Source organism: Macaca thibetana, chromosome 9 (genome assembly GCF_024542745.1).
Source record: "Macaca thibetana thibetana isolate TM-01 chromosome 9, ASM2454274v1, whole genome shotgun sequence".
Taxonomy (NCBI): domain Eukaryota; kingdom Metazoa; phylum Chordata; class Mammalia; order Primates; family Cercopithecidae; genus Macaca; species Macaca thibetana.
The window spans coordinates 99,486,182-100,639,614 of NC_065586.1; the positions used below are offsets into that span (position 1 = coordinate 99,486,182).

General features: G+C 45.4%; 17 protein-coding genes, 1 long non-coding RNA gene, 1 other non-coding gene and 1 pseudogene across 36 annotated transcripts in view; 9 read left to right on the top strand and 11 right to left on the bottom strand.

Moving 5' to 3' along the window:
• Window positions 1-20,843: 20,843 nt before the first annotated feature.
• On the top strand, window positions 20,844-43,781 carry TAF5 (TATA-box binding protein associated factor 5). The gene is made up of 11 exons (XM_050804911.1): window positions 20,844-21,452; window positions 27,410-27,647; window positions 32,964-33,279; window positions 34,345-34,508; window positions 34,621-34,756; window positions 36,450-36,570; window positions 37,944-38,073; window positions 40,056-40,220; window positions 41,885-42,062; window positions 42,237-42,414; window positions 42,725-43,781. Exons 1-11 carry the CDS (start codon window positions 20,894-20,896, stop codon window positions 42,940-42,942), a joined length of 2,403 nt encoding a protein of 800 aa, XP_050660868.1. The 5' UTR covers window positions 20,844-20,893; the 3' UTR covers window positions 42,943-43,781.
• ATP5MK (ATP synthase membrane subunit k) lies at window positions 43,766-245,275 on the bottom strand. 2 transcript variants are annotated; one of them, XM_050804929.1, is made up of 5 exons: window positions 245,272-245,275; window positions 51,181-51,246; window positions 47,199-47,294; window positions 47,019-47,111; window positions 43,766-43,882 (listed from the first exon to the last, which is right to left on the bottom strand). In XM_050804929.1, exons 3-4 carry the CDS (start codon window positions 47,283-47,285, stop codon window positions 47,022-47,024), a joined length of 177 nt encoding a protein of 58 aa, XP_050660886.1. In that variant the 5' UTR covers window positions 47,286-47,294; window positions 51,181-51,246; window positions 245,272-245,275; the 3' UTR covers window positions 43,766-43,882; window positions 47,019-47,021. The 2 variants fall into 2 exon arrangements, with proteins under 2 accessions (XP_050660886.1, XP_050660887.1); XM_050804930.1 differs by lacking the exon at window positions 245,272-245,275 and having other exon boundaries at window positions 51,181-51,339.
• On the top strand, window positions 51,398-104,299 carry PDCD11 (programmed cell death 11). Of its 2 annotated transcripts, none has more exons than XM_050804891.1 (36): window positions 51,398-51,502; window positions 53,452-53,564; window positions 55,430-55,561; window positions 58,165-58,332; window positions 60,067-60,228; window positions 62,453-62,576; window positions 63,087-63,268; window positions 66,500-66,607; window positions 69,877-70,083; window positions 70,730-70,854; window positions 71,034-71,094; window positions 71,764-71,910; window positions 73,246-73,497; window positions 74,558-74,698; window positions 75,221-75,415; window positions 76,343-76,513; window positions 78,451-78,670; window positions 80,250-80,399; window positions 80,805-80,920; window positions 82,254-82,795; window positions 84,872-84,934; window positions 90,199-90,304; window positions 91,998-92,087; window positions 92,297-92,399; window positions 92,826-93,003; window positions 96,021-96,077; window positions 96,691-96,813; window positions 97,758-97,880; window positions 98,303-98,594; window positions 98,747-98,863; window positions 99,841-99,990; window positions 100,228-100,475; window positions 101,181-101,349; window positions 101,908-102,061; window positions 102,515-102,680; window positions 103,382-104,299. In XM_050804891.1, the coding sequence occupies exons 2-36, from the start codon at window positions 53,463-53,465 to the stop codon at window positions 103,551-103,553; spliced, it is 5,616 nt and encodes a 1,871-aa protein (XP_050660848.1). In that variant the 5' UTR covers window positions 51,398-51,502; window positions 53,452-53,462; the 3' UTR covers window positions 103,554-104,299. The 2 variants fall into 2 exon arrangements, with proteins under 2 accessions (XP_050660848.1, XP_050660847.1); XM_050804890.1 differs by having other exon boundaries at window positions 51,399-51,502; window positions 100,225-100,475.
• CALHM2 (calcium homeostasis modulator family member 2) lies at window positions 104,789-110,288 on the bottom strand. 3 transcript variants are annotated; one of them, XM_050804919.1, is made up of 4 exons: window positions 110,167-110,288; window positions 109,102-109,221; window positions 107,407-108,119; window positions 104,789-105,564 (listed from the first exon to the last, which is right to left on the bottom strand). In XM_050804919.1, the coding sequence occupies exons 3-4, from the start codon at window positions 107,959-107,961 to the stop codon at window positions 105,148-105,150; spliced, it is 972 nt and encodes a 323-aa protein (XP_050660876.1). In that variant the 5' UTR covers window positions 107,962-108,119; window positions 109,102-109,221; window positions 110,167-110,288; the 3' UTR covers window positions 104,789-105,147. The 3 variants fall into 3 exon arrangements, with proteins under 3 accessions (XP_050660876.1, XP_050660878.1, XP_050660875.1); XM_050804921.1 differs by having other exon boundaries at window positions 107,407-108,818; XM_050804918.1 differs by lacking the exon at window positions 109,102-109,221.
• CALHM1 (calcium homeostasis modulator 1) lies at window positions 111,901-117,392 on the bottom strand. The gene is made up of 2 exons (XM_050804917.1): window positions 116,701-117,392; window positions 111,901-114,253 (listed from the first exon to the last, which is right to left on the bottom strand). The coding sequence occupies exons 1-2, from the start codon at window positions 117,250-117,252 to the stop codon at window positions 113,768-113,770; spliced, it is 1,038 nt and encodes a 345-aa protein (XP_050660874.1). The 5' UTR covers window positions 117,253-117,392; the 3' UTR covers window positions 111,901-113,767.
• On the bottom strand, window positions 132,861-154,018 carry CALHM3 (calcium homeostasis modulator 3). The gene is made up of 5 exons (XM_050804931.1): window positions 153,262-154,018; window positions 152,223-152,716; window positions 139,375-140,626; window positions 135,841-136,096; window positions 132,861-133,352 (listed from the first exon to the last, which is right to left on the bottom strand). Exons 3-5 carry the CDS (start codon window positions 139,659-139,661, stop codon window positions 132,861-132,863), a joined length of 1,035 nt encoding a protein of 344 aa, XP_050660888.1. The 5' UTR covers window positions 139,662-140,626; window positions 152,223-152,716; window positions 153,262-154,018.
• Window positions 154,043-260,003, top strand: NEURL1 (neuralized E3 ubiquitin protein ligase 1). Its single transcript, XM_050804912.1, has 6 exons — window positions 154,043-154,811; window positions 231,533-231,774; window positions 232,147-232,468; window positions 245,472-246,161; window positions 250,485-250,631; window positions 251,099-260,003. Exons 1-6 carry the CDS (start codon window positions 154,727-154,729, stop codon window positions 251,335-251,337), a joined length of 1,725 nt encoding a protein of 574 aa, XP_050660869.1. The 5' UTR covers window positions 154,043-154,726; the 3' UTR covers window positions 251,338-260,003.
• A 1,204-nt stretch (window positions 260,004-261,207) lies between these two features.
• On the bottom strand, window positions 261,208-512,014 carry SH3PXD2A (SH3 and PX domains 2A). 6 transcript variants are annotated; one of them, XM_050804904.1, is made up of 15 exons: window positions 511,632-512,014; window positions 458,208-458,288; window positions 424,712-424,787; window positions 393,810-393,886; window positions 382,990-383,081; window positions 351,917-351,945; window positions 327,346-327,390; window positions 320,014-320,145; window positions 285,709-285,822; window positions 281,124-281,207; window positions 275,857-275,974; window positions 271,520-271,857; window positions 270,246-270,295; window positions 266,683-266,802; window positions 261,208-264,698 (listed from the first exon to the last, which is right to left on the bottom strand). In XM_050804904.1, the coding sequence occupies exons 1-15, from the start codon at window positions 511,701-511,703 to the stop codon at window positions 262,725-262,727; spliced, it is 3,402 nt and encodes a 1,133-aa protein (XP_050660861.1). In that variant the 5' UTR covers window positions 511,704-512,014; the 3' UTR covers window positions 261,208-262,724. The 6 variants fall into 6 exon arrangements, with proteins under 6 accessions (XP_050660861.1, XP_050660863.1, XP_050660862.1 ...); XM_050804906.1 differs by lacking the exon at window positions 281,124-281,207; XM_050804905.1 differs by lacking the exon at window positions 327,346-327,390 and having other exon boundaries at window positions 511,632-511,830.
• On the top strand, window positions 352,012-936,834 carry GSTO1 (glutathione S-transferase omega 1). 2 transcript variants are annotated; one of them, XM_050804925.1, is made up of 7 exons: window positions 352,012-352,015; window positions 924,272-924,333; window positions 924,533-924,641; window positions 928,991-929,213; window positions 932,360-932,458; window positions 935,453-935,559; window positions 936,631-936,834. In XM_050804925.1, the coding sequence occupies exons 2-7, from the start codon at window positions 924,300-924,302 to the stop codon at window positions 936,782-936,784; spliced, it is 726 nt and encodes a 241-aa protein (XP_050660882.1). In that variant the 5' UTR covers window positions 352,012-352,015; window positions 924,272-924,299; the 3' UTR covers window positions 936,785-936,834. The 2 variants fall into 2 exon arrangements, with proteins under 2 accessions (XP_050660882.1, XP_050660881.1); XM_050804924.1 differs by lacking the exon at window positions 352,012-352,015 and having other exon boundaries at window positions 923,997-924,333.
• SFR1 (SWI5 dependent homologous recombination repair protein 1) lies at window positions 494,417-791,061 on the top strand. 2 transcript variants are annotated; one of them, XM_050804923.1, is made up of 4 exons: window positions 494,417-494,445; window positions 786,840-786,865; window positions 787,614-787,735; window positions 788,345-790,165. In XM_050804923.1, the coding sequence occupies exons 1-4, from the start codon at window positions 494,438-494,440 to the stop codon at window positions 788,906-788,908; spliced, it is 720 nt and encodes a 239-aa protein (XP_050660880.1). In that variant the 5' UTR covers window positions 494,417-494,437; the 3' UTR covers window positions 788,909-790,165. The 2 variants fall into 2 exon arrangements, with proteins under 2 accessions (XP_050660880.1, XP_050660879.1); XM_050804922.1 differs by lacking the exon at window positions 494,417-494,445 and adding an exon at window positions 790,180-791,061 and having other exon boundaries at window positions 786,704-786,865; window positions 788,345-788,755.
• STN1 (STN1 subunit of CST complex) lies at window positions 545,536-581,758 on the bottom strand. Of its 2 annotated transcripts, none has more exons than XM_050804914.1 (10): window positions 581,571-581,758; window positions 580,931-581,125; window positions 573,991-574,086; window positions 568,691-568,756; window positions 563,669-563,830; window positions 562,482-562,605; window positions 561,150-561,321; window positions 555,444-555,566; window positions 552,396-552,468; window positions 545,536-545,835 (listed from the first exon to the last, which is right to left on the bottom strand). In XM_050804914.1, exons 2-10 carry the CDS (start codon window positions 581,061-581,063, stop codon window positions 545,678-545,680), a joined length of 1,107 nt encoding a protein of 368 aa, XP_050660871.1. In that variant the 5' UTR covers window positions 581,064-581,125; window positions 581,571-581,758; the 3' UTR covers window positions 545,536-545,677. The 2 variants fall into 2 exon arrangements, with proteins under 2 accessions (XP_050660871.1, XP_050660873.1); XM_050804916.1 differs by having other exon boundaries at window positions 581,553-581,669.
• On the top strand, window positions 629,314-688,856 carry SLK (STE20 like kinase). 2 transcript variants are annotated; one of them, XM_050804897.1, is made up of 19 exons: window positions 629,314-630,081; window positions 651,797-651,961; window positions 653,721-653,769; window positions 654,112-654,261; window positions 660,039-660,111; window positions 660,257-660,451; window positions 661,010-661,091; window positions 662,587-662,715; window positions 663,324-664,682; window positions 666,724-666,854; window positions 667,073-667,196; window positions 669,530-669,709; window positions 672,106-672,198; window positions 679,152-679,281; window positions 679,765-679,889; window positions 681,025-681,213; window positions 681,779-681,904; window positions 682,909-683,022; window positions 686,852-688,856. In XM_050804897.1, exons 1-19 carry the CDS (start codon window positions 629,932-629,934, stop codon window positions 686,996-686,998), a joined length of 3,711 nt encoding a protein of 1,236 aa, XP_050660854.1. In that variant the 5' UTR covers window positions 629,314-629,931; the 3' UTR covers window positions 686,999-688,856. The 2 variants fall into 2 exon arrangements, with proteins under 2 accessions (XP_050660854.1, XP_050660855.1); XM_050804898.1 differs by lacking the exon at window positions 672,106-672,198.
• On the bottom strand, window positions 692,553-748,912 carry COL17A1 (collagen type XVII alpha 1 chain). Its single transcript, XM_050804896.1, has 53 exons — window positions 748,631-748,912; window positions 743,348-743,407; window positions 741,252-741,296; window positions 740,156-740,260; window positions 739,030-739,158; window positions 736,918-736,965; window positions 735,944-735,979; window positions 734,764-734,811; window positions 733,207-733,350; window positions 727,231-727,389; window positions 726,544-726,615; window positions 725,066-725,137; window positions 724,206-724,274; window positions 722,928-723,089; window positions 722,446-722,526; window positions 720,346-720,390; window positions 719,178-719,375; window positions 717,971-718,189; window positions 717,586-717,615; window positions 717,153-717,179; window positions 716,263-716,289; window positions 716,091-716,153; window positions 715,217-715,321; window positions 713,356-713,418; window positions 712,686-712,721; window positions 712,053-712,106; window positions 711,827-711,862; window positions 711,305-711,340; window positions 710,624-710,686; window positions 709,322-709,357; window positions 708,993-709,064; window positions 707,994-708,020; window positions 706,693-706,728; window positions 704,799-704,834; window positions 704,480-704,560; window positions 703,399-703,434; window positions 701,920-701,979; window positions 701,543-701,569; window positions 701,194-701,226; window positions 701,031-701,105; window positions 700,657-700,707; window positions 699,998-700,123; window positions 699,241-699,378; window positions 698,648-698,716; window positions 698,095-698,235; window positions 696,726-696,815; window positions 696,515-696,625; window positions 695,873-696,019; window positions 695,197-695,583; window positions 694,491-694,628; window positions 694,159-694,221; window positions 693,935-694,015; window positions 692,553-693,551 (listed from the first exon to the last, which is right to left on the bottom strand). The coding sequence occupies exons 2-53, from the start codon at window positions 743,394-743,396 to the stop codon at window positions 693,496-693,498; spliced, it is 4,338 nt and encodes a 1,445-aa protein (XP_050660853.1). The 5' UTR covers window positions 743,397-743,407; window positions 748,631-748,912; the 3' UTR covers window positions 692,553-693,495.
• Window positions 794,592-902,510, bottom strand: CFAP43 (cilia and flagella associated protein 43). Of its 4 annotated transcripts, none has more exons than XM_050804892.1 (38): window positions 902,321-902,510; window positions 900,712-900,965; window positions 895,155-895,251; window positions 883,724-883,891; window positions 875,221-875,371; window positions 870,960-871,119; window positions 869,265-869,332; window positions 866,975-867,106; window positions 862,468-862,584; window positions 861,390-861,470; window positions 858,384-858,532; window positions 856,737-856,840; window positions 853,091-853,231; window positions 852,144-852,316; window positions 850,842-850,991; window positions 849,889-850,019; window positions 847,553-847,700; window positions 845,031-845,123; window positions 844,213-844,290; window positions 837,965-838,090; window positions 834,313-834,417; window positions 833,206-833,322; window positions 832,072-832,302; window positions 829,983-830,189; window positions 828,233-828,322; window positions 827,886-827,966; window positions 826,984-827,109; window positions 818,087-818,206; window positions 813,074-813,181; window positions 811,438-811,524; window positions 810,337-810,425; window positions 808,284-808,497; window positions 807,178-807,290; window positions 805,758-805,917; window positions 798,275-798,439; window positions 796,761-796,841; window positions 795,978-796,131; window positions 794,592-794,962 (listed from the first exon to the last, which is right to left on the bottom strand). In XM_050804892.1, exons 1-38 carry the CDS (start codon window positions 902,383-902,385, stop codon window positions 794,796-794,798), a joined length of 5,001 nt encoding a protein of 1,666 aa, XP_050660849.1. In that variant the 5' UTR covers window positions 902,386-902,510; the 3' UTR covers window positions 794,592-794,795. The 4 variants fall into 4 exon arrangements, with proteins under 4 accessions (XP_050660849.1, XP_050660851.1, XP_050660852.1 ...); XM_050804894.1 differs by having other exon boundaries at window positions 805,758-805,791; window positions 902,321-902,500; XM_050804895.1 differs by lacking the exon at window positions 847,553-847,700 and having other exon boundaries at window positions 849,873-850,019; window positions 902,321-902,500.
• A 1,729-nt stretch (window positions 936,835-938,563) lies between the features above and the next one.
• GSTO2 (glutathione S-transferase omega 2) lies at window positions 938,564-967,733 on the top strand. Its single transcript, XM_050804926.1, has 7 exons — window positions 938,564-938,652; window positions 943,724-943,987; window positions 944,265-944,373; window positions 947,261-947,483; window positions 948,787-948,888; window positions 965,882-965,988; window positions 967,443-967,733. Exons 2-7 carry the CDS (start codon window positions 943,954-943,956, stop codon window positions 967,597-967,599), a joined length of 732 nt encoding a protein of 243 aa, XP_050660883.1. The 5' UTR covers window positions 938,564-938,652; window positions 943,724-943,953; the 3' UTR covers window positions 967,600-967,733.
• Window positions 967,734-980,407: 12,674 nt separating this feature from the next.
• LOC126963048 (uncharacterized) lies at window positions 980,408-982,199 on the bottom strand (annotated as a pseudogene). The gene has a single exon (XR_007728903.1). The product of XR_007728903.1 is annotated as an uncharacterized LOC126963048 (transcript).
• A 121-nt stretch (window positions 982,200-982,320) lies between these two features.
• ITPRIP (inositol 1,4,5-trisphosphate receptor interacting protein) lies at window positions 982,321-1,005,726 on the bottom strand. Its single transcript, XM_050804913.1, is given in 3 exon segments — window positions 982,321-982,354; window positions 982,357-983,995; window positions 1,005,592-1,005,726. Coding segments are annotated over 2 exon segments (1,647 nt in total). The 5' UTR covers window positions 983,983-983,995; window positions 1,005,592-1,005,726; the 3' UTR covers window positions 982,321-982,333.
• Window positions 1,005,727-1,021,966: 16,240 nt separating this feature from the next.
• CFAP58 (cilia and flagella associated protein 58) lies at window positions 1,021,967-1,133,617 on the top strand. Its single transcript, XM_050804910.1, has 18 exons — window positions 1,021,967-1,022,120; window positions 1,028,045-1,028,326; window positions 1,031,760-1,031,908; window positions 1,034,800-1,034,956; window positions 1,035,889-1,036,083; window positions 1,038,500-1,038,637; window positions 1,041,403-1,041,562; window positions 1,047,061-1,047,143; window positions 1,050,304-1,050,495; window positions 1,062,488-1,062,649; window positions 1,063,587-1,063,733; window positions 1,076,246-1,076,386; window positions 1,077,582-1,077,805; window positions 1,080,653-1,080,764; window positions 1,083,320-1,083,424; window positions 1,123,131-1,123,250; window positions 1,125,502-1,125,635; window positions 1,132,931-1,133,617. The coding sequence occupies exons 1-18, from the start codon at window positions 1,022,112-1,022,114 to the stop codon at window positions 1,133,037-1,133,039; spliced, it is 2,619 nt and encodes an 872-aa protein (XP_050660867.1). The 5' UTR covers window positions 1,021,967-1,022,111; the 3' UTR covers window positions 1,133,040-1,133,617.
• On the top strand, window positions 1,076,697-1,076,795 carry LOC126963514 (small nucleolar RNA U13). Its single transcript, XR_007729140.1, has one exon. It is a non-coding gene; the product is annotated as a small nucleolar RNA U13 (small nucleolar RNA).
• Window positions 1,133,618-1,153,320: 19,703 nt separating the features above from the next.
• Window positions 1,153,321-1,153,433, bottom strand: part of LOC126963058 (uncharacterized) — a 5,265-nt gene continuing 5,152 nt past the window's right edge. The window contains exon 3 of the long non-coding RNA XR_007728909.1: window positions 1,153,321-1,153,433. This exon is cut by the window's right edge and continues 602 nt beyond it. This is a non-coding gene — a long non-coding RNA (uncharacterized LOC126963058).

The window sequence follows — 1,153,433 nt, forward strand, 5'->3', positions numbered from 1 at the left end:
GTCAAATGTTCCTAATCAAATAATGCCACATTTAAGAGCTGAATGTGACCAGGCGCAGTGGCTCCCACCTGTAATCCCAGCACTTTGGGAGGCCGAGGCAAGCGGATTACCTGAGGTCGGGAGTTAGAGACCAGCCTGACCAACATGGAGAAACCCCATCTGTACTAAAAATACAAAATTAATGGGGCATGGTGGCGCATGTCTGTAATCCCAGCTACTCGGGAGGCTGAGGCAGGAGAATCAGGAGGTGGAGGTTGCGGTGAGCCAAGATGGCACCACTGCACTCCAGCCTGGGCAACAAGAGCGAGACTCCATCTCAAAAAAAAATAATAAATTTTAAAAATATGGCCAGGCGCAATGGCTCATGCCTGTAACCCCAGTACTTCGGAAGGCTGAGTTGGGTGGATCACCAGATCAGGAGTTTGAGACCAGCCTGACCAACGTGGTGAAACTCCATCTCTACTAAAAATTCGAAAATTAGCCGGGCGTCGTGGTACACGCCTGTAATCCCTTCTACTCAGGAGGCTGAGGCAGAAGAACCACTTGAACCCGGGAGACAAAGGTTGCAGTGAGCGGAGATCACACCACTGCACTCCAGCCTGGGCGACAGAATGAGACTCTGTCTCAAAAAAATAAAAATAAAATAAAATAAAATAGCTGAATGTGTGCCGGGGTGGTGGTTCATTGAGGCTGAGGCAGGAGAATCTGTTGAGCCCGGGAGGCAGGGGTTGCAGTGAGCAAAGATGGCGCCACTGCTCTCCAGCCTGGGCGCCAGAACGAGACCCGGTCTCAAAAAAAAAAAAAAAAGGGAAAAGAAAATGCTGGCTGGGCGCAGTGGCTCACGCCTGTAATCCTAGCACTTTGGGAGGCTGAGGCAGGCGGATCACCTGAGGTCAGGAGCTCGAGACCAGCCTGACCAACACGGAGAAACTCCGCCTCTACTAAAAATACAAAATTAGCCGGGCATGGAGGTGCATGCCTGTAATCCCAGTTACTCGGGAGGCTGAGGCAGGAGAATCGCTTGAACCCGGGAGGCGGAGGTTGCAGTGAGCCGAGAGCACCCCATTGCACTCCAGCTTGGGGGACGAGAGGGAAAACTCCGTCTTAAAAAAAAAAAAAAAAAGACAATGCTGAATGTGTTGTTACTGAACAATAGTAATACTAATTTGGTTGGGAGCAGTGTAAGTACTTCCTAGGGAACTGATGAGGAAATCATGTCATGGTGTTTCCTTGGGGAACAGTGAACCAAGTTAAGCACTCCCATTGCTTCTGGACCAGACCCCGCCTCTCTTTCTCCAGTCCCAACGTCTGGTCAAGCTTGAGATACTGAAGTCTGGAAGATCCAAGAAGGAATGAAAGGAAGAAAATGTCTCCTAAAACATGGAGGAGGTGTAGACTCCAGAGGGTTGGAAATAAAAATGACTATAGTATTGAAAAAGAGTGCCTCAAGTGCATGTTTGCGGAGCTCTACAGCGATTCCATGTAGTCAGGAGTTCAAGACCAGCCTGGGAAACACAGTGACAGCTCATCTCAAAAACAAAAACAAAAACAAAACATGCAATCCAATTTCGAAATGGACAAATAATCTGAATAAACATTTTTCCAAAGAGAATATATCAATAAGCATATGAAAAGATGGTCAACATCATAAGTCTTCATGGAAATGCAAACCAAAATTACAATAATATGCTATTTCACCCTATTAGATTTTTTTTTTTTTTGAGACAGAGTCTCACTCTGTTGCCCAGGCTGGAGTGCAGTGGCATGATCTCGTCTCACTGCCACCTCTGCCTCCTGGCTGCAAGCAATTCTCATGCCTCGGCCTCTCAGTAGCTAGGACTACAGAAGTATGTCACCACACCCAGCTATTTTTTGTAGAGATATGGTTTTGCCATGTTGGTCAAGCTGGTCTCAAACTCCTGACCTCAAGTGATCCATCTGCCTCTACCTCCCAAAGTGCTGGGATTACAGGCGTGAGCCACTGTGCCCAGCCTACTTCACCCTATTAGGATGGCTATAATAATAAGCAAATAATAAAAAGTTTTGTGGAGGATGTAGAGAAATGGGAACCCTCACATGTAGTTGGTGAGAATGTCAAATGGTGCAGCAACTTTGAGAAACAGTCTGGCAGTTCTCAAAAGGTTGAACATAAAGTTACCATGTGAGCCAGCAATTCCACTCTTAGGTATATAAAGAAAAGTTAAAACATATGTTCCCACAAAAACTCTTACATGAATGCTCATACCGACATTATTCATAATAACAAATAATTAGAATGAACTCCAATATCCATCAACTGATAATGGATAAATAAAATGTCATTGATCCACTCAGTGGAATATTATTTAGCCACATTTTATTATTTCATAAAAAATGAAGCAATGGGCCAGGCGCAGGGGCTCAAGCCTGTAATCCCAGCACTTTGGGAGGCTGAGGTGGGCAGGCAGATCACTTGAGGGCAGGAATTCGAGACCAGCCTGGCCAATATGGTGAAACCCTGTCTCTACTAAAAATACAAAAATTAGCCGGGCATGGTGGCACATGCCTGTATGTATTCCCAACTACTCAGGAGGCTGAGACAGGAGAATCGCTCGAACCCGGGAGGCAGAGTTTGCAGTAAGCCATGGTCATGCCACTACCCTCCAGCCTAGGCGACAGAGCAAGGCTCTGTCTCAAAAAGAAAGAAAAAAAAAAACAGCAGCCTCAATGGCCAATCAGCATATGAAAAACTGCTAAATATCACTAATTAATCATTAAAGAAATGCAAATCAAAACCACAAGGAGGCTGCTCACATCTGTAATCCTAGTACTTTCGGAAGCAGAGGCGGGCAGATCACTTGACGTCAGGAGTTTGAGACCAGCCTGGCCAACATGGTGAAATCCTGTCTCTACCAAAAATATAAAAAAATAGGCCGGAGGAGATGGCTCATGCCTATAATCCCAGCACTTTGGGAGGCCAAGGCGGGCAGATCACCTGAGGTCAGGAGTTCAAGACCAGCCTGACCAATATGATGAAACCCTGTCTCTACTAAAAATACAAAATTAACCAAGCGTGGTGGTACATGCCTGTAATCCCAGCTACTTGCGAGGCTGAGATAGGAGAATCGCTTGAACCCGGCAGGAGGAGGTAGCGGTGAGCTGAGATCGCGCCATTGCACTCTAGCCTGGGCAACAAGAGTGAAACTCCATCTCAGAATAAAATAAAATAATTATATATACATATAAATTAGCCAAGCATGTTGGCATGAGCCTGTGATCCCAGCCATGATCACACTACTACACTTTAGCCTGGGCAACAGAGTGAGACTCTACCTCAAAACAAACAAACAAACAAACAAAAGACAAATACTATATAATTCCACTTATATGCAATACCTAGGGTGGTTAAGGTCATAGAGACAGAAAGTAAAATCCTCGTTACCAGGAACTGGGCAAAGGAGGAATGGAGAGTTTCTGTTTCATGGGTTCGGAGTTTCAGTTTGGGAAGATGAAAAGGATCTGGAGATGGAGGGTGGTGATGGGGCTGCACAACAATGTGACTGTATTTAATGACACTGAACTGTACATTAAATATGGTTAAAGTGGTAAATTCTAATGTTTTACATATATTGTACCATAATACAAAGTAATACATATGATAAAGAATTAGGCCGGGCGCGGTGGCTCAAGCCTGTAATTCCAGCACTTTGGGAGGCCGAGACGGGCGGATCACGAGGTCAGGAGATCGAGACCATCCTGGCTAACACGGTGAAACCCTGTCTCTACTAAAAAAAAAAAATACAAAAAGCTAGCCGGGCGATGTGGCGGGCGCCTGTAGTCCCAGCTACTCGGGAGGCTGAGGCAGGAGAATGGCGTGAACCCGGAAGGCGGAGCTTGCAGTGAGCTGAGATCCGGCCACTGCACTCTAGCCTGGGCCATAGAGCGAGGCTTCGTCTCAAAAATAAAAAAAAAAAGAATTAAGGCTGGGCGCAGTGGCTCATGCCTGTAATCCTAGCACTTTGGGAGGCTGAGGCGGGTGGCTCACCTTAGGTCAAGAGTTTGGGACCAGTCTGGCCGACATGGTGAAACCTTGTCTCTACTAAAAATACAAAAAATTGGCCAGGCGCGGTGGCTCACGCCTGTAATCCCAGCACTTTAGGAGGCTGAGGCGGGCGGATTACGAGGTCAGGAGATCAAGACCATCCTGGCTAACACAGTGAAACCCCGTCTCTACTAAAGAATACAAAAAATGGCCGGGCGCGGTGGCTCAAGCCTGTAATCCCAGCACTTTGGGAGGCCGAGACGGGCGGATCACGAGGTCAGGAGATCGAGATCATCCTGGCTAACACGGTGAAACCCCGTCTCTAAAAAATACAAAAAGCTAGCCGGGCGAGGTGGCGGGCGCCTGTAGTCCCAGCTACTCGGGAGGCTGAGGCAGGAGAATGGCGTAAACCCGGGAGGCGGAGCTTGTAGCGAGCTGAGATGCAGGCACTGCACTCCAGCCCGGGCGACAGAGAGAGACTCCGTCTCAAACAAACAAACAAACAAAAAAAAAATACAAAAAATTAGCCAGGCGTAGTGGTGACCACCTATAGTCCCAGCTACGTGGGAGGCTGAGGCAGGAGAATTGCATGAACCCAGGAGGCGGAGGTTGCAGTGAGCCGAGATTGTGCCACTGCACTCCAGCCTGGGCAACAGAGCAAGACTCAGTCTCAAAAAAAAAAAAAAAAAAAAAAAAAAAAAAAAAAAATTAGCCAGGCATGATGGCGCATGCCTGTAGTCCCAGTTACTCAGGAGGCTGAGGCACGGGAATCACTTGAACCTGGGAGGCAGAGGTTGCAGTGAGCTGAGATCACGCCATTGCATTCCAGCCTGGTCAATAAGAGAAACTCAGTCAGAACAACAACAAAAAAATTAAAACAACACAAGAAAGTATATAAAATAAAATATTGAAGTCCTTTCCCATAATCCCCCTGTTCATGGATTTTAACACACTTATGCTTTCTAAAATACCTGGTATCACACCATCATATTCTTCAGAGGACAACTCTGTGAAAGCCAGTGCATACCTGATAATTACTTCCATACTTCTAGCAGTGGAATTGGTGGGTCACAAGGTAGAAACATTTGTTATTTTGGCCACATGTTGAAATTGACAAGTTATTATTTTAGTGAAAATAGGCCTTTTTATTGCTGTTGACAGTGTAATCTGTACAACCTTAAAGAAAGCAATTAGACTGGTGTGTTGGTTCATGCCTGTAATCCCAGAACTTTGGAAGGCCAATGCAGGAGGATTGCTTGAGCCCAGGAGTTCCAGACCACCCAGGCAACATAGTGAGATCCTGTCTCCACAAAAATTAAAAAAAAATTTAAAATAGATTCAATGCCATCCCCATCAAGCTACCAATGAGTTTCTTCACAGAATTGGAAAAAACTGCTTTAAAATTCATATGGAACCAAAAAAGAGCCCGCATTTCCAAGACAATCCTAAGTCAAAAGAACAAAGCTGGAGGCATCACACTACCTGACTTCAAACTATACTACAAGGCTACAGTAACCAAAACAGCATGGTACTGGTACCAAAACAGAGATATAGACCAATGGAACAGAACAGAGTCCTCAGAAAGAATACCACACATCTACAGCCATCTGATCTTTGATAAACCCGAGAAAAACAAGAAATGGGGAAAGGATTCCCTATTTAATAAATGGTGCTGGGAAAATTGGCTAGCCATAAGTAGAAAGCTGAAACTGGATCCTTTCCTTACTCCTTATACGAAAATTAATTCAAGATGGATTAGAGACTTAAATGTTAAACCTAATACCATAAAAACCCTAGAAGAAAACCTAGGTAATACCATTCAGGACATAGGCATGGGCAAGGACTTCATGTCTAAAACACCGAAAGCAATGGCAACAAAAGCCAAAATTGACAAATGGGATCTAATTAAATTAAAGAGCTTCTGCACAGCAAAAGAAACTACCATCAGACTGAACAGGCAACCTACAGAATGGGAGAAAATTTCTGCAATCTACTCATCAGACAAAGGGCTAATATTCAGAACCTACAAAGAACGCAAACAAATTTACAAGAAAAAAACAAACAACCCCATCAAAAAGTGGGCAAAGGATATGAACAGACATTTCTCAAAAGAAGACATTCATACAGCCAACAGACACATGAAAAAATGCTCATCATCACTGGCCATCAGAGAAATGCAAATCAAAACCACAATGAGATACCATCTCACACCCGTTAGAATGGCAATCATTAAAAAGTCAGGAAACAACAGGTGCTGGAGAGGATGTGGAGAAATAGGAACACTTTTACACTGTTGGTGGGATTGTAAACTAGTTCAACCATTATGGAAAACAGTACGGCGATTCCTCAAGGATCTAGAACTAGAAGTACCATATGACCCAGCCATCCCATTACGGGGTATATACCCAAAGGATTATAAATCATGCTGCTATAAAGACACATGCACACGTATGTTTATTGCGGCACTATTCACAATAGCAAAGACTTGGAATCAACCCAAATGTCCATCAGTGACAGACTGGATTAAGAAAATGTGGCACATATACACCATGGAATACTATGCAGCCATAAAAAAGGATGAGTTTGTGTCCTTTGTAGGGACATGGATGCATCTGGAAACCATCATTCTCAGCAAACTATCGCAAGAACAGAAAACCAAACACCGCATGTTCTCACTCATAGGTGGGAACTGAACAATGAGATCACTTGGACTCGGGAAGGGGAACATCACACACCGGGGCCTATCACGGCGGGGGGGGGGGGGAAGGGATTGCATTGGGAGTTATACCTGATGTAAATGACGAGTTGATGGGTGCTGACGAGTTGATGGGTGCAGCACACCAACATGGCACAAGTATACATATGTAACAAACCTGCACGTTATGCACATGTACCCTAGAACTTAAAGCATAAAAAAAAAAAGAAAAAAAAAAAAACACCCACAGTAGTACTACACTGCACATGTAGTCCCAGCTACCTGGGAGGCTGAGGTGGGAGGATCACTGAGCCCAGGAAGTCAAGGCTGCAGTGAGCTGTGATCACACCGCCACACTCCGGCCTGGGCAACAGAATGAGATCCTGTCTCAAAAAAATTAAAAATAAAAATGAGGGCCGGGCGCGGTGGCTCACGCCTGTAATCCCAGCACTTTGGGAGGCCGAGACGGGCGGATCACAAGGTCAGGAGATCGAGACCATCCTGGCTAACACAGTGAAACCCCGTCTCTACTAAAAGTACAAAAAAACTAGCCGGGCGAGGTGGCGGGCGCCTGTAGTCCCAGCTACTCGGGAGGCTGAGGTTGGAGAATGGCGTAAACCCAGGAGGCGGAGCTTGCAGTGAGCCGAGTTCGCGCCACTGCACCCCAGCCTGGGTGACAGAGCAAAGGCTCCGTCTCAAAAAAAAAAAAAAAAAAAAAAAAAAAAATGAAAAGAGGCCGGGCGCGGTGGCTCAAGCCTGTAATCCCAGCACTTTGGGAGGCCGAGACAGGCGGATCACAAGGTCAGGAGTTCGAGACCATCCTGGCTAACACGGTGAAACCCCGTCTCTACTAAAAAAAATACAAAAAAAAAACTAGCCGGGCGAGGTGGTGGGCGCCTGTAGTCCCGGCTACTCGGGAGGCTGAGGCAGGAGAATGGCGTAAAAACCCGGGAGGCAGAGCTTGCAGTGAGCTGAGATCCGGCTACTGCACTCCAGCCTGGGCGACACAGCGAGACTCCGTCTCAAAAAAAAAAAAAAAAAAAAAAAAAAAAAAAAAAAAAGAAAAGAAAGAAATTAGTTAACATATAACAAGAAACTTAAAAATATGTACAACTTTTGACAGGCATGATGGCTCACACCTGTGATCCCAGTGACTCAAGAGGCTGAGGCAGTAGGACTGCTTAAGCCCAGGTGTTCCAGGCTGCAATGAGCTTTGACTGCATCACTGCACCTAGCACTCCAGCACTCCAGCCTGGGTGACAGAGAGAGACCATGATCACACACACGTTTAAAAATTGGAAAATAAATGAAAATTATTGGCCGGGCGCGGTGGCTCAAGCCTGTAATCCCAGCACTTTGGGAGGCCGAGACGGGCGGATCACGAGGTCAGGAGATGGAGACCATCCTGGCTGACACGGTGAAACCCCGTCTCTACTAAAAAATACAAAAAACTAGCCGGGCGAGGTGGCGGGCGCCTGTAGTCCCAGCTACTTGGGAGGCTGAGGCAGGAGAATGGCGTGAACCCGGGAGGCGGAGCTTGCAGTGAGCTGAGATCCGGCCACTGCACTCCAGCCTGGGTGGCAGAGCGAGACTCCGTCTCCAAAAAAAAAAAAAAAAGAAAAGAAAATTATCAAAAGAAAGCCAAATAGCTGGGTGTGGTGCTCATGCCTATAATCCTAGCACTTTGGGAGGCCAAGGTGGGCGGATTGCCTGAGCTCAGGAGTTCGAGACCAGCCTGGGCAATACGGTGAAACCCTGTCTCTACTAAAATACAAAAAATCAGCTGAGCACAGGGGCGTGTGCCTGTAGCCCCAGCTACTTGGGAGGCTGAGGCAGGAGAACTGATTGAACCCGGGAGGCGGAGGTTGCAGTGAGCCAAGATCATGCCACTGCACTCCAGCCTGGGCGACAGAGCGAGATTTCATCTCAAAAAAAAAAAAAAAAAGAAAAAGAAAGAAAAAATGCCAAATACAAGCTTTTTCATGGAAACAGACATGTTGATTTTAAACTTCAAAACATCTATGTTATGTGATAGAAAAAAAACATATGCAACAATAGCCAGGAAAACACTACAAAGACAAAGCCCCAGCTTGGGCAACATGGTAAATCCACATCTGTATAAAAAACACAAAAATTACCCAGGTGTGATGGCCTGCGCCTGTAGTCCCAGCTACTTGGGAGGCTGAGATGGGAGGATTGCTTGAGCCAGAGAGGTTGGGGCTGCAGTGAGCCAAGATCCTGCCACTGCACTCCAGACTGGGCAACAGAGTAAGAACCTGGCTCTAAAATAAATAAATAACTTTGTTAGGCTGAGGCGGGTGGATCATTTGGGCTCTAGAATTCAAGACCAAGCTGGTACTATGGCAAAACCCTGTTTCTAAAAAGAATACAAAAACTAAAAGATTAGCTGGGCGTGGTAGCACTTGCCGGTAGACTCAACTACTGGGGGATAATGGGAGGGTAGGCTGAGGTGGGAGGTTTGCTTAAGCCCACAAGGTAGAGTCTGCAGTGAGCCATAATTGTGCCATTGCACCCCAGACTAGCTGACAGAGCCAGACCCTGTCTCAAAAATAAAATAAAAATCTATAAGATGTGTTAAAACCCATAAAAGCACATCAAAAAAGTTCAATTTTATTACATGTAAATTAAATGACGATAATGACAATAACAATAAACCATACTGAGATACCATTTCTCACCTATCAGAATGGCAAAAATTTAGGAAGTAACAATTCACTCTGTTGATGAGGCTGTGAGGAAATAGTCACTCTCACACCTTGCTGACAGGATTGCAAATTGATACAAACTTTATGGAGGGGAATTCTGCAACACCTGGGAAAACAAAATGTCCACTTATCTTTTCACCTAGCAATCACTCTTCTGGGAATTTATTCTGAAGATACAATCCAACAATATAAAAATACATACACAAAAGGTTATGTAATGCAGCACTGTTGGTAATTACACAATACTAGAAACTAAGTGTCCATACATACGAGAGTAGTTGAACAATTGAACATCCACAAGATAGAGTACTGTGAAACGCTAAAAAAAAAAAAAAAAAAAAAAAAAAAAAAAAAAAAAAAAAAAGAGGACTTTCTCTAAAGACAGTTATGATTTCCAGGATACTTTTTTTTTTTTTTCTTTGAGACGGAGTTTTGCTCCTGTTGCCCAGTCTGGAGTGGAACGGCATAATCTCGGTTTACTGCAACCTCTGCTTCCCCGGGTTCAAGCAATTCTTCTGCTTCAGCCTCCCAAGTAGCTGGGATTATAGGCATGTGTCACCACACCCAGCTAGTTTTTTGTATTTAATAGACAGGGTTTCACCATGTTGGTCAGGCTGGTCTCAAACTCCTGACCTCAGGTGATACACCCACCTCGGCCTCCCAAAGTATTGGGATTACAGGCAGTGAGCCACCTCGCCTGGCCGATTTCCAGGATATGTTGCTAAGTGAAAAAGAGCAACTTAAAAAAGAGGATCTATAGTATGCTACCTTTTGTTTAAGAAAGAGAGGCCAGGCATGGTGGCTCATGCCTGTAATCCCAACACTTTGGGAGGCTGAGGCGGGTGGATCATTTGAGGTCAGGAATTTGAGACCAGCCTGGCCAACGTGGTGAAACCCTGTCTCTACTAAAAATGCAAAAATTAGCCAGGCGTGGTGGTGGGCGCCTGTAATCCCAGTTACTCAGGAGGCTGAGGCAGGACAATCGCATGAATCCAGGAGGCGGAGGTTGCAGTGAGCCAAGATAGTGCCATTGCACTCCAGCCTGGGTGGCAAAGTGAGACTCTGTCTCAAAAAAAAAAACAAGAAAGAAAGAGAAAGAAGAAAATATACTGTACCTTATCTGCACATTTGAAAAAGAAACAGAGGCCGGGCGCGGTGGCTCAAGCCTGTAATCCCAGCACTTTGGGAGGCCGAGACGGGCGGATCATGAGGTCAGGAGATCGAGACCATCCTGGCTAACACGGTGAAACCCCGTCTCTATTAAGAAATACAAAAAACTAGCCGGGCGAGGTGGCGGGCGCCTGTAGTCCCAGCTACTCGGGAGGCTGAGGCCGGAGAATGACGTAAACCCGGGAGGCGGAGCTTGCAGTGAGCTGAGATCCCGCCACTGCACTCCAGCCTGGGTGACAGAGCGAGACTCCGTCTCAAAAAAAAAAAAAAAAAAAAAAAGGAAAAGAAACAGAAAGGATAAATGGGTGTGGTCAGAATGGGGTGGAATAAAGGATAGAAGGAATGGATTTGACACTTTCCTGAATATACTTTTTTGCATAGTCCTGAATTTCACATTAAAAACAAAAAAGATGGGAAACCTTCTAAAATTGAATACAAAGAGAAATAAATTAATCAAACCGTGTTTCAAATGATTAAGATAACCACTGTGAAGGATGGGGTGGGGAAGAACTAACCCAAAATCCTTTTCAGCACAGGATTTGGACTATATATCCACAGGCTAAAGACAAAAAATACAGAAAGTTCTTGCTTTGTTCAGTTCCGACATGTATGAATTTCAATTACCACAGTTTAATTAAATAACATCAGTCCAACAATAACATGGTTCAAAGGTAGTTACCATAGTATATTAACTACAATTGCATAAAGTATAAACTTTGCTACTAGCTCTTCAGTCCACAAATCTCTAACAACAGAGACACCTGGTGATCGGTAACCATCATCTCATTTTTTTCTTTTCTTTCTTTTTTTTTTTTTTTTGAGACGGAGTCTTGCTCTGTCGCCCAGGCTGGGGTGCAGTGGCCGGATCTCAGCTCACTGCAAGCTCCGCCTTACGGGTTTACACCATTCTCCTGCCTCAGCCTCCCGAGTAGCTGGGACTACAGGCGCCCGCCACCTCGCCCGGCTAGCTTTTTGTATTTTTTAGTAGAGACAGGGTTTCACCGTGTTAGCCAGGATGGTCTCGATCTCCTGACCTCGTGATCCGCCTGTCTCGGCCTCCCAAAGTACTGGGATTACAGGCTTGAGCCACTGGAGCATGATCTCGGCTCACCATAACCTCCACCTCCCGGGTTCAAGTGATTCTCCTGCCTTAGCCTCCCGAGTAACTGGGATTACAGGCATGTGCCTCCACGCCCTGCTAATTTTGTATTTTTAGTAGAGACGGGGTTTCTCCATGTTGGTCAGGCTGGTCTCGAACTCCCGACCTCAGGTGATCCGCGCGCCTCAGCCTCCCAAAGTGCCGCGATTACAGACATGAGCCACTGCGCCGGGCATCTCACTTCTTTCAAAGTCAGCAGGTGATTGGTTATTGTACTTACCTTATTCAGTTGTAGTTGTCTTGTCTCCTTGTCTGCCAGTGACTCACCTGACATTTGATAAAAATGAATAATCAGGCTGGCACAATGGCTCATGCCTGTAATCCCAGCACTGTGGGAGGCTGAGGCAGGCGAGTGGATCATTTGAGCCCAGGAGTTTGAGACCAGCCTGAGCAACATGGTGAAACCCTGTCTCTATAAAAAATAAAAAAATTAGCCAGGCATGGTGGCTCAAGCCTGTAGTCCCAGCTACTAGGGAAGCTGAGGTAGGAGGATCCCTTGAGCCTAGGAGGTTGAGCCTATAGTGAGACACAATCCAACCATAGAACTCAAGCCCGGACAACAGAGTGAAACCCTGTCTCAAAACAAACAAATAATCAGAAGAAGAAATTAACAAACAAACATAAAAGTGTAGTAAAGAAAGGAAAAGTGACTGGGCGCCATGGCTCACGCCTGTAATGCCCACACTTTGGGAGGCCAAGGCAGGCGGATCACGAGGTCAGGAGATCAAGACCATCCTGGCTAACACGGTGAAACCCTGTCTCTACTAAAACTACAAAAAAAAATTAGCTGGGGGTGGTGGCACATACCTGTAGTCCCAGCTACTCGGGAGGCTGAGGCAGGAGAATGGCGTGAACCCGGGAGGTAGAGGTTGCAGTGAGCTGAGATCGCATCACTGCACCCCAGCCTGGGCGACAGAGCAAGACTCTGTCTCAAAAGAAAAAAAAAAAAAAAAAGGAAAAGTGTTGGAAGTTAAATTTTAATCACTCATAAATGGCAAATTTATCGACATAAATGATGAAGTTCGTTGTTATGAAAATGATGAAGATATCCCAGAGGAAGTGTTGCCAGCAAAAAAAAACCTTTGCATTAAATAGAAACTCTCAGAGACATTTCACAACATTGAAAGCACAAAAGAAAAAAACCGCAAACTTAAAAAGGAGTACGACAATTTGCTAAGGCATGAAAAACATGCTATCACTATACTGTAAATTATAAAAGAAGAAGGCAAGCACTATTCAAACTATTCGTAATGAGTTTTTTTTCCCAATAAGTCTTTGCACTCCTATTATTCTTGATGAGTTTTTAACAAAGAAATGAAGCACTTTAATCCTTAATGTTTCTAATGTTTTAAATTACAGTGTACCAAACAAATATCAGTTTTACTATGTTTTTCTTTTTTTTTTTTTTTTTTTTTTTGAGATGGAGTCTTGCCCTGTCATCAGACTGGAGTGCAGTGGTGCGATCTCGGCTCACTGCAACCTCCACCTCCCGGGTTCAAGTGATTCCCCTGCCTCAGCCCTGCAGTAGCTGGAACTACAGGTGCACGCCACCATGCTCAGCTAATTTTTTGTATTTTAGTAGAGAGGGGGTTTCACCTCGTTGGCCAGGATGGTCTTGATCTCCTGACCTCTGATCTGCCGAACTCTGCCTCCCAAAGTGTTGGGATTACAGGCGTAAGCCACCACACCTGGCTTACTTTTCATTTTTCTATACATTTATAACCAACAGTAAGAGACGGTTGAATATTTTCACATTTTTTGAAGGTCACAGAGCAACGTTAACATTAACATTGATTATTAGTATCACTTTGCATGGTTTCCACTTGCAAACTTTTTTTTTTTGAGATGGAGTCTCACCCTGTCACCCAGGCCGGAGTGCAGTGGAGCAATCTTGTCTCACTGCAGCCTCTGCCTCCCAGGTTCAAGTGCGTCTCCTGCCTCAGTTTCCCAAGTAGGTGGGATTACAGGTGCCCGCCACCATGCCTGGCTAATTTTTGTATTTTTAGTAGAGATGGTTTTCACCATGTTAGCCAGCTGGTCTTGAATTCCTGATCTCAGTTGATCCACCTGCCTCGGCTTCCCAAAGCGTTGGGATTACAGCTGTGAGCCACCGCACCCGGCCAGCACACTTATTTTTTATGGCCCCAGACTATTGTGCAAAGCTAGAACTGCCAGCATTCTAAAAATTAGTGAATCTAATTAGTACACTTCTTTTTTTTTTTTTTTTTGAGACGGAGTCTCACTGTGTCACCCAGGCTGGAGTGCAGTGGCACGATCTCGGCTCACTGCAAGCTCCGCCTCCCGGGTTTACGCCATTCTCCTGCCTCAGCCTCCGAGTAGCTGGGACTACAGGCGCCCGCCACCACGCCCGGCTAGTTTTTTGTATTTTTAGTAGAGACGGGGTTTCACCATGTTAGCCAGGATGGTCTCGATCTCCTGACTTCGTGATCCACCCGCCTCGGCCTCCCAAAGTACTGGGATTACAGGCTTGAGCCACCGCGCCCGGCCAGTACACTTCTTTTTTAAAGAGACATAGGGTAGCAATTCTGAAGCCACTTTCTGTACATCCTAGGATTGAGCAAGTAAGTAAATATGTTGTGAACAACCACAGAATTCTCACTATTGGAAAAGGGTGTTAAAAATACAGAAAAGGGAATGGATATAATAAATTCTGCTTTACTAGATTAGAATTGGAGACATTTAAGGTGAACTTCAGGATAAATGGATATAGATATGTGTACATGTAGATGTATATACAGTTCTCAGCACTATCTGTGAGAGGGCCTAGAAGCAATTACATACCTCACACTCTGGTCTTGGTTTCTAATACCAATAAAAGGAACTGGCCAGGCATGGTGGCTCATGCCTGTATTCCCAGCACTTTGGGAGGGTGAGGCAGGTGGATCACTTGAGCCCAGGAGTTCAAGACCAGCCTGGGCAACATGTCAAAACCCTGTCTCTACAAAAAACACAAAAATTAGCCAGGCATGGTAGCACATGCCTGTGGTCTCAGCTACTTGGGAGGCTGAGGTGGGAGGATCACCTTAGCCCAGGGAGGTCGAGGCTGCACTGAACCATGGACGTGCCACTGTACTCTAGCCTGGTACAATATAAAGGGAGTTTAGAATGTCTCGTGCTAGAAATTAAGAAGGAAGTGCTCAAACAATTATGTGGCCATATCAAATAAATACAGGAGCCAGTTTGAAGGAGATCCTAATGATCAAATTTGTGACAAATAATATCAAAATAAAAATGATGATAGTAACTGCGTGAATAAATAAATAGGGAGACAGATTTTTTTTTTTTTTTTTTTTTTTTTTTTTTTTTGAGGCAGAGTCTCCTCTGTCACCCAGGCTGGAGTGCAGTGACATGATCGCGGCTCACTGCAACCTCGCCTCTTGGGTCAAATGATTCTCCTCTCTCAGCCTCCCAAGCTGGGATTACTGGTGTGAGCCACCATGCCAGGTTCTTTTTTTTCTTTTTTTTTTTTTTTTTAGTAGAGACGGGGTTTCACCATGTTGGCCAGGCTGGTCTCAAACTCCTGACATCAAGTGACCCCCCAGCCCGGCCTCAGCCTCCCAAAGTGTGGGGATTACAGGTGTGAGCCACTGTGCCCGGCCAAGAGACAGAAAATTTCTTCCTTCCATTAGAAAGCCAACTACTGGCCGGGCGCGGTGGCTCAAGCCTGTAATCCCAGCACTTTGGGAGGCCGAGACGGGTGGATCACGAGGTCAGGAGATCGAGACCATCCTGGATAACACGGTGAAACCCCGTCTCTACTAAGAAATACAAAAAACTAGCCGGGCGAGGTGGCGGGCGCCTGTAGTCCCAGCTACTCGGGAGGCTGAGGCCGGAGAATGGCGTGAACCCGGGAGGCGGAGCTTGCAGTGAGCTGAGATCCGGCCACTGCACTCCAGCCCGGGTGACAGAGCGAGACTCCGTCTCCAAAAAAAAAAAAAAAAAAAAAAAAAAAAAGAATTATCTCTAGTCCGGTGCGGTGGCTCAAGCCTGTAATCCCAGCACTTTGGGAGGCCGAGGCGGGCGGATCACGAGGTCAGGAGATCGAGACCATCCTGGCTAACACGGTGAAACCCTGTCTCTACTAAAAAAAAAAAATACAAAAAGCTAGCCGGGCGATGTGGCGGGCGCCTGTAGTCCCAGCTACTCGGGAGGCTGAGGCAGGAGAATGGCGTGAACCCGGAAGGCGGAGCTTGCAGTGAGCTGAGATCCGGCCACTGCACTCTAGCCTGGGCCATAGAGCAAGGCTTCGTCTCAAAAATAAAAAAAAAAAGAATTAAGGCTGGGCGCAGTGGCTCATGCCTGTAATCCTAGCACTTTGGGAGGCTGAGGCGGGTGGCTCACCTTAGGTCAAGAGTTTGGGACCAGTCTGGCCGACATGGTGAAACCTTGTCTCTACTAAAAATACAAAAAATTGGCCAGGCGCGGTGGCTCACGCCTGTAATCCCAGCACTTTAGGAGGCTGAGGCGGGCGGATTACGAGGTCAGGAGATCAAGACCATCCTGGCTAACACAGTGAAACCCCGTCTCTACTAAAGAATACAAAAAATGGCCGGGCGCGGTGGCTCAAGCCTGTAATCCCAGCACTTTGGGAGGCCGAGACGGGCGGATCACGAGGTCAGGAGATCGAGATCATCCTGGCTAACACGGTGAAACCCCGTCTCTAAAAAATACAAAAAGCTAGCCGGGCGAGGTGGCGGGCGCCTGTAGTCCCAGCTACTCGGGAGGCTGAGGCAGGAGAATGGCGTAAACCCGGGAGGCGGAGCTTGCAGTGAGCTGAGATCCGGCCACTGCACTCCAGCCTGGGCTACAGAGCGAGACTCCGTCTCAAAAAAAAAAAAAAAAAAAAGAAAATCACCAATTGGTAACCATAGTATTAATAACTGATGCAGAAAAAAATCAGAAATGGATGCAAAAACTAGTATGTGATAGTGTGAGGGGTTATGCTGGGCACAGTGGCTCACGCCTGTAATCCCAGCACTTTGGGAGGCCGAGGCGGGTGGATCACGAGGTCAGGAGTTCGAGACCAGCCTGGCCAGCATAGTGAAATCCCATCTCTACTAAAAATAGAAAAATTAGCGAGTCATGGTGGTACAAGACTGTAGTCCCAGCTACTCGGGAAGCTGATGCATGAGAATTGCTTGAACCCGGGAGGTGGAGGTTGCAGTGAGCTGAGATTGTACCACCGCACTTCAGCCTGGGTGACAGAGCAAGACTCTGTCTCAAAACAAAAAAAAGAAAAAAAAAAAAAAGAAAGTGTGAGGGGTTATAGATTATAGATTACTATTATTATTTTTTAAACACAGGGTTGGCCAGGTACAGTGGCTCATTCCTGTAATCCCAGCAGTTTGGGAGGCTGAGACAGGAAAATGACTTGAGGTCAGGAGTTCGAGACCAGCCTCGCCAACATGGCAAAATCCCATCTCTACTAAAAATATAAAAATTAGTCGAGCATGGTAGTGCACACCTGTAATCCCAGCTACTCAGGAGGCTGAAGCACGAGAATCACTTGAACCCAGGAGGTGGAGTTTGCAGTGAGCCAAGATTGAAAAAAATTAATTCAATTAAGATCAATTTAATGGGTCACACTCAGTATTTTATTTTATTTTTATTTTTATTTTTTTGAGTTGGAGTCTCACTGTGTGGCCCAGGCTGGAGTGCAGTGGCACAATCTTGGCTCACTGCAACCTTCATCTCAGCTCCCAAAGTGCTGGGATTACAGGCATGAGTCACCACCTGTATCCCTAGAGTAGCTCTGTATTTCAGTCTTGAGATCACTTTTGAACATTATGCTTGCACTTTCTTTTTTTTTTTTTTTTTTTTTCTGAGACGGAGGCTCACTCTGTCGCCCAGGCTGGAGTACAGTGGCTGGATCTCAGCTCACTGCAAGCTCCGCCTCCCGGGTTTATGCCATTCTCCTGCCTCAGCCTCCCGAGTAGCTGGGACTACAGGCGCCCGCCACCTTGCCCGGCTAATTTTTTGTATTTTTTTAGTGGAGACGGGGTTTCACCGTGTTATCCAGGATGGTCTCGATCTCCTGACCTCGTGATCCGCCCGCCTCGGCCTCCCAAAGTGCAGGGATTACGGGCGTGAGCCACCGCGCCCGGCCACTTGCACTTTCTTAATCAAACATTTACAGAACACCTTTTATTTTATTTTATTTTATTTTATTTTTTGAGGCGTTGTCTTCACTCTGTCGCCCCGGCTGGAGTGCAGTGGTGCGATCTCGGCTCACTGCAAGCTCCGCCTCCCGGGTTCGCGCCATTCTCCTGCCTCAGCCTCCCGAGTAGCTGGGACTACAGGCGCCTGCCACCTCGCCCGGCTAATTTTTTGTATTTTTTTAGTGGAGACGGGGTTTCACTGTGTTAGCCAGGATGGTCTCGATCTCCTGACCTCGTGATCCGCCCGCCTCGGCCTCCCAAAGTGCAGGGATTACAGGCGTGAGCCACCGCGCCCAGCCAGAACACCTTTTAAAGTGAAGTAGAAATAACCAATGGCTACTTATTATGTACTAGCTATTGCATATGCATTATCTCATTTAATTCTCAAAACACTGTGATGTAAGTACTGTTAGTTTTTTGGTGAGAAATTGGGCAACTGGGGCCAGGTGTGATGGCCTGTAATCCCAGCACTTTGGGAGGCTGAGGCAGGCAGATCACCTGAAGTCGGGAGTTGGAGACCAGCTTGACCAACATGGAGAAACCCTGTCTCTACTAAAAATACAAAATTAGCTGGGCCTGATGTGGCACATGGGAGTAATCCCAGCTACTCGGGAGGCTGAGGCAGGATAATCGCTAGAATCTGGGAGGCGGAGTTTGCAGTGAGCCGAGATCACGCCATTGCACTCCAGCCTGGGCAACAAGAGTGAAACTCCGTTTCAAAAAATAAAAAATAAAAAAAAAAAACAGAAATTGGGCAACTGGGGCATAGTAAATTAAGCAACTTGCTCCAGGTTATTCAGCCAGTAAGCAAGGTCAAGCCAGGTGGTCTGTGCCTGTAGTCTCAGCTACTTGGGAGGCTGAGGTGGGAGACTGCTTGGGTCCAGGAGTTCAAGGCCAGCCTAGGCAATATAATAAGGCTCCAGATCTCTAATAAATAAAATACAGTATTTTTAAAAAGTAAGCAGGGTCAAAGGACACTGGTAAGACCTCAAAACCAATAACTTGAACGGCTGTGCTAGATTTTCCCAATGCCTCAGGCTCACTTTTCTCATCTGTACCTATTTCACAGAGTTACAAGGTTCCAATGAGATAAAATATGCAGGAGGGTTTTATAACCTATGAAGCACATTGCAAAATGGCATATATGATTTTGTTTTTTTATTCCTGAGATGGAGTTTTGTTCTTCTTGTCCAGGCTGAAGTGCAATGGTGCGATCTCGGCTCACTGCAACCTCCACCTCCTGGGTTCAGGTGATTCTTCTACTTCAGCCTCCCGAATAGCTGGGATTACATGCACGCGCCACCACACCTGGCTAAGTTTTTATATTTTTAGTAGAGACGGCGTTTCATCATGTTAGCTAGGCTGGTCTGGAACTCCTGACCTCGGGTGATCCACCCACCTCGGCCTCCCAAAGTGCTGGGACTACAGGTATGTGCCACTGCGTCCGGCCATGAGTTTTAAATATACAATTAAAATGGTTTATTTGTAATAACGGATAATAGCATGAATACATAACGTACATATTTCACAACCACAAAATTCTGTGATTTTTTTTTTTTTTTGAGATGGAGTCTCCTTCTGTCGCCCAGGCTGGAGCGCAGTGGCTAGATCTCGGCTCACTGCAACCTCCGTCTCCGGGGTTCAGGCGATTCTTCTGCCTCAGCCTCTGGAGTACCTGGGATTACAGGGGCGCACCACCACGCCCAGCTAATTTTTTGTATTTTTAGTAGAGGCGGGTTTCGCCATGTTGGTTGGTGAGGCTGGTCTCTAATTCTTGACCTCGTGATCCGCCCTCCTCGGCCTCCCAAAGTGCTGGGGTTACAGGTGGGAGCCACCGCGCCTGTAAAACTTTTTATTGCATTTAAAAACTTTTTATTGCAATGTAATGTGTATGGGCCAGGTGCAGTGGCTCACGCCTGTAATCCCAGCACTCTGGGACGCCGAGGGGCGGATCACCTGAGATCAGGAGTTTGAGACCAGCCTGGCCAACATGACGAAACCCCGTCTCTACTAAAAATACAACAATTAGCCGGGCGTGGTGGCACATGCTTGTAATCCCAGCTACTCGGGAGGCTCAGGTAGGAGAATCGCTTGAACCCGGGAGGCGGAGGTTGCAGCGAGCTGAGATCGGGCCACTGTACTCCAGCCTGGGCGACAGAGCGAGACTCCGTCTCAAAAAATAAATAAGTAAATAAAAAAATAAAATGTAATGTAATGTATATGGTTAAAAGTTCATAAAGCATGCACCTTGATTAACTTTTACAAAAGTAAAAATTGCAAAAAAAAAAAAAAAAAAAAAAAAAAAAAAAAGCACTATCCGGGTCAAAACGTAAAACATTACCAGTATCTTGGAAGCCTTCCTCTGGCAAATGGTATATACTTTTGAGTTAAATACGTGGATTCGAATGTTGACATTTGGACTTTCTTCTTGCGTGACTCTGGTAAGTTATTTAACCTTTCTTGGTTTCGGCAAAGCCATCTGTGGGGTGGGGATAATATTACCTCATAAGACTATTTAATTGTAGCCGGGCGTGGTGGCGCATGCCTGTAATCCTAGCTACTGGGGAGGCTGAGGCAGGAGAATCGCTTGAACAGCCTGGGCGACAAGAATGAAATTCCGTCTCAAAAAAAAAGAGAAAAAGATTATTGAATTGAAGGAGATCACATAATGTAAAACGTCTATCATAATGCCTAAATATAGCTGCTCTGCAATAAATGGCAATTATTATCAGAGAAATGTAATAGGTGTTCCCTATGCCCACTTCCTGCCTTTCTTTCGCCCGTTTTTGAAAGTTGCTCTCTTTCCTATTCCGTTTCTCCTTCCTTTTCGCCCCTCCTACTGCCGTAAATGGCCTCCTAGAGTTGTCGTGAAATGCTCCTCCCCGCCCTCCATGTGGCGAAAATGCAATCACGCTTGACGGCGCAAGGTGGCTCAGCCGCAAGATGGCGGCGCTGGCGGAGGAGCAGACGGAGGTGGCGGTCAAGCTAGAGCCTGAGGGACCGCCAACGCTGCTACCTCCGCAGGCGGGGGACGGCGCAGGCGAGGGTAGCGGCGGCACTACCAACAACGGCCCTAACGGCGGCAGCGGGAACGTTGCGGCATCGTCGTCCACTGGCGGGGATGGCGGGACCCCCAAGCTCACGGTGGCTGTCTCCACCGCTGCCCCGGCGGGGGCGGCCCCGGTGCCTGCGGCTGCTCCGGAGGCCGGCGCTCCGCACGACCGACAGACTCTACTGGCCGTGCTGCAGTTCCTACGGCAGAGCAACCTCCGCGAGGCCGAAGAGGCGCTGCGCCGTGAGGCCCGGCTGCTGGAGGAGGCAGTGGCGGGCTCCGGAGCCCCGGGAGAGGTGGACAGCGTCGGCGCTGAGGTGGCCAGCGCGCTTCTCAGCCGGGTGACCGCCTCGGCCCCTGGCCCTGCGGCCCCCGACCCTCCGGGCACTGGCGCTTCGGGGGTCACGGCCGTCTCAGGTTCAGCCTCAGGTCCTGCGGCTCCGGGTAAAGGTAAGCCGTGGGGTTCCGGGGAGGCACGGCCGCCGCGAAGGGGAGCAAGCCGGTAAGGCAGGGGCTGGCAGGCCTGCACCTCTGCGGGCTTGTTTTGAATTTCCTGGGCCCGCCTCTAGGGCCACATGCCCGCCCCTTTCTCTAGTGCGCCGGCTGCGCAGTCAAACCCCCTTCCGAGCTGTCAGTTTCAGCGAGAGGCTGAGGAGAGCTGTAGAGCAGAGGGATGTATGGGAAGGTGAGCGCGGAGAGGCGGGGACCTTCACGCTTTTGGTCCCTTTCCTCTCATTTGGGCTTTTGAGCCTTGGGCAGGTCCGCCTGAGACTAACAGTGTTTGTACAGTTTCGTACTAGCGTACTTTAAGTTTTATAAGTACTTTATTTTCTCTTTATTTCTTTACTTCCTTTTAAAAGATGTGTTAATAAATACTTTATGGACTTTTTTTTTTTTTTTTTTTTTGAGACGGAGCCTTGCTCTGTTGCCCAGGCTGGAGTGCAGTGGTGCGACCTCGGCTCACTGCAACCTCCGCCTCCTGGGTTCAGGCGATTCTCCTGCCTCAGCCTCGTAAGTAGCTGGGACTACAGGCTTCTACTACCACGGCCAGCTAATTTTTGTATTTTTAGTACAGCCAGGCTTTCACCATGTTGGTCTGGCTGGTCTCGAACTCCCGACCTCATATGATCCACCAGCCTCGGCCTCCCAAAGTGCTGGGATTACAGGCGTGAGCCACCGTGCCCAGCCACCATACAATATACCCTTGTAACAATCCTGCACGTCATGTACCCCCTGAATCTCAGCTAAAAGTTTTTTTTTTTCTTTTCTTTTTTTTTTTTTTTTCCTGTGACGGAGTCTTGCTCTGTCGCTCAGGCTGGACTACAGTGGTGTAATCTCGGCTCACTGCAACCTCTGCCTCCTGGATTTAAGCGATTCTCCTGCCTCAGCCTCGCGAGTAGCTGGGACTACTGGAGCACGACACCACGCCCCGCTTAATTTTTTAAAAAGTATTTTTTGTAGAGACGGGGTTTCGCCATATTGGTCCGACTGGTCTTGAATTTCTGATCTCATGATCCACCCGCCTCGGCCTCCCAAAGTGCTGGGATTACAGGCATGAGCCACCGCACCCGACTGAAATTTTAAAGATATATATGGGCTGAGTACCACCAGTGTTAAGTCTTTGGAGGATGCAGGTTCCTGGGCATCACTTCAGACTTAGTGAATCAGATCCTCTAGAGGTGGAATCTGGGAATCTTCACTTTTGAGTAAGAGCTTCTAAGGAGTGTTGACATAGGGCAGCTTGAGAACCATGTGTTTAGGCATGGGCATTGGACAGACCTTTTCGTCTTTGCTGCATTTACATGTGTGATGCTGATTGTCATTCTTTTTTTTTTTTTTTTTTTTTTTTTTTTTTTTTTTTTTGAGACAGGGTCTTGCTCTGTCACCCAGGCTGGAGTGCAGTGGCCGGATCTCAGCTCACTGCAAGCTCCGCCTCCCGGGTTCACGCCATTCTCCTGCCTCAGCCTCCCGAGTAGCTGGGACTACGGGCGCCCGCCACCTCGCCCGGCTAGTTTTTTGTATTTTTTTTAGTAGAGACGGGGTTTCACCGGGTTCGCCAGGATGGTCTCGATCTCCTGACCTTGTGATCCGCCCGTCTCGGCCTCCCAAAGTGCTGGGATTACAGGCTTGAGCCACCGCGCCCGGCCGCTGATTGTCATTCTTTTCTTACCTTTTAATTTTTTTTTACCTTCCTATTGGCCGGGCGTGGTGGCTCATGCCTGTAATCTCAGCACTTTGGGAGGATGAAGCGGGTGGATCACCTGAGGTCAGGAGTTTGAGACCAGCCTGGCCAACATGGTGAAACCCCCTTTCTACTAAAAATACAAAAATTAGCCAGATGTGATGGCGCATGCCTGTAATCCCAGCTACTTGGGAGGCTGAGGCAGGAGAATTGCTTGAACCCGGGAGGCCGAGGTTGCAGTGAGCCAAGATTGCGCCACTGCACTTCAGCCTGGGTGATAGAGCAAGACTCTGTCTTAAAAAAAAAAAGAAAATTTTTTTTTTACATTAATATTGTCAAGAGACAAGTCATTCTCATGTTGAATTTTCTCCCTTTATTACATGAGTGGTTATGAGGGTTTTTTTTTTTTTTTTTTTTTTTTTTTTTTGAGACGGAGTCTCGCTCTGTCGCCCAGGCTGGAGTGCAGTGGCCGGATCTCAGCTCACTGCAAGCTCCGCCTCCCGGGTCTACGCCATTCTCCTGCCACAGCCTCCCCAGTAGCTGGGACTACAGGCGCCCGCCACCTCGCCCGGCTAGTTTTTTCTATTTTTTAGTAGAGACAGGGTTTCACCGTGTTAGCCAGGATGATCTCGATCTCCTGACCTCGTGATCCGCCCGTCTCGGCCTCCCAAAGTGCTGGGATTACAGGCTTGAGCCACTGCGCCCGGCCGAGGGTTTTTTTTTTTTTAGACAGAGTCTCGCTCTGTCGGCCAGGCTGGAGTGCAGTGGCACAATCTTGGCTCACTGCAACCTCTGCCTCCCAGGTTCAAGCGATTCTCCTGCCTCAGCCTCCCAAGTAGCTGGGACCACAGGCGCATGTCACCACACCTGGCTAATTTTTTTTTGTCTTTTTGGTAGAGACGGGGTTTCACTATGTTAGCCTGGATGGTCTTGATCTCCTGACCTCGTGATCCACCTGCCTTGGCCTCCCAAAGTGTTGGGATTACAGGTGTGAGCCAGCGCGCCCGGCCACGTGAGGCACTTGTAATATGTATATGTAAAATGTTTGGTATGGATAAGTTTATGCCTCTGTATGTGTTCCTGACACCTGAGCCACTGCTTTCTCACAGCAACTGTTGCCACAAATCCATGCAGTAAAACTCATATACAATATAAGGTCTCAGAGGTGATCCTGAGCTGACAATAAATGTTTATTGAATTATCCAGTGCAGAGCTTTTAGCCAAATTAATCTGTATGAGGCCTAATCTTTGCAGCATTGCCAGAAATGAAGTATGAATACATAGCATTGTATTCATATCTCATTGTAATCTATAAATAGAAATGTGTGCAGATGTGGATTGAAGGCCGGGCGCGGTGGCTCACGCCTGTAGTCCCAGCACTTTGGGAGGCCAAGGCAGGTGGATCACTTGAGGTCAGGAGTTCAAGACCAGCCTGGCCAACATGGTGAAACCCCGTCTCTACTAAAAATACAAAAAAATTAGCTGGGCGTGGTGGCATGTGCCGTTGTCCCAGCTGCTCGGGAGGCTGAGGCAGGCGAACCACTTTAACCCAGGAGGCAGAAGTTGCAGTGAGCCAAGATAGCGCCGTTGCGCTCCAGCCTGGGCAACAGAGCAAAATTCCGTCTTTAAAAAAAAAAAAAAAAAAGTGTTTGAGAGGAATCTTTTTTTAATGTTGAATTTTGTGAATGAACTATAAGATGAATTATATTGTTGGTTATTTTGCTGTAATCTCCTATCTCTTCAGAAACTTGACCTAATTATAGATCATAACTGAGAAATCAGTAAGGAGGAAAAGAGGCCATCAGAGTAACCGAAGAAATTATCACATTTGTGCAGTAAAGAGCGAAGTGTACTATAATGGCAACTTAGAAATATTTCCAACAACCAAATTCTGATTTAATTGACAGATGTATTGTTAGGTGGTGCTGTGTTACAAATAAATAGTTATGTTTTCTGTTTTGAAATGCTGGTTATGGAAATTGTTTTAAGCATATAACTATCTTTTTTTTTTTTTTTTTTTTTTTTTTTTTTGAGACAGAGTCTCGCTCTGCCGCCCAGGCTGGAGTGCAGTGGCGTGATCTTGGCTCACTGCAAGCTCCGCCTCCCAGGTTCACGCCATTCTCCTGCCTCAGCCTCCCAAGTAGCTGGGACTACAGGCGCCCGCCACCTCGCCCGGCTAGTTTTTTTGTATTTTTTAGTAGAGACGGGGTTTCACTGTGTCAGCCAGGATGGTCTCGATCTCCTGACCTCGTGATCCGCCCGTCTCGGCCTCCCAAAGTGCTGGGATTACAGGCTTGAGCCACCGCGCCCGGCCGCATATAACTATCTTTTGAAGATATAAATAGGGCATGGTCCTTCCCACCCTTAAGTGGTTACATTTTATAAGGGGTAAGAGATGTATATAATGTGAAGGGAACACAGGATAGGATATGTTACAGGAATGTTACACAGTGCTTGGGTGGCTCAGAGAACTGGGAATGTTACTGCAGTGCATGGCTTGGTGGTAATGGGTGCCATTTGAACAGAGCGTTGAGAGAAAGTCAATGTAGTTGTTTGATTTGCACATACCATCTTTTATACAATTTGTCTTTAACATAAGGTAGTTCCAGGAGGAATATTGACTCTTCTTGTTATTGTTTTTTTTGTTTTTGAGACGGAGTCTTGCTCTGTCACCAGGCTGGAGTGCAGTGGCGCGATCTTGGCTCACTGCAACCTCTGCCTCCTGGGGTCAAGTGATTCTCGTGCCTTAGCCTCCCGAGTAGCTGGGATTACAGGCACGCGCCATCACACCCAGCTAATTTTTGTATTTTTAGTAGAGATAGGGTTTCACCATGTTGGCCAGGCTGGTCTTGAACTTCTGAGCTTGTGATTCGCCTGCCTCAGTCTCACAAAATGCTGGGCCACCGTGATGGCCTGTTATTGTTATCTTAAGATATGGATGTGCTGACAGGTTTCGGTTTAGGTGACTGAAACAAGTGAAAAAAATTCCATTAAAAGATTATGGCTGGGCGCGGTGGCTCATACTTGGTTTTTTTTTTTTTTGAGATGGAGTCTCGGAGTCTCGCTCTGTTGCCCAGGCTGGCGTGCAGTGGCGTGATCTTGGCTCACCGCAACCTCCGCCTCCCGGGTTCACGCCACTCGCCTGCCTCAGCCTCCCGAGTAGCTGGGACTACAGGCACCCACTACCATGCCCGGCTAATTTTTTGTATTTTTAGTAGAGATGGGGTTTCACTGTGTTAGCCGGGATGGCCTCGATCTCCTGACCTCGTGATCTGCCTGCCTTGGCCTCCCAAAATGCTGGGATTACAGGCATGAGCCACTGTGCCCGGCGGCTCATACTTGTAATCCCAGCACTTTGGGAGGCGAGTGGATCACCTCTGGTCAAGAGTTCAAGACCAGCCTGGCCAACATGGTGAAACCCCCCCTCTACTAAAAATACAAAAATTAGGGGGCATAGTGGTGCATGCCCGTAATCCCAGGCATGCACCACCATGCCCTGGGAATTAGTTAGGGACTGGAACAGTAGGCAGGTTCTATTGTTAAAGTGAAGGCATTGAAAAAAAAGAATAGGCTGGTTCTTGGGCCATGTTGAAGATCTTTGTTTACCCTGAGAGCAGTAGGGAGTTGTATTGGGTAGGATTACTCAGGAGGCTGAGGCAGGAGAATTGCTTGAACCCGAGATGCGGAGGTTGCAGTGAGCCAAGATCGTGCCATTGCATTACAGCCTGGACGACAAGAGTTGAAACTCCATCTCAAAAAGAAAGAAAAAAAAAAAGACTGTGTGGGCCAGGTGCGGTGCCTCATGCCTGTAATTCCAGCACTTTGGGAGGCCGAGGTGGGAGGATCACAAGGTCAAGAGATCGAGACCATCCTGGCAAACATGGTGAAACCCTGTCTCTACTAAAAATGCAAAAATTAGCTGGGCATGGCGCATGCCTGTAGTTCCAGCTACTTGGGAGGCTGAGGCAAGAGACTCACCTGCGAGGCGGAGGTTGCAGTGAGCTGAGATCTCCATACTGCACTCCATCCTGGTGACAGAGCGAGACTCCCTCTCAGAAAAAAAAAAAAAAAAAAAAGATTATGTGATTGTGTTGAGGAAGAGACGTTGGGAAGAAAGAGACAACAATCTGAGCAACAACTCACCTCTGGGCCTTAACAAAACAGCCATAGTCACATGGTCATAATAGGTCATTTTCTTAAAAGTTGTTTTTTGTTTTTTAAACAGTTGGAAGTGTTGCTGTGGAAGACCAGCCAGATGTCAGTGCTGTGTTGTCGGCCTACAGCCAACAAGGAGATCCCACAATGTATGAAGAATACTATAGTGGACTGAAACACTTCATTGAATGTTCCCTGGACTGCCATCGGGCAGAGTTATCCCAACTCTTTTATCCTCTGTTTGTGCACATGTACTTGGAGCTAGTCTACAATCAACATGAGAATGAAGCAAAGTCATTCTTTGAGAAGTATGTACATTTTTACATATATATATACACACATAGTGTGTGTGCGCGTGCATATATGTTCACATCTGTAACCACACAAATGTAAGACTGCAACTTAAAATGTACGTTGTGAAGGAGAGGTACCTAAGGCTATGAGAACTTAAAATGTGGGGTTTAATCTAGCTGGAGAAGTCAGAGAAGGCTTCCAGAGGAGATGATACTTGAGGTGAGATCTGATATCTGAAGATTAGGTAGGAGTTAGCCAGATGAAGAAAAGAGGGAAAAGTATGTATTAAAGCTCTCTGGTGGGAAGGATTCTGGTAGGTACAGAGGCTGAAAGATGGCCAGGGTAGCTGGAGCAGAGAATGGGATGGGGGTGTGGTATACCATGAAGCTGGGAATTAGGGACTGGAACAGTAGGCAGGTTCTATTGTTAAAGTGAAGGCATTGAAAAAAAAGAATAGGCTGGTTCTTGGGCCATATTGAAGATCTTTGTTTATCCTAAGAGCAGTAGGGAGTTGTATTGGGTAGGATTAGGTTTCATTGAGAGTCACTGAAAACTCATCAGCAATGGCATAAATAAAAGTTTATTTTTGCCTTTATCTTAAGAACACTAGGAAGCAGTGTTAGGATTAGATTAGAATAAGAGTAACTGAGAACCCAAACAACAGAGGTTTAAATACAATAAAAGTTTATTTATTTTTCTCATAAAGGTGGGACATTCGGGATTGGTGTGGTGGGTTCTTCATTACCAGGGCCCCAAGCTCCCTCAGTCTTGTTGCTCTCCCATGCTTTTCATGCATGTTCCACTTTGTGGCATAAGATGGTTTTCCTGCTCTAAGCAGTCACATCAGTGTGCCAGTCAGCAGTTAGGGCACACAGAAACTGCACACACTTCTTCCTTTTATATCTTAACAGTCAGTGGCCACACCTAGCTGCAGGGGAAATAAGAAATGTAGTCTTTACCTAAGTGTCTATGTGCCCAGCTGATATTCAGGTTTTCTTTTATGGAGGAAGACAGGAAAAATGGGTATTTGGGGAGAGTGAAGCCTTTTTGCTACAGAGTCATTTCTGCTACAGAGTCATTAAAGGACCATGTCATTATTATATACTTTGAAAGGACTTCTATGCAGTGGGGAAACACATGGGGGATAGAATGACTATAGGGACAAGTTTTGGAAGTTATTGCAGTGGTTCTCAACTGGGGGTGGAATTGCTCCTTCCACTAGACCATTTGAAAATGTGTAGAGGTAGCCCGGTGCAGCGGCTCACGCCTTTAATCCCAGCACTTTGGGAGGCTGAGGCGGGCGGATCACTTTGAGCTCAGGAGTTCTAGACCAGCCTGGTGAAACCCAGTCTCTACAAAAAAATGCAAAATTTGCCAGATGTGGTAGCTCACTCCTGTAATCCCAGCTATTTGGGAGACTGAGGCTGGAGAATCGCTTGAACCTGGGAGATGGAGGTTGCAGTGAGCTGAGATTGCGCCTCTGCACTCTAGCCTAGATGACAAGAGTGAGACCCTGTCTCAAAAAAAAAAAAGAAAGAAAATGTGTGGAGGCATTTTTGATTGTCATAATGACTGGGCAGAGGAGCAGGAATGCTAAATGTTCTAATATGTGCACCTAGGTAGTCCCACTTTACAAAGAATTATCCTGCCCAAAATGCTAGTAGCACCCTTGTTCGGAAACACTGGACTAGGTTGTGGTAGAGGTGAAGAGAAGTAGACAGAGTCATGAATGAGACACTTGATAGATTGGCTAGGGAGGTGAGGGAGATGGAGGTATCATTGAAATCTCCAGTTTTCTGGCCCCTCCAGCTGGATAGGGGAGCCAATTCCTGATACAGAAAACCCTAGAAGAGGACTTGATTTGTCAGACTGTGGAATAATTTTGAGTTCTGATTTGAATATGCCTTTGACTCATTTAAGAAATGTCAAGTTGATAGGTAGATGATATATGAGAGCTCAGAGGAGAGGTAGGGACTATAACTGTTAATCGGAGTTGTATGCATTATTGATCAATATGGATGAGGTTGACTAGGGGAGAGTATGAAATAAGCCAGTAAGTGGGCTAGGCCCAAGGAGCTCCAAATTTAATGGCCACATAGAGGAGATATACAGGAAGAAAACCAGGGGAGAGTTGAGTTATAGAAGCCAAGGGAAAGTAGTATTTAAGAAGGAGGCAGGCCGGGCGTGGTGGCTCACACCTGTAATCCCAGCACTTTGGAAGGCTGAGGTGGGCAGATCACCTGAGGTCAGGAGTTCGAGACCAGCCTGGCCAACATAACAAAACCCCATCTCTACTAAAAAATACAAAAATGAGCCGGGTGTGGTGGCAGACATCTGTAATCCCAGCTGCTTAGGAGGCTGAGGCAGGAGAATCACTTGAACCTGGGAGGCGGAGGTTGCAGTGAGCTGAGATTGCGCCACTGCACTCCAGCCTTGGCGACGAGCGAAAGTCCATCTCAAAAAAAAAAGGAGGCCTTGCTTAGCAGGGTGAATAAAATTTTTTTTTTTTTTTTTTTGAGACGGAGTTTCGCTCTTGTCGCCCAGGCTGGCATGCAGTGGCACCATCTCGGCTCACTGCAACCTCCGCCTCCCAGGTTCAAGCGATTCTCCTGCCTCAGCCTCCCAAGTAGCTGGGATTATAGGAATACATCACCATGCCTAGCTAATTTTGTATTTTTAGTAGAGACGGGGTTTCTTCATGTTGGTCAGACTGGTTTTGATCTCCCGACCTCAGGTGATCTGCCCACCTTGGCCTTCCAAAGTGCTGGGATTACAGGTGTGAGTCACCGGGCCCAGCCTGAATGAGAAATGTTTAATACAAGCAATAGAGCCTGAAGTCAAGATTTATCATTTAACACAGGGTAGTAGTAATAGAGGAACAGTAGAACTTGGAACCCCTGGCTTCTATGCCATTATAGTAATTCATTATACTAGGATGCCAATAGGAAGTATATAAAGCAAAACGTTCTGTAGCCAAGTGTTTTTGGAAAAAAAAAAAAAAAAAAAACTAAGAAAGGCTGACGACAGAACTCCTACTCTAGAAGCTAATTTCTCTTTAAAGTACTGTCATCGAAACACTCCATTCTTGGCAACATAGACACTGTCACTTAAAAAAACAAAAACAGGCCGGGTGCAGTGGCTCACACCTGTAATCCTAGCACTTTGAGAGGCTGAGGCGGGCGGATCACCTGAGGTCAGGAGTTCAAGATCAGCCTGGGCAATACGGTGAACCCTGTTTCTACTGAAAAGACAAAATTAGCCGGGCGTGGTGACACATGCCTGTAATCCCAGCTACTTGGGAGGCTGAGGCAGGAGAATCACTTGAACCCGGGAGGCGGAGGATGCAGTGAGCCAAGATTGCGCCATTGCACTCCAGCCTGGGCAACAAGAGTAAATCTCCGTCTCACCAAAAAAAAAAAAAAATTAAAAAATTAAAAAATATATATATATAGCCTGGGCAAAAGAGCGAGATCCTGCTTCTACAAAAAGTAAACAAAAATTGAGCCGGGTACGGTGGCTGATGCCTGTAATCCCTCACTTTGGGAAGCTGAGGTGGGCAGATTGCCTGAGCTCAGGAGTTCGAGACCATCCTGGCCAACATGGTGAAACCCCATCTCTACTAAAATACAAAAAATTAGCTGGCCATAGTGGCGCGTGCCTATAGTCCCAGCTGCTCAGGAGGCTGAAGCATGAGAATTACTTGAACCCCGGAGGCGGAGGTTGCAGTGAGCCAAGATCACGTAAACAAAAATTAGCCAAGTATGGTGGCACAGCAGTCCTAGCTACTGGGGAGACGGAGGCAGGGGGAATCCCTGAGCCCAGGAGTTTGAGGCTGCATTGAACCACTGCACTCCAGGTTGGGCTTCAGAGCAAGAACCTGTCTCTAAAAAAGAAGGAAAAACCTTTTTGCTCTTCCAGTCTCATGGTGTAGCTGTCTCCCCACATAGGAAGCTGGAATATCATAGGAGATTCTCTGTCTTTCCTTTATGGACAGTCTTATCCCTTGCCAGGACCCCCATCACCACAGGAGGATAATGGGCAGTTACTGATATAAGAGGCTGAGATTTCTAATTTTATTCAAATCTTCGATCATATATTGATGAGTTGTAGTGGGGTAACATACTTAACAGTTTAGAAATCTGTTGGCTATCTGTTTTTCAGAGCTGGAGCCCTAATATGTTTAGTTATTGTTTTTAAAATGTTTTTGCATTGGTTGCTGTTTTTAGTGAATGCCAAATATATTGTCTTTAATTTTACTTTCTTAGGAAAATTAAGAGTTGTAAAAACACAAGTACATTTAAATTTACTAGTTGTTATCAAGGCTAAAGGCTTTATTTTATTGTCTTTGGTAATAGTGAGTAAGTGGAAGTACTCACTGATTGGTATCAGCAGTGAGTACTTCCACTTAGTTTATTGTTTAGTGATCATATTAAAGTATTGATATTTTAAAAATATGTCTGGTATGTATTTCCAATGAATATAGGAAATCATTAAAAATGATGGGTTTTATGAGAATGTTATGTATTGATTATTGTTGAGAGGCTGAGTAATGTGTACACTGAGTTCATTATATTCTTTTCTATTGTATACCTTTGAAATTTTCTTTTTTTTTTTTTTTTTTTTTTTTTTTTGAGACGGAGTCTCGCTCTGTTGCCCAGGCTGGAGTGCAGTGGCCGAATATCAGCTCACTGCAAGCTCCACCTCCTGGGTTTACACCATTCTCCTGCCTCAGCCTCCCGAGTAGCTGGGACTATAGGCGCCTGCCACCTCGCCTGGCTATTTTTTTGTATTTTTTAGTAGAGACGGGGTTTCATCGTGTTAGCCAGGATGGTCTCGATCTCCTGACCTCGTGATCCTCCCGTCTCGGCCTCCCAAAGTGCTGGGATTACAGGCTTGAGCCACCGCGCCCGGCCGCTTTGAAATTTTCATAATAAAACTTTTAAAAGTGGGCTTTGAGAAACCATAACATTTAGTAAAGCAAGGGTTCTTATATTTTCAAATGTCTACCAGTTTCTTTTAAATGTCTCCATTCTAAAGAAACTGTCTACCAATGGTGGGTATATTTTTTTTCACTTAGGATATTTAAATTCTTTTCTTAAAATGTTTGTGATACATTTCATTAGAGATTTACATTTGTTCATTTTTAGAATAAATTCAGAAACTGAATTATAATCATTTTGAAATGAGTTACTTCTTATCCTACAGTTTAGTTCAGGATTTTTTAGACTACTACACTGAAAATATTCTGGGATGGTTTATAAGTATATGGGGGAGAGGCAGATCCCTTAATGATTACATTGAAAAATGACTTTTTAAAATCACTGAAACAGGTTCCATGGAGATCAGGAATGTTATTACCAGGATGACCTACGTGTATTATCTAGTCTTACCAAAAAGGAACACATGAAAGGGAATGAGACCATGTTGGATTTTCGAACAAGTAAATTTGTTCTGCGTATTTCCCGTGACTCGTACCAACTCTTGAAGAGGCATCTTCAGGAGAAACAGAACAATCAGATATGGAACATAGTTCAGGAGCACCTCTACATTGACATCTTTGATGGGATGCCGCGTAGTAAGCAACAGATAGATGCGATGGTGGGAAGTTTGGCAGGAGAGGCTAAACGAGAGGCAAACAAATCAAAGGTATGGGAATGAACCTAAGAACTCTATAATGCAGATTATGAAAAATTGTAGCATTTCCATCTACATAAGTTACACATTTTTCTTATAGTTAGCTTGGGAACGATGTTTTTTGTTTGTTTGTTTTTGTTTTTGTTTTGAGACAGTTTTGCTCTTGTCACCCAGGCTGGAGTGCAATGGCGTGATCTCAGCTCACTGCAACCTCCACCTCCCAGGTTCAAGTGATTCTCCTGCCTCAGCTTCCCGAGTAGCTGGGATTAGAGGCACACGCCACCACACCCGGCTAATTTTTGTATTTACTTTAGTAGAGAGGGTTTCACCATGTTGGCCAGGCTGGTCTCGAACTCCTGACCTCAGATGATCCACCCGCCTCCGCCTCCCAAAGTGCTGGGATAATAGGCGTGAGCTACTGTGCCTGGCCGCTTGGCAACAATTTTATACTGTATATAAAATTTTGTGTTCTAAGGGTGATGTTTATATGTGACAATTTGGGTATGGTTGCATTTTATAGAACCCTGAATGCAGTGGCTGAAACAAATAATTTTTCTCCCATAAAATGAATTTCAGAGGAAGGCCTTCCAGGGCTGGCATGAAGGCTCCACAGTGCCATAAAGGTCCCTGGCTCCTTCTAGTTTCTGGTCCACCATCTTTAGAATGTGGCTTTCTTCTTTGTGCTCACAAATGGTTATTGCAGTTTCAGCATTGCAGCTCCATTTCAAGAAGGAAGAAGGGGGAGGACAAAAGGCATATCTGTGCTGAAGCTTTCCCTTTTTAATCAGGAAAACAATTTTTTTTTATACAACCGTACCCAATATACTTATATGGACATTCCTAGCTGCAAGGGAGCCTGGAAACAGAAATGATTTAACTGAGCACATGGCTACTCCAATAAAATCAGGGTTCTGTTAGTAAGGAAAAAGGGGAGAATGGCTATTGGGTAGACAAGTACAGAACCCTGCTTCAGAGTGTAAATTACTATTTTGTAATTGTAATTTATCCTATCAAGATGTAAAATGGGTATATTAATGAACAAATAATTTAAAAAATGTTGACTCTTTTGACTTGTAGGTATTTTTTGGTTTATTAAAAGAACCAGAAATTGAGGTACCTTTGGATGATGAGGATGAAGAGGGAGAAAATGAAGAAGGAAAACCTAAAAAGAAGAAGCCTAAAAAAGATAGTATTGGATCCAAAAGCAAAAAACAAGATCCCAATGCTCCACCTCAGAACAGGTGAGGAAAAAGCTTCAGGAACTTGTGTGTGGAGGTATGAGACAATATGTTATAGAGAGTTCAAGTTTGTTAATAGTCAAAAGGTAATTTTGACTCTCTTTTTCTTTCACAGAATCCCTCTTCCTGAGTTGAAAGATTCAGATAAGTTGGATAAGATAATGAATATGAAAGAAACCACCAAACGAGTGCGCCTTGGGCCAGACTGCTTACCCTCCATTTGTTTCTATACATTTCTCAATGCTTACCAGGTTGGTAAACTAATTGGGTGGTTTCTGCCTGGAGAGTCATGTAGAATGATGATTTACCATTAAGAGAGAAACAAATGTGTTAGCTAAAATGGAGTTTTGTTATTTAAACTCTGTTTGTTTTTTTTTTTTTTTGAGATGGAGTCTCGCTCTGTCGCCCAGGCTGGAGTGCAGTGGCGCAATCTTGGCTCACTGCAAGTTCTGCCTCCTGGGTTCATGCTATTCTTCCGCCTCAACCTCCCCAGCAGCTGGGACTACAGGCACACGCCACTATACCCGGCTAATTTTTTGTATTTTTAGTAGAGACGGGGTTTCACTGTGTTAGCCAGGATGGTCTCGATCTCCTGACCTTGTGATCTGCCCTCCTCGGCCTCCCAAAGTGCTGGGATTACAGGCGTGAGCCACCATGCCCGGCCTTTAAACTCTTAATATAATTTAAAGACAGCAGTCAGGAAAAGAGAATTGGATACTGCACAGAATAGAAGGCAATGTTTAATGGCATTTGTTTCACTGATCAGAATTCTGCTAGCCTTTGAGGAGTAGCAAATTGTGGTTCATCTCTGTTGAACCTGGTTTAAGTACTTATGTAAACTTATTTATCAATTTTTTTTTTTTTTTTTTAAAGACAAGAGTCTTGTGCTGTCGCCCGGGTGGAGTGCAGAGGTGAGATCTCGGCTCACTGCATCCTCTGCCTCCCAGGTTCAAACAATTCTTGTGCCTTAGCTGCAGCCTCCTGAATAGCTGGGATTACAGGCACCTGCCACCATGCCCGGCTAATTTTTGTATTTTTAGTAGAGACAGGGTTTTGCCATGTTGCCCAGGCTGGTTTTGAACTCCTGACTTCAAGTGATCTGGCCGCGTCGGCCTCCCAAAGTGCTAGGATTACAGGTGTGAGCCACCGTGCCCAGTCATATAAACTTTATTTTATTATTTTAATTTAATTTTATCTTTTTGAAATAGAGTCTCGCTCTGACACCCAGGCTGGAGTGTGGTGGTGCGATCTCGGCTCACTGCAACCTCCGCCTCCCAGTTCAAGTGATTCTGCTGCCTCAGCCTTCCAAGTAGCTGGGATTATAGGCATGAGCCACCATGCCTGGCTAATTTTTGTATTTTCAGTAGAGACGGGGTTTCACCAGGTTGGCCAGGCTGGCCTCAAATTCCTGAGCTCAGGCGATCCACTCACATCAGCCTCTCAAAGTGCTGTGATTACAGGCATGAGCCACCATGCCTGGCCAAACTTAATATTTTATTTTATTTATTTATTTATTTTTTGAGACAGAAGCTGGAGTGCAATGGCACGATCTCGGCTCACTGCAACCTCTGCCTCCTGGGTTCAAGTGATTTTCTTGCATCAGCCTCATAAGTAGATGGAATTACAGGCGCCCACCATCCTGCCCAGCTAATTTTGGTATTTTTAGTAGAGATAGGGTTTCACCATGTTGGCCAGGCTGGTCTCGAACTCCCAATCTCAGCTGATCCACCTGCCTCGGCCTCCCAAATTGTTGGGATTACAGGTGTGAGTCACTGTGCTTGGCCAATATTTTAAATCAAGGATTTAAAAAGTCTTTATATATTCCTTAAAATAGGGTGTTGAGGATATATTTAGTATAGTGTGAAAATGATTAACATTTGCTTCCTGTTCTGTACTCTGAATACCCTAAAATAGTATTGTTTAGTCTAAACCTTTTATTGGCAGGGTCTCACTGCAGTGGATGTCACTGATGATTCTAGTCTGATTGCTGGAGGTTTTGCAGATTCAACTGTCAGAGTGTGGTCTGTAACACCCAAAAAGCTTCGTAGTGTCAAACAAGCATCAGGTAACTGAGATGACCTTTTGGAATGTGAACTTGCCATTAGTCTACACCAATCTTGATTCCATGAAAAACATACAGAAGATTGTGTTCTTTACAGAAATTCACTTGATTTTACTTTAACTCAAGATTCTAACATTCCCAACAGTGAAAAAAGCTTTGGAGTGACTGGGATGCTAGACTGGTTTAATTTCTTTAGGCCTCAGTTTTCTCATCTGTAGAATGAGTATTAGGCTAAAAAACTTAAAAATCTAACATTTTATGATTGCTTGTAAATCTTGAAAAATCTTTAAGGGATGGTACTTCCTGTTTTAGTCATAAAAATGGCTAATAAAGAACAAATAAGGTCAGGATTTTATTTGAAAGTTTTTTTGTTTTTGTTTTTTTGAGACAGAGTCTCGCCCTGTCACCCAGGCTAGAGTGCAGTGGTGCAGTCTCGGCTCACTACAGCCTCCACCTCCCAGTTTCAAGAGATTTTCCTGCCTTAGCCTCCCCAGCTCCCCACTAATTGGGATTACAGGTGCCCACCACCATGCCCAGGTAATTTTTGTATTTTTAGTAGAGATGGGGTTTCACCATGTTGGCCAGGCTGGTCTCGAACTCCTGACCTCAAGTGATCCGCCTGTGTGGCCTCCCAAAGTGCCAGAATTATACGTGGCTCACTGCAACCTCTGCCTCCCGGGTTCAAGCGATTTTCCTGCCTCCACACCTGGCCTGAGATAAAGTTTATTATTTAAATAAAACAATGTATTTTAAATTATTTTAATACGTCTATAGGTTATTTTTATTTTTATTTTTATTTTTTTTTTAGATGGGGTCTCACTCTGTTGCCCAGGCTAGAATGCAGTGGTGTGATCACGGCTCACTGCAGCCTCCAATCCCTGGGCTGAAGTGATCCTCCCACTTCAGCCTCCTGAGTAGCTGGGACTACAGGTGTGTGCAACCACACTGGCTAATTTTTTATTTTTTATAGAGACAGGGTTTCTCCATGTTGTCCAGGCTGGTCTTGAACTCCTGAGCTCAAGCAATCTGCCTACCTTAGCCTCCCAGAGTTCTGAGATTACAGGTGTGAGCCACCATGCCTGGCTCATAGTTTTCATTTTTGTGAAACACTGTGGCATAGTGAGCGAAACCGAGTTTCAGTCCTGGTTCCCACACTGAGTAGCTGTGTGCACTCTAGCAAATTATCTATTCTGAATGTCAATTTCTTCTTTTACACGCTGAGATGATACCACCTAATTTAGAGGGATTAGCACAGTGTGGTTGGTATATAGGAGGAAATTTTCAAATGTTAATTCCTCTCCTGAACTGTGGTATGATTACTTTAAAAGTTTTGATGAATGTACTTTTAAAACATCAATATTTCTGGACCATTTTAGATCTTAGTCTTATAGACAAAGAATCAGATGATGTCTTAGAAAGAATCATGGATGAGAAAACAGCAAGTGAGTTGAAGATTTTGTATGGTCACAGTGGGCCTGTCTATGGAGCCAGCTTCAGTCCGGATAGGTAAAATACAAACAATAAAAATTAAATACTGCTATGTTATATTGAAATTATATAAAAGTCAACTACTGGAAACATTATGCAAATACTGGGAAAATTCTGATAAAAATCTCATGGTTGTCATTCATTATCTTTTAGAATCTTGCCGTTTGCTAATTCATCTTTGAATCCTGATGTTTGTACACGGTAGCAATTTAATGTATACTCTTTTTTTTTTTTTTTTTTTTTTTTTTTAAGACGGAGTTTCACTCTTGTTGCCCAGGTTGGAGTGCAATGGAGTGATCTCGGCTCACCGCAACCTCTGCCTCCTGGGTTCAAGTGGTTCTCCTGGCTCAGCCTCCCAAGTAGCTGGGATTACAGACCTGCGCCACCACACCTGGCTAATTTTGTATTTTTAGTAGAGACGGGTTTTCTCCATGTTGGTCAGGCTGGTCTTGAACTCTCAACCTCAGGTGATCTGCCCACCTCGGCCTCCCAAAAGTGCTGGGACTACAGGCGTGAGCCACTGCGCCCGGCCTGTATACTCAAATTTATAGAATCAAAATGCACAGTTTCAGAGCTTACTGGTTTTAAAAATTAGCTTTAGTATTTTCTTCTTTTCTTTTTTTTTTTAAATTATTTTTATTTGTTACCCAATGGTAAATAACCAACCAAAGCTTTAGTTTTATAGAACTCCATTAGGGGTTGAAATGCTTCATTGGGTCCCTGCATTGTGTCTTCTGGCTGCTTCATCAAATTTAAGACAAATTCCTGACATTAATGGCATATTAGCTAGTAATTGAGGATTTATCTTTCTATAATCAAAAGTACTAAGAGTAAATGAAAAAGGAAATTCGAAATTGGTTTTGTTTCCCTTTAGGTGTATGATTACAATGTCATCCTATGTGTATAAGTATTTGCCTATTTTTCATGATCTCTAACACTGTAAAAATGGGGGGAGGGTGTTTTGTATTCATAATACCCTTAGTATATTACTTGGATAGATAAAAGCTTTCAGGCCAAGGACAGTGGCTCATGCCTGTAATCCCAGTACTTTGGGAGGCCAAGACTGGCGCATCACCTGAGATCAGGAGTTCGAGACCAGCCTGGCCAACGTGGGAAATCCCGTCTCCACTAAAAGTACAAAAATTAGCAGGGCATGATGGTGCCCGCCTGTAATCCTGGCTACTTGGGAGGCTGAGGCAGGAAAATCATTTGAACCTGGGAGGCGGAGGTTGCAATGAGCCGAAATCACACCACTGCACTCCAGCCTGGGCAAGAAGAGCTAAACTCCATCTCAAAAAAAGAAGAAAAAAAGATAATAGCCTTCCATTCATCAAGATTTCATCATTATGAAACTTTGAGAATTAGGTTTTTTGTTGTTTGATAAGGTTTTGCCAGATGATACATTTTTACTTGAGGAAACGTCTGATTTCAGTGAAAACTGTAATACCTTCTGACTACCAATCCGTTGTGTTTATCCTTGAAAAAGGTAGAGAATTATTAGCATGTCTATAGTGTTTTTTTTTTTTTCTTCAAAAGACATTTCCTTTTTAATTCTTAAATAGCATACACAGCATAGGAAAATAGCATCTTTATTTTAGGGTCAAAAATTGTTGAGTTTTAAGTGACATATCACATTTCCTAAACTTTCTCAATTGACCTTACTTGACTATACTTTGTTAATTACCCCGGTACTTTTTTCTTGTAAAGAACTGATTTTCCGTAAGTTTCTGTATCATCTTACCTCATTCAGTAGGTGCTCGGTATATGTAGAGTGTCAGAGCTAACATTAGTTTGGTTAGTTCTTTCAGTTGATACCTACTGTGAATTGCATGAATGAATTAAAAGTGAGATGTAGCATGTTAGCTATATTTAATATATTCAAATGTATGTAAAATATTCAAGTGTATATAAAATATTTAATGTATTCAAATGTATATAAAACTGGACAGGTGATCAAAGGTTACTCTGGGAGTCAAATATATTACCTTCTCTTCTCTCAGGAACTATCTGCTTTCCTCTTCAGAGGATGGAACTGTTAGATTGTGGAGCCTTCAAACATTTACTTGTTTGGTGGGATATAAAGGACACAACTATCCAGTATGGGACACACAATTTTCTCCATATGGATATTATTTCGTGTCAGGGGGCCATGACCGAGTAGCTCGGTAAGAACACTGTGATCTTATGACTGGGTGTATTCAATGAATAGAATGGTTTCTTGTTGGGAATTACAGCAGCCAGCCAAATTCATTTACACTTCCATTGTTGAGGATCAACTTTCTGAGAAGCTTTTGCATTTATAACTTATTTGAAATTGGGGCCGGGCGCAATGGCTCACGCCTGTAATCCCAGCACTTTGGGAGGCCGAGGTGGGCGGATCACCTGAGGTCAAGAGTTCAAGACCAGCCTGGTCAACGTGGTGAAACTGCTTCTCTACTAAAAATACAAAAATTAGCTGGGCGTGGTGGTAGTCGCCTGTAATCCCAGATATTCAGGAGGCTGAGACAGGAGAATTGTTTGAACCCAAGAGGCGGAGGTTGCAGTGAGCTGAGGTCGCACCATTACACTCTGGCCTGGGGGCAAGAGCGAGACTTCGTCTCAAAAAAAAAAAAAAAAAGAAATTGGGGCAGGAGTATTATTATATCTGCAATTACATCTATATGAATCCTGGTTTTTAAAAAATAGTTAATTAACAGTCCTCCCTTCCACCCCCATCAGATGCTTAACCTTGTCTTCCATACCACTGTGAGCACCTTTATGTTTCTCTGTCATCTTCTTAGAAGTTGAGGATAAGGTAGTTCAGGTTAGAAACTATTTGGCCAGGTGCAATGGCTCACGCCTGTAATCCCAGCACTTTGGGAGGCCAGGAGTTCCAGACCAGCCTGGCCAACATGACGAAACCCCGTCTCTACTGGAAAAAAAAAGAAAAAATACAAAAATTAGCCGGGTGTGGTGGCACATGTCTGTAGTCTCAGCTACTCAGGAGGCTGAGGCAGAATTGCTTGAACCCAGGAGGTGGAGGTTGCAGTGAGCCGAGATTGCACCACTGCATTCCAGCCTGGGTGACAGAGTGAGACCGTCTCAAAACAAAACAAAACAACTATTTGGTGGCCAGAACGAGGGGAAAATACTTTTCTGTGGTTTAGACTAGGAATAGGGGAGGAAGAATATACAGAGAATTGGAGTTCTAGAACTTAAGTTTTGGCTGGCTACAGTGGTACACGCCTGTAGTCCCAGCTACTGGGGAGGCTGAGGTGGGAGGATTGCTGGAACTCGGAGTTTGAATCCAGCTTGGGCAACAGAGCAAGACCTCAGAATTTTTTTTTTTGAGACGGAGTCTCGCTCTGTTGCCCAGGCTGGAGTGCAGTGTCGCCATCTCAGCTCATTGCAACCTCTACCTTCTGGGTTCAAGCAGTTCTCCTGCCTCAGCCTCCTGAGTAGCTGGGATTATAGGCGTGTGCCACCATTCCCAGCTAATTGTTTGTATTTTTAGTAAAGATGGGGTTTCACCATGTTGGTCAGGCTGGTCTCGAACTCCTGACCTCATGATCCACCTACCTCAGCCTCCCAAAGTGCTAGGATTACAAGCGTGAGCCACCGTGCCCGGACAAGACTTCAGCTTAAAAAAAAAAAAAAAAAAAAAATTGTACCAGATGAACTCTCAGGACTGAGAGTCTCATTCTTCTTCCCCTCAGTTAACTAGTAAGTGGGGGGCCCACTCAGAACTAACTTTTCATATGGATGTTTCTGTATTTATTTTGTATGGATTTTTGGCATTTCACAGCTATGTACTAATTGTCGTCTTTTGCTTTCAATAACTTTATAAAAGGCTCTGGGCTACAGACCACTATCAGCCTTTAAGAATATTTGCTGGCCATCTTGCTGATGTGAATTGTACCAGATTCCATCCAAATTCTAATTATGTTGCTACGGGCTCTGCAGACAGAACTGTGCGACTCTGGGACGTCCTAAATGGTAACTGTGTAAGGATCTTCACTGGACACAAGGTATTTTGCACTCTTATTATTCCAGCATCCAAGGTTGATTTCAAGATAAAAATATTTTTTAAACAAGTGACACATAAATTTTGCAGACACCATTCTTACTACAAAACTTTAAAATTTTGTCTTATTTTCCTAGACATACTTTACTCTGATCCTTTCTATGAACTTCTTTTGTAGGGACCAATTCATTCCTTGACATTTTCTCCCAATGGGAGATTCCTGGCTACAGGAGCAACAGATGGCAGAGTACTTCTTTGGGATATTGGACATGGTTTGATGGTTGGAGAATTAAAAGGCCACACTGATACAGTCTGTTCACTTAGGTTTAGTAGAGATGGTGAAATTTTGGCATCAGGTAAATGACTATTAATGGCTTTATGGTAAATGCTATGTTAAGAGGAAACAGTGTTGACGATTGCAAAACTAAGTCCTTGTGTTTTAGGTTTTGCTTCCCTTTAGCTATGATTCCAGAGTGTCACCCTATACATGAATTACTTCTCAGGTTAAAGTACCGCTTGAAATGCTCCTTAGGAAGGAATAGAGTTGTTGGTCAAGTTTAGATTTTTCACCCAAAATGTACAGTAGATACATAAAGTGTACTGGACAAAATGTCCAAATGTAAATATGATGGATGCAACTAATGGTTTCCTTTGACTTCCCCTTAGGTTCAATGGATAATACAGTTCGATTATGGGATGCTATCAAAGCCTTTGAGGATTTAGAGACCGATGACTTTACTACAGCCACTGGGCATATAAATTTACCTGAGAATTCACAGGAGTTGTTGTTGGGAACATATATGACCAAATCAACACCAGTTGTACACCTTCATTTTACTCGAAGAAACCTGGTTCTAGCTGCAGGAGCTTATAGTCCACAATAAACCGTCGGTATTAAAGACCTTTTGGAAGCTACTGTTTTTGAAAAGGGAGACTAAAAGCAAATACCTCAGTGATTAATATTTAAGCTACAAAGAATGTTTTTGTCTATATGGATCTGGAAGTATGCTGCTTGGAAAGTCTGAACGGGACAGTTCCACGTTTCTATAGCAACCACATTTGACTAATTTCCGTTAGTTGAATAAGAGGTATTATGATCACGGAGGGGACATTTATGGTGCTTTGGATTGTGTGGAAACTATGCATTTTCTGTTCAAATGCTATTTTAATTTATTACGTTTAGAAAAAAAGTTGATTTCAATAATTCATCCTGCTTCAAGATTCAAATTCAGAAATATACTATCATCTTGAATTTTAGCTGAAGAATCCTATGAGCATGTATGTTTCTGCTGTAAAAACGTAGTTACTGTATGGCACTCAAAAACTGTTAAATGATCCACTAACTTTTTTTTTCTCGGCCCATGATTAGTGGAATGTATGTAACTAGGTGGGGTTCCTTTGTTAGATCTAGATGAATTACAACCATCCACTGACATCTGAATTTATATACCTGTTGAGTTTTGAGTGCACCCAAACACTCGATAAACCAGGTGAAGAAATTTAGCTTCCATGTTCTACTTCAGCTAAAACAGCTACATACAACCTAGTACACTTGAAGTCAGACAGACATTTCAGTTGCTTACCTCCAGTACTGAGCCTTGCTTTGGGAAACTAAAAGATTTAGACCAAGTCACTGCCAGTTTTTGCCTTTGTTGCATTTTGTACAGTTTTTATATTTTTGATATCTTGTAAATAAAGACAACCAGCTTTTCCAGGTTCATAATTTATTGTACAAATTGAATTATCACATGATGAGTTGGGATTAGCTTCTCCAGGCATGGGAACTTAACAGATGAGGTTAAGAACTGTAGACAGTTTAAAATCCTATAAACAAAGCAAACAGTTTAGATACAAATGTGGTCAGCTTTACTTTGAAGACATTCAAGAATTACTAAGATAACATGAACCCATTGAAACTGAATGCAAATTTATTAGATTGTCAAAGATGTGACACCAAAAAAATTAAAGTCTATCTCAGATTAATACTTTTTTTTTTTTTTTTGAGACAGAGTTCGCTCTTGTTGCCCAGGCTGGAGTACAATGGCACGATCTTGGCTCACTGCAACCTCCGCCTCCTGGGTTCAAGTGATTCTCCTGCCTCAGCCTCCTAAGTAGCTGGGATTACAGGCATGTGCCACCATACCCGGCTAATTTTTTTTTTTTTTTTTTTTTTTTTTTTTTTTGTTGAGACGGAGTCTCACTTTGTCACCCAGGCTGGGGTGCAGTGGCCGGATCTCAGCTCACTGCAAGCTCCGCCTCCTGGGTTTACGCCATTCTCCTGCCTCAGCCTCCCGAGTAGCTGGGACTACAGGCGTCTGCCACCTCGCCCGGCTAGTTTTTTGTATTTTTTAGTAGAGACGGGGTTTCACCGTGTTAGCCAGGATGGTCTCGATCTCCTGACCTCGTGATCCGCCCGTCTCGGCCTCCCAAAGTGCTGGGATTACAGGCTTGAGCCACCGCGCCCGGCCTAATTTTTTTTTTTTTTTTTTTTGAGACAGAGTCTCGCTCTGTTGCCCAGGCTGGAGTGCAGTGGTACAGTCTCGGCTCACTACAAGCTCTGCCTCCTGGGTTCATGCCATTCTCCTGCCTCAGCCTCCCGTGTAGCTGGGACTATAGGCGCCCGCCACCGCACCCGGCTAATTTTTTGTATTTTTTTAGTAGAGACGGGGTTTCACCGTGTTAGCCAGGATGGTCTAGATCTCCTGACCTCGTGATCCGCCCGTCTCGGCCTCCCAAAGTGCTAGGATTACAGGCGTGAGCCACTGCGCCCGGCTTAATTTTGTATTTTTTAGTAGAGACAGGGTTTCACCATGTTAGTCAGGCTGGTCTCAAACTCCTGACCTCAAGTGATCCACCCGCCTCAGCCTCCCAAAGTGAGGGATTACAGGCGTGAGCCACTGTGCCCAGCCTCAGATTAATACATTTTAACCTAACATTCCACCTTTAACAAATAAGCTACCAACAATTTAGTAAGATCCTAAAGGCATACTATTAGAAAAGTCTAGCATATAAAGTAACATCTTTTTTTTTTTTGTTTGGAGACAGAGTCTCACTCTATCCCCCAGGATGGAGGGTAGCGGTGTAATCTCGGTACACTGCAACCTCTGCTTCCTGGGTTCAAGCGATTCTCATGCCTCAGCCTCTCGAGTAGCTGGGATTACAGGTGCCTGCCACCACACCCAGCTAATTTTTGTATTTTTAGTAGAGACTGGGTTTTGTCATGTTGGACAGGCTGGTCTCAAACTCCTCACCTCAGGTGATCCACCCACCTCACCTTCCCAAAGTGCTGGGATTACAGGCGTGAACCACCACGCCTGGCCTCTCCGTTTTTGTAATGGGGATACTACCACCCTCCTGAAGTTAGGAGGTAATTAATATAAAAAACTGGACAAAATACTACCTGTTTGTTAGGAATAAGCCAGTGATCACTGCGTTCTGGGATATGCAGTCCCTAAGGTCAACTGTTGAGATTGGAAAAGCTCTTAGGCATTGAAGAGGCCAGGCACAGTGGCTCATGCCGGTAATCCCAGCACTTTGGCAGGCTGAGGCAGGTGGATCATTTGAGCCCAGGAGTTCAATAGCAACCTGGGCAACATCACAAAACCCTGTCTACCAAAATACAAAAATTAGCTGGGCATGATGGCGTGCACCTGAAATCCCAGCTATTTAGGAGGCTGAGGTGGGAGGGTCACTTGAGCCCGGGAAGCAGAGGCTGCAGTGATCAGAGATCACACCACTTCACTCCAGCCTGGGCAACAGAGCTAGAGTCTCAAAAAGAAAAATATCTGGGCTGGGCACGGTGGCTCATGCCTGTAATCCCAACACTTTGGGAAGCCAAGGTGGGCACATCACCTGAGGTCAGGAGTTTGAGACCAGCCTGACCAACATGGTGAAACCCTGTCTCTATTAAAAATACAAAAAAATTAGCCATGAGTGGTGGTGTGCACCTGTAATCCCAGCTACTCAGGAGCCTGAGTCAGAAGAATCGTTTGAACTAGGAGGCAGAGGTTGCAGTGAGCCAAGATCATGCCATTGCACTCCAGCCTGGGCAACGAGTGAAACTCCATCTCAAAAAAAAAAAAAGATAAAAAAAAAAAGATAAAAATATCTGTGAAGGAGAGCTACAGCAGATGAGGATGTGGCATTTGGGCTTTCCACATATCATCTACTGCCAACACAACAGAGATTTACTCATTTAAAGGATCGGCAAATGGGGGTTGGAGGATTATAAGAATAAAATAAAACCTATGGGGATTTAAGGATAAGACAGAATTACATAAAAATTGGAAACAAACTAGAAAAAGAAATATTTGCAACTGATATAAAACGTTGGTTAACAATTACATAAAGAGCTTCCAAGTCTGCAACCTCTGCCTCTTGGGCTCAAGCTATTCTCCTGCCGCAGCCTCCCGAGTAGCTGGGATTACAGGCGCCTGCCACCACACCCGGCTGATTTTTGTATTTTTAGTAGAGATGGGGTTTCACCATGTTGGCCAGGCTGGTCTCAAACTCCTGACCTCAGGTGATCCGCCTGCCTCGGCCTCCCATTGTGCTGGGATTATAGGCACAAGCCACTGCCCCTAGCCTCTTTTTTTTTTTTGAGACAGGTCTTGCTCTTTTGCCCAAGCTGGAATGCAATGGCGTGTTCTCAGCTCACTGTAACCTTTGCCTCCTGGACTAAAGCAGTTCTCCCACCCTGGCTAATTTTTGTTTTGGTAGAGATGGGGTTTCATCATGTTGCCCAGGCTGGTCTTGAACTCCTGGGCTCAAGTCATCTGCCTGCCTTGACCTGCCAAAGTGCTGGGATTACAGGTATGAGCCACTATACTAGGCCTCTTTTTTTTCTTGTATGCTATAAATTTTGCAAAATGACAATGGTTTATTTTTATAGTAAATGTTGGGGAAAAATCCTAACATCAAAATGGCTTAAGTTATAAAGGTTTAAATGTCAACTTCTTACCATTTATGTTGCTTTCACAGCTGGAGTTTTTTTGGACCTTAACTTGAAATATAAGACAATCAAAGCAATGCTTCCATATGTGGCCAGTACACACTGAGAAAGAAAGAAAAAAGTAAACAAGACTTGTTGCATCTATATTATTTTAAAATATAACTGCTTAAAGTTATCATTAATACTTACATTCCTTCTACCTGTGAGAGTGTAAGAGTTGAAATATTTTTTAATACCAGTGAACTGGTATTGCGCATCATTTTCTGGACCTGCCATGATTTCAATCTTTTAAAAAAAGAAAGAAAGCAACAATAAATTGGTTTGGATGTAATTTAAAAGTAAATAAATTTTGTCTTGTTTTAGTCTAAAAACTCAAGGTCACTGCATATAAATACTGTAAATATTTATCTATATCTCACCCAACACAGCAGTAGCAAAGATGGTAGAAAAAGCCTTCCTGATAAAGCTTTTGGAAGTAGGATTTTACCTTGATTGCTATTTCATGAACACCTCAGAATACATAAAATCACTCAGCATAAGAGGAGAACACAATAGCCCCTGCTAAGTTCATTCTCTGACCCAATACAGCTTAATGTTTTCATTCCTGGCTCCATCACACCACAGTACGTTGAATTAATCCATTTTAAGGCTACTCGAAAATTGGAGCTGCTATTTTTCAAACGTTCTCAACAGGTGATCATCAACAGCTCAACTACAAACCTTACTTTTACAATTTTTCTTGTTATAAGTAATTTAGGACCTCCATGGGACAGGGGAGAAGGGATCATTTACTAAATGGAGTTAATAATAGCTACTGGTGGTAGTAAGGAAGCTGGAATCCTTGCACCACCACCAAAATAGATAAAAGATTTAAATGTAAATAGTGAAACCAGAAAGTCCTGGAAGAAAACATGGGGAAATATTTAAGTCATCTCAGGGAAGGGAAAATATTAAGAAAAAAATGCCAAAAACAAAAAGACAAAACATAAAAGGATAACCAACCTATTAGTCAAAGAAATGTCAAATGAGACCAATATTTAATCAAATGAGCAAAGATAAAATTATGGTAAGTAGTAGTATTAAGTACGTGAGAAAACAATAATTCTCTCTCTGTTGCTTGGAGTATAAACTGGTATAACTGGCCGGGCGCAGTTGCTCACGCCTGTAATCCCAGCACTTTGGGAGGCCGAGGCGGGCAGATCATGAGATCAGGAGATCGAGACCATCCTGGCTAACACGGTGTAACCCTGTCTCTACTAAAAATACAAAAAATTAACCGGGCGTGGTGGCAGGCACTGCTAGTCCCAGCTACTCAGGAGGCTGAGGCAGGAGAATGGTGTGAACCCGGGAGGCAAAGGTTGCAGTGAGCCGAGATCGCACCACTGCACTCCAGCCTGGGCGACAGAGCGAGACTCCGTCTCAAAAAAATAAACAAACAAAAAAATAAACTGGTACAACCTTCAGAAAGTCCAATTTGGCAGTATCTATCGAATTATAAAATGAGTGTACCCTTCCATCTAGCTGCTTTTTTTCTCCAGGAATTTCAATATTACCCTTATTGAAATATTACAAAGTGGAAACACATTGTGTGGTTCAAAGATGGTCAATGAAATATTGTTTATGAAAATCTTTGTCTATTTATAGAAGACTCATTAAAAAATGGTTTCCATTAAACGACACAAAATATGCACAGATCTTTGTGTACCGACATGGAAAGATGTCCCAAGTAACGTTAAATGTTGTAAGAAAAATCTTATTTCTGGATTTTATAAAGCACGTCAATGGTTCTCTGATTCTTGTCCCTAGACCAGCAGCATTAGCATCACTGGAAACTTGCTGGTGCACATTCTTAGGCCCTACCTATTGAATCAGAAACTCTGGGCCCAGGAATCTATTTTAATAAGGCTTCTAGATAATCCTGAAGCATGCTAAAGTTTGAAAAATACTGCAGTAAATGAAATAGAAAAACAAATAGTGTATTAAAAAAACTCTGGAAGAATATATAGCAAAGGCGGCTTAATCTATAGTACCTGTGTATTTTACAAAGGCATGAATTTCTTTTATAGACAAGATATATTCGAAAGGTCACCAGAACAAGAGCTGAAAATTCGTATGCATGACCGCCTATCTACCACGACCGACGCCACGCCGAGTCGATTGGCAACACAGACGAGCCGGTCGAGGTCCGGTCGAGATTGGTAGGCAGTGACAGTGACTCAGCTGGGTCTTGATGAAATGGAAGAGGGAGATATCTGTGAGGGAGTCATTGCTATGGAAACTGGAACTCCCCCATTCAAAGGCTTTCAGAGGCATTCTTGTGTAAAGAATTGGCAATGAAAATTTGAGAAAAATGACCTTAATTTTCAAGTTTCAAGAAGGTTCTTGGAGCAATGAAGGAAATCCAAACTTCCTTAGGCCTCTTCAGAGACCTTGTCCAGTCTAGCCCAAGTTAGGAAAATCTCCATTAAAAGTAACTTTATACACTTGATCTTAGCCAACAGAAGCGATAAAAGCAACTTTGTAATGTAGCTATCAACTGTTTCACTTTACTAAACTTACTAAAGACATACTCCCCCCCCCCACCATTCATTTCATGATACATTTTTGGATTCATTTCTTAGGGTGTGAAGTAGGTTTTTAGAAGAAACGCTACAGAAAACAAGGGCTTAACTTTGACCATTAACTGAAAACCTCCACTACATTACATCTAACGAAACTTTTTAGGAGAATATGCCTAGCAATACTAAGGTGCTTTAAATTTCCTTTACACATAATATGGGAGGAAGGCTGATGTTTTGTGATATCCCACAGAAGACTAATTCTGACTGCAGGGAAGTGCATGGTTCAAGAACTGAAATCAATCACTCAAGTTAGTCTGGGTCTTAAAGGAGGAGGATTCTTGAGAGGCTCAAATGGAGGGTGAAATGGGGAACGGGGTTGTTGCTGGTGAGAATGATGGAGTAAGGTCGAAAAATTTGGTTTTGCATTCTTCAGCATGCGGCAGGTTACTTTAGGGCAAACATAAAGGAACCCTTATGTTTACAGTGCCCTTTTTAAGACTCCTAGTTGTGATTTAATGTTGTTAAATGGTGGTCTGTTTTAATTAAGCTGCTAACAGCTCTTCTTGAGACAAGGTCTTGCTCTGTTGTCCAGGCTGGAGTGCAGTGGCATGATCTCGGCTCACTGCAATCTCCGCTTCCCGGAGTCAAGCGATTCTCCCGCCTCAGCCTCCCGAGTAGCTGGAACTACAGGCGTGCGCCACCACGCCCGGCTACTTTTTGTACTGTTGGTAGGGACGGGGTTTCACCATATTACTCAGGCTGGTCTCGAACTCTGGACCTCAGGTGATCTGCCCGCCTCGGCCTCCCAAAGTGCTGAGATTACAGGCGTGAGCCACCGCTAATCCTTCCGTGCCTCTCTCCATCTGTGAGATGGGCACTTTATTAAAGGTTCAAAGTGACCAGTAGCTTTCTCTATTTCTCTGTTACTTTCTCTATTCCTCGATATCACTATTTTCCTAACTTAACACCTACCTAGAATGGTGAGATCACGAGGTAAGGAAGGCAAAGATGAAGGACAACCACTCACGTAACAGAAGCAGTCTCTTGCACTCAAGGAGTTTACAGCTCTCCGTTCTGGCTACCTCTTAGGAAAGGCCTTCCTACTGATAGTCTACAGACTGAAATCTAACCTTTTTACAGCGGGCCTGGCGAACTGTAGGGGCCAGGCCACATTCACTCGCTTTGAAAAAGGCTGCAGTGTAGCTAAAGGAGGCCCGGCTGGCCAGCTTCCTAAGCACAGCTCGGTGGGAACAAACAGCTATGTGCATACAGAAGAAAAGAGGTTAATTCGGCCGGTGATGGGGGTCAGAAGCCCTAGTCCTCGTCCAATATTACGTCACTGGGTGACCTCGGGGGACGCTTCGCGGAGGGCCTCATTTTTCTCCACTGGCAAATGGAATTAAGGGTCTTCGGAAACTGTGGGAGCCCCTGGGCGCACCTATGCACCTCACCTCCAGGCTTCTCACCCGCTGGCCGCCCCCTTGCGCCCCTAGTTTTTTCTAGCTCCTTTCCCATTCCGCACTGTTTCTCTCCTCGAAAACTAAGACTTCGAGGTGTTCCTCGGCCAGAAACGGCGGGCGGTCCAAGCCCAGCCTCCCCTCTTCACCCACCTGCCAAAGCCAAAAATTCCGCAGCTGGTGTCCTTCAACAAAAGTAATCACCTCTCTCCCCGGCCGGAAGAAGCCGCCTCCCCCGCACGCGTTTAGCCGGCCACCGCGATTCGGCCTTCTGCGATGATTGGCTACGGCTCCAAGTCCCGCCCTTCCGATTCCTTTCTCTAGGTCACCTCCGCAACATGGCAACGGAAGTAGGGTGTTGAGCCCGCCCACACTTCCGGAAGAATTGCTCTGGAGCGTAGGTATCCTGGTCTCCACGTGTGTGAGTACCGCGGTTCGAGCTCAGTGCTAGCGGGGTGCTGACGCCGCGGGGCGGGTGAGTAAAGGGAGAGGCGAAAAAGGAGGAAACCTCATGGCTGTCAGGTCTCTCCCAGGCCTGGGTCCCTGCCAGGTACCCGCTAGATGAGTGTGGTTCGGCCACCTTAGCCCCGCTTCGAAGCCGGCTCTGTGCTAGCAGCCCCTGTAACTCCAGGCTTTGTGTTCCGAAAGTAGCCTAAATATCTTCGGTGCCCCTGGATCTCCTTACTTTTTGGAGCCTCAGTTTCCCTTTGTTTGAAAGGAAATTAAGGGTGAAATTCCCAGCAAACCAAAGCCCCTGAACTTTCCTGTTTCTTTGATACCCATCCCTGATTCCATATCCTTGGCCCCACCCGGTCATCACTTCTCTAGTCTTAAGCCCTTCTAGATTCTTATTGCCAAGTGTCTGTCAAAACTAACCTCTCCTGTCTTCTGTTTTCACACCCAGTTCTGGTTCTCCTGGTTTCTCTGCTGTCCTGCACTTGACTCCTTTCTTTTTCTTTCTTTTTTTTTAAATCACTGAGATAACAGGAAACAATGCATTTGAATCCTTCTACCGAATTTACTTGCCTTCAGTACTGTCCCTCTTCATGTCCAATCTATAGTCTGCAGTATATTTTTCTTGCTTATTGTTCTGTCGCTTTCCCTGCTTAAGTCTCTGACTTGCCAAAGTAAACTACCCATATCTAATTCAAGGTCTTCCACAAAAAAGCCCAACTTCTCCTTTAATGTTTTGAGACGGAGTCTTGCCTTGTCCCCCAGGTTGGAGTGCAGTGGCATGAGCTGAGCTCAATGCAATCTCCGCCTCCCAGCCTCAAGCAATTCTCCCGCTTCAGCCTCCCGAGTAGCTGGGCTAATTTTTGCATTTTTGGTAGAGATGGGGTTTCGCCGAGTTGACTATACTGGTCTCAAACTCCTGACATCAGATGATCTGCCCGCCTCAGGCTCCTGAAGTGCTGGCATTACAGGTGTGAGCCATGGTGCCCAGCCTCCTTTAAAATTTAACTTCAGTTTTTATGCTTTAATCTCCCAGTGGTCTAGCTGAATAATTCTTCAGAGACAACAGCAAGCCTTTGAGCAGTTGTTTGATAGGGAAATTGCTGGTGTTTATTGAAATAATAGGCTTTTCCCATCCATGTCTTTTCTCACATTCCCTTTCTACCTGTCAAGCTTCTGTTCATCTTTTACCCTTCAGCAAAAAGGATCTTCTTTTTTTTTTTTTTTTTTTTGAGATGGCATCTCGCTCTGTTGCCCAGGCTGGAGTGCAGTGGCCCGATCTTGGCTCACTGCAAGCTCCGCCTCCCGGGTTCACGCCATTCTCCTGCCTCAGCCTCCCGAGTAGCTGGGACTACAGGCGCCCGCCACCTCGCCCAGCTAGTTTTTTGTATGTTTTAGTAGAGACGGGGTTTCACCGTGTTAGCCAGGATGGTCTGGATCTCCTGACCTCGTGATCCGCCCGTCTCGGCCTCCCAAAGTGCTGGGATTACAGGCTTGAGCCACCGCACCGGCCTAGGATCTTCTTTATGAAGCTTGCCTCCTTTACTGAAGCCTTATCCCTTCCTACATCTTTGTGATCATTTATAATCCAATTTACATTTTAAGTTACTTACATAATTGTTTTATCTTCAAAAAGTGCTTGTTCTTTGAAGGCAGAGAATTATATATTCATCTATAGAGCTACAGTGTATCTCTGACTTAACTGTAGCTGCTTAGTGAGTATTTGCTACATTGAATCTATAACTTACTTTTCTGGAAGAAGGTGGGTGGACTTGTGGTTTTGAAGCAGAGACCTTTGGAAAGATGAAGTATGGATTATCCCGGGCCTGACATCTAAACCATCTGTATTGTAGTCCTGAATGTTGTCTAACATATTGCTGGAACAGTCTTGTCTCTTGCCTCGTTGATCACACCTTTCTGAAATCTGCTATGAAGACAACATGTCACCATTATCTTTTGCATTGTTTTTAGGAGACCCAAACATGGCAGCCCTGGAGGAAAGCTTCCCCCGAGGAGGTACAAGAAAGATCCACAAACCAGAGAAAGCTTTCCAGCAGTCAGTTGAACAAGACAACTTATTTGATGTAAGTAGTATGCTTGTTTGGTGACACTCACTGGAAACTTTTACTCTAGGGTCTTGTGAAAAATGAGCCTTATTTGAGAATGTGTTATTTTCCAGAATTTTTTTTTTGCGTTGAAGTCTGTGTCTATAAATTTAATTCGTTTAGAGAGGCCATACCACCACGATCCTGTATCTTTTGAAACTTGGCATTTAGTATTAGAGTTTAAAGTACAGTTGTTAGCTGGGTGTAGTGGCTCATGCCTGTAATCCCAGCAGTTTGGGAAGCCGAGGCAGGCGGATTACTTGAGGCTAGGAATTCAATACTAGCCTGGCCAACATGGTGTAACCCTGTCTATACTAATACCAAAACTTGCTGGGCATGGTGGTATACCTGTAGTCCTAGCTACTTGGGAGGCTGAGGCATGAGAATTGCTTGAAATGACAAGGCGGAGGTTGCAGTGACCCAATATTGTGCCACTGCTCTCCTGCCTGGGTGAGAGAGCGAGACTCTGTCTCAAAAAACACACAAACAAAATAAAGTGCTACAGTTTCTTGTTCTTAGGCTCTCTTTGCTATGTGCTATGTTGATGAAGGATGGAGAGGAAGCAGTTTTTTTTTTTTTGAGACGGAGTCTCACTCTGTTGCCCATGCTGAAGTACAGTGGCGTGAGCAGCTGGGATTACAGGTGCCTGCTACCATACCTGGCCAATTTTTGTATTTTTGTTAGAGACAGGGTTTCACAATGTTAGCCTGACTGGTCTGAAACTCCTGACCTCAGATGATCCGCCCACCTTGACCTCTCAAAGTGCTGGGATGACAGGTGTGAGCCGCTGCGCCCAGCCGATGTTTTTCTTGTTTTTGTTGTTGTTTAAAGAGATGGGGAGGGATAATGTTTCACTCTGTTACCCAGGCTGGACTTAAACTCCTGGGCTCAGTCGATCCTTCCTCCTTAGCCTCCTGAGTAGCTGGAACAGCAGGCATGTTCCACTGTGCCTGACTGATCATTGCATTTTTACATGGGTTCCACATGTAATGGTCAGAATTTACATTAGACTTCACAGTCTCACCTAGACTAGACTGTGCTTCAAATGCTTGGGGAAAGGGAACTAACATTTGAGTGTGTGGCTTTAGGTCTATATTATGTAACCTTTTCAACTGTGCTGTAAAGCAGCAATTGCAATTCCATGATGAGGAACAGTGTCTTGCTCTGTCGCCCAGGCTGGAGTGCAGTGTTGTGATCTCAGCTCACTGCAACCTCCGCTTCCTGGGTTCAAACGATTCTCCTGCATCAGCCTCCGGAGTACCTGGGACTATAGGTGTGTGCTGCCATGCCCGGCTAAATTTTTTTGTATTTTTAGTGTAAAAAAATACAGCCTGTTGGCCAGGCTGGTCTTTAACTCCTAGTCTCAAGTGATCAGCCCGCCTTGGCCTCCCAGAGTGCTGGGATTACAGTCAGGAGCCACTGTGCCTGGACTTTATATAATTTAGCTGAAACCACATAGCTTGTTATGGTTGAAAAGATGAGAGTTGAACTTGGGTCTGTGTAACTCCAGTGTCCATTTTCATGCACTCTTCTACATTGCTTCTCAAACTGAGGAACCCCAGTGTTCATCCCAGTCAAGAGAGGAAGAACAGAGAGGAAGAACACAAGAGAGAAGAGACTTTGGGAACATGAAGGAGGCTTCTCAGACCTTGGGCAGAGGGAGCATTGGCAGCTCTTTTTTTTTTTTTTAAAACAAGAATTAAAGGAACACTTGGGAGTGGGATGGAGTAGGGTGGAGTGAAGGAGTAACAAAGCAAGGTGAGTGATTACCTGAAATAGGAGGGAAAAGTCAGATTGCTTCTTACTCTTTTGGGTCTTTGTGGGTTCCCCCTATCCGCTTCTAGATTTCTACTGAAGAGGGATCCACCAAAAGAAAAAAGAGCCAGAAGGGGCCAGCAAAAACAAAAAAGTTGAAAATCGAAAAGAGAGAAAGCAGCAAGTCCGCAAGAGAGAAGTTTGAAATCCTTAGTGTTGAGGTTTGTTAAAGTTGGTTTTCATTTAAACAATTGACCTTGGTTGCTTAAGTTTGTGTATGTTCTTTCTCTCTTCTTCCCTTCTTTTTTCCCTTAATTCCATTTTCCCCTTAATATATTATACTTCGTGTGTGTGTGTAGAGATTCTTGCAATTTATGATAAGGACTGAGCATGATTTCATTCTGTTGCTAACCGATGCTAGGAATCTTTTTTTTTTTCCTTTGTATTTATTTATTATTTTCCAGAGACTGACTCTCTTTTCCAGCCTGACTCTCTTGCTCAGGCTGGAATGCAGTGGCATGATCATAGCTCACTTTAGCCTTGAACTCCTGGGCTCAAGCAATCTTCCTGCCTCAGCTTCACCTGAGCAATTGGGACTACTGCAGGTGTGTGTCACCTTGCCCAGCTAAGTTTTAAATTTTTTGTGGGGCTTGGATCTTGCTCTTTTGCCTAGGTTGGTCTTGAACTCCTGTGCTCAAGCAGTCCTCCTGCCTCAGCCTCCCAAAGTGTTGGGATTATAGACATGAGCTACCCACCATGCCTGCCCCCTTTTTTTCCTTTAGAACTGCTGTGGGCTTGTGTCCTCACAGGACTTGTGTTGTCATATATTCAGAGGTTAGAATGGACAGTAACTTTAGCAGTTATTCTAATCCTATCCATTCATTTCATATATGTTAATCCCATCTCCAAGAATTGAAGTGGTCTGACTGTGTTCCTTACATTTTTATTTTTTTATTTTTAAATTATTTTATTTAATTAATTAATTTATTTATTTTGAGACAGAGTCTCGCTCTGTTGCCCAGGCTGGAGAGCAGTGGTGTGATCTCGGCTCCCTGCAACCTCTGCCTACCAGGTTCAAGTGATTTTCCTGCCTCAGCCTCCTGAGTAGCTGGGATTACAGGTACACGCCACCACGCCTGGCTAATTTTTGTATTTTTAATAGAGACGGGGTTTCACCATGTTGGTCAGGCTGGTCTGGAACTCCTGACCTCGTGATCCACCCGCCTTGGCCTCCCAAAGTGCTGGAATTACAGGCGTGAGCCACTGCGCCCAGCCTTCTTACATTTTTAGATGATAACACCAATATATGTTAGCTGTAAAAAAAAAAAAAGAAGTTAAATAACTTTGAAGGGGAACATTCAGATTTGAAGGGGAACTTTGAAGTGGAACATTCAGATTCAGAGTCAGTATTTTGTCCTATATGATACTTTAAAAATAATTGTTAGACTTGGTGCCAACATTAGAAAACTAAAAATTTTTTTTATTTGAGATGGAGTCTCACACTGTCGCCCAGGCTGGAGTGCGGTGGCGCCTTCTCTGCTCTGCTCACTGCAAGCTCCGCTTCCCAGGTTCATGCCATTCTCCTGCCTCAGCCTCCCGAGTAGCTGGGACTACAGGCGCCCGCTACCACGCACGGCTAAGTTTTGTATTTTTGGTAGAGACAGGGCTTCACCACGTTAGCCAGGATGGTCTCAATCTCCTGACTTCGTGTTCTGCCTGCCTTGGCCTCCTAAAGTGCTGGGATTACAGGCGTGAACCACTGCACCTGGCTGAAAACTAAAATTTTTTTTACATGAAAAAATTTTTTCATGTAAGCACAAGGCCCGTATTCCCTCATGTTTGTAATGACAAGGAGCTAAGTAGTGGTTGTGCCCTTTAGACCTGGTATGGTCACTCCAGACTGCCACTGTCTCCACTAGCTAGCTGGCTTCCTTCATTGTGTTGTCTGCCAGGCATTTGAATTTGGGTTGCTCAGAATAAGGTAAAAGGCAAAGGTGTCCTCCAGTATCCCAGTGCTGTTAACACTGTTGTATAATCTAGACCTTTCACAGTGCTCGGTCAGATATTTGAGAAGTTCACTGATATGTCCACATGTGTATTTCTTTTCACTTATAAAATTCCTGTAGGTTTTTATTTATTTATTTATTGTTATTTTTTATTTTCGAGACAGAGTTTCACTCTTGTTGCCCAGGCTGGAGTGCAGTGGCCTGATCTCAGTTCATTGCAACCGCTGCCTCCCAGGTTCAACTGATTCTCTTGCCTCAGCCTCCCGAGTAGTTGGAATTACAGGCATCTGCCACCATGCCTGGCTAATTTTTGTATTTTTTAGTAGAGACGGGGTTTTGCCGTGTTGGCCAGGCTGCTCTCGAACTCCTGACCTCAGGTAATCCACCCGCCTCGGCCTCCCAAAGTTTCGGGATTACAGGCGTGAGCCACCATGCCCGGCCTATTTTTTGTCTTTTTTTTTTTTGAGATAGAGTGTCACTTTGTTGCCAAGGCTGGAGTACAGCGGTGTGATCACGGCTCACTGCAGATTCAACCTCCTGGCTCAAGCGATCTATTCACCTCAGAGTACCTGCGACTACAGGCGTGCACCACTATGCCTGGCTAATCTTTTTTTTTGTAGAAACTGTGTTGCCCAGGCTGGTCTCGAACTCCTGAGCTCAGGCAGTCCTGCCTTGGCCACTCAGAGTATTGGAATTATAGGCGTAAACCACTGTGCTCGGCCTCATAGCTTTTAAATTGAGACTAGAAGCCAGATCTTCCAATCTTTCCTGTTGTTGTTCCCGTCCTTATTGTACACATTTCACTTTTTCTCTTCTAGTCCCTGTGTGAGGGAATGCGGATTCTGGGTTGTGTAAAAGAGGTAAATGAACTGGAACTGGTGATTAGTCTCCCCAACGGCCTCCAGGGGTTTGTGCAAGTCACTGAAATCTGTGATGCCTACACCAAAAAGCTGAATGAGCAGGTGACACAAGAACAACCTCTGAAGGTAAAGGAAATCCGAATGAAGCCTGTTATTGAAAATAAGTGGAACACAAATAGATTTAAAATTACAACTTTGCCAGGTGCTAAGAAGGGAAGGTACAAGGTCCCATGAGAGTTTATTATAAAGGAATTTTTGACTAAGTTGTTGAGGAAGGGATGCTTAAGCTGAGATCTAAAGAATGAGGGTTCCCTAGATAAAGAAGGAATGGCGCTCAGGCAGAAGCAATGTGATATATAACAGAGAGAAGGCTAGTATGTCTAGGTAAGGAGAACAAGAGAGAGTGTGATGTGAGATGGGCAGGAGATCCTGAATGGGGGCCAGGGCATATGCAGCCTTGCAGACCATTTTAAGTATTGTTTTTAAATTCTAGAATCAATGGGAAGTCCTTGAAATGTTCTCACTGGGGTCGGTGAAATGTAGCATAGCGTGTAGATTGAAGAGGCATGAGAAGTTCCTTAGAGACAAGTTAGGAGGCTCTTGTAGTCGTTCACGTCCTGAGATTGATGGTGACCTGGGTTCAGGATTTCCTGAGGACTGAGGAGGCAAAGTCATTGCTTGGTGATAGATTCAGTATGGGTGGTGGGGCAGATAGAGGTGTCAGGATTGAGTTCTAGGTTTCTGTGGTGCATGAGTTGATACTTGGTCATGATATCCTGAGATAGGAAACCCTGAAGGGGACCTGGATTGGCAGAGATGATCTTGATTTTTCAGTTTTTGAGACAGAGTCTCACTCTGTTGCCCAGGCTGGAGTGCAGTGGTATGATCTCAGCTCACTGAAACTTCCGTCTCCTGGGTTCAAGCGATTCTCCTGCCTCAGCCTTCCCAGTAGCTGGGATTGCAGGTGCCTGCCACTGCACCCAGCTAATTTTTGTATTTCAGTAGAGACAGGGTTTCACCATGTTGGCCAGGCTGGTCTCGAACTCCTGACCTCAAATGATCCACCCGCCTCGGCCTCCTAGAGTGTTGGGATTATAGGTGTGAGCCACCATGCCTGACCTATAATTTTTTTTTTTTTTTTTTTTTTTTGAGATGGAGTTTCACTCTTTCGCCCAGGCTGGAGTGCAGTGGCATGATCTCAGCTCACTGCAGCCTCCAACTCCCAGGTTCAAGCAGTTCTCCTGCCTCAGCCTCCTGAGTAGCTGGGATTTCAGGCAAACATCACCACACCCAGCTAATTTTTGTATTTTTAGTAGAGATAGGGTTTCACCATGTTGGCCAGGCTGATCTCAAACTCCTGACCTCAGGTGATCTGCCCGCCTCGGCCTCCCAAAGTGCTGAGATTACAGGCGTGAGCCACTGCGCCCGACCCTCAAGTAAGTGCTTTTTAATGGTCATGTAAGAGATAGACTGCAAAACTGACCACTGAATTTAGCAATATGGAACTCATTGGTGGTTCTATGGGGAGATAAAGTGGTAGAGTGAGAGGGGTGGAAAGCAGATGGCAGTGAGCCAAAGAGTGAGTAAGAGATGAAGTAGAGGCAGAAAGGGTAGACAACTCTTTTGACATGTCATTTTACATGCCAGTTATGTAGAAATATTTGAAGGCCTTATGCTGAAATTCAAGACTGTGGCTAGGCCACAGACCCAACTTCCTTTGTGGATGCAGGGGTTATTCCTCACCTACCTTTTGGGTTCTTTGGCGTCTGAGGATGAGAAGTCACTGAGCCAAGGCTGGGTAATGGAGTTTTGGTTCAGGAGAAGGGTGTGTATCAGGTCTTTCTCATTTGTGTTATGCAGGACCTACTTCACTTGCCTGAACTTTTCTCACCTGGAATGCTGGTAAGATGTGTGGTGAGCAGTCTGGGCATCACAGACAGGGGTAAGAAGAGTGTCAAGCTGTCTCTGAACCCCAAAAATGTCAACAGAGTGCTGAGTGCTGAGGCCCTGAAGCCTGGCATGGTAGGTATCTAGGGTCAGGGAGGAGGAGTGGGCAGTGTGCCTTCTCCCTGCCTCCTAGGGAGCATGGTCTAGGCCACCTTTTACTCTCAGCTTAACTGTTACACATAGGAGTGGGTCTTTTTCTGGAAGGAAGGTCTCTTGGGTTCTTTGGATACGTAATGGACATTGAAGACTTGAACCTAATCATTACATTGGAGAAGAGAAAAGAGAAATCAAGTCCAAATTTCTTTTGTTTTGAGTCGGAGTTTCGCTGTTGTTGCCCAGGCTGGAGAGCAAGGGTGTGATCTTGGCTCACCACAACCTCCACCTCCCGGGTTCAAGCGATTCTCCTGCCTCAGCCTCCTGAGTAGCTGGGATTACAGGCACGCGTCACCACGCCCAGGTAATTTTATATTTTTAGTAGAGACTGAGTTTCTCCGTGTTGGTCAGGCTGATGTCGAACTCCCAACTTCGGTCTCCCAAAGTGCTGGAATTACAGGTGTGAGCCACCGTGCCTGGCTAAGCAAGTCCAAATTTCACTGGTGGCAAAGAAAAATGCCTCCTGGAAGCCTTAGCAGGGGACTTGGTGATGGTGAGGAGTTCCTCATAGTGCCTTACTTACTGAAACTTCCTTGCACATTCGGTCTTTTACAAAGGCTTCTGGCATTTGTACAGAATGCTTGAAAGCTGCTGTCTGAGAGCAGGTGACGGGGTAGTCAGCGAAGTTAGTCTATCAGCTGTATTAGTGGATATCTCACTACTTTGTGTTCAGTCCTGTGGAGACTCAGGAGATGTTAGTCCTGGCTCAGAGCCTTCAAGTCTAGTAGGTACAAAAGGGTAAACTTACACTCATATGGATAATGTAAGTACTCTTGTAATTAAGAGGACAGAGATCAATATGATCTTTGCAATGTTGGTTAGATGCAGTAGGTTTTAGGAAAGGCCTAGAAAGTTTGGTAGGATTTAGTTGGATAAAAAGGGAATAAAAGTAAGTTAAGTTGCAGGAAATTGACAAGTGTCAAGAGCCTACCATATGACAGGTGACGTTTTGGGCACTTTGATGAAATTCTCACAGCAACCCTGTGAGGCAGGTAGATACTATGCCTTATACATTTGGAAAAATGGACTCAGAAAGGTTTAAGTAACTTACCAAAGACCAAATAGCTAGTAAGTTTCAGAGCCACACTGCTTCCCTTGTAATATAAAGGAGATTGGCATTTTTTTTTTATTTTTTTGAGATGGAGTCTTGCTTTGTTGTCCAGGCTGGAGTGCAATGGTGTGATCCTGGCTCACTGCAACCTCCACCTCCTGGGTTCAAGCAGTTCTCCTGCCTCAGCCTCTCCAGTAGCTGGGATTACAGGCGCGTACCACCACACCCGACTAATTTTTTTTTATTTTTAGGAGAGACGGGGTTTCACCATGTTGTCCAGGTTGGTTTTGAACTCCTCACCTCAGGTGATCCACCCGCCTCGGCCTCCCAAAGTGCTGGGATTACTGGCATGAGCCACCACGCCCTGCCAGCAGTATTTTTTTTAATGTGTTGGAGGTGCTCAGAAGAGACATACTATGACAGTTAGAAGGGTAGTACTGGATTCTCTCTGTAGTCCTGGTTCTGGGAGCGCCCTTGCAGGGTCTAGCAGTTCATCTCTCTGCATAACGTAAAAGTGTGCTATCTTTTTTTATGAAGGACAATCTCACTCTGTTGCCCAGGCTGGAGTGCAGTGGCATGATCTCTTCTCACTGCAACCTCCGTCTCCTGGGTTTAAGCAATTCTTTTGCCTCAGCCTCCTGAGGCAGGGATTACAGGTGCCATGCCTGGCTAATGTTTGTATTTTTAATAGAGATGGGATTTCACCATGTTGGCCAGGCTGGTCTCAAACTCCTGACCTCAAGTGATCTGTCTGCCTCGGCCTTCCAAAATGCTGGGATTACAGGCGTGAGCCACCGTGCCTGGCCGAAAGTCTGCTATCTTTTGAAAGCACTCGAGGCAAGAGATTCTTCTATATTGTTCCATCATTCAGCTGTGTTAAACATTCCTCATTGCCTGGCAACCGTCAGATCCTTCAAGCCTGGGAGTATTGAATTTGATGTCTGCTGTCTAGTGGGATTGTGGCTTAAAGTTAAACGTGGGGGTGGGATAGTGGCGGAGTGGGAGCTTAGTGGCAGGAACATTCAAGTTTGAACGTTTGTTGTGTGTCCCATTACCTTTGAATTGGAACTTTGGGGACTACTTTCTCTTCCCCAGCTACTTACAGGTACTATATCCAGCCTGGAAGACCATGGCTACCTAGTGGACATTGGTGTTGATGGGACCAGAGCTTTCCTGCCACTGCTGAAAGCCCAGGAGTACATCAGACAGAAGAACAAAGGTGAGGGCAAGAAAAGGGGCCAGTACCTGGTGGTGAGGTGGTACATGTGGGGATTATATTTAAGTGCCATTTTGATGAGTAACGTGACAGAATGGTGACCCTGAAGGTGCTGTGGCTTTGGTTAAACCAGCACTTAATCCTAGTTAATAGGAAAGGAAAGATGTATGAAGGGCCAGCGAGTGGCAGGGTCTCACTAAGATCTGATGGAACAGTGTTAGTTTTTCTCACCTGGAAGATTCCACTGCAATTTGGGCCCCCATGGCTTCTGAACCAGCAATCTCCTGGCTTGTTGAGATGTTCATATTTTTGTATGGTAATTGAATTCCAGATCAATTAGGATAACTTCATTTCCTTCTTGTAGTTGGCGCCTTAGAGATTGGGAATGTGGGGAGTAATCGATGCTAATTGGGCAGGTAGGCCATGGGTCTCTTCAGGTATTACTTGGGCCCATGTTAAAAGTCCTTCTCATAGAGACATTTTTCCTTTTGGGGTCTGGATCTGGGCTTTCAGGTGCTAAACTAAAGGTGGGTCAGTACCTGAACTGCATCATTGAAAAGGTGAAAGGCAACGGAGGAGTTGTTAGTCTGTCTGTTGGTCACTCAGAGGTTTCTACTGCCATTGCTACTGAAGAGCAGAGCTGGACCCTTAATAACTTACTACCAGGACTGGTGGTCAAAGCTCAGGTGCAGAAGGTAAGCTGTTCATTGCTACTACTACTTTTTAAAACAAAAATAATTCTTTTTAAACTATTACATGCCTATGGTCTAAAACTACTGTCTGATAAGGGTAGTCACTAGTCACTTATGCCCATTGAGCAGTTCAGATGTGGCCAGTGCCACATGTTGAAATGATAATATGTTGGATATATTAGGTTAAAAAAACTATACTAAAATGTCTTTTGTTTCTTTGTAGTTTCTAAAAGGTGATTGCCAGAAAACTTAAAATTACATGTGTGGCTAGCATTGTATTTCTGTTGGATGGTGCTGATCTAAAGGGTCAAATGGAATTAAAAGGTTTATAATGAAGAACTTATCCATCATAACCCCCATCTTTAACTCTTTTAGCTTATGTTTTGAAATTTCTCTCCATATTTTAGAGTAATAAGCTTCTGCTGGTACCTCTTGATTTTTCAATCTTAGGCATTGAGTTTTAACTTTTTATCAAGCTAGAAAACATTTGGGTCTCTCTTTTTTTCATTAAAAAATATATATATTTTGTAGAGATGAAGTCTCACTATGTTGCCCAGGCTGGTGTTGAACTCCTGAGCTCAAGTGATCCTCCCATCCTGGCCTCCCAAAGTGCTGGGATTACAGGCGTGAGTGACCTCGCCCAGCATACTAGCATGACTTTCCTTTTTTTTTTTTTTTTTGAGACAGTCTCGCCCTGTTGCTCAGGCTGGCATGCACTGGCGCGATCTTAGGTCATTGCAGCCTCTGCCTCCCAGGTTCAAGCGATCCCCCTGCCTCAGCCTCCCGAGTAGCTGGGACTACAGGCATGCACTACCACACCTGGCTGATTTTTGTATTTTTAGTAGAGACAGGGTTTCACCATCTTGGCTAGGTTGGTGTCAAACTCCTGACCTCAAGTGATCCACCTGTCTGGGCCTCCCCAAATGCTGTGATTACAGGCGTGAGCCACCACACCTGGCCTACTATGACCTTCTTGAACAGCTTTTTTTCTCTTGGAGGTGGCAGTCAGCTTTGTTTTTGTCATTTGCGAAATTCTTTTCATATCAGTATTTTTTCCTATACCCTCAACTTATTTTCATCTCGCTACAATTCTGCATGCTTTCAAACCCTTTAAGTAAACTACTGGTTTCTTTTTCCTCCCACCTAGAACCCTTTTTGATGTCTTCCTGCTCTAGGATGGACTAGTTGCTCTGTAGGGCTCCTGCATAGCCAGTATCCTAGAACTTCCCTTCTGCTTTCTCCTCTATCTCTATTAGAGCCTTCTTTGGTCCCATGTGTTCTTCTTTTTCGGTTTACTTCCTCGTTTTAGTGTGGCACATTATCCAGAAGCATCCTGGGAGAGCCTCTCAACTTTAACTTCCAATTCTCTAGGAAGTTTTTGTTTAGATTGCTGTATTATGAGTGAGGTGCTAAAAAACTGAGCGAGTCGGCCGGGCGCGGTGGCTCAAGCCTGTAATCCCAGCACTTTGGGAGGCCGAGACGGGCGGATCACGAGGTCAGGAGATCAAGACCATCCAGGCTAACACGGTGAAACCCCGTCTCTACTAAAAAATACAAAAAACTAGCCGGGCGAGGTGGCGGGCGCCTATAGTCCCAGCTACACAGGAGGCTGAGGCAGGAGAATGGCGTAAACCCGGGAGGCGGAGCTTGCAGTGAGCTGAGATCCGGCCACTGCACTCCAGCCAGGGCGACAGAGCGAGACTCCGTCTCAAAAAAAAAAAAAAAAAAAAAAAAAAAAAAAAACAAAAACTGAGCAAGTCTGTGTGCCTGTGTGAGATTGTTGACTGTTTTTTAAATTTTTATAATTTTTATAATTATTATTTTTTTTGAGACAGAGTCTTGCTCTGTTACCCGGGCTGGAGTGCAGTGGCATGATCTCAGCTCATTGCAACCTCCACCATCCAGGTTCAAGTGATTCTCCTGCGTTAGCCTCCCGAGTAGCTGGGACTACAGGCATCCACCACCACGCCCAGCTAATTTTTGTATTTTTGTAGAGACAGGGTTTCACTGTGTTGGCCAGGCTGGTCTCAAACTCCTGAGCTCAGGTGATCCACCTGCCTCAGCCTCCCAGAGTGCTAGGATTATAGGCATGAGCCACCGCGCCCAGCTTCTTGGTGACGATTTAACTTTCCTGTCAGGAACAGGACTAGCAGATTTAATTTGGACAACCTCCTACTGTGATTGTTATAGGTCTTCTCTGGCATGTTAGATTTCTCTAGAAAGGATCTGACAATCTCCACCCAAGAGGGTCTAAGCCTGGCTGCCTGAGAATGAGTACGAGAAAGGGGCTGGATATTTACATGATATTTAGAATTTAATTGACATTTTCAGAATTTTTAATTGACATTTTCAGAATTTCCTGTTTTTTGATTCTGGTAACAGTTTTCCTAGAGAATAGGTTTCATATTTTGCGGGGAGGTAAGAGAGAGGACTTAGTTCTCTGATTTCATTCATCTCCCTCATGACTATCTTTTGAGGGGATTGTCACTTTTAGCGTTTTGTTGACTCTGTAGGGTGACTTGGCTTGCTTGTGGTCAGTATCTCCCCTTTGCAAGCCTTTGAGTTTTACCTTCCTATACTGGGCAAGTATGTAAGTAACAATCTATTCCAGTTGTCAGGCTGGCAGTTCCCCAAGGATACATGTACAAAGCTCCTTCCACTCCATGGAGGACTCCCAGAGAGTGGGAGGACTGATGTCCTCTCTTTTTTTTTTTTTTGGAGACGGAGTCTCGCTCTGTCGCCCAGGCTGGAGTGCAGTGGCCGGATCTCAGCTCACTGCAAGCTCCGCCTCCCGGGTCTACGCCATTCTCCTGCCTCAGCCTCCCGAGTAGCTGGGACTACAGGCGCCCGCCACCTCGCCTGGCTAGTTTTTTGTATTTTTTAGTAGAGACGGGGTTTCACTGTGTTAGCCAGGATGGTCTCGATCTCCTGACTTCGTGATCCGCCCGTCTCGGCCTCCCAAAGTGCTGGGATTACAGGCTTGAGCCACCGCGCCCGGCCCTGATGTCCTCTCTTAGCTGGAAGGGAGGTGAGCCTACTAAGAAGGAAACAGCCAGTGCAGGAATTGTTCTGCCGGTTAGTTTTATAGGAAGAAAAGATTGATAAGAGTTAGCTGGGGGAGGAGAGATACACAGTTAGGGATAATGTGGCATTGAGTGTTTACTGCGAGCAGTGTCTTACATTCGTGGTTCTTTCAAAGAAGTTTTTTTCATAACTTGTTCTGTTTATTTCTAGGTGACTCCATTTGGCCTTACACTAAACTTCCTCACATTCTTCACGGGCGTGGTTGATTTTATGCACCTGGATCCCAAGAAAGCTGGAACATATTTCTCAAATCAGGCAGTAAGAAATGTTGATCCTGTATTTTCTTGATTCCAACTGTGGTCCATTTGCTGTCCAGTATCACAGCTAGCTACAGGGAGGACCTAGGACTGCATGCATGCAGGTGTGCAGAAAGGAGACGAGAGGAATAATGAAAAGTGTTATGGAGGCCAGACGTGGTGGCTCATATGCTTGTAATCCCAACACTTTGGGAGGCGAGGTGGGCAGATCACTTAAGGTTAGGAGTTCAAGACCAGCCTGGCCAACATGGTGAAACCCCGTCTCTACTAAAAATACAAAAATTAGCCGGACGTGGTGGTGTATGCCTGTAGTTCCAGCTACTCAGGAACGTGAGGCAGGAGAATCGCTTGAACCCGGGAGGCCGAGGTTGCAGTGAGCTGAGATTGTGCCACTGTACTCCAGCCTAGGCAACAGAGCAAGACTCTGTTTCAAAAAAAAAAAATGTTATGGAAAGAAAGTAAGAAACTCCCAGGGGCCGAACTGAAATTAGAGAAGGAGCAGGTGGAAAAGAAGGCAACTTTTAGTTTTTACTTCATAGTCTTGCATGTAGTTTGGTTTTTTTTTCCTTTAGTATTACTAATTTTTTGTTTTTCTAATTTAAAGTTGTTTAGAAGAATATTTAACATAGGAGAATAAGATACGTTTAAACAGCAAAAGGTGATTTTGAAAGTTCTATGAGTAGTATAGATCCAATTTTGAAAAAATATTTTAAAAAGTACCTCTGGTTAAAATACTGGAAGATTATGCAATCAGGTGTTAATAGTGATGAACTCTGGGTGATTTTTCTGTTCTGTTCTTTTCTTTCTTTTCTTTTCTTTTTTTTTTAGACAGGGTCTCACTCTGTCACCCAGGCTGGAGTGCAGTAGGGCAAACATGGCTCACTGCAGCTTCAATGTCCTGGGCTCAATTGATCCTCCCATCTCAGTCCTCAGAGTAGTTGGGACCACAGATGCGTGCCACGATGCCTGGCTAATTAAAAAAAAATTCATAGGCCAGGCATGGTGGCTCATGCCTATAATCCCAGCACTTTGGTAGGCCGAGGCGGGACAATCACAAGGCCAGGAGTTCAAAACCAGCCTGGCCAGCATGGTGAAACTCTGTCTGTACTAAAAATAATAAAAAAAAAATTAGCCAGACCTGGTGGTGTGTACCTGTAGTCCCAGCTACTCAGGAGACTGAGGCAGGAGAATTGCTTGAACCCGGGAGGCAGAGGTTGCAGTGAGCCAAGATTGCGTCACTGCACTCCGGCCTGGGCAACAGAGCAAGACTCTGTCTCAAAAAAAAAAAAATTGTAGAGGCAAGGTCTCGCCATGTTGCCCAGGATGGTTTTGAACTCCTGGGCTCAAGGAGTCCCCCATCTTTGCCTCCCGAAGTGCTGGGATTACAGGTATGAGTCACAATACTTGGCTCCGCTTGTATTTAAATATTCAAGTTTTCTACAATGAACATGGATATTTAGGAAGAAAATCCTAATATATGTTATTCAGAATTTTTTAGAATTCTAAAATGATTTCTTTTTTAAAATAGTAATGTATGGTATAGAGAATTTATTTATTTATTTATTTTTCGAGACAAGGTCACACACTGTTGCCCAGAGTGTAGTACAATGGCACGATCACGGTTAATTGCAACCTCAACCTCCCGGGTTCTGGCAATCCTCCCACCTCAGCCTCCTGAGTAGCTGGGACTACAGATGCATGCCACCACGGCCAGCTAATTTTTTCTGTTTTTTGTAGAGATGGGGTCTCGCTGTGTTGCCCAGGCTGGTCTTAAACACCTGGGCTCAAATGATCCTCCTGCCTAGGCCTCCTACAGTGCTGGGATTATAGGCTTGAGCTACTGCAACTAGCTGAGAATTTTTTTTTTAAAGTGAAACTAGGGTTTTATACTACCTAGTGATAATACTGTTAATATTTTCCTAAACCTCTTTTTAGTAATTTTTTTCTCCCTATAATCATTCGTGTGTGGAATTGAGACATTTTACATGTTTTAATGTCATGAAGAGATCAGGCTTTTTCTGTTAGTTTCAGAGGAGCCTTGGATGTAGTGACACTAGTACATGGTTTCTGTTGTATTACAGATATATTAGCTCCTTGGTGTTGAGGGGACTTGAGTAAACTTTCCTGCTAATTTTTGTGTATTTATTTTATTATTATTTTTTGAGACAGGGTCTCACTCTGTCACCCAGGCTGGAGTGCAATGGCGTGATCATCAGTCACTGCAGCCTTGACCTCCTGGGCTCACTCAGGTGATTCTCCTGCTTCAGCCTCCCAAATGGTGCACGCCACCGTGCTTGACTAATTTTTTTTTTTTCTTTTCTTTTTGAGACTAAGTCTCACTTCGTCACCCAGGCTGGAGTGCAGTGGCACAGTCTTGGCTCACTGCAACGTCTGCCTCCCATTTCAAGTGATTCTTGTGCCTCAGCCTCCTGAGTAGCTGGAAGTACAAGTACGTGCCACCATGCCCGGCTATTTGTTTTTTTTTTTGGAGACAGTGTCTTGCTCTGTCGCCCAGGCTGGAGTGCAGTGGTGCTATCTCAGCTTACTGCAGCCTCTGCCTCCTGGGTTCAAGTGATTCTCCTGCTTCAGCCTTTTGAGTAGCTGGGATTACAGGCGCCTGCCACCACACCCAGCTCACTGCTGGGTTTTTTTTTGTATTTTTAGTAGAGATGGGGTTTCACTGTGTTAGCCAGGATGGCCTTGATCTCCTGACCTCGTGATCCGCCTGCGTCGGCCTCCCAAAGAGCTGGGATTACAGGCATGAGCCACCGCTTCCAGCCTAACTTTCTGTTTTTTAAATCTAGAGATGAGGTTTCGCCATGTTGGCTGGGCTATCTCAAACTCCTGATCTTAAGTGATCTGCCCACCTCAGACTCCCAAAATGCTGGGATTACAGGCATGAGCCATGATCCCCGGCCAAATTTTTGTATTTTTTGTTGAGATAGGGTTTCACTATGTGCGCAGGCTGGTCTCTGACTCCTGAGCTCAAGTGATCCACCTGCCTCGGTATCCCAAAGTGCTGGGATTATCAGTGTGAGCCACTATAACTGGCTTGAGTAAGTTTTGATTTAGTCAGACATGGTCCCTATGGGACATTTTGACTTTGTTGCATGCTGCTTGAGTATGGAAGCCAGTTTGAGTACTTACATACTAAGGATGTGAGTACTCACATACCTGGTTAGCATGTGGAGAGGCTTGATGCCTAGAAGGTCTGCTCTAGGGTGCTCCTGTGTGCCTCCTCCTGCTCACCCTGCCTTTCCTTTTGTCTAGGTGAGGGCTTGCATCCTCTGCGTCCATCCTCGAACCAGAGTTGTGCGCCTGAGTCTGCGCCCCATCTTCCTACAGCCTGGACGCCCACTCACCCGACTCTCTTGCCAGAACCTTGGAGCGGTGCTGGATGATGTTCCTGTCCAGGGCTTTTTCAAGAAGGCTGGGGCCACCTTCAGGCTGAAGGATGGGGTTCTGGCGTATGCCCGGGTAAGGAGGCCTCTTTGTTTGGTCAGGGATCTTTTCACTGGAAGGACTTTTGGAGCACAGGGGGCCATTTCTGCTTCTTTCATCCCTTGATGCTAGTTTAGAATTTCTGGATATTGCAGTTCTAATTCCTGTTCATAGTGATTAGAACAATGTCTGTTGGCTGTGTTAGGATGCCTTAGAACCAGCTTGCCATATCTGATACTTGGTTAATGGTTAAGTGTAAGGATGAGTTAGGATCCAGACCAGGGCCCAGCAGAGTTTTTCTTAAAGGGCTAGGTCATAAATACTTTAGGCTGTGAGCCCTGTGGTGGTCTCTGTCCTAATTGTTCAATGCTGTTGTTACGGCTTGAAAGCAGCCATAGACAGTACGTAAATGAACGGATGGCTGTATTCCAATACAACTTCTATTTACAAAAACAGGCACTAGGCACAGTTGACTGATCTATGTTCTGGACTTTCTCTGACCTTCCTGAAATTCTGTGATGATAAAGAGCAGTTTTTTAGTGTGAAGAATTACTTAACCAGGCAATCAAAGTACTGTTTTTATGGTACATGATCAGTGTTGTCTCCTCTCTATGGGCTGTAAGGTCTCATTGGCTCAGACCTATTGTCTCTGGCTTGTCCTCAATCACTTGGTACTTTGCAGCTCAGCCATCTCTCTGATTCTAAGAATGTCTTCAATCCTGAGGCCTTCAAGCCAGGGAACACTCACAAGTGTAGAATTATTGACTACAGCCAAATGGATGAACTGGCCTTGCTCTCTCTACGAACGTAAGTCTGTCATTAACAGGTAGGGGTGTAGAGATGTGCGCCTGTACATGTTCATATTCCGTTTCTCCTGGCTGTGCTTGGGGAGGGTTTTCTTTCTTGCCAGCGTGACTGTGGTAGCCCTGAATTTTAGGCAACCTCTGCCCCAGTTTATTTAATTTTGTGTTTTCTCTTTGTCCTAGATCTATTATTGAAGCTCAGTACCTTAGATATCATGACATCGAACCTGGGGCAGTGGTAAAGGTAAGACCAAGCATATAATTAGGTACTCCCTCAGTTTCAGGAGTTCCTTAGTTCACATACAGGTGACTGTCAGCTCATTAGTCCTCATGTTAACACATTGAATGTCATTTTCCTTACCTTTGCCTGCTGACTAGAATTTCTTTCTTTTTCTTTGGGTAACTCGTAATTAATTTCAAGGTAAGATCTTACTAGCACCACCCAGCTACACAATGGCAGTAGATCATAAATCCTGAGATTTGGGATTTGATGGTAGTTAGTAGACCAGATCAAAAGTTAGTCCTGTGATTATTGAGCTTCCTGGGATATTAGTGAGAAGCCAGTTCCAGATACCTGTCCTCTCCAACCATTTGGTTCTAATCGAGCAGCTCCCTTTATATGTAGAGTTTATTCCTTAGGACACCTTGACATAGTCCCTTTCTTTGGGGAATGTATTTTAAGGCACACAGAAAGCACATGCTCACACAGAAAGATGTGAAGGCTCCCACAAATAAAGCTGATGAAATAATCCAGCTCGGGGTGGGGTGTGTGCTCCACCTATATGCCATCTGGAATAACAGGCACAGTTAGCCCAGGAAGGTGGCTGTGAAGGGGAGGTGTGACATGCCTTGTAAGAGGTGGGGGAAAGGCCATTCTTGAGACATTGAGGCAGCTTATCTTTGGACTCTCTAGGGCATAGTGCTAACCATAAAGTCATATGGGATGCTGGTGAAGGTGGGCGAGCAGATGAGGGGCCTGGTACCTCCCATGCACCTGGCTGACATCCTGATGAAGAATCCAGAGAAGAAGTACCACATTGGGGATGAGGTCAAGTGCCGGGTGAGCCTCCTGAAGGGTCTCTTGGGATTTTGGCTAGATGGGAAGAGAGCAGTTCTCAACTGAAGTTTCTGCCTTTTTCCACAAAGTGAGTGTGTAATGTCTGTAGTGTGTCTAGTACTGTACCTGGCATTGGGAAGAGAAAAGTGAGTCCCTGTTTTGTGTAGTATAATTGGGAGTTAAAATATTCATACATGAAGAGAGAGCAAGCCAGCCTGTGATCTTTTGCCATGTGGCTTGGTGCAGGTGGTGTGCTGTGGTCACACCTGAGAAAGGGGAGGCGAGGGTGGGCTGGAGCAGCCAGAATTGTTGACGTTATCAATAGCGACTGCCACTAACAGGTATTCTGTGCCAGTTTCTATGCTAGGCATGTGACAGGCATTATTTCATTTAATCCTTGAAACGACCCTAACAATTAAGTACTATTATTTTCATTTTGCAGGTGGGAAAATTAAAGCTTAGGAAAGCCAACTGTCTTGCCCAGAGTCACACAGCTAATAAACGGCAGAACCAGTTTTTGAATGTCAGCTCTGTATGACAATAACGTTTTCTAGATTTCTGGCAGAGGTAGCACTCGAACTAGAAAGGATAGGTAGGATTTGGGAGATTGGGGAGAGCAAAGGGTGTGTTCCAGGCACAGAAATAGCCCTAGCAAAGCTGCGAAAACATGGGTGAGTTACGACAAAGGCTCGAATCCCACGGAAAGCCTCATAGAGTTGTGAAGCTCCAGTATGATGATGCACACGGAGTGCTCCATGAGCAGGCACTTAGCATGTCAGATTTTCCTGTATTCATTTTATTTCATCATTATTGACTCAGCGGAGGTAATGATTGCCCATTGGTGCAAAATTTTACAGTAGTGGGATCAAGAGTTAAACAGAGTTTTTCTGTCTTTAAGGAGATGACCTTCTGAGGGGTTGAAAGACAGTTGCATCTCCATCTTATTTGATAGCTAATAAACAGCAGTACTAAGGTGGTAAATTGGTTTATCATTGGTTCTGTTAGACTAGATGCAAAGCCCACTAGGAAGGAGCCAAGATGGTGTAGAAGTTAGTGTAACCAAGACTCCACAGAGGTGCCGGGAATGTTGCTTCATGGTCAGGAGAGGGTAGTGTGCAGCAATTTATGGGAGCAATTACATTTGAAATAGTGATTTGTATGCTGCAGATTGTCATACAGCAGGAAGCAAGAAGAATCTGCCACTGAGTTGATTATAGGAAAAGCTATAGCAGGTTCTTGGGGAATGGCCCCATGGCTTTTGGGTTTAAGAGGTTGCAGAGACCAGCTCAGTGGCTCTCATGGTAACAGATAACTTGACAGCCTATGTCCCTCCCCTAGGTTTTGCTTTGTGACCCTGAAGCCAAGAAGCTGATGATGACCCTGAAAAAAACCCTGGTTGAGTCCAAACTACCTGTCATTACCTGCTATGCCGATGCCAAGCCTGGTCTGCAGACACATGGCTTCATCATCAGGGTCAAGGACTATGGCTGCATTGTGAAGTTCTACAACAATGTGCAGGGACTGGTGCCCAAGCATGAGCTCAGTACCGAGTATATCCCTGACCCGGAGAGAGTTTTTTACACTGGCCAGGTAACCCTTCCCCTAGAAGTGGTGACCCCACAAACACAAATATGAAGGAGCAGTAAGTAGTAGGGCTGCCTTTAAGAGTAGTAGGGCTGCCTTTAAGAGGCTGAGGAAGAGAGCACATGGGGCAGTGGGCATGAGCTGGCTAAATGGAGGAGACAGGGAACAGAACAGGGAGAAAGCCTCGGCGGGTTCAGCAGAAGCTGACAAGCTGATGGGTCTCAGGCACGCATGGAAGAGGTCAGTCTTTACCTGTAATAAACCTGTGCCTCTGGTATCAGAAATTGTTGTGAGGTCACTGTCACCACATGGGGGCAGTGCTGTAAAACTAGTGAGTCTTGGTATCACTAGGAAAAACACTTTTTTATTCCTTTAAACGACTTTAAATGGATAGATAATAATTGTACATATTTATGGGGTACAATGTGATATTTCTTTTTTTTTCTTTTCTTTTTTATTTTTTTCAAGACAGAGTTTCCCTCTGTCACCCAGGCTGGAGTACAATGGCGTGATCTCAGCTCACTGCAACCTCCACCTTCCAGGCTCAAGTGATTCTCGAGCTTCAGCCTCCCAAGTAGCTGGGACTACAGGCATGTGCCGGCACACCCAGCTAATTTTTGTAGTTTTAGTAGAGATGGGATTTCGCCGTTTTGGCCAGGCTGGTCTCGAACTCCTGGCTTCAAGCAATCAGCCCACCTTGGCCTTTCAAAGTGCTGGAATTACAGGCCTGAGCCACTAAGCCTGGCCACCATGTGTTATTTCAATACATGCTTACAATATGTAATGATCAAACCAGGGTAATTATCATCTCCATCACCTCAGAGAGAAAAATAATTTTTAAGACTTGGATGGTACAAAAAAAGTTATTTATGTCTTCTGTTTATCCCAAAGCCTGCCCTGGGAGATTGTGTAGTTCTCAGTGCATTTCTTCTTTTCACCACCTTCTGATCTGATCCAAAGGCTTGGTAGATCTCTCAAGGCCTCTGCAGCACTAGTGGAGGGCATGCTGCAGGGCCTGCAAGGCCTGCTGGGAGGAGTTGGCCAAGCCTGTGTGGTTTCTTGCCAGGTGGTGAAGGTTGCCGTGTTGAACTGTGAGCCATCCAAAGAGAGGATGCTCTTATCCTTCAAGCTGTCAAGTGATCCAGAGCCAAAGAAAGAGCCTGCAGGACACAGTCAGAAGAAAGGAAAAGCCATTAACATTGGGCAGGTACCTGGACTTTTCTGGACAAGCTATTTTATGTTACAGTGGCAGAGAGCAGGGCACCACTAACACATGGTGTATTGGAACCCATGAAGCGGAAAGATAGAGGTAGCTCGATAAGATTTTGGGGCTAGAGGGGTTCTTGAGAGAGGACGTCATATGCATTCCTTCCTGTGTGTCAGAACAAATGGAAGCTGTCCACAGAAGTCCTGTTACAGTGAGGCTTTTCAGCAGTGGGCTGCTGACCTCTTTCCTCTTGGGTCCCTAGTGCCAACCTGCAGTTCTGGCTTTCCTGGGGCTCCGTGGAGGGACTTGAGAGAGGAGTGTGATGGGTCCACACATGAGTCCTCGTGCATGTGCACGTGCATGCATGCTGGGTAGTTGGGGTGGTGAGTGGTGTTTGGAAGAAAGCTGCTTCTTAGTGATCCTTGGTGCCGGAGTTTGATGCCTCCAAGCCCTGCCTGATCCAGACCAGGTTGTTCTCTGTTCATGACAAGTGCGATTTTTGTCTTTCTCTTCCCTGGGTAGTTGGTAGATGTGAAGGTTTTAGAGAAGACCAAAGATGGGCTGGAGGTGGCTGTCCTGCCGCACAACATCCGTGCTTTCCTCCCCACATCTCATCTGTCGGACCACGTTGCCAACGGCCCATTGTTACATCATTGGCTCCAGGCAGGTGACATCCTTCACCGAGTCCTGTGTCTGAGCCAGAGCGAGGGGCATATTGTATCCTTGACTGGTATCTGTGGAACAGAGGAAGGTGTGGGGCCATGGGCGCTTGGATGGGAAATTCTGGGGAAATTAGTTAGAAACCCCATGGGGAAAAGACAGCTATTTGACCTCAGAAATACCTCCACAAAACCAAACCAGTGACGAAGCCTGTGCTGTGGAAAGTAAGAGCAGGCCTGAGTAAGTGCTGCCAGCAGATGCTGTTGGTCAGGGTGGAGTAGCCTGAAAGTTCATAGAGAGGGGGACTCTAGGGGGCTGGAGAAGGAGGCCCAGTGGGCTGCTTGGGAGCACATCTAGCATTTTGGGGGCTTTCAGTGCTTGCCCCTTGGATTAGAACAATTAATACGGTGGCGTCTGTCCCCCTTTCCTCTTTTTTTTTCACTATGTGCCTTCTCCCCCCAGGGCTATAGGCTCAGGAATATTCCCTTTGGTCTTTGCATAGGTTCTTTGAAGGAGCTTCTGCTCACAGAATGTAAAGTTCATTCTCCTTGGAGTAAAAACAGGCAGAGGAGGGAAAATGAGTTCATCAGTGTGAAGAGGGAGTAGTAGAGGATTGTGTGATGGCTGATCCAGCTGTCAGACCAGGGGGATGAGCCATCCCTTTTTGGTCTCCTCTAGTAATCTGCAGATTAGTGAATCGGGAATGGAATAAAACCGTGATTCTCAGCTGTAGTGTGCAGTTGGGCCATGCAGATGGCTGAGTCACACCAAAGTTTCTAATTCAGTAGGTCTGGGTGGTGCTTGAGAACTTGCATTTCTCCCAGGTTTCAGGCAATGTTGATGCTGCTGGTCTGCACACTTAGAGAATTGCTGTAGGAGCAGAGGTCAGCCTGCAGTTCTGTCTTTCTCTGTGGAGAAAGGAGATGGGAGAGATGGACATTTCATCTGCCCTTTCTGGAACATTCCTTGATGAAGTACCACTAGCTTCTTTGCAGGAAGCCGGCCTTGGTCTCCACAGTAGAAGGTGGCCAGGATCCCAAGAACTTCTCAGAAATTCATCCCGGAATGCTGCTCATTGGTTTTGTGAAGAGCATCAAGGACTATGGCGTGTTCATCCAGTTCCCCTCAGGTCTTAGCGGACTGGCCCCAAAAGCTGTAAGTTCAACTCCATGTACAAGGGCTTTGAGGAGAAATACAAGGTCACAGAACCTGAGGGCGGGTGGGGAGGAATATTCTTTTTTTTATTTTTTGTATTTCATTCTTCTTCTTATTATTTATTTATTATTTTTTTGAGACAGTGTCGTTCTGTCTCCCAGGCTGGATTGCAGTGGTGTGATCTCTGCTCACTGTAACCTCCGCCTCCTGGGTTCAAGCGATTTTCCTGCTTCAGCCTTCCAAGTAGCTGGTATTACAGGCACCCACCAACATGCCCAGCTTTTTTTTTTGAATGGTAGAGACAGGGTTTTACCATGTTGGCCAGGCTGGTCTTGAACTCCTGACCTTAAGTGATCCACCCGCCTTGGCCTCCCAAACTGCTGTGATTACAGGTGTGAGCTACCGCACCCGGCCAAGGATACTTTACTCTTTTGAAAGATTTTCAGGGGCACCACTTAAGGTGTGTGTGACATAAAGGCACCTGGGAGGGGTGAGTGCAGCTGAGCTTTTGGCCCATGTTCCTCTTGCCCAGCTGTGTGACCATCTGGAGGAAGGGACTCCTTTCCCACTCCACACTACACATTGAAGGCCTTGGTCTCCAGTGTGAAGATGACTGCACTTGTTTTTATTCTCAGCACATTTAGACAGGGAAATTGATCATCCTGAGCTACTGAGTACAGGTTTTGCAGACTTCTGAGGTTTTTCAGGTGTTAAGGGACCAGAATGTCCTTGAAATTATTACCCGCCCCCCACCCCCAAGTTCCCATGCACTTTTCAGATGGGAACAATCCCAGCAGTCCCCTAGCGGAGCCTCCTAGTGTACCCGGCATGTCAGCTGAGGCCTGGGCGGGGATGGGACTCACCAAAGTCATGGAAGATAGTCGAGCAAATGGCGTGCAGCTGATTGCTGCCGCAGATCGTTCATCAGTATTTCTTCCCCTCTGTAGGCCTGTCTCCCTGGTGTTTTACCTGGGAAAATCTCATTTGCATCCCCTGCCAGAAACATTTTAAAAATGGTAGCAGAGGGGAGGGCCCCTGAAACAAGCCCAGTGAGGGGCAGAGGGTTCCCGTGGGTTGTTGGGGTGAGGACAGCCCTGGTGTCTGCCTGGCTTGCCGTGAATGTGCCTTCTTGCCCGAGTGCCCTCTCCTGGAGGCTCTGGTTTTTTTGTTTGTTTGTTTGTTTTTTTTGAGATGGAGTCTCACTCTGTCGCCCAGGCTGGAGTGCAGTGGTGCAATCTCCGCTCACTGCAACGTCCGCCTCCCAGATTCAAGTGATTCCCCTGCCCCAGCCTCCCAAGTAGCTGGGATTGCAGTTGCATGCCACCACTCCTGACTAATTTTTGTATTATTTTTTTCTTTTTGAGACGGAGTCTTGCTCTGTCGCCCAGGCTGGAGTGCAGTGGTGCAATCTCGGCTCACTGCAAGCTCCGCCTCCCAGGTTCACGCCATTCTCCTGCCTCAGCCTCCCGAGTAGCTGGGACTACAGGCGCCCGCCACTGCGCCCGGCTAATTTTTTCTATTTTTAGTAGAGACGGGGTTTCACCATGGTCTCGATCTCCTGACCTTGTGATCCGCCCGCCTCGGCCTCCCAAAGTGCTGGGATTACAGGCGTGAGCCACCACGCCTGGCCAATTTTTGTATTATTAATAGAGTCGGGGTTTCAGCATGTTGGTCAGGCTGGTCTGGAACTCCTGACCTCGTGATTCACTCGCCTCAGCCTCCCAGAGTGCTGGGATTACAGGCGTGAGCCACCGCTCCCAGCCAATCCGGAGGCTTTGTTTTTATGGAAGGGGAGTAGAGCTGTGTTCAGAGAGGGCTTGGGGGAGCTTCCTGGGCCCCATTTCCCCCCACTCATATCCCCCTTTCTGGGGACATCAAGTGGGTTGTCTTAATGAAGACCTTTCCTCTTCTCATCTCCTGCCTGTTCTTCTCTTCAGATCATGAGTGACAAATTTGTAACCTCCACAAGTGACCACTTTGTTGAGGGCCAGACAGTAGCAGCAAAGGTGACCAATGTGGATGAGGAGAAGCAGCGAATGCTGCTGTCACTGCGGCTGTCGGACTGTGCTCTGGGGGACTTGGCTACCACCAGCCTCCTCCTCCTGAGTCAGTGCCTGGAGGAGCTGCAGGGCGTGCGCAGCCTCATGAGCAACCGAGGTGGGGCACCTGTGGGGCAGGGGAGGCGGGCCAGGGGTGGGAGTATGCGTTGTAAATTACACCTGTTAGGTAAGTTGCTGGGCTTCCCAGAACATAAGAAAAAATTTTTTTGGTTAACTTTTTTTTTTTAATGGAAGTATGACCTGCATAAAGTACACATTATTATTATTATTATTATTATTATCGAGGCCAAGTCTCACTCTGTCACCTGGGCTGGGGTGCAGTAGCGTGATCTTGGCTCACTGCAACTTCCACCTCCCAGGTTCAAGCGATTTTCCTTCCTCAGCCTCTGGAGTAGCTGGGATTACAGGCACCCGCCACCATGCCTGGCTAATTTTTTTTTTTTTTTTGAGACGGAGTCTCGCTCTGTCACCCAGGCTGGAGTGCAGTGGCCGGATCTCAGCTCACTGCAAGCTCCGCTTCCCAGGTTTACGCCATTCTCCTGCCTCAGCCTCCCGAGTAGCTGGGACTGCAGGCGCCCGCCACCTCGCCCGGCTAGTTACGTGGCTAATTTTTGTATTTTTAGAGAAGACAGGGTTTCACCATGTTGGCCAGGCTGGTCTCAAAGTCCTGACCTCACGTGATCCACCCGCCCTGGCCTCCCAAAGTGCTGGGATTACAGGTGTGAGCCGCTGCGCCCGGCCATAGTGCATAGTTATTACGTGTGCAGCTTAATCAGTGTTTATATTACACCCCTTTAAGATAAAGGCCATTACGAGCATCCTAGATGTCCCCTTCTCCCCACTGCCAGTCCAGAGTCAAAGTTTCCCTTAGTTCTGTGGCTTTATATTTGCATTTGTTGTGAATTCACTCACCTTTTCACCTTTCATTCCTTTATTCAGCAGATGAAATGGAACTGGGACCTGCCAGGCTTTGTAAGGGGTTATTATTCTGACCCTCTTAGACTTTGAACCACTGTGTGGGATTGTTGTAACTTTTTTTTTTTTTTTTTTTTTTTTTTTTTTTTGAGACGGAGTCTCGCTCTGTCGCCCAGGCTGAAATGCAGTGGCCGGATCTCGGCTCACTGCAAGCTCCGCCTCCCGGGTCTACGCCATTCTCCTGCCTCAGCCTCCCGAGTAGCTGGGACTACAGGCGCCCGCCACCGCGCCCGGCTAGTTTTTTGTATTTTTTTTAGTAGAGACGGGGTTTCACCATGTTAGCCAGGATGGTCTCGATCTCCTGACCTCGTGATCCGCCCGTCTCGGCCTCCCAAAGTGCAGGGATTACAGGCGTGAGCCACCGTGCCCGGCCGGATTGTTGTAACTTTAATGGAATTTCATAGCAGGAGGCTTGAGAGGGGACAGTGAAAATTCAGAAACTGAAGGAAAGCCTGTCTTCCTGGTGTTTGTTGGCTACTCCCTTGAATTATGGTCAGGTAGGATTAGCAAGGGGCTTAGGTCTGTCTGCCTGTGACAAGAGTTTTCCTGGATACTGAACATTTTTGCAAAAAGTGATTTTACCTTGTCAGTGGTTCCAGTGCTCCACTGTCCTCCATGGTGACAGCACACTGCCAGAGGAAAAGAACAGTGGGAGTGTTGTTTCATGGTACTAATCCGTGTTTCCTTCGGGTCTCTGGCAGACTCTGTGTTGATCCAGACACTGGCTGAGATGACCCCAGGAATGTTCCTTGACCTAGTGGTGCAGGAGGTGTTGGAAGATGGCTCTGTGGTATTCAGTGGGGGTCCAGTGCCCGACCTGGTCCTGAGAGCCAGCAGATACCATCGCGCAGGTGAGTGCTTCTGTCTTACCCATTGTGGTTGGTGGGAGGACCCTTTGCCCATTGCTCCCTCTCCTGGATATAGAATTTCTAAATACTTAGGGTAGATGAGTTGATTCGGTAGAGATTTTTGGCATGCCTACCTTGAGTGAATGCAGAGGCTTAGGTACGAATCCTTTAATTGTTACAATAGGGTAAATCTAGATTTTTATATATTAGGTTACGTAAATTAAGGCCCACCTGAGCTTGAACTATGGGCGATAGACCCTTGGTTTCCCTAATTATGGCCCGCATGGACCCAGGACGTGTGTCCTCTCTGCTTTCTTGGATCTAAGGGGTAGCAACTACACGTGAGAGGTGCTGCTGTCCCTTCACCCTGTTCCAGAAGGATAATCACACTGTGGTTCTGCACTGCAGGGCAGGAGGTGGAATCTGGGCAGAAAAAAAAGGTTGTGATCTTAAATGTTGATCTTTTGAAGTTGGAAGTGCACGTTTCCCTTCACCGGGACTTGGTGAATAGAAAAGCTAAAAAGGTAAGCTTGCTTCTGACTTCCATTTTCGTGGTTTCACATGATGTACCCTTCAACCCCACACTTCCAGTTCAGGAATTCCAACTCAGATGCCTGTAGTGAGGGTAGCCCTATGTCTGGATGGATTCAGGACACCCCCGGTTTAGACCTCTCATCCTGGTGTGGTTCATAGTGCTGATTTCTATTCTGGTTCTGGTGATAAGTTACATGGGCATTCCATCTTTAGGGCCAAACAAATAAATAGTGCAGGAGTGGAGCTGGCTGTGTGGGTAGGGAGTGGCTGGCCTGGGACTCTGACAAGCTCGGGAGTGCATGCCCAGCCCGCATGGGGCTGAGACTGTTCAGTCCTGCCCAATTGTTGCCAGGTGGGAATATCTGGGGCTACTGCTGCTTGATTTTTAAGAGAAGGCAGAATTTGGATTTTTATTTGAAATAAAAGCTGAAAATGTTAGAAACTTATTTTTTTAAAATAAGTTTGGCATGAGCCGAACAGCATGTCTGTGGGCAGTTCAGATCTCCAGGCTGTGCGTCCACACCCTCATCTGCCTTGTCTTCTGGACACTTGTGTGTGACATAAGAATGGGTTTGAGGGAAATCTCAAAATTATTATTTTTCTCTGGGTGATGAATATATTTGATTATTGTCTAAAGCACTTATTAGGCACCTAGTTGCATAGAGTATGGTACAGTATAGATACAATCCTTAATTTCTAGTTGCTTACAGTATTAATAGTTTAGAACAGACAGAGAGAGAATGGAAAGCAATACTAACCTCTCATTCAGTTTTCTAGCAGGACCCTGTACCATTTTATCACCTGAGGGAAACGGGCATACAAGAGCATGAGCACAATTTGGATTCTGAGGAAAGAGAGGTTAGGTGCCTTGCACACGATAAGCTCTCAGTAGTGACTCTATTCATTGCTTGGGTGGAAGAGTGATTAAACTGGGGATGGGGAGCTGCAGGACAGAGTCAGGAACCACAATGTCTATAAGCTGAGAGAGCTGTTAGAGGTTGCAAGGCTGTGCATCAGAATTATCTCAATAACTTGTAAAATTCAGATTTAGTAGATCTAGGATAGGGTCTTGCAATTTAAGTTGAAAGCAAAACAAAACCAAGCCAAGGTAATTCAGAGGCAGCCCCATGAGTTTAGTGTACAGGAGAGAAAGCTAGGTCCAGGGAGTGAAGGCTAGTCTGTTCCAGCTCAGACCAGCCTTGGGTTCCCTAGCCTTGGGACCCCAGAGGGTTTCCTTAGCTATACCCTGCCCAGTGGGGCCATGAGTGAGTGACCATGCTGTGTAAACAGGAAAGTAGGGATAGTTGCTTTTCTCTCTTCTAGCTGAGGAAAGGCAGCGAACACCAGGCGATTGTGCAGCACTTGGAGAAGTCGTTTGCCATTGCCTCCTTGGTAGAGACTGGCCACCTGGCAGCTTTCTCCCTTACCTCTCACCTCAACGACACCTTCCGCTTTGACTCAGAGAAGTTGCAGGTGGGACAGGGTGTCTCCCTAACCCTCAAGACCACAGAACCAGGAGTGACTGGCCTTCTTTTGGCTGTGGAGGGGCCGGCTGCCAAGAGGACCATGAGGCCGACCCGGAAGGACTCTGAGACAGTTGATGAGGATGAAGAAGTGGATCCAGCTCTGACTGTAGGAACCGTAAAGAAGCACACCCTCTCCATCGGGGACATGGTGACAGGGACTGTCAAGTCCATTAAGCCCACCCATGTGGTTGTGACTCTGGAAGATGGCATCATTGGCTGTATCCATGCCTCCCACATTCTAGATGATGTTCCAGAGGGCATCTCTCCTACTACCAAACTGAAGGTTGGGAAGACGGTCACTGCCCGAGTGATTGGTGGGCGAGACATGAAGACATTCAAGTATGGAGGCTCACGGGGGTGGCCTGACTTCAAGGGGAGATTGTTGTTGAGGGAGGACTGGGAAAGTAGGCGGGCTCCAAAAAGTTGCATGTAAGTCACATTCTCTTTTAGTTAACAAAAGGCATTCACCAAAGCATTGTTTTGCATGATTCTTTTTTTTTTTTGGAGACGGAGTCTTGCTCTATTGCCCAGACTGGAGTGCAGTGGCGTGATCTTGGCTCACTGCAAGCTCCGCCTCCCGGGTTCACGCCATTCTCCTGTCTCAGCCTCCCAAGTAGCTGGGACTACAGGCACCTGCCACCATGTCCGGCTAACTTTTTGTGTTTTTAATAGAGATGGGGTTTCACCGTGTTAGCCAGGATGGTCTCCATCTCCTGACCTTGTGATCCGCCCACCTCTGCCTCCCAAAGTGCTGGGATTACAGTGCATGATTCTTCTTAAAAATGTGGAATATATGGTGTGGTTGTTAAGAACGGGTTCGGAGTCAAACCCGGGTTTGAATTCTAGATTAACTGTGACCATGTGGCAGTAGCTACTTGACTCCAAATTTTATTTTCTTAATTTTTTTTTTTTTTTTGAAACAGAGTCTCGCTGTCGCCCAGGCTGGAGTGCAGTGGCACGATCTTGGCTCACTGCAAACTCCATCTCCCAGGTTCATGCCATTCTCCTGCCTCAGCCTCCCGAGTAGCTGGGACTACAGGCGCCCATCACCATGCCCAACTAAATTTTTGTATTTTTAGTAGAGACGGGGTTTCACCGTGTTAGCCAGGATGGTCTCAATCTCCTGACATGATCCACCCACCTCGGCCGCCCAAAGTGCTGGGATTATAGGCGTGAGCCACCGCGCCCGGCCTATTTTCTTAATATGTAACATGAGAATCATGGTAGCGACTACCTTGTAGGGCCATGGTGAAGACTGAAAGAGAGAATGTGTAGTCTGTTCTTTGCCTAGTGAGTTGCCTGCCTCGGTTACTGTGCTGTATGCATCTGCCGTTGTCATAATCCATTCTCCACATCCCACCTTAATTATCCTCATTTGCTTTAAATCTTGTGCCACATGTTACTGTAGCAGAAATTACTGCTATAACAAGAACAGCAAAAAAAGAATTCAAAGTCTGGCCAATAATTTGCGTATTAATTTCAGTAGCCAACTGTGGGGTCTTCAGTAAGTCATTTATCCTCTAAATAAAGACCTCAGTTTCTTTATTTTTAGAACGAAAGAATTGGAGTGTATAGACTGTAAGGAAAATTGTTTTCAGGATCTGATATGACAGTCCTAAAAGATCAGGCCAGGCACAGTGGCTCACGCCTGTAATTCCAGCACTTTGTGAGGCTGGTGGATCACCTGAGGCCAGGAGTTCGAGACCAGCCTGGCCAATATGGTGAAACCCCTTCTACTGAAAAAACAAAAACTAGCCGGGCACAATGCCCGTAGTCCCAGCTACTCGGGAGGCCGAGGCAGGAGAATCATGAACCCGGGAGGCGGAGGTTGTAGTGAGCTGAGATCATGCCATTGCACTCCAGCCTGGGCAAGAGAGTGAGACTCTGTCTCAAAAAAAAAAAAAAAAAAAAAAAAAAATCGGATGAGGCTGGGTGTAGTGGCTGATCCCTGTAATCTCAGCACTTTGAGATGATGAGGGAGGTGGAAAACTTGAGCCCAGGAGTTCAAGACCTGCCTGGGCAACATGGTGAGACCCCATCTCTACAAAAAATAAAAATAAAAATTAGCCGGGCATGGTGGCATACACCTATAGTCCCAGCTACTTGGGAGGCTGAGCTGGGAGGATTGCTTGAGCCCAGGAGGTTGAGGCTATTCCAGCTTGGGTGACAGAGTGAGACCTTGTCCCAGAAGGAAAAAAAAAAAAAAAGGATCAGATGAACCTACTCCTTACTATTAACTGCAAAGGTTGGGGATGGAAACTTTCAGCCTGACACATCTCCCTTCAGTGGTGGTGTGACAGTGGAACAGGGTGCTTTTGTGAGCTTGGTTTGGTGGAGAGTAGAGAGAAATCCTGACCTACAGATTACTGTGTTACAGAGATGAAGAGAAATGATTCAGCTTATTTGTTTCTCCAGGTTTCTCCCAATAAGTCACCCCAGATTTGTTCGAACCATCCCGGAGCTGAGTGTTCGGCCAAGGTGAGAGGGACGTTAGCAGCACTGTCTCATGGGAGGAGCACTGGGCTTTGGAATTAGGAATCCTGAGTTAGAATCTTGATTTTACCAGTGTTAGGATTTATTTTTGCCTTTCTCTGTCCAAGTTTTCTTGTTTCTCCAGTGGGGGTATTTGGTTCTCTTAGGGCTAGAGGGATCATATGAAAATTAATGCAAAAGCTGTGTACAGGTTTTAATTACCAGTTTAAAGCCTGGTTTCAGTTCTGTTTGTCAGCATGTCACAAAAAGAAACATTTTTACTCTCAACCCAATTTTCTATAACCCAGTAATTCCCTAAATAAGCAAAATATATCCAAGAATATCTGTTATTTCAACCTGGACGACTGCTTGGTGGGCTGGAAGCTGAGCTAGAATTTCAGGTCATGCTGGGGTAGATTCTGTAGAGAAGAGTGTTCCGTAAGATACCATGTGGGGAGGAGAACGAGGAGTTCTCTAAAAGAATCCAGCCTCTCAGATTGATAGACCCTTAGTGAATAAAGCTAGATGCGTATGACCTTAATTAAGAAAGGCTCTGCGGCTCAGTCCTGAGATCCATCCAGGTTGTAAATCTTAGGCACCTAGAGATTTACAGAACAGCCTCCAGAGTAATTTCCAGGGCCAGACACTGGCTTACCTGTAATCCCAGCACTTTGGGAGGCTGAGGCAGGTAGATTACTTGAGGTCAGGAGTTCCAGACCAGCCTGACCAACATGGTGAAACCCCGTCTCTACTAGAAATACAAAATTAGCTGGGTGTGGTGGCGGGCGCCTGTAATCCCAGCTACTTGGGAGGCTGAGGCAGGAGAATCACTTGAATCTGGGAGACCGAGGTTGGAGTGAGCCGAAATCTTGCCGTTGTGCTTCAGCCTGGGCAACAAAAGCGAAACCCGTCTCAAAAGAAAAAAAAAAAAAAAAAGGAAATATTCCTGGCACATTGAGTTTCAGATGCTAATAACACTTTTGGGACTTCAAAGTAAGCCCTAAACTAAAGTTTCAGAATAATAAGATTTGGGGGATGAATTACATTCCTATTTGTTAACTCTGTGGTTTCCTTAGTTTTGTAGATTTTGATTGTGTTTACCCTCCAGTCTTTGTTGGAAAATGAAGAAACCTCTTCATATTAATGGTTTCAGCCTGCAGTATCTTCACCTCTGACATGTGATGTCTTGTTTTAATTAAACTCTTAATTAGGGTTGAGGTTAAGTAGTTTATTCAAACTAAGGATAGATATCTTAAATTAACAAATACACAGGGGATGAGTCAGTGGACTCTGTGGGAACACTGAGATCCTAAATGTTTTTTGATCCTAAGAGTACTGAGGGAACCCCTCATTAACACTGCTGGTGTTGGAAGACTATGGTATGAGCCAGAGTGGGGGTACTTGGCTGTAGCAGAGTGGGCCACGTCAGGAATTCAGTGGATTTGTTAAGGAGGTGGGAGATGTAGAGTTATAATAACAGATAGACAGATGGCCAGACACACTCCCAGACAGATGGCCAGACATCTTCCACTTCCTCCTTGGACCTTTGTTGTACTGTGACTTGTTTTAATCTTAAGGCTCTTGAGAAACATAGTGAATTTCTCATGCTTATGTTTTAAAATAAATATTTTGAAGTCGGGATGAAAAACATTTAACTGATGTTTTTGACTTAACGGAGGAATTGTAGCTGTATTTTTATTTCCCATTTTGTATGGGGATCTCGTGCAGAACTGGTGCAGAAAGAGAATGCTGTCTGTTCTAGAGCTGAGTTCAGAGGTGTTGGGGGCACTCAAGGTTAAGATTCATCTTACCTGGTTACTCCTCTGGAGGGCTGGGAGGAAAGAGGCAAGGCCATTCAGGAGTGTTAGAAGGTGTCTCTGGCACTCCTGTTAGCCAGTGAGTTTTCTCATCGGTCCCCATTTAGTACTGCCAAGCCTGGTTTTTTCAGGGGTTGCTCTTTTTGCAGAGGAAGTTTCAAATCACTTCAGGAAAAGAACAAAGGATAACACATACCTGTATATGTGGTGGGTTTGGTTTGGTTTGGTTTAAATAACAGAAATTTGTTTTCTCACAATTTTGGAGGCTAGAAGTCTGAGGTCAAGATGTTGACAGGTTTTGTTTCTTCTAAGGCCTCTCTCCCTGTCTTACAGATGGCCATCTTCTCCCCATGTCTTCACATGGTCTTCCTTTCATATGTCTCTGTGTCCTCATCTGTCATTTAAAAAAATTACAGTAACAACACATACATTTGCTCTCTTAACAGTTTTCAGATGTACATTACAATATTGTTAACTAAATGCATGTTGTACAGCAAATCTCTAGAAGCTTTTTGTTTTGCGTGACTGAAACTATACCTATTGAACAGCAACTCTGCTTCTCCCTCTCTTCCGCCCTTGGCAACCACCATTTCCCCTTCAATCCCGGTGAATGTGACTATTCTAGGTACCTCATATAAGTGGAACACATACAGTATGCATCCTTTTGTGACTGGCTTATTTCACTTAGTGTAACGTCTTCAAGGTTTATCCATTTTGCAGCATGTGTCAGAATGTCCTGTCTTGTCTTTTTTCTTTTTTTAGAGACAGGGTCTTGTTCTGTCACCCAGGCTGGAGTGCGGTGGCGTGAGCATGACTCACTACAGCCTTGACCTTCTGGGCCCAAGTGATCCCCCTGCCTCAGCCCCCCGAGTAGCTGGGACTATAGGCATGCACCAACATGCCTGGCTAATTTTTTTTTGTAAAGATTGAGTTTTGCCTTGTTGCCCAGGCTGGTCTCAAACTTCTGAGCTCAGGCAATCTGCCTGCCTCGGCCTCCCAAAGTGCTGGGATTACAGGCATGAGCCACTGTGTCTGGCATATCCAGTCTTTTCAAGGCTGAATAATATTCCGTTGTACATATATGCCACATTTTGTTTATCCACTCATTGGTCAATGGACATTTAGGTTGCTTGTGCCTTTTGGCTATTGTTTGAACATGAGTGTGCAAATATCTCTTTGTGATCCTGATTTCAGTTCTTTTGAGTATATTCCACCTATAAGTGGAATCGTTGGATTGTATGGTAATTCTGTTTTTCTGAGAAACTTCCATACTGTTCTCCATAATCGCTGCACCATTTTACATTCTCATCAACTGTGCACAAGGGTTTCTGTTTCTCTACATCCTTGCCAACACTTGTTATTTTCTTTCTTTTTTTTTTTTTAATAGTGGCCATCCTAATGGGTATAAGGTGATATCTCATTGTGCCTTTAATTTGCTTTTTGTGATAATTGGTGATGTTGAGCATCTTTTCATTTGCTTGTTGGCCGTTGGTATATCTTCTTTGGAGAAATGTCTATTCAAGTCCTTTCTCTCTTTTTGTTTTTAGACGGAGTTTTGCTCTTATTGCCCAGGCTAGAGTGCAATGGCACAACCTCAGCTCACTGCAGCCTCCACCTCCTAGGTTCAAGTGATTCTCCTGCTTCAGCCTCCTGAGTAGCTAGGATTATAGGCACCTATCACCACGCCCAGATAATTTTTTTTTTTTTTATTTGAGACGGAGTCTCACTCTGTCACCCAGGCTGGAGTGCAGTGGCGTAATCTCGGCTCACTGCAAGCTCCGCCTCCCGGGTTCACGCCATTCTCCTGCTTCAGCCTCCCGAGTAGCTGGGACTACAGCACCCGCCACCACGCCTGGCTAATTTTTTGTATTTTTAGTAGAGATGGGGTTTCACTGTGTTAGCCAGGATGGTCTTGATTTCCTGACCTTGTGATCCACCCGCCTCAGCCTCCCAAAGTGTTGGGATTACAGGCGTGAGCCACTGCGCCTGGCCAATTTTTTTTTTTCTGAGATGGAGTCTCGCACTGTCGCCCAGGCTGGAGTGCAGTGGTGCAGTCTTGGCTCACTGCAGGCTCTGCCTCCCGGGTTCATGCCATTCTCCTGCCTCAGCCTCCCGAGTAGCTGGACTACAGGCACCCGCCACCACGCCTGGCTAATTTTTGTATTTTTTAGTAAAGACGGGGTTTCATTATGTTGACCAGGCTGGTCTTGAACTCCTGACCTCGTGATCCACCCGCCTCGGCCTCCCAAAATGCTGGGATTACAGGCGTGAGCCACAGCACCCAGCCTCCAGCTAATTTTTTGTATTTTTAGTAGAGACAGGGTTTCATCATGTTGGCCATGCTGGTCTCAAACTCCTGACCTTAGGTGACGTGCCTGCAGTGACCTCCCAGAGTGCTGGGTCAATTCTTACTTTACTAGATAGGAAAGTTCCCATTTTCTACATTGGGGAGCACTTGCTACTGTATTTTACAGATTTACTAACATTACTTGTAGCATTTTATTGGTGAGTTTGGTTCATTTGGGCTTAGAAATTATTTGAATTGGTAAGTAGGGGTGGCAGTTCTGTGATTCCTTCGAAGTGATTGTGGACCGGTAACTTTCAGGCTACATCCCTTTGTGGCTTTTCTGAGACGAAAAAAGAAAAAGGCTGAGTGCCGTGGCTGACATCCATAATCCCAGCACTTTGGGAGGCCAAGGCCAGTAGATCACTTGAGGTCAGGAGTTCGAGACCAGCCTGGCCAACATGGTGGCTTTTTCTTTACTAAAAATACAAAGAAATTAGCCAGGTGTGGTGGCAGGTGCCTGTAATCCCAGTTACTTGGGAGGCTGAGACATGAGAATCACTTGAACCTGGGGGTGGAAGTTGCAGTGACCCGAGATTGTGCCACCACACTCCATCCTGGGTGACAAACCAAGACTCTGTCTCAAAAAAAAGAAAAAAAAATGAATGCTCCTTTTATTAAAAAAAAAAAAAGAAAATCAAGAAAATGCTAATGGAAGGGTAGCATAGGGCAGAGAGCCCTGGATTTTGAGTCAGAAGCCCTGACTTTAACTACTGGTTTAATAGCATAAAATGGGCCTAATATCTACCCTGCTGAACACACACAGTTGTCAAATTCAGTGAGAGAATTTTTGAATGCAGTTTTGCAAACTAAAGCAACAAAGTATTATGAAAGAAGTAAAACAATTTTGTTTCCTGAGTTTATAAAGGCTATTGTGGGCTACCTTCTTTAAAAGCAGCTTGTTCATAGGTAGGTGAATGAAATGGAAAAGATTAGCCTTGGGCCAGTATTGTGGACATTCCCCTTTGAGGAGTGAAACGGCCTTGGAGGGTGGGTGTGAGTAGGGGAGTCCTGTACAGTCAATCCATAGCCACTTGGGAGAGATGGTTTCAAACTCGAAGTCTTATCCAGTGCTGGGTTTACTCTTTACATTTCCTTTCTGCAAACAGTGAGCTGGAGGATGGCCACACTGCTCTTAACACTCACTCTGTTAGCCCTGTGGAGAAGATTAAACAGTACCAGGCCGGCCAGACTGTTACTTGCTTCTTAAAGAAGGTAAGAAGTTTTGCCACTCGGCAATGAGATGTCATTCTTCTTTCAGAAGAAACAATCGTGACATTGGAGAAAAAAGCCATTAGCAGAGAAACGCATTTGAGTCTGTGCTACCATGCTGGGTTTGTGGGAGACAGTACATGGCCTCTGCCACTAAAGAACTTCTGGTATAATTAGGGAGCTAAAATACGGCTTACACACGATTAGCAAGCAGCTCATAATTCAATATATTGGTAGATTAATTGTAGAAATGGAAAGCAAAATATAGGGCAAGATTTAGAATATAAATGTATATAATTTGGATTTTAGATTCATGTTTTTCATGAAGTTCAGGTGCACTGTAAAACAACATGAAATTGGGTGCCAGATTATGTGTTCCAACCCCAACTGGAACAGGAGTTCAAAAAGGAAAGAAAGCAACCTGTACTGGTTGAAACATAGGTGAGGCGGCTGGATTGGGTTTGATCTTGAAGAATAACACCTCTCCATTGTTGCCAGATTCCTCTTTGATGAGCATCTCTGAGCATGATCGTCACTGATGCTTGATCCCTTCAGTTACCTATTGTCTATAGACATTCATATGCCCCAGATGCCTTAGCGTAGCAGATAAGGCTCTTCTCCGTGCACCTTATGTGGCAGTTATTCTGAAAAGCTTCTCTGTCTTTTTCCCTTCCTGTCTTTATTTGTGCTGGTTTCTACATCTGGAGTACCTTCTATTCCGGTTGTCTACTGCCCTTCAAGCTTCAGCACAGATAACCTTCCCCCTTTACTAGTTACTGTAGCATGTTGTACTTCCTACATGTTGCTTGCTGTTGCAGTTATTTGCATACTGATTTGACTTACTGTTTGTAGGCTGTAATCTCCTTGAAGGCAGGTCCTGGCTTTTATTTATCACTATGATGCCATGTACACAGAAGCTGCTTGATAAATGATTTGTTAAATTGACTTGAAAATTTGAGTACGTATTTATGGCCGGGCGCGGTGGCTCACGCCTGTAATCCCAGCCCTTTGGGAGGCCGAGGTGGGCGGATCACTTCATGTCAGGAGTTCGAGACCAGCCTGGCCACCATGGTGAAACCCCGTCTCTACTAAAAATACAAAAAATTAGCTGTGCCTGGTGTATGTGCCTCTAATTCCAGCTACCCTGGAGGCTGAGGCAGAAGAATCACTGAAACCCAGGAGGTGGAGATTGCAGTGAGCCGAGATTGCCACCACTGCACTCCAGCCTAGGAGACAGAGCGAGACTCTGTCTCAAGAAAAAGAGAAAACTGGAGTGCGTATTTAGGGCAAGACACTGCATAAATAGTGAAGGATCCAAATTGGTTTAGAAATAAAAAATTGGCCCCTGGAGATGGTTAACAATCACTGGACACAGCTGAGCTTGGAGGAGGCTACAGAGGTCTGTGGGATTGGTTCTCCAGCTTGAGGTCATCTCTGGAGTCTCTTGCTTCCTGGTCAGCTGAGACCCTGGGAGAGATGCATATTCTGCTAGGCTGGCAAAGACTCTGAGCTGGAGTCTGAGGGAAGCTGGTGAGAAGTGGAGGTTGGGCAAGGGCAGTGGGATGGAAGGGTGGTTCCTGTTCCTTAGAAAAGTATTGTATTGGAGCCCTTTCCACCTTATAGTTTTAGGAAAGTTTCAATGACGGGAAACCTTGTATTTGTATTTGCCCTACTCTGGTTCCTTTTTTTCCCTCAGTACAATGTGGTGAAGAAATGGCTTGAGGTGGAGATTGCCCCAGACATCCGGGGGAGAATTCCCTTATTGCTCACTTCTCTGAGCTTCAAGGTCAGTGTGCTTGAGATCCCTGGAGAGGGGACCCAAGCCCCCTAAGCTTGGCTCAGTGTCTGGTGTATGGGTTCACAGTGGGTTTAAGGAACCTTGTTCTTATTTAAGGATTGGTTTGGGAGATACTTGCTATGGAGACTTAAATGCTATGGTTTTGGATAAATGACAGCCTTTCTTCAAGCTTCACAGGAGTTTTCTTATCCTTCCAGGTTCTGAAGCATCCAGATAAGAAGTTCCGGGTTGGCCAGGCCCTGAGGGCCACCGTGGTTGGCCCAGATTCCTCCAAGGCCTTCTTATGCCTGTCCCTCATAGGTGTGGGAATGAAACAGTGCCTGGTCGGGGAAAGGAAGTGGCGGGAAGGGGTGGGATGGGTTTTCAACTTTTGCTCAAGTTGGAGGACCCCTTCAGTATTGGAATCCTCAGAAAGCCTGGTGTGGGACCTTCTTGGAACAATTCTTCTCTTGGGCTTTGCTCTGGCCGTTACTTCGCTACTCTCTGAGTTACCTTTACCTACACAGGTGTTTTTCTCAAGTCTGTGGGAAAGAGTTGTCTACCACTTGGCCCTGGGGTTCTTGGCTGCATGACAGGGTGATCTCAGTCTAGATGGTTCTGGATCATTCAGCCCGGATACCCCAAGTCTGGGCAGCCTCCACCATCCCCAGCCTGTGTGTGGCCAGCATTCCTGCTCCTCCCTTAGCTCATTTCCTCTTCCCTGAATCAGGTTGGTTCTTCCACCAGGTCCTCACAAGCTTGAGGAAGGGGAAGTGGCCATGGGCCGAGTGGTGAAGGTGACTCCCAATGAGGGACTGACCGTCTCCTTCCCCTTTGGGAAGATAGGAACAGTCAGTATATTTCAAGTGAGTGACTCCTACTCCGAGACGCCCCTGGAAGACTTCGTCCCTCAAAAGGTTGTCAGGTGAGCCAGGTGTTCTTTCTCTTTTCACCTGTCTGTGGAATTGGTGTATTTTTTTTAAAATGTCGTTGTAATACATGACTTTTTATCAGAAAAAACAGGTTTATGAAATAGAAAATGAAAATTTCTGTCACCTGTTTCTCTACCACTTTTTGCCATTATGTACTTTGACTTCTATCTTTCTAGACTTTAATGCATATATATAGTTTTTCTTTATATAAATAATAGAATATCATTTTATATATTGTTTTTTTCTCATAGAAGTTTATCATGGATTTTTTTCCTTTTCCATGCTAATATATTAAAATCTGTTTTGTCCTTTTACCTTATTTTAAAACGTTTGTTTAGTATTCTGGGTTTTTTTTAATTGAAATTTATGTGACCAATTCTCTGTTGATAGACAATACTGTTTTTTGATAGACAATAATGTTGAAGGATCTTTGTACATATATTTGGTTTTTGTGTTTTTTTTTAAATTGAGACAGAGTCTGGCTAGAGTGCAGTGGCATAAGATAGAGTCTGGAGTGCAGTGGTGCGAGACACAGTCTTTTTTTTTTTTTTAACTGTGACAGATTGCAGTGCATAGGCTAGAGTGCAGTGGCGTGATCTCAGGTCACTGCAGTCTCCTTCTCCCAAGTTCAAGCAATTCTCATGCCTCAGCCTCCCAAATAGCTGGGATTACAGGCATGTGCCATGACGCCTGGCTAATTTTTGTACTTTTAATAGAGACTAGGTTTTGCTATGTCAGCCAGGTTGGTCTTGAACTCCTGACCTCAGGTGATCTGCCCACCCCGGCCTCCCAAAGTGGTGGGATTACAGGCGTGAGCCATGGTGCCTGGCTCTTTTGCATATATTTGGATACTAATACAGGTATGTTTGGTAAATAAATTCCTAGAAGTGAAATTGATGGGTTACATGCCCTCCAAAATGACTGTGCTAATTTATGTCCCCACTAACAGTAAATATGACTGTCCATTTCTCATACCACTGTTGGCACTGGATATTTTAAATTTGTATCTTAGCCATTGGTTCAGCAAAAATTGGTCTCTTGTTTTTTTCTTTTTCTTTTTTTTTTTTTTTTTGAGACAGAGTCTTGCTCTGTCCCCCAGGCTCGAGTGCAGTGGCGCAATCTCGGCTCACTGCAAACTCTACCACCTGGGTTCACGCCATTCTCCTGCCTCAGCCTCCTGTGTAGCTGGGACTATAGGCGCCCACCACCACGCCCGGCTAATTTTTTGTATTTTTAGTAGAGATGGGGTTTCACCGTGTTAGCCAGGATGGTCTCTATCTCCTGATCTCGTGATCCGCCCGTCTCAGCCTCCCGAAGTGCTGGGATTACAGGTGTGAGCCACCACGCCCGGCTTCTTTTTTTTTTTTTTTTTTGGACAGAGTCTCGCTGTGTTGCCTAGGCTGGAGTGCAATGTCACAATCTTAGCTCTGGGTTTTTTTTTTTTTTGAGACAGAGTCTTGCTCTGTCACCCAGGCTGGAGTGCAGTGGCACAATCTGGGCTCACTGCAACCTCTGCCTCTTGAGTTCAAGTGATTCTCAGCCACCCAAGTACCTGGGATTACAGGCGTTGCGCCACCACACCTGGCTTATTTTTCTGTTTTTAGTAGAGACAGGGTTTCACCATGTTGGCCAGGCTGGTCTCAAACTCCTGGGCTCAAGTGATCCACCTGCCTTGGTCTCTCAAAGTGCTAGGATTACAGACGTGAGCCACCGCACCCAGCCAATTCGAGTTTTAAAGACTGTTTTAATAGCCTGAATAAACTAAACTTGAGGAGACAGATTTCAGCTGGATCCAGTAGTCAACTGACAGTAGAGTAGATGCCCTTGGAGGCAGAGACTGGAAAATAACTGCCCTCTCCTGTCTCAGCTGTCCCAGCCACCAGCACCTACCTGCCTAAATTCTCAACCACTGACAACCACTGCACAGCACAGACATGCCCAGGGCCTGAGAGAAGACAAAGAATGAGTCCTAGAGTCTGGTTTCTCTTAAGGTTTAGATAATGAGGTTGTGGTTTTAAATGTGTTTTATTGTGGCCAAGCCTACGATAAATTCCTTGCCTAAAGGTAGACTGCCCCTTGAGGCCCTGTCCCGCTCTGACGGCTGTGATGCCAAGTTATCAAAGGCAGACATCTGTCGTGGGAAAATTTGGACTGGGGATTGTTGCTGAGATCCTTTCTACCTCTAAGATTCTGTATATTACGGTTTGGGACTACTAATTGCCATTTTAGATGAAATGTTTAGAGATGCAACCCTGCTGTCCCTCCTGGAAGCCTTGCTAACCCGCCTCCTCTGAACTGCTCTTGTGTGTCTGCGGTAGTACCTAGCTGATCCCTTGGGCATGTTCTCCTGGGGTTAGTGTGTCTCTCTGCTGAGATCAAACGTTCTCAGGATCTAACACAGAGCTTGTTCTTCTTTTAAGGACATACCGTATGCCTCTGTGAGACTTTCTTTTATTCCCTCCTTCCCACCCTCCTTCTCTTTCTTTCTTTCTCAGGGTCTTACTCAGTTGCCCAGGCTAGAGGGCAGTGGTGTGATCGTAGCTCACTGCAACCTCAAATTCTTGGGCTCAAACAATCCTCTGTCCTCAGCCTCCCAAGTAGCTGGGACTACAGGTGTGTGGCACCACACCTGGCTTTTTTAAAAAAATTTTTTGTAGAGACAGGGTCTCGCTCTGCTGCCCAGACTGGTCTTGAGCTCCTGGCTTCAAGCAGTCCTTCTCCCTTGGCCTCCCAAAGTGTTGAGATTACAGGTGTGAGCCACTACACCTGGCCCCAAGAAGAGTGGGTCGTGTTATTTCTATGTAATAGACTAGTAAACTGAAGCCCACAGAGGTGATGTGACTTGTCCAGAGTCCCTCAGCAGGTTTTCAACAGAATGAAAAAACATGACCAAAGTCTCCTGTCCCCTTACTTGTGCCTATTGGTCAGCCTGGAGGAGAGGAAGCTGAGGCCCTTTGCTGTTCACCGATGCTGAAAATTGAGTGTTTCCTTCTCTTTTGCCTTCATTCAGATGTTACATCCTGTCCACTGCAGACAGCGTATTGACTTTGTCACTGCGATCATCCAGGTGGGTTTCTGTGTTGTTGGAACAAGAAGGGAGGAAGACCCACTCAGGATCGAGGGGAGGCTACATGTATCTGACACGGAATTTTGGGCTTCCCACCTTGTCTGTTCATCACTTTTTATCCTGAACCTCTTTTACCCAGAAAAGCTGAGGCTGTTCAGATTGCCGTAAGAATCCTGTCTGCTCAGGCTCTTGTTTCCCAGGGAAAGGGTCAGATACCCAAATGTGGGTGTCCAAGGTTGCAGATGGTTGTCCTGGTGAGGGGGGATGCTTTAGCCTCCAGGGTTCCATTGTAGGGGTGAGTGTGCCATGTATGGAGTTGGCTTGAGGTCAGCTTGCTCTGTGGTTAGACATCGATGTTAATGAGGCCAAAGCTTTAGGTTTGACCTCTCTGGCTTGGTCTGCCTCTCCCCATTTCTATATAGCTGGCTCCCAGGTACCTGCCTCTGGCCTGGCAAGATGTTAGGAGACAGTAGAGTGGGGCTCTAAAGGTTATATCCTACTGATAGGTCCAGAGTCATATTCTTATTTACTAAGTATGATGGTTGCAGGTATATTGGGGTGGCATGGGACAGTGGGGGTTAAAGATGTGCATGTAAACCTTTTATTCCTTTAGAACAAACCCGGAGACGAAAAGCAAAGTAGAAGATCCAGAGATTAACTCCATCCAGGATATTAAGGAAGGGCAGCTTCTGAGGGGCTACGTGGGGTCCATCCAGCCACATGGTGTGTTCTTTCGGTGAGTGAGGTGGGGGTCTACACCCGGACCCAAGTGCCTTCCCTGAGCCTGTCTTGCTGTGGGGTCCATGTGTTCCTCAGTCAACTTCTTTGATGGGAATATAAAGGGAGGAGAGTTTATGAGTCCCCCCTAGTTTTTAAAATTCCAAGTTTTCTAATACTTTTAAAACAAGTGTTATTAGTTATTTGGTGTTTTGGACAAAGAATATGGCATTTCTAATTTCTGTTCTAAATAAATCTGGGGCCAGGCACAGTGGCTCACGCCTGTAATCCTAGCACTTTGAGAGGCCGAGATGAGAGAATTGCTTTGAAGGCCAGGAGTTCAAGACCAGCCTGGGCAACAAAGCAAGACCCCCATGTCTCACAAAAAAATTGAAAAATTAACCAGGTGTGGTAGCATGAGCCTGTAGTCCCAGCTCCTTGGAAGGCTGAGGCAGGAGGATTGCTGGAGCCCAGAAGTTCGAGGTTACAGTAAGCTATGATTGTGCCACTGCACTCCAGCCTAGAGGCAGTGATACCCTGTGTCTAAAAAAATTAAATTTAAATTTAAAAATAAATACATAAATGTGGACGTTCTGTTGTACTGTTTGATCATGATTTGTAAGTATTCATTCTGTGAAATCACCTCATGTTTACAAGCAGCGGATACTGCAGCCTTCCCTGCCATGCTGTTTCTGCACTTTCTCCTCTTCTCCTAGCAGTTTGTGATTTATATATTGTGATGCCATGATGTGGGGTAAAAAATGCCCTCAATCATATCTTCATTATGCCTGATGATTTTTTTCTAGTTTACAAAGCCCACTTTATCCTGCTGAATGCCAGCAACTTATGTCTGTCACAAATCCTTGTCACAACTTGAGTCCGTGTGAGAGTGAAGTCCCGAGGCCTGGTTGGAATTCTGTTGTTGCATTTATGACCACAGGACTCTTGCCTCTTGCCTTTTAGCCTTGGCCCCTCCGTTGTGGGTTTGGCTCGGTACTCACATGTCTCCCAGCACAGCCCGTCCAAGAAAGCGCTTTATAACAAACACCTCCCCGAAGGGAAGCTGCTCACAGCCAGGGTCTTACGGTAGGTGCCTTCCTGTTCTCGCTCTCTCTGTAATGGGAATCAAATCCCTTTCTCCAGGAGCCCTGGGAGGAGATTTCAGGGTGAACTGTAAACACAATGGCTTGCGTAGTGGTGTTCAGATGAGTAAAAGGCCTTTGTTTGGAGCCTTCTCCCCCAGTGCCTGTGAAAACAGGTGGTAACTCATCTCTGCATAGCCCCTGTTGTTGGGGATGGAGGAGGGGGCATCATATCTACCCCCTGTATTTTTCTACTAAGCATGAAAAATTGTGCAAATCATTCTTGAGGATATTGAATGAACTCCCAAGGCAGATGGGGCAGGGCCCGGAATCGTGGGCTGATCAGGAGGAAGAAGGCCTGGGCTGCCTGCTGTGCCCTCTGCTTTTTATGGTGTCTTCACCTCCCCCTGTCTCGCTCTGTCATAGCCTTAACCACCAGAAGAACCTGGTAGAGCTGTCTTTCCTCCCGGGAGACACTGGGAAGCCAGACTTGCTTTCTGCTTCCCTGGAAGGGCCACTTCCAAAGCAAGAGGAGAGGAAAACAGAGGCTGAGGAGAGAGACCAGAAAGGGGAAAAGAAAAATCAGAAAAGGAACAAGAAGAAGAACCAGAAGGGGCAGGAGGAGGTGGAGCTGCCCAGCAAGGAGAAGCAACAACCCCAGAAGCCACAGGCGCAGAAGCGGGGCGGGCAGGAGCACCGGGAGTCTGGGAGTGAGCAGGTGAGGTCCTGCGGAGGGCTGTGGCTGCCTGTCCTCCTCCTGGAGGGACAGCCGCGAGGGCATGGGGACGGGGCACCCGCTGGAGCAGAGGGAGGGTGTCGCCTGGGGCTGCAGGAGGATGCTCCCAGGCATTCTTCCACCTGGCCTCTCAGGAAAGAGTGAGCAAGAAGCCAAAGAAAGCCGGCCCGTCAGAGGAGGACGACAGCCTTATGGACGTGTACTATCGGGAGGGAAAAGAGGAGGCAGAAGAGACGAATGTGCTGCCCAAGGTGAGGGCAATGTCGCAGGGAGGGGAAAGGCTGTTCCAGGCAAGGGAAGAGCTGGGCTGTCCTCCGCCTCGTCCTCTTTTACTTCACTTCCTATAAAATATGAAAGTGGGGGCTGTCAGTTGCCTCCGTTGACCATCAGCAACTTGAGGACAAGGGACCCTTTTTACCCAGAGAAGGTTGCATAAAATAAATTCTAAGGAATGTTTATTAGGTGAAACTGAATTAAATTAGGAGGCTGGGCAGATAAAGAGGAGGCTGAGTTGTTCTGAGCCTGTATCCTCCAAAAGATGAGAATAGTAATACCTAGGCTGAGAGGACTGGGTATGGGATGGCTCATACCTGTTTGGGCAGGGCCTCCCTGCCACCCTCAGAATTCTTGTCATATCTCTGTCCCAGCTCTACTGTTATTTTTGTTTTTATTATTTTGAGACAGAGTCTCGCTCTGTCACCCAGGCTGGAGTGCAGTGGTGTGCACTCAGCTCACTGCAACCTCTGCCTCCTGGGTTCAAGTAATTCTCATGCCTCAGCCTCCCGAGTAGCTGAGACTGCAGGTATGCTCCACCATGCCTGGCTAATTTTTGTATTTTTAGTAGAGAGGGGATTTCGCCATGTTGGCCAGGCTGGTCTTGAACTCCTGACTTCAAATGATCAGCCACCTCAGCTTCTTAAAAGTGCTAGGGTTACAGGCATGAGCCACCACTCCTGGCTTCTATTGTTATTTTATATACAGGTATGCATATGCATGTGTGTGTGTGAAAATTTTGTTACCTAAACAAATGTATTTACTTAAACGTTTATGTCACTGCTATAACGTTGCCCCAGTGGGCTGGGGCCTGGCATGGCCTGGGAGGAGAGGAGAGGAGAGGAAGGGTCTCTGGGCTTGGTGAGGAGTCTGTGCTCCTCCAGGTGGGCTGGGGCGGGGAAACAGGGAGCAGCCTAAGCCAGGTGCTTTCCTCAGCACCTCTGTGTTCCTCCAGGAGAAGCAAACCAAGCCCGCAGAAGTGCCTCGGCTGCAGCTGTCCTCAGGCTTCGCTTGGAATGTGGGACTAGACTCTCTGACCCCGGCCTTGCCACCTCTAGCAGAGAGCTCAGACAGCGAGGAGGATGAGAAGCCACACCAAGCCATGGTGCTGTATTTTGCAGGGCATGTCCTTTTTGCAGGGACCCCTTGGTGTCAGTCTCTTGTGCTCTGTTCCTAGGCTGGGTGTCTTCCTGGGTGGGTAGGGGAGGGGGCAGCGGCCATTCCCAGGCCAGGGGGAGACTATAGAGCCCTGGGCTGCCCAGCCAGCTCGTGGCTTCCACCACAGCCCTCCCCTAGGCCTTGAGGAGCAGATGATTCACTGTGTTTCTGCCTTCCATAGCAGAAAAAGAAAAGCAAGAAAGAAAGGGAGTTGGAGAAGCAGAAGGCAGAGAAGGAGCTGTCCCGCATTGAGGAGGCGCTGATGGATCCTGGGCGGCAGCCAGAGTCTGCGGATGATTTTGACCGACTAGTGCTCAGCTCCCCCAACAGCTCCATTCTGTGGCTGCAGTACATGGCTTTCCACCTGCAGGCCACGGAGATCGAGAAGGCCCGTGCCGTGGCCGAGAGGGCCCTTAAGACCATCTCCTTCAGGTCTCATCTTTGCCCCAGGGAACACTGTGTCTCCGCACGTTCTGGGCTGGGCGGTGTCTCAGTCTGTGGGGTAGTTCCTCCTAGGCAGGCCAGCAGCGTTTTGGGTGGCTGCCACCAGGGGCCCATGGGTCCCCAGGCTTTCTGCCATAGGTGTGGCCATCTGTGAAACAGATCCACTCATTTATATTTTATAGTCCTCTTCTCTGAAACTGCTAAGGTTAACCTTCACAAGAGTCTGTACACTTATATGAGGGAACCAGTTTGAGCAGAAGCACAGTAAGAAGAGCTCACTACATACCTGGGGGAGATCCCTGTAGGTGGTTTTCCAAACAGAGAGGGAGTTTTTGAGGTCTGATGAAGAGGGAAGGCAGTCCTTTGCTTCATCCTCTTAGTTTGAAGAGAGAATCAGATCCAGGACACTGCGTCCAGCCCAAACCTCAGGCCTGTTTGGGATCTGGTGGGCATCCTTTCCAGGAATGGAGGCAGAATCCAGGAGAGCCTCAGACCCAGCCATTGGGGTGGGAGCAGGGGTTCCTAATACTGTGGGAGCTGTGGTGGGGACACAGCCTTTTAAGAGTCTGCATTTGGGGTGGGATCTGAGGACACAGAGCCTGGGAGGGGGAGATGGTTCCTGGGTCTCCCTGGATGGGGTGGGAGGCTCACTGGTCTTTTGTGGAGCTCATGTGCTGACTGCTCTCCCTCCAGAGAGGAGCAGGAGAAGCTGAACGTGTGGGTGGCTCTGCTGAACCTGGAGAACATGTATGGCTCTCAGGAGTCCCTGACCAAGGTCTTCGAGCGAGCCGTGCAGTACAATGAGCCTCTCAAAGTCTTTCTCCACCTGGCTGACATCTACGCCAAGTCAGAGAAATTCCAGGTAGGAGGCTGGGCCACACATGAACTCCTGGGAGTCCCAGGGGCCACAGTCTCAGGGAAGAGCCCCTGGGGTTCTGGGTCCAGTCCTGCTCTGGGCTTGCCACCGAACATCGGGGCCCCAATTTCCCCATCTTCCAAGTAAGAGAAGTCATTTCCCTCACCTCTTCTTCAGGCCTGCGGGGTCAAGGTGAGGGAGTGGCTTTGGAAGCGAAGGGGCAGTGGACCCCTGGTGTGTCTGCCTTGGGCTGCTGGCAGGGCACCACAGACAGAAGGGGACGTCCCGGCCCAGCATCCGCTCTGGCGTCTCTCCCTCCCGCTTGTCATTCTCATGTTCTCCTAGGCTAGGACCGCCCTCCTGTGGGTGTGGATCAGCAGGGACTCCCCTGTGCACTGTGCCCTTCTCTGAGCCTCCCTCCCGCTCCTCTCAGGTCTGTAGCATTAGGCCTTGAGTGTGTGTCTGGGAGCCCCAAGTCTAGCTTCTTGTGAGTGTTGCTGCTCGTCTGTCTTGTCCCCTCTGTAATATCACACTCTCCTTAGCATGCCTTGTCTTTTCCCACAGGAAGCTGGTGAACTCTACAACCGGATGCTGAAGCGTTTCCGGCAGGAGAAAGCTGTGTGGATCAAATACGGTGCCTTCCTTCTGCGGAGGAGCCAGGCTGGGGCCAGTCACCGCGTGCTGCAGCGAGCCCTGGAGTGCCTGCCCAGCAAGGAGCGTGAGTGCTCATTCCCAGCTCCTAAGCCCATGAGCACTCCAAGATCGGAGTAGGGATTGGCCCTGGCATTGCTTATTCTAAGTCAGGAGAGCCTTATGAGGGCTTTCTTCTTGCCTGTCGATTCTGTGCCCCTGAGCATAACAGTGCATGTTACATTTCAAATGCCAGGCTCCAAAAGATGGAGGAACAAAATGCAGTTAGCACTAGTTCTGTTGCCCTTGGGATCCCCCACCTCTTCTGTGCCCAGAGAGTGGTGTATCTGCAGTGCCCATCTGTGTATTTGGCCCCAAACCCACCCCACCTTCCTTTTGGGGCTTTGTCCCTCTTGTCACAGCCTGGGTCTTGGGACCCAAGAGCAGGGAGGCAGGCTCATGCTGACCCTGCGGAACACGGTGTTGTGGTGAGGCGGGCTGTCTGCTTTTGGGTCTCTGAGCCGTCATCCTCTCCCTGCAGATGTGGATGTCATTGCCAAGTTTGCCCAGCTTGAGTTTCAGCTGGGGGATGCAGAGCGAGCCAAAGCCATTTTTGAGAACATGCTGAGCACCTACCCAAAGCGCACAGATGTCTGGTCAGTCTACATTGACATGACCATCAAGCACGGCAGCCAGAAGGCCGTCCGGTGAGTGGGGCAGCCGGCCAAGGCCGAGTTCCTCAGGGGAGGGCGTGGTAGGCACTGGTCCCACAGCAGCTCTCAGCATCCCAGCCCTCTTACTTGATCTAGAAAACCAGCTTGACGTGATGCCTTAGGCCCAGTGACATTCACTTCTTCAACTTTTCTTTCTGCCTCAAAGGCCGGCATTGGTAGGAGGTAGCCTGGTCAAGAGACTCGAGTTTCTCTCATAATTAACTGTTCCTGGCTCTCATTGTAGACCACTTTCACAGTCATTCTCTTGCTTTTGACCCCAGCATCTCCACAAGACAGGGAGGGTTTAGAGATGAGTAGACTGAGGTCCAAAAAACAGGTGCCTCCCCCAAGCCCTTCAGTGAGCTGAGCTATTCTCCTAGAAAAGCTCATTATGTATGTGTCTCACTGTTGTGTCCCCCATCCCAGTAGCTTTGTCCTGATCACTGTGTGGCTTTAGGCAGGGAAGTCCCTTACTTCTGGGTGTCCGTCTGCTCATCTGGAAGATGAGGGTGATAGTACCTCTCCCTAGGGCATCATGGGAATTCATCATGGATTAATAAGGATAATGGTAGAAGTGGGAGTCTTGGATGGGAGAGGGTCCTGGTTCCAGGGCTGAGAGCAAGTGGGTGAGTGCTCGCCAGGAAGCATGTGGCCTGGTACTGAGAGGCAAATGCCGCTCTGCTTTTCCTCAACAGGGACATCTTTGAGCGGGTCATTCATCTGAGCTTGGCCCCCAAGAGAATGAAGTTCTTCTTCAAGCGCTACCTGGACTACGAGAAGCAGCATGGCACAGAGAAGGATGTGCAGGCAGTCAAGGCCAAGGCCCTGGAGTATGTGGAGGCCAAGAGCTCAGTGCTGGAGGACTAGTGGCAGGCCGGCTCCGCCGGACACTGTCAGCAGTGGGCCAGCCCGGCTCCATCTCGAGTGCCTGGGCACTTGGAAGACCGTTGCTTCAGGACGCTATTTAAATGCTGCTTTTTCTGCAGCACCCTTGGGGGAATCCTGTCAGGATGAAAAGGAATTTGAGATTGTTTTTAATTCCTCTTTGCTTGCTTTATTTTCAGTACCAACTTGTTATCTTTTTCCTTATCTGAGGCCGCTTGGGGATTGCAGGCAGCAGGCCCCTGGATTCCCAGAAAAGCTGAGGGTCCCTCTTCCAGGGGAGTCCTCTGGGGAGCAAGAGTGGAGGGGCTACTCCCGAGGGTCTTGTGGTCAGGATCCTGCTTTGTCCCTGGCAGGCTGTCAGTCCAGCCAGAGGGGGTCAGTAGGCTCCAGGGTGTGGCCCTCCCCTCCTATCTTGGAGTCTCTGGGTGTTCCTTCAGCCTCAGCCCCACTGGTACCTTCTGCCCTTTAGTGGAGGCTGTGAGTCTGGGACAGGAGGACATATTCAGAGCCCAGAGGAGAAAATGGAGAAACCTGGGCTGCTGAGGAAAGCCACGGGTGTTGGCGTGAACTGATGATATCTCATGCCACGCCCACCATGGCCACATTACCTAACCTCTCCATATCTGGGCTATTCAAGGTCTTGGAGGCCAGCACAGAACCAGCTAGTTGTTGAAGCCAGTTCTTTTTTGGCTTGGTCCTGAGGGAATTAAAAGTTTTCTCTGGCAGAGCTTTAAGTGTCTTGAGAGCTTTTCCGTGGGAAATGACTGAGTCATATGCCAGGAAGCCAGACAGGGCCAAGGGAGAGCATCCAAAGGTTTTAGAGGTGGTGGGGGTGGCGGGCAGGGATGGGAGGAAGGAGAAGCTGGGGCTGGCCTGCTTCTTGGGCATGAGCACTAGGTTACAAGAGCTAGTTCTGGTCCTGCCCACTGAGCACGGAATCTTCTGACTCGTGAAATTTCAGACTGTGTTTCCTTCTGAGATAGGCCAGGCTTCATCTGTTCCCCACACCAAATCAGATAATGGAACCCAACTGCAAAGAGATCATCAGCCCCAGGGCCTTCCCCTGTGTTGAACCCCTGGCACTCCCTGCACCGCTGCCACCCTGTGGGCCATTTTAGTCCTGCCCCCTTCCCTAACACGGCATAGGATTTGGGCCTGGCCCCATGACCACCAGCCTGCTGTGGCATGCCCATTCAATCACGCAGACACCAGACTACTCCTTTTAGTAAGAAAAGCTTTATCAAAAATTTAAATATATAAAATAAGGCCAGAGGCTGCACTGGAGGCCGCTTCCCAGTGGTGCACTGCTGCGTTAGGCACATCTTTGCAGCTAGACACGTTAACTGCGCAAAGTACCATAAAGGAGCCCACTGGTGAGCTTCACTGTCACCTGGCCCTGCTGGCTGGGGCTTCCATTGTCTACTGGGTCTCTCCACACCACAGATTGCCTTGTGGTCCTTTCCCCTGGCCAAAACGGTTTTTAAAAAATCCTCTTCTGATAACGGATGTGAGCAAGCAGTGGGGTTCAGTTTGGGACCAAGTAGTGCCATTTACAAAGAGCATGAGAAGCAGCTCCTTAGGAGGCGAGCAGGGCCATCTCCACGTTGTCAGGGGCCGCGCCGTTGCCTGCCAGACCCTGGGCCCACTTGTGCAGGCGGCTGTAGAGTGGGAGGCCCTGGTTCTCACGGTACAAGTAGACACCGGTGATGGCATTCCACTGTGGCCGCGGCTGCGTGCCTTCCACTGGGAAGTTGGCAACCAGCTCCTCATCATCCTTGTTGAGCGCCACGAAGCCAAAGAAGCGGCGCACATTGTTGGCAGCCAGCACCCGAGAGTGCACCTCGGCCGTGCGCTGGAACAGCTGGTCCTCATTGGCGCGGTACTGCGCCCAGTAGGCCTCCTGGCGGTAGCTGAGTGGTGAGCAGTAATGCTTGAGGCATTTGGTCAGGAACACCAGGATGGCCACCACGCCAATGAGCAACCACCCAAAGAGCTGGCCAGAGAATGGGCACAGTTCAGGAGGGGCAAGGAACTGCCTGAGCCCTACCCCCCAGAGCAAATGGAGAAGGAGCAAGTTCCGCTTGTATAAGGGAAGCAGGTCCTTGTGGCTGTGATTCCATCGCTTGCTTACCCCCTTTAATTCAAGCTGTAGTTGCTCTTAGACTTAGCCTGTTTTCTGCTGCCACCCCTGCTACCTTAAGAGCACCTCCTTCCCCTGCCATCATCTCATGCCATCAAAACCCAGCTCAACCTGCCAGGCTCAGCTCAGATGCCTCCTCTGGGAAGCCTTCAAAGGCCCCTCTGGGAGCACGTGTGCCTTCCCTGAATCCCCCATGGCCTGGTTCCTTTCATCACCATCTGCCTTGTTTGGAGGTCACACATGCTTGTCTGAAACACTTGGAGGGCAAGGACAGGCAAGGTCATCCTTATTTCACCATTTGTTCCTGTACAGAGACCTGGGGGCATTTGATCAGCATCAAATAAGTATCATTTCTTTGTCTACCATCTTCCAGCTCTGGTGCTGTCTCCAACCTTTTCTCTCTTTATGTTTCTTTTTCTTTTTTTTTTTTTTTTTTTTTGAGATGGAGTCTTGCTTTGTTGCCCAGGCTGCAGTACAGTGGCGTGATCTCGGCTCACTGCAGCCGCCACCTCCCAGGTTCGAGCAATTCTCCTGCCTCAGCCCCCCAAGTAACTGAGATTACAGGTGCCTGCCACCACGCCTGGCTAATTTTTCCATTTTTAGTAGAGACAGGGTTTTACCATATTGGTCAGGCTGGTCTCGAACTCCTGACCTCCAGTGGTTCACTCGCCTTGGCCTCCCAAAGTGCTGGGATTACAGGTGTGAGCCACTGTGCCTGGCCTCTGTTTATATCTTATTTACCCAGAGAAGAAACCTTTTAGAAAACCTGTGCTCCCTTGAGGTCAGGAGTTTGAGACCAGCCTGGCCAACATGGCTAAACCCCGTCTCTACTAAAAATACAAAAATTAGCCGGGCATGGTGGCTGCGTGCCTGTAATCCCAGCTACTCGGAAGGCTGAGGCAGAATTGCTTGAACCCGGAAGACGGAGGTTGTGGTGAGCTGAGATCGCACCACTGCTCTCTAGCCTGGCGACAACAATGAGACTCCATCTCAAAAAAAAAAAAAAAAAAAAAGAAAAGAAATCTGTTCTCCTTCCTATCTCTCCCTCACCCCCTGCTTCTCTAAGTTGACCCTTGCAGCTGAGATTTTCTGCTACTCCCCAGTTCTCTTCCCTTGCCTTCTGTCCCTTGACCAACCTCCTCTCCTTCAGAGCCCAGCTAAGGCTCAGGACAGCAACTGCATCTCCTGACTCAACACTCCATCCTGACCCAAGGGACTCCCCTTAAGTCAGCAACACTTGAGGCTGACTCAGTGCTTGGACTGGGCCCTTCCTGGGATAGGAATGTGTTCATCTCCAGAGCCAGCCACACTCCACTGTCAAGGGCCCATCACAGATGTTTCTGGGGTGGCTTGCGGGGGTCCACGCTCAATCTGGCTGGGGTAAGGGGCTTATCTGTGATTGGAATTAAGGCCCAGACTGAGCCAGAAGAATGTTCCTTTAATGTTTAAAACTAATTTGGTCATATACAAGTGAGATTTACAGTAAAAAAAAAAAAAAAAAATTGATTAAACTCTTATTTGTGTCTGGAAATAGCCCTTGCCCCACCACGCACCTGTTAACCAGCCCTGATACCTAGTGCTTTCCCACAGACCTCAGCCCCTGAGGACCAACTCCAGTTTCAGCACTAGGCCATCCCCGGACCTCCCACCAGCCACCATTAGGGAAGAGGACCTTCCCTTTGCACAGCTCCTTACCTGGGACTCATACCTGAGCCTGCGGCTGACCTCCTCCCGGAAGTCTGACAGGTTGTCAGGGTTCTCCTTGCAGGGGAACCTGGCCAGGATTTCGGTAGCGTGGGCTGATGGGAAGTGCTCTTCCCTGGCCGTGAGTGAGGAAGGGTCCACGAACTCGCTGAGAGCACAGACATAAGCCTCACCACGCAGCAGGGAGATGACAGACCAGGTGACAGGGGCCACAGCCGCACGGCCCAGGATGGAGCTTAGGAGGAGGAAGGTGGGGGCAGCAGAGCAGTTCTTGGTCCTCCGGTGCTGGCATTCGGCCACAAGGTTCCAGGTGTGGTTGTTGAGGATGACACCAATGATAAAGAGCACCAGGGCGGGCACGCCAATGGCCGCCAGCCCGTACAGGTAGTTCCGGGCCGGCGAGCAGGGGCAGTGGAAGGCCACCACAGAGAACAGCTCCTGGCTGCCCACCGTGCCCAGTGCCACTAGCCCGTTAAAAATCATCACATCCTTGCTCTTGAAGAAGAGTGACAGGAAGCGGAAGTTCTCTGCGATCAGGGCTGCCATGGTGACGGTCGTGGCGGGGTGGATTGCAGGAGAGGAGGCAGGAGGAGACGGGATTGACAGTTGCTGGTGGTACTAGGAAGGGGCGCAGGCTGGGAGACGCCGGACGGCAGGGTGTGGTTGTGCTATTTTATCCCCAACTGTGGTTGACCTGGTGTTTCCTGTGGAGCAGATGACTGATAAGTGTTTCCCTCTGAAAACCGGGAGTTGAAGAAGACGCTAGTGTGGCCAGGCTGGGGAGAAAGGAAGGAGTACAGGGCCCTGGGAAGTGACAGATGCCACTGTTCATTGAGTTTCTCCAGGGCACTTGGCACCCGTCATTTCCCATCCTCACAGTCCCACGTCGAGCTGTGTGCCCGCCGTGCCCTAAGAAAGTGAAGGCTTCCCGAGGACGAGTGACTCGCCAAGGTCACAGATGAGAGGCAGACTGAGATTCAAGCTTGGCTGACCTGCCTCAAATGCTTAGGTTCTTTCTGCCACCATGAGCTTCTCTTGGGGTAGGGCTTGGGGGTGGCCCATGGTGCTAGTGCATGTGTGGCACTGACTGGCTTTCCCTGTGGGAATCCAGGTGGCACACATTAGCGGAGGGGCCACGGACTCCTTGGATCCACGGCGTGTCCTCAGGGCCTCAGCCTTGAGGGTGTAAAAGCTAGAGTGAGTGTCCGGGTGGATAAGGGACTTGGACAGGATCCTGCCGTGTGGGCTGGGGTGGGCATGGCAAGACGCCAGAATCCCTGAAGTTCGCAAGGACCTTATCTTTTTGGAGACCTCAGGGTCTGATCACGCTTCATGACTTTTCTCTGGGCCTCAGTTTCCTCATCGGTGAAAAGAGAATAAATCGTCCTGACCCTTGCTCTTTCCTAGGGATGTTGGAGGGAAAGGAAAGAATAAAAGATGCCTGATTGTGCTCTGTGTGAAACTCTCCATCTCTCCCACCCTATCTTTTCTTTGGGGTGGGGGATGATTCTCCTGCCTGCAAAGCTCAGGGAACTGAGACCTGAAGAGGATAAAGTGCCTTGCTGAGGCCAAACAAATACAGAGGTGCCCCAGCAGGACCTCTAACCACAACCTAAGGAGACTTGGGAAGTGGACAAGGGTGATTCTGTGCTAAGTGAACCCTCTTTTTTTCTGTCTCCTACTGACCTTGCCGTGTCCATCCGCGAGTGTCCCGAAGAACCTCCTCTTCTGCAGCCGTGACCCCCTCTCCTATCCAGCAGCCTCCCAGCAGCCCTGCTCCACCCCGCCTGCCAGCAACAGGAAGCCCTGGTAAGAGCAAAGGCTCAGCGGTGCCACCAGCTCATCTGGAGATTATTCTGCCTTGGTCTGGGCTGCAGCGACGCTGGCAACCTGCCGGGAAGTGGCCATGGCCTCGGGCAACAGCGAAGTTTAGCCCAGCTCCCTTCCTAGCCTCCACCCACACAAGCCTGAGAGACAGGCCAGGGTGTGGCCCCATATCCTCCCCATCTGGAGGGTGAAAAACAAAACTCCCCAGGTCAGAGGAAGCCAGGGAGTAGAGGGATGGGGTGAACGGCAGACAGGCAGGGACCTGGCCCTGTTCCCTTCCATGCTTCATGGAGGGATCACCCCTTCTAGATCAGCCCTTCCGTCCCTGCCAAGGAAGGCTGCCAGATGGGATCAGGCAGAGCCATGTGGCCACGTGGGCTCCAAGAAAAGGAGAAGCTGGAGGAGGAGGACCAGGAGCAACAACAGGAGGAAGAGGAGGAGGAGGAGTCTGATTCTTCCCCCACTTCACAGCCTGGAGCTTCCAGTCTAACTTCCTGGGAAAGGCAGTTTGCATCACTGCTGGGGATGAATGGGTTAAAGTCAGTCCCCTCTGCCCCATCCTTTTCCCTTCTTGGCTTCTAGGCTTCTAATTAGCTCCCTGTGGAGGCTCTGGGTTCATAAACTGGCTCAAACTGGGGTACAAGATACCTGCACAGGGTGGGTGGTGAGCAGAGGATGAGTCAGGTCGTCCTGTGAGACCACTGCCCCCAGACCAAGGATGGGTCACATCCAGACCCCTAGTGGGACCTCCTCCAACATCAGTGACGACAGGAGACTGGCGGCTTGGGGAGGGGAGGACCGCTCCCTGTTCAACTGGGTGGAGGGAACCTCAGCTAGGGGCCTCTCTCCCTCTGGGCAGCGTGGGACCGGCTCCACCATGCTCCCCTGACAGCTGGCACACCCCAGGGAGGGCCTCTTCCTTACCTGGGGCCAGCTGTGGGCACTTGTGGCCATGGCCTAGGCGGGGCTGGACTCTCCAAGTGGCCTCCGGGAGGAAGGCGCAGGGCAGCGGCAGCCTCCGCCACTCCCTCCTGCTTTTCTTCTGCACGGGGGCCTGGGGCTGGTGGCGGCTTCAGACTAATCTAACTCCAGAAAAGAGAGAAGAAAACAGTGGGATGGAGTCTGCGCGCCAGTGAGTGGAAAAACAGCCTCCCGGCGCCACCAGGCAGAGGAGGGCGGGCCCCGAGGGCGGGCGGCGCGAGAGGAGAGGAGCCCAGAGGAAGTTGAGGTGCCTGTTCTGCAGCTGCAGCGCGTCCCAGCGACCCGCTGCTCGCGCTCCCTGGGCGGTGCTGGCTCTCCGCCCTCGGCCCAGACCCGGACCCGGCCGGGCTCCACACCAGTGGGACCAGTCGGGAGGGCCACGTGGGGGTGTGGAGGCACTGGGGAGATCTGACCTAGACCTCCCCCCATGACAGTTTCAAGAGCACCGCACGTACTTGACCTCCGCGGGGCAGAAGCTACCGAAGGAGACCCCGCAAGGGTCAAGGGAGGGTGCCGTCAGACCCGCGCTGAGCCCTGCAGGATGCTCAGGGCCAGGGCCCCACCCTCTTCTGGCCCTTCTCCCTCAGAGCGGTCGGATCATTGACTGGACAAACCATCCCCAGTGCTGGCTCTTTGACCCATAGTCAGCTAACTCCCCGGGACCTGCTTCGGATCCCTGGAGGGCTGAGGGTTGAATTCAGGAACCTAGAGATTCTCTGGGGCCTGCAGGCAGAGCTTCAACTGGTGGGTGGAAGTTACAAGGAGGCAGGTTTCTGAAGGAAGCCCTTGGTACTAATCGGAGCTGCCCAGCCTGTATCCAAAAGTGGTCAAGATGCGGGCTGAAGCGTCACGGGTCAGGAATGCTGCAGAGGAGAGTCTATGGACAAGCTAGATGACCCTTAGCATGGAGGGAGAGGACCCCCAACACCTGTCAGCTCTGCAGTGCACGTGGTTCCATCATGGTGGAGCTGCTGAGTGACCCACTGGCCTCCCTAAGCTGGGCTTAACCATATGTAGGAAGGAAAGAAAAGGTACTGGGGTTTGCTTGCTTGTTTATTTGCTTGTTTCAGATCCCAGCATGTGCTAAACACAGTCCCAGATCCTTCCCTAAAAGTTATCTTCCTTTATCCTCACCACAATCCTGAAAAGCAGGTCTTTAAAAAAAATTTTTTTTTTATTTTAAAAAAGGCCGGGCGCGGTGGCTCAAGCCTGTAATCCCAGCACTTTGGGAGGCCGAGACGGGCGGATCACGAGGTCAGGAGATCGAGACCATCCTGGCTAACACGGTGAAACCCCGTCTCTACTAAAAAATACAAAAAAACTAGCCGGACGAGGTGGCGGGCGCCTGTAGTCCCAGCTACTTGGGAGGCTGAGGCAGGAGAATGGCTTGAACCCGGGAGGCGGAGCTTGCAGTGAGCTGAGATCCGGCCACTGCATTCCAGCCTGGGCGACAGAGCGAGACTCCGTCTCAAAAAAAAAAAAAAAAAAGTTATAAATCTGACCTAGACCTTCCCCCCATGACAGTTTCAAGAGCACCCCACATACTTGACCCTTGCGGGGCAAAAGCTACAGAAGGAGACCCCGCAAGGGTCAGGGGAGGGTGCCATCAGACCTGCGCTGAGCCCGGGTCTGAAAAAGAAGACTTTTTCTTCTTCTTCTCCTTCTTCTTCTTCTTCTTCTTCTTCTTCTTCTTCTTCTTCTTCTTATTATTATTATTATTATTATTATTATTATATAGAGTCAGAGTCTTGCTATGTTGCCCAGGCTGGTCTCCAACTCCCAGTCTCAAGTGATCCTCCCTCCTTGGCCTCCCAAGTGCTGGGATTACAGGCATGACCCACCACGCCTGGCCAAGCAGGTCTTCTAATATCCATTTTATAGACAGACACACTGAGGCTTAGAGTGGCTGGGTGACTTGCCACAAGTCCTACAGTGCTGGTATTTGAACCCACGTGTGCCTGACCCAAAGCTTTGCTGTCCTTCACATTCGTACCTCCTGATACCTCCGGGCCTTCTCTTCACACTGGAAGCGCCCTCGTCCACCAAGATGCACCTTGTTTTTGCTCATCCTAATCCTCCCTGACTTTAGGGCCCAGACCAACTCCTACCTCCTGGAAGGGCCCTCCCAGCCCACCTTGGCCCATGAAGATCTGAGCAGCTCCTCCCAAAGAATTAAGAGGAGGGAAACTGGACCCCAGAAGTGGGAATAGAGGGAAGGATGGATAAAAAAGGATGGAATCATGCCAAGATCAAAATCAATTCTTAGATGCTTGGGACTTATGTCTCAGAGCTGAGGGCGGTGCTGAGAAACCTATCTGTACCTCTGTTTCTTCCTCCTCAACAAGATGGAAGCTTGAGTATTTGTGTTACTGTCTCTCATCCCTGCCCAGGGGAGGAGGACGGAAGTCCCTGGGTTCAGAAATCAACAAATACATTAGCCACCCTGTGCTGGGTGCCTACCATGTGCCATGTGCTTTTACACATAGCAACCCCATGATGGGGGCGGGTGGGGCTCATCCTCATTGTATAGATGAAGAAACTAAGGCACAGGCATTGATGCAGCTGGCCCAGGGACAGTGTTTGTGAGTGGTAGAGACAGCATTTGACCCAATTCTGTCTCAATCTGGAATCTGAGCTGCTTTCTGTTTAATGCTGCTGTCCTCCCCGCTCATCCCACCTGGGCTACAGCCTCGGAACTCCTCTTAGCCTCTTAGAACTTCATCCCCAAGAGGTGGGTCTTTAAGAAAAATGGAGAGACTTCTGTGTCTAACTTCTCAAGCCTTGGGGATGGTCTGATTTCCCCCTGAGACCTGGATGTGAGGGGGGTATTAGGGTGGTTTTCAAAGACCCCTCTACAGGAGGACTTTTGTGCTTGGTGCTGAATAAACACTCAGTCCACCGGGACAATTGTCACGTGACCCCCATGGTGACCACACACTCTGGCCTCTTCCATGTGAACCTAGCTTCTGACATCTTGTCTCATCGCCTGTCACCCCAGGTGTGTCACCCCAGGTGGGCTATGTGTCATGTCCTTATGGACCCACCCCGGCCCACACAGTCTCACCTAGGACATACTTGCCCAAATCAGAGGGCTCCCACTTCATGAGACGCTGGGATGATTCCCACTCCCCGAGCCCTGAGCGCAAAGGAAGAGAGGCCCTGAAAAGCCACAGAAGAGAATGAACCAGGGGCAGGGATGTCTGTCAAACCTGGGAGGAGACGGTGAACATCAGCCTGGGAAGGGATGGGCAGAGGGGAGCCATCGGTCCCTGTACCCGCCATGACAGTTCCGACCCCTTTAGACTAATACTGCTCATGGGCCCACTGCCCTAGGGCCATCCAGGGCAGTGTCACAGTTGAAGGTATCAAATCCTCTTGCAGTTCCAAATGTCCTGCCTCCGATGGGCAGGCGAGTGCTAGGGAGTGTGGATCTGCCTAGGGGACTACTGCCCAGTACTGAAACCCCTCATTTTTCCACCTGGTTTGGGGGTGGGAGGGGCTGTGGGCTCAGATCCCCATTCCTGCCTCTTCAGCAGACCACGCCTCATACTTTGCTAAAGTAGGTGGCCACCTCCTTGCGCGGAGGCCGGGGCCCGCCCCCAGCCCAGCCGTTGCCCATCAGCGGTGGCTCCTCCCTGCCCAGCTGCAGAGGTGGTTTGCATTTGTGCCAGCTTGTGAGTAGCCTGTTCATGGTGCCTTGATCCGTGATGCCACGCAGCTTCTCCCTTTCCTCCTCCGCACCATCGGGGGGTGTGGGGGCAGCTGCGGAAGCAGGGGCCGTGGCCAGTGTCCCGTGGGTGTGACCCAGCTCCAGGTCATGGTTCATGGCCTCGAAGAACTGCTGGATGCAGACCTTGGCGAAGGCCTTGGCGTGCTCCGTGCACGTCTCGTCGAAGAGCTTGCGCTCGATGTCGATATAGTGGGACCAGTACTTGCTCTTGAGGAAGGCGACCTGCGTGAAGCAGGGCCGCACAGAGCGCACCACGAATGCCAGCAGTGTGGTCAGCAGCACAAAAGACCAGCCCAGCGCCTGTGGGGAGACGAGAGAGAGTCACGGGGCACTGTCCTTGGGCCTCTGAGCCTGTTCAGACTCCCAAAGCACTCTCTATGCCAGCACTTCTAGCTCAAAGAGCACAAATTGGGCAAGTGAGCTTGCCTCTTGGCCTCCATTTCCTCATCTGTAAAACGGGCATAGAAATTGGAATAATGGAGATAGGTGCACCTCATGGAAAGAAGATCATGTGGGTAAAGCACCTGCCATGCTGGCGGGGCACCCACAGGGTCCAGGAGTTATGTGGGCAGACCCTGGAGTTAGGCTGCTTGGTTTGAATGTTGTCTCCACTACTTACTAGTTGACCAGGAGCAAAGCACTCAACTTCTCCGTGCCTCAGTTTCCACACCTATAAAATGCAGCTGGTGGTAGCACCTATCTCAGAGTGTTGTGAGGACTGAATGTGATAAGCTTAGCTCAGTGCCTGGTACCCAGTGCTCAGTGACTATTAACCATTACTGTTGTGCCAATAGGCCCTCACTTACTGTGCCTCTTCTTTCAGGAAGCCTTCCTTGATCTCACCAGGCCATAGTGGCCCATTTTCCTCTGAGTCCTGAACCTCTCCTTTGGCTCCTGGTATTGTCACCAAAGACAAGCGAGCACCTCCTCTGTGTCGGTTCCAAGCTGGGCCTTCAGGGGTCATGGAGGCAAATCAGGCAAGAACTCAAACTCTGCGCTGAAGAGCACCCTGCACTTGGTTCCACTCTGCTCTGTCAGCTCACTGCAGGGCACGGGGCAGGACGCTCCCCAGCCCACGCTTCAGGGTCAGGCCCCAGCCGCACAGAGAAGCATTTGGGCAGATCAGGACTGGGGCTGAGGGCAAGCCCAGATGCCTATCATGGGGCTGGGCAAGTCATGACAGAGCAGACAGGGTGGGGAGCCACTGAGCGTGTGTACAGGCTGGGGGCACCCCAGGCTGTTCCAGGAGTACATGCGGGCTGGATCTTCTGGATTTCCAACTTGAAAATCTGATTTTTATGTGAAAAATTCTGATTTTTATTTTAATTTTATATACTTTGTTGTTTTGTTTTGTTTTGTTTTGTTTTGAGACAGGTCTTGCTCTGTTACCCAGGCCAGAGTGCAGTGGCACAATTACAGTTCACTGCAGCCTTGACCTCCCAGGCTCAAGCAATCCTCCCACTTCAGCTTCCTGAGTAGCTGGGACTACAGGCATGTGCCACCAAGCCTGGCTAATGTTTTTCTTTTTTTTTGGAGACAGGATCTCACTATATTCCCCAGGCTGGTCTTGAACTCCTGGGCTCTAGCGATCTTCTTGCCTTGGCCTCCCAAAGTGCTGGGATTACAGACATGAGCCACATCGTACCTGGCCCATTCTGGTTTTCAGAACATGCCAACGAATTCTAAAGTTGGATCTAGAATTCAGTCTCTGAAGGCCAAATGAAACGTGTATAGGCCAGGCAGCCTGCACCCTCTGGGGCCCACTCAGCTTATGATGTGGTGGCTTAAAGGTCAGGTGGAGGGACAGCTGCCAAGGCCTTGAGGCTGGGGATGATGGGATGAGTGCCCACAGGAGAGGAGGCACAGGTTTGGGAGGAGAGGGAAGTAGAGTTCAGTCTGGATGCTCAGAGCGTGACATTCACCAGGGCCATCTGGGTGGTGATGGAGGCCTCCCAGGAGAGAGGCCCCTGCTACAGCGGGAAGCCAGGAGTGTCTGGACTTGCCAGGGTAGAGTGTGCACGTTTCTCCAGCCCTTGCAGGGCAGGCTGGTCCCAGCCCCTCGCCCTGACAGCACCTGGTCTGCCAGCTGTGGGGGTGGGCTGCCTGGGTGGTCCTCCCCACACAGCACTGACTGGGTTGGAGAAGGCCATAGAGGCTTGGATGGGTGAGCGTGGAGGGGCAGAGGATGTGGGAGCAGGGCTGGGGAGGACCCTCGCTCTGGTTGACCCGTCAATGGGCTCTCCAACCTGTCTTTCCGTCACATCCCAACAGGGCCTCTCTCTCATCCACGCACCCCCTTCCAGGACACCCTGGTCCTTAGCTCCCACTCCCCAGCAGGGACGCACCAGATGGGGGCATTTGCCAGGGAAATGTACCCAAATGGCTTAGCCACCCACTGGCCTCACCACTGCCGAGGCCCGGAAGAGGGAAAGGATGCAAATTCCTCCAGCTTCCAAGCTCAGAGATCAGGATGGGGATGCAGGTCCACTCTGGGGACCTCAGGACAGGGGTCAGGCCCACTCACCAGAAGCCTCTGGACAGAGAGAGCCAAAGCACGTTCTCCGGATGGCCCTGGGCTGAGGGCACACGCATGGCTGTGCCTTCAGCCTCAGTTGGGAAGATGCCCCCCACACCTCGGAGCTCCACCTGAGCAGAGGCCCCATTTTGAGAGGTAGGGGGATAGGGCCCTCCCAGAGGGACCTTGATCTGCCAGTGAGACCCAGCCTGAGGCCACGCGGCCCCCTCACCTGGGAGATGCAGCGGAGGTAGCGCACAGCCACCTCTCGGGCCAGCAGCCAGTCGCCATCGTAGATCTCAGGGCAGGGCACCCGGGCCAGCAGGCGGGCGAGCTCAGGGGCAGGTAGACCGGGTGCCAGGCTGCCATTGCCCAGTGCGGTCACTGGCACGGCAGTGCAGAAGGCACAGAGGAAGCATTTGCCGTCGAGCAGTGTGACGGCCACCCAGACGACGGGCGCGATGAGGGCGCGCTGGGCCATGGAGCAGAACATGTAGCGCAACACAGCGGGGTCCTTGGCCCGGCGGCCCGGCGGCCGCTTCCACTCTTCGGCCAGCATGGACACGTTGTTGTTCATGACCAGGCCAAGCAGGAAGAGCACCAGGGGTGGCGCCAGCAGGATGCCCGCGCTATAGGCCGCATTGTAGCCCGGCAGGCAGGGGCAGTTAAAGTCAAAGGCCGAGTACATCTGGGCACTGGCCAGGGCCATGATGCCGCAGATGCCGTTCATGAAGGACTCCTGGTTGGACTGCAGGAACTGGAAGATCATCCGGAACTTGTCCATCGTGCCCCCTGCGGGGCCTGGCCTCTTCTTCCCAACTCACCGCTGCCTCCGAGAGGGCCCCTGCTGCCCACCCTGCCCACTGGGTGCCCACCTCATGACTCAGGCGCTCCTGGCTGGGACCAGCAGAGCTCAGAGCAGAGGCTGAGGTCACTGTCGCTTTGAGGAATCTTTAGTCAGGTGCTGGCCGGGAGGGTGCAGATTGACCAATCCTGTGCGTTCAGCCAGGATTGTGCCCCTCCCTCCTGGGCTTCTCTCTCTCTGCAGCCGCCTCCACCTCCAGCACTAGCACCTGCTAGGGACCAGCTTTCTGTGGGTGTGGGAGGGAGGGAGGGAGAGGTGGGAGAGGGCAGGCTCAGACACAGGCTGGGAAGACACTGTCTCCAGCAGGGCTGCAGTTTGGAGAGTCCAGGGCTGCTGCAGGGGCCAGAGCTCCCGGACCTTGTCTTCTGAGCTCCTAGGAAGCTCATTGCCCTCCTTCTGCCCTTCCCACTGGGGGTCTCCTCCATGCTGTATCAGAATCCCAGAGGGCTCCTCTGTCAGTTCCCCGATGACAGTGTGGTGCTGTGGTGGCGGTGGCTGCAGTGAGGGTGCTGCTGGTGGTCATGGGGATATTGGTCACAGAGGGGATGGCAGTGGTGGTTGGGGGGATTGTGCTAATGTGGACATGGCGTAGAATGGAACGTCCTGGATTTGCTGGCAGAAGACTTGGATTTGACAGGTTGCCTGGGCAGGGGCTGTGGCCTGTGAATGTGTTGCAGGGGTCCTTATGTTGGCCTGCCTGTGTATCTGCGGGTGTGCCTGTGTGTTTGTGGGCTGTGGATGGCAAACCCTTTCCTGGCTCCACCTCTGACCTCTACTTCCCCAATCAAAAAATAAAGGGGTCTGCATGCTGACAGCAAGGGGGTGAAAAAATTAAATGGGTGGGGTGATGGGGTTTCATGCCTGGAGTTTGGGCCTCAAGAGTGCCTGCAGAAACCTGGCCAGCCCTCCTTCACAGACACATCAAAGAGGAGGAGCTGAGTGTGCTCGCTCTGATGCCCAGGGCTCTCCCTGACCTCCCAAGGGCAGGTCAGATCCAGCTCCAGCGGGATGTCTCCTGTCTGGGAAAAGGAGTGGGGTCTGGGGCTGAGACAGAGCCTGGCCAGGACATCTCCATGGGGCCCACAGATCTGTGCCTCCCCATGTGTATGCCCACGCGTGAGCTCACTGTGCCTTTGGGCCTCTGCATCTGTGTGCCAGTGTGTGTGTGTGTGTGTGATCACGTTAGTGGTCTTTGTGTCTGAGGGTCTCTGTATCACTGACCAGAACCAGCAGTGACCCAGGCTTGCCCTGGGTGGAGCCCTATGCCAGGCACTTACAAGCATTGCCTGTGTAACCTTCGTACAATCCCATGGGACAGGTACTACCATCCCCATTTTACAGAGGTGGGGACTGAGGCTTGGAGAGGTTAAGTTATCAGCTGAGAGTTACCCAGCTGGTAGGTGGAGGAGTGGGATTGGAACCCAGGCTAGCCCTCTCGTGGGAGTGGGAGTGGGGGGTGGAGGAGGGGTCAGGAAATGTTTTTTGGCCTTTCTCTTCTGGGCGAATCAGGTTCCTGTTCTGCTGGTCTGGGTGGAGATGCTGGATTGTCACCAATAGGATACAGTGGGGAAGGATGTTGCTCCCCTTGCTGTCAGGCTGGGCTTGGGGCAGTTGGAGCCCCCAGGCTGGGAGCCTCTGGAAGACCCTCGCAGAGGCTCCCCATGGAACACCATAGGTGGATGGCAGGATGAGGGAGGTCCAGTGATAGAGGTGACCTACCCTGCACATCTGCAGTGTTCGTATGCGTGTGAGCTGATGCCAGAGCTGGGGTGGGCTTGGGGTGGTCCAGGAAACCAGGAGGGGTGGTTTCAGGGGGCTACCTGGAATTCTGTCTTGTATATTGCACATAGCTCCCTGCTTGTAGATAACGTGCCTTTCTAGTAGCTCCCACACTGCCTGCTCTAACCACATATACACATTCTGCAAATTCTAAGTGCAGTGTTATTTTAAAATACTTGAGGCTGGGCACAGTGGCTCACACCTGTAATCCCATCACTTTTGGGAGGCCAAGGTGGGAGGATCACTTGAACCCAGGAGTTTGAGGCTGCAGTGAGCCATGATCACAACACTGCATTCCAGTCTGGATGACAGAGCAAGACCCGTCTCTAAATAATAATAACAATAATAAATACTCAATATAAGACAGTTTGATTAGATTATCAATCAATTGTTCTCATTATCATAAGAATTTTGGTTGCAGGGTGGGCACTGTGGCTCACAGCTGTAATCCCAACACTTTGGGAGGCCAACGAGGGAGGATTGCTTGAGCCCAGGAGTTTAAGACCAGCCTGGTGGCCGGGCGCGGTGGCTCAAGCCTGTAATCCCAGCACTTTGGGAGGCCGAGACGGGCGGATCACGAGGTCAGGAGATCGAGACCATCCTGGCTAACACAATGAAACCCCGTCTCTACTAACAAAATATAAAAAACTAGCCGGGCGAGGTGGCGGGCGCCTGTAGTCCCAGCTACTCGGGAGGCTGAGGCAGGAGAATGGCGGGAACCCGGGAGGCGGAGCTTGCAGTGAGCTGAGATCCAGCCACTGCACTCCAGACTGGGTGACAGAGCGAGACTCGGCCTCAAAAAAAAAAAAAAAAAAAAAAAAAAAAAGACCAGCCTGGGCAACATAGAGAGACCCAGTCTCTATGCCCGAAAAAAAAAAAATATTACAGTTGTCATTGAAAGTAGAGCGAGGGTTAGTTTTTTTTCTGAGACAGGGTCTCACTCTGTCTCCCAGCCTGCTGTGCAGTGGCATGATCTCAGCTCACTGCAACCTCTACACCTCTACCTCCCAGACTCGAGCCATCCTCCCACTTCAGGCTCCGAGCAGCTGGGACTATAGGTGTGCATCACCATGCCCGGCTGATTTTTATATTTTTTCCTTATCTCAAAAAAAAACAAAAAAAAAAGATCACCTACTTGGGCTAAGTTTTTTTGTGGGTGGTGTTTATCCAACATTTGAAGAAATCATCATTAAAGAGCCTTCATGAGGCCGGGCGTGGTGGCTCATACCCGTAATCCCAGCACTTTGGAAGGCCGAGGTAGGTGGAGCACAAAGTTAGGAGATCGAGACCATCCTGGCTAACACGGTGAAACCCCATCTCTACTAAAAATACAAAAACTTAGCCGGGCGTGATGGCGGGCGCCTGTAGTCCCAGCTACTCAGGAGTCTGAGGCAGAAGAATCACTTGAACCCAGGAGGCAGAGGTTGCAGTGAGCCGAGATCGCGCCATTGTACTCCAGCCTGGGTGACAGAGCGAGACTCCATCTCAAAAAAAAAAAAAAAAGGCCGGGCGCGGTGGCTCAAGCCTGTAATCCCAGCACTTTGGGAGGCCGAGGCGGGTGGATCACGAGGTCAGGAGATCGAGACTATCCTGGCTAACATGGTGAAACCCCGTCTCTACTAAAAATACAAAAAACTAGCCGGGTGTGTGGTGGCGGGCGCCTGTAGTCTCAGCTACTTGGGAGGCTGAGGCGGGAGAATGGCGTGAACCTGGGAGGCGGAGCTTGCAGTGAGCCGAGATCACGCCACTGCACTCCAGCCTGGGAGACACAGCTAGACTCCGTCTCAAAAACAAACAAACAAACAAACAAACAAACAAAAAAAGAGCCTTCATGAGCCGGGCATGGTGGCTTACGCCTAAAATCCTAGCACTTTGAGACACTGAGATGGGCGGATCACTTGAGATCAGGAGTTCCAGACCAGCCTGGCCAACATGGTGAAACCCCGTCTCTACTAAAAATACAAAAATGGCCGGGTGCGATGGCTCACACCTGTAATCCCAACACTTTGGGAGGCCGAGGCGGGTGTATCACCTGAGGTCAGAAGTTCGAGACCAGCCTGGCCAACATGGTGAAACCCCATCTCTACTAAAAATATAAAAATTAGCTGGGTGTGGTGGCGGGTACCTGTAATCCCAGCTACTTGGGAGACTGAGGCAGGAGAATCACTTGAACCTAGGAGACAGAGGTTGCAGTGAGCTGAGATCATGCCACTGCACCCCAGCCTGAGTGACAGCGCGAGACTCTGTCTCAAAAATATAAATAAATAAATAAAATAAAGAGCCTTGAATAGGAATTGCCTGCAGCATTTCATGCAAAAAAAACCCCTGATATTAAAAAGTGCTCACCAAAGCAAGCTCATTTCTCATTTTGAGAAGTTTAGGAGGTTTCATTTGGATGTTTTACACAAATCTTTCCTAATACTTTATATTTCATTTTTTTCCTATCATAATTATATAAGATAAAGAAACGTAATCTTTTTTTTTTTTCACCAGGTATCCTACGGACGTCTCCCAGTTCCCTCCCTGTGGCCCAGTGTTGTATATCAATGCCATCATGGATACACCTCCTTTGGGAGGTGATTAGGCCATGAGGGTGGAGCCCTGGTGAATGGGATTGGCGCCCTTATAGAAGGGACCCTGGACCCTGGACCTCTACCCTGCAAGGATACAGTGAGAAGGCAGAACCCAGCCTCCAGTACCCTCATCTCAGACTTCCAGCCTCCTGAACCATGAGAAATAAATGTTTGTTGTCTGTGGTATGTTTTGTTACTGTGGCCAAAGCTGTTGGACACAGGGACACCCCTGGGCTCCCGGGTACCACCCTTCCCTCACGCTGCTGCTCTCCTGGAACACGGTCGTGCCTCACTGCCCATCCAAAGCCACATCCAGGCCCCACCCACTCGCTCCTTGTTTCTTCCACTCGATGGTCAAGTTTTTCTCTTACCAAGAAGCCGGCCGGGTGTGGTGGCTCACTCTTGCAATCCCAGCACTTTGGGAGGCTGAAACGGGTGGATCATTTGAGGTCAGGAGCTTGAGACCAGCCTGACCAACACAGTGAAACTCCGTCTCTACTAAAAATACAAAAAATAAAAATAAAATTAGCAGGGTGTGGTGGTGTGTACCTGTAATCCCAGCTACTCAGGAGGCTGAGGCAGGAGAATCGCTTGGACCCAGGAGGCGGAAGTTGCAGTGAGCGGAGATCATACCACTGCACTCCAGCCTGGGTGACAGAGTGAGACTCCATCTCAAAAAACAACAAACAAACAAACAGAAGCCGTGTCACAGAGCTAAGAGCAACCCAACCAGTGACCTGGGTTCAAGTCTCAGCCCAGCCACACACTAGCCAGGGACCGTGGGCAAGTCATCTAACCTCTGGGCGCCGCAGCGTTCTCATCTGTGAAATGTGGAGGATGATAGCGCCTGCCTCCCGGGTGGTTGTGAGGATTCAATCAGCTGGGCAGGTCAAGAGTTTCGCAGTGCGCCAGGCACACAAGGAGTGGTCATGAACCATCCTTACAACACTGTAATAATAATAGTGATCATCTCCACACCTGAGCTTCAGTAGTGCATTTTCAAAATTTGTATTAGTATTCTATTACTGCTGTAACAAATGTCCACAAATACAGTGGCTTAAAACAACACGAATTTATTCTCTTGTAGTTCTGAGGTCAGGAGCCTATAATGGATCTTGGATGGCTAACATCAAGTGGCTGTCAGGCTGTGCCTTCTGGAAGCTCTAGAAGAGAATCCATTTCCTCGTATTCTCTACTGTGTAGAGGACACCCGCATTCCCTGGCTTGTGACATCACATTCCTCCAACCTCTGCTTCCCTCATCACAGCTCTTTCTCTGACTCTCACCCTCCTCCTATCTCTCTGTCTCTCTCTCTCTCTTTTTTTTTTTTTTTTGAGATGGAGTCACTCTGTCGCCCAGGCTGGAGTGCAGTGGTGCGATCTCAGCTTACTGCAACCTCCGACTCCTGGGTTCAAGCGATTCTCCTGTCTCATCCTCCAGAGTAGCTGGGACTACAGGCGTGCATCACCATGCCCGGCTAATTTTTGTATTTTTAGTAGAGACAGGGTTTCACCATGTTGGCCAGGCTGGTCTCGAACCCCTGACCTCAGGTGATCCTCCCCCCTCAGCCTCCCAAAGGGCTAGGATTATAGGCGTGAGGCACCATGCCGGGCCCTACCTCCCTCTTATAAGGGACCCACCTGGCTAATCCAGGATCATTTCCTCATCTCAGAATCCATAATTTAATCACATCTGCAAAGCCCCTTTTGCCATGGAAAGTAACATATTCACAGGTTCTGGACGTTAGGCGGTGGACTCTTGAGGGCTTATGGTTCTATTTAACTTCAGTAGGGGTCTTTGGTGGTGCACTTATCAGTGCTTAGTGTCTTCTCAATCTCTCCCCTATAACTCCCAGGTCACGACTAAATAAATAAAAAGCAGGATGTCACACACATTTTGGAGCATGGTGGCAAACTCAGCCATGGTCAACACTGGGATGTACACTCGCCTCCTGCTTCCTGGCCTTGGGGCTGTTGTCCAGGCACCCAGAGGGCACAGCTGGTGAGTGCCCTCTGGTTTGGAGGAGTTAGGGGTGTCATGAAAAGCAGCATGCAAAGGAGGCTCCTGGGGAGAGCGAGTGCCGTACTTTTAGGAAAATGCACAATTTGCGTAGGAGAGTGTGAGTGTGGGGTGCTCCAATGGGCGCTGCCCTCAACCAGAAGCTGTTGGAGCATCCAGAGATTGGGGCAGTGGAGGAGGCAGGAGCCAACAGCAAATGGGGCTGCCAAGGCATCTCAGGTGCTGGTAGGCTGGGTTATCAGAGGTATGAAGTCTCTGCCTAAGAAAGATAAAATGCTACATTCTCCACCAGCCAAACCCTATGGGGGTGTACGCTGTGGCAAAATGGTAGCACTCACCAAGTCATTCACGTGTTCCCTTATAATTCTCAGCCTCTGTGCCAGGGAGGCTTGGGCCTTGTGCCTGATTTCTGGTGCAGAATCTACCATCACCTCTTACCATCTTCCCACACTTCTCCGAGGGTGGCCCTGGATGTCAGGTGTAACAGACACCTCTGTGCCCCGCCCACTCCCCTCAGCCCTCACCACTATCTTCTTTTTTTTTTATTTTTTGATATGGAGTCTCGCTCTGTTGCCCAGGCTGGAGTGCAGTGTTGTGATCTCAGCTCACTGCATCCTCAGCTTCCTGGGTTCAAGCGATTCTCTTGTCTCAGCCTCTTGAGTATCTGGGACGACAGGTGCCCGCCACCACGCCCGGCTAATTTTTGTATTTTTAGTAGAGATGGGGTTTCACCATGTTGGCCAGGTTGGTCTCAAACTCTTTACCTCAAGGGATCTGCTCGCCTTGACCTCCCAAAGTGCTGGGATTACAGGCTTAAGCCATCACACCCGGCCTTTCACCACTATCTTCTTTTTTTTTTTTTTTTTGTTGAGACGGAGTCTCGCTCTGTCGCCCAGGCTGGAGTGCTGTGGCTGGATCTCAGCTCACTGCAAGCTCCGCCTTCCGGGTTTACGCCATTCTCCTGCCTCAGCCTCCCAAGCAGCTGGGACTACAGGCGCCCGCCACCTCGCCCGGCTAGTTTTTTTTGTATGTTTTTAGTAGAGACGGGGTTTCAATGTGTTTGCCAGGATGGTCTCGATCTCCTGACCTCGTGATCCGCCCATCTCGGCCTCCCAAAGTGCTGGGATTACAGGCTTGAGCCACCGCGCCTGGCCTCTAAAGGCTGCTCACTAAAAACAGCTCAGACTGTCTGCCTGAGGGCTTTTTTTTCTGGCACTGGGTTTACATTTAGCCCAAGGAAACCTGGAGGTGCCCAACTAGTGCCCCAGCCAGTGACAGCCAGAGATTGGTGGAGACATGCCACCTCCTCCTTCCTGGGGAACGGTTACTCGTGTTGTGCTCTCCCCGAGCTCCCCAGTGGGATCGGGCTCTGGTTGCCCACGGTGGTAACTGGCTGGTGGCTCTACCCTTGGCTGGCTTTCTTCCCTCTCCAGTATCACTTCTGTTCCTTGCAGGGTTCCCTGGAAGCAACTTCCTTAAAAGCTATGTGCACTCATTTCTTTTTCTCAGGACCTGCTTCTGGGAAATACTATGGGTCTTTTTTATTTTTGTTTGTTTATTTAGAGACAGGTTCTTGCTCTGTCTCCCAGACTGGAGTGCAGTGGCACAATCATAGCTCACTGTAACCTTGAACTCCTGGACTCAAAAGATCATTAAGTCTCAGCCTCCAAAGTAGCTAGGACTACAGATGTGCACCACCACCATGCCTAGCTAGGGTTTTTTTTTTTTTTTTTTTTTTTTGTAATTTTTGTAGATATAGGGTCTTGCTGTGTTGCCCAGGCTGGTCTCAACTCCTGGCCTCAATGGATCCTCCCTTGCCTCGGCCCCCCACAAAGTGCTGGGGTTATAGGCGTGAGCCACTATACCCAGTCATATCATGTGTCTTTATGGTGGCATCACAAGATGGCAGTGTCAGCTGGGTCCCCAAGTGACTGTGGGGGGCAGATCCCCCTTCTTCAACCTCCCTTCCCTGTTTAACTATATCAGGTTTTGCTTGAGTGAGAAATACATCTTTATTGTGTTAAGCAACTGACACTTTTGTTTTATTTTTACTGTATTTTATTTTATTATTTATTTATTTATTTTTGAGACAGAGTTTTGCTCTCTTGCCCAGGCTGGAGTGCACAGGCACGATCATGGCTCACTGCAACCTCCACCTCCCAGGTTCAAGTGATTCTCCATCCAGGTAGCTGGGACTATAGGCATGCACCACCACCCCCAGCTAATATTTGTATTTTTAGTAGAGACGGGGTTTCACCATGTTGCCCAGGCTGGTCTCAAACTCATGACCTCAGGCGACCCGCCTGCCGCGGCCTCCCAAAGTGCTGGGATTACAGGCTGAGCCACCATGCCCAGCCTACTGTATTTTATTTTACATTCCCAGCCTAGCCTAATATAATGTTTTTGTGTGAGATTTTAAGCAAGACACCCGGAGTCCATTCTAACTCTGAAATACCTCTAATCTATCGATTCTCTCCATTTCCACCCCAATCCAAGCCCCTTCAGTTCTTGCCTGCCTTCTGCAATTCTATCAAGACACTCCCAGGCTGTGGCCAGGGGGATCTTTTAAAAGTGAACATCTGACAAATTACTATTTAATTCCCTCCAATGTTTTAAGTCCAAAATCCTTAACAGGGCCTGTATGACCGTGCCTGTATGACTGTGTGACAGCTGGTGCCAGGGCCACTCTCCTCCCGATGCCTCCTCCCCAGCTGACCAGTTTGCTTTCAGTTTCTCAAACAGGACAAACCCCTTCCCATCTCAGGCCTTTGCACAGGTTCTGCACATTCCGGCAATACTTCTCCCCCTATTATCACCAGAGAATATTCCTGTGAATCCTTAAGGTCTCAGTGTAATGATTGTATTGGGGCTCAGATAAACAATACCCTGAAATGAAGGTCTCAGAAGCAAACGACTCTTTCTGACCTTCACCTGTGCCCCTGTCTCTGGCCCCTCATTCTCCTCCAAGGTTAGCCATAGAAACCAGACTCCCTCTTCCCCAGGGTGGGTCATAGAAACCAGAACCCCTTTCTCCCCGAAGCCAGCCATAAAACCATAAAACCTAAAAATATTACTCTAGACCCAGCGGGTGGTGGTTCACGCCTGTAATCCCAGCACTTTGGGAGGCCGAGGTGGGCGGATCACCTGAGGTCAGGAGCTCAAGACCAGCCTGGCCAACATGGCAAAACCCCGTCTCTACTAAAAAATACAAAAATTAGCCAGGTATGGTGAGAAGCGCCTGTAGTCCCAGCTACTCGAGAGGCTGAGGCAGGAGAATCGCTTGAACCCGGGAGGCGGAGGGTGCAGTGAGCTGAGATGGCGCCACTACACTCCAGCCTGAGTGACAGAGAGGCTCTGTCTCAAGAAAAAAAAAAAAACAAAACAAATTAATCCTCACCCCAACATTTCTGCGTGAAAACTCGTCATAAAGAAATGATTTGACCTGCCTTGTTAGATTGCAGGTCACAAGATCCCCTTCCCCCGTCCCATGGGAGAAAGAAGTGCTGCCCAGAGAGGCCCAGGAGAACCTAAACGGAAGCCTTGCTGGGCTCCCCCCCAAGTCTATAGCATCAGCTCAGATCTTTTTTTGTCCAACCGTATTTCTGCGTGGTTGTTTCCATACTCTGTTGAACCTAAGCATAAAAATGGACCATTTCCTCTGTGTCTTTGGGTCTTCATCCTGAAAACTCTGGCATCAAATTACTATGTATGCTTTTCTCCTGTTGATCTGCTTTTTGTCAGTGATTTTCAGCGAACTTTCATTGGGTGAAGGGGAAGTTTTCCCTCCCCTACAGTTCCTTCTTTAGAGAAGCCTTCCTGAACCTTCTGCTGAGACCAGTCCTGTGGACACAGGCTTTCAGAGCCCCTGGATGTACTTCCACTTCCAGCACTTAATACAATTGTAATTACTTTTTGAGGTGGGTGGGTTATTTAATATCTAGGGGCTCCCATTGTACCATAAAAGCTTAAAGTCCTCATCTGTTTTATTCACTACCATATGCCCAATGCTTAGCAAAGTGCGCCTAGTACATAAAGGATGCTCAGTAAGTATGAATGAAGGAATACACGAACAAGTGAATGAAGAAAAGAAGTGAACCTTGGACCAAGATAAATTTGTAGGGAGGCAAGAATTCAGACACAAAAGGGAGACAGCACGCACCTGCACAGCTCCGTGAGAAGAGAAAAGACGGTGCACTTCTGAGACGGTACAGCTCTGTGAGATGAGTGGGGGGCGAAATGCCTGTACAAAGCTCACTGCCATGGCAGCTGCCACCAGATCACCTCCTACTGGCCTCCTCTAGACCCTCAGGGACCTCTCCCCATCTCACATGCCTCAGCCTCCCCATCAGAGCCAGTCAGCACAGGCGGGGAGAAGTCATTTCATGTGACTCCAAAGGGCTGGGCAGAGCTGAGCCCCAAATAGAGAACTCCCTCATTTTCTTCTTCTTTTTTCTCTTTCTTTTTTTGAGACAAAGTTTTGCTTTTGTTGCCCAGGCTGGAGTGCAATGGTGCGATCTTGGCTCACTGCAAAATCTGCCTCCCGGGTTCAAGCGATTCTCCTGTCTCAGCCTCCCAAGTAGCTGGGATTACAGATGTGCACCACCATGCCTGGCTAATTTTGTATTTTTAGTAGAGACAGCGTTTTACTATATATTGGCCAGGCTGGTCCCAATCACCTGACCTCAGGTGATCCACCCACCTCGGCCTCCCAAAGTGCTGGGATTATAGGCATGAGCCACCGCACCCGGCCATCTTCTTTTTTTCTTAAGAGATGAGGTTTTGCCATCTTGCCCAGGTTGGTCTTGAACTCTGGGCTCCAGTGATACACCTGCCTCAGCCTCCCAACATGCTGGGATTACAGGCATGAGCCACCGTGCCTGGCTGGACTCCCTCATTTTCAATGAGAGCCTTGGAAGTGGGAGCATGTTAGTGTGGACATGATTTCTCTGCTCCCATCGTAGTCTTTGGGTCCCAGTGCCCTTCCCCATATGGGGATGCTGAAGGTCTCTCTTGTATCATCGTCACAAATTGGGGCAGGTGCCCAGGGATTTATATGAATCACATAGAAATCTACCCATCTGCTTGGCCAGGACTACCTCCCTGGGAGAGCAGTCCCCCCCCGGGAAGTTGGCAGTGACCGGTGACTTTCCCTCTGTCCTCCCCCGATCAGTTGCTCAGAAGCACCACTGGATTTGTTGGTCCTCCTTCCCCCATCTAGGAATTTTCTCCTCCCTGGCCTGCCTCTGGACTCTGCCTCTGTGATTAACCCTTTCTCTCCCTTGTGGTCTCCTCTTCCCACTCCAAAACTAAAAGTCTTAGTCCTTCCTCTTCTCACACAAGCCCCGCTTCTTGATGGCCCTATCCATTTCTGCAGCTGCACCATCCTATCCACATGGGTGAACCCCAAATATCATCACTCTTCCTGACCTTGCACCAAGCACTTGTCTCTCATCCCCAAATGCCAGCAAGATAAAGTCAAAGTCCTGAGCTAAATCCTGGAGTCTCCTGCCATCTTCCCCTTCTTTTGCAAACCTAGCTGAGATGGCGACTGCAACTGCCCAGGCTGCATGAGGGTGGGGACTGGAACAGCCAATGTCCATGCTTCCAGTACATTCCTGCCTTGTCTGGCTGGCCACTGTGTCTCCCGAAGAAGGTCCACATACAGGACACGGTCAGGGGTTTGAAACCACACTGGGGACAGAAGAGGATGAAAGATACATTTGAAGGCTGTCAAGGACAGAGGATCAAGAGAATGTATTCCCAGGTACCGAGCTCAGGGAACGTGGCTTGATGGGCCTCCTGGGCCCTCTGGCCAAGGTCTTTTACTTTTGCCAGGCTGGACTGCACGCCTCTCCACTTGGCTCTTTGTTCACTTGTTATATCTCTGTCTCCACTTCCAGACTCGAAGCCCCATTAAGACAGGACTATCTGTCTTGCTCTCTGGCCACTCTAGGCATTCAGTGAGCATCTGCTGAATAAATAAATAGAACATGTTCTGCCCCTTGCCCAACTTGATGTCTTTGTTCTTTTTTTTTTTTTTTAGACGGAGTCTCCCTCCGTCGCCAGGCTGGAGTGCAGTGGTATGATCTTGGCTCACTGCAACCTCCGCCTTCTGGGTTCAAGCAATTCTCCTGCCTCAGCCTTGCAAGTAGCTGGGACTGCAAGTGTGCTCCACCATACCCAGCTAATTTTTGTATTTTTAGTAGAGACGGGGTTTCACCATGTTGGCCAGGCTGGTCTCAATCTCTTGACCTCGTGATCTGCCCGCCTCAGCCTCCCAAAGTGCTGTGATTACAGGCGTGAGCAACTGCGCCCAGCCTATGCCTTTGTTCTTAATTCTTCCCTTGAGATGCTCTGCACCCTCCCTCCATCTTTCTTTCCACATGTCAAAATCCTTCCCATCCTTAAGACCCATTCAAATGGTACCTTCATTGTGAAGCTTTCCCTCAACCCCCACCGCTGAGAGCCTCCTTCTCCCTGCTAACTCCCCATGGTACCTGGTTTGCCTTTATTAGATCACTTACACCTTATGCTTTGGATTATCATAATTTCTGTACCCACCTCTGTCCCCCAGTAGAGCGCCAAGTATAGCCTTTGCTCTCCTCTAGGCCTCTGCCCCTCATTGATGACTCCCTCTCTCCCCAGTCCCTGCCCTGCAGACATCCTGCTATGGCCTCCATCAGCACAGATGTTGGCCCCAGACAGCTGACCCGGGTTCGCCCCATGCTTTTCTACTTCCTCAGCACAAGGAAGCACAGCTCCTTGAGGCAGGGGCAGGCCATTGGTGTATTCTCTTCCCTATTCCCTGGCACAGTGCTTTCTATGCAGTAGGTGCTCTGTAAGTGCTCAGTATAGGAAGGTAAGAGTATCGATTGCAGTCAGCGCCTTTTTACTCCAGATGCTGCTTCCTTGGAGCCCAAAGCACCCTCCCTGAGCCTCCTTTCCCCAGACTGGGAGCTCACTCATGCAGACCGGGCCACCTCCAAGGTTTCCCTCCTTCCTCCGCACCCTATCACTGCTACAGCTTTGCCTAAACCAGGTCCCAACCCAGCGCTATTTCAGACATTTGCATGGCCTGACCACAGCCTGTAGGTGGGGAGGAGGCTGAGCTGCAGGGATTTTCTGGTCTCACAAGGCCTCTTGTCAAGAGCCCAGGAGCACAAAAGTTGCCTGATGAAGGGGGCAGGGCTCCAGGGTGGGGGGCATCCAGGGGCCCCTGCACTTCCTGGGGTGCTGAGGAAGTAGAAAAGCATGGGGTGAACCCGGGTCTGCTTCCTGCGGCCACCATCTGTGCTGATGGAGGTGACCGCAGGGTGTCTGGGGGTGGGGGTAGGGAGCGGGGGCTGGATGAGTCATCAGGGAGGGGCAGAGGCCCAGAGGAGAGCAAAGGCTAAATCTTCCCCAAACCCTTCCTGTTTGGGCTGCCAGAGATGGAGTGGCAGTTTTGGTTTTTTTGGTTTTTGACACAGAGTTTTGCCCTTGTTGCTAGGCTGGAGTGCAGCGGTGTGACCTCTGCTCACTGCAACCTCTGCCTCCTGGGTTCAAACTATTCTCCTGCTTCAGCCTCCTGAGTAGCTGGGATTACACATGCCCACCACCACGCCCGGCTAATTTTTATATTTTTAGTAGAGTCAGGGTTTCACCATATTGGCCAGGCTGATCTCAAACTCCTGACCTCAGGTGATCTACCCGCCTCGGCTTCCCAAAGTGCAGGGATTACAGGCATGAGCCACTGAACCAGGCCTGGAATGGCAGTTTTTCCAGCAGAACTAACACCGGCATTTCAGGGGTTTTTGTCCCTGAGCTAGACCCCACACCCCTACTTTGCTCTGAGGAAATCCTCACCAGGGTGCCAACCTCTTGCTAAGGGCAGCAGTAGATACCCCTGGGAATTTCTAGGGGAGGGGGTCATCTTAGGAAGGAACCTTGCTGAGCCCAGGGCTCAGGCTAGCGGTGGGGCAAGGGTGCGTGGAAGGTGAAGGAGGAGTGCCTGCCCCCGCTGCAGGAGAGCAGAAGGCTGAGAGGAGCGGCATCTTGAAGGAGGAGGACCCAGGCAGGGCTGCTTGGCCTTGGTTGGCTAGAATTGGTGGGGCCTGGGAAGGCTGGAGCTGGGAGAGTCAGCCCCTTGACATTCAAACACAGAAAAATCCCCTCAACAGGAAAATATAAAAGTAGTCATCTGTAGTAGCCAGCAAGAGGCACTAACTAGTGGTTTCAAAAGGAACTCAACTAGCAGAGTTTGCTAGAACTCACTATGAGAACCTTGGTATAAGCTGCTAGAAACCCCAGAGAATTAAAGACAATTACACAGCCTGCACATGGTGGCTCACGCCTATATATCCCAGCACTTTGGGAGGCCGAGGTGGGCAGATCACCTGAGGTCAGGGGTTCGAGACCAGCCTGACCAACATGGTGAAACCCTGTCTCTACTAAAAATACAAAATTAACTGGGTGTGGTGGCGCATGCCTGTAGTCCCAGCTACTCGGGAGACTGAGGCAGGAGAATCTCTTGAACCCAGGAAGCAGAGGATGCAGTGACCCGAGATCGCACCATTGCACTCCAGCCTGGGCAACAGAGCAAAACTTCATCTCAAAAAAAAAAAAAAAAAAAAAAAAAAAAAAAAATTACACAAATGAAAGCAGGCAAGAGACTAAGGTAATTATTATTATTTAGAATTGACTTCTAGAACCCAGAACCCATGGCAGATCTATTTAGACTTTTGCTACTCAAAGTTTGGTCCACTGACCAAAAGTACATCAGTATTACCAGGGAGCTTGTTCCAAATGCACAATCTCAGACTTGGTCCTGGCTACGCCGAGTCTGCGCCTGTATTTAACAAGGCCCTCAGTGAACCGAGTCCACATTAAAGTTTGTGAAGCACACTGGAGGCCACACCCAGAAACTAGGCAGAGCGCGGGTGGGCAGAGATTGGGCTAGCACTTTGATCACAAAGGAAGAGAGTGGCTAACAAAAAATTAGGGTGCCTGCTGTAGTCCCAGCTACTCAGGGGTGAGGCCCCATGGCCTGGAAAGCCTCCAGCCTGGGAGCGTGAGACTCCGTTCAAAAAAAAAAAAAAAAAAAAAAAAAAAAAAGGAGCTAACAAGGCTTGGGGTCACCTTTGAGCAAACACTGCCGCTTCAAGCCTGGCCAGGACCCTACACGTCGGTGTGTTGGGACAGCCTCGTGCCCAGTGCGAAGGTAGGGGCGCGGTGGCTAAGGCCACCCCCACAGAGCCCGGGGGATGCAGCGAGGTCCAGCGGGGGCTTGCGGGAGTACCAGGTGCTCAGGAGGTGGTCCACCTGCTCCCGGCTGGAGATTGCGCGCAGGTGGGCCTTCCCGCTTCCACTGTCCAGGACTTCTGGGGGCTCAGGCACTGCGGGGGGCTCGGGGCTCCTGCATGCATTGTCCCGGTGCAGCCCCCGTGCCTGCAGCTCACTCTGCATGCTGGCGAAGAAGTGCAGCACGCAGCGGTGCGCGAAGTCCCGCGCATGCTCACAGCAGGTCTCGTCGAAGAGCTTCTGCTCCAGGTCCACGTAGTTGCTCCAGTATCTACGCTGCAGGAAGCCTGTCTGGTCGAAGCAGGGCCTCAGGCAGCGGGCCAGAAAGGCCGCGATGATCAGCAGCAGGGTGACACTCCAGCCGATGGCCTGCAAGGTAAGAAGGCCCGAGGTTAGGTGTGAGTGGGGCCTAATCCTATACATATGTATTTATGAATACGTATGTGAATGTTGCAAATTTAATTTGACCATGTATACATAATATTCTTCATTTTCCAATGGATTCAAATACTCCTTAGATAATTTAACTGCAGTATACCACTCCAAACATCATAGTTCATTAATCAGAGTATTGAATGAAATGGGAAATAAATTGAGAAGAACGAACACAAAGAAAACTGTGTGATCATCAGATTACATGTCCTCTTTTGTATCCCTGTGGCCTTGTAAAGTGAATTAACTCTTAGAGCATCTGCTACTTGAGGAATTGTCCTGTATAGTGTGGCAAAGGTATTCCAAAGTCCCTCCTTTTACATTTCCCATCCATCCTTCCTCCAATCTATGCACTTTCCTATTCAGTCATCCGTCCTGCCAACCATCCTTCATCCATGCATCTATTCTCCCTTCCATTCATTCTCTCATCCTTGTATCCATCCACCCATTCAACCATCTCTCCACCCATCCAATCATCCATCCTCTTGTCTTACTGTAAATCTGTCATCTTCCCATCCAGTCAAGCTCCTAACTATCCTTCCATCTGTCCATCATCCATCCATCTCTTTTCCCATTCATTCATGCTCCCATATGCTCCTCCTTTCTTCCCTTGATCTATCTACTCATCCACCCCCTATCCAACCATCCATCATCCGTCCTCTCATCTTTTTTAAAATTTATTTTTATTTTTTGAGATGGAGTCTCGCTCTGTTGCCCAGGCTGGAGTGCAATGGTGCGATTCAGCTCACTGGAAACTGCGCCTCCTGGGTTCAAGCCATTCTCCTGCCTCAGCCTCCCAAGTAGCTGGGATTACAGACGTGCACCACCACGCCCAACAAATTTTTGTATTTTTAGTAGAGACGAGGTTTCACCATGTTGACCAGGCTGGTCTCAAACTTCTGACCTCATGTGATCCACCCGCCTCGGCCTCCCAAAGTCTGGGATTACAGGTGTGAGCCACCACGCCCGGCCCCCCTCATCTTTTTATCCAGTCCTTTGTCATCCTTGTGTGTGCTTATCTGTCTGTCTTCCCATCTAGGCATCCACTGTGTTATACTTGGTGGGAGGCACTATGCTAGGAAGTGGGGGCTCAGTCATTGCTCTCACAGAGCTCTTACCTTAGTGGAGGAAATAGACGATTAAATAGGCGATGACTGGGTACGTGTCATAGAGAGGGAGTCCAGAGGAGGGACACCCAACCTGACCTGGAGGGCGGAGACTGAAGGCTGAATGACAGTGACACACAATAGGAACAGGGGACAGTGTTCCCAGCCAGGAGTGAGGACAAACTGAAGTAGTTCTCTAAAGCTGGAGCCCACACCTGGCAGGCTCCTCTCCCTCCTCTCTACCTTCCAAAGCCATAGTCTCTTTAAGGGCCAGCTTGAGACCTGGGGCAGTTGTGTGGACCTGGAGCAGGGAAGTCACATCTTTAAACCACAGGGACATATTTGAATCCTTATCATTTACAGAAGTGATTTCCACAATTTACAAAGCTCTCTCATTTGGCATTTCACTAGACTCCCCCCAACATCACTAGATTTAAGGTGAGTATTTTATACACGAGAGCAGAAAAGCAAACAACTTGATAAACTTTACATGACTGATAACTTACAGCTGAGTAAGGATTCAAACCCTGGTCTCACTGCAAATTCCATGCTCTTTCCACCGAACTAGGAAAAGCCTAGAGTGTTGAAGCCTGCAGGGACCATCAAGATGGAGGAGACCAAACTCCTCTGTATTTTGCATGAGAAACTGAGGTCCAGAGGGGTAGTCCCATGGCCAAGGTTACAGTCTGAGCCAGAATCAAGTGCATCCTGCACCCGGGTCCTCCCTCCATTGCACTGCTGGCCAGCCCATGAGCCTGTCAGCCTCCCCAAGGGGCAGGGGCTGTGTCTTTATTATCTATAGGTGGAATCTGGAGTCTAGGCTGGGGGCAGAGCTGGGGTTTGTCCCCCAAGATAATAGAGTTGGTGCCTTTTGGGAAGACCGGCATCTGGAGAGAGCCTACATTGTTGGAAGGTGATTAAGAGGAATGATGACACTCCTTCGGATCCCTGCTCTGCCTCTTATAAACTGTGTGACTTTGGCCTTACGAACTAAACTCTCAGAGCCTGCTTCCTCACCTGGAGAATGGGAGGATAATGGTTGTTCCACAAATGAAATGAAATAATACATATAAAATGCTCACTGCAGTGCCTGGCACATAAATGCCCAATAAGTGGAGATTAGTATTATTTCTCACGGGTGGGAAGAAGGTGTGCAGTGGGCGCAGGCAAGGCAGAGCAGTGGTCTCCAGTGCTTCCCTGCCTCCTGGGAATGGACTGAGCCCATCATCTGCTCCTCCTCACCACCCCCCACCCCACTCCAGAACCAATGCGGGGGATTGGTGAGGGTGCAAGAGCCAGGGGAGGATCACCCCAGTTACCTGTGACAGGCACCGCAGGTAGCGAGACACTGCCTTCCGAGCAGGGCTATTCCTGACCAGCTCATCCTCTTTGCAGGGAACCTTGGCCAGGAAGAACTGTACCTGGCTGGGGGTCATGTTGGCAAAGTCCAGAAACTTCTCAGGGTCCACAGAGTTGCTGAAGGCACACACGAAGCACTTCCCATCAAGGAGGGCCAGCAGGATCCAGACCAGGGGGGCGGCCAGCGCCCTCTGCAGCACAGAGGAGCACATGTACCTGGGAGCAGAGGAAGGAGGGGGGTCACAGGGAGCAGCTGGAAGTCAGCTGCAGCAGGGGAGATGCAAGGATGGACTGCTGGGAAGTCCCAGGCCGGGTTACATCAGACTGCAGCTCTCAGTGTAGAGGTCTCAGCGACAGACGCAGGGAAGAAGGAAGGCTGGGGCCCCTGGGATCCCCAGGACTGGAGCATTGAGGAGTTGGCATTCCTCCTGCTCTAGGTCTTGCAACAGACACTGCTGGTGCCCTGCCCATGCCAGAGGCATCTGTGGCTGCCGCGTCTGGTTCTATTCACAGGGAGGGCCCGAGGGCCTCCTACCTCGAGCACCTGCATTGTTCTGCCCCTGGGGCTTTGGAGGATTTTTTGCTCCAGAGAGGGGTAGGCTGGAAGCACTGAAAAGTTAACCCCCAAATCAACCTTCAACCCCAGAGGGCTGGGGCCTTGTGGATCAATATCCCAGCTTCTTAAATCCTCAGTGGGACAATTCTGAGATGTGTTCTATGTATGCCCTTAGGGGGTCCCCTGAAGGATTGAGCCCCAGTTGCCCACCCATTATCACATTCCTTCCAGAGCCTGCTTTTGGAGGAGAGCCTAAGCTAAGACAGCCCTGCCCAGTAACCCTCCAAAAGCAGCACCTCTAACACCCCCACCCACAAAGCATCCCAGGAGCCCACCCTCTGACCGGCCTCTGGCGCCTTTCCTGGTCAGCTCTGCCCCTGCCTGCGGTGACTTCGACTGAGTGTTGGCCACAGGACAGGAGTCCATTGGAGCTGTGCCCACTGGACCCCAGAGGAAAAGGCCAGGGACACACCCAGTGCCTGTGACCACCCTTGCACAGCTGAATTGCAGGCAGATGTGATCCCTGAGAACATGGAACAGAGGCTGCGCGCAGGTGCACTGGATGCAAATGTTGTTTCTGAATTGGATTGTACACAAAACATCCAATGGTGTATGCCAGGCATGTGCGTGTGTGACCTATCCAGTGTGAACTGTAAATATGTTCTAGGCAGTGGTAGCTTTAGCATTTTCTTTTCTTTTTTCTTTTTTGAGAGGGAGTCTTGCTCTGTCGCACAGGCTGGAGTGCAGTGGCACGATCTCGGCTCCCGGGTTCAAGCGATTCTCCTTCCTCATCCTCCTGAGTAGCTGGGACCACAGGTGCACACCACCACGCCCAGCTAATTTTTTGTAGTTTTTAGCAGAGACGGAATTTTGCCATGTTGGCCAGACTGGTCTCGAACTTCTGACCTCCGGTGATCCACTTGCCTTGACCTCCCAAAGTGCTGGGATTACAGGCGTGAGCCACCATGCCTGGCCTTGGCTTTAGCATTTTCTATGGAGGGCAATGTGGTCAGAAGATGCAACTGGGGACTCGTTATGAAGTTACATTAGATATGTTTGACAACACCTCTACCATCCATATCAGAGAATAGGGGAGAGGAGGAGATGGTGAGTGAGTGAAAGCCCACCTAGCCCCTTCCGTCACTGCCTGCACATCTAGAGCACTTAGAGATTTGTCCCAAAACAGGAAAGGCAGCTGTTCCAACTTGGCCTGTTCAGTCAACCTGGGTTTGAATCTGAGCAGTGCCACTTCCTGGCTGTGGGAGCTTGGTACAGTTACTTAACTTCTCTGTGCCTCAAGTTTCCATCCTTAAAAATGGGTCCAATAAAGGTGCAGCCTGAGAACTCAGGTAGAATTCAGAGAGGCCATGCACTCAAAGCACTTAGCACAGAGCTTGGCCCTGCATGGTATACAATGAATTACTCAACTCCAGCGGACTTTGCTACAGAGTGCCATGCATGTGCTGGGCTCTGAGGACACGGTGTGCAGTAGGTAGGGTCCTCACTCTAGGGAGCTTACAAGAGAGGGAACACAGCCTTTAAGCCAATCATTGCCTCTCACTACATGCAAAAAACTGCTATGCATGTCATGGGATGGCCCTTCAAGCATGTGGTGAATTATATTCCGTGGCCAGTGTGACAGATGTGGAGATGTGGTATTGGAGCTCAGAAAACGATACCCCAAAATGAAGACCTCAGAAGCAAAAGTTTTTTTAACCTTCTCCTGTCCCCTCACCTGCTCCCCTTCCCCTTCCCCCAACCCAATCTCTCTCTCTTTTTTTTTTTTTTTTTTTGAGAAGGAGTCTTGCACTGTCGCCCAGACTGGAGTGCAGTGGCGTGATTTCGGCTCACTGCAGCCTCCGCCTCCCGGGTTCAAATGATTCTCCTGCCTCAGCCTCCCGAGTAGCTGGGATTACAGGCGTGTGCCACCATGCCTGGCTAATTTTTGTATGTTTAGTAGAGACGAGGTTTCACCATGTTGGCCAGGCTAGTCCCGACTTCAGGTGATCCGCCGGCCTCAGCCTCCCAAAGTGCTGGGATTACAGGCGTGAGCCACCACGCCCATTCCCCCCACCCAATCTCTGGCTCCTTATTCTCCCCCAAGGCTAGCCATAGAAACTAGAATCCCTCTTCCCCAAGGTGGGTCATAGAAACCAGAACCCCTTTTCTCCAAAGCTGTCACCATAAAACCTAAAAATATGACTCTAACTTCCCCCGCCTTTCTGTCTAAAAACTGGCCGTAAAGAAACGATCTGACCTACCTAGTTTCACTGTAGGTCATAAGACTCCCTTCTAGAGGGGGTCCTGCCCGTGTCTGGGAGAAAGGAACGCTGTATAGAGAGGCCAGGAAGAACCTAGATGCCCTTGCTGAGTTTCCCCACTCCGTCTATAGCATTAGTTCATCCCTTTTTAAATCCAGTTCTATTTCTGCATGGCTATCCAGACCTTGTTGAACCTAAGCATACAAATGGACCATTTCCCCTGTATCTTTAGGTCTTTATTCTGAAGTCTTCTGTGGCACATAAAATGATAATCAAATAAATTTGTATGCCTTTTCTCTTATTAATCTGCCTTTTGCCAGTTGATTTTCAGCAGAACTTCAGAGGGCAAAGAGGAAGTTTTCCCGCAGCCCCTAGAGTGTCCTGGGTAATTGAGAATTCTGTGTCATTCCTATGTTTACAGCACTGGCCATGGAAAGGTGACAAATGATAGAAACAGAAACATGTTTCCAGAGTGGAAACTGGCAAGTGGGTCTCTGTGAGCCGATAATTCCTAGTTGGGGAAAGGAGAGGGTGCACCTGGCAGTACCTATAGGGTGGGTGGAGAATCCCCTGATAATGAGGATAGTTGGGGTTTGGGGGTGCACTTGGCAGTGCCTGTGGGTGGCTGGGGAGCCCCTGGTAAAGCCCATGGGTCACTGAGTGGTGTGGGACCGCACCTGATGATGCCTGGGTCCTTCCTCCGGTGCCCTGCGGGCCGGCGCCACTCCTCGACCATCACCACAGACTGCCGGTTGGCGAGGAGGCCGCAGAGAAACAGGGCGAGCGGGGGCGCGAGCAGCAGACCCAGGCCGTAGAGTGTATTGTAGCGCGCCAGGCAGGGACAGTTGAAGTCAAAGGAGGAGTACAGCTTGACGGTGACCACAGCCAGCAGCAGGCAGATGCCATTCATCACTGACTCTGAGCTTGACTGGAAGTGCTGGAAGAGCATGCGGAATTTATCCATGACTCCAGCCTGGGTGGGTGGGCAGCCGTCGGGTGGGCTCAGTGAGGCTCTGGCCACCTTCCTTGTGTCTGCTGCACTGGGGATGAGCCTGGGATCTGTAAGAGGGTCTCTCTCGGCTTCCAAGGGCCTGAGGGGTCAAGGAGGAAGCAGTGTCCAGGCCCCAGCCCAGACTCCCGGGGTCCAGCAGGCACTTAAGGCAGGGACAGGCTCTCTCCACAAAGGCTCCCCTCCCCAACCCAATGGTCCCCTGGTGCCACTCCCGTCCTCTCTGGGGGAATGAGTCACCCTCTGTGACCAGCCAGCCCAAAGCACCTCTAGGCAAATGGGCCCCGCCCTGTCACTCCATTCCACCCGGCCCATTTCTCTTTGCTTTAGGGTCTGGATGCTCAGGCTTAACAGCTGTCGGGGCTTCCTTTGGGGCACAGGCAAATTCTGGGTGTGGTGAGGCAAAGATGCCGATGGAGCCAAAGTATATTTTCTGGTCTTGATGAAAAGCATGACTTTGAACTTGTCTCAGAGACGAAGTAAAACAACAGCAACAACAACAACAAAATATGACGACTCAGCTCAGCCCAGAGAGATTTCATATTGGCTTTCAGGCTAGCAGGAGCCAGAAGGGGCACCTATTCTTGCCTGAAGGCTTCCTGGAAGAGGAGACCCTTGAGAGGAGTCTTCAACCATGTTCCAGCATTTGCCATGAAAGGGATAGCGGAAAGGGATGGCCTCCCTTGGAGACGTGCTAACCATGTGCATTAACCACTGGGTGCCCATGGGAGAGGCTGCTCAAGTGCCACGCCCACACCTGCATGGCTTTCCCCCCGCCCTTCTTCCGTGTGACGTGTGACGGACATGCATTTGAAATCACTGTTTCTCCTAACTCTCCGAGGTCACTGGGTCTCTCCTTGTGTCTCAGTTCCAGCCTCTCTGAAGGATGACAGCCCAGATGTTTGAGAGACTCCTGAAACCTGCAAAATGAATTTTGTAAAGGTTACTTAGCCCATATTTTAAGTCAGATCATCCCAAATAAGTCTTGCAAGTTTCATGACCATCTGTGTGGTCTGTACTTCTGATGAAGACAGCCAGAAACCTGGGTCTTACTTCTTCTTCTTATTTTTTTGAGACAGAGTGTTGTTCTGTCACCTAGGCTGGAGTGCAGTGGTAGGATCTTGGTTCACTGCAGCCTCTGCCTCCCAGGTTCAAGTGATTCTACTGCCTCAGCTTCCAAGTAGCTGGGATTACAGGCACCCACCACCACGCCCAGCCAATTTTTGTATCTTTAGTAGAGACGGGGGTTTCGCCATGTTGGTCAGGCTGGTCTTGAACTCCTGACCTCAGGTGATTCTCCCGCCTTGGCCTTCCAAAGTGTTGGGATTACAGGCATGAGTCACTGAGCCCAGCCACTTAGTTTTTTTATTTTCCATATTTGTATGTTACTCTGGGTCCTATGAGACAGATTTCCCTGTGTGAGGGAAACGAGGAGGCACTGGAGAAGATGGGGAGAGCCACCAGTGGTCGTGAGTCTGACTCTGAGTGAAGGAGAGGGCGGGGCAGGGGTGAGAAACCCTTCAAGCCAGGAGGACAATCACCACTACCTCTTCAGGTGGGTACAGCCCCAGAGGGGCTGTCGGAGCTCACATACCCTGGTGGGGACAGAGTCAGGGAGGAAGCTGGGATCCTCCGTCTGTGCTTTTCAGCCTTAGTCCCCACCGGGCTGCTGACCAGAAAAGTGGACTGTTCTGGCCCAAGGCCAGACTTCATGACCCTGAACCAGCAGGGCTGGTGCGGAGCAGACGGAGAGCGAACTGGGCTGCGAGGGTCATGAGCACCCCTCAATTCCATTCTAGTCTCAGGGAGGGATAGAGTGTCCTGAGGGTCCCCAGCCACTCTAACCTTGGGAGTCTCCAGAAAAGAATAGACAATGCTTCTGGAAGAACACTTTGAAGAAAACTGGGTCAAAGACTCCGGGCCAACCTTTTCACAGCTCCAGCCTTTGAGAGAGAATACAGAGCTACCAGGTCAACTTGGGTCCCTGGAGCCCTGCAGAGCAACAGGTGCTGAGTGACTGCAGTGGGGCTGGCCCTTGCCAGGTATTTACAGGAAATACTTCAGCAAAGAAACAGGCCAGAAAGAAGCCCACTACAAAAGGGATATTATCTGTCAAAGAGAGGGGATGGCTTAATTTTTTTTTTAATCTCCATTTTCTAAATTGTCTACTTTTATAATAGTAGACATAATAAATCATTATTATAATCATAATAATGATTTTTAACTATTTCTAGTAAAAATCATAAAATATTTTAATTGGAAAAACATAAAAAGATAAAAGGACAAGGCAAAAAGGAGAATCCCATTTTGTTGCCTGGAGCCTGGCCCTGCTGAACGAGTAGGGGGAGAAATAGAGGGAGCAATACATGGAGAAAGGCTTCTTTTACTCACACATAGGGAAAGATATTAAATTGCAGATCTGGCCTGGTGCGGTGACTCACGCCTGTAATCTCAGCACTTTGGGAGGCTGAGGCAGGCAGATTGCCTGAGCTCAGGAGTTTGAGACCAGCATGGCCAACATGGCAAAACCCCATCTCTACTAAAAATACAAAAAATTAGCTGGGGGTGGTGGTGCATGCCTGTAATCCCAGCTACTTGGAAGGCTGAGGCATGAGAATTGCCTCTCTTGAGACTGAGGCACGAGAATTGCTTGAACCCAGGAGGCGGAGGCTACAGTGAGCCCACCCAGATCATGCCACTGCTCTCCAGCCTGGGTGACAAAGAGAGACTAAAAAAAAAAATTACATTTTTTTTTTTTTTTTTTTTTTTTTTTTTTTTTTTTGAGACGGAGTCTCGCTCTGCCGCCCAGGCTGGAGTGCAGTGGCCGGATCTCAGCTCACTGCAAGCTCCGCCTCCCGGGTTCACGCCATTCTCCTGCCTCAGCCTCCCCAGTAGCTGGGACTACAGGCGCCCGCCACCTCGCCCGGCTAGTTTTTTGTATTTCTTAGTAGAGACGGGGTTTCACCGTGTCAGCCAGGATGATCTCGATCTCCTGACCTCGTGATCCGCCCGCCTCGGCCTCCCAAAGTGCTGGGATTACAGGCTTGAGCCACCGCGCCCGGCCACATTTTTCTTTTTAAATAATGATTTACATCTTAAAAAAAAACAGTTATAAATATGTGTTAATTTGCAATTGGAAGATATTTATAGAATAAATCTTTGGTTCTTTCTTCATGTTATTTTGTTTTATTTTCAAATTGGAGTCTTGCAGATGTATCCTTGGGGGTCCTCCAGATTTTCTTTGATCTTTGCAAAGTAGTCTGGATATTGTTTGAGAAACACTGGCTTCATCATTCTTGGAGTTCCTATTATTGACAGGGCTGTTTAGGACTGGATGCCCCCTATTGGAGAAACTCATTGTATGTGATGTGTGAGAGATGTGTCTATGTACTTGTGTATGCATGTGTGTACACATGTATGTGTATGTGTGTAGTGCATGTGTACATATTTGGTGTGTGTATGCATGTGTGTTTTTATAAATATGGGTGTGGCCATCTTCCTACTTTGTATATGGTGAGTATGCCCTCCCCTGACGGTTCTTTCCCTTCTTTTTCCTTCACAGGGAAGGCATTCAACATTGAATATCCTGACAAGTCCACTTCTCAGGACTGGGAGACTATTGTTTTGTGTGTCTAGCAGAGTGCGGTGCCTTTTCTGTCTCTCGGTGGCCCGATTCTCTGCTTCCCTGAGGACACAGGCCTTTGAGGGGTCCTGGCAGACCCGGGGAAAGCAACGTGGCACTTCTGTGGGTCCCACTCTGGGGACTCCACAGAGCCGTGTAGCCCTGAGGGTGGAGAGAGGCTGGAAATGAAATGGGGCCTTCTAACAGATGGCACTGGAACAACTGGCTAGCCATTCGGGAGCAATTTCTACTTCATGCTTCATACCAAAATAATTTTCACATGGTTCGAAGATTCAACATAAAAATTAAAATCATAAAAATTCTACAGGAAAATGTATGTGAATTTATTGATAATCAGAGGCTAAGGAAGGCCTTTGGGAACCGACCCCAGAATTTAGTAGCTGTAGAGGAGAAGATGGACAAAGTAAGAGCCATAAAAATTAGAAGCTTCTATGGGCAAACATACCAATAAACAAAATAAAAATAACAAACTGAAAGAAGGGTATTTGCCACACATAAGCCTCTTTTCCTTAATTTGTGGAAGGCTCATATAAATCAATACAAAAGATGAACAATCCTAAGAAAAATGGGTAAAGGATTTGAACAGGCTATTTGAAGAAAAAAAAAAAAAAAAAAGAGAGAGAGAGAAAAAAGTGACCAAACATTCTGGAAAAATTCTAATCCTCATTCATAATTCAATAAGAAACGAAACCACCAGGTGCCTTTAAAAATTTCCAAGTTGTTAGCAACTGAAAGATTGATCATTCCCAGTGTTGATGAGGCTTAAGGAAATAGCTACTTGCATACATGTATGGTTGGAGTACAAATTGGTAGGTTTTTTGTGGAGCAGTTTGGCAATACATTTAAAGCAAAAATTTAAATACACATGCCCTTTGACTTAGTAATTACAAAGTCTGAATTCATCCCGTGGGTAGCTTTGCAGAAGTAGCCACTATAAACAAACAAGAATGTTCATTATAGCTCTTTTAATGACAACCAAACTGGAAACAATCTAAATTTCATCAACAGGGGACTGTTTAAATAAAATATGACACAGTCATAAAATGGGATCCATGCAGCCATTAGAAGAATGAAGCAGGCCAGGTGTGGTGGCTTATACCTGTAATCCCAGTACTTTGGGAGGCCGAGGTGGATGGATTACCTGAGGTCAGGAGTTCGAGACCAGCCTAGCCAACATGGTGAAACCCTGTCTCTACTAAAAATACAAAAAAATTAGCTGGGCATGGTGGTGTGTGCCTGTAATCCCAGCTGCTCAGGAGGCTGAGACAAGAGAATCCCCTGAACCCGGCAGGCGGGGGTTGCAGTAAGCCGAGATCCAGCCACTGCACTCCAGCCTGGGTGCTACAGAGCGAGATTCCATCTCAAATAATAATAATAATAAAATATTATTATTGACGTAAAACAAAATAATCAGGTTTAAATCTTAACATTGTTTCTGACTGAGGAACAGAACATGGAACTGTTTTCCTGGTTGATAATACTTTTTTAATTTTTTCTTTTTGAGACAGGGTCTCACTCTGTTGCCCAGGTTGGATGCAGTGGCACGATCATGGCTCACTGTAGCCTCAGGCTCCTGGGTTCAAGTGATCCTCCCTCCTCGGCCTCCCAAAGTGTTGGGATTGCAGGCATGAGCCACGGTACCCGACTACAATACATTTTTTACTCCTGTTTCTCTAAGAAGCGACAAATAAGCCTGAATTTTAGAATGTTATTTTCTCTTCCCTCTCTTACATGACTAAGAAACTATAAAGGTAGATTTTCTGCCCAAACAGAAATGATGCTCCAAGACCATGAAGAGCGGGGCTGGTGCTCTGGCTAGGAGATCCTGCGACCATCGCATGTGACACTACATGTTGGGCCAAATGCAGAGACCTAGGGGCAAAGACAGGCAGGCTGCTTTGGGGGAAGAGGGCACCTGGATAGAGTTTCAGCTCTGAGGGTGATCGGGTACACAGAGGGCCAGGCTAGGAAGCACCTCTGTTGTTGACCACACACCCTCAAGCTCTGGCCATGTAGTGACAGATGTTCCCTAGACATCTGCAGAGTGCCAGGGGCTGGGCTCGTGCAGACGCCCGTACTGGGTAACTGGCCACAGTCAGAGGGGGCATCCTGGTGTGAGTAGGGGCGCTCTGGAGGACTGTGACTCAGCTGAAGTTTGGGGACCCTTGGCCTCAGTCCTGGGAGAGTCTCTGCAGGGAGCTTTGGCCTTCTGTCCTACGGTCACCATGACAGGGAGAGCTCCTCTGCTGCCAGAGACCCCATCTCAGGATGAAAGGTGAAAAGTGGCCTCAGTGAAGGGCACATACTCAGAGAGGAGCATCTCAGTGATTGAAGACGGGGCCAGTTTCCTCAATGATATATTTTCTTTACCATGAAGTAGCTGATGGAAACTATAAGGGTATATGTTTTCCCAGCAAAACTCTTTTCATTTTGAAAGAGGAAAAGAGCAATCCGTAAACATGTATTTATTTATTTTTGGTTTTGAGACAGGGTCTCACTCACCTAGGCTGGAGTGCAGTGGCGCGATCACTGCTGGTTGCTGTCTCAATCTCCCCAGGCTCAGGTGATCCTCCCACCTCAGCCTCCTGAGTAGCTGGGTCTACAGGTGCACACCACCATGCCTGGCTAATTTTTGTTTCTTTGGTAAAAATGAGTTCTCACTATGTTGCCCAGGCTGGACTTGAACTCCTGGGCTCAAGCAATCTGCCCACCTCAGCCTCCCAAAGTTCTGAGATTACAGGCATGAGCCACTGCATCTGGCCTCGTAAACTTTTTTTTTTTTTTGAGATGGAGTTTCGCTCTTGTTGCCCAGGTTGGAGTGCAATGGCACGATCTTGGCTCACTGCAACCTCCACCTCCTGGGTTCAAGCGATTCTCTTGCTTCAGCCTCACGAGTAGATGGGATGCACCACCCAGTTACTTGGTGGCATGCATGGCGGCATGTGCCACCACGCCCCACTAATTTTGTATTTTTAGTAGAGACGGGAGTTTCTCCATGTTGGTCAGGCTGGTCTCAAACTCCCAACCTCAGGTGATCCGCCCACCTCGGCCTCCCAGAGTGCTGGGATTACAGGTGTGAGCCACTGTGCCTGGCCCTGGTAAACATTTTTAAGGTGTTTTGAATGGCTTGAGGGCTCCCCAAAAACTTTTGTCAGAGACAAAGGGGATTCCAATGGAGTTCTAGTGTCACCTAGTGGTGGCTGGAGGGAGGAACTGGGGTGAGAGGAAGGGAGAGGCGGGACACACAGCAGGTCTGCTCTTTCCGCTGAGAGAAACCTTCCTGGGAAGAGAGCTGCCCTTGGGTGTGCCTGGGACTGCTCTGGGGAAGGGTGCGTGAAAGGGAGATGTCACACTGCCAGCAGCAAGTGGAGAAAAGTCTGCTCGCTGTCCTGGGTCTCACGCTAAAGGCATTTGGTGTGATTTAATGCTGCTGGCTTCTTGGAGAGATGCCTCCTGACTCCTATTTGTCTTTCAACTTTGGCCATGAAGGAGTGTTACATTTTTATGTGGTCATATTTATGATACTTTTCCTTTATGATTCTCTGGTCTTTGTAACATTCTTGGAAGAGTCTGCCTGCCAAGTAAAGGCCATTTAAAACATCTGTGGGAGAAAAGAGGATGCTGGGGGTACTGCAGCCATTTCGAGCATCTTTCTTTGATTTTGTTGTTTTTTTACTCTGTTTTGTGTTCATCAGTAGCTGTGTGCTCCCTGGCTAACTTCCAGAAAGCTGAGCTGAAGCCACCAGGCATCTTAGGTGTCCTCAAGCAGGAGGGGCTGGTTCAGGAGCTCAGTGAGGAGGCCTCCTCTGCCATAGGTGTCTCCCTCAGGCTGGGGACGTGAAGGAATTCCACCCTGGTGCATGCACAGTATCAAGGGAATCAGGACTCAGGCTGTCCTAGGCTGTGCCTCCATGCCTCCCCCATCAGCTCCTAGGCAAGTGACTTAACTTCCCCAAGCCTCGGGATTTTTATTTGTAAAATAGGAATAATAATAGTAATGATAACAAGAACAAAATTAGTACCTATCTCACAGGGTTGTTTCTGGAATTAAATGAACTAATGCATCTGAAGTGCTTAGACCAAGGCCTGGGACATATGAATAAGTGCTTCATAAATGTCACCTGTTACAATTATTTGAGCACGTGGCCCTGGGATAGATCAATTGATGCTGGACTTTGAAGTCAGTACACAAGTTTCTCAGATGGAGACACACTGTCCTCTTTACAACACTGGGCATTATTTTTTCCTTTTTTTTTTTTTTTTGAGATGGAGTCTTGCTGTGTTGCCCAGTCTGGTGTGCAGTGGTGCAATCTCAGCTCACTGCAACCTCCACCTCTGGGGTTCAAGTGATTCTCTTGCTTCAGCCTCCCAAGTAGCTGGGACTACAGGCATGAGCCACCACACCTGGCTAATTTTTCGTATTTTTAGTAGAGACAGGGTTTCACCATGTTGGCCAGGCTGGTCTCAAACTCCTGACCTCAGGTGACCCGCCCGCCTTGGTTTCCCAAAGTGCTGGAATTACAGGCGTGAGTCACTGTGCCCGGCCAACATTGGGCATTTTCCTTTCTGCTTCATGGAGGAACCTCCTTCCGTCCTTTCAGATACAATCTCGGGAGTGCTTGGCCTCAGGTCTGGATTTTTTCCATGGGTGCTATGGGTACTTAAGCCTATGAACTTTTAAAGCATCTGCTTGAGACCAGAAAAAAAAATTACTGTCCTCAAATTATGAAAGGAAAACTTCAAACCAAAATTAATAAATGTTCACTTAAATGCTTTTGTAAATGCTTTTGTTGTATCAATGTCATTAATTGCTAAATGTAGTACTCATAAACATTTCATTATATTTGAAGACAAACATAGTTTTTTTCTCAGTTGGCAAGACATCCAACACATGCATGATTGCTTAGAAATAAAACCAGTTGTAAATTCAGTGAGTCCCTTGTTGTCCGGTGATTCCAAAAGCCAAATTTGTAAGAATCATTTCAAAATGTTTACTGCAAGAAAATTATGTTTAATGTGGAATGTGGTATATTTTAGTACATTTGGCCTGACGGGGTTGGGCTCCAAAATAAGAGTTTGGGAGTCTATGAAGACCTCACAATTGATCCTGGATTCAGGGACCACCTCCCAGAGAGCAAGTCTGTCTGTGGAGCAGAGGAAGGGGCTGGGATTCATCCCTGCTACCTCCCTGCACAGTCACCTCTTCCAATAAGTTAGCCCTGCTTGGGTGGCAGCCAGCACTGGCCTGGTCCCCGTGGGGTGTCCAGCTTTCCCCAAGAAAGCCTGTAGGCCTTCTTCAAGCACCATCCTCACAACTAGAACATGTGACCATGTGGAGCGGTTTCCTAATGTGTAATCAATAAACGACCTGTATCAGACTCCACTCAATCTAAGTCTCTCAGGGTGAGGTCTGGGAGTCCGCATTTTAGTAACTTTCTCCCCCTCTCCCCAAGGCCTCATAGATGATTCTGATGCACGTTTAAGTTTGAGAATTATTAGTCTAGAGTGTGTGTGCGCCCCAAGAGGAGGGCAAGATGATCCATTTTACGATCTCGTTAGTCTATTTAGTCTATGTTTCATAATATAGACAATATGAATACAGTAGTGCATATATAGAAATTATAAATAAAGAAATATACATATATTGGTGTACACGCTTTAAAAATTTATTACTGCTAGGGGTGTATGATCAAAAAGGTTTGGCGCTCAGAGCGACCTGCCCAGTCCAGCTATGTGGTCAGACCTGCTGCATGTTCAGCTCTGAACCTGGGCCTGGGAGGTGGGGAACTGGGATTGGAGTGTACAAAAAGCAGAGGACAGGCTGCCCCACGGTGGTAGCAAGGAAGCTGCACCTCACTCAGCGCCAGGGATGCAGGTAGTGCTCAATAAATGGTCACTGGGCAATGAGTGAAGCTGAATCCCAAAAATACCTGGGAAGAAGATGGCACAGAGCCCATTCCATGCTAAAATGGGTAGCACAGGCTTCCATCCTTCAGAGGGAGGGCCCGACAGGTTAATCCATCCATTCCTTTATTCATTCATTTATTTAATAACTAATTATTGAGTATGCACTAAGTACCAGGCACAGGCACTCAGGGATCTACCCCTCCAACTTGTCCAGCCACCCCCTGAAGTTCAGGCAGGACACCACCCCCTCCCCCAACAGCTTTTCTGATAGCCTGATTAACCATGGGCTGGTGGCTGGGTGGACATGGTGGCACATGCCTATAATCCCTTTAGGAGGCCTAGTCGGGACCTGAAGCCAGGAGTTCAATACCAGCCTGAGCAACAAACTGAGATCTCATCTTTTAAAAAACATAAATAAATAAATAGACATGCATGGTGGTGCGTGCCTGTAGTCTCAGTTACTCAAGAGATTGAGGTGGGAGCATCGTTTGAGCCCAGGAGGTCGAGGTAGCAGTGAGCTATGATCACGCTACTGCATTCCAGCCTGGGTGACAGAGTGAGACCCTCAGCTCTAAACACCAAAACCAGGCGGAGCGTGGTGGCTCACGACTGTAATCCCAGCACTTTGGGAGGCCGAGGCGGGCAGATCTGTTGAGGTCAGGAGTTCAAGACCAGCCTGGCCAACATGGTAAAATCCTGTCTCTTCTAAAAATACAAAAAATTAGCTGGCTGTGCTGGCACACACCTGTAATCCCAGCTACTCAGGAGGCTGAGGCACGAGAACTGCTTGAACCCAGGAGGGGAGGTTGCAATAAGCTGAGCTCATGCCACTGCACTCCAGCCTGAGCGACAGAGTTAGACTCTGTCTCAAACAAACAAATAAACAAAACCCAAACCAACACAATGGGCTGGGACTTTGGGAATGGGAGGGTGCTACTTGTCATAGCCAGGGATAGTTGTGGCTGTTTCCCATTTTAAGGTTAGTTTCTCTGCATGGAGCGAGGTGTCATGCCATTGACGAGGGTGATCCCAATTCAGGGGAGTCCAGCTTGGCCTAGAGGCACCCCACTCTTGTCTGCCTGAGGAAGGGTCATCCCTCTGGCTGGTTCTGAACTCAGCATCCAGAGGCTCAGGGAAGGAAGTAAGACTCTCAGTCAAATACACTATTATTTTATCAACACGGTGACTCCAAGACTTGAACTGATCTGGAAGCTATGGAGAGAGAGAAAGAGGAAGATAGGTAGAGAGAGGTGAACCAGGCAGGAGCAGACAGCCAGGGTGGGAAGAGCAGAGACTGCAAGGAGAGAAAGTGACCAGGGTGGGAAAAAGCAGAGAAGGAAGGGCAGGGAGAAAGATGAGAAGGGGTGGGAAGTGGGTAGACAGTAAAAGAAACCAGCAAGGGCCAGGCGCAGTGGCTCACTACTGTAATCCCAGCACTTGGGGAGGCTGAGGCAGGTGGATCACTTGAGGTCAAGAGTTAGGGACCAGCCTGGCCAACACGGTGAAACCTTGTCTCAATTACAAATACAAAAATTAGCTGGACATGGTGGTGTGTGCCTGTAGTCCCAGCTACTTGGGAAGCTGAGGCTGGAGAACTGCTTGAACCCGGAAGGTGAAGGTTGCAAGACTGCAGTGAGCTGAGATCATGCCACTGCACTCCCACTGGGCAAGACTCTGTCTCAAAAGAAAGAAATCAGCAAGAAGAGAGCAACAGGGAAGGAAGGGAAGGTGGGGAAGGTGGGAGTGGAGCTGCTGTTGAAGGAAGCTTCCCCAGGTCCCTGCCCGCGGCCTCCCTCTCCTGCGTGCCTGTGTGTGCACTCAGAACACCGACGCATGCACATACAAGGACACAGGTTTTCGCGAAAGTGCACACGTATGCACTGACACCCACCCCCTCAGGCACTGCTCACAGAATCCGCACTGCTGGGTGTGTAGGTGTTGCCACTGTGACTGGTGCTGGAGCACCACCTTGTGGGTATTAATAGTTTCCCCTGAAGCCATCAAAACAGAGACTTCATCAGCCCCAGTCTCCTTGGCAGTTTCCTTCTTCCTCTTCCTTTCCAGGATGGGTCTGGGAAGGGTCCTCTGGATCGAGCTACCACCCAGCCACCCCAACTCCCACCCCCATGTTTCCCAGCAGCTGCCTTGGGGAAGGATGGCAGGAAGGCCTCCGGGTTCTGCCCCAGGTCTGGGAATAAGGAGACTGCTGGCCTTCTTCGACCCTCTGAGTTGGGTCTACCCTAAGTCCCTGCCAAGGAAAAGTTGCTGGGGCACAGGACTCTTCAGAAGGGCCGCGCTCAACTTCTCTGAATCCTATGCAGCCACACCAACCTCCTCTAGGTCCCTTCCTGGCCAGAGACCTAGTTGACACTAACAGTGGTGTCCCCTCTTCCAGTACAGAGCTCCCTGAAGGACTAGGGTGAGGGTAGAGAGGAGCCTAGTGCATGAAATGTAAGAGGCCCTCATTCCCAGGCTCGTGTAAGTGCAAGGTTGGTATCTGCATGACCTTGACAGTGGGTGCCTCCTTCAATTTTGCGCCAGGGATGCCTTGGCTACCTCATCCTATCCCAGCCCCATTGATACTCCCATCAGCTCCTCAACCCTTAGTTCCCTGCCTTTGTCCCTGATGCCTCTCACCTTCCTTTGGGACTCCCTGGGATCACGCTGCCCTGAGCTGCAGAACCTGGGCTGCCTCTGGACTCAGATGAGCACAAACCTCTGGCCCTCACTTCCCTCCTTCCCTTTGACCTTCCTCTCTCCCCTGCTTTGCCCATAGCCCCAGGTCTAGGCCATGTGGGGCCTGTGACATCCCCTTGTCAGGCGAGGTAGCTCATGCCTGTAATCCCAGTACTTTCGGAGTCTGAGGCGGGTGGATCACCTGAGGTCAGGAGTTCGAGACATCCCCGCTATGCTCTGCCTTTGGGGCCTCATCCCCTCCCCCATTCCCCTGCCCACACCGGACTTACCCGGAGCTACCATCTGTAAATCCTTGCAAGGCCCTTGTACTTCACACACACTCCAGCAGAATGAGTCTCAACTATGCAGAGTCCTCCTATTTGTTCTAATTTGTGAAAGGCCTGATCCTAGCTGCCACTCACAGTGACTTCATTCCAGCAGATTTCAGGGGAAATGTAAGTGTGTGTGCTTGTATAGGTGTGAGTGTGTGATAGTGTAGTGGTATGTGAGCGCATGTGTGAGTGTGTTGCCATTCAGAGCCTGTGGATTTCTGATGCATGAGTCATTAGCTGGGAGTGAGCCTTGGGAAGATACTGCCCATAAATAAGACAGCCATCTCTGACCTGCTGTGGCCATCTGCAGCTGCCTGCACACGTGATCCTGGGCATCTGGGAGGCTGGAGGCCGGGGTCGGAGCTGTCTTTCCCTCCAGATTCCAGACAGAGAGCGGCTGTCACAGATATTTCTAGCTTGCCTGGAGTCCCAGACATTTAAGGGTGTGATGCCTGGAATGGGGATGGGGCGAGGAGAGCAGGAGAGGAAAATAAAGGGTGGTTCAGGAGGCTCTGCTCCCAAGGATCTCGCAGTGGGAAGCATGCATTCCACAATTATTTTCTGAGAATCTGTCACGTGCCAGGCACTCCCCCAGGGGGTAAGGACACTCTGGTGAACATGACTGACCTGTGCTCTCCCCTCACAGAGCTTATGTTCTAGCGGGAGGCAGAAGATAAACGACGAAAGGCTACTCGTAAGCAAATTACATATAATAGCTACGAAGAAAATAAAATGGAATATCGTGGAAAGTGACTGAGAGTGGAGGGGTCCTTTAGTTGGGACAGTCAGGGAATGTCAGGACTCGAATTGTGCCTAGATAATGAGGAGCCGCCAAATGGAGACTTGCGGGAAGAACCTTCTATTATAGAAAAGGATACATGAGATGTCCCCCTGCCCACCCATGTCTTCACTGGACTCTGGATCAGAGTTGCTGAAGCCAGATCAGGGAGCTAGAGATGACTCAGAGGAGCAGGAAGGCTGATTCCCTGGGGGGAACCTTGGAACGTCTTCCATCCCTGATAGACCAGGAGAGATGCCCCAGGTCCAGGTAGGAGAAGAATGGCTTCCGTTTCGCTTCCTGCAGGCTTCTTGGTGCAGTGCTGATCTACAGGAAGGCAATAGCCACATGAGTAGGGCACTTGCTGAAACCCCCTTCCTCCAGGAAGCCTTCTTTGACTGCCATAGGTTGCATAGGCTCCTCTCTCCCACCTTGTTATAGCTAATAGAACCACTCAGTTCAGAGCTGGTGGTCTTCTGATGCTGTCCCGGAGATCTGTTCCCTCAGCTTGGCCAGAGCTCCAGGCTTGTGGGTCTGGTTCGTGGGCATTTAAAGGCCCTCAGTGGCACCTATGCATCAGTGAGACTGCTCGGGGTTCCGGCTCTGAACCCTTGCCTAGCGCCCCTACCCTGGCTGAGAACGGAGGGTCAAGTGCCAGGGTCCTAATCTCAATTACTTTATCCAAGCATCCGCTCGTCCATTTACATGTTTCCCTGGGCTCTCCACTCTGCGCCAGGCCTGGTACCTGGAGCTAGGGAAACCGAACATGAGCGCTGGCTCGCCCGCACCCGCATCCGGGGAGCTCGGCGTTCTCGCGGCCCTGCTCCCCTTGTTTTCAAGTGCAAGTTCCATGGTTCCGTGCTGGGAATAAGGCCAGCCCCGGAGGCCACCATCCTCGCCTGATGTCTTACCCGGACCCGCGCCGCCGAGAGCTTGCGGCTGCGGGAACGCGGCGCGCCCCGGGGTCACATCTGGCCTAGCGGGCGCGCGCGTGTCACTAAGACGCTCATTCACCGGCGCAGCTGTCACCATAACAACCGGAGCGAGGGAATCCTGGCGACTGCCGGGGCGGGGGGCGGGGGCGGCGGTCGCAGGAGGGACCCGGCGCGGGCGGGACCGCGGCGGTCGGGGGACACCAGCCTCGTCGGGAGCACCCAGCACGCCCCGCGCTCCGCCGAGCCCCGCTCCATGCAGACCCGCGGGCGGGAGGGAGCCAAGCACATCGCCACCGCGGCCGTCCCCGCGGGGCGGTGACCGAGCCTGCCTCGGAGCCGCCGAACGCCCACGCCGGGGGCCCTGACTCTATGGCCCGGGGGGAGCGCGCCGGAGCCGCCGCGCCGCCCACCCCCAGCCGGAACCCGAGCGTCCCGGGGAGCAAGCGGGGAACCCCGGGCGGCCCCAGCCCCGGCCCAGGGCCCTGCTTGTGGCCCCCGCTTCCGCCACGGGGCATGGGAGGCAGGTAGCCCCGCTCGCGCCAGGACACCCGCGGCGGGCGGGACCCGCCAAGGACCGCGAAGTCCCGAGAAAGGAAGCAGGGAAGAGGCCCGCCCGCCCCCGGCCGCAGCCCCAGCAGGGCCCTCCCCCGGCGGCGCGCACCCGCGCGCGCACACTCGCACACCGCACCTCCGCTCCTGCCCGGCCTCGCCCCCACCAGCGAGCGCCGAACCCCCTGGGGCCGGATGCCATGGGTAACAACTTCTCCAGTATCCCCTCGCTGCCCCGAGGAAACCCGAGCCGCGCGCCGCGGGGCCACCACCAGAACCTCAAAGGTAGGCTCCCCGGCCGGGCGCAGCTGAAGGACTGGGGCGCAGGTGGAGGGCCAGGGAGGCGTGGTTGGGGAGGACGGGCAGACGCCACCTGTTGTGCGGGTCTGGAGGCCGGAGATGCACCTCTGCCTGTGGAATGGGCTGGGGGTGGAGGGCAGCCGGTGATGATGGTGATGGAGGATGGCGTCCCGCGGGGTCTGCGCAGTTCTGTCTGCTGGCACTGGGAACGTCAGTGGAGTCCCCTTAGGCCATGGTGTTAGGCGAGCCTGAAGAAGTGGGAAAGGACGTTTGCCAGGTCGATAGCGGAGTGGGGAGTGAGGAGGGAAGCTTGGGTCGTCCGTCTTCAGGGAGGCACCTCGGTCGGTCTCCTTTTCATCGGCCCTAGGGCTGGAGAGACCAGGCTGGGAGCACTAGTTGCATTTCGAATGGGAGAGTTTTAAAAATTCAGGACAGGCTTACAGCAGACTGGAATAAAGGCTCAGAGCTGCTGGTTCCTGGGGTCTTTGTAGCCGTTGGCTTTTCGCATCCTTTGAATTAGTTTGATTTCTGGTTTTCCCAAAGACCAGATATCCAGTCAGAGCCCTAGAAAAGAGGGGCTGGCAGCCTTGAAACAGAGGGACATTTACCAGGAATGTCTTTGCTCTCCGTCGGCCCAGATCCACTCAGCACCCTCAGGGTGGCCCTAGGCCCAGTCTCCCCGTTCCGAGCCTGCCATTCCTGTCTTGGAGCTTCCAATGCTGTTTCTGACCTCTGGAAGACACTGCTGGGTCCTCCTGGGCCCTCAGACCTACTAAATTCCTTCAGGAAGGATAACAATAGTGCCCTTTAACACAAGGCATCGAACTTTCTCAAACACGTTTTCAGCGAGCGTGGACACTGCTTGGGGTAGTCAGCAGAGCAGACCTAATCACACTATACCCATTTTACAGATGAGGAGAACCAAGGCTGGCTTCAGGTTCCCAAAGCCAGTCAGACCTCGGCACTAGGTGCTAGGCTGTAGACCCGTACCTTTTGACTTGGAATCCTGTCCCTTCTTTTGCTGAACAGTTAACTTTTAAGACCAGGGAAGAGAAGGAGAGACGGGACCACTGTCCTGCATTCTAATACTCCAGCTCTTTCAAAACTTCAGCTCTCACTTGGCTCAGGAAAATCAATGGGTTTGTTGGGTCTTTCTGGAAATTAATATGGCAATGTATGTCAAGATGCTCTAAAAGTATCAATTTGTTGGCCAGGTGCGGTGGCTCACGCCTGTAATCCCAGCACTTTGGGAGGCCAAGGCAGGTGGATCACTTGAGGTGAGGAGTTCCAGACCAGCCTGGCCAATGCGGCAAAAACCCGTCTCTACTAAACGTACAAAAATTAGCCGGGCATGGTGGTACGTGTCTATGATCCCAGCTACTCGGGAGGCAGAGGCAGGAGAATCCCTTGAATCTGGGAGATGGAGGTTGCAGTGAGCTGAGATCATGCCACTGCACTCCAGCCTGGGCAACAGAGCGAGACTCTGTCTCGCAAAAAAAAAGAAAAAAAAATCAATTTGTTGACCTTGTAAGATGCAGGCATATATACTTATGGCACTAGGCTAGGATGTTCATGGCAGTGCTATTTATACTAGGTGGATAACCTAAATGCTCAGTAATCGTGGTATGTACTCTTGGTAGAGTACTATGCAGTCGTTAAAATTATATTTGTGAAGAATATTTGATGACTTTGGAAAATGCTCACAGTATGATGACAGAATACAAAGTTGCGAAGACTGTATGATCCCAATTTTGTTTCAAAAGTGATATGAATGCAAAAAATCCCAACAAAAACAAAACAAGCAAAAATGCTTGTAAAGTTTCCAAAAGGTTAACAGTGATTTCCTCTGGATATGCGATCGTATGGGATTTTTTTTTCTTTTTTATATTTTGCTTTTTTTCTAAAATTTCTATAATAAGCAATATTTATTTTTGTAATCAGAAAGAAGCTTTCAGTGTTAGCAAGTATGAAGACTGTTTCTGAGCATTGGAAACAGATTCCTAATGAACCTATGAATATCGTTCAGCTCAACCTTCTCTGCAAGTGAGAATAATGAGGCAAAAGAATAATTGCCCAAATTAAAGTGGGAAAACTGGGCCCTGTCCTTCAAGGGGCAGGGGTTAGCTGGGGGCCAGAGGGTTGACTTGGCCCTTAATAGTCACAGACTGTCTTCCTGAGAAGGACTTACTCCATCCTTGTCTCTATGGAAACCCAGAGAGCTCCCCACTAATTGCATCTTTTTAATCTAAAATTTGGAATTGTGGGGATCTGAGGTCTCTGTGGCTAGGGTCTTCGGCAGAAGGCAGGATTGGGGCCCCCATCCACACACCTACTCTAGGTGACCATGGGAATTTTGATCCCACTCCTACTAAGCCTGAAATGAAGGACAGAGTGTGCCCATGAAGGCCACCCGTTGTTGGCTCTGTCCTTCACCCAGGGTCCACTGATCCTCCTTCTCAGCTTGACTTCTAGGGACTGCTTCCCATCTTTCTACTCTAATAGAGCCATCACTTTTATTCTGTAATTGTTTAGTGTTTATTCCCAATTCCCTTCTAAACGTGTCAGCATTGACCTGCGAGTCTTCTCTGATGTATCAGTGGTCAGCCAAAAGTCCATTCTAATTGTGTTGGTGTTGACCTGATAGGCTGTGATGTTAACTGCCTACCCAGAGTTCTGCTGGGATGGTGTCTGTACTTAGCCAGAATTCATCTCTAATTCTTATCAGTGCTCATCCAGAAATTTGCTGGGAGTAGGGGTGGAGTGACTGTCTTGATTTTTTTTCTCTCCTTACATAATTGCAATCTCTTGATTCCTCACCATTTTAATTAAAACAACTGGAAGGGACCTGGTATAATAGGGATCCTGGGACTGATCAGAGATCTAAGATAGGTCTGGCTGTCAGACTGACATGACATGGGACCTCACCATCGCCTCTCGGGTGGTAGACTTTGGTCTTCTTCCTGGGAACACACTGACCCCACTGTGCTGCTGGTGGTTCCCACTGGGTTCTGAACAGCGTTGGTCTGGGAGTGTTCAGGGGAGAGGTCCACGGTGTAGCTCTGGGCTTAGCACCAACAGGCAGTGCCCGAGGAGCTCCTATGTGCCCAGCTCGGAGGTAAGACACCCCTGGCCTTTCCCAGGCTGGAGATCTACTTGAAAGGCATGAATGAGGGAGTGAATGGAATCAAGTGTTTGCTTGGTTGGACTGTCGAAACCCAGATGTGTGGGCAGAGGTCAGAGAAGGGGTATCGGGGAGGATCTGAGCTGGACATGGAGGGAACAGCAGGAACTGGATAGACAGCAAGGGATGCAGCAGAGTCCTAGGGTGTGGGAGAAGGAGGAAAGGCACAGACAGTAAAGGCTTGGAGGGGCTCGAGCGTATATGTATATATTACATGTAATAGAAATTATATGTATATGGAAGTTATGTATATATTTTCAGTGAGGGGCACAGAGTAACTGGGGTAGCGTGCACAGGAGGTTCATGCCTTGTGGAGAAAAATACAAAGAATAAAGATTTTCCTCCTTGCCCAGGTCTTTCTGAGTGCCTGCCTGCTGAGTGCTAAGTGGTGAGGGACAGGCATCCTAGGAAAGCCCATGGAGGGCTATTCAGCCCTAGTGGTTACCCATAGATGGAGACTGGATGGGCTACCTCCCATTTTTTTTATTGTAAAATTTACATAACCTGAAATTTGTCATTTTAAAATGTATAATTCAGTGGCATTTAGTACATTTACAATACTGTACAACCACCGCCTCTACCTAATTCCGGAATATTTTCATCATTTCAAAAGGAAACGCCATGCCCATTAAGCAGTCACTCCTGTTACCCTCTCGCCTGAATCCCTGGCAACCACGAATCTACTGTGTGTCTCTATGGACTTGCCTATTCCAGGCATTTCATATACATGGAAGGATACAATATTTGTCCTTTTGTGTCAAGCTTCGTTTACTTAGCATAATCTTTTCAACGTTCATCCATGTTGTAGCATGCACCTTTTTTCCTTTTGTGGTTGAATAATATTCTATTGTAAGAATATGCCACATTTCACTTATCCATTCATCAGTTGGAAGACTTTAGGTTGTTTCTACCTTTTGGTTTTCATGAATAATGCTGCTATGAACATCTGTGTCTAAGTCTTTGTTTGAACACCTGTTTTGGGTTCTTCTGGGTATACACCTAAACGTACACCTCCCATCTTTCAAAAGGTGGTGCTTCTTGAATTGGATACTTCACAAAGTCACTGGTTGTGACAGCTGTAGGAAGGCCGTCCCCCTCCATGTCTGGCTGGGTGTGACACCAGCGAGACACCTGTTGTTTTCACTCTCTTTTCTATGATGGCTGAGGCTCCTGGGGGGCTGAAGGAGGAGCTGTGAAGGTTGACTAAGGATCTTGATTCTTGTGGTGGGCCAGAGTGAGTCATGAGAACTTGTCTGTAGACCCTGAATTTCTTCACTACTCTTTGGGGATGAGAGCAGGGGTGGGGGAAGGCTTATCCGTGCACAAGGTCTTAGCTATTTTTCTTTTCCTCTCTCCCTCTCTCCCTCTCTCCCTCCCTCCCTCCCTCCCTCCCTCCCTTCCTTTCTTCCTTCATTCCCTTCTTCCCTCCCTCCCTTCTTCCTTCCTTCCTTCCTCCCTCCTTCCCTCCCTCCCTTCCTGCCTGCCTGCCTGCCTTCCCTCCCTTCCTCCTTCCCTTCCTTCTTTTCTTTTCTTTTGGCTGGAGTGCAGTGGTGTGATCTTGGCTCATTGAAGCCTCAACTTCCTGGGCTCAAGTGATCCTCCTGCCTCAGTCTCCCAAGTAGCTGGGACCGCAGGCACACACCACCAGTCCTGGCTTATTTTTGTAGGTTTTTTAAAACATCTTGCCATGTTGTCCAGGATGGTCTGGAACTCCTGGGCTCAAGCAGACCTCCTGCCTTGGCCTCCCAAAGTGCTGGGGCCACTGTGCTCAGCCCCTAGCCATTTTTCTGCACTCGCATTCTCGCAGCTACTTCCCTGATCTGGGTCCTCATCTCAGATATTGCCACAGCTGCCATCCTAATTGGCTTCTCTGCCTCTGGTCCCTCCTTTGATGCTGCCGGAGTGATTCTCCCAAAGTACTATCTTCATCATACCCTTCCCTGCTTCAATTACCATAATGGGATATTCAAGGTCTCCATTCTTTGGTCAACCCACAGATCTTCCCTCAGCTCTTGTCTGGGCTCCTTCCTTGGTTGTCATGACGCTTGCAGATTAGGTGAGCTCATCCAGCTCTCCGCCCCCGGGAATGCAGCAGATGGATCTGGGGGGTGCCTGGTGGCCTCCTCAGAGTGACTGGCTGCATCAGCCCCATGTTGAACCCAGAGCACCCATCCTGCATGCCCTGTTGGTTTTCAGTTCAGTTTTACCTTTGAACCTTGTTATGTTAATTATCATGATAATATTTACAATAGCTACCATGCACTGGGTGGTTACTATGTACCAAGTTCTTACATGTAGATTATTTCCATTAATACCCTCCCAACAACCTATGGAAGGAGGTAGCATTGTCACTGTTTTACCGATGGGGGAAAAGAGGCTCAGAGAGGTTAAGTAACTTATCCCAGTCCACACAGAAGCTGATGGGGCTGGGATTCAAAGCCAGGGCTCTCAGACTTGAGAGTTTATTACTGTGATTGCTGCATTATCCTGCCCCTGTAGCATTTAGTCTTGGGTGGGCTCTATCTTTCATTGTGGGAGAGAGATGGGGGAGTAATTTTTGAGTCTCTGGACAGAGCCCCAGGGCTGGGAAAGGGCACACCATGGGGTTCTTGATGCTTTCTCCCTTGGCTAACCAGAGGATCAGGAGGGCTGTGCTAGTCTGGAATTCCCAGCCTCCTCCCCTTACGCTTTCTTCAGGGTTTTAGACAGTAGATCCATCAGACATTTTGGAGGAAGCTTACAGTTCTTTGGGGCCAGTGTTTCTCAGAGTGAGGTTTTTCTACTGCCTGCATCAGCATTAGCTGGAAGCGTGTCTACCCTGCAGGTTCCCAGCCCCCAGCTCAGACCCGCTGACTCAGAATACACTGGGGATGGGGCCCTCAAACCTGCGCATTTAACAAGATCCTCAAGATCTGAGAACTGTTGTGACTCTGGGACCTCAGAACAGTCCTACTCTGGCAAGGTTGGAGGAGGTGGGACTAGGCTTCTCAGAGGAGGAGAGCCCAGAGTTGGATGGGGGAGATTTGGAGGGGAGCTAGAAGGGCTGTCAGCAAAGGCACAGAGGTAGAGAAACACAGGGTGTGTTCAGGGATGGTGAGCAGTCCTCTTGCTTGGATGTGGGGTCCCCAGTGGGGACGTTAACAGGTCAATCTTTGAAGGTAGGCTGGGGTCATATCTTGGAAGGCCTATGATATTAGGACGAGGAAGTTAGATTTTATCCTGTAGGCATTGAGAGCCATGGACGGCTTTTGAGCAAGATGCATGTAATGATTTTATTTCAACAACACCAACGGCGGTGGAAGGCAGGCTGGGGAGAGGAGGGGATGAGGCATCTGGAGCTGCTGAGAGGTTCACAGAGGCTGTCAGTCTTCTGTCCTAGGCCAAGCTGAAAGGGCTGGGCGTGACAGCCAAGCTGACCTGCTCATCTGGGGTTCCCATGGGCAAGTCTGGAAGCATTCCCAACCCACAGCTATGGGCAGTAGGACTGTTGCTCACAGGCAGAAAAAAGAAAAAACCAGCAATGAAAGGATTTCTAAGAAGCCCAAGTTCTGATGCTAGGAGTATTAATGTAAATAAATTCATTTAATCTCCCCAAAAGGAGAGGTAAGTATTATTCCCATTTTATTATTTATTATTATTATTATTTTGAGATGGAGTTTTGCTCTTGTCACCCAGGCTGGAGTGCAATGGCGCGATCTCGACTCACTGCAACCTCTGCCTCCCGGGTTCAAGTGATTCTCCTGCCCCAGCCTCCTGAGTAGCTGGAATTACAGGCACCGGCCACCAAAGTCCAGCTAATTTTTGTATTGTTAGTAGAGACAGGGTTTCACCATGTTGGCCAGGCTGGTCTCAAACTCCTGACCTCAGGAGATCCGCCCGTCTCGGCCTCCCAAAGTGCTGGGATTACAGGTATGAGCCACCACGCCTGGCCATTATTTATTTATTGTAGCGATAGAGTCTCTCTATGTTACCCAGGCTAGATTCGAACTCCTGGGCTCAAGCGATCCTTCTGATTCAGCCTCCTGGGACTGCAGGTGCACACCACTGTGCCAGGCTCTTATTGTTCCCATTTTATACATGAGAAAGCCGAGACTAAAGGATGTGAAGAGTGCTGCCCAGAAACACTGAGCTAGGAAAGAGCAGGGCTGGGATTTCTACTCAGGACACCGAAGGTGATCAGGGAGGAAACTGATCTTGGGGGAGAATTTCTCCACATTAGGACTCTTTTCCTGGGCCCTCTGGGATGGTGTCTTAGTCTGCTTGTTCTGCCATAACAAAATACTACAGACTGGATGGCTTAAGCAATGGAAATGCATTGTCTTAGAGTCCTGGAGGCTGGAAGTCTGAGATCGAGGTGCCAGCACGGTTAGGTTCCATTGAGGGCCCTCTTCCTGGCTTTCAGGTGGCTCCTTCTTGCTGTGACCTCACATGGCCTGTTCTTGGCGTGTGCGTATGGAACGAGAGTGATCTTTCTCTCTTCCTCTTATTATAAAGCCACTAATCCTATCAGATCAGGACCTCACCCCTCTGACCTTATTTAACCTTAATTACCTCCTAAAGGCCCTATCTCCAAATATAGTCATATTGCATATTAGGGTTTCAATATATGAATATTGAGGGGCGGGTAAAATTCAGTCCATAGCAGATGGCATGTGCTCGCTTCCAAGGTGTGCACAGGGAGGCACAGGCATTGGTTCTAAATCACAGAGCCCAAGATGGAGGCAGGATGAGCAAAAGCGGTAAGAGAAGGAAGAAGAGTGAGGGTAGGAAGGTGGGTGGGAGCTAGGCACTGCCCAGGGCATGCTAGGTCTGCCTGTTTCCTGTTAGTTTGTGCCTGTCTCGTTCCTGGACCTGCACACCCAGGGGCTAGAGCTGAGGGGCTGCTTCACGCTGAGCCGGTTGCTTTGGCAACCCTGGGCAGGATGCAAGTGGTCTCCTTGGTAACGCCTGGGAAACCTGCCTCAGGGATGGAGGGAAGTGAACTGGCCAGCATCAGGCTGGGTGGCACGGGCAGAACTGGCCCTGGCTGCTGAGACAAGCAGGCGGATAGGAAGGCCAGCTTCAGAAACAGCCTGGGCCGCCTTTTGGCCATTTCCAGCAAGCCTGAGTCCAAAGGCCCTGTGGAGCCTGTGGGTCCCACCTGGCCAGACCAGAGGCACTACTGGGCCAGCCCAGGAAGTGGGAGGTGGTAGGGGGGCTGGGGAGAGGGAGAATATAGCTTCTGGATGACAGATCCAGCTCCAGAGTTTATTAAAAGATGCTTATCAGGAGTCATTCCCCGGATGGCTTTGGGAAATGAGCAGGTGTTGACACTTGTAGGGGGTAAGAGGGCAGAGCTTAGAGAAAAAGAAGGGCTAAGAGAAAAGGAGGAGGGAATAAGCAGGAGTCACTGGGAGGCAGGTGGGAGGCCTTGGCTTTTTCTCTGCTCTAGTAACAGTTCCAAGGGGAGGCGGGGCTCCGGCACTGGGCTTGGGAACTGAAGTTCTCTGAGGATGAGAGTCGGGGTTTGTGGGATGCACTAATGGGGAGGGTAACAGGTGGGTGGGAGAGCTCATTTCATTGTTTAACAAGCTAAGCATCAGCTGACTGCCATCAGCCATGGGCCAGACACCCTCCTGGGCACGCGGATATGGTGAGAAATGCAATAGGTCAGTGCTCACCATTTCCAGCTTACCCTTTAGTGGGAAGGCAGATGGGAATAAAAATGACAAACGCATAAAAATGAATCTGGAGATGACAATTGCTAATATCTATGTGCTAGAGCTCATGCTGTGCTCCCCTCCCCGCCACCCCCCGCTTTTTTTTGAGACAGGGTCTTGTTCTGTTGCCCAGGTTGGAGTGCAGTGGCATGATCACAGCTCACCGCAGCCTCACCCCCGGGCTCAATGGATCCTCCCTCATCAGCCTCCTGAGTAGCTGAGACTACAGGTGTGCACTAGTATTTTATTTTTTATTTTTATTTTTACTTTTATTTTATTTATCTTGTTGGAGACAGAGTTTTACTCTGTTGCCCAGGCTGGAGTACAGTGGCACCATCTCAGCTCACTGCAATTTCTGCCTTCCAGGTTCAAGGGATTCTCCTGCCTCAGCCGCCTGAGTAGCTAGGATTACAGGCACACACCACCACGCCTGGCTAATTTTTGTATTTTTAGAGAGATGGGGTTTCACTATGTTGGTCAGGCTGGTCTCAAACTCCTGACCTTGTGATCTGCCCTCCTCGGTCTCCCAGAGTGCTGGGATTACAGGCGGGAGCCACTGCGCCTGGCCTTTTGTCATGTTTTCTTAGGCTCCTCTTGGTTGTGACAATTTCTCACACTTTCCTTACTTTTGATGACCTTGACAGTTTTGAGGATTACTGGTTACGTATTTGTAGACTGTCCCTCTTTTGGGATTTTTGTGGTGTTCTTCTCATGATTAGATTGCGGTTTTAGGTTTTGGAGCGAAAGACCGCAGAGGTAAAGTGCCATTTTCCATCATATCAACGGCACATGCTGTCAACATGACTCATTGCTGTTGATGTTGACCTTGAGCGCCTGGCTGAGGGAGTGCTTGTCAGGTCTCTCCATTGTGCAGTTAAAGTTACACTTTCCTCCCTTTCCATTGCATTCTTTGAAAGGAAGTCACTGTGTGCAGCCCACACTTAAGGGGTGGGGTTTACGCTCCACAAGGGGTGGGGTGTTACGTTCCACCTCCTGGAGGCCAGAGGCCCCGTCATCTTTAACTGTTCTGCTCCACTATATCTTTAATTTCTTACCCAAACAATTATCTCTGGGTAAAGGCTTTGAAGGAGAAACTAAGGAACTATAAGGGGGGAACTTGACTTGGTCTTGGGGTTCAGGGAAGGTTTCTCTAGGAAGTGACCTGAAAATGAGTAGGAGTTGGCCTCAGTTCCCAGATGGGAAGCTACTAGCATATTAGGCATGAACTGTTCATTTCTCATCCTTGGCCCCTGCCGATTAAATGCCACTGGCTGCTCCAAATGCCAATGTGCCATTAAAAATAATAGCTCTCCTGTATCTTTTTTTTTTTTTTTTTTTTAAAGAGACAGAGTCTTGCCTTGTTGCCGAGGCTCTAGAGTGCGGCGGACATGACCTTGGCTCGCTGCAGCCTCAACCTTCTGGGCTCAAGTGATCCTCCCACCTCAGCCTCCTGAGTAGCTGGGTCTACAGGCACACAACACCAAACCCAGCTATTTTTTTTTTTTTTTTTTGGTAGACGGAGTCTTGCTCTGCTGCCCAGGTTGGAGTGCACCGGTGTGATCTCAGCTCACTGCAACCTCCGTGTCTGGGTTCAAGCAATTCTCTCTGCCTCAGCCTCCCGAATAGCTGGGATTACAGGCACCCACTACCACACCTGGCTTATTTTTGTATTTTTTAGTAGAAACGAGGTTTTGCCATGTTGGCCAGGCTGGTCTTGAACTCCTGACCTCAGATGATCTGCCCACCTCGGCCTCTCAAAATGTTGAGATTACAAGTGTGATCCATTGCTCTCAGCCCCAGCTAATTTTTTAATTTTTGTAGAGACAGGATCTCACTGTATTGCCCAGGCTGGTCTCAAACTCCTGGCCTCAAGTGATCCTCCCACCTTAGCCTCCTAAGGTGTTGGGTTTGCAGGGGTGAGCCACTGTGTCCAGCCAGCTCTTCTGTATCTTAAAAAGCATCCTAGAGGGGGCAGTACTATCCTAGTTGAGCTGGGTATGGAGGCCACATGAAGGGTATTCTTAGGAGAAGGAGCTCAGGACTGGCTCAGAACTGCTGCCGGGTACAACGGGGCTGAGCCCTGGCCAGAGTCACCCCAGCCCTCCTAGCCAAGGAACTTTCAGCAGAAAATCATCAAGTAACTGCTTCCTTGCTTCTCAGAGGTGTCCCACTCCCTTCTCACTCATTCTGTCCATGTAAGTACATTGCTGGTCACAGACTGTCTGTGTGGGGACAGGGGAGGAGGAGGAGAGAGGACACTTCTTGGGATGGGGGGACAGAGGAGGGAAGTATGTCTGCTGGGTTACCTGGATGGCCGCCTTCTTCTTTTTTTTTTTTTTTTGAGACGGAGGGAGTCTTGCTTTGTTGCCCAGGCTGGAGTGCAATGGCTTGATCTTGGTTTACTGCAAGCTCCGCCTCTTGGGTTCACACCATTCTCCTGCCTCAGCTTCCCGAGTAGCTGGGACTACAGGCACCCGCCACCACGCCTGGCTAATTTTTTTTGTATTTTTTAGTAGAGATGGGGTTTCACCGTGTTAGCCAGGATGGTCTCGATCCCCTGACCTTGTGATCCGCCCGCCTCGGACTCCCAAAATGCTGGGATTACAGGCGTGAGCCACCGCGCCCAACCCCTGGATGGCCTTCTTTAGCCTTGTTGCCCTAGAATGCCATCCTGGCTGCTCCAGCGGTTGGGGTGAGGATGGAAAAGGGAGAATGTTGACAGGCGAGGTTGCTAGGATTAAGATGATGGCAGGTCCACATGCTCTTGGCTTTCACCTTCATCCTTCCCACTTGGCTTGCCCCAGCCCCTGCCTGGTGTCTGCTGAGAGGCTGATGTTCTCCGGGGCATGGGGCAGTCCAGAATATGTGTGTCCAAGTGTGGGTGTCCAAGTGCCCCTGAGAGGGAGGGGGGGAGGCACTCTGGCCCAATCAGGGTAGAATGAGGCTGTAAGGATATTCCAGCTGATTCATTTCATGTGTTGGTACCTGCTCTGAGCCAGGCATAGTGCTGGGTATGGAGAATTGAGAGGTGAGTACTGGGCATGGTCTCTTTCCTGACGTACTCACGGCCCTGCCTTGTCCAGTTCAATCGGTCCCTATTGGCATAAGGGTCCTCCCTTCCTCCTCCTCCTCCTCCATGTCTGCTGTCTGCTTTCTTTTTTTTTTCTTCTTTTTTTTTCAGACGGAGTCTCACTCCGTCGCCCAGGCGGGAATGTAGTGGTGCAGTCTTGGCTCACTGCAACATCCCCCTCCCAGGTTCAAGTGATTCTCATGCTTCAGCCTCCCAAGTAGCTGTGACTACAGGTGTGCACCACCACGCCCAGCTAATTTTTGTATTTTTAGTAGAGACAAAGTTTCACCATATTGGCCAGGCTGGTCTTGAACTCCTGACCTCAAGTGATCTGCCCACCTCGGCCTCCCAAAGTACTGGATTACAGGTGTGAGCCACTGTGCCCGGCCCACTTTTGCTTTCTTTTCGTTTTCTTGCCATGCTCTTTCCAGCTAATGTTCCTTTAAACACATTCTTTCCGAGGGGAGAAGGTGTGGCAGGTGGTCAGGCCTGTGCTTGGTGCCTGGTGGAAGGGCTGGTGGCCACTGATTCAAACATCAGAACCTAAATGTATCATGGAGATTGTTTTGCCCTACCTGCTTTCTCATCTCAGGTCCCCTTGGCCCCAGACCTGCCCAAGGTCATACAGCTGGATTGGACCAAGCAGTAACAAGATCCCGAGGCTCAGACCTTGCAGGGTGATGCTCTTAGGAGCTGCTGGAAGCTGACTCCAGAGGAACACCTGAGGGGGACAAGTGCTGGCCCCAAATGTGATACAAACACTCTGCTTGGAGTGTGACGCCTGAGGGGAACCATTGAAAAGCCTTAAACAGAAGAGTGACAAGATCACTGAGATGTGCTAGCAGGCTCTTGGGGCAAGAGATGGGGAGGGGTGGAGAGGGGCTAGGCAGGAGTCCACTGCAGTCCTGTATGCAAGGAGAGAGGTGTGGCTTCTGTCAGAGTTGGGCAGGCAAGCAGATTGACTTGGGAGATATTTTAGAAGGTCGACTTGAAGCTTTGGAGGTGGGTCCAGGAGAGGGAGCTGCTGGGGAGCTGCTTGTGCCATCTCTGAATGGCAGTGGTCAATGTGCACCTGGGGGCTCTGTGGAAGGTCAGTGTATGCACACTTGGGACTTGTGCTCCTGCCACGGGTGTGAGGTTTTAGAGCCAGGAAGAGAGACAGGTGACCAGGCTGGGCAGGCCCTGAGCTGTTGGTTCCATCCCTACCCCTTGGGATACCATCAATTATTAATATCCCCTCTGCCTATCACAGGTGGCTTCCAGGAGGGTAGAGGCAGCACCTGCGGTGTGATGTGCACCTGGCTTCTTCTCTGCCAGGGACCTGCAGCCCTGCCCTGGCCAGGCGTTCTCAGGTGGCTCCCCTCCCTGTGGGTGCCAGTTCCCAGCCACACACACACAAGCCCCTGAAAGGTGGCCATAAATCAGCCGGGACAGGCCAAGGTTGCTCTGGCTTTCCCAGAGTGGAGATCAAAGCCCCAGACCCCCACCCTGGGGCTCAGCACTTATTAAATTATAAAACTGTCAAGAGATGGACAAGCAAGAGCGACTGGATGGATGGCCCTGTAGTAAAACAGAATGCGGAAGAGTGGCTCAGAACCAGGCAATAGCTGGGAAAGTGGCGAGAGGAGGAAACGCCTGTTTGTCTCCGCCCCTGGGCTTGGGGACTTCTCACAGGGTCAGGTCCCTCGAATTTGAAAAGCACATAACCAACCCCCTCCTCTCCCGTGACAGGATTCACAGCACACTTCACAGAGGAGACACTGAGTCCGAATTTCCACAGGACTGTGAAAGTCCAATCTTCCAAATCTTGTTCAGATTCTTCCTGGGCCTCTTCCTGGGGCCTCTTTGAATCAGCATTAGGGTGACATCCATTCTCGAGTCTCATCCGCAGGATACAGCCAGGACCTCTTTCTGTCTCTGAGCACCCTGACTTCTCTTCCAGCCCCGAGGGACAAAGGCAGACCTTGGACTCAATGGAGTGCCAGCCCTGTCTGGGTGGACAGACTTCCTCACCCACACCTCCGCAAGTCCCATGCAGGAAACCCCCTCTTTGGAGGGTTGAGAGGGGCAGAAGGGGTTTTTCCTTTCTGAGGCTAGCGTTTGCAGATCTGTGGGACTGAGGAGACCAGCCAGACATGCAGACCCTGATGTGGGCCCAGGGGTTGGAGGAAGCGGTTGGGATAGGTCATGCGGGAGCAGAATGCCACTCACGTGAACGTTTCGGCCTCAGAGGGCAGCCCGCCGGGAAACTAGGGCTCTGCGTGCATGAGGGAGTCCTGCCTCCTTCACTGCAAAATGTAAAAGAAGCTGTTTTAGGGATCTTGGGTTTCCTCAACTGATCCCCCAAGTTGAGGTTGTGTTAAAGAAACCAAATACAGGGTTGGGCGCGGTGGCTCATGCCTGTAATCCCAGCACTTTGGGTGGCTTTGCCTTAGCTTCACCTCCTTAACACGAGGCTGAGGTGGGTGGATCACCTGAGGTCAGGAGTTTGAGACCAGCCCGGCCAACATGGCGAAATCCCATCTTTATTAAAAATACACACACACAAAAAAATTAGCTGGGTGTGGTGGCGCACACCTGTAGTCCCAGCTACTCAGGAGGCTGAGGCAGAAGAATCGTTTGAACCCAGGAAGCAGAGGCTGCAGTGAGCCAAGATTGCACCACTGCACTCCAGCAGCCTGGGTGACAGAGCAAGACTCTTGTCTCAAAAGAAAAAAAAAAAAGAAACCAAATATGGTTGTGTGTGGCTTAACAATGGGGACACATTCTGAGAATTGTGTTGTTAGGAGATTTCATCATAGGGGAACAGCACAAAGTGAACTTACATAAACCTAGATGGTGTAGCCTCCTGCACATCTAGGCTGTGTGATGTGGCCTATTGCTCCTTGGCTACAAACCTATTTAGCATTACTGTGCTGGATACCACAGGCAGTGGTAACACAAGGGTGAGTATTTATGCATCTAACCATAGAAAAGGTAACGTAATGCATTGCACGATGATGTTATCATGGCTACGACATCAGTGGGTGATGGGAATTTTTCAGCTTCATCATAATCTTATGGGATCATTGTCTTATATGTGATCTGTCATTGAACAAAATGTCATTGTGCGGCTCAGTATAAGAAGAGGCTGGATTGACTTTTGAAGAGGTAAATCCCTCGCCAAGATTCAGGACTTGTTCTGAAAGTGGAGGTTTTCTGTCTGGTGCTAAGGTTCTCAGTTCCTGAGGCATGAGGTGGTATTTTGGGGTAAAGGTGCTATTTCTGAAGGCAAGATTCTGGGCTGATCTTGAGGCTCCCGTTTGGGCGTGTGGGTTCCAGGTTGAGGTGAGGGTTCCATTCCTGGAGGGCAGGTTTCCATTTCAGGGTCCAGGATTTGTGATTGTGTTTGAGTCTTGTGGCCAAGAGTCCATTTTGGAGCCCAGTATTCTAGAATTGGGTTGAGGTTCCCTCCTTGGGTGGAGTTTGATGATCAGGGTGGAGGTCTTGTACCCTGGGAGGAAGGGAAGAGCTAGACCTCCTTCCTCTTTTAGAGAAGACTTCCTGGGGCCATCAGCAGATGAAGAGGCCAGTAGAGCAACCTCTGAGCTGACACTTGGGAGGCCCAGGCTCCAGCCCTGGCCTGGATGTAAGACTATTTGTGGATAAGTCACTTACAAGCTCTAGGTCTCTGGCTGCAAGCTTTGGCCAGACAGTGATGTTGACTCATAAAGCACCATCCATGTTCACTTGAGCTTCTCAAAATGACACTAATGGTGGGCTCCGTAGACACCCACAGCCATTGCTTGGTGAGTCAAATCCATGGTGACAGGACTCAGGCTGCCCTGGGCACTGCCAGCTTGGTCCAATTAGTGCCAATTGGATCTTAACGTGTGCTGAGCGGCCCCTGGGGAGAGTGAGCACACATCGAGTGGGACATGTTAAATCTGGGTCCCTGGGGGTTGGCGTGTGGCTCTGTGGGGTGGGAGATGGGCCAACAGCCCCGTTCCTTGTAGGCCAGCTCTTACCTAGGCCAGGCAGTGGGCAAAGACATGTGGCAAGCCAGGATCTGAAGCGGTGCGGCTGTCTCCCTTGTGCTGTGCTGAGGGGCTGGGACCCAGAGGGGCTGTCCTTCACCCCTGGCTGGGTTGACCTCTGCCTGAGAAACATCTGTGTCTATATAGGGCTGCCACCCACACCCCTCCTCTTTTTCTCTCTTGCTACCTCCAATGTGGATCCTTCTGTTGGAGAGCTAAAGTTGCTGGGAAGAAAAAATTCCATTCCATTTGTCCTGGGCTTTGAGCTCTGGGAAGCCCTCTTCCTTCCCGGGTGTTCCTCAAGACCCCCTAGAAGTTTCTGAGGCAGGTGGTCTTGGCCTTATTTCCTGGATGTTTCCAGGGCCTCCCCACCCCGCTGTTTCCCGTTCCCACTGCCCTGGTCACACCGTTGCCAGTGGGCCTTGAATGGGGGCGCTCCTGACTTGGCCTCTTAGCCCCCATCCACCCTGCTGCAGGTGGACTTCCCCGTCTCAGAGGTCCTCCTTTGTTTTACCAAAACAGGCGACAGGCAGGAGTGAGTGGCGGACATGCTTTACAGGTCTAGGGCAATCTCTTCTGTGTTCTGAAAGGACATCTTTGGGACAGAGTCCTTTCCCTGCAGCCCAGGAAACTCAGGTGCTTGAGAAGAGGGGGAGCTTTCTCCACCAGCCAGTCTGTCCCAGGGACACACGGGGAGCTCTGTCTGGGTCCACAGGGACCCCCAGGCCCCCTCTCTCGGCCTGGCTATGGAACCTGAGAGGCTGAGAGGCCTGGGGGTCCCACTGGGCTATGGAAACCCAACCCACATGCTGACGCTGGTACAGCCCAGCAGGCCTCTGGAATTCTCCAGCAGCATCTGGGGGGACCTGGAGTGCAAGGAGGGAAGAGGAAAGACAGGCAGGATAGAATGCACTGTAGCTGAGGCATAGACTCTGGAATTGGACTTTGTCTTGGCTCCCTGGGCCTCAAAGCTTAACTTCTCCATGTCCTAATTCCTTATTTGAGGTAATGCTTGAGTACTATGGTTGCCATCGTTGGGCTCATCCTTCAGGTCTTGGCTTAGCTTCGCCTATTCTAGAAAGCCTTCCCTGACCACCACGTGGGTTAGATGGCTTCTGCCGTCCCTCTCTGGCTGCCCTGGGCTTCACCATCCTCGCACGGATCACACTAGCTGCCAGGCCTGTTTGCTTGTCTGTATCTTTTACTGTCTCTCTTGCCTACTGCCGTATCACTGCCACTAGTGCCTGGCACACACAGTAGGCACTCAACTATGTTTTGAAATTAATGCAAGAATGGGCTGATTCTGGGGAATTCAAACTTTTCTTCTATGGGCTCTTCAGGACTGCCGCAGCCACATCCAATCAGTTCTCTATTGAAATGACATTTTCTGAATACCAGGCTCTGGGGCCCAGACAAGAGCAAGATGGAACCATTGCTTCATTCATTATTCATTGATGGCACAGATGTTCTTTGGGTGCTCTTTAGGTGTCAGGCCTGTGCCAGGCTCTGGAGACAGACATGGTTCTGCCCTCATAGAACTTGTGCTGCTGATCACTCGGGCGGAGGGAGGTCAGAGGTCAGAGGAGAGAGTGGTCAGTTAGGCTTAATGGAATCAGGGAGAACTTCCAGGAGAAGGGGTTTGTTTTGAAGAATGGTGGAGAAGTTTGGGTGGACAGAGAGGGGCTTTCTCTTGGGAGTGGGCAAGGAGCTGATGGAGGAGATGGAGCCACCCGTGTGTAGCCATGAGGCAAGGCTGACCAGTGACAGCGTGGCCTGAGGCTGTGGAGCCAACTCACAGGACTCAGAATCTGTGGGGACCACTGGTCCTGGCTCTGCCAGCCACAGATGGGTGACCTTGGGCAGGGCACTTCCCTGTCCCTCCAAGTGTTAGTTTAGTTGTTTCTAAGATGGGAACTATGGCTGGGTGAGGTGGCTCACGCCTGGAATCCCAGCACTTTGGGAGGCTGAAGTGGGTGGATTGCTTGAGCCCAGGAGTTCAAGACTAGCCTGGGTGACATGGAGGAAACCCCGTCTCTACCAAATAAACCTAAAAAGGATGGGAGCTGTGCTGCCTGGCAGTTCTCCCAGCGCCCGCAGGGTTGGGCTGGGCCCGAGGGCAGGTATGTGTGGAGGGAGGCTTGTGTGGGAAAGGGGACGGCAGTCTTGCTTCAGGTGTCTCTGTTTTGTAAATAATTAAATTCTTATCTCAAGCTAGTTGTGTCCACACTGAGGGAGGCCGGAGGGGGCCTGGGAACAAGGTGCTGTGTTGTCCAGGAAGTGACTGGGTCCCTTCTCTCCCCTCTTCCCTCCCTCCTGGCCTCCCAGTCAAGGCAGGTGGGCTTCTAGGGTCTTCTAGGGTCTGCGGCTGCCTCACTCCTTCCCTGCGTCTCTTTCTCTCTCCCTCTACCTTCTCGTTTCTGGTTCCCTGTCACATTCCCACCTCTACAACACAAAGAACCCCCTGCCCCTCTCCACTTACACCGCCCTAGACCACCGTGGCCACCATCACCATTGCCCACCCCGCTTTGCTGCCTGCTGAAGTCTTGCTCGCTTCCCAGCAGCCCTCCCTAGCAGCCCTCAGGTCTGCCGAGCCTCTCGGGAGGTCTCAGGGGAGCACCGGCCTCTCCCTTGCCCCAGTGCTCCGGAGACAAGCAGGCACGTTTTCATTTTTAGTGCTTACTACTGGGAATGTGAAGGTCTGTTTAGTCTTGTCCAGCTAACATAAACCAGCCGGAACTGGGCCGTGGCAGGGAACTTTGCTGTAGTTCCCTTATTTGGAATGAAATTCATTGTTTTTCACTGGGAGACACTGGGGGCTTTGGGGAGGCCCCACTGGGCCCTGCCCCAGGCTGTGGCCTGAGTGGCCTCTCCAAAGGTCACCAAGGTGCCTGTGCCACAGAGGCTAGCCCTGGGATACGTCGGCCCCCGCCAGGTTCACAGACTGCGACAGACGCGAGCCACGCCTAGTGCCTCAGGAATGGAGAATGTCTGGGGTCATGTCAAACTCTGTCAGTTCACAGAGGAGAAACTGAGGCTCAGAGAGGGGCAGGGACCTACCCAGACTCACAGGGCAAGTTGAAGCAGGTGGAGGTCTAGAACCCAGGGTCCCTGCTTCCTTGGTTCTCAGACCTCTATACTGTGGGGCCAGGGTACCTCTGGCCTAGGAGCTGGTGAAGGCCAGGGGTGGGAGGACAGGGGCGCTGATGAATCTGGTTGGAGTGGTCTGCAGCTTGGGAATTCCCCCAAGACCTCTGGGGCAGCCTAATGTGAGGCCTGGGGCAGTGAGGCCAGGGAAGGGCTGTGGGAGAGGAGGAAGGGGAGGTGAGAGGAGAGGGAGAGGTGTCCAAGAGGCTGGGAGAGCTGGGTCTGGCTGTGACCCCGCGGTTGTCAGTGTGGCTTTGGCCTTGGTTTCCCCCATCTGTCCCGGAGGCTCAGTCTTTTTTCATTTTCTTTTTGTTTTTGCACCTCTCCCAGGAGGTCTCCTGGATGAACTGAGTTGGGGAGTGTTTCTTTTTCTTTTTTTCTTTTTTTTTTTTTGAGACAGAGTCTTGCTCTGTCGCCAAGCTGGAGTGCAGTGCAACCTCTGCACTCACTGCAACCTCTGCCTCCTGGGGTTAAAGTGATTCTCCTACCTCAGCCTCCCAAGTAGCTGGGACTACAGGCATGTGCCACCACGCCCAGCTAATTTTTTTTGTATTTTTAGTAGAGATGGGGTTTCACCATGTTGGTCAGGATGGTCTCGATCTCTTGACCTCGTGATCTGCCCACCTCGGCCTCCCAAAGGGAGTGTTTCTTACCTGCTGTGGACTGCGTCCCTGGGCTAGTTTCTATCCCTCTCTGTGCCCAGGTTCCTCTTCCTTGTCAAGCAGGATGTGGACTCTCCTTGAGGCCTCTGCTCTCTGAGCCCTCCTGCCCCAGCCTGGGCCATCTGCCCCTGGGCTTCTCTTCACTCGAGACTCCTGATTCTGCAGAGTCTGGGCCCCTCAGACCCAAAAGTTTGGGGAAGTCCTCCTGCTCAGACCCCCAGCCCCGCGGAGAAGGGCAGGGCTGGTGGGGAGCAGAGGGAGTAGCCCCTGGCACTGTGGCAAAGGAGTGAGCTTGACAGGCAGATCTTGGGTTCAGACCTTGACTCTGACACTTATTAACTGGGCTATTAATTCGGGGCAGCTACTTCAAAACCCAGGGACCCTAAGGGCCCCATGCGTAGGGTAGGGAGTGGGGCAGGAAGCATGCATGCCCAGGGCCACCGACAGGGGTGTGCTAAACTCTAGGTGCCTCAGGCCAGCCCCTCTCTGGACAGCTTCCCCCTCCACCTCACCACCCTGTGGCCTTAGCTGTATCTCAGTCCCCTACTCAAGAAACATCAGGCTGGGCAGGTGGCTCATGGCTGTGATCCCAGTACTTTGGGAGGCTGAGGCCGGTGGATCACCTGAGGTCAGGAGTTTGAGACTGGCTTGGCCAACATGGTGAAACTCCGTCTCTACTAAAAATACAAAAATTAGCCGGGTGTGGTGGCGGGCGCCTGGAATCCCAGCTACTCGGGAGGCTGAGGCAGGAGAATCACTTGAACCTGGGAGGCGGAGGTTGCAGTGAGCCAAGATCGTGCCACTGCACTCCAGCCTGGTTGACAGAGCAAGACTCTGTCTCAAAAAAAAAAAAAAAAAAAAAAAAAAGAGAAACATCAAGTGTGTGTTTAGATACTCTTTCCAGAGGAAGTTCCCCACTTCATGTCCTTTAAAATAACTTCTCATTTACCCTCTTATTCTTTTCACAGGAAACACACAGCTGGGACGTAGGAAGCTGTAACTGACCAGTGTGGGCTGGAAAAGGAAAGAGATGTTAGAAAGTGTGGGCCTGGGGAATCCTGACTAGAAGGCCCCTGGTGCTGGGGAAATTAGGGCAGGAGATGCTGCATTGTTTACTATGAAAATTCCAGTCACTGCTCTTTTAGCAGTCGTGCTAGTACATTAGCCAAGCCTGTTTATACAGGTGTAGTAAACTTTCACTTCTGCAAGGTCAGTGAAACACCCATTTACAAAAGATCATCTTGTTGCCAAGAACAAACCACCACCTAGTGAAACATTTATCTCAGCCGTGAAAGTGAAAGTGGCTGACGAATGAACTAGTGTCCACACAGACCCTAGGTGTCTCTGGGGAGTGGGAGCTATTGAAAGTTTTAGATTTGCTTTTTGGAAAGATCACGCTGGCTACACGGTGGAGGATGGAGTTAAGAGGGACAAGTTGGGAGACAGGGACACCACTTATGAAGGAAGTGAAGTTGTCTAGGGGAGGGATGCTGAAGCCTGAACTACAGATGTGGTCCAAGAGAGGAAGGAACTCCTTTGAAACACATTTAAGAGGTGTGCTTGGGCCGGGTGCAGTGGCTCATGCCTGTAATCCCAGCACCTTGAGAGGCCAAGGCAGGTGGATCACTTGAGTCCAGGAGTTTGAGACCAGTCTGAGCAACATGGAAAAACACCATTTCTACAAAAATATAAAAAAATTAGCCAGATGTGGTGATGTGCGCCTGTAGTCCCAGCTACTTGGGAGGCTGAGGTGGGAAGATCGTTTGAGCCTGGGAGGCAAAGGTTGCAGTGAGCCAAGATTGTGCCGCTGCACTCCAGCCTGGGTGACAGAGTGAAACCCCACCTCAAAAGAAAAAAAAAAAAAAAAAGAGTTGTGTTTGACAGCACTGATAACTGAATGATGCAGGTGGTGAGGGTGAGGGAATAATCCAAGATTATTCCTGATGCCGGGTTTTCAGGTGACTGGGAGGATGGTGATCTCATCAGGACCCCAAGCAGAAGGGTAGGGCTGGAGGGAAAGATGATAGGTTGAGTTTTGGCTGGTGTGTGTCAGAAGAGCCCTGAGATATCCTGGGGGAGACGCTGAGTTGGCAACTCCATGTGTGAGCTTGAATCTCAGAAGAGAGATCAGGGCTGCAATGAGTTGTCAGCAGTGGGTGTCACTTAAACCATGAGAGTGCTTGAAATATCACAGGGTGGACTGAAGGAAACCATGAAGAAGGGTGTGGGAGTGGTACAAGGAGAATCAGGAAAGGTCAAAAGGCCAGAGAGGCCAAGGGAGCAGAGTTTAGAGGTGTGATATGGCACAGTGCAGTGGTTCTCTAAGGACCTACAAATTGCCTGGGGAGCTTGAAAAAATGTAGATTCCTCCTCAGGGACCCGGAATAACCAAAATTATTCTGGAAGAAAGAAAAACCTGGAGGACTTACACTTCCTGATTTATTTCCTTTCCTTTTCCTTCCTTCCTTCCTTCCTGCTGTCCTTCCTTCTGTCCTTCCTCCCTCCTTCCCTCCCTCCCTCCCTTTTCTTTTTTGAGACAGGGTCCTACTCTGTCACCCAGGCTGGAGTATAGGGGCATGATCTCTTCTCACTGCAACCTCCACCTCCTGGGCTTATGGGATCCTCCCACCTCAGCCTCCTGAGTAGCTGGGACTACCGGTATGCACCACAATGCTCGGTTACTTTTTAAACTTTCTGTAGAGATGAGTTCTCACTATATTGCCTAGGCTGATCTTGAACTCCTGGGCTCAAGCAATCCTCCTGTCTTGGCCTCCCAAAATGTTGGGATTACAGGCGTGAGTCACCATTGTGTGACCTGCCCTATGCCATTGCTCACCTTCTTCAAAATAATAAACAAGAAATACCTACTGTTTAATGACCTCCTACTGTGTACCAGGCCCTGAGCCCCATGACCCACAGCTCTGACCTCATTTAATCTACACAATGGCTTTGTGAGCTAGGAGCTAGGCGGGTCAGCCTGAGGACCTGGTTTCCTTAGTGAGTCCTCTCCTGCCCACATCTGGCCTTTGCCTGAGCTGGCCCCAAATTTCATCTCCTCTGTGTCTCCTCTGAGTTGATAGGACTGGAAGCCCCTGGCTCTCTGTAATCCACAAGTCCACAAAGATTTATGAATCAAATCAGAAGTCAATGTACTGTTTCCCAAAGAGACATTTTTCTGTCAGATGAACTTCCTGGCACCTTCTCCCCTTGCAGCAGCTCTTTGAGTGCTGAGTGAACTTGCTCCAGGCCTGGCAAGTTGAGAACACAATCTGAGAGTTCAGTGCCCATGGGCTCTGAGCCTTGCCCAGGCCACTTCACCAACAGGGAAATGCCTGCCAGGAGGACCCAACACTCGGGCCTGGCAGGCCACCATTTCCCTGGCTCTGCCCCCATGGGCCTCACTGCAGTGTGCCTCAGTGACATCTCCTTTTTACCGATCTTTGGCATCCAATGAACACATCTTTTCTTCACCTCCAGCCAGGTCTCCTTTATGTCTCTTGAGGGTAACTTTGCATGACCTGATCCACAAACAGTCAATTTCCTAGACTGAAATTTGGGAAAGCTTATTGCCAAGAGCCATGAACTGGGGGTACCTTATTTTGCCCCTTTCTCCACTTACTGCCTACACAGAGTTTCAGGAAGGAAGGAGTGGGTTAAGTAAATGATGACATCTATTCACAGAAATACCTTGCAGCTTTTCGCATTAATGAGGTACCATGGTTTTAAAAAAGTCTGCTATATTATTAAGAGAAAAGAGCAAATTCTGTAATATGTATAGTATGGGCCTGTTTGCATTTAGAGTGCTACATTTTTCCTTCCCCCTCTTCCTCTCCCTTCCCCTCCCTCCTTCTCTCTCCCTCTCTTCTTTCATTCCTTTCTTTCAACCAGTATTTAGTCAGTGCCTACTGTGTGCCAGGCACTGTTCCAAGTACGAGGATGCAGCAGGGAACAAGTTCTCTGTCTCATGGAATTACATTCTTATGAAGAGAGACAGATTTTTAAAACCCAAAAACATGACATACGGATGTCAGATGATGAAAAATGCCCTGGAGAGAAAGAAACCATGAGTGAAGCAGATACAGGGATTATGAGTTGGGGGGTCTGGGGAACAGCACTTTGAATAGGTTGGTCAGAGAAGACCTGATGGCATTTGCAGAAGGTGAGGGAGTGAGCGGTGCAGGTATCTTGGGGAACAACTCTATTCTGTGGTTCCATACCTTGATATCTGCCTGTGCATCTAGTTATCACTCAACCATATTTACTTTGTTTGTACACACACAGACCAAGGCTGAGTGGATACCCACCCAACTGTTACCAGGGGCTACCTCTGGAGAATTGGCAGGAGTTGAGTAGTGTTGAGGAACAGGATGTTTTACTCCAGACAAATCAGTACTGTTATATTTATTTATTTTTAACAATAAGCACATATTGCTTTTACAGTTTAAATTTTACAGGCGCAGTGTCTCATGCCTATAATCCCAGCACTTTGGGAGGCTGAGGCGGGTGGATTGCTTGAGGTTAGGAGTTCAAAATCAGCCTGGCCAACATGGTGAAACCCTGTCTCTACTAAAAATACAAAAAAATGAGCTGGGCATGGTGGTGGGTGCCGGTAATGCCAGCTACTCAGGAGGCTAAGGCAGGAGAAGTGCTTGAACCCAGGAGGTGAAGGTTGCAGTGAGCCGAGATCGTGACACCACACTGCAGCCTGGGCAACAGAGCAAGACTGTATCAAAAAAGAAAAAAAAAGAAAAAAAAACTTAAAAAAAAAAGAACTTTTATAGCCCTGTCCCCTACCAAAAGAGAGTATGGTCAGCAGAGTTGACTGGCTGCTTTGACCAGTTGTATCGAGGAATAAATGAGATAATTGATACATGATTGCCAGTGGTTGTGCCTATGTCTAGAAACGGTTAAATTTTGTTTCCTTCTCATATTCTTCCCTTCAGTGCCCAGGGCAGGGCTAGGTGTCCAGAAGTGCATAATATAACCATAGTGGAGTCCTGGGCTCACCTGCCTTAGGTCCTGGGAGTCAGTGCCTGGGCTCCACATCTTATGCATCTGAGGGCTGGTCGGGTCTGGTTCCCTCCATAGAGATTCAGGAACCCCTTAAGGGTTTATCCAGAAGATGCCAAATCTCCCTTGAGCCTGTTGTTTTGGGCCACCTGTCCTGGAGATCACATTACACCATCGTCATCACTTTTGTCACTATTTTAAACTCTACTACCATCAGTCTTTTTTTTTTTTTTGGAGACAGGGTCTTGCTTTGTTGCCTAGGCTGGAGTACAGTGGTGTGATAATGGTTTACTGCAGGCTTGACCTCCCAGGGCTCAAGCAATTCTCCCACTTTAGCCTCCTGAGTAGCTGAGACTATAGGCATGCACCAGCATACTCTGGCTAATTTTTAAATTTTTTGTAGAGATGGGTCTTACTATGTTGCCCAGGCTGGTCTCACACTCCTGGCCTCAAGCAATCCTCCTGCTTCAGCCTCCTGGAGTGCTCAGATAACAGGGGTGAGCTACTGCTCCTGGCCCAGATAGTTGCTTTAAAACAGTTTATTGCTTAAATTTTTATAAAGGTTGTCTCATGTGTCCCTGTGAAGAGACCACCAAACAGGCTTTGTGTGAACGAGAAGGCTGTTTATTTCACCTGGGTGCAGGTGAACAACTCTATTCTGTGGTTCCATACCTTGAACTGACTCTCTTTTTGGGCTGAGTCCGAAAAGAGAGTCAGCAAAGGGTGTTGGGATTATCATTAGTTCTTATAGGTTTTGGGATAGGTGGTGGTGTTAGGAGCAATGTTTTGTGGGCAGGGGTGGATCTCACAAAGTACATTCTCAAGGGTGGGAAGAATTACAAAGAACCTTTTTAAGGGTGGGGGAGATTACAAAGTACATTGATCAGTTAGGGTGGGGCAGAAACAAATCACAGTGGTGGAATGTCATCAGTTAAGGCTATTTTCACTTCTTTTGTGGATCTTCAGTTGCTTCAGGCCATTTGGATGTATATGTGCAGTTCACGGGGTATATGATGGCTTAGCTTGGGCTCAGAGGCCAGACAAAGGTAACATATACTTTTAGGAAAATCTAAGAACATATGAAGAAAAAAATAGGAACTCACTTATGAATGATTAACGTCAGTGTCACGCACGTCCGTGTGAAGAGACCACCAAACAGGCTTTTTGTGAGCAGCAAGGCTGTTTATTTCACCTGGGTGCAGGTGGGTTGAGTCTGAAAAGAGAGTCAGCGAAGGGAGATGGGGTGGGGCCGTTTTATAGGATTTGGGTGGGTAGTGGAAAATTACAGTCAAAGGGGGTTTTTCTCTTGCAGGCAGGGGCAGGGGTCACAAGGTGTTCAGTGGGGGAGCTTCTGAGCCAGGAGAAGGAATTTCAGAAGGTTAATCGCTCAGTTAAGCTGGGGCACGAACAAATCACAATGGTGGAATGTCATCAGTTAAGGCAGGAACCAGCCATTTTCACTTCATTTGTGATTCTTCACTTGCTTCAGGCCATCTGGATGTATATGTGCAGGTCACAGGGGATATGATGGCTTGACTTGGGCTCAGAGGCCTGACATTCCTGTCTTCTTATATTAAGAAGAAAAATAACATAACAGTGTTGAAGTGTTGGGGCAGGGAAAATTTTGGGGGGGTGGTATGGAGAGATATTGGGTGATGTTTCTCAGGGCTGCTTTGAGCAGGATTAGGGGCGGTGTGGGAACCTAAAGTGGGAGAGATTAAGCTGAAGGAAGATTTTGTGGTAAGGGGTGATACTGTGGGGTTGTTAGAAGGCGCATTTTTCATATAGAATGATTGGTGAAAGGCCAGGCATGGTGGCTCATGCTTGTAATCCCAGCACTTTGGGAGGCCAAGGTGGGCAGATCACGAGGTCAGGAGATCGAGACCATCCTGGCTAGCACGGTGAAACCCTGTCTCTACTAAAAATACAAAAGAAATTAGCCAGTCGTGGTGGCGGGTGCCTGTAGTCCCAGCTACTCAGGAAGCTGAGGCAGAAGAATGGTGTGAACCTGGGAGGCGAAGCTTGCAGTGAGCTGAGATCGCGCCACTGCACTCCAGCCTGGGTGACAAAGCAAGACTCCATCTCAAAAAAAAAAAAAAAAAAAAGAATGATTGGTGATGGCCTGGATACAGTTTTGGATGAACTGAGAAACTAAATGGAAGACACAAGGTCCTAATAAGAGAAGGAGAAAAACAGGTATTAAAGAACTAAGAATTGGGAGGACCCAGGACATCCAATTAGAGAGTGCCCAAGGGGTTCAGTGTAATTACTTGCTTGGTTGGTGAGTTTTTGGGCTCTATCCTTGACAGAGTCCTCCTTTTTAAGTTGGAGGCTGAGCTTGGTGAGGTGTGTTTTTAAAAGACCATTAGTCCATTCTACCTTTCCTAAAGATTGAGGACAGTAAGGGGTATGAAGGTTCTACTGAATACCAAGAGCCCGAGAAACTGTTTGGGTGATTTGACTAATAAAGGCCAGTCCGTTATTGGACTGTATAGAGGTGGGAAGGCCAAACCGAGGAATTATGTCTGACAGAAGGGAAGAAATGACCGCGATGGCCCTCTCAGACCCTGTGGGAAAGGCCTCTACCCATCTAGTGAAAGTGTCTACCCAGACCAAGAGGTATTTTAGTTTCCTGACTTGAGGCATGTGAGTAAAGTCAATTTGCCGGTCCTGGGTGGGGGCAGATCCCCAAACTTGATATGTAGGGAAGGGAAGTGGCCTGAACAATTCCTGAGGAGTAGTAGAATAGCAGATGGTACACTGACAAGTGATTTCCTTAAGGATAGACTTCCACGGTGGAAAGGAAATGAGAGGTTCTAAGAGGCAGGCTAGTGGCTTGTAACCTACATGGAAGAGGTTATGAAATGATGATAGAATAGAATGGGCCTGTGAGGCTGGAAGGAGATATTTTTCTTGGTCCAAGAACCATTTGCCTTGTGTGGGAAGAGATTGATAGGTGGAAGTTTCAGTGGGAGAATAGGTAGGAGTGACCGATGAGAAGGAGAAAAACTGGCCATGAGGGACAGAAGTTGGAATGCTAGCTGCCCGGGTTTTGGCACCAAATGTCACGCACGTCCATGTGAAGAGACCACCAAACAGGCTTTTTGTGAGCAGCAAGGCTGTTTATTTCACCTGGGTGTGGGCGGGTTGAGTCTGAAAAGAGAGTCAGTGAAGGGAGATGGGGTGGGGCCGTTTTATAGGATTTGGGTGGGTAGTGGAAAATTACAGTCAAAGGGGGTTTTTCTCTTGCAGGCAGGGGCAGGGGTCACAAGGTGTTCAGTGGGGGAGCTTCTGAGCCAGGAGAAGGAATTTCAGAAGGTTAATCGCTCAGTTAAGCTGGGGCACGAACAAATCACAATGGTGGAATGTCATCAGTTAAGGCAGGAACCAGCCATTTTCACTTCATTTGTGATTCTTCACTTGCTTCAGGCCATCTGGATGTATATGTGCAGGTCACAGGGGATATGATGGCTTGACTTGGGCTCAGAGGCCTGACAGTCAGCATTTTGGTGTGTTTTTTTTTCTAGGTCTTCATTTTTATGTTCTTAGAAGTTCTCTTGCCGGGACAGTGGCTCATGCCTGTAATCCCAGCACCTTGGGAAGCCGAGGTGGGTGGGTCACCTGAGGTTGGGAGTTTGAGACTAGCCTGACCCACATGGAGAAACCTCGTCTTTACTAATACTACAAAAAAAAAAAAAAAAAAAAAAAGAAAATTAACCAGACATGGTGGCACATGCCTGTAATCCCAGCTACTCGGGAGAATCGCTTGAACTTGGGAGGCGGAGGTTGTGGTGAGCTGAGATCGCACCATTGCACTCCAGCCTAGGCAACATGAGCAAAACTCCACCTCAAAAAAATAAAATAAATAAATAAATAAATAAAAAATCCTCTTTGTCTCATGCAATCAGAATGAAGCCTTATTGGTTTGTTAGGTAAAACATCAATGTAGGGAATAGTAGTATAAAATGATACATATGTAAATATTTTCACCAAAACACACAAATTTGCATTTACTAGTTGGTGTCTTGATGTAGAGCCATGATCCCCTGGTTGGAATTCCCTGAGTACCTCTTGTAGGAACCCTCCTAAGGCATGCTCTCCAGTAGTCAGTTTCGGCTGCTTTGAAGTGCAACAGGAGACTAAAGATCCTTTTGAATTATTTACGGGCAAAATCCTTCTAGTTTTTTTTTACTGAGGATTTTATAGTTGTCTTGCCATTATATAATTTGACAGTATTTTTTGGCCTTTATTATTTTTAATTGTCACATAATAATTGTATATTTTATGCGGTACAGTGATATTTTGATACATATATTCAATGTGTTATAATCAAATCAGGGTAATTAACATGTGTATCAACTCAAACACTTATCATTTATTTATTGTGTATATTCAAATACACTTTCCTAGCTATTTGAAAATATACAGGACCAGGCTTGGTGGCTCAAGCTTGTAATCCCAACACTTTGGGAGGCTGAGGCAGGAGGATTGCTTGAGGCTAGGGGTTTGAGACCAGCATGGGCAACATAGTGAGACCCCCATCTTTACAAAAAATAAAAAAAAATTGCCAGGCATGTTGGCACACGCCTGTAGTCCCAGCTACTCTGGAGGCTAAGGTGGAAGAATCACATGAGTCCAAGAGTTTAAGGTTGCAGTGAGAGACGATGGCACCACTGCACTCCAGCCTGGGTGACATAACAAGACCTTGTCTCAAAAAAAAAAAAAAAAAAAAAAAAGAAAAGGAAAGAAAAGAAAAAGAAAAAAGAAGTACAATAAATTGTTGTTAGTTATAGTCACCCTATAGTGCTATAGAACACTAACACTTATCCCTCCTATCTAGCTGTGCTTCTGAATCTGTTAACCAACCTTTGGTTATCCCTCTCCCTCTTCCTTTTCCCTGCCTCTGGTTACTATGCTGTTCTCTACTTCTATGAGAACAACTTTTTTTGCTTCCACATATGAATGAGAACATTTGATATTTATCTTTCTGTACCTGGCTTATTTCAGTAACGTAATGTCCTCTGAGCCCATTCATGTTGCCATGAATGACAGAATTTCATTTTTTAAATGGTTAAATAGTATTCCATTGTGTGTATATACCACATTGTCTTTATTCGTTCACTTGTTGTTTGACACTTAGGTTGATTTCATATCTTGGCTATTATGAAGAGTGCTGCAATAAACATGGGTGTGCAGCTCTTTGACATAGTGATTTCCTTTCCTTTGGATATATACCTAGTAGAAGGATTGCTGGGTCATATAGTAGCTCTGTTTTTAGTTTTTCTGAGGAACTTTGATACTGTTTTCCATAATGGCTGTACTAATTTACATTCCCACCTGCAGAAAGAGTTCCCCTTTCTCAGCCTCCTTGCCAGCGTTTGTTATTATCATTTTTTTTATAATGGCCACTATAACTGGGGTGCAATGATATTTCACTGACATTTTGATTTGCATATCCTTGATGATTAGTGATGTTGAACATTTAGAAAAAATGCTTGTTGGTTTTTGTCTGCCTTCTTTTGAGAGATATCTATTCAGCTCATTTGCCTGTTTTTTAATTGGAGGATTTTTGTTTGTTTTTTGCTGTTGAGTTGTTTGAGTCCTTTGTATATTCTGGATATTAACCCCTTGTCAGATGAATAGTTTGCAAATATTTCCCCCCATTCTGCAGGTGATCTCTTCATTCTGTTGATTGTTTCCTTTGCTATGCAGAAACATTTTAGTTTGATATAATTTCTTTTATCTACTTTTGCTTTTGTTGCCTGTGCTTTGAGGTTTTCTTTATAAAATCTTTGCCCAGACCAATGTCCTGAAGTATATCTTCTATGTTTTCTTCTAGTACTTTTATAGTTTTGGGTCTTACATTTAAGTCTTTAACCAATTTTGAGTTGATTTTTATATATGGTGAGGGATATGGCTCTAGTTTCATTTTTCTGCATTTGGATATCCAGTTTTCCTAGCACCATTTATTGAAAAGAGTGTTCCATCCCCAATGAATGTTCTTGTCACCTTTGTTGAAAATCAGTTTTGCTGTAAATACATGGGTTTATTTCTGGATTTCCTATTCTGTTCCATTGGTCTATGTGTCTGTTTTTTTTGCCAGTGCCATGCTGTTTTGGTCTTTTTAATATATTTTGAGGTCTGGTGGTGTGATATGTCCAGCTTTGTCCTTTTTGCTCGGATTGCTTTGGCTATTTGCGGGGTGGGGTCCATACAATTTTTAGGATTGCTTTTTGTATTTCTGTAAAGAATGTCTTTGGTATTTTGATATGAATTGCATTGAATCTGTAGATTGCTTTGGGTGGTATGGTCATGTTCACAGTATTAATTCTTTTAATCCATAAACATGGATGTCTTTCAGTTTTTTTATGTCCTCTTCAATCTTTTTCATCAGTGTTTAACAGCTCTTATTGTAGAGATCTTTCACTTCCTTGGTTGAATTTATTCCTAGATATGATTTTTTGTAGTTATTGTAAATGGGATTGCTTTATTGGTTTCCTTTTCCACTAGTTTGTTGTTGGTGTATATAAATGCTACTGATTTTTGTACGTTGATTTTGTATTCTGAAGTTTTACTGAATTCATTAATTAGTTCTCAGAGTTTTTTTGGTGGAGTGAGCTAGCTTGCTTGCTTGCTTTCTTTCTTTCTTTCTTTCTTTCTTTCTTTCTTTCTTTCTTTCTTTCTTTCTTTCTTTCTTTCTTTCTTTCTTTTCTTTCTTTCCTTCTTCTTTTTTTCTTTCTTTTTTTTTTTAGACAGACTCTCACTCTGTTTCCCAGGCTGGAGTGCAGTGGCATCACCTCGGGTCACTACAACCTCCTCCTCCTGGGTTCAAGCCATTCTCCTGCCTCAGCGACCCAAGTAGCTGGGATTACAGGTTTGCGCTATAATGCTGGGCTACTTTTTGTATTTTTAGTAGATATGGAGTTTCACCACGTTGGCCAGGCTGGTCTCGAACTGCTGTCCTCAAGTGATCCACCTACCTCCTCCTCCCAGAGTGCTGGGATTACAGGTGTGAGTCATCATGCCAGCAAGTCTTTTGCTTTTCTATATACAATAGTTTATATGCAAACAGGGACAGTTTGACTTCCTGTTGTCTAATATAGAGGCTCTTTATTTTTTTCTCTTCCTTAATTGCTCTGGCTAGTACGTCCACTACTGTGGTGAATAAAAGTGGTAATAGTGGGCTTTCTTGTCTTGTTTTGGATCTTGGAGAAAAAGCTTTCAACTTATCCCCTTTCAGTATGATATTGGCTATGATTTTGTGCTATGTGGCCTTTATTGTGTTGAGATATATTCCTTCTCTACCTAACTTGTTGAGAGCTTTTTATCATGAAGGGATGCTGAATTTTATCAAGTCCTTTTTGTGCATCTATTGAGATGAGCGTGTGGTTTTTGTCCTTCATTCTGTTGATGTGATGTATCGTGTTTATTGATTTGTGTATGTTGTATCCCTGAAATAAATTCCGCTTGATCATGGTGAATCATCTTTTTGATGTGCTGCTAAATTTGGTTGACCTGTATTTTGTTGAGGATTTTTTGCCTCTATATTTACCAGAGACATTGCCCTGTAACTTTCTTTTTTTCTTTCTCTCTCTCTCTCTCTCTTTTGTTGTGTACTTGTCTGGTTTTGGTATAGGGTAATGCTGGCCTCATTGAACAAGTTTGGAAGAATTCTTTCCCCCTCAATTTTCTGGAGGAGTTTGAGAAGAACTGGCATTAGTTTTTCTTCAGATGTTTGGTAGAATTCAGCAGTGAGGCCATCGGGTCCTGTGCTTTTCTTTGATGGAAGACTTATTATAGATTCAATCTTGTTACTTGGAATTGGTTTGTTCTGGTTTTCTTTTTCTTCTTGGTTCAATCTTGGTAGTTTTCATGTGTCCAGGAATTTCTCAATTCCTGCTAGGTTTTCTTTTCTTTTCTTTCTTTCTTTCTTTTTTTTTTTTTTTTTTTTGAGATGAAGTCTCACTCTCTCACTCAGGCTGGAGTGCAGTGGCATGATCTGAGCTCACTGCAACCTCTGCCTCCTGGTTTCAAACGATTCTCTTGCCTCAGCCTCCCAAGGAGCTGGGATTACAGGCGCTCACCACCACGCCAGGCTAATTTTTGTATTTTTAGTAGAGATGGGGTTTCACCACGTTGGTCAGGCTGGTCTCGAACTCCTGACATCATGATCCACCTGCCTTGGCCTCCCAGAGTGCTGGGATCACAGGCATGAGCCACCGTGCTGGCTGGTTTTCTTTTATTTTTCTGCATATGAATGCCAGGTTATAGCCACTAGGTTCTCTAATTTGTTTATGTATAGTTGTTTGTAATAGTCTCTAATGATCCTTTGTATTTCTGTGGTATCAGTTTTTTTTCTTTTTTTAAGTAAAAGCAAGTTTATTAGAGAAGTAAAGAAACAAAAGAATGGCGACTGCATAGGCAGAGCAGCCCTGAGGGCTCCTGGTTGGCTATTTTTATGGTTATTTATTATCATATACTAAATTAGGGGCGGATTATTCGAGTGTTCCAGGAAGGGGGCAGACAATTCCTGGAACTGAGAGTTCCTCCTCCCTTTAGACCATATAGAGTAACTTAGGGATGTTGCCATGACATTTGTAAACTGTTATGGCACTGGTGGGAGTGTCTTTTTAGTATGCTATTGGCACTTTCGTTGCTTTCTTGGTTTTGGTGGGTTTTGGCTGGCTGGTTTTTTCTATTGCACTTTTTTTTTTTTTTTGAGACAGAGTCTTACTCTGTTGCCCAGAATGGAGTGCAGTAACTCAGTCTTGGCTCACGGCAACCTCCACCTCCCAGGTTCAGGCGATTCTCCTGTCTCAGCCTTCTAAGTAGCTGGGATTACAGGTATGCACCACCATGCCGGGCTAATTTTTATATTTTTAGCAGAGATGGGGTTTTACCATGGTCAGGCTGGTCTTGAACTCCTGACCTTAGGTGATCTGCCCACCTTGGCCTCCCAAAGTGCTGGGATTACAGGTATTAGTCACTGCACCTGGCCTATTGTATCTCATTTTATCAGCAGGGTCTTTGTGACTTGTATCTTGTGATCCCCTATCTCATCCTGTGACTAAGAATGCCTAACCTCCTGGGAATGCAGCCCAGCATGTCTCAGCCTCATTTTACCCAGGCCCTGTTGAAGATGGAGTGGCTCTGATTTGAACACCTCTGACATATTTTTCCCTCCTTTTTACAAGGGGACCCTTAATCCTATGGGTTGTAGACAGATGAATATCTATCTTCTCTAACTTCTTCTGGCTGAATAGGGGTGATGATATTTCTATCTATTAGGGTCTCTTGTATTTAGAGTAGAGAGGCACTCAGTCAGAAAACATTGGTATAAAGGCCGGGCACAATGGCTTATGCCTGTAATTCCAGCACTTTGGGAGGCTGAGGTGGACCAACTGCCTGTGGTCAAGAGTTCGAGACCAGCCTGGCCAACATGGTGAAACCCCATCTCTAGTAAAAATACAAAAATTAGGCCAGGCACGGTGGCTCACACCTGTAATCCCAGTATTTTGGGAGGCTGAGGTGGGTGGATCACCTGAAGTCAGGAGCTTGAGACCAGCCTGGCCAACCTGGTGAAACCTCATCTCTACTAAAAATACAAAAATTAGCTGGGCCTGGTGGTGGGTGCCTGTAATCCCAGCTACTCAAAGGCTGAGGCAGGAGAATCACTTGAACCCGGGAGGCAGATGTTGCAGTGAGCTGAGATCGCACCATTGCACTCCAGCCTGGGTGACAGAGTGAAACTCTGTCTCAAAAGAACAGAAAAAAAAAAAAAATTAGCCAGGTGTGGTGGTGTGTGTCTGTAGTCCCAGCTATTTAGGAGGCTGAGACAGGAGAATCGCTTGAAACTGGGAGGCAGAATTTGCAGTGAGCTGAGGTGGTGCCACTGCACTCCAGCCTGGGCAATAGAGCGAGACTCCATCTCAAAAAAAAAAGAAGGAAAGAAAAAAGAAAATGCTGGTATGGTGAGGGTCATTCATAACTCTGACTTCTGATAAAAGGTGATATCAGGAAGATTAATAAGTGTTCAATTTAAGAAATTGTTGAGTAAGCTTATCCTCCTTTCCTACACAAAGAGTACAACAGCAATATGTTTCACAACAACAAATCAATATAAGTAAAAGCATTCCAAGTAAACTAAATGAGAAGTCTTTCCAGGAACTGGGCAAGGGTTGGAACCAAGCTGATTTGGGGTTGCTACCCAATTCTAACATATGCCCAGAATTAGAAGACTGATCCAGATTTTTATATTACCTGTTTCTCTTGTTTCTTCTGAGCAGCAGCCAGAAATCACTAATTGATTCACAGAAATAAGCAGGGTCAATCTAAATTGCAGAAAAAACTTAAAAACAACGGACAAGACTAGAATCTAATAATAGGTGTTCCATAGTTTTTGAAACACAAATTTTCTCTCTCCAGTCTTGCTTTTTATTAAAACCAAATCATGGTTTCGTTTGCAAAATAAGCTTTAGTCATATTATAATTGTCTTGATTGTTTGTAGAAGTGCAGCAAGAATAATTATTTGCCATATAGGCACCTTTTAAAACTGCCTTTGATGGATCTTAGTTCCATAAGGAATCATGGATTAGACTTTTTAAAGCCTTGAGCCAAGCCATGGGTTTGTGACTGCAAATACCTGTATGAGCTTGGTAAATTTCTGTCCTCTCGAGGTCCCAAGATAACTTGGGTCTCCTAAGCCTGTCAGAAAATGACATTCTATACTTACCATAGGTGAGGAACCCTGTACAGGGACTGTGCAGACGAGATATGAGGACAGTTTTCCCAAGGGGCTTTTATTCCTTAAAGGAATCTGTTTATATCTGAAAGAATGCCATGCCAGTCAAAGCCTTGGTAAAAGAGCCAGTCTCCAATTGTGTTCTGTTACAAAAGAAAACAGTTGCTTTTTGCACTCATGTAAATAACTATATTGCCATAAGTTAAGAATACTCACAAATAGTTCCCAAATTCTGGAGAAATCAAGTAGAGAGAAAGAAATATGCTCCAAATTTTGCTTACAGGAGGATTCTTTACTCAATTGCTAAAAGCTATAAATAATTGAAAAGTTTTCTTGACTCCAAAATTGGCCGATTGATGCTGCAATCTATTTTCGTTGGGTCAGGGGTCTCTTCAGTATCATCCCTTTGTGATTCACCATGGAAGATGTTACTGGAAAGCAGTCCCAGTTCAGACCCCAAGAGAGGGTTCTTGGATCTTACGCAAGAAAAAATTTGGGGTGAGTCCACAGAGTAAAGTGAAAGCAAGTTTATTAGAGAAGTAAAGAAACAATAGAGTGGCTACTCCACAGGCAGAGCAGCCTCTGTGGTATCAGTTGTAATGTCTCTGTTTTGATTTCTGATTTTATGTATTTGGGTCTTTTATCTTTTTTTCTTGGTTAATCTGGCTAATGGCTTGTCAATTATGTTTATCCTCTCAAAAAAACCAACTTTTTTGTTGATCTTTTGTGTTTTTTAAGTCTCAATTTGTTTTATTTCCACTCTGGTCTTTACTATACCTCTCCCACTACTAACTTTGCATTTTGTTTGTTCTTTCTTTTCTAGTGCCTTGAGATACTTCATTAGATTTTTTTTTTTACTGTATTGATTTATTCCTATAAACTTTCCTCTTAATACTGCTTTTGCTGTATCCTATAGGTTTTGCTTTGTTGTGTTTCTCTTTTTATATGTTTCAACACATTTTAAAATTTTCTTCTTAATTTCTGTATTGAACCATTGATTGTTCAGGATCATGTTATTTAATTTCCATGTATTTGTACAATTTCACAAGTTCTTGTTACTGATTTCTAGTTTTGTTTAACTGTGGTCAGAAATGATAGTTGATATGATTTCAATTCTTTTTTTTTTTTTTTTTTTTTTTTGAGATGGAGTCTTGCTCTGTCACCCAGGCTGGAGTGCAATGGCACAATCTGGGCTCACTGCAACCTCTGCCTCCCAGGTTCAAGCAATTCTTCTGCTTCAGCCTCCTGGCTAGCTGGGATTGCAGGTGTGTGCCACCATGCCCAGCTAATTTTTGTATTATTAGTAGAGACATGGTTTCACTGTGTTGGCCAGGCTGGTCTCTAACTCCTGACCTCAGGTGACCCACCTGCCTCGGCTTCCCTAAGTGCTGGGATTACAGGCATGAGCCACCACACCTGGCCATGATTTCAGTTCTTTTAGAATTGTTGAGACTTGTTTTGTAGCCTAAAATGTGGTCTATCCTGGACAATGTTCCATGTGCTGATAAAAATAATATGTATTTGCCTGGGCGTGGTGGTTCATGCCTATAATCCCAGCACTTTTGAAGACTGAGGTAGATGGATCACGAGGTCAGGAGTTCAAGACCAGCTTGGCCAATATGGTGACACCCCATCTCTACTAAAAATACAAAAATTAGCGAGGTGTGGTGGTGTGCACCTGTAATCTCAGCTACTTGGGAGGCTGAGGCAGGAGAATTGCTTGAACCCAGGAGGTGGAGGTTGCAGTGAGCTGAGATTATACCACTGCACTCCAGCCTGGGCAACAGAACAAGACTCTGTCTCAAAAAAAAAAAATGTGTTCTGGAGCTGTTTGACGAAATGTTTTGTAAGTGTCTGTACATAGTGCAGTTTAAATTTAATGTTTCTTTGTTGATTTCCTATCTAGATGATCTATCCAATGCTGAGAGTAAGGTGTAAGTCCCCAACTATTATTGTATTGGGATTCTATCTCTACTTTTTGAAACATTTTTATTTTACTTTTATTTATTAGAGGCGGAGTCTTGCTATGTTGCCCAGGCTGGTCTTGAACTCCTGGCCTCAAGCGACCCTCCTGCCTTGGCCTCCCAAAGTGCCAGGATTACAGATGTGAGCACTGTGCCTGGCCCCCACTTTTTTTGAAACAGGGTCTCACTTTATTGCCCAGAGTGAAGTGCAGCAGCATGATCATAGCTCACTGTATCCTCAAACTCCTGGGCTCAAGTGATCTTCCTGCCTCAGCCTCCTGAGTGCATACTACCTTTCCTGGCTTTTTTTTTTTTTTTTTTTTTTTTTTCAGTAGAGATGAGTCTCACTATGTTGCCCAGCTGGTCTTGAACTTCTGGCCTCAAATAACCGTTCTGCCTCAGCCTCCCAAACTGCTGGGATTACAGGCATGAGCCACTGTGCCTGGCCTTTGTTTCTCCCTTTAGATCTAATAATTTATGCTTTATGTATCTGGGTGCTGTATTGTTTGGCACGTATAATTTATGATTGTTATATTCTCTTGCTGAATCGATCCCTTTATTATTATTTAATGACCTTGTCTCTATTTACCATTTTGACTTAAAGCCTGATTTATCTGATGTAAGCATAGCTTTTCCTGCCAATTTTGGTTTCTGTTTTCATGGAATATCTTTATCCATCCCTTCATTTTCAGTCTATATGTGTTTTTACAGGTGAAGTGAGTTTCTTATAGGTAGCATATAGTTAGGTCATTTATTTTCTTATCCATTCAGGCAGTGTATATCTTTTAAATGGAGGAATTTAATCTATTTATATTCAAGATTATTGTTGATAGGTGAAGACTTGTCCCTGTCAGTTTAATTGTTTTCTGATTGATTTGTGTATCCTTTCTTTCTTACTGTTTATGATTGTGGTTTGGGTTTTTGTTTTGTTTTGTTTGTTTTTTTGGTAGTGATAAGATTTGATTCTTTTTCTCCTTTGTGTATTTGCTCTACCAGTGAGTTTTACACTTTTATGTTTTCATAATAGTGATGATTCTCTTTTTTGCTTCCAGATGTAGGACTCCATTGAGCATTTCTTGTAAGGCTAGTCTAGTGGTAATGAATTCTTTCAGTTTTTGCTTGTGTGGTAAAGACTATTTCTACCTAATTTCTGAAGGATAGCTTTGCTAGGTATGGTATTCTTGGCCAATGGTTATTTTCTTTTAGCACTTTGACTGTATCATCCCATTCTCCACTGGCCTGTAAGGTTTCTGTGGAGAAATCTGCTCTAGTCTAATAGATATTCCTTTATATATGACTGAATGCTTTTCTCTTGCTGTTTTTAGAATTCTCTTTTTTTTCTTTTTTTGGAGGCTTTCTTTGTGAAGTCTCTTTGTCTTTGACTTTTGATAATTTCACTATAATGGCCTCAGGAAGGGCCTTTTTGGTTTAAATCTATTTGGGAATCTTTGAGCTTCCTTGATCTGGATGTCCATATCTTTCCCCAGACTTAAGAAGTTTTCAGCTATTATTTCATTAAATAGGTTTTCTATACTTTTTTCCTTCTCTTCTCCTTTTAAAACTCCTGTAATATAAATATTTGATTGCTTAATAATGTCTCATAAGTCTTGTAATTTTTCTTGACTTTTTTGTTCTTATTTCTTTTTTTCTCTGACTGGGTAATTTCAAATGACCTTTCTTTTTTCTTTCTTTTTTTTTTTTTTTTGAGATGGAGTTTCACTCTTGTTGCCCAGGCTGGAGTGGACTGCTGGTGTGATCTCTGTTCACTGCAACCTTCGCCTCCCAGGTTCAAGTGATTCTCCTGCCTCAGCCTCCTGAATAGCTGGGGTTACAGGCATGAGCCACCATGCCCGACTAATTTTGTATTTTTAGTAGAGATGGGGTTTCTCCATGTTGGTCAGGCTGGTCTCGAACTTCTGGCCTCAGGTGATCCACCCACATTGGCCTCCCAAAGTGCTGGGATTACAGGCATGAGCCACCACTCCCAGCTCAAATGATCTACCTTTCAAGTTCAGAGAATCTTTCTCTGCTTGATCAAGTTCTGCTGAAGCTCTCTATTGCATTTTTTATTTCATTCATTGAACTTTTTGACTGCAAGACTTCTGTTTGTTTCTTTTAAAATTATTCCTATCTCTGTTGAATTTCTCTTTCACATTGTGAATTGTTTTCCTGATTTTTATCAGATTGCCTATCTGTATTTTTTTGTATCTTGTTGATTTCCTTAAGATTCCTTTTTGAATTTCTTTTCTTGAAATTTGTGGATTTCCTTCCCATTTGGGTCTCTTACTAAAGAGTTATTATGTTCCTTTGGTGACGTCATATTTTCTTGATTTTTGAGTTTCTTGTGTCCCCATGTCCCCATATTGATGTCTGTACATCTAGTAGATCAATCACCTCTTCCAAACTTTTTGAAATGGCTTGTGTAGAGAAAGGTTTTCATCTGCAGCTGGGTTGTAGTGTGCCAGTTGGAAAGAGTGTGATGACTCTGTTTCCGGATAGGTGCAATGGTATAGTCTCTGTGCAGCTTCTTCAGCTGCACTGGACATCAGCAATAACTGTGAGCACCCCCGTGGCCTAGGCTGTAGATGTTTGTGCAGTGGCATCATAGGTTGTTAATGTCCTCGTTGTCAAGGGTACTTGAGGTCCTCCTATTCTCATTTAACCCACAAGGGGAAGACTTAGCCAAGGGGATCTCTCTTGGTATCAAGTCTGACATGGCCTACAAGCAGCTGTAGCAGCCCTGGGTTCCAGGTGCAGGTGCTTAAGAGTGGCTGTGGGGTGGGGGTTCCAGGGTCAGGGTCTTGCAAGCCTATTATGCCACCTGGGTCATGGGGTGCAGCTTTGCTCTCTGTGGCAGGGTTGGATATATGTTGCCCAAAGAACCAGCATCTGTGACTCCGAAGCACCCCTTATCAGCTCAGACCCACAGGCTGGGTTATACCTGTGATTCTACTGCTGGGAGGGACAGGGCACAGTACTGGCCTGACTCCTGGGAAGAAGTGCTCTGAAGATTTGGGCCTGGGAAACAGGGTATGGCTGCAATTCAGGAACTTAAGCCAATAGGGTTCAGCGGCAACTCAGATCCCAGGGGATGAAGCATTGTGTAGTGTGACTCTAGAACAAGAGATTGTGGAGCTTGGCAATATTCCAGACTGTGTGATGCCAGGTGCAGCGGCAGCAAGTATCCCAGAAAGGTGGAGCATAGCTGTTGTTTGGGCACTGAGGGGGCAAGGAACAGCACAGTGATGACTTTACTCCCCAGGGAGAGGGGTATGTCAGTGGCTCAGACTCTAGAGAGCTAGCCCAGCTCTGGGGAAACAGAGTACTAGGGTTGTTTGGCCTGTAGGGCAGAATGTCAGTTCAGCCACAGCTCTATTTCCCTGGGACAGGGGTACTGGGTCAGCTCAGTCCTGGGATGCACGGTTGCTCAGCTTGGCCAGGGCACTGATTCCCCAGGGACTGGTATGCTGCTTTGGCTCATGCTTGGGGGTAATAGGGGACATGACTGTCCTGGGCAACCCAGGAACTATTTCTCTGGGATGCAGGGCACCATTTTAGCTTAGGCACTGGGGTGAGTGACTGCTCTAGGCAGCCAAGGTACTGTTTTCTGGGATATAAGGCACTTCTTCAACTTAGGCACCAGAGAGATGTGACTGTCCTGAGCATCCAAGGTACTGTGTTTAGGAGGCAGGGTGCCTAGGAAATCAGTTAGGCTCTGGCCCAAGGGGGCAGAAGGAGGGGTAGGTGGAGAGGCTCTACCTCTACTGGGCCCTGCAGGGAAGGGTGTAACTGCTGCCGGCAGCTTACCTTGGGGATGTTGGGCCACTGGGCTGGGGTGCAGGGTGACTTAGCTTCAGGGATGAAGGGGACCCATGGCAACTCACCCTGGGAACAAGATGCTCTCCACCTCTTGTCCCAATTGCAAGATGGCATAGCAGAGTAGCCATGTGGGCACAGGGGGCACGGCACAGCGTTGGCTTCTTCTTTGGAGGAGTACTGCTGTGTGGACTCCAGGCAGCTTCCTCAGCTGAGCTTGGTGTCTGTGAGAATTGCAGGGAACTCCAGAGGTAAGGTCTGTAGGTGGCCAAGGTGTTGATAGGGGTTGCTGGCACCCTCTTGCTTACCTCCTGGTTGGTTCCCAGTTGATCCTGGTGGGGGGTTGGAGTGGTAGAGTCCTAGCATTTTCTTCTGTTCTCTGTGTAGCCATCTCAAGTTTCTTTCACCCATCTGATGAACTCTGGCACTCTCGTCAGTTATTTTTGTTAAAATAACATTGTTGGCCGGTGGCGGTGGCTCATGCCTTTAATCCCAGCACTTTGGGAGGCTGAGGCAGGTGGATCACCTGAGGTCTGGAGTTTGAGACCAGCCTGGCCAACATGGTGAAACCCCTTCCCTACTAAAAATACAAAAATTAGCTGGGCGTGGTGGTGGGCACCTGTAATTCCAGCTACTTGGGAGACTGAGGCAGGAGAATCTCTTGAACCCAGGAGGCAGAGGTTGCAGTGAGCCGAGATTGCGCCATTGCCCTCCAGCCTGGGTGACAAGAGCGAAACTGCTTGTCTCTCTCTTTCTCTATACCTATCTATCTATATACATATATCATTGTTTATTCATTGTTTAGGCTATCTTTGTGATGGGGAGGAGCGCTAGAGGGTTCCAGTCTTGTTCTCCTCCCTAGTGTGATAGCATTTTTGATGGACAAGCCTTTAGGGCATCTTTCTAAAGCTTTCAACTCAGTTTTTGTTTCTGCACTTAAAAAAAAATTGTGGTAAAATACACATAACATAAAGTCTAAACATTTAATTTAACCATCTTAACCATTTGTTAAGTGTACAGTTCAGTGGTATTAAGTACATGTGTTATTTTGCACCATCCATCTCCAGAATTTTGTTCATTTTCCCAAACTGGAGCCCTGTACCCGTTAAACACTAACTTTCCATTTCCCACTGCCGCCATCCCCAGGCAAGCACCATTCTACTTTCTGTCTCTGTGAATTTGAGTACTCTAGGTATCTCAGATAAGTGGAATCATACAGTATTTGTTTTTTTTGTGACTTGCTTATTTCACTTAGCATAATGTCCTCCAAATTCATTCTTGTTTTAGCATATATTAGAATTTCTCAGCCTGGTGCGGTGGCTCACACCTGTAATCCCAGCACTTTGGGAGGCTGAGGCAGGTGGATCACAAGGTCAGGAGATCAAGACCATCCTGGCTAACATGGTGAAACCCTGTCTCTACTAAAAAAAATACAAAAAATTAGCTGGGCATGGTGACGGGCGCCTGTAGTCCCAGCTACTCAGTAGGCTGAGGCAGGAGAATGGTGTGAACCCGGGAGGCGGAGCTTGTAGTGAGCCGAGATTGCACCACTGCACCTCCAGCCTGGGCGGCAGAGCGAGACTCCATCTAAAAAACAAAGAATTTCTTTCCGTTCTAAGGATGAGTGATATTCCACTGGATGGATGTGCCACATTTTGTTTATCCATTCATCAGTCAATGAACACTTGGGTTGCTTCCATGTTTTCGTTATTGTGAATAATGCCGCCATGAACATGGGTTTATGAATTCTGTTCAAGTCCAAGTCCCTGCTTTCCATTCTTTTGGGTATGCACCCAGAGTGGAATTGCTGGATCATATGGTAATTCTATTTTTAATTTTTTGAGGAACTGATTCATCTTAGTTTTTATAGAAGTAACACTTTTTTCCCCCTACTCCCTCCTCTCACACTCTTATATATATTTTTTGAGACAGGGTCTCACTGTGTCACCCAGGCTGGCATGCAGTGGTGTGATCATGGCTCACTGCATCCTCCCAGGCTCAGGTGATCTTCCTACCTCAGCCTCTGGAGTATCTGGGACCACAGGTGCACACCACCATGTCCGGCTAATTTTTGTATTTTTTGTAGAGACGGGATTTCACCTTGTTGCCCAGAGTGGTCTCGAACTCCTGAGTTCAAGCGATCTGCCTACCTCGGCCTCCCAAAGTGCTGGAATTACAGGCATGAGCCACCGCGGCTGGCTCACACTCATATTTAATAGGTTTTAAAATACAGCTTTATTAAAGTATAACTGACAAAAATATACTGCACATATTTAAAATGCACAGTTGATGTGTTTTGACATATGCATATACCTGTGAAATCATCAGCGCCATGAACTTAGTGGACATTTCCATCACCCTTAAAAGTTCCCTCGTGCCTTAAATAATCCCCCTCTTCTACTCCTCCCTGCTGCACCCACTGCCTCTGCCATAATCAAGTAACCTCCAGCTGCTTTCCGTCACTATAGATTAGTTTACAGTTTTTAGAGTTCTATATAATGGAAATGATACAGTATGGTCTCTTTTTTTCTCTAGCTTCTTTCACTCAGCATAATTAGTTTGAGATTCATGCATGCTATGGTGTATATCAATAATCTATTTATTTATTTATTTATTTATTTGAGACAGAGTCTTGGTCTGCCGCCTAGGCTGGAGTGCACGTGATCTCAGCTCACTGCAACCTCCACCTCCCGGGTTCAAGTGATTGTCATGCCTCAGCCTCCTGAGTAATTGGGACTACAGGTATGAGCCACCGTACCCGGCCTAATTTCGGCACAAATTTAGCCTCAGTTAGGCTGAGCACAGTGGCTCACACCTGTAGTTCCAGCACTTTGGGAGGCCAAGGCAGGCAGATCACCTGAGGTCAGGAGTTCAAGACCAGCCTGGACAGCATGGTGAAACCCCGTTTCTACTGAAAACACAAAAACTAGCCAGGCATGGTGGCACACGCCTGTAATCCTAGCCACTCGGGAAGCTGAGGCAGGAGAATCACTTGAGCCCGGGAGGCGGAAGTTGCAGTGAGTAGAGACAGTGCCGCTGCACTCCAGCCTGAAAGACAGAGCGAAACTCTGTCTCAAAACAAACCAAACTTTTTTCTAACCACCTGCTGTCCATTGATGAGCATTTTTTTTTTTTCCTTCCTTCCTTCCTCCCTCCCTCCCTCCCTCCCTCCCTCCCTTCCTTCCTTCCTTCCTTCCTTCCTTCCTTCCTTCCTTCCTTCCTTCCTTCCTTCCTTCCTTTTTGATGGTGTCTCACTCTGACACCCAGGCTGGAGTGCAGTGGCATGATCTTGGCTCACTGCAACCTCCGCCTCTGGGGTTCAGCCAATTCTCTTGCCTCAGCCTCCTGAGTAGTTGGGACTACAGGGGGATGCCACCTTGCCCCACTACTTTTTGTAATTTTAGTAGAGGCGAGGTTTCACCATATTGGTCAGGCTGGTCTTGAACTCCTGACCTCAGTTCATCCATCTGCCTTGGCCTCCCAAAGTGCTGGGATTAAAGGCGTGAGCTACCGTGCCTGGCCTTTTTTTTCTTTTCTTTCTTTTTTTTTTTGAGACAGGGTTTTGTGCTGTCACCCAGGCTGGAGTGCAGTGGTACAATCATGGCTCACTGTAGCCTCAACCTCAGCCTCTTGAGAAGCTGGGACTACAGGCATACGCCACCCCACTTGGCTGATTTTTGAGCTTTTTGTAGAGACGGGGTTTTGTGATGTTGCCCAGGCTGGTCTTGAACTCCTGGGTTCAAGCAATCCTCTCACCTTGGCCTCCCAAATTGCTGGGATTAAGGCATGAGCCACTGCACCCAGCCAATGAGCATTTTTTTTCATGTGCTTACTTGCCATTTATATATTTACTTTGGTGAAGTGTCTGTTTAAATTTTTGCCCATTATTTTTCATTAGGTTGTTTTCTTATTTTTGAGTTTAAGAATTGTTTATATATTCTGGATTCTGTATTAAATATGTGCTTTGCAATGAATTTCTCCCTGTCTGTGGCTAATCTTTTCATTCTCTTAAAAGAGACTTTTGATACTTTTTATGTCCTATTTAAATAAATCACACAGTTTTCTGGCATACCAACCTGTCATCAAGTTTAGGAACAACACAGCTTCTCATGTTGGGTGTGCAGTTCAGCTGGAGGGAGCAAAGGGGTGTATGGGGACACCAGGGAAGACACCCCCAGCTTTGAAGGTTCCATGTACTAAGGGCATCAATCAGAATGTTCTCCAGAGGAAATGGAGCTCATCATATGGCTGAGGACCCTGTTTTTAACTTGAGAGGGCAATGTGTCCAATGAAAAGACCACACATTTCAGCTTCTTGTCCAGCTTGGTATAGGCATGTGACTACATTCTGGTCAATGAGATGCAAATTAGAATTGTTGGCTGGACTTTGAATAAGACTCCTTTAAAGAGGGATAGGTAGCCAATGTATGTCCTTTGGTTTTGGTTTTCTGTGTTCTTTCTGTTTCTTGCCTGGAATGTGGGCAAGCTGGCTGGAGCCTCAGCAGTGATTTCAGACTATGAAGCAACTTTGCGGTGTTATGTGGAAGATGGGATAGAAAGATGAAAGAAACCCAGGTGCCTGATAATTACAGAGCTGCCACACTAGCTAGCTATGTCTGTGTACCTGCAGACTTCCTATGTTAAAGAAAACACTTAATATATTTTAAAAGCTATGTTTTTTCTGTTTTTTATTACTAGCAACCAAATGCAATTCCTAACAGACACAGTTGGTTAACACAGCAGTGCATCAGGAGGAAGTCAGCTATACTGCATATATGCTTATATCACTGAGATCATAACATGAGAACATTTTAACCCCTGCTTTTCTGCTTTACATGCTTTTAAAATTTTCTTTTATTTTCAGACTTCTTTTTTTTTAAAATTTTTTGAGATGGAATCTTGCTCTTTTGCCCAGGCTAGAGCACAGTGGCCTGATCTCAGCTCACTGCAACCTCTACCTCACGGGTTCAAGTGATTCTCCTGCCTCAGCCTCCCGAGTAGCTAGGACTACAGCCGTGTGCCACCACACCTGGCTAATTTTTGTAGTTTTAGTACAGACAGGTTTCATTATGTCAACCAGGCTGGTCTCGAACTCCTGTCCTCAAGTGATATGCCTGCCTCGGCCTCCCAAAGTGCTGGGATTACAGGCGCGAACCACCACACCTAGCCTTCACACTTATTTTTATCACTACTTTTTTCTCCAATACCAATCACTATCTTCAACTTTATCATCTTCTGCTTAATGTCATTATCATTATGAATAAGAATCATTTTTGTTATCCTAACCGTTTTTAAAGGATTCTCTTCTTGTTGATGGAGGGAGATTTGTGTATAAAATGTATTTTTTTTTTAAATAAGTATTCCATTGGGGCGAAGGGAGGGGAGGCCAAGGGGGCCTTTGTCATTGAGGAACATCTGTGGAAAGGGATGGAATTGGTACTCAGACTTAGGACAGCTTCAATATTCATTGGGCATGGGCCACATCAATCATTTCTGTGCTGCCAGTGGCCAGGATTGCTCCCACATGGGGATGCCCTGTAGGCATGTAAGTGAAACAACAGGGATGGATTTCAGTCTTCTGCCAGAGTTGGCTGGTAGGGCAGGTCAGGGTCAGTACTGCTTATAAAGAAAGGCAGAAGTAATTGAACTTGATAGTATAAGAAATAAGAAACTGTTGGAGGGTCTTGAGTTGGGGAGTAGCGTGGTTTGTGTAGGAAGGATTATAGATGGAGTGGAAGGGACACACAAGTGGGTAGGCCACTTGGGAGGCTTTCATAGTAGTCCAGGCCTGAGGCGATGCAGGTCATGTGTTAGGCAGGTCATGGGTTAAGTAGACATCAAGAGAGGATTCAACATACATATGTACATGCCTACATACATACATAATCAGGGGAAATGCCTGTGTGGAGAAAAATAAGGAGGAAGCTGGGGGAGTCTGGGGGAGCCATCAGACCTTAGTGCAGATGGGACCCTGAGTGAAGGAGAGGGATAAGAAAGGAAAGAAGTTTGGTGGGAGCATATCAGACTATAGTGCAATTCTAAGAAAAGTTCTGCAAGACTTTGGAGTGTCCTCCAGCCAGAGCCACAGTCCCTGGCAGTGGAGCCCTACATCTCCCAGGAATGGGTCTGCCTTAATATCCCTGCCACACGTATCACTAGCTGGGGTGCACTGTGGGAGGCATTGCCTTGGAGCAAACATGGGATGGACTTCAGAGCTCCACAGCTGGGGCCCTCAGTCAAGTGTGCACGCTGCAGTGGAAGATCCAGAGGCCCATTTTCCTGGATGACATGGGGATGACTGGGATGAGGGACATGGGAAGGTAACTGCTGTTGTCTCAGGCCTATCTGTTGCAAATAACAAATGCTGGATTGCACTGACTTAAGCAGTAAGGAGCTGTACTATGCAGAAAACAGGATGTCCCAAGGTGCGTGGCTTTCAGGGGTGGTTGAGTCAAGGCTCTAGGATGAGGTACTTCCCATCTCTCTACTCTGCCATCCTTGGGTTGGCTTCCTTCTAGACCAGTAGTGACATGGCCACGGCGGTCCCAGGAATTACAGCTGGACACAGTGATATCTAGAGAAAGGAGAATGACCCCTCTGTTCTGTGGAGCAAGGATCCCTGTCTCAGAGGGGTCGCAGCACATTTCCCACTGCTGGGAAATCTATGCCTCATTGGCCAGAAGTGGGTCACATGGCCATTCTTGACCATGTCACTGGGAAGGGGAATGAAACCATTATGATTGGCTTATGCCAGGGGATGGCACCCTGGCTGCGTGTGAGAACTGCTTGGGGAGCTGGGCCCCAAACTTGAGATTTCTCTATGAATTGGTCTAGCGTGGATACTGGGCATCAGTATTTGTTTTTGTTTTTGTTTTTTTGAGACAGGGTCTCTCTGTTGCCCAGGCTGAAGTACAGTGGCGTGATCTCCGCTCACTTCAGCTTTGACCTCCTGAGCTAAAGCGACCCTCTCACTTCAACCTTCCAAGTAACTGGGACTACAGACACGCACCACCATGCCCAGCTAATTTTTAATTTTTTTTTTTTTTGTAGGGACAGGGTCTTGCTATGTTGCCCAGGCTGGTCTCAAACTTCTGGGCTCCAGCGATCCTCCTGCCTCAGCCTCCCGAAGTGCTAGGATTACAGGCGTGAGCCACCACACTTGGCTCTACCAGTAATTTTATTACCTCCTTAGGTGATGCTGATGTGCAACCAGGGCTGAGAACTGCTGTTGTCTTGGGGTGGTGTAGATGTTGGGCATCAGCCACCATGCCCATTACAGTCACTTACTAGTTTTTTGTGGCTTAGACAAGTCATTTACCCTCTTTCAGCTTTGGTTTCCTCATCTGTCCAATGGGGTCTGGCAATAGCTACCTCCTGTGCTTCCTGGTGAGACTGAAACAGTTCATGAGTGCTCATAGGCTTTGCAGACTGTAAATCACTGACACCTGGGGGATGGCTGCTTATCATTCTTATTCAATTTGGAGGGAAAGCACAGCTCCCTCTGCTGCCAAGAACAGCCAGGGCAGAGATTTCTCTTGAGCACAGCTTCCTGTCATTAAAACAAAAAACGAAGGAGAAGGGAAAACGACAGACTGGGAAGCCACAGGCAATTGCAGTGGGCTTTTTTCTTCTTGGAAGGCGTGGGTTTGAAGGCGCTGCTATAAATGGTTTATGCAAATGAGCTGGAGGCGCTCTGTCCCCCGCCGCTTTAATCCGGGAGAAGCTGGGAGGGAGCCAGGCACAAGGTTTTCCACCCCTCCTCCCTGTAGTCCTGCAGTGGGGTGTCTGGGGGCAGGCGGATGCTCTTCTGCTGCCTCCAGGGAAGATGGTCAGATAAGGCTCGGCATTCTGGCTCCCCCATGTTCCAGGACACACCTGGCTGCGTGGCTTCCTGGCTCTTTCTGCTTGAGCGAGCACAGGCTGATGCTGCCAATAGTACTGCAGGAACAAGGAGGGCCCCCACTGGTGCTGCGAGGTCACGGCCAGGCAATTGGTCACCTTTGGGTCTCACTGGGTCCACAGGGACCTGGGGCACTGTGGCTGGGAGAGTGACCTCAGAGCTGAGGCCTAGAGAGGAGCAGAGCAGGGAAGAGTAAAGAGCCCGCACCATCGGCCCCAGGCTTTCATCGTCCATCCCTCCTCCTCCTCTCCCCCTTTCCTTCCTTTCTTCATGAAATCTACTTTGAGCACTACGGAGTGACCACCTTGTCACATGCTAAGGATGTAGAGCTAAAAAGATACCTTTCTGCCCTCAGGGTGCTCCCAGTATGGGAAGGGCCTCCGGCCATGGCTGCAGGGCTGGGGCTGTCCAAGCCTTGGAGAGGGAAGGTCTGGTCTATTCCATCCCGGGGCGTTGGGATGATCTCAGAGGAAAGGCTCTTGTGAGCTGGGGGCTGAAGGTGAGGTGGAGTGTTTGTGGGAGCAGTGCTGGGGAGAGGCACTCCAAGGAGAGGGACAGTGTTCAAAGAGCAACAGACAAGCGATGTGCCATGTTCTAGAACACAACTGGCTTGTGTGCATGGAGCATAGGTACATGGGGTAGGGTGTGGGGGGGTCATGGAAGGTGAGGCCAGATATACAGACTGGGGTCAGTTCACAGAGGACCTTGAATAATCCCCACAGTGGGGGTCAAGTTTATTGTGAGGTGCTTGGGAGCCACAGGAGCTAGAGGGATGAGTTGGGCAGAGAGGCCGGGCTGGCAGCCCTGCGGAGGGGGACGGAGGCTGGAATGATTGCCCAGAGCACGATGATGCTGGGGGCCTGAACCGTGGGCAGAGCCAGGAGAGGGAAGGAGGGGATGGATTTGAGAAGGACACAGTGACCTCTTGGATGGGGGAATCTGGGCTGACACCAGATTTCTGGCCTGGATAGCAGAACTCAAGGGGTAAACTGGGCCTCAGAACCTTGGGGGTGCCCATGTTGGGTGGGGCCAGGGGGACTGAGAAGCAGTCACTTCCAGTGAAGAACATGCCACTGGCCCATCCTGGGTTTCCCAACAGACCCTAGTGGAAGGGGGAATGGGAGAAGGAGTTACTTTTTCAGACAGTTTAGAAAGTTTTGATTGCCTCCCCCTAAATGATCCCCATCCCACATTCCTGATGCAGGGAACTCCTGGTTCAGAGATAAAGTGAACCAGAGCAATGCCTCCATTTTACAGGTGTGAAAACTGTCCCGAGAGGGGACTGACTTGCCCAAGGTCACACAGTGAATTATGGCAGGCAGTGTCATGGTTATTAATGGACCCCCAAACAAAGTCTAATGAAGCCCACCTCCCTCACTTGCCCTGAGAACAAAGAGCTCTGTTCCCTGGAGGGAAGTGGGCTTGGCTAAGCAGGGTAGAGGTTGTGAGGGGTGCGGCATTTGTTTTAGAGAGGGGAGGGGCTCCCAGGGAAGAGACCTCCTGCCCCTGTTTTCCTGCTGGTGGAGCCCAACCCAGGAGATGCATTTGCTGCCCACCTTCTGGATCCCTGACTGCCACCACCACGACTGCCACCACCACGAGGGAGAAGGCGCGGAGACCTAAAAAGCCTCCCTAAATTCCAGAGCCTCAGGGCCTGCCTGGAACTCAGGAGTTCTGACTCCCAGGGAAGGCTTTGCTTTCTCAATGTTGACCCTGCACAGTGCTCTGGTCTCTGAAGGAAGTAATCCCGAAGAGGGAGGTGTCAGGGGACAGGAGCCTGAGAGAAGTTACTGGAGAGGGAGGAAAGGAAGGCGGCGGCAATGAGCCACGGATGAATGTGCAAACTGCGAGATGGGGCAGCTGCAGGGAACAGCTAACAGCTACAGCAGTGGGTTTCTGTCACTGCAGTCACCCTGGGGTGGCTCCCCTCCTTGGGTTGTCCTTTGTGCAGGAATCCCACAGTCTTGACAGCCACCTTTGGTGGCCACACCTGAACTCTTGTTCAGAAGGGTGGGGCAGCCAGCCCTGAGCCGGCCACATGCCCACAGTCCCCAGGTCTTTAGGGACTAAAAGTCCCTGTTTGTGGAGCTGTGAGATGTGAGGTTGTCTGGGGTCGGGGTCAGGGGATCAGTCCAGGGCTAGGACTGGAGGCGTAGTAGCAGGGGGCAGAGTTCCTTCCTGGACTCAGTGGGGGTGAAAAAGCCACTGGCCTTTTCTGAGAGGCACTGCATGGACCCCATTACTCACAGGTACCTCTGTGCCTGGGGATCTTGCCTGTGGCCCAGCAGCTGGCATGGCCGGTGTCCTCTGGGCTCTAGGTCATGGCCCATAGTGGTGGGCACAGAGCTGGCATAGTGCAGTGGCTGGACTCAAGTCATCTCTCACCTTTGCTATATAAGAACAGAAGTTCCTGTTTTTTGAGCCAAGCCAAGCTCCCTGCTCCTGAAAGGGACCTGCCACCCACTTTTTCTTTCTGGAGCATTTTCAGGTTTATGCCTTGGGACCTGTGAGAGCTGGCACTCCCTGCCTCAATCCCCACTTTCTCTTTTGGAGACCTCTGTGGTGCTGAATCTCTGACCCCTACTGTGGGAGTGGCCTAGAGCCTGGCTGGGGCAAGGCCTGCAGGTGAGTGCCTGGATGCATGGCGGGGACTCTGGCAAAGTAGGATGGTGACTGTGGGCACACTACAGCCAAAGTCCAGGGCAGTCCACATTGGGATCAAACTTCACTGTTTTTTTTTTTGTTTTTTTTTTTTTTTTAGAGACAAGGTCTTGCTATGTCAGCTAGGCCAGGTGTGTCATCATAGCCCTCTGTAACCTCAAACTCCTGGGCTCAAGTGATCCTCCTGCCTCAGCCTCCCAAAGCTCTGGGATGACAGACATTTGCCACTGTGCCCAGCTCAAATTTTAGATTTGTGGCTGCAGTAGCCCTGGGTCCCTCTGACTGACGCTGTGTTTATTGAACCGAAGGTGGCTGTTCTCAGGGGCAGCACTCTGCAGTAGACAAAGCCCTGGGGCCTGTGCTCCTGAGTCTGAAATCTGGGTTCTGGCCCAGCTCTGGCACTTTATAACTTTAACAATTAATTTCCACCTCCTTGAGCCTCTGTTTTTCTCTTTCTGTGCAAAGGGATGAGCATCTGTCCTGTGGTACCTGATAGGGTACTTTTGCAGATCCAGTAAGACATTGGTGACATTGTTTCATAGCTTTTAAGAGCTGAGTCATTATTCTAAGAGGCCACATGGCAGAGGGGCAGGTGTTGGGCTCTGATGTCCAGTAGGTGTGTGTCTAAATCCCAGCTTAGCTGAGCATTAGCTGTGTGACCTGGGCAAAGTATTCAGTGTCCCCAAGCCTCAATGTTCCCATCTAGGGTGCTGAGTTCCGCCCCTTCTGGCGGCCCAGAGCAGATGTTTCAAGATGCTGGCAGCAGATGTAATTTTCTGAATTGGTTTGGGTACTTATTTGTCAAGTTCCTGCCTAGTTTTTTCAGAGCAAGAGGTGCCAGGACCCCCTACTGACAGGTTAAAGGCCCTGTAGGGCAGCCAGGTCAGAGGGGGAGGGGGGACACAAGGCCTCTAGGTCTTTTGGGGCTAAAGAGCTTTGAGGGGAAGAAGCTCCCAGATAGAACAGCTCTGGGCAGACCGACTTGAGATCAAATCCCGACTCTGCCATTTCCCACCTCTGTGTCCTGGTTTCCTCATCTGTAAGGAAGGGTAAGGTCACGGCCTTTGTATAGAGGTCAGGAGTAGCTCATCACTAGTATATGGTGCTACCACATACTAGTGCTTCCCATGCATCCCACACTGTTCTAAGCACACTACATGAATGAGCTCATTTTATCTCCCCAGTAGCCCTAGGATCTAGGCACTATTACTGTCAACCCAATTTTTCAGAAGAGGAAATAGACACTTAGAGATGTTAGAACCAAGGTGTGAACCTGGGAAGTCTGACTCTGGAGCCTACTCTTAACTGCCACCTGTACTGTGAAGCCCCCAGTGTAGACAACACTGGTGGCATTCAGTAGTGTTTGCTGTGTCACAGCACTGGGATCCAGCTGCCAGTGGCCATACTGGGAGTACCCCGGCCAAGGGCCTGAGCCCCTGTGGGGTCCTGTACTGTCACTTTGTTGTAGCTACTGACACCCAGTATCTGAGCCCAAAGGTTGGAGTGAGAGGCCCCAGGAGGGGCAGCAGGCAGGGGCAGGGCCAGGGCATGGGAGCAGAAGTGGAGGCCAAGTCAGCTGGTCCTGGGCTTGGCCATCCCTCTGTAAGCTGGACCTGGGAGGGGCAGGAAGCAGGCAAGAGCCAGAGGAAGCAGAATCCCCAGAGGAAGGAGGGGGCCTCCCAGCTTTGGGGTGGCTTCAGCTAGCTGGGGGCCTGACACAAGAAGGAGTGGGCACCAGGAGCGTAGGCTGAGCTGTGGTGCTGAAGATGTGTATGTGAGTGTGAGTGTGTGCGTGGGCTGGAGGTGAAGGGAGGGGTGGATTGAGGGGATCTCTGCCTGTGGAGGAGGGATTTAACCTCCTGTTATCAGCTGCCAGCTTTTCTCATAATCCAGGCAGGCCCAGCAGGGATCAGCAGAGTGCGTTTCCGCATCTCAGATGGACGAGGCCCATGGCTTGTTCCAGCACATCCCGCGCTCCTCCTGTCTCCTGCGTCACCCTGTGTCTCCTCATTTTTCTGCGTCTCCTCTCCCCATGAAGTCTCATTGCCTGCCCCTCCTCACTCTCCCCATCCAGGTTCTGGTGTAGGCAGCAAATCTTGTGCATTCAGCCCCTGCTAATTTATCACTTGTGATTGCTGGGACAAAGGCTAGCTTCCAGTTTAAAATTCATTCTATTCCTGAGCAAAAATGCAGCACTAACCAGGTGACAAGGGACTGTTTAATCTACTTCCTTAAAAGAACTGACAGCTACCCAGGACTCTGAAATGGCATTTGCATGTGAGGCACGCATGCAATCATACATGCAAAGCTTAGAACGTGCCTGGTGCAGGGTAAGCGGGTACTGAGTAAATGTTTCTTATTAAAGCAGGTCTTCTATTTCTCCTCCTTGGGGTAACATGTATTTTTTTTGAGATAGAGTTTTCACTTTTGTCACCCAGGCTGGAGTGCAGTGGCACAATCTCGGCTCACTGCCACCTCCGCCTCCTGGGTTCAAGTGATTCTGCCTCAGCCTCCCGAGCAGCTGGGATTACAGGGGTGTGCCACCATGTCCTGCTAGTTTTTGTATTTTTAGTAGAGACAGGGTTTCACCATGTTGGCCAGGATGGTCTCGAACTCCTGACCTCAGGTGATCTGCCCACCTTGGCCTCCCAAAGTGCTGGGAATACAGCCACTGCGCCTGGCTGTATTCTTAGTGCTGTACTCATATCCTGCATCCCAAGTCATTCCTTTCCAAGGCTGAGACAGAGACCTTAGTCCTTCCAGTTCTACGTGGATTCCCAAGTTCTCTGACTCTCCAGCGTTGCTGTTATGGATGGAGCCAGGCAGCAGCCCTCACAGGTGTTAAGTTATTCAGTTTTCACAAGTTTCTGGGCCATGTGATCTCCACCATGGAGAAGAGATGGTGGAGGCTCAGAGAAGCTCAGTAGCTTACCTGTCTGACCTGAAGACCAGAGCTCCCACCCTCCACATGGGTGGGGTGGGCACATCCATCCACCCTTCCTGACCTGTGACACAGATCTTATCATCGGCAAATGTTTGCCTCCAGCTAGGGGCTCAGTGGGTGTGGGCTCTGTTTGGCACACTCTGTCCTGGGAATAGGAACCTGGTTTCTTCCTTGTTCTATCCTTCCTGCCTGGCATGGATGGTGACTCTTCTGTCCAGTCCAGGCTGGCCATGCTGGCCCTGAGGCCTGGAACTGGGGAGCATGAGCAGGTGTGTTTGTGTCTCGGAGAGGCAGAGAAAAGGCTGCTTGGCGGTGGGCCTGGGCAGGGAGGGGCCTCAACTTCGTCCAGGTTCTGTTTGCTCAGATTCCCTTTCAGTCTCCACCCCGCCTCTGCACCTGTTGTGTTCCCATCCTCCTGGGCGGCTGGCAGCTGTCACGGCTGGGGCACCTGTCCCAGCCCCTGAGGACGCCCTCTGGGCTCCCTGGCTCCAGTTTCTCTGCAGCACACAGCTTGTGCTCTCCGTCTCTGGGTGCCTTTATCCTCCTGTCACTCCTCATCTCTCACTCTTCCAGACTCGAGGCAGCAGCCTCCACTCTTGTCCTGGCTCTGGCCATAGGAGGAAGCTTTCAGCTGGGGTTCCCTGCTTCCTTTTCTCCAGTGCCAGGCCCAGCCTAATGGGTAGAGAGGATGGGGCCCTGGCAGGATGGCCATACTCCTCAAATGCTGATGAGGCGACTCATCAGCTCAATCAAATTATCGCTTATTCTTGATAAAGGAAACACTATAGCAGCTAGGGGCTGCCTCCCAGCTTCTCCACAGCAGGGTCACCTCCTCTTCCTGGCCTCCCCAGACCCTAGTCACTTCCCCCTACCTCATAAAAAGAAGTTACCCCCTCCCTTGTCCAGTGCTGTCTTCTGTACCTCCTGATGCCCGGATTTGTGTGTCATATTAGGCATAGCAGCAGAAGACATTACTCCTGGGTCCCAGTCCTCTTTGTATTCCACCCACTGTGTGGCCTTGGGAAAGTCTCTATCATTTGCTGGGCCTTCTTTGCTATACCTGTAAAATGGGCCCAGAACTTCTTTGCCTGCCTGAAGGTAGGGGCTGGCCCCATTGCTCTCTGGAGGCTCTTCCCCCTTAGAGAGCTTGGTGACTGGACTGATGGTTTCTATTCCCCAGTGAATTTGTTCCATGTTTTATTCTGGAGTTGCTGGCTCTGCCTTAGACTTTGAGTTCTGAGAGGGCAGGTTTAGGCTGGGAATGAGGTCCTAGACCTTGGGAAACCTGGATGAGAGAGGACTTGGTGAGGAAAGCCTTGAGTTAGGTAGACCATCATGGAAACCAAGATGGCACCCAAGGGAGGAGGAGCTGTTGGAAAGGGGTCAGGGGACAGGAGATGGCAGGGAAAGGAGGGACAGCTATAGTAGTGGGGAGGGCCTTGGGAGCCGAATGGGTTTAGAGAGCCAGGGGTCTAAGGTTCCCTAGATGGCATGAGAGGACAGATGTAGCTGGGGATTCTGTCAGACCAGGCCCCCAAGGGCACAGCCAGCCCTGCTTCCTGTCGGCAGGCTTTGAGGTATTAAGTTTCCAACCAGGCCATATATGAGTCTGTTTTCTTCACAGTTTCCAGGATGACATCTCCAGTGTCTGTCTGGGTCACCTGTTAGCAGATGAGAAGTCCAGCCTTACTGCCTGTCCTCTGCCTGCATTTAGGCTTCATCCCTGGAATGTCACCTTCTGTCCACTGGAAAACGTCTAGGCTCTGCTGCCACACAGAACCCTTCTCTTCCTTAAGGAGAAGGTCCACTGTCCCCTTGTCTTCCCTCCTGTAAGCAAGAGGGGCCCCTGCCCTTTGCCCTTTCCTGGATAGAACATGAGTTTTGATGTCAGGCAGGTCTGGGTTTAAAGCCTCGTTTGTCTTCCCTTCAGAATAACCTCTCTAAGCCTCAGTTTTATAGCCTGAAAATGGGGATGATTATAACTCCTGAAGGGAGGTTTTGGGATTGGCTGATACATGAGATACTTAGCACAGTTCCTAGCACACAGTAAGTGATCAACAAATGGTAGCATTTATATATATTTGCTTATATATTTGCTTATAGCTTCTCCATTCCCCTTTCACATCCTTTCCAAAGTGTGGCTATAGAATGGAACACAGATCATTTACCCAGAGCTGAAAGAATCTCATTCCTTGATCCCAGCCTGGCTCCTGCTGGGATCTGGAACTGCCTGTTTCCCCGTCCATGCCCGCTTTACACCCCTGGCTTCTGCAGGGCAGGCGTTGGGTCCTGCTTACCAGTTGGTGCATAGTGGGCACTCAGTGAATGGTTGATGAATGAATAAGTGAATGAATGATGTATGTTAGTGATTTTCTCACCCCTTTTAGTAACAGAATCCTTTGGCCAAATGAATTTTTTTTTTCTTTTGAGATGGAGTCTCACTCTGTCGCCCAGGCTGGAGTGCAGTGCACGATCTTGGCTCACTGCAACCTCCGCCTCCTGGGTTCAAGCGATTCTCTTGCCTCAGCCTCCCCAGTAGCTGGGATTACAGGCGTGCACCACCACACCTGGCTAATTTTTTATATTTTTGGTAGAGATGGGGTTTCACCATGTTGGCAAGGCTGGTCTTGAACTCCTGACCTCAAGTGATCCACCTGTCTCAGCCTCCCAAAGTGCTGGGATTACAGGTGTGAGCCACCGCGCCCGGCTCCAAATGAGATTTTATGAGATGCTCCAGTGAATAAAACAGAGAAGGGATGCAGCTCTTCTGCCATATCCTGGGGCTGGCTTCCCCTCTAGAGGTCCTGGACACTGCCTAGTGAAGTGACAGGAGAGGGGAGCCTCAGACACAGGACACTGCCACATCCTATTTGGGGAAGTGATTGTGGGAGACAGGCTCATACGTCTGTGGGAAAACCCTTTAGACTACAGTGTCGAAGGCCTGGGGGCCACTCAGGCCGCCTCCCAGTTCTCTGTTCTGTTTCACTCAAGTGGCCAGAGTTGGGGCTGCTGCTCACCTGAAGGACTCCCAGCTCGCGGAGCCCCTAGCCTGCCCCTGTCCCTGCTTGTTTACCACTTGGCTGCTTTCCCACAGTCCTGTGTCTGAAAATCACATGATTTCAGGTCTGTTTGTGAGATGTTTTCTGAGTGCCTGCTCTGGGCGGGGACGGGAGTGATGCGACGCCCGAGGGGAGTAAGGCTAAGTCAGGCAAGGCCCAGCCCTGCGGGGTGTGGGATGCAGGATGCTGCTTCTGCTGCTCCCACCCCTGGAGCCTCCTGCCTCCTCCCTCACCCTTCACAAGCAGATAGGACAGTGACTTTCTGAAATGTGGGTCTGGTCTGTTGCCTCCCTGCTGCAGGACTTCCCTGTTGCTCTCAGGAGGAAGGCTAGAGTCTTCACCCTGCTCCTGAAGACCCGTCTGGTATATCCCTGACCCAACCTGCCTGGGCAATGGAGCATTTCCTGAGGCTCCTCCTGCTCACCCTGCTCCATGCCAACCTTGCTTCCGAAACATGCCAGCTCCCAGTCCCTCCTTGTTCTCCTAACCCCTTCCCCAGACCCACTCAGTAGTGGGAGCTCATTTCTTTCAGACCTTTTTTCTCGGGTTGTGATGATATGCTCCTTAGTGAGGCTACTTGATAAATGTTTGTGTCCCTCTGGACTGGAAGTCCACGAGAGCCAGGACCTGCCACTGAGGACCACCCTTGCACCCTTAGTATCTGACATATAGTAGGGTCATCAATAAATGTGGGTAGAGTTGAATTAAATGGTTGAGGTGCACCCAGGAGAAGCTGGGGCAAGCAGATAGGGCCCCAGCCAGGCCATGGCTCTCTCTGTATCGGACAGAGTAAGGTAAGGGTTAGGAGATGCCCAGCTCAGGAGCTCAGAGGAAAGATAAGTGCCAAGAACAGGGACTTACTCTTACCTGGGGCCCTAGGGAGGCTTCCCAGAAGAAATGTTCCCAGTGCTGGATGATGGGAAGGGGGCATTCCAAGTGAGGAGAAGGCAGGAACCAAGGTGAGAGGGAGGCTGGTGTCTGGGTGTGGGGCCATAGGAAGGCCAGGCTGGGCATGTGCGAGGGGTTGGTGGGCAAGGGGCCAGCTGGGTGTGTTAAAAGGCAGGCAGGGTGCGGAGGCTGACTCTGCTGCTACAGGAACAGCCTCCAAAGCATCTTCTTTTGGCCTCAATTTCCTCATCTGTAAAATGGGCATACACATACACTGATCTCTTAGGGTTGTCGTGAGGATTGAACAAGTTAAATGCGTCACATGATCAGGGCAGTGCGGAGCACGCAGTAAGGCCTCGTGTTTGCTGTTATTATGATCATTATCTGTCAAAAAGAGTTTGGCTTACTTTCTCCTTGTCAGACTGACTTAGCTTCCCGCCCCCATGGGAATTGGGTACGTGTGCCAGGAAGTGTGTGCGTGTGTGTATGTGTGACTGCACAGCCACAAGCTGGCATGTGCCTGTGGAAAGTGGGCTGCCTTGTGTGGACTCGGGTGTCGTGACTTCTCCCAGAAGTCTTGGGCATGCCTTTGGCTCGGAGGAGGTTCGGCAGGCTGGGTTTGCTCTCCCACGCAGATCCTGCCCAGCCCTCTGCTGATGACTCTAGGTCAGGCCTGAATGGCCCTCCTTGTTCTCCTAACCCCTTCCCCAGACCCACTCAGAAGTGGGAGCATCAGGATCTTGAGCTGTGGGCTCAGGACCCAGTCCAGTCACTTACAGGGCCCAGGTCTCTGAGTTCCATCTGCTGTGGGGCAGCCTCTACCTTTCCTGTGGCTCCTTCCTCAGCCCCTACCCCTCTGTCTTCCCACCTGCCCACTGGCTTTCTCTTCCCTCCCATTCCTTTCCCTGGGGTCCAAGATCCCAGACCTTGAGGACAGGGGCTGGGGTCCAGGCTAGGGCCAGGGAGGAGGGTGCTGTCCTGGTGTCCTGGTAGAGGCCCCTGAGCTTGTGTTGGATGGTGACATTGTCCCTCAGACATGGCCTGAATCCTGGTCCTACCTGTGACCTGCTGGGTAACCTCAGGCAAGCTCCTTAGCCTCTCAGAACCTCCACTTTCTTCTCTGGAAAACAGATATCATCATAGCCGCTGCCACCCACACAGTTCCTGGTGCACAGTGCATGTTCACTGCATGGCAGCTGCTCTCTTGATGATGATCTGGGCTCCTGGCATCCCTGCCCAGGGCTGGAGGGGCCTGCCATCCCAGCCTCCCTCTTCCCCCCTGTCCGCACCTTTCCCTCTTCCCTGAGTGTGGGGTGCCGTGTCCACCTTAAGATTTCTCTAGAAACTTTGTGAGTCTGTGGAAGCAGGCATGTGTTGAGTGTGTACATTGAGAGCTGTGTATGTAACCATGTGAGTACATGTCTGGTGGGCAGTAGATGGCTGAGTGTGCTCAGTGGTGAATGCTCCCAAGTGCCTGTGAGCCCACAGTGCACACCTGTGTGACAGGATGCAGAAGAATAGTGCAGGTCTGTGTTGGGGTGTGGTGTGTGTGTGTGTGTGTATGTACATGATTAAAGGGACAGGTTGGTGTGGGGGGAAAAGCCTGGATTCTGGTGCTGTACTGCCTGGGTTTGCATCCCAGCCTTGCCACCTTTTAGGTGAGCAGCCTCTCTTTGTCTCAGTTTTCTCATCTGTAAGACCATCATCATCATCTTAGAGATGGTACCTGTTGATAATGACTGTAATACTGACCTCATCATTCAGCCTGTGAGGACCAAAGGAGTTAATACTTGCAAAGCCTTTGGAACAGAGCCTGGAAGAAGACAGAAACGGTGTTAGCACTTGATGAACAGCTCCATCAGCTTGATTGTGAACCTCTTGAGGGCAGGGACAATGTCTGTTTTGCCTCCCAGGGGGTCTGCTCTCACCTAGCCGGACCTCTGCATATAGTAGGTGCATGAGGCTGGTGAATGAATGGCTGTCGGCCTGGGCGTTCAGGGAGGGGTGTGTGTCACTGCATCCCTGAGATGGGGCTGTGTGTGATGGGGATGTGTGTGCGTGTGCGCGCCTCTGCTCGCTTTCTGGAGCTCGCTGCTATTTCAGGAAGCCTCCAGTCTCCTCCTCCTTATGTAAATAAACATGACAGATCCCATCGGCTGTACCAGCGCGGGAGGTGGGGAGGCTGGAGTGGGTGGGAGCGGGGAGGCGGCGGCCGGAGGGGTGTGCGTGCTGCGTGCGCGTGTGGCCGGCTGGCAGCGGGCGGGCGGCGTGCGCGTGTGCGGGAGGGGGCGCGTGGGGGCGCGTGGGGGCGCGGGAGGGGCCTCGGCCCTGCCATGCCGGTCTCCGCCCGCGGGGGAGGAGACGGGGGAGGAGGAGGGGAGCAGCCGGCCGGGGCGACTCAGTGACCAGCCGGCCGGCCCAGCAGAGGTGGCTGCACTGCCCGCCGCCCGAGATGGGGGGACAGATCACCCGGAGCACTCTCCATGGTAAGGCCCCGCGGATGCCTGCGGGCCCGCCCACCTTAGCCCGGAGACCGCCTGGGGAGGCCCGGCGGAGGGGCGCTGGGGCTGAGGGCTTGGTCATGCCCCTACCTCTTCACTCCATGGGGGTTCTGGGGCTGTGTGAGGGACACCTTTTGGTGGTGGGCACTGGGGTGGGGGCAGCAAGGGAGCTGGGCAGAGCGGGAAGAGGGGTGCCTTCCCTGACAGTGGCGCCTCCCGCTGATGGTGGGAGTCAGGCAGCTGAGGCTCCCCACAAAGTCTCCTTGTCCTCTTACCTCCATGTCCTCTTACCAAGGTGCTGACTAGTCCCCAAGTGGGATGCGAGGTCCTGGGTGTCCCTACCCGCCTCTCCCGGGACAGAGGCAGCCAGTTAGATAGCTGGGGGGACCTGCTTGTCGGCCCTGGGATGTGGGCCTTGGAGGTGGTGCTGTGTTCTCTGCTGGAGCCCCGCAAAGACATGTGGGCACCCACATGTGTGCCGAGTGTGCATGAGTGTCTTTGCTCGTGAGTAGGCACTGAAGGTGCCTGTGGGTGTGCACCTGTGCTGGCTTGTGCCTAAGCACACGGGTGTGCAAGTGACAGCACCCCACAGTGCCTGACCTCGCTTCTCCAAGTGTGTGCTCTGTGGGGGAGGCCAGTGAACTTCTGAGCCCTGCAGGTCACATCCACAGTCAGACAGACCCACAGCCTGGAGCTGAAGGGGTGAAAGAGAGGGGGCCACTGGCTGGCTCCCCATTTGCAGAGCTCCTGCTTGCTCCAACCCCTGTTCTCTTGTTCCCCTAGCTCTAGTACTGTGGTCTGGGGAGCGCCGTGGCCAATGTGGCAACAGACCCAGAGAGGAGAAGCCTTCCTAGGGACTTGTGTGTCTTCCCTGGGCCCTGGGAACTGGGGTTCCTTTACAAACTGGCCAGAACAGCGCGGGCTGACCTTGGGGAGTCCCTGATGCACTCCCCTATGTCCCCTGCTCCCTGCTTGGACGGGGTATTAGGAGGTGGGACAGTGTCCATCTGCCGAGTCCAGTGGGCACTGAGGAACCTGGGAGAGGCTCAGGAAGGAAGGAGGGTGGCGGCAGGAGCGCGTGGGCAGCTGCAGCCGGAACTGGTGACCAGGTGGCTTCTCCCTTCCAGGCTCTGGACTTTGGGAGAGTAATTTCTAATTAAAAAAGAAAAAAGACAGGGAAAGATGTAGGAAAAGCAAATGATTGGCTCTCTTAAAAGGAAATGAATTCTATCCTGGGTTTGGAGGGCTAAGTGACAGATGGAAGGCCCTGGAAGACACATAATCCGGAGCCAGGCCAGGGGCACTGCCAGTGGCCTGGGCCTTGGCTGGAGACTTGGATTGGACTGACCTGGGCCTGGTCTTGCCTGTCTGTGGGGTGGGGGTTCTTCTCAGGGCTTGCTGGCCCTGGTGGGGCCTGTTGGCAGAGGGTCTGGAGCCGACTGGCATTTTCCACTGGAGTCAGACTTGGGCAAGCCTGTGGTCTGTGAAGGACAGAGAGGCCCTCAGAGCAGGCTCGGGACACACTACACTGTCCTCCAGCTGGAGCACAGGCTCCCTAGAGGGTGAGGACCTGAGACCACCCTAGCTCATGCTCTGGGAGTGGGTGGATGTGTTTTGTAAGGAAGGCAAATGTCTTCCTGAGCCTCAGTTTTCTCACCTGTCAATGAGACTAGTAATAGCACCCTCCTCCTAAGACTGCTGTGCAGGCCAGGTCTGGTGTTCACGCCTGCAATCCCAGACACTTTGGAGGCTGAGGTGGGAGGATTGCTTGAGCCCAGGAGTTTGAGACCAGCCTGGGCAACATAGCGAGACCTTGTCTCAAGAAAAAAAGAAAACAAGATTATTGTGAGGATTACATGAATCATGTGAGCGGAGAACTCAACATGGGGAAAATCAGGAGGGCTTGGAAAGGCATCCTGGGCCCAGGGTCATATTCCCTCCCTCTCATTTGTCCCATTTCCCTGGAGGCAGGAGGATCACTTGGGGTGCTCTGAGAACTCTAGGAATTGGGCCTCCAGGCTAGGTGGCCATCAGTGAGCGCTCATCAAATGCCCCATCTGCCTTGGCCTCCACCCTTTTGCCAGCACTGCCCTCCCAGGCAGGGCCTCCCGTAAGCTGGCCCTGGCCTTTGCCATTGCACAAGTAGAGGGGACAGGAGTTGGAAGGTCTGGAAAGGAAGTGTTTGCCTGTGCCCACACAGCCAACCCCCACCCCCATCAGAACCCTTGCATATGCGTCCTCACGCATCCACGCCCATGTGTGCCCACAGCTGTACACACGCCCTGGCTGCCCCAGCAGCTCTGGTTTCACCTTCTTCTGGGAAATGAGCTGGGGCCAGCGTGAGACACAGGGGTTTGCTCCTTCCTAGGGGTGCCGTAGCCTGTAGCTGGGCTCCTGAAGGCACATTGAAATGGTCCTGGATTGTATTTTTCTTCTCTTTTTTTTTTTTTTTTGAGACGTAGTCTCACTCTGTTGCCCAGACTGGAGTGCAGTGGCATGATCTCAGCTCACTGCAACCTCCGCCTCCTGAGTTCATGCAATTCTCTGCCTCAGCCTCCTGAGTAGCTGGGATTACAGGCACCTGCCGCCATGCATGGCTAATTTTTTGTATTTTTAGTAGAATGGAGTTTCACCATGTTGTACAGGCTGGTCTTGAACTCCTGACCTCGTGATCCACCCGCCTCAGCCTCCCAAAGTGCTGGGATTACAGGCGTGAGCCACCGCGCCTGGCTGATTGTATTTTCTTTAGGGCCTTGGACTTTCGGCTTGTTTCAGGTCAAACATTTTGGATTGCTACGTTAAAGTGGGTGAGGGGAGGGCGACAGAGGAGGACCCAGGACTCTGTATGTGTGTCGGGGGTTATCTAATTGTGTGTTTTGTTTGTGGACGTGTTTTGGCTCTCTGAGCTTCTGATGTCAACAGATGTGTATCTGTGTTTTAGATCTCTGTGTACCTGTGTGATGTGTCTGTAACTGTGGATTGAAGCGACTGTGTGTTGCCGTGCCTATGTTTCCATGCGGGGGCAGCCACATCTATGGTCCTCTGTGCCTGTGCCATGCCTCTGTGTGTGTGTGTGTGTGTGTGTGTGTGTGTGTAGTGCAGCTGGTGGTGAGGAGTCGGGCTCCTCTGGGACCAGCCTGGCAGGACACCCATGGGGAAATGAATTCCCGTTTGGAAAATGGTTTCAGTGGTTACACGCTTGATCTCTTCCATCCGGCAGGTTTCCAGAGCTGCTCCCAGTCTTGAGGGCAGGCTGACAGGGGTGGGAAGGGGAGTGCGAAAAGGGAGGCAGCAGTGACACTGGGAGGCCTCCCTCCTCTCGCCTCTGCTGTCCTCTCTTCTTCCTTTCCCCCCACCTTCCTCCTTCACCTCCCTTCAGTGCTCCCTCAGGGCAAGGAATGGACCCCTTGCTGACGGCTGATGTGTAGGTGACACATGCACATGCACCCAGACATACATGTCACCCTCAGGTTAGTCTCTGGATTTAACAAGCCTGAGTGTCAGAGGATGCTGTTGTACAGGGACCCGAGACATTGGCTCCCACCCCCTCCTGTCACAGAGGGAGAGGCTGCGGCCAGAAAGGGAAATGGCTAACTGAGGCCACACAGCTGGTGCCTCAGTGGGGAAGCCAGGCCTTCTTCCTTCTGCAGCCGGTCCACTACTTACCCTTCTTGGGTTCCTTAATCCTCAAGCAGGCAGCAGTGGAGAAGGCATCCAGTGGCCTTGTGAGATTAGCAGAGGGAGCCACCCATCTCCTGGCAGCAGCTCTGGGGGCTTAGGCCAAGGGGAGCTCCGGAGCTTGAAGGTGCACACCCCCACACCCCGCTCGTGCCTGTGGACTCCAGGGAGGTGGGCATCGGGTCACTCTAGCTCTGTGTTCCCTTGCCTCAGCCTGGCGCCTGGCACACAGTGGCTCCCAGCAGATGCTGGCTTAGTGGGTAGGGGGGAAGAGTATGGGGTGGACAGAGGCCCTTGCCTGCTGGACGGCAGGGCAGTTGGAGCTGAAGGTGGCCTGAGGGGGTGGGTGGGGGAACCATCAGGGAGGGGAGGCCAGGGCTGGGCAGTGAGGCCAGGCAGTATTTGGAGAGGAAGGGAAGGAGGAGCAGTTATTCTCTGGGAGATTTTGAATCCTGTTCTGCTCTTGCTGGCTGTGTGACTTTGGGTCAGTCCCTTCATCTGTCTGCGTCTCAGTGTCCACTTCTGTAAATTGGGAAGGGTAAGTTACATAGTAAGCACTCCACAGAGTGTGCTTTTATGAAGGTTTTTGTGGAGGCTCCTCTAGGCCTGTGTGTGCTTGCCAGCGCATACACACACACGTGCACATACACACACGTGCACATGCACACACATGCGCACACACATGCACACACATACATGCGTGCACACACACACATGCACACGCAGGTGCACACACATACACACATGCATCCATACATACACACACACATATATACACACATATGCACATGCACACATATACACAATGCATGCACACATTCATGCACACATACACACACACATACAGCCACAAGTGCACACATAAACACACTCACACATATACATACACGCATGCACACACACATACACACTCACCTGCTGCCTCTGTGTCCCCCAGCGCTTCTGGGCCTACACAACAGTGCTTGTGTCTGCCATGAGGCACACCTGCCATCTGTGTGTGTGCACGCATGTACACATGCATGACTATGGATTTTATATGGGGAACTAGGGGTGCTGATGTTACTGGGCTGCGCTTCCCCCCATTCTCCAGGCCTGGCCTGGAGGGCTTTGGGGAGGTGCTGGGAGGACAGGGACAGGGATTGGGAGCTGAGCCCTGAAGAGTTAACATTTGGAGTCCCCTCCTGGGATCTTGAGGTGGGACACAAGAGGGAGAGGAGGAGGATGGTCCTCTTCCCAGCAGTGGGGAATTGGGAGTCACAGCTGTATACACCTCTGGCTGCTAGAAATGTCAGTATGGGGATGTTGCAGAGTGAGTGAGAGCAAGAGGCTCAGTTGGGGATTAACTTGGCTATGAAGGTGCCTGTCTTGCCCGTTCCCTACCACTTTCTTTCACCCACCCTGTCATGATAGGTTCATTCATCTTCCAGGGAGCAGCAGGACCTACTGTTCCCATGCCAGGCGCTCTGTGGGAGGTGCTAGGGTGCTAACATGGCCCCCACCCTGGGCATGCATGGGGGCTGCGGTGTTCATGGAGAAACTGACTTAGGAGGAGAGAGGGGACTGAGCATGCCAGACAGCTAGCTGGGGTCCATGGAGGAACCTCTGCACAGTGCGACAGATCTGAGTTCAGAGCCCAGCTCTGCCACTTACCAGCTATGTGACTTTGGGCCAAGTTATTACCTCTCATAGCCTCTGTTTCCTTATCTGTGAAATGGAACTATTGATACTGTTTTAGTCATCTATTGCCGCTTAACAAATTATTCCAAAACTTAGCAGCTTAAAACAACAAACATTTAATGCTCTCCCAGTTTCTGTGGCTCAGGAATCTCTGTGCTGTTTAGCTAGGTGCCTCTGGCTTCATGTCTGTCGTGAGGTTGCAGTCACATTGTTGGCTGTGGCTGCATCAAAAGGCTTGCCAAACTTACTCATGTGGCTATGGGCAGTCCTTGGTCCCTTGCCAAATGGGCTTCTCCATGGAGTGGCCCTACACCATGGTGACTGGCTTCCCCCTGAGGGAGCAATTTAGGAGAGGCAAGAGAGTAACCAAGATGGGAGCCACAGTCTTTTTATAACCCAGTCTTGGGTGTGACATTCCATTACTTCCTCTGTATTCTTTTTTTTTTTTTTTTGAGATGGGGGTCTCACTCTTGTCACCCAGGCTAGAGTGTAGTGGTGTGATCTCAGCTCACTACAACCTCCACCTCCTGGGTTCAAGCAATTCTCCTGCCTCAGCCCCCTGAGTAGCTGGGATTACAGGTGCCCGCCACCATACCTGGCTAATTTTTTAGTATTTTTAGTAGAGACAGGGTTTCACCATGTTGGCCAGGCTAGACTCGAACTCCTGATCTCAGGTGATCCACCTGCCTCAGCCTCTCAGTGTTGGGATTACAGGTGTGAGCTGTTGCGCCGGCCACTTCCTCTGTATTCTATTCATTCGAAGCTATGTGTTAGGCCCAACCCACGCTTAAGGGGAAGGGGTCACACAAGGGCCTGAAGGCCAAGAGGTGGATGCAGGGATTGTTGGGGCCATTGTAGGGGTTGTTCCCATAGACACCTGCCTTGCAGGGATTGGAGGGTGTGATCAGGTTGTGTTTGAAGGGCAAACTCTGCAGCATTTGATACACAAGAAAGAATCAACCCTCATGGCCTTCCTTATCTGATTCTTTTCTACTGCCGGCAAGTGAGGAGCTATTGAAGGTTCTTGAGCAGGCAGGCTGTAGTCAGGCGTGCTAGGCAGGGAAGGGAGCTGCTCCCTTTATTCCATTCTTTTTCTAATTTCTCCACTGGACACCAGAAAGGGCAAGGCACAAAATGGGTGCTGCCTGAACTCCTGCCAATTCATCAGTAGATAGAAGAATCAAACACTAGCAATTCATTCAGCAACTTTTATTGAGGACCTGCTGTGTGTTGTGAACTAGGCTATGGGGAAACAGCAGTAAAAAAGACAATGGGGCTGGGCGCCGTGGCTTATGCCTGTAATCCCAGCATTTTGGGAGGCCTAGGTGGGCAGATCATGAAGTCAGGAGTTTGAGACCAGCCTGACCAACATGGTAAAACCCCGTCTCTACTAAAAATAGAAAAATTAGCCAGGCGTGGTGGCTTGTGCCTGTAATCCCAGCTACTCAGGAGGCTGAGGCAGGAGAATCTCTTGAGCCTGGGAGGCGCAGGTTGCAGTGAGCCGAGATTAGGCCACGGCACTCCAGCCTAGGTGACAGAGCCAGACTCAGTCTCAAAAAAAGAAAGTGGTCTCTGTGCTGGGGAGGCTCACAGTCCATCAGGGGGAGAGACAGGCACAAATAACCCTGCAGCCTTTCCCAGTGCAGTGCTACTCTGCAGAACACAGAAGCTGATGGGAGTGACTTCTCAGCTCTCCTGAGGATGGCATAGAACCAAACCATTCTGGAGGCAGAAGAGACAAGTCAATGCATTGCATACAACAAGTGCCTTGGGGTATCTGGGCTTAATCTTGTGTAAGAACCAGGGTTGGGAAAGGCTGCTTGGTGATGGGTGCTCCGTTAGGGGGCTTATGGGGTCCTCAGAGGTCCATAGTAAGGCCCCTAACCTAGTCTGGAAAAAATCTACTTCTGAAGGATGCATGAGAAAGGCATTTTATATAGGTGGGAAGGAGGAAGGAAAGGTTCCCAGCACAGAAGTGGGCTTGGGCCAAGCCTGGAAATCAGAGGCAGGTGTGGGAGGTAGAGGCCCCTTTAGGGAACCCAAAGAAGTTTAATTCTGCCCAGTTTTACAATCATCTCTGTCCCCCAAGTTCCATCCCCACCTGTCCATCTCCCACCAGGAGTCAGGCATCCCCAGCTTTCCAGCCGTTCTCCTAAATCCTTTCCCCCAGAGCCCTGTTCAGTTAATGCAGATAAGCGAGTCCAAATCAGGACCACCTTGGCAATCTGAGATTAGGACGTTTGGGGTAAAATAGGACTGAAGTTCCTGGTTTCCCACTGGGCTGAAATGAGCTGATCACTTCCTGCAGTAGTTATGTTTGCTTTTATGTTTTTAAAAAAGACCTTATGTTGAGATCAAGTGTTAAAGTTTGCAAAATTCTTTCACATCTGTAAATTTACCGGGGCACCACTACAGCCTAGAGAGGTGGGCAGGGCGGCTATGATGAGCTTCATTTTACAGAGAAATAAATCAGGGTCCAGAGAGGTGAAGCAACTTGTCCAAAGTCACACAGCAAGTCTGTGGCCTGGTCAGGGTTTGAACCCAGGGCCTCTTGCCTCCAATGCTCATTCTCTGTGCCTCGCTCCACCGCCCAGAAAGTGAGACGAGACTGTCTCTTGGATGAAGATGATGATGCCAGCACTGGTATTCAGGACCATGGGTTCAAAACAAGATGATCTTGGGTGCAGTGGGCTTTAGCTGGGCCTTAAAGATGGGTGGGGTTTGGAGAGGCGCAGGTGAGACAGAGAGAATGGCTTGAGCAAAGGTGTGGGGGTAGAAAGCAGAGTGATATAAATAGGAATAATAATAATAATAATAGCAACTACTTACTGAATTTTACGTACACCATCTATTTTAATCCTCACAAGAATCCCATGAAGGCCTGCCATGACCCCATTTTACAGATGAGGAAAGTGAGGCTCCCAGAGGTCTTACAGTTAGTGACAGAGCTGCCTCGTTTGGGGGCAGCCAGCCCTGGGTTCAGATGTGGGTTCCTCACTCAATGTGTAAACCTAACTTCAGAGGATCTGTGCCAGAATGGCGTTGGGGGCATAAATCAAGACACTGCCCTTGAAGCCATGAGAGGCTGGGCACTGGCGTCAGTATCAGTGCCTCTGCTCTTGGCTGGGGTGGTGAGCTCCCCCCATCTCTCCTTGGCAGCCCAGCTGAGACCAGCCTAGGGCATCTGGGGCTCTGCCAGTGGTTCTGGGGCAGAGCTTGGTGGGGGCCATGGGGAGGTCACTCCGGAGGCTATGTGTGTCCAGGCGTCTGCCCCGGGACCCCGCTGAGAGGCAGGAATGTGGTCCGCCAGCTGAGGGTCACCCAGAGGGCTGGCCAGGCTTGTGTCTGGCAGCTCATAAATGCCCAGGAAGAATGGGGCTGTCGGGGGAGTTTCCACCATGTCAGCAGCAGCCTCGCCTGAGGAGGATGCCCCCCCTGGGGCTCCCAAGAAGCCTGTAAACCTGTCACTTGAGGGCCCTCCCTGGGAGCTCTGCTGAGAGCCAGGTGGCACAACTGGGGCTCCATCCAGTTGTGTGTGTCCCTGGTGGAGCAGCTGTGCAGCCCACACACACCCCCTTTTGAGACCCTTTGCTACAGCTGCTCCCCCAGCCCCCAGCCCCTCCTGCACACAACCTTCCCCGAAGTGCCTGCCGTCTGGGACTTATGGGGAAAAGGAGCTCTAGTACCAGAGGCTGAGTAGGGTAAAGGACCCCAGACGTGGCCTTGGAAGACCAGGGTTCAAGTCTCAGTTCTGCCACATAACTGCTGTGTGACCACAAGTGAGTTGCTTAACAATTCTGAATCCAACTCCTTCATTCATAGAATAGGAACCTTAAAGAGTCATAGTCCCGGTGCTGGGAGGGACCCTGTTGGATAGTGTAGGGAGGAAGCCCCACCCCCTGCTGCCCCCTCTGGACCCTTGGCATCAGAGCTATGTCCAAGGTTCATTCTCATTTTGCTTTCTGCTCGCCACTCCACTCCCTGCCCCCAATATTTTAATGCCAGCCGGGATGGAGGAGGGGGTAGCAGGAGCAGGAGCAGCCGCAGTGGGGGAGGAGGGGGTCACCCTGATGAAGGCGTCACATTGGACACTCGTAGTCCATGAGAACAGCGCCCCCTAGAGGAGTGCTGGGCAGAGCGCATCGTGGCCCCTGCCCTGGTTCAGAAGAGTGGTGAGGCCTGAGTTAGGGCTGTAGCTGTAGGGTGGACAAGAGAGGACAGAACCCAGGTGTGCTTATTCCTGAGGCAGGATTGGTAGATTGAGTGAGGGGTGCTCAGGGGCTCCCCTGGAGCCAGGAGCAGGGCAGAGCAGGTCAGGAGTGCTGCTGGGGCCTGCCACATGACAGGAGCCCACAGTCCATGGCAGGAAATGCCCAGCACACCAGAGAGGGTTTTCAAGTGGTCTCCCCAGAGGTGGCTTGGTAGGCGATGATCACACAGCGAGCTGAGTACAGAGAGAAGGGGCTGAGGATAGCTGCTCAGGGCGGGCCTGGCCTCCATGGCTGCCCCGACGACCTGTTCACACTGTTGGCAGAAGACAGGCACGGTAGTCAGTGAGTGGGGCTTTGCAGCTACCAAAGTGCTCTCTCTCCATACCTGGGGCAGGGAACCCCTGTTCTGTTCCATAGCTGTGGAAGGAGCTTAAGGGTAGGGTGGCAGGCCCAACCAAGCACTGGGGGTCTTCTGGTAGATGGCCACCTCCAAGGCACTGCGCAAGGTGAGCTGATGGCGGTGCTATAGTGGTGAGAAAGTGCAGCCTCTCTTCTCTCCGTCTGAATGAAGATGTGACTTGTTAGTTGTATTATAGATTTTATTTTTTAATTTAATTTAAGTTTTTGTTTGAGACAGGGTCTTGCTCTATTGCCCAGGATAGAGTACAATGGTGCTACCACGGCTCACTACAACCTTCCGGGTTCAAGTGATCCTTCCGCCTTAGCCACCTGAGCAGCTGGGACTGCAGGTGTGCACCACCATGTCTGGCTAAGTTTTGTAGGTTTTTTTTTTTTTTTTTGTAGAGAAGGGGTTTTGCCATGTTCCCAGGCTGGTCTCGAACTCCTGGGCTCATGTGATCAGCCTGCCTTGGCCTCCCAAAGTGCTGGGATTACAGACCTGAGCCACCGCACACAGCCAGCTATAGCTTTTAAATTGAGGTATAATATGTATATAGTAAAACTTGTCCTTTTCAAATGTGTAGTTTTGTGAGTTTTGACAATGTACAAGTTGTGTAACCACTACCCCAATCTCAAGATATGGAACATTATTTCTTTCTTTTCTTTTTTTTTTAGAGACGGAATCGTGCTCTGTCACCCAGGCTGAAGTGCAGTGGTGCTATCATAGCTCACTGCAATCTCAAATTCCTGGGCTCAAGCCATCTTCGCGCTTCAGCCTCCCAAGTAGCTGGGATTACAGGTGCGAGACACCATGCCTGGCTAATTTTTTATTTTTATTTGTACAATGAGATGAGGTCTCACAGTGTTGTCCAGGCTAAGAAATGGAACACTTCCATCGCCATAAAAACTTCCTTCCTGCCTCTTTGTAGTCAAATCTCTCCCCTGCTCTCTTTCTCTGATACCTACTGATCTCTGTGTCTCTCTAGTTTTGCCTTTTCCAGAATGTCTTACGGATGGAATCGTACAGCATACAGCCCTTTGCATCTGGCTTCTTTTACGTAGCATACTTTTGAGAGCCATTTGTGTGTGTGTGTGCATCAGTGGTTATGCTCCTTTTTATTGCAGAGTAGTGATTGCATGGAGCTGCCACATTTTTAACTGTTCACCAGCTGAAGGACGTTTGAGTTTTTTCTAGTTCAGGGTTATCATGAATAAAGCTGCTGTACATTTGTGTGCAGGTCATGTTTTCATTTCTTGTGGGGAAATGCCCAGAAGTGCGAGTGCTGGAGACATATGTTAGGCGTTTTTCGCTTCATGAGAAACTGCCAAACCATTTTCAACATTGGTTTTCCAGGTTGTGTCACGTCCCAGCAAGAATGCAGGAGGGCTGAGGACATGGTTTACATTTCTGTGTTTTGGTGGCATACATATAAATACATGTATCAATGTATTGCCCTGTATGTATGCTACATGAGATGCTTTTGGGTGGTACATGAAATAACCTTTTTTGTTTTCTTTCTTTTTTGAGACAGAGTCTTGCTCTGTCACCCAGGCTGGAGTGCAGTGGTGCCATGTCGGCTCACTGCAACTGTCCGCCTCCTGGGTTTAAGCAGTTCTTGTGCCTCAGCCTCCCAAGTGGCTGGGATTACAGGTATGTGCCACCCTTCCCAGATAATTTTTGTATTTTTAGTAGAGACGGGGTTTCACCATGTTGGCCAGGCTGTTCTCGAACTCATGACCTCAAGTGATCCACTTGCCTCGGCCTCCCAAAGTGCTTGGATTACAGGTGTGAGCCACTGCACCCAGCCTGAAGGAATCTTTGTTTTTTTTTTTTTCATAGTTTATAGGTTATGAGTATTTTTTTAATTTGCATTTTAAAAATTTATCCAGCACACCAAATCCATGAATTCTTGGCTATTAATGCCTTTTAATTTTTTTGAGACACAGTCGCACTCTGACCCAGGCTGGAATGCAGTAGCATGATCATGGCTTACTGCAGCCTTCAACCCCTGGGCTCAAGGATCCTCCTGCCTCAGCCTCCTGAGTAGCTGGGACTAGTGGGACTCAGTACAGGCACGCACCACCACATTCAGCTAATTTTTAAATTTTTTGTAGAGATGAGGTCTTGCTTTTGTTGCCCAAGCTGGTCTCCAACTCCTAGGTCTGAAGTGATCCTCCTGCCTTGGCCTCCCAAAATGCTGGGATTATAGGTGTGAGCCACTGTGTCTGGCCTCTTAATGCTTAATGGCCAATAACAAAGATTCTGCAGTCAGATTGCTGGGTTTGACTTCTAGGTCCGTTTCTTACTGGTTCTGTGACCCTGGGCAAGCCACTTAATCTCCCTGAGGCACATATTTGTCGTCTGTAAATTGGTTGATAATAAGTTTAATAGTTATAAGTTTGCCATAAGGGTGAAACCAGTGTGTGTAAAACTAGTTCAGAGTTTGGCAAATGGCTGCCACTATTATTTGATGCATATGACCCATGTGTGATAGGTGTGTGTTTTGTATGTGTTGTTCTGCACATCCATGTGTACATGACTGCGTGTGTGTGTCACAGTACATGTGTAAGTATGTGGTTCTTGGTCTCAGGGATACGGGAGAGGATGAATGGCCTAGGGTTGGGATTACTTTTGCGTGCTCACAGGTGTATGTGTGTGCCCATGAGTGTGTTTTTGGAGCCCACATGCCTGGGTGCACATGGTACCCCTGGCCCAGAGTCCTCCTGGCCCCACCTCCTCTGTCTGTTCTGCTGCCAGCCAGGGTGCTGGGCCTGTGCTGCCCCAGCCCCACCCTCAACCCCTTACCCAACACTGGGATTGGCAGGGGTCCTCTCTGGAAGGGAGCCTTGGGGAATGTCTTCCAGGGGCTGGGTCTCTGGCCCCTTGTGTCTCCACTATATTTGCCCAGAGTCAGTGTTTTCTGCGTCTTTACCCAGGGCCCCAGGACCTCGAGTAGGATGGGTGGGAAGGAGAGGAAGCATTTTGAAGAGATTGGTGGCCCTGCAGTTGCTCCATGGATTCTGAGTGGAGGCTGGGGAGGGGGAACCCCAGAGGAAAGGCTCTCAGCAGCAGCTGGGCTCAGCAGGGTTTTAAAAACTGCTTCAGGGAGGTGTAACTGACATACACTAAACTGCACATGTTTAAAGCATCCAATTTGATGGGTTTTGACATAGTGTACCCCTATGAAATCATTGCCACATCAAGATAAGGAACACATAGACCATTGAAAACCACCCATTAAAAAAAAAAAGATAAGGAACACAGCCACACTGCCAAATGTCGCCTTGTGCTTGTTGGTAATCCTGCCTGTCTCCCCCGACCATCGCAGGCGTCCACTCATCTGCTTTTGTTTTTTTGTTTTGTTTCGTTTTGTGTGTGTGTGTGTGTGTGGTTTTTTTTTTTTTCTTTTTTTTTTTTTTGAGACAGAGTCTTGCTCTGTTTCCCAGGCTGGAATGCAGTGGAACAATCTTGGCTCACTGCAACCTCCACCTTCTGGGTTCAAGTGATTCTTCTGCCTCAGCCTCCCAAGTAGCTTGAACTACAGGTGCCTGCCACCATGCCTGGCTAATTTTTATATTTTTAGTAGAGATGGGGTTTCACCATATTGCGCAGGCTGGTCTCGAACTCTTGACCTCAGGTAATCTGCCCCCTTCGCCCTCCCAAAGTGCTGAGATTACAGGTGTGAGCCATCGTACCCGGGCCACTTATCTGCTTTTGATCACTACAGCTTCATTTGCACTTTCTAGAATTTGATAAAAAATGGAAGGAGAGGAAGGGTTTTGAAGGGAATGGAAGCCCTGCAATTGCTTCAGGAATCATGTATTGCTTTGTTTTTAACAGGCTAATTTCACTCACATAGTTATTTTGAAATTCACCTATGTTGTTATTCATATCGGTAGTTCATTGCTCTTTACTGCTGAGTAGTATTCTATTGTGCAGATGCACCACAATGTGTTAGCTACCCACACAGCAGGGGTGATTTTTCTCTTATGCTTCCATTTCTACCTCTGGATGCAAACCTCAATAATGTGTGATGTTGCCTTTCACCAGCACATATTTTATGAAACAAAAGTCAAGCTGTGTCTGAGGCTGGCCGGAGCCCAGTGGGCATCTTTTCCAGGCAAGGCACCTGTAGCCAGTGCCACTCTCTGCCCTTCTTCCCAGCGTCCCCTTCCCTGAAATGGCCTCCCCTCCTCTGCACTATCCAGAGGCCATTCAGCTTCTTCCAGGCAGCCTTTCCAGACTATCTGGGTCTCTTCTGAGCATTTCCAGCCTTCATAGCCTGACGGCGTCCAAAGCCCTTGCACTGTTCAGCCGTTCCCGTCTTGTCTCCTTGGTGAGGACAAGGTGAATTCCTCCTCGTACCACCCCTTCCTAGTGAGCCTGGCAGGCAGGAAGCTGCTCTAGAGAGGCCCGGGGGCTCATGCACAGGGTGTCCGGCTGGCCTGGGGCTTTGGAGACTGTTGTCTGGGGCCTCTGGAGAAGAGGGGGATTGGAAATGCAAAGTGGTACAGAGGGATGCAGACCAAAGCCAACACAGCCCGGACTGAGGGCTGGGCCTCTCCCTCTCCCTTCTCTCCCTGTCTTCCATCTCCTTCCTGGAAGCTGCTCCTCCTCCTCTAGGGAGTGGAAGGGTCTGGACAGGCCCAATGCCGAGCTCTTTGCATCATTAAATTCCTGCCTTGGAGGACCAAAATTTGAAACATCCCAGAAGGCCTCTGTCACGTTTTGTGGCTTTCTACGGCTCCACCCACTTCTCCTCCATTCTTCATTGTTCTCTTTCCCCACGGTGACAGGATGGGCGGGCTCCACCTCCTGAAGGACAGGGCGTGGATCTTGGGGGCCCCACCAGAATCCCCAGCCCTTGAGGCTGTGTATTAATTAATGCTGCCTGTGCTGCTGAGACTTGTCTTGGAGCCACAGAGTAGAGGCCACCCATTGTGCCAGAGAGGGAAGTGTTGTCTTCCCCAAGGTCACAGAGCCAGTTAGTGACAGCCCCGAGGACAGGATCCATGTATGTTTCATGTCTGTGTCTCCAGTGCTCAGGACAGAGCTTGGTTTTCAGCAGATATGTCATAAATATTTATTGAATAAAATAAATAAACCAAGGATGGTGGAGTGCCAGTGAGTGGTGGTGGAGGGCAGTAGTAAAGGCGATGTGCTATCATGGTAGGAGGTGAAAGGCAGAGGGTGTTAAATACTAGTGGGGAGAGGAGGTGGGAGAGGGTGGGGGTGGAAGGTGATGGGGAAGGCTGAGGGGAGAAGTGGTGGGTAGTGAACCAGTAGAGCATGGTGGCAGATGGTGGAGTGGGAGATGGTGAGAGATGGTGGCAGAAGGATGGTGGCAAGGGGTGGCAACAGTGGTGGAAGAACTGGGCTCCGGGTGACTTCTGGTCATGCCCAGCCTCCTCCCTTACCTAGGGGACTCTGGTCTGGCTTGTGGACCCATCAAGTTCTCTGACACTGTGGCCTGTTCCTTTGCAGACTCCATCGGGGGCCCCTTCCCCGTCACTTCTCACCGATGCCACCACAAGCAGAAGCACTGCCCAGCGGTGCTGCCTGGTGGGGGGCTCCCAGCCACGCCGCTGCTCTTCCACCCTCACACCAAGGGCTCCCAGATCCTCATGGACCTCAGCCACAAGGCTGTCAAGAGGCAGGCCAGCTTCTGCAACGCCATCACCTTCAGCAACCGCCCGGTCCTCATCTACGAGCAAGTCAGGCTGAAGGTGGGCCTGCCCCCGTCCCCGCCCCCGCCCCGTGCTTCCTGCTTCCCTCACGGCGTTCCCTGGGCCTCTGGACTCTGCCTGCTGCCACCCCCACCACCATACCCTGCCCCCGCCTTTTCTCTCTGGTGACCCTCTTCCCTCTTCCTTATGCCTTTCTCAACCTCCCTGTGTGACAAGGAAGGAACCGGGAGGGCAGTGGCTGCGGGAACCCCTTGCTGTCTTCCCAGCAGGGAGGGCTCCTGGGAGGGAACCGTGCTGGAATGGTGGGCAGGCTGCTGTGGGATGCTCCAGGGAGTCCACCCGAGGGGGGCTACCCTTGGTCCGATTGACCAAGTGGGAGAGGGTGGGCTGAGGCCACCCCCTGCCACCCAGATCACCAAGAAGCAGTGCTGTTGGAGCGGGGCCCTGCGGCTGGGCTTCACCAGCAAGGACCCATCCCGCATCCACCCTGACTCGCTGCCCAAGTACGCCTGCCCCGACCTGGTGTCCCAGAGTGGCTTCTGGGCCAAGGCGCTGCCTGAGGAGTTTGCCAACGAGGGCAACATCATCGCTTTCTGGGTGGACAAGAAGGGTCGTGTCTTCCACCGCATCAACGACTCGGCTGTCATGCTGTTCTTCAGCGGGGTCCGCACGGCTGACCCGCTCTGGGCCCTGGTGGACGTCTACGGCCTCACGCGGGGCGTCCAGCTGCTTGGTGAGTGCCTGCCCCTCCGGCCCCTTGGTGCAGGGGACACCCCTCAACCTCTGGGCACTGCAGCCTGGCGCTGTGCAATCCCATCAGGCGTAGGGACCCCTCTCTGACTGGTGCCGAGGGGAACAGGGGCAGCCCTGGGAGCCTTGGCATGAACTGCAGAGAGCTCCTTTCCTCTAGGCCCATTGCTTTTCAGTGGAACCTGGGTGTGATTTCTGCTCTCTGCAGCCTCTCAGGTGGTGCCTTGGGCAGTGTGCAACCTTCACAATCATAAACGGCGACCTCAAAGACCACCACCCCCAGAAGAAATTAAATTAATCATCACAACCACAGTTCATAGAACACTTACTATGTGCAAGGCACTTCATTCTTGCCTGTTTTCATAGCAACCCTGGGAGGGAGACCCTGTTATTGGGCAGAAACTCAAGTCCAGGGAGGTTGCATCATGGTCCCAGGAGCCATGGCCCTTGAGGGGTAGAGCCAGCCCTGAGTCTCCAGCTCTAAAGCCAGCTGTCAGGCCCTGGGCTCTGCAGCCTTCCAGAAGACTGGGTTCCAAGCCCACCCTAGTGCCTTTTGCAGGGATGTTGGATAAAAGGGTAGGATCCAGGGGCAGAAGGCACTGGGGGAGCTAAGACTCTTGGCTGCTCCCTGGCCCCCAGCGTAAGTTAGGCTGTTTCAGGAGAGCGAGAGAGCAAGGAGGAGGAGCCTCGGGAAGCAGCCTGGCATGCTCAGGGGCCAGGCTTCCCTGCAATGGCACAAGTACCGGGGCTAGAAGAGGACAGGAGAATCTCCGACTTCCTAGGGTCACACAGCGAGTTGGTGGTTAAGGTAGGACTAGAACTCAGGTCACCTGACTCCCAGACCAGGCTCCTTCCCACCTGGCTCTCGTTGTGCACAGGCACTCAAGTGCACGTGCGCACATGCAGACTCTGGGTACAAATCAGGCCATCAGCAAACCGGCTTTGCTTCCAGGCAGAGGCTGCGCAAGCCTCAGCTTCCTCATCTGTGAAATGGGTTGGTGGGAAGATTAAGTTCCATCAAGGAGGCTGTGAGTAAAGTGCCCAGCACAGTCTCGGGTACCAAGTATATGCTCAAGCAACACTCTTTCCTTCTGCCATCTCTACCCGCCGCTCCCTGCAGAGAAAGAGGCCATGAAGGTGGTTGAAAAACGTTTTTTTTTTTCCTTTATGACTTCAGAGCCTAGCCACAGTGAAGCTCTTCTTTTCCACAACACCTTTATTTGAGCAAAAAGTCAGTGATAGTAAAAACAAAGAAATGAGTCAGAAGCCTGTTTGTTGAGTTCCAAACATCAGGAAGCGGTTTTTATTAGCTAGTAGTTTGGGAACTTTCTGTTTTTCACCTCAACAGAAGTGTTTCTGCATTCACAATGACACGTTCAGAGCCTGGAACTGGGCAGTTCTGGGTCTCAGCAACTGAAGAAGGGAGCCCGGGTGCTTTGCATTTTCTCTGTGAAACGGGTGTGCCTGCAGCCGGGGCAGAAAGAGCAGTGTTCATGCCCCTGAGCTACAGAGACCGGCAGATCCTAGCCTCGCGCTGTACTAGGTGTGGGGCCTCAGTTTCTTCATCTGTAATGTGGGGCTAAATGCTTTCTCAGGGTTCTTTGAGAAGCAGCTGATGCACAGTAAGGGGTCCGTGACTGTCATTCGTCCCCACCCATCCTGGGGAGGGCAGTTCCCCACTCAAGGCTCGAGTGAATGCCGTGGTGCAGCTTTGGTATCCTCAGGGCCCCATACTTCAAGGCACTGGAGTCCCAGCGCTTGAGTTTGAGCTCTAACCTGACCACTTCTGCTTGAGCCTCAGGCTTCCCACCTGGATAATGGTTGTGAAGGCTCTGACTTAGCCCAGGGCTCAGCCACATAGTGGAAGGCGAAGTCTCTGCTCCCAAGAAAGCCACAGTCTTGTTGAGGGGTGGGCGGGTGAAGGTAGTGGGGTGACATTCTTGCTTTTCCCTAAGAAAATGTGCCCTTCCTCACAGTCCCCACTCTGGCTTCAAGGCCAGCCCCAAAGCCCCCTCCTCCCTGAAGCCTTTCTGGGCGGAATTCTCCTCTCCATCTCTGTGTGCCACCAAGTGGTGCTGGCGCTTCTCTCAGTACTGAGCATCGGCAGAGCCTTGGTCTGTCCGTATGTCCACTTCCCTGCAAGATGGGGAAGAATCCACCTCTCATTCAGTCGGGCTGCTCTCCGGGGTGGAGGCTTCTGCCTGACCTGCAGAGGATGTGGAGGAATATTTGCAGGGTGGGTGGGGGAGAGTAGTAGCGGGGGACGAATGAGAGGGCGGATGCCTTGTTAGATGAAGAAAACGGCAGGTGGGTGGGGGCCAAGGGCGACCCAGCCCTGCCCACAGATAGCCCAGGCTCACTGGGAAGTTAGGGAGATGAAGCAAACACTCCAGACGATGCAGGCACTCAGGGCACAACCCAAGAGAAGCCAGTAAATCGCTAACTGCTGTGGTCATGGGATGCCTTCCATCTGCCGAGATGGTTTCTATCCAGTTATCTCATTTAACCCCTCTGAAGCAGGCCCACAGGGAGGGGTTTTATCCCCATTTGGCAGGGAGATAACTGAGGCCCACTCAAGACCTGGCTTGCCCATGTAGGGATGTGGCAGAACCCTGACTTGAACTGGGCGTTCTGATGCCAAGAGCAACACCTTTCCCATTACCCTCCAGCTGCTTTAAACATAAAAGGAGGCAGGAAGTCAGAGGAGACTGAGGTCAGTGGGGGAGGATGGAGGCCAGGAGGCCTTCTTGGAAGAGAAGACTTGGGCTGGGCCTGCAAGTTCCAGGAGGGTCCTGGCACATGGGAATGAAGAGGAACACGCCAGACGGCATGGGGCTTCCCACCCTCAGGGGCTGAGGAGGGCTTGGAGAATAATCTGAAGGGCCCACCCTGGGCCACAGCCCAGGTGGCCTGACCTGGTCCAGCCCCATCCCCCTGTGACTATAAATGGGCTTGCATGCAGTGTTTTCAGTTGCATTTGGAGTTCCCGACAGGCTCCTCTCTGCCTCTCTGCACACCCGATAAGGTTAAGGCCCCAGCTGATTCCGTCCCAGCCGTAAATCACCATAATCCCTGGGTATTTTCAAACACTGATTATGGCCCCTAAATTCAATTGGCAGATAAAGATATCCCTTCATTTTATTCCTCCTGAATTTTTTTTTTTTTTTTTTTTTTTTTTTTTTTGGTAAAGATAGAGAGGGAGACACAGAGATTCATCCAGAGATCTGCTGAGATGGGCGTGATCTCTCCACCTTCGTTTAGTGCCTGTCTTCTGAGATACTCCCCTCTACCCCAGGTAGCCTCAAGGTCAGCTTCCTTCCCTGCCTCCTCTTTCCTCTCCGCCCCACTTCCCACCTCTCCCTCTCTCCATCGCTTGCCCCTTTACTGCACCTGTATCTTTCTGGGCTTTTCTCTCTCCCTCGACCTAGATCCTCTCACCCTTTTTGCTTTCCCTGGTCTTGGTGTCCTCCCCACTGCTGTCTCTCCTCTGAAGAAAGTCGCTGTCTGTCTTGGTGGCTCTGAAGCTGGGCCAGTCTTTCCTGGGGTGATTGTCCCCCAAACCAATGTCTGATCTTCAGGGATTTTCTGCCAGGCCTGCCCCTGTCCCCTTTGTCTGAAGCCTGTGGTCAAAGCCCTCCCAACCTTACCTGCTCTGTGTTTGTTCCTTAGACCAGAGGCTTCCCAGGGTAGCTGGCACATGGTAGGTAAGCAGGTCAGGCCATGGGTGGATGGGTTGTGTCCCCGGACAGAGTGGAGGCAGGGGCTGGTGTCTCTCCTCAATGGACGGTCCTCCCTGCCCTGACCAGAATCCAAGCCTACAGTGGTGCACATGCCATGGCCCCAGCAGGCCCTCCTCCCTGTTATGGTGCCCATGCCACAGCCCCAGCAGGCCCTCCTCCCTGTTATGCTGGAGTTCCGCAGATCACCTCTTTCTTTGGGGCGCCCTGGCTCAAGCCCAGGCTGGTATCGTCAAGAATAACAGCTTCCTTCCTCCAGGGAGAAGGGACCTGCCAGCAACTAAATAAACACAGATTTTATTGGGTGATTAATACATGGAGAAAGAAGCTCCTATCCCAGTGTCTCAAGATCTCCTTGCTCCTCTCAGAAATGTCGATTCAGGAAGAGCATCTGTGAGTCCCATCGGGAGGCTGGTGGGCCAAGAGCCCACTTACGAGGGAGCTCCAGAGCATCCCTCAGTGCCCACCACAGCCTAGGTACTATGTGGGGGCAGGTGGGAGACAGAAGAATTGAAAACCCAGCCCCTCTCCTGGAATAATGTTTTCCCTGGGGGACACATCATATAACTGATGCAAGGTGGTCCAAGTTCAATTCTGCAATCAAGTGTGAGCTGAAGAGTAAAACTGTGTGTATATGTGGGAGGGGAGTGCAGCTGGAGAGCAATCCAGGAGGACTTCCTGTAGGAGACAAGTTTTAAGTCAGGAACGGAGTGAGGTGAAAAAAATGGATTGGTTGAGGAACAATTTAGGTCAGACGGAGGGGTGTCCACAGGCACAGAGGTGGGGAATTGGCGGTCAGTAGGGGAGCAGATCCAGGAGGGGAAGGAATGAGGTGGAGAGGTAGTGGGTGACTTGTGGAGGTGAGGGGTGTGCACAGGTGTGGGTATGTGTATGCATCACAGGGGAGAGAGCCACGAGAGCTGAAAGCTTCCAGCAGCTTTTGTGCTGTCAAGTTGTTCAGTAAGAGGGACTGGCTGCTTGACAGTGGAGAAGTACGAGACCCAGAGATGGGGAGGGGCCTGCCCAAACTCTCCCAGCTGCTCATCAGCCCCACCAGGCCTGGAACCCAGATCTCTCAGTGTGATCTGGGAGTAAGGTCAGAGGGAGAAGGCTATCAACACCTCTAAATGGTGGGGCTGGGTCTGGGAGGGTTCTAGGAGGGGATGAGGTGGGAGCTCCCGAGGGCTTATGCATTCTATTCCATCCCTTGCCATGCACAGGTTCCCAGGTCTTGGTAAAAGACCTACGCCTGCCTACTGAGGAGAGAGCTGTGTGGAGACTCCTAGGGTGGGCTTCCAAGGGCCACGTGCTGCTGGGTGGGTTCTCCAGGCCCCCGGCAGATAGGGGCTTGGGTCAGGTCCTCTATCCAGGGCGTGCCTCAGCTTGGAGGCGCTGAGCATGATTGATCCCCAGCTGAGGACCACACTGCCATCTGGGCCTTCTGCTTCCCAGGCTAAACCAATATTTACCCTCAGCTGCGGCTGCCAGGGGCCAAGAGGCAAATATTAGTTTAAGGAGCCGGAGCCAGCTCTTGGGCTGGGGGAAACGGCTGAGGCTGCCGATCATGATTTCTTCCTCTTTGATGATTTTCATTTCTTTTTGATTAAGAAAAATCCTGCTCTTCCTTCTGCTTCAGAGGCTCTTCTGGCACTTCCTTTCTGCTTACCCCAAATTCTGCCAGCTATATCACTGCCCCACACCAAACCCTCCCCTCCGCCAGGAAGCTTTCCCAGACCTCCCTCATTCAAAATGACCCTTCCTCCTCCTGACCATCGGCACATGGAGACCTAAGTGGTATAAGCAGCTCTGAGTCATGTATTGTCCTGCTCTTTAAAGATACAGCATATATCCTCTTTGTATATAAAGGAAGGTATTATTGTGCCCATTTTGTAGATAAGGAACAGAGGCTCAGAGAGGTCTGATAACCTGCCCAGGGTCACACAGCTGGCAGTTGGTGGAGCTGGGATTTGAACCCAGGAGCTTGGGCTACATTACCTTCCAGCTTCTCTAGATGTGAGTCCATCTGATCTCCTTATTAAGTCTGGATGCCCGACAAGAGCGGGGACAGTGGCCCTCCTGTGCCTTCCAGAGTCGAGCTTACGAGAGTTCAAGGCATCAAGGATCAGCTGTGCATGTTGGGCACAGATAGGCCACCAGGGCCCCCGCAGTCCTGGTACACAGAAGAGGGGCAGTGCCCAGGATGCCGGATTCAGTGGGGAAGGTGGGTCTGCCTGCCTTGTAGTTCCCCGGAGGCTCCCAAGGGCTTTGTCTGGTTCAGTTGTTCCTGTGCACTCTAGTTTTCTACCACAATGAATATATATAAAGTTGAACCACATGTAATCGCCAGTATTGGACTGTTTTTAACTTACAAAATAGGCAATCTCATGTTTGCCCCTAGCATCTGTTGGGCTCAAGAGATTGTACTGGGGGCCTTGGAGAGAGTGGGGGGCTCAGGGTGGGGTGTATGTGGAGGGAGGAGCTGGGGCCTTGCAGTATTGGGGACAATGCCTTTATTTCAGATGCACGAGACCAACTGAATCAAGGCTTGACTTGGTCACTCACTATCTCTGGGCAGTTCTCAGCTTCTCTGTGCTTCAGCCTCCTCATCTATTATTTAGACATAATTATACACGCCCCACTTACCTCACAGATGTGGAAAGGCATTTACACAAATGAGAAGGGCTTTTGTCTTTAGGTTAAAAAGGAATACCTAATTTTAAAACACCACTCTCCCCCGCCAAAAAAAGCAAAGCCAACCCCTCAAACCAGCTCTCCAACTAGAAGAGGGAGCCTTGAACCCAGGTCCCTGTATCAGGCTGAAAGGAAAACCATGCAATCGAAATTGCTCCTTGGAACGAGATCTGTGGTTCTCCAGCTGGGTTCCTTGGAACACTGGGGTTCCACAGAGGTGTCTTGGAGGCTGCAGAGAAGGCCAGAGAGAGGAGGAGGGGACAGGTGCTCTGCCCACCTCCTAGACTTTGGCTAGAGCTTTGGGTTCTGTTGGACAAAAGGATTCCACTGCTTTTTAAAAAAGTTTGAGATCCACTAGACCAAATGATTCTATAAATCTATGAGATCCCATGGCTTGAAGATTCTCTGAATCTTAAAGTCTGTGACTGAGTAATTCTAGGATGTTCTGCCCTTCCCTCTGTGAGCCCCAGAAAACATGTTTGTTTCTCCTAAATTTCCCATGGTTGGGTTTAAAGGGAGAGGGTGGAGGTGGGTGCTGAGATGGGTGGAGAACCCCCTTGCCTGTCCAAGCCAGGCACCCGCCCTCCCCGGCTCCCTCCCATGCCCCGTGCCAGATGCGGACCAGCAGGAGGATGTTTGTGGAGACAGTAAAGGGCTGGCAGCACCTCCCAAACAGAGGCCAGCAGATACCCTCCAGCAAGCCGGGCGGCTGCAGGCTGACCCTTGGTTACAGATTAGCCAGTGCTCCGGATGTGAGAACGTCAACAAATGGGACTCTCAGGCTGACGGCCAGCTCTGCCTCAAAGGAGGCCCTGGCCTGCCCGAGGTCCTCCACGCCCAGGTCCTACCTTGGTTACCCTGCACTGCTGGCAGCGTATGGCAGGCCCGGGTAGCTTTCTGGGCAACAGCTGGCCCTGGGGCCCTCCTCAGTCTGTCCCCTCTCCCTCCCCATCCTGCTCTTCACCAGGTGTTTGCTAACAGTTTTCTCACCTGTCAACCCAAACCCTCCTGTGCTTCAGCCCAAGTCAAGTCAACTCCTGTGTCTTCCAGAATACCTTCCCTAGGCCACTCTGAAACAGGAAGGGGACTTCAGCCTTAGCTGGGGATCTTGATCCTATAAGGGGATATTTATTGTAAAGCAGAGAAGACTCAGAGGGAGCCTCAAGGAGGGTATGTGGGACACAGATGGATTCCCACCAGGAGAGTTTTTCTAAGTCATAGTTGTTCCAAGGTGGAGGGAGCCTTGGGAGATGGTAAACTTCCTGACCCTAGGGCCATTCTAGCTTCCAGCCAGGCTGAGAGATTGGCAGGGGTAAGTGGATTTCCTAGTTCCTTAGTTCCTCTAAGCTTCTGTCTAATCCTAGATGCCAAGACTCTGGTAATCAAATTGTATTCAAATATTTTCCTGACTTCGGGGCAGGCATGGTAGCTCACGCCTGTAATCTCAGCACTTTGGGAGGCCGAGACCAGCAGTTCACTTGAGCTGAGGAGTTCGAAACCAGCCTGGGAAACCTAGTGAAACCCTGTCTCTAACAAAAAATACAAAAATTAGCCAGGCGTGGTGGTGTGCACCTGTAGTCCCAGCCACTTGGGAGGCTGAGGCACAAGAATCGCTTGAACCCGGGAGGCAGAGGATGCAGTGAGCCTAGATCTTGCTACTGCACTCCAGCCTGGGGAACAGAGCAAGACCCTGTATCAAAAAACAAACAAACAAACAAACAAACAAACAAATTCCTGCCCTTAAGCCTTGCCCTTTCCACTGACTCCTGGCTCCTCCCTCTCCCAGACTCCCTGCCCAGGGCTGGGCACACAGTAGGTCGGTGAGTAGGGCCCCCAGCACCACCTAGAGGAGAGGAAACACATGGCCGGGACCTCCCTGCCCTGGCAGTGCCTGCTTATTTCTGCTCTGGCTCAGGGTGTCGGTAGAGCCACTGCCGGCCACCAGAATAGGCAAGAGCTGAAGACTGACAGGTTCTTTCCTGAATGATGGGACATGCAAGGGGAGTCAGCTTAGCAGCTTCTCCTCGTGGCCTTGTGCCGTCTCTGTTCCCATCATAAACACCTCCAAAGTAGGTGGGCACGTGTCCCGGCACCGATTATGTAACTTGTTGCTTCCGAATGTGGGGCCACCCCACTGCTTGGGGTGACAGGTTGCCCATCTGTTTTTTCTAAGCCTTATCCATCAAGTGGTGCAGCCCTGGGCCGAGGTTGGTTCCATGGTGTTCTCCCATGGCTTGGGGCCCCAAACACTGCCCTGACCTCTAACTTGGTATTGGCTCCCTCAGCTGTGACCTTTGCCGTCCCTTCTGCGGAGGGTGCTCTGACCAGCTCCTGAGTCTCGAGTTTCATCTATTTCAGGGCCTCGACACAGCTGGGCTCACTGATGGGATGGTTATTTTGGAGCTGCTGGCTGCCTGCAGCTGCTCCTGACCCTGAGGGGTGGAGAGGGAGAGAAGACAGACTTGGGCTGGGCACTGGCCCTAGGGATTCGTTCCGTTTTTAGCTGTTTCCTAGCAGCTTTCGTCCCTCCCCTCCCAACTCTAGCAAGATTTCAATCAAGGCTAAAGGGATCCACTTCCTACCCCCTTCTTCTCTTTGTACATCCTCCACTGTTTCTGCTTCCTTTCTTTATCCTCTCACCTCTACATTTTAGCTGCTGCTTCTTGGTCTTTGGTGATTTCATTCAATGAATATTTCCTGGGTACCTATCATGACTGATGTGAAGTCCTGCATTAAGGTTCAAAAAGCCCCTGGTCTGAGGACAGGTGTACCTGACTTTTAGTTGAGACTATGCTCAAGCCAAGCAAATACTAATATCTGAAGTTATCGGGTAGCTTCTTGGTGCTGGGGATGGTCCCACTTTACCTCAGCTTTCCAACAACAACTCAAGGCAGGTATTATTACCCCTATTCTCTAGGTGAGCAATTTGAGGCTGGGAGGAAGGTTGTTTACCCAAAAACCATCAGCCAAGTGCTGGGTCAGACATTTAAACCTAGGCCTGATCCAGACCTGGATCACCCAAAGCCCATGCACTTTCTTCTGAATCATGTGGCATTTCACATGCCAATAACAATGGCTTATATTAGCCTAATGACTGTGCCAGGTGTCCTATTTAGGTGCCCTGTGTACCTTACTCCTTTTCATCCTCACAGCGTCTCTTCTAAGGGGAGTATTAGATACAGATTTTATGTAAATCAGTAGATGCTGATTTCACTGCTGAAGAGCCCCCAAGAAGTTCAGCCTTGTCTTACAGGAAATGGCAGGGCCAGGATTTGAACCTAGACTGATGACTTCAAATTCATTGCACTTAACTGTGCTCTTGTCCTGCCTACTAGTATATGAATGTTGGTTACTGAAAAAACCTAATGTACTTTTAGGTTGCATTATTAGAAGTATAGCATATATACCAAGGGAGGTGATGGCCACACTGTGCCTTGAGCTGGTTGGTGCACATCTAGAGTACTGAGTCTGGTTCTGTTCATTGTCTAAGAGGTGGGAAGGTGTGTGGGAAGTCTGAGTATTCCCTGAGAATTGTCTTCAGTACTGGGCTGATAGGCAGCTCAGGAGGTAGTGGGTTAAATACAGGGAGGTAGATTTTGGTTTAAGAGAAGGAAATACTCTTTAAAGACAGATTAACTCCACAGTGGAACAGGTTGCCTGGGAGTTAGTGAGCACCTGGTAGTGTGCATGTTTAAGTAGAAGGGGACGCCTGAAGGGGCAGAGAGACCAGGATAGCTTACATCCAGTCCCATGAAGAGCTTTGTTCTGAGGGTCTGCCCAGCCCCAGGAGCTCTGGACTGATTGTCCTGAGGTGGTGGTGTGGGCCCAGTGACAGCTGTGTTCCTGGAGCTCTGGCTGGACATATCTGAGCGACTTGATTCCTCTTCTCCCTGCTGTTACTGCCCCTCCCCCTCTCTGTCTCCCACCCTCTGTAGTTCCCAAGGGCCAGTGCCTGGAATGCCGGAGGGGTGTGGGAGCAGGGGCTATTCCCCAGGCTTCAGGTCAGCCCACTGGCTTTCCCCAGCTCTGCACCATTTGTCTCCCACCTCCCCCCTGCACAGGCCCTCCTCGCCTCTGCCTTTCCCATTGTCTTTCCCACCTCCCCCCTGCACAGGCCCTCCTGGCCTCTGCCTTTCCCATTGTCTTTCCCACCTCCCCCCTGCACAGGCCCTCCTGGCCTCTGCCTTTCCCATTGTCTTTCCCACCTCCCCCTGCACAGGCCCTCCTGGCCTCTGCCTTTCCCATTGTCTTTCCCACCTCCCCCCTGCACAGGCCCTCCTGGCCTCTGCCTTTCCCATTGTCTTTCCCACCTCCCCCTGCACAGGCCCTCCTCGCCTCTGCCTTTCCCATTGTCTTTCCCACCTCCCCCTGCACAGGCCCTCCTGGCCTCTGCCTTTGCCTCTCCGCAGCCCCCCAGCCTCTCTGCACCATCACTGTCAAGAGTCAATTCCCTGGAATAATCACATTTTCCGGCCGGCTCCCTCCTCCTCGCCAACATGATTCCAGGAAACCCCAATCAGCCAGGCCCCAGGAGGCTTCTCCAGAGCTTTGGGAGGCTTGGGGGGAAGGGCCCACACCCAGAGCTTTCTGGGGGCCAGACAACACAGTTCTGGGAAAGGGTGAAAGAAAAAAGGGAGGTTTAGTGACCATGTCTACATTCAGGTGGAGCTGAATTTTGGCCTCTGCTGTCCCTACCAGAGCAATCCCCCAAGCTTTGCTGTCATACCCGAGAACCCCAGCCATCCTTAACCCAGTTCCTGAGGAGACAGCACAGATTCTCCCTTGGAGAGGTTCAGAGAGAAGGCCTGAAGGAAGGGATCGGGGTCCACGGTGCGGCTTACAGTGGCACCAGGCAAATTTGGAGAGATTGACTCACACAGAAGGGCTTCAATAAACAAGGAGAGTCTGGAAGTGAAGAATGCGGCATTGGGAGTTGGACAGACCTTTTTTTTCAATCCTGGATCTGCCACATGGTGGCTGTCATAACGCCGCTGAGCTTTATCTGTAAAACAGGAACACTTCCACGGGCTGCTGTAAGAATGAATTGCAGGGGTAATTCATGGAACATGGTGATTACTTTTATTGCAAGTTATAGGACTCCATAAAGCAGAACATAACACAGCCATTAGAAGAATATGGTTATGGAAACAGTTATTGGCATGGAGAGGTGTTCAGGTGCTGGGGATAAGACAGAAGGAGCCCAGGAGTTAAACTTTTGAAAATTTTGAAAAAAGCTCCAAGGGTTCTTAGCCTGGAGTCCTTGCCCATGGATGGCTTCATGTAGTTCATGAATGCCGAGAAATTATCTACAGAATTTAGTGAGAATGTGCATTTTTCTGGGGAAATGGGTCATCGCATTTTCAATGTCATCACATTTTCAGTTATGTAGTACGTGTAAAAGGTAAAAAACAAGTGATGTTTATATAGCATGACACAATTTTTGCACTAAAAAAGTTACCAGCTGGGTGTGGTGGCTCACACTTCTAATGTAGTACTTTGGGAGACTGAGGCAGGAGGATCGCTTGAGCCTAGGAGGTGGAGACCAGCCAGGCAACATGGCGAAATCCTGTCTCTACCTAAAAAATACAAAATTAGCTGGGCGCGGTGGTGCATCCCAGCTACTTGGGAGGCTGAGGTGAGAGGATGGTTTGAGCCTGGGAGGCGGAGGTTGCTGTGAGCTGAGCTATCTCCACTGCACTCCAGCCTGGGCCACAGAGCAAAACCCCGTCTCAAAAAAACAAACAAACAAAAAAACAAAGACAAAAACAAAAAAAATGCCAAATAAACACACACAAAAAAACCCAAAAATACAGCCTTTAAAAAGGCTGAAAGGTCATGCATACAGATATTAAAGATGTTTTTATCTGGGTGGTGGGCTTACAGGCGATTTTTTCTTTTTGCTGAACTGAATTTTCTACAAAATACCGTTTTGTATAACTTGTATGATTTTAAAAAGAATGATGAGTTTGATTCCCTATTAAGCCACTTTCAAAAGGATATCTTGGATAGATCTACTTCTCTCAGCCTGTGTCCTGACATGGCAATGGTAGCCTCAAAAGGTAATTGTTAAGGTTAGATGAGACAGTGTACGCAAAGAGGGTGTCTGTGTGTGTTTGCTGGGGAGTGGTTGCTCCCTGGCTTCCCAGGATGTTAGGCCTTCATCACTGTTTGTCAACAGAGTGCTCGGCGCTGTTCTAGGTGCTAGGGATAAGACAGAAGGAGCCCAGGAGTTAAATTTTTGAAAATTTTAAATTATAAGGAGTACACGTTTACTGTAGAAAATGGGTAAGTACACATTTGCATATAGCAAGCACCTGTGAGTATTTGGAAGCACTCACATGGTTTAAGTTTCTGCTTCCCCCCACCTATTCCTCTGTTTAAACAGATGTTCTGCAAGAGCAGTTTCTTGACTGTGCTCGCTAATTTATATCACAAGTATCGTGTGCGGCATTAGCCATCCGGGATTGTAACGGTGCGCGCGTAGGGACCGGGCAGCGGGGCGCGCCGGGGCCGCCTCCCGGGAGTCCTGCGTGACACCGCCACGTGTCTCCCGCGCAGATAGCGAGCTGGTGCTCCCAGACTGCCTGCGGCCGCGCTCCTTCACCGCCCTGCGGCGGCCGTCGCTGCGGCGCGAGGCGGACGACGCGCGCCTCTCGGTGAGCCTGTGCGACCTCAACGTGCCGGGCGCGGACAGCGACGAGGCCGCGCCGGCCGCCGGCTGCCCCATCCCGCAGAACTCACTCAACTCGCAACACAGCCGCGCGCTGCCCGCGCAGCTCGACGGCGACCTCCGTTTCCACGCCCTGCGCGCCGGCGCGCACGTCCGCATCCTCGACGAGCAGACGGTGGCGCGCGTGGAGCACGGGCGCGACGAGCGCGCGCTCGTCTTCACTAGCCGGCCCGTGCGCGTGGCCGAGACCATCTTCGTCAAGGTCACGCGCTCGGGTGGCGCGCGGCCCGGCGCGCTGTCCTTCGGCGTCACCACGTGCGACCCCGGCACGCTGCGGCCGGCCGACCTGCCCTTCAGCCCTGAGGCTCTCGTGGACCGCAAGGAGTTCTGGGCCGTGTGCCGCGTGCCCGGGCCCCTGCACAGCGGCGACATCCTGGGCCTGGTGGTCAACGCCGACGGCGAGCTGCACCTCAGCCACAATGGCGCGGCCGCCGGCATGCAGCTGTGCGTGGACGCCTCGCAGCCGCTCTGGATGCTTTTCGGCCTGCACGGGACCATCACGCAGATCCGCATCCTCGGTGAGTGCCCGCAACTGCGCCTGGGCGTGTGCCTTTCCTGGAGGCGGGGACGATCCGGGTAGGGGACAAAGGGCGAGCTTCCCTTCCTCCAGGCTCTTGATGATGTTGCTAAGGAATCACAGACACCTAAGGTGAGTTCTGGGCGGGACTCGGTCATCTAGTCAGTAGCCCGTATATGTCACCTGGGAGACTCACCCGGGGGTGAGACTGGGAAAAGCTCGAATTATTGAGTTTGATGCCCAGAATCGGATCAACCCATAGTCTCACAGATACATAAACAATCCAGAAGCACACAACCCAGTGACCACTTAAAAATGAGAGGAAAAGGCCGGGCGCGGTGGCTCACGCCTGTAATCCCAGCACTTTGGGAGGCCGAGGTGGGCGGCTCACGAGGTCAGGAGATCGAGACCATCCTGGCTAACACGGTGAAACCACGTCTCTACCAAAAATACAAAAAATTAGCCGGGCATGGTGGCGGGCGCCTCTAGTCCCAGCTACTCGGGAGGCTGAGGCAGGAGAATGGCGTGAGCCCAGGAGGCGGAGCTGCAGTGAGCCGAGATCGGGCCACTGCACTCCAGCCTGGGCGACAGAGCGAGACTCCGTATAAAGAAAAAAGAAAAAAAGGTTTCTCCCAGCAGTTAACTCTTTGAGTCTTGGTTACCATTTCTCCAAAATGGAAATAAAGGTCCTCACCTTTAAGGAAGTTTGTGAGTCCAAATGAGAAAAAGAGGTTGGAATGTCAGTAGTCAGGTGGTACAGGGTGGTGTCTGATTGGGGGACTCTGGGGAATACCTGAGTAGGCAGCCTTGGGGGAAGTGGGGCAGCAGAGTTCTGGACCTGCCTTTTCTGGGGGGCACAGGGTGTGAAAGGCCTGGGGGATGTGTATTGAGTTAAGAAAAGAAGGGAGGAAGATTCTTTATTGCAAGACTTCTCAGAGCCTTTAATATGAAGTTTGATTAAGGAGACGGTGATGGTGGTTTTGGTGTACAGTTTTTACATACTAATTTGGCCAGAAATCTTTTCACAGAGTGTCTCCTGGTACCTCTGTACCCCAGAGTGAGCAAGTATTCATGCTTTCCGAGTGCTGGTCTTTGAACCAGCTCTGTGAGACTGAGCTGGTTTCATTAGACTCACCTGGAGAACCTATTAAAGTGCAGATTCTTGGACCCCACCTCCAGAGATTTTAATTCTGTAGACCTTGGACAGGTTCTGGACATCTGAATTGGTTTTCTTTAGCAAGTATGCTTACCCAAGTTTGGAGACCCCTGGGCCTCACCGCCCCTAGCCTAGACCTCAGCCCAGGAGGCTTGATAGGTAAGATAATGTGTGTAGATGAGTGAGCATGAGGTAGTTACTCTATGAGATTGGCATACTGTGTATAGGCACATGTGAATAAATGAATACACATATGTTAATGTTTGTAATGCTGTTGGTTTGTGAGAGCATGCAAAGTCATATAAAAATCATTGGGGACTTCCAACTCTGGAAGGAGACCAAATGAAGATGGAGTGAAACATAAATAAAAAGGGAATGAAAGGGCCAGGCGTGATGGCTCACATCTGTAATCCCAGCACTTCTGAGAGGCCAAGGCGGATGGATTGCTTGAGGCCAGCAGTTCAAGACCATCCTGGCCAATGTGGCAAATCCCCATTTTTACTAAAATACAAAAAAATTTAGCTGGGTGTGGTGGTGGTGATGCATGCCTGTAAGCCCAGCTACTTGGGAGGCTGAGGCAGGAGAATCGCTTGAACCTGGGAGGTGGAGGCTGCAGTGAGCTGAGATGGCGCCACTGCATTCCAGCTTGGGCAACAGTGAGATTCCGTTTCAAGAAAAGAGGGAGAGAGAAAGAGAAACAAAGAAAGCAAGCAAGCAGGCAGATGAATCAGGCTTGGGTGAGAATTCAAGATGGAATAAAAAGAAATTAGGCTGGAATGCCAAAAAAAAAAAAAAAAAAAAAAAAAGAGTCAAGCTGATTTCACTGACCAGGATATACTATTCCTCAGGGCAAGGAAATTACATAAGAGTAAGGTACTTTCTTCCCTCAGCACCATCTAATAATAGCTAAGTAGCTTTCCAGTAAGGCTTCTGTTGCCCAAAGAGGTTTACTAGACTGGAGCAAAGGGGAGGCTTAAAAAAAAAAAATCCAGATTTCTCCCTTTCAAGAGGGAGATAGGCCAGGGTGGGTGTTGAAGAAGAACCACCCAGAATTCAATAGACATTCAACAGAGTGCTCCTGATCTGTTTGGAAAATTGGGCATCTCAACCAGAAAATTGGTGTTTGAAGATCCTGACTGACTTCAAAGGAATAACTAACCAGTGGCAATGTATGAAGGGTCATTATTAACCTTACAGAGGAATGCTTAGCTTTGTGGCTAGCCTAAGTAAACTAAGAATAGAAGGTTATTTCCTTCACTCATGTGTATCACAAAACATACAGCCAGTTCCATGCTTACTGGTGAAATATTCTCATGAAAGTCAGGAATATAATAGAGATGGCTTACAGATGTTCTAAAAATGCTGGCCAATGCAAGAAGGCAAGAAAAGTAAATAGGAGTTGTGAATTCGTGAAAGAAGGAGATGATAATTAACTTGGAAAAATATCAACACAGTAAGAGAAACCCTGTGGGCATCTATTGAATATCCTTAGAAATAATAATATCACTAAATGAATTAGAATTAATAACTACAGATAAAAAAGATCTCTTTGGGCACTTAGGTGTGTGCAGGGCATTATGTTAGGATTTGTGGGAGAGTCACAGGTGAATAAGATTTCCTGTTCTAAGAAAGCTCATGGGCCGGGCATGGTGGCTCACACCTGTAATCTCAGCACTTTGGGAGGCCAGGGTGGGTGGATCACGAGATCAGGAGATTGAGACCACCCTGGCTAACATGGTGAAACCCCATCTCTACTAGAAATACAAAAAAAATTAGCTGGGCATGGTGGCGGGCACCTGTAATCCCAGCTACTCGGGAGGCTGAGGTAGGAGAATGGTGTGAACCCAGGAGGTGGAGCTTGCAGTGAGCCGAGATGGCGCCAGTGCACTCCAGCCTGGGCAACAGAGCAAGACTCCTCTCAAAAAAAAAAAAAAAAAAAGAAAGCTCATGGTTTTACTGGAGAAACAAAACTGGAGTCCTGCGCACAGAACAAATAATACCCCAGCCTTTGTGGTTTTATAGTCGTGTGTCTGTAGTGCGTGTGTGTGTGTACTTGAGGGAGTAATGTGGTCTGGGGGTAGTCAGGGCGGCCCGGAGGAAGGAGTTTGAGGACAGCCCCCAGAGGCTTCCTGGACAGCCAGCTCTTTGAAGGCAGGGGCTGTTTCCAGCTTTCTGTCTGCACAGGGCCTGGTGCCTGGTAGGTCCTCGGTAAGGATTTGTTGAAGGGAAGAAAGAAGGAAGGAGGGAAAGAGGTAGGCATGGATTGTTAAAAAGGAGAGGAAGGCCAGGCATGGTGGCTGACGCCTGCAATCCCAGCACTTTGGGAGCTGAGGCGGGCAGATCACGAGGTGAGGAGATCGAGACCATCTTGGCCAACATGGTGAAACCCCGTCGCTACTGAAAATACAAAAACATTAGCTGGGTATGGTGGCATGTGCCTGTGATCCCAACTATTCAGGAGGCTGAGGCAGGAGAATCCCTTGAACCTGGGAGGTGGAGATTGCAGTGAGCCGAGGTCATGCCACTGCACTCCAGCCTGGTGACAGAGTGAGACTACGTCTGAAAAAAAAAAATATATATATATATATTTTATATATATATATATAAAAGGAGAGGAAGTGAGTGACAGAAGGAGGAAGGAGGGGAGGAGAGAATCTATGATCAGAACAAGGTGGGAAAGGGTGAAGGCAAAGGCATTGCAGAGGTGCCATGCAGAAAAGGTGGGTGATATCTGGGGACAGTGGTGAAGAGTGCAGGGCTCTGAACAGGAGGGTGAGGTTGCGGGGCAGAGGAGATGGTAACGTACATGCTCCGGCCCAGGAAGCTTTGCAGAAAGCATACATGGGGAGGAGCGGAGGTAGGTGCCAGGCAGGGGCCTAGTTTGGAGCTGCTGTTTTAGCAAGAAGCAAGCAGGATGTGGCCTTCCAGTTCATAGGTGAGAACAGAGGCCAGGCTGGATGCTGACGGGGGTCAAAGTCTTTAGCTGATTAGCTACATTCCACGGCAATAATATCAAATGATCCTCTGCACCAGCCTGCAAAATCCCGCTCTCGGCCCTGTGGCTGGTCTGTGTGGTCAAGCCTGGGAACCCACTGTGAGAGATGGAGCTTTCTCCAGTTTGGCCTGGACAGGCAGCTAGCGTGTCCTTCCCTCCCTCCCCTTTCACAGGCTCCACCATCCTGGCTGAGCGTGGTATCCCATCACTCCCCTGCTCCCCTGCCTCCACGCCAACCTCGCCCAGTGCCCTGGGCAGCCGCCTCTCTGACCCCTTGCTCAGCACGTGCAGCTCTGGCCCTCTGGGTAGCTCTGCTGGCGGTAAGTAGGCTGGCTTCTCTGTTCCATGGTGACTGTGTGGGACTGTGGCAAGGATGCGGCCTTTGTGTCTGGGCTGGGAGTGGAGAGGAGCCGGAGCTGGGCTCAGTGAACCTTTGTTGCGGGGTGATTTCTGGGGTCATCCCCTTCTGTCCCCTAGCTCGGCAGTGCCAAAGGGTAGCTTAGGAGGGACCTACCTTAAACGATTCGGGACCCTTTCCTTTCTCCATCTTGCCGTATTTTCTCTCACTGCCTCCTAGCCACTCTCCCCTCATCTGGGGGTGGAGTGGGTCAGAAGTGGGTTGCTCAGAGCTCAGCCTCTTCCCTTGTGCCCTGGAAGTTGGGTTGTCAGGGTGAACAGGCAGATCCTGATAAATGTAGGGGGACACGAGGCCGGGGAGCTCTCTTCCCATGAATCCAGTGCCAGGTTGGGCCATGTCTCCTCCTGACTGGTGCCCCCTTGTCCTCAGGGACAGCCCCCAACTCGCCAGTGAGCCTGCCTGAGTCGCCAGTGACCCCAGGTCTGGGCCAGTGGAGCGATGAGTGCACCATTTGCTATGAACACGCGGTGGACACGGTCATCTACACATGTGGCCACATGTGCCTCTGCTACGCCTGTGGCCTGCGCCTCAAGAAGGCTCTGCACGCCTGCTGCCCCATCTGCCGCCGCCCCATCAAGGACATCATCAAGACCTACCGCAGCTCCTAGCCCGTTGCGGTGGCCCACCCCGCACACCCATCTCCTCAGGCTTCAGCCCAGCCCCAGCTGAGGAACAAGCCAGTGGGGCCCCTTCTCTTCCTCATTTTGGAAACTTTTCCTCCTCCATTAAACATGGGAAACTGAGGCCCTTGAAGGTTTGGGGAGAGGGGGGTATCAGGCAGGGAGGGGGCAGAGGCAAATCGCCAGGCAGAAGGAGGGGAGGAGAGGAGGCCGCCCTCTCCCTGTCTCTCCCTTCTCTGCACCCAGCTCTTCTCTGCATGCTGAGGGCAATTGGGATCTCAGCCTGCCCTAATCTGTCCCCATCTGGGCAGGTTTCTAGGAGGTGTCTGTAGTCCATGTGGCACCTTTGTGAGATTAGAAAACTTGTACCTTCCTCTGGGCAGCTGCAGCCCTGAGCCAGGGCATGTGGCCTGGCTAGTGCAGTGTGGACTGAATTTTAGGCTCATTTGCCCCCTCAGCCAACTGTCCTTGAGGAGTGTACAGCCTGCTCAACAACCGCCCTGGGCAGGCCGCTCCTGAGCTGCTGTCTCCCTCTCTGACCTATGCCTACTTTCTCTTTCCTCGTTCCCTGCCCAATGGGCATGGCAGCTGGGGGTGAGAGGCTGGTGGATGCCTCCTGTCCTGGGCAGGCTGCAGCCTCATGCCATGTTTCTCTCTCACTGCCCGATGGGCACATGGACAGGCTGCAGAGGGCTCCAGGTTCTGGGCCCCTGGCTGAGAAGGGGAGGACCCTGTCCTGGCTGTAGCCTTCCTGCCCCAATCATCTCGCTGGATGCCGCTGCCCAGGGGTAGCCCTTCGGTATGGGCTGGGGAAAAGGGTTGGTCTTCTGCCATGGTCCCTGAGAACAGGTTTGCAGCTACCCTCTCAGACCTTTTCCCCACATCTTGTGCTGTCCAGGGCCTGGGCTGATAGAGCCTGCCGCAGGCCTGGGATGGGCCAGGGCCCCGGGTGGGGAGGTGTGCGTTCCCTGGGCCAAGACCAGCCCTTTTCCTCAGTTTAATTAATTTATTTATTTGGTTTGTGGTTTGGGTTTTTTTTTTTTTTTTTTGGTTTGTAGGTGAGTTCCCATCCTCTGGGCCCCTAGAAATACTGCCCTTGTATATGGGGTACCTGGGTAAGGGTGCGTCTGAGGCAGTCATCACTCAGTATCTTCCCCCGACTCCAGCCACAAAGCTCATACCCAGCCCTGCCAATCATGAATTGGAACTCCATAAGGAGGAGCTAAATTGGGAGGCCTTTTGGCAAACAGTGTCCATTTTACAGAGAGGCAAACCGATCCTCCTTAGTGCCGTGGGGCTGGTGGTCACCCAGAGCCACAGAGCACCCTTCCTCCTGGGCCAGAGCTGGGTGATCCTGGTTGACTCAGGTACGTCAGGTGGCCCAGGAGGTCCCCCGTCCATAAGGACATCAAACTTCCAGGAGGGCTAGTGTTCCCAGTGTGGGCCAGGAACAGGACAGGGGGACCTTGCAATGGCAGGACAGGGAGCCTGTTCGTAGGGAAGATGAGGCAAGGGCTGCCTCTCACACCTCCAGGTTCTCATTCTAAGTTCTGGGGAGGGAGCGCCCCACCTGCTGAGGTTGGTCCTCTCAGCCCTGCCTGCCCTGGCCTGGGCTCTCCCAGCCTCCCAGCCCTGTGCCCCCTCAGATGGCTTTTTGTTTTTGTTTTTTTGCATCCATCAGAGACTGCTCCTCTGTGTGGCAGGCAGGGCATGGGTTTTAGTCCTGGCCACTAACCAGCTGTGTGTCCCTGGCTGAGTCGTAGCCCCCTGGAGCCCCAGCTTCTACTTCTGCAAAATGGTGGTTTGGGGAGAGAGGGGCAGGCTTTCTGTGTGACTGTCAGGAGTTCTTCCGTGAGGGCTGCCATGGGGCGGTGTGCCAGGACCTCAGGCTGGGCCTTTGTGGAAGTCACCGTCCCACTATGGGTCTCCACTACCCAGTCACTGACCATGGGAGACCCCTTTTGTGGGAGGGAGCGGGGGCTGGCTAGCGGGCCCCCCAGCCAGGGATCCCAGAGGCTGAGGGTTGGGGAGAGGAAGCCATCATCTCATTACCTCTGTCAGTGCAGGGGTGGCTGCTGCTTCCCTTGTGCACTCGGGTCGCTGTGATTGTGAATAAAGGTGATTTCGTACCAGCCTGAGGGCTGTGCTGTGCGCGGAGCACTGGGGAAGGAGGGCCAGCGTGTGTGTGCACATGTGGGGGCAGGCTGGGGTATGGGAGGGCTGGTGTCCTGGGTACTAGGGGAGTCATCAGGAGGTGTGGCCCTTCCCTCAGGGGTAATTGCAGGCCTCTGAGGCTTCAAGGTTGGCTGGGACAATCAGGGAAGACTCCCTGGAGTCAGGGGCTGGAGTGTGACTTGGGGCTAGAATGCCAGGTGAGCCTTGTAAATTGGGAGAGGCCACTGCATCTGTGAGGAGCAGGGTGTGGTGGGGAAGGTGCCCTGGGATTCCACGAGGAAGCTTGGCTTTCCGTTAAGGCTGAGCAGGGCTCAAATCTGCTGCTTGTGGGGGGGTGCGCAGTGCCACCTAGGGGCTAATGGGAGGATGACGAGTGGTCGACTCAGGTCATCAGGGGCTGTGCTCTGAGCTCCCCAGGAACAAGGCTTCCACCCCTCTCCCCAGGCTCAGACCCCCACATCTGGAGGGAGCTCAGCTGTGTTCCCACTGGTGGGTGCAGAGGCCTATACCAAATGGGTGGTGCCACTGAGGAGAAAAGGGAAGCCTCTGGATAGAGTCCTTTAAAGAAGTGTTCTAGGTGCGCCGAGTGAGCCGAGTGGTGGGGAAGGCTGAGGGGAGAGGGGTGGTGGGGAGGAGGCAGCCAGACTGGCCCCAAGGTCTAGGCACAGTGTTGGAATTGAGCTCGTTTGGCAGCGCCAGGCCTCAGAGGCGTGTGGGATACCTGCCTGCCCATCCTATCCCCGGGAGGATGCTCAGGCTACCCAGCCTCTGCATGGCCTTGCACAGCCATGGCCTGTTCCTACCATCAGGGCTACCCGGTCCTGCTTACTGGGGTCCAGCAAAAGCAGGAGAGGGTCGGGGGCCGTGCTAAAGGGGCAGCTAGGCCTGCTGGATGTGGGTCCTTGGCCCCAAGATCTGCATCTTTCAAAGCCTTGGCCATTGCCCAGAAAGCCTCCCAAAATGGGGAAGAGGCTGGAGGAGCTTGACCATGATTCTCAGCAAGAGTGAGAGCTGGCTCATGTCTGTAATCCCAGCACTTTGGGAGGCTGAGGCAGAAGGACTGCTCGAGCCCAGGAGCTTGAGACCAGCCCTGGCAACATAGCAAGAACCTGTCTCTACAAATAATAGAAAAATCATCTGGGCATGGTGGTGCGCCTATAGTCCCAACTACTCGGGAGGCTGAGGTGGGAGGATTGCTTGAGTCCGGGAGGTTGAGGTTTCAGTGACCTATGATCATGCTACTGCACTCCAGCCTGGGTAACAGGGTGAGACCCTGTTTAAAAAAAAAAAAAAAAAAAAAAAAAAGCGAGAGCTTACCTACCTGCCCCCACCCTCCAGTGTCCTTTCTTTCAGAGGGCCCTGGGGTCCTGGAGTCCACCTTGCAATTTTAGATAATGGGACATCTGCTATTCAGCTGGATGGGTTTTTTTTGGTGACAGGGAGAAGTAAGAGGTGATTCTGTTTGGTTAAAAAGGCCCAAAACTTTATTTAGTTTTCAGGGAAATATAAGATGCATGTAAACATAAACAAAATACAAAACAAAACCCAAATCTTAGTCTAGAAGCATGCCAAGACAGAGCATTTTCTGCAGACCAAAGAGTCCTGTCAAAGTGATAAGGGACACCTGGAAAGTGGCAGGCCAAGGGGCTGGTCCCTTCCCCAAGGGCACTGCATTTTTGTGATGAGATTAAAAACAAACCAACTCCACTATTAAAAATGTTAGAAACATGGAGATAGTTTAGCACCACCATTGATTCTGGAAATATTTCAGCACTCAAATTGACTGCACTGAGTTTAATGTCCTTTCTCCAGTGTCTCTGCTGAGGAGGAAAGAAGGAAAACCTGGAGGAAGGGCTCCTCCTGACCCCACAGAGCCCACTAAGAGCTGGGAGGGGAATTCCATGAGGAATTCTCCAAGGTTCTGGAGCTCCAGAGACGTCCACCAGTCCCCACCCAGCCATGCAGTCCATATGCTCACGCTTCAGGGATTACTGAAGTCTGCCTTGCCCCGGAGTCACTTCCTGCAGACCTCTTGAGTACCTGGCCGGGAAACCCCTTTCCCATCCTGTGTCCTGGATTTAAAGAAAACCTGTTGCAGATAATGAGTTGTAAATTCAAGAAGGGTGGCTGTTTTGCTGTTCTCTCTCTGCAGTAAACTCATATGGGGAGTGTGCCTTGGTTATAAGGCACTGCAAAACGGCAGGGTATATCCATGGATGAATGTTCATCATACCCAGTCTAATTCATACCAGGTGGCAGGCTCAGCAAGCTGAACCACCACAGGTGTCAGAGATACTTGAGAATGACTGGTACCAACAGGATGACAAAGGAGGTTGCCTTCCTCCCAGATGTGCCCAATAGAGTCTGAACCCTGGTTCTAATTTGTGGAGGTGGGTCCCTACTGTATGACCCATTGTGGTCACTGGTCTTTGAGCTATACAACTTGAGAGGCTAGCTTTGGATTGGACAGTCAAAGGGAAGTGGGCAAAACCAGCTGAGAACCGGGAGCTGGATGCATGTATTCTGGAATCAGGGCCTGCAAACTCCAAGATTGGTTTGTGGCTGGTGACTTCCCCTCTCTGCTAAGTAAATCAGTGACCATTCATTGAGAACCGATGGGGACCCAGCATGTGGCCCAATGAGTGGCAGTTTTTTTCTAGCCAGCTTCTGTGGCCAAATTTGGAGGATTTTCCAACCTGCTGTGGCTGGACCCTTGGGTGTTGAATCACTAAATTCCCTTTCTACCTGCTCTCTTCTTCCTGAAACACTCAGAGCTGACTTCTTCCTTCGTTCTAATCAACAAAGACAAAACTCCAAACCCCTTTTCAGCCTTCACACAACATTTCTTTCTAGAAGACATCCTCTTCTGGAAGCCGCCTTTCCTAGTGAAGGGCAGTAGGCCCCAGCTACCCCAAACATGCACACGCTCTTCTCACCAACGTGCCTCTCACTTGCCTCTAACGTGCTCGAGCCTTCCTTTTGCTCTAAATAATTCTTCCTCCCTCCCTCCCTTTTTCTCTTTCACCTCTTGAGGTTCAGCTTATTGGCCAGGATGGAACTGGGAGCAAGGCAGGGACCTTCAGTGCAGGGATCCCCATTCTCTAAGGCCACTGAGTTCTAGGACTGCAGTAGGAGAGGGTGTTGATTGTCAAGGTTAATTGCAAACTTGAGATTTTAAAAAGGATTGGGGAAGGGGGATTGCGTGGTAATCCCAACCTTATAGACAGGCTGGGATCAAGGCCTTGGAAGGTAGAGCCCTCCACCCAGTCTGTAAGCACCAGTGTGCCCACCTTATGGCCTGGGGACCCAGGTTTGCAGGAGAGAAGTTAACAGTGGGGCTGTTTTTCCCCAAAGCTGTGAGTCACACTCTGTCTTCTCACTGGCTCTGATCATGCACCTTGGGAACCACAGAGACATGAGACTGCACCAAACAGGGATGATGATTTAGCCAGAAACTCATGAAGGTCTAGCAGAGCCCTCCACACTTCCCAGGAAGTGTTCAGTCTGGCCCTGCCGTTGGGACTAAACTTATAGGCACCTGCAGGTCTTGTTGGGTGCACCAAGAGCAAGTTCTCACCCCGACCACCTGACCCACCCTCTGAAACAAGGATGAAGGGACTGGCAGCTTTTATGATAAGGGGCTTCTCATACCCATGGCATGGCTGAGGGGTGGGAGTCAGCCTGCTCGATGACACATCTGTAGGGGTGACCTAACTGAACCAACCCAGTGTTTGCATACCCAGTGGCATCTCTTTTGCACATCTTCATTTTGGAGCCTGGGATGACTGCCTAGGCCGCTTATGCTAGACCTGTTAATGCCAGTGTGAAATTTCCAACTACTTAATAAAATAACTACAAAAAGAAAAAAAAAAGACACATTGCACTCTCCAGCCAGAATGATGTGTGTGAATGACACACACACTTGCTGCCAGAAGCTGTGAGTCCCTTGGGACCTGCCCATTGCCAAGGACTTGTTCAATGGAGACAGCTTTGCCTGTTTTTTTTTTTTTCTCTAACCCCATGTTATTTAGTTCAAGTGGGATGTTACCAACACTTGCGTACACACACATGCATTCGTACACCACGCACACACGCACACATTCTCGACACATGGCCCTCAAAAAAGTGAGGGAATCTTAATTATTTAGCAATGTGGACAGTTCTCTTCCCAGAGAGCTCTGCATTGAGATTCTCAAAGACTGAATATCTAGATGGATATAAGCCAAGGGAGAGTCCCGCACAGGGCACAGTCCCACTCCGGGGCACAGAGATCTGTGTCTGTGCAGAAATTGACCAAATGGGGGTTGGAGCAGCAAGCATACAGTACTGGAGGTGGAGGGAACAAGCCACAGGGACGTCCCTGTCACCTTGAGGGGCAGAGCTCTGAGGCTCAAACCCAGAGGAAACTTCCCATTCTGCTGCTTTCTCTACCGGTGTTGAGGAAGGAGGCCAGATTGGTACTTGTTGTGGGAAGTTCTGTCTGCAGAGAAACTTGAATAGACCCCCGACTCTTCCTGGAGCAGAATTTGTACAGACTGTCTGGGTGCGGAGCACAGGCAGGGCTCACTCCTCAGGCTGAAGTCGCTGAGATGAATGGACAGCCCAGGCTGCCCATTGGTGTCTCACTAGGGTGTGCATGGATCAAGGTTCTCACATCCCCCCCCAAGATTTGGTGACGTCTAGGCTTCCTGCCTAGAAACTGAACCGAGGGCACCCAGTTTTAGAAAGATTCAAACATTACACCAGAAGGATCACAGCTCCAAACATCAGGACACTAGGGTGAGAGAGGGCTGCTGGGAGTCATTTTTAGGCCAGGGCTGAGCAGCTGGCTGTACCACAACAGAAATCAAAACAAGGAACAGTTCCTGAGGGCCTGACTCTGCTCCAGGGCTGGGGCCCCAGAGGTCAGGGGCCCCAGAGGTCAAGGGCCCCATGCCTGAATCCCTTTCTGCTGGGTGGATCTGGCAGGGACCCCATCATCTTCCCAAGGAAGGGGGAGAGGAGAACGCTACCAGATCAAACTCCACCAACCCACCCACCTGTTCCACAGCTAGGATTCCTTCAGCAGCTCGCTCCCTGCCTCTTGCTGCCTGAGCACCACTGGTATTCCCTCCATTGTCCCCAATGAGCCCTGGCATCCATCTTGGTAATATTGCACTTTTCCTGTCTCTCAGATTGTTTCCATTTTTGATTGAGAATGCAAGGTATTTGGAGGGGGTAGGGGAAGTGAGTAACCTTAAAGAAATAATATATTAGTTAAATACAATAACAGGAAAAATAGGGGTTATTTTTATCTTTTTCCCCCTGAAAACAAAAACTACCAAACCAAGGTCTAAACTTAAATAGTCCTATACCTATTCTGCAAACACTAGTAATAGGAAAATAATGCCTGACTGAAATTCCCTTGTCTTTTTTCCTTAGATGATAAAAGTAGTAACATGCCTTGCTGGGGAAAGCAATGAATATAAATGCCTGTAAAATATGCTGCTCTAACATCTGAAAGTGATTACAATGATTCTATATAATGCCTTCGTCAAGATGGAAAATCAAGGAGGAAGAAAGAGAAACCTTTGGGGCCAGGCTGGGGGTAGACAGGGCTGAGGCCTGGCAAGACAGCCGGTCTACAGCCACTGGATGTAGGGGAAACCCACAGGGCGTGGGGCACACCTGCTGCTCAGGGTTGCCCCTTTCCAGCTCTCTCTCACTGCCCCCAAAGTCCCATGGCCTGGTGAGAATAGTGAGGAGGAGAGAGGCAACACAGCCAGGCCTGCTGTCACAAAGAGGGATGAGGTGGGAGGAGATGACGTTTTTCCCCCCCTGAAAACAAGAAAAAGGTCTTGAAATGGAAAGGAAAACAAAGCACCAAATGCTGCATCTTCGGGCATTATATGAACCTCAATAATGACCTCAGAAGGGCTCATTATGGTTAAAGTTGCAGTATACAGCAATACAGTGTCATTTCACATTTTCAATCGCAACTCATGGGAAACTAGGTTTGGACACTGCGGAGATTTTGTTTTTCTTTTTCCTTTTTTAGTCCGATCTGGTTTTCCTCCAGATGGGTCAGAGCCCTAGGCCCCCTCCCTCCTCTGCCTGCTGCCGGCAGTATCCTTCAGCATCACAAAGCAGCTCAGTAGCTCTAGGGAAAGGCCCTCTTGCCCTGGCTAGGGCTAGGAGTCCAGGGGCACAAGGCCTGGTATCCCCTGGCCATGTCTGAGAAGGACTGGCATGCACCCTTCTTGCTTCAAGTATTAATATTCTCTTTGGGTTTGCAGCGTTTTTGCTGTGAGTTAGGGGGTGAGGGGGCGAGGTGCGAAGACTGGGGCATGGCAATCCCTGTTCACTGCCCAAATCTACATGCTGTCACCAGGTGGCAGCATTCCCCACTTTTCCTGGATGCCTGAGCAACTCCCAGCCATCCTTGGGGCTGGATGTCACAATGTAAACATGACCACACAATAAACTATAATGGCGGTGAAGAGGAGCACGGAATTAATGTAGTGGGGAGATCTGCCATTAACTAGCTGTGGGATTTTGGAAAAGTCATTTCCTGTCCTTGGGCCGCAGTAACAGGAAGGGATGGGATAGAGTGACCTCTGAGGTCTCTTTCAGTTCTGCCTTTTAATGACTATCACTTACAGCACTGGGATCAAGGAGAGGAGGTCCTTGGGGGAGCTGGGAGGATGTGGGGGGCAGTGCAGGTGGTGGGGAAGGGCAGGAAAGGCAGGCTTTGGGGAGCACTGTGGTCCAGTCCAACTGAGATGCTCTGTGCTCGGCAGACACGCTCTGCACTCCCTCCTGGCCTGGCTGGCACACTAGTGACTGAACTGGCTCAGTGCAGACATCTGAGGAGCGAGGCTGCAGGGCCCTCCCCCTGGAAGATAGCTACATTGAAGGTTCTTTACCTGACAGTCACTCTACTTTTAAATTTTATTTTAAATAGTCATAAATTACTTTTTTTCTCTTAATAAATATGTGCTGTTTAAAAATGAGAAAAGTATATACTGCATCTTTAAGTAATGCACTTTGCTCTCTGGGTTTTTTCCATTCTACCTTATTTAAAGTGCATTAATTAAAAAATAATGAACCACTTCTTTATCATTATTGTTCAAATAAGTACAAATAATATTAATATGAAGACACTAAACACTACCATTAGTACTGCAATCTAGCAGATTAACTCAACATCCTGCTCTATTTAATACTGTCCAGCAGAAGAAAATAACTAATTTCAATTTTAAACAAACTCACAAAACAAAAGGAAACAAAACAGTCTCACCACAGGCCTTCAACAAAGAACACGAGCCATTTGCTCTAGCTGCCAGGTATCAGTGTATGGCGAAGGACAGGGGCTCGGGGTTGCCCAGGCAAGGCCTCTGGGATGGGGTGTGGTAGGGTAGGGGTGGGGGTGGGTTTTGAAGGCACTGAGACGCTGGGTCCCATGCTGCCCTGCCTGGGTGGGGAGTAGGGTGAGGGAGGGCCTTTCCTCCTCTATAGAAAACACGAACCCCCAGTCCAGGGACCCTGGCAGCTGAATCGGTGGCTGTGAGGCCCGATCTGTCCAAAATCAAAGGCACGTGTGGAAATCCACTCCCAGCGAAGGGGGAGTCCTTGGGGGAAGCCGGCTAGGCTTCTGGAGGGTCCCCTCTGAAATGTCAACAATTGAAAAACACAACCCAAAGGTGACAGAGGACCTGCAGGGAACTTTATTCTCTTACTTCTGTCTTCACTGGGGCACTGCCCCTCGGGAAGACCAGGTTGGCTCCTGGCACAGGGATCCTCCATCTTCTTGGGCACCTGTGGCATTGCCAGCAGGCCAGAGGGTGTGGCTGGCGGTGCTGGCTCCAGTCTGACCCAAGGGGCCAGCCGGGTCCCCTCTGCCCATAGTGGGGGCAATGGCTGCTTCTCCACGCTTCATACGTAAGGCTTCCAGCCCTGCCCAGCTGGGGAACACATGCAGAATGGCGGTCACCCAGCAGACTGGGAGCTGCCTTCTCTCCAAAAGTCTGACTCCTGAACACCCTCCTCCTTCCTGGGGAGGGTTTTTGCCCCTCTGAGGTTGTGCAGGAACCAGAAGAACAGTTTCTCTGCTTCATCATGTCTGCAACCTGGGGCTTGCCTAGCCCCCAATTTTTCTGGCAGGCGCCAAGCTCCAGCACAGTCCACACAGTGGAAACCAAATGAAACAACTTTGGCTTGTGGAGGGAGAAGAATGTGAAACAAAAACAAAAGCAAAATCACCCGCCCACAAGATACAACAGAAACCCCATCCACTACCCATCCCCTTCCCGTGTGAGGCCGACCACCCAGGCCCCCAAACAACCCCTAAAATAAGACGCAAACCAAAGGCCTGACATATAAGCCCCAAATCAACAAACCTCTCCCGAAACATGCAAAGGAACTGCCCGCCCGGAAATACCCAAAATAGTCTGTGCAGATTATGAAGAGACCGGTGGCTTCGCCCACCCTCTGTAAACTCTGGTACTGTGTCCTCCATGGGGTGCCCCGCAGAGAGCGGGCTCTCTTCTCAAGGCCAAGACAGTGACAGCTATGGAAGATGGTCCTTGCTGGCACCTGGGAACTGCTTTTTCTTCAACTAACAGTGACAGTGGCCTGGCCCAGGAGCAGGCTTGAGCTCACAAGACACCCCCAAGCCCCAAAGCCAGGGGTGGCTTCTAATGTACCCACCTGTGGTATGCAGTGGCAATGCCTGGGAAACCAGCACAGTTCACAAATACAGCTTAGGACAATAGCAGGGCTACCTGGAGTGGCACGATGCCAGCAACCAAAACTGGGCCAAGCAGGGGCAAGACACTGGAGGCCCCCATGACCACGTCTTTTCCAGATCTGTAGCAAAGGCACAACTGGGGTCTCCCACATGGCCTGTCCCAAATGGCATGTAATCCATTGGTGAAGTCCCCAGGGTGCACAGGGGATCTCAGCTTTCTTGGCCCTGGGTCCCAGGCCTGGGACTCCCTGGTCCATTCCCTTACTTACTCAGTGTGGGCACCCCCATCCTCTACTTTCCAGCTGTGGGATGGCTTGGACGGGGGGCATCTTTGAGGTCACCCATTCTGTAGGGTTGAATGTTGTCCACCCCCCACCCCTCCCGTTTTTTCCTTTCCCTTTTGTTCGTCTCACCGCTCATCCAGTGGGCGGCCAGAGAGGCACACTGAGGCTGCAAGAACCCAGGCCCTCTGCTAGTTCTTTTTCTCAAGGTAGTTGGAAGGCACCCAGCCTTTGAAGGGCTTCACACCATCCAGGATCTGGCAGTACCACCAGCCATTAGGGTTCCTCTCCAGAACCTCCATGGACACTCCCTCCTGGAAGCCTGCTGTCTCCTCATCCCCCTCGTAGTCCGCGATAGAGACATACACGTCTTTGAGGTTATTGTGGATGAACTGAGACTTCTCAATGGGCTTGGGGCGCACGGGGGACATGGGGATGCCGTTGCGCTGGGCGGGCAGCAGGGGTGAGTCTGAACCCTGGCTGGCGGCCCGTTCGGCCAGGCGGCCCTTGGCCTCGGCAGCAGCGGAGCGAGCAGTGCTAAAGGAGGAGTTCCGTCGGACGCCTCGGAGGCCATCGGTGGCCGTGAGTGACTCATTCCTCCGCAGGGCGCAGGACAGGTTGTTGTCCTTGGGTGGTGGGGACACAAACACCGACTGGGGCCTGACCGCCACCTGCCGCACCCCGTTCCTCATCTTCACTGCTGGAGTGCCTGAGGTCTTGCCGAAGCCCCCGGGAGGTTTGGAGGGGATGGGGGGCGTGGCCTTCTTGCTCTGGTTGACGGTGTTCAGCGCTTGGACGCGCCTCTCGATCTTCTCCAGGCTGTCTGACTTGCCTTCGTTCTGCCTGCCCTTGGCGGGCACTGCGTCCGGCTCTTTGCCAGAGGGGTCAGGTTGCTCGTTCTCATCCAGCACCAAATAGTGGGAAGGAGCCCAGCCCTCCAGCTCCCCAAACCTCACGTACCACCACCCGCTCTCCTGCTTCTCTAGCACCTGCACCTCCACGCCCGCGGGGAAGCTGATCTCTGAGTCCTGGACCTTCTGGTAGGCACTGCATGTCATGTACGAGGTGGCTGGCCCTTCCCATTCCTTCTTGGTGGGACACGGGGGAGTGTTGGCCGGGAGGGTGATGAGGTCAGATGAGCCTCGCCTAGACCCCTCACTGGGAGCCTCGGAGGCCGTCTGCGGGGGTAGCTCCGAATCCTCACTCTTGGAGCCCTTGAGCCCTCCGCGGAGCTGGCCCGTGGGTCTCAGCTGGCGCCGTAAAGTGCTGATGTCCATCTTCTCTTGGCTCTGTGACTCTGCTCGGTTCAGGAATGGCTTGGGCCGGACCGATGGCTTGGCCCGGGCACAGGAGGTCAGCCCAGCATTCGCATCAGCATCCTTCTTTGCCCTGACCTTGGGAGTGCCGCGGATGCCTGCGTCCGAAGCAGAGCGGGGCTTCAGGTCGCCACTGGTTTTGGACAAGGAAGAGGAGGAGGAGGAAGAGGAGGAGCAGCAAGTGGTGTTGATGGTGATGGATGAGGAAAAGGAGGCTGAGGAGTGGTTCTTCCCCAGTTCTGCCTGGGCATTCTTCTCTGCCTTGAGCTTTAGGAGTGATGATGACTTGGGGGAGCCTGATTTGGGGGAGTTTTTCCTGGCCAGGGACAGCGAGGAGCTGCCTGGGGAGTCACTGTCCCCAGAGGAGCCTCTGGCTGACAGGGTGTCCTCTGCATATGGCCGGAAGCCCTCATTCTCATAGATGGTCTCCTCTTCCAGGGCCACGTCCTCAGAAGACTCACCCACCTTGAAGCGGGCCCGCTGCAGAGAAGAGGCCGGCGAGGGCCGGTGGGGCTGGGCAGGCCGCCTCTCCCCTGAGGCTCTGTCCTCCACGGGCTCCTCGCTCAGCTCAGGCTCTGAGTCAAAGCCGAATGCAGGGATGTCATACTCAGGTTCCTCATACTTGAGCTTCCGTGGGGAGTCCTGGCTCTCACTGGCCCCTGTAGGGCCCTCCTCAGCCTCCTTGGGCTTGCTGGGGGGTGCTGGCGGGGGCACCTTGGGCCGGGTCAGCGTGCTTGTGCGGCGGCTCAGGTTGGGCTTCTTGCGCTTATCGATGTATGATGCGGGGGCCCAGCCCTCCTTCTCACCGATCTGCACGTACCACCAGCCGCCTGAGTTCTTATCAATGACCTGGGGGACGAGTGCAGACAAGCCAGTGATTTGGGAGCATCTGGGACCCTATGACATCCCAAGGTAGGAGTAACATACTTTGGCTCTGGGATAAATTATCTCCATTATACAGATAATAAACCGAGCCACTGAGTAAGTGGCCCAAGACCCAACATAGTAAATAATGCACCAGAATTCAAACCTAGGTCTCTGTCATCTCATGATTGGTGGGTTCCCGCTTGCCAAGTTCCCTCCCTGGTCCTCCACATCTGTGTTAACAGCCGGGTTGAGCTGGCCCACTCCTCCTCCCCATAAACTGCACTCTTCTCAGTCCCTACCCTGCCAGTACACCAAGGACACGTATGAAGAAAACACTGCCCTTCGCTGCCCCTTCCCTCCTCATACCCTCGATGTTGCTAGGTCCTCCCTTGGAGGTCCTTGAAAGGGTCTCTAGGGTCAGAAGAGAATGGGAAGATGCAGATGAAGTGACCTGGGAGGTACAGGCCTGAGGCCAGAGCCTGTCTGCAGAGCCTCTCCCCAGGGTCCATCCCCTGTGGCTATTTTACTGGAATCCCACTGAAATCCCACTAGCTGAAGAGATTTCTTTGGGTTGAATGGTTTCCTGTAGGAAGGGCAGGGGGCTTTCAGTCATTTCCATGTTAGTATAAACTGGTTTAAGGAGCTTCTTCCTTAACTTTGGAGATCAACCAATGGCCAAAAGTGTGGCTGCTGATTGTGCTGGGGTCCATTTGGACTGGGGAACATAAAGGGCACATAATTGGGGATTGTGGGACGCTCCTGGAGGAAAAGGTCCTGGGGTGGGGAAGGAGTAGTGTGAAAACACTGGCAACTTGGGAAGAGGGCCAAGGACGGAGGGAAAGGTGGAGAATGCAAAGGTAAGAAGAGACCAGTTCTCTGCATCCCCCCTCAAAAGAGAAAGATTTTCTCCTTCTTTGGGTCCTACATTCTGTCCTTCACCGTGCCCCAGCCCTGCACTTACAGTTCAAGCACAGGGGGCTCTTGAGCCTGACAGTTCTGCCACATTGTGCTCTTTACAGACTCCTGGAAATCTCAGCACTGAGAATGATTTTTCTTGAAAATTTAGTTCCAAGTTCCAGGCATGTGATTTAAAACATTCACACTGGAAATGTCACCGCTTTAGAGGCAGAGACTGCGCAATGAATCTGACAGGTTCACTTGTATTAGATGGAGTTAACTCAATTACTACACAAAGCCACTCAGAGAACTGACTGAGTTACAGCTCTTCTCTGCTGCTGGGAATGCCATGCTAAGCCCCAGCCACAAAACAGAGTGGCATGAATGCTGGAAGACAGGCTGCGGGGAGCGTCCCAGGATCTATCACCCCATTTTGCAGAGAGAAATGCTTAAAGTTGGGGGTGGCAGATGGGAGAAGTGACTGCATCAAAGGCCAAGGGTCATGTGGTGTGGACTTGGCCAGAGCCCAGGTCCCCAGTATCTCAGTCTACCTGCCTGGTCCACATCCTCCTAACAACACTTCCTAATGGTGGGTACTGCAGGATACTGGCCCCGAGGCGGTCCTGGGAGAGAAAGCTTGTGGGACGGGCAATGCTGCCTATTCTAGACCCCTTGTTGATGACACTCCCAGTGACATTCTTGTATCCTAGGCTCTGGGAACATTTAAAACAACAAATGGGTTGGATTTTGTTTAATCCACCGTCCTGCAAGCTCATTTGACCACAGAAGCCCTTTGTTTCAAGGCCCCCTGTCACAAGCTCCTGCACATGCTCTGGGAAATGTTGCTGTGAGACAAGCCCTATGAGCTCAGGGTGGAGCGTGAGAGCTGGGATCTAGTCCAGGCCGTGGCACTGGCCAGCGCCAGGCAGATGCTCATCTTTGTGGGGCTCGTTTCTGTACCTTTCCTGCCTGCCCTTCAGGAATCTTACTAGCAAGGCCTAAAATGGGAAATGCAGTAGGTCTTCCACCATGATGAGTAAAACCCTCAGCCTCATGGCCTGAGGCTTACCTCTGCCTTCTGTCCACCTCGAAAGCTGATGCCATCAGAAATGCACGACTGGAATTCAGCAATGGTGTAGTACTCCACCTCAACAGAAGGGGGCTCTGGTGGCTTTGGCAGTTGGAACCCCTAAGGTTAAGGAACACACAGTGGGCAAAACCCGCCCAAATCAGAAGAGTAACATGGCCAAGGGTTGGTCGCCACTCAGTCCCAGGGGGTGCGGATGGCTGTTTACACCAGCTGGACAGCAGCTGGCCTGAGTACGTATCTATCACCGGAGTCTCAGGGTATATATCGCCAGGGGACTGCTCTGATGAGGCTTTCTAATAATACTCAGGATTCATGGGAGACTTGTCTGAGCTATCAAAATGCTCACATTACTATTACTACTATTGTTATTGTCATCATCATCATCATTATTACTCTGAGACAGGTGTCTTGCTTTGGGACCCAGGCTAGAGTGCAGTGGAGTAATCAGAGCTCACTGCAGCCTGCGTCTCCTGGGCTCAAGTGATCCTCCCACCTCAGCCTCCCCAGTAGCTGGGACTACAGGCACACACCACCACACCTGGTTAATTTTAATTTTTTTTTCTTTTTTTTGGTAGAGATAGGCTCTCTCAGGATCTGGAAGAATTTGATAAAAAAAGAAAAGACAAGAAAAGAAAAGAAAAAAAAGAAGTAGAGACAGGGTTTTGCAATATTGCTTAGGCTGCTCTCAAACTCCTGGGCTCAAGCAATCCTCCTTGAGGATTACAGGCATAAGCCACTGTGCCCAGCACAAAATGCTCATTATTAATACAGTAATTTCTAATCTTACTTCTCTGGAGGTCAAGTTTTCAGATGCCTCAATAGCTGAATCTCAAAATGAGAACTAAAAAGCAAGAAATCTCCTGTAATCATAGTGCTTTGGGAAGCCCAGGTGGGAGCACTGCTTGAGGCCAGGAGTTTGAGATCAGCCTGGGCAAACAGACCCCATTTCTACCACACACACACACACACACACACACACACAAATTAGGTGGACATGGTGTTATGCACCTGTGGTCGCAGCTACTTGGGGAGGCTGAGGCGGGAAGACAGGGTGAGCCCAGGAGTTCGAGGCTGCAGTGAGCTACGAACAGACCACTGCACTCCAGCCTGAGTGACAGAGTGAGACACTGTCTCAGAAAAAAAAAAAAAAAACAAAGCAGAGAAATCATTCTAACAAAGCCCTTGCACACTGCCCAGTGGGAGAGGAAGGAAAGCCACTGTTCTGGAGTCTAGGGGCAAGGACTGCAGGTGGGACTTCTGGCAGCACAGGCAAGGCAATGGAGTACAACTGGTCTCTAGTCTGGGGGGGTGTGTAAGGAGGCAGTGCGGTTGGGTGAGCAAAGTCTTTAGCTGGTCATCATGACAAGGCCAGATAGGCAGGTAAGCACTAAATAAAACTCGCAATATTCTGTGGGCAGGGTAGAACTCACTGGAGATCCTCAGTGCTTTTCAGACACTGGCACAGCAGCATCTAAGCATGACATTCAAGGACATTTAGAAGCTGGCCTTGGCCCATGGTTTGTGAGCCTCCCCCATTCATTTAACAACTGTTTGTTGTGCGTCTACTGGGTGCCAGACACTGGTCTAAGGCACCGAGCACTCACTAGGAAACTGAATGGACAACCCCTTGCCCTTGTGGATTGTACACTTTTGCTTCAATGGTCTTCTCTCTACTCTGCTAAAATATACTTTGTACACCGCTATTTATGTCCTCCCTCATGCAAAGGGATTCAAATAAAGCAATTGAGAAAAAAAGGTGGGAGGGATGACGGGACGGGAAGAAGCTTGGTGTAGCAGGAAGACCTGGAAAGACCTCAACCTTGGGGCTGGACTCCAATCACAGCAATTTACCAGCTGTGTGGCCCTGGGCAAAGCCCTTGATCTCTCTGAACTTCAGTTCTCTCATCTGTAAAATGGAACTAATGCCAGCATCCTGAAGAGGATCCCTGAAATAACATACATCACTTTGGGCCCAAAGAGGGGCATAGGGAGAGCTCAATAAATAGAAGCTGGAGCTCAGCCCTCCTTCTGAACTTCTCCTCTTCTTCCCAGCCTTCCTCATCCTTCAAGGCTCTGCATGTCCTAACCCCACCAGTTGAAACTGAGCTGGGTCAGAGTGAGTGAGGTGTGGGAGGAAGCTGGTTTTGAGGGATTGAGTGAGAATCTGCCACCTTTCACGGCCCCAGGGCCTGGCTGTGCAGCCGTGCATGTGAGCAGACACAGCCCAGGCTCAGCCCAGAACACATCTCTGGCCAGGTGGGTGCAGCTGGGCCTAACTGGAAACAGCAGTCCTGCCTCAGCAATCCCCGCATTTGGTAAGTGTGGAAGGAATTACCCCATTCTTGCCAAAATCAAGTCTGCCTGAAAATAATTAGCCGTGGCTAGAAGAGATGGTCGGGAGGGAGAATTCAGTGTCTGGGTTTCCTCTGAGAACTCAGGAGGAAAAAGAGAAACTCCACTGGGGTCCACGGCCAGGGCAAGGAAGGTCTCATCTCCAGGGATGAAATCTTTAAAAACCATATTTTTATGGAGGGCCCACTCTTCCATAGACTGGTGCCATCCCCCCTAGCCAGGGCTGATATCACCACAGGAACTCTTGGTGCTGAGCCCAAATGTGACTTCAGAATCCTCCTTAACCCAGTGCACCAGGTAGTACTACCAAGCCGGCAAGAGCTGACATAGGAAATGGAAACCCGTGTGCTAGCCCGCCACATACATCATCTCATTTCATCCTTGCAACAGCCCTAAGAGATGGCTAGTACTATCCCATCTGATAAATAAGGGCACTGAAGCTTGTAGACGGCAAGTGGCTTACCTGCAGTCTCTCTGCCTCTAAGTGTCAGAAGTGGAATCCGAATCCATGCCTGGCACTTGAAGACCCACTCTTTCCACTACATCCCACTGCGCCTACTAACAGTTCTTTGTTCCAGGGCTCTTGGCCTGCCACCAGCATCGCAGGCACCCCAAGCCCTGGCCCCTGATGCCTATCTGCCTGCCCGAGGGTCTGGACACCAGGAAACCCCACCCACATGAGCCAGGGACCCTGGCAGTGTTAACCTCTTGAAGCTAGGGCATGAGCCAGTCCTTGCAACTCACACTCCTCCCTGGAAGACGTTCACTGATCTGCCCTCTGCCCTCCCAGACTCTGTCATCCACCACCTCCACTGGGCATTCCTGACCAAGGAAAGCTGAAAGGCTTCCAGGCTAGTATGGACAGCAGCCCCATTTCCAGCCCCTGGCAATGCCCTGGCTGGACACTTTTGCCGGGCAGTCTAAATGTTTATGTCTGCCAATGCAGTGGCTGGGATGGATTTATTTAGCTTTGGAGTGCAGTGTGTTTCCGATTATAAACTGTCCAGCCAGGCCCCCAGGAAGACTGGGATCTGCAGGCTTCCCTCCCTGCCCCCAGCCCCACAAAACTAGAAGCCCCAGCAGGGCCCTGGAAAACCCCTGGATCAAGAGGCTCTGCAGCAAGATAGCCAATTGATCGAGCGGCTATAAGTGCATCCACAGAAAAGGGAGAAGAAATTCAGTACGCATACCAGGCTGGATTCTCTGCGTGGTGGAGGTCTTGTCCGTAGGTTCGGGGAGCCTAAAGGAAGAGACATGGCTTCAGAAATCCCAGTCAGACGATGGGCAACAGTGCCCATACCTGCCTTCCCTAGGTGAAACTAACTCCTGATCCTTCAAGTTCATGCTTTTGCTCAGCCTTCATGAAGGCTTGACGCTCTAAGTCACTGTGGGCACTGTAGTTGGGCTTCTTCAAGGGGAAACTATAGACCTTTATCTTGGCTGTGCTTCCAGGGGATCTATGAACCCTCTAAAATTATGTGCACTTTTCAAAATGTGCAGCTATATGGGCATTTTTCAGGGTAACGGGTGTATAGATTTATCAGATTTTCAAAGTTAGAAGCAGAGACCATGTCTATTTTTTGCTTACTATTAAATCCGTAGAAGCTAGCACAATGCCAGGCAAGAGAAGGTGCCCAATAACTGTTTCCCAGCTGTTCCCTAAAAGATTTCAGGCACGAGAGCTAACTTAACCCAGTGGGGCTAAACTAAAGAAATAGCTTTCCTCCAGATTTTAAGAATGGCTGGACACAAACAAAAGCTAGGCTCCTATAACACAGAAGTTTTAAGCCTCAACAAAAGGCATTGTTGGGCCAGAGATGGAGGGTGCCAGACTGCCCAGAGTCTCCTGTAGAAATGAAGGTGATTCTTGAATAATGCCCTGTTGAAACTGCCTGTGCAGAGTGGTAAAGCCTTAGCTCCTAGGTCTTTTAGGTTTCCAGTAACCAGTGGAAAGTCACAGGAAAGGAGCTGCTAAGGCCCAGAAAGACGTTTCTCTACAGACTGTCGCTCTGTAGGGCAGCCCTGCATATAGCACCCACATTCAATAGCCCAGGGAAATGTGTTTTTCTGATTTTTTAAAAAAGTCAACTACACATCATCTATCTTGATTTATAAAGCCTTTACCATAAGGAAAAAAAAGCATTTCTTGCTCTTGGAACGCATGTATCTGCAGAGTGACCATTGCTGGCTCTCCACTAGAGAAGGAGGGAACGCTACCACCTACATCCTCATGTGATCTAGCTTCCGTGGAGCACCTGGGAGCAGTTGAGTCATCATACTCCTCTGTCTTCTCCACTCCTGTGATTAGCATGACACAAGTTGACAGAGTGAGGGTCAAAGGCCAGTCTGTAGCCCAGGAGGAAAACGCCATGGGGGTCCTATGCACCCCCCTGGCTTTCATGCACCCATGCCCATTCTCTAAGGAGCTTTGCAGTGAGGACCTAGAGGTCAGCGAAGTTCTTACTGATCTGGGCCCGCTGAGGGGCAATCCTGGCCACAGCTGGAGAGCCCTGGGCCAGCCTGGAGACAGTCCTGTCAGGAACGCCCACGGCGCTGCCATTGGAGGCATTGCAGAGGATGGGCAGGCTGATCTCCTTCTTGGTGATGGGGGCCTCGTGGCCCTCGCCTTCAGCTGGTGGAGTTTCTTTGTCCCCAGACGCCTTCTTGTTCAGTAGGTTGCTGATCTCCATGATGTTCCCGATGATCTCCACTGGGCCGGCTAGGTTCTTCTTCCGGGTTGGGAGGTCATCCTTGGCCTTCTTCAGGTAGGATGCTGGCGCCCAGCCCTCTTTGCCCAGGTATCTGTGGGGAGGAGCGGATGTGCTATTGTTAGAGCACTCTGACCTCACACGCCACTTCCAGGCCCTAGGATCCATCTGGCCTTGCCCAGTGGAGCCTTCCCTACCATGTTCTGCAAGGCTTGGCAATCCCACTACTCTGGAGAGAAATGACACCGAGGGTAGGTGGAAAAGACACCCAGAACACCAATTCCCATTGCTCCCCCCCTGCCCCCACCCACCATGCTCCTTTTTCTTTGCCTGATCCCTCTTGGGGTGGGCTCTCACTCTCTGCAAAGTCAGGCAAATGTGGGAGCTTGGGATCAGATTTATCAACTTTTGGGTTGCCCAAAGGAGGATTTCATAATGGCCTGCTACTTCCCAGTCAGTTGAGGATAATTGGAAAGATAAGAAATGAGAAGGTGCGGATGTGGTAAGTAGAGTTAAGTGGCCTGTAGGAAGGGGAGGTATTAGAGAGGGAATTGACTCTAGAAGGTGAGAGTCAGGCAGTCTGAGTTCTAGTCTATGGTACCTTGCACAAGTCCCTTCCCTGGAGCTCAGTTTATGTCTCTTCTGCAAGATGCAGAGATAGAGTCGCTGCTAAAAGTGTACCCAGAAGGACAGACACGTTGAGATCACCTAAGATGTCTCCAACATCTTAGTTGGAATGGCTCCTCCATGCCAGATGACTGAATGGGAAAGCTGTGATGCCACTGCAGGGAGAGTAGGTGGATCCTCTATAGACTGTCACAGACCAAGTTCACAAACCAGGCTAAACTTACTGTAGTGGAACAAGGATGCATTGTTCAATAAGTGATTTGGGGCTAGGCGAGGCGGCTCACACCTGTAATTACAGCACTTTGGGAAGCTGAGGCAGGAGGACTGCTTAAGGCCAGCCTGGGCTACATAGCGAGACCTCATCTCTACCAAAAAAAATTTTTTTTTTTTTAATTAACTGGGTGTGATGGCGCATACCTGTATTTCCAGGTACTCAGGAGGCTAAGGTGGGAGGATTGCTTGAGCCCAGGAGTTTGAAGCTACAGTGAGCTATGATCATGCCACTGCACTCCACTCTGGGAGACGGAGTGAGACTCTGTCTCCAAAAATGTAATAAGTGATTTGGGGAAAACTGATGACCCAGTTAGGAAAAATAAGACAGACAGACACTGGCTTTATACCATATAGCAGAATAAAAAAATATAAGATTGACATAATGTTGGGGGTTGAGAAAGTCTATGTGGGGCTCCAAAAGCAGAAACCGTAAGTGAAAAGACAAAAGCACATGACTAGATAAAACTAAAACCAAAGCAAAACAAAAACAAAACAAAAGGAAACAAAACCAAAAGCTCATAAACAAAGGCAAAAGGCAAATGATAGGGCTGACTTAATTTCTGGTGATTCGATGACTTCTGAAAACAAGCTTTTCCTTTTTTCCTCGTGGTGTTGAGTTTTCACCCAAACCCATGGGGACTTCACTTCCTGGTCCAGTAGTCGCTGACCAGTGCCCCCAAGTCTGGGTTGCAATGTCCCCGTCTGCTCTCTGGGATACATCTGGCTCTTTGGAATGGCTCCTCCACACCAGATGTCTGAAACTCCCCCCGCCCCGTCTTCCTGATCTGACCTTGTTCTTGGGCACTCTTTAGGTGGGAGAAAAGGAATATGAAAGCTGAAGTTTTGCGAGAAAGCTCAGGTAGGAGGTGGCTTCTTATGTTCATGTCACAGAAACATGCAGGCAGGCTGAGCCCAGCTCGCCTCCCCAGGGATTGGGAGGCAGATGTGAGTTAACACATGGGTGGGAGTCAGGGGCCTGTCTTGGCTCCCTGATGCAATGGGTGCAAACAGAAGCACAGAATTTTAAGAGTGGATGGCAGCAATGAGTAAAAATACCTAATCTTCATGTGAGCCAACAACTACGGCTCAGAAAAGCAAGGGGGTCACACAGTGAGCGCTTAGCAGCATCTGGCCCAGAGTCTGGTGCTCTTGCATCTCAGAGAAAAGACAAAGATGAGCCCATTGGCCCTCACTGACAGTTTTTCTACATCGACACTGTAGAGCTATGGCGAGAGGGGGCTCATGGAGGTGAAGGTCAGGCCTGCTTAGGGCCCCGAGTGCTCCTATTTGTGTTCCTTCAGTGCTATATGGGTAAAATTAGATTCCAGGAGGAGAAACGCGAGGGAATCAGGAGTGGCTGTGTGTGTCTGGGTCCAGCTCTGCTCACATCTGCTTTCCAGCTCTGGAGAATGAAATGACTCCAGCGGGAAGCAAGCTGGAAAGGGCATGATGGAGAGAGTGCAAGAGTGTGTGTGTGTGTGTGTGTGTTTGTGTGTGTGTGTGTGTGTGTGTGTGTGTGTGTGTGTGTGTGTGTAGGGGTGGGGGGAGAAGAAAGACAGGAAATGAGGATCAACGTAGAGCCTGGAATGTTGGGAAATGGCATATTTAAGGGGGTGTCTGGCAGCCTTTTTAAGGTGGAATCTTTTCAGCTGGGTTTTCTCTGTCTGAGCTCCTGCTGGCTGTAAGACTAGGCCATGGGGACAGGAGCGGACTAGAAGCAGCTCAGAGTGACTCTGTTGGTCATTTTAGAAAACTAAAACATAATAATAAAGCAGCCTTGTAGATAAGCTCCAGGCAAGTGAGCTAGGCCACCAGCCTGCCGGAATGTTTCCTGACTTTCCCATGTCAGACTCATGGCTGCTGGATTATTGGGTTGGCTCTAGTTTCCATTGCTCAGAGAACATAAAAGTCTAGGGGCAGTGGCTTTGGACAACACACGTCCAGATGCACAGTCCCATCCTGCCCAATGGGACAGAAAGGGACATATCAGCCCTCCTGACTGATATGCACTAGGGCTCCAGGGTGGGGTGGGGTGGGGGCAGGGTAGGGGTGGGGGGTGCGGTGCATGCCATGGAGCTGTGTTCCATCAGGTCAGACTAAGGTGCAATCTCCGCATGGCCAGTGACCTCAGTATGGACTAGCCTTTAATGCCATCATGTTGTGCCATGTTCTCAGCAACTGTCCCATGAGTACTCGCATCGCCTGGGGCACATTGGTGCCACTGCACAATCCTCTGTGGGAGACCACCTAGAATGCATGTCCCGCCCACAGTGGGTCTGGGGGCCCCAGAGCCCATGGATATAGGACTATCCCTGTCAGCTGGGTAACTGGCAGAGAAGAGAGAAGGTGGGCAAAGTCATCACAGTGGAGCCAGTTCCAAGGACACCAAAAGCACTTCCCGAGATCGAGTCTGGAGCATTTCCTGAGAGCAGGGGTCTTGGAAGGGCAGGTCTTGGCTAGGTAATGGTGAGTGAAACCCACGGGATTGTTTGCTTCCAGAAAGTCAGGAAAGACCCCACTTCCCTACCCACACCATTCAATAGGATTCTAGGCTGAGAACTGTGATTAGGCCTGGGAGAGGAAGGGGCAAGAGAAGGAAGAAGCCTCTGATGGCCTGAGCCGAGGCCTGACTTCTGCTCCAGCCCTTGCAACCAGCCCTGCAGATTGGACAGCCAGTCCCCATCCACCAGGGACATGGCTGCAAGAGGCCTGCATCTGCGCCCGCGCCCGCCCCCGCTCCCAGCCCACCTCCCTGAGTGCTGAGCCTGGGCAGCAGAGGTTGCCTGCTGGGACTTCAGCAAGGCCTGCGGACGCCAGTGCTCCAGGCAGCCCTAGCTGTGGAGCAGGCCAGGCAGCCAAGGCCGGACACACAAAACCAAATTCAGATGTGCTGAACTCTCTTGGCAGATACGTGGGAAGGGATTGCACCACAGCCTGCAAGCTGAGCCGGGGCCTCTGTGCCCCGCTGGCTGTGACTCAAGCTCTGCTTTACGCGTCCCAGGAGAAAATTTGCGAGATGAGCACTCTCTGGTTGAGCTGTTCAGCTGTGCAGAGGTGCAGCAGCCCAGCCCTGTGCCGGGGGCACAAAGCTGTCAGTATCTACCTGCCATCAGGTGGCTGCGGCCACTTTGCACTCTGCCCAGGGCCCAGGTGGGAGAGAAGCATCTCGTTCATACATGTAAGGGTTCCCTACCTGATATACCACCAGCCTTCCAGATTCTTCCGGATCACCTCCACTGTGACGCCCTTCTCAAAGCCAATCTCGTCCTTGCTTTGGCTAGTGTAAGGCTGCACAGTGACATACTTCTCCTCTGGGGGTGGGAGCAAGAAAGCAAGATTATTTGAGGTCAGGGTGCAGGTCCTGCTTCCTGTCCCCTCCTCCTGCCCTGGCCTGGCCTTTGTTCAGCTGCTTGCCAAGAAGGTGCACTAGGTCGGCTCTGGCTTCTCCAGGGGAGGGAAGGACCAGGCCCCAGAGGTAGCAGCAGGGAGACCATGGGAGCAGGGGTCACTGCTGCTCCCAGTGTGTGCCAAAGCCAGCCAGGACCCAGGTTGTCAGGCAAGGCCCTGGGAGTGGGGAGTCGGCTCTCCCAGCCTGATAATGGCAGCCAGGCTGCCGGGACCTTGAAGTCCACGGGGCTGCAGAAGCTTGCTGGGCCGAGGGCAGGATTAGGAGAAGCTGGCTCCTCATGAGGTGTCCTTGCATGCCTTGAGGCCCCATGGCATACTGCCTCCCCTCGAAATGTGCCGATTCCATCTGTGTCCCAGACGAACTCTCGTATCCCTGCCCCCAGCTCAACCTCTTGCATCCTTCCTCTGTCTGACCTTCAGACGCTTTAGGGACACCTTGGTGAAGCCTTCCCTGAGCACCCAGTTCATCCATTAACAGCTGGTCATGTCATCTCCCAAGAGGAGTCCATGGAACCCAAGTCTTATGGGAGCAGTTTTATGTGTTTTGTTAAGACAAGGGTTCACAGCCAAATGAGCATGGAAACACCAAGCACAGCACAATCAGGTAGCCCCCTGGGGCCGTTATTGGGCCAGTGCGCCCAACCGGCTTCTGCAGGAGAACATGCTGTGCCAACCACACAGCCGAGGCCCAGCCCCTCTGGAGGGCAGCCTGCTCTATTTTCAAGGATGTCACTTCAGGGTCTTGCCCAAGGTCTTCCCTAGGCACTGGGAAAGAAGTGCCTTGTAGACTCTCAGGAAGGCTTGGGAGGACAGGTGTTGGGAGAATGGGGTACCATGGTGCCTCCCCTGGTTTTTCTCAGCCTCTCTCCTGGCAGGAGACCTGGGTGCCTCCCGTTTGGGTCCTTGATCAGGCTTCCAGGAGGGTGTTTCTTCCATGCCTGCTGGGGTCCAGCTCTCCCTGTCCCAGGAAGCCCCTAATAGGTAGACCCCACAGCTGAGTACTCCCTGGCTCTGCTCCTGGCTGGCTGGCTAGAGTCCCTGCCTCCTGGCTGAGACACTCCGTAGAGGACTGCTCGGGGTGGAACACTCCCCACCTCCTCCTCTGGGGGAACAGGAGCTCAGACAGGAGGAGGAAGTGGCAGTCTGGCCATGCCCTTCCGGAGGGTCACCCTGGGCCAATGTTGTCCTCTCTAGTGTGGGTGCTCCCTAGGGGCTGAGAGTGCCTGGCAGACAGCGAGAGACTGTTGACTGCATCACGACCAGGCAAGGCTGAGCAAGGGTGCTGATGGGAAGCGCTGTGAGCTCAAAACAGCAGGATGCTGGTGCAGACTACTGGCCTCTGGTCTCTGGGACACCCGCCCCTCCTGGCTCCCAGCTGTGACAGCCACCCCCTGGGCTCCTTGGCTGGACACTGACAGGCAGCCTGCCTAGGACTGGTGGCCGTGGGGGTGGGAGGCAGCTGCCACCCCAACCCCCAGTTGTGGGAGGGCCATCTGTCCACTCTCCCCTGGATTATCGGGGTCCTGTCTGCAGCCCTGTGCTGAGCTGAGATAGCAGCTCCCTTTGGGGGTGGTTGTGGCTGCCCTGCTGGGCTGTGAGGACAGAACAGATGGGCCACTAGCCAAATTCAAACGGCTGCCCAAAAGCAGAAGGAGGGTGATGACCCATGGGAGCCGGCAGGATTTTTCAGCACGCCCTTCTCTGCTGCAGAACTTGGTCAGCATCGACTCAGGGAGGGCCTTACTCCTGGAGGCTTTCAGATTCCAACCCAGCCATGCTTCGAACTGCTGCCAAGGCGGCCTGAGAACCCTGCCCAGCCAGATTCTGACTCGGCCCTTTGAGAAGTTCAGGGCCCCACAGTCCAACTCTCTCCGCTCTCCTGCCTGCTCCTGGTTCTGCTCCATTTTCCAGTGAGGCATGGCAAATCCCGGCCCAGCAGCGGCCAGAGGGGCAGCGCCAGGCTTCAGGAATCCAGGATTCTGAGGTTAGGATGAGGCGAGGCCTGGGCTCCACATTTTGCCTTTGTTCAGCTGGGCTATTTTTAAAAGTCTGTGGTTCGAGCAGGAAGCCATCATTAAGGTTTTCCTAGGCAAGGTTGCATTTGCAGGGAAAAATGACAGCCCTTCTCATGGGAAGATCAGAGGCGCCCTGCTCTGCCTCATGGCAGAGAACAGGGTCTAGACCATCACGCGGGCTCAGCCTCCTGGGCCACCAGGGCCCAACCCCAGCCTTCACAGCCTCCTGGGGTGCGTGGAAGACAGAATCCCGTGGGCCATGTAAGCTCAGGCTTTCTCCTGAGCTCTTGTGGGTGGGAGCAGAACCAGGGATATCAGTGCTGGCTGGTAAAGCTGAGCTGCTCCTGAAAAAGGTTCTTGGGGACTCTGGGGCTGCAGCAGCCACAGATGTCCAGGAGTTCATGTGCTGCTGGTGAGAGCTCCTGGATGGGAGGCTCGTCCTGCCCCGGTCACTGCCCAGGTTGCAGGGATGAGAACCCAGAGCCCTCTTCCCTGGCAGGGCGAGGCAGGCAGACCAGGTCTTCCCAGCTCCTTTCCACCCAGTTGGCTCAGATGGCAGAGGCATGGACTTTCCATGTGGACATGGGCCTTGTGGGTCTCAGGCCTTCCAACTCACAGGTGTCCCGAGAGAGAGACTTGCTTGGGCCACAAACCCCATCTGGGGCTGCCAGACAAGAGAAGGCCCTCAGCGGGCAGCAGTGTGATTCAGGGTGGTCAGGGGCTCGGGAAGAGATTTCCCGTTGGAAATGGGGTTGAGGGAAGGGAGGCTGTGAGCTCCAGTGGGATCCTCAGGGCTTCTGGGAAGCACTGGGGCCGTGGGCACTCTGACCACGCCACCAGGAGACGGTGGCAGCCTGCCCTGGGGAGGGCTAGCCAGGCGGTCAGCCGGGTGGGTGAGGGGGACAGGCCTGCTTTGGTTTTGGAGGCAGGGGCTGGATGCCCTGCAGTTTCCAAACCACAGAAGCCTCCTCTTCCCCAACACTTTCCCCTCTGTCAGCAGTCTCCCCGTTCCCCTCCTGCCCCCACGACTTACCCAGCCCCACTGAGAGAGGCCTTTTGGTTCCAAGGGCCTGGCTGGCTGAGGGAATGGGGAGCGGAGGCTGTGGGGAAGCTCCGCTTTTCTCTTGTCTAGCTCCTCCACAACCTGCAGCCTGTTTCCCCCACCAGCTCTGCTGTTTGCAGCAAGCGTCTCCAAGCCAACTCTCTGCAAGTTTTTCTTGGCTGCCTGGTTTAACTTAGCCCATCAGGCTGAGGCTGGGAAATTATGTTGTTTAGGTCTCTTATTTAAGAGAGAGAAAGAGAGAGAGCAAGAGCTGGGGGCTTATATTTGCTTAGGTATGGGTGACCAAGAATTAGGCATTTCATTGCATATTTGTGTCTCCACATATCACTGTATGCCTGTGACCGGGCTATATGTGGTGCAAGGCGTTGCGTGTATGAAGCTGTATGTGTCCTTGTGCGTGTTGCTGTGGAGGTACGTGTGGCGTATGTGTGTATGTTGTGTATATGTGTGTGTGTGATGGTTTTGTGACTGTGTATGATGCATTTGTGATTGTATAAACAGAAGACACATGGCACGGTGTACGCGCGGCTGCATAACTGGAATTGTGTACGTGTACTGTGAGTGGCTGTGTGCCTGGGACTGTGGATATGTGGGTATCGGGGAGGCTGGATGTGACAGGGCGTACAGTCATATCTGTGGCCATGAGGGCTGTGCATGTCTGTGGGGTTGTGGAGATGGTCGTGTTTGGGGCTCAGTGTGCAAGGGTGTTTGGAGCCAAACCTTCATCCCTGCTGCGCATTTCCAGACCTACGTCCCACTCTCTTTTGCCGCCAAGGCTTGAGCTACGTCCTAGCTTTAGCATGGCCTTCACTCTATGTCCGGCCTGTTCTTGCTGTTTCTACAACTTGGCCCCCAGCCCTGTGTCAGCTCACTGGGTCCGGCCCAGGCCCTGCCCTCAGGACAAGCTGGACTCCTCATGGCCAGTGCTCTGTGCCTGACGCTCAGCCAGCCATAGGCTGTAACCACCTTGTCCAGGCTTCCTGCTGCCTTGGGCCTGGGGCAGACACCAAAACATGCTCTTATGGTCATTTAGAACCAAGCTGTGAGGGTGGGGGACACTGGGTGTCCCCGCTTCCAGAAAGGCCAATGTTTTTGACATACCCCTCTCTGTGCTGTCATTGTGAGAAGCACACACACCCTGCTCTATGTGGGGCTGGCCAAGCCCTGGCCCAGGAGGTCTGCAGATGTTTAGGGGTTTGATCAGCGGCCCAGCCCTGGGGGTTTGTTCCACTCCCTTACCTCCCAAGTTCCTGGATGCTAGAAAGATCCTGGGTGAGAAAGCTCTAAACCCACAAACATCTGATCAGCCCATGTGCCAGGTCTGGGGGGCTCCCTGGACTCCCCTGGATCAGGCCCCTCCTGAAGCCCAGCAGTTACTGCTCCTGGCTGGACCTGACCCTCAGCAGAGCCTGTTGGGCTGCACCCTGGTACCAGGCTGGGTCTGGCTTTGCTCCCTTTCTAGTTTCCGTGGAGCTGGCGGGAGGAGCGTGAATGTGAGCCGGTCCTTCTTTCTGCTTTGTTTCCAAGCAACTGATAGAAGAACTTTGGCTGAGGGAGCCTTTTCTCAGAGGACAGGGGCCATGAAGGTTGGGGGAGTGGGATGGCCCAAACAGGGCTAGACATGCTTAGCTCCTTTAATCTGCAGCTTCCAGGGCCAATGTGGCCTTTCTTAAAGACTCGAGACCCCCTTGTCCCCCTCCTCAAGCCCCTGTACCTTTTCAGGGAACCCACAACTGTGTTCCATGACCCTCATACCCAGGATGTTGACAAAAGCCAGAGCCACCCCCAGTGCCACCCCAGTTCCCAAGCAGGCCCACCCCACACCAGCTGCAGTAGCTGAGAAAAAAGCCTGGCCCATGAATCTGGGTGAATGAGGAGGCCACAGGGCAGAGAGCAGAGCCCGGAAAGAAAGAGCAGTGTTAGCGAGAGACAGGCGGTCGCTGCGAGGGAGGAGAAGCCAGCTCCCGCAGTCACCTCGGCTGTGCTGCCTGTTGACCATCCCGCCCAGGGTCCACCGGCGATCCAGGCGCCGCAGATGGGCCTTGCGTCTCTTGGACACTGGTGTGGGAGATGGCGATGGAGCATGCGGCCAACAGCAACCGGCGGAGAGAATGGAGATGAGGATGAGATGGGATGGGGGCGGGAGGAAGGGGCACAGGGAGGGGAGGCCCACACTTCCAGGTCACCATCACGTGAACTGAACCAAAGGCACGCCCCTGTTGGATGGGGCAGTTATGACAGGTCATGGTTGGCACACAGGGAAAAATTCCACCAAACTCCCCAGTGTGCGCCCCTGAGCCTAGGAGTGGGTTAAAGCCTTTAGAATCCCAGCACCTTAGAGACAAAAGAGGGTCCCTAGCTCCAGCCCAGTGCAAGGCAGCCCCTCAGCTGCAGCCTCCAGGGATGGTGAGATCAGTGTCCCTCACTGCTGGGCGATGCTGATTCCCAGGAGGGTTTGGGGTCCTGCAACATCTGAGCTTATGTCCACTCGCTCACTGACTGTGAACGTGCTACCTTGGACAGGCACCACACTTGGAAGAATCGGTGTGCCCAAGAGAGACTTGGATCCCTTCCTTGCGGAGCTGAAAGCTCTTGCCATTCTGGGAACTTTGCCCTATGTCTCTGCATTCCCAGGGCCTAGCACAGGGCCAGGCACATAGCTGGGTCCCAGCAAGCAGCTGTTGAATGGAATGGCACAAGGGTGGGTGCCAGAGGCCCTGGCTGTGCTCCTCCTCTCAGGCCATGCATTGGGACGTCTGATGACAGGGGCCCCCCTCCCCAGCTTCTCACTGCTCCTGACCCCGCGCACTGGGCAGCCTCCTGCACTGCTCCTCTGGTGGCTGCTGCTCGGCTCTGAGCCCCCTGCGCCCTCTGCTCAGACCCCAGCTCCAGATGCCTGTCTTCCTGTGGGACTCCCAGATGAAATGGACACTGGAACAGGGCTACAGGGTGCCAGCTGGCCTCACTTCCTGGCACCACAGAAAGAAAGTGCCAGGCTGCCTGGGCCTGGGGATGGGAGGGGGGCCAGTGGCTGGAGTGAAAATAAAACCGTCCCGGACCACTGACGCCCTGGGAAAGCATTTGCTTTCCTGGAAGGAGAGGGACCTGTCTGACCTGCCTCTTATAAGGAGGAGGGCTGGACAAAAGGCTAGGAGGTGTGGATTCCAGTCCAGGCCCCGCTGCCAGCAACCTGTGTCACTGGGAGGCTGGCCATTCCTCTCTAAGCCTGTCTCTCCTCATCTGTCTTAGAGTGACACCACCTGCCCTGGCGTGAGCCTAGACAAGGGGCTGAAAGGCTCTGGGAAACATGAATCAGGTCCTGTGCAAGGCCTCCTGGCGGGGCGGGGAGAGGTGGAGGAGGTGTGTAGGGCTTCTCTGTAGAGATGGATGGGTTCAGCTCATGGCCAGACCAGAGGCCGCATTCACAGTAAGGTGTTGATGTCGGCATTTACTCTGTGTGCCAGGCCCAGTTTAAACCACGTACAAGGATCATCTCGCTTGGGCCTCACAAAAGCCCTATGTGGTTAGCATCTTACAAATGGGGAAACAGAGGCACAGGGTTTTAAGGGACACTCTGTGTCAGGCAGCATGTGAATCCAGGCAGTCTGGCCCCAAAGCCCAGACTCTTACCACAGACTCCCGAGTTATTGTTCTTCCCCTAACTCTGCTGCCCCTTGGGCTGCCAAGCCCTGGGAAGAGGGGGCTGTGGGGAGGGGACAGGGTCTGGGTGTTGGGGAATCTGCTCACTACCTGGGTACACGCCCTTGGTACAGCAGCACAGAAGACCGTGGTCTGTTCCGCATGGCCCACTATGCGCCCACTCTGGAGAAGCAGCTCCATACTGGTAGGTGTGGGACGCAGGAGCAAAGGCAGAGACTTGGGTTCTGGTCTTGGCTCTATCACAAATGAACCCGAGGGCTTGACAGAGGTGACACACCTCTCCTGGTTCACTGAAGCACCCTGCGAATGTCAGGCTTGGACCCGCACCTCTATCAGTGGTCAAGAAAGTCTCAACTCCCACCCTTACCACCATACTGAACTCCCACAGCATACCTGGGTTCAAGAGTAGCATGAACATACACCAGAGTGTCCCATGATAAGGACATACCAGAACAGCCAATCATCTTTTCTTCCCAAAGTAATGAAGCATGAGTATTAGGAAAGCTTTGATAGGATGCAGGCTTCCAATTTCTGTCTACAGGGCTCAGAGCACCTATGATGGGATGGCCATAGTGCTGGGGTAGAGATGGCTGCAGAGGGAACCAGGGTTGGCCAATCTCTTGGCCATGTGGCTGCAGGTGCAGAGAGACTAGTGGACACACCACAGCAGCTGGGGCCTTAGGCTCAGGGGACCCATCCCTGAGCCCTTCTGTAGATCTGGGTGGGAAATGCCCAAGATGTGATGGTGGAATCCACAGCTATCCAGAAGTTGCCAGGAGTATTGGCACACAGGCCCTGTCAGAGGAGTGCAGAGGAACCTATTTTAGGAGAATCACCCTGGGCACGCACGCACACACACGCGCACACACACACACACACACCCTCTGAACGCAGAACCTGCACTGGCAGCCTGATTCTTCCTCCATCAAGGTCAAAATCCTGTACAACCCACTACTACTTGTTCTGCATGCAAAGCACCTGCTGTCTGTTCCAACCAGGCTGGCATCTGTGCTCCACGCCTCTCAGGCACTTTCCTGCCTTGGCCTTCTCCCCACTCAGTGCCTGAGTCCTCCATAATCAACCCAACAGCTCCGCTCTGACCTTCCTGGTGCAGCCTTTTCAACTGGGGCTCTGATTCATACACGCACTGCCCTAGAGCTGCCTGTACTACTTACAAGCAAAATGCCTCACAGAGAGGTGTGTGGCACAGCAGTGAGGACCACGGGACAAAGGAGGTGGACTAGGGTCCAAACCTGATAAACATCTTGAAGCCTCAGTTCCCACAGCTGGAAGGATGGGGGTGGCCATAGTCACAGAGTCCTCCCAGGGTGCGGGCAAGGACATTTCAGGACCTGGTCTAGTATCTGGTACTTTGCGAACTCCTGCTGTTTTTGAGAGGCCCTGGCATACCTTGTAGAATGTAGAACTAGGGGCTGGGCACTGTGGCTCATGCCTGTAATCCCAGCACTTTGGGAGGCTGAGGTGGGTGAATTGCTTGGGGCCAGGAGTTCAAGACCAGCCTGACCAACAGGGTGAGACCCCATCTCTACTAAAAACAAAAATTAGCCAGGCGTGGTGGTGGGTGCCTGTAATCCCAGCTACTTGGGAGGCTGAGGCATGAGAATTGCTTGAGCCCAGGAGGCAGAGGTTGCAGTGAGCTGACATTGTGCCACTGCACTTTAGCCTAGGAGACAGAGAGAGCAAGGCTCTGTCTCAACAACAACAAAAAGAATGTGGAACTAGGTAGGAGGCAAGGCTGGGGACTGCAGGCATATGAGGCCAGACCTAGCTCAGGGGCCAAGACTCTCCCCTGCTGTAGAGGTGCAATGGAACCAGAGGGGAGACGGGTGCAGGCTCGGCCCCAGGGCTCAGGGAGCAGCCCAGCCTGGACATGCGGACCCTTCCCAATGGGGCCTCGTCCCTGGAAACCTGTCACACAGAGGAAGCACATGGCAGGGGCCGAGGCTCTGGTCAAGGGGTTGAAATAAAGCCTCGACATAGGAGGAAGGGTGAGGCCCCAACCGCCTACCGAGTAACCGACATTTAGGGGAAGGATGAATAAGGAGCTGGCGCTTGGTGGCTGCTTACTTTGGCCTGGCAGCAGGAAGCAGGCCTGGAGGTGGCCGGAGCGCCGGGTGACGGCCTTGATCCCTCTGGCTTTCAGACACATCCATCTGGACCATCCCCACCAACCGTTAGGGAAAGAATTCCTGCAGCCAGGCCATGGGAGGCTTGGAAGCCACTAGAAGCAGGCAGCCAGGAACTGGGGGTGGCTCAAATGGACTGGGCTCAGGCAGCCTGCTCTGGGGAGTACAGAAGCCACAGATGGGTCCAGGCCAGTGCTGGCTTAGGGGGCAGGGGCAGGCTCTTTGAAATGCAAGGAGAAAGACCCTGAAAAACCTCACTGAGTAGTTTTTAAGTGTTTGGAATTTAAAAAAAAAAAAAAAGAAAAAAGAAAAAAAGGAAGAGCTGGGTGCAGTGGCCCACACTTGTAATTCCAGCACTTTGGGAGGCCAAGGCGTGTGGATTGCTGGAGCCCAGGAGTTTGGCCAATATGGTGAAAGCCCGTCTCTAGAAAAAAATACAAAAATAAAAAACAATAAAAAAAAGGGGAGTGGATAGGAAAACAAACCTCACAGAGTTAAAGCTAATCAGAGAGGCTGACTGTGTAGGGGTCTGAGCCACCCCTCAGTTCCTGAGCCCCTGAGACAGAGCAGCAGGGGTCGGACTGGGGTGGGAGGTGAGATTTTGGGCCAGCCTTACTGAGATGGGATCCCAAGGGAGGAGGCTGGGATACAGCTCAGCTCACTTCAGGGGTTCCGTTGGTTTTAGGGAAGAGTGGGAGAGCTGCCTCCAGAGGCCGCGTTGCTTCCTGCCCCTTGGACCTGCAAGCCCTCACCTTCTCCAGTCTTGGAGGTGTTGATGTCGGAGTCATCCCGAGTACCATTCTGGGCCTCCAGGTAGGTGGCAGGGACCCAGCCCTGCTCCTCAGAGGTGCTCACGAACCACCAGCCTGCAGGGAGGACAAGAAAGAACAGGACTGTGAGAGACTGCAGGGTGACAGGCGTGGCTCGGGGGCCAGGACGAGGAGGGAAGGAGAGGCACAAGAAGTGGAGCACGGAGCCAGATGGCCTGGGCACCCAGCAAATGGCTGGCCCAGCTCCAGCCTTGAGGAGCCTGCATCTGTTCTAAGGCAGGAAAGACCAGCACACTCCCTGAGAAGTGGGACGAATAAACTGCGACCCACACTAACAAATGTCTGATGGAAAATGAAATAGACATAGTGATATGTCCAGTGTGTGAAAATTCATCTTGTAGGAAAGGCCAAGGGAGCTCCGGCCATACAGAGAGACCATTTATGGTCTTTCAAACCCATTAGGATGCTGGTTTGCCTGGAGCTTGGCTGCCTTCTCAGCTTTCAAAGGCATCCAGACTAAGTGCCTCACAGACAGTGTCTAACAGTCAATGGTTGCCTTTTCCCCATCACGGGTCAGTGGTACCGTTGCATTGGCGCCACTCACAGCTGCCCTTTAAGTGTGTTGACGTTTCGGTCGCAGTCACACTAAGTGGGCACTGCATCCTCACACGATGCTTGAAGATCATGGCCAAGTGATAAAGCCTCATTCATACAAAGTCCTCTGAGCACCCAGGTCTTGGACTCCACTAACTGCCTTTGGTCCCTTCCGAGAAGGTCCTCTTCACACGGTCCTGTCTTCCTCCTCATCCCTTCTTCCCTGACACTTCTTTGCCCCCAAAAGTAATTTGGTACTGATTCTTTTTTCTGCTCATGGCCCAGTTCTCCATTTCCTGTCTGGAGAACTCAGGGCTTCTCCCTGGGCAGCACTTGAGGCCCTGTCACCATCCACTGCAGCGAGTGACCACCCAAGGATCTAGGAGGCATGTTGGTGGGGGGAGGCTCTCAGGTACCCCCACATGGGCTCAGCACTGGGAGGTGGAGGAGGCTCTGTGATAGCTGCTGTGAAAACAATGGAGAGGAGGGGAAAACTGCCAGGTACCACTGCACAGTCGTGGGGAGACCTCAAGGACTTAGAACCCCAGCTCATCTTCTAGGTCTTCAACTAGGTCCCCACCGTCCCATATGACAGGTCTGGGCTTGCAAACAGCCAGCAGTCTAGTCCTGAATGCCCTCTGTCTCCTACCCTTTCTGGGGAGTTCCACAGCCCTCTGCTTGCAGCTCTGCGAAGCCCATGAAACACCCTGGACCAGGAGTCTGGACTCTTGAGGTCCAGGCCTCTGTGGCTCTGGTGCCTCAGGAGGGCCACTGCCCTTTTAGGGTCTCGGTGTCCTCTTCTCTAGAGAGGGGTTATCTCTGAGCTACTGGCTCAAACACCATGATCCAGGGCCCTGCGGGCTGCCTGGGACAGCCCACAGACTCCGTCCCTCTCTGCCTGGGACAGCCCACAGACTCCTCTGTCCCCTCTGCCTGGGACAGCCCACAGACTCTGTCCCTCTCTGCCTGGGACAGCCCACAGACTCTGTCCCTCTCTGCCTGGGACAGCCCACAGACTCTGTCCCTCTCTGCCTGGGACAGCCCACAGACTCTGTCCCTCTCTGCCTGGGACAGCCCACAGACTCTGTCCCTCTCTGCCTGGGACAGCCCACAGACTCTGTCCCTCTCTGCCTGGGACAGCCCACAGACTCTGTCCTCTCTGCCTGGGACAGCCCACAGACTCTGTCCCTCTCCTGGGACAGCCCACTCTGTCCCTCCTGCCTGGGACAGCCCACAGACTCTGTCCCCTCTGCCTGGGACAGCCCACAGACTCCGTCCCTCTCTGCCTGGGACAGCCCACAGACTCTGTCCCTCTCTGCCTGGGACAGCCCACAGACTCTGTCCCTCTCTGCCTGGGACAGCCCACAGACTCCTCTGTTCCTCTCTGCCTGGGACAGCCCACAGACTCTGTCCCTCTCTGCCTGGGACAGCCCACAGACTCCTCTGTCCCTCTCTGCCTGGGACAGCCCACAGACTCTGTCCCTCTCTGCCTGAACAGCCCACAGACTGTCCCTCTCTGCCTGGGGTGAGAGAAGACAGGTAACAGGATCACTTCCGGAGAACCCCGGGTCAGGCCCTCTGCTCCCTGTGCCCATCTCCCTCCCCTAGGCTCTGCCAATCCTGGTGACCACAACCTTCTCTTATGACACAACCCATACACGTCTGAAAAAAGGCAAACTGGGCCAATGAGTCACAAGCCATCAGAGTCAGGAAGATCTGGGGATATGTCCCCACTGCAGGTGAAGCAATGCCACCGGTCCGATTCCTCTGCCTCCTGCTCTTGCTCCAAACCTTGTGTCTCCCAGATTGCCCGCTTCTCAGACTGTCTGTGCCCGGGCCACGTACTGCCACATTTATTTCATAAACATGTACATAGGTGAATGAGACACTGTGGCACCGAGGGGCTGTAGAGCCTTGATTGGAGCCTAAGCAGGCTGGCCTCTAACCCCTACACTCTGCTGTCTGTGCAGGACCAGGATAGGCAGGCAATCTCCAGGGTGAGAAGCCCACACCAGTTCTCAGGTAAACTCTCTACCCCAGGGCCCTGAGACCTCCTGCACTGGGACATTGGTCTGAGGCTGGAAGAGGGCAGCTGGGCATCATGGGCATGCTGGATAGGTCTCTGGATCACAGAAAAAGGTAGGTACCTCTTTGGAGAGAACAGCTGAAGTTACTGAGCAGCTTGTGGTTACAGGCAGGTGCTGGAACCCACTGGTTGGGGACAGGGCAGCAGCCACCGGCAGGTCAGAGACTTCTGGACATACCACTAAAACTTATTGTCATTTCCCTGGCCGCCGGGGCTGGAGGTGGTTATTAGAGCACCAGACATCTCTACTCACTCAACTTGTGGGTGATGAGACTGCTTCCAGGTGGGCTGTAATTATGGGAACTCAGGAAGGGTCCAGACCATGCTTGGGGCATGCAGTACCCTTGAGAGCTAGCTATAGTGGGCAATGGATGCCCACACTGGGGCCAAAGTCAGGCTGGAGGAGGTGGACTTTGGCACCTAGGGAGCCCCCACCTGACCTCTACTTGCACCTTGGCTGTTCCGACATTTGGATAAACAAGAGGCACCATTCCTTCCACATTCGGCTATTGGGAGGAAAGCCAGTAGGACCCATTCGCTGACGTGGTGGAAGGGGTTTCACTGTCTACTTCCCTTGACCCAGGAAAAGCCCAACCTCCACTAGCTAGTCAAGGAGTCCCAGGGCTCTGTCTCCATGAGAATGCCCAACAAGCTTTCCATGTCTACCCTTTACAGAGACGTCCAGCAGAGGCAAAGGGCCTAGGCCTGTCTACCTGGGGAGAGGAGGGGAGAAGCAGCAATGGATGCAGGGAGCCTTTCAGCTGCCTTATGGCCCCGGGCCTGGAGTGGATATCTGCCTTCGCTCTCTCTGCCCGATTCAGGTTGGGAAAATATTACAGAGGCTTGCATGTCAATTCCCCTGCCTTTTGCCTGAAGGTGGCGGGAGGTCACCCTCATCTTGCCCACAGCCACTTGCACATTCTGAACCCAGCATGGGGCACTGAGAGGGCTGCCTGGAGAAGCACCCCCGTCCTCCCTGATGCTCAGGCCAGCATGGTTTGGTTGCTCAGAAGCTGTGGCTGATGGAGGCCCCAAAGCAGCCAGAGGGCATGGACTTCGCAAGGGGCTCTGCCTGGGATGTTTTTCCCCCTTCTTGAGCCTCTGGGGGAGCACTCTCAGGAACCCCAGCGGCCTCTGCCAGGAAGCACCAGTCCCAGCTGTTGTCCCACAGACACTGGCTGGAGGTCACAGAGCAGGGCTTTCCCGTCTCCCTGGGCTGTCATGTGACCCTGCCTCCTTTACCACAGACGTGGGCACATCTGGCCACTCATCTCCTAATTAGTCTGTCATCTCTCTGGACACCATTGATGGTTCCAAGCAAAGCTACTCAGGGGATTTTTTAGGAGCAAACATGGGTGCTTTGATGATCTGAAACCTGAGTCCCACAAAACTCAGGAATTGCAGGGGGCATATGGGGTGAGAAGGCTTGAGAATTAAGTCAATAAAGCAGCAGCAGAGTCAAGAGATAAAGAGCCAGAAACGCTGGCTTGTGCCTATAATGTCAGCTGTTTGGGAGGCTAAGGTGGGTCACTTGAGGCCAGTTCAGCCTGGACAACATAGCAAGACCCCCACCCCCGTCTCTTAAAAAAAAAAAAGGAAAAAGATAAATCCCCCTTATCCACATGGGATACATTCCGAGACCCCCAGTGGATGCCTGAAACTGCAGATAGTACCAAGCCCTTATATATTCTATTTTTTTCCTATACATACATGCCTATGAAGAAGTTTAACTTATAAATTTAAGGCCAGGAGTTCAAGACCAGCCTAGGCAACAAAGTGAGACCCTATCTCTACCAAAAAGTTTAAAATTAGCCAGGTGTAGTGGCATACACCTGTAGTCCTAGCTACTTGGGAGGCTGAGGTGGGAGGATCGCTCGAGCCCAGGAGCTTAAGGCTGCAGTGAGCTATGATCGTGCCACTGCACTGCAGCCTCGGTGACAGGGCAAGACTGCCTCTAAGTAAATAAATAATTTATAAATTTAATAATAAATAGAAATTTACAAGTTAGGCGCAGGAGATTAACAATAATAAAATAGAACAATTAAAACAATATGCTGTAATAAAAGTTATGTGAATGTGGTTTCCGTCTCTCAAAATACTGTAATATTTTCTGACCATGGTTAACCTCAGGTAGCTGAAACCATAGAGAGCAAAACTGCAGACGGTTGGGGGGACTACTGCATCTGGAGCTGGGTTTCAGTCATTTGAACAGAGACAGTCCTCGCTGATGCCACCCCTAACAATCACTAAGCATCAGGACTGAAGATCCCCCATCACGAACTAAATCTGAGGAACAAAAGTCAACCAGGCACCTGCCACAGACCTCAGGAGGGAAGGACAGAGCCCACCAAGCCATTCTGGGCATGTGGTCACCCCCCAAATTTCTGCTCACCAGGATGTAACCCCCAAGAATCCCAAAGAGCTGACACCACAATTCCCAACTCGGAGTCACTTATAGGAGGCTCTTGAAAGCTGAAGCTCTCACATGCCTTCGCAGGTCCAGGTTCTAATGTCAGTAGTGGTCAGGTGGGGGTGGTTCATGCCTATAATCCCAGCACTTTGGGAGGCCAAGGTGGGAGGACTGCTTGAGCGCAGGAGTTCAAGACCTGCCTGGGCAGCAGCACAGCGAGATCCCATCTCTTACCAAAAAATGTTGATAGCGCACAGTTCCGGTTCCCATGTCTCATCCTGACGCTTCTCTCACTAACCACCCTAGGTGGTGGTATGTATCTGTGGTCCCTGCTACTTATGAGCCTGAGGTGAGAGGATGGCTTGGGCACAGGAGGTTAAGGCTGCAGTGAGCCGTGATCACACCACTGCACTCCAGCCTAGGTGACAGAGCGAGACCCTACCTAAAAAAAAACCAACCACATACCCTTGTCCACACCTCCCCCAGCACACTTCCTGTCCACCACTGCACTCTCAGATCCTGTGGGAAAGAAAACGGTGTCTCCGCATGCGTTGGAGGGGCTCACTAGCTGATGCCTGAGCCCTTTGGGGGAGCTGGGCCACATCCAGGGGTTCAGGTTTTGCTTGCTCCTCAGTGGCGCACCAGTGACTTTGGTCAGGAGCCCTGGTTGCCACAATTGACGTCTGAGCTGCTGGCACCTGGCAGAGGCCTGTCAGCAGCCATGGGTGGGGTCAGCCCAGGAAGTCTTTCCAAGACGGCCAACAATGTGACTCACGCCAGGCTTCCTGGAGGTCTGCATAGAGCTGGGGTGGGCGCCTCTGCTCATGTTAACCTGTGCCCACCTAGGTGGTATTTGAGCCTATCTTTGCTCAGTGGAGTGCCCACAGCCAAGTTGGTGGCAGGCTCTTCTCTGCAGCTGTCATCTCCCCTAGCATCAACAGAGCCTGGGCCGGGCGTGGTGGCTCACGCCTGTAATCCCAACACTTTGGGAGGCCAAGGCGGGCAGATCACAAGATCAAGAGATCGAGACCGTCCTGGCCAACATGGTGAAACCCTGTCTCTACTAAAAATACAAAACTTAGCTGGGCATTGTGGTGCGCGCCTATAGTCCCAGTAACTTGGGAGGCTGAGGCAGGAGAATCGCTTGAACCCGGGAGGTAGAGGATGCAGTGAGCTGAGATCACACCACTGCCCTCCAGCCTGGCAACAGAGTGAGACTCCTTCTCAAAAACAAACAAAAAAAACCAAACCTCCCCCGCCGCCAATAAATAAATAAATAAAACAGAGCCTGACACAGGAAGGACCTGAGACCTGAAGCCACACAGCCCCACTCTGCACATGCTGGAGCTGGCACGGCAAGCCCAGGCTGTTGCGGATGAAAGTCTCAGCCCCGGCCGGGTGCGGTGGCTCAAGCCTGTAATCCCAGAACTTTGGGAGACCCAGGCAGACGGATCGCTTGAGGCCAGGAATTTGAAACCAGCCTGGCCAACATAGTGAAACCCTGTCTCTACTAAAAATACAAAAACTAGCCGGGTGTAGTGGCCCATGCCTGTAATCCCAGCTACTGGGGAGGCTGAGGCACGAGAATCACTTGAGCCCGGTAGCTGGAGGTTGCAGTGAGCCAAGATCATGCCATTGCATTCCAGCCTGGGTGACAGAGTGAGACTCTGTCTCAAAAACAAAAACAAAAACAAAAAAACGCTGGGCGTGGTGGCTCACGCCTGTAATCCCTGTAGCACTTTGGAAGGCCGAGGCAGGCAGATCACTTGAGGTCAGGAGTTCAAGACCAGCCTGGCCAACATGGTAAAACCGTGTCTCTACCAAAAATACAAAAAAATTAGCCAGGTGTGGTGGTGGATGCCTGTAATCCCAGCTACTCGGGAGGCTGAGGCATGAGAATCGCTTGAACCCGAGTGGTGGAGATTGTGGAGCCGAGAGTGTGCCTGGCACTCCAGTCTAGGCAATGGAGCAAGACTCTCTCAAAAAAAAAAAAAAAACAAAAAAAACAGACTGAGCTCAAGTCTTGATGGCACAGTGGGGGAATAGGATTCTAATAGGATCCTAAGTTGCTATTAAATATCTTAGGGTGAGGAGCTCCTGGTCAGCAGTTAATGTGGTCCAGCCACTGTAGAAGCTTCTGGTGCAGCAGAAATGTTGAGGTGGGAAGAACTCAAGAGACAATCCTGGGCACATCCCTGGGCCACCCACACAGTCTGAGAGGCAGACTGCCATGCTGCCCTGCCCAGTGGGCCCCTCTGCCGTACATTCGGCTCCACAGCAAGTTTTTGCCCAGCCAGCTCTCCTTGTGCGCTGAGGCCTGTGTGGCAGAGATAGGAGCGGGGGCCAGGCCTGCTCCGCCCCCGGGAGCTTCCAGCTGCCTGTGAATGCAGACCCACCCGCCATCCCGGATCCCTGGCTCCTGGGGAAGGAAAGGAGCAGGACTTACATGGAAAGCTTGCCCAAGAATGAAGAAGAAGAGGAGAGGATGCCTCTAGTGGAGAAGAGACCCAGATCCTGGGATCAGGAGGCCTTTGGAGCCAAGGAGAAAGGCCTTGTGTGCTTGGACATGATATGCACATAGCACCAAGGCCATGTCTGTACATGTGTGTATCACACATATTTACAGCTGAACACTGAGCAGGGCGGTCTGTGTTAGGCACTTGCTCTACATATATTACTTTATTCACACTTCAAGGATCTTGAGAAATAAATGTTCTTGTCATCATCCATGCCGCTTTGCAGATGAGGACTCTAGGCTTCACAACCAGGGAGTCCAGCTGCAGAACCCAGGTTCTTAGCCACCGTCAGCAGATAAGGTACAGGTCTGTTGCACGCACGAGGGTAAGGTGACTCCTTGAGAATGCATGTCCCTGAATATTGGTACTTTACACAGATACCTGAGAGTGGACACGTCTCTGAGCAGGAGAGATGCCAGCCTGCATGTACCTGGGTGTCAATGTGTACAGTTGATGGTCCTCTGGGAACAGAGGCAATAATTAGGGATACTGAGTCAGAAAGACTCGAAGTCAGGTCCTGGCTTGCTGTTTCCCAGCTGTGTGACCTTAGGAAAGTTACTAAACTTTTCTGAGTCTCAGTCAACCTCTTTGTAATGACAGTAATGAATGGAGCGTATTTCCTGAGGTTGTTGAGGGGAATAAAGGAGATACTGCAGGGCGGTAGCTTAGGTTGAGCTATTATCCACATGGCGGTAGTCGTTAATCACTAGAGGGTCAGCACCCATAGGTGGCCAGGTGGTGTCTGTGCCACGCACAAGCATAGGACAGCCTGCGCATATCAGGAGGCACTCGCTTATCTCGGGAAACTGACTTGAGCGTGTGTAGGCGTGTGCCCACGCATCTGCCCTAAGCTGGGGTTTTAGGGCTGTCTTCAGGGGTTTCAGAAGGATGGAAGGAAGTGGACTGAGAAAGTGGCCCTATCTGTGCCCAGGTTTGGGGGCAGCTGTTCTCTGGCTGGCTGCCACACCTGGCTTCTTCCCTGAGAAGTCAACCCTGGTTTCCAGGTACAAAGGAAGCAGGATGTTTTTGGGAGGTGGGGCAGGGAGCTTGGTGGCAGCAAGAGATAATGGGGACCCTTCCAAGGGGCCTGGGCTGGCTGGGAGCCCCCTTAGTGCACCCTCCAGCCCAGCCTGGCAGCCAGGCCCTCTGATGCCCACCAGGTCGTTTGATGCCTGCCAGGGCCTTGCTTAGGCAGGTCTTCTGGCCTGGAGTGCCTTTATGCTGAGATGACCCCTGCCAGACAGGGGCCAGGGAAGGGGCTACCACACTCATTCCCTTGAATGGGAAACTGCAGCCTGTTTTAGAGGAACCCTGAGAGACGACCCCAGGTACACATGGTGTGTGGCGGAAACCTTTATTCTAGAGTCTCTTGCCCTGGTCTTCAGGGCTAAACCCCAAGACCGGAGAATTTGTTTAGGAGAATCCCAAACTGGACAATACCCCGAAGCTGCCTCACTTGGCCTCTCCTCCCATCGGGCCCTGTCTCTGCAATGCCAGAAGACCAGGGCCCAGCCCTTTCCAGGTGGCAGAGGCCCAGAAAGAACGAACATGTACCCTGGCATTTGCAGCCAGCCCTGCTCTGTGGGCCTCAAGTAACAAGCCACTTTGCAATGACCCAGGGGCTGAGGAGAGGAGAAGGCAACATGGGGGGTTCTGGCCAGCACTTCCAGCTCAGGGCAGGGAAGGGAGGATGTCCTAGCCCCAGGAGGGAGAAGCTCGGGCCCAAGCACCAGGTCCTCCCTCTCTCCAGGCTGAGCATCTTCAGTGAACTGGCCCAGCAGAGCCCACCTGTTTGGCCAATTTCAAAGCTCTCTCAAATTGACTGATGCTGACACCAGGGGAGGGAGGGAAAGAGTAGAGATGGAGCCAGGCGTGGTGGCTCACACCTGTAATCCCAGCACTTTGGGAGGCCGAGGCAGGCGGATCACGAGGTCAGGAGATCGAGACCATTCTAGCTAACACAGTGAAACCCCGTCTCTACTAAAAATACAAAAAAATTAGCTGAGCCTGGTGGCAGGCGCCTGTAGTCCCACCTACTCAGGAGGCTGAGGCAGGAGAATGGCGTGAACCTGGGAGGCGGAGCTTGCAGTGAGCCGAAATCGAGCCACTGGGTGACAGAACGAGACTCCGTCCGTGTTAAGAAAAAAAAAAAAAAAGGTAGAGATGGAAACTGAGGCAAAGATTGACACACACAGAGAGACAGAGGGAAATGAAAGAGTGAGCCAGACAGAGCAAGAGGCCAGGAGAGGGACGGGGGCCTTAGCCTCTCCAGGAATGGGGGAGCCTGGCTGAGGGCGGCAGGAAGTGACGGACACTCCGAGGCCACTGCTGTCCCCAGGGTGACTAGGCCACAATGGCCTCCTTAAGGAGGGAGAATAATGAGCTCGTTAGGGCCAGAGTGAGGCCAGCTGCACACAATTAGGATGTTAATAAAGTCCTCTGAGGTCAGGGCTTGGCCTAGGACAAAACAGCTGGTGTGGGGAGGGGAGACCCCCACTCCTTCCTCTCCCTCTGAAATCCTCTCGTCCTCCCGACTCCCCACCCTCCAGTCCTGTTCAGCCCAGGATTGCACCCAAGGATGCTTCTTAACCCCTTCTTTCTAGACAGACCTCGGTTAGGATCCCAGCTTTACCACTCACTGTTGGCGTGACCTGGGGTAGGTCACTGGCCCTCTCTGAGCCTCACTGGCACACCAGAGTAATATTAAGTACCTGGGGATGCCCAGTGGCATCAGGAACATACAGTGTATGCAATACCCAGAGATTTTCGCCAGCGAGTATTTCCCGAGCACCTGGTATGGGCCAGGTCCTGTTCCACGCACGAGGACACTGCAGTGAACAACACCCATCCGGGACTCAGGCTCTCCTCCCCCATCACCCAGGCACGGCACATGTGGGGCTCGATTGCCACCTGTGCCCTGGCCCTGAGGCCTCCTGGAGAAGGCTGGACTTCAGGCTCTGGGCACAAACCCAGAGGATTTCGAGGCAGGATGAGATTCAGAGCTTGGAGTTTGGAAAAACCCAGGAGGCTTTAGGTGACTTCCAGGCTTCATGTTTTCTTTCCCCATGAGTTACTCTCACTCCTTCACATCTGGCCTAACACCAGGTAATTCAGAGCTCAGAATGTGGGCTGTGCTCATTTCATGCCCAGACCTATGTAGGGTTTTGGTGTCCAGGTGGGGAAGGGTGCATGGTGGAGCTAGGAAAAGAGGAAGACAGGCCCTTCCTCAAACTCCTCCTCATACGGGCTCGGGGTGGGGGAACAGCAGCAGCCCGCTTCCAGAACCCTCAGCCAGCACCCTGACCAGCTTCCCAAAGTGCCTCTATTTATGATTTAAACCTGAGCTCAGCCCTTGACCCTTTGGAAGGGTGATCTTCCTAGGCATTCCAAGTTCTTTGCTTGGTGCGGGTTTGGAGAATGGAACAGGGTATTTGCGAGCACCAAGTAGCGGAGGGCGGGGAGACACTGAGAGGAGGAAGGGGCTGAGGGCATCCTGGACAGATGCATAGCACCAGCACTGCCCACCTACCCATACCACACCCGGCACAAGGCTGGGTCCAAGGCAGTGCTTCTGTCCTGGACCCAGCCTGACCCCTTTCTCATGACCTCCGGACAGATCTAAGGCTTCTGCCTTTGTGGGACCAGATAAGCTGGAAATGCAGGCTTTCTGTGGGTGCTGTGCCTTTAAGACCAGCGAAAGGCCGCCCACCCTCGGCCAGGCCTCCCCTGGTCAGAAAGCCCCGTCACTGCAGCTCTTGCCAAGACACGCGCCTCCACGGTCCAAAGCAAACAGGAGCGAGCGAGAAACTCCCCCAGTCCCTCCTGTGTGCACCCACGCAGCCCCTGCCTTCATGAGCCACTCAACCGGTTCTACCTGATGCCCACCCTGCTCCATTGCCCAGGGCCTTCCCTCCCCTAGGTGGGCTCTGAGGCCACCAGGGACCCAGAACCTCCCCTGGGCGCCTGGGGCCTGGATTCCAAGACCATTAGCACAGGCTGCTACGTCACCATTTGGAAGGCTCCGTGGCGTCCGTGTCAAGACAGCCTGGGCTGCTGCCACCTCCCCACTTGGCTCCAGCCTGCCCACCTCACCGAATAGGCCCAGAAGCCAGTGCTAGGCTAGGTCCCTGCCAAGCCCACAGGGCTCTGGTGGGTCTGAGCAGACCGAGGTCATGGGTGAGGCACCCAGAAGAAGGCCTGACTGACAAGCATTACAGGCAGAGAGGGACACATGGTTAAATGACAGGTAGCAGAGAACGGTTTCCAGCGAGGGCTCCAGAGCCAGGCTGCCTGGGATTGAGGCCCAGCTCTGCTACTTGCCAGCTGCATGAATGTGGGCAATTGCCTCAATTTTCTCATCTGCAAAACCGACCCAAAGTACCCACATCTCAGTGTTGTTATGAGGATTAGAGGAGCTAATCCTTGAAAAGCCTTCAGAATAGTGCCTGATTGGAATCAGAATAGTGCCTTCAGACGAGTGCAAGTCACAAAGTGCCATATGAAGTGGAATTCTAAAGAAGGAACCAAGACCTCAATGCACCTGGATGACGGGCTGGGGCTGGGCAGGGAAGTAGGTAGGTCTTAGGTGTCTGGAGTCTCAGGGGGAGACAGAGACCCTCGTGGTGTCACTGTCATTTAGCCTTGACCTCAGAAGGTCTCTGCTGACAACATGTGGGTCTGATTCTGTGCCTGGCACGGGTGGGGGTCGGAGACAGGTTGAGGTGGAGATTACAAGATGGCATGAGGCCTCCCCAGGAGCTGCAGAGCAGTGGAAGGATGAGAAGGGCGGCTGCTCGCAGGGGGGACTTGGCACAAGACTGCTTGTGCTGGGTGCAGCAGGGTGACCCAGACAGCCCTGTGCAGTGGACATGGCAGTGGGTGATACAATGCTTGCCAAAGAACTGGAGATATCCAGAGATGAGACTGACTAGACAGGGAAGAATTCTTAGAGGAGAAGAGACTTGAATTGAACCTCAGAGTGACAGGCTGCATGGGCTCACTCTAATGGCTTCATAGGGGATTATTCCAGATGAAAATGAGGCATTCAAGGCCGGGCACAGTGGCTCACGCCTGTAATCCTAGCACTTTGGGAGGCCGAGGCAGGTGGATCACGAGCTCAAGAGATCGAGACCATCCTGGCCAACATGGTGAAATCCTGTCTCTACTAAAAATACAAAAGTTAACTGAGCATGGAGGCGTGTGCTTGTAGTCCCAGCTACTCGGGAGGCTGAGGCAGGAGAAACACTTGAACCCGGGAAGCGGAGGTTGCAGTGAGCCAAGATCGTGCCACTGCACTCCAGCCTGGTGACAGAGTGAGACTCCGTCTTTAAAAAAAAAAGAAAAAGAAAAAGAAAATGAGGCACTCACCTCAAGCTGCTGCCCTCTCTCAGTCCCATTATTAAGCAGAGCACAGAGGTGTGAGCCCGCGCCCAGGTTCCTAAACAGAAGGTGCTCAGGAAAGATGGAAGATGCAAGAAGGTAAACTCTAATGTCATGATTGTAAATGATGTGGATGGTGAGAGAGATCTGCTGTCAAGGGTGAGACGATGGAAGATGGCAGTCAGGGAAGGAGAGTGGGACGGGAAGGGGTGGCCCGCTAAGAATCCATTCAGGACACTTACATTCCCAGAGGTGGAGCCCTAAGGACATGCTCAGGGGAACAAAAAGGGTGTTTTCCCTGCTGTTCCAGCAAGAGAAAGATTAAGAAAGGGTGAAGTTGGCCAGGCACAGTGGCTCACGCCTGTAATCCCAGCACTTTGGGAGGCCGAGGCGGGCAGATCACCTGAGGTCAGGAGTTCGAGACCAGTCTGGCCAACACAGCAAAACCCCGTTTGTACTAAAAATACAAAAAGTAGCCAGGTGTAGTGGCACATGCCTGTAATTGCAGCCACTTGGGAGGCTGAAGCAGGAGAACTGCTTGTACCCGGGAGGCAGAGGTTGCAGTGAGCCAAGATTGCACCACTGCATTGTAGCCTGGGTGACAGAGCGTGACTCCATCTAAAAAATTTTTTTAAAAAGAAAGAGCTAAGTCTCTTTCCTGAGGAGGGTGTGTACAGGGAGGAGGGGTCTCCTGGGCTCCTGTCCGCTGCTCAGCGTTCACTCTCAGAAGGAAGGTTCGCTCTCAGAAGGGTCAGCCTGGCACACTGACCTGGAGAGGGTAAGTGGACCCCAGGCAGAGGTAGGGACAGCACGGACAGGCTGCCTCAACACACTCTCACCAGCTGGCTGCGCGGAAAGGTCCCAAGAGCACTTGACAAAGAGCCCTGCACTCCTCATCAGCAATCGTGGGAGACATGGAGATGGGAGCAACACCCAAGGACACAAAATGGGCAACGGTCCCAGCTTTTAAAGAAGAAGGCAGTGAATTCCAGAGTAGAGAAGGGCAGCGTCATTGCTGGTCATGGTTAAGTAAAACATGGACTCCCTGAGGAATGCTGGGAGAGCCTGGGAAGGGGCTCTGCACACTCGCCCAGGCAGTGTCGGACAGAGGGGTGCACCAGGAAGAAAGGGGGCCTGGCAGTGAGTGAGCTACTGGACCGGTAGGCCCGGGATGTGTCACAGCTGAGACCTCCAGGCCCTTGTGTCTCTCATGATCCCCCAGGGCCCTGGGGGCTACAGGGCGGCACTGACAGATCCACAGCTCGAGGGCCGGCACAGTCCAACAGGGCGGAGTGGCTCCAATGCGAACCTGTCCTGTTGGATGTTTTAATCAACCCAGGATGAGGACAGAGACACAGTACTGGCAGCACGATCTCATTTAGCAAAAGCTGTGCCAGGATTAGGAGCCAAAAAAGAGGTCTGAACAGATGGTAATGACAGCTCAAATCTGACAAGATGCAAAGTCTTAAATGGAGAGACAAAAGGACATGGCTTAGTACGAGGATCTTAAAATTCACTGTTCAAACTTTTTGGAGAAAATGGAAGGGCAGTATCAATATTAACAGCCATGACGCCAAAATCTTAGGTGCAAGCCGGGAGGGTCCAGGCAGCCTGAGTTGTACAGGTCCCCCTCCTGGCAGTGAGGATGAGAAAGGAGTTCTGAGGACTGTGTGTTCAGTATGTCTTGGGGCAGAAGTCTGTCCCCAGATCTGTGAAATCTTAGGCTGCCTTAGGAAACTCAGAATAGGGGACTTACCCAGGGAGTGTGGCTAAGAAGGGGAGGTGCCAGGATTGGCACTCAGGTCTGATATGCAGCACAGCATTCATTCGGCGACCCTGAAACCACTCCAGCTCAGCTGTTCATTGCCTTCCAGAAGGAAACCAGCAATGCCTGCTCTACTATGCCCCAAATTCCCATCTGACAAATGAGCCAAGAAACCCAGTACCTCATCTGCTTCTCCTCCACTCCACTAGTGTCTACCGAGCCCTGAGTCTTGGAAGAGTCGAGGACGTGGCTTTTCCCACTCCTCGTGGAGAGGTGGTTTGCAGGCTTGCCTCCAAGTTACCTCTCCTCTAAGCCCACATGGTAGGGCAAGGCAGGGTCACCCAGGTTGAAAGAGCGTTCTGGCACGAGATCTCACCCAAGGGCTTTGCCAAGCAAGAGTGACTTTGAATCAGCTTTCCTCAAACCTCAGGTATTTCTACACCACACACAACCTTTGCTATATCCTTGAATTACATATACTGTGGTTCATATAACATACACAGATGTGCCTTGACTTACAATGGGGTTACGTTCTGATAAAGCCATCGTTAAGTTGAAAATATCCTAAGTTCAAAATGTACTAATACCCCCATTGACCCATCATAAAGCTGAAAAATTGTAAGTCACACCATCATAAGCCTGGAAACGGACTGTATTTTTAAAGCAATTTGCCTTTTTTTTTTTTTTTTTAACTTTAAGAAAAAAATTTGCTAAGGAAACTTCTGATCGCCACCATGAATAAACAACGAGGACCACTGGCTCCAACAGAAAAGCACACACGATGAAAACAAAGCTATGTAGCACATTTGAACTGTGCCACAAATGAAGAGGCTGAGTCTGTGGCCCGCTCCCTCTTTGCTACAAAGATTTACTAGACAGGGGTTAAAGATCATCGAACATCAAACTGCAACAAGTCAGAAGGCTTGGAAGAGAACTGCAGGGAGACAAACTTTTCCCACTGTGTGACGCAGAAGGATTGATACTGCCTCTCTGCCACCTGAGATCCTCCCATGTATCATGGTGTTGGGTGGACTACAGCTTTAGGAAGCCAACATCAGACTAGTATGGTGCCTGGTCCTTCACAGTGGCTGAAGGAAGAGGCTGAAGAATGAGGCTTAAGTTCCCGTTGGTGAGATGGGAATATGAAACAGCATGCATATACTACCAGTGTTGTGGTGAGAAAAAGAAAAGAAAAAAATGGAAAGTACCCAGCAATGTGCCTGGTGCTTAATATCTCTATTTGCAGCCTGGAGAAGAGAGCTGTGGTCACTTGAAATATAAAGGTTATCCTTATCCATTTAACTGGCTTACTCCAGTGCCTAAGATGCGTACATGTATGAGTTTGTATTTTTTTTCCCTTTCTCTATTTGCTAAAAATGGAAGCTTCTTGGCCCCAGAACGGAGTTGGTTTCAACTAAAAGCTGTAGGCTGACAACCATCCCCTTCCTCCCAGCTGAGTTCAGCCCCTCTTCAATTGGGCAAAAATAAAACGGGGACAATTTAGACTTTAAAGACCATCTCCATAAACAAAACAAACCCACTCCACAATTTGTCTAGGGCATTCCTCCCTCCAAAGCCTCCTTATTTAATTTCTGGGGAATTTTAAATAGAGGGCTTGCAAAAATCCAGTACCGCCTGACGTCAGCAGCTCTCTGACAACGTGGATTCTTCTGCTTGGTGTGGGGAGTAGCCACCACGAATGCCGATGCTTTTCCAGGCTCCTTTCCCAGTTGGAATTTGGGAGCCACTGGTGTCACCCTAGGAGACAAGAGACAGAGGGCACCCTAGGTGCCCAAAAGACAGAGTCCCACTTGGGGTCGTTTAACTCTGCATTCCCCAAGCCCTCTGGCCAGGTGAACCAATGAACCTGAGTAATGCCTACACTAGTGTCATCTTAGTGTGTTTATTTAAATTGCCTTTATTTTTAAAAACTTAAACATGTATTTCAAAAAGACATTTTCCTATGCTACAATGGATGGAAAACCAGCATTCCTAGGTATAGATGGGAGATTCTGGAAAAACACATACAATGAAACAATGCCATGAAGTTCAACAAGAGATCAAGGCAAGTTCTAGCAACACTCTAAGCCTGGGTCAGATTTACTCTTGGTCAAACAAACAAATGACATCAGCCAGCGTTTGACAGATGTTAACAGCACAGGAGCCCCAGATGGAGATTTTCCCTTTGACCCAATGTGTAGTGAAAGAGAACTGAAAGGAAAGAACCTTCTCGTGACAGGATGCAATGCCACTCAATTGTGTCCGCCCAGCACGTGTTTATATGACCTGCTCTCTGGGAACCACCGATCTTCTTCAGGTGAAGCCTTGGATAAAGAATCCACAGACCAGGCCGGGCGCCGTGGCTCACGCCTGCAATCCCAGCACTTTGGGAGGCCCAGGTGCGTGGATCACAAGGTCAGGAGATCGAGACCATCCTGGCTAACACGGAGAAACCCCGTCTCTACTAAAAAATACAAAAAAAATTAGCTAGGCATGGTGGCGGGCACCTGTAGTCCCAGCTACCTGGGAGGCTGAAGTAGGAGAATGGCGTGAACCTGGGATGCAGAGCTTGCAGTGGGCTGAGATCGTGCCACTGCACTCCAGCCTGGGCGACAGAGTGAGGCTCCGTCTCAAAAAAAAAAAAAAAAGAATCTGCAGACCCTTGGTTCAAATCCAAGCCTGGCCACAAGCAAGCTCTGAGGTCTCAACTGTTTCCTCTGAAAAATGGAAACAAAGCCACCTGCCCTGCTTACCCCTAGAGTTACTCTGAGATAATAGATGAGAAAAGTGCTTTGAAAAGGATAGGCCAGGTGTGGTGGCTCACACCTGTAATCCTGGCACTTTGGGAGGCCAAGGCGGGCGAATCGTTTGAGTCCAGGTGTTCAAGAGCAGCCTGGAAAACATGGTGAAACCTTGTCTCTACTAAAAATGTATTTTAAAAAATTTAGCTGAGCATAGTGGTGCACACCTGTAGTCCCAGCTGCTAGGGGGCTGAGGTGGGAGGATCACTTGAGCCCAGGAGGTCATAGCTGCAGTGAGCCGTGATTGTGCCACTGCACTCTATCCTGGGCGACAGAGCGAGACTAAGTCTCAAAAAAAAAAAAGTCTCCAGGCTATAGGCTGGTGGGGGCAGAGGGGTTACTATTCCAAGCAATGTCAGAAACCCAATGGACTCCTAACCATCCCCTAATAGAACTTACTGCCTAAACTGGATGGTAGCCCATCCCTGTCCATCAGAGAAAAGGAAAGGAAGGTGAATATGCCACTTGACAATTTTCTTTCACAGTTGGCCTTTCCCAATAGCCACATGGGTTTCAAATATTATGCTCATGTTACAGATATGGAAACTGAGGAGCAGAATGGCCACATGCTGGCCACAGAGTGGCTATTCAGTGGCAGATTTGAAGCCTTTCTTGGGGCCTGGGGCAAGTGCCCTCTATCTTGCTTTTTGACTGCACATGCAGCAGGGTTCAGAAGCCCCCAAATGTGTTGATATCTTTGATTCATTGCTGTATCCAGGTCCCATCCTTCGAAGCTACCAACTTTGTGATGCTCCTCTGACTCCCCTGCCAGCCAGCGTTCTGCTCTCCTAACTCACGGCTCCCTCATCACCTTGACCTTAGGTTTGGATTGGCCAGTCCCCCAGCGAGATCAAGAGCTCTCTGAGGACATAGGCTGAGTCTTGCTCATCTTGGCATCCTGTCAAGCTCAGGCTCTCTGCAGCCCAGCTCCTGGGGTCAATGCGGGATCAGCACCGGGCATCTTCCCTCCCGCTGTCTTCCTGCCGGCCTCCGCAACTTCTGCTCTGCAAGAATCCTGCGCGGTGACTCAGCCCCTGGGCAATGTTCCTTCCTCCAGTTCCCCACTTTGGGGAAATGCCTTTCACCCACAGCAAGCACCTCTAGCTTACCCAGGAGGATCTGCCTTCACGGACCCAAGGCACAGAAGTTTTTGTTGCTTGTTGCATAATTTGCCCAGGATCATCCAATGAGCTAATCCTTCCAGTCCTGAGAGCTCATGTAGTGTGCTTGGATACCTGACCTGGCCATTTCCATCTGGGCCTCTCCCTTTACAGGAATGGAAGATCAAAGCTCAGGGAGGCCCCACAGGCTAATCACCAGGAACAGGCCCACATTCCTGGAGGAATGCAGCCCACTGCAAGCTCTTCGTCCTGTGTTCACGCCATTCTCCTACCTCAGCCTCCCGAGTAGCTAGGACTACTACACTAGCAGCACCTCCCAAGCCCATTCAAGGCAGCCCCCCAGGTCGTTTGCAGGCCTCTACTGGGAATCTTGGTGGCACTGCCTCTCATCCAGGGACCACAAACAAAGTCCTCCTAGGTGCAACTCAGGGCACTGGAATGGGCAGCCCCAGAGACCTGTTCTCCCCAACTCCCAGAGGACAGTGGGGAGACAGCTATACCAAAAATAGTTCCCCAACTAGGGCACAAGCCTCCAGTGGATTCACCAAGAGGCAGCAGAGTGTACAGGGGAGAACTGTGGATGACCTGAACCCTCTGGCCCTTGGCTTTCTTATCTGTAAAATAGGCATCACGATACCCATACTTTACAGGGCAGTGGTGATCATTATAAGAAAAAAGGTGTTTCGTTCCCTGCCTGACATATAGGAGGTGCTTCAATAACCTCTTTCTTGCCTTTCTCATCCGTTTCATCGGTTTCTGATATTAAGTCTCCAGAAAGCAGCAAATGGGTCTAACTTGAGCCCTAAATCCCCTTGTTCTGGGATAGCCATCCTGGGGCCTCAGCTAGGTTTGTGGTGACCTAGGATTAGGTTCTCTCACTGAGCGCCTTCCTGCCCCATTCCCTTCCTGTTTCTTTTACCTCTGGGAACCATCTTGTCTTCCTGGTTCCCAAGAATTGGTCTAGTACAGATCCCACCCCAATCCAAGGAGAAAAGGCCACACTAAAACCAGATACTCCGCTAGTCCAGATACCCCCCAAGACTGGCCCAGACCAGGTTTCTCATTCTAGAGATGACTGGTCAGGCCGTGGTGACTGACACCCATGAGTACCGGTGAGTGATACAGCTCTTCCCACACTGACCTGTCAATCTCTGGTGCCTCCCACCCCCAGCACCCACAGGGGAAGGGCCTGCAGAGAGTCAACCACCTTGTCCCACAACCAACCAGCAACCATGTCCCCTCAGCTGGGTCAGAGTAGGCAATTATCTGCAACCCCTGTAGACTGTGCTCCATAGAGATGGGGATCACGTCTTTCCTGTTCACCTCTGGGCATCAGTACCTGGCACACAGCAGGAGATAAAGGCTGGGAAATGAGTGAATTGCATGAACAAACGTCTGATTTCTAGCTCCTGACTATACACTTGCTTGGTTGCTGGGTTCTGGTTTTCTCCACTCTGAATAAGGCCCAGCCTTTGATCAATATCCTACCACCGTTTAACAGGAAGATCCCACTACCTGAGCGCAGAGAGATGGGTAGAAAGCTGGAGGAAGTCACTGACCTGGCCTGCCTGCCACACCCCCATCTCCCAGCCTCCATGGGGTCCTCCAACCACCTCTGGGGGGGCCCTTGCAGGGAGGCCTCTATGGGGAGGTCTAGACGGAGTCAGATAATATAGGAGTCAGTGGGGCATGGAGGTAGGGGACGGCTGTGAGTATTCTGCCCCTTTAAATATACCCTGGCTGTGGCAGGCCAGGATACCCCCGCTGAGTCCCAGCTGTCAGCCATGAGGAGCCACAGCTTCGCTCCCCAGGAAGTGGGCAATATTGCAATATCATGGCATCAGCTCCAGCTCTCCAGCTCTGGCATGGCCCTTAGATTGGATTTGGATGTCTCCATCTCTCAAATCTCACTGTCCTGTCTCTGGGTCAGGGTTCCTGCCTAACCTGGCTATGATTCCACCAGCCCCTTACCCTGGAACCACTTCTAGAATGGATTTTCTCCTTCAAGGGCCTTGAGGTGGTAGGATGATCTCTTGGGGGTGGAGAGACCAGGGTGTGGAGGGCAGGTCAGGCCCCTGAGGTCCAAATCCTCCTCTCACCTGGCACATGAGCACCAACAAGATGTTCTAGCTCCACTGAATGCAGAGGCCTTTTAAATCCAAGGAGGCAAGTTTGTGTCTGGTTGTGCAGTGAGGCCTGGGACATGGAGCCTCACTGGTGCTTGCACTTGGTGCTTGGAAACAGAAGAATAGGGTTAAATACTCCCAAGGGAGCCAGCAAGACAGGAACCCTGGATGCTCATTCTCCCCATGCAAAGCCCAGATGCTGAGGTAACTGTCCTTTCTCTCCTACAAGGAGCGGCCAGTTAAAATCCCACCCTGTGGGCAGTAAGGTTCAGGCCACCCCGGTTCTGCTCCAGTTATCAGCGCCGGGGAAAGCACGCCCCGCATAATGCCAGTGCTCCACAGCAGCGTTGTTCATGCCCAAGCAGGAAAGAGTCAGTCAGATGCTTGCCCAGGAGGCGCTGGTTAAGGCAGGGGGAGGGGAGGAGAAGAGGGTGCCCCAGGGGCGGGTTGGAGCCCCGAGGGATGAGAATCTCCTGTTCTGTTATCTTCAGGAGCTGGTTAAGGTCTGCTCCAATGTGCTGAGCCATCTCTTCGCCATCCCCGCCCAACTTCCTTCCCACCCACATATCCATGCAGGAAAGATGCATGGCAAGCACTCAGAGAATGCCAGGACACGGGCTGGTGGGCACGACCCAGGTGAGGCAGTGAGAAGGTCCCAGGTAGACAAGAAAGAGTCTGGGAAAACAGGATTCCCCAGTGCACACAAGGAGATATGGGGCAGTAAAAGGGTCAGGCAAATCCCTACCCCGATACCAGTGGGGTTCAGGGGAGCCCTCCAATGTTTGGCTTTTGAGACCCCTGCACCAAGCCTCTCTTTAAGCGCCAGAGCTATTGCTTTCATGGATCTTGTTTAACTTGAGAAGGACGGGGGAGGGGGCCAAAGAAAACTGCATTCTTCCCCATCAAAGCCAAGAGTCTAAAGTAATACTTCTGGTTGTAACTGATCCTGGCCTGTTTGTGATTACGGGCCCTTTGCTTGCTTTCTGGCAGGGCGGCCCTGGAACCCCGCAGCCCAGCCGACAGGGAGAGAGACACCCTCGCTCACTTGGATAATCTTGTCCTCATCTGACATAACCAAAAACGTCCATCAGCCTCTCTGCTTTCAGCAGTTCTCCAGGGCAACTCTTCAAAACATTACTTTATTTTAAAAAGGAGGGGAAGCCACCCCAAAATCCTATCATGAAATTCCATGACATTCATCATGTTCTTTCTGTTCCCGGCACTGTCCTAAAAACCACGAAAAGCACCAGCTGGCCCACTGGCTATTGCACATTACAAGATCAGATCGTCTTTTGCTTCTGCCCTACCTCCTACCCTTATGTTAGGGGAGAAAACACAGATCCCCCTCGCACGCACATGCACACCCTTTCGCTGCCATAGTACAGAAGTGGCTCAGGGAAGCTCGAGACTATTTCTCAGCTGTTCCTTCTCCAGAAATTTAATCTGTGATGTATTTGGCTTCACAAAGCCCATTCCAAAGGTGTTCAGGAGTCCACGATCCCTGTGATCATCATTGCAAACCCAAGGACGTTTGTAGCCAGTGACCCATTTGGCTGCGGGGGAGAGCTGGCTGAAGGTTTGCCAACATGGTCAAATTCCCCTTGCCTGCTCCCTCTGAGCTGAAACTGGCTTGTTTTCAGGTCCCTGGGGGTAAGAGGGAATCTTAGGAGCTCCAGAACGACAGAGATAAAGTTGGCTTCTTGCCCAGCTTGGTAACAGCACAATGGTCAGGGGAATGGGTGGCTTGGTGTCTGGAAAGCAACCATGGCCGCTGTCTCCACTCCTAATCACCCTTCCATGCTGTGGATGAGCAAAGCTGTGCTCAGAGAGGTGGAGTGGCTTGCCTGAGGTCACTTGGTTGTTTGGTAGCTGAGCTTAGAGTTTGGGTTGACCAAGCTCCTCTTAGGCAAAGCCTGGCCTCCCTCCCACGATGGTACGCCACTGCTCTGCCCATTAACATGACACTCTGAGCACCATGCCAAGTGGCTATTCCTTGACCCAATGCCTCGAGCAAGAAGTGAGTGTCTAGAACTGGCAGAAAGCCCCACCAGCGCACAGAAAGGTCATTTGGCCAAACCAAGCATGGGAGACTCAAGTAGCCAATGCTTCAGGTGCTGGCTTGCGGTCTCAAGTGCAAGACCCCAAGCCCTGTATCCTCGCCACACCTGCACGCTACCCCTGATCACAGCAGCTCAAGATCCTGCTGTAATCAAAAGATGGTGAGCACGCTGAGCAGAGAGAAGGCTGGGGCCTGTGAGAATGCCACTTAAAAGTACAGAAAACAAAAGAGAAAGACATCATGTACAGAAACACCAGAGCTGGATGCCTGGCCAACCTCAACAGCGACCTCACCCCCTTCCTGGGGGAAGGGAGGAACACAAGGGGCTGAGGAGGCAGAGCCTCTGGACCTGACAGGGGACTCACAGCCAGCTGTAGGGCAGCCCCACCTTCCCTGGAGCGCACCATGCTTCCCTCCCAGCCTGACGCCAGCCCCCAGAAGCTTTGCTAGATGGGGAAGTCTGCATTCTCCAGTTGGGGCATGTGAAGCTGATCTTGCGGGGAGAGGAGAGGGGAGTTAGAAAAACAAGGCTCTTTAAATGCACAGGGGCGGTGCCTTTGCCTGGCTCCAGGCTCTAGCCCTAGTAACAGGCCGAAGGGACCAGGCCAGGTGAGCAGCAGCTCAGCAGTGGCAGCAGCTGGAGAGCCCTGCTTCCCCTCCTCCCATCACCTGGCACCTGCCACATCACTCCAGGCCTCCTGGGACCTCAGAGACAGCCACCACTGCACCAGCAGCCCGCAGATGTGCCACAGCCCTGCCTCAAACTCACTACGATGCTGGGCACGTGGCTTCACTCTTCCAGGCCTCCACTCTCCCTCAGCCCCTCAGCACAGTGGGGAAGAACAGGGGAAAAGCTTTCTTTGTCTATATTTAAGGCCCTTCAAAGCCCTTGACCAGCTCCTCCAGCTTCTCTCAGGCAGCCCCCAGGCACTGTGGCTGGATCACACCTGTCCACTTCACCCTCCACACCCCTGCATGAATCATTCAGGTTTACTCTGCTTGAAGCACCTTCCTCCTTCAGCTTTGCCGTCCACCTGAGGCCTGCCCCTTGTTCAAGGCCTACCTTCTCCAGAAGTCTTCCCCCACCCACCCAATCCAGGCCCTGTCCCTGTCTCTGAGCAAGCTTGACAATATTCATGAAAGCTCACAGTACCCAGAGCAGACTATGCCATTCTTCTGAGTCCTGTCTCCAGTCTTCAGCCACACCTTGCTTTCTGCCTTGCACACTGTAGGTGCAGAGTGAAAATGACTGACTCACTACATCTGGGCTTTTTACCTTGCAGGTAAAGAGACAGCCCTAGGATGCTGTTACCTTCGGCAATGGGAAGACAGGGACAGCTGCCTCTTGTCCACGTGCATCCTAGTGCTGGGCATGCCACAGGGCACACAGTAGGTGCTCATGTTTGTTGACTGAATGAGCAAACCACATCCTGTGGAAGCAGCCCCTGCATGTAGGATTTCACTGAGGGCTGAGATGTGATGAATGCTGGGGTAGGGTGCAGCATTCATCACATGCAGAAAAGAGAGAGGGTGGCAGGTGCAGAAAGAGAGAGGGTGGCAGGTGACAGGTCTTCCTTAGGGGGCGTGTGTTTGGGGGAGTGGCCAGGATGGGTCTGCATAGTGAAAAGAAGAAGGCAGTGTAGGCTGCAGCGCTGACCAGCACCACCCTCACACCCTTGGTGCTGCCCACCAGGTAAGCAGGCTGACCCACCCACGTAGACCAGCCCCTCCCCAGGGACCTGGTGAGCCAAAGGTGGGAACACTCATGCAACTCTCTTGCGGGAAAATGAGTCAACATGCTTCTCTTTCCTTTCAGATTCCCTCTGACCTGCTGCCCCTGGCCTTTCTCCTGCCCCAGTGGGGCTTTAGCACAACTGACCGCTGCTTTCCTGCTGTCTGTGGCCGGGGAACTCATGTGGTGAAGCATTCTGCAGTTTGGCTTTGCAAAGAAGTGAAATCTACAATGCAAGCATCCAGATCTCCAAACCCCGGTCAGATGGCAATGAGTGAAGCTCATACCCCACCTCCCAGCTGTGCAACCTTGGGGCAAATCACTTCACCCCTCTGGGCTTCAACTTACTCCTTGGAAAGACAGAATGCCAACATCCATCCTGCCTCTTGCCAAGATGTTTTATAGACTGCATGGTTTTATATCTTGTAAAACATAAAAATACTGTGATTCAGAAAGAGATCACCTTTTAAAAAGTCCAAAATTCCCCCCTCTTAGCTAGCACAAGCAGGCATCTCTCCAGGTGGCCGTGACCTCCTCAGTAACCCTCCTGGCAGGAGTGTGGGAGAACAGAACATGCAGGCTTCTGGCCACTGTCCTTAGAGCTTTCCAGGACGTGGGGATCCCAGGGCAGCCTGTGGCACTGCCAACGGGCCCTGTCACGAGAGGAGAGAGGGATCTGCTATCGCACACCAGTCTCAAAACCCACCCACAGTTCACTCGCTTTACGGACAGTCCTTGGCAGACTTACTCTGAGTTTGGCCTTTGCTCATTTCCCATGGTGCTCCTGGGCCACTTCCCCACAATCTGATCCAATAAAAACTCAGGGGAGGCAAATGAACTTTAGCCTGAGCCTGAGAGATGCCCAGCTAAAAAGGGGAGTGTGGAGCTGGGGCTGAGACAGTTGGATGAAACAAAACCAATGATAATCATACACAGCATATTTCAGAGGGAAATGAACTCAGGGCTCCTATGAGCCAGAAGTTTCCCTCGGTTTCCTGGGATTCCACAGCTCAGCTCCCAGGACGGGGAGCCCTGCTGAGCCCTGGCTCCCCCAGACTTTGCAGGCCATCTGGGTAAACTGGGTCACCCCAGCTACGCCCCCACAGTGAGGCCAGGATTCTAGGTCAGCACTGGAAACCCAGAGGATGAGGTTATGGAATCTGAAAAGATGCTGAGAGGGACGAGGGCAGCCGTCCCCCACTCCCACCAGAACAATTACAGAAAACCCAACTGCTGAAGGGTGTAATATCACACGGCCACAGGATAAGCTGGGGAGAGAATGAGGAAGGGGCATTTTCCCAACCCAAATTCCCCAAGGTCTTGAAAAATTATACTCCCCAGAAAGTGTTTGCTTTACACTTTGCCGAAATCTGTTATGTAACAGTGGAGAAAATGTGTGGGGTGATCTTTTTCCCTGCGCTTCAGCTGGGGAGGAGGGTGAGAGACCTGTCATTTCTACTGGGGACAAAGGCAGTGTCTGTGTGCTGGGGGCAGGCAGAGGGTCTCCAGGGCTGCCACTCACAGGGTACCTGCGCAAAGGTACACCTGAGTCAGAGGAGGCAAGACACCTCCGTCAGCTCCGCTGCAGGGCTCCAAGCAGGCACGCAGTGACAGCTATACCTAGAATAACACTCCTCGGCCTGGCACCCGTCTCTGCCCTTGCTCACTCCTGCCCTCCCAGAACCAGTGAGCCTTCTGCTGTTTCCTGCATTCACCAAGGCCCACCTGTCCCCAGCTTTAACAACACCTCAATGGCGTCTTTCCTGACCACACCCCCACCGCCTCCCTGCTGCTGACCTCTCCACAGCGCCTGCTTGTTTCCTGACTTGTGCTTGTCAACACCTACAATGACTTCCTTGGTTTACTTGTTACATGTCTCTTCGCAATATTTGAGCCCCATGAGGGCTTTGTTGGCCTCTGTCACTTCTGGATCCCAGTCTAACACTTAGTCAGCTCATACAGATTTACTGATGGCCGACCAACCAGCCATTGGAAGACTGGCTTCAGAGGCCCCTCGGTGTTCAAACTTGGAAAAACAACATTTTGGAGATGCTCACGGGCTCAGTCAGTAGAAACCTGTTTGTCTCCCAAAGGGAAGGCGGCCAGGTGTTGCCCTGAGGCTACAACTGGGGTGAGCAGTGGTTGTCACTCTGGCACTTCTGTGGGACTTCCAGGGCTGCATGCCACACCAAGGCCACCACTGACCCATATATATTGCTGAGAAATAACTATTCAAGGAAAATGGGCTTGGAGGAGTTTGGGACACGAGAGGTCCAGAGAGCCAATAGGTCCACAGAGTCATGCCACAGCAACTGGACACTAGGCCTGTCCAACCTGGGCAGGGTGACAGTGTGGTGGAGGGAGCACCCCCAGGCTCACTGCCCCACCTGCCTGCCTGGCAGCTGGCTCCACGCAGGTGGCTGGCAGCACTCGGCGTTGACAAGCCCTTGGATGCCTCCCTGACAACAGGCCCTGCGGATCCAGCTGGAGGAAAGCACTATTTGCAGAGCCGCCCAGCCCCTGCCACACCTGTGCCTGCCACCCTCCTCCCCACACAGCCTGGAGGGCTTGCCTCAAGGCTCAGTCTTCTCAGGGAGCTCTCCTGCTCACCAGCTTCCCGAGGCCCTATCCTCCCACCTCCTGCTGCCCAGCTCCCACTTTTCTTCTGCTTGGGGCACCCAGATGCCTGCTGTGCAGTCGCGGCCCCACCACGTCCCATACTCTTCACTCTGCCTGTCTAATCCCTTCATTCTCCCAGCCCTGCTCAATGCCTCTGACTCCTCCAGGAAGCCTTCTCGACTATGCTTGTCTTCACCCCCGACACTTCAGCTCTGCACCATGCAACAGGGCTACTGAGGGACCATCAGTGTGGGGTTGTCACGAAAGCCCCTGATCCCATGAGGCCACCAATGGGACCCTGACTTCTGTCGCCAACCCTTCTTCCTGCTGGAGTCTGTTGATTAGGCTGGGACAAGGATAGCTGCCCAAGCAAGAACTCCAGGGGAGTGAGTCTGGCCCCAGAACGGGTTGTCCTGGTCTCACTACCTGACAGTAAACCCTCTGCCACTATAGCCACCTCACAGACCCTCAGGACTGACAGTCCTCAGATACCACCAAGTCAGTTCTATGACCAGACGGGGAAATCGAGGCCACAAGAGAGAAACTGGCCCCCTGCAGGCCCCAGGGTTGATCTGTGGCAGAGCGGCCCCAATCAGTGGTCTTACTATTGGCTGTCACTTATTGAGCACCCACTGTGTGCCAGGCCCTGCATGAAGCACTAAATTCTTTTTGTGTTTATTATTATTATTTTTTATTTTTTGTAGAGACAGGGCCTTGCTATGTTGCCCAGGCTGGGCTTGAACTCCTGGCCTCAAGTTACCCTCCCACCTCAACATCCCAAAGTTTTGGGATTACAAGCATGAGCCACCATTCCTGGCCCTGAATTCCTTTTGAATTAGCATACACCAACCCCATAGCTGTGGGTACAATTATCCCCATTTTACAGGTAAGGAAACTGATGCTGAGAGGACCCAAGAAACTTTCCCAGGATCACCACAGGAAGTAACCAAATCAAGATGAAAAGCAGGCTTCTCTAACACGAAGTCCATATTCCTAACTGCTAGGCTATCCTGCAATCTCATTCTCAACATAATCTTGATCCTGGAGTGAATAAAGCTGAGCGGAAGGGCCCGAGGCTGGGCTAGCATGCCTGCCTCTGCTCCTGGCTTTATCCTCCTCGGCCCTTTCCCCTCCAGCCAGCTCTGTGAAGTGGGTAACAGCTGTACACTAGAGATCGTCTTGGGCCAAAAGGGACTCTGCTGATGAGACTGATAGAGCAAGAACACACACACAGGCTGCACTCCAAGAGAAGGGCTGTCGGTGCACAAGGCTTTCTGATGGCTAGGACAGGACCTCGTGGGCCAGGCACCACCTCTGTGGCACCACATCTAAATGGAGACTGGTTCATTGGAGCCAGCATTCTACTGTTGTAGAAATAAGCATGTTAGTTCAGTAATAAACCTGCCCTTCTAGAAACAGCCTAGCCTATCTTTGTTGGGACACTTCTTTTCCAGGAGCAGGCGAATGTGGAAGTCTGAATTATAATAGTAATCAGGTGGTTACACAGTAAGCACAGAATCTAAGCAAGATGTAGAAGATACACATAAAATCCATTTAAGACAATGCAGGCTGGGCGCGGTGGCTCACACCTGTAATCCCAGCACTTTGGGGGGCCGAAGCAGGTGGATCATTTGAGGCCAGGAGTTCAAGACCAGCTTGACCAACATGAAGAAACCCATCTCTACTGAAAACACAAAAATCAGGCAGGCATGGTGGTGCAGGCCTGTAATCCCATTTACACGGGAGGCTGAGGAAGGAGAATCACTTGAACCTGAGAGGCAGAGGTTGCAGTGAGCTGAGATTTGCACCACTGCACTCCGGCCTGGGTGACAGAGCAAGATCCTATCTCAAAAAAAAAAAAAAAAAAAAAAAGCAAAGTCTGTAAGGCTATCCCAGGCTCACAATACAGTATACCAGAATAAGCACATCAATTAGACTCTAAGCTCCATAAAGGCAGGAACCTCATGGATGTATACACAATTAGCACAAAGTATTCAAGTATTCAAGAACTGTGAAATAAATGCATGAATAAATGAACCACTCCTACATAGAGTGTATTTCATCCTTACAGAAAGCCCATGTGGTATGTATCACTACCCACTCTTAACCATCAGAAAACGGACTGATTTCTACTTATATCACACAGTATAGACTTAGATCTTAAACCCGGTATTGGAATTCTGGATTCTTCACCCTCCCCACCACATGCACAGGTACTGAACAAGTAAAATGGCTGCAGCCACCATGTTTTTGGGTAACTTTTCTTTAAAACGTGCCCACCAACAGCCTCTGCTGAAGAGGTTGGTTAGGTAACCATGTTTATACTCTGTGATGCATCTCTGGGACACAGCCTATTGGACCAGGGCTGGACACCTGATCTAACATTTGCCAATCCATTGCTGGTGAGGAAACAATCAGATTCAAACTTTGAATTCTGAACTCAGAGAACCAGAGGTCAAACTCAGTTGTTGGGAGAGATCTCAACTGAAAAGTCATGCAAGTCTGGTCCTGAGAAACCAGTGCCACTCAAACAAGCTGCTGTCATGGTCGGGCGAGAGGAGAAGGCAGGCTGATCTGCAGTTGGAAGAGCACAGCTGTGCTTTAAATCTGCATGGTAGCTGGGTGCGGTGGCTCACGCCTGTGATCCCAGCACTTTGGGAGGCCGAGGTTGGTGGATCACCTGAGGTCAGGAGTTTGAGACCAGCCTGGCCAACATAGTAAAACCCTGTCTTTACTAAAAATACAAAAATAGCCACCCGTGGTAGCAGGTGCCCGTAATCCCAACTCCTTGGGAGGCTAAGGCAGGAGAATCGCTTGACCCAGGAGGTGGAGGTTGCAGTGAGCTGAGATCATGCCACTGCACTCCAGCCTGGGCAACAAGAGTGAAACTCCATCTAAAAAAAAAATCCACATGGTAAGTAAGACAGACAGAGAAGCTGCTTTGGCTTGTGCTGACTTTTGGTTCCCAGTCCCAACCCCCTAAGGCTGATTTACTTCTCACCTCTGGGTTTGGTGAGATTTTCCTTTATTGCTTCAATAATCTCTTGAGAAAGTCTGAGTGAATTTCTGTCCTCCACTCACAACTCAACTGGGACTAAAGCATTGACCCTAGAGGGGAGTAAAAATTCTCAAATTCTTCCCAAGGTTTGGTTTTCTCCCTTGTAAAAAAAATTATGGACCAGGAGCTCAAAATTCTTTGCTTCCATGGAAGTATAAGAACTCCCAATGTATTATGCTGGCGCAGGAAGTAAGCAAAGACTCAGAGAAGAAAGGTGAGGCAGGAAAAATTTTGTTGACTCATCTGCCCACTTCTTCCCCTCGCCTGCAGTCCTGAGAAGAAGGAAACAATCCCAGGAAGTTAGATGCAGCTTTGCTCAATGCAGAAATCAGAGTGACCAGGACCCTGATGTCATCGCGCTGCCAGAAATTATGCCTGCTGGAGAGGGAAGCCAATGCAGTATTTGAGGCATATGAATGTCCTCAAGAGGACATTCTTTAAAACCTGCCCACCAACTTACGCACTGCTGCTTATGTCAAGGGTAGAGGGGTTTCCAAAGACAAAGTAACAATGGCGGCTGCATGCCCTGGTATGGCTTGCTTGGTGGCAAAGCTACCAAAACTGTGAATCTTTCTGCTCTATGTATTCCTGTTGATCAATGGAGAAAAAGAGTCCTTTTCTGATCTGGGCTTAGGCCCACTGGTTGATCACAAATGCTTTCCTTAAAGCTACTGAAGTCCCACTTTGGGTTTCTTTGACTCCTGTTCTCTGGAATAGGTTTGTTCTCAGTCCTAAGTACACATCACCTTCCTCAGATCCTCTCAGCTGTTTCCTGTCCCCAAGTTCAATGGATCAATGAACAACATGAATTCCCACTAGCTGGAAGGATGGATGCAGAGACAACCTTCCCCACAGATGTTCCAGGGAGCTCTGCAGCTATCTCACCCAGCCTGCGTCTCTCCTCAACCTACAGCATCGCCAACTTGGGCTTCCACCCTTCCCACCTGGGATGGGTCCATTCTCAGCCTCCCTGCGTGGCCTCTGTTGAGGGGAGAGATCTTACTCTTGGACTCTAAGGCAATTACTTAGCCTCTTAGCCTATTACTTCAGCCACAAATTGGTGAAACTGCCTTCTACTGCATGGTGTTGTTTCATGATATCCCAATAGAATGATGTATGTGAAGCATGTGGCCTGCCACTTGGTGTTTACTGACTCAGAATCACCTTCCATGCACATCTCTCTTCAGACCAGTGAGAGCACAGAGGGGCTCTGATGAGCAGGCAGAGTCAGAGGTGGCTGGGTCCCCCTGTGGACACTCTACTTGAGGCACTCCCAGCCAAGTGAGAGGGGACACCGGCAGAGTCCTGGCACCCTGTGGGCAAGGCAAGGCCCAGGGAGGTGAGGATGGTGCTGGCTGGGGGCCACTGCCCAACAATGCAAATGGAAATGCCTCAACACACCCACTGTGTCCCAAGGTCAAAGGCTTCACAATTGGGTCTTTGTTCCTGAGTTCAAAAGCCTCACTCACCACTCCTTCCAAAACCAGCTTGCAGGACGCACAAGACGCCTCCTCTCCCCCACCGTCAGGCCTCCAGCTTCCCTGAACGGGGAAACCACCCTCCCAGAGATCTGCAGCTTGGCTCTCTTCCTTTCTCCCCTCCACCCACTTCATTTCTCTGGTTAGGCTGGTTGTATACTGGTAGATAGCAACAGATGGGTTTGAAGAGGCAGGCACAGCAGTCCAGGTCCTGTGCAAACATCTGCAGCTGAGCAGCTGTCTCCACTAAGGGTAAAGATACCAAACTCCCAGAAGTAGAAAAGACACGTTCAGGGAAGCTCTATCCGACACCTAGGGTCCCACCACGTTTCCCAGCCACGGAGTTCAGACCCGAGAGAGAGCTCAGGGAGGTCATTTGCTCCAGCGCCTGCTTCCAATCAGTCACAAGCTCACCTCCATTTTATGGAAGGAATAACTGAGGCCCAGAGAAGTTAAGGGACGTGAAGCCCCCAAGCAGGTAGTGGCAGGTAGAATGCGGCTTCTAAGAACAGTAGCTCCCTCACACGGTCTGCGTGCCAGACTGGCCTGCTCTGGCCACAGGTGGCCGTGGGCAGCTGGGGTGCCTGGGCCACCTCTAACAGCCATCGGCAGCTCCTCGGGAGAGCAGGCGTCTCCCCCTTTGTCAAAGTTCCTTCCCCCAATCCCAGGACTCCAGCGTCCCAGGGTCCTGTAGATGGGACAGGAGGGGAGAGGGCACACCCGCCCTGGGAATCCTGGAGTCTTCCAGCAGGATGACTTCCTCTTGTATGCTGTCTCATCTTCAGCCATCCTGGCCAGTGGCTGGCGGCCCCCAAAGACATGTGGGCTCACTACCTCCTGCTGCTCGAGGGTTAAATAGCTATGGTGTGACAGGCAGGCATGGTGGGAGAACCATGGTTCCTGCAGAACTTCCCTAGCCAGAAGTTCTGAGAAGAACCAACCACCTTTCCTGATGCAAGCTCTACAACAAACATCCCCCTCACCTGAGGTCTCCCATGTCACCATTAGAGATCCATTACTTTGGGTCTTCAGGTGCTGGGGGTTTCCAGAGTCAGACCCCCATGACATTGCCAGCTTCCTTTGGGGGAAGGGAGGTGGCGCCATGAGCATGACAAAGGCTGAGGACAAAGCTGCCCAGGGAGGAGCCCAGTGTGGGCACCTGGGACGAAGGGTTGAGGCCTCACAGCAGGGACATGGCTCTGCCAGGGAGGACTGTCGCTGCTGACCACCTTGGTGATGACTCCAGGCACAAGGGCAGACACAGCCTGACCTGAGAGGAGAGTAGGCACTTCGAAGACCTCAGAGCAGGAGGGCCACAAGTCAGGCCCTATATGCATATCACAGCCCTGCTCCCCGGAGCCACCGGTGGCAGGAGCCTGCACCCACCTCCCCCAGGAGGCCCACTGGGATTTCCTCAGCATCCCCACAGCTCCTGGCCACCTGGAGGCACAGGGTTCTGCTTCGGATCTCAGGAGACTCGCTTCCCCGCAACCTCCCTGTGTCTCGGTTTTGTCTCTACAGAGCAGGCACTGCCGTCCTAAGCATGCTTTGTCTTTCCTTTGGGGTTTAAACACTGGCAAGGCACAGAGTGGGACTAGGAGAGGAGAACAGGCTCCTGCCCTCTGGAAGTATCCACCAAACACCATTCAGAGAGGCTCTGAGCACAGGGGCCTTCCCTGCAGCAAACTGAAACTGAAACAAAACACCCCAGCAACCCATGCAAGCCCTGGGAGGCTGTGGGCTGATGGCTGTCCTGGGCTCGAGTCCCATGCCTGGCTCTGTTGGGGGCCGAACAGGCCTGGACTGACAGGCTTGGGCTCTCCTCTCTTCACCTGCCACGACTCCTGCTGCCAGGGACACCAAGGTACCTTTGCACCCTCCGTGGCACCCTGAGAACCAGCTGCCCTGGGCAGCTGTCCGCACAGCCCCTGTCAGTCTGGGACCTTGCCCGGCCCCGGCTGGGCCTGGCTGCATCCCCCTCACTGCGCTTGCTTTCCAGGTCCTGGGGCCTCCAGCTCGGCAGGGGGCAGTCAGCTCCCCAACCAGACCCCAGCCAACGCCCACAGGCCTGGCCCTTCCTCAGACAACACGCCAGGGACCTGGAGACCCTGGACCCCACGTTGACAGCAGGGCCTGCCTTCCCCATCAGCTGTCCTGCCCCTGCCTGGACCCTGGCTCAGAATGTGGCCTATGGAGGATGCTGTTGTTGGGCATTCCTGAGCTGAGAGCACACTGCCCCACGGGCCTCTGAGGGCACAGGGACCCCAGCAGGGCTGGTCACTTATTCCTGCGCTGTGCCTGAACGTGCATTAACACAGGCTGGTTAATTACCCGGAGCAAAGGAGACATTCTTCCACCACCAGGCAAACTGCTGGCCTGCAGCCCAAACCAACAGGGGGAAACTTCAACCGCCTCGGCCCTCTCTCTGCCAGATGGAAATAACGTATAGCTGCAGCGGTGGGGGAGGAGGGAGGAACAAAAACCAGCTTGGCCAGGGGGCCAGACCGGAACCCCAGTGGACGGCCAGCGGCCAGGGCACTCACCGCTTTCGTTCTTCTCGATGACATCCACCACCTCCCCAGCCTGGAGGCTCAGCTCCGAGTTCTCTTGCTTCTTATAGTTGGACACCACCACATACTGTTCCAGGATCATGGGCTCGGCGGTGGCGTCGGCACCTGGCGAGGGCAGAAAGCACGCGGTGAGCCAGCGGCCGGCCATGGCCCCGCGGCCGGGGCGCCCCCTGTCCATCGGCCTCCTCGGGGGTGGCTGCTCTGTCGCCAGCACCGCTCCCAGGGGCAGCCCGCAGCCGGGGCTCGCAGCTCACAGGGCGCCAGGGACAGGCCATATAGCAAGGCCCCACACCGGCCCGCTGCACCGCGGGGTCCGGGGGACATGGGGAGCCAGGGGGCCGGGGAAGGGACGGGCAGGAGGAGGAGGAACGAGAGAGGCAGAGCGGAGGCGGAGGCGGAGGCGGAGGCCAAGGAAGCTCAGGAAGAAGCCTTGTGCTGCGATGAGTTAGTCACAGCCCGGCATGAGGGAGCCTGCGGGGAGGCCTGGGGCCCACGGGGTCTCTCCGGCCTCCATCTCGGGCCGGCAGGGGCATCGGGGAGGGCGGCGAGCCAGCGGGTGGGAGGCCCATGAAGGCTGAGGCCAGAGGCAAAGGAAAGGCAAGCAGGAGGCTCCAGCCTCTGCCCCCAACCCCTGCAAACCCGAGAGAAAAGGCAGCCCTGCTCCCTCGGGCGGGAGAGGGAGAGGAGAGAGCGGGAGAGAGCTTCTCCGCAGCCCAGGCCCAGGCGAGGAGTCAAGAGGGTTTGAGGCCGCCAATCACTGGGGTTTACTCGCAACCCTTAAATAGAAACACATGAGACCCGTCGAATGAGGAGCCGGGGGTGGAGGCAGGGGAGGGGGAGGAGGCCCAGACTGTTTACTTGAAACCCAAGAAGAAAGTCCCCGCGCCAGCGGCTGGCGAGCCCAACCCGCCCCCCGCCAACTTTTCTTCAAGTTCGCTCGGTTCCTACCCCTCGGACTCAACCCAGGCGCTGCCACTGAGCCCAGGCCGGGTGCAGTCGGACCAGGCTCAGGCCTGCCCCCAGCCCTGCTTCCAGAGAGGGCCCTCTGGCTGCAGAGACTGACTCAGTTTCTCTCTGCCTTTCAGTGCCGGGGCTTGTGGTCAGGCCCCTGGCAGTTTGAGGGGCTTGAGGGGTCAAAAGATGGGTGCAGCAGAGGGAGGGCAGGCGGACTCCAAGGAGCAAGCAGTTTCTCTGTTCTCAGCCACCGGACCAGCACGACATTCACTAAGCAGGCACCAGGCAGGAAGGCAGACAGGCTGGGTGCTCTCTTAGCTTCCTAGCTGTATGGCATTGGATGCTGCTTAAACCTCTGCACTTCAACTCTTCCCATCACCATTATTAGGGTGGGCGTGGGGATAAGACACTTAAAATATGATGTGCTTTTAGCTAGGAGTGAAAAGGATCCACTAGCCAGAGATGGACTAGTCACCTCCTACAGGAAGCCTTTTCAGACCACCCCCAGCCCAAAGGGAATTCCTAGTACTTTTTTTTTTTTTTGATACAGGGTTTCTCTTTGTTGCCCAGGCTGGAGTACAGTGGTGCAATCATGGCTCACTGCAGCCTTGACCTCCTGGGTTCAAGCAATCCTCCCACCTCAGCCTCCCATGTAGCTGGGACCAAAGGCACACACCACCATACCCGGCTAATTTTTTTATTTTTTGTAGAGATGAGGTCTCACTTTGTTGCCCAGGCTGGTCTTGAACTCCTGGGCTCAAGTGATCCTCCTGCCTCAGCCTCTCAAAGTGCTGGGACTTCAGGCATGAGCCACTGCAACTGGCATAAACTATATGTCTGCCAATTTCCTTGAAGGCTAGGGGGCTTCATGTCACTAGCCTGGCTATAAAAATTGCTGAGGATCTCCAAGCTCCACAGAGCCCCCTTGGTGCTTCAGCCTACAGCCACATTTCCCACACGCCTGAGTTTGATTTGGCAAATGTGATGTGCCAGGCACATTAACTGCCCCATTTCATGCCCACAACATCCCCCTTATCTTTCCATTTCACACAAGACTAATCAGAGGTCTCTCTAGAGCAGGCAGGAGATGACTCCAGCTCCTACAGCTGCTATGAAGAACAGCACATTCACTCAGTATGATTTTGTTCAGGCCCAAGCCCATCTGTCTTTCCATTGCGGAATAACTGCCTCTGATTTGTTCCCATCAGTCTGGTTCTTCTAGCACAATAATCCTCAACTTGGTAGCACAGAATCACCCAGGGAGCTTTTTAAAAGTACTAATGCTGGGCTCCAGAGAGACAGGTTTCTTTGGTCTGGGACTCAGGCATGAGTAGTTTTTGGACATCCCCTCTGTGTCCCTATGGTGCTTGTGGGCACCCTGGAGCAAGAAACACTACTTAGATCTTTGGGGTCCTTCTGTGGGGGGAGGCTCCCTCCAACCTAGGGCAGACGGCAATGGCCACAGAACTCTAGGAAATCCCAAGGGGAGGCCTCCTTCCAGGGAAAGAAACCCACTGCCCCCGGCAGTTTTCTCCCATGAGGTGTGGGCCCTGCAGGGCCATCTCAGCCCTTTGGAGAAGCAGAAGGGACCCTGCACAGCTGAGTGTGCCGCATACATTTGCACGTGCACAGTCCCGAGCAGCCCTGCTAAAGCAGGGATTATATTTCAGGCAGAAATGCAACCAACAGCCGGGCAGCAGGGCCTGCCCCGCCTCTGTACTTAGGCGTGCCAGCTTCTGTGCCTGCCCCTGCCAGCTGGGCAGAGGCAGTGCCGGGTGCTGCACTGACAGACTACCTCCCACTGTGCCCCTAGGGGGACGGGCAGTGCCTGTTCCATGCCTGGAGTCTCTGTGGCCAACAGCACTTCTTAAGTGCACCTGGCACAAAAATGGCCATCCCTGCCCTATGAGAAATGGGGCCCCCTTTCCCAGTGTGGGGGTACTGGATGAGAAGAGTGGGAAAGAAAGGCTCCAGCAACAAACAGAAGAACAGAGAGTTCTGTGGCATGTTAGAGAGCCCGCAAGGCCTGAATGTGCCCAGATCATAGCAGGAGTGACAGCAAGCCTTCATCAGTGCTGACTTGGAGGCCCCCGACAGCATGTAGCTGCCTTGTCCAATCCTCAGAGCAACCCCGTACAGTAGGTCCTGTGATGGCCCCATTTTACGCATGGGCAAAGCAAGCCTTGTGAGGGTAAGTGAATTCCCTAAGGTCACACAGCTGGGATTGAACCCAAGCCCACCTGACACCACTGCTGTGATCTTAACTTCCGCACTGTATGTGGCCTACAATGGGCCACTGGCACCTGGTTCCCAGGGAAGGGCCCATTACATCCCAGATACCTGGGACACAGCTGCTGCTTAATAAAGACTAGAGTATGGGTTTCTTTCTCTTTTTTTTTTTTTTTTTTTTTTTTTGAGACAGAGTCTTGCTCTGTTGCCCAGGGTGGAGTGCAGTGGCACAATCTCGGCTCACTGCAACCTCCGCCCCCCGGGTTCAAGCAATTCTCCAGCCTCAGCCTCCTGAGTAGCTAGGATTACAGGTGCCCGCCACCGTACCTGGCTAAATTTTTTTTGTATTTTTAGTAGAGATGGAGTTTTACCATGTTGGCCAGGCTGGTCTTGAACTCCTGAGCTGAAGTGATTTGCCTGCCTCGGCCTCCCAAAGTGCTGGGATTACAGGCATGAGCCACTGTGCCTGGCCTAGAGTATGGGTTTCCAGTTGACTCTTGCCACCTCTACTGACCAGACCACAGTGCCTGTTAGGTGGCAGGCACTCAGTCAGTGTGAAATGAACCAGTGAAACGCGTGAACTGGCAGAAAGATGAACAGAGGGACTCACTGGTTTGTGGAGTCAATATGAATACCTCGACTCTGATATGGAAATACAGGAAAATGAGACAGCCAAACTCGAAGGGAGAAAGGGAGATGGGGAAATCGAGGTAAGGAGGAGCAAGGAGCCCCAGCTTTGTGGCCAGAAGATGCTAGGAGGACGAGCAGGAGGTGCTGGGGAGTGGACAGACATCAGCTCATTTTAATCCAAGCCAAGAAAATCTGAGGCAGGGTTTCAAAGCTGAGTTAAATCCACACCCCCACACCCCTTCCTCCAACCATTTTCCTGGAAAATTGGCCTGAGCTTCCTGAAGGCTGACTCTCTGGGACACAGGTAGAAAAGTTAAGGAAACGTTCTCTAGGTATTGGAAAGCACAGACAGGCTTTGGCCCCTCTCAGGAGCTGCTCCAAACGCTGTGGGAAGGACACACGGATACTCTGTCCTTCTGACTGCCCTTCCCTCCCCCTGCACAGGCAGGCTCCCAGCTCTTCTCTCTGGCAGCTGCCTCTTAGGGTGTTCCCTGGCCAGGGCAGCCGGGCGGGCGGGAGCTGCGAGCAGGTATCCAGATGAGAAACCACTTGCAGGCCAGGCAGGCAGTAGGCAATGATGTCATCCCACAGAGGCCACTCTGGATCCCCTTCCAGCCAAAGCCTGCAGAACTGGGGGCTGGAGGAGTCTGCCTGAGTGGGGAGGGGGCAGTGGAGGGAGCCTGGTGTCTTTAGATGAGGAGTGCTTGGCAGGAGCATGGAGAAGGGGTGTACCTCTTCTAGACAGCAGAGCCTCTCTGGGTTGGAAGGGGCCTTTGCATGAGTCTCATCCAGGGATGGAACCTTATGCTTTATTACAGAGCCCCTAGTTGGACCTGCTGGGGTCCTGGGGGTCCCCTGGACCCCTGCCCCACCCTTGCCTCACATCTGCATTCCTTTAACTACCACCTGGATGGAACTCTGGCTGCCAACTTAAACTTCTCAACTGGGCTTTCGCCAAGTCACTCCCATGCTCCAACGCCTTCCATGGCTCCCTGGTGCCTATAGAATAAAGGCCAAATTCAAGCCCAGTCTTTCTTGCCAATCTGAGCTCCCCAAGTTCCTTGACCCCCGTCCCCCACACCACCATTCCCTGCATCACTCATGATTCAACACACATGTATCGAGCACCCACTAGGTGCCAACACCCAACACCACTGCTCCAGGCAGCTTCTTACTTTCCAAGTCTTTGCTCTAGCTGCTGCCCCCTGCTGGAATGCTTTCCCTTCTCTCTACCAATTCCAATTTCCCAGTTCTCCCCAGGCATCTCTGCCCTCCAGGAGGCTCCTGATCACTCTTGTTCCCTCTCTTCTGTTCCCTCCTCAACTTTATGTTGGGCATTGCTCCCCAACCAAACCATGTGCCTTGGACAAGAGTCTCTCGACACCCTAGGACTAGTGCCACAGGACATGACATGGGACATAGTAATTACCTGAAATTCATGATGGAAATGCTTAGAATTAGAATCTAAAGATCTGAGGTCCAGTCCTGCTTTGCCCTTACTAGCTCTGAGATCCTGGGGAGGACACGTAACCTCTCTTGAGTTTTAGCTTCATCTGGAAACAGGAACAATTAGCAGTTCCTACCTCACGGGAATTGTTCTGAGCGTGGAATGAAGTGATGGGGCTTCAAGTACTATGGAAACCACAAATGGTCATTTTAAAGCAAACGGAGGGAATGGGAGATCTGGGGAGCAGCAAAGGTGTTGGTTCCTTTGTGGGCTCAGAACCCACAGGTTCAGCAGGCAGCTCGGTGCCAGGGCTGCAGGTGCCAGGAGAAGGGTGGGGAAGGGAGGCCTGGGGTTGTGTCCCTGCAACATGCCCCTCCCAGACCCCACCTTCAGCAGGCAACGGGTACTTGCCAGCTGGATTGAGAGGCAGCTCAGAGCCCCTAGGCCTACTCGGGAGGGATGCCAGGCTAAGCAACCTGAGGCCCCTGATCTATAAGGATCTCCAGCATCAGCCCTTACCTCTGAGTTTCCTGTCTCATATCTCAAAGAACCCTCCAACACTCCAGATAGAGAAACCAAGGCCCAGAGAGACTTTGGCCCTGGACTCGCAGTCTGGCTGGGTTTTCCCCCAGCCCACACGGCCTCCCCTGGGCCTCTTGCTCCAAACAGCTGGGACCATCTTGAGACATGGTTAAGTGTCCTCCCCAGGGTCACAGAGCTAGTAAGACCCTGTGCTGGCCTCCACCCCAGGTTCCCCACGACTCCCCAACCCTGGGCATCCTACAAAAGTCCCTCTAGCCCCTTACAACTGGTTCCTCCCAGGCTGGACTGGGACTGCTGGCCCCTCCGCTATACGTTTGGTGAATAAAATGTATTGCTGTGGGCCAAGTGGGCTCTGGCTCACTGGCGCATGGAGAGGGGAAAAAGGGACAGGAGCCCAGAGATTAGCTCAGGCCCAGGCCCTTGTCACAGGAAACTCCAGAAGGACGATTGCAACGCCTCCGACCCACTGCCTTCTCTTCTCCTCTGGACTCCTCCCAACACGCTCACCTCCCATTCCCCGCCCACAGCAGCAGGAGGGGCTGAACTTTGGGCTCTAAACCCTGGGGCTGGCCCAGCCCCACCACCCCACTCAGTTCCCACCCTTCTGCTTTGTCCCCTATTCCCCCAGCCTGAACCTCTGCTCTCAGGTTTGGGGCTAGAGGGTTAGGGTGTGTAACAGTCTCAAAAACGGAGGGGCCCCATAGAAGACCGTTCTGGAAATTCCATCCCTCCTCCGACCATCTCCATCCAGAAGCTGAGAACTCTGCTGTCCAGGATTCTCTGCCATGGTCCCGTAAGACCAAAGGCTGAAGGCAAGTCCCTGACTCCTGCCCAGCTCCTCCCAGACACAGGCCAAGGCCCTAGTCCCTGAGGGCCATCTCAGCCAGGCAGGCCAAGCTCTGGATTGCTGGGCATGGGGGCTGCAACCCATCTTCAGTGAGTCACAGACCTGCCCCACCCCCTGCCCCAAATCTCCAGCTCCCCAGTGAGATCACTGGAAATGAGGCGTGGGTGCCAGGGCCCTCTGCTCTCAGCCTCAGTTTACCTGCCTGAAGTGAGATGAACTGTCTTTGGCTTGGCTCTCTCACTGGAACGGCCAACTGAGATAAGGCTGAAGATGGCGAAAGCCCCACCACTGCCTGAGCACTTTCTGTATGCCAGGCTCCCCACGAGGTGGGATGGCTTCCCCTTAAGGAGGTTACACACCCCACCCAAGGCAGCATAGCCAGGACGTAGCAGAGCTGGAATTCAAACCCACACAGCCTGGGTCCAGAGCACATGTGCGTACACGCTGAGCTACGTGGTCATCACTCAGCAAAGGGCCCCGCGTTCGGATCTGACCGGGGAGGCAGAGGGCACAGCAAGTGGAAGGCCCCCTGCCATGCTGGCAAACAGCTGCTGCACATCACAGGAAGCATGCACAGGGCCTGAAGGCACCGGCTCCCGCGCACATGGGCCTGGAACACACATGCTCACACACATGCACATACGCTGGGCAGTACCTGTCACGTCCTTCTTGGGCGACTCAGCCCAGCTGGACAGCCACACTTCCGAGTCCCCGAGAGCAAGCGGCAGCAGGAGAGGAGAACCAGAGAGAGAACGGTTAGGCAGGCAGGAGATCCACAGCCAGTGGCTGCAGGCGCTGCGCTCGGCCAGCCGCAGGCGGAAGGCGGAGGAGGGAGGAGAGTGATTTCCTGGCCCTGGGCTGTCTGTTGGGCGTGGGCCCGTGTGATTACAGAGGCGCTGGGACACAGCCGGCTGGGACAGGGATAATGAGGTGTCCGCCGAAATGCAGGACTCCTCTGGAGCACAGAGAATCCTACACGATCCTCCCTGGAATGGGGCCCGTGGTTATCACAGCCCTGTACAAGGCAGCCTGACCCTTCCTTTCTGGCCATGTGGGTGGCTGGGTCCCACGGGGCCTGGTGGTTGCAAGGATCCTCAAAGGCCAGCGGGCTCAGTGGCCTGGACCGGGAACCTCAAATGTCAGGGTTGGAGCGCCCAGGACCCATCTCTAGGCCTGGGGGCACCACACCCACTGGACCCTGATGTGTCATCCAGCCCTTCCTGCAGCCCCACCCACTGAGGAAGACAGATTGGCCCCAGCAGAACAGAGAGAACACTGTTTTAGGGAGTCTCGCTCCCCAACCCCAATGCAGAAGGATGGGGACCTTGAGTGACCAGAAGAGATGAGGGCTCTACTCCAGGCTCAGACAGTGGTGTCCAATCTGAGCCTCAGTTTCCTCACCTGTGAAATGGGATTTAGAGTTGTCTTCCTGCCAAGAGGAAGGAGCAAAATCAAAGCAGCATAAAGAACATATGATTGAGATGTGATACCATTAACATCTGAATGAGGCAGAAAGCTCTTGGTCTAATCAATGGTTTGTGCATTTCTAGAATAGAAGAGAAGAGGGCTACCATGTCAAGAGCACTGACACAGTTGAACTACAGTGACTCATTTAGTCCCCACGGCAACCCCATCAAGTGGGTAGGCATTTTTAGCCCCATTTTACAGGGGATGACTCTCAGACATGGAACCAGGTCTGCCGGCATCCCCAGGCTGCTGCTTTCTCTGCTGGGCTGCTCTTCACCTCCAAAGGAGCAAAGCACTGGCTGCAGTGGGGACAATTAAAAGAACGCTGGATTGCAGGTCTGAGAGACAAACCCTGGCACTGCCCACCAGGCGCTTGCCAGGAGAGGGGCCTCACCCATTCAGAGAGTACTGATAAACAGCAGCAAACACTTCACAGCATTTCCCCTCTGCCAAGCATCCGGCTGAGCACTCTGCGTATAGTAACTCGTATTTTTCCCAATAACCCTACAACGATGAGTTCTATTATCCCCTCCATTTTACAAATGAAGAAGCTGAACCAGAGAGGTTAAATAACTTGCCCAAGGTCACACAGCTAGTACAGCAGTGTCCATCTCTTGCAGGGACACACGCCTGAGCTAATCAGAGCTTGACGCTGCTCTCTATTTAAAGCACCTGACTCTTTCCCTCACTCAGCAAGCCACCTTCCAATTGCAGGTTGGCTCCTGGTGTAGAACTGGAAAGCCTGGCCCCCTTCCAGTTCTATTGTAAATTAGCAGAGTGGGGCTTTGGTGGAGAGGTCTAGCAAGGCCTTTGGGGTCTGACTGCCTGGATTCAAATCTAGGCTCTGCTCCTTTGAAGAAGTGACTTACCCTCTCTGAGCCTGTTCCTGAACTTGTAAAAATCTGGATGACGTGATATACTTACCTTCTGGGTTGCTGTGAGAATTAAATTAGATAGTATGTAATAGTGCCCAGCGCAGTGCCTACTACATAGTCAGTGCTTGATAATGGTTAGCTGCCACTAGCAGTAACTCCCATGAGTGTGGTTAGCATGAGTTTGCCTCCCTGGGTTCAATCAGCTCTGGAGACACTCAGAAAACCATGCCCCAGGCCTGCAAGGACAAGAACTAGGCAGTGTTTAATACTGGATGCACCAAGAAAAAGCTGGCACCCTGTTAGAGATACTGCCCTACGGTCACTCTCAGACACCGGGTTATCTGGAATGGAAGGTAGAGGGACTCCAGGGGACCTCACTCAGAGACAAACAGGGCAAAATCTGAGGTTAGAGCCCCTCCCCAGGTTCAGCAGTCAGTAGCCTCCTTGGGGAGCAGAAGCAACGCCGGCCCAGCTTTCAAGCCCTGGTAGGGCTGAGACAAGGTAGACACACCAAGGGCCTCCACAAGGATTTAAGCTGGTATGGCCAAGGACGTCTGGGTTCAGAATGTGGGTGTTGCTGCCTGGTGCCCACGTCTTGCTGAAGTTTCAGCTCCCTGCTGCTGCATCCCAGAGATGTGGCCAAGTGGGCTGCCTGCTGCAAGGCCCTGAAATGCCCCCGAGCGGGCCTAGTACCAGGCCCATCCCAGCCCCATCTCGCCCTCTCTCCACTCCACTCTCCACTTCAGTTTGCTTGACCACTTTGTCTACTTTGGGTTCCTTTTGGGTTCTTCATAAGGAGACCTGAGAAGTGCTAACCTCTTTCAGTGAGCCAAGGAAAGCTGTTTTGCCTGGGCCCGGAGAACCCAAGAAGACCTGTTCTGCTGGACAGGTGCTTGCAAAGGGCCAGATAATAAACACTGTAGGCTTTGGGGGCCAGATGGTCTCTGTTGAGACTACTCAACTCTATTCTTATAGTACAAAAGCAGCCACAGGCAATACATAAAAGAATGAGTGGGCTGTGTTCCAATAAAACTTTATTTATAAAACCACAAAGGGGGCCGGATGTGGCCTGTGGGCAGACAACCAGAGCTCACACCTGTCGCCTTTAGTCCCCATAAGCAGGCCTCTCTCTCCGCAAAGGAAAATAGGAAGCAGACTAGAAGTAAGCCTGTCTTTTTAAAAAGAAGCCTCTCTCTAAAACATGATTTATTTCCCAGTCCTCTGACCTGCAGAATTAATCCAGTTCTGCTGCTCCCACTCAAAGTCCCTCCCCCTTCTCTCTAGCCCACTCTAGCAAGTTCTCAAGGGGTGGGAAGGACCCCTTCTTCCTCATTACAAGGAACAGAGAAGAGCCCCTGGCTCATAAACCCTAGCCCTCTGGGCCAGGAGGCAGACAAGGTTGTTGGCTAAGGGCTGGGAAGATGGGGAGTTGGACAGACAGAGGGATAGGGGTGAAGGAGCAGTGTGGGGGCACAGCCAAGTGAGCAGCTGCGACTGACATGAACCAACTACTTCCTGTCTTCCCCTGTCTCTGCCTCCTTCTCTGGTCACCCAGAACCAAGGGTCCTACAGAGCAGGGTCACGGGCCTGCTGGAAAGTGAAGGGCATCAGACTGGAAATCTGTACCCTGGCTCTTGCTGAGAACACACTGTGTGGCCTTGGGCAAGTGGCTTAAATACTCTGGGCTTCGGCTGGGCGGTGGCTCACCCTGTAATCCCAGCACTTCGGAGGCTGAGGTGGGTGGATCACTGGAGGTTAGGAGTTCGAGACCAGCCTGGCCAACATGGCGAAACCCCGTCTCTACTGAAAATACAAAAATTAGCCAGGCATGGTGGTGAGCACCTGTGATCCCAGCTACTTGGAAGGTTGAGGCATGAGAATCGCTTTAACCCGGGAGGCAGAGGGTGCAGTGAAACAAGATTGCGCAACTGCACTCCAGCCTGGGTGGCAGAGTGAGACTCTGTCTAAATAAATAAATAAATACTCTGGGCCTCAATGCTCACATCTGTACAGTTAAGCATTTGGGCCTATTGCTCCTGTCTGATGGCCTGCCTGAGGCAGTTGTCTGACATTCTAGACCTTCCCGGCAGAAAACTGGTAGTCTCCATAACGCAAGTGGACCACAGCAGAAATGAATCTTTCCAGAGAAACGGACTGTCCTTCCTGGGAAAACCACTTGAATGCAGGCTCAATGGAGGCAACCCAAGTCCAAAATAGCAGATGATTCAGGAGGCACAGAGGGCAGAGATCTGGAGCAAGAATAAAAGCAACCTTGGTTCTTGTGCTGGCTTTGCCACTTAGCTCGCTGACTCTGGGATAGCTGGCAAATCTCTGAACGTCTGTTCCTTCTTTTGTAAATGGTGAAAAAACTCCTGTCCTGCCTTCTTTGCAGGATTAAGACTGAAATGGCGTAATGCCTGGGGGAGGTTTTGGAGGGCTGGGAATTAGGCCTCTGGACACGAAGAGGAGTAAGTGCTAGGGACGAAAGCAGTAGTTTCCTGAGAAATGGCAGGCATGCCATGTCCCTCCCTCACACGGCCCACAGTGCTCATGTCCCTGCCACGGCTGTCCCTCAAGGCATTGCTCGCAATACCAGCAATAAGCCAGGCCAGGAGAAAACCAGGGGACTGCAGATTCCGGCCAAATACAGGGACCCAAAGGCACTTAGATGCTGAACCTGATCCTTGACAGGCCCAGGTGATACTGAGAAACCAAAGAACAACACTGCAGGTGCCCCTGACTTTAAGGACAACCTACCCCACCCAGCACACATACATCCAAGGACTTCATAGGAACACCTGGATAGGCCTAGGTTAGGAGAGGGTCCTTGGCTGCTCTGAAGATGGTGAGTATCTCAACCGTTCCCAGTCAGTTACATGTCAAACTTCTTCCACTCTTTCTCCCTGTCTCACTACTGCACTTGACTGGTCTTAAAAATAATAATAATAAAGGCTGGGCATGGTGGCTCATATCTGTAATCCTAGCACTTTGGGAGACCACTGTGGGAGGACTGCTTGAGCCCAGGAGTTGGAGACCAGCCTGGGCAACATAGTGAGACCCCATCTCTACAAAAAATAAAAATCTAGACAGGCATGGTGGTGCCTGCCTGTGGTCTCAGCTGCTCTGGAGGCTGAAGTGGGAGGACTGCTTGAGCCCAGGGCGATCGAGGTTGCAGTGGGGCATGATCATGCCACTGAAATCCAGCCTGGGCAACAGAGTGAGACTCTGTCTCAAAATAAATAAGTATAAAATAATTTTTAAAAGGGCCCTTATAGATTCATAGTAAGGCTTCTTTTAACCTTGAGTAACTCCAGAGCAGTGAGAATTGGGTTGAATTTATCCAAATCTAGTCTGAAACCATGCTTCCAGGAATGCTTCCCTGGTGTAAAGCAAGTTCCATCCATCCAAACTAATAAATCCAGAGCGGGCCATGAGCCCAGGTGGGAGAGACCGGAATGAATACAGCCAACAGCACAAACTCCATGGAGAATGAAAGAGAACCACAGGCTCAGGGGACCAGGGCTGGGTCACCAGCCTTGTCAGTTTCTTTCCACAGCCCCGCCCTGGGCTCCGGGGAGGGGAGGGGCGACAGGCCGGGGGCCCAATGAATGAACACCTCCCTGTCTTCTCCATGCCCTTCCATCCTTCAGTATCTGCACACACTGGAGCACTCAAGCCCTCTCCCTCTTTGGGAATACTGTTCTTACCTCACTACAGCTTTGAACTGGTTTCTAAATAACTGCTGCAGTTTAGCCTTTCCTCTCCCATACAACTAAACTGCACAGGACTAGATTTCTTCGGTTTCCTGCAGACTCCACGTTTCTTTTCCTTTCTGGTTAGGACACCAGGAAATTTAGCCACCACTTTCAGGCCATCAAATAATTAGGGCCTAAGAGCTGCTAGTCCTATTATTCAGCAGTAACAGTCACTGTCATTGCTGCCATGAACAGGGCACTTTCTTGTGGTAGGCACTACTGCATAGGCACACAGCAACTCACATCTTTACAACAGCTCAACAGGGTTATCATTCCTTTACAAAGAAGTAGTTTGGCCTATGTGATACTCAGTTTAGAGGACCTAAAACAGGTTGTCATGCTCAGAGCAGCAGAAACTGAGGGGCAACAGTGAAAACCATGTGAATATCATCTGGGAAAAACATGGATGGCCAATTCGTAATTCTTAAAAAGTCTTAAAAAACATGGCACCAGGCTGGGCGCAGTGGCTCACGCCTGTAATCCTAGTACTTTGGGAGGCTGAGGCAGGCGGATCGCAAGGTCAGGAGTTTGAGACTAGCCTGGCCAAAATGGGGAAACGCCGTCTCTACTAAAAATATAAAAATTAGCCAGGTGTGGTGGTGTGTACCTGTAATCCCAGCTACTCAGGAGGCTGAGGCAGGAAAATTGCTTGAACCCGGGAGGTGGAGGTTGCAATGAGCTGAGATCACGCCACCACATTCCAGCCTGGACAACAGAGCAAGGCTCCATCTCTTAAAAACAAACAAACAAACAAACAAAACAAAAAAAACAAAAAACAAAAAAAACATGGCACCAATTAAGATGATAGAAAACAAATAGTTCAAGTATGACTTCCAATCCAAGCACACCTGGGTGGAAGTCGTGTTTAGTGTGTGAGCTGCTTCTGACATGGGGAACTCTACAAAGCTTGTTCCAGGGTAAGCAGCAGCCAGCTGGTCAGAGATACCCACGGCGTGAAGAAAGAGTACCCTTGCACTGGAGGGCGAGGGGTGAATGCTGCTAATGCAGCAGCTTGGACCCCAGGCCTGCTCCTACACTCAGAGCCTCCAAGGCAGAGCTGGCTTCACGGAAGTGTGATCTGGGCAGTGGCCGAGGGTCCTAGGTTTAGAAGGGTCCCTGCAGCTGATTTAATGCTCTTCTGTCAGGGATTTCATTAATAATTTATGAATGAGAGAGTCTTCATTTTCATGTGGATCCTGCAAATTATGTAGCTGGTTATGCCCAAGGCCTGAGGGTTTGGGGCCACTGAGCTAAATAAACAGAAGTACTCAAGAAGAAATCAAGTAGAGCTGAATTTCTGATGGATATCTTCTTAAAGACAGAAAGCAAATCCCAAATGGAAAGCCAGGCCATTGTTTGTCTCCAGGTCCCCTCTCTCTGCTACATCTTTGGCTTCTTGGCGGTACCCCACAGGCTGGAAGGACTATTTAGGGACTCAGAACCAGAAAGGAGAAGAGACTTGCCTAAGATTGCACAGCAAATAAGCAGTAGGGCTGGAGCTAGAATAATTATACCAGTTTCCACTTACTTAACATTCATGCTAGGTGCTGTGCTAAACATTTATGAACATTTTCTTGTTTAATCTTCTGTAATTTACAGATGAGGAAAGTGAGGCTCAGAGAAGTTAAGGCTCTGCCCGGGCACGGTGGCTCATGCCTGTAATCCCAGCACTTTGGGAGGCCAAGGTGGGTGGATCATCTGAGGTCAGGAGTTCGAGACCAGCCTGTCCAACATGTTGAAACCCCATCTCTACTAAATATAAAATTAGCCAGGCGGAGTGGTGCATGCCTGTAATCTCATCTACTTGGGAGGCTGAGGCAAGAGAATTGCTTGAACCCAGGAGGCAGAGGTTGCAGTGAGTCGAGATTGCGCCATTGTACTCCAGCCTGGGCAACAGAGTGAGACTCTGTCTCGGGGGGAAAAGAAAAAAAGAAAAGAAAAGTTAAAGTTCTTTCCCAAGGCCCTACAGCAAGAAGTGATGGCATCAGACTTAAGCCCAGGCAGGCTGGCCAGGAATTGGGAACAAAGGGTCCTCATGGGGGATGTCATTTTCTGATCCTCCCTGGCCACTGGCCAAGGCTTTATTTATTTCTGCTGCTTTTTGTAAATGTAGCCATATTCCTATTCCTTTTGCTCTCAGCAAGAAAGGACTTGCCTCTGTTCCCCGGAATCCAGAACATGTGTGGGGGCAGCCCAGCCCAGAGTAGGAATGCACTATTGACCCTCCGGCCCTGGGTTATGCAGTCAAGGAGCAGTTTCCCTGCTCAGGAGGGGGATGGGGTGGGATGGTGTGCAGTGGGGGCTGGGCCTGGAGACCCTCCACAGCCCCTTAGGGACTAAGTCCAAGGGTGCTGGCCTAGGCCAGGCCTGGGGCCAGAAGGGTCAGCCCAGCCTAAGTGGGTGTGGATGGAGAAGCCAAGGACGCCCTAGGAGCACTGCGGCTGCCTAGAGGGGGCTGCCCTGGCACGGAGTAGCTGGTAGTTCTGTCACCTCCCTCCACCCTGCTGAGAAGACCCAAGGCTTCCTGGTTAAAGACAGGTGCTGGGTTAGTGAGAGGTGCTATGGGTGGAGAGAGGGGTGCTGGCCAGGGAGGCTGGCAGGTTCAGAGCCTCTGCTCCCAGCAGCTGCTGCCGCCCAACCTGCGGCAGCCCTTTGGGTTGCGGCCTCCCCCTCAGTTCTCAGGTCCTCACCTCTCCCCACCCCAGGGTATTTGTATGCAGAGAAGAGACAAACTCAAGTTTGTTCTGAGTTCCAGGATCCCAGCCACCCGCCTCCCTGGGGTGGCCTGCCTTGGTGGTCCTCCCCCACTTACTGGGAGATCCTCCCTCCAATTCCCCCACCCACCAGCTCCCCCAGAAGCCCGAGCCAAAGCCAGTATCTGCATTCACACTGAGAAGGAGCAGCAGAGAGGCCGGCAGCGGGATGAAGTCAGCAGCCGCTGGTCTCCAGCCCCCAGTCTTGCAATCCGCCTCCTCCCTGGCTCAGTCTCCCTGAGAGCCGCGAGTGAGTGATGGAGTCAACAGCAATGGACTCAGGACAGACATTCCCCTCCCTGGACAACGAAATGTGGAATGTCTCCTTCTCTCCAGACTGGACTCTTGCTATCGGATTATCAATGAATCAACCGCCAACTATTTCGGAAGCATCAACGGCTCCTGGTTGAGACCATCTGACTCTCCACCCTCTGTCTAAAAGCATCAGACACACAACCACAGACACCCTCCCCAGCGTTCCTGTCTGCTTCAGGAGTCATGTAGGTTTGGGGAGATAGGCTGGGTCCCGGAAGGTCTGAGGGAGGAGATGGCAGGGCTGAGTCCTGGAGGCCTTGAAGGTATAACTGGACCCATCTTTGGGGGTAGGGCTTACAGAGCCTCGGGGACATCTGGCTGGATGCTGCCATCCACTGGTGCAAGACAGGGGTAGGGATTGGGGGTCAGGGGTAGGAGGAGAATTCATTCCTGGACTGAGGTTGAGGACACCCACTTTTCGAGGTTTGCTGTCTTCCTTATCATGCCCTGAGCAGGATCTTTGTTCACTGACTGTTCCCACTGGCTCCAAATGTCCGGTTAGGGCTGTAGTCCTAGCAAGTGCATAGCACATAGTAGGTGCTTAATAAAGATTTGTTATGAGTCTCTTCAATCAGACCTTTAGTTCCTTCAAGGCTAACCCCGTCAGCACCCCAAACACCTTGAATGTAGGAGATGCCCAATTAACCCCCAGTGGCTGATGGAAAGATGAATACTGATTGCTCTCCAGCCCAAGGGCTCATGGAAAACTGAGGCCCAGCTACCCCACTGCACTAGGACCCTCTTGGTGCCCACGGCTCTGCCCTCTCTAGTCCAGGCTTGGCCTCTGGAACCACATATGGGCATATAGGCCTGGCTTGTGCTGGGCACAGTGGCTCCCATGCAGGCCTCTGAGCCTGCAGAACACCCTGAAGGGCTGCTGGCTCCCAGCATCTGCTTCAAAGCCCTTTAAAGAGATTTTTAGAAAAATTACCCCTAACCAGTATAGTCTCTGGCAGGATGGACGCTACAGGAAACAGGAGCCCGAACAGGAACAACCCGCTCATGTGGAATGTCTGGGGGGAGCAGGGCTTGGTGCAGCCCCCCATGGTGTTTGCTGGGAGCCCCTGAGCCTTTCCTTACCCCATCCCTCCCCTGCTCTGCGTGGGTCCAGGCCAATCCCCTGAGTGCTGAGATGCCACGTAAACAGAGCTGTGCATGCACGCAGTGCGCACGCACACACCACTGCTTGGGAAATCCCCACATCTGGCTCTCACGTGACCCAGCTATGCCCAGAAGGCCACAGCTGAGAGGGCCTGGAAGACGGGAGGGTCAGGAGTGTGCGGCTCTCTGGGGAGCGCCGAGTTAACCCTTCAGCACCACAGCTCGAGGGCTCTGTCTAATGCTAAGCTTCCAGAGAGGGGAGAAGCCAGGAAGGAGGCCTGGTGCTCAGTGCTCAGCCCTGGCCCTGGCTGGCTGTCCCAGCGTGGGAAGGTTGGAACACTTCTCTGGGCCTCTATGGTCTTGACCTGGGATGTGAAAGGGCTGCTCTTTCCCTGTCCTGTCAATCCTGGTCAATCATCAGCCTCTCGGGAGTTCTCACTGGAGGGAGATTCCTTCCCTGATGGAGGATATTTCATGCGCATCTCCTAGGGTCAAGAACCCGGCTGCGGGACGGTGATCTTGGAATCACAAGGAGTCAAGATTCATGCCCTCCTTTGTCTCCCAGGAAACTGCTGGGCTCTTCCTAACAATAAGGAAAAGGTGGGAGGTGGCTCCTGGGCCAAGTTCTTTCCTACCCAGGCACACTTATTAATTAGAACTTTTTAAACTTCAATGATTTTGTTGAACAAATAGCAATATGCAACAGCTCCTGTGAAACAGAACCACACAGTAAGTACTCTAGGGCTATGAAAGAGATGCCCACACGGAAGACGTGGCACCTGGGGACAGTGGCTGCTACCACTGAACAGATGTCCTCTGCACAGGTGCTGTCCTCTTCACCCAGCTGACCCAATTAGAAAGCTCAGTAAATTAGGCTCAGCAGCCACGGCAGGTCTGTGTGCCTTGCTCAGAGACCCCTATGTGGCGCGGCCCCAGCCCCGTGCAGCACTGCTTTAAAACTGCTGTTTCCTTGCCCACCTCCCCCATCTGGCCAGGAGTCCTCTGAGGACAAGGACCCCATTGTTTCCATCTTGGTATCACTGAAGTTCCATCACAAGACCTGTCAGATGTGCAGTAGACAAACCTAGAAGGCAGCCACAGCCAGAGCCAGAAAAGCCAGCTTTAGGTGTGGCGGGAGCCACCTCATCCCAGAAGGAAGGCCTAGTACCAGTGTCCATTCAGACACTTGCTTCCTATCCACTCAGCCTTCAGAGTACCCGCCCTGTGCCCCAGGAGAGAGCTGCCTAGTGTCCACTGAGCCATGGGCTTGGAGCAGGAGTGAGCCAAGTCATGGAGGAAGGGTAGGGGAGAGGGGAGTTCCCCTGACCAGAACCCTGTGGCCAAACGCAAATGAGCAACTCAGAGCCACCAGGTTCCAGGACTGTGTATGGCAGGAGCTGACAGGCCAGAAGAACTTGTCCCTGACAGATCTGAAATGAGGGATGTTAAAATCTGCATATTTGCAAGGTTCCCCTGGGGGTGCCATTGCCAACATACAAAGACAGGCTTAGTTTGGTCTGTTATCACCAGCCTGTCATCACTGCTTAGCATAGCAAGGATCTAACCCTCCCGCTGGGAAGTTATGCACCCAGACCTGATCCCCTTCCAACACTCAAAGAGTCTAAGGTACTTCAGGGCAGAGCTGAGGACACCCTCAGTCACAGGGATCTAGAAGCAGTGACGAGGGGGACGGTGGTGAAGAGATGGCCAGCTCTGCCTTCTCTTTTATTTTATTTATTTTTTTTGAGACAAAGTCTCGCTCTGTCATCCAGGCTGGAGTGCAATAGCGCCATCTCTGCTCACCGCAACCTCTGCCTCCCTGGTTCAAGTGATTCTCCTGCCTCAGCCTCCTGAGTAGCTGAGATTACAGGCGCCCACAACGACACCCAGCTAATTTTTGTATTTTTGTAGAGATGGGCTTTCACCATGTTGGCCAGGCCAGTCTCAAACTCCTGATGTCAAGTAATCCGCCCACCTCGGCCTCCCAAAGTGTTGGGATTATAGGCGTGAGCCGCCATGCCCGGCCTACCTTCTCTTTTCATGTTTTATTTTGAGACAGGGTCTTGCTCTCTTGCCCAGGCTGGGGTGCAGTGGTGCGATCATGACTCACTGCAGCTTTAACCTCCTGGGCTCAACAATCCTTCTGCTTCAGCCTCCCGAATAGCTGAAACCACAGGTGTGTGCCACCACACTGGGCTAAATTTTTTTTTTTTTTTTGGGATGGAGTCTCGCTCTGTCGCCTAGGCTGGAGTGCAGTGGCGCGATCTCGGCTCACTGCAAGCTCCGCCTCCCGGGTTCACGCTATTCTCCTGCCTCAGCCTCCAAGTAGCTGGGACTACAGGCGCCCGCCACCACACTCGGCTAATTTTTTGTATTTTTAGTAGAGACGGGGTTTCACCGTGTTAGCCAGGATGGTCTCGATCTCCTGACCTCGTGATCCGCCTGCCTCGGCCTCCTAAAGTGCTGGGATTACAGGTGTGAGCCACCGCGCCCGGCCTTTTTTTTTTTTTTTTGGAGACAAGGGGTCTCAGTAGGCTGCCCAGGCTGGTCTCAAACTCCTGGGCCCAAGTGATCCTCCCACCTCAGCTTCCCAAAGTGCTAGGATTACAGGCGTGAGCCTCCACACCCAGCAAACTCTTCCTTCTGAGCACAAGGAAGCAAAGGGACTTTCTGATAGGACCCAGCTGTCTTGGTGCAAGACTTCATTCTAACAATAATAAAATACATCTTCAAGCCGGCTGCTTGGGCCACACGTGGCAATGATGAAATCCAGGGGGCAAAGCAGAAAGAAGAGTCAGGGAAAAGCATGTTTTTCCTGTAAACTTCTAAGTTTTACGGAAACTCAGGAAAAAAATATTTTTTTCCTTCACATTTCGAAACAGACCAACTCTAAAAATGCCACATACTGACTAAGTTACACACACCACTTCTCTGTTTCTAAACAAAGTAACTTTAGATTAGAAAAAGGTGCTAAAACAATAAGTAATGCACATTTCCCCCACATCTTTGTTTTTCCGCTGGCTTCGTCATCACTGGAAAGGTCGCCTCTTCTGTCACGTGTCTATAAACCAAACGCTGAAGTGAGGAACCAGTGACTTTCTGGCCATGGGCCACGGATTTTCTTTGCCGGACCACAATTTGGGTGTTTCCCCCTCAGGAACAAAATCTTCTGGAAATGAAAGGCGGACGGTGTCTCTCATCAGGTCAGGGCTGGGTAGGCCCCTCAGAGTGCCGTTCTCCAAGGCTCCAAATGCCGGGCTGTGTTTCAGGGGTAAGAGACTTGGGGTCCTGTCCTCCATTCCTGCCCCCGTAGCCCACCCTCCCATCTCAAGAGACAACTGAATGTTCTTCAAGGAGCAGTCCCATCCAGGCGTCATCCAGGCACCATCCATCTCGGGGATGCCAATCCCTCTGCCATCTTGCTGCCGGTCTACCCTGAACACGGCCATCAACCCACAGGATGACCCATCCAAGACACAACCCTGGCTTGATTTCAGAGGCCCTGGGAAGCCTGTGAAAAATGCAGATTGGCTGGGTGCAGTGGCTCACGCCTATAATCCCAGCACTTTGGGAGGCCAAGGCAGGAGGATCTGCCTGGCCAACATGGTGTAACCCTGTCTCTACTAAAAATACAAAAATTAGCTGAGTGTTGTGGGAGGCGCCTGTAGTCCCAGCTACTCAGGAGGCTGAGGCGGGAGAATCACTTGAACCCGGGAGGCAGAGGTTGCAGGGAGCTGAGATCGCACTACCACACTCCAGCCTGGGTGACAGAGACTCCATTACACACACACACACACACACACACACACACACACACACACTGCAGATTGGCCAGATGTGGTGGCTCATATCTATAATCTAGCACTTTGGGATGCCAAGGTGGGTGGACCGCTTGAGGAGCTCGGGAGTTTGAGACCAGCCTGGGCAATATGGTGAAACCTTGTCTCTTAAGAAAACGAAAGAATGCAGATTCCTGGGCGTCACTCCAGACATGCTGATTCAGTAGGTCTGGGCAGGCCCCGGGAATCTGTATTTCAATGAGCAGACTCGATTCTGCAGTTCACCTTTGCCCATGCAGTTCCCTTTTGGACCAGCTTCCTATTTTCCTAGCAAGAGAAACTGGGTGATAGCAATGAGGGGGCAGAGGCAGCTGTGCAAGCAGGGCTGAGGGAATCGAGGCTTCCAACTAGCTGCCTCCTTCTGGGGATTCCAGGATCCGGGGAGCACTCACTGCGCCCCTGTCCCCGCCCCGCCACGCTCTGTGTGTCCAGGCCAATCGGGCAGTGGGGCTCAGCCACCTCGGGCCAGGGAGCGTGGCGCAGACACACACATGAGCAGCACTCACTTTCTCCATAGCATCACTGCCATGTGGGCTGGCTGCAGAGTTGCCAAATCAATCAGGCTCCTTTCATTTCCAATTAGATGGCTTTGAACTCCAAGGGTAAAATCAGGCTGAGGACCCAGAGCCATGAAAATAAAAACTGTTTAAAAACACCAACCCAGAGGTCGGCCACGGTGGCTCATGCCTGTAATTACAGCACTTTGAGAGGCTGAAGTGGGTGGATCACAAGGTCAGCAGTTCGAGACCAGCTTGGCCAATGTGGTGAAACCCCATCTCTACTAAAAATAAAAAAATTAGCCAGGCGTGGTGGGGTGTGCGTCTGTAATCCCAGCTACTTAGGAGGCTGAGGCAGGAGAATTGCTTGAACCTGGGAGGCAGAGGTTGCAGTGAGCCGAGATCGTGCCATTGCACTCCAGCCTGGGCGACAGAGTGAGACTCCATCTCAAAAAAAAAAAACAAAAAACAAAAACCCATGAGCCAGAAGCCAAAGCCTTCAAAATAAGACATGCTCACTTTTGGAATGGGCCATTGGAGGGCAGCAGGAAGATCTTGGCCACGTTCTCTAAGTAGCCTGGGCCTTTCTCACTGAGTATGGGTAGCTCAGGAGGACAAGAAAACCTCGGAAATTGCTTTAAAAAGTCTTGCTTATGATACACTCTCCATGATTTCCTTTCCAGACTCATCTCCTGCCCTACCCTTGCTCCTGCCAGGATAATGGGCACCTCTCCTTCCCTCAGACTTCTCAAGCTCATGCCAGGCCAGGTGTGGTGGCTCACGTCTGTAATCCTAACACTTCAGGAGGCTGAGGCAGGATGATCACTTGAGGCCTGGAGTTCAACACCAGCCTGGACAACAAAGCGAGACTCTGTTTCTACCAAATAAATAAATAAGTCAGTAATAAAAAATAAATTAAGGCTAGAAGTGGTGACTCACACCTGTAATCCTAGCATTCTGGGAGGCCAAGGTGGGTAGACTGCCTAACTCAGGAGTTCAAGACCACCCTGGGCAACACAGAGAAACCCCGTCTCTACTAAAATACAAAAAAATTAGCCAGGCATGGTGGTGGGCACCTGTAGTGCCAGCTACTTAGGAGGCTGAGGCACGAGAATTGAGAAGCAGAGGTTGCAGTAAATCGAGATTGTGCCACTGTACTCCAGCCTGGGTGACAGAGCCAGACTCTTGTCTCCTACATAAATAAATAAGCCGGGCATGGTGGCACACCAGTGGTTCCACCTACTTGGGAGGATGAAGTGGGAGGATCCTTTGAGCCCAAGAATTTAAGGCCACAGTGAGCCCTGATAGCACCACTGCACTCCAGCCTGGGCCACTGAGTAAGACCCTATGCTAAAAATTAACACCAGAAAAACCCACCACAACCACAACAACAAAGCAAAAACTCATTCCAGTTCCACATCCTCACTCATGCCTGGCTGTCCCTCCTGCAGGGTGCCCTACTCACACCCTTCAGCCCATCGCAATCTCCTCTGTCCTTCGGGGCCATCTCCAGCCTCTCCCACAGTGGCCAGCCGCCCCCCTTCCACCTTGCAGATCCCAAGCCCTCCTGCCTAGTATTAGTTAATGAATCCTTGAAAAGGTCCCGCCTTCTCAGTTGAGCTGTGCACTCCGTGGGGCCAGGAGCCAACAAACTATTAAGAGAGGTGAAAGCCTCACAAAGCCTGTGCTCTGGGGGGAGGAAGCCTGCTGCCACTGCCTTGTCTCCCTCCGTCTTCCTCTGCTGCTGGTTGGGCAGGACAGGCCCAGGGAGGGCCAGAGAGCCCAGCTTTGCTAGTGGCCTGCTGAGGTATTTACCTTGCGGGGAAGGGAGGTACCAGAGGCCTCACAGACTGGCTTCCTCTGCTTCAGAGCAGCCCTCCTCACACCTCCACCTGGTTCCAGGGCTTGGTGGCAGTGCTGACCAGCAGAAGACCAGGTTCTGCCCACCCCATACCCTGGGCAAGTGGCCATCCCTCTCTTAAAATCTTCCTCTATAAAAGGAGGAGAATAGAGGAACCTTTTCAGGTAGACTAACTTTTTTTTTTTTTGGGATGGAGTCTCACTCTGTTGCCCAGGCTGGAGTGCAGTGGTGCCATCCCAGCTCACTGCAACCTCCGCCTCCTGGGTTCAAGCGATTCTCCTGCCTCAGCCTCCTGAGTAGCTGGGATGACAGGCATGTGCCACCATGTCCAGCTAATTTTTTGTATTTTTAGTAGAGATGGGGTTTCACCATGTTGGTCTTGAACTCCTGACCTCAGGTGATCTGCCCGCCTCTGCCTCCCAAAGTGCTGAGATTACAGGAGCAAGCCACCACGCCCGACCATAGACTAACCCTTAATAGTAGCCAGAACTTATGGTGGGTCTCGCTCTGAGCAACTTCACTTTATTAAAAACCAAACTAAAATAAATAAATAAAAACCAAACTCATAAAAAGAGAAATTAGGCTGTGTGCGGTGGTTCACACCTATAATCCCAGCACTTTGGGAGGCCAAGTCAGGAAGATCACTTGAGTCCAGGAGTTCAAGACCACCCTGGGCAACATAGCGAGACCCTGTCTCTACAAAAAATACAAAAATTAGCTGGACGTGGTGGTGCATGTCTGTAGTCCCAACTACTCAGAAGGCTGAGGTGGAAGGATTACTTCAACCCAGGAGGTCAAGTCTGCAGTGAGCTGTGGTTGTGCCACCACACTCAAGTCTGAACAACAACAACAACAACAACAAAAAAAAGCCTGGTCATGGTGGTTCACGCCTGTAATCCCAGCACTTTGGGAGGCCAAGGTGGGTGGATCACCTGAGGTCAGGAGTTCGAGACCAGCCCGGCCAACATGGTGAAACCCCATCTCTACTAAAAATACAAAAAATTAGCTGGGCATGGTGGCAGACGCCTATAATTCCATCTACTTGGGAGGCTGTGACAGGAGAATCACTTGAACCCAGGAGGTGGAGGTTGCAGTGAGCTGAGATTGTGCCACTGCACTCCAGCCTGGGCAACAGAGCGAAACTCTGTCTCAAAAAAAAAAAGAAAAAAAAAAAAGAGTATTCTGTGTCTGGCTGACCTGGGGCAAGTTCCTTAACTTCACTTTCCTGGTCTATAAAACGGGGACAAGACCACCTACCCAAGGCCACCTACCCGGGTTGCTGCAGGGAGGCTCCTGGCAATGACGAGACAGTGCATGCCCCACCTTCCTTCTGTCTGATTGAGGAGTCATGCCTGAGAAAGGGCAAAAGCCGACCAGCGCTCTCTCCTGTTTGAGATGAACCCCTCCGGTGCAGCCTCCTATTCATAGTAAAAGCTGCTTCATCCTTAGTGCTTCCTCGGCCAGGCACAGTGCTGGAGATATCACTTCAGGAACTTTCACTCAATCCTCAACCCAATGAAAAAAAACCTGATTATCCCCATTTTACAGGTGAAGAAATGAGGCACAGAGAAGGACTTGCCCAAGATCACACAGCGAGCAGAGCCAGGACAGGAAGCTGGGCATTCTGGCTCCAGAGTCCGCACTTTTAACTCAACAGAATACTTAGTAATGGCTGAGTCTACACCCTGTTGTCTCCTCCTGGGGCTCACAGAATGGAAATAAATGTCTCAACTCAAAGACCAACTTCTCCCCTTCTTTCTTAATCTATCAATAATTAAAACGGCAATAACAAATGGCAGAGCTGGGGTTCAAACCTTGTCTGCCTGTTCCCAAAACCTGGACTCTCAACCCCAAGCAACACTGCTTCTCTGCAATGAAACTACATTAATGCTGATCTCACGAACTCAGCCAATAATACAGTTTCATGATCACTGAGATAGAGGCGGGGCTGAGCTCACTACTTTTCCAAGGAGAAGAATAAAGTAAACAGGATTTCATGAGGAACATCAACACTTGCCTAAGAGAACAAGCTTGCAGCAACACTCTTGAGCAACCTCACTGCATGTAAACGAGCTGGAGCTTCCACAGGGCTCCTGGGATGGATGAACCATCAGGCTCTCCTGACCACAGCCCCAGGGCCCTGACCTGACCATCCCGGAGGCTCCGTGGCCACCTGCGCCCCCTAGTGGCGCACCTCAGAACTTCCCGGCTAGGCGCCCTGGCGAAATGCAGCTTCCTAGAGAAGTGGGTGAGAGGCATGACATCTTTGCAGGTCTCAAGAGAATCCCTTGCTCTGGGGAGTCTGCTCCAGCCCCGCTGGGGCTCCTGGAGCAGTGCCCACCTTGGGGAAGCAACAACAGCTAACAACAACGGGCCCTTCCTACTGCCAGGCATAGCCCAAAACCCCTCAAAGGGCATCACCTCGAACCCTGTGCACCTTGGGGCAGGCCAGGTCGCTGCTACTATAACAACCCCATTTGACAGGTACGATGGTCAGGTGGTACACATCAACCTGGCTACGCTACTGTCCCCAGTTATGCAATCACACATGAATTTAGGTGTTACTGGGGAACTTTTTTTTTTTTTTTTTTTTTTTTGAGACGGAGTCTCGCTCTGTTGCCCAGGCTGGAGTGCAATGGCATGATCTCAGCTCACTGCAACCTCCGCCTTCTGGGTTCAAGCAATTCTCCCTGCCTCAGCCTCCCCAGTGGCTGGGATTACAGGCACCTGCCACCACGCCCAGCTAATTTTTTGTATTTTTAGTAGAGACGGGGTTTCACCATGTTGGCCAGGCTGGTCTCAAACTCCTGACCTCAGATGATCCACCTGCCTTGGCCCCCCAAAGTGCTGGGATTACAGGCATGAGCCACTGTGCCCGGCCGGGAACGTATTTTTATAGTTATTAAAGACCATGACCGGATGACTTTAAGGAAATTATCTAAAACACTCTGGGTGGGCCTGAGTCAATAGTTGAAAGGCCTTCAGCAGGGTGGAGGTTTCACTGAAGACATTTCATCTGTGGACAGCAGCTCCAGCCTGGGCCTGGGGGTCCAGCCTGTCCCCTTTCATGGCCTGCCCTGTGGATTTCAGACTTACCTAGTCGGCCCCCACAATTGTGTAAGCTAGTTCCTTACACTACATTGCTTAATATATACCTCCCACTCGTTCTGTTCCTCTAGTTGAACCCTGGCTGATACAACAGAATAGGTGAGATAACCTGTTCTCAGAGGGAAGGGATTTGCCCAAGGTCACATGACTGGCAAGTTGTTGGCCTAAGAGTGGGACCTCAGCAACTTGATGCAGGTGTTTCCCAGCTTCCACACAAACTCTCCCTTGAGGCCCACATCCATCATCAGAGTCTGTCCAACACCCTCAGCGCCTTGCCCCATCCACTGCTGCCGGAGGCCCCATCCTATCTCACCTGGCTAGCCGCCCCCTGCGACCTTACACATCATAACCCATTCTGCCTAGTCAATCCCCATCATTCTATGATTGAAGCCAGATCATGTCCCTGCCTTTACTTACAACCCTTCAGTGAATCTTTATCTCACTCAATGAAAGTCAAAATCCTTAGAATGTCCAGTTACATCTCTGCTCTCACCTCCTTCCACTTTACCCTCCACTATTCTTCATCCCAGCCACAGGCCTCCCTACTGCATCCTGAGCAGCCAGCACATGCCGTCCCCAGGGCCTTTGCACTTGCTGTGCCCTTGGCCGGGACTGCTCTTCCCCAGGTAACCATGTTGCTCTCTCACTTCCCTCCATCTAATAGTACATTCTCCTATATAGCTCATCACCCATAGCAGACTGCAAACTTCTCTGGGGTAGAAAGACACGTTCCTATAGCCTCAACACCGTTAACAGTGCTTGGCATAGTTGATGCTCAGTTAGGTCAGTCTCCAAACAAGCCACACTTAGTCCTATCCCTCTACCTTTGTACATGTGCTCCCTCTGGATTACCAAAGCCTCCCATTCTCTGCTCCCAAACGAGAAAAATGTCTCCTCTTTCCAGGCAATGATCCCCAATTTGAAGCCACAATGACCTTTCTTTCCTGACCCTGCACGAGGTTCACTCATTCATGCATGCTTTCTTCCATCCACCCACCCATTCAAAAAGTACCAGTGGACCCTGGTGCTGGTGCAAGCCCTGCAGCCAAGGTCCTTGCTCTCGAGGTGGTGGGAGACAGAGAAGAAGCAAGCAAACACAGGATCACTAGTGTGTGGGAAGTGATGAGGAGGGAACTAGAGGGGTGATCCGCGGGGGCAGCTGGACAGTGCAGGATCAGGCAGCTTCACTGAGAAGGTGACCGTTTTAAGCAGAAATCTTAAGAAGGAGCCAGCCATGTGAAAGACCAGGGAAGAACATTCCAGGCAAGAGGGAAGAGCGAGTACAAAGGCCACGTAGAAGAATGTGTTTGATGCGTTTAAGGAACGGAAGGTGACTGGTGTGGCTGAGCAGAGTGTGATGGGTGGGGACGAAAGGGGTAAAGCCCAGGTCAGGAAGGCAGCCAGGGGCCAAGTCACACAAGCTCTGTGAGCCGGGGTAGGGAATTAGTTCTGGGTGGGATGGAGTCCCTCGGGGAATTTAAGCAGGAAAGTATGTTATTTTTTCTTTCTTTCCCTTCTTCCCTCCCTCCCTCCTTCCTTCCTATTTATTTATTTAGAGATAGGGTCTCTGTTGCCCAGGCTGTAGTGCAGTGGCACAGTCATGCCTCACTGCAACCTCAAACTTCTGGGTTCAAGCGATCCTCCCACCTCAGCCACTTGGGTAGCTGGGACTACAGGCGTGCACCACCACGTCCGGCTCATTTTTTATTTTTTGGTAGAGAGAGGATCTTGCTTTGTTGCCCAGGCTGGTCTCGAACTCCTAGGCTCAAGTGATCTTCTTGCCTTGGCCTCCCAAAGTGTTGGGATTACAGGGGTGAGCCACTGTACCCAGCTGATGAATCTTTTTTAAGAGCTCACTCTTGCTGTGGTGTGGAGAATGTCAGATAGAGGTCTAATAGAGAAGCAGGGAGACCAGGCAGGAAGGTGGGGTCTTCTTGGAGAGATGAAGGGGGCTTCTAACGCATGTGATGGTGCAGGTGGAGAGAGAGGTGGTTCTGCAGCTCGAGTTGGCAGGTAAAAGAAAGGGAAGAGTCGAGAATGACTTCTCGGCTGGGCGCGGTAGCTCACACCTGTCATCCCAGCACTTGAGGTCAGGAGTTTGAGACCAGCCTGGTCAACATGGTGAAACCTTGTCTCTACTAAAACTCCAAAAATTAGCCAGGTGTGGTGGCGGGTGCCTGTAATCCCAGCTACTCAGGAAGCTGAGGCAGGAGAACCACCTGAACCCGGGAGGCGGAGGTTGCAGGTGAGCTAAGGTCATGCCACTGCACTCCAGCCTGGGCAACAGAGGAGAATCTGTCTCAAAAAACAAAAATCAAAAAGGAATGACTTCTGGCTGTTGGGCTTGAGCAACAGGGTGGATGGTGACAGTTCCTGAGATGAGGAAGATGCTGGAAGGAGCAGGTTCAATGGAGTGAAGAAAGATGCAGATAAATCCGAGGCCAAACTGTCCTTCAGTTTTCAAGGTCACCAGCCTTGCTTCCTCCAGAAAGTACCTGAGAACTTTCTTCTTCTGTTGACTCCACCATCCCTAAACCTTGCCTTAAGTCTAAGCTCTATGCTCAGTAAGAGATTTACAGTGAACCCCAGAATGGCATCCATTTCCTCTGTGCAAACGTCCCTGGCTGGAGTGACCCTGGCAAGCTTCGTGAGGTTCATTACAGAGCAGGACAGAGCCCCAAACATGGACTCCAATCCCCAGTTTGCCAAGGACTGTGTGTGGGCAGTCACCCCACCGGAGCCTCAGCTTCTCATTTGCAAAATGGGAATCCCACCACCCATCGTGTACTGTGGTTCTCATCAGCAAATGAGGAAACGTGTAAATTTCCTAGCACATAGTAGATGCTCATTCAACAACAGCATCTAGCACTTACGGGGAGCTTTCTAGGTGGCAGGCAGTGTTCTAAGCATGCTTACATATATTAGCTTATCTAATCTTCATTATAACCATATGAGGTGTGTATTAGTCAGGGTTCTCCACAGAAACAGAACCAACAGGAGGTGCATACAGAGCTTGAAGACAGAGGGAGGCTTATTTTAGGAATTGGCTTATGTGATTGTGGAGGTTTGAGAGTCCAAAATGTGATGGGGGAGACTGGCAGGCGAGACTAAGGGAAGAGCTGCAGCTGAGTCCAAAGGCGTCTACTGGCAGAACTCCTCCTTGCTGAGGGCGGGTGTGTGTGTGTCAGTCTTTGTTCTATTAAGAGACCTTCAACCAATTGGATGAGGCTAGCCTGCATTATGGAGAGTAATCTGCTTTACTCAAAATCTACTGATTTATTTAAATGTGAATCTCATCTAGAAAACACCTTTGCAGAAACATCTAGAATAATGCTTGACCAAATACATGGGCACTGTGGCCCAGCCAAGTTGACACATAATAAACCATCACAAAGTGGGTATGAATATTATCCCAAATGCACAGAAGAGGTAATGGGCACAGAGAGGCTAAGACATCTACCCAAGGTCACAGAGGAGAGAAGCCAGACTCTCAACTCCAGCTGTCTGGCTTCAGAGCTGGCATTTTCAACCACGACACTAAGTGGCCATTATCATAAGCACACCAATGTAAATTAAATTTCTCCATCCATCCTTTTCCTGGCCTCAAAGTGAAAGGCAGAGAAACTGGGGGTTGGCTTTCCCTGGGGGAGGCAGCCTGGGTGTGGCCCTGCATTGCTTAGGAAGCAGCACCGAAGCTGAGCCTCAGAGATTGTGGCAGCGGACCTGAGAGGTTATCTAGTCCAGCTCTTGCCTTTATAGGAGGAAAATGAGGCCCAGAGTAGAGAAGGAATTTGCCCAAGGTCACACAGGGAGAAAAGTGGCAATGGAGCCAGGACTAGGTCCCAGGCCTTCAGAAAGTGCTGCTGCTGCTGAGAACTGATACTTCTATAGTAGTTATTCAGTGCCAGGACTATTCCACATTAACATCCTTAATCCTCTATGTGTGAGGCAGATACCATTAGCATCTTTGTTTTAAAGAAAATGAGGAAACTGAGGCACAGAGGGGTTATGAAACTTGCCTAAGGTCACACAGAGCCAGAATTTGCGTCCAGGTTCAACCACGGACACTATACCTCTGAGGCCCAGGGCAAGCTTCTTGTTGGGGAGGTGACAGAACACAATCCCCATTTCGCCCCTCCTTCCATTCTCCCACCTGAGGCCTGCCTAGAGTGACAGTAGAGGAATGCTCTTCCCCAGTCTCACCCCGCAGTTCACAGGAGGAAATGGCCTTCTGCACCAGTGGGCATGCCTGCCTGAGACACTGCAGACCCAGGTGATAGGCTGCACACACATCTCATCCCACAGCTATACACGTCCCAAACTGGTACACAAATACGAGCACAGACTCCAACCCATAACCAGATATGTCTCAACCACACACACGCTCCCAGCCTCTGCACCCAAACAAGTAAACACGCCCTCACAGCACACAACTATCATGACTCACACATGTACACAGAACCCCACAGCCACACATGCCCCCAACACATAAACCAGGACACAACTGTCCCCGTCCCAATAGGCACGTGAGCAAGCACTTGTACACACAGAAACAAACATATCATACAGTTACATTTACCCCACTCTACATCCATCCGCCACACAGGGCCACTCCCCTCAACCTATCCACAGGCCAAGGCACCTGGGAGCCATTCACAGGAGCCACGCGTTACCTCCTACATCCCCAAGGGCCAGACCCCAGGATGACTGTCCAGGTACAGCCACCCTATCAATATGGCCAATCCACGTGCCCGCATGGATCGCTGCAGCAATCTGTCCCCGCCCCCACTTCAGCACACACACAGCCCTAACTTCTAGGGACCACTCTCCCCCAGTTAACTACAGCCCGCCCACATCCAGGCACTTGTCATTTGGGGAGCCCAGCCTCCCCCTTCCAGAGAGAATCCTGCTCTACCCTCAGCCCACAGCTCCCAGGGCTGGCCCGCCTCTCTCCCTGCCTCCACTCCCTTCTGAACTCCAGGCGGGCCCTGGCACCTGTCGACCAATGTGGGGGACGGGAAGGGGGTTGGGAGATCAGGTCAGCCCCCTCCCAAGTGCGTCTCAGCTGCCAAAACGCAGAGCCCCCACCTCCGCAGGGAGGAAACGCTCAGAGTTGGGGGAGGGAGGAAGGTCCGCGGTGCAGGCGCTAAAACTCAAGTCACTCAAGGACGACCCCTTTTCAGTCCCGGATCTCAATCTCACCTTCTCGCAGGAAAGCCCCGCGTCTCTATTAACCCTTCCATCACGCTGCACCGGAGGGACCGGAGAAGTCTTAGCACTGCGCAGCAGTGGCCGCTGCAGCCCGGGGGTGAAGGACCCGGCTGCCCACGGTGCAGGGGCTTAGCCCCTTCACGAGCCACCCACGCACTCCCCATGCACCCACCCCCACTTCCACTGGGGACAGCGAGGTAGCGGGAGCCCAAGCGACTCGGTGGGAGGCGAACGAGGGTTCTAGGACCAAAGGTCTCAGGGGCCATGGACTGAGGAGGAGCAAGTGAAGCGAGTACCCCTGGCCCCGCAGGACCCCGGGGCTGGCGTGCAAGGACAACCCCCCCGCCTGCTCCCCGTCCCCGAGAAGTCCTCGGCAGGATCAGAGGGGCGCGTGCACGGAGCGGGAAGGAAGGCTGAAGGGAAAATGCCCAGAGGCTCCCTTACCTGATTTCCTCTTGGAACTGCCATAGTCCCTGAAAAAGAAGCAACAACAGATAGACATGGTTAGGGCCGGGCGCGGGCGCGGGGCTGCGGCTGCGGGGGCGCCCTCGGGCTGGCTGCGGTCTGTCCCCGGTGCCGCTGCTCATGTGATGCCCACGGCCCGCGAGCCGCGCGCTCCGCAGTCGCACGCACTGCGCGCCGCGCCCGCCCGCGGGCCCCCTGCCAGCCCGGCCCCCGGGCGCGATTAGCCCGCCCCGCTCCGCCCCGCCCCAGCCCGCCCCGCTAACGGGGGCTCATCTTCCCTCAGCCTCGGCGGACAGGGGAGGGCAAGGCAGGTTCTCCTCACGTCCCAAACTGGGAAACTGAGGATCCGGGATGGCACTTGCCGGAACCCGGGCCCTACCCGGCGCTGGGAGCCCGCTCACCCCGCCACCGGAGCGGTTCACCTCCCAATTCTTTGCATGGCTTGCCCTAGCGATGCAAAGAATTGGGAGGTGAACCCAGCCTACTCAGTCCGTAAGTCACTACTGAAATGTCACCTCCTCAACGTGTCTTCCTCAACACCACCCGCCAGGTAATCACAGATTTGTGTGACTCTTTGATTAAAGTCTGCCCCTGTCCTAGACCTGAGACTCGCTGGGGGCCACTGTGGCTGCGTCCTCTCACTGCAAGCCCCGAGGCTGGCAGAGGCCATGGATAAGGCCCTTCTCAAAGGCTACAGCTGGGGAGTCGGGATGGGGAGTGGGGAGTGGGGAGTGGGGGAACAGAGGATACTGCAAGGTTAACTGGGAGGCCAGGAACGGAAGTCGAGCTTCTGAGGAAGTGCGTTCAAATGCCGTCAGAGAAAGTAACTGCTGTGACCTTAGGCACTGAACCCTCCTAACCTCCGTTTACCTGCCCTGCCCTCTAGCAAAGAGTCCAAACTCAAGGATGGGCAGATTTCCCAAATCCTGCCCTTGCTCCTGCCATCCTTATCTCCCCCACTCCTCCCGCCCCGCTCCATTCACCAATCCTCAGGGGAGTGGGAAAGGTGAGCTGGCTCCCTTAACCTGAGCCTCACATGCCCCTAAAGACTGAAGGTTCTGTTCAGTGCTCAGGCAACAGCAGCGGGGCTGGCTGGGGCTCTCTCTGGAGTCCAAAGGAAATGCCTTCCATTTTCCCCAGGGGCCAAAGAAAATGCCAATTGCTGCCCATCTTTGGTGGAAGCAAACTAGCCCTCCAGTCTGCCACTGGAAAGGCAGGGGTGGGGGGGTTGGGGGGTGCAGTGGAAAGGGGTTCTCTTGGAGGAAGAGGCAGCAGGCTCCCAGGGAAAGAAGCAGAGTCATCCTCATGGAGGCTCCCCAAGTTCCGATCCAGGAGGTCTAGGGGTGGCCTCCAAGATTGGAGTGTTTATTAATCTTCAAGGTGATTTGCCTGCACAGCCAGGAGTGCGGAGCTCCCCCTCTCCTAGGCATCCACCTTTCCCAAAATTTAGACTCAGAACCCACTTAATCAGAATGCTGGGGGCGAGGTCCGGGAATCTGCATTTCTGACTGTCTCCCCTTCTTTCCCCATCTTGTTTGAGAACCCTCTTCGTATTCCATGTCTTCTTCAATCCTCTCATCCAGGCTAAGAGGAAGGTCCTATCATCCTAATCCATTTTATAGATGAGGAAACAGAGGTTCAGCCATTGCCCAAGGTTGCCCATCTGGGGAAGAGCTGTGGTTTATAAGCCCACTGGAAGGAATACAAACTGCAGCGTGGATGGGGTGGAGGAGAATCTGGGAAACTGTTGCCTTGGAAAGGAACTACAGAAAGGTGGGAGAGCTTCCATTTGCCTCCTCCCCTGGCTCCCACCAGTCAGTCCAGGGAAGGCCTTAACAAAGGCGTGCTCGCCCCCCTTGCAGAAGGGAGAGTGGGCAGAGACTGAGTCCTAGCTGTGCCCCCAAAAAGCTCAACTGTGCAGAGAATTCCAGAGAGCAGGAGAAGAGTATTAGATGGTAGCTGCGTCCTACCCAGAAGACTTTCCACTCCCAAGAAGGAAATTAGCTGTTCAGACCTTTTCACTGAGGGCTACTGGGGAAGGGCAGGGAGTGGAGGGCACTGAGGAGCTGCCCTCTGCTGTCCCACAATTTTCCTGCTGGTCCTGGCAAGAGAAGCCCAGGACCGATGGCCCACTGACATCCCCCTGGCTGCCAGTAGGCCAGGCAGGGGTGACTGCCTCACAGGGATGGCTACCTTCTCCAGCTCTGAGCAGCTTCAGGCTACCCAGGCCGTTCCCATGAGACAGGGAGTTTGAGACCAGCCTAGGCAACATAGTGAGACCCCCCATCTCTACCAAAAATAAATTAGCTAGGCATGGTAGCAAGCACTTGTACTCCCAACTACAAGGGAGGCTGAGGTGGGAGGATTGCTTGAAGCCCAGGAGGTCAAGGCTGCAGTGGGCTGTGGTGGCACCACTGCACTCCAGCCTGAGTGACAGAGTGAGACTCTGTCCTAAAAAAAAGAAGAAGAAAAAAAAAGAGTGGGAAAGAAACTAAACTCACATGCGTTGAGGGCCTCCTTTGTGCCAGGCCCTGGCTGCTGATTCTCAGCCTGCCATTCAATGGAATCATGTAGAAAGTGGTTAAAATCAGATGCAGGGCCCCACCCCAACCTACTGCATGGTCTGCATCTCCAACAAACTCCCCTGAGGATTCTGAGGCTGCTCCAGTGTTGCATAATCTCCATCAGGCCTCCAGCCACCCCTAAGAAACACTTATGCTCAGTAAGAACAACGTGCTGAAGGAGCCTCTAGAAAAATAAAATCTCCTGGTCTGCCTGTCCTTCAGCCAGAGTTCAGAGTCCTCCCCACTGAGGACTTCTGGGTCCCTCCCTGCAGGGGGTGTGGACTCTCCTCTTGCAGGTGAGAAGAGCAAAGCTTAGAGAAGCCAGACAACTTCCTCAAGGATACAGTGAGTGGGTGAGGCCGGGACTGGGGACCAGAAAACACAGGCCTTGCTCTGAGGCTCAAGACAAATGCCCAATCACCAGCCCCTCCTGGAGTAGTGGGTGCGGGAGTAGAAGACAGAGCCCGGCCCTGATCAGCACACGGGGTTAATGGGGTAGAGGCTGAGGTCCTGGCAGTGGAGGTCGCCAGGCTGTGACTGAATGGTGGGAATGAAGAGGAATCCTGAATCCTTCAGGGTGTCTGGCCTCCTGCCCGAGCAGGCGCTGCCCTAATAGGAAACCTTTTGGAGTTTCTGGTTGGGCATCCTTTAGCAAAGCCATTTCATATTTTTAGCTGCTGAATAGGGTGATAAGCAGTTTAGGTATCCAATGGCTGGGACTCCCCCATCCCTCACATACGAAGGCAAGAAGCAAAGGCAGGGATCCCCCTCCACGCCACGACCACCTCCCACTGCCCTACAACCAGTCCCAGCCTGGCAGGACAGAAGGGCCCTCTGCTGGGGCTCAGTTCCCTAACAACTCAAGAACCCCTCCACCTCCCATCAGTCCCCTTCTCCAATCCACACCCCCTCCTTGCTCCAATTCTTGCCCTGAGCTGGTGCTGACAGCCCCAACCCTGCCGGCGACTCCACTCCTGGTAGGTCACAGTCTAGCCTGCTTCCGACTTGCTGCTGAATCACTATGGGCCAGGGAGCCACAGGAAGAAGGGGAGGGGAGGAAGGGCGGGTCTAGCATCTCCCTCTAGCGTTGCCAGAGGCTAATGTGATTGAAAAGGCCTCCCAAGCTGTGTCCTGAAACAGCGCCCATCACACCACTCAGCCATTCATTCTCTGCAGCTGGTCCAGGGGTGACTCAGACCACAGGTACAAGTGACCCACAGTTCTAGGAAAATAGGGACATGGGACTTTCAGGGCTCAAACTGGACAAACTGGGATGGGTGATCTCCTGTGGTCCACAGGTCTGGCCTGTCTGGGAAAGAGGGGTGGAGTTCCTTCACCCCGCACGCCATCCCTTCCCATCTAAACAAGGACTCCTGCAGCTTCCGCTCCCGCCCCATCTCCAGGTGATACGGTTCATCTCTTAGCCCCTCTCTGTAGGATGATGCAATCTGTGTCTGGATGAGGGAGGTTCTGGAGACAGAGGCTTCCAAATCCCTGCTGCTTCCTGCGGGAGCAGGGGGGTGCCCTTGATCTACTTTCTTGGCCTCTTGAGCCTCTACTTCTCTATCTGTAGAATGAGGACAATAATAGCTCAAACCCTCGGGGTTTGGGGAAGATGAAATGTACAGTATGTAGAAAGGGCTTCACACAGTGGCCGGCACAGAAACTGCTATAAATTGTCTTTGTCATTATTCTTTCATACTTGGGCCCATCTGACCCCACCTCAGTTGCTACGCAGGTGGCAAAGGCCTATTGAAACGTGGGTCCTACAGAGCCCCCTGAAACAAAAGGAGATTCTCCTTAAGGACCTCATCACGATGTTGGCAGACAGTGCCAGGAGGGGGTGATTCCAGCCCCAATTTCAGAGTTTTGGGCTTTCCCAGATGCCGGGACAACCACTGGTCTCTGTCTAGTGCTGAGCACCAGAAGCAGGTTCATCCCCACCCCACAGGAATGGACACACGCCTCTGGACCCATCTATTAGGTCACATTTAACCTCCCAAGGAGTGGCCAACTCTCAGAGCCCCAAAACCAAGAGATGTAAAGGGCTTGCATTTTCATGCCAACGTGGACCCTAAAGGGTTTTTCTTTTTTCCTTTCATTTATCTTGGCCAGACACGCTGTGCTCCCTCCCAGGATGCTCTAGTGAAGTGGCTGGTGTTGGAGACTGCACAGGGAGAGGCTGGAGGGCGCAGGAAAGGCACTGAGCAATTCACATGTGTTGTCGCCCTGTTTTGACACATGGCTCCCCACACTCTGCCTTCCCCTTGAAAACTCCCAGGATTTAGTTTCTAGTGTTCTGAAGTTGGCAGAGGAGGAGCTCACCCATTTCATGGATGAGGAGACTGAGGTCTGAGGCTTCAGTGGCTGGCCCAGGCTCCTGAAGCTAAACGGACAGTCCTGACCCACAAAGCTCCCAAGGGGCCACGCTGAGGCCCACTAGGGATTGGGCCACAAGAAGAGGTCACACCAGTGGTGGGCAGCAGGCCCTTGCTGGGGAATGGAGATTGCAATCCTGTCGTTCAGGGTTCCCAGAGTGAGAGATGAAGCCAGGAAGAGCCACTGAGGCATGGGAGAGAGAGGAAAGGGAGCTGGGCCTGGCTGGGCCGGCTCTGTGGAAGGGTGCTGAGTGCCTGCCAGGTGGAGTTCTGACGAATGCTGCAGGGTTGTACCCTCCACTGCCCGCCACACTCCTCACCACTCTTCCTCCCATTGGCAAGTGCCTTGGCAGAGAAGGACACACGCACGAACTTCCAGCCTGATGTTCTCACCCTTCTGTCTGCTGGCTGACATTGGCTGCTGGGCCCAGGATTCCTGTCTGCGGGACCTACAGCCACTGGGAACTGCTCAAGAGGCCGGCTGGGCTGCCAGACAGCTGACTTGGGGGTGACCTTCAGAGTCCAGCAGTCACTGGGGACATGGGCACTATCTAGAATATGAGGGCTGGAGAAGATGCAACCTTGGCCAGAGGAGTGGGGCCCTTGAGGTACATAATGATTTTGACTGCTGTTATCAACCTAAAAGCACTTTTTAAGCTCTCACTGTAGGCAATCTCATTAAGGCCTGTGCCGGCAGGCAGAGGAGATATATGTGACATAAGTCCAGTGAGAAAGCCAACATTCTCAGACAATCCAGGCTGAGAATTACAGGAGGGGTTACACTCAGCGCAGAGAAAAGTGAGGTCCTGGGGGCTATAGAACATCCCAGGTAGCTTCCTGGAGGAGGAGACCTTAAAGGACAAGGGGTTTAGATCCATAGAGGGATGGAGGGGGAAAGCTCTAGAAGCAGGAACAAGCAGCTCCAGACAGTTGCGGACTGGGCAGTAGGGGTAGTGGGTGGACATGCCGGGAAAGTCCAGGCTGGGCAGGGCTTTGATGTCTGGCTGTGAAATCTAGAAGTTTGCAGAATCGGGGAGTGATTCGGTCAGATCCTGGCTGGAGGAAAATTTTTGTTAAGAGGAGAGGTTGACAGCTGGGGGTTGGGGGCAGGAGAGGGGCTGTCAAAGTCCAGTCCTGAATGTCCACAGACCCAGGTTCTGGCCCCAGCTCTGCCTCCTCAGGGGCTGGTGGCCCTGGACAAGCCACTTCAAACCTGTGCTTTTCAAATGACAAGCAGTGACCCATTAGTGAGTTCCAGAATCAATTTAGTGGTCCCAATGAGCATTTTAAAAAGAAGAGACTAGAAATGATCAGCGAGTCACTCCTGGCAAGGCTGTTTTGTGGCACCTGCATCAGATGTCTGTCTGTGTATTGAGTTGCAGTGTGAAATTTCCTACTGTGGCAGGAAGGTTTTAAAAACACTGACAGATTCTCTGGGCCTCGAATTCCCCAGTCCCAGTGGGAGGCTACTCCCAGTGTCCTCACAGGGCTATGTGAGAATTCGAATTATCTGTGAAACCACCACAGTGAGATGGAGCATGTTCTTCCAGAAATCAAGTGAGGAAGGTCTGAGCGAAGGGGCTGGGAGAAGGGGCTTTGGGTCACTGAGGTCTGGAGAGTTGGGTTTTCTTTTCCACCCCCCTTAGCCCCTAGCTGAGTTTTTGTTCTGGCTTTTGAGAGCCTTTGCACGGAATGGTCTCCAGAGGCAGCGACCTCCAGGCAAGACAGACAGAGGGGCCTGCAGGCCATTCTCTGCCCCCATTTGCTCCCTGATCTAAATGGTGGCACTGAGGGCCCTTGTGTTTAACAAGAATCCGTCCTTTCTCCGCAGGGCCTGTGTTTTCCAGGGTTGTGAGAATGGACCCCATTGTGACCGTGTGGCTTGTCCAGAGGGGCCGGAATTCCTGCCCTGGGTGAAAAAGCTGAATTCCTGCGGAGAGAAGGGGTCTTGGGGCTCCCCAGGCAGTGTCCCAGAGAAGTCAGATGCTATGGCCATCACAGACCCCAGATCCCCCAGGCATTTTGCTTGTCTCCTGAACATCCCAGAGGGTCCTGCTGCTGCTCTGTCCACACAAAAGAACAAAGCACTGTCTGTCTGTCTCCTCTGACTTGTTCCACTATTCTGGGCAAAGCCCCTAAGTGTGTCTTCAGCCACAGGACAAGCTTTATCATGTCCAGGCCTCCGAGCAGGGAGTTAAAAGGGCGGGTGGGTTAGAACCCTGGTTCAGCTACCTAGAGCTTTGTGATATAAACAAGTGACTTCACCTCTCTGTACCTTCGGTTGTAAAAGTGGGTTAAAATAGTTGCTATCTTACAGAGCTGTCATGGGGATTACATGGGATAATGTGCAAAGCTCTTAAATGGCATCTGGCCCATGGAAAGGACCCGTAGCCCAACAACCTGGGTTCACAGGGTCTAGACTAGGAGTGTGGATGGTGGCTGGAATACAGGAGGTACTGACTGCCCACCTTCTCAGTATGGCCTGTGTGAGACCCTGGCTCTGTCACTCAGGGCACTGATGCAGGACCATGACGACAGACAGGCCTGGGTTCCCATCATGTGCATTCCAAGGAGTCCCACCTAGATGGTGACACTGAGGAGCAGTCCATGGGAGTGGGAGGAGGCAGGGCTAGGGGAAGTGGGGAGGACGGCAGAAACACACAGCTGATTTCCTAGAGGGCGAAATGGGGCAGGGGAGTTGCCAGTTCAGCCCACTGCCATGGAGTGCTGGGAGCTCCTCCACAGGCCACCTGAGATCCTGCTCTCTGTGTACATGTCAGACTGCTCTTGGCTATAGGGGTTCTCTGGACTTCCAGGGGCCACATGCCAGACCTAGGGAACCATGGAAGGGGGAGTGACAAAATGGGGTGATGGGGTTCAACAATGAAGTCCATGAGGAGAAGGTCAAAGAGGATATCCTATATTTAAAGACCTTACTTGCCTCTCTCCAAGTCCATCCATCATCCATCCATCCACCATCCATCCATCCATCCATCCATCCATCCATCAATCCATCCATCCATCCATCCATCATCCTTTACCATCTATCCAGCTATCCATCCACCATCCAGCCATCCATCATCCATCCATCATCTATCCACCATCCATCTATCCATCCATCCATCCATCATCCATTTATCATCTATCCGTCCACCATCCAGCCATCCATCATCCATCCATCATCCATCCACCATCCATCCATCATCTATCCATCCATCTATCCATCATCCATCTATCCACCATGCATCCATCCATCCATCCATCCATCCATCCATCCATCCATCCATCATCCATCCATCCATCATCCACCCATCATCCAGCCATCCATCATCCATCCATCCATCATCCACCCACCATCCATCCATCATCCAGCCATCCATCATCCATCCATCCATCCATCATTCATCCATCCATCATCTATCTACCATCTATCCATCCACTATCCATTTACCATCTATCCATCTATCATCCATCCATCCATCCACCATCCAGCCATCTGTCATCCAGCCATCCATCATCTATCCACCATCCATCCACCCACCATCCATTCATCCATCTATCCATCCACCATCATCCATCCATCCATCCACCATCCAGTCATCTATCATCTATCCACCATCCATCCACCATCCATCCACCCACCATCATCCATCCATCCATCCATCATCCATCCACCTATCATCCAGCCATCCATCCACCATTCATCCATCATCCATCTACCATCCACCCATCATCCATTCACCATCCATCCACCATCCATCCATCCATCATTCATCCACCATCCATCCATATCTTGACTGAAGGGCTGTTGTGGACCTAGTCTTGTATATGAAGCAAGAGAGTGGCAGAAGACACATTGTCCTGCCCTCAAAGAGCTCACCATCTAGCTGGAAAGAGATGGCAAACACCCACAAAAAGACAACATACACATTCCCTTGTGATCAGGTGCCCCAAAGCTTGGTCAAAGGAAATATTGTGTAGAAATTTCCAGGACAGAGAGATCAGAGTGGTCTGGGGTGGCCAGGGAGAGCTATGTGGAAGATGGGGCACTAGAGCTAGCCCTTGAAAGATGAAGAATATTTAGAAAGAGCAGAAGCCGGAAGGAGATTTGGGGTGGAAGGGATGGTGTGAGCAATGGTGCAGGGGCAGTGTGTGTGTGTGTGTGTGTGCATGCTGTGTGTGTGTGTGCATGCTGTGTGTGTGTGTGTGTGCATGCTGGGTGCGGAGGGTGAGAGGCTGTATGTCTTTGGGGAGCAGGACAGGCAGCTGGGGCTGGACTGAGCCCCAAAGGGAGCTGGCTCAGATTTTAGAAGGAAGTTGCTGAGAACAACCCAGCGACAGTATTCCTAAAGACAGATTTTCCCTGAAGGTGGCGGCACCAGCTCTGTGCCTGAGGATCACATTTCTAGCTCCCTCTTGTTTTCCCTGTTCAGGCGGTGGGGTGAGGACTTGTTTTGGGGGAGCCAGAGGACTGCTTTGCCCCTCAAGCTACACTGGCCCCGTCTGCAGATGTGTGCCTGGTCTCTGTGTCGCGTGTGTGTGTGAGACACACAGGCAGATACCAGGGCCCCACTGCAGAGCACAGACCTCTTGGGTCACTCCTTGGCTGATGGCCCCTCACTCCCCAGTCCTCACCTAGTTTCAACCTGAGACTGGGAGCTTGGGCCGAGGAGCTCCCTATTTCCCATGGAGGCCAAAGGCCCACCCAAGGCCAGGCTGTGCTTGTTCCTGCCTTGGCCTCTGTGGGAAAGAGGACTCAGAGGGCCCCACACTCCTCCCACACACCTAGCCCACCTGCATGGCCCTGGGAGGCCCGGGTGATCGCCTCTTACAGTGAAGGAACCTAAATCTCCCAGACTTTCTTGGACACCATGTGACAAACCCACAAGCACCAAGCACCCAGATGTGCCCAGCCCAACAGAGGCAGCTGCGTTAGCCCCATTTTACAGATGCACCTCAGTCAGCTTAAGTCACTTGCCTGGTGTCACACAGCTTGCAATGGGAGGCAAGGTTGCAGACTTGGGTTGTCTGTGCTGCGACCAGCACAGGCCCCCTCCTGCCCTGTCCAGTGTTTCATAACTTTCAAGGCCTAAGGAGGGGGCACCTCCTCCAGAAAGCCCACTCTGATTTTGACCCCCAATGGCACGGAATGTTCCAATTCTGTCCCCAACACCTAGTGGTGCCCTCAAAGGAGCTGTCCAGTAGAATTCTCCAGGGTAATGGAAATAGTCTCTATCTGCCCTGTCCAGTATGGTGGCCACTGGCCACAGTGGCGCTGAGCACTCAAACCCTGAATTGTGGCCAGTATGACTCAAACACTGAATTTTCCATTTTGTTGAAATAAAACTTAGATTTAAAGAGCCAACATGGCTACTGGCTACTTTATTGGACAGTACAGTCCAGACTCTGACATGGTATGGCCAGAAGGTTTGCTTGGCTCCCACGGTGCGTGCGTGCGTGTGTGTGTGTGTGTGTGTGTGTGTTTGTAGCTGCCTAGGTTCAAATCCCAGCTCTGCCAGACAGATTATTTAGGGTCTCTGTCTTCGTTTATAAAGCACAGAGACTGAAAGGATCCACCTAATTGGATTGCTGGGGGATAAACAAGTTAATACACATAAAGCCCCCCGTGCACAGTCGGCTCACAGGGAGCACATGCACAGATCCTCCACCTGCTCCAGCTCCACCTGCCAGTCACAGGGCCCTGCGGCCAGCGCTGGTTCACCCTGGAGAGGGGAGAGGGGAGGAGAGGGAGGGATTCTGGAAGAGCTGTCACTTGCAGGGGAAATGACAGAAACAGCTAGGACAGAATAGGCTTGGCCAAAGGAGGGCACTGAGAGAAGGAGCCAGGGAGGTGGGGGTGGAGGCCACTGGAGGAGGAGCAGCATAGGAAGAAGCAGGGACATAGGCCTGGCTGGCCTCAGTGGGGTGGGCCAAGCCTTGGGGTGTCTGTACAGAGATGAAGAAACCCAGGCTCTGCAGGGTAAAGCCACTTTGCTGAGACCACACTGGTGGCTGGTGGCTGGCAGCACTGGGGGCGACACAGCTGGGGACTTCCAGCCCCATCTGAATGACTGTTATCACTTTCACATTCCCCCAGAATCCCTTGCTGCTGCCAGGCTGATGGGTCTCCCCAGAGGCGACAGGAGTGACAGCTAAGCCTGGTTCCCCCTCGCTGCTGGACCAAGAGGCTGATTTAATGAGGCTGTTCCACAGAGGGCAGTGGCTGCCCTGCTCCTCACAGCAGGCACTCAAAATGCAGGACAAAGGGGCTCCTGGCCAAGGGCCTGTGTGCCCAGGGATGGGGTGGCTCCCGGGCCAGCCTGGATGCAGGGTGGCCTGGGGGCTTCCCCAGGGTCTGCCAGAGCATACATGTAAAGGACGGGGTCTAGGGAGGAGTCCTGCAAGATGCCAAACCGGGTCCAGCCCAGCCTGTGGGGCTCGAGCCATGGGTTCCAGGCCTGGCCGTCTGAGCAGGCTGCATGACCTGGGTATGGCAGCCCTCTCTGTGCCTTAGTTTCCCTAATTGGGCTTCTGCAAAGAGGCCTCCAGCTCCAGGCTCAGACAGGCCTGTGTCCTACTTGCAGCAGGGGGGCCATCCAGGAACCCTAGGTAATACCTAGGTAATACCTCCATGCCCCCAGCCTCCTCCAGCTGCCTTCCTGTCAACCCTGAATGCTCCTGGGCCAGCTCAGCTGCAATTACAGTAAAGGCCCTGCCTGCTGCCCACCAGCCTGCCCATTACAGGTCCCAGCAGGCCAGCCCTGGGCCGCCACCTCCATCCTCCACCAAGCAACCTCCCCTGAGCTTCTGCACCAAGAAGCCCCCCAAGGTCCCGGAGCAGGCTTATGCCCATGAGCCCCAAAGTACAGTGGCAACCAGGGAGAGGGAAGGGCGGGCGTGGGCCAGGCCTTGGTGGGAGTCACCACTGAGCAGCTCTCCCCACTCTGAGTGGGCTCTTCTTTCCCAAAGGTGGGAGTGGGAGTGCTGCTATTATTATTAATACTATTATTGAGAAGACCACTACATTTGTCAAGCATTTACATTATGCCAGGTGCCAAACTAAACCCTTGACACACATCAGCTCATTGTATCCTCACTACATGCCTATGCGGTAGAGTCCCTTATCATCCCCATTTTACAGACAAGAAATGGAGGATCAGAGACAGCATGTGACTTGCCCAAAGTAACACAGTTTGTGAGGGATAGAGATGGGATTGGAGGCCAACCTGGCTCAGTCTAGTGCTTAAATCCTAACCACCACACTGTTCATTTACCACCTTGCGGCTAAGAAGGACACATAAAATCCAGACAGAGAAGCTAAATGAGGAGTAGGTGGTGAAGAGAAAGGTAAAACGAAGGCAAAGACTCAGGGTCAGAAATACGCAAATGACCAGCCTGGCCAACATAGTGAAACCCTGTCTACTAAAAATACAAAAATTAGCTGGGTGTGGTGGTGTGCACCTGTAATCCCAGCTGCTCAGGAGGCTGAGGCAGGAGAATTGCTTGAACCTGGGAGTTGGAGGTTGCAGGGAGCCAAGATCGTGCCACTGCATTCCAGCCTGGGTGACAGAGCAAGACTGTCTCAAAAAAAAAAAAAGAAAAGAAAAAGAAAGAAAGAAAGACCCAAATGACACCACTGAGTTCTAGACTATTCCTTAGGGAGGTCACAACTTCAGGTCTGGCAGGATAATGTCCAACAGGAAGAAACCTGGCTAGTGACCCGCACAGTAGGTCACAGTGTCACAGTGTCCATGACCACATGCTCAGGAGATGCACCCTGGTTTCCCATGGTAACAGAGCATCCAGCCCCTCTAGAGCACCCGCAGCTAACAAGCTTCCTGGGCTGCCTCCTGGTGGTTCTGCCACTGGTGTGGCTGCCCAGTGGGTCAGTGCCTGGACTGCAGCCTGAGGATGGCCTGGCTTCACCAGGGCCGGTTTTACAGCCTCCTCTCGGCAGAGGTTTTTTAAGTTCTGGGGACAGTGATGCCGGACCAATGCTGTCCCCAGCTGCCAGCCTAATGCACTTTCTGGCACCCCCCACAAACCTTGTTCTAGCACAGCACTCGGTTATTTCCTGTGTGGCTCCCATCATTCCCATTATGTCTTTGTCATTGCTTTGTTTGTCTTTCTTGCTCTCAACAGTAGGCTCCCTGAGAGCATGAACTGTGTGTGTCTTGCCAGGCCCAGCACAGGGCTGGTTATAATCTTGTTTCCCGAATGAATGCACGAATTCACTGACAACCAGTAACCAAGCTCAGGGCTGCCGGATGGTCTCGAGAGGCTGGTCAGACGCTGCTGTTCTCAACCCCTCCCTGACAGGATAGGCAGACCCTGCATCTCCACTCTCCCCTCCTTTCCCCCGGAGTAGAGCTCAGTGGAAGTGCCACTTCTTCCGGGAGGTCATCCCTGATTGTCACAGATGGGTCAGCAAGTGCAGAGAGTAGGTTTCCTGCCTGTTTATGAGGATGGACTTGGCAGCAGCCCGTGGCCTCCTGTACTCCGTCCTCTCTGACATCATCTCGGGTTGTCGTGGAAACTACCCTGGCATCACAGTGGAGCCCGCATGCTCTTGCTAATGTCCTGCACTATTGCCTCACGTGTGTCTCTCTCCTTTGGCAGTTGGACTACACTGTCTATGGCCTCCTTCACCCCTCTCCCTGGCAGGGCTAAACTCTAAGAACAGAGGCTCGTGCTTAGGAAGCGATATTCCCTGGATGCTTACTATGTGCTAGCCATGGCACTGTATATTTCATTTTTTTTTTTTTTTTTTTGGAGACGGAATCTAGCTCTGTCACCCAGGCTGGAGTGCAGTGGCGCGATCTTGGCTCACTGCAACCTCCACCTCCCGGGTTCAAGTGATTCTCCTGCCTCAGCCTCCTGAGTAGCTGGGATTACAGACGACTGCCACCATGCCCAGCTAATTTTTGTATTTTTAGTAGAGACAGGGGTTTCATTGTGTTGGGCAGGCTGATCTCGAACTCCTGACCTCGTGATCCGCTTGCCTCAGACTCACAAAGTGCTGGGACTACAGGTGTGAGCCACCGCATCAGGCGGTATTTCAATTTTTTTAAATTAAAAAACATTTTTTTAGAGACAGGGTCTTGCTATGTTGCCCAAGCTCATCTTGAACTCCTGGCCTCAAGCAATTATCCTGCCTCAAGCGTGAACCACCCGGCCCAGCTGCTCACTGAACTTCATGTACATTATTTCAGTTAATCCTCATAGCCACCCACCAAGAGGAAAATGCTATCATTACTCTCATGTCCCAGAAGAGGAAACTGAGGCATAGTTGGTTAAGTCACTAGCCCAGTGGCAGAGCTGGGATTTGACCCCAGTGCCAGCTGACTCCTAACCATCATGAACTTTTGTGTCTCTCTCTCTACCTTCCCACCCTCCTGCCCTCCTCTGCTAGGAAATCTCCAAGCCTGCACTCAAAGCCACCTGGCCCAGGCTCTCTCCCTCTCCTTTTGCCTCCAAACCCTCCCTCAGCACCCAAGTCCACTTGGAGGCCCAGATCTCCGGCAGCCTTCCCTGCACACCCACAGCCCCCACAGTCTCTCTCCCTCTCCAGTGTCCTTCTGTGCTCCTGCCTTGAGCACCTGCGTGGGACCTGCCTGGCCTCCTCAAGCTCAATGACTGTCCCTGGTACCCTGGGTCAGTCTGGCTGTTCTGGGACAAGGGACACATGAGCTGGACCTCCTCCATGCAGGCCTTCCTGATAACCTTTGCCGGCACCGACCTCAGGCCTTGAGTGAATCATGGTCCTGTCTCCACACTCTTGTTACAGAAACTCAGCTAGTGACAAAGAGCCTCAGCCAGAGCCCCCAGGCTGGGGTGCGGGGTGGTGGGGACTTCCTGAGCTCCCCTGTGGCTGCCAGGCTCTTTCCTCTGGTTCCTGCAGCACCAACCAGTGGCTCCCTCAGTGGCTGCCTCAGTGGGAGGTTGGAGCCCAGGCCTCCCCAGGCGAAGGGCACCAGGAAGCCCGGGCAGTCACCCTAAGCGCAGTGGGAAGCACAGGCTTTTTGGAAAGCTCCCTCCGGCTATTGTCTGGGGATGGCCTGGAGGGAGGGGAAAGGGGTGCATGAATGTCCCAGCACCCCATCCCCGGGGAACAGCCTGCAGCCAGGAGCCGGTCCCTGCGAGATGAAGCTTGATGACACCGCACTTGGCAGCCCTGTCTTCCCTGCCCTGTGTCACCTTACTGATGCCTTCTGGTGTCACCTCCAAACTGCCTGAGCGGCAATCCTCAGCCTCAGATCTGCTTCTGGGAAATTCCAAACCAAGATGCCTGCCTTTCCTTGAATTATTTCCTGTCTCGGGCAGCACAAATTGTCCCCTGCTCCTGCCTATTAAGATCCTTGTGGCTGCCAGGACCTAGCCCAGTGCCCAGCACATGAGAGGGCCAGCATGGGGATAAAGCATGTCCCCCATCCTCTGGCTCCTGAGGCAGCACTGCAGTTCTCCAGGTGTCTCAGACCAGGTGACAGGCTCATGGGTGCCCTCTCCTGCTTGGGGTGGGGGCCAGGAAGAGGTGCCCCCGGTAATTAACCTTGAATTCCCTGGCTTGCAGGCACAGCCTGGTCTAATCTGCAGCCTGCCTCTGCCAAATTAAATCAGACCTGGCCACAGTCAAGCTCCTGCTTCTGAGCCATTCAGAGGAGCCAGCCCCTTCTCCCTGTCCATCAGCCAGGCTCCTACTGGAAGCTTTTCAAGGGCTCAACTCAGGCCTCCAGGCACCCTCCCATGCCCTGCACCAGGAGTGCTCCAAGCCTGAGGTTGCTCTTGACATCAGATGGGAAAGTTCTGAGAGCCAGAAAGAGCACTGGACTTGGAGCCAAAAAACCTGGTGCTAATCCAGTTTCTCTGACCTCAGGCAAACCATTTCCCTTCTCTGGACTGCACAACCTGCAAAGGCTGGGCTGGATGATGTCTGGGGAACTGAGCTCCAGAGGCTGGGACTAGGGGTAAACCCTCTCACCTTGTCTCTCACTGGGACACAGCAAGGATGGAAGGAGAGGCTGCTCCGACGACTCCAGAAACTGCAAACCCATGCAGCTGCAAGCGGAGTGATGTTTTGTGGGCACTGATGAGCCAGCCTCTGGCACAGCCGCTTCGACAACAATGATAGTAACAACTGGTACCATTCATTAAGACTGCATGCTGGGCAGCATGCTAAGCCCTTGCCAAGCTTCACTGAGGGCTAGGATAGGTAAGAGGTTCTAGCCCATATTTGCCAGTTGTTGGCATTGCAAGCCACATGACCTCTCTGTGCTTCAGTGACTTAATCTGCAAACTGGGGAGAAATAACTGTACCCACTTCATAGGATGGATGCAAAAACCAGAGAATTAAAACATGTAGGTTGGCTGGGCTTGGTGGCTCATGCCTATAATCCCAGCACTTTGGGAAGCCAAGGCGGGTGGATCACCTGAGGTTAGGAGTTCAAGACCAGTGTGGCCAACATGGTGAAACCTTGTCTCTACTAAAAATATGGGCATGGGGGTGGGCACCTGTAATCCCAGTTACTTGGGAGGCTGAGGCAGGAGAGTCACTTGAACCCGGGAGGCGGAGGTTGCAGTGAGCTGAGATCACGCCACTGCATTCCAGCCTGGGTGACAGAGTAAGACTAGTCTAAAAAAAAAAAAAAAAAAGGTAGTCTGGGCACAGTAGCTCACACCTGTAATCCCAGCACTTTGGGAGGCCGAGGTGGGTAGATCACCCGAGCTCAGGAGTTGGAGACCAGCCTGGGCAACAGGGCAAAACCCTGCCTTTGCCAAAAATACAAAAAATCAGCTGGGCATGGTGGTGTACACCTGTAGTCAGGAGGCTGAGGCAGGAGAATCACTTGAGCCTGGCAGGTGAAGGCTGCAGTGAGCCGAGATCGCACCACTGCACTCCAACCTGGGTGACAGAGTGAGACCCCATCTCAAAAAAATAAAAATAATTTAAAAAATGTAAGTCACTTAGAAGAATGTCATCACATGGTGAGATACAGTAATCAAGCTCTTATTAGCTTTCCAGACCTCATAGTAACCCTATGCTGCCACTTCTATGGTCCCTATTTTACTCCTGGGGGGAACATAAGGCCCAGAGAGAGTCATCCTCTCCATTTATTGCATTTACTGTGTCCAGCCTTCAGCTACCACGAGGGATACGGTAGATGCCTGGCGGTAATGTCTCGGCCCTCAGGGTGTGTGCAGCCTCTCAGGGAAGCCAGATGCTAAGGATTTAATTACCTCTGTGGTATATGCCACAAGTGAGACGTCCCAGTATTGGGGTGAGAGGTGGGGATGGCAGGCCCAGGTGTGGTGAGTAAGTGATGAGTTTAGGTGGGGTTAAAAGATTGCCTGGGAGGCCGTGGCAGGAGGATGGCTTGAGCCTAGGAGTTCAAGACCAACCTCAACAACATAGCAAGACCCTACGTCTACAAAAAATTTAAAAAATAGTGGGGCATGGTGGCATGTGCCAGTAGTCCTAGCTACTCGGGAGGCTGAGGCAGGAGGATTGCTTGAGCATAGCAGTTTGAAGCCACAGGGAGCTGTGATGGTGCCACTGCACTCCAGGACTGGGAGACAGAGAGAGACCTCGTCTCTAAAGATAGTAATAATAAAAAACGGTTGTCCCACCTGGCACATAGCTGGTGAGGGGCAGAGCCAGGATCTGAAGTTACACCTGTGAGTCCAAGGCCACCTCCCTTAACAGCTCTGCCACCTTCCTTCCCAGGAGCATCCCAAGAGGGAAAAATGATTATAAAAAGCCAAGCTGACAATCAGCAACTCATGCACTTTCTGTTGAACAGCTGAGCTACCAGAACACCTGGCATTTCCCTGGGTAGAAAGCTGGGCATCATTGTAGTGCAGCCTCTTGGCCTGTTGCCTGCACCTACTGGCCTTCTAAGAAGTTTTGGGGGAAGTAAGCATTGCATTTGAGGTGGGCTTCCCATTGACCTGGGGCACCTAACTACCTGGGGCTGGGGATGAAGTTCAACGTGAACACCCAGCTGGGCCACTGGAATCAATAGGCAGGGAACGTGCCCACCGAGATGAACACCGTCCCCCTTCACCCTGGGTGCCAACTCAGGGTTAGTCCACCTCAGAGCTGCACTGGGAAGGCCAGGCGGGCCTCGTCCCTGGGCTACTGAGCAATCTGTGCAAGAGCAGTGCAGCAGCTGGAACTACCAGAGGGCCCAGAAATCACAGCAGCAGCAAGTGGGGCAGAGACTCAGTCCCTGGGAACATGCATTTCCTCCTCTCGCACAGGAGCAGAGGGAAGGGATACCAACAGGTCTTCAAAACCTGGAGTTCAGCAAGAATATAAAATGTCCCTCTGGTGGCCAGGCATGGTGGCTCACACCTCTAATCCTGGCATGTTGGGAGGCAGAGGCGGGAGGATTGCTTGAAGCCAAGAATTTGCGACTAGCAGGGGCAACAGAGCCAGACCCCGTCTCTATAAAAAATTAAAACAAAAAAATTTTCCTGCCATGGCGGTATGTGCCTGCAGTCCTAGCTACTTGGGGGCTGAGGTAGCCTGGGACGTCCAGGCTGCAGTGAACCGCGATTGTGCCACTGTACTCCAGCCTGGGTGATGGAGAGAAACCCTGTCTCAAAATTAAAAAACAAAAAAAAAGGAAAGAAAATAACCCCAAAACCTCCCTCTGGGATCTTTTAAGGGAGTTGGAAATGTTCTAAAATTGGATTGTGGTGATGGTTGCACAACTGTAAAAGTATTACTAATCAATGAATTAATTGTACACTTAAAACAAGCACATATTATAACATGTAAATTATACCTCAGTAAAGCTGTCTGGGGGAAATGCTCCCCTGGCTCTGACCACTGAGCCAGGCTCCGGGCCGCGTGTCCTGGGTGGGGTTTTGCACATAGCCATCTGCGTGCCCTCTGGACTCATGACTCCCCATGTGCCAAATGGGCCATTCATGACAGAGGGTGTGGGGGGCTAAGGGCTTAGTCTGTGGTTTGGGAGTGGGAAGCCTGGTTTTCTGAGTGCTTCTAGAACCAGCTTCCCTATGTCTGTTCCATCAAAGGAGCCTGTACCAGCCAGGCAGCACCCCTCCTCAGAGGCCTGAATCCTCCTGGGACAGGAAGCCCCTCCTTGGAGCTCCTGAGGCTGGGGAAGGGTCTCGACAGGCTGCCCTGGGAGGCCTGGACCAGACTTGGCAGTCTCAGTAAACCTGGTACCTTTTCAGGGATGTGGCCCAGCAGGAAACCTGGGTTCCCCTTAAAAGATCCCAAATGTGGCACATGCCCTCAACTCTACCTTCAGCCCCCGTGGTGACCATGGCAACCACAGCGTCCTGATGCAGTTATTCTGCCCTTATGTCCGATGAAGGCTCCCATCCTGAAGTTTGGAGCTAGTTGCCCCAGCCAAGTTCAGGTGCTTCTCACTTCATCCTCAGCTCACCCACATTTGGGTTGTGGACTTGGAGCTGAAGGGCAAGGGCATGAATCCAGCCTCTGACACTTCCTAGCTGAGAGGCAAGTCAACCAGTCTCAGCCTAAGGTCCCTAATCTGCAGAAAGGAGCGTGGACATCCCAGGATTGTACGGATGCTCAAACAAGATAAACCATGCTCAAGGGTCCAGCACGGCTTTAGTGCAGCATCGGCCAGAGGCGGGGAGCTGTAGTATCCGATATGGCCATGGGGTGGAGCCAGATACACATGTATCTCATGAACTGAGGGATTCAAAGTGACCCAAAGTTACAGGCGTGCCCAAACTCCAATCACCCTCAAGATCCAACTTATAGAGCCTGTGAAGGGGAAGGAGTCACAAGGTCTCTGGATGCTTGTCCCTTTCATCTCAAACTATATCTATGAATATCTCCCATTCCCACAGACATCCAGCCCCACTCTAGAACCTGGACTATTGCGATAGCCAACAGGTTCTGCTAGGATCTCAGAATATCAGAGCCAGGAGAAAGCCCAGAGACGCCTAGGTTCTGCCCGTTTACCTGGTGCTGAAGTGTAGCAATTGTTACTGACCACCTCAGGCCTATCTCCTCTTGGCCCAGCCCTAGCCAAAAATCCCTTACTGTCACGAAAGATGAAATTTCTTTCAATCCTTGAAACACAATCTCAGGGACTCCCTTTGGCCTGGACACCCTCCTCTGCCACTCTCCTTGAGTAGTGAGCTCTTGCTTTAGTCTCAGCCTGAATGCCACCTCCTCAGGGAGCCTTCCTGACCACCTGAGCAGGCTGGCTTGTTGCTGTGCAAGGCCCTGCACTTATTACAATCAGTTGTTCTTTTTCTGCCTTCCCCATTATCAGCAGCTGTTATAAGCCCTGTTTTATAGGCAAGGACATTGAGGTTTTGGGATTTTAAATAATTCCCAGGCCACACGGCAGGTGGGGGAGGAGCCAGGGCTTGCAAGAGCCTATAATGATTTGCCACCTCCTACGGAAGCAAGCCAGGCCCATGCCATGCTACCCTCCCCCTTAGACCACCAGGGCCCCGAGAGCGGGGACTGAGCTACTCCTGCAGTCCTGGGCCTCACGTCGAGATGATCTAGAAACACTTGCATGAACACACACCTCCCTCGAAGATGCAACAGAGGAAGCCTGGTCTCAGTGGCCGAAGACCCAGGTTCTAGGTTCAGCTCTGCCTTAAGCTCCCCATGGTGGGGTAACTACCCAGGGACTAGGAACATGGAGGGTAGTGATAGCCAGGCAGGGGAACCAAGACCCACCTCGGACACAACATAACAGCAAAGCAGGCCTCGGCGCCGAGGCGCCAAAGTGCTCTGTAGGCCTTCCTTGGGGGTGAGACAGTGGGCACGTGGGGGCCTTGAGGTTTCAGAGAACATAGAAAGCACAAGCCCAAGAAATTAATGGGGGACCCAGTCTACCCCCACACACTCCCGCACCAGGATACCCTTCCCTGCCACCTTCCTCCCCACCCTGCAGAAAATACTGTGCCAGGCCTGAAAACAGAGTCATCCTCTCTCCCTGGACACGGGCCTCCCAGGCGTGTGCTCTGTGAGCTGGGCCGGACTGGGGCTGTTTGAATCTGCTTCCCTCCAGCTCGCCGACCCAGCATGACGGCTGAGCCTGCAGAAGTCCTTGTTCCCCACGGCCAATGCCCCTTTCAAGTGGGTTGGACACAGCTTCCTGTGGGCACTTCCCTGCCACCTGCCCACCCAGGTTGAAAGGGGCATAGCAGGGGATGGACAGGGTTTATTTATCTAACGTTCTGTTCCCTCCCTCAGCCTTCCAAAGCTCCGAGGTCCAGCTCGCCCTCCTGCCCATCAACATAAAGAGGCTATTTGTGCAGTAGCCAGTGGCAGGGGGCTGCAAGGACAGTGTGGCCCATGTCCCTGGCCAGATGGGAGGTGGCAGGGCTTTACAGAGTACACAGAACCATTTTGATGATGGATGTCTGACCAGAACGCAGCCAGGCACATATAGGTGGGCTTTCTACCCCAATCCCCCAGGAGAGACAAGGACATGGGATGCCCTGGAGTTTCCAACAGCCTGCAGGGTGGTGGGGGCAGCCTCACTCCACAGGCAGCACCAGCCCTGGCCAGGACTCCCAGAGCAGAGAGGCACTCAGTGAGACGCTCCTCTCCCAGCTCTCACCTTCAGCTCAGCCAACCCCATTCCATTCCCCCAGCCTTTTCAGGGTGGCTACTCTGTACCCAGGCCTGGGCAAATGGAGGAAACGGGAAGAAAAACAGAAAATCCCATTTCCTGAGCTTCCGTGATGGGCCAAGTACACTAGGGGCATTTTCTACGCATTTGCTCCCTTGAACCTCACAACCATTTTGCCACGTGTACCATGGGGGCCTTGCACAGATGGGGAAACAGACCAGAAGAGAAGTGAGCCATTCAAGCTCACAAGCAGAGCTGGGTGTTCCCACGGTTGCCGCTGCAGTTAATTTAACTCAATTCACAATTTCAGCTTTAACCCTTGAGGTGATTAGCCTATGCGGTCCCTGGCATACAGCTGGCACTCAATAACTACCTGCAGAGTGAAGGAAGGCTGCTGTGGAGACACTCCAGTGCTCTGTCCACAACCTTCCATTTGCCTCCCAGGAAAAGGAGGGGAGTGGGAGGGTGTATGACTCAGTGCCCAGTTTGTGATCCACACACATCCCAATTCATTCTCCCCAGTGCGGGAGCAGTGACTCCGTGTGACTTACAGAGAACGGAAGGCCACACTGTCAACCCACAGCAATGCTGCTGGTGAGCAGGAAAGCCTGGACTCTAACTCAAGAGGCTGGCAGCCAGACACAAGCCGAGCAGTCGCCCTGCCTTCCCGAACAGGCCAGACCTGGCATTCGACTGGGATTGGGGACGTGGGGCTCCTGGAGGAGACGCCCCACATTCTCAGTGCTATTCCGGCTGCACTGCCACACACACCACCTTGGCCCTCATCTTCCTACTGGGACCCCGAGGCAGGGCTGGCAGAGTCCGTCTGTCCTCCTGGGCTCTGCTTCTCCCAGGCGAACGGCAGCAACAACCTCTGTCCGCCTCACTGGACTCCCCACAATTTTACCATCACTCCGAGATGAAACAACCATCCCCAAAATACAAATGGGAGGGGAGGGTGAGAAAGCCATGCAGAGGAGAGTGTCTTCTCGAGTCTGACCTCCTCCCACCCCAGGCCCCAAGCAGCACCTGCCCCTGCCCTGGCCCTCCTTCCCTGGCAGCCTCCCTCAGCGTCCTAAGCCAGCCCCTCTGCCACCTTAACCAGCCTGGCCCAGTTCCCAAATCTGTGCTCTGGCTGGAGCAGGCCTCCCGCAGGATGGCCTCCCCTTTGGCCTGCCCTGGGGTTCCCTGCAGGAGGCAGGGACACTGGGGGTGGACTCTGCCCCCTGGGGAGTGTTGGGGGCCCCTGACGGGCAGGCTGAGGCAGGGATGGTTCTGGCCTGGCCTTGGCCCATCCGCCTCTCACCCCAGGTCCCTTGGAACATTGGGGCATTGTTCTACTGTACGACAGAGGGTGACTCTGTGGCCCTGGGATGAAGAACAGAAACCAGTTTAGCAGGGCTCTCTGCTCCTCCCATGCAATGTTAGGAATTTAACCAGAATTCTGGCTGGCTTCAGCAGGAAGAAACAAGCCCAGGCCGAGAGCAGCAAGTGGGAGGTGACCGTCTACCCACTGTGTGGGCCCACTATGTGTCCCATAGTGGGTAAGAGGTGGTACCCAGGCCAGTGGGCTGGTAAGAGGCCTGAGAAGAAGGATACTAAGTAAGTGACAAGAGCAGGGCAGATCAGCTCAGCCCTGGCCTCAGTTTTCCCCTCTGTGATACGGGTGCACCAAAGGCATGTGTGCCCACCCTGCCCACAAGCTTGGACCACCAGCAGCGGTCAAGGAGGCTGCAACCTCAGCCCTGAGGTTGCAAAGGCAGCCTTGCATCTCCAGAAGTGGAGAACGTGTGTGTGTATATGGGGGGAGGTGATGTGGGGCCTGCTGCTGCTGTGCCCTCCCACCTGGGGCCACCATGATGGGGACAGGAAACACTGGCCTTGGCAGTGCTGACACCATGCCAGGTTTGTTCGGCACTTTATGTGTGCGAAAGCATCATCCTAACATCTACCTTCGGAAGCAGCAACGATTCCCACTCTACAGGTAAAGGAAACTGAGGCACACACAGGCCTTGCAACTTGCCTGAGGCAAGTGGCAGAGCTGGTCTCTGACCCCTGGCCCCCTGACTCTGGAGAGGCTGAGAATCCTCCTGGCTCTGTTCCCCTGAGGTGGGCAGTTCAATGTATAACTCTCTTAAATGGCCTGGCTTTATTCTGGCACAGTTGGGCAATCACCCAACACATTAGGTGCCAGGTCCTGGGGGTCCAGAGATGTGGGTTCCTTGGTGGGGAAAGATGCATAAGCAGATCTCAAGGCTGCCAGGCTGCCAGCTCTAGAGAGGGCTTTCTGGAGGAGAAGCTCAAGCTGAGTCTGGAGACAGAGTAGGATGCAGTCCCAGAGCGAGTGGGGAGGAGGGGAGGGTGCTCCTGGTAGAGGGAACCATAGGGCAGGGCATGGAGGCTGGAGACAAGCTAAGAAAAGAATGAGGGCATGGCCACTGGGCCAGGAGGCTGCAGAGACGCAAAGGTGGGTCCCAGGGCCCTACGGTCAGATCTTTCTCCCACCAGAACTGCATCCTCCTGGGGATCTGCAGACAGAGTTCCTAGTGTTCGCTTTAAAGACTTTTCGATTCCTCATTTCCATTGGATGAGAATTTAAAACGGAACACAAAGAGGCATTTCTGGGTCACGCAGTTGACCACGTGGTGAGTCCTGCCGGGCCAGCTTGGGCCTGCCTTTAGCTCCTGTTTGCCCTTGTTGACACCATATGGGAGGACTGCATCTCGGGGTGAGAGGTCTTGCCTATGGAAGCAAGGGATTCTCAGGAGATCGGGCAGAGTAAAGCGAGGGGGAGCTGAGTCAGTAAAGTGGCCTCAGGACACTGCCAGGAGGCAGGTCATGCTCACAGCGGGGTTATCTCAGCTACTACGGAGGGTGTCTCTTGGTGTGGCTTCCATGTGTGTGGTTTTTTTTTTTTTTTTTAAGATACAGGGTCTGTCTCTGTTGCCCAGGCTGGAGTGCAGTGGTACAATCATAGATCACTGTAACCTCAAACTCCTGGGCTTAAGCAATCCTCCTGCCTCAGCCTCCTGAGTAGCGAGGACCACAGGTGTGTGCCACCCATGCCTGACTCATTTTTTTTTTTCTTTCTTTCTTTTTTTTTTTTTTTTTGTAGAGATGGGGGTCTCACTATGTTGCTCAGGCTGGTCTCAAACTCCTGGGCTCAAGCAATCCTCCCGCCTTGACCTCCTGAAGTGCTGGGATTACAGGCATAAGCCACCGCACAGGGCCAAGAGCATGTCTTTATCTGCCTTCTTTAGGATTTGGTGACCAAGGGTCTCCTCATCCCAAGCTGTCACATGGCTCCCCAGAAATTCACACAGGAAAGACCAAGAAACTACATCAAGCTTCTCTTGCCCACCCCTGCCCATTGACCCCTCATGACTGCTGGGCAAAGGGCTGGGGGCTGGGGGAGCTGGAGGGGCCTAACAGAACTGCACCCAGGCTCCAAGCCCTGCCTCTCCACTTGGCTGCATGGCCTGGGGAAGCCAGGTAACTGCCAGCAACTTCACTTCCCCATCTGCTAAACAGGGATAATAACACCACCTTCGCGGGCAGCCTAATATTTAAATGAGTATTTAAATAAGCATTATGTACAGTACAGAAGAGGGGACCAATACAATAAGGCAAACACTCTTCCTTTTTCTTCCTTTCCCTTTCTGCTCCCCTCCCTCCCTCCAGTCAGGACACACACACACACACACACACCCCTATTCAACTGCTGGCTTTCCAAGAACACACTGCTGGAGACCAAATGTTTGTGTCCCACCTAAATTCATATGTTAAATCCTAATGCCCAAGGTGATGTAGTAGGAGCCGATGAGGCCATGGTCACTGGCCCTCATGAATGAGATCAGTGCCTTATAAAAGAGAACCCAGAGAGCTTGTTTCCCTGTCCACCAGGGTAAAGATAACTATCTATGAACCAGGAAGCAGGCCCTCACCAGACACGGAATCTGCTGGTGCCTTGGTTTAGCACTTGCCAGCCTCTTTCATAAGAACTGTGGGAAATTTATTTCTGTTGTTTATAAGCCACCCAGGCTATGGTATTCTGTTCCAGCAGCCTGAACAGACTAAGACACACACCATCCTCAAAGGATAACATCAAATGGGCTGAGGTGGGTACCCACCTGCTCTGGCTGGGGTGGAGGTGGGGAGAGGTGCTGCTGAGGAGGTTGGGAAGGCACAGTGGGTGTGAGCTGAGTGATGGGTTGGGTCAGGGCTGTGGTTAGAACCGTAGGTCTGGGGCCAGCCTGCCTGGCTTGGATCTTGGCCCTGCACCTGCCAGTTGGGTGACTTTAGGTGAGCTGCTTCATGTCCCTGAGCCTTCAGCTCCTTGGTAAAATCATGTCACAGTCATACTTACCATGTAAGACCATAGTGAGGACTGAATGACAACAATCATTCATCCAGCAGAGACCCTCTGAGACCCTGCTCTGGGACAGGCACTGTTCTGGGTGCTGGGGATACAGCTTTGTTCTGTGAACAGAACAAAGACAAGTTCCCACTCTCCTGGAGCCTGTGTTTCAGTGGCAGGGACCAACAGTAAAAACAGCAAGTGTCTTAGTCCGTTCAGGCTGTTACAGCAAAGTACCCTACACTAGGTCATTTCATTTGCTTTTTTTTTTTTTTTTTTTGAGATGGAGTCTTGCTCTGTCACCCAGCTGGACTGCAGTGGTGCGATCTCAGCTCACTGCAACTTCTGCCTTCTGGGTTCAAGCTATTCTCCTGTCTCAGCTTCCCGAGTAGCTGGGATTACAGGCACGTGCCACCACGCCTGGCTAATTTTTATATTTTTAGCAGAAACGGGGTTTTGCCATGTTGGATAGGCTGATCTCAAAGTCCTGACCTCAGTGATCCACCCGCCTTGGCCTTCCAAAGTGCTGGGATTACAGGTCTGAGCCACCACGCCCGGCCACACTAGGTAATTTCTTAACAACAGAAATTTATTGCTCACAGTTCTGGAGGCTGGAAAGTCCAAGATCAAGGCGTCAGCAGATTTGGTGCCCAGTGAAGCCTGGTCCCCACAGATGGTGCACTCTGGCTGTGTCCTCCCATGGCAGAAGGGGCAAATGCTGTGTCCTCACATAATGGAAGGGGCAAGGGCCTTGCTGGAGCCTCTTTCATAAGGGCACAAATCCCATTAACCTTCCTGGGGGTGCCGCGTGAGGAGGCAAAACCACCATGGCTGCTCTGTGCCAAGCTCATCAAAGGTGTCCATGAAGAACATCCTTTCTGTGCAGGGCCAGTGGTCTGGAAGAGCAACCGCTAGCCGACTCCATGGGCCTGGCTTTCTGCCTGCAGAAGCCAGCGAGCGGCCTGGGATCAAAGCCGAGGCGCTTGGGCCTGTTGCCCACCTCCCCCACTGAGTCTGGGCTGTGACAGACCTTGTCTTCTCTGGAAGATGGAAAGGGAAGACGGTCCCCCGCCCCAGCCCCCATGAATTCTCAACGGACCCTGCAGCAGCACACTTGAAAGAAGCCAGGGGTTATCTGCAAAATTCCAATTAAATCCACCGGCTTTGATAATTTGATAAGCCACTCCACAGTCGCCCCAGAGTCAAAATATGCTGTTACTCGATCCTGTGTTTATGTTCTAGGCTGGAGGGAAGGGAGGCGCACAGTGGCCTGGGAAGGTCCAAGCAGCCGGAGTGGGAGGAGTTGCAGGCACTAGTCTGACACATCGGCAGCCTGTCAGCCGAGGGTCACGGGCAAGGTCTGGCTCTTTTGTGACAGGCACACTCTGCAGTGGAACACAGGTCTCTCTTGGTGGGTCCTGGAGGCGGAGCAGAGACGGGCCGGCCCAGGGGAGGGGAAGCCCCTCAGAACTGCCTGGCCACAGCTGAGCTCACTTCCTGAGCCTCAGACCTGTCCTGGGGTTGGAGGCATTCCTATTCCCAGGCCCCTAACTTGCCAGACCAGTGGTGACCTGGCCCACGTAGCCAATACCACCTCAAGAAAGAGGCAGATAACCTCTGCTGGCCTGGTGGTGGAGCGGCCAAATGCTTCACAGCCCCTCCCTGCAAAAGTCAGGCAGGGGCGGAGCGCGCACGCGTTCCATTCTGTTCCCCAGCCGTCTATGAACACAGGCGTGGAGCACTTCCTGTGCACCAGTAGCACCTGGCCGGGTTATTTGAGTAAACCCTCTTGACCAGCTCATGAGTTCTGCATTATCTCGTTTCAGGGAAACAGAAATGCAGAGACGTTGAGCAAATGGCCAAAGATCACCGAGCATTAAGTGGCAGGGCCTGACCCCAGAGCCTGACCCCACAAAGCCATGGCCTGCTGCCTCACCAACAGCCAAGAGTCTCGCTGAGCCTGGTTTCCACTGTTCCTCAAGGGCCTCCTAGAGGTGGGCAAAAGGCTAACTTAATGCTATGAATGAAGTGAGGCCAATGGATTCAGGTGACTGGCAAAGAGCAGGTTTGGAGGCATGGATCACAGGCAGGGTCAGCTGCTTTTGTGGCGATACACTTGCTGCCTCCACCATCGATGATCCTGATCCTTTTCCCCCATGGCGGGGTACACGATCACGGGGGATTCCAACGGCCACCCACCTAGGGAGGAGCATCTCCTCTCTCCCCATGCAAGGACAGAGAATGAGAGGCTTGGAGAGAACATCACAGCTGGGCACAGGCAGGGTCAGGTGAGGACCCAGGGATACTGCTGCCAGGCTCAGAGCCTTCCCTTGCCCTGAGGCAAGGCAAGGATAAAGAAAGAAGGGGCAGGAGCGCAGAGAGGCGGGGACAGAAAGGAGACACTGAGGAGCTTCAGACCACAGTTCCCAAACCAGCGAAGCAGGCAGGAGAAACAGAAGAGTGGGGGCTTCTGCTTGCAACCTGGAAGTTCTGGGTTCAAATTCCCGCTCTAGCTGTGAGCTCCTGTTTTCTAATCTGTAAAGTGGGGATAAGAATATACAAGCCCTGGCCGGGCGCGGTTGCTTATGCCTGTAATCCCAGCACTTTAGGAGGCTGAGGCAGGCAGATCACTTGAACTTAGGAGTTCGAGACCAACCTGGTCAACATGGTGAAACCCCGTTTCTACTAAAAATACAAAAATTAGCCGGGTGTGGTGGCGTGGCCTGTAATCCCAGCTACTAGGGAGGCTGAAGTAAGGGAATTGCTTGAACCTGGGGAGGTGAAGGTTGCAGTGAACCGAGATCACTGCACTGCACTCCAGCCTGGGCGACAGAGCGAGACTCTGTCTCAAAAAAAAAAAAAAAAAAAAAGAATATACAAGCCCTGGTACAAACCTCTCCTACCTCTCATCATCTGAGTTTCATGATAACCCTTGGAGGTAGCAAGAACAGGGTTTCATCACTATTCCCTTTTTACAGATGGTTCCCTATTTCTCACTATTCTTTCTTTTTAAATTTTAAATTTTTATTTTTTGTAGAGACAAGGTCTCGCTATGTTGCCAGGGCTGGTCTTGAACTCTTGGGCTCAAGAAATCCACCTGCCTTGGCCTCCCAAAGTGCTGGGATTACAGGTGTGAGCCACTATGCCTAGCATCTTTTTATTTTTTATTTTTTTTATTTTTTTATTTTATTTTATTTTTTTTGAGACTGAGTCTGGCTCTGTCGCCCAGGCTGGAGTGCAGTGGCCGGATCTCAGCTCACTGCAAGCTCCGCCTCCCGGGTTTACGCCATTCTCCTGCCTCAGCCTCCCGAGTAGCTGGGACTACAGGCGCCCGCAACTTCGCCCGGCTAGTTTTTTGTATTTTTTAGTAGAGATGGGGTTTCACCGTGTTAGCCAGGATGGTCTCGATCTCCTGACCTCGTGATCCGCCCGTCTCGGCCTCCCAAAGTGCTGGGATTACAGGCTTGAGCCACCGCGCCCGGCCCTTTTTTTTTTTTTAAATCAGCTGAATTTAAGATTCATCCCCGTTTCTCTCTAAATGTAGAAACTTCGGCCAGCACTGAGCCACTAGGGACCACAGAGAAGCTCGGGGAAGTTACGAGGGATCTGCCTGGACATCACACAGCTAGTAGCAGCAGAACTGGGATGTGAACTCAAGACCTTGCATCCTATACCTTGTGGCTTTCCACTGCTTCACACTGTGAACCAAGTTACTGATAAGCTCCTGATGGTTCACAGTGCTTGCTTCTTGCCTGAGGCAGCCATCAATGAAGATGGCCTTTGCTAGGCCAGGTGCGCCTCGGAGCTGCATTTTCCTCCCTCAAAATGCCCAGGCCATTTCAGGCTATTAGTCTTTTAGCAAGCATGAAGAGAGAAGGGTCCCTTTAGGCAGGACTGCCATGTGTGGGTGTGCAGGCCACATACTCTACAACCTCATGGGCATATTCACAGAAAGTGCAGTGTGAATGGCACCTCCAGAGCCATGCAATGCCCACCTTCATCTTCAGGCTTTCTCCTCCCCATCACCAGTTTCCACCTGCCTCTCCCCACCTGGCCCAGAGAGTTTCTGTGTCCTACTCTGTCCTTTCCCTCTGTAGTAGCCACCCCGTCTGCCTCTCCCTCACCCATCTGGTACTTTAAGCTTCCAGGGGATAGCCATGGAGTGAGGTGATTCAACATCATCCCTTTAAGTCCTCTGCCCAACTCTCTCTCTTACCCAACACCCCTCCTTGCCTTCTGCCCACCAGCTCCTAGGTGGGAACTGGACTTTTCTCTCCAACGAGAACCTATGCTGGCGACTGTAGGTGAGCAGAACGCTCTGAGCAAGAGAGCATGGCCGTCTGGATGGAGTTGGGTCCTGAGTGTGAGAAACCAGCATGGTTGTGTGGGCCATCTTGACCACCAGCCCAGAGCATCCCAGTTTCAGAGAGAAAAAAGACCTGCATGGTTCCCCGCTTCTCTCCAAACATGGAAACATTAGCCAGCACTGGGCCACTAGGAACTACAGACTTAGGTTCAGGTCTTGGCCTGTCTCCTGTCAAACCATCTGCATGACTTTGGGGGAAAAGCACCTGACCTCACCAAGCCATGGTTTTCTCCTCTGTAAATAGGACTATTGAATATGATAATGCCTATCATAAAATGCTATACATAAAAGACACTGGGTAAATTCATTATGATTTTTTATGATGATTATAAAATCTGTTGGAGCAGCCCAGGACTGCTGTTATTCGGCAGGTGAGTTTTCAGCCTGGGCAGTGCACGCTGGGAGCTCTGCAGCCATAACAGCAAAGAGCAAGGACTGTGCTAGCCCTGAGCAGTCTCAATGGCATGTCCATTATATTTTGGGTTATCTCATCTGCTCCTTGTAATAACCCTGTGAGTCAGAAAGAGTTTGTAGGAAAATCTGCTCCACAAATGCAGAGACACTCTCGCTTTCCAGCCCTGGGGTAAAGGAAAATGAAGAGTGGGCTCTGACACTAGAAGCCTGGGGAATAATGTCCCCCATTCATTTGGACCACTGTTCTTTAGCTCGGCTGGCCCTGCTAGCTCTCCTTCTGCTTGTGTTCCCACAGCCCCAACCTCCCCAGGCTGACCACCGCTTTAGCCCACGCCTCCCTAGCACATGGGAGAGGCCTGAGTTATTACTTACTCTTTTGGAGGGTTGACATCCTCGGGTCGAGCCTCAAAGAACCGGAAGACTTCGTCACACTGTGAAATGTGTGGGGGCAGCCGGACAAGTGCCTGTGGAAAGACAGGAGGAAAGGGCATTAGGTGTGATGAACTTGGGAACAGGGAAACCAAGACAGTGTCACCTTGCACCAACAGTGACAGAGAGGATCAAGAACTGTGCCATGGAAGACATGGTCAACCAGCCACCCATCTGTCCACCCAGAAAACTAATCAACAAATCAACCAATCAAATAATGAATGAAACAACCAAACTTCCTTCCTTCCTTCCTTCCTTCCTTCCTTCCTTCCTTCCTTCCTTCCTTCCTTCCTTCCTTCCTTCCTTCCTTCCTTCCTTCCTTCCTTCCTTCCTTCCTTCCTCCCTCCCTCCCTCCCTCCTTCCCTTCCTTCTATCCATTTCTCTCAACTAACTAGCCAGCTAACTAACTGACCAACTAACCAACCAGCCAATTAATCAACAAACCAACAAGACAACAACAAAAAAACTCTAACCAGCTATCCAATCAACCTACCCATCAACCATCCAGTCAACCAACCAACCAACCATCCAACCAGCCAGTCAACCAGCTTAAAAAAAAAAAAAAAAAAGACCACTGAACCCTGGAACCCTGGGTCTTAGGGTCCTCAAGAGCTAGTCATTCTGCTGGAACCCTGAGGGAATTCCCTTCTGCACACAGAGTAAGTCCAAGATCCCTAACCCAACAGTCCAAGGTCATATCCTCCCAGCCTTGTCACCCACTAGCCATGCTCCAGCTACACCAGGCATTCACACTCCCTAAACACTGACCACAAAATTAATTATTCCATGACAAAGTTGATAATTGCTGCCAAGGACAACACAGCACTATGATGGAGTTTGATAGAACCCAAGAAGATGTGGAAGATGGGGAGCCAGTGTTTCACAAAGGACTCTTTAAAGCTAAGTTCTGAAGCATGGGTAACAATTAACTGGTCAAGGTGGAGGTAGAGCGATCAAGCATGTTGGTTCCAGGAGATGAATGAAGGCCAGTGTGGCCTGAGGGCCCAGAGCAAGGGAGAAGGGCCATAGGAGGTAGGCTGGGGCATGACTAGCAGGGCCTTGTTTCAGGCCAAGCTGAGGATGCCTGGAGAAACAATGTAAACTGAAGAGTGTGGAAAGGTTTCTTAGAAGAGTGGGCATGAGCATGGCTAGTGGAGTTTGCAGGGTTTGGACAAGCAGAGAGGAGCAGTGGGCATTCTATGGGAAACAGTAGTCATGGCAAGTGTGTGGGCCAGCTGGGAGCTTGTCATCCAGGCATAAGGAGAGTCTGCAGCTGGAAGGTGATGCACTAGGTCAGGAGGTAGTCAGAGTTAGGCCGGGCGTGGTGGCTCATGCCGGTAATCCCAGCACTTTGGGAGGCCGAGGTGGGCAGATCACTTGAGGTCAGGAGTTGGAGACCAGCCATGTCCAACATGGAGAAACCCTGTCTCTACTAAAAATACAAAAAATTAGCCAGGTGTGGTGGAGGGTACCTGTAATGCCAGCTACTCGGGAAGCTGAGGCAGGGTAATCGCTTGAACCCAGGAGGCGGAGGTTGCAGTGAGCTGAGATCACGCCACTGCACCCCAGCCTGGGCGACAGAGCAAGACTCTGTCTCAAAAAAATAAATAAATACAATACAATCAAATAAAAAGAAGGTAGTCAGAGTTCATGCTGCACACCAGCATGCAGCACCCTGACCTGGCCAGGTCTGACATGGAGGGGTTGGGGGTATAGGGTGAGGCCAGGTATAGCCCCGCTTTCTGGGCCCCTCAATTTAGTATGGGGAGAAATGCTGGGGCAAGGAAGGATCCCTTGGTCCAAACAGACAGGAGAGAACACTGCCAAAGCAGGGCTGAGGGACGGGGGACAGTGAGACAAGGGCTAGAGCCAGGAGAAGACAGAAAAACCCAGGACTGGAGGAGTCAACAAACACAGGGCTTGTGAGACACTCCTGATGAGAAGTCCCCCGGTGTGTAAGACACGACCCTGTCCCATGCCCCTGCCTCCCGAAACCTCACACACCACGACCAGCTTCAGATGCAATGCCTGGATCCAGCGGCTCCTGGGCCAAGTACAGTGAGTCTGTGAGTGTTGTTCCAGGAAATCCTCATGAGGGCACAATTCCCATCCCCATACTACAGGTGAGGAGACGGAGGTGCAGGGAGACCACGTGGCCTGCCCACAGGCACCCCTGGAGGGTGGGGAAGACTCACTGGAAGGTAAGCTCCCGGCAGGCAGGGATTTTAATCTGTTCGGTTGACTTCTGTGTCCCCAGATCCTAGTAGGGTACCTGACAGAGCAGGCACTTGATTAATACTTGTTTAAAGAAATGAATGAATGAAAAGTGGATAAGGTAGTGAAGGTTTCCATGTCTATAAGCCCAATATCCAGTAGCCATGGGACATGATAGTGGGGCAAAAAACCCACATATAATCTTAGGTTGCACCCATAGAATGATAATATTGAGGAAGAGGAAAGTAATGGTTTAGCTGTCCTCTGAGCTGGTTAGATAACAACGCAAGTGTGCCATCTAGCACCAGGCATCCTATCAAGATGGGCCCTTCTCGATGCCAAACCCACACCCAGGCAAGATGAGACAAGACCAGACCATAGCAGATAGGAGAGCACGATGTAACTCCCAGTCATTCCTTTCAGGGTTCACGGCTCTCCAAGGGTCTCTAACATAACACATCTCCATCAACAGGCAAGAAACAGAAAAGGAAAATTAACCTTAATTGAGCAGCTACGTGTCAGGCCCTGCCCTTGGCCCCTTGACTCCTCCAGTCATCCACCAAACAGTGAGGGCTTTGCAATGTGTGCTGCATATGGGGCTGTGCCTGGTTTTACAGGGATGAGAGAGAGCAAATCTAATGACATGTCACCCCATTTTGTCCTGGGGGTAGACATGGATACTGAGGCTGCTGGGGGTGAAGCCATAAGTGAGGAGAGGGGCAGAATCCAAGCCCAAGCTGTGAAGGTCAGATGGGTGGAGCATGCCCCCAGAGTGTTCAAGTCCTCATTTAATGCACACTGTCTATGCTGTGTTCTCCTTGGGAAGGTAGAAGGAAAAGGAACTGAAAAACTGAGGAAGGAGAGAGACAGACAGGGAGTGAGAGGGAGGGAGAGAAATTCAGGGAGGACAGGGGGCCTCAGGAGGGAGCACCAATAGGGTCGGGATGGGCAGAAGGCAGGAGGAAACTATTACCAGGAATCCCAGCTGTGTGCAGAGAGTCATTGCTGGGTGACCACCCTGAAAGGGAGAGGGAGGGACACAGGGTGGGAGAGGGAGGGTTGCAGCGGCCCAGAGTGCTAGTGCCCTCCCAGCTCAGTGTGCTGCCATCCACCCTAAGCGCGGACCCTGGCCGGCCACGGCTCACCCAGCCCTGGCAGGGAACAGAGGGGCTCTTCATGACGACAGAGACCACATTCCGGAGGCAGAGGACGCGTGGGCCACGAGGGCCTCAGACAAAGAGGCCTTTTGGTGGAACAACCATGGCATCTTTATTTAACAGGGAGCCTTGAGGGGAGCCGCGTGGAGGGCTCGTCCTGATTTCAGGCTGACAAGAGGCTCTCAGCCCAGAGCAGCTTCCATCAGAGCTGCTGCCAAAGCTCAGCTCTGGCCAAAATCATTTGGCAGGAGAGGGTGGTGCTGAGCAGTGAGTCCCCGCAGCCTGGGCTGATGATGGCCAGGGCCAGGGCACCCCCAAGCCCAGACTTTCTGAGAACAGCAGGGTAGGGGCCAGATAACAGGCATATCAGGGTTAGCAACCCCAGCTTAGGTCTAAAATTCTGCCATGAGACATTCATATGTATGCCATGTGGTGGTAAAGTCAGGGCCTCAGAGCCTCAGGACCTCAGGGCTGCAGGCAGATGCGTGTTTGGGTCCTGGCTCTGCCATTTATGGGCTGTGTGAGGCTGGATGCATTACCTGCCCTCTCTGAGCTCTGGGATACGAGGTGGCACCTACCTAGCTGTTAGGAAGTTAAGTGAGATGAATACGAGAAGCCTAGCACAGTGGCTGGTGAAGAGTACACTCAGTAAATGTGTACTTAGTAAACTGTGTACACAGGGGTCAGTGAGCTGGCTGAGAGCAGATCTACAGAAATGGCACGCAGAAAAGGGCTGGGGTAGTGGGTACCTGGGTCAGGGGGGACTAGTAATGAGGTGCTAAAGAGCCATTCAGGTTTTGTCATCAGTTAACCCTGCCAGCTTCCCCTCTTCCAGTCCTAAACTGTCCTGCAGTCTTCAGCTCCTACCCCTCAAGACCATTTTCTGGGGGCCATGACATGAGCTACCACTTAGCACCGAGTGTCATCATGGCCAATGGTGCAGGTGTAGACAAGGGAGAGGGTGGCTGCATTGTGTGTCTCTGAGACCTCCACTCAGATTCGGTGGGCACAAGTCTGGTCTTTGTACATACAAGTGGCACAGGAGGGGGCCCAGGCAGACTGTGCTCAGACCCTCTGCTTCGAAACGGTCATCCTCCACAAAGCCCACCACTCTGGGTAATGCCTGCGTCAGGACAAAAAGCAAAGCTCTGCATTTGGCAAAACACCACGGGAGTCCACTCTTTACACAGGCTCGATTGCTCCTCTCTTTTCAGCAGCATCACTTTATTTTCTTGTTTTTGTTTTTTGTTTTTTGTTTTTTTTTAAATGCTTCTTCCTGCACACTGATTTTTTTTTTTTTTTTTTAAAGCATCAGTTTCTAATCCCTGGAAATCTTATGGGTAAAAGCCCGGCCGCTCTGGGTGGAGTTGGACGTGTGGCACAAGGGGGCTGGCATCCTGCCCCTTTGGCGTCCCACCCGTGTCCTTCCAGCCCCACCTCTGGGGCTGCCTCTAACCTGCCTGGACTGTTCTTCCTAGGTCACCATCTAGAAAGCTGGGGTTTCACTGAACTTCTGAAATCAGAGTATTCAAAACACATGGGTTTTCTTTTTGACGGATCTGAGCAGTGACTCCCCTTGAAATGTAAATGGTGTCTAACTCTTGGTAGTAGTTTAAGCCATTTCACAAGGGATCTTAGTACATCAGGGCCTGGGGGATATGTCACTCTCTGAGGAAGTTCTATTTACTTGTGATCTTTCCATCTTGTCATCAGGCATTGGCTGGACACCCCCTTAGGGCTGGGCTTCCTGTTTATTAGTGAAGACACAGAGATGACAAATGTGGCCCTCAAGGAGCTCGCAGTCTGGGAGAAGACGGACACACAGAAGTCACCCTCCCGCAGAGGAGAAATGCGCAGAGTGGGGGTGGGCGCAGTCCTCTGGGGGCAGAATGGCTCGAGTGATCAGCTTTTCCTGGGGAGTCATGAGGCTTATGGAAGAGCTCACTGTGGAAGCTGAATGTGCACCCAGGCAGGGGACCAGCGCAGGCTCAGGGGCGCAGGCCTGGCTAGTCGAGGATGGCCTCGTGTCTGCTGAACTAGACTGCGGGGTATGGAAGAAAGAGGTAGGAGCTGAGGCCCCAGCAGCACTTGGAACCAGCCCACAGAGGGCCTGGCTGAGGTGTTCACATATTCTCAGGGGCAGCGGGACTCCTCTGAAGGAGGCCCGTTTTTATTTTGAAATAGGGTCTCACTATGTTGCCTAGGCTGGAGTGCAGTGGTGCAGTCATGGCTCACTGCAGCCTCTGCCTCCCAGGCTCAAGTGACCCTCCTACCTCAGCCTCCCCAATAGCTGGGACTACAGGCATGCACTACCATGCCCAGCTACTTTTAGTATTTTTTGTAGAGATGGGGTTTCACCATGTTGCCCAGGCTGGTCTCGAACCCCTGGGCTCAAGCAATATGCCCACCTTGGCCGGCCACGGTGGCTCACACCTGTAATCCCAGCACTTTGGGAGGCCGAGGCAGGCGGATCATGAGGTCAGGAGATCGAGACCATCCTGGCTAACGTGGTGAAACCCCGTCTCTACTAAAAATACAAAAAAATTAGCTGGGTGTGGTGGCAGGTGCCTGTAGTCCCAGCTACTCGGGAGGCTGAGGCAGGAGAATGGTGTGAATCCCGGGAGGCAGCACTTGCAGTGAGCTGAGATTGTGCCACTGCACTCCAGCCTGGGCGACAGAGCAAGACTCCGTCTCAAAAAAATATATATATATATGCCCACCTTGACCTCCCAAAGTGCTGGGATTACAGACATGAGCCACTGTGCCCAGCCTTCTGAAGGTCTTTAAGGAGAAAAGGGACATGATCTGCTTTATCTCAGCCTAGAAACTCCTCCTTCTCCTGGGTCTGTCAGGGAGATGGTGAGATTCTACTACCTGGGTTTCCCCAGAGCACCAGGCCACTCAGGAGGCCCCTCATGAACAGATCGGCCTTGGCCTCTGCCTAAGTCTCCCCATTGGCAAGGCCTCTCCTGGGCCAGGTCTGCTTTCAGAACAAGGACCACAAGAACAACGTTACTCTCCCCAAGGGGAGAGCCAATGATTGGCTGTGGCGGAAAATCCCAGGTGGAAGGGAGAATACCTGGGACTAGGAACCACTGCCATGCAATAGCCTCAGTTTTCAAGTCTGGGAAGTGGGAATAAAAATGAATGAGTCTGTGAGGTGCAGGGGGGAGGGTCAGGGGATCCTTACCCTTTAGTGCTGACCTCTTGTTGGGCTCAGACTTCCTGCCCCTAAGTCTGACCGCACCCAGTCCCTCTTCCCTCCTACAAAGAAAGCCGTTGATCCCTGAAATCAAATGTGTCATAGACAGACAAGTAATAGAAACAAGCTCAGCTATTTGAGCAGCAAAAAAATTCTAGTCGTACCAACCAGGAAGTGGAGACTTGTATAAATGCCATTAACATGTCAAAGGGTGAGTTGATCATTCTCGAACACTCTCCCACACTCCTCTCTGAACCCCTCCCTAGAATATTTATTTTATCCCCTGGACAAATACTGCAAACATGTATTTCACCCCTAGGAATGGGGTAACTAGAGCCACTTAAAAAATTGTGAGTCCAAGCCTCTATGGTAGAGCTTACTTTTGTTAGTCTGATGAAAGTCTTCAACTTGTTGAGGTCCCAGACCATTAAATATTAACTGCATTACCATGTTGTCCTTTAAATTAATTTATGAAGTTAAAGAAATGCCTTTGGAACCCCTCTTCATAGACACCTGACCCTCAAGTGCCACATAAAACAATCACTCAGTCGGCATGTGGTAAATTTTCCGTGATTCCCATCCAATCTGCTGCTTATATGTTAAAAATTAACACTGAGATTGGGCTGTGAAACCGCCATTAGGTGGTGGGACTGGCTGGCCAGCAAGGGCAGGGAGCCCGAAGTCTGGGGAGGTCCACTGCATGGTCAGACTTTCCATGTCTGAGTCCTTGCAGGGAGCTGGCTGCTCGGTGTGCAGAGCCAGCTGCACAATTTTGGGTGCATGTGAATTCCTATCAAACCCCAGATTCTGAGCCCACATTGTCTAGCAGGTCCAAGGAAGATGGCCAGTCAAGCAGGTGGGCTATGCAGGGCACTATAAGTAGAGACTCCAGAGGTTCCAGGCAGTATGTAGACAAAGGCAGGTAGAGACAGGGGAAGGGCTGGCCGTGGAGCGGACTGCACATGGCACTGGCTGTGAAGCTGGCTGGGGTCGGCAGTGATGCTGAGTGGCCTGTCTGGAGGCAAGCTGTGAAATGCAAAGCTGGGTGGCAGTGGCCATGGACTTGTCCCTAAAGACCATTCCAAGGTCAGTGGGTTTCTCAGACAATCAGACCACAGATCCCAGCTTCCTAGTTCCGCAGAATTAAAGGTCACTCTGTAGTGCCCCACCCCCGCCATTCTCAGAGTAAATCACTGCCTGTGAGATAGATGGCTGTCTGCTTGGTGGGCCCATGGCCCCGTTCCTTGTCTGGCTCTGGGCAGTTTCCATCTGTGCTAATGAGGTTAGGAGGCCCCTCCTCTTGCAGACCCCACTTCAATGGCTCCCCCAGCTACCCACGGCACACTGGAGCTCCAGAGCCCCTCTGTATCAGGAGTCCTGTTCAAAGCCTGATCCCAGGAGATAAGATGCTATCACTTCCTCCTCCGGATGATCCAGCAGACAGTATTTCCACGGAGCCCAGCTGCAGATGCCTTGGGCTGGCTAATCGGAGCTATAAATCCCAACAGGAAAAGCCTTCCTCCCGTCCAATGCCCCCTCCTCCATTAGCTTTGCCCATTTATTTAACTTCTTGAGAAAGGAATAAAGAGAAATAAAAGCTCAGGCTACAGCCATCAATTTAACCAGAAACAGTGAATGCCCGTTAAAGAGAAAAATGAATATTGGTCTGAAGCAGAGAAGTTTCTAGCTTAAGGGAATCCAGCATTGGGGCATCCTTTTAAAACAAGGCAGAACATGTGATCCAAGTATAACGTGCACAGTCACGAAATTCAAACTTCAGTTTAATGGAGACTACATTGTCTTTTCTTCCTATAGGCTTGGGAATACCAGTTAATAAATTTAGCATGTTGGTTCTTATTTAAACATATTTATTTATCTATTTATTTATTTAGGGACAGGATCGTTTCCTGTTACCCAGGTTGGAGTGCAGTGGCATGATCATAGCTCACCGTAGCCTTGACCTCCTGGCTCAAGCAGTCCTCTCACCTAAACTACAGGTGTGTGCTACCATGCCTGGCTAATTTTAAACTTTTTTTTGGAGAGGTGAGGTCTCGCTATGCTGCCCAGGCTGGTCTTGAACTCCTGGCCTTCCTGCAACAGCTCTGTATGAGGACACTGTGATATACATTCTTCCTACTCAGTCCCCATGTGAGATAGTGTTTTTATATTCATTTTACAGCTGAGGAAACTAGGGCTCAAAGAGGCAAAGCAGCTTGCCCAAGGTCACATAGCTAGTAAGTGGGCACCGGGATTCGACTCCAGCTCTTCTCCTTCTGACACTCTAATACCAGCACTTGTGAAATTTTATACATTTGCCACATTATAACACATTATACGACATCTTCTCAAGATTTTTGAGTCAGGAACCACAGTGGGTTTCATTTAACTACGAAATTCTAGCTCTACTAAAGCCAATGGTGCCCAGTAGAAACATTAAATTATTTCATGTTTGCTTTTTTATTTGCTTGTTTTTATTTTTTATTTGCTTTTTAACTTTTTATTTGCTTTTAATAAAGCCTTTTCACCAGCCTGGGCAACAGAACGAGACCCTCTCTCAAAAACGTGTTAAAAATATGGCTGGGGCCGGGCGCGGTGGCTCAAGCCTGTAATCCCAGCACTTTGGGAGGCCGAGACGGGCGGATCACGAGGTCAGGAGATCGAGACCATCCTGGCTAACACGGTGAAACCCCGTCTCTACTAAAAAATACAAAAAACTAGCCGGGCAAGGTGGCGGGCGCCTGTAGTCCCAGCTACTTGGGAGGCTGAGGCAGGAGAATGGCGTCAACCCGGGAGGCGGAGCTTGCAGTGAGCTGAGATCCGGCCACTGCACTCCAGCCTGGACGGCAGAGAGAGACTCCGTCTCAAAAAAAAAAAAAAAAAAAAAAAAAAAAAAAATATGGCTGGGCGCGGTGGCTCACGCCTATAATCCCAGCACTTTGGGAGGCCAAGGTGGGCAGATCACTTGAGGCCAGGAGTTTGAGATCAGCCTGGCCAACACGGCAAAACCACATCTCTAATAAAAATACAAAAATTAGCCAGGCCTGGTGGCACGCTCCTATAATCCCAGTTACTCGGAAGGCTGAGGCATGAGAATTGCTTGAACGCAGGAGGTAGAGGTTACAGTGAGCCGAGATGACACCACTGCACTCCAGCCTGGGCCGCAGAGCAAGACTTTGTCCCATCAAAATAAATAAATAAATAAATAAATAAATAAATAAAATTTTAAAAATAATAAAACGTTTTCATTTGCTAGTTTATTTAATACAAATTGTTTGCCCTTTGTAAAAATAATAACAAAAGCATCTGCTGAATGCTTCCTCTGAGCCAGATGCTGTGCTGTTGCCCCTACAATGTGCCAGCTCATTCCATCCTCCTGACCACCATGTGGAGGCACCCTGTGTGTTCTTCTCCCTATTGGACGGATGTGAAAACAGAGGCTCAGGGAAGTTCAGCAACTTGCCCAAGTTCATGAAATTAGTCAGGGCTTCCAACCCGGGAAGTCTGGCCCTCCAGAGGCCATGTGCCAAGGAAACTGAGGGCTGCTCATCCCCTGGTAGCCACTCATGCTCACTGCAGGAGCGCTGGGCTCTAATCAAAGACAGACAGGTGGGCTCTGGCTCATGACACTGCTGTCCTTCTCCTGCCTGCTCTTTGGCACTGGCTGTGTTAATGTGCATGTGCGTGTGTGTTTGTGTGAACACCTGCATCTGTAAAGATGTGTATATGAACATTTGTAGTTACCAAGATTTAGGTGAATAAACAAATGTGTACTGCTGATGCTATTGAACTGATCCCAACAACATCCCAACAGGAATTCAAAGAAATAGTTCTTCTATGTCCAGCAAAATCTTACATAGAGAAGCAAGCAGCCCTTTGGAAGGAGGCTCTTTGACTTAGCTCCCGAGTTCAGTTCACTTCCCAGAGGAAGTGACTTCAAACAGTGTTTTGGAAACATGGATATGTCCTGACAGGCACAGAAGCTTAGCTGTGAACCCGAGGTCCTTGGGTCCCAGAGGGTGGCCCAGCTACGGGGTGATCCCATACCCACCCCTCTGGCCAAGAAACACCAGGCCTCAGGAGGGTTCTGTACAGCAACCTTTCTTCACAGATGGACACTCAGGCAGATGGGCCCCTGCCCCCACCCTGAAGCCCTCCCCGAGCCCCTCCCCCAGCCCCAGACACACTCTTACCCGGCAGTATTCATCGATAGGCTTCAGTCTCTTCACAGCTACATCCCGGATGTGGCTTCTGCGGAAGAGGATCTTGCCTGGAAGAGAGATACTCATGAGTGGGGGATTCTGGCTAAAACTGCCACAGCGACCTTCTTATTTCCCTCTCCCTTGGCTTCTCAGCATCTCAGTCCAACACTACCTGCCACCATCTCAGTCCATGGTCAAGGAAACAAGAGAGAAACAGTCACCTTTCCTGGAGGGTAAGAGGCGCCCTAGGCTGAGAGCCCAGGACCTCTCTGGCAGGTGAGGAGCCCTGGAGGCTGCCATCTTGGGATTCAATGAGCGACTTGGCCAGGCCACCTCGCCTGGATCTAATGGCAGGATCAATGAATGCCCGGAGTGGGTGCGGCTCTCAAGTGACCTTGCAAATCAACACAAAGTAGAGCCCAGCCCACATGCTACGCTTTGTTTTCAGGCCCATCCCTCCTTGAGAAATCGGCATTCGTTCCTGCCAGCTGGGCAGGAATTCCTATTCTTAGTTTAGGTGGGTGGCTCCTTCCAGGGCGGGCACAAGGCAATACCAAGGGAAGCATGGCTGTCCCAGCCTGACTGTTCCCTGGCCTCTCTGCGCACAAAGCCTCCAGTCATACGGGCTGCTGCCAGCTGGGCTGGGACACCCCTCTACAGGTATGGGCAAGGCTTACAGGAAATGCCAGCCCCTCAGACCTTCCCAGCTGGCTCTCCCAAGCTGGCCACATTCAATCATAACAAATGCATCAAGACATAGTTCTTTTCTAGTCTGAGAAATTTAGAATCTGAACTCCTTGGTCTGATGTTCAAGGTCTTACACAACTGACTTCTGTGCCAGGTGGCTGTCAATGTCTAGGGCCAAAGCCCCCTTTTCAGAAGGTGTTCCTTGATTGGCTGAGCGGGGAATAATGTCCCTCTTTCCAGAACATCCAAAACACGTTATCCATTCCTAGGCTACCTGCCACATTCTGCTGTGAGTTATAGCACTTGTGACTCATTTCGGGGCCCATGAGCTTGGCACATGATGAAGTGCTCACCTGTAGCTGTAACAGGCATCTGTTGCCTCAGTCTACCTAATTTTCCCCTGGAGAAGGCATCTTCCACTCCCAGTCCTTGTGGTGTCAGTAAGTCTAGCCACACCCCCTAGCAACAAAGGTAGCCACAGGATGCAGCCTAGTCAGCCACAGTCACAGTGATTGGCTCAGCGGTGGGGAGGGACCTGATCCGGGCCAATGAGAGTCAGCCCTGAGACTGCTTTTTCCCACGGTTGCTAAGCTGGCAGGACGAAAGGCTGGCACCTCTAGTGGCCTGAGAAGCAAAGGAATGAGAGAAAGGAAGGGTGCCTGGCACAAGACAGGTGCTTGGTAAAAGCTTCTTGAGTGACTGAAAAGCCGAGTGGAGAGAGGGAGCGACAGAGCCCTTTGACATTATTTCAGCAGCTGGATATGGGTAGCTGTTCCTAAACTAGGGTTGACCTGGTCCTTTTCAGCTACATAAAACAATACCATTTTCTTTTTCATTTAAATGAGTTGAAGATGGGTTTTCATAACTTGAATTAAAGGAGACCCAATTAAGATCATTTCCATTGCATGTGAGCAGACGGGCAGACTGCTCACGAATCCACGCCAGCTGCTTCTGTCAAGGTCTGAGTCTCAGAAAAGCCATCACCTTGATTTAGATTATTCCCCTAGACGCAGCCCCAGAAATAAGGATTTGACTTGTTTTGGAGGCGATCCCAAGAAATATCGTTAGGGGAGTGGGACAGTAAGGGCAGGGAGGGGAAGGAAGTGTTATCAGGCCAGTTAGTCGTGGTGGGCAACTAGAGCTCAGTTCTGCTGGGGGTGCTCCAGGAGATGACAGAGAAAGGACCTGACACGTGGAGGCTAGAGATCTACCCACCAACTCCCTGTTTGTCACTGAGGACTGCCTCTGAGGGCGTTAACTCTAGCACGTCTGGCTGAGTGTGCGCCCATGGCTAGACAAAGCCCTGAGGTGGAGAGCCCCCGTGGCTCCGGTGAGCAGCCTTTGGTAGGCAGAAGTGAACAGACAGGGGACCCAGGGGCCATGAAAACCACAGCTGCAGCCATCCCCGACTTCCCTGCCACCACAAGCATTGGTCGCCAGCCCTGCCGAAGTCAGACAGTGGAACGTGTGACCGCGTCCTGTCGCATGTGACCTGCTTCCTGTGGGTGTCTCTCATCTCTCCACAATGGCTCTGCAGCTCACCCCTCCTGTCTGCCCCTACACTCCATGTAGCACTAGGCTTTGCATTCAGCAGATGCTCAAGAAGTGCTTGCTGGGTCATTCTTGTTCCTCTCCTGGACTCTTGCTCAAGCTCTCCGTCGTCGTCTTCTCTCTGAAGCCAGAGAGCCGGGCCATCTCCCTGTCAGATGGACGACACTGTGCAGACAGACGACATCATCAAGATGAAGCGGCTCTGCTTTGCGTTCCTCTCGAAAGGAGATAAAACGTGATTTATCCAGACACTGGCGACGCTGCTGTTCCTTGGGGGAAGATGTCACAGATTCGGTATTCCCTTGCCTCTTTGCCTCCTACCCTTTTTTGGTTGCCTGTCGCTTGATTGCTCGCATGCCACAGGCTACATGTGTGAGGCCAGGGGGAGGCTGTGTAAAAATAAAAACATGAGGAGACTTAAGCTCAGGACTGCCAAGAAGATGGGTGGTCCTGGGGCTGGAATTCTGGGCCTTTCTAATGAAGGCAGTTGTCTGTCAGAAGCTGAGTGATACCCAGACCCAATGACACCTGGGGTCCAGCCATATGAGCAGGGCCTGAAGGACCGTCTGAGATACAGAGGAAACCCGGGGGACCACAGGAGGGTGGGGGCAGGGCCCACAAACCTGCATGGATCAGGGCCTCAGCCTCCAAAAATGGCACTCCTGCCCTTTCTCATCCTGTTGGGGGACAAAAAAGAAAAGAGGGAGATGGGAAGGTAAATGGGGTTCCCCTCCCAGCCCCCAATCTCAAGGTTAGCCAAAGCTCTGGCTGAGGCTTAGATCATTCCTGTCCTAGTTGCAGAGAGAACTCTAGAACTCTTTTTTTTTTTTTTTTTTTTTTTTTGAGACGGAGTTTCGCTGTTGTTGTCCAGGCTGGAGTGCAATGGTGCAATCTTGGCTCACTGCAACCTCCGCCTCCTGGGTTCAAGCAATTCTCCTACCTCAGACTCCCGAGTAGTTGGGATTACAGGCATGTGCCACCACACCTGGCTGATTTTGTATTTTTAGTAGAGACGGATTTCTCCATGTTGGTCAGGCTGGTCACGAACTCCTGACCTCAGGTGATCCGCCCGCCTTGGCCTCCCAAAGTGCTGGGAAGAACTCATTTTAAAAACTAGTTAAGGAGCACTGAGGCCTCCACAGGTGTAGGAGATCCAGAGAAGGGAGGGATAGGTTGGGGTGGGGAGGTAGGTGAGAGGATGCTGCCTGTCCCCTCCCCATGCTGGCCCCAAGCACAGGACCCCGCCCTGCCCCTCCAGCCTGCAATCTGAGTGAGGCCATTAGGCCACTGCACCTGGAGCTGCCCAGTCCTCCCCACCAGGCTCCTGGATCTGCTGCTCACTTGCAAGGTCAGAGGAGAATTTCTGCACAAGCCAATTCCCAGTTGAGTTTTTGGAAGCCCAGTGGGGCTTCCCTCTTTTTCCCGCTGAAATCCTTTAGAAGCAACGTTTTCTTTTCCCAGGGCTTTGGCACAGTTGGCCAGTGGGGGAGAGAGGGAGGGAGGGCCTGGAAGGGATTCTCCGGTCTTGACTTCTCTGTTAGGAATCCAAACCACACTCTGAAAGCTAAAAGGGGGAGAGAAAAAGGAGGGGGAGGAAAATCCCCATTAAGGAAGCCGAGACCACAGGGCATTAAAGGCCTCTTGTAAACGTAGTGCAGCCTGTTGACGGCGGGGCTCAGCTTCTGCCAGAGCCTTCGAAGCCATCCAGATGCCGCCCTAGGAATCTTATGAGCATCGCAAGGAAGATTGCACGGGGCCTGAAACAGACCTAACTCATCAGGATTAACTCAGTCTTGAAAGCGGAGAAGAAGCTGTGCAGCCACTTCCAAGCAGTAACTGGAGGTTCTTCTTCCTGCCACTCTGGGCTGGGCTGGGGTGAGACCAGCGGAGGAGTGGGGGCCTCCGGTAGGAGTCCTGGGTTCAAGTCCCACCCGGGCCACAGGCTGGCTTTGTGACCCTGAAATAGGCCCCTTCACTGGGACTGCTGTATGCTCATCGGGGACCTGGGCTCTATGGCCGCTCCCTCTGGAAGCCCTAAGACTGATTTATAGTGGGGATGTTAGCGGGCAGAGGAGGAGGGAGGAAAGGGTTAATGGTAGCTAAGAGCTCAGCGCACACCAGGTGCACACTAAGAGCTTTTCACTGAATTCCCTCCCTTCATCCTCACAACAACCTTGAAGCAAGTACTTTAACCAGGCCCATTTTGTCCTAGAGGACATGGCAGCTCAGAAAGGTTGAAGGACCTGTCCAAAGTCACACAGCTATCTAGTGGCTGAGCTGGGATTTCAACCTGGGGTTTTAAAGCTTAGAGAGTTGGGGGGAGCCGTGATCTTTGCACTTGGATCATGTAAAGCCTTGAGAGCCACCGCGAGGACTTTGGATTTTATTCTGCACGTGAAGGGAGATGAGAACAGTTAAACCCCTAGACCAACCACAGCCTCCAGGGCTCTTCTTGGGAAAGTGGTACCTATGGGATGGACTCCCATGAGAGCCAGGGACTGGGGCCCTTGACAATAGAATCACCAGACACAGTACCACTGGCCAGGGCCCCACACCAGCCATGAAGAGTTTGGGAGCTACCTCCATGAACTAGGACCCATTTGTAGAGGTAATAAGAGGGCATTGATTATAGGCGCCATAAGAGAGGGCTGGCCTCGGGACCTCTTCTGGTCTGAGCAGGCTGATCTATTCCTGGCAGCCTCTCCTCTTCACACTCACAGTGTCTATGCATGCGTGTACAACTCCTTCTTCCCTGTCTTTCTGCCACCTGGAAAACCATTCATTCTTGGAAGACGTCCTCTTGCCTTTCCTTCTTTCCTTCCTTCCATCCTTCCTTCCTTCCCTTGATCCACCCAGTACTGTCTTGATGGAGGCCTGCTGTGCTGGGCTCTGTTCCAGGTGCTGGGAGCATTGCAGTGAACCAGACAGATGAGGGCCTTGCTCTCAGGAGTTTACCTTCCAGTTGGGAAGGGAGTGGGCACGGGAAGAAGGCAGTACACATTTTCATACCTAGTGAGTAATTTGGTTACACTTCCATGTCTTCCCCCACCTCTACAAAGATAATAACACAGGGCAATGTGAAGAGGGGTGCCTGGAGGGAAGAATTCAGAGAATCGTCAAGGAATCTTCTCTGGGCTTCCGTGGAGACTTCAAGGAAGAGAAAGAGCAGCTATGCAAAGCTCTGGAACAAGCGGGCTTAGCCAGAGGGAACCACCACAGCCAAGGCCCTGGGGCAGAATGAACTGGACATGATGGAAGACAGAAAAGAGAGGAGCCTGCAGCCACAGAAAAGAGTCTGGTTTTATTCTAAGTGCCCTTGGGCCTGCCTACTCAACCCTCATTCTGTCCTTAAGGCACCGTTCCATGCTGCCTCCCCCATGAAGCCTTCCTTGAATGCTTGTCTGGCCCTTCCTTGCCAACCTCTAGGACCCTCTGGCAGTCACCCCACTCTGGCCCTCTGGCCCCTGCTGTCCTAGAGAATTTGTCAGGAAGCGGCCCTCCTCAGGACCCCTCTCACCTTCTCAAAGGGTCCCCTGATTTATAGCAACAGGGTCAGCAGCCCCTTGGGCTCAAGGAGGGCCAGCGCCTCCCAGCCACCCTGTCCTCCAAGGACACAGATGCTCACAACCCCCTCCCCTCAATGCAGCCCAGAGAGGCCAGGCTGTCGAGGGAGACTTGCCTAAGAAACAGGGGAGAGCACAGGCAGGCCTGGAGTCCACAGATCGCACGGTGCAGAGGCCTCATGCTCCAAGCACAACCCTCCTGCCCTTCTAACTGGGTCTGAGAACAGAAAGGAAGGTGGGATGCAGTTGTCACCTAAGGTCGCTGGCACAAATTACCACAAACCCGGTGGTTTAAAACAACAGGAATTTGGCAGACCATGGTGGCTTATGCCTGTAATCCCAGCTGTTTGGGAGGCCAAGGCTGGAGGATCACTTGAGCTCAGGAGTTCAAGACCAGACTAGGCAACATAGTGAGACCTTGTTTCTACAAAATGCTAAAAAAAAAACCCAGCCAGGCATGGTGGCGCACGCCTGTGATCCCAGCTACTCAGGAGGCTGAGGTGGGGGGATCGCTTGAGCCTGGGAAGTTGAGGCTCCACTGAGTTGTGATTGTGCCACTGTACTCCAGCCTGGGTGACACAGTGAGACTGTCTCAAAATAAACAACAACCCAGGAATGTATTCTCTGCCAGTTCTGGAGGTCAGAGTCTGAAATCAAGGCACCAGCAGGGTCACACTCCCTCTGGAGGCACCAGGGAGCATTTTTCTGTGCCTCTTCTAGCTTCTGAGGGCTCCAGGCATCTCTTGGCTCGTGGCAGCATCACTGCAATCTCTGTCTCGGTCTTTACATGGCCTTCCCGTCCCATGCCTGTGTCTCATGTCTCCTTCTGCCTTTCTCTTATAAGAACACCTGTCCCTGAGTTTAGTGCCCACCCTAAAGCCAGGACGATCTCATTTCAAGATCTTTAATTACATCTGCAAAGACCCTTTCCCCAAATAAGGCCAGATTCACGGGTTTCAAGGGGTTAGGACTTGGACACACCTTTTTGGGAGCCGTTATTCAACCTACCGCAGGGTGGTTATGGGAGAGTCACAGGGTAGACCAGTCACCTGACAGGGCCCTATAGCCCTAAGTGGACTTCAGTGGCCCTGAGGACGGGGTGGTTTCTACACTCCCTGAATCCCTGGAAATGTCTGGCATGGCGCTGGGTGAAATGGATATGGGTGCAGCCTGAAGCCCTCATGGGGCACAGGGGAGTGTCTGGACAGAGCAGCTCCGGGGTCTCTGAGCCTGAGAGGAGAGAGGCAAGCTGTGGGGACCTGAAGCCAAGGGAATGGGGGAGGCGGGTCCTTCTCTGGTTTTGAGGGGTGATGTGACACCCAGGAGAGAAGAGACGAACAGATTTCCCAGATGAACTGGAGGAAAGTAGATGTGAGGATTCCTAGAGGGAACCTCCCTCCCCCTACAAGGGTAACATGCATGCTCGTGGGGTGGTAAGACACAGGCAATGCATCTGGGAGGAAGGAGGAGAGGTTCAGTTTCCTACTCCCACAGCTCTCTGTGGTCCTGAGACCTGACCACGTCCCTGTGCAAAGTGGGCTGGGCCAGCCAAGGACCCCATGTCCAGCTGCTCTCATCAGGCGCCTCCATCCATGCTGTTTGCTGACAGATTGATGAAGACAAAAGCTCTTAAATGAAGGGCCCTGGGCGGAGGAGGGCAGAGAGAATATAACCATGATTCCACTAATGGGGCTTTCTTCGCCACGAAAAACAAAACACAAACGACCCCTCTTTCATTCTCAGTCTGTTGGATTTCAGAGAGGCTGTTACCAACCCCCAACTCACAGAGTCACTGAGGCTCGGTGATCCAAGCTGGTCCAAGGAGAGGCAGACTGGGACTCTTTTTTTGTTTGTTTTTGCGACAGGATCTCATCTGCCCCCCAGGCTGGAGGGCAGTGTCTCTATCATAGCGCACTGCAGCCTTGAACTCCAGAGCTTAAGCAATCCTCCCACCTCAGCCTCCCAAGTAGCAGGTGCACACAACACCCAGCTACAGTTTTATAGCGATGGGGTCTTGTTTATGTTGCCCAGGCTGGTCCCGAACTCCTTGCCTCAAGCGATCCTCTTGCCTCAGCCTCCCAAAGTGCTGCGATTATAGGCCTGAGCCACTGCACCTGGCCCAGGCTGGGACTTTTGATGGTTTAAAGCAAGCAGACACCAAGAGGGTGTGCCCTGGGCCATAAGAATACCCAACTCTAAAAACAAGCAAACCAACAAACTCACAACCTACTTCTTTGATGTCTGAGACTGCAGAATCAGAATTTAGTTTCTTCAAGATTTTGGTCAAGATATATAAACTTCTCCCTGGAGAATGGTACAGTGAGCCGTATTAACCATTCACACCTAAGTATGAGCAGGCACCGGCTTCTCACTCAACAACAGGGTCTCGCTAGGGAAGAGAGCAAAGAGCACAGAGGCCTTGATGGAAAAGGATGTAATGGGCAGGGGAGAAGAATGGCGAAACAGCCTCTGCTGGCTCCCCTGTCTTCCTGAAAGCTGGCCCTGCCCTTGACGTTCAGCTGTTTCCTGACCATGGGGCCACCCAGCTTTCAACTGGGTTAGCCCTGCCTAGGCTAGGGTGGGAGTGGCTGATGGGCAGGCCCCTGCTTGTCTTTTTAAGTGCTGCCCCTGAAACTCACATGTCACCTCTCACTCTCTGCAGCCTGGGGACTGCAGGTCACCTGCTCCCCTGCTGGGCTGCCTCCAGCTTCTGGTGCAGCTGAGATGACATTCCCGGAGTCTACAGCCTTGTATCTGGCTCAGATCACACCCTGACACCCAATCCTGCTTCTCCACTTGTAACATCTGGCTTTGTTGCCATTTACTTGGGCTGGGGGAAGGCAGGAGTGAGGCCTAGATGCTGAGGCTGGAAGCAGTGGGCACATGCAGGTTCCAGAAAGACACAATCCCCATGGCGAAGGTCAGCAGCCCGAGGCATACTGACGCCATGCCCTGACGCCATGAATCCCTGAGTTCTGGCTAGCCCATGAAGGTTTTCTGCCTCTTTTAGAGCCCCAAGACAGAGTCTCACGCTGTTGCCCCTCTGGCGCGGCTTGAAGCCATTCTCCTCTAGCATGGTAGGCATTTTGGTACGGGGTTTCACTTTGTCTCTGCCAGCTTTTCCCAAAGTGCTTATTACAGGCTTGTGCCTTACAGTGCCCTAATTTTCTTTTGGGAAACAATCCCTCCTTCATTCTCAGTCCATGGGATTTCAGTGGGGCTGATCCCATCCCCAAATCTGGGGCTGATCAGTCAGTACAGTCCAGCCATGGGCATGCGACCCACGCTGGTCCAGTGGGAATCGGCCTGGGACTACTGCTGGGACTACCAGGAGGAGATGTGTTCTCTCTCTACAGTTGCTGCTAACTCATAAATGCCAAGCCCCAGGCTGCTAGGAAGCATCTTTATGTATCTCTGTTACCATCTGGGGGAAGCCTATCGGAGAATTAAGTCAACAGAAAAGAGAGCAAAGCTGAGGGCTTAAGAGACACGTTTTGGTCCCCTAGATCCAGCTATGCCTGAAACCATTACTCTTGGTTTTCAGTTATGTGAACCAATAAGTTTCCCCTTTTTTCTTAAGCCAGATTGAGATGGGTCTATTTCTTGTCACCAGCAGAGCACTGACTGGTACATCTGGCTCTACCAGTTACTGTTATGTGACAGGGGATGAGTCACAACCTATTTGAATCTCAGTTTCCTCAAACTGCAAAATAGGGGGCAGTAATGTCTAATGCAAAGGACTATTGTGAGGAGCCAGTGAATGAGTCTGTAAAAGCATTTAACACGGAGGCCAGCCCATGGTAAATGGTGGACAAATGGGATCTCTTATGAGTTGACACTTCCAGGTCAAGTAAGTGGGATGGGGTGGGGTGGGCCCTGCCTGTCTCCTTGCTGGCCACGTGGAATCCAAGTACCAGAAGCATTTCCCAGGCACCCAGTCCATCCACCTGGCTTCCCACCAACGCCAAACATGAGCTCCCCTCAGCCTGTGGCTGGCCTTCCTGATTCACCCACCCCATAAACACATCTGTGTCTCCCACACAGCTTCCGTTTCTCCAAGCCCCAACTCAGAGGGCAGAGGACGTGACACAATGGTGAGGAGGTCGATTATTCATTCCACCCGCCTCCTGGGGCATTCTAGGGTGACTCACACAGGTGTGTCTCCCCGCTCCAGCACTCCCCACCCCCTCTCCCACACACCCAAGGAAACACACTTGCAAAAGCCCACTGCGGTTCACGACAGAGCGGAGCCTTCACCCTCCTGCAGCCACGGCTTACTTGTAGAAAGCATCAGCGCACCTTGGAGGGAAGAGCAATCTCCCAAATTCTGGTTCGGAGGTTCCCACACCCAGCAAGCAGAGCCAGGCTGAAGGGAACAGTATCTTTCTCTCCCTCACCCCAGGTGGGTCCACTGGAATTTTATGGGTGTCTGCCAGTGATAAAGCACCTCGTCCCGGGCCCATGGAGGGACTAACACATCTTTGCTGAACCAAAGGGAATGGAAGTCTTTTTGAGCAGCATTCTAGAGCAGTGGGACCAGAACCATTTCTTTCTTTTTTATTTTTATTTATTTATTTATTGAGACAGGGTCTTGCTCTGTCACCCAGGCTGGAGTGCAGGGGAGTGAGTGATCTCGGCTCACTGCAACCTCCGCCTCCCGGGTTCGAGTGATTCTTCCACTTCAGCCTCCGGAGTAGCTGGGATTACAGGCGTGCGCCACCACACCAGGCTAACTTTTTGTAGAAACTGGGTTTCACCATGTAGCCCAGGCTGGTTTTGAACTCCTGGGCTCAAGTGATCCTCCCAGAGTACTGGGATTACAGATGTGAACCACTGTGCCTGGCCTCAGAATGATATTCTCAAACCGTAACTCTTGCTTAACCCTTTCAGTGACTGCCCAGGGCACTGAGCATAAAATCCAAACTCCCTTCTGCGGCCCTCAAGGCCGGGCAGGATTCGTCTCCTGCCTCTCTCTCTGCCTGCCCATCTCCTGTCACTCCGCCCACGCCACAGACACATCCTGCTCTTCCCCACCTCAGGGCCTGCGTGCTTGCCGTCCCTGTTCCTGTGCACGGTTCCTGCTGCCCTTTGCCCAGCCATTGCCGTGCACCCCTCATCGGGAGGCCTTTGGTGACCACGTGCCCTCTCTCCCTGGCCTCTGTTGTTTTCCTCTGAGATTCTGCCACCATTGCTAATGATCTTCTGAACCTGCCTCTTTACAGCATTCCCTCAGGACAGAATGCAAGCTTCCTGTGGCCAGTGAAGCCCAGGAACTCATCCTCAGGGCCCAGCACAAGGACTGGCACACCGCGACTTGGTGAACAGCGAGTGGTGGGACCCTGACCGCGCCTTGCTGAATGGTGAGTGTGAGTGTGTGTTCACACTGGCTTGCTCTAGGCTGTCTCTCATGTACACACCCCTAGACTCCTGGCAGACCAGCAAATACAGCTCACCCCATATATCAGGGACGGCAGCTGCAGCCAGGGCTAGGGAGAAGGGTGGATTCGCCCTCCAGGACCCAGACAGAGTGGGGCCAGAGTGTGGTTAGTTCAGAGGCCGGCATCAGGGCCAAGCTGTCCCCCCTCCATGTGGGCGTGGGTGTGGTGGGCGTGGTGGGCAGTGGCTCTGCACCCTCCCTGTGGGAGCTGGGAATAAAGGGCCCCATTCAGCCTGTGCAGTCTTGGCTCCTCCCTGCAGGGGAGGCTGCCCTCAGGAAAGACGGTGGGACGCTGGGCAGAGCTTCCCGGCAGCCTCTCCCTGTGGCATGGCCCACAGTGTGGGGTGCTGGGCGAGGGGCACAAGGCCTCTGGGGCTCAGAGAGACACCGCAGAATGGCCCACCCAGATGAGGAGGCTGTGGGGCAGGCGGATGGAAGTCCTGGGTTGCAGTGATGATGCTGAAAGACGCCCACTTACTTCTGAGGCTCTGAGACAGAGGAAAAGCCGCAGGATGCAGAGGCCCGTCGGTAAAGGGCCCAAAACCACAGGCCTGGTCTGGGCAGCCACAGGGGAGTTTGCCTGGCTCTCTTGGGATGGACACTGTCCACTAAGGCCTGCTTTCACTTTATTTATTTATTTATTTATTAATTATTTTTGTAGAGATAAGGTCTCACTATGTTGCCTAGGTTGGTCTCGAATTCCTGGGCTCAAGCAATCCACCCACTTCAGCCTCCCAAAGTGCTGAGATGACAGGTTTGAGCCACTGCACCTGGCCCAAAACCTGCTTTTCTTGAGCTTTGGCTCTGTTGGCAAAACTGAGCCCAGACAGTCAACTCTCTTCATCAACCTCCCACCAGCATTTTCTGTGGTTCCAACCCTCTCCTGCAAGGATGGTGACAGTAACATTAAGAGGACGTAACATTCATTGAGCCCTTGGTATGTGCTAAGCCCTGTGCCATGTACTTTATATTTATCATGACAGTTGATCCTCATAATAACCTCTGAGCTACGTACTGAGTGCTGTTGTTATTCTCACCTTACAGATGGGTAAACTGAAGGTAAGAAAAGTTGAGTGCACTGCCCAAGGTTGCACAGCAAGGAAGTGGGAGAGCTGGGATTGGGTGTGCCACAGTTTCTTTGGGCAGACTAAACGTGCCTACACTCCTAATGATTCTGTTATCTTCCTTCCTTTCTCTGAGCCCCGGGCTGAGCAACCTGTGGCCAGCCTTCCTGACAGGGTACATCTCAACCCTACCCCATCCCCAAAAGAAGGGCCAACACGCAACATCCATTCACTCCCTCCCAAATGCTGGCACTGTGCTGGGGGCTGGGGTGTGATGGTGACGGTCCCTGCCCTCGCAAAGGACACTGTGTGTGGGTACTGCGCTGTGATGTGTCGGCTGTGATAGGCACATGCAGGAGGGAGACAGGTCTGAGGAAGTGGTGAGAGTAAGCCGGGCAAAGGCGAGCGGGAAGAGTGTTCCAAGTAGAGGGAGAATCTGAGCAGAGGCCCAGAGACTGAAGAGACAGGCACATCTGAGAAGCTGAAGGGAGTCCAGTGGGTAAGTGCATCAGGACGCATGCCGGGAGGTCCCTGGGGTGGGGTTATGAAAGGTGCCAAAGAGACTGAATGGCCACACAGAGCACACCAAAGCCACTACAGTTGCATATGCAGAAATGTCTGAGTTCCTGGACCTCCAAGGCCGAGGACCATAATGTTCACGCTGAGAAGACATCAGAACCTTCAGACCCTGCCTGAAGCCCTTCTTCCTGAAGTCTTTCTTCTTCCTGAAGTCTTTCTTCTTCCTGAAGTCTTTCTTCTGCTTCTTCTTTTTTTTTTTTTTTTTTTTTTTGAGACGGAGTCCCACTCTTATCGCCCAGGCTGGAGTATGGTGGCATGATCTTGGTTCCCTGCAACTTCTGCCCCTGGGTTCAAGTAATTCTCCTGCCTCAGCCTCCCAAGTAGCTGGGACAACAGGAGCGTGCCACCACACCCAGCCAATTTTTGTATTTTTAGTAGAGATGGGGTTTCACTATGTTGGCCTGGCTGGTTTCGAACTCCTGACCTCAGGTGATCCACCCGCCTTGGCCTCCCACGTAGCTGGGACCACAGGTGCACGATGCCATGCCCAGCTAATTTAAAAAATTTTTTGTAGAGATGGGGGTCTCTATGTTGCCCAGGCTGGTCTCGAACTCCCAGGCTCAAGTGATCCTCCCACCTTGGCCTCCAAAAGTGCTGGGACTGCAGGCATGAGCCACCGTGCCTGGCCTTTTATTATCGTTTTAAACTGCTCATTTTGGGGGAAGATTTGTTACCCAGGTAACTACTACAAAGCCTAACACTCCTCTTGGGAGGACAGGGTCCCTGCGTTACCTCAGTTAGAGATATTTGGAACACTGGTAATGAATGAAGTTCCTAAAATTTGCCCAGACACTCTGAATTCAAGTGGAAGGGGATGGACAGGGCGAGAGTCTGCCTTTTTCATGAGCCCCCTGAGCGATTCTCATTTACCTCTGAGGCTGAGAATTACTGAGAATCTAATACCTTCTAGACCTGGGGAGGCTCAGAGAGTTGATGGGATGGTCCCTATTCTACACACAAGCTGAGGCAGGCCTGAGCCTAGAACCCAGCACCTGACTCCTGGGTCAATGCTCTTTCCGCCGTGTCCATTCAGGTTGCTTAGTTGAGGGACACGGGCTTTTTTTTTGGTTTCTTTTATTTATATTTAAAATCTGCATATAGCAAAATGCTACACAGCCAATTGTTTGTTTGCTTAAGAGCTTGCTTTGCTTTGCCTGTGAACAATTTTGTCAGCACCACCCACAATGAGGGCCTAATGCTAAGCAGGGTAGGGCAGTGCTAGGCCATGCGGAGAGGCTGGCACTGCCACAGAACACTGCAGCAGGAAAGGGACTTTTTCTACCACTGAGATGTCTCAGCTCCAGGCATTTCCCCCAGACCAACAGAATGCAGAGTATGTAAGGCAGAGAAGATGAATGAGGATAATAAGGGAGAGTATCTTTAACCCTTGTCAAACTGTCACCCTAGTAGGTAAGAATAATATTCCCACTTTCATTTGTATAGAACTCTGTGGCTTAGACAGAATTCATGCATGATCTTATTGAATGACTTTTGTAGACTGCAAGATAGATAGGTCATTCAGTCTCATGCTACACATTTATTGAGGAGCTACTACATACCAGCTAACACTGTAGGCACAGGGGATATATAGATTTGTTTCCTTGCTTAATAAATATTTATATATGTCTACTATGTGCCAGACTATTTTAAGCATTTTACAAATATTAACTAACTTATTCTTCCCAACAGCCCAACAATATAGATACCATTATTCTTCCCATTTAACAAGGAAATTGAAGCACAGAGAGGTTATGTAACTTTTCCAAGGCCAAACAACTAGTAAGGAGCACTATGGGGATCTGAATCCAGGCAATCTGGCCCTAGGTTCCACCCTGTTAACCAATATAAAATGAGATACAGTTCTTGCTCTTCAAAATCTCCAGCTTTAAAAATCCTCATGGGCACAGATGAAAAAACTAAAGCTCAGAGATATCTTCTGAATTTCCCCAAGTCACATACTGCTGGGATTAAACACCAGATCTAATTCCAGGCAGTGTTAAGGAAGGTTTAGCTAGAGATGGGTGCAAGAGAGGCAACAAAGAGGGCGTTTCTAGAGTCCAGAAAGAGACAGGATTTCTCCAAGCTCACTGGCAAGTTGGAAGCATCCCAAGAGACACCAAAGCAACTGAATAACCCGTACTCCCTGTCCAGGCCCTCGTGATCTTTGACTGTCTGCTGCCCAGCTGGTATTCATGCCTCCTGATATTTTGGGGCACTATTATTTATAGACCACGTTTCTATTTATATTTTCATTGAATTCCTACTAACCCTAGCTGATTCCCCGCCTCCCTAAACCTAGACAGGGGAGGATAAGAACTCTTTTTCACTAAGTCAGTGAGGGTCAAAGGTGAGGGTCAAAGGTGAAGGTCAAAGTCTTGGCTGTGTATGCAGTCTTTCAGCAGGAGCCCTTTGCAGGGAAACATTTAGGACAAGGGGGCTTTCTCTGCCTTCCAAAGGAAATGGAGGAGTGGAATAGGGGAGTGGGAAGGGCACAAGCCTGGCCTTATACAAAGGCAGCCACGTTCTGCCAGTACAGTGGGATTTGAGGCAGGCCTACAGGACTCCTGTTCTCCTAAAATGTTTTCCCCTTTGCATGATATTCCATTATTAGGCGTTTATCCCTTTGGTCTTAATAGCTATTAGATCACTAAATGTTGGGACTATGAGAAAACCTAGACAGCATCAAGTCCAATCCTTGTATTTCACAGATGATGGAACTCAGGCTCAGAGAAGGGCTGTGACCTATCCTTATGGGGGATCCTGAACTAATAAATACAAATCTATTACAATGCACAGAAGAACAACCTAATGTTGGATAAACTGCTGTCAGGCACAGCAAAAGAAACGGGACAGCAAAGCAGACCCCAGGCCCAGAGTTCCTCCCTTGCCAAGTTTTAGGAATGAATAAGTAAAACCCTGAGACTTTTCCTAAGGTTATATCTGGTGCCTCAAAGGAAAACTTCTCAGTTTTAGCGTCACATAGAAAGATAACAGTAAAGTCGGACATCTTTCTTCCTTGTTTTCAGTACTCTGTTGAATCATGGTTTAGGAAATAATATCTGTGATGATTATCATTACATAGTTACTTCATAGGTTTGAGTTTCCAAAGCCAGCTTTCCAGAATTCAGTTATTTCCTTCTGGACACTATGCCTGCAATTCCAGCATCTGCCACTAGGTGGCTGGTAGCAGTTGATAGATCAAGTGAAAGGTGACTGAGAAAATAATGTAATCTAGCTAAAACTTTTACCGTAAGAATGTGATACATTATTAAAAGGACAACATTGATCAACCTCTTTTTTTTTGTTGTTTGTTTTTTGAGACAGAGTCTTACTCTGTTGCCCAGGCTGGAGTGCAGTGGCTCGATCTTGGCTCACTGCAAGCTCTGTCTCCTGGGTTCATGCCATTCTCCTGCCTCAGCCCCTCGAGTAGCTGGTACTACAGGTGCCTGCCAGCACGCCCGGCTAATTTTTTTTGTATTTTTAGTAGAGATGGGGTTTCACCATATTAGCCAGGATGGTCTCGATCTCCTGACCTCGTGATCCACCTGCCTCGGCCTTCCAAAGTGCAGGATTGCAGGCTTGAGCCACCACGCCTGGCCAGATCAACCTCATATATATATATATATATATATATAAACGAGATAATACTTGAAACAAGGTTTAAAGATATGCGAACACCCTGATGCAGGCAACATACTCACCATTTTATACCAAATCTTAACTGTTAATCTCCAGACAGTACATCTTTTGTCCATCCCACTCTGTGGCAAGGACATAAAGAATAGTGGTCAAAGGCCGGGTGCAGTGACTCACGCCTGTAATCCCCATACTCTGTAATCCCAGCACTCTGGGAGGCCGAGGTGGACAGATTGCTTGAGGTCAAGAGTTTGAGACCAGCCTGGCCAACATGGTGAAACCCTGTCTCTACCAAAAAAAAAAAAAAAAAGAAAAAAAAATTATCCAGGCATAGTGGTGGGTGCCTGTAATCCCAACTACTTGAGAGGCTGAGGCAGAATTGCTTGAACCCAGGAGGCACAGGTTGCAGTGCATCGAGATTGTCCTACTGCACTCCAGCCTGGGCGACTGAGCGAGACCCATCTCAAAAAAAAAAAAAAAAAAAAGTTATCAAGAGCTTGGACCTGGAAGTGGAGGGAACTGGGTTTGAATCCCAGTTCTGCCTCTTAGTAGCTGAGTGGCCTTGGGTAAGTCATGCACCCCTTCTAGCCTGTGAGTTTTCAAGTGCCAAGTAGAGTTGTCATTAAATGAGATAACATAAGCACATGAATCCTTTGCACAGTATCTGGCAGAAGTATATGCTTAATAAATAGTAGCCATAATCCTTAAGCAGACATTCTTTCTCATTTATGATAGTTTAATTTGTTAAAGTTCCAGGCCTCACACAAAGTTCCTAGAAAGCTGTTTGCAACTTTTTCCCTACAGCCAATTCAATGAATTGTTATCTCTGGACCACTGGGCTCGTATTGTGAACAGCTGCTCTATCCTCTGTCTTTCACCAGCAAGTTTTTCTGGTAAGCAAGACCACATAGGTCTTACTTAAGCCATCTTCACCAACTATCAACTATTAAACTGGTTAATTTGTCTTTCAGATCAGAAACAAGAGGCCAAGAGTAAAAAATGTGCCAATCAGAGAAGAATTACCTGGCCACCAAATGACCAGTCACTCACTCAGCTTAACTCTCCTCCCTGGCTCCTTTTGAAGCTTAAGTCTGCAATGGTTATTTTATATAGAAGAGCAAAATATGCTCCTTTCAAATTTCACTTTTTTTTTCTTTTTTGAAATTAAAACAAATTTTGTTTAGAGACAGGGTTGCACTCTGTCACCCAGGATGGAGTACAGTGGCATGATCATAGCTTGCTGCAACCTCGAACTCCTGGGCTCCAGTGATCCTCTCACCTCAGTAGCTGGGACTACAGGAGTGTGCGGCCATGCCTGGCTTCACTTTATTCTGTTGACTTAACTTTTTCCAGAGACTCCTTACAAGAGCCTGTTTTCCCTCCTAATAGTACGACATCACTCTGGACGTAGGCTTTAGACGTTCTCATGCCACACTATCTTCAAAACCACAGAGAGTTCATGAGCCAGTCTTGCATCTCCAATCAGGGAACTTCTGAAATAAAAACCTGAGCAATCTCCTTGGCCCAAAACTTCACCCCATCTTGGAAGGGAGGGGAGAGAGAATGTTCTGATCTATATCTGATGAGGGCGTGTGGTTGGGACCTCAGCATCCTCCTGGTTGGGCTAGTGATGGGGAGAGAGGACTGTTACACTCCCTCCCACAGAATACCAGAAACAGGCGGGCAGCTCAGGTGTATGTAAGGATGTGAAGCCAAGAAACCAGCCCTCACCAAGTTACCTCTGTAAATCCTCGTCTCCCCATGCACCTCTACCTTGAGTCAGAAATGGATTCATTGCAGGCTCAGTTGTTTGCATTATGTGAATGAACTGAACGTAACCAAGCACCAAGAGAGCCCTCAAAACACGGCAGACCTCCCGTAGAAGGGCTCTGATGGACCTTAAAACATTGCTTTTCCAACTTTACGGTGCATACAAATCACCTGTGCACGTTAAAATGCAGACGGTGACTTACAGGTCTTGGGGGAGACCAAGTGTCTGCATTTCCAACAAGCTCCCAGATGATGCCCATGCTGCTGATCTGAGGACCACATTTCAAACAGCAATCCTTAAAACACACAAGGTTGTGGGACCGCACCCCTGAGAAGAGACCTCACTCTTGGAAGGGATTCTAGGAGGCTGCATTCAAACCATCCCAGAGACAGCTCACAATTTTGTTAGGGACCTGATACTAAAAATCACCAAATAACAATCGTGTGCTGAGGGCTTACTTTGTGCTTTTCAGATGACATTTCATTTGATGCTCTCAATAACCCTGGGAGGGATTTCAGAGATGGGGATTGTGATGGAAGTTCAGAATTAAACTGATTAAAACTGGCCCAGAGTCACATAACTAGGAAGAGGCTGAGTTGGGATTTCTAATTTTTATTTTTTGAAACAGGGTCTCACTATGTTGCCCAGGCTAGTCTCGAACTCTTGAGCTCGAGCAATCCTCCTGCCTCAGCCTCCTGAGTAGCTGGGACTACAGGTGTGAGACAGCGTACCGAGCCTGCTGAGTTGGGATTTGAACCCTAGGTTTGTCTGGCTCTAAGTCCTCCAGAGTGGAAGTACAACAGTTACCCATCTCAGCCATGGAAAACAGCAGTTTTGGTTCAGGCAAGTAGTACCAAGTAGAAAACCCACGTATGAACCCAGATGTGCAGGAGCCCAAAGCCAGTGCTCAAAACCCACCCCCTGCCCCCTGAGAAGTTCTTTCTGTCCCTGGAAGTTCTCTCTGAGATCCACCCAAATGTGTCCTCCACTAAGGCAAAATCTGGCTTCTCCTGTTTGGGCCTGAGGAGAAACAGAAACCTAGCCCCTTTCCTTCACACGAGCTTCGATCTTGACAGTTGAAGTCTGTAGGGGTGTCGCCAGGCCACCCTGTCCCTGACAGGTAGAGAAAGGCGAGGCTGCCAGCCAACCCCCACCCTCCACATTTGCCTCCTCCCTTCCCTTCTGAAGGTACGTTCAGATGAACAGGCCCCATCTTCAGGCCATGCCAGTTCCCTGGGGCCGACTGTGGTCTGGAGGCCAGGCAGCCTGGCATCCTGGGGCCTCCTCAGTGGACATCAGTCCCGGGAACTGTGGAGGTGAAGGGGGAGGAGATATTTTCAGGGCCCAGAACGATGGGACTGCCGGGTGCCAGGCAGCTCTAGATGAATGATACATCAGTTCACACAGGTGATGCCTAGAGCCAGCTCAGTCCTGGCCAGGGAAGAGCTCTGGCTTGGGGCTTTGTCTCTGGGCCTGCGTCCAGTTGGGGTGACCCTGGAGGGCAGTGTGGGGGATTAGGCCAGGGACACTGTGGGGATTTATCTCCTCCAGCGCCCCTCACCTCCTAGAAGTTATGGGGCGGGGGGGCGGAGTTCCCTCTCAATGCGCCTCAGTGTTCCCCTCCACCACCACCCTCTGCTGCCCCTCCCGACCCCCCAGTGAAACCTGGACCCGGAAACCAGAGTGCCCAGTGCCCAGAGGCTCCTGCAGAGGGAGGCTGCCCACCACAAAGCACCTTTCATATGCTCCAAAGGCCTCAGCCACCTCAGGGAGGAGGGAGGAAGTCCTTTCCCTTCACCCCACGGATGCAGCCCACAGGCAGGAGTGGGGAGTGGTGGTGCTGTGAAAAGCTCCTTCTGCCATCTTGGCCAGGGCTGCCCAGGCAGAGCTGCGGGCAGTCATTCTCGACCCCACCCCACCACCCCCAATCCATCAGCATGGCCTCTTGGCTGTTCTTCTCAGACAGACCTGTCTACTTCCCTCCACCCAGGGCCCTGCCTAGGCCGAATCACCTTTGCCCTCTCACCTGTCTCTGCAGGACCCCAGCTGGTCTCCTCTGCTCCATGCAAGCTCCCACCAGCCCCTTCTCCAGACTCCACACAGGCCTTTGAGGCCTAGCACCTTCTTCTGTCTCCAGCCTCAGCTGCCCACTTGCCCTCTCACCTCTATCAAGCCTGGTCTCAGTAACCGTCCAGTCAGCCGTCTACGCTGGAGTATGAGTTGGCTGGAAGCACCATCCCTGGGGACACCAGGGTATAACTGTGCTCTCTCAGCATGGAGGGAAAGGATCCGATCTTGTAAAAGGACATTTAGGCATCAGGTAAGGAAAGGATGTATTTCCAGGGGGAGGGATTAGAGGGGAAAGGACAGGAGTGTCACTGAGCCCTGAAATCATGCCTGTCACTTTCTGGTGACTTTGCCAACAAGCAAGGTGATCCCTGATTGCTCAAATTTAACTTCTTCAATTTTGTGCCGTGGTGATTAGCATGGGGTGAACTAGAATCCAGGACTCTGGAGGCCCAGGCCCGGGTGCATTTTCCACACCTTAGATGACACAGACCGAATGAGACCATGAAAAGAAACAGGCTTTTCTGCCCAGATCAGAAAGTTCCTGGGGAAGACACCTAGGGTACAATCCATCCAGGATGGAGGGTTTGGGGTAGGAGCTGATTCCCTTCTAAAATGATTGGGAAGGCACACAGCAAGTTGTAATAAGGTGGCCGGGCTCTTTTCCTGGCGTTGAAATGTGGGGATGTCATGAGGGAAGGGCTTGGGAGACCGATCCACATTTCAAAAGTAAAAAAGGCCTTGCGTGGCTGACCCCTGCAAAGCTTGTTACTCCCCGCAAGACCTGGAGGGTCTGCAGCTGTGAGTCTGGAAGGTAGTGACAGTGACACTGCCACGTGATCAGAGGTCGGGTCCCCACCTTTCATTCCAGATCAGCCATCTGGGTCATCTGGTCTTTAGAAACAAGTTCCGGCCGGGCACGGTGGCTCAAGCCTGTAATCCCAGCACTTTGGGAGGCCGAGACCGGCGGATCGCGAGGTCAGGAGATCGAGACCATCCTGGCTAATACGGTGAAACCCCGTCTCTACTGAAAAATACAAAAAACTAGCCAGGCGAGGTGGCGGGCGCCTGTAGTCCCAGCTACTCGGGAGGCTGAGGAAGGAGAATGGTGTAAACCCAGGAGGCAGAGCTTGCAGTGAGCTGAGATCCGGCCACTGCACTCCAGCCTGGGCAACAGAGCAAGACTCCATCTCAAAAAAAAAAAAAAAAAAAAAAGAGACAAGTTCCTTGCTACTTTGCAAGTTACCACAGGCCAGGAAAGAACTGCAGGAAGTGAGGCTGTGTCTGGGCTGTGGCCTGGGCTGTGGTGGGAAGAGCTGACTCAGCAAAGAGTGGGGAGGGCAACCAGAGGGCAGAGCAAAGGAAATCCCACAGCTGTATCCTGCGGCAAAGCCACCACGAGCACAGACAGGTTTGCGGCACCAGTCCTCTCCCGTTGCACCCCACATAGCGCTTTCTGTGCATTAACTGCTTGCAACATCACCCCAAACCATGATCAACCCATTTGACAGATGAGGCAGCAGAGCCTGGAGTCCATATGACTGGGCCACATGGCACAGCTCACAAACACACAGGTGGAGCTACTCTGGAGTGTCTTGGCTCCACAAGTCCTGTCTGCCTAGCTCTCTCTGGGTGACTCAGCACTTCTCACTGTTCCAAACACTTCTTACTGTTCTTCAAACATACACCAGTGGTCCCACGAAGGTTATTGCTCTTGCTGTCCCCCAAGCCTGGCACCCCTGGGCCTTGATGATCCCAACCTACTCAGTGGAGATGTCACCTCTGCAAAGGAGCCCTTCGTGATCACTTAATCTCAGATGTCTTCAGCTGTAGCACCTGCCACATGACCTGGCTATTCTTACTTCTGGCACTCATCACTCTTGGAAATTGCTCTTCTTTCTAACTCCCACACTGGAAGGCAAACTTCCTGAGAACCACAACTGGGAACCTACTTTGTTCTCAGTCATATCACCAGTGGCCACAGCTGGCACACAGTATGTGTTCAATAAATATCTGATAGAAAGGAATGAATGTAGCTATTCCACGCTGTGTTCAGAATCATCAGCTGACAGCAGGCCCTGAGAACTGCCCGTCCAGATTACAGAGTGGGAGACTGATTTTTGGGGATGGGAAGCAGTAATTACAGCAAGAGAAGACAAAGTACCTCCAGTGGAGGTTGGAGGAAAACTGCGTTTAAGATGGCATATGGTGCCTCTCAGGCCTATAATCTTGTTGACCTTTTCTAAACCCCAGAATTACCAACGGACCTTTTCTCTCTCCATCACATAGTTTGTCTTTTACTGACATCCCAGGTCACCTAGGGGCCCAGAAACTTCTCAACCTCTCTCCCTTGGGGGTTGCAGTCTGGTGAAATCTCTGAGCCACGACCTCCGTCATAGCATCTGGGGCCCTTCAGGAAGGGCTTTCTCCGCTGGCGCCTGGTGGAGACACACACAGACACCTACAGCCCAGGGAGGGGGCCCAGGACCAGCTCTAGCTAAAGACATCCCTTCCCCCTGCTTCCTTCTATGCTGGAACAAATACCGGATCTGCTGCACAGGGCTCTGGGGCTGGGAGAGGAAGGCCCTGGAGAACATGCTTGCAATTCACGCAGCACCCTCTGCACTGTAGCTCCAAACTGCCTCTTCATTACGGGGCCATTACATAAACTGGCGAGTCAGTACAAAAGAACCAAGCATGTCTGCCATCTAAAAATATACCTCTAAGCTCGTAAGGTCACAAGGCTGTCTGCAGGCTGGCAGCGCCTGCCTTGATTATGGTTATAGATTCACTTTTCTCCCTAAGCAATCTCACTTCTCCATGACTCATCAACCTGGGGATATGGATAGTGATGCATGGGTCTAACTCAGCTATTAGGATGAAGGACTTTCTGGAAGCCCAGAGGCCCAGTGCCAGCCAGCACAGAGAAACAGATGGCTTGCTAGTGGGAGAGGACCTCGCACAGCCTTTGTAGAGGGAGTGTAGCTCTTTTTGCTCCACTGCCTAGCTTCTGAAGTCCCTCAGTCCCTGGCTGCAGTTGTTTGCTTTTTACATCAGCAGCTACACACTCTACTTCATGTCGTAATGACCATTTCCTCTCAGGGAGTCTCCTCAGGCCAGCAAACTCGGGATACACAGGAAATCTACTCCAATCCCAGGATGGGAAACAGGAGATGGATTTTCCACAATCATCTTCTAAAACAAGGCAGAAAATTCCAAGTAAACAGTAGGCTGCCCTGAGAGGCTGATGACCCCACCACGCTTGGCCCAATGTCCTAAGGAACTTGATTTCTGCCCACCTCTCCAAAAAGCAAGAGACTTCAGAAAGCTAAGGCACACTTCTGAGTCAATTCTCCCTGGGCCTCCTGCTGTTGCACATGTCTTGTAAACAAGGCACTAACTGCTTTTTGTTTTGGATGATCTTTTCAAAGGTGCTTGCATAGCAAACAGCCTTAGAAGACAGAGGTAGTGCCTTGCTCTGGGGCATACGGCAGGTTTGCATATAGTCTTGGACTAAGGATAGTGTCTATCTTCGGAGCAAAAGGGCAGGTTTGTTTACCACCCATTATTAAAAGATGTGGGCTCCCCTCCTATAAAGTAACTCACTCACTGCATATGCAGGCATTCATCTGAGCCCGTCTTGTCAAACCTATGGAACTTGGAGGAACAGGAGAAGTCCCAAAGTATAAAAATATATGTAAATCAGGCCAGGTGCAGTGGCTCACACCTGTAATCCCAACACTTTGGGAAGCCAAGACAGGTGGATCACTTAAGTCCAGGAGTTCGAGGCCAGCCTAAGCAACATGATAAAACCCCATCTCTACAAAAAAATACAAAGATTAGCCAGGCATGGTGGCATGCAGCTGTAGTCTCAGCTACTTGGGAGGCTGAGGCAGGAGGACAGATTGAGCCTCTGAGGTGGAGGCTGCAGTGAGCTGTGACCGTACTCCAGCCTGGGCAACAGAGCGAGACCCTATCTCAAAATATATATATATTTAAAAATATATACATGTATATAAAATATTAAAAATATACAAAACAATATATGTATATAAAATAAATATATATATGTAATGAGGAAAAGATGAATACTTTTTTTTTAATCAAAAGAGAGCTGAAGTAAAAATATGTTTTCTATTTGTTTGTTTTAGAGACAGGGTCTTGCTATGTTGCCCAGGGTGGTCTCTAACTTATTCTCAACTGATCCTCCCGTTTCAGCCTATTGAGTTGCTGGGAATACAGGCATGAGCCACCATGCCCAGCCAAGAATACTTAAAAGGATATTTTTTAAAAAGTTCCTTGCTTTGCAACAGGATTTATTATATGCCTCTTTTGAATAGAATAACACTTTGGACACCTAAAAGATCATGTGATTTGTTCCAAAGAGCTGAATTTGCACAGGTTTCTGGAACATGCCTTTTTGTTGAGGATGGGAATGCTGAGAGGTCGGGCCTAGGAGTGGAGTTTCTCTGGGACTATTATCAAACCACTGCCTCCTTTCTAAAGACCAGCTGGCATGCTTGTTTAACAGCACTCTCCACTTCCATAAAATAAAAATCAATTACTCAGGTCTGTGGTCTAGTTAGTTGAGTTATGCCAATATTAATTTCCTGGTTTTGATAACGTACTGCGGTTACATCAGATGTTACCATTGGGGGGAAGTGATGTGATGATGGAAAGTGATTTGACCTCTCCTTAAAATGGGAATAATGCCAGCTACCCTGCAGTACAGTGGTGGAATTGGAGGGGGGGAATGTAGAGTGCCTAGTATTTTTGCAACCTCTTGTGAGTCTCTAATTATTTCAAAATAAAAAGTTTAAGAAAATGCTGTGTTAGGAAACCGAATAGCCAAACTTGTTAGATCATAATTAAAGGAAGATAGCGCTCTGAAAGCCTTGGGACTATCTTATTTGTGATCATTAAAATAATAATAAATTAAATGGTCTAATTGCAAGAAAAATATCAATTACTCTGTGCTGGTGAGTAATTACCTCGGCCACTCAATGGAATGAGAGAGCCCTTACAGGTCCCCTGAGTCCCTGTGAGGTTCCAGCCCCCTGCTGCCCACACAGGGCACTCCTGAAACATGAGGTAGCAATGACAGCCTGAGGGAGGGACTGGACTGGCCGGTGCTCTGTCTCAGGCAGAACCTCTCAGATCCCTAACCTGGGAGGTGTGCAGGCAAGAAGAGAGGGACAAAGACAGAGTCTAGCTGAGGCTGTTGTGGCAATTTCTTCTTTCCCAAGGAAAGACATACAGCCCCATAGGAAGAATCGCGGCTCTGCCACCGTATGGCTAAGTGATGGTGGAGAGTGATTTGACTTCTCTCTAAAATGGGGATAAAGCCACCTGCAGTGAGACTGGAGGGAAGGTATGCAGAGTGGCTAGGATAATGCTAGGCACACGCTAGGAGCAATCAATACGTCTTTTTTTTTTTTTTTTTTTTTTTTTTGAGACAGTCTTGCTCTGTCACCCAGGCTGGAGTGCAGTGGCACAATCTTGGCTCACTGTAACCTCTGCCTCCCAGGTTCAAGCAATTCTCCCACCTCAGTCTCCCAAGTAGCTGGGACTACAGGCGTGTGCCACTATGCCTGGCTAACTTTTGGGCTGTATTTTCAGTAGAGATGGGGATTTCACCATGTTGTCCGGGCTGGTCTGGAACTCCTGGCCTCAAGTGATCCACCCATCTCAGCCTCCCAAAGTGCTGGGACTGCAGGTGTGAGCCACTGTGCCCAACAAGTCTTAACAAAGTACCCCCCATCCAGTCTCATGATAGAAACATGACGGAAGCAGATAAGGGCCTTGTCTCAAAGGCAGGCTGCAAAAGGCAGCAAAAGAGACGGGTGTGTCTCCCCAGTCTCACATAATATGGGGTTTGCAGGCATAGGCCTGGAGGAGCTCCCTTCCCTTCTCTCTACCCCTTGCCTCCACCACCACTCTTCAGGGTGTCTGGGCTCTGGAGTAACTCTCTGCCCCTTTCTGCCCATGAAACGTCTGGGTTTTCTTTCCCAGGATGCCTTGCTGGAGAACTGCCAGTCCTACATGGGTCCATAGCTTCTCCTTGCCCTCCCAAGGCTCCACAGACTTCATAAAGGCTGGTGGTCCCAGGCACAGTGGATTTTCACTTCCAGGGTCTAGAAAGTAGGTTCTAGCCCTGGTGAAACAATTCGGGGGCTCTCTTACGGGCAGTTCCCCTACAAAATTTTCTATAGGATTTGATGGATATGCCAATGTCAGCCCCCTGGGCCAGCAGTGTACTGGCTCCCCACTCTACCATCTTGTTGGCCCTACTCACAGACCCCCAATCCTTACCCCCAACCACAGCACCACTGCACAACACTCCATCTGTCCCCCAAGAGCCAATGGGCACTGTCTGGGTCAGCTTCTCCAGGGATGGAGCTTCTGCCTTTGACCACAGGAGCCCCAGGCACTCCCCACTTTTCAAATCTACAGGCTGACCCTGAACTCTGACCATTACACCACCCAGACATATCACAAGCCTGTGTCCTAGGTCCCAAGACTTATAGCCCATGTGTGAGATTTTCTGCCAGGATTTGACTGGTATCAATGGGCAAGCATGTAACCAAGGGGTTCCTTTCTTCTCTAATTCCACTGCTTTCTCTGTCAGCTCCACCAGTCAGTCAAATTTCTATGAGCCCTCAGCCATCAGCCTGCAGTCACATGGGCCAAAGCAAATCAGCTGGCCTAACACTCTAAGCATATCCCCCAGACTCCACACTTGGGCAGCAGAAATGCTTATCACATCCCAGCATCTCTGGAGCTAAAATTGAGACCCTTCTGGAAATAATGGGTGCCTTCTGCTTCCACCCCTTGGGATTTCCTTGCTCTGAAATTTCAGGTGAGGCAAAGGGCTGGCAAGGCTATTCCCAAGGCTGGCTGCTAACCCTTCCTGGGGTTGAAAGACTGTTAAGTTCTCTGGGGTTCTGCTGAGTCACTGCTGCTGGGGGTGAGCCTGGGGGAATCAGCAGGTAGCTTCAGACACCCTCCCTAGAGGCAGGGAAGCAGAAGCAGAGCCTTGAGCTGGTGTTAGCGTGTACAGCAGATACTGCCCCAAGCCCCTGTACCAGCTGAGGCTCCTCCCCTCAGTGTTGTGAGTGTGGGCTGCTGCTAGGGGCTCCCAGCTGCCCCCTTTTTCAGATGCATGCCCCCGGCCATCAGAGCCACCATGCCCATGCTCTACACCCTTTGGAGGAGGAGGCAGCCCACAGACAACGGGTGACTGATTTGGGGGGGGGGGTGGCTATAAAAGCTGTCCCCTAAGATGGAACAGTTCTGTGGTGCCATTCACCCACCAGAGCTCCCCGTGGGATCAGGCGGAGGTTGGGCTTAGCTGAACACACATCTCTGCCTCACTTCCTCCTCTGCCCCATCCTGTTTCCTTCCCTGCCACAGGAAGTTCACGTGACAGCATACCCTCAAAAGCCACATGCATGCGAATCCTCATCTCAGGCTCTGCATTTGAGGAACTTGACCTAAGATAGGCAATGTTCATCACTGCCCTTCTCTGACACTCTCTCCTCCTGTGCATCAGGGCAGTGGGGGTGGATGGGGAATCCTCACACCCACTCAGCTTGCCCTGGCCAGGTTCTGATTGTGTTGGGTTATTTTTCCTCCATCTTTCTCCTTCATGTCCGAGCTAAGGAGTGAGCAGAGCATAACAGGGTTAAGGTAGTTTCTAGTGAGCAGGAGGAAGGCCAGGGACAGGGCTTGGGAACCCCAGGGTAGGATTCCAAATGGCCAGCAATGTGTATTTTGAAGTCCTGGAGAACGAGTGAGCTGAAGAGAAGGGTCTAAGAGGGAACCCTGCTGGAGGAAGGCAAGAAAAGAAGCCAAGCCAGGAAAAAGAAGGGCACAGGGTGGGGGCAAGTCAACCTCATTCTTCCTGACAATATCACCCGCTATGCACGGTCACATTTGCACAGGAGCTGGAAGGTGTCCCCATGCTTGACTTTTCCCAGTAGGTGGTGGTGTGGGGGCAGGTGACTTTCTTGATTAACAGCTGCCATTTATTATTTACTGTAAGACAGACATTGTGCAAAGTGTTTTGCGTAAATTCTTTTAATCCTCACTGCAATCCTGCAAGTAGAAACTGAAGTTCAGAGAGGTACTCAGTCCCGGGGCAGCTGCTGTGTTCTTGGTTCCTGGGCAGCAGATATGAAAGGGAGCCTGGCCTAGGAGTCAGGAATGACAGCTCTGGTGTGGGCTGTACTTCCTGGCCCTGTAGGCTTGTGCAAGTCTATTAGCCTCCCTTGGCCTCAGCTTCCTAGTTAGTAAAATGGGGATGACCACCTTGTTGGGAGGATCAAATCAGATTATATATGTAAATGTGTGGTATAAAATGCTAGGCATGCATGGAACATTAGTAATTATAAGGACTAACATTTATTTGGCCCCCACTAGGAGCTGCCATAGTTCTAAGCACCTGAGATACACTCATTTATTTTATCCTTGAAACAGCCCCATGAAGTACATTCTATCATCATCCCCATTTTCCAGATGAGGAAACTGAAGCACAGAGAAGTTCATGCAACCGGTAACCAGCAGAGCCAGGGTTTCCAGGGTGAACCCGGGCAGTCTGACTCCCGAGACAAGGGGCTAAGGTAGCCGCAGTACACAAGCCCTTGCCCTGCGTTCCACCCTCCAAGCCTATCCATCCTGTGGGGGCCAGCTCCAGGCCCCCCCTTGTTCAGGAGGTCTCTGCTGACTTCCTTAGCTCACAATGAGGTCGCTGTTCTCTGAGCTCCCTCTCCAGTCACCCTCAAATTGCACAGTGGTAGAGTCACATCCTGCCTTAAATGGTCCTGGGATGATGGAGCAGATCTTCTCTCCCACTAGCCTGAGGGTTCCATAGATGAAGAAAACAAATCAGATCTCCCTTTAATTCACCAGCCCCATGAGCTCTGACAGGCTGAGCCCCGGTAAACAGCCACTGATAGAATGGTACTGGGGTGCTCTTTCTCTGGAGTGCTAGCTGAGGAAGAAGTGGGAGAAGCCCATTCTTCTGGAGCAAACTGGTGACCTTCATGCCCCAAGGCCAGGCTACCACGCTGTGGCCTCAGGTTGCCTCTAGGACGCTTGTGCCCACAGCGTCCCAGCTGGGCTACCAGACCCTGGCACTGAGCTTCCAGACTGTACTGGAGCACCATCTAAGGTTGTCACCAACCTGGATGCTGGACATTCCATTCAAGACCCAGTGCAAAGCCACACAAGGCATGCAAGTCACCCCATATGAACTCCTAGGCCAGGGATGGAGAAGCAATCCTGTGCCTCCGTGGAGGGAGGCCAGGGGCTGACTAGTTCCAGTCTTGGGTGGACACCCTCACTGACTAGTTCCAGTCTTGGGTGGACACCCTCACTGACTAGTTCCAGTCTTGCCCAAACTGTGGGATTTAGAAGTTCTTCCTTGTAACTAAACTAATTATCTCCAGCTATAGCATAGGACTCCAAGGACAGGAGGTCATAGGGACTCACATCTTTCGCTGCTTTTGAGGATGGAGGAATGCAGGAGAAATGCCTTTCAGAGAGGAGTCACTCTCTGAGGGAGGTGCCCCTACATTTGTTTTCAAGTCAGCAAGTAGGCACTGGCTGTGGGCTGGCAGTGTGCCAGGGGTTAGCAAGATGCAGGCCCTGCTTCTTGCCAAGGTCTGACTGATCACTGTGGTCCCGACCTGTGCAGGTCCAGGGCCAGCCTGAGCCCGGGGGGAAGCCCACTGTGAACGGAGCTCTTCTGGCAAACGGTAGGGGTTCTGGAAAGCCAGGGGACAGCATCGCTCACCTGGCACAGGGCAGAGCCAGACATGGACCAGGAGGCCCGAGTTTATGCCTCAGCTCTGCCACTTTTACGGACAGTTCTTTAGCCTGTCTGAACCCCAACATCTTCACCCATTAGGGGAGATTATACTACACACCTCGGTATGGAGATGTGCATATGATAACAAATAAAAAAGCACTCCATGGCTATAAATCTCTATACACACTTAAGACATCATCAAAATAACAGGTTCCGATACACCTGAGAAGTTTTCCTGTAAATTACATAACGTAACTGATTGCCTTAAACACACTCCAGAATGGTGTAAGCCGCCTCTTCCATATAAGGTGACATGAGGACTGGAGGAGATCAGATCAGGGAGCGTGCTCAATTTAAGGTTATCCATGATTAGAATGGGAGTCAGCACAAACAGCTCAGCCTGCAGCTCTTCATCCGTTCACAGGAGAACTTGGTCTCTCTGTGCTTTTTGTGAAAAGGAAACCAAAGTCCAGGAGCCTGAGAAACTCCTCAGAAGCTACAGGCCAGGAGCCAGCAGAGACGGTCTTGCAATGGTGGGAGAAGCCACTTGGAGGACAGTGGCCTTCACGGTCTGGAGCTTCCAAATCCCCTGGGGGAATTGTTCGTATGCAGATTCCCAGGCATGCCTCCCCCAGAATTTGCCACTTAGTAGCCTCTTCTCAGCCTAAGGGAAGGACCGGTCCTTCCCCGGTATCCTTATCCCTGGGTGGAGCCACCCAATGCTTACCTGGGAGGAAGGGGATGATCCTTTGCTTGGGGTCCTTCTGGCCACCTTCAATGGGAAACTTATCCAAAAGCTGCATCTGAGAAGCCAGACAGACAGAGGGATAGGATTCAGAAGACCAGAACATTCCTCATCAACCCTTCCCCACTCCACTCCACTTCTCCAGGGCCCCAGTGTCCTCATACAGATGAGTGATGCCTGAGATCCCTCATTTCACAGATGATTAACAAACCACATGGGGCATGAGAGGGAGGAGGCCAAAGCTCTCTCTGCATTGAAGAGGGCATCTGATCAATCTCAGCGAGCGGGTAGGAGTGCAGGGGAAGGTGTCAGGAGATGACCCCAAGCAAGGCTGGGGTAGGGACTAGAGGCTTTCAGGCCAGGCTGCCTGTAGGGTTTCCAGAGGCTCCTTTGGGCCTGGTTTCTTTCATACTTCGTCTGTAGGGTGAATCCTTCAGCCACTGGCCATCCCAAACCCTCTTGGGCCAGGATGGGAGACAGCCCCATCTGATACTTTAGACAGACCACCCACCTTCCAGAACCATGCTGTGGAAACAGACCCAGCTGTTATTTTAATTGCAAAACCAAATCCATCCCATTGCCCCTGCTGCCGGAAGACCACTCCTCCACTTCCTACCTTCCCACCCTGAGATCGCTGCTGTTTTTCCAGGGACAGACCCACTGGAAGAGTTTCCATGATTCTGGAGGAAAAACTGTTTTTTCTTTGCTATTCTGGGCTAAAATTCTATGTAAACTGGAAAAACACACAGAAGACAGGATGGATGAGGCCAGGGTCCCTTTGTGTGTGGCTGATCTCCTTTCTGAGGCGTAGGCAGGAGGGGAGTCATGATCTAGTCCTGCTGCCCAGCTGTGTGACCTCAGGCAAGGAATGGAGCCTCTCAAGGTTAGGCCTCAGGCCCCTCCTTGGTAGAATGAGAAGGATCAGTCACATGATCTTTGAAGTCCAATCAGTCCTTCAAATATATATTGAGCATTCACTTTACAGCACTGGGCACTAAGGAAAGGGCAGTAAAGAAAATAGACAAAGTTCCTGCCCTCAGGGAGTTTACACTCTAGTGGAGGGAGACAAACAGCAAACAAATAAATATGTCATGTGCCAGGGAAGATCAGATCAGTGCCGCGGAGGAAAATCGAGTAGGATACAGCACCGGAACAGAGCAGGAGTTGTCATTTTATATAGGGTGGCAAGGAAGGCCTGACCCCGAGCTAGCAATTCTGCAGAGACCTGCAGGGGGTGAGGAAGCAAGCTACACTGGAGAGGGAGAAGCTTTCAGGCAGGGAAGCAGGACGTGCAAAAAGAGCCTGGCAAGGCCAATGTGGCCGGAGTGGTGTTAGCCAGGAGCAGAGGGACAGGCAATGAGATCTGAGAGGCAGGATGGGCCAGAGCACAGAGGGTCTGGTGAGGCTGCGGTGAAGACTCAGGGCTTATCGTGATAGAGGAGGAAGTCCTGGAGGGTTCTGTGCAGAGGCAGATGATCTGCTTCTCACTTAGAAAAGACAGCTTTAGCTATGGCGTAGGGAATGGACCACAGGGTGGAAGCAGGGAGACCAGTTAGGATCCTACTGAAGGCGACTTGGACCAAAGTGTTAGCATTGGAGGTGGTGAAAAGCGGTTTGTCTTTGCCTGTTTAGTGTTGCTATAAAGAAAGACCCAAGGCTGGGTAACTTATCAAGAAAAGAAGCTTATTTAGCTTGGCTCACAATCTACTGGGCAGCTGGTGAAGCCTCAGGCTGCTTCCACTCACGGCATGGAAGGGGAGGGGGCATGTGCAGAGATCACAGAGCGAGACAGGAAGCAGAGGGCAAGGGGGAGGTGCCAGGCTCTTTTAAACAACCGGCTCTCATGGGACTCATTCATTACCATGAGAACAGGACCAACTATTCATGAAGGATCAGCCCCCCTGCAACCCCAACACCTCTCATTAGGCCCACCTCCTACACTAGGTATCAAATTTCAACATGAGACTTGGGGGGAACAAAGCTAGGCTAGATTGTTTGTGTGTGTGTGTGTGTGCATTTATTTCCATCCATCCATCCGTTCGTCCACCCATCCAGCTCTAACACACAATTTTAGGATTGTCTCTTGCATAATCATTACCCAATATACCCAGGTTATTTAGATCCCACATAAGGAAGGGCAGGTCACTGGTGATTCCATTCAAAACAAGACAAAGACTGCAGCATGATTAACTTTCACTTCCCTGAATACAGATGGATATTTAACAAAAGCTGGCTCATGAATTTTTCTTTTCTTTTTTTTTTTTGAGACAGATTCTTGCTCTGTCACCCAGGCTGGAGTGCAGTGGCACGATCTCAGCTCACTGCAACCTCCGCCTCTCGGGATCAAGTGATTCTCATAGCTGAGATTACAGGCGTGTGCCACCACGCCTGGCTAACATTTGTATTTTTAGTAGAGATGGGGCTTCATTATCTTGGCCACGCTGGTCTTGAACTCCTGGCCTCAAGTGATCCGCCTGCCTCAGGCTCCCAAAGTGCTGGGATTACCGGTGTGAGCCACGATGCCTGGCCACATGAGTTCTCAATGTTTTAAGTCGAACTCTCAAATATTTAATAATTGCCTGCTATGTGTAAAAACAGCAACTGGGCCATAACACTAAAAACAGGATTTTTTTTCTTTCCTACATCTTAACACTCAGCAAGGATTTTAAAAATTAATACATTTTCAAACAAATTCTATCTAGATTAGGACTCCTACTTTCTCTTTTTCCCATTTTCCTCACCCATATTCTGTTTTTGTAAATTTCATTTCTATACTAACACTATTACATAAGTAATTCATGTTCGCTAAGGGAAAAAAACTAGAAGTTTTAGCAGTGGGTGGTCAAAAAGAGAATAAAAATCACTCATAATCTCTCTCCCTGACATTAATATTTTGGGATACCTATCTTTGCTAGGCATTCTTCCATCCATGTAAATAAAATGAACCAATCAATACTTTTACACTACATAATGAACATTTTTTCCATGTCAATGAATACTTTCATATCCATGTTCTTTTTTCTTAAGAGACCAGGTCTCACTCTGTTGCCCAGGCTGGCGTACAGTGTGCAATCATAGCTTGCTGCAGCCTCAAACTCCTGGGCTCAAGTGATCCTCCCACTTCTGCCTCTGGTGTAATTAGGACTAGGTGTGTGCCACAATGCCCAGCTAGTTTAAAACATTTTTTTGTAAAGATGGGATCTCACTGTGAGGCTAGTCTCAAGATCCTGGCTTCAAGAGATCCTCCTACCTCGACCTCCCAAAGCACTGACATTATAGGCGTGAGCCACTGTGCCTGGGCCATGTCAGCATTCTCAATTGGTACACAGAATTTCAGTTCTGGATGAGCCATAGTGTATTTACCCACTCCCCTACTGTTGGATATTTAGGCTGTTTCTGATTTTTCACTACTATACAAAGCACTATAGTGAATACCCTTGTTCACACATCTGCACACTTCCTTAATACCAATGTATTCCTTTTTACTTTTTATCTTGTTGTATTCTATGCATATTTATAAGTACCTTAAATCTTTTCCATAAGAAGAATGAGAATTCATAAATGGATAACTAACATGTTATTGGGGCCTCGGAGAAATGGCTCCATAGGTTTCTGATGAAGAGGTACGGAGATGTCTGAGGAGAGAGGTGGGCCCAGCAACACACACCCAGGTATGGAACACTTTGTCCTGATCTCAACAACCTGTCTCCCGAAACAAGGCGACCAGCTGTTCCACCACAGGTGGTGAGACCTCACCCAAGTTGCTATGACTCTCTGGGGCTTGAGGGAGTTAGGCTACAAAAACTTGACATTTTTTCCCCAGCTCTGACATGCATGTTCTCCGACTCCTCCATCTCTTTCAGACCTAAGAGACTGAGATTCTCACAGTGCAGAGGGAATGTGGTGCTGTGGGGAGTAGGCAGGGGCAGGCAGGACTCATGCATTCATTCCTTTCCTCCAAGAACAGTTACTGTATGCCTTCTCCAGGTCAGGCTCTGCCTTAGGTGCTAGAAATAAGTTAAACTGTAGCCTTGCGGCCAGGTGCAGCAGTTCATGCCTGTAATCCCAGCACTTTAGGAGGACAAGGCAGGAGGATTGCTTGAGGCCAGGAGTTCGCAGACCAGCCTGAGAAACCCCATCTCTACTAAAACAACAACAACAAAAACACAATAATTAGCTGGGCATGGTGGTGCACATCTGTAGTCCCAGCTGAGGCAGGAGAATCGCTTGAACCTGGGAGGAGGCTGCAGTGAGCCAAGATGGCGCCACTGCACTCCAACCTGGGCGACAGAGCGAGTCTCCGTCAAAATAACACACACACCCTGCAGCCTTCACATCAAGGAGCCAGGCTTCACAACCTTCAACATGCATCCACAGCTCTTGGCAGGTTCTGATTCAGCAGGTATGGGCGGGACCTCAGGTGCTGAGCCCAGCCACACCTGTCACCTAATCCCACCACCAGGCTAAGCCAGCAGAGCCCCGGAGCTGCTCTCCCCGTCAGTCATCCCCCACCCCCATGGACCACTGGCCACGGAAAACGGAAGCACAGCTAACCAGCTGCCAGGGACACTTTTTCTGCCCACAGGTCAACTTTCAACGAAAGCAAATCTCTGGGCTCAGACTCCACAGCAAACCAAGTAAGAGTTCACTCTGTGTGACGCTTGTAGCTGGCAAAGCTGCGCAGTTCAGCATCTTGGTCCTCAGTACGTCAGACTGGCGGGCGGTGAGAGACAGTGAAAATGTCACCCCTCCCAGAGGGCCAGGCAGGCTGCAAAGCGGGCTCTGAAGCCTGGTCACTACCCAATTTGCAGGGCTGGTTTTCACAGATAAAACAATCGGTGCTGAGTGGGGCTGTCTCCTGAACCCGCTGCCCCGCCCTCTGGGAGGAAGGAGGAAGCCTGGGCGCGGGGGCGGTGAGGCAGGAAGGCCCCGCCCAGCAGAGAGTTCTGTGGGACCACCTTTGCAGGCAGGAAGTGGATTCTCCTGTCACTCCAGCACCGGCCTAACTCAGGCTGGAGGAAAAGCAGGGCCCATCGCAAGGGTCCTGGCTGGAGTGAGAGGCGTTTGGCTAATGGAGCCCCTCGCAACCACATCAGAACCTCGCAGTGTGTGGAGGAGGCCAGGCAGTTTATCTAAAGGGTGGATCCTGTGAGAGATAGGGGACAGCTGGGCTCCACGCGCTGGCTCCAGCCAGGGAAAGCTGATTCAGCAGCTCTCCCAGGGCAGGGCTACGCAGCAATCCACGGAGGGGAGAAGGGAGGACGGACGAGCCCAGCTGGGGCACATCTGTAACCCAAGAGGCCGGCTCCTCGCCCCTCCCAGAGGGTGGAGCTCCCAGCGACTCAGGCTTTCAGGCCCAAATCCTCAAACCTTCACCTTCTGCCCTTTCTGTCTAGCTCAAGAAAAAAGGGTGCATTACTACAAAAAGCTGGTGGCTTTCCTGACCCAGAAATTCCCCTTAAAAAGAGACAAGGACAGCCGGGCGCTGTGGGTCAGGCCTGTAATCCTGGCACTTTCGAAGGCCGAGGCGGGAGGATCACCTGAGGTCGGGGGTTCAAGACCAGCCTGACCACATGGTGAAACCCTATCTCTACTGAAAATACAAAAATTAGCTGGACGTGGTGGCGGGCGCCTATAATCCCAGCTACTCGGGAGGCTGAGGCAGGAGAATCGCTTGAGCCCAGCGGGCGGAAGTTGCAGTGAGCTGAGATCTCAGGATTGCACTGCAGCCTGTGCGACAAGAGTGAAACTCTGTCTCAAAAAAAAAAAAAAAAAAAAAGAGAGGGAATGAGACAAGTCCACCCAGTCTCTGTGGGGACCATGCCAGATTGCGGGAAACCTCAGAATTCATTTGTTCATTCTACTTAGCTGAGGACTAAGCAGTCCCTGTGTTACATGCAGGGGACACATCAGCGAATATCACAGAAAAAGAGAGGGACAATAATGATAAGTGTGGTTTTTCTTTTCTTTTCTTTATTTTTTTTGAGACAGAGTCTCGCTCTGTTGCCCAGGCTGCAGTGCAGTGGTGCAATCTCGGCTCACTGCAACCCCCTCCTCCCGGGTTCAAGTGATTCTCCTGCCTCAGCCTCTTGAGTAGCTGGGATTACAGGTGTGTGCCACCATGCCCGGCTAATATTTTGTATTTTTAATAGAGATGGGGTTTTGCCATGTTGGTCAGGCTGGTCTCGAATTCCTGAGCTCAAGTGATCTGCCTGCCTCAGCCTCCCAAAGTGCTGGGATTACAGGTGTGAGCCACTGCGCCCAGCCTTCTTTTCTTTTTTTGAGACAGGGTCAAGCTTTTGTTTTCCAGGCTGGAGCACAGTGGCACAATCCCAGCTCACTGCAGCCTTGACTTTCTGGGCTCAAATGATCCTCCGACTTCTGTCTCCCGAGTAGCTGGGATTACAGGTGTGCACCACTCAGCTAATTGTCTTTTTTTTTTTTCCTGTAGAGACAGGATTTCACTATGTTGTCCTGGCTGATCTTGAACTCCTGGCATCAAGTGGTCCTCCTGTCCTGGCCTCCCAAAGTACTGGGATTACAGGCATGAACCATCATGCCCAGCCATTTTCTTTATGTTTATTCTCTTTGGGAGTTCACAGGGCTTCTTGAATCTGTAAGTTGGTAATTTTCATAATACTTAGAAAATTTGTGGCCATTTAAAAAAAAAGTTTTGTTTCTACTCCATTATAATTTTCTTCTATTTCTGGGACTATTAAAACACGTAAGTCAGAAGACTGCATATTGTACTACATGTTTCTGGAACTCTGTGTTTCTTCATTCTTTTTTCTCGGTTATGCGGATTGGATCATTTCTAATGATCTATATTCAAGTTAAGTGATCCTTCTGCCATTTCCATACTGGTGTTAAGCTCATCCAGTGAAATTTTCATTTCAATTATTGCACTTTTAAGTTTCAAAAGTTCTATTTGACTCTATTTTTTATAGTTTCCATTTCTCTGCTATCTGCTTACTCATTAAATCCATATTTTCCCTTAGTTATTTAACTGCCTTAAAGTCTTTCAACATCTGGGCCATCTCTGTGTTAGTTTCTAGTACTTTTTTATACCTATGGGTCATATTTTCTTATTTCTTTGACCACTTAGTAATGTTTCATTTTAGACTTGTCATTGTGGCTAATATGCTGTAGAGACTCTGGATTCTGTTATTTTTCTCTGAAAAGCATTGATTTTTGTTCTAGGAGCCAATTCAAGTACTGGTTAATCACCTTAAACTTATGTAGGCAGAGTTCTCTGCTTTCTTAGGGCGGATCTATGGAAAGTCCTAGGGATTTTCCAAGTACCTCTAACTTGATGTGACTCAACCTCCAAATTTTGTCTCCTCTGTGGATATTGTTAGGACTTATTCTTGGGTTTCATTAGGGTGAGTTTACAGTAGGCCTTACTTTAGGGTCTTACTTAGGTCCTTGCTCCTAAAACGCAGCCCTTGCGGTGTCCCAGCTGGTTGCCTGGAGTGTTATGCAGATTGGATCATTTCTAATGATCTATATTCAAGTTAAGTGACTCTTCTGCCATTTCCATACTAGTGGCCCCCCAGATAGACCTGAAGGAACAGCCAGGAAGAGGGAGAGAGGAGACAGGACCTGTCCACCCTGGCAAGGAGTTGGGATGCATTTAGCTGGGACGTGGCTCATGCCACGCTGAGGAAGCACGGTGCCAGAACATACCCCGACTTTGAGAGGGAGCCCATTCCAGGTTCCAAAGTTCCTTAACAAGTCAAAGAAGTCTTCCTCGACCATTTTCTAGAAAACATGCGAGCCTTCACTACTTCAGGTCCCTTCCCAACCAGGCCTTTACCACATCAGCAGGATTCAGGAGTGTCAGTCATGGTCCGTGATCTGAGTGGGAGCTGGGACACCCACATGGGCACAAGGGACTTACCTAGCAGCATTAGGTGAGTGTCAACCTGCTGAGTGGTATGAAAAGCCAGGTGATGGGAGTTTAGGAAAGGACACCATCAGTGTGGCTGCAGTGAGCAAAAGGATGTCTCAGAAGAGACATCAGAGCGAGGCCTTGAATAGAGAGCTGGGAAACGGGAGGAAGGCCTTCCAGAGGGAGGAATGGCAGGGACTCATGCTCGGAGGTGGGACTGTCAGGATTGCTACAGGAAGCAGCGGGATGGGAGTGATTTGCCTTGCTCATGGATTCCATGAAATGCTGCCGTGTGTTAGAGAAAGTGCTGGGATCCGGGGTGGGGGCCCCTGATCATTTATTCCAGTGACCTGAGGATGACCACACAGCTGGCACCAGGACTGGATGAGGGCAGATGCCTGATGTGCCACTCTCAGGGGGAATTAGGGCGCCCTAAAGCATCACCAGCAGTGTGACAAGATGGAGAAGTCATTTTCAGAACCCATCTCAAGGACGGCACTGCATGTGGCTGGAGTCTCTGGGATGGGGACTGGCAGGTGGGAGGTCTCACATGCCCGCTTGATAATAACACACACTCACTAAGCTGCTGTTTCCAGTGTCTGGGTTGCGGAAAGCAGAGCCATTTCCATTCCCAGGCTCTAGGGGAGCATCTGTTTCCTTGCCTTTTTTAGCTTCAAGAGGCCGCCCATATTATTTGGCTCATGGTCCCTTTCTCTGTCTTCAAATGATAAGTGTATAGGCTGGACACCGTGGCTCGTGCCTGTAATCCCAGCACTCTGGGAGGCCAAGGCAGGAGGACTGCTTAAGCCCAGGAGTTTCAGACCAGCCTGGGCAACATGGTGAGACTCCACCTCTACAAAATATATAGATTTAAAAATTAGCTGCATGTGGTGGTGTGCACCTGTGGTCTCAGCTACTTGGGAGACCGGGGAGGGAGGATCACTTGAACCCAGGAGGTTGAGGCTGCAGTGAGCCATGATCATGCCACTGCACTCCAGCCTGGGTGACAGAGCTAGACCCTGTCTCAAAAAAAAAAAAAAAAAAAAGGGTATTGTGTTCATGCGTGTGTGTGTGTGTGTATTCTAACTGTACTTAGTTTGCTAGGGCCACTGTAACAAAGCACCACAAACTAGGTGTCTTAAAGAGTTTGATTGTCTCACAGTCCTGGAGGCTAGAAGTCCAGTATGAAGGTATGGGCAGGTCGGTTCCCTCTGAGGGCTGTGAGGGAGGGTCTGTCCCAGGCCTGTCCCCTGGCTTCAGGGATGTAAGTCATCTATGGCTTTCCTTGGTTTGTAAAAGCATCACCTTGATGTCTGCCTTCATCTCCACATGCTGTTCTCCCTGTGCGGGTGTCTGTCTAAATTTCCCCCTTTAACAGGGACACCAGTCGTGTTAGATTACGGAGCCACCCTACTCCCACATGATCTCAACTAATTACATCTTGATGACCCTGTTACCAAATAAGGTCACATACCAGAGGCTAGGACTTCAATATGTGAATTTTGGGAGGAACACATAAAAACTTCAACCCATACCATTAACACACATTAAAACGAAGCATAACCATTACAAGATAAATACCTGCCCGTATACTATGAAGAGTCTCTTCCTGAATCACAGTGGTGCTTGCACAACATTTTAGAAAATGTGAAGAAGAAAAATAAATGGTGCATAGCTAGGCAGCTCTGCATTCAAATCAGTTTTCTCATCTGTGAACTGGGGACAGGGACAGAACCTGATTGGTCAGGTGGGTGAGAGGATTAAATGAGATAATGTAGGTAAAGTGATTAGCACAGAGCCTGGCACTAAGTGCTCCATATACACCAGCTATTCTTATCATCCCTGTCACCATTACTCTTGTTACGACACCAGGCTGTGTCCCTCATGCCAGGGAAAGTGCTTAGGAAACTACAACCCTGAGGTCAGGGAGGCAGCAGGGAGACTGAGAGGGGCGGACGGGTCTGGGAAGTGTCTTGGCCTGGGCCAGCTTGGCTCTGGGCACCTACGGGCCCCAGGGGAGTTGCGCAGCTGGCATGCGTGGGCCAGGGTTGGGGAGGAGGCGTCTGGCTTTCCCAGCAGCTCATTCCGTGCGTGGGGGCTGATGTGACATTTAACATGCTGGGCCTGGGAGGACAGCCCAACACCTGCAGTGAGATGTACACAGGGTGAATTAAGCAAAGACGTGCCGGAGGATGCAATCCCAGGGGAAATCCTCAAGCCACAGAAAGCCTCTCTGATGCCCAAAAGGTGCCCAAGTAGGCTGGCTACCCATGCCTGTCCCCAAACCTACCCCAGTGGGCTCATTCCACACACCCCCACCTGCTGACCCATGGCCTTTGTGCAGGAGAGAAAGAGCACTAGGTTGGAGTCAACAGAGGAAGATTCTAGTTCTAGCCTGCAAGAAGTTGCTGGGCAACCAGGGCAAGTGACTTGACCTCTCTGGGCAACCACAGCCTCATCTGTGAAATGCTGGACCTGCCTGTCTCCACAGGTGTTGTGAGGATCCAAGGAGAAGATGCAAGCAAGTGCTGCCAAATGCCAGAAGTCATTATTCCCATTTAACTTCTCTGAGCCTCAGTCTACTCATCTGTAAAATGGGGCCATGCCTGTTTTTCCCCTCCATGGTGGCTGAGGTTAAAAAGGGAAAATGAATATGTAGAGTGCTTTAACACAGGCCAGGCAGAGGAAACCCCAGAAGGAGGCACCTCTCTTGGCACTGTTTTACCGTTATTAGTGGTCTAGTTAGTAGTGGAACGCTTGAGGGCTGAAGTCAGAACTCCAGCTTATTCTTTCCTAGCTACATGACCTTGGCCAAGTCACTTAATCTCTTTGTGACCCCATTTTCTCATCTGTAAAGTGGGAGTAGAAACAGCACCCCATGGCACTGTGCAGATGAAATGAGAATACAGGTGAGCAGGTGTACTTGCCTTACTGTGAGTGCTAGATGGATGGGGTCACCAGTTTTAAGGTAAAGAGACTCCAGTGGTGTTTCCCTGATCTCTGATGCCCTCCTCCAGCCCTTTCTGCTTTCAGGGAGCCGCTCAGGGCCATCTGTCAGGCCCATCTAACCCTAACTGCCAACGGCTGTAAGGCCTTCTGGGTTTTTAACCTATAATTTCACACCGTTTCTCATCCTAAGGCTGTTGAGCTTCGTCCCAACGCAGATCGCTCAGGTGACTTCAGCTCCCCTTGGCCAAGAGGGAAGAGCATAAGGCCAGGGTGGCAGAGCACCTAGGGAGCTAGTAACGAAAGCAGTCAGATCAGAGATTCTGCATGTGGCCAGCTCTGAGCCTGGCTCCTGGAGGAAGGAATAGAGTCTCCCCAGGAGTCACAGAATCTGAGGCATGGCTTCTTACTATGTTTTTGTTTTTGAGACAGAGTTGTTCTGTCGCCCAGGCTGGAGTGTAGTGACACAATCCCAGCTCACTGCAACCTCCACCTCCTGGGTTCAAGTGATTCTTCTGCCTCAGCCTCCCGAGTAGCTGGGATTACAGGCACCTGCCACCACGCCCAGCTAATTGCGGTATTTTAGTAGAGATGGGGTTTCGTTATGTTGGCCAGGCTGGTCTCGAACCCCTGACTTCAAGCGATCCACCCACCTCAGCTCACAAAGTGCTAGGATTACAGGCATGAGGCGCCGTGAGGGGCTGGCTTCTTACTATGGATGGGAGCTACACCCCAGCATCCTCCTGATACCCCAGTGTGCCACCCTGGCTGCTTGTGAACTTCCCTCCCTTTCATCCCTAGGAAGTGTGGGAGCTGTGGGAGCCTGGTGCTGGGGCAGGGAGGATGTACATGGGGCAGTGTGAGGGGCAGGGCTGCGAGGGTCATCTGAAACAGAGGAAGAACTCAGACTTTCTCCTCCAGGCAACAGGCAGCCCCTGAGGCTGCTGAGCAGAGGAGAAACACTGCTCCACTAGAAGTGGAATTCTAGGAAGACACATCTGGCCAGTACAGAGGATGGAGAGTGGTGAAAGAAACATCTGTGTGTGGGACAGCCAGCCAGAGGAATCCTGGCACCAGCCCAGGGCGCCGGTGGTGACACTCCGCAGAGAAGGAGGTCTGCCCAGATTCGAGGTGTTTTTTGGCAGGCTCCTCGCTGTGGTCACCCTGTTTCCTCCTGGGGATCTCTAGCCATCCCCTAGCCTTGCCAGAGACCACTCACAGGTTTTTGAAATTCCCTCTAAAGCTGCCTGACACTTTTCTCTCTCACACAAACTCCAAGGACCATCCAAAATACGAGGAGGCCCTGAAGAAGAGGGGAGGAGAAGGAAGGCAACCGGCTTTAACCTTTTCCCGGCTGAACCACACCCCTAGCCTCAGTTGTTCTTGAGTCATCCTCCAAATGGCCTAGAACTGTGGTACCCCAAGTGCCTTGGCCACTATGGGATCAAATTCAGAACGAAATCTGGGACAAAGAGAGCAGTTTTTGGCAAAGATGAAGCCAAAACAGACCCTCAGCGGTCCTGGGCCCAGGCCGCTGCTCAAGGCAAGGAGATTCCAGAACGAGCTCCCAGTGTGCAACCCTGATGGGCTTCCTGGAAAGGGAAGCCAAGTGGAACACTTCTAAATGACAGTCTAACATCCTAGCCTTTCTCCTTCCCTTCCCCAAGCATCTCCATTCCCCATTGTTTTCTCTATTCCAAATGGGTCAAGGTGCCCATAGGTCTCAGAACCTTCTTCCCCCAAAGTCTTGTCAAAAGGAAAAGCAAAAGAGTAGGCTACTGCAGAAGGCTGGGGTCAAGCAGGCAGAGTTCAGCTCCTCCCTGCAGCCTTGCCTGGTTAATAGGGAGCCCTGGGGCTGTGAACCAGCACCAGCCTCTTTGGCCTTCCCAGGAAATAACAGTGGCTGGGCCATCCTAGAACTCAGGAGAGGGCAATGAAAGCATCCTTGAAGACACTGGAAGCCACCACTGAGGCCCTGTGTTGCTGAGTGGAACCCTCAAAGGTCAGGCAGGCCCAGCAAACTCCAGCCAGAAGCACTGCCTGCACTAGGTGACTTGGAGAGTCACCTCCCCACTGCCACCCCTTCCTCCTCTGTTAGAAACTTCCTGGCATGAGAGACCAAGATACATGTGAAACCTCTTCAAAGGTCCAGGCAAGAAGAGTGCTAAGTTCGAACCAGTCTCTAACGTTGCTACAACTTGCTCCCCGATCTGCAGATTTCATCTCTGGCTTCACACCCTTTGTTGGCTCTCTGCTGCCTGTGGGACACGAGCCTATTCATGACCTCTGCTCGACTGACCTCTCTAGTCACATGCCCTGCCATCCTCGCTTGTCCGTCCCTGCACACTGCCTGGCCTGCCTGAGGTCTCCCCTAGTAACCTGCTGTTCCACCGCTCCTTCCTCCCCATCACTCCTGCAGATCGGTCACACTTCTAGAACTATGCTTACCATACTAGATTTAATGATTTGCTTATGAAACTGTTTCCTTCCAAAAGCCTGTCAGCTTCTTGAAAGTCATGTCTGTGCCTTGATATTCCCATTGTCCATCATGGTATCCAACACACACCTGGACCTATGACTAGAATACATTTCCCAGCCTCCCTTGCTGGGAGGTACAATCATGGAACTAAATCCTGACCAGTGGCTCGGGAGCAGGGTAATGTACCCCTCCCTTTGGCATAACCCACAGAATCTGCCTGCAATCCTTCATATTCTCTCTTCCTTTGCCTGCTGGCTAGATGTAAAAATCCATGCAGGATGGGGTCACCAGCTGGGGGAGTCTGAGTTCCTGAATGACTGTCTGGAGCAGAGCCCTCTAGTGACTTGTTTTGGTCTGGGACCTGTGCAGAAAATAAGTCTTTATTATGTTGAGCCACTGAGTTTGTTATACAGCAGTTAGCCTGCCCTGACTCATACAGAGGAGCTCAATCAAGGTCTATTGAAACAAACTAAAAGAGGGAAGGCAATAGAAAATGTAGATTCCTCCAGCGGGTTCTAATCTTAGATCCAATCAAGTCAGGCATCACATTCCCTACATGACTCAACTATTGTTGGAACTAAACCGTCACCCCTCTCCCACAGCCCTATCTATCAAACCCGCATGCACAGTGGTTAGAATGCCATGCTTTCCCCAGGAAGGACTGAGAAGGGTGGAGGACTTGCCAGATGGCCTCTGAAAGTCACTCCAGGTCAGTGAGCCACACCTCAAGATCCTGGTTTCACAAGCTTGTAGAAAGCACACAGAGACACAAAGCTGAATTGCAGGAAGGGGCCTCCTCCTTGCCACAGGGGCATCAACAGGCCCGACACATGACCCTCAAGCTCAGAGGAACCAATGATGGGAAGCACCACCTCTCCAAGGCAGCACACGCCATTGCTGGGCAGCCTCTGGGAAGTGCTGCAACAGGGCTCCTCACAAAGCCCAAATTCACCAGATCAGATCCCCACCTCGTCACGAAGGGCTATGACCTAACAAGGGAAAGATCCCACTGGGATTGAAAGAAGAATAAGAGAGGAATGCAGAAGAGGGACTTCAAACATAGCCTCCCAATGTTCCACGCCAGTGCTACTCAATGCAGACTGTGGCACTGACATCACCTCAGAGCTTGATGGAAAAGCAAAATCTCAAACCCCAGGCAGACCTGCTGAATCAGAATCTGTCTTTTAGCAAGATTGCTCAGTAGTTCATGCGCACATGAAAATTTGAGAAGCCCTCATTGTTCTCTGCCATGAAGATTCCATCTAATCCTTGACAAGTGGATCCCAATAGTAAATCTAGCCCATAGGCAAAGATGGGCGCACAAGAGGAGGAACGGGAGCTAAATAAAACGTGCCTTTAAAGCGGAGGAGGAGGACAGCAGGCCTCTTTCTCCCATTCCTTCATGCCCAGCAGCAGCTCACTATGCATTCATTTATTCATTCCACAATGATTTCCCGAGCACACATATATGGCAGGCACTGTTCTAGGCATCGAGAAAACAGAAGCTATCAGCAGGCAGCATCCTGCTCTCTGAAAGCTCACATTCTGGGGAGAAGGGGAGGGAGGTGGGGAATGACACAGTAAACGACAGTTAAGAAGACAATGGGCTGGGCATGGTGGCCCATCCCTGTGATCCCAGACTTTGGAGGCTGAGGTGGGAGGATAGCTTGAGCCCAGGAGTTCAGCCTGGGCAACATAGGGAGAGTCCATCTCTAAAAAAAAAATAAAAAATAAAAAAATTGTAATAGGTTGCAATAAGTGTTTTGAAGACAGTAGAATGTGACAAAGTGACCACGAGTACATGAATGCATGACTGGGGGAGCTCTCGGATTCTGTGAGAGATGCCATGTGAGCTGAGTCTGACTGCGCAGGAGTCAGCTCCTTGGGGACCTAAGGGAAGGGACTAGAGGCAGAGGGAACAGCAAGGACAAAGGCCTGGTGGCAGCACTGCGCTTGGTGCCCAAGGAGCAGGTGAAGCAAGTGAGCTGGGGTGCTGAGAACAAGCAACAGGAGGGTGGCAGAGACGGGTCTGGAAGGGCAGGCAGGGCCATGACCCAGGGCCTGGGGGCCGGGCAAGGAGTTTGGAGTTCATTCCAGAAAGAAAGGGAGTCTTCAGAAAGGTTCAAGGCCATGGTCTGCTAGGATAGGGTTTATGTTTTAGGAGGGCTCTGATTCATGGGAAGACTGGATTACGGAGGAGGTGACAGTGAGAATGTGGAGACCCCTGAGGAGGCTGTCTCAGCTGCCCAGGTAAGAGGTTGATGCGGGGCTGGACCAGGGTTGGGGCAGTCAATGGAGAGGAAGATGGCAGATCCGGGCTGTCTCTGGAGGGAAGTCTGAGAAGATGAGCTGAGTACGAGCTGACTTGCTGTTGGGCTGGACATGGGACATGACTGGCCAGGTATGGGGTGGTCCCAACTGGGTTTGAATCCCTTTTGGCACCATAGATGCACATAGCAGCTGACCCAGGCACAAGTGTGCCCCGCACAGGTCTGAAGGTGTCAAAGCTGGCATCTGCTGCGTGGATGGCTTCCTCCCTGGTCACTCAGGTCAGGCATTTATTTTGCCCATAGACGTCTCCTATAACTTCTTTTTGGAATCTCCTTAAGCCAAGGACTTCCCAGTGTTTCTTCACAGTGGGGAAAGGGGAGAACAAGGTGGAGCCCAGAAGGAAAAAGAGAGGAATCCCTACAGCTAAAAATAAACCTCCGGCAGTGTTGCCAGGGAAGCCTTGTAAAGCAGCCCCGCAGCGAGGCGAGCCACCGGGGCAGCCTGTGCTTCCCAGGCTCTGCTGCCAGACCTTCTGATGAGGCTCTTCTTGGGGGAAAAACTGCCTCCTGCCAGGGACCTGGGAAATGCAACAGGAAAAGTCCCCCCGCAAAGCTTGGTGTCTTCCAAGCCCACCCTGGTGCCCAGCTGCAGGCTGCTTCTCCAGGTGGCAGCCCAGCTGCTGACCCAGGTGATGGGCTCCTTTCAAACAGGGGGAGCTGCCCACCTGGAATGAGGTGCAGGAGGAGGAAGTGCAGGGAGAGAAGGTGCTGGCTACTCGGGGGTTGCTGGGGCACCTGTGTGCAGGCCTGCCCTTTTCCAGGCCCCGCCCTCCCTGGACTCCAGACCCCAAGAGGTCACAGAAGCAGGGGTCGCCCTAGCCTCTGTGCATGCCCAAGGTGGTCCTGTCCCACACCTTACCCACGTGGATGCCTGTGCCTGGAGCGCCTTCCCAGCCTACCTGAACCCCAGCCCTTCTCCTAGACCCACCTCTAGTTCCACTCCTACACACAGACCCAAGGCAGGAGGAAGGGAATGTAGTATTGACCAGACACCTCTTCTATCTGCACCATTTTATTTATTTAAAAAAGACGTATCTGAAGCAAATGTGGCAAAATATTCACATGTGTTAAATCTGGGCAGTGTGTCCTCTCACGCCTGTGATATTATTTTCTATAGGATTGAAAACACTCATAATTACAAATAAACACTGGAGAGAAGCTGCAGCACAGAGAAGCACTGGCAGCGGCTGGCTGGAGGGCAGGGCAGTCCCAGTAAAAACTCGGGGGGTGCAGTGAGGAGGCAGGAGGATGGGTCTGCTGGGGTGGAGGAGGAGGAAGAGGAAGAGAAAGGGGAGGAGGTGGGGGAGGAGGAGGAGAAGTAAGACTGAGGAAGGAAGGGGAGAAGGGAGTGGGGAGGATGTGGGGAGGGGTCCAGATGGCAGCTGGGTTTGGAACACACTGAGGTGGAGGTACACGTGTGGCTTACGCGCAGAGACACCTGGGAGCGCACAGACACTGGGAGCCGCAGCCCACTAGGTGTGTCTGCTTAGATGGGTAACCAGTCTGCAGGTCAGCTCGGGTTGCATCTGTCTCCAGCCCCTCAGCCCCACTCTGGACACCATGACTTACCCTTAGCAGATGCTCAACAAATGTGTTGAGGTGCTCACTCCCAACCCTTCCTTCCAGTTGATGGCAAAGGCTTGGACCAGAGAAAATGGTTGTTCGCTGAGAGAAGATATTCAAGGGCAAGCAAAGCCCTGCCCCAAGCCTGTTCCTGACGCCTACCTGACCTGGATCACTGACAGCTTGGGGGCCAGCCTGACCCTACAAGAGCCACTCCCTTTCCTGGGCACCTGCCCACTGCTCAGCTATTTCTAGCAGGAACAGCAATGGGGCAGGTGTGGCCTTAGAGGAACAGTTAGCACAGGAGTGGGCAGGGATTAGGCTATGGAACAGACAGATGAGACCCGGGGGACCCTCTGTCCAGAGAAGGGGAAGAGCTGGCCCAAGACTCCTGCCCTCCGTGCCCCTAACCCCACCCACAGAGACTCCAAACTCCGTTCTCCGGGGGTAGCCTGAGTGAGGGCTGAGGCCACTGCCAGCCCCTTGTACTCATAGGGCCCCCCCCGCACAACATGGCCCAGGGAAGGGAGGAAGCAGTCACTGCTCTGCTGGGAGGGGACAGAACAACGGCTGGCCACCATGGCTGCCCACAGGAGGCAGGGCAGCCTCCCCATCAGGTGCCAAGACTGCCGCCTGATTCCAAAAGGCACGAGCCACTCTCGGGACAGCTGCCTCCCCTTCCCCACAGTCTCCTGAGAGGGCAAGCAGCTTCCCTCCCCTGCAAGGGCTTCTGCCTTCACTAATCCCAGCTGGAGACTCCCATGCAGACCAGAGCAGGCTTCCACCTGCCCTTCTCCCAGACTCTGGCTTGGGATGCAGCCGCATCCTGGGATGAGACATGAGACGAGACTGGCAAAGACAGAATCAGGGAGAGAGAAAAAGCCTCTGGGGAGGCTGACATGACAGCGTAGATGGAGGTGCAGGGAAAGGTCACAGGAACAAACAGAGTCACAGTCAGAGATGGGCTCAGAGACCTCAGACGGACACACAGAGAGAAACAGAGAAACTGAGGAAAGAGAGACAGACAGAGAACACCCCAGGGAGAATCCAAGACTCCTCAGCAGAGAAAGGAAACGAACATACAGAAACTGACCATTTCTTTCTATGCCCAGCCCCCACCTGCCCCTCCTGCTCTGTAGGTGAAGAAGGCTGAAGCCTTCTTGGCAAGGAAGGGAAAGGACTCCTCTCCTCTTCGAGGTGTGGGGCCTCCCAGGCTGGCTCTGCAGCACATCAAAGTGGCAGCAGAGAGGAACGGCTTAGCGCATGGATTCCAGCACCAGACTGCCCAGTCTGAATCCTGGCTCCTCCACCTACCTATGGTGAGACCTTGACATCCTATGTGACCTGAGTACCCTCACCTCCTTTTTTAAAAAAGGGGGAATGTTGGGGGGTGGTGGCTTGCACCTGTAATCCCAGTTACTAAGGAGGCTAAGGGAGGAGGATCACTTAAGGCCAGGAGTTTGAGACCAGTCCAGGCAACATAGCGAAAACCCCCATCTCCACAAAAAATTTAAAAATTAGCCCAGCATGGTGCTCGGGAAACCCAGAACAAAACGAGCCTGTCTCCCTGGGGAGCAAGGCAGGCTGGCCTGCACACTTGCAGTCCCAGCTACTCAGGAAGCTAAGCTGGGAGGATTGCTTGAGCCCAGGAGTGAGGCTGCAATGAGCTATGATTGATTGTACCACTGCACTCCAGCCTTGTGACAGACTGAGACCTCTTTTTATATATCTATATTTTTATATATAAAATTATATATATATAAAAATAAATTTTTAAAAATGGGGGAGAGTGGTGGTGCCTACATCCCAGGGTGGGCTGTAAGCAGTTCAGGGGTGATCATGGAAAGGATGTGGGACAGGGCCTGACACAAAGCAAGCACCAACACGGTTCCTGCGGAGAGTCTCCCCAGTCTGAGGGGCCACCACTGCTCCCCAACCTCCCCTGCCTGAAGAGGGGCAAGTCAGGTTTGTCCCTAGGCTCTTTCCTTCCTTCTTGCCCTTCCTGAGCTGAGGAGAAAGTGCAGAGGTGAGAGAAGCCCTTGGCCGCTGGGACTGAGGTCGCCTGCAGGCACCACCAGCAGCTGTGACAGGGAGCTCCTCAGGCCGCAGTGTCTCCTTATCCCAACACTCCACAGTTCTCAGTCTGGCTTTGCATCGGATTCACTTATCAAGTCGGTCTGAACTCCAGACACAGGGACCCAGCCCTAGACAGTCAGATTCAGGAGGCTGGTGGGGAGCAGGAATCTGGATGCATTTTTAATCTGGCTCGCAGGTGAACCCAGATCACAGGTGATTCTGACACCCAGCCAGGGCACAGGCCCATGGCTCCAGCCTGCACCCTGGTTCTTGACTACACAGCCAAGAAACCCAGGTGTTCCAAACTGTCCCAACTGCCAGATTCAGGCAGCAGCTAACTTTTCTCAATATGCACCAAAAATATATATAAAGTAATGGATAGAGTCCCCATTTTGGAGTCCTCCTACACATTTTACTCAAAACTTTGGCACTCTGCCAGATTGCCTGGCCCAGTCTCTTCTGTCTTGGCCCCCACCCTGTTGCACTGCTGGATGGATTGGGGGCAGGCACACACAGAGGGGTTTCCCTCCACCCTCCCACTGAGGATTCCTCCTCAAAGGTTCCACGATGAGCAGTGAAGCCCTGGAAAACCCAGAACAAAACAAGCCTGTCTCCCTGGGAAGCAAGGCAGGCTGGCCTCCACCAGGGCTGCCCTCGGGAGGGGCAGTCGGGACTGTCTCAGCAGGAAGAATGGCCGGCTTGTCATCCACCCAAAGACCCTCTGCCAGCATCTCAGCTCCAGCCCAAACACCAGCCTCATGCTTCCTGTTTGGCAAAAAAACAAAAAAACAAAAAACCTTTTTGAACAAGGTATATCTAAATGGACCACATTCCTGGGCTCTTCCTGAGCCCCCCATCCAGCACTGAGCACAAGACTGCCAGGGTGGGTGAACTGGCCACTTCGTTTACTGAGCACCAGATCAACGCTCCGTCATTAGCAGATAGTGCCAAACCCTGGTGGCTTTGGGGTCTGTCTCCTCGCCAGCCCCAAGCATTGATTTACTGCAGCTTGGAGGTACCCAAGACCCTTTTGTGGCTGGGAAGAATGTTCCCCTAATCCAGGCTGGGTACGCATTGTGTTCACAGGGAGGATTGTGGAGCCCCTTCTCCTCTCCAGGGGTACCAGAGGCAACACCAACAATCTCATAATAATAATGCTTCACAGCTGCTCCAGGCATGACGGCAAGGCTTTCCTGAGGCTCATCTTCACATCCCACAAGAACTCCATGGGACGGGTTCTACAAGTACAGCCCTTTTGTAGATGGGAAGGTGGGGACTCCTGGAGGGCAACTCAGGTTCACACAGCTGGTAAAGGGGCAGGCCAAGGCGCAAACCCAAATAAGCCTGGCTGATAACACAGCCTGAACCTTCCATCTCTGGGAGATGCTGCCCTTACTTGGAAAGTTGGCAATTTGGCACCAGGACTCCCACAAGTCCTTTGGAGAGCCTGATGTCATCCATCTGTGGAGGTCTCTGGGAGATATAAAATCTTTTTTCCTTGGCTTCAGCTAAATTGAGGATATAAAGGAAAAAGCTCCAATTTCCCAACTACTTCCACAATGTTCTAATCTAAACTAGTGTCCCTGAGGCCGGGTGCAGTGGCTCATGCCTGTAATCCCAGCACTTTGGGAGGCCAAGGCAGGCGGATCACCTGAGGTCAGGAGCTCGAGACCAGCCTGGCCAACATGGAGAAACCCCATGTCTACTAAAAATACAAAAATTAGCTGGGCGTGGTGGCGGGTGCCTGTAATCTCAGCTACTCGGGAGGCTCAGGCAGGACAATTGATTGAACCCGGGAGGCAGGGGTAGCAGTGAGCCGAGATCATGCCATCGCATGCCTGGGCGACAGAGCAAGACTCTGTCTCAAAAAGTAAAATAAAATAAACTAGTGTCCCTGAGACACAGGGATGGCAGCCCCTAAAATCATCAGGAAACTGAGGTCCAGCCTGGGGCGGGGGCTGCCAATGAGGGAATCAATGCAGCTCACAACCCCTGGTCACTACGCTGGTAGCAGATTGCCTCCCAGAGGGATGAGTAACTCTATCTTCCCTCAGAAAAGCCCACAGCTCAGGCTCCCATAGCTTACCTGACTGTCCCACATGCCTCATTCCATAAGAGTCAAAAACAAAACCAGCTGCTGCCATTGCCAGTGGGGGAGGATGTGGGGGGGTGGGAGAATCAGGATGCCAAGACCTTCAGGCCCTAGATCGAAGCTGCCCCCACAAGCCGAAGGGAATGCCCAGAGCATGCAGGCATGATGCAGGTGGTCTACATCCCGGGCTGCCCACTTAGTGCGGCAACACCCGTTCTGTGCATTCCACCCTCATGCTCTGCCAGCTGAGGGTTCTTTCACCCAGGATGACCCTGGATTTTCCCCGTGGGGTCCCCAGCACCATGCGTGGAGTCAGGCACGTAGGTAGTGCTCCTCCAGAGGTGCCAGGAGGCACTTGAAATTCCCGCCAGCAGGAAGAGAGTGGCCTGGTCACGCCTAAAGCTTCACAGCGTGTGTATACACACACGCACACACACACACATGCACACACACATGCACGCACACACAACACTCACCTGGCCACCACCAAAGATCCCCCTTCCCTTCATTCTCCAGTTTGGAGGGGGGCACTGTCCCCCAACACACTTCCCAGACAACTTTGCTGTTGGTTATCCAAAGAGGGGTAAGATGGGGGCCCGGTAGGGGCAAAGTAGAATTTTCTAAGTCGGACCTTTGGGCCTCGGACCAGAGGAGGAAGGAGGTGGCAGAGGCAGCAACTGCATTCCAATGCCTCCCTGACGTGACACCCAAACACACCCTGACATGTACACCAGGAAAACAAGGTGTGCAGCTCTGAGCAGTCATGCAGGTGGTGTGAGCTGACTCTGACACTGCCCCTGGCAGAGATGGGGTTTATTATTCAACAATGAGAGAGACAGGTGACGGTGCAGGAGAGGTAGGCTGAGCTCCAGGAAGCAGCTGAGGCTGGGAGGGAGCCATGAGCGACCTTTCTGGGATCTAGAGAGAAGTCTTCAGCTCTTTGCAAAGGCAGCTTCTGTCTAGGGAGAGTGAATAGTTCCCCATCCCTCCCTCCAGGGGCTCTCAGTGAGGCAACAGAAGCTTCCTGCCTCCTCAACCAAAAACACAAAGAGGACTTCTGAGTGGAAGGCTAGGAACCCAGATTGGAGTGAGCTAGAAGCGAGAGCATCGGAGTTCTAGTCCTGCTGTCACTTGCTGTGATCTTGGACAATCACTCCCCACTTGGGACCTCATTTCCTCATCTGTCAAATAAGGGAAATGGACAAGATGAGAGGGTGGCCAGTTAGTTTCATCTCAAGGTGCCATTGCCAACTGATAGGTAGTGACTTCCTAAAGATATTCGGTTTTGTTTTTTACAAAGACTCTGAGATCACATCTGGGCTCGTAATCAATTAACAATGTCTGCCATGGGTACAGGATGGGAGAATGCCACGATCAATTAGTGATGTCTGCTGTAGGCATGAGTGGGAGATGGCAACATGAGTGTCAGATACTTGTCATCCCACTAGATAATCTCTAAGGGCTTTCTGGTTGGAAAACTTACAGTTCCACCACTGATTTCCCAGCGGACATAGTTAACATCAGTTGACAAACATGGACCTCCCATATTGTGCTATTTGCACACAGCTGATTTCTCTCCCTGAAAGGGATATTCTCAGCCCTGCTGGACAGTCACTGGGGGAGCAGTGACATCCCCAAGACTCCTAGTGCTCACATTCACAAGACATCACCCAGAAGTTTAGAGCCAATGAACAGTGCCAAGGTTTGACACCCAGAGGACATCATTCCAGCTTCTTACAATTTTCCCCAGTTTACAAAAGAGCTTCCCATGCTCTATGAAAATCCCACATTGATCCCATGGAGAGGCTGGGGGTGCAGCAAAGGGCAGAGATGACTTTTGATTTTCTAGTGCACAAATGAGGGTCTGATCTGACAGGGCCTTGGGTCCATCAGGAACAGGATTTGGCCGAACACCCTGTGAATACTCTGTGAACACCCTGGGCCTGGATCAAATGCACACAACCATCCAAAATGAGGCTCACAGAGTGAGTCCTCGTCTGTATAGGAAAGGCGTGATTTCCCGCGCACACCTACAGCACGGTGCGTATCTGACAACTCCCAGCGGCTTCAGTGTCACACAAGCTCCCCAGCTCTCTTGATGTCCACAGGCTCTGGCTGGGTGGCAAGTTCTCCCGAGGGCAGGCCCTGATGCAGTGGTTCTCAGGGCCCCAGTTCAGCCCTCTGGGTCTTATTTTCCTTTATGCACAGATATGCAGAGACCTCTCCTAGATGCTTTATCCCCGCTGCCACTACCTTCCTTCCGTACCTCTCTCCATCTGTTTGGAACCAGGTCCCGAGTTGCTCTGGACCTGAGAGGCCCCCACAAGCATAAGGGTCTTCCTAAACCCACAAGGTTGGGAAACTGCATGAGAAGTTGCAAACTCCATCTGCTTAAACGGCAAAAAAGATCAACCCAAACTTTTCCTAACACCCTCCAGCCGGACCCCAGGTTACCCCAGGATTCAAACTCAATGGTAAGTGGCTTTCCCATCCTGAGCCTGCCCAGAGGTGCCAGTTCACCCTGGTCTTCCTCTCCCAATATTCCACAACCCCCTCACCTGCCAACACCATCTGCCAAAGGAGAACTCAGGAGAGGCAGGAGGAAGCTGGAGTTCATACTCAGGCCACAGGCACAAGTTGAAAGGGGCGCTGGAGCCCAGCCAGCTCCCAGGTGGAGCGGAGCCAGCCAGGGAATCCCCAAGAGCCGATGGAAGCTCCACAAGGCTCCCCTGGAACCCCTCTGTGTTCCTTCAGGAATCAAAGACGCCTCTTTCCAGGAGCCAGGGAAAGCTGTCAACTAATAATTACTTTTTAAAAAACAATGTTTTCCTAACAGCACTGTTGGAAGGTAAATAGGTTTGTAGTTAAACTTTGGAGGTGAAAAGCATTTATCCAGAGAGCCGTTAACACTGCCTTCTGCCTCTCTTGCCTGGAGGCAGACCGAGCTATTTGGTGAAAGTGATGTCTATATTAACGGGGCACAGGAAGAAACCTCTGTCTCTAGATGGAGTGGGGCTCTCTGGCTTTTTGAAGTTTTAAGCTTCTGAGGGCCTAATTGGTGACATTTCAGCTTCCCTGTCTACAGTCTCTGTGCCAGTCCTATCCTAAGGGCTTTCTTTATATGGACTGTGTCATTTTATTTTTCCTGTTACCCAGTGAGGCAGTTATTACTATACACCCCATTACACAGATGAGAAATCAAGCAGAGAGAAGTTAAATCACTCATCAAAGCTTAGACAGTAAGTGCTGGGGCTGGTCTTGAAACCCAAGCGCCCTGGCCCCGGGGCGCATGCTCTCAGCCCTGGTGCCCCAGCACCACACAACTCTGAGTACAGTTTCATCATGACACAAGAACCCCCGCCCAAGTGCTTCCTGCCTCAATATGTAGCTTGCAGATTTTGAGTAATATCGGAATACAAGATTCCAGTTAGACAAGATAATTTGGACAGGTCCCTGGGGTTGGTTGTAATGGGATCTAACCAGTTTACATTCCACAGGAATTATCTAGAATGATGGTCCAGGAAATATGAGGTAATGTGATTTTTATAATGAGTTTCATGTTCTCTTTGTTAGATATGTTCTTATGTTTATTTTTTTCACCTGTGCTTTCTGTCCTATTATACCATAATGAACAGGAAAGACATATTTTATTTTTTACTTCCCACCTACCCAAACTCCCCCCATAGGCGTCTCTTTAACTATTCAATATTAATGTTGCAAATAATATATGAATACATTCTCCTTTTCTTAAAAAGTAAAACATTAAGATAAGGTTCCTCCTTGATCAAGCCCTTCCTCCCACTGATATCTCTAACCACCCATCTAGAGATGACTCTGACACCAATCTGGAGTACAGCCTTCTAGATTAAAAAAATTTACATTCATATGCTATATATGTACCTGCAAAATATATATCTTGTTGTTGGGTTTTTTTTGTATAATTATTATCATACTATAAATACTGTTTTGAAACTTGCATTGTTTGTTCAGAATGTTTCTTGGAGATCCACCCATGGATCAGTCTCGTTTGCTTTGACCCCATTTTTGCCCCTGCAAACAACATGAGGCTGTCCGTGCCTGCCTGGGACCAGTGACTGACCTCAGTCAAGGCTGATGTGAGCATTCACCATGACCCATGCTCACCTCATTCTGGAGCTGGCACTGCCACACTAGGTGTGCTGGAACTCTCTGCAATCCTTGGTACAAGATCATTCTTACAACTTAGCAGGTTACCTCCCCGGGCTGTGGCCTCATCGCTTTAGTCTAGGGTCAGTGATGTCGAACAAATTCCCTCAATGACTAAAAGGCAGAGTGCCTGCAGAAGAGACACTTCCTCCTCTTCTCTGCTTTTGGGTTGGTTCTTGGCACACACTGGGATCACCCCAGGCTGATCTCAGCAGAGGCCTGCTCTGGATATTAAACCAAATGAAAGCCTATATAAATTTAATGAATAGAAAAATTAACACAGTTTGTTACCTGCAAAGTGAGGCACTTGGAATAAGGACCCCTCTAACTCTAAAAATGCAATGATCCCATCAAGCTCCATAAGTGATATCAGTACACACTCACATCCATATACACATTCATTCCAAGGCTGGTTATTAGTGATTCAGGAATTATAATTTTTTCACCCATCATGAGGTGAGCTATTGGAGAGCTGGAAAGTGAGTGTGATCCTGGGGTGGGGTGCATGGGTGGAGAGTCTGGAGAGATGAACAAGGAAGAGAGAGAAAAGCTCGTCAAAATAGGTTAAGTCCTTCAGAGCCAATGAGCAAACCTGAAAACCCCTCTTAACTCTATCTTCCAAGTGGTGCGGGGGAAAATAAAGGGCCTCTCCCAGCTCTGATCAAATATTGACCCTGTGCACTCGCTGGCCAGAGTTCAGACTAAAGCACCAGCAGCATGGTGGAGTCGGTGTTTGCAGAGCAATTACTGTAGCCCAGTGCCTTGTAGGTCAGGTTGTGAAACAACCGTCTATGGAGCCAGGGCTTCAGAGAGCCTTCCGGCCCCTCCTCAGGGGGACCGGGAAGGAGCTGTGCAAGGAAATAGACAAAGGCTGGAAACGTGGTCCAGCCACCGGTGAGAAAGCAACTGAAAAGGGCATCTGCCACCCCTTCTCCCACCTCAACTGCACCTCCAAGCAACCCAGGCCCTTCATCACCAAATGGGCCTCGACATCAGGCCCTGTCCTGGTCAGCTTCCCCTGGGACAGGTCCTTTTCCTGGTCAGATAGGGCTGAGTGGTGAGTTATTTTTAGAAGAAATCAATTTCCACTTGGAGACTAAGAGCCTCACCTCTTCCCTGTTCTTCACTTGACATCTGAAAGGCTCTTAGAAACCCTCTCGGGAAACTGACCTGGTTTCCAGAAGAAGTGTTTGGAATAGCTGCTGAGCTGAAATGCTCTAAGGATGGGCAAACTGTGCAGGAGAATAATCTCCCTCTTCTTGCCAGGGCCCTAGAAGATTTCAGGGGACAACTCGGGGAGGGGCTGGGAGGTGACAGATCACTATAAGGTGGCCAGAAAGCTGGCTCAAGCCTGTTGTGTGTTCAAAGTTTTCTAAACTACCAGTCTAATAGAATTTTCTGTGATAATAGAAATGTTCTATATCTGCCCAACACACAACCACTAGCCACGGCCGCCACTGAGTACTTGTGATCCAGCAAGTGCAGCCAAGGAACTAAACATTTACTTTTATTTCATTTAAGTTTAACTTTAATATAAGTAGCCACATGTGGCTAGTGGCTACCTCATTGGACAGTACAGCTTTAAAGTCTCCGTACCTGGGGGTTCTGAGTGGGCAGCCTGTGTGTGTGTGTCTGGGTCTGAAGGCTCATGGCAGGAGATATGGGGAGAGAAGAAGGTCTGGGGAAGAACAGAGGGTGTTATCCTGGTGCTCATGGGTGGATTTCAGGCAGGGTATGAATAACCAAAAAGATTATTAGAATTATAGATGCACATTCATGCACTTGTCTGGGGAGAGAGTCTTTGGCTTTCATTAGAAGCACAAAAGAGTCTCTGATCTCAAAAGTAAAATATGATAAAATAACTCACTGATGTTTCAGATAAAACTCACTGCTTCAGGAAGCCTGCCCTGATCCCAGAGTGTAAGGTTTCCCTATAATATGTCTATGGCACCTTCCTTTGTTACATCTGGAATGGCGTAAAACAATATTGTTTGTCTTTGTTTTTTAACTAAAATCTGTCTTTCCTCACTAAGCTGTGAGACCCATAAAGGCAGGAACCAGATCTGCTTTGGATCATCAATGTGTCCCAGAGCTGGCACACTGCCTGGATTTACAAGGCAGACACTTAATATTGGAAAGATGGGAGGAAGGAAAGGAGGGAGGGAGAGGGAGGGAGGAAGGGAGAGGGAGGGAGGGAGGGAGGGAGAGGGAGGGAGGGAGGGAGGGAGGGAGGGAGGGAGGAAGGAAGGAAGGAAGGAAGGAAGGAAGGAAGGAAGGAAGGAAGGAACGAACTAGAGACATATTTTACCCTGATAAGGATTCTCAAAAAATAACCAAATCCCCCCCAAACTAGAGTGTGGGTGTTTGGCTATGTCACCCTAGGCTGCTGTCACTAATTAAGACCATATGGGGGCTGGGTGTGGTGGCCCATGCCTGTAATCCCAACACTTTGGAAGACCGAGGCAGGAGGATCACTTGAGCCCAGGAGTTTGAGACCAGCCTGGGCAACATAGCGGGACTCCGTCTTTACAAAAAAAAAAAAAAAAAATTAGCTAGGCCTGGTGGCATGCACCTGTGATCCCAGCTACTTGGGAGGCTCAGGCTAGAAGATCTCTTGAACCTGGGAGGTCGAGGCTTCAGTGAGCCATGATCACACCACTGCACTCCAGCCTGAGTAACACAGCGAGACCCTGTCTCTAAAAACTAAATAAATAAATGTTTAAAAAAAAAAGAGAGAGAGAGAGACCATATGTGCCTGGCCATGGGCATGTTCTTTGTTCCCTCTCCCAAGAATGCTCTTTCCACCTGGGTGCGGTGGCTCAAGCCTGTAATTCCAGCACTTTGGGAGGCGGACTCACGAGGTCAGGAGATCGAGACCATCCTGGCGAACACGGTGAAACCCCATCTCTACTAAAAATACAAAAAAATTAGCCAGGTGTGGTGGCGGGTGCCTGTAGTCCTAGCTACTCGGGAGACTGAGGCAGGAGAATGGCGGGAACCCGGGGGGCGGAGCTTGCAGTGAGCAGAGATCGCGCCACTGCACTCCAGCCTGGTCGATAGAGTGAGACTCCGTCTCAAAAAAGGAAAAAAGAAAGCTCTTTCCTTCCTATTCATCTCATAGCACGTTGCTTATACCTCAATCTAGTATTTTTTTCATCTGCAGTGGACTTCACTGCTTCCAAGTTTGCCTTCCCCACGAGATGTAGACTCCTGCAAGGAAGAGATCTCGTCCTTCTCAAAAGTGTGTTCCTCGGCCTGCGCCACTTCTGCTCTGTACAAAAGCTGCTGCCTTGGGGGCCTTAGCACAGGCCCATCCACTCTTACCTGAAGCCTGGACTATCTTTCTACTTCCACCCTCGCCTCTCACACTCAGCCAGGCTGGGACTCCCAGATTCAGCAAGTGAAAATACAGGATGCACAATTAAATTTGAATTCCAGATAAACAACAAATAACTTTTTTTAGTGTAAGTATATGCCATGCAATGTTTGGAACATTTTTTTTTTTTTTTTTGAGCTAGGGTCTTACTCTGTTGCCCAGGCTGAAGTGCAGTGGCGCAATCACAGCTCACTGCAGCCTGGACCTCCCCGGCCTCAAGCAATTATCCCAGCTCAGCCTCCTGAGTAGCTGGAACAACAGGCGCATGCCACCACACTCGGCTAATTTTTTTTATTTTTTGTAGAGATGGGATCTTGCCACATTACCCAGGCTGGTCTTGAACTACTGAACTCAAGCAGTCCTCCCGCCTTGGCCTCTCAAAGTGCTGGGATTATAGGCATGAGCCACCATGCCCAGTGTCCACCCTTATTCTGAAAAAAGCATTTGCTGTTTATCTGAAATGTAAATTTAATTGGACATCTCATATTTATCTGGCAGCCCTAATCCAAGGCCTCACAGGTAGCAGATAAGCTGTGAGTGAAGAAGGTGGGTGGTGGGATGGGAAGGGGATGCTGAGATAAATGGCTCTGCTCTGCACGGTCCTAAGGCTTCAGAAAGCACGGAATGAGCAGTTACCAGGTGATCGGGGGCGGGGGGGTTCTCTCCGTCTCTCCCAACCCTCAGACTTTCCCCATTCCCTGTGAATAGCTCCTCAATGCACCACCAGAGTTCTAAGTACCCGTCCTTAATGCCATGAGTCACCCCAAAGGGACAATGAACCTTCTCCAAGGACAAGCCTCAGGCTCTTGGCTCCCTCCTGCTTGATGTTCTCAGGGCTGCTGTGTGCTTGAGACTGTTCATTTCCAAGGATCTACTGAGAGCTTCACATGCAGGGCAGTTAGGTCCAAGCAGAAGCTTTGAAGATAATAACCAGAGAAATGTTCTGCTTCAGATCTTAGAATCTGGGAGGGGGTGGGGAGTGTGGGGGTGAGGGAGTGGGGAAGGGCTGTGCTGATGTGGAAGCTGCTGTGGAGAGAAATGGAAAAACCGAAGAGTGTGGGGTTTCTGTTCAGATGACAGAGCACCCTTCAAGTACTTCCTGGCCTTATGGCTGCAGAGCATGAAGGGCAGGGTGCAGGTGTCCATCTCCCTGTGTGCCCTCAGAGGGAGAAACAGAGGGTCCGTGTGCTGTTCCGAATGAAATTGGATCTGCACATACCCTGGGGCCCTCAATTCACGACCAGAGAGGGTCAGGGACCGCTTGGGATCGCTTGCACGTGGTTCCCAGGCTGTGTGACAGAGGTAAGAACCCAAGGCCGCCTGGTGGGTACCTGGCCTTTGGGAACAAAGGAAAACATCTGAAGAGGGAGAGATAAGGGAGGGGAAGTACAGGGAGACCCATGCTGGGGTGCAGGGAACTAGCTTGTACAGGGGGGAACCAAGGGTCTCTCAAAGGGGTCAAAGGGGTGTCCAGGCCTCCTGCTGTTACCTGAATAGATCCCCAAATGCTGCCCAAATAGTACTGGGTGTGAATGTATGATTCACGATCTAAACTGGTTTAGCTCAGTAGTTCTTTTTTTTTTTGAGACAGGGTCTCACTCTGCCACCCATGCTGGAGTGCAGTGGTGCAATCATAGCTCACTGCAGCCATGACCTGCCAGGCTCAAGTGATCCTCCCACCTCAGCCTCCTGAATAGCTGGAACTACAGGCACTCCATCACACCTGGCTAGTTCTTCACTGGGGGTTCACAGGGGGTCTGTGAACACTTGCCACTGTAAGTAAAATTGTATGTATCCGCTCTTTTCCTGGGGAGAGGGCTTCCATCAGATTCACAGAACGGTCTGTGGCCCCCAGGAGGCTTAGAACCATGAGTTGGTGAAACCCAGGGAGCGGCTCCCTGGAGATGGGCCTGGTGAGCCTGGGACTTTCAGGGTCAGCCAAAAAGGAAAGGAGCAAAACATGTCTGAGAGCTGCCCCTGGGCCGCACCCCAGCTCCCTGCGGCTCCCACCCTGCCCCCGGGGACAGCTTCGGAGAGGAGCCTGAGGCCTACCTGGCTCTGAATACACTGGCAGGGACTGGGCACAGGGAGCTCACCACAGAGTGACGCCAAGTGAGGGAAGCCACAAAGCAACATCAGGAAGTGGGTCTCCAGCCCCTAGACCCCCCTAGCCATGCAGCCCAACATCCCTGCGACCTGGCAACACCAGGCAACTCACCAGGCAACTCAGTGCTGGGAGAAAAGTGGATTCACTCATTCATTCCTCTTAACAACCCTACTGGGCAGGCACTATTTGAACCTTCACAGTACAGATGAGAAAAGCAAGCCTAGAGAAGTGAAGGAGTCTGTCCGGAGGTACGTGGTGACAGCCAGTAACCAGTCCCAGGCAATGTGTCCCCGGTGCCTAAACTCTAAGCTGCTCTCTTACACAACCCCTCAGAGACATGAGTTCTGAGGTGCACCAGTGACCAGAGATGGAGTTAGCAACTCCCTTTGTTCTACCTCTATAGGATCCGCCATACCAAAATCAGCGACCTGATAAATAAACAAGGCTTTTCAAAATGAACGCCACTAAAACTCATCACAGCAGGTAAAATGCATTTGTAAAGATGCTATGCTTGACTCCTAAGTTAATTTTCAAAGAACTATTCCAACCCCTTCCCAAACTGCATCTACAGCTCAGCAATGACCCACATGGACAAGCCTGGCCAAGCGCGTGGCCATTGCTAAGCTAGAGCCAGCACACTGCACTAGCTGCTCCCTGCTTGCGCGTCCCCTTTCCACATTCAGGGAATGAGCCCTCCAGGCAAGGGAGGTGGTGGTGGGGGAACAGCATTCCTTTCTCCTGAGATTCTGCAGTGCAGGAGGGGGTGGGGGATCATAACGGAAGAGGGGGAAGAAAAGTTCTGATTTGGAAGTTTCCACCGGCTTTCAGGCCCCCTCCAGCTCATCAATGAGTCCTTTCAGGGTTCACTCTCCCCAACTGAGTTATCACTTCCTGTCCAGCACACTGTACCCATTGATGGGGTATCAGCAAACCCCACCAGATTACACCAAACCTAAGGAGACTGGACATGAACTGAGGAGGGAAGAGGAAGAAGGCTGGAGAGTAAGAAGTAGCTTTCAATCCCATATTCAATGGGATATTCAATCCCATATTGTTGGATTAAGAGAGAATTTGTAATACAGGAAGCTAGCTCACCCTTGGCTTGTCTCATAGGTAGGGCAATGAGGACAACGAGATAGAATCAGGTATTGGGGGCAAGCACACGGTGCCAAAGATGACCTCTCCAAGATGACTGACAACCAAAGGCCTGCCAAGAAAGGAGTGGACCCTGGCTGTGAGGGTAGAAGTGGGTGTCTCTTTGTGTTTTTATTAGCCTCAACCAGTCTCACAGCCCCAAGAGGAATCTAGAACATCTTGGCTCTACCTGAAAGGGCTGCTGCTCAACTCACGACTGATTCTCCCTTCTCTAGTATTTGCCTGTGATCCACAGAGGTGGGCTCCCTAGTGGCCATGTCTGTGCTAAAAGACCCTCAACTCCCGGCCATACTGATTGGTCCAGAGAGGGCACCTGACCCAAGCCAGACCAATCAGAATCGTCCCTGGGATTTTTCAACTTGGAACTGGGAAAGAGTCAATCTCCCCTCTGTTGGGAGCCAAAAGATATAAAATTCTAGAGCTGTTGACAGTCATGTTCCTTGGGGTGTGAGGTAACAGAAGTTGAGGGCAGTGCCAGAGGAAAGCAGAGACAAGACAGAGGGAGAGCAGATCCTGGTTTCAGGTATTCCTAAAGGCCTCTGCCTCACTGCTCTTCTCACCATGTGGTCGGCTGCACAAGCTTCCCTGGTCCCTCCTTCCAATCACGTCTCCTTTGTGCCTAAGCCAGTGCAAGTGTAAAACTATCACTTGCAACCCAAAGAGGCCTGACTAAATTAGTTGGCACCAAGGGGGTGTCTGCAGGGGTAGCTGTGGGATCCATACTACCATCCCCCTTGTGAACATGCCTATGTGTCTTAGAGACACACACCTACCACGTACACGTACAAACTGGGTGGCAAGTGCCTCATTCAGTTAAACAGACACCGTGGTATGTATGCATAGTTTGTGCCTGTAGTTGAAAAAAATGCTTATTTTCTGTTTCGGTCTTCCCTGTATGTTTGCTTTTCTTAGGCTGCAATGATGTGGTGGCTTCTGTCTCACCCTGGATGTTTACAGACACACGTCTGGTCAGGCACACAGCACCTCCCACCATCCTCCTGCCTCTCCACCACAGTTTCCTACCCTGCAGGCAAGAGAGGGTGACAAAGCATGACTGTTAAGATCATTGGAGGAGGCCAACAAAGCTCCGAGTGTCTGCCTGCAGTATGCAAGATTGAGACAAGCCCAGCTCCACCTTCGAGCTTCCCTCCTCTGTCCCTCTGCTCCCACCTGGACTCTGACCCTGACAGCTTGGCTGGGGGCTCCCTGGATAAGCGAGGGTATGAGAGAGGCCAGCCCACCAGACTCGGGCCACTGTCTGAGCTCTGACCAACTTACCTGCAGGTCAAAGAACTTGCTGTACCTCCGGTAGATGGTCTGGGAGGTAGAGTCAGACCAGGTCACATTGATGATGTATACCTGTGGGAAAAAGGTAGGAGCAGGTGAGCAAGGCTGGATTTCAAGCTGTCTGTGCCAGGTATCATGTAACATGACTGCAGGTGTTCCAATGGCCAGGACCACTCTTTTTCTCATCTCATCTGTCCCTAGGGGATAGCACAGCATCAGCTACCATGTAGATGTCTAAACACACACACACACACACACACACACACACACACACACACACACACACACAGACACCCCCAGAGGGATATTTCATCAAATGCCAACAATGATTATCTTAGGAAAGTAGGATCAGAATAAGTGGTTTTAATTTCCTTCTTTTTTATTTGTATATATTTCATACAATAAACATAAAATTGAGGTCATTACATTTTTGTTTGTTTTTGAGACAGAGTCTCATTCTGTCGCCCAGGCTACAGTGCAATGGCATGATCTTGGTTTACGACAACCTCCGCCTCCCCGGTTCAAGCGATTCTCCTGGCTGAGCCTCCCGAGTAGCTAGGATTACAGGCGCCTGCCACCATGCCTGGCTAATTTTTGTATTTTTAGTAGAGACAGAGTTTTGCCATGTTGGCCAGGCTGGTCTTGAACTCCTGACCTCAGATGATCCACCTGCCTTGTCCTCCCAAAGTGCTGGGATTACAGGCATGAGCCACCACGCCTGGCCTTTTTAGATAGCTAATTTCCACTGGTTCACAACTTTAGAGTGAATGAGATTCTACAAGAGGCCTTCCGAAATTGCAGGTGGACCCCGCTCTCTGAAATTCTGCAGACATGGGTTTTGAGAGCTCGGACGTTTATACTTTTAACAAACCCCAGCTTATTTTGCTGCAGTGGATCCTCAGAACTCACTCTGAAAAGCCCTTCAGGAGACCAGAAGCGCTCAGAGATGTGTGATTCATCTCAGCATCCCTGTCTTTGCTCAGTGCCTGGCACAGAGCAGGTGCTCAGAAAACACTTTGCTATGTTGAACAAACACACTGGTCTTCTGGATGAGAAACGGATTTGAAGAAGAGGCGTTAGCATGTGGGAGACTGGAAACCTTTTCTCTTTGGAGCCTCATAATGAAGGCATTTCGGGGCCAGGCTGTCACCCCAGTTCCCAAGTCTCCATCAGGCTCTGCAAGAGCTCATGCCACTCTGGAAGGCTGAACTCACTCAGCAATCCCTGGGGAAGGAGAGAAAGCCCCTGGTCCACACAGTCTGGCCTGCTCTTCCCACTATTCCTGTCCCACCTGGGAGAGGCCTGAGTCACAGGAATGGGTGCCCTCCCACAGCCTCAGGGCTATTCTGTTGACCTTCTCCCTGGAAGGGACACCTGCAGGGGTGTCTCCAGGAGGACAGGTAAGGGAGGGCACCGATAAGACACAGGTGAGACCTCTGCCTCCCTTCTTCCCTCAGGAGAGAGGCAGTGGCTGTAGGTCCCGAATGGTGGTTCCCAGGCCAGGGCGCCCCTTTAGGATCACCTGGGGCCAGGGGCGGGCTTCATAAAAATTCAGATTCCAGGGACTCTGTCTAGTCACTCTGTCCTGTAGGCCTGTGGGGGTGGGGCTGGGGGGACTCTACCAGTAAGAACAAAATAGCCAGTGAGGCCAGGGATCTGGGCCATGATGAGAAGGAGGAACGTTAGCAAAGAGAAGTGACATTTAGACACCTTGCCATCAGACTGGCCCAACTCTCCGATTCCCGGAACGGGGTTTGCAACAGGCGTGGTGAGGCTTTGTGCTTGGCTGCTCAGGTAATACACAAGAAAATGAGCTGAATCCAGTCTCTTCTCCCTTCCTATCTCTATGACACAGAGGCAGCCTCATGCCATGGCGAGGTTTTCTGAAACACAACCAAGGAGAGGGCCATAAAACCAAAGCAAACAGGCCTGAGTGCTGCCACCCAGAGATGGGGCATTTATGACATGTGACCCTGATACAGAACATAAGGTAAAAGGCCACCCCTATCTTCATCAGCTCAAAATAGACTATTGGCTATTATCATAATAAATGGGTGTATGCTTTGCTTTATATCATATGTAAATAGGTATCACATGATACATTGTAAAACCATTTTGATAACTTAATGTTACCTAATGTTTAGGCAACTAAATGTTACTGGATACCAGTACAGCATAAAGCATTTATATGCATTAGCTCATTTAATCTTCAGCCCAATGAGTTAGCTACCACTGTTATTCCCATATTGTACAAGAAGAAGGTGAGGCTCAGAGAAGCTAAGTAACTTGCCTGAAGTTACACAGCTAATAAATTACAGGGCAAAAATTTGAACCCAGGTCTAGCTGAGTTCTAATACCTATGCTCTTAACTGCACTGGACTACCTCCCTGTATGTAAATTTATCTAAACTGAACTACTTTGATCAGGACTGAATGACATGGTCAACCAAAAAGTATCTGAAACAAGTCTCAATCAATTTAGCAAGTATATTTTGCCAAAGTGAAGGACACACCTGCGATACAGCTTCAGGAGGTCCTGATGACACGTGCCCGAGGTGGCTGGGGTACAGCCTGCTTTATGCATTTTAGGGAAATACATCAATCAATACATATAAGATTTACATTGGTTCCATCTGGAAGGGCAAGACAACTCTAAGTAAGGGACGAGGGGCTTCCAGGTTATAGGTGGATTTAAATATACTCTGATTGGCAATTGGTTGAAAGAGTTACTACCACTAGAAAGGAGTGTCTGGGTTAAGATAAGCGTTCATGGAGATCAAGGTTTTATCATGCACACGAAGCTTCCAGGCCGCAGGCTTCAGAGAGTACAGATTGTAAATGCTTCTTATCAGACCTAAGGTCTGCATTGATATTGATGCTGGGGTAGTGTAATGAAGCATGTCTGATCCCCACTTCCCGTCATGGCCTGAACCCGTCTTTTAGGTTCAATGTTAGGGTGCCTGGGCTGAGGAGGGAGTGCATTCAAATGGTTGCAGGGGGCCTTCAAATTTTATTTTTGGTTGATACCATCTTTTTTTTTTTTTTTTTTTGAGACAGAGTCTATCTCTGTCACCCCGGCTGGAGTGCAGTGGCGCGATCTCGGCTCATTGTGACCTCCACCTCCTGGGTTCACGCCATTCTCCTGCCTCAGCCTCCCGAGTAGCTGGGACTACCAGGGCCCACCACCACGCCCAGGTAATTTTTTGAATTTTTTAGTAGAGACGGGGTTTCACTGTGTTAGCCAGGATGGTCTCGATCTCCTGACCTTGTGATCTGCCCACCTTGGCCTCCCAAAGTGCTGGGATTACAGGCCTTTGAGCCACCACATCCGGCCGGTTGACACCATCTTTTTAAATAAAGGTGTGGGTGGTCTGAGAAGCCTGCGGTGCCCTTGCTGAGGGAGTGCGCCTAGAGGAACATGCAGGAACAAAGGCAACTCTGAGACCTGAGACCAAGAAGACCCAGAACTGGGGGCCCAGACAGAAGCAAATGGTTAGGAATGCTACAAAACCGACTGACACCGAGGACCCCCTCAAACTCAATGCTGTGGGATTTTCCTGGGGTTTATAACCTACCGGGGTCTGCCTGCTGACTCCCAGCTCCATCTCCCCTCCTACCTTCATCTCTGCTTCCCACAGGTCCTGGGGCAGGAGCAGAGGCTGAGCCCTCACCAGGTGCTCTCTCTCTGACCTCCACCCCAGAAGCTAAATGTGAGGAGGGCCCAAGTGGCCAATTCGCCCCTGGAGAGAGGGCTGCACTCGCCTGCAGGGCATTAGACATCAGCCTTTCTCTGGAACCAACCAAGCGGAGCCCAGGGGAAGGGCTTAACTGAGGCTTAACACACGTCCTCCATCCCACTAGCAATTAGGCTTCTCTTCACCTCCCAGAAAGAATCAATCACAGGCTTACAGCCCCTGGCAGCTGGGAGGATCCAGGGAGGCCTCTCCTTGAGCAGAGGAGAAACCTAGGTGGTGATTTGCCAAGGAAGGGGCATGGCCAGGTAGGAACCAGCAGACTCTGGAGTTAGCCACACATGGGGGCAGCACCCTCCCAGCACCCTCCTTACTGGCTGCAAGACCCCAGCCCAGCTGCTCAGGCCTTCAGACTCCTCCTTTATACAAAGGACACAACCTTCAGGGCTGCCAGGACTGATGCAAACACGGTTATCACTGGAGTGTGCTCACTCCCATTGGTGGCAGAGCCGGGACAGGAACCCAGATGTCCCACTTCCCAGCCTGGCCTAGGACTACTCTGCACGTGACTAGAGCATCCCCCCTCGGAAAAGTCCTTTGCCCTCTACTCTTCAGAAATGGTGAAATTTGGCAGGGCTGGTGGCTCGTGCCTGTAATCCCAGCACTTTGGGAGGCAGAGGCAGGAGGATCACTTGAGCCCAGGAGTTTGAGACTGGCCTGGACAACATAGTGAGGCTCTGCCTCTATTTTAAAAAATAAAAGGGCAGGACGCAGTGGCTCCTGCCTGTAATCCCAGCACTTCGGGAAACCAAGGCAGGAGGATCGCTTGAGCCCGGGAGTTCGAGATTGGCTTGGACAACATAGTGAGGCTCTGTCTCTATTTTAAAAATAAAAGTTGAAAATTCACATGAAGTCATCTCTGTTTAACGCTTGGTCTAAAATCATACTAAAGGTACACCCCGCTGGAGAGCCAGCCAGAGGGAGGGAAGAGCTGACAGAGAGCTGTCCCTGTGGCCTTGTCAGCCACGGCCGCCTGGCTAGGATATAGCCATGCTTCCCCCCAAAAAGCAGTTCTTCCCTTGTTTGGCAAAGGATTGTTCCTGCTAGCATCTTGCACCCCACTTTCTATGCCCTGAGCAGCCATGAATGTGACTCAGTGTGAAGGGTGGGGAAGCGAGCCCCCATTCCCAGGTTCTCCCAAACTTCGGGGATTTGCCAGAGGCCCTCCAGCCTACCCCACTGGACAGGCTAAATCTTGGGTTGAGGAAATGGCAAGAGACCTCCCTGGAGATAAGCCCAGAGATACGAGGACAATCTCCAGACCCCTCTCTCTCATCTGCTTTCTTCCAAACCTTGGACATCCTAGATTATCACTCTAGACAGGTGATGTACACAAAAAATTCCACCCCAGCCCATGCCTAGCTCCCTACCTCAACACCAGGGCTTCTTAAGTCTCCCTGAACTGGCCTTGCCAGCACTGGAAACTTCAGAGAAAAACTGCAGAGAAAGAACAGGTGACAGGGAAGGGGGACAGGGCAGAGGTCATCCAAGAAAGCCAGTTCTGTTTACAAGCCTGCATCTGGGGCCCAGATAGACTCTCCTCCGGCCTCAGGAGCAGTCAGGATAACATTACCCGGCAGCTGGGTCTCAAGAAAAGTTTGGCAATTAAACATCCTGCTTCCAAATGCTTTACTTGGGGTTACGTTTCACGGGTGGAGTTTCTCTTCCTTCTGGATTTTAAAAACCCATGGATTCTATTTCCCCCGTCTCCAGCCATTTCAGGCAGATGGTAGGCGTCTATGAAGGCTCGCAAGAGACTAGCAACTGCTTCCAGCTTCCCCTGGGTCAGCCCAGACTGAAGGGACCCAGGGGCTCAGGCCCTCCCAACTGCTCACCCTTGATGGAGGAGTGGAATCATCACCACAGACACCGCGTGGAAACTCTCGCTACACACCCAGCATGACGCTCTGGCCCAACCAGTCCCACCCATCCGGAGGTCATCTTGGGTTGCCTTCTGTCTGCTCAGCTCACGAGGCCCACCAATGTCTGAGACTTCCAAACTCGCCTTCCCAGTGGGTGCTTCTGTCCTCTATTAGCCTTGCTCCTTTCAACAAGAAAATGGCCTTGATGCAAACCAGACTTACCGCGCAGCTCCAGAGCACTGAGAATGCAGCCCAGCCCGGTTTCTGTGGGGGATGTCCACGATTTGATCTGGTCTGGGACCAATTAGCAACTGCAAATGTACAGCCCAACCATTCCTAGAAGGCCTAGGACCCGCCTTGTGTTTAATTAGAAAGTGCTGGTAAGTACCTGTTGCCCCCTTGGCTACAAAATGTACAATGAGAGGCAAGGAGTTAGGAGCTATGGAGGGAACTGCATGTCTCCGTGGTACTGTGGGCCTTACTTTCCCTGGACTCCTACCAGCTGCCCCTGGCCCCAGGCCCCAGGCCAAACAGAAACTCAATGGCAATCTTCCTTCACCTGCTTACATGACCATGGGGCTGGGATCAGCTGGCTGCACTAGGGCCACTGCATACAGTTGGGCAAGTTGTTCACTGCCCAGTGGTTGCCTGGTCAAGTGGACAAGTAGGTGTGAAATCTAACCTATACTTCACACCCTAAACTGTGCACCCTGGCTCAGGACTGCAGCCACACCGAGAAAAGCACACCTTATTCTGATGTACACACACCGTGTTCCCTGGGTGGGCTGTCAATGCTCCCTAGGGTCCTCGAGGGCATACGATCTCTTCAGAATCCCAGCTCTTTAACTTACCCAAATCTTTGGAGTCTGGGGATGCAGGAATAGCTAACGTTTGGGACTGACTGCTAAAGCATATGGTCCCAGAAATCAAAATGAAGACGATCGAGCAGCCAGAAAAAGGGAGTTCACGTGCGGGGACACGATCACTGCTCTGGCTACCTGGGGGAGTTCATCATTGTCAGGCTCTTACCCAAGAAGATGCTGCCAGCCTGTCTAAGGTACTAATAGGCTCTAATTTTCCATTCAAAGCGCCCCATGTACAAGGTTCTATCATGGGGGACTGGTAAGAAGGAGGCACATATACTCCAAATTAGTCTAGGCTGCTCCCCTAGATGCAGACCACCCAGCACAGCAGAGGACTCCAGGGCTGCTGCTCCCCATGAGAGTGCCTACACCAAATGCCAGCCCCGTGCCCCATCTCCTCCCTGCTGTGGCCCACTGCACCCCACTGGGAAGCAGTAAAGGCCCTGGTGTTAAAGAACCCCCCTTTTCTTTTGATACAGGGTCTGGCTCTGTCACCCAAGGTGGAGTGCAGTGGCGTGATCTCAGCTCACTGCAACCTCTGCCTCCTGGGTTCAAGCGATTCTGCTGCTTCAGCCTCCTGAGCAGCTGGGATTGCAGGTGCACACAATCATGCCAGGCTAATTTTTGTATTTTTAGTAGAGATAGGGTTTTACCATGTTGCCCAGGCTGGTTTGTAAATTCTGGTCTCCAGTGATCCGCCCACCTCAGCCTCCCAAAGTACTGGCATTACAGGTGTGAGGCACTGTGCCCGGCCTAAAGACCCCTCTTGACATGGCTGCACCCAGATAAAAATCTCCCCAGAGTTCCGACATCTGATCTGGGCCCCCACTAGCCTAGCGAGTCTGTGACCACCCCTTGTGGTGCTCATAGTATGCTTTCCACGATTAGTCAATTATTACATCTGCCTTCCTTTGCTAATTGTTGGCTCAGAACACCCAGCTTGACACAGGCTGTGTTGGTCTCTATTTAACACGGGTGAGTCGATCTTCCTCCCGGGTTTCCCTATCCGCAGAAACTATCTTCCTCTTCTCCTCCGAGGCTCACTAGGCCTGCCAGTCTGCTGGACACACTGAGATAATGACTGGCTGATCTAATGCCAAACGAATTCACTGACTCTGAAATGCCAAAGAGGTGGCTAGTGGCAACACTTGGAGACTGTCTCCATTCCCAGAAGCAAATCCCTGGTGGCCTAGGAGCAGAGTACAAACACATCTTTGCCAACCCAAAACCCTGTCAGCAAAATCACATTTAACAGCCTGTGGCCACTTGGCTAAGGTTTCTGAGCTCAGCCTGAGAATGATGAGGACCCTCAGGGTAGGGCCCTATTAAAATTCCAACCCCTCCTCTAGAGTGGGTGTTCATTCTTAGGGCGGGGAGAGAGGCAAAGCTGCAGATTCGGGGAACAACCACCACTTAGAAGCCTGGATGTGGTGGAGGGTGACCTCCATGGTGGTGTGCATTCACAGGTTGACTATAGGGCTAATGACCAGGCAGCAGGACTTTTCTAGTCCTGAGACCATCTGATACCAGGACTTTGTATTCAGAAGCAGTCACAGTAAATGCAGCAGAAGCGAACCCCAGAAGGGCTCTGGGAGTTGGAGGGCATATAATGTGCTAAGAGAAGGCTCCTCCCAGAACCACACATCCACCAGTCGCCTCCAAAACACAGAAGCTTCCACTGCAGACCTGGCCCAGATGGACCTTCTCTGGGGAAAGGGGGTTTTAAAAGAGACTCAGAGGAAGGGACATTGGCAAATGCCCTCTACAGTAGGGAGCATCATTCGAGAGTGTGTAGCAGGTACCCATCACACCCAGTGCCCGCCTTTGTTTGCAGGAATCATGGGTCTCTTTTATTCCTTCCTTCCATGGGTCTCCCTCCCTCCCTCCCTCCCTCCCTCCCTCCCTCCCTCCCTCCCTTCCTTCCTTCCTTCCAGAGAGAGTCTCGCTCTGTCGTCCAGGCTGGAGTGCACGGGTGCCATCTCAGCTCACTGCGACCTCTACCCCCCGGGTTCAAGCGATTCTCCAGCCTCGGCCTCCCAAGTAGCTGGGATTACAGGAGTGTGTCACCACACCAGGCTTTTTTTTTTTTCCTTTCTTTCTTTTTAGTATTTTTTTTTTTTTTTTTTTTTTTTTTTTTTTTTTTTTTTTGAGACGGAGTCTCGCTGTGTCGCCCAGGCTAGAGTGCAGTGGCCGGATCTCAGGTCACTGCAAGCTCTGCCTCCCGGGTTTTTACGCCATTCTCCTGCCTCAGCCTCCCGAGTAGCCGGGACTACAGGCGCCCGCCACCTCGCCCGGCTAGTTTTTGTATTTTTTAGTAGAGACGGGGTTTCACCGTGTTAGCCAGGATGGTCTCGAACTCCTGACCTCGTGATCCGCCCGTCTCGGCCTCCCAAAGTGCTGGGATTACAGGCTTGAGCCACCGCGCCCGGCTCTTTTTAGTATTTTAATAGAGACAGGTTTCACAACGTTGGCCAGGCTGGTCTCGAACTCCTGATCTCAGGTGATCCGCTCGCCTCAGCCTCCCAAAGTGCTGGGATTACAGGCATGAGCCACCTCATCCGGCCCCACTATTTATTTAAATGGGAGGGTAATGAATAGGTGAGACGGTCTGGAGGAAGCCTCCCTACTGGTGGAGCCTCTATTTATTACCCTGCAGAAGTGAGATCACAGTAGTTACCTTTTGGAGGCTATTGTGAGGATTCAGGGAGCTGACTCTGTGTCTCCTTGTTAGAACGGAAGCCTCCTGAAGGTGGATCGTGGCATCCTAGTGCCCAGCACCACACTTGACACCTAAGAGATGCTCACTTACTGTTTCCTTCATCAGTGAAAGAACAAAGCAACCAACAAATACCCAGTGAGTGCTGACCTCGTGCCTGGTTTCGAGACAAGCTAAAGAGAAGATGAGGCAAAGCATCCAACCTCCAGCCTGTAAGCCTGTAAGCCTTACACCCTCCAGGCTGTAAGCCTTACACCCTCCAGGCTGTAAGCCTCCCCTTACAGCCCAGCAGGGGCAGCGGAACTCACACTGACAAATCACGGATCGAACAGTGCAAGATGTGAGTAATGGAGTGCCAAGAAGTGAGCCTCAGAAGGGACCAGAGGCCGTCTTGGCTTCACAGAGGAGGAAGATGACTTGAAATTCAAATCTATCCACTTGATGAATTTGAATTTCAATCCACACATGTCCCTGCTATGTGGGCTTAGGCAAGTGTCTTAGACCCTCTGAGTGAGGGTTTCCTTTGCTGCGAAGTGTGGTTTCTAACGGGAGCGTCCCATTAAATGTGATGATACACATGGGGCACTCAGCACAGGGCCTGGCAATGTGCAAAGTGGCCCAATGAATGTGGGCTATTTAGACACCCAGGAAGGGAACTGACTTCTTCCCATTTGCCATGAGACTTGGATCATGACGTTATGACTAGAAATAGGAGAGGAGCAGGAAGTAGGGCACAGGGACATGGACACACACACACAGGGACACACACACACGGGGACACACACACACGTACACACACACACAGGGACACATACACATGGACATGGGCGCACACACACACACACACACACACACACACACGGCAGTGGTGGAACCACTACTAATACCAAGGCAGCCTGGGAGAGCAGAGGAGCAAAAAATAGCTCTGCTGCCCAGAGCTGGGAAAACAATGACAGTCCCCAGGAGCCTCCGCTGAAAGGATGAATGTGCTGTGGCTGGCCCCTCTGGGGCTGGACGCTTTTTCTTTTCTTCATGTTTCCTGGAGGGGAAATGAGTATATAAACTAGGAACTCCCAGGATTCACAATCTTACATGGGCCTTTCAAAAGTTAGGCAGCCACAGCTCTGTCCTTACAGCCCCTAGAACGAGAAGAAAAACAGCCCAAAGAGTCAGCTCTGCCAAACCTTACACACACAAAACAATGGGATTGATCGATCAGGAGTAACAGAAACACTAATGGCCATGCCAATATACTGAGTGCTGACTATGTTCCAGGCATTGCTAAGCACTTTGTTCGAATTATCTCACTTACTCTTTTACAATAGTCCTATGAGAAAAGTGTTGTTATCATCTCCAGTTCATAAGTGAAGAGACTAGGGCCCAGAGAGGTAACTGGTCTACTGGAGGTCATCATAGTTGTAGCAAGTAATGAAGCTCAGATTCAAATGAAGCCATTCACTCTGTTTTTTTTTTTTTTTTTTTTTTTTTTTTTTTTTTTTTTTTTTTTTTTTTGAGACGGAGTCTCGCTCTGTCACCCAGGCTGGAGTGCAGTGGCCGGATCTCAGCTCACTGCAAGCTCCGCCTCCCGGGTTCACGCCATTCTCCTGCCTCAGTCTCCCGAGTAGCTGGGACTACAGGCGCCTGCCACCTCGCCCGGCTAAGTTTTTGTATTTTTAGTAGAGACGGGGTTTCACTGTGTTAGCCAGGATGGTCTCGATCTCCTGACCTCGTGATCCGCCCGTCTCGGCCTCCCAAAGTGCTGGGATTACAGGCTTGAGCCACCGCGCCCGGCCTCACTCTATATTTTGAACACTTTGTCCTCTTTAATAATAACAGCAGACTGCCTGGAGCAAAACAGAGTCCCTGCCACAAGATTTGCCTCGGTGGTTTAATCAGCTCTGTCAATTGGTGACAGAGACAATGATCTATCTGTCAATACTGAGGCCGCCCATGAGGCAGGTGGCTAGGGATCCTTGCGTGGGGCTCAGCATTCTATTTTGTACAGCTTAAACTCAATCAGATCAGTGTCATGAAAAGTTACTATTCTCTCTGAGCCTCCACACCCCCTCCATAAAATAGTGTTAAGAATACCTGCCTCACAGTGAAGATTAATGAGAACACAAGAACAACCACAGTGCCCCTGGGACACTGTAGGTGCTTAATAAATGTGACTTCCCTTCCCCTGCAAAGTGACTAGCACAGTCTTTTGCACTCAATGAATTTTAGTCTCTTCCCCTAGAAGATTCTGGGGCACCAATAAGTGCTGGGCCTAGAAAGGAGCCCAATTTGTAATCACAGAGTTCTGGGCATGTCCCCACTGGGATGTTCTCCAGAGTACCTAAGAGCATGTGGTTGGACCTTTGTACCTTCCTCCTTCCAATTCTGCCACCACCCTCTGGTCCCAAGCCAGCTTGGCAGAGCAAACACATCTGACCACCTCGAGCCAGGAGGCACTCCAATGGAGAGGCCCAGCAGTGGGCAGCGGACATCTTGGGTAATGCCCAGGAGCCCAGAGAAGGCGACGGTGTGTCTAGGCTGGGGTGATAAGGCTCACCTTGCAATGGAAATCAAGGGGAAAAGCTCAATGCTCACGGACATTCAGGAGCTAGAGTTCTAGAAATTAAACCTAGAAATTAAATAAAGTCCTAGAAATTAAATGTGTCCTCTCCTGAGCCATCGAAAAAATTACACTCCTGGGCTTCCAAGGGGCTTGGAAACAACCCAGTGGGTCTAGGAAAGGGTCAGAAAAGGGGATTCTGATTCCACACACTCCCAAATCAATGACTGACCCAGGACTACTGACCCCGACACACACATCCTGAAAATGTGCCCCACTCCATCGTCACACCCTGGAGAGAATGGCAAAGGTTAACACACACAGCCTGGTTTCCTTTTCCCGGGAAACACAGCAGTCAGAGGCCGGCAGCCGCCTCCACACACAGCCTGCAGGAGAAATGACCCCTGGGCTTCCTCCCCACCATCTGACACACTCACACCTTCCTCTCTGCTGTGCTCAGCAAAGCTCAACTTCTGACACAAGGCAAATAGCTGTCATTAGGAATTTCGTTGCTTGAGAGAGACAAGAACAATCTTTTTGGAGAGCTTTTCGGCAATTTCTATCGCCAAACTTGCATTCCCTTTGACTCAGCAATTTGATCGCTAAGAATGTATTCACACAATTGTGTGTATGCATGTATGTGTGGGTATATATGTATGTGTGTATGTATACAAAGATAAGGAATACTGAATGTCTATTGATAAAAAAGGTCAAATAAATTATGGTTTATATACCTACTAAAGATAAGGTGGACTTTTCTTTTTTTTTTTTTTTTTTTTTTTGAGACGGAGTCTTGCTCTGTCGCCCAGGCTGGAGTGCAGTGGCCGGATCTCAGCTCACTGCAAGCTCCGCCTCCCGGGTTCGGGCCATTCTCCTGTCTCAGCCTCCTGAGTAGCTGGGACTACAGGCGCCCGCCACCTCGCCCAGCTAGTTTTTTTGTATTTTTTAGTAGAGACGGGGTTTCACTGTGTTAACCAGGATGGTCTCGATCTCCTGACCTAGTGATCCGCCCGTCTCGGCCTCCCAAAGTGCTGGGATTACAGGCTTGAGCCACCGCGCCCGGCCTGGACTTTTCTATATCATGGGAAAAGGTCCATAGTATATTGAGAAAAGAAGAAAAAGATTACAATGCTATGTATACCATATGATTAAATCTATCTGGGGGGTGAATTGTATGGGGGGAAGTTTGCATATGTGTGTGTCTATGCACACTAAAAAGAAAACAACAACAACAAACTGATAATCATGGTTATTTGCACAGAATGAGAGAGAGGAGAAATGGGAATAGTTTTGCTTTCTACTTTTTCTTTTTAGAGACAGGGTCTCGCTCTGTTGCCCAGGTTGGAGTGCAGCGGCACAATCATACCTCATAGGTCAATGCAGTCCTGACCTCCTGGGCTCAAGCAGTCTTCCCGCCTCAACCTCCCCAGTAGCTGGGACTATCGGCATGTGCCACCATGCTTGGATAATTTTTATATTTTTCTGTAGAGATGGGGTCTTGCTATGTTGCCCAGACTGGTCCGTCTCAAACTCTGGGCCTCAAGCAATCCTCCCACCTCAGCCTCCCAAAGTGCTGGGATTACAGGTGTGAGCCATGGTGCCCGGCCAACATTTCTATATTATTTCATTTCTTTTGAACATGTATAGCTTTCATAATTTCCATCTTAGAAAATAACTGAGTCCTCTTAGCCAGTCCTCTGGCTCATGCCAGCTCCTGGATGTTGTGCTGACATCCAGCATTTGCGCATTCTTGTGGGCTGTAGGGAATTTCAGGTTCAATGCTGAGCTCTTGAAGCCAAGGTCTACAATCCCGGCTGTACATTACAATCACCTGGGGGGCTTGAAAACCACGACAGGATTTAAATCAGAATCTTGGAAGGTGGGGTAGGCACTGATAGTTTTAAGAGCTCCCCAGGTGGGTCTACGGGTTGTTCCATGGTTGAGAACCACTAAGCTGAACCAACATCAAAAAGACCACTGGACTAGCTAAAAAAAAAAAAAACACACACACACACATGCACACTCTTTTAATAGGAAGAAGTATTACAGAGTAATTTGTTCTACTAAATGTCAGCTCTGCCTTTAAGATATCTAGTTAGGGAGTTTGTACCGGGTGCTTTTTCTCAAAGTTCTGCTTCCAGTTTTGGAATTCATCAGCTCAAAGTGGGGAAAACAAACAAGAAGACTCGGGTTCCTTCGTTCTGAGCTGTGGCTGTGCTGGGGCTTTCTTTGGCAGCCTGTGCCCACCCCATGTCTGCGGGCCTTCATCAGCGACTAAGGGGTCAGAGTCCAGCCCTTCTTGGCTCCAGGAGGAACAGCTGAAAGAACTAGAGGCACTCAGCCCAGAGGAGGTATTTAAGAGACATACGATAGCTGGTTTCAAATATTTAAAGGACTATGAAAATGTGAAGTTCAACTCCAGTTGTCCCTAAAGGCAGGCAGTGGATAACGAGTGCCAGTGATGGGGAAGCAGGTCTCTAACCAACATCAGGAATAATTTTCCAATCATCAGAGTTGTCCAAGGACGGAAGGGGCTGTCTTGTGAAGTAATGGGATTGCTGGGGCAAGAGACGAGTGACCACCTGTGACTGTGATGCTGGTAGATCCCCTCCCACTCAGCCCTCCAACTTCCAACTCCATGAGGCCAGAGACACTTACAAAGTCTTAAGCAAAATCCACTGGGAATACAGCTCCTTTAACCAAAAGAAGCTTTCTGCTCTCAACAAATAATAGTCTGAGCACGGGCTGAGCGTCAGGCACTGCACTAGGTGCTAGAAATGAAGGCAGTAAGCTAGACGGGGTCTGTTGTCATGGAGCTGATATGGGAGGCAACAGATAACACATAAGATAATTTCTGACAGCCCCAATAAAATGGGGTGCAGTGACTGAAACTGCAGGGAAGCAGCTGCTTTAGAGACTGATGGTCAGGGGAGGCCTCCCTGGAGTGAGGATGTTTGAGCTGAGACCCAAATGCAGAGGCAAAGTGCAGCAGACCAACTGGGGAGGTGGGGAGCTCTTCAGGTTGACTCAGTACAAAATGCGATGGACCTCAGATCATACACAAAAATTCACCTGAAATAGATGAGAGACCTCAATGTGAAAGATAAAACTATTCAAGTCTTACAAGAAAACATAGCACAAATCTTCACGACCTTGAGTTAGTCAAGGGTTTCTAAGACATGACACCAAAACCACAGCTCAAAGACAAATAAACAAATTGGACTTCATCAAAATAAAAAACTTTTGTGTTTCAAAAGACATCAGCAAGAAAGTAAAAGGACAATCCCCAGAATGGGGGAAAATATTTTTAAGTCATTTGCAAATATTCTAGACAAAGGATTTATATCTGGAATATAAAAAGAACTCTTAGAAATTGTGGTATATATATGTATAATATATATAGTATATATAACATATATATGTATAATATATATAGTATATATAACATATATATATGTATACACACACACACACAGTGGAATATTATTCAACCTTAACAAAAGATATCCTGCCATTTGACAACATGAATGAACCTGGAGGACATTATGCTAAGTGAAATAAGCCAGATACAGAAAGAAAAATACTGGGCTGGGCATGGTGGCTCATGCCTGTAATCCCAGCACTTGGGGAGGCCGAGGTGGGCGGATCACGGAGTCAGGAGTTCGAGACCAGCCTGATCAACATTGTGAAACCCCATCTCTACTAAAAATACAAAAAGTAGCCAGGTGTGGTGGTGCACACCTGTAATCCCAGTTATTCAGGAGGCTGAGGCAGGAGAATCGCTTGAACCCAAGAGGTGAAGGTTGCAGTGAGCTGAGATTGCACCACTGCACTCCAGCCTGGGCGACAGAGTGAGACTCCATCTCAAAAAAAAAAAAAAAAAAAAAAAGAAAAAGAAAAACATTGTACGATCTCATATATGGATTCTAGAGCCAAATATATAGAAGCAGAGAAAAGAAGGGTGGTGACAGGGGTGAGGAGGCGGGGAAAATGGAGATATTGGTCAAAGGATACAAATTGGCAGTATGTAGAGTGAATATGTCTGGACATCTAAGGTACAGCCTGAGGACTACCATCACTAATACTGTATTGCATACAGGAGGTATGCCAAAAGAGTAGATTTTAGTGCTCTCACCCCACACACACACACACACACACAAAATAAAGAAATATGTAAGTTGATGGATGTGGTCATTTGCTTGACTGTAGTCATCATTTCATTACATATTGTATATTAAAACATCATGTCATATGAAATACATGCAACTTTTATTAAAAAAGAACTCTTACAACTCAATAATAAAAAGATATAATCCACTTTTAAAATGGGCAAAGGATCGGAATAGATTTTTCTCCAAAGAGGATGTACAAATGGCCAATAAGCACATGAAAAGATGCTCAAAGTCATTAGCAATTAGGGAAATGTAAATCAAACCACAGTGAAATATCATTTCACATGCACTAGGATGGCTATAATCAAGCTTGCAGATAATAAGTGATGGTGAGGATGTAGAGAAATTCACACCTGCATACACTGCGGGCAGGAATGTGAAACAGTGTAGCCACCTTGGAAAACAGTCTATCAGCTCCTCAGATGGTTAAACATAGCATCACCGGATGACTCAGCAATTCTATTCTGAGGCACCTACCCAAGAGAAATGAAAACTTACATCCACACAAAAACTTGTATGCAAACGTTCGTAGCAGCATTACATTATAAAATATTATATACATTATGTAATGTTCTATAATAACTAAAACATGAAAGTAACTCAAATGTCCACTACATGAGGAATGGACAAATAAAATGTGGCTTATCTATACAGTAGAATATTATGCTTTTTTTTTTGAGACGGAGTCTTGCTCTGTCGCCCAGGCTGGAGTGCAGTGGCGTGATCTTGGCTCACTGCAAGCTCCACCTCCCTGGTTCAAGCAATTCCTCTGCCTCAGCCTCCTGACTAGCTGGGATTACAGGTGCATGCCACCACACCTGGTTAATTTTTTTTTTTTTTTTTGGTATTTTTAGTAGAGACGGGGTTTCACTATGTTGGCCAGACTGATCTTGAACTCCTGACCTCAGGCAATGCACCCACCTCGGCCTCCCAAAGTGTTGGGATTACAGGCGTGAGCTACCATGCCTGGTCAATTATTATTATTTTTTTTAAACTTTTATTTTAGGTTCAGGGGTACATGTGAAAGTTTGTTATACAGGTAAACTTACGTCATGGGGGTTTGTTGTCTAGATTATTTCATCACCCAGGTATAAAGCCCAGTACCCGATAGTTGTCTTTTCCGCTCCTCCCCCTCCTCCACCCTCCACCCTCGATTAGGCCCCACTGTCTGTTGTTTCCTTCTTTGTGTTCAGAAGTTCTTGTGCTCGGTCACTCAGGCTGGAGTACAGTGGCGCCATCTCAGCTCACTGCAACCTCTGCCTCCCAGGGTCAAGCAATTCTCCTGCCTCAGCTTCCCAAGTAGCTAGGATCACAGATGTGCACCACAACACCTGGCTAATTTTTGTATTTTTAGTAGAGACATGGTTTTGCCATGTTAGCCAGGCTGGTCCTGAACTCCTGGCCTCATGTGATTTGCCTGCCTTGGCCTCCCAAAGTGCTGGGATTACAGGTGTGAGCCACCATGCCCTACCTGTGTTCACAAGTTCTTATCATTTAGCTTCCACTTACAAGTGAGAACATGTGGTATTTGCTTTTCTATTCCTGGGTTATGAAATATTATTCAGTTATAAAAATGAATGCATTTCTGATACATGCTACGACATGGATGAATTTTGAAAACATGCTGAGTGAAAGAAGCCAGACACAAGCAACCACACATTATATGATTCCATTTATATGAAATGTCCAGAATAGGCAAATATATATAGACAGAAAGTAGATTAGTGGTTGCCGAGAGCCGGGAGTGGTTGAGTGGCTGTCAGGGATAAGGAGACTGCTAATGGGGCCTCTTTCTGGGATGATGAAAATGTTCAAAAATGACTGTGGTAGAGAGTTGCACTATCTGCGAATGAACTAAAAACCATTTAATTGTACACTTCAAATGGATGCATTGTGTGATATGAATTCCATTTCAACAAAGCTATTGTTTAAAAAATTAGAAGGGAGACAATGTACCTCTTGGTTAAGGGGTTCTTGTCAGAAAGAACTCTATTTCTCCATCTTCTCAGCCTAATTCCTGCAAGAGCCAATCAAGACCCACCACCTCCTAGAAACCTCCCTGGATTGCCTCAGCCCTGGGACTCCCTCTGCCCCCTCCTCCGGTGCACAGCATGCTTGTGTGGGTAGAGATCATGCTATGTCCATTAATCTTGGGGAAATGTATGCTGAACCTCTGCAATCATCTCTGCAGTGATCACATTGCTCATCACCAGCTCTGGCACACAGCAGCAGCTGTGCCTGGCTGGTTAAGGAGAAAGCCTGACTTTTAAGAGAACACACCTGGTTCCCCAGGCTCAGCAAGAAAGAAACCGGCTCTTTAACAATGAGAATTGGAAAGAACTGATTCCTGAAACATCCTGCTCTCTTTGCCTGGAGAGATCACTGGCCCCGGTAGACTCTGACATGCAGTAAAAGTTTCCCAATCATGCGGCAAAACTGGGAACGCCATCAGCTCCTGTTTGGCCTCCACGATAGAGAAACTGCACTTAAAATTCACTAACCCTGTTCTGACATTGGAAGATCCTATGACTAGGTGAAATCGGCTCACCTTCTCTGGAAACATATTTCTCCCCCAGTTCCCAGTCCTGACTGTGGGTTTGGCCCAGCCTTCTTCCATGTGATCTCACCCACCCTCCACCCCTTCCCCAGACCTCACTGGGTCCCCCTCTACCCACAGTTCTCCCCTTCTCTGAAACCCTTACAAAGCACCTGTAACCACAGCGCCCACTGCAGCACTGGAGACTCAGATGGTCAATTTCATGCCTGACCGTTCCCCCAACCCATTCCCAGAATCATTCTCAACTGGATTACAAAGTCCTTGAAAGCAAATATTTGATCTGGGCTTCCTTTGTTTTTCTCTACAATGTCTAATGACATTGGTAGGTCCTCAGGAAAGCCATGTTACTTGTCTGATAAAATTCAGTCCAGTCCAGTAAAGAAGGATTTGGTGCTTACTACGTGCTGGGCTCTGTGCTAGAAACTGGCAACATAAAGTCAAATAAAATACAGCTCCAGTCCCGGGGAGCTCTGGTGTGGTGAGAAAGAGCAGTACTAAGGGACAATGTGCTGTAAGGCTAGGTCGAGAGCTGTGCATGTTCCCAGAGAACCCCAGGAGAGGCGCCACGCTGGAGGGCTTCCTAACAGAGGTGATGCCGGAGTGACAGATAAGGAAGGTAGGCTGGGTGAAGAGGTGAGGGTTGTGGTAGTGGAAAGGTGCCCTAGGCAAAAGAAACAGGAGAGGCAGGAGGTAAACTGAGTCCCAGCTCTGAGGCTTGAGGGAATGATGGGGGCAGAAGAGGGAGGAGGGCGAGGGGGCGAAGAAGCACGAGGTCAAAGCCAGCTAAAGTGTTTCTCCGGTGGAAAACTTGGCATAGTTTGGGACTGGAGAGAGAGGAGAGAACAGGCGTCAGGGAGATCTAAGGCTGAAGGAGGAAGAGATGAGGATGAGGGAGCCCAGAAGAAGCCAAAGGGCCCCGGAGCAGGGGGCAGGCAGGACAATGAAGCAGGCTTGGCAAGGAGAGAGAGTGTGGGCAGTGAAATGTGTGGGGTCCCTAGAGGAGGAAGGGGAGATAGGAGCCCAGGAGGGGCTGTTTGGAGATGGAGAAATCCCACCCCAAAGGCTCTGGACCCCCAGGTGGTCCACAGTCAGGATGCAATGGAGTGACTGGAATAGATCTCAGAGTGGGAGTGCGTTCCCCAGGGAGACCCCAGTTCCTGGAGGGGCACGAGGTGCTTCACCTGCTCACTTTTGGACAGTTCAGTGACTAAGACCCTGAGGCCTTCAATGCAGGGAGCGTTGGCGACTTTTGGAAAATGAGAGAAACTAAGTGGCAGAAGTCAATGACTTTGTTTCATGCTCAATTCGCTCCCAGGCACCGGATCTGAGAGCAAACCTTTTAAATCTCCCCTCCTGCTCCCAAACTTGGCTCAAAATGCGGAGCAACTGGAACGCGGGAAGGGGATTCTTTCGAGCCCCCAATCTGCTTCTCCCTGCCCCTTCCTGCCGTGTGGCCAGAGGAGACCCTCCTCTCCGCCACAGCCAACTCCAGGACGTCATCTGCTCCCAGGTCCCCTCGGGAGGGGAGGAAGGGACCTGCCAAGCTGGCTGGAGAAGAGCCCTGCGCAGCGGCCAGGGCAGCCTGCCAGGGGCTGCATCTGGTCAGGCTTCCCGCCCCAATTCCCCGGTTCCTCATCAGGCTGAGGTTGAGGTGAGAGGAGAAACACACAGCCGGCCCTCCTCCCCCAGCGCCCACTCAAAGTCACGTCATCCAAGCATTCCCTGGGGAGGGTGGCCCCCTCCCTCTGACCTCAGCCTGTTTCGCTTGGCCAGAGCCCACCCCCAGTGAGCCTGCCCCCTCCCCACACCCTTGCTCACACCCAGGCCCATGCAGGGAAAGGCATGAGCTATAGATTCCAGCCCTCCCAGGCTGCACACCAAAGCCCCCAAATAAGGGGCAGGGGGGTTGGGCACCCCTCCCAGCCATGTCTTCTGAGATGCCAGCTGGGCTCCAGAGGGTGGCTGGGGGCTGGGGCACATGGCCAGAACTTCCCTTGTCTTCTACCCTCTAAGTGGCATCTCCCCCAGCTTTAACCAAGGGGTCAGGGCCGGGGAGAAACACAGGAAAGCCCAATGTGTAGAGCCAAGCCAATTCAGGGATTAAATCCTAGCTTTGCCTCTTAACTGGTGTAAGATCTTGGACAAACCAGCTAATTTCTTTGACCCTGCATTTCCTCACCTAGACAATGAGGGTAATAAGAGGGTATGCCTCTGATGGTTTGAGTGAGGATTAAATGGGATAATGCATCCAAAGCACTTAGCATGTGCCTGGCCCACAGAAAACACTTAATGTATGGTAGTTCATTTTTTTTTTTTTTTTTTTTGAGACAGTCTTGCTCTGTCACCCAGGCTGGAGTGCAGTGGTGCAGTCTTGGCTTACTGCAACCTCCACCTCCTGGGTTCAAGTGAGTCTCCTGCCTCAGCCTCCCGAGTAGCTAATTTTACACACCCAGCTAATTTTCATATTTTTTAGTAGAGATAGGGTTTCACCATGTTGACCAGGCTGGTCTCGAACTCCTGACCTCAAGTGATCCTCCTGCCTCAGCCTCCCAAAGTGCCAGGATTACAGGCGTGAGCCACCACACCTGGCGTTCATTCTTTTTATTTCCTAGATTTCCTGGGAATTCTAATACCGGTAGCAGTGCCAAGGGAGGCTTAATCCCCACCTTTGCAATCTCCATCGGCCAGCTCCAGACACAAGTGGGAAATCTGTTGTTCTTGTTATTATTATTTGAGGCAGGGTCTCGCTCTGTCACCCAGGCTGGAGTGCCATGGCATGATCTCCCCTCACTGCAGCCTTGACCTCCTGGGCTCAAGCCATCCTCCTGCCTTAGCTCCCCTGCCCCCACCACCAGTAGCTGGGACTACAGGGGCGCATCACCATGCTGGGTTAATTTTTTGTAGAGATGGAGTTTCGTCATGTTGCCCAGGCTGGTCTCAAATTCCTGGAGTCAAGTGATGCTTCTGCCTCAGCCTCCCAAAGAGCTAGGATTACAGGCGTAAGCCACTCCACCTGGCCCTGTTGTTATTATTTTATCCTTTTTTTTTTTTTTTTTTTTTTTGAGACGACGTCTTGCTCTGTCACCCAGGCTGGAGTGCAGTAGCACAATCTCAGCTCACTGCAATCTCCGCCTTCTGGGTTCAAGTGATTCTCCAGCCTCAGCCTCCCAAGTAGCTGGGATTATAGGCGTGCATCACCATCCCCAGCTAATTTTTGAATTTTTGGTAAAGACAGTGTTTCACCAGGTCTCAAACTCCTGACCTTAGGTGATCTGCCCGCCTCAGCCTCCCAAAGTGCTGGGATTACAGGCATGAGCCACCGCGCCTGGCCTTATTTCATCCTTCTCATTTGACTTATTTGTGTAATTATTTCTCTTGAGTAATAGGCCACTGATCTTTTCTGGATGTTATATATACTGTGCACAAAAGCAACTTTATTAAACTTGCTATTTTTTTTGTTATTTGGAATAAACACTCTAAGCAAAGACAGGGTGCTTCCTATGCAGATGTAACCCCTAGCCGTCCAAGTCCCCTGTAGAAATTCTGGAGCTCGCAACACATACACAGGTTCTTCCCTGGCATCCTGCCACGGCCCCCCATTCCTTAAATCTAACACCAAACTCATCGTTCAGCCTCACACAAGCTCTGCCCTGATGCACTGATCAGCCATGAGGGCGTGGGGCGGGGAGCAGCACTTACATGCCTGTTAACGAGGACCCTAGGAAGCCTGGAGCAAGCTCAGGGCAGCCCCTTCCCAGGGAGGGTGAAGAAGCTTACTTCTAACTAACTCACAGCCCCAAAGGAAACTGATCCGAATACTACCACCAAGCCCCCTTAGAGAATGCCCCCTCCCTCCAGGGAACAATCCTCTAAACCCAAAGTAATGAGCTGAACCACCCAAAAGAAAAATTTTAAATGGATCAAGAATATAAATAAGCATTTACCAAAGAAGAAATACACATGGTGAACCCATACATGCAAAGATACTCCATCATCTCATGTGTAACTGAAAAAAGCCAAATCAGAACGACAAGATGTTATTTCTTTTCTATCTGACTGGCAGAAACAATCAGGTTTGGTCAGATCAGTGCTGAAGTTATGAGGAAATAGATAGGTCTCAGACTTCGTGGGAGGGATCTGAATTCTTTCAGGAGGGCCATTTGCCAACATATATCAAAATGAGAAATGCAAACTGTTTGACCCACCAATTCCCCTGCTAGGAACTTATCTTGGGGAATAAATTCACAAAAGTGTGTCGAGTTATATGTTCAAAGATGTTTTTGGCAGGATCCATCAAGTTGTCCTGGGAATCCTCAGAATAAATACTTTGCAACTATCTCAAAATCTCGGTAGCCTAAGTTTGCTGACAGGGAGGCACGATGTGCCGCGGATGCCATGAGAAGAGCGGGGTGCAGAAAAATCCGTCTCTTTTGCATAAGTCATCTTGAAGGCAATGCTGGCTTTGTGTAAGAAGGTGGCATTCCTGATTCAGGCCAGAGTCAACCCTTAACCCCCACCTTGATTGAGACTAGCTTTAACCACTGCCCTTACCGGGTTGGGAGCATCATTCTGGCTGGCCTCATCACAGGGCTCCACCATTTCATGGCAACCAAGGCACAGAGGGAGGCCACCCTAGCAAGTTCCATGTGCTAGGCTCTGCGTTGGAGGCAGCTATACATCACTGAGCCCATGTAACCCATATACAAATCCTCGGGATGGGTACAAGTCCGTCTAACAGAAGAAGATGCTGAGGGTGCGAAAGGATCAGTGACTTGCCCAAGGTCACACAGCTGGGATGTATTAACAGTAGAGCTTGGATTCCAATCCCAGTGGGACAGAATCCAAGCCCTGTGTTTTGTCCCTGCCTCACGGTGTGGCCTCACACTACAACTCATAGACTTTGGAAAGCTGAGGGAGCTTGGTGAGCCTGGGGAGTGGGAGGCAGGGAGGTGCCTGCAGACAAGGCTGAGATGAGGGAAAGAAGGGCAGCGGGCAGGGGACAGGCTTCAGCTGGGACAGCCATGCCAGGCCAGTCAGCGTGTCAAGGCCACACTCACTCCTGCAGAGCAATGAAAAGAGACATCTCAGCACCCACACTCTAATGCCTCACCCGAGAGTGTCCCCTGGGATGTGTCTCTCATATTGTCCCTTGCCAGCTGATGGCCACTCCCTGACCCCTGGGAGGAAGGGTATTGGCTTACGGGGCTGTTTTGAAAACGTGAAGCTCTGAGGAATGTGCCTGACCTGGCACTCCCCTGGGAAACCCCTCATCCACTGACTGGCTCAGACCGAGCACCCTCCTTCTGCAGAAACCTCCAGGCGGCCCCAAGGGGAGAGTGGGCAGGCATGGAGTTTGGTTCTGTCAGTGGTTTGGGGCTTTGATTTCCTCGTCCATAAAATGGGAAGGCAGGAGGAAGGGCAGAGTTGGGAAATGACTGCAGGCTCTCCCTTAGCTTCCAATATTCTCTGTTCTCTGGGCTTTTCTGTGGCCAGGGGAGGTTTATTTGGAGGAATGCTGAAGCAGTCTCAAACTCAGCCCTTGCCCAAGCAAGTTCAGCCTCCAGCACAGAGGCTGGGGCCACCCAGAGGGCAAGCCACGCAGCGTCCACCAAGCCTCTGAGAACATTTTCCCTATCCTGATCTGAATCTACTTCCTGCTGATGCCTGTCCAGACCCACTAGTTCTGCCTCTGGGGCCCCAGAGAACGTATCAAAATCCTCTCCTGAAAGAGGACATTTCACATAGCCTCTCTCCCGGCATCTCCTCGGCTTGAGGATAACCAGCCCCACTTCCTGTGGCTTCTGGCGACAGTCCTGTGTCTCCACCATCCAGGCTGCCCTCCCACCCTGCTCTCATAAAATGTACACCAGAAGCTGAATCCAACCTTCACCTGTGTAGACCAGGTGTAGACAGGCAGAGAGGGCAGAATGGAAGCAGATTATTCCATGTCTGTCTCTCTAAACTTTCTTTTTTTTTTTTTTTTTTTTTTTTTTTTTGAGACATAGTCTCACTCCATCACCCTGGCTGGAGTGCAGTGGCACGATTTCTGCTCACCGCAATGTCCACCTCCTGGATTCAAGTAATTCTTGTGCCTCAGCCCCCTGAGTAGCTGGGGTTACAGGTATGCACCACTAAGCTTGGCTAACTTTTGTGTTTTTGTAGAGATAGGGTTTTGCCAAGTTATCTTGGTTGGTCTTGAACTCCTGGGCTCAACTAATCCACCTGCTTTGGCCTCCCAAAGTGCTGAGCCATTGTGGCCGGCCTCTCTCTAATCTTTCTAAATCCTAAATTTCTACAAATGCATTCTAAGAAATGTGAATTCTGTGAATGCATCCCCAGGATTTGGAGAGGTATTTATACTGCTGGCTTCTGTGGCTCCCAAACAACCCCAACCCTGACATCTCACACACCTGCTTCCATGAAAACCAAACCCCCTGCTGCCTGCACTAGAGCCGCTGATTTCATCAGGGCCCATTACATTTTTTTTGTTTCCAGGACAGCATCGTTTATCGAGAATTTACTCAAGGTATAATGGCTGTTAATAGGCGTTGCAGGAGCAGGGAAAGGGAAGTTATTATTTAATTGATACACAGTTTCAATTTTGCAAGAGGTGGGTGTTTTCTTCTTTTTGATGCTAATAAAAATGGAATTGTTTTCTTAATTTCCTCTTTGGATTGTTCATTCGAAACTCATTATATTTATACCTGTTCAGTTCTAAGCACTTTCTCTCTTTCCTTCCTGGTCACCTGTAAATGTGAACAGGATGCCATCAAAATCTCATCCAAGTCACTGACCAACATTCCAGGTCAGAGACAGAGGACAGAGTCCTATGGCACACCCCTAGAGACTCTCCTTCCGGACAGCGCTGACACACTTGGCTTAGTTCTGTATGAAGCTGAGAACAGGGTGCTCCTGGGTAAAACACAGCATCCGTAACAAATTATTTTATTTTTCAAACCATAAGAGGAGCTCCCCATATGAAAGTATTGTCAGCAAGTTTTTTCATAAAATGAGAACTCTTATAAATGAAACAAATCACAAATTGGCCTGCTTTGCACACCCAGAGTTTCATGACCTCTAGCTAATAAAGATGCCCATGTTTGCTCAGGTCACTATGTGCTGGGCTCCTGGCTGGGCATTTCAGGCACATCCATGCTATCATCATCCCTATCCTCCAAGTGAGGATACTTGGGCTCAGAGAGGTTCAGTGACTCACCTAAGGTCACACAGATATAAACCCAGATGTATGTCCAGGTCTGTTGGACTCCAAAACTGTTCTTTCCACTGTGTGGTGCTGCCTCTCAGGTTTCCTTAAGGAGCCTGCACTTGTTTACATATTGTCTCCAGACTGTGCCCAGAAATCCATCCCAGGCCTCCAGAAGACTCCCCCGCTCCTGCAGGTGATCAGACAGCTTCAGGTCTACTGGGAAACATGCAGACCCTAGGAGACACAGAAGCCCAGGATTCTGATGGAACCAGCTCTCAATGCTAGAATTTTCCCCCTAGTGAGTGTAATTACTTCCAGGTCCCGGAGGACACTTTAGGAGCCGGGCACTTTGAAACTCTAGTTAATGTCAGTCGTCCCACTACTCTGTAACCTTTCCTTCTCTCCAGGCATGAAATTGTTTTGGTTCACCCACGAATCTTCAGCACCTGATATGGTGTGTGGCACACAGTAGGCACTTAATAAATGCTGGTTGGAAGAGCAAAAGATCAGATGAGATAACGGACATGGCCATGCTTTTCATAAGGTTGGCAAGAGGTAGCATGGTCACCATTAGGTAATTAGGAACCCCTGACTGGAGGGGCTTCGGGGCTAATGGAGGGGTAATTTGTAGAATGAGTAAGAGGCAGGGAGACGCACAGGGCATGGAAGTGATCAAGGGATGAATCCATTTCCTTCCACAGGAGGATGTCCCGAGGCAAATCTGTCATCCTGGCAGGTCCACAACCATCGCAGATGACCACATTGAATAAGCTAGCCAGGGAGCTCAGGGTGGACGAGGGATGGGAGGGAGATGTCACCTCCTCCAAGCTATGGAAACTAGGCCCTCAGCAAGTTCGTGTACACCAAGGCAATGTATTTGGGATGGTAATAAAAACTGGGCCACTTGTGGGAGGGGCTGGTGTAATTCCTGCTGCTCCCCAGGCCTGCTCCTCTTCCTTTCCCTCAGCCTGGAATGCCCACTTCCTCCTCTCTCCCTTCTCACCTCTCACCCATCCTTCAAGGCCTTCACTCCCTGGTAACTCTACTGAAATGGAGTGTCCATCACCGTATCATGCAAAGAGAATGTGGTTTGGAGTTAGAAAGACGTGTGGGTTCGGGCCCAGCTCCACCAACCAGGAGCACTGTGGTGTTGGGTAAGCTACATGCTCTCTGAGCCTCAGTCCTGTATTTATAAAGTGAACCTCACAGGAGTGCTTTGAGAATTAAAGAGATCATGGACACATAGGTACATAGCACACCACCTGGCACACCACATGCTCAGTGTACCATGACTTCCTTCCAGCCCCTTCCTAGACTTCCCATGCGGTTTGTGGTACCCAGTTCTGCTGGGCCTGGTGGATTATTTGTCCATGCAAGGAGCTCTGCTCTCTACAACTAGACTATGAGCTTCTGAAGGCGGGGCTGTGCCATCTCTGCACAGTCCTCAGATAGAGCAGTACTGAAGTCACGGGGCCTAGATTTGAATTCCAGCTCTGCCACACAGTCTGCGTGACCATGGGCAGATGTCCCAACACCTGCCAGAGCCACTGGTTCCTCAGTTGTAAAACGGGGATGATGACAAGAGTGGATGAGAACAGTCATGCCCTGCAGAGGACCGCTGTGAGGCTCTGGGAAGGTGCACAGAGCCTGGCCTGGTTCCCTGTGCAGAATTACAGCTCAGTAAATGCTGGAGACCATGATCATCATCCCTGCAGGGCCTGGCATGGCAGGCAGGGGCACTGGCGTATCTCTGGGGAGAGAGGGAAGTGTATGTAATAAGATGCTATGGTACTCTGTTTTCGCATTTTGGGTAATGGAGATGATGGGTAGGTAGCCAGACTCCGGGCAGGAGGCGAAAGCTTGCTTACGCTAGGGAGAGAAAGTTAGTAAGGGAGTGTGAGTGCCAGGTCCCAAATCAGCTGAAGGAACAAGAGTCCATTATCCACACCTGGGAGTTCTTCCTGATGATTCATGAACAACATTCTCATGTTGCAAGTCCAGTGAGTGATTTTACCACCACTCCTCAAATGAGCTTCCCCAAGCTCATTAAAGCGGGCAGCTCAGCAGCTCAGAACTTGGTCAGCTTGGAAGCATCACCCTCCCTGGGGGCGGCCCTGAGATAACCCAACCTAACTTTTTAATTAAAACCAGTTGATTCCTGGGTCTCTTTCCATGAAAGTCAGGCTGCCTGTCCCTACTGACTTTTCAGGCTTCACAAGCTCTACCTGGTGGTGGAAAGTGGGTGGGAGAAGCCAAACTTCTTATCACTCAGATATTCCACTTCCAGAGTCAGGGAGCCCTCCTGGCTGAGATGCTGCCTAGATCCCAAGGGCAGGGCCTCTGCTAGAGCAATCAGCCCTATCGCCAAGTGTCTATCTTCATTTCAGACCAGGATGAGGAATCTCTTCCTGTGAATCTGCCTTTCGGGTCTTTGGAGAACAAAGAATGTTTGTGTTCTGTACTTCGTCCTCTCTCCTCCTAACCTCATCCCCAGCCCGAGACACAGTTGGACGATTGCTTGGGTGAGCTATGATACATACATGGGTGCATTGATTTATTTCCCGGGTGAAAGGTGGTGTTGCAATTTCTGCAGCTGCATCTGGAATACACACACACTTGCTTTTTCAAATGGGGCAGTCACCCATTGCAGCTCAAGCTGTCTTGATGGTTCTTCCACCCTTTTGAAGTCTCCACCACATCTTTTACCTACTGAGTGGGAAGTTCCATGCTGCCGCGTTCTTATTTTCTTAACATAGTGGAAATATTTGGCCTTTTCCATAATATTTGGCTCTCCTGGTACAATACATAGACAGCACTTTTTAATGTTGTGATTTCAAGGGACTGTTTATTTAATAATGATCTGTAGGATGCCACACACTGCTGTGGGAGGCCAGCCCTGCAGACAGGGTGGAGTGCAAACAAAGGAGCCATCTAGAATGCTGTGCTCCTAACCCACTTCTGGGAGGCACGCAGGCATCCAATCTTCTCTTAAAGACTGTAATTTATTATGCCTCTTTTAAGTTAAAGAGGCTCTCAGAGTTACTCCCTTAAGACCCCCTACCCCAGAAAGCAATAAAGGAGACATTACATTTGTGAGGGTAAGAAGGTAACGCCACTTTTAAAAGGAAGGATTTTGTTTGTTTTTTTAAATAGGTCTGGTTCTAGCCTTTGAAGATGATGGATTAACATGTAATCCTGTGTCAACCACCCAGCAAGTATTTACTGAGCACCTGCTAAGTACAAAGCTCCGTGAAGCAAGGCAGTGGAAGGACGGAGGGAGGCAGGCCCTGGGAGACGGGGCAGAAAGATCGTGATGCTGCCTGTGCAGAGTTTATAATGTAATCGGAGAAATCAGACAATCACATAATATGTGCATAACATAGGACCTAAAGCTATGCTTAAGCCTTGATGGAACAAGGCAAGGTAAAAGCAAGGACAAAAAAGGTAAGACTTCAGTAATGGTCCACTCCAGCAATACACGACATCATAGAGCAGTTAGGATGAATTATCCGTTGAATGGCTCAGGCCAAAAGTTGGGTTGCATTAGGTAGGATTCTTTTTCCTGTCATTATTCCCAGCAAATAAGACCAACTTATGTCCATTTGCAAGCAAGGCTACAGGTCCCAATTTAAACAGAGCTAAATCCCAAAACTGGCTTCTGTGATAGGGTGACATCCAGGGAAGATCTGCAGCTCCGCCCCCACCCCGGTAGACTCAGGTGAAGCAATACCTCTCAGGGGCCATTCCTGGAGCAATTCACAGGAATGGCCAGTGAGGCTTCCAGGCCCTGAGCAAAGAGGGGAAAACAAGATAAGAGAGGTTTAGTTCAGATTAAGTCAAAAAACAAAGGAAGCTTAGTTTTGAAAAGCTGGCTGAGTTCTTAAGATAATGGAGGAAGGTTTTGGGTTTCTGGTCCTATTAGTGAGAACTGGGTAGGAAATTATACAAAGAACTTTCATTCCAGACAAGGGAGACAGGCCAGGAAGGAATGATAGGAAGAGATTAAAATTCACTATGTCTTCCAATGTAGGCTGAATCGGTCTTTAGGGAGAAGTGCCAAGAGCCTGGAAGGTCTTCTGGGTATTACCAAGTGTTGATGAGGATGTAGGAGAGAGGTGAGCCCTCATGCACACACAGACTTCATTTAAGTAAATACTGTCATACTGCCTTTCAGTAGCAATCCCACTCCTGGAGAAATCTTTGTGGAGGTTTTAAGGGCTGCAGTATATAAGGATGTCTGCTGCTGCGATGTTTGCAGTAGAGGGTGTTGAAGGCAACTTCAGTGTCCATCAAGAGGGAGAATGAGTAAGTGTGGTGGATGTGGGTATGGAATATCATGCAGCAGTCAGAAGCAATAAAGTAGAGGCATACAACCACTTAAATTGATCTTACAAATATAGTATTGAGTAAAAAGGGAAATTGTCAAACAAAATCAATAGCATAACACCATGTATATAGATTACCAACCACACAACACCAACAGCACAACCTATTTTCTGAGGACACACAGGCTTAGGTTAAACAAATTAGAGAGGATGGCTAAGAGGAAAAGGGATAGGAGTGAGGATTAGGGCTAAAAGAAAAAATAAAAATAAGTCAGGATGAGGGTTTGCAATGGTGAGAATATGCAATAAATTGAAAAATAGGATGAATTTCACCAGTTGGTCAGAAGAGCCAGCACGTGACCTACATTTTCAGGGGGGAACAGCCATAATACAAGACAGGTGCGAAGCATCCTTCCAGTCTGTGTTTACATGCTTTTACTACAAACATATGTAACCATACATTACACACTATTGTTTTGTGAATAACTTTTAATTTACATAAATTGCTCAATATTTCCATAAATGGTATCAGAGATAATATTCTACTTCTTGCTTTTTCATTCAATATTGTTTTGGAGATCTTTTCATGTTGACACTTATAGATCTTATTCACATTAACTGTACAGAATTCCTTCAGTGAATATCCCATACTTTATTTATCCATCCATTGGCATTTGTACTGTTCCAAGTGGTGACCATTAGGGCTGTTCACTGAATATGCCAATTCTTTTCCTTCCCAGGCCCATGGTAGAATTGTGCTTCCTCAACAACCTGAAGGTGTGTGTGGCCAGGTGACTTCTTTGGCAAATGGAATGTGTTACTTTCGGACAGGAGCATTTTTTAAAAATTGAGGCATAATTCATATGCTATTAAGGTCACCATTTTAAAGTGTACAATTTGGCTGGGCAGGGTGGCTGAATAATCCCAGCATTTTGGAAGGCCAGTGTGGGAGGACTGCTTGAGCCCAGGAATTAAAGACCAGCCTGGGCAACATCATGAGACTCAGTCTCTACAAAAATAAATTTAATTAATTAACTAATTAAAGTGTGCAATTCAGTGTTTTTTAGTATATTTACAGAATTATGCAACTAATACATCACCACTATCTAATTCCAGAACATTTTGAACACCCCCAAAAGAAACCTCATGGCAGTTAGTAGTTATTCTCCATTCCTCAATACGTCCAGCTCCCAGAAACAACTAACCAATTTTCTGTTTCTATGCATTTACCTGTTCTGGACGTTTCATATGAATATAATCATACAACCCATGGCCTTTTGTGTCTGACTTCTTTCACTTAGCATAATGTTTTCAAAGTTCATCCAGGTTGCAGGATGAATTAGCACTTCATTCCATTTTTATGGCAGAATTATATTCCATGGACAGAAGTATTTGATTGCCACTTCCAGACACTGCTACACTCTCTCCCCATGCCCCAGGGACCATGGAAGCACTCTAGGCCTTTGCAAGTCTCAGTCTCCAAGTGCCTACAATGAGCAGGAGCCCCTAATGACTCCAATGGACAGGGAGTATGAGCAAGAAATAGAATTTGGGGGCTGTTTGTTCCTGTAACATAACCTATCCCATCCTGACTGATATACCAATTTGTCTGTCTTACAAATACATAGCAATAAAAATCATTGCATGTCTTCTCATGTGCACTTGGGAGATTTTCTCTATACCTTGGAATCCAAGATATACACTTAGAAGTAGAACCACCAGGTCACATGATAAGCACACCTTCAAGTTACTAGATATTGCCACATTGTTTTCCAAAGTGGTTAAACCACTTAAACTTCTACCAAAAGTACGTAAGTGTTCCCACTTCCCCGTATTCTCACCAACAGTTAGCATTATTAGGCTTTTCATCCTGTACTTTCTAACAGAGAATCACAAACTCTCTTGAACAAAGTTGCTAACTATGGCACTCAAGGGTATAGAATATTCCAAATATCTGGTGGTTAACCAGGCAGCCCTTTATGTTACATCTTTTCCATCTAAACATTATTTTAGCCTGCTGCCCAGCCATAAACGGGAAAAAATGCAAAATAATACAATGTCCATGAAGTGATTCCATAGGTATGAGGGATCCACAAAAGTCTTCATTGTAAACATCACTTCTCATTTGATGGATTTAGATACAGATGGTATAGGAGAATGGATTAAATGTGAACTGACCTATCTGACACAAATCCTAACCTGTCTTATCTATTAATGTCACTTCAACAATTTATCCTACAAAAATAGTAGCTCAAGTTCCCAAAGACATACATATATATATATAAAATTTATATTTATATATGGATGTTTAGAGCAGCATTGTTTGAAGTGGTGAAAAAAGTTAGAGACAGTCTAAAATGTTCATTAATAGAGGAATCTTTTTTAAAAATTATAATTCCTTACTATCTACCTGAACTGCCTTGAAAGTGAGACAATAAAATTTCCACATGGCTTGAGATTGTTTCAGCTGGGATTTTGTTACTTGCAACTAACGATTGAATCCTAACGATTCACTGGTTTTGCACTGGATCTGCTTTGCTAGACGAAAAGCAAATGCAGCCTGACTCTGTGTGCGGAACGCTTGGCCACTTCCCTATCAGCTGCCCCCAAGAGAAAAGTCCTATGACCCTGTGTTTTGAGGGAAGAGAGCGTGGCCAGGAACGCAGCAACTTTCACCAGAACTTGGTAAGGGGGCTGGGGAGTTAGTCAACATCAAAAACAAATAAAGATGCTTTTTTGTCTCTCCCTCCCCTCCCCCTCCCGGAAAGAGAGTCCCTGGGGGACAGTTCAGTAAATGCTCTGCCCAGTTTCCACCCCTCCCCCACGTCTCTGACCAGGCCAGAGGAAGCAATGGGAATAAACTGCAGGAGAGTTCAACATTTCCTGAAAGACCCAGCTCTGGCCAGCTTTAAGGTGCTGGGGCAGGGGAGAAAATTCACACACTCTGCAAGGTGGCAAGAGGAAATGCTCTCATGGAACCTGAACTTAGGAGCAGAAGCCAGCCCTGCAAGGGCCATGGGGAGTGGCTGTGTCCAGGACCCCTCGGCCACCACATGGAAGGAATCCAGCTCACCCTAGAAGCCAATGAAGGAGCTGATGGTAGATGAAAACGTTATGCTGGTGAAAGAAGCCAGTCACAAGAGACCACGTCGTGTATGACTCCATTATATGAAATGTCCAGAACCGGCCAGTCCACAGGGACAGAAAGCAGGTTCATGGCTACCTAGGGTGGTGGTCACAGGTGATGGCTAAAGGGTACAGGGTTTCTTTGGGGGTCATGAAAATGTTCTAAAATTGACTGTGGTGGCTAGGCAACTCTGAATATACTAAAACTCCTGAATCATACTCTTTAAGTGAATTGGTGCTATGGTATGGGAATTATATCTCAATAAAGCTGTTCCAAAAAGGGAGGGCGCCAACTGCTTCGGCATGGGCCACCACTCAGGGAGCAGAGTAGGGATGCCAAGCACCTGCTGTTTCTGGTGTTTTTACCGTTAACATTGCTTTTATGCCAGCCACCAACTCTAGGAGTTTGTGCTATTTTATCATCTTCATTTTAAAGATGAAGAAACTGAGGCCCAGGCAGATTAAGTAATTTGCCCAAAGTCACATGGTCAGTGGTGAACTCCAACTCTCTCCAGCAGCAGCCCTGTGGCCTGTAACCACTGCGTGGGCCACTACATCGTAATCTGAGTCAATAGACAGCTGAACCAACATGCAAGTTAATGCTGTATTCAGTTAACACTTATCTTAATAGTTCCGGGCCTGGGAATTTATTGCAGGATAATTTTTCAACATTTGTGCTGCTCAGGCTGCCTTGAGTGAGTCCGCCTGCCTCCCAGAGTTCACCTTGGCCGATGCTGGAGCACACAGGTGGGGCAGAGGTGGCCCTTTAAGGTTCTTGAGGACACCGGCAGAAGCTGTCTGCTTTCAAGCAGTTGTTTGGAGCCACAAGCTGGCTAGGTACCAGGAAGCCCTCTCCCAGCAGCTCTGGGAACCAAAGGGTATGAAAGGCCCAGGCCGGGAGTACATCCCAAATGCCCCATGCAGAGTCCCATCTGGAATTGCAGCTTCCGTGGGATTTCCCACTGCTCTGACGTGAGCTCGCAGGGGTGGGAGCAGCCAGGCAACTCGGGTGGCCCCATTGCCTCTGTCTGCCAAGAACTCACAATGACGAAATGTCCACCCGCGATCCCTTCCAGGAATCCAGACTGGGAAGGTCTGTTTCTCTGCCATTCCCTTATTCGAAGTGAAATCGCTTAGCAGACAACTGACCGATCTGCACCGTCCCATCCTCACACACCTGAATACGGAGCCTCCGCACAGTGGAGAAAGCAGACCACGTAAACAAACAGGTTGACAGATGCTCACAGAGTATGAAAACTAGACATAAAGTTCCTTACTCAGCTAGAAAGTTCTACAGACTTTTCTCCCGGAGGCCCAGGGGGGTAAACTCAAGGACATCCTGGGCTTTTGGCCGCTCCCCCACACCCCCCACCACGTCTTCCCTGATTTTCCACAATTCCCTTGCAGCTCTGCCCTCCTCTGGGTCACAACAACTTTTTCCTGAAGCAGGTCCTCACAGCACGCCTGCACCGCTCTATATAGTTCATGCAGCCGGGCCTCAGAGCCTTCTGCTCCCCACGCTTCCTCCTTGGCCTTCACTGAAGCCAGAAATCACGTTTCCAGAGCAAGTGCCCCGGGTGGAGAGGGAGGTGCCTTTCAGCATGGGCAAAGGCTTGGCTGAATCTCACCAAGCTCCCCCTTCACTGGATGAGGAACCAATAAAGGGTGGAATAAAGGTTGGTCGAATCCCAGTACCGCGCCTTCCTAGTTGTGTTACCTTGAGTGAGTGACTTAGCCTCTCTGATTCTCAGTCCCCTCATCTATAAAGGGGAGAAACACAGTCTCTTTTGAGAGTATGAAATGAGGTCTATGGGCACCTGCCTGGCACCAAAGAGGCACTGGAGGAAAAGATCAAAGGTGGTTATTGTAAGTATACACAAGGATCTATAAGACCCTTTTATACTAAAATCTAAGTATTCTTGGACCCCCCAGCCTGATCATAGGGAGCTCTCAAGGACAAAAGATTGCCCCAGGAATATGCCTGGTGGACAGTGATCCAACAGCTTTTATTACACACACACCCCCCCGCAGCACACACATGCACACACACGCCGCACTAAACCTCCCACACAGACATGTCCATACACATACAACATTCCCCAACACACAAGTGCGTGCACACTCCAGTCACAGACATGTACACACACACCCCTTCTTTTCTCCCTTTGTTTTCTTAAAGATGTTCTCACCGTCTAAAGACACACTAGTGTCTCCACAATTTGAAACTCCGTCACAAGAAGCTTTCATGTGCATAATGTCCAATGCTCTGCCAACTAGCCCGATTCTACAGAGGGGATTTTACTACAAACAAGCAGAGTGTCTTGCTCATGTATGTCACCTTGCACCTGGGCACAGGAGCCGGCAGCCCCTCTCCATTTCCTTAGACACTTATTGATGCTGCTCCTCCCAGTCTGACGAATGATGGAAGAAGATATCAGATTTCTATCATCCCTAAGTCTCTCGTTTGTTTGTTTCCTGAGGTAAGTCTACACAAGGCCAGGTTTCCTTGTTTCCAAGGCCCGCCTGTCATGTTTGCACTGACTGAGTCCTTCCCTGGTGGGCCCCTAGAAGCTGTTGTACTTATCAAGTATTCTTCAGTCCTCTATTCTTTTACCTACTCTGAAAATGGCCCTCTTATTAGCAAGAATGCCTCATCAAACAAGTTTCTTGTCTGACTCTTCTATAACGAGAAGCCATAAACCTCCAGACAGGCAGCCTGGTGTGGGGACCTGGGAGTCCCAGACAGAGGTTTTCAGTCCTAGCTCCACCACTTGCTAGCAGGAGAAGTTTGCTATCCTAGTTGGGTTTCTAGTTGGGTTCCTCCTGAAGCCAACCCTAAGACAAGGCCTTGGACCCAGGTTGATAACTCCCATTCCCCACCACTTGAGAGCAGGTTCCAGGGATGACAATTCGCCCCCTACCTTCCCCAAGTCTTTCTCAGGTGCACCCACCTGGGCAGAGCAAGCTTCCCGGGGGCTATGGCCCAGGAGCGAGAGCTCAGACAGACGAGTGAGGTGGGGAGCTGTCAGTGTGCTGGATGCCACAGCTGGGGCACAGCAGGTGAACTCAGGTGAGCCCGGGGGACATGGGGGGGCAGGCATCAATAGTGCCCCCCATACTTTCAGGAGTCATGGACCCTCTCTGAGCCTGTCCTTGTCTATGAAACAGGCAGGAGACCTGTAGCACTTCCCAGCAGCATCCCTCAGAGAAGGTGAGGATGTGAGGAGCTCTGCAGACTAGGACACAGACAGTACCTGCAGAAGACACCGTCACCCACAGCCCTGCACAACTCAGGGCTGCTGCTCTCGACAGGAGAGTGAGGGAAAGAGCGGAGAGTGCAGGAAACAGTGGGAAAGGCCAGAGCCCACTGAGCCGCCTCTTGGGGCCCTCGCCAAGCCTCACAGCTGTTTGAATGGCCATCGTGAAGGAGACTGACTACCGGATGCTTCGTGGTGTCTCTGGTTCTGCAGCCAACTGACAAGGGAGGCATGGGCATGGTTAGCTGCGGAAGCTGAGCCTCCAGGGTGAAGGACTCCTCACAGACACTCAGCTAGGAAATCCCTTGCTGGCCTGAATCTTTACACTCGCCCTTCCTCTAGAACATGCCACAGGCTCCAGCCAAGACACCACTGTCACAAACACCGTGCGGCCCTCTCAAGGGCTCTAAATATATACCTGTCAGGCCCCAGGGGCTCTGGGCTGATGGGAAGCAGACTCACCTGCGGTGTGGGTGCAAATCACGGCAGGAACATGGAGCACTGACTCTGCACCAGGCACCTTAGCAGGGCTTTCGCCATCATTGGCATTTAATCCTCCTAACGACCCTATGGGGAAGGTACTATTATCCTATTACAGAAGAGGAAATCCAAGCACTGAGAGGGTAAGGGACTCACTCAAGGCCACACAGCAATAAATGGCACAGCAGAAATTTGAACTCAGGCAGTCTGGTTTCAGAACCCCCACTCTGAACTACTTTGCTGCTTTCCTCTCTAAGGTTCAGACCATTCTCTTCACTTATGTGTCAGAAGGCAGCACCCCAAATGTTGGGAATGGAGCTACCATTGCCCACTCTCCTTGGACAAAGACTGACAAAGGCCAGGGAGGCAAAACAGCATGGGTAGCCACCACTCCTACAGGACCAGGCTCCTGGGGAGACCGTGTAACAGCTCAGTCCTAAGTGGGGGATCTTTACCAGGCATCGGTGTGCCAAGGACTTTTTTTTCTTTTTGAGAATAAAGATTTTTCCATTTGGATGTTCTAATGGGGCTTCCCAGTACAATCTTTCCAAAATGGAGAGAAAAAGCAAGGAAAAACCAAAGATAGCAAGAGTTTCCCAGAGTACAGAGCCAGGAAGAGGCCAAAGTGGCCCCAGCTGCCAGCCCACAGGGAGGGTGTCCAGAACATCGACATACATACAGGTCTAGAAGAATGTCTTGGGGCATGCACATCAGCACAGATAAATGGTCAACCCCACGTGGGATCTGCTCACCAGCTCTGAAGGCAGCCCTCGGCCATGGACATAATCTTTTTTCCATTTCTTACATTACATCAGCAGAACCACTAACAAGTAGAATAGAAATCCCAACTCTCTTTTTTCATGCCTCCATCCTCTTTCATTACCAGCTCCACCACCACCCCTAAACCCTGAAGGAAGTTCTAATCACAAGTTCAACACGAGGCCAAGCAAATTAGCCTGGTAGTACAGACCCGAAAGTCAGGTCAGGAGAACAGCAATTGTGTCAGCTCTGGACATGCACATGCGAAGGATTCTTTCGAGGGGTGCTCTGCCTTCTCTGACAGGGAGAGCATATGCTATTCCAGTCTCCAAGCTCTTGCTCTGTGCCTGGCAGTATTCTGAGTGTTTTCTGTGTTTTACGTTAATTAACCCATGCCATCCTCATCACCAGCCTTTTGCTTTTATTATCAACATTTTACAGATGAGGAAACAGAGGTGCAGAGCTGTAGCCCCTCCCCCAAGGCCAACAGCCCCTCCCCCAAGGCCACACAGTCCCTCCCCCAAGGCCGCACAGCCCCTGAGTGGCAAGGCTGGGATTCCCATCAGGCAGTCGGCCTCCCACTGGCTGCCTCCACAAAATCTTCACAACATCCTGTGATACAGATACTAATAGCTGCCCTTACAGAGAAGGAAATTGAGGCTCAGCATTAAACTGCCTCCCCAAAATCACCAACTAAGCAGCAGAACCAGGGGGCAAATGGATGTCAGATTCTGGAGTCTGAGTTTGCAACCGCCATGCACACATGCCTCACTACAGGGCCAGAGGGGACAGTGCCAGTGGGCACCAGGCCTGGGAGAGGGCATGCCAGGGCACACCAGCTGGTCAGCAGGGCAGGCTCCGTAGGGCAAAGCTAAAGGGCCCCAACGCCCAGTGCCATCAAATCAAAAAGGGCAAGGCCAGGCAAGAGCCCGGGGCTGCTGACAGACTGGCAGAGGCAGAGATGATGGCGCCAGCAACAGCTGCTGTTTATTTTGGGGCCATAGAGAGAAAGGACTGGTTAGGACCCATCTCATTCCAACAATAAACTGAACAGGGCAGGGTGGGGAGGTTGCCCCGCTTCCAGCTAAAGTAACAGCCTGGCCACCTGTTGGGTTTCACTGAGTGGAATGGTCTAGGTGTCAAAAACATCTTGCCAGACACCCTAATCTAGCTTCCACCAATAAACACATCGCCACCCCAGCCCAGCCCCCTCCCCAGCCCCATGTGCTGCACTTGTAAATGGCCCAGGAAGGCAGCCACATACACCGAGCCCACCCCCTGCAGTGTCAGGTTCCAGAAACAAATGGTTTTTCCTGTCTGGGAGAAGAAAGAGAAACTGCTCATACTGGCCACCCGTGGCTTTTGTTCCCTCACTCTGACACTCGTTAACACCTAATGACAAGTGTCCTGCACATAAGGTCTAAGACAGCCACCCTGGGCTGCAGCAAGGCTGGCTGGCGGGATTCCCAGAGGGCCAGGAAGCAAGAGGTTTCACGAAGGACTCTGGAGTCCCACTGCCTGGCTCTGAACCCCACTCTGCCCCTTCCTAGCTTGTGACCATTGGTAAATGCATCTCATGCGTCTCTCTCTGCCTCTGTTCTCTCCGAGTAAAGGAAGGACCCTAATAGTGCTTTCTCATAGTCTGTTGCAAGGATTAAATGAGTGATGTGCATAGTGGCGGGCACATCATTCATGCTGTTATGGTTGTTATTGTTATGTAGCCTTAGAGTTTCCTTCTCACTGTGAACAATGGAAGACAGTTTCCCTGGATGTTACACACAGCGTTTAGGCTCCCAGGTTAGCCTACGCTGTAGGTGAACTAGAGATATCTGGTTGTCAGGGATACAACTCTACTCTGAGGATGAGAAAAGTTTTGGTGGGCCGACTTGAGAATCTTAACACCATTTACGATATAACGCTGATAGGAACATGTGTTTTGAGTTTCTAACAACCAACTTCAGCAACTGTAAGTTAGAAGCTTTGGTAAAAATAGGAGTGTGAGGTGGAGGCAGAAGGGGTTTTAGTAGAATGAAGCCTTTGTCCAGGGATTTATCACACTGATCCAGGACGTACCTGAATCTAGACCCTCTGCTAGCATGAGGAGGGGGCGTTAAAGATGAAAGGATGTGGTGGTCGCTGCTTTTGCAGGAATTCACGCCCCTCCCCCCACCTCCCGGCCCCCAGCTGGAGGACTGCTTTCAACACAGTGCCTTGCACACAGTAGGCACAAAACTAACGTTCAGCCGGTGAGGCTTCCTGGTGTGTACCGTGCCTTTGGGGCCCTGGAGTTCCTAACCATGACACTGATGGAAACTGTGTTTCCCCAGGAGGTCTCTTTTAGGGGGTCAGGGTCCAACCTCAAGCAGTCCTTGAAGCCACCTCTCTGGCAGTGTTTTGGCCAGTTTCAGTCTCCAGTAGGTCATCATGAGTCCTCACTGCTGAGCAGAGCATGCTGTGTGGGGCAGCGAGGGATACAAGGCTCGACGTGACCCTTTTCCCTATCTGACCCCATGACCTGCTGTTCTCCCCTCTCTCTCTCCACTCAGGCCACACCAGCTACCTCGGGGCCTTGGCACCTGCTGTTCCCTCTCCCTCAACCACTTACCCCACAGATGGCCACAGGGCTCACTTCCTCGCCTCCCTCAAGTCTTACTCAAAAGCCACCTCTACAGTGGGGCTGTCCCTGGCCACCCTCTATAAAATAGCACAGTGACTCCCACCATCACCAACATGCCTGTCTCCCTCACCCGGTTTTAGTTTTCCCTACGCCATTCATCCCCATCTCACAGACGATGTACTTGACCTATTTTGTTTATTTTATTGTATTCTTATTTTTAAATGATATATAATAGTTATACGTATTTTGGGGGTACATGTGATATTTTGATACCTGTATACAAGGTGTAATAATCAAATCAGGGTCATTGGGATATCCACCACCTCAAACACTTATCTTTGATTTGTACTGGGAACATTCCAGTTCTTCTAGTTATTGTGAAATATGCAAAAAATTATTGTTAACTACAATTTCCTTATTGTACGATCAAATACTAGAACGTATTTTTTCTACCCAACTGTATTTCTCTATTCATTAATCAACACCTCTCTTTATCCCTCCCACCTGGCCTCTGGTAGCCGCCAGTCTACTCTTCTCTACCTCTGTGAGAGCTACTCTTTTTAGCTCTCACCTGTGAGTGAGGACAGCAATATTCGTCTTTCCATACCTGGCTTCTTTCACTTAACATAATGACCTCCGGTTCCATCCATGTTGCTGCAAATGACAGGGTGTCGTTTGTTTATTGTTTCCTTTCGCACACCAGAATGTAAGCTCTAAACGACCAGGGATTTGTATCTGTCCTGCTGTGTTCCTGGCGCTTGACACATAGTAAACATTCAAATATTGACTGAATGAAACAATGAATGAATGAACATGAGTAAGTATCAGCTTGCCAAAGGCTGAACAATCCAAGGTCATTCTTGGTAAGTGTTCAATGAGATGTAAAACAATTAACATTATAAAAATGCATAGACGGAAATGTCATTGTAAGATGACAGGTCAGGGAAGTTTCCAGGAGATGACAGAAACGGAGCAAAAACAAGAAGGATGATAACGATGGTGATAGCAATAGTGCCATTTATGGAACAGTTACATATGAGTAACAACCATATGGGCTAGGTAACAGTATTACTATACCCATTTTACTTAGGAAACTGAGGCCCACGGAGGTGAAGAAACTTGGCCAAGTAAAACAAGCTAATGAGTGGCAGGGCTGTGAATCATAGCCAGCTTCAGAGCCAGAGCCCATGCCAGCAGCTGCCGATGCTCTGCCCCCATCCTCTTGCCCTCAACTTCCAACTGCTGGCACTCAAGTCCCTCTCTTAGTGCTTACTCTGGTTTCCAGAGCCTGGTTTTGCCTAAGCAAGCATGGGGCTGAAAATACCAGGAAATTAAACCCCTCCATGCTCCCTACCACACAATGCCATGCTATCCACCATCCCCAAGAGGAGGATGTAGAGACTCTGGCAGCTGAACTCTCTGAAGGGCCAGGCCTTCAAAAGTGGCCCTGGGCAAGAGTTCAAGGGGAATAAAAATTTGAACCTACAAACAGAGGCCAGACCTTGGCACAGATCTGTTCCTATAGCAAGCTTGTTATCATATCCTAACATCTGCTCCAACCACATCATGCTTTCAGGGAGGGGCTCAGAGGGAGGGTCACATGGGCAGGTGACCTGGGGTTTAATCCAGCCCCTTGGAGTTTTATCTAGGACCTATGTGACGAGCTCCCTAGCTTCCCATCCCCTAGAGAAGCTGTCAGACAAAGCCATCTGCAGCCATGGGCTTTGTTCCTGAAGAGATCTGGGATGCAACTCTGGCTCCCACCCATGTTGTCAGTGACGGGGCAAAGATGCTGCACCTCCCTAAGCCTCAGTTTCCTCTCCTATAAAACACAGATGATGACCAGGGTTTGCTGTGGGGATTAAATAAGACAAGTGCCTGCATCTAAAATGGACTCCACCCATACATTCTCTAACCTGACATCCCCACTTCCCCTGCCTGGGAGCTGCCATGTTCAGAAATAACAAAAAACATCAGGCTGCTTGCATCAAGTTGCCAATGAGTGATGACTAAAGTCAGTAATTAATCCCAGCTTGAGACCAAAGTGCAGACATTGTTCTATTATGGACCTTAACTCTGCAAGAGAAGCATCCGTTTGCCGGCCCACTGGGGCTCCGACCAGCAGAAATCCCTGGGCCGCCACCTCTGGGAATCTCACACTCATCAAGAAGTGATTCTATCCCTTCTGGGTGCCAGGCACTGTGCTGAGGGCTCAACTCATCTGTTCCAGCCCATGAGGCAGAATTCAGAACAGAGTTTCACCCTCTCGGAGCTCCACTGCCAGCCCCATGCCAGGCCAGCCAGGCCTCCTTCTCTGTTGTTACAGAGAAATTCTCCCACACAGGCAAGTCCCTTAAAATAGCCTTTTGGGTCTGGGCCATCAGGAAACGGGATAACGCTGGGTCAGAATTGGGCCTACCATGAAAGAGTTTACAAAGCAGCCACTTCAAAGGACAGGGACAATCCTTTTACGCTCTGAACACTTAGATGGGCAAAAGCAACCAGGGCAAGTTCCCCACGAGGAGCACCTTCTCACAGAAGCCCCTGTAGCCCTGGGTGCCCTGAAAAGGGACCAAGTGTGTAAGACACAGCGATGGCGTAAAACCAGGCACAGACTGGGGAAGGGGAGGGAGGTCACATCTGCCTGGGTTTGTGCTTTCTTAACAATGCTACCTGCCCTCTCCAAACCTCAGGTTCCATATGAGTCAAATAGGGTTAAAAATACATATCTTAATGGCCGCACTGGGGCCAGAGGTTCTAAATCAAAGGCCAGGCAATGCCTGGCACAAAATGGGAATTCAATATGTGGTAGCTGTGTCAGAGGCATGTGAACCAGAGCAACTCCATCTTGAATAGGGGCTGGGTGAAACAAGGCTAAAACCTACTGGGCTGCATTCCCAGAGATTTAGCCATTCTAAGTCACAGAATGAGATAGGAGGTCAGTAGAAGATACAGGTCATAAAGACCTTGCTGATAAAATAGTATGCAGTAGGCTGGGCGTGGTGGCTCATGCCTGTAATCCCGGAACTTTGGGATGCTGAGCAGGGCAGATCACCTGAGGTCAGGAGTTCGAGATCAGCCTAGCCAACATGGTGAAACCCTGTCTCCACCAAAACAAAATACAAAAAATACAAAAAATTAGCCGGGCACAGTGGTGAGCGCCTTATGGCTACTCGGGAGGCTGAGGCACGAGAATCACTTGCACCCAGGAGGCGAAGGTTGCAGTGAGCCAAGATTGCGCCACTGCACTCCAGCCTGGACGACAGAGTGAGACTTGGTCTCAAAAAAAAAAAAAAAAAAGGAAAACAGCATGCAGTCAAGAAGACAGTTAAAACCCACCAAAACCAAGATGGCAACGAGAGTGATCTCTGGTCATCCTGACTACTACACTCTCACCAGCACCATGAGAGTTTACAAAGGCCATGGCAATGTCAGGAAGTTACCCTATATGGTCTCACAAGGAGAAGCATGAACAATCCACACCTCGTTTAGCATATCATCAGGAAATAACCATAAAAATGGGCAACTAGCGACCCTGGGGCTGCTCTGTCTATAGAGTAGCCATTCTTTTATCCCTTTACTTTCTTAATAAACTTGCCTTCACTTTACTCTATGGACTTGCCCTGAATTCTTTCTTGCTCGAGATCCAAGAACCGTCTCTGGGGGTCTGGATCGGGACCCCTTTCCTGTAACAGCTCTATGATGATGGTGGTGCTATAATACGGGCCAAGGTCTCCTTTAGTGAGAGTACTCCTCAAAAAAGGAAAACAACGTGGGTTCTCTACAAGGGACCACACAGTGATGGGCAAAAGTGCAAACCAGCCCACATTCCATCAATCCCTACCCCACCTGGTACACCCTGCAAGTTCATTCTCAACATGGGGCATTGCTTCCACTCCTGACTCCCTGAAGTTGTGGTCAGATCTGATAAGAGTGATCAATTTCCAACAGGTCTGAAGTTCATGCTCCAGGGATCCCAGAAACAGGCTAAATGGTCCCACACGCCCCACCGCATAATTTATGCTGCACTGACACACACACACACAGTCTACTCCGACCCAGCCGTGGGCCTCCACCCAGGCTTGGGGAGGGTGGCTTCCTCACCAGCCAAAGGGAAATGACAGCACAGGGACAGAGAAAGCAGCCCAATGGAGGGGCAGAAACCACAGCTGTTTCCCCTTTGCTAACTCAGCCACTTAGATATCACTTCCTCCGCTCAGGTAACAGCAGGGAGAGATGGGACTGGGAATAACTCTGTCTTTTCCTGTTCACAAAAAATGATTGGTTTGGAAACAAGGAAAACCAGAGGCCGTTTTCTAGAAGAGATCGTCACTAGGAGCCTAAGTATTCCTGAGTCAACTCTGTCTATGAGGCTTCTCAGGAGAGGTGGCTGGGCAGGTGAACCTTGTTTAAAAATGCCCTGGGGTCAGGAAAAACTTTTTGTATAGCATCCCTGCCCTAGATAATTAAGAACCCAGATTGGGGGATCAAGGGACCCCCTCACACGGCTATCATCTCTGGGCTCAGTGCTTTCCAAAGCAGCTTTTATACCCACCCTCCCCTCTGCAAGTCAAGCCTGAAAAGAAGCAGTTGCCCCATTTTCTAGATGGGCAAATGTAGTTCTAGAAGGGGGAGGTGAAATGTAAAAGATCTCATGGCTTGAGGAGCCAACCAACCAGGCCTCAGGTGGAAGCGTGGCGCCCAGGCACCCTGGGTGTGTAATGTGTCATTAAGGGGTCTCTGTGGGGACAGGGCAGGCTTTGGAGCCAGCAGACCTGGGTCAGTGCAGGCCTCTCCACATGCAGCTTATTAGCTGAGAGGCATCTGGCAATTCATTGGAGCTCTCTGAGCCTTTGTGCTCTCACCTGCACAGTGTGGATGCTGGTGGGAGCTACACGCTGCATGGGGCTGTTCTGAGAACATCCATATGAAACGCTTAGCACATAGAAAACATTTAGAAAGGTCAGCTGTTATTTTTATTATTACATTTTCCCTAAGAATAAGGCTTACTAGACTATCTGGGAGTGTGGTAGAGGTCAAATAAATGAAGAGGTAGTTTGAAGCATTGCATTTATTTATTTGTTTTTAGAGACAGGGTCTTGCTGTCACTGAGGCTGCAGTGCGGGGGCATAATCACAGCTCACTGCAGCCTCCAACTCCTGGGCTCAAGTGATCTTCCCATTTCAGCCTCCCTAGTAGCCAGGACTACAGGTGTGCATCACCATGCCTAGCTTTTTAGAATTTTTTTTTTTTTTTGAGACAGGGTCTCACTCTGTCACCTAGGCTGGAATGCAGTGGTGTGATCATGGTTCACTGCAGGCTCAACCTCCTGGGCTCCAGCCATCCTCCCATCTCAGCCTGCTGAGTAACTGGAACTACAGGCGCATGCCTCCACACCTGGCTTATTTTGGCTTACTTTGGCTTATTTTAAAAATTTTTGTAGAGATGGGGTCTTGATACATTGTCCAGGCCGGTCTGAGCTCCTGGCCTCAAGTGATCCTCCCCGCCTTGGCCTTCTGAAGCACTGGGATTACAGGCATAAGCCCCCATGCCCAGCTGAAGCACTGCATTTAAAACTAAAACAAGTGCAGGCCAGGTGCAGTGGCTCACACCTGTAATCCCAGCACTTTGGGAGGCTGAGGTGGGTGGATCACCTGAGGTCAGGAGTTCGAGACCAGCCTGGCCAACATGGCAAAAGCCCATCTCTACTAAGAATACAAAAATTAGTCAGGTGTGGTGGCGCATGCCTGTTATCCCAGCTACTTGGGAGACTGAGGCACAAGAATGGCTTGAACCCGGGAGGCGGAGGTTGCAGTGAACCAAGATGGCACCATTGCACTCCAGCCTGGGTGACAGAGTAAGACTCTGTCTAAAAAAAAAAAAAAGAAAAAACTAAAACAAGTTCAGAGAGATCCTGAAGTAGAAGGCAACATTAGCATGGATGGTTCAGAAGACATAGACATGCTGGGCTCCCCTCAGGCTGTGAGGTATTGGCCCCCAGACCCTACGACGATAGGCACGTTCTCTCTCTTGCCACTGGGGGAGTGTGGATGGAAATTACTCCACCTGAAACACAGCTGCATCAGGCCCTCCCATACAGGGCCCTATGCTAGTTAAGACCCAAAGCAGCTGACACCTCACTTCCTGCTGCTCCCTCTTCTCCTCCTCCTCCTCCTCAACCCTTCCTCCCCAAGAGCCCGGGTGCAATCAACTTTTTATGGGGAAGCCAGCTCTCTAGCAGTGAGAGCTGTAAACAGGAGGGGAGGGACCCTGCTGGCCAACTAAAGAGTCCCCCAGGCAGAGCTAGAAAAAGGTTCCAGTCCTTACCTAGCTCTGTTCCAGACACAGTCGCAAAAACAGCCCTGGAGCCCACCAGGAGGACCTCAAAGTTACTATTTAGCTCCCTCTCCCTGCCAAGCCTTTGGGAGGGTTCCGAGGTGTCTTCAAAATAAACTGAATTCCCTCTGCTGCCATCAGAGGCTTCAGAGCTGGCCCTGAGCTTTCCTGTCATCCTTCTCTCCCTCATCCACCCTCGGTTTTGCCCAGCTTTTCCTTGCACATTCCACCTCCAGCACCTTTGCTTTTCCCTTTCTTGGAATGCCCTTTCCCAGTTTTTCCCATCTATATCCTACTCTTTCCCAGCCAAATCCTAATTGCACCTCAAGGCCCATCATGAAGCCTGCCTTCTCCAGTCAGTCTTCCCTGAAAACTCCAGTTCACAGAGCGCTCTCCCTCCTCTGAACAGCTTCAGGACTTAGTGATTGTGATAGCAAATACTTACGCTGCTCTTCATAAGGCACCAGGTACTGGTCTAAGCTCTTTACAATTACAAACTCATTTCATCTTCATCATAACCCTAAGAGCTAGGTCCTACTTTCCCCATATATTCTTTTTTTTTTTAACTGATGAGGAAACTGAGGCTCAGAGACATAAGTAACTTGCACTGGATCCCACGCAGTGAGTGGTGGGGCCAGGATATCCCAATGCTCAGTCAAGGGATACAGCACACAGGTGCTCTGGGATAACACAGCCTCCCAGGTGCACCCCTCATCCTCAGGTGGTGCAGCCTGGACTCGCTGGTTATTTTCTCTCTCAGCAAGCCAGCTGTGCTGGGGAAGAAGTGGCATTCATAGATGAGGGTGTCAGAGACCAGGGTGAGAATCCCAGCCCTGCCTCAGAATTACTCTGAGTAGAATGACACGAACCCTCCGAGCTTTATTTCCCCACCTACAGAATGGGGATAAAAACACCTACCTAACCATGTGGGGTTGTTATGAGGTTCAAGTAAAATCGCCTCTAAAGGCATCTTCTGCATTGCCTGGCACATAGTAGGTGCTTGTATGCTAGTTCTCCCCCTTCTTATGGCATCTTAACAGCCTTGCTGGACTCTGACTAGCACCATGCACACAGCAGGGGCTCAGTCTCTGTGGGCTGACTGGTGACTTGCCTGGGGGTTACCCAGAGGCATAAGAGGGATCCTCCTGTGACCCCCATCCCCTTCACAGCTAGGCTCCTGACCTTTCCATTCACCTGCCCGCCTGTGACTGGCTGCACTACAGGCAGCAGAAGTCCGGGCCAGGCAGGAAGCAGCATGCTGCTCTGGGAATCCGCCTCTGGAAGCCCTGATCACTCTATTGGGCACTTCCATTATTTTTGGCAATTGTCATGGCAGAGAACACCTCTGGCCCTCATTCAGAACCTATTTCCAAAGCCAGAATCTCCACCTCATTTCCCACACACACCCCTTGTCCTTCCTGTCCCCTGGGTCCCTATCCTAATCCACTATCCCTTTCCTGGATTCTCAGAACTCGAGAGGAGTAAGTGGGACTACCATGTGTATAACTCTATTATTTGTTTCATTTTGTTTAATTAAGAGGTAAAAGAGAATACAGTTGCCTGTTAGACTTTTTCTGGCCAAGAAATAGTCTGGTCAGTGACTCAGGCTGAGGCAATTAGAAGGCAATTTACAGGGAACTGCTGTGCAAACCCAAAGTCAGAAGTCCTAACAACACTTCTGTAATTCATAGCCTCCACGGTCAGTTAACTCATGCTGGCCCCGGAATATCTCTTTGGAAAATGCAGCAGCTGGGGCTTGTATTTCTGGGCTGGAATCGGTCTCCTCTGACATCAGATAGGTTTATTTTTCCCTTCTCTTCCCTTCCCCTCTGCCTGCCACCACACATGGTAATTTCTACCCTGGTTTACCCCCCAAAAGCACTCACTCAGCTCAACACAGGGTTGCGATAAATGGCTGGCCGTGCTCCCTGTTCCAACGGCCTTGAAGGATGTGGTCGGTTGTTCCATGAGCAGAGAGCCTTGTCAGACCTGTGAATCACCCCTCGATCACTTCCCTCCCCAGAGAAGAAACCGTTCCTATGCTTGTGCATGTGTAAGAGAAACAGAGAGACAGAGAATGCAGGCAAGAGTGCTAACCCATGTGTGGTGCTGACCTTGGGGCTAGGATCCTATTTGACTTTGCCCTTACCCAGAGCAACCTATTTCCTTCTCTCCTAACCTCTGTTTCTTCCCAGCTCACCAGAAAGCTACCACCAGATCCCAATGCTCAGCTCCAGGAACCCCTCCAGGTCTGAACAGCTGCTCTGTGTTTATCTGTTCCTCTTGGAGGCTGGGTGTTTTCCATGGGGCGTGTAACCCACTTCCCCAACAAACTATGAAAAGCTGGGCTGTTCTTCTTGCCTCAGTCTTTCCTTTTCTCTCAGATTCACTGATTGGGTCCTAAATCACCTGCAGTGCCTTGGTGATCAGGAACAGCAGATGGCAACTAGTATATGGTACATGTCCATGGTGGGGTCAGGCACTGGGTAGACACTTTACCCCAAATTATCTCAGGCCAACTTCCCAAAAGCCCTGTGAAGTTACAGATGAGGAAACTGAGGCTCAGAGTGACATCCCAAGGTTGCACAGCTAGGAAGTGCCAGAGGTAGGGTTCAAGCACTGATCTGCCCAATACCATACTCATTCCATAATGGAACTGGTCCTGAAAAAGACCGTTGCAGGCTGTGGCTGCACATTCTCATTCCTGTGGGGCTGGAGTCACAATTAAGGGCTGAGAAAAAAAAAAAAGAAAGGTGGAGAAATGAATGAGTTTGGGGCCAATTCCTAAGCACGTCGCTCCCAGGACCAAGAATAAAATCTGGGATGATCTAAACAGAGGAAGAATGTATTATTTCCACAGGGTCAACCCTTAATTTATCAGCCCAAGCGTTACTGGGGACCAGACACCAGCCTGAAGTTGCTCTATTCCTCCTGCCTCACAGTAACCCGCCTGCGTTGCCCACCACGAACTCACCTGCAGGGCACATGGTAGATGTCTCCACAGTGAGGCAGTCCTAAATACAGCCCTGCACTGCTCTGTCACCATGGAACAGGGCTGAGCCTGGCCTTCCTGCCCGGATTCTAATTGAGGAGAAGGGCCCCACCTTATATCCACATCCTCCTCTGGAGCTAACCTGACCTGCATTGCCCCAGATCTGCCCTGTGCTAGCTGCGAGACCCTAAGCAAGTTGGTGAATTGCTCCAAGTCTCAGTTAATTCATCTGTAAAACGGAATCCAAAAACCTACCCCACATTAGGGTACATTCAATGACCTGCAGGAATCACATGAAAACACAAGTGCTAAATATGTTTCACCATCGATGGTAACTGCTAAACTGGCTATTATTTGCATTCCCTAAAGAGTCCTGCAGAGGATCAGAACATTCATGATTGGTATTTGTCTGAAATAAACAATCAGGAAGTAAAACAACTGTGAAAGTGCAATACCTCCCAAATCCAAATAGATATAATTTCTTGTTTGTTTTAGATAAATGAGCTTTTCTCCACCACCATATGAATTGATATATACCTATACCTGCCTGTGAGCACAAAGAATCAAGTGGACCTGAATTCAAATCTTTACTGAAAAACTTTCAAATGAAGGAATGTGCATTCTGCATCCAGCATCATCAGGACCATTTTCAGGACAAGCGGTCAGAGGTCAAAGCCAGTTTACCTAGGGTCTCCCCAGGCAGAGCTCAGAAAGCCAGGAAAGGAGCCTAGCTTCATGCCAGAGAGCCTGACCTTAGTAGCAGCTGCCTGCCCTTCTCAACCCCACCCCAAGCAGGGGCCTGGCAGAGAGGAAGGAAGCCAGGGCTGACAGTGCCATCCACATGATGGAGGCTACTTGTGTGCCTTCATGAACAGACTGAACGCACGGGACCCTTGGTGTTCAGGCAGCTCCTGCTCCCCGTGGGGATGAGCAAACCCTTTGCAGAATGTCCTGAGAGAACCTTTGCAGTGTGTTCTCAGCACTCTGGAGCCAGCAGAGCTCCTCCTGCATGGGCCCCAGGCCTCTCATCGGCTAGCTCTAGCTGACTCGCACATCCCGTAAAACCTCTCTGCTCTGCAATTTACCAAACCACAGACTCAGAATTCACCATCAGCAGAGGAGAGGCTGGAAGAAGGCATGCTCCTCCAGTGTAGAGGGTTTCCAGAACACAAAGGCGATGGCTGCAGCATGATCTGCCAGCTGACCACACCAGAGAGCCTTACCCACAACACTTGAGCTTCTGGTGTGTGGTATCCACCGTGCAAGGGCCAGGAGAGAAAGAGGCTGCAGCCTCCCCCAACCCGCTCCTCCTGCCCCTGTCTGTCCCACCAGGCCCTTTCTATTACTTTCTTTCCCCCTTCCTATTATTGGAGATGCTTATGTTATGTATTAATATATATACAATGCCCCAAATGGGTAGAGACTTTTTGACCACCAGATATTTGTCCTCTTAACCAACCCTAACCAGACTTAGGGTACATGCAGTGAAAAAAACCCACACGACAGGCAAAAGGCCAGTTAGACCGAGGTGCTGTGAGTAGCTGTGTTGCAAGTTACTTTACCCAATCTGGCTCTCCATTTCCTCATCGGTAAAATGAAGGAGTTGAGCCAGATGAGTCTTCGGGTCTCTGCACATTCCACAATTCCACAACATGTAACACTTTCTCCTCTCAGTGTTTTCCAGAACCCCAGTTCAGAACTCTGTATGGCCCCATCTGTTCAGTGACATCACTCCCTGCCCCAAACATAATGTCATCGATTCTTACTCGGGAAGCGGAGATGTCCCGGGAAACACTTTGTCTGTAAAAAGGAAGGAAATGATCATTTCGAGGGAACTGGACAGGGCTTCTTTTGTGTTTTTCACATAGAACAAGTTATTGTCAATCTTAAAACCCAAAATCTTTCTTCCTTTTTGCCAGACCATTAATAGATGCTTTTCAAAAATACTTTCTTAGTCAGAATCTCACCAATAATAAGCTACCATTTAATAAGAGCTTACTGCGTGCCAGGAACTGGGCTAAGTGCTTTACATAGATGATCTCATTTAACTCTTCCCACAGCCCTAGGAAGTACATACTATTATTATCCTTACTTGAAATTGAGTAAACTGAGGCTGGGGGAGGTTTAAATAACTTGCCCAAGGTGGCACAGCTAGTTAGTGGCTGCGCGCCAGGCTTTGAGCAAGACCGTTTACCTTCAGAGCCCCAGCACATAACCTTGCCTTTCAATCCTGTCTGCAGGGGGCCCCAGTTCTAGTTTGTTACCAGTGTGTCCTGCATCTGCAACCTTAGGCACCATCGGTGGGAGCTGAAATGTGATGTTTCGTCTAAAATCCAGAGTTGGAAATGCACCTGCCTGGGTCTCAGAGCAGAGAGTGCCATCTGTTGAATGCAGTGCCAAGCTCAACCGAGGACTACAAATGAGAACCCTTAAAACTTAGCCTGCAACATTTGAGAAAAATGAACCCTGGGATATATAAATGGACATCTGTCCACAGAGCAGGTTGACCACCTGGTGACCCAAGCCCTCCAAAAAGAGCTTTCTTGTAACAGCAGAGGAAGAAGCTTGCTGGACCAGATGACACAAAAGAAACAACTCTCTAAGGGTGTCAGGGATTGGCCTCAACAGGCACCCACCTCCCTGCCTGGTCAGGAACTTGCCGCCACATTTACCTCCTCCCCATCTGAGCCCAGCCACATTTGCTCAGCTGTAAAGAAACTCAAAATTCAGAGCTACACTGGTGACAAAGGCAGAAAGAGTAGCCCGAGGCTGACATTGCCACAAACCCCAGTCCCTTTGCAACAGTGGAAGAAAAGGCACTTCAGAGATCTATGTGCAATTCAGGGCAGCAATCAGCAGCCTGTTTTAACTGTTAAGATTAATGCTTTGAGCTTTCAAACTGCTCCTCTAAATACCCAATTTGCAAATAACATGCAGTCCTCTGTGCTTGGGTTTCTTCTATCTCAAGCACAGGAGCACAGACGCTCAGAGGGGTCAAGGACACCGTGTTTACTTCCTAAGGTGTGAGGGATGGGAAGACAGGACCGGCTGAGATGAAAGGGGAACTGTCACATAGGCTCTGGAGCTGGCCCAGTCAACCTTAACCCCTTCTCATTAAGTTTGGAGGAGGAAGGGGGAGGGGCAGTCGGCGGTTCCTCGGAGACCACAGCAAACATTCGCCTCCTCGTGTCTGAGATGGAGCATCACTTAAGAGGAAATGAACCCGGTTAAGGGTCACGTCCAGAGGAGGGATAAAAGGAAAAGCCACAATTCTCCTCACACCGACGGACACAATGGCTTTAAGAGGGAAATCAAAGCTCAGCGCGGAGGGTGGAGGTTGGGCGGGGGGGCGGCGGCTTCCTTCTGCCCCCTGCCCCAGGCCTAGGAAGGCAGAGACAGAGCTGGCGTGGGAGGCAGGGCGCGAGGCTTCCCTCTCCAGGGCGCGCTCTGAAAGCATCTCGGGCTGTGTGAGCGTGAGCGCCCAGGGCCCCTGGGGAGGGCCAAGGAGATGCGCTTTCCCGACGGGGCTGCTCCGCGAGGGGTTGACGAAAGCTCCCCCCACCATCCATCAAACGCGGACAGATGACTTCACCGTTGTAACAGACAAGGGCAGCCACTTGCCAATTCCAATGCCAAAAAAAGAAACCGGGGAGGGGAAGGAGGAAAGACAGAAGAGGCTTCCCTGGAGATCACAGCCCTGCGAAGAAACTCCACGGCTGCGGGCTGCCCAGTGGGCGCTTAGCTCCGGGACCTCACAGAGGGGAGGGGCGAGGGGCCATCCGGGGCCCTCCGGGTACCTCGGGCCACCCCCCGCAGGGTCGGCGGGGGCTGTACTCACGTAGTGCTTGGAGGGGTTCCTCCGCTTCTCCACGTCCACCACGGTGGCATCCTGCACGCAGTAGGCGAGCATCGTCCCCCACAACGCGAGTGGCGCCCCCGGCGGCGTCACCTTCTCATCCCGGCCGGGCTCCGGCTCCTTCTCCAGCTGCCCGGGTCCCGGGTCCGCCCGCCACCCCGGCCCGGCGCGCCGAACGCTGCCCGGACTCCCGGCGCCCACAGATCCGGGCCTGGGGACGGGGGAGGGTCCCGAAGGGTGCGCGGGCTCCGTGCGCCCCGGGGGTCTCCCCGCCGGCCTGCCGCGCGCCCCTTCACTCCCGCGCGGCCGCCGCGCTCCGCTCGCCCGCTCGCTCTCTCCGCCGCCCGGTGGGTCCGGCGGGAACTGGCGGAGCACAGGAGGGGCGGGGGTGTGTCCCGCCGGCTAGGGGACGGGGCGGGGGCCCCGGAGCCTGCTGTCAGCGCCCTGGGGAGGGGCCGGCGGCGCCCCTTCGCCGCTCTCCGGTTCGGGCTCCGGGGGGATCGGCGCTGGCGGAGGCTGTGGGCGCAGGAGGCGGAGGCAGGGCCTGGCAGGCAGGGAAGGGAAGGGAAGGGAAGGGAAGGGAAGGGAGGGAGGGGAGCGAGGGGAAGCGCGCGGGGAGGGGCTCCGGGCCGGGGGAGGGGCTCGGGGCGACGGGGAGGGGGCTGCAGCCCGGCCCCAGTGGCAGGGGCGGGCCGACAAGCCCCCACCCGAGCGCAGCGCGCAGCCTGCGGCCTGGTGCGGCACGGGGCTAGTTCTCCGGGCACAAAAACTCAAGGTGGCCTCACGGGGAGAGGGAACGGGGAAAGTGAGCCCAGCGCGCCCCCATCCTGGCTTTCGGCCTGGGAGCGGATTTGTGCCTTTTTGTCCCCACTTTTATGTCCCCCTACCACTTCCACCCCCAGATCTCTTTAATGAGAAGTAGTTTATTACCCTGCTGTTACTGCCCAGGCCCCCGAGGAGGAGATGGGAATGGGGAAAGGGCCAGCTTTAAATCCTTCAAGCCAAAGCCTCTTTGGACAAACCACCTGACCCTCTGAAGGTCATAAAGGGTGAATTCTCCCCGGAAATGTGATCGATTCGTTGCCTGGGTCATCCATCGATCTGGGCTTGTGTACCTACCCTGTGACATCATTTACCAATGACAAAGTTACAGACTCTGCATAACACTACTGCCTTAAGCCCAGGGCTCCCCTGGGGACCCTCCCCAGGCTGGCGACAGGGAAAGAAGCATACAATGGTGGGAAAACCCACCCGGTTGGAGGCCAGCTCACCATGAGTCCCAGGCTCTGGCATTCTCACCCCTCCCTATAGTCTGGAAAACCCACTTTCCAAGCCACTTGTCCGTGGTCCTTGGACTTGGAGCACAGTTACTACTTAATTCAATGTAGCTTCCCCTCTTCTGGTTCAATATTTTTTTCCCATTCTGCTTTCAAACATTTAAAGGGGTAGTGTTTTCACAACTACTCCAGTTGTTTCACAATCACAATAAAGCTTTGTGACTGTGGACCAATGTGAAACATCTGAAATGAGGACAAATAATTTTATGACCTAATTGCATTAATACTTTCTTCTGTGCGTCCTCTAGACTGTCAGAACCCAAGCACAGATCTAAGGCTTTATTTATTCACACATTTGCTCCGTACAGAGTAACCCAGTATTCCTCCAACCTTCCTGGGGAAGGGTGCCAGGACACCAAACAATGGCACAAGACAAAGAAAAATAAAAAATAAAAAAAGATGGATGAGCCTAGGGTGCTCAGACTGTGAGAGATCTTGGCACCAGGCCAGAGCTTCTTGGTCAGAGAAGATGATAGAAAACTTTTGTGAACGTTGGAGCAGGAGTCCTGGGGAAGGTGCACCTGGTAATGTTGCTCAGTTGATGGGAAAATGGGAGCACAGGGCATTACCTCCATGAGCAAGGCTTATTCCCTGAAAGGATGAGAGGTACACCTGGCACGAGTCCTCTGCATTGAGCTCCAGAACCTGGGAGGGTGCTGGCCAGCTCCAGGTCCTCTCTGATGATGGATCAAGACAGCCTGTGAGTTTGTGATATAGAGATTCATCATGGCTCTTGGGTAACTCATCTTCTGTGGATGGCAAAGTCTTCTGGAAGTGCTAATATAGCCTGAAAAGCCATCAGTGAGGGGAGCTGGTGTTTAGCTGTTGTAGGGGGAAGAAGAGGAGGGGGTTTAGCTTGCCTTGGGTCCCCTTGTGAATCAAAGCAGTCAGCTCACCTAAAATAGCTCTAGTGGTTTCCTTATCACCCTACTTTTGGACCCAGATCCACAATGAACACGAGAAATTTGTAGGAGAGAGGGCCCAATGCTTCCCCTCATCCTAGTGGCCTACAAGGTGGTAGCCTTTCTCCTGCCTAAAAAACTCCCTGCAACTTGACATCTTATAAATTCAGGCCTTTAAGCCTGACTTGAGCATACTCCCAACTTCCCCCTTTGTTCCGCAACTACCTCAATTGGAGGGAGCAACTGAGTGCTCCCCACTCAACCCCATGGTGCCAAGATCTGGGCAGAAGTTATTTCTTCCTGTGGGAGAAAAATGTCTTCTCTGTACTGGGGCTGTATGTCCAAGGGGATTTAAGCATGAAATGGTGCAGGCTATCTCTTCTCTGGGTACATTTCAACCTCATGCAGATTTGTTTCCCACAGTGCCTTGGGAATTCCTTTCTGTTCAATACACATTTATTGAATGCCTCACATGTGCCTGGCAATGCCCCAAAAATGACAGAGACTGGGGGAAGTTTCCTTGGAAACAGGGACTGTTCATCATTCATTAAATACCCCAACTATGCATGGCACACAGTAGGTATATAGGATGGCCTATGTTGAAAACATCTGCTCAAAGAGCTAGTGCTAGAGAAGATTAGAGAAACCCCTATTTTGTCACCTCCACCCATGAACTGGGGATGACTCCAACCCAAGGACATTGTGTGAGTTAAAAATGACAAAATATAATTGCAAAAAAACTTTTAAGTTTAGGATAAGTAAGGGAAAGAGAAGGCAAAATAAAGATGCAAACTGATACCTGAAAATCTGATTTTTCGAAAACAGGTCATTGTAGACTGCTTAGAATCAAAGAACTTTCCAACTAGAAGGGACAAGAGAGGTTATTTATTTCTCTTATTTTACAGAGGAACAAACCAAGGCCAAGAAAAACTAAGCAAGTTGCTTGATGCCACATAGTCAGTTAGTCCCAAACCAGCTGTCTTTCCCCTCCACATTTATGTGCCTATACTAGGGCAAGAAGAGCTCATTTAAAGAGCACACTTAGCACACCTGCAGGTCTAGAATGTTGCACTCACTCAAACCCTGGAGTCCTTGGTTCCAGTTCTCCATTCACACAAGCACACGAACTCGTGATGCCTGGACTTCCCAGTAAAGAGGACTGTACACTCCTCTAGAGCAGAGGCCGTGTGTGTCTCCATGGTCCTCTGTGTATGTGCAGATTCCATTAGCTCCCTTAAAACAGAACCCACCCTACCTCCTCTCCCATGTAGGGCCTTTGTGACCACCCCAAAGAAGATAACATACAGGAAAGTACTGGAAACCACAGCGTGCTATATGAAAGCACAGTTTAACCTCTTCCTCTTCAGAAATTGAATGACAATTCCTAATCACACATTTGTTTACTAATCATACATCACCCTAGGACAGCTCAGCCTTCACTGTATTGACCCCTATTTATATCTTTTATTGTTATTTAACTTTCCTGTGTTTTGGGTTCTGCCTTCTAAACCAGCAAGAAGCCTTTGAAGGCCTTGAGGACAATGAACTTAGACTTGGACACCACCCTTTCCCTCCCCACCCCCATCATCCAGCACCTCTGCTGCCTGCCACCTGCCACACACACCTGCCCACCCAGCGCAGGGCTTTACACATGCCAGGCCCTCAATAAATGGTTGTCTTTTTAAATTACTGGGATCTCAGCAGATATTTGTAGATACTGCTGGGACTAAGCAATGCCTAAGAAGAATTGGAGGATAGAGTCTCAGAGCAGGAATTACCCAACCTGGGTTCTGGTCCTGACCCAACCATAAACCAGCCTGTGACCTTGAAGTTCTTTCCCATGTCCAGGTCTCTGGTGCTCTTTCTGGCCCTTTCCATGCTGTACAATGGTGGATAACTTACATAAACAGGTCTAGCCAGACTCTTCCCCAGAGTTGTGTAAATTTGAGTGAAATTTGGGGCCCTCTTCTGGCCAAAGTGGTTTTAGCACTTTTACCTCCTGCCGCAGGGATAGGCAGGAGGGCCTGGGATGAATAACCTGCCATTCTACAGACGCTAAGCAGTCCAGTGCTCATGCTTCTCTCTCTGTTTCTTCTCATCCTCTTCCTCCTTTTTCTTCTCCCCCACTCCCTTTCTCTCTCACATCAGCCCTGATATATTTATTGACTTATGTTTGGGGAGTGTCTTGAGGATGGTCCCTCCTGAATGTGGAGCAGACAGCAAGGCCAACTGCCCAGGGAAGTAAATTGCTTGTCAGATTTCTCCTCTCCTTGCTGGGGAACAGGACCAGGATGTGGTCCCAGAACTGCCCCACCACCCAGGCCCACTGTTCACGAATTCTAGCCATAGTAACAGGCCCCTCCTGTTACCACACCACCAGATGGTGGAAGCCACCTCCGTCTGACACCCAGCACAGTAAGTTCATCAGTGAAATCTCAACATGCTTCTTTACACGGTCCCTTGAGAGTCTCACTCTCCTGTCTTAGCCTGGATTCCGGTGAGGGTCCGTGTACAGCAGAAGGTTTTGATAGAACCACTTGGCATTCCAGCCTTAGCAAGTGACCATGCCCCTGGAATACCAGAGGGAAATCTGGGAACTTGCACAGCCAAAGAGGCCAAGGACATAATTAGATTCACAGAGGAAAACAATATTATTCCATAACTCCAGGCTGCATCCCTAACCCTGACCAGACATCTGGCCCCCAAACTAGTGCATTGTGTTTTAAGACCTTCAGGAATGAGTGTGGGTGGTTTCATACTGTCTATCTCAATCATTGAACATACCTTGAAGTGTATTCCTGGCTGGGAGGGGGTTGCCAGCATCATCTGGGTATAAGAGATCAGCCTGTATGGTTCCGTTTTAGTGATAAACCACCACAGACTTTCTTTTTCAAAATCCCCTGGATTTTCCAGAATCCAGCAAACCCTGAGTTGGCCTCTGGAAGACAAAAAGAACAGAAAAGAAAAATACCACAGGGAATTCAAAGGCAGTTTCTTTAAAAATAGCCTGAAGCCACAAATAACCAAAAATATGAGTCTGGTTTTGGTTTTATCCCCTCTTTTTTTTTGCCACAAATAACCAAAAATATGAGTCTGGTTTTGGTTTTATCCCCTCTTTTTTTTTTCAGTTCTCTTCAGAAATGGCATAGAAATTACTGTTCTTTGTCCTGTTTGAACCTACATGTCTCTTTCAGGTGAAAGATTTAAGACTCTCATAGTCAAGTCCAGCTTCAGTTCAAGCCCTGTCCTATCTAAAGCAGAAGATATCCCCCTAGTTTGTTCTTTTCTTACCCAATGGGTGAGAGACAGAAAGCCTTAGCAGGCTGGGTTTTGCCTACATGGGTGAATCTGGCTGGGATTTGGATGGTCATTAACAAGGTATTGCCCTAGGCAGATTGCTGTGATCTTACCTCCTAACATATGAACAGTGTATGTCTTAGTTAAGACTTGTTGGTTTACAAATACTAAAAATTGAGCTAAGCTAGCTTGAAAAGGGGGAGGGGGGCTTATTTCCAATATATAGTAATGTCTCATGGAATCACACACATCCTGACTTCTTGAAGTAGTAGAACCAGGAAGTATCAAATCTTTAAGAACATGAGTAATAATAATTTTCTTCATCTCTTATCTCTGCTTAGCACTGTGTGTCTGATTTACTTTTTTGACTGCAGACTTTTACTCATTTCTTCACTCATGTAGCAGGAGCTTCCCACAACACGTAAGGGTCTACCAGTCTCTCAGTTCCAGACACACCTAAAGACTTGCTGGCTGCCTTTGGAGTCCAGTTCCTAGTCTGTTGGGAAAAAAGAATCTGATTGGCCCAGCTTGGGTCATGCGTCCACCCTGATCCAGTCAATTTCCATGGGCTGGAGTCCTGTGAATTTGATCATAAACCAACACCTTTGTTTAGTGAATTAATTCTAAGAATGAGGGCCACATTGGGGCCCCTTCAAGTTACTATTCTTTAAATATTTATTCAGCATTAATTTAATGAAGCCTGGGAGAAATAAGTGTTCTATTAAGTGTGTGCCTCTTCATGTACACTTAAAGTAAGGCATTTATTTATTTGTTTTTGAAAGCTAAAACAGTTTTATTGGATAGTCTAAAGTGGATTATGTATTGCTACCAATTAATGTCAAGACCAGTTCTTATACAACAACAGTGATCTTTGTAGATACTTGTGTACTCAAGAAATAATAGTAGTTCTAAATTTGTGCTTAGATGTGAATAGTAGCACACTTGTAAGTTGACTTAAAATTCTGAAATGATGCTTCATCAGACAGGTTCCTATATCAAAGACAAGAGTCATGAGCCTAGAAGGGAATAAATAAGGGACAATGACGCAAAGATTAGCAGTACTGTTGAGTCATTACCATCCTCCAGGCTGACCAGTCCAAAGAGAATTGGAACCATGAAGGAGAGGTTATATGGAGGAGCTATAGTTTTGGGGGATGCAAAGACTTAGGATGGGGTGGGTGGGTGTAGTTAGCATCCAAGAATGAGTTCCTCCTTAAATTTCAATGTAAAATAAGGCACTTATTCATGGACTGAAAGCAATGTTTTCTGAATCGTTTTTTACTTCATGGTTTTTCACACCTGGATAACGTTACTCACATGCTTACCATAGATAGATGTAACTTACATGAATATAGCTTCAAAGTCTTTTAAAGATATCTTAAGGGGTTTTGTTTGTTTGTTTTTACTTTCACGGAGGTGAGATGTTTCCTGCATTTTTGGAGTTATTGCTTTTTATTTTTTATTTGTATTTTTTGCAGGGGAGAGGAATCAGTTTTCTGAATAGTTAACTTCTTGGGAGGCATATTAATAGGTCTGAACTTACTTAAAACAAATCATTCCTTCCAAGTAAGCAGCACTAGCCCATGCATTTTTGCACATGGGCCTTGCAGCTGAGGTGATTGCTGCTGATTTAAAGGGCTATTTGGGGCAGGGGTCAGAGCTGATGGTCCAGGTCAGTCTATAAGTACAAAGTATCCTGCACATGCACACTGCAAGAATATTCCCTAGAGCCAGGCACAGTCACACACACCTGGACTCCCAGCTACTCCAAAGGCTGAGGCACGAGGACTGCTTGAGCCCAGGAAGTTGAAGCTGTAGTGCGCTATCATTGTGCCTATGAATAGCCACTGCACTCTAGCCTGGGCAACACAGTGAGATCTCATCTCTAAAAATTAAAATAAATTAAAAAAAGGAAACTCCCTGGAGATGAGAGGCGCTTGTGAGGAAAAATTTTATATTTCCACTTAAAAGTATTGTTTACTGTGGTAGGAACTAGATCATTTGTGCCAGGAGACCTTGGAAAAATCCCTGTCTTTTAGGCCAAGACTCCTGGCCATTTGTCTATCTTGCCTAACTCATGAGAGGTGGCCACTGCTCAGAAGTTTAGAATTGAAATAGAAAAATCTTGCCGATGGAGAGCCAAGAAACCATGTAGACAATGTCTGATTATTAATTAATGATTTTACTAAAACATAAGAATGCAAACTCTATAAGCACAGAGATGTTGGCCTGGTTTGCTCATCATGGCACACCTCCAAGTGCTGAGAACAATGTCTGACACATAGCCAGTTTTCACTCAATATTTGTTAAATGAATGAATGACTTAAATAGGACATAAAGATAATTATTGAAAAATCTTTCAAATGAAATCTGACTCTTAGAGTTCTGAATCTTTTGCTCATTGCCTTATAAAAAGTGCCAATAAGCCGGCTGCGGTGGCTCATGTCTGTAATCCCAGCCCTTTGGGAGGCTGAGGCAGGTGGATCACTTGAGCTCAGGAGTTCGAGACTAGCCTGGCCAACATGGTGAAACCCTGTCTCTACTACAAATACAAAAACTAGCTGGGCATGGTGGTGGGTGCCTGTAATCCCAGTCACCTGGGAGGCTGTGGCAGGATAATTGCTTGAACCCAGGAGGCAGAGATTGCAGTAAGCCAAGATCGTACCACTTCACTCTAGCATGGGAGACAGAGCGAAACTCCATCTCAAAAAAAAAAAGAAAAGAGAAGAAAAAGAAAAAGAAAAAAAAAAAAGCGCCAACTAATTACTTCTAGATTCTGTAAGAAGAGAGTGTCTCCTGATCTCCTCCCAAATCTCTGCAGCACCAATGTATATTTCACCAGTTACATAGAAGTACATGTGTGGAAACTCGAGCCACCTGCTATCATACTTCCAGCTTATTTATCACAGTGGTGTTTTTGCAGGCCTTGTGGATTGATACCGCAGGCAACTGACCTGGTTTTGTCCAGTTCTGATGAGTAGTGCTCCAGAAGAAATACAGGGAGCCTCAGGAACACAGAGCAGAGGCTCCATCCTAGGCCGAGGGCAAGAAAGACTCCCAGTAGGCATGACCAGCAGCATGGAAAATGAGCATGCGGCCCCTCTCCTCTTCTTGGATATTAAGGGTGAGCTGAAAGTCCCAACCCTCTAATCCTGCCTTGGTCTTTCTAGTGACCAGCCCCCATCCTGAAGCTACCCAGAGTTACTAGCCACCAGTCAACTCATTTGCATACAAAAGGACACATCACTTTGAAGATTCCAAATATTTTAGGAGTTTTATGTCAAGAACAGAGGACTAAGGCCAAATATATTTCACAGTATCACAAATGTTACATTCACACAACAGAACACTATATACCAATGACAAAGACAGAACTACTGCTTCATGCAAGACACTGGATGAAGCTCACAGACACAATATTGCACCGAACATAAAAGACACACTCAAGGGTACATAATGTGTGATTCCACTTATATAAAGTTCAAGACAGACAAAATTAATTGATGGTGCTAGAGGTCAGGACAGTGGTTGCCTCTGAGAGGTGTGAGCTAGGAGAGGCACAGAGACTACAGGTTGCTGGAAATGGTCTCCACCTTGATCTGGGTGGAGTTTTTGAGCTGGGCACTGGAGTTGTGTATTCAGTGTATGGATGTGATACCTCAATAAAAGAAGAAAAGAATGAATGAAATGAAACTAAACAAATAAGCAAGGATAAACCTCTCAGATTCTGGTGAGTAAAAACAAGGCAAGTTGCAGAAAGGTATGGACAGTATGTAAATGTAAATGTTAAACATAAAGAACAATACTATACATAATATACATATTTTAGGGATACATATATCTGTGGTCAAAGTATTAAGATGGACAGGAAAAGCTGGCACGGCAGTGAGCAGCTGTAATTCCAGCTACTCAGGATTGCTTAAGTTCTGGAATTCGAGACCAGCCTGGGCAATATAGTGGGATCCTGTTTCAAAAAATGAAATAAAATAAAACAGACACACCAACTTTAAGGTAGTGCTTACCCCTGGTGAGAGGGGGCAACCGGAGGATTCTATAATTATAGTATTATATGTCCTTTGAAAAAATGAATTGAATTTGATAAAATTTTTTTTTTTTTTTGAGACGGAGTCTGGCTCTGTTGCCCAGGCTGGAGTGCAGTGACCGCCTCCCGGGTTCACGCCATTCTCCTGCCTCAGCCTCCCGAGTAGCTGGGACTACAGGCGCCCGCCACCTCGCCCGGCTAGCTTTTTGTATTTTTTAGTAGAGACGGGGTTTCACCGTGTTAGCCAGGATGGTCTCGATCTCCTGACCTTGTGATCCGCCCGTCTCAGCCTCCCAAAGTGCTGGGATTACAGGCTTGAGCCACCGCGCCCGGCTGATAAAATGTTAATATTTACTGTTAAATATTAGCATTATTTAAAATTGTTAAAACTGGGTGGTGAGAACTTTTTTTTTATATTGCTATCTGTACTATGAAGTGTTTGAAATATTCATAATTTTAAAATAATTTATTATTAAGAAAAATATAAAATCAATTGGAACAATTTGATAAGTATAGAAATCCAAAGTGGGTGGTTATGGATGTCAGTTTTATGTTGGTGTCAGCAGTCAATTTCCATATTCTATTTTAGGTTCACAGCATCAAGGAACTGGACTCCCACAAAAGTCCTTGCAAAGAGCAAGGGTCTTTAAGCAACTTGCTTTGCAGTCTTCTGACACTCTCCATTGAACTTATACAGAAGCTTGAAAAAATAGTAATAAGAATTTTCTCTTTCAGAGTTATATTAGTAATAATGTCTAACAACTGCTCATGTCTCACATTTATTCCATTTCAAGGGAGTCAATGAAGGGTTCCTCTGCTAGCTTTTACCTTCATTGTTTAGGGAAAAAATACCTTTCAGATACACTTTGTTGCCTTACCAATTATGCCATTTTAATAATTGGGTATCTTAGAGTCATAATGTGTCAGATAGCTTGCAAAATTTCAAATCGGAATTATTATTTTTTAATATGGAATCCAGTCAGTCGCAGTGGCTCATGCCTGTGACCTCAGCACTTTGGGAGGCCAAGGCAGGTGGATTGTTTGAGTCCAGGAGTTTGAGACCATCCTAGGCAACACGGCGGAGCCCCGTCTTTACAAAAAATACAAAAATTAGCCAGGCATGGTGGTGCATGCCTGTGGTCCCAGCTACTAGAGAGGCTGAGCTGGGAGGATCCCTTTAGCTTGGGGGGTGGAGGTACAGTGAGTCATGACGGTCCCACTGCAATCAAGCCTGGGTGACGCAGCAAGACCTATCTCCCCCTACCCCACAAAAAAGTCAGTATCTGCAGAAGAAAATTAAAAAAACATAAAAATAATATGGATTCCAGACTTAGCTTTGATTTTATTGCCAACATTTTATCTTAAGTTGTTAATAAAATTTCAATACTGCAACTTTGGCTGGCTTCAGTTTGTAAAACTATCAGCTGAAGTATTTAATTTAAATTTAACTCATTTAAATAGTAGAAAAATTTAGCTAATAAAAGGGCATTTTTAAAACCAGATAGAGAGTAATTTCTTATAGTAATTTCTTTCCTCATTTGAAATGGCCACACCAGCGTGTTGGTTTGGCCCAAAAAGTAAAGTTAATTGTGGATCTCACTGCCCATATTATTAATATTACAATAACTCTAAAACACCTGAAAAGTCTGCAATGTGAAGACTGCACCTCAGCATCATTGAAATGCCATATCCCACGCATTTTAAGATGTCATCTTCTTTCACAACAGCCAATGCTTAATGTGTGTATTATACAATGCACTTTAACCCTGCTTGGCACAGGTACAACTAAAGAGGAGTCACTGCTCCCTTACTTTCTTCCCTCCTTCTTTTCTCGCCATTTGAACACCACCGCTACTTTTTTGCCAGCATTTCAGGGTGTGGTAAAAAACTTCCTCTTAATAGGTTTTGTGAATGCATAGTGGCAGAAGAGTAGAGTGGGGAAACGTGGGCTTTGGCTTCAGACTGTCTGGGTTTGAATTCCTGCTATCTTGGCAAGTTGTTTAAACTTTCTAAACTTCAGTCTCTTGTGTATAAAATGAAGATAATCAAGCTTCCCTTATGGGCTGACTGCCAGGTGAACATGAGGTAATCATGTCAAATGGTCAACACAGTGTAGGCACATGAGGAATCCTCAGTAGATGTTAGCCATTATTATTCTTCTTCTTATGAAAATAAGTACTATTTGTTCTCTGCTTTTGCTGAACTGTAAAGATTGAACATGAATCTTCAATCATCAAGTTGGCATCATTCATTTATTCAACAACTATTAAATGCCTATTCTGTGAATAAGGTAGACCAGAACCCCACTCTCAGGGAGCTTGCATTGTAGTGAGATTTGTGTATTCTTCTCTGGGCTGAAGGATCAGGCAGTGTTTCTTGTTGCTCCTTCACAACAGCATGCTCATTCAATGTTCTTATTGCCCTGAGACTACCGGGTCCTCTTAATAATAGCTTGAAGCCTATGCAACACAGAGAGACCTCAGCACTACAAAAAAAAAGAAAAATTGGCTGGGCATGGTGGTGCACACCTGTGGTCCTAGCTGCTCAGGAGGCTGAAGCAGGAGGATCACTTGAGCCCAGGAGTTCCAGGCTGCAGTGAGCTACGCTTCTGCCACTGCACTCCAGGCTGGGTGACAGAGCAAGACCCTGTCTCTAAAAAAATTATATATATATAATAATAACAATAATAGTTTGAGGTTTCCTAAGGTTTTTCTTAGTAGTATTTTCTTCTTCACGTGCAATGTGTTATTTATGCACGACACTCTAAGTGCATTTTCATTGCCAGGCTTCTTTACATATATATTTTTAAAAATATTAAGCTGTTCATTTTCCATGGATAGAAACAGAAAGCCTTGTTTCCATGCTCCACTGTGTTTAGTCTAAAATGGCACTGCAACTTGGCAGGGTGTATAAAACTAATTTGCACATTTTACTACACAAAACATTGAGGACTTGGGTAATTTTTATTGCCATAAAAAGTGACTTACACAGAGGTTCACAGAGACCAGGCAATAAGAAAAAAAAAAAAAAAGGTGAAACAAGTCAACATCCTCATTCTCTTGTCTTTGAGTGGCTTTACACGAGCATTTCTGGAACATTGCTTCATAAGCTATTGTCATTGACACTGATATTTTGAAGAGCTTGCCTGAGGCAGAGATATTTGCTATTTTGTTCTTGATCAGACTCATCCTACCCATCATTACATTTTCTTCTTAAATGTCCCAATTTTCACCCAGAGAAAGCCATCTTTAGTTTTCAAGGTAATTGTTTAAGGCCACTTGAAGACAATATTACATTAATATACATTAACTACAGCCGGGTGCGGTGGCTCACGCCTGTAATCCCAGCACTTTGGGAGGCTGAGGCCAGTGGATCACGAGGTCAGGAGATTGAGACCATCCTGGCTAACACGGTGAAACCCCGTCTGTAATTTCAGCACTTTGGGAGGCTGAGGCAGGTGGATCACGAGGTCAGGAGATCGAGACCATCCTGGCTAACATGGTGAAACCCCATCTCTACTAAAAATACAAAAAATTAGCCGGGCATGGTGGCGGGTGCTGGTAGTTCCAGCTACTTGGGAGGCTGAGGCAGGAGAATGGTGTGAACCCGGGAGGCGGAGCTTGCAGTGAGCTGAGATCACACCACTGCACTCCAGCCTGGGCGACAGTGTGAGATGCTGTCTCAAACAAACAAACAAACAAACAAATATATATATACACACACACACACATTAACTACTGACACTCATATCTAATGGCTATACAGCAGGACCTCAAATACATCATTTTGTTCAATGTCATTTGGTTATAACATTGATGAAGAAATGAATCAATTACAGGCCAGGGCCACTGTCTGTGGAGTGTGCATCTTTCCCCATATCTGTGTGGGTTTTTTCCAGGTCCTCCTGTTTCCTCTTGCCTCCTACAGCTGTGCCCGCAAGGGGACTTGGCGTGTCATGGCCTCAGTCTGAGTGAATGTGGGTGTGAGAGTACGCCCTGCCGTGAGATGGCATCCTGTCCAGGGTTATTCCTGTTTGGCGCCTTGAGCTGCCTGGATAGGCCCGGCCATGCTTGACCCTGAACTGGAAAACTTGAGTAAATAATGATCTTACTTGTTTTTATGAATCTTTCTTAAATATAAGTATAGCTCACATTTATTTCAATGTTTAATATTAGAAGTGTTTTGGTCTTTATTTGCAGGTTTGGTGATGTTTTTGTGATCTCAAATATGCCATAGGAACTTTTTCTTTTCTTTTCTTTTCTTTTTTCTGAGACAGGTTCTTACTCTGTCACCCAGGCTGGAGTGCAGTGGCACAATCTTGGCTCACTGCAACTTCTGCCTCCTGGGTTCAAGTGATTCTCGTTCCTCACCTCTCAAGTAGCTAGGGTTACAGATGTGCACCACCATGCCTGGCTAATTTTTGTATTTTTGGTGGAGATGTGGTTTCACCATGTTGGCCAGGCTGGTCTCGAACTCCTGGCCTCATGTAATCCGCCCACCTTGGCCTCCCAAAATGCTGGGATTACAGGTGTGAGCCACTGCACCTGGCCCCTGCCGTAGGAACTTAACTCCTGTTTGTATCAATTAGCCTATGGTTAAATTGGTTTTGTTATTTGTTCTTCTGCTTGAAGTGGCAGTTTCCAAGAATCTGTTGATGACGTTAAGTGAGGATTACTGTAGTTAGATAGTGCCCCAATGAGAAGTGTAAAAAACAGACTAGTTCTTGCAGGACTGTTGAACTGTGATGAGTGCATTAGTCCTGTTGTCGACTGTTGAACTGTGATGAGTGCATTAGTCCTGTTGTCACCCATGTGTTCCCATTTGGAACTACAACACATTTGGATGTAGGTAACGTTTGGGGGTGTTTGTTTTTGAGACAGGGCCTTGCTCTGCAACCCAGGCTGGAGTGCAGTGGTACAACCACAGCTCACTGCAGTGCTGACCTTCTCGAGCTCAGGTCATCCTCCCGCCTCAGCCTCCCAAGTAACTGGGACCACAGGCTTGTGCCACCGTGCCTGGCTAATTTTTAATTTTTTTGTAGGAATGGGGTCTCAACATGTTGCTCAGACTGGTCCAGAACCCCTGAGTTCAAGCGATCTACCCACCTTGGCCTCCCAAAGTGCTGGGATTACAGGCGTGAGCCACCATGCCTGGCCTTGTTTGAGTTTTACACATAGCATGTTTAAACAAGCATGTTTAGTTTTGAAAAATTGATTTTTACCATAATAATATGTAACAGGATCCCGTTTGTGTAAAGAGATTTATGGACATGTATCAGGTAGTGTCCTGCCCATTCCCCCTCGGCCCAGCAGCGCAGAGAACTGTGGCTTCGGAGGGGTTTCCTTACCCAGTGGGGGCCTCTGCCCTCAGGAACCTGTGTCCGCTGTCATGGTTTTCTCTGGCCGTAGGAGTATGTTCAGGAAGCTGTGTCTCAGGAGCAACCCACAACCATGAGGGATGAGTTGGTGCATACATTTCCCAACTTCTTTGTCCTTTGGCAGGACAATACTGAGGTTTCTTCTCTACCGTCTCTCAGAGGGTCACCATGGGATTGAGCCCTGGTTGCCTCAAGTGCTAACCTTCACTGGATCTCCCCTTTCCTGTCTCACCTCTATCCCTCACCATACTTCTTTACATCATGGCCCCACAAAATTACTTGCATCCAAATCATTGACATGGGATTGCTTTGATGGCAGCCCACAGGTAGACACTATTTAATACATATACAAATAATGTGGAAGGATTCCCAGTTACTGCTAATGGAGTAGCAGGCACATGTTTGGCTGTAGTTCTCCCATTTACCATGTATAGGCTACTCTCTCCTTTTGAAGAATTGTTCCCCTACCAAATAGGAACTGTCTCCCTGACCATAGTGATTGGTTGGGGTTGGGCATTTGATCCAAGCCATTAATAATACCCCCACCTCAGTCCGGACACAGTGGCTCATTTTGGGAGGCCGAGACAGGTGAATTGCTTGAGCCCAAGAGTTCCAGACCAGCCTGGGCAACATGTTGAAACGCTGTCTACACACACACACACACACACACACATACACACACACAAAATACAAAAATTACCCAGGCACAGTGGCGTGCGCCTGTGGTCCCAGCTACTTGGGAGACTGAGGTGGGAGGATCACTTGAGCCCAGGAGGTGGAGATGGCAGTGAGCCAAGATTATGCCACTGCACTCCAGCCTGGGTGACAGAGTGAGATCCTGCCTCAAATAATAATAATAATAGTAATAATACTCCCACCCCTGGCAATTGTAATTGGTCCATAGAGAGACTATAACACATACTGGACTAATCAGACACCCTCCTTGGGACTGGTGCTGTGGGAAGAGAACCTCTTTCCTCTCAGAGCTGTGAAGCTATGAGCCCAGAGCTGACCCCAGCCATCTCTCTGACCACACAGAGGATAATGTTCACAGTGGGAGAGGATACAGCCAAATCTCAGAGGCAGGAAGAGAGAGAAACAAGAGCATCTTCCCAGCATTTGGATTCCTAGGGCCAATTGACTCTAAACTAGTGCCACTCTGTCCCTCCCCACAGTTTCATTAGGTATTCTCTCCTACACCTTACCATCTTGTCTTAAGCTAGAGTAAGAGCTTTATCATTTATAACCAAAGACTCCTAATACAGATGTTTAACTCCAGGGCAGAAGGTTGGATTGGGAGTGAGGATGGAAGCAGGAGATTCACTTTTCAGATATCATGTTTTTCAGTTCTAGGATTTCCATATAGTTCTTTTTTACAGTTTTCCGATCTCTTCTAAATTTCCCATCTCTTTACCCAGTATCTGCATCTTTTCCAAAGACTCTTTAATACATTTATCAAAGGTATTTTAAATCCCTTCTCTGCCAGTTCTGACATCTGAGTTGTCTGTGAGTCTGTCTCTTGATTATGGGTCACATTTTTCTCTTTCTTCACATATCTAATAATTTTTATATAGTGAACATTGTAAATGATATGTTGTAGAGACTGAATTCTGTTATCTTCCTCTGAGATTCTAATACATGCTAAAGTTCAAGAGTGGCTGCCCTTAGGGGAAAGTCATACAAGTGTGGATCTCACCCGGAGTGTCTTCCTTCTTTCAAGGAAAAAGTCCCCTTCCTTTAGTCTGGTTGCTGTCCAGTGGCATCAAATAGGTTTTTATTTTTGTCTTGTCCAGAGTTTGTAATTATGATCTGTAGGGGAGGGGCTAGCATTCTACAAATCACTCTACTCTGTTAGACCAAAATTTGGATATTCACTTTTTAGTTCAAATACTGTATTAAATATGGTTTGATATTGTTTACATTCTTTGTCATTTAAAAATAAATTTAAAACGTTTTTAATTGTACTGGGCATGGTGGCACACATCTGTAGTCCCTGGCTACTTGGGAGGTTGGGGTAGGAGGATTGCTTGAGCCCCAGAGTTTAAGGCTATAGTGTGCTATGTTAGAGCTTGTAAATAGCCACTGCATTCCAGCCTGGGCAACACAGCAAGACACATATATTTAATTGCTATTTGAATAAAATGTTTGTGAAACCCTGGAAGTACCTTACAGTTTTATGAGATGCAGCTTGAAAATCTCTAGTTTAAACCATATGATTGACTGTTATGGGTATGGATTAGCTTCAACCAGGCATAGGAGTATCTCTACGACAACTGTCGCCATAGCATCAGGCCTATGACAGGTGGAAAATGGGCTTGTGAAGACTGAAGAGGAATGCAGGGTAATACCTTCTGGTCCCCATTCCAGGAAATCCCAGAGACTTGCTTTGCACCTTAAAAGTGGAAATCTACAGATGGTGATTAGGTAAAAATGAGCTTTTTGTTAAAAGCAGCCACATTTCCAGTATTCCAACCTATTTTCAGAAGGAGGCTCCTCTTAGCTCCTATGCGCCAATTCATACCCACTTGGTTCATCAATCCTTACCTGTTAACCTGCTCACATGCCCCAAAGTGCAGAGGGTCCCTGCTCTGCAACGAGAAGCAGGGACTCCCACTCAGGGGGGAATTGGCCTCAAGTTTCCCAGTATTTCCACCCCCTCAGACCTATGGACTGGAGAGAAAGTTCATCTAAATAAATCATTGCAGCCTCTCCTTTCTCTCCTCCCCATTTCTAGTCAGACCCACTAGTGTTTTATTTACCAGGGAGCAGACCTGGACCAAGCTTCTCCAACTTTTTGTTTGTTTGTTTTTTGAGACAGGGTCTTCCTCTTTCACCTAGGCTTCAGTGCAGTGGTGTGATCTCGGCGCACTGTAGCCTCCACTTCCTGGGCTCAAGTGATTCTCCCACCTCAGTCTCCTGAGTAGCTGGGACCACAGGCATACACCACTGCACAGAGCTAATTTTTTTTCTTTTAGAAATGGGGTCGGCCGGGCGCGGTGGCTCAAGCCTGTAATCCCAGCACTTTGGGAGGCCGAGGCGGGTGGATCACAAGGTCAGGAGATCGAGACCATCCTGGCTAACATGGTGAAACCCCATCTCTACTAAAAATACAAAAAAAAACTAGCCAGGCATGGTGGCGGGCGCCTGTACTCCCAGCTACTCGGAGGCTGAGGCGGGAGAATGGCGTGAACCTGGGAGGCGGAGCTTGTAGTGAGCCGAGATGGCGCCACTGCACTCCAGCCTGGGACACACCGCGAGACTCTGTCTCAAAAAAAAAAAAAGAAGTGGGGTCTCACTATGTTGCCCAGGCTGGTCTTGAACTCCTGGGATCAAGCAGCCCTTCTGTCTTGGCCTCCCAAAGTGCTGGGATCCCAGGCATGAGCCACAGTGCCTGGCTCTTCTCCAACTTTAATGTGCACACAAGTCCCCTGGGGGTCTTGTTAAAATATAAATCCTGATTTAGTAGTTGTCATGGGCCAAACTGTGTCTGCCCCTCATTTTTTTTTTTTTTTAATTTTTTTTTTGAGACAGGATCTGGCTGTGTTGCAAAGGCTGGAGTACAGTGGCAGGATCTCGGCTCACTGCAACCTCCACCTCCTGGGCTCAAGCAATTCTGCCAGCTCAGCCCCCTGTGTAGCTGGGACCATAGATGCACACCACCACGCCCAGTTAATTTTTGTATTTTTGTAAAGATGGGGTTTTGCCGTGTTGCCCAGGCTGGTCTTGACCTCCTGAGCTCAAGCTGTCTGCTCGCCTTGGCCTCCCAAAGTGCTGGGATTTCAGACGTGAGCCACCGTCCCTGGTCATGCCCCTCAAAATTCATACGTTGAAATCATAATCGCCCTACCTCAGAATGTGGCTGTATTTGGAGACAGGGTCTTTAAAGAGGTAATTAAGGTTAAATGAGATCATAAGAGTGGGCCCTAATCCAATAGGACTGGTGTGCTTATAAGAAGAGGAGATGAGGCCGGGCGTGGTGGCTCATAGCTATAATCCCAGCACTTTGGGAGGCCGAGGTAGGTGGATCACCTGAGGTCAGGAGTTCAAGACCAGCCTGGCCAACATGACAAAACCCTGTCTCTACTAAAAGTACAAAAATTAGCCGGATGTGGTGGGTGCCTGTAATCCCAGCCACTCAGGAGGCTGAGGCAGGAGAATCACTTGAACCTGGGAGGCAGAGGTTGCAGTGAGCTGAGATTGCGCCACTGCACTTCAGCCTGAGTGATAAGAGCAAGACTCCGTCTCATAAAAAAAAAAAAAAAAAAAAGAGATGAGGACAGACACACACAGAGGGAAGACCATGTGAAGACACAGGGAGAAGGCAGCCGAAGAGAGAGGCCTCAGAAGAAACAAACCCTGCTGACACCTTGATCTTGGACTTCTGGCCTCCAGAACTGTGAGAAAATACCTTTCTGTTGTGTAAGCCGCCCAGTGTGTGATACTAAGTTATGGCAGCCCTAACAAACTCATACATGTGTGTGGGAGGGCACTGAGCTTTCTGCATTTCTAACAAGCTCCTGGATGCTGCTGATACTGCTGATTCGAGGACCACACTTTGAGTAGCACGGACCTAGAGAATCTGATTCCTTTTTATTTTATGACATTCTCAGCAGCTTCCTAAGTCATTAGCAGGTGGGGAGGAGGACACTTTTTCTCAAACTCTGCCTTCCTAAAGATAGGCTAAGGTAATTGTTCTCTACATTTTTATTTGTGGCACTTTTGAAATTTTACAAATAGAGGGGCACCTTTCAGGTTCTGTAAGTGAATGCAGTGGGCTGGATATACCCACAGGGCATGGCAGGCATAGTAGGCAAATTGGGGCACTCATGCTGGGTCTACAGTGGGCAGCTGCCACTCTGTCCCCATGCTAGAATGTGAGCTTAATGTGGTCATATTTTCCAAAACTTCAGGAGCCAGAAATTTGAATTTTTACATTAAATCCCTAGATTTTGAAACTTTTAAATGTTGGCACCTCCATCTGCTTATTTTTGAAATAATGTGAAGCAAAGGAGCTCTCTGAGGTAGTGCTGGACATGTTCAATATCTTGACCTCTATCTTGTTTTGGGTGTATACATATACAAAAATTCATCATCCAGGTATCGTGTAAGCAAAGTCCATCAAACTGTATCACTAAAATTTGTACAACTTACCACTTGTAAGTTATGCCACAATAAAAAAGAAAAAAAAGTCTGCATGGGAATGATACACATAATAGTTATTACCTCTGGGGGCAGAGGCCGGACAGGAACAGGATTGGCCTTATGTGTATTTCTAACATGTTTCTTTAAAGAGATAGAGGGCTGAAGCATATAGGGGGACTTCTTTCTTTCTTTCTTCTTTTTTTTTTTTTTTTTTTTTTTAAGACAGGGTCTTGCTCTGTTGCACAAGCTGGAGTGCAGTGGCACAGTCATAGCTCACTACAGCCTTGACCTCCCAGGCTCAAGTGATCCTCTCACCTCAGCCTCCCAAATAGCTGGGACTACAGGACCGTGCCACCACATCTGGCTAATTTTTTTAAATTTTCAGTAGAGATGAGCTATCACTATGTTACCCAGGCTAGTCTCGAACTCCTGAGCTCCAGCAATCCTCCTGCTTTGGCCTCCCAAAGTGCTGGGATTACAGGTATGAGCCACCTCACCCAGCCAGGGGAAAATATTAACAGCGGTTTCATCTTAGTGGTAACTAGGTATCTGCTTTATTATTTTCTGTGTGTTTGAAATATTTCATAATTAAAATCAACTATTTTTTAATATTAAAAAAATAAAGCCTGGAAAGACCAACACTGTATGAACCAAACGAAACTCCTCGGAGGCTACTCCGCCATTCTCTTGGTCTCCCCGTGGGACTGCACAGTTGTTTAGGTAGGAATGCTTGCTGCCCTGACCCAGGGTTCCTGCATCTTCAGTAAATACCTCCTCCCTCTTTGTCATGGGTGTGATGTGATGTCACCCCACCCACTCAGCCCAGCGCCCTCACATGCCATTCATCACCAGAAGTGTGTCCTTGGTGCAACCTCAACTGTGGCAAAAATAACGTTTATATATCAACCCAAATTTGAAGGCACTCTGTATTGGGTTCATAGTTTAACGCTGCCAGAGAACAGACTTCTCTGATCCTGAAAGCAATTAAAGCCTAGTGGTTGAACTCACCGGGTAAAAGCCTCGGTTTTCCGGTTTACTAAATATATGCCCCTGGGAAAGTTAGTTTCTCAGCTTCTATTTCTTCACCTGTAAACTGGGAATGACGATAGTATCTACCCATTTGGGCTTATGTGTAGATTTAAATTTGCTGGGTGATTGGTGCATAACTGTTCATTAGTTATTATTAAGTAATTAATACTGGGTTGATTTTACTTTAACTATCTTTCTTACATCAGATTGTCTGAGGCCACGCCAGTATCAAATCAACAGCTGGTCACCAACTCTCAAAGGGAAGATATTTTCAGCTGGGTGTGGTGGCTCATGCCTGTAATCCCAGCACTTTGGGAGGCTGAGGTGGGCAGATCACTTGAGGTCAGGAGTTTGAGACCAGCCTAGCCAACATGGTGAAACCCCCTTTCTACAAAACCTAGCTGGACATGGTGGTGTGCTCCTGTAGTGCTAGCTACTCAGGAGGGTGAGGCAAGAGAATCGCTTGAACCCAGGAGCCAGGAGGCAGAGGTTGCAGTGAGCCGAGATCACGCCACTGCACTCCAGCCAGCCTGGGGGATGCACAGCAAGACTTCCCAACAGAAGAAAAGGAAGGTATTTTCAACTCTGATTCAAGTGGCAAATGTAATTAAACATTGTCAAGTGCAGGGGCAGTAATACCTTCTTTCTGCCTTCAAGGAATGGACCTGTTTCTGTCCTTCATGAAAAACCCTAAACGGCCAAAGCAACCTTAAGAGAAAACAGAATTGCAGAATCTCCAGGTTGGTTCTCTTCCTCTGGCCTCAAACCTCAGGGGTAGGGCGCCAGCCTCTTCCCTTGGACAGCAGTGTTGCCAGGACAGCCTCCCTGCTGACATGCCTGCCTGGGCTGCTTTTTGGGGCTTATTGCTCAAGGTAATCCTCCAGGAACAGCACCCTGCTGGCAGCTTTGCAACCGCCAAAGGGCTTTCACAATGACTAATAAAGCCATAAAGGATGAACACAGATCCAAGAAAATTCATTCCCTGAAGGCATATGATTTCAGCTACTTTTCACTTGGTGCTTCTTTGTCTTTTAAGCCACATGCATTCAATTCCTGTCTGAAATTCCAGTTCTCTCACGTTGCAGTCTCCGGAAGCCATTTTCTCTGGTAAACCTGCGAAATACTCTCAGAGCCTGGAAAGGGGTAGAGGAGCCAATTACTCAGAAAGCCCATTTTCTCTGTGGGTTTTCCCTTACATTTCGGGAGATACATTCCTTTAGCATTTCTGCTGGCACCAGTTCAGACCCCCAGAAATCTCCTGAGCCCCCTTTTCTCCTCCCATTAATTTAAAAATCCTGTAGCCCTTACTGTGGTCTGCCTTGTGGAACCTGGCGGTTCACCTGGCCTTTTCCACTCTCCCCCAAATTGGTTACCTACCTGTTGGTTTTCTTACACGAATATCCCCTGCCACTGTCCGGTTCAGGCCTTCCCCACCCCTCTCTGGATGATGGCAGCAGGCGTGTCTCTCTGGTCTACCTGCCCCTGACTTCGCCCTCAAGCAGTGCTCCTCCACTCTGCTGCTAAAATACTTCCTAAAATACAAATCTGAGCCCCTCTCAGCTGAAAATCCTTTAATGCTGACCTCCCCCAACCCGTTTCCAGACAAAATGTTCCCAGTCCTGTAGAGCTTCTGCTTTGTCAAGAATAGCCAGACACCTGGATTTTTATGTGAATTCCCCAATCCTTTTTTACTTGTAGTTATTACATTTTACATTAAAAAAATTATAAACCGTTGCAACAAGTCTCTCACCCATTCCTGCTCCCTGATTCCCTATTTGAAGAGGCCATCACTGTGACCGGGTTCTTCTGCAGTGCTGCCTTACACACACACACACACGCACACACACACACCCCCTACAAACATACACATATACAAGCACACACTGCCTTTTTTTCCATTTAGATGGTAGCCAATTTTTAAATGTTGGTATAAAGTTTTAAAACCCTGAGGGTCAAAAAAACCCACTTTTGTTCCCCTGAGGGTCAAACAAAACACAGGCATGTGCCTTATGACCCACCGGGTTATAGATCACTCAGGTATGTGTCTTTAGATCCACTTGACTGACAGTTCCCTGAAGACAGGAAACTTTGTCCTGGCCTCCTTTTCAGTACCTGGGATGATGCCCTGCACACGGGTGGCACTCAATAAGCACACTGCCTGTCCATGGAAACTTTTCTTAAGCACCAGCACTGTGCCTAATGCTGAGTCTACCACAGACGACGGGGTGAACTGTGGCGTGCCACCCAAGACGGAACATTCAGGAGAGTTAGTTGTCTGGTTAAGTCTCAAGTCCTGTGGAAGCAACCAGAATCTGCCTGCCTCCCATATTTCCTGGTTACCTGGGTCGACAACAGATGGACAGAAATAGCAGATGACAGTCCTCGTTCTCAGTTCTCAGGCCCACCCTAAAGGGGCATCTGCTCGTGCTGACGGCCTAAGCCGCGGCAGAGTGCTGAGACCAGCACCTCCGTGCCAGCTGTCATTCCCAGGAGCGGAGCTTCTAGGTCTCACCCTCCACCAGGACAAGTCAAGTCGGGACAGGACCGAAACCACAGGCGCAGGCAGAGCTTGCTGACTCTTCCGGAGGCACTGGGCTGGGTAGGGCAGGGCTGGGCCAGCTGCTGCGATGAGTAAGGCGTTCAAGCTTCTTCATGTCGGGAGAAGACTCATTGCTAAGGTGGTTTTTGGAATCTCCTAGAATAGATTCTATTTGCTCACCCTCCTGAGTCCTCTGCTTGCTCCCACACAGCCTGGCAGGAACAGGGCCTGTGTTCACAGGTTGCTCTTCCCCTCTGGCAACAGGTGCCATGGTTGTGGGACAAGGTGGCATTTTCATTCATGATGAGGTGGATCCCACTGAGGAATCCCAACAAGATCTTACATATCTCTCCCCCATCCTCAGAGGCAGCGATGTCCAATCCTGTGTCAGCAGTGATGCAAGGACAGGTGGTTCCTGTCGCGGCACACTCCTGAGGGAGGGCCATAGGCAATGTCCCTGGAGCTGTACGGTGACATCCTCCCCTTCTCCCTCACTGGAGAGCCTTTTGGCAGGGAAGGGAGTGGGGAGCATGACCTTAAGGTTCACCTTGAATGTTATGTGAATCGTGGTGCAGTATGAATCTTATCACCAAAATGCAGGTGGGCGAGACTTGCCATAGTCCTTTTTTTCTTTTTCTTTCTTTCTTTCTTTCTTTCTTTTTTTTTTTTTTTGAGACAGAGTCTTGCTCTGTCACTAGGCTGGAGTGCAGCGGCGCGATCGTGGCTCACTGCAACCTCCGCCTCCTGGGTTCAAGCGATTCTCCTGCCTCAGCCTCCCGAGTAGCTGGAACTATAGGCGACCACCACCACACCCGGCTAATTTTTGTATTTTTAGTAGAGATGGGGTTTCACCATGTTAGCCAGGATGGACTCGATCTCTTGACCTTGCGATCCACCCACCTTGGCCTTCCAAAGTGCTGGGATTACAGGTATGAGCCACCACACCCGGCCCCTTTTTTTCTTTATTTCAAGTTACCTCAGCTTTGGCACCCTCACCCTCGAGCCTGGAATGAAAGTTAGATTCGTGGTAACAGGACAGAGCACGCTCTCCCCTTCCCTGGAGATATGTGAAAATCCACGAGGTTAGAGGGTACCTGGAAAACAGGGACAGGCCCACTCTTCTCCCGAGACCAAGACTGCTGTGGAAATCCCCGGGGCTCCAGCCTGCGTGCACCTTCAGGGAAGGGCTTGTGGCTGCTTCATTTCCAAGCTGATGCACAGGAATCTTGCTGAAAATGAGAATCCTAGGCTAAGGCTCTGACCTTCTGAGAGACACCACAAAACCTCTCCACAGAAGTCCTGCCACGCTGGCACCTGCCACAGGACTGTCACAGGGAGCACATTCCCATCTGGGATGCCTGGGGGCCACCAATCTCCAATCCTTCCCCAGGCTTCAGGCCTCCAGAAAACAAAGCAGATTGTCAGGCCAGGCGCAGTGGCTCACGCCTATAATCCCAACACTTTTGGAGGCTGAGGCAGGCGGATCACCTGAGGTCAGGAGTTCAAGACCAGCCTAGCCAACACGGTGAAACCCCGTCTCTACTAAAAATACAAAAATTAGCCAGGCATGGTGGCACATGCCTGTAATCCCACCTATTTGAGAGGCTGAGGCAGGAGAATCGCTTGAACCCAGGAAGAGGGGGTTGCAGTGAGCTGAGATTGCACCATTGCACTTCAGCCTGCGTGACAGAGTGAGACTCTTGTCTGAAAAAAAAAAACAAAACAAAACAGGTAGTCCATGCAAACAACTTCTGAATTCAGCCCCCAAGCCAAACCTCCCTGAGACAAGGCTGGCTTCCAGCTTAGAAAGAAGAAATAAAATACAAGAAAAACAAAACCCACACCAATAGCTCAATATATTATTCTGCCATCTAACTTATATTAGAATAATCATTCACAAATTTCAGGACAGTGTAACATTCAGCCCTTGTCACAAATGCCTGTGCCACACATCAGAGCTCATGCAACGCTGTTGCTGCTGTGCTCTAAAGCAGAGCTGAAGAATTGAAGGATATTCTGTCCTCACCCTGCTTTATTTCCTCCAATCACAGATTGTCCTCAGAATAAAAAATAAATGCCCTCCTCCCCAAGGGAGCAATTTCTAGCCAAGAAGATGATAAAAAATGGTGTTACCCAATGCCCCAATTAACTGTACCAAACCCAGCAAGTGATGAAAGTGAAAGCATCAGCTTATTATGATAATTAAGCTATGTTGAGTCAATGGCAGCTGCTGCAAGACCACTCCTATTACTAAAACTACCTTCTCCACTTAATTAGCACTTTCTTAAAAACATCCTTAGTTTTTCACATTCATCTGACCGGGGACAGTTTCACTGAACCAGAGCTAAACGGCATCTGGTCTATGAGAGGTCTGAGTCAATAATGTGGTGTCTGGTTTTAAAAAGATTGCTGCCTTTTCTTTGCTTGATGACTTGTGATATAGAAAAAAGAAAAATAAATAAAACTACTGTTGTTGTAATATATTATTATTTTTAATATTTGGGTGGGCATGTGATCAAGCACTTGGAGTGGCAGGTTTGGAATTTTGAGTTTTGAGTTCTTCCGGATGTTTATTCCAGCTGTGTATTAACTGGCACCTCGGCAGCCGTGCTCTGGGCTGGTTCCACAGTAGATACCACTGCTAGAACACATGCCTGGCCGTCTGTAGCCCTTGCTGGAAGCAATGGCTACTGTCCAGGGTAGAACTTTATCTGAAGGCTCCCATGATGAACAGATGCTCAATACTACTCATACTAAAGAACCATAAATACAAACAGAAACCAGAAATCATTTTCACCTATCAGATGGACATGGACTAAAAATACTGATAATACAAAGTGTGGGCGAGCTCGTGGGCAAACAGTAGACGCATAAATCATTGATAGGAGTGTACAATGGATCAGTCTTTTTACTGGGTAATTTGTTAGTGCCTACGCAAATTTTAAAATGCTCATGCCCCTTTTCCTGGCAGTTCCATTCCTAGAAATTTACCATATAAACATACTTGAAACGTATAACAAGAAAAGAAAAATGTTTCCTGCAGAATTGGTTGCAATAGCAACAAATCAGAAACGAATTAAATGTTTTTCGATAGGGCCCTGGTTAAGTACATTATGAAACGGCAATACAATGGAATTATGTCACCATTTTAAAAGATGCTGATTTTGCATGCTAAAGTGAAAAAGAAAAAAAAACTTCCAAAATATAGTATTAATAAAAATGTGAAGTGCATATAAAATGCTGACTTTTTTTCTGGAAGGATACACAAAAATATTGTTAACATGGTTATTTTCCTAACAATATACATATAATCGTAAAAATATATACAGTAAGCTGGGCTTGGTGGCTCGCGCCTGTAATCCCAGCACTTTGGGAGGCTGAGGCAGGTGGATCACCTGAGTCGGGAGGTCGAGACCAGCCTGACCAACATTGAGAAACCCTGTCTCTACTAAAAATACAGAATTAGCAGGGCATGGTGACACATGCCTGAAATCCCAGCTACTCAGGAGGCCGAGGCAGGAGAATTGCTTGAACCCGGGAAGTGGAGGTTGCGGTGAGGCGAGATCACACCACTGCACTCTAGCCTGGGCAACTAGAGTGAAACTCCGTCTCAAAAAAAAATATATCTATATATGTGTGTTTGTGTGTGTGTATATGTATATATAGATATAGATACACAGATATATATATATACATAAATACAGTATTTGGGAAGTGGTAAACCATTCTTTCCCCTTCTTTGTACTTTTTTGGTATTTTTAACACTAGCTCTTTAAAGAATGATGCTGTATTATATAAAAGCTGAAAGATATCTGTGAGAGACTGTATTTCCCAACATGGCCAGGGTAATATTCCCGGACCTATGTGCCCTTCTAGAACCTCGTTACTCACCATCAAGAGGTGGAGTTTATTCCTCTTCTCTCGAACCTGCATGGGACTTTGTGATAGCCTCAACAATTAGAAGGCCATGGAAGTGAGGCTGTGGCTTCTGGGGCTACACAAAAATGGCCATGTGGCTTCCATGTGGCTCTTGCTATCTCTTGGAATGCCTGCCCTGGAAACCCAGACACCATGATGTGAGGAATCCCAACCTAGCCCATAGTTCTGAATCTGTTCACAGAGTTGTGCTATCTAATTCCAGAACATGTCCATTAACCCCAAAAGGAGCCCTGTACCACCCAATCCCCACCCTCCCCATGCTTGAGAGAAAAAAAACATTCATCTCTTTTTTTTTTTTTTGAGACAGAGTCTCGCTTTGTCGCCCAGACTGGAGTGCAGTGGCATGATCTCGGCTCACTGAAAGCTCTGCCTCCCGGGTTCAAGCAATTCTCCCTGCCTCAGCCTCCCGAATAGCTGGGATTACAGGTGCCTACCAGCATGCCCGGCTAACTTTTGTACTTTTTAGTTGAGACAGGGTTTAGCCATGGCCAGGTTGGTCTTGAACTCCTGACCTCAGGTGATCTGCCCACCTCGGCCTCCGAAAGTGCTGGGATTACAGGTGTGACCCACTGCACTCGGCCTCATCTACTTCTCTGTGGATGTGCCTGTTTTCTGGACATTTCATATAAATGGAATCATACAACATGTGGTCTTTTGTGTCTAGCTTCTTGCACTTAATTTCTTCCAGGTTCACTATACTTTAGTATATATTAGTACTTCATTGAGTAATGTTGTATTGTACGGATAGCCCACTTTTTGTTTATCCCTTCACTGACTGATAGACATTTGGGTTGTTTCTACTTTTTGGTTATTAGGAATAATGCTGCTGTGAACATTTGCTTACAAGTGTTTGTGTGGCCATGTTTTCAATTCTCTTGTGTTGAAGTACTTTTACATCACCTAAATATTAAATGATAAATACATAATAATTAAATGATACTAGTAACTGATACACAATTAGTTCTTATTAAAGCAAATTCCCTAAGAGCAGAAACTGGTTCCTTCATGGTAATTCAGGTTTAATAAAGACCACTGGGTAGACCTGAATTAATAAAACGGCACTATTTCCAACCCAGATTTTTCACCAGTTCACACTGACATTTTCTCAAATCTGTTTGAGAACTGATTGTCTCTTTATTATCTCTATCCAAAAACCCCAGGGCTATGCTGTGGTCTTCAAAATCCCTCTCTTTATGTTCCAAAATGAAAACCTATCATTTAAATTTGACATATAGGAAACGACTAGCGCCTCTTCAGGAATTTGGAGTTTGATTTAGAATTCTGGGGAACACAGAACCTTTTGCTGTACTGTGATTTACCTATTTAGGTTTATTTAATAAATATAGTAGAGGCTAACAGATGATAGTGCAAGTTCAATAGAAGTAGGCTGATGTTAAAGAAATTCTGGATTATAATGAAAACTCACTTACGTGGGAGTTTGAGCTCATATTTAGAGCCTCCACCAGTGGAAGTCATGCAAATAAGAACCACTGCAGAGTTCTTTGTCCACAGACACCATCTCCCTCCAGGATGGTCCTGCTTTTCCCCCAGCACCTGTGCAGGCATCTCTGGTGAGTCTTATCACAGTCTTTCTGAGTTTGCCTGTATGCTTCACATAAATGTAGTAAGAAAACAATGAGACACTTCTTTGGGGTAACTGCTGTAAAGGCCACTAATGAGAAAGCGTAGATGTTTCCATCATGGAAAATTACAAGTTTACTTGGTTTCAGTCCTTGGCACTAAGTCTTAGGTTCCTCGTCACTGAACAGCCTTCTTTCCACTTGGCTTCTCTCGGCCAGCGTCCTGGCACACCATCAGAGGAGAAAGTAATGAGAAAGAAGTGTCTTACAGGGATGCGGAGCACTGGTAGCTTACCATATGGGGATAATCATGGCTCTTCAAACAAATCCTTGACCAGACAGTAGCACTATTTGTCTTCCTGCCTACATAAGCTACATGTGGGGTTCACACCTCCTGAAACACGTGCACACCAAGAGAACTGGAGAATGTTTGCTCAGTTTCCCTCCTTTTCAGGGGAACCCTCTGGCTGGTCTTCAGTACGTGAGCTGTGACCCAACTGTGGTTAGCTCCAGAGAGTTTTCTAAGAGTCCCTCATGTTCTTAGAGTTCTGATGCTGCTGTAGAAGACAGAGGCCTACCTCATTTTTGGTTTACTCATGTTTCAGGTTACATGAGTGTGGTAGAAATTATGTAAGGAGTCAGGAGTTTGAGACCACCTGGGCCGAGTCTGGCTTACACACCGGTTGAATTCTCGTCCAGCACCCAAGAAGAATGAGAATGTACTGACGGTGGAAGGGTGAGCATTTGCTAATTATAAAACTGCCAAAGGATAGCTATGTGGGGTAAAAAGCACCTGAGATCTCACCATGCAGAGGTAACACGTGCATCCCTTTGGTGAACATTTCTAGTAATCTGTCTGATGTGTATAATTATTCATCCAGCATTTCCCAAATACATTTGTGAACACAGTGTTTGTGTTCATCCAGGAGCCAATCCTGAGACAGAGACCGGAAAGCAAGAAATGCATTTGGGAGGTCAGCATGTGGTAAAGAGGAACAGGGAAGTAAGGCAGGGAGGGTGAGGCTGGTAGTTATCAGGTTAGCTGCTCCTGTGGGTGGATGGATGGTGCTCAGTCCCACAGAGGAACTCTGGAAAAGAGTGTGGAACATGTGCCTTGGCAATGCTTACCTGAGGGCGAGGGAGCTGGGGCATTTATACCTAAGGTGCTGTTGGCTGAGGCTGCTCCCTGGGGGTGTGACTTCTGAGCACTTCCAGCCTGCACAGCCTACTAAGACGTGCGAGAAAGCACCTTCCCCAATCGCTGCCCTCAGGAAAGAGGCAGACATTGGCAGCCAGGAAGCAGACACTGGCAGCCCAGAGGCAGACACTGGCAGCTGGAAGGCAGCCAGACACACACACACTTATTGGTCGTATTGCTTAGGAGATGTGTCAGGCACTGTTCTAGGTGCTAGGGACATGGAAGGAAACAAAACAGAGAATTCTGCCGTCATGGAACATTCTGTCTATTGGGGAAAAATAATAAATAGGGCAAGTAAGAAACCATGGAGTGTGTTAGGCAGTATCAAACACTGCGAAGAAAAATGAAGTAGGAAAGGGAGTTCTAGGAAGGGGGACAGGAGGCAGGTTACAAACAACGAAAGAGGAATGAGGGCAGGCCTTGCTGAGAAGGTGACACTCAAGTAAAGACTGGAAAGAGGGCAGAAGGAGGCACTTCACTTGCTTACCTGGGAAGAGGAAACAGTGGGAGCACCGGCCCTAAGGCAGGAATATGCCGAGGCGTGTGTGCAGCAAGGCCTATGCAGCTAGGCTGGGATGGCAGGAGGGCAGGGCAAGCGGGGCTGTGCTGACCTCTGTGCAGCCTCAGGCTCCTACCTAGGGCAAGACCAAAGGCTGTAGGAGAGTGGGAGCGTAACAGGGTGGCAGCAGCTGCTGTGCTGTGAACAGCCCAAGACGGGCCGGGGTGGAAGCAGGGAGGACTGTCAGGAGGCCGGGAGGAGGGAGAAGCAGTTAAGATTCTGGAGATATTTTGAAGGTAGAGCCAAATTACTTACAGACAGATTGGATATGAGGTATGATAGAAAGAAGCCAACGGATTCGGTTTGAGCAACTGGATGATGGAGCTGCCTCTTCCTGAATCAGGGAAATTTTCCAAAGGAGTGGCACAGCATTTTTTTCTCGGTTACTTTGCAAGCCAGGGACCTCTGGCTGGTGACACCCCGCCTGGGCCTTGCTTGATAATGCTACCTGCTGCAGGAGACGGCCCGCCCACTTCACCCGCCTGGGCGAAGTATGGCTTACACACTGGTTGAGTTCTTGCCCAGCGCCCAAGAAGAATGAGAATGTGCTGACAGTGGAAGAATGAGCAAAGCTGGGAGTTTTATTGAGTGATGAAACAGCTTTCAGCAGAGAGGGGACACGGGGGTGGTCCCCCTACCCAAAGGCGGGAAAGTCCCCCTAATACAGTTGAGTCCGGGTCTTTTTATGGGCTCAGAATGGGGGAGGGGCAGGCAATAGGTATTATTGGAAAAGGCAACATTCGATTGGTTAAGGCGTTTATTCAGAAAGAATCGATTGGGAAAGGGTGGGCAAACAGGAACAGAAGTTCCCACTCTGGGTGGTGGGTTTCATCCAGGACCAGCAGTCTGGTCTTTTAGCCTTCAGGCTGTTCTTCACTTGAACGTGGGGTTTCATTTGGGACCCGCCCCTCTCTGCCTAGGCATTTGGCTGCCTCACGTTGCTATCAGGAGCAAGCCTGGGGTCAGGAGTAATTGGGAGCCTGGCTTTGGGCCTATGAAGTTTGAGATGTCCATTAGAGACCTAAGTGGATATGTCAGTAGCAAACTGGATATAGGGGTCTGCAGTTTAGGGAAGAGGCCCATTTTGGGTTTAAATTGAGGAGTTGGACAGCATGTAGGTGGTATAATCCATGTGGTTGCTGGAGACCCCCCAGGGAGCAAGCCAGATAGAAAAGAGGTCTGGGACTGAGCCCTCAGGGAGGCAGAGCACTGAACAAAGGAACCCGAGAAGGAGCAACCAGAGAGCTCAGTGTCCTGAAAGCCCAATGCGGAAAGTACTTCCAGGAGAAGGGAGTGGTCGACTGTATGTATATATACACATGTGCTACATTTATAAAGACCTCCATGCAGAAATATACGTTCTCTCTACGGATATATACATACACACAGGGAGCTGTAGATAATGGTGTTATCCTATAGAAACAGATCTATAACTCTATCTACTTCCCACTAAATCTATTGGGGACAGTATGCCATGGCAACACTGTCTGCATTCATTTTTTTCATGGCTGCATAGCATTTCATTGTGCCCAAGAACCGTAATTAACTTTTTCCCTATAGATATTTTCCCCAATATAGAATTCTAGATTACACAGCAATGAGCATCTTGTGCAATCATCCTTTCACACTGGTGTGGTCATCTCCCTGAGATAAACCCTTAAGAGCAGAGTTGCTGTAGGCAAGGGTATGCCCTTTTTACCTTCTGATTCTGGACTCCTTGCTGGGCAGCCCCACTAATCAAAGACGCATTCAACGTGGAAGAGCTGCTGACCTCAAGGAAGAACTGCCCAGGACATCATTCCAGGCAGACTCTATTCTAGGGACCCTTCTGTACACAGAGAAGATGCAGGGCAGCCACATAATCACTTTCAGAAATCAGCACAGGTTTGCCAAAAGTCTATGACAGGAGGCAATCCACTGGTCCTAGCTCTCAGCCTGACATATCCAGCTGCAGCAGACTTCTGTGTATAAAGACTGTCCTGTTTCCATGGAGAGAGGAGCAACTCTCCAGGCCTAAAGGATCTCCAGCTGAGCCACGAAGAGCTTATTACATCAAGAGCAAATGCGGCAGACGAAGGCAGTGCCTTCTGTTAAATGACTGTAATTAACTCCAAATCTTTCTCCACACTTTATTTTGGCTGGCTGGATTTGTCATTTTGCTGTCAGAACAGGCCTACAACATACCTCAGATGTTTTTCCTTTACCTTGTCATTCTGAGCAAAAGCATGACTCCATCACCTGTCTGGGCACATACCGAGTCTTTGTCTGGATGGTGTCAGCACATCCTGCACACTCAGCGGCAACCCTGAAAATAACATCTACTGCCTGCCAGGCAATTGGCTGACTGTCTCTGTGATCTTCAGGGGCATTGAGGGACAATGTATTTAGTCATGCACCTCTGCAAGTGCAGGGAAATGTACTGGGACACCTTTCGATTCCCAAGGAAATAAAAGGAAAATGACAAACATATAGTCATGCCGTGGATCTCTGTTTATTCCCATCTCTGGGCAGGCTTGTAAATAACATCAACCCAGGTCTCAACCCCACTGCTGGTACTTGAGTCACAGAAACTGTAAGCAAGTGACACTCATCCAGAGAGAACTACTCCCCTAAACTGGTTCTTAGCCATCAAGAGAGGCCCACAGGAAGGTCTCTGATAACCTGAAGTTTTGAAAAGCTTGGAACTGTGTGATCAGGCCATATGCCCTTCAGTTCCTGAATGTTCACTACCCTGTGGTGTCCCTTTGCCATGGTAGAGACTCCAACCACACACATCAGTTAAGCTGCCAACACTGTTTCCTCCCCATTCTGCTCTGCGAACAATGCGCAGTCCAGCCAGGTCAACCGGGAGGGTTTTCTTGTTGTGTCATGGCTGAGATCAAAGTCATTGTACCCCAAGGACACAGCAGACAGAAGGCAGCCAACCACATTTATGCCAAATCCCATTCCCAAAATGACCATATTTTATAGTTTATTATGAGGAAACTGCCTCCAGACAGACAAGCCCCTGCATGATGTTGAAAGTCAGAGCCTGGGAGTGAACGCCACCTTATCTTTGTCCTCCTCAGCTGGTCTGCGTGTCTCTGCTCAGAACGCCGTGTAGTAGTGCTCCATTGTGCTGACGATGTCACTCTGGTCCTCCAGGAGCTCCAGAACCTGCTGCAGCACAGCCTCACTCAGGCCGGGGCGAATGCTCAGGCGAGCGCAGGCCAAGATGTGCAGGAAGTGACAGCCCTTCTCCATGTCTGCAGGAAAAAGGCGGGTGGCTGAGCGCGGTCACAACTGTCAGGCCCTCCTCTGTCCTCTCCATACCTCCTGTCTGGGCACCTGCATTCTGACCAGATCCCCAGATGATCCTTATGCACATTAAAGTCTGAGATGCATTATCTATATGATCACAAAAACAAAACAGAAACACCTGTTCTCAGGCCCCTGATGTCACCACGGCGACGTGGAGCCACTGCTCAGGGACTCTGAACTTCAACCTTCAAGGATTCCCAATCAAAGATTTTTTTTTTTTTTTTTTTTTTTAATCCATAACCTAGTGGATTTTTAGTGCTTGATAAACTTTTTTCTCTGGGGTAATTACATGTATAAGTGTAACCTATTCAGTGCCAAACCTCTAGCTTCTCAGGGGGGAGCCCTCTTGAGACTCACAGCAGAGCTGGTTTGCTGCAGCCTCCGTATGCTTCCCTCTAAGTCCTGATTTGATGGGGCTGCCTGGTGAGAAGGGATTCCTACCTTTGGCCTGTTCTCATTCTTCTCTTCCTGGCTTCCAAAAGTCTCATCTGTGATAGTTGTATTCCTAGTAACCCCTTATCCTCTGCCCAAAACTAAGACCATCTGGCACACAACAATACAAACTCAGAGTTAACAACCTCTTTCCTAGTTGAAATCAATGACCCAAACACTGGTAATGAGAAAATAAAATAGGAAGAATGCAAGTCCTTTTAATTATCAGGCCCTGAGAGACACGACGATGAAACGGCAATCACGCTCTACTCCTCACTATGCATTCACCTTGGAAACTGCTTGCTATTGGCACAAGTAGTTATAAATTAGCCTAATTATGTGAAATTGAACACTATAATCCACACTCTATAGCTTAACAATGTATAGCCAGTCACCAATCAATGTTATCTATAAACCAATGAGAATTCCTGACAAACAACTTTGTATCAACTCTGTCCTCCTTTTTGGCTTTTAAAAATCCACTTATGGGCCAGGCGCATGGCTCACGCCTGCAATCCCAGAACTTTGGGAGGCTGAGGTGGGTGGATCACCTGAGGTTGGGAGTTCGAGACCAGCCTGGCCAACATGGTGAAACCTCGTCTTTACTAAAAATACAAAAATTAGCCAGGTGTGGTGGCGTGCACCTGTAATCCTAGTCAGTCAGGAGACTGAGGCAGGAGAATCACTTGAATCCGGGAGGCGGAGGTTGCAGTGAGCTGAGATTGTACCACTGTACTCCAACCTGGGTGACAGAGTGAGACTCCATCTCAAAAAAAAAAAAAAAAATCCACTTATCACTGCTGCTCATCAGAGTGTATATTCAGAGAAACCTGAATCTGTGCTCCCCAGCTGCAATCCTGAAACTTGGCCCAAATCAGCTCTCTACTTGTATTAATTTTGCCTCAGCTCCTTCCTTTTAGGTCGGCAGTAGTCAAACTGAGGGTTGTGCCTATTAGGGGATCATGAAACCAATTTTTGTAGGTTGCGATCAGCATTCTTTTTCTTACCAAACTAAAAGAGAGCAGAAATAGAACATTACAGAATATCTTGCATTGTAATTTGGATACATATTAATTCATGAAACTTTATTCCATATATATCTTATGCATTAGAATTATATAATTTATTGGGTCATGATGTAAAATATATTTCTAACTTTGAGTCAAAGTCAAACTTCTTTACCAAAAGCAAACCCCCTCCAGTTGTCACAGTTTAAAACTCCATGGTAGGGCCAGGTATGGTCTCTCTCTGCTGTATACCCAGTACCACCTGGCACACAAAAGGTGCTCCACACAGTCACTGAAAGTTGTTTTCAGATGAAAAATGCTTTAGGCTTCAGGAAGGTGCTCGAAGAGGTGTTGCAGTGTAAGGCAAAGCATGGTTCAACGTTTGGTGCACTTCTGTAGCTTTGGGCAAGTCATCCCTAGGCCTCAGTGTTCTCAGCTGTCGTGAAAACCACTTCCAAGGCCCTTTCCAACCCTAAGGTTCAGAGACTGCTCCCGGGCTAACAAAGATTTGCTAAATTCTGACCTCTAGTGGCTGTGTCCACTCATTACTCCTCCCGATTGGGATTGCTGGCGTCCACACTTCCAGGCTGTTTCTTCAACATTCACTCCATAGACTTCCTGAACACCTACTATGTGTGCAGTGCTGAGCAAGGAGGAGCAAGTAGAGCTCGGCAGACTGAGAGCTGCCACTGGAGTCCACCATACCTGAATTCAAGCCCTGGCTCTACAACTGGTACAAAGTCATTCCCGGGAACAAAACCACCTCCTTCTCAGGGTGGCTGTGTGGATGAGAGACCAGGGGGAACTACTATGATTTGGTTCATCATATCCATAACCCAAGAAGATGAATGTAACTTAGTTCCTGCTCTAGAGAAGGAACTCAGCTCTTCCCAAGAAGAAAAGCCTCTCAAGGAGGAAGAGCTGACCAGCAAGCGAGGATAGGTTTGATGATGGAGGGTGAGGGGCTCCAACCACACAGACCTGCACACGGTAGGGAGAAGCACAAGCAATTTAGTGCTGCTCAGCCTTTAGTTTCTGCAAGGCTTGGATGCTTGGACCCAGGGCTCAAGATGACTTACAGGCACCCGTGGGGCCCGAAGCAGTGATGCTGACTGTCTCAGAGGCCTTCAACTATTTATTCAGAAAGGCTGTTCTGCTGAGGGTTATCTGGTGAGGCTGTTCAAAAGTGATTTCCAGTCACATGGGTAATGTGAACTTAGACTCCTCTCTATTTTTAATTTTTATTTTTTGTAGAGACAGGGTCTTCCTATGTTGCCCAGGCTGGTCTCAAACTCCTGGCCTAAGCAATCCTCCCAAGCATTGGGATTATGGGAGTGAGCCACTGTGCCTGGCCTTAGATTCTTCTCTAAGTGAGAAATTATTAGAAAACAGTAAAAGTAGGAAAGGCCAGCAAGGAGGTCCCCAGTGGTTAGTTCAATTACGTAATTCGACTCTTCTGGAACAAACCCACAAGCCGAAGCAGACTTTTCTGAAAAGTGTTTGCCTGGCAGACATAGTTATCTCATGATGGATCTCTATGAGCGGTGATAACTGCACCTTATATTTTCCCAAGAACTTTCGCATGCAGCCTGATTCATACTATACCCCATCATACCTCCACCAGATAGCACAAATGCTGATGTTCTAGAGACCCAAGTGACATAAAGATACATTTTAGATATAACCTACTACTATAACTACAAAAGGTTAAACTTCTTTAATTCTTTTTTAAAAGTTTGTCATAAGTTAAAAAAAAATCCTCCAGTATGAGGAGTGTCATATGGTACTCAGTTTCTACCAAAAGCAGCACTTCTCTCCAGCTCTGGGTTAGTAAAAAATGAACCTGAGCTAAATACACGGGAGATTTTTGGAAAGCTAATGGTATAAAGGAACATTTAGTGAAAGGCTGCCGTTTTGGAACTCACCAAATGTTCATTTTCTTAGGTGTGAAATGATTTGGTGATCAAACAGGAGAAGGTCCCCATGCTCAGCAAATACAAACTGAAGCTTTTAGTCAGTCTAGGTGAAGGGTATATCAGTGTTTAGTGTAGCAGTCTTTTAACTTTTTTTGATAAATTGGAACATTTTCAGGTAAAAAGTTAGAGATAAAAAGACATGTTCAGCATAGAACTCTTTCTTTTTGGATAATTTGCCATTATTGTACCCATACTGAAAGCCAAAATCCAGATTTTGTCAACTTTACTCCAACAATAATAGAGCAAAATCCACATACAGATTATCTCTGAAACTGCTTCCTTCCAGATCAATAAACCAAGTAGAAGGTGAGCCTTCAGGCCTCCAGGCTAGAGAATTAGGGGCTACCACTTGTGCCATTAGAAAAGAACTTCATTTTTATTTAACACTTTTTGGATCTCAATTATGCACTGAGTACTCTTCTAACTTTCTAAATGCCCATTCATTGACTTCTTATAAAAACCCATCGTGTAGGTACTATTATTATCCCCACTTTGCATTTAAAGAACCCGAGACACTTGCCCGATGTTACACAGCTACCAAGTGGCAGAGCTGGGATTCAAACCTAGGCAAGGTGGCTCCAGAGCACAGCTCCTCACAATGCCACCACACTGCCCATCTTCAGAAAACAAATATCAATCCTTCAGGGACTTAAGACAGGCTTGATGTTCACAGTCCTTTCATTATTGAAGGGTGAGCCTTTGTGAGACACTCATAAATGACTTCGAGTCCTTCTACCAATCATCCTGACAAGGAAAAACTCCAGGCTATATTCTGTATGAAAGGTTAGAAAGGAACTAAAGGCACAGTAGGAATGGTTAGATCGAGGGTTGGATATTTACCTACATGTATAACAGCATACTGTCCAGCTAATGAAAAGACGTAGACACTTTTATGTGTACTGTTGGCAAATGACCTCTAAAAGGCAATGTTAGATCTAAAATACAAGGTGTGGGACAATGTATATCATCGGCTAAACTTCCCTTGTGTTTTCTCTTTTTTTTTTTTTTTTTCTTTTTTTTTGAGATGGAGTCTCGCTCTGTCGCCCAGGCTGGACTGCAGTGGCCGGATCTCAGCTCACTGCAAGCTCCACCTCCCGGGTTTACGCCACTCTCCCGCCTCAGCCTCCCGAGTAGCTGGGACTACAGGCGCCCGCCACCTCGCCCGGCTAGTTTTTGTATTTTTTAGTAGAGATGGGGTTTCACCGTGTTAGCCAGGATGGTCTCGATCTCTTGACCTCGTGATCCGCCTGTCTCGGCCTCCCAAAGTGCTGGGATTACAGACTTGAGCCACTGCGCCCGGCCTTCCCTTGTGTTTTCTATCAAGGATAAATAATACAGATATGTTTGTAAGTACATATCTGTATAGTTTATCCTTGATAGAGAACACATATCCAACAGGATATACAAGTAACTAATAACAACCACTGCCTTTGGAGAGGAGAACACAGAAGCTGGGGCTCAGTGCTGGGAGGGAGTCTGACTTTTTGGTGTGTATTTTTGCACTGCTTGGCTTTTTATGAGGCACATATATTACTATTCTGAATTGCCATGTTATGACATTATGAAGTGGGGTGCAGGTTCCAACACAGTTCTTACATCTTTTATCAGCATTGTCACTAATTCAGGCTTCAGATTTCGGCTCCTGGGAGTGTAGAGGGCCAGGTGATTGGCTAGTGGCTTTTAGAGGCTCCCATTCACAGACTGAGTGGCAGGGCCTGTCCACTTGATGAGCTATGGGTAGATGTAGATGTTAAACCTGCCACTTTCAAGACACTTCAGAGAGCCAAGTCCAAATGAAATGTGAATTCTTTTCATGTGCTTTACTAGCCCTAGGAGCCCTAGGGTTCAATCCATTCTATTCCTAATGCCGATGAAAATAAGAATCTGGCCAGGAGGCCCATGACTAGGGTGACTGCATCGATGTTATCTTGGGAGCATCTTCTCAACCCTTCTTGGCTGAGGAATCCCACATTGCACTGCTCTCAAAAGCTCCTTCAATTGCGGACAGATGGACTTTTCCCTCAACTGAAGGATATTTGTTCTTATTGTTCTGAATGAAGTGAACAAAGTCCATTCACTTGCATTGAAATAATACATTGCTTTGAGTTTAAGAGCTGCTGTTACACCACTCTGGGATCCGACCTCATGGCTTCTTAAAGGTTAACTAGGGCTGTCTACCATAAATACTGGGGCTGGAAACCTGGCCCAGCTTCACCCACTGACTCAACCTGGCACAGGGCCAGGCCCCAGGGATGTATGGGCCGAAGGACTGGAGGTGGAGTTCACTGGCAGATCAGGGACTTGGGGTCATCAACAAACCTTTTAAACACTTCTTATTATAGTACGTGTTTGCAAAAGCTAGACTTTGAAAAGTCACCTTTAAGATCGGTCAGTTTACATAGCATTTAAAGATGGGACTAATGCTTTCTTCTCTTTCTAACTAGTGTGTAAATGGTATTATTCCTTGTCAGACTAGCTACAGTTTCAGAGTCTAACCACTAGGGGCTGAACTAACTCTACTAAAACCATGTTCTAAACCATTTCTTTTGCAAATTATCAGTTTCCAAGATGACTGAATTACACCGTTCATAAACTGTCATGTCTAGAACCAGTCCTTCCAACACTGAAAGACTTTGATGTCAGAATAGAGGGAAATGTCAGGTTTGTGTTCAAAGAAAAGGGGCAAGCATGAAATAGGAAATAACACAAATCAGAGAGAACATGAGAAGCAGAATGACATCAAAACGTCTTAGTGTGGTGACCTTACCTCACTGTATCAGAATTCCCTGTCTAGCCCCCAGCTCATCCTCTATAGAAACAGAATCCCCAGGGTAGAATCTGGGCTCTGAACGTTGAGAGAGCTCCAAGGCTGAATCTTATGTATAGCCAAGGTTACAACAATTGTGCTAGCCTAACACTTGTTTAGAGAGGAGATGGAGGCTCAGGGAGGGCAGGTACTTTGACTATCGCCTTTCCAAGTCATTACTGGGAAAAGTCCCAGGTCTCCTGACTCTCCATCCAGTGCTCCCCGGGAGACAGTATCCCCTTCCAGGGCACCAGGGTGTCACTTGTACATTATATGCCACTTACGATTTGGTTTCTGGCAGTCCTGCTGAATGATCTGGTGGATCTTTCTGTGCAGGTCTTTGTCTTCTCTGGTTACCTAAATAGGAAAAATAGTTGAGAGAGAGAGTGTTCTTAGGTAACACAGCAGTTGTGTCATCCAGACTCCCAAATTAGTATTCAGGATAGCTTCTAAAGATTTCATAACAATCATCCCTACACCATCAATGTGGTGTTTGATACTTGGCCTAGTGTCAAACCAGTTCTGCCCAGAGGACACGTCCTTGGGAGTTGGTTGGTTCACTGGGGCAATGAGGTTAAAACAAAAAAAAGCTGGAATTGCATACTTTTAAGGAGCAACTAACTTTCTTCTTCAACACTCATAACACATTTCTCTTATTTGTTGTTATAGTTTTGAGCAAGGCACAGTGATCAAGGCCTCCGATCTTCACCCCATGACCTCTTCTTCTGAGCCGTGACACCTGTCTTGCGTTATATCAGTTTTCTTGCTTCTCCCAACCACAAGGAAAAATAAGAGAAAAAAACCAAAAACCCTGGAAGGGCAAGCTAGCAAGCTAGCATGCGAGTAAAGCTGGCCTATCCACCGAAACACGTTCTGCTCTCAAAGGCAGACATAACTTAAGTCTTTTTCTTTTTCCATTTTTTTTTTTTTTTTGAGACGGAATCTCACTCTTATCGCCCAGGCTAGAGTGCAGTGGCCTGATCTTGGCTCACTGCAACCTCTGCCTCCTGGGTTCAAGTGATTCTCCTGCCTCAGCCTCCCAAGTAGCTGGGATTACAAGCGTGCACCACCACGTCTAGCTAATTTTTGTATTTTTAGTAGAGATGAGGGTTTCACCATGTCGACCAGCCTGGTCTCGAAGCCTGACCTCAAGTGATCTACCCGACTTAGCCTCCCAAAGTGCTGGGATTACAGGCGTGAGCCACTGCGCCTGGCCAACTTAGTCTTTTCCAATCAGCTCAGATAAGAGGGAAGCAGCATGCAACGGGTTTCACCTTCATGTTCCACAGTGAATCTAGTAACAAAAAGAGAGAGAAAGAGAAAGAAAAAAAGAAAGAGAAAAAGGGAGAGGAAGAAAGGAAGAAAGAAAATAGACATGCAAACACATAGCTGTAAGTTTCCTCCTTAAAGACAGCCCAAGAATGCCTGTCTGACCTGCTTTACTGGAGGGGGCATCCTGAGAACACCTGCCTTCTCTCAGCTCACGAGGTTATGACGAAGATTAAACAAGGTCATGTGTGAGAGCTGCTGAATGCAGGAAAGCACTAGGCAAACAGAAGTGTTGACTTATTTTAACCATTTCCCTAAGGCAGGGCTTCAGGAGAAAGGTGACCACAAAGCAGTGGAGGGGTGAAGTCACAGATGGCGAAAAGAGATCTATTTGTGCTTGATCACAATGATTCACACGAGGAAGTGCCCAGCCCCGCCACGCCTTGCCCTGGACTGCTGCTCCTCAGGAAGGGCTGCTCTCTGAAGGGCTGGGAGGAAACGTGTGTCCCAGAGCGGGGCTCGAGGTGAGCTGCCCCCATGAGCTTCTCCAGCTTCCAGGAAGCAACTAACTCCCACCCGGCCTTCCCATGCCAGGACTCCCATCCTGGGATGGTGTGGGAGGCACTCGCCCTTATGTAGACCGGGATACCGGTTTCAAAAGTTATTTAAATGGTATTGTTAATTTCTAAAATTCCTCTAAAGTGGGGAGTCACTAGGGTAAATCAACATCAGGAAATGACATATTAAGAAAAGCTCCCCCTCGGGACTCTTGCCTGTAAATAGTGAGACTTCTGGAATTTGATCAGTCTCTGGGAGAGCTGCACGTAACTGAGTCCACACCACTGATGTCAGTGGTCCTGAGAAGGCCCATTTCCAGCTTAGCTCCTCCAATATTAAAAGTATGCAGAAAAAGGTGAACTTTTAACTTGGAAAGAGTGAGGCAAACAAGCACCCATACTCCTGCTGGGAGTCAACTGGTACAGCCTTCAGGTAGGCCCACCACACTGTGTCAACCAAAAGCTTAAATGGCCATGCCATCTGCTCCAGCAGCTCTTCTTTTAAGAGTCAATCTTACAGAAATACTGACATGAGTTCACAAACATAGTTGTGCAAAAATAGTCATAGCAACACTATTTGTGACAGCAAAACTTAGAAATACCCTAAGTATCCATCAAAAAGGAATGGCTAAAAAATACACGACAGGTACCCATAGTATGGAATACCCTGAGGATATTAAAAATAATGAGGTAGATTTATAACTACTAATGTGGAAAGGTGCCTGTGACGTGTTATTTTGGTACCAAAAAAGGTGTAGAGCATTATTTAGAGTAGCAAGTCTCAATGGTCCCAGGAGACATTTGGCAATGTCCAGGGACATTTTTGGTTGTCACAATTGGGGTGCTGCTACTGGTCTCCAGTAGGTGAAGGTCAGGGATGCTGCTAAATATCCTGCAATGCACAGGACGGCTCCCACGACACTCAATCACCTAGCCCGAATAGTGTTCAGATTGAGAAATGTTGATTTAGAAGATGATCACATGTTTTATAAAACAAAAAGCCTCTTGCATAAGCCAGGACTTTGAAACAATTAAAAAGCCACAGGAGCATATATTTATATGTACGCATTTGTAAATGTACAGATAAATGTCTAGAAGGATATACAGTTGTCTCTCGGTATACTCGGTGGATCAGTTCCAGGACCCTCAGGTATACCAAAATCCACACACACTCAAGTCCTGAAGTTGGCTCTGTGAAACTCGCATGTACGAAAAATTAGCCTTTCTCGTATGTGGGTTTCACATCTGCAAATACTGTACTTTCCATCTGCATTTGGCTGAAAAAGTTTGCATATAAGTGGACCCACACAGTTCAAACTTGTGTGGTTCATAGGTCAACTATTATTAAAAGAGATACCTTGGGGAAGGATAAGGACCAACTTTGACTTCTGATTTTATGTACCTCCTTAATGATTTTTAATAATAATTAAGTAGTTATTCATAAGTAATAAATATATTTGTAATTGAAGCTACGAAGGAAAAAAAGTTAAGTTGTAAGTGTCTTACATAGTACAAGTTATCAAAACCATCATCTTTCTGGAAAACAAGTCCTTTTTCCCGCAGCAGTTGTATAGCATTCTTAAATATACTATGAATTGCCTTGGAAGTGGTGTCCTTCTTAAAATTCACCTGTGTAGAGAGGAAAAAGAAAAAAAGAAAAGAAATAAGTCTCACCTTACAGCACCTGAGATACCTCCCTAGACCAACTGGTTCATGAATTTGTCCAACAGGCCTTTTAATTGCTGAGTCAAAAAGATCCTGGTATGTACCACCGTAGCAGGATGGTATTTAAGGAGGACTGAGAAGTGGGCCCTGGTAGGTAACCTTTCATAACTGTTCCATACCTTCGTTGTGATTTTTTTTTTTTAACGAACTCACTCTGTAGTGCAGAATAAAAAAAGCTACCCTCACTGTTGGACAATCTTTGACTTATTTTTTACACAAAACCAAAACACTGTACATATATCTTAGCCCCCTTTTCCATTAAAATTGAGGCTGTAACAATCTCTTCCTAGGGACTTCAACGATTTTTATGTAAGTTGGAATAATCTGGGGACTCCAGCATGAAGTATTAAATAGCCTCATTATTTTAGCTGGAGGAGAATAGAGGCTGAGCAGAGATCCACCAAGGGGAGTCCACAAGGCTGAAGGTAGAGAGCAGTCCTGGTGAAGCACAGTCCCCACCTGGAAGGGACCTCTGCTGCTGTCAGCTCTCCCCCTCACTTTCAGTGTTTCTTCCCTTCTCTAGAGACAAGTTTGCCTGGAGAGGGTCATCCAGGTCATCTGGCTTCTTATCCCCGGGGAACCTAGGCTATCAGCTAGTCCCCCCATGCTTGACCAGATGGGGTGCTTCTTGAGTCAGGGACTTTGTTTCATCTTGGCCATCTACTCCCTAGCACATGTTAGGTGACTGATAAAGTAAATGTGAGACGAATGGAAACAAATACACATTAGAGAGTATCATTGGGGATTTTCCGCTCCTTCCTAAAACAAAGAAAATGGCGAACAACAATTGCCCTTCAAAGTACAGATTCTTTTTTTTTTTTTGAGATGGAGTCTCGCTCTGTCACCCAGGCTGGAGTGCAGTGGCGCGATCTCAGCTCACTGCAAGCCCCGCCTCCCGGGTTCACACCATTCTCCTGCCTCAGTCTCCCGAGTAGCTGGGACTACAGGCGCCCGCGACCACGCCCAGCTAATTTTTTGTATTTTTAGTAGAGACGGGGTTTCACCGTGTTAGCCAGGATGGTCTCCATCTCCTGACCTCGTGATCCGCCCAGCTTGGACTCCCAAAGTGCTGGGATTACAGGTGTGAGCCACCGCGCCCGGCCTACAGATCTACTTTCAATGTGACAGAAATTTGTCAAGATATTGAAAAGATCAGAGTTCCAAACAAATGTGGCAAAGCTCCCAGTAAAGCATATGAAGGCCAAGTCCTACCTCTATTGAAAGGTACTTACAAAGGCTACGTGGGGCAGTACCCAGAGGTGCTGAAAAAGCGTGGCTGAGATTTGCTAATGACATTTCCTCAAGGGGAGAGGGAAGAGCCTCCATAGAGTCTCAGGTGTTCACAGGTCCATCCCAGAGAAACCTTCTCTTTCTAGAACAGGCCTCCCAAACAGGCTTTTTGTTACTCTAAGAGATCCTGGTGATGTTTCACAAATGTACTCTCCTGGGCTAACGATAACAGCCTAACACTCTAATTGAATTAACAGTGTAAGTTTTCCCTTAAAAGAACAAGCTGGAGAACCTCATCATTAGGGCCCCAAAACTGACAAACATTCCAGGTTAGGACAGCTTCCATTCTGAAGGGAGAATAAGGCTGAGAAATATTTGACAACTCCCACAGGCAGAAAAGCTCTCTGGGTGTGTTTAGAATAAACACCTCACCTAGCAATCCTCAGCCACACATCTTTTTATTCACAGAGGCTTAGGGAAAAACTGCTTTTAATTTCATACCTGAGTGCTCTTAGGGGATGCACCATCAGCGCGATACAGACTCCTTTGCAAACCTTCAAAACTACTTAATCTTTATAATTCTAAGGAGATCTATATTCTTTAGTCAATTTAACGTAAGGATCCTAAGGGTTCGGTTTATTACATCTCTTAGCAAGATAGAAATAAATTGGAAACTAACTAGAGATGATTGTTACATGATTATTCCTGTCTTTAAAAATGACTTTTGGTTATCCCAAAACCATATAAAAAGTCTAGTTCCCCCTCCCAGATTTCAGTAAGATCAAGTAGCAGGAAGAGAGAATGCTAGGCCTGGGAGATTAAAAACACAGTTTCAGCTGTGAGCAAGGAGGACTCAACAGAAATGTCTCTCTGTAAATATAAACAATACTTGAAGCTTCCTTTCCAAAAACATTTGCCTCAGCTGACCTTGGGACATATTTCCCTGGCCTAGTTATAAAGACCATAGTCTCAAGGGTAAAGCCACTAATCGTCTCTTCCAGCCAGCAGCTTTTCCTGGGCTGGGATCTGTGTCTTTCTTGTCTTTTTCAAAAGAGTAATGACAGACTCATCAGATTTAGGAAACCGAAATTGCTCACAGACAGAAAACGAAAAAAACAGTGACTAGCTAAACGTACTGAGCCTTACCAAGCCTCTCCTCATCTCAGGTCAGGAACTGGGTGGATCCCTGAAATATATATAGTCTTCATTCCCAAACAAACTCAGCAGTCATCCAGCTGTCAAAGAAACAATGGTTTTGCAGGCCCTGCTTATCATGTTCCTGGATTTGCTAAGAAGGACCACTATGAAAAAAAGGAGGAAACATTCAAGCCTGCTCTCTCTCTGCCTCTAAACTATAACACCATCACAATGATTTGTTTTTGTTAAGCTTTCATCTGTATGACAACAGAAAGTGCCAAAGGATCTAGGGTTTCACTCTCATTGTAAAGCACCTTTAGTCTCCCAGGAATCTATTAAACAGAACTCAATTTAATCACACTGACCTCCCCCAACCAGAGCAATGTGGGGGACTAATTCATAATTGATAGAAAAAAGAGTTTTCAAAGACAAAACAAATATAGTACCATATGCAATTCTTTTTAAACATATAGCACTAGGCAGACACAAGTTTCTGCTGTAAGCATTTTCTTTTTTTTTTTTTTTTGAGACGGAGTCTCGCTCTGTCACCCAGGCTGGAGTGCAGTGGCCGGATCTCAGCTCACTGCAAGCTCCACTTCCCGGGTTCAGGCCATTCTCCTGCCTCAGCCTCCCGAGTAGCTGGGAATACAGGTGCCCGCCACCTCGCCCGGCTAGTTTTTTGTATTTTTTTTTAGTAGAGACGGGGTTTCACCGTGTTAGCCAGGATGGTCTCGATCTCCTGACCTCGTGATCCGCCCGTCTCGGCCTCCCAAAGTGCTGGGATTACAGGCTTGAGCCACCGCGCCCGGCCAGCATTTTCAAAAAGATATGCCAAAGGTTCCCCACAGATCATTTTGAATGGAGGAGTCTTTTAGTCCTCAAAGAGTCCTTAAGTCTCTCTCTTTACTTAATTATAGCTATCACAGAAGAGCTGGCTTCACGTGAAAAATATGGTCTTCGCTAAGCTTTAAAGTTTCTTTCCAAACATGCTGATAGAATCATCCGCAGTCCTAGGAGGTCAATTTGGCTTTGAGCTGCCTCTAAATGATTAAGTGGGAAGAAGGTCAATCTTGCTGTCAGCCGACAGCTGGAGCGCTGCAACTGTTTGAAGCAACCTTGGCAAAGAACAAAGCAGCCAGTCGTGACCCTTTCCACCTTGGTGTTTTCTGAAACGATATCCCTCATCTTCCCGTATGAAACCATGGGTCACTGGGCACATCAGGCTGTTGCCCAGAAGAGATAATTAGGACCACAAACAAAACTGAGAAGCAGTGGTCATGCCTGGGAGGTCAGGATGTGACTCAGTATCTGTTCCACCAAAATCAAGAACAACTTATGTTATCTAGCAAGGGTGTTCACAGCAGCCTTGTTGGTAATGGCAAGATTAGAAAACATGTAAACAGTCCAGGAACGGAGAGACTGGTCACATACATGATGGTACATGTGACAAAAGACTGTAGGGGCCAACCTATATGTACAGCTAGGAAAGAATCTGTAAGACACACGTCAATGAAAAGTGAGGTGTCTCATAGTATACTACGCCATGCTAACATCTGTGTAAAACAGAAGGGGTTACAATGACTTCGAGTACATGTAAGCACAGACTATCTCAGAAGGATATTCCAGAGACCAGTACTGGTGCTTGTCTCAGGGGAAAGGGAGTGAGAGGGAGGATGGGAAAGAAATTGACCTTTACCTTTACACTTTGTGGGACAATTTGAACTTTTAAAAATCATTCATTCCTTCAATCAGCAAATAATTACTGAGAATCTGCTTTATGCCAGCCCTGTTCTAGGCCCTGGGTAGACAGCAAAGAATAAGACAGACAAGGCCTCTGCTCTCACAGAACTTAAATTCTGATGGAGGAACAGGCAGGCAAACAAAGACAGACCAGTGATGTCAGATACAAAAACAGGGTGTAAGAGTGAGGGGCCACATGGCAATCAGAGCAGCTAGACGGCCAGGGAGGGCAAGGAGGGACATTTAAGCTGAGATCATTCCCTGGTGGGATAAAGAATATAAATAAATGAGTCATGTTACAACAACAAAAACAAACCTAAGACCTGTAATGAAAGGGAAAGCCTAAAACCAATGTCTCAAATAATTCTTAATTCCAAGCAATACGTCAACACCAAGCAACCAAACAAGTTACCTGAGTAACACTAGGAGTAAAAACATGGAGATAACTTTCTCTTTTTTCTTTTTCTTCTTGGGACAGGGTCTCACTCTGGGTGACAGTCAGGGGTCAGGGTCACCCAGAGTGAGACCCTGTCTCATTTTTGCATTTTTAGTAGAGACAAGATTTCACCATTTTGGCCACGCTGATCTCGAACTCCTGGCTTCAGGTGATCTGCCCACCTTGACCTCCCAAAATACTGGGATTACAGGTGTGAGCCACTGCACCCAGCCCCTCCTTTCTTAATCTTATTATGCTTAATATTTGAGTAGAAAAAAATAATAATAGTCTAAGGTCCATAGTACTAAGTTGTTAGTATTCATTGAGATGGATGTTTAATCTCAGCAGAAGCCAAGTGACAGGGAAGTAGATAAGAGGAGGTAATTATCCATCCAAGATGATTTATTGATCAGCAAAATGATTCTTGAACTTGAACCATGGTTTTTAATGACTTGCTCTGTCTTTTTCAGAACAAGACTAACCTATTGTGTTTTAGGAGTTTAAATAAAGACCGAGCTGTATTCAGTGTCGTTTATGAGTAAAATTTCAAGGAACACTTAAGTAATTTTCTATTTTTTAATTTTTTATTCCTCTTAGAAAAAGTTATCTCAGTTAGCCAGGCAAGATGGCACATGCCTGTGGTCCCAGCTACTTGTGAGGCAGGAGAATCATCAGCCTGGGAGACAGAGTGAGATTGGGTCTCCGGAAAAAAAAAAAAAAAAAAAATTAAGGAAGGGGTAGGGGCAGGTCCAGCCTTATGCCTCATTTCAAGTTCTTAGTGGTCAGTGACCTTTCCACAATAGAAACAATGTGTGACAGAACCATCCCCTCTGTTCCCTGGGTCAACTCTGTGAATCTTCACGCCACAGTCACTTTCACCCACACCTGCAGTTGCAGATCTAGGGCAGGGAACCAGAATTCTCACGCGGGCATGCTGCACTCACTTGGTCGGAGCAGGCACTGTGAATCACAGGCTGATTGGCAAGGCACAGCAAAGACTCCACCATTTCCAGCTCCTGCTGGTAAAAGCTCTGCACTCTGTTCTCCATGAGGAATTCTTTGGCTTTTTCACTCAGCAAACTCGTGAGACTAGGGAGGTCCAGGGCGCCTGGATTGCTGCGGAGGGAAAGTTATTAAAGAGCTCTGCAGAAAACCATCACCTTTGTTCCTTTTTGGTGTATAAAAAACAGAAAGTTAGCTAGAAAATGCAACACTATATTGGGGTTTGTTTTTCATACAGAGTAATTCATACAGTGAACATTATGTGGTTGTTTAAAATGATGAGGCAGAACTACAGGAACTAAGATATTCATGACAGATTAGGAGAAAAAAAGTCAAACTGCAAAACAGCATGTAAGGTATGGTCCTATTTTTATAAAAAAACAAATGGAAACCCACTAAATCTATGGGTGACTATTCACGCTTGAGTAAGCACAGAAGAAACTAATTTAAAAAGACACACATTGGCTTATGAACATCGGTAATCTCTAGGGAATGGTGCTGAGGCAGGAAAGCGGAGACAGGAAAATGGAGAATTTTCACTTTTTATAATAGTTGTGCTTTTAATATACTTTTTTGAATAGATAATATATTCATGTTAAAAAACATTAAAAGATAAGCAGTGAAGTCTCCTTTCTATCCCCTTCCTGTTCTATCCTTCGGTCCCCACCCCCCAGGGAGCTGCTGTTACTGGTTCTCTGTGTCTCCTCTCACAGTTCTTTTATGCATGCATTAGCAAATATGCACACATTCTCATTCCTCCTGGGTTGTTTTTCTCCCATATAAAAAAGTAAAATCATCCCTGGTTGAGAATGACTGGTGTAGGTTTTTTTAGAACAGGTTTTTGATTATGACATGCTATGGTATCATATTTTGATTATGAGGTGACTTGCTACAGTTTTCTTCAGGTTTCTTGCCTTGGAGTTCATTAAGCTTCCTGAATCTGTGAGTTTAAAGTTTTTATCAAACTTGGAAAAATGTCAGGCATTATTATTTCTTCAAAGTGTTTTTCTCTGCTCCTGCCTCCACTCCTTCAGTGACTCCAATTACACACATAATTTCCTCACAACCACCGTAGGACATCTGTGCTATTATTCCCTTCATGTTACAGTAGAGGAAATTGAAGCACAGAGCGGGTTAGAGGGCTTGCTCAGAGCTCCACAGTGCGTAGGTGGATGATTCGGGATTTGAACCCAGGCCGACCCCAGCATCTGGGCTCCCGCTGTTTCGCTTTCCTGCCGTAGTCATGTGCTCAGCAGTGATAAGGCACCACTTACCTTAGTGCCTCTTCTTTCTCTAGGGCTGAGCTGCGAAAAGGCTGGTCATAAATTTTCCTGTAGATAGTGGGCAGCTCAAGCATCCTTGCAATTTGAATGTTCCACACTGGGTCGTCCACTTTATCTAACAAGTGACCAGAAAAAAGATGCCACAGAAATTGCAAATTACATTGAGATCAGTTCTTTCCCAGGCCCAAACTCCTGCTAGGACAACAGTAAATGAGGTGCTGGGTGGGCCTTCTTCCTTGTGAGTGCCCAGGGATCACAGTCTAGATGCACTAAATAGCTCCCAGTCATCCTGCATGAGGGAATGCGATGCCCTAAGTGTCATGGGCTTGGCCAGGGCCAAGGAACCAGGAAAGCACATCAATGTATTGATTCGTCTCTTCCTCTGGTGGACAGCAGGGGTTGTCCTTGAAATTTCCAACTGAAAACCAGCTAGCACAGTGCAAAGGGGAGATGATGGGGAACTGTCATATTTCTGATTAGTTGTTTTCATTTCAAGTTAATAGACTTAATGGTGTTCAAGAAATTTCTGGCCAGGCACAGTGGCGCACAGCTGTAATCCCAGCACTCTGGGAGGCTGAGGTAGGCAGATCTCTTGAGCTCAGGAGTTTGAGACCAGCCTGGGCTACATGGCGAAATCTCATCTCTATAAAAAATTAGCTGGGTGTGGTGGCGCATGCCTGTAGTTCTGGCTACTCAGAAGGCTGAGGTGGGAGAATCTCCTGAGCCCAGGAATTTGAGGTTGCAGTGAGCTGTGACTGTGCCACTGCATTACAGCCTGGGCAGTAGTGTGAGACCCTGTCTCAAAAAAAGAAAAATAAATAAAGAAAAAATTTAAAACTTTCCATTATTTTGAAGAATGTTCATATTCTGCCCTAATGCACTGACATTCTGAACTTGAAAGTGCTTTGGAAACTCTACTATGTCATCCAAATAAACTTGCCAACCATATATAAAGTAAATAATTCATTTTCTTTCCCAAATTATAATTAGCTGTCTTCAAAATAAAATTAAGAAATGCTAATTTTCTAAAGAAAGCATGTTAAACGATGTAATTCACTCATTAAATAGAGTTATATCTTAACTGAACTTTTTGAAAGTTTGACTTCCAGCTGAACAAGAGGTTTACTGGATGCACATCCAGAAAAACCACCAATTTGGTAGAAATATCTTGTGCTTACAGTAAGCGGTGGCATGAATCTCTCGCTCTTCTCTGTATGTACGGATACTGCCTCTGACTCGGATCGTGTCCCCAATCTCTATCTTTGTTCTCCGCTCAATGGTCTCTTGTAGCTTCTTAAGTTGCGAGGTTAAGCTGAGCTCTCTTGCTGCACTTGGAGCAGCTGTAGTTGTTTAGAGCCAGAGGGAAAGAGAAAAAGTTATAACACAATCACTCTACCACATCTGTGAGACAGTTTTAGGGTAAGACCAACACAATATGCTTATTTATTCTACTTCTGAGTAATTCTTCTACTGCTGGAAATCCACATAACCTTTTGGAGTCTTCCACTGAGAAAAAGGTATAAACTGTAATTATTCAAGAGTGGGGTGAAGGGAATAGAGTCTAGACTGAGGTCCAGAGGGCAAGTTCCAACAGACTCCAGGGCCTTCTTTCCTGCCCTGCATCGCCAGTGCAGTCAAAGGGCACTGCATGGCCTTGAAACGAACTCTGTACAATGAGTTCAGCTAGGCGTGGTAGCAATAGCTTTAAACAACCTTTCAAATGTCCTTGTGAGGAGACTTGTCCCACCTGAGTGCTCAACATCCCAATTTCTCACCTCTCATCTCTGTTGGGAAACTAGGCTAATCTCTCTGTCTCTCTCTCAAACACACACACACACGCACACTCACACTTTCTCTCTCTCTGTCACCACTTAAAACTATATACTGGAGCAACTTCATGATGAAAAAAACCCAATGTACACTCAATTCTAAATAACTTCTATCACTATTTTACTTCCAAATTGTATTAAGTAAGAAGAATTGTCACGACTATCTGGGTACTACAGGTGCTGTTCTAAGGACTTTACAATGTATTAGCACATTTAGTCCTCGCAACCACTCCTGCTTATTATTAGCCCCATTTTAGAGATGAGGAAACTGAGTCACAGAGAGGTCAAGCAACTTGCCCAAAGTAAAACAGCTAGTTAGAGACAAGGCTGGGGTTTGAACCCAGGCAGTCTCTAGCTGCAGAGCCATCCCACTTATCCCTTACTCTCTGCTGCCTGCCCCAGGAAGATACTCACATTTCCCAGTTACAGCTGGTGGGTGCAAAATACTGTGTGTTCTGTTTTCTTCTAGCATAATTTCAAATACACTTATGTATCCAAAGAAGCTACACAGCCAAGCATTTTATGTTTATTAGAGACGGGGTCTTGCTATGTTGCCCAGGCTGGAATTGAACTCCTGGCCTCAAGTGATCCTCCCACCTCAGTCTCTTGAGTAGCTGGGATTATAGGTACAGTTTTATAATTTTTTACTTTGGTTTTTTTTCACTAGCACCGTATAGGGACAGTACAGCTTAGCCATTGGCATTTGGCTATTGGAGTCGGAAATGAATCTCAGTTTACCTCCTACTAGCTGTGTAACCTTGGACAGGCTGCTTAACCTGCTTCACCTCACTGTGCCTCAGTTTCCTTTCTACTCTTATACTTCAGTTTCCTCAATTATGAAATGGAGGTAACAGTAGAGTCTACCTCATACACAGAGTTGTTGTGCATGATCTAATTGAATACTTACATTCTGCACTTAGCACAATTCCATATTTATAGGAAATAATTAAACGTAAGCTATTTGTGATGATGAATAATTAAACCTTCTAGAAAAAGCATCTTGTGTTTTGGGGGTCTTTCGTTAGAGACTATTACTGGATAAAAAATTACAAACTGGTTTACAGTTCATTACATACTGTCAGAATGCTTGCCAGAATAAACTGATCAAACCCCTGTTTTAGACAACGTTGTCAGCAATGCATGCATGCTCACAACTCCTACACCAGCTTCAGTCATTTGGATTTTTAATACCTTAACAAATACATAATTATTCCATACATCTTATTTTGCTTTTAAATTGCAAAAGAGGCTGTTTTTATACAAGATGATCTACTCTCTGTATTTCTTCATAGAGAAGCCCTTCATCAAAATCAACCTAATACAATTTTGACAACTGTGGCTCTGTAACGTGCAGAGGCATTAATTTTCCTTGAACACACCTACTATACCCAGGGAAACAGCAACGTAGGGAGCACAGAGAACTCTGTGCATTCAGTAAGTGATAGGTAGGAACCTGGATGCAATCAGCATTACTGCTGCTCAGAGCTTACTGGGTTTCTTCAAAAAATTCCCAACTGCTACTTTTTCAAAAGGCTGTCCCATCTGCATCCCTATCCCCAGGTCCTCTTCTACTTAGGCTGAATTTTAAAGGTATTTATACATCTCATTGCCATTATGCAAACATTATAGGTGATAGTAAATGCTTCACGTAGCACCACTGAAATGATCGGACTGATGGTTGTCCTGAGAACAAGAGGCCCACCTTTCACTTAAAGGGTGAGCCAAATTGCCGAAAGGAGGTTCAAGCTGTGTAATTTAATGAATATAATGAGAAGACTGGAGCCTGACAGAACTTCACTTTCAGCGTCTATTCCATCATGAAAGAGAAATCCCCTTTAACATTCTAATACTCAGGGCCAGGAAATCTTAACTTTGCTCATAGGCCAAGTCCAAATGGTACATTCAATGTGACATTTATAGGAGCTAATATTATATTCTTTCACTTTAATGGACTGGAACATGATTTTGACTCAGACTAAATTTTGTTTAAAAAATTAGTCTTTGCTGGCCACCTTCCAATGGAAAGCTTTTAAACTAAGGGCAATTAAATAAAAAGGAGAGAATGGGCTAGTTGGGAACAATTCAAAGACGATGAGAATCATTTTTAGGTTTTCTCCTTTTCTCCTTGTACTCTTACCTTCTCGTTATATTTGCAAAGCGATCTTAAATTAAGGCTACCCACTGTGATTGTTCATTCATTTATCTACTTATTGATATTTTAAAAATCTGACTCTCAGTATTAATAGCCATTTTGTTGATCTAAAAAATTACTAAGTATAAGAATTATATATTCCTGATGCTGCTATTTCTTTAAAAAGAGTTAATTTTGAAAACTGAAACAATGACTAAAACAGGGGTCTCCAAACTATAGCCCATGAACCAAATCCATCGACAGCCTGTTTTTAAAAATAAAGTTTTATTGGAACACAGCCTGCCCATCTGCTTATGTACTGCCTGTGGTTACTTTCCGCTATAATGGCAGCATTGAATAGTAGAGACACACAGATCATAGGGTGCACAAAGCAGAAAATATGGCCCTTTACAGAAAAACTTCGCTGACTCTCCATCTAGAACAAGTACGCATATTCAAACTACACCTTCTGACTGAAGATTGTGACAACAACCAAAAATCTGCAAATGATTTTAATACTGCTACAGTTTGATAAAAACAAGTTTGAATGTTTTTGTCCCCTCAAAATCTCATGTGTTAGAAATTTCACCCCTAATGCAACAGTGTTGGAAGATGGGGTCCAACAGGAGGTGTTTAGGTTATGAGAGCTCCACTCTCATGAATGAAGGCCACTATAAAATGGGTTTGCAGAAGTGGTTCTCATTCTCGTGCTCTTCTGCCATGTGAGGAACAGTTCTCCTCCCTCTGGAGGATGCAGCATTCAAGGCACCATCTTGGAGGGGGGACCTGGACCTTACCAGACACCAAAACTTTGATCTTGGAATTTCTGACCTTCAGAATTATGAGAAATAAATTTCTTCCTTTATAAAATCACCCAGTCTCAGGTATTCTGTAACAGCAGCACAAAACAGATTAAGAAAAACACCTCAGACATACACAAAAATCCAGATACCTGATTGTCTCACAGGTTTATTTCTTGCCTATCAGATATCTGCCTAAAAACATGTGGTCTCCCTTAAATCTACCTACAAACCTTCCTCACCAAAGCAATGCCATTGATTTAGATGTTCCCAAATTAGGGATTAGAATTCCAAAGTTACATGAAACTGACGGCCAAATTCTAAATGTAAATACATCAGAAAATTAAGCAAATGAGCATTCCATTGATCAGTACAGTCAAAGTACAAAGCTGAGATTCTGACACATTACGGCAAAAAAGAAGAAATGACCCCAAGCATTAGATATTCTTATCATATATAATGCAAGTAGATAGATACTAGATGCTAGATATTAGAGCAGACAGTGTTTACTGAATAACCCCACTGTGTATGGCACTATACTGTATATGTTGTAAAACACAGAAAAAAACAAGCTTCCAGTTTTCGTAGCTTCTCTAGAACCAAAAACCATCACCAATATTGCATGATATTCTTTCATATTATGAACTTAACTTTAAAAAGTATCTAAAAATTGGGCCAGGTGTGGTGGCGCAAGCCTGTAATCCTAGCACTTTGGGAGGCTGTGGCAGGAGGATCACTTGTGTCCAGGAGTTTGAGACCAGCCCTGGCAACATAGTGAGAACCTGTCTTTAAAAAAAAAAAAACAAAAAAAAAGGTATCTAAAAATTATGAAAATATATTCAAGCAACACCAAATGTTTCAGTTATAGTCAATGTGTTCACTATACAATTTTAAAGTTCTTTTAATTTATATTACTTACTGGATAACTTCCAAAGGAATCCTATCTTACCTTCTCAATCTTAGAATTCCTGGTATTATTTGTTTGAACACAGAGATTTCAAGAAATCTGGACCATGGCAGCACAGAAGTTAGTGGCAACCATGTGAGAGAAACAGTCATCAAAATGTTCTTTGGTCAAGTGATATGGCTGGGACAAGGGGAATCAGACTTGGCTAGCAATTAGGCTAAGACGCCTTGACTTATGTAATAACGGGCATGGTAAAAATGAACTGCTGAAATGAACAGGGGTAACCTACTCACATTCCTGTAGGCTTAGGAAGAAGTGAGCACCAAAGAGATGGGAGAAAGAAAAGCAAGTGGCTTTCCTATGGCATCAGTTTTCAGAGCAGCCAAAGCTCTGGGTATAGTGCTTCAGGTAGATCATTGTAACTCACCAGCAGATAAATGTGAAAATTTAGTCCTGTAGCTGTTTTGATGAACTACGTTGAGTAAAATCCATTAGTTAGGTGAAAAGTAAAGGAATGTGGCAAATAAAATTACCTGACACAGACTCAGTATTCAACTTTTTCCAGCAGATGCAGTTTATAACTCCAGTGCTGTCATCCACTGCAAGAGAAAAGTAAAAGGGTAGAAGAGAGATTTGAGCAAGGCTGGTGATTTAGCATACTGTCATTGCATTCAGCCATACTGAAAGATGACCTCTTTCAATAGCCTGGAGAAGCAAATCCCTTATCAAACTCTCCTTCCACTTTTGAAACAACCTCTCACTGTATATGAGTATAAACTGCTTGTCTGCACAACTCAATGTAATACACAAGCCCAATGGGATATGGTCAGCATTTCACTTATCCTACCTCAAGGTACTAATGATTAGTACCCTCATGATGCTTGTCTACACCTCTGTACTAAAAATGGTGGCCTTGGGAAGTTAAGTGCAAAAACTGAATGACTGCTCACATACAAAATCAGCCTTTCTCTCCCACCCTGAAACAAGAGAGCATCGTGTGGTTTGTGGTTAGAGGCACACGCACTTAGGGTGCAGCCTTCTGTCACGGTCTCTTTGCTAGCGTGCTGACTTACCAAGACAAAGCGTTCCAAGTCATTTGGCCTGGGTTTCTCTTTGTGAAAGATCTTTTGCCCAGTCCTCACCACTGCAGGGGATGTAAGGAAAGCCAAGCACATCACAGAAGGGTACCGTTTTATTTTCATAATAGAAAATAATTATATCCTGGCCACAAAAACAGTACTAGTCTGGCTTATGTTATTCCTGGTTTATCTAATTTTTGCAAAAAATCAAACAATTCCCATTGCAGTTATATTTACAACTATAGAGGAATTTGGAGATGTCTGCTAGGGAATAACAGGCATTTCTCTTTGCTTAATTTCTGACAAACTCAGAACAGAGGTTGCTAAGCATGGGGTCAGTGGGTCTCATAATTAAAAAAAAAAAAAAAATCAACTAGACTGTTGTAAAAGCACACATAATCCTGAAGAAATCTAAGGCAAAATTTTTTACTGCTGGCCTAAATCCACGCTGAAGAAAAAGCCAAAAAGAGTACTTCCTATACTAAAATAAATCCTAGATGGGTTTCATTTCATTAAATACAAAAGAGGTAAACTTAAGATGAGAAGACGATATGGGTGAATACCTTTAACCCCGGGTTTATAGTGGGTGAGGAGAGACTTCTTTAAGCAGACTCTTAAAATCAGAACTCATTAAAGCAGTCTGATAAGTCTGACCACCTAAAAACTAATACTGGATAGCAATATTCCAAATGATAGGGTCAATGATTTAATATAGGAAGAGCTCATAGGCTGGACATGGTAGATCATGCCTATAATTCCAGCACTTTGGGAAGCCAAGGCAGGAGGATCACTTGAGCCCAGGAGTTTGAGACCAGCCTGGGCAACACAGCGAGACTCCATCTCTACCAAAAAAAATTTAAAAATTAGCCAGGCATGGTGGTATGTGCCTGTAGTCCCAGCTACTTGGGAGGCTGAGGGGGGAGAATTGCTTGAGCCCAGGAGTTTAAGGCTGCAGTGAGCCATGATCATGCCACTGCACTCCAGCCTGGGCAACAGAATGAAACCCTGTTTCAAAAAATAAAAAATAAATAAAGAGCTCATATAAACTAATAAGAAAAAGATCAAGATCACAAGAGAAAAAGTGGCAAAGAAAAGAATATGTGATTCATGGAAGATCTATAAATGGCCAATAAAAACACGTCACTATGCTAAGTTCACTAGTTACCACTAAAAAAAGCAAGTATAAATAATTTATCAACAATGAAATTGACAAATATTAAAAATATTGATACCCTCATATGTTGATAGTGGAAGTATAAATTAGTAACAAATTTCTAAAATTTAAATCTTAACGAGCAAGTTTGGAAACATACATCGGATTATGAAATGTAAGCCAGGTGCGGTGGCACATGCCTGCTACTCGGGATGCTGAGGCAGGATTGCTTGAGTCCAAGAGTTTGAGGCTGCAGTGTGCTACAATTGTACCGGTGATAGCCACTGCACTCCAGCCTGGGCAACACTGTGAGACCCTGCCTCTCAAAGTTGTTTTTAAATGTACATATCCTTTGACTTAACAATTACTTCCAGATAAAACAAAAATAAGTACACAGATACACACATCTTATGTAAGGCTGTTCACTGTAGTATTCTTTATAATACTGACACTTGGAAATACCTAAATGTTTATAAATATGGTTAAAAAAATTACAATGACGTACTATATGAGAATAAAAACATATACATGGCTCATTGTAAAACAGAAATATATAATCCAATTTATGTGCAACATTAAACAGTGTATTTTCACAGAAATGATTTTAAGACATTAAATACTAACAGCAGTTTCTCTTGGAGTGTGGGGAAGGAACCCCACATTCAATGTATACGTTGACTGTTAAGCCTAATTTCAGAAACACTGAGAAAGAAACATGTACAATAGTACTAAGGAAACAGGCATTTCTATATTTCTTTGATACTGGGAACATGTTTAGAATGGGAAGGATGTTCACCCAAACACTGACATTGTTTTGCCTGATTTATAGTGTTTCACATGATTTTTATATACTTCATTAAAATTGTCTCTAGTTTGAAATTTTATTTTATAATGAGGAAGCACCATTTTAAGAATCCAAAAAATGAATAAGGACATTTTGCGTTAAAAAAAATGCATGACACTTCCAGGCACACCACTTCTCTGCAGTTGAAAACTTGATTTACAATAGAAAGCTAAAAAAAAAAAAAAAAAAAAAAAAAAATTAGCAGGCCAGGAGCAGTGGCTCATGCCTGTAATCCCAGCACTTTGGGAGGCCGAGGTGGGCAGATCACTTGAGGCCAGGAGTTTGAGACAAGCCTGGCCAACATGGTGAAACCACGTCTCCACTAAAAATACAAAACTTAGCTGGGCATGGTGGTAAGCACCTGTAGTCCCAGCTACTTGGAAGGCTGAGGCAGGAGAATCACTTGAACCCGGGAGGAGGGGGTTGCAGTGAGCCAAGATCACACCACTGCACTCCAGCCTGGACCCAAAAAAAAAAAAAAAAAAAAAAAAAATTAGCACATGAACATTTGTCCTAGAGAATGTGAGGTTATTCTGTTCTTGACTGTAGCCTTCCAACATTCTAGGTCTAAGCTTGAGCTGCTACCAAGTGTTCTGTGCACTCTGGGCACTGTCACCAATCCCTGGACTAACCAGGTTTGTGATCTCTCCCAGCAGACCGAGTGCCTTGGTGCCCAGAGGTCTGGCTGCTGGAATGCCCCTGAATGGAGGCACCCTTGCAGTGCTGCACAACGTACTCCACAGCTACACAGCACCGCCTGGGCCACTGGCCTTTTGTTTCAGCTGCAGGATGAGTCAGTGTGAGCAGGAAGCACCCCCAGCACAGGCCTGCGGTGAGTCAAGGGAAGCAGAACCCAGACCAGCAGGGAGTGGCCACCTGGCAGCTGGCCCAAAAGCCATGTTCTGCCTGAGGACAGCAAGGAGAGGGGCAGCTCTCCACAAGAATTAAAGTTGCAAAAGCCTCTCTGCTCTCAATAATTTCAGCAGTCAGATGCTTTTTATTTTCCCGAAGCCCACAGATATGTCATGCTCCTCAGACACTCACTCAGAGGGAAATGCTTACTGGAGAAGAGGCAATCATAGTGCCTTCATCTTTTTATAATGGGAAAAGGGGTTAAGCGAAGCTCCTTTAGGCGCAGGCTTAATATCTAGCCTGGTTCTAGGGCCAGGATTTTAAAGTCCTCAAACGGCCTCATTTATTTGATCTGAAAAACAGAAAACTAAAAATCAAATGCAGTTATTTATTTATTTATTTTTTGGTGGGTGGGGGATGGAAGAAAGAAAGAGAAGAGAAAAATCAAACTGAGTTATATGGAGACCACTGAACACACTGGAGTCAGTAAACAGAATGGACCCACAAATCTCCATCAGTGGAATCTTGAGCAAGTTACTAAGCCTTAGTTTTCTCATCTACAAAATGAGTACCTGTACTTTCTATTTCAAAAGACTAGGGGTAGAATAATATGAAATCATGCATATAAAAGTGCTTTGCAAATTGAAAGACGCTATTATTTCATCGTTGGCATTTCGAGAGGAAGCACTCTCCTATACTACAGTGTACTGCCCACAGCTGGATACACTGTAGGAACTTAGTAAATATTTGTTGAGTTGTCTGGAGAAAAACAGGACCAATATCTTTGGCAAAATAAAGCAGAGAAGAGATTCAGTTTGGGAATGTCTGACAAGGCGATCCTTTTCAGAATTAAAAACAAAAAAATTATATATATATATATATATATATATATACACACACACACACACACACACACACATATGCTGGGAAAAAGCAGAAAAAATGAGAGCTTTTATTTTTCACATTATTTTATTAAAAGCACAAGATAATACTCTTCAGGAAAATGAGTACATGTAAAGAAATGTAATGAGATTGTATCTACAAATTATCAATCATGCAGGGACTGCCAATGAAATGCTCTTGGTCACAAAGTTTAACTGCCTTCTATCTTTCCTCAAGAAGAGTAAGAATACAAATCCAAGGCATAGCACAAAAAGTGACAACGTCAATTTCAGCAAAGGTATGGAATTTAAAGTTAAGTTTTCCACAAAATATCTACCTTGGGCTCTTGACTACAGAGAAGCTTGGAGTTGTACAAGGCAATATCTTAAACGCTTAAAAATCAACTCAATGAAAAAATAAGGACCTATTACACTAAAATCACAAGTGAGCAATTCTCTAGTGTCCATAATATAGAAACCCTTTATTAAGCTTCTGTCATCATGAGGGAAAATAAACTTTCTGATAATGGATATTTATCCCTTTGAGTATCAAAAGGCTTTTTGTTAACTGTTCTAGATATAAAGATTTTAAAATTATTTTTCACACCTTCCTGTGTTGTTAAAGAATCTACTTTAACATTAATCTGGTCGTTGCTTTTTAAAGTGATCCACATAACCATATATTACCACCCTTTGCTATTTACAGATATACCCTTGGGCATCAGGTACCCGCCCCCCCGCGCCCTGTCCATCGGTGCTCCTAGGGGGCTGTATTTTAATTCTTCCACGTCCTAGTGCCTCAGCAGCTGTCACCTCACTGAATTCATCAGTATCATTCCTATCCGTTGCCTCATTTTATTCTTAGCCCATGTCTGGGGCTATAAGGGGTACCCCATAGAGAAAGTACATGCCCTTAGTGAGGGTCCCCAGCTACTCTAAACGGCTGGGGCTGCTAAAATCCAACTTTCAGCCCAGAAGGGTCAGCCTTCTACATCAACTTCATTTCAGACACAATTGTTCTTACCTCCATAACTGTAGAAAGCATCTCTTTCTCTCACTCCAACGACGGTTCCCAAGACATCTACCTGTTTTATTGGATGTCCATTATACAAAAATACACCTAAAATTTAAAAAAAGCAAAGTCAACATAATGCATGATCACATTTTCTGCTTCATTAAATGTTAACTTGTAGGGGGCAAGGGGTGTAAAAAAAAATCAATGCCATGCTGTTTGCTGAAATTCTAGACTTAAGAATCAGTCCTTGACAAATGACAATGCCCCAAGAAATTCCAATGTCTTTTCCTCACAGGTCCTAAGTAGAAAGCTTGACATTAAAGCTTGTACTAGTGCAGACGGGAGAAAACCAGTGCTGTCCAACCAGATTTGGTGAATCCACCTCTGTGCAGAATGCTCACGAGGGGCCTGAAAACAGTCATTATAGTGGGGGACCAAACACAGGACTATATTTGAAGCAACTAGAAGAAGGAAAGCGAGAGGAAACCATGAGAAAGGCTTATTTGTTTTTTTTTTTTTTTTTTTTTAAACAAGTGCTTTTCTAAGAAATCAGCTGCCATTTCTTTGAACTGGCAATAGCATTTTTTTAAAAAAAAGACAGTAAGTAGATTACAAAACACTACCCTTTGGGGCCAGGTTACAACTCCAAAACTTCTCTTTTTATAACTCTGTTTTCAAAACCTAGGCTACAGATGGCAGCAGGCAACTTCCTGCCAGCGGAGAAAGCTGAGAGGGAACCTACCCACTGATACCCAGAGGCTTTCTTCTGGCGTGGGGCCAGGACACAGAGGGGCTGCTCAGAGCAGGGAGTCCCTGATGGTCCCAGGGCTGTCCAGGCTCCTGCAGGGTTTCCCTTCTGCCTGTCCCTCAATAACCTGACCTGAGCTCCCTGCTTCACCTTAAGCTGCGTGCACTGTGTTCCTGTCACCTGCAACTAAAGAGTCCTGTCCAATCTCTTTTCCTGCCTCTTCCCCCCACCCCCATGATGGCTAAATTCTTTACTTTCAGAAACAGGTTATAAACTTTTATGTGGTGATGTCCTTTTTCTTTTTTTAAATTAGACATGGGCATCTCACTTTGTTGCCCAGGCTGGTCTTGAACTCCTGGCCTCAAGCGATCCTCCTGCCTTGGTGTCTCAATGTGCTGGGAGCCACCACACTCGGTCAAGTCCTTTTTGAAATAAATACATGAATTCTAAACTAAGAAACAATGATCACCTCAGGCATTTGGCCATTCTTCTCCTCACCATGAAGCCTAGTCACAGCCTCTATTCTCTCCATTCATGGGGGTACCTGTGGCCTGAATCCCGATGCCCCTTAGAACGCCCAGACTGGCCTCTGCTGATGGTTGTTTCCCTTGTAGACAAAGGGACTGAGGAAGAGTCCAAAGAATGGACAAGGAGCCTCTAAGCCTCAGTTACAGAGAGATACTAGGGGAGTGAGATGTGGTTTTAAGAAATAAGAGGTGGCAAATTTAGCCACAAGCCAGACCCCCTCCCTCCACAGAGGCATGCTTCTAAAGATAACCTTTCAGCTCAACCTTGCAGGCATGAGCTGAAGATGGCAGGAACAAGGAGGGAAGGAGCCTGGGTCACTGTGTCACCCCCAAAAGAGAGTCACCCCCATCCAGGAAAACTTGAATTGAATGGAGACAAAGTGGTTCCACTGAAAATCCATGATTTTGCTTGTGATTTTTTTAAAGATTGGGTCTCAGTCTGTTGCCCGAGTGGCATAATCACAGCCTACTGCAGTCTCAACTCCTGGTCTCAAGCAGGAGCCCAACTAATTTTTAAACATTTTTATGGAGGTGGGGGTCTCTCTCTGTTGCCCATGCTGGACTCAAACTCTCGGCCTCCCAAAGCACTAGAATTACAGGTGTGAGCCACCGCACCAAGGCCATAAAATTCTAAGATGTAGCTAGTTCCAACAGGCTTCTCCCAAGTTTTCACAATTGAAACCTAGTCTTTTCCATACCACCACCGATGAGATCTTCAGTCCTCTGCCCCTGCCTGCCTGCACTGACCAAACGCAAAAGGACAGGGAGCCTGCAGAGAAGGGAGATCCCTGTGTCCTGTGTAGTCAAGGGCAGGCTTCCTTACGGCAGAAGCAAACTTTAAACCAGGAAAATGAACCTCACCCAGGGATGCCAACTCTACCGCCATACGCCCCACCACTCTGCCTTGGAATGCCTGTGTGCAGAGCAGGGCTGAGGCATGGTGCTGCTTTGGTGGTCTAGGTTTGCTGCAGGGCCAGGTGGCCTGAGCTCCAGGCTGATCTCTGGCTGCACTCAGCCCTTTCTGCCTCCCCAAATGCTCTGTATCACTATTTGTACACTGAGCAGAGTAAAGTTAGAGAGAACTGTTTTATAGAACAGGGCTGGCCTCTCCCTCCCCTGGCCTATGTGATGATCTATCCTGGCTGCCAAGTACTTGTTTGTATTAGAGATAGACACTCCACAGGGTTTGTTGTGGCCCACAGCACAAAGGCAATCACAGGCAGAAAGCAGAGCCCTTTGGACCCACAGAGGGCCAGCTGTCCGCCACCAAAATGTCTTTCCAGTTGGTCGAGAAGCAGCAGGATGCTCTGCTGGTGATGTCTGAAAGTCCCAGGATTCTTTGGGTCTCCAAGGAGATCCTAGCATGTACCACTGTCGTGGTTTTAATAAAGAGCAAAAACACTTTCAGATGGGGAAAAGAGTGGAACAAAAGGTATTCTTCCTGGGTTGAAGTCTATGGGAAAGGCATTGAGAAGACTGGGCTAACGGCACAAGCCAATGAAGTCCTCAAGTCACCTCTGATGGAGGCCAGTCATCCAATGCTACAAACTTTGTGTGTGGCAACACTTAACAAAAATCTGAACAGGTCTTCACTTGTGGACACAGTAGACTTTCTTGAAAAAGGACAGAAAAGTGGGTCCTGTGAATTTTCACCTCACAGACTGACAACAATGACTTGCCTTTAAGGACAGACACGGTCACTCAAGATGAAGATGCGACAAAATCTTTCCAGTTCCAAGCGGCTGATGCAAAAAAAAAAAAAAAAAAAAAAAAAAAATCTTAAAAGCATCACAGAACAATGGAGAAAAAGATCAGAAGAATTTAACAGACAGTTTGAATTTTAAAACTCAGAGAAAAGCAACTGAGGAGGAAATACACTGCTTAGAAAGAAGAAACTTCTTCAAGTATATAGAAACATGAACTACACGTATCAGATGCACAGCATCTACAAGAAGACGACTGAAGACATGGAAAAAAGAATTAGAGAGCCATTTTCTTCTATCAAAGCAATCTTCTATAAGAAGAGAGCTCAAGAAAATTGGACGGCTGCTCTGTCAACTGAGAGAAAGCGCAATGAACTAAGAAAAGAAAACAGTAACAAATACTAGATAACAGAGTTTATGTTCCAGCCTTTCCCAAGTGGCCCTTGTGTTCCTGCTGTTCCACATGCAGCCCACAGAGGCCTAAAAGCATCAGAGGATCCCCTGGATCATCAGGCCCCCAAGAAGGAGGAGGGTCGAGCTATAAGGGTTCAGGGATCTAGGGTCACAGGCAGGTTGATTCAGATTTCAAGCAGCCAACCCTGAACGTCTGCAACCACAGCAAGACATTTGACTGTTTTCTCTTTTTAAAAGTACTTTTGATTGCTCTCTTTTTAGTTTAATTGCTGTTATTTAATTGATGCTATGTTATTTATGTTTGACAGCGTTAAAACACCTAAGATAATCTTTTTCAACCAGATTTAATATAATTCTTACAGATATATTATTTCCACTTCATTGTACCCACTAGAATAGGATAAGTATTATATGACGATTTAAATAAACAAGTCACTATTATTTAATCCATCATTAAAGTCTGACACAGAGATATTTAAAACAAGAAATATGACTTCTGTATGTTATCAGCTATTATTAAAAATACATTTTTTTTTTTTTAGACAGGGTCTTGCTCTATTGCCCAGGCTGGAAGGCAGTGGTATAATCACAGCTTACTGTAGCCTTGGTACTGCTTTTCAAAAATTAGACACGAGGTCTCACTTTGTTGCCCAGGCTAGTCTTGAACTCTGGGCTCAAGTGATCCTCCCGCCTTGGCCTCCCAAAGTGCTGGGATTACAGGCATGAGCCACTGTACCTGGGCTACTTTTTTTTAATGCCAAAACAAAAAACAAAAAAAATCCACAAATCTAAATACCACCACAATCAAATTTCACAGTATTTTTCTTAGTTTAACTCCAAATTCAAATTTTGGGGAGCTGACATTTTGCAATCATTTTGCAATACAATTCTGATGGTAACTACTCAAAGTTAGGTTAAATTTCACAGGTGAAGGGCACAGTCCCCCACAATACTGCCCTCACTTAAGTTATGAGTCCCAAATTTTGTGAGGGTCCTCAGGATATCTGTACTTCTGACCAACTGGTTATAAATTAGGGGGTCCCCAATACTCCCTCAGGTTTGATAATTCACTTGAATGACTCACAGGCCTCAGAAAGGTGCTATACTTATGATTATAGTTTTATCCATGAAGGATACAAATCAGGGCCAGCCAAACAAAGAAATGCCCAGGGCAGGGCATTTCTGTGTCCTCGACACATCACCTCCTGATACACCAACACGTGATTATCAGCTAGGGAAGCTCATCTGACCCTCAGTGTCCAGAGTTTTTACTGAGGTCTCATAAGGTAGGCACAATTAACTGAATTACTGACCACATAACTGAACTCAATCTCCAGCCCCACTCCCCTCCCAAAGAGTCAGACTGATATGATCTAGCTCAAAACCCCAACTCTCTAATCAAACAGCTGGTCTTTTGGGCATAGACAGCCCCCATCCCAAACTATCTAGGGATCCAGCATGAACCACTTGATTCGCATAAATTCAAGTGTGGTTAGAGAGGCCACGATGAATAATGATGATGCTCCTGTCACTCAGGAAACTATAATAATTTAGATGTTACCCTTCAGGAACCAATGGCAAAGGTCAGCGAAATTCTTTATCATACAACACATTCATATCATATTTTATCATTTTTGGGGTTTGTCTTTGTTATTTTGTTTAAGATATTCTTTGCTGTTTAAACAATCCTAAATTTCACGTAGTCAAAAGTTTTGTCTTTATAGTAAATGAAACCAGACACAACAACAAAACAAAAACCTAGGAGTAGAATTCCGCACCCCCCAGAACACTATGGTATGGTCTAAAGCAGTGGTCCCCAACCTTTCTGACACCGGTTTTGCAGAAGACAATTTTTCCGAGGATGGGGGTTGGGGGAACAGTTTGGGGATGAAACTGTTCCACCTCAGATCATGAGGCATTAGATTCTCCTAAGGAGTGCACAACTAGATCCCTCACACGTGCACTTCACAATCAGGTTTGCGCTCCTGTAAGAATGTCATGCCGCTGCTGATGTGACAGGATGTGGGGCTCAGGTAGTAATGCTCACTGGCCAACCACTCACTTCCTGCTGTGCGGCCTAGTTCCTAACTGGCCATGTACCAGTAATGGTCTGTGGCCCCAGCGGTTGGGCACCCCAGGTCTAAAAGTATCCACTCTGTCAGTTGATGTCTGCTTTAACCACGAGGTTTCATTTTTAAAACACCTTGGAAACATTCTCACCAGTGATAAATCAAAGATCACTGGTCCTGTTTTTGTTGGTTTGTTTTCATTACATCATAAAGTCTTTTGCCTACAGGGAGAGTTAAGCCCGTCATGTCCTTGGTACCTGTTTTCTCACCTGCAGAAGATCACTAAGCAAGGAAGCCTAGAATTTGGTGTGAATTAATTTCTTCCTGAAGAGATGAGCTATGAAGAATACCAGACTGGAAAATGGAAAACTGTGGAGGAGGCTGGCTGCCTTCCAAGGGAAAAAACCAGACCATTTCCAACAATAATTAGGAAATAAAGGCGTGGCGAAAAAATCTGTACAAAAGTCATTAGCATAAGGTCATCCAAATATATTTGTACATTTAACTGGAAACAAACAAAACCTTATCTCATTAAAACTGTGGATGCTTGAGATTCTTGACTACTTCTAACTCATAGTTTTTTATTCAGAAGGCCCTTGACTGGAAAGCTTCACTCAAAATAGCACAGAAAGTTTAACCAAACTTCTCAAATAGCACAGTAAACACGTGGCTATTTGTGAATTATTAGACAGCTACGTGAATTATTTAAATCCACCCCAAACTATTTGTGAATTATTAGACAGCTACGTGAATTATTTAAATCCACCCCAAACTACATTTGTTATATTTTTAGTTATGATAAGCCTATCTCTAGTAGCCACTATTCTAATACAAAAAAAAAAAATTTAAACTTTACATGTATAATGCCTTTCTGCTTCAACAGCTATTTCTATTTGAGGGCGCACTATATGCCAGGCACTGTTCTAAGCCCTGGGATTACACAGGTGAACAAGACAGATTATGTCCTTCCTCTCAGGGAGTTTATAATATTTTGATTCTGCTTAATTCAAAAGAAAACAAACCCCCATTACATATCAGGAATCAAAAGATTCCATTACACAGGGTTAAGCTCCATTTTTACAAAGAAACCCAAACTTTGCAGAAGGTCAGTCACAAGCCCGGGCCAGGTAAGTGGCACATTTAGGAAAGGAGCCAGGCCTGAGAATATCTGGCCCAGCGATCTCTCCAACAGGAGCAGGGCCAAAGAAAAACAAATGAGCATTTTCAAGTATGAAAGACCCTAAACGGAGGTAAAAACCTCAGTACAAATGTTACTCCCCCAAACACCTACTTAAAAAAAAAAAAAAAAGATTAAGACTGTTTTTTTACCTTCCAAATAAACAAACTCATGCGAAGGCCCAGGCTAGGTCACTTTCAAAGCCTGCAGCAGGGAAGGCTCTCCTAAAAGCCTCTAATCCCAGCTTTCTGAGACTTTGGGAAAGGGGGGCAGACGCAGCCCAGGGCATCCCAGGGTGGCCAGCCACATACCTGGCACCTGGCGGGACTCCTTCATGTCCAGGATATCCCTGATGTAGAGTTTTGCAAAGGCTAGAAACACAGGATCCAAACCCCACAAGAGGGAAGGGGTCTCCTCTTCACACCGGCTGGATCCAGGCTGCATCAAGAGGCTGGGCTGTGGCTTCCAGCTAACCCTGAAAGGTTCTGCATCACTGAGTCAAGCATCTAGACAGGACACAGAAATGAGGATGCAATGCGTTTAACGTGGGTCAAAGTGGCACGGCCCTGACGCTGCTCCTAGGTGGGCGTCCAGGACTCCAGGAGGGGTGAACGCAGGGATCCAGGGCCCTGTCAAACTCCATGTCACGGGGCGTGTTAAGAGGCGTTCCTCGCGTTAAGACGCCTGCATTCCTTACGGCTCTCCCGCTGTTCTCCTTCCCACAAAGCACCAACTTCGGAATGGCTAAACATCAACTTTCACTCTGGGAAGATACGTCCATATAGGCGTACCAGAAACCGCTTGGGGTCCCGGGAGGAACGGGCGCCCTCGCAGCCCTGCACGTGTTGGGGCACAGTGGATGGGTATGATTGTCGCTCTGCCCTAAACTTTCCGCTTTTGGGGATAAGCCAAGAAAAGGACGAAAAATGATACCAAAAAAAATGGACCCACTTGCAGCCCCTCCCGCCGCCTGTAGCTCCAGGAACCCTGAAACTCGGCGCTTCCGGCGCTCCGAGCCGCTGGCGGCGACGGCCCCGCCCGGCGCAAGAGCAGTTGGCTGAGGTCGCCTCTGAAGTTCCGGCCCGAGCCCGCCCCCGGCCCCGCCGGGGACCAACCCCGGTCTCCCCGCCAGCGCATTTCCTTTCTTCTGCAGCGCCTCGCCACGGCTCCTCCCCATCTCTCCCGAAGTCCCGCCCCGTCCCACCCGAAGCCCCGCCTCATCCCGCCGCGGCCCAACCATCCGCTCGGCCCTATCAAGCCGAAGCCCCGCCCCGTGCCGTACCCAGCCTCAGCGCGGCGTACTTTTGGCTCAGACAGCGCTGCAGCCCCCGCCTTCGTCCTAGCCTCCACCGCTGAGGCCTGGGAGCCGACCTTGAAATTCCTGCAGTTCTGACGCCGCCCTTCTAGTCACCTTTCACCCCTCCTCCCGCTGGTGGCGGGACCCTGAACCTGGGCCTTCTAGAGGTTGAGGCAGGATCAGACTATTTTTCTTTTTGATACCTGATATGTAAAACAGACAAAAAGTAAGCCGTGCCACGAGTGCATTGTGACATATTTTAAATGTTCATTTCCAGTTGGCAAGTGACCTGACACACACACTTAGGACTCTGTAGTTTCACTTGGAGATGTCACTATCTAAATTTGAGCCCTCAAGTGAATGTGAGGTCTTGACTCTGCCAGAGACTAGCCGTGCAAAATCATGACAATACATTTTGTCTCCTTTCCCCTTGTTCGGTCTACAGTCTGGAAGGTTGTGCACTTAAGAACTTTGAAAAGCTGGCATTTTGGTAAATCATGGCTACCTTGATGGTGCTTAGTCTCCAGAATTTCTATTTGAAAGTGAGGAAAGAGAGCCACGTTCCACTCCCGTAAAGAGCTACGTTACTCGAGACATCAGGAATTCTTCCTAATTTACAGAGACTCTGGAAAATGGCAGGGGAGTACAGATCACCCTGGCAGACCATTCCCGGGGGAGGCAGGTAGTGGCCAAAGAGATAATTGCTAAACTATTTATCAGAGAAGGAACTTGGAGCCGCTAGAATGGAAAATGTGTGTGTCATTAGACCCATGGGATTTAATTACCTCCCCGGCCATTTAAGAAACTCAAAAAAGAGTCCTTGGTAAAATACGTTGCCCAGATTCTACTGCAATGAACAGTAGGGGATGTAGGGTTTAAGATTCAATAAGAGAAGACACCGGCTGGTTGCAGTGGCTCAAGCCTTTGTGAGGCCGAGGCGGGCAGATCACGAGGTCAGGAGTTCAAGACCAGGCTGGCCAACATACGGAAACCAACCCTGTCTTTACTAAAAGTACAAAAATTAGCCGAGTGTGGTGGTGTGTGCCTGCAATCCCAGCTACTCGGGAGGCTGAGGCAGGAGAATCGCGTGAACCTGGGAGACAGCGGTTGCAATGAGCTGAGATTGGGCCATTGCACTCCAGCCCAGGCGACAGTGTGAGACTCCGCCTCAAAGAGAGAGAGAGGGAGAGAGAGAAGATACCTGCTCTTATAGGAGGGTGGCCCTTGTAACAAAAACATACCCAGTAGGACAGGTGCTTCCTGCTGACCTGCCAGATGGGGAGAGACAGGTTGGGTGACATTTTCCTGACTGTACACATCTGCTCCAGCGTGAAACCCAAAGGAGGAAATCACTATTGGGTGTCAGAGCCTGAGATGATTTCAGGAATAATGCTCATGGCTCTCCAGAGTAGAGTGTTGGATATAAGAGCCCTTCCGGACGCCACACTTACTGCCAGCCTTGGGAAGGACCACACCCAGGTGGTACAAGCAGAGCAGAATGTCCCAACGTCATCTTTTGCAATGAAGGGAGGATTCCTAAGGGGTGTTCCTTTTGATCTGAGCCCCAAACCTGAAGGAGTAGGTTGGAACCTAAGATGAAATGTAGAACAGAATTTCCAGGCTGCAGAAGCATTTAGAGGAATTTGGGAGGATCCTCTTCCCTTTTGTCTCCATCAACACAGATTTCAGGTTCCCCAAGCCACCGCCTGGACACGTATGAAGGGACTCCTAAAATCCTCAACACTGCAGGGCTCCTCCAACTGGAATTCTGCAACAGTGCAAAGCAGATATTTCAAAACCCAGCAGTTAAGATGTAATGCTAGGAACCCATTCTTATAGCTTCTCAATGTGAAACTTGTGAACTTGGTTTTGAAGCATTTGTGACAGAATGGACAATTCTTTCTAAAAAGTTAAGGTTTTAAACAAATTCTTCTGGAAAATGAGGGGATTGAACTGGATATCTCATACCTCAAAGCTCAAACTATCATGTTTTAAACATTTTTGACATCTTTACAGGTGGAATTGAGTTTGTCCACTTGCAAAGTGGATTAGATTTTCTGTTTGGAGTTTACAGTTGACAAAAGATTCTCTCTTTGACCAAACTCTTGTTGGGCTCCTTGAGTCCTCTTCTCAATTTGTCCTCAACTTTGGCCTATAAAGACATGAACAAGTGCTACATAGTTTCAAACAGCTCAAGGCTACATTCCTGGAATGACCCTAGATCCCTTTAAAGTGCCTGCCTGAGAAAACTCAAGGCTGCCAAAAGAATTTACTGTTTGTTCCAGCGAACACCTGAAGACAAGGCCTTGTCTCCTAGCCTCTGTTGGCAGGGTAGGAGCCTAACTCCAATAAGCACCAGTTAGCAAGCCTAGATGGGTCTCATATGGACTGGTCCCCTCCCTTCCCATTTTTTGTAATTTTTTCACTTTGCAGACTCTTCTTAAGCACCTGCAATTCTTCCCTGCCCCACTGCCCCCCAGTTCATTTTCTCTTTAAAAAGCCTGGTGACCTCTCTATGAATCTGAAGGGAACTCAGCTCTTTCCCCTACTGTCAATAGTTATTCAGTAGTGTTTTCACTGCTTTAACTAAAGTCTGACTGTGCTTATCTTTGACATGATAAAAATAATCTCTCAACATTTTTTTATGTTACTATTATAACCCCAGGGATGGCAGGCAGGGGGCGGGGACATCTTCAGTCATTCAGCATATCTTGAGCTCTCTCTGTGTGCTTTGGCACTGGGCTGTGGAGGAGCAGTAATTATGCCACCGGAGTAAAAAGAGTGATGCATGTAATATATTAAATAGCAAAGTAAGAGGCTAAATTGTGATTCAATATGAAAGGAGTAGCATGGGTAATTACTGTATGAGTTACAGGAGGTAAATGGAGGGGCCTCATTAAGTGAGATAATATATGTAAACACTGGAACAAGGTAAGCACTAAATAAATGTCAGCTATTATTCATATTTACTATGGAGGTGGGATTTAAGCTAGGTGTTGAGATTATGGAGGAGCTGTTCATTCATTCATGCTTCATTCATGAAGCATATTTTAAAGGCATTTGTCAAGCACTGTAATAGACATTGAGGATAAGAGACAAGACAGTGGGGTTGGGGTTCCAGCCCTTATGGAGCTTCCATTCTGTCGGGGGAAAGTGGAAGGACAATAAACAAATTGTTCTCAGTGCTTAGATGAAGTGACGTCAGGTTGAGACCTGAAGGGTAAAAAAGCCAGCCACACAGAGCTAAGCAAAGAGCATTTTAGGCAGCAGTCAAAGCAAGGGCCACTGTGTGGAGACAGCAAAATGCTTTCCTGTTCAAGGAATAGAAGAGAGAGTGGGGAGAGTGGTTGCATATGCAATGGAGAGATAGGCAGGAGGCAGATCCAAGGAACTTTGTAGGCCATGGTTGGTTTGGATTTTAGTCTTAGTCTTACTCTATGTGAAAAGGGTACTGTGATACAGTGATGGAGTGGGAGCAGGGCAAAGGCAGAAGGATGGGCGAGTCATGTTCCTGGGCAAGCCAACACAGCAGAGGGAGCCAACACTGCCAATACAACTGACTGGAGAGGGAGGCTGCAGTGGAAGCCAGCTGGAGGCCAAGATTTTAGCCAAATTCTGAAGGACTTGAGCTAGCTTCTACCTGTATTCCCTGTAAACAACGGGGGTTGTTAATTATTCATCAGAGGAATGATTTAATGAATTTAAAAATTGTAGTCAGGCTGGATGTGGTGGCTTACCCCTATAATCTCAATACTTTGAGAGGCCAAGGAGGGAGGATTGCTTGAGCCCAAGAGTTCAAGACCAGCCTGGGGAACATAGAGAAACCCCATGTCCACAAAAAAGAAAAATATCAGCAGGGCGTGGTGGTGCACACCTGTAGTCCCAGCTACTCAGGAGGCTGAGGTGGGAAGGTCGCTTGAGCCCAGGAATCTGAACTTGCAGTGAGCTGTAGTTATGCCACTGCATGCTAGCCTGGACAACAGAGCAAGACTCTGTCTCAAAAAAATAAAAGAGAATTGTAGGTATACCTGCCACATCTAACGTACTATGGTGGGGGGTACAAAAATGTGTAAGAAGTGTTCTCAATCCAATTTACTAAATCTATCCTAAAAATTGTGTCTTACGGATATTCATCAACTGGTGGTGAAGAAACTAGAATAAGAAAACATTTCTGGGTCTAATGCAGTGGGCCTCATCTGTATCACTTGTCTTCCTGCCTCCTTAGCAACCTTGCTCAATCCCCTATGATGTCATCCTCCCTCTCTCTCTGGCTTCCCCTTGGCCCATAAGCATGCTCTCCTGCTCTCTTTAACCTCATCCAAACTTTCCAAAAACAGCTTCTCTGAAGACCCCCTTCTCCCCTTTAACTACTGCCCTCCAGCTCACTCTCATCTCCTTTCAAAGAAAAGCTCCTTGGAAGAGTCCTAAATGCTTCCCATCTACACTCCTCTGTGGTGGGTCTCTAATTCAACCTACCATAATTTGGCTTATTTTGGTCTTCAACCCACCCCACCACAGCCCACCACTTGACTGACATTGCTTTCCTAAGACTCACAATAACCTTAGCAGATTCAAATTCAATGAATACTTTTCTTTCCTTATCATTCTGTATCTTTTTTTTTTTTTTCCTGATTTACTAGTTTTTGATGTTGATTCGACATATTTTCTCTCTGTCCCACCTTGGCTTCCTAATGGGTTTTTTCACCTTTAAGGTTTCCCTTCTACTACCTCTGTTTCTTCCTTCTCAGTGTCCTCTTCTGTTGTTTATCTCTTACATGTTGATGTTCCCCAAGGTTCAATCTCCTGCTCATTTCCCGTCTTACCCTATGTACTTTCTCTGAGTGGCCTTATCCAAACCTATGACTTCAATGGAAACAATCTTCTTGTGACTCTCAACTCTTCACATCTAGCCCAGAACACTGTCCTGAGTCCCCCATGTGAATTTCCAACTGGACTCTCCTGGGTACCTCAAAGTAAACCTCTTCCCCGTTTCTCCCTTCTCAGTCAGGATGAATGTCACCACCACCTGCCGATTGTCTAAGTCAGAAACCTGGAATGTTTCAAGGACACCTCCCTCTCTTTTGCCCTACAATGTAATTAGTCATGAAGACCTGTCAGTTCTGTTTTCTAAATGTGTTTTCTTAATTTAGCCTCTCTTCCCTGTTCCCATTGCCATAACTTGAGCCCAGGCTTTTATCATTTATTACCTGGGTTACTGACCCTACCTTCCAACTAGTTTCTCTGCCTTTAGCCTGGCTTTCTTCCAATTCATCATCTATGCTACTGCCAAGGTGAGCCTTATAAAGTGAAAATTAAACTATGTTACTCCCTTGTCTGAAATACTTCAATGGCTTTATGTGGTCTGCAGAACAAAGTTCAAATCTCTCAGCATTTCCTACCAAGTTCCTCCTGGCCTGGCCTCTCCAGGCTCATCTCCCTTCAGCCCCTCATAGCCATCCTACACTTCAGGCCATCATCTCTCCAATGCTGTCCTAAAGAATACATCCTCAAAATATTGATGAAAGTTCGGCCAAATAAGTTTGGACTTAAATCCAATGAATAGTTTAAATACAGTAGTTCACATTGGAATACACAACTGAAGTTATTTGGAACAACTTACAGTTCCTACAATATGCCACGCTGTCTTTTGCTTCTCCCCGTCTGCCTAGGATACCATTCACTTATTAATTAATTGATTACAAAAGTCAACTGTTCTATATCTGCTGGGCAGACTGAAAATATTACTTTATCCTGGGCATACAGAAGGAAAAAAGGCTCCAGGTGAGCCAAACAAGTAAACAGACAATTACAATATGTCATGATAAATGCTGTATAATTTAGCAGCATCAAGTGGGGGCCCTGAGTTGGAGTAATCAGAGGACAGCAACTTTTCCCCCTCCTTCATATGAGTTATCTCTGAGATAGGTGTCAGTTTTACTTTATGTATTTTGAGCTTAGTTGTTAAAGGCACATATATTTCTAATTGTTATGTCTTTCTCATGTACTGACTCTTATTGTTACGAAATGTTCCTCTTTGTCTCTAGTAATATTTCTAGTTTTAAAGTCTGTTTTGTCTGATATTAATATAACCATTTCAGTCCTCTAATAGTTACTCTTTGAATGGTGTATCTTTTTCCATCCTCTTACTTTCAATCTAGTTGTGTTTTTGAATCTAAGCCTCTTATAGATATCATATAGTTGGCTTTTGTTTTTTTATCCAGTCTAATAATCTCTGCATTTTGATTGGGGTATTTAGACCATTCATATTTAATGTAATTGTTGATACGGTTAGATATATATTTGCTATTTTTCTATTTGTTTTCTATATGTCAACTTTCTTTTTTATTAATTCGTTAATCCTTGATTGCTTTCCTTTTTTCTTTTCTTTTGTATTAAATATCTTTAGGGTAAAATTTGAATTACTCTGAATTTTGAAAAAAAAGTTTTAGTTATTTCTCAGAGATTGTAGTCTAAGAATTACAATATATATCTTAATTTACCGTAATGTACTTCAGATTAATACTAACTTAATTCCTGAAAAACATAAAAGTTTTGCTTCACTATTCTTCTATCCCTCCCTCCTTCTTTGTGCTATTGTTTTCATATATTTTACATCTATATGTTATAAACACAGCAATACAATGTTGTACTTACTGCTTAATACAATCTCATGTGTTTGAAAAAAGTTAGATAAGAAATGAGAAGAAAATTATTATAGATGATTTTATAATAATCTGTATAACTATTACTTCCGTGCTCTTCATTTCTCCCTTTAGGAATGGGTACTCCAAATTGAATGAGCCCCTTTGACTGTGGTAGAGGTGCTGCTTGCACTGACAGCTTGCCCTGCCCAGATAGAACATCTACATTAATCAAGCTGGGGGCAGCAAGAGGAATGAGAGAAGCCCCAGGTCAAATGCATTAGATGCTCACTGTTCTTACCTGGAGTTCAGTCATTTTTAAGCATAACTGCTTTTCAGACTGTCGTGTGCCTTTGATCTCAGAGTTCTGCAATGGTTGTTTTGATCAGTTTTGTCCAGTTTTATGTTTGCATTTTGGCAAGATGATTTGCTGATCTTCACTATCACCCACAACTAGAAGTTATTAATGATATAGCTTTTAGTTAATAGCAAGTCCATTTGGTCAAGGGAATTAAGGTGGCTCAATAATTTAAGGAGTGAAGGACTAAATTGTAGAACAAAGTCACAAACTGCCTAGTTGTAGATAACACTTACTCACAGCCCAGCTTGCCTCATAGACTTTGAAGGAGATTCCTATGTCAGCAGAAGACCCCAGGTGAACCAGGGTGCAATTTGCATTCTTGGAATGAGAAGAAGCAGACATGAAAGGGAGAGATGGCTGAGGTTGAGATACCATCTAGGTCCTTACACTTATGAGACTGACAGTGCTGCCCACTGCACCAAGAGGGCTACTTGGGTCCTTACATGTAAGTCAAATAGCTCCTTCTTCCTGCCCAAATGGCAGGAACTTGACCAAAGGATAATGACCCTTGCAAAGATGAAGAGGACAGGAGGTAATGGGCTAGGGTTCATTCCAGAGAGCAGAGAATGACTTTAATTAAGGAAAATTTGTGTCCCAAGAGACTGGATTGAGTACACAAGAGAACTCTGCATTTTGTGCTTTAAAAATCTGCATCTTGAAGAAAGTGGAAAGATGGTTGTCAGGGGCTGGGGTAGTGGGGATGAGGAGTTACTGATTAATGGGTAAAGAGTTTCAGTTTTGCAAAATGAAGAGTTCTGGAGATGGATGGCAGTCATAATTGCACAATAATATGAATATACTTAATACCACCGAACTGTATGCTTAAAATGGTTAAGATGGTAAATTTTATGTTACATGTATTTTAACACAATTTTTAAAATTAAAAAGAAAATCAAAGAATTTTTTTAGAAAGCCTGTATCACAGGGCAACACTGGGCATGGTTTCTGGAGTTTATGGTGTAAAAATCTATGTGACAGTTGCCTGCGTTCTACATTATGCCTGGTCATTTAAGTCATAAATCACAATGTCTTGCCAACTTTGGAATTTCCCATGGTTACTAGTGGTTTATGTGATGGGTGATCACTTTTTTTTTAAACTGGACCCTTTTTTTAAAAAACTGGACTCAGGCTTATAATTAAGTGAATGGAAACAATCAACCAAGTCTTGATGCACATGCACTCTTCTGAGAAAGTCCCAGAGTATTGCTCTGACAGATGACAGATGTCCTTACAGTGGCAGAGCTGGCAGCACATCGACCTCCCTAGTGGCCACCAGCTGCTAGTGAGTCCACCAGCTGGAAAACACCTTTGTGTTATTCTTATATTTCTCTTCTCATAAAGATGCTACAAAGATTGTAAGGCATTTGGAGCTGGGTAAGGATTAAGTTTTGGAGAAATTGGATTAATAATCATTATAATAGGCCAGGATAAACGAATTAATAAAAATGTCAAAAAGAAAAAATAACTTTTCTTTTTAGGCAGGACATTTATAAAAGTTTATAATTTTGGTCAAATAAATTGTGTATAGATATGTATACAATTTTTTTTTTTTTTTAGATGGAGTCTTGCTCTGTCAACAGGCTGGAGTGCAGTGGCATGATCTTGGCTCACTGCAACCTCTGCCTCCTGGGTTCAAGTGATTCTCCTGCCTCAGCCTGCCGAGTAGCTGGAATTATAGGCGCCCGCCACCATACCCAGCTAATTTTTGTATTTTTAGTAGAGAAGGGGTTTCACCACCACGTTGGCCAGGATGGTCTCTATCTCTTGACCTCATGATCTGCCCACCTCAGCCTCTCAAAGTGTTGGGATTACAGGTGTGAGCCACCACGCCCAGCCCATACATACAATTTTAAAAGTAATCTAAAGTGATGTTTTCCAATTTTTTTTTTTTAAATTTTGGTAGAGATGGGGTCTCACTATGTTGCTCTGGCTGGTCTTAAACTCCTAGGTGCAAGTGATCCTCCCATCTTGGCCTCTCCAGGTGTTGCAACTACAGGCCTGAAACACCACACCCAGCTCCAGTTTTTTAAATGTTGAGTATATATTAATTACAAAAGCTATATCTCTTAAATCTCTCAACTGTGATGTGGAATGAAAGAAGGCAAACACAGAAGACAGTACATATCATATGATTCCATTTATATGAAGTACAAAATCAGTCAAAGCTGTTCTATGCTATTAGAAGTCAAGAAATCAATTACCCTTTGATGAAGGGTGTTGACTTCAAAGGAGCATGAAGAGAGCTTGTGGGGCTACTGGTTATTTTGTGTTTCTTGATCTGTAGCTATATTATATTTCAATAAAGTATTTTTTTCAAGTTTGCATTCCTCTTAGTATTTACAGTTACATTTAAAGTTGAGAGGAATTCAGAAGTGAGTGTGTGAATGTGTAAGACCCCACATTTTGCCTTCTTATCACTTGTATAGAAAAACTGATCATTTTTCACGAGGTCAGGAGATTGAGACCATCCTGGCCAACATGGTGAAACCCCGTCTCTACTAAAAGTACAAAAATTAGCTGGGTGTGGTGGCACATGCCTGTAATCCCAGCTACTCGGGAGGCTAATGCGGAGGAATCCCTTGAACCCAGGAGGCAGAGGTTTCAGTAAGCCGAGATCGCCCCTCTGCACTCCAGCCTGGCAACATAGCGAGACTCCGTCCCAAAAACAAAAACAAAAAACAAAAAACTGATCATGTTAAATGTTAATGTGATTCCAGAGAAGACACAGAGCATCATTTTGTACTTAGCTTTATTTTTCAACACGTGCCTTGTAAACCAAAGAGTATCTGAGACAAGTCTCAATCAATTTAGGAAGTTTATTCTGCCAAGGTTAAGGATGCACTCGTGACATGGCCCCAGGAGTCCTGAAGACATGTGTCCAAGGTGGTTGGGGCACAGCCTGGTATTTTACATTTTAGGATGACACCGAACATCAATCAATATATATAAGACGTACATTAGTTCGGTCCAGAAAGGCAAGACAACTTGAAGTGGGGTGGGGGCTTCCAGGTCACAGGTAGATAAAGGAAAAATGGTTGCATTCTTTTGAGTTTCTGATGAGCCTTTCACTGAATACAGCAATTTACAGGAATAGTCACTTGGGCCTTAGTCTGGCTTAGTGAAACAATAGGCCAAAGGTAGCAATCAGATATGCATTTGTCTTACATGAACAGAGGAATGACTGAGTTCTGTCGGTCCTTTGTCCACAAGGAATTTCCTTGTGGGCAAATTGTAAGGGATGTATATACCTTTTTCATCTTTGCAGCTATCTTATCGAGGAGTAGAACTCGAGGCAGGTTTGCCCTACGCAGTTCCCAGTTTGACTTTTCCCTTTGGTTTAGTGATTTGGGGGTCCTGAGATTTATTTTCCTTTCACATGCCTATAAATTCAAGTAGCCATGATGTTTCATGAGCATTAGCATAAAGCTGCGTGACTGAATGAATTTTCTTTCTCTTATCAACTTATAATTTTCCCCAGGGCTACTTTCAATCTAGGAAAAATTTAACTCCCCAATGATGTCAAAGACAGCATATTTCAGAGGTTAATTAACGAGTCACCCAGAGAAGATCGAAGCGCTATTATGCTGACATGTTCAAGAGCTAATCGGTTCTGATGATGTAATTTGCAGTAGTGCTTGATGTATATTAGCCTGATGGGTGACAGCTGCTCTGGGCCGAGATGATTAAAGTGTGAAGCACAGGGGTGGGGCGGAGGGTCCGGGTGCGGTAAGTGCTTTCAAATGGAGAGAGAGATTTTTTTTATAGAGCCAGAGTGAATACAGCCTGGTTATCCTGGTTACCTCATCTACCACCTGGAAAGCCTGCTTAATCATCTCTTTATCTACACAGACTTTATCAGGCCTAACACAATCTCCACTCCCGCCTCCCCTCAGCCAAGACCACCCCAGTCAACACTGGCTGATGCTGTCTTCCCCGAACTCCTGTGGAACTTACAGTCAGCGTCATACACTTCAGCACCTATTTCTTAAATAGTTATTTCAGGAATGTGGACCATGTTCCCCAACTTAAGGATAAGCTACTTAAGAACATCATTTTTTTCTATGTCCTCCACAGCATGGGGGATAAGCATAAAAGTTCAATAAAAAATAACTGGAGCAAAATGTTGATAATTATTCAAGCAGAGGGATGGTTACATGTGGGTCTATTCTACTTTCTTTCTATTTTTGTGTCTGTTTGAAAATTCCCTTGATAGCAGGGCCGGCAGATTTAGCAAATCAAAATGCAGGAGGTTCAGTTACATTTGAATTTCAGGTAAACAATGAATAGTTTCTTCTTACTAAACGCTTCTATTATATTTATTATAATTACTTATTTATGTCTATTTGATGTGATCATTTAATTTATAACAGTATTATTCATATTCTAGCATTACCTTACTATTATAGCATATTATGTTTTTGTATTATTAATATTTTATGGTTCCATGAGACATACTAAAAAGCTGTTTGTTGTTCATCTGAAATGCAAATTTAACTAGGTGTTCTGTATTTTTTTCTGGCAACCTAACTTGCTAAAACTTAAGAACATAATTGGTGATTAATCAATGGGCTAAAAGAAAATAGATGGTAGAAACACTGCAGTGCCTCTTAGAGTGAGATGTGGTGTCACTTGCATTAGTATCTTCTATGGAACTTGTTAAAAAGGAAGCCTCCAGTGGCCCCCTGTCCCGATCTTGGAGCCACCAAATCGGGTTATTTCTGCTGGTGGGACTCTGCATTTGCAGTAAGAGACCCAGGTGGTTCTGATGCTGTTGCTAGCCAACCTGATGCCTTTGGTGCTTCTAGTTTTTTTGATGTTATCTTTTATTTCCTTGCAACTTGTTTCCTTGGCCTTGTTTCAGCAACTTCTACTCCATTTTTATGTCAGGGACATAATCTAAGACATGTTAATATTCCTACTCAATGATTCGCTAAATATTACAAATCAAATATAGTCAAATAATCACAAATCTTCTAGCAGCATTTTTTAGTTGAGCTACTCCTTAAAATGTATCCAGTGGCCCAGCATCTTAACTACTGACGTATATTCTATTCATATATATTCATTTTGTTGTTTGTTTTGCTTTGTTTTTTAAGAGACAGGGTCTTACTCTATCACCCAGGCTGGAGTGCAGTGGTGCAATCACAGCTCACTATAACCTTGACTGGCTAGGCTCAAGAGATCCTCCCACCTCAGTCTGCCCAGCAGATGGGAGTACAGGTGTGTACCACTATGCCCAGCTAATTTTTCAATGTTTTGAAAGGACGAAGTCTTGCTATGTTGCTCAGGCTTGTTCTTAAGTCCTGGCCTTAAGTGATCCTCCTACCTTGGCCTCCCAAAGTGTTATGATTACAGGTGTGAGCCATCACACCCAGCCACATATATTCATTATTATTGATAAATTATAATTGACAAAATCGCAGCTCCCTATAGTGTATTTTAAGGCCAGGGCTTATGGACAGATGTTCTAGAGTGACCAAACATCCTTGTGTGCTTGGGACTGTTCAGTTTTAACGCTGATGTTCCCACGTCCTAGGCTGTTCCTCAGTCCTGGTTGCTCCTGGTCATCCTATCTGTAGGTCGGGTTCCCCACTCTCAGACTCTGAGGTTCCTCTGTAGGGGAATATTAGGAAACACTTTCAGAAGCTGAGCCCTGGGTGGGTGAGGGAAGCAGGATTGAGTAGAGGAAAAAGGGGCTTTTACTGGCCACTTTCAAGGTTGGGTGATCTCATCCAAAATTATGTTCTGCCCTCAGGGACAGTAACCAGTTGACACATTCCCAGACCTTAGTGCATGACATTTCTGATTAACTATCCCAGCTCCAGAAATTTCTGTGGGATCAGCTGAGGCCTCTATTGTAACTGCCCTTCAATTCAACTTCTCCCTCTGTGCAATCCTGCTTCCCTCACGCCCTCAGGACTCAGCTCCTGAAAGCATTTTCTAATATTCCCTATCAGGCAAATCTCAGAGTCTGAGAGCCAGGAGGAACCTGACATACAACAGCAGGCACAGGGGCAAAGTGGTCCTAGGAAGCTGCCTCTAACATAGGATTTTGAAGCTGGGTCGCTGCTGACTGGCTGGTGATGAGAACCCTTCCCTAGTGGTAGATGGAGTCCCTGGTGGGGCGAAACTTTCACCAGTGGTGAACTGGAATGGGTTGTAGGCCCATCCAGAGGTTTGGGGAAAGCAGTGATTTAAGGACAATAAAATGGCATGGTTGTTACTGGCCATTCTCGATGCATTGGAGAGAGACAATGAAAGGTTGCCGGTGATAAACTACCAATTTCAAGCTGAATGTAAAAGCCAGAAGATCTTGGCAGCACAAGAGACTCTCTCTCATCTCCTACAGTCAGAGTTTGGACCTCCTGAAGATGAGACCCAGAACTTAAATTAGAAAGCCACGGCTGGGCACTGGGGCTCATGCCTGTAATCCTAGCACTTTGGGAGACGGAGGAGGGAGGATTGCTTGAGCTCAGGAATTCCAGAACAGCCTGGGCAACATGGCAAAACCCTCTCTCTACAAAAAACACCAAAATTAGCTGGGCGTGGTTGTACGTGACTGTAGTCCCAGCGACTTGGGAGGGTGAGGTGGGAGGATTGCTTGGGCCTTAGGAGGTTGAGGCTGCCATGATCTGTGATCGTGCCAGTGCACTCCAGCCTGGATGACAGAGCAAGACCCTGTCTTAAAAATGAAACCAACCAACCAAACAAACAAAAGTCGCAGAGCTCCAGTGAAGGCAGAATTCTCAATCCTAGTGAGCTGTCTATGTCAAAGTCACAATCCTAGCTGGGAGGGAGTGGGATCCTGAGATTTGGGGCGAGGACATATGGGCAGGGGTCCTTGTAAATTTTGACTTCCCAGATTTCCTCTGAATTCTCTGGGCCTGCAGAAGGGGTCCATTCTCCTGGTTGGTTAAAGGTTAACACTTCCTACTTTTGAAGTCAATACAGAGATTTTTTGCCTTGAAAGAAAACAGCTTCTTTCCCTACAGAATCTCAACGTCTCCCTTCATCCTGCCACCAAACCAGTAATGAGGGTGAAGTTACAACATAATTGAGGAGCTGCTCAGGGAGAAAAGAGACCATTCTTCGAAGGAGCTGCAGGACCTGAACAACATGTGTTGTCAGAAGCTGGAAGAGTACATAGGGATCATGTTAAATTCAGTTTAGCCTAAAGCTGCCTTCTCTCATATTTTAAGTTCTGCCTAAAGGTTTTTCTGTACATAGTGAACTGTAGCCTAACTGGATGTGTAAACAGACTGTAACCTACTCTTGTAACAAGTAGCTGAGTCCCAGCCAATCACAGAAACCACACTTCCACCACTCACAGGCAGCCAACTGTTTGAACAGTATTCAAATAAGGCAAACACTGAGCTGTAACCAATCCATCTGTTTCTGTACCTCATTTCCATTTTCTGAACATCACTTTCCTTTTTCTGTCCATAAATCTCTCTGGTTGGCAGGGGAGGGAGACGGAGTTGGGGAGAAGTGGCTGTCTGATTTACAAATCATACTTTGCTCAATTAAACTCTGTTAAATTTAATTTGTCTAAAGTTTTTCTTTTAACAATCCTGAGTATGCATAATCGAGGGAGGTAGAGCATACAGTTAGATAAAGAAGAATTCATTGATAAGAGAACGCTTTCCCATGATGTAGGAGTTCACCTTGGCAAGGACCCAGGAAACACTAGCAGTTGCACTGCTAGAATACATTTTGGAAGTTAGAGAGAACATCACATCAAATTGATCTACTATGTCAATAATATCATGTTAATCATACTGGGTGAGCAAGAAGTGCAAGTACATTGGAGGCCTTGATAAGACACTTGTGCTTCACAGGCTTGGGCTCTGCCATGTCTGTGAAATGTTTAGGCCACACAGTGCCACATCAGTACAGAGCCTGGGTTACCCCGGGACATCCCCTTCAAAGTAAAGGACAAATGTCTGCATTTCATGCCTCCACTACTGAAAAGGAAGCACAATGCCTGGTAGGGTTCTGGAGGCAGCATCTTCCACACTCAGAAATACTGCTTCAGCCCTTTCGCTGGTAACTGGGAAGACATCCAGCATTGATCCAGGCTTTGAAGCCGGTCCAGGATGTAGTGAGAGCAGCCCTGTCACTTGTTGTCTTGTAGCCAGCAGGCCTATGCATTTGAAGTCATTTGCGTTGCCATGTAAACTCCTCCATCGCTCTCCCCAAATCTTTTTGGCTGTTGTTTTGAGACGGAATTTTGCTCTTGTTACCCAGGCTAGAGTGCAGTGGCACAATCTTGGCTTGCCGGAACCTCTGCCTCCTGGGTTCAAGCGATTCTCCTGCCTCAGCCTCCTCAGTAGCTGGGATTACAGGCATGCGCCACCACGCCCGGCTAATTTTGTATTTTCAGTAGAGACAGGGTGTCTCCATGTTGGTCAGGCTGGTCTCGAACTCCCGACCTCAGATGATCCGCCCGCCTTGGCCTGCCACTCTCAAAATCTTTAGTGAAGAGGTACCTCCCATGAAGGGTGGGTGTGAGAGGCAGTAGAGTTTCACATCCAGATTTACGTGCTGTAAAAACAGAGACCTATATGGACGTGTAAACTCCAAGACCATGGAGAACTTAAGTACATCTGGAAATTTTCAGAAAACCAGAGAAACTCAGCCAAGGATGGAATGTGCAGGGAGGCCCCAGCTGATACCTGGGTCGCATATCTAAGTCATCACCATACAAATTAGGAAGGTGGGGAGGAGTTGTTAAAAAATGAGAAAAATGAGGTTTTTTCCCCACAATTTTTTGAATCACTTAAAATATGATTTTATTGTTTTTTTTAGACTTTGATTTTAAGTTCAGGGGTATATGTGCAGGTTTGATACATAGCTAAACTTGTGTCACGGGGGTTTGTTGTACAGATAATTTCATCACCCAGGTATTAAGCTTAGTATACATTCGTTATTTTTCCTGATTCTCTCCCTCTTCCACCCTCCCATCCTTCGGTGAACCCCAGTGTATGTTGTTCCCCCTCTTTGTGTCCATGAGTTCTCATTCATTTAGCTCCCACTTATAAATGAGCATATGTGGTACTTGATTTCCTGTTCCTGTATTATTTTGCTAAGGATAATGGCCTCTAGCTCCATGCATGTTCCTGCAAAGGACACGATCTCGTTCTTTTTTATAGCTGCATAATATTCCATGGTGTATAGGGACCACAATTTCTCTATCCAGTCTATAATTAATGGGCATTTAGGTTGATTCCATGTCTTTGCTATTGTGAATAGTGCTGCAACAAACATATGTGTTCGTGCGTCTTTATGAGAGAATGATTTATATTCTTTTGGGTATGTACCCAGTAATGGGATTGCTGAATTGAAGAGTAGTTTTGTTTTTAAGTCTTTAAGAAATTGCCCCACTGCTTTGCACACTGTTGAACTATTAGGTTGGTGCAAAAAGTAATTGTGGTTTTTGCCTAATAATTTACACTCCCACCAACAATGTATAAGCATTTCTTTTTCTTCGCAACCTCACCAGCATCTGTCATTTTTTGACTTTTTAACAGTACCCATTCTGACTGGTGTGAATTAAATCAAGATGGATTAAAGACTTAACTGTGAAACCCAAAACTATAAAAGCCCTGGAAAACAACCTAGGCAAAACCATTTTGGACATAGGGACGGGCAAAGGTTTCATGATGAAGGTGCCAAAAGCAATGACAACAAAAGCACAAATCGACAAGTGGGATCTAATTAAACTAAAGAGCTTCTGTACAGCAAAAGAAACAATCATCAGAGTAATCAGACAAGCTACAGAATGGAAGAAAATTTTTACAAACTATGCATCTGACAAAAGTCAATATCCAGCATCTATAAACTTAAACAAATTCATAAGAGTGAAACAAAGAACCCCATTAAAGAGTGGGCAAAGGACATGAACAGACACTTTTTAAAAGAAGATATACATGCAACCAACAAGCATATGAAAAAAAGCTCAACATTACTGATCATTAGAGAAATATAAGTCAAAACCACAATGAGAAAAATGAGTTATAAAAGGCAACAAGGCCAGGTGCAGTGGCTCACGCCTATAATCCCAGCACTTCAGGAGGCCAAGGTGAGTGGACCACTTGAGCCCAGGAGTTTGAGGTTACAGGGAGCTCTGATCATATCACTGCACTCCAGCCTGGGCAACAGAGCAAGACCCTGGCTCTAAAATATATACATATACATACATACATACATACATATGTACAATCCTGTTTGTTTGGCTGTTTCCCCAGATACCAGGTGGCATCGCCCTGGTCCTCCTCCTGCTCTGCTCCAGCTCCCTGGGAATCTGTCTGCTGTCGAGGCTGCCAATGTCTGGGCCAAAAGTGCCCAGTGTCTCCTGCAGATGCCTGTGCTGAAGCTGACAGCATACTCCTCACCACCACAAGGGCAGTGGGGCCACCGTCAAGGCTGCCAGCCCTCACGCCGCCACTGCTGCTGCTGCCCTTTGGGCTCTCAGCACCCTGCAGAGAGTCCAGTGAACGCTGCCTACACAGCCTCTCCCCAGGACAGGAGCTGGCTGGGGGATCCCCTGGGTAGTACACACTTGGTTATACTTGGCAGTGGCGTATCTAATGATTTGATACCCAGAGGGTATAATTTTTAAACAATCTTCTACATGACAAAATAATTTTCAGTAATAATTATGAAAAAAATGAATGCTAGTAATGGTCAGAAATGAAATGCAACAGGAAAAATTTTCTTTTTAAAACTTTGTATATATAATCATGCCCATAAATAAATAAGGAAAAAAGAAAGATGATGTTGCAAAAAGAAAAACATGAGCAACATTAATAACTCTGAATTATATTAATATTCTTTTTGCCAACATTTTATTGTGCATATTTTCAAACATACAGTAAAGTCAGAGAAATTTTACAGCAAACACTCGTATGCCTGGCACCTAGATCTTACCAATAATATTTTCTTATACTTTATCACACAGCTATCTACCCATTCCTCTATCCATCTACCAATCTTATTTTTTAAGTTTTAAGCTTTTTACTTTCAAGTAGTGTTAGTAATCCTAGCACTTTGGGAGGCCGAGGTGGGTACATCACTTGAGCCCAGGAGTTCGAGACCAGCCTGGCAACATGGCGAAACCCCATCTCTACAAATAAATACAAAAATTAGCCGGGCATGGTGACGTACTTCTGTAGTCACAGTTACTCAGTAGGCTGAGGCTGGAGGATCTATTGAGCCCAGGAGGTCGTGGATGCAGTGAGCTGTGATCGTGCCACTGTACTCTAGCCTGGGAGGCAGATGGAGACCCTGTCTCAAAAATAAATAATGCATTTATTTTTATTAACTCAGCTCTCTGCTGTGATCAGATTTATTAATATCCTTTTTTCTGTTCCAGTGTCTCATTCAGGATATCACAGTCCATTTAGTTGTCATGGTTTCTTTTTTTTTTTTTTTTTTTTAAGATGGAGTCTCACTCTGTTGTCCAGGCTGGAGTGCAGTGGTGAGATCTCGGCTTACTGCAGCCTCCGCCTCCCAGGTTCAAGCGATTCTCCTGCCTCAGCCTCCTGAGTAGCTGGGACTATAGATGCCCACCACCACGTGTGGCTAATTTTTTTTTTTTTTTTTTGTATTTTTAGTAGAGACGGGGTTTAACCATGTTAGCTGGGATGGTCTCAATCTCCTGACCTCGTGATCCGCCGGCTTCGGCCTCCCAAAGTGCTGAGATTACAGGCGTGAGCCACTGCGGCCGGCCTGTCATGGCTTCTTAAGGCTCCTCTGGGTTGAGACAATTTCTCAGACTTTCCTTCCTCCTAGACTTTCCTTGATGACCTTGACAGTTTTCAGGAGGGAGTGTTGGTCAGGTATTTTGTAGAATGTCCCTTAATTTGGATTCATTTTCTCCTGGTGAGCCCAGTGTCAGGGGTCTTTGGGAAGAAGATCACAGAAACTAAGTACATTCTCAACACATCATATCAAAAATACATGCTATCAACACAACTTACCACTGATGGCCTTAACCTTGGTTACCTGGAGAAGGTGGTGTTTGTCAGATTTCTTCATTGCCAAGTTACTTTTCCCCTCCTTTCTGTATTGTGCTCTTCAGAAGCAAGTCACTAAGTGCCGTCCACACTTAACACGGGGTAGGGAGTTACCCTCTGCCTCATTGCAGGGCGATCATCTACATAAATTATTTGGGTTTCTTTTGTATGGAAGAGAGTTGTCTCTTTTCACCCATTTACTTATTCATTCAATAATTTATGCATATTAGTATGAGCTGGTGATTATTTATTTTATATTTTGGATTATAGCCTGATACTTTTTTTTTTTAAATCCCAATTTTTCCAACTTTGGCCACTGGGAGCTGTTCCAGTTGGCTTCTGTGTTCCTTTGAAATATCTCCATGGTTTCATTTCTTGAGCATTTCCTTACTTTCTAGCAGTATAAGATGTGCCAGCATCATTTGGTATACTCTCTGACCTAGTCTTAAAATCAGCCATTTCTCCAAGAAGTCCTGGCTCCTTTTGTTGGGAAATGGCAATAGAAACCAAGATATGGGCACGAGATATGTGTGTTGCTACTGGAGTATTGTTGTCTCTAGGCCCGGATAGGGATAAGAAATATATGACTGTATGGCAACCTGTATATACACTCATATTCATCATTATTTCTATATCTATCCATTAATATCTATATTAATCTAAACATGAGTTCATATTTCTGTTTCTGGTTCTAATCCACAACCACGCATGATATTAGAGCCTCTTCCCCTTGTTTACCTGTGACCTCCCTCCCTGAGAGTGAGCATGTGCCAGCCATTTACTTATTTGTTCAGTCCCTGCATACATGTACAGCAGTCTCAGAATTGTTAAACAGTACCCCTTGAGAAACAACTTTACCAACTAGAGTACAGTGCTAAGTACAGTTCCTTGTCTTCAGTTTTCCAGTTTCCAGTATTTCCACAGTTATAGACTACCAGTCCTCTTCGGTGCGGTTATGTTATAAATGTGTAATATAGTTAGGCTCTTTTGTCATTGCCTGTATTTCATCCTGGGATCCTCCAACCTCCTAGTTGATTTTGTAAAATTTTGCAGACATTAAGGTTCACTGTTAGTTTTGTAAAGTTCTATGGTTTTCCACAAATGATAGTATCATGGATCCACGCCTACAGTAGCATATGTAGTTAGATGCCCCCACAAGATCCCTTGTGCTTCACATAGTCAACATTCTTCTCTCCCAAACCCCAGCAACAACTGGCTGATCTGTTTCTGTCTCTGTAAGTTTTGCCTTTTCCAGAATATAAAATTTTCCAGAATGTAGCCTTATCATTCTGGCTTCTTTCACTCAGCAACATGCATTTAATATTCGTCCATGCTGTATGAATGAATAGCTTGTTCCTTTTGAAAAAGGGAAAATATGCCAATGTTAGTTTTCTCTCAGTGATAAATAGTAATATTTTATGACTTAACTTTTGCAAATTAGGTAATGACTTCATCAAAACTGATCTTCGTTTCTTCGTATTCAAAAGACCATACATTATCAATCAGATTTGATAATCTATCTTTACTCACAGTTGATCAAGAAAACTTTTTATTAATTTTCATTTTGAAAAGCTTCTTTCACATGAGATAGCAGATGTGCAAAGTTTACAGAAGGGGTATAATCTTAGTGCTGTTACAAAAGAAAAGATGTTCAATCTCACTGTGAGATAAATGCAGATCAGAATTGTGCAATAATATTTGCACTTCTCAGATTGGCAAAGATCAAAGAGTTTGATGACATAATGTGTGAGTGAGGAGGTGGGAAAGCAGGAACTCTAACACATTTGCAAGTGGAAGTGTAAATTGGAATATACTTTAAAATTACGGCAATAGCTATCGAAATTACAAATGCACATCCCTTTGCTTCCACATTCTGCATATAGGAATTTTTTCTATAGAGGTGCTTTCATATTTGTGAAATGAGGTACATAAAAGATTATTTATTGTAGCATTGTTTGTAAGGGCCTATAATTAGAAACAATGAAAATGTTCATTGATAAAGGGCAGAATAAACAAATAAAATTAGTTAAATTAAACTGTGGCGGGGCACAGTGGCTCACGCCTGTAATCTCAGCACTTTGGGAGGTCGAGGCAGGCAGATCACCTGAGGTCAGGAGTTCGAGACCAGCCTGGCCAACATGGTGAAACCCCATCTCTACTAAAAAAACACAAAAATTAACCAGGCATGGTGGTGGGCACCTGTAATCCCAGCTACTCGGGGGCTGAGGTAGGAAAATCGCTTGAACCCAGGAGGTGGAGGTTGCAGTGAGCCAAGATTGCGCCATTGCATTCCAGCCTGGGTGACAAGAGACTCCATTTCAAAATAAAAATAAAAATAAAAAATTAATTAATTAAATTGTGTACGGTTATAAAAAGATGACATGAAAAGATCTTCCAGATACGTTAAGTGAAGATTGCAAGGTGTTGAACAGTTCTATTTGTTTATAAAATATTCATTTGCATATGCAAAAATGGTCTTTTGGGGGACAGTTAAGAAATGTGTAATGGTGCTTGACTTTGGCAGAGCAGATAGACAACCTGGGGTTGAAGGAGGTCTACATTTCATTGTACACCCTTTTGTGTATACATCCTGTGTGCACCATGTTAATGTACATGTGACTGCAGTGTAAATAAATGAAATTTAAATTTTAAATTACTCTTTGAGAATATAGACTAACCACAGAGAGTAGGAGAGGGATGAGAGCCCATATATCTGGATTTAGCAACATCCTGCCTATAGGACAAAAGGACTAGTGGCATTGAATACAGCAAGGTGAAAGGTGGTCAATATCCCAATCATCCTTTGGTCAGGTAAGGAAATATCTATGTTTAAGGATCAAACATGTGTGCAAGGAATGCAACATACAGATGAATTTTTTTTTTTTTTTTTTGAGATGAAGTTTCGCTCTTGTTGCCCAGGCTGGAGTGATCTCGGCTCACTGCAGCCTCTGCCTCCTGGTTCAAGCAATTCTCCTGCCTCAGCCTCCTGAGTAGCTGGGATTACAGGTGCACAACTCCTCACCTGGCTAATTTTGTATTTTTAGTAGAGACGGGGTTTCTCCATGTTGGTCGGGTCAAGCTGGTCTCGAACGCCCGAAATCAGGTGATCTGCCTGCCTTGGGCTCCCAAATTGCTGGGATTACAGGCATGAGCTACCGTGCCTGGCCAATATGTTTTTTTAAAAACAGATAAGAGAAAACATTCTAACAAGGCAAGGGAAATATTTATATTACTGATTCAGGCCTAGGAGTCACCCCGGATTAGCTGTCTCCTTCCATCTACTTATGTATGAACCATCAAATCCTATCTATTTAGCCACCAGAAAATATCACACATATCTAGACTTTCCTCTACCAGTTCCCTAGGCCAAGCCACCACCAGCCTAACTTTGCATTCCCTAACCCTTCCATTCTAAGTTAGCATTTCTAGTAGCAACTATTCTCTTTCACAACACCTTTTATTTTTCTTCATAACTCTTATTCACATATAAGAAGTTTAATGGCATACCTATCAATGTCTACTTCCCCAGCTGGAATATAAACTCCATGAAGTCAGAGACTGTGTCTGTTTTGCTAGTTACTATATTTCCAGCTCAAATATTTGTGTTGAATGAATGAATAAACTAGAATATGGAACTCCCTGGAGAAACAGAGTTGTGTGTGTAATGGAAATTTTTAAAAATCACATTGAGGAGACTATCAGGAGATAAATTGTCAGAAGCAAATTGTGATCATAGAAGAGTCTAGAAAATATGCTAGGTCTTTTTGTCTCTGACCTCCACAGATTTGCCACACATTGAGAACTGTCAGCTTAGGCGTTTCACCAACGTGGCCCAAGACTTTAGTACTAGCAAGCTGAGCAAGTCTCCTCTCCCTTGGGAACTTGGTTCTCTCAATTCTGCTTTGAGATAGATGAGCAAAGAACTTCTTATCTGAAGACATGAAGTCTAAGAAGACTGTATTGTTCTAGCAGCATCTCCCTAGCAAGTCTGTACAGGCTGAGTATGAATCAGGTGGAGTTTATGACAAGGTTTTACTTGAGGCATTTTCTAAAATCACTCCGCAAAAGTTCAGCTCTCATAATTGAAGATGACATTGACCTCATGCATTGCTAATGTACATTTTAAAACTCTCAGGGAGTCAGGACCATCATGAGGAAGTCTCCGGTGACTATGTTACCAGGTTATAATGGTCAGGAGCACTTTGTATATAATTTGCTTCATGTTCCATTGTATTGTAATAATTTATGTGTCTCTCTCTTCTACCATTGCACTGTACACTCCTCAAGGCTCAAGGGCGGGAATATAACAGGAGCTCAATAAATATTTCTGTTTTTTTGGGGTTTTTATGAGACAGAGTCTCACTCTGCAGTCCAGGCTACAGTGCAGTGGTGTGATCTCAGCTCACTGAAAACTCTGCCTCCTCGGTTCAAGCAATTCTCCTGCCTCAGCCTCCCAAGTAGCTGGGATTACAGGCACTTGTCACCACACCCAGCTAATTTTTGTATTTTTGGTAGAGATGGGGTTTTACCATGTTGGCCAGGCTGGTCTCAAACTCCTGACCTCAGGTGATCTGCCCGCCTCAGTCTCCCAACGTGCTAGCATTACAGGCATGAGCCACTGTGCCCAGCCAATAAATATTTCTTAAATGAATAATCTGAATACAGTACGTGGATTTGACTCTTGAAGGAAGAGAGTTTGTATAGAGACAGTTATATTCAATCTACCACTTATTAGATCTATAAACCAGAACAGATAATTTAATCTCTCTTCATTTTCCCCCTTTTTGAAAAATTATGAAGTATTTAAATATGTACACAAACATAAAGAAGGGTAAAATTAACGTTTATCTGCTACCTAGCTTTATGTTATTTTGTCAGATATGGCTGAGAGAATGCCATGTGTTCATCAAATCTTGTTTCATTTTTCTCTTTCCGGGCACACGAAAAGATTGCATTTCTCATCCTCCTCTGCAGCCAGATGGATATCATGAGACTAGTTCTGCCAATGGACTGTAAGTGGATGTGCTATGTGTTACTTCCAGGGTAAGCATAGAAGAATGACTGAGTTCTCTGTGCTCTTTCCATGCTGCAGTGATCCTGGAAGCCACGTATGAAAACAGTGGTATCAGAAGACCCTGGAGCCTCCATCAGACTATACTCCTGAATATCTGTGATCAGTGTATGAGAATCTCTCTTGCTCTACGTCTTTATCAATGCTGAGTTTTCCCAGCTTTAAAAACTTTTCTGACAGTTTGATGGTGTGAAATCATTGTTTTAATTTGTGTTTTGTTGATCCTGCACGATGCTGAACACGTTTCCAAATGCTTGTCATTTGGGTTTTTTCTGTGAGTGCCTGTTTGTATCCTTTGCCCATGGTGGATGGGGGAGTTCATTATTTTAGTATTCTGTGGGTTGATTTTATATATTTTGGAAACCAGTCTCAGTTGCATTCATTGCAAATATTTTCTCCAAACGTGCAGCTTATCTTTTTACTTTGTTTAAAGTATCTTTGTTGTACAGAAATTTAAATTTACCAGTCTTCTTATGTTTTGTATAAGAATTTTTTCCAATCTCAAAGTTATAAATATATTTTTCTATATTTCCTTTTGAAAAAAAATTTTATTTCTGCAGTGATGTGTATTTGAAAGTTTTAAAGACTTGATTTTCATTTGTAAGTCTTTAATCTACCTGTACAGTAGTAGTTTGTGTGTGTGTGATATAATGTACAAACATATTTTTTTTCCATAAAATAGCCAATTTCTCAAGGCCATTTATTGACTAGTTCATCATTTCCATTGATGACAATACAACTTTGCCATATATCAAGTTTCCATTGATGCACAGGTCTGTTCATAGTCTCTCTAACCTGTTTGACTGGTTTATTCATCTGTCCCTGGGCCAAGGACATGTTGTCTTAATTGCTATAATTTTATAGTAAGTTTTGATATGTGGTAGCATGAGTATCCCTCCATTTCGATCTTCATTATTGTCTTATCTTTTGTTGACCCTATGTATTTCAATATGAACTTTAGGATGAGCTTGTCAAATTCTACAAATAACTAAGTTGGAATTTGGTTGAAATTGTATTTGCATCCTGTTGTTACTGTGGTTGAGAATAATTATTTTTTACTATTACATTTTTCAGTTAATACTAATGATGCATAGAAATGCTGTTGATTCTCATACACTGATTTTGTATCCAGAAATCTTGTGCCCTTATATTAATTGTGTCTATAGAGTCCTTGGAATTTGTCCACAATGTATATTCTTTAATAAGGGTAACTTAGATAATACATTTTCAGTTCTTAAGTTCCTCTTATACAGTGTTGAATAAAAGTGGTGAATCTTATTGAATCTTTTTCTTATTTTAATAAAAATGTTCTTACAGTTTCACCATTAAGTATTTTGTTTGCTCTATGGGCATGCTTCAGCTCAGAAAATACACTCAGATTTTTTTTGCCTTGGTCTCTTCACCTGCAATATGTAGATATCACTACCTGTTTTATTTATTTTTCCAATCCATTGTGAGAATTGAATAAGGTATCATACAGGAAAGATCACTGGGAATAGTGAAGTACTATGTTCAAATGTCAGTTAGTGTTTGTATATTGTTTGTTCACTTTTGTGTCCCAGTACCTAAAACATTTTCCAGAACCTAATTCGTGCTCAATAAGTATGTGTTGGATAATTATGGAAAACATTATTAATATTAAACAGATGTTTCATGTAAAGTATTATTTCCTTACATCTTAACAGGGATGGCAACACTGAGATATTCCTGCTGCTGTTCCCTGCATTGCCTGCCAGTGGCAAAAAATCACTGAATTATCTCAGAACTCTTCTTCTGAGCTTGGACTGTCAACCTCAGAATCCATTTCAACTTAGTGTTCTAGGCAGCTATTTCCAATCTACTATAATTGGAATACGAAAAGAAACTTATTTACTTATTTACCAGTTTACTACTCGTTTGGTACCAAGCCAATGACATTGAATCTCTACTCAATTGGGCATATGGCACTGTTATGAAAGAGAAATTTAGGAATCAAGGGTTTCTCATTCCCAAAAGTAAATATCCACAGCAGGGCTACATAATCACCAGCATTTAGGAAAGCTCAGTCTGTTTAATTGGTTTATTCTTCTTGTGTATTTCTTCATAAATTGAAAACACAATGATATCTGTTAAGTAAAAAGGCAACATCAGGCCTATGAAAATATTTCCTCCTTATTAGTAAAGTGCTTTGTTCCTATGTTTATCTTTGTTATTATATTGCAGGCTGGAAATGAGAACTGTGAGCATCATTTTAATAAGTGGATTAAAGATCTTTATTTCTAAAAATTTTCCCACACACCTTGCTGAGTCTTCATTTCTGACAGCTAGAAATAGAGGTGAATCATGTCATCCCCTTATAAATAAGAACACACAGGCACTAAATTTACAGAGTAATTGTAAAGCACATCATTTTATGTTGTACATTTATGTTGCTTCTCATATTCTATTTGCTATTTTCACATCTTTTCAGGTTATTAATTTATTATTTCCTGTAAAAAGGGACATTACTGAATCTCTCTTCCCAAGCATTTCTACCTTCCCTCCCACATACCACAAACCCCTGTCAATTTTTGCCCTAGAATATACAAAATTTAGAGATTAAAGATATAAATGCAAGGCCCACCTCACTGAAAGGACTTGTTCATTTATTGAGAGCTGGCTGATTGTTTCATTAAGTAATATCTCATATAAAAACACAAATACCTGATGCCTGAAAATATTATGCATGCCCCTGTGGCCCTTGATACTGTCATTTCCCACTCCAGCTCCTGGGAGGTGGATGAGCTCCAGTTCTGCACCTGCATTGCTGGGCTTTTAGGAAATGTGTCTTAATTTTAAAACAATTCAGATGCTATATTCTCCATCAACCAACTTTGCCAAAATCAAGCCTTGAGACTCTTATAAAAGATTAAAATTTCAAAGCTAGTACTTTTCAGTGAAGGGCACACATCATTATTGTGTTCTAATCTGCAAACACCTGACAGGCTCAAGAAGCAAACATGGCCAGGAACCAGAAATCCAAATATTGCGAAGTCATTGTTGCTTTTCAATTTTGATTCAGCCTGTTCAAAAGCTATTAAGTAATGAAATGTACATGATATAATACTGTATGAAAAATGGAGTTTACAAAACAGTTTGAGATATATAAGATAGATGTATAAGATATATGTATAACGTATATGGCATTAGATATAATATAATGTATTATATATAAAATACTAAGTTTGCTAAGATCTCTAAGCCTCAATTTCCTCTCCAGTAAAGAAGGTAATCATATCTATCTCGTAGAGTCATGATATTAAATGAGTTAATCCATGCTAAGTACATAGTATAGTGCCTGAAAGGTATATAATAACATATAGTTTATATTTTATTATCGATATTTTAGAAAAAAGGCTAGCTGGATATATACCTAAATCCTAAAAATGATTATTTTGGGGTTGTGGAATTGCAGGTGGGTGCTATTTTCTTTCCTTTGCCTTGACAGTATTTTTAAAACTTCTCTCATGAGTCAATATTACTTTTTTTTTAAGTAAGAAAATTCAGAAGTTAGCCTCCTTTGACCAAAAGTACTCAGGTGGTTCTCACTCGCTGAATGATGAAGGGTAGAAATGGGATGAGTAGTGTTAATGACGTCTGTAGAGCTTCCTGTGATAGAGCATTAGAAAGGCCCCCGGTGAATCCCACCTTTCTAGTTCATATCCTTTTGCTGTTTGGCTTTGCTGCTCTTCCCATCAATAAATGGAATCTAATTTTCCATCCTTTGAATCTGGGCTTGCTTTGTGACTTGCTTTGTCTAATGAAGAAATGTCTGACAAAAATGATGCTGTGTGAATTCCAGAACCTGGGTTTTAAGAGGCCTGGCAGTTTCCACCTTCACCATCTTGAAATCCTGAGATTTTCTCTGCTGTGAGAAGCCTAGCTTAGTTTACAGGAAGGATTACTGATGGGCCTCAATAAACAGCAAGCACCAACAGCCAGATCTGTAACTAGACCATTTTGGACCCTCCAGCTCTAGGCAGGAGGTTGATGACCAGAGCTGTATAAGTGACCCCAGGTGAGATTGAAAAAGAGGAGCCCAGGAGTGTGAGACACAATATAACACTGATATTTTAAATGACCACTTTTTGGGGTGGCTTGTTATGCAAGAGCAGATATCTGAAACACTGCTCTTCATAGATGTCAGTGCTACCCAAACAGTGTCTATGTCACAGGGGCTGCAGAAAGAAGGGATTTCTCTCCAAAGACATTATTTATTGTGCAATTTGTAGTGAGTAAAAAAATGCTTCCTTTTACTCTTGCTTTGTGACCTGAACTTAAATGTACACTATTGTAAATCTATATGGCTGGTAAGTATGGAATTGAGGGTCCTCTAACCAACTACTCCAGGGCAAGTGTCCTTATATCAACGAGCCCATTAGCCAGGCGTGGTGGTGGATACCTGTAATCTCAGCTACTTGGGAGGCTGAGGCAGGAGAATTGCTAGAACCCGGGAGGCAGAGGTTGCAGTGAGCCGAGATCGCTTCACTACACTCCAGCCTGGGCGACAGTGACAGAGCTAGACTCTCTCTAAAAGAAACAAACAAACAAACAAAAAGGAGTCCAGTGTTTAAAACTTTTGAGATACAATGCCTCACTCTCACTTTCCTGTTGTATAGCCTTCATTTTCTGGGGCTACTCTGGCTGGGATATCAAGGAACCAAACATTCATTTATTTGTTGATCTATTTCTCAGATGTATATTGAGCACACAGTATGTATGAGACTGGGCTAAGCAATGAAGCATAAAAAGACTTCAAGACATGGTTACTGCTTTCCACAACAGGAAGATAGGACACACAGATAATGTCAATAGGAAGTAATGCATACTAAACCATTAGGTGAATGCACAGGCAACTCATAAACCATATGAGTTTCGGGGAGGAAGAGAAGCCTTCCAACCAGGATGACAAGAGTTGACATTATAGTAACCACACAATTTGGTTTTAGTCTTATAGACTGAATTAAGAATTTGGTGGAGGTGAGATGGGGAGAGGCCATGCGGACAAGGGAATCTTCATGAGCAAAGGGCAGGAAAAGACACAAGACACATTTGAGAGAGGCATCTAGGAGACAAATTTAACTGGAGGGTTCATTCACTGACTCATTTATTGCTTCAGCAAATATTTACTGAATCCCTGTCAGAAACTCTGCTAGTCTCTGAAAATGCTGAAATATAAGTGACACAGTGCCCATCTTTAAGGAATAAGTAATCTATTGTATAGGCAGCGAATAAGCCATTGCAGAGAATGGGATGGTAAATTCATGATTGAATACCAAGGAAGATAAGCTTGGAAAAGTAGGTTAAGGCCAAATTGTGGAAGGCTTTGAAAACCAAGATTTTTCTCCTGCGGTTCAGAGAAACTTCTACTTTAAAAAAAAAAAAAAAAGTGGAAACTTTTAAAATAACAAATAATATTGTTATTGGAACTGCAGCATAAAAGACAGATACAAGTGGATCTGTTTGGATTGAAGAGGATGGACCTGGAAGGCTTACTGGCCTTACCTCGCTCTCTCAGTGCTTTTCCCTGCAGCAATCCCTAGGGCACCTCTACAGTTCTAAGGAACACAGGGTCAAACATAATCCTATTGTGCTGGCAATGGAGAATTGTTGAAGCTTGTTTGTTTAAATCAGGAGAGTTCCATAATGTACATAAGATGCCCTGTCAACATAACTCACAATTGTTGAGCACTTACTAGGTAGCAGGTGCCATGTTAAGTGACATATTGTTTAATTTTTACCATAACCCCATCAGGAATGTATTATTAATAATAAAAATAATGATAATAATAACGTTCCCACTTCAGAGATGAAGAAGCTAAGTTTCAGAGAGGCTAAGTAAATTCTCCAAGCTACACAGGTAGAGCAGGGATCAGAATAGAATTGATCAGACCACAGAGCCTGTTCTGTATGTTAGGCACAGCTGGTGAGGGTATGAGGCTTCTAAGCTCTCCTGCCTCCTAATCGGCTTACCATATATTAGATGCTTGATTAATTGTATCTATTATCATGACTATTATCTTTATTACCATCAAAAGAGGACCACTCTACAGGAATTACATTATACATTTGGATATGAAATTTTAGTTGAGGCTGATGAACTAGTGGCCTAAAATCACTAAATTTAAAGATGACTTGTTTCAACATACTAAATAAAGTACCAAATATTTTCATTTACCATTCACTCATCTTATTGGGATAGTGTACAGAGTCATGAAAATATTGCCTCAATGGATTTTCAGCTACTCAGAATAGCTCTCCATAAAGAAAAAAACACACACACACACACACACACGCACACACACACACACACAAATGGCCAATAAAAAATGCTAAAGGATGTTCAGACTTACTCATAATTAAAGACATATCCTTCAAAACAGTGAGGCTCTAGTGCTGACCTGTGTAGTTGTTCAGTTTGAACACTGTGTAAGGTGGCTGGCCAAAGGGCAAGTGGAGTGGAAATGGAGTTCTGAAGGGCGGACTCCATGTTCTGTCATGGTCTCAGTCCACCTAGAAGGTTATAGGGAGCAAAGAGAGGAGGGAGATTTTTAAATTAATTTGCCCAAAGGGGATTTGAAAAATATGAATGCAAAGGCATGTGTCTTAGTCAGCTTATGTTGCTATAAATGAATGCCTGAAGCTGGGTGATTTAAAGAAAAGAGATTTATTTGGCTTATGGTTCTGCAGGCTGTACAAGAAGCATGGTGCCAGCATCTGCTGCTAATGAGTGCCTCAGGCTTCTTCCACTCATAGTAGAAGGGGAAGAGGAGCCGGAGTGTGCAGAGGGCACATTGCAAGAGAGCAGAAGCAAGAGAGAGAGAAGGAGGTACCAGGCTCATCTCAACAAGCAGTTCTTTTGGGAGCTAAGAATGGGAACTCACTCATTACCATGAGGCCAATCATGAGGATCCACCCTCATGACCCGAACAACTCCAACATTGGTGATCAAATTTCACATGCGATTTGGAGGGACAAATATCAGCACCCCATAAATAATATTTTTCACCTCTTATTATGGACAAAGGTTTAAAAATTTTGTTACGTCCACATCTAGTGAGGGTGCAAGGAAAGGGGCATTCTCTGGCATTGACTATGGAAATTTTTGGAATTTAAATTGGTGCTGCTTTTTTGGAAAGCAATTTGACAATTAAAAAAGAGTTTAAGTTCTCACAACATTTGATCTAGGAATTCTATGTCTATGAATCTATCCTATAGATATACTATACAAAAGGGCAAAGAGGATATTTGAGAATGTTCCTTGTAATCTTACTTGCAAAAGTGAAAAACCAAAACCCATCCACATATTCATGTAGGAAAGTCTGGTTTAAAAATTAAAAATTACGGTACATCTATGTAGTGGAATAATATGAAACTACTATGAAAGTATGTGTATGCACTGATATGAAAAGACATATAGAATATGTTAAATGAAATCAATCAAGTTGCAGAGCAGTTTACATGTGATACTCTTACTTCTGTAGCAAAGTGACATAAATGTGTGCATATGGTTGTGGATTTATTTTCTGGAAGGATATACAAACAATAGTTAACAGTGATTCCTTCCAGGACATGGTACTAGGGGAATAGAGGTACAGGATCTTAATCTTTTTTTTTTTTTTTTTTGAGAATGGAGTCTCACTCTTGTCACCCAGGCTGGAGTGCAGTGGTGCAATCTCAGCTCACTGCAACCTCCACCTCCTGGGTTCAAGTGATTCTCCTGCCTCAGCCTTCCAAGTAGCTGGGCCTACAGGTGAGCATCACCATGCCTGGCTAATTTTTGTATTTTTAGTAGAGATAGGGTTTTGCCATATTAGCCAGGGTGGTCTCAAACTCCTGACCTCAGGTGATCTGCCCGACTTGGCCTCCCAAAGTGCTGAGATTAAAGATGTGAACCACCATGCCCAGGCTTGGGATCCTAATCTTTAATTTTATATGTTATTTGTTCAGCTATTTTTAAAGAATAAGATGAGAACAAATCAATGGGTTTTGGGAGAAAACAGGTGTGAGACAAGAGTGTGCTGAAATGCAAACACCCTTGGATTTAATACCTATGGAAGGGAAGCGAGGGGAAGGAAGCAGGATTGGGCAGGAAGAAGTTGGATCATGAAACAGTCTCAGTGAAGGCCTCAGTTAACCCCACTGAGATATCTGAAGCTGGAACAGCCCTTCAGGGTTGTCCCGAGTTGAGACAGGAGGGCTAGACCTTGACAAGACCCTGGCATCAAGCAGTCAGTGGACGAGGGCTGCTTCAGGAAAAGGATATGGCCTAGGGAGAGGAGGGCCTCAGTTGGGACAGTTCTGAAGAGTCCCGAAGGTGGCACATTGTAGCACCACTTCTGTAGCAAAATTGTTTTCCACAGGTCCAACGACAATTTAAATTTGTCAAAACCCCACTTAGACCTTTCCAAGGCAGCTGCTGCAGCTGAGAACGGCACTGGATTTTGGCTCTTTCTCCTTGGCTCTGGCTTCCCGTATTAAAATATTGATATGTCATTTGATTGCTGGTCTCTTTGAGTTCCTACCCCCAATGCTCAGCAAACTGTAAAAAGACGAAATGCCTTCCATATCAGAAGCATCACTGTTCTTTTTCTTTTTTAAGATGGTGCCTCCACTCATTATTTAAAACTCCAATAAAGGGAGTTTATATCCACTAGTTAATTTCCTACATGGTCTCGGGAATTAAGGGGATACTGAATTTTTCCTTCTGTGTAGCCCATGAGTAAGTAATACTTTGACTACACAGAAACTCTTGTTCCTTAATAAAATGATGTTTTATTGAAGCTGAAGAAGCACATCATCTTACAATGCTTTTATATCAAATACTTGAACTAGTTTGTTTTGCCGGCTCTAAGAAGGAGTGTATAATTTGAAAACAACTCAGTTGGCCTGGTTTATAGGAGTATAACACATTGTAAATCAGCTTATCTGGAGAATCTGGATACTATCTAACCATAATGGAACATAGCCTCCCTTGGGAAACTAAATCATATGGTTTAAGGGGTGGACAAAGGAAAGCTCTCTGGAAGGGAGCAAGTGCTTCTGAGTTTGTTGGTTTAGCAGGATTGGTTCTGGTGCGGGATGGCAGTAATATTTGGCTTCAAAGCAGTCTTTATCCCTTAATAATTCCCTAATCCTTGCTGTTATGTGAACCAGCAAACATTTGAAAGGCAAAGCTGGAGAACAGAATTAGGATGGTCTCCTGAGTGAGGCAGAAAGATTCAATGAGAGGAAAGGACTTTCAGGGTTCCAACAGAAGCCTACATTTTGTGAAAGTTAGTAAATATCAATTATAAGCAAGATGCTCAACAAATCTCAGTATGATTATCGGTGCTAATCAGGTATAAAAACCATTGCAGTGGCTCCCTATTATAGAAAGAATCACAAAAAGGGAGAGGCCTCCCCCAGTGCTTGCTCAAAATCGTATATGGAAGAGGCTTAGGGGGGTCTAAACTATTCGTTTGGAACTGGCAGACTTACCTCTAAGCTGTGTTTAAATATCACTTTACCTAACAATGAGAAAAACTATATCTATAATATTAATACTTGTCCATGTCAAAGAATGAAGGAGGTGGTTGTCAACGGTAATGATGGGGACACCAAAGCCCATTCACATCACCCCTGCATGCTACTATTTTTCTTTCCTATGAAAATGAAATTGTAATGAACAATGTGACCAATGAAGGGCGATTTCTTAACATTTTGCTTGGGGTCTTTGAGTGTAAAGCTATGTTAACTGCAGAACAGTAACGTAGATTTGGGTTTATTCATATCATTAAGGTAAACCTGTGAATTTGCCTTTGAACAAGATACAAGGTCATAAAATTGATTGTAATCAAACAAAACTATAGTGACAGAAATCAGATCAATAGTTGCCTAAAGATGGAGGAGGGAGGAGGGAGAGATTATACAGGAACACACAAATTTATAATTCACAATTGTAAAGTTATAATTCAGCTTTATAATAAAGTTTTGACATATATATTGACTTGTAATCTCTCCTCCTTCCTCTCTCTACAGGCAACTATTGATCTGCTTTCTGTAACTATAGTTTTGTTTTCATTTTAGTTTCTGTTTACTGTATAAATGGAATGTAGTCTTTTTAGGGGGGCTGACTTCTTTAACTCAGCATAATTATTTTGAGACTGATCCATATTGTTGGGTGTATCTATGGCTCATTCCTTCTTATTGCTAAGTAGTATTCCCTTGTATGGATATACAGCAATTTGTTGATCTGTCCACCTGTTGATAGATATTTGAGTTGTTTTGAACTTGGGCTATTATACACAAAGCTGCTATAAACACGCATGGGCAAATATTTGGACATATATCTGCTTTTGTGTAAATACTTAGCAGTGAAATGGCTGGATTATATGGTAAACATATGTTTGACAGTTTGAGAAACCATCAAACTGATTTTCAAATTAGTTGCACATATTACATTCCAGCCAGTGATATATGAGTTTTTCCAGTTGCTCAGCATCCTTGCCAACACCTGATGGGGAGATCCTTTTCAATTTTGGCCATTCTGGTGGATGGGGACTGGTATCTCATTGTGGTTTTAATTTACATTTCCCTTATGATTAATGATGTTGAACATATTTTCATATGCTTGTATGCCCTCCGTATATCTTTTTTGTTGTTGAAATGTGTGTCTAAATATCTTGCCAATTTTTAAATTGGGTTAGTTGGCTTGGAAAAAAACACCCCAGGCAGTTAAGACACCTGAGTTCTATTTCTAGATCTGGTCCCAGTGTTGCCATAGTATTTGACCACAGATTTCTCCCCTCTCTCGACCCTTTGCAAATGAGGTTAAGCCCACTGCTCTATAAGTCTTCCTTGAGTTTTAAGAGTCAAGTTATTTGTTGGGTATATGTTTTGAAAATATTTTCCCTGAGTTTGTGGCTTGTCTTTCTTAGTAGCATTTTTTAAAGAGAAAAATTTTAAAATTTTGATTAAATCAAATTCACTAATTTATTTCTGTTATAGTTTTTGCTTCTTGTGTCATATTTAAGAAATCTTTTCCAAAGCCAAGATCACTAATTTTTAAAAGATGTTTTATAATTCTATAATTTTTAATTTTAGCTCTTACATTTAGCTCTATATTCCATTTAGAGTTACTTTTTGTATACGGCATAATGTGGGGGTTGAGGTTACTTTTTATTTTTTCATGTGGCTGATTGTTTCAGCATTATTTATTGAAGATATTATCCTTTCCTCATTGAATTGTCTTGGCACCTTTGCCAAGAATCAATTGACTATATGTATGTATATACATATATACACACACATATACATGTATATGTGTTTATATATACATGTATATGTGTATCTATGTGACTATATATATGTGTGTATATATATGTATATATGTCTAATGCTGGATTCTCTATTATGTTTCATTTTTGCCCATCTTTACACCAGAACCTCAAGTGACTACTATAGCTTATGATAAGTCTTGAAACCTCGTAGTGTAAATCCTGTATCTTTGTTCTCTTTTTCTCTTGTTATATGGCAGATTGTTTGCTTTTCCATATTTAGCATTAGCTTGTCATTTTCAGACAAAACCTTGAAGGGATTTTGATTGTGAATGCATCGAATTTAGACATCAGTTAGGGGAGAATGAACATCTTAACAACATTAAGTCTTCTAATCCATGAAGATGGTATACATCTCCATTTATTTGGATCTCCTTTTATTTCTCCCAATAAAATATGTAGTTACAATAACTGGTTACAAAAATTAGTTGATTATAAAATATTATTAAAATTTTTTTGAAATCAAAGTCTGTATTTCCTCTTAAGAAGCAATAGACTAGAACTGTCTCAGAGTAGAGGGAGGCCAAAATATGTGGGGGCTGCATGAAGTTGTACCTTGCTCACAGAACTTTTGAAGAGGAAAAGTTGTTAATTTTGATTAATTCCAGTTCATTAATTTCTTTCTTTTATAGTTTATGCTTTTTGTTATTTGTTATTCATTCTTACAACAAATGGTATCCTCCTCCCTCAAACTCATAATATCATTTTACTTCATCTTAACAAGAGATTTCAGATATATTCAACAATGACTGTCATTCACCGACTGTTTTCATTAAAAATTCAACAAAAAGATTACATATGAGTGACATATACGTAGCATGTTAGTATTATTTTAGGCTTTCTCTAAAAAAAAAAAAAAAACACTTCATTAAAAAGTGATCACAGACTTCCACTATTTGAAAAGTTATAATCTATGTCAATAAGGTTTACCTTTAAAATTTAATTTGATGTTTGGGCATCCCTAGCTGAGGCTGTTGTAAAAGGCAATAATGTTCAGGTGGGTCAGGAAGATTGGAAACTTCTGATGCAGCAGGCGGGTGGATGGCAGCCTCTCAAGTGGAAGCATAGGGCACCACATCCATAAGAAGAGAGGGGATAAGAACGGCATATAAAATCATGGAACTTGAGGGTAGAGGAGGATCTTTAAAAGTCACTCAGTCGGCCAGGCACAGTGACTCACGCCTGTAATCCCAGCACTTTGGGAGGCCGAGGTGGGCAGATCACCTGAGGTCGGGAGTTCGAGACCAGTCTGACCAACATGGAGAAACCTCGTCTCTACTAAAAATACAAAATTAGCCAGGCGTAGTGGCGCATGTCTGTAATCCCAGCTACTCGGGAGGCTGAGGGAGGAGAATGGCGTGAGCCTGGGAGGCGGAGCTTGCAGTGAGCCGAGATTCGGGCCACTGCACTCCAGCCTGGGCAACAGAGCAAGACTCGGTCTCAAAAAAAAGAGCAAAACTCCATCTCAAAAAAAAAAAAAAAAAAAAAAAAAAAAATCAGTCAGTCAAACTAGTCACATTTAAAGGGAATATCTGAAATACCTTGGAACAGGACAGAGAAGAGCCTAAGGCAACAGATAAGATCCTGGACTTTTTTTTTTTTTTTTTTTTTTGGAGATGAAATCTCACCCCGTCACCTAGGCTGGAGTGCAATGGCGTGATCTTGGCTCACTGAAACCTCTGCTTCCCAGGTTCAAGAGATTCTCCTGCCTCAGCCTCCCAAGCAGCTGGGATTATAGGTGCCTGCTACCACGCCTGGCTAATTTTTGTAGTTTTAGTAGAAATGGGGTTTCTCCATGTTGGCCAGACTGGTCTCAAACTCCTGACTTCAGAGGATCTGCCCCCCTCAGCCTCCCAAAGTATTGGGATTACAAGTGTGAGCCACTGTGCCCAGCCGATCTTGGATGTTCAAACGGCTACGCCGAGGTCTATGTCACAGGCCAGGACTAGACTACTTTATAAGTCACCTTTGTAAAACTAGAAAATGGTGTTCCTGTGGCCTAACACAGACTCACTGGTACTCACCCAGGGTAATGAAGTGTGGGCTAGATTTCAGTCTTCCCTTATCCCCTTGGCTATGTGTGTTTACGTGGTGCACAAAAGCTGAACAAGTGGTCTTTCCATAAGTCAAAGAGAAATCTAGAAACCGGAATTCCTAACTCAGTTGATTTGAGAGTGAACTGATGAGAGTTAGCACAGTTTAAACCCAGAGGTTTCAACAGAAAATAACTTTTCCAGCAATCAGGTAGAGATCAGAGTGGATAAGACTTGGTGGTGGCATCATAGCTAGAAATCAAGGCACTGCTGATGCAAGATAAGAGTGGAATACAGAAGATGAAATGGAGAACTCTATCTCCAGGGGTCACATTTTGTTGGAGTAACTGAAAGGCTAAAGAAGAATGACAAGGGGCATTTGGGAAACCGCCAGCATCTTAGCCCTCATGAAGCTATGCTTTGTCTCTGTATTTCTATTCCAAAGTTCCCTCTTGCTGAAAGGATACGTTTGAGCTGAGATATGGCGGAGGTGAATGTGTGTTGCAGAGACTGAGAATTGGCCTTTGGTAGGAAAACTAAAGAAAAATCTCCATTTGAAATTGCTTGAATCCAGTGAATGGAGGTTGCAGTGAGCCAAGATCGTGCCATTGCATTACAGCCTCGGCGACAGAGCAAGACTCAATCTCAAAAAAATTTAAAAAAAAAGAAGAAAAGAAAAAACCTCCACTTGATTTTGATTTTGAATGACAGCGAAAAGGAATAAACTTGGCTTCCACCAGACATGAAACAGGATATATCTTCTTAATTTATTCACTTCAGTCCAATGTTGTTTTTAAGGTCTGGACAAATAAACATACAACTTTGTATCAGTATATTAGAAGTATGTTGTGTAAGATCAAGTAAGAATTTAAGGAAATGTGGAAAGCATTCAACATCTAAATCAACATATACATTGCTACTATTACTTTCCAAGGAAAAACAGAATTTAGGTTTTTTTTAAAAAGCTTATGTAACCTTTGATTATGACCTCAGGGACTTTGGAATAACTACAGAAGGGTCATCTAAGCTTTTTAACTGTCATCAAAGCTTTGCAAATAGTTTTAAAAAATCTTGGGGCAAATTTAGGCTATTTTACTTTATTACCAGAATTAACTGTATAACATATGACTTTTCAAATTAAAACTAGCCTAATGCAAACTCTTTGCAATTTTAAGAATTAGAATTTCTATTACTGAATTACTGAAAAGTTCATTTGGTTTTCTTAAAGTCTGGCCATTGAACCCAAATCTCACAAGATGGCACTTTACAATACAGAGTCTGAGGTTAAAAATGTTTGAGAAACACTGGATACTCTCGTGCAGGAACATAAAACACATTAGCCCATTAAAAGTTCTGCAGTAAGGGAAACTTTTAAAACTTTAACCAAAAGTTTCCTGAAGTTATGTGGCTACAGTACACCTTCTTAAAGTAAAATTTTCATTTATTGAGCATTGTTCTAGTTATAGATTGCTGCTTACTAAACATTCCTAAAATTTAGTGACTTAAATAAACAGCAATTTTTTTTTTTAGTTCATGAATTGGCAATTTGGACAGGGCTCAGTTGTAACGCTTGTTTTTTCTCCACATGGTGTCAGCTCACGTAGCTTTACTCAGGGATGGATGACGAACTTCAGTATGGTTCACTCATGGCTGGCAAGTTGATATTGACTGTCAGCTGGGAGTTCAACCAGGACCGAGGGCACAGGACGGTCCATGCGGATGTCTCCATGGGTTGTTTGGGCTTCCTCAGGGCACAGTGGTGGGTTCTAAGAATGAGTGTCGCAAGTGATGGGAAGTTGAAACAGCTAATGTTTTAAGGCCTGGAAAACTGGCACAATATTACTTCTGTTGTATTATATTGGTTAAGCAGCCACAGATCCAAGATGCAAGAGGAAGGGACATTGACACCTAACTGTTAGTGGAAGGAGTTTCACAGAATGTAGGGGTTATATGTTAAAATCATACACACAGAGAAATGCACAGATTGTAAGTGTAGAAGCTTTTAACATAATAAACTCACCCATGCACTCAGTATCCAGAAGACCTCCTCTTATGTCTTCCTCCAGGCACCACCCCCTCACAGGTAAGCAACATCTTGACCTCTAATACCCAAGGTTAGCACAACCTCAGTTGGATAATTCTTTGTGCTGTCCTGCGCATTGCAGAATGTTTAGCAGCATCCCTGGCCTCTGCATCCCTGGCAGATACCGGCAGCATCCCCTCCCCTAGTTGTGACAAACAAAAATGTTTCCAGAAATTGCCAAATATTGCTGGATTAGAAAACAATATCTATTTGTCTAAATCCCACTTAGTCATTTAGATATAACTTCCAAGAGATTTTTTTGCCTGTTTTGATTTTGACTGATTCCTCAGTCCCTAGAATACTGCCTGACATATAGGAGAAAACTGATGACTATCTGTTGTACAAATGGAAGAATGAAAGATACCAATTCTAAACAGTTATTTAAAGAGTTAACACTAAAATATATACTTTTTTTGTTTTACTAAACCCTCAATCGAAAATCATTTGATTCATTTTTGTTAGAAATGATCATTTTATGACTTAACATTGATATAAAATACAAGAATATATTTGCCTCCAACAGGAATCTCTATTGGTTAATTTCCTCCTGTAGCAATATGAAATATGAGTCATGGAAATAGAAAAGATTAGGATTTACCAGACAAATAGGCAGTATCTCATGACAGTGTTAATAATGTAATAAGCCTCAGATTGTGGTTTGTAATGGTCATGGCAGCTTTGTGAAAAATGAATGCATAGTAACAAAAAGTTTTCATTAAAAACCTGGGAGAGGTACTAGTCCTGAAACGTTATGAGGGAGAAGGAGGAAACGTATAAGACATTTAATATTGACCATTCAAATACTTAAAGTTCAAAAGACGTTATGGAGCGTAGATTTTTAAACTGGAATTGGAGTACCACTTGTAAAAGAAGGACTCTATGTAGTTTCTATTTTCTAATTTCCCAAGATTTGGATGCATTAAGCCTTCTCATTGCACTGCCAAATGCTTATGATTCATTTTAGCGAAGTTACTAGGGATGAGGAGAAGGTGGGAGTATGTGTGTGTAACAGTTCTGCATGACGCAGAAAGAGAGATGAATTAGAAGGGAGGATATTTTTAGATTCCTTTTATGAAATAAAAAAGAGCTTAAATCAGGTGACTTGTTTACTTTTTCTTGTTTACAAAATAGGAAAAAGAGAGACCCAAAACCTGATTTGGAATTTTCTGAATGACACACAATTCTATTTCAGGAGAATAATTGTCATAATCACAGGTTAGTTACCTTCTTAAAATATCTAAAAAATTCCTTTCTAAAAATATAACACCACAAGGATAGAAAACTGTATTTATGCCACAGAATACTTGAACATCAAAGGAATTTGCTACTTCCATCTAATCTACACAATAGCATTTAAAGAACTAACTAGCAAATTGTCTAAATAAGGAAGGGGAAAGGAATTGACATGTAATTTCTTTCAGTAGGTGTAAAGTTTTATCATTTTCATTTATTCATTCAACAACAATGTGTGGAATAGGAAGACACTGGGCTAGATGCAGGAGGTACAAGAATGAGCATGACAGTCCCTGCCCTCAAAATGCTTTCAGTCTAGAAGGAGAAACATACACAGCCTCACATACATATGCAGATATATACACACTCACATACAAACACATTCACAATACCCATACACACATATATTCATACACATACACACGTTCACACAATATGTACATGCATGCTCACATATACATATGCCCTCTGTCCTATACACTCACACATGTACACACATATGTATTAACATATGAACACGCATATACATATATAACCACATATGCACACTCACATGCATATATACATACTTGGGAGTTGAGCTGACAAAGTGGAGACAGTGAGTATAATGTTTTCAATTTAGAGGAAGAAGAAAATCATAGCAGTGGCAACAATCCTGTGAGATGGCTATGGTAAAAGCTCAAGGAGGCTAAGGAGACCGTCTTAGTGGAGTTGCTAAATACTGGGGAGTTAGGTTTTCCGAGATCTGGATTCAAGTGCAAATCTGCCATTACTATCCGTGAGGCCATAACCAAGTTACATAACTCACTGCCTCAGTTTCCTCTCTTTTACATAGGGATTATCATAGTACCTACTTTATAGGGTTGCCATGAGGTTTAAATGAGATGATGCATGTAAACCACTAAGCACAATGTACTAAATTTCCATTTATTTATTTATTTATTTATTTATTTATTTAGAGATAGGTTCTCTGTGTTGTGCAAACTGGAGTACAGTGGTGCTATCATAGCCCACTGCAGCCTCAAACTCCTGGCCTCAGGCTCCCGAGTAGCTGGTGCATACCATCACACCCGGCTAATTTTATTTTTGTAGAGACAAGGTCTTGCCATATTGTCCAGGCTGGTCTTGAACTCCTGGCCTCAAATGATCCTCCTGCCTAGGCCACCCAAAGTGCTGGGATTACAGGTGTGAGCCGCCATGCCCAGTCTAAATTTCCAGTTTGCAATGATATCCTTATTATTACCAGAGAAGATTATTTACCAGGCAAATTGTGAAGATAGCATTCCTCTCACCAAGCTGTTTAGTGAGAACGTATTAAACTATTTTTAAGGCGAGTAGGCCAAAAAATTATGTATTAAATGAATTTATTTGCATACCAAAGTATAATCCAAAAAAATTTTTTAAAAATGAATACATGATCGCTGCTTCAACTTTACTTTTGAAGTTCTAAAAATTCAGGAACGCCAAATTATCATTTATAAATAACATAGACATCTACATGTCATGGCCTTCACTGGGAAAATCTGATCTGACTAAATGACATCACACCCAGTGTTACTAAGTAATTTCTGTGGCTATAACTTCATGGTGAAAATATATAAGCTATTATTAACCCTGTGATCATTTCATCAAACTATGTTAGACTAGCTCATGTCATTTGTAGAATACTGACAAACATTATTTGGTATTATTCGTTGATATCATGAAGCAATTCATAAAATAAGAAATAAAAGTGGCCAGTATACAAATGGAAAAGTATTACATCATTAATAATCAGATAATTCTAAATTAAGATAAGTTATTTTGGGGCTATTAGCTTGGTAAAGATTAATGGATAGGCCAGGCGCGGTGGCTCACGCCTATAATCCCAATTCTTTGGGAGGCTGAGGCAGGTGGATCACTTGAGGTCAGGAGTTTGAGACCAGCCTGGCCAACATAGTGAAACCCTGTCTCTATTGAAAATACAAAAAATTAGCCTGGTGTGGTGGCAGGCGCCTGTAATCCCAGCTGCTTGGGAGGCTGAGGCAGGGTAATCGCTTGAACCCAGGAGGCAGAGGTTGCAGTGAGCCAAGATCACGCCACTGCGCTCCAGCCTGGGCAACGGAGCGAGACTCCGTCTCAAAAAAAAAAAAAAAAAAGATGGATAATACCTTGTTGTTACTGAGGGTGTGATGAAATTTGACACTCTCATATGCCAACCTTTTTCTTTTTCTTTTTTTCTTTTTGAGACAGGGACTTGCTTTGTCACACAGGCTGGTGTGCAGTGGCACGATCATGTCTCACTGCAGCCTTGACCTCCTGGGCTCAAGTGATCCTCCCTCCTGTCTCAGTCTTCCATGTAGCTGGGACTACAGGTATGCACCACCATGGTTGGCTAATTTTTTTATTTTTTGTAGAAATGAGGGTCTCACTATGTTGCCCAGGCTGGTCTGGAACTCCTGGGCTCAAGCAAACCTGCTGGTTCAGTCTCCCAGAGTGCTGAGATTAGAGGCATGAGCCACCATATTTGGCCACCAACCTTTTTAGAGGCCAGTTAGGCAATACAGAGCAAAAAAAATTTTAATACAGTCTTTGACTCATCAATTCCACTTCTTGAATTGTGTCTTAAGGGAATATATCAAATACGCAAAGATGCTTGTATATGTATGCTTACTGTGGAACTGCGTATGATGACAAAAAAATTGGAAACTACTTAGATGCCTGCCATGCCTGTCAACAGAGAAATGCTTAAATAAATTACGGCATAGTTAGACACTAGAACTCTGTGCAGCTATTAAAAAAGGATTAGACAGATCTATCTGGGGCGGCTTGGAAAGATGTCAACGATCTGTGTTGGATGATGCCGGTTTTATATTTTAAAAAATATATGTGCGGCCGGGTGTGGTGGCTAACACCTGTAATCCCAGCACTTTGGGAGGCCTAGGCGGGCAGAACACTTGAGGTCAGGAGTTTAGGACCAGCCTGGCCAACATGGCAAAATCCTGTCTCTACTAAAAATACAAAAAATTAGCCAGGTGTGATGGTGTGCGCCTGTAATCCCAGCTACTCAAAAGGCTGAGGCAGGAGAATTGCTTGAACCTGGGTGGCAGAGGTTGCAGTGAGCCGAGATCGCACCACTGCACTCCAGCCTGGGCGACAGAGTGAAACTTCATCTCAAAAAAAAAATATATATATATATGTGTGTGTGTGTGTGTGTGTATGTGTGTATATATATAAATACACACATACACACACACACACAGAAAAAAAATATATATGCCTAACTTTTTCAAAGTAGTTTTATTGAGGTATAATTGACAAAGCATATAATTCACCCATTCTAAGTGTACAATCATCACCATAATCTAATTATAAACCCTTTTTTATTGTCCCCCCAAATTTTCTCATGCTCATAGGCTTAACTTTTTTTATTTGGCCATGTGTATTATTTTATTAAAAGGAGAAGCTTTTACAAGAGGCTCATTTCCATTTCTTTTTTTCATAATATATGAAAAAATTTATGAGAATATTTCTATTTCTTTCTTTCTCTCTCTCTTTTTTTTTTTTTTTTTTTTGAGACAGGGTCTAGCTCTGTTGCCCAGGTGAAGTGCAATGGCATGATCTCAGGTCACTGCAACCTCCACCTCCCAGGTTCAAGCGATTCTCCTGCCTCAGCCTCCTGAGTAGCTGGGATTACAGGCACACACCACCACGCCCGGCTAATTTTTGTGTTTTTGGTAGAGACTGGGTTTTGCCATATTGGCCATGCTCATCTCAAACTCCTGGCCTCAGGTGATCCACCCACCTTAGCCTCTCAAAGTGCTGGGATTACAGGTGTGAGCCCCCCTGCCCAGCCTATTTCTATTTCTTAATGGTGTTAGAACTTTATCTTTGCTTTGCTAGTGACTTTTTAAAAACCACTCATTGAATTATTATTGACATACAATATGCTGTTCATATTTAATGTATATAACTAGATGAGTTGGGTGATAACTGTATACCACTACTGTCTATACATAAACATATCCATCATCACAGGCTTAACTTTTAACAGTGGTTAGGTCGATGGTAACTATGAGTAGCGGGGAAGGAAGGAAGCCAGAATTATAGACAGTTTCCTAGTTTTTAATGTCTGTATTATTTGAATTATTTACAACAAAAATATACTATCTTTTATTTTTATTTTATTTTTTCTTTGAGATGAGTTCTCGCTTTGTTGCCCAGGCTGGGGTGCAGTGGCACAAACATGGCTCACTGCAGCCTCATCCTCTTGGGCCCAAGTGATCCTCCTGCCTCACCCTCCCCAGTAGCTGAGACCACAGGTAAGTGCCACCATGCCTAGCTAATTTTTTTGTTTTTAATTTTTGGTAGAGATGTGATCTTGCCATGTTGGCCAGTCTGGTCTCAAACTCCTGGGCTCAAGCAATCCTCCCACCTCAGCCTGGGATTACAGGTGTGAGCCACTCCACCCAGCCAAGAATATACTATCTTTTAATTGACAAAATCATAAAGTCTTTTCTATTTTGAAAAGAACAAAATAAGGAAACAGACATATACCCATTGACCAAAATCTACTTCTGGCAATTTATCCTAAGGAAATAATCAAGTATGTGGGAAAAGATTTGTGTACAAAGATATTTATCCATATTTTATTAAAAACAGAGAAATTATAATCTAAATATCTTATAATGGAAGAGAACAATTATTAATTGTATTGAAATATGCGAAGTGCAGGATGCAAACCTTTTTATGTAGCAAACCTCAACCATGTTGAAAAAAGTTAATGCACAGACAAAAAAATCCTGTTTTGAAATGTAAGTTCTTACCAACGGTCATGTCTGGATAGTAGAATTATAGTACTTTTAATTTTATTTTTTAAGCATTTCATTTTCTCCATAAATCATAATAATTAAAAATAATTATAGTGTTGTTTTCACAGGTCTATACATTTGTCAAAACATATAAAAGTGCACAGTTGCAGCAAACCACCATGGCACGTGTATACCTATGTAACAAACCTGCACGTTCTGCACATGCATCCCAGAACTTAAAGTATAATTAAAAAAAAAAAGCAAAAAAGTACTAGCAAAAAAAAAACAAATGCACACTTTAAATAGGTACAATTTATTGTATATTAATATATTGCAATAACACTTTACAAAACAGAAGGATCTCAAGGAATTGAATCATCTTAAGCGTCTTACTGGAAGGGGGGTTTTGCTATGCCATCTTGGGGCTGGAGGGCAAAATGACTGGGGGGGCGGACATTACATAAACAGCAATATATATACATTGTCTCTGCTCCAGATATCGCCATTCAATCATTCATTCATTCACCAGATCTGCCTTCCTATTATATGCCAGGAATGTTGCTGGGTACTTGTATATTGTGATGAACAACAAACATCTGGGTTGAAAGAGTTGCCTTGGAGGAGAAGGTAGGTCACCACCTGACGGATTCCAGCCAACGCCCACACTGCCTTACCAGAGAGTGCTGTCCAAGGGGGCTGGAGGCAGATCAGGAAGTGGGGGCCTTAGTTGAGGTGGAGTCACCAAGAGTGACACCAGGTTTACAGTTGTGGAGGTGGCCATAAGTTAGTTTTACCCTCAAGGGAGTGTCGCAGTCATCACTTGAGAAGTGGGGGCCGGGCGCAGTGGCTCATGCCTGTAATCCCAGCACTTTGGGAGGCCAAGGCGGGTGGATCATGAGGTCAGGAGATCGAGACCATCCTGGCTAACACAGTGAAACCCCGTCTCTACTAAAAATAGAAAAAAACTAGCCGGGCGTGGTGGCGGGCGCCTGTAGTCCCAGCCACTCCGGAGGCTGAGACAGGAGAACGGTGTGAAGCCCGGAGGCGGAGTTTGCAGTGAGCCGAGTTAGCCCCACTGCACTCCAGGCTGGGCAACAGAGCGAGACTCCGTCTCAAAAAGAAAGAAAAAGAAAAAAAGGAAAAAAAAAGTTGTGTTAAACAATTTTTAGGTATCTGTGTCTATCTTGCCTGCACACTTAAAACAACAAGAGTAAGAACTAAGATTGAGCGTTTGCGGGTGCAGGGGCCGCGCAAAAGGCTTCCATCCATTGCCTCATTCACAACCTTCTGGTAGGGACTATTAGGATCTTCATTTTACAGCGAGGAAACTGAGACTCGGAGAGGTTACCTGCCCAAGGTCACAGTTCTCTCTCTCCAAAGCTCAAGTTCACAACCACCACACAAACTCCCCTCTCATTGTACCTGGGGCCCATCTGAGAGCGGAAAAGTCCGCTTTCGGGTCCCAACCCTAATAGGTCGGCCTTTCACTCCACAGTTTTTCCCAGATCCAGAATGGAGGCAACATCCGCTAGCACAATCAACAGGGTCCTGCCCACGGGGGCCGCTCCACCAAGGTCGTGGACTGACAGGATTTGGGCCTTGGAGGGCAAATGAGAAACAATCGTCAGGGACCAAAGAGCAAATGCGTCCATCACACGAGGCCCCCGCACCCCAAGCCCGGTGCTCCGCTCACGCGAACCCTCGGGGACAGCCAGTCTGCGGGACCCAGCGCGCGTGCGCGGGGCCAGAGGGGACGCCCCAACGCGAGCGCGCGGTGAGCAGGGCGCGTGACCGGGCGGGCGCGCAGCCGGGAAAGCGCGCGGGCGCGCTACGGAGTCGGCGTCGGCGCGCGCTCCAGGCCGAGGCTGTGTGGGCTAGGGAGGGAGCCAGGCGGCGGAGGCGGCGGCGGCGCCCTAGACCCGAGGGGACGCGCGGGCCTTGCGCCGCGGGAGCGGACGGCGGCGGAGGAGACCCTAGGCTCGCAGCCCGAGGCGGGAGGGCTCGGCTCCTCGACTGCCCGCCTCCGAGGCCGCCGGCCGCTTCTCTTTCCCGGAGTAGCCGCCGCCCCTGGAGACTCGCCGTGACACGGGCCTAAGCCGCCGCCGCCGCCACGGGCGTCCTGACCGCTCGGACCCGTCGGACCAGGCCGAGTGGGAGCGAGCTTGCGGGCAGGTGCCGCTCCCGGAGGGTGGGCCGGAGGCGAGGTGCCCACCGCGCCGCTCGCGGGCCGGGCTTGGCGGAGGGGCCGCTCGCGCAGCACCCCCACCGCGGGCCGGAGCCCGGGTCGCCGCCCCGCCTTCTCCCGGGACCGCCCGGCCGGAGCTGCCGGGGCCGAGGGACGCCGCGCCCGCCGCCGCCAGCCGGGCTCGCGCGGGAGAGCAGGGAGGAGAAACTTTGCCTTTTATTGTTTTTAGTCCTTAAGTGCAAGGAACTCTGTGTTGGGAGGAAAAATGTCCTTTTTCAATTTCCGTAAGATCTTCAAGTTGGGGAGCGAGAAGAAGAAGAAGCAGTACGAACACGTGAAGAGGGACCTGAACCCCGAAGACTTTTGGGAGATTATAGGAGAATTGGGCGACGGAGCCTTTGGGAAGGTGTACAAGGTAAGAAGGAGAAAACGGGAAGTTGTACTGCGAAGATAAAACAGCCACTGCCCTGGAGTGGCGGGAGGACTTCTGCTCCCCTAGTCCCTTTCCTGTCTCTTGCTCCTTCTTTTGACTGTTACGGTTCGATGCAACTTTACTTGGCTGGTCATCCAAGGAGTAGGTAAGAAGTCGGGTTTACGGAACAAAATGGGGCCTGGATGGAGTTTAAAGAGCGATTGGAAAGGGAGACAGGGTTATAAAGTCTACTCTGTCGAACTTCAAAGGAAATGAGAGTGTTCCTTAATTTATAGGAGGGGTCTGGTTGTGCCCTTCAGGTATTTTAGAATGAGAAACTCATTGCACTTTGCAGTGGATTTGTCTACTGCCTGCATTCGCGTGCATGCTTGTAGTGTAACAGTTCCCTTTTTAGGGTCCAGGGTATTTTTCTGGTTGTATCTAGAGCTAATACAGAACTAGTTGGGATCAAAGTGATTGCTACTTGCGGTCTCTTCTTGAGTTGGTTGCTCTACAGCATACTATAAAATGGAATGGAATTTCTGACAAAATTTCCAAAAGAAGACCTTCATGTGGTACTAGTTTTAAATATATTTATAGTAAGCATTGACTAGAAGTATCAGCGCTTAAGAAATTAAAAACACACACGCATATATTTATTTCAATAGGAAGAAGCTTGGCGTTTCAACCTGAAGGCACTAATGTTAACTGTTTACTATCTCCTAGTAATATGGTCTCCTAGTAATAATATATCTCCTAGACATATGAATGATGTCATTGGAGTATTTTCATCCTGAAGGGCGAATTTTTTATGAGACAGCGTTTAGGGGAAGGACCCACAGGGTTGCCTAGAAGTGAAAACGTAAGAAAATAACTTACGTTTATACAGGGCTTTGAAGTTAAGTACTTTCAAATAATTTGGCCCCCATAAAAATCTTGTGAGGTAGGCAGGTCAGTATTAGTATCCACATTTCACAGATGAAGATATTGAAATTGTTCACAGCCACATGAGTCTCAGCCTAGACTTGAACTCAGGTCTTCTGAGCCCATATTTAGTATTGTTTTTTATTTTAACAGTCACTGGAAGAAATGAGAGCATTTTGCCCACTCCTTTTTTTTTTTTTCGCCCTTTGCCCAGGCTGGAGTGCAATAGCGCGATCTCAGCTCACTGCAACCTCCCCTTGCCGGGTTCAAGCGATTCTCCTGCCTCAGCCTCCGGAGTAGCTGGGTTTACAGGCATGTGCCACCACGCCCGGCTAATTTTTTATTTTTAGTACAAATAGAGTTTCTCTATGTTGGTCAGGCTGGTCTCGAACTCCTGACCTTAGGTGATCCGCCCGCCTCGGCCTCCCAAAGTGGTAGGATTACAGGCGGGAAGCCACCATCCCCGGCTGCCGGCTACTTTCTAAGCACCATTATACTTCTGCCTTTGCCCTGCCTCAAATGCATCATGTCAAAACCCCAGTCCTCATTCTTTATCCAGGCTGAAGTATCTGCTCCTGTCTGTGTGCTTTCAGAACACATTGTTCACATGGCTATTATAGCACTCGTCACTTATTACAGTTAATATGTTTATGTTTCTATAATAAAATTAAGGGCCAAAATTTTGATATGTATTTGGGTTCATCCACTGCCTTAGCATATAGTGATGTATCTGTTTACTTGTTGAAATGAAAGAATGTGTTTTATCTACATATGAATGCTATCGTGGAAGCTATCATATGCTGTGGAAGTTGGCAAAATAAGCTTTGTTATTTGTGTGGAGGGTAGAGTATGGGTTTCAGCAAGAGCTACATAAGATGCAAGGCTTCAGTGTAGTGGGAAGATCACTCCTAGGAATCTAGCGTTGTGTTTTAGTGCTGGCTGTCAGAAACCGGCTTTGTAATCCTGGACAAAACACATAACTTCTCTGGGCCTCCGTTTTCTTAGCCATAATACTGACTTTCTTAAGAGTTGAGATTCTTTCACCTATTAAAGTTCTGTGAGTATGTACTTAGCCTGGAAAGGCAAAAATAAATCCTCAAGGCACCTAGAATCTTGTAGTTAGAAGGTGGTAGGTGATTATGGGCAGTTTTCATGGTGTAAATATGTTTTATCGAATATAAACAGTTTAGTAGTAAGAGCACTGGCTCTGAAGTTGGAATATAACAGCTCTCTCACGCAATAGCAGCATATGACCTTGAACAAGTTTCTTATTTGTCCTATACCTAACTTTGCTCATCCGTAAGATATCCTCAGTGTGAGGATTAAAGAAGATAATAAATATAAGGCACATTGAAAGGGCTCAGTAAATGGTAGAAATTACATTTAGAGCTCATAGATGCAAAATATCGGGTGAGATAGGAAAAGGAACCAAGAAGATAATAAACCATTTTGTTGGTTTCTAATGGCATGGGCAGATTGTGTGGAGATACTAAAGCCCTGTGTTATTCTTTCACGACACTTTCTGCAAAATGTGATCTATCTTCCTATACTGAGACATTAATTGAAAATTTTCTGAAAGACAAGAGTCTTATTTCATGTAGTTATTTGAGCACTATAAAATCGTGTCAAGAAGAATTTCTGTGGTCTTGATGACTGTATTTTAGCATGATATTTGAAGAGCGTGGGCTGGCACTATTTTTTCTTTTTTCATTTCACTGCTGTCTGCTTCTAAGGAGTAGGGTGTGAGTTTTTAAAAAAATAAAATTTGAAATTAAAACTTATCTGACTTCTTATGGCCTCTTTTTTCTAAAAGTTTTTGTTTTTCAAGATTCCGTAGAAATTGAGGATTTATAAACTTCCTTATATTTGGGGGAAAAAGCTGTGGAACCTTAACATTGTACATAGTAGTATGTAGTAGAAAACTGTTTATAAACTTGATTCTATCATTTGCTTATGGAAATTGGTAACTTACAAAGATCATATTGTAAATAGAGATGAGGTTGAGTATCCCATTTCCCAAATGCTTGGGACCAGAAGTGTTTCGGATTTTGGAATTTTTTGGATTTTGGAATATTTGCATTATACTTAGTTATTGAACATCTGAAATTGAAAATGCTATAGTGAGCATTTCCTTTGAACATCATGTCATGTTAGCACTCAAAGTTTCAGATTTTGGAGCATTTCAGAGTAGATTTTCAGATTTGGGGTGTGTAACCTATAGGTAATCATGTTGTGTATTTAGTTTGTGTCATTCTTCCATGGTGTACTTGTATTCCTTCCACTCAGTCCAGCACTGTACACATTTAGCAGTTACTTCCTTGCCTGAAAAAACTTCACTACTTTAAATTTATTTTCTCTTTTAAAAATAGTATTATTTGATATATAAATGAAGATAGGTCATATCCTTCACAATTTTTTAATCTTTGGATTTCTTTTTTTTTTTTTTTTTTTTTTGAGATGGAGTCCCTCTCTGTCGTCCAGGCTGCAGTGCAGTGGCGCAATCTTGGCTTACTGCTATCTCCGCTTCCCAGGTTCAAGCAATTCTCTTGCCTCAGCCTCCAGAGTAGTTGGGACTACAGGTGCATGCCACTGTGCCTGGCTAATTTTTTGTATTTTTAGTAGAGACAGGGTTTCACCATGTTAGCCAGGGTGGTCTTGAACTTCTGACCTCAGGTGATCTGCCTGCCTTGGCCTCCCAAAGTGCTGAGATTACAGGCGTGAGCCACTGCCCCCTGCTCCCCCCACTGGATTTCTTTTGTTTTTAACAGAAAAAAAGAATGACATAAGATATTAATTGAATTGCATTTCTGGAAAGCTATATTATCTATTAAACCAGTTGAAACTAAACTCTTGGCTGTGTGCTGGATGAAAGTGATTTCTGTATGACAACTGATGGCTTTGTGTCTTTTAAAAAATAGTAAAATATATAATCTTTGTATTAAAAAGTATGGAAACATATACATTTAGCAGATAATGAAGTGAATTAATTATTAACAACCATCAGTGTCAAGGAATTCTGCCAACATCCGAGAATCCCTGTTGCCTCCTTTCTGTGTCTAATACCTTCTCTCTCCCTAAAGGAAACCACTATCATATCTTTAAATTATTCGTTTTTTTGCTTTTCTTAATCATTTACTGTCTAGGTTTATATCCCTAAATGTTATAAATTTAGTTTTGTATGCACTTGAGCTTTATATGAATGGAATCATATTGAGCATATTCTTTTGTGTCTTGCTTCTTTGAAAGTCAGTATTATGTTTGTGAGGTTCATCTTTATCACATAGAGCTGTAGTTCTTTTTTATTGTAGCATTGTATTCTGTTATATGATGATATCACCAATTATTTACTATTGTACTATTAGTGGATATATTGGTTGCTTTCAGTTTTTGGCTCTTACACAAAATAGTAGTTGCACATATGCATGAGTTTCACTAAGTGTTAATCCAGGAATGGAATTGCTAGGTTATAGGGTAGTGTATCTTTAATTTTACCAGATGATGCCAAACTAATTACACAAGTTTACATTCCCACCAGCAGTTTAAGAATTTCCTTGCCCTGAATCTTTGCTAACATTTAGTGTTGTCAGAATTTTAAACTTTTGACAGCCTGATAATGTGTTACATTTCTTATTGTGTGTTTAATTCACCTTTCACAGATTACTAAAAATAATTCTTTTAATATATTTTTGGTAATCTGAATTTCTTCTTTTGTGTTCGGGTCTCTTACTCATTTTTCTATTGATGTCTTTTTGTTTATATGTTGAGTGTGTGTGTGTGTGTGTGTGTGTGTGTGTGTGTGTGTGTACAATATATGTGTTTTGAATTTTAACTATTTGCTGGTGATAGTTATTGCAAGTATATTCTCATTCTGAGACCTGTCTTTTCATTCTCATTGTAGTGTCTTTTTATGAATTCTTTAACATGGTCCAGTTTGTCAGTTTTTTCCTTTACAGTTGATGCTTTTTGTGTTATGTAAGACATTTTTTCCTAGCCTGTGATCATAAAGATAATTTTCTATATTATCTTCTAAAAGCTTTATGGTTTTGCTTTTCTTTGACAATTAGATCTACTATCTACCTAGATTTTTGTAAATGGTGTGAGGTAGGGGTCCAGTTTCATTTTTTTCCCCATATGGATACACGATTGTCCCAGAACTATTCACTGGAAAGAAAAATATTTCCCCACTGCTCTGCAGTGCTCTGTTGTGTAGCATGTGTCTGTTTCTGCATTCTCTGTTCTCTTCATTGATCTATTTGTCTATTCCTGTACCAGTATCCCACTGTCTTAATTAGGAAAGCATTAAAATAAATGTCTGCTGTTTCTTCAACATAGTTTAGTATTATTCTTGGCCCTCAGGGCTTCTGTGTACATTTTCGAGTTAGCCTGGTTGAGTGCCACAAAAAAAAAAAAACAAAAAAACAAAAAAAACCTGTTTTTTTGGGAGAGAGCTCATTGAATTTATAAATTAGTTTTGGAAAAATTATAACCTCTTTTTGATATTGAGTCTTCCCACCTGTGCATGTTTTATCTCTGTTTAGGTCTTTTTTAGTATCTTAATAATGAGTTACAGTTTTTTCCCTAGAAATTTTGGGAACACAAACTACTTCAAGGATGTTTTAAACACTTTGTTTTTCCTGTTCGTATTTCCTCCTTGTTTTTGTTGTGTACAGCCTTTAGTAGCCTTTTGAGAAAGGATCCATAGAAAACATAGTTTTTAAGAACTTGCCTGTCTAAATATGTCTTTATTATAAGGTCACAACTTAATATATATAATTCTAGTTTAAAAGTAAGTTTTTAAAGAATTTTTAAGATTTAGAGTCTGTTAGTTTTGAAGACTTTCTTCCATTCATTATCTTCTGGCTTCAAGAGTTGCTGTTGAATGTCTGATGCCATTTTGCTTCCTGGATCCTTTGCCATCTTTTTCTCTCAATAGCCTTTAGGATTTTCTTTTATCCTCTGTTCATGGTGATGTACTTTGATGTAGGTCTCGTCATCTTCCTTCGTTTTGCTGGGCTCTTGGTTAGTCCTTTCAATCCAAAGACTTACGTCCTTCAGTTCTGTGACATTTTCTTGTATTATTTATTTGGCAACCTCCACCCACCACTTCCCCCAATAATGACTCTTGCCATGGTCTTAAGATTCTTCACGTCCCTAAATTCAGGGTACACTTACCATTCTTACTTGACCTATCAGGACCATTTGAGATACTTGACCATTCTTTCCTTTAAAAAGTTCATCTTTTGGCTTTTAAGTCACCATACTCTTGATTTTCCTTCCACCTCTATGTCTGTTCCTCACATTCCTTTGCTGACTCTTCCTCTTTCTGTCTTTAAGGTGTGGGAATTCCACAGGGCTTAGGTATAGGCCGCCTTCTCCTTTTCTTAAGAGAACCCGCCTTCTCCCATGGCTTCAGTTACCATCTAAATGCAATTTCTGTCTCTACCCTAATACTTCCCTTTTGAACTCTAGATCTACACATCCAACCGTCTGTTAGAGATTTCTGCTTAGATATCTCACAGATACTTTAAACTGCAAGTCCAAAAGATGAACTAATTCAGCTCATGATGTCAGCCACAAATTTGCTCCTTCTGTGTTCCCATTCAGTAATTACCACTTCCATCTACCAGTTGCATAGGCCAGAGACCTAGAGGTCATTTTTAACACCTGTTGCTGCCTTCCCCTCCAAACCTAATTAAGCACCAAGGCCTGTTAATTCTACCTACTAAATATTTCTCAGATCTGCTTGTTTCTTTCTTCACTGTCATTTCACTAGTCAAAACTGCTGCAGTCTCTTACTCAGACTACTGCAATCTTATTGGTGTGTTTTTGGGCTTCATATAATCATTTACATGATTCTTTTAATCCTGTAATCATTTAATATATTCCTTTGTATTGGGCTTCTTTTGCTAAACATTATGTGAGTGAGTTTCATCCGTGTCGTTGCATGTAGTAATCATTTGATCTTTTTCTTTGCTTTATGGTATTTTATGAAATACTATAATTTATCCATTCTGTAGTATTTGGATTGTTTACACTTTTTGTATATTAAGAATATGATTCATGGCCCGGTGCAGGGGCTCATGCCTGTAATCCCAGCACTTTGGGATGCCAAGGTGGGAGGGTCGCTTGAGCCCAGGAGTTCAAGTACAGCCTGGACAACATAGGGAGATCCCATCTTTATTTGTTTTATTATTATTTTTTTCTTGAGACAGAGTCTCACCTCTGTCATCCAGGCTGGAGTGCAGTAGCGTGATCAACTCCCCGGGCTCAGGTGATCCTCCCACCCCAGCCTCCCAAGTAGCTGGGACTGTAGGCACCTGCCACCATGCCCAGCTAATTTTTGTATTTTTTGTAGAGATGGGATTTTGCCATGTTGCCCAGGCTGGTCTCAAATTCTTAGGCTCAAGAGATCTGCCCACCTTGGCCTCCCAGATTGCTAAGATTACAGGTGTGAGTCACCGTGTCCAGCCTTAAATTTTTTTAATTAAAAAAAAATACGATTCATGAATATTCTTGTGCATTTTGGTGCACATATGCCATTTTTTCTGTTGGTTATATACTGGGAAGGAATTTTCTAGGTCATAGGTTATATGTATTTTCAGCTTTAGAAGATATTACCAGTCTTCCAAGGTGGTTGTACCAATTTACACTCGTGTCAGTAGGGTATGGGAGTTTTCCCAGTTGCTCTCTGTCTTCACTTACACTTGGTATTGTTACTAATATTATCTTTAATATTTTTTGTTAGCCATTCTGTTGAGTGTGGTGGTTTTATTTACATTTTCCTGATGACTAATGAAGTTGAGTGCCTTTTTATGTGCTTATTCAATATTTGGGTATCTTTTTTTGTGGAATTCCTGGTTATTTGCCCAATTAAAAAAAAAAACTATTTTGAGGTATAATTTATATACCACAAAATTCACCCATTTTAAGTATATAATTTTGTGAGTTTTAGTAAATCTGTATAGTTTTGCAACCATTACTACAATCCAGCTTTGGAACCTTTCTGTCACCCATAGAAAGTTCCCATGTGCCTATTTTGCAGTTAGTTTCTATTCCCACACCAAGCTCAAGATAGTCCTTACTTGCTTTCGAAATGACTCTGTAATTTTGCCTTTTCTAGAATTTTTTAATAAAGGGAGACATACAATATGTGTTCTTAACATGTGTGACTTTTTGCACTTAGCATAGGGTTTCTCAGTGTTGGCACTACAGCCGTTTTGGACAGGATAATTCTTTTTTTATGGAGGGCTGTACTATGCACTGTAGGATGCTTCCCTGACCCTACCTCTTTGTGACAACCTAAAATACCTCCAGACATTGCCAAATGTCTCCTGGATGGCAGAATCAGTACCACTGTTTGAGTGTAATTTTTCAGGATTCATCTGTGTTATTCATTTGTCTATTAACATTTTTGGTTATTTATTTTTTCTTTAATGATTTGTAGGATATGAGGTCCTTTTTCTACAATGTAGATTGCTTTTCATTTATTTAATTCTTTTTCCTGATCCATAGAGGTATTTTAAAATTAGAAAATAAATTTATTAGAAAACAAAGGTTGAAAATAAACAGAGTGAACAAATACTGCTTTTGCTTGCCCCAAAACCTCAGTAAAAACTGTTATCTGGCTAGGTGCAGTGACTGATGCCTATAATCCCAGCACTTTATAAATTTGAGGCAGGAGGATTGCTTGAGCCCAGGAGTTCAAGAATAGCCTGGGCAATATAGCGAGACCCCTTTTACTTTACGGGAAGTAGTAAAAAAATTAGCTGGGCATGATGGCACTCGCCTGTGGTCACAGCTGCTGGGGAGGCTGAAGTGGGAGGATCCCTAGAACTTGGTGGAGGCTGCAGTGAGCTGTGATTGTGCCACTGCACTCCAGCCTTGGTGACAGAGCAAGACCTCGTCTCAAACAACCTCAAACAGCTATTATCCCTTAAAATTTTAATATTTTTTCATACGAGTTCTGCATTTCCTTGTTAAATTTTTGCCTTGATATTTTATCTTTTCAGCTACTATTTTGAATGGGATAGTTCTTCCATTATGTTTTGCAATTATTGTTTGGATATAAGAAAGCTATTAATTACTATTCTATAATATCTTAACCTTATTGATTGCTCTTATTGTTTATTTTCCCCTCAACATTGAAATTTTTTAATCCTATAAAAATGTTGACATGTAAAAGAAGTTGTATGGTGAACATACATGTATCCACTACCTGGATTCTACAGGTGTTCATATTTTGCTATACTGACTTTATTACACACATCTATCCATCCATTCATCCATTTATCCATTCATTATCTGTTTCTCTTTTTCTTTTCTTAAGGATTTTCTCCTTTCAATTATTTGTACCCTTGTTTTTTTTTACTTGTCTAATTATGTTAATCCTTTCTGAACAATTTTAAATAACCTGACGTTGGAAATGTTAGTAATTTAGTGAATTATTTTATACTATATTTTCTGGCACAATTTTAAGGTTTTAAACTTTCCTTCTTAGTTTTCTGTTTTCAACCAGAAAGTTATTGTTTATGTGCTGACATAGACTTCTAGATAAAGTGACATACTACTTTATTCCCATGTTTCTTCTTTGTAAATCTGTGTTTAAATTCACACAGATCTTTAACACAACTCTGTAACAGAAGCAGTTAATTCTTATTTTGCCACAGTAGTGTCTCTATGCCAAGGTACACTTCTGCTTGAATATAAGATGCTATTGTTGTCACTGTATGAAATGTTGCCTTTTTATTATAAAAATCTGTCACTTTTATGTACCAAAATGAGAACTGAGATGGTTTTGAAATTTCAGAAAAAATTTTTAACGCAAGGAACTAATCGATTCAGTGAATTTTTTTTTTCTTAAAGAGGAATCGTTTTCAGAAGTAGTTTTTAAGTGATAATCTCATCTCAAGATAATGGGAAGAAAAATGTCAAGACCAGGGCAGTTATTTTATATTCCTGTGTTTCTTACTAACCTTCTGTTTTTTATCTGTAAGGATGTAACTACTGAATGTACGTATGGAGTATAAAAACAATATTTTATTGTTCTTTTAATTTATAAGATGATCAACATTTCCAGCTTACCAGCTTATCAGCCCACACTTCTTCCTATAAATTAATGCTGAAACATTAGTTAATTTGAGTGCTTTCTTTAGAAAGGGAAGGTATTTGAATCATCCCTCCTTCCATCCCTTCCTCCTCTCTTGGAACGTGTGAGCAAAGTTAATTTCATTTATCTTTGTATGTTGTCATTTTAGCATCTCAGTTTTAACGAAATGTACTGGAAATCAAGATATTTTATTTTTTAATTTTAATTTTACTTTTTTTTTTGAGACAGGGTCTTGCTCTGTTGCCCAGGCAGAAGTACTGTGCCATGATCTTGGCTCACTGCAACCTCCGCTTCCCAAGTTCAAGTGATTCTCATGCCTCAGCCTCTGGAGTAGCTGGGATTACAGGCATGTGCCACCACACCCGGCTAATTTTTGTATTTTTTAGTAGAGATAGGGTTTCGCCATGTTGGCCAGGCTGGTCCCCAACTCCTGGACTTATGCTATCTGCCGGCCTTGGCCTCCCAAAGTGCTGGGATTATAGGCATGAACCACTGTATCCAGCCAAGATATTTTATCTTTGCTTGTAAAGCATGTTTTATTTCCAGTTGGTATGTTGTATGGCATGAGCTTTATAAAGTCTCTTAAAATTTTAAAGGTCTGTGTTATGGCTTATTAACATTTAAAGATAAAGTAGAGCCAGGTGCGGTGGCTCATGCCCGTAATCCCAGCACTTTGGGAGGCCGAAGCGGGCGGATCACGAGGTCAGGATATCAGACCATCCTGGCTAACGTGGTGAAACCCCGTCTCTACTAAAAATACAAAAAATTAGACAGAGCTTGCAGTGAGCCGAGATCACGCCACTGCACTCCAGCCTGGGCGACAGAGCGAGACTCTGTCTCAAAATAAATAAATAAATATAAAGTAATATTACTTAATTTATTTCAGAGTATCCTGTCAAAATTTTATAAAGAATGGCCGAGAAACTACATACCGTGTCTGATTTTGGATCTTTAAATTAACCATGATAGAATCTTTTTTCTGGCTCCCTTTTTTTTTGTCTGTGCCCTGATGGATGTGAAGTGGTGTCGTCCCTGATTACTAATGAGGTTGAGTTCCTTTTCATATGTTTATTGGCCATTAAGTCTTTTGGGCTCTCTCTTTTTCTCATTGATTTATGGGGGTCATTATATATTTTGGATTCTTATCCTTTGTCAGTTATAGATGATGTACATATTTTCTTTTGCTTTGTGGTTTGTCTTTAGGATGTTCTTTTTTGCGTAGACATTTTAAGTTTTAATATAGTGAAATTTATTAACTTTTCCCTACGTGGCTAATGTTTTTGTCTTTAGAAATTCTTCCTTACCCAGGATGGTGAAGATATCCTGCTGTGTTATCTTTGTAAAGTTTTATGGTATTGCCTTCTACATTAGGTCTGTAAATAAATGGGTGTTGATTTTTGCTTATAGAGTGAGGTAAGGGCCGAATTTTATTTTTTCTATGTAGATACCCAGTTGTCCCAACACCATGTGCTTTAAAGACTGTCCTTTTCTTACTGCTTTGCAATGCTTCCATCATATAATGGATGTCCATATGCACGTAGTATATTTCCATGACATTCTTTTAGGTTAAATTTTTAGAATTGTTAGAGCAAAACCAACGATTATTAATGCTTAGTTTGAAACTACAAAATTTGTGTAAATTTATTTTCCAATTTTTTAATTGTAGTAAAATACACATAAAATTTACTATCTTGACTATTTTTTAATATCCTATGAAGATTCACCATCTTCATGATTTTTAAATGTCTAGTTCAATGGTATTAAATACATTCATAATGTGCAACTGTCACCACTGCCCATCCCCATGCCTCTTATGTTTTAAAATGAAACTCTACCCTGTTAAACACTAACTTCCTATTTCTTCCTTCCTCCAGCCCTAGGCAACTGTTCTACTTTTTGATACTATGATTTTGATTCCTCTAAGTACCTCATTAAATGGAATCATACAGTATTTATCATTTTGTGACTAACTTAGTTCATTTAGTGTAATGAACCTTAAGGTTCATCCATGTCATAGCATATGTTAGAATTTCCTTCCTTTTTAAGGCTGAATAATATTTATGGTATATATATACACATTTTGCTTATCCACTCATCTATTGATATCACTTGGATTGCTTCCATGTTTTAGCTGTTGTGTGTTTAGCTATGAACGTGGGTGTACAAGTATGTCTTTGAGACCCTGCTGTCAGTTTTTTAGGGTATATACCCAGGAGTGGAATTCCTAGATCTTGTAGGAATCTATTTTTAATTTTCAGGGGGAACTGCCATACTGTTTTCTGTAGCTGTACCAATTTTACATTTCCATTGATTTGTGCACAAAACAAGAGTTCTAATTTCTCCATATCTTTGCCTATACTTGTTCTTTTCATTCTTTTTTAAAATACTCATCCTAGTGGGTGTAAGGTGGTACTTACTATAGTTTTGACTTATATTTCTCTAATATTAGTGATGTTGAGCATCTTTTCATGTGCTTATTGGCCATTTGTATATCTTCCTTGGAGAAATACCTGTTCAGCTCCTTTGCCCGTTTTTGAATTGGGCTAGTTGTGGTTTTTGTTGTTACTGTTGTTGTTGTTGGGTTTTAGGAGTTCTCTGTATATTCTAGATATTAATCCTCATCAGATATATGATTTATAAAGATTTTCTGTCACACTGTAGGTTGCCATTTTACTCTAATATTGTCTTTTAAAATGTATAACATTTTACAATTTCATCAAGTCCAGTTCTATGTTTTCTTTTGTTGCCTGTCCTTTGGTGTCATATCTCAGAATTCATTGTCAAATTCAGTATCATAAAGCTTTTGCCTCGTGCTGTCTTCTGAGAGTTTTTTATAGTTTTAGGTCTTACATTTAGGTTTTTCTTTGGTCCATTTTGAGTTAATTTTTGTTTATGGTGTTAGGTAAGGGTCCAACTTCACTGTTTCACATGTGGATATTCAGATTTCCCAGTACCATTTTTGAAAACACTGCCCTTTTCTCATTAACTGGTCTTGGAACCCATGCCAAAAATCATTAGACCATATATATGCCAGTTTTTCTTTCTGGTCTCTATTCCATTGGTTTATGTTTCAGGACTGCACTGTTTTGATTACTGTAGCTTCTTAGTAAGTTTGAAATCAGGAAGCGTGAGTCTTCAAGCTTTGTTCTTTTTCAAGATTATTTTGGCTATTCAGGGTCCATTGAGATTTCATGTTAATTTTAGGATAGGGTTTTCTATTACTGCAAAAAATGTCATTGAGATTTTGATAGGGATTGCATTGAATCTGTAGATTGCTTTGGGTAGTATTGACATTTTAACAATATTAAGCCTCCAATATATGAGCATGGGATGTGTTTTCATTTATGTCTTTAATTTCTTTCAGCATTGATTTTTTAGTTTTCATTGTACAAGTCTTTCACCTCCTTACTTAAGTTAATTCCCAAGTGTTTTATTCTTTTTGATGCTATTGTAAATGGGATTGTTTTCCTTACTATTTAAAAGTCTTTATTTTTCTTGAATTAATTTCCAGACGTGGTACTTTTTTTGTCTTATTTTAAAATGTTTTTGAAATTGTCTTTTTGTGTTCTGTTTTTCATCTTTTCCAACTATGTAATCTATGCACATTTCCTCGGCTTCTTTATTACACAGGTGTGTTTGTTTCTGCATATTCATGCTGCTCAGAGTCAATAAGTCCTTGAAATAAGCAGGAAAACTGTGTGATCTGAGAATTGGTAAAACATTTTGGAAACTGCAGACTTAGCCAAGTTTAACTTATTATTGACACCATTGTTGATGTATTTTGACCAATGACTAAATTTTGAATACATAACCAGAACAATATAAATAAAACAGAGTTTGGGAATGTGGAGAAAATATAAGGATAATATAAAGTGTATTTCTTTGTCTTTTGCAGAATTCAGGAAATGACATGATCTTTGGATTTCTGTAATATTTTACAGAAATTATGGAAAGAATATGTACAGTTGATCCTCATTATTTGCAGATTTTGTATTTGTGAATTTGCCTACCTGTTAAAGTTTACTTGTAGTCGTAAAATCTATGCTTGCGGCACTTATTTGGTTATTTGTGTGTATGCGCAAAGCTGCAAAAAAAAATTGAATCCTCTGACAAGCACGTTCCCAGCCGAACTTGAACAAGGTGACGCTGCCTTGATTTCACCTCTCATGGAGAGATGACCAGAGGATGGAGACAGCAGAGGGCAGTGTAGTGAAGTGCAAGAAGGTCTGGCTGTGGGGCCAGTTGGACAGGATTTGAATCCCAAGTCTGACATCTGTTTTTGGGATGACCTTCCACAAGTCAGTTAACACTTAAATACCTCATTTCTCTTTTGTAAAATAAAGAATGGAGAATCTCCCAGGATGAATTGTTTTCAGGATTTAAGAATATGGTAATCTATGTGAGGGGTGTGTGTATGTGCATGGATTTCCCTATGAACAATGTTTTAGTAGTTGCTAATTCAGTGCTTGCAGCGACTTTATAGAGCATAACTACTACAAATAATGAGAGTTAACTCTGTATCTTTGCTAAATGATGTTGAGTAATTTTATTCTTTTTTAATATTGATACTTGTTCCTACCAAAATCCTAGCAGAACTGAAGAGATCATAATTTGCATGTAATTTAAAACAGGTAACAGTATCAACAGCCTAAAAGTATATGCTTCTTTCAGTGCGGTTTCCCCTCTCTTCATTTAATAGCTTTTTGTAACTTTGGATATTTATTACCCAAACGTTTACTCTACTCTGTACCTTAGCTCTCCCATCTATGTTGCTCGTAGGTTTTAGAAGGATTATGCCAGTTCTTAATCTCAGTTCCAAGTACTCCCTTCTATACTTTACTTTGTGATGCTGGTTCAAAGACTGCAGATCACATTTCTGCCTTGCTAGCAGCTCATTTCTGTTTCAAAAGTATAGAGCACTAGAGGGAGGCTGCAAGGAGAAGGAGGAAGAAATGACTTATACCTTTGTCTTGTTTCCTGTGAACTTCCTGTCTGCTTTCTTGTTACTTTGACCATCACCCTTATAGAAGTTTATTTTTTGCTCCAGCATCAGCAGTTTCTTTCTGTAGCAGCTGTTGAATACAGTTTGTAGGTTTTCCAACACTCACAGAACTAACCTCATCATAACCCTTCATAACACCAGCACCAGTTGGTTGGTACCCTGTTCCTCAAAAGTTTGGGTTCCAGTCTCACAGGACCCCTCTTCAGAGACAACAGCACCAGCTGAGCAGCACTGTCTCCTCAGAGGTCCGTCTGAGTTTCAGCTCTGTGGAACCCTTCCTCTGAGCTTCTGAGTTTTAATAATTCCAGTCTTTTCCCTTTGTTCCCATAGTCCTAGGGGTGGTAGCTTTTGCCTGTAGTTGTTACCTCCCTGATCCTTTGTATTATTTTTTCAGTTAGCAACAGAGTTAGTAATTGTTTTTATTCAATTTTCTCTATTAAAATAATCAATGTGATTTTCCTCCTGTCTGGACCCTAACTGATACAAGGATTAAATAAGTTATAAAATGGAAAGTGCAGAGATCCATACCTCTTCTAATAGCACGATGGATATTACTATGTAGGATAATATACTTGAAATAATTTGAGATTTTTCTTACTGATTTCTTTGTAAAATACTAAAAGTTCCAATTTATATAGCCAAAAACATTAATATAATCATTGAATTTTATTGATGTTGATATGCTCAAATATCACCTCAGTTAGACCTAACTTGACTACCCTATTTAAGTTGTAAACTCTTGGCTGTGTACTCCCATACCCCATTTCCTCATCTTATTTTATTTTATTTTTTTTGAGACGGAGTCTCACTGTCAACCATGCTGGAGCGAAATGGTACAATCTTGGCTCACTGCAACCCCTCCCTCCCAGGTTCAAGTGATTCGTGTGCCTGAGTCTCCTGAGTAGCTGGAATTACAGGCATGCACCACCACACCCTGCTAATTTTTGTATTTTTTGGTAGAGATGGTGTTTCGGCATTTGTCCGTGCTGGTCTCAAACTCTTGGGCCCAAGTGATCTGCCCACGTTGACCTTCCAAAGTGCTGGGATTCCAGGCATGAGCCACCACTCCCAGCCTCCTCATCTTTCTTATTAGTTTACTTTTTTCCCACAGTACTAATTGCTAATATACTAATTTATTTGTTGAGTGTCCACTCCCCAAAATTGTAAGTACCCCAGCACAGAGATTTTTGTTTGTACATTGTCAGCATCTGGAACAGTGACCTAACATACAGAAGGCACTCAGTAAGTATTTGTTGGAAGAATGAATGGGTTTCAGCAGATCAACTCTTTTGGTCAAGATTTGACCGAGATTTTTAATAGATTTTTATGCAGTAGTTACCCCTTATCTGAGGTTTCACTTTCCATGGTTTTATCTACCTGCAGTCTGAAAATAGGTGAGTACAGTACAGTAAGATGTATTGAGAGACCACATTCACATAATTTTTATGATAGTATATTGTTACAATTGTTCTATTTTATTATTAGTTATTGTTAATTTCTTACTGTGCCTAGTTTATAAATTAAACTTTATCATAGATATGTATGCAAAGAAAAAACATAGTATACATAGGGTTTAGTACTATTCAAGGTTTCTGGCATCCACTGGGGGTCTTGGGATGTATTCCCTGGGGATAGAGGGGGCGGCTGTATTGCGTTTCTTTTCTAGAGCACATTTCACTGGGGTGTTGTTTGTCTTTGTGTTTTCCACAGCTTGGACCAGTGCCTTGTAGTGGATGTTCATGAACAGCAATTTGAGTTATTTAGTTTTTACATTTTATGGTTAAATGTTCTTATACACTGGACAATTAGGCTCTTCTTCTTTTGGTAGGGGAAGAATACCTCAGCCTTGAGATGAAATCATCCAGATTGACAGAATCAGTCCCAGTGATTATTTTTTCTTTTTATTCCTTGTTTTTTTAGATTCCTTTCATATTTATCTGACGTGTTTTTTGTTTGTTGGTTTGTTTGTTTGCCTTTGATTGACTGACACCTCTTTGGGACTGAAATTATCTCTGTTTTCTGTGCTGGTCTTTCAGTTTCCAGCTGAAAATTTTATTAAAATATATTCTTCACTATGAAATACTATATAATGTTAGAAAATGTAAAAATATAGAAAGAAAATAAATTAAGATTTAAAAATTATTCCTGTACTCACCACTCAGGGAATACCTTCTGTTCAAACAAGAGTAATATGAGGGTGTAATTTTTTTAGGATGTGAAGCCAGTATGGAACATTGAGACAACTTATGTTTCCCAGAATCCCTCATTTGTTTATGTAATGTGGCCAAGCTCTATTGATGATTCATGAAAATAAACACAGTGATTTTAGGTGATCATGACTGATACTTGAAATCTTTTTATCAACAGAAGTTATATTTTAAAATTAAGATTGGGTATTTGTTATTCCATTCTTGTTTTTAACATTTGTTTAGTTCAGTGGTCCCCATCCTCTTTGGCACCAGGGACTGGTTTCGTGGAAGACAACTTTTCCACAGACTGGATGTGGGGATGTTTTGGGGATGATTCAAGTGTGTTACGTTTATTGTACACTTTATTTCTATTATTATTACATTGTAATATATAATGAAATAATTATACAACTCACCATAGTATAGAATCAGTGGGAGCTCTGAGCTTGTTTTCCTGCGACTAGATGTTCCCATCTTGGGGTGATGGGAGACAGTGACAGATCATCAGGTGTTAGATTCTCATAAGGAGCGCATAACCTAGATTCCTCGCATATGCAGTTCATGACAGAGTTCACAGTTCACAATAGAGTTCATGCTCCTCTGAGAAGCTAATGCTGCTGCTGATCTGACAGGAGACAGAGCTCAGGTGGTATTGTGAGCAATGGGGAGTGACTGTAAATACAGATGAAGCTTTGCTCACTTACCTTCTGCTCATTTCCTGCTATGCATCCTGGTTTGTAACAGGCCATGGACTGGTACTGGTTTGTGGCCCCGTGGTTGGGGACCCTGGGTTTAGTTATTTCATTAAGCCTTTATGTGAAGATTTTTTTTTTCTTTTCCCTGAGACAGAGTCTTGGTCTGTTGCCCAGGCTGGAGTGCAATGGCATGATCTCGGCTCACTGTGACGTCTGCCTCCTGGGCTTAAGCGATTCTCCTGCCTCAGCCTCCCAAATAGTTGGGTTTACAGGCATCCACCACCATGCCTGGCTAATTTTGTATTTTTAGTAGGAATGGGGTTTCACCATGTTGGCCAAGCTGGTCTTGAACTCCTGCCCTTGTGATCCACCTGCCTTGACCTCCCAAAGTGCTAGGATTACAGGTGTGATCCACCGCGCCTGGCCTATGTGAAGAATTTTTATGCCTTTAGATGTTAGGTAGATAAGCTCTTTTTTTTTTTTTTTAAATACTTTATGTCCCAGTTATATTAGTGTAGAGAATAGTGTCACACACTTATAAAAATACTTATTTCAGTTTTGTTTTTTTAGAGTTTTTTAGAACCAGATCCTGATGAGTAATTATTTTCAAGCAACAATTTGAGGGACTATTCTTTCTAATGTAACTTTTATTACTTATATTAAACCAAATGACATCATTGTTGGTATAATCAATATATGATAGAATTTGTTACTGTGAGGAATTTTAGAGATTATCTAGTGTGAATTATTTTTCTTCCTTCATGCCAACCCATTCACAAGTATAAAAGACACATCTTTAAAATCTCTAGGACATCAGTCAATTAATTTTAGTGGCTGCATAATTTTCCATTGTAGAACTGTACTGCATGATTTAAGCAGGTTCCTGTTAATGGACATTTAGGCTGATTCACTTTTTCCCTATTGCAAATGGTGCTTTGATGAGTATTTTTGTATCCGCGTGAGTTCTATTTTATGAAGTTATCTCCTGATAAATTCTCCAAAGTGAGATTTAGACATTTATTTATTGAAACATTTATTAACTTAAAAAAATTTAGTATCTGTTTTTAATGTAATAAGTACAGTTTTGCTGAAGTGATGTTAACATATATCATATTGAAATGTCTTATAAAAACAACCTAGTTAGCATTTTAAGATATGATTCCTAACGTTAAAAAATGATCCTGGTATCTACTACATATTTGGAAACCTTTCATTTGTAATAAATGGTGGTGAGAAGTTAACCAAAGAAAGAAAACGGGAAAGTTAAAGTACTAAGAACAAGGAAAAATGACCAAATGATAGAAATATGGGGAGACTAGAAAGGGTAAGAGGACACAAAACTTTGCCTCCACCCTCTTAGGGTCCCTGCTGGGCCCAAGAATTAAATTGACACCAGATAGAGTAGAAGAGAAAAGCATAGAAATTTAATATAAGTTTTATGTGACATGGGGGCCCTCAGAAGAAAATGAAGTCATAGAGAAATGGCAAAACCTACATGCTTTTGTGTTAGGTTGAAAGAAGAGAGGCGATTGTGGAAAAGTAGATATGTTATATGGGGAGGCTAAAGGAAGACATTTAATTTAATAAGGTCTGTTTGTACACAATTCTCTTGACTATGACCCCCTATCAAAGAATGTTTCTTTTCTCCTGGGATAGAGAAGACATCTTTCACAGGAACATTTTATTTCCTATTTTCAGGAAGAAAAGGTGGAAGATTAGGATGCCCTTCTTGCATCTGCTGTTTTTCAAGTGCCTTTCACTCAAAGTGATCCTTATGTCAAAGTGGCATGTTTGAAGTGGTGTATTCTGCCACCCTTCATGGGTAATGATTATGCCTAGTGTTCCATTATTGGAGTGCTAAGCTTGTGGGAGTTTTTTATATCCTACTGCCCAAGGAAATTGCCAAGGTCTGATTTTTCACACACAAAAAATTTGCAACCTCCAGCATAAATGGGTTAATTTCACAAAAAAGGTTTTTGCAACCTCTGGCATAAATGGGTTTCATCCTCCAGCAAAAAGGCCTTTGGAAACAAACCTGGATTTAAATTCTGTTTTGGCCTTTTACTAGCTACATGACCTGGGGAAGCCTTTTAACCCCTCAAAGCTCATTTATATCCTCCTTTAGAGATAATAATATATCATGGGGTTGTTGTGAAGATTAAATAGTAATAGAAATTACAGCTAAGATTTTTGAATCCTCCTATATATGCCAGCTACTATATTAAATGTTTATTTGTGTTTTTTTTTTTCACTTGGCAGATATATGTTATCTTAATTCTCATGAACTTGTGAGGTGTAGGTATGGGTAACTTTTACTGATGAGGAAACTAAAAGAGGGATTTTGTAAATTGCCCCAAGCAACACAGCCAATAAATGGCAAAACCACCAGAATTTAAATCCTGGTTGTCTGACCCCCCAGAGGCTGTGATTCGAAATGCTGTCCCCTGTGCATGTGAGCGCTTAGTGCAGCGCATAGCCGTAGCATGCACTCATTCATATTTATGTTTAGGCTGTCTTTTAAAAATAGTGTGTCAAGACAATGAGAAGACAAGCCACAGACTGAGGAAATACTTGCAAGACACATATTTGATAAAGGAAAGTTATCCAGAATATGCAAAGAACTCTTGAAACCTAACACTTTGGAAATGAACAGCCCAGTTAAAAAATGGGCAAAAGATTTCAACAGACACCTTGCCAAAGATTTGACAAATAAGTATATGAAAAGATGCTGAACATCATATGTCATTAGGGAATTGTAAATTGAAAAGATACAAGTACTACTATATAGCTGTTAGACTGGTGAAAGCCATGCTTGCTGGCAACCCCAAATGCTGGTGAGGATGTGGAGCAACAGGAACTCATTCATTGCTGGTGTGTATGCAGACTCTTTCAGCCATTTTGGAAGACAGTTTGGCAGTTTCTTAAAAAACTAAACATGCTCTTACCATATGATCCAGCAGTTGTATTCCTTGGTTATTACCCAGATGAGTTGAAAAACATGTCTACACAGAAACCTGCACATACATGTTTATAGAAGCTTTATTCATAATTGCCAAAACTGGGAAACAATCAACATATCCTTAAGTAAGTGAATGGATAAACTGTGGTATATCCAGACAATAGAATATTATTCAGTGCTGAAAAGAAATGAGTTATTAAGCCATGAAGACATTAAGGAACTGTAAATACGTATTACTAAGTGAAAGAAGCTAATCAGAAAGGTCTATACACAGTCTGATTACAAGTATATGACATACCGGAAAAAGCAAACGCAAAACTATGGATGCAGTAAAAAGATCAGTGGTTGCCAGGGGTTGGAGGAAGGAGGGGATGAGTAGGCAGAGCATGGAGGATTTTTAGGGCAGTGAAACTATTCTGTATGATATTATAACGATGGCTACATGCCATTACACATTTGTTGAAACCCATAGATGCAAAAGCAAGCTATAATGTAAACTTTGGACTTGGGGTGATAATGATGTGTTAATGTAGGTTCATCATAGTACCAGATGTATCACTCTGGTATGCAGTGTTGATCGGGGGGGAAGGTTATGCATGGGGTACGAGGGAACTTTCTGTACTTTCCACACAATTTTGCTGCGAACATAAAACTTTCCTTTATCAAATATGTGTCTTGCAAATATTTTCTCAGTCTGTGACTTGTCTTCTCATTCTCTTGACACACTATTTTTAAAAGACAGCCTAAACATAAATATGAATTAAAAATTAAACTCTATTAAAATAATAAAAAATTAGAAAACGATGCATTTGAAGTGTGACACCTCGATACTTTCATTTTCAGGCCCAGAATAAAGAGACCAGTGTTTTAGCTGCTGCAAAAGTGATTGACACTAAATCTGAAGAAGAACTTGAAGATTACATGGTGGAGATTGATATATTAGCATCTTGTGATCACCCAAATATAGTCAAACTTCTAGATGCCTTCTATTATGAGAACAATCTTTGGGTAAGTATTTTCTCTTGATCTAAAGGAGTAGCCAAAATGAGTTAATTGTCCTAAAGAGAAGTTTATGAATTGTTAAAACCTATTTTATGTCTTATCTCTTCTATTTAGTTGTGTCACTTGAATGAGAGTTGATCTGCCAATAAGAGAGTAATAACAAAGTTATTCTCAGCTTCAACAGATGTTCAGATTTATGTTTCAGATTGTACAATTTCATCGTGATTGTTTGACATTGGATCCGGGTGGAAACATTTGGTTAAGAATAATAAATTTACTAAAATATGAAATTAGATGTCCTTGTTTATAATTTAAATTTAATCATTTAAAAGTTTTAAAAGTTTCTCTTAGAAATTGTTTATAATTTTTTATCCTAAACTTTTTGTAAATCTTATAATAAACTGTAAAATACTAGAAATGTTAAATATTTATCATATTATCAGGTTCAACTTTAGTGCATGATGTGATGGCTAAAGCTGTATGTATAAATTCATTTTCAGAAAATATTAAGGCACGAGTAGATATAGAAATAAAACTTTCATATTCATTGTAATAATCTGTCAATCACTTGTTCCGTACCAACATTAGTTTAACCAAGAGGGACTTTTTAAAATGGAGCTTCAGTCTTTCTTCCTGAAGGAAGAAGCTTCTCTTTATGAGAGAGAAGAGTAAGTAGTGTAAGGAATACCTGACTGGATGCCTAAAGGTCTATATTTTTTTATCCTAGTGCTGCCACTTATGGAACTTGGATAAGTCAGTTAACTTTTATGAGTCTGTTTACTCATCTGTAGGATGAGTAATGATCTACCTCCCAAATTATTTTCTGAATAATGTAATGAATTTGAAAACAATTTCTAATTGGCAAGCACCTGTAAAAAAAAGTAAAGCATTATGCTGAGGTAAAAAAGGCAGGAAGCTACCTAATTAGTTAAAAATATGTTATTTTTAAAAATTATAGTTATTATTAATGTGGTGTTTTCTGAAATTATTGTTCAGGGCTGTGGCAGAGTATTTCCAAAGTTTATAATGCAAATGAACGCCTAGACTAGTTAATAAACAGATAAGACCTTTACTTGGGACTATTGCACAATTAAAATTTAGACAACTGTGAGGGGAAGTTTAGTGGGAGACATAAATGTTAATTAATCAAATAATCACAATAAATATAAAATTACAACTGTGGTAAGGGTTAAGAAGGAAAGGTACATGGTGTTATATCTTACCAGGGAAGTCAAGATAGTCACCTATCAGCAGGTAAAATAATTGAGCTAGGATCTGAAGCTTTTGTATGTATGTATTCTGTTTTTTTTGTTTTTTTTTTTTCGCTAAAAAGTCTCTGTATAAATATTTTCAGGATTTATTCCTATTTAATACAGTTTAAAATAACAAATGTATATTTGTTCACTTAAAGCACAAGTTGCCTTTAAAAATGTAAGTAATAAAATCTTTCATTGGTGACCAAATGGCTCTGCAGTACTATACCAAATGAAAATTCTGTACCTGATAATTTTAGAGAAGCAGGGACACTAAACATGTCAATGAACAAAAATGCCCATACTTTCACGATGAGCTTTCTCAAATGTGTATTGTTTGAGATTTGTAACTCTTTTGACAAAATCTTCGTTTAGTATATCGTTTCCGTAACCCAGATTATTTGATAGCTATTTCTTTATCTTTTTTGCTAAGCTGAAGAAAAAATACTGAAACTCAAAACTCAGTGTAGTTTTAGACACACACTTTTGTTTTTGTTTTTTTTTGCATGCAGATCCTCATTGAATTTTGTGCAGGTGGAGCAGTAGATGCTGTGATGCTTGGTAAATACCTTTTTGTTCTTTATGTTCATATCTTAAACTATACTTAATAAGATTAAAGAATTTCAAACATATATAAATATATTCAACTATATAAGTATTGAGTGAAGTTCAGTAAGTTAAATCAACTCAATTATGTTTTTATATTCTTGGATAATTATAGTAAAATTCTAAAATGAAATGTTGAGTGTGTCAAGAAAGTAATCTTTGTAGATATTTAGTTCTTCTAAAATAAATTCACTGCATATGATCTTTGACAGTGATGATACATACAGAAAGGCATATAGCCTGCTAATACCTTTTCACTGCATAAAAAGCAGATTTTTTTTTACTTTCTCCTTATAGAACTTGAGAGACCATTAACTGAGTCCCAAATACAAGTAGTTTGCAAACAAACTTTAGATGCACTGAACTACTTACATGATAATAAGATCATCCACAGAGATCTAAAGGCTGGCAACATTCTCTTTACCTTAGATGGAGATATCAAATTGGGTAAGTTATTCACTTAAATAAAACATTTGAATTTCTACTCTGAAATTTCCCATCTTTATGTATGTGACTTAATGTGGTTTTATTACTACTTAAATATGTGAAACATGGAGAACTAACTCCATTCTAGTTTTTAAAAAACACTTTCTTGGATAAATACTCATTTTTCTATAATTCCAAAATATCAGCACCTAATTCAATGTTTTAAAAAGAAGATAAGAAAGAATGAATTTTTATTTTCAAAAAGGCAAGCTTTTTAAAGACCGGTTTCAAGTTTGTACCCTTAAATTTTTGTATGTAGACTTAATACTTGTAAATGTTTTATGTTTAGAACATAATATAGTATGTAAAGCTGCTAACTCAGTTTTTTTCTTTATTTCCAAAGCTCACGTCGAGTGAGGTTTTTCCCCTATGTTTAGTTTTCTATTCTATTTTATTGATAATGGTACATTGACTAAACTAACAAAGTAATCTTAGTTCTGAAGAGAATACCTAAATATAAGGACTAGAATTTTTAATTTTACTCTTTATACTGAGGGAAGAAATGTTACCTTCATAAGAAGAATTAGATGTAGGTTTTATGGAAGTTATAGCCCTCTTTAAATTTACCCAAGATAGGAATTTTTTAAAAAGTCTAGAGATGAAGTCCGAATTTGTATATTTTGAAAGGCTATTCAAAGGACAAAATATATTCAAAAGCCAAGTTGATACCAGTGACTATAGTCATTTCACTTTACTTTGTCAAGACATTTAAACAGATGGTGTACTAAATTTTATTCTTTTTAATTTTTATTTTTAATGGAGTCTTGCTCTGTTGCTTAGGCTGGAGTGCAGTGATGTGATCATAGCTTACTGCAGCCTTGAACCCCTGGGCTCCAGGAATCCTTCCATCTTATCCTCCCTAATAGCTGGAACTGCAGACATGCACCACCACGCCTGGCTAAGTTTTAAAATTTTTTTGTAGAGATGAGGTCTTGCTCTGTTGACCAGACTGGTCTTGAATTCCTGGGTGCAAGTGATTCTCCTGTCTTGGGCCTCCCAAAGTGAATTTTAATCTTTTGATTGCGAAATAAATACAGATATAGAAAACCACACCAGAAATTGTGTAGCTTAACTTTAGTACTTTGTAGACATAGCTTTGTAGTCACTACCTAGATCAAAAAGTAGAACTTCGGCAGGTACCCCAGAAGCTCTTCTGTATGCCCATCTCAGCCACTGCCCTTCTCTTCTCCACATTTTATCCTGACTTTTATATTATTTCCTTCCTTGTGTTTCTTTATGGCTCAGTCACCCAATATTCATCTCTAGATGTTAGGGTTTAAACTTGCCGATATAAAACTTGGGTTTTTGAAGTCTCTTAACTTACAGGCCTTCCCCCATTCCTTTCTTTTATTTATATTATGGCATGTATAATGGGGGGGATGAGGGCAATATCACCCACATGGGGGCTAAAATTAGTCCTTTAGGGGCAAAAAAATCCTTATACATTACAATGGTTTGTTCCCTTCCAAAGGCCCCAGTACGTGAAGAGATATAACATGTATCTGTGGCATTAAAATTTTATGGGAGGAGGGGCGACTTGAAAACAATGTTTACAATGACTCCTTAGAGGGGCTAATAATGAAAGAAACACTGATCCATGGAACCTGGGCTGTTTGGCCTGTAGTGTTTCCCTCAAACTACATTTTGCTATTGCATACTCCTGATGATTGAGGTTCCTCTCTGTATTTCCTTCAGTTTGGCAGATGAATCCAAAGGCTTGATCATTCTCAAGCCTGATCCTTTGGCAAGACTTACAGGTGGTTTTGCATTCTTTCACTGGGAGGCACACCATGTCTGCTTTGTGCCCCTTTTTGATATTGCAGCTATTGAGGCTTAATGCCTACACATCTGTCTTTTGGGGTTGCAAAACGAATTCCATTATTTTATTTTCATTATTTTTGATTTTGATATAAACACCAATTATTTCATTATTTTCATTCATTATAAAGTTAGTAATGAAGATAATGACTTGGCTCTCTCTTATCCTCAATTGATGACCAATGTTTTAGAAAATATTGTTTGTTTGTGGATTTAGTTTTATTTGGTGGGTTTCAAATCCATTGCAGTTTTTATTCTTATTGAAGCTCACGTTCCATCTTTAGTCAGTGGGGTCTTCTTTGTGTCAGCTTGTTAATCTTCTTAACAGGACTAGTAATCTTTGATAGCCCACTTGACAGTTCTGAGATGTTTCGGGCTCATCTGTGTATTTTCTGTGTCAGACCTGTAATTAACCCTTTCTTTTTTCCTTTTTTTTTTTTGAGACAGAGTCTCACTCTTGCCCAGGTTGGAGTGCAGTGGCTGATCTCAGCTCACTGCAACCCCCACCTCCTGGGTTCAAGGGATTCTCGTTCCTCAGCCTCCTGAGTAGCTAGGATTACAGGCATGTACCACCATGCCCAGCTAATTTTTGTTTTTTCATAGAGATGAGGTTTCACCATGTTGACCAGGCTGGTCTGGAACTCCTGGCCTGAAGTGATCTGCCCTCCTCAGCCTCCCAAAGGGCTGGAATTATAGGTGTGAGCCACTGCACCCCGCTAGTCAGCCATTTCTTCGAGAAGCCCTGGTTTCTTTTAAGACCACAATCTGGTGTAAGAGATTTCAAGACCACAATCTGGTGTAAGAGATGCTTACAGTTTTCTATATAGGCCATTGTTCTAGGACTTTTCAAAGGACAGAGCTAGACCCCTCATGAGTTCATATATATTTCCTATTCAAATTCGGGATAAAGGTTTTTAAAATCTAACTTCTGTAATACATGTGCATCTCCTTACTTCTATATTGAGAGTTCTGGTTCTCAAGGACATTGATAGGTTTAGGATACCTCATAATTCATTTTAACTCTCATTTCTGTATTTAATGCTCACCACCACTCCTTATGTTGATGTGTCTTTGGTCGTGTTGGTTATCTGAAGCTCAGCTTTTGGTAGATTCCTCTGAAAGGGCTCTCTGAATTCTTACATAGTGATAACAGTTGTACCATTATACTTCAAGGTTAGTTTTGCTGGATAACAGATCCTTGGCACACATTTCTTTCCTTCAGCATCTGAAATATGTTACTTTGTTTTCTTCAGTCATGAAGTGTTGCTGTTGAAAAGTCTGATAATCTGAATTTCTTCTCCATTGTAAGTCATGTGCTCTTTTTGCTTAGATGCTAAAACTTTTTTTTTTTTTTTTAAGACCGGTAGTTTGACCAGTCTTTTCTAATAAATATTATGGTCTTATAATATTCAAGTGCTTTCTTCCCCTCCCCCTGCCCCCCCAGGAAGGTTTTCTGGAGTTACAGACCTGAGCATTTGTTCCGTTCCCTTGCATTGACTTGCTTCTTTAGAGACGTTTATTGTTTGTTTGTTGGGTCTTTGCCTATTGCCCATGCTGGTAACTTTTTCTCAAGTCCTTTTTTAGCTTGCTTTGTTTTTTATTGTAGGAAAATATACACAACATAAAATTTACCTTTTTGATCATTTTTAAGTGTATATTTCCATGGTATTAAGTACATTCCCATTATTATACAACCATTACCATCACCTATCTCCATACCTCTTTTCATCTGGCAGCAGTTGAAGTCCATACCCATTAAACACTTAGTCCTCATTTCCCACTCCTCCCGGCTTCTGGCAACCACCATTCTGCTTTCAGTTTCTATGATTTTGACCACTCTAGGTATATATGTATGTGGAATCATACAACATTTGTCCTTTTGTGGCTGGCGTATTTTACTTACCATAATGTTCTCAAGGTTCATCCATGTCGTAGCATATTTCACAATGTCCTCCCCTTTTGAGACTGAATAATATGCCACTGTATGTATATAACACATTTTGTTTATCCATTCATCCATCAGTGGGCACTTGGGTTGCTTTCACTTTTTGGCTGTCGTGAATAATACTGCTATGAATGTTGGTGTACAAATGTCTGTCCTACTCCCTGCTTTTAATTCTTTTAAGTATGCACCCAGAAGTGGAATTACTGAATCATACGGTAATTCTGTTTAATTTTTTTGAGGGACCGCCATGCTGTTCTGCATAACAACTGCACCATTTTACATTTCTAACAGAAACGTGCAAGGCTTCCAGTTTCTCCACATGCTTGTCAACACTTTTTTTTTTTATGCTTTTTAAAAAATAATAGCCATCCTACTGGGTGTGAAGTGGTAATGGGTATGAATTTGTTGTATTATTTGCTCTTGCTTTCCCTAGTTTAGCCTTTGTTTCTAAAGTGATTTTTTTCTTAATTTAAAATTTTTTTCTTGAGTTCTGTCACCTTTCAGAATTTTTCTAATTCTGATTTACATGGCTCTTTTGTTTCATCATTTTTTTTTTTTTTTTTTTTGAAACGGAGTCTTGGTCTGTCGCCCAGACTGGAGTGCAGTGGTGCAATCTTGGCTCACTGCAAGCTCCGCCTCCCGGGTTCATGCCATTGTCCTGCCTCAGCCTCCCGAGTAGCTGGGACTACAGGCGCCCGCCACCACGCCCGGCTAATTTTTTTGTATTTTTTTAGTAGAGACGGGGTTTCACCATGTTAGCCAGGATGGTCTCGATCTCCTGACCTCGTGATCTGCCCGCCTTGGCCTCCCAAAGTGCTGAGATTACGGGCATGCACCACCATGCCTGGCCTGTTTTTCATCATTTTTAGAAGTCTCCTAGCTTAATTTGAAATAGGGTGTTACAGTTTTGATCAATTTTGGGGGCATTTCTTTTTGTAAATATATTGAAATTTTATTTGAATATAGGGACAAACTTGTGTAAAATAATGTGTACCTTAAAAATAAATATACTGAAGGTTTAGGAATTCTAAATAATATTTAGTTAGTTGACAATTAAAATATTTGTAATTTCTGTTTTATTAATTTACAAATACATCCAGAGAACCTTCCATTTCTGCAACACAGATATATAGAACAATCTTATCCCTAAGAACCATATAATAGATAAAAGTAATTCAGGCAGAATTGCATGACCTTTAAGAGTTCTGCAACAAAAACAACAAAGGTTAGAATTGTGAATATGGCTAATAGTAGCTACCATTTATTGAGTGTATACTCTGTGCTAGGCATGAGCATCAAATACTGAATTTTTGGTATTCAACTTTGAGAATTGTGGCGTCCAATGTGAAACTTAAAAATTTGTGCATTTATGGCATGAGATAAATTATGCAACAATAGCAATTTTATGTTGCTATTAATGTTGTCTGAACTCCAAGCTGAAAAGGTGGGATTAATAACTGAAAAAGCTGTAATGTTACTGTTCTGTATAATTTAAATCAGAAAACATAAGGTTCCCAGTTTTTTCTTGGCAATATCATTTTATGAGGAAGTTAGCAAGACATACACTGTCATAAAGGTTGCTTTAGTTTAATTTCTATTTTTCACACTATAGAAAAAATGTTAATGACTCTTAATTTAGTTGTGCCACATAGCACTAGTTGGCATTTGTTTTGAAGTGGATAGACTGGTCTGCTTTTAGAGTTACCATTTTTTATTTTCAATTTTGAAGGATTTGTCATCTGAAGACATGGTGTGGTATTAAATGTATTGATAATGGGATCTTTAGCAGGTTTTTTTGGGGGATGATAGAAAGAGATGGTCAAGATTAAGATGGGAGAGACATTTTTTTCTTTCTGTTTTACTTTTTATTATAAGATTGGCCTTATTAAAGACTTAAAATGCTTTTTTCTCCCCATTGAATACAATGAACAATGCTTAAAAGTTCTCATTAATGCTTTTGTGTGATTATTTCAAGCGGATTTTGGAGTATCAGCTAAAAACACGAGGACAATTCAAAGAAGAGATTCCTTTATTGGTACACCATATTGGTATGTATTCAGTTTTATGAATTTATAGTATTAGTCATGTCAGCAGTTATAATAACTCATTAATTTTTCCACATAATTGATTATACCGTGTGGTTTGCAATCACTGTTATTAAACATGTTAACTTTTAATTATCTGTCTTCATAGGATGGCTCCTGAAGTAGTCATGTGTGAAACATCTAAGGACAGACCCTATGACTACAAAGCTGATGTTTGGTCCCTCGGTATCACTTTAATAGAAATGGCTGAGATAGAACCACCTCATCATGAATTAAATCCAATGCGAGTGCTGCTAAAAATAGCAAAATCTGAACCACCTACATTAGCACAGCCATCAAGATGGTAAAAATATTATTTAAAAAGCTTAATAAGAAACAAACGATATTAGGAAGCAAAACCTGATGTTACATTCTCACAGTTTTCCAAGAGTATTTAAAATTGGGTACATGGTACGAAGATTATATGAATTAGAAAAGTGATTTTTGGTATATTTCTCTTAAGGACCATTAAAAATCTTCGAGCTCACTTTTCCCATATATCTGAAAATATGAGTGATTTGAGTTTTGCATGAGAAAGGTATTTTCTGTACTATGAGGAAGTGAGGCATATAGATTGATCTATATTTGTGAAATTTATTAGAAATTTTGTGCTTTTTGGCATACTTGTGAGTATATGGCTATGTCTCAGTGATTATGTACCTACTTACATATATGTCTAACATGTATTTACAAATGAGTAAGTTTTATAAAATCTTAATAGTCTCATTAACTAGTTTTTTAAATGTTGAATTAATACTATTACATACATAATGAAACTTAAGCATAACTTATCAAAGAGTTTTGTTTGATTTGATTAACAAGAAAGTAAAATAGAATGTTACTGTTAAAATTTATTTTAAAGGTCTTCAAGTTTTAAGGACTTTCTAAAGAAATGCTTAGAAAAGAATGTGGATGCTAGGTGGACTACCTCTCAGCTACTACAGGTAAAAGAGTATGACAACAGCAAATAATATAATTATTTTAACATCTCTGTAAGAATATAATTTCATATTCAGTGTGCTTTCTTTCCACTTAAGTTTTCCTGTGGAGAGTCAAAATGGCAGTAGTTAGCATTTGCTTTACAAAATAAACGCTGCTGTTACCAACAGGCATTTAGCTTGAACGTTATTCCGCCTGTGCTTTTTTGATTCAGTTTAATTGTTCTTTTCATTTTGGTAGTTATTGCCATTATGTCTCTCCAATTACTAGAAAGCAAGCTCCTTGGGGACAGGGGCTGTGAACTAATTAATTAAAAAATGTCTTACAGTGAGGGTAAATAGTAAATATTGTTGACTTAAAAAAAAATGTTGCTAAAGTGGTTGGGTAAATTTAATTTTGCTTTATAGAAGGACTACTTGTAACATATTAAATAAAAATTTGTCAATTAATTTTATAGGTGGGCAAATAAAATGACAAATCTTGAGGCAGTTGCTGTTAGGTTGAGTTATTATGTAACTCCATCATAGTGTTTTAGGTTGACCTATTTATCTGGGGGAATAAAGCAGGAAAAAAATTGCTTTGTTGTGTGCAGCAAGTATACCCCTGAAACACACTTTCTATTATTTTGTTACCCCACACTTGAAGCCCTGAGTCTGTGACAGACACTGTTAAATGTTGAGTATACAAAGATGAATAAAATGTCTTCTTAGTCTCAAGAATTTTAGAACCATGTCAAGAATACAGGTGTTTGTAGATACTTTTAACAGAACTCTAAAGATTTTTATAATTTTGAGGCTTTGATAGGCTTTATAGAGGTGGATACTTTTTAAGAAGTAATAATGAGGCCGGGTTTAGTGGCTCATGCCTGTAATCCCAGCACTTTGGGAGGCTGAGGCGGGTGGATCACCTGAGGTCACGAGTTCCAGACCAGCCTGGCCAATATAGTGAAACCCTGTCTCTACTAAAAATACAAAAATCAGCTGGGCATGGTAGTGCATGCCTGTAATCTTACCTACTTGGGAGGCTGAGGCAGGAGAATTGCTTGAACCTGGAAGATGGAGATTGCAGTCAGCCAAAATCGTGCCACCGTACTCTAGCCTGAGTGATAGAGTGAGACTCTGTCTCAAAAAAAAAAAAAAAGGAAGTAATAATTTAGTGACCTGAAGTTTGCTTTAAATTTCAGTTAAAATTTTTGATAATGAAATTTTCAAACATACAGAAGGTACATGTACCTACTACCCAGATATAACAATTCTTATCATTTTTGACAAATTTGCTTCAGATTCTTAAAAATGTACAGATCCAGTTCTAGGCAGTCCCTGCTTTGGCTCAAGCCCCCTCCCCTCTTTCTTTCTCAGATGTAGCATTATCTGAAGTTGTCTGTCGTTTTCCCGCCCACATGTTCGTAATTTTACCACATAAGAATGTGTGTTGTGTGTGTTTGAAACTTAGTTTAGTAGTATTCCAGTTGTTGAGTATGCTGTTTTTAATGTTCAACAGCATCCTTTTGTTACTGTTGATTCCAACAAACCCATCCGAGAATTGATTGCAGAGGCAAAGGCTGAAGTAACAGAAGAAGTTGAAGATGGCAAAGAGGAAGATGAAGAGGAGGAAACAGAAAATTCTCTGGTCAGTATTTAGGAAAGAAATTTCATTTAGTTAATTTTTAGAGTTGGGTTTTGAGGTGTAGTTGTACCTGTATGTAAGGATTGATGGGTGGCAATACAAAATCTTTAAATTTAGACCTGAAGATTAGTAGCAAGGTTGCTCCTTGCTGCACATTTTTGTTACATTTCCTTTTTTTTTTTTTGAGATGGAGCCTCGCTGTGTCACCCAGGTTGGAGTGCAGTGGTCACCACAACTGCTGCCTCCCGGTTTCAAGTGATTCTCTTGCCTCAGCCTCCTGAGTAGCTGGGACTACAGGCGTGTGCCACCATGTCCAGCTAATTTTTGTATTTTTAGTAGAGATGGGGTTTCACCATGTTGGCTGGGCTAGTCTCGAACTTCTGACCTCAAGTGATCCGCTCTCCTCGGTCTCCCAAAGTGCTGGGATTACAGGTGTGCGACACTGCGCCTGGCCCATTTTTGTTATATTTCTTATGAGAAGAATTGTTAATTCTTTAAATTCAGCAACATTCACTGAATAAAGATCTTAAATCATTGTATGTCTGTAAACATTGTTTTGGTCACTCTTAGGGTCATGTTTTAACACTAAAAATATATTAAATCTTTTTTAGCCAATACCTGCAAGTAAACGTGCATCTTCTGACCTTAGTATTGCCAGCTCTGAAGAAGATAAACTTTCACAAAATGCTTGTATTTTGGAATCTGTCTCAGAAAAAACAGAACGTAATAACTCTGAAGATAAACTCAACAGCAAAATTCTTAATGAAAAACCCACCACTGATGAACCTGAAAAGGCTGTGGAGGATGTTAGTGAACATGTTACTGATGATCAGTTAGAAGCAATGACTGAACTCTATGACAGAACAGCAGTAATCAAGGAGAATGAGAGAGAGGAGAAGAGGCCCAAGCTTGAAAATCTGCCTGACACAGAAGACCAAGAAACTGTGGACATTAATTCAGTCAGTGAAGGAAAAGAGAATAATATAATGATAACCTTAGAAACAGATATTGGACATAATCTGAAATCTGAGGAAGAAAAGGATCAGGAAAAGCAACAGATGTTTGAAAATAGGCTTACAAAATCTGAAGAAATTAAAGATACTATTTTGCCAACAGTAGATTTAGTTTCTCAAGAGACTGGAGAAAAAGAGGCAAATATTCAGGCAATTGATAGTGAAGTTGGGCTTCCAAAGGAAGACACCCAAGAGAAATTGGGGGAAGACGACAAAACTCAAAAAGATGTGATCAGCAATATAAGTGATGTGATAGGAACATATGAGGCAGCAGATGTGGCTCAGAAAGCAGATGAAGAGAGTGCTGAGGATACGCAGAGTAATGATGGGAAAGAAGTGGTCGAAGTAGGCCAGAAATTAATTGATAAGCCCATGGTGGGTCCTGAGGCTGGTGGTACTAAGGAAGTTCCTATTAAAGAAATAGTTGAAATGAATGAAATAGAAGAAGGTAAAAATAAGGAACAGGTAATAAACAGTTCAGAGAACATAATGGACATCAGTGAGGAACCAGGAACAACTGAAGTTGAAGCAATTACTGAGTCAAGTGTCACTGAAGAAATGGAGGTCAGAAGTGTGGTAGCTGATACTGACCAAAAGGCTTTAGTAAGTGAAGTCCAGGATGCTTCTAAAGTCACTACTCAGATAGATAAAGAGAAAAAAGAAATTCCAGTGTCAATTAAAACAGAGCCTCAAGTCACTGCAGTTTCACAGCCCAGTGAACCTCAGCTCGTTCTAATACCCAGTATTAATATCAACTCTGACGGTGGAGAAAATAAAGAAGAAATAGGTTCTTTATCAAAAACTGAAACTATTCTGCCACCAGAATCTGAGAATCCAAAGGAAAATGATACTGATTCAGGCACTGGTTCCACTGCTGATACTAGCAGCATTGACTTGAATTTATCCATCTCTAGCTTCCTAAGTAAAACTAAAGACAGTGGATCAATATCTTTACAAGTAAGTGTGCATGAGTCATTGTTTGGAATTTCCTTTGTCATTTTCTCAATTCAGAGTTTATGTGAAATTGATGTCTTGAAAATAAAACAGCATTAAATCAATGTAGTATTAACCATATAAATTCTTACAGCCTATGAAAGCAGTTAAAAGAACTAAGGAGATTCTGGATGTAATCTTTAAATTTTGTGGTAGGATCTACCTATTTTTGCAAATCTGATGCAGATAAACAGTATAATATGGTTGCTTGGTGTGATTAGGTTCTTTTATTGGACATATCTAGATGCAACATTAGCAAGAGTTAACAATATATGAGAGAATTAGAAATTGAAAGAATGATCTCTTTTTAAGCACATTTAGGGTATAAACAATCCTTGATTTACCATTGGCCCATGCAGTCACAGATATTGCTACTGCCATGAGAACCATTGTGGGGAAAACAAAACAAACACTACAGCCCAGAACATGTGGAGCTTTGAGTGTAATTCTCAAATCTTAGTGTGATTAGGAGTTACTAGGGGCTATGTAGAAGTCTGGAATGGGTCCCAAGAATCAGTATTTGTAACAAAAGATCCCACAGAATTCTGATGCAGGTGATCCATGGGCCACACCTTGGAAAATACTTCTTTGACCCTCTGGGTTGATAGTAGCAGAAGAGAAGACAGAAAAGCAGGAACAACCTAGGAAAACTGACTTAGATGGATCTTCAGGGCATGAGTGATCAGTCTGCCCATCTGCCCCAAATGGTTACATGTATTCTTCTTTTTTCAGTTTACTTTCTTTCACTGACTGAAGTAACCACCACTCTGAAATTCATTCACTGACTTAATAGCCTCTTTTTAAAATGCAAATAACTTGTATAAGAATGAAGGATATATTAATTATTGAACTTTTAGTAGGAGCTGAAGAAATGTGAAGTTTGGAGGTTAAGGTGTAGGTAGGTGTATTTTTTGGAGTGTGCCATCTTTAGATTTTAGAGGAGTCCTGGGCAGGATACTGTAGTCCTGGACTCAGGAAGAAGAGGATCCTGGAACCCTGGAGAAGAGAACAGTAAGAGGAGAGGATGCAGAAAGGTGATTGGAAGGTGCCAAAGAGAAATATTTAAAGAGAGAAGAGAAATATTTAAAGAGAAAATATTTAAAAATCGGATGCATTTTGAGTTTAGTATTTTCACATTCCATTTTTGCTCCTTCTGCCTTCTAACTCTTTCTTCTATATCAAAACCCAGTAAGTATCTGCCCTGAACACTTAATTTGTTTACCAAAATGTATTTGTAGGAGTCTTATATGTCTGTTATTTCTGTTTGCATTTAAATGTTTTTGGATACCAATTGAGAAATGAAGAGTTTAGTCTTGATAAAGAATTTTAGGCCATAGCTAGCAGCCAAATCTGGTACTTTTGGGATGCAGTGGAGGCACTGTCTTTGTAGTAACCCTAAAATCATACATGTATCTCTGGCCTTGAGATGGAGGGGGGGGGCTGTTGATATTATTGTTACTGATTAAGTAGATTTTGATTCCCAGTGCTGGCAGTGTTTAAAAATTACTGGAGAGCTTTTTAAAAAAAAATAGATTTCCAGCTACCCCCAAACCTGTCAATCTAGATTTTTTTAAGAGATGAGCCCCACAAACTCATTTTTAATTGTTTTGTCAGTGAAAAAACAGAGATATCTGAGAAACTACAAAGTGAAAAGATGAAAAAAAGAGAACATATGAAAGTTCTACTGATTATGTGAATTGCTCATGATCACTTGTGCCTAATTATAATGTGTCATAAAAGCTATATGTGAACATGATGAAAATGCATGCTTTGAAAAAATTTGATTTCATCTGTGAAGACATGTGTAAGTCAGATGACATTTAAGGTGTTATAACTGGTTCCACAGATGAGTCTGTTGCTTTATATTTATACTTTCTATGTGTAGTCTGCCTGGCTGTTCAGTTGTTTTGTCTTAAGAAAGAAAGAAATGTTAAAAGAAGAAGAAAATGTTTCCTATCTCCAGTATTCCCTGTACAAAGCTTAACTAAAATAAAATCTCTCTCAGGAAACAAGAAGACAAAAGAAAACATTGAAGAAAACACGCAAATTTATTGTTGATGGTGTAGAAGTGAGTGTAACAACATCAAAGATAGTTACAGATAGTGATTCCAAAACTGAAGAATTGCGGTTTCTTAGGTGAGTAGAGAAACAACGTAATAAAAACTGGTTTGTGACTTCTTTTCAGTCTCTGAAAAGTCAGAAGAATAGAGAAACAAAGGTAAATTACTGGCTAATTTTTTATTATTCTTTTACTATTGTTGCACTTGAAAGACAATTTTTAGAGCTTAAAAAAAAAGTATTTCAGAGGTGTAATTTTTGCTGTCTTCTCTGTCATCACCATTAAATTTTGTCAGACGTCAGGAACTTCGGGAATTAAGATTTCTTCAGAAAGAAGAGCAAAGAGCCCAACAACAGCTCAATAGCAAACTACAGCAACAACGAGAACAAATTTTCCGGCGCTTTGAGCAGGAAATGATGGTAAAGTCTGATTTTTATACCATTTTATACCCTTTTGTGTTAATAATGACATTTAGTGCATTAAAAAAAAACAAAACAACACAGGTTACAGAACTTGTTCTCTGATTGCCAGATTTCTCTAGCTTTGTGATTTATTTCTGGCATTTTTATCGTTTTGGTGTTCTGGATGCCTTTTATTGATTTATTCTTTTTTCTTGAAAGGATTTTCTGTCCTAGTCTACCTCAAGCTGTTTATGGTGTGATGTTTTATTTTTCTCTCATGAAAACTTAAAATCATGAAGTCAGTGAACAACGTTCCTAGATTTGCCTATTGCTGGATAATTTTTCAGTGCTCTAATTCGATCTTTCAGATTTGGAATCCAAGATTTTAAGCCAGTTTAGAGCAGTTGCCTTCAAACCTAGCTGAGCAGTAGGACTCCTCAGGGGCTTTTTAAAAATGTGCTTTATTCTCTGGCTTCTACAGTTAAGCCTGCACATCTCTCTTTCCTGCTGCTAGAGGAAATAGTGCTTACTAGTCCCAGGTAGCTGTCACTGAGTCCTTCAGTTTTTGCCTTGTGTCCAAAGTTGGAAAAGGAATTAATAATGTAATATAAAATTTTTGTAATTTATGTTGACTATCTGCCTTAATGTAGGTTAGAAAAAGTATCATTTGAAATGTTATAGTACTCATGTTTTGAATATAGTCCTTGTGTTGACTTGTAATTTTAATTGATAAAGATTGTTTTGTGTAATTAGCCAGGTGAGGTGGCGGGCGCCTGTAGTCCCAGCTACTTGGGGGGCTGAGGCAGGAGAATGGCGTGAACCCGGGAGGCGGAGCTTGCAGTGAGCCGAGATCGCACCACTGCACTCCATCCTGGGCGACAGAGTGGGACTCCGTCTCAAAAAAAAAAAAAAAACTTTTGTGTGTGTGAACTGTGGATTGTTGATTACATGAACTGGATCATAACTGAGATTTCCTAAGAAAATAATGAACTTTTGTTCTCATTGAGTATTTTTATAGTACTTATATTGTTTTCTAAAACCTTATAAAATCTGTATTTCTACCCCACCATACTTTCTAAAATGTTTTACTTTTCAGTTTTTTAAAAAAGAAAATATACATTACAAATAAGTAACTATACCTGTATTCAAAAACAGTGTTACTGAGTATTATATAAACAGGAGTCTTGTTGAAAGCGTAGATTTATAATTCCAAAAGATCTATTCCAATAGAATAAGATATTTATTGTAAGAATCTTAATGTGGAAGAGTAAATCTGAAAATGACAAGTAATCTTATTATTAAATAATAGTGATGTTATTAATAGTATTTTATTAAAGTAGACTTCAAATAAGCCCTTTGATTTATCAAAAATTTTATTGGATAAATATTGAAATTTTTCTAATTTGCTTTACTACTTCACAACAATTGGCTATTCTTCTGGATAATCTAAAAACTTTGAACATTCTACTAGTATAATAGAAAACAAATTTTGGGTCGGGCTCAGTGCCTTACACCTGTAATCCTGGCACTTTGGGAGGCCGACGTGGGCAGATCACTTGAGGCCAGGAGTTCGAGACCAGCCTGGCAAACATGGTAAAACCCTGTCTCTACTAAAAATACAGAAAACGTAGCTAGGGAGGGTGTCACATGCCTGTAATTCCATCTACTCAGGAGGCTGAGGCATGAGAATCATTTGAATCTGGGAGGCAGAGGTTGTAGTGAGCAGAGATTGCGCCACTGCACTCCAGCCTGGGTGACAGAGGGAGATCCTGTCTCAAAAAGAAAAGAAAACAAACAAAAAACAGAAAAGGAAAAGAAAAAAAAAAAAAAGACCAGGCACAGTGGTTCATGCCTGTAATACCAGTATTTTGGGAGGCCAAGGCAGGAGGATTACTTGAGCCCAGAAGTTTAAGACCAACCTAGGCAACATAGTAATAGCCCCATCTCTCCGAAATAAATAAATAAATAAATAAAAAGATAAGCTGGTCATGATGGCATGCACCTGTAGTCCAAGCTACTTGGGAGGCTGAAGCAGGAGGATTGTTTGAGCCCAAGAGGCCGAGGCTGCAGTCAACTGTGATTGTGCAACTGCACTCCAGCCCGGGTGACAGAATGAGACCCTGTCTAATAAATAAATAAAATAGAAAAAAATTTTCCATATTAGAAAAAAATGAACTCATTTTTTTGAGAATTTTCATAACATATTTTACTGCATTTGACTTTTTATTGTAAAGGTTATAGCACATTACTAAATTTAAATACTAGTTGTGTTCTCTTAGGAAACATCTTTACTATAAGGAGTTAATATGAGTGATGGAAAAATTATCATCTTGAGCTGTATTGTTTTACAGAGTAAAAAGCGACAATATGACCAGGAAATTGAGAATCTAGAAAAACAGCAGAAACAGACTATCGAACGCCTGGAACAAGAGCACACAAATCGCTTGCGAGATGAGGCCAAACGCATTAAAGGAGAACAAGAGAAAGAGTTGTCCAAATTTCAGAATATGCTGAAGAACCGAAAGAAGGAGGTAAGTGTACACCACTGTTTTTAATTACTAAAGCTTTTTTTTTAATTGTTTTAAGACTATCTAAGGAATTAGGAATACTAATAATACTTGATAGTTAAATAGCACTCATTCATTCTTTCATTTGGTCTTCTCAGCAGTCATATAGAGTTGTAATAAGGTCAGTCATTATTCCCATTTTACTGCCAAGAAAACTGGAGTAAGAGAGGTTTTAGTGACCTGTTCACAGACTACCCCTAAATGTCCAGCTAAAACTTGAATCAAGTCTTCAAATTGAGTTTAATCCATTTTCCAGTCTACCATTGTCCTTAATGCAACACATTTAAGTCCTTATACAAAAGTATTTTTTAGAAAACTTACTATGTTGTGTTTGCCAGTGGCAGCAGTAGTTCATTTTATTATTTATAAGTTGTCATCTTTAATTCATACTTTTAACAATTTTGTTTGTTGATTAGCTTCATTGCCTTTCATGGATATTGTGCCAAACAAAAGCTGAATAACCTGAAATTTGACATGCTACCTATAACCCTCAAATTGTGAGGTACTTTGAAGAACTAGAAGTGGAACATATCTGTAAAGTCATTTGATTAGATTGAGTTTTTTCATTGTTTCCTGAAACTGTTTCATTTTGTTATAGAATCTGTCTGCAGTATAACAGATTGTCATTGCTTCAGAAGGAAGGTTTACATATTAGCATCTCTTTTTGTCCCAAATTAAAACTAAAAGAACTTTACATGTAGGTAATTTTCCAAGATAATTTTATGATTTATTAACATCTTCAGTATAGGAAGATAATTTGCCTTTTCATGATATAAAAGACACCAGAGGCAATGATTATGATCAACTTTATTAGGGTTGGAACAAACAGAAACCTCAGCCAAACTAATAAATGCATTTTCACTTTTGTTATACATCTCAAATACCCAGATTCATTGACTTTAACATTTAAATTGAGAAGAAAATTGAATGTCATATTACTGAATCTTAAGGATTTGCTTTGAAAAGGATAGAGTCAAACATTAATACAGTGATTTTATGATTTCTTTAGATAAAGATGAATGAAATGATATGTAATTTTGTTTGATGTGGCTTCCATTTCTAAAGATCACTATTATTACTATTTCTTATGTTTTATGTAGAATTGCTGTATATACTGTTAGGTATGACATTACTGGGGCTGCATGTTAATTTTCTCACAAATAGTTTTTGAGATATTCTTTATATCAATTAAATTTTAAAAATTTTACAGATAAATACATGGTTTAATCCTAGATATAAAGTCTCAGTTATTGTTTTTGTTTGGGAGGTAGGAGGGTTTCAGCCGCTGAACATGTTTGAGATCATGATATGCATATTTTAAATAATTACATTATGTATTTTTTTTCCTTATTGCTAAACTTCTTGCATTTGGGGAGTCTCTTCCTTTTAATGGTGATTTGGTTTCATGAGGGATTACTGATGGGAAATTTTAAATACACGATGTTAAATCAAAATCAGTCTCTTTCACGGACCATCAATAGCATGTGGTGATTTGGAATCTGGTTTCTTTTGGTGCTTCTACTTGTAAACACATGATTGTTTTTCATAGTTGGATTACAGATCTATTGTTAGATGGAATATACTTCTAGGATTTCAAAATGATTAAAAGAAGGAGCTCTGAAATATACTTCATTCTATATTTTATCTGCTATAATAAATCATAGCTTACTAAACTTACTTTTAAGAGTACTCATATTACCAATTTTTAAGTTGACAGGCTTGGCTTAACTTGTCAGCAAAGGGGAATGTTATCCTAATCCTATTCAGATACATTCATTTTTACCACACCATGTATAAAATGGTGTGCTTATGAAAAACCTTAGTATCCATTTATTTCTCGTTTGTGTGTTCTAAGACTTGCTTTCCTTTTTTCTTTTTGGCCTCATTAAGTAAACTTTATTTAGCATTGTTTCTTTATCATGATCAAGCCAATTATGAAATTTTGCACTTTTATAAATGGCATTAGCTTTCCTTATGTTCAATATTTCCAACTATGTCAGTAGGTACATTTGTAATTTTATGATCTTTCAACAAGGTCAGTTGAGTTTATCCCTTTAGTTCAGCATCAGTGCTGCAAGTAATTCTTCGCTGATTGTCTTTGGACCTTTAAGAGAGAGAATGATGTATAGGGATATTTAGCAACTAATTAACCTTTGTGTGGTGTAATGTCCCTTTCTGCACTGAGATTATGCATGTTCTATTCTTTCATTCTTTTTCACCAGACTAACACCTATGCTAATGCATGTTGAAAGGAACTTTTTAACAACTTTAATATTTGACTTGTAGCTTATCTGCTCTCATAAATGCTTGCTGTGGAGAAAGTATTATTTCCCCACCTCCTGCATGCTTATACACTGTAGGTTATAAATGAAGTGGAGAAAGCACCCAAAGAGCTGAGAAAAGAGCTCATGAAACGCAGGAAAGAGGAGCTTGCACAAAGCCAGCATGCTCAGGTAACAGCAGCAGCTTAATGCTACTAAAAACAGAAAGCACCATTTTCTCACAGCTTGATAAACCATGGTTGAAAGGGTAAATTTTAAGTGTTATTATTATATGATGTTGACTTCTCCCCATTCAAAAACTCCTGGAATCCTCTTTATTTAATACTAAATTCATACTAATGGTGACATTTAAGTTGCTAATATGAAATTAAGTAGAATGTTTGGAAAGTTGACTCCAGATGAAATAAACAAGTATATGAATGTATAATACACTGTTATTGGATTTTAATCTTGATGGGAGCTTATAGTTTTAAGTAGTAATGCCCATGTTTGATAGAAAACTTTTAGGACATAAAAATAGAGGATGGTATATAAGCTTTGTGCTTACAAAAACTATGCCCATTAAAACGCTATTATTTCTATAAAGTTCAGTTAGAAGAAAAATAGCAAATGGTAACTTTAAATGGTAGTTCAAACATTTATTACTTTTAAGCGTGACAACATACGCAACTTTAAGACCAGATTTTAAATATTAAGTACCTTGTTTTTCTTTTTGGTTCAGAATCAAGCAGTTAAACAAGTAGACTATTTTTTACATATATATAGTTTAAAGCAGCCTGATCTAGGTTATGATAAAGTTGAGCCTTGTCATAAGATGGGTGAATTCTTTTTTTTTTTTTTTTTCCAAGTCGGAGTCTCGCTCTGTCTCCAGGCTGGGTGCAGTGGTGCGATCTCAGCTCACTGCAACCTCCACCTCCTGGGTTCAAGCGATTCTCCTGCCTCAACTTCCCGAGTAGCTGGGACTTACAGGCGTGCGCCACCATGCCCAGCTAATTTTTTGTATTTTTAGTAGAGACGGGGTTTCACCATGTTGGTCAGGATGGTCTTGATCTCTTGACCTCGTGATCTGCCCACCTTGGCCTCCTAAAGTGCTGGGATTACAAGCGTGAGCCACCGCCCTTGGCCGGGTGAATTCTTTACAAAATGAGATAAATTAGTATTTTTAACAGAATTTTCTAGAATTATCTCTCATAAGTCTTTTATATGAAGGAAGATAAATCTTCTGATTAAATTTATCCTAAGCCTGGAGGCAAGGATAAATGAGCTCAATTTTCCATTACATAAGTCAGTGAAAGGAAGAAGAGATGTGCATCATGTATTACTTGTTCCTTTGGATTAGCTTTTTAATGTCGTTTTATGTGGTTTAACAAGTGGTTCCTAGACTTGTGGATTTTATAGACCCATAAAAAGAAACATAGAAACAATAAAAACCACTGGGGACTGTGACATGGGCTGCCATTAAAAAATTTTTTTTTAAATTTTGCTAAGTAAAGATGTTTTAAAACTGCCATTTACTTGTCACCATCATTTCAAAGGAGAGAATATTTTTAACACCATGAAAAATAAGGAAAATATAATCTTAGAATTTAAAACTTAAATCTAGCTTGTCTGAATAAATTTAGTTTGCTTTTGTTTTTTTCTTGCCATGAGCTGTTGAAACATTTTGTCTTGGCGTGGTGTGGGGATTCCTAGTTTAAGGTAGTTAATAGCAAACGCACCATTTACTATGTGTCAGGCATTGTTCTAAATGCTCTATGTGTATGAACTTATTTAATCTGAGTTAATTACCCTTGAGGTAGTCTTATTACCCCCATTTTACAGTTGAGGGAACTAAAGCACAGGAAGGCTGAGTGACCCTGCAAAGGTCACACACCTGGGTAATGGTAGAGCCAGGATTCTCATCCAGATAAGTGTGGGTACGTGTTTCACACACAGATTCACTGCACCATACTGCCTCTCATATTTAAGCTACCTACTCGTGCTGCAACTTAAACTCTCATCAGCTTGACTCAGTGGTTCTTGGCCATGTCTTGTTACCAAGTGAAGAGGAAGTCCTTGCTGGCCACACATGTACTTTTGGTTAATTTGGTTTTCAAACCAGATTAGAATAATATGATTTTTGCCTTGTAAAGGAATACAGATTTTATTAATTCCAAAAGGCCATATATCAAATTCTAAAGTCGAAACTGAGAATTAGTGTTGAATGAATACTATGTTTTAATAAGACTTTGTTGGTAATTATTCGTATAATTTTGGGAATAGGCCAGTATTTTCTCAGTAGAGCTGAAAGTAATCATAAATTCCTTCAGTAAATCTAATGAGGAATTTAGTAATCTAACAGATTTTTAAAGTATTTCTGTCTACTGCTTTAAGCGAAGGTACAAAAGCTTTATAACTTTACAGTCTATTTCAAACTTTTTTTGAAAATTCGTAAGTAATGGTCATACAGTCATGCAGCTAGAACATATTTGATCATTTAAGTCCAGTGGTTTTCAAACTATACTGACAGGAACTTTTGAGAAGCAACTCTGGGAGTCCCTAAGAAGGCAGGTACTCTGGGCTGTGAGCCCCTGCTTCTGCTTCAATTCAAGCAGCATCACTTTTGCTGTTTTGTAAACTGGGATATTTTTGGGGTGAGTTTTACAAAAGGAGGTTCTACTTGCTTAAAAAACAAGAGCAACACACTAGAGTTTGGAAACCACTGATCTAGTTCAAATCCTTCATTTTACAGATGAGAAAAAGGTTCCTCTATTAAGTGACTTGTTCTAGGCCTCAAGAAACTGAACATTTGTATAATTATTCTTTTTGTTTACAAAAAGTAATTCAGATATATTCTTACCTGGGAGGTGCATTCTATTCTGATCCACAGGGTGTTGCTCAGGTCATGATTCAGTCTTTTCAGTTGTCATCATGTGCAGTCTTCAACGCCCAAATGCAGGACGTAAGTCCCACGTGCCTGTGGGAGGATGGCTTCTCCTGTTTTACCTGCCTTTTCACATGTGCTTTTTCATTGTTGGCTTCATTTGCCAAAATCTAGATGATTGATACATGATAATGTTTGTAATGACAATAGTAGCAATAACCTGACTTTAGAGTACAGTATTCTTCAGAATTTTCACATTTGATTCTCATTGCCACCACCCTAATATAGGGATGGAGTCACATAACCATTTTACAGATGAAGAAATTGAGGCACAGAAGACTGTGATCTGCCTCAAGTCACATAAGAGATTAACAGTAGAGCTGGAACTAGAGCACTTTTAACACAGTGTTCTGTCTACCCCGCCACAAATTCTAATTTGGGATGTTCATATTTTTCAAGAAAATAAAATATCCTCTCAGTAGTATAAGCTTTGCACATGTGAGAAATTGAATGCTGTGATTAGATTTTTATTTTCGTGTGAAGTGACATTTTGATTGCATATAGTTTATGTAGATGTTTTAATTATGGATATGGTCAGAAAAGCCATATTAAAAATAGTGATTTTCATTCCATTTAACTCTATTTTCCATTTATTCAAGTAGTCAATAATGAATAGTGAGTTGCTATTCTCCTTATTGTAGTTTTAAGTTAAGTCTAAAATTCCAAGCTGTATTCTTTCTTGCAGTTTCCATAGGGAAATAACTAGCTCATTTAACACTGTAATTTTTGTTTGTGATGTTTGATATATACAACAGGAGTAGATAGAATACAGCTTGATTTCAACCCCTCCTTTTTTCCTCTGCTGAAATTAGACTTGTTTTTTATTATTGGCAGCTGTTTGACTCTTTTTACAGTTTTCTAAGAGAGTAAGTAAAACACTGATTTTTAAAAGGAGGGGGAGAAATTATGAATTACGATCACTTTTCTGATCATTACCATTTTTAGCCTTTCTTTTCATTTAAAATGATCAAATTCTATACAAATAGCCCAATATATCATAACCCTTTCTTACAGTTTTCTAGACCCCAAAGTTGTATTTTTAATGTTTATAGTTATCTGATTAATATGATAAAATTGTTTATCCAAATTTAAACTTGTACTTTTAAAGGGCACTCATTTTACAATTTATGTGTTTACTTTAAAAAATGATTTTTGGCCTTAATAGTTTAGGTTCTTTTGTTGTTGTCTTTTATTTGTTAATCCAAGTGATTAAGTCCATCTGTTTTATTTTTTTAAGGTGAATGTAGTTTGTGTAATCTTTTTGAAATGTGAGTGCTCTTTTTGTACCTGGAAGTAATTTCTAATTATAATTTCCATTGTGAATGTTACTGTATTTGGTTTTTGAAGTTAGGAAATTTAGTAAATGTGTAATAACATTAACATGTTTGTTTTGAGGTAATGAAATACATTGATTAGTGTGTAAGGGACCTTTTCAGATAATTTTTAGCTTTAATATAAAAAATCCTTTATACAGTATCTGACTACATAGTTATCCAGATTCTGCTTAATTTTTCAAGTCTATAGCTCTGTAAGGCAGCTGCATTCTTTGCTAATTCTAATTGTTAGGACTTGTATGCATTGGACTTACATCTGCCTATCTTGATTTTTACCTGTTGATCCCTATCTTACTTCTGGAGCCACACAGTGCTAGTTCTGCCTGCTTCAGTATATAGAACAGTCATAGCTCTTCTTTACCCTGTATGAGTAGCTGCTTTAGGAACACTTCTCTGGTTCTTTCAGGCAGTCATTGTGAGGCATGGTTTCTGAACCCTTTATTCCCAGCTTTGAGTTTTCTGTGGTTTACTTTTGAGCTTTTAAAAATGTGATACCAAGGGAAGAGACCCACTACTCTTTATGTGGACTGAGATCAAGACTGTTGATACTTGGGACCAACTGAGTGGAAGCTCCTTGAAGGCAGAACTGTCTTTCATTGATTTTAGGAACCTTCTAAGTAATATAGTGCCCACCATTTACTAAGTGCTTAAAAAAGGTTTTCTTTGAATTGAACTCTTACCTTGTTTAATTTAGACATAAATACAGTAATATGAACGAAAATTGCATAGATGAGAAATTACATTTACTGTTTTAGTGGCACTGGCTTATATTTACCTTTTTTATTTTCCCATAATTATTTATTCACCCCATCCTTTACTTTTGCGTTCAATTTTTTTGTGCCTAAATGTAAGATTTATATTTATGCTAGTTAATTTAGACCCATTGTTTCTGTCTACACAGATTTTTTTTTAATCCTGTATGTAAACCAATGATAAAAATGTTCAACAAAAGAAAACTCTTTGATATTTTTGCAGGTTACGTTGTTTATTGAACAAGTTTGTATATAGAAATTTTACAATTGAAATTAGAGAAACAATTTAATTTTGTTACAAATAGTTACTAGGGAAAAGAAAAGCTTGAACAACTTTGTCATAACTTAAAAGATAGGCTTGGAGATTTCATATTTCTTTAAATAAAACTCAGAAGCCTTTATTCTAGATAGTTGAATTTAAATATTCATTGAAAATGTTTTCAATGGTAATTGCCTTAATGATAAAGTTTTACAGGTGATTGTAGCCAAGTTGGTAGTTGTATTTTATAGAGGCATTCATTAGTCTTTTCTTTCTGCTACTATGTATGTATTTATGCTAAAATACAAATGATGATGCAGATGAGACAGCAGCATTTACGACACCAAATTAGTTCACTCTCTGGCATGAACTATGTCACCTCCAGAGATTCAGGATGGTAGCAAGGCAGCCATCCTGAGGAGCGGAGTGAGACTCTCTGTGCATTGAGGAGCTGCCTGGCAGTGAGCCAGATCCCATCAGACTCTAAGGCCTCAAGAATAGTTCCAAAATGCATATTAGGTTTTGATCTTCTCAAGGATGTGCAAGCAGGGGGATTGCAAGTGAAATTCTGCTTCAATTCTAAATTCTAAATCCACACGAAAATTGATTGAATACTCCTTGAGTCAGTCACCACCTGCTGTAACTGCCAAGAGAGGGATGGACAGATCCAAATTTACATTTCTTCAATTTGGATGTTACTCCTTTTCTTCTGTAAATGTACAATTCTAGCAGAAAGACCATCAGTCACTTTAACATTTCTTTTTTTTACACAATAATCGAAGAATGTTTTTCTAAAGCAGAAATTTCACATTTGGGTATATAGTGTGTACTCAGTAAATATTTGTTGAATGAATTAGTGAATCCCAAACATGTTTATGAATTCTATGATTATACACATTTTCTTGATAGATTTATAGTATGTAACTCACTTTCCTATTCCCAGTTTGCGTTTCTCTAGCAATGCATTACTTCTCATTAATTTCTCAAACTATTGTTCTTCTTTTTAGGCACATGCTGTAGATACAGAAACTATCTTCTTCTGTTAGGATAGCCATGGTATTTCTTCCTAAAATTTATCTCCTAAAATTCTTCCTCCTTAGTTCCCCAAATTCTGGTATCTGTTCTACCTATTAGCTCTTAATTGCCTTTCTTCCTAGAGGACATTTCTTTTCTTTTTCTTTTTTTCTTTTTTTTTTGAGATGGAGTCTCGCTCTGTCACCCAGGTTGGAATGCAGTGGCATGATCTCAGCTTACTGCCACCTCCGCCCTCTAGATTCAAGCAGTTCTCCTGCCTCAGCCTCCCTCATAGCTGGGATTACAGGCGTGTGCTACCATACCTGGCTAATTTTTGTATGCTTAGTAGAGATGGGGTTTCACCACGTTGGCCAGGCTGGTCTTGAACCCCTGACCTCAAGAAAACCACCTGTGTTGGCCTCCCAAAGTGCTGGGATTACAGGCATGAGCCACCACACCCGGCATCTAAAGGGCATTTCTTATTTATCCTTGTTTTAGTCATACCATAGTGGAATGAGTAATCAGTTTTAGAAGCTGCAAATTTATTGTTCTCTCAAAGATGCTAGTCTAATAGGGCACTTTAATTATGAGTGGGCTATATGCTTATTCTGTATGTATCATTCATAGTGAGTTTATAATATTATGTATTCTAATGCTTTTTTCTTAGACTGAATTGGATGACTAAATACATTTGTACTATATAATGTTGGTGATTTTAAAATCCAGCTAACTTTGCAAACTTGGTTTGGAACTCTTGTTAACCACTAATATATACAGTCATATAGATAAATGGATGTTTAGTTCATTAGATACTTGTTAACTGACAATTAACTTTTTAATAGGAACAAGAGTTTGTTCAGAAACAACAGCAAGAATTAGATGGCTCTCTGAAAAAGATCATCCAGCAGCAGAAGGCAGAGTTAGCTAATATTGAGAGAGAGTGCCTGAATAACAAGCAACAGCTCATGAGAGGTAACTTTTTAAAAAATACTGCAAAATGTAGAATTCCTTATGACAGTAGCAGTGAACGTAAACATATAACCTTTAAAATTTCTTCTTGCCCTGATGATGCTGGAAATATATCTGAATAATTTCGTGTACTCATTATGCCTTATAGTTGTTAGTATACCTAATGGTCTCATGTTAGAATGGGATTTAAAGTACTTATTTTCCCTAACAAATTAGCTTAGATTTTTTTTTCTTTCTTATTAAGATGATTAAATAGAATTTTGGTGTTCAGGGTAGGACATTCTCTGTTTATACGACATTAGAACAGAATGGAAAGAGGTGATAGATATTGCCTTACGTTGGTTAAAATTGCACTTACAGCTCAGAATGTCAATATGTGTGTACAAGTTAGTGTATTTAGAATACTTTTATGTAAATATTAAAATGAAGAGCAAAGTACATTAGTAAAAAGAGCAAAGTGACATTTTGAAAACTGCTGTCTTCTAGCTCGAGAAGCTGCAATTTGGGAGCTCGAAGAACGACACTTACAAGAAAAACACCAGCTGCTCAAACAGCAGCTTAAAGATCAATATTTCATGCAAAGACATCAGCTACTTAAGCGCCACGAGAAGGTTAATGAAAGGAAAATTTCTTCATTTTTTTGTTCGTTTTAAAATTTGCAAAGCTGTTTAGTTTTGAAACTTACTTTTCTTAGACAATGAATTTTAGATGTCCTTTCTGTCTTTTTTTTTTTTTTTTTTGAGATGGAGTCTCACTCTGTCGCCCAGGCTGGAGTGCAGTGGCATGAACTTGGCTTACTGCAAGCTCCGCCTCCCAGGTTCACGCCATTCTCCTACCTCAGCCTCCCGAGTAGCTGGGACTACAGGCGCCCGCCACCACACCTGGCTAATTTTTTTTGTATTTTTTTAATTGAGATGGAGTTTCACTGTTAGCCAGGATGGTCTCGATCTCCTGACCTCATGATCTGCCCACCTTGGCCTCCAAAAGTGCTGGGATTACAGGCGTGAGCCACCACGCCCGGCCTCCTTTTTGTCTTTTATCCTACAATTTCTTGGATGAAGTTTGGAGTAATTAATTGTATCTTGATCATGATTGCAAATTTCTTTTCTACAAATTATAAGGAAAGTAACTAATTAAAATGCTTAAAGACGTTTTACACATTGTAATCTTCATCTTGGCTCTCAAAGGTAGCTATTTTGGCTCCATTTGTGGTTAAAGTATCTTGAAGTATGGACTCCTTGTGCTTATTAAAAGAGTTTCAATATAAGACTCTTATCACTAATAACTTTCTTTTCTTTTTATTCTTTTGAGACAGAGTCTTGCTCTGTCACCTGGGCTGGAATGCAGTGTCGCTCAATCATAGCTCACTTAACCTTGAACTCCTGGGTTCAAGGGATCCTCCTCCCAGACTCCCGAGTGCATTCATGTACCACCACACCCTGCTAATTAAAAAAAAATTTTGTGTGTGGAGACAGGGTCTCACTGTGTTGCACAGGCTGGTCTCAAACTCCTAGGCTCAAGTGATCCTCCTGTGTCAGCCTCCCAAAGTGCTGGGATTACAGGTGTGAGCCACCAGATGTGGCCTAACTTCTTACAAGTTATTTTGTGCCTACTATTTTGCTGGTCACTGCAACAAGGAAAGGGGTAATTATAGGAAACAACAACAACAAAATGACATATTTGAGTATGTGTGTCGGTACTGACTATTGTTTCTATGTCACTGGATTCTATTTAAAACTTTCATAGGAAACAGAGCAAATGCAGCGTTACAATCAGCGACTTATTGAGGAATTGAAAAACAGACAGACTCAAGAAAGAGCAAGACTGCCCAAGATTCAGCGCAGTGAAGCCAAGACTCGAATGGCCATGTTTAAGAAAAGTTTGAGAATTAACTCGACAGCCACACCAGATCAGGACCGTGATAAAATTAAACAGGTAAATATGCAAATTAGTCTGTCCTCTTTTAGGTTTTAAAGTTTTGAATGACCATTAGAAGTGCTATGAAATTCCTTTCTTTCTAAACAATTAGAGCCACCTTAGGCTTGTTGATGTTCACTTTAACTCTGAGGTCTGGGGCTATAGATATGTGGCATATACCAATTAGTCTTCCCCAGGATGGTGGTCACAGAGAGCGAAGCCCTTCCTCCTATACCCCATACCAGCTCCTGAGCTACACGGGTCCTAAGACCAGCCCTGGGAATGAGATGACTTGGACAACTTTTCAAGTCAAGATATATGACCTCACTGTGATACTTCTGTAGTCACGGTCACACACACAAATTAACTCAGGTCACTAAGCAGATAGAAGGATCAAGGTTTTAATCAGAAGTTCCTGCTCCCCCCTGAAGCTGTGATGTGGGCTCCAGGTTTGAGTCTCAGCATATTATTACCTGTAGTTTCAGTTTATTGTGCCTTATTTTGTTAAATTCCTTTATATCTTCAGAATATATAGAAATCACATGCTTCTAAACTATAATTTATCTTTTTTTCTTATTTATAGTTTGCTGCACAAGAAGAAAAGAGGCAGAAAAATGAGAGAATGGCTCAGCATCAAAAACATGAGAATCAAATGCGGGATCTTCAGTTGCAATGTGAAGCCAATGTCCGCGAACTGCATCAGCTGCAGGTCAGATACAGAAGCTGACAGCAAAGCCCATAGGATGCGGCAGCACAAGTGGCTGCTTTTGAGAGAACGGTAGCTAGCCAAAGTCAACTGCACCACACTTACGAACATGCTGGGGTTGAGAGGTTCTGTTTCTGTACAGATCCAAATGAAGATCAGTTTAGTATCATAGGTGCTTGTGTAGATTATATATAACCATGATTAATGTAAACATGAAGCTAAATTGTAACCTAAGAAATTGAGTCTTTCAAAAGCAGTATTGAGTATGGTTTTTAGTATATTTTGCGTGAAGATGTGGAGAGTTTCAAAATGATGTAGACAGTTTTGTTGTCATATTCTGAATTTTTTGTCAGATTCTAAATTTAAAATTTCTTTTCCTTTTAGAGGGAATAGTTTATTTTCTTCTAGGTTTTTGACATAAGCAATAAGTTAAATATATGGGAATTTTTCTCCTAGGAAATTTAAAGGTTACTTGAGAGAGGGCTGATTTAGGACTTTACATAGAGTGTACAGCCCATCTAAAATGTTTAAGATTTCAGAGTCGTGTATAAATGTGGGTATATATATATTTGCTTTATTTACTACAGTAGAACAGATCCTAATAGATTGTCCTAATAGGCCAATAGATCTGTTAGAGCAATAGATCTATTAGGCCAACCCGTTAGTACCAGATCCCACATTCTGTACTCACGGGTAAAATGTATGCAAGCTGCCTTCTGAATTGTCAGTTTTATGAGCAGATCTTCTTGAAAGGAAAAACAAAAGCTCAAGCTAGTTCTTTTTAAGTTCTTTTTATATGGTATGTAATAGTTCTAGCTTATAAACTTGTAAAAATGAAGCTGTGATTCATTTCCTAATTCATGGCCCTTGGTTTTTATAGAGAAAAACTTGAATCTCAGTAATAGCATAATATTTGATGAGCAATTTATTATTTTGGAAGGTAATTGTATTTGTGAAAAATTGCTTAGTTGATCTGAAATTTTTTAAAATCCCAACTTTATTTTCAGAATGAAAAATGCCACTTGTTGGTTGAGCATGAGACTCAGAAACTGAAAGAGTTAGATGAGGAACATAGCCAAGAATTAAAGGAGTGGAGAGAGAAATTGAGACCTAGGAAAAAGGTAAATAAAAGCTTTAATTAAAATGGTATGTGTGTACTCGTCCGTCTACCCAGCTATTGGCTCGTTACCTACTGTGTATCAGGTACAGTGTCAGGGGCAGGAAGCATAGAGATGAAAAGACGAAGTTTCTGTCCCCAGAATGTTTGGAATCTAGTGACAAGCAGTTATAAATTGGTAGGGTCATTGCTCTGAAGGAGGTAAGTACAGGACACAGGGGAAAGGAACAGAATGTATAAGAGAGGAGGAAGAGAGCTTAAATCTGCCTGGGTAAGTCAGGGAAGGTCTTCAAGAAGAGATGCCTTACAAGCCAAGTGAGTCTTGAAGGATGAGTAAGAACTTGCTGAGCGGATGGGGCTGATTGGAGTGGAATGGGATGATTTGAGTAGAGAGAAGAGAATGAGTGAAAAGGAAGTGTACAGAGAATTGCAGATCGTTCTGTATCATTAGAGTATAAGAGGGGGTGTGTGCCGGTGTGTAGTCATTAGGGAGGAAGAAAAGGAAGGAAGGAAGCGATGACAGCTGAGTCTGAACAGGTCAACCGCAGCCATATTATAAGGCCCTGGTATTCTGTGTAAATTTGAAATCTGGTAAAATAGGGATGGTGTCTTCTCTGTCTGCCTCCTTTCCCTTGTTTGTACTTGACACCCTATTCACCTGATCTTACCGGCTAACCATGTCACCTGAGTTTTTGCTATCACTATATGATCTCTGACCCATTGCTACTCAAACTTAAACTTTGTTTTGGGGGGTGCTTCCTGCCTACTATACATTTCCACCATTCCTTTCTTCCATCCATCCAATCAGTCAGTCAGTCAAGGAAATATGTATTTAGCTATGTGCCAACGGAAGTGAAATGACTAAATGAGTTCATAGTGTGGCTTTTTGTTTGTTTGTTTAGACAGAGTCTCACTCTGTCGCCCAGGCTAGAGTGCAGTGGCGCGATCTCGGCTCACTGCAACCTCCACCTCCTGGGTTCAAGCAGTTCCCCTGCCTCAACCCCCTAGGTTTTTGGGATTACAGGCATCCACCACCACACCTGGCTAATTTTTATATTTTCAGTAGAGACGGGGCTTCGCCATGTTGGCCAGGCTGGTCTCGAACTCCTAACCTTGCATGATCCACCCACTCCGGCCTCTCGAGGTGCTGGGATTACAGGCCTGAGCCACCATGCCCGGCCCATAGTGTGGCTTTTTAATTTAAATTTTATTTATTGTTAAAATTTTTGAATAGGTAGTGTATTCATGTAGTTTAGAATTCAAAAAGTACAGAATTGTAAACGGTGACAAATCTCCTTTACCTCCTTGCGGCCTAACATCTGCCTCAAACACCCCAGTTGAACTTGTTGACAGTGGTCACAAGTGAGTTGCTAATAATCAAATTCTATGACCTTATCTAACTGTTCTCATTAAAAGTCTTGTTTCTTAAAATTCTCCTCTCACTTGGCTTTTGTGACACAGCTCTGCTCATTCTCTGTGTTCTTTATCCCCTTTTGTCTCCGGAAATGTAGACATTTCTCAGTTTTGCCCCTTTGGTAAAGAACAGTCTTTACCTGGATGATTTTATTGCTAGTCATGGCTTCAACTGTTGCATATAGACAACTCCAAAACTTAAATGGTAGCGGTTGTATAGAGCACGAATTGTGAAGTCATACAGATGTGGGTTCAGATCTCAGCACTGACATTTACTGATTAATTTTCTCACTTTCCATTTCTAGGCCTAGTTTTCCTAATTTGTAAAATGAGAATATACTACCTACCTATTTGGTGTCGTTTATACAGCAGTTATCTAGTGCCTGAGCTATAGTAATGGTTCAGTGAATGATTGCTATTGCTATTATTGTTTCTTGTTTTTATTATCAGTTTGAGCACTAAGTGCCCTTTTTCCATCAGGATGTTCTGTTCCTCCTCATTTCACCTAGGCCTTGTGGTTCCTTTTTTTGGTCACTGAATCTCAGTAGCACCTATACTCAACCTCAGACGTTCTGTATCTGCTCTCCTTTCTTTGTTTTTCTTTGTAACAATTCATCACCACCAGACCCATTTGTTTATTGTCCCCTCTTGTGACTGAGAATATAAACTCCTTAAAAGCACGCCATGATCGCTTCGTTTATTGATATGTACCCAGTTTCTAGAACAGTTCCTGGCACATTGTACAGATGACTACATACCTGTCAATGTTGACTACGGATTATAAACTCAGTAGAGAGAAAACCAAACTCAGCATCCTTTTCCTTCATCTCCGTCTCACCTTTCCCCGCTCGCTGCAGGCTGCTCACCACCAGATGTTCCTTCATCTCCATCTCACCTTTCCCCGTTCACTGCAGGCTGCTCACCGCCAGATGTTCTTTTCTACATTCCTGTTCTCTTCACTGACATCTACGCTAGAAACCAGAATTATTTTTCATTTCTGTCACACCCTTCATTCAATCAGATGCCAATTAATTTGGACTGTTTTTCGTAACATGTCTCCTTTCTTTCTCACTGCTATCCTGGTGCTTGCTTAAATTGTTCAGGAATGGCCTAATGGGCCTTGTAGTTTCTAATTCCCTTTCCTTTCTTCCCACTCGCCTACCATCACCAGAGGATTTATCCTCAAGAACATCTCTTGACACTGTCATAGTGATGTTGAGAAATCTTCAGTTCCATCAGAGTAAAATGTAAATTAATGATTCAGTTTGACTGTGAAGCCTTCATAGTGCCACACCTGAGTTACAGTCACCCTTTCTGGCTTCCTCTCCCACTAGCCACTTTGTTCCCAGTCCATGTTCCAGCCTTGGGTATAATGACCAGTCCTCACACCAGCTCCTCAGCTTCCTGCCTTTGTGCTGTGTTTCAGCTCTGTCTGGCATGCCTTTCCCATATTGCCTATCAAATTCTTATCTTTCCTTCAGCACTAAGCTCATGTTCCACCTCTTTTGAGAACCCCTCCTATATCCTTCCTTCTTTTCCTGTGCTTTGTACCTCTACAGCACCACTTATCCCTGAATCACGTCTCCACAAAGTCATTGATACCTATAACAAAATGCCATAAACTGGAGGCTGGGGAGTCTGAGACCAGGGTGCCAACACGGTCACGCTGTGGTGAGGGTTCCAGACTGCCGACTTCTCACTGTGTCCTCACACGGCAGAATAACAGCTCTCTTTAGCCCTTCATGAAGGCACTTACCCATTTGGAGGGCTCCACCTCATGACCTCATCACCTCTCAGAGGTCCCACCTTCTGTGCATAATGCCGCACATTAGGGATTAGGTTTTTATATGGATTTGGGGAGCACAGACATTCACATCACAACGGTGCCTCTTGTATTTCTCAAGCGCTTACCTTTGCTCTGTATTATGGGGGTTAAAATGATTCTGGTTTAGATTGTGCCTTTAAACAGCTTATCTTACAGCGTAGTGTGAAAGAAAAGACAGGCGCTTCGCAACTCAAATAACAAGCAGGCAGGGTAAGTGCCATGTGGGAGAAACAGATAATAGTTAATAATAGGTACCGTATATTAGAGTGCATAGTATGTGGAAGTACATCATTATCACATTTAGACTTCACATAGCAAATTATCCCTATTTTTACAGCAGAGGAATTGAGGAATTAAATGGTTCTCTAATATAGTGAAGGTAAGTAATGGACCCAAATTGTCCATTTATGTGACTGAGCTGGACTTGCACATAGGGCTCTGCAAAGCTTATGATCTTAAAAAATTGAGCAGACATGTCTTCTTGAGGATAATACACAAATAATGTTTTTGGACAAGCAGTTTTATCTGGACTGTCAGCATAAATTCTATATGTAATACCAGCACATAACAATTTATTTTTCCCTTTCTTTTTAAGACACTGGAAGAAGAGTTTGCCAGGAAACTACAGGAACAGGAAGTATTCTTTAAAATGACTGGGGAGTCTGAATGCCTTAACCCATCAACACAGAGCCGGATTTCCAAATTTTATCCTATTCCCAGCTTGCATTCCACCGGATCATAACAATGGGAAACATTCTGTGCGTGGGTTTGGCTCTTTCAGTGTGTCATTCTGTTCTCATCTTCTGCCACACTCTCTGTCAGATAGCTCACGAAGACAATCACCTGCCTCACCTTCTAGGTGTTTTCCTTTTTTTTTTTTTTTTTTTTTTTTTAAAAAAAAAAAAAGCAAAGATGAAGGGAAAACAAACTAAGACAGATGCTAGGCCATGTTGGCAAAGTAGCATCTTGGTGACTAAGGTGACTTTGTATATTCTTCTTAAAAATTATGTTCTTTAGACACTGCTACCTGAAAACTGTTGGAGAAATAATGTTTAAAGTTATTTAAGAAAAACTGTTACATCACTAAGTATTAATAAATTCCTTTTACCTGACGTAACTTCTCATTGATGCCTAAATTCTGTAGTTGAAGCTCTGCTGTAGAGCATTGGGATAATTTTCTTTTGGTGGATCAGCTCTCATAAAAAAGCTATGGTTTGCTCAAATATGCTATTGACTCAGTAAATGAATATATTTTTTCTTTAAATAGGAACAACCTCTTTTAAAAGAGAAAAATTATTTCAGTGATTTGTCAAAACGAATGACCTCTTTAGGCATGAGCTAATAATCGAGGGTGCTAATGTTCTTAAGATAGTGCCTGAAACACTACATTTCAGTCAAGTCGTAAGTAGGATTTTCTCTTTGATCAACAAGGACAAAAACATCCTTAGAATTAAACATGGTTCTTTTGGAATTTTTGCTTCTCTTACCATTTGATAGAAATTTTCATATACAAAGTTTGGAAAGATGAAAAAAAGAGGTAGCTTTTAGATTGCAAATTGGAAATGTAAAACTCATGAAACTTAGGCAGTGTAGGTTTAGCTGTCTCTGTTTATTTTCTAAAATAATACCTGAGCTGGTTAAATGATTTCTCTCCATCTTAGCTAATTCTGTTCAAAACTCTGTCAGAGGCCCGCAGGCTGTGAGTTTTATTTATAAATATATCTTTGGAAATTAATCTTAAAAGAGGCATTTGCTCAAAATACTTTTTTAAAAGTTTAAATATTTAGGCACATGTCAGAAATTACTTTTCCTTATTTTGAAATGAGGCTACTTATGTCTTGGTTTTATTTTGTTCCATGTTTAAATCATTCACTTTGATTTGAGTGGGAAAAGCCTGAAGCCTTTATCATGTGGTTGCTGATGTGTATAATTATTAATGAAATGTTCACTCCTAGTCCCTTTTGAGGCTTAGAATTTCAACCACGTGTCAGGCCAGACAGTATTATAAACTGTACTTCGCTGTGTGAGACAGCACATTTGTAAATGATGCTTGCTGCCTGCCATTTTCAACCTATTCTCTCTTAAGAGTGCTAGGTACCAAATTGTCAAAGTTTGTTTTTAGTTATATTCCTTTTGAGGCTGGTAAAAAATTTAAATGTAACTTTGTGGGAACCCTGATTCATATTTAGAAAATGTAAATGTCTGTAGCACTTTCTTGCAGTTAATTTGAAAACTTTGGATGAACTTTGTTTTGTCAGTGATTTAGATGATTTAAAAATGCATGTGTGATTTTAATTTTGTAATTGTTTTGACAAGCATAATTTACTTGGACAACTTTGTAGGTAGCCTTAACTTCTGGTCAAGTTTGTTTTTCATATAAATATATATACATATATATATACATGTTATGTATGGTTGTAAATTCATACACTTATTACACGAATGTGTTACTGTATACAAAACTCTTAATGCTTTATTCTCAAATGCTGGGTTGAAAAATGTTTTGAAAGCCTTTTAAAATATATATCTTTATAAAGTAATATTCAGGATGATGATAAAAATTGTTTATATTGTTATGATAAAAATGACAGTATAATGTTGCCCAGTGTATTTAATGATTTATTTGAAGAGGGATTGGGAAGGAACATTTTCATAACACTTTCTCCTTTGAAATTTTCAGTTTATTGACTTAAAAAATGAATACCTCAGGCAGTAGACATTTTTTTTCCAGTATCATTTAATTGATACCCTGTGTGCTAAATAGTGTGTGGTGCCTGATTGATTTGGTCTGAATATTTGATTCTTTCTGTTCCTTTCAACTTGACATTCAGAGTATTGATTCAAGGAGAGAGGCTCAGAGTAGAATGGTTGACGCTGTGGGTAAGGTTGCAGCAACTCTCGGATCTCCCTCAAAACTGCCTTTTGGATTCAGTGTTCGTGCTTGGGTTCGCTTTCAAGTATGACCATATTCGTGTGGGTGCAAGACTGTGCAGTGACACATACGTAGAGGTAAAGCATTCATTTTAATACGTAAAGTTATATAAATCTTTTCAAAAAGTGTTTTGTTATAAAATATGCTGTTTGTACCCATACCAGCCCCACCTCTTGTGAGACCCTGTATTCAAATAGATGATAGTGATCTATCTTTCTTGCATGAAGTGTGGGTGGGGAGTAGGCGAGGGGCACAGACTTCTTTGAAATGGAAGAGTACAGTCAAATCTACTCCTGATTTGGCTTTTTGTTGCTGTGGCAGAATATGCCATGAAACACATAAAAACTTCTCCAAACGTGCACCCTCACCAGCCACCTCCTCCCCTCTTTCCCTGAGTGCTGTAAACACAGCAGACCTGCACACTTCTGCAGATCCAGCTCCTAGAGCTTGGGGCACCAGGCTGCCTTTCCTAGTCCTGTCAACAACCATACGGTGTGAATTGCTGAATTAGCTGCTATTCTATGTGGAGTCACAGTAAGCTTTTTCTTATCTTTTTCTATGGGGAAGCTATAGGGTGGGTAAGGAAAAAATGTTGAATGCTTTTACTTTGCTGAAAATATTAGAACTCTCTTGTGACAGGATACAGCAAATTATAATTAAATATAAATTACCAGAACCAGAGCTACCTCTAAGTCATACTTCCTCAAGCACAAAGCTCTCAGGCATATGAGACCCACTTTAATGAAGGGTCTCTGATTTCTTGAGCATCAGCGAGTTTCAGAAGTGACTATTTTTTTGTACTCTTCTAGTTTCCTTGTAACTGTACACTTTTTCCCATTCCACACTGTGCTTAAATGACAAAGACTCTTCTGAGAAGCCAAATTCTAAGTATTAACTAGAGATATTGTTGATTAAAGAAAATCTAGAACTGAAGTGAAAGAAGAGAGTTCGAGTTCTAATAGTCTTTTGATGAACAATTCTTTTCTGAGAAATGTTTATAAGAAATGGGGTGATACTTTAAATGCTTTTCTTAAGTTGAAGGCACAACAGTTAATGGCTGTATTGTTGCTGTTCTGTTGCTGACATGTTTTTGATAAAGCTTTAACATTCCTGCTACTAATCTTGGCGGAGAGTGTTTGCCAGGTTTCAGTGTGGGCTGCAGCTTTTTGTGCTCCTTCTCTGGTTTGTAGTGTAATGAGTTCATAAGCTAAATTTTCAGAAATAAGTTTGTTTCAGATTATGTCTCTTGTCTACTTGGGAGCAACATGTCCTTTCAATCATGGGATTGACACATGAAAAATAAAGTTATTTCTTAATCAATTTTGGGAAGCAGTCTTTTATTGAGAATCTTTGAAACTGGAGTGTCCTGCCTGAGAAACTTTGCAGTTGTTGGTCCCAGTTATACTGCAAAACTTGCAGTCCCCCAGGTCTTCTGACCCTCCCGGAGTTAGTATTCCTAGCTGTCTGTAGTCCACAGCACACACGCACACACACACACTCAACTGTAGGTTTTAGTGGTAACTGCTGGGGGTTGTCTTTCAGCATGCAAAGCCCTCCTTTGGGAGGTGCTTAAAATATTTCTGTCAGCCTATGTATATATGTGTATGTTTTTAATTTCTTTCCCCCTTGGGATAGATGATTTTTCTCGCCAAGCACTTCACAAATCATATGACATCACTTCTGCAGAAATAATCTCTTCGTCATTGATAATGTTCATGCAAGATTCAGTAGACACTAGGCAGCATCACTTGGCACGTGTCCAGCTGGAGGGAGGCATGGAGTGCCATTTTCTAATCTGGGAGCGTTGTGCACTATTGAGCTCATTCTTGACTTAAAAAAAAAATGAAACAAAAGAGGCTCACATCCATTGCCATCCAGCTGAGGACATAACCTCATATCTGCCCATCCTCCTCCTGAGTTTTGTCCAGAGAAGGTCGTATGTTTGGACTTATACCCTATTTTACTTGAGCATAAAACTTTATGAAGACTTTCGGTGTCTTAGGTAAATCTAGTAACAAGGGAAAAACTCCTATGTCTTGATTAATCAAGATAAGGATCACTATTAAAGGGGATATAATACTTGAACTCCTAAAGCTACTTTTTTAAAAGGGCCAAAACATCTTTTTCCCCCCTTTTTTTGGAAGTTACTTTTAATAAGTGTAAAAGCTACAATTAAAAAGTAAAAAATTCAGCCTTTGGGTAAAAATAATTCTAATGAAAAAAGTTATTTAAAAGGCACAATTCCTTTATTATACACAATAGTTTTCATTAGACAGTAAAACTCAAGTTGTTTGAAGTCTAGAGGCTGTATGAACTAATTTTTATTTTTATTTTTTGAGATGGAGTCTCGCCGGCTGGAGCGCAGTGGTGCGTTCTTGGCTCACTGCAACCTCCACCTCCCAGGTTCAAGTGATTCTTCAGCCTAAGCCTCCCTAGTAGCTGGGATCACAGGTGCCTGCCACCACGCTGGCTAATTTTTTGTATTTTTAGTAGAGATGGGGTTTTGCCATGTTGCTCAAGCTGGTCTCGAACTCCTGGGCTTAAGCAATCTGCCTGCCTCAGCCTCCCAAAATTCTGGGATTACAGGCGTGAGCCACCGCACTCAGCCTCATTTAAAAAAAAATTCTCATTAATTCATAGCAGGCAATTATCAGGATATAATAAAAGAGGCAAAAAGACCATGTAGAGTGTGTAGTGCTTGACTGGTTGTTGCCGTTAGGGGTTGATACAGAGGAAACAAGTGGGGCATTTTTTATGGGATAATATGAGATACTCAACAGAGACCTTATGGAAAATAAACAGTCTTTATAGAAGAGTAGTGGTGTAGAAGTAGATGTAATTTAATCCCATTTTTAATTATCCAGCAATTTGAGACTCACAACTTGTAACAGATTCACAAAGTGGCCAAGTATAGTCTCTTCTGAATTGGAGTGTCTGATTTTACTGTGCATTTCTTTGGGGCATTTGAGATTTGTACATTTTTCTTTAATAGAAGTTTTTATATTCCATATATTACTTACCCTACAATCATAACTCCATTGCCCCAGGATAAAGCACTACCTAATTGCAAATAATCTTCTTGCTCAGTTCTTGCTTGTTTATTTCAGATAACTTATGCTTAGGGAAAACTTTAATATACTTCGTAAAATCCCCAGATTGAGTTCATAGTTGGCAGGTATCTAAAGATTTGCCTTTAAAAGACTTCAGGGATTGAATGAAATACCAGAAGCTGTGCCCCAAAATACAACCATTTTTGCTTTCTTGTGTTTGTAATAAACAGTGTTAGAGTCATACCCAATTAACCCAGACTATTTTTTTGACGTTTCTTTAGTCAGATGAATCACATTAAACATGATATTAAAAAAGAAAAAAAAATTTAATTGGAAATTTTACAATTGAAATGATGTTTCATCTTATGGACCACAAACAAATGTTTTTAGACATTGAAAAGTGGTTAAAGACCAACTGCACCCTGTCCCCCAAGTGCCATTTTCTGAATGCAGAACGGAGGGTGATGTCTTGAGCTGACGCTGTGTCCCCAGCATCAGCTATTCTGTCCCCCCCCCTTCTTCCTTCCTTATCCATTGCCCTTCACCCTTGTTTTTCTGTTTGCTCTGGCCTGGTTCAGTATAACATATCCATGAACTCTAGCATGGGCCTATGGAAAATCATGGCTGCAATCAGACTTTCTAAGCAAATGGGAATGTGATATACATATATGATAACCATTAGAAACCCTATCACCTCCTAGAGAGGAAGTGAATTTCTTAATTTTTTTAGTTGCAAGAGTCACTTCTTAGCCAACTGACTACAGAATGCAGAATGAACAGGGGAGGAAGGAGCTGATGATGGCACAGCCTTGCAGCAGTCACCAGAACACACCCCCGTCAAGTGTCACCTCCAGGAAGGCACCCCATCCCCATCCTCCCTTTTCCAGGCTCATATTTAGGCAAAGCTCTAAGACTCCTGAGCCAACTTTTATGTAACTGGCTTTCCTAGGCTGGGGCTTGAACTAAGTAAAGAAGCCAAGGAGTTCAGATCTAGATAGCAGAGAAGTAAATCTCATTCTAAAACATTGCAACTACTCTTACTAGAGTCCACCCCATGAAGCTGTTTCAGATTGTGTATCTTCAACTGAATTCTATAAGTATATGTTGTTCAGACTAAAACAAATGTTGCTAGCTAGGTTGGCTATGCTGTCTCAGTAGGACATTGACAGACTCCAGCTTTCACCCTCTGGAGAGCTTGGACCTAAGTGCCATATGCATGATGACACCTGGTCCAGGAGCTGTCCTGCCATGGCTAGCTCATGGCTTGACAGCAATACTTCTTCTCCTTCTCCGCCCAGCATAGACTTGGTCACCTGAAAGTTAGAAGATCGGGAGGAAGTTAAAACATCTTGTGGCCTGTGGGGATCTTGGCTTGGGCAATTATGGCAACTGTGACTACTGCAAAGATGGCTTCAAAGGTGAAATCTTTTGTAAGACTATACATTTATTTAACTTGTTTGCCCCATTTCAACACCAGCTTGGTTCTCCTTTTCCTCCCTGCTTTGGCACTCCCCTTTTCTTCCTCACTGTGAATGGGATTGTTATGCAAATTCTGCTTTTGGCAGTGTCTGCCTGGAGTAATTGGCATTTGCCTGAATTTCTCAGGCTTGCTCTGGAACAAATCACCTGCTTCTCTACTGAGCGTCAGCCTTGCAGCTCTCCAGAACATGCAAATCATGGAGCAGTCAACACTTACCTTTGTCTCCTTTTTCTCCCTTGTGCCCTCGAGGGCCAGGTGGCCCACGATGACCTAGTGGCCCAGCAGGGCCCCTGTCACCTGGAAGGACAAATGGGGCATAACTAATACATGAGTCTGGGGACTTAGGGCACAGGTAGCTGGTGTGGCACCAGCACAGGAGCTCTTTTCAGTAAGAGGTGGGTGTTACACAGGATCCGGGGACTGGCTCTGCCACCACTTACCTTTGGGTCCTGGAGTACCCATCTCTCCTTTTTGCCCAGGGGGTCCTTGAATGGCTCCATAAGCTGCAAAAGCAGGGAAACACTGGCCTTAGAGTCTTGATTTCCTGGAAGCTTGGGACAGCAAGTCATTTGTTCAGAGTAACACAGAGAGATAGTGATGGAGTTTGGATATATAAGAGGAAACAAAGTTCAGAATTTATAGAATTTGTCTAATTTTGAGCATCTCAAATGTTAATAACTGGAGGTTTCTCATGAGACTAGTGTCTCTGGAGCAGACCCATGGGAACCTATGCAGTGAGGCAGGTGCTGGGGAAGCAGCTGGATGCCCTTACTTCGGAAGAAGTCCATGAGGTCTGCAGTCACGTTGCTGTAGGCAGAGAAGACCTTGCTGATACCGGGTGGCCCCTGCGGCCCAGGCTGGCCTGGTGGGCCCTGGACAGTGTAGGCCATCCCTTGCAGTAGGCCCTGACCTGTAAAACACCAGAGCATGGGCACAGGAAGCAGGGGTCGCCCAGCACCCGCTTCAGCAGGAGCACAGTGCTCTCCGAATATCTAACTCCCAAAGCAGTTGAACTAGATCAAGCCGCAGCAAGGGTGAAGCCCTCCAACTTCCTTTGTATTCCACTGTGTGACCGGCACAGTTCTCTTCCTGCTGCGGGCCGGCATCAAAAGCTTGTTGACTGTGTAACTGTGCTGTTAAGCTGCACAGGGAAAGGACTCTTAGCCAACATCCTTCTCTCAGCCCCGGCAGAAAAACCAGTGTGGTCATATGACTTATCTGGGTCCCACAACGAATTAAGTCTTGGAAAGCAAAGTACAAAGCCCCTGGCGTGCTCTGTTCCCCACAGCTCAGGTCCCAGGGCTGGGGCTCCTTGAGCTGAGCGGGCTGAGAACTAGGCTGGGGCTGCCAGTCCCCTCCAGTCCCTGCCTGCCTGATTCTGTCTTCACAGCCTGGGGGTTCCACAAACAAGAAAGCCAGTCTGGAGATGCTCCCACGCTCCTTCCCCCCAGCACCAAGGCCTAAATGTTCCCACTTACGCTGCATGCTCTCTGACACTCTCACAGCCAGCTCATTGTAATCCAGACCTCCAGCAAAGTCAGCCCCAAATAGTCCGCCATTGCCACCATACATGCCGCCTTCTGCTGCTGCCCCATAGCTTCTGCCTGGGCCGGTGTCAGTGCCATAGGGGCCTCCGTCTCCTGTAGCTGCACCGAAGGCACCCCCTGTACCCAGGGAGCCTGTGCCAGCTCCTGTGCCCGTGGAAGAGCTGTAGGAGCTGCCCCGCCTGACAGACGAGCTGTGTGAGGAGGAGCTGCTACCCCGACTGTGGAAGGCATCCGTGGACAGGAGGCGGCTGTCCCCAGGGGGTCCCTGCGGCCCAGGAGGGCCTGGGGGGCCAACAATGAAGCTGCGCACATCAGGACCTGCAGGGTGAGAAGCTGCATGAGTGGGAGCTCAGATCTCGGTGGAGAGAAAGACTTGGGAGTTAGGGAGTCTCTCCCAGGGTGTCAATGCCCCTGAGAGACCGGAAGTGAACTTCAGGGTTCTCGTACCCGAGTGGCAGAATGCTGGTGTGGAAGGAAATCGGGCTTACCCCACTAGTGGCTCTCATGTGTGGCCTCCCTGTCCCTTTAAGTGCCTCCCTGCCCCACTTACAGGGAAAAGCAAGCCCTGCGGGGTACCTGGTGGGGCATCACCGTCGGGGGCACCTACTTGTGAGGTAGCTGATCAGCTCGCTCCGGAAGCTGTCGCTGTTTTCAGCTGCGTAGGTTGCCAAAGCTCCTGAGACACCCGGGGGCCCTCGAGGACCTGGGGGACCAGGAGGTCCTGGAGGGCCTGGGATGAATGACAAACCTGCAGCTGGGCAGAGGGGGGAGAAAGAAAGGTCAGGGTAGTGCTGCGGAGGAAGGTGAATTTCCAGCTTGTGCTGGGGGCGCTGTGGGCCCCACCTGAAAGGAGGGGATAAGGCTGGGCCTCCCAGGTGATGGGAGGAGAGAAAAGCAGGAGGCCAGAGCCTGCTGTTTCCTGGCATCATCCAGGAATGGCTGTCCCCGTCAGGCCCTCCCACTCCCAATTCTCAGCCTCATTCAACTCAGCCCTCCAGTCACTGAGAGGTGGAGCCCCAGGTCGGCCCTAATCACACACCGGGCTGCACCTGGGAAAGCCATCGCTCCCCATCTCTGTTCCTGCCACAGCTGAAGGCCCCTTGCCAGCACATGTGGTGCTCTCCAGGGCCCCGCACCCAGCCCTGTACAGACTCCAGGAGCACTTGGACTGCCCTTGCTAAAGCCCGTGGGAGCCCCCAAGGCCCAGCTGCATCCCCTGCCCTGCCCATCCCACTCCGCAGTGCCCTACTGTGTAAGTAAGACGAGAGGTCCTCCACGCTGATGCTGGACCACACATTGCCTGGGATCCCTGGTGGACCCGGGGGACCTGGGGGTCCAACGATGCCTCTGAATTCAGACCCTGAGACACCAAGGGAGGGCACGGAGTCAGTCCTGGCCTGTGCCAAGGGATTCTGCTTCCTCCCCAACCACTTGGACAGATGTCCCCTTCTGGGCCTTACCTCGCAGCAAGGAGAGGAGCTCCTCATAGGAGGTTCCCGGCAAGCCAGGGGGCCCCGGGGGACCAGGAAGCCCAATGCTGATCCCAGAACCTAGGGATGTGATGGAATCGGATCAGGCAGGGGGAGGCAGATGGAAACACCCTGTCAGAGAGGAGGTCGGACACAGAAGAGGTTTGGACAGAAGTGGGGTCCAAAAAAGAGAAGAGATGGTGGCAGGGAGAGAGAGAAGAGGGCACCAAGGGAGGAGGGGAGGGGCCCGCGGGGCCGGAGAAGCAGGTCCAGGTGCCCGTGTGCTTCATTCTGTGAGCGTGTGTGTGTATGGGAGTGAGTGTATGTGTGAGTACAGGAGTGTGTGTGTATGGGAGTATGGGAGTGTATGTATGGGAGTGAGTGTGTGGGAGTGTGTGTGGGAGTGTATGGGAGTGTGTGGTGTGAGAGAATGGGAGTGTATGGGACTGTGTGTGTATGGGAGTGTGTATGTATGGGAGTGTGTGTATGGGAGTGAGAATGGGAGTGTATGGGAATGAGTGTGTGTGTATGTGTATGTGAGAGTGTGTGAGAGAGTATGGGAGTGTGTGTGTGTATGGGAGTGTGTGTGTGGGAGTGTGTGTGTATGGGAGTGTGTGTATGTGTGTGTGTGAGTATGGGAGTGTGTGTGTGTATGGGAGTGTGTGTATGGGAGTATGTATGTGTGTGAGTGTGTGAGAATATGGGAGTGTGTGTGTGTGGGAGTGTGTGTGTATGGGAGTGTGTGTGAGAGTATGGGAGTGTGTGTGTTTGAGAGTATGGGAGTGTGTGTATGTGTGTGAGTGTGAGTGGGAGTGTGTGTGTGTATGGGAGTGTGTGAGTGTATGGGAGAGTGTGTGTGTGTGTGAGAGAGTATGGGAGTGAGTGTGTGTGTGTGTATGGGAGTGTGTGTGAGTATGGGAGTGTGTGTGTATGTGTGAGTGTGTATGGGAGAGAGTGTGTGTGTATGGGAGTGTGTGAGAGTATGGGAGTGTGTATGTGTGTGTGTGTGAGAGTATGGGAGTGAGTGTGTGTGTGTATGGGTGTGTGTGTGTATGGGAGTGTGAGTATGGGGAGCAGATGTGTGTATGGGAGTGTGTGTGTGTGTGTATGTGTGTGTGAGAGAGAGAGAGTTGTATGTAGACGCCACACGAGACTGGGACCTCCGTTTTGGCTTTCCTTGCCATGCTGCTTGAGGCATACAGGTTTACAGGTTTGAACAGCTCTGAGCACTGCTCATTGCTGGGGTTGGTGCAGCCTGGCAGGTGGGGGTCAGTGGGGCAATCACAGGGAAGTCTACGCTGGGAGTCCTCATCCCAGTCATCCCAGGCCCTTCCTAACCAACCCTCCTGCAGACACTTACTCGACATGTAGCTGAGAATGCGACTACTCAGCTCTGCATAGTCCAAAGACAGGAGGGACCCATCTCCACTGGCTCCTGGTGGCCCTGGCGGACCCTGAGGGCCCATCAGGTACTGACGTAGGTACTGACGCACGTCATCCCCTGGAGAGGAGAGGATGTACTAGCAGGACCCACCCAGGACATGGGGGTCCCACCCATGGTCCAGCCACAGCCTGGGTTCCCCTACACAAATTGACTCCGGCATGACATTTGTGAGTTCTGGGTCTGCAGGCCCACAGTGTTCAGGGGGGACACCAGCAAGCTGCCAGGTTCCTGAAGGGACAACTGCCAGCTTGCCTGGCATGGGGGCTTGGGAGGACATTTCCTGCCCCCTTTCCAGCCGGTTTGCTGACTCAGCAAGCAGATCAGCGCCATAAGTGGCTCTTTGTCTAAAGGACTCTGCCTACCTCTTGCAGCCCTCCCCAGGCTCAGATAAGGACAAGGTTTGCCTGACGAGTGAGGCCAGGAGAAAGCAAAGAGAGTCCCACTCTCGATCCCCCAACAGGTGACTCACGCTGCAGCACAGCCAGGATGTCTTCAGAAGAGATGGAGGACGAGAACAAGCCGACGTTGTACCCCGAAGCTGTCGGGAAGAAAACCTCAGGTTACCTGCTTAGCAGGTACTGAAGCACCACTCTCATTATTCCAGAATCTGAAAGGCCCGGTCACCGAGCTGTCTGTCTTTGGGGGAAATGGATGAATGGAGTATTATGAGGGTATTTTGAAAGCATAACAAAGTCAAATATTGTTGTTGGGATTTTTTTTTTTTTTTGGTGAGAAAGGAAGTTTACTTTCAAGAACATGCTTTAGCCTAATGCCTGCCAGATGCTGCCAACCTTCATGCACAGGTAGGAAGAACCTATAACTAGGAACACATCAGTCAATTGCAGGACGGCTCACTCGGTGGCTCTCCAGCGTGGCCGCCCTGAATCTGGACAGACTCGTGTTGACACTGTATCCCAGTGGCCCAATTATTAGGAATTCAGAATTAAAACTCATATTCCAGAGAAGGGCAAAGCAAACAGCAAATGAGGAGATGAGGCTCTGGGAGCAGAAGCAGAGCCACAGGAGGAAGGTGCCAGGTGCAGGGCATGGGGAGAGGCTTACTCCGTAAGTAGCTCACAACGTGGTTTGCCAGCTCTGAGTAGTTGAAAGTCTCGCCTGTGATGGTGGTGACAGGTCCTGGGGGACCAGGTGGGCCTGGGGGACCTTGAACTCCAGATAGGTAAGACCTAATACTGTCACCTGCCAACCAAGGAACAAAGCAAAGTCAAGACTGTCCCAAGAGGACATGTTCTCCCCACAGAGGTGACCAGAAGCACATGATAACATGCCTGCCCCACCCCACACATGGGCACAAGGCTGGGCCAGGAGGGAGCCTAGACTCCCCGTCACTGTCATTCCCTTAATTACAGATGGAGAAACTGAGGCAGAGGCCTGAGCTGGGTCAAGTGGCCCATGAGGGCTGTGGGCCAGCAAGACTCCAGCCAGCCACCCATTTGACAAATGAGTACATGCAGGGTGTGGTGTGAAAGCGCGTGTGTGCATGGGAATGAGCGCGCGCCAGCCTCCTCCCAGGGTGTGGGCGAGGGTGAGGTTGTGTCGGGGGCAGCTACGAGAAGGCTGGTGTTGGGGAGCTCACAGGCCTGTAGGCTTGGCTCTGCAGGGGGAAGACCCAGGCCCGGACACACACACTGTTTTCCTCGATGCGCACACGCGCGCGCGCACACACACACACTCTCCCACTGCCCGACATCGTCCCATGTCTCTTAGCACCATTTCTGTGATGATACCACAGCTCCCTTGCACAGAGACTGTATCTCCGTGTTCTTGTCCCCACGGCTTGGGGCGGCCGGCCACTCACTCTGCATGTACTCAGAGATGTACTGCTGAATCTCCCGGCCAGAGCTGCTGATAGAGCCTGGAGGCCCAGGGGGCCCAGGGGGGCCTGGCGGGCCTGACACGTACATGGTGCTCGATGATGATCCCCCTGCAGCAAAGAGAAAGTGTCCTGTGTCGTTTCTCCACCCTACGGTCAGACAAACGGGCCCAGGAATAGCTTCCATGGTCTGAGGAGGGAGGGTCTTCTCAGGGGGAGAAATAGGATAGTGGCAAGGTGAAGGATCCCCAAGAAGAGAAGAAAGGAGAGCCTATAGCAGCCACTGTCTGAAAGTGGCACGGAGCTAGGAAGCTGCCCCAGGCTGAACTACCCTTTCCTTCTGCAACCTGCTGAAGGACCCCCAACATGGCATCCCCCTTCTCTCAACTCCCCAGCACCCAGGGTCTTTCCGTTCTCCATCATGTGGAGTCTGCATTGTTAGTTATCATTATATGTGCCTGGGTCCTTCCCTCAACCCCATATCTCGTAACCTCCTTAAAGGCAGCTCATAGGCCCTAGCACATGGAGATAGTCAACAATCAATCATGGAAAAATGAATGAACGAATAGAGCAACATCCTCACTGGAATGATCAGCCTTCACCAGAAGAAGCGGAGAGGAACTTTGGTCACTTTCAGTTCTTACCTTCAGAAGGACCACTAGGAATGCCAAGAGCCCCTGGGACACCTGGATCACCTGCAATCCAAAATGAGAAGTTTGCATCACCTCCTCCAGGAAGCCTTCCCTGGTTAAGCCAAATCACACTTATTAGTGTGTGTCTCAACAATTGTCCCATGGCTCTTGGCCTCATTTTTGTAATAATACCACAGCTCCCTTTCACGGAGGCTATATCTCCATGTCCTTGTCCCTTTCTCCCTCTGGCCTTTCCTTCCTCCAGCCTCTTCTTTCTCCCAAGACTTTACACTGATAAGTATTTGCTGCCATCTCTTCAGGCTCTGGGCTGTGGGTGTCAGGCTCACCCCTACTCCTCATCACCTTCTCGCTGCTCCCTCACTGACCTTTGTCACCTTTGGGTCCCTGGGGGCCAGGTGGGCCTGGTGGTCCCTGAAGGTTGAGTCCGAAAGAACTGGACCCTGGAAGCCAACAACACACACAATGCAGTCAGCCAGGGTTCGGACAGGCTCTGGCCAGAGCCAGAATGGGGCGGGGCTCAGCCCTTACCTGAGGTTGAGAAACCTGGGAGGCCTTGCTCGCCTGAGGAACACATCAAGAGAGGGACAGTCAGTCTCATTTTTCTCACCCACTAACAGCCCCGTAGAGCCTCCCCAAGATCCATGATTGCTGGGGCTGCATTGCCTTTTGGGCAGTACCTAGAGATGCCACACACACACACACACACACAGACTTGCACCACACCCATGCACATACTCAACCATTCCTAGAGACATGCTGCTCTACTCTTGCTTATTTGCACCACGTGCCTTTCTGTCAAGCTCAAAGCTCTTGGAAGGTGAGCTTTTGCCACCCCCACCGCTACCCCAGGTTTTGTTTGATGCCAGCTCTACTGTACCTTGGTGTCCTCTGGGGCCTGGGGGACCTGAGGGAGAAAGGCAGAGAGCTATGAGACAGGTACCAGCCAGGCATTGTGGTTTCAGTGGACCCATGGAGGAGGGGATAGGGGTTCCAATGCTGGAGCTGATATAGAACTTGGGGTTCCTTGTGCCTCTCTTTTCACTAGGCCAATGTTGGGTGGCTATCCTTTGTAGAGTTTCTGACTGTTGTGCGTCCCCGCTACCTTTGCTCCAGGCTGCTGAGCTCCCAATGGGATAAGGCAGAAGGATGCAAAAATGCCCCAGCTCATTCAGCTTCATCCAAACCCTCCTGGCAACCAGCAGGTAAACAGAGGACACATACTGGCTTCTGGGTTCCCTGATACACTGTTCTCACCTTGGTCTCCCTTGGGACCTGGGGGGCCAGGTGGGCCTGGGGGGCCAGAGAGGAAGGTTTCTGCAGAAGAAAGAAATAGTTTGAGTATGGACACTGATGTTTGTGAGGAAGCAGCACTTAGCACAGCACCTGACAACATAGATGCTCAATCAATACTTGTCAAAGGGATGGATGGGTGGGTGGATGGATGAATGGGTGGGTGTATGAGTAGGTGGGTGGGTGGGTGGATGGATGGATGGATGGATGGATGGATGGATGGATGGATAGGGGGATGGATAGGTGGATGGGTAGATGGGTGGGTAAATGGATGGGTGGATGGATATTCCACTAGGAACAGGTTCTGGCCTAATGCTTGCTTTAAAGTTATTCCCATAAGTTTCTATGTTGTACTGTCAGCACTTATTCATGTGCATGTATCCTGCCTACTTTATCAGACCTGGGCTCCCCAAGGATAGGAACCAGGTCTCCCTGGTTAGGCCAGAAGCTCCCCAAGGGCAGAGCTGGCTCCCTCCCTCAGGCCAGACTACCAGGGTGGTTGGGTTGACATGGTTATTCCCTCCATGTGCAGCAAGCAGGAAGATTATATAAACACATCCCCAAGGAAGTCAGGAGCAGGAACCCTGGTGAGTAGGTTGTGGCCACAAGGCTACAGCCACAGTTCATGGCAGGACAAGGGCTGAGGTGGAGAACAGGTGTGCCTTGACTCCCTGACAAGAGGGGAGGCCCTGTGTCATGGCACAGGAACCTGCAGCACCTCATCTGCTAAGGGTGCCCCCTCACTCAGAGGCAGGGCAAGACCATAGTCAAGTTCCCGGACAGCAGATAAGAGCATGTGGAATGACGGGGATACACTGGATTTTGGTGTCAGAAAGTCTGAGTTCAAACCCCTGCTCCCACATGTCTAGCTGGTGACTTTGGGTAAGTTCTCAACCTCTTTCAGCCTCAGTTTCCTCCTCTGTAAACCAAGGTCAAAAAGATCTACATCACAGGGGTGTTGGGAAGACTCGGTGAAATACTGAAGACCAAGCTCCTAACACAGTGATAGCTCAGAGTGAGCGCCGGACCGGGTGGGCTGAAGCCTTTGCTGTTCTGCACTTCAGATGTCCAGGTGGGAGGCCCGGCAGTCTCCACCTGGGCTCCTTAAAGGGCCTGGGAGTCAGTCCTCTCAGCCTGGGCCTGTGGCCAAGAACCCACAGACCCCTGTCATTGCTCCCTGGGTCAGTGGTGCACTCCTGCCAGATACTCATCTTCAAGGCCAAGTCTGCCCCTGGTCCTCTTGGACTCCCAGAACTTCTATGACAGCTGCCCCAAGCTCCAGGGAATCAGCTTGCAAGACCCTGGTGAAGAGCCCTGGCCCTCTCCTCCTTTTCCAAAACACATCTTTCACGTCATCTAGAACAGAGGGGCCCATGTCCACCCTGAGAGGAAAGTCCTCCCGACCTGGCCCATCGCCTTGCGTTCTTGCAGGGTGTGACCTACCTTGCGGTCCTGGGAGACCAGCTGGGCCGGCAGGGCCTGGAAATGGGGTTGAGGAAGAAAAGGCTAAATCACGCGTGTAGGGTCATAAGAAGAACTAAAGGCATAATTTCTCCCAAGGCATGGAACAGAGACCCAAAGAGGCCACCTTGCTTATTTGAGAGCAATAAGCAATCTGAGACCAGCTCTGTGGTCCAGTTGCGTGAGAACATCTCTGACAGGTACGAGGAGCCCGGGGCAGGCAGGACTGCCCTCTCTGCTGCTGTCCTGTAATGGTTAGGGACTTCTACGTGCCTCTACGTATTCCTTGTCACTGGAGCTTGTCAGGAGGGAAGGCTGGTACATTCTGGCATTGGTTGTGATAAGTTGTGCACTTCATTTGTACACACAAATTTAAAATAATTAAAAATACATATAACAAAAAGGCACTTTGGAAAGGTAGGAAACAAATTGTCCACAACTCTTCAATTTGTGGGCATTTTATTTTATTTTCTTCCAGCATTTTTTCTTTTTTGCATCTTGTAAAAATACAGTTGAAACCACAGAGCAGGCATTGAGTGTCCTGCTCTCTCAATAAGTATTTGTTTTATCTCCTAACAACTTTGTTCCGAAGTTTTCATATTTTTGTCACCATCCCATTTGGGGATATTTTCTTCAAATAGATACCTAGCATTTTTGTTGCCCTGGATGCAGAATATCAAATCGTTTTCCAGGAGGAAACAAAGGGTTCGAGGACTGGGTCTTCTGAGTGGCCACAGGCTCTGGAGGTAGCCTGATCTGGGCCAAATCTTTTGTCCTGCTGCTTATTGGCCGTGGGACCTTGGGCAGGCCATTTACCTGCCCCAAGCCTCAGCTTCCCCTTCTGTAAATGCTGAGAGAACATTTGCCTCCTATGCTGTGAAGTAGGATAACTGATCTAGTTCATTGTCTGAGAATGTAAGAGTTTGCTTTTCTCGGGCCAAACTCCTTATTCTGTTTACCAGATTCAGTTCCTGCCCTGGGTCTCAGGATCTGAACAAATAGGGCTAGTCACTACCACCAAGACCTACTGCTGATTTGGGGCAAAGCAAGAAAACAGACTGACCTGGGGCACCTGGAGGTCCCGGGGGTCCCATGGCTCCAGGAGGCCCTGGGGGGCCTGGGACAGTAAGCATTGATGACCCGTCTGAAAGCAGAAGGCACATGGAACATTGAGCCCTACTCTTCTCACTCAGAGGTGCTGGGACTCGAGCCAGGCTGTGGTGGACTGCCTGGCATCTCTTCTCATCACTGCTAAGTTTCCCTCCTCCCGCTCTACTGATCCAAAAAGCTGCCCGCACATCCTGCCCAGAACACTGCGAGCCAAGGTAGGTGCCCAGGATAAGAAAGACACAGAAAGGAGGGTCCCTCTAGGACCTGCCTACCTGAAGTCACGATCTTGCCTGGAGCTCCTGGTTCACCTAGAAAGAGAGGAAAAGGCCGAGAGTGGTTGTTCTGAGGATCAATTAGTGGCTCAATAAGCCATTTTCAAGGCTTCTGATTGCGTTTGGGACCCACTTCTGGGCCTCTCAGCCTCAGGCTAAAGGCATTTTAATGAACTGAAGGCAGGCAAGCAAGATGCATTAAGTCCTTTCAGCCGGAGCCCCTGGAGGCCAGAGCATCCATCTTCATTCAGGGAATTGGCTTCAGTTGAGGATGTGGAAAGCTTGCCTTTCAGTGAGCCCAGAATGAGGCTGACTGGAGAGTCCTTCACGCTCCCACATTCCACCACTCTGCCTGGGAATCGCCTTAGGTGGGAAAATTACTCAAAGGTCAAAGGACAGAGGCAGTGAGCCTCCCAGGCAGAGCAGGATTCCCAGAGTGCTCTGTGGGACAGCTGTAGGGCTGTGCAGGATTAAAGGGGGCTCTGCGGTGGGTAAGTCTGAGAAGGTATGAGTTATGTAAAGGTGAACAAGATCTCTTTTCTGCCTTGTGTCTCAGAGCATTGAAAATGCAAGTGTGCGTGGAGGACTTTTGAGAAGAGGACATTCCCAAACGTATCAACTGGATGCAGTGCTGAGAACTGACACTCCATGGACTCACTTGGGGAAACCATTCTTTAGGGGCCCCTTTTTTTCATTTCCCAAGTTCTGTGAGCAATTCATTCATTCACACAATGAAAGGAGACTATTGCTGTCTCCCGAAGGGAAAGCAGAGGGATGGTCTCTGCTCACCATCCTTCAGCCAGGGCTCATGAACAAGACAGGAGAAGCACTTGAGTTTGTTTTGTTGGGATACAATCCAACATTGGGTAAAAAGGCCCTCTTGTGCATGTTGTCCAGTCAGGGTCTGAACTCCCCCTTGGACAGGAAGTCATGGGCCCTCAAAAAGGGAGGGTTTCTGTTATCCTTGGGAATTCCAAAACCTATGAGACTCTTACAAAAGGTACCATCCATTTGTGAACAGATCCATGGACCTAGTGTGGTCTGCCTGGGATCTATAAACTCAGTTATCATTATTTTGGAATTACATTTAGTGAGCCCTAAAGAACTCCTTGGCCCAATCAGTCACTGGAAATGATTTCTGGAAAGTGGTTATTTTAGGTTCCCACCAAGAGTGACAGTGACTGCTCATGACACAGCACGGCTCGATAGAATGTCAAAGTTCAGGAGCGTGTTGGGGTCACAGGAACAGAAGGAGAAAGACTGTCCCTGAGCACTGTGGATCCCTGAACTTGCTCGGGGTTGAGGTCTGATAGGCAGAACTGGACAAGAGGGTCACTGTGTGTATAGGCATCACCACATTGCCCCAGTCAGACCCCTGAGGATGAGCTCCCCTCTGAGTACCCCGACTTGCCCTCTCAGTAGCATCTTAACACTCCTCTCTGCCTGTACTAAAGCCACCTCTCAGGAAAGGTCTGATTTACTCATTCACACTAAGGCTGATGTGAATGATAAGGGTAAAGGGAGCTCCTGCCCCAGGGGAAGAGACTTGTTAGGAGGGGACCAAGCCTACATACCAGGGAGATGAAGCACTAATAGGGGCATTCAGAGGCAAAACAGGGCATGGAAAGGCTCTGGGGAGGGCAGTGCCCTTCCAGAACCTCCTGCAAGGCTCAGGTTGGTGGGGTGGGGAGGTGTCTGGGGAGAGGTCGGGCTTGAGGACTCAGGGCTTGGTTCACAAACCCCTGGGCTCCCAGCCTCATAGCCCTCTGTTGGAACCACTAGATGCCACTGTTGATCCAGGCTCTGGCCAGAGAAAGGCCTCTTCCTGTCCATCCCTTCCTTCCACAAAAATGGCCAGTGAAAAGAAAGAAATCTCATTTGGAAATTCGCTTACCTTTTATTCCTGGTCGGCCAGGGGTACCGGGAAGTCCTGATGTGATTAGAACAAGTAAGTCAGGATGATGAAGGCCCAGCAATTCCAGACACCCTTCGGTAGTAACTAGTGCTCTGTCACTCAGCACAGCCACACTGCTGATTGAAACCCTGGGCCGCACCAGCTTTGCCTTCCGCCTTAGTCTAGACAGTCCCTGGGGAGCCTCTTGCTCTGAGCCCTTGTCCCTCTTTGGGAAATGGGGCAACAGCGTGGCTTGGAGCAGGCAGAGGCCCATGGGCTCAGCTTTGGAGGGGTTCCATCCCTTGGGGTTATGAGCCACCTGGAGCCTGCAGAGCAGCCTCTGTCTCCCCTCTCCCCTGCAGGGGCGGGGCTGGGTTTCCTGTGTCCAATGCAGCATCACCCTCTTGCCTTTAACTACTGAACTCCTCTGTGACAGCATCGGAAGCATGTACCTATGCATTCAACTGCTGGGGGGCTGCTGCCTGATTTCATTTTCTTTTTTTTTTTTTTTTTTTTTTTTTTGAGACGGAGTCTCGCTCTGTCGCCCAGGCTGGAGTGCAGTGGCCGGATCTCAGCTCACTGCAAGCTCCGCCTCCCGGGTTCACGCCATTCTCCTGCCTCAGCCTCCCGAGTAGCTGGGACTACAGGCGCCCACCACCTCGCCCGGCTAGTTTTTTGTATTTTTTTAGTAGAGACGGGGTTTCACCGTGTTAGCCAGGATGGTCTCGATCTCCCGACCTCGTGATCCGCCCGTCTCGGCCTCCCAAAGTGCTGGGATTACAGGCTTGAGCCACAGCGCCCGGCCGTGATTTCATTTTCAATCTTTGCCTAATTTCTTTCAGGAAATTAGGGGATGGATGTAGTAATATGGGGGCACAATGGTCCAACTACAGGACAGGCTTTAACACTGAGGCTGTCCCAGAGAAACTAGACTTTCCTGAACAAGGGTGAGCGCCCATGCGCTGCCATGCCAGTGGGGGAACTTGGGCCTCTGGAATAACAGCTCTCCTGGCTAGCAGGAGCTCTGCTATGAGCTTGGGGTTCCTCTCAGATTCCTGCACCCGAGGGGAACAGGGCACAGGCAGACAGAATTGGTACACAATCTAATCTCATTTCTACTAGAATGGTGTTCTAGATTGTTCTGTGTCTATTTTTCCTTCCTAAGGTGCTTCTCAAGACTCACAGTGAAAGGCAGTGTGTGCCAGGGAGTTGGCAGAGGAGCGAAAACTCTGGTGACTGCAGGAAAAGCCCTGGCCCAAGCAGTTACCCCAGGAGAAGGTAGGAGTGATCCAGCGACTCACCCTGAGGTCCCTGGGGTCCTATGAGACCTGCAGAAAATCAGACACAAGAGGGAACAGTAGAAGGGTTGAGGCCATCCCTGGTAGCCACACCCACACCTGCACAAACCAGTGGACATTGCAGTGGAAGGGTCAGTGGGTACAGAAGGACATGTCTCTTGCCGGGGCAGCCAGCATCCATGGACCTCTCAGCTCTGGATGGAGAGCAGTTCTTTGGGCTTTGCAGTGAAGCGACCCACTGCTTTCTCAGGCAATGGTGCTGAGCCTATTAGGGTTCACAGACCCTTTTGGAATCTGAGGACAGCCACAAACCCAGAATGCTCAACACTCATGGATCCCAATGCTGCCCCAGGTTCCCCCTCTATGGCTCCTGTTTGGGCACCCGCCAAAGGAGACTGAGGAGGCCCCTATACTCTCAGAGGCCCCCGACGAATGCCCACCCGCCTTGACCACACAGCTTTCTTGGCTGGTTTTCATTTGTTCTTCCTGCAGCCCTGAGAAGTTTGCTCTTTGCTCTCAGTGGAGACTCTAACAATGGCTTCCTCCTCTGCCCGGTGGGTGTTGGTGAGGGCCCAGTACAGTCCCAGGAGAGGACAAGAGGGGAAGGGCTCAGAGGAGCAAAATAGTGAGGTGACCTTCAAGTCTGCAGTTTTCAGAGTGTCCTTGCCCCTTTCTAGAACTCCTTGTACTCAGTTGTTAATCCCACTCTTCTGAATTGCCAGACTTAGTTACCCAGAGGTGCCAGGGCCTACAGCCACAGCACACAAAACAACCTAACACTACAGCAGTTCCCTGCCGAGCTGCTGGAGGAAAACGGGATAAGGCACACATGGGTGCATTTGTGCACACCTGCAAGAACACACACACAACCATGCACACATACACCCCTTCCCCCACAACCTGCACACCTGTGCATGCACACGCACACACATGCCTACATCTGCACACACAAAGCACACACACACTAAGCAGGGCCATGGCTCCCTCTTCCGGCTCTGTTACCTGGCTTTCCTGGGTCTCCAGAAGGTCCTGGTGGGCCACGGATTCCAGGCATCCCTGTAAGACCTTGTTCACCTAGAGAGAGAATGGCCAACGTGGAAGTGTTTACATTTAGGAAAGCTAAACTGGTCATCACATCTGAGCTGATAGTTTCTGAGAGTTTTCCTAACTGACTTGCTGGCAGGTGGGAAGGAGAAGGGGAACAGAACTGGACACTGCACACTTCCACATGCCGTACACTCCTCTGCACTATGGTTAAGGGGACTGAGGGCTGCATGCTGGAACATGGGCTGTGATGGGAGTGAGGCTGGGGCAGCAGATCAGTGACCAACCTCTTGGGCCTTGGTGTCCGTCTGGGCCAGCAGGACCTGGTAAAGTAGAAGCAAGGTCTCTCAGTTGCTCCTGGAGTGATTTCTGCGATTCCTCCCTCTCCTGTCCCAGTGTCCTTGAAGCACATTGTCTCCCAGCAGCCCACGCAGGCATGAGCCAGGGGACAGCCTTGTCTGTCACACTCTCTGGATACAGTACTACCCCTACCCCTTCTCCTAAACCAGCAATTGTCTCTTTTCCTGTTGAGAATTTTTTGGTGCCTTCCCATTGCATCTCAAGAAGCTTGATGCTCAATGCTTGTCGTATTTACTTGAGGGCCTAGAAGTCAAGGTCCTCCATGTTCTTGTCTCCTCTGCTCTAGGCACTATTTATTGTAACCTCTCTCCAAAACAGTGGCCTTCTGGAACCATATCTTGCTCTTTCCCATTTCTTTGTCTTTCCCTGCTCATGCCGTCATCCCTGCATGGAATTTTCCAAACTGATCATGATTAAAATCTTTCTAACTTTTTGGGACCACTTGAAATGCCCCTTCCTCCATCCTTCCTGTTGGAAAAAAATCTCTCCTTTGACTGTATCCTCACAGCACTCTGTACCTCGCATGACACTTGTCACCTCATGCAAGTCTTATCTCCCCTTGAGGGAGGTAAAGCATCGCACTTGCCTAGCAGTGTCAGCACTAACAGCTGGGGAACTAAACGAGCGTGCAGATGCTTCATCTCCACAGGTGAGGTTTAAACCCTTCTTGGGTTTGATCCTCAACACTGGCCTTTATTTTTAGAAATGGATTCTTGCTCTGTCACCCAGACTGTAGCGCAATGGTGTAATCATAGCTCACTGAGCCTCCAACTCCTGGGTTCAAGCAATCATCCTGAGTCCCTGGGATTACAGGCGTGAATCACTGCACCCGGCTACCTCTGAGATTCTTGGTCAGTTTCTGCAGCCAGGCTGACAGGCACCTCAGGTGAGCAAAAGGATAAAAACCTGGATTTGGCCATGAGACTAGCCCTGGGATTCCTGGAGCACTTGAGGTTCCTAAGGACTTCAACACTATCTTCCCCAGGGGAATGGGGAGCTTACAGGCAGCTGTAAGGCCTCTCCCAAAGTGGAAAGAAACCCACAGAGGTAACTGCAGCTCTCTGAGCCCCAGAAAGGATGCCCAGACACAGAAATGACTGGTCAAGGGAGACTCTACCAGGGGTGGGCAGATTAGAGAGCAGGAGAGGCAGTTCTAGAAGACTGCCTCCAGGGTCGTGGTGACCCCTCAAATGGGGAACTCACTGAATCCATTCCTTTGGAACACTTACCCATTGCTCCTTTAGCCCCGGGCTCACCAACAGCACCAGGCAAACCTCTCATGCCAGGCTCGCCTGCAATGGACAAAGAACTAGCTGGTTGGACACTTGCAAGCTGTGTATGCTTCAACAATAGTAGTCTGCTCCCTCCTCCAAGAGGTCAAAGAAGCAGCTTCTGCTTTGATTCCAAGGTCAGGGCCACTTGGTACCCCTGGGCAGTGGCATGGGCTCACCCAGAAACCACACCTAATCAGAACCATGGGCATGTGCATGAGTCTTATCTCCTTGGAAACTGAAAACCACCCCTTAAGTCACAGCTCTATTACTATCAATTTCCTTTATAATCACGCCAGTTGGCAGGAAGTCAGTGGTTGAGAGGATACCAGTGGTGCAAACTTTCTGCTGCTTCGGGAAGAGCTTAATTTTCTGAACTGTATTCCCCAAAATTATCAGAGACAACCCTACACTTTCTTTTTTGCTCCAAACATTTACTGTTTGGACTATATATCTGGATACCTCCTTATCCTCCATTCCAGGCTTTATTTTCTCATCTTGTGTTTTTTCTAGATCACAAGTTCCCTGAAGGGTTTCAAACAGATTCGGTCCCTTACTTCTGGATTTTTTCCAACCTAATGACTGATGGATTTACAAAAGTCATGGATGGATTAAAGTAGATTCCCATGACAGACTGACCTGTGAGGCCTCGAGGTCCTTTCTCACCCTGGTCACCTAAAACAAACAAGGGGGAGGCGGAAAAACCACAGCTGTGAGCAAGGAAAACACCCTCACCCAGTAACAGGCCCCGGCTGCAGGTCAGTTCTCGCTGTACTGTGAGCTCCTGTCAGCGGGTGTCGGTGAGGACACAGCATTAATGCAGCCAAAGGCGCACATCTGATCTTTGGCAGAGTCAGTTCCCCCCACAGACTGAACCCCCAGCCCCTGCTGTTGCACAAATTGGTGCCATGGACACAACAGGTCAGATGCCTTGGAATGCTGTGTCTTCACCACCCCAAGAACCATTCACCACCCCAGAATTCAATGTGACATTAGTGCTTTGTTTCCCTTCTTTGTGCCCTAGTTTCCCTGAGAGTTTGGATGAGAATGAGATCCTGGTCCAGGTCCTGTGCACCCTCAGACCCTGCAGTGAGGGTCCCATCTGGGCTCCCAGGAGTGAGGCAGGCCCTGGTAATGACCGAGCAGCAGTGAGTGGCATACCTTTGGGTCCTGGTGGTCCCATCGGTCCTTTGTCACCTAAAAAGGAAATGGACACCTTGGTGTAAAATGCCCTACAGGGGACAACCAGGAAGGGGCAATGTCTGTCTCTGAAGACAGGCTCCCCCAATCCTGACTTCTCCTTCCCCTCTTGCACTTGTCAGCCTACACAAGCTGTGGGTTGTGTCCATCAGATCCTCACTGTCCCCCAGGTCTCCCTCCAGCTTACCTTTGACACCAGGAAGTCCCACTTCACCTCGGAGCCCTTGGAGACCTACAGGACCTGCCCAGCAGAAGAAACCATGCACACAGATGAGTATCCCTAGCTTTGGAATGATGAGACTTGTATGCACACACATGCACACATACAGGCACACACACGCACACACCCTATAGTAAAAGTCAAAGGATGCTTTCCATGGACTCCTTCCCAAGTCCTTTTTAAGTCATTTTGGCCCAGCTTCCTTGCCCCTGCTGATGAACAGGCTTTAGAACACATTGTAGAGCCTTGGCAGAGGCACTGGCCACAGCTCAAGATTTTCAAGACAGCAGGACAAGCTCTGTGGCCACAGGGGACAAGACAGAGGCAGGTGCTTGCTCAGATGGAGGCAGGGTGGGGACTTCCATTTCTGAGGCTGCCGGAGGGTCTCAAGCCTTAAGCCAGGTCAGAAGGGATCTGAACAGGACACATCAGGGAGCCCAGCCTCTGCCATAGAGGACACACAAGCAGACTTGAATTCTGTATCTCTGGGAGGCTTGCTTTATAATTGCTTCTTTGGCTTTAAAAATATTTAGTTTTCCTTTTAACATTGCCACCTTTGCCCCAGAAATACAACCTGTTTACAAGAAGCAGCACACTGACCTGGAGGGCCCTGTGGGCCAGGAGAGCCGCTGGAACCTGAGGAGGACGAGACAGCAGTCAGCAGAGGGGCAGGTACAGGTGGGGACATCTGGCCCCGGTGAAGGGCAGGTGGGGGTTGGGGATGCTGTCTTCCAGGTGAGGGCTGTGTGAGTGTATTGCAGGCCGGGAGTGACCCCAGTGCATGTCCTCCTTAGGGAGGGGGCTGCAGCTGGGTGGGATCAAACTACCCCTTGCTCTTTCCTGCTCAGAGTAGAACATTTGGGCTGGGGCAGTAGAACATTTGGGCTTTGAGAAGGGGCCCACTCTCCCTGGGTTGCCCAGACATGTTACTTTTGATGTGTGCATCTGGGCTGCAGTCAGTCAAGGAAATGGTCTAATTTCCGATTTCCTGAATGATCCATCGACCTGCCTAGGGATCACATAACGGGGCCATTGAAGAGAGATGGAAACATGGCCCCAAGCCCATTATGGGGCTAAACTTACAGGCCCAGTCTTGACTCTCCAGGGACTGCTTTTTTGGGGGATGCTCTTTGGACCCACCCACCACCCCTGCATAGGCCTGGGGCAGGTGGTTAGGGCTGTCTGGGGTCCCAGGGCCTCTTCTCTGTGATCCATCCTGAATGTGCCTTCTCCTCTGGGAAACTGATTCCTCCCTGCACACTGGACTTACCTTTGGGACCCACAGAACCTGGGACACCAGGTGGGCCGTGAGGACCTGGTTCACCAGCAGCCCCTGAAGAGAAATGGAGGGATGAGCACTTTAGGAGAGGCCCCAGTGTGGCTGCCCCCTACCCTGGCACTGTCATTTGGAGGGGATGCTTCCCACCCTGCTAGTGGTCTTGGATTCAATTGGTGCCCCAGTGAGGCCACTTATCAGCAAAACTCCTCCAGTTCCTACCTCCAGATACTTTATAGTCTATGGAGTCTGTCACCTAGTAGGCACTCAATAGATTTTATTGTCTGGTTCAGCAATATTTTAAAGAGAAAGTAAAACTGAAAATAAAGCTTCCTGCTCACAGTCTGTTAGCATTAAGAGGATTTCTGGTATCTGTCTTGGTTTCCCCTGACAAAAGCAGTCTAATAGTTAAGGATGGAATTGCAACACCTTCCCTAGTCCCTCCAGCACTGAACCTACATCTGGGGCCTTCCCTACCTCCCTCCTGGCCTCCTTCCAGCCAGGAGAGGTGAAGGGGTGGCCTGCACCTCCACACCTGTGGGTATATCTCATCAGGTGGGACGAGAGACTGAGAAAAGAAATAAGACACAGAAACAAAGTATAGAGAAACAACAGTGGGCCCAGGAGACCGGCACTCAGTGTACCAAGGACCTGCACTGGCACCAGTCTCTGAGTTTTCTCAGTTTTTATTGATGATTATTTTCATTATCTCAGAAAGAGGAATGCAGTAGGAGAGCAGGGTGATAATAAGGAGAAGGTCAGCAAAAAAACATGTGAGCAAAAGAATCTATGTCATAATTAAGTTCCAGGGGAGGTACTATGCCTGGATGTGCACGTAGGCCAGATTTATGCTTCTCTCCGCCCAAACATCTCAGTGGAGTAAAGAATAACAAAGCAGCATTGCTGCCAACATGTCTCACCTCCCGCCATCGAGAATTGAACATATGTACAATCGGGTTTTATACCGAGACTTTCCGTTCCCAGGGGCAGGCAGCAGACAGTGGCCTTCCTCTATCTCAACTGCAAGAGGCTTTTCTCTTTTACTAATCCGCCTCAGCACAGACCCTTTATGGGTGTCTGGCTGGGGGATGGTCAGGTCTTTCTCAACCCACGAGGCCATATTTCAGACTATCACATGGGGAGAAACCTTGGGCAATACTCGGCTTTCCAGGGCAGAGGTCCCTGCGGCTTTTCTCAGTGCATTGTGCCCCTGGTTTATTGAGACTAGAGAATGGCGATGACTTTTACCACGCATACTGCTTGTAAACATTTTGTTAACAAGGTACGTCCTGCACAGCCCTAGATCCCTTAAACCTTGATTCCATACAACACATGTGTTTTTTTGTGAGCTCAAGGTTGGGGCAAAGTGGCTGGGGCAAAGTTACAAATTAACAACATCTCAGCAAAGCAATTGTTTAAGGTACAGATCAAAATGCGATTTCTTATGTCTTCCCTTTCTACATAGACACAGTGTCTGATCTCTCTTTCTTTTCCCTACAGAGAGGCTCAAAGGTCTGTGCACCACTCCACCTTACAATGAACTCTGCTCTGCCCTGCCCCCTGAGCCCCACCCTCCTTACCACCCAACTCTGGGAAGGCTACTGCTCCTATGACCACTTTCCCTGTGGATTCCAGGGGTGTCCGATGGGTCCTCAGCCCTAGGACTGGCCCTGCAGCCCAGCCCAGCCCATGCCGAACGTCTCCGCAGGGCCTAGCACAGACCCTGACTCAGGGTGAGCGCTCAGTAAATGAAGGAAGGAGGGAGAGAGAGACAGAATGAAGGAGGGATGGGTGTTGACACAGAGAAGGAAGCACAGGCATAGCTAACTTTGCCAGGGAAGGAATTGCCTCTTACCTCTTTCCCCTTTCTCTCCAGACCCAGGAGGCCCTGGCTCACCACGAGGTCCCATGGGGCCTTCTCGCCCTCTCTGGCCCATGGGGCCTTCCATGCCGGGATCTCCTAAAGACAAGGATGGCCAGCCTCCAAGTTAGGATCCCGTGCCCCAGCTAAGGGCTCCACAGGCAGCCTTCCACGGCAGACACTTGCCTGGAGCCCTTCCCTGGCCTCCCCGTTTCTCTCCTGGACCCCATAGCCTTGGCTCAACCTGGAAGCCAGAGTGGCTCTTTGAAAATGTGAATAGATCATGTTCTACCTCTGCCCCAAACCTGCACATGGCTTCTCAGCTCACCCAGAGTCAAAGCTGAAGTCCCCACACTGGCCTCTGAGGCCCCACACAGCCTGCCTCCTCTCGGCCCATCCCTTTGGACTTTCCAGCTCAGAGGTCTGCTCCCTGATGCTCCTTGAAAATTGCCCTGGGGCCTTGGCCTTGGCTTCTCCCTCTGCCTGGAATGATTTCCCTAGATCTCTCCTGCCTGGCTCCTTCCTGCCCTTCAAATCTTTGCTCAAATGGCGGCCTCTCAGAGAGGCCTTCCCTGACTTCCCTGTGTAAAATTACCCTCCCCAGCTCTCATTTGCAAAATCCCTCCAGGCTCTTCTTTCCCGTGTCATTCGTCATCCCAACCTGCTACAGACTTCACTGTTTTTTCAGTTACTGTCTTTCTCCCCAACCCAGATCTCAGCCCCACAGCAGCAGGGTTTCTCTGTTTGGTTCCCTGATGTCTCTCCAGAGCCTAAAACAGGGCCTCGCATACAGCAGGTGCTTAATGAATGTTTATTAAATGAATGAAAGAATGAGGAATAAATGAATAAAGAAAAATGTGTTTCTTACCCACACTGCCTTTTTGACCTTTTGGTCCTTCTGGACCTGGGTGGCCCAAGGGCCCAGGGATACCTGTGGACACACAAGGGTATCTCAGCCCCTGTTTTCCTCCCAGAAGCCATCAGCTAGGATTGAGCAGCTGCAACACCGGCAGCCCTGGAGGTCATCAGAGAGTACGTACCTGGAGTCCCAGGGAACCCTCGATCTCCTGCAGGAACAAAGGCAAAAGAGAGAGTGGTCAGCCAGAGGACTGTGCCCAATTCCCCAAAGAAGTCACTAGTGGGATTCGGGTAGGGTTGCCAGACTTAGCAAATAAAAATGCAGATGTCCAGTTACATTTGAATTGCAGATAAACAACACATATTTTTAGTTATAAGTATGTCCCATTAAATATTTGGGACAAGTTATAGTGAAAATTATTTGTTGCTTATCTGCAAAGTTAACTGGGAGTCCTGTATTTTATCTGACAACTGCAGGTTCGGGCACTCTGGCAGCATCAGTCCCCATCCCTAACTTGGTCAGGAAGGGTGTGCAGGCTGGAGCCTTGGGGAAGGAGCGCTGCGACAGTGACCCAGGTATATGCGAGGGTGTAGGTGGCAAGGATCTGAAGGGAAAAAAGAGACTCGAGGGCCCCAAAGTGGAAGAGCTGACTTCCTGGACTGGGGTTGCCTAGGAAGTGAGGGGGGAGCTGGAGAGAGGTGGGATTGTGTCATCTTGAACGTGGTGCTCAGTATTCTTCTGGCTGCAGAATCACCAAGGGTGACTAAGATAAAGACTCCTGCCCACATCCATACCCCCTGAGTCAGAGGCTCGGGGAATGGGGCTCAAATTCTTTTGGAGATTCCTGTGCACACGGAAGCTCTCCAACTCTGGTCAGCTGGACCAAGGAGAGCTGCTCTGTGTCCAACCAAAGGTCCCTGGGATTGGAAACCTCTCCTCCTCACACGCCTGTCCCATCTGTTGTCAAATTACTTCTTGGAGTGCAAGGTGGGTTTTCTGACACTTGCTGATTGTTTGAAACAATTAACACTTGCTAATATTTAAGGTAAAAAATGCCCATGTTATAATTACCTTTAGGTCCTGGACTTCCCATGTCACCTGAAACCAGAAAGATATGAAAACTGTGAGACGGGGCAAGAACCCAAAGGCCATACTCTGCCTTGTATGGCAGAGTAAACTGTATTTCAAGGTGAGGCGACATGCAGCATGAGTCCCTCCCAGTCCCAGTCTATGTCACTTGGGCTCATTGCTGGGCTTCTCTTAGATGCTTCCTTATCTAAGATATTCTGACTCTAAAACCAAATCTCAACCCTCCCAACAGATACCATAAGATCATTCAACTCTTCATCCTCCCATTTAGAACAAAGAACCAACAGATACCATGAGATCATTCAGCTCTTCATCCTCCCATTTAAAACAAAGAAAAAGGTTTCTAATCCAACCAGAAAACTCGCTTCCAACTGCAGGAAATGAATCAGAGACAAGGTTCAATCCATGGCAATACCTTTAGGGCCAGGGCTTCCTCGGAGATTTCCTGCAAGAGAAAGCAAATCCTGAGTCAGCTTCACATCTCCTGTCCGTCACACACACACAAGAAGGGGATCATGGTATGGGAAGAAGAAACTGAAGCAAAGACTAGAGATCAGATTCTAAATTTGGCTAGTCCGGTGATCTTGGGCAATTCTTTCCAGAACTCAGTTTTCCCAGGAGTAAAGTGGGACCACAGTCTTGGTCCCACCTACCTCTCAGGGCTATTGAGAGGATTGGAGGAGGAGAGAGGTTGAGAGTGGGCTCGATGATGGTGCCCACAGCACATGCCCACATACCACATAGATGCAAAGAAGAAAGGGACTCAGGGGAGCTGGCCCTCTGCCCGGCGATGCTCTCACCATTTTCCTGTTCCGTCATTAGCTTGTTCCTCACGAACATCCAGAGCACCTCCTGGTTGTTGCTGTTCAGCCCAATTTTGTCCAGGTCTGCTCCCACCGTGGGTGCCATGCCCTGGAGGCGGGCCTTGCTGCTTCTCTCCAGCTTCTCGTCGGACAGCCTGCTGCTCCTGAACCTCTCCAGCTCGTCCACACGAGCCTTCAGCTTCCTCACCTCCTCGGCTGCAACAAACAGACACAGACTGTGTCACTGAAGGCCCGGTCCTTCGCCTTTCACACACTCGCTCCTCGTGGGGGGCCTGACACAAGGGACTGGGGCCTGTGGTGGCTTCTTCATGCTAGAATACTCATGCAGAGACAATCCGCCGTGGCCACCAGCAGGATTAGCTGCTCAGCATCACAACAGAGCCTTAAAGAAACCTGGCCTGGGAGTCAGTCTTCTCATATGAGCTGGGTGACAAAGCTTGTCCTCACTCTCCCTGTGAGGTGGTGTGAGCGCCGATAGAAATAGATATGGCTGGCCAGGCACGATGGCTCATGCCTGTAATCCCAGCACTTTGAGAGGCCGAGGGGGCCAGATCACGAGGTCAGGAGATCGAGACCATCCTGGCTAACACAGTGAAACCCCATCTCTACTAAAAATACAAAAAATTAGCCAGGCGTGGTGGAATGCGCCTGTAGTCCCAGCTACTCGGGAGGCTGAGGCAGGAGAATCCACTTGAACTCGGGAGGCGGAGGTTGCAGTGAGCCAAGATTGTACCACTGTACTCCAGCCTGGGCGACAGAGTGAGACTCTGTCTCAAAAAAAAAAAAAAAAAAAAAAAAAGAAAGAAAGAAAGAAAAAAAAAGAAAAGAAATAGATATGGCTGCTTGGAAACAGCAAAAATAAAAAAGACTAAGAAAATCCTGACCTTGTTACTACGGGCAGCCAGGTGCTTAGAGCGGGGCCTACAGGTGCAGCGAGGGTGGGGCTGGGTATCAGGTGCTGCATCCAAATTCAGCTCCACCACTAAGTGGCAGCATGTCCTTGGCCAGGCACCTCCTGGGGCCTCAGATTCCTCATCTGCGGTAACAAGGGTCTGCACCAATGCATTCAGGTCCCCTCGTCCCCTAACACGTGGGCCCACTCACAGATTCCTGCCCTTCTGACCGGCAGTGGGGCCGGCCTGCCTCCTACCATACAGGCTGCCCTGCTGCCTTTGCCACATACCTAGAGCAATGAGGCCGAAGAGCAGCCCCAGGAGGAGCAGCCAGGTGAGCAGCAGGCCCAGCAGCCACTTCCACCAGCTGCAGCAGGAGCCGCAGGGGCACCAGGCTGGCGCCGCTCCCCAAGGGCCACTGCCAGCACCACCAACATTGCCACCTCCTCCAGTGCCACCAACACCACCGCTGCCGTAGCTGTGGATACCTGTGGAAGAGACAGGGAAAATGAAGCAAATGCAGGCGGCTCCTGCCTTTTCCCTCCAGATTCTCTGACTTTTGGTGACTTTCTGACCTGAGTGACTGTGACTGGGGGCTTTGAAGTTCCTGTGCTGTTCAACATGGGACAGGGTTGGCTCCCGGACTGAGCACAGGGCCTGGCTGGTGCTGACCAGAAGTCTGGCAATCCTGGCTTCAGCTGTGTGACCCTGAGAAGGTCACTTCACCTTTGTTTCTGTTTTTATAACATGGGGTTAAAGGATTGCCTACTTCCTGGGAGGGTTGTTGAATGAAAGGGGACAAGGCATGTAAAATAGTAGAGGAGTTAGCAGCATAGCATGAGGCTTAAACATCTTTATTTTGAATATAGCATTGATCTGCATCTGATTGGACCCAAACCTAAAGCATTCCCATCTCCGTGCCTCAGTTCACACAGTGCTTTCTTTAATCCTCACAGCGCCTAGAATTATACTCAGCTCTTCAGGGGTGCCCAGTGAATTAAAACAATGTTTTTTTTGTAATGAAAAGTGTTTTTAGTTCTCTAAAATGGGGTGGTAAGACCTGACCTGCTTCTATCAAAAGGCGGTGGAAGGAAATGAGGAAAGGCTAAGGGGCTGGAGGCGTGCATGGCTTAGTCTCTTCTTGAGCTGCTGTGTAAAGACACAGTCGCACTGTTGTGTTAGGAGACAACCTAATTAGCAAGTGTTAATTAGGGGCAGCTGGGGGTGGGGGGCCTGTTAGCTTCGTCTCCTGAGCTAAGCTCCTTCTGCGGCCACCTCTGACCCACAGCCTGCCACTCCCCTGACCCCCATCCTGCTCCCTTCTGAGCCTTTAGGGAAACTCTTTAGAGTCTGGTGGCTTCTGTGCACTGCTTCCAGGCGAGGGACTGTCATCTGGTCCATTAGCCACAAGCAGCACCATTGGATCCTGTCACTGCAGGGTTCGTGGTTCTCACCTACCTGCAGTGGTGGTCTTGCCCTTTGTGGACACAGTCTTCAGGTCTCCTGAAAGGAAAAACAGGTTTTGATCTGAGTTTTTAAACTGGAGGAGCTGGCTGCTCTGCCTATGGAGTAGCCATTTTTTAATTCCTTTACTTTCTTAATAAACGTGCTTTCAGTGACGTGCAGGAACATCCAGCAGCTCAGTCCTCACTAATCTGATGTTTGTGATCATTACATCCATGAAGACATGGCTTGGCAAACAATTAATGGTGGGAGAAAGTACCATGTTTTAATTCTCTTATGACCTTAAACCTTTACACCTCAAAACATTTTTGGAACACCAAGTTATGGGTGCCACTTGCATTCCAACAATAAGCGTGGTTGTGAGAAATGACTCTGATTTCTTGGTTAAGGGACTCTGAACACAAGTTCCCGACCTGGGGTGGAAGGAATCGGGAATGAGAAGGATGAGCTTGGAGGAGGATTGTTCCTCAGTCCGTGATGCTATCTGAAAGTTGAGTGTTTGGCTGGGCACAGTGGCTCACGCCTGTAATCCCAGGACTTTGAGAGGCCGAGGCGGACAGATCACGAGGTCAGAAGTTCGAGACCAGCCTGGCCAACATAGTGAAACCCCATCTCTACTAAAAATACAAAAATATTAGCTGGGTGTGGTGGCACATGCCTGTAGTCCCAGCTACTTGGGAGGCTGAAGCAGAAGAATTGTTTGAACCCAGGAGGCAGAAGTTGCAGTGAGCTGAGATCACGCCATTGCACTCCAGCCTGGGCAACAAAGCGAGACTCCTCAAAAAAAAAAAAGTAAGAAAGTTGAGCCGGGCGCGGTGGCTCAAGCCTGTAATCCCAGCACTTTGGGAGGCCGAGACAGGCGGATCACGAGGTCAGGAGATCGAGACCATCCTGGCGAACACGGTGAAACCCCGTCTCTACTAAAAAATACAAAAAACTAGCCGGGCGAGGCGGCGGGCGCCTGTAGTCCTAGCTACTCGGGAGGCTGAGGCAGGAGAATGGCGTAAACCCGGGGGGCGGAGCTTGCAGTGAGCTGAGATCCGGCCACTGCACTCTAGCCCGGGCGACAGAGCCAGACTCCGTCTCAAAAAAAAAAAAAAAAAAAAAAAAAAAAAAAGAAAGTTGAGTGTTTGTGGGCATGTGTAGAATTTACTGGGCAATTTGTTCATACCTTTCATCAGATTCTGAAAAGGATCTTTTGACTCCACAGCCCTAGACCTACCCCTAAAATGTCAGGAACTGCTAACTTTAAAGACTTACAGTCAGGCCGGGCGCATTGGCTCACGCCTGTAATCCCAGCACTTTGGGAGGCCGAGGTGGGCGGATCACAAGGTCAGGAGATCGAGACCATCCTGGCTAATACGGTGAAACCCTGTCTCTACTAAAAATCCAAAAAAATAGCTGGGCGTGGTGGCGGGCGCCTGTAGTCCCAGCTGCTCAGGAGGCTGAGGCAGAAGAATGGCGGGAACCTGGGAGGTGGAGCTTGCGGTGAGCTGAGATCACGCCACTGCACTCCAGCCTGGGTGACAGAGCAAGACTCTGTCTCAAAAAAAAGACTTAGAGTCAGGTTTCAATCTCTTACCTTGTTAAACTGATAACTGATTTGATTGGCATTTATTTAAAAATGTTCTATGACTTAACATTTTCCTTCCTTTACTGACCTCCCTGAAATCAGTGATTTGGAGAGTCCTACAGGGCATCATGAAGAAATGTGGTTATTGGACAAAGAACGCAGATATTTGGGAAGAAAAAAAATAAAGCTAACAAGTGCTTTGCAAAGCATTTTTCTATTAGTTCTGAAGATTATGGAGAACAAGTAAAATGAGAAAACAGATGCCATCGTAGACGTGGCAGAGGCAGGCTTTTGCTCCAATAATGCGCACACACAAATCACCTGGGAAGCTTGTTGAAATGCAGCTTCTGACTCAGTAGATCTGAGCTAGGGCTGGGCTCCTGCTTTTCTAACACACTCCCAGGTGTGGCTGATGCTGCTGGCCCGTGGACCACACTTTGAGTAGCAAGGTCTCCAAAGACAATGAAATGAAATGTGGCCTGGCTGAAGTCAAGGTGGACAACAATCATATTTGTTCTTACCATTAGCTTCAGCTTTTAGGCCTGAGTCAGCATTGTAGGCAGCTTGCTTTTCTTTTTTTAGGGTGTCTTCTGAAAAAGAAGCTGTGGACAGAACGCATTATAACCTGGCATATTCTCTTCTCAACCTCTCAACTCTGGCCTATGTTTCCCCGGCCCCCCTCTCACTACCCTGCTTGGGAAGGTCAAGGTTAGACTGGTAGGAAAAGCCCCTCTTTCCTGGGATTCATCTGCCCCAATCTGTGTTTGCCGTTAGGCTTGCTGTCACCCAAATGCCTCTCTGAGAGCTCTTTGCCTGAATTTTCTCAGCTCATCTGCATTAAAGGCAGACCCTGGAACATACTATTCAGACAGGTGCTTTTCATTAGAATGGGATGGCTGTGGTTTCATGACTCATAGGGTCCCAAACCACCATGCTAGGACATTTGTTCTCCTACACTATTTGCCTTTCTTCTGAAACCCAAGCCACACGGGATCTGACGCACTCGCAGCGATGCTGGCGGGGGAGGCTGTAAAGACCTTCCCGCTGTCCTTGGTCATGATCAGCAGCTCCATCTCCTTCTTGGCAGGTGTGTTGTCTTTCTCTAGGATCAGGAACTTGCAGTCCTTGTGCAAAAGGTCATCACTCTGCACACTTGTGGTGCAGGCTGGGGAGGAAGAAAATGGGTGAGAAGGAAGGACATGTGCCAGGAGAAGGGAGAGGGGAGAAAAGACAAGAAGAGGAAGGAGAAGAAAGAGAAGGGGGGTGGAAGGTAAATTAGTAGGTGTGTATGAGGGTCTCCTGTTCTTGCTGACAGTGGTTACTACGAAGCATCTTGGGGACCAAGGACACCCTCTATGCCTGGCTGGGCCTGGCCACCAAGAGTTTGGGTCAATGTCAGAAGCTCTGGATGGCTGGTTTATGGGGGCTGCCTCCCCTCCTGGAGATTACAGGATCTTTATTGAATGGGAAAAAGTCCCCCAGTCAGGCAAGTCCTTCCTTAACTAACTTGGGTTCATTTTTATCCTTTAGGTCTTAAGCATTGCCTTCTTGGGGAGGCTTTAGCCATCTAAAGCACTTCACCCTCATACACACACTCCTATCTCTACCGCATCACTTATTGCTGTCCTTAAAATCTGTATCCTTTTCCGTAATTATCTTGCATACTTCGTGTGTTTGTCATCTGCCTCCACCACTGACGTCAGCTTAGTGAAGGCAGGAATCTATCCTGTCGTGTTCACCGCTGTACCGTCAGCACTTAGAACAGTGTCCATCTGACACAAAGAAGGTTCTCAGTAAAGGCTTTCCAATAAATGAATTGTCAAATGGAAGACAACACACCAGAATTAGAACAATGGAGGAAACAGCTCACTGCATGGTGCTGAAATATGTGGATGAAGTTGATATAGATTCTATAGAAAGTAGGGAGGGTGCCAGCAGCTTCTGAGGGCTCCATGAGCTGCATGTAACAGGTAAGGGCCAAAGGATTCCAGTCAAGGGCAGTGGCTAATGTGCAAGTGCCTGGCCCTAGGCAGGTATGGAGGGTGGAGCTTCCTGCCGCCTTCCGATAGGAACATTCATGGGAATGTTCAGCTTTATTCACTCATGGAAACATCTAAGAGGCCTTTGGGGCAAGTTGCATTTGCAGGTCTAAGACCACTCATGGGTCCTATTTCCTCTTCCAGTATACCACGTGTATTGGAAGGATACACAGGCAGGATTACTGCAGAATAATCCTCCCTGTGCACCAGCCTGACCCCCGGCAGCTGGGAGCAGCACTCACCGGCAGAGGTGGAAACACCAGTGTTCACAGCCACAGGGCTCTGGGGCATGTTTTTCTTCACCCCATATGCTGCAAGAAAGGAAGCTGGGTCAGCATGGGAGGGTCGTTCCAGGCAACTCAGGAGAAGCCTGGTCACCCCTGGCAGAGAGGTGCCCCCGACCCTCTCCAGTGAGAAGCAGATGATGAATCAACTCTCTCCAGTCATGGGAACAGTAATGAGGGTTTAGATGGAATGTTCTTAGGTATAATCCTTCTCATACTTCTAGCTGCTTCCAGGAAGTCCTCCTAGATCCTCATGCATCTCCTTCTCTCCTGAACTCCTACAGCCCTTAACACCTGCTCTGCATGGCCTATCACTTATTCCCATTGTCTTATAGAGCCTCTCATTGTCTCCTGTGTGTTAGACTTCCTCTGCCAATTAAGTAGCAGGCAAGTTGGGGGCAAAGGCTGACCTAGGTTTCATGTCCCCAGCCATCCCCAGGTTTGCACAGAGGCAGCAACCTGTAGGGGGCGCATCATAAAATCAACCAGATGATTGATTTGCAGTGACAGTGGGTTGTCAAGGAGAGCAGTGAGCTGGCGAGACTACCAACCTAACAGTTCGACTGTGAGAGACACAGGAACATACAAGTGATGCCTCACAAGGTGATGCTGTTGACGGGACAGACTTCCCTGTGTGCTTGACTCATGTCTGAGCCAGTTAATGATCAAGATTGATATCTCAGGGCAGGAGGTATTGTTTCTTTGGTGGGAAAGGTTGACTGATTTTCAGGGACATTTTGGGTCTCCTAATTCAGTGAGTTGTAGCTGCAAAGAGGTGTTGCTTCTCAGCCCTTAAGCTCCAACCCTAGCCTACTGACCTGTGGAGGCTGTGGTGGTGCCATGGGACAGGGTAGTCGAGCTGGGGGCCAAATTGTTCTGCATGCCAAATACTGTGAAAGTAACAGAGGTCAGGTGAGTACAGGGAGCACGGGGGATGCCCCCTGGCTTAGGACGGCCCCCAGAGTCCCAAACCACTTTTATGATCAATACTTTTGTCGACAGATTCCAAAACTTCCTCGGTTCCCACACTCTTTGTAACATAGTAATTTTGTTAATACCCCCACCTACCTACCCCAGGCCAAAAATTACTAACAGTTCTACTTATCACGTAGTTAGGTCCCTCCAAGTTAAAAGCAGTAGTTTGCACAGGGTCTGACAGATGTTGCTGACAGATCTCTCAAAATTTAAAAATATCGTAGGGGTTCCTGTTTCCTGTGGTGCCTTGGTGCACAGTGTGGGAACTGTAAGCATAGGATATGGACACAGACACCTCAGGTGCTGAGAGGCACTAACTTGGCAAACTCCTAGTATTCCAGTTAGCCCTTCCTTCTCCTGACACAAACACATAAAACTCCCTCACCTCCACTATGATTTCAAAGGCTCCTTGTTTATTTGATTGCTTGTTTGTTTGTTTTCAACAACGTGCAGAAACTTATTCCTGCTGGCCAGCAGCTTTGCTATTTGGGGCACAAGATCAAGGATCTCATATCAGCCCACCTTCCCTTGGGGCCTGGTTTTTATCAGGACTTTGCAAAGCAAAATAGCAAAGGCAGAAGAAATAAAACATGTAGCCAATGTCTTCTGGATTTGGTGGGCCTCTAGTTAACTGGAGGAAGGTGCTGAAAATCTGAATGCAAAACTTGTACTTGTCTCTATATCAGTTAAGTAAATAAACAAAGCCCACATCATTATATTTATTAGTCACATTATCACAGGGAGAAGGCAGACTCCTTTCAAAAGAAAAGATGTAGGCTGGTAACATTTACATATAGGCCTTTAAGATGTATGTGGAAACATAGCAAATAAATATTTCTTTAAAATTGTTGTATGTTTGCATTGGAAGCTAAGTAGTAACATTATTTACCCCAGTGTAGTTACTCCAACAAACTATGTGCTATATTTATAGAAAGATCTGAAAGCATTTACTCAATGAATTACTATTTCTCTTTAAAAGATCTGAAATAAAATCCTTCTAAATTAACAATGCCTTTACCCTGAAAATGTCCTACACTATGATTCCATTAGACTCTTCATTTCCAATCCTCCAACTCTTCCAGAAAAGAAAGGTACCACCTTAGAATACGCATGTCAATGTGGGCTCACGTCCCCTCGCCTGAGACCTTTCCCTTGAGGTCTAAGTTCTCCCTGTGGTTGAGGGCAGGCTCTGTGCAGCCCTGTGCCTCTGCTTCTGGGCTGCAGTATGCATAGAAGAAAGTCCTTCATGCTCTTGGGTGAAGCATCCTAACACTTCTATGCAAATAGCCTGGAAAAGTCATCTCAAGATGGTGACACTGACCTGAGGAGGATGTGCTGAGTCCAGGGTGCAAAGTGGATGAGCAGGATGCCATGTTATTTGGAACTCCGAAGACTGCAGGGGCAAGGAGGAAGGCTGGTGAGAGGGACATCTGGCCCAGACAGGGATAGAGATTCGGATACTATAGAAGCACCAGAAGAAATGCCAGGATTGGGTTTTTATATTTTGGGAAATTTTTGTTCTTAGGAAAAACAGGCTCTTGCCTTGCAGCAGAGAATCAAACACTAGCCTGCACTGTACCTTGGGTCACAGCCAACAGCTGATCTCAGGTCTGTCAGACCTGGAGTGGACCGTGGGTCCAGCCAAAGTCTCTCTTGTGAGTGACCCCACTTTACAGAGATGGTCCCTGAAGCTCAGAGAAGTCAAATGACTTATTCAAGGCCCCACTGTCAATTCATATGAAATGAAACTAGATCTTCTACATCCATTTTCAGTGTTCTTTCCAATTTTTCCTGATACACTGTGCTATATGTCCTAAAGGGGACACACCAGAATACCTTCTAGATTGAATTGAACTGAAGTTCCAGGGGGAGTCTCCTGGGATGTTTGGCCACAGAAAGCCTCTCCAGGAGGCCCTGAGGATGGCAAACGTTCTGAGGGTCATTCATCTCTAGGATAGAGGCATGCCGAGTTCAGGGTGACAGAGGGTGTAGGCTGCCCTCCAGGTACCTGATCCTGCAGAGTAGGCATTGGTGTTGAGGAGGGATGAGCTCTGGGTTGTCACGTTGTTGTGATAGGTCCCCATGGAGGACCCCGCTGGTAGGGTGGAGGACCACACATGGGAGGGAAGGTTGGCATCCAGGATCGTTGCATCGTAGGTGCCTGACACTGGAAACAGACACATGCACACACCCCAGTGAGAGACAAGTCAGCACTCCCTGCTGGGGAATCTAGTCACCACACTTTTCTGGGACTTTCCTGGTTTGGGCATTGGAAGTTCCACATTTCAGGAACTCTCTCAGTCTGGGAACCTGGGGTAGTTTCCATCCGAAATCTCAGAGCTGGTGAAAACATTATCTCTTGCATTAGAAATTTTTGCTGGCTCCTGGTGAAATTTGAGGTAGCCATATTTTGCCTTGGGGTCCACCCATTTCTCCTTTTAAACCTGGCTCCCCATCTCCTGGTGGGCTGTCCCACCAATGGCCTTCCTCTCCACCTGTTGCTGAGTGCTCCATCTTCAAAGACACTGAGAGAACAGTTCTTTCAGGAGCAACAAATGAGACCCCGAAGCGAACCTCTTTCAGTAGAATTCCAGGCACCATGGCCATTGCAGGGCGCATGCCTGGGCAGGGGAGCCCTTGGTCTGGGGCCACATGGCATGCATGGCAGCCTTCTCTGGTTCCACCCTCCTTAAACATCCCTATGAACCAGCCAGACACTGTGCCCCCAAGAGGGGATTTTCCTGCTTCTTCATATCTGGGGCCAGTTCTGCTTATTTGTCTGTGAGAGGGAGCCAGTCATGCAGGTCAGAAAGTGCCTTGACGTTTTGGTTTTAGGGTGAAAAACAAGAAAGATCACAATCTCTAGGCTTTTCTCCAGTAGTGAATGGGAGGGAAGTTTCCTATCACAGTAGATCTGGCTTTTTCCCTCACCTACCTCCACGACTTTGCTAATTTATATTTCTGCCTCCCACAGAACCTACCTTGCACTTGGGGGGCATGTAATATGGAACTGCTAAACAATGCTCATCCTACTTGACCGGGACATGTTGGTTTTCTGACTTCCTCCAGAGACCCACTGTCCACAAGGGCAGTGACTGTGTCTCTCTGGTCCATTGCTTTTCCTCAATGCCTGGTGCTTGGCATAGAGGAGACATTTAATAAATAGTCACTGAATGAATACATTAAAACTCTACAAATTTCCCCAATATTCTTCATTTGGGGGACCTGGCCAACATACTGTCCTGGGAGACAGTCTCTAGGATTTAGGGCTGGGCTGTGCATGTGGAATAGGTGACCAGCCAGGGGTAGGATAGGTACAGCCCACATTTTTCACTGCTTGAAGAGCAGATGCTCAGTGCTTTTCAAGGTCTCTGGCAAAGCCTGAAAGGCCTGCCAAGACGTGGTTGAATCCCCAGGCCAGGATAGATCTGCCGCCTTGATGCCTTCCCTTCTGAAGAAAATAATGTATACAGTGGTCCATTTCCAAGACAAAGTGTCTTAAATTGGCTTAGGTCAGCAAACTACAGAAGAAACAGAATATACTAGGCCCCTGCTTGGATAGCTAATGCCTGCTTATTGGTCTCCCCTCCCTCACCAGTTCCTCCCCGCCCCCCACCCTGCTTAGTTTCCCTCACTCAAACCAAATAAGTTTAGTCTAAGATAAAAGTTTACTCGACTGCAAAATAGCTCATTTTGTCTGTTCTTATCAGCTTGCTCAGCTACTTAGGTCATAAGTCAAAAACTTGAAGAGCCCCTAAGCTAACTAGGATTGCAATGCATTGTGGACTGCAACAAAATGCAGCAAGACAACCCTAAACAAACACCTAGAGCCCCTGCCCAACAAAAGAGGGAACTAAAAATACACCCTCTAACATTCCCCCAAATAGTCCATTGGGGAAAATGCTGCAGGGTTTTAAGGGCTAACCCTCGAACCAGGGACAAGGAAAAGCAAAACATGATAAAGCATTACTGTTTTATCTGGGCCAAAGAGCCCATTCATCAGCCTTCAGTCTTTTGGCCTAAGTTTGGCTCAGATGAGGACTGGGTGTGCCAAGCTTTAATTCGCTATGTGAATAATAAAACCCCATCCTCACAAGAGGAGATGGGTTATGCTCTTTGTTAAATTAGTGAATTAACCCCCATACTCCCCCTTCAAGAGGAAAAAAGGAGCATAGTAAAAAGCCCTTGCCCAGTAAAAAGCCCTGGGATCCCATAACACGCTTAGCTCCACCTTACATCTCACAAAATAGAGGACAGGGAGATCAGGGGTTAACAGGAAGGCTGGAGGAAGAGGAATCTGGGGGTCATAAAGAAGCTAAACCCAATGCTCCCGTAAATCCTTATCCAAACTTAAGGAAAGAATTAGAACAACGTAAGAAGGACATTGAGAATTTCCCTAGTCCTTCTAAACAGCAGATGTCTAATATGTACCCTCTTAGAGAAGTCCCTATGGGACAGGGAGAAGTTGGATATGTAAGTGTGCCTCTAACAAGTACTAATGTTAGAAATTTTAAATAGGAAATAAGGCCGCTCTTGGAAAAATTCCTCAGTTTAGCAAAGCAGCTAGATCAATTTTTAGGACCCAATTTTTGTACTTGGGCTAAGATGATGTCAATCATGACTATTCTGTTTACTGGGGAAGACAGGGGAATAATTAAAAGGGCAACCATGAGCATTTGGGAGAGACAGCACCCTCTCGGGCAAGGAGTCCAGCCAGCTGGGCAGAAATTCCTAAATGCAAATCCCAGATGGAATAACAATAACCCCAAAGATTGGACCCAAATGCAGGACCTAAGGGAAAGAATAATTAAAGGGATTAAAGAGTCCACTTCAAGGACACAGAATGTCTCAAAACCATTCGAGCTCCAACAAGAAAAAGAGGAGACTCCCTCTGCATTTCTGCAGAGGCTCAGGGATCAAATTAAAAAAAAAAAAAAATCAGGATTAGATCCAGAGGACCTAGTAGGGCAAGGCTTTTTAAAGGTTAATTTTATGACCAAAAGCTGGCCTGATATTACCAAGAAACCGCAAAAAAAAAAAAAAAAAAAAAAAAAAGAAAAAAGAAAAAAGAAAAGATGGATGGAATAAAAAGTCAAGTAAGGAATTAGAAGGTTTTTGTTAAAAGTAAGAAACGAAATTAGAAAAAGAGAGAGAAAGCCAAAGCTGTCCATCTTGCAGACAGACAGAGGGGAGCCACAGCATGGCTCATGCTGGTGCCCAGAGAGAAAGAGTTAAGCTGCTGAACCTGAAGGCAAGGGGGAGCCAGCTGTGCAGCTGCAGGTGTGGGGGCGCCAGGAGCCGCAGAGCCGAAGCATGAGATAAAGGTGGACAGTGTGAGAGAGCTAACGTAAGTAAGCTGTTAACATGGCGAGTGTGCTGGCGCCCAGAGAAAGAGGAAGAAACTGAGTGTGAGGGAAAGAGGAAACAGGGATGACAGAGACAGATAAAAAAAAGAAAATAAGCGAGAAAGACACTGGAAAAGACAGAGATCAAAGACACAAAAGGTGAAACTGGGGAGAGAGATAATGTAAAAGGAAAAAAGAGTATGAGAGGAAGAGAGAGAGACAGAGAAAGAGAGAGGGGCCATGGAAGACGGGAGATGGGGAGACAAAGGTGCAGGTAGACAGTGGCTGCCACAGCCCTGCTGGTGGAGGGGAGTCGGAAGCTGATCCTCTGCAGGGCTCTGGTAGTGAGCACCCCACATCAGGTCAGGAATATATTAAATCAAAGAGTTGGGAGATGGTAAACTAATTCCCAAATTTTAAAATATGAAGCCATATTATTAGAAAAGATAATTTAGTCTTGACAACATGTATTTGCTTGAATCCAGTCAGCGTCTTATGAAAAGGAGAGGAGAATAAAGAGGCATCAAATCATAACTGTTTGGATATCATAGAATGTCAAACTAAAGTGAAACCAGACCTTCATATCAAACTAACGTGAAGCTACCCCAGTACATGATGGGATGAGAGTGTTTGTAAATGGGTCATCCCAAGTAATAATTGTGTAAAAACACAATGGCTATGCTGTCATTAATGGAAACAATCCTTATGTGAAAAAGGGAGATTACCCAATAATTGGTCAGCCCAAACCTGTGAATTACATGCTCTTAACCAGGCCCTAAAGCTTCTAGAAGGCCAAAAAGGCATTGTATATACTAATTCCAAATATGCCTATGGAATAGTACACACCTTTAAAAAGATCTGGACAGAGCGGGGCCTAATAAACAGCAGGGAGAAAGAATTCGTACATGGGGAACTGATCAAACAAGTTTTAAAAAGCCCCTTGCTTCCAGTAGAGATAGCCGTAGGAAACACTATAGAAGCTGTAGGGAATAGGCTCACAGATAAAGCTGCTAAGCAAGCTTCCCTGGAGGAAGAAGTTAGATTGTTTAGCCTAATCCCAAATATCCCTAAGGTGATAAATTTTCTAAAGAGGAGGAGGAAGAGCTGGGCAAGATAGGGGCCACTCAAACTGAGGATGGGAGGCGGGTGCTCCCTGGTGAGAGAGAAATGATAAGCAAACCCATGATGAGAAAACTGATGTCCATACTGCATAAAGGAAGTCACTGGGGTCCCCAGGCCATGTGTGATACAATACTCAAAAATGATGGGTGTACAAGTGTGTGGGTGTTGTGTGACCTGCCAGAGAATAAATTAAAAAGTAGTTAGAAAACAGACTACCGGAGGAAGACCTCGTGGGTCAAGGCCGTTTCAAAGCATTCAAGTAAATTTTACAGAAATGCCCAAAATAGGGAGACTGAAGTATCTACTAGTACTGGTAAACCACCTCTCCAGCTGGGTGGAGGAATTCCCCCTCCCAACTGCCACCGCTGGGAACGTGGTCAAAATAATCTTAAAACAAATTATACCTAGATTTGTCTTGGTAAAAAATATTCATTCAGACAATGGGAGCCACTTTACCTCAAAGGTGCTAAGGGGAATTATGGAAAGTTTACACGTTAAATGGGATTACCACACCCCTTGGCATCCCCCTTCCTCTGGAAAAGTAGAAAGAATAAATCAAACTCTCAAAAAGCATATTATTAAACTAATCTTTATAACTAAAATGCCTTTAATGTCTCCCAGTAGCACTCCTTAGGATTAGAACAGGCCCAGGCAAAGACTTGGGACTGTCCCCTTACAAGTTATTATGTGGACTCCCACATTTAGATAGGACTACTGATCTTCCTTCTATGGAAACCAAAAACCAATTTTTAGAAATTATATACTGGCCATACCCTCCACCCTGTCATCCTTTAGGTTAAAAGGACTTCGAACTCAAACCCCGCCTTTTGAATTCACAGTTCACCACTTCCAGCCTGGCAACTGGGTACTAATTAAGACTTTAAAAGAAGATAAGCCCCACCCAAGCTGGCAAGGTCCCTATCAAGTGGTCCTAACCACTGAAACGTCAGTGCAAACAGCTGAACGAGGGTGAACTCATTACTCTCAAGGGACTGGTAAAAGAAATCCCAGAAGGAAGGGAAAAGGACAAATGAAAAGTGTATAAATCACCTAAGTAACATTTAAAGCTAACATTAAGGAAAACCTAGAAGAGAGCTATAAGCAAACCCCTTCATTAGGGGTGGATATGGTTAGGATTAATCTTCACACAAGGGGTAAAAGAAGACCTGAGTATCAGATAGGGCCCAGTACTAGGGGTGGAAAGTAGGGAATATCCAACCAATCTAATAATCAACATAACTAAAACCTCTATCCCCTAAACCATAAAATTCAATGCCTGCCGAGTCTTACATTGTGGGAACTTAGGAAACCAAAGGCAGCTGTCACAAGCAAACAAATATCTATGCCCTAAAACAGGTTGCTATTGGGGAAAGCCCTGTGCTAGCTGGAATGAGGTTTGGTGGGCCCCAATTTCAAGTCTCACTTTCACTATTCTCTGGGTCTCTGAGTCCATTCTTTGGGTTTGGAGGGGTAAGTTTGTTTCTCACACTCCTCGGCAGCTGGGCTGTCAGACTTACCCGACTGGGAGCTCGCTGTCACAATTTTGGTCTCCACAGTGCCTTTCTTGGGGATGGGGAGTGTGTTGGAGGAATTCCGGGTGGGGCTCACACTTGCAGATCGACTCCCTTTGAGCAAACGCTTAACATCATCCAATTCTGTCCCTGTAAAAGAATCCACAGATGTTTCTGTTAAGTCCAGTGTTCTTTCCTGAGTCCCTGTGCAATTTGGGGAACATTTGTGGCATTCTGACTACTAGGGAGAATGGCATCTGTCTCACACATTGGGACTTTTTGCTTGGCTTTATAATATTCACATTTTACTAACGAATAGCACTTATCAACTTGGTACTTTGTCATATTAGCCTCATAAAACTTCTGCATCTCACAGGAGGTCAAGGTGCCTGGGAGATATTTCCTAATTAGACCGCATCAAACATCACAGGAATGATTCTGTGGCTAGAAGACACTATCATCTAGGATCAGGCAGTTAGAGAACCAGGTCCCTTGAAATAGATGCTTCAATAGCAGTCTCATCCCCTGTGCAGGATCCTGGATGTTGGGTCCTTGACCTTGTATGCTTGGGGCTGTCAAAAGGAATTTGTGGGCCATAACTCCTAAACATTATGCTGTGTTCACGTGTAATTTAATTCCAAGTCTGTCTGGCTGATTTAATTTGTAGCAAGGTGAAAAGTGGAGCAAGCTCCCTGTGCCTCCCACACAGGAAGCAGGGAAGCAGGAGAAGTGGGAGACACCATGCATGAGTAGTGCATGAGAGGAGACACAGGTTTGTAGACACCGTATGCTGAAGGAACTCTCAGCCCCAACTCCCTTCGCCTCACCAACCCTAAGCCTGGAAGGATTCAGGTGAGAAGGTGTCAGGCCTGGAGTCAGATTCCACAACCCTAGGTACTGAGGTCTCTGGACAAGCACCCATCTCTGTCCTGAGCCACTGACCCTACTCTTTCTTCTCCTACTCCTTTTACATGATTGCTGTCCTAAAGTTGAGCTCATTTCAAAACATTGTCAAATACCTCTAGCAAGAACATCAGGTATCTAACATATTCCATCGACGGAGACTGGGGGTCTCTGACATTTGAAATAAAGTTTGAATTCTTACACTCTACTACTGACCCTTCTCTAATTTATCCCATTGTGTCCTTACTTTGAACCTTACTTTGAACTGTTCCTTCGATGTCTTGTGCAGGCTCCTCCCTTTGAGCCGAACTGATCCACTCTTCAGTTTCCCTTCAGGTAACACCTATCCCCGGAAGGTTTCTCTGGCCTGATCTCCATGGGCTGCTGTGGAGCTGCTCCTCCCTGTTCCCTCACCACACTGGGTTGTGATGGTTGGCTGACTTACTGTCTCCCTATTAGTCTGTGAACTACTACACAGCAGGAACCACGGTTTACTCAGCAGCTTAACTCCAGCCACCTAGCCCAGAGTCCAATTCACAGAAGGCCCTTAAAGATGTTTTATGATTGCATGCATGCACACACACACGCATGCACACACACACACAGCACTAGCCCTGGATTTCTGGACCCTTTCTTTTCAGCGAGATCATGACCACTTACATCGCGTGGATGGGGACGCACTCTGCAGTCGAACTCGAATTTCGCTCTCTGTACAAGGGAAGAGATAGAGAAGGGTGTGAATGAAGGAGCTTAGATCACAATCCCTGACACTGAACTCCTAGCAGCAGATGACCCTTTAGGCTGCTCTGACATTTCTGAGTTCTGGAAACAGGAAATCTAGGTGTGCCCAAGAAGAGTGCTGCTTAAAAAGGGAGACCTCCGTACCTCCAACAATTCCCCATTCTGCCAACTGCACACCTCCCAGGCAGCTGCAGATGTTCTAATAAAATTCCAGGCTGAGCAAGGAGGTTCCAGTACAATCAGCAGTGATCAACCCTCTCCCCATCATCCACCTCACGGCTGCCACAACCAAGGTTCTCTCCTGCCTCCGTGGTCTCAGGCATTGGCAAAAGATTCTAAAAACCAGTGTTTACTTGCCATTTTGGCTTCTTCAGAGATGGGAGGGGCAGGAAGCTGGTAGTTAACATTATTAGTTAGCTTCAGGTGGAGAATTTGCATCTTTCAACTATCACACTAAAGTTGTGGGTGGTTGGCATACTCCTAACTTCCAAGTTATTGATGATAATAAGGCCCATCGGAAGTCTAGGTGGGTCATTGTGAAGAATTCTGCCTTCAGCTCAGCCCTAACATGCTGCCCCCAACCCTGCCCAAAGTTTAGCAAGGGTTGCTTCTCCCAGGATTATATTTCTCTCCTGTATCATTGTCTAGATGACTAGATTACAAAACTGTCCTGGAGCTGTTTATCTCCTGGATGAATTTCGAAAAAAAAAAGGTTGGGGGGATTTTGCTCATCTTTTGATGTGTAAAGGCAATTAGAGCATATCTTGTTAAAGTCAGCCAGGAGACCAGAAGTGAAAGCAGATGTGGTATCTGCATCTTCAGATGATCCACAGCAAGACAAATGATGCTCCACATTGTTATCATGTGTTTTGCTTCCTGCCTCTATGTGCTTGTTAGATTAACGTCAAAAGCTACCCTTCCCCTCCCGATAGAGCCGGGCGGAAGATTCCCAGGATTCTCTCAGCTCCTTGAAAGCAAAAAGCATGCCTTGTTTATTTTTCTGTACCCCTTACACTCCCTGGCTCAAGGCTGGACACACATTAGCTGCTCAGAAAATACTTGTCGAATGAATTGGACTGAACCCAGTGACGGCACTCACCTCGTGTTTGACTCCGTCCTCTGGTTGAAGAAGATGCTGAGAAACAAAGAAATGCAATTTTAGGCATATGTAAGAGGTGGCATGCTAAAGACTTTTGACATGGAGGTAGATATATTTCGTGAGGGGTTACTTTCATAGTGGGTCTAAATCCAGATAGAGGCTTTTCTGAATAGCAGTTGCTTAATAAATGATGATCACTTAGCAACAGCAGAGAATGTTTTGTAATGCCCTAGTACATTTATGATGTTAAATTAGCTAAATGAATATTAAGTTAGCTAACATTTTGAAAGTTAAGTTAGCTAAGGTAATCTGTTGGGGAGCATGATCCATTTGGACTGGCTGACTACACTGATCAAATGTATCAAAAAGCTCCCAAGTCTTCCCTTTGATTTTTTTATTCGAGACTGCCATGGTTTCCCCACTGTAAGCAAATACATAAAATTATAATCATTGTATAATCAATGATCCTGGTATTAATTCATATGCACAGTGAGATTGCAAGAACATGGAACAAAAACTTAAGGCCAAGTGAAGACACAGCCTGGAGGTTCATGAAGCACACACAGTTCCCTTGAAAGCAAGCAATAGTGGAGGTGCCGGGATGCCTAGCACTTGTGTGTTCTACTCGTTGCTCTGCCTTGTGGGAGGCCTCTGTGCATTTCCTGGAAAGAAGAATCCCTACAATTATTGCTTGGCCTTAGGGGCTTATCTATCCAAGCCTGAGCCTTATATATAGCTTACCATTTCTATAGTGCCACGAGCAAAGGCTTATGACAGCAAGTTTATGTGGTTGAGAGTCCCCTTAATATGCTTCAGGATAAAGAGCAAGGGAAAAATAGGTCAGCAGGGGTCAAACTCCTTTAGAAGAATCCATTTAACTCATGATGTCCCCTACTCCCACCACTTCATCTCCCCCAGGGATTTTCCTAGAGCCTCGTTTGACCATTTCTTTAGAAAATGAGGAGAAGACATACCAAATTCCTTCCGAGGGTACTCCGGAGAAGAGTTGCCACTGGAGCTCCCTGGAGAGGGGATAAAACACTTAGAACAAATGGCCTCTTAGGCCCATAGAGCTTCCAAAAGGGGAGGCAGTGCCTGTTACTTCTTTCCGGACCTCCACAGCCCTCAGTGTTTCAGGGGGGATGAGGTATGCTCTTCAGCATGCATGTCAAAGGAGCCAGGCTCATGATGTAAACACGACCCATCATGGCCCTGGTCGCAGCACTTTACTCTGGTCAAGGACCTACTTCAGATGAGGCAAGGATGAACAAAGGAGAGCAGCAGGTTTTGATTTCTTTCTTTTTTGTTCACTTCCTCCACCGGGCTTGCCCTGTGCCTGTTCTAGAGCAAGTGATCTGCCCTGATCAAGTAACCTGCCCTCAGCACCAGGAACCTCTCTGACCTTGTGAGGCTTGTCCCAAACGTGAACCCAATTAAAATGAAGGTACAAATCCCTGGTCAGGCCCGACCTCAGAAAGCACTGTGATGATGCAATCCACCTCACCTGGATTTGGGGCTTCCCAATGGCCGGTAGCTCTCATCCTGCAGCAGCAGGAGGGAGTCTGCTGTGTGTGTGGGATGCCAGCCTGCTGTAGTCATTCACTAGAGTGTGTGGGCCTTACTCCTGCTTCTCCAATACCAGCACCCATCTCTTCTCACCGTTAAACTCCTTGGCCACCTGGCTGGTCAGTTTCCCACATAAAACTGCTACTGCAGATCACCAGGAACTCCAGGAACCTTAGTAACGGAACCCAGGTGTCTTCTTCTACGACTCCTTCTTGACCCTGAGCACTCTCTTGTGTTGACCTCAGCATTGTTGCATGTTTCTGGTCTCCCCATGTCCCTAAAAGACTCTTCCTCCTCTCTCTGTTCTCTGGCTCTTCTTTCTCCTTATTCCCTCCACTTTATCTTTCTTTGCTTCCTTCAACTTTTATACTCTCCTTCTTGGCAAACTCCTTTAGTCTTCTGATTTCCTCTAACACCTCTCTGCGAATGGCTTCCACCTGGGTATCTGGGCCCTGACTTCTTCCCTGAACTCAAATCCTGCATCACCCACTGCCTGCTTGCTACCCTCGCCAGAGAGCTGGGAAAGTGGCTGTACTTCAGGATGAAATAGCTGGATTCATCAAGTGGAGTCATCCACCTAGTTCCCTGTTTCAGTTGTTGGCACCACCAAGAACCCAACCTGTGTGTGAGGCCTTCTTACATTTAATCTATTGCCAAACCTGTCAATTCCACTTCAGTGATACCTTCCACCACTTGCTCCTCACCTCCATCATTACCAACCTGGTCCCAGCCAAAATGTCCCTTCTCTGGATGACTGAGGAGTTCTTTTTAACTTGTCACTGTGTTTAGTCTCTTTCTCACCAATTTTTCCAACATATGGCTTCCAGAGTTCCAGTCCTGGACCTCAAATATGATTGTTTTGCTAAAAACTGTCTGTGGCTTCCCATTGCATATGGAATAAAGTCTAAACATCTTATCCTAGCACTGAATCTGAGTCCCTCAAACCTTTTGCACATAAGTACCCCTGAATTTCCAACTTAAGCCCTGGGCTCTCCTGGCTGTCTTTGCTTATGCTGCTGCTCTCACAGCTTGGACAGCCCCATCTCTCCATCTTTGGGTAACAAACTCTTACTCATCATGAGGACCCAGCTCAGATGTCACCTCCTCCATAGAATTTTCCCTAATTTCCCCAGCTTAAAATGATAATCTCCATCTGCTTTACACAATTGTATTTTATCTGTCATCTTAACTTGTCTATTAGACTATAGGTCCTGAAGACAAGATCCATGTCTGATTCATTTAAGCATTCATCAAGCCTTTCTACACAGTGTTAAACACATAGCAGGTGCTGGATAAAATACTAATTGGAAAAGTAACTAAATGGGTGAATGAATGAATAAATGAGGTAGTGAATGAATGAATGAAGTCTTCAAGTAATGAAAATCCATAAAAGAAATGAAGGAGGAGTGGGGAGAAAGGTGAGGGGCAGACACAGGTGCCCAGGATGTAAATCTTCAAAGAATGAGTGAAGTTTCTTGGGGAAGAGAATGGTTCTCTTGTATGGTTAGTAGGACTGATACCTTCATACGCATGGCGGGTAACGTGAGTTTTCCTTTCAAAGGTTGAGCCTGGGGAGTTGGGCAGAGTGGAGGCAGGTGAGTGAGCCCTCCTGTAACTAGAGGTGGAGGGATGGCCTCGTGTGCTTCCAGCTGCAAGAGGGGAAAAGCATAAGTTTTCAGTGCTTCAGCAGAGAGGTGAACCAAATGGTTACTGTGACCCAACTATATTAACCAAGTACACTCAGGGAGGGCTTTCGGGAGGGCACAGCTGAAAGGGGCCACCTCAGCATTCCCCCAGCTGTTCATAAATGGAAAGGTGGAATTATTGCCTGGGAAAGTCCTTCCTGTGCATGGTTACCATGCATGGAAATGGAAAGGATTTGGCAGCATTTTTCTTGTAGACACTGCTTGGAAGGACTAGAATATAATCCAGCTTGGAAGTGTGCCTCAACAGGTAAGGGCAGGTGTTTCTGTTGGTCAACCTGGCTGTTCTTATGCCTTGGGGCTTCCTTTTTAGTTTTACTTTCAAGTATTTTAAATGGCTTCAGGGGATATCTGGGTGCTTCTTGTTTTTGTTTTGTTTTGCCTTGCTTTGCTTTGTTTTGTTTTAGTTTGAAAGAGTGCTTCACTGGGAACAATGGGCCTGTGTTGGATGCTTGCCCAGTGGAATCTTGCACAGCATGGGATCGCATGTCACCAGCTTCCCTTAGCACAGTAACCCAATCGTTAAGTTTCTTTTGTTGTTGTTAATTCAAATTGTAAACCCTCAGGCGTGCACATCGTTCTCTAAAGAGATGGCTTAAAGAGAGTGATTTAGTGGGGAAATAGCTATCTACCCATGAAGTCTTCTTAATTAATGATAGTTATTTATATTGTGGACTTAATGAAAATGGATCTGATTTTAAGCAGGCTTCAAATGCTGATGATTTATAATTTACACTCCCATTCTCCACCCCCGCCGTCCAATGGCTGTGTGTTATTTAGGTAACTCTTGGGGGCATTTGGAATGGATGACAGGTGATTGTAATTGTCCCTCTTGTGCACCGATTCAAAATCGTGTCTGCCCTGTGTCCTGTGTAGGACTTTCTTGGTGTCTCTCTCTTTGTCACCCATTCTTCCCTGACCCGTTGCACCAGTGGGCACTCACTTGAGTTTATGTAGCCGCTGCTGCCATGAGTCAGGCTTTGTTTCTCCAGCCGGCTCCCTCCACCAAAAGAGCCTATTTTGGCATAGCCATTGCTGGTCCCGCCTTCTGCCAGGAACAAAAGCAGGTGACAGTTTCAGGGTGGAGTCAGGCCAGAGGATCCCCTGTCCCCCACCATGTGGAAGCCTTCCCTGGTTTTTCACCAGGACCTTCTTAGTTTGGGGTCCCTTTCTCACCTACATTATAAGATGCAAGCTGCCATGCTCCAGTTTCATTGTTTTTCGTTTTGTTTTGTTTTATACAAATATCTAGAGTGAGTATTCCACCTGATTTAAAAGAAAAGTCTCCTGGGTGGAATATAGCAAGTTGCGTATTAGGAAATTTTAAATATTAGAAAAGGCTGAGCGATGAAAGCTCCTTGAGTCCAGGACCTGGTTGGGCTTGCTTTTTCTGAGTGCCTGGTCAGCACCCAGGCATGACAGCGCCTAGAAGTGCTGGAAGGGCGTGTGGCAGCTCTGTGTTGCTGGTGTTCCACCTGGCAGCCCATCACTGCTCCAACTTCACCTGCTGGTGGGTGGGCTCTCCTCATCCCCAGGGAACAAGGCTCCCTGGAGATGGGGGCAGGGGGTAGGTTTTGGGCTCAGATCCATATTACAGGAGTGATAGGAGCTCCTGGACAAAAAAAGTAGCCTCAACAAGAAGCTTGACTGGTAGCCCCCAATCCCTGCTCAGGATAGATGAGATATCCAATATTTTAGCATCTGGAATAGGCAAATCTACAGAGACAGTAGATTTCTGGTTTCCAGGGGCTGAGGAGAGAGGAGGGAGAATAAGGAATGACTGCTAATGGTCACTTCTTTTTGCGGAGCCATGGAAATCTAAAATGGTTCTGTAACCATGGCTGCATAACTTGGTAAATATACTAGCAATTGCTGAATTATACACTTCAAACTGGTGAATTCTGCTGTATAGAAATTAATGTCAATATAGCTGTTAAAAAAGATTTCAAAAATTTTGGAGCTCCCATGGAGAAGGTTAGAAGTGTGGGGCCCTTCAAATGTGACCTACTGAAAAGAAAGCTATTGAGGTAGTTACTTACTTGGTGGTAAGGATGTAAGTCTTGTGGTTACTGTTTCAGTGACAACTAGAAAAAGACAAAGAAAAGGTGAGTTCTTATGTAATGCACTGACACCTCTGGATCTTGGCAAGGTCTAAGCTCTGCCATAGGCTAAGCATATTAAATTAGGTTCGACGTTGATTTTTCTATGCTTGTGCTTTAAGGTATACGATCTGACCCACTGTGCAAAAAGATATGAGCAATAACAATGGGTTTAATATGCTTGGAAAATAAGTTTATATCTCTTTGGAGCCAAAAGAAGTTAGCCACTGTTTGAAACATGAGTAGTTTTGGTATTGATGTCTCTCCTTAGACAATTAGATCCAGTCCAGACCTGGTCTGAGGTTGAAGGAGGACCAGGCCCTCTTGTCTCAAGTCACTCTGTTTCTCTGAATTGCTCCTTCCCCATTGTCTCTCAGTCCAGCTGAGACCAACACCCTGGCTGACTTCACTGTGTACTTCTTCATGAATTTGGAGGTGTTCAAGAATATTATGTTTTGTTCTAAAGTCTTCAGGGCAACCCCTGAAGTTGTGGGAAGGAAGGGGGCTCCTGGTAAGTCACATTTGGGGTTTGGCAAAATCAGTGATCCAGGCGCATCACAGACAAACTTGAAGAACCAGCCCCTTGGCCTCTGAAATTTAGTTCCTGTAGTTCTGAGAGATGGTGAATCCATCACTCATGCTCTGACTGTGGCCCTCACTGCTACCTCTGTCTCTGGTGGGTATACAGAAGCCCCTACCTATCTGGGGATTTTGTTCTTTAAAAGCAAGTTTCCAGTGTGCGTGCTTGCATGCATGGATGCATGCATGCATGTGTGTGTGTGTGGCATGCATGGGCACGTATGTGTGGGGAAGGTGGTGAAAGGAGAAAAGAGTAAAGGAAGATGGTGCAGGATCATTTTGTGCTACTTTCACCTGTCCGCTGACACCTGCTCCATCCCACACAACTCTTATTCACACTGTCCTTCTTTATACTGCATTTTGCTAATTAGTTTGGTTGTCCTAGCAAGAAAATGCACTTATGGACATGCCAGAAACAGTACTTAATGCATAAAAGGAAATGTTGGCTGGGCATGGTGGCTCACGCCTATAATCCCAGCACTTTGGGAGGCTGAGGTGGGCGGATCACAAGGTCAGGATTTGAGACCAGCCTGGCCAACATAGTGAAACCCTGTCTCTACTAAAAATACAAAAAATTAGCTGGGTGTGGTGGTGAGCACCTGTAATCCTAGCTGCTAGGGAGGCTGAGGCAGGAGAATGGCTTGAACCTGGGAGGTAGAGGTTGCAGTGAGCCAAGATTGCACCATTGCACTCCAGCCTGGGTGACAGAGCAAGACTCCGTCTCAAAAAAAAAAAAAAAAAAAAAAGGAAATGTTTTTCTAGAGTACAGTGGTAGCTTGATTTGAAAAATAGTCCTTGAGCTTTCACTAAACCTCTCATTGTACAGACCTTTGGTATTCTTTGACACATAAAAATAAATTATTTCCTAACTGAAAGTTTCAAAAGTTTCAAGTCTATGGAGCCAGAATTTTTTTTTTAATTGGAGATATATGAAAGTCATGGAATAAGTGAAAGAGTTTCCTGACTTAAAGTTGGTAGGAGGAGAGTTTAAATGTCTCTGAATTTATTATTTGGGCAGTTTCACTAAATAAATGTATCTGTTTTCAATTTTCAGTGTAGAGGTCAACTATGATATTAGTTTTATTTCAACTTTGTCTCTGCAATAACTAGGATGTTATTCGTTTAGATTTCTGTTGCCCTGTACCCCTAAATTTGGAAATGATAAAATAAATTATGGTGAATTCATTTAGCATAATGCTATCTCATCATTAAAAATGAGGGTTATAAAAACTATACATGGAAATGACAACCTTCATCATTCAAGAAAAAGCAGGACATCTTTTGACATAAAAATCAACAAGAACTATCTTATGAGAAGGATTAAAGTCCATTTAGGAACACATTTAAACATGATACAGTGGTTGTGGTAAAATTATAAATGAATTACTTATTCTGTTTCCAAATTTTTGTTACTTTTATAATAAAACACATAAATTTAAAAATTCTGATGCTCTTACTTCTTTCAGTGACTTCAGTACCATCTCTGTTTTTCATGGTTACATCCATACCATAGCCACCTGCAGGAAAAATCAGAAACCAGGATAGTCATATTTATCATTGTTTTTCGTAAGTATAGGTCCTCACTGTTGAAGCTGATAACCAAAAACATGATTTCAAGAATTTAAAGCATGATTCTTTCATGTGAGTATTTTTTACAAGATCATTCCCATTTCTTATAACACGTATAATAGAGATTAATTTAATAGCTCCACTTTGGATTCTATTTCTTTATGTTGGGATCTTATTTTTCAGTCTCTAGTTGATCAGCCTGCCCCCTGCTGAGCATCAAGAGGCTTACATAGCAGATTAGGTGTCCTGACCTTTGTTTGACTATAAAATCTCCATTCTTTTCCATGGTAATAAATAGCTGAAGGGGATCTGTCAAGGCACTTAGTGCTATCAACTAATTCATTTTAATGTCTCCCATAATGTTCATTGTTCTATATAGAACTCTATGCATATGAGACATTCATGCTTCATTATTTTCGAGTCTGGAGGTAAGAATGGCACTTGATGGATTTAAATCAGGATAAAAATAATTTTATTTGTCGTACTTGTATGGAACTTTACTCTTTCCAAAGTATGAAACATTCACTATAATCAGCTCTTGCATGCTTATCTGCAGACATAAGTATGAAAAACAGTTGAACAAAGCCTGTAAAATCTATAGAAGCATGTAGGAAAATACATATTTGTATTTTTTATATACTCCCTTCATTCTTACTCTGCTTCTGAAAAAGAAAACCAGTGCAATCTTGTCCACCGTGTCCCTCAGCATGGATGGTATGAGGCAGGGCTGTTGCCAGAGGGCAGTGGGAATGAAGGCGCAAGTGTTAAACACACAGGAATGCACAGCAAAGGTTCCATCCCAATTGGGCTCTTCTCTTCTTGCTGTGCTGCCTGGCCCCAGGTTCTGAAAGGACCTGAAATCTGACTTTCCCTGTGATTCTCTCCCTTCCTCTAACTTTCTCTTCCTCCAAAAGTTTATCTTTTGGTTGTAGTTCGAACTGGGTTCTAGAATGCTGAGGCACACTGCTTCTGCCAGGTGCCCCTTGCTTGAAGAGCTCTCCTTCCAGTCTCTGCCTAGTGCCTTCAGGCTTGACTTACCCAGTAGGCAAAGTGGTCACAGTGCCTAGGCCCACAGCACATTTTGGGGCCCACAAAATGTTTACTTTTAACATCAGAAGGAAAAATGAACAGAATCTAATCTGGATTATGTCCTTCTTTATACCAATGCAGTTGTAAAATAGAATTTTAAAAAGTTTTTTGATGGAGGAAGGGGCCTACAAAGGCAAAAGTGTCTAGGGACCATGAAAGTCATACTGTGGCTCTGGGTGACTTCCTTGATGAAAACCAAGACCAAATGAGACCAGCTGATCAACGATCTGGTGGTATAACCAAGATTCGTACACTTAGCTTCAGGGCCTGGTAAATGTGCCAACTTCTTGCTCATTGGTGTTTCTCAAACACAGCCCAAGGCAAGGAATGAGGCATCATGGAAAAAATCCTAGCTGGATCTGAGAAGCCACAGAATGTCTTTATAGGTATGTTTCCTGGAGCTCAGAGGAGGGGCTCCATACACAGTTTAACAAAGGAGTCCAGCCTCATTAAAGGACAAACCTGGCCAGTGAATCTGTCTGCATTCCAGCTATAACCTATATGACTTATGTCATGCAAACCTACGTGCAACTGGACACCTTCTTTGCAATCCTTTGTTTAAGCATTAATTTGATACCTCTGAAACCCTTCTCTGACTTTCTTTTTAAAAAATAGACAATAAGCTGTAGATCAGGAGGCATTTGGGGAGATTAAACCTTTAAATGCACCTGGCAGTCAGTGGGGAGGTGACTAGCTTTCTAGGATGGTACCTGAATTGATATGAAATATTACCATGAAATGAACTGTTTATAACAATCCACAGAAACTTTTACTTCCTATAAGTTATTGCTTATTTTGATCTTTCAGTGAAAGTTGCTGCTGACAGCTATACTTTTGGGATTGGCTGGATGGGTTCCACTTGCAGTCATTTAGGAAGATGGATCATGACTCTGTTTGCTAAGAGTACAGTCTCCAGGCAGCAAACCTGGAAAGTTTTGCTTGTTCTTTCTTTATCCAGAAAAATAGCAGGCATTTCTAGGCCCTCCATCTTTTCCCTGAATCCCGATGACAAAGGATTTCTGCAGTAAAAAGCCAAGGGTTCCCCACCTTCCAGATGGCGTGAAGTGATGACCTACTTAGAAATTAGATGCCTTCCTTCACGGCCTGGGAGCTCCTCATTGGAAGGTACTTTGTGGATGTAACCGGCTCTAGGCAGGTACAGGTAGATGCCTGTCTCTCAATCTGAAGCCACCCCAATGTCTGTGTGTCCCACTGCCAATCTGAGGTGTCAGGTAAGTGTTGGGAGACTGATTCCTTTAAACCAAATATAAGAGGAAACTTTCTATAAGTGAGTTATATTAAATGGAGAATGATGGCGTGGCGCACAAGCCTGGACTAGGATCTTCCCATGGAACCCACAGTATATTCCCAGGACTTCTTTTTTACACATTTTAAGTGCTGATAGTTTTTTAAAAGTGTAACATTAGGAAAAGGAACGTTTCCTGCCCAGGTATGTGCCTGCGCCTGCCTATCCTAGCAGGATTCACCAGTGTGTTCATCTTCCCAAAGCCCTACTTAATGGAAACACTGTCAAATAACATAATTTTTAACTTCTCAGATAGTTGGGCCACTTCACTAGAACTAAGGATGAGCAGATCATTCAAGCTCTCAATTCCAAAATTATACTAATTTCCATCCATAGTTCTAAAGGGTTGCTTTGTGGTTATTTTATAGTTAATGTTTTTGTGAAGGTGTAAAAATGATCCCATGTCACTTTTCTAGGCAAGAAGACACAATTTTAAATCATTTTTCTACTTTTATGAGCTTTTTCCTTTCTATTTTGTTTAAATGATGTCACATCTACCTAAAACTATTCAGACGATGCTGCTGTCTAACATACACACATACACAAGGACAAACCACTGTTAGTGACAGTGAACCATCACGTTAACTGTTTACCATCATATTTGGGTTTAAACCATCACGTTATCTTATTCTAATGACACATGAAACACTTTGTTCTTGATACAACAAAGATAATGAAGAAGCTAAGTATTTTCCTCTCCATCTTTTGTTTTAGGAATGTTTCTATACTCTGTTAGTGAATTGCAAGTATTTTTATAGCTTCTATTACTCCAATCTTTATACACTTTAAGTTTTAAAACAAAACAACAACAAAATTGCCAAAGTATTAGAAAACCATCCACTGGCTATTGACCTGAGAACACAGAAGGGCTCAGCAGTTTGACTCCAGGAAAGCCAATGCCCTGGAGTTGACTGTCTCGGAGGCTTGGCTTTGTCTCTATAACACCCCGGAGATGGGTTTGCCGCTTGCTACAGTTGGCATCCTGGATTGTCATGACTGGGGGCAGGTGGGATAGGGCACCAGCTTTGTGATTATGCTGGTTTGTTTACAGTTGTGTCCTGCCACTGTTAATAATGGCAAATGAAACAAACAATGTAAACACAGACTTCTTTTTGTTTTTCATAATCTGAGAAGGTAGTTAGTTCTTAGTTCTGGTCAGTTTCACCAATCTAAGGAGTTTTTTCCTGTTCTTTTTTTTTTCTTTTTTGAGACAGAGTCTTGCTCTGTCGCCCAGGCGGGAGTGCAGTGGCGCAACCTTGGCCCACCGCAGCCTCCGCCTCCTGGGTTCAAGCAATTCTCCTGCCTCAGCCTCCCAAGTAGCTGGGGTTACAGGCACGCACTGCCACGCCCAGCTAATTTTTGCATTTTTAGTAAAGATGGGGTTTCACCATATTGGCCAGGCTGGTCTCGAACTCCTGACCTCAGGTGATCCACCCACCTCGGCCTCCCAAAGTTCCTATTCTTTTTTAAGACAGAATCTGGCTCTGTTGCCCAGGCCAGAGTGCAATGGTGCCATCACGGCTCACTGCAGCCTCAATCTCCTGGGCTTAGGTGATCCTCCCGCCTCAGCCTCCTGAGTAGCTGGGACTATGAGTGTGCACCACCATGCTTGGCTAATTTTGTATTTTTTGTAGAGTTGGGGTTTTGCCATATTATCCAGGCTGATAAGTTTCTCTGCAAGCTTGAAGCAGAGCTGTTCATTTTAATTTTTCCTGTGTAATCTCTGCTCAGACTCATGTGGATGTTTTGCAGGGCCTAAGAGTAAAGCAGGACCCCTCTGATTCTCTGGAGTACGTCTGTGTGGGGATAGACATCTGTCTTAGGTTAGCTCTGACAGATCTGTGCCTTAGCTCTAAGAGAGAACATATGGAGGTAAGAAGAAACTATTCTGCTTTTCAAATGAATACCTTTTAAAAATCTCACTACGTTTCACAAGTCCACTGTTAGACTACTGATTAATTGCTTCTCAAAAAAAGGAATGTGCCAGAGGTTTTGCCTCCACTTCAAAAAGTAAAGTGATAATTTGTCAGTTACCAGTTAACGTCATCCACTTAGGTATCTAAACTGGTAATTCTCATCTCAAAGTGAATTTTTTTTGGCAGGGGGAAACCCAAGTTGACTCGTAAGAGTATATATACAGGAAACAGTTTTCTTCCTTTTATTTTTCTTCTTCTAAGTTTGATCCTGGAAAATTCCTGAATTAATTAGATCATTTCAAAGATCACACTTTTCTTTAGATTAGAGGTAATTTTACAGCATGGTAAACAGCAATGTTTACCATGTATGGCTTAATCAGAGAGGCCCAGTCAGCACAGGGTTGTTTCTAGAAGGCCCCTTACCTATACTTTAACTTCACCTCTGAGTTGTTCTCTTTGTCCAGTGGAGAGAGAGAGACAGAGGGAAGAGGAGAGCAAGATAGCGAGAGGGGAAACTGAGATTGGAAGAGAAGGAATTATAAGGCCGTATCATATTCTAAATAAAACAACACAAGTCATTTTACAATGCTGAAAACAATACAGAAAGATCTTGCCTCTAGACCCCGCTATATTTTAACCAGCCTTCTCCTTTTCCCCACTTATTTCCTTTGAAAGACCTATCCTAAGCAGAATGCATACAACAAAGTCATCTTTTATAACCAATTAATCACTTTAACCAGAATGCTAGAAACTGCAGAACTTCATCTTCTTTTCTCCAATAAACACTTACTTTCTAAACAGCAAACCTTACATCAAAGTCTCAGAGAAAGGCAGAAAGGTCAGTCTTCCTGTTTACTTACCTGGTTTGAGGTTTTGAAGGAATTGGAAACAACTTTGAATAAATCCCCCTCTCTCTTTCTTCCCCTGATGTTTTCTTCTAGAAATTTGCAGTGCTCACTTTTTTTTTATCCAGACCCAGCCAAGGTGTGTTAAAGCTGAGTGATCTTTCAAAAATGTTCACTTCTCTTTCTCTCCACCTTGTTTCTTTCAACTCTTTGCTTCCAAACAAGTCCTGACAAAGGTGTGTCGTGGTTTACAGCGTTACTCCACCCTTTCAATTATCTGACACTTGCTGGATTTAAAAAAAAAAAAAATCTGCCTGCAGGAATCAAACTTTACTGGAGGCAGAAAGCTTCTCCTTCCAGAATTCCAGATTAACTGTTTATAGGCCCATGGGGAAAAGGAAACAAAAGACCAGCATAAAGGAAATGCTTTTTTATTGCCTACCTTCTATGGCTGGAGAACTGCCACAACTTTGTGGCAGTACCCTTTCTCAGTGCCATGGGTACTGGAATCCCACTGCATGATTCAGGAGTGGTCTAGGCACATGGATGGCCTGTGGTCATAGTGCCCGAGCCCTAGAGAAACTGAAGTTGGCAGGATTTATATTCAAGATCTCTTTCCCCTATAGATGTCTTTGTCCTCTTTCCACTCTTGTGACTCAAGGCAGGTCAAGCCCATCTGGAGAAAATAGTTGGTGAACTAATTCATAATATGCGAATGACTGAATGTACTGAGCAATTGGTGGGGTAGGGGTTCATTTTACAGAAGAGGCAACCAGATATAGTGATGCTGACCTAAAAGAGTGACATGTTAGTGATGGAATTTTAGGCATTTAGCCACCTAATAATGGAGAGAGGTGCTGTTGGGGAGTGATAAGGACCTTCCTGTCCTTCAAATCAGGTGACCACATAGTGTCCATACACCTAAAGACATGTGTGGGCTTCCAGATGTCCTGCAACTCCAAGTACATCCTGGGGACCTTTAGATTTCCCTAGATGGTCTACTTGCTTCAATCAGGATAATTTTTATGAATACCTGGATAGCATCTGGCTTTCCAGGAGGCCCAAAGACTAGCTTGAGACCCTTGGTGTTGGTGAAATGGGAAGTCTGACCCTGGAACTCACTCAGGCAGTCCTTTGAGGCCATAGCACATTCCTGGCACCCAGCACCACAATGGGATCCCCAGTTCTGAGGCATTATCCTAAGATACTGGAAGGGAGCAGTGGGGCCCCTGCGGCATAGCACTGACGTACGACTGCACCTTGCTATTGTGGGCACTGCATCCCATGGAAGGGTAGCAGACCACGGCAACACCTGCGGGGCTCTTGCTCCTAAGCTGCCCATATTCCACACTGGAGTATGCATTTCAGAACCCTTTCAATGATGCAGAATTTGACACTGCTTTCCCCAAATAAATACTCAACATGTCTTCCATCAGTCCTATAGGAGAAGAACACTGAAGGACCCAGAACACACAAAGCTTTCAGCATAAAATAGACATGACCCTGCATCATTTATTCCTTTATTCATGAGTTCAAGAATTAAACAAAAAGATATTGGCTCCTGCTTGGAGCCAGGCATTAAACTATGTGCTAAGAGTTTGGTGGTGAAATATGGACATATTTCCTGTGCTTATGGAGTTCACAGTCTAATGGAAGAAGACAGGCCTTACATAATATATTAGTCGGTGAGGGTTCCCGTAACAAAATACCACGAACTGAGTGGCTTAAGCAACACAAATTTATTTTTTCACAGTTCTGTGGGCTGGAAGTTGAAGATCAATGTGTCAGGAGGTTTGATTTCTCCTGAGACCCCCTCTCCTTGGCTTGCAGATGGCCGCCTTCTTGCAGTGTCCTCACATGGCCTTTCTCTGTGCATGCACATCCCTGGTGTCTCTCTCTCTGTGTCCTAATCTCCTCTTCTTTTAAGGACACAGTCAGATCGAATTAGAGTCCACCCTGATGGGCTCCTTTTTACTTAAATTTAACTACTTCTTTAAAAACCCTATCTTCAAATAAACTCACTGAGACACTAGTGATTAGGGCTTCACATATGAATTTCAGAGGGACGCAATTCAGTCTATAACAGTTATGTACAATATATAATTGCAGATTGTATATATATATATTATAAGAGCAACTGCAAGAATGTGATAACTATTATAAAGAAAGTGTACCGACTTGAGGCCAGGAGTTCAAGACCAGCCTGGGCAGCATAGCAAGACCCTGTCTCTACTGAAAAAAAAAATAGCTGGGTATGATGGCATATACCTGCAGTCCCAGTTACTCGGGTGGTTGAGGCAGGAGAATCACAAGAGCCTAGCTGTTCAAGGTTACAGTGAGCTATGATGGCGCCAATGCACTCTAGCCTGGGTGACAGAGCAAGATCAGAAAGAAAGAGTACTGGGTACTATGAGAGCATAAGAAGAGACATAATCTTGGAGAGGAGTGTTAGGGAAAGTCGTGCTACGTAAGTGATAGGTGAAGGTTGAAAAGAGATCAACACAGGTGAAGGGCAGGTTGGAGAGTGTTCTAATATCTAGATGGGGCAAGAGTCTCTGAGAAGTCTCTCAGGTGGAAGCTGCATGGTGAGATGGGGGAACAGTGATGAGGCCAATTTGCTCAAAAGCATCAAGTGAAGGGAGGCAGGCAGTGAGCGAGAGGCTGGCAAGGGAGGCAAGACTAGATCACACAGGGCCTCACAGGCTGTGGAGGGACGTGTTTTGGGTTATGTGACAAATGTTCTTAAGTTGACATTAAGGAGCAACTCGCTACGGGCACTGGGTGGGTGTTCGGATTATTGATCCCAGGAAAGAAGAGCAACTGCAACTAATGCTTTCTAGAACTACTGTGAGCCAGATATTTTACATCCATTCTCTAACACAATCCCCACAATGACTCCGAGAGGTATGTACCATTATTATCTTCATTTTATAGCTGAGAAAAGTGAAGTTTGACTGAGTAACAGGCTAAAGGTCTTCCATCTCGTAAGTGGCAGAGTCTAATAGATTCCACTTGACTCTTGAACCTTCATTTCCTGCCTTGTGTATTATTAAAATTTAAGTCTGCTCATAACTGTGAACTGAAAGAAAATAGGCAATATTAGAACAGATCAGGCTGAGAGCAAATTATAACTAAAAAAAAAAAAAAAAAAAAAAAACCCCAAACCATCTGAACAGTGAGGATGTTTTCAGTTAACAGCAGTATGGTATTGGAATAGTTTATTGATAGTTTTAGATAGAAATCTGTTTATAGAACTCAGCAACCACAGACCAATCAATTATTCAGCTATAACAACTATATAAAACCAAACACACAGGCCAGGCATTGTGGCTTATACCTATAATCCCAGCACTCTGGGACGCCAAGGCAGGAGGATCTCTTGAGGCCAGGAGTCTAAGAGTAGCCTGGGCAACATAGTGAGATCCCATCTCTACAAAATAAAAATAAATTAAAAAATAAAATAAAACTAACATGCTAAGCAACCATCAGAATCAGCATGGATGGTATTTTCCTTCCCTTGGGTTCCTATAAAAATATTGGTATTCTCCAGGTACAATAAAACAATCAGATCTATAACAGATAACCCCTGAAGTTAATCAGTCAAGGATCCTCTAAGCTAACTCAACAGCTGATAAGACTGCACGTCTGTGTGTGCACGTGCCGGTTCTCACATATTCAGATGTGCATGTGTGAGTAGTGTTTCCAGAGTCCTATATTAGGCACTTTGGGGGAGAAGAAAAAAGAATTCAAGTACTCACATTCTAGTTATTCAGTGTTCATAGTTTATTGTACTTGGCAAATCTGTGAGTAAGACATGGTACATGGAGTGAAAGAAACTTCATTTAACATTTATATATTAAGTTCCTACCATATGCCTGGTAGTAAGGGAGTTGTTTTTTAAATGTTTTTAAATTAACCAGAAAACAACAAAATTCTTGCCAAAATGAAGAAGCAAAGAGTCAACTTTAGGAAATAGAAGTGACTAAGACACCGGAAAGGTGTTTTTTGCTCTCTGACTGTGTTTGGAGCTGCGTTAATGAGTCACAGTAATCCATTTTTGATGGACTAGAAAGGAAAGTACCTTAAAAGGCAACCTGGAAAAATAGTTATACTTCCAAAATTATCGACTGACTTTTAAATACGCTGGGGAGAAAGAGTGTCTTTTCATGTGTGGCCCAGATTGGCACCAAGTGACCAGATGCATCACTCTCTGCGCAGTGTGAGTACAGGCAGACTCTGCTTTATGTGGCTGATGTGTTTCTGAAAAGGGATTTGTTTTTGGTGACCAGACTGAGTGCTTTTGCCAAGTGACTATTCCCTACCTTATGGAATGTTTGTAGACGCATATTTTCTTTATGTGTTTGGTTTAAAGGGGTGTACCCAATAGGTGGATTTCTACCTATTCTATGATTCTTCTCTCATAAAAACAGTATCACATGATAGTGCCATGATGTATTTATGATACTTTCACCAGGTATCCTATAGCTTTGGGACACATTTTGCCCTCCATTCTCAAGAGATAATAAGAAATAAAGTTATCTGAGAAGGAGGTGAGAGAAAACAATTTTATATTTTCTGAGGTAATTCCAGTATCTATAATTGCTGATTCAGCTCTTTTGTTGGACAGTAAATCCACTGATTTTTAAAAAAAAACCTAATTCTTACATATTAAATAAAAATAATACAACAATTATTTGTTACAGTTTTCTACTACTGTTCGAAGACTGGAAGACCATCTTCCTGTTTGGCTTCTTTGCTTAGCATGTGCTACTAGATAAGACTTCTTTATACACAATTATGACAATATCATATGTCATGGTGTGTGGAATTGTTTGGCTTTTGGAAGGACATAGCTGAGTAGTACCAACTCCTGCCCTTCCCATGTGGGCTTGTTGAATTATCGCCAGTTGTGTTCCTTGCTGCCTTGATTATAATAACAAAGCACCCTGGTTTCCTTTTCTTCCATTCCCAACTTCAGATCTATTCATTCATTTTTCCATTCAAAACTCATATTTGTTGAGTGAGTGGACTACCACCTATGGAGTGTCTATCATGAGCAAGGCATGAGGTGTATAAATACAATTGAGGGTGAAATATAAAACCTGCCTTCCAGTAATTTACAACATAAAAAGAAAAAATATATGAACACAGTCACCACATATACCAATAATTACAACATACGGAAGAATATAAACCACAAGAGAACAGTTAAGGACTATGAAAATCCACTCTCAGCTGTGAACATCAGTCAAAGCTTCACAAAAGAGGAGTCATTTGAGCTGGGCCTTAAAGGATCGGGGGTGGTGAGAAGCCAAGGCTGAAGAAGATATTTCAAGCACAGAGTCCAGCACGAGAGGCACAGATGCAGGACAGAGGAAGGCTTGGGTGGAGAGTGGTGGAGCATAGTGTGAGAAAGGAGAGAAGGAGGAGAGGTGGGAAGGGTAGGATGCACCTACCCTTCAGAGAGAGTCTGACGTGCCAGTCTGCAGCATGTCGGTGTCATTCTGAGGGTGAGGGGGAGTTGCCGAAGGTTCAGCTGGGCTGAACAAAGATAAATTCGGTGATAGTGTAGACAGTGGAGTAGAACAGAAAGAGGCAAGATAGACTGATGGGGACGCTCTGGCAGTAGTTTAGTGAAGAGCCTGAGCTTTAGCAAGGCAAAGGTGAAAAAGAAAAAGGAACTGAGCAGCGCAAGATCAGCCAGGTTGGACAGAGACAATGATATTTAGTGGTTGCTGTTAAGATGAGGGAGACTGCAGGGCCTAGGATGATGCTGAGATTTTTCCAAGCCAACCACTAACTACAGCACTTCCCTCCCCTTCTCTGCCAAGTTACCTTTCTCAAAAGTCCCATGTTAGAGATTACTTTCCGGTGGAGGATATAAAAACAATAACAACAACAAAAAGTGTATTCCCTTTGGTTTGCACTCTTCCCTGCTCCCATTTTGTCCTGTGTTCACCAGCTAACATTATCAATGGGAGATGCATTAAAAAAAAGAAAAAAAAAAAGATTCCGTTCTCTGGACTTGAAGAACTTAGACATTAAGAATATAGGATTATATTAGAATATATCACCTATAGATGATGCATTTAATTAAAGCAACCATAGGTTATTTCTAACACATGGCCTACTAAATTATTTCTAACTTATTTCAAGTAATTGAACAATTATAAATTAGCTTTATCAAAAGACAAAAATGAGCCAAAGAAAAATCTGTGCAGTGTTAGCCTTAGCACTTGCTCCCCTTTTGCTAGAGTTTGAATGTGTCCCCCAAAGTTCATGTGTTGGAAACTTAATCCTCAATGCAACAATGTTAAGAGGTGGGACCTTTAAGAGGTGATTAGGTCATGACTCTACCCTCATTAATAGATTAATGGCATTATCTCAAGAGTAGATTTGTTATCTCTGGAGTTGGTTCCTTATAAAAGGATGAGTTTAACCCCCTTCTCTCTCTCTCTCACCCATATGAGGCCTTCTGTTATGTTATGACATAACAAGAAGGCCCTCACCAGATGCCAGCCCCTCAATCTTGGACTTCCCAGCCTCCAGAATTGTGAGAAATATTTTTTAAAATAAATTACTCTCTGGTATTCTGTTATAGCAGCACAAATCAGACTAGGACACCCTTTATAATCAGAGAAAAATATCCTTTTGATTCCAAAAGATTAGCAGAAGAAATGAAAATCCTCCCATCAGGATGGGAAGTGACTTCTAGTTTTATGCTTGGCAGTGTTTACCTACCCACCCTGGTAGAGTTAAGCCTCTCTAAGAACTGGGGCAAGCCAAGTCATCTGCACTTTATTTGCTCAGAAATGACATGGGAGGGATGTCAGGAGCAGCAAGAAGAGGAAGAGTTTAATACTGCTCACAGAAAAAGATAGGCTCTCAAAATCTGATTATTTTATATAAATAGACCAGTTATTTGAAATTTGTGTTAGGCTTGATCCCTATTGGGGGGGCAACAAAAAAATTCAACAAAACAGCTGGAAGCCACCTGATAGATGGATTTGCCAGAGTGCTGAAAAGTCTGCATAAGGATGAGCATTCTCTTATGCTGCAGGCCATGATTCAGGAGATGGGCTTAGTTTTCACAAAACATGTCTACACAGGACTATCTTCATTAATATAAAGACCGCACCCTATTACCTGGCTTGTGGTTGCCACTATTTTCCTCAAGGATATATCTGTAGTACATGAACTCATGCTGAGAATCAGGTCTCATTGCCTGACATACTCACTGACTTAACATTCTACTGATTATAACAGTCATCTAAAAGTTTTTGAACTGTCATTATGCCACTGGTTTCTAATATGTGTTTTTGAGGACCCTGGTGTCAGCAATTTGCCAGAATCAGATGCAAATCAGAGAACTCACATTCCAGTAAAATTCACTTTTTAGTGGTCTAGGAGCTTTGACAAATGCATATAGTCATGTAACCACCACCAAATTTAAGATATAGAACAGTCCCATTGCATCGTAAAATTCCTTTATGCTTCATTGTGGTCCACTCCCATTTCCAGCCTCTGGCAGCTATCTCTATAGTTTTACCTTTCCAAAATGTCATATAAGTGGAATCATACAATATGTAACCTTTTGAATCTGGCTTTTTTGATCTAGCATTGAGATTTATTTATGTTGTTGTAAGCATAATAATTTACCTCTTTTTATTACTGAGTAATATTCCATTGTATGGAACTATAATTTTTTTATACATTTATATGTTTATAGACATCTGGATTATTTCCCATTTTGTCAATTATGAATAAAGTTGTTATAAAAATTCATGTACATATTTTATACGAACATAAATTTTCATTTCTCTTAGGTAAATGCCTAGGAGTAAAACGCTTGCCTGAGTAAATGTATGTTTAACTTTATAAGAAACTGGCAGTTTACCAAAGTTTTATACCATTTTGCATCCCTACTAGCAGTGTATAAGAGTTCTAGGTGTTCCACATCCTTGTCAGCTTTTGGCATTATCCATTTGTTTCATTTTAGCAGTTCTAATAAGTGTGGAGTGATATTTTATTGTGGTTTTCATTGGCATTTTTCTAGTGACTAATGATGTTGGTCATCTTTTCACATGCTTATTTGCCATTCATGTATCTTTTTTGGTAGTATCTGTTCAAATCTTTGCCAATTTTAAAACTGGGTTGTTTTCCTACTGAATTTTGATAGTTCTTTATATATTCTGGATACAAGTCCTTTATCAGATAGGTGTTTTTGCAAATATTTTATCCCAGTCTACAGCTAGATGACTGTTTTCTTAACAAGGTCTTTTAGAGAGGAAGTCCAGTTTGTCATTTTTTTTCCTACTATGAATCATATTATTGATGTCATGTCTAAGGAATCTTTGCCTAACCTGCATTCACAGGATTTTCTTTTCCTTTTTTTTTTTTGAGATGGAGTCTCGCTCTGTCGCCCAAGCTGGAGTGCAGTGGTGCGATCTCGGCTCACTGCAACCTCCCTCTTCCAGAGGTTCAAGCAATTCTCTTGCCTCAGCCTCCTGAGTAGCTGGGACTACAGGCGCGCACCACCATGACTGGCTAATTTTTTATATTTTAGTAGAGATGGGGTTTCACCATGTTGACCAGGCTGGTCTCAAACTCGTGAGCCCTGGCAATCCACATGCCTTGGGCTCCCAAAGTGTAAGTATTACAGGCGTGAGCCACCCTTCCCGGCCAAGGATTTTTTAATATTTTTTTCTAGAAATTTTAATATTTTCAGCTTTACATTTATGCCTATGGACATTTTTGAGCTAATTTGTGTATAAAGTGCAAAGCGTGGACCAAGGTTCATTTCTAAAAATTTAAAAATTTTTTTTAGAAAATGAGATCTTCCTATGTTGCCCAGGTTGGGCTCAAACTCCTGGGCTCAAGTGACCCTCTGTCCTCAGTCTCTCAAGCAGCTGGGAGTAGAGGCATATGCCACTGTACCTGGCTCAAGGTTCATTTTTAAATATAAGACTGTTTGTTCTAAAACCATGTATTTAAAAGATTATCCTTTCTCCATTGAATTATCCTTCCAAATTTGTCAAAAATCAACTACTCACATAAGTAAGGATTTATTAAAATTGATTTATCAACTACTCACATAAGTAAGGATTTATTAAAATTGATTTATCAACTACTCACGTAAGAAAGAATTTATTCTTACCTCTGTTATGCTCCATTGATCTGTGTGTCTACCTGTCACCAATACCATACTGCCTTAATTGCTGTAACAATATAATAAGTCTTGAAATCAGAAAGTACAGACCCTATGAATGTTTTCCATTGCATAATGGTGTACATTCTGGACTCTGAATTGAGAAAGTGTAAATCGTTCAACTTTGGGGTTTTGGCTATTCTATTTCCTTCGTTTTTTCATATTAATTTGAGTTCCCCGGAAAATCTTACTTGTAAATATATTGGGATTGCATTGAATTATAGTTCTATTTAGGAAACAAATGGCATCTTAACCACAGTAATTCTTTTAATCCACAAACATGGCATATTTTTCCATTTACCTATATTGTTTTGACTTCTTTTATTAGTGTTATAGTTTTCAGCAAACAGATTTTACACATATTTTGTTATGTTTGTACCAAAGTACTTAATATTTTATGGTGCTATTTAAAATGCTTTTTTTAAAAAAATCTTATTTTCTAATTTTTTGTCAATGATATATAGAAGTACAGTTAGTTTTTGGCCGGGTGCGGTGGCTCACGCCTGTAATCCCAGCACTTTAGAAGGCTGAGGCAGGTGGATCACCAGGTCAGGAGATCGAGACCATCCTGGCTAACACGGTGAAGCCCTGTCTCTACTAAAAATACAAAAAAAATTAGCCCAGCATGGTGGTGGGTGCCTGTAGTCCCAGCTACTTGGGAGGCTGAGGCAGGAGAATGGCGTGAACCTGGGAGGCAGAGCTTGCAGTGAGCTGAGATCGCACCACTGCACTCCAGCCTGGGCAACAGAGCAAGACTCTCTCTCAAAAAAAAAAAAAAAAAAAAGAAAGTACAATTAGTTTTTATATATTGACTTTGTAATATTGCTAAACAATGGTTCTAGTACAATTTTGGATATTCTTTGAAGTTTCTTACATAGACAGTCATGTCATCTGTGAATAGTTCTATTTCTTATTTTCTAATAAAGAAATACCCTTTATTTATTTTTTGCACACTGGCTAGAATCTCCAATGCAATGTTGAATAGAGTAGTAAGAGAGGACATCTTTGATTTATTCCCATCTGGGAAGAGAAGCACTTAGTGTTTCACCATTAAGTATCATGGTAGCTATAGGATTTTTGTAGATCCCCACTATTAGGTTGAGAAAACTCCCTTCATTACTAGTTTCTTGAGAGTTTGGTTTCTTAAAATCATGAATGCACGTTGATTGTCAAATGCTTTTTCTGCATCTATTAAAATAATTACGTTATTTGTCTTCTTTGGTCTGTTGATATGGTGGTTACATTGATTTAAAATTTTCTTTTCTTTTTGTTTCTTTTTAACTATTTACTACTACATCTCACAGAGCTTACAGATCGGAACATTCTTTTTTTATTATTATTTTTTATTTTTTTTGGCTGGACACAGTGGCTCACACCTGTAATCCTAGCACTTTGCAAGGCCAAGGCAGGAAGATCACTTAATTCCAGGTGTTCAAGACCAGCCCAGGCAATGTAAGCAAGACCATGACTCTACAGATAAATTTAAAAATTAACTGGGCATGGTGGTGCACACCTGTAGTCCCAGCTACTCAGGAGGCAAAGGTGGGATGATCACTTGAGCCCAGTTCAGGCTGCAGTGAGTGGTGACCATGCCACTGCACTCCAGTCTGGGTGACAGAGTAAGACTCAGTCTCAAAAATTTTTTTAAAAAGATTTACCATCTTTACTACTTTTAAGTGTACATTTCAGTGATAATAAATACATTTATATCTTTTTTTTTACCTTTATACCCCCTCCCTCAACAGAATTTGGTTCTTTTTCATAATTTCTCTTTGTTGATATTTTCTGTTTGGTGAGTCATTGTACTCATACTTTCTTTTAGTTATTTAGATACGGTTTCTTTTACCTCTTTGAATATATTAAAATAGCTGATTTAAAGTTTGTGTCTAATAAATCTAATGTCTGGACTTTTTCAAAGACAGTTTCTATTAATTGATTTTTAAAACTTTATGTGGGTTATAATTTCTTGTTTCTTTGCATATCTCATAATTATTTTGCTTTTGAAAACTCGACATTTCAAATAATATAATATGGCAACTCTGAAACCAGACTCTCCTCCCTCTGCAGATTTTGTTGTTTTTATTGTTTGCTACTTTTTCTTATATTTTGGCTGTGATTTTCCTGGACTAATTCTGTAAAGTCTGTATTCTTTGTTACATGTGGCCACTAAAGTCTTTGCCCAGTTAGCTCAGGGGTCAGCTAATAATTGGACAGAGATTTCCTTAAATGCCCTGAACCAATAAGTCTCTGAATCTTTGCCAAGGGATTCTGTGTGCATGCAGGGGCACACATTTAAGATTCAGCCAGCCAGTTGACAGCTCTGCCTTAGCCTTTACTTTCTGCTTTCACAGAGCCTCAAAGTCATCCATAGGGCCTTCTTAGGTCTTTCCTGAGCATGCACACAGCCCTAAATATGTACACATGTCTATGCATGTACATGGTCTTCTAGATTCCCAGAAATATGTTAGAACTTTTAAAAGCCACTATGGATATCTTATCCCGAGTTTTTCCTTTTAAGCTTTTTGGTTAGCCTCTTATTTCCCTCAACTGTTATCCATTTCCTTGGGTAGCCACAATGTTAGACAATTGCATTGAATTGTTTTTGACAAATGCCCCACAGAAAAGGCTTTTCACACTGAATGAGCTCTGAGACAGGTCAAATAAAGACAATCTTGTAAGTGGAATCTTCCAAAGAACCACCAGAAGGGTCAAATAGTGACAATGCTCTGTGAATACAGCTTTGAAGGAACTCTGACTTCATTCTGTCCATTCCAGTGGCTGCCAGCCTCCAGCTTCTCACCATGATTGTGGGATGTTGGTTTTCAAAGATACCACAGAGTTGGGAGGGGATGGAATAGGGCAAGTTAAAACGCCACAAAGCTTGCTGCTCTTACTGAGCCATTTTCCTGAATAAATACTTCCCAGGTTGCTACAAGACTTTGGTTAATTTTCAGATTTCTGAAAAAGTTGTTCTATTTTTTCCCAGTTCCCCCATTACTTCATAGAAGAGAAAATATTAAGAGGTCCTTGGCCAGGTGTGGTGGTTCATGCCTATAATCCCAGCACTTTGGGAGGCCAAGGCAGGTGGATCACCTGAGGTCAGGAGTTTGAGACCAGCCTGATCAACATGGTGAAACCCCGTCTCTACTAAAAATACAAAAAATTAGCCAGACGTGGTGGTGAACGCCTGTAATCCCAGCTACCTGGGAGGCTGGGGCAGGAGAATCACTTGAACCTGGGAGGCAGAAGTTGCAGTGAACCGAGATTACACCATTGCACTCCAGCCTGGGCAATAAGAGTGAGACTCTGTCTCAAAAAAAAAAAAAGAGGTTCTCACTCCATCATTTTCACTGATAAAACTCCCATTGATTTATTTACTTTGTTTATTTTTATTTTCTGGAGATGAGGCTTGGACATGACATATTTTCCTTTTAATATATTGCTGAATTTTATTATTGATGTTTTACAAAAAACTTTTGTGTCCTTGTTTATGAGAGATATTGTTCTGTAGATTTTTCTTTCTTGTAAAGTTTTTGCCTTATTTTGGTCAGGGTAATAATGGTGTCATAAGATAAGCTGGGAATTGCTCATTTTTCCTTTATTTTCTGGAAGAATTTGTGTAGAATTGGTATTATTTCTTTCTCAAAAGTTTGATAGAATTTTCAGTGAAGCTATTTGAGCATGAAGTTTTATTTTCTAGAAAGATTTGACCTACAAATAAAATTTTCTTAATAGGTGTAGAATTATTCAGGTTATCTATTTCTTTTTGAGTGAGCTGTGATGGCTTGTGTCTTTCAAGAGCTCGTCCATTTCACTTAAATTATAGAATTGCATCATATGTTCTATTTGTTGCAATATTTGAGATGTATCCTCTAGGAAAGACATACACACAAGTTAGGGTGATTTACTTCGGAACCATTAATTTCATTTTTTCCCCACAGAATACAAATCACTAGTAGTGTAGCAACAGTAATTGACTTTGGTCTTAGAGTGAGGAATTGGCCAAGAATTTCCAGAATGTTTGGGAGCAGAAGTGTTCAGTACGTGTAGCATCATGGCAAGGAATCTGTGCGCAAGCACTATCTATGGACTACGAAAATATTATATTATACATTATTGCGATCATAGTGGTTACCTTCCCATTCTATAACCAAAATTAATTTTCACCCATTCCTCTTAGTGGTGGATTTAGGAAGAAATGTGACTCATTTTTTGGCCAATGGTAGATGAGGAAAAGTTTTTTCAGGACTTTTAGGAGAAGTTTATTGCTTCTAAGGAGAAAAAGAAGAAATAGCCATTTTCTTTTTCAGGACATTGGTACTTCTGCATGTGATGTCGACGTGCTAATGTATTTCACTCACAAGGGTATCACCACAGTGAGGAGATGAGGATTGGAAACATCCTTGCTCCTCAATGACAACATTGAGAGCCTGAATGTACCTCTGGATTCTTTGTGTGTGAGAAAATAAACTTCCTTACCGTTTAAGCCAATTTGAGTTGGTATTTTCAGTTATTAAATTCAAAAGCATCCTCACTGGTTCATAATAATAAGTAATAGTATCTCCAAATATATGTAGGCACTGTTATGAATAATAAACAAATTCATTTAAAGTGTTACTGGAGTTGGAGGAGCACCCTGGTATTGCCTAATTTTTCAATAAATTGATTACAGAAGTACAAGTTACATCAAGTGAAACTGCAAAATATTTTGACTTCATAGAGAGGTATTCACATTTACAAAGGGTGAGAGTGATTCACCCCATATATAAAGACTATAACTTAGCCGGGCGCGGTGGCTCAAGCCTGTAATCCCAGCACTTTGGGAGGCCGAGACGGGCGGATCACGAGGTCAGGAGATCGAGACCATCCTGGCTAACACCGTGAAACCCCGTCTCTACTAAAAATACAAAAAACTAGCCGGGCGAGGTGGCGGGCGCCTGTAGTCCCAGCTACTCCGGAGGCTGAGGCAGGAGAATGGCCTAAACCCGGGAGGCGGAGCTTGCAGTGAGCTGAGATCCGGCCACTGCACTCCAGCCCGGGCTACAGAGCAAGACTCCGTCTCAAAAAAAAAAAAAAAAAAAGACTATAACTTCCTCTTGATAAAGGCCACGTAGACACCCAAGACTTAAAAGTACTATGAAGAGATTACTCTCAGAAGATGGTAGGAGCTTTGAGAGTAATTTTAGTAAAAGTGGGCATAATTCTAATATTAATATCATAAAATCTTAGAGCTCAAGGAGACCTTACAGATTACCTAGTCTGGGTCACCTAGTTTGCAAAATGAGAAGGTAAACTAAATAACTTGCTGAAAGTAGTTAACGGCAGAGTCAGGACTAGTATGCGAAGCTTTTTGTTTGCTTGATTGTTTTTCCTATGCCATTCTGTAAAATTGTTTAAAATAATTTTCCAGGCTCTTAACTATCCTAAATCATGAGGAGCTTAAAGAATTATCAAAAATTTACAGAGCAAATCATTGAAAATGCTGTGCAAGTTTCAGCAATTATCAATGAAATGTGATAGTGATGATGAACTTAAATAGAATAACCCTGTTTTGTTTTTTTGTTTGTTTGTTTTTTGTTTTTGAGACAGGGTCTTGCTTTGTCAACCAGGTTGGAGTGCAGTGGTATGATCATGGCTCACTGCAGCCTTGACTGCCTGGGCTCAAGCAATTCTTCTCCCACTTCAGCCTCCTGAGTAGCTGGGACCACAGACCTGTGTCACCATGCCAGCTAATTTTTTAAATTATTTGTAGGGATGAGGACTTGCTATATTGACCAGGCTAGTCTTGAACTCCTGGGCTAAAACGATCCTCTTGCCTTGGCCTCCCAAAGTATTAGGATTACAAGCATGAGCCACTGCACCCAGACAGAATAACCCTATTCTTGATGGTCTTTACCATCCACTCATTCCTCTTGGAAGTAAGAAGTAGGCTCAGCTAGCCTATATACTTATAGAATACTTGGCAGCATAGTTAGGATGGCATGTAATACAATATACTTCATAAGATAATGTTTTTTGCCATATACCATACGTTAATCAGATTGTGTTCATTTCATCAATGTTAGGTGAAACAGCAACAGCAGGAAGAGTACCTGAAATAAGATATTAACATTTAAAAGCAAATGTTATTATTTTGGAATATCTCAAATCTTCCCTCTATTGGCCTGCAGATAGCATGCTTAATTAAATTTTTAAATGAGCTAAAAATCATAAACGTTCAATAAGCAATTCTTCTCTCTTCCTAGAACAAACAAGATGCAACATTAACTTCAAGGTAAGTATTTATAATCATCCTGTGGAACTTGCAAGAATACCCTAAATAAGGTTCAAGAAGTGATTCATACCATATGACCAGAATTTAAATTACACATTTTAAAAGGTAATTTTTTTTTTTTTTTTTTTGAGACGGAGTCTCGCTCTGTCGCCCAAGCTGGAGTGCAGTGGCCAGATCTCAGCTCACTGCAAGCTCTGCCTCCCGGGTTTACACCATTCTCCTGCCTCAGCCTCCCGAGTAGCTGGGAATACAGGCGTCCGCCACCTCGCCCGGGTAGTTTTTTTGTATTTTTTAGTAGAGACGGGGTTTCACCGTGTTAGCCAGGATGGTCTTGATCTCCTGACCTTGTGATCCGCCCACCTCGGCCTCCCAAAGTGCTGGGATTACAGGCTTGAGCCACCGCATCTGGCTTTAAAAGGTAATTTTGAAACCAAGCGAACAATCTAAATTGAAAACCTGGAGAAACAAACCCAGTCATCACTGGGAAAAGATATCCCAGTTGACTGCAGCTGTATAGATTTACCCCATGTGGAATTCCATGCCAATGAGCAAAGCTGTCTGTTTTTTTAGCAATAACTTGTGAGTAGAGGACAATGTCCTTGCCACAGAAAAAGCACAAAAGGGGAGTTTTCCTTTAAAGGGCTAAAAATGCACCAAGTATTTGCCCTTTGGGTTTCCGTTTTTAGTTTGTCTAGGTTAATTCAGGCAGCTGAGAAAGGACTGGGAGAACCAAGTTGTTTTTGTAAATCTTAATTTACTTAATTGGCTTATGAGGATTTTTTAGGCTAGGAGGAATAGACACAAATGGACGCCTGATGAAAAGCATGGGAGTTTTCTCTGATGCTCACACAAATAGAGTTGGGGTGGGGTAAGGTGGGAGAATTTCCATTAGCTCCAAGATCTGATAAGTTAATGGTCAAAGGGATTTCATCATAAAGACTGAAAAGTGTTTCTGAAGTAGAAAGTTAATTTCATTAGATCTCACAAGATGGAAAACTCCATGGCAACGATCTACTTATTCTCTTGGAAAATTTTTGCAGCCAATCAGACTGCCAAATTTATTTATGCCTGTATACTTATCCTAGAACACTCTTGGGTTTATTCTTGGGTCTATAAAATAGGAAGAAATGTAAGAGACCGTGGGCTATTTTGCCAAATCAGCATAATGTTAAGACTCATGGGAAGGAGGCCTTACAGGTAGCCATGGGTTTCCCTTCCCCATCTAGAAATGGAGACTGTTCTGCTAAGGGAAGATCAATATCCAGTTAGAGAAAAGAGAACACAAATCTGAAAAGCTAACACTCCATGGGTAAGCCTGGCTGGAACAATTTAGCATCAACACAGCTAAAGTGCCAATCCCATGCATAATGCCTACAGAGACCTTCCTGGCTGATTGGCTCTATGAAGCCAAGGGACTGGCTGGCTCTTCCCATTCCCTCACTTCAGGTTGATCTGACTGCTTTGCTTTGTATCTCCTCAGCACCTGCCCATGCTTTTATCTGGGCACCTCAAACACTTTAATGCTCTTGCTTGTTTTCTTAAAGCCCTTGGAAAAATTGACAGGTTTTATCTTTTCACTGTATTCCCAACTCCAAACACAGTACATACAGTAGTCAATAAAACTTCCTCTTTCTTGAACTCCTGCTTAGCATTCCCAACCACTACTGTCTACCTCCATAGATGTCCAGGAAGTACTTCAAGCTCAACGTGTTAAAAACCAGACCTGTTACTTCTTTCTCCTCCTTCCTCTCCTCCACTTGGCCATGACTCTAATGTTGTAGCCATTTTTGTGTCTGCAGGGCCTCTCTGTAGTGGGCTCACTATAAGTATTCATTGAAGGTGGAATGAGTAGAGACATGAGGAAAGGAAGGACAGGAAAAAAAACGAGAAAAAAACAGTAAAATAAAGAAGTCATGAAGGCCAGAAAGAGGGAAAAGGAGAAGAGGAAGGTGGCTAAGAGTAAGAAGACTATTTTAGGTTGGTTTTCCCCAAACCAGGAGGGGTAGAAAGAATCTAGAGCCCTCCAAACAAGAGTTCGATAGAAAAGAACAACTTTTCATTTCATTCCTCTTCCCTTCCAGTGTTTTCTTAACTGCATGCAGTTTGAGTTAGACTCTGAATGTTTTGTGGGTGTGATGAGAGAAAGGATTTATGGGCACACTTCCACCCTTTTCAGCCACTCCTGCAGATAGTAGCAGCTGAGTTCTTTTTCGCTATGAACTCTTTTTCACTATGAACTATGACTCTTTTTAACAGTGGACAAAGTAAAAAGTATGATCAGACGCCTCATTCCTAAACTCATAGTTCCTGAGATGAGGCTCTGAAATGAGCCTGGGACTGGGGTTCATTTGTCTTTGCCATGGGGAACAATCCCCATTTTGCTTTAGGTAGGTAAAGGGGCAAGCCCTGCCTTGCTCTTCTGGTCCTGGACTTTTTACAATAGTGTTAACTTACTGTATGTTTTCTTTTTGGGGTTCTGTTGCCAGCTTATTTTAAGTTTGATGCTCTAGTCTCCTTGAGTGATGACATGTCATAACTGTAACCCCAAGACATTTTCAGGTAAAAGCAAGATGCGGGCACTCCTTGATTTTATCTGTGGGAGGAACTTTCTAGCCCATAGGGAAAACTATAAGAAATATTCCGTCATTGTAAGGAGCTTGGCATGCTGACATCTGGTGGTGTGAAAGGGCGCTTAGATCTATGAAAGGAGCATTTTCCAGAGAAATTATCTTTTTCAACACTTGTTCTGAAAAGAAGCTTAGAAGACCCCTGGGATTTTTTTTTTTAACCCAGTGAAAGCCCCTGCTATTCTTAAGTTAGCTGTCGTCACATGCTATCAATCTATACACCACAGCTTCTGGTGTCCTTGGGAGAGCCTTTCCTATTGGAATGAAGAATTATACTAAAATGTAAATGGCAAGAGTTTGTGAACTAACTCCCTCAGTCAGCAACAGGAGGTCTCTTCTTGCCGAACCCTCGGATGACCCAGAGACTTGAGGCATATTCTTTTTTTGCAATCTTTTAAGCAAACAGTACAAGTACTCATAGAAATAAATTATTTACACTGTTCAAACTCTATCAAGACTTTTCTTTAGGTTTCTAGTCTAAATGAATATTAAAAGTACAACACAACTTCAGGCATGGTGCTCACAGGAAATATGGCAACAGTGTAGTTTAGGACACAGCAACCCCATACAACTCGGAGGATTGTCCTAAAACATTGGAGTTCAAAGGCAAGAATTATTTTCATATAAAAACAACATATCCTTTCTTAATAAAGCAAACGACACCACAGCAAATAGAATGAGCACAGAGCTCACTTTTACATGGGTCCTGATAGTCCACAAATCATGCTAACCCCATGGATAAACCCTGTATTCCATTGCCAGTGTCGATATTTGTGCAGCTCTATTTACTTAAACATATCTGAGAACTCCACCCTGTAGAAAGCAGCTAACGGCATTTATCAGAGAGCAGACTCAACTTGGCCTCATAATGGGAAACATGTTAGTATCTCAAAGACCCTTTTAGCTACACCTGAATGCGCAGGTCATGATTTACCATCAGGTAAGACTGTGTTCTGAAAAGAAGGATAATTTTATATATTTACCATTTTAAAACAAGACTTGTGATATGGTGAATGTAGATCTCTACATAACAGCAAAGATGACTGATAGAGGAGGCTACTCTGAGAGCTCCTGTGAGCTTCATGCAGAGAAGTATGATATAGGAGAAGATCTGAATTAACCAAGGTCCAGAGTTTACTTTCTGACTTTCTGTTTTGTAGTAACTGAAACTCAGGTACCACCCACATTGCTTTGGAACACTGTTTTACTGAGTAGGTAATTATCACCATGATTGTAGGTGTATGAATAAGTGTTTAATGATAATTTCATTTTCTTAGAGCTCTATATAATTCTCCATAATCTTATTGTTTGAATATTTCCATGAAGAAAAGCTAATTAAGCCTACGATAAACATCAATCTAATCCTTCCCTTTGATTTAGTAAGGTGCTTTGGTTTAGTAAAGTTAGCATTATGAAGTGCCTGTGCTAGTGGTCATTTTGATATCATCTGGTTTAAAATGTTGACAAGCCCATCTCACGACAACTTTGAGCTGCCTTGATGTTTTTCTTGACTTTAGAATTCACAGTTCTATTTATGGACTGTGTTTGTGTGACAAGGTTTTTGGTTGTGGTTTCATTTTGTTTTTGTTTTTGTGATAGGGTCTCACTGTTGCCTAGGCTGGAGTTCAGTTTTGGTTGTTTTAAACATCTTTGAGTATATCTGCTTTCTCTTCTTCCAACATATAATCAACACTCCCTGTATGTTGTTATATTTAAGGACTAACAAGTGGGTTTGTCTCTTATCCAGTGCTCATAGTTACAGGTCCAACAGAGTTCACTCTAAGACTAAAATGCAGTCATTAGAGTTTTTTCTTTAGTCTTGAGTATTTATTAGAAGCCACCACTACCTTCTTCTTCTTTGTGAACTAAGACAGGTAAGAATAGCTGTCTTCCTTTCCTTTCATAGTGTTAGTCATTTCTGAGATGCTTCGAATACAGAGTGAGGAACAGGGGAAGAAGTTTGCTGTGAGACCCACTCCAGGTTGGGTGTGGTTGATCTTCGCTTATTAAAGTGTGCTAGGCCTTTTGAGACAACTGTGTTGCAGCAGGACTTATACATCCTGTCCTGAGTCTTATGTTGATTCAGAGCGTGACTCAGTGATCCCTAATGTGGGGGCCAAGGGTAGAATGGCCTATGGCAGGTCTTCCTTGAAGCATTGTAATAGAATCTTTCACTATAATGTTGACACATCTTCTAACTGCCAATGATAAGTGGAAAGTCGGCTATTCTAGAAATTTTAGGCCTGGGCAAATCTTTTGCCCAAGAACTTGGCCTTAAATCCTTATCTTGATGTTACTTGACTTAAGCCATTGGCTAACGGCATAAAAAGAAATGTGCATCCTCTTTCAGAAATAGTACTAATTATAAAGAAGATAAAATCAATCAGTGATGTGAAGGAATAATTATTATGGAAATGGTATGAATTTAGGAAACCAAACACTAACAAATTAAAAATAAATTAGAAACTCATTCAATTGTGATGGTAGATATGTATCATTAGGCATTTGTCAAAACCCAGAGAATGTACAACACAAAGAGTGAACCCTAGTGTAAATTATGGACTTTAGTTAATAATAATATATCAATATTTTCTCACCAGTTGTACCACAGTAATGATGCTAGTTGCTATTAGTAGGGAAAACTGTGTTTGGGAGTAGAGGTAAAGGGGTATATGGGAACGCTTCGTACTTTCTGCTGAATTTTTCTGTAAACCTTAAACTACTGTGCAAAATAAAGCCTATTAACAAAACAAAGAGAAAAACATTTTATATGTAAAATATGTATATAACATATATTATTGTTGCTGCCTCAAAAAACCTAAGTTCAAAAAAGGAATAAATCTTGAGACATTTTAAAAATACTTTTTTAAATATGGAAGAATAATACACATACAGGGAGACATTTTAGTCATAAGTATAGAGTTTTATGAATAATCACAAAGTGAACACACCCACATAACCACCACTTAGGGCAAAAAATAAAACGTTATCAGCACCTCAGAAGCCTACTTTTTAGAAGCATTTAACACCATAAATTAATTTTGTCTGCTTTTGAAATTAATAAAATGGAATCACATAGTGTGTAATCTTTGGTATCTGGCTTCTTTTGCTTCACATTATGTTTAGAGATTCATCCATGTTGTTGTGTGTAATTTATTTTTGTTGCTGTGAAGTTTTCTGCTGTATGAATGTATTACATTAAATTTATTATATATTCTATGTTGTAAACCAAAAGTATCTGAGACAGGTCACAATCAATTTAGAAAGTTTATTTTGCCAAGGTTTAGGATGTGTGCCAGGGAAGTAGGCCTGTACCTTTCTCCAAACATGATTTTCAGGGCATCAATATTTAAAGGGGAAAGGGTGGATACTGAGGAAAGGAAAACATTTGTAAAAGATGCGGGTAGATAAGAGAGATAAATGGTTGCATTCTTTTGAGTCTTTGATCAGCCTTTGACCAAATAACAATTTACATGTGAGAGGTGGGTAGAGAAACAGTCACTTACACATTCACCTAGCTCAGTGCATCTGCATTTTACATTAGAGGAAGCAGTCAGATAATGCATTTGTGTCAGGTGAGCAGAGGGATGATTTCCCAGTTCTGCCCCGCACCTGTGAAGATAAGCAATCAATATACATTGTTAGGGTAAAATTCAACAGAACCATTTTAGGGTAAAGACCTCAGGGCCCACAAGGAATTTCCTAGTGGGCAAAATGTGGGGAAAGCACATAGCTTTTTTTTTTTTAATCTTTATAGCTCTTTTTAGGAACAAAATGGGAGGCAGGTTTGCCCGATGCAGTTCCCAGCTTGACTTTTCCCTTTGGCTTAGTGATTTTGTGGTTTTGAGATTTATTTTGCTTTCACAATGTCGATGGCATTTGAGTTAGTTCCAGACTTTGACTATTATGACAAATGATGCTACAAACATTGTTGGACATGTCTTTTGTTGAATATATGTACGAAATTCTCACTGGATTTATACCTAGGGGTATATTTACTGAATATTAGGGTACATGTATTAACTTTAGTAAATAATGCCAGATTTTCCACAATAGTTCCAGTTGCTCTACATCCACATTAGCACTTGTTATGGTTAATCTTTTTCATTTTTGCCATTTGGTGGGTGTGTAGTGGTATTTATTTGTGGTTTTAACTTGAATCTCCCCGATTATTAATGAGGTTTCCTTTCTTTTCATACATTGATTAGCCATCATTTGGATATTCTCTTTTGTGAAGTGCCTATTCAAGTCTTTTGGCCATTTTAAAGTTGGGATTGTTTGTCTTTTTTTTTTTTAGTAGAGACGGGGTTTCATCGTGTTAGCCAGGATGGTCTTGATCTCCTGACCTCGTGATCCGCCCGTCTCGGCCTCCCAAAGTGCTGGGATTACAGGCTTGAGCCACCGCGCCCAGCCGATTGTTTGTCTTTTTCTTATTCGTTTCTTTTATCAGCTATATATGTGGTAAATACCTTCTCTCAGTCTGTGGCTCCCATTTCAACTTTTAAAAAGGTCTTCAATAAACAGAATTCTTAATTAAAAAAAACTTTTTTAAGATGAGGTCTTGCTATGTCACTTGGGCAGTTCTCAAACTTCTGGCCTCAAGCAATCCTTCTGCCTTGGCCTTGCAAAACACTGGAATTACAAGTGTGAGCCACTGTGCCTGGCCCAGAGTTCTTTATTTTAATACAGTCCACTTAATTAATTCCTTAATGATCAGTGTGTTTTGTGTTCTACTTTAGAAATCCTTCCATCTCCCAAAGTCATGAAGATATTCTTTTGTATACATCTCTTAAGTTGTCACTTAATTTTTTTTTTCACATTTGGGTCTAAATCCTCTTGGAACTGATTTTTGTGTATGATGTGAGGTATAGGTCAAGTTTCATTTTTTTCCATATGGTTATTCAATTGACGTACAACCATTATAAAAAGATAATTATTTCCCTCATTTCTCTGCAGTGCCACCATTATCACAAACGAAGACCCTACACATGCAAGGGTATGTTACTGGACTCTGTTTGTTTCATTGCTATTCATCGGTCTTTGCTCTAATTCCACACTGCCTAGGTATTAAGATATCTAGTAAAGCAAGTTACTTCTCTTTGTTCATTTTCAAGACACGTTGGCTGTTCTTGGGTCTTTGCATTTTAGTTAAACTTCAGAATCAGCTTGTCAACTGCATATGTATACAGACACACACACACACACACACACCTGTCAAGAATTTTTAAAAATTGAAATGGCACAAAATCCATGTATCAATTTGCGGGGAATCAACATTTTTTTTTTTTTGAGACAGAGTCTCGCTCTGTCGCCCAGGCTGGAGTGCGGGGTGCGATCTCCACTCACTGCAACTTTCGCCTCCTGGGTTCAAACGATTCTCCTGCCTCAGTTTCCTAAGTAGCTGGGTTACAGGTGTGTGCCACCATGCCCGACTAATTTTTTTATTTTTACTAGAGATGGGGGGTTTCACCATGTTGGCCAGGCTGGTCTTGAACTCTTGACCTCAAGTGATCTGCCTGCCTTGGCCTCCCAAAGTGCTGGGATTACAGGCACGAGCCACTGTGCTCGGCTGGAATCAACATCTGTAAAACATAGAGTCTTTCAATTCGTGAACCCTGTCTATGCCTCCATTTATTGGGGTCTATAATTTTTTGTAATAATGTTTTAGTGTTTTATGTATTTTATAGTTTATATGTGTTACAAACATATATTTTACATATTTTAATGTTTATCATTTATATACTTATATGTTTTATAAATACATAGTTTTTATGTTTTATAGTTCATCGTTCATAGTTTTCTGTGTAGAGGTTTTATGTCTTTCCTAGGTATTTCATGTTTTTGATGCTACTGGAAACAACTGTCTTTTGAAATTTTATTTTCTTTTACAAGTCTAATAGTTTTTTTTACTATATTCACCTTGTATGTAGTAAACTTGCTATGCTCATATGTTACTTTGAACAATTTATTTGTATATTCTTTCAGATTTTTTATATACTCAATCATATCTCCTGCAAATAATGAGTTTTTTTTTTTCCTTTCCAATTCTTATTCATTTTGTATCTTTTTCTTACCTTACTATAATTTGTAGGAGCTTCAGTACAATGATGAATAGAAATGATAATGACAAGCATCCTTATTATCCTCAAGTTTAGGGGAAAAACTTTCAACATTTCATTACTATGTTTATCGTAGATCTTTTGATTAAATGCTTTATCATATAAAGAAGTTCCTTTTAATCACTAGTTTGCTGTTTTAAAAAACATGAATGAATGTTGAGCTTTATCAATGATTTTTATTAACCATCTATTTGGATAGTCATATAGCTTTCAATTTTTTTATTCTGTTAATATGTCGATAATCAAATATTAAACCAGCCTTGCACTCCTGTAATAAACCCAGTTTGGTCATTCTTTTTATACATTAGAGATTTGACTAGTTTTTTTGTTTAGGAATAAAAAATGTTAAGATTCTAATTCCTTAAGTACAAAGCTGATAAGGTGTAGAAAAAGATTTTGTGGACTTAAGAATTTCTTTGTGGTATATTTAGCAGTATCAGGGTTCACATAACTGCAATAAAGAAGATGAGTCTTCCAGGAAACTTTTCCAAAAGTGTTTTGAATTCTCCTTGTTTCAAACCAGAGCTTACCATCTAGATTTTTAAAAGTGAATCCAACTGTGGTCTAGGTACAGAAGCATTAGGACGATGGGTTGCCATTCCTAGCTTTTGATTGCAGTAAAGCCAACAATTGAGACAAGCAATTAATAAAAATACAAATTAGCTGGTTGAGGGGGCTCACACCTGTAATCCCAGCACTTTGGGAGGCTAGGGTGGGCGGATCACAAGGTCAGGAGATCGAAACCATCCTGGCTAACACAGTGAAACCCTGTCTCTACTAAAAATACAAAAAATTAGCTGGGCGTGGTGGCGGGTGCCTGTAGTCCCAGCTACTTGGGAGGCTGAGGCAGGAGAATGGCATGAACCCGGGAGGCAGAGCTTGCAGTGAGCCAAGATCACGCCACTGCACTTCAGCCTGGGCCACAGAGCGAGACTCTATCTCAAAAACAAACAAACAAACAAACAAATTAAATTTATGACTATGATAGCTTCCTGAATATAAATAACTACTTGCTAGAATGAAACTTCATTTAAACTGAAGTAAGGTTCATCCAGACCCTCAGCAGGGTGAGACTACCTGGAAAAGCTGGACTTGGGTCCAAAAATGTATGTCATGTCCTTTGAGTCTTTCCATTTGTGTCTGGATAATGAGCCTTCCCAATCTCTTATCTTCCATACCTCTGAATAAACATAGAAGACTTACTAGGATAAACACGGAAGAAGTAACACTGAGCCATACCATGATATGAGAGCTGCCCAGGGTCATTTGACAGATTGGCTCCCTGCAGTCCTCAGAAATCCGTCAGGCTTGTCAACACATAAAAATGTTCTAGATTCATTCACTTATCAAGAACAAGCAATAGACAAGTTACTCAGAGTCTCAGAGGATTTCTGAGAGGAAGATGAGTCAAGAATTAATCATTTGTGTTTTCCAAACCTTGTTCAACCATTAGCTGTGAACAGCTTGGTTTTCTCTTCTTGGGGATGACTGGTACAGGGTATGGCTGGAGCAGGGCATGTTTTCTATTTCCCATGTCTTCTTATTCCAACTATTTGGAATATCCCAGTGGACAGTGACTCCAGGAGGTATAGATGTACTCTTTTATTCATGGTAGATGGCACAAATAATACAAGTGTGCAGCAACCAAGATTTTCTTTGTTTTTAAAATCTGTATCTGTAAAGAAGTGCTCCTCTAATGTAAGAGGAATGAGGAGAGGAATGATTGGGCTCGCCATAGAAATTGCAATAGAAACTTAAGTATGTCTTAAAAACCAGGGCTCCAAAGCTTCAGACAATGGGATGATGGTTAGCAGATCACATACTCCTGGTCAAGCATGGGGATGTCATGGTGCTCTTTGTAGAACAGCATGAAATGCAGCCATATTTGGTTTTGTTGTATGAACTAGAAGCAATAATACTAGCAAGAAAAATGACCAAACTACATGTGTATGAATCTTTACAAAACAGATACACACACACACAACCTTTTAAAAAATAAATATTTGTTGAATGTTGAACAAATGTTTAAAATAAATCAGGCTAGACATGGTGGTTCACACCTGTAATCCCAGCACTTTGGGAGGCTAAGGAGGGAATATCACTTGAGACCAGGAGTTTGAGACCAGCCTGGACAACATCGTGAGACCCCATCTCTACAAAAATTTTATAAATTAGCTGGCATGGGCCAGGTGTGGTGGCTCATGCCTGTAATTCCAGCACTTTGGGAGGCTGAGGCAGGCAGATCACTAGGTCAGGAGTTCAAGACCAGCCTGGCCAACATGGTGAAACTCTGTCTGTACTAAAAATACAAAAATTGGCTGGGCATGGTGGTGCATGCCTGTAATCCCAGCTATTCAGGAGGCTGAAGCAGGAGAATTGCTTGAGCCAGGATCTGAGAGGCAGAGGAGGCAGTGAGCTGAGATTGCACCACTGCACTCCAGCCTGGGCTACAGAGCGAGACTCTGTCTCCAAAAAAAAAAAAAAATTAGCTGACATGGCAGCATGCACCTATAGTCCCAGCTACTTGGAAAGCTGAGGTGGGAGGATTCCTTGAGCCTGGGAGGTTGAGGCTGCAATGAGCCATGATCGTGTCAGTGCAGCCTTGCCTGGGTGAAAGAGTGAGACCCTGTCTCAAGAAAACAAAAACTAAAACTAAATAAATCAGTTTACTGATCTTTCTTCTTAATATTGATTTGTAACCTGTTCATTGTTATCTGCTGTCATCCACTTGCAGACCCTAAAGTTTTAAGGAAAGGACATCAAAAAAAATTAAAATGAAAACATTCTACTTCTTTTTAATTTTTTCTACAAGCCTGGAAAATATCACCTTAATTTTATTTTACCTATAAAACACCTTAGACCAGTTCATAGAACCACTGTGCCCCTGGAGCACAATTTGAGACATTGTGGCTAAATGAAAGAGATAAGAAAACTCTCATCAAGCATTTCTCTCTTGTACTGCCCCATTCACCTGTCTCCATCCCTGGCTTCAAGGTAACCACCATCTCTACCACCATGACCTTCACCACCATTATGTTGAGTGTCACCTATATGCCAAGTTCTGTGTTAATCACTTTATTTGCAGCATCACATTTAATGGAGTAGATATTATTACCCTGTTTAATATATGAGGAAACATTTAGGGAGATTATCATCAATAGACTTTATAAGGGAAGAGTTGAGATTTAAATCCAGGTATGTCTAACTCCAGTGTACATTCCCTTAACTGCTATCTTGTGCTTTCTTCTCTATGACCCACCAAGAGTGGAAAATACCAACCTATGATGTCATATATACCTGTCAATCAGCCCTCAGGAAGGTGTTTAAAAAGCTCTCAAGCATAAATCTATTACTATACCACCCAAGGGAGATCTGTGTTCTGTAATCAGGTTTGTATATTCATATAATATATTTGACAGAGTTAGTTTTAACTTTTTTTTTAAAAAAAAAAATGTTGATTGAAAAGCAAAAAGATTCTATCGAGATTGTTGTGAAGACAATAAAATACAACTCAAATACCATTTTTTTCCATGAAGTCTTCGTTGACTCAACTGTCTCTGAACTCTCTTAGCACTTTCCCTGTGTATTCTTAGCACTTCATCTTCTGCTTGAACCCAAACACATCTGCTAAGCTTTTTGTTGTGGGAGTTGCAGATATAGAGATCAAAGACACAGTTCCTGTTCTCAAGTAGCTCATGGTAAGTATATATTATGACACCTATAGGGTACCATGGAAAAGGAAAGGCATCTAACTCTAGCCAGAAGATTCTGAGGAGGAAAGGAATAAAATGAGAATGTGGGCCACTGGGAAGCAAGTGAGAGGGAGTGGGGATTTTGACACAAGATCCTAATCTTGAGATGGGAGTAGACATTAGCCAGGTGATGAAAGCGTGTGTGTGTGCATGCACGCATACACACGTGCACATGCATACACATGCCTGTGTCTTCCAGGCAGAAGGAAGTAGCAAGATGATAAGGAGAGGAGCTTTATCCATTCTGGGAATTTTAAGTACATAATTCAGCAAAGCTAGTGTGCAGGGTGGGTGACAGGGAGTGGCACAAGATGAAGCTGGAAAGATATGTATGAGTGATTTGGTAGGGACTTTGGATTTATCCTAAAGAGAATTGACAGTCATTGGAAGATTTTAATATCTTTAAAAAGATCATTCTAGCAGCAATGTAGAGAATTGATGGGCATGGGAAATGGGATGGTATAGGAAAAGTGGAAGAAAAATCTAGAAGTCAGAAAACCAGTCAGGAAGCTATTGTAGGCAGGCAGGCCAGACCTGAGCTCAAACAGCAGCAGTGATGTTGAAGAGGAGTGAAAGACAGGACATATTCAGGCAAATAAAGTGGAGAAATGAAGCAAATCAAATAGTAACCTCAACTTTTCAGATAAAAAAATTAAACTTATTTACCTTGTTATGTTATCCCTGAAAGGATGCACATTTCTCTACCTTTTTCAGAAGTTGTACTACAGGTATACAGCACAGTTTGCAGAATTAATAAAATCAGGATTCATTTTTAAACTTTCATTTTATTTTAATTGACAATAATTATATATATTTACGGGGTACCATGTGATATTTTGATACATGTATACACTGTGGAATAAAAGTCAGTATTCTTTGTATACCACCCAACATATATCTACTTCCTGCTATAGTATCTGACTTTTTTCCTTAAGCTGAAGTTATGGTTGGTTTCCACAAACTTGATTTACTTTCACTCTATTTCCTGGCTACATAGACTAAAAATTATACTACCTCTCACAGAAGATTTGGGTAAGAGGGAGAAAAGACAAAGCTGTTAAAACCCATTCCATTGTGAACAAAAGTCACCACTTTCAAAGACGGCCAATATCATCATCTGGAAAGGAACCACATGTTTCGTGTATGTTTCTACTCTGATAAAAGTAATCTTCCTTGGTCCAGTGACAGAATAATACAAAACAATGATAAGAAATAATTAGAAAACATACAGCTGAAAGGTTTATATTAGATTTGAGGAACAGTTTTCCCCTTAGAGAAGCTGTTCCACAAGGTATCAGTTGCATCAAAAATATTCTTCTCTGGAGACTGCTACAGCATCACTTCCTCTTCTTACTTTGTTTGGGATGCTCACTTTCTGAATTACTGATTACATAATTATTCCATTCATTCTGAAATTCATCCATTCAAAACATTTATTGAGCACCAACTCTATGCATCCAATATTAATAAAGATAGGGGCATGAGTTCTGGAAGATGACAGTACAAGTAAGTAAAATAACTTGGAGTATGCCCTGCAATGGCAAGAGGTGGTTGATGAGAGTTAGCCCAAAACCCTGGGCTTGAAAGGGCTGGATTAGGATAATGTGGGAGGCCTGCGAAGAGGAAAGAAAGGTCACTGGAACAAAAAACCAAAAAAACACCTCTGGGTGCTAGTTTTTCCCAGAGCTGACTCTGGTTTAATCAATGTGATAAATACTGGTGTCCACTTGTAAACTCCTAAAGAATATATTTACTTTTCCATCTACAGCACCTAATACATCTTCTATCATATTATCATAATGGTTATTTTTATAGAGAATTTTTACCCGTAACTTCATTTAACAATCTGGTGGGAAGTGGTAATTTCAGGTGTTCCAAAATGACCCCACCTGGAATTGTAGGAACTAACTCAGAGACAGGGAAAGATAACTTTTCTCTTCACAATTTATAGATGAGGAAACTGAATTGAAACCCCCAAAGTCAATACAGCTCGTTAGTTGTTAGTGGCAGGGTCAATAAATGACTCAGATGCTCTGACTCAGGCCTATCCCCTGCTGCAGCCATATTTCCAAGAGAATGAATGAATCAGAGAAAAATGTTGTAAACATCAATGAGTGTCATTTTTATTCACTAAAACTTGTATTCAAACAAAAATTCCAAAGATTTCCCCATTTTCCTCAATTTAAACTGACAACCCATGATTATCTCATGTTTAGTACAGATATAAGCAATCTTACCTTCACAGTTTGTGACCACAGCCCATTTCATCCCCAATTGACTCTATACAGCAACAAAACTCAAAAAAGACAAGATTTGGAATGAAAAACAAAAAAGAACCAAAAAAAAAAAACCCAAATAAGTAAGCTCTGTGGCTTTATGGCTTTACCCATTCAAATTTCACCTACTGTAAAATGGCTTATCTAAGTTACAAGGTATAATCAAGTTTAACCTGATCATTATAATATTCCACCAGTGCTAAGAAAGTACACATGTATCTGTAATGCATGCTTATACGTTTATTAAACACAAAATCTTGAACTTCCATAATCCTTTTAATTCAAATGTATCAAAAGGCCTTAAGAACATGAAGAATATATTTCTCATTAAGAAACAAGTCATGACTTTGTCAGAATTTAGCCCAAATTAAGTGTGCCCAGGATTCTTGATGTTTGAGCTGATGCTTAGGCCTCAAAACACAGGTCAAATCTGCAGAATAACTTTAGTATGGAGTAAACAAGCCTAGTAATCAGTAATTTGTTATGAAAAACATCATTTTGGAGCACTAGTTTTTGTTCTGCTTAAGGGCAAGAAACATGTAGTAAATACAGCTCCCTTCCCTCCCTTCCTTCCCTACTGCCCTACCTCAATTCTTCCCTCTCCTCCTGCATTAATTCTTGGCAGAAAATATTTGAACACTCATGACAACTGACTTCAGTTATGAATGTAGTAGTCCAAGAAAGCTTCCTGTAATCTCAGTTTGAGCAGTTACTGATTGGAAGGTGAGGGATTTCTAAGACTTGCCTTGAGAACTGCTATTTAGTATGCAAATGTTTAATTTCAGCTTCGTAAGTGTTCTCATTAGTCCATGTAATTCTTACCTGTAGTGGTTCAAACCTGTGATAACATGCTATTTTTCACCCATCAAAATCAAGTCACTATAGGTACTGGCTTACTGCATCTACTGTTTGATATGTCTGAATTTCTCTTTCTCACATTTGATTTGGGGACTTAATCCCATTCTGAGCATGAAGGAATTTTATCTAGATTGAGGGGAACAATAAAACTGATTCTTCTCAACTATAAAAATGAAAAGTATTCATAGAGATATTGGTGGGCAAATGTGGTTGATTGACTCACTCCAAAAACTAGCGACTGAAAATAAACTGCTATCCTTGCAGACAATTATTGAAATAAAACACAGTCAGCTTTACATCTCTTCAAAACCTGTGGGAAACGGCTCTGAGTGAAAATAATACATACTGGTAAAATGCTTTTTTTAAAAAAGACATCTTGCAAAAGATTCAAACTCATTCTTTTCAGGGCAACTTAATTGCACAAGCTTTATGCTAATTATTGTTACATTAAAGATTTGGCAGCTTTACAAAAATCCTAAACTTGTACATGCAGGTTTGAAATCTCTATTTTAATGCTCCAGAATTAGACTAGGAAAGCATTTCAGACAATGCCAACCTGTAGTAATGCTTGCTTTTTTTTTTTTTTTTTAATCTATGAGTACCTTATAATTTATAGTTTCATAGGAATTTGCTTAACAAATGTGGACGTGATTAGTTGCCTGCCCTCTAAAACCCAAACCTGTATTCTTTGGTATCATGGGATGCTGTTTGCCAAATGACAGGTCTCCAAAAGCCTAACCATGCTAAAGACCATCTTTGCTGGTGAGTGTTATTCCTGTGCTTAGTATGAATTCCCTTCACACCAGACCTTCAGCAACATAGAGGTGTGTTTTCAATATCCAGCGTTCATAGAAGGGTGTAGATCATGTCATATCAGAGCAGAAGAAAGGGAGTAAACAGTAAAATGGAGATGTATTAAGCCATCATTCCCATGTAGTAGGGAGTGTTGGAAAACAATTGTTTAAATCACCCTTCTCTTGATTAAAATAATAATAATAAAAGAGAGGTTTGAGAGTGGCTGTAAGAAGAGGACAAGCTGACTCAAAGGTAGGTACTTAAATCAAGTGAAAAATGCTTATATAATGTGCTTGATAGATGATATAACAACCAGAGTGGAACATAAGGGGAAACTTTGTGGGGTGGGACAGTTTGGAAAGGTTTGAATTAAAGGTTTACATTGTTGAAGGAAAAGTATTATCTGTCTTAATCTTGTGCTAATAAAGTCTAAATAGCTGGGTGAAATCTTAGAGGACTATGTCAGAGTGAATGATTTTTTATTCTATACTTCTTTTCCACGATCCTACCTGTAAGAAAGACACATTTTTAGTATCAAAAAGTAATAATATCACTTGCCAATTGAGGATCACCAGCATCATCATTAAACTTTATACATTATTTGTTGGTAGCCACAGATGTGTCATGGAGGTGGAGAGCTGAGTGATGTTGCTGTCACTCACAAGTGGTATAATTTAGACACAGTATGGGGGACATGAGCACTTGACACAATCTTGAAGGTGGAAGGGAGAGGATCCATGAAGAGGTGCCTTTGCTCAAGTCACCTCCCCGATCTTTGATCATGCCTCTCCACCTGGTCCTCACTGGGGTTTCAGACATCCTGGTCAGAGGCTCTGCATTCAGCGGGTTTGATGCTGCTCCTAAAGGTTGATGGCGTTAATGTAATGTTACCTCACCTTTGGGAGTGGAGACTTAGTGTTTTCTCCTGATTGGTAGAGTGGTGGGAAAAGGATTAAATTTCAGTCTAGCTGTCAGCTCCTGATGTGAGCCAGAAAATTTCTGGTTAGGCTAAATTCACAGATTTTTTCTACTACTATACTTATCATCTAAGTTTGCCAAGAGGTGGAAGAGCAGAAGCACGAAGATCGACGGTATCCTAGAATATGGTCTCTTAATTCCTTATTTTCCTGGTACCCTTAGACACCCTTGCCCCGATCTAAAAAATACCACCAAGAAGAAACCTTTCATACCCTCAAGACTGAAACAGGAATGAGAGGCAAGGGTAGAAAACTGAGTTGACTTGTTTGTCGGCACTTTAAACAGAATTCAATTCTGTGAAATTATCTTGGGGGTTGTTTCTTCAAACTTCAAGGTGGTTAAAGATGATTAAAAGACATGTTCTCTTGCTTAAGGATTTGCTGACATCTAATGCCTTTTTTTTCTCCAAATAAATGCAGGAGTGACATTTTAAAAAGAATATGAGAAGAATGTGGCCCTGAGCAGTACTTTTATTCCCATTACCTTTTAAGAATCTAACTCCTCTGCCACTATCCCTCCCCCTCCACCCACTTGGCCCTACCTTCTCCCTCACCATTACTAATCTAACCTGAATCACTCTATTCTTCTCCAAGGGAACACACCCAGTAATAGCAGTGAATCATAGACACTATTGCCTCTCTAGTCTCTGATGGATTTGACAAAATGCCAGATCTGAGAGAATAAAAGGACAGGAAATTCAGATGAAGAGAGCTTTTTAGGTTCTTGTGTAGTACATTGTCCTGAATATTAGTTATTAGATACATTTTCTAGCTGCCTGGTGATGGAAAGGTTTCATTGTGCTAATAATACTGATCCTCTCCTTATCTAAGTAACCATCCTACTCAGTGAGGCAATTGCTGTGGCATGCCTAACAGCTATGTCAATGGCCCTTTTATCTTGAAGTTAAAATAAAACCCACTCTTAAATATCTTGGCTAAAGAATATGAAATAGTTAAATCATAAAGATCGATGTTTGGTAACAAAGTCTCTACAAGTGCAGGCATTACACATTATGTAATTCCATACGAGATCTTCTAGATAATAGAGAAAAAAATAGAAATATTTGTCAACTATTCTCAAAGGGAAATTTATGAAATTACAGAGCACTAAAATATCACTTTACCATGGATGGGTCTAAAAGATGCGACTTGAATTCATGGCAAGAGAAACCCAGAGAAGAGTTTTTGAAGGGTATTTTCTTTTTTTTTTTTTTTTTTTTTTTTTTGAGACGGAGTCTCGTTCTGTCACCCAGGCTGGAGTGCTGTGGCCGGATCTCAGCTCACTGCAAGCTCCACCTCCCGGGTTCACGCCATTCTCCTGCCTCAGCCTCCTGAGTAGCTGGGACTACAGGTGCCCGCCACCTCACCCGGCTAGTTTTTTTGTATTTTTTAGTAGAGACAGGGTTTCACCGTGTTAGCCAGGATGGGCTCGATCTCCTGACCTCGTGATCCGCCCGTCTCGGCCTCCCAAAGTGCTGGGATTACAGGCTTGAGCCACTGTGCCCGGCCGAAGGGTATTTTCAACTTATGTACAACTGTGATAAGAAGTGTTGAAAGTCAGCTAAGAGAATTTGGCAGATTTTCCTGTGTTATAAATTTGTATTAAATTTAGTTTGTTTAATTTGTCCTAATGGACATTATAAATCAACTGAATCATGTGGATTTTACACAATTCCTCACCCAAGTGGATGTTAATCCTAGTTTCAGAAGTGTGTATTTTTATCTTTTTTTTTTTTTTTTTTTTTTAGGAGTCTCTGTCGCCCAGGCTGGAGTGTAGTGGCACGATCTTAGATCACCGCAATCTCTGCCTCCTAGGTTCCAGCAATTTTCCTGCCTCAGTCTCCCAAGTAGCTGGGACTACAGGCACCCACCACCAGGCCTGGCTAATTTTTGTATTTTTAGTAGAGACAGGATTTCACTATATTGGCCAGGCTGGTCTCTGACCTTGTGATCAGTCCACTTTGACCTCCCAAAGTGCCGGGATTACAGGCACGAGCCACTGCGCCCGGCCTATGTCTTTGTTTCTTTAAAAAAACCTATGGATACTAGTTATGTCCACATCACACAGAAAATGTTGTCAATACAGAAAAGCCTATGGGAATATAATTTAGGTTACCTTGAGACTATTGTTAAGATTTACAAAATAATACTAAAGCTGAGAATTTAAAAATTAACATGAACATTTTAAATGTGGCTAAAAAGTAAGTGTGTTTGTGCGTTTGTGTGTAGGTAGAGAGAGACAGAGAAAGAGAGGCTATTTATTCTTTTCTTGCCGTTAGACAAGAATAAGAACAAAAAAAATTTTTAAAAAAAACCTCATAAAGATTTTAGGTCGGCCGGGCGCGGTGGCTCAAGCCTGTAATCCCAGCACTTTGGGAGGCCGAGATGGGCGGATCCCGAGGTCAGGAGATCGAGACCATCCTGGCTAACACCGTGAAACCCCGTCTCTACTAAAAATACAAAAAACTAGCCGGGCGAGGTGGCGGGCGCCTGTAGTCCCAGCTACTCGGAGGCTGAGGCAGGAGAATGGCGTAAACCCGGGAGGCGGAGCTTGCAGTGAGCTGAGATCTGGCCACTGCACTCCAGCCTGGGCCACAGAGCGAGACTCCGTCTCAAAAAAAAAAAAAATAAATAAATAAAAAAAAATAAAAAGATTTTAGGTCTACATCATCATCCCACCAATAATTACAGACAAGAACGAAGCATTTTACCACTCCCTGATGAGTAACAAAGTAGCCAACAGTAGCCTTGGGGACTGAAGAAATTTTAAAATACATGGAAAGCCTGACTTGAGTTGATATTAATTACTATTATTACTGGATTCTATTGCTTAAATTGTTCTCTGTGGTAGGGTAAGGAGTCTTTACTTCCTGGCTCACTGGGCCAGTATTTTTTCCTTCCTGAAAAGTTTCATAGGAAACATACAATGTCCTGTGTCAGAAACACCAAAGTCTTCACAGGCTAATAGATTTCAAGTCACTAAAGACACTGAAATGTATGATATGCATTATCTAAAGATACAATTAAAAGTATAGGGGCTATATTCCAGATCTCTGACATGAAACCGAGGAAACTGGGTTTCCAATTTGTGACGTGAAAAGATTAAGTAAAATACAAACTTATGTATAGGGAGATAATTCAGTTCTAACAATGCATGAAAGCCAGAGAGGTAGGTCAACAAATGCACATTTCTGAAATACAGGTTTTTCTGAGTATTTGTTCTGAAGTTCTTTGAAAATCTGGCCAAATAATTCCATTTTAAGATACCAGTTCACATAATAAGCAAGTCAGAACATTTGCAAGGCAAGATGTTGTTTTCCTTTCTGCAGCCAGGAAAAACACAGCTCTAAGCTTAGGTTGTAAAGGTAAAAGGATTTGGGAGCAGCTGATTTTAGCCAGTCATAAAAACAACTCGCCCTTATGCCGGGAGGTATAAAGAATATGCAGAGTCTGCATGGTGCTTCTACTGTCAGGACAAATCATTATGCTTTTTCTTTGAGATTAACTGATGCCAATGAATGAGTAAAGGGAGAAATAAATGTACAGACTGAGACCTGCAGCTTGGTGAGATGAGTAACACCTTTATCACAAAATCATGAGTTCTGTCTTCCACTTTGTAAATTCCTTGGGGTTAACTTATGTAATTTAAAAAAATTTTAGGAGTGAAATATGTATTACTAATCATATGTGAAGCTCTGCATTTTCTGCTATTTATAGTTTACATTGTGTGGGATCTTACAGATAACAGCATCTTTTAAAAATATATGTGCTTTTTCGGGGAATGGGAGATAAATCAAGGGGTGAAAGGTAAGTGAAGGTGATACATTCCTTTAAATCAGTTAGGGAATGGTGAATACACTTGAATATATAAAATAACTACTGCTTCCTAGATACCTAGCTCTGTTCTAGTTGCCTCTTACCAGTTCTCATTTAATTCTCCAATCCCATATTAAGAGATGAAGAAACTGAGGCACAACATAAAGTAGGGTGCCAGGATTTGAACCTAGACAATTTGACTCTAATGTCTGTGCCCCTAATCATTCCCTTAAGTAGTCCTCAGGTTTTGTAATTATTATACCTGACTGCTTAAGGCTCAGGTAACTCCCTTCTGGCCACTTCTAAGCCATTACTGTCAGATGTTACTAATAGTAAAGAGACGATATCAATGTTTAAAACGGCCATTCAATAAGAGGACTGAAAACACTAGCCCCTGGAAATTCCCAACTTCCACGCGACTCAGAAGTTACACAACTCTTTCCCTAAACCCAGTGCTCCACCCAGTGTAGCTAACTTTGTCGTCGCGTAGCAACAGAACCTCGCCACACTGGAAGCGTGGCGGGGGGTCGGGGGGGTGGATTTTCTCGACTGGGGATGCTGCTGCCCGGTGGCCGGCAAAGGCCCTATCGGTCTCAAACATCTGAATTTTGCACCGACACAATCTCATGTAATGATTGTTCTGTTTCCTGTGTTGCGCCACAACAAACTTCCTTGGGCTACATTTTCCCTCAGATTTGAGTAAAAGATTTGAGGTCACGCTAAGAAGCCTGAATACTGAGGTACAGAAACGGTTGTTTACAAAAAAAAAAAAAAAAACCTAGCGACGGGACCGCCGAGTTTGCGGCAGCCAAAAAAGCTAGCGATGAGCTCAGCTAAAGTGCCAGGACTCTCGGATAGATTTCTAACATGTTTCATTCTCAACAGGCTGGAACCCAACGCTGTTCTTGTGGTCTCTGCCTCTGGGGAGTCCACAAGCTGTAAATCTAACATGCAGCCAGCCGTGCGGCTTCTGGCCGCGCCACATCTGAGGAAAGCCTTTTCTGTGACGAGCGGGGAGAGGAGACTGACTGGAGCCAGAGAATGGAGGCGGCGGGCTGGCGGGGGCAGGGGGAGGCACTTTCAGGCGCACTTCACAGACGCACAAAAACAAGGAAGCCTGAAGGGAAGGCGGTTGAAAATAAGACAAGAGAAGCCGCGAACGGAAGCGCGCCCCCCTCAGGATCGGCTGGTTGTTCCAAAGCTCAGCTTCCCCCGCCCCAAGACCTGCTGCGGATCACGGCCGCGCGCGCGCACTCCCGCTGCCCTCGGGCGCTGGGCGGGGAGAGCCGCGCGCACCGGTTAATTCTGCCAATCACGCGTTTAGGCCGCCTATCGTGTGGCCAAGCCCCGCCCCAACCGCCGGCTGGCGGAGGCGCGCTCGCAGTCCCGCCGCTCTGAGTCGCTGAGTGAAGCGGCGTCTCGCGCGTTTGTCAGTCTGGCCAATTGCGCGTCTTCTACGCCAGCCGCACGGCCCCGCCCCTGCCACAGGATCGATTTACGGCCGCAGCTGCGCGCGCTTTTTGCTCTCGCTGGGAATGGCGGAGGGAGGTACTCAGCTGAGGGGAAGGGGGTTACCTGAGACCTGGGCTTCCCCGGGAGTGTGCTGTGGAGTCGAGTTGAGCTCCTTTTCCGGGTCTGGGGAACTCAACCTCACCTCATGCATGGGGTCTTCGGGGATCTAGTGGGCTTTCTGCAATGGGGGGAAGGAGGGGACTACTCCCGCCCCTGGTTTGCCTCTCAAAAGTTGATGCCTTTGTCGGAGAAAGCAATTTCAGTCCACTCTCCTTTTCAGTGCCTATTCGCTGCTTAAACTAAAAGGGCGTAAATGCATCTCCGCTGTGTTTCTTATGCCTCGGGCCGGCAGGGTAACGGGTTCTAGTCACAGCTTGTAGAGTTCAGGATGGGTGACATTCAGGTCCTATTGTTTTTGAGTCAAGGTTTCGGCTATATCTTTTTGAATTATGAAGCTGTCATCATAAAGAATTCCTGATTATCTAAAGCTGTTATTCCCTTCTTCCAAGGCAGAATTTGAATATATTTTGGTGGATGAAAAGAAAACAAGGAGAGTTGTGACTATGAGATACTAGCTGGTTGATGTGTCATGAAAATCTTAGTGGTCCCTTTGTGGGAAGGTAAATGGAAAACTGCAAAAAGAGCAATAATGAATTACAAAGTGAAATTAGAAATATCTAGCTTGTGGATGCTTTGTATACCAATAAAATATATTCTTTGATAAAAATCGACTATGGAGAGGTGTGGCTAATTTGATTCTCATTTAATAATTTTTCTTTTTTAGAGAAAAACCAAGATTTCACTTTCAAGATGGAAAGTTCGTCAGACTCAGCTGTGGTTTTACCTAGCACTCCTCAGGCCTCTGCGAATCCATCATCTCCCCATACAAATAGTTCACGAAAACAAGTATGAAAATCTTTGTCCTTCCAGTGGATCCATTGTGTGTTTCTAAGTATTGTGGCAGTGGTGGTTTAAATTCTACTGAAGGTTGTTAATTAACATAATGTGTAGCATAAATAAGTAGACATTTTATTAAACAATTTTATGTTTTTCTTCTAAGGTCACATATATGACACCCACCAGCCCCTTTCCATATTTTCCTCTTGAATCAATTCATTTCAGTTAGTTTCAGATTAATGGAGAAAGTTAGAATCTGTGCAGTATTGTGAAGGTCTTTAGTGGCAGGGTCTAGGTCTTTTCCTTACTCTAATTCTGAAGCACCTGGAGTACCGTCAGGCATGTGCTTGTTACTGAACAAATAAATGTTCCTTGATTACTGGGATAAACCTTTCAACACTTTTAGAAAGGTGTTGATCTTGCTGAAGTAAAAAGGAAATAGAACAAATGGAGCTTCCAGAAATTAAAGACATTTTGTGATGCCTTCTTTAGATGTGGAGACAGAAAGCCATCTAGTGGTGTCTAGCACAGAAATGTAAGGCCTTTATTTCTGGTGATTTATTGACATCAAGAATGTTTTTCTTGATTCACATTTTTAATGTTTTATGCTCTTTATAGCCTATGAGTGCAACACTTAGAGAAAGATTAAGGAAAACAAGATCTTCATTTAATTCCTGTTACAATGTGGTGAAACGTCTTAAAGTAGAGAGTGAAGAAAATGATCAGACCTTTTCAGACAAACCAGCATCTTCCACAGAGGAAAACTGTTTGGAATTTCAAGAAAGTTTTAAACACATAGATAGTGAATTTGAAGAAAATACAAATTTGAAAAATACTTTGAAGAATCTCAGTGTCTGTGAATCTCAGTCACTTCATTCTGGATCATGCAGTGCTCTCCAAAATGAGTTCATGAATGAGAATCTTCCTAAACAAAGATTAAACGATGAAAAAGCCAAATTGGTGAAGCAGGTTCAGGAGAAAGAAGACCTTCTTCGGAGGCTAAAACTAGTCAAAATGTATAGATCAAAGGTGAGAAGAATTTCGGGACCATTGTATCATTTTTATTTTTACATAAATTGCAGGAAAGTAATTTCAAAAATAGAAAATAAGGTGTGTGTTTGTTTTTTTATCATAATAAGCAATAAGCCAAATATTCAGAAACCTGGCTTCCAACAACTTTAATTCAACTCCAGATTTAGAGTAGAAAAGGCCCTTAAACACCAGGTAAAACTTTTTAAGAATCTCAGCTCTTATTTAATATGCAGTTAAACTTTTCTCTCTAGTTTCTAGCCCACAGCAATATTAGAAGTATTAAATGTTAGATGCAAGTACGACGGGAACAGAAGTGAAAGCTGACAGTCAATTAGTAAAACTAAAAATGGGCTGTAGAGTACAATAAAAGGTATTTTATTTATGATCTTGTGTCTCCCCCAAATAATTAATGTGATTCAGCCATATTATTTGAGAAAAAAACAAATATATATTAGATTTTAGATTTCAACTCATATAGGTTGAATTAAATAGAACTTGAGTACATGGAAGGAGATAACCTTTATTACCTGGAAAATTCATATATATGCAATAGCTCATTTTCCCCCAACTATGTGGAATAAATGATGAGATAGCATATCTCATTTGTTCTCGTGAAATTTTAGGGTTTTTTAAAAATAAAATTTAGGAGTATTGAATGTATTTTAAAATTTAGGAGTAAAAAGTGTATTTTATTTATTCATTCTCTTTTTAGAGACATGGTCTCTGTTACCCAGCCTGGAGTACAGTGGTACAGTCCTAACTTATTGCAGCCTTGAACTCCTGGGCTCAAGTGATCCTCCCACCTCAGCCTCCCTAGTAACTGGGACTACAGGCATGTGCCATCACACCTGGCTAATTTTTTTAAATTATTTTTTTGTAGAGATAGTCTTGTTATTTTGCACAGTCTAGTCTTGAACTCCTAGGCTCAAGCAGTCTTCCCACCTTGGCCTTCCAAAGTACTGGGATCACAGGTGTGAGCCACCATGCCTAGCCTAAAAAAATATTTTTAACTAGAATTTTGTAATTTTAAAGAGCAGTTTTAGGTTCATAGCAAAATTTAGTGCAAAGTACAGTATAGTGTCATTTTTAAAAAGGTACAGTTGTAATAGAGTAGATTTTTCCCTGTATTACTGCTTCTTGACATAGTTTTGGCCCAATTTAATGATTTGATTTTTCCCTTATCATAAGGATGGTCCAGAGCGTGAGCCAACAAAATAGCCATTGAACTCAAGTTGAATGACATTGTAACCATTCTACATATGACCATCCTACTTTTTCCTAGATAGAAGTCCCATTCATCCCAGTGTATGTTAGCCTTTAAACCTGCACATCCACTAATTTAACAACTTTAATTAAGTTGAACTAGCATGACTAGTTATTGACATACATACATGGTTTTTTTTTTTTTTTTTCTGTTTCAGAATGATCTGTCTCAGTTACAGTTGTTAATAAAGAAGTGGAGAAGTTGTAGCCAGCTGTTGCTTTATGAGTTGCAGTCAGCTGTGTCTGAAGAGAACAAGAAACTGAGCCTTACTCAATTGATAGACCACTATGGGTTAGATGATAAATTGCTGCACTATAACAGAAGTGAAGAAGAATTTATAGATGTTTAATTCCTGATTTTTGCTCCAGAATATCTTTGAGAATGACAACTTAATTAAAAGGTATTTAGACACTTTTTTTTTTTTTTTTTGGAGACTGAGTCTCGCTCTTGTCACCCAGGCTGGAGTGCGATGGCGTGATCTCAACTCACTGCAACCTCCACCTCCCAGGTTCTAGCAGTTCTCCTGCCTCAGCCTCCCGAGTAGCTGAGATTACAGGCACCTGCTACCACGCCAGGCTAATTTTTGCATTTTTAGTAGAGACTGGGTTTCACCATGTTGGCCAGGCTGGTCTCGAACTCTGGCCTCAGGTGATCCACCCGCCTAGGCTTCCCAAAACCATTAGGGCTCAGAGGAATGTATCCCGATGAACATCAATTAAGGGCACTCTAATATATAAATTATAAACTAACTTCTAAAAGGAAAATTAGTATTTTGGATAGACTTGCCAAAGAAAACTTGACATTTAAATCATGTTTAAAAAGTCATTTGGGCAGTTCTGGAAACTAGTTTTAATACATTTGTTTTTTGTGGCAAAAAGTTTTATTTTAAATGTTAAAAATTGTCCACTCTGGTAAATGTCTAAACCTAAAGTTTAAAAATTTCTGCCTCCTAAGTTTATGCACCTTGTTTCCATCCATTTACCACATATTTCCATCTGATAATTTAGCAGGTAATTAAACTCATATGTCCAAAACTATATTCTTCCCTGTCTCTTCAAATTTGTTTCTCATACTCATGATTTAGTGAAACAACCATCTATTTGTTCTTTTTTTTTTTTTTGAGACAGAGTTTTGCTCCTGTTACCCAGGCTACAGTGCAATGGCACAATCTCAGCTCACTGCAACCTCCACCTCTGGGGTTCAAGCGATTCTCATGCCTCAGCCTCCCGAGTAGCTGGGATTACAGGCATGTGCCACCACCCTGGCTAATTTTGTATTTTTAGTAGAGACGGGGTTTCCCCATGTTGGTTAGGCTGGTCTTGAACTCCTGACCACGGGTGATCCACCCGCCTCGGCCTCCCGAAGTACTGGGATTACAGGCGTGAGCCACTGCGCCTGGCTAAACCATCTATTTGTTATAAAACTACATTTCCTTATCTCCCGCCCACATCAAGGTATCATGGTATATAAGGTTCTTTACATTTGTTTGCTTTTCTAGCTTCATCTGTGAAATAGATTAAATTTAGATTGTTTATTTTGTTTATAAACCCACCTCCACAGGGGTTGGGTTTCTGCTGCCAAGTTATACAATTGTACCTATCATTTTGGCCATGTATGGAGATAGGACCCAAGCTGGGCCAGTCCCTGAAAATTTGGAATTTAGCTCAGGAAAAGAAAGCCCATCTCTTTTTGTGACTGCAGCTGTTGTATATACACCTGGAAGGAGCAGAGCTGACATGCTTAAGGGCAGTGAGTGTGCTTACGGAGAAAGGCAGAGGTGATAGAATTTTGTGGATCAGTGGCTTCCTGGTTTTAGTTGCTAGTCATTCTTAAGGGCTTTCTGGATTTCTGCTTTTGGGTCCTTTTAAGTGTTAAAACAGCTTTACTTAGCTTTTTCAAAAGCCATTCCCTACTAGTTTAGCACTCCTCTGAACCCCCCTCAAGTACATCCCACTTTCAGCCCAGTCCCTCCCCATAATCTAACCAGTGTTGAATGTTTGGCACAGCAGGAGACGCCAGACCCTGCTTTTGTGTCCATTCTAATTGTTGGTGCCATGCCAGTAAACTCTTCCCCTGCCCACATATACAAATTCCTGTGCCGCTGGCCTTTGTGAATCTGGAGACTGGCCCAGACCTTATCTGAGCCTCCTCTGGCACTGGGATTCCTAGATGGGCACCCCTGTGGACTTGTACTGTTCTAGTGCTTACCAGCCAGCCTCTTATCACTGCTTGCTGCCAACCAGGGGCTTAAACGTGGCAGAGGAAATTGCCCCTTGTGGTGGTGCTGGCATTTTGGTAGGTCATTATGGTACCTCTCCAGATCTCAGAGGCTGCAGCTGCCCACTGCTGACAGGCACATCACCTGGAGCCACCCATATATATCGACTTGTGGGAAACACAGCATCAGTGAGACTGATTCTGGGAAAGCTTAGGGGTGTGGTAATGGGGATTTCCAAGCATTGACTGGGTGCTGAGGTTCCAACAGCACAGCAGCTGCTCTGTTGAATTTAATGTGATGCATTTATTAAAAACCACTGACTACCATAGCTTTATTTATAAAAATGAGGGCTAATACAACATAACACTTGTTTTTAATTTAAAAAAACTAGAATACTAGTTCCAGTTTTAAAGAAGAAATTTAAGATAGTTATTTCAAAATTAGGTGGTTATTTAAAACTCAAGTAGCAGAGCCAAGACTTGAAGCCCAGGAATAGATCCTGTAATTTTAATTCCTATGCATAAAGCCATACTGTGTCTGACCCAGTTAATTATATCATTAGCTGATAATATAGATATTTTAAAGGACTATAAAATATGAATATAATTGCTGTTCAGCAGAAGCTGAGAGGAGTCAATACCATGAACAATATTAAGAGAGGAGTTAGTGTGCATGACCCATGTGTCCTTCCAAAGCCCCAAAACCAGAAGGTACCTCCTGTTGAAAGGGCTTCTGGAATGTGGCTTGACGGCAAAAGGTGCCCACTAAGCCCCACTCCATCCATGCCTCAAAGCAAGGCAGTCGAGCAAGGAGCATTGCCAGAGTCACCAAAGGCTGATGACTAAGAAATAGAAATGATGCCGGCTGTTTGGTTTGTTAAGACCTGGGATCCACAGAGCATTATCTAGTGAAATTTGTGGCACTGACCACTAGCAAGTGGAGTCTCTAGACAGCTAACTTAGGTGAAAATGGAGCTTGTGTCACCAGAAAAGACTAAAAAATCAAGTCTAGTACATCTATGGTTGACTCAAACCAACAGGACAGAGAACTTCTGGCAATACCATCTCAAGTATAAAGTATTTGCACGCCTACCCTAGGGTCTGTCCCTACAACTCTCAGGGATAATTTTGAAGGACCCCAGATGTAGGAAATGGTACCCATGGGCACTTCCCTACTGAATAAGCCAAACTGACTACTTCAGGAGTCAGTGTAGTACAAAGGAGGGGAGTCATCAAAATGTTGGTCCTATCATTTCCCTTACCATTCCCATCCAGCACAGATCACTATGTGGGTGATCAATTACATCTTCTAAAGGTTTTTTCTTTTCGAAATTAGAAGATTTTATAATAGCTCTCTTGCTTTATCTACATCAGTGTATATTGGATATGGTACTGAGGATTAAACTTAACGTTGAGTTCATAAATTGCAGAACAGTGAGACAGTCGCACCACTTGGAGACTGTGGTCCATGATCCCTGTGGGCAGCAGTCCACAGGCTATGGAAGGGCAAAGCAGTTTTCTGGCCAATTAGTCATCTCATTATATAATTATCACCATCTACATGGGTAAAGTGATAAACTACTTCATGGAAATAAGAAAGTATTTTTCTGCTTGTTAAACCCTATTGGGTAGAGCACAAAATTGAATTCTATTAAAATATAAAAGAAATGTAGATTATCTTTCTAAAATATATTGTAATTTTTTTTTGAGATGGAATCTCGCTGTGTCGCCTAGGCTGGAGTGCAGTGGCGCGGTCTCGGCTCACTGCAACCTCCGCCTCCCGGGTTCACACCATTCTTCTGCCTCAGCCTACCCAGTAGCTGGGACTACAGGCGCCTACCACCATGCCAGGCTAATTTTTTTACTTTTTATTTTTAGTAGAGATGGGGTTTCACTGTGTTAGCCAGGATGGTCTCGATATCCTGACCTCGTGATCTGCCTGCCTTGGCCTCCGAAAGTGCTGGGATTACAGGCGTGAGCCACCGCACCTGGCCAAACTATGTTGTAATTTACAAACGATACAAGGCTTGGAAAAAGCTAACGATTTATCTTGTTCTCATTGGTGAAGCAGGGAATAATCTAAATATTCTCGTTATTTTTTTCTGATTATGAAAGAAATGCTTACTGAAGAAAATGAGAAACAGAAGAGCATAAAGATAAAAATTATCCATAATCTCAAAACTTTTCTGACAGTTTTATAAAATTAGAAATGTTTGGCAAAGAATTTCTTTTTAAGACTTTCTATACCATAACTATGAAAATATCTTTGATCTGACTCAGATTAAATGAGTAAAATAGATATTGAATACTTTCTGACTTCAAGTGTTGTTTATTCTTGAATAAAAACAGCAATTCATGGTATTTTACACATTTATTCATGCAGGACAAAATCTGTATACAATTTAGGCTAAAATTAAACAATTTTTTATCTGAAACATGCAACTAAGAGGACATGCTAATTCAATTTCTCAGTAAGAAAGAAAAGGAAATCATTTTACCCAAATGAAATGATTTTTTAAATGATTGATTTGGCCTTGTGTTTTCCTGCCAGCGTTTTTACATTTGAACAAGAGCAGGAAACGTTTTCATCCTTAATCTTTCAACTTCAGTCTGTAGTATTGAAATCTGTTCAGCTTGTTGTTTTGAAATATGTGTTAACTTCTGCTGTTGCATCATGTTTTCATACCGTTCTTTGACAATCTTTTCGCAAGTCAGTTTAGACCCTATCCCAAAAATGAAGAAGGAATTAGATTATTTATCAATACTTTCAAATACAGAAGCAGCACTCAGAATCAAACATGTGGAAGAAAGGCTGGTAGCAAAAAGGCATATGCACTTGTATGTTTATTGCAGCACTATTACAATAGCAAAGGCATGGAGTCACCCTAGGTGCCCCATCAACAGTGGACTGGAAAAAGAAAATGTGGTACATATACGCCATGGGACACTACATGGCCATAAAAAAAAGAATGAAATAATATCCTTTGCAGCAACATGGATGTAGCTGGAGGCCATTATCCTAAGCAAATTAACACAGGAACAGAAAACCAAATACCACATGTTCTCACTTATAAATGGGAGCTAAACAGTGGGTACTCATGGACATAAAGATGGCAACAGGAAACACTTGGAGGCCAGGTATGCTGGCTCATGCCTGTAATCCCCGCACTTTGGTTAGCTGAGGTGGGTGGATCACTTGAGCTCAGGAGTTCAAGGCCAGCCTGGCCAACATGGCAAAACCTACTCTCTACAAAAAATACAAAAATTAGCCAGGTGTGGTGGTTCCTGCCTGTGGTCCCAGGCACTTGAGGGGGCTGAGGTGGGAGGATCACTTGAGCCCGGGAGGTGGAGGTTGCATTGAGCTGAGATTATGCCACTGCACTCCAGCTTGGGCAGCAGAGGGACACCCTGTCTCAAAAAAAAGGAAAAAAGAAAAACACTGGGGTCTACTAGAGGGAGGAGGCAGGGAGGGAGGAAGGGCTGAAAAATTATTGGGTACTATGTTCAATACCTGTGTGACAGAATCATTCCATACCCCAAACCTCAGCATCACACAATATACCCAAGTAACAAACTTGTACATGTACTCCCTGAATCTAAAATAAAAGTTGAAATTATTTTTAAATGATCTATTTTTAAAGAAATGCTGGTAGCTTGTTAACTATTGTATACATTTTAGGATTACTGATTACTTTTAAAGAAACTTACAGTTGGTTAAAGAAAAAAAAACATGCTTACCCATTGCATTACAGATGTCTTTTCTCTCTGAGACAGCTACCAACTCTTCTCGTAGATTGCAGCTTAGGGTGTAATTTGCTATATCTTTTTGATTGCTGAACTTTCCAAGTTTTTTGAGTAGTTTCTTGCAGTTTTCCACATTCTTTTTGTGGGTCTGAAATTTTTGTTCCCATGATACCCCACAAAATTAATTTTGAAAAATGTGATTTATCCTATAAGACATTATTCTTATATTTTAAATACATTATCATCATTAAGATAACATCTTACCACCATATCTGTAGTGCCTGGCATAGTAGGCACTCGAGTTATTTGTTGAAAGGTAGAATGGTAGGTTAATAAAAAATTTTAGAAAAAAATTTTGTATATTCTTAAACTGAGAGAATATTTTAAAAGCTTGAGATTGCTTTGTTTCTAATGTATACTACATAATAAAAACTGACCATTTTTATTCAGTTATGATTAAATAAAACCTTTCCAATGCCAAGGAAAGACTACCAACACTCCCATTACATAAATCCTAACCTAATGTGAAATAGAAAATCCACTTATACTCAGATATGTCCCCAGGGGTTAATTCTAATATTAAAGGAAGTGCTTAATTTTATTTCATTGGTTACGGTTGCAAAGACACTACTTAGCAACTTCGAATTACCTCATGAATACTAGTAAATAACCAAGATTTTATTAGGGTCTAGGTAAATTCATGATTTGAAACACTATTACTTTGCTCAAATGATTTACAACTGTTAGGATATAATAACCAATGTCTTTGAGACTTACCTTATCTAAAACAGCAATGGTTTGTTCCATTATTCCAATCTGAATACTAATCAGAGCCTCATAGTTTGGTTCATTTAGGTACTTTGAGATTAAAAAAAAACAAAAAAACCAGGTAAGGATATTTTTCTCTCTTTCAATAGATAACTTTATAAAGATTGTTTTAGTTTTGAAAATTACTGTTTTTCATAACAAATATCTATGTAAGTTAAGATTGATTTGGCTTGGCTGAGTGTGATGGCATATGCTTGTAATCCCAGCACTTTGGGAGGCTGAGGCAGGTGGATCACCTGAGGTCAGGAGTTCGAGACCAGCCTGACTAACACGGTAAGACCTCATCTCTGCTAAAAAATACAAAAAATTAGCCGGCATGGTAGCACATGCCTGTAATCCCAGCTGCTCAGGAGGGTGAGGCAGGAGAATTGCTTGAACCTAGGAGGTGGAGGTTGCAGTGAGCAGAGATCACATCATTGCACTCCGCCTGGGCAAAATGAGCAAAACTCCATCTCAAAAAAAAAAAAAAAAAAAAAAGATTGATTAGGCTTTTGTGCCATAATATTTCCTTGTATTTAGCCATCAATATATTCATGTATACTAATTATTACATCAAAGCACAAATTACAAATGCCTACTTTATTTTCTCATTCATTCAGTCATTTATTCAACTCACCAAACATTTAAGTGTTCCACTTGAGTCCCACATAACAAAGTCCTAGTTAAAGACACTGAGGGAGATACAAAGATAAATAATATGTCCTAGTCTTCATGGGAAGATGATCACATAGATATGATTGGTTGCCAGAAGACATGTAGAGTGTCATGCTAATTCAAAGGTGGTTTGTAATGAGATGGAATTTCTCCAGGCTTGGAAAATCAAGAAAGGTTTTGTGAAGGAGAAGGTGGTATTTAAACTAGACCTTGAAAAGTAGATTTGAGATGTACAAAAAAGGCAAACTAAGAAGAGCTGCTGGGAGGTGAAAACTATAGAAATGGGGCATGGCTTGGAAACCACAGAACTTGCATTAGTTTGTAGAAGTGATCGTTGAAGTTAGAAAAACAAAGGACATCACCCAGGGAGAGGTATGGAAAGAAACACAAACATAGCTAAGGGCAAAATCTTGAAGAATGGCTACATTGAAGTGTTAGAGGCAAAAGAGAAGCCAGCAAAAGAGGCAGAGTGGTATGACATGTTGGAAGAAAAATTAATTTGGGGTGATGAAAGTCAAAGGAATGGGAAATTAAGATGGTTAAATGCTACAGAGAATTGAAGGACCACTGGGTTTGACAGGAAATCCTTAGTGAGCTCTGAGTAGAATGATCCTACTAAATGGGTCATGAAGAACTGGAGGCTGCAAATGTAAACTATTGGAAGAAAAATAACTCACAGATATATTTTGAAACACTCCTGGCTTAGAATATGCTTGGTATCACAGAGGCTTCTTATTAAATACTGGTTAAATGAATAAATACATTAATGAACAAAATTAAAACTATGTAAGGGGCTAGGGAGAATTTACCTTTTGGCGATCTCTTGAAAAAAATAGCATCTGAATATCCCAAGCCTTCTGATTTAGATCTTCCCTTTCCATCTCCATTTTCTTATGTTCCCACTCAATCTGAAGTATTCTTTTGTGTACATCTTTAGTTTCCATCATGCTAGCAATTTTCTTTTGTCCTTGAGTCTTTAAAAAAGCACATTAGATATCCATATAATATGATTCTGTATATAGAACATAGAATATTTGAGGCTGAATGCTATTTTTAGAAAACACTTGGATCACAGAGATAATTCCATCTTCTTTTTAAGAAACAGACATTAAGGCCAGGTGTGGTGGCTCACACCTGTAATCCCAGCATTTTGGGAGGCCGAGGCGGGCGGATCACGAGGTCAGGAGATCGAGACCATCCTGGCGAACACTGTGAAACCCCGTCTCTACTAAAAATGCAAAAAAAATTAGCTGGGCGTGGTGGCGGGCGCCTGTAGTCCCAGCTACTCGGGAGGCTGAGGCAGGAGAATTGCATGAACCCAGGAGGCGGAGCTTGCAGTGAGTGGAGACTGCACTCCAGCCTGGGCGACAGAGCGAGACTCCGTCACACACACACACACACACACACACACACACACACACACACACAGACATTAAAAAATGGCTTCTTGGGCAAAATCTGATCACTATAAAGCATGATACTCATTAAACAGAAGGGATTATAAGATACATTTAAATAGCAGAGCCAATTTACTTTATATGTCAACAATTAGGCAGGAACTTTTTTTTGCTGTCACCCAATCTACCAACCTGTATGCATTTGTATTCCTACTCATTGTCCTCACACCTGATGCTGGGTGTGGTGTCTTATGCCTGTAATCCCACTACCTTGGGAGGTTGAGGCAGGAGGAATGCTTGAGCTCATGAGTTTGAGACCAGCCCAGGCAACAGAGCGAGACCTCAACTCCATGGAAAATCAAAAAATTAGCCTGGAATAGTGGTGCACACCAGTGGTCCCAGCTACTCAGGAGGCTGAGACAGGAGGATCACTTGAGGCCAGAAGGTCAAGGCTGCAGTGAGCCGTGTTCATGCCACTGCACCCCAGCCTGGGTGACAGAGGAAGTGCAGTGGCACTTCCTGTCTGAAAAAAAGGAAGAAAGAAAATAGAAAAACAATAGTCAATCATGAAACCAAAAGTTGGTTCTTTTAAGAAATCAGCAAAATTGACAAACCTTTAGCTAGACTGACTAAGAAAAAAAAAAAGGCTCAAATTGCTAAAATAAGAAATGAAATCAAGAATATTACTACCAATATTACGGAAATTAAAAGGATTATAAGAGAATACTATGAAAATTCTACACCAACAAATTAGATAACATAGATGAAATGGAAAATTCCTAGAAACACACAAACTATAAAAACAGAAAATTTTAATAGACCTAAAACAAGTAAATAATTGAATCAGTTATCAAAAACCTCCCCAAAAAGAAAAGCCCAGGACCAGAAGACTGATGAATTCTATCAAACATTTAAAGAAAAATTACACCAATACTACTCAAACACTTCCAAAAAATAGGAGAGGAGAGAACACTTTCTAATACATAATATGAGGCCAGTAGTACCTTGATACCAAAGCCGGAGAAAGACATCACAAGAAAATTATAGACCAATATCCCTTATGAACACATACACAAAAACAAAAACGTTCAATAAAATACTAGCAAACTGATTCCAGCAGCACATTGAAAGGATTATAACTATGATCAAGTGTCATTTATCCTAGGATTGCAAGAGTAGTCCGCATAATCAAACAATATAATATACCTCATTAATAGAACAAATTTAAAAACCCACATGATCATGTCAATTGATGTAGAAAAAAATTTGACAAAATCCAGCACCATTTAATGATAAAAACAAAATATATGCAACAGACTTGGAATAAAAGGGAACTTCCTCAACATGGTAATGGGAATTTACAGAAAACCCATCATAACTTCATACTCAATGATAAAAGACTGAAAGGTTTCCAACTAAGATCAGGAACAAGACAAGGATGTCCCACTTTTTGTCACTTTGATTCAACACTGTAATAAAAATTCTAGTCATGGCAATTAGGCAAGAAGAAGAACTAAAAGGCACCCAAACTGAAAAGATGTAAAACAATTTCCATTCACAGATTAATGAATCTAAATATAGAGAGAAAGTCATATAGAATCCAAAAACCCTACTAGAGATAATAAATAAATTCGGCAAAGTTGCAGAGTATAAGATCAACATGCAAAAATCAATTGTATTTTTATACATCACCACTGAAAAATGTGGAAAATAATTAATAAATCAATTCCATTTACAATAATATCAAAAAGAAAAAACCTAGAAATAAAGTTAATCTAAAAAGTATGTGTACAAAGAAACCTACAAAATATTGCTGTAAGAATATAAAGATTAAATAAATGGAAGGTCATCCCATGTTCTTGGATCAAAAGACTTAAGACAGTACTCCTCAAAGGAATCTATAGATTTAATGCAATCACTGCCAAAATTTCAATGGCTTTTTTTTTTTTTTTTTTCAAATCCTCAAATTCATATGAAGCTGCAAAGGATCATGAATAGCCAAAACAATATTGAACACAAAAAGTTGGATGGCTAACATTTCCCTACTTCACAGAAGAAAACAGGGACTGAGGCCAGGCTCAGTGGCTGATGCCTGTAATCCCAGCGCTTTGGGAGGCTGAGGCAGGCAGATCACCTGAGGTCAGGAGTTTGAGACCAGCCTGGCCAACAAAGTGAAACCTTGTCTCTACTAAAAATACAAAAATTATCTGGGAGTGGTGGTGGGTGCCTGTAAATCCTGGCTACTCGGGAGGCTGAGACAGGAGAATTGCTTGAACCCGGGATGTGGAGGTTGCAGTGAGCCAAGATTATGACACTGCACTCCAGCCTGGGAGACAGAGCGAGACTCCATCTCAAGAAAGAAAAGAAAGAAAAGAAAAGAAGGAAAGAAAAAGAAAAGAAAAGAAAGAAAACAGGGATAAATCTTCATGACTTCAGATTTGATTCTTAGATATTTATTTATTTTATTTTTTGAGACAGAGTCTTACTCTGTCACCCAGGCTGGAGTGCAGTGGTGCCATCTCACCTCACTGCAACCTCTGCCTCCCGGGTTCAAGCGATTCTCCTGCCTCAGTCTCCTGAGTAGCTGGGATTACAGGTGTCTGCCACCATGCCCGGCTAATTTTTGTATTTTTAGTAGAGATGGGGTTTCACATCTTGGCCAGGCTGGTCTTGAACTCCTGACCTCAGGTGATCCACCTGCCTCAGCCTCCCAAAGTGCTGGGATTACAGGCATGAGCTACTGCACATGGCCTGATTCTTAGATTTAACACCAAAAACATGAGACAATCCATAGAAGGGGATAAAATATTTGCAAATTATATAAGGGTTTAATATCCAGAACATATAAAAAACTCTTATAACTCGACAACAAAACCCAATTTAAAAATGGGCAAAAGACTTCAGTAGACATTTGTCCAAAGATATACAAGTGGTCAACAAGCATATGAAAAGATGCTCAATGTCACTAGTCATTAGAGAAATTTACATCAAGAATAAACCCACTAAGATGGCTGTAATTAAAAAGCAAGCAAGCAAAGAACAAAAAAGAGAGAAAATAACAAGTTTTGATAAGGATGCAGAGAAAGTGAAACCCACATGCTTTGCTGGTGGAAATATGAAATGGTACAGCTACTGTGGAAAACAGTTTGCAGCGCCTCAATCAGTTAAACATGCAATGACCATATGATCCAGCAATTCCACTTCTAGGTATATATCCCCAGAGAACTGAAAACAGGTTTTCAAAAACTTGTGCATGAACAGTTATAAGCACCACAATAGCCAAAAGGTGGAAGCAGCCCAAATATTCACCAGCTGATGAATGGATAAACAAAATGTATATCCATAAAATGAAATATGATTTGGTCATAAAAGAAGAATGAAGACTGATACATGCTACAACATGGTTAAATCTTAAAAACATGCTAAGTGAAAGAAACCAGAAAACAAAGGCCACATATTGTATGATTCCATTCATACAAAATACTAAGAATAGGCAAATCCATAGAGACAATGCAGATTAGTGGTGTCCAGGGGCTGAGGGAAGAGGTGAATGGGGAATAACTGCTTCATGGGTGTGGGGTTTCCTTTTAGGATGATAAAAAATGTTCTGAGGCCGGGTGGGGTGCCTCACTCCTGTAATTCCAGCACTTTGGGAGGCTAAGGCGGGAGGATTGCTTGAGCCCAGGAGTTTGAGACCAGCCTGGGCAATATGGTGAAACCCCATCTCTACCAAAAAAATATAAAAATTAGCCAGGTGTGGTGGCACATGCCTGTAATTCCAGCTACTGAGGTGGGAGAATGGCTTCAGTCTGGGAGGCGGAGGTTGCAGTGAGCTGAGACCATGCTCTGGCACTCCAACCCAGATGACAGAGCCAGACCCTGTCTCAAAAAACAAAAAACAAAACAAAACAAAAATGTTCTGGAACTAGATAGAAGTACTAGCTGCACAGCTCTGTGATGTACTAATTGCCACTGACTTGCACACTTTAAATGGTTACAATAGTACATTTTATGTGATGTGTATTATACCACAATAAAAATAGCTCTAAAAAACTAAGTTACAAAGCAATCAACACACCTAGATCAGAGATGACAGGTGTTAGAACTATCAGATGGGAAATGTAAAATAATTATGACTAATTTCCTTATAAAGAGTACAGCATGGAACAGTGGAGAAAAGGTAACTTTATAGTAATGAAGCCTGACAAACACTACCTCAATTCAGGTGGTCAAGATTCAATAAACAGTGATGACATGTTGATAGCATGTATCCTTGAAATCATGTGCTGAGAGGGTATTTTACCTCTGTGGTCTCTGTCTCCATACTCCAGGTGAATAGTGATAAATACATCAGAGAAACCACAGTTGAGGCACATTCTACAAAATAACTGACTATTACTCTACAATAAACTGTCAAGGTCATCAAAAACAAGACAAAACTGAGAAACTGTCACTGTCTAGAAAGAAATGACAATTGGCCGGGCGTGGTGGCTCACGCCTGTAATCCCAACACTTTGGGAGGCCGAGGCAGGTGGGTCACCTGAGGTTGGGAGTTCAAGACCAGCCTGACCAACATGGAGAAACCCTGCCTCTACTAAAAATACAAAATTAGCCGGGCGTGGTGGCGCATGCCTGTAATCTCAGCTACTCAGGAGGCTGAGGCAGGAGAATCACTTGAACCTGGGAGGCGGAGGTTGCGGTGAGCTGAGATTGTGTCATTGCACCCCAGCCTGGGCAACAAAAGCAAAACTCAGTCTAAAAAGAAAAGAAAAAAAAAAAGGAAAGACATGACAACCAAATAAAATGTATCCTGATGAGATCCTGGAACAGAAAAATGACCTTAAGTAAAAACTAAGGAAGAGTGAATAAAGTTTGTGCTTTAGTTAATAATAATGTATCAATATTACTTCAATAGTTGTGACAAATGTACCATACTGATGGAAAACAATAAAAATATAAGAAACTGGATAAGGAGTATATGAGAATTCTGTGTACTATCTTTACAACTTTTTTAAAACAAAATTTTTGGAAAGGATAGACAACATGCATGAACAAATGGGGAATTTCAGCAGAGGGATGGAAACTGTAAGAGTTAAACAAATACTAAATATAAGTCTATCTATCTATCTATCTACAATAATATGGTAACAGATATTTTGCCTTTGATGGGCTCATTATTAGACTAGACACAGCATAAGAAAGAATGAATGAACTTGAATATAGGGCAACAGAAATTACCCAAACTGAAACATAAAGAGGACAAAGAGTGAAAAAAATGAGTATCGAATATCTAAGAGATGTGGAACAATATCAGACAATCTGACACGTGTGTAATGGGAATCCCAGTAGAAAAAGAGAGAGCAAACAGGGCAGAAGAAATATTCAGAGATAATCAATGAGAATTTTCCAAAGATAATGACAAATATCAAATCACAGATTGAGGAAGCTCAGAGAACCTCAAGAATCTCATGCACACCGCCCACCCCCCACCTAGACACATCGTGTTCAAACTGTTGAAACCAAAGATAAAAAATCTCAATGCCAGACACATTAAATTCAGAAGAACAAAGATAAAAAATATAGCAGAAACCTTATCAGAAACTATATAGATGTTCAGAAGAAAATGAACATCTTTAAAATGAAAAGAGAGAGAACAAATGAACGAACCTGGCAATCCAGTGAATCTAGCAAAATATCTTTCAACAATGAAGGTGATTAAAGACTTCTTCAGATAAAGAAAAACCAAGATAATTCATTACTAGCAGGCTTGTACTTCAATTAAGTTTAAGGAAGTTCTTTAAGCAGAAGGTAAATGATACAAGATGGAAATTTGGATCTAAACAATGAAATAAAGATCTTTTGAAATAGTGAAAATTAAGGTAAATAGAAAATACCTCTTTTCACATTTTTATTATTCTAAAAGATAATTGTCTAAAGCAAAAATAATAGCAATATGTTTTGTGTTTATAGCATTTGTAAAAATAAAATGTACAGTAGTGTTATCATCTAATTCCCAAATAGCACAAAATCCCCAAATATTTAGAAATTAAATAACACACTTTTAAATAACCCGTGAATCAAACAGGAAGTCACAACAGAAATTAGAAAATATTTAAACGAAAAGAAAATTAAAACACAAAATATTAAAATTTGTAGAATACAGATAAAATAAAGCTTATAGGGGATTTTTTTTAGGACTCAATTATACCTAAAGCTTATAGGGAAATAACATTAAATGTTAATATTAGAAAAGAAGTAAGGTCTGAAATCAACTAACCAAGCTTATCTAAGATTATCTTTGCCTGAGTAGGCTGGGCCTAACAAAACGATGGCATACTAGAATGGACATTTAGCTCTGTGATCCTTCTTGAACCTTAAAATTATGGAGGGAGCTTTTAAAAAATACTCATCCTGGGGATGGGGTCCGGGAACATTTATAAAGTTCTTCAAATGATTCTAATGTGCAACCACAGTTAGGAAACCACTGACTTAACTGAATTAAAATTACTTATGAAAATGGGAGAATAATGTAAAATATTCAATATAGCAGGCAATATGTTTTGTCTTTAAAAAAGTATAATTGGCCAGGTGCAGTGGCTCACACCTGTAATTCCAGCACTTTGGGAGGCCAGAGCAGGAGGATCACTTGAGCTCAGGAGTTTGAGAACAGCCTGGGCAACATATTAAGACTCTGTTTTTACAAAAAAATAATTTTAAAACAATTAGCCAGGTGTAGTGGTGTGAACCTGTACTCCCAGCTACTCTGGAGGTGAAGGTGGGAGGATGTCTTGAGCCCAACCTTAAGGCTGCAGTGAGCCGTGATTGTGTCACAAGACTCTAGCCTGAGGAACAAAGCAAGACCTTGAATAAAAATAAAAATAAAAAGTATAATTACCCGAATCACAGAATTCAAGTCTTCAATTATGTTCCTGTTGATGAGAATTGCATCAGAATACTCCAGTACTAGCTGGAAATTTTCTAGTTCTACTTGTCCTTGTTTAAGAAGAATTTGGATTGTCAAATTCAACTGGAATCTCACTTTCTCTTCCTGTAATCTAAATTGAAAAGCACTTCAAAGCAAGTAGTTGTAATATATTTCAAATTTCACCTATTATCTGAGAATATAAAAATCAAACATGCTGGAGATTAGTGTGGAGAATATTTTCCTGATGATGAGCTTTCCTAGAGGTCTCTCTGAAACCTCTTCCTATTGATGCAGAATTACACCTGGGTTGCTCAAAGAATGGTATGGACAGAAATACATTTATAGATTTTTACTTTAGGATTAAGAAAAGATTGTATAATTTTGACTGTAATAAAAGTAAAGTAAAAATGAAGAAAATAGAGACACTTTTAAATAACAAATCTGGCCGGGTGCAGTGGCTCATGCCTGCAATCCCAGCATTTTGGGATGCCAAGGTGGGTAGATCATCTGAGGTCAGGAGTTCGAGACTAGCCTGGCCAAAATGGCGAAACCCTATCTCTACTAAAAATACAAAAATTAGTGGTGACAGGCGCCTGTAATCCCAGCTACTTGGGAGGCTGAGGCATGAGAATCTCTTGAACCTGGGAGGTGGGGCTTGCAGTGAGCCAAGATCGTGCCACTACACTCCAGCTTGTGTGACAGAGTGAAGCTCCATTTCAAAATAAATAAATAAATAAATAACTCTATTAAAATTCTGAACTTATTTATTGATTTCTGATACTATATTAAGAATATTTAATATGTAAGTTACTTAACAAATCTATTTCTGGGCAATTCATATTCCTCACTATAGCCTAGATCTAAAAATGATGTGTAACAATGAATTTGGGAACATCAGAGAAGTATTTATCGATGAGGCTATAAATATAGCCAAAAAATGAAGCAAGGACTTAAATATCTTAATCACTTAGTCAACAACAAGTTCCCCTAGAGAAAAATATATCAGTTGGCTGTGTGTCTACATGGAAAGTTCTTAGATGTCTGATTAATTTTCCACATGGTTAGCTTATATGCCTCGAGCCCCAAAGTACTGACTGGAAGAAACAGGTTCTTTGTGTTTTTATGTGGAAGGGGCTGACTTAAAACAATACTAAGATTTTTCTGAAACTTGCTTATTTGTAAGAAGAGCAACAAAACGTGGGAAAGTTCCATCCTGAATCAAGGTCTTATGTAACAAAGCACGCTTTTTAAAATGCAAATTTTAAAGCACAGTGCTGGAAGGGAGATAGCTGTAAAGCAGTCAGTAGGCCTTCTCCCGGGTGATAACACAACCTGACTTAGCCCTAATTAGACTTTGAATAGGTGAACATGAAAGAAAACTTCAAATTACAGGATGAGTTCATGGAACACTCTCTCAATCTCCTGTTGCACCTTCTCTTCCTCCTCAACTCTTTTCCGGAGGAAAGTTGCCATTTCCAATAAGTCAGCTGCTTTCTGCTTTACCTAAAGAAACCGAGCCAGAAACATGTCAGAACATATGGAGCTTCAATTTTAGACAACATACATCTTTTAACTTTTTAAACTTAAAAACCTTAACAGGTCTATCTTTCAAAGAAAGTAATAAACATTTAAATTTAAATGTCTAAAACTTACATGGCATGTAACAATTTGAACAATTTGAAAAGTATCAAATTTGCTTCTTTGTGAAAATCAAGTATGCAAGCAACTATAAATTCTTTTATATCTTATTTTTAAAATTTGTTCTCATCACTTTAAATGAAACTATAGAAACAGGTACTTTAACAAAAATATGCCAGCCTGATGCATGTGGGCACTAAATTTAGGGAATTTGGGGGAGTGGTCAAGAAGCAACAAAAGGAAGGATTCTCTTCCCAAATAAACACACTCTTAAATTTTTACTCATTGCTACATTCTAGCAAAACTATAAAGTTGGCTCTGCTGAGCCAAATATAATTCTAATCTATGCAAAATGAGATAACCTACAACAGTGCTGTCCAAGAAAAATATAATGTGAGCCATAAATGTAAGTCACATATGCAATTTTAAATTCTGTAGTAACCACATTATAAAAAGTGAAATCAAAGAGATGAACTTAATTTTACTAATGTATTTTAATTCATTGTGTCCAGAATATTATCACTTCAACCTACAATCAATATAAAAATATTAATGAGACATATTTCTTTTTGTTCATATTAAGCCTTCTAAATCTGTGTATGTTACAGCACATGTTACAGCACATCTCAATTAGGACTGGCAATATTTATTTCAAGTGCATAGTAATTGAATGGTACCAGTCTAAAAGCAACAGGCCTACACTTAGCCTTCAATAGCACCAGGGTTAATATAGTATTTCATTATCTTATTACTATGACCAAATACTACCTAAATAATTAGCTTTTTTGGTTACACTGACCAATGTAAACTATGTATTTGATATTAGTACACTAAAAATTAAATTAAAATAGTATATACTTTCTGTTCATTTTCCACTTTTGCTCGTCTTGTCATGCAGAAGTGATTCCAGACCAAAGGGTTCAAGCCTTCTGGCATGTTACTAATATTGTCCAACTCATCCATGGCTTTCATTAACTGGGCAAAGGCATCCTTACTCAACTTGCCAGATCCTGGTAGTTCTCCAAAAGGGACAGCACTGGTTGTTTCTGAGTGCGTTTTCTGTTTGGAAATCCTGGTATTACCAAGAAAAGCCCATCAACATTTCACATTCTCACAAAAACAGCAATGTGAAACAATTAGGCCCTTAGCACAGGCATAACACATTGTATGACTCTTCCCTTTGGCATGTGAGGGCTGGTAGGTGGGTTATTCCACAGATAAAGGGATCCACTTTGCCCTGCTTCCATACTCTCCAGGTTCTCAGATGTGACCTTGGCTAGACTACAGATGTCTCCAACTACTGTCAGCACTGACAGACAGCTGTACCTGTGCTAGGAGATATTTCCTTTCTGTATACTGTAAGCAGGCAAATAAATCAACCCATCATTTCACCTCAGCCTCCCAAAGTGTTGGGAATACAGTGGTGAGCCACCACCTGGCTAACTCTGTTTCTATCTACATTAATAGATTAGTTTCATTTCCCTTTGTTTCAGCTGGAAAGGGAAAAAGGGTACAAAGATTTGGGCAAGGCACTCACTATCAAGATGCTTTACAATACACTGAGGTTCAAACTATATTATCATCCCCATTCTCTAGATGAGGAAAGTCAGCCTTGGAGAGAAGCTCATGGCCCAAGGCTATCGGTCTGACAGGTGATGGAGTTAGGATTTAGAGTTGATTCTGTATGACATGAAAGCTTGTGCTTTCCCACTGCTGCAGGAGGTCTCACTTCTTTTTCCACAAGGAGAAGGTATATAATTGGGCTAATTATCGCTCACTCTTTTAAAAATAGGAAAACCGCCAGGCGAGGTGGCTCACACCTATAATCCCAACACTTTGGGAGGCTGAGACAGGTGGATCACGAGGTCAGGAGATCGAGATCATCCTGGTCAACATGGTGAAACCCCGTCTCTACTAAAAACACAAAAACTAGCTGGGCGTGGTGGCGCATGCCTGTAATCCCAGCTACTCAGCAGGCTGAGGCAGGAGAAACGCTTGAACCCGGAAGGCGGAGGTTGCAGTGAGCCGAGATCGTGCCACTGCACTCCAGCCTGGGCGACAGACAGAGACTCCATCTCGAAAAAAAAAAAGAAAACCAAAACAATAGGCATGTTCTAGGTTAAATTTCCTAGGTTGCCTGTAACCTGTCTGAGTCTGTATCTCAAACACAAATTAGCTGACTATATCTTTGTGACAAACTCCATGATTTCTAGATTACATTTGATTGAAAACTATGAAAATCTGCATTTATAATGGTGGAAGTCAGTGATACTTTCTTAGAACTCTTTTCAAATGGCTATTTTCAACCATTTATACTGGCATGTTTCAAACTTTGAGCACAAGCACATGAGATACTCTGAGGAAAAGCAATTTGTGGTCAAATAAGTTTGGAAAACACTGCTTACTCTGTACCTTATACTTGGAGATCCAAAGGCCAACAATAAATTCTGCAGTAAAAGAAAAGCTGCTTAACTTCCATTTTTTAACCCAGTATCTTCCCGAAACTTACTTAGTCCTGGAAGCCTATTACAAGTAGTTCCAATTTATACATCAGGGAACTTGTGTTTGTTTGAATGCACTTTAGAAAAAAACTGTTTTTAAATCTGTGTGCCAACTATGATGTAAGAGGAACTTCCTTAATGTATAAAGCAGAACCTACAATAGCACTATGCTTACACAGATCCTTAACTGTTTTTAAATAATGAAAATAAATCATTATTCTCTACCTTAAGATATAGACTTAATCTCAAAAAATACTGAATTATGATCAAAACCCTTAAACATCTCCACCTAAAAGATATTATACTGAATAATTCCATTTAATTGGGAGAAAAAAGCTGAAATCTAGTAACACTCCTCTTTATTTGCAAACTTTTTTTCTCAGAAACACAATAGTGAAGGAGAAACAAACCTTGGTCGGCGTTTAAAAAGTTTGTACAGTATATCCACTTGATGACCGGGAATTTCAGAAAATTCCTTTTTAAAGCTGCGATCCATAACCTAAGGACAAACATGTCATTCTGAGGATTGCAACTTGGTCTGGAAACCTTTTATTTGCTGACAATACTCTTCAAAATACAGGTGGTAGCACTTTGGTTTTAAAAATCCATGAAACCTTGATTTATAAAGTTGTTAGACATTAACCATTCTCTGTGCGAAGATTTGTTTTGATAAGAAGCATCTAAGTGTATTAAAAATATTATTTCATATAACAGGTCTTAGAAATCATCCAGAAGTTTCCCAAAGAAGTGTCCCAAAAGATATTTACCCAAAAAACATGCATGTTACTCTATTTTTTTTCTTTTCTATTCCATTCTGTTCCATCTGTCTTCTTTATGCTAGTCTATCCTATTCTTTTCCATTATAAAACTGCTGGTCATAACCTACTAAATCGATTTCATGGCCAAGTAATGGGGTCCGCAACCTAAAGTTTGAAAAGCCTTAAAGGCTAGATGATTGCCCTGTATTTTGTATAAGAGAAAGCTTAGACCAGAGAAGCTTATAAAAATTCATTTTGGCCGGGCGCGGTGGCTCAAGCCTGTAATCCCAGCACTTTGGGAGGCTGAGACGGGCGGATCACGAGGTCAGGAGATCGAGACTATCCTGGCTAACACTGTGAAACCCTGTCTCTACTAAAAAATACAAAAAATTAACCAGGCGCGGTGGTGGGCACCTGTAGTCCTAGCTACTCGGGAGGCTAAGGCAGGAGAATGGCGTAAACCCGGGAGGCGGAGCTTGCAGTGAGCTGAGATCCGGCCACTGCACTCCAGCCTGGGCGACAGAGCAAGACTCTGTCTCAAAAAAAAAAAAAAAAAAAAAAAAAAAAAAAAATTCATTTTACACATGGATTTTCAAAAATATACAATGCCATAGAATGAAGTTCACCCATAGCTGAGAATTAAGTGGGAGAAAAATCTGTGAGAAAATTATATTATATCCCCTTTAACCTTCCTCCAATCCAGGCAGCAACAACTCGACTGCACTGTCGAGTGGGTAAGACAATGACTCTCACTTTATCTTCTGCCAGTAAGTTGTCATAGTGCTCCTTGTACACATCCAGGTCTTCTCTGGATTTCCGAACAGCTTCTGAAGTCTGGCTCTATAACAGCATCAGGAATAGTGGATTGTAACTGGAGACTTTGCAGCATAAACAAAAATCTTGGGGATACTAAAAAGAGCAAGGAATTTCCCAGTACAAGAGAAATATGCCTGTGAAGTATTCATTATAGATAAGATTTATAGAAGAAAATAAACCAATTGGGGACTTTGAAAGAACACCCAATCACCTGTTTCTAAGTACAGCCAACTCTGTGTATGAGTGTGTGAGTGTCTGTGGAGCACACTGCAGTCTTGGTAGGTCAGCGTGGAGGATGAAGGTGCATAGGCTTCGAAATCACATGGACGTGGGTTCTGAGAGACTGGATATACATGCAAACAAGGGCCAGTCCATATGCAACAACAGAACTCTGACGTACAACCTCTACAATCATCAGCTGGGAAACGAAATAACCACAGCCTTCATAAGGATTGGCCTCAGACTTTCAGGGCTTGATCATAACCACCAGCTTCTATAATTTTGTCCCCATTTCCAACCTAGGACCATCCAGAGAAAGACAAATATGTTCCCTAAACCAGTCAAATGAGTTGTCCCGCTTCTAATTGGTTTGCCTCTAGCTTCCTCATGCCAACAACTTCCAATCATGTTGCACCTGAAGCCCTCCCTTCTTTGCACTATAAAGCTTTCCTACTCCTTTCCTGACTTTGAGTCTGCCAAAAGCAACTGACGGTGGACGAGTCCCTTGCTGTGCCAAGCTCTGAATAAACAGTGTCTGCTCATTTGCATTTGGATGGTCTTCATTTATTCCCACAGTTCCAGCTACTGCTCTCTTACACACCAGTGGCTGACTTAGGCATGTTACCCACGCTCTCTGAGATGGTATCCTCATCTGTGAAAGAAATCCAGTATGCTGCAGGGTCGCTATATGTAAAGTTGTATTTAGAACGTGCTTTGCATATACTGTTTAATAGGCTCTTAGAAAAAAAGTTGAGTTCATGTCATTTATAAGTCACACATTCATAAATGCTCTTTACTAATACTACTAATAAAAGCTGACATTTGTTGAAACTTATTATGTGATAAACATTTGGTATTCATTGTCTTTTTGAGCCATATCTATCCATGCTCATATTTAGAGTTTTTCATAATACAACAGTTTTTCATTCCATACGCGAGCCCATTGCTTACATCTTAGTAAATCTTAGCGTGTCAAATGGCCCAGAGAGAAAAACATTCCCTAAATAAGAGCTTGTAAGCAGCTTAAAAGGTTATATGCCTTGTCCAAGGTCCCACAGCCAGTGCTTTCAACCATGAAGCTATATGGCCTCATTTTATAAACCATGTCATACGAAAGCTACACAGTTCTTTTGGCTACATGATTGCCGATGCAGAATCAAATAACTTTATCAACAGATTGGAATGGTTACTTTCACCTGGCCCTGGAGCAAAGTTGCAGACAGGGAGTCAAGGGATGCACATGGTTACATAGGAATGGTGGAAGGAAGGAAGGGTCTAGACACGTGAGCTCTTGCTAAATGAGGGGCATGTCTATCAGAAAATGCTTGTATTCAGATTTCAGACATATTCTTACTTTCTCGAGCTGTTTCCTTGTAAGGTAGTTGTTCAGGAATTTTTCTCTGGAGCTTAATTCTTCATCCAACAGTAAAGAAAATGCAAGGTTACTTATTTTCAATTCCTCCTGTAGAAATATTTAAGAAAAAGGTTGGTGGAAATACTTCTACCTGAGACAATATTTTCTATAGACTTGGCACTAATCAAGCAAGTTTATGACATACAGATAAGAGAAATATTTCAAAGAAAAAGGGAATACAGCTTATTGAAATAACTTTAGTTATTTTGCCTTTTTCATAATTTCATTGTAAGGTAATCACATATACAAAAAATACATAACATGAACATATAATTTAAGGGATTATTATAATATAAGGCAAACACCCTTGTTAGCACCACTTATCGCAAGAAACAGAACCTTACGACTGCAGTTGCTTCTTCCAGGAGTCCTCATCAAAATCTCAACCCCAGTACTAAACACTGTTTTGACTTTTATCATACATTGTGTTTCTTTGTAGTTTTATTACCCAGGGGTGTATAATGCTGTAGTTTGGATATTTGCCCCATCCAAACTGCATGTTGAAACGTGATCCCTGGTGCTGTAGGTGGGGCCTAATGGGAGGTGTTTGGGTCATGGGGATGGGTCCCTCATGAATAGATCAATTCCCTCCCTCAGGGGTGAGTAAGTTTATACTCTGTTAGTTCCCCTGAGTGCTGATTGTTAAAGAGAGCCTGGCACCCCCCTGCACCCTCTCTTGCTTTCTCTCTGACCATGTGATTTCTGCACACGCCAGCTCCCCTTCACCTGCCATAAATGGAAGCTGCCTGAGGCCCACATCAGATGCCCAATCTTGAACCTTCTAGCCAGCAGAATTATGAGTCAGATAAACCTCTTTTCTTTATAAATTATGCAGCCTCAGGTATTATTTATAGCAACACAAAACAGACTAAGACAGAAACTTAGCCACTACAGTATAACTTATTCATAATTTTTTTTCGTGTCTTTTAAATCTCTTACTACCTGGATGATGAAATAATTTGTACAACAAACTCCTGTGACTTGAGTTTACCTATATAACAAACCTACACATGTACCCCTGAACTTAAAATAAAGGTTAAAAATAAAATAAATCTTTGATAATCTTCATGTTCCCTTTCATTTCTTTTCCTCACATTTGTAGTTATCAGCAGTCTTTGTAGCATTGCATAGTCTGGTTTTAATGCCTGTATATTCATGGTGTAGTTTATCAAGGCTTTATTCTTTTTATTTCTTGAAAAATGGCAGCTGGGTCCAGAGGCCTGATCAAATCTAAACTTGATCCTTTTAACAAGACTATAGGTGGTATTGTGTTCTTTGATCAGGAGACATGTATCATCTGATTGTCTGTCTTTCTGTGATGTCAGCAGCTGCAGGTAGTCAATGCCCGGGTCCATTAATCCGTTGAGAGATGCAAAATGATGAAAATCTGGATTTAGTTTCCCTTTTCACTTATTAATGGAAATAGTTTTATAAAGAGATGCTTCTCATCATCTACTATTTGGTTTCCCAGTGGTACACTTCAGTTCATATGGGAAAGGCAGGCTAAATACTTGATACTTTCCCTTTATCAGTTTTTAGATAATGAATTTGCTGTCATCCTCTGAAAGTGACTGATTGGCACTTCTCTTTTTAAAATATCACAAATTCATAAATTTAAACAAATATGATGGGTTTAATTAATTGCAACTATTATCGTCTTTGAATCTTAAATTGTCTAATTTAAGTGAAATGTTTTAAGTTAGCTCCTGAATTATTTTGATATTACTGAGTAGTCTGATAGTTTCCTCATTATCTTACATGGCGAGAGGATCTCAGCATACCTTTAAAAAAACAATAACTTTGTTGAGATGTAATTTACATACCATACAATTCACCATTTACAGTGTACAATTCAGTGTATTTTAGTATATTTGCAGTGTTGTGTAATATAATCAATTTTAGAACATTTCATCATTCCCTGAAAATCCTTTAGCAGCCATTTCCCATCTGCCCCTCTGTCACCTCCTAGAGGCCTCCACCTCCCCACAAAAGCAACAACTTTCTAATTTCTGTCTTTATAAATTTGCCTGTTCTAGAAACTATATGATTCCACATAAATGGAATCATACAATATGTGGCCTTTGTTGTCTGGCTTCTTTGACTTAGCATGTTTTCAAGGTTCGTCCATGTTGTACCATATATCAGCACATTCCTTTTTATTGTGGGATAATACTCCCTTGTATGGATACACCATATTTTACTCATTTGCGCTCAGCTGTTGGATATTTAGATTGTTTCCACCTTTTGGCTATGACTAATGCTGCTGTTAGGCTGGAGCATTCATTCCCAATCTTCCCCCTCACTCCCAGTATATCCATACATCCCCTCCCTGCCAGGCCAGTGATTACATTCTTCTATCTGTGGCCACAACTCCCGAGAGCAGCCCCTTTCCCAAGGCTACAGGTCTTGCTGGGTTCTGGGAACAGCTCTTTTCCCCTGCCTCTTTAGCTCTAGAGATGGTACTGACCTCCCATTGTTTCTAATTACAACATGTTTGCCACTCTTTGCTGTTTCCCTTAACTCCGCTCATACCTTTGTACAAAGTCCCCTCGCTGAGGGAATTTAAATGTAACCCTTTCAGTGTACCATTCCTGTTGGGATCCTGGGGATATAGTCATCCTCCTGAAGATTCCCTTCCCATCTCTCCAGTGTTGCACTATCTTTTCTCATTAAGCCCCCTGCTTTGGTCAGACACCTCTCAAAACCTCTCATCAAACGAGTGCATGCAAATTTGGGAGACCTGGCATTTCTCAAAATATCATTATTCTTTTTTTTTTTTTTTTTGAGATGGAGTCTGGCTCTGTCGCCCAGGCTGGAGTGCAGTGGCCGGATCTCAGCTCACTGCAAGCTCCGCCTCCTGGGTTTACGCCATTCTCCTGCCTCAGCCTCCTGAGTAGCTGGGACTACAGGCGCCCGCCACCTCACCCGGCTAGTTTTTTTGTATTTTTTAGTAGAGAGGGGGTTTCACCGTGTTCGCCAGGATGGTCTCGATCTCCTGACCTCGTGATCCGCCCGTCTCGGCCTCCCAAAGTGCTGGGATTACAGGCTTGAGCCACCGCGCCCGGCCTCATTATTCTTTTTTTTAACTTTTATTTTAGGTTCAGGGGTACATATGCATGTTTGTTATCTAAGTAAACTCGTGTCATGGGGGTTTGTTGTACAGACTATTTTGTTACCAGGTACTAAGCCTAGTACCCAATAGATATTTTTTCTGATCTTCTCCCTCCTCCCACCCTCCACCCTCAAGAAACCAGACACCCCAGTGTCTGTTGTTCCCCTCTATGTGCCCGTGTGTTCTCATCATTTAGCTCCCACTTACAAGTGAGAGCATATGGCATTTGGTTTTCTGTTCCTGTGTTGGTTTAATAAGGATTATGGCCTCCATCTGTATCCATGTTCCTGCAAAGGACATGATCTCATTCTTTTTGATGGCTGCATAGTATTCCATGGTGTATAATGTACCACATTTTCTCAATCCAGTCTATCATTGCTGGGCACTTAGGTTGATTCCATGTCTTTGCTATTGTGAACAGTACTGCAGTGAACATATGGGTGCATGTGTCTTTATAATAGAACAATTTATATTCCTTTGGGTATATACCCAGTAATGGGATTGCTGGGTTGAATGGTAGTTCTGTTTTTAGCTCTTTAAGGAATTGCCATACTGCTTTCCACAATGGTTGAGCTAATTTACATTCCCACCAACAGTGTATAATAAGCATTCCCTTTTCTCCACAACCTCACCAGTATCTGTAATTTTTTTACTTTTTAGTAGTAGCCATTCTGACTAGTGTGAGATGGTATCTTGTATTTCATTGTGGTTTTGATTTTCATTTATCTAATGATCACTGATGTTGAGCTTTTTTTCATATGTTTGTTGGCCACATGTATGTCTTCTTTTGAAAAGTGTCTGTTAATGTCCTTTGCCCACTTTTTAATGGGGTTGTTTGTTTTTTCTTGTAAATTTAAGTTCCTTGTAGATGCTGGACCTTTGTCAGATGCACAGTTTGCAAATATTTTCTCCCATTCTGTAGGCTGTCTGTTTACTCTGTGGATAGTTTCTTTTGCTGTGCAGAAACTCTTTAGTTTAATTAGATCCTATTTGTCAATTTTTGCTTTTGTTGTGATTGCTTTTGGTATCTTCATCATGAAATCTTTGCCAGTTCCTATGTCCAGAATGATATTGCCTAGTTTGTTTCCCAGGATTTTTACAGTTTGGGGGTTTACATTTACATTTAAGTAAATCATGATTCTCTTCTTAAACTCAATGGATAGTTTGGCTGGGTATAAATCCAAAGCTAGAAATAATTTTTTCCTCAGAATTTAAGGGCATCACTCTTTGATCTTCTTGCTTTTAGTTACTGTGTACTTCATTTTTATTCCTACTGCTGGAGATAATTAAGACAGATTTTTTTTTTCCACCTGATCTTTTGGGACATGAGGATTACTTTTTCATTCCACATACACTTTGAACAAAGCCCTTTGCTATTTGGTGGAGATACAGGGATGAACAAGATGCTCTACCCTCATGGAGCATCTAGTCCTGAAAGCATTAAAAATAATCTCACATAAATTACAATTCAGTAGCAATGAATGGTAGAAAGGAAAAAATACAGTATATAATAGGAAGATATTACCTAGTCTGAGGAACTGGTTTTTGAGCTGGGATCCAAAGGATGAATGTAGTTCAGGAAGCAAAGAAGTGTTGGCAGACAGTATTACTGGCAGAGTTGGCAGAGGCATGAGGAGGGAGGGTATTGGGTGTGTTCAAGATGCTGAAAGAGGAAGTGTGGCAGGTAAAGGGGAAGGTGCACAAGATGAGACTGGAGAGGGACCCAGGGCCCAGAGCATACAAGATCTTTGTACCTGGTAAGGATGTTGATCTTCATCCTAAGAACTATGGAAGGGCCCTGCAAGCTCCTTAAAAGTCACATAAGTAAAGCTTTTATTTACCTGGTTGGTAACCAACTCTGCCTTCACTCTCCTTTCAAAAAGTCTTTTCAAGTGTTCATCAAAGGCCTGTGTGCTTTCTTGAATAGAGTTTTGAAGTTTCTTCAGTTCTGCTTCTAATGACTAAAAGGAAGACAACAGTCAAGTTAACATTTAGGAGTATTAAAGGCTCCTAGGAAGTGATGTTTAAATTTCACCACAAGGCGGGGCAGATGGAGGGCAGCCCTTGCAAGGTGTTCTGGGCCCTGTACTCTCTTAAACCAGAGATAGTCCCACTTGGATCTGTTTAATACACTGTGTGTTGAGATTTTTGCTTAGAAAAGATTACCTTGGGAAAAAAAGCTTAAAATTACTGATCATGGCTAATGATACAGGCAGAAGTAGGATAGGAAAGCAAATTGCAGCAAATCTTTCCAGAAAATCCTCACTCTTTATATAGCACAGCAATCTCCAGACACATGATTTAGTCCTAAAAATTTTTATTTTTTTCAAGCACTGGTCATTTTCACGGCATTATTTCTATTTTAAGGAAGCAAGAAGTCAATATACATATATGTATATTTATATATTTGTACTCTCTTGTTTTCTGTATGTTTTGTCTCTCCAAACAGTTCTATATCAAAAGGAAAATGTTCCCTTGCCCTCTCTTTTAAAAAAATTCCACCAGGACATAGGTGAAAAGCTATAAATTTATATTTTTAAAGAGAACAACATTAAAACATGAGGTATAATTTTGATTGCACAGCAGGGTGACTATAGTCAACAATCACTTAACTGAACATTAAAAAATAACTAAAAGAGTGTAACTGGATTGTTTCTAACACAAAGGATAAAAGCTTGTGAGGATGGATACCCATTCTCCATGTTGTGATTATTTCACATTGCATGCCTGTATCAAAACATCTCATGTAGCCCGCAAATATATACACCTACTTTGTACCTGCAAAATTAAAAATAAAAAAATACAAAGTAAAAAACATGTAAAAAAGAGGTATATTGGTATAAATCATTTTTATCCTTTATTTATTTGTAACTTTTTATTTTGATATAACTTCAAACTTATAGAAAAGTTGCAAGAATAGTACAAATAATTCCCATATACCTTTTTCAAAGTCACCAACTGTAGACATTCTACCCTATTTGCTTTATCACTTTTCTTTCTCTCTCTTCTTTCTCTCTCTCTCTCCCACCCACTCCCTGCCCCCCACCTATCTACTTTCTTTCCTACACTTTTCTGAACCATTTGAGAATAATTTGCAGACACTTGAGGACAGGCCACTTATTTTGTAGAATGTCATTTTGTTTAGGTTTGTCTGATGTTTTCTCAACTGTACACCCAGGTTACACGTTTTTAGCAGGAAGACTACATAAGTTATGTTATGTGCTTCTGTGTCTACCTCATCAGGAGACACATGATGTTGGTTTGCTTCATTATTGGCGATGTTAACTTGGATCACGTGGTTAAGTAGTGTCTGCCACTTTCTCTATTGTAAAGTTAGTTTTTCCATTTGTAATTTATTAATTTGTGGAAAGATACTTTCAGACTATGTAAATATCTTGTTTCTCATTGCACTTTTATCTACCAGCCTTAGCATCCATTGATAATTCGTATTCAAATTAATTATTACTATGATGGTAATAAATAGTTTAAATATACACCAGTTTAAAAAGCCAAGTTCTCTCTACGCCAGATTAATAAGGAAAGTAACTGATTCTGGGAGGATAATGGAGAAAGAGGTTTAGCAAAAATAATAGAGGCATATGATGCCAGGAGAAAGACCATCCAAATTAAGTTACCTAACAGTGAGGAGATATGAACATAAAACAAACAAATATGAAAAAAACACATCTCAGGGTCATTTGCTTATAATAGTTTATATCACTATCTCATAGGCATGGAAAAGTCTCACAGATTGTGTCCTCCTGGTGGCCCTTTATCAAGTTCACCTGTTCCTAGATGATGAAAACATCAGCAATGGCAAATGGCCACAGACCCAGCTGGCTGAGGCCAGATTGTCTACATGTCTTAGATCCAACCTTCTTTAAAAACATTGAGATTCTGGGCCTTTTGAGGGTCTCTGGTCCAAAAGAATGTTTTTGTAATGTAAAATGGTCCTTTGCCTTTCTTCTTCAAATGCCCCAAATTCTTCCCATTGCAGGTCCTTCTCACATGCTCTTCCGTCTGCCTATGCTTCATTTCCCACTCTTCGGCCTCTTCAGTCTGTCTCACTTTTCCAATGCAAGCATAAATGCCATGTTCTCAAGGAAGAGTTCCTTGGGCCCTGTCTTAAGTCTCAGAAGCAAGGCCTGAAACAAGATTCCAGGGCACATGATTTCTGGAGGGGGCGCTCTTTAGAAGACACCTGTAAGTGGCTGAGGGAAGCAGGACAAGAAGCAGGCAAGAGGCAGGAGCTGAGCAATGAAGCCATCTCAGGTGGCCCAGCCTTGGCCTGATTCCCAGGGTTGGTAGAAATGAAAGGGACTCTGCTGAACTGTCTCATTTTGGGGTGAGGAGGCTGGGGTTTTGTACCCCCTTCCCCTTGGGCTCTGTCAGCAGGTCACTGGCTGCCCTGGGTGAGGGCAGTGGTGTAAACTTGGGGATGTCTCTGGACAAGGAGTCTCCCTTGATCATACAAGGGCAATAACATTCCAGAGAAGGTCTCAGGTGTAAGCCTCTATCAGGAACACTCATAGCAGAGAGGGGATGGGCACAGAAGCCTGCAAAGGGGATCTGGTAGGTACCAGTGGCTGATCTAAGTCAGTGCCTGTGTTCACCATCATAGATGGCACCCTGAACTTGCCCTTCTAATTTATCACATTGCAGTTAAATAATTATCTTGCGAATGCACAGTTACTATATAACTGTCTCCACTCCACATAATGGTCATGGTGAAGGGGGTGGGGGAGGAGAGGCTGTGTCTGTCTTATTCATGCACATCCCTCAGGACCTGCCATTGTACCAAGCCCATAGTGGGCACTCAAGGAATATATTTGTAAAAAACATGAATGTCATTTTTCTTCAAACATTCCTAGAAAAGTCTAATTTTGCCTAAAAATGTCTGCATCAGATGCTGAGAAATGAGATGCAAAGTGAAAGACCAAGTAGGAAGTTTATATGAACCACGCAGAAATCCATCACACCTAGAATTTCTCCCAGCTCTGAAACAACAACGACAACAAAATAAATGGTCTGCCATTTAAGAAGGTATTATTTTCGCTGACCAGGCTGGTGAAGGTAAAGGCTTTATCCTTTAATCTATGAATCCCCAGTACTCAGAAGAGTGCCTGGCACATAATAGGTATCAACAGATTCATTCAATAAATTTATTCATTCAATAAATCTTCCCTAAGTGCTTATTATGGATGGAGTATAGTTCTAAAAACTGGGAATATAATATTGAACAAAGACCAGTTCTCCTCCCTCATACTGTATTCTAGTAGAGAAGACTGATAATAAGTCAACAGGTAAAAATGAACTGAGCCAGGTGGTGATAAGTATTATGGAGAACCATAAGTCAGGGAAAAAGGGACACAGGGCAGGATTGAGGAGAACAGGGATTTCCACCATCATAGGAAGATGAGGTGACAATTGAGTAGAGATCTCAAAGTCGTGAGAATGTGAGTCATGTAGCTAAATGGGGGAAGAGCGCTCCAGGCCAAGGATACAGTGTGTCAAGGACCTGCAGCGAGAATGAGCTATGGGTGTTTGAGTCAAGAGTTTGCTGGGTATCTGAGGAACAGTAAGGAAATCAGTGGAACTGGAGGGAAAGAATGACAGGAGATGAAATGAGATGGGATATAGGGATTGGGGGAGGAGGCAGGGGGCAGAGGAACTAAGGTAAGAAATCCTGGGAAAGGTAACAGTAGTTTGCATTAGAGTGGTAGCTGTAGAGGTGTCAGAAAAGCAGCTACTTTGAAATAAAAAAGAAGGGACTTAAAAGGGCAGAGGTGTGGTCTCAGGGTACTGCTTTGGGGAGAAAAGGGCAACTCGAAAGAGGGAAGTACCCTGTAGAGACTCGGGAGTAAAGAGAAAGAAGGAAGAGGTGGAAATTAGGGGGTCGTGTAGAAACAAAAGAAAAATCATAAAATTGGAAGACACACCAGCCTCTTCCCCATTGCTTAAAGAAGTCAACTGTATATCAAGCTGATAATGTTATCCTCACAGAAAGAGGAAAAAAAGAATTAGTCAAAGTAATTCTTAGCATAATATGTTGGTGTATTCTTAGTGGGATATAGTCTAAAAACAAAAAAGAGCTACTAGGAAATCTGAAAATTGCTATAGTATTTGTTTTGTTTGTTTGTTTGGAGGGACTGGTTCTTTATTTCCAAAAAGATACCTATTAATATTCACTATCAAAATGGTTGCACTATTGGTTTCGCTTTCTCCCAACTGGCCCCAAAGAGACTATATCAAAAAAGAGTACATTTTAAGCCAATAAGCTTCAGGATGTAAACCTAACAGACCTTACACAAAACACTTACCAAAAGTGGGGATTTAGTAGGGAAAGACTCTTGAAACGATCAGCAAACTGCCAGCCCGCAGACTGTAGAGAGCCCTCACAGCCAAGCAGGGTGGCCCAGATGCCACAAACCCAAAGAAGCAAAGTTCCAAAATAATATAACATTTAAAAGGTCTTGTACATAACCTGTTCAAAATTTCTCCAGGACCAACCGAAACCAAGCACAGTGATATGGAGCTTTAGAGACAGCAGCTTGAAACCCAGAAAAGGGCAAGGAGATGGGGTTTATATGGCTAAATCGGTGGCACAAACATAATCTTCTTTCTTTCTTTCAAGGAGGCAGGAGAGCAGTTAAGTGATCCCCTCAACATAAGGGGCACATGATCCATCCTGTGAGCAACTTGGAAGCGGATAGGGATGGGACAAAAATTTGGTCTCAGAGGTCTCACCATCTTAATTTTGGTCACTTTTAATGAAAAAAATAAAACAAGTAAAAATAACATTGTCCAAAGATATCTTAAAGCTGAAAACCTGAACTGCACCTTTTTGTTGTTGCTGCTGTTTGGCTAACCCCTCCTGGAATCACCTTTCTGGTTTGGCTGGTACTTTGTAGAGAACAATGTGGTTTCCCACTGGGGAGTCTTTCCCTGGAGTCTGTTTAGTTCTCAGTAAGGCTGGCCCATACCTTTGTCCTTCCTCTACAGAGAGGGCAATGTGCATTAAGATGAAAAGTCACCTTCCAAAAGTGACAAAGGGATTAGATTGCAGAGCTGTAGAAGTATTTGGAATGTTTTACATATGGTTGCTATAAAACAACAAAAAAGGTAATTACAAAATGTGCACATCACAACACGCTTTTAAGGACATTATGCATTGTGCTCATGTTCCCTTAAATGTTGTTACCAAAGGGGCTCAGCCTCTAGCCCAGCTGGAAATCTCTGGGAAGAGGCAGAGACAGTTTGGCGAAAAAAACATAGGCGGTAGATGGGACAGCATGTTTGATAGAGGTATTTTATACACATTGTAGGACTGAGCAAATCAGTAAGTATATTTATATTTTGGGAACGAGAGTTTTCACTGAAAAAAGGAGACCTACATATTTAATGAAGGAAAGAGAAAAGAACACTGTGCTGTTGAATTGGAATTGAGTTGGAATTGGAGCTAACTGGATGTGTGTGTGTGTGTGTGTGTGTGTGTGAGAGAGAGAGAGAGAGAGAATGACTCCTAACCCCTATAGCAAAGAGCACATCTAGTACCCAGATCTTGGTCTCTAAATACCAATTCCCAGTAAAAGGAATCCAGGATTCTCTAAAAAGAAAAATAGCTGATTCTAGGTGCCTAGAACATCTTGCTGTGTTAGAAAGGGAGAAAGTGCTCAAAAACTGATGAAGACACATGAAAAGGACACAGATAACAACTTGAAGAAGCTCCAAACACTTTGAAAAACAGAAATAATAATGATAGTCATGGATTAAAACACATTAAGTTAGAGTATGCCTCTGGTAGGGCAGAGGAAAAGTTCTTCTTGCAGAAGAATACTAACTAGTAAATATAAAATAAATGATAAAAACTAGAAAGGCACCATCTTGCAATCACTATAGTAATAATTGATTCAGGCAAGGGTCATCAATGGATGCCAAAAGACAGAATGAACAGAGAGTCAGGTTCAAAATATCATCCCCCACAAATGAGTTATTACACACTAAGGAGAAAGAGAACTTCTATAATAAAGAAATCTGGAGAAACCTTCTGTCCAGTGATCATACTTAATGTTACCAATAGTGGGACTGACTAAAATCAGGAGCCTCCTGATACGATGCACCGAAGACACAGCATCATCTACTTAGTATGATTGTCAGAAATATTGCACCTAAATCTAATCATTAGGAAACAATCAAATTCAACTTGGGGGACATTCCACAAAAAAATCAGCTTCAATTTTTAAAAAATGTCAATGTCAGGGAACACAAACACAAAGTTGTAGAACTGTTCTGGATTAAAGGAGACTAAAAGAACATTAAAAACTAAGTGAAATTGATTAGATTTTTAGATAAACAGCAACAATAAAAGCTATGAAGCACATTACTTGAACAACAGGGTAATCTGAATACGGACTTAATTAGATAATCATATTAATATTAAGCTTATTTTGTATGATAATTTTACTGCGGTTATGTAGAAGAGTATTTTTGTTCTTAAGAGGTTTATGCTGTATTATTTAGGAATATCATGATACCTGTGATTTATCTCTATTCAGGAGAAAAAGAGAACAAACGTGGCAATATAAAAAACTGCTGTGCTCAGGTATATATATAATATAACATATATATAATATATATGGTATTGATACAAATATATGGTATATAGATGGTACTATTCATGTAACATTTATGTACATTTGAATAATTCTAAAATAAAAATTGGTGAAAAAAAATCCAATGTTAGGGAAGTAAGTGGAGGTATAAAATGAATTAAGATTGGCCGTGAGTAGATAATTGTGGAAGCTGGACAAAGGAGTCATTATACTGTTCTCTCTATTTTTATACATGTTTGACATTTTCCACAATACAAGTTTTTTAATTGAGAGAGAGAAATTGAAAACCATCAACACAGATTTTTTTTGAGTTTTGCCGTAAAGGAGAGCAGAGACATTGAGTGATCCAGGGGGAAAGACAGGTCAAAGGAGTTGGGTTTCTTCTTTTTACTTTTTGTTTTGAAATAAATTTACACTGACCCAAATATCACAAGAACAGTAGAAAGAACTCTAGCATTTCCTTCTAGGAAGTTTTTTTTTAATAAGATGAGAGATATATACAATTATAGCATGTGTCTACACTGATGGGGAAAATCCACAGGGTGGGAAAAATTGATGATGCAGGAAGGAAGAGGGTAAATTGATGAGTAATGACATGGAGTAGGTGAGATGGGATGGCAGCTAGTGCACCAGGAAAGGACCAGGCTTAGGTGGATGCAAGGCCATTTCACCCATAAGAAGCAGAAAGGCAGACACCATGGATTCAGTGCAGGTGGCGGGTGGATGCAGCAGTAGAGAAGTAAGGGAAATCGCTTTTAGTTGTCTCTCTTCTCTTAGTAAAACAGAAAATAAGGTGAGAGTGAGTTGAGGGCATCAGGTGTTGAAAGTTTGGGAGATGAGCAATGGGTGTGAAATGGTACTCTAGGATCCTGCCACTTAAAGTAGGGTCCACTGGCCAGCAATAGCCTGTTTGGAGCGCAAAATCTCAGTGTCCTTCCATTTTCCCAGAGCAACAATGCAGTCAGAACCTGCATTTTTAACAAATCCGCCAGGTGATGCAGACTTGCATTCAAGTGTGAGAGCACTTGGCTAGGGGAAAAATGGGGTAGCATTGCAGAGCAGCTCTAAGGACCCAGTTGAGATTAAGGTTATAATTTTGAGTAAACCCAGTCAGTAGTTTTTCTTTAGCCACTTCATGGGTGTAGGTGCAGTGAAGGCAGAGTACCGGATTTAATCAAGGCTGGGGTTTCAGCAGGTGAGTACGAAGAAGGTGCAGGGACGTGAAGGTGCAGGAAGTGAACTATCTTACAACACAAAACTGTGGAGTAAATGTAGTTGATAGGTCACCAGTCTTTATTCTTTAGGCATCTATACTCCCTAACTCTTTGAAATCTTTACTTCTTTCAGTATTACTGATTTTGGCTTTGAGTAAGAACCATTTTAGGTTAAAATATAAGGGACCCTACAGGGCTGCAGTGAATAAAAATGTGGACAGGTTCACAACAGACTCAAAGAAGCTCTTCATGAGCTATAGTCACTAGTAAGCGGGCAAGTTGTCCCACCTTGAATGATGGTAGGACTTTACTTCCTTCAGAGAAGAATAAATATTATTTACTTGACTGCACATCATCATCTTTTATATCTCTACTGTAATTGTGAGCAATTTTAATGTGACAGTGTTTCCTTCCAATGCATGGGGATAAAAGTAGCAGAAGTGCACTGTAAAAACCTTGAATTTGAGTTGTAAATAATGTACTGCATTGACTGTGCCATTTGTTCTTCAAACCCTTTTCTCAAGATGGAGAACAAATCAAGCAAAAGTATCACTGAATTCAAATAAATGTACACAACACAGAGCAATACCTTGCCGTGACTTGAACATGCTGTATTAGGTGTTCATTGAACACCTGAAGAATGAATGAAGGGCCAAATGAATTGTAATGACATGGGAAATGCTGAAATCAATAAGAGCTTTTTAAAAAAACTATTGCTATATGTTTCTTTGCTTTAAAATTGTTTTAACTCCTTAAATTTATCTCCACCTACTTCTCTAAATTCTCTTGAGAATTTAAGCTGAAACACTATTCTTAAACTATTAAAGATATGGGAAAATAGAAAACATTTGAAAAGATATTTAAACAGCACTCTGGATATGGTAGGTTATATTAATTCTTTGCTCTTCTGACCTTTCTATACTTATCTCTTTCTTCATTTAACTCCTTTACTTTTTTCTCATAATCTTTGAATTGTTTTCTTTCTTCTTCAGTCCACACAGCATCAGGTTTTGCCATGAAAGCAGGTTGAGGAATCACCTGAGGATATGAAGAAAAGCATATATTTCAGCTTAAACATAAATGCAGTAGTACAGTAAAAGCTCAGAGGTTTTTTTTAAAAGCCCTTTAAAAGGATACAGTCCTTCACATTGGCAAGGACAATGACCTGACATCTTGGGCGAAAGGCATTTTAAAATTTTACAACAGTTTTTCTGTGACTTAGGTGAAGGTGAGCAGGGCAGGATATACCTGGACTCTTAGGTGACAGACTCAGAGGGGTGTGTTGGGATCTTTATAGCGAGAACTACCCCTGAGCTCCAGGAACACCTATGTCAGGTATCAAAGAAAATGTTTCCTGGTATATCTGGACAATTACCAATGAAGCAGTATTCCTGCCTTCAGTAGAGACCAAAACCACTGTAGTTACTTACTTTTATTGATTTGTTTGTGTCTTGTCAGATTGGAGGGCAAACCTGCATTTTCAAATTTATTATCTGTCTAATGTGGTTCGTTTTTGGTTTTCTGAGACAGGGTCTTGCTCTGTCTCCCAGGCTGGAGTACAGTGGTGTGATCACAGCTCACTGTAGCCTTGAACTCCGGGCCTCCTCACTTAGCCTCCTCAAGTGCTGGGATTACAGGCATAAGCCACCATGACAGGCCCTAATGTGGTAGGTTTATAAGGTACTACGGAGGTTGTATAATATTTGTTGCTGGAGAATTTCTAAAACCCAGGTTTATATAGGACAAAAATGGTAAAACTTAAGTAGCTCTTTCCACCCCATTCCACCTTCCATAAGGATGAACAGAAATATCACCATTCTCAAAATATCTTCCTTCTTGACTTCCAGAACTCCTCCCATCATGTCCATCAGAGCTCGGAGTCTTGTATTGGCACCCTGGGAAAGAGCCAGAATCAGAGAGAAATGCTGAGACAGAGACCTGACATTCCAGTGGCTCCAGAGGCAGCTTCCCACCCAACATTAGAATAACTGCATTTGGGATTGGGGAAGGTGCCTAGAGGAGAGAAGGGGGAAGGAGACCAACTGAGATTCAAGTGACTTCTGACCATGACAAATGTGTTGATGGGTTATTAAACCAAACTAGGAAGCAGTATCCCTAAAGCAAAGAGGGTCTTAGGTCCTGTGTAAGCAAAGCTGCATGCCTGTATCAGAAGCCAGCGCTCCGTTTCACGATTCACAATCAATTCTTCTCTGGCTTTGTGCCACGGCATAACGTGTTTGTGGGCTGTAATCTGAAAGAGAAAATGTCATTTCCTGCTATTATTCTTACAAAATTCAAACTAAACGTTCCTGCCACATACTGGCAGGAGGCTAGAAGATACTCAGGGGATTAAAGGAACTCTGCAGACTTTGCACCCAATTTTCTGTTTTGGAATAAGATAAGGTCTAAAATGAGAGAGTTGGAAAAATAGATCTTTACTTCTCTATTAACTCTCAAAGCTTATGTTCACCACTAAAAAGATTATAACAGGGAACCTGATAGATTAAGGAGGGGTGGGAGCGGGGCTCAAAGCAGTGCCATCTAAGCCAAATTCTGAAGGATAAGGGTCCTAAGAGGTTGAGAACTTGGGGCATTCAAGGGACTGTATGAATGAAATTGTGACCAGAATGGAGCCAGGTGGGAGAGCAGTTGGGCAAGAAAGGGGGTGGGGGTGGGCATTCAGGAGGAGGCTTGTAGGCTTTATCCTAAGTGAAGTGAGCAGCCACTGCAAGGGGTGAGGCAGAGAAGGGACATGGTAAGTTTGGCTTGCAGCAAGAGCACTCTCCTAAATGTAGGATGGATTACAGCCCAAGGAGAAGCAGGTACAAAGTGACTGCCCCAAGCAGGGCCCTCCAGAGAGCAGCAGAGTGAGGTCCCTGCTGTCATCTTGCTCCAGAGTTTTAGGTCACATAGTGAAAGTCTGGTTTAGGAAAAACGACCTGCTTAAACAAATACAGCAGAGTGCACAAGTTAAGAGGATGAACTGTAAGGCATGATGGTTTGGGTCCAAACCCCCAACAATGACACTTACTAGCTTTGTAACTGTGGTCAAATTACTCAAACTCTCTGTGTCTCACTTTCCTCATCTGTAAAATGAAATATCAGTACCTACCTTATAAGGACTTACAATGATAAATTCACTTCAATCCAGCCAGCATCCAGCAGAGACTGTAAAAATATTTTCTATTACTTCTAAACACCACTATTATCTTTTGCCCCCAGAAGTCAAGTTGGTTTTATGTGAGAAAAATTCTTTGAATATTCTTTAGCATCTTTTTTTTTACTTTAAAAAAATGAAATATTGTCAGATTTTAATTGTTTTCTTTAGGCATTTATTTTCAACTGCCTCTGTGCCAAAATCTTTAAAGAAGGCTGTCCCGAGAGCCCCTTTCTGTGGGATCCACACTGCCTGAATGACCTAGATCACTACTGGAGCTCCACTGGCCTCGTTCCCGCAATGTGACCCAACCACTCTGGGTACAGGCACTGGACCCAAGCTGGGCCAAGGAGCCCCTTCCCAAATGAACTGGGAATTGGGACTAAGAGATTCTAATTCAGACCAGCTACTTTCTCAAGTGGAGGAGATACAAAGTAGAAATTGCCAGAGGAAGTAGAAATGCAGAGTGATGTGAACTAAGAGATGAAGAAAGAAGGCTTCTGGACCTCCCACGAGGCTCCAGCTTTTGGTTTCTGCTTCTTCCTGGGCTCAGTGTCCGAATCTTCCCTGGACTCCATAGGATTCGTAAAAGAAATTCTCATTATTGCTGAGGCTCTATCACCTCTTTCTGTTATCTGCAACTGAGAGTGCTACCCAGTACAATCACTTCCCATAGAGTAACCAAGGTGAACAAATAGGAGCTGGGGAAAGTCTTCTGAGAAAGAAGGGAAGGGAGAACACAGCTAGCCAGTACCTCCTCATCTTGCACAACAAGCGTTCTCTCTGGCTTCTCACAGTCTTCAAATTCTGGTTGCCAGACTGCTTCTTCCAATTCCAGATCGACAATAATTTCTCGAATTCGAACATTTCTTTCCTTCACGCGTGTAATTTCAAACTCTTTTTGTTTATATGCAGCATCAAACTCATTATTGAAAGCAGTTTTTACCTTGTAAATGATATCCTGAAATATTAACATGTTACTGAAAACACATCACTTCTTATGTCTTTACCGGTAACATGATCCCACAATTATACTTTCCCTCTAAAATCATTCCACAAATTATCTTTTAAGATGGTAAAATGAATCTTTCTAGAATACTACTTACATTAAGTCATTCCTTGGCTCAATAATCTACAGTGGCATCCAAGTATGGGTAGGATTAAGGCTACCACATAATTGTTAGACCATAACCTACTTCCTGAAATGTAAATTGTAACTCCATGTGCAGGTTGACAAATGCTGAAGTGGGTGATGGGTACTTAGAGGCTCATTGGGCTATTCTCTCTACTTTTGTACAAAATCCACTATAAAATATCTAAAAAGCAATATATAGGATTTAAGTTGGCATGTGTCTTTTCTTTGGAACCTGGGTTGGAGTAGATGTGGAAAAGAAGAGATAGTTTGTAGAAAGTATTTGGAGAGCCTGCCAGAGAATCACCACCACACACAATACTCTTCTTCTATACGAACACATCATTCTCAGGTAGGAAAGACAGCTGCGCTAGCCGACTGGAGTATGCAATTCCTAAGGTGCCAGTGGGACCAACTGGATTGCCCCACTCCTGCTGACGGGTCAACCCAAAGTGGCCTTTGAGTTATCATGGGAGTTTAGTCTATATGTCTATCCTACTGAAGACGAAACCATTAAAGCAGGGTGAAAAAATGATCTTAACAGCTAGCACGAGAATTTCTCTTGGGCCGAAATTACCTCCTTGTAGGCAAACACCTTAATTAAAAGCAGCAAGAAGGTGAGACCCTGAAGGCAAAAACTGAGCAACAAATGAGGTAACTAAATAGCCCTGAGTGTTAATGAACAGAAATTTCAGGGGTTAGAGCAGAAAAAGAAAAGGATAGGAAGAGAGAGCTTAAGAACATGGCAGGAGACTAGAACTCAAATAGAAGACGTGGCTGGAGGGCTTTCAGGGCTTTCAGGGATTGCCAGCATTCAATTTCAAACTATCTTCATTGGCACAATCTCAGTCACTGCATTTTCAAAAACCTTCAGTCAGGGTTTCTACATGTATAGACATATTCTGAGACTGTTTGGTGGAAAGTTAAGGAGTAGGAGCTTAGAGCCAGAGGGACCCCACACCTTATCCTTGAACCCCAGAATTTACAGAAATTTAGAGGAAATTGTCTTTCCCCAGGTTAAGCAGATAGATAAACAATAACATCTTGATCTTACAAGGAAATCCTAATTGACATTTGGGTATACTGAGAAAACGAAATTCTAGTGTTTTCTTTTCTCTTTGAGCTTACTGATGTTCAAAGCAGAATGGTTTGTGGTGTCAGCTATTGTGGAATGCTCTTTAGAAAACTTGGTATCACAGTAACCTAGTCCAAATGGTTGAATGCAACTCTTGTACACAAGATCTGTCTAAAGGACATGGCTATGTATTGTTATTTATTTATTTATTTATTTAATTTATTTATTTATTTAGAGACAGAGTCTCGCTCTGTCGCCAGGCTGGAGTGCAGATCCAGCTCACTGGCATGATCTTGGCTCACTACAATCTCCACCTCCCCAGTTCGAGCAATTTTCCTGCCTTAGCCTCCCGAGTAGCTGGGATTACAGGCATGTACCACCATGCTCAGCTAATTTTTGTACTTTTAGTAGAGACAGGGTTTCACCATGTTAGCTAGGATGGTCTCGATCTCTTGACCTCATGATCCAACTGCCTCGGCCTCCCAAAGTACTGGGATTACAGGCGTGAGCCAATGCGCCCAGCCTCCTCTATGTATTTTTAAATCATCATTTGATTGGCATTAGTTTTCAATGTGAGGCCTTGAAAGCCACGTAATGTATTCTAGAGATTTTTGAGGATAAAAAGAATTCACCCACTTTCAGTAATATAATTTGGTTGATTTTCTCTTCTCTGGAATGAAGCTGCAATTGGCTTGACAATAAAGAGGTATCTACCCCAAAATCAGTACTCAGACTACCAAGCAGGTAATTGGGCAAATTGCTACATTTTACTGTCTTGTCTTCCTCTTCCTCTTCTTCATCATCCTCTTCATGACGCTTTTTAACCAATATAACTCCAGACTGAGCCTCTACAATTTCCTTCCGTAGCTAAATGTAGAAAAAGATGACACAGAAGTTATGCAATAACAAGAATCCTCTAAAGGGAAATTTTGTGACAACTTAATTATTTCAACAATCATTTTAATTTGTTGAATTGTCTTGCCAACAACTGAAATCAAAGTGACGAATAGATCCCAGAACTGCTGCAGAAGAGATTAAAGCTTCAGAACTGACAAACGATGGATAAATCAAAGGAGTAAAAATTGTCCTTGAGGGTGTGTAATGTTTGTATCTTTCTGTCAGTATGACACCTGCTTGTAAATATTTTGAGTCTTTCTTGGTACTTAAATATTAAGAAATATATATTGTCTTTATATTTTACAAAGAAACCTGTTCACAAAGGACTGGTGGGTGAAGGTTAAGAAGAATTAAGCATGCCTTCTTTTTGTTTCAGAAAAAGAGTGGGTGCACAGTTCTGACCAAAACAAAACTACACTGAAGGGCAGTGTTTTTTTTTAGTGGTTTGACAGAGATTATTGTTTAAAAAGTGGGATTTAGGAAAATCACAATTCTATCAAAACAAATTCTACTTTATCCTTGATCAATTATCTTAAAAACAATCCCTAGTGACAAGGGAGGATGAAAAGGATATCTGTGGATGAAGACAACCTCTGTGCAGGATAAGAGCAAAACCCCAAATCTCATTTTTTAAGGTATACCCTCATATTTGAGGGCTAGCCAGTGTTGTATAAGATATAGGTTCCTTGATTTATTGTGTGGATACAGGCTCCTATAGTCATTAGAGTATATTCTACAAATTAACAAGAAATAAAAATATAAATACATACAATACCTAAACTTAAATTATATCCCAACTCAAATCTGAACAAAGGAGACTCTATAAAATAAAGCACATCACTTATATAAACACACATATATTTAAAATAGTACTTTGAGACACTCTGCTTCAATCTTCTTTTGTTGTAAAACTCTTTCCAACTCTTTCAGCTCTTCAACCGTGCGTGCTTTCATCGGGAAGTTTTCAACCACACAGGGGATATGAAAACACTTGGGGAAAAAAACGCAAGACAAAATAAACTCATTTGTAGAATAATTGTGCATTTCTGGGGTTGAGTAGGGGATGTTTTCTGTGATTAATCATGCATGGGTAAAATTGTCAATGGAAACCTTTTTAAAAATAAAACAATGTATTCCATGAGTATTGGTATAAACTTCATATAAAATACTGTGCTTTTGTGAAGGGCTGATTTTTAGGTCAGTAGTTCTCAACTAGGAGCGATTTTTCTCCCTCCTTCTTTCCCCATCCTTTTCCCCCAAGACATTTGGCAACATTTTTTATCTTAATTAGTGGAGGCAAACAATGCTACCGTCTCCAAATAGAGGCCAGAGATGTTGCTACACATCCTGCAGGGCATAGAACAGCCCCCACAACAAGAAATGATCCAGCCCAAAATGTATGGCTCATGAGAACCCTGTTTTAGAGCAATACTCAAATCATACAAAATGTAGGGTGGCCGTATACTTCATTGTCTACTTTTGGAGCATATTTGAAAGTGAAAGGGATGCTGATAATAGTTACTCTGGGATCACAGACATGACCTGAGACTTTTGGTCACTCTACACAAACAGGGAAATTTTACTTGAGGGCATTTCAATGAGGAACAGCTCTTTAGAAAATGCGAAGGCAGGCACAGGCAGAAACATGAACCAGATTTCGTCTACCGTTCAATCTGTGTGAAATGTGAGTGAGCAGACATCTATTAAGATCCAGATGCAGAGGGTGTCTGCGAGGAAAGGAGGAAAAGAATGCTAAGACGGATCTTCAGAAATGATGGCTGGGAAGCACATGGGGACTGAGCACAGAGGGAAGGAGCCAAGAGACAGGGACATATCCAGGTGAAATTCAGTATAGGAAGGGGCAAGTCATGCTCTCAGTGCTTTGCTATGCCTGAATTTTCTTAAATTTATTTTTAAAACTTTCCTGAGCTTTTGATGACAATTCTCATCAGGTTTTGTACCTAGGGTTCTATCTGTTACCTTAAGAGCTCGACCTTTCACAGCCATCGAATTCCAACATTCTTCTTTGATAAGTTCAGCCAAATAGCTCTTGGCTAGGTTATGCATCTCTACATCCTTTATCATCTTGAAGAACGCAGACAAAGGGAAAAGATAAAAATGAAAGTGTGGCCTCAGAAATAATAATCTCCATTGTAAACTCATTAACTGCACCTTCAGTGGTAGAGTCTGGTTGTCTTTCTCCAACACTTTGAGCACTGAGATGCACTTTTGGGAAACACATCTCTGCCTTTGAGAACATCTCCTGAAGTTTATCTGTAGACTTGGATTCTCTTCCTTGAGGACACACAGTACCTCTAAGGATGGTCAGGTTGCATACACAAGTGAAGCGGGGTGTGAGGATGGATGCACTGTAGTGGTGAGCTGCATGGTTAATGTGCACAAAGTCTGCTGGTTGGAACAGCAGTGAAGCAAAACCACTGAGCAAAGTCTTCCTGTTTTATTAGAGAGGTCTGGAATTCATATTTTTATGTGAAACTGCCAGATATTTAAATGTTGGCTTAAATCTCGCCAACACACATTTGAAGTGCGTTTGTGACCTCTGTCTGGGAGTCTTTACTGTACTTAATTATTCTATTATTTACGTCCACAATAAAAAAGAACCCTCTACTACTCTTGGGGATCATACAATTTGTGTTATTTTCCACTTAAAAACATGTTACTTCAGTTAGTTTTACTTGCTTACGTAATCCCATTGCTTATTATTTAAATAATTAAGTATTCCTATTTTAATACAGTTTGCTGAAAGACCTGGTGTGAAAGTGAGACCTAACAATCTTTAGTCCTTAGGATCCTTTTCAGGATCTCTGTGCACTTCATTTTTTTTGGCAGAATTATTAGCAAACTAGCTAAGAATAATATCTCGTAGATTTAAAATGTCTTTTTTAGTACTTCTTGTGAATTTCTATTTATTTTATTGTCTGATTAAATGACTTTAATTTGCAATTCATTTCTTTTTGATTCTGACCCAGTAAGTTAATAGCTAATATAGTTTTAAATTATTTCTTTCTAAATAGACAGCTGGCTTGGCATATCAGTTGTCAGGACCTGCCTGATTCCCAGCCCACTCGGCCCTCCTCTCTCCACTGCTGAGGCTGTTTATCAACTCCTCCAAACTCAGTCCCTAATACTGTGTCCAGGTTGTCATTATCGGGCTTTGGTCTTTTTCCTATTATTGAGATCCTGGCCGGGGCAGGGTAGTAGCCTAGTCTCTCATTCACATCCTTGACTGGCAGGTGCCACTAACTCCTCCCAAGGACTAGTATTCTGATCCTAAACATGCTGAAAGCTCCTAAACAGCTGAGTTTATGGTGCCATTTGCTAACACTGTTCTCTACTGGACCACTATTGTGCCTAATCTGGTGTTAATATCTCTTCAAAGGCACAGAGCTCAAGAAAAATAATAAACAATATGAGGGAAACTAGCATGTGGAGGGCCTTTCTCTGCACCAAATCCTGCCTCAGAGGATCAAGGAGAACTCTTGAGGGATGAGCATGAATTTGGTAAGTGGCAAGTAGGGGCATCTGGGGCAGAGGCACAGGGTGGCAGTGGGGGAGGTAGGATGAGTTTGGCAATGGTAAATAGTTCAGTGGGCCAGGGGAGCAGGTTCACTGTGTCAAGTAGTCATATACAGCTTGGAAAGAGAAGCAAATATACAGTGAGGGAGGGGGCAGGCACCGAACCCACACACATTGCTGAGTGGTCAAGATGACTTGGCTGGGAGAACCTGGTGCAGAATAGCAGGGGGCATTCTGAGCCTGAGCCAAGCCAGAGCCAAGGAGGAAGAGCCTCCTAGGAGGAACAGCCAGGATCCTCCTGGCTCTGATCTTAGCCAAGTGGCTCTAGCTCTCTAAGCCTCTATCTAAGCCTCAATTTTTTCAAGTGGGGCAAACTATCACCTACTTTTTTGAATTGTGATAATCAAAATAAATAAATTCAAAAAGCTCCTAGATTGGTGCCTACCTCTTGTGATAAGAAAATGGGACTTTTTTCATAGCTTCCTGTTGCACAATCAATAAAAAAGCCAAATTCTTTACCACAATATACAACGTCTTCAGGGGCTAGGCTCTGCCTACCTCCCCTACCTCATTCCATGAGGCTCTCTCCCATCCACCATGCTTCAGCCTTTCTGGCCGTGCTGTTCCTGGAATACTGCAAGTCATTTCTGCCTGTGGGCCTTTGCTCTTGTTGCTCCCTGTGCTTGACATTCACTCCCCCCCAGATCTTTGCACAGCCAGATGTCTCTCTTCCTTTAGTTCTCAACTGAAATGTCAGCCCTTTGAAGTGGCTTTCTTTGACCACAGAAGTAGATCTCCCACATCTATCAGAGCATCCAGTTTGTTTCCATCATATACTATGTAGAGATTTGTTTACGACCGGTCTTCTTCAGTACATTACCCCATGAAATGTGTCTGTCATCATTATTGTATTCCCAGCACCTAGATTAATGTGCCTGGGACATGAATAAATGTTGCAGAATAAACGAAGGAATGATTATCCCAGGTAAATTTTATTGTACTAAATCAGTCTGTTGAGATACTCTTGTCCTAATTGTTATCCACTACATTTCCTCAACTTCTCAGTCTCATGTCATTCACTAATTTGACAAATCTCCTCATTTCTATTTCTTCACCTCAGTCATTAATAAACATGTTTATCAGGACCAAGTCCTGGGGCACATGGTGGAAACCTCCCTCCTAGAGGCATCAGTCAAATAATCAACCTCCTCTTGGTGTAGTTGTTTAATCTATTATAATCCACCTTAACTGTCCTTGAATCCAGCTATCTTTCATTCTCCCGTGTTTATATTTGCAGATTCAAAAAATTAACCTGTACTAGCAGGTTGAGAAAGAGGAAGCTTCAGAATATCCTGTGTAAAACACACTTAGGGCTTTTATTTAAAATAAAATCCATATGAGCAAACAATTTGATGTGACTGCCACAAAATAATACAAAGGCTGAATTAATAGAAGTATAGTATGAATGGAAGTTTCAGTTTATGCTTTTCTCTACACTGGACAGAAAATAATTTGAATTCTTCTGTGGGTACAATATGCAAATATAATTAATTTGGAGGAAAAGGGCAAGATGATGACGAGGCTATTGAAACTATAATACATGATGGTCATAGGAGCTGGGATAATTAGCCCAGACAGGAGAAGATCCACAGGGAACATGGAAATTTCTAATCCTCTACCACTCTCAGAGGGGCCATAGAGTAGGAAGTGCTCAAAGAGTAGAAGGATCAGTGAGTACAGGAAGAAAGATTTCCACTCTAATTAAGAAAGGGCTTACTAAACCAGAAGCGTCCAAAGTTGGCATGAGGTGGCTAAGAAGACTTCCAAAAATGTTCAAACATATGGCTGGCAGGAATGTCATGGAGGGGAAGCAAATGTCAGATGTCTGGCTGGCCTAGATGTTCCCCCTGCTCCAAACCCCCAAATTCAGTGACCCTCTGATTCATTACACTTACATGCACTACGTTTGCTTTATTCACATTACACTGGAAAAGGTTTTGTCATATTCACATTATTATGAAGAAGTTCCCTTTCCTATTATCTTTTTACTTCTTTCATCATAACTTTATGATGCTTAAATTACACTTTTTCATACCTTTGCCACTTCTTCCTGACTTTCATCATGAAGCCTTTCTAGTTCCTCAAGATCTAGACCAAATTCCTGTTGGTCTAATTTTGCAATATTTTCTAGTTTGTCATTTTCTTCCATCATATTCAGAATCTGAATGTTGAAATAAAAAAGGGTGGTGACAAGTAAAGAATTAAACTCTAATAAGATAATTTTCTTAGTTTCTTTTAGGCAGCAATCAATAAAAAATAGATGTTTTATTTATCTAAATGTACTACTAAGTAAAGAATTAGATTATGGGCTTATTGTGGTTATTGTAAGTTTTAAGGTTTCATCCTTAAAAACTCATTCATCTAATAAGAAGAACTACAAAAATATGTAAGCTCATCATTTCATTCTATGATATTAAAGCACTGTTGCTAGTTTGAGGTATACTAACAGCATTGTGGTTATGTGTTTTAAGAGTCTTTATCATTTAAAGATACATACCGAAATAATTAGAGATGATATGGTGTTTGGGATTTACTTCAGAATAATCAGGGAAGGGGTAATGGATGGAAGCATTGGTGAAATGATATTGGCCACTGGATGTATTATATTATTCTCTTCAATTTTGTACAAATTTGAACTTCTATACAATAAAAATTATCTTTAAAAGTTTATAACTTCAAAAAATTCAGGGGCAAAGGATACACACTGCAACACATATGACAAAATATTCATGTCTTTAATATATAAAAAGCACTTACAAATAAACAAAAACGAGGCAGACAACATGATAGAAAAAGTGGGACTTCAGTTTCAAAATGATAGACTGAGAATGAGTTCAACGATTTTTCTTTTTTGCCCCAAAATATAAAAAAGTTAAGAGAAAAGAAGTATAGCATAGATAAATCCATTACTACAATGAAGAGGAAAAAAGAAATAGAATCCTTCAGGAGCATGAAAACTATAACAACTGAAAGATGGAAATCAGATGGATCAGCAGGATGCATCATAGCCCAGAATGCCCTCAGCACAGCACTCAACAACAGGTGGAAGCTACACCAGATACAGGAACAAGGGTTTACCTGCTGGCAGGTTGATTAGTAGGGGCTGCTGCATCAGAAACAGACAGTAGAACCTGCCTGTACCCCAACCTGGTGAAGTTCCCTAGGGTCCAGCAGTAGTAGCTGGAGTGTTTGTCTCCAGGTAGAAGAAATTGGAATGAATATTTGGATGGGAGAAACAAGGCAAGGCCCAAGGAATCTGTTAGTGGCTAGAAAGAATAGAGAACTCCCCCACCACACAATGGGCTGCCAAGACACTTCCCAACACCACCCACCCCTTCTCTTTTCACTGAGAGCAGACAGAATACCTGCTAAAGTCAGATCTCCTACACTTCTTCCAAAGCAGACTGAGCTGGTATCATGGAATTATAACAGGGAGTTTCAATTATAAAGACAAGCATGAAATAATAACAATAAATCACTAAATATTTGGGGAACAACAAGACCACTGGAGAGAAACAATAAATTCAACAAATAGAAGACTTGTTGCCCAAAGGAAAAGAGTTAATTAAGCAAGAAAGTTATAATTTTACAGCAACTAGGGGTGCAAAATATTGTATTTCATAAAAAGAATCACAAGACAAGAAAAATAAATGAAGGATAATGATTGATAAGAGATAAATATGTTATTTTCAAAAGATATGATAGTCTACCTAGATAATCTAAGACAATCAAGTGACAAAATAGTAGAACTAAAAAGAATTCAACAAGGTGGTCAGAAAAAAATCAATAATATTCACATATACCAATAATATATACCAATATATAACATATACCAATTGTATTAGTCTGTTTTCATGCAGCTGATAAAGACATACCTGAGACTAGGCAATTTACAAAAGAAAGAGGTTTAATGGGCTTACAGTTCCACATGGCTGGGGAAGCCTCACAATCATGGCAGAAGGTGAAAGGAAAGGCATGTCTCACATGGCAGCAGACAAGAGAAGAGAGCTTGTGTAGGGAAACTCCCCTTTTTAAAACCATCCGATTTCCTGAGACTTATTCACTATCGCAAGAATAGCATGAGAAAGACCCGCTCCCATGATTCAATTATCTCCCACTAGGTCCCTCCCACAACACATGGGAATTATGGGAGCTACAATTCAAGATGAGATTTGGGTGGGGACACAGCCAAACCGTATCACCGATGTAATAGAAAAATATTCCATTCACAAAAATGGTATAAACTATAAGATACCTAAAATAAACCTAATAAGAAATTTATACAAAGTCACTTTCGGAGAAACTATAAACTTTCACTGGAGATTATCTTTTTAAAATTGAATAAAGAAATAAATATATAATATACACATATGTAAATATTATATATTTATTGAAAATATAACTTTCAAAGTTATATATTTTAAAAGAAATAAATACATAGGCCTAGTGCAGTGGCTCATGCCTGTAATCCCAGCACTTTGGGAGGCCAAGGAAGAAGGCTAGGAATTCAAGACCAGCCTGGGCATCATAGGGAGACCCTGTCTCTTCAAAAAACTACAAAAATCAGTTGGGCATGGTGGTGCATGTCTACAGGCCTAGCTTACTTGGAAGGCTGAGGTGAGAGGATTACTTGACTCCAGGAGTTCAAGGCTGCAGTGAGCTACACTTGTGCCACTGCACTCTAGCCTAGGTTACTAAGCAAGATCTTGTCTCTAAATAAATAAATGAAAGATGTAAATATATAAATATACAGATGCTCCTCAACTTATGATGGGGTTATGGCCCAACAAACCCATTGTAAGATGAAAATATCATGTCAAAAGGGGCATTTGTAGACATGATGGGCTGCGAAAACATAAAACACGATATCCAAAAAATGCTGGCAACACAGTACACTTCAGAGTATTCATTGTTTACCTTCATGATTGCATGGCTGACTAGGAGCTGTGGCTTACTGCCGCTGCCCAACATTGTGAGAAAGTATGGTACCACATATTGCTACTCTGGGAAAAGACCAAATTCAAAATTTAAATCACAGTTTCTACTGAATGTGCATTGCTTTTGCACCATCATAAGGTCGAAAAATTATAAGTTGAACCACTCTGAGGTGGGGACTGTCTGTATATATCTTAATTCAATTTAAAAAATATTCTTCAGTAAAGTTTTATCATATATATTGATATATATACACTAAAGTTCAGAGCTGGCAGATAAATTCTTCTCCAAATCAAACTAAAAGCAATATACTCACAATCAAAATCAAATCAGAGTTTTTCATGGAGTTTGACAAGCTGATTTTAAAATTCCAATGGAAAAGTAAGTATACATAAAAAGGCCTTTTTTTTAAAAAAAGAAGGGCAAAAGGAGAATTATTCTCAAGATACAAGAACTATTATAAAGCTATAGTAATTAAAATAGCTTGGTATTGGCTCAAGAAAAGATCAATATTCAATCTTAGAACAGAGTCCAGAAACAATCCTATGTCCAGGGATTGATAGAGGAGACACTGCAAATCAGCAGAGAAAGGATAGTATATTAAATAAAACAGACTTGGGAAATGGGCTATTTGTTTGAAAAAAATAAAATTAGAACCATATGACATACCATTCACAAAAATAAATTATAGGTGAAATCAAAGAGTATTAGAAGAAAATATGTGTGACTTTGAAAGGTCATTTAAAATCAGATGTAAAACCCAAAAGTTATAAAGAAAACGATCAATAACTTGGATCATGCCATAATTTTAAAATTCTGCTTTATAATAAAATTATTTAAAATTTGGCACTTCATAAAAGTTAAAAGACAGAAAGTATTTGTAGTAGGATGAGCCATATATTTTTCTAGAAAATATTTGTAGGTTGAGCCACATAAAACAGCAATTGCATGAAGTTCCACCTAATAATAAGGGCTACCTTTAGATATGTCCCATTCACACTTTCATGCTCTTTACCTTTCCAACTGACTCAGATGAGATCAAACAAGGCAATCTTTGAAGCCCTGAGTTGAAGATAGCAGGGTCTCTGAATGACTGCATGGAACAGAACAGCTGCTGAGCTGAATACCTACCCAGGATGGTTACATGGGAATGAAATAAACTTCTCATCACTGTGCCACTATGTTTTTTTGAGTTTATGTGTTACCATAGGCTAGCTAACTCTAATTATCATAAATACATATGAATAAAAAATAAAAATAAAGAACTCCTATAATCAACAAGAAAATGACCAATTATCCAATAAGGAAATAGGCAAAGAATATAAACAGGAAATTCACAGGAGAAGAAATACAAATACTGTTTAGAGTTATGAAAAGGTGCTCAGTCTTATTAGTAATTAGGAAAATAAAAACAAAGGGCCAAGGAAATGATTTAAGAACTTTTTCTAAAACCGAGAGACAAAGGGTTCCTATTAAAATGCCCATCAAAGTCTAGTACATGAAAGAAGAAAACACCTAGGGTCCTGGTAGGAAAAGGTAACACATTCAAATGGGAAAACTGAAGAGAGAAACTTAAAAAAAAAGATTTGGCAGAGTAAGGAGAGCCAGCAAGACATGATAAAGCATTAGGCTTCCAACTGCGGGAAGCCATCTCCGCTCCTAGGTCTGAAGGGCAAGAGCTGGGAGTGGTTAACGAACCTGGAGAGACCCATAAATGTAGGAGAGAGATGGCGGTCATTGCCAACTCATAACCCTACAGGGAGGCAACTGGGAGAATGAGGACCCTGGTCTTAGTCTCCTGCCCTGCAATCCATGATCTGAGCCCTACAACAATGGGGTTCTCCTGCTGATGCCACTTATTGCCTAAACCCAAGAGAAAGTCAGAAGGCAAGACAGTGCATTGCTATTATCCATAAAGGCCAGCCTCTTGGGGCTCAAAGAAGAGTGGAAAAGGGAAGAGAGTCTTGGTTTGCACCAGCAAACCAAGAATACCCATTGAACATATCAAGGTGCATACCTGTACATTTCCAAACACTGTGGATAAAGACAAGATCCTATAAGTCTCCAAAGATAAAAATCTGGTTACCTACAAAGAATTGGGAGTCAGGCACTGGAGTCTCTGAAGGAAACACTGGAAGTCAGGAGACAATGGAGCAAGCCTTCAACATTCTGAAGGCAAACCATCAAATGGATATGAGTGTAGGATAATTACATTTTAAGAAAAACCACATCTCACAAAATGTACCTCCCATGTACCCTTTCTCAAGAACAGAGCCAAAGCATCTGGCAGGTCTAGCAGCAGGGCACCATTCACAGTGGTACCACTTGGATGGTACCCCAGAAGCACAGCTATGTTATAAAGGATGTTCCCAAGCATGGCGCAACACAGCAGTCCTGTGTAGGAAGCTACTGAAGGACACACACCAAGAATACAAAGAAAATCAAGTGGGATTCAGGAAATAAGAGCTCCAACTTAAGAGGCAGGTCTCTAGGACAGCAGCCATACACCTGGTCTACAGAGCAAGAGCAAGGTGCTTTGACTGGAGCTGGAGGATGGAAAGCTCTAGAAGGGAGGTTGCCCAAAAAATGCACTGACAGATTGATCACTTCAGGTATTTGATTGTATTGAGAAGAATTTGTTAGCATTTTGAGTTTGAATAGGTCATAGAAAGGCTTATCCAAAACAAAGGTTAACTATTAATTCTAAGAAAAATCAAGTTATAAAAGCAGAAATGTAATAATAATACACCGTGTGGCTCAGCTTTGAAGAATATTCAAATAACTATCATAGTATGTATTCCAAGCATGGATTTATATGTGTGCTATAGTGGGGATGGGGAGCAGTAACAAGCATAACTACTCATGTTCCATACCAGGAAGCCCATAGTTAGCATCAAAACAGAAATATCAAGAAATAACAACAGTAGTAAGAAGACTATTTAGACAGAAGTAAACAGACCAAATGAAAAAGTGGAAAGAAGAGAAAACAGTTACCTCAGGAGTACAAGTATCAGTCAAGAGAAGTAGGGCAGTGGCTGCTTAAAAAAATATTATTTTTAACTACACAACTCAGTATTATTTAATCTGTAAAAATATAAGTGCATAACTTTGGTAAAAATCAGTATTATAAAAACAATTAAGATGGTAATTTGGGGGAAGATGGGGAAAACCACTGTTGATATGAAGTGGGAATTGGTGAAACTTTTATCTTATTAAAGAACTTCAGAAAACTGAGCTTACAAGCAGAGAAAGGGAGGTATAGTTCCTCAGGGTAGAACAAAATTAAGTTCAAAAAGTAATTTTAGAATAAGAGCCAAATGTATTAGAATATGAAATTACAACACTTACAGTTTTGGAAAGTGATTTGATTCCTTCTTTTATCTCTTTCCTTTTCTTGGAAAACAGATTAACCTCCTTTTTGATGGCCTGAAACAGAACAAGTGTATCACTTAACAAAGCAAGAGAAATCAGAGAGAGAGAGAGAGACAGAGAGATATATAAAGAGATACATAGATAGCAATTCTCTAGAAACAGAAACTAAAATGTGTAAAGAGTAATATAAAGTGTACATGAAGTAATACCACTGCAATACCTTGCTTAAATCTAACTGCTACTATGTAAGTGACATTAAAGCTACATGAAACACATGTCAATTATATGGCCAATGGAAAGAAAATAAGTAGTGAAAAATTAGTGAACAGTTGATTAAGGAAAACCAGTATGCACTTTTATTGGGAACTTGAGACTAGATCAATAGGCTAAATCCAGGCACGAGCTGTAATCAGTCGGTCACCTTTCTGAACAGCTGCAGCCACAGCATCCCTTCCCCTGTTCCTGGTCCACAGGACAGAGGTAGCATCCCCTAAAACTCACTCCACAGTGGAGTACTGCAGTTCATGCTTTGCTGTGGTTTACCTGGACACCATTGTTGGGTTGCATGTCAGCCTACGTACAGTTCTTAAAGCTCATATAACTTGATCTAAATGATTGGGCTGTGTTTAGGGTGTTTATTTGCTTTCAGAAAAGTTACACCTGTATGTTGTAGTGCTCTGCCGAGTGGTGTCTCATTCCATCTTCTAACTTTCCAGTACGTTTCCATAGGAAACTGATCTATTTGGTGCATCTACAGAGCACTATTTCAAACCTACCCCATGTTTCACAAATACCTCTTGGCTTTTTTGTTGTATCCAAGGAATTTCCTTCTTAACATCAGTTGGAACTAATTCATCCTGCGATGAGTCAATGCTTGCCTTCCGTTTCTGATACACGTTAGAAAAAGACAGACATGTCTTAAAGTTAAAATTCATCAAGTTTTTCCCCTCCCACCCTACCATATGTAACTGCTTTGAATTCCTTTGCATTTGTTGCATTTTTGAAAATAATCTCAAACATTTTGTCCCCAAGATGTAACATTTTATTCGTGTAAGTCCTATCAGTCTGCCGTTATATTAGGCACAGCTTCCACCGAGGAAGCAGAGGTGATCAGACCAGTCACACTGCCACTACTCTTTGCCTTCTTTGTTACTGTGACCCACATGTTTCTGCCCATCAAGGCCTATGCCACCATCTGTGCTTAGGATCTTTTTTCTTCTTTTTGAAGTCTTAGTGCTTAAAATCTTTTTTTCAATGCCATCTCCTTCTGTATCATCAATGTCTCCCTTTTACAGGATCTTCACCAACAGTATCCAAACATGCTCTACTATCTCCTGTCTTAGGAAAATTACTCTCACTTGACCATAACATTCTTCTTCAGCCACCACCCTATTTCTATTTTTTTTTTTTTTTTTTTTTTGAGACGGAGTCTCACTCTGTCGCCCAGGCTGGAGTGCAGTGGTATGATCTTGGCTCACTGCAAGCTCTGCCTCCTGGGTTCACACCATTCTCCTGCCTCAGCCTCCTGAGTAGCTGGGACTACAGGCATGTGCCACCGCAATTGGCTAACCTTTTGTATTTTTAGTAGAGACAGGGTTTCACCATGTTAGCCAGGATGGTCTTGATCTCCTGACCTCGTGATAACGCCCACCTCAGCCTCCCAAAGTGCTGGGATTACAGATGTGTGCCAACCACTGCCCCCGCCAGCCCACCACCCTATTTCTGTGCTCCCCTTTGCAGCAAAATGTCTTGAAAGAGTTTGGGAAGCCACGCTCTCCTGGCTCTCCCGTAACCTCACTGGCTAACCCTCCTCAGGGTCCTCTGCATCCCTGAACTCTTCTCCTGGCTCACCAGAAGTTGCTCTGTCCTGGTCCTCTTCTGCTTCTTGCCATTCATGCTTCCATGATGTCCTTGCCTAGTGTCATGGCTTTAAATCCCATCAGCATGTCCTTGACTCAAATCAACATATCCAGTCCCGACCTCTCCCCAGAACCCAAGGTTCATCTATCCAACAGCTGAACTGGCATCTCCACTTGGGTGTCTAACAGGCTTCTTGAGCTTAGCATGGGTAAAACTGATTTTGAATTCCCTTCATAGCTGCCCCCTTCCCCCACAGTCTACCCTATCTCCATGAATGACACCATCTTCTACATAAATGTTCAAGTAAAACAATCTAGGAGTTCTTGGGCCCTTTCTTTTCCTCTCTCTCTATGTCCAATTCATCAGTGAGTTCTATCAGCCCTACCTCTGAAACCCACCTGGAATCCACCACTTCTCTCCTAGGCACAAGACTCCTCCACCTCCATCATTGCTACCTGAATCTCTGCCTTAGCCTCCTGAACAATGTCCCTGCTTCTTATCCTTCTCATCCCCTACAGGAAACATTCTCCTCACAGCATCAAATAATCATTTCAATAATGTCAATTATACCTTGTTAATCCTCTGTTCAGAACACCTGACTCAGTTCTCATTACATGTAAAATAAAATTCAAGCTCTTTACCTAGTTTACAAAGCCCTTCATTACCTGGTCTCTTCCTGCTTTGAAGACCTCACCTCCCACCACTTTCTCCCTTGCTCACTTCAACAGCACAGGTCTTTTTTAGGTCCTAACATACCACATGCCAAGCTCTTTCTTTCCCCCTTTGCCCTGAATACTCTTGCTACCCTCCCATTGTCTTTGCATGGTGGTGTTCTCTTTTAATTCAGATCTCAGCTTAAATGTCTTCTTGGAGAGGCTATCCAGTCCAATACTATCACATCAACCTATTTTTATTCACTGAGTAGAACTTGTTACTATCTCATTGTTTCCTCTGCATTTGCTTGTTTATCTGTCTCTCCCTGCCCATCCCCAACGCCCAATTAGTATGTAAACTCCACGGAAGCAGACATTTTTCTATCTTGTTCATAGCTATATCCTCCACAGCCTAGCACTCTGTAGGCACTCTATAAATATTTGTTAATTGAATGAGTGAATGCTGTTCTTTAGCTAGACACTTCCTAAACAACATCTGTAATACGAAAGTATAGAGAGACCATTTTGACCAAGCACGAGTGTGGGTAGAAGATTTTTTTTCCAAGCAAGCCTGGATTTTGTACTATGGTTTAAATGAGATCTGAAATGTACCATGTGCAATTGCTTTGAGAAAGGCTAAATATTTTCTCTCAGACATAGCTTATTCTCTTTTTTAAAATCATGGGATACCTGGAAAAAGAGAAATATTACTAAATATCTGCTTAAAGAAACCACAAGCTGAAAACCTCTGATTTACAAACAAAGAAATGTAAGCAAGCAAGCTAGTCATATAGGAACTCAACTGTGTGTTCAGAATCGGATCCCAAATCTATGGAAACTTTTGGTGTTGTGCTTAAATAATCATTCTCCTCGCCCATGGTGCTGCTCAGGGAAATTAATAGTTTTTGGTAATAGTCCAGAATTTCACTGGCTAGGAGTCCTCCAAACCGCCTATATTAATAAAAAAGAAAACACAGAGGCTACAAAAATCATAATTTAAAAAAATTACATTTAGCTGTATTATTTTCAGGTAACTAACCATTTCAGTTTATAGATAAGTAACCAAGGAAATATGTGGACAATTCTTCACAGTGCCTTGTGGAAACTTCTTCTTCAGTGCCTACTTCTTTTTTAGAATTTCTTTTTTAAAAATTTTTATTTTTTTAAAGAGAAAGGGTCTTGTTCTGTCACCTAGGCTGGAGTACGGTGATGTAATCACAGCTTACTGCAACCACGAACTCCTGGGCTCAAATGATCCTCCCACCTCAGCCTCCAGAGTAGCTGGGACCACAGGGGTACACCACCATGCATGGCTAAAGGACTCTGCTTCTTACAGGAGAACCTTTCAGGGCTCCAGGCTATGACAAGCTTCTTGACCTTTCTAGGGTGCCCTCTCCTCACACTATCCTCATACCCTTACTTAACATGCCCTCTGTACCTGCCCTGGCCATTGCACAGAAGAGCCAGTGCACTGGCTGAGCTCTCAGAATACACCAGGCAGTGTGCGGCTTCACATACATAATCACATGTGGCCCTCATCACCCCACACTGCATTGAGAGTGGTATTATTACCTCCACTAAATTCACCAGGGCACTGCAAACTTTGGACGCATCAGCATAACTGGGAGGGTTTAAAAACAGATTCCTGGGCCCCACCTGCAGACATTCTGACTCAGAAAGTCCAGATGGGATCCAAGAATATGCATTTCTAACAAGCTCACAGATGCTACAGATCCCCTACCTTGGGTAACATTGATATAGATGATTTAGAGCGGTTGTCATATGCCAGTGTCACCAAGTCATTAGTCCTAGACCATGGTTTCAAACCCAGCTTTGTTTTGAGTCAGAAGTTTGGGTGATTACCAATGGATCAAAATGTCCTTCTTTTTGAGCTGCATAAATAAGGCTCCAGCACTTGTTTGTTGTTGCCTGAGATAGTATTTGTTTGCTGGTTATAAAGAATATGTTAGGACTTATATAGTGAGATAAAAGTTAATATTCTATTCAGAATCCCATGTATAAAATGGGCATGATGATGCAATCCTCAAATGAGTCTTTGTGATAAATGGCTAGCAAAATTGTTATGATACAAAATCTCCACAACATTTAACATTTTCACAATGTTGCAGAGAAGGCCCATATTTCATTACTGCTTTCATCACAGGAGGTATCATGAAATATTATTTTTTCCAAAATGAAGTGCATGATTGAAACCACCTTTGCAAAGATCACGGCAGTGAAAGAAGTCTAGCATGGCTGACTCCATCTTGTTTCTAGTCTCACAGGCTGGATGTTCTTGTTCATTCCTCCTAACCATGGGAGGAATTTAGTTTATAGTTTAACTTGGAAGCAAGGATGGTAATAGTTCCTCCCTAAAACTGATCCCCTCCTTGTTTGGGGACTGAAACTGTCTTTGATATAATCTAAGCAAAATCAAATTAGGAAAGTATATGTATACATATACATGTGTAGGGGATAAACAGGAGTTTTTAAAGTTATCTGAGGGTCAGAATTGTCCACATTTCTTATGTTATGAGAGATAGGACTGATCACTCTCAGATATATATTAACCCTGTCTTTTTCTTTTTATTTTTATTTTTTGTATTTCGGTGCTCTGGTATCTGGGGCCTTGCTGACTTCTGGAGGCTAGCCAGTCTCTAAAGATAGTAAACAATTTGCTCTGGAGCACGCTTTTCAAATGCAAACCGATCAATCCAGAGACCATATCCCCAACCACTTCCTCTAGTGGGCTTTCACAATCAGGGCCACCATTTCCCCACCCTAATCACCCCAGGGCCAAGTATGAGACGACTACAGCCAGCCCCTATGCCTCAGAACCCACTGATACTATTCAAACTGGCCAATCCTAAACCTGCCCAATCCTCCCTGTGAAAACCAGACGAGAAGATCTCATCCACGTTTTCCTCCCTCTCTCAGCCTCCTGACCCACCCCAGGTCTGCCCCATGTGGTTCCCGAGCATGCAGTGTACTCTTCTCTTGGGATCTGTGAGTATAACAAACTTTCTTTGCACTGGCAGTTGTCTCCCAGCATGTTGGCCTTGCTGTACTTAAATAAAAATAAAATCTCTATTTTAAAACACTATACTACATGGGGTTACTTACTGAATACTGTACATACTTCCACTTTAGGTAGACAAGGGTGCCATCATCTCTCCCATTCACCAGAATGTTTTGTCCATCCATTGAAATTCTCATTGACTGAATCCCATGACCCTGGTGAGAATGACTCCGACACCGAGCAAACGTTTCCTAAATAGTTAAGAAATAAAGCAGAAAAATTACAAACGCAATTCTACCACATGGCTTTTCTAATGGGGTTATATGCCCCTTTTTTGTGGAGAAATCATTTTCTATTTGCTAACAGCATTTTAATTGGTATGGAAGTAGCCAATTGGCAATACATAGCATTTAAAATCCCCAGTCCAAACCACATTCACCAATACTAATTTGTTCTTCCACTACCTTTGTGTAGTATGGAAGGACTGGGATTATTATCACCAATTTATAATAGGAAATCAGACACAGAGAAGTTAATGAATTGCAGAAGTCTATAAAGCTAGGGAAGGGGCCTTCAGCAAGCAGAGATGGTGAGTTCCGATGGCTTCAAGAGTCAGGCAGGTTCTATTTATGTGTGAAGTAGCTGAGTGTAATGAGCGAGGGTGACAAGCACTGTGAAGAATGGAAGATAACATGCTCTGAGGATGCTAACTAAGCCAGTTTGATTAGAACTCAAACAAAATGCCTCACCAATTTGGTATATAGGGCAACAATTTAAAAACTGAGATTTCTGAGTCATACTGGTTCTCAACCATGATGCCTTTTCTCATTTAGTTTTTTAAATAGGCAGTACGTTCAAATGGTTCAAAATTCAAAAATTATGAAGGAGTATTCTGTGAAATCTTCTTGTTCCCATGACCTAATACTTCTAATGGCAAGCAAGGTAATTAGTACCTTCAATATCTTTTCAGAGCTTTTATGCATATATAAGCAAATTTTTATATACATATAAAATGTTTCTCTATATGAGATTAATATATACACCCATAATATTTTTTTAAGAAAACAGCTTACCAAAGTATAAACGTCTCGGATACACAGAATTCCACATTTAGCTATTGTTATGAGCCACAATCCATGTGAAGACAGATAGAGCATTCCAGGTCCATACTGTCTGCTTTGTACTTTTTTGTATGGTTTAAGAATGTAGATACCCATATGTTCCTGCCAATCAAAGAAAATAACCACATTATAGAAAAGATCAGGTAAGCAGCACCTTTGGGTTTGCAGATGTACATGCCTGTTGTACATTGTCATTGTAAATAAACTGATATGCGATAAAGTGGGCACCTGCGTTTGCATCATGTTTCCCATTTTTGCAAATAAAAGTTTGTTTCTGCCAACTAAGTCAAGTCTTCTTTATTTGTTTACTTGCCATTAAAAATCCTAGCCTACACTGATAATCTTTACTTTTACTAATCATTTCATATATCTTCATGCTTAAGTCAATATTCCCCATATGTTTCATGCATTCCCACCTCCAAGCCTCTGCACATGTCCTTCCTTTTGTCTAGAATGCCCTTCTCTGCTCCATCCCCACCAGTCCTGCCCTGCCTCCCTATATGAGTGCTGCCCACCAAAATTGTATGCAATATCTCTCCATGTTTAAATCTGACTTATTTTTCAAAGTCCAGATCAAATATTGCTTCCTTCATGAAACTTTTCTTGAATCTCTCTTGTCACTAATCATTTCTTCCTTCTCTGAATTTCTATGTCTAATCCCGGCTACTCTGGCAAAGAAGAGCTTTGACTGAAGAATTTAGAGGAAGGAAGGTAGACCTTATCAAAGTGGGTAGACAGACATCAAGGGAAACTGACAGGTCAACGGGCAGAAAGCAGGAGGGTACTGGGCCATTATGTGCAGCAGGAGGTGACACAATGCATGAGATGTCTGAAGATAGTGTAATGAAAAAATGCCAGAAACGCAGTTTAATTATTTTTTGCAATTTTGGTTATGGCTTAGATACAAAGTTCCACTGCAAATCAAATCATCTACCTTGTAGCCCTTGGCTTATGTAGAATAGATTTCCTAATGCTAGGTTGTTTTTTAAGGCATTAAACTAATATTGTATCATCTGCATGTTTATCTGACAAAGATGATGTATGTGGCACAAGTATCAGGTTGCTCAAATATATTGTATGATGGATTAACAAATAACACTATATACCTAGCTCAAGGGAATTATATTAATATAATGAAGGCATTTGTTAACTGAACTATTCTGTTAACGTGGTCAAGAGGATCACATCTAATCAGTACAATGTGTCAATCTTGATTGCTAAGACAAATGAGAGCACACTTAAGTGTTGACATACTTCTTTAGGAAGAAGGTAGCTACAGATGTATGGCACTTGACTACAGAAGCCATATATTTGTTTACTTTGAAAGTCCAAGACTGCAGAGGACAGAGTGTGCTCCAACTCATACAGGTACTTATGAATGATTTCATCTTTCAGCCTTCCTCTTTCATCAGCAAAAATTGTGGAAACTATTAGATTTGGAAAAAGAAGAGAAATCACTTGCACCATATATTAGTTTTGGTTTTTTAAAATTATGAACAATTATGAAAAGCAGAATAAAATTTAAATGCTCAATTAATATTGCGGAAGCTAGTAGGTGATAAAAATGATTTAAAAACACTTGTCTCCCTAGAAATACTTTGAGTATTAAATGACTGATAGTGGGTAAAATATTTCTGTAATGCCTTGATGAAATTTTAATTAATTAACTTAGAGACATATTAAAAGAAACCCATGGTGGTACAGAGACTCTTATAAAAACATAAAAGTACTTTGAGGTTGTCAGCTCTCTTCTGCTCTATAATTATATATTTGCAAAACTGCCAACCAGATATATTTGTCATTAAAACAAGGAAAGAGTATCTATTTTCTCATACCTTTTTATCCAGAAAACTTTATAATTTTGTCAGTGAAGGGAACTACACTGTAATCTATCTGAATTTAACCATGTCTATTCAAAGCTACAAAACAAGAGACATCACAAAAACAACAAATCAATTTGATGTGTCCGTTCATCCTCTCTCTTTTCCTATGGTAATAAAGCAGACTCATAAGTCAGGAAGCCCAAAGGAAAAGTCCACACTTCAAACTGTTTAGCATGTTGGTTTTACTCTGTAAAGGCAGACAAAAGGTAGCCATTTTACCTCTTCACATGCCAAGAGAAAAATAAAACAAACCCAAAAAACAATAACAATGATGTATCTGGGCTGAGGAGCAGAATTGGTTGCTTGTGTTTTCTTTACCTTGTGGCAGTAATGTAGGCAGTGTGAACATCTCCAACCTGCTTCTCCCTGCTTCCGGAAGCGAGGAAAGCACCATCACTTCCACTATGTCTGTTTCTGAAAGAGACACTGTGGATATCTGTAAAATGTCTTTGGCCACTTCTGAAAGCAAACAGAAATCAACACCACAAGCGGTCATTGATAAGTTTAAAGAATCTTTTACCTTTCCAATTAAGATATCACCTGTGGACTTGCCTTCACTAAATCTTTAGAATCAAATTATTTGCTGGATATTTAAAGTGACCTTTAAACATAAGTTACAGGGACATTTTTGATGAATGGATGAGGGATTCTCCTGATTAGATGTCTAGACCAGCAGATTCAAACCAGCCCAGTCTGTCTGGGTTTCTTTCCCAGTCAGGGTGGCCCGAGAGTGTATCATCTCCAGCCCCTATCCCTCCAAACCAGCACCTGCATGCGCTGGTCCCCAGAAGTCCACTCCAGCCAGGTTACCTGCTCCTAAGATTGGTTAAACTCAGGCATCGGCCTTCTTTGCATCTGTGCCCAAGGACTGTGGGTGTGGTGGAAACATGTGACTTTATGAGCTTGCTCCACTAGAAAGCCAGCTGATCTAACCTCTGCAAGGTGTGCCAGGCCTGGAGCCCATCTTGGATTTGTTCCAGATTCACTCTTCCACTCTTCATGGGACTGTGCTGCAGGTGCCCACTTTCTCAGGCCCTTCCCCAGGCGGTCAGCCGATGACCTTCTGTCTTCCTTAACAAGGAAGACCAAGGACATCTACATAAACTCAACCTCAACTTTCTTATCCTGAGACTCACATTTTCCCCCTGTCTGTTTCCATTTTCTCCCTTCATTTCCCGACATTGTTGTAGGAACAAAATGTAATCCCTTCCTGTCTGTGATTTTGAGCCCATTCCTCCAATCTCCTATTAGACTGTACATTATCAATCACCTCTTAGCTTCTTGTGTCACTTATGGTTCCTTTTATTCAGCCCTCATGACTCCCCTGTCTTCAAATAGGAACCTTACTCCAACTCTGCTGCCCCACAATAGTTACCATCTGATTCTCTTTTCTCTACCGCAAACTTCCTAAAATAGGTTTAGCACTTTCTGACTTTATTTTCTTACCTCTATTCCCTCCCTAACCTTCTTCATTCCAAAGAAGTAGCTCTCTCAGGGATCACCTGCTGACTGGCAAATATACGAGAGCCTGTCCCAGCCCTCACCCTACCCATACTTCAGTGTCAGCCTGTATTTTCATCCACCTTCCTTCTTTAGGCTGTTTCTGGAGAGGATGACTCCCAGTTCTCTTATTACTCTGGCCCAGCCTCAGTTTTCTTCACTGCCTCATCTTCCTCTGTCCACAGCTTCCATATAAAATGTGGACCAGGGTTCTATTCCCAGTTTCTTCCATCCCACCCTCTGGCCAAACAGATACATTAAAAAATGGGGCCAGGAACAGTGGCTTATGTCTATAATCCCAACACCTTGGGAGGCTGAGGTGGGAGGATCGCTTGACTCCAGGAGATCAAGACCAGCGTAAGCAACACAGGGAGACATTTTCTCTACTAAAAAAGAAAAAAAGAAAAAAAAAGTAAACAAAAACAAAACAGAAAACAAGCCAGGCTTTGGGGCACAAGCCTGTAGTCCCAGCTACTCAGGAGGCTGAAGCAGCAGGATTGCCTGAGCCTAGGAGTTCAAGGCTATAGTGAGCTATGATTGCACCACTGAACTCCAGCCTGGGTGACAGAGTAAGACTCTAGAAAATAAAATAAAATAAATGAAACGGAATATTTAGGCAGGATATACATCCACTCTGAGGTCAGCCACAGGCCCTACCACACTCAGTGCCATCTAATTTGCATATTTAGTTACCTCTTTTGCCCCGTTAAGCATCTAGGTTTACTTCTACTCTTTTGAGCTATGTCATCAGCTTCCATGATTTCAAGATCAGAATTCTATCATTAAGCTTTGAACTACATATCCTGATTTCCAAACTTATGCTAAATATGCCCAAATGAAGAGTTTGTTGGCTTCAAACCTATGGAACTCATCAGCTCAACCTATTCCTCAACCTCTAAAACTTTGTTCTTCAACTAATGACATCGCAAACTTCCAGTACTCAGGCTAGAAATTCTGGGGTCATCGCTGATCCCTTCCTTTCGCGTCGAATACCAAGTCCTACCCATTCCATCACTCATGGTTGTGCCCTCTTTTCTCTTTCCATAACTGCAGCATGAGTTTGTGTATTGTGGATAAGAGCACACGCCCTGAAACTGGACTTTCTTAATTTGGCTCTGCCACTAACTAGATGTGTGGCCTTGAACAAGTACTTAGCCTTGCTGTGCCTCAATTGCCTCATCTGAAGGGATAACAGTAGTATCAATTTCATGAAAGTTGTCTAAGAATTCAATGGGTGGAGACATGCAGAGGGCTTAGAATACTGGCTACCACATAGTCAGGCATTCCTCAATAAGTGTTGGCTGTTGTTATGATTATGACTATTATCATCTCTTGCCTTGGCTAATATTATAGCTTCCAATCTCATCTTTTTAATTTCTTTCTTTTGCCTTTCTACTCCATCCTTTACACTGGTATCAGAGTCAGTCTCTAAAAACCAAGTCAAATCATGCCAGCTCCATCTTGAAACCATTGACGATGGCTCATTAACCACAGAACAATTCCAGACTCTTTGGAATGATATTCAGTGTCCTTCCTCTTTCAGACTTCATTGCCATAGTCATCTTCTAGTGAACTCTTCCATTTACCTGTTATACCAGACTTTTTTTTTTTTCCATTCCAAGTACCTTTGTTTGGGTTATGTTTTGAGCAGGAATACTAATATGTCCTATCCCACACCTATGAAAATCCTTTAAACCCACTACTCTAAGCCCTTGGAAAACTCTCCTCCAATCCTCCACATCCCCTGACCAGTGCCCACCTTCACCTCCACTCCTCTCCTCACACCTGGCAGAATGAATTGCTGCTGTATCTGAGTCTACGCACCATTCTGCATTTTCCTCCTCTACTAAATTGTCTCCTTAATATTTTCATCCCCCTACAAGGCCTAGGTTTGGCATTTTGCACCTAGTAGGCACTCACTAATTTTTATAAGTCAATGATAAACAAATTAAAAAAATTAGGGGTGAGACTTGGCAAAGTGTGAGGAGCAAAAAAAAAAAAAAAAAAAAAATTTAAGGAGAATTAAAAAAAAATTGTGTGTGTGGGGGAAACACATATACAATTGGCATGTAAAGCCAGAGAGAAAACAAAGAGAAAATTCTTTATTAGAGATAAAATATTAAAAAATATTTTTGAGAGAAATCAACCCAACTTCTCTGTATGTTCTCTTAATATTAGAAATGTTTAGCCATTTCATTAATTTATTCAATAATTGATTCAAGAAAATTTGTTTAGCATCAACTATGTACCAAGCAGATAACTCTAATATTTCAAATACATCAAAACATAATGTGAGAATTCTCCTAAGTAACTTTAGTTATTTAAAAGTTACTCTTTCAGAAAATATGCCATAAATAATTGTTTCAATATAACTCCATTTTCATAACCTTAAATTCTTTGAAATAAAGAATTTTAAATGTTTTAAATTAATATATTTTAAATTAATCAGCATTCTATGTTGTACCTGTGAATCCAATAATCCGAAATGACCTTGAGGAGCTGGCACAGATAATAAAGACTCTTCCTTCTGATGTTCCAACTAACAGAAATATTCCTCGCTGATCATAACTAGAAAAGAAGAAATCTGATGATCAAATCCCAATTGTTTCACCAGCTAGATGGTGAACAAGTTTATTGAACGGCCACAGAGATATGTTCAAAGCCAGTCATTTTTACGGTTTGCGATTTTTAATATTCTCTGACCTTATAAAAGTGGAGTGATTACATGTAGATATAATCATTGTACTTTAGGCCAATGCTATTTCCAAATTGCAACTTTAATAAATACAGTCAAGAAGATTCAGTAAAGATGGGCAGTTGGTTCATCATAAGTGAATGAAACATGTTGGTAGAGCTTTCTTGATGTTTCAAGTGCAAATAAGCAATTCTCAAATTAGCGGTGGGTGTGACATTTCATTACCCTGTGACTGGTACCTGGCAGTGGGAGGAAGAATGTAGTGAAACATGTCTACAACTTTATCAAATTAGAAAAAGTGGGAAGACGCAAATTAGAATAAGATGATCTGAGAAAGGAAAGGCACAAAAAATGACGGTGCAGAAGGGCAGGGGGTAAGGAGGTTATCCCTCCTTCCTCACTGAGCTAGGGTGGTGGAGCTGGGCAGTCCACAGTGGCAGGACCAGCTCCCAAGTGTGCTAGCTGTGTAATGTGTAATCTTGGACAATGCTTCTCTTCACCTCTCTCACCCTGAATTCCCTAATTTGTCTAATAGGGATAAGAATAACATCTCTCTGACTGGTGTTTTGAGGATCACATTCTACAAGCTACAGTGATCTCAAGCTGTAAAGCAGAATACAAATGTCTGTTCTTATTAATACCTAATAATATAATAAATTAAAAACAGTAATAATGATAGCAACTACAAGTCCAAATCTAATGTCTCTATATTGTCATCTTAAAAGTATTGTTTTGAAAGTTTTGAAATACTCTAAATGTTCATTAATATACTGTTTTTAAAAAATGATAGTATATTCATATAATGGAATACTATGTGGCTATAAAAATAATAAGGCTGGTCTTTATGTGTGGATATAAAACATTTTCCAAGATATACCATTAAGTGAAAAAAGAAATGAGGCATTGTACATAGTTTTCTCATTTTAAGAGCAAAGGCAGTGACTCTGGAGCCCAACGACCTGGGTTCAAATCCCAACATTTGCCATTCACTAGCTGTGTACTATTGAGCAAGTTATTTAAAATCTTCGTGCCTCATCTTCCTCACCTGTCAAATAGAGAAAATAAGAGTGTTTACCTCATGGAGTTAATACAGCAGAAGTGCCTGGCACACTATACATACTTGATGGCCATCGATACAAATAAAAAGAAGTGCTTATTATGTTTTGCTTGTTCATGGATAAAACATCTCAGGAGACATGAGAAGTTGGTACCAGGCTGCCTGCAAGGACAGACCTGGGTATGGGGGGTACTTTACTTCACAGCCCTCTGTACCTTTTGAGTGTTGACCTGAGTGAATATATTAACATTCAAAACAAATGAAACATGTAAAACTTAAAATTAAAAGAAGGGATGGCTTCACTAGAATTTTCAACAGACGGTGACACAGAGCCGCTCCTGGAAGCAGAAGGGACTTACGTGACATGCTGCACGGACGATTCCGAGAGAAAGGCTTTGTCCACGACCTGAGGGGATTCCTTATCATATACGCTGATGAAGTAGACAGAACCACCCTCCGTGCCCACGGCTGCAGAGAGGGAGGATGGACAGCAAGCCAGAACCGTCGCCTGTTTAAAATAAACCCCAGATGCGTATCTCCATTGTGCCTGCTCTCCTGCATGTAAGAATGCTATTATACAATGTATTTGAAAAGCCTACAGGATGAGAAGAGTGGCAAGTGTTGTGTGGTGGGTTCTTTCAAATTATAGCCTCAATGTTCCTGAGCTGATCAACTGCATAAGACGGCACAGGAATCTGTACATCTTATTCTTTTATCCTAAAATTAGAGTAATAAAAATTATAGAGAGATTTCTTGAAATTTAAATCATGGCTTCGTTTTTATGTCTAAATGATGATGAAATGATTATGCCAACAATCTATCTACGTGATTGTGAAACACTTAGACCAGTAATAGTGAAAAATAAAACAAAAAAAGGTAAAAGAAATTCTTAGCATCTTGTAAACATTTTAAAATATTTATTTATTAGCGATGGAGTCTTGCTCTGTCTTGAACTACTGGAGTGATCCTCCTGTGTCAGCCTGCCTAGTCGCTGGGATTACAAGATCAAACCACCACACCTGGCTTTTAAAACATTTTTATAGATCCTGAGATGCTGGTATGACTAAGGAAGACTTAAGAAAATAACTATATCACTGGAAGATGTATTCAGTCACCAAAGAAATACATGACAGATTCCCACTTATCTCACAGTGATTTATACAGAATATGATGTCTAAGAGAATAAATTGACTTTCATAATACTATAGAAATTAGTATTCTTTCTCTATAAATACTTTGTAGATTGTTTTGAATAAAATCTTGGAACTTAGGGCTGAAAAAGAACGTAAGAGATCATTTTGCAAAATAGAAAACGCAGGCCAAGGAAGTCCAGCAGCTTACCCAAGGATCCCATATGTGGCGACAAACTTCAGAAGAAGCACCCAGGTGTCCTGCCTCATTAGAATGCACACAGTCTCCCAACTGAGTGGGCTTTTTGTAAAATTGAAAACCTTTATGGGAAGTGTGGGGGTGTATGTGTGTGTGTGTTCCCAAAATAAAAATAATCAGCTGAAATTCTCCTTCATTCCAGGGCAATGGTGTGCTAGTCTGAAAATGTACAGTAAGGTCCAGAGGAGTCTTATGTACCCTTGCAGGTACCATCAGGAGACGCTGCTAGTGTCCAGGTATCTTGACACTGTGGTGTTGGACTGGGATCCCCCAGGACCACTGCCTGAAGGAAGGCAACACAGTCCCGGACACAGGCAGAGAGACCTGGCATCAGCATTACTGTATCTGTATCAATTCTCTGTAGGGTAATGGTACCTGTATCGTTGCCCAAGAGGAACAAGGTATATCCTGATTATATGGGCCCCTGGGTGGTTGTTAAATGTCTGTATGCCTCTAATGTGTGAAAGGACATGTCATTAAATGCACTTGTAAGATCTCTCCTAGTTTACTATTTCTAATAGAAATGAATACATATAACCTTTTGTCACAGAGATTATGGAGTCTTTTCATATTTCAAGTTTTCTCAGTAAGAAATTTTATCTTTACTTTTGTGGGAGAGTTTTATTTATCACACTGAATTATCTATCTTTTGCATCTTATGTAAAATATGATGCTTAGTCTTCTATAATTGAGATTTTAGTTTTATAAATGGGAAGGATTGAAACTCCCTACCTAATACCAAGATCCATTTCTCAACTAGAACTGTGTAATGCAGCAAATAATACTACTTTTTTTTAAAAGACAGCATTACCATTGTTTCTTGGTCCTTTTGAAATGTTATTTTATGCAAAATGCACTGTGAACATGGCAGAAATAATGGTATCACATTGTGGTAGGTGTTGCAGGCAGTGTGGTTTGCAATTCAGCATCCATATGTCCTCCTTCTGGAAAATCTCTTGAATATTCACTGAGAAACTATCCTTCCCCTATTTTCAGGGACAAGTGGAATGAATCTAACTCCCATTTCCAGGGCTGAGTTGGTGCATTAATTAGGCACTTAATTGCATTTCTCATCCCCTGTGCATATGATTAGTTCACAGATGTTATTAAGACATTAGAAGACATTTACTGAACCTTCTGGAAAGAAGAAGCATCTTTGTTCTTCCTCCCCCTACAGTAGGAATTTTTCTTCCCTATCTGACAGTATGATGTGAGGTTGGCACCTGTGGTATCTGGGTGTACCTCAGTGAGGCCTAAGATGAAACTAAAGGCATAGTGTGGAGACAGAAAGACAAGGTCCTTAGTATATCATTTAAACTGATGGACTGAGGCACATATGAGGCCAGACAAGTTCTGTACTTTATAGTTGATTGTGCCAATAACACTCACTTTTTAATTTTTGGCTTAAGCTGGTTAGAGTGGCAACTTTCTTTCATTTCTAATTGATTCCCATTAAATGGGACCATTTAACCAGTTATGGCCAAAGGGATATTTCATTTCTGAGAAAAAGCACTTACTTGCTGATTCAGGAGCACCCCCTCTCCCTCCAAAAGACCTTTCAGCACTCTCTTCCTCTCCTGCACACAGCACAGAGGAAGTATTCTTTGATGGAGCCCCCATCAGCCTGGCTCCCTGAGAGACTGTGCAAGAGGGACCCCTGCCAATCCACAGCGAACTTACGACATGAGTAAGATATAAACTACTGGGGTTTCAAAAACAACTGCCGCCATAGAAAACCTACTGCTTTCTATAACCAATATGGTTCTATCTTGTTTTCTATAACCAATGCTATGGTTCCACTCTTGGGGCTGTGGCATATACTTTACACACAGGGATTACTCTAAACCTAGAAGGCAAAAATGCAGTGAGGCTTCTGTAACAAGTATTTCTACAGACTATTGATGTGTGAATATGAAAAGGTAGATTGGATTAGAATTCAATATATTTTTAAAACTCCATTTATCAAGTATACTTACTGGGGTATTCAGATAAATCTTGCTTACACAAGAACAATCCTCCAGCCACCAAACACAAATTTCCCCTGAATGTGTAAGTGTCTGTAACAAAAAGAAAAACAAAAACTCTACATGGAAAATAAGACTTTCCTATGGAAGCATGTTCTGCCTCCCTTTCCAGTGTGTCGATGATTTAGTATAAAATTTCATTTTATTTACGTGGATTATAAATACTTATTTTATCATTTCAATGCCAATGCTTCATTTCTGAACAAATATTAACTATTATCTTTAATGCAATTTAAGAAATACATAATAACTAATTAGTATTAGAAAAGTAAAACAAAGATTTTTCATGTAACATATTAAAGATAAAAGTTGCTTATAAAAATCAGTAAAACTATTGCCTAATGAACAAATGTAGAAATAGGAAGCTATACATTGTTCTTTTTTAAATTACTAGAATTTATTTTTTAGAGCAGTTTTAGGATTACAGAAAAACTGAGCAGAAAGCACAGAGAGTTCTCCTGCCCCTTCCCCTCCACACACCTACTACCCTACTATTAACATCTTGCATTAGTGTGGTACATTTGTTACAACTGATGAGCCAATACTGACATATTATTATTGACTCCTTAGACTGAATTAATGTATTGCACATGGCAACTATTTCATTTTCAACCTCAAGTGGTGCTGGTGCATTACACAGAAAAAAGATACTAAATAAATACTAACAGTTTACTGAGTGCTGACGACTCATTAGCAATGAACGTGTTTTAAAATGTGTTAAAGCCTGGCTTGCAGAGCTTGGGTGGTGAAAACCAAAAGATGGCTCCTAAGATCTAAATTGTGTTGGCTGTTTTCAGAAGATGATATTATGAAGTCACAATATGAGGGTATCATTCTAACTCGGGGGTAGATTTGAGGATGGAAGTGTCTAGCATCTCCACCACAGCCTTCAAGGACAGCCTCTGCCTCCTATTCACATTGCTTTGCCCATGAACTTTCAAAGTTACCCAATAACATATAAATAGGGATTTAAATCTCACAACATCATCATATCTTTAGTCCTACTGTGACACAGTAAAATATTCTTTACCATGAAGTGTTGGGTTCCAGGTGTGATAAAGTCAACTGCCTGAAATTTCCCATCACAAGCATCTAGGACTTTATTTAAGGTTGGCTCCTCACCAAAAGTGTAGATATAAACAGATCCCTGATAAATATACAAAAGGAAAGAAACATATTGTAATTGTTGTGTATATAGTTCAACAAATATTTATTAAATGCCTACTGTAACCAAGGCACTGTGTGGAAACAGATGATGGGAAATCACAGATCAACTCAGTAAGACCTTGACCCTGAAGGCCTTAAAATCTAGACACTTGATTTTTTTGTTTGTTTATTGATTGATTGGTTGATTCATTCATTCATTCACTTATTTATCATTTTATTTTAATTAATTAATTTTTCGATACAAAGTCTTGCTATTGTTGCCCAGGTTGGAGTGCAATGGCACAATCTCAGCTCACTGCAACTCCCACCTCCCAGGTTTAAGCGATTCTCCTGCCTCAGCCTCCTGAGTAGCTGGGATTACAGGCATGCACCACCATGCCCGGCTAATTTTGTATGCTTACTAGAGACAGGGTTTCAACATGTTGGTTAGGCTGGTTTCAAACTCCTGACCTCAGGTGATCCGCACGCCTCGGCCTCCCAAAGTGCTGGGATGATAGGCGCAAGCCACCATGCCTGGCCTCATCATTTTAAATAACCATAAGACTTTCTTCTTCAATTTCAGACATTCGTGTTTGTTTTGGTTTGTTTTGTTGTTATTGTTTTTGTTTTGTGACTGAGTCTCCCTCTGTTGCCCAGGCTGGAGTGCAATGGCAGGATCTTGGCTCACTGCAACCAACCTCTGCCTCCTGGGTTCAAGAGATTCTCTTGCCTCAGCCTCCTGAGTAGCTGGGATTCCAGGTACCTGCCACCACACTTGGCTAATTTTTGTATTTTTACTAAAGACAGGGTTTCACCATGTTGGCCAGGCCGGTCTCAAACTCCTGACCTCAAGTAATCCACCCTCCTTGACCTCCCAAAGTGCTGGGGATTATAGGCATGAGCCACCACACCTGGTCTCCCAGACATTCATTTTTTTAATTTACAAAACATAATAAAACATTTTTTCCTGTTTCAAAAATAATATCTATTTATGTAGAAAATTTGGAAAATGTGGAAAACCCAAAAAGTTGTTAAGATGTACTAAATCCTACCACATGCTAAATATAATGGAAAGAACATTAAACATTTAAACAAGCCTTTGTAGAAATAGTTGAGGTATGGCTGAAGCTGTCACTTCATGCTTATTATTTTCAGCTCTCAAACTCACCTCTAAAAAAAAATCTATTCTGTAATGAATGCATCTCTACCAAGTAGCTGGTAATATAATATGGTCATTTAACCAGCAATAAGAAGTCTGCTTTCAGCTAATCACAAGTTCTTCATGTTTACTTGAGTTAAACATAAATATTTCTGGTCTCATTTATCTAAAAAAATATGACTTTATAGGAGTTCAAAATTTGGTAGGTATTTACAAATTTTATCTTTCTGTCATTTCTTCAATAAATATTAAGTGGATACACAATGCCAGTCACTGCTTTAGATGCTGGGGTTATAGCAGAGGATAAAACAAAATCCCCTGCCCTCACGGAGCTTACCTTCTGCTGGCAGATTCAGATGATAAATAATATAACCAAATAAAACATACTGCAAGTTAGACAGTGATAATTGTAAGAAGAAAAAGAAAATATAACAGAGGAGAACATTATATAGCAAAATAAGAGGGTGAAATTTTAAAGTGTGTGTTTAAGAAAGACTTCAGTGAGAAGGTGTGGCAGGCCAGATCTCACTAACAGCTGAACAGGCAGGCCTCCATGACAACTGTTTCAGCAATGGCTGAGTGATTAAGTTAAATATTAAAAGCTAATAGAGCCAGTGCCCTTATACAAATGCTTGAATGTAACAAAACCTCACCAAGAGTTTTGCCTAGGCCTTTCCTGGGCCTTGAAGCATGACAAGATAACGAAGATTCCTTGTACATATTTTAAGTATTTATATATTCCTGATAAATTTAATATTTTGTTATTCTGAAATAAGCCCATTTATCTTTAGTAATGATTTTTACCTCAAAGCCTATTTTGTCTAATATTATTTCCACTGGTTTTCTTTGGGTTAATGTTTACATATCTTTTTCTGTCTTTTCATATCTGGGTTTAAACATAGGTTTTAATTTATGCTTTTTGTTTATCTCAGTTGTTTTGCATTTCATTTTCTTTCTCTTTTTTACCTTATTTTGGGTTAAACTTTTTTATTTAACATTTTACTTTCTCTAGTTTGGAAATTTCGTCTACTGTTCCTATTGTTTTAGTGGCTACCTTTGAAGTTGTAACATGTATACCTAATTTATCAACATCAAAGTTACTTAAAAGCTTTATTCTCCTCCTGGGTCATATGGGATCCTTGGAACACTTTGTTCTATATATCCTGCTCCCCCGCTCCCCCCAACTTATAGTATTGTCATTTGGGATTTTAGTTCAATATTATTTTTAAACCTACTTCCACATTTTTTTTTCCTGCTGTTGTATGCAGTTTTCATTTACTGTACATCTTCTACAATGTGTCATTCTCTACCCATTACTACTGCTCTTTGTTTTTGTTGCATCACACACCTTACATCTGGGATAATTTTCCTCTGCCGGAAGTAAATTCTTCAGAATTTTCTCCAGTGATAGTCAGCTGCTGACACACTCTTAACTTCGGAGTGTCTAAAATGTCTTTTTTTTACCCACACACTGAAAAGATGTTTTCATTGGGTATAGAATTCTAGGTGGTAATTACTTTTTTTCATTACATCAGGGGTCATCAACCTTTTTCTATAAATAGACTGATAGTAAATATGTTAGGCTTTACAAACCATGTAGTCTCTGCCACAACTATTTAATGCTGCCATTGTGGTGTGAAAGAAGCCATAAACAATACATAAGTGGGTGTGGCTATGTTCCAATAAAATCTAATTTGAAAAACATGCAGCAGGCTAGTTTTGCCCCATGGAGCTACAGTTTGCTGACCCCTGCAACACATTGAAGGTATTATTCCACTATTTCTTTCTTACATTATTGCCACAGAGAAGTCAGCTATTAGTCTAATTGAAATTCCTTAGAAGTAATCTGTCTTTTCTCTCACTGCTTTGAAAATTTTCTCTTTGGTTTTCAACAGTTTCACTTTGGTAAGTCTAAGTGTGGATATCATTTTATGTATTCTGTTTGGGATTCACTGGATCCCTTAAATCTGTAAATTCATGTCTTTAACCAATTCTGGAAAATCCCCAGTCAGTATCTCTTTAATTATTGCCTCTGTCCCACTTTCTCCTCTCTGGACTCTAATCAAACATATGTTAGATCTTTTCACTGTATTGTTCTTATATCTTATGTTCCCTTCTGTATTTTCTACCCTTTTGCTTTTCTAGGTGACATTCTGAATAACTTCTTCTGATCTATCTTCGAATTCATTTATTCTCTCTTTGGTTATGTCCAACATTTTGTCAGACATGTTCATTTAATTTTTACTTTGCTAGTATATTTTTCTTCTTTAGAAGTTCTATTTGGGTCTTTCCTCCTTCTTTTATGGTATCTTTTTCCTAGTTTCCTGTTCTCCATAGATATTTTCAGTTAGTCATTTATTTATTAAAACATAAGTTAGCACAGTTTTTTTTTAAAAAAAAAACTTCTGTTAATTATCAGAAACAAAAGTCTGTCCATATTTAAATTTAATTTTCTTTTAGGCAGAAAATCATTGAATTTTATTTGTAATTCATGTAAAATTATTGTATAACAATATAAATATCTGCTAATTTTGATGCCTGATCATTCCATTAATTAGGAATCTTCCTAGCAGTATAATTGAAGTAATAGTTTGTTTTAATCTTGCAATAATTCATTTTTCTTCTTCTCTTATAGAACCCACATTGTCTTTGGAGAACAACCTATGCCCCAATCTCAGTTCTCATTTAAGTCAGTTGACTCTACCCAGCATCCAAGGCTATGCATTTGACTTAGGCCTGGCCAGTCAGAGCTTAGGATTCCTATGGTACAAGTGACACACCCAGGGGAAGACACGTGATTCAGTTAGTCCACTGAGTCTATATTCCAAGACTTTTTTTCTAGCTGGTATCTTTCCACCAGGGACATCAAGCAGGCAGAAATATAAGCTAGAGCTGCATATAACTCTTAACACCACAAGGGGAGAGTCAGCATGGAAATGGAGGCAGCAGAGAGGAAACAGAGCCAAGAGATGGAAATAAACAAGGCTTGGTGGCATCATGGCAGCTCTTGTATTCAGATTCACTCCTTGCCCTTTCAGTTACATGCACAAAAATAAACCAATAGCTCTTTGTAATTTAAGCCTTTTAAACTGGGTAGTTTTTCATTTACAACCTAGAGTCTTGACTAGTGGAGTACCACTGTGTAGCACACTCTGCTCCTCATTCCTGTCATGTAATGACGATAATAATATCATCTGAAAATCACATATCAAGAAATTACCATCCAACATACCTTGTCTGTTTGAATCAGCAACATTGTATAATTGGGAGAAAATGTCATATGTTCTACAGGTCTTTCAATCTCAAGAAAATCCTTGATCATGTAACTTCCATCTTTAATAATAAAAGAATACACAAAGCCATCCTAGAGATGAGTGAGATAAATGTAGAAAATCAGTCTTAGTCAATGCATAGTATACTTGACTCATCAGACAAGTTAAGGCTTATTGATTACTTCTACTGTTTATTTGGAGTCATCATCTATGTTTGCATAGATGCACTGTCCTCTCATCTTTATTTAGACGACTTTTAACTATGTTCCCTGGTCAAGCTTCAGTTTGATCTCTTTTGTGATACATTTTTCAATTACCTAAAACTTTACTGATATCTCCTTTTTTTGAGTTTCTCTAGTATCCCTCTTTTTACTACATTCTTCACTACACAGGCGGTAGGAAAAATGAAGTAGAGTTTGTGTGGCTTGTATATAGCAGTTTCTTTGCTTGAAAGGACACTGGCCTTCCTGTATGCTCTTTCATCATTATTATGTGCATTTCTTATCTCCCTAAATGACCCAAGGGTAGGGAGTGTGCCTTTTATTCCCTTTGGATCCTCTTTTTCTCTTCCTCACACAGTAGTAGAACATAGCAAGGATCCAATATAAATGGGCTAGTTGATTGGTTGGTTTTGAATAGATTTAGGTTAACTTTATTATTCTCAAGAGAAATTTGAATTATTTTTACAATAGTGAAAACACTTGGAGGAAATTTATTTATCATTTTCTAGATTAGACATCTCATAACTAAGAGCGGGGACTTCAGGTGGCTGGGTTCAAATGCCTGGGCCCTGGAAGGGAAAGCAGGCAAGGTGCTTTTTTTGAGCTCATCTTTATTCTCCATCACTCACCAGAGCAAATGCTATAATCATTCCCTTAAAGGGAGTTAAATAAACATCAAGGGTGGTCTTGAAGAGGACAAGAGTCATAAAAGCCCACAAATGCAGACTAAATGGAGGAGGAGGGGATAGTCCACTGCAAGGTTGGGGGAGCTAAGTGTAGGTGTATGTGCTCCAGATGGCTTCCTGAGGGTAGAATGTCTCTCACCCTGATGTCACTGCCTAGCTACCCTCAAAGTCCTGCAGATGTCATCTGTGTCAGTGAAACGGACTATGCTAACATCTGGGATAGTTACAACTAGACCTGGATTTTGGTATAGGTCAGTTCCACACCTTAGCATTGTTTACATTGATTATAATGGCATGGAAAAGCATGGTCTTGGCCGGGCACGGTGGCTCAAGCCTGTAATCCCAGCACTTTGGGAGGCCAAAGGGGGCGGATCACGAGGTCAGGAGATCTAGACCATCCTGACTAACACGGTGAAACCCCGTCTCTACTAAAAATACAAAAATTAGCTGGGCATGGTGGCAGGCGCCTGTAGTCCCAGCTACTCTGAAGGCTGAGGCAGGAGAATGGCACGAACCCAGGAGGCGGAGCTTGCAGTAAGCAGAGATTGTGCCACTGCACTCCAGCCAGAGAGACAGTGTGAGACTCCGTCTCAAAAAAAAAAAAAAATAGAAAAGAAAAGAAACAGAAAAAGAAAAACATGGTCTGACACCTTTTATTACTTACTGAGACTGAGTTCTAATAAATGACAGCAAAGACTTTGGAGTTTAACACACCTATGTTCAAGCCCTAACTCTTCCAATTACTTGCTGGTGAACTCTGTAAGATTAGATTCCTTGTCTGTTAAAGGAGGATGTCAATAGATTCTATTTGATAAGGTTGTTGTAAGGACCTATAAGATAATACAAGTAAAGTACTTAGCTTGGTGCCTGGCACAAAGTAAGCACCAAGGAAATGGAGGCTATTAATACTGATTTAAATATCAACAATAACATTATGATACATGTAAGCTAAATGGGCATTCACCAGAGTCCAAGCTGCAGCTTAGACAAAGGGTTCCAAATTCGTGTCTGATAACCTAATACATTAAGTGTAGAAACAAACATGGAATTGGGTTACAGATATTAGGTAGTTTTTCATTGCAGAAGGGCAATGGATTTTTAAATTCTATTTGTGTTTGTTTGCAGTAATATATGGTAGTTCATTATATTGTTCCCTCTATTTTGTATAGATTTGAAGTTATTCAAAATAAATCTTTTTTAATAGTACCCAAAGAGGAAACCATTTTAATTAATAATGTGACAGATCTGACATCCTAAAATATGGCTCATAATAGTAAATGGCAACACATTGGAATTGTGAATTTTCTTTAAACCAATTAATTTTGAGAAAAAAAATACATTACAATTCCAGAAGCCAGCACGCCCTCCTTCTGATACACCAAGGTTACTGGACTGATAAAATTTCTTCTGCCTTTTGGAAAAGAAAAACAAGGTAAAGCAGGTGACACATAATTAAAAGTACAATGTAACAATGAATAATAAAAGCTGCTTTTACTGATGTAAATCATATAAGTTGTTTTTGAATTCTCTATCATCAGATCTATGTAACTAACATAGATGCTAGATTAGAGGAGCAAGGCTGGAGGGTACAGTAGGAGTAAAGGGAAGAGAGAAAGGGAGTAGGAAGGGAAGTCAAACCTCATGGCCTCAGTTTTACAGGGAAAGGAGAAAAGGAAAAAAGGCAGATGAGGGACACTGCAATGGGGAAAACTTGCTGGAGGGGGTGGTATTGGAGCTGGGAACTGGCAGATTCAGAGAAAATAAGTGCCAAGGGAATGGGCTAGAGGCATGTCTGTGAAATGGTGAGAATAAACGACTGGCTCAGAAAACTCATACTAGGGCATAGTTGGAAATAATACCAATGGAGTAGGTAGGATCACATTAGGGAGAGCGTGAAATCAAGGCAGAGCAGTTCTTGAGCTGGGTGTTAAAAGCAGCCTTCAAAAAGGCAATTTGACAGAGATAAGCTGCCTGGTTTGGGTCAGATGTATATTAAGGTCAGTGAAGTCCATCCTAAGGTTGTTACAGAAATCAAGGTGTGAAATAGTAAGAGCAATGGAAATAGAGAATGCTTTGGACAGGTTTGAGGAGCTTGCCCTGGCAAGGCCCCCTCCTCCCAGGGTCTACATCTACTGCTCAATGAGTAGACAGTGGCTCCTGTGACCCAGGCCCAACCATGGCCACAGCTGATGGGGTCAGGAATAGACACTATATCTAAGGCAGAATAGATCAGGTTCTCTTTCAAATTCTAGCTGAGCAATATGGCAGGGTGTGGTGGCTCCTGTCTGTAATCCCAGCACTTTGGGAGGCCAAGGTAGGCAGATCACTTGAGGTCAGGAGTTCAAGATCAGCCTGGCCAACATGACAAAACCCCACCTCTACTAAAAATACAAAAATTAGCCGGGCGTGGTAGTGTGTGCCTATAATTCTAGGTACTTGGGAGGCTGAAGCATGAGATGGCTTGAACCTGGGAGGCAGAGGTTGCAGTGAGCCAAGATTGTACCACTGCACCCTAGCCTGGGTGACAGAATGAGACTCTGTCTAAAAAAACACACAAAAAAACAACACTTCTAACTGAGCAATAGAAAGGTAATTTTCAAGATGGCTTTTGGGCTTAAGAGATGATCAGCCTGGAGAAAAGGGTTGGGATAGGGGGCAGGAAAGTGTAGGATTAGCAGACTAAGCAGAATGGGCATATGTATAGAAACAGATACAGCACAGTAGCCAAGAACTTGGACTCTGAGGTCTTATTGCCTGGGTTCAGGTGTCAGCTCCACAGTTTATGTGGACTGGGCCGTGTTTCCTAACATATCTCTTCTGTATCATGGAGATTAATGTGTCTCCCCTTACAATGTTGTTCCGAGGATTACATGAAATATGCATATAAAGTGATGGTAGAATGCCAAGAGCATAGTAACAGCCAGAGGATTAAGAAGAAGGAGGAATCAAAGATGTCTCCAGGCAAGAGAAATATAGGGAAAACCAACAAAACCAACACCCATGGCTATACGGGAATATGAAGCAGGACAGTTTCTCACCCAGTGGTGATTCCTCTTCTATCTTATTAAGCACAGTCACTTTCAAGGTGTCTCCATTAATCATTAAAAGATGACCCTCTTCACAGCCAATGTACAAGTCACTTGTTGGAGTCCAGCAATGCATAGTCGGGTGAAGCAAAGGATATAGATCATCTTTAGGCTTCAGGGAGAGAATAAAACCTTGTGTTAAGAAAACATCATGGCTAAGAGCCTAAGAAATGCCCACCAGAACAACTGACAGAAAGGAACCATCCCTAACCCCACAGACACAGAAAACATAGGAACATTGAGCATTCATCATAATAATTTTTTTTAAAGGACAGATTGACTTTAATTTATTATTTGTATATTTCATGCCCTCATAGCCTTAGATAGTTAGAAAATAAATAGTTGGGTAACAATCTGGTCACCCAGTGGATCAAGAAAAAGGAAAATCACCTTTCCCACTCCAAAACATTAAACTGCAGCTGAATAATGACACTTCTGTGGTGTCTGATTGAGATTTGACTCACAAGGAAAAGAGTTATTCACTGTTATCACCATTATTGAAAAGTTTCCTGAGTTTTTCTTATGACATCTAACCTTAGAATATAAATCACAAAAAGACAGACTTATCTGGAATGAAAATAGGATCAAAATATTAAACAAAACAACAACAAAAAAACACCATGTCTCTCATTTGCACAATACCAATGAATCTGTGCGTATAAAACAAAATGTGAAGATTAAAATTTGAAATTTTCTGGCCTTGGTATGTTAAACTAGTATTGTATGTGGCTTTTTTTTCTTTAAGACAAACCTCGGCTTGTCTTCCTATTACTTTTTAATCAATAAATATATTTGATGACATTTAAAAATGAATGTGAGTATATGGATTATGTAAGCAGAAACAGCTTATAATTCTGAGATATTTAAAAATAAAAGGTACCAGTAGTGTTTAGAAATGTTTGTTGATAATACCATCTCCTTTTTCAGTCCTCTAGAATCAGAAATAATTTTGATCACATGATGACAAAACATGAAAAATTGCAGTCCAATTTAATTGTGCTTTAGAAAATGTAAAAATCCATATATGTTTCAAAATATTTGAGTTTCTAAAAGAGATTCCTATTTAGCAACATCTGTTTGAAATAATTAAAAAGGTAGATGGAAAAAAGAAATTAGACACTTGAGATTAAGTTCATGATCTTGGATCCAATTTCTGCCAGATAACATCTGCCTTTGATTTCCCCTATGCTATGACTTAAAATTGGATACATTTCTAATGCCCTAAATAAGTTGTGTAATGTGACTCAGGGCTATTTAAAGGCCTGTAATGTACCCTTCTGGCATTACCTATGAATAGATAATGGGATTATTTAATGTTTGTAATTTTTTAAAAGTCCACAACTCATCCATTTTTAAGACCTTATAATCGAATCATTATTGATTCCCTTGCCATTGGTACCCAGATCACAAAAAATGACATTGAAGGAGGGAATAGAATCAAGACATTTGAGATCTATTTTTGGTTATGCTTTCACTCATTGTACAGACATTAATTAATGTTTTAAACATTTTCCTCACTTTATTATGCTACAAAATGAAAAAGTAAACTGCTGGGAAAATGTCTAACTTAAATACAAAATATATGGCTTTATTAATAATCCCTGAATGATTTACAGATGTCAAACTATAATATTACATTTCTGCTTTCAGAAAAATTTAAAATATACTGAGTACACAAGTCCTAGGAAATAAAGATGTCTGCCCAGACAATATATCCACATAGCAAAACTGCATGTGTACCCCTTAAATTTATACAAATAAAAAAGGTTTTAAAATAAAGATGTCTATTATGAGCATTTAAAAATAGTAACTCCATATCTGAGTATTTAAAGAAGGCATTTCATAGCATTTCTCAAATGACAAGGACAATTGCCTGAATTTTAAATGTTTTATGCAGAGTTCATTATGTTTGTACAAAATGTGAAATATAAGGGCTCCTACACATATTTTCTGCCCAGAAAAACCCAATTTGAGATAGTAGAAATTTAGGGGCTCTGAGCACCAAATACTAAACACAGAAAAATTGGAGCTACAAACCTTGATGGCTGATCTCTTTGTTCTTACTTTGCTGCCCCACTGTGGCTGAATGCAGTTATATCTCCAAGGTTGAGACCTGTGCTATAAAAGGAACTACAGTATCCACAGGGGATGGGCTCCAGGACCCTCTAGCGATACCAGAATCTGTGGATGCTCAAGTTCCTTATATAAAATGACATAGTATTTCCATATAACCTACATATATCCCCCACATATTTTTTCTTTATTTTCAATGTTTTTATTTTATTTTTTCTCCCATATACTTTTAAGACATCTCTAGGTTACTTATAATACCTAATACAATATAAATGTTTTAGAAATAGTTGTTATACTGTATTGTTTAGGCAATAATGAGAAAAAATAAAAGTGTGTATATATTCAGTACAGATGCAACCATGCCACTTTTTTCTGAATGTTTTTGATCTGCAGCGGGTTGAATACACAGAAGTGGAACCCATGAATGCAGGAGATTGACTATAATCTCTTTCCATAATTTAAAAAGGTGAATCATTGTGATTCATTAAAGGAAATATTAAGGGCATGTAACCTTTTCTCTTGCTTGCCACAGAGATTTTTTAATGAACTAATCCTCATACTGAATTATTTTTATTTTATTTTATTTTATTTTTGAGACGGAGTCTTGCTCTGTCACCTAGGCTGGTGCGATCTCAGCTCACTGCAACCTCCGCCTCCCAGGTTCAAGTGACTCTCCTACCTCAGCCTCCCAAGTAGCTGGGATTACAGGCATCTGCCATCATGCCCAGCTAATTTTTGTATTTTTGTAGGGATGGGGATTTCACCATGTTGGCCAGGCTGCTCTTGAACCCCTGACCTCAGGTGATCCGCACGCCTTGGCCTCCCAAAGTGCTGGGATTACAGGCATGAGCCACTGTGCCTGGCCCACACTGAATTATTTTTAACAGTCATAGCTTAATTCCATGCAGTAGTCAAAAACATTCAGGAACCTCCACCTCCTCTATCCTCTGCTGAGAATTTAACACAAGGGTAAGCATAGCAGGTTCAAGAGGGCCAAAAAAGTGGAGCTCCTCCCGTCATCCCAAAGGTCTTACAGGTGCTGCCCTCTGCTCCCTGCCTCTCTCTTGAACAGCACCCCACACCTCACTTCCCCTTCATTTATCATGCTCCAGCCATATGCATCTTTTCTCAGTTCCTCACACATACCAATTTCTCTTTTTCCCTTAGGGTCTTTCACATGCAGGTCCTTCCACATGAAACATTCTTTATCCTGCTTGTAACATGAGTAATGCCTCCTTGTCCTTCAAATCTCAGCTTAAGTGTCATCTCCCCAGAGGCCTTCCTTAACCAGCCCATCCCTTCCTTGCTGCCCTGTCTCCATTTATTCTGTTGCGATAATTATCACATTTTGTAATGATTTAATATATCATTGAAAAATGTGATAATTATTACAAAAGAACAATACTCTTTACTTTTGTTGTTGTTGTTCTGTCTTCCTGACAAGAATGTAAGCTTCATGAGAATTACATGGCGCCTGCTTGGCCACCATGAGAATCCCATTGCCTAAAACAGTGTCTGCTACACAGAAGAAACTTGATAAATCTCTGTTGAATGATTGAATGGGTGTGTAATATGTGGCAAACTCTCCCTTTTGACGCTTTCTTCTGCTGTTTCCTATGGCCTTGTTCGTCCCTCCTAGGTTTGCTCCTACTTCTGTGACTGCGCCTTCTCAGAATTCTCTTTCGCCCCTGAGTTCAGCAGTCAGCTGGCTCTGGCTCTCTTCTCTTCCCTTGCACCCTTTCTCTCTTTGCTCATCACATCCGCTCAGTGCTCCCACCATCCTATCTGTGAGAATGACACTGACAGTCCTACTTCTCCTCCCTAACACTAGGTCCACTTTGCCAACTTCCACCCAGCATCTCCACCTGGGTGTCTTCCCTGCACCGCAAATTGAGTATGCCCAAAATGGAAATCACACCTGGGCCCCCTGTTTCTGTTAGCAGCCACCATCATCCCAGTCATCCAAACTCAAAACTCCAGAGTCTTCATCTCTCACAGTTTCTGTGGCTAATCTATATTAAAAACCAAGATGATCCTCTGTATCCTGCATTTCTCATGGGATGGTTATGACAATCAAATGAGATCAGGCTTCCTAGACCTCAACCCATTAGGCAAACAGGAAGAGGTGCCAGGTACTTACCCGGAAAGTCTCTGCCTCTTCGCCTACTAGCCCAGCGATGGCTGACAGTGGCAGCACGGGTCCATAGATGAGATCTTTCGGCAACGACTGGGGGAAAACGACATCTGTTTCATTAAAAAATGACCCATCTTCTAGAGGTAATTTTACTGACCTGTAGACAAAAGAGGCATCAGAACAATCAGATGAACAGAAACTTCTTTTTGATGCAACCACTGCATATCAATGTAGGTGAAGTGGGGAGGTATTATAACTTATAAAAATCAAGTAAGAAGATAAAAGCCAAATGATAGATTTAAAAATAGATAACAGGTTGTAAAAAGACAAGTTATCCAGCTTTAAACTAAGTACTGAGGGATTATAAACATTTTTGAAAGCTAATATCTAAAGCAGGAGTTGTAAATTTGAATACTGGATGGGGGTCAGGCAGGTGATATGTGACTGTTGAGGATGGTGGAAAGTGGGAAAATATTTGTCCCTCCTCTAGGTGGCAGGTACCACTCAGTTCAAGCCAAGAGGGTTGTTGACATGTGAGAATTTTGATTCCAAAATTTCAAGAGAATACTATAACCTGGATATTTATGAGAAATCTCTCAAACTTTAAATGTTGGCAACTAATTCAAATGAAAAACACTGTAGGCCAAAATAAATATATATTTAAACACATATTCAGGCTGTATTCAGCTACTTTTATAATCTCTGATATTGAGTTCATTTTCAAATTTATTATATACCTACTTTTAATTTATAATATGGTTATAAAGGTTAATTTGGAGAATTGGTGGTTTCATGCATTAAATTCAAAACTTCCTTGCCTAGATTTTATGAATGATAAACAATTTTGAAAAACAATTGAGGGCGGTTCCAAGATGGCTGAATAGGAACAGCTCCAGGCTACGCTCCCAGCGTGAGCAACACAGAAGACGGGTGATTTCTGCATTTCCAACTGAGGTACCGGGTTCATCTCATTGGGGCGTGTCAGACAGTGGGTGCAGCCCACCGAACAAGAGCTGAAGCAGGGCGAGGCATCGCCTCATCTGGGAAGCACAACGGATAAGGGAATTCCCTTTCCTAGCCAAGGGAAACCGTGACACACTGCACCTGGAAAATCGGGTCACTCCCACCCTAAAACTGCGCTTTTCCAAGGGTCTTACCAAAGGGCACACCAGGAGATTATATTCCACACCTGGCTTGGAGGGTCACACGCCCACAGAGCCTCCCTCATTGCTAGCACTGCAGTCTGAGATCTAACTGCAAAGCAGCAGCAAGGCTGGGGGAGGGGCACCAGCCATTGCTGAGGCTTGAGTAGGTAAACAAAGCAGCTGGGAAGCTCGAACTGGGTGGAGCCCACCACAGCTCAAGGAGGCCTGCCTGCTTCTGTAGACTCCACCTCTGGGGACAGGGCATAGCCAAATAGAAGGCAGCAGAAACCTCTGCAGATTTAAATGTCCCTGTCTGACAGCTTTGAAGAGAGTAGTGGTTCTCCCAGCATGGAGTTTGAAATCTGAGAACGAACAGACTGCCAGCTCAAGTGGGTCCCTGACCCCCGAGTAGCCTAACTGGGAGGCACCCCCTAGTAGGAGCAGACTGACACCTCACATGGCCAGGTAACCCTCTGAGACGAAGCTTCCAGAGGAACATTCAGGCAGCAACATTTGTTGTTCAGGAATATTCACTCTTCTGCAGACTCCACTGCTGATACCCAGGCAAACAGGGTCTGAAGTGGACCCCAGCAAACTCCAACAGACCTGCAGCTGAGGGTCCTGACTGTTAGAAGAAAAACTAACAAGCAGAAAGGACATCCACACCAAAACCCCATCTGTATGTCACCATCATCAAAGACCAAAGGTAGATAAAACCACAAAGATAGGGAAAAATCAGAGCAGAAAAGCTGAAAATTCTAAAAATCAGAGCACCTCTCCCCCTCCAAAGGAACTCAGCTCCTCACCAGCAATGGAACAAAGCTGGATGGAGAATGACTTTGATGAGTTGAGAGAAGAAGGCTTCAGATGATCAAACTTCTCTGAGCTAAAGGAGGAAGTTTGAATCCATTGCAAAGAAGCTAAAAACCTTGAGAAAAGATTGAACAAATGGCTAACTAGAATAACCAATGTAGAGAAGTCCTTAAATGACCTGACAAAGCTGAAAACCATGGCACAAGAACTACGTGACAAATGTACAAGCTTCAGTAACCAATTCGATCAACTGGAAGAAAGGGTGTCAGTGATTGAAGATCAAATGAATGAAATGATGCGAGAAGAGAAGTTTAGAGAAAAAAGAGTAAAAAGAAACAAACAAAGCCTCCAAGAAATATGGGACTATGTGAAAAGACCAAATCTACATCTGATTGGCATACCTGAAAGTGACGGGGAGAATGGAACCAAGTTGGAAAACACTCTGCAGGATATTATCCAGCAGAACTTCCCCAACCTAGCAAGGCAGGCCAAAATTCAAATTCAGGAAATACAGAGAACACCACAAAGATACTCCTCGAGAAGAGCAACTCCAAGACACATAATTGTCAGATTCACCAAAGTTGAAATGAAGGAAAAAATGTTAAGGGCAGCCAGAGAGAAAGGTCGGGTTACCCACAAAGGGAAGCCCATCAGACTAACAGTGGATCTCTCGGCAGAAACTCTATAAGCCAGAAGAGAGTGGGGGCCAATATTCAACATTCTTAAAGAAAAGAATTTTCAACCCAGAATTTCATATCCAGCCAAACTAAGTTTCATAAGCGAAGGAGAAATAAAATCCTTTGCAGATAAGCAAATGCTGAGAGATTTTGTCACCATCAAGCCTGCCCTACAAGAGCTCCTGAAGGAAGCACTAAACATGGAAAGGAACAACTGGTACCAGCCATTGCAAAAACATGCCAAAATGTAAAGACCATCGATGCTAGGAAGAAACCACATCAACTAATGAGCAAAATAACCAGCTAACATCATAATAACAGGATCAAATTCACACATAACAATATTAACCTTAAATGTAAATGGGCTAAATGCTTCAATTAAAAGACACAGACTGGCAAACTGGATAAAGAGTCAAGACTCATCAGTGTGCTGTATTCAGAAGACCCATCTCATGTGCAGAGACACATAGGCCCAAAATAAAGGGATGGAGGAAGATCTACCAAGCAAATGGAAAACAAAAAAAGGCAGGGGTTGCAATCCTAGTCTCTGATAAAACAGACTTTAAACCAACAAAGATCAAAAGAGAGAAAGAAGGACATTACATAACGGTAAAGGGATCAATTCAACAAGAGCTAACTATCCTAAATATATATGCACCCAATACAGGAGCACCCAGATTCATAAAGCAAGTCCTTAGAGACTTACGAAGAGACTTAGACTCCCACACAATAATAATGGGAGACTTTAACATCCCACTGTCAACATTAGACAGATCAACGAGACACAAAGTTAACAAGGATATCCAGGAATTGAACTCAGCTCTGCACCAAGCAGACCTAATAGACATCTACAGAACTCTCCACCCCAAATCAACAGAATATACATTCTTCTCAGCACCACATCACACTTATTACAAAATTGACCATATACTTGGAAGTAAAGTGCTCCTCAGCAAACGTAAAAGAACAGAAATTATAACAAACTGTCTCTCAGACCACAGTGCAATCAAACTAGAACTCAGGATTAAGAAACTCAGTCAAAACCACTCAACTACATGGAAACTGAACAACCTGCTCCTGAATGACTACTGGGTACCTAATGAAATGAAGGCAGAAATAAAGATGTCTTTGAAACCAATGAGAACAAAGATACAACATACCAGAATCTCTGGGACACATTTAAAGCAGTGTGTAGAGGGAAACTTATAGCACTAAATGACCACAAGAGAAAGCAGGAAAGATCTAAAATTGACACCCTAACATCACAATTAAAAGAACTAGAAAAGCAAGAGCAAACACACAGAAAAGCGAACAGAAAGCAAGAAATAACTAAGATCAGAGCAGAACTTAAGGAGATAGAGACACAAAAAGACACAAAAAAACCTTTAAAAAATCAGTGAATCCAGAAGCTGTTTTTTTGGAAAGATCAACAAAATTGATAGACCGTTACCAAGACTAATAAAGAAGAAAAGAGAGATGAATCAAATAGATGCAATAAAAAATGATAAAGGGGATATCACCACAGACCCCACAGAAATACAAACTACCATCAGAGAATACTATAAACACCTCTATGCAAATAAACTAGAAAACCTAGAAGAAATGGATAAATTCCTGGACACTTACACTCTCCCAAGACTAAACCAGGGAGAAGTTGAATCCCTGAATAGACCAATAACAGGCTCTGAAATTGAGGCAATAATTAATAGCCTATCAACCAAAAAAAGTCCAGGACCAGATGCATTCACAGCCAAATTCTACCAGAGGTATGAGGAGGAGCCGGTACCATTCCTTCTGAAACTATTCCAATCAATAGAAAAAGAGGGAATCCTCCCTAACTCATTTTATGAGGCCAACATCATCCTGATACCAAAGCCTGGCAGAGACACAACAAAAAAAGAGAATTTTAGACCAATACCCCTGATGAACATCGATGCAAAAATCCTCAATAAAATACTAGCAAACTGAATCCAGCAGCACATCAAAAAGCTTATCCACCATGATCAAGTGGGCTTCATCCCTGGGATGCAAGGCTGGTTCAACATACACAAATCAATAAGCATAATCCAGCATATAAACAGAACCAAAGACAAAAACCACATGATTATCTCAATAGATGCAGAAAAGGCCTTTGACAAAATTCAACAGCCCTTCATGCTAAAAACTCTCAATAAATTCAGTATTGATGGAATGTATCTCAAAATAATAAGAACTATTTATGACAAACCCACAGCCAATATCATACTGAATGGGCAAAAACTGGAAGCATTCCCTTTGAAACCTGGCACAAGACAGGGATGCCCTCTCTCACCACTCCTACTTAACATAGTGTTGGAAGTTCTGGCCAGGGCAATCAGGCAGGAGAAAGAAATAAAGGGTATTCAATTAGGAAAAGAGGAAGTCAAATTGTCCCTGTTTGCAGATGACATGATTGTATATTTAGAAAACCCCATCCTCTCAGCCTAAAATCTCCTTCAGCGGATAAGCAACTTCAGCAAAGTCTCAGGATACAAAATCAATGTACAAAAATCACAAGCATTCTTATACACCAATAATAGACAAATAGAGCGCCAAATCATGAGTGAACTCCCATTCACAGTTTCTTCAAATAGAATAAAGTACCTAGGAATCCAACTTACAAGGGATGTGAAGGACCTCTTCAAGGAGAACTACAAACCACTGCTCAATGAAATAAAAGAGGACACAAACAAATGGAAGAACATTCCATGCTCATGGATAGGAAGAATCAATATTGTGAAAATCAATATTGTGAAGAGGTAATTTATAGATTCAATGCCATCCCTATTAAGCTACCAATGACTTTCTTCACAGAATTGGAAAAAACTACTTTAAAGTTCATATGGAACCAAAAAAGAGCACGCATTGCCAAGACAATCCTAAGCCAAAAGAACAAAGCTGGAGGCATCACGCTACCTGACTTCAAACTATACTACAAGGCTACAGTAACCAAAACAGCATGGTACTAGTACCAAAACAGTATGGTACTAGTACCAAAACAGAGATATAGACCAATGGAACAGAACAGAGCCCTCAGAAATAATACCACACATCTACCACCATCTGATCTTTGACAAACCTGACAAAAACAAGAAATGGGGAAAGGATTCCCTATTTAATAAATGGTGCTGGGAAAACTGGCTAGCCATATGTAGAAAGCTGAAATTGGATCCCTTCCTTACACCTTATACAAAAATTAATTCAAGATGGATTAGAGACTTAAATGTTAGGCCTAAAACCATAAAAACCCTAAAAGAAACCCTAGGCAATACCATTAAGGACATAGGCATGGGCAAGGACTTCATATCTCAAACACCAAAAGCAACGGCAACAAAAGCCAAAATTGACAAATGAGAGCCAATTAAACTAAAGAGCTTCTGCGCAGCAAAAAACAAACAAACAAACAAAAACAACAACAACAAAAAAAACAACTACCATCAGAGTGAACAGGCAACCTACAGAATGGGAGAAAATTTTTGCAATCTACTCATCTGACAAAGGGCTAACATCCAGAACATACAAAGAACTCAAACAAATTTACAAGAAAAAAAACAAACAACCCATCAAAAAGTGTGCAAAGGATAGGAACAGACACTTCTCAAAAGAAGACATTTATGCAGCCAACAGACACATGAAAAAATGCTCATCATCACTAGCCATCAGAGAAATGCAAATCAAAACCATGATGAGATACCATCTCACACCAGTTAGAATGGCGATCATTAAAAAGTCACGAAACAACAGGTGCTGGAGAGGATGTGGAGAAATAGGAACAGTTTTACACTGTTGGTGGGAATGTAAACTAATTCGACCATTGTGGAAGACAGTGTGGTGATTCCTCAAAAATCTAGAACTAGAAATACCATTTGACCCAGCCATCCCATTACTGGGTATATACCCCAAGGATTATAAATCATGCTGCTATAAAGACACATGCACACATATGTTTATTGCGGCACTATTCACAATAGCAAAGACTTGGAACCAACCCAAATGTCCATCACTGACAGACTGGATTAAGAAAATGTGGCACATATACACCATGGAATACTACGCAGCCATAAAAAAGGATGAGTTCGTGTCCTTTGTAGAGACATGGATGCAGCTAGAAACCATCATTCTCAGCAAACTGTTGCAAAAACAAAAAACCAAACACTGCATGTTCTCATTCATAGGTGGAAATTGAACAATGAGAACACTTGGGCACAGGAAGGGGTGCATCACACACCGGGGCCTGTTGTGGGGTGGGGGGAGGGGGGTGGGGGAAGGGGGGAGAGGGGAGGGATAGCATTTGGAGATATACCTAATGTAAATGATGAGTTAATGGGTGCAGCACACCAACATGGAACATGTATACATATGTAACAAACCTGCATGTTGTGCACATGTACACTAGAACTTAAAGTATAATAAAAAATAAATAAAATAAAAAAGAAAAACAATCACATAAAAACAGCATCTACTACTCAAATGTAAGCTGAAGTGTGTTTGAATTCTGCTTGCTTTGTGAACTAGGACAATCCACTCATTTTACCTCCCATTTTAGTTGCTTATAGAAAAGACACAACTCAGTATTCAGAACTTGAGTAGAACGTTTGAGGGAGGCAAAGGGAGAGAAGGGTGTGATAAATTACTTGTCTGCCCTCACAAGGATCTGCTGGAGATACCACCCACTTTTACTAAAAGGTGCAGTGTTGTCAACTCTCACTAGAGACAGATTTGGCTATTCAATGGGTTATTGTGAAAAAGAAGTTGAGACATAAAGAGCACTGAGCAGAAAGAAGTGCTTCTCTTAAGGCTCTCCATTTCGAAAGCTTTATTCACTAGCTTTAGATTCTCTCAAGGCGATTTATCAAAAATTGCAATTTCAAGGGAACACTTTGAGATCTCTTAAAATCAAAGGATCCAACATCTCTCCAACTGTGACTTCATAAAGTACACTGGAAATGATCAGCTCAGTAGCACCTTGAGTCTCTGAGCTCTTTCTCAACAAAAGCACCCATTATCACCAGGGCATTTGTCACAGAATTTCACTTTGACCCAGTTCTATTTAAACAGGTAACTCCCGTGGCTCCACTATACACAACTAACCTCTTGCTTGTGGATAATGTGGCTGAATGTATAATCTGCATACTTTCTTTTTTTTTTTTTGAGACGGAATCTTCCTCTGTCCCCAGGCTGGTGTGCAGTGGTGCGATCTTGGCTCATAGAAACCACAGCCTCTTGGGTTCAAGTGATTCTCCTGCCTCAGGCTCCCGAGTAGCTGGGACTACAGGCGGCTGCCACCATGCCCGCTAATTTTTTTGTATTTTTAGTAGAGACTGGGTTTCACCGTATTAGCCAGGATGGTCTTGATCTCCTGACCTTGTGATCTGCCTGCCTTGGCCTCCCAAAGTGCTGGGATTACAGGCGTGAGCCACCACGCTCGGCCAATCTGCATACTTTCTATATCTAACCATTTCTTATTTTTGAAATTCCAGTAGGGCATCCAAATAATAGCAAAAAGTCTTAACTCTCCTTTTTATACAACAGGCATGTTTTAAAATAGTAAGGACAAATCAAATTTTAGAAAATTAGATCATGTTGGAAAAAGCTCTCAGAGAACTTAATATTTTAAATAAATTCATTGGGAAACAAGTCATAGAGAATTCTTTTGAAACGCAAACAACCACTCCAAGGTAATCACACATGTAGAAAGATGTTATAACAAGATAAGCTGAATGTATATACGTGTGTGTGTGTGTATGCATATATATGTATGTATAAAGCCACTTAATTCATCAAATTGACCCAATCACATTACATGAATGCAAACAAGGACCATCGTGTTGCTACTGTTGTAACAAAGCCTCCTACCTTGCTCTGAAATGATGCTCCTGGTTACTTCTTTCAATGGTCCACACGCTCACTGCACTTGGACTTGATAAGCACAGCTGGCGCCAGTTCATGGGGTTAAAAGACATTTGGTTCACATCCATTCCAGGCTGCGATTTCTTGCACAAAATGATATTCGATTCCCAGTTCCTCAGAGAAAAATAGCATTTGATGAAAAAAATTAATTTGAATTTAATGTACTTAGAACATTTATCTATTTTTTAAATTTATATAAATTGGGATATAATTTATGATATGATTGATATAATCGATGACCTTAATGTCAAATTTATAAATAATTATGCTTATCATTGTATTGTATCCTAAGAAAGCAAAATAACTGTATATTTTAAAAACATTATACTGTCATATGCTATACCAAGGCTATTTTGTCCTCTTTAATAATTTTGCAATTTAACTCAGCCAAACCTAGAAAATGACATATATCATCACATTTGCTACAAAACAAGTGTAAGTGCCTGAATCTCTAAGTATTACATGTGAGTACTCCATGTGGATCTCGGGGTACTGTTCTCATTCATGCCAATTGATCATTTATTGAGTTTTTAAAATTAAAGTGGTGCCAAGTGCAGTGGCTCACACCTGTAATTCCAGCACTTTGGGAGGCCAAAGTGGGTGGATCACGAGGTCAGGAGCTCGAGACCAGCCTGGCCAATACGGTGAAACCCTGTCTCTACTAAAAATACAAAAATTAGCTGGGTATGGTGGTGCATGCCTTTCCCAGCTACTTGGAAGGTTGAGGCAGAAGCATTGCTTGAACCTGGGAGGCGGAGGTTGCAGTGAGCCAAGATCATGCCACTGCACTCCAGCCTGGGCGACAGAGCAAGACTCCATCTCAAAAATAAATAAATGAATAAAGCGGTGTATTTTAAAATGGATTTATTCATTTACCCATTTAAGAGACTATCCTGAACTCCTACCATGAACAAAGTCCCTTGCTACATGAAAGAAAAGAAAAAAATTAAATGTGAGCTATGCCCTTAAATGAGGGGCCAGAACTCCATTCAGAGCTGTGATTAGGAAACTGGAGCTAATAGTTATTGAACTTAGCTTGTCTTTCACTCCCTCCTGCCCTCGTCCTTCATTTCCTATGACAAATGCCCTGCCCATCACATCAACCACACTCTTGCTGGAATCTCTGGTTCCCTTGATCCTTTGACTTTTTGCATCAGGTACGTGGAAAAGACCGTCAACCCTGAATGGAGAAAACTGAAAGCCTGGGCTACTGGAGACATGGGAACAAAGACTACAGGACTGTACATGGCAGTGACACCATACATTTGTGGTTGCCACCCCCACCAGACCCTCAATAGGCTCTCCAATACTGCTGTTTCTCTGGCCAGTTCTCTCTCTCTCATACTCTAAAATGGGCATTTAAAATATTCTCCCCTCTCCTGAAACCTCTAGCCCCTCTACTCCCTTCTCAATCTCAGTAAATGACCTTGATTCTCATGAATAAAATAGAGGCCATCAGCTGAGAATTCTTGCTTTCAAGTATAACTACCCATTCAGGTTGGCATGGTTCTCTCCGCCTCCTCTTCCCTTACAATGGAAGGTGTGTCCTTCCTCCTACCTAAGGCCAGTTTCACCTCCAGTGCTCTGGGTCCCACGGTCTTGCCTTCTTAGGGATATTGGTTTATCCATGATAACTGCATCTTCGACTCTCCCTGTCTCCTGACTTCTTCCTGCCAACACACAAGTGCTCATCCATATCATTCTCAACAGAAGCCTTCCCTCAGTCTCACCTTTCTATGTCTCTCCCCTCTCCTCGGAGTCAAACTTTTTGAGCAAGCTGTTCTAAAGTCACCACCATGGCTTCCTCAGCTACACTCTCCTCATCCCAGGATATCTGCATCCTGTTACCACCATTCCATTGACGTAGCTATATCCACAGACACCCGCCTTCATCCTAAATCCAAAAGGCACTTCTTGGTCATTGTCTAACTTTACCTCTGCAGAACTGGTCACTGTTCACCACAACCACCTTCTGGAATCAGTCTCAGACTCGCTGTCACACACCTCTTACGGGACACCACAGATCCTCTCAATTGTGTCTGGGCCCTTGACCACCTCTTCTGCCTGGCTGACTCAGTGGCTGTCCAACTCTGTGTGCACTTTGACTAACTTCATGTAGGCACACCCCACCTGTGCCTCGCCTCACACCCACTTCACATGCCCAGAGGCTTCACTGGGGCTTCACTGGGGCTCCTGGGGACAATCACGACAAACCTGAAAGTGTGAAGGAGTTACCACCCTGTGCAGTGAAGCTTTGATCGATGGGATACAGGAGTTGGAAGATAAATTCTCATCTCCTCCTCTCCCCTTCCTCACTCACAGTCTGTCACTGCTTGAGGACTGTCCTGATTCACAGCAGTTCATAGAACCTCTCAGAAGACCACCTTCAGGATAGAGTAACCAATTGCACTTGGAACCAAGTGGTGGCCAGCAAGGTAATGCACCCTCATACTGGCTCTCCTGCCCTGGGATCACACACCCTGCTAAAGATGGGGTGCATGAGTTCTTGCCCTAGCCTCTGCTTTCCGTAGAACCCAGGCTGAGGCACATTCTGGAACCCTCCCTGCCTAGTGTCCTTCCTCCTTTCATAGCTACTCCTATGAGTCTCGTAGGTGGGTCCCTTCCATTGATATTCCTCTAGGTTCCACCCTAGGCTCTTCTGGAGGTGTTCTTACTTACATTTAGCACTTTGGCTATCCATTGACTTAATTATTCCCAAATGTTTACCTCCAGCCCTCGCTCCTGAGCACCAGTCCTGGATATCTGTGGCAAGGGCATGTGTCCCTCAACATTTATTCTCCATTTCTCCCTGTGAGTAACAGAACCCCTGAATATTAGCCAGGCACATATGGCCACTCACAATGAGGACCTAATATTACCCAGCCGCCCTAGAAGTTGGCTGTGGTTTATAGCCGATCCAGTCAATGAATGTAAGTGGCAGTCATGTGTGTACCTTCTACGTCCTGCATTTCCCTTCCTTCCTTCTGTCATTCCTTCCTTCCTTCCTTCCTTCCTTCCTTCCTTCCTTCCTTCCTTCCTTCCTTCCTTCCTTCCTTCCTTCCTTTTTGAATTATCATTACTTTACTGTTCCAGGCATTTTAAATATTCATACAATTGCCTTATTTCAGCAGTCATTTCCTCTCCAGTATAGATTTTGTGTCCAGGATCAGAGCCATGTAGATCACTGAATAAGCACCTGCAGGCTACATGGGACCCACTCCGGTGCCCATGTCTTTGCTAGTAGAGCTTTTCACCACACCCACAAGAGGGCTGGACCTTCCCTTGCCTGACATCCTCCACTGCAAATGAAAACACACTTTGTAGATTCAATCCCAGTACATTTCCAGCACTCCCAGGTGTTCCATGTATGTGGCAATCATCCTGAGAGCTACTGATACATCATGTCAGCTGGTACCTATGCCAGCACCCACTCCACTGTATCATACAGATGCTGAGGCACTTAAGTGTTCTGGGTAAAACGGAGTCCATAATTGCCATAGGAGTTGAGTGTGGAGGAAGGGGACTTTCTCTCAATAATGAATACCATTAATACAAATTTAGCAGATTTATAATTTTACGTCTGTTTACATTTATTGTCAAAGCTTCACAAACTATTTACATAAATGAAAGCATGTTCAAGTTTCTAAATGCCGCTATGATAAGCAAATAGAGAAACTGCTGAGACAACACTTGCTTGCGCCATAAATACATATGGCAACATCTGGTCATTCTTAAAGAAATGCTTGTGTTTCCAAGGCCGGGCATGGTGGCCCACGTCTGGAATCCCAGCACTTTGGGAGGCCGAGGCAGGCAGATCATGAGGTCAGGAGATCGAGACCATCCTGGCTAACATGGTGAAACCCGTTCTCTACTAAAAATACAAAAAATTAGCTGGGTGTGGTGGGGGCACCTGTAATCCCAGCTACTCTGGAGGCTGAGGTAGGAGAATGGTGTGAACCCGGGAGAAGGAGTTTGCCATAAGCTGAGATCGTGCCACTGCACTCCAGCCTGGGTGACAGAGTGAGACTCCATCTCAAAAAAAAAAAAAAAAAAAAAAAAAGCTTGTGTTTCCAAAAAGAATTTTTTTTCAAGTCATAAGCCTTATGCAATTCTTCCAAGGTAATAATGTGTTTGTCCTTCCTTCTCAAGCAATGGTTTAAGGCATCTCAAGGCATATTGCTGTCTGAGGTTCCGATTTAACTGGCTGGGGGGAGAGGGAAAGAGTGGGCACGAACATTTTTTAAAAGCTTCACAAGTAATTCCAGCATGTAGTCAGTGTTGAGAACCTTGGTACTAAAGGCTCTTGCATCTTCCTACTGTCACTTGTCCTCACCAAAAGTCCTTGAAGTAGTCCCTGGGTCAGGCAATGATCTCTTTCATGCAAGCTCTGCATTTCAACAACAGGTTTGTGCCCTTCCCCTCATCCTTTTCCCTCCCCATTGGCTCCCAAAATACACTGGTGGTTTAGGGTTCCTCTGCTGTTCCTAGGCTGTTGCCCTCATCTCTACATTTACCCCATTATAGACCAGAGATGAGAGCAACACCCTAGGAAAAGCAGAGCAGCACGACAGGGGGAGACTGGACGCTGATCCCAAGGAGCCACCACACCATTCACAGCTGCTCATGCCCAGGCAATTGCCTGTGAGAGAAGGAAACACGTGTTGGTGATTTGGGTTTCTGTGGCCACAACTGAACCTAAGTCCTAACTGATATATCAGCTACCAACTAGACATCTCTGTTTGTTCATCTCAAGCACTCTCAGTTCCGTTTGTCCCCCAGCTCATCTTCCCACATTGCCTCCCCTAAATTCCCTGTCCCCAAGCCCTCAGTATCTCTCTGAATAGCACCACAGTGTCCCTAAGTTGCCCAAGTCACACACAACTCTGGGTATAACCCTAGACCCATCCCTCTTCCTCAGCACAACATCCAACATTTAGTCAGTTATAAGTCCCATGATGCTACCTCCCAAACACCTCCCAAATAGCTTCACTTCCCTCCATCCCTACTCCCACCCTAGTCCATGCCACAGTCATCTCTCACCTGGACCACCACAGCCTCCTACTTGATGTTCATGCCTTGTTTCCTTCCAATATATCTTCCACAATATGAAAGTACTGGAGATACTTTCATTGGAAATAACTGGCTGAAAGGAGTCTTCTTAAATGCAGATATAATTGTGTCACATCCCCGCTTAAAACCCTTTAGTAGCTCCCCACTGCCTTAAGGATAAAGAATTTGTCCATTAGCACAGCTTATATGGAGTGTGGGTATCCTTCCCAGTATGCCTAGGAGAAACTCAGTTTAGGCTGAAGTGCCCTGCATTCATCAGCAACACCCTCTTTCACTCTCAAAAGCATCCTGATTTGGATGATAAACCACATGGTCACCTACTTATATGGCTGCTCATAAGCTCACCTCTGACTGTCCCTCCAAGCTTGCGTCTCTCATGGCAAATCTCTTGTGCCCATTATTATGACCTTTTCATTGAAATCTGCTGTGCTTTTTCTACTTCATGGCCTTTGCACATGCCGTTCCTGTGCCTGGGATGTTCTTTCTTCTCGTCATAAAGCTGATTCCTGCTCATCCTTTAGGTATTGCTATGGGTTGAACTGTGCCTCCCCCAAATTCCCATGTTAATATTCTAACCTCCAGCACCTCAGAATGTGACCTTATTTGGAAATATGGTCTTTACAGAGGGTAATCAAGTTAAAATGAAGTCATTAGGATGGGCCCTAATCCAATAAGACTGGTGTTCTTATATAAAGGGAACATTTGGAGACAGACACACGACAGGGAGAATGCCATGTGAAAATAAAAGCAGAGATCTGGGTGATGTGTCTGTAAGCCAAGGACTGCCAGCAAACAAGTGAGCAGAAGTTGGTGAGAGGCGTGGGGGCAGATTCTCTCTCACAGCCCTCAGAAGGAACCGACCCTGCTGAGACCTTCATCTCAGAATTCTAGTCTCCAGAACTGGGAGGCAATACATGTATGCTGTTTAAGCCACCCAGTCTGTGGTACTTTGCTATGGTAGGCCTAGCTAATTAATACAAGTATCTGCTTAAACATTACCTCTCCTTCCAGGAAGCCTTCCCTGACCATTCCCCTCCACCATCAGACTAGGTGAGGTGCCCCTACTACATGTTCCCATTGTGCCTTAGATCAATGAAAGCTATAAAAGAGCTTAGAAACCAAATGAGTTTAAAGCCCACTCAGCAACTCACCAACTATATAAGTTTAGGCAAGTAGCTATAAGAACAACCAAAAAATGAAACTTGGAAACAAGAAAAATTGTGTTGGCTTGATTTCTCATATCATGTTGGGAAGCATTTTCCAACAAGCCTCCTTGAACAAAAACCAGACTTTGTACCTTGCTTTGCCCCATATCTGACACTCCTGGGGAATGTAACTTTGTTGTCATAGTATATACTGACAGCCCGATGTGATAAAGGCAGGCGTGCTTTTACAGGTTAAACTCTAGAACACGTAAAATGCTATGATTGTATACCCTGGTAGAATAGTTAAGGTTAAGGTGCTAAGGTTTTAGAGACCTCTGGAAAATTCATCATTCATATATTAACCTAGAAATTTTATTTAATCACTCCTTTTTCTAACTCTATCTCTATGTGAGTAAGCGTGTGTGTGTGTTTATGTGTGTGTGTGTGTGTGTGTGTGTGTGTGTGTGTTTTGAGATGGAGTCTCGCTCTGTCACCCAGGCTGGAGTGCAGTGGCACGATCTCAGCTAACTGCAACCTCTGCCTCCCAGGTTCAAGTGATTCTTCTGCCTCAGCCTCCCGAGTAGCTGAGATTACAGGCACCCACCACCATGTCTGGCTAATTTTTGTATTTTTTGTAGAGATTGGGTTTTGCCATGTTGGCCAGGCTGGTCTTGAACTCCTGACCTCAGGTGATCCGCCCACCTTGGCCTCCCAAAGTGTTGGGATTACAGGCGTGAGCCACCGTGCCCAGCTGTGTGTGTGTTCTTTTAAGCACTCAGGAATTGCTATGGTCTGTTTGTGCCTGCCCCCAAATTTGTATGTTGAAATCCTAACCCCAATGGTGATGGTATTGGGGTATTGGGACTTTTGGGGAGTGATCAGGTCAAGGGTGCAGCGCCCTCATGATTGAGATGAGTGTCCTTATAAAAAGAGATCTAGCTCATCCCTTCAACCATGTGAGGACATGGTGGAAATTATCATCCATGAATCAGGAAGCAGGCCCTCACCAGACACTGAAGCTCCTGGTGCCTTGATCTTGGACTTTCTAGCCTCCAGAATTGTGAGAAACATTTCTGTTGTTTATAAGCCACCCAGTCCATGGGATCTTGTGACGACTTACTAAGACAGGGACCAGCTTCTTTCATTTTCCTGCTGGTTCCATTTTAAAGGAGTTATATAAAACCATCTTACATCTCACAATCTGTTTGAAAATTCTGCTTTAACGTCTCATATCTCTGAAGTTTCAGTCTCTTTCTTTAAAATGAGGACCATCATAGATGTCTCATGGGGGTTGTTGCAGCGGGGAGGCAAGGATTAAATGCACTAACCCATTGGAAATCTCAGTGAATGCCTCTCTAATGAAACTGCTGGTGGTAGTATGGCTGGTGTATAACACATTGTCTTTGCTTATGAAGCCCAGATATCCCAGACCCCACCAGCCTGGGACTACAACCATGAGACCATTCCCCACCTATTTTAGATTCTTTTTCAAAGTTGTTATTTTTAATTACACAAATAATATATGAATCCATTCTGCTCTTTTAAAACATTAGAACACAAAGGTAAAGTCTTTTTAGACCAATTTATTTCCAGGAGTCAAATCATGGTACTTGAGCTCCTCCTGGTCTGACTTCCAGAAGTTCACCTCTTTTGAACTTTTACTAAATTATTTCTGGGAGTCCCCAGGGTCCACAGACTAACTGCTGTCACCAAGTGAGATGCATCCTATGCCCTGTTCATCTTCTAGCTCCCTCGTGTTTAGGCCCATTGCTGGCAAAGCTACTTGGTGAAGAGGACTATTGGGCCTCATCACAGGATTAAATCCCATTCACATTTCTATGCAGCACCCGAGGGTGCCATCAGGGTTGCTCCCAAAGCTTCTGATCTTGGGTTTGCAGAGCAGAGGCTGGAGGAGGGTCTGTCTCACAGCTCTGTTCATACTCATTCTTGGGCCCCAGGGCACCTCTGCTGCCACAGGGCCTCACTGAGAATTTTCTCATGATAGAGCAGTGTCTGGTCCTCCCCACAGCATCTACCCTATCCTCCCCTGCCCTCCTCACTCCTGCCCGCTTGTCTCTCCCCCTGACGCAAATTTCTTAAACAGAAGTGCACATGAATATTAAGACATGCAAACAAATCTAGGGGAAGGGTTGGGACGGAGAGGAGATACTACCTACCCATAGTCTCAGTCTCACTTCAGCTTATCAAAAATGCCCCCTACAAAAGGCTCAGATATACCTAAAATGTACCTAAGAAGAGATACATTTTATATCCAGCAGGAAGCAGGAGATACAAATTTACTGAACGAATTAAATCCAGTGAGCAAACTCAAATGCTTACAGGGGCCAGGAAGTTAATGTAAATGAACGAAATGTACTGAGTATAAACACTTCTAAGACAGGGGTTGGCAAGCTCTTTCTATAAAGGACCAGACAGTAAATCTTTTTAGCTTTGCAGACCATATATGGGCTCTATTACAACTCAAGTCTGCCATTATAGAGCAAAAGCAGCCATAGATAATATATAAGCAAATAAGCATGTTCCAATAAAACTTTATTTACAAAAACAGGCGGTGGGCCAGATTTGGCCTATGGGCCATCGTTTACCGACCCCTGCTTAAGGTGGTGGGCATCTAGAATGAGTACCTACTTACTAGCCCACACCAGACTGTGACCATGTGGGAATACAGGTCCAGGGTTGCCTGTATTTGAGAAAGGCTATACAGATAACTTTTTCTCTAAATTTTTCCAATTTTAAAAATACTTTATGGCCAAAACAAAATATATTGGTGGCCCAGAATTAGCCTAAGAATCATCACCTTTGAAACTCAGACTTAAATAAATATAATATAATAGACACTATTAGGTATGATGCATACTTTTAGTCAATGAATTATTAGAAAAACCATATTTAGGAGATTTTGATATATCCACTTTACAGAGGAAGAAACGAAGGCTCAGCCTTTCTAAGATCACACAGCTAGTAATTTGTGGAGCCAGGATTCAGGTCTAAGTCTGTTACACTAACACATTTGTGCTCATTCCACTTCACTGCTTTTTTAACATTCACAGATTGCATTTAGGAAGGACAATTGGAGCCTTCTGCTTTTGGAACTATCAGAATTTATGCACTTGTCGTCTCTCCCCAGCTGCTTCCTATCTTATGTATCCAGAACTGTGAGATGATACGTTTCTGTTATTCGAGACACTCAGTTTGTGATACTTTGTTACAGAAGCCCTAGCAAGCTAATACAGTACATCCATCAGCAGGTGAATAAAGTATGGTATATCCATACCATGGAATAGAAAGGAATGACTATTGACACATATATGCAGCAACATAAGATAATTTCAAAATAACTATGCTGCATGAAAGAAGCCGGACAAAAGAATATACACTGTATGACTCCCTGTATATGAACTACCAGAAAATGCAAACTAGAGTGACAGAAACCACATCACTGACAAAGGCTAATAAGGAAGCTCTGAAGGAACACAAGGAAACTTTTGGGGTGATGGATGAATTTATTTATTTATTTAGAGACAGAGTCTTGCTCTGTCACCAAGGCTGGAGTGCAGTGGCGCCATCTCGGCTCACTGCAAGCTCCGCCTCCTGGCTTCGCGCCATTCTCCTGCCTCAGCCTCCCAAGTAGCTGGGACTACAGGCGCCCGCCACCACACCCGGCTAATTTTTTGTATTTTTAGTAGAGACGGGATTTCACCATATTAGCCAGGATGGTCTCGCCTCCTGACCTCGTGATTCGCCCGCCTCAGCCTCCCAAAGTGCTGGGATTACAGGCACGAGCCACTGCGCCTGGCTGATAGATGTATTTATTATCTTGATTATGGTGACATAAAAAAATTTTATGGCCGGGCATGGTGGCTCATGCCTGTAATCCCAGCACTTTGGGAGACAAAGGTGGGTGGATCACCTGAGGTTAGGAGGTCAAGACCAGCCTGGCCAAAATGGTGAAACCCGTCTCTATAAAAATTAGCCAGGCCTGATGGCGGGTACCTGTAATCCCAGCTACTAGGGAGGCTGAGGCAGGAGAATTGCTTGAACCCGGGAGGCGGAGGTTGCAGTGAGCTGAGATCCGGCCACTGCACTCCAGCCTGGGCACCAGAGCAAGACTCCGTCTCAAAAAAAAAAAAAAAAAAAAAAAAAAAAAAATTGCATAGACTAAATGTGGCTCCCTGAATCTAGGTACTTACATTTTTGTATAAGAAATGTTCCTATGTTATCCTTTAGTCATTTCTGGAATATTCTGTACTTCCCCTTAATAAGAAAAATATCCTCTTGAAGGGGCTTATATCATGGATAGAAAACGGAGTACAGCCTTAAAGTTGGTCACATGAAATGATCCAGGAAAGACAAGAAATGTGTCTTAACCACAGGTATTTCCCATACAGCAGGCAAAAGTGGTATTATGTTCCACTCTCTGAATTGTTCTAATGTCTCTAACAACAATTATGTTAAACTGAACTCTAATATAGAGACCATCTCAATTTCAATATTAGCAGGAAACTTGCGAACAACTCCAAGATGCCATTTATTTTTTTAAGTGAAACTTTATGTATTTATAAATATATTCTCTATCTGATAATATATAAAGCATGTTAATAAAAGAGAATGACAATAACTAATTTAGTTCTTATATAGTTTTTGCTCTGACTGCCAAATTTTATGCCTAAACATAGCAACTGTATGAAAACTTATGATTGGGATTTTTTTCCTTCATATTTCCTTGTTTCAGATTTTTTTTTTTTTTTTTTTTTGAGACTGAGTCTGGCTCTGTCGCCCAGGCTGGAGTGCAGTGGCCGGATCTCAGCTCACTGCAAGCTCCGCCTCCCGGGTTTACGCCATTCTCCTGCCTCAGCCTCCGGAGTAGCTGGGACCACAGGCGCCCGCCACCTCACCCGGCTAGTTTTTTGTATTTTTTAGTAGAGACGGGGTTTCACCGTGTTAGCCAGGATGGTCTCGATCTCCTGACCTTGTGATCCGCCTGTCTCAGCCTCCCAAAGTGCTGGGATTACAGGCTTGAGCCACCGCGCCCGGCTTGTTTCAGATTTTTGATGTCTATTTCCTTTGATAAAATCCAGAAAAGTAAGAGGAAAATGTAATGTAACCCAGTAAAAGGAATTCCACAGGATGCTGAAACTTACCAAAGGGCCAGTTCAAATTCTGGGAGAGAGGAGTAACTAGCCAGGTAGGTGCCACAGTAACTGAATGAAAGCAAAGTGTAGTCCAGGAGAATGTTGCCTAAAATATAAAATCCATTATCAGGATTTGATTATGTTAAGACCATGTTCAGTTAACTATGATCTTACAGTTTATTTTCCTTTGCTAATGATTTTCACATAATTCAAAAGCATTTAACTATTAGAATAAGAAAGATCCTGGCTAATTTCTAAGACCATGAACAGAAAGCTTAGAGCAAAGCTAAGACCCATTTGTAAAAGATATTAAAGTGAATTAAGACCATGAGGTTACTATCTCTAGACTTCAATGCAGAACTGAGCATACTGCACCATGCATGTCCCAGCATGGTTTGAAATGACCCAAGAATCATCTCATAAATATATGAGACATTGTAATTAGAATAGTTATTTAGGCATCTTTAAATATCTTGGGGAGTTGTAATAATTCTAGCTTACTTCCTTATTTCTTTTATCTTAGGCCATATCTGGCCCTTAGCTTAATATCTTCCAGCTTATGGAATGGCTATAAAAAGTGACCTACTCCTTTGTACCTATAGTTGATGAAAAGCAACATGAATTCCAAAGTCTTAGCAACAACATGTTTTAAAATGCATACCACGGGGAGGCCAAAACAAGAAGAGCCTGTCTGTGCTTCCCAGTACAGAGTGGTCTGATTTTCCCTCTTCTTCATCCGCTCTTCAGTGGGGTTGCACAGGTGCAAGCTTTGCCCTCACCTCAGTCTGTCTTTGTATGTTTATGTCTCTATTGCTTGTTCTGTGGATTTTTAATAGCTGTTTTCTGCTTTTTTTCTCATTCTCATTTTAATTGACCATAATATAATCCTGAAATTTTGCTTCTGTCATTTATTGAATATATTCAGCATAGTCTAATCAACAAAGAAAAAAGTGTATTTATTGAGATTCACTACAAAAACTAGTTTTTCTGTAGGCAGAGACCTTAATGATGTTTAAATGCTTGCTAAACAGATGTTTCCCTCCACAATTGAAGATGACCAACTTTAGATATTCTTTAAATCTTAGAAAATATGGTATTTGAAGAAAATGCCAAAAAAAAGAGAGAGAAAAATATATTCTCTATAATCCTACCACCAAACTTGGTAAATTTCTTTCTAGAATTTTCTTCTGTTTACTTGAAAAAATACATACATATATATTTTCTTTAAATATAACTTTGCTTTTTATAGCTATACTAGCCATAGATTAAATATTATATATGAGGCTGGGAGAGAGAGCTCACGCCTGAAATCCCAGCACTTTGAGAGGCCAAGGCAGGTGGATCACTGAGGTCAGAAGTTCGAGAGCAGCCTGGCCAACATGGTAAAACCCCGTCTCTACTAAAAATACAAAAATTAGTTGGGCGTGGTGGCAGGCAGCTGTAATCCCAGCTACTCAGGAGGCTGAGGTTGGAGAATCGCTTGAACCTGGGAGGCAGAGGTTGCAGTGAGCCAAGATTGCACCACTGCACTCCAGCCTGGGTGACAGAGTGAGACTCTGTCTCATAATATATATATATACACACACACACACACACACACATATATGATAATCCATTTTTAAACGGAATTGGATTATAGTGCTACCTCAAGTTGGTTTTTAATTTACGTTATATTGACAATTTTATATTATCTTAACACTTCTTTAAATGTGTGATTTTTAATGTTTGCATAATACCCCTTTATAGTATAATTTTATTTAACTATATCCACAATACTGGAGATGTAGGTTGCTCCAATCTTGTGCTATTATGACAGTGCTTTTTAAACTCTTTTGCATGTAAATCTTTGACTATATTTGTAACCATTTCCTAAAAATTGAATTCGTCTTGAAGCGAGTATACTGAGTCAAATAGAGTAAATATTTACTTCACAGAAAGACTCTACCAATATATAGTCCCACCTTCAGCAAATAAGAGTGCTACCAGTTTCACTGCATTCCACCTAGCAATTATGATCTTAAAAAAGTTGTGACCTTGATAGGCAGAAAAATAGCATCTTGGTTTAAATCACACTTTTTAAAACAAATCTTGAGACGAAACATTTTTTGATGTCTTTGGTCATTTGTAGTTTAGTGATTTGTCTGGGTTAATTTCTTTTCCATTGTTCTAAGAGGCTGTTTGTTTTGTTCTTGTTTCATTAATGCTCTGAAAATATTTGATCACATTTGTCCAAATATTTTACCCAGTTTATTATTTCCCTTTTAATTTTTCATGGTGTTTTGATGTTAATCAGTTTTAAATATATATACAATCAAATATGTCTGTCTTAAAGGTTTTGTTTTGTGTGAAAAGTTCTTCCCCTTCCTGGAATCACTCCTCTATTCTACTGTATTTTTCCTCCTCTCTCTCTCTCTCTCTATATATATATATATATATAATATATATATATATATATTTTTTTTTTTTTTTTTGAGACAGTTTTGCCATGTTGCCAGCCTGGAATGCAGTGGCGTGATCTCGGCTTGCTGTAATCTCTGCCTCCTGGGTTCAAGCAATTCTCCCACCTCACCCTCCTGAGTAGCTGGGATTACAGGCACATGCCACCATGCCCAGCTAACTTTTGTATTTTTAGTAAAGACAGGGTTTCACCATGTCGGCCAGGATGGTCTCGATCTCCTGACCTCATGATCCACTTGCCTTGGAATCTCAAAGTGTTGGCATTACAGGCAGGAGCCACCGTGCCCGGCCTGTATTTTCTACTATGTTCAAGTGGATTTGTTATTTATATTGAATGCTTATTTTCATCCGATATAGACCATGAGTATCTAACTTGATACTTTTGGTAAAATATGCATTTTCTTAACACTACTGTTGAATAATCTATATTTTTTCTTCTTCCTTCTTCTCCTTATTCCTCCCTCCTCCTCCTTTTCTTCTTCCTCCTCCTCTTCCTCCTTCTTTTTGGTGACAGCGTCTTTCTTCATTTACTCAGCTTTTATATAATTTAGATTCTGTCCCAAGTCTTCAACTCTCCCACTGATCTGGTGATTCCTGCACCAATGCCACACTTCTAATTACTATGGCACCATAATATTAAAATGCCTTGCCATCATTCTCTTTCAAATTATTCTCATTCTCTATGTTTTATTTTCCCAGATGAATTTTGGAATCATTTGAGTACTCCTTGCTGTCTAAAACATATGATAAACCTACAAATTACTTTCTATGACAAATCTTAGAAATATATTTATAATAACCAGGCTTTCCATCCAGGAATATATTTCTATACATTTAAATATTTTAAATCAGTGATTTTTGTAGTTTTCTTCACCTAGGTCACTCACACTTTTTTTTTTTTTAATTATTTCTAAGTATGTGTATCTTCTAATGGGTACTTATTGGGTACTTATTTCTTATTTCTAATGGGTACTTATTTCAAAACCAGTGTCTTACTGTGCATTCTTTTGTTAGTCCTAGCAGACTATTGCATTATCCATCATCTCCTTTCCTATAGCTATATTTTTCTTTAGTTTTATATTTTGTTGCATTGGCTAGAACTTCCAGGTTGATATTAAATAACAGTGAAAACAGGTCTAATTAATATTACTGATTAATATTACTGGGAATTCCTTTAGGGCATCATTATTCAGTATGACTCTTGGGTATTGGTTTGAACTAACTTTCAATTGGCTCAAACAGAACTATAGCCAAATAACCAACCTGGGGAAATTTTTAAGATAAAGTATAGTTATGGTCCACCTAGATAGTTCCCAACATGTGAATGGGTTATGTTTTAAAAGTTGTCTTAAACTGTTGAGAATGCAAATTTCACCACAAACGAAGTATTATAGTGAAGTTCCCTGACTTCACCCAAATACTTATTTGACCCTTAAGACTACAGAGCTAAGTCCAGCCTCAAGCATGAGCTTTCTGCCCATGGGGTGTCCAATGAGGGAATCATTAGCTGGAGGCTCCAGCAGATGTGCAGCAGCTCAGTATGGGTCAGCTGTATCTAAGAAGGAGTCAGTAGGCCGGGCGCAGTGGCTCACACCTGTAATCCCAGCACTTTAGGAGACGGAGGTGGGTGGATCACTTGAGGCCAGGAGTTCGAGACCAGCCTGGCCAACATGGTAAAACCCCATCCTCTGCCACAAACATTAAAAAAAAAAAAAAAAAAAAAAGCCAGACACGGTGGTGCAAGCCTGTAATCCCAGCTACCTGGGAGGCTGAAGCAGGAAGGAGAATCACTTGAACCCAGGAGGTGGAGGCTGTAGTGAGCCAAGATCATGCCACTCTACTCCAGCCTGGGTGATAGAGCCAGACTCTGTTAAAATAAAATAAATAAAATAAAATAAACAGTAATAATTCAAATGGTAGGCAACATTGAGCACTTGGCATACATACATATACAATATATTATATAATTTCATCTATCATCATCACCACAGCCTTCACATTAGACATTATCTTTATCCCTATTTCATGGATGAGGAAATTGAGGCTCAGAGACTTGACTTTAGAAGCTATACAAACATTAATTCACCTGGATTTTCAACAAATATTAGGAAAGAAGAAAAATCATTGTTCTGAGAAAGGCGATAGTCTTCTAGTCCAGTGCTTCTCAAAGTTTAATGTGCGTATGAATCACCTGGGCAATTTTGTTAAAATGCAGATTCTGATTGAGTAGATCTGGTGTGGGAGCCAAGTTTCTGCATTTATAACAAGCTTCCCAGGTAGCACCAATGTTGCTGGTAAACAGACCACACTTTGAACAGCAAGGCTTTAGCTAATATAATTAAATCCTCAGTGATCAGCTTGATTCCTTCTTTAAAAATGTGTATTTAAAAAAAAAAAAAAGGCCGGGCGCGGTGGCTCAAGCCTGTAATCCCAGCACTTTGGGAGGCCGAGACGGGTGGATCACGAGGTCAAGAGATCGAGACCATCCTGGCTAACACGGTGAAACCCCGTCTCTACTAAAAAATACAAAAACTAGCCGGGCGAGGTGGCGGGCCCCTGTAGTCCCAGCTACTTGGGAGGCTGAGGCAGGAGAATGGCATAAACCCGGGAGGCGGAGCTTGCAGTGAGCTGAGATCCGGCCACTGCACTCCAGCCTGGGTGACAGAGTGAGACTCCGTCTCAAAAAAAAAAAAAAAAAAAAAAAAAAAAAAAAAGCCAGACCATGGTGGCTCATGCCTGTAATCCCAGCACTTTGGGAGGCCGAGGCAGGCGGATCACTAGGTCAGGAGTTCGAGAACAGCCTGACCAACATGGAGAAACCCGCCTCTACTAAAAATACAAAAATTAGCCGAGCGTGGTGGTGCACACCTGTAATCCCAGCTACTCAGGAGGCTGAGGCAGGAGAATCACTTGAACCTGGGAAGCAGAGGTTGCAGTGAGCCGAGATCGTGCCACTACACTCCAGCCTGGGTGACAGAGCAAGACTCCATCTCAAAAACAAATGAACAAACAAACACCTTTCAAAAAAGAAACCTTCACATAATAGATTTAGTCAAATCTTTAAACAAAATCCTTCAATTATGGGCAGAGGAAGGGTTCTCCAGAATACCTTTCAATTTGGTCCTTCTGGTCAATCCTGGAAAGCTGTATATGTAGATGAGGGGTTTTAGCTTCCGGTCAGAAAAAGCCACAACTTCATAGGGGATGTTAGTTGCCACGACGCCCACAATTCCATTACTACACTGGAGTACAGTCTTGTTCTTGGTTTCAATATTAATAAATATTACATAGTTCCCACAAGGGTAGCAAATGGTGTTGTTGTTGACAAAATGAACATTCTGCTTAGGGAATCCTTGCACCCATCTTTGGGAAAAGATATGTCAACATCAATATAATACATTTCAAATACTTTTTTTTTTTTTAAACAAAGCAAAGGGTCATCAAAATCTTTGAAACATTTCTATTTCCATGTCCTTTCTGCCCCCAGTTTCTAAGATAAAAGAACACACATGCTGGCTGTGAGATCCGTTTGAGTCAATGAATTATAGAAATTTAAATGTAGACCTAAAGTCCCATAGGTCTCCCAGGCCTTCTTCAGATAACTTTTTCAGCAAAGGAAACTCTCTGACCAAACCTGAGAAAGTCTCAGAAGGACTTCTGGGGTCTTGTATTCTTGGAAGACAAAAAGTGCAAACAACAGACAAAAGAGCTTGATCTCAACACAATGGCATCCTGGGCCATTCTTTTATAATTAGTTTGATTTTTTTAAATGGACTTTAAAAAACAACTTTGCATAGGACAACCTGCTTTGTGGTTGTAAGCGGAATAGGAAAATTGCTTATTTACACAGATGAAGAGTATGTGGCCATATTTTAGATTTAAAAATACAGATGAATGTAGAAAATAAAAGGAACGAAGTCGATGTGAATGAAAGGCTAGCACACAAAAAGAACATACTCTCAAGTAAGGAGTGCGTGCTAAGTGTGTGATAGAAAGAAGGAGAAGAGATGGAGATTCTATTTTTATTTAAATATTAAAGATACGCTTGAAGATGATGGAAAAGGCAAGTGAAGGACACTGGTTTGGTGGGAAACCTCGAGACAATAGAGTGTCCAGGACTAGCAGGGGATGCTCTATAGGGTGGAGGTGAGGGCTGGGAGGAACACCCTAGAATGCAGAAAAAAAAAATACCACCTATATCTGCGCAGTGCTTGATGCTTTTCAAAGGCCACTATAAATGCAAATAAATTCAAAGCTAGTGGATGGGAGTTAGAAGGATTCAGGGTCCTAACTTTGGGGGAAATCATCAAAGGTGGCAAGGACGGGATCCCGGCTGTCGCCGGTGGAGGGGGAGAGGGAGGGGGATGTGATCAGGGGACCGGGATCACTACCGGGAATCCTGAGCCAGAAGGAAGAGATGAAGGGTGCAGGGGGCGTTGCTGGGTAAGGGAGGCGGGGGTGGGGGAGGGCGGTCAGGGTCGCAGAATAAGGAGTGGGAAAGACAATTGGGGACGGGGTCAAGGAACAAGTGGATGGGGAGCGGACAGGGGAGGTCACACGGGTAGGGAGGCTGCGAGAAGGCAATAGGGGCAGAGGGGAAGGGGTCGAAGCTGCGGGGAAAGCCGCCCCAAGGAACCGGAGGGAGAGGAGGGAGGAGGGGACGTGGGGCAGGAGGTTCCGCGGGACCCAGAGCGGTCGCGGGGCCGTGGACACCGCACCTCACGGACAGGGACGCGCCGCCGGCGGAGTGATAACCTTCGTCGCGCTCCCGGCTTTGCGCCATGGGCAGTGTTTTCCTCAGGCGGGAGCGGGCAGCGCACGCAGTACCCCACGGCGGGTCGGTTACCTTTCCTCCGCCACCTGGCTGCCGACTGCGACGCCGCCACTGTGTACACCTGTATCCCGGAGACCGTAAGCCCCGCGCCCATTGGCTCTGTGCTTTGGCCCGCTCCCTCCTGGGCCGAGCAGACTGGTGGAAGGTCCGCCGCTCTCGGCCAATGGGTGAGCGGCAAGCCAAGCGAGGGGCGGGCCCCTCCGAGTGTGGGCTGGAAAGGCCCAGGTCCGGGCCAATAATTGCAGGTAAGACTCGTGCGTACAATCTCCGCGTTTTCGAAGGTCAGAGCGGGCGGATCCCTTGAGGCTAGGAATTGAAGACCAGCCTGGACAATATAGCGACACCTGCCGCGCCCGTGCCCCACCTCTACAAAAAATTTTAAAAAGCAGCCGGGCGTGGCGGTGCACGCCTGTAGTCCCAGCTACTTGGGAGACTGAGGTGGGAGGATCGCTTGAGCCCAGGAATTCAAGGCTGCGGTGCGCTGGGATGACGCCACAGCAGTCCAACCTGGGCGACAGAGCGAGACCTGTCTCTAAATAAATAATACTTTTTTAAAATTAATAAATTTCTAAACAGACTTGCATTTAGAGTGCAGACTGTGCCAAACATTGTTGCAATGTCTTCACATCTCCCATGATCCCCATTTTACAGACAAGTAACGTGAGGAAAAGAGAAGCACATAATTTGTCCATGGCTACAAAGTTGAGTGGGACTTTATTTATATTATTTATTTATTTATTTATTTATTTATTTATTGTTGAGACAGGGTCTCACTCTGTTGCCCAGGCTGGAGGGCAGTGGCTTAATCTTGGTTCACTGCAACCTCCACCTCCTGAATTCAAGCGATTCTCCTGCCTCAGCCTCCCAAGTAGCTGAGATTACAGGCACATGCCACCACGCCCAACTAATTTTTTGTATTTTTAGTAGAGATGGGATTTCACCATGTTGACCAGGCTGGTCTCAAATTCTTGACCTCAAGTGATTCGCCCACCTTGGCCTCCCAGAGTGCTGCGATTACAGTCGTGAGCCACCTTGCCCGGCCCTGAGTGGGACTTAAATGCAGGTCTAGCCTAATTTAGAGCTCCAAGCCCGTAAGTACCACATAACACTTTGAAATGTACCCTCTTGCTTCCTCAGGGAAGCAGACAGCTCTGGAAGTAACCTGATTGAATGGTTGGCAGCTTGTCATTCCCTTTTCTATCCCATACCTTCCCTTAGACTCCCTCCCTTACCCTTCTCCTTCCTTTCCCTCCAGTCCTCTTCCCTTCTCTACCCTTCCCTTCCTTTCTTTATGTCTTTCCTTCCTGTCTTGCTTTCTTCTCTCCATTTCTTTCACAAATATTTACAGAGCATCCCGCATGCATTCATGCATGTGCTAGTCACTTGGAAAAAATAGAAAAACAAATAAAATTTCTTTCTTCTTGGAACTTAGAGACTGGTGGGATCCAGGGAGTTGGGCTAGATATCCACATTGTCTCAGATGGTCTGTGTAAGTTGTGAAAGGATTTATGAAAGTGATTTTATACAAGAAATGTTGTACAATTCACAGATTGTTAGGCCTCCTAAATGCTTCATACAATGCCCTATGACTCTTACTGTACAACTTGCCTGCTTAAGTAAGGCTGATCCCTGTGGACATGTGGAGTTAGCCATGCTCTCTAGCTATGCTGGAGAGTCAGCTCTTATCTGCACTTCTGCCTGGTGTGTCCTAGGCTAGGCTTCACACCTAGGACACGATTAAAATCTCTTACTTACCAAGGTTTTCACCAAAAATAAAAGTTGCTAAGAGTTGACATTATAACATGTAATTAAAACTACTAAAGAAACAATTTTACATGCAAGGTGTGTAAAGAAAGTAAAATGTGTTTTTGGTGAAAGCTTATAAGAAGTCATGGGAATGTGGATTTTTTTTCTGCCTACATTTAAGTGTTAAAGGATTACTTTAAGTAAAAAAAAAAAAATCTAAAGGTTTAAATAAGTTGTGGAAGGTTTATAAAAATTAATTGTAAGAGATTCCGTGTATGAACATATTGGCTAAAGTTACAGGGGTTTTATTCAGTTTTTCCATAAATTAAACATTGGAATAAAAGCACAATAGGTTTTTCTTAGAGAATTGATCTGCTGTTTCACACACACACACACACACACACACACACACACACACACAATTGTAAAGGGTTATACAAGGTTTATAAGACTCTTACCTTATGGTTAAACATTAAAATTGGGTAAATATTTCTATAAGGTTTTATTAAAAATTGGGTTTAACATTAATAGCACATTAATGTAAAGGTAAAATTTGGGTTATTTGGTATAACAGTCATACAGGAAGCATTATCAAATGTGAAATGGTGTTTTGCTTTTTTTGGACTATATTTGCATAAATGTGTTATTGGTATATGTTACAAAGTTATGAGAAATGCTTATAATTCTAATATGACTTAGTGTAGGTTATTAATAATTATAATTGTTATGTCAAATTTTGTGTGCCACAGAAGTAACCAAGTTTCCTTATCAATTGTGGCTTTAATAGTGGCTATCCTAAAACTTTTTATCAACCACAATTGTTTTCTTGTTCTAATCCTCTTTAGAAGGTGGTTTGTAATCAACTATAGAACTCTAGCAGGTGTTCCTAAATGCAGGTTTCTAATAACTTTGGAAATTGTAACATTAGAATAGAGGAAACAACTTTCAGAACCCTCATGAAGAGCTGGAATGTTCATGAATATCAGAGTCAAGGAAACTTTTCTTTTGAGATATTTACAGCTTTTAGCAATTGAGTATACTTCTGTGAACAAAATTTGGAGTATATTTGTTTCTCTCTACCTAATTTTTCCAAAATTTGGAAACTATTTGTGAGTATTCTTAATTTATGTCTACATAGTTATTTGCATACATGCAATAAGGATCTGTTTTCTTTTGTAACAGAACACAATTGGCTAATTGGTTATTACCAAAGCTTTAACTGGAATGGTGTGCTTTCCTTTAAGGAATCAAACTTGACTTGTAAAGCCAATAAAAACCCCTTGGAGAATTGGCCTCAGATCTTGTCTGCAACAGTCCCTGTAAAGGTAAGTAAAGAATGACCTGGGATAAGTAAAGAATGTCACTTTCTGACAGGTCCAGGAGTCCCAAGTTATCTTGGGACCCCAAGAGGACAGGAATTTACTCAAATCATAGATATTTGAGGGTACAAACACATGGCTGAGCTTGGCTTTACGAAGTCTTATCTAAGATCACTTCTATAGAGCAGAGTTCCATCAAAGCCAATTTAAAAAGAGCCTATGTGAAAAATAATTATTCTTGTTGCACTTTATACAAATAATCAGGCCAAGTATAACAAAGCAAATCAGTCTTACCATGATTTGTCTTTAGCAAAAATGAGAAACTGGAAAGAGTAATATTATGTTTCAAGAACTATGGTATACTTGTTATTAAATTCTAGTCTCATTAGTTGTTTTTAAGTTTATTTCTGCAATTTAGGCTAACCCTGCTTATTCCTGTAAACCAACCAATGATCTCTGACTGCTGCTCAGAAGAAACAAAAGGGATGGGTAATATAAAAATCTGGATCAGTATTCTAATTCTTGGCACATCACATTCAGCTAATAACCCCATGTCAGCTTAGTTCCAATAGCTGCCCAATTCATGAAAAGCCTTCTAATTTAGCTTACTCGGAATAACTTTACTTATTTTGCTTTACACTTGTGCAATATATTGCTGTTATACTCTTTGTGTAGGAATACAGGACAAGCTTACTAAATGTTTTCTTAAACACGTATTAATCTTCCAGATATCACTTTTTGTCAAAACTCAAGAGTTTTGAATGGACCTTACCATACTGATGCTCTCTGACTGAGCTCCTCTCTACCCTGAATGCAAGAGACCCTCATAGTTAGGCAGGAATATCATTGCCCCTATTCAGCCTGAAGAAGTTACAAAAGATGGATCCTTGTCCCTCTGCAACCCTTAGGATTAAGGGTTCTCTTATAAAAGAGAGGTGGGAAATGTCAGAGGCGTGTGAACAAGAGCAACTCCAGCTTAAATAGGAGCTGGGTAAAATGAAGCTGAAACCTACTGGGCTGCATTTCCAGATGGTTAGGCATTCTAAGTCAAAGGATGAGATAGGAGGTCAGCACAAAATACGGTCATAAAGACCTTGCTGATAAAATAGTTTGCAGCAAAGGAGCCTGCCAAAGCTCACCAAAACCAAAATGGCGACGAGAGTGACCTCTGGTTGTCCTCATTGCTATACTCTCACCAGTTCCATGGCAGTTTATACATGCCATGGCAACATCAGGAAGTTACCCTAGATGGTCTAAAAAGGAGCGCCATGAATAATCCACCCCTCGTTTAGCATATCATCTTTTATTCCTTTACTTTCTTAATAAACTTGCTTTCACTTTGCACTGCAGAGTCGCCCTGAATTCATTCTTGCATGAGATCCAAAAACCCTCTCTTGGGGTCTGGATCAGGACCCCTTTCCTATAACAATATCATTACGCAAATAGAATTATAGATTGAAATAAGAAGAAAAGAAACATAATAGTATGAATGCTTATGTTAGGATCCTCACCTAGTGACAAAGATTCTCTGCCTGGCCAAACTTTCGTCGGACTCTTGAACCTTTTCCTAGGCTTGTCTGTGCCCTTCCTTGTAAAATCCAGTTTTAGCAAAGAACACTGCTAAGTCAGTTTGGCAACACTGCTAAGTCAGTCCGTCAGTGTTCTCAATGTCTGATCACCCTCCATATCTGATCAGGTTCCTTATTCTCTACTGTCCCCCAGGTGATGTCTGATTACCTTGGCTTATGTGAACCCAAAATACCTGAGACAGATCTCAATCAATTTAGAAAGTTTATTTTTCTAAGGTTAAGAACATGCCCATGACACAGCCTCAGGAGGTCCTGACATGTGCCCAAGGTGGTCGGGGCACAGCTTGGTTGTATACCAAGGATTTTTAGGGTGACATGAGGCATCCTACACAATATGTATAAGATGTACATAGGTTCAGTCAGGTCATAGGGAGATAAGAGACAAAAGATTACATTCCTTTGAGTCTCTGATTAGCTTTTCACTGAATACAACAATTTACATATGAGAGGAGGGTAGAGGAATAGTCACTTATGTCTAAGTCTGGCTTAGTGAAACAACAGGGCAGAGAAAGCCATCAGATGTACAGTTGTCTCTTGTGACCAGAGGAACGACTTTGAGTTCTGTCTGTCTGTTGTCCACAAGGAATTTCCTTGTGGGAAAATTATTTGATTGGGGGGGGATATGTAGCTTTTTTATATTTGTAGCTATCTTATACAGGAATAAAATGGGAGGCAGATTTGCCTGACACAGTTCCCAGCTTGGCTTTCCCTTTGGCTTAGTGATTTGAGGGCCCCAAGATTTATTTTCCTTTCATACCTGTCTTCAGCAAGAAGCCCATTAGGTCAATTTAGCAAGAATCCTCCATCAGCCCTGATAGTTGCTATTAGTAATTTTCCATCCACTGACCTGCTCCTTGGCTATAAATTCCCACTTGCCCATGCTGTATTTAGAGTTGAGCTCTGTTCTCAAACTTCCATTGTCATGGTTCCTACACCTTTCATGATGGTCCTGAGTAAAGGTAGCCTTACCATGCTTTAGCAAGTATCGTTGAATAATTTGTTCTTTAACGTGAGCTGAACGGGCAGTGATAGGGATGGTCTCTGTGTGCATGCACCGTTTTCACTGAGGGTCAAACGATGAGGAGGGATTGCTGGATGGGGATGGGATGGGCTGAGGATAATTTTTATAAAGACACTAAGGCAGGGCCACAGATTGGATGAACTGGGAAGGGCAGTGTGATTGGCGCAGAGGGAGATAAGAAGAAAATACTTAAAATGAGGCTAGTGAAGGAACCAATGGCCAGGTGAAGGACAAGTTGAAAGTTCTGGCCTTTATCTTAAGAGCCATGAAAAGACTACTGGGGCTTAGAGCCCAGGAGTTCAAGACCAGCCTAGGCAACATAGTGAGACCTCATTTCTACTAAACATACAAAAATTAGCTGGGCATGGTGGCATGTGCATATAGTCTCAGCTATTTGGGAGGCTGAGGCAGGAGGATCACTTGAGCCTTGGGAGGTCGAGGCTGCAGTAAACCATGATCTCACCATTGCACTCCAGCCTAGGTGACAGAGTGAGACCCTATCTCAAAATAAATAAATAAATAAATAAATAAATAAATAAATAAATAAAAGTAGGATGCTTTGGCATGCTGAATACTTTGAATTAAAGAAGATTGGAAGGCCTCAGAAGCAAAGTTTCTCTCTGACGTTTTTCTGTTCTCCTGTCTCCTGCCCCTATTTCTCCACCAAAGCAAATCATAGACACCAGAATTCCTCTTCCCCAAGGTGGGTCATGGAAACTATTAATATGTATATTATATATATTATAGAACCCCTCTCCCTCAAAGCAAAGCACAAAAACCTGGAAATATTACTCTAACCTTCCTCTGCCTTTATTTGTAGGAACTGGCCATAAAGAAATTCTCTGGTATGCCCGTCTAATGTGGATCATAAGCATCTTATTCCAGAGGAGTCCTGCTCTATACCCAGCAGGAAGGAATCCTACTCAGAGAGGTCAAGAAGAATGTAAACAGATAGGCCTTGCTGGGTTCCCCTTTCAATCTGTTACCATTACATCATACCCTTTTTGTCCAATCACCTTTCTACATAGCTGTCCGTTCTTCATGGAGCCCAAGCATAAAAATACTTTTCCCTGGGTCTTTGAGTCTTTATTTCCGAAACCTCCTGTGTTGTGTAAAACTTTGATTTAACAATTTTTTTTCATGCTTTTCTCTTGTTAATCTGTCTTTTGTTATAGGAATGTCAGCTATAACCCTTATGATAGATGAGGAAAGGTATCACATCTTTTCCTTCCCTGTAAGACATTAAGTGGTTTTCAGCAGGGGAGTGACAGGATCAGGTCTATGCTTTTAAAAGATCATTTGGCTGCAGGATTATCAAGTGGCTGGGGTGGGAAAACAGGGAGAATTCAAATAGGCAGATCAGTCGGGAGTCTATTCCATTCTTCTAACAAATGGAGCCAACGCAGGATTTCTCAAATTCAGCACTGTCGGTATTCTGGGCTGGATTTGGCGATTGTGGGTAGAGTCCTATGCATTGTAGGGTGTTTGGCAATGTAGCACCTCTGCAGCTGTGACAACCAAAAATGCCTGTGCACATTCTCAAATGTCCCCTGGATGGCACAATCACCCCCAGTTGAAAACCACTGGTAAGTCAGTGTATTAAAAAGTTATTTTAAAAGGTAAAAATCTATAGGATTTGGTGATGGATTGATAAAAAGAGGCAAGGGAGAAAGGAGAGTGAAGGATGTTCCTAGATTTCTCATTACCACAGAGATGGTGGTGTCCTTCACCGAGACAGAGTGAGGAGGAAATGGAGATGTGTTTCTATGCAGAAATGTGAGGGCAGACACACACCATGCTTCGTTCTTAAAACTCATAAAACTGACTGACAAAATCTCATGTTGCAGGTCCCAGGAAAAAGTAGCAAGGAGGAAAAGTCAAACTTTCTCTTGCCACCCCTGATGACTTTGCTTATTTGTGTTTTGACCAAGCCCTCCCCACCCACCCTCATACTTTTAACCACAACTAAGAAAGAAAGGCCACTATCCTTCTGCAGCCTGGCCTGGTGTAGGGGTCAGGGAATCTCCTGAATATCATCTACGGGTATCCCCAGAAACCCAGCTAGAGACCTCCCTTAATTTTAAAGCCAAACCTAGAGCAGAAGACGCCAGTCTTGCCCTGCTCCCAAAGTAAGTGACTGTCAGAGGATGAAAGGTAGGCAGGGAATATAGACTTCGGGAAAGAGATGCTGGCCTGGAATCAGCAGTGACCCTGGGAAGCTGAACTTACTCTGTGTTACAGCAAAAGAGGAACTGAATGGAATGAAATTGAAAAGGCAGTCTCGTGTGTATCTTACTCTTGAAATCTTGGTGTTATGGTTTAGATGGAAAGGGAAGTCTCTAGCTGGGTTTCTGGGGATACCAGAATGTTCTGATATGCAGGAGATTACCTGACCCCTAGACCGTGCCAGGTTACAGAGGGATGAGTGGCCTTTCTTTCTCAGTCTGGAAGGGGAAATGCGGATCATCGCAGAGAATGGACTCGGAAGGATAAGTTAGGGAAATCGGTTCCAGTTCTCACATTGAAAGATTTGTGGGTATTAGAAACAAAATCTAAGACACACAAGTTTTTCTAATAACCAGTGTGTTCCACCATTTTTCGGAAGGGCCCAACTCCCCCAAACCAGCCCTGCCCCTCCCAATCTTCTCTTCCCTGGCAAATCTCCACCTCGCCACCAACAGCCTAGTCCTGGACAGAATATGCCTAATCCTCAGTGTGAGATTTTATACCTTCCTGGAACTCAGCTTGTCTTAAAGGCTAAAAGAGCAGTGGTTAACTCAAGTTCATTGAGCAAGCCCTAAAACCAAACCGGGCCACAGCCAGTCACAGAACAAAAAAATCCTTATTTCCCACTAAGGGATCATTTCAGTCCTGGCTTCTGTAGGGTTCTAGCCAAATTCCAAGATAATCTGCAAGATGGACTTTCACTAAGTTTTTCTCCCATTAATTTTCTATGACCATTTAAACATGTGAAAAGATCATACAGCATACTAGAACTTATTTTATTAAGTCAATGAGTAAGTGGTTTCCTGTTTATCAGCTAATTGTTTGCTTTTTGTGAAATGCACCTTGTTTATGAGAAAAGTCAAAAAAAGAAGTTGGCATTGTTTCTCTATGTAAAAAGAAATAATGTAAATAATGAATGTTTTTAAAATAAAGGAATAATCTGCTATGATAGAGAGTATCTGGTTATTCTATGGCAATTGACCCCTTTTATAGCAGTGATGACCACAATTTCCTAAGCTGCTATTATGTGTTTGGAGCTCCATAGAGTCTGAGTCCTCCCACCAACTATGCTACATAAGAACCTGTGGCTCAGAGAGATGAGTGAGACTCAAAATTACACATTTAGTTAGTGGTAGAGCTGGATTCAATCGTGGGTTCACCTGCCCCTGAAGTCTAAGCATTTCTTTTTCTTTTTTTTGTAGAGATGGAGTCTTGTTATGTTGCCCAGGCTGGTCTTGAACTCCTGGCCTCAAGTGATATTCCCACCCTGGCCACCCGGAGTGCTGGGATTACAAGTGTGAGCCACTGCGTCTGGCCTAAAGTCTATGTCTTCTGCACAGGTTTTCTCTCTGCTCTGCTGCCGCATCCATGCATGTTTATATAATAATAGCTAACTTATATGAAGCCACTTCTCTGTGCCTGGCATTGTACATCCTTATAATACATGTATTATTTAATCCCTGTTGTAGAGACAGGAAAATCGAGTCTCAGAAAGTTAAAATTTTTTGCCCAACATCTCACAAGTTTCAAATGAACTTGAATTCAGGTAGTTAATTGTCTTAAAAGCACTCTTCTTTCCAGCAGACTTGTAAATTTCAAAGTAAATTGGACATTTAGTTTAAACTTTGCATTTTTCTGGAAAAAGAGAGGAAAAATAGGAAATCCTTCATAATTTCCAAAAGTTTTAGAATAAATAATATGGGAAGAGGCTACATTGTTATGGAGATCCTGGGCCAGTTAGTGAAAATGGCTGAATGTTATTATTTAGTGCATTTAATCTACAAATTCAGACTTCATTTTCAAGCTTCAAATATTTTGGAGGTATCTGTGGAGTATAGTTTTATGACTAAATTTTGTGTCCCAAGATGCTTCCTTTACTCTTGATGCTGAAATAACTACACTAGATTAAATACAGAAAGGGTTTGTAAGTCAACATTTAAGAAAATAACACACTGAACATGTGGTTTTAAATAATGTTTTAAAGAAGAATGAGAAGGTTATTTTGCAAGACAGAGGGGATTGTCACAACATGCCCACCTGGAATTCTAAGGCAAGAATATAAATGGAGACTCATAAATCATTTGTTCAATTATTTTCAAATTATTTCTTAAAAATTTAAAGTCAAACACAAATTATAAGATTGAAAAGTAAAACTTCAAATCAAAATTGTTTAAAGCAAATATTTTTAATTTTAATGAAATTTTATTAAATATTTTTATATAAAAAATTTGCAATTCTAATATTTATTATTCATGTAGCTGTCAAAGAATTGGTATCAAGCTTCATACATGTTATATCTAGACCTACATACATACAGAAACATAGGACTAATACATTTTTTTCTATATTGCAAAACATTCTTCAGCATCCATGTACAGCTATTGCCAATACCACGCTAACCCATGACAACCCCTGGAACCAAACAGAGTTGGAATCAAAGAGAAGCAAGAAAATAGTCACTTGATTGTACTGGGAAACAATACTTAATTATTCACAAAGCAATACTGAATGAATGAATACATTCATGCTCTCTGAAAAAAGGACAAATTCCTTAATATATTTTTCTGAGATGGAGTCTCGCTCTGTCGCCCTGGCTGGAGTGCAGTGGCACGATTTTAGCTCACTGCAACCTCTGTCTCCCAGGTTCACCCAATTTTCCTGCCTCAGCCTCCCGAGTAGCTGGGATGATAGGCACATGCCACCACGCCTGGCTAATTTTTTGTATTTTTAGTAGAGACGGGATTTCGCCAGTTGGCCAGGCTGGTCTGTGACTCCTGACCTCAGGTGATCTGCCGACCTTGGCCTCTCAAAGTGCTGGGATTACAGGCATGAGCCACAGCACCCGGCCAATATCTTTTATCTTATCCAAGCATTCCCACCAGTCAGATCCTCCCCACACTCCTTAAGTAGTTTCCAACTCTGATGTTGAAAGAGGCACAACACACAAACCTCACAGTGTCCAAACACAGTAGCCTTTTGTTTCAAGGACATGGGGCAAATGTGAAGTCACGTGGCAGAACTTTAGAGTCACCGTCATGCTGGGGGAGTGTTGAGAGGTGGACCTCACGTGACAGTGGTGTGGGCCCTCTAAAGGGTGGGGCCCATGGCAGGGGCACACCTTGTGGGGTCTATGGGTGGCACTATTTTTACTGGTGGAAGGTGTTTGAGTTACAGGGGGCAAAGCAGAATGGGTATGCAGCTCAACTCTTGCCTCCTCAGAAGAAATAATTCGATTGAGGGAAATAAAGCAGAAAAAGAGACTGAGGCAAGTTTCAGAGGAGAAGTGGAAGTTTATTTTAAAAGGCTTTAGAACAGGAAAGATAGGAAAGTACACTTGGAAGAGACCCAAGCATGCGACTTGAAGAATAAGCACAATATTTAACCTTGATCCTAGGACTTTATAGGCTAGCCCCTTTCCCATAATTCTTCCCTTACGGGGGGCTGCCCACGTGCACAATGCCTCTTCTTTACCTTTGGGAACTGAGCACATGCAGTGTGTTCAGGAAGTTGTACCCATGACCATCTGAGGCTCTCTGCCCTTTTCTGGGGGAGTGCCCCTAGAAGGTCATACTCTACCACTTTGTCTCTTCTTTTTTTTTTTGAGACGGAGTTTTGCTCTTATTGCCCAGGCTGGAGTGCAATGGCACAATCTTGGCCCACTGCAACCTCTACCTCCTGGGTTCAAGAGATTCTTCTCCTGCCTCAGCCTCCCGAGTAGCTGGGATTACAGACATGTGCCACCATGCCCGGCTAATTTTGTATTTTTAGTAGACCTGGGGTTCTCCATGTTGGTCAGGCTGGTCTCGAACTCCCGACCTCAGGTGATCTGCCCTCCTCGGCCTCCCAAAGTGCTGGGATTACAGGCGTGAACTACTTCACCCGGCCCATTTTCTCTGTTAATGTGTATGCCCAGAAATTTCCTTCTCTCTGGTGCCTGCATTCAATTAACACTTTAGTGCAATAATTGTGGACCATCAGAAAATGGCCTCTCCCTGGCTCCAGCTGCCAATTTATCACTTTTAGAGAGGCAGAACCATTCTCCTGACATTCCTAGTGGGCGGGGGAGAGCTCTCTCCTTCCCTGCTCATGCCTAACTACCTGTAACACTATGGTACATGCTTGAGAAACTAGCACTTAGTGAAAGATAAAATAACACAGGAGGAGGAGGAAGACTTTGGAGGAGATGACAAAAGGGGAAAACAGTGGAATTTATAAGAATGACAAAATACATTGCAGAGTAATAAAAAGTAAGGAATCTACTGCCTGGAAGTACTTGGTTTGTGATGGACATGGGACTTCTGATATGTGCTGCAGTCTTGGATGCCAGGTTATTACCAGTTTTGCAGAACACTGACGTCTATGGACTCGAACATGGACTCCATGTAAAGAACTACAAGGATGATTAATAAACACAAACACAAATCAATGTGCACTGTTGCCTAAATATCACCTAAAATAGCATGTTAGGAAAGCACCAAGTACCAAGTGTGTGATGACATGGTCTGAAGAAGTGTCTGAAGACCATCATTCCACAGTCCACATTCAATAACATCATGAAGACTTAAGATCCTCTTCAAAAGCTTCAAAGCTCATCTTTACTAATTTCTCACAAAAGCAAACCTCCTTCCAAAGTATAAACTTAAAACCACTAATGTATCAATATATTCTATTTTATATCATCTCATTGGACTTCCCTTCAATTTCCTTGGCCTTCAGGGTTTTTCATATTGTTTGTGTTCCCTTAGACTAGAGACAAAGAAACAACACTTTCCAAAAAAATACATGTTCTGTGGCCTTTTTCACTGGTAAAACCCCGGTGTAACAATAAAATTGCCTTTGCAAAGATTATGACAGTGAAAGAAATCCAGCATGGCTGACTCCATCTTGCTTCTAGCCTCACAGGCCAGCTGTCCTCACTCATTCCTGGGTGTAGGTCAAGCTAACCATGGGAAGAATTTAGTTTATAGTTTAACTTTGAAGCAAGGATGGTAATAGTCTCTCCCTAAAACTGACCCCCTCCTTGTTTGGGGACTGAAAACACCTTTGTAAGACTAATGAAAAGCCACAAGATTAGGATTGTGGGAGGGGCCTGAATTCTGCTAAAATGTAGGCATTGGTAACCAATGAAAACCAACCATTGTTTTCTATAATCCCTGACTACTAAAATGTAGGTATAGTTAAGCAGTAACCAGCAGTTACTATTTCCTAGCTTGCTGTTCTGTAATTTCTTGCTGTTCAGGAGTCACGAAGTCAGAGGTCATAAGATTTGTCATTGCTTCTACAGATGACATCACTATTGTCAAAACCTAAGACTGGTTTTTGAAATACTTTTCAGACTTCTGCATTCTGGTAACTGACTAACTCCACCCAGACCCATGATTCGTATCAAGGAACCGACTCAACCAGTGTTCCCCACCCAGAATTGATTCAGCACTTGAAGACAGTTTGGACACTCCTATGATTCCATCCCCAACCAATCAGCAGCACCCATTCTCTTAGCCCTCTACCCACCAAATTATCCTCAGAAGCCCTAGCTTCTGAGCTCTTGTAGAGGCAGATTTGAGAATTAGCTCCTGTCCTACCACTTACCTGGCCCTGTGATAATTAAACTCCTTCTCTACTGCAATACCACTGTCTCAGTGAATGGCTTTATCTGTGCAGCAGGCAAGATGAACCCACTAGGTGATTACAATAAGTTTAGAAGTAGGCGTTTTGTTGCATTCTATGACAAAAATTTGTCAACATAAGAAAGTGAGGATGAAGTGGCGAAAATATTTGAGTTCAGATTAAACTCTCAGAGGCTATGTGGCATGGAGAAAAAAGCCCTTGACCTTAAAGTTCTCACTCATAGGTGGGAATTGAACAATGAGAACACTTGGACACAGGGTAGGGAACATCACACATCCCTTTGATTTAGGCATATGGGTGAAGTCTAACTACCAGTCCTCTCCGGGATAGTGACCTATTCTTTGTTCCCCCAAAGGAGCCTTATGATGGGACAAGGGATTAATCCTTGGGCACACCTCACAGGCTTTGACTACCTGTTGGATGGTCTGTAGGAGATTTGGCCCTGTAATAGGGATTTGGCCATTTGATGAGTGTTTTCAATACCCATATGAAAAGTTTGGTGGAGGGTATAAATACCTTTCCTTCTTCTGTCATTAACCACCCTGAGGGGAGAAAACTGTGCTCCAGTGAAAGTCCCCATTCTGTTTCAGTAGGGGAATATTAGGGCTTAATCTCTTGGAGGGAGTTGCTCCATACCAAGGGTCCTTCCGTAGGTATTTCTAATGGGAGGTTCCACCTGGCAGCAATTTTGGCCTCAGCATCTGCCCGATGGTTTTATTCTGCCTTTTCTTCTTCACCTTTCTGATGGCTTTGGCAATGTAAGACGCCACCTCCTTGGGTTTTTGCACTGTGTGCAATAACTCCATAATTTCCTTGTGGTATTTAATGGGGGTTCATTCCCCCAGAGGTTATGAACTCCCTTTCTTTCCATATTATAGCATGGACATGTAGGATTAGATAAGCATACTTGCTATCTGTATAAAGATTTACTCTTTTTCCTTTTTCCAGTTCTAAGGCTTGGGTAAGTGCCACTAGTTCTGCTAACTGGTCACTGGTCCCCGGGGGAAGAGGCTTACTTTCAAGTACAGTTACATCAGTAACTATGGCATAACTTGCCCTTCATATCCCATTCTCCACAAATGAACTTCCATCGGTATATAGATTAAGGTCAGGATTAGCTAAGGGGATTTCTAAGAGATCATCTCGGGCAGTGTAAGTCTAGACTATAATTTGTTGGCAGTCCTGCTCGATTGGTTCCCCATCCTCCGGAAGAAAAGTGGCAGAGTTGAGGGCTGCACATGTATGTATTTGAAGCATCGGTCCCTCAAGGAGTAGCACTGGGTATCTAGGTAGGTGGTTTTCTGATAGCCTACTTAGGATGTAGCCTACTAGGATGCAATAAACTTCCTTTGGCACCTAGTATGCCATTTACATCATGAGTAGTCCTGGCAGTGAGATCCTTTCCTTGTATTATTTTGAGAGCCTCTGACACTAAGACGGCCACCGCCACAACTACCCATAAACAGTGAGGCCAGCCTTTTGCTACTACATCAGTTTCCTTACTTAGGTATGCCACTGGTTGTGGGGATGTCCCGTGAGTCTGAGTAAGGACTCCAAGAGCTATCCCTACTCTCTCTGTGACATATAAAGAGAAGTTTTGTCCTGTGGGAAGGCTTAAAGCTGGAGCTTGTACTAGGGCCAGCTTTAAGGTTTTGAAAGCTGTTTCTGCCTCTGGTTCCCATTCTACTAGATGAGTATTTGCCCTCTGGGTCTCCTTGTTTAGAGTATAGAGGGGCCTGGCTATCTCGCTGTATCTGGAGATCCATAGTCAGCAAAAGCCAGTGATTCCAAGGAATCCCCATGCTGTTTTAATGTCTTAGGGTGAGGATAAGCCAATATAGGCTTTCTACCATTTCTAGGTCCTGTGACAGCCATTTTGCTATTACTCGCCTTTGGGACCTGCATTTTTAACCTCCTTGTCAAATTTGTTTCCTCTAGAATCGAGGCCATGAAGCTACAGATGGTTTCACAAATGGAACCCCAAAAGAGCTCAACTACCAAGGACCCCTGGACTGACCTGCTGGCCGTTTCACTGGCTTAAAGAGTTCCCCTCTGGAGGTCACTACAACTGCAGGGCCCCTTCTTCACCCCTATCCAGCAGGAAGTAGCTAGAGCAGTCATCGCCCAATTCCCAACAGCAGTTGGGGTGTCTTGCTTAGAGGGGGGATTGAGAGGTGAAGCTGGCTGGGCTTCTGGGTCAGGTGGGGACTTGGAGAACTTTTCTGTCTAGCTAAATGATTGTACACACACCAATCAGTGCTCTGTGTCTAGCTAAAGGTTTGTAAACACACCAGTCAGCACTCTGTAAAAACGCACCAATCAGTGCTCTGTGTCTAGCTAAAAGTTTGTAAAGGGACCAATCAGCACTCTGTAAAAACGGACCAATCAGCACTCTAAAATGGACCAATCAGCTCTGTAAAATGCACCAATCAGCAGGTCGTGGGTGGGGCCAAATAAGGGAATAAAAGCTGGCCACCCCAGCCAGCAGAGGCAACCCCCTCTGGTACCCTTCCACTCTCTGGAATCTTTGTTCTTTCACTCTTCACAATAAATCTTGCTGCTGCTCACTCTTTGGGTCTGCACTATCTTTATGAGCTGTAACACTCACTGCGGGGGTCTGCAGCTTCATTCCTGAAGTCACTGAGACCACAAACCCACCAGGAGGAACAAACAACTCCGGCTGCGCCAGCTTTAAGAGCTGTAACACTCACTACGAAGGTCTGTGGCTTCACTCCTGAAGTCAGTGAGACCACAAACTCACTGGAAGGAAGAAACTCCAGACACATGTGAGCATCTGAAAGAACAAACTCCGGACACACCATCTTTAAGAACTGTAATACTCACTGACCGCGAGGGTCTGCAGCTTCATCTTGAAGTCAGCGAGACCAAGAACCCACCAGAAGGAATAAATTCCAGACACAAGACCAGAGTTGACAACCCATCTCCACCATACAAAAGTGTATTGATTTGGAGAAAATCACTTAACCTCTGCCCCCCAGTTTCCCTATCCCTGAGATGGTAATGTTAACAGTACTTACATCTTAGGATTGTTGTGAGGATTAAAGACTTTTGGGGTAGAACATTTAGGAGATACTTGGCAAGATGTGTACATTCAACAGATGAGATTATCTCCTGTATGCTGCTTTACAACATTTTGATTTAACAGTATATCTCTGGCATGTTTCTGCATCAGTATATATGAATCTACTTTATCCCTTTTAACAGTAGGGTTTCCCCCTGTTCTTTAAAAAAAGTTTCTTAAATCTTAATTTTTCCCAATATAGCATATATTAATAGTAAAAACTCAAAGTGTATAGAAAGCTTTTCAAATGACAACAGTCACCACCTCATTTCTTCCCACCTGATCCTTTCACATCTCAATGCCATTCTCTAGAGCCACCTTCCAGCTGAAGAAACAGAAGAGAACCAATACCCTGGAAGCACTCCCCTACATCGTGCACCCACCCTTTTCTACTCCCTTCCTTTCCTCTGTATGTAACTACCATCCTGAATTCTGTGATTATTGTTCCCTGCTTTTCAATTCTACCATGTATGCATGAGCCATAACTAATGTGCTGTTTCACTTTGCATGTTTATAAACTTAACACATGTAGAGTCATACCATATATATTATCATGACTTGCTTTTCTGGCTTAATATCATGTTTTTGAGAGGGATTTAAGTTGATAACTATAGCTGTACACTATTTGTATTCATTGTTGGGTAGATATATGAATATGACACAATTTATTTATCCATTCTTCTCTCAATGGGCTTTTAATATCCCCTCAATCTTTTTTCTATTCAAGCTTCTTTCTTTCTTTTTTTTTTTTTTTTGGAGACAGCGTCTCACTCACTCTGTTGCCCAAGCTGGAATGCAGTGGCATGAACTCTTGATCTTGAGCCAGCAGAATCCTCTCAGATTCGTCTCTTAGGTTGATTATTAAGAACTGTAGTTGTAAAAATGCACGTATTGTTTCCTTTTAACTGTGGCTATGAGCAGTGTGTCAACGTAAAAGGAAGAGGGTGAAGCAAAATTAATGCAGAGAGGTAATTTGAGCCAAGGTTGAGGGTTGCAACCCAGGAGTATAGGTTCAAGTTGCTCTGAATAGACACTCTCATTAGCAGCAGTTACAAGTGGATTTCTAAAGGAAAAAAAAAGGGGCTTCAGAGAGTGGGCTGACACATAGTTGTCTGTCAGGAATTCTCATTGCTTTACAAAAACAACATTGATTAGCAGCTGGCTACACATTGTTAAGCTATAGGCTGTGGGCTATAGTGTTTGCTGTGGCATTATTAGGTTAATTTATAGCTACTTGTGGCTATAACAAGCAGTTTCAAGAGGTGAATACACAGCTCAAAGCGGGGAGTGGGGCATGATTGCTGTCTCATTTTAATGTCTCTTTGGGCCTAATAATTTGAAATGGCTCACATTCCTCAGATGAAAGTTCTTTTCTTTCCTCAAGTGTATATTCAGATGTTTACACAACCACAAAGGACTTGGAGAGGATCTATTGTAATGCACACCAGTAACATAGTACAGTAGTTCACTGGGAGAGTATATTTTCAATTTCTTTCTTTGAGGAATTAACCTTTTACTTTATCTATTGATGAGGTGGATCTTTCAAATCATTACAACAAAACACTACATTATTCATACTAAATTACGGGACAGGTCATTCCAAGTAAAACTTTTAAAGTAATACCTTGATGTGAAATTTTTTTGTTTGGCCATTCAGAGGTTTTGCCTTGCCAAGTTTAAATTTACAAGGTTATTTGCATGAAGTCATTAATGTGCTAAAAAGTCAATTTCCTTAAAAAGAGTTAAGCAGTGCCCACATTTTAGCAAAAACATGGTCAATTTTTAAAACTTTATATCCATTTCTTGCCTATTTACTAAATTAAATAAAAATATGTAGTGATCACATTTATTTAATATATTCTATGCCAAGTGCTGCTCTAAGTGCTTTCTGTATAGTAACTAATTTAATCCTGCCACAAACTCTATGTCAGAGACGTTTGAACCAGAGCGACTCCATCTTGAGTGAGGGCTAGGAAGATGAGGCTGGGACTTGCTGAGCCGCATTCCCAGAAAGGTATTCCTAGCCTCTAGATGTTTATGGTTAAGGGAACAGATTGATAATGTTTACTAAACTAAGATCCAGACTTGGGAGTGTCCAGATATCCTGATATCTTGAGAACAAGAGCATTCCTAATTTTGCTTCAAAGATAATAATATTGATTCTTGCAAAACATAGTAATTACGAAAATTAATCCTTTATCACAAACCCTTGTAGCAGAGCACATCTCCCCATGATCTTTTTTTCATCCTATGTATACAGGCGTTGTACCTGGGGTGGGCACCTTCATTCTCTTACTTTCGGGAACCCCCTACTCCGCCTATGGAGTAGCTGTTTTCACCACTTTATTTTCTTAATAAATGTTTTTGTTTTGCACGGTGGACTCGCTCTGAATTCTTTCTTACGTGAGATACAAGAACCCTCTCTCGGGTCTGGATCAGGACCCCTTTCCCGTAACATCTATACAGGAGGCATAACATGTTTTCCACCTTATTTTACAGGTGAGGGAACTGAAACACACTGAGGTTAGTGACTTGCCCATGTTCACAGTTAATAAGTGGTTGTTACGGGTTGAATTGTGCTCCCCCCAGTTTCATACATTGATGTCCTAATCCCCAGTACCCCAGTATGTGACCTTATTTGGAAATAGATGTAACTAAATTAAAATGAGATCACAATGGAGTGTGAATGAAGATGAAGGCACGGATGGGGTGGGCGGTGCTTCTGCATTCCAAGGGACATCAAAGATTCCCTCAAACCACCAGAAGCTGGGAGAGAGGCATGGAACAGACTCCCTCACAGACTCCCTCCTCAGAAGGCAGCAACCCTGCTGACACCTTTGTCTTGGACTTGTAGCCTCTAGAGCTGTGAGGCAACACACTTCTGTTGTTTAAGCCACTCTGCAGTACTTTGTTACCCTAGTCCTAGCCACTGAATACAGGGGTGGAGCCAGGATCAAAACAGGCGGGCTGCTCCAAGACTTGGTGCTGTTCACCTCATTCTCTGCTCCTCCCGTAATAGGGCTAATCAAAATAAAGATAGACACCTACCCTCATCCCACCCCAGTAAATGGCACAGGAGTTACCAGCTTTCGAATCTAGGCAAACAGGGAAATCACTGAATAGTCTTTTTCCTCATCTGTATGATGGCCCTGGAACCCCTCTTTCCTGACCCCTAAGTTAAAAGAGCTGTTTGAGAGGACTCTCTGGCCAGACCTTTATTCCCAGACCCAAGACTAAATTCATTCATCCCACCTGCTTGATTCTGAGCCTGTGCCCTTATTTAACTGAAATGCAGGTTCAGTTGCTTGCCTCTTTCAGAGTCCAATTACTAATAAGAAAAGCAAAGTCTGGTATAAAGAAAGTGATTTTTCATTCCAAAGCTGGCTTACGGGAATAACAACAGGCTTCCTGCCTTAAGGGTACCACTTCGCTTCTGGGGCAGAAAGCAGGGGCTTTTAAAGGGGGGAGTTGGTATGAATTGCACGCTGGGGAGGGAGCGAGTGGGTGGGAGTTTGCACGACTCACTGTGGTGCTTTATCTACTGGGTGGTGCCATTATAGGCAGAAGTCATTTGTAAAGTGGACTTTTGGATGTAAATTGACTGTTATCTCTGGAGGCAGTCTCCTGGTGGGTGAGAGTCCTGCTCTGGAGCTTTTAAGTAAACACCCAGTTAGATAAGCTTGCCCTGTACGGAGTGTCAGTGAAGGGAAGGTCAAAGATGATAATCGCATTTCTAAAGAGCTAAGTAGGAAGTGGTGAACAGGGAGAAAGGAGAAAAGAGAAAAGATGGGAGAAACAAATAATGTAAAACATAACTCATCCTCTGTCTCTTAGAAAAATGGGAGTACTCAGTTACATTACCAGGGCTTCAAACACAAATGTTTAGTAAGTGGGAGAGTTTTGAAAGCAGCACCATTATTCTGAGGTTGATGATATCCAGGCTTGTGCTGTCTCCTGTGGGTTAAAATGAAAAGGATGTATCCTATAGGTGACAGTAGGGACAGAGGCCCTCCCAGTAGTCACGTTAAGCTAGTACTGACAGAAAAAGGAAAAGCCTGTCCAGGTGGCTGGGCAACCCTGCAGCAAGGCATAGATGAGCTTGTAAATCAAAGGAAACGACCAAGGTGAGTCTCAATCCTTTTAGAGGTTTATTTTGCCAAGGTTGAGGACACATCTGAGAAAAAGTAACACAAAATCACGGGAACATCTGTGATCTGTGCTCTTTCCAAAGAGGGCTTGAGGACTTCAATATTTAAAGGGGAAAGAGCAGGCAGTAGGGGAAAGTGGAAAGAAAGAAAAAAGGGAAGGTAGTTAAAAGGGGCAAGTAGTTGCATTCTTTGGGGCCTTTGATCAGCATTCACTGAAAGTACATTACATTCGTGAAAGGAGGTCGTAGAGGAATAGTCAGTTATGCTAGTGCTTGGTGAATCTGCATTTTTACAAGATTAAATATAGGGTAGAGAAAGCAGTCAAATATGCATTTTTCTCCAGCGAGAGGAAGGATGACTCCTAGACCTGTCTTTGTCCCGTACTTGGGAAGATAAGCCGTTAGTTTACATTGCCAGGATGAGATTCAACTGATCTGTTTTAGAGTAAAGATCTTGGGGGCCCACAAGGAATTTCCTTGTAAACAAGCCCCTTGGGGAGGTGTGTGGCTTTTGATCTTTGTAGCTATCTATTTAGGAACAAAATGGGAGGCAGTGTTGCCTGACTCAGTTTCCAAGCTTGACTCTTCCCTTTGGCATAGTAATTTGGGGGTCCGGAGAGTTTTATTTTCCCTTCACAAGCTAACAGGAGCCTTTGGAGAGAATGCTCTGGACCGGTGAGTGAGCCATGAGTTCGGGCCACAGGCTCCGAAGCCGTGAAGCCTTGGTACGGAGCGGGTGGCGCTTCGAGGTCAGTGCCACAGGAGGGAGGTCAGGGCCAGCGTCAGACGTGGGACCCCATGGAGGGCGGAGTGGAGGCCCCTTCGTTCGGGGGCGGAGGGATGACTCTGAGCATTCAGAACTTTTGTGCATCTCCCTGTGGGTGCATCTCTTGGCCAGCGAGATGCTTTGACACAGCCCCTTAAGCTATTTTAAGAGCTACCCCATAAAGCCTGGAAGGCACACCGGGTGGAGCTGGCGGCCGCCCGGGGCAGGCACTTTTGAGCCAGGGAGGAAGCGGGGAGGGAAGGAGGGCGGGAAGGACGGGCGACCTACTTCCTGAATCGCCTGCAAACGCCAGAGGAGCTCGGCCTGCGCTGCGCCACGATGTCCCGGGAGTCTGCCAGGAGCCTGGGGAAGGGTGAGGCCTGCCCCCCGCGAAGAGGGGTGATCTCGGCGACCCCTGGCGGCATGTTCGAGGCTGCTCCGGGAGCCCAGCCTCCCGGGAGCGCCCCACCGGCGGGGAACTGGTCGGAGCTGCAGTGGGACGCGGGGGCCGTGGGATACGGGGGGTCTCGACACCTCTCTGGGCCGTAATCGCCTTCGCTTCTCCCCGGCAGGAAGCGCGCCCCCGGGGCCGGTCCCGGAGGGCTCGATCCGCGTCTACAGCATGAGGTTCTGCCCGTTTGCTGAGAGGACGCTTCTGGTCCTGAAGGCCAAGGGAATCAGGTGGGCACCCAGGCGGGGCACGCTCCCCGAGCTGTCCGGGAGCTTGCTGCAGGCGGCGGCGTGGGGTGGGGTCTCAGCCCCTTTCTACCCGCCTCCCGCCAGCGTCCTTTACTGCACATTATTCTCCGCCCTTTGGGAGACAGCAAGGTATAGACCCTTCCCCTAGGAAAAATAGGCCACAGATTCCAACGGTCTAGGACAAGACTCCAGGTCTGGGACACCTCATTTAGATTAACCAACCATTTAATGGATTAGAAAAGCCGAGGCTCCAGTGATGTTAGTGATTTGCCCGGGTAATAACCGGCAGCAGCTCTTTCAGCTTTGGTAGGTCGCAAATTCCTGGTCCAGAGTCCTTTTGCTTTCGCCCTACTGTGATTCCCCATTCTTATTCCAGCTCAACTGTTAGTTGTTACTCTGAATGTATTGTTCCCTCCTGGAATAGTAATTTACCCCAGTACAGCAGAGTTTAGACCCTGACCCTCCTAGAGTAGTGCTGAGTTTACTGCACATATTCCTGTGGATTGGGCTGTTGGTTGAGTCAAACAGAGGGAAGTGTCTGTCTAGCTCATCCTTCTGCAGAGCCTGTTTTGAAACTAGCGTAGTTTTTGACTTACGGGCTATCCACAGGACATATGCAACAGTCACTTCACTTTTCTCTGACACCAAGTATCCATTGGAACCACTTCCTTTCCCATGACCTTTGAATGTCTGTTGATTAGACATTTATTAGATACCTGTGGTGTGGAAGGCTCTGTGGAAGTTTAAAACAAAACCCCCATTCTTAAGAAATTTTCTGTGTGTTTAGTGTCTGTTAACTAATTTTAGTTTTCTAAGGGGAGAATCTTTAGTAGGCAATTATTTTCCCTAAAAGAAAGGTAAAATGCATTTAAAAAATACATTTGAAGGGGATTTGTCATTACTTCACTAAGAAATGCCTCTCATTTGGATGAGATTATGATTCTGAACACAGAATACTTACTATTTAGTAATGTTTATCAAAAACACTGTCATATTTGCTGTAATAGAACTCTTTTATTGTACTAAGAGAAATCTAATTTAATCGAAATTGAAAAAGACCTTTTTTGGTACTCATTTAATTGAAAAGTCCAGGAGCATGACACAGCTGGATTCAGAGGCACAAAGTCCTGGGTTATGTGCTTCACCCTGGACCTTTAGTCTGAAACAACCCTACCTTATTTACTGGGGCAGTTTTCCAAAGGAACATTGGAAGTATCTTCCCATAATAGTGTGGGTAGAAGGGAGGAAGAGGGTGGTTAACAGCTTCCAGGCAGTGCAAACAACAAAGGTCTACTACATTAATAGACCAGTTTTAAGCTGGAGCCTCTAGGAGGCTTTTACTGGGAAAGTACTAGATTCTAACCACATGATATGACTTAACAAAGCATGGTTTTCTCTAAAAGATGCATCTTCCAACTTGCTGTGGCAGGTGTATAGACTTGTTGGCTCACGATGCCAGGTTACCAAAATGCATGTGTGTTCTGAGATACTTTTTTTTTTTAAGAACAAAAGCCCAGGATCTGCCTTTTGTTTTCATAGTAACAAAAGTTTTTGTTTGTTTCATAGTTCAAAAATGTTGATAATTCTTTGGCAAGCAGCCAAGTAATTTTTTTTTTTTTTTTTTGCAATGGCTGGTACCTAAGTGTCCAGTATTCTGTCAGCACATGAACCTTTTAAATTATACACACACCTGTGCTCATGTTCAAATTGGATGTTCCTTTGTTTCCATGGGGGATTATGTATTTAAATCCTTAAATGAAACGCTGTTCTAGCTACAGCTGTGGATGGAAAAATAGAAAACAAAAGGTATTGGTGTCTATTTTTTTTTTTTAGTAATTTGTTCTATTGAATATTTATTCAGCCTTGACGATCATATGGACTTGGCTCTTTTCTCTTAGTTCCTCTACTGTCTCAGGCAACATACAAGATAGACCTAAATACAATCTGACTATAGCCTGGACTTCACCTGTTTTCTTCCTTTTTGGTTTACTTTGTACGATTTACTCAGACAACATGTTTTTTAAAAATCAGTGCATGGAGATTTAATCTGAAAGCTTTTTTTGTGAGTGGATTGTTGGTTTTCTTTTTTTTTTTTTTTTTCGAGATAGCGTCTCACCCTGTCACCCAGGCTAGAATGCAGTGGTGCAATCATGGCTCACTGCAACCTCTGCCTTCAGGGCTCAAGCAATCTTCTCACCTCAGCATCCTGAGTAGCTGGGATTACAGGTGAGTGCCACCACACTTGGCTAGTTTTTATATTTTTTGTAAAGATAGGGTTTCACCATGTTGCCCAGGCTGGTCTTGAACTCCTGGGTTTAAGCAATCCGCCCACTTCAGCCTCCCAAAGTTCTGGGATTACAGATCGAGCTATCACACCTGGTCTTGTGGGTGGATTTTAAGGATTCTTTAATATCTTTGTAAAAACCAAGAAACTTTTTACTCAAATTAGCAAAATAAATTGAATTTTATGTTGGTTCTCATATAGTGGGTAGTGGACACAATTCAATTAGTTGCCTCATATGATTTATAACTAAGATACCTCTTAGCCATAAATGGAGTATCTTTTTGACAGTTTTAAAGCATTTCCACTGATACATTCATTCATTCATATGAAATATTTCAAAACAAAAATATTTACTAAGTCCTTATCTGAAACTTTTTATTTTCTTCAGAGTATTTATATCTATTTAGCATTTTGCTCACTTACATGTTTATTTACTACTATGAACAGATACACAAGATCCCACCTTTCGTGGAGCTTACATTCTAGGAAGATAACTTAATAAACTTGTAAATAAGTGAGCAAAGTAATTTCAGATACACATTATCAATTCAATGAAGAAAGTAAAACATGATAATCATGTAATAGAAGCTGCTCAGCAACTTCAGAGCTGTGGTCAGGGAGGGCCTGGGGATATGTATTTGACCTGGGAAGACCTAGGAAAAGGCAGGCAGAGGAGGCAGAGGACCATCAGGTGCAAAGACTCTAAGGTGGAAACACATTTGGCAAATTCAAGCAATATAAAAAAGGCCAATGTGTAGAAGAAACATAGGGGAAAAGCTTCATGACACTGGCCTTGGCAATGATTTCCTGGACATGACACCAAAGACTGGGCAACAAGACCAAAAATAAACACATGGGGGTACATCAAACAAAAAAGCTTCCACACAGCAAAGGAAACGATTAACAGAGCAAAAAGGCAACCTATGGAATAGGAGAAAGTACTTGCAAACCACATATCTGGTAAGGGGTTAATCTCCAAAATACATAAGGAATCTCTACAACTCAACAACAAAAAAACCTGATTTTAACATGGGCTAAGATCTTAAACAGACATTTCTCAGGCTGGGCATGGTAGCTCACGCCTATAACCCCAAGGCAGGCAGATCACTTGAGCCCAGGAGTTCAAGACCAGTCTTGGCAACACGGCAGGATCCTGTCTCTACAAAAAAATTAGCTGGGTGTGGTGGTGCACGCCTGTGGTCCCAACTACTCGGGAGGTAGGAGGACCACTTTAGCCCAGGAGGTTGAGGCTGCAGTGAGCTGTGATCAAGCCACTGCACTCCAGCCTGGGAGACAGAGTGTAAAAAAAAATTAAAAATTAAAAAAATAGACATTTCTTCAAAGAGGACATAAAAATGGGCAACACATATATGAAAAAGTGCTTATCACTAATCATCAGGAAAATGCAAATCAAAATCACATAATAACCTCACACTTGTCAAGATGACTATAATTAAAAAAGACAAAAAGTATTAGCAAGGATGTGTAGAAATCAGAACCCTTGCACACCGTTCGCACTGTTGGCGGGAATGTAAAATGGTACAGCTGCTATGGAAAACAGTATAGATGTTCTTCAAAAAATTAAAAATAGAACTACCATATGATTCAGCAGTCTCGCTACTGGGTATATATCCAAATTAAATGAAATCAAGTTCTCAAAGAGATATTAGCACTCTCATGTAGACTGCAGCACTGTTCATAACAGCATAATGTCAATGTCCATCAGCAGATGAATGGATAAAGAAAATGTTGTAATGCTATTCCACCTAAAAAGGAAGGAAATTCTGCAATACGTGACAACATGGATGGACCTTGCAGACATTATGCTAAGTAAAATAAGCCAGACACAGAAAGACAAATACTGCATGATTGTACTTAAAAGGTGTATCGAAAGTAGTCAAATTCATAAAATCAAAAACTAGAATGGAAGGAATCTAGGCAGACTCCTAAATTTGGGGTTTGATCAGCTAAGTGGATGGCAAAGAGGATTTATCCAAAAGCACAAAAGTGGTTTCCCTCTTTTCATAGTCTCCTATGTGTCTTTCAGGCATGAAGTCATCAATATCAACCTGAAAAATAAGCCTGAGTGGTTCTTTAAGAAAAATCCCTTTGGTCTGGTGCCAGTTCTGGAAAACAGTCAGGGTCAGCTGATCTATGAGTCTCCCATCACCTGTGAGTACCTGGATGAAGCATACCCAGGGAAGAAGCTGTTGCCGGATGACCCCTATGAGAAAGCTTGCCAGAAGATGATCTTAGAGTTGTTTTCTAAGGTTTGTGCATAAGAAATTTCAGCTCCTATTTGAAAAACCTGTTTTTTAAAGCGAAATCTGTGCTGCCATTTATAGTTCAGTGATTTGGGAAAAACAAAACAGGAATATACTTGTCAGCTCTGAGTGTCCTGCAAGTCCTTTCACGATCCAGTTCCTGTTTACCTTCAAAATTATCCCTTTTCACTCTTCTGACACTTTATATATGCCAGCCATACTAAACTTTTCTCAGAATTCCCAAATTCGGCCCTTTCTCTCTCAATTCTTGCTGTCAGATTCTTCCCACTTCTCACCGTGCCTGGTTATCTCCACATCATTTTTCACATGTCTGTTCAGACACTGCTGCCTTTCAGGAGCTTGTCAGGCTGGTCAGTGCTCTAGCTTCTGAGTTCCCATCTGTGTGAACTTTTGCCTGTCTTCTTGCCTGTGTACTGCACTGGGGTTGTGAGCTCCTTGAGGGTGAGGGCTGTGTTTGGATCACTGTTAGTTCGCTGCCTAGTTTTGTGACTGGCTCTGCTATTTCCTTGTGACTCTGAGCAAGTTACTTATTACTTTGCCTCTCCGTTCATCATTGGTAAAATGGATATAGTAATTGTTCCCACCTCATAAGATAAAAATCAGTTAATATAAAACGCCTGGAGCAGAGTCTGACACAGTAACTACTTAGTTCTTGTCCTTATAGCCATAGCATCAAGCAGCGAGCAGCTACTCAGATGACTGAATAAATGGCATTCCTGGAGAACTGTTTGTACCTTACTTAGCATCAACATTGTGGATTAGCACAAACAATTAATATTAACAAAGAAATAACTAACAGATGTGTGTTTAGACACCAAGAATAGCATGTCTGGTTATATGCCTAATATTGTCACCTTGGTAGTATGGTCAGTGTATAAAGGATTATCTTTAGAGAAAAAGATGGTTAAAGAAATGCCCTACGAGAAAGTTATAGGGAAAACATTCCGTTTTAGGAGACATTGCAAAGGGAAGCCAACGGGAAAGGAAGAGTGAGTCACCTGCTTAGTAAGATGAGGGTGAAAGAATAGTAGAGGTGGCTGCTGTGAGAGATAATGAAAGGGAACATGACATTTTCAAGAAAGATGTTGGAGAGTTTTACAAAGTAGTAACAAGTTAAAGGCATGCAGCTTCAAGATATGAAGTCATCAATATCAACCAAAAAACATAAGCCTAAGTGGTTCTTTAAGAAAAATCTCTTTGGTCTGGTGCCAGTTCTAGAAAACTTTTTTTAGTATGGCTGGAATATAAAGTATCAGGAGAAGAGATAAAATGGGTAACTTTGGAGAGGTAAACAGGAACTGGATTGTGAAAGGACTTGTAGGACACGTCAGAGAAAATGAGCTTTAAAAGTAAAGCTTTTAGGCATGAAGTTTTACTTTCATGCATAAAGCTACTACTTTAAAAAGTAGTCACAAGAGATTCATTGTACTATCTAGAAAGAAAATGAGCTTTAGAAGGAATGCTGAAGATGCCCATCTTTACTTCCCCACTTGCTTTTAAGGGAGAGGTGGCCTTATGTACATATGACCCTGCTCTCCTGGCCACAGCCCATCAGAACAGAAGCGTACCCCGCCCCAACACCTGGGCCAGTCACCTTCTCTCCTGGGAACTTGGAAATGAGACACAGAGACTAAGACAGTAAAGGTTAGGACAGTAAAGACAACTAAGCGTTGGGGCTCAAATATAACATTAGAGGCTAGGAAAACCAAAGCCACTTAAGAAATAATTTTTTAGAAAAGCAAAAATTAGAAGCATTGCAAAGGGACTGAAGTACATAAAGTAATATGGAGCAGAAATGTAAGGAAAAACAGATGAAAGACCAGGTAGACCCAGATGGAAATGTAGATGAAAGGGCTGCCTGAAAGCCTTCAGTCCCAGGGCAGGCTGAACTGATGTGGATGGGATTTCATGGGATTCTATATTTTTACAAGTGCCTGTTTACTTCAACTAGGATGAGTGGACTTCTGCATCTTGCAATGAAATGACACCAAAGACCAAAGTACTAAAACACACAAACACCATCACGAGCATTAAAGCATCTGATGCTACACCCGTCAAGTCTTTAGGTAGTCAGTCCCTTTTGGACAGTCTCCTGGCGTCCTCCCCAACAAAGAAATCAGAAAAATTCTCTACCCTAGCTCTTTGCAGTTGGGGCCCAGTTTTGTGACCTAGGCTTTTCCTGTCAGACACACACAACAGAGCTCAATTCAGAAACGAGCAAGGTGAGGAAACAGACTTGGTGGGATATCTGTTTAAGATATTCAGCTCTCCACTGGTTCTGCTGGTGAGAGTGGCAGCAGAGCTTCTGGGTTTCAGCAGTGTGGGTTACAAAATAAAATTCTCGAGTAGAAATGGCATCAGTGCCAGTGGCGTTAGCGGTTATCTCAGACTCTACTTTCTGGCAGCCGCACAAACTGAAGCATCTAATGCTCAGCTTGCACTAGCATCAGTGGGCGCTTCCCATGAGGCCAGTTCTCAGCATGAATTTGGGATGTTCTGTCTTAATTCCAAGCCTGTTTGTTCAGCCTCCCAATAATTCTATAAGCCGCCTAGTCTCCTTTAAAGAAAGTTGTGTTGGCCGGGTGTGGTGGCTCAAGCCTGTAATCCCAGCACTTTGGGAGACTGAGGCAGATGGATCACCTGAGGTCAGGAGTTCGAGACCAGCCTGGCCAGTATGGCGAATCACCATCTGCTGTACTAAAAATACAAAAATTAGCCGGGCGTAGTGGCACATGCCCATAATCTCAGCTACTAAGGAGGCAGAGACAGGAGAATTGCTGAGCCTGGGTGGTGGAGGTTGCAGTGAGCTGAGATCGTGCCACTGCATTCCAGCCTGGGTGACAGAGCATGACTCCGTTTCAAAAAAAAAAGGAAGAAAGTTGTTTCTTAAACATGCCAAAGTAGGTTCTGTTATTTATAATTGATAAAATCCTGACCAACCCAGCATTTTAGGCCACAAAACTGTTCCTAAGACCAGTCCGTTGCCTCTGTGAGCACAGGAACTTGGTGCACCCTTGATGTTTCTAGAACACCTTGACACCAGGACTATGAGGGTTCTGTCATGTTTTTATGTGAGGGGGCTGATATAGTTAGCCATAAACTGATAAACTAAGAAATTATTCTCTTTCTAGGTGCCATCCTTGGTAGGAAGCTTTATTAGAAGCCAAAATAAAGAAGACTATGCTGGCCTAAAAGAAGAATTTCGTAAAGAATTTACCAAGCTAGAGGAGGTAATCATTTCTCCTAGCTACCATCAGAGTAAACGATAACTATATCTACCCTCCTTTTCCTCCTATTCTTTTCTTCATATTCCCACTTCCCAAGTCACTTTCTGGCAATTAGGAAAATTCCCCTAAACATTTTTGTTTACAGCAGACTGCTGTTATAAAGCAGAAAGCTGTTCTGCTTAAGATATAAATCAAAACACCTAAAAATACTTTGTCATGGGCTTGCTGTGTTAACATTAAAGTAACAAGGAAAAAGAAAATTGTACCCACATTTCCACAAGCTTTTATGTATCCAGTTTTCCATGCTTGTTTGCAATCTTTGTCCATATATTTTTTAAAAATTAATGTAGCTCTAATCAGAGCATAGATATCATTCTGTGTTCTGCTTTTTTTTCTGTGTCCTGTGTCCACTTAGTATTACATACTAAATATTTCCCACCAGAAAAAGTTTGCAATGAACAGTACAGACACTTGAGGGAAGCCCAGATATATTTTACCTTCTTTTGGGGAAAGCTGACATTTGGGCCTTGGAGTCTGTCTCTTGGCCTTGAGATATTTCATTCATGCTAAGCCTGAAGTTTTTGCTGACAGAAGATACAGTTCCCGTCTTTTATGGGAATGCATTTAACATATTATCAGTAATATGACGTTTGCTGTAGGTTTTTCAGAAACCTTTTTTTTCATTATAAAGTTCTCTTCTATTACTAGTTTGCTAATTTTTTAAAAAGTCATAAATGTTGAATTTTATTGAATGCTTTTTCTGCATCTTTTACATCTATTGAAATGTTCATAGAATTTTTTCCTGTTAATCTGGTGAATATGGTGCTACTGACAGATTTTTTTTTTTTTTTTTTTTTTAATGTTTAACCATCCTAGCATTCCTAAGATAAAACCTACTTGTTCTCTATGGATTTTTATATGTACTGTAGAATTAGCTAATAAATGAGTTTTGTATGTGTGTTCATAAATGAGATTGGCCTATAATTTTCTATTCTTATAGTATCATTATTGGCTTTTGGTATCAAGGATATTCTGACCTCATAAAATGAGTTGGGTAACTAAGCTGTTTTTCTAATCTCTGAAACCATTTGGTAGGGACTAGTGTTTCTTTAAAACATTTGAGCCTGGTGTCTTTAACAGGGGTAGATTTTTCATTACTAGTTTGATTTCTTTAATGGTAATTGGTTTTTCGGTTTTACATTTCTTCTGGAATCAATGTTGGTACTTTATTTTTTTTCTGCTGAACAGTGTGGGAGCTGGAAAGTAAGATGCAGTCCATATTCTTCAGATAATTAGTTCAGTAGTAGACGGAACACAATCGGTAGATATATGCAATCTAAAATGCATACTATGCATTGAAAAAAACTATGGAGGTTATTTATAAAGGACAAATTAGTTTGGTGTTGGTTTAAATAGCCAGATAATATTCTCAATCACTCCCTTTGGCAAACCCTGTAACCAATTCACCTTCTTAAAATTTCAGAAACATACAATTTGTGTTTGGTTTTCAAATGATTGTCATCTGTTTAGTAGCTAATACAATCTATTTCCAGTATATTTTAAGTACAAATGCTTTTGCACTTACAATGGGGTTACATCCAATAAACCCATCATAAGTTGAAAATATCGTAAGTGGAAAATGCATTTAATAAACCCAACCTACAGAGCGTCATAGCTCAGCCTAGCCTGCTTTAAATGTGCTCAGAAAACTTCCATTAGCCTGCAATTAGGCAAAATCATCAAACATAAAACCTATTTATAAAGTGTTGAATATTTCATATAATTTATTGAATACCCATATTCAAAAGATGCTGGCAACACAGCACACATTAGAGCATTGGTTGTTTACTCTCCTGATGGTGTGGCTGCCCAGCATCAAGAGTATCATACTGCAAATCGATAGCCCAGGAAAAGAGCAAAATTCAAAGTACAGTTTCTACTGAATGCTTGCTTTTGCACCATTGTAAAGTTGAAAAGAATTTAAACTGAACCATCATAAGCTGCAGACTGTGCATTTTATATTGAAAAGTTAGTATTTTTAATTTTTGACACAGGGAAGTACCCAAAGCATAAGAACATACACATTTTCACAAAGTGAACATAGTCATGGAACCAGCACTCATATCAACTAACAAAATATTAGTTTGGGCTTTTTTGTAGTTTATGCAAATGAACTCATATAATGTTCATCTTTTTGGGTCTGCCTGCTTTCATTCAATATTAGATTTGTGGGTTCATCTATGCTGTGTGTAGTTCTTTCCTATTCTTTATACAGTGTTCCAAAGTATAGTATATTATAGTTTACCCATTCTACTCTTGATAATAAGCATTTTCACATTTGGGCTATTACAAATAGTGCTGCAGTGAACATTCATATACATATCTTTTGGTGAACATGTGTTACATTTCCAAGTAGAATTGCTCGGTGATAAGAGTATGCATACTCTTAAAACATGGTTGTACCAATTTACACCTCTATGACAGTGGTTCCATACCCTTGCCAACTTCATTTTGTTCATTTTAGGCATTCTCATGGATGTATAGTGTTATTGTATTTTGGTTTTAATTTGCATTTCCCTAATGACTAATGCAGTTGAACACCTTTCCAAATGATAATTGGTCATTTGGACATCATCTTTTGTGAAGATCAAGTCTTGCTCATTTTTCTAATGGGTTATTTGCCATTTTTCTTACTGATTCCCAGGAATCCTTTCTATATTCTGAATACCAGTCCTTTGTATTACAGATATGTTGTACTCTGTGACTTGTTTTATTTTTCAGTTTTCCAGTTTATGTTGCGATTGTTTTGCTTCATCTCAGACCAACAGATTCTAAAGCTTAATTAAGTTTTTTGATCAAACAGACAAAAACCCAACTTGGATACATTGGAGTAAAAACTGCTTCTCTCACCTGCTCTACTTAATTTCCCTTCAGCGTTTCTAGTGAGTCTTACTACATGCACAAATAATAAATACTTTTATGCTGTTTAATGTTCAGGTTCTGACTAATAAGAAGACGACGTTCTTTGGTGGCAATTCTATCTCTATGATTGATTATCTCATCTGGCCCTGGTTTGAACGGCTGGAAGCAATGAAGTTATATGAGTAAGATATTTGAATATTTTGTGCATAATCTAGGATGACAGTTGGCATAGTATATATTGACCTTTCTTTTTAACAGAAGTTAAAATATGTAATACAACTGGTCTGAATGAGAACAAGCAGTCGGGAGTCTTGGACTATCCAGGGCATGTCATATACCTACACTAACTACTCTCCATCACTGGGAGGAGGCAGGGATTTCTGTGACATGTAGTAAAGTGCTTTAAAATTTACTCCTTCCTTCCTGATTACAAATCCATAAGGGGAAGGGTACGGTGGCTTATGCCTGTAAGCCCAGCACTTTGGGAGGCCGAGCTGGGTGGATCATCTGAGGTCAGGAGTTGGAGACCAGCCTGGCCAATGCGGTGAAACCCCATCTCTACTAAAAATACAAAAATTAGCTGGGCATTGTGGTGCACACCTGTAATCTCAGCTACTCGAGAGGCTGAGGCAGGAGAATCACTTGAACTCGGGAGGCGGTTGCAGTGAGCCGAGGTCATGTCACTGAACTCCAGCCTGGGCAAGAGCAACACTCTGTATCCAAAAAAAAAAAAAAAAAAAAAAAAAAAAAAAAATCCATAAGGTTGTAAATTTTTATAAGGATGTTGTTGCCAGATTGTATGATCAGTGTTACCTCCCATTTACCAGTAGGATTTCCACATTATTTTCCAAATTCTGTTTTGAGTTTGGCAGCCACCTTGCCTTACTCCCGCTTCTTGGACATTAGAGCTATTCAGGGTTACTTTTGGTCATAATCTGGGTGTAGACTAATTAACATAGAACATTCCTGATTGTATTGCCTGTTCTCATTTTAATAAATTGTCAGTTTCTCTCTTTGGGCAAGTTCTCACATTGACAAGTCGCTTCACTCTAGTCTCATTCCTCTTGGGTAAAAAAGGAACCTCTATAATGTCTTTCAAATTGAATATTCTATTACATGCATTTTAAAATATTTTTAATGAAATATTTAAGGGGAAAAAATGAAACTGTAGAGTAATAATGACATTTGGGAGACTCTGTGATGTCATCCTAGTTGACCTAGCTCACACCTTTCATTTTTTCCTCTTCCCACAGGTGTGTAGACCACACTCCAAAACTTAAACTGTGGATGGCAGCCATGAAAGAAGATCCCACAGTCTCAGCCCTGCTCATTAGTGGGAAGGACTGGCAAGGTTTCCTAGAGCTTTACTTACAGAACAGCCCTGAGGCCTGTGACTATGGGCTCTGAAGGGGGCAGGAGTCAGCAATAAAGCTATGTCTGATGTTTTCCTTCACTAATATGAATAATAGCATGCTTTTATTTTACCAAGGGTTCAGGTTGCATGGGATCATCTTCTCTGATGTGACATCGACAGCCTAATGGTGGGGTCTCCTTAAGGCCCCGCTACAGAAATGAAAATGCATTTCCTGTCTCAACATGCTAAAATGACTCTGAGGGTTCTACCATAGTCCATGCTGAAAAGCCCAATTATCATCTTTAGCAAAATCTGGACTTCAAACTTTTTTTTTTTTTTTTTTTTTGAGACCGAGTTTCACTCTTGTTGACCAGGCTGGAGTGCAATGGCCTGATCTCGGCTCACCGCAACCTCCGCCTCCTTAGTTTAAGCGATTCTCCTGCCTCAGCCTCCCAAGTAGCTGGGATTACAGGCATGCACCACCACACCTGGCTAATTTTTTATATTTTTAGTAGAGACGGGGTTTCTCCATGTTGGTCAGGATGGTCTCAAACTCCCGACCTCAGGTGATCCGTGCGCCTCAGCCTCCAAGTATTGGGATTACAGGCATGAGCCACGGGTGGCGCCACTCCACGATCTAACTTTATAACTGCTCACAGGAAATTTCCACTCGGTTACCCTGTTGTGTGATTTCAAGAGATGCTCTCTCGTTACTTGTCTTCTGGTTTCTTACTTGAGAAGCTTTCAATTCCTTCTTTCATTTCCATCATCAAGTTAATTTCACATTCTCTCTATTGTTGGCACTGAAGACCAGACGCACATTACCCCAAAGGTGGGTGGCTGGGCAGATTCCTAGCTGGTCTCCCAGTCTCTAACCCCTTCAAATCCTTCCTATCAAATCCCATGCTGGGCACATACGTGGTGTACCACTTATGTAATTAAATACTGTGTAGGCTGCATCAGTCAATTCCGCCTATAGGGTTGATAAGTAATAAGAACCCCACTGAGAAATAGTAATGCCATCTTCCACACATTTTCATAGCCCACTGGGTTTCTCACTATTCAATTTTTATCATCACATCACCACCACGAGAAGGTAGGTCGAAGAGCATCATTTCATTCTACAGATGATGCAACGAAGGTCCCGAGTTTAAGTGAGGCCTTAAGGTGGTGGCAGAAAGATCACAGCCAGCGCACTGCTCTTACCATCGGAATCAGGGCTGTCGGTCCGCCCCAATTGTCTGCTTTCCTGAACTTATTTTCAAGTTCGCCATTGAGAGAAACAGCCGAATGACTAATTCTTAAATTTAAGGGTGCATAATAATCACCTATGGCTCAACGCAGCATTTCCGATTCAGCAGGCTGGGGTGGGCCGCGAAGTCTATATCTGAAATGAGCCCCTCGCGCCAGGTGACGCAGGCGGTGTAGGGACCGCACCCGGAGGACGACCTGGAGCCGCCTGACTTCACAAAGGCCTCCTGCCGCCCACCTTCAGCGGCCACCAGCGCCCCGGCTGCCAGCAGCGGACCACCTCTGCGGCTGCGCGCCTACCCCAGCAAGCTTAGCCCTAGTGGTTTCCGGCGGATTTCCTCGCCGGTGCGGAGCCGGGTGCCGGGTCCCACAGCCAATCACTACCGGTTCCTCTTTCGTCAGCCACCAGAGCCGGCAGCACCCGCGAATCCCGATCACCAAGAGCCTGTAAGGCGGCCGCCCATTGGCTCAGCCGCACTGCCGGGCAGGCGCTTCCAAAGCTTTGAGGATTGGCTGACGCTCCGGGCGCCGGAGCTAGTTGGCGGGTAGGATCACGTGCGAGGGGCAGGCCCCGTCTAGGCCCCGCCTCCTTGCTGCTGCCGCCGCCAATCCTGGTCCGGTCTCGTGCGTTCCCGGAGGTCCCTCGCGGGACGTCTCTCACAGCCACCGGGTGGGTCCGTTCGGCCTGTGTTGTATTTGAAGGAAAGAGGGGTTTGAGGTCAATTCTGTTTGTTGGGGTTTTCACGAATTTCAGGGCCCACAGTAGGCTTGCCAATTTTAACTTTTGCCTAACACTTTACGAGAAATCCTATTTAAGCTTGACCACTGTTGCATCAAAGAATTTCACATCCAAAAAAGTGCAGCCTAAGAATAAAGAACAGGTCTTCAAACTGCATACCTTTAATTAAGGTGTTCTTATTTTTCTGATTTGGCTGGAAACAGGCAGAGACCACCCCAGATAACCAGTTCTTAGCCTTGGGTGGGACACCACGAATTTATGCCACGTGTTTACGGCACTGGCAGGTAGGGGAATTTGGTTTCTGGGAATGTGCTGTCTTTGTGAAAACTATGAAAAGCCTTCCCTGCTACACTGAAATAATCATAAAAATAATAATAGCGAATGTTGAATACCTACTAGGTATACTAGGTATCAGACACATGCTAAGCATTCAATGTTTCTCATCCAGTTTCTGAATGAAACCTCTACAAACCACATAATGTACTGGTACTATTAGCTACAAATTACATATAAGAACACCAGAAAGTTGTTGTCATTTGCCCAAGGTCACCCAGTTAATAAATGTTGAAGAGATTCGAACCTAGCCTGAACTCTTACAGTAAGACCATTCTTGAGATGAATTTATGTGTGCTATTTTTCCTGTCTGTTTTTATCCAACAGTTCTCAAGAGAGGATAGTATCTACCTTTTTGACCACACCATTATTCCTGGGATTTAACAGGAGTTAATGTTCCTTTTCTAAACTAAATGGTTTTGATTTTACAAATTATTTGACTTTTACTGATTTCAGGATCTTGACAATTTGCCTTTACTTATTCAGATGTTATTATACCAAATATTTATTTTTAAAGTTTTTTTTTTTTTCTTTGATTCCCCAAGTTGTAGAGAGATAGGGATAGGGAAGCAGAATCAAGTACTTAAAAAGATAGCCTCATTTGACTCTGATTTCCCTATAGGGAATATGAAAAATTTCCCGGATATAGGCACATTTGAGAACAGAACCTTTTACCTAACTGATCTTACTTTTTGAACTTATTGGACAATGAGGGAACACCCAGTAATATAATCTTTCATGTAAATTAGGCTTCTAACATACTAAGAGGAATGTACTCCAGTTTCTGCTACTATCAAGAGATGGCATGACAAAAAATTTTGAAAAGTTGCCAAATGCAAACCACAGTTCCTCTTCTCAAAACAAATGCATGTAAATAGAGTATAAGTTATTTCTTTGGTGGCATTATTTTCTTAGAAGGCTTAAGTCATTAATCACCCATGACCAAAGATCCAAACATTTTCAAAACAGATCCGATTATATTTCAGGTAGCTGAAAATGGATTTGAAGTAGGTTTAATATGGTCTAGTTACAATTTGTTTCATGATTGAGTGGGTCAGTATAATAAAGATGTAAACACGAAATAACATAGAAGGAAAGTTTGCAAAGAGGATTTCAAATTTAAGTACCTGCTGGGTATTCAAAAGAAAGTAGGGATAAGCTTGAGGTTAAAATCTTTCTAGGGAAAGTATAGTGTTCAGAGGTAAGATTAAAAACCACATTACTGAAATGGAGTCTGCAGCATTCAACCCATTCAATTGGCATTAAACTGGTAACTGGTGAAATAAGTATTGTGAGTTGAACTTGAATTCTAATATGCTCGGCAAAGCCGAATCACGATGTGCTTCATCTTTATGGATACAAAATTGGAATGCACTCTGTTATAAAAAATATGTTCTTACTCACTAGCATTTGTCATTAACTTTGATGTATACTGAGCTCTTACTATACTGATGATGCCCTGGACTATTTGATTCGATACAACAACTCAAAAAGTAGGTATTATTGGCGTTCTCATTTTGCAGATGAGGAAAGTGAAAGTCAAAAAGGTTAGATAGCTTGCTTAAGTGCCAAAGCTGGGTCTCAAAAAGTCAGCCCATTGGGCTCCAGGGCCTATTCTGAGAACCTTGACACTAGATTGCTTCCCTTTAGAGGAGAACAGCTTCCATCCCTGTCTTCTGACTCTACCAAATTAACTTGGCATTTCAGAACTTGATTTCCCACATACAGATATACTTTTCATAAACATTTCCCAACTCTCAGAGTTAGTTTCTTTTAAAAGGTGGGAATGAAGAAACAAAACTTGGAAAATCATCCTCATCTGGCAAAGTAGAAAGGTGGATCCAGGAACCTTTTAATTTACAAATGGAATTCCCAGTTTGGCCATTGTTCAGAGACCATGGATGGGCAAACTAAGGCCATTGGGTTAAATCCAACCAATTGTTGGTTTTTGTATAGCTCAATATCTAAGAATGATTTTTTACATTTTTAAAGGGTTGAATAAAAAAACCAGTCACAATGTGATATGTGAAAATTATATGAAATCCACTGAGAGTGAGCCCTAATATATTAATTATGGATGTTGGGTGGTAATATGTCAATGTGGGCTCATTGATTATAATAAATATACCTCTCTGATTGGAATATTGATAGTGGGAGAGACTGAATGTGCGGGGGCACAGCATATATGGGAAATCTCTGTATTTTCTGCTCAATTTTGCTGTGAATCTAAAACTTTTAAAATAAAGGCTATTAAAATATATATATGAAGTTCAAATGCAGTGTGTCCATAAATACAGCCACACCCATTTGGTTGTTTATCTTCGATGGCTGTTTTTACACTACAAGTGTAGAACTGAATAGTTGAGATCAGATGGCCTGAAAAGCCTAAAATATTTAATATTTGTAAAAACATTTGCCAACCATTCAGTTCATTGCATCTGATAAAGACTAAGATACTGGTTGAGATTGTTGCCGCTGGAGTCAAACTTCCAGGGTTCGTAGTCCTCCCTCTTCCACTTACTAGTTGAGAAGTGTTTAACTGTGCTAATCTCAGTTTACTCATCTTTTAAAGTGAATCAAAATAGAACAGTAATGGGACAATTTTTTTTTTTTTTTTTAAGACGGAGTCTTGCTCTGTCGCCCAGGCTGGAGTGCAGTAGTGCAGTCTCAGCTCACTGCAAGCTCCGCCTCCCAGATTCGCGCCATTCTCCTGCCTCAGCCTCCCTAGTAGCTGGGACTACAGGTGCCCGCCATCGCACCTGGCTAATTTTTGTATTTTCAGTAGAGACGGGGTTTCACCGTATTAAACAGAATGGTCTCAATCGCCTGACCTCGTGATCTGCCCGCCTTGGCCTCCCAAAGTGCTGGGATTACAGGCGTGAGCCACTGCACCTGGCCCAGTTATGGGACTATTTTAAGAATTAACTGGGTCAATACACATGAAGCACCAAATAGTTATTAGTAAAATTTATTTTGATTTTGAGATTTTGCATTCCTCTTATGGCCTTTTTTAGGCTATGGATATATTTTTCTCAACTGTCTTGAAATCTGCTTTGTTTACATGAGGGATACATATGTATGCCCAGAAGTCATCTTATCTATCAGGAGCTCTAACATGACATGGTTATGTTTCTTGCTTCTATTTTACCATCCAGTTTGTCCTTCTTGATCAGAATTAGCTCCAAAGTAATAGAAGTTACTCTATTACTTTCTCTGTCTTCCTAAATGAAAAGTCAGCTTAGCAAGCCAGGAACCAATATGTCTTCTCCAACACCAGATTTCTTGCTGACATATATGCTTTTTATTTTCAGAGAATATTTATTCAAACATTTTTGCCATTCCCTAATTCTTGTAAAATGTTAATACTTTCCATATTATTATCTAAGCTTATGTCACATGAAATCATTGAATGACAGCAAAAAATGTAGTTGAGTCACTATTCTGAAGATTTGCAAAGATTCTTATTCACTAGCAAAAAATGTTAACACTGTTATTAACCAAGAAGTTCTGGATAGACTGGAACTCCAAAGGCCTAACAGTACCCGTTTATAAGCTACATAATTAGGCTCCGTCATTTTAATAAAAGATATTTAGATTCAACTATTATTTGTTGAGTAGCCATTATATGCTGTATCTTTTCCTGGACTTAAAATCCTTTCTTCCCAGCACTGTTACCAGTTTTAAAGGTCAAGACAACGAGTCAAGCTTTGGACTTTTTAAGTTCTTCAACCCTACTAGCTGGTTACTTTGGGCAAATAATTTCATTTCTCTGAAGCTGTTTTCTGTTTTGAAAAGTAGGAATAATATGAGTTGCCTGACAGAGCAATTGTAGGAATCAAGGTAATCTTTGGAAATAATTTAGTCAGTATGAGTGAGACACAGAAAATATTTTTCTTTCCTTCATGACCTGAAGGTCATTTGCCACCAAATGAATTTACATGCAATTCCCACAGCAGCCCAATTCTGGAAAATTTAAGGAATTATTTTTTTACCTGCTGAAATTCAAGATCTCAGCTTATCAGCATCAGAGCCAAAGCCACCTCCATTATCTCACATAAACAGAAAAGCTGTGCAAGTGGCCCCTATGGCTGGGCTGATGCAATGTATCCTTAGCATCTAGTAAGAGTGTTCTCAAAAATTTATGCCGGGGAAGTGAGGGAGCTCACAAATTGTTCTTTGCCTCCAGGTATCTTAATTTTATTCATTGCTGGTTTTTCGGAGCTTGGGTAAAACCTCACAAGTAGGGACAGGACTGGGATGAGGCAACTGAGGTGTCTAGGGTGCAAAATGTGAGCTGTCTAGACACCAAAGGTGTCTAGGTGTCTAGTGGGCACTGACTCTCCAGCGTATGTGAGATTTCAACACCAATAACTTTTTATTTCCTAGTTGCTGTATCATGAGAATGTTTGGCCTTATTATTTTTTAAAGCTGTACTTACAGAGGTGTGGCCAATTGTCTTAGTGATGCAAGAGATTCAGAATGGAAAAGAAAAAGTCAGCGTTACCCTAGTCGATTTTGATTAAACTCCTTTGAAATCCATGTTGGAGTTTAAATGCCCATTCTTGAGGAATGCTTGATATAGAGGAGGCCCCTCCAAAGCTTTAAGCACATGTTCAGAGCAAGAGGGAGCTTTTCAGGTGTTATTTTGTCTTGTTTTGTTTTTTGCCAGCTCCTACTTTCGGGCTTCCAAATCTGGGGCGATGTCTCCCCAGGTTAAATTATCCTAGCTCCTGCTCCAGATCGCTTTCCCTCTGCCCCGCGGAGCCCAGTAGTTCAAAAATTAAATTTGGGGCAAGAGGTGCGCTCCAGAGCGCAGCTGCTTCTGGACCCTGCGGCAGCGGTGGCGAGCCACAGGGCGGCGACCGTGAGCTCCGGGAGCTGCGCAAACAGCTGGAGACCATGTCTCAGGATGCGACCAGGACCTTGGGGAAAGGTGAGTGCTCTCCATGGGGTCCGCGAGCTGGGGGCGCCGCGTGAGAGAAAATGATGGCTTCGGTGGAACTGCCTGGCCTTGGCCTGCAGACCAGCGGGGCAGGAAGGGACTTGGAGGGCTCTCCTGAAGAAAAGCCACGTGCAGCACTGTCCTCTCTGGGACTTGGGAGTTGGAGCTCCCACAGCCATCCTGGGATCCGGGCAAGTGAGCGAGCTCCCTCCTCACTGGGCTGACTAAGCCTCTCCTTTCCCTGTCCCCCTCCATCGCTGCTCTGCAGGAAGCCAGCCCCCAGGGCCAGTCCCGGAGGGGCTGATCCGCATCTACAGCATGAGGTTCTGCCCCTATTCTCACAGGACCCGCCTCGTCCTCAAGGCCAAAGACATCAGGTGAGAAGCGGGAACCCAGAGCCCCCGAGCAAACCCAGTGCCTCACAGGAGCCCGGGAATGTTTAGCATCTGGGGCATCTGCTCAGATTTAAAAGGGGCTCCCTGTCCTTTTTTTCCGGAGGCAAAGTCAACAAGTAATTAGCAAAGGGCGGGCATTTTTTTAGCGGGCCCTACTGAAATGCGGAGCCCTTTTCCGAGTCCTGTAACTTCTAGGCCAGCGCAGAGGAATCTGAATGAGGGGGCTGGTGAATTGGTTCCCTCCCAGAATGTTTAAGGGCGCAGCCAAGGCTACTGAGGCCTCTCCTGACTGCTCCACAGAGGTAGTTCCCCCACCACGCCCCAGGCATCTTAGGTCACCTCTGTTTCCTTTCGTTATTGAACTTACTGCGTCCAGCATTTTCTTATTTGTTCGTCCATCTCCCCTCCCCAGTCCCCTTCACCCCTGTGAGTTCTCCAGGGTAGGAACTCTGTCTCTTTTATTCATGAGCTAGGAGAGAGCCTGTCACATAGTAGGTGCTCAAAAAGTATCTGTTAAATGAATGAACAAATCTTTCCAAACAATGAAATAAAAGGAATTGCTATCAAGAGGTGTCTGGAAGTTTTCAAGACACCTTGAAAACTTGAGAAATGGGTATAGATTCTTCCAGAAGGAAGTTTGCAAGACCAGCTCCTGCAGGTCTGGATCTGGAGGGCAGAGCAGCTTTGCTGGGATGTGGACTGCATAGTACAGCTGGCCTCCAAGCTAGAGTGTTGAGAATGTGTCACTCCAGGTTCCTGACTCTTGTCTCAGAGAGTCCATCACAAGGGGGTGACTTCAGAGTTTCAGACACATGTCAGAGAGATACAAAGACTAAGATAGAGATATTTTAAATAAAATTATGTAAATCCACCTTGTTGAGTATATAGGGCCTATATTTCCAGATTCTTCCCTTTTGCTCAAATTAAGTTGACCTTAAGGTTACCTGTTTTTTGAGGAAAATAACAACAACAGGATGTTTGCCCATTTGGTGATAAATTATCAGCCTAGGAGCTGATGTATTTTCTTAGGGCAGGGTTTCTCAACCTTGGCACTGTTGACAATTTGGGCCAGATAATTCTTTATTGGAGAGGTGGGATAGGAGCTGTCCTATCCATCGCTGGATGTTTAGCAGTATCCGTGGTCTCTACCCATTCAGTGGTCTCTACCCATGACAGTAGAGTCCCCCTTCCCTATCCTCTATCTTCAGTTGTGACAGCAAAACAATGTCTGCAGACATTGTGATATGTCCCTTGGGAAGGAGGCCAAAAATCATCTCTAGTTGAGACTCACTGCTTTAGGTTTTTTAGGTCTTTCTATGTGGCCTATGCTGGTCGCGAACTCTTGGGCTCAAGCAATCCTCTCATCCTGGCCTACCAAAGTGCTGAGATGACAGGCATGAGGCACCTCATCCAGCCTCTGCTGTAGGTTTTAAGACAATCTCCTAGACTAAGCAACGAATGTTCCCATTTGTTTCCTTTCATCTTTTTAAACATATGTTCATGCTTCTGGCAACTTTATAGTTATCTAAATAATAATTGTATTATTATGTGAACATTAAATAATAGTATTATTTGAACATCTAATAATTAGAAGAAGAATTAAAAAGTTATTGCATGCTTACGTGCCAGGCACTGTCCTAAACACTTTACACATATTCACTTACCTGATCACCACAGTACCAAGAGATGGGTGTAATTCTTAGCCCCATTTTATAATTAAGGACACTGAGCCCAGAGAGGTTAGGAATTCGGTTAAGGCCCCAAGCTAGACTGTTCAGTCTGATGCCAAAACTCATGCTCTTAATTGTTAACACTTACCATATTCTGTTGTGACCTGTTAATATCAGATTTGTATTTTCAAGCTGTAAAATGTACTAAATTCTCTCATGCCATGGTTAAGTGTGTGAACTCTGAGTCTGTCTGTCTGGCTGTGATCTTGGCTCCACTACTTTTTTTTTTTTTTTTTTTTTTGAGATGGAGTCTCTCTTGCCCAGGCTGGAGTGCAGGGGTGTGATCTCAGCTCACTGCAACCTCTACCTCCCAGGTTCAAGTGATTCTCCTGCCTCAGTCTCCCGAGTAGCTGGGGTTACAGGCGCCTGCCACCACGCCCGGCTAATTTTTTGTATTTTTTAGTAGAGATGGGGTTTCGCCATGTTGGCCAGGCTGGTCTTGAACTCCTGACCGCAGATGATCTGCCTGCCCCAGTCTCCCAAAGTGCTGGGGTTACAGGCATGAGGCCCCGTGCCCGGCTGGCTCTACTACTTCTTAGTGGGTGGCATTGTGTGTGAGATTCAACCTCTTTGAGCCTTCTTTCCTATGAGGTGAGCCTACTTCATGGGGAATTATGAGGAACAACTGAGATAAGGCATAGAAAACATCCAACACATCTCACTGCCGGAAGGAAGATGATGATGTTATATATTTTATACAAAACTTAAACCTTAGAAAACTAGGCCGGGCGCGGTGGCTCAAGCCTGTAATCCCAGCACTTTGGGAGGCCGAGACGGGTGGATCAAGAGGTCAGGAGATCGAGACCATCCTGGCTAACACAGTGAAACCCCGTCTCTACTAAAAAAAATACAAAAAACTAGCCGGGTGAGTTGGCGGGCGCCTGTAGTCCCAGCTACTCGGGAGGCTGAGGCAGGAGAATGGCGTAAACCCGGGAGGCGGAGCTTGTAGTGAGCTGAGATCTGGCCACTGCACTCCAGCCCGGGTGACAGAGCGAGACTCCGTCTCAAAAAAAAAAAAAAAAAAAAACACCTTAGAAAACTAATTGCAAATTTTAACTTTTAAACTGATTGCTTCTGCTTTCAAGAAGAGTGCCTGCCTGCAGATGCCTCTCATTTTTGTTTTCCTTTTGCTTTTTAAGACATGAAGTTGTCAACATTAACCTGAGAAACAAGCCTGAATGGTACTATACAAAGCACCCTTTTGGCCACATTCCTGTCCTGGAGACCAGCCAATGTCAACTGATCTATGAATCTGTGATCGCTTGTGAGTACCTGGATGATGCTTATCCAGGAAGGAAGCTATTTCCACACGACCCGTATGAACGAGCTCGCCAAAAGATGTTGTTGGAGCTATTTTGTAAGGTATATTCAATTTAAAAAGCCACTCACACTCTATTTTACTTTGCATGTCTTTCCCAAACCTCAACCCATTTTAAAGCCAAATCATTGGTGAAACTGATTTGTTTTGATACCATGTGATCCTCAGGAGATTAGCTAGCATGGAATTAGGGTAGAGCATGGCCACTGATACTAAAGTTAAAGGCTTAACTGCTAGGTGCTTCTCCATTTCAACTGGCAGGCTCAGGAGGTATGGTTATGACATGGCAATGACCATGTGACTTGAAGCAGGAATATTGAAAGAACTGAAAACTGGTGATCCTTAAAGGGACAATTTCCCCGACTTCAGGTAAAAAGTAATGGAGTGTGACGATTATGCATAGAAGGTGATGGTCTTCTTTTTTCTTTTTTTTTTTTTTTTTTGAGACAGGGTCTCGCTCTCTCTGTCACCCAGGCTAGAATGCAGTGGCATGATCTTGGCTCGCTGCCACCTTTGCCTCCTGGGTTCAAGCAATTCTGTTGCCTCAGCCTCCTGAGTAGCTGGGATTACAGGCGCATGCCACCACACCCAGCTAATTTTTGTATTTTTAGTAGAGATGGGGTTTCACCATATTGGCCAGGCTAGTCTTGAACTCCTGACCTCGAGTAATCTGCCTGCCTTGGCCTCCCAAAGTGCTAGGAATGAGCCACTGCGCCTGGCCAGTGATGCTCTTTAGAGGCATAGGAGTGCCTGCTGCCCAGGAAATGTGAAGAATAGATAAATGGTGGCAGATTTGATAATGAAAGTAAAAAGAATGGAGAAACTTTAAGATGATGTCTTTGAAAAGGAATTTTTAAAAAACTTCAGTGAGATTAACAGCTGACATATATCAAGCACTTATGATGTGCCAGGCACTGTCCTAATTACTTTGTAGGAGCTAACTCATTTAATCCAACTGCCCTTTGAAGTGGGTACTGCTATTGTATCCATTTTTCAGATGGGAACACTGAGGCTTAGAGAGGTTGAGTGTCCCACCTAAGAATGTATAGCATGGAAGCAGCTGATCAAGTAAGGAGCACTGGAGAAAGCCTCCTAAAGCTTCCTGTTTTCCTAGGGTGCTGTGAGAAGCAGATTCCTACTTCTCATTAGGAATCTGGGATATGTCCGGGATATGACATTATCCCGGAACCACAGACATAACCTAGTGCCCCTCACAGGGAGCTGGGGGTCGGATGTGGGTGTTGCCCTGTTAGGCTGGAGTTATAAAGCTTTGCTGCCTTTTCAAGCAGAGCAGGAACTGGAAGTTTCCGCAGACTTCTCCACTGAGAACCTGTGTCCTCTGATTAGGTCCCACATTTGACCAAGGAGTGCCTGGTAGCATTGAGATGTGGGAGAGAATGCACTGATCTGAAGGCAGCCCTGCGTCAGGAATTCTGCAACCTGGAAGAGGTACAAAAAGGGGTCCCTCTCCTGGTCAGCTACAATGGAGGAAGCCAGGCAGGGTTGCTAACCTGGTCACTCTGACACCGGCCTTCACAGGCTTATTCTTTGTGCCTTTGATAAGTCAGACTTCTGATCATCTGATTACATGTTTGCCCTCCTCTAACGTGCTCTGGAATTATTCTGGAAAATCTGATGAGGAGTTGGGGAGGACATGCCATGAATTGCTTCCTTTCCCAGAGTCACCCCATCTTCCTGAGTATCTCTGCATGGCTTCTGTAGCTTCTGCCAATGAGGTCAAGGTCTGTAAAGGTTAGGGATTGTGTTTGGCTGCTGGAGTCTAACTACTGTAAATTCATGTTGTAAGGGTTTACTGTCTCATGTAACATTCTCTCACATATTATAACGGCTTATTGTCACATATACGGTGGCTCGCACCTGTGATCCCAGCACTTGGGGAGGCTGAAGCGGGAGGATCACTTGAGCCCCAGGAGTTTAAGACCAGCCTAGGCAACATAGCAAGACCCCTACTCTACAAAAATAATTTTAAAAATTAACCAGGCATAACAATGCATAGCTGTAGTCCCAGCTACTTGGGAGGCTGAGGCAGGAGCATAGCTTGAGTCTGGGAGGTCAAGGCTGCAGTCAGCCATGATTGCACCACTGCACTCTAGCCTGGGTGACAGAGTAAGTAAGACTGACTCAAAAAAAAAAAAAAATAAATAAATAAGCCACAGCTAGGCAATTCAGGCCTATTTTGATGGCTTCTTTATGACATTATCAGGAACTGAAGCTCTTTCTCTTTATGGGCTCTGTCATCCTTAGCGCAACTTAGTACAAGGCTATCATCCTCAAAATAACAAAATAGTTGCTGTCACTGCAGCCATCACATCCAAGTTCCAGGCTCTGAAAAGCAGAATATAAAGAAAAAAATGGCAAATGGCCATGCCCCTTTTAAGGGCTTTAAATCCTACCAGAAATTCTACCCAATGGCTATTTACATTTCATTGGCCAGAACTTAGTTGCAGGGTCATGACTATCTTAGGAAAAGCTGGGAAATATAGTCTTTTAGCTGGGTTACCCTGAATAAAATCAGGGATCTGTAATTAAGGAAGAAGGGGAAAATGGGTGCAGTGGCAGGAGCACTCTTTGCCAGTAGATCCTTCATTAACCCGGCAGTAATGGAACTACTTATCCCATACTTCTAGAATAATCTGGAAGGCAGTTCTTTTACTCCCATTGTTTCTTTTGTTCCAGAAACTAATAAATTCACCTTATGGGTGGGTGGTTCCTCTATTGGCAGCCAGAGAATACGATTTTTTTCCCCTTAAGGGAAGACTGGTTATTAATACTCTTCTATTTGACCTTTATCAAGTGGAAACAGATTAAATGTATTGACATTTCCAGTTGCCTATCTCAGATTTGTACAGTTAAGTTATGGATGACGAATGGTCGTATGTAGGAAATGTCAGTCTTTTGTCCTGAGGTCACCAACTGTGGCCTTGACCCCAAGGAGGCCGTATGATGTGGTGGAAAGAGTCTTGGATCTTAGGCTTGGCTTTACTAAATTCCAGAACCTTGGGCAATGTTCTGTACCTCTCTGGGCCTTGGTTTTCCGGTGTGCAAAATGAGGGATTATTTTGAAATGTGCGTTCCTCAGAGCCTCTGGGTTCTGCAGTGGGTTCTCCACTCAACTTCCCAGCGAGTGGAGGCCTGGTAGATGGTTCCAGACACTGCTTCACTCAGGTCAGCACTGCCTTTAACCACCATGTTCAACCTCAAGTCTAAGAAGATGGCATTTGGGGAGAAAGGAGAACTGCTGCTTTAAAAAAGAAGTTCAAAAAATCTTGTGACTAGAGAATTTATAGTCTTTATTTCAAAGATCAGCTGAATGGACCCCATCATGCCTGGTTACCTTCTCACAGATAAACAAATACTGGACCAGGGAAAGGAGCTGGGGGAAAAAAACCCTTTGAATTCAAAGATACAGTAATTGAAACATTTTCATCCGTTTCCCTCCTACCTCCATTTGGATGATGGGTGAACTTTTTAAATTATAGATTGCTAGATGAAAGTATAGGGTTATGATGAAGATACAGTTCTTCAGTTGGGGGTCTTTCCCAGGGCAAGTGAACCAGTATTTTGTGCCATGAATCATGCTGCAGATACTTTGCATACATCATCTCATTGAATCTTGCCAACAACCTTCTCAGTTACAAATGGTACTAGTCCTGTTTTGCAAATTGGAGTGGCCTCTTTGTAAAGGCTCAGAACTATGTACTAGGAATAAAAAATATTAAAGACCTTCAAGGGGCTCAAAGCCTGGATGGGGAGATAGGCTGTTAAGCCCATTTAAAACCTGGGTGTGTTGAGTGCTAGGCTGGAGACATGCATACGAGAAGGCTGGTCTGTGGGGGTAGATAATGCCTCTGTTGACTCTTAGGATGAATTAGAGGCACAAGGGCGAGAGCCTGGTGTGTTTGGCAAACAGTAACCAGTGAGGGGTTGCCAGCGAGGGAGTGATTGATAAGAGGCGAATGTGGAGGGTGGACCAGAGTCAGACGCTGAAAGGCCTTTTCCACTGTGCCTGGGGATTTGTACTTTATTTCAGAGTTGATGGTGAGTAATTGAAGCCTGTCAAGCAGGAGAGTGGTATACTCCTTCATGCTTTTAAGAGTATTCAGCCCATCACTTGCACCCAGGATGGGGAGGTTGCCGTGAGCCAGGACTGCGCCACTGCACTCCAGCCTGGGCAACAGAGTGAGACTCTGTTTCAAAAAAAAAAAAAAAGGAAGAAAGAAAAGAAAAAGTATTCAGCTCAGCTGAGCACAGTGGCTCAAGCCCATAATCCCAGCACTTTGAGAAGCCAAGGTGGGAGGATCACTTGAGCCCAGAAGTTTGAGACCACGCTGGTCAATGTGGCGAAACTCTATCTCTTTAAAAATACAAAAAGTTAGCTTGGCATGGTGGCTTATCCCTGTAGTCCTATGTACTTGGGAGGCTGAGGTGAGAGGATCACCGGAGCCTAGGAGGTTGAAGCTACAGTGAGCTATAATTTCACCACCGGACTCCAGCCTGGACAACACAGTGAAACCCTATCTCAAAAAAAAAAAAAAAAAAAAAAAGAAGATCTTCAGCCCAGCAAGAGTATAGAGGATGGATTAGAGTGGCCAAGAGCAAGGACTGGGAAGGGACAAAGAGGGCCCCACTAAAGAGGGTTGGAGAGGGAGGTTTAATTAGAGAGATTTTGAGGGACTAAGATGAGATGAAATCTGAGGAAGGAGTAGGAGTTACCGAGGATGGTTTCCAAGTTTGTGGCTGGTAAATGTGATGCTTTTCACTAAGAGTTTGAGGGAGGACACATTTTGTCAAATTTGAGGTGTTGATGGGATATTCATATGTGGGCAGAGCTTAGAAGAGCAACGTATGGTCTCTACTGGACCTTTGGAATGGTTTTATGGGCTAGGAGCTTTAACCAGAGAGTTTAGGAATGTCATCAGCGATGTGGTGATAAATGTTTAACAATCAATTTTCTCTTAAAAGAGAAAGAAAAAGAAAAAGCACTGATTTATAGCATTTGCTGATTTGGGTGGTGTAAATACTTCCGCCAAGGCTAATTTTGAGCTACCAATGTGCTCTCTCTAAACTCAAGAGCTGGCAAAAGATGTGGGCAGCTCCAGCATGTCATTGAATAAGAAATTTCACTTTATCTTCAATAACTGAGCCCCAGAAACACCATTGTTAACCAGCCTCTGTATAGGTAGCTTTCACTAACCAGCCTTGGTGTAGGTAGCTTTCACTGATGCTATTTAAGGAACACCGGGTATTCCACATTGTTCTAACAGGTTTGAATGTGGTTTTGTCCCATAGACTGTTAGCAATAATTGTAACTATGGCTGGGCGTGGTGGCTCACACTCGTAATCCAGGCACTTTGGGAGGCCAAGGAGGGAGGATCACTCGAGGCCAGGAGTTCAAGACCAGCCTGGGCAACACAGTGAGACCATGTCTTTACTAAAAATAAAAAAATTAACTAGTCATGGTGGCGTGTGTCTGTAGTCCCAGCTTCTCTAGAGGCTGAGGCGGGAGCATCTCTTGAACCCAGGAGTTTGAGCTTGCAGTGAGCTATGATCATGCAACTGCACTCCAGCCTGGGTGACACAGCAAGACCCTGTCTCGAAAACAAACAAACAAACAAACAAAGAATTATAACTACAATGTAGGAAATATTGAAATCTGAAAACATGACCAATGAACTTGAATTATGTGATCTGTTCCTTTAAATGCCAATATATTTATTCTAGGAGAGTCTAGTGAAATTGAAATTTGTCAGAATAATTTTAATGGAGATGATCCCCTGATTTATGCAACTCTTTCACATGATTTTGCAAAGTCAGGATTTTTTGTGAGCTAAAAATATTTTAAATACTCATTGTCTTTCTGAGTGATAAGCAAGCCAAGATTTCATGTATAATCTTCTGCTATGTTATCCTCAAACAAAAGGTCAGTTCACCTTTTGTGGCCTTAAACTCTGACACTTTCTTCTTTTGAAATAACTGCCTTGTCTAACTTTCGAAGTTTTTTTTGTTTGTTTGTTTGTTTGTTTTTGCTTGTTTTTTGTTCGTTCATTTGTTTGTTTTTTAAATCTGGTTTCAGGTGGGTTCAGTGGCTCATGTCTGTAATCCCAGCACTTTGGGAGGCCTAAGCGGGCAGATCATTTGAGCCCAGGAGTCCGAGACAAGACTTGACAACATGGCAAAACTTTGTCTCTACAAAAAATACAAAAATTAGCTGGATGTGGTGATGCACACCTGTGGTCCCTGCTACTTGGGAGGCTGAGGTCGGAGGATCACTTGAGTCCAGGAGGTCAAGGCTGCTGTGAGCTTTGATCATGCCACTGCACTCCAGCCTGGGTGACAGAGTGAGACTCTGTCTCAAAAAAAAAAAATTAAGTTCCATCAAAATCAAATATTTATTATGCTTGTTATATAACCGCATTTTTCTCTATTATCTTTTACAATTCTTTGAGATATATTACTGCCACTTTTATTATCAAACTAGCAGCGTGCTCACTGCCTTTCCTGTTCTGAACGTTGGCATGAGTTTTAAAACTACGACACTTGTCTTGCTGTACTTTATGTCTTCACGCAGATTTTCTAGCCTTTACTGAATCATTAATCTAAGCAGCACACATTTTTAGTTGTATTCTTTTTCAGGTATTGACTTTCCCATTTCTGAATGGGACTTGAGCCAGGCTTCATTTGATCTTTGTGGATTTGAATGTGGCAGGACCTCTTGGTGTCACTTTTCATCTGTGCCTTCCAAAAATATTTTCATTATGGAAATAGTCAAATCAAGTTCAAGTGCAGTGAAAAGTAGGATTTGGTCATGTTTCCTTGAGGCTTTGGAGTTTTGCTTTAAATCTAGAAAGTGTTCGTGGCTTATGAATTGGTTCTACACGCTGACTATTGCTTAGTCCTTTCTTCACCATCATCAGAGCTCCATAAAGGAGAGCAGGGAGGGGACAACATAAATAATGCTGAAATAGCACTGAGGGATGAGACCTGGCCCAGCAACTGAAGCCTTTGTCTGCCGGCGGCCACAGGGCACTTTATGATTTTGCTTCTTGTCATCCAACCACCTGCCTTGAGGTGCTTCACTTTGCATTTCCATGCAGAGTTTCCCGCATTGCCAAATTTGATTGCATGCCTTATGTGTAGCAGTTTGCATGAGGCGGAATTTGCATAAATTATGTGTGTATCACCCAGGAGCTTCTGTAGTTAAGTACTTTATTGATTCTAAATATCACCCATAATCTTAATTTTTTAATTACTTTATTTTCTTTTCCTCTTTTAGAGATGGGGGTCTCTCTCTGTTGCCCAGGTTGGAGTGCAGTGGCACAGTCATGGCTCACTGTCCTCTTGAGCTCCTGGGCTCAAGCAATACTTCCACCTCAGCCTCCCGAGTAGCTGGAATTACAGGCTCAAGCCACCGAGCCAGCCTCCATTATCTTAATTATTGTTGTAATTATTTTTTTGAGTCAGGGTCTCACTCTGTCACCCAGGCTGGAGTGCAGTGGCACAATCACGGCTCACTGCAGCCTCAACCTCCTGGGCTCAAGTGATTCTCTCACCTCAACCTCCCGAGTAGCTGGGATCACAGGTTCAGGCCACCATGCCCAAATGTTTTGTTTTTGTTTTTGTTTGTTTTAATTTTTTGTAGAGACGAGGTCTCACTGTGTTGCTCAGGCTGGTCTTGAACTCCTAGGCTCAAGTGATCCTCCCACTTCAGCCTCCCAAAGGGCTTTGATCACAGGCATGAGTCACTGTACTTGGTAATCTTAATTTTTAGTCTGTCCTTTCTTCTCATCAAAAAAGACATTTATTCAAGTTAGATTATATTGTCTTGGTTTAGTTTTGTTTTTGCTCTTTCTTAATTTTTATTAATTTCCAGTGGCAAAATTATTTATATGTTGTTTAATTGTTTCTCCTTCGATAGCACCAGGAAAGGAAGGCAAAAAAGTTTATACCTGGTTAATTCATCACTGAAAACAATTTTCTGTATCCTTTTATATATAGCAGACTACAGGCTAAATTTTTTATCATCTAAGTTAACATGTCTACAAACTAAATTCATTATTACTAGCTATTTTGAATAACAAAGTTGTTGAGATATAATTTGTATGCCACAAAATTCACCCTTTTCAAGTGTACAATTCACTGGCTTTTAGTATACTAGGAGAGTTGTGCAACTATCACCACTATTTAATTTCAGAGCGTTTTTTATCATACCCCAGAGAAACTGCTCACTCGTAAGCTATCATTTTCCATTTCTTCTCAGTCCGCCTGGCCATACGTAGCCACTAATCTGCTTTCTGTCTCTATGGGTTGACTTATTCTAGACACTTCATATAACTGGAATCATACAACGTATAGCATTTCATGAGCTATTTTCACATACCATAAAGTTCTTAAGGTTCATCCTTCATTCTTTTTTATGGCTAAATAATATTCCATGTGTGAATACACACATTTTGTTTATCCACATCTGGGAAGGTTCCACTCTTGGAACCAATGTGGATAATGTTGTTGTGAACACTGTGCAGGTTTTTGCATGAACGTACGTTGTGATTTCTCTTGGATTTGCTAGCTGATTTAGCATGTTTACTAACATGCCATTTTAGTTGTAACCACCATTCTTTCACACTTGGGAATGGGTTATCCCTGACTCAGGATGCCTGGTTAAGTGTGTTAGTGCTGTTGCTAGTTCAGTTACTTCATTCATCATCCAATTCTGACAGCTGCTTTCTAGATAAACTAATATTTGCTGTACTTCTTTCAATAGCCTTCTGATATACCCTTTCCCATCACATAAATAATAGAATAATAATTATTCTTATTATTTAAAAATTATTTTTACTCTTCTCCAATTATAAAGTAGTACTTGTTCATTAGAGAGAATTTGGAGAGTACAGGAAAACATAGAAACTAAGGGGAAAAAATATAATCCCACTACCAGAAACAACCACTGTTACAATCTTGGGGACTTTTTTGTTTTTGTTTTCTGTCCTTTTCTGTTTTGTATATTTTATGTAGTTGAAACTTGATTACTATTATGATGTAAATATTCCCTAGACCCCCTGCCATTTTATTTTGAGACAGGATTTTACTCTGTTGTCAGGCTGGAATGCAGGGTGCAATCATGGCTCACTGCAATGTCGAACTCCTGAGCTCAAGGGAGCCTCCCAACTCAGCCTCGTGAGTAGCCGGGACTACAGGTGTGTGCTACTATGCCTAGCTAGTTTTCTATTTAACTTTTGTAGAGACAGGGTCTCCCTCTGTTGCCCAGGGTGGTGTCAAACTCCTGGACTCAAGTGACCCACCTGTCTTGGCCTCCCAAAATGTTGGGATTACAGGTGTGAGCCACCACACCTGGCCAATTTTTATAAACTCTATAAATGCTTATTTACATGTATAAGAGTGTTTCTTAGAGCAGCAGCATTATTTGTGATGATGACAAATTAGGAAACAATATTCATTAGATGGTGAGTGGTTAAGCAAATCATGTCTGTCTTGTGGAATTCTGTGGAACAGCTGAAAATGAATGAGGTAAATCTGTGTACTGACATTAAAAGATTGCCTAGAAATATTAAATGAATCACACAGTAATACAGCTGGTATGATCCCATTTTAGTAGAAGAAAACAAAACTGAACCATGCAGGTGTGCATATACATGTAAATAAATGGCTAGAAAAGTATCTAGAGAGAAACCCATCCACCTCCCAGTAGTGTCTCACACTGGGAAGGGGACTGATTAGAATTGGGGTGGGTAAGAAAAGTGGTTAAGGGCAGGGATGTGAAGGGAAGATTTTGCCTTTTACACTATTTTCTGTGTTTGATTTTTTTTAAATGATGGGAATGTATTTCTGTATTAAATATGTAATCTTTAAAAGTAGAAAAAACACTTTTTTTTTTTTTTTTTTTGAGACGGATTCTTGCTCTGTCGCCCAGGCTGGAGTGCAGTGGTGCAATCTTGGCTCACTGCAAGCTCCGCCTCCCGGGTTCACGCCATTCTCCTGCCTTAGCCTCCCAAGTAGCTGAGACTACAGGTGCCCACCACCACGCCCGGCTAATTTCTTTTTGAATTTTTAGTAGAGACTGGTTAGCCAGGATGGTCTCCATCTCCTGACCTCATGATCCTCCTGCCTCGGCCTCCCAAAGTGCTGGGATTACAGGGATGAGCCACTGCGCCCGGCCGAAAACACTTTTAATGTCTGCATACTTTGCCATGTTTATAAACCATAAAGTTATTTATCCAGTACACTAATTAGGAGTGTTTAGATGGTTTTCAGTCCTTTGCCGTTTTGAATGGTGCTACAGGGAATATCAGCTTCTTTGCCTAAGAAGCATTTTCTGTATTTTAGAATATGTTCTTAAGCTGGACTCTCAGGAATAGAATGACCAGATCAAAGGGTATAATGAGCACGTTGGAGGCTTGGGCTGTATTTCACTGAATTGCTTCCCAGAAGACTTGTGTTGTTTGCCCCTCACCAGCAGTATGTGAAAATGCTCTTTGCCTTATCTCCTTTTCACTGGGGGGAGAGTTCATTCAAAAAGATATTTGTTTGTTGAATAATATTTGCTGTGGAGAGACACTGTAGCTCCTCATTGTTGACTTAATGCATATTTCTTTGATTGCCAGGGAAGTGGGAGGTTTTCCCTGAAGTATGTCATCTCTTGCTCCTGGTCTTGTAAAATTTGTCTGTTCAGTTCAGGGGCTTTGCCTATCTGGCCATCTGAATCTTACTAATTTTCCTTGTTGATTTGTAAAAGTTCCTTTTAAAGCGTTCCTTGTATAGAAAAGATATTTGGCTGGTTTTAAAACACATTTTTGTTTTCTTTTGACTTTTAGTTTGGGTTATATATTTTTGCATATGGAAGTACAGCATCTGAAAGTATTATGCTGTAAGGCTTTCCTGCTATGATTTCCTCCACTGTTTTATGTGTAGGAAGTCCTCTCCCCACTTCAGAGACTTGATAAATATTCATTTATATTTTCTTCCACCACCAATCACTTTACAGACATTTGACTGGTCAAGCATTACCCTCCTAGCTTTTCCCCCACACTATCTTACAAATATATTGTGATTTGTTTTAGTTTTTGTTTTTGAGACAGGGTCTCACTCTGTCACCCAGGCTGGAGTGCAGTGGCATGATCACGGCTCACTGCAGCCTTGACCTCCCGGGCACAGGTGATCTTTCTACCTTAGCCTCCTGAGTGTCTAGGACTACAGGCACCACCATGCCTGGCTAGTTTTGTGTATTTTTTGTAGAGACGGGATTTCTCCCACCGTCCGAGACTGGTCTCGAACTTCTGGGTTCAAGCGATCCTTCCACCTTGGTCTCCCAAAGTAGTAGGATTAAAAGTGTGAACCACCACACCCAGCCCTACAAATATATTTTGAAGATAAGAATTAAGCTCATTAAAAGGATGCCAGCATAGAATTTTGAGTGGTCCTTTAATCCCCAAATTTTGACAAGTTGTATTCTGCACCTTCATGGAGAATCGAGGTCATAACTGATGGGCAGCAGGAGGAGCACGTTCTGTTGCAGCTCCTGCCTCGAAGTCTCCTTCCCAGAGGAGAAAATGGTCTTAAATATGCCCTAGGTTTGTTCTACACCCTAGGTTTGTTTAACAGGGAACTGGTTCATCACATAGTTAGCTCAGCCTCAGCTATATCATTTTAGCAGGGATCTGAGATTTGAAATCTTAAGAACCTCCATTTATCTTTTATGAACTCAAAACATTTCTGCCCTGCAAAAGATTTGAATAGACATTTCTCAAAAGAAGACACACAAATGGCAAACGGACATATGAAAAGGTGCTCAGCATCATTGATCATCAGAGAAATGCAAATCAAAACTATAACGAGATATCATCTCACCCCAGTTAAAATGGCTTCTATTAAAAAGACAGGCAATGTCAAATGCTGTTGAAGATGTGGAGAAAAGGGAACCCTCATACACTGGGGCGGGAATGTAAATTAGTATAACCACTATAGAACAGTTTGGAGATTCCTCAAAACACTAAAAATTGAGCTACCATAGGATCCAGCAATCCCACTGCTGAGTACACACCCAAAAGAAAGGAAATCAGTGTATCAAAGAGATACCTGGATTCTTATGTTTGTTGCAGCACTGTTTACAATAGCTAAGATTTGAAAGCAACCTAAGTGTCCATGAATAGAGGAATGGATAAAGAAAATGTGGTACAGGTGGGGTGTGGTGGCTCACTCCTGTAATCACAGTACTTTGGCAGGCCGAGGCTAGCGGATCACTTGAGGTCAGGAGTTCGAGACCAGCTTGGCCAACATGGTGAAACCTCGTCTCTACTGAAAATACAAAAATAAGCTGGCATGGTGGTGCATGCCTGTAATCCCAGCTACTCAGGAGGCTTGACGAGAATTGCTTGAACCTGGGAGGCAGAGGTTGCAGTGAGCTGAGATCACACCACTGCACTCCAGCTTGGGTGAAAGAGTGACACTCTGTCTCAAAACAAAACAAAACAAAACAAAATAAAGAAAGAAAAAAAAAGAAAACGCAGTGCATACGCACAATGGAGTACTATTCGGCCATAAAAAGAATGAGATCCTGTCATTTGCAACAACATGGATGGAACTGGAGATCATGTTAAGTGAAACAAACCAGGCACAGAAAGACAAACATCACATGTTCTCACTTACTTGTGGGATCTAAAAATCAAAACAGTTGAACTCATGAACAGAGAGAGTAGAAGGATAGTTACCAGAGGCTAGGAAGGGTAGCATGAGCTGGCAGGGAGGTGGGGATGGTTAGTGGGTACAAAAAACACAGAAAGAATGAATAAGACCAACTCTCTGATAGCACCACATGGTGACTATAGTCAATAATAACTTAATTGCACATTTAAAAATAATTTAACGAGTGTAATTGGATTGTTAGTAATTCAAAGGATAAATGCTTAGGGGATACCCCATTCTCCATAATGTGCTTATTTCACACTGCATGCCTGGACCAAAATATCTCATGTACCCCATAAATATATACACCTACTATGTGCCCACAGAAAATAAAAATATTAATAAAAGCCTTCTGCCTTGGAGTTGAGTGCTTTTCCGCTGCTTCTGGAAAAGGGCCAGTATTGCTGATGTACTGCAGTGCTGCTGTGTGTCTTTTCAGGGGCCGCAGAGGGTGGAGGATGGCTTCCGGTTTTTTGGGGGGCAGAGAGTAGGGGATGGCTTCTGCATTTGCAGAACGATTTTAATGAGGAAAAACTCTTCCTCCTCCAGCAAGTACAGCAGCCCCCACTGGGAGCCACCATACTGTTTCGGGATTGGGGGCCCAGGATTTCTTGGCAATGAAGGTGAGGTGGCCGCTTCAATGTTTGAAGCTCAATTATTGAGGCTGAACCAAAGAGTTGAAGACTGGAGCTCTCTCGAATGCCTGGTTTGGATTCTGGGATTCGCTTCTCTTAATGATCTTGCTTCTCTCGCAAAAACCTTGCAGATTCTTCATCCTCCTGTTGAACGTTTTTTGGGGAGCCGTGGCCGACGCGCCTCGCACTGATGGCCACCAGGGGGAGCCCCACGCGCTTCCTCCTTCCCCTTGTGTTCCAGGGCGCACCTCAAAACGCTGACGTTCTCCTTCGTCCCTCTGGGGGCGCCCGAAGGGCCCTCGCAGAAGATGAGGTGCCTTTCCAGCCAGGCTTCACGCGTGCAGGGCGTGGGAACAGTGCACCCCCGTCCTACCAAGCAGTCCCTTCCTCTTCATTTGCATTGCTCGCTCGTTACCTCTCATCGCGTCCGTCGTCTTATTTTTCAGTGAATTGGAGAACAGAAAATTTTAAAATAGATTTTTCTAATATTCTAGAAGGTCAAACACCTTTCTGCAAAATATCTAGCATGCCAAAGGGGAAGTAATTTTACATGTCTGGGGAAGGTACCATGTTTGCATTAGAAAGGAGCTCTTCTATTGTACTAAAGACTCCCAACAAACCTCTTGAACTCTTAAGCCTGAATTGAAAATGTGTCAATGTTTTCAAAAAATCTGAGGCCTGGAAGCTAGAGCCTCAGTTCCCTCGCCTGCCATTTGTAGAAGCCTTATAGGGGATATCTGGGGTCTTTGAAGAAAAACATTTTCTAAGAAGGCTATTTTGGTTTGCTTGCTCATACAAAAGACAGTGGTTCTGAAAGTGAGGAATGCCATTGTGAGGGAAGCTATTCAACATTAAGAATGGCCAATATCTTTTTTTTTTTTGTCTTTTGAGACGGGGTCTTGCTGTGTTTGTTGCCCAGGCTGCAGTGCAGTGATGCGATCATAGCTCTCTGCAGCCTCGAACTCCTGGGCACCACTACACCCGGCTACCTTTTTTATTTTTTGTAGACACAAGGTCTCATTATGTGCCGCAGGCTGGTCTTGAACTCCTGACCTCAAGAGCTCCTTCTACTTTGACCTTCCAAAGCACTGGGATTACAGGCGTAAGCCACAGTGCCCGACCACCGATATCTTTTTTTTCTCTTTTTTTGAGACAGGGTCTCACTCTGTCACCCACGCTGGAGTGCAGTGGCGTGATCACTGCTCACTTCAGCCTCTACCTCGCAGGCTCAGGTGATCCTCCCACCTCAGCCTCCCAAGTAACTGGGACTGCAGGCACACACCACGATGCCCAGTTAGTTTTTTTTGTAGAGATGGGGTTTCACCATGTTGCCCAGGCTGGTCTCAAACTCCTGGGCTCAAGCAATCTGTCCACCTCAGCCTCCCAAAGTGCTGGGATTACAGGCATGAGCCACCATGCCTGGCTGTATCTTTATATGTGATATATAATCTGGTGGGAGAACTCAACATAGAATTCTTTAAAAGGACAGATTGGATATTAACATAACTACTGCTAAGTGGATCTAGATCTAACACCCATTTCTCATTCCATTTCTGATGATAAAACACTTAAGAAAGACAAGACATTGGTAGTTAAGACTGTCAGTTTATTTTGCCTCTGCCTCTATCCTAACATTTTTTCAGAGGAGTAAATGGAAGGGACTTGCTTTAAATTGAGTACAAGAAATAACTATTTTAGTAAAGTTGCCTGATCCGCTTATCAGTGGAATAAACCAGGAAGGAGAGAATTCTGATAAGCTCTTTCATCATGACTGTGTTGGAATGTCTCATCCCTCTGTCACTTGCTTTGGTTTGAGCTTCTGATTCAGACAGCATGAAAGAGTGAGACTAAGAAGGAAATTCTTCTCACAGAGAAGCTCAGAGCCGAGCCAATCCTTGGCTGCAGAGAAGGAGGAGCTTTCAGAGTTTGCTGGTTCCAAGTTTTTTTCTGTTACTTACATTTAAAGCTGGAACAGAAGGTCAAAAACCAGGAAGGAAAACAGTATCAAGATATCAAGTCATGGTATTCTTTTTCATTCTTACAGAAAAGAATTCACAAGAGACGAGGAAGCTTTTTTATTTTTATTTTGTTTTGTTTATTTATTTATTTTAAGATGGAGTCTCACCCTGTTGCCCAGGCTGGTCTCAAACTCCTGGGCTCAAGTGATCTGCCTGCTTTGGCCTCCTAAATTGCTGTGATTACAGGCGTGAGTCACTGCACCTGGCCGGTTTTTTTTTTTTTTTTTTTTTTTTTTTTTTTTTTTTTTTTAGACAAGGCCTTGCTCTGGAGTGCAGTGGCGTGCTCACAGCTTACTGCAGCCTTGACCTCCCAGCCTCAAGCGATCCTCCCACCTCAGCCTCCTTAGTAGCTAGGACTACAGGTGTCACCACCATGTCCAGCTAATTTTCGTATTGTTTGTAGAGATGGAGTTTCACCATGTTTCTCAGGCTGGTCTCAAACTCCTTGGCTCAAGCAATTTGAGGAAGCTTTTCATTAGAGTCTAAAAATACATATTTGAAATTGAATGACATAAGGTTGACACTAGTCTGGGAATTAGGAAAATACGATTTGCATGTTAGTTCTGGTGTGATCCAGAGAGCCCCTTAACCTCCTTGGAACTGGGTTTCCTCCTCTGCATAGCAAGGCTCCCCTGTGCTTCCCCGTGGGAGACAAGAATCACATCACTGGCATGTTTTCCTCTCCCCTTTGGCTGCCAGGAAACTCAAGAGTCAAATTCAAGGCTTTATTGAAGGAACTCTGCAGGACCCAGGACATGATATCTTGATACTGTTTTCCTTCCTGGTTTTTTACCTTCTGTTCCAGCTTTCATTTTCCCCAATTATAGCATTTTATTATTTTCATATTTAGTATGTAGTGCACATTTTTACACTACACTTCTAATCCTTTGTGTAATGATCATGGTAGAAATAAATGGCGAAATGAGGAGCTCACACTTAGATGAGTTTCAGGGGCCCTTCCAGTCCCAATTTTCTAGGATTCTTAAGGGGAAAAAGTAATTTTACATGTCTGGAAGGTTCCAGGTTTGCACAGAAGGGAACTCTCCTATCGAGAGTCCTGAAGACTTCAGCAAACCTCCCAGGAGGCCTGTCCAGGATGTTCTCCTCCGTCTGTAAAGGAGCGAGCACTTTGTGCTAATTTAGGGAAAGATAGCTTTTCTGTTGGGATTTCAGACTTGCCCTGCTTGAAATTGGTGGGGAAATACCTGTCTGGGATGGGGCTCAATAATCTGCAGCTGTATTAGGAAATGCCAGTAGTTTTGATGTGGGTGGTTCCAAGATACATTTGGAAAATGTGAGGGAAATGTGTATGTGCATTTGCTAGGCGGGGGACTGTGCTATCCCTGCCCCGGGACCCTAATCCACAGCTTGATTCTGGTCCTTTTGCCCTCTGTCCCTCACCAGAACCCTGATATTTCCAGATGAAAGCAAGAGTATAGCTTATTTCCACAACTTACCTGGGCCCAGCAGTCAAGATCTGTAGCTCTAGGGAAGTATCGAGTTGATTATGAAGTATATAGGTCAAAATGAGTAGCTTGCTTGATTTAACCAGGTAATTCGTGCCATACTTTTCTCTCTGGGAAGACCTGTACCAACAGTCACCTCTGCTAAACACTTTTGCTTTTTTAAACTTGCAGGTACTTTTTTGGGGCCGTCTTTGGCTACCTGTCTGTTGTGAGTTTGTTTTCTTTACAGTCCCTCTACCTGGGTTTAGTCTCATTTGGGAATGAGAAATTTTATTTTAATGCATTAAGTAATAGTGTTGAGTGGCCAACAAATGTGAAGTTTGAAAAGCTCAAATGAAAAAAAAGTGTGATAGAAACACAGCGTTGGGGGCCGGGTGCGGTGGCTCACACCTGTATTTCCAGCACTTTGGGAGGCCAAGACAGAAGGATCCCTTGAGCTCAGGAGTTTGAGACCCCTGCACAACATGGCAAGACCCCAAGACCCCATCTCTACAAAAAAAAAAAAATATAAAAATCATCCAGGTATGATGGCCTGCACTTGTAATCCCAGCTACTTGGGAGGCTGAGGTGGGAGGATTGCTTGAGCCCGGGGGAGGTTGAGGCTGAAGTGAGCTGTGATTGATCTACTGGACTCCAGCCTAGGTGACAGACCCAGACCCTATCTCAAAAAAAAAAAAAAAAAAAAAAAAAAAGAAGAAGAAGAACAACACAAGGTTAGAATTTGAGAGGGCCTATTAAACAGGATGCTCTTTCCTGCCTTAGTTTTGAATTAATTGAGAAGATAAAATAATAAGGCATGGAGATTACAGCATCACCTTTCTTTTTTTCTTTTTTCCTTTTTTTTTTTTTTTGCTCTTGTTGCCCAGGCTGGAGGGCAATGGCACGATCTTGGTTCACCACAACCTCCGCCTTGCGGGTTCAAGCAATTCTCCTGCCTCAGCCTCGCGAGTAGCTGGGGTTACAGGCATGTGCCACCACTCCTGGCTAATTTTGTATTTTGAATAGAGACGGGGTTTCTCCCTGTTGGTCAGGCTGGTCTCAAACTTCCCACCTCAGGTAATCCACCCGCCTCGGCCTCCCAAAGTGCTGGGAATACAGGCATGAGCCACCAGGCCCGGCAGAATCCCCTTTCTTATTGATAAAGCAGATCTTGGAGAATGGGAGATCCTGAGTGGGGTTCCTAATAATAGACTTCAACATCATGCTGAGGCTCCCCTTGTCCTCAAGTAATGGGCAGTGCTGGCCTGAGGTGGATCCTCCTCTGTCCAGAGCTCAGCTTATCCTTGGAAGGCTTAGCACATGGAGGAGCTGTTCCAGGCTAAGAGGAAGGGGCTGGGCTACTCTGTGGGGGTGGTTCTTCCAGTTTCTCCAATCAGATGAGCCTCACTGTCACTCTAGTGTTGAAAGGAAGGAAGAGACAAGGTGGCCAGGAGTGTGACCCTAAAAGAGGCAGAGGAAACCTCAGAGAAAGGGAAGAAGCATTCTGCTAACCAGAGGGAGAAGGATAGAGGCCTCAGTTCTCCCTCTCTGGGAATTAATTTGAGATTTGCATTTAGTGTCAGGAGATATATAAACTTATTTGCTTTTGTTTTGTTTCCATTTTTAGATTCTTGAGTATCAGAACACCACCTTCTTTGGTGGAACCTGTACATCCATGATTGATTACCTCCTCTGGCCCTGGTTTGAGCGGCTGGATGTGTATGGGATAGCGGAGTAAGACATTTGACCTTGTGTTGGTAAATTCCCGGAGTCACACTGAGTAACACTGCTTAAGATGGTCTGCGTGTCCCCTGTAGACATGTTTCAGAATGTCTGTGAAGTGAATCAGGTTTCTAAACCCCAGTGTGTGCTTCCTTGTTAAAAACACATGTGCTTTTCCACTGCTAACTCAGACTCACACTTTGCCCGCATTTCTGCAGATAAGACCCCTAGTCCAGGAGCCTCCCACAGACTTCAGAACCTGCTGTCCTCACCAGCGCCCCCACATGGCCGGTCTGAGAGCTGGTGGAGAGTCACAGTCACAGTGCCCAATGCTTCCACCTAGTCCTGCTGGGTCCCCAGTGGACACCATATACCTTAGTCACGTCTCATTGCCGGACGAATCTTCCCCCAGATAGTAATAACCTTATAAAAAAGATCTGTGTAGTAATATATGCTTGGTGTTGGAACATACAAACAAAATGGCAATGAACACTATGGAAGTATGGAAGTGCAGGGACGTTAAAGGTGAAGAAATAGCTGTGTAGGCTCCTGGGCAGAACAGTGAGTGCTCTGTTACTTCAAAGCTCTGAGAAGCTGGACATGTGCAGACGCCCACCCTAATCCAAACCACTCTCATGGTGGGTGCTGGACATTTCTGGCACTTGGAAATCCGGCCCTGCTGAAGCAGAACTGTGTTTGCACCTTCATAACCTGTGGGCTGGAGCCCACCCAGGCACTGTCTCCTGCACTTCCGACTTCAGCTCTCTTTGAAGGAGCTTAGATACGACATACCAGGATATTTAAAACTCAGTCTCAAACATAAAATTTACAAAAGGTGGTATCCTCTGAAGACAGAGCATGGAATCACAGGTTAGGAAACCTCACTTCTAGTCCTGGATTTCCCACAACCCACTCGTATTATCTTCAGCTTGTCGCTTTATAAACCCCAGAACTAAATGTCCTGGTGGATCCTTGAAAGAGCCCTGTCAACTCCATGATTTCAAGGTTTCATTATTGTTTTATTCATTTTAAGCATGTTTTGGAAATTATGTCTTTATTTTTTTCTATCCTCTAAAGTAAAATCTGAGAATGACCCAATAATGTTTGTTTCAGAGGGTTGTCTTTTTGTTGGCAAACAGTGAAGCACATGTAAGGTTCTCAAGCTTTAAAAATATATATTTATTAAAAAACAAAAAAACCCAATGACGCACAGACATGTTATTTTCCCAGAGCCATCAGTCCAAAGTATTTCACTGTATTATTAGAAGCAACAACAACTTCTACACATTTGACTTTTCCAAAAATAAGATTTTCCTCCAGTATCATTCTCACTTGATAGTAAGATAACTGAGATAATTCCCCAAATAAACCCATTTTTCATATCTTGCAAATCTAAAAAGCAATGTGCATCCCCTTTCCTGATGCCTCCCCCTGTGCTGTGCTGACGCTTTTTTCCTGTCTTGCAGCTGTGTGAGCCACACGCCAGCCCTGCGGCTCTGGATATCAGCCATGAAGTGGGACCCCACAGTCTGTGCTCTTCTCACAGATAAGAGCGTTTTCCAGGGCTTCTTGAATCTCTATTTTCAGAACAACCCTAATGCCTTTGACTTTGGGCTGTGCTGAGCCTCACCGTCCACCCCTTCACCGTCCAGAATTCCCCAGCTTGTTGGGAGTTTACATCACGGATTGTCTTGGGAATCAATCTGTCTCACTTTCTTTTCTTTGAAGTTCCCAATAAAATGCAAACAGGAAATGTATTCTTCCAATAATCATTTATCTGACTCCTCTAACCCACAGCTGCCGCTGCTGCTGCTTTTTTATTTTTATTTTTTGAGACAAGATCTTGCTTTGTTACCTAGGCTGGAGTGCAGTGGGGCAGTCATGGCTCACTGCAGCCTCGAACTCCTGGGCTCAGTTGATTCTCCCGCCTCAGCCTCCTGAGAAGCTAGGACTACAGGTACGCGTCACCATGCCCAGCTAATGTTTTTTAAAAAATATTGTTGAGACAGGGTCTCACTATGTTGCTCAGGCTGGTCTCCAACTCCTGGTCACTCTGGGTCATCCACCCAACCTGGTCTCCAAAGTGTTGAGATTATAGGCATGAGCCACCTGCCCTGCCTAGTCTGTAGCTTCTGTTTTCTAGAAAGTTCCTGGTGCTAATGTCAGAGCACATTTTGGGAGCCTGTGTGCCTCCTAACTCCTTGGCCTTCAGCCTCGTTTGATCTCCAGATTATTGGTGCAGATGCTGCTGCTGAGGTTCAGGGTCAACCTATGATTGATGCTTGTCACTACAGATTGGCACCCTCCAAAGACCTCCCTGGTGGAAACTTAAGAAGAGGGAGAAGGAAGAAGAAAACACTCCAAGCCCAAATACCTTCCATTTGGCAAATGAATGCCGCTGTCCACGTGGGCGAGCATGAGTGTAATTCTCCAAACTTTGGCCATGGGCCTGGAGACACTGAGGGTCTTGTGACTGGAAAGAATTCCAAAGCAGGAAATGAAACACCGATTTATCACCCAGGACTAACTACGTCAGAATTTCACTGGTGCTGTCAGGGCTCAGGATGTCTCACAAAATGTTCTATAGCCAGCATCCTGCCTTAAAAAAATACACACACCCTAAACCCAGCCACAAGCAAAGGTCATTCCATTGGATTTGCGTCACACTCTCTTCCAATTCCTCTCAACAAATGCCTCTGGTTACCTGTTGTGTACCAAGCCCAGGGGCACACTGGGGATAAAGTTGAAAAAGACACTGGATCTGTCCCTGGGAGCCCCCATCTCTTCACTTACCTTGGTTGAGGTTTTGAACCTAGTGCTTTGGAGCTGCTTGTCTGGTGTGGGGATGCTTGTCTGTGATGGGGCCCCTCTGCCAGCTTCGCCAGGCAGTACCACCCCACTGAAGACAGCAAAGAGCTGAGGATGGCTGGTGCCAACAGGTCCCTTGGGCTGGGAGCATCTACTGCCTCACTGTGGGAGGGGGACCAAGTGTGTCCAGTGCCGTTTCATCTCAGTGTCTGAGGATCAGCCTGTGATCGTTTCAGCTTTGCTCACGCTGGATGCTTTCCCATCCTCCTAGCTGTGCGGAGACACCAGGCAGCAACAGGAGCGATGTTTTGCCTTGTCTGTGCCCCCCAAGGGAGCTGTCTGCCGCCTCTGCCTCTGAGACAGCCCAAACCAGCCCTCCTCTCTCCCCACGTCTCAGCCTGGCTCTGCCATCTGCTGGCTCCGGGTGTATTTTGACCCATGTAAATAGTTACCAGGTGTTACTCTGTGCCAGCTGGACAGAAGCAAGCCTGCTTGGTGAGATGGCCAGAACTTCCAGAAGAGGCACCGCGTGACAGGGGCAGTCTGCCGCACCATCTGCTCCGGATGTGGAGCCCTGTTGCCATGGCACCCAAGTTAATGCTGAGTGAGGTCTGTGAATCACCGTTTCCCTGGGATCTTTGCTCAAAGAGAGGGGAATCTTCTCCTGTGGCCTCTCATAGGACTTAGGAGATTGATCAGCCTTTTGCCGGTACAAATGCTGCATGCTAGTGAGTGCTTGGCGTAAGACCAAAGTTACTACTGATGCAACAGGAAATGGCATGCCTCTGGCTCACCAAAATGAAGGTGTTCTCTTTTGGGGCTCCATACACTAATTTAGAAAGCTTGAAGAACCAGGAATTATAGAATGGAGAAAAGCACTCATGGGGGAGGTTTGCATCCTGGTGGCCTATAGCCCAGTTTGGGATTTGTGTGCCTCTTGGCCAAGCATGCTCCCTGCGGTTTACCAGGGTCCTGGTCACCTGCACGTCCTTACACTTCCTGCATCTCACTTCTTTGTCACTCATCTGACCCACAGAGAAAACTGAGTTGTCAATCTTTGAATAAAACTAGAAGGATGTCGCCTGGAGGAAAGAGGGAAGGAGGTAACTAAATAATGCTCCATGAAGGACTTTTAAAATATGCTTCTTAAATAAATAATACATGTGGAAAGATAATACATATGGATTAAAAATGCAGTAATGTAAAAGAATAGAAAGTCTTCCATTATCTTATGTCCCAGAGATAACCACTTTTACTAATTGGTGTCTACCTTTTTTTTTTTCCTTTTCTTTTAAATAATAGAGATGGGGTCTCACTATGTTGACCAGGCTGGGCTCAAACTCCTGGCTTCAAGTGATCCTTCCATCTTGGCCTCCCAAAGTGCTGAGATTATAGGTCTGAGTCACCATGCCTGGTAGGTGTCTATCTTATAAAAAGCCCTACACTTAAGGATTTAAAGGTAAGAGCCTGTATGAGGCCATTCTCATGCTGCTATAAAGAACTGCCCAAGACTGGGTAATTTATAAAGGAAAGAGGTTTAATTGACTCACAATTCCGCATGACTGGGGAGGCCTCAGGAAACTTTCAATCATGGTGGAAGGGGAAGCAAACACGTCCTTCTGCACAAGGTGGCAGAAGAGAGAAGTACAGAGCCAAGGAGGGAAAAACTCCTTATAAAACCATTAGATCTCGTGAGAACTCACTCACTATCATGAGAACAGCATAAGGAAAACACCCCCACAATCTAATCACCTCCCTTGAGGTCCCTCCTCCAACATGTGGGCATTGTAATTCAGATTAAAATTCAAGATGAGATTTTGGGTGGAGCACAGCCAAACCATATCAGAGCCATTCTCTATCTTTTGCAGATTGGAAAAAAAAAAAAAAAAAAAGTTTAAACCACAGCATTTAAAAGAAGTCGTTGTCATAGATGATGTTAACATCAGAATGGAGGTTGTGTGGAGTTCCCCTCCTTGGAGGTTCTGAACTACAGCCTATCCTGGACTGAGTCCAGTTACAATCTAACATGGCTAGGGGAAGGAGGGAGCATGATGGGGCTGGGCTTGTGTGGCTGGGACAGCTGGCTGTGGTCATGGTGCTGGTGCTGGAGACTAAGTGGTACTTGAAATTTCTTTTAGATCTAAAATTCTGTGATATGGTTTGGATCTGTGACCCCCCCAAATTTCTTGTTGAAATTAATCCCCAGTGCTGGTAGGAGGTGATTGGATCATGGGGGCGGATTTTTCATGAATGGTTTAGCACCATTCTCTTGGTGCTGTTCTCATGATAGTAAGTTCTCATGAGATCTGGTTGTTTAAGTGTGCAGCATCTCCCTGACCCCTCTTGCTCCTGCTCCCACCATGGGAGATGCCTGGCTCCCCCTTTGCCTTTTGCCATGAGTGGAAGCTTCCTGAGGGCTCTCCAAAAGCAGAAGCTACTGTACTTCTCGTACAGCCTGCAGAACCATGAGCCAATTGAACCTCTTTTTAAAAAAACTTTAAGTTCAGGGGTACATGTGCAGGATGTGCAAGTTTGTTACATAGGTAAACATGTGTCATGGGGTTTGTTATACAGATTATTTCATCACCCAGATATTAAGTCTAGTATCCATTAGTTATTTTTCCTGATCCTCTCCCTCCTCCCACCCTGCACCCTCCAATAGGCCTCAGTGTGTGTTGTTACCCTCCATATGTCCATTGTTCTCATCATTTAGTTCCCACTTATAAGTGAGAACACGCAGTTTTTGTAAACCTGTTTTCTTTATCAATTGCCTAGTTTCAGGTGTTTCCTTTTAGCAGTGTGAGAACAGACTAATACAGAAAATTTGTACTGAGGAGTGGGGCATTGCTATAAAGATGCCTGAAAACGTGGAAGTGACTTTGGAACTGGGTAATGGGCAGAGGTTGGAAGAGTGTGGAGGGCTCCAAAGAAGACAGGAAGATGAGGGAAAGTTTAGAATTTCCTAGAGTCTGGTTGTATAGTTATGACCAAAATGCTAGTAGTGATATGGACAGTGAAGGCCGGGCTGAGGAGGTGATGGAAATGAGGATCTTATTGAGAACTGGAGCAAGGGTCACTTTTGTTATACTTTAGCAAAGAACTTGACTGCATTGTGCCCCTGGCCTGGGGACCTGTGGAACTTTGAGCTTGAGCGTGATGATTTTAGGGTATCTGGCAGAAAAAATTTCGAAGCAGCAAAGCATTCAAGATGTGCCCTGGCTGCTTCCAACAACCTATGCTCATATGTGTGAGCAAAGAAAAGACATTAAATTGGAACTTACATTTACAGGGGAAGCAGAGCATAAATGTTTGAAGAATTTGCAGCCCCCTATGTGGTAGAAAAGAAGAGCCCATTTTCAGGGGAGGAATTCAAGCAGGCTGCAGAAATTTGCGTAAGTAAAAAGAAGCCAAGTGCTAATAGCCAAGAAAATGGGGAAAAGGCCTTGAAGGCATTTCAGAGACCTTTGTGGCAGCCCCTCCCATCACATACTCAGAGGCCTAGGAGGACAGAATGACTCTGAGTATTAAAGTAGATTTAATCTAAATCATAAAGTACGAGCTAGAGCATTCCCTCCAGTGCTGCAAAGACTGCCTACATGTGGTTCCCACATTGTTCTTTGGAGCTTTGGTGGTGGGGGTGGTGGTGGGGGCAGGTGTTATTTTTCTTGGTTTCTCACCTTCAGGTTTCCTTACCCATGTTTCCTTTGTCAGAGTCATTGGCCTTGATGGAGGGGGGACTGGGTTACTCTGAGTTGAGAACCAAGCTTGACTCCCCTGTGGTTTATAGCAGCCTAGCTTAGTTTGTTGTCTGAAGTCTTCACAAATAACCAAATATCCAGCCCAATGCAGTTCTCATTGAGTAATCTCCAGTTCCCACCCCCTGCCACACACACACACTGAACACTGTGCCCACTTGGGAGACCCATTTCCCATTTATTGTCATCTTTGAGTGCCTGGAAGGCTGAACATTTGATCTTTTCAAACATTTTGCTCTCATCTGACCTGTTAGAGCTCTTGAGCCTTTGAAAATGCCATTTCCTCTACATACTATTCTTCCTCAGAGCAGCCCTATGTTTTTTTTTCCCAACCAGTCTTTTCTCTTGCAGAGTTCAGATCAAAATTCTTCTTTATGTAAAGAGAAGTGGTGTGCTATAGGGGTTACAAACAGGGCTTCAAGGTCAGCGTTGGGTTCAAATTCCGGCTTTGCAACTTAAGTTTCTTGAGTAAGTTGCTTCACTTCTATCAGACTCAGTTTCTTATCTGTAAAATGGGACTGCTTAGTACCTATTTCACAGGGCTGTTAATTAATGATGGGCTCATCTATGCAAGGGCTTAGTATCAGCTGGGTGAAACTCAGTGAATGGCAGGCAACCTTATTATGATGAGGCTTCTGTCAGTGATCAGACTTGAACCCTGTGCTCATCCCCCCATCACTTTGTGGAACTAGATGTCCTACATTGCATATGGCTTGATTCATGGTTTGGAGTTGTTTTCTGGTTGTTTCCTGTGTGCAGGTTTAATCTCAACCTGTGATCCCTTGAAGCTGTGATTTTATCCCTCCCCCTCCTCCTCCCTCACACCCCAAAGCCAAGTTTAATACTGCACATTCTGAAATTTTGCAATGTTGTTAATGATGTAAGATAAATATTCTCTCCCATGTTTCTGAAGAATACTCAGAATCTCACTACTCTCTGTTAAAGAAAAAAATCATTCACTGACACTTGTTTAAAGCATGTGAAGGAAGAATTACTCATAACCATTGTGATAGGTGCAGGGACCACTGCAATGAGACTTTTGCAGTGGGGGAGGGAGATTGGGCTCAACTCTGAGTACAGGATGAACAAGTGGGTAAATTTATAGCCCAGGAGTAGAGCAGAGGTCACTGGATTGAAAATTACTCGGAGGAAACATCAGGGATAAGGATGATTCTGGCTAAACTGACCTAACAGGATTCTTGCTGAAGAAGGCCAGGATGATCAGACATCACCTGTGGGATGGCGGAGGACAAGGGACTTGATCAGATATCAAGGATGATCTGATATTGAGGTGGGGAAGTTCTTTTGCCAAACTAACTTAGCAGGGTTCTTTGGTAAAACAATTTTACAAGGACATACACAGATGGACCTAGGAGGAGGCTCAGGAGCCTGACTAAAGTTTGGTTAAGCAGAGAATCTGTCTCCTCTTGGAGCAGGTTATCTGTTTCCGAGGGTTAAAATGTGAGGGCTTTGAAATGCTTGCAGGCCTGCCCAGTTACCAAGCAGCTCGGATGCTGAATGGAACGCTAAAGTGCCCCCGTACCATGCTGCGCACAGACAGGATGATTACACACGTGCTCCAAGCACAAGAACTGTGTAATACTCTGCCCTGCCATTTCCTCCCAAGGATCGCTGCAATGCCCACGAATCCCCTTGCACTCAGCCAGGGTCTCCGGCCTACTTTGTCATTAGCAAACAGCCCCTCCAGAGGGAGCAGTTGAGCAGCAACAGTCAGCTCCCCGCCATAGGAGCCAATATGAAGAGCCATTTCCAGTCCTGTCCTGCGGCTGAGATGGACAAAGCAATGGAGGTAGCGGTTGCTTAGTGATGCTGCTGCCCCCCAGAGAACCCTGAGTAGGGGCAGCCTCTGTTCCAGCGTCACAGGACTGGAGAACCCTGAGTAGGGGCAGCCTCTGTTCCAGCGTCACAGGACTGGGGGAAGGAAGTGGGAGGATGACTGTTAGCAGGAACAGCCGTTGCTAAATCTGGGCATAGTCTTCAGGTTATGCTCACAGGTGAAGAAAATCTCTCAAAAGGTGCGTGTGTGTGTGCGTGCGCGTGTGTTTACATGTTTTTGTGACTTTCTGCCATAAGAGGAGAGTATCGGGATGAATAATGAGGAGCTGTATAGAAGATAAGGGCGGAGGCATTTTAAGTATTTCACTTAATGGTTGTTGGCCATTTATTTGTTAAACAGAAAGACCCTCTTTGGGGACTTTATCTGAGACACTGTCCCAGGTGATCTGATAGCAGCAGGGAGGTGGAGAGGTGGGGACACACAGACATCCCAGGTACAATGGCAGCAGGGGCTGCTTATCCTGGACGCCAGGGAAGAGTTAGCTGAGGAAACTGCAGGAAGCCCTAACCGGAAACTCGGGCTTCAGCCTTGGGTTTTGGAGGAGGGAATGTAGGGTAGATTCAGAACAACAGTAAACCTTCTGTTTACTGAGCACTTACTATATGCTAGGTACTTTACATATATTACTAATACCTCCAAACCTTATGAGGTAAGTACCAATTACTCCCATTTTACAGATCAGTAAACCGAGATTTAGAGGTGGAGTCGCCTGCCCAGGTGTTGCATAGCTAGTGATGAACAGAGCTGAGGTTTGCTTGCGGGAGGCTGACTCTGGAGCCTGTGCTCTTAATCTCTGCCCTGCTCGGCCTCCCCACTGCCAGCACTACCTCGCCTCCTGCCCTTGCTGGCTTCCTCTTCTGCTTTCCCCCCTGGACTGGGAGCTCTCTCAAGGCAGGAATAGTTTCCCACTTGACTTTGTTTTCCTGGTGTTTGGCACAGTGCCTTGTGTATAGTAGTGATGAATGACTGAGCAAATGGAAGGATGGATGGATGGATGGATGGATGGATGGATGATGTAGAAACCCAGGCCACTTCCAGGAGCTCATCACAAGGCCACTATCATAGCTGTTTCCCCACTTTGCTGTCTAGAAGAGGTAGCTGCTTCTCTGGAGCCGCAGGGATGCCCCACCTGGTACTCTCTCTGGCTCCGCTGTTGCTATGGCAACTGCAGGTCCAGGCTCTGGCTGTCCTGCAGAGGGACAAGAACAGAGGGGTCAGAAGGGCAGAGGCAAGAGACTCTTTCTGTTTCCCTAAACAGGGGACATGTCCCAGACCCCTCCAGTGAGGTGCACAAACATTTTCTGAGCACCTGGCCAGCGTCTGGCCCTAAGGGAGGTGTGTGAGGGAATCCCCAGGGAAGACAGACCCCCATGTGTGAGGAGCCATGTCCCTCCCCCCCATGCGGAGGGACAGCTTACACTGCTGGGGGAACCAGGCAGTAGGAGTTGGGCTGTAAGGAGCCCTCCTTAGAGCAAGGGGAAGAATCTCCGCAGTTTTTTTGTTGAGTTTGTCAGGCCCGAAGCTAACTGCATCACACATGCCCTTTCATTTAACCTTCTCAATGGCGCCAGCTTTGTCATGAAGGCTGGTACCTTGTGGGCAGGACCTTGCATAGGCCTCCATATTGAGAGGGTATATGGAGAGAGGGCAGGGGGCCTGCTCTTGTTTCTCTCTGGATTTAAACGTTCAGGCTGAGCAACCTTGCAGCTTAGTGTGGCATCTTGTGTTGCTCTGGATGCGTGGAGCTTGTGCAGCTTCCTTGCCTGGCCAGAAGCCCTCTCCATAGATTTGTTTCCTCTCTGTGGCATTTTGTCCCTATGGAGAGGGCTTCTTAGAAACTGCACCGGGCAAAGCTGTGGATACCCAGGGGGCTGAACACCACTGACCTTCTCCCTGGCCCTGAATCTGGCTCTACATACAGGACCTGCTCTAGTCTCGCTTGGCTTTGATTCCTGGGGTGGGAGTACATGGGGTATGTATGGGCTGACTCACTGTCCTTGGCTGGGATAACTGGGGGCTGACCTACAGCTTCCAGACCCCTGGGGGGCTGATTCAGCACTAGCCATGCCTTTTGGAAGAGATGCAAGGCCATCGTCCCAGGAGACCTTTGGTCTAACATAGCCCAGTCCTTTCTTCAGGAAGAAGGCCTTCTTCATGGCAGCAAGGCCGTGGGGGCTGTGGGCGTCATCTCTGGCCAGTTGGGAAGACAGCCAACGGCAGCTAATGGGAAGAAACAGGGTGTGGGTCTTTGCTATTTCTACTTTAAATAAAGTTGCTCCAAAAGAAACCTAAAATATCACTGACCTGTGGGTTTGAAAGAAACAGATGGGACAAAATTTTCCGAACTCCCTAACCCACCCCTGTGCTACAACTCTCAATTCACGCTTTTAAGGCCCACCTTTTCCCATCAGGAAGAAATGTCTTTGAACATCTCTGAGGTTTATGTGGTTCCCTCTTTCGAGTTTTATTTTCTAGTTTCTTTGTGGGGGTGTAGAGAAACATCAAAGGGTGGAAAATGCCATTTTCACTTGTAAAGTAGGGCCCCACATTGTGCAGGAGGAAATAAACCAGACCCAGGCTAGGATGAATGGAGTAAGTAGAAGCATTTGAGAGACAGAACAATTATGTGGATTTGATTTTCTTTGGGGAGGCTCTTCACATTTTCCCATTTGTAAGGGAGCTAAAGAGGTTACAGCTGAAACTCAAAGCTGATCTGTTTTCACATTCCGCTCATGTGGGCTTCAGAGTCACACAATTTCACTTTCAATGACTTACCACACTTCATTGATCTCTCACTTACTTTGCAGCCATTGGTAGTCTTCCTATTAGACCCAGTTCCTTGGGGACAGAGCCCCCATCTTATAATCTTGTTCCCCACATAGAGCTGGACCCAGGCAGAGCACATGCTGTTGCTCAGTACTTGGTCAAACGCCTTTTCCCCACTGTTGATTCATGACGATTGAATAAATCCCAGGCAATGGTTCTTTTTAGAAGATGCTTGGTGGTGAATCCATACACAGGAAGTACAGAATATGGAGATTACTGGGAGAGGAAGGATCATTTCAAAACAGGATTTGTGCACAGAGACGTTCACTAGAGTGTTGTTTATAACAGCAAAAAGTGGAGACAACTTAAGTGTTCCTCAGTAGGGAAAGTTCCTCGGTAGGGAAATATATGTGTGTGTGTGTGTGTGTGTGTGTGTGTATATATATATATATTTTTTTTTTTTTAAGACACGGTCTTACTCTGTCACCCAGGCTGGAGTGCAGTGGAGAGATCACGGCTCACTACAGCCCCTGCCTCCTAGGCACAAGCGATCCTCCCGCCCCAGCCTCCTCAGCAGCTGGGACTACAGGTACACGCCACCATGTCTGGCTAATTTATGTGTTTTTTGTAGAGACAAGGTTTGCCATGTTGTCCAGGCTGGTCTCAAACTCCTGGGCTCAAGCGATTTTCCTGCCTTGGCCTCCCAGCGTGCTGGGATTACAGGCATGAGCTACTACACCCGGCCAGTAAGCAGCTATTTTAAAGAATAAGGTAGAGCCAAATGTTCAAAAAGATAACCAAGAAGAATTAGTCGGTATGATGCCATTTATGTAAAAAAGGACTAAAAGGTTGCATACATATATAAATACACGTGACGCATACACAGAAACATTTTGGAAGGATGCACAAAAAACTTCATATTGGTTATCTCTGGGGAGTGGACTAAGAAGTCAGAAGTGGGACCGTTAGTCTGTTACTTAATTTTCCTGTTAGTACTTGAATTTTAAAATTATGACTGTATTATTGCTTTTATGTTTATTTTTTAAACAACAAACTAGTTGTTTAAGCAAGCTATTTTTGGATGGCAATGAGAAAAGTTAACTCTAAAAGATGCCCCTCCCAGGGCCAGGGGTGCAGCAAGGCGGAGTGGGGTGGAGAGGGAGGGCCCAGTTGAAGGCACACATTGCCTTTCACTCTGTGACTCTTGGCTCCCTCTGCTTTCGGTCGCTGGCCAAACCAAACAGCCTTCCAGCTTTGTCCCATGAGGTAGAAACAAGATGGACCACGAAAATGTTCTGAATCACAGCCTTGGGGCGGCTTGAGTTAGGACTTCCTGGATATTCACTGACCACTGCCAGCTGCCACCAACCTTGCTCTGGCAAGCCATGTACCCTACAGCACAGTACATGGATGACATTGATCACATAGATGAGGACTCCATAGTTTGGGGGTGAATCAAGTTACTGTCTCACTCAAAACCCACCAATGGCCCATCTCTGCTTGTTGTAAGGTCCAAATTTACCTTGTATTAGCATTCAAGGCTTTCCATGGCTCAGTCCCACTCTTTTCAACCTCATTTGCCACGACTTCTGAGTATATGCCAACATATACACCAGGACTCCCTGGGTTGGAATCTGGGTGGTGCTACTTACCACTCTGACAGTAGGTAAGTCACTTGCCCCTTCAGTGCCTGTTTCCTTATCTGGAAAGTAGGGAGGATAAGAATAGCACCCGCACCATAGGACTGACATGGAACTGTGTGCATTAACAAATGTGTGTGCGGAACGGTGCCTGCCATACAGTAGGTACTTCCCACCCTCACTCCATGGTTCTGGCCGGAATGCCTTTCCTGGCCACAGTCCTGGTCATTTTTCAGAGGCTCTATCTGGCAGCACCCCATCATGAGGCCTTCCCTAATCACCCCAGGTACCAGTGGTTCTTGGACATCCAGAATCACGTGGGGAACTTGGTGAAGTGCAGATTCTTCTATCTAACTTCTCAGGATCCCACTGGAGTCTGACACGGCCCAGGAAGCTGCACCCAGGTGATACCCATATGTGTAGTGCAGGGTCATGCTTGGAGTAGGTCAGTACTTGGAAGGCTACCTTCTGCTGTCTCTCCTAGGGAACAGGCTTGGTCCTATTCATCTTCCTATTTTCTACAATGTCTCATGCATGTTAGGCTCCTGACAAATGCTTTTGGACTACTCATGACCTGCTTGGGAGAAGGGCTCACCATCTTACGCCTTCCTGCCCTCTCTCTGATGTTTATGGCACTAGTGTGAATGTGGGTGCCCTCATGAGAAGTTTGTGGTATAGCTGATGCCACTTAGACCACAGATTCCAAGCAGGCTCATTGGCTTTTCCCAGGTCTATCTATCTTCCAATAGATCTGTAGGGAAAGTAGTCTACTTGGGTTTTCTTTAGCTTTCCATTAAGAAAGAAAGTGAGAAGCCTTCCTCAGCTAGGAGTACCATCAGTCACTTGGGGGAAATCTTTAAAAATCAAGCCTAGCCTGACCACTCCAGACTGGATTCTGAGCACCATGTAGGTTTGAGGCGGGGTCTAGGCAACGGACCAGGTTCTGCAGGTGATTCAGATGACACCCTTGATGATAAACCAGAGCACCACCCCAGGTTCTCAGCGGGGGCTGTGCTTCAGCCAGGCATGCAGAGGGGCTGGCGCTTTTGAGGACATAAGGCCCTTCCCCAACATAACCAGCCTCTTGGCCTAGGGGCCAGCCCTATTCATTTCACCCTTGTTCTTTAGCAAAGCAAGTGAGTAGATGCTGGGGAAAGTCAAGCATCCTTGGGAAAGAGACTCTGGAGAAAGAGGGCAGGGTTGTCCTTAGTGGAAAGGCCAAAGTGCCCTAGAAGACTCAACATCCTCTATTTAAAATACAATCTCTTTCTTTAAAACCCAAAAGCTTCCTGTTAGTTCCAGCTCCTGTATTTCTCAGCTCACATCAGCTCTGTGAAATAAGGTCTCAGGCTGGAATCCACCCTACAGCCAGCTTTTGAAGGCCCTTTCTGGACCTCTGCAGGTAGCACACAAGTTGCCTCAAAGACAGGGTAGAAATGTTCTGTTTTGTTATTTTTTAAAGTTTCCTGAAAGTTTAAGAATAAAAAGGGAGTGAAAGCTTCTGCTCTGTCAGTAGGAAATCCACAACCCTGTCCCCAGCTGTGCCCTGAGAGCCTCACAGATTTCCTGAAGTTAAAAACAAACACTGTGACCATTTCTACTGCTTGCAAGATTTAATTCTTCCTTGAATATAAATAAGGCAGCATGAAACACCAAGAGCGCCACTGCTTTCTGCTTTAGAAGCAGCTTTGGTGCAGAAAAGATTCTCATTTCCCCACCGAGTTCTGCTGTCTCCGTATAAACAAGAAGCTGAAGGTTTTTTTTTTTTTCAGTGAACTTTCTCCTGGAAGCAAAGGAGAAGCTGTGGGAGATCGAGGCACAGGTTTGGCTTCTGGAGGCTGTTTTTTTGTTATTGGAGTCTCTTCAAAGCAAAACCGGATCAGGATGAAGTGCGGGGAAAGGCATGGGCCATAAATAAATAAGGAAATTTGCCCCGATTCTACAAATGCATCTGATGGAATGAGGAGGGTGGGGCTGTGAGGGGTTCGGGGTAACTCCAGGCTGCTGTTAGGGACACACTTGAGCTGGTTCATTCCCTGGAGTGCCCCGCAGCTGGGTCTAGGGAGAGGTAGGCCCAAGCACGTGTTCAGTCTAATTCCAGCTCACACTGGAAGCCTTCCTACAGGTTTGGTTGCCCTGATCACAGCCGAGCTGCCCCACCAGGAATTAACCCTGGCTGGGCAAAGGGTCCATTTTCTCAAGCTTTCTGAGGCTGGTTGAGAGAGCTCCTAGGGATAGGGGAAGGATCTCCTTCCTTCAGTATATGGGGGAACTGGGCACCCCTGTCCAGTTTTTTTGTGCTCTCTGGAAGGCAAGGCCGGCTGAAACCCTGGAGGGAGAACACAGGTATATTCTCGACCCTGGCCCCCTGCAAGGGTAACTGAAGTGATGGTGAGAGAAAATCTCAAAGGGCCAGTGAAGCCACAGGTGGAGAAGAGGCTTCCTGATCCCCCTGAACCAGACCTGGAGATGGAGCGCCTCATCGAAGAAGTCCACTGTCTTACAGTAGACACTTCGCTGCAGGACGCAGGGCCAGAAGAGGTTGAGAGGCTTGGCCCTGCGCGCAGCCTCTGGGAGTGCCATGGCCTCAGGCGCCTTGCGGTTGCCAATGAAGAAGTGATAGAGCTTCTTTTCCAGCTGTCCTTTGCCACAGTCACCCTGTGTGTCTCTTTTTCCAGGTCAGCTTCTACCTTTAGCATCCATCCTCCCCCTACCACAATGAGAGTCAGAGAGACCAGCTTTGGAGAGAATAAAGAGAGGTGCAGGGCTGCTGAGCTGGCATCCACTGTGGCAAATGACATCCACCATGCTCGGGATCCAGTACGTTGGGGAAAGGACAGCAGAAGGGGTGCACCTGAGTGAGAAGCATAGCTGAAAAAGTGGCTGGGTTTCTCTATGCCACCAAGTACCCATTTCTGTGTGACAGAGACGTTAGTCACTCGGGCCTCGAATTTATACAAGGTCTTTTCTCCAAATAGTATAAAAAAGTGGCAGCCATGGCGGGACCACTATTGTGCAGGATGTGGATCAAAGTTGGACATTCCCACACCTGTCCCTGTTAGTGCTTTGGCTGCAAGATGGTCAGGCCAGGGGCTCCTGGGAATAGCGGTGCTGGGTCTTAACACGGTTCCCTGTCAGCCTTCTTGTAGATCCTCTGCTCATATTCAAGTACAGACTGGATCTGGGATGCAAAAAGAATTACACCAAATCCAATATTTGCATTGTCTCTACATAGCATGTTCTGTCACCATCTTGGCCATTCATGGTGATCGAGAAGTAAACTGCAAGGGATCAGTCCCTAAACCCAAATAACAGCTTTACCAACAGATCCCAATGGTATGAAAGGAAACCAGCTTCCCGCTGAAATTCTGTTTCCTCTGTACTGTAGGGCTTGGCTTCCTGGCAGGCTGAGCACGGCTCCCACGAAAGCCCGCCTTGTCCCCAGAACAGGGCTGGCAGATGCCACCAGGGGTGTGAACGTGAGGGATGCCCTCATCTTAGCTCGAGGGTCCCACATGCTCTACAAGATGTCAGCTTTTTGGGGTAGGCTGGCGTGGTCTGAGGGGACATGTAGGGAATACTCGCTAATGAGTGCTGGGGCATTCTTGAGCATCTCATAGAAGGAGTCCAGTGTCTTACGGTAAAGACTTCGTTGCAGGACGAAGGGCCGGAAGAGGTTGAGGGGCTCGGCCCTGAGCACGGCCTCCGGGAGTCCCATGGCCTCAGGCACCTTGCGGTTGCCGATGAAGAAGTGGTGGAGTTTCTTCTCCAGCAAGCTCTTCTCCAGGAAGCAGAGCAACTCATGCAGACGAGCGTCCAGCTGCCCTGCCTTCCAGTCCGCTGCCTGCCGGAGGAGTAGGAGGTGCAGCAGGGCCGTCTTCAGGTGGTAGCTGCTGAGCCCGCTGGGGCCGGTCAGGCGGCTCTGCTTGGAAAGCAGGAAGGAGGCTATCTGCAGGCAGCTGAGGTGGCAGGCGCCCTCGGGCAGCGCCTTCAGTGTCATCCTGAGGAAGTGTCGCTCGTAGACAGCAAAGGACAGGAGCCAGTCTGTGCTGGAGGCTGGGGTGCCCTCAGAGGGCTCCCTGGGAAGGTGGGAGACAAAGTACAGGTCCGAGTCATCACACTGGATCACAGGAATCAGGTTGAAGGGCATGAACTTTCCTGAACGGAACTTGATCTTCAGGGACCCCGGGCTGTCCAGCTGGCCAAAGGCCAGGTCGAACTCGTACTTGTGGGCGATGCCGTGCCAGGCTCTGGTGAGGGCCGTCTGGAACCACTTCATGACTTGCATCGTGTCCAGGTACAGGGAATCTGTGGCACACAGCAGGTTCTCCATGTCGCCGCAGGGAGGTGCCATGCTGTTCCTGCCGTGCAGGAGACACAGCATGTCTTCCCCAAGCTTGGTCTTGCCACAGATGCAGCTCAGTGTGTCCCCGTCAGCGCGGACCACCTTGATCTGGCCGTAGCCCTGGCGATCCAGGGGCACTGAGCGGCCGGAGCACCAGAGCTCTGGGTGGAAGCGGTAGGGCTCGGGGGGTGTGAAGGGCACAAAAAGGTGGCACAGCAGCGGCCTGTCCACCTGCCAGTTCTCATACATGCTGTCCACGCCAATGAAGTCCTCCACCTCCATGTCAGTGTCCCGGTTGCAGAGGCTCCTCAGGGCTTCCAGCAAGTCATCTACGAAGCCTTCCAGGAACTCCCGGGTACGGGCTGCATCGGCCGTGGCCCCCCGGATGCAGCGCTCATAAAAGTGGCCAAGCGTGGCCTTGTTGGGCAGGGTGAGGCCCTGCAAGGGGGTGCCCCCCAGCCCAGGCAGCTCATCCTCCTCACCACCCAGGCACTCAGGTGAGGGCCCCTCCTGGTGGTCCTGGCGCCACACCTCGATAATCAGGAAGAGGATCATGCAGAGGGTGCTCCAGAGGTCCCATGCCACACGTGTCTCATTCTGCTGCCTGCCCTCCTCCGCCACCTGCTCCAGTGCCTCCTTCTCGGCTGCCAGCCGAGCCACCTCCTCCTCCAGGCGCAGCTGCTCCAGCTGCAGCTTCTCCTGGTGCGCCTGCATCTTGCGGATGATCTCCTCCTCGTTCTCAGGGACCGTGGTGTTCTCCCGCGGGAACAGCAGCGGATGGTTGATGATGGCCGTCACCACCACCAGACACACGCGGAACAGCCCCATGGCCATGGTTGAAGCTGTCCTGGGAACAGAGGGAGACAGATGGTTACACCAAACTTCCCTCAATGCCACTTCGTCCCTGGACCCCACACCAACCTCAGCCCCTCAGGGCTGATTAAGGTCTTAGTTCTCCCACCTAACCCATCGAGAGCTCCCTGCGGCTGCCTCAGGAGCTTCAGTCTAGCCATGGAAGAGCCCCAAAGGCCTACCCTGGGGTAGACATCTGTTTTTGTCCTACCCAGACATTCCTGGATGGCAGCAGCACCGCACTGTTCCTGGGGACCAACCCTTTTCTCCTACCAGTCCTTATGGCCAGGGCGAGGATATACCCACCTCCAAGCTCCTGGGATGGGCTCAAAACCCAGGCCCAAGACAATCAGACATTCTGCCGCCCAGCTACAGCTAGAGCGATTGGTTCTGGGGTGAGCATTTGATCCAATTCGGACCAATGAGAGACAGATGTAAGGTGTGTCGGGCCCAGTGGGAAGAAAAACTCATCCTGTTGCGAGTTTGGTTGCTAGGTTGCTGAGGGAACAGGATTATACCTGCAGTGGGCTCTCGCGAAGGGAGCCCGCCTAAGAAAGACACCAACATAGAGGAAAGCAGAACCCCCCTCCCCACACTCAGCTCTGCTTGAAGGCATTGCTGTCTGAGCTCTTTAGTCATACTAAAGAAACCCTTTTTAAGTCAGTTTGAGTGGCCTTTCCACCACTTGAAATCAAAATAGTCCTGAATAAAATATCCCCTTCTCTCCCAAGTGAATGTCATCTTCCTGCAATACAGTAAAGCCTAGTGGTTAAGGGAGAAAGGGCTAGGTTCCAAACCAGCACTGTTAACTGAATAGCTGTGTGACGCTGGGCATGTTAACACACCTCTCTGAGCCCTGGTTTCCTTACTGCACAAGGGGAAAGCAATAGTATCTCACAGGGTCACGGTACTGATAGATGCAATGATACCTGCAAACTGCATGGCCCAGTAACCAGTGCATAGCACATATTCACTGAACAATAACTTTCGGAAGTAGATTTGAGCCCTTATCCTCCTCTTCTGTAAACATCTCCTTCTGACCTGGAAGAGCTTACCCCAAATTCAGACACACTTTCCTGGCTTTTGTCTTTCCCCAGGACAATACTGGTGACGACCAGAGAGCAAAGAGTCACTAGTTTCTTCTCACCAGGCATCTGAACTTTAAATCTGACTTCTTAGTTGTGAAAGGAGGCACTCTGTTCCCCTAGGATAAGTGAATTTTTAAGCCTCAAGTGACTTTTGGAGAAAGGCTAATCCCTACAATCTTTGCAAATCAAAGTGTGGTTCATGGACCAGCAGCTGCAGTATCTCCTGGAGCTTGTTAGCAATGCAGAATCTCGGCTCCACCCACACCTACTGAATCGGAATCCACATTTTCATAGCATCCATATAAAAATCTGAGAGGCACTGTCTTACGCTGCAAGCCTTACTTACACCCTCTCCTCTCCTCAGCAGGAACCCTGGGACTTAACAATCTGCTATTTCCACACTGAAACTACCCCCCTCCTTGCTTGGGACCTCCGCAAAGGAAGCAAATGGCCAAATGCAAATCAGTTGAGGTCCTGAGGTTGTTGAGAGCACAGGGCTCCTCATACCATGCCCTGGTGCACGCCAACACTGGCTGATAGGAGCTATTGTGCCAGCCTGAGCCCCATTCCCTTTGGCTTGAGCCCCTGACCTGGAATTTGCACAATGAAATTCTTGTCCTAATGGTGCCTAGGACAGGGATTTGCTTCCAGGTATATACCTCTGCAGGCTGTCCCTGGCAAGTGGCAGTATGGAGATGGACTGAGTTGGCTGCTGGTCACGCCTAGACAAAGCTTGCTGCTCAGATGTGACTCAGACATTCCACCCCATACACAACTGGACAGGTCTGCAGGAACCAAAAGGGTTGGGGAGTGGAGAAGGTCCGTCCTCCACCCTGAGGATTCTCAGTGTGGGCCTCAGAGGTGAGCTCTGAAGCGCTTACAGGTTTCCGCTGGAAGAGGAAAGCGGGGACAGGATAAAGTGGAGGAAGTCACACTGCAAAGTGGGTGGGGTAAGGAAAAAGTGCAGGGGGCAGCGAGCCAGCTTTCCTTCCCCAAGCCAAGGAGCAGCTTGCTGGATAGTGGCAGAAACAGGTCAGCTTGGTTTCTACATTCGACAAACATCCACAGAAAGTTTTGCCAGGGAGGGTCCAAGGCATAACTAACTGCGAGGCTGGGTGATTAACATGGGTGAGAATGTTAACACAAAGGTGGAGAGTACTCATAGCAGAATATCAGGCAGCAGCCAGTTAGGAGATAATTTGGGGGGTTTTAGGGTCCTTCAAGGCACCTGGATCACAGGCAGCCACCTTTGGACACAATGGGCCTTGACCAGTCACCGTAATGGCCCAGACAACCACCTACCCAAGTTCCGTGTCAACTCAGGGCAGGATGCCATGAACAGGGGAGTGGGGCCGTGGGCAAGCCCTATGGTTGGGAACCCTCCCTGTGTCTACGCCACACTTCACGGTGCTACTTGCTACATCCTCATTCCTGCCAGAGGAGGAAGAGCTGTAAGAGCCTCCTTGTATTGGTGCAGGCAAGGTTCAGAACTCCAAACCAACTGAAGGGACCAACTCTGTGTGCAAGGGGAAAGAGGATAGACTCGAGAGGAGACAGACTGGGTCAGAACCCAGTATGTGCACCTACTGGAGGTGACTTCGAACAAATCACTCCACTTCTCAGAACCTCAGTTTCTTCATATGCAACATGAGAATAATCATATCTGCTGTTATAAAGCTTTAACGAGATAATGCATGTAAAACGCTCAGCAACAGGCTTGCCCCTGAGCAAGTTTTCTTATAAAAGAAACTGTGATGGGATGGAAATACGCAGATGACCCTGCCTGCTGGGGTTCAGGGTAGAGTGCGCTGCAGACGCCCCTACAAGGAACTTTGGCAGGAGGTAGGCAGCGAATAGTAGCACTGATAATTGTAGGATTACAGACAAGACTCCACAGAAGCACCAGGGAAACAGGGCCCAGCCTGGGGAAGGACTGCAAGGAAAGGGGGCCTGGGCTGTAGACCCAGCAGACCTGTGTTCTAACCTTGAGTGACTACAAGTGGATCACGCAGCTTCTGCGCTCCCACGCTTTCCCTGTGAGAAGGAATTAATAACACTGCCTCCTTCACAGGGATGTTGGGAAAGACTAGTGAGATCATATACCTTGGGTGCTTAGCACCGTGCCTGGCACAGGGCAGGCTCCTTCGCCTCAGCATCCACCTACTTCTGCTTTCTCACCTGCTGAGCACAGCAGCCCTGCCCGAGCCCCAGGCACGGAGAGTAAACACACGCTCAAAAGTGCTCTGAAAGCACAAGATGTTCCGCTGCTATTTCTCTTTCTTGGCACACCCCTGAGTCCGCCCTGGCCCCCAGCAAAGGGGAGAAGACTTCAGAGCCTGGGATCCTCCTGCAGGTCAGGGGTTCCCTCTGACTCACTTTCTGACGTAAACCATCTCCCCACTTCCCCGGATCCAATCCCAGCTGTCATTTGGCTCCTCGTTAAACTCTGCACAGGCTGGCTCTGTCTACAGCACCCTATGGGATAGGACAGGCTGAGGCAGAGAATAGGGCTGTGGCCGCTCAGGGCCCACTAGATGGGGCTCAGTTTGAAGCCTCTGCTCCTTCCTCCTCCCAAACCCAGTCATAGAGACACCGCCCTGGGGACCCCAGAGGTCAGAAGAACCTCCTGCAGGCCAAGGGGATTCCAAAATAAACCTTAAAAACTAGTTCATGCCATGATGGGAAGGAGGAGCCAACAAACCCCATTATACCCTCCTCCCTCTGGAATTCAGGCACAACTGACCAGCATTAACATTAAAACAGAGATCCTAAGAGTGACAAAACAGACTCTGTAGCAATAAGATACCAAATTTCAATGCAATATAGCATCACATGAGATAGCAGGCCCTGAAAGAAATCAAAGTATTTTACCCCAAAATATAATTTCTTTGACATATTTTGAAATGGCCCTGCAAAGCTGTCTATTGTCAGGAAAATCTACATTCTGTACAGTTTCCTTCCCTTTCCAGGTCTCTTCCTGATCCAGGAGAGATTAACTAAGAGTCTGGCACCTTTTTAGGTCTAACAGACATGTACCATCTCCTCTCTCTGAAATCCGCTTCCTGGGACTTCATCTACATAGTAAGAACCGTGGTCTCCATGTCCCTTATCCCAGACACTCCTTTCTACTGATTCCAGGTCTTTAGATAATAACTTACTTAACTCATTCAACCAACTACCAAGTTAGAAAATCTTTGAATCCACCTGTGACCAGGAAGTCACTCCTTGCCCTCACTTCAAGTTGTCCCATCTTTCTACACCAAACTAACATATTCCTTACACATGCATTGATGAATGTCTGCCTGTAACTTGTCTTTTTTTGGGGGGGGTGGTGGTGGGGGAGTAAGTCTCATTGTGTTACCCGGGCTAGAATGCAGTGGAGTGATAGCTCACTGCAACCTCCACCTCCCAGGTTCAAGCAATTCTCCTGCCTCAGCCTCCTGAGTAGCTGAGACTACAGGTGTGCCCCACCATGCCCAGCTAATTTTTGTATTTCCAGTAGAGACAGGTTTTCACCATGTTGACCAGGCTGGTCTCGAACTCCTGACCTCAAGTGATCTGCCTGCCTCGCCCTCCCAAAGTGCTGGGATTACAGGCGTGAGCACCTGGCCTGCCTGTAACTTCTGTCCCTCTAAAATGTGTAACATCAAGCTGTAACCCAACTGTCTGGGGCACATGTTTTCAGGATCTCTTGGGACTGTGCCTCACGCCTTGGTCACTCAAATGGGTTCAGAATAAATCCCTTCAAATACTGTATAGAGTTGACTTCTCCACAAAAGGGAAGGAAGCAGGGCATTCTGACATTCTGATACAGGACGGGTAGTGAGGAGCCTCTCACAAACCATGGATATGTGTATATGTGTGCATGTACTTGCACATACCAGTACATGCCTCCCCAAAGAGTACCCTACTCCCAATTCCAAGGATGTCCACCTCTGCCTTGGCCCAAAGTTCTCACCTCTACCAGGCTCTCCCACACTTGTGGTCTGAGACATCAGCTGGCGGGTTTGGCTTTGAGAATAAACCTGTGTCACTTGGTGGGTTTTTTTCTGTCTGCTTGCCAGGAAGCCAGCAGGAAGCCTGCTGAATTCCTCTCCACCTCCGCCCTTGTCCACAGAGGGGGGCAGCCCATGCAGTTCACAGCTAAAATTAGCCTGGTCACGGGGCGACAGGGGCTGAGGGTAGAAGGAAGCTTCTGGGTGGCCCGGACAGAGGGCTGCAGGTGGCTTGCCAGGACCAGTGGTTTACTCAGACCCTTACTCTGAGGCTGGCCAGAAGCCAAGACCCTGGGGGAAATCCAAGACGGCTTCCTTCCTTCACTGAGGTCCCTCACTCCTGGGTCCCCCAGAGCCTGCAGCACTCCCCACCATCGCTTAATCCAATAAACACCACAAAGCATTGTCTAACAGCCATAGCTCTCCCCTTTCTCAAGCCCTCACTAGGATGTACTGGGCACTGCACACACTGACCACTGTAACCTTCTAAGAGGTGGGTGCCATCCCCGTTTTGCAGATGGGTTAACCAAAGCCCAAGAGACGAAGTCATTTTCTAGCCACAGGACTAGAAAAGCCATAGCTGGGCTGAGATTCAAGCTCATTCTCTCTGTCTTTGCCAGCAAAGTTCAAGTTTTTCCACTGTGCTACATGTACGGAGCACATACTGAGTTCGAGGAACATGCTGGACGCTTCAGGGCCTGCGATGATGAGTATGGCCTGACCCCCGGTAGCAAAAGCATTACAATCCACGTGGGAAGGTAGACAGCCACTACGTATGGAGTCCCCAGACAGAATGAGATGTGGGGCACAAAAGGCACTTGAGCTACAGGCTGCAAAATGCAGAGGAGGGAGGGAGCTTCCTTCCTGTTCTCTGAGGGCCTCTCCTTGTCTGGTGCTCTCCCTGCCCTCACCTGTTGGGGAGATGTCGGTGTGCAACCCCTTGGCTCCACCTTTACCTCCTCCTCTCCTTCCAGACAGAATTCCTACAACCAACCAGGAAGAGTAGGAGCCTGTGTCCGGCCCCACAACTTGTTCATCACACTGCTTTTGCCCCACTGCCCACCTCCTCCCACCAAGGGTTGGCTGACCATAGCCTTAAGCAGCAGGGGTCAGGGTTGCAAGGATGCCGAGAAGAAGAGGAAGCGCGGCAAGCCCAGAGCCGCAAACGCACCCTTTCCACCTGCTTTCCAGGACCCATTTTCTTGGCCGCCCGGTATTCCCTCTGGGACAGTGGTTCTCAACCTGCTTAGCATCAACAGTGCCACCTGGCAACTTGTTAGAAATGTAAATTTTCACAGGCAATCTCTGACCTGCTGATCAGAAATTCCACAGCTGGGGCCCAGCATCTGTGTCTCAACAAGCCCTCTAGGTCATTCTAATGCCCGCTCATGTCTGAGAACCATCCCTTCCCAAACCAGGCATCCTCTGGGTAGGAGGGTGGGGCTCCTGCAGTGTTGCAGCAGCCCACATCCTGGAAATTGCCAAGGGCTTGCCCAGCACGCAGCCTGACAGATGCAATTAGCTCTGCTAATTACAACAGCAAAAGAAGGCCTGGCCCTGGCGTCACGTTCAGAGCCAAAAGGAGCAGCTGATAGGTTTCCTTTATGAAATGGAATAAAGGACTGGCTGATGGCAGGGGAAGGCGCTTTTAGCCCAGGCCTTGGGGGTGACTTGGTTCCCTTTCACTCTCTAGGTTCTGGGTCCTCCAAGAAAGAAGGAGCCAAGGGAGACCCGGACTGCCATGAGTTTGGGCTGAACTCCTACTGTATCCTGGCCTTGTGCTGCAGTTTCTCAGCCCCAGCTTATGAGGTACACAGTTGTTTGGGGGAAAAGCAAGCCAAAAATTTAAGCAAGTCAGAATACAGAGTTGAATTTGGGTCTCTTTATTTTACAGAGGTAGAAACTGAGGCCTCAAGAGGAGCCATGCTAGGCCTGGAGGGTGGGTGGAGTGGAAGAGGCAGGCTGAGCATCATCCCGTGGACCCTCCCAGGGAGCACCTGGCAGTGATTCCAGCACAGAACAGGGGAAGGGTGGTGAAAGCTGAAGATGTTTTCATGACTAGCCATTTACGAAGCAGGTACCCGATACCAGGCAGGATGCTAAGTACTCTGCATGTGTTTTGTCACTTAACTGTCACAACCTCATTTAGGTAGTCGCATTAAAACTCTTACAGATGAAGAGACTGATGTTCTGGGAAGGTCACTGGGTGGCCTCTAGGATTTCTGAGTCTGCAGTGCATGACTGAATGTGAGCAGCACCTAGGCTGAGTCTGCCCCTCCCTCTGGTCTCCTTCCACCCCCTCAAGGGACTGATGGAAAACTGAATGAGTCCCTTCTCTTCCCTCCTTGTTGCCTAACTCAGGACAGAGGAGACAGCACAAATGGCTCAATAACACTGGCTCTGAATGTGTCACTGCTCAGCCTGATTGGCTCCCATCCTTCCAGGACAGTGGGAGAGGAGAAAGGCCTTATCCCAGTAAGTGCAACGCCTCAGAGCTGCTCCCACCAGGGCATCTCTGGCTGGGTCCCTCTTCACTTGCATTCCAAATGGGGACAGGAGAGGGAATATAGGGGGGCAGTTGAGCAGACTGGGGCTGGAGGCTGGGCCCTGGAAGGGAAGGGAGGGACAGGCAAATAAAGGAAGTGAGGAAAGAGGAAGGAAGAGGACCAACAAAAAATCATTGAGAAAGTAGGTGGAAAGGGTGCGTTTGCAGCTCTGGGCTTGCCGCGCTTCCTCTTCTTCTCGGCATCCTTGCAGCCCTGACCCCGTGCAGTCACCTGAGCCCTCTCCCACTGAGCAGGACCATCATGTTGGCCAGCTCACCTTCCCCAGACCTGCCACCCTGTGGCCACTGGGCTCCTTCCCTTCCTCTCTCCAGACACCTGTCTCGAGGACCTGGGTTGTAAAATCAAGTGTCTGGGAGGGCCAGGCCACAGGGAAAATGAGCGGGGCTGTGGTGGACAGTGAGAGGAGGGGACACTGGTCAACTGGATGGCACATGCTTCGTCTGAAGGGGTGAGTCCCCATGCCACACATTCTGTGCACCCGGAATGGCAAGATCTTTTTTTCCCTAAGAAAAGCCACTAATCTGGACTTTATCAAAATCCTCTCATTTTTAAATGTTGGCTGCTATTTCAAAAATTCTTTAAAAACCATGTGAGCAACACTGGGTGCACTGGCTCACACCTGTAATTCCCAGCACTTTGGAAGGCTGAGACAGATGGATTGCCTGAGCTCAGGAGTTCGAGATTAGCCTTGGCAACATGGTGAAGCCCCGTCTCTACCAAAAATATAAAAAAATTAGCTGGGTGTGGTGACCCATGCCTGTGGTCCCAGCTACTCAGGAGGCTTAGGTGGGAGGATCGCTTGAGCTTAGGAGGCGGAGGTCACAGTGAGCTGAAATAGTGCCACTGCACTCCAACTTGGGTGACACAGTGAGACCCTGTCTTGAAAAGAAAAGAAAATGAAATAAAATATGTTAGTGACCACCCAGAGCCTGTGGGCTGTGGTCTGCAACCCCCCATGAAGCGTTCCTCAAGGTAACCCCTAAGCCGGGACTCTCCTCACTCCTACCCCATCAGCAACTGCTCAGCAAACCCACTATTTCCTCTGAGTCCATGACTCCCTGAAATACCGGCTCCACCTTTCTCCCCAAACCTAGGCCTGACTCTACTCCTGTGCCTCCTCGTTGGCCGCAGCAATCACACTTGGGATAATCCTAACCAGCACTTATGAGGGCTGACGCTGTGCCAGGCCTTGCAGGAGCTTAGTGTAAATGCCAGGGCAGATTTTCTTCCTTCCCCATGGCCTCTGCAAGGACTAGAAGAAAAGAGAAAGAGGCTTTGTTGGGTTGGCATCCTGATGACTTTTTTTAAGTTCCTCCCTCTTCCAAGAGCGAGCCTTGAATACACTTAATGCTTTGGGTGGGTGGGACCGGGCACCCCCTGAGTCCAGCCAGTGTGTGCACATGCGGACAGCAGAGGCTCACCTAAGCCAAAAGGCCTAATGGTGCCGCACTAAGGAGCACTTGGTATTACAGTAAGGTCTGTGGGCCCCAGGAGCCCTGACTGTCCCTCCCTAACCCAGGGGAGAGCCCAGACTGACTGAGTGGGATGCTGGCTCAGAAGCACCCGGGGGTCCGTCTGGACCTTGGTGAGGTGGGGCAGCAGGACAGACAGCAGAGAGGGGAGAGCTCCAGCCCAGTGCCCACCTGAGGTGGCCCGACCGCCGAGCCGGCGGGGAAGGACACACGGGGCAGGAGCTGCCCTGTTTGCTCCAGCGAGCCTCTGTTGTCTGCACGTGAGCACGCTGGCTGCACTCACAGGACGTGCTGCTCACACCCGTCCAAAGCATTACGTGCTCTGAAGGCCCACTCTCAGAAGAGGGAGCGGTTTCAAAAAGTCACCAGGATGCCAACTCTATCCTCAGGACTGGGTCATGGGGGTGGTCTGCCAGCCAGCAGAGGCACAGGAAGGACAGGGGGCTGGACTCTGCCGACTCTGGGTGGGCGAGCCACATCCTTCCTGTTCCCGCTTCTCCGCCGGCTGAGCAGATGGAGAAGGCAGGGAAGCCATGCTCTCCCAGGAAGGACAGAGTGTCCCTCCGTCCAGCCACTCTGCCTGCCTCCCCCAGCAGGACATCGCAGAAATCTCAGCATCTTGGGACAGACAGACAGACAAAGGCCTGATCTCTATGGCCGGGTTGTGGAGAGGACAGTGAGAAGAGATTACAAGGAGTAAAACAGTGGCAGAGACAAGGAGGGGGCTCCCCTGCAACCCCTGAGCTCTGGCCCACACCTCCTTTTCTCCCACCCATCCCCTCCAAGGCATCTCAGATACATTCAACTGTGTGGGTTGAATGGCAGCCCTCAAAATATACATCCTCACGCTAGTCCCCAGCCCCTATGAATGTGACCTAATTTGGGAAAAGGGTCTTTGCAGATGTGATTAAATTAAGGATCTTGAGATGAGATCATCCTGGATTACCTGGGTGGGCCTTAAATCCAATGACAAGTATCCTTATGAAGTGACAGGAAAGAGAGACAGAGGAGAGGTGAGGGGAGATGGAGGCCGGGATGGGAGTGATGCTGCCACAGCTGAGGGTCACCTGAGCCAACAAGAGCTGGAAGAGGCAAAGAGGGACTCTCCTCTAGGGTATCCGGAGGGAGTGTGGCCCTGATACCTTGATCCTGGCCTCCAGAACTCTGAAAATAAATGCCTGCTGTCTTAAGCCCTCCCGGTGTGTGGCAACTTGTTGTGGCCACCTCAGGAGACTACTGCAGTCTCAAATCGCGAGGCACCCTCCTCTCTCCCAGCCAGCTCCCCTTGCTGACCTTCCTCTTTGTTGGAGTATCTCCAGTCTCCCCAGCCACCTCTCACCTGGCCTTTGCTCTGCACCAAAGCCCGGGGATTCCATGTGAAATGGTATCTCTCTCACATACTGGCCAGCATAGGCCTTTGGGGTCAGCTCGTCTGAGCTCTCCCTAACACCCCAAAACCCCCAGTTAGCTCCCCAACCCTGCACGTCTCCCCTCCCCATTTCAATGGAGTCTTGTTTCCATGGGACACAAGTCAGCGCTTTAAGAATGTTCAAGGCCTGGCCCAACCAGCCTCAGAAGTCCTCTCGGTGCCCGCTCTGCCTGGCCCGGCCACTTCAGATCATCTCCTGTCCCCCAGATACCTCCTGCACCTCCCCACCATTTCCGGAAACATCCATGCTTCACCTCTGTGCTGGCCGAAACCCTACCCAACTGACCTCACAGCAAGCCCATCTCAGAAACTACTTCCAAGGAGCCTTCCAGGATCCCAAGACAAATCCCTTTCTTCTAAGGGATAGAAGAACAGGGGAGGGGGACATAGGAATTAGGCCTCACTAAGCGCAGCCAGGCCCCTCATGTAGGTCAGGTGGTTCTGTAGATGCACTGGCACACAGCAGGTACCCAACTGTGGCTGGTCCCGTGTGTCTCTATCTTTGAGTTATTGCATTTAACCCACGCAGCAACCCCGGGGGAGGGGGCCAGGAGCCTCACATCCCTGGCAGGAGCCCAAGGCGCTGAGAGGTGGGGCATGTGCCCAAGGTCGCACAACAGCCTGGCTCCAGGCCCCGTGTCACCCTGGTGTGCCCAACGGCTGCCTCTGTCCTTGTCTTGCCCCATCACCTTCCTCACTGTGAGCTCCTCCAGGGCGAGGGCAGGGTCCTGTTTGTCTTTGCATTCCCCTGAGCAACTGGCATAGACCTGTGCTCCGTGCTAAGGACACACACTATCCTGGGGGCCCACAGCTGACACCATGCACTGGAGGCACTGCTTTCACACGAAAGCTCCCCACAAATGCCCGCCACTCGCAGGAAGGAGGCGTCTCCCACAGCCAGCCTGCGGGGGAAGGTCTCCCTTGGCCACCAGGACTCCCACCTCCGGTTTCTATGCCTGAATCACAGTCCCAGCAATGTGCCCTCACCACTTCCCGTTGTCCTACATTGGCTTGGTCTGGGCTCATATTCCTCCGAATTTCCCCTAGCCCTGTGGTTGCATCTCACCCACAGGGTGCTGGTTTGGAGACAGCATGAATACCCACCTCAGGGCAGGACATGCCAGAGTTCCCACGAGTCGTCCCCTTTCTCTCTCTCCACCCCATGATCTCACACCCCCTGCCTCGAAGCAGAGCCACAAACGTTCAGGCAAAACCACACTTTCTCGGTGGGGCAGGGAGGGGAGGCTGCACGCGACGCAGGCTCCGCACAACAGCAGACACACTGACTCAATGGAAAGGGGAAGGGACTGGAACAGAACCCGGGAGTAAACACAAAGGAAAACAAGGAGGGAACAAAGCCCTCCCTTTGGCCACTCCCCGCCCCCTCCTACTTTCCCCCTTTCACCGAGAAACTGGGATGGATGGAATTAAATAAAGGGCCAGCACCCAGCAGCCACCTTCCTTTTGACCCCTGGATGGGAACAAAGACAGCCCAGCTTAGACAGACACCCTGCCTCTAGGAGATGGGGGAGGATGAACCCCCCAAGGCCTTGTCCATGGCCTCAGAAAGGCTTGTTCCCCACCACAGCCTCCCCACTCCACTGGTCTCTTACCCACGTCCTGGCTTCCTGAGATTCTGGGCCCCACACAGCGAAAGAAATCCCAGACTGTTCTTCTAAGCTGAGTCCCCTGCAGCTTAGGCGGTACCTGACACAAAGCCTGGGCCCCAGCTGGGCTGGGGAGGGCGGGGAGGGGAGAGGAAGGGAAGCGCTGTGGGCCTCCTGCACGCATACACACACACACACACACACACACACACACACACACACACGCACGCACACGCACACTCTCCCTGAAAAGATCTAAAAACCCCTTTCATCTCAATAAAGGGGAACAGTAACAGACACAAAGACAAAGGGGAGGCCAACCCAGCTGTAAAAAATTAAGAGCGTCTTTGCTTATGCTCTGCTGCAGGGATCTGGGCTGAACAATAGAGCCGGGCCTCTGCCAACCCTCCTACACCAGTTAGTCAGAGCAAACCAGTCCTCCTCCTCTCTGGAAAGCAGAGGGCCCACATGGTAAGGCTAGGAACAGTTAGCAAAATTGCTCCCAGAACTACCTATGACGACTCAGAGTCACACTCCCTACGAATTGCACAAAACAACCCTACTATGACATCATTTTCTAGCCACAGGAACGGAGCAATAAGGTGTGATGCGGGTGCTCCACCGAGGCTGTGCTGGCACCCAGTAGGTGTCCAAATAATGCCTGCTGAATGCATGGACCCACACTTGTATGTGTATCAGTCAGACTGAGGTGGGCAGCAAGCAGCCACTGATAGTATCAAGTTCACATGGGCTCATTTCCACTCCTAAGGTCATCGAGAAAGAAACAGCCCAAAGCTCATCAGCTAAGAAGAGCTTAACAGTTTGCAGAGGCTTAGAAAACCATTGCTAAGGAGTCAAACTCTGGAATCCGACGGCCTGGGTTTGAATCTTGGCTCTACCACTTGCTATGGCAATAGTGTCCAATTTACGGCCTTGTGGACCATCTCACAGTCACTCAGCAGGGCTTGGTAATGATACTGCTGTTGGCACTGGTACTGGTGCTATGGTCGGGTCTCCCTTTGGATTTGTTAAATCGTCACAGTTGCATGTTAAGGAGTCCTCTGGGAAGAAGTGGGTGAACGACATCCCTGCAGCTCCTCCAGAAGCCTGGGGAGTATGACTAAGTTGTCTCCTCCACCTCCTTGTCTTCTAAAGGCCCCAGGAGCTGACACAGAGGAAGAGGAGGAAGTTTGGAGACCTAGGAAGGTCAGCAGCACCCTCCCTCGCTCCCTCCAATCTGGCATCATTGACACTGGCAGCTCTTCCATTAGGTTCTGAGTACCCAGCGATGGAAGAGGGTAGATGCTATAATGATGAATGCTTGCTGAATACATGAATGGAGTTAGAATTGGGATAAGAACCTCACTCACTGCCTTTACTCCCAGGAGCAGGAATCTGAAATTCCTGGAGTGAAGTGGGAAGCTCTGGATAAAGTAACTTCTATGTTCTTTCTTCCTGGGAGGCACGCTGCAGTCAGAAAAGCAACGTGCTAACAGTGTAAGTGCCTGGGAAAATGTAAGCAAAATCCCTTCCAGACGTAGCCCTGGAGACAGAAATGGCTGCAGCCCCGTTTGGTCTGGACTGGCCTTCATCTAATTGCAGGCGGACTCACTGCCAACGTTTAGAAAATGGCCCAGGAATGAACCCTGACACGTTTGTCTGACCCTCAGCTGCCGTGCCGTGGACATCTCCCTTCTTGCTCAAGCTTCTTGTAGAAATGGATGATAAACAGAGGATTACAGGGTAAGAGAAGGAGCAGAGAAGTAATTCTTCTTTCAGGAGAAAACTGGACAAGCCTCAGGGCCCTGACACACCACGGGAGGGTTTAATAAATTACAACTACTGCATCCCATTTATTGAGGCTTAAGCATTGTGCAACAATGCTTTACACGTATCATTCTCACATTAAACCTCTGAAGCAGGCACTTATCTCCATTTTACAGAAAAGGAGACTGAGGCATAGAGGTGAGGCCACCCACCAACATCATAGAGCCAGGATTTGAATCCAAACCTATCTGACTTTCAAGCCTATAATCTTCCCATGAAGCCACAAGCTGTGCTGCTCAGTGACTTGGTATCTGTGAAACATTAGGCGTGTACCTATGGACTTTCCTCGCCTGGACTGTTTAGGGGAGGGTAGGTGACAATCTAGACGAAATGTGGCTATGAAGCAGGGAGTTAAACCTAATGAACTTATGAGACTCCTTTCTACCAAGATTCTGTGAGGGTGGCCTGGGCTATTTGAGATAAAAGGAATGGAAAGCCTTCTCTGCAAAAAAGGGAGTGAGGGCTCTCTTGACACTGGCAGGTAGGTATGTGTTGGGGTGAAACATCAGGAAGTGGCATGAGTACATCAGGGACATTTTGGGGCAGCACACAGGGGTAGGACCCAGGCAGCCCCTGCTCTCCTACCCTGCAGCCCAGGCATGCGGCACCCCTGCCTTCTTGGGAACTTTGGAACAAAGTCTCAGCAAACAAAGGACGCGTTCATAAACTTCAGGCGGGTCCCCTGACGGCTGCTAAGAGGCTATTGAAGCCGGTTCTCATGAGAACAGTATGTTATGAGTACGTGCTTTTGCACCAGCGGGCAGGGCCAAAATAATGACAGCACCTTCCCTGCTGCTTTGATACAGGAGGAGGGGGCGAAGGTTGGGGGGACTCCTGCATCAGCTTCAGGGAAATGAAAGGAGAGAAAGCAGTAGCAGCCCAGGGTAGTATCCAAGCTGAGCCCCTCTTCCCAGGCAGTGAGCGTCCCACTGTGTTATGCACCTGGAAGTGAGTCATTTGATAATTGTGGGGCTTTGTATTTTTCCTAGGGACTTCCAGCAGAGGATTGCAAAATGCTAGGAATATTATCAGGAACTGGTTGTTACTGTGCCCATTAAACAGAAAAGAAAACTGAGTGCTGGAAGGGAAAGCCTTTCCTTCCTTTCATCCTCAGATAGCTCAGGCCACACTCACAGAATCTCTTGGCAGAAGGAGTCTCCAAAGTTCACTAGGTCTGCTAATATCAGAGTGAGTCACAGCAGGAAGGGACCAGAAGGCTCAGGCCTGGAGTTGGTGGTCTGCTTGCTGTCTTCTCAGTTTTGACACTTAAACTTTGTGGGATTCTTTATGCCATCTGTATGTTTTCTGGGCTATGGTGTCCAGATGCCTGAGGTGGGAGAAAGAGCCTAAGGCTCTGGGAGAGAGCAAATCTAAGTTCGAATCTCTTCTCTGTTGTTTTCCGTTTGGGGCAAGTCCCTCTGAGTCTGTTTTTTCACCTGTAAAACTAGGATAATACCCACCTTGAAGGGCTGTTGTGAGGAGGAGAAATAAATACGTATAAACCCCTAAAATGGGGCTTTGATCAGTAAATGAAGCCACTATTTTTTTTTTTACAAGGCCATTCTACTTATATGAACAATATCATATCCATAATGGTGGATTCAGGACCAGATTTGTAAATAGAATCACAATCTGCAGGTTAATGATACTCTAATTTTCAATTATAAATCTGAAAAAGCTAGGTGCATACAAGAATTAGGGCAATGACTTTAGCCACTGATACCCCGGACATCAGAAAAGCACCTGAAGTTATGCCTAGTTGCACAAAACAAAAACTTTAATCAGGCGCCTTCAAATGGAAGGACAAGGCGATTCCTGAAACCTCTAGAGAGAGACCTACTGTATCATCTAGTTTTTCATCTTTCTTCAGGGCAGGGAGTCCTCCCTTTCCTGCCTCCTTCGTCTCCTGTGCTGAGGTTTGGCAGCCCTTGCTTAGGAGGAGCAGCAGGCATCACCTGATAAGATGTGACAGAAACCACAGGTCACCAAGTTAAGAGCATCAGAACTGCTGAGTGACCTCAGCCTTGTAAACAGTGCCATCCCAGGGACAAGGTGGACATCCATGGCTGCCCCCTCTGACTCCACTCCCAAATTAGCAAGTATATCTCAAGCACATCCAACTGAAAGCATTCCATGAATTTAGTTTAACTCATCTAGAATTCCACAGGGAATGCTAAGCTGAGTGAGGTGAACTGTGAGACAGGATTCCTATCTCCAGTTGGTCCTGCCTCTTGGGGCAGTGGATTCCATACACTCTTCCTCTCCATGTGCATTTCATCATAAGGCTCCACAAGGCCACTGAATCCCTGGCACGGGCCGTGCATTAACATAGATGCACAATGGCTGCTTGATCAATGAGGCCCCTGTAATAAGGATGTGAGTATCCTATTTCTCACTCTCTTTTGTGGGGAGGTTGAAGAATAGAAAGTCACTTTTCTGATGGCCCCAACACTGCTCCAGCCTGCCCTTCCCCTAACCCTCCTTACAGATCCAGGCTGCAGGAGGCCCCCTAAGGAGTCCCGCTCAGAGAACTGAAGGAGACGGCAGCTGTCAGCACTGGGCTCTCTGACCCAAGGCCTAAAGACACGCCACCAACAGACGCAGCCCAGATCTGAAACTGCAGCACCTCCCTCTTCTCTTCACCCTCCCGCTAACTGGGCCCATCCTCTCCCCAGTCTCTGAGAAACATACCTGTGAACGTTACACCTTCTATGTCTCTTCCCTTCAACATGCGTCTTACACTTCAGGCCGATTTTTCACCTCCCCGTCCATCTTAGGGTGGAGGCGTTGCCCTGAGCAACAGTGATGTCACCTGCAGGGTGCTTCCATTTCACCGATGTCACGGGGTGAGCCTAACGGATGGGGGGGGATGCACTCTCTGTGGGAAAATGTCACAGGTCCTAAACTGTTGAGGAGGGGTCTGCAGGCCTCTTGGGCACTCCCAAATAACCCCTTTCCTCTCCCAGAAGAGCTCCTCACCCTTCCTTCCTCTCTGGACGCCTGTTGGAGCTCAGGCCTCAAATCTGACTTTCCCTCTGCCAGAGTCAGCCAAAAGATCAGCACGAGCAGCTCCAAACAAACTGCTGGAAAGAGCACTGAGGATAGATGTCCTCCCCGTCGAGGATAGATGTCCTCCCCGTTGAGGATAGATGTCCTCCCTGTCTAGGACAGTCTAGGCCCCTACAGCCTTGTCCTTTGTCCAGACCTCAGAGGAGGGAGCATGACCTGATGGGGAAGTTGGGGCCCAAGTCGGCAGAGAATGCAGACCTCCAATTGACCTCTGCTGTCCCAAAGAGCGCACACTGGCCAGATTTCCAGTCTGCGCCAAGCACGGTGTTCAATGCCTTCTGCGCATTGTCTGGCTCAACCCTCCCCACAGCCCTGAAGGTCATCCCCATTTTACTGATGATGTTACCGAGACTTGAAGAATCAAGGCACCTGCCCAGCTACTGAGAACGCCCAACAACTGAGTGGTGGAGCCAGGATTCAACTCATGTCTGCCCCACTTCAAAGCCCGTGAAGTCACACCTCCTTGGCTCTGGGCACCTGGAGATGCGGCTCACTAAAGATGAGCCATGAAGGGCCTGGACAGAGACCAGAAAGAGCCCTTTAAATCCAAAGAGGCCAGCTAAGCAGGGCAGGTTGCCTGAGGCAGCCAAAGCAGGCACTGCTTTAGGAATGCTTCACCCTTGGCCTACACAGGGGATGCAATAACTGGCCAGCCTTGGGCCAGCCTCCATGCTGATTAGGGACCATATATCCTTGCTCTATGCTTGGCTTTCTATTGATCCATCCAGGTTACCTGATGCTCTTGATTTGCATATAGCATTTACTCTCATTGCCTGGCTCTACAACCCTGAGATTGTACAGTAGTTACTGAATTTACACACATGCAAATCTATGTCTCTGGGAGCTAATGCTTGCAAAGCACTAAACAAATAGGTAAATAAAATAAAAAATTACTACATTATGAAAGAGGAAAGGGAGAAATGCTACCAGGATTTCTCAGGGAAATAATGTCCTTGAGGCACTGGCCAAGGAGATGCCCACAGCCAGGCTGATCTGAGTATCCAGTCTACCTGGCAGGTATCTTTCTGCTGGTGAGAGGGCCGCAGAGGTAGACAAAGCCCTGCACTCTTGGACATCACTGTCCCTCACCCCCACCCCATGGTCCTCCTGCCTGGTTCTGACTCCAGCTTTGATAAGCGCAGTCCACCTTCTGGTCTTTGGTTTCCCATATGGCTTGTCCAGGACACAGGGAAGAGACAACATTCAGTCTGTGTGATGTTTGCAAAGTCTCCTTGCAAATTAATAAACCAGCATTCTGACTCCTACACCCACTTCTGGGAGCTTTCTCAGGGTGAATCAGTAGCTCGAGTCCAAACCACTCTGAAAATTACGGAAATCGGGTTTCTGAGTGGGCACAGCTAAGAGCCATCCCCTGGGACAGGCGACGTGATCCAGGTAAACACCACCCTCTGAGCAATCTGCTGGGCACCAGCTGGCCCCTCCCAGGAGGCATCTTGACTTCCTCACTGATGAGAAGCCTATTTTGTTTAAAGTGCCTATTGACAGGGCATAGTGAAATGCTCGGTTCCAGCTAATTAAGCGCTCAGCTGTACGGTGTGGAAACTAAGCGATCATGTATATGGAGCTGTGATATGGAGTTTCAGGAAGGGTTCCTGGACGAACTTGGGAAGGGCATTTGTGGGTGAACAGGACTTCAACAAGGAAGCAAGAGACCACAGATGGGGATCAGGGGTTTGGAAGGTCGGGACAGTTGTCTCACCTCCTTCCACTCGCTGTCTGCCTAGGTCAAGACCCTGCGTGCAGCCACCGCCGGTTGCCTCTGAGCCACACCTAGGGGCACTTACTCATCACCCTCATACCAGGCCCCAAACTGGATCTGCCACCTCATACCGCCCCAGAGATTAAGGAAAGTCACTTGATTCTTGGGCCAGGCTCCCCATCAGCCATCAAGGCCCAGCTTTGCCTCTTTCTTTCCTCCTCTTCCTCCTGCCAGATGAATTTCCCTTCCTTCCTCCACCTGGGCTGAGAACAGGTATTTCCTCCTTTGAAAAAGAAAGAAAAAGGCAACTGTTCTTCCCCCTTTCCCACAACGGTTGCCAATTAAATTAGCTTTTTAAGCTTAAGCTGCTTCTTGGTCTATGAATGTCCAGTGATTGAGACTCACCTTCCAGGCTCCAGAACACTTAACATCCCTGTGCCTCAGTTTCCTCATCTGTAAAATGGAGTTAACAATACCTAACTCATAGGGCTACTGTGAGGATTAAATGAGTTAATACAGGCTAAGTACTTTTGGGGGGAAAAAAAAAAGCCTGGCCAATGTTAAGCCCTAAATAGTGGTTGTTTATCAGGGCTGCTGTGAATGGTGGGCCAAGCAGTGTACTGCTCAAGGCACTTGGCTGAGGGGTGAGGATAAATCCAGCTCACATGCCACTTGCCCAGCTACATGGCTTGGCTATGTCCACTCAAATAAGGCCAGTATTTCTAAGAGGCATCAAATCCCATCCTCTTGCCAAGACGGAGCACCTTAATCTAATTCATGCGAAGGACTGAATGGGCTAGCAGCAGCCCTGGAGGTTATCATGAACAGTTCTCAGCATCCTCGTGGCTCTGTACTCCTCCCCAGCAAGACTGGATGACAGAAGGGTCCAGGATGGCCGGTGTCATCCATAATAAAGTACTTCTCAGCTCCCAGAACACTTGGAGCACCCGCCCCTCCCAAGCAGGTTCTCCATTAAAGCCCCACAGGCTGCCGTGCCACCTCATCCCTGCTGGGGCGGACTCTCAACTCCAAATATGGAACCTGAGTCTTGGACTCTGAAAACACCTTCTCCTGCCCAGTTATTATTTTTTGGGGTGGGGGCAGCGGGGCATGGGGGGGGTAGGTGAAAGCCAGGGTCTCAACTCTGTCACCCGGATGGAGTGCAGTGGCATGATCCTAGCTCCAACCAAATGATCCCAGCTCTAAGCCTCGAACTCCTGGGCTCAAGCAATCCTCCCACCTCAGTCTCCCAAAGTGCTGGGAAGACAGGCATGAGCCACCCAGCCCAGCCTCTCTCCTGTTGACGGCCACCTGTCTCTGCTGACAGCTGTGAAAGGAAAATACAACCTCAGGACCCCAACCTCAGGATGCCAAAGGGAAAAATTAAGCTTGGGAACTGAGCCATGCAAAAAACAAAACCGAAAACTGGGTTCCTTTTGTTGCCAAACAGATAGCTATAATTTCACATGCTTACTTTATCTTATGTAAAATGTAGAGTTACTGAGCATGAGAAGAATGCACCCAGGGAGAGCAGAGAGTCAGTGTAACTACTTCATGGTTACCCACAAGTGGAGAAAATCTGAAGGCAGAATGGCCTGGAGCAGCAGCAACACACACGAATTAGCAAACAACGGAAGCCACTTAGGCACGTGGGCTGGAGGGAGGACTCAAAAACAGTCTATTCTGTTCTCATAAGGGGGAAAGACAGCAATCCACTTTTCTGATAATCTATTTTCAGGGCTAACCTGGGCCTAAAACTGCACCAACCACGGATGAACGTTAGCTGGCAGTCAGATAGACTCGGTTTGTAAAAGGCAAGAGCCCTGGGTCATAATCAACAAAAAAAAACAAGAAAATAGAACGCGATCCCAATTTAGATCCAAAAGACCGGAGTGCGGATTGCGACCAGTATCTAGTACTCTACTATTTGTGAAATGAGACCAATATCTGGTACTCTACTAGTTGTGAAAGTGTGCTTTTCTCACACCAGGAGAAGGGCAAAAGGCAAAATGAGGTCCCTGCCTGGTTCCGTAAAATACTTTACCTTCCTGGTCGGCGGCAATTTTTTTTTTTTTTTTTTAAAAGAGAAAGCATTTTGGATAGTGAATCCGGCCCCGGAACTCCTTGAGTCTTCACCTGGCAGCCAGAATGGCGAAGTCACAGGGATGGGGTTGAGGGTGGGGTTAGGGGTGAAGTGGCAGAGTTATTTGCAGCCTCAAGAGCAAGTCTGCATAGCGGGAGGTCTGGTCCACTAACAGTCCCGAAAGAGGAAGCGCCGGGGACTTTATCCGGCCTGAAGCAGCCCCCTAACTTCACTACCAGGAACCGAGAAAAAACAAACTTCACTCCCATTCCTCCCTTACAGGAAGGGAGGGAAGGGGAAGGGGAAAAGGGGGCAGCAAATGAGCAGGGCGACCCCGCTTTTCTTTCTGCGGTAGCGCTCTGCTCAGGATGTGAGAAGTAACGGGTCACCTGGGCACTACGAACAAAAACGTGGTCCCGCTCTGGGCTCCCAGGCTCCGCGCGCCTCGAGGAGGAACTGCCCGCAGCCTAGCTGGAGCGAGCGCCCGCGACGCATTCCCCCGCACGGCGGGAACGAGACGCGTGACCGCGGGGAGACAATGCGCCCGCCTGGGCACGCGCGCTTTAAGGGGGTCTCCAAAGTCAGCCCCCACCCGGGGGCCGAGCAGGCGCCCGCGATCCCCACACCCTCCTGCGCCCCCTCTCTCGGCAGCCATCTCCCGCACAGCTCCTCCGAGTTCGCGATCTCCATCGCGCCCTTCTTCTTTTAGTACACTAGGCTGCCCCGGGACTTACGATTGGCCTGGGTCCCGGTCCCGGTCCCCGCCGCGGGAGGACGGCTCCAGCACAGGCTTTGCGCGCGGGTCGGGGGCCGGGGTGCCGCAGCTTGTAGGTGGCTGCGGCGGAGCTTGCGGCCCTGTACTTAGAGGGTCCCGCCTTCTGGCCTACAGCGGCCGGCTCTCAGAGTTACTCATTTCCTGGATGTCACAAAAACTTTTTCCTCCTCAGAAGAACAAAACACCCGCCTCTACTCGCGGCCGCGGAAGCTCCTTAAGGAGGACCGTGTGGGTTTTGGTGGTTGGGCCCAGGGTCCGCCGGGAAGATCTGCCCAGTGGACCCCAGAAACTTCCCCCGCATGGCAGAACTGGAGAGTGATTGGGAGAGACGGAATCAGGCCACTCTAGCAAACTGGAGCGAGTGGACAGGGGCCCGGAGAGGACGCCCTTAAAAGTCGTTCTAAGCAGCGGAGCGGAAGGAGTTAAGTCCTTACAAGTCTGGGAGAGTTTTCTGCGGCGCGTTTTACAAGTGGCGGAATTCATGGGGCCACCTATTTAGTCTCTTGGAGGAAAATATAACTCTAGACATAACGCCAGCCTTTTTCTCTTTTGCAGCTTGAAAGGATTAAAATAACTCGCTTTTTTTTTTTTTTTTTTTTTTTTTTTTTTAGAAGGAGTTTCGCGCTTGTTGCCCAGGCTGGAGAGCAATGGTGGCGCTATCTCCGCTCACTGCAACCTCCGTCTCCCGGGTTCAAGCGATTCTTCTGCCTCAGCCTCTCGAGTAGCTGGGATTACGGGCATGCGCCACCACGCCCGGCTAATTTTGTATTTTTAGTAGAGAAGGGGTTTCTCCATGTTGGTCAGGCTGGTCTCGAACTCCCTACCTCAGGTGATCCGCCCGCCTCGGCCTCCCGAAGCGCCTGGGATTACAGGCGTGAGCCACTGCGCCGACTTTTATGATACTCAGATGCATGGTTGCTTTTCTCCGGGATTAACGGGGCACAAAGGAGGACGGACAGGCGCAGAAGTTTCTGGTTACTGTTGTGACGGTAGATCAAGTGTTACCACCCCTATGTTAGAAACAGACAACTGAGGCCTGGAGGAGCAGCAGCAGCAGCGTTCTGGTCGAGCTTAGTAGTTTATGAAATCCATAACTTCTACTGTCTTCCTTTTGACCTAGCCAAATCCCTTCATCAATGGAAAAGGCAGAGAAGGGTTTGAATGAATTCTACATTAAGCGGCTTTGGGGGGCACCAAATGCCAGTGAAGGCACATTGGGGAAATTGGAACACGCTGTCCAAAATGATCACCATTGCTGCTGCTATTTGGTCTCAGATCACCTTCTTTTGGTCTTTTCCTTTAACACTCGCCTAGAAGACTTTTGGCTGAGTCCAAAAGATAAACAGGCAATGAGAAAATGTTCTAAAAATAGACTCCCTGGCCGTTGGCCCAGGGTACTTGTATTTTCAAGTTTCTACTGCTGCTTAAATTCTTTCCTTACATAAGAGGTTATGGCAGAGTTTTGGGGGTCAGTATGGGTGTTGGAGGTGGTGGGGGCGATCTGGGGAAACAGTCTTGAAAGAGCTATGTATTTCCAAAATGTCTTCAAGTTGGTCGGGTGGGTTACTCACACCCTTCACAAAGCAAGTGGGAGAAATTTCTCTGAAGTGAGAGCGCTGGGCTGAGCTTTGTAATCCTTGGGCTAAGAGTTCAGCGTTGTGCTGGAATGCCAAGGTTAGTGCTTCAATGCCCTCTGAGATTGTCATCCCGTCTGCAAAGTAGTTTCAGCAAATTCTAACCAGCCATGTATATTTATGTAAGGAATATTTATTATATTCGTTTTGCTTTTAACCTGATGATTTCACCTTCTGTGATCTGATTGATTCCTGTCTGTTCTAAGGTCCACCGTTCTAAACTGGCATGTAAGTCGTTCATGAACTGGCCTCTACTTATCTCACCAGTCTCGTATCTCACTCTGTGTCCCACACCAAACTCCTTGCAGTTCTTGGAACGTGTGCTTCTCAGAACTTGATATGCTCTTTGATATGCTGTTTGCATGATATGCTTTTTCTCTCCCCTTGGATATTCATATGTACTTTACTTTCTGCCTGCCACAGTCACCCCACCTCCTCCTCCAACCTGTCTCCCCAGTGGACATGCATGTTATTTTGCCGGACTAACTGTATGCTCAGTCTTCCTGTCTCAGAACAGGCAGTTCTCCTTCAGGAAGTCTTCCTTGAACCCCCGTGTCTGGGTTGGACACCCCTCCTGTGTCATTTCTACAGAGCCCTGTGCTAACTCTAGAAATGTTTTTTAAAAGATAGGAAAGTACAGATGTTCAACTTGTGGGAACTTGAGCGGTCAAGAAGTCAGGGAACTCCTGCTTTGAACAGTGAAAGGCTGAATAAAATATATCAACAATGGAAGGGAAGAAAGGTGGTCTCCAGGTGTGAGATAAGTCAAGGGGACTCAAAAGTATGACATGAATATAAGCCCAAATGGCTAAGGACCAGGGGTGAGTACCCACTCAGTGACTGGGGTTAGTATCTATTCAGGCCTTGAGTTCTACAAAGACAGGGATCTGTACTTGAGATCCCTGCCTAAGGCTGGAACCCTGGAAAGGCTGCCCTTTAGTAACAGGAGGATAGAAAACAGCCCTCTTCCCATTGACTCAGGGTCACGGCAAGGAAGCTTGTGGTTTATCGGGGCCCTGGATGAATTTTAAAATGTTTTCTATAGAAATGAAAACCCCTAGCCTGCCTCTACTATGCATAGGTGTGAGCTCCCAATTTATAACACCCATGTGCTGAGGGAATCCTAATGTCAAGAAAAAACACAAAAAACCTGTTTCAAAGTGGTGAATCCCCTTGGCCCTGTCAGAAGCAAATGTAAAATTCAGTTGTTTATCCTGGTCCCTAGCGGAATAAACAACTCCCATTGAAGTTACAATAAGAAATTAAAATGTTTTATGATAAGAAATTAAAATATTCTTTATATTTTTAAAATTATATTAATTTCTTAAAATTAAGAATTATTAATAATCATTAAGCTTATAATGAAAAATTGAAAACCAGACTAGGAAATGAACCACATGAGGGTGTGAACTGGTAAATGTAATAAACAGGAAAATTAGCCCCTTAAGTATCTGAGTTTGAAAAAGAGTATAAAATAGTTATGGTCAAAATATAGAGATAAAATGATAGGACATGGGACTATGAAAAAAGAACAGGTAAATTTGAAAAAGTACAGATATAATATGTAGAAATAAAAAGTTTAGTCATTTACATTTAAAAAACCTCAATGATCGAAATTCTTTTTTATTAAGGCCATTATATCAGTCAAAAATCTAATAAAAATAGCTCATTGAAAAAGGGAAAGAAAAGTAATGTATTAATCTCCTTTATAAATATATAAATTATTTCAGAAATTTAAAATAATATATTAACAAATAGAATTCCAGCAGCACACCAAAGAATATTACATCATTAATAGATCAAAAGAGAAAAACGGAAAGATCATCACCATATATTCTGAAAAGCCATCAGATAAAATTCGTCATTGAAATATAAACAAACCCTCTGTAACATGATAAAAACAAGGGGTAAAGTTCAGCCCCCAAACCAGTGTTATGCTAAAGACAGTGCAAGATATGAATGTCCTCCTTCACCCCTAGTCTTTTTAAAAATTACCAATTAGGAGTATGTTTGGCTGAAAGTAATGGAATACCAGACTGTAATTTTTATAGTGCCTAAGACTATAAAAGGCTTAAACAAATAAGGATTTGTTTTTCTCACATAAGAAGCTTGTATATAGATGGCTATTTTGGGTCAGTGTCTTGATAGTTTCAGGGCGGATCAAAGGATATGTGCATTTACTATTTTTATATATATTACAAAATTGCCCTCTAAAGAGATCTCACCAATTTGAACTATTTCGCATAGTATGACAATTGCCTTTTTCTCTACATTGTTGTCAACATTGGGTATTTTCTATTATAACTTTAATTTAGTTTGCTTCTTTTATAGATGAAAAAACCCCTAATCTCAATATTTTGGTTTGCATTTCTTTAATTATGAGTGAGGCTGAACAGAACATCATTATTGGCCACTTTTATGTTTTTATGTATGAAGACTCTTACAACATCCCCCAGTTTTCTATTGGCTTATTTATGTGTACACGTGTGTATGTGAAAGTAGATGGAATTTTCTTTATGATCATTTAAGTGCTAGACGAGGCTTCAAATTCCATAGTGAAAGGTGACTTGTCAGCTGGGTGCGGTGGCTCCTGCCTGTAATCCCAGCACTTTGGGAGGCCAAGGTGGGCGGATCACATGAGGTCAGTAGTTTTAGACCAACCTGGCCAACATGGCGAAGCCCCGTCTATACAAAAAAATACAAAAATTAGCCAGGTGTGGTGGTGCATTCCTGTAATTCCAGCTACTCAGGAGGCTGAGGCACGAGAATCGCTTGAACCTGGGAGGTGGAGGTTGCAGTGACCTGAGATCGTGCCACTGCACTCCAGCCTGGGTGATGGAGTGAGACCCTGTCTCAAAAAAAAAAAAAAGGGTGACTTGTGACAAAGTCTGAACCAACTGCAGGGCAGCTTCACACCATATCTCAGGAGCACTGGAAATTTTTAAAAGATTAAATACACAGGGACAAATTTCCTGTTCACCCCTATCTGTGGTTATTCCAGTATGTGGAATAAAATGCATGACAATGAGAGAGACAGGAAGCCTATGCTAGTCATTAAGCATCTGATGAAGGGGAAAAAGGGCACTTCCCTTGATTTGGTCAATTTCCCACTACCCTGAATTCAACTTCGCATGGAATTTCACAGATAATAGCAAGTTAGTTTACAGGATGTTTCACAGAACAGGCTGCTTTGCTGAGACCTCAGAGGTGTCAGTTGAAAAAGACAAATGATTTGCATTTGCCTATTTCATTTCTCAAGGTCAGTGCTGACCATGTCCCTCCTCTGGGAATGTCAGAGCCCAGAGAGCCTTTAGAGATTATTTACTGACAAAAATGAAGTTCAGAGAAGTTAGGTCACATACTCAAGGTCACATTGCTGGTTAGTGACAGAATAATAATAGCTAAAACTTGTGCCATGTGCTAGGTATTACTCAAGCATTTTACACCTACCAACTCATGTAATCCTCATATCAATTCATGTGGTAGGAATCATTAGATTCTACAGAACCTATGTTTTTCAAAGATTTTTGAAAATACATTTTATTTCACAACGCAGTGTACTCACACATACAAGTGCATTATAATTGAAAGACAGATTCCTTAAAAACAATTGTTATGTTTACCGAATGTGATACAAACTGTTATGTTCCCTTTTCCTTTCACTCTTCCTATGTTTCCCTCTTTTGAAAAAAAATGTAGGCCACAACTTATTAAATGAGTCAAGATCCAAAGTTTGATGAAAATACTTTTTTAAAAATTTATTTATTTTGAGATAGAGTCTTACTTTGTTTCTCAGGCAGGAGTGACGGTCGGCTTCACTGCAGCCTCAGCCTCTCAGGGTCAATCAATCCTCCTGCCTCAGCCTTCTGAGTAGCTGGGACTACAAGTGTGTGCCACCATACCTGCCTAATTTTCCTATTTTTTGCAGAGATGAAGTCTCACTATGTTGCCCAGGCTAGTCTCAAACTCCTGGGCTCAAGTGATCCTCCTCCCTCGGCCTCCCAAAGTGCTGGGATTACAGGAGGGGGTCACCATGCTTGGCTAGAAAATATTTTTTTAAACCACTCTTCTAACTCACATCTCTGTTTTGAAAATTGTTATTGGTTTATATATGTTAATTTTCCACCTACATGTGCCACTTGGTGTGGGAAAGAACTGTCAGATGATTTCCATCCAACTTATTTCTGGTCAGTAGATACTCATTACTCTCCTTATAGTTAATGTCTAAAGATGGCATCCTTGCCTTTAACACAAATCATTATGCTTTAACCTTAGGAATACCTTAATTCACTTATTCATTCATCCATCCATTCATTCAACAAATATTTCAGCACCTAATCTATGCCAGGCATTGTGCAAAATCAGGAGTTGGCAAACTATGGCTGTCAGGCCCAATCCAGAGTGCCACCTACTTCTATATATACAATTATATTGGCTCAGCCATACCCATTCATTTATGTGTTGTCTGTGGCTGCTTTGGGGCTATAGCAGCACAGTTGAATAGCTGCCATGAGACCATGTGGCCCGTGAAGCCCAAAATAGTTCTTTTTTCCTACCTGTCCTCAGGATAGGTTCTATTTTTTTCTACCTCAAAATATTTCTTAATGTGGTCTTTTATAGAAAAAGGTTGCAAACCTTGGTGCTAGATTCTAAAATACAATGGTATCTTAGATTGGTCTCTACTGTCCTAGAGGTTTAAATTGTCCTGCTTAGTATAAAAAGGTTTGAAGCTTTTTGCCTCCCTTGCGTTGCCTCAAAAAGCACCTGTTCCCAGTGAATGCTCAGCAAGCATTTGCTTCTACTAAAATTATTCAGTAGGTCTTGCAGTAGGTATTGGCAAGAAAGCAACATACCTAACAGGTAGAAAAGAGGCATGGTGGCTCACGCCTGTAATCCCAGCACTTTGGAAGGCCAAGGTGGGTGGATCACTTGAGGTCAGGAGTTTAAGACCAGCCTGGTTAACATAGCCAAACCCTGTCTCTACTGAAAATACAAAAATTAGCCGGGCATAGTGGCACATGCCCGTAGTCCCAGCTACTTGGGAGGCTGAGGCAGGAGAATGGCTTGAACCCTCAAGGAGGAGGTTACAGTGATCTGAGATCACGCCATTGCACTCCAGCCTGGGCAACAGAGTGAGACTCTGTCTCAAAAAAAAAAAAAAAAAAAAAAAAAAAGTCATTTGATATTCCTTTAACATAGCAGATTTCATTTTATAGATGCCTATCCTTGTTGCCTATGAGAATTCAGTAGTCCACCTGTTTTGAGTACCCACCTTGTGGGTAAGAAAAAAAAGACATCGTTCTTTGGTATTTCCATTTAAGGTAAGAAAAAATGAGATAAATCCATTTTATTGTAATCCTTACTATCTGTACTTCTGTTTGGGACCTTGGTGTGTACTTGGAAATAATTTTAACTACTGTAGAATCTTAAATGTTCATGTACTGATACCTTTCACCTTCCTTTAGTCACTAATCACTCCCAAGAGTAATTGCTGTGTGCATGAGTTTATAAGTCAATTGTATTTTGCATTCATTCATCAAACTTTTTACTTCTAGTGTCTCCTATGAGGCAGCACCATAGATGTATTAAAGAAAAGACTGGTCCTCCCAGTCTGGTGGGGGAGACATAGAAGTCAACATACAATGATAATGCATTGAATTGACAAAAGATGCTCAGTCTTTCCAGCAGCACAGAGGAGAGGTACCTAACTGGGTAAGATTCTTTTGGATGAAGCAAGACTGAGCTGACACTTGAAAGAGCTAACTGGACAAATAAGGAGTCATTTGATTTTCCAGAAAAGGATCAGCGTTTGTAAAGTTAGAAAATAGAGACTTTCAGGGTATAGTAGATATAAAACATTGATTGGCCCATCATCAAAGGTATTTTGTGCTTTGGTTTTAAAAATTTTTTAATTTATTCACTGTGTTTGTCTGTTTGTATTGCTATAAAGGAATATCTGAGACTGGGTAATTTATAAAGGAGAGAGGTTTATTTTGGCTTATGGTTCTGCAGGCTGTGTGGGAAACATGCTGCTGGCAACTGCTTCTGGTGAGGGCCTCAGGAAGCTTACAGCCATGGTGGAAGGTGAAGTGTGAGCTGATGTGTCACATGGCAAGAGAGGAAGCAAGAGTGAGAGAAAGGATATGGCTGGCTCCTTTAAACAAACGGATCTCATGTGAATTGTTAGAGTGAGAACTCACTCATTACCTCGGCACCAAGCCATTCATGAGGGATCTACCCCCTATGACCCAAACACCTGAGGTAGAAACATTGGAAGTCTTGTATCAATATGAGATTTGGAGGGGTCAAAGCATCCAGACCATATCATTCACTTATTTACTTTTGTTTATTTGTTTGTTTTTGAGACAGGGTCTTGCTCTGTCACCTAGGCTGGAGTGCACTGACATAATCACAGCTCACTGTAACCTCAAACTCCTGGGCTCCAGTGATTCCTCCCTACTCAGCCCAGCTCATTAAAAAAAAAAAATTTTTATAGACCAGTGTTGCGGGAAGTCAGGGACCCCAAACGAAGGGACCAGCTGGAGCCGAGGAAGAAAAACATAAACATAAATTTTGAAGATTTCATGGACATTTATCACTTCCCTAATAATACTCTTATAATTTCTTATGCCTGTCTTTACTTTAATCTCTTAATCCCATTATCTTCGTAAGCTGAGAATGTATGTCACCTCAGGATCACTATTGTACAAATTGATTGTAAAACATGTGTGTTTGAACAATATGAAATCAGTGCATCCTGAAAAAGAACAGAATAACAGCAATTTTCAGGGAACAAGGGACGATAACCATAAGGTCTGACTGCCTGTGGGATTGGGCAGAATAGAGCCATATTTTTCTTCTTGTAGAGAGCCTATAAACGGACATGTGAGTAGGAGAGATATCACTGAGTTCTTTTCCCAGCAAGGAATATTAATAATTAATACCCTGGGGAAAGAATGTATTCCTCGGGGGAGGTCTATAAACAGCTGCTCTGGGATTGTCTGTCTTATGCGGTTGAGATAAGGACTGAAATATGCCCTGGTCTCCTGCAGTACCCTCAGGCTTACTAGGATTGAGAAATTCCAGTCTAGTAAATTCTAGTCAGACTGGTTCTCTGCTCTCGAACCCTGTTTCCTGTTAAGATGTTTATCAAGACAATATCAGCACAGCGGGACATAGACCCTCATCAGTAATTCTAATTTTGCCTTCGCCTTGTGATCTTTGTTGCCCTTTGAAGCATGTGATCTTTGTGACCTACTCCCTGTTTGTACATCCCCTCCCCTTTTAAAATCCCTAATGAAAACTTACTGGTTTTGAGGCTTGGGGTTGTCATCACGGTCCTACCAATATGTGATGTCACCCTGGAGGCCCAGCTGTAAAATTCCTCTCTTTGTACTCTTTTCTCTTTATTTCTCAGATTGGCTGACACTTAGGGAAAATAGAAAAGAACCTACATTGAACTACTGGGGGCTGGTTCCCCCAGTAGACCAGGTCTTGTCATATTGTTCAGCTATTTATTTACCCACTCACTTATTTATTTATTTATTTATCTATTTACTATTAGTTTTTAGTAATGAGCCAGTTAGTTTTTTTTTTTTTTTTTTGAGACCAAGTGTCACTCTGTCACCCAGGCTGGAGTGCAGTGATACAATCTTGGCTCATTGCAACCTCCACTTCCTGAGTTCAAGTGATTCTCCTGCCTCAGCCTCCTGAGTAGCTGGGATTACAGGGTCCTGCCACCACACCTGGCTAATTTTTGTATTTTAGGTAGAGACAGGGTTCCACCATGTTGGCCAGGCTGGTCTCGAACTCCTGACCTCAAGTGATCTGCCCACCTCAGCCTCCCAAAATGCTGGGATTACAGGAGTGAGCCATCGCAATTGACCCACTTAGGCTTTTCAACCAATCTGGTCCACCGGTTGGCTTGTGCACGTCCTTACCAGTCCTGAGTAGGACATCAAACTGCAACCTTGGCGTCTCGGGCAAGAAGCACCAACTGAATGATCTGGCGTAACCAGTCATACCCAAAAGTAATCTGTGTAGGATAAGAGAGTAGCTGGTTTCAAGCCAATAAAATTCAAGGCAGGTAAGATGACTGGGTAGTTATGACACTGCTATCTCCTTCTCCTGGTAAAAATGCTTACCCGCTGTGGCTGCTCCCTCAGTGCTTCTACCTGGCACCTGACCTTTCAGTCTTCCTAATAAATCTGCCTGAGCTTCGTCGCCTCCTCAGGTGTCACGAGGGGAGTTTGTCTGGAGACCCTTTGGGAGCTGATGTCAAATGCTCAACAAATATTCTGTTAAGTTAGCACTGCAGTAGGCGGGAAAAGGAGAAGATTAAAGGAATAAAATATGCCCCGAACAGTTTTGGAGAGCACTAGCCAGTGGGGACTCTGCTTTGTCATCTAAGGTGACCATAGGGTTGGCTGATAAATGATAACAATTTTCTGTAACACGTGGGCTTTTAATCTTCCTAACAGTCTGCAGGAAAAATGTTAGATATGATGACAGGAGCAGTTTTTACCATGTCGTTAGGGGCCCCAAATGTAGTTTTTAGATTCCATAGACACTAAATCCAGCAATGCCACAAGAATGCCTGTGCAAACAGGATCTGTGTTGATGCAGACTTTAAATTTCTTTTTTATTTTTGATATATACAAAGAAAACTCACTTCCTCTGGCGTAAACAAATGAGGTGATTTTGTTAGGAGGATACAAATTATCTAGCAGAATCTAGGAGACCTGGTGTTGCTGGGTCTCTCAAGGGACTGCCACCAGGTTCCCACAGGGCATCAGCCACCAAGGAAGAAGCTCCCTCCCCCATTTTTCGCTTCCTGCTTTTGGTCTGTGGATTCCCCTCATTTATTTGCTTTATTCTTCCCTCCATACAGCCGCCTGCCTTTCTCTGCCTCTCCTGGGCTTCACATATTCAGTTCCAGACCTGAGCGATGATTGACTTGCTCTTAGTCTCTGTTATAAATTCCCAGGAAAAATAATAGAATTGGCTTCATGTGGGTCAGGTCTCCCCCTTGACCCATCAGCTATAGCCCTGGGGAGGTAGGTAGGGTGGCTTACAGCATCATGGCTTCAGGGAGGCACGTAATTCTGGGTGGGAGTTGATAATCTCAGAGGAGATTGTGAATGATATAGATAACCCCAAACTAGCCTCTGGGACCTCTCTGATCTATTACAGAGGTAAATTTCTGTTAGGGCACAGTTGCTTTGCATTACAGGCTAGGAATTTACATGTAGGCCTGCAAGTCAGTGTTTCTGCTCTTTGGAGGTTTACTTCATATCTTCACTGGGTGCTGTTGAAGAGGTGAACACTGGGTATATAATACTGTTCTTATTACTGTGTTACAGCACACAACTGAGAAGTTCTAGAAGGGTACTGACAAGAGGCGATTATATCCAGGTTTAAATAAGGAGCTTTGCAGAGGTAGTATAGCTCATGATCATATATTTGAGATATCTGGCAGAACAAATGGGTGTGTTCTTGACTGTCCCTGGTCCTTGAGTTTGGAGACACTTCTCTGCTATCCTTCCAAGGCTCTCTGCTATTCACCCATGCCCTCTTATCAACTTTAGTGTCCACCAATACCTGATAGGGACCTCACCCCGCCTAAAGCAGGATTTTTGGATTCTTGCCTTGGTTTCTGCCCAATGCTGTTCCCCATACCTGAGATTTTTACTTCCTTCCATGTCTCTAACTCATACATATCATTTAAGGTCAAGTTCAAGAACCATGTCTACCATGCACCTTTCTTTAAGATGTCATGGTTCACTGGGCTTCCTTACTTTAGAACTCATTCAATAGTGATTCGCTGAACAGTTATTATTCAGCAGAGTGCTGGCTGGTTATGTTCGCTAGGGCTGTTACAACAAAATACCACAGACTGGGTGGCAAACAAAAATTGAGGCTAGGTATGGTGGCTCACACCTGTAATCCCAGCACTTTGGGAGGCTGAGGCGGAAGGATCACTTGAGGTCAGGAGTTCGAGACCACATGGCTAACATGGTGAAACCCTGTCTCTACCAAAAATATAAAAAATTAGTTGGGTGTGGTGGTGCGCACCTGTAGTCCCAGCTACACCGGAGGCTGAGGCAGGAGAATCGCTTGAACCCGGGAGGCAGAGATTGCAGTGAGCCAAGATTGTGCCACTGCACTCCAGCCTGGGCAACAGAGTGAGACTCCGTCTCAAACTCCTCCCCACTGAAACAAAACAAAACAAACAAACAAAAAAATTGATTTCCTCACAGTTATGAAGGTTAGAAGTCCAAGATCAAGGTGTCAGCAGGTTTGAATTCTTCTGAAGCCCCTCTCTTTGTTGTGCAGATAGTCTCCTTTTCACTGTCATTCCTCTGTGTGTACACATAACATACCTGATGTCTCTTTATGTGACCAATTTTCCTCTTCTTGTAAAGATACAAGTCTGATTGGCCTTATTTTAACTTAATCACCTCTTTAAAGGCTCTATCTCCAAACACCATCACATTCTGAAGTAGGGGGCATAGGGACATTAATGTATGAATTTTGGAGGGACACAATTCAGCCCCTAACACCAGTGGAGACAGGGGTGAAGAAGATATGCATCATCTTAGTGCTCCTGTAGTTTGACAGCGTGGTAAGGAACACAGGTGTTAAGCAACCATTTACGTGACTAGGCCATTAGTTACCCTTGTGGGATGATGCAAGAAGTAGAATACACAATACTGGAAAAGGTAGTCTGGTGAAGTGAGACTGAAGGTAATCTGAAGAAGTGAGATCTGAAAGAAGGATTGATGGGAGCCAGCCAGCTGAAGAGAGAAAGAGAGAGAGTCAAGTATTCTAGACAGGAAGATCAGCATTTGTGAATTCCGGGCAGTGGGGAAGAGCATGGCTATCCAGGGAATTGAAAGAACCAGTGTAACAAGGAGTGAGTGATGGGAGCTGGCACCAGAAAGTCGAAAGGGCCAGATTACACAGGACCTTATTTACTGACATCCTGATTTCAGTGCTTACTATATCCTGTCTTGGGACTGTTGTCAGAAAATCTTTTATGGGGGAGTGTTGGCATGCACGTTTTGCTTCTCCTTATGCTCCTTGAGGGAGAAGATCTGTCTTCAACTCCTTTTGTATTCTCTCTCCATAGTATGCAACATAGGGCTGGACATATAGTAGGTGCTCAAGAAATAAATTAAGTGGATATAATGAGAAATGAGATGAATAGAAGCACTCATTTGTCTAAATTAGGGGCTGATGCGATCTTGTTGGGTGTGTTTGTCCTAGAGGATCTGAAAGGTGAGGACTTTTGGTACTATAATGCCACCTAGTGATTCTTCTTATTACAACAACACAGGGGAGCAGGGTGGTGATTAGTCTTCTGTAATCCAGAAAATTGGAAATCAAGCATTTTGTTTCATTAGCATAAATTGATTTGTCCAACCACCCATTCTTTCATCCATCCATCCATCTCTGTTGATGCCCCCTGCATCTCTTTCCTATGAGCTGAACATGTCACATGCCTTTCTACCTCCTTGTGGTTCTTTGATTGCTCATATTTGGGTCTTTTTGTCCTCCTATAAGTAAGGTCTCAGATATCAGTATCTAGATTCTCTGAGCTCCCATTGTGCTTTCTGTTAAAATGGCATATACTAAATTATACCATCATATTGCGTTATAATTAACTGTAGATGTTCCCTTCTGTCTTTCCCTCAATACAGATTGTGAATGCAAAGGGCAGTGACTCTGCCATAGTCACCTTGGTGCTTCCTGTGGGCAGCCGTGTGCCTACCATGCAGTAAGTTCTTTAAAAATTGTTTACTGGATTGAATTGCTGTCACCTATGCAGGCCACCTGCTTATGAAATCTCTTTTAGGAGATCCCCTGGACATGGGAAGACACACAGCCCTGCACTTGACATCAGTGCAACATATGGGTGACCAGGGCCCTCTAGGTCTTTATTTTTGTTATATACCTTCAGAAATGTTATGGAGTTTCTCTGGATCATGGCAATCCCACAAGCCGATGGTCTCAATGTGTAATCAGGTTTCCTGTGAACACACAAAGCAGCCCGAGCTGGGTTGCCGGTCCCATTTCAAGCTCATTTCTATTTGCTTGGCTTACAGTGTGGTTCAGCCTACCTCTCCAGTTCATCCGCCACCTCTCCAGCAACCTCCATGCACATTATGACTCAGCCACATTTCCCTCTTTTTGTCCACCAGATATATAGTGTCAGGTCATGAATGAGATGTCACTGCACAGTTGTCAATTTTCCTTGAATTAATTCGTCAATTCAACACAGTTCTCATAAACTTGACAAACTTACTCTAAAAATTATAAGGGAGGATAAAGGTCCATGGATAGACAAAGCAATTTTGACACAGAAGAATTTGGAATGGGGAACTTGCCCTTCAACCGTGATGACTAACTAAAAACCCACAGTGATAAAACCCTGTGCTACTGACACATGAACAAACCAGAGAGCTCAGAATAGACTCATGTCTATTTGAAACTTTCCTAAACCAATTTGGAAAGAATGAATTGTTTGACATGAGTTGTTGGAAAATTTGCTCACCCCATGGAGAAAAATATAGTTAGATCCCTATCTCACACCATATGGGAAGGAAAACTCCAGATGGATTAGATAACTGAATGTAACAAAGTAAAACTATGAAGCTAATAGATAGAAAAAAATGATGGGTGAATACCTTTATAACATTGGGGTTAAGGAAGTCTAAATAATACCAAAAAACTATATAAAATATAGGGGAAAAAAGAGCTAAAGAGCCACAGTATCAAAATTAAGGACTGTTGTTCCCTTAAGGACATAAAGGCAGAGTTTCTAGTCTTCTAAAGCAGATTGATGTCCAGGCTTCTCAAAGATGTCTGCAAATCAAAAGAAAAAAGACCAATAGAAAAATAGGCGAAGATGCTGAAAAGGCAGTTCACAGAAGGGAATCTCAAGTAGCCTATGAATGTATAAAGAAATGGTCAAAAAATTCGCTAGTAGTTAGAGAAGTGAAAATGAAAGCAAAAAATGTACTTACACTACTTTCATCATATTGACAGAAATTAGAAAATTAGCTAATTAGATGAGTCAATGTTTGCAAAGCACTTAGAATAGTATCTGGCATTTACTAAACACTTTATGAGTGTTTAATAAAAAAGACCTACCACGTTCTGGAAAGGATGGATGGAAGTGTTGGACGGAAACCCTTGTACAACACACTGGAGTACAGCCTAGGGTAGTAACTCTGGTACACAATCTTAAAGTGCTTGGTAAATACCCTGGGCTTGTACTAGGCTGTTGGACATCTTTGTGCTTTTGGAAAACTGTTCACTTCTGGCCAGATGAGTTTGAAAATATCACACCCTCTAGATAGTTACAGCCTTCTAGGTTCATGACTTGGCTGGGGTACAGAGATTTTGTGAGAATAAAAAGTGCACACCTTCCTCCAGTAGGGCACATGGCATGGGAAAGAGAGTAGAGGCTGTTTTTCAGCCTCCATTGCCCCATGGTTGGATGTGTTTGTGCAGGATGCAGCTGCATAAGCAAATGTCCCTATGCATCCCTATGACTTTAACAATTTTGCTCTTTTGGCATATATTTCAGAGGAATTTGCACAGAGGTCCATAAGGGACCACGGACAAGTACGATCGCGGCTGTATTACCTGATGTATTGGAGAATTAGAGGCAGCCTTGTTACCTAACACCTCAGGAATGGAAGTGAAGTGTGGTAGATGCCCCTTCTGAAACGCTGTGCAGTACTCAGAAGCAATGAACTAGAATATGCTTGCCGATCGCAACGAGGACAGATCCTTAAAAAGAATGTTGAGTGAAAAAAGTGGAAAATAAGATAATCTCCAAAGTCCAGTAGCATTATTTAAACATTTTTTAAAAATACACTGATAAAAATGCTGTACATTTCCCAAAAATACATATGGAAGCACAGTAGCATGAATACCTATGGGGTTGAGGATAGGGGTTGGGAGTAGGGGTGGGGATAAAGGGAGAAAATAAAACCAGATAGGAGTCTTACACATTTCACGAACCAAGGAGTATAATTATTTCAACTATTTGTACCTGAAGTCCAGAAAGAGTGGAGGCAGAGGGGAGAAAAGAGGGCAAAGAAACGGTTTTGGGAGTGGGATCCCAGAAGAAAGATTTTCGTGATGTGGTGCTACATACGTTTTTCCAGGATATCTTAAGCTCTGCACCCTATTTTTCTCACCACTAATATTAGATTAAATCCTTTGAAGACAGCATCTGTGGTTTCTCTACTTCAGCTGTCCCTCCGTGTCTTGCACATAGTAGCTGTTTTACAAGGGTTGAACTGACTGGAAGTGAGATTATTCCTCGTTGTCTTAGAAGGCAGAGAGTAGCCGTCTGTCCTTCCCTCATCCAGAAACTTCTGCTCCACATTTCCTTCCAAGCGTTAGTCCTCGGTTCTCCATGCTTGGCTCCCTAGTCCCCCACCGTCCTTTCTGGGTGGCCTCTTTCCATTCGCCCACTTCTTTCTCCTGGGTGTCTCCATCTGCCCGCACTGTGGGACTCCTCCCAGCCTCTCAGGGGCACCGCTCCCTTATTTCCTTGGCTCCGCCCCATTCGGGAGATATTTGCATATTTCTCTGAGGAACCCTGCCCAGGTGCCAGCCTCAGAAGCTCCTCCCCTTTCGAATTCCCGCTAGCGCCCCTAGAGGGCGTGTCGGTTGCCAGGCGACGGGACGACGCGCCGAGCGCGGGTTTCCGCTCGGGGCGGGCGATAGAGACAGCGCGTCGCGCCTTTAGCTTCTTTCCCAGACTCCCGCCCAGCTCCTGCGATCTCCACAGCAGCCTCTGAGGCCGCCCCCAGAGAGCATCAGGATGGCTGAGGTCAGGAGTCAGCGCCCCTCTGTCGCCTCTCCCTTGACCCCTCCCCATTGTCCCTCTCCTGCTGACGATTGTTACAAACGGTGATGCCAATATTCCCCCTCATCAACATCTTATCTGTCTGCACCCTCACTCACTCCCCCGCCTTTCTCCGTTGGCTCTGGTCCCTTTACCTCCTGTTTCTCCTTCAATTGTGTGGACACCCCCCTACCCCCACTGTGGCATCTGCGTTATGCTAAGTGTGGTAGGAAATTAGTGAATTCTGAAATCCACACGTGACATGCACCCAGCCCTAGATCTTTAGTCATGGAGTGATACCACAAGAGAGGCTCACACAGAAATATTGGAGATGTCTTATCTCACAGGAGAAACCTGGACGAAGGCTTCACAGATGCCTGCTGTTATCCCAATCAATGGCCCTTGTCCACCTGTCACACCCTGATTTCCTAACATATGATCACCTGCTGTCACACATCTTCATTAAGGCTCTTCTGCCCAACACCACTGCCCTGTGTGCTCATTGACTCCTGTGTTAACATCTTGTATCACCCCACCACTCCCCCATATTACAGTACACCCCATTTTCAGCCTCTCTAATGAGGGGTTATTTCTGCAACCCTTCAATGACACCCTGCCTGCCCCCCAGCCCCCTCATTTATAACCTCAAGAGCCTCGGGTCCCTGTCATTACTTGCCATTCACAGTCCCCATCCACTGTTGCCCTACCTAAATCCTTCATGGCCCCATCAGAGCCCTTCGCCTATCACCCATCCCATGGTCTGTTCCAGCCAGGACCAGCTACATGATTTGCAAGGCCTGATGCAAAGTGAAAACACAAAATCTCTTCAAAAATTACAAAGAATTTTAAGACAGAACAACAGAGCATTCAACCAAGAATGGGACCTTTCTGAGCAAGGGGCCCTGTGCAACTGACCAGTTTTCACTCCCATGAAGCCAGCCCAAGCCCCATCTTCTTTCAGCACCATCATGCTCCACACCCCCCACCCCGTTCTAGTTACTCCCTTGCTTCCTCTGCACCATTCACATCCCCTCATCATTGCTTTTCCTCTTTCTCTAGCTTTATAAATTCCATCTTCCTGTGATCAACACCTCCTTCCTTTCCTCATCATACGATCTCTTTCTTATCATCCGTCTTCCTCACTCCTGGGCTCCATCACTCTCATCTCTCTCTGACATCCATGCTGCTGTGGCCACATCACTTCTCCCCATTACCCATTGTCATTTGTATCTCTTTCTTTCCATTTCCTTTCTTCTTCCTTCTAGTTCTTTATTGTCCCATTATTGCTTTTGAGTGTTTTCTCCTCTTTTCTCCCACTAGTCATCTTTGTTTATTTGATTCTTCACTCCCAGTAGGGAAGCCCCAGCCTCCCAGAGGCACCACCCCCTCATTTCCTTGGCTCTGCCCTATTCAGGATATATTTGCATATTTCTCTGAGGAACCCTGCCCAGGTGCGGGCCTCAGAAGCTCCTCCACTATTTGGATTAGTTATTTCCATTTCCCTCTCTCTGTTACTCCTCTCGTTTCTTCCTTTCTTCTGCTTTTCTTCTTACTTGACCTCAGCCAACTTTCTCGCCTCTGCTTTCACAATTCTCTATTTTCCCTCTGGCCTCACCTTATATTGCAGTTCTCTTTTCCTTTTTCCTTTTCCTTCTCCTCACTAATTGATATTCCCAGAATTTAGGACAGGACAGTGCCTGGCACATAGCAAACACTCAGTGAATAGGTGAAGAATAAATAAATGCCACAGTTCCTTTCTGATCGGTTCATGTTGATTTCATGCTTCTGAAACAGATATTGTTATATACTATAACAATGGAAATATCAACTGTTTATTGGCCAAAGCTAAGAGATTATTTTTCCTTTGCTTTTAAAAGTAATATACTTTTTAATAACAATAAGAACAAATCTCTTTTGTTCCTAAAAGTTTCTTCAAAACTTTTCTTTCTTTGGTATTTTTCCATTCCTGTGCTAAGTGCCAGGTAAATAGGTAAAACTTGGACTGCAAACAAATCATTAGGCTGCTGATCAGGTGTTGACATTAATACCATTTACGGGGATGGAACCAAGAACATTGTAGTGATAAATTTTTGTGTGTGCTTATGTTTAGCATCAACAAGGGAGAAGCACAGAGCAGCAGCAACACCATATTTCCTTAATATGGTTTTTCTTCCTTTGTGGAATTATTACATTGTGGTCTTTGCAATAATCTGCTTTTAGTCAGGAAGAAAAACCTATGTGAATTTAAAATTAGTACTAAAGTTGTTATACAAAATGCTATAGATATGCTTGTGACTCTACATTTATTTTAATTTACAAAGACTGTGTTTTGCTTGCATGTCATCATTAGAGATTTAATTAATAGTACAAGTGTTTTTGAAAACCAAAAATATTTAGACTTTCTCCATATTGGGCAAGACAGGCTTGTCAAATAGAAGGTAAACGAGACTCCTTAAAATCTTCAGGGTGAATTGAAATTTTACTTTATTATTGGGACTAGAGATAGTTTCAGTTGGTTTCTTTCAGCAAGAGAGTATTGATACCAAGGCCCTTTGTAGAGAAGAATATTAAAACATAATGTCGCAAATGTAAGTAAGGCCTTGCAAGCCTTATGAGTCCTTTGCTCAAAAGTATTGAGTGGTTCCCTGTGGCTTGCAGAGTAATGCAATCCATACTCCTTGGAATGTAATTCAGTGTCTTCACTGTGTGTCTGTAACTCCCTAGCTAGTGTTTGGCTTCCTTCTCCCTGTCATACCTCTTATCCTTTTCTAAAATGTGCACAGACTTTTTTAAACCTTTATTTTAGGTTCATGGATAAATATGTAGGTTTGTTATATAGGTTAATTGAATGTCACAAGGGTTTGGTATACAGATTATTTCATCACCCAAGTAGTAAGCACAGTACCTGATAGGTAATTTTTCAGTTCTTTACCCCCTCCCACCTTCTACCCTCAAGTAGGCCCCAGTGTCTGTTCCCTTCTTTGTGTCCATGTGTACTCAGTGTTTAGCTCCCAGTTATAAGTGAGAACATGTATTTGGTATTCTGTTCCTGCATTAGTTAGGATAATGGCCTCTAGCTCCATCCATGTTGCTGCAAAGGACATGATCTCATTCTTTTTTATGGCTGAGTAGTATTCCATGGTGTATATGTACCACATTTTTCCTTTTTTGTTTTGAGATGGAGTCTCACTCTGTTACCAGGCTAGAGTGCAGTGGACAATCTCGGCTCACTGCAACCTCTGCCTCCCTGGTTCAAGCGATTCTCCTGCCTCAGCCTCCCAAGTAGCTGGGATTACAGTTGCCCAACACCACACCCAGGTAATTTTTATATTTTTAGTAGAGATGAGGTTTCACCATGTTGGCCAGGCTGGTCTTGAACTCCTGACCTCAGGCGATCCACCCACCTTGGCCTCCCAAAGTTCTGGGATTACAGGTGTGAGCCACTGTGCCCGGCCCATGTACCATATTTTCTTTATCCAGTCTATTGTAGATGACATTTAAGTCGATTCTATGTCTTTGCTACTGTGGATAGTGCTGTGATGAGCATACGCATGCATGTGTCTTTATGGTAGAATGATTTATATTCCTTTGGGTATATACCCAATAATGGAATTGCTGGGTCAAGTGGTAATTCTAAGTTCTTTGAGAAATTGTCACACTGCTTTCTATGATGGCTGAACTAATTTACATTCCCACCAGCAGAGTATGTTCCCTTTTCTCTACAACCTTGCCAGCATCTGTTATTTTTTTACTTTTTAATGAAGCCATTCTGACTGGTGTGAGATGGTATCTCATTGTGGTTTTGATTTGCATTTGTCTAATGATTAGCAATGTTGAGCATTTTTTTCATATGCTTGTTGTCTGTGTGTATGTCTTCTTTTGAAAAGTGTCTGTTTATATCCTTTGTCCACTTTTTAATGGGGATGTTTGTTTTTTGCTTGCTATTTTATTTAAGTCCCTTATAGATTCAGAATATCAGACCTTTGTTGGATGCACAGTTTGCAAATGTTTTCTCCCATTCTGTGGGTTGTCTGTTTACTCTGTTGATAGTTTTTTGTTTGTTTGTTTGTTTGTTTTTTGCTGTGCAGAGGCTCTTTAGTTTAATTAAGTCCCATTCGTCAATTTTGTTTTTGTTGCAATTGCTTTTAGCATCTTCGTCATGAGATCCTTGTCAGGGCCTATGTCCAGAATGGTATTTCCTAGGTCATCTTTCAGGGTTTTTATAGTTTTAGATTTTACATTTAAGTCTTTAATACATCTTGAATTGATTTTTGTACGTGGTGGAAAGAAGGAGTCCAGTTTCAATCTTCTCCATATGGCTAGCCTATTATCCCAGCACCATTTATTGAATACAGAATCCTTTTCCCATTGCTTTTTTGTCAACTTTGTCAAAAATCAGATGGTTGTAGCTGTGCCACATTATTTCTGGACTCTCTTCTGTTCCGTTCATCCCTCTTATTCTTTAGCCAACTTGGATACTTGCTTGGCACTGAGCTTTGCTCAAGCTTTGCCATCTGCTGGGAATGCCCCTTTTCTCCATATTCCCCTGTGAAAATTCCACTTTTCCTTCTGGGCCTGCTCAAATGCCAATTCTTTTCTAAGATTTTTTTTTTTTATTCTTGCTGCTGGGAATAATTCTCTTTCTGTGGGTTCATAGAGAACTTTGAATACATTTTATGATAGGGATCAAATCAAATTCTATGCTTTCATTAACTGCATTCATACTCCACCAGGAATTAAATATAAATTCCCTGTGAATAAGCTGTTTATTCTTCATCTTGGTATCTCTTACAGAATCCATCACAGAATTTATATATGGCAGATGTTCAGTAAATACTTGCTCAATGAATGAATAAATATATTAACCACACCCATTCTTCTTCATTATTATGTTGTACATAACAAGGAGTAGGTGGATTTGTTTGCTAGGGCAGCCATAACAAAGCACCACAAACTGGGTGGCTTACTCCAGTCTGAGCTCATCTTAACTTATTAAATGACTCTGTTCCAAATAAGGTCAGATTAGCAGAGTTAGGACTTCAAAATACCTTTTTGGGGGACACAGTTCAACCCCGAAAAGTAGAGAAAGAAGAATTCTGATATAACTCACTCTTAGGTTCTCATCTAAGTAATAGCCAGACTTGCTTGAATTATATCTATATGTCTGGGTTTGTATTTTGAAATAATTTGTTTCCCATCTAACCATGGAAAGCAAATGTGGAAAAGTTCCATGAGTATTGCACAGGGGCATTTTAGGACACCGTGGGGCATGACCTAGCCTACATTGCTGAGGGATAAAAATGATGGAATCTCTTTTGGAAGACAAGTCCATATTTCAGATGAGTTTCACTGTATATGTGATTTCATGATATCTATGCCAAGATCTTCCTATGTCTGGCCTCAACACACTGTGGCCACCCCCGCCGCCCTTTGCAGTCTTAGGGGCAATAAGAAGCAGGGCCCAATGAAAAGAGACTAGGGTTGGAATAATCATAACAGCTCTGAAAATTCATTGAATTCCTACCATTCGCCAGGCATTTGGCTAAGTATTTAACATCAGTGATCTCATTTAATCTAATCCTTAGCAACACCATGTGGTGGGAACTGTTATTATCCTAATGCATATATATTCTGCATATATATTCCAATGCCTATATGTATATATATGTAATGTGTATAAATGTATAATGTGTATGTGTGTATATATATGTACACACATATATATGTGCATAAGCATCAAGGTCTGAACAAGGATCTTTCCTTTCATATAATCTTAATTTTTCTGCTTATCAGTGGTTTTAATTTTGCTCGTATGGAGGTGTTTCATTCAGAGATAATAGCAGTAATTCCTTGATAGTAATGATGTAAATGTTGCAATGCCCTTTCCCATCTCTGCTTTTTTTCTATAGGAAAAGGGTGAAAAGCAAGTCCTGGAAGAATCTGCATTTGAAGAAATGGAAAGAGATTTTCAGGGAGTTCTTAATGAACTTTCAGGAGACAAAAGTCTGGAAAAATTTCGGATTGAATATGAGAGGCTTCATGCTGTCATGAAAAAGTCTTATGACAATGAAAAGCGTCTGATGGCCAAATGCAGAGAGCTAAATGCAGAGATTGTAGTGAATTCCGCGAAGGTCGCCACTGCCCTTAAGCTCTCTCAGGACGATCAGACCACCATTGCATCCCTAAAGAAGGTCAGTGATCTTCTAGAAATGGAATGAACCTGAATTTAAAACATCATTCTCTCATTACATTGGCACCTCTAGGCTGGTAGTAAATGAGTTATTAGGTAAAAATTTACATGATTTTATATTCATTAAGCCTAAGGAATAATGTTCATTCTCAAAGAAAATGATTTTTTAGCCTGGGTGAATCACATCATGCAGAAAATAATGGAGAATCTTACTGGCTTGGTTTCTGGGAAAAGATTTAGAGATAAGTAAATGCAATATTTGGAATCTCAATATGTCTTATTTGATGCATGATGAGTAATTTAATACCTCATGATGATAGTTTAACTGTTAAAGATATTTTCATATTTCTGCTTTTTCTGCTGTTTTAGTAAAGATTGCCTTGAGAATTCCCAGGTAGTAATTTTCATGACCTTTCTTCCTAGCACCCCTTTTCTTTCCTCTCAATCCTCCCAGTTCCTCATAATAGAAGAACAGAGATTCAGTCTGGGGATACTGAGGATGTATTGCCTTGTTTTACACTAGATTTTTTTCATCCTTAAATGTGTTGCATTATTTTGAAGGTAAAATATAAACGTTCCTTGTTGACTCATGGTGATAAGAGGTTGAAACATAATTAAAACCCTAAATATGAGAAACAATTTATAAAATTTTTAGACAGTTGCCTTGATATCATGCAATTAGATGCCACCCAGTTCAAATGAATTTCTAAGTCCAGTACTAAATATGGATTATCAATTATCTTAGAAACTATTCACTTTTAAGTGCTATTTTAAAATTTATTGTCATGTTAGCCTCCTAACTGGTCTCCTTGCCTGCAGAAGACATGTCCTTCTTTATTCCATCCTTGCTGAAAAACCAATATAAGAAGGCTTTAAGTCGTTTTATAATGGAAAAAAATTTTTTCATTGCAAATTTAAAAACTGATGATGGGCGGGGAGTGGTGGCTCATGCCTGTAATCCCAGCACTTTGGGAGGCCGAGGTAGATGGATCACTTGAGGTCAGGAGACCAGCCTGGACAACATGGTGAAATCCCATCTCTTCCAAAAATACAAAAATTAGCTGGGTGTGGTGGCATGTGCCTGTAGTCCCAGCTAGTTGGGAGGCTGAGGCAGGAGAATCACTTGAACCAGGAGGTGGAGGTTGCAGTGAGCTGAGATTGTGCCACTGCACTCCAGCCTTGGCAACAGAGCAAGACTCTGTCTCAAAAAACAAAACAAAACAAAAACCCCAAAACAAACAAAATCTGGAAATGGAAGTCATGAATGGATTAAAATCTAATTAGTAAAGTTGATTTGGATAAAACTTTTGTAATCTTTTTTTAATGTAAATATCTTTCATTTGTGTTGCTAAACATAGCACATATGGTTGCTACATAATAAATATTCCACAAACCGACATTTTGCTTTGAATCACTGAATTATTTGCTATAGTTACCCAAGGTAATCTGTCTAATGTAATAGTAACCATGAATTTGTTACATTAAATACTCTCTTCCACCCATTTTATTCCTTGTCAATATACAAGTGGAATATTTTAACCTAAAGCTTATAGGTTCTTATCTATTTAAAGGACCCACATTCTACTTGACAGAATTTTGCAAGAAAGTTAAGTGGTAGCCTAAAACTCAAAGCTGTTGTATATTAGTTGGTCATCACATTGCATTAAAGAAATACCTGAGACTGGGTAATTTATAAAGAAAAGAGGCTTACTTGGCTAATGGTTCTGCAGGCTGTTCAGGAAGCATAACACTGGCATCTGCTCAGCTTCTTGGGACGCCTCAGGAAACTTAACAATCATGGCAGAAGGCAAAGTGGAGCAGATGCTTCACATGGGCCAGAGCAGGAGCAAGAGAGGGAGAGGGGAGGTGTCACACACTTTTTTTTTTTAACCTTTTAAGTACAGGGGTACATGTGCAGGTTTGTTACATAGGTAAACGTGTAGCATGGGGGTTTGTTGTACAGATTATTTAATCACCAGGTATTAAGCCTAGTATCCATTAGTTATTGTTTCCTTATCCTCTCCCTCCTCCTACCCTTCACCCTCTGAAAGGCCCCAGTGTGTTATTCCCCTCTAGGTGTCCATGTGTTTTTATCATTTAGCTCTCATTTATAAGTGAGAACATGTGGTATTTGGTTGTCATTTCTCGTGTTAGTTTGCTAAGGATAATGGACTCTAGCTCCATCCATGTCCTTGCAAAGGACATGATCTTGTACTTTTTTATGGCTGCATAGTATTTCATGGTATACATGTACCACATTTTCTTTATCCAGTTTATCATTGATGAGCATTTGGGTCGATTCCATGTCTTTGCTAGTGTCAATAGCACTGTGATGAACATATGTGTGCATCACACACTTTTAAATGACCAGATCTCGTGAGAACTCACTCACCATCACAAGGACAGTGCCAAGAGGATGGTGCTAAACCGTTCATGAGAAATCCACCCCCATGATTCAATCACCTCCCACCAGGCCCCACCTCCAACATTGGGGATTACATTTCAATATGAGATTTGGGCAGGGACATACATCCAAATTATGTCATGTTGCAAAATTTACTGTTCGTTGCTCCTTTACTGGAACTGCTGTAATTCACTTTTAAGTATTTATGTCAATATTACACATTGCAGTTTATAATAGTAAGGAAGCCAAACCTGCGTGGGTCATTGCCTCCATTCTCTGTTATGGGTTTTTTCCCATATATAAGCATTTGATGAGAAGGCTTGGGCTTGAGTTTCTGAAAAATGGGAATTACCAAGGTTGTTTGGTACAATTAGGTAACAGTAAAGAACAGCATTGTGTGGGTTGTTCTAAAGCTCACATTGCCACTAGGAGCTCACTTGGGACCAGATGATAAAATGTATTTTTTATTTATAAATCTATCGAGAGGTTTAATTCAGTCTGTCAGTTTAGGACTTGGATCTATGATCATTCCTCATGTGATAAAATTTATTGTTTTTCCTTTTAATATCTGGACTTGGAAAGCACATAAACTTTCACTTCTAATTTTGCAAACCTTGCAGTAAGTGAGCCTTGTAGCCACACTTAGCTACACAAGAAAAAATACCCTCTGCCAGTCCCTACTTTATTTTATTTTTATTTATTTTTTTTTTTGAGATAGGGTCTTGCCCTGTCATCCAGGCTGGAGTGCAGTGGCATGATTGCAGCTCACTGCAGCTTCAAATTCCTGGGCTCAAGAGGTCTTCTAGCCTTTGCCTCCCTAGTAGCTGGGACTACAGGCCCGTACTACCATGTCCAGTCCAGTCCTCCTCTTTCAATGTGCTATTCACTATTGACTAGCTCATGTTAAACAATTTAGTCAATGCACATTTATACAACTACACTGTTGTTATGGTGTTATTCTGTTTGCTAGTTTATCTTGCATCTAGAACCCAGTTTGGTCTTTCTCACTGATATCCTATGGCCCATCTAGGAAATTGAAAAGGCCTGGAAGATGGTGGACTCAGCCTATGACAAAGAGCAGAAGGCCAAGGAGACGATTCTTGCTCTGAAAGAGGAAATAGTGAACCTGACCAAACTAGTCGAGCAAGGGTCTGGACTGTCAATGGATCAGGATAGCAAGTAGGTCATAGCCTTGTTGATGTATGTTGAACTTGCTTTTGCAGAGGCCTCCTTCAATAGACAGCCTGGGGCTTGCCAGTGTCTTCTTGAACATTCTCTGTGATACAAAACTCTTCTTTATTGGGTTCTCAGAGATTGTTTTCTGTCTGTTGCATTTTAAGTAATGCTCTTTACTCCACACCTAAGAACTTCTAATTCGTGGTTATCTTAAACTTCTGACTCCATAGGAATTCAGTAGTATAGTTTCAAAATGAGTAAGATGTTAGGTTTATTTATTTATTTATTTATTTATTTATTGAGATGGAGTCTTGCTCTGTCGCCCAAACTGGAGTGCAGTGGCTGGATCTCAGCTCACTGCAAGCTCCACCTTTTGGGTTCACGCCATTCTGCTGCCTCAGCCTCCCAAGTAGCTGGGACTACAGGCGCCCGCCACCTCGCCCGGCTAGTTTTTTGTATTTTTTAGTAGAGACGGGGTTTCACCGTGTTAGCCAGGATGGTCTCGATCTCCTGACCTTGTGATCCGCCCGTCTCAGCCTCCGAAAGTGCTGGGATTACAGGCTTGAGCCACCGTGCCCGGCTGGTTTATTTATTTCTCTCCAATTTGTGTAGAATATAAATGACTGATTTTCTGCCCAGAGTCCCAGCTTCTCCCACCTACTCCCCATGATCAATCTCATCACCATCCCTCCCACCTTCAGATTCTAGGCCAGAAAACAGAGCTGCTCTTCCCTCCTGCTGCTCCCCTATCTCTTAAAGCCACTGTCTTGTTGACTTGGTCTTCTAAGCACGGCCTTTCACTCCTTCTGGTCACCAGTGCTACTGCCTTGGTTCAGGCCTCCTATTCTCTGCCAGATTTGGCAGTAGCCTCCTAACCGGTCTCCCTGACTGCAGAAGACATGTCCTTCTTTATTCCATCATTGCTACCAAATTTAGGCTCCTGAAACACATGTGCACCTATCCCCAGCATAAACACTTTCAATAGCTACCCATACCCAAAGGATAAAGCCCAGACTCTTGAATGTGTCATCCAGAGCCCTTTGAGAACCTGCCCCAGTCAGCCTCTCTAGCCTCGTGCCAGCCCATCAAGTTGCTCACACCTCCATGCCTTTGTACATGCTGCTTTCCATGCTCAGAATGCCTTTTCTTCCATTCTCCCCATGGTCACCTTTTATGCCTCCTTTAAGACCCATCTCAAACAGTCTTAACTTCATCACCATCAGCATCACTCTTCCAACATCCTCTCCACATCCAAACTCCAATGACCACACAGAAAGTCACTATGTTTTCTATTTCCATAAGACCCAACATTTACCTCCAGTATGGCACTGATCAGATTGTATTGAAAATTATTTGTTGATGTGCTTCTCTACCCACTAGGCTGTGAACTCCCTGAAGGAAGACACCTTTATATCCCCTCCAGGAGCCCAGCACTGTATGGGGCATGCAAAACATGGCATCAATGAATGAATCAGGAATGAACATACACTTCCTTGGGCAGCCAAGGAAATTAACCAGATCTGATGTTGCTGTTTCAGTTTCTTATGCTTTTTTGATGTGTTGATCCAACATTGACAGATAGTTCTAAGTACAGGTGTTGGGAGAGGGAATAGGAAATAAAAACAGAAAATATGATGCCTGTAGTGTGGGCTTTATCTTCTTGTTAAGGAAGTCAAGCATATTCAGAGCAACTACTGAAGAGGAATGCGAGGGAACTGATTCCGATACGAGGCATTTTAAACAAGCATTGGAAGAGGGTGAGGAGGAGAACTGAAGAAACAATCCAGCCCATAATTTTATCTTTAACAGTGTGCCCAGGCGTAACTGTCTGTCTTCATAGTAACCTTAGAATTTGAGGTTTTATTTCTGGAGTAGAATTTGAGTGCAGATTTAAAGTTTCCTTATTAAACATTTGTTACATCAGAGGTGTTGGTAAATACACTTTGTCAAATTACTGTGTTTTGAGCAGTCGTTTGATGACTGTCAGCTGCAAGAGTCTGCAGTGCAAGTTCTCCTCTGCCTTCTCAGCTCCAAGAACTGCCTTGCTCTACGTTCATTCTGCTGCAGAGGTCGTATCAGACACTGAGCTTCCACTTGCAAAGTGCTAATTCTGCAGGAAGTCATGCCAAATCATATGGAATGGCTTTTGAAATTTGGAGGTAACTGGTTTACAATTCAAATCAATGAATATTATCACATAACCTCCAAAAATGGGCATCATGAATGATTTTCCCAATTTTGTTCTTTGTAACATTTTATCTGGGCTGCATTCATTTGGGAGAAACTAATCTCTTTGGGTAAATGGATAGAAAACTAGCAAAGCATATTATTTGGTTCTGTTTATGTTTTATTCTAGAGTTTATAGCTGTGATCATAGCCCTCCAGTGGATATATTAAACAAATAATTTCCTAAATTGATATCTGCTTAGGATTAATTACCAGAGTTCACAATAGCAACATAGTCTTATTGCAACAAATTCAAGTAATACAGAGGTGTGGAAAGTATCAACCTCCACAACCTTCCACCCTAAATTTTTCAGAGATAATCAGTGATATGTTTTTCTGGGCTTCTGTAAAAATGTCTGTAAAACACACACACACACAAACAAACACACGCACACACACATGCACACTCTCTCATGCACGAATAGACATTGTATTTTCTTAAAGATAAAAAAATAAATTATACTATGCATGTTATCTTGAGTACTTCTTTCCAGTTAACATCTCACAATCTGATCCCATATCATGGCATAAAGATCTTTCTCTTTAATGCCTGAGTAGTGTTAATCATTGACCTGACATCTTTCCCATGAAAATGAGCTCAGAGAATGATATGAAGGACCCCTGAGAGGATGGCCATTTAGTCTGACTCCTGTGTTCTTCCTTTTTAGCATCCGAGATTTACTGAAGTTCAAAGAAGAAGTGACAAAGGAGAGAGACCAGCTCTTATCAGAAGTGGTAAAATTACGAGAATCCCTAGCTCAGACCACTGAACAGCAGCAGGAGACAGAGCGATCCAAAGAGGAGGCTGAGCACACCATCAGTCAGGTCCGCCATGGAGGGCAAGAAGAAGGAAGATTTCCTTCCAGGGGATGTTTGTCCTTCCACAGTCTCTATTCCCTTCTTGTTCCTTTCTCAAATTTACCCCCTTGTGCCCAAGTGAAGCATCCTCAGTTCTGCTTATCTCTTTAGTTTGTTCTCTGGAGAGGAGCTTTACTTGAATTGAGCGACTTGATTTGTTCTTTCTCTGCATGCTCTGTCTGCGAAGTCACTGAGGCAGGCACTTCCTACTTACAATTCTGGCTCAAAAAGATGATCCCCATGAAGGCCAGGGGGCCCAGCACCTGGGGATGGTGGGAGTTGTTTCTTTGGCCCTTCTTATTTATTTATTTATTTATTTTTTATTAGAAAGCCATTTAGTGGACTCCTTCTGAACACTTGTATATAAAGCCTGAAGTCAAATAGATCATACGCAATGTGCAGTCCCCAAAAGAAAAACGTGAGACTTCTTTGAACATGAGATAAGAAAAAGGCTTTTCATAGAATTTGGACATCAGGATAAACGTATAGTGCTCTCTTTAGCAATATCCAGGGTCATGTAAAACACAATTTTATAGTTAGGGTAGCTAGTCACATTTATTTAGTCCCTATTGATAGAGAATCGGATGAATTCTTTCCATGTTTAATGCCCCTAGAACTCTGAGCTTCCATATGTATTTGATTTTGTACCATACTTTGTGGATTTGTTGCCCACCATCAGAGTAGTCATTTGGTTTCAAGGCCCCGAGAAACAGTATAGAATATTCCTGAAAAGTTTGAACACTGGGGCTCAAGGATGTCTGCCTTATAGGGGAAATGCTACTGCAAAGTGACTGCCCTGACAATCACAGACCTGAGAGAGCGGAGTGGGGCTTGGCTGGCTGAGACCTGCCATGGTCAGGGCTCATCTCTTTCTCTCTTGTCCTTCCCGCACCCTCTAGTTCCAACAAGAAATCCAGCAACGTCAGAACGAAGCTTCCCGGGAGTTCCGGAAGAAGGAAAAACTAGAGAAAGAGCTCAAGCAGATTCAGACAGACATGGACAGCAGGCAGACAGAAATAAAAGCCCTGCAGCAGTATGTGCAGAAGAGCAAGGAGGAGCTTCAGAAGCTGGAGCAGCAGCTGAAGGAGCAGAAGGTGAGTTGGGTGTGGGCCTTTGCTAAAAAACAAGAAAAACCCAGAATGGCACCTTTGTTCACACCCATTTGTGCATTTTGAATTCTCTTGGAAAGCAGCAAATTCCCTTCACTACTCGTGGTGATGATGTAAAACTTAGCATTGCAATTTGGTCTTTGAATGGCTCTTATGAGGTAGTTATGCCCCCCTTTTTAAATTTTCCAGCTCTAACAGGTTAATAAGTTTCTTTTTAACCTTTTATTGATCTATACTACACATATAGAAAAGAGTATATGTCACAAGTCAGCTTGATGAATTTTAACCACTCAACCGCATCTTGGTCACCTGCTCCCAGCCGGAGATACAGAACATTACCAGCACCCCCAGAAGCCCTTTTGTGCTCCCTCTTAGTCATTCTCCCCCTAGAGTACCACCGCTATCCTGAATTCTAAGCAGAGTTTGGTTTTGCCTGTTTTCATACTTTACAGAAATAAAATATTACAGGATATATTCTTTGTGTCTAACTTCTGCTATATTCTGTTTGTGAGATTCATTCATGTTGTTGCCATGTAGTTATAGACTTGTGATGCCCAATATGGTAACCCTTAGCAACAAGTGGCTATTTAAATTCAACTTTATTAAAATGAAATGAAATTAAAAATTCATTTCCTTGGTTATACCAGCATAATTTCAAGTACTCAGTAGCCACAGGTGGCTAGTCGATGCCATATTAGCACAGGCAGAGAATATTTATATCACTGCAGAAAGCTCTACTGGACAGAGCTCAGTAGACCATAAGCTCTCATTTCTGTGCAGTATTCCATTGGGTGAGTATAATAATTTATTTTTAACAGTTTTATTTTTATTTATTTATTTTTATTTTTATTATTATTTTCTTTTGATATGGAGTCTCTTTGTTGCCCAGGCTGGAGTATAGTGGCATGATCTCAGCTCACTGTAACCTCCACCTCCTGGGTTGAAGCGATTCTCCTGCCTCAGTCTCCTGAGTAGCTGGAGTCCGCCATCATGCATGGCTAATTTTTATATCTTTAGTAGAGACAGGGTGTCACCATGTTGGCCAGGCTGGTCTCAAGCTCCTGACCTCAAGTAATCCAACTGTCTCAGCCTCCCAAGGTGCTGGAATTACAGGCATGAGCCACCGCGCCCAGCCAATAGGTTTATTTTTAAGTTATTTTCAAGTTTAGCAAACTATGGTCAGTCTTTATTTATTTTTACTATGGTACTGTTTTTGACACTTTCTCTATTATAGCAGTTTAAGGTGGCACAAGTATTGGTAATTGTATTATGTTTTCTCTCATTTTTTAAAGAAGCAATTCATATAATTGAAAAGTCTTTTCTTAAATATGTTTTTCCTCAGGAAGCTTGTTTCCAAAGAATTGTCAAGCCATATAGCAGTTTTATACTCAAAAATAGATATAAGTATACCTTTTTTTGTCCATTGCTCTATTAATTTTATATAAAGTCAGAAGTCAAATAGATAATTTACAATGTGCTGCCTCCAGCAGAAAAACATGAGACTTCTTTGAGCATGAAACATAGGAGAGAGGCTTTTGGACATCAGGATAAAAACTATCCTCCTATGAAACACAATTTCATTTTTAGCATAGCCGGTTACATTTTATTTAGTCCCTATTGATGGAGAATTGGTTGGATTCTTTTCATGCTTAATTTTTGTGTGCATGGGAGTTATATTTTGCAGACATTACTTAAGCTGTCTTTCTATTTTTATCCTGCAATTCATTTGCTATCCCTCCACCTCCTCAATATTCCCCCAATAGAAATGAGCCCCCAAGATATAATCTTTTGTTTTTATAAAACCATATCTGCTCAGGATAGTCAAGGCAGAGAAGAGGAAAATCTGGCTGACACTGAACTCAAGCAGACATAAATCACTGCGCTGCTGTTCCATCGTTTTGAGTTAAGTTAGATTAAAAGAAAATTGTCTCTGTGTTAGTGTTAGTGAACAGTTCTGTTGATGAAAATGTTGCAGGCATGTTAATGCAGGATTTGCTTCTGAAGATGTAGCTTCCAAGCCCCGCAGCTTATAAAATCCGTTTGAATCTCTAGCTCATTTGCAATGATTATAGCAATTGTTGCGTATGCAAAGCCTGCCAAATGGCAAACAGACATTAAAATATTTATCCACCACCTGTGAACAAGACTTCCCAAGGCTCTCAGAAAAAAAAATTATGCTCACTGTGTTATTCATTAGAAGGCATCATTTTCCTCAACCGTTTAACATTCATCATATTTGAGTGCGTTAGTGCTTTCATTGGGGATTGAGAACAATTTCTACAAAGACAAAAACTCAGGGTTGCTGTTATCTTCCCAGGAGGTTTGTGGGGCCCCCTGTGTGTATATACAAGTATTGTAATCAGATTAAAAAGCATTAACCAGCTCATTCCATCCCTTTCAGATATTGAATGAGAGAGCTGCAAAGGAACTCGAGCAATTTCAGATGAGAAATGCTAAACTTCAGCAAGAGAATGAGCAGCACAGTTTGGTTTGTGAGCAACTATCCCAAGAAAACCAACAGAAGGCGTTGGAGCTCAAAGTAAACACCAAGTCACATGTCTGTTCCCTAGCTCTTCCTTCCTCATTCCCTATGAACACAGGTTTGCCTTGGCAATTGGAGCCCTTGCTTGGATAACCTGTGTTGGCTCTACTGGGTGCCTTGACACATCAGAGGCAGGTGCAAGCCTATAGTGATTGCTTTATGCCCAGAAGCAGAGTTTGATGGCTTCCATTCTTATAAAATTGCAAACCTGATTATTGATCATATCGTTATGCAAATGGTTTCCAAAGTGAGCTCAGATGTCTATCTCTGTAACTAGCCTTGCAAGAAACCAGTTGCTCAAAGCTAGAAATCCATTCATACATGTGAACGGCAAAAAAATTCAGATTATAGTTTACTACTTGTTGGAGAAGGTGGGATGGAATTGTTGGGGGAGAGACTGATACTACCTAGTGTTTATTTACAGGATTGTGGAATCATGATTTTCACTTCTGTCCAAGGTATACTTTGAGACAGATTTCCTGTTCTTCTCCTTGCTATCATTGAAGAGTGCTTGCAAATTAAGTTTAGATAACAATTTATACTCTGATATATATTGTATACCTACCTGCTTAACAGAGCAGCTTTATGTTTGTCACTTTAATTCTGAAAAAATCCATATTCCCTACTCTGGTTATGTTAGAATACTGGATGTAAAAAGAGTAGTCTAGCAAGAACCAACCCAAATGTCCATCAGTGAGAGACTGGATTAAGAAAATGTGGCACATATACACCATGGAATACTATGCAGCCATAAAAAGGATGAGTTCATGTCCTTTGTAGGGACATGGATGAAGCTGGAAACCTTCATTCTTAGCAAACTATCACAAGGACAGAAAATAAAACACCACATGTTCTCACTCATAGATGGGAATTGAACAACGAGAACACTTGGACACAGGATGGGGAACATCACACACCGGCACCTGCCGTAGGGTGGGGAGAGGGGGAAGGAATAGCATTAGGAGAAATACCTAATGGAAATGACAAGTTAATGGGTGCAGCACATCAACATGGCACATGTATACATACGTAACAAACCTGCATGTTGTGCACATGTACCCGATAACTTAAAGTATATGTGTGTGTATATATATATGAATAATACATAGATTTGAGCAGAGAACCATAACATTTTTGTATCACAATCTCTTTTGAGAATCTGATGGTAATACACACATGCACACACTTATTTGCATATCTTACATCTTGTGTTGCATGCATCCCAAAAATAGGAGAGGTTTCCAGGATTTTTCTGAAGTCTTAACTGTGGGGTCTGGATTAATAACCACTGAATTAGAACATCTTAGAACTGGAGGAGGCCTTAACATCAACTAATTTGAACCCTATAGGGTCTGAGGGTCTGACGCTGAAAAACTTTTAAAACAGCCCAGAATGGGTAGACTTGAAACCATTCTTTATGAGAATGCAATAAGTTAAAGCAGAGATGAGATGACTACTTAAGTCAAAATAATGTATTAGCCCCTAAGGTAAAATTAAAGGAAAAAGACTCATGCCATTAATTCTTTCCCTTAGTAGCATGAATGGGGCATTTTGAAAGATGGACTATTTCTGTTATTAGATCATGAGCCTGATGGGATTCAGCCTCTAGCAATAATCTGAGGATAACATGAACAGCTAATTTTAGTCTCTTCATTGTTATGAGCAGAGATAATTGCTAACCTTTGTTTGCAAAAGAATCCCAGCTGCTCTTCTAGTCACTTCTAATGGCAAAATTTTTAAAAAGTGAATTTAATTAAGATTTCCAAAATCTGGAAAGCTTGAAGTCTGTAGGCAAAAATCAGGTGCTTTTCTTTGCTGGGATTATTTTTGGGGGACTGTTTGCCATTTTATAGACTGCCTATTCATACTATGAAATATCTGGTCCACTTATCCATATGTATACCTACAGACTAACATACTTTGAGGAAGGAGGACCCCTTCTCTAGTGTATATAATTGACCTACAATGGCCCAGTGAGTTCAAAAGAGTGTTTGAATATTTTATAGGATGTTAATAACCTTCTGAGAGAAGTCACTTCATAAGTCCATGAAAATTGCTAATTAAATACTATATACAAAATTCACATATTTTTGATACATATAACTTAGCATTCTTATCTTATTTGATTCTACAATTAGTTGGTGTATTAGTTCATTTTCATGCTGCTGATACAGACATACCCAAGACAGGGCAATTTACAAAAGAAAGAGATTTAATTGGACTTACAGTTCCACTTGACTGGGGAGGCCTCACAATCATGGTGGAAGGCAAGGAGGAACAAATCACATCTTATGTGGATGGCAGCAGGCAAAGGGAGAGAACTTGCGTAGGGGAACTCCTCTTTTTAAAACCATCAGATCTTGTGAGACTTAGTCTGTATCATGAGCATAGCATGGGAAAGACCTGCCCCCATGATTCAATTACCTCCCGTTAGGTTCCTCCCACAACACGTGGGAATTCAAGATGAGATTTGGGTGGGGACACAGCAAAACCATTTCAGATGGTGACTTGAAACAAAATTTTTCAGTCTTTTTATTATTTTTAGTTTATAAAAATATAAAACATAACCACATATTTTATTCAGTGAACAGAGTTTTTAAATTTCTCTCAAAACCAAATTGTGTATGCTTGATTTAATCTCACAGAACAACTTTACATTGCCATGGGAAGAATTTCCTTTTATTGGTTCTGAGTTTACCATCATCCAGTTCCTGGCTCTTCGTTTACAAAGTGTCTCATTAATTCTTTCTCACTAATTACAGGCCAAAGAGGAAGAAGTCCATCAAATGCGCCTTGACATCGGGAAGCTCAACAAAATCAGAGAACAAATCCATAAGAAACTGCACCACATTGAAGATCAAAAGGCAGAAGTCGAACAGCTCAAAGAAACCCTAAAAAATCAGATCGTGGGATTAGAGAGAGGTAAACCATTTTGTGCTTTCATTCATTTAGAAACATTTTATTGGTGACTGATGTTATCTTGTAACCCATGTTTACAAACACAACCCATGCCAAATGAAATCAGTAAAACAACACTCACACTGGTAAACAGTCAATATGGGGTGGGTGGGGGGCATCATTTTGAATACCTTAAACTCTTACCTTAAACAGTTCTTCCACAGGTTCCATTGGCAAAAATGAAAATCCAGCCTGAAGTATTGCTCAGTATTTGTCCATGGAATAAACAGCATCTAAACTTTTATGTCTGAGGTTCACATGACCTGCTTTAGTTCTTCTTTTCCACAGAAGATAGTGGATACATTAGAATGAATGTCCTTCATTAGCAGTATCTGGGACAATATTGCAGTAAGAATCAGTGGAACAAAAATGAATGGCTTCTAACATCTTTTCTCTGTCAGTACTTTGCCATGTGGTGAACTCCTGTCTTACTCAGTTATAACCCACCTGTGAAGGGAAAATCTAAGTGTCACAGGGAGGTACAGAGAAGTCAGTAGGGACTCAAACCCTGGAGTCAGAGCTGCCTGGGTTTAGATCCCATCTCCCCACACCTGGTGGTTGGGGTGAAATAAGTGAACACAGAGCACTTGTGAAACTGAAGTGTGTGAGGCAGGAACATCTGTGTCCCGTTGACTTTACCCAGGTGGCTGTCAGTTGTCAATCACTGAATGAGACAACATACATAAAAGCACAAAAGCATATATTCCTCACTAAAAGTTAGGTACAATCTAAATCTCTGGATAGAATTACTAGAAATATTTGTCACTAGTGAGACTCTGTCTTAAAAAAAAATTAAGGCAGGGCGCGGTGTCTCATGCCTGTAATCTTAGCATTTTGGGAGGCTGAGGTGGGTGGATCACCTGAGATCAGGAGTTCAAGATCAGCCTGGCCAACATGGTAAAACCCTGTCTCTACTAAAAATACAAAAATTAGCTGGGCATGCTAGTGGGTGCCTGTAATCCCAGCTACTTGGGAGGCTGAGACAGGAGAATTGCTTGAACCTGGGAGGTGGAGATTGCAGTGAGCCGAGATTGTGCCACTGCACTCTAGCCTGGGTGACAGAGTGAGACTCTGTTTAAAAAAAAAAAAAAATTTGTCACTTAGGTCTTGGTGGATATTTTTCCTTCTAAGACATCAAGAAATAATGTTTTATTGAGATGCAGTTGCAGCCTATCTCAACAGTTTCTCTGTTCATCCATTCAATAAATCAAACCCAAACTGTGGGCAGGCATTATTCTAGGTGCTGGGTGCATGGAGGACTTTGCCCTCAGGATACCTACAGTCTAGTGTGAGTTTTCAATCTAATACTTTCTGTGACAGATATGAAGAAAAATGGAACTATAAGAGCATTTTTTTTGTAACTGGCTATCAAAACACTTCCATATTTAAACTTCTATTTGCTTGCAATAGTTCTAAGCTTTCGAAAAAGAAGTTTTACCCATTTGGTGTTAAGCCCAACTCTTCATCTTTAAATCATGTATACAAAGTTACCATTCTCTCTCTTTTGACTACTTTATAGGTGTCATCAACATTGTTATTTCTTCTTAGGGATCATGTTCTTTTGGTGTGTTCAATCAAAAAGTGGCACTGGGCATAACGGTTAGGAGCATGGGGCTCCTTCCTACATGTTAGGATTTTCTACCACAGAAACCAAAAAATAAACTGAAAAACTACCAGAACTAATAAGAGAGGTTAATAGAGTTCAGTAGAATGGGAGGTTATAAAATAAATATGTAGATATCAATAGCTTTTTTTCATACCAAAAAAAATCAGTTAGAGTATATGATGGAAAAAATTCTCTTCACAATAGCAACTAAAGTAATAAAATATCTGTGAATAAAGTTACCGAGATATCTGCAAGATCTATATATTTAAGAAACCACAAAATTCTATTGAGGGGTATAAAGGAAGACTTGAAAGATGGAGAGATATATCAAGTTACTGGATGAGAAAACTCAATAGGATAAAAATATAAATCTGTCCAAGTTAATTTATATATTTAATTTTTCCAAAAAAATTTCAGTGAGCTGGGGCCTGGCACGGTGGCTTACACCTATAATCCCAGCACTTTGGGAGGCTGAGACAGAAGGATCGCTTAAGGCTAGGGGTTCAAGGCCAGTCTAGGCAACATATTGAGGTACTCTTTCTTCAAAAAAAAAAAAAAAAAAAAATTGCCAGGTGTGGTAGCATGCTCCTGTGCACCTGTAGTGGCACATGCCTATAGTTCTAGCTACTTGGGAGGCTGATGCAGGAGGATCACTTGAGTCCAGGAGGTCAATGTTGCAGTGAGCTATGATCACACATACTACACTCCAGCCTGGGTGAGAGAGTGAGTCTCTTTAAAATTCAGTGAGTTATGTTGTATGGGACTCAAAAATTGATTCTAGAGTGCCTCCAGAAGAACAAACTTATGAAAGTAGAAATGAAATAGAATAGAATAGAAATGAAATAGAATACAAAATAGAAATGAAATCTGGGAAATAAGGGAAGATTTGCCTTCCCAGATGTGTAAATGTATTATAAAGCTTCAATAATCAAATTATGTAGCGATGATGTCCAGATAAACAGATCAATGAAAAAGATTGGAAAGGCCAGAAAAGACCCAGGATTATCATCTAAGGTAAAGTGTTGTTTCACACCAGTGTGCAGTATGGATTATTAAGAAAATAATGGCATGACAATAAGCTTCTGTTTTGGGGGAAAAAGTCAATACCAAATGTTGAAACCATAAAGCCAAGATTGAGAGATTAAATGAAATAAAAATCAAAATTGTCTATATTCTGTATTCTCTATAAATGAAGCCAAATTGACTAAAAGATTGTCAAAGCTCTTTATTATATGTGAAGGGCTTCTTTTAAAAGTCCACAAAAAAGGTCGGGAGTGGTGGCTCATGCCTGTAATCCCAGCACTTTACGAGACTTTGGTGGGTGGATTGCTTGAGCCCAGGAGTTTGAGACCAGCCTGGGCAATATGGCAAAACCCCGTCTCTACCAGAAAAAAAAAAAGAAAGATAAAAGTTAGTTGGGCATGTTGGCACATGTCTGTAGTCCCAACTACTCAGGGGGCTGACAGGCAGAGGTTGCAATGAGCTGTAGTTGCACACTCCAGTGTGCACTCCAGCCTGGGTGACAGAGCGAGACCCTGTCTCAGAAAAAAAAAAAAAATCCAGAAAGGATAAACATATTATGAGAGAAATTGGTAAAGGGCAAATTGGGCAATTTGAAAAACAGAAATACAAATAAATGGTCATTAAACATGAAGAAGTAGTAAACTTCACTACTAAGCAAAGAAATGCAAATTAAATACTGACATATTGGTTTTTAAACATCTATCAGACTGTCAAAGATCAAAGAGAATGATGATATCCAGGGGTGATTTGGGTGTGGATTTAAATTGCTATTAATTTTCTAGAGAGAAATTTGGCAGTAGCAGAGAAATGTCTTTTAAAAATCTCCTTTGATCTAGGACTTCTTCTACAGGAAAAATATGAGTAAGAACTTTCACAGGATTGTTGCTTATAACTGCAAAAAAAAAAAGAAAGAAAAAGATAAATTATGTATTTTCACACAGTGAAAAACCATGGAGTTATTAAAAATTCGGATGCTGATGCACATTTATAGTATGGAAAGGCATTTATTCTATTCTATGCTTGTTAATTTAAAAAGCAAGCTACAAAATAGTATACTGTGTGTACAATAAGCTTCTGTTTTTTGGGGAAAAGCTCAACACCAAATGTTGAAACCACAAAACCAAGATTGAGAGATTAAATGAAATAAAAGGAAAAATTTTCTATATTCTGTAATCTCTATACAGAATATGGAGTATACTATATATACTTATAATTTCCTTTTGGGGTGTATGTGTACTTACAAAATATATATATATATTTATAAATTATAGATATAAATATATTTAGGTTTATGTACACATGTATATTTACATAAGAATAAGCTGGAAAAGAGACATATTAAAATACTAAGTAGATTCTGGTTGATTTAAATTTTTTCACTTCCATTTATCTGAATTTCTAATTTCGTTCTGTATTTCTATTTACTTGTATAATAAAAAACATTAAAAAGAGCAAGGGGCCGGGTGCAGTAGCTCATGCCTGCCTGTAATCCCAGCACTTTGGGAGGTTGAGACAGGCAGATCACCTGAGATCAGGAGTTCAAGACCAGCCTGACCAACATGGTGAAACCCAGTGTTGACGAAAGAATCAAACTCTGTAAAATATTTTAAGAGATTTATTCTGAGCCACATGTGACTGACCATGGCCTCAGGAGGTCCTGAGAACATGTGCCCAAAGTGGTTGGGGTACAGCTTGGTTTTATATATTTTAGAAAGGCATGAGGCATCCATCAAATACATTTAAGAAATACATTGGTTTGGTTCAGAAAGGCGGGACAACTCAAACGGGGGTTGGGGAGTGGGTAGGGGGCTTCCAGGCTATAGGTAAATTTAAACATTTTCCGATTGACAATCAGTTGAATTTATCTGAAGACCTGGGATCAACAGAAAGGAAATGCTCAGGCTAAGGTAAAGGACTGTGGAGACCAAGTTTTATTGTGCAGAGGAAGCTCTTAGACAGCAGACTTCAGAGAGAGCAGGTTGTAAAATGTTTCTTATTGGACCTAAAAGTGTGTTTAGCTCTTTGTTGATTATTTCCTGGATCTGGAAAGAAAGGAAGGAAAACAAGGGAAAAGGGGATTCTCTATAGAATGTGGATTTTTCCCACAAGAGACTTTGCAGTTTCAAGGTACGGCAAGGAAATATATTTTGGGGTTAAATATTTCAGTTTTCTTCCTTGTTATGCCACAGTCAGATTGGAAAGTAAGTCATGATATACAGGGTGAAATAAAACCCATTAGATGAGAATTTATGGTTTTAGGGCATGACTCCCCCGACCTCTTAGATAGGAATTTGGGCAAGATAAAAAAAAAATCAGAGCTTGTCCTCACCTGTCTCTACTAAAAATACAAAAAATAATTAGCCAGGCATGGTGGTGCTGTACCTGTAGTCCCAGCTACTCTGGAGGCTGAGGCAGGAAAATCCCTTGAACATGGGAGGTGGAGGCTGCAGAGCCGAGATTGCGCCACTGCACTCCAGCCTGGGCGACAGAGCAAAGCTCCGTCTCAAAAAAAAAAAAAAAAAAAAAAAAAAAAAAAAAAAAAAAAAAAAAAAGAGCAAAGACATTTTGGCATTAGAGAAATCTTAGCCCTGTCACCTGTTGGCTTCAGACATTTGGCAAATGGATTAATCTCTGTAAGCCTCAGTTTCCATCTCTTTAGTGAGAGAGGGAGACCTACCTCACTTGGTTATACCAAAGGTCACATACACTCGGTTAATAGTAGTTTTATAGCTAGAGACGAACATGTAAAGCAGTTTTTGTTTCACTTCAGCTTTTGTAGATTCTCTTAGATCGACTCTACATTTATTATTATTTTTTCTCCCTGGGGGTTTAGAGGTGGAGGCTTCAAAGAAACAAGCAGAACTTGATAGAAAGGCAATGGACGAGCTTCTGAGAGAAAGGGACATACTAAATAAGGTGAGTGTGTTACAGTCACACTGGTAAATAAATGTCTTTCTTCAGCACTGTAATATCTGGCTATAACCAGTTGGATGGGAAAAGAAAACTCCAAGGCAAACAGAAGTGGATTAGAATAAATAATAGTGCTTAATTTTCCTCTAAGCCACTGCCTACAGTCTACCATTCACTGGCTATGAATTGCAATTGCATTATCACCTGAGAACACAAAAAGACTTTGGGGAATTAGCATATAAGCCAGGAGGAGATTTCAGAGTGTTTTGTGGATTCTTGTTTTCATTGCTGGTGTGCTATCTGGCATCCTAAGCAGTTAATCAACATTTGTGAATTTAATATCTATAATCGGCAACTTTTGCTAATCCAAAAATTACAAGCGAGTGCTAACTGAATTTTAACTCTGAGGTGTTAGGTGTAGGAATGGCAGGTCTAAGCTTTCCTCCATCTTTTCAGGGTTGTTGTAGGTTTTGGTTTTTGTTTTCTGTCCTTATCTTGTCAGACCTTCCAGCTCAGTGTGGTCCAAAGCTAAGGGAGGGGTTATGGGAGCTTGAAGGCAGAGATCTGAAGATTCTCCATTAAATGTAGGACCCCTCCTTTTTCCTATCCCACTTCCTGAAGATTTTTTCCATTGACAGTCACTTTTAGGAGTTTAACTACAGGGATTTAGGGTAAATTTTCCTGCTCAAGGATTTCTTCCAGGGAGGAAGCAACCACAGGCCAGGTGTGGATGGTGGGAGGGTTGTGGGGGATGGTGGCAGGGTGCTTCTATAATAGCCGTGTGGCTTTCAGCCAAGACAGTTTCATCTCATCAAAGCAGAAACGGTCTATATTTGTTCATTCTGACTTTCATTATTTCTTTGGGTTTCCCAGAATCAAACAAATGTTAACAAAATACACTATACTTTAGCCTAAAATAGACTATTCAGGGAATCTCAGGAATTGATAGATTAGATCTTCACATGCTAATCACTTTTAAAGAAAATCACTGAAGTGGTTTTTTTCTTGGACAATCTTGGAAATTGCTTTTTATTTTATACATTTGTACATATAAACAATAATGTTGGATTTAGATGATTAAATTTATATTCAACACACATTTAATCCATTTGTATTTTATATGTACTGATAAACAACCAATATGTTTTCTGCCATGATAAGACATGTAGCACAATAGTAATTTTACATTTATTTGTTGATTTGATTAATGTCCATTCTTCCTTTAGGGCAGGGTATACTTTTGTATTTTTTATTTCCTGGCCTTTGTATTCTTAGTGCCTAGCACAGCACCCGACTCTGCAGGTATGCAATGAACTTTAATTGATAATACATTCTTTCCCCATTGACTCAGTTGAAATGCCACCTTCATCCAAAGAATGAGTGACATGGTTTTGACAGGTAGCAACATGAATATATTTTGATTCTTTTAGTGTCATGTGGAAGTGGCTTTATCTTTTAGAGAACAAATGTTTAACCCAATACCTGAAAAAAAAGTTGATCTTTTCTGTTTTCTACATTGTCACCCAATCAACATTTAATAGGCATTTTACCTGATTATTGTCCAGCAGTTTTCAGATCTATCTGTTGTTCAGTGTTGGTTAGAGATTTGAGAAAGAACTCTAAAGTGCCTCATGGAACTCACGGATACAGCTGGGCCTCAGGAGCCCATTGGAAACTGGCCTGGCATTCTTGGGACGAAAGCATCTCTCTCTGCCAGTTGACTTCCTGAGTTTTTGCTCCATTCTTCTTTCAATGAAGACTGTCACTGTCTCTCTCTGTTTTCCAGTCCATATGACAAAAAATGACTGTCACCAATATCTCCCAAGGTTACATCTTTTACTGAGTTGCACAAATCTAAAGGCCCTATTTCAGAAGTCCTGGGGAAGGGTCATTTGATCCATTCAGTTGCGGTTAAAGAGGTGAATCCTTTTGCATGAGCGTGGCTGCCAGATTGCACTACTACTCATTCTGTGTTTCAGGGAAACTTGGGCAGCCAACCCAAGATATTTGCTTTTCAGCATCAGAAATCTCCAGTGCAACTTAAAAAAAGAAAAATGTAGATGCCTGGGTCCTATCCCAGACCAACTGAATCAGAAACTCTGGAGTTGGAACATGAACATCTGCATTTTTTTAAAAAACTGGGTTAATTGTTTTTGTTGTGGTTAAATACGCACAACACAAAATTTACCATTAGTGACATTTAGTACATTCACAGTGTTGGGCAACTGTCGTCACAATCTAGTTCCGCAATCTTGTCCCCCCAGAAGAAGAAACCTTGTAACTGTTCAGCAGCCAGAGTCTATCCCCCCTCCTCCCACCCCTGGCAACTACTAATCTGCTTTCAGTTTTTATGGATTTGACTGTCCTGGATATTTATACGAACGGAATCATACACTAGTGAACTTTAGTGTCTGGCATGTTTCATTCAGAACAGTGTTTTCAAAGTTCATGCACTGTTGTAGCATGCATCTGTACTTCATTCCTTTTTACAGCTGAATGCTATTCCACTGTGTGGATATGCTGTATTTTGCTTACCTATTTATCAGTTGATGAACATTTGGGTTGTGTCTATCTTTTGGGCTCTTGCGAATTATTTTACTGTGAATACTCATGTACAAGTTTTTGCTTTCATTTGTTTTGAGTATATATTCAGGAGTGAAATTGTTGGGTCACATGTTAATTCTAGGTGTCTGCATTTTTATTAAGCTGCTTTTTATCTTCCTTTGTAATCAAAGCTCAAGTTATATGATTAGGTTCAGTTCTAACCTCACAAGAGAAAGGCAAGAGCTAGATTGGAGGTTAAAGGCATGGACTCTGGAGTTAGACAGCCATGGATTCAAATCTTTGCTCTGCCACTTCCCCATTGTATGAACTTGTAGGCAAGTAGCTTAACTCTTCAGTCTCAGTTTCCTGCCTCTAAAATGGGGCAATATGGGGCCCATTTCTTAGGGACATTGTGGTTGCTTAGTGTATTTATATGTGTGTTTAAAGTGCCTTGTGCAAAATTAGCATAATAAGCTCTTAATAAGCTGTAGGGAACATGATCATTTTTATTCATCCAAAAGACAAGCTATCTAATTATGTTAGATGTGAGGCAGAGGGTAAACTTAACCCCAAATCCTCAAACATTGTGAGTAATGTGACTGCTTTGTGCCCTTATTTTTAGAACATGCTTAAGGCAGTCAATGCGACCCAGAAGCAGACTGACTTGGTAAAGCTCCATGAACAAGCCAAGAGGAACCTGGAGGAAGAAATCCAGAACTACAAGGATGAGGCTCAGAAGCAGAGAAAGATCATCTTTCATCTGGAAAAGGAGCGTGACCGGTACATCAACCAAGCCAGTGACCTTACGCAAAAGGTAAGCCGCTCAGTGATGTTGTGGGTGGAGCAGAGGCACATTCCTTCCTCTGCATTTCTGATGGTCACAAACTGTTGCAAAGAGAATTTATTCAGGTTTCTGCTTTTAATTTGTGTGAAGATTTGGTAAGAATGATGTGGACAAAATATAAGCTGTTTCTGAGCTGATCCTGGGCCACATTGTGAAAAGGACAATGTTTATGCTTGTTGCTCTCTCATTTCTCCTTTCCAGGGCCCTCTTCCAACTTCTGGGTTCTCTCTCTTCTCTGTTGCCCTGCTGTGCAGCATCCCTGGGCTGGTACCAGGGCTGCCAGCATCATCATCTCTCAACTCTTCAGTCTCCACACCCACCCACCATCTGGCACTGATTTTGTCTCCTCAGAGAAAGGACCCCAACTTGACGTTAGGAGAAAAGCATCTAATTAAATGACCACAAGTTAAGATGTGAATGACTACCGCATCTGCTAGGGGTGTCACAATTTCAAAGAGCATTTTTTTATTCTCAAACGATTGTGAACTCCTGCAATCCCAGCACTGAGGCAGGATGATTGCTTGAGGCCGGGAGGTCACAAGTGGCCTAGGCAACATGTCAAGACTCTGTTTCTACCAAAATATAATAAAATAAAATAAAAAGGAAAAAAAACTGTTGTGAGCTGGGCGCAATGGTTCACATCGGTAATCCCAGCGCCCTGGGAGGCCAAGGGAATGGATAGCTTGAGGCCAGGAGTTTGAGACTAGCCTGGACAGCACGGTGAAACCCTGTCTCTACAAAAAATACAAAAATTAGTCGGGCATGGTAGTGTGCTCCTATGGTCCCAACTACTTAGAGGGCTGAGGTGGGAGGAACACTTGAGCCTGGGAGGTGGAGGCTACAGTGAGCTGTGGTTGTAGCACTGCACTCCAGCCTGGGTGACAGAGTGAGACCCTGTCTCAAAACAAGCAAACAAACAAAAAAAACCACTGGAGGAAATCCACACATTGGGGAGCTGAGTTCTAGATCTCTGCTTCTTATAAACTGCTTAGAAGAGAGAAGGCTCAAGGATATATGTCTCCAAGAATGGCTTCGGAGATTTGGATTTCATTTTAGCCAGCTGTCTTAGTGCATCGCCTGCATGAAGCATGAGTAGTTACAATAGTACTCTCTTTAATGCATTCATAGATGGCATGGAGCAGTGGTCTATGGGGTGGGACGCTGGGAAATGGAGAAAAGTTTTAGTTATGAGGCTGATTAGAAAGTTCGGGAGAAAAGGCTCATTTAATCACCTTTTCTCCCCCTAGCAAGATGTGATCTGTTATGCAAGGTAAGCCCTTTCTTCCATCTCCTCAATGAAATTCAGGTTACATTCTGCAGTGCTTACTAATGCTCTTGCATGCTTAAATTTTTTGTTTTTTTGGAGTGAAATGTCAAAGAAGGTGACAAAGGGACAGCCAATATTTGTATTACAGAAATAAAGAAAGTGGGAAACAAGCTTTACTAATAGGAAATCAGCTTCTTTCCACTTAGACTCAATCTGCCATGCAGATGATTTGGGAAGGGCTGCTGGAGAAGCACAGTGCCTTGGCTTTGTCTAGCTCTGCAGGACAGTGATCCCCAATGGATTCTCACACCCCTAATTGGGAGTCATTGGAGCAGAGCATATTTCTTTTCTGACTTAACCATGTAAGAAGTTCCACTGATTGATTTACTGACTCTGAGGACTTGTCAGTTTAGGCCCTGGTATTCTCGAGCTTGGACTCGCACATTAGCTTCTGTATTCACCAGTTTATTGCACAAATAACCTTCAAACCTTAGTGGTTCACAGCAATAAAGATCTATGTTTTGCTCACATAACTGGCCTTTGCAGGTCAGCTGCATCCCTCCTTTTTGTCCTCTTCTTTCCAGGCTGACTCTGTCAGGATGCCCTGGCCTCTGCACAAAGGGAAAGGGTGGAAACAGTGGACCCTCAGAGTACTTCCGAGCCTCTGCTGACAAGGGAAGGGCACAGATCCTACTCACTCATATTCCACTGGCCAACCAAGTCACAGGGCTGTGCCAGGCATCCTGGGCCGGAGTGTGGTCCTCCTTAGGGAGAGGCCCTGCAGGGTGAGGTAGCAAATGTATTTGAACATATAATGTCATCTGTTGCAGCCTCCAGTTTCTTCTTCCTGATAAGCAATTTCTCTCCATTCCCAGGTGCCATCACACCGCCATCAGAGCTAACTCTTAAAAATTCCAGTGTGATTTTATTATTACTCTGGATATAAACCTCTATCACCTCTCCCTGGCGCAGGGCTTCCTAACATTTTTCACATCACAGCATATGTAAAAAATTACATGTTGATACGGTTTAGCTCTGTGTCTCCACCCAAATCTCATCTTGAATTGTAATCCCCATGTGTCGAGGGAGGGAGGTAATTGGATCATGGAGGAGTTTTCCACAAGCTGTGCTCATGATGGTGAGTGAGTTCTCATGTGAACTGTTGGTTTTATAAGTGTTTAGAAGTTCCTCCTTCATTCTTCCTTTTCCTGGTGACTTGTGAAGAAGATGCCTGCTTCCCCTTCCACCATGATCGTAAGTTTCCTGAGGCTTCCCCAGCCAGCGGAACTGGGAGTCAGTTAAACCTCTTTTCTTTATGTTTACCCAGTCACAGGGAAGTTCTTTGTAGCAGTTTGAAAATGGACTAATACACATGTCAGTGGCACATGGGAATAAGGAGATAAGGCTATTTGGGGCTGAAGGAACCAATCCAGGGATGCCAGCTGCCCAGGTCCCACCTGGCCAGCCTGTGGGTAGAGTAAAATCAGTGTTTTAGCACACATCTGAAACCCATGCAAGGCACAGCAGTTGGGATACTGGATACTCTGCATTAATGGAATAGAGTCCAAGCTCTTTGTTCTCTGTGGAAAGTTGTGTCCTTTCTCTGCATGGCACATTCCTATTCACCCTTCAAGACCTAACTCAAAAGCTCAGGTCAAGCTTCCTCTGATTCCTTATGGGCAGAGCTTGTCACTTTGTACTTTATGGATTTGTTAATGTCTCTGGAAGGACGATTATCAATCTATAGTGTAATTATTTATTTGCATATTTGTTTTATCCACTTTATAGTGAGCTTTTGGGGGCAAGGACTTTATTTCATTCATTTCTTTATTTCTAGCATCCTGGCACATGAGAGACACCAAAAAAGTATTTGTTAAACAAATGGATAGACGATAAGCGGTAAAAAGAATGCTACCACTGATTTTAATATAGGATTGTATATTTTTCTTGGCTTCCTCGTAAAAGAGAGATTCAGATATCAAGTTTTGTTGTTAACTGTTTTTCACAAGTTCTGATATGTAACCGCACATAATGTCTTACCTAAATAATTTGAACACAAGTTCTTAAAATATTACTTACCACCTACAATTTTTCTGTGTCTTGCTTAACCCCTGACAGCATATATCAGTTGCTACGCAACTTGTGCATCTCTGGACTTCTTAAGAATATGTATGTCTCTTTGTCCCCTTCTCATATTTCTTTCTTTCTTTACTGTCCAACACACACACACACACACACACACACACACACACACCCTCATTCTCACAAACAAAAAGCTCCCTTATGTGCATTCTGTTTGTAGGGTATTGAGAAATAATATCAAAGGCTGGGGAAGATGTCATGAAACTGACATTTTCATCTACTTCTAAAGTGAGTATACATTGTTCCAAGTTTATCTATCTTTTATCCAGAATTTTCCTTTTTAAGAAAAACTGAATCTAATGAAAAATAAGAAATGGAGAGATTTATATGAAAGAATATTTTTTCAAAACATAATTTATAATAATGAGAACTAGGAATCAGCCCCCAAAAAGGTTAAATAAATCATGCTACATTTATTTGACATAGTATTATGTAGCTGTTAAAATCATGTGCTTGCAAATTATTTTTAAAGATGGGAACATGTTTCTAATATGAATCTGAGAAAGATAACGTAAAATTATTTGTAGAGTTTGTCTCCAGTTTTTTCTGTGTGCATACAAAAAGGATTGGAGACATACGTAATTTGGCCCCTCCAATATCACTAAAGAATATTAGAAATTGGGAGGTGGACTGGGACTTGGCATGTCACTGTGTTTCCAGCTGTAGATTTGAAAGTGGATCTGCCACCACCCTAGGGTACTAAGAGTTGGGGAAAGGTAAACCCCTTCACCTTAGTGGCATTGTTCTTAGGTTGCGGTAAATCCTGTCTTGCTCAAGAATGAATAAAGAAAAAAGCAGCCTAATGGAGCCTTGGGAAAACATGCCTGAGAACGAGAGAAAGAGAATGGCTTCTAGGAGCCCCAGGGTAAAGGTCTGGCTCTGAAAATTCTTCTGTGGCAAGATCTTTAGGTTGAACCCTTTGAAATCGTTTTTTTTTTTTTTTTTTTGGTAAATAAGAAACAATTGACTATCAGCGATTTCATAAGGTTCTTAACATAATAGAAAAAAATGCAAAGAAAAGGTTTGGCTTCCTTCAAAGAGTGTAAATATGTAAAATCTGGTGCCAAGTTTCCACTTGTGGGAGGAACAGTCTTTGTTTAGCAAAATACCTTGATACTTGCCTTGGTTTGAAAGGTGAGGCTCCATGAACCAGAGTGAAACACAGTCATGTGAGAGAAGTAACAGGAAGTGGGAAAGGAGGAGTGGGTGGTGAGCAGGAAATGGGGAGAAGATGGGGAAGAATGGGAGAGGAGGACACACAACATCAGCATCAAGGCAGTAGGCTGGGCACTGCTGGAAGTGAGGAGTTCCTAGAGACAGGAATGATGGAGGAATTGCAGAAAACAGTGATGTCCAATATTTGATTTTAAGTTCCTCAAACCTCTGGTGACAAATCTACTACATAAATCCTACAGTTGTGATTGCACTTTGGGGGCACAGGCATGGGGTGGTGAGGATGTGAAGTGACACATCCCAGAAAAAGGACAGTATGTGCAAGAGACAAGATGCGCCCAAGAATCTAGAAAGCTATGGCAACAGCAAACCGGAGCCACAGCAAGTAGAAGAAATGCAATTCCTCCAAGAATTCTTGGAGATATTAGAGGGTTTGGGGGCTTCCCAGCACACAGAATGGAAAGTCTAGACTTGTTGTTGTTGTAAAGGACAAGGTGACTCCAGTAGGATAGAGGACTATCACCTGAGTTATAAATCCAACATGGCGTTACCTCTAGGGAAAAGCAAAGATGAAATAAAAAGAAAGAGTTGGACAAAATAAGGATCAATTGTATAAAAACTAAAAAACAAAAAACAACAACAAAAAAATGGCAGATTTAAAATCCACACCAAAGTTAGTAAAGAACAGAATTGATGTTGTGGAAAACGGAATCAGGCCAGGTGTGGTGGCTCATACCTGTAATCTTAGCACTTTGAGAGGCTAAGGCAGGAGGATCCTTTGAGGCCAGGCTGGGCAACATGGGAGACCCGGTCTCTACAAAAATGATCATAGAGAAGATAAGAGAGAAGAGGACAGAGAATAGAAACCAGCCTACAGAGAGTTGGTTTCTGATTATGGAAATGAGCCCCTAGTCAAGGATGTAGTGTGAAAATATTTTCTGGAGATGAAGAAAGAATTGCACAGGCTGACCATGTTCCAGGCAAAATCAGTGACAGGAGACTCTCCATAGACTTGCCCAAGAGGAAAGTCCTTTTGTGTGTGTGTGTTTCATCTACAATAATGAAAAGTTCTCTGTGAGAATTTACACAAGAGGAAAAAACAGATAGATACCTAGTTACCCTTTTTTGTTTTAACAAGAAAATGAGTGGAAGGAGCCATATTAACATATTAATAGTGGTTATCTTTGGGTGATAAGGATACAAATTGTTTTAATTTGCTCCTTTTTTGCTTTTTTTTTTTTTTTTTTTTTTGTATTTTTTAAGCTATTCTAAAATGGATAGGCTGGGCATGGTGGCTCATGCCTGTAATCCCAGCACTTTGGGAGACCGAGGTGGGTGGATCACCTGAGGTCAGGAGTTCAAGTCCAGCCTGGCCAGCATGGTGAAACCCCGTTTCTATTTAAAACACAAAAATTAGCTGGGTGTGGTAGTGGGCATCTATAATCCCTGCTACTTGGGAGGCTGAGGCAGGAGAATCGCTTGAACCTAGGAGGTGAGGTTGCAGTAAGCTGAGATTGTGCCATTGCACTCCAGCCTGGGTGACAAGAGTGAAACGCCATCTTAAAAAAATAAAAAATAAATAAAAATAAGAAAAAGTAAAATGGGTATGTATTACTTTAGTATCTTGATTTAAAAAAGAAATAAATAATATTAGTAACCTTGCCTTTCCTTCAGGGACCAAATAAAATTCCACCTTTCCCAAGAAGGTTTACTAAAAGTGGTGTCTAATTCCTCTGTACTTGGTTCCCCTCTGGCCTGTGTGCACATAACTGTTATTTGCATATGTCTGCCTCATTCTAAACACTGGCTTCTTGGGGGCAAGTCTTATTCAATTTTGAGTTCTTCATATTACTTATTTACTAAGTAAATACTCAAATATTTTTTGAACTAAGAATGAATGGAAAGCTTAATTGGACATCTGAGTTAACTAGTCAGAGGCTCACTTTTAAGTATCTGTATCAAGTTATTTTCTAATAATATATTTACTTATAACTATGAGTCTGCCCTTCCTTTAAATTCATGTGAAACATGTTACCACGATGGACGATTTTATCTGAATTATCATTGGCATTTTTAGCTGTGAGTGACTTCCAGGCCTGATCTCTTCTTCCTTCTGAGCTGCAAAACAGAATCAACATTTGCCAACAACATTTGCCTTCTTGTTCTTTCTTGCTTAGAGAAAGAAAAGTGAACCCAGAGATGCTGAACTCCTACATTATATTGTATTCATTTAACTTGGCATTTGCCAGTGAGAAAGAAGATCCCCTTTTGTGCCTGAACTGGATGACTCAGAATCCCAAACCTTTTCCTATGTATTTGTCTCTGTCAACACTTGCAATAATAATAGTGCATGATAAATAGCCACAACATCTCAGTAGGATACAAAAACAAGCACTTATTTCTTATTCACACACCTGCAGTTGATAGAGGTTCAGCTGACCTAACCTGGGCTTGCCTGGACTTGGTTCTGGGATGTGGGTTGGGCTCAGTTCTGGACCACATGTTTCTTATCCTCCATGTACATGTTCTTCTCATGGGGAAAGGAAGGAGAACAAGAGACAAAGTCACGCATACAAGCACATTTCGTGTCTACTTGTCTAATATTCTGACCTCCCATTGGCTATAGCGAGTCACATGGCCAAGGCTAACATCAGCAGCAAGGGAAATGCACTTCTCTCGTTAGGTTGTGGGACAAGGGGAGAGAATGAACATTTGTTAAACCATAAGATAGCCTACCCCAGGATTGTAGCACTTTTTATCCTCGTGATTTTCCTTTGCTGCACTCTAAATTTCACTATTCAGGTAAATTGAGAGGCATGAGAAACGGCAGGCATGGTAAATTGTGGTCTACCATATTTCCTGCTTTCTGAACTTTTGCATGTTCTAGGTAAAACCATTCCTAGTAAATTATTAAATCTGCTGAACATTTTTCCCATGATGCACTTGCCTCATTTTAGGATCTCCCACCTTTTTGATTTCAAATATTAAACTTCTGGCAGTCACCTCCCAGACATTAGATATGCCAAAAAACATTCTTTGCAACAAAACCCTACCAACAAATTTCCTAGCTCTTTGCTCATTGGCCTATAACAGTGTCAAGCAAAGCTCTTCAGGACAGAGGTTCCAGGAAATGAATAATAATGTGCTTTCAAGGACTTAATGCAAGCAAAGAAACCAAAAATTGATTAAGGAAATATTGTCCACTAGATAGGTATCTTCATAATGAAATAAAGCTGCTATTTCTTTGATGTTAATTTGAATTTTATACAGAGCCTCTGTAATTGAGCAGAACCCTGGAGAGAGGAATCAAGGGAACACAAATTATAAGCTTTTTGTGTCTTAATAGAACAAGCATACTTCGTATCATTACTTTTCCTGCAGAACAGGATTTAATTTGGAGGAAAATCAAATTAACTTTTTAAAGTACTAGTATTATGTAACATGACGTAATGTAAACTATCATAATAACCTGTTAACATTTATTAAATGATTAAATTATTATATGCTAAGTACTTGTATGATGGCACAGGTATATATTCTCTCACTTAAATCCTCATAATAGCCCTGTGAGATAGATATTATTATATCCCACATTCATAATATAATATGTTATAAAAATTAATCGAAGCCATAGATATGCCTCTCTAAATTCAAGATAGAGGGTAAAATAACAAGGCAAGAAAAATAGGGAAGACTCAACATTTCACTGGCCGGGGCACGTAGTTGTTTTCTATTTTTGCAGAGTGAGTTTTTCAGTTTCATTATGAAGGCAAAAGCATTGTCAGCATTGAGACCATTGACATCAAGTCAGAAAAACTTATTTGAGAAGTTTATTGTACTGATATTTCATCAAATGTACGTTAAGGGGTTCCAAATGCAATGACCTACTTTCTAATCCCACCTTGGTCTATATGATGTTTTGGCTATGCTGCAGTTTTCCTGTACACGTTATTGATTTCTATCTCACTCTTATTTCTATCGGCAGGTTGTTTTAACAGAAAAAGAAAAGGTAGGAGTAGGTTATAAACTGAGACTGTACTTCTGTCATGCCCTGTAAGCATTTTCTGGACTCCTCTGAAGCCTAGGAGTGCCAGGAGCTCTAATTCACTGGCTGTAATAAAACTTTCTATATTTGGATGTGATTTATCTCATGAGTTGGTTTGAGGTACCTCAAAGTGTATATTAATTAAGCTCCAGCCCCAAGCTGGCAGCCTATGTCTCTGACACACCACTTCTAACAGGGGCAGCTTGCTGACAAGAGGTTTGGCTACACTTAACACCCATGTACTTTATGAATTTTCAGGATTTGAACTTCTGCATGACTTTGGCCTGAATGATTTCCATAAATATAAACCGAGTCCCAACACTTAGAAATACATTGCTTGTAAATTGTCTTTTCCCCTAGTTTCAATATTTGTGAATCCCTTTTATCTTCTTGGTGTCCTGATGGGTTCTTATTACTCCAGCTTCAAGAATCCAGAAGCAAGTTTGTGACTTTTGTGCACTGTTGTGTGCAGAAAGATGGACCATACTAGTTGGATGCTCAAAAAAGAGATGCCCCTGGCTACCTCCTTTCTCTGTGGCATTATTCTGCCTGTGCAAAGAATTATTCTTGTTCTAACATCTCTCAAAGTGACTGAACAAACTATTTTTTTCCTTTCTCTAACGTGCTGCTTGATATTCTGAATGCTGATGATGCTGTTGAAAGTATTTTCAATCTATTAAGCATTAACCTTTCAGTCTTAGGTTTTCCCATAACACTTGGTGCATATCTCAGTTTACTAGTTATATCCATTCCTTGATTATCCATTCTGTGGTGAAGTCACTCCCTGCAAGTGAACTTGAGGATAGGGAATGTGTCTTATTCTTCTTTCTATCACACATACTTTTACAGTGCCTGCCATAGATAGGTAGGTCCTCAGTACCTGTTCATTGAGTGAATGAATAAATGGGGGAGTGAATGAATGAGTGAACAGAAATGTACTCCATTCACTTTATGAAACTAGCAGAAACCTTGAGACTAAAAAAGAACTGAAAAGAAAGATATAGGCCTAGATCACTTGGGAAAACACATGCAGAATCCTAAATGAAATTCCAGGAAACCAAATTCAACAGTACATTAAAAGAATCATCCAGTATGACCAAAAAGGGTTTATCCTGAAGCTGCAAGGATAGTTTTCTATTAAGAAAGCTCTTGCTGGTGGTGTGGAAATGTAAAGTGTTACAGCCATTTTGGAAAGCAATCTAGCAATATCTATTAAAGTTGAAAATATGTATGTCTTTTGAGCCAGCTATTCCACCCCTGGGAATCCATCCACAGAAATAAAAGCACAAGTGCATGAGAATACACATACAAAAATGTTTCTTGTAGGATGGTTCAGAGTGGCAAAAACGTGGAAACAAAGTTAATGCCCATCAGTGGAGAAGGATTAAATTATGATGGCACACCCATGCTATAGGATATTATGCAACCTTTAAAAAGAATGAATTAGAGTGATGATTTCTACAAGGTATTATTTGATGATAAAAAGCAAAATGCATAAGAGTAGTTATAAGATCCCATTTGGTTAAAAAATAAAAACAAACCTCAAAAAGCAAAACAGAAAACAAACAAATCTGTGTAGTTCTCTATTTACTCATTGAATAACTTTGTAAATATTACTTATTTTGATCTGTTTCTTTCTTTGTAAAATTGGAGGCAATAACAGTACATATCTTAGAGGATTTTTGAGAGATTAAAGGAGCTAATACATGTAAAATGTCAGGTACACAGAAAGTAACTGATGAATATTAGCTATTATTGTTAGGTTATAGACATGAATAGAATATGCAGAATCCAATGAAAAATATGGAAGAATACATAGTAGATTGTTAACCTACTTTTGTTTTGTGTAGAAGAGAGGCTGATGTTGGAGAAAGAAAGTTCAAGTAAATAAGGAAAATAAATGTATATTTCACATTTATGAATTTATTTTAAATTGTGGCACATGGAACTATATTATAAATAAATTGAAAAATCTGTTACTAAGTTTGTCAAATCAATTGACCCAATAAGAAAGAATAATACAAAATTATGTACATTGAAAGACATTTACTAAAATTCAATCCCATCCCTCCTTAAGCACCTGTAAAAAAATTTTGAAAGGTGCTTATTTAAATATGTAAAGGATAAATATTTAAAATAATAGCCATCATTAACTCTGATGGGGAAAGAATAGAACTGGGCTTCTCATTTATGTATTTTCTGGGATAGTAATTCTGCAAGTGGAAAAAAATGGATTCTTGTAAGTGCAATAATTTGGGAACATGTTGCTCACAAGTAGCCCACACCTGAGTCATGGTGAATTTCAGAATGGCAGAGGTCTAAGAAGTCCTTTTCCACCTTTCGTTCTAGGTAAACTGTCACTTCCTCAGAGACATGGGCCCAGAGACATGGCCCTATTTCTTCATGTGTGTCCCCTTTTCTTCCATGCTCTGTCACATTGCTCTGTGTCCTCCCATTGCAACCATTAATTAAGGGAACACCAAGAAACAGTGAAATTTTCTTAAGAATTTTCTCCTTATGTGCTCTAGTTGTTATTTACACTGTAGTTTCCTTGATTTAATCAGATTTCTTCGTGAACATTTTTCTTCTTAAGAACTTTTTAAAGAAGTTTATCTTTAAAAAGTCAATTTCTGTGGACATTGCAGCGGAGAGTCATGATGACGTCATTGCTACTGTGTGCGTGGCTTGTTGAGAGGTATTGACTCATGGTGGAATTTCAGGTGTTGGTTTTTCATACTTGCAAAAATGGGGCAGTAGTTCTTGCATCTCATCTTTCCTGGAAGTATTTTGTGCATAAAAGAATGCATTTTTACAGAGTCCTTTTCGGTTCCCCTGATGGAATGAGTTTGACATTGGCAAGATAGTGTTATGATTGCTATCAAAGTTCAAAGACCGTTTTTCTTTCTCATGGTTAACTCTATAAGCAGCCAGTGTGGCCAAACAGCTAGGTTATCTCTTATCTTTCTTAGTGCTTTGTGTTAAGATCCATTTAAGCCTGTGACTATTTTTTTTCCCCCTTTTTCGGGGGTAGGGTGGTCAGGAGAGGTTTTCAGAATTGAAAGAATTTCTTCTGTTTTTTTTCTTTCTTGTGATCACAGAATAACTGTGTTAAGCCTTTATACTTGAGCAGAACTCTAGTATAGATAAAATGTATGTTTGCCCCTAATCAGTTGGGCTGAATTTCTGTGTCATACTGCGGTGATTATAGCCACTGTCAGATTTTCTGATTACTGGCATCTCTATCAGCCACCCTTAGATAAAAAACTCCATTTGTCCTGAACCGGTAAGCACAGGTGGGCTATTTAACCATTTTCATATACTTCTTTCTTCTCCAGGTCCTTATGAACATGGAAGACATAAAAGTTCGTGAAACGCAGATTTTTGACTACAGGAAAAAAATAGCTGAATCAGAGATTAAATTAAAACAGCAACAGAACCTGTATGAAGCTGTGAGATCAGACAGGAATCTGTATAGCAAAAATCTGGTTGAGGCTCAGGTAAATAATATATTTATGTCCTTACATTTTGATTTATTTTCACCCTGCATTTAAAACAGTTTCTGTTACCCTAATGGCAGAATTTAGAATAGATAAAAAAAAAAATCTCATGGAATTCACCTGAAAAGAAGATTAATTTATGCAAAACTATCAGGTTATTTGAAATAGAAATGATACATCTTAATAGGATGTGGAGATCATGGTTCTACTTATAATTATTATGTAGAATTACTATTCTTGTCTTTCTACTTTTTTTTTTGAGGCGGAGTCTCACTCTGTCACCCAGGCTGAAGTGCAGTGACATGATCTCAGCTCACTGAAACCTCCGCCTCCCGGGTTCAAGTGATTCTCCTGCCTCAGCCTCCCGAGTAGCTGGAATTACAGGTGCACACCACCATGCCTGGCTAATTTTTGTATTTTTAGTAGAGACAGGGTTTTCACCATGTTGGCCAGGCTGGTCTCAAACTCCTGACCTCAAGCAATCCACCTGCCTTGGCCTCCCAAAGTGCTGGGAATACAGGCATGAGCCACTATGCCCGGTTGTCTTTCTAATTTTCAAAACTGCTAATAGCTACCATAACTCAGTGGGCAGCAGCATACTCTTTTGAATTCCAGAGCTTCGCTTCAAAATCTTTTAGTTATATGTTTGTTGTGCTTCCAATTCCTTTCATAAAAGGAGGAATAAGGTGTGTGTATGATGTTCATTATGCATATTTTGTGTGTATCTCATGAGAATATTTTGAGAGTTAATACTATATACTATAAAGTACTTTGAAGTCGATGGGCACTAGAGACAAAGGATTAGCCCAGTTGTAATTGATCAAGAGACCATTATTTTGAGAGAGTGTCCCTTAAGAGCTCTTAAATATATATTGAACTTCCATAGGGACGATGATGTCTAATTCACTTTCAAACATTTCTCCTTCCATTTTGTTAGGATGAAATAACAGAAATGAAGAGAAAGTTAAAGATTATGACCCATCAGGTAGATCAGCTGAAAGAAGAAATCTCTGCCAAAGAGTCTGCACTTGTGAAGCTGCACCTGGAACAGCAGCGAATAGAAAAGGAAAAGGAAACATTGAAGGTACTGGCCTCATAGTAAAAGCAAAGGACCAATAGTTCATCAGCCTACCTAGGCAACCTCCAGTCTCACTGAAGGTAGCGAGGGCCAGGGAGAACAGCCACGTCTGCCTGTGGTCACTGTTGCTAGTTATCCAAACCAAGCAAACATGGCACCCGGAGGATGAGCTTTACCATCTCTTGTTCAGGGCTCCTTACAGGTAGCGTTGCTAGGTAGAATGGGGGAAGGGAGTAGTGGAGATGCACACACACCCCTTTCATTTATGCAGGCTATCATACATCAGTGGGAGAGAACCTAGCAGGTCAGCAGTGCCAAGAAGTCCTTGAACTTGCATGCCCGCTACAATCCCTCTGCATTCACAACCAAGTCCAACCATTGTGCTCACACTCAACCCTCCCAAACTCCTCCCTGAGCCTTCTATAGGTGATGCTTTGTACCTCTGTTTTTTACTTTGTGTGCCTGTGACTTTTCTATCTGCAGTCTTATCAACTGGGTGATAGAGCTCTGTTCTCACTTGGTTTACCCTTGTCCAGGTTTGTAGTTCACTTTACCTCTGTGGGTCTAAGAACTTTGCAGCTGCTCTTCCAGAGATCATCTCTGTCTCCATATATCTTACTAAGACATACCCTTTAAAATCTACTAATTTAGAATATTCTATGTCTACTAACATAAGGACCCTTTCCAAGAATACAAAGCAAATAATTACGCCATTTTAAATCCTCTAACCAAATATGTTTTACTATACACTTCACTATGTATTTTTCTTTTTCCTATCCAATCCAATAGGTTTCCCTTCCAATCCATTTGACCAAGGATTAAAAAAGAAACTTCTAAGAAAATAATGCCAGTTTTGTTATGAAAATATATGTGCAGAATGCTCATGGGTTCTTAAGAGCTACTTGCAGAAACTGTTTACAACAAATTAGAGACTGGGTACCTTGGTTTCTGCACATATTAGCTTTCAAAGATAGTCACTGTCTTGAAAATGTATATCTAGTGTTGGGCAGGTTCAATGCCATATTTCCTAGATTCTAAGATACCATAGATTGAAATAGGCACTCTCAGTTTAATAATGAGTTTTGTCAAGTTAATGATAGGTTTTCATGGAAATAGAACTACTACATTAAATTAACTTAAAGCTCATTTTGTTTGAGAAGATTAAACTGTAACAAAAGTGAATGTACAAAAAAGGATATTGTAACTGATGTATTTACCTGTCTCAGACATTCATCTCCGCCACTCTATCTTATGATAGAAAAAGAATAGAAGATTCTGCATTAAATGATTTTTATGTATAAAGAAATATACATATATTTTCTAAAACTGGAAAATGTTCTGCACTTTGCCCTTATACTCCTTGTTTGAAACCAGAGTTTTATAGAAAACGGTTTGTTCCACTGTGGAGCTTGTAGTGGGATAGGGTTTATTTATTGCTGAATGAATCAGAAGAAACTTATTTTTTTTTTTCCAAATTTTCTTTTTTTTATTTGTTATTATACTTTAAGTTCTAGGGTACATGTGCACAACATGCAGGTTTGTTACATACGTATACTTGTGCCATGTTGGTGTGCTGCACCCATCAACTTGTCAGCACCCATCAACTCGTCATTTACATCAGGTATAACTCCCAATGCCATCCCTCCCCCCACCGCCCCATAATAGGCCCCGGTGTGTGATGTTCCCCTTCCCAAGTCCAAGTGATCTCATTGTTCAATTCCCACTTATGAGTGAGAACATGTGGTGTTTGGTTTTCTGTTCTTGCAATAGTTCGCTGAGAATGATGGTTTCCAGCTGCATCCATGTCCCTACAAAGGACACAAACTCATCCTTTTTTATGGCTGCATAGTATTCAATAGTGTATATGTGCCACATTTTCTTAATCCAGTCTGTCACTGATGGACATTTGGGTTGATTTCAAGTCTTTGCTATTGTGAATAGTGCTGCAATAAATGTACGTGTGCATGTGTCTTTATAGCAGCATGATTTATAATCCTTGGGGTATATACCCAGTAATGGGATGGCTGGGTCAAATGGTATTTCTAGTTCTAGATCCTTGAGGAATTGCCATACTGTTTTCCACAATAGTTGAACTAGTTTACAGTCCCACCAACAGTGTAAAAGTGTTCCTATTTCTCCACATCCTCTGCAGCACCTGTTGTTTCCTAACTTTTTAATGATTGCCATTCTAACTGGTGTGAGATGGTATCTCATTGTGGTTTTGATTTGCATTTCTCTGATGGCCAGTGATGATGAGGATTTTTTCATGTTTCTGTTGGCTGCATAAATGTCTTCTTTTGAGAAGTGTCTGTTCATATCCTTTGCCCACTTTTTGATGGGGTTGTTGTTTTCTTGTAAATTTGTTTGAGTTCTTGATAGGTTCTGGATATTAGTCCTTTGTCAGATGAGTAGATTGCAAAAATTTTCTCCCATTCTGTAGGTTGCCTGTTCACTCTGACGGGAGTTTCTTTTGCTGTGCAGAAGCTCTCTAGTTTAATTAGATCCCATTTGTCAATTTTGGCTTTTGTTGCCATTGCTTTTGGTGTTTTAGACATGAAGTCCTTGCCCATGCCTATGTCCTGAATGGTATTACCTAGGTTTTCTTCTAGGGTTTTTATGGTATTAGGTCTAACATTTAAGTCTCTAATCCATCTTGACTTAATTTTCGTATAAGGAGTAAGGAAAGGATCCAGTTTCAGCTTTCTACTTATGGCTAGCCAATTTTACTAGCACCATTTATTAAATAGGGAATCCTTTCCCCATTTCTTGTTTTTGTCAGGTTTGTCAAAGATCAGATGGCTGTAGATATATGGTGTTATTTCTGAGGGCTCTGTTCTGTTCCATTGGTCTATATCTCTGTTTTGGTACAAGTACCATGCTGTTTTGGTTACTGTAGCCTTGTAGTATAGTTTGAAGTCAGGTAGCGTGATCCCTCCAGCTTTGTTCTTTTGACTTAGGATTGTCTTGGCAATGTGGGCTCTTTTTTGGTTCCATATGAACTTTAAAACAGTTTTTTCCAATTCTGTAAAAAAAGTCATTGGTAGCTTGATGGGGATGGCATTGAATCTATAAATTCCTTGGGAGGTATGGCCATTTTCACGATATTGATTCTTCCTATCCATGAGCATGGTATGTTCTTCCATTTGTTTGTGTCCTCTTTTATTTCACTGAGCAGTGGTTTGTAGTTCTCCTTGAAGAGGTCCTTTACATCCCTTGTCAGTTGGAGTCCTAGGTATTTTATTCTGTTTGAAGCAATTGTGAATGGAAGTTCATTCATGATTTGGCTCTCTGTTTGTCTGTTATTGGTGTATAAGAATGCTTGTGATTTTTGCACATTGATTTTGTATCCTGAGACTTTGCTGAAGTTGCTTATCAGCTTAAGCAGATTTTGGGCTGAGATGATGGGGTTTTCTAAATATACAATCATGTCATCTGCAAACAGGGACAATTTGACTTCTTCTTTTCCTAACTGAACACCCTTTATTTCTTTCTCTTGCCTGATTGCCCTGGCCAGGACTTCCAACACTATGTTGAATAGGAGTGGTGAGAGAGGACATCCCTGTCTTGGGCCAGTTTTCAAAGGGAATGTTTCCAGTTTTTGCCCATTCAGTATGATATTGGTTGTGGGTTTGTCATAAATAGCTCTTATTATTTTGAGATACGTTCCATCAATACCAAATTTATTGAGAGTTTTTAGCATGAAGGGCTGTTGAATTTTGTCAAAGGCTTTTTCTGCATCTATTGAGATAATAATGTGGTTTTTGTCTTTGGTTCTGTTTATATGCTGAATTACATTTATTGATTTGCGTATGTTGAACCAGCCTTGCATCTCAGGGATGAAGCCCACTTGATCATGGTGGATAAGCTTTTTGATGTGCTTCTGGATTTGGTTTGCCAGTATTTTATTGAGGATTTTTGCATAGATGTTCATCAGGGGTATTGGTCTAAAAGTCTGGGGTTTTTTTGTGTCTCTGCTAGGCTTTGATATCAGGATGATGTTGGCCTCATAAAATGAGTTAGGGAGGATTCCCTCTTTTTCTATTGATTGGAATAGTTTCAGAAGTAATGGTACCAGCTCCTCCTTGTACCTCTGGTAGAATTCAGCTGTGAATTCGTCTGGTCCTGGACTTTTTTTGGTTGGTAGGCTATTAATTATTGCCTCAATTTCAGAGCCTGTTATTGGTCTATTCAGGGATTCAACTTCTTCCTTTAGTTTAGTCTTGGGAGAGTGTAAGTGTCCAGGAAATTATCCGTTTCTTCTAGATTTTCTAGTTTATTTGCGTAGAGGTGTTTATAGTATTCTCTGATGGTAGTTTGTATTTCTGTGGGGTTGGTGGTGATATCCCCTTTATCATTTTTTATTGTGTCTATTTGATTCTTCTCTTTTCTTCTTTATTAGTCTTGCTAGCAGTCTATCAATTTTGTTGATCTTTTTAAAAAACCAGCTCCTGGATTCATTGATTTTTTGGAGGGTTTTTTGTTGTTGTTGTTGTTGTTGTTGTTGTTGTTGTTGTTGTTGAGATGGAGTCTCGCTCTGTGGCCCAGGCTGGAGTGCAGTGGCCGGACCTCGGCTCACTGCAAGCTCCGCCTCCCAGGTTCACGCCATTCTCCTGCCTCAGCCTCCCAAGTAGCTGGGACTACAGATGCCCGTTTGGAGGGTTTTTTGTGTCTCTATCTCCTTAAGTTCTGCTCTGATCTTATTTCTTGCCTTCTGCTAGCTTTTGAATGTGTTTGCTCTTGCTTCTCTAGTTCTTTTAATTGTGATGTTAGAGTGTCAATTTTAGATCTTTCTAGCTTTCTGTTGTGGGCATTTAGTGCTATAAATTTCCCTCTAAACACTGCTTTAAATGTGTCCCAGAGATTCTGGTATGTTGTATCTTTGTTCTCATTGGTTTCAAAGAACGTCTTTATTTCTGCCTTCATTTCATTATGGACCCAGTAGTCATTCAGGAGCAGGTTGTTCAGTTTCCATGTAGTTGAGCGGTTTCGATTGAGTTTCTTAGTCCTGAGTTCTAGTTTGATTGCACTGTGGTCTGAGAGACAGTTTGTTATAATTTCTGTTCTTGTCCATTTGCTGAGGAGTGCTTTACTTCCAATTATGTGGTGACTTTTGGAATAAGTGCGATGTGGTGCTGAGAAGAATGTATATTCTGTTGATTTGGGGTGGAGAGTTCTGTAGATGTCTATTAGGTCCCCTTGGTGCAGAGTTGAGTTCAATTCCTGGATATCCTTGTTAACTTTCTGTCTCGTTGATCTGTCTAATGTTGACAGTGGGGTGTTGAAGTCCTCCGTTATTATTGTATGGGAGTCTAAGTCTCTTTGTATGTCTCTAAGGACTTGCTTTATGAATCCGGGTGCTCCTGTATTGGGTGCATATATATTTAGGATAGTTAGCCAATTGATCCCTTTACCATTATGTAATGGCCTTCTTTGTCTCTTTTGATCTTTGATGGTTTAAAGTCTATTTTATCAGAGACTAGGATTGCAACCCCTCTTTTTTTTGTTCTCCATTTGCTTGGTAGATCCTCCTCCATCCCTTTATTTTGAGCCTATGTGTGTCTCTGCATGTGAGATGGGTCTCCTGAATACAGCAAACTGATGGGTCTTGACTCTTTATCCAATTTGCCAGTCTGTGTCTTTTAATTGGACCATTTAGTCCATTTACATTTAAGGTTAATATTGTTATGTGTGAACTTGATCCTGTCATTGTGATATTAGCTGGTTATTTTGCTTGTTAGTTGATGCAGTTTCTTCCTAGCATCGATGGTCTACATTTTGGCATGTTTTTGCAATGGCTGGTACCGGTTGTTCCTTTCCATGTTTAGCGCTTCCTTCAGGGCCTCTTGTAGGGCAGGCCTGGTGGTGACAAAATCTCTAAGCATTTGCTTGTCTGTGAAGGATTTTACTTCTCCTTCACTTATGAAACTTAGTTTGGCTGGATATGAAATTCTGGGTTGAAAATTCTTCTCTTTAAGAATGTTGAATATTGGCCCCCACTCTCTTCTGGCTTGGAGAGTTTCTGCCGAGAGATCTGCTGTTAGTCTGATGGGTTTCCCTTTGTGGGTAACCCGACCTTTCTCTCTGGCTGCCCTTAACATTTTTTCCTTCATTTCAACTTTGGTGAATCTGACAATTATGTGTCTTGGAGTTGTTCTTCTCAAGGAGTATCTTTGTGGCATTCTCTGTATTTCCTGAATTTGAATGTTGGCCTGCCTTACTAGGTTGGGAAGTTCTCCTGGATGATATCCTGAAGAGTGTTTTCCAACTTGGTTCCATTTTCCCCCTCACTTTCAGGCACCCCAATCAGACGTAGATTTGGTCTTTTCACATAATCCCATACTTCTTGAAGGCTTTGTTCATTTCTTTTTCCTCTTTTTCTTTAGACTTCTCTTCTCACTTCATTTCATTCATTTGATCCTCAGTGATACTCTTTCTTCCGGTTGATCGAGTCGGTTAATGAAGCTTGTGCATTTGTCACGTATTTCTTGTGTCATGGTTTTTATCTCGGTCAGTTCGTTTATGGCCTTCTCTGCATTGATTATTCTAGTCATCCATTCTTCCATTCTTTTTTCAAGAATTTTAGTTTCTTTGCGCTGGGTACATAATTCCTCCTTTAGCTCTGAGAAGTTTGATGGACTGAAGCCTTCTCTCTACTTGTCAAAGTCATTCTCCATCCAGCTTTGATCCATTGCTGGTGATGAGCTGCATTCCTTTGGAGGGGGAGATGTGCTCTTATTTTTTGAATTTCCAGTTTTTCTGCCCTGCTTTTTCCCCATCTTTGTGGTTTTATCTGCCTTTGGTCTTTGATGATGGTGACGCACTGATGGGGTTTTGGTGTGGGTGTCCTTTCTGTTTGTTAGTTTTCCTTCTAACAGTCAGGACCCTCAGCTGTAGGTCTGTTGGAGATTGCTTGAGGTCCACTCCAGACCCTGTTTGCCTGGGTATCAGCAGCAGAGGCTGCAGAAGATAGAATATTGCTGAACAGCGAGTAATCCTGTCTGATTGTTGCCCTGGAAGCTTAGTCTCAGGGGTGTACCCCACCGTGTGTGGTGTGGGGTGTCGGTCTGCACCTAGTGGGGGATGTCTCCCAGTTAGGCTACTCAGGGGTCAGGGACCCACTTGAGCAGGCAGTCTGTCTGTTCTCAGATCTCAGCCTCCGTGTTGGGAGATCCACTGCTCTCTTCAAAGCTGTCAGACAGGGTCATTTGCATCTGCAGAGCTTTCTGCTACTTTTTGTTTAGCTGTGTGCTGTCCCCAGAGATGGAGTCTACAGAGACATGCAGGCCTCCTTGAGCTGCTGTGGGCTCCACCCAGTTCGAGCTTCCTGGCGGCTTTGTTCACCTACTTAAACCTCAGCAATGGCAGGCACCCCTCCCCCAGCCTTGCTGCTGCCTTGCAGTTAGATCACAGACTGCTGTGCTAGCAATGAGGGAGGCTCCATGGGCGTGGGACCCTCCCAGCCAGGTGTGGGATATAATCTCCTGGTGTGCCATTTGCTAAGACCCTTGGTAAAGCGCAGTATTAGGGTGGGAGTTACCTGATTTTCCAGGTGTTGTGTGTCTCAGTTTCCCTGGCTAGGAAAAGAGATTCCCTTCCCCCTTGCGCTTCCCAGGTGAGGCGATGCCTCACCCTGCTTCAGGTCTCGCTGGTCGGGCTGCACCAGCTGACCAGCACCAATTGTCCAGCACTCCCCAGTGAGATGAACCCGGTACCTCAGTTGAAACTGCAGAAATCACCCATCTTCTGTGTTGCTCGCACTGGGAGCTGGAGACTGGAGCTGTTCCTATTCGGCCATCTTGCTCCGGGACCTCAAGAAACTTATTTTAAACATTGCTTCACCCATGAGCGTTATGGGCTGTGTTAGCAAGGCTCAGTGTAATCCATTTGGTGCATCATCTCTTTCCCTTTAAAGGATGGCATTAGGTCTCATCTCTTACTTTCCCTGTAATACTCTATTCAAAAGATGAATTATTACCCCATAATGGGGTCCAAGTTGGAACTAATGTCATTCTACAAAATCCTGCTTTAGAACAAATGTTCTATACAAAATATCAATTATTCCTAATTCCTCGGAGTTTGACTTTAGCTAATATTTGTTTCATTTATGGCCTCTGCCATCAGGTGTCTACACATAAAGCTCCAAAGAAACATCATAATAAAATAAAATACAGGGCAATTGAGTCCTGTATTATTTGGACCTGGGCCAGCAGATTTGGCAGCTGGTGAACATGAAGGATGATTAAAAGGCTTCTGCTCCAGAGACTGCTCCAAATGGAGAGTCCCAAGTCTGGATGGCTTTGGGTCATCGATTATAGGAAGATGATTGCTTTGGACTTACTGTGGAACTAGGATGCCCTTTCTCCCCACATTTCCCATGAAGGCAAGAATGAGGAGCAAAGACAGAGGCCTCCCTGATTTATTATTTGAGGCTATCCAAGGTGACTTGCAATGGTGCTCCGACTGGATAATTTTGGCCTATCATTAAGCCCGTTTGACATTCTCTAGAAAAATATGACAGCTCAAATGTTGAGTTTTAGCCTCTTGACTTTTTTAGCCTAAGAATGAATCACATTTCACACAGGTCCCTGGATTTCATGCATCTAAAGTCTGCCAACCAAAACCCTGAGGGAAAGGGCAGATTTTCTAGTAACTTTGCTCCAGAAGACATTTATCTTATTATTGCGAGTTGTACAAAGCTACGTGGGTACATAATCCCTCCCGGAGGGGCAAGCCGTTGCCTACTAGGTAGCCTGTGAGATACCCTTGGACAGGACAACCCAATTTACGACTTTTCCAAGCTGATAGGCAAACGACTATCTTTAGTAGGTCATCCTCATCTTCATTCATCCCCTTCAGCAGACAAATCTTGTCCTTCCATGTTTCTTTTACTTTTTCTGTTGCTACTAGCCTCCACTGATGCCTGAGGATCCTGTACACTGTCAGCACATTATGGTTATGACAGGATGTCAGTAGTTCTCTGTAGACATTGCTGTGTCTGCATTCATCTGCCCATTGTGTCCCAGGCTTGTTTCATCAGCACTGAAGGAGCCATCTCATTTGGAGTGTCTGCCTTCCAGTCCTAACAAGCCCCCGCTTCTGTCTTGTCTCTTTCCAATCATCCCACATGTATCTGACAGCCCTTTGATTCTTGGTGAATAATTCATCAGCAGATTCTCTGTGTCCAGAGCTCAGCACCACATTAGGGCCTGGCTTCAGGGCACCATATTCTTTTACTTAGTGGACTCTGTAGCTCACCATGGATGGGGAGCTGTCATCCATGTGAGACAGAGAGAGAGAGAGAGCCTAATTATTCTCATGGCTAGAAGACTTCAGGTGGTACTATTTGCTTTGCTAGATTTAAACAGATGATTTCTATGAAACTCATGTAGAGATCATGTATGAATGGGAGAAATTCTACAAGTATGACTCTTGAGATATGATTTATGCCCATAGCCAAATCTGGTTACAGATAATCCATAATGCCTATTGCAAAATTGTATAATTGTGGAAGTGGTGAGTAAAGGCTGTGTCTTGCCATCTCATTACAACTTCATACCACCAGTAACACTTGGATAGGTGCAGAAACCTCAGGTCCCACCTAGGGCATTGTTTGATGAGCTTTTGAATGCATAGTGGTTGTTGCCATCCTTCCTGAGTGAGATGGCTCAGATTTATAACTGCTAAATGCATTAGACCCAAGGTATTTTGTTGATGTTAACATTTGCTGCCAATGTCTAATGACACATCTTGTTTACAGCCCATACATTTATGACATAAAGAGACCACTCAGAATTTTGATATATTATGAAAAAAGTATGCAGTAATGCCAAATGCACGAGTGGTTTTACATTTCAGACAGATACTTTTACACACTGTTGATTGCATTTTAATATAACAGGGGTTTCATTTTGTTCTGCTGATGGATTCTGATCAGCTCTTGGCACGTAAGAACAGGGAAGTGAATGTTGCACATCTGGGAAAATAAAAGTTTTATTAAAGAAAGCATGAGCCAAACAGGTATTTTATTGCTGTCTTTGCTGTCACCTTAAATGATTATAGAAACAGAAAGGCTGGTTCTTCGCTCTCTTTCCTAACAGACAATCCCCCCAAGTGGTAAATACTAGATGAGATCTTTTCTCAATAAGTATTTCCTTTTGCTTATCCCTAGACCAAAACACGTTTCATGAAATGAACAAACAAAATGTCATAAAAGAAACCCTTGGTTTTATAGTAGCTGGTTGCATTCAGTTTGTGACATTACACATCTGTTACGAGGTACACAGTGTCTTTTACTGTTTGGATAAGTCTGAGGTGTAGAATTAATGACTTCTGGTTTTCATGGGGCAGGGACAGACCGTAACTAAAACTGGGTTGGTTCAAAGGCACTTTAAAGTATGAGGTTTCCATCATCTGGGTGTCATTTCTAGGTAGGCGGGGGTCCAAATACTTACTTGAAGGAAAAAATTATTACTCTTTTACTGACATTTGCCAACTTGCAAGCCATTGACAAGTTGAAACCTTAATTTTTTTTTTTTTTTTTTTTTTTGAGACGGAGTCTTGCTCTGTAGCCCGGGCTGGAGTGCAGTGGCCGGATCTCAGCTCACTGCAAGCTCCGCCTCCCGGGTTTAGGCCATTCTCCTGCCTCAGCCTCCGGAGTAGCTGGGACTACAGGCGCCCGCCACCTCGCCCGGCTAGTTTTTTATATTTTTAGTAGAGACGGGGTTTCATGGTGTTAGCCAGGATGGTCTCGATCTCCTGACCTCGTGATCTGCCCGTCTCGGCCTCCCAAAGTGCTGGGATTACAGGCTTGAGCCACCGCGCCCGGCCTGAAACCTTAATATTATCTTGTCATCTCCCTTGTGATTCCAGCATGAGGGAAAGCAGAGCTCTTCCTCCTCATTTGCTTCTTCTTGTTCTGACCTGGTCTGTGATATCCCTCATCCATCCCAGTTGGGCATGGAACCTCTCAAATGCATATTCTTCTTTCCTGTAACATACGTAACTTTGGTTCCCCCACTGCATGCGCTACATAGTGCCTGGCACACAAGGCCTTTCCCTGTCTGCCTTAGCTGTTTGTGAGCCTTACCTCCAGCTATTCCTTACCTAGCTCTCTAATTCAGCCATATTGGCTGTTTCACTATCTGGTGAACACACCAGGTACTTTATAGTTTGCATGCCTTTGTTCTCACAAGCCTGACTGCTGAATGCCCTGCTCTCACAACACATACCCCTCCATGATGGCAATATCTGTCAACTGCCAGTGACCTGACTGGTTCTTCCCTCTAAACCCCAGGCAGAAATATAAACACCTTTATGTGTATACCCATGTCCTTTTCACATAGATAGATAGCATTTTCACACTGTTGTTGGTTGTTCATCATCTTCAATGGATGGCGAATCCCTCAAGTCTTGCTTATCTTCTATATTTAATTTGGAACTCTTGGGTGGTGACAGTAGAAGGAGCACAGGCTTTGGAATCAAAAGATCTGGGTTGGAATCTCAATCTGCTACTTAATAGCTCCATGACCTTGGGCAAGTTATTTGCTTTTGTCTCTGTAATTGCATTAAATGGAGACAGGAGTAGCTACGCAAATGCCTAGTATCATGCCTGGGATATGGTAGGTCACAAACAAACTTGTGGAATAGAAGTGAATGTGCACTTTGATGAGACAAATTGTCCTGCTAAAACTTAACAGTCCATAGCACCCTTTCTCCATAATTCCTATGATTTTCGTATAAACTTAGGGGCCAGATTCTGGTCTGAGCTCTCTGAGAAAGCATCCCTGCGACCCCCAGTCTAATGATGACTTTTTCTTTGACCTCCCATAATATCAATTCACTCTGTGTGATCATCAAGACGCTGACAAATTATTGCCTGGACTTCTTAATATTTGCCTAATATTTGTCTATCTTATCCTCTCATCTGGGTTGGAAGTGCCATCGAAGTAGAATCTATATATCTTTTTATAAATGACATCCCTTCTGTTTCATCAGGATGTTTTACAAGATAGACAGTTATTATCTTTGAGTAGTTTAATTTTGCTTACAAAGGGCTTTACCTTTGTGGTTCATGTGCTGGTGGTGTTAGGGACATTACAGGAGCTGGTACACATGGAGGCCTCCCCTGTCCTCGCCCCCACATCCTGCTCTGCACTATTCTTTGTGAATTCTCCTGGTGTTTAGCCGGTAAGAGATGAAGTGCTGCTGAATACCAATGAAGCCCCTGCTACACATATATAGAAAAATGATAGAAATCCCTCAAGGGCACAACTCAGAATAAACATGATGACTGTAATGTTCATTGCTATTTCTTTATGAGTGAGTGTGTGTGTGTGTGTGTGTGTGTGTGTGTGTGTGTGTGGTAAGCTTGTTTTGCTTGTGACAGTGATCAAACTGTGTTAAATGAAACATCAGAGGAAAGAGTAAGAAGCACAACTGTACATCTGAATCCGGTCCCTGTCATCCTGGTTTGTGCTGTAATGAATTGAAATTTGCCTGTATCTTCCACTCTTTGTCAGGCTGAGCTGCAGAAGCTGAGACAACAAGCCCTGGAGACCAAACACTTTATTGAAAAGCAAGAAGCTGAAGAGAGAAAACTCCTGCGAATAATTGCTGAGGCTGACGGGGAGAGGTTGAGGCAGAAGAAGGAATTAGACCAGGTAGAGCACCTCCTCGTCAGACTTACAGACCTCGTCAACAGACACGAGTATTTAATTCCACCCTTCGAACACTCCTTCCTCTCTAAGCTCTGCCAACCAGCCCTATTGGAAGAACAGCAGCAGAGACCCATCTTGTATTGATTAATTATGAAATATTCACTCCTTTATTTGACTTATATTTATGAGCACTTCCCATGTCTCAGTCACTCCTCTAGGCACTAGGGCCACATTGGCCACCAAGACAATACGGTTCATCCTCAGGGAGCTTGCATTCTAGTATAATACAGTTGCTCACATATAATTGCAATGGATAATTACGTGATTTGATCTTGACTGGATGTTCACATGTATGTGTAAGATATGCCTCCCTCACACCTTATCACAATGTCAGCACATTACCCATCCAACATGAAAAAAATGAAAATAACAATTTGGGAGATAGAAACCCAAATGCATAATTTGGGGGTTAGAAATTTAACTGCTTTCAGGGACCTGGCAGAGAGAAGTTGGCCAGTGCAAGATAGAAGGAAGTAGTGGAACTTGGCAAGAGCTAGCCCGCCATGAAGTCATTCAGATTTGAACATTTATAAATATAAAGGATTTGGAAATAAATAAAACGACACATACATAGGCTAAAGATTATTAGATGATTGGACTATTATTATTATTATTATTATTTTTGAGACAGAGTCTTTCTCTGTCACCCAGGCTGTAGTGTGGTGGCACCATCTTGGCTCACTACAACTTTCTCCTCCCAGGCTCCAGTGATCCTTCCATCTCAGCCTCCTGAGTAGCTGTGACTACAGATATTGCCACTGCACCTGGCTAATTTTTGTATTTTTGGTAGAGATGGGGTTTCACCGTGTTGGCCAGGCTGGTCACGAACTCCTGGCCTCAAGTGATCCACCTGCCTTGACCTCCCAAAGTGCTGGGATTACATGCATGAGCCACTGTACCCAGCCTTGGACTATTATTATTAATATTATTAAGGATTATTTGTTGTATGATGTTTTCAAAAACTCTAGTGGGAGGGGTCCAGTGTTGATTGTCTAGCCAGCTCTTTCCAGTGCGCAGCCCACGTGGTGCCCAGTACATGTGGGTGTTTGAAAGATACTCATTGAATGAATGGTGCTGCCACAATGAAAAGCTAAGGCTTCTTCTTTCCTGGTGGCCATGCCCCTCCCTACCTTCCTAGGTCATCAGCGAGAGAGATATCCTGGGGTCTCAGCTTGTTCGGCGCAATGATGAGTTAGCTTTGCTCTATGAGAAGATCAAGATCCAACAGTCTGTGCTGAATAAAGGGGAGAGCCAGTACAACCAGAGGTTGGAGGACATGAGAATCCTCAAACTTGAGATCAAGAAGCTTCGCCGGGAAAAGGGGATTCTTGCCAAGAGTGTGGCTAATGTTGAAGAACTCAGGTAATAGATAATACAACTCAGGGCTGAGGGCACAGTGCAACATGGGGAACTCCTAAAATCACTTCGTAGTCATGCTTGTTGCTCATTGAAGGTCTTTATCGAGTTGTACAAAATGAAGTTTACAGGATGAAATTATTAACGAATAATAAGAACAGCTTTTCCATAACGTCTCCATTGTTCCTATGCTGTGTCACAAAAATGAACCAGCTTCCTTTCAGGATGGTATGGGCAAGTGCAAAAAGGTTTTTAAAAAACCATATTCTGGAGTTTACAAAATAATTTTCAAGGAAATTAGTTACAATTCAGAAATTTTTTCCCCCGATGAGCTTTCTTAATTTCTTTAATACGTCAGTATGCAAGAGAGGGAGCATCAATATTGAAATTTAATCTGGTAACATTTGCACATCTTTTTCTTGGAATTATATACAGGAAGAAAAGAGGTGGAAAATATAATTTTATCACTACTTGAAAACTTCGTTTCCTTAGAAGGCGGCCAAATTTTATATCTCACTCTTGATTTATCTTCTGCAGCTTTCACTTTAGCTTAGTGCGCCTTCTTCTTTCTTGAAATCTTGCATTACACAAGATCTACTTTCCCTTTGGGAAAACGTCACCATGTTTTATAAAGGCAATTGCAGGAAACCAAATAAGAGTTCTGGTATTTTTTCAGTAGCTATCCTTATTCCCCACAGACTTGTAGATGAACAGTATCCTTGACCATCTTGGAATAAGGACATGGTTTGGATCTGTTTCTCAAATCAATTGGGTTAGAAGATAGTTTGGATATTTAAATGCAATGAATATATTCAGGAATAGCAAGGTTGCCACTATCAAGGATAGATCAATACTTTTTTGTTTTCTTTTTCTTTTTTTTTTTGGAGTTGCTTGTATTTCAGATGATGAAAGTAGTACAAATTCATTGTAGAAAATGTGAGAAATGCAGAAAAAATATAAAGAAGTGATTAGAAAATCACTCATAAGTTTACTACCCAGAGATACCACCATTGACATTTTGGAGACAAATGGATTCATTCTAAGTAACTATTGAATAGTCTCCAAACCATCGCTAAACTTGTCAGCCGTGAGTTATTTTTATTACATACACAAAGGACGAAATTTTATCCATTCCCATTCAGTATTGCTAGTTTGTTGATAATATATTTTATTTTTCTTTTCAATGGGAAGAAAACTTAATAAAGGCTGGAGGCAAGCTAGCATGAATTCCGATCTGTCTTGCTACCTACAAACTGTGTGACCTTGGGCAAATCACTGAACCTCCCTGAGCTTTGGACTTATAGTCACAATTAAACAGCAAAACAAATCAATGTGCCATGTACAGAGTCTAGTACAAAGCAGGCCGTCAAATATGGTAGCTAATACTTCTGCCCTCCCCTTCTGATGACATTCTAGAAAATTGAAGTGTTAAAAATATGCTTTTAATTCTAAGCAGCTTGCTCTGAGCGCCCTGTTGAGTGAACATCATGCAGTTAATTCTAATGGTTTGTCTTGCTAATGAGGGGAAGTTGTATTATTGGTTTAAATGAAGCGATTAAGTAAAAGAGATGGCTTAGTATTAGTAATCTGCACCCCTGCAGCAGGCGAGGACAGATAATAATATCCTTATTGCCCGTGTCAATGCAAGTGCTTGCTTCTTCTCTGCCTCCCAACATCTCATTCTATAGGGTGACAGCCAACTCGCAAACACTGAGGATGGCTATTGCATGTTACCTATTAACTAGAGATTTCTGAAGATTTTAGCAGTGTATTTCAGCCAGAACTAGATATTCAGGACTTTTTCAGCCATCTGTACAGTTGTGGAACTCAAGATAAAGTATCATCACAACTCCTAACTTGGGTTTCTCAACCTGGGCTGCATGTGAGAATTGCCAGCAGGACTTTAAGACCTATGAAGCCAGGGACCCATGCTAGACCATGAAACAGAATCCCTCTAAGGATTGGGTCCAGGAGAAGAGGTAGTTTTCAAAGCTCCCCAGGGGATTGCAATGTGTAGTGAGGGTGGAGATCTATGCCCTGACTGGTGTTAGGTTATCACCCGAGCCTCAGCATATTGCTGTCAGGTGCTGAGTTTGTGGACTGTAGCCTGTTCACTTATTACGACTATAGAGACATTTAGAAACATTAAACAGTGTATTTAAACTCTCATAATTCACTGCTGAAATGGTTTGGCTCTGTGTCCCCACCCAAATCTCACCTTGAATTGTTATAATCCCCACGTGTCATGGATGGGGGCCAGGTGGAGATAATTGAACCACAGGGGTAGTTTCCCCCATACTGTTCTCATTGTAGTGATGTAGTGAATGAGTCTCATGAGATCTGATGGTTTTTATAAATGGGAGTTCCCCTAGAGAAGCTCTGTTGCCTGCCACCACGTAAGATGTTCCTTTGCTCTCCCTTTGTCTTCCTCCATGATTGTGAGGCCTCTGCAGCCATGTGGAATTGTGAGTCCATTAAACCTCTTTCCTTTATAAATTACCAGTCTTGGGTATGTCTTTATTAGCAGTGTGAGAAAAGACTAATATAATCCCCCTGCCCTTTGTTCCTTTCATATACTTATAAATTTCTTGAGTATCCAGAATCATGACTCTGATTCTGAAGCCCTGGCACTTTTTTTTTTTTTTTTTGAAAGCGAAGCCAATTCTTGAGCTCTGCAAGAATTAATATCATCTGTGTCTTGCCCAGATTTAGGAGGCTGGTCCCAGTGTTCACAATATTCTCCCTAATTCCAACTTTTTATGTAAGGCGTAGTATGTATGCAACCAATTAAAGATAGACAGGATATTCAAACGGGTGGATAATTCTTTGCAAAATCAAGTTTGTCTTATTCAGACAGGAGTTTTTTCACATGCAAAGAGAATTCTTGAAGGAGAGGACACGCTGCCGAGCCCTGGAGGAGGAGCTGGAGAATCCCATGAATGTGCACAGATGGAGGAAGCTCGAGGTAACATCTGGCAGTGCGTTCTCCCCATCCCCAAATCTCTCCTCCTATCCCACGCGAAGCTTCTAACCTAAAGCACAACGAGAAGCGAGGTTTTATTTAATGCTATGCAAATTGTCACCTAAAATGTAAGGCTGGATCAGATGTAAATTGAGTTCTCTCAGAACCAGATGGTTCATTTGGGTTTTGTTTTAAAAGTCTTGCACAAAATCCTTTCTACCTAAAGAAAGCCCAGTGAAAACTGTGAACCTGCCTCACCAACTGACATTTATTTTTCTGGCTTGGGTAGGTTTTGGTTAACCAGTTATCCTGAGGCTGCCTATTAGTCTTGGATGTTCATGGCCTTTAGTGATGTTGGTCACCAGCATCTCTACCATCTTTCAATTGATCTTTGCATCCTTTTATTACTTACAGAAAATATGGTTTTGTGAACTGCCCTCTTGTTGAAAGCATGGTGTTAGCCAAGCCCTTTCTCTTAGAATCTGGGGACACAGCTAAAGTCTCATTGGAAGGGGATGGATAATCAACTTCATATTTAATTTTATTCTGTGGCTTTCTGGTAGTCATTACCACCAGCACTGAAAATAACAGTTAAAGACAAACTCTGCTTATTCAAGAAAAAGAAAGCTATCTCCTTTAGTTGTAACTAGCAATGTGCATGCCAAAAGCGTCTTCAACTAGATGAATGATCAGGGTATTGGGAGATGTAAGTATGTCATATAAGATAAAGCAGGGCAGGTATAAGAAAGAAAATCAGCCAGGGAGATTTTTGTTTTTCATTTTTATTTTTTTTCTTTAAGAATGGAAAGGACAATATGTATTTTACATAGGGACCTTTAAGAGAGGAAAAAATAAAAATTCCTTTATTTTTGATTTTAATTTTTATTTTTTCCTTATAAGAAAGAAAATCAGCCAGGCAGAGTTTTGTTTTCCATTTTTATTTTTTCCTTTTAATGAAGAAAGCATTAAGGATAATGCATTATAAATTGTTATGTAAACACGAGGCCTGAATTTTAACAGCATCCAGCCCTGCCAGGTGAATGTGTGCCAAATCTAGTCCCAATAGATGGATATCAGTTGGCCCTGCTTAGTATTTCTCAAGCAAAGTCAGAGTCAATGGCATCTCTTTTTCTTTTCCCTTTTGGACCCTCATTCCTTCCTCTTCAAATGCCAAGAGTGATGTAGTTTACTAACCAATAGTAATATGCGTATGTCTGCAGAAGCGGAGATGAAGATTTTAAATTCGTTTACTGTCACATTAGTTTACTCTGTGTGTTTTCATGCAGATCTTTAAAGTTTCCAATTCCACATCAGTTTCTATTAGAAAAATTAGAAAATAGAGACTCTGGGAGGCAGTTGAAAATATTTAGCTGTTAGATTAATTCAAAATGTCAGTACAGTTGAAAGTGAAGCCTTGGCTCAAAGTCTAGAGGACAAATTACCAATTTATAACTATATATCTTGTTTGAATTGTACATAACTAGTGAGGGATCATCAGAGCTTTGTGGACTGATACTTCCATTTCAGAGCTAAATGCCATGGTAGTGCTCTGCTGCCAATGATTAGCAGAAGTCCACATCCTGGAAACCATCCCCATCATAGACCGCAGTGAATCTTCCTGCTGACAATTACCCAAGGAGAATCCTAAGGCTGAGTGAATTAGGGAGCTCTGTCTCCTTCCATTCAAGAATTTTAGGGGCTGGGCACAGTGGCTCACACCTGTAATCCCAGCACTTTGGGAGGCCAAGGTGGGAGGATTGCCTGAGCCCAGGAGTTGGATACCAGCCTGGGCAACCTAGTGAGACCCTGTCTTTACAAAAAAATTAACCCGGTGTGGTGACATGTGCCTGTGGTCCCAGCTACTGGGAGACTGAAGCAGGAGGATTGCTTGATCCCCCAGAGTTTGAGGCTGCAGTGAGCCATGATCGCACCACTGCACTCCAGCCTGGGCAATAGAGTGAGACCCTGTCTCAAACAAAACAAAGAATTCTGGAAAATTAAGTAAACAGAGGAGACGGTAGGGTAAGCTGCAGAGCATAGGAATTGAGAACTATGCCTTTGGGGCTTGGCATATTTGGGCTTGACTCCAGCTCTGAGCCTTGCCACTCTGGGTAAATGACTTAGTTTCTCTCAGCCTCAGTTGTCGTATCGGTATAAAAGGAAAAGACATGCTGTCTCCTAGGGCTGTCCTGCAGCTAAAGTATAATATTGTATAAAAAGCACTTAGTATAGTATCTGCATGGCGGCAAAGAATCATATATCGAGCATATTGGCTACCATTATTGTTATTCCCACTGGTGGAATAAACACATTTACTTTGTATTTATAGAATAACTAATGCCATAGATAAAACATTAGGAAAACTGCAGTCTGCTTTTTTGGGGACAGGAATTTATGATTATCTCATCTATTATACTTTATTTTTGGTTCTAATTCTCTCTGTATTAGGTCTGCAGATTTCCAATAGACTTTAATAAGACAATGTACATTTTAAATAGAGACCTCAGTGCTTTGAAGTTGATGATATCTCAGCTGCTATTGTTGTTCCCCTTGGACAGGCCAGCGACCCCAACGCGTTTGAGCTGATACAGAAAATTCACACCCTGCAGAAGCGTCTCATCAGCAAGACTGAAGAGGTGGTTGAAAAAGAGCTGCTCCTACAGGTAGCATTTTTGTTTTCTGTACTCATTGTACAAGTGGATTGCCTTAGCACCACCATCTCCAGGACTACGTTCTTAGAATTAGTCAGTTATTTGGCAGCATTGCATGTCCCATATTTAACTGTAGATGGCAACAGTGACTCACACATAGAGAACAAGCGCAGTCTGATTAATTGGTCTTTTATGTTGCGATCACTGATATTTCAAGAATTCTGGAAAATTAAGTTCAAGGCTAGACTTACTGCAATGGGTAATGTGAGCAGCCCCGCCCCCTGCACTTCTCTATAGTTTTATTTATCAGATTCTTTTAAACATTTTTCTTCATATCTTCACATAATGCAAAATGCTGTGATTTTGATTTTGAAAATAAGCTTTCTCATAGCGCACAAATGATCTGTTCACATGAAGATTTGTGTGAGTGAAATGGAAGGAGAGATTTCTTTTTGAGGATTTCATGCAGTAAATTGTTCTGTAGCAATTAGGCCTGTATCTTTGCAAGGGCCTGCTGTCATCATCACCATCACCGTCTTCCTCACCACCATCATCATCATCACTTACTGCATGCCAGATATGCTGGTGGCTTTACCTACTTGGTCTCATTTCCTCTTTGCAGTTCAGGAAGCAGGTATGGTCATCCCCAGCTGATGGCCGAGGAAGTCAGGACCCACGAGTTTAGTGTGGATGAGAATGTCAGCTCTTGAAGTTAGATGGCTTGGTTTGGAATACTGCCAGTTACTATGTCAGTTTAACTTCATTGTTCTTAGTCTGTATTATGGGACAATAACAGAACCTGTGAAAATGGATATTGTGAGGATTGAAAGAGTTTAGTATTATCCATGGTAACATGGTGTCTAATAAATATTAGCAATTATTCATGTTACTTTGGATTCCAAAGCCTTTAAATAATTAATTGATTTTTTGAGACAGTCTTGCTCTGTTGCCCAGGCTGGAGTGCAGTGGCACCATCTCGGTTCACTGCAGCCTCTTCTTCCCAGGTTCAAGTGATTCTCCTGCCTCAGCCTCCTGAGTAGCTGGGATTACAGGTGTGTGCCACCATGCCTGGCTAATTTTTGCATTTTTAGTAGAGATGGGGTTTCACCGTGTTGGCCAGCCTGGTCTTGAACTCCTGACCCCAAGTGATCTGCCTGCCTCAGCCTCCCAAAGTGCTGGGATTATAGGTGTGAGCCACTGTGCCCAGTCCCAAAGCCCATAATTTTAATCACTAGGTTAATATTAGTAGGAGTAGGAACTTCTATATATGAGTAAGAGGCATTTGCTCCTTTTGTTTTACAGTCTACCTTAAGAAAGATATTTACCCTAAAGTTGGGTATACAGTAAATAACCTTCCAGAATATCACGACACTGAATGGCCAACAGGGATTTTCCTCTTCTCTTGTAGATTACTGTGGTGGTTGAGGGAGTAGACTTTGGAGTCCAGAAAGATCTGGTGTTAAATCAGTTTCAACCCTTGATCATTTCATGACTTTAAGAGAATTTCATACGTTGTACAAATCTCAGTTTTCCCATCTGTAAAATGGAGATAATAATACCTGTTTTTTAAATAATGGGAGAAGGATACTCTAATCAGAGTACATAGTTTGGATATCTTATAAGGATAACCGATTAGTACATGGCACTGGGCTTTGACAGTCCAGAGTTTGCTGTGGCTCCCCTGATGCTGGCCATAAGTCGTTTCCCAAGTCTGTGCAGCTGGTAAGTGCTGGGGTGGGACTTGGTCCAGGCAGTCACTCCAGAGCTCACACTTTCTACTGCTTCACTACCTTGTCTGTTCTGTTATCACTTTGTTAGTTTTAAAAAGAACCAAATCCTATGTTTGCCAAGCATCTGTATTATAAGTTTGTTTTATATTTCATGGACTGCTTTAACTTTATTATTTCCTTCCCTCTATATACCCTGGGTTTACTGGGTTCTTCTACCTTTTTAAGGTTAATGCTCAGATCATTGATGTTCAGTCTTCTCTTCTAATATAAATATTTCAGTTATAAAATGTCTTTTAAATAATGTATTTAGGGTTGGGTGCAGTGGATCACACCTATAATCCCAGCACGTTGGGAGGCCAAGGGGAGTGGATTGCTTGAGCCCAGGAGTTCGAGATCAGCCTAGACAACATGGCAAAACCTCGTCTCTACAAAGAATACAAATATTAGCCAGGTGAGGGGGCGCACACGTTTAGTGCCTGCTACTCAGGAGGCTGAGGTGGGAGAATTGCTTGAGCCCATGAATTTGAGGCTGTAGTGAGCTGTGATTGTTCCACTGCACTTCAGCCTAGGTGACACAGTGAGACCCTGTCTCAAAAAAATAAAATAAAATAAAATAAAATTTAGTTTCTTTCCACAGGTTTTGATATGGGGAATTTTCATTTAGTCCTAAGTGTAGTATATTTTCAGAATTACTTCTCCTTTGACAATAAGTCTTTAAAAATATTCACTATTTCTCCTAATAATAATTAGGAGATATTTTATGATATTTTAGGATAATTAAAAGTGTATTTTAAAATTTCCAAATATATATGTATTTAAGTTATCTTCTATTTACTGATTTCTCACCTTTCTGCATTGTGGTCTGTATTATACAGATTTTTTGGAATTTGTTGAACTTGATTTGTGACCAACTAAGTGGTCAGTTTTTATACCCGACGCCTGCTGTTTGAAAAAGATACATACTCTCCAAATGCTCTGGGTTCAGTGTTCTCTATTTGTTCGTTAGATCAACCTTGTTAATTGTATTGTCCACGTCTGTACTTTTCCTAATTTTCTGTCTGCCTAATCACTGAAAAAAGTTTGGAGATTTGTCTGTTTCTCCTTCTCTCTGTCATTTTTTGCTTTGAGAACATTTTAGATCATGATAAGGTGAGTATAAGTTTACAATTTTTATTTCTTCCTGGTTGAATTGCTCCTTTCGTATATATAAGAACTCTCATAATAATATTTTTACTTACAAATTTGCCTAGTATTAACATAGCTCAATCAGCTGGATTTTGAAAAGTAGTTTTCGTATATTTTTACTTTTAAACTTTTGGTGTCTTTGTACTTTAGGACAATCTCTTGTAATTAAAAAAATCTTATCTTTGTCTCGGTGTTTAGTTTGTTTATTGATAATTTTAGGTTTATTTCTACCTTCTTATTTTCCCTGATTTTTTTGTAATGCTCAAAAAAATTCTATCAGACTGAGTTTTCTTTATGTTCTGTTTTTCCCGTTTACCGGTCTCCCTGCTAACCATTACTACCTATTCCCTTTTTACAGTTTTTCTTTTACTCAACAGTTACCACCACTCAGTGTAATATTCTCTGTCTCTGATTCCCTTAAATATATATCTTAATCCTTTGTTTTTCTTGTTCATGGATTCCTTTAAAAATTCACCATGCATAGTTGACATCAAATCTAAAGTCTAAAGTTGATCAATATCTTTCTCCTTCTTACAAACAGTGTAAGAATTTGGAATGCTTTAACTGCAGCTACCCTGCTGTTTCCAAAATCAGCCATCACCACTATTATGTTACAGAGTCAATTTACTAAGATTTACCAAGATGTTTACCTGTTCTTTTGTTTTCTATTTCTACATATCTCCAATTCCTTACTTCTGGCTTTTTGAAGTATCTCCTTTCATAGTCCTTTAACCAATAGATTTTTTTCAATGGTTAACGCTCTCCTTTGCTTGTCTAAAAATGTTTTAAATTTGGCCTTATTTGTAAATGATTAACTTGAAATCTTATTTCTATTTGCACTTTGAAGACGTAGGTCCTTTGTGTCCCCAGCTTCCAGTGATGTGATTGAGAAGTCTGCTGTACATCTAATTGTTTCTGCTCATTTTTAGGTGACCTGCCTTTTCTTCTGTTTGATAGTTAGATCTTCTCTTTGCCTTTGATGTTTCAGAGTTTCAGAACAACGCATTTGGGTATTAATTTAGTTTTGCTTACCATGTTCAGAACACACTCCATTTCCTGAATCTGAGGATTCCTGTGTCTTCGAATAGTCTCTGCTTTAGTGTCTTTATTCACTCCTCCTGGAAGTCTTATTAGAAGTACATTGGGTTTTCTTATTCTTTTTTTCCTATTTACTGACCTAGTTGATGTTTTTCTTGTCTTTAACTCTTTATGTTACATTTCTTAGCTTTATCTTATTTATTTATTTATTTATTTATTTATTTATTTATTTATTGACGTGGAGTCTCACTCTGTCACTCAGGCTGGAGTGCAGTGGTGCAATCTTGGCTCACTGCAACCTCTGCCTCCCAGCTTCAAGCAATTCTCCTGCCTCAGCCTCCTGAGTAGCTGGGATTACAGGCACCCACCACAACACCCAGCTAATTTTTGTATTCTTAGTAGAGACAGGGTTTCATCATGTTGGCCAGGCTGGTCTCGAACTCCTGACCTCAAGTGATCTGCTGGCCTCAGCCTCCCAAAGTGTTAATCTTAATCATCTTGTTTACCAATTCTTTCAGTGTGCTTATCCGTTAATAGTCAATCCATTGAGATTTTATTTTCAATTATTTTATTTTTATTTTCTAGAGATTCTTTTTCACATATGCCTGTTTTTTGTTGATAGTTTCTTGATCTTTTCTTATGTTTTACATCCTTCCTTTATGTCCCCAATTAATTCAAGAATTTATTTTATAGTCTTGATCTGAATGTTCTATTATTGAAGTTCTTGAGGGGTTTTCCTATTTGTTGTGACTGCTGACTTTCACTCATGGTGGATTTTTCCTTTCGTGTTTTGTGATTTTGGATTGTGAACTCATTTTCAGAAAGCCTTTATTTGGGGACTTGGGAATGGTTTAGGTTAAGGAAATGTCCATTCATTTGTTTCTGCCAGGTGCCTTAGAAGACATCACTTGCTTAGAACAATTTTTTTTAATGTTGAATTCTCACCTTGGGCTTCTTGGACTACTTGGCTAACGTATACTAGAACCTCAAACACTTGTGACAAAAGATCCATGGAGACAAGTTCTTAGGGAAGCAACTTTTCCCACCCAGAGCCCAGGAGAATTACTTAGGTTTTTAATTGTGGTCTTGTGGTCTTCCTGTCCCAGTGGGTAGATTTCTATCTGTTGTATCTTTTCGCCAAGGGTGAAACTTTTAAAAGTCATTAACTTTATGTTGAGGAATCTTAGTACTAACACCCGCTTCACACAGGACCAGCACCTTATCCTTTGCCTTCTTGTGGCCACGAAAATCCAGGCCCTTTTTTCAACTATCCCTCAAGGGATAGCTGCAATATATATCTATTCACTGTTCTAACATGCAGTTCACGCTTTGATTTTGACACTTGAGCAAACTAATTGCAAACTCTGTTTTGTGATTAAAGCTCATGCTGAATTGTTTTACTCAGCATGTCTAATGCTTTGTAGACATTAGTTTTCATGTTATTTAGTCTGACATATTGCCATAAACAGAAATCTCTTATTTGCTTGACTCACTAGTTTCTTCATCCGTAAGTTGGGGACAATAATATACCCATAGAATTGTGTTAGTACACATAAAAGTTTAATAGAATGCTTAGTTCTCATTAACAATGTTATTAATAATACTATCATTAATATCATTAATTACCAACACAGTTTTTCCAGGCCTCCAAAGTTTAATGTCCTGTCTCGATCCCTTTTCATCAATTCCTTATTTAGAATTTGGAATGGTTGGGCTGCCCTGTGCCTGCTGTGATTTTTCTCAGCAGCTTGCATATCCCCAGACAACAAGCCTTGTTATCTTGCTGAAGCCTGAAGTGTTCCACGGGATTTGACAGTTTCTCAATTTCATCTTTTTAAATTAAAATATTAGAGAAGTTCTCTCACTCACAACAGAACATTTTGCAATTAGGAAGACTTTGGGTTGAATTCTTCTGAGTTTCACAGCAATTTTAAAATAACTGTTTAATCTCTTACGTGGTGATAGAGAGACCCCATTATTTCCAACCAGCAGATATGATGGAAGCTTATTTTCAAGCCCCACTCACCTGTGAACTCTTTGAGGAGAGGCACTTCCCAGTTCACCTCTCTAATCCCAATACCTGATACTGTACTGGGCACACAGATTCTCATTATAGATGGACCAGCTCTCTGCCTGGGCAACTCCTGCCCACCCTTTAGGTCTTAGCTTAAATATTTTTTCCTTAGGAAAGCCCCTTTTCCTAGGTTAGGTGTCTTGGTACAAGTTCCTGTAACTTGACTTCTTCCTTATACCACTCATCATACTTGTAATTAATGAAGTAATTGTAATTAATATGTAATGGCTCTTTCCTGTTAGACTATAAGCAACTCACAAAGGAGTTCCAGTGTCTGTCTTGTTGATCATCACGTCCCTAATTTCTCATCCACAAATATTTGTCTAGCAATTTATTAAAGGTTGGAAGAATTGTGGTCCTTCAGAAAGTGGTATGTTGCAGTCATTTAAGTTCTGTCTTTGAGCTCTCTGAGAGGTGGCCTTTGCATTTTTTTATTGACTTCTGACTTTGCAGGAGTCTGGAATTTACTGTGAGTTTATGGATCTATAAACTTGATGCAACTTGTCAGTGTCCTTTTTGTTTGTGGAGGCAGGCTGATTCATGTGGGTCTGCTCAAAGTTCTTCCCTTGCTTGGGATTAACATGAAAATGGTTCTGGAGACTAACTTTATAGCTTCAGTGGTAAGATGGAGAAGTCTGTATTCTTGCCAAAATTGGAATCTAAGGTATGGATGGGAAGGATTTCTTTTCTTCTGCTCACCAAGCTATTCTCCCCTTCAAAGAAGCAGGGGCAATGGAAACGTACCTGAAGCGTGCCTCCTGGTGGCCTCTCCTTGCTGTTGTTGCTTCATTTGTTCCTCATCCCATCTGAATCCTTCAGGATTAATGACTTCTTTTTTTCTTTAAAGGCATCTGTGGGATAAGACAGGCATATATGCCTTGAGTAACTGCTATCCACTACCCGGGTATCTTTACATCATCATCATCATCATCATCATCATCATCATCAAGATGGCATTCCTAATAATGGGCATACAGCATGATAGCGTTGGAGTAGGAAGCTCTAACTTCTTGCTAGAGGCACTTAAAACATGATGAACACTCAGAGCGGCTCAAATTGTTTCTTCCAAATGCTTAAATACAGGGTAACAAGTTCAAATGCACTTACCCTCAGGGCCAGGCATGTAACAAGAAAAGAGTGAGGTGGATTTTGCATGTCATGATCAGAAACAGCAACTGGTAGGTGCCTCATGGTCAGAGGCCAGTGGGAGTGGTGGGGATGGCAGCATGTGGCGGGCTATGGGCCCCAGTCCTAGGAAGCATCCCTAGGAAGCAGCTAATCCCACCCCAGCTAACTGCAGGCTGATGTTGTCAAATCTTTAAATTTTAAAGAGCTGGAAATGTAGATTTTTATGTCCAATATACTGAGTTTTAAACATTGACAGTCTTAAGAACACTCCCAGAAACAAGTTTGCCAACCATCCTTGGCCCACAAGTGGATAGTTTACAATGTCTAGCTTCAAGGCCTGGGAGAGAAGGAGACATAAAAAAAACAGCAGCCACACAATTGGCTTTACTAGTTTTGATTTCTTTAATCTTGTTCTTTGTTGTGATTCCTTGATAGACTTTCAGAGCCCAAGAATCAAAAGGGAAGGAAGGAGGGAGGAGAAGGTTCAGGCTGTAGGTGCTATGCAGCAGCAATCAGAGGTGAGCGAGGCTGGGTTCTTCTAAGGATGTGAACAGAGAGGCAGAGAAGCAGGGGCTGTGTTCTGTGGGGCAGGCTGGGTGGGCTTCATGCAAGATGGGCTTTCTTAAGATGCCTTTTGTCTTGCCGCTAATAACTCTTGATTTTATTTTATAAACTCTTCTAAAACAGAAAAGGTCTTCTCTGAATTGTTAAAAATACCAAGGGTTGTCTCTGAACACTCCCCACCCCAATGAATGGGCAGCAGGAATACTTTGTATTGCCAGTCTGCCCACCACAGTCACTGAGCGCCCAGAATTCTGGGGTCAATGACCCAGACCTGGTCCCAGCCTTGAAGGACCTCTTAACTCTGCAACCACAGGGTAGTGTGCCAAGGGCTGTGATACTAGGATGCTACGGGACTCTAAGCAAGGCTCTGGAGTGGGCAGGTGTCTCAGTTTGGGTCTCTTCAAATCAGACACTGAGACAAAGATCTGGGGTCTGGGCATTTGGGAGGCAGTTGCAGGAAGCTGGAGTTGGGGAGCAGGAAAGTGAGACGGGGAGAGAGGAAAAGCCAGTGGGTGGAGGGGGCGGGAGCAGGTCACCCCATGGACATCTGAGCTCCAGTACCACTGAGATTCCTCTGAGGAACCACACAGGAAAGAGGGTAAAATTGTCCATCAGAGAAAAGAGGACTGGGCATTTGTTCAATGGCTCCCATTCCCCACCGGTTGAGAGTTTCCTCTGGGGACATCGAGCTGCTTCCAAAGGCAGACTGAGGGGGAGCCCTGGCCTGAGGCAGAAACACTGACACCCATGCACCTGAGGTGGAAGCTGCTAGAGCATTCTGGGAACTGTGGGTCCTCCCAGTGCACCAGGCATGTCAGCTCAAAATCATGAAATTTAGGATAGGCAGTGAGGAGGAGGCTCAGGGTACCACAAGTGTCTGCTACATGAGATCAGGTCTCCTGGCAGGTCCTGGGGACTACCAACCAGGTAGACCTCTTTACTCACTCAGTGATTCACCTAAGGTGTGCATTGCCAATCTGCCTTTAGAAAAGGAGGGGCATTTTCCCAACCAAGTTCCCATTAGACCTCCCTCTATTCTACCCACCTGCTGCCATTTCAGTTACCTGCCAGGAACCAGATGACACAATCATACTGTAGTTCATGCCCTGAATGTGTTCTAATGACTGCAATCCTTTGAGTGCTTACTATATGCCAGGCACTGTGTTTTCCCTATGCACAGGCAGCAGCGCATGGTGGTGAGTACACAATGACTGTTAGCTTGCCAGATGGTGGGGATGAAATGATGCGTGGTACACCTGGGACTCATTTTGGGGAAAGGAAACAAGCTTGACCTCCTAGACTGATAGAACTAGATCATCCTGCCCAGAAAATTTTATTAAAACGATGAGAATACTGAGGCATTTTCCCTTAATGTGTGGAAGTAGTGATGTATTACTAGAAGAGTTAATTACATAAGGGGGGGTTTTGATGAGTGGAAGCGTACTACCTAATGAACAGTGACACTGAAATAGTCCAGGTGAGAAAACTGCCTTGGTGTAGTTCAGGTTCGTGTTGCTTTAGCAAATTGTCACATGCGTTCTTTTACATGCATCTAGAGGCCTAGGTAATGGGCATATCCCTCAGATATATAAATCATGAACTGAACTGGAAATCATTGCTTCTTTCCTGGCATCTGGGTCCTGCCCTTTCAAGGTGAACTTTACCTATAATTTAATTTTATGACTGACTGGATGGAAGTCTGGTTTATTTAACTGTAAAATGGCTTGAATGATAGGAGGGTTTGAATGGATCTGCATGAGTTATTAGCTGTGCAGAGGGAACAAACCTCATATAGCTCATTTTTAGATAATTCTTTCACAAGGGCCTTCAGTTTTCTTGATCTCCTGATTATCTTACATTTGTTTAATGTTTACACTGTGTGAAACATTGCTCTAAATGCTTGTATAGGTATTATCTCATTTAATTGTCACAACAACCCCAGAAGAGCACACCAGTCCCCTTTACAGGCAAGGGAACATGTAGGCCAGGAAGACCCAGTCTTTCTACCAGGGCCCCATAACAGGTACCTGGTGTAGCATTGAGTCTTATCTTAGAATTCTGCTTCCAAAGGCTCTTCCCCACCACAGGATGTGGTGTAGGAACACCATGGTCATTGAATTTATGATGTATAGATTGCCTTGGTCATTCACGGAGAAAATTCACCTTTCTCACTGCATCTTGAGCCTTGCTACTCCAAGCATGAACTCCAGTGGCACTGGCGTCTCTGAGAGCTCTTTAGAAATGCAGGATCCCTGGACCCCTGAGGCTTAATGAATCAGAATCTGCATTTTAAGCAGATCCCCAGGGATTCAGGTTACTGTTTCAGTCTGAGAAACACTCATGCCCTAGAAGTTGGTTTCTTTGTAGTAGATTGTCATACTCCAGAGCAACAGCTGTGGTGCTGGTGGGCCCAGGATGGAACCCCACACCTCGCCTTATTGCTTAACCTTCCTACGCTTTGCTCTTCTCTGAAATATGGAGCTCATCATTTTATTAGCATCCTTTGGTTACTGTAAAGATTAAGGAAAGAATGACATAAAGCACTTAGCAGAATGCTTGAGATTTGGCCAGTGCTCAAGAAATACCATTATTTGTAGTTTAGAGGATGATAGCTTCACCCTCTGGCCCTGGCTCTTAAACTCCAGAGACTGAGAATATCTAGGGGTAACCAGACAAATGAATGCATACAGGATTTCAGGGATGTTTTAGGATCCCACAAACTCTTGAAGGCTATTGACGTTTGTATGAAAGTCTAGAGTGTTTCTTTGTTGACAAGAGACATGACAATACTTGGTCCTGTTTGATGGCAGCCCAGATAGATTTGGTGGAAGCTACAGAGAATTTTGAAGAGTAGAGGGAAATGGCAGTCACAGCTCACTTGGATTGAATGCTGAGGACATTCAATACTCAGTGTACTCTGTGCTGCCCTGTGCTGAGCATTTGCTTTCACTACAGCCACTGGAAGCCCAGGAGAGGCTAATGCTGCTATTGTTTCATTTCAGAGAGAAGGGAACTGAACTTGTTCAAGAGCTCACAGAGGAGGGAAAACAAAACTTGCCCAAGAGCTTATGGTTAAGAAATATCAGAGCTGCAATGATAAACCAGGTTTGGGTAAACTGTGGCCCACAGTGGGCTGTATCTGGCCTACCACCTGTTTTTATATGGCCTGCACCAAGGATGGTGTTTATATACTTAAGTGGTTAGAAAAAAATCACAAGGGTAATATCTCATGACATATACAATTGTGATGAAATTTGAATTTCAGTGTCCAGAAATAGTTTTATTGGCACACAGCCAGGCTCATTCATTCACGGAACATCACGGTTGCTTCTGTGCTACGGCAGCACAACCGAATTGTTGTAAAGGGACTGAATGGCTCACAAAGCCGGCGTTGGTTGCTCTCAGGCCCTTTACAGAAAGCATTTGCTGACCCCTCTTAGAAAGTTTAGTCATTGGAATCCAGAACAGAGCCCCTCACCACTATTCTTTAGTGCCTCCCAACAGAGCCACTCAACATTCCATTACCATGACTTCTTTGTTCCCCCACTTCAAATTCCAAAGTAACTCTTCAATTATTAAGGAACTGCTTTAAGATCTGGAAGGCAGAATTCTAATAGCATGGCCCAGTTGCTGGTACTGTAGCCTACACTAAACGTAATTCTTGCCTGCTTTATTAGTGGATAACTCAGTGGTCATCCTCCCCAAAGCTGGGCTGAAATAGTTGAAGATGCTCCCTCACTGGACGATGGTGTGGGACTGAGAGGTACAGTGTAAGATGAAACTACCAAACAGAAGCCTGTCTGTGGGCTTTTGCTCTGTTCTAAAATCAAGGGGTAGAAAAATGAAATGTGAGGGGAAAATAGCTTCTTCAGAGCCTTGATGCTCTCGTCGAAGGACACTTAAAGTGCTGGGAATGGTTGAGGAGGCTGTGTGCCCATCGCGCTCCTGGGGCCTGCTTCTCGGCTGCCACTTCTTTCTGGGGTTTCCGGGAATGCCTGCTGTCCTGCACATGCTTCTGCATGCCAGGGAGGATGGAAGGAGCAATTGGAGGCAGGCTGTTCAGAAAACAGAATGCCAAGGCTAGCATAGATGTCCTCCCTGTAGCTGTCTGCAGGGCACGTTATGCCTCTACCTAGTTGGTTTGTCTAAGACAGCCTGAGTATGAACATTCTCCGAGGGTGGGTTCAGGTCACACTGCTCATGATCCTGTAACACTCCAGCAACACTTAACCTCTGATGGGCACATTTTCAAAGTGCTTTCCTTGCATTGTATCTTAGTGGTTCCCAAATGCTGATCTGAGGGCCAGGAGAAACAATATAGTCCCGAACGCAATATTCATTAGTCTGTAACAAAATGAGCACAGTAAGAACTGTGTAGCATAAAGCTAATTTTACTTCTCTATTTTAGAGACTGTTCTTTTATCTGTGTCCTTTCTTTTTACTTTTGAAAATTCCTTTTTTGAGATGATATTCTCTTATTGTTTGTGTGTTCCTCTCCTTTATGAGATGATGGTAAGAGGCCTGATGATTTCCTGTTAGTCAGAAGCATGGATCCTGTGTATGTGGTGACTTTGTTGCTTTGTTAGACAGGGATAATCATGCCAATCTCCTAGCGTTATTGGGAGGGAGATTATATTAACATATGTAAAACATTTAGAATAGTCCCTGGCACATGGCAAACACTACACTGTTACCTAAGATTCTTTCTTTTTTGTTTTCATGTTAAAAACTTAGCATAAGAAGAAGTTGGCAAAACTATGATGGTACCTCCAAGATTTTGGAGGAAATATATAGGTCCAAGAATTCAAAATCTAGGAACTGATACTTTCTGTCTTAATCTTTGCAATAACCCTGTTTTACAGATCAGGAAACTAAAGCTCAGATAGGTTTATGGACCCTCAGAAAGTGTAAGAAAAAGGATAATAGTGCAGGATTGTCTAGGACTTTGGTCTCTCTTAAGGGAGCAGGCTTTTAATATGCAGATGTTTGGGGACTTTCTTTCTTTTTTTTTTTTTTTTTACAATTATGTTCAGCTTCATTAAGGTGAACAAGTTTCTCAACGTGTGTTCTTTCAAACTTGCCTAGGTGTACTTAATGTGCTCAATTATCAAATGCCTTCTCATTGCCTCTCAGTAGTTCTCTCTAAATGTGCCAGGAATAACTTCCATAGCATTAGAGTCCTTCAAGCATTATTTCTTAAAAGAGATTGGTGCCGGTAAGCTCGATTAAGCAGATAGTTTAAAAACCGGTTTATACCTTAAACTGTAAGTACCTTAAACACTTGTAGTTTCAGCCAACCTAAGGAGAGACACAGATGACTGCCGGAGTTCAGATCTTCATTTGGTTAGCAAGGGTCTTGTTCAAGTTATGTATTTTGAAACAGGTGGTTTTTCTACCTATCAGATACTATGCTTATTACTTGGGAGATGAAATAATCTGTATATCAAACTTCTATGACACACACTTTACCTTTATAACAAATGTGCCCACGTGCTCCTACAGCTAACATAAAAGTTAGAAAAAGAAAAAGAGTGGTTTTCAAAAGGGGTATCTTGATTGACTTCCTTCTCCACCCTTCCATTTTCTTTTTCTCTTTTTAAACATTTTTTTTATATTTGATTTTTTTTTTTTTTTTTTTTTTTTTTGAGACAGGGTCTCACTCTGGTGTTCAGGCTGGAGAGCAGTGGCATGATGACAGCTCACTGCAGCCTCAAGTTCCTGGGCTCAGGTGATCCTCCCACCTCAGCCTCCTGAGTAACTGGGACTACAGGCTTGTGCCCCCACACCCGGCTAATTTTTCTGTATTTAGTAGAGATGGGGTTTTGCCATGTTGCCCAGGCTGGTCTTGAACTCCTGGGCTCAAGTGATCCACCAACCTTGGCCTCCCAAAGTGCTGGGATCACACGCACGAGCCACCGCGCCTGGCCTCATCCCTTCCATTTTCATCTCAATTCTAAGAATTAGGATTGAGACATTTTAAACTGTAAGAAGTCCACAAAATAGCAGATCTGATGGCAGAGGTTCAATTAATAAAGGGGTGATGTATATTAAGTGAATAGTAGATATGGAACCTTAGCACTCATCATGTAGAAGCACACACCTTCTACACCCATGACAAGAAATGAATTTCTGTCCAACTTTTCACCTGTTTTACTAGCGCCCTTCTAAGACTCCTTTTCCCTTCCACCTCCCCACTCTCCCAAGAATGGAAAAGGAGGCATTGCTTACCTGGTGGTTCGCAGCCTGAGACTTGAGCCACATATTGCTGATGGCCCAGGCCATTATGTGCTGTATATCCCCTGCCTATGTGCTGAAGCTCTCTTGCTCTCCTAGCCTGGGCAAGACCCACTATGTCCACCGTCCATTCCAACTCCTCTCAATCTTTGACTGGGTAGGTAAACCTTATTGGATCTGCTCTTTCTGGCCATCTGAGATTCAAGGAAGGCAGAATAGGTCTCCTGGTACAGAAAATTCCCAGCTCAATAGACTAAAGAAGGCTTACACAAGGTGGTATCCATAGTGATTAGGGGATATGACTCTTGAGCAAATCAAGTTCATGAGTCCAAAGCTCACTCATATTGCTGTGTGACCCAGAGGAACTTACTTAACTTCTCTAAGCCTCAGGTTTTGATTTGGAAGGTATAGGTAATAGTAGTGCCTATCACATAAGGTTTTAGTGTAAATTAAATGAGATCATCTTTATCAAGCACATAGCTCAAGGATTGCACTTGATACATGTTAGCTGTTGTTACCATGGTATTGTACTTTAGACTTAAATTTTAGGCCGGGTGTGATGGCTCACATCTATAATCCCAGCACTTTAGGAGGCTGAGGCGGGTGGATCACCTGAGGTCAGGAGTTCGAGACCAGCCTGGCCAATGTGATGAAACCCCGTCTTTACTAAAAATACAAAAAATGAGCCAGGTGTGGTGGCATGCACCTGTAGTCCCAGCTACTTGGGAGACTGAGGCACGAGAATCGCTCGAAGGTTGCAGTGAGTCGAGATCACTCCACTGCACTCCAGCCTGGGCAACAGAGTGAGACTCCATCTCAAAAAATAAAATAAAATAGTATAAAATAAAATAAAAATTTTACAAGAACCTCTAAAATACATAGTAGCTTATAAATGACATAGCTTGACTCAGCATTTCATATGTGAACTCATTTTCAGGAATAATTGTATAGACCTATCTATTCTTAGAGCAGTCTCACTTTCTTTCCATGGTGTCTGACCCTGTGCCCATGAGTTAGGCCTCTGTGATAGCCTGAGTATCTGTTAGCTTTTTCTGTATAATAAAACACTCCACAATTTAGTGGCTTAGAACAATAATCATTTATTAGGTGGTGATTCTGTCAGTTGGCAATTTGGGCTGGGCTCAGTTGGCTTGTTTTACTGTTGGGCCCACCTGGGCTCACATGTACTTTTTCAGCCAGCTGGTGGATTGGCCCAAAGCTGGTTTATCTAGGTGGGATCATTCATATCTACAGTGGTTGGTGCTGGCAGTTGGCAAGAGGGCAGGAGTGACTGAACCACCTGTCTCCACCAGCCTAGCCCAGGCTTATTCTCATGGTAACAGCCTTAAGCAGCAGGAAAGGGCAAGCCTCAATATGCAAGTACTTTTTGGGTCTCCATTTGTGTCATGCTTAGCAATGTCCCATTGGCCAAAGCAAGTCACATGGCCAAGCCCAGAGTAAATGTGGGAGAGGACTATCTAGGATCGTAGATACAAGTGGCTCTTGTTCAACACTGTACCACAGTCTCCTTTCTTGGAGTTTGACTGGAGATACTTTGCATTTAATCATCAAGTGGTACAAGATTTCTTAAGTTTTGTTTTAATTGACACGTAATAATTGTACTAAGATTTCTTTTTTTAATCTTTTGTTGGATATGGTACTTTAATATGCCAGCATCTGGTCGCTACCCTTGGATTTTTACTGCTGACATGTTTTTCTTTCCTTTAATCTTTTATTCCCTTTATTTAGGAAATTATGGTTTGCTGTAGGACATAGTTCTTTTTATAGGAGAAACAGCTGTGATGTCATAACTGAGTACATTTCCTTAGCGATATGCATTTATCCCCATGCATTTGGAAACAAGAACCACCATCCATTTGTTCATTTTTATTTTGGTCTCTGACTTCATATTGAATCAGAGCAAATATGTGGACCAAAAATATATTAGTTGATAAATTAGTCTTTTAAGAATGTAACATTTACTATTTTCTTTTGATTTATAGTTATTTAGCTGTAAGAAGTAAGGGTGTGTTTAAAAATTTTTTTTCTATTATAAGGGTCAGTTTGAATTAAGTTGCATAAAACCTAGTGAGATGCAGAAAAATATGTTTCTAGTATCAGAAACAATTCAAGTTTTTTATAAAAGTGGTGCTTAAACAGGAGTTTTGTTTTGTTTTGTTTTTTTATTTTAGAAACAAGTAACAATAATATGGCCAGTAACTGAAAAAGGAAATAAGTAGATTACTTAGAGTCCAAACAAAACGTTTTCAATAAAGAATTTCTCAGTGGAACATTTAGGTTGTTATTGAATCTGTATACAATTATATCTTACTCCCCAAACAAAACAGATTTTCAGTGATAAATGTTTTTGGACAGCAGCAAGATTCAATTCAGTTTATTTCAACAGAAGGATTTATTTGTGAAATTAGAAGAAAATAGTTGCCAACAAGGACCTGGGGGAGTCCTCTCTATTTTTAGCTCCTCTGTTGGTTTTTACCCAGAAATATTTTAGAAACGGAGGTGCTTCTTACAAGGATGAGAAAAATTGCAGGTGGAGCAGAAATTAGTTTGTATTTATAGTCCAAACACCTACATGAATCCTTAATCTGCTTTTTTATGATTTTAGGGGAATTTATAGAATCGTTGAGATTGGAAGAAATCTCCAGTGGGTCATCAAGTTCCCTCTCCTTATAATGGCAGTGCTGATTTTATTATCTTAAAGCAGCTCTGATAGATGGGTGTCAAGTCTGGCTCATGTTTCATGCATTAAAAAATGTATATTCCCTACTCTGCATATATTTAATGTGTAGGAAACAGCCCGGGAGCTGCCTATATGCCTGGGAGTCCTTTTCTGAGTTCTTGACACACAGCCTTCTCTGGAGCAGGTGCCAAATCTGTAGCATATTAAGCGTTATGTTGATACCATCAGACTCAGTTTGCTTTTGGTTTCTGACAGTTTGGAACGCTTTCCTCCAATGTGTGTGGGGGCCCAGTGTACTATCTGTTCTGAGATGATAATAGGTCATTTCCTCTTACATCTTTTTGTCCTGCACACCTCCAGAGAACTGCCTTCCCGTAAATTAAGAAGCCTGCTTGGCAGACTAATTATGAACCGAAAAGCATTTTGGAGTATCTATAATATCTATAGAAGTTTATGAGACACAAAGGAATAGGACATGGTCCTTACCTGCAAGAAACTGATGATCTATTTGAGAAGATTTCTGAGGTATATTTGGGGAGAAATGAGACTGATCTCCATGAGCAGTGTGTGAAAATCCAGATCATTACTTTATGGTTCCATTCAGTGAACAATACACAATGACACCTAAACATGTCATTCTGGATACTGACAATAGGAAGGGCCTAATTATGCAGTAGAGCCACTGTCTGGGACAGTATATAATGAGGTGTTGTTCTTTAAAACTGCTGTGCATACCAAAAGGATAAGAGCAGGTGAGATGAGCAAGAACTGGCTTCCTCAAGGACAAAGAGGACATGTTTGGGCTGGGCCTTGAGGTGTTAAAATGACTCATCCAGTTATTGCCTAAAAACATACACTGAGGCAGGGTGGCACAGTGGCTGAAAGCTGAGACCTATTTTGAGTCCTGGTCTTACCAATGACTACCTCTGACCTTGTGCAAGTAACTAACCCTCTCAAAGCCCCAGTGACTCCAGCTGTAAGGCAGCAAGAGGAACAGTACCTGATTCATAGCGTTGCTGTGTGCATCAGATGAACTAACTGATTTACACTGCCTAGGACAGAGCTAGACACCCAGGGTAAGAAGAAGAGTAACTACATGTGATGGTGGTGGTGTTGGTGTAGAAAAGGCCCATGGAAGCACATGGGCAGAATATTAGAATGTTTTTGAAGGGGGTACATTTGGAAACAAAGGAAAAGGGCAATTCAGGCTGAGGACAGATGAAGAGTCCATGTTCTGAGGCAGAGGTGAGCACATCTGGGGTGTGGGGATTTGGTTGAGTAGCAGGAAGATATAGCTGGCTATTTTGTTTTGGAGGATACCTTTAGATACATTTGGTGGGACCAATTATATGTGTTAGAGACCAAGCATAGGCATTACCCTAGCTCCAGGAGACAACTATGCACTCTAATAGTGACAATGACCGCAACTCCCACAGCTGCAGCTAACAGGTCTTGACCACCTATTTTACTGTGTGTCCAATCCTTTATGTTATGTATGTTATCCTTATAAGAATTTTTAAGTATTAGACCAGTTTTACAAATGAGGAAGCTGATGCTCAGAGTGATAAAGTAACATGGCTAAGGCCACACAGTATCCCGTGGCAGAGCTGGGGGCCCAAACCCATGCAATCTGTGGTGAGAAGTGACTATTGTGTCCTAGCCAAGGTTGGTTGGCTGTCCGGGCCTACATTCTACAGGAGATTAGCCGGTCAAGAGTGTGACTCGCTAAAAGTGATGAGGAAGAAGACTGAGGCCAGGGACTGGGGCTAAAGGAACAGATAAGGAGCAGCTGTGATTTGGGCCTGAGGTACTGAGGATATTGGTAAGGGACAGGCCCTGGGGAGGAGAAGAAAGCAGGAGGAGAAAGGAGCAAATCCGTGAGATCTTAAAAAGACCAACGTAGGCTGGGTGCTGGCTCACGCCTATAATCCCAGCACTTTGGGAGGCCGAGGTGGTGGATTGCTTGAGCTCAGGAGTTTGACACCAGCCTGGACAACATGGAAAAACCCTGTTTCTATAAAAAATACAAAAATTGGCTGGATGTGGCGGTGCTCACCTGTAGTCTCAGCTACTTGGGAGGCTGCGATGGGAGGATCACCTACCTGATCACCCTTGACCAGAGGTCGAGGCTGCAGTGAGCTGTGATGGTTCCAGTGCACTCCAGTCTGGGCAACAGAGTGAGACCCTTCTGAAAAACAAAACAAAACAAAAAAGACCAGCATAGGGGACTTGGAAATTGAATCCCTGTGAAGGTCAAGGGAGGAGGGTCAAAGGTGGCTTTCAGTCTTTCCTCCCGGTCAGTGATAACTCCAAAGTTGACAAAACCAATTACCAATTTGCTGCCTTGGGGACCATTCACCATACCACACCCCTCCTCCCACACCTCCTGCCCCTCCCCTACACTTCCTTCCCCTCCCCACTTCCGTCATCCTCTCTCCCTCCCGACTCCTCCCAACTATCCAGGCTGAAGCTTGAACCTTAAGACTCTTTAAACTTTGATGAACCCAGGCTGAAAACAAAACAAAACAAAACAAAAAACAGGAAAAGAAAATCCATGTTACAAAAGGCTGCAAATTTTTTTTTTTTAAATCACAGGAAAACTAGAGACTCCGGTAATTCTTTCGTTCCATTTCACGCTTCCAGATTGTGCCTCTGACAGAGATTGGCAGTTATGAAGAAAGACATTTTCACCCCATTACGTGTTCCAGTTGGTTATTGCCGGCCTGTTGAGAGCTATTGATTTTTGCATACTTGTTTGTATCCAACATATCATACTAAATAGCTTCTCAGTTAATTTTCTCGGGTTTCTAGGTATGTAATCATACCTTGTTTAAGAAGTGATTATTTTCCTCTTCCTTTCCAATAATCATTCAATTTGTTTTTATGTCCTCACTTATTGCTTTGTTTATAATATCAGTTATTTTAAAAAATTAGTTGGAATAATGAAAATGATGTTGGGTTTTAGAAATCTGAGAGGTTAACAGCAGAGTGAGTGGCCAAGAAGCCACTGCAGAGGAAGCGTGCTGTTACAATGCCCAAGGAGATTGAAATGAAGGAAATTAAAATAGTCACAAGAGAAAATTGACTGGCTTTGTTATTGTGGACAGGTACAAAAGATGACTTTCAGGCCTTAAGTCCAAAGTCGGTGGTCTAATTGACAGTCATTAGGAACTTGGCTGGGTTATTAATATGATTTGAAGTTTATTTCAATCTATTCATCTGAAAAAAGGTGAGAGGATGGAAATTAATTAAAATTCTCAGTTTATAAAAACAGTTCCAAGAATGTAGATTCAAAAATTAGCAGGTATATTAATTTTCTTCAATATTGTCACGGTCTGACTCTTAATCTAGTGAGAGGCAAAAATATCACAGAATAATTACAATTTATAAATGTTTTTTTCTAGTTGACAAAGCAATTTTACATATATTGTCTCATTCGGTCTTCAACAACTCTGTGAGATGGATGTTGATGGAAGGATCTAACATTTTTCTGACAAGTTATATTTTGCAAAGCACTTCTACCCACAGTACCTCATTTAGTGCTCGCGCTGATTAATCTCTAACACGCACTCACAACATTTACCTGACTGTGGTTCTCTAATATAGATTTTCTTTTCTGTCTCTGAAAATGAAATTCCCCACAGAGAATATGCACCCATGCCTTGTCTGTGCTCTAAACTGCCTTTATTTTTCAAAATTCTGTTCAGCTAGGACGTTATCTTTGCCCCTTCCCCAGAAGCACAGAGGTAGAGTAGGGAGAGACTGAGGAGGGAGGACCCAGCCAGGTGGCCCTTGGTTGGTGTATATAGAGGTGGGGTGTGAAGAAGCTCCCTCAGCAACATCGAGGGTTATGGAAACTTTGGTGTGACCTTATCGTCTTTGGCTTTTTCCTAAAGTGGGGATCGTAGAGAAACTGGCTGTTGTGTGAGAGTGGGTAGTATGCTGTTGAGGGGATGATATTTCCTCTGCAAACACATGTAAGCACATGGAGAGGCTCTGTATTCCTTGCTTAGACAAAACTACGTTTCTGGATTTTAGGAGAAGGAAGGGGAAAGCTCATTTGGTTGTTTGCAGGATCTGGCAGTGGACTGTGTCTGATTTTGCAATGGAACTCAAAGGGCGGCATCACAAAGGCCAAGGGAGGAGGGAACTTCCAGGAGGGAGTAGGATATCACTGTCAGCATCCGCCAGGAGAAGCATAACCGAGGGAAGGATGTGCCCACAGGGAAGTCGCTCGCTGGTGTCCTGTGAGAGTCCTGTTCTGGGAAGTTGTTGGGGATGGAAGTCTGGCAGCCAAGGGCCCCAAATGAAAGGGATGTGAAACAATGGGGACAGCAGACTTGGGTCACTTGTAGGAGACATTTGACTATGAAACATTGGAGGGAAAAAATGTAAAAACACACATATAAAACACAAATACATTCTTGTAAAAGATTCAAACGATTTAGAAACACAGAATAAGCCACGCAAGACCTCTGTTCCTTTTCGTCTCAGCCCCACTTCCTGAGTCTAATGGAGGGATGCGTGCTCTTCTGGTCCATGGTAAACATTTTAGAGAGGGATGGGATGACAGGCATGAGTGCAAGGAGCAAGCCCAGGAAAGAGAGACAAGGGTCAAGATAGGAATGCATGTTTGCGAATGTGCTTGGGGATAGTATGTGTAGTTTCATGTGCATGGGTGCGTGTCTGCATATGTTGATTCACATGCACATACTAGGCAAGAGGATGAAGGCTACCAGCTCTTCATGTGAGATGGTGAGGAAGGCGGAGAGAGTTTAGGTAGCACTGATGTCTTACAATGGAGGTTGGGGTCACTTAAGGTATCTTCTGTCTGCTTAGATCAGGCCATCTGCTGAGCAAGTATGTTGGAGGAGAGACTGGGGTCCCAAAGACGGGTCTGAAGAGGCTGCTGGAGCAGACATTGTCCAGGTGTTCTCAAGAAATGGACATGAGAATTGCTGAGCAGAGAAAAGGAATGGATCAAGACACAGATCCACTGATTTTCTTGAATTTGTAGCGGCTCCATTCTGTACAGTTCTGCATTGCCCTCCAGCAGAACTGTGTGGCCAGGGAGCTGAGTGATTGACCCCACAGTAGGAGAGAGGTAGGGCTGGGAGTGTGCATGGCAGTTGTCACAGAGGTTGGGGATGAGGGGGTGGCAGGTGCTGTGGGGGGCACTCAGAAACATTTGACTCTGCAGTTGAGGAAGAGGAGGGAGAGCAATGAAATCAGGCAGAGGCTAACATGTTGGTGCAGTGGGAGGGTTGAGTGGGGTCCTGGTGGCAAGGGCAGAGAGCAAAGGAGTGAGCCAGCCTGCATTCAGAGAGGGAGACCTTGGAGCTTGAGCATTTCAAAGCCAGCCCTTGAATTAATGACATTCGTATTCAACTAGCTGTGGAATTTCAGGGGTAATATGTCAACCAGATAAAGGCAGAAAAGCATGCCAGTGTCTACTGTGGCATATCAGCTCCTGTCCCCCAAATTTGTTTATCGATATTTCCTTGTTAAGGATCCCTTAGTAAGTGTCACTTCTGAAATTGATGTGTATTTGGAGAAGCCTCAATTCCTCTTTGATATTGAATATTACTGTTGCTCTCTGATTTGTGAATTATTTCATTCTGCTTGGTCTTGCCCAAATTCACTTTCTCCTAAGTAAAAAACAACTCAAGGTACATGTTTATACCATCCCTCACTTTTATTTTTTATAAAAACTGATCTTTTCATCTGTTGAGCTACTACCTGCCTGGGTTGACTCTTGGACTAGGCATAGAATTACTACACTTTTGCATTTGAGGCTCCAGGCCTTGGCTGACTTGGACAGAACACAAATATAAATTCATTTTTTTTTTTTCCCCGCAGCCTTTCCTCTTCTGCCTGCTCTGAGGGTTCTGGCTCTCTCACTGACAGCCCCTCCTCCCATTCAGGGAGGGGTCTGCCCCTGCAGAGTCGTTCCCTTGGCTTTTCAGGTACATAATCAGGATAGCAGTGAGGGGTGGATAGATGGGCAGCACATGAAAGGAGCTATTCTAGAGCTTTTGAAGTCAAGAATGTGAGGGTGGCTGCACATGGTGAGGGAAGGGGGGTTTTAAGTACTGATGTGGATCATGTGTCCCCTTCACAATAGTCGAAAGACACGAATGATGTACTTAAGTTAGCCTGAAGTTACTTGTTGGTTGCTTTCTTTGCCCATGATAGCTCTCTGTGACTGGACCACATGGGTCTTAGTGTCAATGGGACTGTACTAGAATCATCACTTCCGAGTCAAGAGTAGACAGCATTAAAAAGGGAGCAGCCCTAGGACCACTAAAATCACACAGGCTGATCCAGTGATAGTCCACGGGGCAACAGAAACACCAGGAACCTGAAAACAAAAGGTTGTTTTCTTATGGTTTTGCTTTTTCACGTTACCTTCTCACCTACAGCCTTCTTTTGGAAATGAATCATCTTTCTACTACAGAACTTAATACACAATTTTCCACTTTCCTAAAATTTTATTAAGTGCTTTATGGAACAATTTGCGTGAGGTCTAATTTTCCAAGTTGTTGGCTGTGCAGCGTAATGACCTCATACTTTTTCATCTAGTTTCATGCCATTATTTATATAAAGAGGTGATTGGTTTCCATTCAAATTAGGCATATGTGAGACTGGACACATTTTTGCGTCTAAAAAACACCATTGTTGCTCTATTTCAGTGCTGTCCACTAAAAAATAATGTGAGCCATATGTGTGATTTTAAATTTTCTAGTAGCCACAATAAGAAAATGTAAAAATAATCAGGTAAAATTAATTTTAATAACATTGTTTAACACAGTTCATGCAAAATAATATCACTTCAACATGAAATGAATTTATTAATGTGATATTTTATGGGTTTTTTTTGTACTAAGTTTACACTATCTGCCATGTATTAACACTTAAAGCAAATATCAATTCAGACTACATTTCAAGTGCTTGATAGCCATGGGTGGCTAGTGGCTACCACACTGATGAGCACAGTTCTGTTTTATGGTCATGATTAGTTGGGTACCAGTTTGGCTACTTGGTTCTTTCTGATTTACTGAGTGTATTTGACGTAATCTGAATGAGGGCACTACTGGAAATGGCAGAGAGTTGTTTAGTGAGTTACATTAATCATTCATTCATTCATTCTTTTCATTCACACACTCATTCAACAAACACTGAGTACCAGGTCTTATGCTTATTCTAGGGATACAAAAAGACACAGGAACGGTTCTTATATGAGACAAAGGCAATGTCTAGTGGAAGAGACAAGCATGTAAACAAGTAACTATAGCTACAGCACAGTATAATAAAGTACATATGAGAAACATAGACATAGTGTTATGAGATTTATATTTGGAAAAATTGTAGTTCTACTTCATATCATGCACTAAATTTAAAAAACTTCTTAAAAGTTCCGGAATAAACTATAAATATATTTCTACATATTCTTGAGGGTGGGAAAATCCTCCCTTTTTTTCCCCCAAGTTTTAGATAAAATGTTAATGCAGAAAAGTAGAGTATAATAGAACACAACTGTCTCTATTCACCCAACATAGTAAATATTAATATTTTGTCACATTTGTTTCAGATTTTTTAAAAAATGAAGTGAATAGATTTTCAGATTAGATGAAAACTTTCGTGTCCCTTCAAAGTCCTATTTCTTTTCTGCCTTTTCCAGAGGCAACTACTGTCATTAATTTGATGTATATTCCTTCAGTATATTTTTGTGCTTTTACTGCAAATAGATGCATTTACAATGTATAAAATTACTTGGTACGTTTTACATTTACACACATGGTATCATACTGAATGCATTATTAGTTCATTTTCTTCTTTTTTCTACACTCAATGCTGTATTTTTGAGACCCATCCTTGATACACATCAAAGATAAAAATAATTCCATTGTGTATCTATTCTATAGCCATTTTTTAAAAGATGATGAACATTTAGGTTTTTTTCTTTCAAATTTTCACTATTGCAAAAGTATTTCAGGGGCATTCGTGTACAAGTTTCCTATACACATACATGAGCATCTCTCTAGGATATGTATCTAGAAGTAGAGGAAGTGTAATACCAAAGGCAGAAATCATAAAGGAAAAGAGTGATAGCTTTGTCTACATAAAAAGTTTAAAACGTTATGAGGATAGTAAAAAGCATTTCAAAAGTGGAAGGAAAAAACTAGGAAAAACATTTGTAACAAATATGGCAGAGAAAGTTCACTATCCTTAATATATAAAGAGTTTTTACAAATCAATTTGAAAAAGGTATCAGTGAATAAATTGGTAGAGATAATAAGCAAACAGTTCACAAAGGAAGAAATATGAATCAGTAGTGAACATGTGAAAATAAGGTAACCTTATTAGTAATCAAAAGAGTGAAAATTAAAAGGATAATTATATTTCCTTTTGGCCTATCAGACCAGCAAAGACAAGAAAAGAATGATGATATTCAGTGTTAAAATGTGGGTGTAATAGGCACTATTTTTTTTTTTTTTTGAGACGGACTCTCACTCTGTCACACCATGTTGTGATCTTGGCTCACTACAATCTCCACTTCACGGATTCAAACAATTCTCCTGCCTCAGCCTCCTTAGTAGCTAGGACTACAGGCACATGCGACAATGCCCAGCTAATTTTTGTATATTTAGTAGTGACGGGGTTTCACCATGTTGGCCAGGATGGTCTCGATCTCCTGACCTTGTGATCTGTCTGCCTCGGCCTCCAAAACTGTTGGGATTACAGGCGTGAGCCACCATGCCCAGCCAGTAGGCACTTTTATATATTGCAGGTAGAGTTTGAATGGATGTAAACTTTCTAGAAGAGAATATGGTAGTATGTATTAAAGGCTTTATAATATAAAAACTCTGACTCAGAAATTCTACTTTAAGAATTAATCCCGAGAAAATAAATCAGAATTTTATGTCAATATATCTGTGATGAGGATGTTTCTTGTAGTGTTATTTATGCTATAAGGTTGAAGATGGCTTTGTCTAAACCAATGAAGAATATGACTAAATCAACCCAAGGTTTAAAAAACCTAACTTTAACACTAAAGATGCAGTTAATTTTTTTTTTTTTTTTTTTTTTTTTGAGACAGGGTCTCATTCCATCACTTAGGTTAGAGTGCAGTGGTAAAATCATAGCTCACTGCAGCCCCAAACTTCTGGGCTCAAGCCATCCACCTGCCTCAGCCTCCTGAGTAGCTACAATTATAGGCATGTGACACAGCATGTGCCTAATTTTTAAATTTTTTGTAGAATTTTGCTATGTTGTCCAGGCTGGTCTTGAATTCCTGCCCTTAAGAGATCCTCCCACCTTAGCCACCCAGAGCACTAGCATTACAGGCAAGATACAGTTAATTTGAAGAAATTGGAAAGACCTCCCAAGAGAAGTTACTTTGATCATCAGGGTCTTGAAGTATGGGAATGTGTTTGCCAAGGGGTGGAGGTGGAAATAGGGGAAGGGCATTCTGCAAAAATAAGTGGCCAGTACCAAGGCAGGAAGCCTCAGGAGAACCTGTTCGGATCAGGGAGTGACAGTGATTTTGTGTGATGGCATATAGGGAACATGAAGAGGTGCAGAGCCAGGATGGAGCCGTCTCTGCTCTGAGCCCATCCCATGATGTCATGATCCAGCTATTGCTTGGAGGCTTTTTAGGATTTCATCACAAAGTTCAAATTACTTGGGGTTATTTCAACTTGAGTATTTAATTCCATCAGAATATTTCTTGTTTTCAAATTTTAATTTAGCACACCCTTCCAAAGAATGTTCCAAGTAAGCAAGATTTCGCTGAGTGGCCTTTCATTGCTACATTACATATTTTAACAAGTTGCTTGCTTAAGATCCTTTCCTTATGCAGCTGTCATTGTCAATGTACAGTTACACTGCTGCTCTGTTCTCTCCGGAACCCTCACTTCGTTGGCTGTCCCTCTGGTTTGGCAGGTGACTTCAAATACTTTGCTTTGCAAATTATTTGAAGAAGCCAAGAGTGTGTGGGTCTAGGCTTGGAGTCACACTGGCCTGGGTAGGAATCCTAACTCTGCAATTTTAAGTGTGTGATCCTGGGCAAATTACTTAGCCTCACTCAGCCTCTGTTTCCTTATCTGTGAAATGGAATTGATGTATGAGGAACACATGGATAACGTCTATAAAATGGTGTTCAGAGCTTGTCGTATGTGCTAAATAAAATGTTAGCTATTATTATAATTTCTATTTTATGAATAACTGGATTCCTTCTGCCTTCTCTTATTAATCCCCAGGGGATTATTTATAGTATAGGCGTAATTATTTACGATTCTAGAACTTCTCTTGTGTTTCCTACCTCAGTGGCATGTTGTTGAGAGGAAGCTGAGAATTCATTGTCTAGGCTGACTCTTGATCCCAGGCTTCAGTGAGCAAAGTGTAGGAGGCCTCAGGTCTCCTTCTAAGCTAGCCAGTTTATACAAGGTCTGAGGAATGAGCCCTTTTAGGACCACAGACCGTGGGTTCGAATGGCACATGCCATTAGGTTATCTATCTGTGGAATCCCAACATTCTTGCAGCCTGGTTCATCTCACCCTTGAGCAAATCACCAAGAAGCAGGGATGAGAGAGAGAGAGAGAGAGAGAGAGAGAGAGAGATAGAGAGAGAGAGAGGGAGTCAGGGAGAGAAACTCATGGATTCAGCCAGGCGACCTTTGGAGATGAAGCCTCCAAGCATTTGGGAAGTGATAGACCTTTATTGGTGATGAAATCCCAGGTGACCTTTCTTTTCAGAAGTCTCTTCTCTGATTTTTGTGATGTCACCTGTAACTGTCAAGAATTGCTCTTATCACAACATCCTGTTGAGTCACTTCTCTGCCTCTCCCATTAGACTCTAAATTCCTTGAGAACCACACTGTCTCTAGGAAGGAGCATGGTCTTTTGGAATTGAGTCTTCTATACAGCTCTAGGACTTGTGACTTTGGTCAAGTTACTTGTTTCCTCGTCTGTAAAATGAAGATACTTACTGATTTATAGACTTATTATAAGGATCAGATATAATTTATTAAAAGTGACTGGCATATAATAGTTGGTTAATAAATGGTAACTGGTGACTATGAGAACAGCCATGATACCAGCGATAATAATGCCAGAGTAACATTGTGTCTGATGTGTCTGTCCATCAGCACATGTTTTGTGGATAGATAATTGGATGAATAAATGGTCAAAGAAATTCATGTTTAAGTAGATGAGTAAACTGGCCAGACGTGGTGGCTCATGCCTGTAATCCCAGCACTTTGGGAGGCTGAGGTGGGCAGATCATTTGAGGTCAGGAGTTCAAGATCAGCCTGGCCAGCATGGCAAAACCCCATCTCTACCAAAAATACAGAAATATTAGCCGGGCATAGTGGTGTGCACCTGTAGTTCCAGCTACTTGGGAGGCTGAGGCAGGAACATCTTTTGAAGCTGGGAGGTGGAGGTTATAGTGAGCCGAGATTGTGCCACAGCACTCCAGCCTGGGCAACAGAGTGAGACCCTGTCTCTGAAATAAATAAATAGATGAGTTAACAATTCCAACAGACTGACTTCAACCCTTGTCCTTTTTAGCCTCAACCACATCTGATGGCATCAAACACACTCACACTTGCCTCCTCTCTCATCTCTTAGGGCTCAGAAGTTTGCTAATTCTCCTCCCTCGTTGACTCTTCTTTCTCTCTTCTTTTTTGGCCTTTTTTCATTTCTCCTATTCCCTAGATGTTAACCATTCTCCAGAGCATATTCTTGAACATTGCTTTTACTGCTTTCACCCGCAAGGATTTCATTCTTTATTAAGACTTCAATTATCACTGTTATGTAGATAAAGTCAAGATGTCTTATATAGACTCTTCTGCATTCTGGGCTTGTATTCCTTAAAACCTATTTGTCAAAAGGATGCCCTGTTGACTCTTTAAAATTGAACTTACCATCTTCTGCCTGAAGCCGGCTCCTTCCCTGGCATGAGTATGCACATTCATGGTGTGGCAGCTTTTCCAGGCTCCCAGAGGCTTGACATGCCAGAGTCATTTCTGACTCCTCCCACCCATGTTCCATTCCGTGCTAATCATGTAATTCCATCTCCATATGCTCTTGCATCTGCTTCCAACCTCTTTTTTCCCCCCAGGCACTATCCTGATTCAGGTCTTCTCTATGATCTTAAGCCAGTTCTCTGAAGTGGAACGCTTAAACAGAGTGCTCTAAGAAATATGAGAATTTCCACACATATGTGCATTTTAATCTCAATCTTTGAAATGTTCTGTTTTATATATGTTTTATAACAGAAATAATTTATTAGAGTAGTGTATGTATATATGATACAATAGAATAACATTTTTATTACTAGAATAATAATCTATTATACACCAAGAAGCCCTCAGTAGCTTTTGTGTTAGGCTGTTCTTGCATTGCTATGAAGAAATACCCGAGACTGGGTAATTTATAAACAAGGATTTTAAGTGGCTCACGGTTCTGCAGACTGTCCGGGAAGCATGGCGCTGGCATCTGCTCAGCTTCTGGGGAGGCCTCGGCGAGCTTTTTCTCATGGTGGAAGGTGAAGTGGGGGTAGGCACTGCACATAGTGAAAGCAGGAACAAGAGAGAGTGGGAGGGAAGGTGCCACACACCTAAGCAACCAGATCTCACTAGTACTCACTCTTGCAAGGACAACACCAAGCCATGAGGGATCCACCAACAGGACCCAAGCACCTCCCACCAGGACCCACCTCCAGTATTGGGGATTACATTTCAGTGTGAGATTGGGTCAGGGACAAATATCTAAACTATATCAGCTTCCAACTGCCTATCATATTAAAAACAAACTCATCTGCCTGTCAATCAAGGCATATGTAGTACCTCCTTTCTAGGCTGGTAAGGCAGTCCCTGGTGTAGAGTCCCTTGCACACGCTTCAGGCTGTAGCCAAATCGAACTACTTACTGGATGCTTTTAAGCTCTCACTTCTTCACCTTTATGACTTTGATTGTATTGTTCTCTTCTCTTACTCTCCATCTGTTATAAGTAGTATGCATAGTGGTTAAGAGCAAAGAGATTATATATATCCATTTCTCTCTCAGTCATTGAAATGTTCTATTTCATATAAGTTCAAATCTTGGCTCTGACACCTTCTAGTTGTTTTATTTGGGCAACTCACACTTCTGAGCCTCAACTTCCTCATCTGGAAAATAGGGATAACAACAATCAGCTCACAGGTTTGTTGTGTGGAGTTATTAAGTAACACATGTGTTGAGCTTAGCACCATGTCTGGCATATTCATAATACCTGATCTAAAAGTGAGAGCTGCTGCTACTGCTTCTATTACTTCTTTCCAGTATTTTTAGTCCAATTCTCCCAAATGTGAGATTGTGCAGGAAAGTAAAGGTTGTTGTAACATAAAAATATTAACAGACAAGCTTGCCATTTATGTGACTATTTCCTACTCATACATTCCTCCCAGCATCATAACCCTTGCCCATCCTGACATCATTGGTCTGTTTCAGTAGAATTGTTTAACATTATTAATACCCAACAGTACAATGCAAATACGATGCAAGGCAACTGTAAAATTAAACTTTGCAAAAGATGTTAGATACCATGAAGTCAATGCAACTTCGTGATGTTAGAAAAATGATATTAGAAAAATGCTGGAATCATGTACAAAGGGCAATGATCTAAATTAGGATCTAGTGGAAAAAGAGAAAATTGAACAAGTATAAGTATAGGCACTTCAGAAAAGAATGTTTTAAATATCAAAGGATTAAGAGGGAATTTGGAAGAAATTAATGAAGTTTTTAAATATTACTGCTAACAGAAATATTTTAAAAATACTTGTTCAGAGTATTTAAATAAAATACAAACATTAACCATAAAAGAAATATGTATAAATCTTGCTACATTAAAATTAAGAATGTCTGCTCCCTAAGAGAAATTATAAAGAAAAGCACAAACTTTATATATCTTTCCATATCCAGAATATATAAATAATTACAAATCAGTTAAAAAAAAAACTGTATGTGAACAGGCATTTTTCAGAGGAGGAAACACAAATGAATAAACTTGAGAAGAAAATAATCTTATTTTATAAGGAGGGAAATGGAACATTTGATGGGACATATGATAACATTGAGATGCCATTTTACTGTTTCTAGAAGGACAAAAGTTAACATGTCTGTATTAGTTATCTGTTGCTCCACTACAAATGACCATGAATTTCACAGCTTAAAACAACACACGTTATCTCGTAACTTCAGTAGGTCGGGAGTCTGGGTATGGCTTAACTGGGTCCTTTGCTTAGGAATGCCTGACAACACTCAGCAATGGCAAGTATACAAATCAATGGGAATTTTTATAAAGCACTTTGGAAAATAATTTTCTATTACCTTATAGAGTTGAATGTTCATATAGCTTTAAGATGCAGCACTTCCACTCATAGGTCTACATCCTAGAAAGACTTGGACTTGTGAACTTGGGAACATGCAGAAGAATGTTTATAAAAACAAAACCCTGGAAACAACCCAAATACCAACTGACAGGTGAATGCAGAGATTGTGGGATTCTTACCCAGTGGAATATCAAACCAACTACATGAACAGAAACACACAATAACCATAAGATTTATGGTTCAATAAATCTTAGAACCATATTATTGGGGAAAACAAGCAAGCCAAAGAAAACTAGATACACTCAGATATATTTTTATAAAGCTCAAAGCAAAACTAAGTAACAGATATGTGATAAAACTATATGGAAAAATCAAGGCAATTATGATAATGGGTTTCAGAACAGTGCTTACCTTGGATGATGGTTGTAAGCACAGGGGTGGGTTGGAGAAGGGAGTACTCAGTAGCTTCCTGGTAATGAGAATATTCTATTTCATAAGTTGGGTGATGGGTTTACCCTGAGCATTTATTATCATGCTTTATAGCTGTATATGCTATGTATATTCTTTAGTATGATTGTTACGTAATAAAAATTTAAGAAAATGTGCACTATAGTAGTCAGATATATGAAGTCAAACTATACTGTAACATAATGTTGTCAGTTATGTCAAAAAACACCAGTCATTTTAATTGGGGTTTACTGTTTATTTGTTTGTTCTAATAGTAGCACATTATTACAATTAAAATGTAAATTTTGTTAACTATAAGACAAAAAAACCTATGAGTATTAGATCAGTGTTTCAAGGAAAAAAATCTCACTGAAACTTTTATCGTTTGTTTTGAAAATTGGACACCATTTTATTTCATTTCATTTTGGGAGGCTGAGGTAGGAGGACTGCTTGAGCCCAGGAGGTCAGGGCTACAATGAGTTGTGATTGTGCCACTGCAGTCCAGCCTGGATAGCAGAGTGAGACTCTGTCTCAACAACAACAACAACAACAACAACAACAACATATTTTCAAAGAAAAATGGCAAAAGCCAATTGGAAACCTACTTACTCTTCAACTCCAATTTTCTTTAAATTTGGAAGTGACTTACTGATTTACTATTTCAAACAACTCCTCTTCTTCCCCTTTAGACATTTACCATCTACTCACGCTAACTTCTCCAGAGGAGACCGCTCTAGCATGTATCTATAGGTCCTTGTTTAGCTCCTTTTACCAAAACATAGAAAACACAATTCTGTTTTGCATCTGAAGGGCTCTATTCACTAAGAATAGGAAAAAAAATCCTTTGGAATAGCCAGTTAAGTTGAATTTTTAAAAATATCCACATGAATGTGATTTGGTTGGGACAGGAATCCTTTCCTTTGTTCCCGGTAATCTGATACCCATCCTTGAATCCTTGTAATTCATACTCCCTATTCTAGCCAGGTAATGATTTGAATCCAATGATCCAGCTTCAAGGATTGAGCCCTCTCCAGTCCAAACATTTACAACCAGCAAAACCAAAGGAGAGGAGGCAAAATGTAATCAGAAAAGGTTTCTAGGGAATGAGGACTTATGTCTGTCATCTGCTTAACAGATGTACATCAATAACTATCAAATTCCCCCAAACAAATTTCTCCGTGGTATTCAGATAAGTTTTAGAAATTTAATCATCATGGAGACAATGAATACTATTTAAAATGGATTAACTTCAAGTGGCTTTATCTATTAAATTTGTCCTCTGATAGTGAAGACCTTTTCAGATCCACAAATACAAATATTACTGCTACTTCTTCTCCCACCAAGATGCATCTGAAATATTTCCCTTTCTGTGGCCCACCAAACTGATATCATCTCCACTTTCGAACTTACCTACACATGCATAGTACTCCTAGCACCTCTTTGGGAACATGGCATGACTCTAATTTGTTTTATAATGACTTAGTTATTTGTTTTTCCATAACTGGATACTAAACTCTAGACCTTACTGATTATTTTTTGGTGGGGAGTGGACAGAGTCTCATTCTGTCACTCAGGCTGGAGTGCAGTGGAGCAATCTTGGCTCACTGTAACCTCCACCTCCTGGGTTCAAGTGATTCTCCTGCCTCAGCCTCTCAAGTAGCTGGGATTTCAGGTGCCTGCCACCATGCCCAGCTAATTTTTGTATTTTTTGCAGAGATGAGATTTTGCCATGTTGGCCAGGCTGGTCACAAACTCCTGATCTCAAGTGATCTGCCTGCCTCAGCCTTCCAAAGTGCTGGGATTACAGGCATGAGCCACCGCACCCGGCCAACCTTACTGATCTCTGTGTGAACCTAGGACAGTCATGCACATAGAGTTGTCGCTAAACAAATACTTAGTTGACTTGAATTTCTCTGGACGTGTTTGATTACTGGCTTTAAGAAAAGTCAACACTGTCATGATTTTTAATACGTGCAAATTCTTTGCATGCATTAAATTGCTCGGTAAGGTGCAAAGTTAAAGCAAGCAAACAGCCTTGGTAACAATGTTCAGGCCAGCCTAGAGCATTACATATTTTGTACTGGATTTTACGTACATATATTTACATTTTGGAAATAAAGTCCCTTGCAAAAAGAGCTCTCAAGAAAGCTTGTGTTGCTTACATCAGAAAGCACCAGAAGCATTTTTCCTATTGTTACAAAAATGGTGAAGGTTAGCGCATGCAAATTTCTCATATGCCTCATAAAACACTTACTCATCTACAGCTAAAGCCAAGAACCACTGTGTAACCAACTAGTTCCCTGCTCATAAGGAACTCGGCTATGTAATTCTGTTTCATCACCAAATGCCAGCATTTCCTATCCTCTCCAGGGGGCTTTACTACTTCATGACATCATAAACAAGATGGGCCCAGAGTTCAGTTTAGCTGACATCTTTGTTATAAAGCCAATAAACAAGAAAGCCCCAAGGTATTAGGCATTATTTTTTCTTTTCTAAAGCTAGATAGAAATGTAATATGTTTACAGAGTTTCTAATTTATTTTTCTGCTAATGAAAACAGGCATTTCCAGATAAATTAGGCAGTGTTCTAGAGTTGCTTTTATATACAGAGGGAAGTAATTTTGCTTAGAATTTTAAATGTTGCTTTTGTCTTCTGTTAAGAATTATGGATGGTAGTCGGGGGATGGAAAAAGGACTGAAACCAAGCAAAGAGGCAAAAAAGTATTGCATTTTTTTTTCAATTCTGGAAAAGAGTTATGTGTGCAATTAGGATTTCTGTGTTTAAGGAGGCTGTTTAAAAAGTCAACACATTATTTAGTTCAGGAATGTAGTTTAAGAGTTTTGCTTACGGCTGAATGTAGTAGCTCATGCCTGTAATCCCAGCACTTTAGGAGGCTGAGGAGGGCAGATCACAAGGTCAGGAGTTCGAAACCAGCCTGACCAACGTGGTGAAACCCCATCTCTACTGAAAATACAAAAATTAGCCGGGCATGGTGGCGTGCACCTGTAATCCCAGCTACTCAGGAGGCTGAGGCAGCATAATCTCTTGAACCCGCGAGGCGGAGGTTGCAGTGAGCCAAGATCGTGCCATTGTACTCCAGGCTAGGCGACAGAGTGAGACTCCATTTCAAAAAAAAAAGTTATGCTTACATTTTTATATTTATGTGTATCACTATGTACATGCACATACAAGTAGTCTTTTCAGAGCCAATTAATTTGAATACATTTGCAAGTCTTATGAATTTAAGAAAATGTTTGAAACTACTTGAACTATCAGAAAACCTCTATAAACATTTAAGAGATCAAGGCAAGGTTGTATCTCAGGTGATTTTCTGAGTTATACACAACATACATAATAAATAAATATTGCTCAATGTGATGGAACTCATAGCACCAGCTCAGTAAAGTGAATTATGCAAGCTCTGCTAACTGGAAGATGTTATCAAATGGTTTAATTCAAGTAAAAATTCTCAACACAAATATATCTGTACCTGTATTGATGTATATTGGTAAAATACTGTGGGCATAGTTTGCTGACCGTGTAATTGCAATCAGTGAAATTATTGAGCTTCCTCAATAGAACGAGGAGAGCACAACAGTAGGTGCGAGTTATATGGAGAGAGATCCACCATGGTTCTGGCCTTAAAGGCTCAAAATTCAGTTGGAGAGAGATAATGGGTTTATAAAGATAAAATACTGTTGGTAGTAACATGATGTCTGTTGACATTTTGAAAAAGAGGTTTTCTGTATATTCTGCGAAGTAGCTTCTCTCAGAAGTAGTGGTTATTGAATAATAAAAAAAAAAATCAACATTATCTTGAACCCACTGGGTAAGGCTGGAGTGAAGGCAAGATGGTATTTCTTTCCTTGGAGTTCTTGGCACTCAAGCATCTGAGTGGGTAGCTTTTGCCCTGGTAGGTGTAGATAAGCATATGTCTTTGGTCTGGAGGAAAGTGGCCTGTTTCGCTTGAGTCAGCTTGTTCACAGACTGAGGTGATTATTCCCAAGTCTCACCCAAGCAAATTGATGACTCCAGGGTGAGCAGAATCAATGCACTGGCATTTGCCAAATACAGATTCAGGTGAAAATGGAATAAATTAGTTCCTCTCAGTCAATTATTGCTTCAAGTAGGCAAGCTGAGGAAGAAGGGGTGCTGAGGTACACACTGAATTTGAACTACGTTCTGTTTTCAGCTGAAGATATAAACAGACAGTGACTATAAAACCTTAGCTTGGTGGGAAAAGGAGTTCTGTGAGCAACTCAATTTCTCCTTCTGAATTGTACCTCGAAGAGCACTGACTCTTATTTGCATAGGCTGTTCAGAATATGTCTGGAATTTCCGTTGTGAGGTTACAGACTGCCACCATGTAATAACAACATTATTGGAAGCTAATACCATAATTAATTTCTTACTATTATACTCAGCTGATATTGACAATGAGATGTACAGTTACACAGCATAACTTGGCAGATTCTTCACAGCAAAAGAATTCATAATCAGATCTGATGGCCTGTCCAATGGAGAGAACAGGTTATCTAGGAAGAGACTATCATTTCAAGGATAGACATAGTATGGTTAGTGCTCTCAAGACATGCTTAGCCAAAGAGAGAGCTACTCTTTTGGTATTAGTAGTTGAACTTGATTCCAGTATAGTTGTTTATAAAATAAATAGTGAGGCATGCTACAAAGTACTATTGCTGTGCATCACCAGCAAACTCTGAATAAAAGAAATGCCAACCTGAAGATGCAATCTCTTATTGGTGGGGAAATAACATACTCTTTATGATTTTCTTATGATGTTTCATTGACATACGGTGCTTCTAACCAAGTGACAAATTAATCTACTAGATTTAAGGAGAAATGGATGTGGCTTAATGAAGAAGGACAGGATATGTATTATAAGGCAGCTGGTTCTGCCACTGCTGGCTTATGGAGAAAATATACATTGGACAGCTAATGAGTCTCTGTTGCATAAGATAGATTCTCTTTATAATAGAATTGCACGCTTTGTCTCTAAATGGGGTTATTATACACACCATTGCACAATGTTTGAAGAGCTTGGTTGGCCCTTGTAGAGGGTTACGAGAGAAATAAATTGGAAGACAATTGTGCTTAAGACCTTCAATCCATCAAGCATTTCATATTTATCCAAATTACTAGCATGTTCTCCCAAAATATGAATCTGTATGATACACAAGGCTAGAATGTTAATGCTGACCAGACTTTGCTTTATCAGACAGGTTTTCCACTGTAAGCATTGACCAAAATTCACACGTGGTGAAGCTGGGCAATACGCATTCCAACCACTGCCCCCATTCCCTTTGCCTCTGCTCTTCATGTATTCCGCTATCTTAGTCTCTGAAGTTTCATTTGTTTTTTCTTCTATCCACCATGAACACAAAGGGCTCGCTTGCCCTGAGTTATTTAATTCTCAGAACTTTTTGACTTGACTACCCAGACAGTTTTAGTGGTAATTCAGTTTCTTCACTTTTCTCCATACTTGTGGGCCCTCACTGTTCAGTTGCTCAGCTATTCTTTAGAATAAATCCATTTCAATTAAGGTTACAGCCTAGAAAGAAATACTAGGCTGGGTGTGGTGGCTCATACCTGTAATCACAGCACTTTGGGAGGCTGAGGTGAGTGGATAAAATGAGCCCAGGAGTTGGAGATGAGCCTGGGCAACACAACAAGACCCCGCCTCTACATGAAGTACAAAAGTTAGCCAAGCATGGTGGTGCATGCCTGTAGTCCCAGTTACTAGGGAGGCTGAGGTGAGAGGATTGCTTGAGTTCAGGAGATCGAGGCTGCAGTGAGCTATGATTGCACCACTGTACTCCAGCCTGGGTGACAGAGTGAGACCATGTCTCAAAAAAAAGAACAAAAAGTAAAGAAAAAAAATATTGGAAGTGATGAAGAAGACCGGATAAATGACAATATCATTCACTCTGTGTCAGAAGACTGTGCTTTCTATTAGAGGACATGGCAGGGCTTATTTAGATGTTGTAGACGGGGAGATGGAGGAGGTGAGTCATGCTCTTACTATCATTACTTTCTAATGTGGCTTTGAACCTGATTCTACCTTCTGGCTTGATTCTTCTATCCATGATATCATGTAGTTGGAATTTTGTAGCTCAATTTTGCCCAAATATTTTCAGGGTGATACCATGTCCTTGAGCCCCAGGGGAAGTTTTGCACAGGAAAGGTGATTCTTGGGGTGTACCATCACTAGCTTTTTGACTTGCCAATGGACTTTGGAGGCACCATTAATTCCTGCTGATGCTGAGATCCTCACCTATGTGGTGAGGTGACAATATTTTGTTTCTTTCAAACTTTCTTTTCTGTGTTTCTCTCCTCTCAACCTACCAAGAGTAATTGAAGAGAATTACACCTGTGAAACATTTCAAGATGCTTGGAGTAAGATGATCTTTTCAGTTTAAGACGTTATTATATCCCAAACCAGACTGCTTTCTCTCTGTCATTGTGAGGTTCTTTCCTTTGCAAGTTTATCCGTACTCTGGTATAGAGAAAGGTGAGCTGAAAGAAATGGACAAAACTGTTTCATGGGCTTCTCCATGTATTTATTACCCTCTCCAAATTGAATCTTGAAGCCTTGTCAGAAGTGTTATTTTCCCAACAGAGCAGGTGTTAAGTGTCTATAGAAAATAAACTCACCTCCTGATATCTTTCTCATTGCCTGCTACATCCATTTACTGTGAAGATTATATTGTAAGGTGTGACAAGAGGTGTTGTACAGCAAGGGAAAAATCATCACTTTGTAATTCGATTTGTTCAAGTTCTCTTCTTTTGCACGGGCTTTTGGATTTCCTTGTCATTTGTGGAATTATTTCTTAAATGGTGAGTATCGTTTTCATATGTGTTTTTCCCAAAGCTTATTCCATCCAAATACTTTTTAAGTTGCATACACTCTTCTATAAGTAGAGCTATGTTTTTGTAATGAAGTTTCAATAATTTGGCCAGGGAAAAGGAAAAACGAAAACAAATGCTAAAAATGACTAGTTGATTTTTCTTTCACCTAATTTTTTATGACTTTTATATTCTCTGCTAAAAACAGATTATTTGATAACAATACTAAGAATACTTAGCTGTAGGTAAAAATTAATATCCATTTGACTGAATGTTTCATTTAATGAGAGGGCTTGTGCTTACCACGATTATCTTAAGGAAATAAATGTGTACAGAGACTAATGAGTAGACACACTAGACTTTATCAATGTTTATTGAAATTATTGCAGTTTAGTGATATGGAAATCTAGAATTGAGATGCTTTAGAAATAAATCTTTGCTTGTATGTAATTTCTTTAGTTCAAGGATCTGAAAACACTTTACAAGCAATTAAACTCTAGGATTCAAATGGGGATTTCACATTGTTTATTGTTTAAATAAAGTTACAGAATTATCATTTGCTTAGGGTTTCTAGTAAATCCTTTCTTTTAGGTCTACCAATATGCATACCCGAGTTTCCCTGGATATTTACCTCTTCGCTCAAACCACTTTCAGATTTCTTTTCTTCTCATGCCATCATATTTCTTTTCTTTTTTTTTATAGATGGGGCCTGGAGTGCAGTGGTGCATAGCTCATTGCTCCCTCGATCTCCTGGGCTCAAATGATCTTCTCCCCTCAGCCTCCTAAGTAGCTGGGACTATAGGCATGCACCAAAATGTCCGGCTAATTTTTATATTTTTCTTTTCTTTCTTTCTTTCTTTCTTTTTTTTTTTTTTATTAAATAGAGCCGTGGTCTCACTATGTTGCCCATGTTGGTCTTGAACTCCTGGCCTCAAGCGACCCTGCTGCCTCGGCCTCCCAAAGTGCTGGAATCACAGGCATGAGTCACTGCACCAGGCTATTATATTTCTTGAAAAATTCTCTTTTTTACTTCCTTCCTCCAACTAACTCCTCCAACCAGAGTCAGTCACTCCCTCCTTTTCCTGGCAAGATCTTCTATCCTTGCCCTTGTCTCCCAGTCCTTGTGATCTTATGTTCAGGTAGAGAGGAACTTTCTCTTACTCATTGTCTTATTACTTGTATCCAAAGGTTGGGCACATTCCCGGCCCTTCATAAGGATTTTTCAATGCATGACTGAATGAATCTGTGAGTGAATGTGATCACTGTGGAGCTGTGAAGTAGCTCGGGCCACTCCCACATTGTGCTGGCCGTGCAGTGAAAGGCATTTTCCCTGTTTTGACGGGGCCGTTTATCTCTGCTCCTGGTCCTGCTCTCTACTAGGAAAAGGAGAAACTCTACATGGAACTAAAGCACGTCTTGGCCCGCCAGCCTGGACCTGAGGCTGCAGAACAGCTGAAGCTCTACCGACGCACACTGCATGACAAGAAGCAGCAGCTCAAAGTAAGTGGTAGCCCCTGTTCCTTCCTGGCCCCAGGGCAGCCACACTGGGGAGCACACCTGGACAAGTCCACTGCCTCCACACGATGAGCCAGTCTCTCAATGCCACGATCCTCTGAGGTTGGCTTTCTTAGAGCTCTAGTCTAGGACGAGCCCAGCCGACCTCAGAGCTACCCCTCTCTTCCTGGACTATGAGCACCATTTTCCATTTCCAGAAAGAGGCAGGTGAGCAAGAGACGAAAAGATGATGACCACGAAATGGAAATGTGGGGGACAGGGTTTGTATGGATGATCTCAAGGTGACTTGTTAGAGTACTTGAAGGGCAGGGATGAGCAAAGGAAATATTTTAACACTATTGCCCAACTGAAGCAGACTGCCGTGCCACGGTGGGTCTCTGGTATTCCATCCCATCTGAAATAAACATACACAGAAGAAGTCCAGCTACTGCCCAGCCCTGAGGGCCTTGCTTCCTGACCAGCTCTCAAATATGTAACCATGAAAGAGAAATAAAATCAGGCAAGATTTTTTGATAGTGTGATTCCCTTCTAAGTCACGTAAGACCCTCAGTTGCAGAGATATGGAGTGTTTTACTTTTATATGTGCCTTTGTAAAGTTTTTCTCAAAAATTGTGCATGTTCACACTATATTTTGAGCTTCACCTCCTAAGCGAGTACTTAGATATTCTTGGCGTGTCGGGGAAGTTTTACACACAGCCACAGGATGAAGCATGTGCCAGTTGAATTCTGGCACTTCCTGTCCAATGAGGGTAATAATTGTTGACTTTCTGTCTGGGGTAAAATATATGCCACCCTACTAGTATAGCCCTAACCCCTTCAAAAACAGGACATTGTAAAACTGCATCCTTTTATTTTAAAAGGGCAAATGAAACAAGTCTAATTAGAGCATTAATTTTCAATTTGTCACTCTGAATGTTCATTTCACATGAATATCCTGAGACATAATTTGAGTTTTGCATAAGGCATAATCTTTTGATTATTTTGTTCCTTTAAAAAATTGAATATTTTAAAGAAAACAAATTATTTTCCGGTTTTCTCAGAGGTAGATATAGATTAGAAAAGCACAGAGCTATCTTATTCACTCAGAGCTCCGGGTTGCCTTCAAAAGCTCACAGGAGCCTTTTGTGAATTTAACCCTTTATCTCAGGAAATCCAGATTTTTCGCTCAAATGAAATGTGACCCCTCGTGAAGAGGTTTAGAGGTGGGTGGTACTGAGCATGTCTGCCAGTTTGTCCTTGATACTTACCTACTCTTTTAGGAAACTCCACATTCATTGTTTAGAAGCAGGGTTTTTGTTTCTAAGAGTTTAACTATTGAGACAGGCTTTTTTTTTTTTTTTTCCCAGCATGAAAATTACATTCTTTAGCCCATGATAACATAGTCAGAATCATTTTCACAGCAGTGAAGAAGAAAGAGTTCAGAAGCAGATGAACACTAAGAAGGCTAAGATCTCCCTTTTATGCAAATCTTTAAAATAGCAAACAAGAGGAAAAATAAATCCAGCCTATTGCATGCATGTTAGAACTATAGCCTTCCTTTTCTTTTTGGTTTTGGTGGGGAGCACACCCCAGCTTTGGCACGTGCTGTGTGCTATGCAGATGAGTGAATCCCCACTCCTCTTGTCCAGCCCAAGACCCGCAGCAGCTACTGAACACAGCAACGGAAGGAAGCAGGTAGTCAGGCTTTGAAGGGTCCCGAAGAACACAGTAAAGAGGGGATAGGCATTCAGCAGCATCACAACCCTGAAAACACATACATTGAATGCTTAGTTAGCAGTGATGGCAGGATGATTTCAGAATAATTTTTTTCATAATCCTCAGATGAATCACACTCTCTAGCGATGTTTTTCTTGAATATTTTCTCTCTTTTTTTTAAGGTTTTAAAAGCAATTTTAGATTCTGTGTCTGGGAGTTTATCTGTCTCTATTCATGATATTCCTTGAAGCACATTAGACTATTCATCTGTGAGCCTGTTCGAATGTTGTCTAATAGTTCTTCTTTTAAGTGGGGGAATGATACTTTATTTAAAGTTGCAACCAGATGATGCATCTTCAGCCCTCAGCCAGGTTTCTACTCAGACGTGGACCCTGAGCAGGTGGAAGCATGCAGATTAATTGTGATGCTTGGGCATTGTTTCGCACCTCTAGCTCCACTGCGGTAAATGGTAGCAGATTAAAAGATTTCTCAGAAAAGGATATTGTATCTTTTGTTAACGCCACTTTATTTGTCATGTTAGGTTTTGTCTTCAGAACTGAATATGTATGAAGTACAGAGCAAAGAATATAAATATGAGGTAGAGAAACTTACCAATGAGCTCCAGAATTTAAAGAAGAAATACCTCGCTCAGAAACGTAAAGAACAACTTCAAAAGTAAGAATTAGTCAAATGTCCTATTTGTGCCTATTATCTGCACATAAGAAAATATTTGGTGAACAGTCACAGACTTGCAAGTTTCACTGGGGTAAACTAAGTCGCAGGGCAAACAAATGACATTCTACCAGTCACTAACTAAGTTTGTATCAGAGCAAGATCAGTGACTCATCTGATACTGAATCCTCTCCTTGGGATTCTAACAGGGATTCATTAATATCTGTTCATTGGTGGATCTACCATGGAGCAGAGGAAATGTAATACGACTTTTCCCCCCACACTAGTCTATGGTTTGGAGATAATAATGTCATAACTATGTTTGCAAATGAGGTTCAAAATCAGTCTTGAACAGCATATTCACATTTAAAACCACATGTGCTTTTGCTAAGGGACCGGGGCTTCATAAAGCTGTTCTTTCTAATGATGCCCCTGTACCACTATAACTGCTAATAGTTCACCTATGTTTTTATTTATTTATTTATTTATTTTTTATTTTTTATTTTTTAGTGATAGGGTCTTGCTATGTTGCCCAGGCTGGTCTTGACCTCCTGGCCTCAAACAATCTTCCTGCCTCAGCCTCCCCAAATGTTGAGATTACAGGGTGAGCCATGCCTGCCTAGGTTTTTAGATAGTTATTATCTCTGAACCATCTTCTGTGTCTAGTGACTGACTTCAGCATCTGCTGTGGGGGGTTGATGTGACCTCTTCCTCTAGGAGATGATAATGTAGAGGTGAGGTGAACATTTTGGGTTTCAGGATGCTCCCATGTTGAAAAACAAAAGTTCTCTTCACATTGTTAGTATTATTTGCCTGATCCCAGGGTGAGAATAGGGGCCCAAATGAATTGGGTTTGAAATGGACTAGTTTTGAAACTTGGTTTGGCTGCGTGACATTGCCAAAATCATCCAGTTAATTTGGCAGTGACTCACGTTATGGGCTGAAAGTCATGCTTGGTATTTATCCACATGGACATTTCAGGGACATGGTGAAATATGGCTTGAGTGCATTTGCCTAAGATTCGTTAGTAGCAAAGTTATATAAAGTAACTGGATGCAAATTCATTTGCCAGTAAAAGTCTGCCCTTCTTGTAAATCAGAATACTCCCCTGTTCCACATTTAGGTGCCAGTTCCATAGTAGAGGAAAATACTGCTATAATTTAAATAAGTCCATCTTAATGTGTAGGTCTACCAACTATCTGTCTGACTCAGAATCCCTAGTGAGATTTATTAAACATGCAGGTTCCCAGGCCATATTTCCAGATACTTGGATTCAGCAGACTCTGGAAACCTGCAATTTAATAAGCTCCTCAGGTGATTTTCATGCACAGTGAAGCTTCAGAACCACTAATATTAACAATGTAAATTAAATGAATGCTGGAGTGGAAACACTGTATTTTTCTTTTAGGATATCAAGATTGTGCTCATAAAATGTCAACATGGTTAATTTCCACATGAGGCAGGTGTCTAACTCAGTGGTCTTCAAGCTCTTTGATTGTACACCCTTATCAGTAAAACTTTTTTTGAGACAGAGTTTTACTGTGTCACCCAGGCCGGAGTGCAGTAGCACCATCTTGGCTCACTCTGACTCCAGAGTTCAAGTCATTCTCATGTCTCAGCCTTCCAAGTAGCTGGGATGACAAGTGTGCGCCACATGCCCGGCTAATTTTTTTTTTCTGTTTTTAGTAGAGACAGGGTTTTGTCATGTTGGCCAGGCTGGTCTTGGACTCCTGGTCCCAAGTGATCTGCTGGCCTTGGCCTCCCAAAGTACTGGGATTACAGGCATGAGCCACTGAGCCCTCCCAGTAAAACGTTTTTGAACTTGCAGCATGTATATGCATATATCTTTAAAATAATTTTTAAATTTCAGAATAGTTTTAGATTTACCTGCAATGTATTTTAATTTATAAATTATATGCAGATACCACTGTCAGTTTGTAACTCTTAGTAAAGCATAATTTAAAAATTTTAAATATAAAAGTATTAATAGATTTATTTATTAATAAATAACAATAAAAAGAAATATAAATTAATAGAATAGAAATAAAAGAAAATAATCAATTAATAGAATTAATATAATAATATCTTCTTTCTTTTTTTATTATACTTTAAGTTCTAGGGTGCATGTGCACAACGTGCAGGTTTGTTACATATGTATACATGTGCCATGTTGGTGTGCTGCACCCATTAACTCGTCATTTACTTTAGGTATATCTCCTAATGCTATCCCTCCCCCCTCCCCCCTCCCCCCTCCCCCCATCCCACGACAGGCCCCAGTGTGTGATGTTCCCCTTCCTGTGTCCAGATATTCTCATTGTTCAATTCCCACCTATGAGTGAGAACATGCAGTGTTTGGTTTTCTGTTCTTGTGATAGTTTGCTGAGAATGATGGTTTCCAGTTGCATGCATGTTCCTACAAAGGACATGAACTCATCCTTTTTTATGGCTGCGTAGTATTCCATGGTGTATATGTGCCACATTTTCTTAATCCAGTCTGTCATTGATGGACATTTGGGTTAGTTCCAAGTCTTTGCTATTGTGAATAGTGCCTCAGTGAACATACGTGTGCATGTGTCTTTACAGCAGCATGATTTATAATCCTTGGGGTATATACCCAGTAATGGGATGGCTGAGTCAAATGGTATTTCTAGTTCTAGATCCTTGAGGAATCATCACACTGTCTTCCACAGTGGTTGAACTACTTTACAATCCCACCAACTGTGTAAAAGTGTTCCTATTTCTCCATATCCTCTGCAGCACCTGTTGTTTCCTGACTTTTTAATGATCACCATTCTAACTGATGTGAGATGGTATCTCATCGTGGTTTTGATTTGCATTTCTCTGATGGCCAGTGATGATGAGCATTTTTTCATGTGTCTGTTGGCTGCATAAATGTCTTCTTTTGAGAAGCGTCTGTTCATATCCTTTGCCCACTTTTTCATGGGGTTGTTGTTTTCTTGTAAATTTGTTTGAGTTCTTTGTAGGTTCTGGATATTAGCCTTTTGTCAGATGAGTAGATTGCAAAAATTTTCTCCCAATTCTGTAGGTTGCCTGTTCACTCTGACGGGAGTTTCTTTTGCTGTGCAGAAGCTCTTTAGTTTAATTAGCTCCCATTTGTCAATTTTGGCTTTTGTTGCCATTGCTTTTGGTGTTTTAGACATGAAGTCCTTGCCCATGCCTATGTCCTGAATGGTATTACCTAGGTTTTCTTCTAGGGTTTTTATGGTTTTAGGTCTAACATTTAAGTTTCTAATCCATCTTGAATTAATTATTGTATAAGGTGTAAGGAAGGGATCCAGTTTCAGCTTTCTACATACGGCTAGCCAATTTTCCCAGCACCATTTATTAAATAGGGAATCCTTCCCCATTTCTTGTTTTTGTCAGATTTGTCAAAGATCAGATGGTTGTAGATGTGTGGTATTATTTCTGAGGGCTCTGTTCTGTTCCATTGGTCTATATCTCTGTTTTGGTACCAGTACCATGCTGTTTTGGTTACTGTAGCCTTGTAGTATACTTTGAAGTCAGGTAGCATGATCCCTCCAGCTTTGTTTTTTTGGCTTAGGATTGTCTTGGCAATGCGGACTCTTTTTTGGTTCCATATGGACTTTAAAGTAGTTTTTTCCAATTCTGTGAAGAAAGTCATTGGTAGCTTAATGGGGATGGCATTGAATCTATAAATTACCTTGGGCAGTATGGCCATTTTCACGATATTGATTCTTCCTATCCATGAGCATGGAATGTTCTTCCATTCGTTTGTGTCCTCTTTTATTTCACTGAGCAGTGGTTTGTAGTTCTCCTTGAAGAGGTCCTTCACATCCCTTGTAAGTTGGATTCCTAGGTATTTTATTCTGTTTGAAGCAATTGTGAATGGGAGTTCACTCACGGTGTGGCTCTCTGTTTGTCTGTTATTGGTGTATAAGAATGCTTGTGATTTTTGCACATTGATTTTGTATCCTGAGACTTTGCTGAAGTTGCTTATCAGCTTAAGGAGATTTTGGGCTGAGAGGATAGGGTTTTCTAAATATACAATCATGTCACCTGCAAACAGGGACAATTTGACTTCCTCTTTTCCTAATTGAATACCCTTTATTTCTTTCCCCCGCCTGATTGCCCTGGCCAGAACTTCCAACACTATGTTGAATAGGAGTGGTGAGAGAGGGCATCCCTGTCTTATGCCAGTTTTTAAAGGGAATGCTTCCAGTTTTTGCCCTTTCAGTATGATATTGACTGTGGGTTTGTCATAAATAGCTCTTACTATATTGAGATACATTCAATGAATACCAAATGTATTGAGAATTTTTAGGACGAAGGGCTGTTGAATTTTGTCAAAGGCCTTTTCTGCATCTATTGAGATGATCATGTGGTTTTTGTCTTTGGTTCTGTTTATATGCTGGATTACGTTTATTGATTTGCATCTGTTGAACCAGCCTTGCATCCCAGGGATGAAGCCCACTTGATCATGGTGGATAAGCATTTTGATGTGCTTCTGGATTTGGTTTGCCAGTATTTTATTGAGGATTTTTGCATCGATGTTCATCAGGGATATTGGTCTAAAATTCTCTTTTTTTGCTGTGTCTCTGCCAGGCTTTGGTATCAGGGTGGTGTTGGCCTTATAAAATGAATTAAGGAGGATTCCCTCTTTTGCTATTGGTTGGAATAGTTTCAGAAGGAATGGTACCAGCTCCTCCTTGTACCTCTGGTAGAATTTGGCTGTGAATCTGTCTGGTCCTGGACTTCTTTTTGGTTGGTAGCCTATTAATTATTGCCTCAATTTCAGAGCCTGTTATTGGTCTATTTAGGGATTCAACTTCTTCCTAGTTTAGTCTTGGGAGGGTGTATATGTCCAGGAATTCATCCATTTCTTCTAGGTTTTCTAGTTGATTTGTGTAGAGGTGTTTATAGTATTCTCTGATGGTAGTTTGTATTTCTGTGGAGTCAGTGGCGATATCCCCTTTATCATTTTTTATTGCATCTATTTGATTCTTCTCTCTCTTCTTCTTTATTTGTCTTGCTAGCAGTCTATCAATTTTGTTGATCTTTTCAAAAAAACCATCTCCTGGATTCATTGATTTTTTGAAGGGTTTTTTGTGTCTCTATCTCCTTCAGTTCTGCTCTGATCTTAGTTATTTCTTGCCTTCTGCTAGCTTTTGAATGTGTTTGTTCTTGCTTCTGTAGTTCTTTTAATTGTGATGTAATTGAATAATATCTTCTTTCTACCCACAATGGATCATCTCATTCATTTTCTAAAGTTCGTACACCATTTGGGGACCAATGGTCTAGTTTACACTGTTACGAACAGCTAGTTTGGCTCTTTATTATCTTTCTAGAGCTGATTAATTTTCTTGCCTTGGCCCTGGGATTTGGCCTAGTCTTCTTTGACATTACTGCCTGCTGATCTTGCTCCCTCTCTTTCCCCAAAGCTTGATGGACATAGAGAGCATGAGCTGTCCAGATATTGGCTCAGCCCTTCTTGATGGGCCCGTCCACTAGCACTGTGCTGCCCAGCTGTTTGCCACTTGTGGCCATTTAAATTTAAACAAATTACTGTGAAATCAGTTCCTCAGTCTCACTAGTCACATTTCAAGTGCTTAATAGCCACATGTGGCTAGTGGCTGGGTATAACAGAAAGTTCAACTGGGCAGTACTAGAAAGTTCTAGAAAGCTCTAGAATCTTTGCCTTTACCTGTCCTCTTCTTGTCCTTACACACTTATTACTAGTAGCCACTCTGACCTAGTTAGGGCTCCATTGGTGGTTCCATCTACTTGGTGATTCCTAAACCGGTAGACAAAGATTAGTTCATAGGATAATAGCAAAAAAGATGCTGAAGAAAAAAATATGAAGAGGCAAGAACAAAAGTGCTGAGATGGTATAGACTGGATGGAAGAAGGCTGAGGGAGTCATTATAATGGTCTATAAATACATTTAAAAGATAATATAAAGGAGACAGTATTCCCATTAGTCAGCTTAGACCAAGCCAGAAGCATTAAGCTTTAGCTCCTTCAGAAAAAGAAAATTCAGGTTATTTAAGGCGAGAGAGGGCAGGGGGAAGGGGAGTGCTGCCGCCTCTAACACCAGTCAAGAGCCAGACGAGTTGCCAAAGTACAGGAAAGAATTTGCTTTGCTGGATCCACTCAAGGCTAAGGCTTTCGTCCTATTTATGGAGAATGGTTTTTCACAACAATGAAATCAATTCTACTGAGAGACAGATGGGTTGATTACCAATCCTCTACAGGTTCTCTCCCAATGGAATAATTTAGAATAATCTCTGTGGATGTTGTCTCCACATATGCCCTTTACAAAATAGCAACTCTTATCATTCTGTACCTTTTACCTTCTTTTGTTTTTCTTAAACACCCCTCTGCTCCCACTGTGATCCCAAACTACACCTGCACCTGCCCCTGACTACCCTACTCAACATCCCCAGGCTGATCTACAGTCTGCAGTACCAGATTCTTTTCCAAAAGACAGTTTGTTCCCCTAGGGTGAGTCATTCATAATTGTCCAATCTAATTGGTTTTGGTCTTAGCAGTTTGCTTAATTTTCATTGTTTAACAGGGATTCCAAAGGTGTTTTCTTTAAGACCCCAAGATAGATAACTTGTGTAGATCTAGGTTACTTCTGCAGTAAGCCTGAATATGAGTGTGTGTGTGTGTGTGTGTGTGTGTGTATTTAAAGGACATCTATATAGAAGTTATACTGTTGATTTTAGGGCAGAATTCTCTTCATCCATTGCCAAAAATACTATTTTATTTATCTTCCCCAGCTTTTCTTGTATCTTAAAACTATTTGTAGTAATAATGGTTGCTTGTCTAGGGTTACAGGAAAATTTGTGTTTTATAAATGTCCAAGTTTGATGAAGATACCTTGTGTGTAGTAAATATTTATAAATTTATACCAGAACTTTGCAATATAAAAGTTGATAAATGATGAATTAGTCATTATAATTGAGCCAAGAAAAAGATTCTTCTGACTGATCTTTGGAGCTAAACAAATGTTTTATAAAACAGGAAGATGATTCCAAGTCAGAAGTCACCAAATACACAGCATTTGAGTTATAATGAGGTCTTCTGTTCATACTTAAATAAACATTAGGAGAGCATATTTTGCATTTAATTGTCTTGCCCTAATTTTATGTTTTATCGGTGAACACCTAATTAGATTTAAACAACTACCTTGTCTAAAACTAGAAACTGTAATCAAAGTAGTTTTCAGTGGCTAACACACCCTAGGATTATCAAATGTCAAACTTAGACAAAAAGGATGTTAAGGAAGCTAACTTTCATCTCCTCTATTACAGAAACAAGGACACAGCACCCATGGATAACACCTTCTTAATGGTCAAACCAAATGGCCCTGGTTTTACTGGGGGTGGATTTCCTCTCAAGTCAACCAAGATGAAGTTCTAACCTGAAGCTGCTGGCTGGGTCCAGTTGAACAGCTCATGAAATCTGCTCTGGGACATTTTGGGGGAATCTCAAAGTCCTTGGATCATAGAATCGGTGCTGAGAATCCAGGATGGAAAGAAATGCAGAACTATTATAGTCACATACATATAAGAGGGATGGTGTTTTGTCTGGTCCACGTTGATATTAGCAAGATCATAATTCTCTGTTTTCAGTTAGGCTGACCTATTGCATGAAGCAAATCTTTTGTTGCTACCCCATTGATTGAAATGTACTAGACCTTAATTTCTTTATTATAGATATTGGTGTACTTGAAGGTTTTATATTTAAAAGTATTTTTGAAATGCAATGCGTCCCCTCTCACCTTATTAACAAGAATCTATTTTAATTATTCCTCATTAACAAGTCATTGCATGAGACGAGAAAGAAGGACAAACTCTCAAGAATTTAAAAAGTGTTTTGAGAATGATTTCTATGTGGAATTTCTTTTCAGGCCTGGAGTAGGAAAATCTATTCCAAAGAGACACACTAATAAATACTTCATCATAAAAAATAAAAAAGAATCTTTGTAGAGATTTTGATCCTTGCTTTGGTAGAGTATGTAATTAAAGTTTAAAGCTACTGTGAGAGATGTTTAACAAGAGCATTTGATTCACAGGAACCAAGACCATGAAATGAGAGATTTGTGCTAGTCTCCTATCCTTTCTAGGCCTCCATCTTCCTCCCAGACTTGAGAACACAATTATTTAGCACAGACATCTGTTTGGCTCCCAGGCATTTTGAACCATTGAATCCACTGTGATTTCTTGTTGTTGAAGCCACAATTATTGGGACATCCATTCAATGTTTTCTCATTAAGAGGTTTCATTCAGTTACATCATGTGAGGACACTCTGGCCATCTCTCTCACAATAACTTGACCTCTGTATTTTAAAAAAATTTTTGAGGAGTAGCTCAGGGATGAACAAGCACAGTGTTAATGGATCATAACATTCTGTTTGTGCTGAGAGACCAAGATTTCCCTTATGCAGAGCCGGAGTGTTAATGACCTGAGATGTTTGTTTAGACCATACGTGGAGGTGGGACTTCAGAGGGACCTTCTGGATGTCCTGCGTCACCTTCAGTTCACTACATACCAGTCTCCACTCTTAGATGAGGTTCTCTAGAAGCAAACCAAAGACGTTGGTGTCAATGAAAGTGATGTATTATGAAGTGATCTGAGGAAAACCAGTAAGAGGATGGTGAAGTAAGATAGGGAAAGGAAGGAGGCCGAGAAAGATGCAATATTATGTCCAGTTCCATGATGGGAGACTTTGGCTCCATCTTGCAGGAGAGCTCTGGAGACATCTTAGAGTTGTCTCCAGGAGGAATGAGGGGCTGGGGTATATCTCCTATGCTGTCTGTCATTGGCCAAGGACTGCTCTGGAGGGTCCCCTCTGGTTCTCTCTCCCTGCAGGCAAAGCAGGCTTTGGCAGCTTGGTGGCAGCCCACAGACAGAGAACACAGGTGCTGACTGTTGGAGGTGAAAGTGGTTAAGGGCTCAGGGGGAAATGAGTTGGGCAGTGTCATCCTCTGCTTCTCCCAAATGGGCCCAGTGAGAGAATGCTTACAGATGGAAAGCAACCTCCAGTGTAGCTGATAATGTTTTGAAGAGGTGTGATCATCAGCTCTTTGGGCACCATACAGGGATATAGAGGATGGGACTGTACCCTAGAGAATTTACCAAGAGCATTTTAAACCTAAAAAAATCACAATGGGGCCATTTCCATTTTTGAAAATCACTGATGATATCTTCCCTCAGAGCCAACCATGCTTTGCTTAGACAAAAGACTTTTGCAGGTAAGGCAAGGCAGTTATGACACATATACAACCCTGGAGATTTTTCTCATCTATTCTGAGGCATTTGGAAGCATAGTTGTAGCCCATTTTATTCTGAGTCCTTGGGTGTCTTCATAAGAGGTTCACTTCTATAGGGGAACGGAGTCTGATCTTTGGATCTATCTCAGAATGGCAAAGACTCTGGAGACAGATTCTGGGTTCAAATCCTGACTCATCATAACAACAGGTTGTTTTCAGGATTAAATGAGTTAATGCATGTAAGCTTAGAACAACGTCAGGCACATAGTATTGTTCAGTAAACATCTGCCATTATTACTATTACCTAAAAGATACCAAACATTTTGGAATTAGAGAAGAAAAGTTGTTACATAATACTTGTCACCTGTAAAGGTGATTCTAATCCTCACTTAAAAGGTTAATGACACTAAAATGAAGCTGGATTTAGTAATGTGATATAAATAGAATATCTTGTAGAAATGTCACATTGTGTGCCTCATGAAAACTTCTGTATTTTTTTTTTATAGTTGCCATCTGGGAACAAGTTGATCTTCCATCTTCAAAGTCAGAGCTTTCAGCCTTCCTCTGTTCACAGGAGGGAAAGAGCCTGGTGGTTTCTGGCTGCCATCTTCTTCCTGTGTCTCTCCATGTAACAGAGCAGGATGATCAGCAGCTGCTGATGACAGACGTCCCATGAGCCAAGGGGGAAGAGGGCCTTGGGAGCTGACATAGCAGCTCCATCAGACTCAGTATGCTTGTGTTCAGATGGAGGAGGAGCGAATTAGGCTAGAAAAGGTGGAAGATACTGCACTGCCTCTCATTTACTGCACATCCTGACAGCCCAGGGTATTATAAGCAATAACTATTTAGATGCAGGTGTTACCACAGTAGCCGCAGCACAAAAATGAGCTGTTAAAAAACACCAAGATTTGCAAATCATTAAAGATAACTGTGAACTCACAGTGGGCTGAGGTGCTTTTAAAATCACAAATTTGAGCTGCATTGTAAAGCAACATTAGGAGACTGTACAGTAGCATAATTTTACCCTGGGGTTTTCAGAATTTCAGAAAGGAGTCCTGTTGCTAAACCATCCATTGACTCCTGGCTGGGCTGATGGGGAGCTGGTGCAGTTTCTCTGTTAATAGAGAGAGACATGATGAAGGGGACTCCCTGGTCATTATTTGCTGATCATAGCTTCTCAGCGACTATTCTTATAGCCAGGTTTTTATTGTGCTTACCTCTGAAGAATAGCTCAGGGCAAAGGTTTGTTGCTGTGATGAGCCATAGAGACAGCAGTAGTAGTCTTGCTAGGAAGAGATAGCAACACCTCTGCTTGTCATGGGCTATAATTTTGCTATAAAAATTTATCCAGGGCTGATAATTATTATTTGATTTCCTGACTTGCTCAGACAGATTCTGAAGTTTGACCTAGACCAAGACACCCATAGGAACATACTGTATAATGCATTTTGAGCATTATGGCATTTCAGGGCCTGGACAATTTGAGGAAATGATCTCTCTCTTACAACATAATCAATTATATGGACATCTTGTTGGGACAGGAGTAAAGGGAGGGCATTTTAAAATGTTCAAATGGTAAAATAATTTAAAAATATGTCTCACTATTTTCTTTGTAGTAGACAGAAAATATTTTTATAGCATTGTCCATTTTTACCTTCCAATTCAATGCTGTTTTAGTATACCATTTCTCATATCTATTATTTAAAAGTTCCATTAGGGTTTTTAGATTCATTAGAATTTTATAACAGTATAAAATGTGATTATCAACAGGGTACCATTTTTCTTCTTTATAATTAAAAATAGATTTTGTTCTTACTTTAAAGTACATGATTGTTACAGAATATTAACAAATATAGATAAGCAAAAGGAAGAAAAAGGACGTCTGTAATCCTACCACTCATAGCTATTGTTTTTCTGGACTAACACTCATCTCATTCACACGGGTTGGCTGTATCAGTTGTTCAAACCTACCATTTCTTCTGATGGATCAATGCTTGTGCTTCCCATCATTAAATATTTTTAATGTCACCTTTGAAATATTACTGTTCTATACTTTTGAATATATCTTTCTGAACCTTTAAGTATATACTGTATCAGCATATATGCATATATATGTATATATAGAGATAGATTTTCTTTTTAAAAATAAGCTTTATCAATATATAACCTACATATAAAAGGCACTTATTTTAAGTGTATAGCTTGGTAAGGTTTGACAAATGCATACATTCAAGTAACCACTGCCATAATCACCACCCCTCCAAAATGCCCCTTATGCCACTTGGCAAGTCAATATTGCCAGCCACCACCCAGCCCAAGTAACAATGGATCTGTTTTTTATTGTTATAGATTAGTTTTGTCTTTCTTAGAATTTTATATGAATGGAATTATACACTGTGTACTCTTTTGTGCCTGACTTTTATTTTCAGGAAGTAGTTTTTCGAGATCCATCCATGTTGTGTGATCAGTAATTCACTGATTTATATTGTGGAGCAATATTCCATTGTATGCAAAAACACAATTGGTGTATTTTACCCGTTGATGGGAATTCAAGTTATTTCTAGTGTTTAGCTATTCTGAATAAAGTTGCTATGAACATTCACATACGGGTCTTTATGTGGATATACATTATCATGTCTCTTGGGTAAATACCAAGGAATAGAATTGCTGGATCAAAGGATAATTGTATATTTAACTTGATAACTGTCAAACTGTTTGCCTGGTTGTACCATTTTTACTGACAATGAGTGTGGTCTCCAGTTGCTTCACATCCTTGTCAATACTGGTATCGACAGTACTTTTTTAAGCCATTGTTTTGGATATATAGTGATACTTCATTATGGTTTATATTTGTGTTTCCTAATGATTAACAATGTTGAGGATCTTTTCACGTAGCTTTGGCCATCAGTAAATCTTATTTTGTGAAGTGTCTTCAAATATTTAGCCCATTTTAAAATCATCTCATTGGCTGTAAAAGTTATTTGTGTAGTCTGGATACAAAACGTTTGTCAGATATGTGTATTGCAAATATTTTTGTTCAGTCTGTGGCTTACCTTTTCATTTTCTTTTTTTTCTTTTAATTATGATTTTAAGTTCTGGGATACATGTGCAGCATGTGCAGGTTTGTTACATAGGTAAATATGTGCCATGGTGGTTTCCTGCACCTATCAACCCATCACCTCGGTATTAAGCCAAGCATGCATTAGCTATTTTTCCTAATGCTCTCCCTTCCCCCACCCCACCCCCGACAGGCCCCAGTGTGTTGTTCCCCTCCTTGTGTCTGTGTGTTCTCATTGTTCAGCTCCCACTTGTAAGTGAGAACATGGGGTGTTTGGTTTTCTGTTCTGTGTTAGTTTGCTGAGGATAATGGCTTCCAGCTTCATCCACGTCCCTGCAAAGGACATGATCGCATTCCTTTTTATGGCTGTATAGTATTCCATGGTATATATGTGACACATTTTCTAGTCTATCATCGATGGGCATTTGGGTTGATTCCATGTCTTTGCTATTGTTAATAGGGCTGCAATGAACATATGCCTGCATGTATCTTTGTCACAGAATGATTTATATTCCTTTTGGTGTATACTCAGTAATAGAATTGCTGGACCAAATGGCATTTCTGGTTCTAGATCTTTGAGGAATCGCCACACTGTCTTACACAATAGTTGAACTAATTTACATTCCCACCAACAGTGTAAAAGCGTTCCTGTTTCTCTGCAACCTCACCAGCATCTGTTCTTTCTTGATTTTTTAATCTCCATCCTCACTGATGTAAAATGGTATCTCATTGTGGTTTTGATTTGCATTTCTCTAATGATTAGTGATGTTGAGCTTTTTTTCATATGTTTGTTGGCTACGTGAATGTCTTATTTTGAGAAGTGTCTGGTCATGTCTTTTGCCTAATTTTAAATGGGGTTCTTTGTTTTATTCTTGTAAATTTGAGTTCTTTGTAGATTCTGGATATTAGACCTTTGTCAAATGGATACATTACAAAAATTTTCTCCCACTCTGTAGATTGCCTGTTCACTCTGATGATAGTTTCTTTTGCTGTGCAGAAGCTCTTTAGTTTAATTAGATCCCATTTGTAAATCTTGCTTTTGTTGCCATTGCTTTTGGCCATTTCATCATGAAATCTTTGCCCATGCCTATTTCCTGAATGGTATTGCCTAGATTTTCTTCTAGGGTTTTTATAGTTTTGGGTTTTACATTTAAGCCTTTATTCCATTTTGAGTGAATTTTTGTATAAGATGTGAGGAAGGGATCTAGTTTCAATTTTCTGCATATGGATAGCCAGTTTTCCCAGCACCATTTATTAAATAGGGAATCCTTTCCCCATTGCTTGTTTTTATTAGGTTTGTCAAAGATCAGATGGTTGTAGATGTGGTCTTATTTCTGAGCTCTCTATGCTGTTCCATTGGTCTATGTGTCTGTTTTTGTATAAGTACCATGCTATTTTGGTTATTGTAGTCTTACAGTATAGTTTGAAGTCCAAGTAGCATGATGCCTCCAGCTTTGTTCTTTTTGCTTAGGATTGTCTTGGCTATATGAGCCCTTTTTTCCGTACGGTTCCATATGAATTTTAAAATAGTTTTTTCTAATTCTGTGATGAATGCCAGTGGTAGTTTAATGGGAATAGCATTGAATCTATAAATCACTTTGGGTGGTATGGCCATTTTCACGATATTGATTTTTTCCTATCCATAAGCATGAAACATTTTTCTACTTGTTTGTATCCTCTTTGGTTTCCTTGAGCAGTGGTTTGTAGTTCTCCTTGAAGTCCTTCACTTCCCTTGTTAGCTGTATTCCTAGGTATTTTATTCTCTTTGTAGCAATTGTGAATGGGAGTTCACTCATGATTTGGCTTTCTGCTTGCCTGTTGTTGGTGTATAGGAATGCTTGTGACTTCTGCACATTGACTTTGTATCCTGAGACTTTGCTGAAGTTGCTTATCAGCTTAAGGAGTTTTGGGCTGAGGTAATGGGGTTTTCTAGATGTAGGATCATGTCATCTGCAAACAAAGAAAATTTGACTTCCCCTCTTCCTATTTGAATACACTTTATTTCTTTCTCTTGCCTGATTGCCCTGGCCAGAACTTCCAATACTGTGTTGAATAGGAGTGGTGAGAGAGAGCATCCTTGTCTTGTGCCAGTTTTCAAGAGGAATAATTCCAGCTTTTGCCCATTCAGTATGATATTGGCTGTGGGTCTGTCATAAATGGCTCTTATTATTTTGAGATATATTCCTTCAATACCTAGTTAATTAAGAGTTTTTAACATGAAGGCATGTTAAATCTTATCAAAGGCCTTTTATGCATCTATTGAGATAATCATGTGGTTTTTGTCTTTAGATCTGTTTATGTGATGAATTATGTTTATTGATTTGCATATGTTAAAACAGCCTTGCATCCCGGGAATGAAGCCAACTTGATTGTGGTGGATAAACTTTTTGATGTGCTGCTGTATTTGGTTTGCCAGTATTTTATTGAGAATTTTTGCACTGATGTTCATCAGGGAAGTTTTCTTTTTTTGTTGTATCTCTGCCAGGTTTTGGTATCAGGATGATGCTGGCCTCATAGAATGAGTTAGAGAGGAGTCCCTACTTTTCAATTGTTTGGCATAGTATCAGAAGAAATGATATCAGCTCCTCTTTGTATTTCTGGTAGAATTCAGCTGTAAATCCATCTGGTCCTGGGCTTTTTTTGGTTGTAGGCTATTTATTACTGCCTTAACTTCAGAACTTGTTATTGGTCTTTTCAGGGATTCAGCTTCTTCCTAGTTTAGTCTTGGAAGGGTGTGATGGTTAATAGTGAGTGTCAACTTGATTGGATTGAAGAATACAAAGTATTGATCCTGGGTGTGTCTGTGAGGGTGCTGCCAAAGGAGATTAACATTTGAGTCAGTGGGCTGAAGGCAGACCCACCCTTAATCTGAGTGGACACCATGTAATCAGCAGTCAACACGGCTAGAATATAAAGCAGGCAGAAAAACATGAAAAGACTAGACTGGCCTAGCCTTCCAGCCTACATCTTTCTCCTATGCTGGATGCTTCCTGCCGTTGGACATCTGACTCCAAGTTCTTCAGTTTTGGGACTTAGACTGACTCTCCTTGCTCCTCAGCTTGCAGATGGCCTATTGTGGGACCTTGGGATCATGTGAGTTAATACTTAATAAACTCTCCTTTATATATCTATCTGTCCTATTAGTTCTGTCTTTCTAGAGAACCCTGACTAATACAGATTTTGATACTAGGAGTGGTTCTAGAGGAACAGAATATAAAGATGGAGTTCTTTTGTTGGTTTTGGGGTTTCTGGAGTTGGCTGCTTAATACAATTAGAACCCAAAATGCTAAGGACTCTACTTCTAATAGTATGGAGAACACTGATTGTCCTTGGCATGTACTGTTTAGAAAATTATGCAAAATATATGCATTTGACACTCCTGATTCACTGCTTGTGAGGGGCAAGGTGTTTAGTGACTCTATACATAATACCTTTGACCATATGTGGAGAACCAAGGAACATAATGAAGCTGGTTGGTTGCTCCTAAGTTCAGTGGACAAAGTGATGAAAGAAAATGATGAACTCAGGGATTCTAACTCCCTGAGTTAGAATAAGGAGTTAAAATAGGAAGCAGATATTGAACCTCAACTCTGCTATGATTACCCTGAGTGAGACTCTTTATCTCCTGTAGAGAAAGAGCTGAAATTGTGGAAAAATAAACACAAGCTCTTATCATGCAAGTGGCTGAACTGCAATGAAAAGTGCATGCACAGCCTCACCAGATGTCTACTGTTAAAGTGAGGGCATTGATTGGAAATGTATGGGACCCTGAAACTTGGAATGGGGACATGTGGAAGGACCTTGATAAAGCTGGGGACACTGAGTTTGTAAACTCTTCTGAACCTTTTTTGTCAGAAGGAACAGCTTCCCACATACCCAGTAGTGGCAACATCCCCTCCCCGACCCATGCTGCCATCAGCCTTTCCACATTTATCTGAGGAGATAAACCCTGTGCTGCCTGAGGCAACAGTGATGGCCTCCCCTGAGGCAGTTGCCAGGCAAAATAATGTTGATTCTCCTCAGGAGCCATCCCCAACACCCCTGTTTGCTTCTAGACCTATAACTAGACTAAAGTTCCAGTGAGCCCCTGGAGGTGAGGTTGAGAATGTGACCCATGAGGAGATGTGCTACACTTGAAAAGAACTGTTTGAGTTCTGTAATTTATATAAACAGCAATCTGGAGAACAGGCTTGGGAATGGATATTAAGGGTATGGAATAATGGTGGAAGGAACAGAGAGTTGGATCAGGCTGAATGTATTGATTTGGGCCCACTAAGTAAAGACCCTGCATTTAATGTTGCAGCTTGGGGAGTTATAAGAGGTTCTAATAGTTTATTTGCTTGGTTAGCTGAAATATGGATTAAAAGATGGCCCACCATGAGTGAGTTGGAAATGTCTGATCTCCCTTGATTTAATGTAAAGGAAGGGATCCAAAGGCTTAGGGAGATTGGGATGGTAGAGTGGATTAGTCACTTCAGAGCTACTCGTCCCAGCTGGGAGGGTCTAGAAGATATACCCTTGACCAATGCCTTGTGAAATATATTTGTGAGGGCAGCACCTGCATCTTTGAAGAGCCCTGTAATTGCTCTTCTGTGTATGTCAGATCTAATAGTGGGAACTGTAGTCACTCAACTACAAAATTTAAATACAATGGGAATAATTGGATCCCAAGGTGGCAGGGGCCAAGTGGTGGCACTCAACCATCAAAGACAAGGTGGGCATAGTTACAGTAATGGACAGTAGAGGCAAAGTGGCAATCAGAATAGTCTGACTTGTGTATAGCTCTGGCATTGGCTAATTAATCATGGTGTTCCTAGAAGTGAAATTGATAGGAACCCTACTGCATTTCTACTTAATTTATATGAGCAGAAAACTTGTAAGTTGAATGGACAAAAGACTAATTTGAATTACAATCATGGCCTCACAATCAATTTCCAGACTTCAGCCAGTTTGCAGACCCAGAACCCCTTCAATGAAGGAAAGGCCAGGTCCCCTGGGGGAAGGACCCTACTACACTAACGACAATTTACGCTGTTAGTCTTTCTCCCATCCTTCCCCAAGGAGACCTCTGGCCTTTTACCAGGGTAACTGTGCACTGGGGAAAGGGAAATGATCAGACATTTTGAGGACTACTGGACACTGGCTCTGAGCTGACGCTGATGTCAAAACGTCATTGTGGTCCCCCAGTTAAAATAGGGGCTTATGGAGGTCAGGTGATTAATGGAGTTTTAGCTCAGATTTGACTTACAGTGGGTCCAGTGGGACCCCGGACTCATCCTGTGGTCATTTCCCCAGTGCCAGAATGCATAATTGGTATAGACATACTTAGCAGCTGGTAGTACCCCCACATTGGCTCTCTGGCTGGTAGGGTGAAGACTATTATGGTGGGAAAGGCCAAATGGAAGCCATTAGAGCTGCCTCTACCTGTGCAGAAGACAGATGGATCTTGGAGAACGACAGTGGATTGTCATAAGCTTAACCAAGTGGTGATTCCAATTGCAGCTGCTGTACCAGATGTGGTTTCATTGCTTGAGAAAATTAACACATCTCCTGGTACCTGGTATACAGCTATTGACTTGGCAAATGCCTTTTTCTCCATTCCTGTCCATAAGGCCCACCAGAAGCAATTTGCCTTCAACTGGCAAGGCCAGCAATATGCCTTTACTGTCCTACCTCAGGGGTGTATCAACTCTCTGGCTTTGTGTCATAATCTTATTCGGAGAGACCTTGATCACCACGCTTCCTCAAGATATCACACTGACCCATTACATTGATGACATCATGCTGATTGGATCCAGTGAGCAAGAAGCAGCAAGCACACTGTACTTATTGGTGAGACATTTGCATCCCAGAGGATGTGAAATAGATCAGACTAAAATTCAGGGACCTTGTATTTCAGTAAAGTTTCCAGAGGTCCAGTGGTGTGGGGCCTATTGAGATATTCCTTCTAATGTGAGGGGAAAGTTGCTGCATTTGGCCCCTCCTACAACCAAGAAAGAGGCACAATGCCTAGTGGGCCTATTTGGATTTTGGAGGCAACACATTCCTCCTTTAGGGGTGTTACTCTGGCCCATTTATTGAGTGACCCAAAAGGCTGCCAGTTTTGAGTGGGGTCCAGAACAGGAGAAGGCTCTGCAACAGGTCCAGGCTGCTGTGCAAGCTGCTCTGCCACTTGGGCCTTATGACCCAGCAGATCCAATGGTGCTTGAGGTGTCAGTGGCAGATAGGGATGCTGTTTGGAGTCTTTGGCAGGCCCTCATAGATGAATCACAGCAGAGGCCTCTAGGATTTTGGAGAAAGGCTCTGCCATCTTCTGCAGATAACTACTCTCCTTTTGAGAGACAGCTCTTGGCCTGTTACTGGGCTTTGGTGGAAACTGAACATTTGACTATAGGTCACCAAGTCACCTTGCAACCTGAACTGCCTATCATGAACTGAGTGCTTTCTGACCCATCTAGCCATAAAGTGGGTCATGCACAGCAACATTTTATCATCAAATGGAAGTGGTATATATGTGATCGGGTTCAAGCAGGTCTTGAAGGCACAAGTTACATGAGGAAGTGGCTCAAATGCCCATGGTTTCCACTCCTACCACCCTGCCTTCTCTTCTCCAGCCTGCACCGATGGCCTCATGGGGAGTTCCCTAACAGCAGTTGACAGAGGAAGAGAAGACTAAGGCCTGGTTCAGAGATGGCTCTGCATGATATGCAAGCACCACCTGAAAGTGGACAGCTGCAGCACTGCAGCTCCTTTCTAGGACATACTTGAAGGACAGCAGTGAAGGGAAATCTTCCCAGTGGGCAGAACTTCGAGCAGTGCACCTGGTTGTGCACTTTGCAGGGAAGGAGAAATGGCCAGATGTGTGATTATATACTGATTCATGGGCTGTAGCCAATGGTTTGGCTGGATGGTCAGGGACTCGGAAGAGGCATAATTGGAAAATTGGTGACAAATTTGGGGAAGAGGTATGTAGATGGACTTCTCTGAGTGGTCAAATACTGTGAAAATATTTGTATCCCATGTGAGTGCTCACCAATGGGTGACCTTAGCAGAGGAGGATTTTAATAATCAAGTGGATAGGTTGACCCATTCTGTGGACACCACTCAGCCTCCTTCCCCAGCCACCCCTGTCATTGCCCAATGGGCCCATGAACAAAGTGGCAATGGTGGCAAGGATAGAGGCAACATATAGGCTCAGCAACATGGACTTCCACTCACCAAGGTTGACCTGGCTATGGCCACTGCTGAGTGCCCAGTTTGCCAGCAGCAGAGACCAACACTGAGCCCTCGATATGGCACCATTCCTCGGGGTGATCAGCCAGCTAGCTGGTGACAGGTTAATTATATTGGACCTCTTCCATCATGGAAAGGGCAGAGGTTTGTCCTCACTGGAATAGACACTTACTCTGAATATGGGTTTGCCTATCCTGCATGCAGTGCTTCTGCCAAGGCTGCCATCTGTGGACTCATGGAATGCCTTATCCACCATCAAGGTGTTCCACACAGCATTGCCTCTGACCAAGGCACTCACTTTATGGCTAAGGAAGTGCGGCAGTGAACTCATGCTCATGGAATTCACTGGTCTCATTGTGTTCCCCATCATCCTGAAGCAGCTGGATTGATAGAATGGTGGAATGGCCTTTTGAAGTCACAATTACAACGCCAACTAGATGACAATACTTTGCAGGGCTGGGGCAAAGTTCTCCAGAAGGCCATGTATGCTCTGAATCAGCATCCAATATATGGTACTGTTCCTCCCTTAGCCAGGATTCAAGGGTCCAGGAATCAGGGGTGGAAGTGGAAGTGGCACCACTCACCATCACCCCTAGTCATCCACCAGCAAAATTTTTGCTTCCTATTCTTGCAACATTACGTTCTGCTGGCCTAGAGGTCTTAGTTCCAGAGGGAGGAACGCTGCTGCCAGAAGACATAACAATGATTCCATTAAACTGGATGTTAAGATTGCCACCTGGACACTTTTGGCTTCTCCTACCTTTAAGTTAACAGGCTAAGAAGGGAGTTACAGTGTTGACTGGGGTGATTGACCCAGATTATCAAGATGAAATCAGTCTACTACTCTGCAACAGAGGTAAGGAAGAGTATGCATGGAATACAGGAGATCCATTAGGGCATCTCTTAGTATTCCCATGCCCTGTGATTAAGGTCAATGGGAAACTACAACAGCCCAATCCAGGCAGGACTACAAATGGCCCACACCCTTCAGGATTGAAGGTTTGGGTCCTCCAGCAGGAAAAAAAGACACGACCTGCTGAGGTGCTTGCTGAAGGCAAAGGGTAGTAGAGAGGGTAGTAGAATGGATAGTAGAAGAAGGTAGTCATTAGTACCAGTTAGGACCATGTGACCAACTGCAGAAATGAGGACTGTAATTGTCATGAGTATTTCCTCCTCCTTTTGTTAAAAACATGTTTGGGCATTTATATACTTGTACTAAGAAAATATCTTCATTTTATTTCCTTTTCATATCAACGTTTAAGTATTGTTAACTTTATGTAATAGTATTTGGGTTGGGGATTGGTGCGTTTCTGGTTCATAACAGTTCACACCAAGGACTATCAGTGTTTTCCATACTATTAGAAGTAACAGTCCTTAGCATTTTGGGGTCTAATCATATTAAGCAGCCAACTCCAGAAACCCCAAAACCAATGAAATAACTGCCTCCTTAATATTCTGTTCTTCTAGAACCACTTCTAGTATCAAAATCTGTATTAAGGTTCTCTAGAGGGACAGAACTAATAAGATGCATATATATATATGTGTGTGTGTGTGTATATATGTGTGTGTGTATATATATATATTCCCCTTTATATACATATAAATATGTATGGCCGGGCGCTGTGGCTCACGCCTGTAATCCCAGCACTTTGGGAGGCTGAGGCGGGTGGATCACGAGGTCAGGAGATTGAGACCATCCTGGCCAACATGGTGAAACCTAGTCTCTACTAAAATACAAAAAAATTAGCCAGGTGTGGTGGCATGCGCCTGTAGTCCCAGCTACTTGGGAGGCTGAGGCAGGGGAATCGCTTGAACCTGGTGGAGATTGTAGTGAGTCGAGATCACACCACTGCACTCCAGCCTGGTGGCAGAGCAAGACTTCATCTCAAAAAAAAAAAAAAGTATATAAAGGGGAGTATGTATACAAAGGGGAGTGTGTGTGTGTGTGTGTGTGTGTGTGTGTATATATATATTCCCATATATATATGGGAGTATATTAAGTATTAACTTACACAATCACAAGGTCCCTCAATAGGCCATCTGCAAGCTGAAGAGGAAGGAGAGCCAGTCTGAGTCCCAAAACTGAAGAACTTGGAGTCTGATATTTGAGGGCAGGAAACATCCAGCATGGGAGAAAGATGTAGGCTGGGAAGCAAGGCTAGTCTCTCACGTTTTTCTCCCTGCTTTATATTTGCTGGCAGCTGATTAAGGGTGGATCTGTCTTCCCCAGCCCACTGACTCAAATGTTAATCTCCTTTGGCAACACCCTCACAGACACACCCAGGATCAAGACTTTGTATCCTTCAATCCAATCAAGTTGACACTCACTATTAACCATCACATTGCACTAGCCAGGACTTCCAGTACAATGCTAAATTAAAATGGTGAGAGCAACATTTCTGCCTTCTTAATGTTAGAAGGAAAAGTATTACATCTTTCATCATGAATACAATGTTAGCTGTAGGATTTTTATAGATGCCTTTTATTAAGTTGAGGAAGTTCCCTTCTATTTCTTGTTTGCTGTGTTTTAATCAGACATGGATATCGAATTCCATCAGTATTTTTTCTGCATATGTTAGGCTAATTTTTTGTTTGTTTGTTTTATTGACATGGTGAATTAGTTTGATTTTTAAATGTTAAACCAACTTTGCACTCTTTGGGTAAACACCATTTGGTCATAATATCATTTTTACATAGTATTGGATTAGATTTAAATCAGATTACATTTGATATGCTGTTAAGGACTTATACAACTATGTTCCTGCAGGATGTTGTCTATACTTTTCTCATAATGTATCTGTCTGGTTTCATTATTTTTAGCTGGCTTCATAAACTGAATTAAGAAATCCTCCTCCTCTACTATTTCCTGAGCTACTTTGTGTAAGATTGGTATTATTTCTTCCTTAAATGTTTGATATAATTTGCCAGTAAAGCAATCTGAAATTACATTTTTTCTTATAGAAGGATTTTAAATAGGTATAGGGCTCTTCAGATTTTCTGTTTCCTCTTGTGTCACTTTTGATAGTTTGTGTCTTTCAATGAATTTATCTATTTTATATAAATTGTTGACTTTATTGACATAAAGTTTTAAAAAATACTTATTTTACTACCCTTAACATTAGTAGGATCTGAACAAGTGATTATTTTATTCTGGATATTGGTAATTTGAATCTTCTCTGCTAGGAATTTATCAATACAATTTTATTGGTATTTCTAAAGAACCAGCTTTTTCTTTCTTTGATTTTTCTTGTCCGTGTTTTTCTTTTATTTCATTGATTTCTGCCCTAATACTTAGTATTTTTTTTTACTTGAGTATAATTTCATCTTCTTATGGCTTCTTGAGGTAATCGATTTTAGCTCTTTAAAAAAAAAAAAAAAAAAAAAAAAAAAACACCTTAGCCTTTAAAACTATACATTTCCCTCTAAGCTCTGCTTTAAATGCATCTCACACATTTAAAAGTATTTTTGTTCAGTCTGTGGCTTACCTTTTCATTTTCTTAACAGTTAGTTTGAAGAGCAGACATTTTGAATTTTAATAAGGCCCAACTTGTTCTTTTTCTGATGTGGTTTTTACTTTTCTTGTTTTGTCTAAGTAATTTTTGCCTACTTGATAGTAAGGAATTTTTCCTGCATTTTTCTGTAGAAGTTTGATTATAGTTTTAGCTTTTATATTCATATTTATGACCTATTTAGAGTTAACTTTATGTAGGATGTGAGGTTAGAGTTTCATTTTTAAAATTTTTATTTTAAATTTTGAAATATACAATACACTTTTATTGACTATAGTCACCATGTTGTGCAATAGATTTCAAAAACTTATTCCTCCTAACTGTAACTTTTTACTCTTTGATCAACATCTTCCCATACCCTTTCCCCATCCTCCCAGCCTCTGGTAACCACCATTCTACTCTCTAGTTTTATAAGTTTAGCTTTTTTAGATTCCACATGTAAGTGAGATCATGTGGTATTTGTCTTTCTGTGCCAGGCTTATTTCACTTAGTGTAATGTCCTCCAGGTTCATCCGTGTTGTTGCAAGTGACAGAATTTTCTTCTTACCAAGGCTGAATAGTATTCCATTGTGTATATATACCACATTTTCTCTATCCATTCTTTCATTTCTTAATACTTTGGTTGGTTTCATATCTTGGTTATTGTGAATAATGCAGTGTTGAACATTAAGAGTGCAGATGTCTCTTAAATTTGAATGCACGCTTTTCCTCTTATGGCTGTTTGATCTCAGGTATGTTAAGTAACCTCTCCAGCTTTTGGATATTCATTAGTAAAATGAGAGTAATAATAGCACCCATCTCACTGAATTCCTATGAGGATTATAGGAGACTACATGTGATATGTGCATAGTGCCTGGCACATAGTAAGTGCCCAATAATTGTCAGCACTTACCTAAAAATCATCTCTTCGCTCCTAATAATAGCCTGGAAAGTTTTAAAATATTGTTCTAAGTGGTCAGTTGAAGGATAATAAACATCATGGCAACTGCTTAACTGTTGTCTGAGTGGATATGGTCAAGGATCTTCAATGGATTATGAGGCCTTATATTATGCTCTTTAAATAGATATTAGGAAGTTGAATGGCTATTAAAGTATATTGTATCAATTCTGTCTCTTTCACATAAGTGATTAATCTTTTTTACACTTCATCTGAGACAGAATGCTAGGAACTCTTTCCTTGAGTTCCAAAATAACACTTCTCTTCTGTGGCTTAAACTAAGACAGTTCCTTTTTCTCCTTCCCACTGTCACAGTGCAAGGGAATTTTTTTATTTTTTTAATTTTTTAATTATTTTTTTATTTTTTTATTTTTTGAGACAGAGTCTCACACTGTTGCCGGTGGCTGGAGTGCAGTGGCGCAATCTCAGCTCACCGCCACCTCTGCCTCCCAGGTTCCAGCAGTGCTCCTGCCTCAGCCTCCCAAAGTGCTGAGATTACAGGAATGAGCCACCACGCCCAGGCGAGAATTTAATAAGCATAACAAAAACAGTAATAGCTTCCATCACAAAGGCTTTTAAAAACCCTGATGTCTGGCTTCACCACAGAATCTTTGGAAGAGGAACCTGCATTCTCAAACCTGGTTGTACATGGGAATCACCTGGGGAATTTTTAGTAATATTGATGTCTGGGTACCTCTCCAGAGATTCTGATTTCACTGGCCTTGGTGTGATGTGGGCATCAGGACTTTTTAAAGCTCCCAGGTGATTCTGATGCTCAGTTGGGCTTGAGAATAGCTGCTTTATATACAGTATCTCCTCCATGAGAGAAGCCCCCATTCACACACACACAGCTTCACCAGGGAGAGGAAGCAGTCTCCTGGATCATGGAACTTGATTTCTGGAGGCAAGACTTGAACTGATAAGCCCCTTTGATTAATCTTATCAAGCCACACATCATGGTTTACCTCAATCTCTAATCTAACTGGGTTTACCCAATCCCCCACCCCTCCTCTACCTTATTGCACCCTCTGAACTCTTAGCTGTGGTTAGCAAACTTCCCTATGTCCTTAACCTTTTCTCTGTATGGAAGTTCCCCTTTATTTTCTTGCTGCAAAGGAGACCCGGCTTAACCCTGTTACCCTTGTAGCCCTCTTAAATGTAGACCTTTTTCTTGTTAAATCTCACGTACGCCATGCTCTTCAGGTTGAGAACATGGAGTAGGTGTCATCCTTGCTCTGCATTACTGCATTCATTCTTATTCTTTTTTTCTTGTGAATGTCAATGTATTTGAATTTGGACCACCTGGCTCTACCATCCACCAATCCTTCAGATTGCATTCATCTACCTACCCACCTCCTGGCCATGCTCCTCATGCCCCAAGGGCCTTACCCTTTGTCTTAGTGTTTACTTTTCCATCCCTAAATCTCTTATTGCTTCTAATGACTTCAGCAACTGTGTGGATGACTCACGCAATGCCCCAGGGCTCTTAGTTCCTTGAGTTCCTCAGTTCCAACAACTTTTTCTCCCTTCTACCTCATGTCACCATCCAATTATTTCACCAGTCTTGAAATCTTGGTTTTAAATATTCTGTTGTCTGACAGTGGCTTCCTAATCTTCCAGATAATATGGTCTAGAATAACCAATACAACTGTTTTCCAACTTTGTTGAGCACTTCAAAACATCAGCTCCCCTACTTTGTTACTATTTATCTCATGTTTTCTTTCCCTTCTTATACAGCTTAGATTTTGTGGCCCACAATTGTTATTGTTTCCATGAAAACACTTTCAACTCCCTTGACCCTCCATCTCTGCTGGAATGGACTGGCAACTCTCCTAGTGTGAGTGTGTATCTGCTGCCTTCTTTCTACCACCCTGGGAACCTGCTTTCGGACTTTTAACTCATGACTTGCTTCATATTTTGAGAATGCCGAAGTCATAATCTTCCCACTGATGTAGGATTTTTTTCCCCTTAGCTCAGCTGGGCCGGGGTTCTTGTCTCACGACCAGGAAAAATTAGGCATGTGGACACTTGAAGAGTAAGTGGAGTAGAATTTATTAAGCAAAAGGAAAGCTCTCAGCAAAGAGAGGGGTCCTAGATGCAGGTTCCCATTTGCCTCCTTCACAGTTGAACACCAGGGCTTTTATATATAAGCTGATGGGTCTAGGTTCACTATTTGTACAAGGCACAAATTCCTGGTGGCTCCACCCTATTCCCCTAGTGCATATACAGGCCCTTAGTCTGCTGTGGGCATATTTAGACAAGCACCTTGTGCAAGTTCCCTTATCTGCACAAAACATCTGGTGCAAGCACCTGCAGGGTGGGTTGGAGGCTCTCCAGGGAACTTTCCTTCCCTTACTGTTTGCCTAAAGCAAGCTGGCTGACTCCTTTCCCCACCAATAAACCTACAAATCTACTTTCAGCAGTGCCTGTCTTCTCTACTTCCCTATCATTAAGAAGTATGACATGCCCTTACTTCTTTTTTTATTTAAAAAATTTTTTAAATTTTATTTAAAAAACTTTTTTAGAGGCAGGGTCTTACTATATTGCTCAGGCCAGTCTCAAACTCCTGTGCTCAAGCGATCCTCCTGCCTCAGCCTCCCGCAGTACTAGGATTACAGGTGTAAGCCAATGTGCCTGGCCTATGGCTATACTTCTTTCAAAGGCCAAACTCTTCTTGTGCTTTGGAACTTATCTCCTCACTTTCTCAAGGACTTGCTATTTTAGCAAGCTTTCTCACCTCTCTCCTGCATTATTAGTTTTTCCTCTACAAGCTCATTACCATTATCTTACAGATATTTGTACTAGCATAACCCATTAAGAAAACAACAGTCTTTCTTGATTTCATATCCTCTCAGCTCACCCCAATTCTTTGTCTTCTGGAAAATCTTCTTGAACCCATTGTCACTCCTTGTATCCTTCTCACTTTTTAATTCTCTAGAATTTAGCTTTGATCTCCAGCATACTTCTGGAAACATTTAAATCCAGCAGAAACTTTCCTAATCTTATACAATCTCTCAACTACATTTGTTCCAACTGACTACTTTCTACTTCTTGAAACACTGTTCTGTAGAATATCCCCTGAAATAAAATTATTTGATTTTTTTAAATGATTAGATTGGGTTATGGCCTTCTGGGAAGTATACCCCAGAGGCAAAGTCCCTCATATCAGGAGGTACGTGACAGCCACACAGCTTCACTGATGATGTTCACTTTCAGCATTTGGTTAAGGTGGTATTGTCAGGTTTCTCACTGTAAAATCACTGTTTCTCCCTTTCTCGACTCTGTCCTTTGGGAGCAAGTCACTAACTCTGGAGCAACCTCAGCCCAGAAAGGATTGGTAGTGATTAAGTTCCACCAAGGAAGATATTCTTTTAAATCCTGTTTTAAGATGAGACAATGAGGGTTCAGAGATGTTAAATAATCTCTCTGAACCCCAGTTCAGAGTTGTTAAATAATGATGTTGGCTTATTACCTAAATAACTTGTAACGACCTAACTTGTATTCATACAGCCAACCTTGCATGGGGGATAAGCTTGATTGAAATGCTTTAAAAAAGAAAACCTTCAGGTAAATGCAAATACATGCTCTCATCAAGACATTTAACCATTTCTGCAGGCCAGTGTATAGGAAAATAAAAATGAAAAGAGACCCCAAACATTTGCCATTGTTGTAGAAACCACCACACCTCTAGTTTGGAGAAAATATTTTATTTTTACTTTTAGAGACAGAGTCTTGCTGTGTTGCCCAGGCTAGCCTCGAACTCTAGGGCTCAAGCAATTCTCCCGCCTTGGCCTCCTGAGTAGC

Coding starts and splice junctions, on each gene's coding strand:
- TAF5 (XM_050804911.1), top strand. CDS start 20,894: ATGGCGGCGCTGGCGGAGGAGCAGACGGAGGTGGCGGTCAAGCTAGAG. Junction 21,453..27,409: donor TCCTGCGGCTCCGGGTAAAG/GTAAGCCGTGGG, acceptor TTTTTTAAACAG/TTGGAAGTGTTGCTGTGGAA. Junction 33,280..34,344: donor GAGAGGCAAACAAATCAAAG/GTATGGGAATGA, acceptor TTTGACTTGTAG/GTATTTTTTGGTTTATTAAA.
- ATP5MK (XM_050804929.1), bottom strand. CDS start 47,285: ATGGCAGGTCCAGAAAATGATGCGCAATACCAGTTCACTGGTATTAAA. Junction 47,112..47,198: donor CTCTCACAGGTAGAAGGAAT/GTAAGTATTAAT, acceptor TTTCTTTCTCAG/TGTGTACTGGCCACATATGG.
- PDCD11 (XM_050804890.1), top strand. CDS start 53,463: ATGGCAGCCCTGGAGGAAAGCTTCCCCCGAGGAGGTACAAGAAAGATC. Junction 70,084..70,729: donor GGGTTCTGGCGTATGCCCGG/GTAAGGAGGCCT, acceptor GGTACTTTGCAG/CTCAGCCATCTCTCTGATTC. Junction 96,078..96,690: donor TTGTCACTGCGATCATCCAG/GTGGGTTTCTGT, acceptor TTATTCCTTTAG/AACAAACCCGGAGACGAAAA.
- CALHM2 (XM_050804918.1), bottom strand. CDS start 107,961: ATGGCAGCCCTGATCGCAGAGAACTTCCGCTTCCTGTCACTCTTCTTC. Junction 105,565..107,406: donor GGCTCAGGTATGAGTCCCAG/GTAAGGAGCTGT, acceptor TTCTCTGGCCAG/CTCTTTGGGTGGTTGCTCAT.
- CALHM1 (XM_050804917.1), bottom strand. CDS start 117,252: ATGGACAAGTTCCGGATGATCTTCCAGTTCCTGCAGTCCAACCAGGAG. Junction 114,254..116,700: donor ACCTCCGCTGCATCTCCCAG/GTGAGGGGGCCG, acceptor GTCTCCCCACAG/GCGCTGGGCTGGTCTTTTGT.
- CALHM3 (XM_050804931.1), bottom strand. CDS start 139,661: ATGGATAAATTCCGCATGCTCTTCCAGCACTTCCAGTCAAGCTCAGAG. Junction 136,097..139,374: donor AAGGACCCAGGCATCATCAG/GTGCGGTCCCAC, acceptor CTCTGCTCCCAG/GTACATGTGCTCCTCTGTGC. Junction 133,353..135,840: donor ACCTGCGGTGCCTGTCACAG/GTAACTGGGGTG, acceptor CTTACCTTGCAG/GCCATCGGCTGGAGTGTCAC.
- NEURL1 (XM_050804912.1), top strand. CDS start 154,727: ATGGGTAACAACTTCTCCAGTATCCCCTCGCTGCCCCGAGGAAACCCG. Junction 231,775..232,146: donor ACGAGCAAGTCAGGCTGAAG/GTGGGCCTGCCC, acceptor CCTGCCACCCAG/ATCACCAAGAAGCAGTGCTG. Junction 250,632..251,098: donor TCTGGGTAGCTCTGCTGGCG/GTAAGTAGGCTG, acceptor CCTTGTCCTCAG/GGACAGCCCCCAACTCGCCA.
- SH3PXD2A (XM_050804904.1), bottom strand. CDS start 511,703: ATGCTCGCCTACTGCGTGCAGGATGCCACCGTGGTGGACGTGGAGAAG. Junction 271,858..275,856: donor GAAGGCTGGTGGTATATCAG/GTAGGGAACCCT, acceptor TCCTCCCCACAG/ATACCTGGGCAAAGAGGGCT. Junction 266,803..270,245: donor CACGCAGAGAATCCAGCCTG/GTATGCGTACTG, acceptor CCTTAACCTTAG/GGGTTCCAACTGCCAAAGCC.
- STN1 (XM_050804914.1), bottom strand. CDS start 581,063: ATGCAGCCTGGATCCAGCCGGTGTGAAGAGGAGACCCCTTCCCTCTTG. Junction 563,831..568,690: donor GAATACTGAGTCTGTGTCAG/GTAATTTTATTT, acceptor AAACAACTACAG/CTGCTCCAAGTGCAGCAAGA. Junction 561,322..562,481: donor GAGAAAGAAGAGGCACTAAG/GTAAGTGGTGCC, acceptor TTCCCTCCGCAG/CAATCCAGGCGCCCTGGACC.
- SLK (XM_050804897.1), top strand. CDS start 629,932: ATGTCCTTTTTCAATTTCCGTAAGATCTTCAAGTTGGGGAGCGAGAAG. Junction 654,262..660,038: donor AGATGGAGATATCAAATTGG/GTAAGTTATTCA, acceptor GATTATTTCAAG/CGGATTTTGGAGTATCAGCT. Junction 679,282..679,764: donor CAAGCAACAGCTCATGAGAG/GTAACTTTTTAA, acceptor GCTGTCTTCTAG/CTCGAGAAGCTGCAATTTGG.
- COL17A1 (XM_050804896.1), bottom strand. CDS start 743,396: ATGGATGTAACCATGAAAAACAGAGATGGTACTGAAGTCACTGAAAGA. Junction 727,390..733,206: donor GACAGCGAGCTCCCAGTCGG/GTAAGTCTGACA, acceptor GTCTGTTTCCAG/TGTCAGGCACCTACGATGCA. Junction 701,227..701,542: donor AGGCCCCAGAGGACACCAAG/GTACAGTAGAGC, acceptor TGTGTTCCTCAG/GCGAGCAAGGCCTCCCAGGT.
- SFR1 (XM_050804922.1), top strand. Junction 787,736..788,344: donor CAAATAGTTCACGAAAACAA/GTATGAAAATCT, acceptor TGCTCTTTATAG/CCTATGAGTGCAACACTTAG. Junction 788,756..790,179: donor TCAAAATGTATAGATCAAAG/GTGAGAAGAATT, acceptor TTTCTGTTTCAG/AATGATCTGTCTCAGTTACA.
- CFAP43 (XM_050804892.1), bottom strand. CDS start 902,385: ATGGCGCAAAGCCGGGAGCGCGACGAAGGTTATCACTCCGCCGGCGGC. Junction 847,701..849,888: donor CTTGTCTACCTAAAGTGGAA/GTATGTACAGTA, acceptor TTATTAATATAG/GCGGTTTGGAGGACTCCTAG. Junction 808,498..810,336: donor CTTTTTAAACGCCGACCAAG/GTTTGTTTCTCC, acceptor TGGTAATACCAG/GATTTCCAAACAGAAAACGC.
- GSTO1 (XM_050804925.1), top strand. CDS start 924,300: ATGTCCCGGGAGTCTGCCAGGAGCCTGGGGAAGG. Junction 924,642..928,990: donor CTGAAGGCCAAGGGAATCAG/GTGGGCACCCAG, acceptor TGTGTCTTTCAG/GCATGAAGTCATCAATATCA. Junction 929,214..932,359: donor TCTTAGAGTTGTTTTCTAAG/GTTTGTGCATAA, acceptor TTCTCTTTCTAG/GTGCCATCCTTGGTAGGAAG.
- GSTO2 (XM_050804926.1), top strand. CDS start 943,954: ATGTCTCAGGATGCGACCAGGACCTTGGGGAAAG. Junction 943,988..944,264: donor GACCAGGACCTTGGGGAAAG/GTGAGTGCTCTC, acceptor GCTGCTCTGCAG/GAAGCCAGCCCCCAGGGCCA. Junction 947,484..948,786: donor TGTTGGAGCTATTTTGTAAG/GTATATTCAATT, acceptor TCCTCTGATTAG/GTCCCACATTTGACCAAGGA.
- CFAP58 (XM_050804910.1), top strand. Junction 1,050,496..1,062,487: donor CCAGTGACCTTACGCAAAAG/GTAAGCCGCTCA, acceptor TTTCTTCTCCAG/GTCCTTATGAACATGGAAGA. Junction 1,062,650..1,063,586: donor AAAATCTGGTTGAGGCTCAG/GTAAATAATATA, acceptor CCATTTTGTTAG/GATGAAATAACAGAAATGAA.